The following is a 1,153,433-nucleotide window of genomic DNA, read 5'->3' on the forward strand; positions in this document are numbered from 1 at the left end:
GATAAGAAAGCTGTGGTACATATACACAATGGAGTATTACTCAGACATTGAAAAGAATGCATTTGAATCAGTTCTAATGAGGTGGATGAAAGTGGGGCCTATTATACAGAGTGAAGTAAGCCAGAAAGAAAAACACCAATACAGTATACTAACACGTATATATGGAATTTAGAAAGATGGTAACGATAACCCTGTAAGCAAGACAGCAAAAGAGACACAGATGTATAGAGCAGTCTTTGGGACTCTGTGGGAGAGGGAGAGGGTGGGATGATTAGGGAGAATGGCATTGAAACATGTATAATATCATATAAGAAACAAATCGCCAGTCCAGGTTCGATGTAGGATACAGGATGCTTGGGGCTGGTGCACTGGGATGACCCAGAGGGATGGTTCAGGGAGGGAGGTGGGAGTGGGGTTCAGGATGGAGAAAACGTGTACACCCGTGGTGGATTCACGTTGATGTATGACAAAACCAATACAATATTGTAAAGTAATTAGCCTCCAATTAAAATAAATAAATTTATATTGAAAAAATAAAATTTTAATATAAATTCTAATTGTCATAGAAATCCTGATTTATTTACCAAAATATAAAAAACTTTTAGTTTTTTGTATTAAAAGCTGGACTCTGATTTTGGAATGTCTGTGTGTAATTGTTGGGAGACATTTCTCCATGAATGTTTTCGCATTTCTGCATGTATGGAGACTTCTGAGCAATCACTGACAAGGTTTACTCAAGGGTGATTGAATAGCAAAGTATCTTAAGACCTAGCAATAGTTTATTTCTTAGGAGGAATTTAGAAAATGTATCTCCCCAAAGGCAATCATTTATGTTCCAGGTTAAGACGCATCTCTCATCTCCAGAGAACATTTGTTTATATTCCAGAGTAAGTCTTTTTTTTTTTTTCCTGAAGGAGAATATGGATAATTATGCCAGAATTCTGTCTGTAAATTCTGAGTGTCATAATTTTGACCCCTGTGATGTAAATGCATTGCATATGCAGGTAGTATCTTAGTTCTTAGTCCTGTTGTTCTGTGAGAACTTGGAGTATGGGGAACTGACTTAGTCTGTGAGTAATTATTATCTGAAACTGGGAGCCAGAAGCCCTGAGGCTCCCACCAGTACTAAAATATAAAATTTTGACAGGATAAGTTATTTGCTTGTAAGTATGGTAAAATCTTCACCATTTTTCTTCCTTCCTAGTATACGATTGACTAAACCAATATTGGTAAAAGCCAACTCTCAGACCACTTACTCCTCTGTCTCTGAAGCTGAAGAGGGCTGAGAAAACACATAGTCGACTATTACCTGAAATTTGTAGTCCATTCACTTTCTATTCTTTTAGATGAGGTTTTATTCCTTCTCTCTTTTCTAATATCTAACATCTGCTCTACAAACCACCACCTCAACTACTTTCATGGTCAGCTGATGAATCTATTTCCTTCTCATTTCATGGAAAAGAAAAAACAATTAGAAAAGGACTTCCACAGTTCCCATGAACACATCTACCCCTTTACCTCTACCTTCTCTTTTGTTTTTATGGATCGGTTTTACTATCATCACACCTAAGACTAACCCCTGCCCCACTTATATATTATTTTCTATCTCCTTTTTATATTTAAAGGCATTGTTCTATAAATGTTCTCAACTCTTTTGAATCAAAAAGTTTTCTTTATTGGATTATTCTCATAACAGCAGAGCATGTTGTTCAAGAGATGAGCCAAAGCCTGAAGAGATTTCCAGATCACTAAGTATGAGGAAAACTTAGAATGATAGAGACTGATCAATAAACAGAGACAAAAGGATAAAGTATCCATCTCAGGAAACATCCACAAACACAACCGGTGGCCAGGGACCAAATGCCTCTTCGGATTTCCTAGCTTACACACATATTTTAAGAAATTTAGATGCAACTCTAAGACAGAAAAGGAGTTAAATAAAACTTTGAAAAGATTAACAACACTATTAACTTGATTACAATTGATCTGGTTATGAGAGGAATGGAAAATTTGATGGTTAGTTTTATCTGTCAACTTGACTGGGCTAAGGGATGCCCAGATAGCTGGTAAAACATTATCACAGGTGTGTCCATGAGAGTGTGTCTAGAAAAGCTTAACATTTGAAGAAGTGGATTAAGTAAAGAATATGCCTTCACTAGTGCTGGTGGGCATCATTCAATCCATTAAGGGCTTGAATAGAACAAGAAAGGTGTAAGAAGGGCAAATATGCTTTCTCTTGAGTTGGAATATCCATCTTCTTCTGCCCTAGGACTTTTGTGCTCCTGACTCTCAGGCCTTGGGTTTGGACTGGAACTATACAACTGGCTTCCCTGGGCCTCCAAGGAGCAGATGACAGATCATGGAACTTTTCAGCTTCCTTAATCATTTCAGGCAGTCTCTCCTTCTATGTATCTATATATATCCTACTGGTCCTGTGTCTCTGGAGAACCCTGCCTAATACAAGACCAAATATCAAATAGTTACATGTAAATAAAATAATTTTTAGTTTTGAGCAGAACATCTGAATATGTAATCTCAGATCCTGTATACCCAAGAGTTATTTTACAATTTTACCTCATTTTTTTTATAGAATTTGAGAGTTTGACCAAAAATCTTATAAACTTAAAATTCTAATGTGAAAATAATCAATCAAATCACTAACCAAAAATAAGATACACCATTTAAATGTTCAAAGAGAAGCTTAACAACAATAAGTGAAGAGTCATATGGCACATTAGTGTATATTCTAATCAGAAGTCATAATAGGGCTCAGCAGGTGCTTGGGAAGCCAGAATTTCATTGTAAGTGCATTATACTGAATTTAGAATGCAAATCAAGTTGAATTTGTTGGTTCTCATTTTAACTGAAACTAAATGCGTATCCCAGTGGAAAAATTGCTAACAAAATTTCATATTCCAAACTCCTAAATGTCTTGCTTTTACTTAATTTTAATTACTTTTAAAAAACTTTAATTTTTTGCTGATGTAATCTTGAGTAGAATGCAAAGATGTTTACCTGTATGTCTCATGATGTTCAAAACGAATGATTATGTGTCTCCATTCCCTAGTGTCCAGGCCAACAAAGAACAAGCCTAATTGTATGCTTTCCTTTATCACTTGACTCATTTTCACAGCTTGATGTACCATCAATTTCAAGATTCTTCTAAATTTAGAAAATGAGTTTGACCATAACTTGGCATAGATGAGATTCTTTTCCTTTAGTTTCTAGAAACATGACTACTGAAGCAAATAAAGTGCTATCCTATTTGCTTCTAAAAAGAGAGAGGAAATAAGTGGAAAGTACATTGACTGTTTTACTTCCTCAAAAATATACTCTCTTGGGGTAATCATTGTGCCGTCTGCTAATGAGTTTGAGAGTATAATCTGACATTGATGTTCTTTACGCATCATTTAATTGTTTCATGTTTAATTGCATTACAACAAAGACAACATCTGTGGCAATGAAGATATAAAGGATATTGTGTAAACTCAGAATGGAGTCACAAAACAGATTTCCCCATGGAAAAAAAATTTCCATGAAGTAGACTAACCATTTTGATTATGTTGAAGACAGAGGAGACCATAAGAAAACAACAACCAATGAATTAGTAAAAAAAAAAAAAAAGAAAAAGAAAAAAAGAGAGAGCTTTTGAGAACCAACAATAGATTATAATTGTTGAAAACATAAATCACTTTTTTTTTTGGTTTTAAAGTAGAAGGTTTAAGTTTTATCCCCTGTCTTCCATCAAAGGTTACATATACTATTAATGAAGTATCACAAAATTTTCAGATAATAAAATGCACTATAATAAGATTATCAATATATTGATATTCATTTTTGGTGGGTACAGTGATTTAATTTCTCCTCTATGAAATGAAGAATTCATTTTTAGCTGACCTAATTCTAAGGTTACTATATGCATTTTCACTCTGTGGAAATACTTTTTTTTTTAATAGACAGAAATGAAATATCTGGTATGTGGTAGAGAGATAGGGCTTCCCAGGTGGCGGTAGTGGTAAAGAACCTGCCTGCCAATGCGGGACACTTAAGAGATGCAGGTTCATTCCTTGGGTTGGGAAGATTCCTGGAGAAGGGAATGGAAACCCACTCCAGCATTCTTGCCTGAAGAATCCCATGGACAGAAAAGCCTGGCAGGCTACAACCCATGGGGTTGGAAAACATTGGACACAACTGAAGTGACTTAGCACACATGCACTAGAGAGATAATGTACATTTAATAAAAAGAAGAAAAAAATATCAATTGTGTTAGAGACTGGAATGGTGTGTGCAATGAATGCACTAGGCCAAGATACTGAATTTGAAAACAAGCATGAAATCCTGAAAGTAAATTTTTAATTTAATTTAGCATTTTTTAAAAAGATCAGATCAGATCAGTCGCTCAGTCGTGTCCGACTCTTTGCGACCCCATGAATCTCAGCACGCCAGGCCTCCCTGTCCATCACCAACTCCCAGAGTTCACTCAGACTCATGTCCATCGAGTCAGTTGATGCCATCCAGCCATCTCATCCTCTGTCGTCCCCTTCTCCTCTTGCCCCCATCCCTCCCAGCATCAGAGTCTTTTCCAGTGAGTCAACTCTTCGCATGAGGTGGCCAAAGTATTGGAGTTTCAGCGTCAGCATCATTCCTTCCAAAGAAATCCCAGGGCTGATCTCCTTTAGAATGGACTGGTTGGATCTCCTTGCAGTCCAAGGGACTCTCAAGAGTCTTCTCCAACACCACAGTTCAAAAGCAGCAACTCTTTGGCGCTCAGCCTTCTTCACAGTCCAACTCTCACATCCATACACGACCACAGGAAAAACCATAGCCTTGACTAGACGAACCTTTGTTGGCAAAGTAATGTCTCTGCTTTTGAATATGCTATCTAGGTTGGTCATAACTTTCCTTCCAAGGAGTAAGCGTCTTTTAATTTCATGGCTGCAGTCACCATCTGTAGTGATTTTGGAGCCCAGCAAAATAAAGTCTGACACTGTTTCCACCGTTTCCCCATCTATTTTCCATGAAGTGATGGGATCAGATACCATGATGTTGGTTTTCTGAATGTTGAGCTTTAAGCCCACTTTTTCACTCTCCACTTTCACTTTCATCAAGAGGCTTTTGAGTTCCTCTTCACTTTCTGCCATAAGGGTGGTGTCATCTGCATATCTGAGGTTATTGATATTTCTCCTGGCAATCTTGATTCCAGCTTGTGTTTCTTCCAGTCCAGCATTTCTCATGATGTACTCTGCATATAAATTAAATAAACATGGTGACAATATACAGCCTTGACGTACTCCTTTTCCTATTTGGAACCAGTCTGTTGTTCCATGTCCAGTTCTAACTGTTGCTTCCTAACCTGCATACAAATTTCTCAAGAGGAGGTCAGGTGGTCTGGTATTCCCATCTCTTTCAGAATTTTCCACAGTTTATTGTGATCCACACAGTCAGTAAGCAGCATTATAAAAATTATTGTTAAATGGCCACAAGGAAAAGATTCAAGGGTAAAAGGTGTGATTAAATCGATGTCTCTTAGACAAAGTTGCTATATATATGGGCCTAGAAATTATGATCTCATATAAACACACTTTCAACAGTGGCTCCTCTAAGTTATTAGCATATTTTTATTATCTAAATTTCTACAATACTGAAAAGTCAATTTATTTTGAAGTATTTCCTGTAGTGCATAGGAACACTAAATTTTTGATTTTAGGGAAAGTTAAAACATGCAGTAAGTCTTACAATTTTGCCATCTCTTTGAGTAAATAACTGACCAAGGAAGTCAAAAAATTACATTATTGGCCTGCCACACTGATAGGTTAAGCAAATACATATTTCTGCCTGTATGAAGTTTATGAGTTAGAGCAGAAGACAGATATGAAACCAGATTTAACATCTGCTGAGCATACAGTGCTCTTGGATGTAGAAGTAACCTGTTCAAGGCACTTGTGAGAATTCTTTGAAAATGACATTTGAGACTTGAGTAATGGGAAGGAGTAATAACTAGGAAAGGAGAAATAGGGGGAGGAAACAGGGGCTCAGGCAAAAGGAAGAGTGAGGCAAAGATCTTAAGAAATGAAGAATATGAAACAAGTCGAGCATGGTTGCTGCATAGATGCAGGCAGAGAGTGGAAAGAAAGGAAATAAGAAGGTGGAAGTTCACTGCCTCTCGTTACAGTATACTATGTGAAAATCATGAAGCTTAAAACATTGCATGAGTCCCTCAGAATGATCCCAGAATGTGTCACATCAATAGATGTCTATCCGCAATCACATCCTCTTTTTCTGTGGCTTTCTTCTTCTGGAAAGCTACCTATTCAATTTCCCCACCATAGTTTCAGCTAAGCTGTGCCATAGCTCTGGGTGATGAGGCGTCTGGAAAGATGCCCCAGGGGAGGGCATCACTTCTAAATAAAAGCTAAAGGCTTATTAGGATAAATCATTTTTACCCTGTTTGTCTTTCCCTACTTCTGTTGTCTGGAAGGTAGATATGTGATCTGGAGATGCAGCAACCATATGATGACATAAGAATCAATCCTTGCATCTTAAGGATAGTGATGGGATAGATGGAACCTGAGATGAGGGAGTAGAGGATGAACCTTATTTTGCAGTTGATGTCACTGGCAGCCCCTAGTATCATGCACTAGGTAGACTGTGCGGCCACATGAGGATTCCTTGCCTTCAATCCCTTATAGATGCCATTGAGCCCCTTTATCAGAACTAAGCTGATATTCCCATATCCATTTAAGCCATCAGAGTTGAGTGTTCAGAGAACTCTTACCAATCACATTTCTAACTTCCAACAATGTTGAAAAAATGAAAAGTGAAAGTGAAGTTGCTCAGTCGTGTCTGACTCTGTGACCCCATGAACTGTAGCCTACCAGGCTTCTCCATCCATGGGATTTTCCAGGCAAGAGTACCAGAGTGGTTTGCCATTTCCTTCTCCAGGGGATCTTCCCAACCCAGGGATCAAACCCAGATGTCCTGCATTGCAGGCAGACGCTTTACCCTCTGAACCAGTTATCTTTCACCTATTAGGGGTCAAATATCTATGTTGACAGCCTGTATATTACTTGAGAAAAAATATTTTTGATAGTATACTCTTTCTATGTGAACATATAATTACTGTTGGAGTACTACTTTCTCCTCAGGCAGTGTTCTTGTAAACAGTTCAATTCCTCAGAGAGTCTATCCCTATTGCTTTCAAGCAAAATTAGTTTATCATTTTCAGGGCTCCTAAGGAACCCTAGATATGGACCCTTTTACATTCTCTTATAGTTCTTCTATCTCCATCTTAGCTATCAGCTTTTGAGTTGGACTTTTAAAATATTTATTTTCTCTCCGTATTGCCTGCAATATTAGTCTAGAATATTCACACTAGTAGTAATATTTGTTATTCTCTAAGCTACATTCTCTAGGCTTCCCTTGTGGCTCAGTTAGTAAAGAATCTTTGCTGCATTGCTGGACATCTGAGTTCCATCCCTTGGTTGGGAAGATCCTCTGGAATAGGAGGCATGGCAAAGCACTCCAGTGTTCTTTCCTGGAGAATCCCCATGAACAGAGGAGTCTGGCAGGCTGCAGTCCATGGTGTTGCAAAGAGTCGGACATGGCCTGAGGAACTAAGCACACTCAAGCTACATTTAAATTTTATTTAATGAGCACTCATATACAGTCCATGGGGTCGCAAGAGTTGGACATGACTTAGCGACTAAACCACCACTACCACCACCATATAGTGATTACCATATTCCAGACACTATTTTAATATTTTACAGGCATCATATGATTTAATGAATTTAATACTCATAACTACCCATTGAGGTAGGCACTATTACCATCCTTGTTTTATAGATGAGGAAACTGTAGCCTACAGGATTGATATAATCTCAAGGTCACAGATCTAGTAAGTTATGGAGCTTGGATTAAAACCCAGATAACAATGTTTGTGTTTGAAATAGAATCTCAGAATCAAATTTCAGATCAAAGGAACCTTAGAAATAATCTAGTCTTCTTTTATGTACAAGGAAATGTTGTGTATGATATGCAGAAATGTAGTGATATAAGGTAACTTATCTAGTGTTAACTGTTGTAAGAGCTGAGACTCTGGTCCAGATCTCCAGATTTACAGCTTAATGCTGCTTAATTGGGCTCCTAAAATTGATTTTGTATCAAAATTACTTTGGAAACTGTTGTGATAATCCAGATTCTAGAGCCCACTCTCTAAAGATTCTGGTTTGAAATATAGACCTTTAAAAATAATCCCAAGATAATTTAGCTGTAAGACAGGTTTGGAAATTTTGAGTCTGCTGTACATGTGTACCTATCTATGTTTGGTCAAGAAAATAGGACCACCACAACTATCATGGGAAAAAGGTATGTAATATAGGCATTAAGGTTTGGATGAATTACGGAGAAGCTGGGGTAAAAAAGGTCTGAAAAAGACAGAATCAGAAAAATTCTCTGTAATTAATGTAATTAATGACTTTGGTGAGAAGCACTGGAGTGTGTGGAGCACTGGAGTGTGTGGGGAAATCTGAGAAGCTGCATAACTATAACACAAGAGCAGCTGAGGAGTACTGTAAAGTCTGTATGTCTGGGTGCCACAGTCTTCCATGGATAGTGGCTTTTGTTTCACTGCTCTTGTCCAAATCACACAAGTTCCTCTCCCTGGAAACTCTAACCCAAAGTCATAAACAAAAGCTAGAAGATTCTGAGGGTCTAGTTGGCTGTTTAGAAGGGAGATGTGGTGCCAAGTGACCAACAGATTCCCTGCCTTTATGATCTTCAGCTCCTGTGTTCACATCCTTGTATGATCCCTTCACCTAAGAGTGGGCAGGATCTGCGACTTGTTTCTACAAAATGTGATAAAGGTAATGGGATGTATGTGATTATATTCGTGTGATTACATAAGCTTGTAGTACCTCTCTTGCTGGAGTCTCTACATCATTGTCTTTGAAGAAGCCAGTTACTATGAATTCCACAACTACAAGAAAATGAATGTTACTAACAACTACATGAGTGGGCAGGTGGCTTTTTCCCTGAGACTGAGACAAGAGCCTACCCTAGCATTTTGGTTGTAACTTCATGTGAGAACTTGAAGCAGTGAATCAAGCTAAATTGTGAGATAACAAATGTGTATTTTAAGAGTTGTAATTTATTACAGAGAACTAGATAACTAGTATGACATATGGTCTGGTACAACAATACCTACTATTGGATGCTGATATTACTAAAACCTGAAGTGTGTGTCATTAGCTTTAGGAACAAGTGGTGAGTGGTTAGGGATTTTCATTGGACATGGAAAAATGGGGAGCTGTTTTAGTTAGTGGCAACATTTTTGGTAAAACTCTACCACACTCTAACTTAGAAGAAAGTATATAGAGTGAATCATCTCGTAACTTTATTTTAACTGTTGCAGAGACAAAATGATGAAAATGGGAGCTGGTTGCAACCAACTGTATTTGACAAGGCAATTAAGAAAGAAATAAGCTTGGGAGAAACAAAGTGTTTTTAAACAGAATTTGGAACTAATCTAAATAATTCAGAAATTGCAGTATTGTAAATGGCACCACTTCTCAACAAATCCAGAGTGGTGCCATTATGGCATAGCTTCAGTTTAAAGACCAAATCCAAGCTGTAACTGATGCAGCCTTTGTTAGGACCTGGGAAGAGTTTAAGAGGATATTTAGTAGATTCTTTCAACTGTTAAAAAGGCTTCCAGAAAACCTTAGGATCAGATCAGATCAGATCAGTCACTCAGTCGTGTCCGACTCTTTGCGACCCCATGAATCGCAGCACGCCAGGCCTCTCTGTCCATCACCAACTCCCGGAGTTCACCGAGACTCACGTCCATCGAGTCAGTGATGCCATCCAGCCATCTCATCCTCTGTCGTCCCTTTCTCCTTTTGCCCCCAATCCTTCCCAGCATCAAAGTCTTTTCCAATGAGTCAACTCTTCACACGAGGTGGCCAAAGTACTGGAGTTTCAGCTTTAGCATCATTCCTTCCAAAGAAAACCCAGGGCTGATCTCCTTCAGAATGGACTGGTTGGATCTCCTTGCAGTCCAAGGGACTCTCAAGAGTCTTCTCCAACACCACAGTTCAAAAGCATCAGTTCTTCGGCGCTCAGCCTTCTTCACAGTCCAACTCTCACATCATGCCATACATGTGGCCATACATGACCACAGGAAAAACCATAGCCTTGACTAGACGAACCTTTGTTGGCAAAGTAATGTCTCTGCTTTTGAATATGCTATCTAGGTTGGTCATAACTTTCCTTCCAAGGAGTAAGCATCGTTTAATTTCATGGCTGCAGTCACCATCTGCAGTGATTTTGGAGCCCAGCAAAATAAAGTCTGACACTGTTTCCACTGTTTCCCCATCTATTTCCCATGAAGTGATGGGACCGGATGCCATGATGTTCGTTTTCTGAATGTTGAGCTTTAAGCCAACTTTTTCACTCTCCTCCTTCACTTTCATCAAGAGGCTTTTGAGTTCCTCTTCACTTTCTGCCATAAGGGTGGTGTCATCTGCATATCTGAAGTTATTGAAATTTCTCCCGGCAATCTTGATTCCAGCTTGTGTTTCTTCCAGTCCAGCGTTTCTCATGATGTACTCTGCATATAAGTTAAATAAACACAGTGACAATATACAGGCTTGACGTACTCCTTTTCCTATATGGAACCAGTCTGTTGTTCCATGTCCAGTTCTAACTGTTGCTTCCTGACCTGAATACAGATTTCTCACGAGGCAGGTCAGGTGGTCTGGTATTCCCATCTCTTTCAGAATTGTCCACAGTTGATTGTAATCCACACAGTCAAAGGCTTTGGCATAGTCAATAAAGCAGAAGTAGATGTTTTTCTAGAACTCTCTTGCTTTTTCGATGATCCAGCGGATGTTGTCAATTTGATCTCTGGTTCCTCTGCCTTCTAAAACCAGCTTGAACATCAGGAAGTTCACGGTTCACATATTGCTGAAGCCTGGCTTGGAGAATTTTGAGCATTACTTTACTAGCGTGTGAGATGAGTGCAACTGTGCTGTGGATGTGACTGGTGATAGAAGCAAGGTCCGATGCTGTAAAGAACAATATTGCATAGGAACCTGGAATCCAGCTGTGGATGTGAATGTGTGTGGATATGGATGTGGATGTGACTGGTGATAGAAGCAAGGTCCGATGCTGTAAAGAACAATATTGCATAGGAACCTGGAATGTCAGGTCCATAAATCAAGGCAAATTGGAAGTGGTCAAACAAGAGATGGCAAGAGTGAATTTCGACATTCTAGGAATCAGCAAACTGAAATGGACTGGAATGGGTGAATTTAACTCAGATGACCGTTATATCTACTACTGCAGGCAGGAATCCCTCCAAAGAAATGAAGTGGCCATCATGGTCAACAAAAGAGTCCGAAATGCAGTACTTGGATGCAACCTCAAAAACGACAGAATGATCTCAGTTCATTTCCAAGGCAAACCATTCAATATCACAGTAATCCAAGTCTATGCCCCAACCAGTAAGGCTGAAGAAGCTGAAGTTGAACAGTTCTATGAAGACCTACAAGACCTTTTAGAACTAAGAGCCAAAAAAGATGTCCTTTTCATTATAGGGGACTGGAATGCAAAAGTAGGAAGTCAAGAAACACCTGGAGTAACAGGCAAATTTGGCCTTGGAATACGGAATGAAGCAGGGCAAAGACTAATAGAGTTTTGCCAAGAAAATGCACTGGTCATAACAAACACCCTCTTCCAACAACACAAGAGAAGACTCTATACATGGACATCACCAAATGGTCAACACCGAAATCAGATTGATTATATTGTTTGCAGCCAAAGATGGAGAAGCTCTATACAGTCAGTAAAAACAAGATGAGGAGCTGACTGTGGCTCAGACCATGAACTCCTTATTGCCAAATTCAGACTTAAATTGAAGAAAGTAGGGAAAACCACTAGACCATTCAGGTATGACCTAAATCAAATCCCTTATGATTATACAGTGGAAGTGAGAAATAGATTTAAGGGCCCAGATCTGATAGATAGAGTGCCTGATGAACTATGGAATGAGGTTGGTGACATTGTACAGGAGACAGGGATCAAGACCATCCCCATGGAAAAGAAATGCAAAAAAGCAAAATGGCTGTCTGGGGAGGCCTTACAAATAGCTGTGAAAAGAAGAGAAGCAAAAAGCAAAGGAGAAAAGGAAAGATATAACCTTAGGATATAGTCCTTCAAATGCCTCATGTATCCAAAGTACCCATAATTGAATCTACAGAAAGAAATATGTCGAGAAAAACAAATGTGGGCTAGAACTGGGCACATATAATTGAGTAGAATCAAATATGTGGAGACGTGTTTGAGACACAAGTGGGAGAGCTATATTACCATCCTAAACACAAAGAATCAGAGATGTATTTGACATTGAAAAGAACCTCTTGTTCCCACAGAAAAGCATACATCCCCCTTGTGCTTTTCAGAAGTAAACGTCCAAAATGGTGAAAAAGGAAGCACCTTGCAGAGAGCAGATTTGAAAACTATGGGTAACAATGTGGCGCTATTCCAGACACAATAACTGGAGCCCGGAGAAGGCAATGGCACCCCACTCCAGTACTCTAGCCTGAAAAATCCCATGGACAGAGGAGCCTGGTAGGCTGCAGTCCATGGGTCATGAAGAGTCGGACACGACTGAGCGACTTCACTTTCACTTTTCACCTTCATGCATTGGAGAAGGAAATGGCAACCCACTCCAGTGTTCTTGCCTGGAGAATCCCAGGGACGGGGGTGTCTGTTGGGCTGCCGTCTCTGGGGTCACACAGAGTTGGACATGACTGAAGCGAATTAGTAGCAGCAGCAGGAGCAATGAAGGAATAGGACCCTCCTCAGAGTAAAACAAACTTGCAGCATTTTCCAGCATTATTTAAGAAGTTTTGGAGAGTGGTGATTGCCATGTGCTGGGAAGTCTCTTGCTTTTTGGATGGAAATGTTATCATCTATGTCTTTCACATTGGATATTGGGCATATAGCTTGCTTCTTTAGTTCCTATGTCTCTGGATCAAGAAGAACTGAATTTGGATTCAGCTGTAACCCCCACCCCCTCCCCTGCCGCCCCAGAAGATGTACAGATATATCTATGATATATATATATATCTATGATATATATATCATATATCTATATCATATCATATGAGATATATATATATATATATATATATATACACACACATATATATCACAGCATTCTGGACTTAATGTCTGATGCCATGAGTGGATGTGACATTTGAGATGTCTTATTTTGGGAGTCATATTTTGCATGAGGTAGGCACATACATAAATTTGAACAAGAAAGTAGAGTGCAGTGGATTATATGGTTTAGCAAATAGTCACTTGTTTTCACCATGTATTCTTCAAAAAAGTGTATTTCTGTGCCGGACTGGTTATTACTTAATTGGTCAAAGGAATGTGAGGAGAGGTGGCAGTGTGCCAGTTATAGGCCTATACTTTAGAAGGCACCAAGTACTTCTGCTTGTTCCTCAGGAAGCTCCAGAATACTTTAATGGGAAGAACATGGTCCCACGTGGCTATTGTCCCTTCAGCCTTGGTCCCGAATGACTATACATGGAGCAGAGCTACAGGCCTGTGAGTGGAGGAATAAATGTTTGTTGTTGTATGTCACCAACTTTGGGGGTGGTTTATCATCAAAAAACTACCTGACACCAAGCTTAGTTAAATTGTTTGATTACACTTGGCTTATTCAAAATTTCCTGGCCCATGTCCTAATTGAAACACCCAGTCAGTCACTCTAATTCTTAGCAGATACTTAATGCTATATGTGTAGATTCAAATGTATAAAAGAAACCATTATTCTTTAATTCAAAAGTGTACTATACATATTAAGTGCATAAGAGTAAAGGCCTATGATGGATGAGACCAACTCTCAAAGGTTAAAAAAAATGTATATATGTATGTATGCATGAATATGGAGAGGGAAGTAGGGAGGAAGGGGAGGAGAGAGACTAAATTTGGGCTACCTAAATCTTCACTGTCATTACTGCATCATCAGTGTGTACAAGCCTAGGGGTGGGTAGGGGAGAAAACAAAGGTACAAGGAACTATGAAATAGAAAGTTAGAATGTTATAAGCCAGGGAATCCACCTGTAGTTATACTTGAAGCAATTTAAAAGTGTCCTCATCTTCATATACCTTGGGATGGATACAAGTACATAGACTGAATTTGCTCTGATTTCTTTTGTTAATGAATGTTGTTAGTGTACTTCCTGAACAAGAGAAAAAAATTCTGTCTCTTCTTGTCATGTTGACAGCTTTTGCTACATAAATAGATGGCTATGTAGGCAGATACCAAAGTGTGAACTTCCCCCATGCATTTTAATTGGATGCTAGACTTGAAGTGTGGGATTGAGCATTTAAATGGTAAGGGTGCCCATCAAAGAAGCCCAGATATTTGCTTTAAGTCAGTAAAGTGGGCACTGCATAGTTAACAGTGGAAGTACTTTGCTATATATTAGTAACTAACTTGTAGATCCCAGAAGCAGTCCTAAAGAGGGGTGTTTTTGTTATCAATAGCAAAAACACATCTCTTCAAATTTTTATTTCTATTAAATCTTTCCTAGAACAGACTGCTTTGGGAAACTGAATTTAAGCTTCCTGCATGCCAGGGATAAGCCTTTTGATTACTTTTTCTCTAAAAGTTTTTGTTTTTGGCACTAATGACAAATATTAATTTATCCATGATTAATCCATTGATTGAACAAATATTTACTTAGTGTTTACAAGGTTATAGGTCCTGGAGTCATCAGGTAAAAAACACAGAAATGGCTGCTGTTATCATGAAGCTTTTCTTTATGGAAAAAGCTTCAATAAATCAGTAAAAAGAGACATGTATGTGATGATTATGAATTGCAGTGTATTGTAGAAACCAGGGACTAAGACAGACCAAAGAAGTAGTCCTTAAAAAGATGAAATTTAACCCAAAACCTAAGGTGGGAGAAAGGGGCTGGATGTGCATGTGGAGAGGATTTCAGTATAAAGGGAAGTGTGTGCAAAGGACCTAACATGACATTTCTCATGCTCCATTTTTTTTTTTTTCTACTTTAGAATTTGCTGCCTATTGAATATTCTTATAGCTCCAGACCTGGACTGCCTACAAGTTAGTCAGGTATTAAAGATGTCAAATTTATCCTGAAGAAAGGATGTCTTTTAAATACACTGAAATCGTATTGTAGCCTTCAAGAAGCTGTATCTTTTCCTTGTTGCAAGAAGTATTTCTATATTTCTTATTGCATAAGGAAAGGAATCCCTTAGGGCCAAGAACATCAATGCCCACAGTAAACGTCTAACCTGTCTCAACAGGACATAGAGACAATTGCTTGGCCTTTTTACTCTTTTATTTCTTCCTGTGCTTCTCTTTGTTGACTGTTATCTGCCATTCCCTTAAACTGTGCTAACTAATCCAAAGACTGCTAAGTCGCTTCAGTCGTGTCCAAATCTGTGCGACCCCAGAGACGGCAGCCCAACAGACACCCCCGTCCCTGGGATTCTCCAGGCAAGAACACTGGAGTGGGTTGCCATTTCCTTCTCCAGTGCATGAAAGTGAAAAGTGAAAGTGAAGTTGCTCAGTCATGTTCGACTCTTCACGACCCCATGGACTGCAGCCTACCAGGCTCCTCTGTCCATGGGATTTTCCAGGCAAGAGTACTGGAGTGGGGTGCCATCGCCTTCTCAGAATCCAAAGACTAGTCTTTCTGAAAACAATTTAAACAATGTAAATATTTTCCTTTGTATTCTTGGGATACTCCCAGTCCCCTCCCTAATGGGCAACTTTTTTTTTTTTTTTCTTTTTTCCCTTTGAAACAATTGACTCTCCGTTTCTTTTATTGTCAATTTATTTTATAATCATTCTGTGTTCCTCCCACTCCAGAGAGAAATATTCTTAAAGTACAGGGAAAAAGAGGACCTCTTGAGGTTTCTATAGAAGTTATCAATTTTCAGTTTCCAATGATGATGGCTTAGATTTGTGATGAGTATATAACTATAAAGTTTTAGATTGGGGCTCATGTATTATGTGCATGAAATAAAGGATTATTTTCTGTTTATTTCTAATAATTCTCTAAACCACATGCTAAGTGATTAGAAAAAAAAAAAATATATATATATATATATATTGCATTTGTTCACTGTCACTAACTTTCCAGAATAGAATAAGCTTAAAAATAATTAATGTGTAGGCAAACCAGTAGGAATGATGAGAGAAGCTGTAAAGTAGGTTAGAAGAAAATCTCTAACGACTCTGTCATTTGAGCACATTCTGAACCTCATTGGTTTTGAAAAAACTCTTTTTGGATTGAGAGAAAAATATTTTATTCAAGTATGATTGACTTAAAGTAATAGTTTCAGGTATACATTATAGTGACTTAATATTTTTATATATTATGAAAGAGAAAATGTGTTAAAATGATGTCAACTGCCAACTAGTTTCTTTTTCTCTGTCTTTGGTCTAGTTGCAGGAAAACTGGGACCATGCCAAATAAGGATGCATCCTTAGAAGAAAGTTTGTAAGTCAAAAGACCTGACTCTAAAATTTTTTAAAGAAGTATCGTGAAAATGCAGATCAAGTAATATCCTAGTATTGAAGAAATGGAACTGCATAATTATGAAAAGTAGAGAAGATAAAACTTTTAGAAATACATGTCTCCACTTGAGAGAATCTTAGGAAGGCTGTGGTTACACTATTAAAGAGAGAATTAGAAATTAGATGACAAGTTCTATGTGAATTTAGTTATGGGGTATATTACAGAGTCAGCAAGTCCGTCTGTCAGTAGAAATTATGAAATGAATGCATGGCTATACAAATGAAAATAAGAATATCTAATGTGAAGAAAGCTGAGTGCCGAAGAATTGATGTTTTTGAACTGTGGTGTTGGAGAAGACTCTTGAGAGTCCCTTGGACTGCAAGGAGATCCAACCAGTCCATTCTAAAGGAGATCAGTCCTGAGTGTTCTTTGGAAGGACTGATGCTAAAGCTGAAACTCCAATACTTTGACCACCTCATGCGAAGAGTTGACTCACTGGAAAAGACTCTGATGCTGGGAGGGATTGGGGGCAGGAGGAGAAGGGGACAGCAGAGGATGAGATGGCTGGATGGCATCACCGACTCGATGGACATGAGTCTGAGTGAACTCCGGGAGTTGGTGATGGACAGGGAGGCCTGGCGTGCGGCAATTCATGGGGTTGCAAAGAGTCGGACACGACTGAGCGACTGAACTGAACTGAACTGAATGGTAGCTATAGTAGTGGACCAAGAATAGAAAGAATGAGTTCATACCTTCTCTTGATTGTATTACCAAATAACCATTAATTGGAATATATAAATGAACCCTAATGGTCATTGAAACCAGATTTTTACCTGTAAGCAATTGCTTCCTCTGGAAAATATAACTGATCCAGAATAACTTGACTTTAGTGCCTTTTTGTTCCCACTTGTAATGCCCTGGCGATGACCCTCCTTTATCAGTCATTAAGCTCTTATATTCAGGAATTTTCAGTGAAGGGAGAACTCTTCATTGCATTTTCATCCTGCTTCATGTTATGGTACAGATAGTCTTGTTTTATAAATGTTTATCAAAATTGTCAGTTACTAGAGATTGAAACTGGCATTTCTATTCTTTACTCTTCAGTGACTCACAGCAACTTATCCTTTGACTCATCCATATATTTAAATCTTTTCACACATTAAAAAATGTTCTAGAAATAAAATGTAGGTTATTTCTGTTCTTTCCAAAATTAGTCCGAGAAGTAGGTACAATAAAGCTACTTGTGCTGTATCAGCACTCTCCAGGTGGAGAAAGGAAAATCAAGTGCCCCATCCACATGCCCTCCTTCCTGTCCCCTTTTTGAATATTCAGTATAATAATAATCATTGGTCTGAAAGTTGGAGATATGTCATTGGCCTTTAATCTGTATTGAAAACAAGCATTAAATAAAAAAAATGATACTATCCAAATCACCTTTTATGAGGGGAATATCTGGGTTTTTCCTCCTTCTGTGGAGAACTCAACCCATTTTAGTTTAGTTACTTCCAATAAGACATCAAATTCCAAATTTTCTTGCCCAAATTGCCTTCTCTTTTTTGACTTTAGACCGGCATATCCAATTCCTTTCTGATAGCCACATTCATAATTAGAATGATCTTGTGAAAATGTAAGTTAAATTATATCCCTCTGTTGTTTAAACTCATCCACTGACTTCCTAATTTTTAGATATAATTCAATATCTTCAGTTCAGTTCAGTTCAATCACTCAGTCATGTCCAACTCTTTGCGACCCCATGAATCACAGCATGCCAGGCCTCCCTGTCCATCACCAACTCCCGGAGTTCACTCAGACTCATGTCCATTGAGTCAGTGATGCCATCCAGCCATCTCATCCTCTGTTGTCTCCTTCTCCTCCTTCCCCCAATCCCTCCCAGCATCAGGGTCTTTTCCAATGAGTCAACTCTTCGCATGAGGTGGCCAAAGTACTAGAGTTACAGCTTTAGCACCATTCCTTCCAAAGAAATCCCAGGGCTGATCTCCTTCAGAATGGGATTCTCAAGAGTCTTCTCCAACACCACAGTTCAAAAGCATCAATTCTTCGGGGCTCAGCCTTCTTCACAGTCTAAGTCTCACACCCATACATGACCACAGGAAAAACCATGGCCTTGACTAGACGAACCTTTTTTGGCAAAGTAATGTCTCTGCTTTTGAATATGCTCTCTAGGTTGGTCATAACTTTCCTTCCAAGGAGCAAGCGTCTTTTAATTTCATGGCTGCAGTCACCATCTGCAGTGATTTTGGAGCCCAAAAAAATAAAGTCTGACACTGTTTCCACTGTTTCCCCATCTATTTCCCATGAAGTGATGGGACCGGTTGCCATGATCTTCATTTTATGAATGTTGAGCTTTAAGCCAACTTTTTCACTCTCCACTTTCACTTTCATCAAGAGGCTTTTGAGTTCCTCTTCACTTTCTGCCATAAGGGTGGTGTCATCTGCATATCTGAGGTTACTGAAATTTCTCCCGGCAATCTTGATTCCAGCTTGTGCTTCTTCCAGTCCAGCGTTTCTCATGATGTACTCTGCATATAAGTTAAATAAGTAGGGTGACAATATACAGCCTTGACGAACTCCTTTTCCTATTTGGAACCAGTCTGTTGTTCCATGTCCAGTTCTAACTGTTGCTTCCTGACCTGCATACAGATTTCTCATTAGGCAGATCAGGTGGTCTGGTATTCCCATCTCTTTCAGAATTTTCCACAGTTTATTGTGATCCACACAGTCAAAGGCTTTGGCATAGTCAATAAAGCAGAAATAGATGTTTTTCTGGAACTCTCTTGCTTTTTCCATGATCCAGCGGATGTTGGCAATTTGATCTCTGGTTCCTCTGCATTTTCTAAAACCAGCTTGAACATCAGGAAGTTTACGGTTCACATATTGCTGAAGCCTGGCTTGGAGAATTTTGAGCATTGCTTTACTAGCGTGTGAGATGAGTGCAATTGTGCGGTAGTTTGAGCATTCTTTGGCATTGCCTTTCTTTGGGATTAGAATGAAAACTGAGCTTTTCCAGTCCTGTGGCCACTGCTGAGTTTTCCAAATTTGCTGGCATATTGAGTGCAGCACTTTCACAGCATCTTCTTTCAGGATTTGAAATAGCTCAACTGGAATTCCATCACCTCCACTAGCTTTGTTCGTAGTGATGCTTTCTAAGGCCCATTTGACTTCATATTCCAGGATGTCTGACTCTAGGTGAGTGATCACACCATCATGATTATCTAGATTGTGAAGATCTTTTTTATACAGTTCTGTGTATTCTTACCATCTCTTCTTAATATCTTCTGCTTCTGTTAGGTCCATACCATTTCTGTCCTTTATCGAGCCCATCTTTGCATGAAATGTTCCCTTGGTATCTCTAATTTTCTTGAAGAGATCTCTAGTCTTTCCCATTGTGTTGTTTTCCTCTATTTCTTTGCACTGATCACTGAGGAAGGCTTTCTTATCTCTTCTTGCTATTCTTTGGAACTCTGCATTCAGATGCTTATATCTTTCCTTTTCTCCTTTGCTTTTCACTTCTTTTCAGAGCTATTTGTAAGGCCTCCTCAGACAGCCATTTGGCTTTTTTGCATTTCTTTTCCATGGGGATGGTCTTGATCCCTGTCTCCTGTACAATGTCACCAACCTCATTCCATAGTTCATCAGGCACTCTATCTATCAGATCTAGGCCCTTAAATCTATTTCTCACTTCCACTGTATAATCATAAGGGATTTGATTTAGGTCATACCTGAATGGTCTAGTGGTTTTCCTTACTTTCTTCAGTTTAAGTCTGAATTTGGCAATAAGGAGTTCATGGTCTGAGCCACAGTCAACTCCTGGTCTTGTTTTTGCTAACTGTATAGAGCTTCTCTATCTTTGGCTGCAAAGAATATAATCAATCTGATTTCGGTGTTGACCATCTGGTGATGTCCATGTATAGAGTCTTTTCTTGTCTTGTTGGAAGAGGGTGTTTGCTATGACCAGTGTATTTTCTTGGCAAAACTCTATTAGTCTTTGCCCTGCTTCATTCCGTATTCCAAGGCCAAATTTGCCTGTTACTCCAGGTGTTTCTTGACTTCCTACTTTTGCATTCCAGTCCCCTATAATGAAAAGGACATCATTTTTGGGTGTTAGTTCTGAAAGGTCTTGTAGGTCTTCATAGAACCATTCAACTTCAGCTTCTTCAGCGTTACTGGTTGGGGCATAGACTTGGATTACTGTGATAGTGAATGGTTTGCCTTGGAAACGAACAGAGATCATTCTGTCGTTTTTGAGATTGCATCCAAGTACTGCATTTCGGACTCTTTTGTTGACCATGATGGCCACTCCATTTCTTCTGAAGGATTCCTGCCTGCAGTAGTAGATATAACGGTCATCTGAGTTAAATTCACCCATTCCAGTCCATTTTAGTTCGCTGATTCCTTGAATGTCCACGTTCACTCTTGCCATCTCTTGTTTGACCACTTCCAATTTGCCTTGATTTATTGACCTGATATTTCAGGTTCCTATGCAGTATTGCTCTTTACAGCATCGGACCTTGCTTCTATCACCAGTCACATCCACAGCTGGGTATTGTTTTTGCTTTGGCTCCATCCGTTCATTCTTTCTGGAGTTATTTCTCCACTGATCTTCAGTAGCATATTGGGCACCTACTGACCTGGGGAGTTCCTCTTTCAGTATCCTATCATTTTGCCTTTTCATACTGTTCATGGGGTTCTCAAGGCAAGAATACTTAGTGGAGTATAAAATTCTGTATCATGTCGGGTTCCACTTAGCTTTCTGGTCTCAAGTTTTATATCTCTTATCCTTTGAGGACTGTGTGGATATATATTCTTTCTGAGCATAAAAGGAGATTTCTATTTCTCATTTACTTTTGGTCCTAAGTTGGGAACAAATGAGCAGTTTTTAATCAATGGAATGTGAATGAGAGGGATATACCCCATTTGCAAGACCAATGTTTCTGTTGTGATCCACTCTCTTCCTTGGAGGAGAAGAGTTCTGAAGTGGAAAGAATCTGTGTGCCTGAACCACCACTGGAAGAAAAAACACCCAGAAAAGCAATCTGATTGGCTTTGCACAGCAGCAAGAAACATATTTTCATTATGTTAAGTTGTTGAGACTTTGTATTAGTTACTAAAACATTTGTGTTTTTGAATCCTAACTAATGAACTTCCATCAAAAAGGTTTTCTAATGTTCAGGTTCTTGATCACATCTAACCCAGTCGTGCTACAGGGCCTTAGTACATATTAACCTTACCACCAGGAGTGCTCCTTCATCTACTCTTTGAGTAATTCCTGCTCCTTCCAGCTATCAGCCTAAATCTGCAATCTATTATACTTATTACACTAAATAATCTGTATTTTTATTTTATAAAACTTATTAAAATTTGTATTATATATTTTTTGCATTCAAACAGGAAGCTCTAAGATCCATTTTATTTGGTTTAGTTGTATCTCATAAAAGTTCTACAAATGCCAGAGGTAGCAACCTTGAATTGATAGTTGTTCACAAAGAGATTGGGGCCAATAAGTAGTTGTTGACTCAGATATGGTGAGGAGACATGACTCTGAGATAAAGAAGCTTTCATAAACAGCTGGTAAAAATAAAGGCCGATTTCTGAAAGTCCTTTGATTTAGAGGTTAAGACTGCACATCCTTAGCCATATTGTAGGAAAGACCTCTTTGATTCAAACCTATACCTGTTCTGTATCTTGTAACCATAAAAGTATACTAGTTTATAAGAAGTCCACTTGAGACATCTAGATTGTGTTACATTCTGTGAACTATCAATACATGTTAAATGATTATCTTGGAAAAAACCACCATTTAACCTTCAAAATAGGAGGTAAAATCTTTAGGCTGTAACACATGATCCATGATCTAAGTGTGGTTCAGTTCAGGTCAGCTCAGTAACTCAGTGATGTCCGACTCTTTGAGACACCATGGGCTGCAGCATGCCAGGCTTCCCTGTCCTTCATCAACTCCTGGAGCTTGCTCAAACTCACATCCATCGAGTTGGGTATGCCATCCAACCATCTCATCCTCTTTCGTCCCCTTCTCCTTCTGCTTTCAATCTTTCCCAGCATCAGGGTCTTTTGCAATGAGTCACTTCTTCACATCAGGTGGCCAAAGTTTTGGAGTTTCAGCTTCAGCATCAGTTCTTCCAATGAATATTCAGGACTGATTTCCTTTAGGACTGATTGGTTTGATCTCCTTGCAGTCCAAGGGTTATCTAAGTGTGGTTATCTATCCATTAAAGAGAATCCTGCCCTTAGAGATAAACTCCTCAAATGAGAGTATGATGTACAGGGAATATCTAGGAATTGGTAGTCTAAGCATATAGGTCTTTTCCTGAAATTCAGTTAAAGAAAGTATACAGAAGAGAACATTTTGGCTAGACTAAAATAGTCTAAATATAAGCACAACTTTACTTGGTTAGATATATTTAGATACATACAAATTTGAACCAGTTCACAAAATAAAAAAAGGTAGGGTATGCTTATAGAAGAATGATCACTTGTTCAAAGGCTGACTCCTTGAATTGTATCCTAGCAAATATTGTAGTTTACTGGGCTGAGTTGATAGCACAATCTTCTAGTCACTAATTCATTCATTCCATAAATACATATGGACTTAGGTACTGCTTTATGTATTATGGATAAAAAGTATACAAAGCAGAGAAAATCCTCTGCATTCATGGATCTAATACTAGCAGGGGAAAAGTGAAGTCACTCAGTTGTGTCTGACTCTTTGCAACCCCATGGACTGTAGCCTACCAGGCTCTTCTGTCCATAGGTTTTTCCAGGCAAGAGTACTGGAGTGGGTTGCCATTTCCTTCTCCAGGGGATCTTCCCGACCCAGGGATTGAACCCAGGTCTCACTCATTGCAGGCAAATGCTTTACTTTCTGAGCCACCACAATAGGGGAAAACCAATGATAAATGAACTAAAATAAAGCAAATTACCAAGTAAGTTAGAAGGTATAGTGGTACGGATAAAAATAAAAAGAATATTCATAGCAATTGGGGGGTGTGGATTTTTAAATCTCTTTTGTGAAATTTTAAGTATCATGACCAGGGAAGACCACTAAAAGATAAATTATGAACAAGACTTGAAAGAGGTAAGACAGAGGTACCTATGGAGAAACCTGGGCAAAGACAAATCCAGGTAGCAAAATCAGGAAGTGTAAAATCCTCATCAGGATCCAAATCTAGAAGAATGGTACTGAAGAACTTAGTTACAGGGCAGCAATGGAGAAACAAACATAGAGAATAGCCTTATGGACATGGGGAGAGGAGAGGAGAGGATGAGATGTATGGAAAGAGTAATATGGAAACTTACATTACTCTATGTAAAATAGATAGCCAATGGGAATTTGCTGTGTGGCTCAGTAAACTCAAACAGGGGCTCTGTATCAACCTAGAGGAGTGGGATGGGGAGGGAGATGGGAGGGAGGTTCAAAGGAGAGGGGATATATGTATACCTATGGCTGATTCATGTTGAGGTTTGACAGAAAACAACAAAGTTCTGCAAAGCAATTATCCTTCAATAAAAAAAATAAAATCCAAATTTCAGAAATGAATTCTTTAGTGTCATTTTTCCTCACCATCTTTGATGTACAAGTTTACACAGGATTTTTTAAAATGTGAATGTTCCAATTCTTAAGCTGGGTATTGGATCATGATTGCTCATTTTATAATTCTCCTTCATAGCTCATACATCGGAGAAGGCAATGGCACCCCACTCCAGTACTCTTGCCTGGAAAATCCCATGGATGGAGGAGCCTGGTGTGCTGCAGTCCATGGGGTCGCTAAGAGTCAGACATGACTGAGTGACTTCAGTTTCACTTTTCACTTTCATGCATTGGAGAAGGAAATGGCAATCCACTCCAGTGTTCTTGCCTGGAGAATCCCATGGACGGGGGAGCCTGGTGGGCTGCCGTCTATGGGGTCGCACAGAGTCGGACACGACTGAAGTGACTTAGCAGAAGTAGCAGCAGCAGCAGCTCATACATTCTGTCACACTATGTATATGTATCATAAACACACACACTTCACATATGCACATGTATTTGGATAATGCTAGCTGATGAATCAATAATCCCCCAAAACTATCAGACTGAAATTTATTTCTTACTCCTGTAATCGGAGTGTTCCTAGTTGGGGGACAGCCTTTCTTTACATGATGATATTCAGGACTGAGTTTCCATTCATCTCATAGCTCTTTATTAGTAGAAAAAGAAGGAACAGCATCCAACTGGTAACTATTTTAAAGAAGCCAAAGTTTTATTTAAATTGTTAAATATATATTACATGCAAAAAAAGTGTCTGTATAATTGTAAGACAAGTAGAACGAATACCTATATATCTTTTATACACTTAAAAAATCAATTATTAATGGGCCTTCAAAGTCCCACCTGAGTCATTTGTTCTTGCACCTCAGTGGAAATCACTACCCTTAGTTTTCTGTTAATTTACCATATATATATATGGGCATCTCTATCTAATGTGCTGTATCATTTTTTCCTATGTCTAAACTATATAGTTGGAATATTGCTGCATATATGTATCTCTGACTTGGTTTTTTCATTTAACATTGTTTTATAATTCACCCATGTTGATACGTGTGGTTATAAGTCACTAATTTCATAGTGCTTTTTATTCTACATTCTCAATACACCACAATATATTTTTAATTTATCATAAAATGAGCATTATATAACTTTGTTCTCTACTATACATATACCAGTGATTCTCTAAGGTATTGTTTTGGACATTTTTTCCCTCACCTCTTCAAGTTCTTTTACCTTCATATGTATCTTTAGCATTTATGAACCTCTTAGCTGCTGCCAAGATCAATATGCTATGTTGATTGTCATATACCTGAATCTCCTGATTCTTCTAGCCGCTTTTGGGCTTGAGAAGTGATTGTTACAGAGCAAGGTATCTAGCTTCCAAACAACTGTCCAAGGTTCAATGTTGCAACTTAAAGTGAGGAAGAGTTGATTTTCTGGTAGGGCAACTTTGACCAATGAAAACAAAATAGGAAGGAATAAATGGATAAATTCTGTCCCTTCCTGCATCCCCTGCACTGTTTTAATGCATATTTTGTTCTGTAGAACCCTGTCAGAATCATCCCACATGACCAGGTGGGATGCAGCTGTCAAACAGCAGTTGTTGTCCATCCTCAACTCCTCTTGAAGCAGTTACCATTATAGTAACTCATCACCTTGTATTACTTTCCATCTCTCCCTGTCTTGCTTCATTTTCCCTCATACTATTTGTCCTGGGATTTCAACTCACAAATTAACCATTGGCATTAAGGCTCTGAATTTTAATGCAGGAGTTACATTTTAATGATAGGAGTTACATCTATATAGTAATTTCTGGACTTGGTTTATTAATCTGTTTTCCAAAATATTCCATAAGGATTGGATGAGCTTTCCCATTGTATTACATTAGATCAACATATGGAATTGTCCAACTATGTATTTTGGGGGAGTTGAAATGATATCTCCCTGAGTTCTGATGTTACAATTGCCTTCCCTGACTGTTGTGACAAATAGTAAGACCAGCTAGACAAAACTCCAGGCCTGTGTCTTGGAAGACACTCAGTGGAAGTTAGTTGTTCCTCTTTTCCAGTCAGTTCCTATCACCACAATGCTTTTACGAAGTTGATGACTTCACCTCAAAGATGGCTTGACTTGGATCTTTAAGAGGGTCCTACCTTGTGTTCTATTCCCTCAATTGGGCTCCTTCTGATATGTCCTAACTTGGTTGTCTTCCAGTCATCTCGATAGAGAACTGATGCTTTCATTTATCTTCCTTTCCTACAAATTCTTATCTATTATATAAATAAATCTCATCAATTAGATTTATAATATGACTCAAAATTCTACTTTTGCTCTTTTCTTTAAGGATTTTAAATGGCTGTTGTTGCCCCACCCTGACCCCCACACGTATGATGTATGTACTTGAAACTTCTTGAAAATAGGAAGATGACATTTACATCTACATTTCAACCTAGGGGTTGGGGTAGGAAGAAAGGGCTTACTGGTAAGTGAAGAAACAAATTCCTAAAAAGTTACCACCTTTTCACTAGGTTCCTCACCTTTTTAATTTCCACATTTGTTCCACTGATGACTTTTCATTATACTCATAACTACAACCAAACTTTGAATAATGTTAGCACAATATTAGTTTAATCTATGAATCCTCTAAAAAACTTAAGACAGGGATTGAAGCTAGTAGACGCTCAATCTTCTTTTAAATAAATAAATTCTCATACATCTATTATTTAAAGTTTGAATGAAAAGGAAGAATTATATAAATTAATATAAATTATATATAAATAAAAGACATTAGCATTATCATTTTTGTTCATAAAGACCCAATTTATAAGTTCTTTTGTATGTTGTTTTCCCTTCTTATGAATTTGTGATCCATTTTATTCCCTCATTTCTGCTTTTTAAATTGTACTTAACAATTCTTTTTCTAAATTTTATTTTGTCTTTATCAAATTTATTTGAACATTTTTAGCTTTCCAATGGTAATAAAAAGCTTCTGCATCATCATGGAGAAATCTTTATCTTGGAAAATGATCTTAAGCTTTTGATTTGTGATTTTCTGTCACTTAATTCAGTCTTCATCTTCATTTTAATCAGTCGTGTCTGACTTTTTACGACCCATGGACTGTAGCCCACCAGGCTCCTCCATCCATGGAATTTTCTAGGCAAGAGTACTGGAGTGGGTTGCCATTCCCTTCTCCAGGGGATCTTCCTGACCCGGGGATAGAACCTGGGTCTCCTGTATTACGGACAGATACTTTACCATCTGAGCCACCAGGGAATCCCTTCATTTTAATCATTACTGAGTGAAAAGTGTTTAGATTGCAAAGGTTTGAAAAGAAATATGAGCAGTTTCTTTTCATTTTAGGTGGTTGACAGAAGCTACAACACAAGCTACCTTTGTTGCAGGTAATTTAAATCACAAACACCTACCCATGCTTATTTGTTATGTATAGCAGTTTGTATCTTGAAACTATTTGTGGCATGCAGTTTTGGGATTACTGCCATTAATTGATGAACAAAATACCTGGAGAGGAAATGTGCTTCAAGAGGATAAAAGGTGAGGGAATGATGAAGCTGGGTGAACTCAAATGGCTAAATTATTTAGTCTCAAATTAGGTGAACACCAAAATCATCTAAGTAGATGTTTGCCTTTAACATCAGTTCAGTTCAGTTCATTTCAGTCGCTCAGTCACGTCTGACTCTTTGAGACCCCATGAATTGCAGCACACCAGGCCTCCCTGTCCATCACCAACTCCCGGAGTTCACTCAAACTCATGTACATCAAGTCTGTGATGCCATCCAGCCATCTCATCCTCTGTCGTCCCCTTCTCCTCCTGCCCCCAATCCCTCCCAGCATCACAGTCTTTTCCAATGAGTCAACTCTTCGCATGAGGTGGCCAAAGTACTGGAGTTTCAGCTTCAGCATCATTCCTTCCAAAGAACACCCATCAGGGCTCCCTAAAAGATTAAGTGAAATTTTAATTATGCTACTGGTGAAGTCATTCATGTTTGATTAAAAGTCAACTCATTCTTAATCTCTTTGTGCATTAGACCTTAACACTATTTTGCTCCCATTCATTTATTTGAAGAGCTAGAGAGAAAAAACACCTTCACACTCAGATTCATTTTAAATTTTCAAATGGAGTTTTCCAGGTTTTAAAATCACTCTTCTTTTAAAATCTTGATTTAAGTTTCCTTAACAATCTCCAGGTTTTTGTTTACATTTTAACACAGACACCAAACTTTATGAAATCTTTTATGGGAGGAATAATGTACAATGTAAAGAATTTTTTGTGCCTTGATATTTCTTAGAACTGTTACATTTTATAACTTTTCTATTTCCTTATGTTTTCAAAGGAAATGTCAGATTATTCATTTGATAAACTTATATACATTTATTGTGATCTTTTCTCAAAGCAACTGAAAATATCCTTAAATGTTAGTATAACACCTAGGTCTAGTAGTCCGTAATTTAGGTCACGAAATTACTAAAATTTAGTAATTTATTTAAAAATTTATCTATTTTAACCAAAATGAGATTAAATGTTCAGCCAGCCCATCTGGAAGAATACTTACCATGGCAACTAGCCTATTTGGAACTACAATGTGGACATAGATCTTTTAAATAGAATTCTTATTTTACACATACTTACAATATGTATTTATATATACATGCATAGACACACACATACATGTACATATACAATATATACATGTTAAGTATACAAAAGTATTTTAAATAATATAGCACCAACAATAGAATTTTTGGATTCTGTCCATTGCTGGGATCTATTCTTGATAGAATGAGCATTAATTTCATAGCTTAGCTAAAACGCACTGACATATGGATAAAGACAATGCCAAACATTGCTCTGAAAAGCAATTGATCATCTTCACCCCAAATGATTATGAGTTGTATTATTTATTTAAAGAAGAAGTATGGTATTTTGAAGTTGAACTAGTTTTGAACGATGCTAATAATCTGAAATTATGTGAAAACCCACAGTTGACAGTCACCCTACATATTCCACCCGTATGTCCTCAGCTAAGTCATTGAACATATCTGTGTTTCAGTATATTTGTTCCTCAAATAGATATTAGGCTGGATGACATGAATTGTTTTTCTAAACTTATATCTTGACACATTAAATTCACTAATGTCGAAACATTTGTCCTTTTACTGTGAAATGAAAGCCTATGATATGTTTGAAATTTATATGCAAATGAAAAAGCTTCCCTGGTAGCTCAGTAGTAGAGAACCTACCTGCCTATGCAGGAAACATGGGTTTGATCTCTGGGATAGGAAGATCCCCTGGAGAAAGAAATGGCAACCCATTATAGTATTCTTGCCTGGAAAACCCTGTGGATAGAGGAGCATGATGTGCTACAGTCCATCGGGTCACAAAAGAGTTGGACGTGGCTTAAAGACTAAACAACAATAACAGTATGCAAATGAAAATATCTTCAAGATATATTATCAGTTAAAAAGATAAGTTGATATAACATACACATATAATGCTCCATCATAATTTTCATACACTTTCTCAAATTTTACCTCTGCAAACTGGCCCTGACTGTATTAAATACCCCAGGGATCTCCACACCCAAGTCACTCTCTGCCATCAAACCTTGTCTTCTTTTTCTTCAGAATAAATAACACATCACTTGATATTATATTGAATATTTATTTGCTTATTTCCCATGAAAGGAATAAGTATTTTCCCATGAAAATTGTAGGAGGTCAAAGTATTTTACTTGTACACGATGAATCTTAGGATTTTAAAACAGTACTTTGCATAATAAAGGTGTGTATTGTGTGTTTATATATCTATACATAATATATATGTGTGTGTATATATATATATATATATATATCTTGGAGACATGTCAATTTTTAGGAACAGTATGTGCTGCTGCTGCTGCTAAGTTGCGTCAGTCGTGTCCAACTCTGTGCGACCCCATAGACGGCACTCCAACAGGCTCCCCTATCCCTGGGATTCTCCAGGCAAGAACACTGGAGTGGGTTGCCATTTCCTTCTCCAATGCATGAAAGTGAAAAGTGAAAGTGAAGTCGCTCTGTCGTGCCCAACTCTTCGCGACCCCATGGACTGCAGCCTACCAGGCTCCTCTGTCCATGGGATTTTCCAGGCAAGAGTACTGGAGTGAGTTGCCATTGCCTTCTCCAAGGAACAGTACATAAAAGTTTACAATTTCGAGTATGATAGGAAGAAACGTGAGTTTAATGGCATTTCCTTTTCATTTTGTATCCTTTGTATTATCAGAGACTTGCATTATATTCTTAGTAAAATATATTTGAATGTAACACATTAAACAAACCGCCAAAAGCCTGAAGTCTAGCAAAAATCAAAGGTGATGATATTTTTAACTCATGGACCTTTTTAAGAACTCAAGGATAAAAATTAGATCCTTGATTTCTAAAGGCAAGAATATGAACTCAGCTAAAAATAAATATTAAAAATAAAGTTAAAAATATGAAATGCTTCTTTCTCATACTAGAGATGTTTTACATTTATTCATTAGTAACACATTCATAATCTGGATTAATTTTGCAACTGAAACAAAAATATGAGATGGCTTTGTTTCTCTTGTATTTTTTAATGTACTCCCCAAATTTTCTGTTAGGATCACAGCATAGTTTGGAATTATTTAGGGCTGTAAAGAATAAAACATCAGTTCAGTTCAGTCTCACAATCGTGTATGACTCTGAGATGCCATGGACTGCAGCACGCTAGACTTCCCTGTCCATCACCAACTCCTGGAACCTACTCAAACTCATGTCCATTGTGTCAATGATGCCATCCAACCATCTTATCCTCTGTCATTCCTTAATCCTCATGCCTTCAATCTTTCCAAGCATCAGGGTCTTTTCCAATGCGTCAGTTCTTTGCATCAGGTGGCAAAGTATCAGAGTTTCAACTTTAGCATCAGTCCGTCCAATGAATATTCAGGACTGATTTCCTTTAGGAGGGACTGGTTGGATATCCTTGCAGTCCAAGGGACTCTCAAGAGTCCCTTCCAACACCACAGTTCAAAAATATCAATTCTTCGGCACTCAGCTTTCTTTATAGTCCAACTCTTACATCCATACATGACTATTGGAAAAACCATAGCTTTGACTAGATGGACTTTGCTGGCAAAGTAATATCTCTGCTTTTTAATATGCTGTCTAGGTTCGGTCATAGCTTTTCTTCCAAGAAGCAAGCGTATTTTAATTTCATGGCTGCAGTCACTATCTGCGGTAATTTTGGAGCCCCCCAAAGTAAACTCTGTCACTGTTTCCTTTCTTTCCCCATCTATTTGCCATGAAGGGATGGGACCAGGTGCCATGATCTTAGTTTTCTGAATGTTGAGTTTTAACCCAAACTTTTCACTCTCCTTTTGCACTTTTATCAAGAAGCTCTTTAGTTCTTCCTTGCTTTCTGCCATAAGGGTGGTGTCATCTGTGTATCTGAGGTCATTGATATTTCTCCCGGCAATCTTGATTCCAGCTTGTGCTTCATCCAGCCCAGCATTTCATATGATGTATTCTGCATATAAATTAAATAAGCAGGGTGACAATATACAGCCTTGACTTATTGCTTTCCTGATTCAGAAACAGTCTGTTGTTCCATGTCCAGTTCTAATTGTTGCTTTTTCACCTGCATACAGATTTCTCAGGAGGCAGGTCAGGTGGTCTGATATTCTCATCTCTTGAAGAATTTCCCACAGTTTGTTGTGATCTACACAGTCAAAGGCTTTGGCGTAGTCAATGAAGCAGAAGTATATGTTTTCCTGGAATCCTGCTGCTTTTTTGATGATCTTGCAATTTGATCTCTAGTTCCTCTGCCTTTTCTAAAACCAGCTTGGACATCTGGAAGTTCAAGGTTCATGTACTGTTGAAGCCTGACTTGGAGAATTTTGAGAATTACTTTGCTAGCATGTGAGATGAGAGCAATTGGGCGGTAGTTTGAACATTCTTTGGTATTGCCTTTTTTGGGGATTAGAATGAAAATTGACTTTTTCAATTCCTGTGGCCACTGCTGAGTTTTCCAAATTTGCTGGCATATTGAGTGCAGCACTTTCGCAGCATCATCCTTAAGGATTTGAAAGAGCTCAACTGGAATTCCATCACCTCCATTAGCTTTGTTTGTAGTGATGCTTCTAAGGCCCACTTGACTTTACACTCCAGGATGTTTGGCTCTAGGTGATTGATCACACCATCGTGGTTATCTGGGTCATGAAGACATTTTTTGTATAGTTCTTCTGTGTATTCTTGCCACCTTTTCTTAATATCTTCTGCTTCTGTTAGGTCCATACCGTTTCTGTCCTTTATTGAGCCCATCTTTGCATGACATATTCTCTTGGTATCTCTAATTTTCTTGAAATGATCTCTAGTTTTTCCCATTCTCTTGTTTTCTTGTATTTCTTTGCATTGATCACTGAGGAAGGCTTTCTTATCTCTCCTTGCTCTTCTTTGGAACTCTGCATTCAAATGCGTGTATCTTTCCTTTTCTCTTTTGCCTTTAGCTTCTCTTCTCTTCTCAGCTATCTGTAAGACCTCCTCAGACAGCCGTTTTGCCTTTTTGCATTTCTTTTTCTTGGGGATGATATTGATCACAGTTTCCTGTGCAATGTCACAAACCTCTGTCCATAGTTCATCAGACACTCTGTCTATCAGATCTAATCCCATGAATCTATTTGTCACTTCCACTGTATAATCATAAGTGATTTGATTTAGGTCATACCTGAATGGTCTGGTTCCAAATAGGAAAAGGAGTTCATCAAGGCTGTATATTGTCACCCTGTTTATTTAACTTATATGCAGAGTACATCATGAGAAATGCTGATACTGGAAGAAACACAAGCTGGAATCAAGATTGCCGGGAGAAATATCAATAACCTTAGATATGCAGATGACACCACCCTTATGGCAGAAAGTGAAGAGGAACTCAAAAGTCTCTTGATGAAAGTGAAAGTGGAGAGTGAAAAACTTGGCTTAAAGCTCAACATTCAGAAAACGAAGATCATGGCATCTCGTCCCATCACTCCATGGGAAATAGATGGGGAAACAGTGGAAACAGTGTCAGACTTTATTTTTCTGGGCTCCAAAATCACTGCAGATGGTGACTGCAGCCATGAAATTAAAAGATGCTTACTCCTTGGAAGGAAAGTTATGACCAACCTAGATAGCATATTCAAAAGCAGAGACATTACTTTGCCAACAAAGGTTCGTCTAGTCAAGGCCATGGTTTTCCCTGTGGTCATGTATGGATGTGAGAGTTGGACTGTGAAGAAGGCTGAGCCCCGAAGAATTGATGCTTTTGAACTGTGGTGTTGGAGAAGACTCTTGAGAGTCCCTTGGACTGCAAGGAGATGCAACCAGTCCATTCTGAAGGAGATCAGCCCTGGGATTTCTTTGGAAGAAATGATGCTAAAGCTGAAAATGCAGTACTTTGGCCACCTCATGTGAAGAGTTGACTCATTGGAAAAGACTCTGATGCTGGGAAGAATTGGGGGCAAGAGGAGAAGGGGACGACAGAGGATGAGATGGCTGGATGGCATCACTGACTCGATGGACATGAATCTGAGTGAATTCTGGGAGTTGATGATGGACAAGGAGGCCTGGCGTGCTGCGATTCATGGGGTCACAAAAAGTCAGACACGACTGAGCGACTGATCTGATCTGATCTGAATGGTCTAGTGGTTTTCCCTACTTTCTTCCATTTAAGTCTGAATTTGGCCATAAGGAGTTCATGATCTGAGTCACAGTCAACTGGCAGTCTTATTTTTCCCGACTATATAGAGCTTCTCCATTTCAGCTGCAAAAAATATAATCAGTCTGATTTTGGTATTGACCATCCAGTGATGTCCATGTGTAGTGTCTTCTCTTGTGTTGCTGGAAGAGGGTTTTGCTATGACCAGTGTGTTCTCCTGGCAAAACTCTGTTAGCCTTTGCCCTGCTACAATTTGTACTCCAAGGCCAATTTTTCTGTTACTCCAGGTATCTTTTGACTTTCTACTTTTGCATTCCAGTCCCCTATAATGAAAAGGACATCTTTTTTGAGTGTTAGTTGTAGAAGGTCTTGTAGGTCTTCATAGAACTGTTCAACTTCAGCTTCTTCAGCAATACTGTTTGGGGCATATACTTGGATTACTGTGATATTGAATGGTTTGCCTTAGAAACAAACAGAGATCATTCTGTCATTTTTGAGATTGCATCCAAGTACTGCATTTTGGTCTCTTTTGTTGGTTATTTGAATAAAACATACCCTCTTCTAAAAACAACAACAACAACAACAAAAACAGTGACTTAAACACATTAGGGATGACAGTTTTTCATTCTTGAGGCATTTTATTGCTGTTTTTCCAAAATGTAATTGTAATTTTCAAATTATTCTCAGATTTTTCTTTTTTAATTTACAGTATATTCAAGGTCAATAGCTATAGTGCTCCCTCTTTTTTATAATAGTTTCATGAAAGTGTTAGTTGCTCAGTTTTGTCCAACTCTGTGACTCCATGGACTATAGCCTGCCAAGCTCCTCTGTCTATGGAATTCTCCCAGCAAGAAACTGGAGTGGGTAGCCATCCCCTTCTCCAGAGGATCTTCCATTCTTCATGTGAATGCAAGGACTGAACTGGAGTCTCCCACATTGCAGATGGATTCTTTACCGTTTGAGCCAACGGAGAAGCCCGTAATAGTTTCATAATAATATGCAATATCTTTTCATGACACAAATCATTTCTCTGTGTGTGTGTGTGTATGGGTGTGTGTCCACATGCACACAGTTGTGTCTGACTTTTTGCTACCTGATGGACTGTAGCATGCCCGGCTCCTCTGACCATGGGATTTCCCAGGCAAGAATACTAGAATGGATTGCCATTTCCTACTCCAGGAGATCTTTCTGACCCAGGGATTGAACCTGCATCTTTTGTATATCCTGCACTGGGGGGCAGATTCTTTACCACTAGCGCCACCTTGGATTTCTATAGAGGTAAATACTGATAGGCATTCTATTTTTTTCTGTTTTTCTGCCTTCTTTATGGTCCAATTCTCACAACTGTACGTGACCACAGGGAAGACCATAGCCTTGACTATATGGACCTTTTTCAGCAGAGTAGTGTCCTGCTTTTCAGCACACTGTCCAGGTTTGTCATAGCTTTCCTTCCAAGAAGCAATCATCTTCTGAGTTCATGGCTTCAGTCACTATCACAGTGATTTTAGAGCCCAAGAAGAGGAAATCTGTCACTACTTTCACAGTTGCCCCTTCTATTTACCATGAAGTAATGGGGCCGGATGCCATGATCTGAGATTTTTTAATGTTTAGTTTTAAGCCAGGTCTTTCACTGTCCTCCTTCACCCTCATCAAGAGGCTCTTTTGTTCCTCTTCACTTTTATGCCATTAGAGTGGTATCATGGGCATATCTGAGACTGTTGATACTTCTCCCACCTATCTTGATTCCAGGTTATAACTCATCCAGCCCACTATTTCTTATGATGTGCTTAGTGTATAAGTTAAACAAACAGGGTGACAGCAGACAGCCCTGTCATATTCCTTTCTCAATCTTGAACCAGTCAGTTGTTCCATATAGGGTTCTGACTGTTGCTTCTTTACCCACATCAGGTTTCTCAGAAGACAGGTAAGATGGTCTGGTATTCCCATCTCTTTAAGAGCATTCCATAGTTTGTTATGATCCACATAGCCAAAAGCTTTGGTGTAGTTGATGAAACAAGTAGATGTTTTTCTGGAATTTTCTAGCTTTCTCTATGATCCAGTGCATGTTAGCAATTTGATCTCTGGTTCCTCTCTATTTTCTAAACTCAGCTTGGACATCTGGAAGTTCTTGGTTTGCATAATGCTGAAGCCTAGCATGCAAGATTTTAAGCATGACCTTACTAGCATGGGAGATGAGTGAAATAGTCCAATGGTTAACATATTTTTTAGTACTTTTTTAGTACTACCCTTCTTGGGAACTGGGATGAAAACTGACCTTTTCCAGTCCTGTAGCCATTGCTAGGCCTTCCAGATTTGCTGACATGTTGAATGCAACACCTGGATGGCATCACCTGAATAGCTCTACTGGAATTCCATTGCATCCACTAGCTTTATTAATAACTGTGCTTCCTAAGGCCCTCTTGACTTTGCACTCCAGGATGTCTGGCTCCAGGTAACTGACCACAGCTTGAAGCAGGTTTTCAGCTCCCAGCCAGAGATGAAGTCAGGCCACAGCAATGAGCACTGAATCCTAGCCATTAGATTTCCAGAGACCTGCGGCCAGTGAAAAGGCCCAGGCCCATCAACTATGTAGCAATGAATTTCCACATAGAGATGGAAAGTAGTGAAATAAATAACGTGCTTATTAGGGTGAAAAAGAATATGTGTGGACAGGCACATGGATAGACTCAGGGAGGGTTGCAACCTCATGGTAGTTTGAATCACTTATGTGGGGCATTTCTTCTGGATTTCCTTTGGCCAATCAATTTGCCTGGTTCTAAGTCCACATTTGGTATATTTCAGAGTCCTCCCATGTGTATGTGTGCATCTCTTAGCCAAAATGGATTCTAGTAAAGAGGTCTATGGGTATGTGGCATCGTCTACTGCTTTTCCACACACATGTGTGGTTGAGAAGATCTTCTTGACTTCAAGAATAAGAAATATTTGGCCTTTTATCTCTTTTCTGGCCAGAGCTCAGCACTTCTTTTGGTCTTCATTTTGGAGTATCTGTCCACAGGGGACAAATGCTGGCTGTTCAGTCCGGTGTCCATCTGTCTTATACCTTAGTCCTAGTATGGGAAGAGAGCATAGATAGATTTCTTCAGTTACTATGATGAAAAAAGTAGTTCACAATTGGTGTTTTCAGTTTTCTTATACAACTCATATATTTCTTGTTGACAGTATTATTTCTATTTAATTATATCTCTTCACATAAATCTTTTGAGCTAGGATCTTCTTCTGGGGGACAATTCTCCTACATTTTTCATGTCTTGCAAGCAGGGGTACTGGCTGTCTTTTGCCTGAAATATCCTTTTTTGATATTTGTCTGGTGGACAGCCTTGGAAGACAGGGATGCTCTGTCTCTCTGCAGTGAAGTTCAAGTTTGTTTACTATCCAGAATTACCTTAGTCCATTTGGGCTGCCACAAAAATATACCCTAGCTTGATTCTGGGTTGGGAAGATCTCCTGGAGGAGGGAATGGCAACCACTCCAGTATTTTGCCTAGAATATTCCTTGGACAGAGGAGCCTGGCAGGCTATAGTTCCTGGGATCATAAAGAGTCAGACACAATTGAGCACACAAAGATGAAAATGAAGTGGCTTATAAATAATAGACATTTGCTTCTCACAGTTCTGGAGGCTGGAATTCTTAAATCAGGTTGCCAGCATGGTCACATGAGGGCCCTCTTCCCAGCTGCAGACTTCTTATGAATCCTCACCATGGAGGGGAGCTCTGTGGGATCTCTTAGAAGAATATTATTATTATTCATGAAGGCTCCACCCTCATGAACTAAGCACCTCCTAAAGCCCTCATCTCTCTGTACCATCATATTTGGCGTTATAATTTCAATGTTTAATATTTGGGGAGACAAAAACACTCACATTAAAGCAAGTATAATAAAGATAATATCTCCCTTGGGGAACACTTCAGGCAAACTTCCTGTCCATGTAAAAGATTCAGGTTCCCCAAGCTCAGGATTTCTCCAGTGCAGATGTCCCCTTGCCTTCTATTGCCTTGCAGAAACTGCCTCTCGGCAAAAAGGTGCAAGATGACAATTCTCTGGCTACTGCTATTGCTGTGAATAATAAACTGCCATAGTCTCTGACTCAGAAATCTTGTGTCTTCTGCTGACATCCATGAAACTGGCAGGCTAATGTATTAGTTAAAGATAGGCTAGGACCTCATATCATTCACAGTGCTTGAAAGGATCTTCACACTAAGATGCATTAAAAAAGAATTTATTACACAGGTTCACAGTGCTTACAACTCCCATATTTCTTTCTGAGGAAATTTTACAGTGTGACCCTTCCTGACAGGGATTGCTTGAAGCCAGAGTAGATTTATGCCCATGAATGGCCATACGTAAATAGCAATGGACTTGAGGAGATGATAAGAATACTGGAGTGGGTTGCCAATTTCCTTCTCCAGGGTACCTTCCCTACCCAGGGATTGAACCAGAGCCTCCTGCATTGTAAGCAATTCTTTACCAACTGAGCCAGCAGGGAAACTTTCCCAATGAGAAGTCTGGGCAATTGTCAGAGTTCAATCCAGTCGTCTCTTTTGGGAGCATGACTGTGAAATACAGAATTTCCAATCCAATTCTAATGATTGGAAATGGTGCATAAGCCAGCAGATGCAATGATTAAGCCTTAGAATGGTAAGACCTACTCTGTGTCTTTGAGTCATGTTCTTCATCATGGATACCACGGCAGCTCTTGGACGCTTGGGGAAACTACTAATTCCTGAGCAGTAATATGCATTTCGAGGGTGTATGATTTTCCTTGCTTTCCCATGTGTACTTAAAATACGTCTCCCTGACTTAAAGTAACCAGAATGTGCTTCTGCTTTTTTTTTTAACTGGAAAAGGATAAGCTAAGAGAGGATAAAAAGATGATAACCTCCCCAAGGGAAACCTGGATCTGAAGATAAGGATTTATCAGACACAAAATTTAACTAAACCATGGTCCTAGTATTTCCTGGATGAAAGGATTTAGAAATCCTGATCTGACAATCAGGTATTAAATCTGCTAACAACAGATGCCACTACAAAGTGAATTTAAACAGCTTATTTGTGTTGGTATAACATGAAGATCATTTCAGAATAACTGATTATCATGTGCTATGGATTTTCTACCTGTTGTGTTGCAACACCTGTTCTGAGAGTTAGAATGATGTCCTTGAGGACTGAGTAATCGGATAAAATGGAACAGTCTCAAAGAGGGGTCTAGGAAAGCAAAATGTTCATTATTTTATACAACTGACAGTTTTTTGGGAACAACTTAGGCAGGTTAAAAAAGAATCAAAACTGTAGATGTTATCAGTAGCTCCTATTTTGGTCATTTGGTTTTTCCTGGAAAATACTTGCTCAGACATAACTCTAGTACAAATTAAGAAATCTTAGTCTACATTGGGGAAAAAACAACCTAAAGTTTCTGATTCTCTATACTGAGGAAAACAAAGCGTTTAAACACCCAGAGGAAACTGGTGTGATACCTTCTAGAAACTGGCTTCATCATACCTGAGTGCTCTGTTGAGCTTCTCTAACTGTGGTTAGTGAGTAAGCAGTCCTACCATGTACATTCATGTCAGCTGCTCAGGATGTAGATTCATAGTCTGCTGTACCTGCATAGTCCTCCACATTTGAGTAAATAGAGATAAGGTTGTAAACTAGACCACTGCTCGTTTAAAGAGGGCTGTCAGCCAACATATTGCCAGAGCCCTGGAGCAGGGGAGCAGAGAGAAAGGAGAAAAGGAAGGATTCTGTATGTGCTTCTTTCCCTTCATTCTTAACCAAAGTAGGGTCTTAGTACAAAGTCATATAATTGGAAAGGATGTAGATTCATTACTCATAGAATTTTCAAATTCTGAAAAGTTAGAAGTGACCTGATTTTACCAGTGATGAATCTGGCCCTGAGGAGATTGCCTGGAAAGGGAGAGTTTCTCATAGTGGGTAGATGCATTCATTTTCAATATAAATGTAAGGGTTTTTTCCCTCACATTTTTAGCTCCAAGAGTAACTTCCTGTGTTAATTTTTTTTTTCTAAATCTGTACTTTCTTAACCAACCTCAAGGTCAATGATAATGGTTTATTTGACCTAATTATGAGTTTCAGAGAAATGAATGTTATTGAAGGCCAAACTGTAACAGCAAGTCTCTTTGCATGTCACTTAAGTCAGCAATTCTGCATTTTTAGAATTACAGCATGCTCTCATGTTTTGGCATAATATTGAAAACTTTGGTCAGATGGCCACCCATCTTTTAAACTGTTTATTCTAATTTAAAATAGTATGTACTGGCTTTTTTGTTTAAAATCCTTTCTTTTCCTTTTTCAAATAAAATTTTAAAAGGAATGCATTCTTAATGAACATATTATTTTATTATTGTAATTGCTTTAAAAAAGGCTAAATGTCAGACAGAGATTCTCAATAAAGCCAAAAGTTGTGTCTGAAGATATATCTACTTTTTATACCTACTTCTCCAGGTTTAGTATTTATGCCAGAAAAATACATGATTGATGCTAACATACCTTAGTAGCACCTTTTCTCTTAAAAGTTTCCCTAAATAACTTTAGAAAATAAAATTTCTGCATTCAAGATGGAATAACAATTTAGGGATTAAAAATAGTCAATTTTATCCCTAAGCCAAGTTACCCTTTTCTTGCTTGAGGAAACAACAAAGGCAGTTTAGCATTGATCTCTATTAAACTTTATTTAAGAAATTAGCATCATGGACTCAGTAATAAGAAAGGAAGGGAGATGCAGAATTCAGTCAAATACCTGCTGGGATAAATCTGTATAAAGACATAGGTTAAATATGTCTTCATAGTGTTTTTTTTTTTTGAAAGCGAATTTGTGATCTTTTAAAGATTCCTGATTTGAAGTTTCCATTTTCACTTAACACATTGGTTATTGAGAACATTCTTTGTGCACAGCTCTGTGCTGGACACTGGATGAGACTGATGGGGAATAGAGAATCGGCAGTATGGTTTACAAAAAAGCATGCAACAGTTTGACAACAATGGGAAGCTACAACTATTTGTGTTAGCTTGAGGGAAACAGCAGAAATCTAGAGAGGGTAGAGCTCTAAACTTAGCACAGATTGGAGCACACTGAAGATCATCTCCTCCCCCCCAGCTCTTTCCTTCCAGGTTGATCCCAGCCTGTTGCTTACCTTACTCTAGTTCATGTCTATCCATCACTGCTATCATTTCCTCAGGGCTGCTGCTTTGATCTGTTATCTCCAGTGGAGAGTTAGATGCCCTTTCCAAGTTCCATGTTCTTATTCTTCACAAGGTAGCTGAGACCCAAGTGCCATACGTTTTCAGAAAGCAAATAATTTATATCACTATTCATTTATCCTGAAAGTAAAGAGTCATGTCCTCTCTGCAGTAGGAGTCCACCAATTGGCTGAAATAAATAAGAATGGATGGAATAGGACTTGAGATATACCTCAAGAGAATGAAGTATTGAGAATATTATTGCATACAGTGATGCATCTCCTTCAGTTGCTCTTTAGGACTAGAAGATTGAATTAAATTGAAATGCTCCATAAAATTCACACAGAACTATTGAGAGATAAAAGTTCTGTTTTTCTGTGGAGAATGTTTTTAAATATTAAAAATATGTATATACTCATGACAACTTTAACTACAGTGGAATACTTCTTGACTTTTTGTTATTGTCCTTATTACAGTTGTCCTTATTTGTCCTTAAAGATTTCAATCTAACTCAGAATATTTTGGCATTCCTGACAATTCAGTTGTTTTCCAGCATTGGTAAGTATGCTGTTAGACTGGTCCACTGTTGTGTTAATAATGCATGGACTCTTGGTTTAAAAATGATTTTGTTCCAGATAATTCATCACTGCCAGTTATTTGTGTTAACTTCTACTAGTTGTGTCCATTAACAACTGGTTAATCCAGGAAAAGAGCTGGTCAAACACATAGACTCTAACTAGCTGAATTATCTGACATCAATGAGCGATTTTTTTTTTTCCTTCCATTTCTTTGCCTTGGGTTTAGGGATGTGGATATTGAAAAGAATTCATGTGTGAAATAGTTTGTCTTTTTTATAATGAGTATAAAATTGTGTTTAGAAATGAACAGGATTTAAACACCTTGCAAGGTTATTACTAAGGTAACAGAGAGCCAAAAATAAATTACAGAAAACAGACATTTCTTATTTTTTGTACTATTAATGCTTTATCATCTACTCAGAACTATCCAATATTTAAAGTGTGAGTCAGAACAAAGAATCATAGCTACCCTTCAAACATACTGAAGTGTCTATTTCTCTTCAAATGATTATCATTGGCTGAACAAGTCTCACCTTAATTTGGAGTTTACCTTTCAATTAAAACATCTTTTAAATAGTTATGATAAATTGTGAATTCTTGGAACCCACTTTCCTTGTTCATGTCTTCGAAGTAACATATCTCTAAATCAATTTGTTTTTTCAATCGTATTCCTTTTGAAAAAAAAATAGATCTTGTGCCCTTCAATAGTTCTGCATGTATGTATACATGAGTTTTGAGTTTTGATTCATTCTCATACTTCTAATTTTCCATTGTCATCTCTAAAGTAGATAGGGGTCACTTGCAAAAAATGTAGAGGGTGATACAGAAGGAAAATAAACTTCTAATAAAGGAAACTGTTCTATTTCTTTTCCCTTTTCTATATACTTGTCAGAATTTTTAATAAGTTGTCCTGTTCTCAATATGAATCAGCCAAGAATATTTGCCAAGAATGATCATGGAAAGATCAACATTTTTGTTGGAATTCAAATTATGGCCATATTGCAATTTTTGTAATTCCTAGGTCACATTTACATTTACCTAAATTGCGTAAATTAGGGTCACACAAAACCTTTGTGAATTAAGTTAACTATCACCATTTTGCATATGAGAAATCTGACTGTCAGAGAAAGCAAATCAATTTAGGTTGCTCAAATTGTCATTTCTGACTGAACGTGGATTCAACTCTTCTGACTCTATAGTTTCTTTGTTTTTGTATTTCCTTTTATTTCCTTGGGTGTATCAGAGATCTAATTAGAATATAATTGCTTTGTGTATGAAATAATTTATTGAATTAACTGAATTTCTATAAGCAGAAAGCAGCTATTCCCCCCCGCCTCCTTTGCATCCCTGTCCTGTTGATTCTCCCTGATCCATTCCTGACAATACCTTAGTAATCGCATAGTCTTCCTGTCACATTCAGATAAATTAGATCTCAATTCCAGGTATTAAAAATACTTTGCCATCAAAGTTTCTTCATTTTACTCAGTTCAAAGCTATTCCCTTCCCCATTTTCAGCTCGCCTGCAATAGAACTTCCCTGGTGGCTCAGACAGTAAAGTGTCTGCCTACAATGTGGGAGACTTGGGTTAAATCCCTGGGTTGGGAAGATCTCCTGGAGAAGGAAATGGCAGCCCATTTCAGTATTCTTGCCTGGAAAATCCCATGGATGGAGGAGCCTGGTAGGCTACAGTCATGGGGTCACAGAGTCGGACACAACTGAGCAGCTTCACTTTCTTTTTTTCCAATAGGAAGGCTGCAGCTGTAGCATAGCAGAAGAAATTTAACATAAAATAAATAGTTTCATGGCAAGCACATATTGTTAGAGATATTTCATTTATCCAAATAGAGACCCTACCCATAAAGAGCTTAAATTCAGCTTATGTGTTACAGAAATTGGAGAAAGCTAAGCAAGATAAGAGAGAACATAAGTACCAAGCATGGTGGTGGGAGAAAGTCAGGTTGCAGAAATAAATATGTTGGTCTAGTAGGCCTTGTGGAGAAATAAACATTTGATAAAATCTTGAATAATGTCAAAGAGTTGCCCATGCTAATAAATGGGTTGAAAGCACCTCTAGACAGAGGAAACAGAGAGTGGGCTTGGCACATTCAAAGGTGAGGAAGCCAGTGAAGATAAGCAGAGTGATGTGGAGAGTTGTCCTTATTTTAATATGGAGAGGTGTTCTTTTATCTTAATATTGCTTTGGCAATTTGGGATCTTGTGGTCCTATATGAATTTTAGGATTTTTTTTTTAATCTAGTTCAATGGAAAATGTTATGGGTATTTTGACAGAAAGAAAAGTGAAAGTTAAAGTGTTAGTCATTCAGTCATGTCCAACTCTTTGCCACCCCATGGACTATAGCCCACCAGGCTTCTCTGTCCATGCAGTTCTCTTGGCAAGAATACTGCAGTAGTTAACCATTCCCTTCTCCAGGGGATCTTTCCAACCCAGGGATTGAACATGGGTCTCTTTCATTGCAGGTGGACTCGTTACCATCTGAGCCATCAGGGAAGCATAAGAATACTGGAGTGGGGTGCCATTTTCTACTCCAGGGGATTTTCCTGACCCAGAGATCAAACCTGCATCTCTTGTATCTCCTGCATTATCACACGAATTCTTTACCCCTAGCAGCTTCTGGGAAGCCCTAAATAGGTTACAGAGATGGATTGTTTGGGGTAGTATGACTATTTTAACAATATTAATTCTTCCAATCCAAGAGCATGGGATATCTTTCCATTTCTTTGTGTCATCTTCAATTTACTTCATCAATATTTTATAGTTTTCAGAATACTTAACCTTTTTGGTTAAGTTTATTCCTAGGTATTTCATTCTTTTTGATGTGATTTTAAATGGAATTGTTTTTTGCTTTCTATTTCTGACACCTCATTATTAGACGGCAGAAAAGCAACAGATTTCTGTATCTAAATTTTGTATCCTGAAACATTCCTGAATTCATTTATCAGAATTAAAAGCAAAAATAAATAAATGAGACCTAATTAAACTTAAAAATTTTATAGAGCAAAGGAAGCCATCAATAAAACAAAAGGACAACCTACATAATAGGAAAAAATATTTGCAAATGGTATGACCAACAAGGGATAAATATCCAAAATATATAAACAGTTCATACAAATTAATATTAAAAAAACAAAAAAACAAAAAACAAGCCAGTCACAATTGGATAGAGAGCCTGAGCAGACATTTTTTCCAAAGAAAACATTCACTTAGCTCCAGGCCAGAATACTGAAGTGGATAGCCATTCACTTCTCCAGGGGATCTTCCCAACTCAGAGACCAAACCCAGGTCTCCCACGTTGCACGTGGATTCTTTACCAGCTGAGCCACAAGTGAAACCCAGGAATACTGGAGTGGGTAGCCTATCCTTTCTCCAGCAGATCTTCCTGACCCATGAATCAAACCAGGGTCTCCTGCCTTGCAGGCAGAATCTTTACCAACTGAACTATCAGGAAAGCCCTTAGTTAGCTAATAGGCACATGAAAAGATGCTCAACGTCACTAATTATTACGTAAATAGAAATCTAAACTACAATGAACTATCACTTCACACTGATCAGAATGGCTATCATCAAGAAGTCTACAAATAATAAATGCTGAAGAAGATGTGTAGAAAAGGGAACCCTTGAACACTATTAGTGGGAATGTAAATTGGTGCAGCCATTATGGCAAACAGTACGGACGTTCCTCAAAAAACTAAAAATAGAAGTACTCTATGACCCCAGCAATTCCACTCCTGGGTATATAATTGGAAAAAACTAAAAATACTAATTTAAAAAGATAATGCACTCCAGTGCTTATAGAAGCAAAATTTACAATAGCCAAAATACTGAATAAAACCCCATGTCCATAACAGACAAATGGATAAAGGGATTGCATGTGTATATGTATACACGTACACACAATGAACTATTAATCAGGCATAAAAAAGAATGAAATTCTGTTATTTGCAGCAATGTGGGTCGACCCAGAGAATGTTATGCTTACTAAAGTTGAGTTCAGTCCAGTCACTCCATAGTGTTCAACTGTTTGTGACCCCATGGACTGCAGCACGGCAAACTTCCCTGTCCATCACCAATACTCGAAGTTCACTCAAACTCATGTCCATTGAGTCGGTGATGACATCCAACCATCTCATCCTCTGTCGTCCCCTTCTCCTCCTGCCTTCTATCTTTCCCAGCATCAGGGTCTTTTCCAATGAGTCGGTTCTTCGCATCAGGTGGCCAAAGTATTGGAGCTTCAGCTTCAGCATTGGCCCTTCCAATGAATAATCAGTCCTAAAGGACTGAGTTCCTTTAGGATTGACTGGTTTGATCTTGCAGTCTAAGGGACTCTCAAGAGTCTTCTCCAACACCACAGTTCAAAAGCATCAATTTTTCGGCGCTCAGCTTTCTTCACAGTCCAACTCTCACATCCATACATGACTACTGGAAAACCATAGCTTTGACTAAACGGACCTTTGCTGGCAAAGTAATGTCTATGCTTTTTAATATGCTGTCTGGGTTGGTCATAGCTTTTCTTCCAAGGAGCAAGCGTCTTTTAATTTCATGGCTGCAGTCACTTTCTGCAGTGATTTTGGAACCTCCCCCAAATAAAGTCTCTCACTGTTTCCATTGTTTCCCTATTTATTTTCCAGGAAGTGATGGAAATTAGAGAAGGACAAACACTGTATTATATCACTTACCTGTGAAAATTAAAGTGTAATACAAATGAATATATATATGTCAAAATGGATTCACAGATGTAGAAAACAAACTAGTGGTTACCAGTGGGGAGAGGAAAGGTGGAGGGGCCCATTAAGGGTACAGAATTAAGAGATACAAAGTACTATATATAAAATAGATAAGCAACAAGGATATATTGTATAACACAGGGGTTTTATCTGTTATCTCGTAATAACTTTTAATGAAGTTTAAACTGTAAAAACACTGAATCTATGTTGTATGCCCAAAACTAATATAATATTATAAATCAATCATATTTCAATTTAAAAAGTATATAAAGGGGACAGAATTTGTTAGGGAAAGCCCTCAGACTGTAGTGAGAATCTAATATCTGAAAGTCTGAGGAAAGGAGAGAGAACTGGGCAGGGATGACCTCACTGTGATTCATATTCAACATATTCTTCGCCAGACCATTGTTTCAGACCTAAGATAGCTTATAAGGAGAGTCTTGCATTCATCAGGAATAGCCAGGTCTAGCTCCCCATTATATGTACATCATTGACTGGGGACTACTTGGGAAGGATGTGGCCTCAAATACTGCAGCAGATACAGAGGTCCTGCAGCTCGAAGCTCTCAGCTAACTATACTCTGAGCACCTGGATGTCAAATTAATTTTCGAAAGGACATCTGAGCAGCACACTTTCATGTTGGCTCCAAGCCTGTAAGCCATTTTATGTTTTTTAAGGACTTATTTATTTATTTAGGGCTCTGCTGAGCTGCACGAGCTTTTCTCGAGTTGAAGTGAGCAGGGTGTACTCTTCATTGGGGTGCATGGGCTTCCCATTGTGGTGGCCTCTCTTGTTGTGGAGCGCTGGCTCTAGGGTGTGGGGGCTTCAGTAATTGTGGCACATGAGCTCAACAGTTGCAGCTCCCAGGCTCTAGAGCACAAGCTTGATAGTCTTGGCTTATGGACTTAGCTGCTCTGAGGCAAGTGGGATCTTCCTGGACCAGGAATTGAAACTGTGTCTCCTGCATTGGCAGGTGGATTCTCTAACACTGGGCTACCAGGGAAGTCCCATTTTATGGTTTTGATTTTTACTCTAATGGAAAGGGAGTCTAAGCAGAAGAATACATGGTTTGAGTTAATTTTGAACAGAATCCCAATGGCTGTGTCAAGAATAGACTGTAATGGGCAGGGAGGGTGTGAAGACAATTAGTCCTAAGAATTAATCCCCTGGACCAGGACAGTGGTGGAAGAGGTGGTCAGAAATGGTGATATTCTAGCTACTCACATAGCTACTCACTGTTATGTTCTCTTCTTTAGCACTTGCCCTTGCTCTTCTATTTTATTCCTCATCCCCAATCATTTTGTTGCCTCAGATATTATGGGGTTGAAACTAAGGAACACAAGACCCATAGAGTCAGGAAGTTTTTACTTAACTACTAGAGTTGTAATCTAGTATGATGTGCTCTGTGGGTGACCATGATCAATGCTTTTTTTCTATATTAGGGATTAAAAATTTTCTTGTTTGTTTTTCTTCTAAAATACAACTATGAGATTACTCTCACTATAGTTTTCTGCTATCTGGCTACTTATATTTTCCATTCTGCTCTTATTTTTCTGCAATCCACTCCATAATAGACTAACCTGAAGGAGACCTTTCCATGTAACTCTGAGGGGTTTACATATGTCCCACAGAAAACATGACTACTTGTCACCGCAAACAAGATAGTGTAGCTTTCTCCCTCTGGAGTCATCTCTCTTCCTCTTTCCTTAGCCCTGATTTTATTCTTTTCATCAATGAGTCATGTGCCAGCTCTGAACTTTTGACATTTCAAAAGATAATGGCCAAAATCTTCAGGTGGTTCTTTTAGAGCATGCTCCATTTGAGGGGGTGAAGCACAAGAATGGCCCCAATTCTCCACCATTCCTGTATCCACAGTCCTTGCAACAGTATTTTTCAGGTTGATTTTATCAGAGGGTTCATTCCACTTCTATACCCTTAAATATGGACTTACTCTGGGTTGATAAAATCACTGTTGTGTGAGCCTCAAAAGACCTTGCATATTTCTACTTTCCCACTTGGCACCCCTACCATCACTACCAAGTGAATGAGAATAATTTAATATAAAAGATAAAATAGTAATGCAGCTAAATTTTTTTTTAAGTGTTGCTTTCACTTGAAATATAACTGTATTAACTGTATTAACTGAGACTCTGAGTTCTAGTTTTAAATTCTGAAAATGACTGACCTTTAGAAGTACTTAACACTTTTTCCATTATATCTTCTTTGCATTTACCAAAGTAATTATATATAAAAATTAACTTTGTCATCATAAACTTTAATATATTAAAATATGGTAAATGAAGATTGTCAGCATCCTCATCCCTATTTCTACTTGTTAACTTGTATTTTTGTAATGAATTATTTTAATTGAAGATGTTGGTTTCCTACTACTTGATCTAATATTGATGCTATAGTCTATAACAATAGAATATATCAATCTAGTTCTATGTCAATAGTCTTCAGATGATGATGCCTGCCCTCCAATCTGATAGAAGTAATTATTTTGATGATTACTCAAGTCAGTGTCAGTAAGGATAGAGAGTAAATAATGACTAGAGACATAGTTATGAATAATTGAATATTACCTGTGGATATCTCTGGATTTTAAAACATTTCTATAAGATATCTCATAAAATGATTCCTGCAACTACTGAATTAGCAACTCAAATTTAAAAATCATATAAAAACTCTTTCATTAAATAACTTGAGGTTATCCAGGTATTAATCATCCATTGTCAAGAGCAGATAAATGCAAAAGAAATAATTTTTCAGTTACAACTCTGTCACTTGCATGTCTTTATCACAGAAAAGCATGACAAGAATGACATGGTCTTTTTAAACAAAACTTTTCTCCAGTGTAACGTTGAATGCCTCTTATCATTATTTTTCCATAACAATGCATTCACATAATTGTAAGTCTTATTGCTGTAGATGTGTGACAGAACCAGTATCATCCTTGGCAGCATCTTATCATTGATTAGTCTCAGAGTTGGCTAAATGCTTCTACAAAACATAAAAGGCACAACTGTTTAAACAAAGCTTGCAAAGTTGTTCAGGGTTTTTATATATTTCTGCAAGTCTTTTTTTGGTTTGAATTCTATTAAGATACAGGTTAAAGCTCTTGTTATTTTGACAGTCTTTTAGGTTCCTATTCAGATCAACTCTGTACTTTATGTGCTGAGGCTTTGATTTACTGTGAAAATGTATGCCATTCTGGTAGCACATTGGAAAGAACATGGACTGTTGTCTCACCAAACTGAAGAGCTGCTTCTGTAGCACTTAATACTGATTCTGTTCCAGGCCCTAGTGGCAGAGCTTAATCCATCAATACTGAGTTCATTTCCTTGCTGAAAGACTCACCAGTAAGATTGGGTTGTTGATTTAATTTACCAAGAATATGTAACTCTATAATTTCCCTTACTGAAAATATCATCTGTCTCCTGAAACTTCACCCAGGAGAAAATACATTTTGAAGTCCTTCAAATATTTGAAGATAACCATCACATTTCTTTGAATCTTTTCTTTTTTAAGCTCTATTTTGCTGGGTTTTTTTTTTTTTTTTTTTTATTCCATCCCTCTAGTATATAATGTATAACTCTAGTGGGTATAAAAAAAAAAGTCATATTCTTTATTTAATTATTTATTTTTGGCTGTGCTGAGTCTTCGTTGCGGCCAGGGCTTTTCTCTAATTGCAGTGAGCAGGGGTTACTCTCTGTTTGCTGTCTGCGAGCTTCTCATTGTGGTGGCTGCTCTTATTGCAGAGCACAGGCTCCACAGTTGTGGCCCATGGGCTTAATTGCTCTATGGCATGTGGAATCCTCCCAAATCACCTGTGGCTCCTGCACTGGCAAGTAGATTCTTTAATATTGAGCCACCAAGGAAGTCCCAAAAATGTAATATTCTTTTTTTCTAGTTTTATTTAAGTATATAGTTGGTTTGCAATGTTATGTTGATTTTTGCTCTACAGAAAACTGACTCTGTCTGATGAGGCTGTCTGAGGAGGCCTTACAAATAGCTGTGAAAAGAAAAGAAATGAAAAGCAAAGGAGAAAAGGAAAGACGTACCCATTTGAATGCAGAGTTCCAAAGAATAGCAAGGAGAGATAAGAAAGCCTTCCTCAGTGATCAGTGCAAAGAAATAGTGGAAAACAATAGAATGGGAAAGACTAGAGATCACTTCAAGAAAATTAGAGATACCAAAGGAAGATTTCATGCAAAGATTGGGGCTTCCCTGGTGGCTCAGACAGTAAAGTGTCTGCCTGCAATGTGGGAGATCTGGGTTCAATCCCTGAGTTGGGAAGATCCCCTGGAAAAGGAAATGGCAAGTACTCTTGCCTGGAAAATTCCATGGACTGAGGAGCCTGGTAGGTTACAGTCCATGGGGTCACAAAGAGTCAGACATGACTGAGCAACTTCACTTTTACTTTCAAGGGAACATTTTGTGCAAAGATGGGCTCAAAAAAGGACAGAAATGGTATGGACCTAACAGAAGCAGACGGTATTAAGAAGAGGTGGCAAAAATACACAGAAGAACTGTACAAAAAAGATCTTCATGATCCAGATAATCATGATGGTATGATCAATCACCTAGAGCCTGGAAATGTGAACTCAAGTGGGCCTTAGGAACAATCACTATGAATAAAGCTAGAAGAGGTGATGGCCAGTTGAGTTATTTCAAATCCTAAAAGATGATGCTGTGAAAGTGCTGCACTCAATATGCCAGCAAATTTGGAACACTCAGCAGTGGCCACAGGACTGGAAAAGGTCAGTTTTCATTCCAATCCCAAAGAAAGGTAATGCCAAAGAATGTTCAAACTACCGCACAATTGCACTCATCTCAAACACACTGGTAAAATAATGCTCACAATTCTCCAAGCCAGGCTTCAGCAATACGTGAACCATGAACTTCCAGATGTTCAAGCTGGTTTTAGAAAAGGCAAAGGAACCAGAAATCAAATTACCAACATCTGCTGGATCATCGGAAAAGCAAGAGAGTTCAGGAAAACATCTATTTCTGCTTTATTGACTATGCCAAAGCCTTTGATTGTGTGGATCACAGTAAACTGTGGAAAATTCTGAAAGAGATGGGAATACCAGACCACCTGACCTGCCTCCTGAGAAGTCTGTATGCAGGTCAAGAAGCAACAGTTAGGACTGGATATGGAACAACAGACTGGTTCCAAATAGAAAAGGGAGTACTGTACAGTACTGTATATTAGTACTATATAGTACTGTATAGTACTGTATATATATAAAAAGGCTGTATATTGTCACTCTGCTTATTTAACTTATATGCAGAGTACATCATGAGAAACGCTGGGCTGGAGGAAGCACAAGCTGGAATTAAGATTGCCGGGAGAAAGATCAACAACCTCAGATATGCAGATGACACCACCCTTATGGCAGAAAGTGAAGAGGAACTAAAGAGCCTCTTGAAGAGGAGAGTGAAAAAGTTAGCTTAAAGCTCAACACTCAGAAAACTAATATCATGACATCCGGTCCCATCACTTCATGGCAAATAGATGGGCAAAGAGTGGAAACAGTGGCAGATTTTATTTTTGGGGGCTTGAAAATCAGTGCAGGTGGTGACTGCAGCCATGAAATTAAAAGATGCTTACTCTTTGGAAGGAAAGTTATGAACAACCTAGACAGCATATTAAAAAGCAGAGACATTACTTTGCCAACAAAGGTCCATCTAGGTTTTTCCTAGGCTATGGTTTTTCCAGTGGTCATATATGGATGTGAGAGTTGGACTATAATGAAAGATGATCAGTGAAGAACTGATGCTTTTAAACTGTGGTTTGGAGAAGTCTCTTGAGAGTCCCTTGGACTGCAAGGAGATCCAACCAGTCCATCCTAAAGGAGATTAGTCCTGAGTGTTCATTGGAAAGACTGATTTTGAAGCTGAAACTCCAGTATTTTGGCCACCTGATGTGAAGAACCGACTCATTTGAAAAGACCCTGATGCTGGGAAGGATTGAAGGTGGGAGGAGAAGGGGACGACAAAGGGTGAGATGTTTGGATGGCATCACCGACTCAATGGACATGAGTTTGGGTAAACTCTGGGAGTTGGTGATGGACAGGGGGCCTGGCGTGCAGCAGCAGTCCATGGGGTTGCAAAGAGTCAGACACAACTGAACGACTGAACCGAACTGAACTGAAAGTGACTCAGTTATGCATATATATAGTCTTTTTCAAATTGTTTTCCATTATAGTTAATCACAGGGTATTGAATATAGTTCCCTGTGTTATACAATAGAATCTTGTTGTCTATCCATCCAATATATAATGCTAATCCCAGACTCCCATACCTTCCCTCCCTCAATACTTTAATTCTTTAACTGCACTAAATTTTAATCACAAACTCCCCTTCTACCAATAGGCAGAAACTTTATCTCAACCAATTCATCATCCTCATCAGTTTCCCTACCTTTTGAGGGTCTTAAGTGTTACGAAGACTCCATACTGATGCTCAATAATATATTTTATTTCTGTAGGGTATGTGGTTCATGAATATTAAAGCTGCATTCTCTTTATCTCAATTGCATATGACCTTCAGTTCCCCCTGGATTTTCTGAAGCACCATCACTCTGATGGAAGAAAGTATTTCAAATTTCCATGAATCCTGCTCATAAAACATGTCCTTTATTATTCTGTCCCAAGCCCATTTGCTTAGACTGTCAAATGCATATCTTTTATCCTTGAGCCAGACAAGCAATAGGAAAATTTTGGATTCTTGCTACTTTTCTGGACTCAACCCCTCAAAAAGGGGTAGAGGTCTCTATGTGGAGATCTCCCCCAACTTCTTCAGTAGCCACAACATGTCTGCTCTTTCTGTCCATCTCTGCTTCTCAGCTGTAGTTTTTTTTTTATTGTAGGATGAGCACAACATCTTGCTTTTTATTACTAAAAATCTATATTCTCTTACATCTATAAAATTATGTTTACAGAGCATCTGCTATTCTAATACTCTGATATAGCTGTAATAGAAATATCTAGGTCTAGCCTAATTTAATGAATGACTAGAATGTCCAAAGTCAATACCAGGAATTAATTTCAAGTGTTTAATCCATGGCCACATAAAGTAACATTATAGCTATTATTTTCTCCAGGCAATTATTTTCTAGTGTTTACAACAATGGACTTAGTCTTAGTTTCCCTTGAATTTCCCTGAGTCAGTTTTTCTCTTTCCTTTAAATTTTAGCTTGAACTTCTTTCCAAGATTACATATCAAAGAGTACTTCCAATTCTCCAGAAGACCTCTTAGATTCTTGCCAAGAGTCTGTCCATCATTTTACTATATCTTGGTTTATAAACCAAAATTCTGTCTCTTCATGTCATCAGTATAACCATCTGTTTCTCCCTCATGCTTTCTTCACTTTTAATGCCATGACTTTCAACTTTATCCCCCAATTTTTAGTGTCATACACAGAATATCTACATTCATTCAAATGAATCCATTCAAGTCACATCATTTTTATTCTTGTGTCTGTTACATTGGGCAGGCTTGAAAACCACTAAGATAAGACCTTTGAGACAAATAATTGAATATATAATTCTATGAACTCAGCGCTATGATTAAGTATACAAATTCTGAGGGGGTGTGTGGTGTCAAGGGAAAGAATCGTGAAGGAATTTGTAACTTAGCAAAATTTAGGAACAGATAGAAATTTTTAAGTACATTGTTTTTGTTCAGTCACTCAATCGTGTCCAACTCTTAGCAACCCCATGGACTGCAGTACACCAGGCTTCCCTGCCCTGCCGTATCTCCTGGAGTTTGCTCAAACTCACGTCCATTGAGTCAGTGATGCCATCCAACCATCTCGTCCTCATCCTCATTCAGTGAAACATGTTTGAGTTTCACTCATACTGAAGTGAGTAAATGAGTAAATACACAGTTGCTTCTAGAGAAAAATAAGTTGGCCTGTGTGAACAAAAACAAGTTTTAAACTGAAAGTTATGAAATTGAGAATCATAAATGTCTTTGTGGGCCAAACTATGATATATGTATTTATTGTGAGGATTAGAGAGTCATCTGAGGGAGAATAGTGGAATATTGAGTATCTGTTATGTGTTATCTTATGTACTTTTTACAGGCAAAATATGAAGAAAACAGTGTTCAGCAAGGTTAGGAAACTTGTCTCAAAACCAGATGCTTCATCTTTAATGTCTCTTGTGAAAATGGTCTAAATAAAATAGCAGCAAGAGGAATGGAAAGATGGGCCCTATGTCAAGAAATAGCAGTCAGTTAAATGACAAGGTAGTGTGGCTGAGTAACAGTGGAATTAAGAGAGTTAGAATAATAAATAATGGTGACAAGGGACTGATCCTAGTGACTGAGTAGGTGGACATACTCTTGAATAGGCAGGAAATTCAAGAGAATTACTGATGGAAAAGATAGATTATATTTCAGACATATTGGGTGTAAACTGCTAGGGAAAATGTCCTTTTTGCTATAGGTGTTAGGCCTTGAGTTCCTGATTAAGAGACTTCTGGCAATTCTTATTTGTCATCTGTTGATGTATTGTTCTCTTCCACCTTGCTGTCCCCATACATAGGCCCTCATAATCCCTTGCAGACTTGAAGTATGTTAGGAGTTGTTAATCATTTTACCAGCCGGGCATCTTTCTCCTTTAGAAAACATATATACAAATTGTTGACACGAATATTTTAAATTTCTCCCTTATCACTCTTTGTCTCTTGCTGGGCCTGTTAACTGAGGTCTGACACTGAAAAATGCTGAAATTTTATCTTGTCTACGGAAGAGCCAATGAAAGTTAGAAAGATTACAAGGATATCTATATTTTTACTTCCATCACCACAGCACTCTTTGTTATATCAGTCCTGAGGCTCAGTCTTAATGCTAATTCAAAGATGTTAAGCATGTACTCGGTGTCCCTCCCAGGCTCTATAAAGAGTTTAGAAATTAAGTGTAAGTTTTGGCAAAGGTAGTTTTAAACTTGTGGGAAATAATTCACTTATTGTAATGAAATTTTACTTAGAAACCCTCCTTAGTTCCTGTATTACTCAATGCTCCTGTTAACAATTCTTAATCATAAAAGAGGAATGATGTTTATTTATTACTACTAACTAGAAGACAATATGTTGGAGAAGGCAATGGCACCCCACTCCAGTACTCCTGCCTGGAAAATCCCATGGATGGAGGAACCTGGAAGGCTGCAGTTCATGGGGTCACCGAGGGTCGGACACGACTGAGCGACTTCACTTTTACTTTTCACTTTCATGCATTGGAGAAGGAAATGGCAACTCACCCCAGTGTTCTTGTCTGGAGAATCCCAGGGACGGGGAAGCCTGGTGGGCTACCGTCTACGGGGTCACACAGTGTTGGACACGACTGAAATGACTTAGCAGCAGCAGCAGAAGACAATATGTAGCTTTACTTTAAGTTCCTCACAAAATTTTTTATATTGCTCTCTGTTTTCCTCCAGAGTTGTCCTTCATTAAATAATATTTAATTGCCAATATCTAGCTGCTATAGATTTCTTGTATGTTCTGAAATAAGAGAGCAGTTGTCTAAATGAGTCTTTGCTTGTCTTATAGAGTGGAAAGAAAACTTGAGGAAAACATTTTCTTGTAGCTAGTTTTTAATTAGCCCTTTATATCAATTTTTCTAATAACTAAAATTTATTGTTGTGCAATTACACAGAGATTTTAATTACAGATTGTTTATGCACTTATTCATTTAAAAATTGATAAAAATCTATAATGGAGCTATAAAAGTTAGTGATTTTTAGGAAAATCCAATTTTTACTAATAATGCAATAATATGTATACATATGAAAATCCCAGATTTTGGCAATAATTCTTTTTTAATTCGTGTATAATTAACACATAAAATTGTGTTTCTGTAAGGCATTGATTTAATATGTTTGTATATTGCAATACGATTATCACTGTAACTCTAACACCTCTATCATGTCACATATTATTATTTCTTTGTTGTTGTAAGAGCATTTAAAATCTAGTCTCTTAGCAACTTTAAATTTTATAATGTAGTATTGGTGATTATAATCATTATGCTGTTCATTAGATCTCCAGAAATTATCCATCTTCTAATTTCAACTTTGTTTTTGTTTATGCACATGCTCAACAAATTGCACTCCTTTCTGGAGATATCTGGGTATTCGGTTATGAATGATTTTAGTTTTAAGGCATTATTTCTGCCTGCCATATTTTCATCAAAAACCAATATATATTTTTCACAAACTGGGAATGCTCTGTAATGCATTACCTATTGACTGTCAACTGCAAAGAACTAAAAAGTAAAACAGATTAATGCTATTAAATATGCATCAGCAAATTATTCTTTGATAACTTCCTTTAAAATCAAAATTGCTTCAAATGACTCTGTAGAAAAGCCATTGCTCCTCTTTTGCACATGCTGTGGTCAGAGTTATTGCTCATTCCATTTTATTGCTAACACTGGCACACAGAGTCCTGAGGGTTACTGTGTGGCATTGTGCAAAAGCATCCTTTGTCATTCCTGATCAACAGCTGTAAAGAAAAATTTAAGCAAGATTTTTATACTTGGATGGTCGGGAAGACAGTGGTAGGAGAAGGAGAAATTTTGTAGTGTTTACTGTTATTAAGTGATAATTATGCCTGCTCCTGTGCTGGGAATCATAATATTGTAGTCCCATTGAGACCACAATGGGACTCAATTGCCACAGAAAGTTCAAAGGAATGATAAGTCTTTCAAAAGAAAATTCTGAATTGTTACAGAATAATATGAATTATTTCCAACCAAAATTAACTGCTTCACATAACTCCAGAAATACTAAAAAAAATGCAGATGTCAAAAATTCTACCTGGTTTATGTAACAAAGAAAGTCTACTGGAAATGTCCAGAATTTCTTGGGCCATAGACAATCTCTAAGCCTCCCTTTGATGCCAAGAGTAACAGATTTTCCCTTTCCTTGTTTCTGAGAAGTTGGATTGTTAAGAGGAGGATAAATGTAAGTTCATCTATTTTTTTTAGAATTTCAGCCAAAGCCAAGAACAATAAAATAGGTTCCAATTATTCCAGATCTCATGACAAGTTACTTAAATAGCAAAGTAGGCCAAGCTAGGATGGTGTGAGATGAGTTCTATCAGTATTGACTCATCAACCACCTGAAGGCTAAGCCAACAGAAAACTAGAGATCTATTAGAACATTCAAGAAGATAAAAATAAGAATTTTGGAGAGATGTATGCATTGTATTCCCAGCCCTTCCACATGGGGAGAGAGAAGAGAGTACCTTCCCAACACTACAAGTCTAGTGAGAGAAGCTTAGTAAAGGCTTAGCAGGTGTAGTGGATGCATGAGCATCCTGCCCAGAGCCTCTTAACTGGGCTCATATGCTCAGCCCTGGCTGAAACTGCTTGCAACCAATGTGTGCACTCCTGCTTTACATTGGGACAATTATGTTCTTTCTCCAGGGACCCTCATCAGTTCAGTTCAGTTCAGTCGCTCAGTCGTGTCCGACTCTTTGCGACCCCATGAATCGCAGCTTGCCAGGCCTCCCTGTCCATCACCAACTCCCAGAGTTCACTCAGACTCACGTCCATCGAGTCAGTGATGCCATCCAGCCATCTCATCCTTTGTCGTCCCCTTCTCCTCCTGCCCCCAATCCCTCCCAGCATGAGAGACCCTCATGGGATCAGTTAAAACCATAATTTCTTCTAAAGATTTGTTTATTTTATTTTTGGCTGGGCTGGGTCTTTGTTGCTACATGACGGCTTTCTCTAGTTGCACTCTCTAATTGCCAAGCATGGGCCTCTCATTGCCATGACTTCTCTTGTTGAGAAGCATGGGCTCTAGTGTGTAGGCTCTGTGGTTTTGGTGCACAGTTTTAGTGGCCCTGCAGTATGTGGGATCTTCCACAAGCAGGCACTGAACCTGTGTCCCCTGCATTGGCAAGCAGATTCTTAACCAGTGGGCCATGAGGGAAGCCCCTAAAGCCATGTCTTTTCTTACACTATCCTGATTCTCTCTCTCCCTTTCTTCTGAAGGACTGCTTCAAAAATTAAATGTTCTCATATCTCCATCTGAAGCTTTGCTTTAAGGAAACTGACATAAGAAAATGAATACCTTCAGCTTGTCATATATAGGGTCCGGTACCTGCTTCAGACCTAGAAAAGTCTAAATATGTGAGACTGTGGCTCATAAACCAGCTGCATCACCTCGGACAGCAGGGAAGTGAGTTATATGCAGAGCCCATAAAAGCAAACCAGCTGAAAGCTGTCTTGACTAGAACCGATGAGGCTTTTTTCCCCAAGAAATGAAGCAACAACTCACGTGTCCAGAAAGCATTAAAAGAATCAGATACACCTAGTCTCACACTGTCACTGAAGATAGTTATCCCTAAGGGACCCACAGCAAGATGCTTTATAAGAAACAAATGGGATTTAAGATCTGTTACACCCAGAGGGCAGCACTGTGAGATTATAACTCAGAGCCCTCAAATGCAGGAGACCCGGTTTCAATCGCTGGGTTGGGAAGATCCCCCTGGAGAAGGGCATGGCAACCCACTCCAGTATTCTTGCCTGGAGAATCCTATGGACAGAGGAGCCTGGTGGACTACAGTCCACGGGGTTGCAAAGAGTCAGACACAACTGAGTGATTAACACTACAAACTGAGGCAGTATTTTATGACTATTATTTCTCCATTTTCTCCTATTCCAATACCGGTGAGCCTACATTAGTAGCCACCAAGGGGAAGGAGGTAGAGTGAAGAAATTGGGGAGAAACCCTCCATAATCCTCCTTCACTGCAGGATTCTAGATCCAAGGCAGGTTTAAGCTGAGTAAATAAGAACATTTTATATTGGATAACAGCGTGAAGATTTGGTATTAGATTGGATTAGATATATTACTACTTGAGTGTTAGTGAGAAAACATGAAATCTTGAGATTCGCACAAAAGTCAAAGGGAAACAAACCCACTTAGAAGAGTTACCTTCTGCTTGCACCTGACAGATTCCAGCTTGTTCATGAAACCCATGGCTTCCCTCTGTATGTATACCAAATATCAATGAGGCTCCTCTATTCCTTGCTATCTAGTGAATTACCTTGAACCCTTGATCCTGCTACCTGGGTACATCAGAGTCTTTTCCAATATTTCTTTAGATTCCCAGCAATGTGTCTATTTTGATGGCCACATTTGTCTCTGGCAAACTGTGTTTAGCTTACATCAGCATTTACTTGGCAGCTGCTGCTGCTGCTAAGTGCTTCAGTCATGTCTGACTCCGTGTGACCCCATAGACAGCAGCCCATCAGGCTCCCCCATCCCAGGGATTCTCCAGGCAAGAATACTGGAGTGGGTTGCCATTGTATTCTCCAATGCATGAAAGTGAAAAGTGAAAGTGAAGTCACTTAGTCATGTCCAGCTCCTAGCAACCCAATGGACTGCAGCCTACCAGGCTCCTCCGTCCATGGGATTTTCCAGGCAAGAATACTGAAGTGGAGTGCCATTGCCTTCTCCATTTACTTGGCAAGTGTCTTCAATAAAGTAACTCAGTGTCAGAACAGTCCAATAGAAATTTCTATATATGCCCAGGATATGATCTCTTTCCTTTGATGAAGAGCTTAATTCCCATCTACTAACTTTCCTAGCATTGCTGGTAGCTCAAGCATGGGCAGTATAAAGTATAGGTGAGTGCACGCTCAGTTGCTCAGATGTGTCTAACTCTTTGTGACCCCCTGAACTATAGCCTACCAGGCTCCTCTGTCCATGGAAATTCTCTAGGCAACAATACTGGAGCAGGTTGCCATTTGCTCCTCCAGGGTATCTTCCTAACCTGGGACTGAACCTGTGTCTTCTGAATCCCCTGAATTGGCAGGTGGATTTCTTAGCACTACACCACTTGGGAAGACCATAAAATGTAGGTATTTCCTGTCAGTTGTGTGTGTCCATGAGCCAGCGGCACAAAGCAGCAGAGGCAGTGGAGAGCTCATTTACTTTACTACTGGTGGTAGTACCAGCCAGCTAAATGCCGAGCAGTGCGAGCATCAGTGTCCAGTGTCCTTAACTGGTGGTGACAGCCACATGCACCTGGTAGTCTGAGGAAGCAGTCAATGATCAACAGGTCGGATTCTGTGATGTGATTTAGCTGTGGTTCTGTATTTGATTTCCATTCCTTTCTTGCCTGTTTTCTTAGCCAGTTTCTTCAGACTTCCCAGAGATTCTGTAAATTACCAAAATATGTTTCAAGAATATCTTTTTCTATGTAAATTACCCAGAATCAATTTTGCTTCAGTTAAGTTTACTTCAGTCACTCAGTCATGTCCAACTCTTTGCTGCTGCTGCTAAGTCACTTCAGTCGTGTCTGACTCTGTGTGACCCCACAGACAGCAGCCCACCAGGCTCCCCCGTCCCCAGGATTCTCCAGGCAAGAACACTGGAGTGGGTTGCCATTTCCTTCTCCAATGCATGAAAGTGAAAAATGAAAGTGAAGTCGCTCAGTCGTGTCCGACCCTCAGTGACCCCATGGACTGCAGCCTTCCAGGCTCCTCCGTCCATGGGATTTTCCAGGCAGGAGTACTGGAGTGGGATGCCATTGCCCTCTCCAAGTCCAACTCTTTGTGACCCCATAAACCACAGCATGCCAGGCCTCCCTGTCCATCACCAACTCCTGGAGTCTGCTCAAACCCATGTCCATCGAGTCAGTGATGCCATCCAACCATCTCATCCTCTGTTGTCCCCTTCTCCTCCTGCCCTCAAGCTTTCCCAATATCAGGGTCTTTTCAAATGAGTCAGCTCTTCGCATCGGGTGGCCAAAGTACTGGAGTTTCAGCTTCAACATCAGTCCTTCCAATGAACACCCAGGACTGATCTCCTTTAGGATGGACTGGATGGACCTCCTTGCAGTCCAAGGGACTCTCAGGAGTCTTCTCAAACACCACAGTTCAAAGCATCAATTCTTCGGCGCTCAGCTTTCTTTATAGTCCAACTCTCACATCCATACATGACCACTGGAAAAACCATAGCCTTGACTAGACAGACCTTTGTTGGCAAAGTAATGGCTCTGCTTTTTAAATATGCTATCTAGGTTGGTCATAATACAAATCTTAATTAAAACTACACAAATTAAAATAGAAGTTAATAATGTATTATGATCATGGAGAAGATCACGTTGCAGAATGAAAGACTGCAAACTCATTTCATTCTCTCTGGTTTATTTGTTTTTCCTTTCTCCTATCATTTAGTCTCTCACTTCCTATCTTCTTCAAGAGAATCAAATACCATATCTTCTTTTTATTAGGAAGAATTGAACTAATTGAACATCCTTCCTCAGTCCTAAAAGATGCTCACCCTTATAAATGGACCTTCAGTCAACTGAACCCATATACTTTCAAGGCAATTGAGGTTACAAAAATTATAAATAAATGAACAATAAAGGTTTGTTTATTTGAGCAATAAGATATATATATATATTTCACATTTGTCTACATTTCAGATAATTATTTAAAACCCAAGTTGTATTTATTACCACTATTAACAACCTATATTAGAAGACTCTGACTAATGTGATTCAAAATTATAATGTATATAGTGATTATCATGGTATATTTAGATTTATTTCAACCGATGTTCAGACTAACCAATCTAATGACTTAAATTTAGGGGAGTAGTTTGAATATCTATAACCAAGTGTACTTGGCATGATCTTTATATGATATGATACATTGAGGCACTTATAGCCTAAGGATTACTATGAGAAATAAATGAACTATCTGATTAAAATAACATTTATTGAAAGCTTATTGTGTGCAACATGCTTTGCTAATTGCTCAACATGTATTAAGTCATTTACCGGATTTTTTTTTCTAATAATATGTATTTAATTGGTGCATTTTAAAACAATGGTTATATTGGTCATACATATTCAGTTCAGTTCAGTCGCTCAGTCGTGTCCGCCTCTTTGCGACCCCATGAATCACAGCATGCCAGGTCATACATATTAGAACCTATAAAAAATGTTAAGAACTAAAATGTACATTATACACTGTATATGTACTTTTTATACAAAAGTAGAAAGGCTTGTTATAAAAATATCAACACAAAGGATGTTTAGTATACAGAGAAGAAAGAAGTCTGCTTCAGACACTTTAGTTTGTTAATGTGAGCAAATAGCTTGGGATTTAGAACATCCTGTAAAGTAAGCAATGTTATGACTCCGATTTTATAGATGAGGAGACTAAGGCACTACATCAAGCTCTTATATCTGGAAAGTTGTAGAGCCAGTTTTCAAATCCTGGCAGTCTGGCTTAGGAGTTCTTACTTACGCCTGGGGTGCTTTTGTGCTCAGTCTCACAGTTGTGTCTGACTCTTTGCAACCCCATGGACTATAGCCCATCAGGCTCCTCTGTCCATGGAATTTTCCAGGCAAGGATAATGGAGTGAGTTGCCATTTCCCTTTCCAGGATATTGGTGCCTTAAAGTGAATGATGTTAGTACCATCCAAAAAATAGAGTAAGCCCATGAAAACAGTCAGTTTTCCTTAATCCTTTCTCCCCTTTAGCACAAAATATTATAACATCAAGTATACCATTTGGCACAAGTTATGCAATCTTAAAAGTACCACCAACTTTCTCAAGCCTAGACTATCACAATAAAAGCAATGTGACACCAGTACAGATGTTAGTAACTTCCAAGATTCTAAGCTTTAACTATTGACCCGATCTCCTTAAATCAATGCTATAGATATATAGTCGGTAGTTTCCATTTCTCTGTCATTCACTATATTTTTTAGAATATGCAAGCTCTTGTCCCACAATTACATCAGAATGTCCATAATATTTTAGCCATGTTGAGTGGGTTCTTTTCTTCCTCATCTTTGTAATATCATTTTCATTCTTGGATCTTCCTTCTAGATTAATTCTTCCTTTTGCCTTCATATAACCGTATGTTCCCAAATAATTTTGCTCATTTAGTACTCCTCTCATCTGTCTTATGTGCTTGTTTTTTTGTACTCTTTTTCATCCCCTGAACATCTTTAAAAGCTTGGCCATTGGATCCACACAGTTCTTGTTCTACACTCGCCCTTCTGCTAACTCACATCCATGGTCTCCTCTATCACTCGTGCACTATTTCCTCATCATAAATATCTTCAACACTTATTGTAATCCAGTTATGTCTATAGTAAAAATTACCCACAATACACAGGGAGGTATAGACTAGAGAACTGAACTCATTCCTATCTTCCTTCTCAGTCTATAGTCTTAACTGTCTGTCTTGTTAATTTACAATTTGACTTATAGGACATCTTCACTGGGATAATCTGCAGTCACTTTAAACTTAACAAATCTGTCCTTTTAAATATTTTTCTTATCGATTTTAATAAAATCTCTTTGTCTTTTCCTTTAAAATTCAAAATATATTTTTACACTCTCCATATTTTCTGTTTTGACAATTCTTTTAATTCTGCACTGTCCCTACATGATTTAAGAATTTGCTAACTCAAGCCTAAGGTGAAAAACAGTTATTTACTTATCCTTATACCATTATTTATTTATTCATATTACTATTAAGTGCTCTTTTTTAGTGAACTTAAATTTTAATTATTTTTATTGAGATATAATTGACATCTAACACTGTGTAGGTTTAAGGTGTATGGTGTATTGATTTGAAACATTCATATATTAAAATATGATTACCACTGTGTTAGCCTCTACCAGTTGACATAATTATCATTTCTTTTTTTGTGGTGAGACCAATTAAGATCTAGTCTTTTAGCAACTCTAAATTTTATAATATAGGACTGTTGATCATAACCACTATGCCCTGGTATCCAACTGAGCCTGAAACAGCTCAGGTTTCAATTGCGAGGGTCTACTTATACACAAATTTTTTTCCAGTAAGTATGGAAAAACCCAAACTAGCATTTTGGCCAACCCAAAATGTTTACAGCTGTGGTTTGTTCAATCTCTGGGACTAGAGTACAGTAGATTTTGTATCTGCAGCAGGTCCTGGAACCAATCACCTTTGGATACTGAGGGCTGGCTGTATGTACATCTATGAGAAAGAAGGAAATGCTTCCATTTTTGACAACATAGATAGATCTTGAGGGTATTATGCTAAGTGAGATAAGTCGAAGAAAGACAAATACTGTATAATGTAACTTATGTGTAGAATCTAAAAGAGCTGAATTCATAAAACAGAGTAAGGATCTGGTGGGGGGAAGAAATGAGGAGATGTTGTTTAAGGGTACAAACTTGCAACTAACTTTTCAAAGTTCCAGAGTGCTTGGTTATTCAAACACAACTTTCTTGATGTCACTCTTTCCCCAATAATTTATTATCTATTAGTTTGATGCCCAGCTTCACAGTTATATATCTAAATTAACTCTGTATCACAGGTATTCCCTGCTTTTTGAACATTTGTTTTACACTACTTTACTTTTACAAAAGGCCTGAATTAGTACCTGGGTTTGCTAATTGAAGGAAAACCGAAGAGAATTTTTGCTTTTATGAAAGAAAGATAGAAAGTGAAACTAATGTTTAGCGTTTTTAGTAGCTGTCAATTACAGAGGAGCACACACGTCAAGCAGTGAGAGTAGGAAATGCCAAGCTTCTTCCCCAGGAACAATTCTCAGTATCTCAGTGTCAAGCTGCCATAGTTTTGAACTGTACCTGTGAGCATCTGTGCTTTATCTCCATTTATTTTGTGCATCTGTTAGCAAGATGTGTCTTAAGGTAATTACTTCTTCATTTTATGCCATTTCAGCTTACAAACGGAGAAGGCAATGGCACCCCACTCCAGTACTCTTGCCTGGAAAATCCCATGGACAGAGGAGCCTGGTAGGCTGCAGTCCATGGGGTCGCTAAGAGTCGGACATGACTGAGTGACTTCACTTTCACTTTTCACTTTCATGCACTGGAGAAGGAAATGGCAACCCACTCCAGTGTTCTTGCCTGGAGAATCCTAGGGACGGGGAAGCCTTAGTGGGCTGCCGTCTATGGAGTCACACAGAGTCGGACACGACTGAAGAGACGCAGCAGCAGCAGCAGCAGCTTACGAATGGTTTCATAGGATCTCTACTCAGAGAGTAGGGGAAATCTGTGTTTAACCAAAGTTCTCAGGATAACTCCAACATGGATCCTCCACAAAATTAAGCCAGTTTTTTTTCCAATCCTTTTCACATCCAAGCTCCTTGTTTTTATGACTTGACTGGAGTCTAAACTTTTATCCTTGTTTATCTTTAATAAAATAATCTTTTCCTCTTCTGATAGTCTACATATCTGTTTAAATTTGATTTTTGTTATTCTCTTTTATTCCTTTCTCATAAATATAGATTGAAACTGAGGCAAGAGTTGGAAGAACTTCCAAACTACATGACCTTAGGGATCATGTATTATGCTGCTTTATTTTATAGATAAGGAAGTGTGGTTAACAGAGTTTCTTTTAAAACCTGGATCCTCTAGAGTACATGATGTTCTCTCTTTGGCATTTATCACAGAGGATTTGGTCTCAGAAGATGCTTAGTAAGGTATGTTGCATTTATTTTTATTTATAAATGGGAAGAATGTCCTGATAAAATTTAATTTTCACTGGGAGTACTTAGGCAAACTCATTTCAAACCAGCCTCTGGGAACTTTAAAACAGCAGAGTAATTACTCATTAATCTACCTTCCAGATCTTGGTAATATAAAATTTATGACTTTGGCAAATATCTTTCAATACCACTGATACCATCTGCTTCTCTTTGCTTGTTGAGTCATTCAACATTGTACTTCCCCAGAAGGGAATATGAACCCAAGTAATGTATGAATCAGAACATATCAAGCTAAGGACTGAATGAAAAGGGAGAAACAGTTTATTAAATGAAAATTATTATTATGAATATCAATAGTAATATTATAACTTCATTTTAGCAAATTAAGTTGCAAAGCCTTGGTAAAATATAACATATCATCACTGTTCACATACTCTAGTGTTTGATTTCTAAATTGATTTTTCTGAAATGCACACTCCTAAAACGAATATTATTCAGGACCAGCACTAGATAAAGCAGACTTAACTTCTATTTGCTTGTGCTCATATAAAAGATAAGCTTTTCTGTTGACAAAATATTTGTAATTTCAGAATTATTATATCTCTTATGTCTTCCAGGATGCTCAACAGGTAAAACTGGAATATCTTCTACATGCTTTGTTATGTTGCTGTTTTACATCATAGTTTGAAATATATCTGAAATATAAATTTCTTGAGATCAGGAACTATGAGTTATTCAACTTCCTTATTTACTGTACATTATACATAGCAGATACTAACTTTTTTATTCATCAAATTTGTGGCAAATATACAATGTGGTCATACATACACTATAATAATATGTAATAAGTAATAAAGTAATACTCAAAATTCTCCAAGCCAGGCTTCAACAATACATGAACTGTGAACTTCCAGATGTTCAAGTTGGTTTTAGAAAAGACAGAGGAACCAGAGATCAAATTGCCAACATCCATTGGATCATCGAAAAAACAAGAGAGTTCCAGAAAAACATCTATTTCTGCTTTATTGACTATGCCAAAGCCTTTGACTGTGTGGATCACAATAAACTGTGGAAAATTCTGAAAGAGATGGGAATACCAGACCACCTGACCTGTCTCTTGAGAAACCTATATACAGGTTAGGAAGCAACAGTTAGAACTGGACATGGAACAACAGACTGGTTCCAAATAGGAAAAGGAGTACGTTAAGGCTGTATATTGTCACCCTGCTTATTTAACTTATATGCAAAATACATCATGAGAAACGCTGGGCTGGAGGAAGCACAAGCTGGAATCAAGATTGCTGGGAGAAAGATCAATAACCTCAGATATGCAGATGACACCACCCTTATGGCAGAAAGTGAAGAAGAACTAAAGAGCCTCTTGATGAAAGTGAAAGAGGAGAGTGAAAAAGTTGGCTTAAAGCTCAATATTCAGAAAATGAAGATCATGGCATCCGGTCCCATCACTTCATGGGAAATAGATGGGGAAACAGTGGAAACAGTAGCTGACTTTATTATTCTGGCCTCCAAAATCACTGCAGATGGTGATTGCAGCCATGAAATTAAAAGACACTTACTCTTTGAAAAGAAAGTTATGACCAACCTAGACAGCATATTAAAAAGCAGAGACATTACTTTGCCAACAAAGGTTCGTCTAGTCAAGACTATGGTTTTTCCAGTGGTCATGTATAGATGTGACATTTGGACTATAAAGAAAGCTGAGCACCGAAGAATTGATGCTTTTGGACTGTGGTGTTGGAGAAGACTCTTGAGAGTCCCTTGGACTGCAAGGAGGTCCATCCAGTCCATCCTGAAGGAGATCAGTCCTGGGTGTTCATTGGACGGACTGATATTGAAGCTGAAACTCCAATACTTTGGCCACCAGTTGCAGAGAGCTGACTCATCTGAAAAGCATCCCTGATGCTGGGAACGACTGAGGGCAGGAGGAGAAGGGGAGGATAGAGGATGAGATGGTTGGATGGCATCACCGACACAATGGACATGGGTTTGGGTGGACTCCAGGAGTTGGTGATGGACAAGGAGGCTTGGCGTGCTGCAGTTCATGGGGTTGCAGAGTCGGACAGGACTGAGCGATGGAACTGAACTGAAGCCTAAAACTGGAAACTTTCCCCTAAATTTCTTAGGTTAAATCTTATGCAGTCTAGATAGAACATGTCTGACTCATATGGTTTTCTTTTCATATAAATCCAAGGTTAAAAATTTAAATATCTATAGAGAATATGTATACAAATGAATGAAATAGCTGGTATAATGATTCTAATATTTCAGTAGTATAATTTTTATTTGTTTATATTACAACAGAAACTTAGCCTTGATGTAGATGAGACAATGAGAAGTAGACAGGACCTTAGGGGAAGTGGAGAGTATGTGACTTTTTGTTGAAAAAGGATGGCAGTTACTCTCCTTGCATAGATGGTTGCCATGCAGGAAGATGGGCTTAGGGTAGCAAGATAGTCCAATTTTTCAAGAAACTAAGATCTTGATATGATATTAATATATTATTTTATTTGGGGAACATTTTGATAGCTGTCCATTAAATTCTATATTCTATGATATGCACACTTGCCAGACTAATAATTTCTTTGGGAGATCAAAGATGAGAAATAATTATATATTCTTTTTTTATTAGTTCATTAATTAATTCAGCAAATATCTACTGAATATCAATTAAGTGTCAGACAACCATGGTGGGATCTGGAAATAAAATGGCAAACAAATCCAGACTGGGGTTCTGCTCTCCTGACACTTTCAGTTGAATGAAGGGTATAGGCAGTAATAAAATAACCATGTATAAATTGTGCCAGTACCACTGTGAGAAGTACTGGGACAGGGCATGTAAAACAGTGAGGAGCTCTTGCTCAGTTCCTCAGACCTTAATATAGGGAAGAAATCATATAAATACCTCTTTTATGCCAGCCAGCTTCTAGGGAAAAGTAAGATAAATAATTTACCTCCTTTTTGGAGTTTTAAAGAACCCTCTTTATATGGAGTTTTATATAACTTTTTTCAGGGATCACAAGAATCAGTGGATATGTAGGGTGAATTTGGGTTATCCAGAGGACGTTTTTTCTCTTGTCTTTTCTGCTGCAAACGGGGCTCTTAACATTCTCTACTTGCTGAGGAAAAGTTGCTTCCTATCTCTCCTAACTCTTTAATGCTCCAGCTCTACATAAGAATTTTCTGGATCTGCCTCAGGAGAAAAAGGAAGTCTTTATAAACACATTCAGAGATTATGAGAGTAAATCAAATACATACAGGATCTAGACTTCAGCACTAAATGACTAACCTATCAGGAGAATCTCCCAATGGCATTCTCCTTGGATTGAGTGACAGTTACCTTCTCTGTAGGAATTCCTTTTCATCTCTGATCCAATCCACTATAAACATAAATGTTGGAATACCTAATTTCTTTTATTGTGCTCTTAATGTATATTGGATATTGTTCTAAATGTCTCATAGGTGTTAGTTGATTTAATCCTCAAAAGACTTTTGAAAATAGATTCTACTGTTATTTCCATTACAGATTAACAAACTAAGCATGAAAGAACTTTAGCAATTTAGTGAGATCAGATAGCTATTACATACTCAGCCTGGATTTGAACTTAGGCTTTTGACTCATAATGTGTGGCAATGCTACTACTTTACTGCTCAGTATTACTTAACCCATCTTTTTATGTTTTTCCTGAAATTAAGTTTGATCTCTACCTACACTTGATCATATCCCCTGCTACCCAGAACACTAAAAGCAACTAGTTGATGTTTTACCAAGTAGTTTGAGGCCTCAGAGATTTAATTTTTATTTGGTAATGATATTAGGCAAAGAAGAATTATTAGAGTTAGTTACATTAAAAATTGATGTTGCTCAGAAAGCTTTAAGATGTGTTTAAAATTCTAAACATACCTAGTATCTCAAATAATAGAGTTGTCTAGAACTGTAGTGATAGGATCACACAAAATACTTAGGTCCCACAGATTTGAGCTCTGATGCAATAATAACCATTTTAGTTGTGTTGGAGCCAAAAAAAAAAAAAAGAAGAAGAAGAAAGAAAAGGAAGGAAGTCAATCGAATAATACTATAGAAAAGTAATCCAAGTTTGGAAAGAGATCAGAAAACTAGTTGGTTGTTCCTAGGGAATTGGGGTCTCCTCCTTACCCACATAACGTATATAGAAGAGACAGAGATTTAATATAGGACACTTAAACATGCTAAAAGAATAGAGATTGGCTGATAGAGATTCTGTCCCCCAAGGCTCCCGAGAACTGCTTCTTTGTATTGATTCATGTTCCAGTCCTTGCTCTCCCAGGTTTTTCGGATCCAGTTGAGGCAGACAAATAATCCTTTTAGATGTCTTAATGAAAGGTTGTTGTTGAATCACGCGAATACACCGGGATTTTTGGCCCCTGGAGGAGAAGAATTCAATCCGGGGCCAGAGACGAGGCTTGATCGCTCAGAGCTTTTGTGTAATAAAGTTTTATTAAAGTATAAAGGAGATAGAGAAAGCTTCTGACATAGGCATCAGAAGGGGGCAGAAAGAGTACCCCCCTGCTAATCTTCAGCTGGATGTTATATAGTCACTAGCAGTCTGTTAATGAAAGAAAGGAATGTCTTAAAATTCAAAATGGCACCAGGCCCCTCACCCATAAGATGCATTTTGGGATAATCTTGGTACCAAATGGTTTATCCTGGGCCATAAAATGATTAACTTGAATCTTGAAGAAGGGCAGACCACCATACAAATAGTTTCATTTACATAGATTAGGGCAACAATATCTGAGTATAACATACTGGTTTGTCAAGTAGGTTCTGGGCCAAGAGGCGGACCGACTTGGAGACAGAGTTTGGGGTAAAGGCATAGTACATTAGCGTAGCTTAAGACAAACATTTCCGTAAGAAAAAGGCATTGGTTATCTCTAGGCTCAAGAATAGCTAACTTCAGGCGAAATCAGGTGTCATTATGGCAACACAGTATTTTAAGAGAAACCTCCCTTTAAATTTGTATAGAGAAGGAAAAAATATTGCTAGTTTGTTTCCTCCTGCCGCTTAAGAGAGATAAAAAGTTTGACACTTGCAGGCTAGTTCCTCCATTTGGAGACCCCTGGCCTTCCTGCCTGTTACCCTCTCATTAACAGGTATCTGTGAGGGGAATCTCCAGGTGAATTTTTATGCCTCTGTTTCAACTTATGTGGATAACATCAACAGCTTAGCCCCTATGGCAGAATAAAATAAGCTTGAGTCTAGAAGTCAAAGGATCCAGCTCTCACTTATTTATTCTCCAGTAGAATGCACTATACAACTACCTTCTTTACAGGTCTATGGTGATGGGCTTCCCTGGTGGCTCAGTGGTAAAGAATCCACCTGCAACACAGGAGATGTGGATTTGATCCCTGGGTGGGGAAGATCCCCTGGAGGAGGGCATGGGAACTAGTTCCAGTATTCTTGTCTAGAGAATTGCATGGACTATACACTTCATAGGGTCATCAAGGGTTGGACACATTTGAAATGACTTAGCATGCACACACACATGGTGATAAGTAAATGAGATAATATTTGTAAAAAGTGATTTGACCTTATTTATCTTTGTCATTAAGAGATTGAATCTTTTACCATTTATTCACCTTAACCAAAATATCTTGGGAATCCAAATGAAATGCATGGGGAGACTCATTGCTGTTGTTCTTCAGTCGGTCAGTCGTATCTGACTCTTTGGAACCCCATGGACAGCAGTACACTAGACTTCCCTGTCCTCCACCACCTTCTGGAGTTTGCTCAAACTCATATCTATTGAGTCATGAACAGTATGAAAAGGGAAGCTCATACTTGATTTTAAATGAAGATTTCTCATGTCAGTTTTTAGATTATGTATGCCAAATGTACCAAAAAGCATTTCATTTTTGGCAGAGACCTAGGACATTGTATTTAGATTAAAATATACTTTAAACTACAGCTCTTCCATTTCCTGTGTGTCCTTAGGCAACTGATGGACAAAGATAAAAACAATACCAACCAGGTGAATTTTTATTCCTCTCTCTCAGCTTGAGTGCATAGCATCAACAGCTTAGCCCCTATAGAAGAATAAGATAAGCTTAAGTCTAGAAGCCTAAGGGTCCAGCTCTCACTTATTTATTCCCCAGTAGAGTGTACCTAAGCCAAAGAGTCTACAGGACTGAGTGACTGAATAACAGCAGTGAGTTTCCCCATACATTTCATTTGGGTTCCCAAGATATTTTTGTTAAAGTAAATAAATGGTAAAAGATTCAATCTCTTAATGACAAAGATAAATAAGGTCAAACCACTCTTTACAAATATTAGCTCATTTACTTATTACCAACAATACCAACCTCTTAAGGATAGCTGAAGAATCAAATATAATAAGGCTGTAAAGTACTTGGCACAGGGTCTTCCTTGGTGGTCCAGTGGTTAAGACTCTGTTCTTCCAGTGCAAGGGGCACGGATATTGATCCCTGGTCAGAGAACTAAGATATCCCTTATGCCATGTGGTGCAACCAAAAAATAAATTAAGTAAAGTGTTAGCAATTCTCTGATGGTCCAGTTGTTAGGACTCTGCGTTTTCACTGCTGTGGACCTAGGTCAAAAAATAATGTCTATAAATGTGGTTCATTCAGTAAATGTAAGATGTCATTGTTATTATTCATAAAAGTTGTGTTCCCTTGGCTTGGGTACTATAATCTTTTGTAGCAGAAGTCTCATTTTTGCTAAGATATTTTTGATAAGATATTTTGATGAGTGGAAGACAGAAGCCACAGGGTATGTAAGGAATAGGGCTCAGGCTCCAGGGGATAAGAGCCCTTTAGCAAAATATAGTAATCTGTGATGTTAAAGAAGGAAAACAAAAATGAGACAGAGATAGAGAAGCGGACCAGCCAAATTGGTAGAATGTTAAATATTTTGCAATGTGACTTATACCCCTTTTTATTTTGTGTTGATTAACAACAGTTTCAGGTATTCAGCAAAGTGATTCAGTTATATGTGTATCTATTTCTTTTTCAAAATTTTTCCCATTTAGATCATTGCATAACATTGAGCAAATTCCCTGTGCTATAGAGTAGATCCTTGCTGGGTATCCATTTTAAATGCAGTAGTGTGTATGTGTGTGTATGCTCAGTCGTGTCTGACTCTTTGTGACCCCTTGGACTGTATAGCGTGCCAGGCTCCTCTGTCCATGCGATTTTCCAGGCAAGAATACTGCAGTGGTTTGCCATTTCCTATATGGGGATCTTCCTGACCTAGGAATTGAACCTGTGTCTCTTGTGTCTCCTGCATTGGCAGGTGGATTCTTTACAACTGAGCCACCTGGAGGGTGTATGTGACTTATCCCTTTTAATCTCCAAATCAGCAATCAACTCTCCATTGCTTATTGATGATTTGTTTTTGTGGCTATATGTGTGTGAGTACATTGTGTGTGTGCCTTGTGTTCGATCTCTAGAGGATATGAGACTAAAAATGATTGAAAAGGGTACAGCTGCCATCTGTGTGTTACGTCCTCAGTGTTGATTCCTGTTTCTTTTGACAGGAATGGTACAATTCTAGCACTGGGTGAGGGAATTGGTGGTGAGAGCCTTGGCTACCAATTCTAGCTCATAATAGAGCATTGGTATTCCAATTTAATTATCTTCAGGATTTTCATATGTAAAACACCAGTAATTATAGTTAGCAGATGCTCACAATACCTACTGGGATTGCCCATCAAAATATCAATGGTTACATAACAATGTAACAGACATGCCACATCTAACAACAACCAGGTCATGAAAGGAACTGGATAACTCCCTGGCATTTGGTACAGGGTCTCTAAAAGTGATACTAATAAGTATACACATCTTTTTAAATCATTTTTTCATGAAGAAAGCTACCATATGTTTTCTGGTACTCTCTCCACAAAAATATAAAACAAAGCAAAGCAAAGTTTTACCTTATTTCCTACTTTTTGTATATTTTCCCCTTCTTTTCACATCTGCTCTCTAACCTGCCAGTCTTCTCTGTCTCCACTTTACTTCTTTCTTCCTAGCAAATTATTTCAACTTCTATCCATTTTAGATAAAATCATCAGTAATAAATTTGCTTTGCTCCTGTGGCATCCATTGACTGAAAATCTGGTAGGTTAAAAGCCCTTGAGTGATACAAAGATGACTCAGACTTTGATGCATCTTTTATTTTATTTTGATGCATCTTTTAAAGTAGACCTGTTGTTTATTTCCAATAGCCTTTTCTCCTTGAGGAAATCACTGTTTAGGATGCAGAGTTGGCCTATGACCATGGTTAGAGCCAAGGATACGCATGTGAACCAAGCAAGGTCAGACAGTCTTTTTCAGTGATTCACATGGAAAGAAAAATAAAGACACTTTTTCTTCTGTGATTGTTAAACTAAGATAATATGAACCCAGAGTTACCTACAGCCCTCTTGCCTGCCAAGTCGACTTCATGCAAAATGAATTCAAATGGAGAATTACATTGTTAAAGTGCCCTCTCCTAGGATTCCCAGGGATATTTGGCAATAAACTCCTTTTTAGCTTAAGCTAGTTTGAGTTGACTTTCTGTCAGTGGCAATCCAAAGTGTCCTAATGAACATAGTCTTCAAGAGTTTACAGTCTAATAAGAGAATACAGCTGGAGTGGCAAATTGTCTTGAAGTGACCAAATTGAACAGTGTAATAGTCCCAGTTGTAACTGAAAACAATAGCAGTATTGTAATGATATATTACCTATTGCCCCAGCCCTGTTTCACTTGATTCCTAGGTCCTAAACTTTCAAACCTCCAGTTTTAGTGCTCTGGATAAATGCGTGAGGTCAGGAGAATGAAGGTGAAGCCCTCTTTTCAGCATCTCACCTACCCCATGGTCTCTGATAGACTCCCTCAACTACTATAAATAGGCATATTACCCAGGTGAAAAATTAGAAAAGTAACTAAAACCTTATGATAACTATACAAATGGAAAACCAACCCGCAACAATTCTTTCCAACTGGATTTCCACCCCCAAACTCTGCCTATTTATTTCTGGAGGTATACCATTATCTGCATCAACCAGGAACTAGTTTTGTTCTAGAATCTTAACACCTGTTAAGACCTGTCTTTGGATTTTTACTTGCAATGTGGACATATGATAGCAAATTGTGAAAAAGCTTCTTTTTATATCCCTCAGTGTTGATAAAAATTAATCAGTTGATCTAAGAAAGAAATGGAAAATTTTACTTAAGCCAAATTGAAGATTGTAACCTGGGAACAGCATCTCAGAGGCCTCCCAAAACTTTTCCACCCATTAGAAGTCAAAGCACAGTTATATAATTTTTTCGAGACAGAGAGATGTACATTAAATGATGAATTATTAGCAATTTAAATAATCCAGGTCTGCAAGTACAAAGTGATGGGTTATCCTGATACCTTACAAGGTCAAATGAAAGTGAAAGTCGCTCAGTTGTGTCCAGCTCTTTGGGACCCCATGGACTATATAGTCCATGGAATTCTCCAGGCCAGAATACTGGAGTGGGTAGCTGTTCCCTTCTCCGGGGGATCTTCCCAACCCAGGGATCCAATCCAGGTCTCCTATATTGTGGGCAGATTCTTTACCAGCTGAGCCACAAGGGAAGCCCAAGAATACTAGAGTGGGTAGCCTATTCCTTTTCCAGTGGATCTTTCTGACCCAGGAATCGAACTGAGGTTTCCTTCATTGCAAGTGGATTCTTTACCAATTGAGCTATCAGGGAAGTGCATTAGAACTCTTTTAAGAACTCATCTTACTGGTGCTAGGAGAATGTTACTCTGTGGTTGAGCAAGTACATCTGCCTATGGAGGAAGTCTGGGCAGTGTACAATACAGATATGCAACACACAGTATGGGATGAGAGGTGGCCAAAGGGCAGAGACATTTTTTGTGTTTACATTTTTCTTGCCTTACCATAAAATATTAATTTTATTTCACACCATCTTTAGTATCCTTCCTTCAGAATTGTCTTTTTAAACTATAAGTGGCAAAGAGTTCTCTTTCAAATTCTGTTTTAGAGTGTTGATAATAATAAAGGTCAAATAATAAAGTCTTTTGTCAAACCCAAGTTCCTCTGCCTGAAGTACAATGAAGGCAAACAAATTGAAATATCAGAGTTTGGAGCAGAGAAAGGTTTATTACAAGGCTACACAAGGAAAATTGGTGGCTCAAGCTCAAAGACCTGAACTCCCAAATAGCTTTCAGGGAAAGGTTTTTACTGGCAAAATTTAGGGTGAGGGCTACAGTATGTGTGACTTTCTTCTGTTTGGCTGGTGGTGAGGTAACAGGGTGGTGTTCCAGGAATCTTGTGTTCAGACTGAATTTATCATCCTCCACCAGGGTGGGGGCCACAATTCCTGAAAAATAACCCGAAGATATACTATTATGTGTATTCCTTAAGGAGAAACCAGGACCCTGCTCCATCTCTGCACTGTTATTTATTGACTGCTTGTTCTTTGTTTCTGTGTTCTCTCATTTCCCTAATTGGTAATGGTTTGAATCTGCCCCTTGAAACTTAGAGAAAGTCTAGGAGGCTGAAGCCTTTTACAAAAAAGAAATGCGGGACTTGGAAAGGATTTATGTGGGGGTGGTAAACAGAGTCCTGCTCAATTTCACTTTGATAAATACAAAGTACTAAAAACACCTTATTGATAAAAATGGACAAATTACAATATTCATTCTTCCTAAGAGTTGAGCTTTCAGTCTGCTACATATCATCTCACATAGCATTGTAATGGTTAGAAATGAACTCTACAGATAGTAAAACAAACTGCAAAGCCTCTATAATTAAAACAGTATGTACTTGTATAAGAATGGACAGACTGGGGGAGGAGCCAAGATGGCGGAGGAGTAGGACGGGGAGAACACTTTCTCCCCCACAAATTCATCAAAAGAGCATTTAAACGTCGAGTAAATTCCACAAAACAACTTCTGAATGCCGGCAGAGGACATCAGGCACCCAGAAAAGCAACCCAACTCTTCGAAAGGAGGTAGGAAAAAATATTAAAAACAAACAAACAAAAAGAGACAAAAGAGGGAGGGACGGAGTTCCGTCCCGGGAAGGGAATCTTAAAAAGAGAGAAGTTTCCAAACATCAGGAAACCTTCTCACTGCCGAATCTGTGCCGAGCTTTGGAAGCACAGAGGGCAACATAACAGGGAGAAAAAATAAATAAACAATTTAAAACTCGCAGATTGCGAGCCCTACGGTAACTCCCCCAGCAGAGAAGCAGCGCAGACGCCTGCATCCGCCATTAGCAAACCGGGGCTGGGCAGGGAGGCGCGGCGTGGGCTGCATCGCTGAGAGTAAGAATCTGGCCTGAATACCCTGAGCGCTATCTGAGCGAAATAATTTGGGCTAGCAAACCAGACTGTGGGATACCTACCACGCGAAAAGCCAGCCCTAACCTAAGACCGCCAGGCCCGCACACAGAACAAAGGACTGAACAGAGATAGCCGGCTGCAGACCTTCCCCCTCCGGTGACAGGCAGCCAGAGCCGGAAGGGGGCAATCGCAGCCCCAGAGAGACATTATCTATAAAATTGTAAGCAGGCTTCTTTGCTAACTAAAACTTCTTGGGGGTCTGGACGGTCAACATCTGCCTGAGAAGGTGCGCCGGTTTTACATCCAGATAACCGAGTGGCAGGGAGGCGATAAGTCGCAGCATTGGCGCTTGCCTAGGAAGAGCAAATTGGCGCTCGGACCTGGGAAGAGCACAAAATGCAGGCCCAACTGAGTCTGCGCCTCTGAGGACTACCCGAGTGCCTGAACCTGAGTGGCTTGGACCTGGGAGGTGCATGCAGCCCAGGGCCAGCCTCGGATTGTTCCCAGCAGAACAACCTAGAGTCCAAGCAGTGTGGACAGGGAGGCTACACGTGCCGTGAGCGGGGGCAGACCCAGGGTGGCTGAGGCACTGCGAGCCCACGCCAGTGTTATTTGTTTGCAGCATCCCTCCCTCTATCCCCACAGCGCGACTGAACAAGTAAGCCTAAAAAAAAAAAAAAAAAAAAAAAGTGTCCTCCACCGTGCCCTTTGAGTCAGGGCGGAAACCAGATACTGAAGAGACTAGCAAACAGAAGAAGACATAACAGAGGGAAACGCCTTGGAAGCTACAGGCAATAGATCAAAACCCTGTGGTTACTACGGACTACATAGGAAGGGGCCTATAGATCTTGAGAAATATAAATCTGACCAAGGAACTAGCCAAAAATGAACTGAACCCACAACACCCACAAAAAAAAAAACAAAAAAGTCCTAGATATATTTTTATTATTTTTACGATCATTCTTTCTTTTTTTTTTTTTTAACTAAAAAAAAAAAAAAAAAAAATTTTAAGTCCTCTATTGTTCCTTTAATTTTCACTTTTATAACCTATTACTTTGCAAAAAAAAAAAAAAAAAAAGACCCTATTTTTTTCTTCTTCAGCAAACTTCACATATATATATTTTATAATTTTTTGACCTTGTTTTTTTTGTTTGTTTGTTTTTGTTTTTGTTTTTTTCTTCTTTTCTTTAACATTGTATTTTTGAAATTCCAAACTCTACTCTAGATTTTTAATTTTCGCTTTTTGGTATATGTTATCAATTTTGTACCTATAGTTTTTTTTTATATAATTTCTGTGACTTTTTTTTTTTCTTTTTTTTTTTCTTTTTCTTTTTCTTCTTCTCTGTTTCTTTCTCTTCTTCTTTTATATAACATTGTATATCTGAAATTCCAAACTTTACTCTAGATTTTTAATTTATGCTTTTTGGTATTTGATATCAATTTTGTACCTGTATTTTCTTTATAATTTTTGTGACATTGTTCGTATTTGTTTGTTTGTTTTCTCTCTTTATTTTTCTTCTTCTTCTTTTTTTTTTAACATTGTATTTTTGAAATTCCAAACTCTACTCTAGATTTTTAATTTTTGCTTTCTGGTATTAGTTATCAATTTTGTACCTGTACTTTCTTTATAATTTTCGCGACCTTGTTTGTTTTTGTTTGTTCGTTTTTTCTCTCTTTCTTTTCCTTCTTCTTTTCTTTAACATCGTATTTTTGAAATTCCAAACTCTACTCTAGATTTTTAATTTTCGCTTTCTGGTATTAGTTATCAATTTTGTACTTGTACTTTCTTTATAATTTTCGCGACCTTGTTTGTTTTTGTTTGTTCGTTCTTTCTCTCTTTCTTTTCCTTCTTCTTTTCTTTAACATCGTATTTTTGAAATTCCAAACTCTACTCTAGATTTTTGATTTTTGCTTTTATGTATTTGTTACCAATTTTGTACCTTTAAGGACCCAATCTTCAGGACCCATTTTTCACTAGGGAGTGAGATTACTGGCTTGACTGCTCTCTCTCCCTTTGGACCCTCCTTTTTCTCCACCAGGTCGCCTGTGTCTCCTCCCTAACCCCTCTCTACTCTACCCAACTCTGTGAATTTCTGTGTGTTCCAGATGGTGGAGAACACTTAGGGAACTGATTACTGGCTGGATCTGTCTCCCTCCTTTTCATTCCCCCCTTTTATCCTTCTGGCCACCTCTGTTACCTTCCTCCTTCTTCTCTTCTCTGTATAACCCCGTGAACATCTCTGAGCGGTCCAGTTGTGGAGTGCACATAAGGAAGTGACTACTGGCTAGCCCACTCTCTCCACTATTGATTCACCTCATCTCATTTGGGTCACCTCTAACTCCCTCCTCCCTCTTCTCTTCTCCATGTAACCCTGTGAACCTCTCTGAGTGACCCTCACTGTAGAGAAACTTATCATCTTTAATGTAGATGTTTTATCAATGGTGCTGTATAGAAGGAGAAGTTTTGAAACTACTGTAAAAATAAGACCGATAATCGGAAGCAGGAGACTTAAGTCCAAACCCTGACTCCAGGGAACTCCTGACTCCAAGGAACATTCATTGACAGGAGCTCATCAAATGCCTCCATACCAACACTGAAACCAAGCACCACACAAGGGCCAATAAGTTCAGGGCAAGACATACCAAGCAAATTCTCCAGCAACAAAGGAACACAGCCCTGAGCTTCAAGATACAGGCTGCCCAAAGTCACCCCAAAACTATAGACATCTCATAACTCATTACTGGACATTTCATTGCACTCCAGAGAGAAGAAATACAGCTCCACCCACCAAAACACCGACACAAGCTTCCCTAACCAGGAAACCTTGACAAGCCACCTGTACAAACCCACACACAGTGAGGAAACGCCATAATAAAGAGAACTCCACAAACTGCCAGAATACAGAAAGGACACCCCAAACTCAGCAATTTAAACAAGATGAAGAGACAGAGGAATACTCAGCAGATAAAGGAACAGGATAAATGCCCACCAAACCAAACAAAAGAGGAAGAGATAGGGAATCTACCTGATAAAGAATTCCGAATAATGATAGTGAAATTGATCCAAAATCTTGAAACTAAAATGGAATCACAGATAAATAGCCTGGAGACAAGGATTGAGAAGATGCAAGAAAGGTTTAACAAGGACCTAGAAGAAATAAAAAAGAGTCAATATATAATGAATAATGCAATAAGTGAAATTAAAAACACTCTGGAGGCAACAAATAGTAGAATAACAGAGGCAGAAGACAGGATTAGTGAATTAGAAGATAGAATGGTAGAAATAAATGAATCAGAGAGGATAAAAGAAAAACGAATTAAAAGAAATGAGGACAATCTCAGAGACCTCCAGGACAATATTAAACGCTACAACATTCGAATCATAGGGGTTCCAGAAGAAGAAGACAAAAAGAAAGACCATGAGAAAATACTTGAGGAGATAATAGTGGAAAACTTCCCTAAAATGGGGAAGGAAATAATCACCCAAGTCCAAGAAACCCAGAGAGTACCAAACAGGATAAACCCAAGGAGAAACACCCCAAGACACATATTAATCAAATTAACAAAGATCAAACACAAAGAACAACTATTAAAAGCAGCAAGGGAAAAACAACAAATAACACACAAGGGAATTCCCATAAGGATAACAGCTGATCTTTCAATAGAAACTCTTCAAGCCAGGAGGGAATGGCAAGACATACTTAAAATGATGAAAGAAAATAACCTACAGCCCAGATTATTGTACCCAGCAAGGATCTCATTCAAGTATGAAGGAGAAATCAAAAGCTTTTCAGACAAGCAAAAGCTGAGAGAATTCTGCACCACCAAACCAGCTCTCCAACAAATACTAAAGGATATTCTCTAGACAGGAAACACAAAAACGGTGTATAAATTCAAACCCAAAACAATAAAGTAAATGGCAACGGGATCATACTTATCAGTAATTACCTTAAATGTAAATGGGTTGAATGCCCCAACCAAAAGACAAAGACTGGCTGAATGGATACAAAAGCAAGACCCCTACATATGTTGTCTACAAGAGACCCACCTCAAAACAGGGGACAAATACAGACTGAAAGTGAAGGGCTGGAAAAAGATTTTCCATGCAAATAGGGACCAAAAGAAAGCAGGAGTAGCAATACTCATATCAGATAAAATAGACTTTAAAACAAAGGCTGTGGAAAGAGACAAAGAAGGTCACTACATAATGATCAAAGGATCAATCCAAGAAGAAGATATAACAATTATAAATATATATGCACCCAACATGGGAGCACCACAGTACGTAAGACAAATGCTAACAAGTATGAAAGGAGAAATTAACAATAACACAATAATAGTGGGAGACTTTAATACCCCACTCACACCTATGGATAGATCAACTAAACAGAAAATTAACAAGGAAACACAAACTTTAAACGATACAATAGACCAGTTAGACCTAATTGATATCTATAGGTCATTTCATCCCAAAACAATGAATTTCACCTTTTTCTCAAGCGCACATGGAACCTTCTCCAGGATAGATCACATCCTGGGCCATAAAGCTAGCCTTGGTAAATTCAAAAAAATAGAAATCATTCCAAGCATTTTTTCTGACCACAATGCAGTAAGATTAGATCTCAATTACAGGAGAAAAACTATTAAAAATTCCAACATATGGAGGCTGAACAACACGCTGCTGAATAACCAACAAATCACAGAAGAAATCAAAAAAGAAATCAAAATTTGCATAGAAACGAATGAAAATGAAAACACAACAACCCAAAACCTGTGGGACACGGTAAAAGCAGTCCTAAGGGGAAAGTTCATAGCAATACAGGCACACCTCAAGAAACAAGAAAAAAGTCAAATAAATAACCTAACTCTACACCTAAAGCAACTAGAAAAGGAAGAAATGAAGAACCCCAGGGTTAGTAGAAGGAAAGAAATCTTAAAAATTAGAGCAGAAATAAATGCAAAAGAAACAAAAGAGACCATAGCAAAAATCAACAAAACCAAAAGCTGGTTCTTTGAAAGGATAAATAAAATTGACAAACCAGTAGCCAGACTCATCAAGAAACAAAGGGAGAAAAATCAAATCAACAAAATTAGAAACGAAAATGGAGAGATCACAACAGACAACACAGAAATACAAAGGATCATAAGAGACTACTATCAACAATTATATGCCAATAAAATGGACAACGTGGAAGAAATGGACAAATTCTTAGAAAAGTACAACTTTCCAAAACTGGACCAGGAAGAAATAGAAAATCTTAACAGACCCATCACAAGCATGGAAATTGAAACTGTAATCAAAAATCTTCCAGCAAACAAAAGCCCCGGTCCAGACAGCTTCACAGCTGAATTCTACCAAAAATTTAGAGAAGAGCTAACACCTATCCTGCTCAAACTCTTCCAGAAAATTGCAGAGGAAGGTAAACTTCCAAACTCATTCTATGAGGCCACCATCACCCTAATACCAAAACCTGACAAAGATCCCACAAAAAAAGAAAACTACAGGCCAATATCACTGATGAACATAGATGCAAAAATCCTTAACAAAATTCTAGCAATCAGAATCCAACAACACATTAAAAAGATCATACACCATGATCAAGTGGGCTTTATCCCAGGGATGCAAGGATTCTTCAATATCCGCAAATCAATCAATGTAATACACCACATTAACAAATTGAAAAATAAAAACCATATGATTATCTCAATAGATGCAGAGAAAGCCTTTGACAAAATTCAACATCCATTTATGATAAAAACTCTCCAGAAAGCAGGAATAGAAGGAACATACCTCAACATAATAAAAACTATATATGACAAACCCACAGCAAACATTATCCTCAATGGTGAAAAATTGAAAGCATTTCCTCTAAAGTCAGGAACAAGACAAGGGTGCCCACTTTCACCATTACTATTCAACATAGTTTTGGAAGTTTTGGCCACAGCAATCAGAGCAGAAAAAGAAATAAAAGGAATCCAAATTGGAAAAGAAGAAGTAAAACTCTCACTATTTGCAGATGACATGATCCTCTACATAGAAAACCCTAAAGAGTCCACCAGAAAATTACTGGAAATAATCAATGACTACAGTAAAGTTGCAGGATATAAAATCAACACAGAGAAATCCCTGGCATTCCTATACACTAATAATGAGAAAACAGAAAGAGAAATTAAGGAAACAATTCCATTCACCATTGCAACGGAAAGAATAAAATACTTAGGAATATATCTACCTAAAGAAACTAAAGACCTATATATAGAAAACTATAAAACACTGGTGAAAGAAATCAAAGAGGACACTAATAGATGGAGAAGTATACCATGTTCATGGATTGGAAGAATCAATATAGTGAAAATGAGTATACTACCCAAAGCAATTTATAGATTCAACGCAATCCCTATCAAGCTACCAACAGTATTCTTCACAGAGCTAGAACAAATAATTTCACAATTTGTATGGAAATACAAAAAACCTCGAATAGCCAAAGCGATCTTGAGAAAGAAAAAGGGAACTGGAGGAATCAACCTACCTGACTTCAGGCTCTACTACAAAGCCACAGTTATCAAGACAGTATGGTACTGGCACAAAGACAGAAATATTGATCAATGGAATAAAATAGAAAGCCCAGAGATAAATCCACGCACATATGGACACCTTATCTTCGACAAAGGAGGCAAGAATATACAATGGATTAAAGACAATCTCTTTAACAAGTGGTGCTGGGAAATCTGGTCAACCACTTGTAAAAGAATGAAACTGGACCACTTTCTAACACCATACACAAAAATAAACTCAAAATGGATTAAAGATCTAAACGTAAGACCAGAAACTATAAAACTCCTAGAGGAGAACATAGGCAAAACACTCTCCGACATACATCACAGCAGGATCCTCTATGACCCACCTCCCAGAATATTGGAAATAAAAGCAAAAATAAACAAATGGGACCTAATTAACCTTAAAAGCTTCTGCACATCAAAGGAAACTATTAGCAAGGTGAAAAGACAGCCTTCAGAATGGGAGAAAATAATAGCAAATGAAGCAACCGACAAACAACTAATCTCAAAAATATACAAGCAACTCCTACAGCTCAACTCCAGAAAAATAAACGACCCAATCAAAAAATGGGCCAAAGAACTAAATAGACATTTCTCCAAAAAAGACATACAGATGGCTAACAAACACATGAAAAGATGCTCAACATCACTCATTATCAGAGAAATGCAAATCAAAACCACTATGAGGTACCATTTCACACCAGTCAGAATGGCTGCGATCCAAAAGTCTACAAATAATAAATGCTGGAGAGGGTGTGGAGAAAAGGGAACCCTCTTACACTGTTGGTGGGAATGCAAACTAGTACAGCCACTATGGAGAACAGTGTGGAGATTCCTTAAAAAACTGGAAATAGAACTGCCTTATGATCCAGCAACCCCACTGCTGGGCATACACACTGAGGAAACCAGAAGGGAAAGAGACACGTGTACCCCAATGTTCATCGCAGCACTGTTTATAATAGCCAAGACATGGAAGCAACCTAGATGTCCATCAGCAGATGAATGGATAAGAAAGCTGTGGTACATATACACAATGGAGTATTACTCAGCCATTAAAAAGAATACATTTGAATCAGTTCTAATGAGGTGGATGAAACTGGAGCTTATTATACAGAGTGAAGTAAGCCAGAAGGAAAAACATAAATACAGTGTACTAACGCACATATATGGAATTTAGAAAGATGGTAACAATAACCCGGTGTACGAGACAGCAAAAGAGACACTGATGTATAGAACAGTCTTATGGACTCTGTGGGAGAGGGAGAGGGTGGGAAGATTTGGGAGAATGGCAATGAAACATGTAAAATATCATGTAGGAAACGAGTTGCCAGTCTAGGTTCGATGCATGATGCTGGATGCTTGGGGCTGGTGCACTGGGACGGCCCAGAGGGATGGTATGGGGAGAGAGGAGGGAGGAGGGTTCGGGATGGGGAACACATGTATACCTGTGGCGGATTCATTTTGATATTTGGCAAAACTAATACAATTATGTAAAGTTTAAAAATAAAATAAAATTGGAAGAATAAAAAAAAAAAAAAGAATGGACAGACTGGAAATAGGACAGAAAGTATGCAAATTAACCAACCCAATTGCATTCAGAATACTAGGATATCAGAAAGATGGAGTATCAAATCACTAGGAAAAGGTGGGCTTTTAAAAATAAATTATGTTGGGAAAATTGTAGTGTTATTTAGAAAAGATAAAATTAAATATGCTATATCTCAATTAAAAAAAGAAAAAAGTTCAAAGATATCTAATTGTAAAAAAGTATATAGAAGAGAATTAAACACTGAAAAAAAAAAAAGTCATTCATGCCAGTTACCTGAATGTGGTGACATACAGGGCATGAGGGGGCAGTGTGAGAAGACAGAAAAGAAAATGCCACATTCCACTGCTCGTGCACCATTCCCCAAACCCTAGGGCCCATAAGAATTATGCTCAATTTACTCTGCTGGTGCTCTCTAACTGAAATAAATAGAACAACAAAGCCTAAAAGATGCTACATCTGTTTGCAACATGGTTTGATAAATATTTGAAGCCCTCTGTTGAAACGTACTGCTCAGAAAAAAAATTGTTGTTTTTCAGTTGCTCAGTTGTGTCTGACTCTGCGACCCCATGGACTGCAGCACATCAGGCTTCCCTGTCCTTCACCAACTCCCGGAGTTTGCTCAAACTAGTGTTCATTGAGTAGGTGATGCCATGCAACCATCTCATCCTCTGTCATCCCTTTCCCTCCTGCCTTCAATTTTCCCCAGCATCAGGGTCTTTTCCCAATGAGTCAGCTCTTTGCATCAGGTGGCCAAAGTACTGGAGTTTCAGCATCAGTCCATCCAATGAATATCCAGGGTTGATTTCCTTTAGGATTGACTGGTTTGATCTCCTTGCAGTCCAAGGGACTCTCAAGACTCTTCTCCATCATCATAGTTTGGAAGCATCAATTCTTCAGTGCTCTGCTTTCTTTATGGTCCAACTCTCCCATCCATCCATAACTACTAGAAAAACCATAGCTTTGACTATGCAGACTTCTGTCAGCAAAGTGGTATCTCTGCTTTTTAATACACTATGTTTGTCATAGCTTTTCTTCTAAGGAGCAAGTGTCTTTTTTTTCATGGCTGGTCACCATCTGCAGTGATTTTTGAGCCCCAGAAAATAAAGTCTGTCACTGTTTCCATTGTTTCCCCATCTATTTGTCATCAGAAAAAAATGATTCCTTCCAAAATGTGACTGCTCACTGACAATGCACCTGGTCACCCAAGTGCTCTGGTGGCGATGTTCAATAAGATTAATGTTTTTCATGCCTCATCACTCAACAGCCGCTCTGCAGGCCATGGATCAAGAAATCACTTTGATTTTTCAAGTCTTATTATTTAAGAATACATTTCATAAGGCTATAGTTGTCACTATAGATAGTGATTCCTCAGATGGAACTGGGCACATTCAATTGAAAAGCCTCTGAAAAAGATCCACCATTCTAGATGCCATTAAGAGCATTCATAATTCACAGAAAGAGGTTAACATTTATCAAGAGTTTGGTAGAAGTTGATCCCAATCCTCAGGGATAGCTTTAGGGATTCAAGACTTCAGTGGAGGAAGTAACTGCAGATGTGGTAGGCATAGCAAGAGACCTGGATTTAGAAGTAGAGCCTGGGATGTGACTGTGTTGCTGCAGTCCAACGACCAAACTTTAATGATTCAGTCATTAAGTACTTTCAGTAGAGATTGATAAATATATTGAGCTTGAGAAGACACCAGCTTTGGAGTTACCAAACTTTCATATCTTGTGCAACCACTTCAGTCATCTGAGTCTCAGTTTCTTCATGTGTAAAATTTGTTACCACTAATAATACCTAACAGGGATATAGAAATTGCTTTGGAATGCTGTTAGCATAGTCTGTGATAATGTATTTTGGTAATAACTTTCTCAGAATTGTTGAAAGGACAGAAAGAAAGAAATTAATGTATATTGAGTGTTTCCTAGGAGCCAGGCATTTCTAGGCCTTTAAACTATATTTGTTGTTCAGTCACTCAGTCTTGTCTGACTCTGCGATTCCATGGACTGCAGCATGCCAGGCTTATGTGTCCTTCACTACTTCCCAGGGGTTGCTTAAACTCATGTGCATTGAGTCGGTGATGCCATCGTACCATCTCATCCTCTGTCATCCCCTCCCACCCCCCGCCCCCCGTCCCCCACCCCCACCCCAGCCTTCAACCTTTCTGAACATGAGGTCTTTTCCAATGAGCCAGTTCTTTGCATTCAAGTGACCACAGTATTGAGGCTATGAATTCACATTTAATCTTTACAAGACAGTTGAAAATTCTTTGTATGTCTCCACTTTATAGTTAAGGAAATGGAGAATAAAATAACCCAAATACATATTCTAAAACTCCAAAACTTTTATTTCAGGTATTAGGATCTTAAAGCCTTCTGTTTTCTACAACTCTATACTGATAACTAGATGAAGAAAGAGCTATAAATGTACTTTCTAATCTTTAAATTATTTATATTAATATATCATAATTAAAGTAGAAAAAGCAAATATATAAAAGTGTTAGAAAAAAAAGTATTCTTAAACTCAAGATATTGATGTAGTAGCAAATGCAATTGGAGTTGAGTGAGTGGAATCAGAGTCGGAGAAGGCCATGGCACTCCATTCCAGTACTCTTGCCTGGAAACTCTCATGGACAGAGGAGCCTGGTAGGCTGCAGTCCATGGGGTCGCTAAGAGTCGGACATGACTGAGTGACTTCACTTTCACTTTTCACTTTCATGCATTGGAGAAGGAAATGGCAACCCACTCCAGTGTTCTTGCATGGAGAATCCCAAGGACAGCGGAGCCTAGTGGGCTGCCATCTATGGGGTCGCACAGAGTCGGACATGACTGAAGTGACTTAGCAGCAACAGCAGCAGCAGAATCAGAGTAATGAATGGCATGGGATGGATTGCAGAAAGCTCCATTGGAAGGATGGGACTTGAGTAGGCCTTGAACAGAGAGCATTTTGATGAATGGTAATAAGTAAAGAGGGCATTCCAGTCAAGGAGAATGCCATGATTAAAGGCACACAGGAAGGTGCATGTACTGCAATGAATAGGACATCTGCAAAAACTCAAGTAGATAAGACAACTAGGCCATGTCCCAGAGAGAATAACATTTTTTTGACATTATTCCTTAAATCCAGATGATCTTTCTTTGTAACTTAGAACCATAATGCACATGAATCACCAGTAAGATTTTGCTGGACCCCTCTGTACTGGAAGTAATTTCCTTAATGAATATTGATGTACTTGGTCCGGCAAGCTTTATGGAGATAAGTGTATGCAGCCACAATAAAGGACATTTCAGTTCAGTTCAGTCACTAGTCATGCCCTACGCTTTGCAACTCCATGGACTGCAGCATGCCAGGCTTCCATGTCCATCATCAACTCCTGGAGCTTACTCAAACTCATGTCCACTGAGTCAATGATGCCATCCAAACATCTCATCTCCTATCATCCCCTTCTACTCCCACCTTCAATCTTTCCCAGCATCAGGATCTCTTCCAGTGAGTTAGTTCTTCATATCAGGTGGCTAAAATATTGGAGTTTCAGCTTCAGCATCAGTCCTTCAAATGAATATTCAAGACTGATTTCCTTTAGGATAGACTGGTTGGATCTCCTTGTAGTCCAAGGGACTCTCAAGAGTCTTCTCCAACATCACAGTTCAAAAGCATCAATTCTTCAGCACTCAGCATTCTTTATAGTCCAACTCTCACATTCATACATGACTATGGGAAAAATCACAGCTTTGACTAGATGGACCTTTGTTGCAAAGTCACGTCTCTGCTTTTTAATATGCTGTCTAGTTTTGTAAAGCTTTGCTTCCAAGGAGCAAGCGTCTTTTACTTTCATGGCTGCAGTCACCAACTGCAGTGATTTTGGAGCCCCCCAAAATAAAGTCTGCCACTGTTTCCACTGTTTCCCCATCTATTTGCCATGAAGTGATGGGACCGGATGCCATGATCTTAGTTTTCTGAATGTTGAGTTTTAAATCAACTTTTTCAGTCTTCTCTTTCACTTTCATCAAGAGGCTTTTTAGTTCTTCACTTTCTGCCATAAGGGTGGTGTCATCTGCATATCTGAAGTTACTGATATTTCTCCCAGCAATCTTGATTCCAGCTTGTGCTCCATCCAGCCCTGCATTTCACATGATGTACTCTGCATATAAGTTAAATAAGCAGGGTGACAATATTTAGCCTTGATGTACTCCTTTCCTACTTAGAACCAGTCTGTTGTTCCATGTCCAGTTCTAACTGTTGCTTCTTGAACTGCATACAGATTTCTCAGAAGGCAGGTCAGGTTGTCTGGTATTCCTATCTCTTTCAGAATTTACCATAGATTGTTGTGATCTAAACAGTTAAAGGCTTTGGTGTAGTCAATAAATCAGAAATAGATGTTTTTTTGGAACTCTCTTGCTTTTTCAATGATCCAGCAGATTTTGGCAATTGGATCTCTGGTTCCTGTCCCTTTTCTAAATCCAACTTGAATGTCTGGAAGTTCATGGTTCATGTACTTTTAAAGCCTGGCTTGGATTTTGAGCATTACTTTGCTAGCGTGTGAGATGAATGCAATTGTGCAGTAGTTTGAACATTATTTGGCATTGCCTTTCTTTGGGATTGGAATGAAAATTGACCTTTTCCAGTCCTGTGGCCACTGCTGAGTTTTCAAATTTGCTGGCATATTGAGTGCAGCACTTTCACAGCATCATCTTTTTAAATAGCTCATCTGGAATTCCATCACCTCCACTAGCTTTGTTCATCGTGATGCTTCCTAAGGCCCACTTGAGTTTGTATTCCAGAATGTCTGGATCTAGGTGAGTGATCACACCTTGTGGTTAATTGGGTCATGAAGATCTTTTTTGTACAGTTCTTCTGTGTATTCTGCCACCTCTTCTTAATACCTTCTGCTTCTGTTAGGTCCATACCATATACTTTATTGTGCCCATCTTTGCATGAAATGTTCCCTTGATATATCTAATTTTATTGAAGATATCTCTAGTCTTTCCCATTCTATTATTTTCCTGTATTTCTTTGCACTGATCACTGAGCAAGGCTTTCTTATCTCCCCTTGCTATTCTTTGGAACTCTGCATTCAAACGGGTATATCTTTCCTTTTCTCCTTTGCCTTTAGCTTCTCTTCTTTTCTCAGCTATTTGTAAGGCCTCCTCTAACAGCGATTTAGTCTTTTTGCATGTCTTTTTCTTGGGGATGGTCTTGATCACTGCCTCCTCTATAATGTCACCAACTTCTGTCCATAGTTCTTCAGGCACTCTGTCTATCAGATCTAATCCCTTGAATCTATTTGTCACTTCCACTATATAATTGTAAGGGATTTGATTTAGGTCATATTGAATGGTCTAGTGGTTTTTCCCTACTTTCTTCAAATTAAGTCTGAATTTGGCAATGAGTTCATGATCTGAGCCATGGTCATCTCCCGGTCTTGTTTTTGCTGACTGTATAGAGCTTCTCCATCTTCGGCTGCAAAAAATATAGTCAGTCTGATTTTGGTATTGACCATCTGGTGATGTCCACGTGTAGAGACTTCTCTTGTGTTGTTGGAAGAAGGTGTTTGCTATGACAAACACCCTCTTCCAAAAGCTGTAGAATCTGACCTTTAACAAAGTATTCTTTATTAGTGAGATAAAGAAAAGGGAAGAAAAAGCTGCCTGGTGATGGATTCTGTGATGTTACAGTATGATGATAGATTTTATTTTTAAAGTTACTTAAATAATATAGAAAATAAAGCTCATGACTTTAAAGAAATGTCAAAGAGCTATGTTTACTATTCATGTGTTCTGCCCCACCCTGATCATATTCCTCCCTTATTTACTGTGTTTCTCTCTTTAGATAGTACTCTTAGTGATTAGAGGTCTTTTTCAACTCTCTGAACACATATGGTTTTCTCCAGTTTGAGATTTTATTGTTATACTTCTTAATCCTTGTATGTCATAGTTGACAAAGGATAAAGTAATATATGTTCCATACGTACCCCACCTTATTCAATAAATTTCCAACCTAGTACTAAAAGTATGTTCTTAAAAATCTGAAAAGCACATAGTACATTGACCATGTATAAGAAACAACATTGCATTTTAAAAAGTACCATTTTGGTGAGAAATAAAAATACTATTTTATTTAACTGAGGACACCAAAGTAGAATTATAATTGAGAATTTTCCTAACTCTGATGAAAGACACCAAGACATAGCTTTTCAAAAGTGCTAAGGAACTCTAAATAAAAACTGAAAGAATTTATGACTAGTAGACTTGCATCATAGGAATTACTAAAGGAAATCCTCAGACTTCAAGGAAAAGATTCCAGAGAGTAACTCAGTTCCAGGGGAAGAAAATATTTAACAGAGATGGTAAATATTTGTGCTAATATTTTTTAAAAAACTATAAAATATTTTTGCAATATTTTTTATTTTAATCTCAAAAAATAAGATTGTATAAAGTAATAATTATAAAATTCTATTTTTTGATTTATAACATACATATAAGTGTGCTGTGATTAATTGCTCAGTTGTGTCTGACTTTTGCCACCTCATGACTATAGCCTGCCAGGCTCCTCTGTCCATAGGGATCCCCCAGGCAAGAATACTGAAGTGGGTTGTGACACCCTCCTCCAAAGGATCTTCCCAACTCAGGGATTGAACCCAGGTCTCTCACATTGCAGGCAGATTCTTTACCATCTGAGCCACAAGAGAAGCCCATATATAAGTGTTTTTTGCAGCAAACTTATAAATTTTACTAAATATACTGCTACTGCTAAGTCACTTCAGTCTTGTCTGACTCTGTGTGACCCCATAGATGACAGCCCACCAGGCTCCCCCATTCCTGGGATTCTCCAGGCAAGAACAGTGGAGTGGGTTGCCATTTCCTTCTCCAATGCATGAAAGTGAAAAGTGAAAGTGAAGTCACTCAGTCATGTCCGACCCTCAGCGACCCCATGAACTGCAGCCTACCAGGCTCCTCCGTCCATAGGATTTTCCAGGCAAGAGTACTGGAGTGGGGTGCCACTGCCTTCTCTGTTACTAAATATAGTTAGTATTAATTTCAAATAGATTGCAATCATTAAGATTCCTCTTATATGAACACTTAGCTGTAACTCACAAAATAGAGCTTTTTAAAAAGTGAATTTAAATGGAACACTAAAGATATCTATTTAACACAAATGAATGGAGTAAAGGAGGAAAGAGAAAGGACTGTAGTCATATGGCATGGTAAAATATAAAATACAAATTTAACTGTATCAATAGTTATATTAAATATGAATGCTTTTAATATCCCAACAGAGTGGCAGAGATGGTCATGATAGATATTTTTGAAATCCAACCCTATGATTTATACAAGATATGAAGTTTAGATTCAAAGCTATAAATAGATTGAAAGTAAAAGAATTAAAAAAGATCATATAAACAGTAAACAAAGGAGAGCTCAAGTGGCTATTTCAGTTCTGACAAGATAAGCCTTAAGACCAAATATTTCCAGATGGGTTAATGAACGGAAATTGGAAAATAATTTGAACTCAATGAAAATGATAACACAACATATCCAAATTTATGGGGCATAGCTAGAACATCAACTAGAGAGAAGTTTATAGATTTCAGCATATTTAAGAAAAGAATAAAATACTCAAATCAAACATAAACTTCCACCTTAAAAAATTAGAAAAAGAGAAACAAATCCAAAGCAATCAGGAAGAAGGAAAGAATAATGGTTAGAAAAGAAATAAATGAATGAAAGAGAAAACACAAGATCATAGAAAAATCAATGAAGCTAAATGTTCTTTGGAAAGATTAATAAAATTGACAAATCTTTAATCATGTTAATGAGGAAGAAAAGAAGCAAGCCACAAGTTACCAAATTAGAGGTCAAAGAGAAAACATTCCTACCATCCCTGCTGAAATTAAAAGGGTCACAAGGGAATAAAACGTCATAAACAATTTTGTCAACAGAGTAGATATCTCAGATAAAATGGAAAAATGAAAGTTGTCAAAATTGATTCAAGAAAAATGGAAAATATGAATAGACTTAAAAGAATTGAAACTTCAATTCTTCCCACAAAGAAGATTTAAGCCCAGTTGAAATTGATGCTGAATTTTAAGAAATATTTGAAGAAATTACACCATTGTTTTATAAACTCTTTCAGCAAATATAGGAGGAAGAAACATTTCTCATCTCATTCTTTCAGGCTAGCAATGCACTGGTTACAAAACCAAAGACAGTAGAAAACAAAACAAAACTATAAACCAATACCAATATGCCTTATGAACATAGATGTAAATACCTTAAGTGAAAGTGGAAGTCACTCAGTTGTGTCCAACTCTTTGCGACCACATGGACTATACAGTCCATGGAATTCTCCAGGCCAGAATACTGGAGTGGGTAGCCGTTCCCTTCTCCAGGGGATCTTCAACCCAGGGATTGAATCCACATCTCCTGCGTTGTAGGCGGATTCTTTACCAGCTGAGCCACAAGGGAAGCCCAAATACCTTAACAAAATATTACCAAATCAACTCTAGTAACATATAAAGAGAATTAAACACTAGAATTTATCTCAGGAGTGCAAGATTGCTTTAATAATTAAAAATTAATGAAATAGACAATGTTAATTCAAGAGCAAAAATCACATCATTCTTTAAAAAATACAAAACAGTTGTTGGACACATTCCAACACCCGTTCATAATAAAAACTCTGATCAGATTAGGAATACTAGGGAACTTTTTCAGCCTTGATAAACATCTAAGAAAAACCAAACCAAATTGAACCAAACCAAACAATAAAAGCCACAGCTATATCACACTTAATAGTTAAAGGATAACTTCCCTCCCCTTAAACAGAAAGCAAAGCAATAATGTTTAATATAGCTACTTGTATAATTTACTGTACAATTCAACAGGCAAAATAGATGTCTCTAAGTGTGAGATTTTCACTCAGAAAAGATACCACCTATTAGATCTTAAATCTTATAAGGGACTTGGGTTTGTGTGAATTAAAAACACAATGAAATGATACTTCACACGCACACTGAATTGGCAACAATGAAAAAGTTGTAAAGATAATTTCAAGTGCTGATATGGAACTATGTGCTAATGATATTGTACATTAGGACAGTCAGTTTAGGAACCAATTTTTCATTGTCTAGTAAAACTGAAGACATAAATTTTCTATGATACCAGCAACTACAACTCTTACATATAAATCCTAAATAAACTCTTGCATATTTATACCAAGATATATAAACAGAATGTTTATAGAATCATTACTCATAGAAGTTAAATACTGAAAATAATCCAAATATACATTAACAGTAAATGAATAAACAAATTATGGTATGGTTACACTTACAATGGAAATAAGGTAAAAAGAAAACTAGAGCACAAGGATAAATCTCAGCATTAGGATGATCCAAAAAATTAAAAGAATATACACAGTATATAATCCATTTACAGGTTTAAAAATGAATATTACTTTGGAATGAATATACAGATGGTAAAGTATTTATTTAATGGTAATGAATCAATTAAAAGGCACTTGATCCTTGGAAGGAAAGCTATGACAAACCTAGACAGTGTATTAAAAAGCAAAGACATCATTTTGCTGACAAAGATCCATATAGTCAGAGCTCTGGTTTTTCTTGTGGTCATGTATGGATGTGAGAGTTGCACCATAAAGAAGGCTGAGCACTGAAGAATTGATGCCTTCAAATTGTGGTCGTGGAGAAGACTCTTGAGAGTCCCTTGGACAGCAAGGAGATCAAATCAGTCAATCCTAAAGGAAGTCAGTCCTGAATATTCATTGGAGAACTGATGCTGAAGCTGAAGCTTCAATACTTTGGCCATCTGATGCGAAGAGCTAACTCATTGGAAAATACCCTGATGCTGGGAAAGATTGAAGGCAAGGGGAGAAGTGGATGACAGAGGATAAGGTTGTTGGCTGGTATCACCAATTCAAGGGACCTGAATTTGAGCAAACTCTGGGAGATAATGAAGGACAGGGAACTCTGGCATACTGCAGTCCATAGCGTTGCAAAGAGTCAGACATGACTTAGAGACTGAACAGCAACAAAAGGAATCAGTTGTCACAAAACTCTGGATATCAATTGCCTGGTAATGTTAGCATTTGGGTAATTTCTTTGCGGAACTGAACACCTCTATTTTTTTTCTTTCTTGGAGTTAAAATAAAAATGTCATGGTAATACAATAAATTATATATTGGCTTCAAAAAGCACATGCTTGTTTAGGAAACTCTGTGAAAACACTCTAGTTTGAAATGTGTAAGCAAAAAAATGAGAGAATCCCAGAAGATATAAATCTCCTTCCAGATTGAAAAGAGAGACTATTTGGTAATGCTAATGGGAAAGATGCCACCACACTTAAGGCAAAAAGTGAAGAAAAACTAAAGAGCCTCTTGATGAAAGTGAAAGAGGAGAGTGAAAAATTTGGCTTAAAGCTCAACATTCAGAAAACGAAGATCATGGCATCTGGTCCCATCACTTCATGGCAAATAGATGGGGAAACAGTGGCTGACTTTATTTTGAGGGGGCTCCAAAATCACTGCAGATAGTGACTGCAGCCATGAAATTAAAAGATGCTTACTCCTTGGAAGGAAAGTTATGACCAACCTAGACAGCATGTTAAAAAGCAGAGACATTACTTTGCCAACAAAGGTCTGTCTAGTCAAGGCTATGGTTTTTCCAGTGGTCATGTATGGATGTGAGAGTTGGACTGTGAAGAAAGCTGAGCACTGAAGAATTGATACTTTTGAACTGTGGTGTTGGAGAAGACTCTTGAGAGTGCCTTGGACTGTAAGGAGATCCAACCAGTCCATCCTAAAGGAAATCACTCCTGGGTGTTCATTGGAAGGACTGGTATTGAAGCTGAAACTCTGATACTTTGGCCACCTGATGCGAAGAGCTGACTCATTTGGTAAGACTCTGATGCTGGGAAAGATTGAGGGCAGGAGGAGAAGGGGACAACAGAGGATGAGATATTTGGATGGCATCACTGACTCAATGGACATTGGTTTGGGTAGACTCTGGGAGTTGCTGATGGACAGGGAGGCCTGGCGTGCTGCAGTTCATGGGGTTGCAAAGAGTCAGACACGACTGAGAGACTGAACTGGAACTGGAATGGGAAAGTGAAGAGGAAGTGATGAAGTGTAGTATCTTACATTTGTATTTCACCTCAGGGTTTACATTGAGTTTTTAATTATACCATACACAGTAACTCTGGATGGAGACATAGTTTCTATCATGCCCATTTTATAGATGAAAATGTAGAAGATCATGGTGTGTAAGCATCTAGAACAAAATGGTTTAGTTTCTCATCTGAGCTTGTTTATAAAAGATCAAGTACTGAATAACCAGAGGCATAGACAAACTCTCTGGTATGGGGAGCTTTCTTTATTCAGTTACACAAAAAATGATATATATAATCCAGTGCTAAATGTTATATTAAGACTAAATACTGAAAGAACATTCAGAAATGAGAAGGACAGTTCCTTATTACCTTCTGTGCTTTTGTCGTTGGCATAGAGCTGCGCAATGAAATTGCTTAACATGGTACTCGCACTGCAGTAATAACTTTCATCTAGGAAGATAATTAAACAAGGGATAGTCATATTAAAGAAGCCAATCTTAATTCTTCAAGGCTGTCTGTTCTTTACCATTTTCACTATCAAAAATTATGGAGGATTTGAGTATGATTAAATTTTAGAATGTGTTATTCTTCTGACATCTTTTTCATAATAAAGTTCAGTAATAAAACTGAGCTGTCCTTTCATTTGCTAAAAATTAATGATTTGTACAGAACCCAATTATGTTTTATTTCTTTTTTGTTTCAATTAATTATAATGATTTTTTTTAATACAAGAAAATTAATTCATCATTTTATTATAAATTAAAGTATTGATTACTCCCAGTCCAGGTTCGATGCACGATACTGGATGCTTGGGGCTAGTGCACTGGGACGACCCAGAGGGATGGTATGGGGAGGAAGGAGGGAGGAGGGTTCAGGATGGGGAACACATGTATACCTGTGGGGATTCATTTTGATATTTGGCAAAACTAATACAATTATGTAAATTTTAAAAATAAAATAAAATTAAAAAAAATTAAAGTATTGATTACTCCCTATAGAGTAAATGTTTCAGAAGGTATAAAGAGTATGCTTAAACAGGCATCAAACTTTATTCCTCCTGGGAATGTATAGTACACTAATTTCCATTGTTGAAAAAAAGAATTATTTCACCCATTGTGTTTAGACAAATTACTTCAATTAACTGTGGCAAGATCATTAAGCATAGTTAATTTTAATGTAAATCAGATTATCTATAAAATAATCTTTGGATAACCATAATATATGTGTTTATACATACATGTATATGTTTATATGCATCTGTTTTTAGATGAATTTTTAAGATTAGTAATTTTTTATAATTGCTGTACTTTGGGTTTCAGCTCAATAAATATTTCTCAAAAACTTTCTATATGCCAAGTTAACATCTAGGAGCAGAGCCTAAGACAGCAATTCTTGTTCAAGTGTTCTTAGGGGAAGGAAATGAAGTATGAGGATAGAGCAGAGAAGGAAAGTTAAGCCTGGAAGTCGTTTCAGTTTGGCCCAGCTTTGGTCTCATCTCAGGGAAGCTCTTGAGAACAACTTGTTCTTTAGACTCTGTCTGACCTTGAAGCTGCTGCTGCTGCTGCTGCTAAGTCTCTTCAGTCGTGTCCGACTCTGTGCGACTCCATAGACGGCAGCCCACCAGGCTCCCCCGTCCCTGGGATTCTCCAGGCAAGAACACTGGAGTGGGTTGCCATTTCCTTCTCCAATGCGTGAAAGTGAAAAGTCAAAGTGAAGTCGCTCAGTCGCGTCCGACTCCTAGCGACCCCATGGACTGCAGCCCACCAGGCCCCTCCGTCCATGGGATTTTCCAGGCAAGAGTACTGGAGTGGGTTGCCATTGCCTTAAGGGGGGTGTACTCTTTGTACCCCTATTCAGTCAGTCCTGGACTGAGCTCAGCCCTATGTGGCTGCGGAGAACTCCTTTTGCCTGAGGTTCTTTGTTTGAAAAGAAAGGGGGGCAGTTATGAGTTAGCTTTTAATGGGTAAGGGGCCAGGTGCACTGGCTTGTAAAAGATATTTTGGTGTGACACCAACAACATCCACTATGTAATATAAGAAAGAGATTCTGCCCTCCAGATATTTACAGTCCTTAACAAACTTTGCCACACTTTTGTACTGTTAAGATATCACTCCAAGAATATCCACCGATAAATTCAAGGAAATCTCCACAGAATTGGGAACTTAATGGAGATCATGGTTAGGCTTATCTATTTGAATTGAAAGCATCGTGCAGAAAGCTGAGAAAACTAATGGAAAACTCAGTCAATGATCTTATGTACAGAATGATCACAATTTTTGATTTCTGGGTCAGAAAGCTTATCTCCCAAATCCTCTTGCTGAAGTTTCAGCACATTAGAAGTGTTCCCCAATCTCTACCCTTGGACTGGTAACTCCCCATAATGGCAGTTTATGCTTAAAGAAGTCTCGCTGCTGCTGTTGTTGTTGTTTAGTCACTAGGTCATGTCCGACCCTTTGCAACCCCATGGACAGAAGCACGCCAGGCCTCCCTGACCCTTAAGGGAGCTTGTCATAATTGTTTAGTAAGGTATTGGAATCACCACTAAAAAGTGCTTTATGCATAGCATTGATTTGATTTTATAAAGTGCTGAACCTTATTAGGAGTGTTTAAATCAACTTCCTATAGACTGATTTGATTTGGTTTGCTTTTATATTATTTTTAATAATTATACATACATTTGATCTTTTTATTTGGGGGAACAAAACCACATTTAATTTTTTAGATTATGTGCAATTAGTTGATGAATTTTCTATCAGTTGAAACTTCAGTGCACTTGCAAAATAATCCTGATTACAGCAGGTAATCTTAATACAATCTGGATGTGTTAGTAATCAAAACTGCTGGAACTCAAAGGCAACAGGAGATTCAGGAACACACCCAGAGACCAGACTTAATTACAGAAGAGAATTAGCCCCTCTAGTAGAAGCCATCATTGTTCAAGTTGTCTTCATTGCAAAGCATTTTGGTTCCCGGGCAACAGGTGATAAGGTTGACATTCTTAGGATGGGGTAGCCAAGGGCTTCTACTAGAGGGCCTAATTCTCTTCTGTAATAAAGTCTGGTCTTTGTTAGCGTGGCTCCAGAGAGAAAAGCCAAGCAGACTGAGTGAATGCCACAGCCAAGGAGGTGCCCTCACCCTCACTGCCATTCTGATTTGTGAAAGTGGCAGGTGCAAAAATATCTAACTTAACAGACTCCAAGTACATACTGATCTGTCAGGTGGTAGGACCCTGGTCTCCTCTGGGATAAATTGATGAGAAATCATTAGGAGCAACACTGTATTCAAGTTCTGTTCTAAATTTATTTGGTAAAAATTGATTTAAACATTTATTTAAATTGTAATCCCATCAGATAAGGGTCTCAATTTTGAAACATTGTAGTCTCAAGTGAAAAATATTTTCCTCTTTCAAGCATATTACTGTTAGAATAAAAATTTTGTCATCAGCTTCCGACATGGTTCTTGGTGGTCACAGATTATTTGTGAAAGGATGCATAAATGAATGAATGAGTAATAGCATGGCAATTTTTGTTTGGGGTGGTATGTAGGAAGGAGAATCTTGCAAGCTTATTCCAGAAAATAAAATAATATTCTTTCCTTATGAGAAATTCTGATTCTTTTTCAGGGCTAAAGTGCTCTGATTGTCTTCCAAACAACCATACATTCCTCTCCTTTCAAATATAAAGTGATTCTGGCCTTCTTATATCTTTTATTAAAGCATTTCCCTATCATTTTATTGACAAATACAGAAAAGTGGCCTAATAGGTCTGTAAGAGGGCTGGATGGTCAATTTGTTTTGTATAAAAATCATTTTGAAGACATGTCACTTGAGACCTAAGTTAAAAAAAAAAGAAGGGTTACATCTCTGAGCTATTTAAAAATATTTTTTCCTGTTGATCTACTCCATCTTTACATAAATGCTTCCACAAAGTTATGAGTAAATGTAAGATGATCTGCCTTTGAATATCTACGAGAAAGACATTTGGCTTTTGTATTTCATAAAACCATGGCTAAAGGACTGTTCTTTGCTCTCATTCACTGTCCTCCAAACAGCAGTTCTCATGATAAATTCCCGTAATATTTTTTTTATTCTAAAAAATTATATTGGCCCATATGAAAAGCTGAAATCTTTGCTGTTGGCTCTCTTGCTTCATTTAAAAACAATCATTTTATGGACATGGGCCTTTTTTATTTTTATTTTTTGGCTACACCATGTGACATTCCTGACCAAAGATCAAACCCAAGCCCTTTGTGGTAGAAGCATGGAGTTGTAACCCCTGGACTGCCAGAAAAATCCACAATCATTTTGTTTTATCTATAAATACATTTTATTTTTTAAAATATGTTTTAATCTGTATATACCTCATATTATTTTATGAATAAGCAAGAAACCCACAGTAATGCCTTTAGTGAAAACTTGCATTATCATGAATAAAGAGGTATGATATGAAAAGAGCATATTATATGGAAAGGTATATCCTTACTTGACATCCTAGCTGTGTTATTTTGAAAAGTTATTATTTCTCTTGTATCCTGTTTCTCTTTGAAAAAGTGGGGAATATGAGTCCCAACATCCAGGAATGTGTTGGAGCTGATTGACTGGAAAGAGCTGATTGTTAAATATTTATGAACTTTATAAACCACTTTTAAATCATTGGTAGGCTGAAATTTTCCTTAGTGGAGTATTTATGCCACAGAGATTGTCATGCATTATGAATCAGGGCTTATTTTTTAAGAATCAGCTTATTAGCACAACAGTGATTGATATTATAAAGAACAAATGAAATAATATATATAAAAGTATTTTGTGATCCTCAAAAATCTGTGCTTAAAAATCAGTGTAGTAGAGGCAAAGTGATTTATTATTGAATTGTATTACATATATAACAATTATTTTCCAATTAATAATTTAAAAATTCATTTTTATAAAAGAGTATTAAAGCCTTAGAAAAAGTAATTTAAAATAAAATAAGCAAATTTATCTCTAAAATAATATTATTGGGAAGATAAGTAATAGATTTTTCTTTCTTGAAGATATGAAACAATTCAAACAAATCCACATGGATTTTAACAGGGAAACAAATTCAGGTGAGCAGAGAAGAAAGCAAAAAATAAAATTCCCTTTCTAAGCAGAAAATTCTGCTTAGATCAGGAAATCAATTCTTGGTAAAAGAGTTCCATTTATAAAAACTTTAAAATTCTGTAAAGACATTCTTCTAGTTTTATTAAGGTATAATTGGAAACAAATATTTTATATATAATACAATAAACAAATTAATGTTTTGATATATGTTGTGAAGCAATAACCTCAATTAATTTGATTAAAATATTTGTTTTCTCACACAGTTATCATTTTCTTGCCTGTATATATCTGTGTGTGGTGAAAACACTTTGGATCTACCCTTTAAGCAAATTTCAAGTATGCAATACAGTATTGTTAACTATACTCACACTGTTTTGCATTATATCTACAGAATTTATTCACCTTGAGTAATTGAAACTTTTACCCTTCAGCTAATATCTCCTCATTTTCTCCTTGCCTCAGCCTCTGGCTTCCATTTTTTTATTTTTATTTTTTGCTTCTGTGAATTTGACTATTTTAGATTCCACATATAAATGAGATCACTCAGTATTTGTCTTTCTGTGTTTGGCTTATTTTCCTTAGCATAATATCCTCTAGGTTCATCTCTGCTGTCAAATGGCAGGATGCATTTCTTTCCTTCCCTTTTAGGTAGGGAGCTTCATAAAATGGTAGATTTTTTTTTTAAGACTGAATAATGTTTTGTAATATATATACAATATGTATATTATACATAAATATAATATTTAACATGTTTTTGTCATTCATCCATCAGCACATATATATATTTCTATATACAAACAATAAAGTATTTGTTTTAAAAATTAAAGATAATATTCCCATTCACAATAGCAACAGAAATAACAAAATACTTAGGAATAAAGTTAACCAAAGAGATTAAAGACTTGTATAGTAAAAAGTATAAAATGTTGATGAAGAAAATTAAAGAAGACAGAATATGGAAGAACATCCTGGGTTCATGGATTGGAAGGATTAATTTTGTTCAGATCTCCATACTATTCCAAATGGTGTACAGATTCAGTGCAATTTCCATCAAAATCCCAACGGCATTCTTTACAGAAATAGAGTAAGCAATGCAAACATTAATTTAGAGCAACAAAGACACTGAATAACCAAATTAATCTTTAGCAAGAACAAGGCTGGAGATATCACATTTCCTGATTTCAAATTTTTATAAATTTCAAATGAGAAAAATATATTTCTCACATTATTAGAGTACCTGTGCTTGTCAGACTTTATTTTTTGGGACTCCAAATCACTGCAGATGATGATTGCAGCCATGAAATTAAAAGATGCTTACTCCTTGGAAGGAAAGTTATGACCAACCTAGATAGCATATTCAAAAGCAGAGACATTACTTTGCCAACGAAGGTCCATCTAGTCAAGGCTATGGTTTTTCCTGTGGTCATGTATGGATGTGAGAGTTGGACTGTGAAGAAATCTGAGTGCCAAAGAATTAATACTATTGAACTGTGGTGTTGGAGAAGACTCTTGAGAGTCCCTTGGACTGCAAGGAGATCCAACCAATCCATCCTAAAGGAGATCAGTCCTGGGTATTCATTGGAAGCACTGATGCTGAAGCTGAAACTCCAATACTTTGGCCACCTCACTCGAAGAGTTGACTCATTGGAAACGACTCTGATGCTGGGAGGAACTGGGGGCAGGAGGAGAAAGGGATGACAGAGGATGAGGTGGCTGGATGGCATCACAGACTCGATGGACATGAGTTTGAGTGAACTCCGGGAGATGGTGATGGACAGGGAGGCCTGGCATGCTGAGATTCATGAGGTTGCAAAGAGTCAGACATGACTGAGCGACTGAACTGAACTGAACTGATGCTTGTAAGTATAATTCCTAGCTCTTCTCTCTCAAAAATATTCACTCTGGAATGTCTGTTCTTCAGAGAGACTGTCTTTAGGTCTCATGTTCCTCAGCATCTCTACCAAAGATATTATTTTTCATCACCCTGTTCTGTCTCCTTCTCCAATGGTTTCCATACTGGCTTTCAACTTTTTATTCTTCTCACACTTCCTCTTCTCTCTCCCTACCTCACAACCCCCATTCTCTGGAGGTAGGGTGGGCTATTATGACACCATGGACTGTAGCCTGCCAGGCTCATCTGTCCATGGGATTTCCCAGGCAAGAATCCTAGAGTGGGTTGCCATTCCCTTCTCCAGGGGATCTTCCTGACCCAGAGATTGAACCCGTGTCTCCTTCATTGCAGGGGGATTCTTTATCACTGAGCCACCAGGGAAGCCCCTAATCCAATAATTGGTGTCCTTATAAGAGAAAAGAGAGAGAGATTTGAGACATAAATCACAGGGGAGAAGACCATGTGAAGATGAAGGCAGAGATTAGAATTATGCCACCACAAGGCATGGAAGCCTGAAGACCCAGAAGCTGGAAGAGGCAAGCAAGAGTCCTCTCCTCCAGCCTTCACAGAGAAAGAGAACTCCTGTTGCCTTGTGGTTTCTTCTTCCCCACATCATTTGTTTATCATTCTAGTATTTTGAAAAACATACTTCCTCTTCACTCACAGCATTTTCAACCTCAGGTCTTTACTCAAGTATTCTTTCTGCAAGAAATTCTCCTCCTACATGAAATGCATCCTCCAACATGAAAGACTGTCCACTCTTCATGATTCAACCCAAATACCATGTCTGTAGTGGTGTTATTTTTCTAGGGCTATAACACATTACTACAAGGTTTGGAAGCTTAAAATAACAGAAATTGACTTCCTCAGCATTTTGGAGGCCAGAATCCATAATTAAGGCATTGGCAGGACCATACTCTCTCTGAAGGCTCTGTAGAGAATACTTACTTATTTCTTCTAGTTTTTGGGGTTCCAGGCTTCTTTGATTTGTGATGGCATTATTCTGATCTCTGCCTTTATCTTCACATTGGCTTCTCCCTTGTGGCTCTTTTTTTTTTTTTTTTTTTTCCCCTACCACCTTCACAAAAGTCCTGTGTTCTTTAGGGCACTAATCACAATACCTTAAAAATTACAGTTAAAGTATGAATTACAATTATTAAAACTACCCATTTATTTACAATAATATTTTAAAGTCTGTCTTCCCCAGTGAACTACCAGTTCTGCGAGGACTGGCCTGGGTTGGGCAACCCCAGTGCCCAGCTCAGGACAGGCACAGAACAGGAGATCAATGAATATGTGATGAACTAACAAAATACAAATAAGTGCAGAACCAGGGCAAAAAAACCTGGAGCCCTGATTTCCCAGCTACAGATTCACCTTCTCTTTCTTTTCTCTTGCAAGTTGACCAGTCATTGAATTGGGGCCTACCCTTACTCCAAAATTATCTCACCCAGAGATCCCTTATTTAATCATATTTGAAAAGACAAAATTTCCAAATTAGATCACATTCACAGCTACTGGGACGTACTGGGACATAATGCTTTCAAGGATACAATTCCATCCAAAATAGGCATTTCCCTTCATTCCTCAGCTAAACATTTTCTTTCTGTCTACTGAGTTCTCCTAAGGTTACATCTTTATGTCCCTTAATGGTGGTTGTATGTTCTGTCCTTTATTGACAGGACATTGATTTGTTCTGTACTGTTGTTTGCATACCAGTCTAACATTCCAGACTATACATTCCTTAAGGATTGTATTTAGTTTAATCTGTATCTAGTAGAACTCTTAAACCAAGACTTATATGAATGGATATTTGAGAAATATTCATTGAGTAATGCTTGTGACCAAGTGCACTGAATTCTCATTTGTATTTATTCACTTAGTCACACCGGAGCTACAGTTCCAAATCGTTTTGTTCAACAATCCAAAAACCAGGATAATGCAAAGTAAATACCTTGTATTATTGAGCAGTGTTTGCAACCAAGCAGTATTCATCTCAAGGAAGAACATTCTAACTAAAGGATTTCCCAGTGTTTATTTTTTATTATGTCAAAGTAAACGTCTCTAATAAATACAAATTTGTTTAAAAAATGCACAGTAGCAAGTATCTAACTTTAATGTAAATTTTTACAGGTAACATGTCAAAGTCTGGTAGAAAGGCTCATTTCTATAGAAGACAACTCTCATCAAAAGTGACAGGCCTGTCATATAAATTTTGTGGAGGTAGAATTTAGTACATTGCAACTGTGAGCTGGAATTTAGTTTAACGTGAACAGGAAGTCAGAATACTCAAGTAAGAAATATGTTCCCATCTCTAATAACTTATGCTGCACAATTTCAATAACCTTTAAAAAAAACTTTCCCCTTTAGGATTTGCTGATAGGTAATCAAATGCAATTTTCTCCCTTTGCAATGTGTTCAAAGTTTATTAGTTGATATTGCTTAGTCGAATTCAATAACTGACATTTATCATTTTGAAAGTGTGCAATTTATTCGTGTATTGTAGAATTTACATTTATTTCAAATCAGATTGATTGGAATTTCAAATCTCTAAAGCTTCAATTTCATCTAGCTGCAATTATGTAAAAATCATGTGTCAATTTCCAAATCAGTCTATATTTATACTTTCACTACATCTAGTAAGGGTTAGCTTTTTAGAATATCTTCTGGCAAATGTTCTTGCCAGAAATGGATATAAAGATTGTTTGAGAAAGACATTCTGCACTCTTGCTTTATGTTTAGAAAGCTTTCTGACCATTTTTAATGTATTTTAGGAAAAAAACTCAAACATAAACTTCTGTAAATCAGAGCCAGAACAAAGTGCAGTTGTGGCAACACGTATCAACTTGGAAAAGGACAAATTAATGATGAAGGAAAATATGTAATTAGTCACTTTGTATATGAAAGTAGAAATTTACCACTTGCTGTTGTTGCTGCTAAGTCGCTTCAGTCGTGTCCGACTCTGTGCAACCCCATAGATGGCAGCCTATGAGGCTCCTCCGTCCCTGGGATTCTCCAGGCAAGAATACTGGAGTGGGTTGCCACTCCAGTATTTCATTCCTTCTCCAATGCATGAAAGTGAAAAGTGAAAGTGAAGTCGCTCAGTCGTGCCGGACTCTTAGTGACCTCATGGACTGCAGCCCACCAGTCTTCTCCATCCATGGGATTTTCCAGGCAAGAGTACTGGAGTGGGGTGCCATTGCCTTCTCCATTTACCACTTAGGAAATGTCAATGATGACAAAATATCTCTGGCATATTTTCACAAACTTTTCTTGGGGACACTGTGTGTTTAAAGGAATAAAGATAAAACTGCTGATAATCCCCTTCAAATGAAATCTGGCATCCTATGCTTACATCTGTCTGTAAAAAGGAAGTCAGGGAAGCTTACGCATGATGGAAGGTTCTGGGGTCAGTAAAGGACCATGATTTGCAGGTATGTATGTCCTCATACAGCTCACCTGATAGCTGTTTTTCAGTTCACTTTCTGTATGCCTCAGCCTCACAAGCAACTGTCAGTTTAGGACTTAGAAACATATCTTTTATGGTTTTTGTGTTTCCTATACTGTTGAAGATAGGAGGTAGTGTGGTTTAATATTTGAAGTAACCCCATTATTAAACTATTATTTTGGAACACTTAGATGGGCCATATTTAAAGAAGCAATGGTGAGTTTGTATTATAGGATGGTAGGAAACTGAAGGATTTTCCTTACCTTCAGTGAAACTTGCCTGAGATGACAGTAAATTAAGCAGCAACAATGAACTAATTAAATGCTCTGTTAGGGAAGTAGAGTATACCAGGAGAGCTCATAACATAAGCAGACAACATACTTAGAGGGGGAAAGGTGGGTCAAACATCTTCCTGGATGAAGCATGTATTAATCTCTGTGTCATAGGTGGAGATGAAGGAAGAGATTAAAGTCATACGTGCAAAGGCCCAGATATAAGTGAGAGCATGTGTGCATGCTAAGTCGCGTTAGTCGTGTCTGACTCTTTATGATCCTATGGACTACAGCCTGCCAGGCTGCTCGGTCCATGGGGCTCTTCAGGCAAGGATACTAGAGTGGGTTGCTATTCCCTTCTCCAGGGGATCTTCCCAACCCCCGGATCGAAACTGCATCTCTTATATCTTCTGCATCGGCAGGCGGGTTCTTTACCACTTGCACCACCTGGGAAGTCCCCATATCTTCCTTCAAATACATGGGGGAAATGTCCGTTCCATCAAACTTTACTGTTGACAGATCAGTAAGAGAACGTCAGTAGTCTAGTAAATGGCATCACTAAATCAACACTTGTGTTTTCACTTCAAATTAACCTTGCATAAAAGTAATCAGAACTTTTCTTTGTCATATAATATATTTCAGCTACAAAGCTCTTTGCCTCTGCTGGCAGGTGAATCTTGGCACTCTGTCCAAATTTTGCTTCACTGTTCATTATTTTAAATGTCTATGAATTACATGTCAATCCCAAACTCCCTAACTGTCCCCCCCACCCCCATAACCATAAGTTCATTCTCAAAGTCTATGAGTCTGTTTCTGTTTTATAAATAAGTTCAGTTGTATTATTTGTTTTTAGATTCTGCATATAACCTATGTCATAGGTAGGGAGTTTGGGACTGACATGTACACACTGCTATAATTAAAATTAGATAACCAACAAGGACCTACTGAATAGCACATGGAACTCTCCTTGATACCAGGTAATGACCTAAATGGGGAAAGAATTTGAAGAATAGAAACATGTATATGTATAACTGAATCACCTTGCTGTACACTTGAAACTATCACAATATTGTTAATATAAAATAAAAAGTTTAAAAAGGTCTATGAATTAAAACATACATATATCAGGAAACGTCTAGACAGGAATAAAAAAAACACTCTAGGAGTTTCAGTCATAGGCAATCGAATACAAGGAATTGGCTGCAAAGATATTTGAGAACTGAGATTGTAAAAAAGGAAAATGGTTGCAGAAGAAAAATGCTGACAGTGTGAAATAGAAAGCTGATTCTAACTGTGGACTAGAGTCTAGGAGCCTGAAGCTTGGATACACTATCATGGGTAGTTCTGGATTTACTGAGCAGATGTTGCTTCTACCAGGGCTTGAATTTCTGAAAAGGTGCTATTTCTGTGCAGGTTGTTGAATCTAAAATCATCTTATCTTTGCTGCAGACATCACAATTCCCATCAACTGCCATCAAGTGCCATACTATTGGAATCAGAAGCAGAAATCTTTACTTTCAATCTTTTCATCTCTCACCAGTGTTCCTAATGGCAGAACATAGCTCTAATAGGAAATCAGCTAATGGCAGATCTCAGGGAATGTAGTTTGCAGACTCCCTCTCCAGTGGTGCAGAAAGAGTATGGAAGAGTGGGCCCCGGGGCTAAGAGAGAGTCAAATGACCTCCCCAGCTCAAGTTCAGGATTGGAACTGGACTCAACATGAAATCAACTAAAACCCAAATTGGAAACATTGCCCTGTGAATTTTTTTTTTTTTCCTGTGAATTTTTTTTATGAGGATTTAGCTGGGTAAAAGTTAGGCTAGAATCTCACTGAGGTTCACATTCAATTTAAACAATGAACAAATATGACTTTTAATAAATAAAGTGTGGAGAAAGGCCATAGGCATTATTTTGGTATATCTAATTTGGGTTCAAAGCAAGAACAAAAGCAAGGAGAGGCTCAGAAAAAGTCACAGTGAACCTGAGCTTTGAAACTTTCTTTTTTGTTGTTGTTTGAATTTTTTTTTTCCAATTTTGTGTTGGTTTCTGCAGTACAACAATGCGAATCAGTCATAATTTTATATATATATATATATATATATATATCCCTTCCCTCTAGAACCTCCCTCCTGTTCCTTCATCTCACCCCTCTAGGTCATCACAGAGCACCAGGCTGGACTCCCTGTGTTATGTATTAAAAACAGCTTCCCCTTTCTTTCTAACATTCTTTCCCTTTCCCAGCAGTAGACATCTGGTGAGGTGGTGGGAGGGGGAACCCTATCTCTTGTCTTGGATCTTCAGTCTTGACAGGCGCTAAGGTCTCAGCCTACTTAATATTCGATTCTCTGCCTCCTTGTGGAGTAGGGGATCTGATGGTCTAGACCCAGTACATTTTTCTACTCCTAGATGGTTATGGTCTCCTCTCTTCCCCCAGATCTATCAACTCTCCACCCATGCCCTGAGGGCAGCAGTGTGCTGCTCTTCCCCCAGAGGCTTAAGGGAGGAGAGGGAAGAAGAATCCTTCTTCACAACAGCTGTTGCCAGCCTCCCCAGAATGACCCAGGAGGAGGTTTTCTCAGATCTCTCACCCTACTCGAATCTTACTGGTGAGCATTCAGTGAAGTCCTTGTAGAAGCTCCTAGAAGTTGCTAATTTCTTTATCTGTGGTTGTTCTACAATCTCACACTAGCCATTGCTTGACATGTAGAAATTAATTTTTTAAAATTGAACCTGATTTTTATTACCTGCTCATGTGTCACCCAGTGTCTGTCCCAGATAAGCAAGTAATCATACTCCTCTCTCTCTGAAAGCATCTGTCTCTTCTTAGATTTTCAGTTAATTGATAGTTCTGAAACCTCAGCACTCTTATGGGTTCAGTGACAGTTGTGAATTGTTAGGTGATCCAAATTTTCCTGGTCTAAGTTTGGAGTAATATTATTTCACACTGTCTATCTACATCCTAAGCAGAGGCTGAAGACCCACTACATTCTTCATTCTCTCCTTTCTGTGGTTGAAGGTATTTGCAACTTTCCCCTTCTTATTTTGTCTCTTTCTTCACAGATCTTCTTCTTAGTTCGGTGATCCACACATTCGGTTTCAACTTTATTTTGCCGGTGTTTCTCGCTCTTACAACATAATAAGATGTGTCTTCTGATTAATACTGCTGATTCAAGTCTTTCATGAACAAATTCTTAAAGAGATTTTTCTTGCAGTAATTTGTTGTCATAAGGAAATACTTGTTTATTAAAATTTATCTACTTTTAAGTGAAGAATAATTACTTTAAAATATTGTATTGGTTTCTGCCATATATCAACATCATAGGTATATATGTCTCTCCCTCTTGATCCTTCCTCCCACCTCCCACCCCATCCCACACCTCTAGGTTGTCACAGAGGCCCAGTTTGGAAATAAGAAAGCCTTCCTCAGCGATCAGTGCAAAGAAATAGAGGAAAACAACAGAATGGGAAAGACTAGAGATCTCTTCAAGAAAATTAGAGATACCAAGGGAACATTTCATGCAAAGATGGGCTCGATAAAGGACAGAAATGGTTTGGACCTAACAGAAGCAGAAGATATCAAGAAGAGGTGGCAAGAATACACAGAACTGTACAAAAAAGATCTTCACGTCCCAGATAATCACAGTGCTGTGATCACTGACCTAGAGCCAGACATCCTGGAATGTGAAGTCAAGTGGGCCTTAGAAAGCATCACTACGAACAAAGCTAGTGGAGGTGATAGAATTCCAGTTGAGCTATTCCAAATCCTGAAAGATGATGCTGTGAAAGTGCTGCACTCAATATGCCAGCAAATTTGGAAAACTCAGCAGTGGCCACAGGACTGGAAAAGGTCAGTTTTCATTCCAATGCCAAAGAATGCTCAAACTACCACACAATTGCATTCACCTCACATGCTAGTAAAGTAATACTCACAATTCTCCAAGCCAGGCTTTAGCAATACGTGAACCGTGAACTTCCAGATGTTCAAGCTGGTTTTAGAAAAGGCAGAGGAACTAGAGATCAAATTGCCAACATCTGCTGGATCATGTATAAAGCAAGAGAGTTCCAGAAAAACATCTATTTCTGCTTTATTGACTATGCCAAAGCCTTTGACTATGTGGATCACAATAAACTGTGGAAAATTCTGAAAGAGATGGGAATACCAGACCATCTGACTTGTCTCTTGAGAAATCTGTATGCAGGTCAGGAAGCAACAGTTAGAACTGTACATGGAACAACAGACTGGCTCCAAATAGGAAAAGGAGGACATCAAGGCTGTATATTGTCACCCTGCTTATTTAACTTATATGCAGAATACATCATGAGAAACGCTGGACTGGAAGAAGCACAAGCTGGAATCAAGATTGCCGGGAGAAATATCAATAACCTCAGATATGCAGACGACACCACCTTCACTTTATGGCATAAAGTGAAGAGGAACTAAAAAGCCTCTTGATGAAAGTGAAGGAGGAGAGTGAAAAAGTTGGCTTAAAGCACAACGTTCAGAAAACGAAGATCATGGCATCTGGTCCCATCACTTTATGGGAAATAGATGGGGAAACGGTGGAAACAGTGTCAGATTTTATTTTTTGGGCTCCAAAATCACTTCAGATCGTGATTGCAGCCATGAAATTAAAAGAAGCTTACTCACTGGAAGGAAAGTTATGACCAACCTAGACAGTGTATTTAAAAGCAGAAACATTACTTTGCCAACAAAAGTCCGTCTAGTCAAGGCTATGGTTTTTCCATTAGTCATGTACGGATGTGAGAGTTGGATAGTGAAGAAAGTTGAGCGCCAAAGAATTGATGCTTTTGAACTGTGTTGTTGGAGAAGAATGTTGAGAGTCCCTTGGACAGCAAGAAGATCCAACCAGTCCATTGTAAAGGATATCAGTCCTGGGTGTTCATTGGAAGGACTGATGTTGAAGCTGAAACTCCAATTCTTTGGCCACCTCATGCGAAGAGTTGACTCATTGGAAAAGACCCTAATGCTGGGAAGGATTGGGGGCAGGAGGAGAAGGGGACAACAGAGGATGAGATGGCTGGATGGCATCACCCATGGACATGGGTTTGGGTAGACTCTGGGAGTTGGTGATGGATAGGGAGGCCTGGCATGCTGCGATTCATGGTGCTGCAAAGAGTCGGACATGACTGAGTGACTGAACTGAAGTATATACTTCATACACATTCATTTTTAGATGCTTTATGCTTACTTACTATATATTTTTAAGTATTGTGTACCATGGACTCTTCATAATGTTCTGATTGGTTTAACACATTACCATTCCAAATTCATAGAATACATTATCTTCTACTCTAAAATTATTCAGTTTTGCTTAAAGCATAGTTTTGAATTTCATAGGTTACCCTACACAATAGCTTAGATCCAAAAGGGGAGGACAATTGGGAGTATGAGAGGTGTGGTCATGTGTTTTCCCTGGATTCAGAGTGTCTGAGTACCAAATATGATTTATCTTTGCAGTGATGGGAAGTCATAGCAGAGTAAAACCCACAGACTAGAGTCATGCAGACATGAATTTAAACTCTGGCTCTACCACTTGCTAATACTAACTATATAACTTCAGATATTTCCATGAAAGTTTTAAGCCTTATTTTTCTTACCTAAAAAAAAAAAGAAACTAATAATGGAAACTAACTGCTAAGATTTATTGTAATGATTAAATAAAAATATTTAATTTAATTTAACACATACCCCATAACTGTAAAGAAGGATGAGCACTGAAGAATTGATGCTTTCAAATTATGATGCTGCAAAAGACTCTTGAGAGTCCCTTGAACTGCAAGGAGATTAACCCAGTCAATCCTAAAAGACATAAATCCTGATTATTCATTGGAAGAACTGATTCTAAAGCTGAAGCTCCAATACTTTAGCCACTTCATGTGAAGAGCCAGCTCATTGGAAAAGACCCTGATTTTGGGGGAAAGATTGAAGGCAAAAGGAGAATGGGGATGCAGAGGATGAGATGGTTAGATAGTATCACTGACTCAATGGACATGAATTTGAGAAAACTCTGGGAGATAGTGGAGGACAGAGGAGTCTGCTGTGTTGCAGTCCATGGGGTTGCAAACAGTCAGACATGACTTAGTGACTAAAAAACTACCATACACACACTCAAAGGTCTTATCTAAGAACCCTATACATAGTAAGACTCACTGTATAAGAAGTATAAATGTGGTGGTGTTGGCTTCAGGAAAGAGGAAGTCATGGAGGGAAATAAAGTATCATTTACTAAGAATCTACTATCAGGCACAATGCTAAGAACTTCCTGTGCATGCCTTCATATTATCCCCACAATAACACTAGAATGTAAGTATTATTATTTTCATTTTGTAGATTTTTAAATGAAGGGAAGGGAAGAATTAATGAGAACCTGAGGCATATAATGTTCTCATCTCTTTCCCAAGTTTAGACATCCCAAATGACATACTGGGATTTAAACTAAGTACTTGAAAAATGTGTGGTTTCTTCTACATTATTCGTATTCTTTTTGCTTCAATCCAAGTTAGGAAAAAAGCAAACCTATACATCTTTAAAACAGATGAAATTTAATATAGAGCATTGGATACAGGTCATGGTAAAGCTGGAGAGCCAATCAAGGCATTGAGGCAACACAGACACAAGTCAGGACAAGCTTACCGTTTCTAGAACAGAGATCTAAGCAAAGAGGCAGTGTTACTAAATTCCAGGGGCTGGGGCCACCTGGTGAAACCTGGAATTATGATGGAACTGTCTAGGGAGCTGAAGTCAGGGGAGCATCCAGCAGCTGAGAAATACCTCTGTAAGCAAAGAGAGGCATACTCTGGCTTCTTTCCTCCTGCTAACTCTATGATCTTCTGCTATTTCCTCCCATTGTGTAATACTGATCAAGCCACCTAATAAACAATTAGGGAAGATACAGCCTACAAAGATCAGTTGAGCTGTGATGCAGAGCAGAGCAAAAGCAAGTAAAATGGATTTGGAAGCAAACTACCAAGAATAGGAACTCCAGATTCCTCCAGACTCCCTTCCAAAGTGTTCCCACTTTCTTTAGCCTATTTTGAAAGTGCCTGTGTCAAATACGTTCATCTTTTTTTCTCACTTGGTCACTTTTCAGTTATGTATTCTTACACAGCTGTTAATTTTTTCTGTTTTTCACGTCATTTATGTAAGTCTCTTGAGGACTGGGAAAGTATTAGTTCAGGCTGACAGATACCCAGTCTGTCCTCCTGTTGAAAGAGGTGCCTGTAGACACTGAATCATAATGAAGGTAGGGTTTGAATTGCGGCAGATGAATGCATCTTTCATGTACCATCTGCTTTTTGAATTGAGTTGCAGACAAATTGTTTATATTGACTCCATGTTTAAGCTGCCACCAAATTAGGACCCATGAAGATTTTTATTCCTAAAGTGCCTAAGTAGGTGGATTTGATTTCTTTACTAGCCAAGTTTGTGTTGATTTTTGTATTTATGAACTAACAACTTTATTTATCTTGGTCGTCTTTTGGCATTTTGTTATTTGATTTATGTTTGGCTGGCTCTTGTGGCTAGAATATATGCTCTGTAAGGACAGGAGCTTATGCATTTTGCAAAGCCACCTGGTTTAGAGTAAGTGTTCAGTTAATGTTTGTGATTCAATAAATGCACAAGATCTGTCTAGGCAGTGTTTCATCTATTGTTGTATTTTTAGGATTGGAAGTTGTCTTATATGTTCTGAAATTTGTCACAATATCCTGACAGTTAACTTTGTTAAACCTGTTGTCTCAGATATCACAGTACCTTTTGTTCCTGCAGCAACCATTTTCCTTATTATGATTGTGTAGATCTTAGAAGAAAATTAAGTAAAAAAATTTTTTGCTTGCGTTTTCCCTAGCATTTGTTTAATATATCTAACCAATTTCAGGATATTCATCATCATTTTAGGATCTGAAAATGTAAACTTTTACACTACAGTATTCAAGAGAAATCTGACTGTTTTCCCTAGCTCAAATAAGTAATCTCTTATTAAAAAGATCTCATGTGATTATGATGAACACCAGTATACATTTCAATTTTCTTATGTAAATCAATAAACTGCTATGTATTTTATATAGCACCAAGTTGATTTGCATTAGAATGGTAAAATATGTACTGATATTCATTGTTTAATTTATTTATGTTTGTCCCACCAAATTCCCACTAATTTTTACAATGGCTGTGTAATAGTGGTGCAATTGTAGATGAGCTGTTTATCTTAGAGTCTGTTTATGAACACCACAAAAATTTTGGTGTCTCCTTACATGGTAAAGTTCTGTTACTTTAATAGCTATACTAAAAAAGAGCTGTAATGCTGTCCCCACTGAGCCAGGGTAGAATATGTTTGCTCAACATCCTTGATTTTGAGTTTGGGAAAAAAATACAATTTATACAACAGAGTAAGATATAGAACCCAGATTCTGGAGCTAGGTTACCAGGGTTTGAATCTCAGTTCTGCTATTTATTAGCTTGGAATCTTGGGCAAGATTCTTAATCTCACAATAACTCAGTTTTCTCCTCTTCAAAATGGAACGATAAAAATACCTACTTCAAAGGGCTGTTAAGAGGATTAAATGAGTTAATAACATGAATAAAAGGGTTTAGAACAAATCTTGGTACTTGGTTAGTGCATATACATTTAGCTATCATCTACATGAACATATAAGTAATTGTGTGTCTTCAAGGCTTAGAACATCTCAATATATATACCACCCAAACTCCTCTCCATGGCCTGTGTGGTCTTACATCACCATCCCTTGCTACTTTTCAACTCATCTCATGCTTCTCTTCCTTAGCTAATTCTAACCAGTAGCTAACCAGTAGCAAGTTGCCAGAAAAGCCAAGCTATTTCCCATCTTGAATTCACTGTATCTGTCAGTTTACCCATATGGAAGATTCTTCACGTGAATGGTTTGTTCTCATCTCTGGGTCTCAACTGAAAAATGCCTTCTTTCCAGAAAAGCTTTCCTTTGCATATCCTATGTAATTATTACCACAATCCTGCCATGATTCATTTTCTATCACACGAGTCTGGATTTTTTTTCTCCCAAGCCCATAGAATAGTCTGTCATTTTTTAAAAAGAATGTTTTCTTCAGTGGAATATAAGTTCCTCAAGGTCAGGGAACTTCTGTGTATTGTAAATTATTTTATGTTCAGTGTTTGGCACAGTCCCTGGCATACAAGATACACTCAACTATTTGTTTAATACGTAAATGATAAAATTAATAAATGAGTGAATGAATATAAAGGATTGAATGTTGTCTGTTTCAGGCTTTGAGGAGACAAAACCTTTGAATAGTGACCAAAAATGATTATGGCAAAAGCAATGTGGCTAGACTCTCTGGATTATATGAATGTAGGTAAATATTTTCTGAGTATCTATTAGTTGATTGGGCACTGTTTGATGTCAAGTGAAGAACTTCAAAAAATAGGAAAGCTCATGAAGACTTTGGGATTTAGTATGAAAGTTTATAGTTCAGATCTGAGCTGTGAAGTTTAGACTCCCTCAGGAAAATGAATATACCTAAGGTAAGAAATTAAATAAAGAAACTTAGTTATACCTCACAATTGCATCTTCCATTATACTGGGAAATAGTTCTGCCTGTAAGTTCCACATCTAGACTGAGAGATCCACAAGGGCCAGGAGCTAGCTTGCCCAGCCCTTTCTCCCCAGCAGCTGTCTCAGGCACATTTGTACTCAGTCCATGGTTTTTGAGTGAAAGGGGAAAATGGTTTACATTTACTGTCTTTATCGTTGAGAAAAGAACCCAAATTCTAAGTTTACTAAGTAGGAAAAATGTACGTGGTTATTTTAAAATATGTGGTTAAAAGGTTCTTATTAGAAATTGTTGCCATAGCAAAATGCATTATTTTATTTAAAGCTACAAAATTCTACACAATTATACAAATGAGACACTGGGACTTAGATTCCTGCTAAGCCATTAAATGAAAGGGTTGTGTTGAAATGCAAATTACCCTCATTCTGGAACCACAAATCTCAAGCCCTGTCTATGGTAGTCTGTCTTCTCCAATTTGTTATAAGGTAGCGAATACAGGATTTGTGTGGAATACAGAGCCATAGTGCAACCTTTATCCAAATCATGGTGTCTGACTACCAGTTGCAGTTTGAAATTGTTCAGTGTATTCATTAGGGCAATGGTGCCTGCAGGAGATCTGGGTTCAGTCCCTGGGTTGGGAAGATCCCCTGGAGAAGGAAATGTCAACTCACTCCAGTATTCTTGCCTAGAGATTTCCATGGACAGAGGAGCCTGGTGGGCTACAGTCCATGGGGTCGCAAAGAGTCAGACCCAACTAAACAACAACAACATGTCAGAGATAACTGCAGCTAAATAGTGCATGATTCTGTGAAAACAAGACAGTTTGAATTTTAGCTTCAAATAGTTCCTGAATCAAAGTGAATATAGACATAATCAAAAATTATTTCATGAGAGGAAGCAAAATAGGTAGGAAATTATCAACTCTACAATATTAAGATTAAGGTTGAAGGTGTGCTTCTATGTTTTGAAAGCCCTAGTTTTTCTTACTTCAGTTGTCTCTGAAATGTAAGTTTCTCTGCCTTATTGTCAAAATAGACCATAAAATTTGCTTTGCCATGCGAGTTCATGAGCATGGGAGTTCAAGCAGAAGCTTCAAGAGCAATTGAGTGGTTCAGGTTCCTTTTTCTCTTTTTTTCTCTGAGTGTCAGCCTTTTGTTAAAAGGAGAAAACACAAGGAGTAGAGCTTCAGCAGCAATTGTAAACAACAAAAATGCCTTGGGTTGTTACTACAGCAAAGCTAACCAATTCAAATTTTATTTGTAAAATGTCAGGACAACAAAAGTACCTACCTCTTAAGTTTTGTGAGGTTAAAGGAGAGATTTCATGTTTAGGTTATTATTCAGGTTAGTGCTTGGCATATAGCAACCTCCTAAATAAAGATGTCAATTGAAGTTAATATCATTTTTTAAAATCTTTTCTCCACAGTCAGATACTAAATAGTTTTAGAACACAGGTAATAATTTCACCTTAATGTAAGTAAGGAAATGGAACGAAAACGAACACATTTTTGGTATATTTTATCTTTCACTAGGCTTTCTAACTATTTTAAATAATTTCAACCCACAACAACACTGAGTGGGAAATAATATTATAACCCACACTGTATGAAAAAAACTGAGCCTCAGAAACTTAAGAAAGTTTCCCTAAGTCATAGAGCTATATAAGTGGGGGACCCAAGATTTGGACCTGGTTCCTAAATTCATATTGTTCCGTCATACAAAACTTTCCATGTAGTAGCTTATACATGCTGAATTCTTACAAGGTTATTTTTCAGGCTAATCAAAGACCTCCACTATCACAGCTTTCAGAGCATCTCCTACCTCATCTATGTTATAATGCTGCAACTTTTAGCTCAGGGAAGTCCTTGTAGGAGGCTTTGTTAGCCTGAGGAGGCTGCAGGTGATAAATGAGAATTGTTGTTCAGTCGCTCAGTCGTGTCCAACTCTTGCGACTCCATGGATGGCAGCACACCAGGCTTCCCTGTCCTTCACAATCTCCCGGAGTTTGCTCAAACTCATGTCCATTGAAACAGTGATACCATCTCATCCCCTTCTTCTCCCGCCTTCAATCTTTCCCAGGATCAAGGTCTTTTCCAGTGAGTTGGCTCTTCGCATCAGGTGGCCAAAGTATTGGAGCTTGAGCTTCAGCATCAGTCCTCCCAACGCATATTCAGGACTGATTTCCTTTAAGATTGACTGGTTGGATCTCCTTGCTGTCCAAGGGACGCTCAAGAGTCTTCTCCAACACCACATTTTGAAAGCATCAATTCTTTGGTGCTCAGCCTTCTTTATAGTCCAACTTTCACATCTGTACATGACTACTGGAAAAACCATAGCTTTGACTAGATGAACCTTTGTCGGCAAAGTGATGTCTCTGCTTTTAATACAGTCTATATTTGTCATAGCTTTTCTTCCAAGAAGCAAGCATCTTTTAATTTCATGGCTGCAGTCAATGTTCACAGTGATTTTGGAGCCCAAGAAAATAAAGTCTTCACTGTTTCCACTCTTTCCCTATCTATTTGCCATGCATTTATGGGACCGGATGTCATGATCTTACTTTTTTTGAATGTTGAATTTTAAGCCAGTAAGCTCTTCTCACTTTCCTCTTGCACCTTTATCCACAGGCTCTTTAGTTCCTCTTTGCTTTCTTCCATTAGGGTGGTGTCATCTGCCTATCTGAGGTTATTGATATTTCTCCTGGAAGTCTTGATTCCAGCTAGAGATTCATCCAGCCTGGCATTTCATATGCTGAATAATTTAAATAAGCAGGGTGACAGTATGCTGCCTAAACATACTCTTTTCCAATTTTGATCTACCTTGGTGGCTCATCGGGTAAAAAATCTGCCTGCAATGTGGGAGACTTGGGTTTAATCCCTGGGTTGGGAAGATCCCCTGGAGAAGGGAGCAGCTACCCACTCCAGTATTCCAGCCTGGAGAATTCCATGGAGTGTATAGTCCATGGGGTTTCAAAGAGTCAGACATGACTGAGCGACTTTCACTTTCCCAATTTTGAACCAGTATGTTGTTCCACGTCCAATTCTAATTGTTGCATCTTAACCTACTACATGTTTCTCAGGAGGCAGATCAGGTGGTCTGGTATTCCCATCTTGTGAAGAATTTTCCACAGTTTGCTGTGATCCACAGGGTCAAAGGCTTTAGCATAGTCAGTGAAGCAGAAGTAGACGTTTTTCCGGAAATCCCTTGTTTATCTATGATCCAGTGGATGTTGGCAATTTGATCTCTGGTTTCTCTGCCTTTTCTAAATCCATCTTGAACATCTGGAAGTTCTCGGTTCATGTACTGTTAAAGCCTAGCTTGAAGGAGTTTGAGCATTACCTTGCTAGCATGTGAAATGAATGCAACTGTGCAGTAGTTTGAACATTTCTTGGCATTGTCCTTTGGGATTGGGATGAAAACTGACCTTTTCCCAACCTGTGGTCACTGCTGAGTTTTACGAATCTGCTGGCATATTGAGTGTAGCACTTTAGCAGCAGTATCTTTTAGGATTTTAAATAGCTCATCTGGAATTCTGTCACCTCCACTAGCTTTGTTCATAGTAATGCTTCCTAAGGCCCACTTGACTTCACACTCCAGGATGTCTGGCTCTAGGTGAGTGATCACAATATCATGTTTATGCAGGTCATTAAGACACTTTTTGTATAGTTTTTCTGTGTATTCTTGTCACCTCTTCTTAATATCTTCTGCTTCTGTTATGTCCATGCTATTTGCATCCTTTATTGTGCTCATCTTTGCATGAAATGTTCCCTTGGAAGTGAGAATTGGTTCATATTAAAATGTATGTACTCTGCTCCATTGTTGTTTAATCTCTAACTTGTGTCTGACTCTTTTTTGACCACCTGGACTGTTGCCCACAAGTCTCCTCTGTCCATGGGATTTGCCAGGCAAGAACACTGGAGTAGGTTGCCATTTCCTTCTCCTGGAGATCTTCCTGACTTAGGGATCAAACCTGCATTTCCTTCATTGTAGGTGAATTCTTTACCACTGAGTCACCTGGGAAGCCACTCTGCTCCGTAGTCATATTGTATATTTCGTAATCCCAAAGATAGATAAGGAGAACTTGTCCAAGAGAACGGGTCATCAACATATTCAGATTAACTTGTATACATAAATACTGCCACCTTATATATGTAGATAGATACACAGAAGAACCACTGAGCAACCAGCAGTTCTGAGATAACTTTAACTCACAAATATGCTTGTCCACTGGTATGTGGCCCTTTTGGGAGTACCTGAATTCTTATACTCAGTTTGATAATGGGAAATATCTACCATGTATCATGATTATGCTGACTTCCACCATAACACTTAAGTAACTAAGCCTTGGTACATTTATCCAGCTGGAATCTATGTTTAGTTTATCAGTCTGAATTTACCACTCACATTTGTCTATATGTTGATTGTAAAACCCTCAACTAATAACTACTGACTGATTGATGGTAAAGTTTGAAATAAGCCTGCCGCACATAAAAAATATTTAATTTTCATTATTCTTATGTATTTTATTTTAAAATGAAGATTTGTCTGCAACTTTAATCGTATTTCTTACAACATGAAGGATGTATATAAAATTACATATCTATTCTCATATAATAATGGAACAGTCAGAGAAAAACTTCTTTGTATGTTCCTAATTCCAAATACATTTAAACACTTCATAATCATACTTTAAAGAAGAAACTACTTGCCTTGTTAAGTTGGATTTTTTAAATTTCAAATGTCAAACCTAGCATTTCTTAGTGAGCTAGTTTTCCAGGAGAATATAATATAGGATAGGAGGTCAAATAGGATATGCCATAGAAATGATAAATGCAAAGATTTCTACATTTGAAGGAGTAAATGAAACAATTTACTTATGGAAAAATGATATAGAAGAAATTTCTCCTCTGGGCACTACTAATGATATGTCAGGCATGACCAAATTCATTTGTGCTTTATGGTAACATTAAAAAAAAAACAAAAACAAAAAGCAGGCTTTAGGTCTTGAGAATAATGAACCATGTTGGGGTGGCTTTCTCTTGAATTTCTTTGGCAAATCACCTTAAATCCTTATCCTTTACCCAATTTCATTTTTACTGGAAGATATAACATGTGCAATAATAAAAGAAGCATACTATATTGTCTTTCACAACTACCCCTTTCTTTGCAACACTGAAACTGGATTCTAAAGCATCCCTAAAGAACTTTAAGACATTCCTGTGTTCAGTTTTTGGAGTGAGAAGCTATCCCCTCTTCACAGAGAATGCAGTGTGACTTAGCTGTAAATGACCTATTTCCCAGATGTGAAATAAATATTCTCTTTCCAGCTGTGATTATTTGGTGGCCCAAGGACATGTCCTTTGGGATGACTGCCTTTTCCATGTTACTTTCTTCTGTCCTCTCATCATCTCATCCCTTTTGCCCTTTACTGGATAGTGACAGCAGACAAAACACTTGATCATTAACCCACATGTCTGACTAAGTTCCTTGCCTGGTGGGTCACAATTAACTTGGCTACATTATGCTGAATTATATCACTTTCAAGAGCTGTAAAAGCACTTTTCCCCCAAAGGTCTTTATTCTCCAATTAATAAAACTTTAAAAGGTTTTGCATTCAGGTTGAAGTCCCTGATACTACTGACCTCACTTCGAGGGATATTATGAGATATGTGTGTGTGTGTTGTGTGTGTGTGTGCATGCATGCATATGCATTTGCATCTGCATGCAACTGCAAAAATTTATGGTTAAAAATTGTGGAGCATGAAATAGTTCTCTATCTTTGTATTAGGAGAGATTATCTTAAGGAAAAGCTGTTACTTTAAGAAAATTTATTTAGACATAGTTTAACGGTAAAAAATGTGTTGAGATATTTTTCTCGTGAAAGCTTAAAAAGAAGAGATGCTAATTTTAAAAAACTTTTTGGGGAAAATGTGTACTTCTTGGAATCAGAGTGACAGACAATAAATAATAGTTCAGAATGCTTGCAGCTCCTAAAATGTGCACCTTTATTCAAGTTATGTGGTAAACTAATAAGAAGTGTCTGCTCTAAATAATACAAGATATGAATTTTGTCTGCATGAGAGAGCTTTTCACCTTTCCTGTGAGCTATGCAGTCATTTTTAGGCACAGAACCATGAAATCTTACATTGAAGGCCAATGTATAAATCACAGATCCACTTGTAGCTGTTCTAGTTGAAGCAGGGAATGGAAAATTTATTGGAAATCTTCACCCTGATGTCACAAAGGCAGCTTCATCTTAACATATTCATTACATGAGTCGTCGCCTCACCCTCCTCGCTCATCAACATCTCTTACTTGATTAATGACATTACCCTCATCCCCAGTCCCAAAGCTGAAAACCTCAGGGTCATTTTCCATTCTCTCAGCTTCCTATCCTGACAGAACACATCAGTCATCCAGTCTTAGTATTTTGATTTCCTCAAAAGTCTAAAATTATTCTTCTCTCCTCCATGTAGATGAAGTTCCCTTAGTTTAGTCTCCATGTTAGGTAGGATACTAGATGCTGCTAAGTCGCTTCAGTCGTGTCCGACTCTGTGCGACCCCATAGATGGCAGCCCACCAGGCTCCGCCGTCCCTGGGATTCTCCAGGGAAGAACATTGGAGTGGGTTGCCATTTCCTTCTCCAATGCATGAAAGTGAAAAGTGAAAATGAAGTTGCTCAGTCGTGTCTGACTCTTAGCGACCCCATAGACTGCAGCCCACCAGGCTCCTCCATCCATGGGATTTTCCAGGCAAGAGTGCTGGAGTGGGGTGCCATTGCCTTCTCCAGGATACTAGATAAGCTTTGGTAAAATGAGATTCCCAAATGCAAGGAAGCCTGATGGTCCAGGGTGGGTAAGTGACCCTGCTTTTTGAGGCCATTTGTGGACTCGACTCTTTCTCTATTATTGCATTTTCATAATCTGTGCAATCAGAGATGACTTATACATGATTTCCAATTTCCAGCCTGTAGAATAATAGAAGCAGTGGAGAGACGTGGATGTTTGCAGATCACTCCATTTACATATTTTGGGTAGAACTTGGTCACCTGCTTCTAACTATATATAGGGTGTATATGTTAATAGATGGGAAGCCATGTGCCACATGCCTTTGTTCATTCAACATAGTTGCATTGAGCAGTGTTTTGTGCCAGACCATGTACTAGATGTTGGAGATTCAGCAGTAAACAAAACAAAGTCTTGTCTCTCATGATATTTACATTCTGGTGGGAGAGGCCAATATACACATAAAAGCAAATAAGTTCATCTACTATGTTGAGTATTATAAATGATATAGAGAAACATGAAGTAAGGTAAAGGAGCAGAGAATAATAACATTAGATAAGATGGCCAGAAAAGGCCTATGTGATTAGGTGACATTTGATGAGAGTCCTGAATAGGTTGAGATAAGGAGTTAAGGTGGATGCCAGACCAATGGAGAAACCTTGAGTGCTGAAGACTTGAAATGGGGTGACTTTGACACATTAAGGAAGTGAAGCAAATAAATTTGATGTGTTTAGAGAGAAGCGGGGGAATAGTGCTAGGAAAAAAGTTATATTTTGTAAAGCCTGGTAGGCCATGATGAAGACACTGGATTTTAGTCTGAGTAGAAGCAGAAAGACATTAAAGGGTTTTGAGCAGAGACTTGACAAGTTAGAACCTTGGCCTATGAGACTGTGCCTGTGTCAGGATGACAATCCTGAAACTGGAAACTGTTGAAGGCAGAATGTCTATGTGGATGCTGTCATTAAAGGCTTATTATGTGCTCTGCCAACAATCCACCTGCCAATGCAGGAGACACAAGAGATGCATGTTTGATCCCTGAGTAAGGAAGATCCCCTGGAGGAAGGCATGGCAACCCACTACAGTATTCTTGTCTGGGAAGTCCCACGGACAGAGGAGCCTGGTGGGCTAGAGTCCATAGGGTCACAAAGAGTCAGACATGACTGAGCAACTGGGGACGGATGATGTGCTGTGCTTTATGCTAATAGTACTACATGGATCTTCTCCATTTAATCTTACATATAGTTTGGAGCATCACTGCTGTGTCACTTCAACATACTACTTTGCTTCCATGAACTACAGTTTCTTCATCTAAAAAATGAGAACCATCCTTTGGTAGGGTCAGTGCAAAGACTGAATGATGCTTCACATAAAAAGCATAAAGAAAATTCTTAACCCATAATAAACAATAAGGACCAGATCCCTTCTTTCTAGGAACCCACCATTAGGTCATTTTCAGCAAGGAAACAAATTTTAAGGGAGAAGTCTGTAGAAAAACTGAATGCAACTGAGAAATAAGAAAGGAGAAGAAAAATGAGAAAGGAAAAAGCGTTGCTTATGCTACTAGCAGTTCAAAAATATTGTATGATAGTGGGTAGAATTAATTTCTACAGATAAAAAATTAAAACACACATGTAAAATTTGAGCTGTACCTTCCCTTTCATGGTTTTAACTGCATATGCTTTGATTTTTATTTTCTATTAGGAGCCTCAGTCCAGTGGTCAAAATGTAACACCTCACCAAGCAGTTATAATGTCATTTATATAAGATTTCCCCTTTATAAGGCTAAAGCCAATTGCTATATCTAAATTAGACTTATAAAAGTTAGTGAATTTGAAAATATCTTTTTTAGAGGGGCTTCCAATTGAATCTTTTTTAAAAGGAGAAGATTCTTTTACAATTCAAAATATTATCATACAATATTGTAAAGTTAAATAAAATAAAATTTAAAAAAATATATTATCATTCAATAGGTCTTTTTTTGCAGGTATTGTTCATTGACATAGATTTGTTATAATAATTTAAGTATTTATTTTGTGTGTATTTTAAGTATTTATTTTTTTTGAGACTCATTCCTTTTCTTCAATTGACTTGGATCTCTCTTACGTTTTCAATAATTAATTTTAATATAGCAGCATAGAACATATTTATACTCAGGTGCTATACTGGATTCAACTCATGGCTTATTACTTGTATAACATTAAGCAAGTTACTTAAGTCCCTAATTTGTTCATCTACAAGTTGAGGATAATAATCAAACCTACCTCTAAGGATTTATATGAGGATTAAATGAATTTGAACAATTTCTGACACATGATAAGCTCTCAGTAAGTGTTAGTTATCACTATAAGTAAGAAATGCATTTGTATTTTCTCAGACCACCTGGTAGGAAGATGATTCATTTGGAATTGAGTGTCAGGTCATTTTTTTCACTGTTAATATACATATTCTTTTATTCTTATAACTTTTCTGTGTATGATGATTTAGGAGAGTCTCAAATATTCCATTGATACCTGATGTGATCATTTATGGATACTTTTCCCCCTTCTTCCATGCCACCCCTGCCCCCAACAGGAGGAACTTTGATAGAGTGGGTTAGAAGGAGGCTATTCCTGGGAAGGAGAAGGCAATGGCACCTCACTCCAGTACTCTTGCCTGGAAATTCCCATGGACAGAGAAGCCTGGTGGGCTGCAGTCCATGGAGTCGCAGAGTCGGACACGACTGAAGCGACTTAGCAGCAGCAGCATTCCTGGGAAAGCTCTCTGAGGATAATCTTCAGTTATGACCAAACTCCAGGCTCCCTGGCAATCAGGAATCTTTGGGTGGCCCCCTTTGATCTCTGGAGATAGTAGGTGATGTGTGTATCAGGTCTTGGTTGCAGGTGATGGAAGCTCACATAAATATTTCTTTAGTGAAAGGGGATTTTATTATACAATGTAAATGAAAACACCTGTTGTCTATTTTACTTCTGACATGGCTCTTCCAGATAATCAAATGATGTAAGAAGTATGTCTCCTTTTAATTTTATCTCTGATTTTCTTTCCTGTGCCCTTTCTTCTAGGCTAGATTCTCTCTCTCGGGTGGTGATGAGTGGACCACCACTACCTCTTGGCCTATATCTTAAAGGGGAGAGTCTATTTCCCATAGGTCTGGCAAAAGTGCCAGATTGTGAATGTGTCTTCTCTGCTTGTTTTAATTTAGTTATCTATCCATGAACTATTTAGTGTGACCAGCAAGATAGAATATTCTGATTAGTCAGCCTGGGTTGATGTTAGGCAAACACAGCAGATGTAGAAAATGCCAGTATGTCCTGCTTCCCTTTTTCAAGATGTCTATCATCTCAAAAAAATGCCCACCCTTAAAAATTCTCTCCCAAGAGAAGCCCTAGGGGCTAGGGCTAGCAGGAAGCTCTATCATGTAAACTATTCAAATCATTACTAGTGAACTTATAGACAGCATATTAAAAAACAGAGACATTGCCAGCAAAGGTCCGTCTAGTCAAAGCTATGGTTTTTCCAGTAGTCATGTATGAATGTGAGAGTTGGAGTACAAAGAAAGTTGCGTGCCGAAGAATTGATGCTTTTGAATTATGGTATTGGATAAGACTCTTGAGAGTCCCTTGGGCTGCAAGGAGATCCAACCAGTCAATCCTAAAGGAAATCAGTCCTGAACATTCATTGGAAGGACTGATGTTGAAGCTGAAACTCCAATACTTTGGCCACCTGATGTGAAGAACTGACTCATTTGAAAAGACCCTGATGCTGGGAAAGATTGAAGGCAGGAGGAGAAGGGGATGACAGAGGATGAGATGGTTGGATGGCCTCACCGACTCAATGGACATGAGTTTGAGTAAATTCTGGGAGTTAGCAACGGACAGGGAAGCCTGGAATGCTCCAGTCCATGGGGCCGCAAAGAGTTGGAGACGACTGAGGAACTGAATTGACTGAAGCCAAGTTTGGTGTAATAAAGCTCTTTCATACGTGTCAATACTGTGGCAGCATACTGTACAGCAGTCTGTGATCTTATTCTTTTTTGGTGTTCTTATAAGAATTCAAGGCTAGAGATATAAAAGTATAAACAGTAGAATCAAAAGTATCCTAACTATAGTGTTGAAACTGACCACACACATATAAGTACATTCTGCATTTATACAATTATATTTTAGACACAGTAATTTTTTTTCTTGAGCATATGGATTCATGCCTGGTTTCTGTTGGACAAAGTGCAAAGTGTGAAAAGAAAAATTACCTCTTATCCTGATGAAGTATAGGCAAAAGCCCATAGATCTGGTAAATATCCTATGTGTTGCCAAACTCCAGATTCTCTCAGGGGAAAGCTGATTGAGAAAATGACATGTTTACTCACTTACTATTCTTATATATCACCACAGCCTATCTTGAGGCAGTGGGGGGTGAGACAGATTCCAGTGTGAACACGGCTATTAAATACAGTAATCCTGCCCAATGTGAGGGGATGAATTTTCTGAAGCAGTAGGCACAGAACTGTGATATGAAAGTTTGGGGTTTGACTTCCTAGTGATTTCTGTGTGAAATAAATAAGTAGATAAAGGGATTGAGGAGGATGAAATATAGAAAGGCAGTGCTGTGTGACAAGGTTCTTAGCTTTATCTTCAAAGTGCTTGGCTCCTACTTTTCCACCCTTCAGTCTCTAAGTTAGGGTCAGAGCAGCATCTCCTAGGGCAATCCACTGGCATCGTGTGTCTTTCCCCTCACCACCACCTTCCCCTGCCTGAAGACTCCAATTCTCAGTTACTTCAGGGGGTAAACAGGAATTAGATTAGCTATGTGAAAGTACTAACTAGATGGTGGCAAAGCAAATAAATAAATGGTGGAAAGAAAAACATATAAAATGTATATTTTTATTCATTATCTACAGCAGTGATGAACAAGAATAAAACTGTGTTAAATGTAATTGGGAAAACTCATTTAGTGACATTGTCAAGATGACACATTTTTCTCCTTTCTCATAAGATTACAATTTTCCCTTGGTATCCAAGGTGGAGGGATTGGTTCCAGGACTCCTGTGAATATACTCAAGTACATTACAGCCAGTCATCTGTATCCATGGATTATTCATTTGAGGCTGTAGAAGGCCCACTGTACATATAATCATAATCAGTTTATTCAGAAGAATGCTTCTTTCTGACAAGTTTTTAGGAATAAAAGGTCACACACAGAAAAGTTTCATTAAATGCATTTGCAATATGTTCAAGAAAGTACTAAAACCAAATAAACTGATTAAAGAGGATAAAACTCACAAATATTCCAAGAATCTATATTTTAATCCATTAAAAATATATAAACTCATCCCTGGTTCTTCTCCTGAAATTTACTTGAAGATTTGGTCTTAGCAGTCTACATAGTTGTCTTTTAGTTTCATTCACTTTTCTCAGGGACAGTTGAATTCACAGCTGTTTATTTACTCCATCCACACTGAAAAAAACTCACATGTCAGTCTTGGCACTGAGTATTGAGAAAATTGAGTGCTCTTTTCTTGCTATATTTCTTGTAGGAATGACTATTCTGAAACTCTACATCAGAAAACACGCTTTTTTCATGTAGTTTTTACTTTGGCACAGTCTTGGGCATGGGCACATACATATCACCACAGAGGTCCCAAAGGGTCCTGGAATAGCTAGAAGTCATCTGTAGTCTGAAAAGTTCCTGCTGGATTCAGGAATTCAGGGTTTGGGAAGTTGTAAAGAATTAGTTCATCTGAGCTAAACCCAAGATTCCAGTTTTTTGGACTGTGTTTGCTTGGGAGCCAGACACATTTCACTAGTGAATATATTGCTAATTTTCCTGTTATTCTTAACTACAGCTTCAGATCAGATCAGTCGCTCAGTCGTGTCCGACTCTTTGCGACCCCATGAATTGCAGCACTCCAGGCCTCCCTGTCCATCACCAACTCCCGGAGTTCACTGAGACTCATGTCCATCGAGTCAGTGATACGATCCAGCCATCTCATCCTCTGTCGTTCCCTTCTCCTCCTGCCCCCAACCCCTCCCAGCATCAGACTCTTTTCCAATGAGTCAGCTCTTCGCATGAGGTGGCCAAAGTACAGGAGTTTCAGCTTTAGCATTATTCCTTCCAAAGAAATCCCAGGGCCGATCTCCTTCAGAATGGACTGGTTGGATCTCCTTGCAGTCCAAGGGACTCTCAAGAGTCTTCTCCAACACCACAATTCAAAAGCATCAACTCTTCAGTGCTCAGCCTTCTTCACAGTCCAACTCTCATATCCATACATGACCACAGGAAAAACCATAGCCTTGACTAGACGAACCTTTGTTGGCAAAGTAATGTCTCTGCTTTTGAATATGCTATCTAGGTTGGTCATAACTTTCCTTCCAAGGAGTAAGCGTCTTTTAATTTCATGGCTGCAGTCACCATCTGCAGTGATTTTGGAGCCCAGAAAAATAAAGTCTGACACTGTTTCCACTGTTTCCACATCTATTTCCCATGAAGTGGTGGGACCAGATGCCATGATCTTTGTTTTCTGAATGTTGAGCTTTAAGCCAACATTTTCACTCTCCACTTTCACCTTCATCAAGAGGTTTTTGAGTTCCTCTTCACTTTCTGCCATAAGGGTGGTATCATCTGCATATCTGAGGTTATTGATATTTCTCCCAGCAATCTTGATTCCAGCTTGTGTTTCTTCCAGTCCAGCATTTCTCATGATGTACTCTGCATAGAAGTTAAATAAACAGGGTGACAATATACAGCCTTGACAAACTCCTTTTCCTACTTAGAACCAGTCTGTTGTTCCATGTCCAGTTCTAACTGTTGCTTCCTGACCTGCATACAAATTTCTCAAGAGGCAGATCAGGTGGTCTGGTATTCCCATCTCTTTCAGAATTTTCCACAGTTTATTGTGATCCACACAGTCAAAGGCTTTGGCATAGTCAATAAAGCAGAAATAGATGTATTTCTGGAACTCTCTTGCTTTTTCCACGATCCAGCGGATGTTGGCAATTTGATCTCTGGTTCCTCTGCCTTTTCTAAAACCAGCTTGAACATCAGGAAGTTCATGGTTCACATATTGCTGAAGCCTGGCTTGGAGAATTTTGAGCATTACTTTACTAGCATGTAAGATGAGTGCAATTGTGCGGTAGTTTGAGCATTCTTTGGCATTGCCTTTCTTGGGATTGGAATGAAAACTGACCTTTACCAGTCCTGTGGTCACTGCTGAGTTTTCCAAATTTGCTGGCATATTGAGTGCAGCACTTTCACAGCATCATCTTTCAGGATTTGGAATAACTCAACTGGAATTCCATCACCTCCACTAGCTTTGTTCGTAGTGATGCTTTCTAAGGCCCACTTGACTTCACATTCCAGGATGTCTGGCTCTAGGTGTGTGATCACACCATCATGATTATCTGGGTCATGAAGATCTTTTTTGTACAGCTTAAAGAAGCCCAAAAGCTAAAACTCATATTGTAGTAAATCTGAAAATGCATTTAAGAAATTCACCCATTGATATTTTTAAAATATTCGCTAAAACATATAATTTAAGGTTCATTCATTCTTTAAAGAAAGTTTTAAGGGGTGCCCACCTAATCTGTATGTGCCATTAGGTCAGTACTAAGCCAAATGGTGGCCTGCGTGCTGGAGGAGCTCCACTGAAGTAATACTTCTTAAAGGAGCTTCCAAAGAATGCACACACTGTGACTTTAAGTACTACAAAAAAATGAAAGTCAACACAAGGTAATATGGATCAGAATCACAGCTTAATAAACACCATGACCAGAATTCCTATAGAAAGGAGGTGGGAGGTCAAGGAAGTCAGCCCATGGATGGATGAAGAAGGTTTAGTAGGCTTTAGATATGTAGGTAAGGTGGGCTGTTTGGCACAGGAAAATGTTTGGTTATGGCATAGGTTATATGTCAGGGATTAGTGCAAAGATGGGCAAACTAGCAGCTAAAAACCTCAGCTTTGGTACAGAGCAGTAAGTGCTAACTATCAGTAGATATAGAAATCAGAAGAGAAAAGGAATACTATCAGACAATTTCCATAGAGCCAGATTAGAAAGCATAATGAACCAAAATAAACTTATACTTTATAGTTCTGTCGTCCGGTTGTACTCTTGCCTGGAAAATCCCATGGATGGAGGAGCCTGGTGTGCTGCAGTCCATGGGGTCACCAAGAGTTGGACACGACTGCATGACTTCACTTTCACTTTTCACTTTCATGCATTGGAGAAGGAAATGGCAACCCACTCCAGTGTTCTTGCCTGGAGAATCCCAGGGACAGGGGAGCCTGGTGGGCTGCCGTCTATGGAGTCGCACAGAGTCGGACACGACTGAAGAGACTTAGCAGCAGCAGCAGCAGCAGTCCGGTTGTCTCCAAAGTACAGTGAGAGATGATCCATTGGCATGATTGGGATGATATTACTTAAGCTTTCTATATATAAAGATAAGGAAATTCAGATTTTTCTAATATTTAATAAAAATTGACAATAGCACATTGTATACATGTGTGCTAAATCGCTTCAGTCATGTCTAACTCTTGTGACCCTGTAGACTGTAGCCTGCCAGGTTACTCTGTCCATGGGATTCTCCAGGCAGGAATAATGGAGTGGGTTGCCATGCCCTCATCCAGGGGATCTTCCTGACCCAGAGAGCAAACCCACATCTCTTATGTCTCCTGTATTGGTAGGTGAGGTCTTTACCACTAGAGCCACCTGGGAAGCCCAGTATATTGTAAATAAAGTATAAATAAGTGAACAAACAAATAAGTACAGTGGACTGAATGCTTATGACTCACCTCCTCCCCACAAATTCTTATGTTAAAATCCTAACCACAAAGGTGATAGTATTAGGAGGCAAGGTCTTTGGTAAGTGACTAGTGCTCAGATTTTTTAAAAAGTCCCCAGAGAGACCTTTTTAGAAATTAACTAATTTATTTTAATTGGAAGATAATTACTTTACACATTATGATGATTTGTGCCATACATTGACATGAATCAGCCATGGGTGCACATGTGTTCCCCCAATCATGAACACCGCCTCTCTCCTCCCTCCTCACCCCATCCTTCAGTGTTGTCCCAGAGCACCAGCTTTGAGTACCCTGCTTCATGCATCGAACTTGCACAGGTCATCTATTTTACATATGGTAATATACATGGGGAAACAGTGGAAATAGTGTCAGACTTCATATTTTTGGGCTCCAAAATCACTTCAGATGGAGATTATAGCCATGAAATTAAAAGACACTTACTCCTTGGAAGGAAAGTTTTGACCAACCTAGATAGCATATTCAAAAGCAGAGACATTACTTTGCCAACAAAGGTTCGTCTAGTCAAGGCTATGGTTTTTCCAGTGGTCATGTATGATTGTGAGAGTTGGACTGTGAAGAAAGCTGAGTGCCAAAGAACTGATGCTTGTGAACTGCGGTGTTGGAGAAGACTTGAGAGTCCCTTGGACTGCAAGGAGATCCAACTAGTCCATCCTAAAGGAGATCAGTCCTGGGTGTTCATTGGAAGGACTGATGCTAAAGCTGAAACTCCAATACTTTGGCCACCTCGTGCGAAGAGTTGACTCATTGAAAAAGACTCTGATGCTGGGAGGGATTGGGGGCAGGAGGAGAAAGGGACAACAGAGGATGAGATGGCTGGATGGCATCACTGACTTCATGGACATGAGTTTGAGTGAACTCAGGGAGTTGGTGATGGACAGGGAGGCCTGGCGTGCTGCGATTCATGGGGTCACAAAGACTCAGACATGACAGAGTGACTGAACTGAACTGAATATACATGTTTCAATGCTAATCTCTCAAATCATCTTACCCTTGCCTTCTCCCACAGAGTCCAAAAATCTGTTCTTTACATCTGTTCTCTTATGCTGCATTGCATATAGGATTGTCATTACTGTCTTTCTAAATTCCATATATATACATTCAGTTCAATTCAGTTCAGTCACTTAGTTGTGTCCGATTCTTCATGACCCCATGGACCACTGCATGCCAGGCCTCCCTATCCATCACCAACTCCTGGAGTTTACCCAAACTCATGTCCATTGAGTCAGTGATGCCATCCAACCATCTACTCCTCTGTTATCCCCTTCTCCTCCCTTCTTCAATCTTTCCCAGGATCAGGGTCTTTGCAAATGAGTCAGTTCTTCACATCAGATGGCCATAGTATTGGAGCTTGAGCTTCAACATTAGTACTTCCAAAGAACACTCAGGATTGATCTCCTTTAGGATGGACTTGGATCTCCTTGCAGTCCAAGGGACTCTCAATATTCTTTTCCAACACCACAGTTCACAAGCACCAATTCTTTGGTGCTCAGCTTTCTTTAAGTTCAAATTTCACATCCATAATGACTACTGGAAAAATCATAGGCTTGACTAGACAGACATTTGTTGGCAAAGTAGTGTCTCTGCTTCTTAATATGCTGTATAGGTTGGTCATAACTTTCTTTCCAAGGAGTAAGCGTCTTTTAATCTCATGGCTGCAATCACCACCTGCATGATTTTGGAGCCCAAAAAAGTAAAGTCAGCCACTGTTTCCACTGTTTCCCCATCTATTTGCCATGAAGTGATGGGACCAGATGCCATGATCTTAGTTTTCTGAATGTTTTAATGTTTTGAATATTTTAATGTTTTCTAATGTTAGTTTTCTTAGCTTTAAGCCAACTTTGCACTCTGCTCTTTCACTTTCATCAAGAGGCTCTTTAGTTCTTCTTCACTTTCTGCCTTAAGGGTGGTGTTGTCTACATATCTGGGTTACTGATATTTCTCCCAGCAATCTTGATTCCATCTTGCGCTTCAGCCAGCCCAGCGTTTATCATGATCTACTCTGCATATAAGGTAAATAAGCAGGGTGACAATATACAGCCTTGACATACTCCTTTTTCTATTTGAAATCAGTCTGTTGTTCCATGTCCAGTTCTAACTGTTGCTTCCTGACCTGCATACAGATTTCTCAAGAGGCAGGTCATGTGGCCTGGTATTCCCATCTCTTTCAGAATTTTCCACAGTTTATTGTGATCCACACAGTGTAAGGCTTTGGCATAGTCAATAAAGCAGAAATAGATGTTTTTCTGGAACTCTCTTGTTTTTCAGTGATCCAGTGGATGTTGGCAATTTGATCTCTGGTTCCTCTGCCTTTTTTCAAAGCAGCTTGAACATCTGCAAGTACAATGTTCACGTATTGCTGAAGCCTGGCTTGGAGAATTTTGAGTATTACTTTACTAATGTGTGAGATGAGTGCAATTGTGTGGTAGTCTGAGCATTCTTTGGCATTGCCTTTCTTTGGGATTGGAATGAAAACTGACCTTTTCCAGTCCTGTGGCCCCTGCTGAGTTTTCCAAATTTGCTGGCATAATGAGTGCAGCACCTTCACAGCATCATCTTTTAGGATTTGAAATAGTTCAACTGGAATTCCATCACCTCCACTAGCTTTGTTTGTAGTGATGCTTTCTAAGGCCCACTTGACTTCACATTCCAGGATGTCTGGCTCTAGGTGAGTGATCACACCATCATGATTATCTGGGTCATGAAGATCTTTTTTACATAGTTCTTCTGTTTATTCGTGCCACCTCTTCTTAATATCTCCTGCTTCTGTTATGTCCATACTATTTCTGTCCTTTATTGAGCCCATCTTTGCATAAAATATTCCTTTGGTATATCTAATTTTCTTGAAGATATCTCTAGTCTTTCCCATTATATTGTTTTCCTGTATTTCTTTGCACTGATCACTGAGGAAGGCTTTCTTATCTCTCCTTGATCTTCTTTGGAACTCTGCATTCAAATGGGTATATCTTTCCTTTTCTCCTTTGCCTTTAGCTTCTCTTCTTTTCACAGCTATTTGTAAGGCCTCCCCAGAAAGCCATTTTGCCTTTTTGCATTTCTTTTTCTTGGGGATGGTGTTGATCCCTGTCTCCTGTACAATGTCAAGAACCTCTGTCCATAGTTCATCAGGAACTCTGTCTGTCAGATCTAGTCCCTTAAATCTATTTCTCACTTCCACTGTATAATCATAAGGGATTTGATTTATGTCATACTTGAATGGTCTAGTGGTTTTCCCCACTTTCTTCCATTTAAGTCTGAATTTGGCAATAAGGAGTTCATGATCTGAGCCACAGTCAGTTCCCGGTCTTGTTTTTCCCTACTGTATAGAGTTTCTCTATCTTTGGCTGCTAAGAATATAATCAATCTGATTTAGGTGTTGGCCATCTGATGATGTCCATGTGTAGAGTCTTCTCTTGTGTTGTTGGAAGAGGGTGTTTGCTATGACCAGTGTGTTCTCTTGGCAGAACTCTATTAGCCTTTGCCCTGCTTCATTCCGTATTCCAAGGCCAAATTTGCCTGTTATTCCAGGTGTTTCTTAACTTTCTACTTTTGCATTCCATATTGAAAAGGACATCTTTTTGGGGTGTGAGTTCCAAAAGGTCTTGTAGGTCTTCATAGCACCATTCAACTTCAGCTTCTTCAACATTACTGGTCTGGGTGTAGATTTGGATTACTGTGATGTTGAATGATTTGCCTTGGAAATGAACAGAGATCATTCTTTCATTTTTGAGATTGCATTGAAGTACTGCATTTTGGATTCTTTTGTTGACTATGATGGCTACTCCATTTTCAAAGGGATTCCAGCCCACAGTAGTAGATATAATGGTCATCTGAGTTAAATTCACCCATTCCAGTCCATTTTAGTTTGCTGATTCCTAGAAAGTCGATGTTCACTCTTGCCATCTCCTGTTTGATCACTTCCAATTTGCCTTTATTCATTGACCTAACATTCCAGGTTCCTATGCAATATTGCTCTTTATGGTATCAGACAATAAAGAGCAATGTTGCATAGGAACCTAGAATGCTAGGTCCATGATGGACAGGGAGGCCTGGCGTGCTGCAATTCACGGGGTCGCAAAGAGTCGGACATGACTGAGCGACTGAACTGAATGGTATAAGACCTTGCTTCTATCACCAGTCACATCCACAGCTGGATGTTGTTTTTGCTTTGGCTCTATCTCCATTCTTTCTGGAGTTGTTTCTCCACTGATCTCCAGTAGCATATTGGGCATGTACTGACCTGGGGAGTTCATCTTTCAGTGCCCTATCTTTTTGCCTTTTCATACTGTTCATGGGGTTCTCAAGACAAGAATACTGATGTGGTTTGCCATTCCCTTCTCCAGTGGACCACATTTTGTCAGAACTCTCCACCATTACCCATCCGTCTTTAGTGGCCTTACTCAGCATGGCTTAGTTTCATTGAGTTAGACAAAAATGTGGTCCATGTGATTAGACTGGTTAGTTTTCTGTGGTTGTGATTTCAGTCTGTCTGCCCTCTGATACCCTCTCTCAGCACCCTCTGTCTTACTGGGGTTTCTCTTACCTTGGATGCGGGGTGTCTCTTCTCCGGCACTCATTGCTCCAGCACTGCGCAGCTGCCCCTTATCACCGCATTAATATACAGTATTTGTTTCTCTTTCTGAGTTACTTTATGGCACCCCACTCCAGTACTCTTGCCTGGAAAATCCCATGGACGGAGGAGCCTGGTAGGCTGCAGTCCATGGGGTCGCTGAGGGTCGGACATGACTGAGTGACTTCACTTTCACTTTTCACTTTCATGCATTAGAGAAGGAAATGGCAACCCACTCCAGTGTTCTTGTCTGGAGAATCCCAGGGATGGGGGAGCCTGGTGGGCTGCCATCTATGGGGTTGCACAGAGTCGGACACGACTGAAGTGACTCAGCAGCAGCAGCAGCAGGCTCCAGTTTCATCCACCTCATTAGAACTGACTCAAATGTGTTCCTTTATTTAGCCAAATAATATTCCATTTTGTTATGTACCACAACTTCCTTATCCATCTTACTCCTTTTACCATGTGAAAAGACAGTGAAAAAAATTCCATGTACAATTTATGTCAGGGTGTTCCACCTATGTTCTCTTTTAGCAGTTTAATGATTTCAGTTCTTACATTTAGATCTTTAAATGGAAAAGATGCTCAACATTGATTACTCTTAGAGAAATGAAAGTGAAAAGATAAATATCACCTCATTACTGCCAGGATGACAATCATCAAAAAGTCTTTGTCCCCCAGCCAGGTAATATTCTCATCCTTTTCCTCCATCCACCCAGAGTCATCCACTACCATGGGTGTGTATATATTTCAAGTGGCTCAGATGGTAAAATCATCTGCTTGCATTGCTGGAGACCCAGGTTCAATCCCTGGGTTGGGAAGACCCCCAAGAGAAGGAAATGGCGACCCACTCCAGTACTCTTGACTGGAAAAGTCCATGGATGGAGGAACCTCGTAGGCTACAGACCATGGGGTCTCAAAGAGTCGGACACGACTGAGCGACTTCACTTTCACTTCTCATACTATATATATGTATCTCTCCATGCTATTTATAGTAAAATATATAAACACAGGGAATATTGTTTTGTATAGTTTTTAAAATCTGCATATATTGGTATTATTGTTACATGTAATGCAATTGTGTTCACTCAACATTGTTCTGACACATATTAAAATAGTTAAATAGATCTGGATCAAAAGTCCAGTGTAGAAAAGTACTTACATTTATTTTGTCTCTCTAAGGATAGAATTTAGATTATTTACAACCCTCACTATTCAAAATAACTCTGTAAAAATGAACCTTCACTATAACACCAGATAAGTTTCCTCTGGGCTGTTTATAAGTACAATTTCTGTGCAGAAGGTATAGATACCAGTTCTTTCCAAACTGTTTTCTACAGTAGTTGAGTCCAGTTATACTCCCAGCAGCATTTTTAGGAATTTCAACTTCCCTGCACTTTCACTGAAGCTTGCTCCCACAATTGTTTTCTTTTCACCAATATTATCAGGAAAATGATTCTCATTTTTATTTGAATTTTTAATTGCTAATGAATTTAAGAGTCTTCTCAAATATTTATTAACCATTCAGTTTTATTTTTGTTTTGCTGTTTTTGTGAACTATCTGCTCCTTCAGCCTCCCTGTATAGAAAGATTTTTTTTTTAAATTTAGATCTTCTCTCTGCCTTATTCAATTTAATATATACTTTATATGATTATATATTTAATAATTTATGGTAGGTTATATATATATATATATATATATATATATATATATATATATATATAAAGTAATGCATATGTGTATATATATAATAAGGGTACACCACCTGCCAAGCTGGAGACATGGGTTTGATCCCTGGAGAAGGAAATGGCAACCCACTTCAGTATTCTTGCCTAGGAAATCCTATGGATAGGGAAACCTGGCAGGCTACAGTCCATGGAGCCACAAAAGAGTCAGACATGACTTAACGACTAAACAAGTATGTTAGTTGCTTAGTCATGTCTGACTCTTTGCAACCCCATGGGCTGTAGCTGCCAGGCTTCTCTGCCCATGGAACTCTCCATGCAAGAATCCTGGAGTAGATTGCCATTTCCTCCTCCAGGGGATCTTTCTGACCCAGGGATTGTACCCAGGTCTCCTGCATTGCAGGCAGATTCTCTACCATCTGAGCCATTGCGGAATCCCCAAATAACAAATGTATATATAAATAGCAAAGTATATATACACATTGTGTGTACGTGCATATGTAAACACATAAACTCTTTCAGTGTAACTTTTAACTTTTCTCCTGGCTTGATATATCCATATATTGCTCTCCTTTGTTCTTTTGCCAAGGCTTAGTAAAAATAGTAAAGTTAGTTTTCACATATCATTCATTCTGCATCTTGTGAATTAGTCTCTTGGGGTGAGCTGTCAAGTAAATACTTCCCACAGCTGATTTTATATTAGAAAAAGTATCCTGAGCCTTCCTTATGACATGTTCACCTTGAGAGTACATCTCTTTTATGTGAACGTTCTGTCAGGCATGACAGATAAGTTTAGGAGCTCCCTAAACACAGCTTGGTTGAATGTCGTATTCTTTTGCCCTAAACCTTCTCTGTTCCTCTTACATATATCAGGAGCACACATTGCTAAGTTTTCCTTGACCTAAATGGAACTTGTTAATCTAAAACTAGGTCCAAATGTATAAATTTGTCATGATGCATGAAGCTTCACAATGGAACCCCTTTTACATAGTAGGATGAATTTTCCCTCCAGTGGTATGTGTTGGGACTTGGGAAACAGAGAGACAAAGATTAAATCAGAAAATTTCAAATCCATGTAAGTCTTTGGAAGGGATTCATTCTACAAAATTAGCTGTATCTTAAAACCACATTTTACTTTGCAAATTTTGAAAGACAACTCCAAATTACCATCTTTCAATACAATAAGAACAGGCTTATGGCAGATTGAATTCTAACACAAGGAATGCCAGAAACTAAAACAATTTAAATTTATGGACTGTTGAAAGATTGTTAGGTATTTATGAGATATTCTCCCATGAGGTAACCGGTTATAGTTGGCATATATAGAATAAAGTGATCCTATTGAGATTTTTACAGACATGGAACTGAAACTCCAGCTCCCACAGGTGGGATTCTTTTTCCCAAGTATCACAGCTGAAATTTTATAAATGGTCTCCAAATAGGAGGCAGTGTCTATTAATTAGTTCATACATATATTTGTCTGTGCAATCACAGCCAGGTTGGGGTAGGGGTTTAGTATATTAGCTTATCTCTTGATGACAGAGCCAAAATTTAGGTAGCAATGGCCTGTGGACATGTAAATTACACCCCTTTTGCTCTTTTAAAAAGGAACAATTGAGAGATTGATTTGCATTCTTGGCATCTTATATTTTGAAAAGGTTGGCATAAAATTTCTTTTGGGAATTCATCCTAAAATATAGGTAGGTGGTTCTCAATGTTTGGTCTGTCTAAGAATCATTTTAAGTACTGTGTTTAGATGAGGATCATATATATTTCTGGAGAAGGCAGCAGCAACCCACTCCAGTATTCTTGCCTTGAGAAGCCCATGGACAGAGGATCCTGGCCTACTACAGTCCATGGGGTGGCAAAGAGTTGGACACGACTTAGCGACTAACAGACAACACATATCTATTTTTAAATTTTTTTCATTTTAAATAGAATTTATATTTTAGAGGAGTTTTACTTTCAAAGAAAAATTGATCTGAATGTACAGAGTTAACATATACCCTCTGCCACTACACAAATAATCATGGCCTCTCTCACTTTGAACATCCTGCAAAAGAATTATAAAACTTGCTGCAATTGATGGACCTACTATCATCATTAGAGCAGTAATGATACTATATTGATACATCATTATCACTCTGAATCCATAGTTTAGGACACAGGCTTTGTGTTGTACATCCTATGGGTTATGACAAGTGTATAATGGCACGCATCCTCTATTGTAGTATTATACAGAATACTTTCACTGCTCCTCATCCCCAGTAGTTTCACTTATTCATCCCTTCCTCCCTTGAACCCTCTGGTATCTATTGATCTTTGTACTCCATTGTTTTGCCTTTTCTAGAATATGTCATATATTTGAAATCATACTATGAAACCTTTCCTGACTGGCTTCTGTTACTTAGTAATAGAACTTGGGCAAACTTCGGGAGACGGTGAGGGATAGGGAGGCCTGGCATGCTGCAGTACATGGGGTCACAAAGAGTCAGACACACCTGGGCAGCTCAACAACAACATACATGTAAGATTCATCCATGCCTTTTCATGATATAATAACTTACTCCTTTTAGTGCTGAATCAGAGAAGGCGATGGCACCCCACTCCAGTGCTCTTGCCTGGGGAGTCCCATGGATGGCGGAGCCTGGAAGGCTTCAGTCCATGCGGTCGCTGAGGGTCGGACACCACTGAGCGACTTCATTTTCACTTTTCACTTTCATGCATTGGAGAAGGAAATGGCAACCCACTCCAGTGTTCTTGCCTGGAGAGTCCCAGGGACGGGGGAGCCCGGTGGGTTGCCATCAATGGGGTCGCACAGAGTCGGACACAACTGAAGCGACTTAGTAGTAGTAGTAGTAGTAGTAGTATTCATTGTTTGGATATACTGCAGTTTATCCAATCACCTGTGGAAGGACATTTGAACAAAGCTGCCATAAACATTTATGTGCACAATTTTCTGTGCCCACAAGTTTTCAACTCTTTTGGGTAAATACTTAGGAACGTGATTATTTGATTGTATGATAAGAATATGTTTTTTTAATAGGATATTGCCAAACTGTCTTCCAAAGTGGCTGTACTGTTTTGTATTTCTATCAGCAATGAATGAGAATTCGTATGGCTTCACATCCTCACCAGCATTTGTTGTCAGTGGACTGTATTTTGGCCATTGGCAGTGGTATCTCTTTGTTTCTCTTTGCATTTGCCATATAACATGATGTGAAACAACTTTTAGAATGCTTATTGCTATCGGTGTATCAGATCAGATCAGATCAGATCAATCGCTCAGTCGTGTCCGACTCCTTATGACCCCATGACTTGCAGCACGCCAGGCCTCCCTGTCCATCACCAACTCCCAGAGTTAACTCAGACTCATGTCCATCGAGTCAGTGATTCCATCCAGCCATCTCATCCTCTGTTGTCCCCTTCTCCTCTTGCCCCCAATCCCTCCCAGCATCAGAGTCTTTTCCAATGAGTCAACTCTTCACATGAGGTGGCCAAAGTACTGGAGTTTCAGATTTAGCATCATTCTTTCCAAAGAAATCCCAGGGCTGATCTCTTTAGAATGGACTGGTTGGATCTCCCTACAGTCCAAGGGACTCTCAAGAGTCTTCTCCAACACCACAGTTCAAAAGCATCAATTCTTCGGTGCTCAGCCTTCTTCTCAGTCCAACTCTCACATCCATACATGACCAGAGGAAAAACCATAGCCTTGACTAGACGAACCTTTGTTGGCAAAGTAATGTCTCTGCTTTTGAATATGCTGTCTAGGTTGGTCATAATTTTCCTTCCAAGGAGTAAGCATCTTTTAATGTCATGGCTGCATTCACCATATGCAGTGATTTTGGAGCCCAGAAAAATAAAGTCTGACACTGTTTCCACTGTTTCCCCATCTATTTCCCATGACGTGATGGGACTGGATGCCGTGATCTTCGTTTTCTGAATGTTGAGCTTTAAGCCAACATTTTCACTCTCCACTTTCACCTTCATCAAGAGGCTTTTTAGTTCCTCTTCACTTTCTGCCATAAGGGTAGTGTCATCTGCATATCTGAGGTTATTGATATTTCTCCTGGCAATCTTGATTCCAGCTTGTGCTTCTTCCAGTCCAGCATTTCTCATGATGTACTCTGCATATAAGTTAAATAAACAGGGTGACAATATACAGCCTTGACGAACTCCTTTTCCTATTTGGAACCAGTCTGTTGTTCCATGTCCAGTTCTAATTGTTGCTTCCTGACCTGCATACAAATTTCTCAAGAGGCAGATCAGGTGGTCTGGTATTCCCATCTCTTTCAGAATTTTCCACAGTTTATTGTGATCCACACAGTCAAAGGCTTTGGCATAGTCAACAAAGCAGAAATAGATGTTTTTTTGGAACTCTCTTGCTTTTTCCACGATCCAGCGGATGTTGGCAATTTGATCTCTGGTTCCTCTGCCTTTTCTAAAACCAGCTCGAACATCAGGAAGTTCATGGTTCACATATTGCTGAAGCCTGGCTTGGAGAATTTTGAGTAGTACTTTACTAGCGTGTGAGATGAGTGCAATTGTGCGGTAGTTTGAGCATTCTTTGGCATTGCCTTTCTTGGGATTGGAATGAAAACTGACCTTTTCCAGTCCTGTGGCCACTGCTGAGTTTTCCAAATTTGCTGGCATATTGAGTGCAGCACTTTCACAGCATCAGCTTTCAGGATTTGGAATAGCTCAACTGGAATTCTATCACCTCCACTAGCTTTGTTCGTAGTGATGCTTTCTAAGGCCCACTTGACTTCACATTCTAGGATGTCTGGCTCTAGGTGTGTGATCACACCATCATGATTATCTGGGTCATGAAGATCTTTTTTGTACAGTTATTCTGTGTATTCTTGCCATCTCTTCTTAATATCTTCTGCTTCTGTTAGGTTCATACCATTTGTGTCCTTTATCAAGCTCATCTTTGCATGAAATATTCCTTTGGTATCTCTGATTTTCTTGAAGAGATCTCTAGTCCTTCCCATTCTGTTCTTCTCCTCTATTTCTTTGCATTGATTGCTGAAGAAGGCTTTCTTATCTCTTCTTGCTAGTCTTTGGAACTCTGCATTCAGATGTTTATATCTTTCCTTTTCTCCTTTGCTTTTCGCTTCTCTTCTTTTCACAGCTATTTGTAAGGCCTCCCCAGACAGCCATTTTGCTTTTTTGCATTTCTTTTCCATGGGGATGGTCTTGATCCCTGTCTCATGTACAATGTCACGAACCTCATTCCATAGTTCATCAGGCACTCTATCAGATCTAGTCCTTTAAATCTATTTCTCGCTTCCACAGTATAATCATAAGGGATTTGATTTAGGTCATACCTGAATGGTCTAGTGGTTTTCCATACTTTCTTCAATTTAAGTCTGAATTTGGCAATAAGGAGTTCATGGTCTGAGCCACAGTCAGCTCCTGGTCTTGTTTTTGCCAACTGTATAGAGCTTCTCCATCTTTGGCTGCAAAGAATATAATCAATCTGATTTCGGTGTTGACCATCTGGTGATGTCCATGTATAGAGTCTTCTCTTGTGTTGTTGGAAGAGGGTGTTTGTTATGACCAGTGCATTTCCTTGGCAAAACTCTATTAGTCTTTGCCCTGCTTCATTGTGTATTCCAAGGCCAAATTTGCCTGTTACTCCAGGTGTTTCTTGACTTCCTACTTTTGCATTCCAGTCCCCTATAATGAAAAGGACATCTTTTTTTTGGTGTTAGTTCTAAAAGGTCTTGTGGGTCTTCATAGAACCGTTCAACTTCAGCTTCTTCAGCGTTACTGGTAGGGGCATAGGCTTGGATTACTGTCATATTGAATGGTTTGCTTTGGAAACGAATAGAGATCATTCTGTTATTTTTGAGACTGCATCCAAGTACTGCATTTCGAACTCTTTTGTTGACGATGATGGCTACTCCATTTCTTCTGAGGGATTCCTGCCCGCAATAGTAGATATAATGGTCATCTGAGTTAAATTCACCCATTCCAGTCCATTTCAGTTTGCTGAATCCTAGAATGTCGACATTCACTCTTGCCATCTTTTGTTTGACCACTTCCAATTTGCCTTGATTTATTGACCTGACATTCCAGGTTCCTATGCCATATTGCTCTTTACAGCATCGGACCTTGCTTCTATCACCCAGTCACATCCACAGCTGGGTATTGTTTTTGCTTTGACTCTATCCCTTCATTCTTCCTGGAGTTATTTCTCCACTGATCTCCAGTAGCATATTGGGTACCTACTGACCTGGGGAGTTTCTCTTTCAGTATCCTATCATTTTGCCTTTTCATACTGTTCATGCGGTTCTCAAGGCAAGAATACTGAAGTGGTTTGCCATTCCCTTCTCCAGTGGACCACATTCTGTCAGATCTCTCCACCATGACCCGCCCATCTAGGGTTGCCCCACGGGCATGGCTTAGTTTCATTGAGTTAGACAAGGCTGTGGTCCTAGTGTGATTAGATTGAGTAGTTTTCTGTGAATATGGTTTCAATGTGTCTGCCCTCTGATGCCCTCTTGCAACACCTACCGTCTTACTTGGGTTTCTCTTACCTTGGTCGTGGGGTATCTCTTCGTGGCTGCTTCAGCAAAGTGCACCCAATGCTCCTTACCTTGGACGAGGGGTATCTCCTCACCGCCGCCCTTCCTGACTTTCAACGTGGGATAGCTTCTCTAGGCCCTCCTATGCCCGCGCAGCCACGGTGTGGGGTTGGTTCTCCCAGCCACTGCCCCTTGCCTTGGGCGTGGGGTTGCTCCTCCTGGCCGCCGCCCCTGGCCTTGGGCTTAAGGGCGTGGGGTATCTCCTCCCGGCCGCCACCCCTGACCTCGGACACTTGGTATCTCCTCTCGGCCGCCCCCACAACCTTGGACGTGGGGTAGCTCCTCTCGGCTGTTCCTGCTCCGTCACAATCTGGCACTCTCCACAGCTGCCCCTGACCTCGGATGTGGGGTAACTCCTCTTGGCTGCGCTTAGCGCACCCGTCACAGCCGCCTGCTCTTTATCTGTGTATAACCTATATATATTCTTTGATAAGGTATCCATTAATGTCTTTTGCCTATCTTTAAATCAAGTCATTTGTTTTCTCATTGTTGAATTGTTTTTTAATTATGTTTTTTTTGAAGGGTAATTGCTTTACAGAATTTTGCTGTTTTCTGTAAAAACTAAGATTTCTTTTTCAGATGTATCTTTTGGAAATGTTATCTTCCAGTTTATGGCTTATCTTCTTGTTTCTTGGCAGTTTCTTTCAAAGAGTAGAAGTTTTTGATTTTAATGAAGTTCAGCTTATCTATTATTTCTCCATGAATCCCGCCTTTGATTTGTATCTAAAACGTCATTGTCATTTCCAATGTCATCTAGGCTTTCTTCTATGTTATCTTCTAGGAGTTTTATAGTTTTATGCTTACATTTAGTTCTCTGTTCTGAGTTAATTTTTGTAAATGATGTGAGGTCTGTATATAGACCCACATTTTTGCCTGTGAATTCTCATTTGTTCCAGCACTACTTTTTGAAAGGGTCCACTGTATTGTCTTTGTTCTTTTGTCAAAAATCAGTTACCTATATTTATATTGGTCTATTTCTGAGCTCTCTCTTCTGTTCCATTGATCTATTTGTCTATTCTTTTTCCAAAATCACATTGTCTTAATTACTGCAACTTTATAAAAAGTCTTGCAACTTGTTCTTTTTCTTTTAAAACTTTGCCAATTATTCTGGAACTTTGGCCTTTCCATATAAATTATGTAAACTTTAGAATAAATGTGTTGATATCCACAAAATAACTTGAAGAGGTCTTGGCTAGGGTTATGTTGAATCTGTAGATCAATTAAGGAAGAACTGACATCTTGACTATATTGAATCGTACTGTATGTGAACACAAATTCTCTCTTGATTTATTTAACTGTTCTTTGATTTTTTATCAGAATTTTGTAGTTTTCTTCATATAAATCTTAAAAATATTTTATTATATTTATATGTAAAAATTTCAATCTTTGGAGGTGTTAATGTAAATGTATCTTGTTTTTCAATTCCAATTCCATGTATTTGTTGCTGGTATATAGGAAGTGATTCATCTGTATCCTGAAAACTTGTTATAATCACTTATTAGTTCTAGGAGTTTTTTGGTCTAATCTTTCAGATTTCTACATACACAATCATGTCATCTGCAAACAAAGGCAGTTTTATTTCTTCATTCCCAACCTCTATATTGTGTATTTCCTTTTCTTGCTTTTCTGCAGTAGCTAGGACTTTCAGAAAGAATGTTGAAAAGAAGTGGTGAAAGAAGAAATTCTTGCTTATTCCTGATCTTAGCAAAGGAACTTTGAGTTTCTCATCGTACAACTGAGTATGATGCTCAGTTCAGTTCAGTCGCTCACTTGTGTCCAACTCTTTGTGACCCCATGGACCACAGCATGCCAGGCCTCCCTGTCCATCACCAGCTCCCGGAGTTTACCCAAACTCAGCTCCACTGAGTCAGTGATGCCATCCAACTATCTCATCCTTTGTCATCCCTTCTCCTTCTGCCCTCAATCTTTCCCAGCATCAGGGTCTTTTCAAATGAATCACCTCTTCACATCAGGTGGCCAAAGTATTGGAATTTCAGCTTCAACATCAGTCCTTCCAAAGAACACTCAGGACTGATCTCATTTACGATACCCTGGTTGGATCTCCTTGCAGCCCAAGGGACTCTCAAGAGTCTTCTCCAACACCACAGTTCAAAAGCATCAATTCTTTGGCTCTCAGCTTTCTTTATAGTCCACCTCTCACATCCATACATGACCACTGGAAAAACCATAGCCTTGACTAGATGGACCTTTGTTGGCAAAGTAATGTCTCTGCTTTTGAATATGCTGTCTAGGTTGGTCACAACTTTTCTTCCAAGGAGTAAACGTCTTTTAATTTCATGGCTGCAGTCACCATTTGCATGATTTTGGAGCCCCCAAAAATAAAGTCAGCCACTGTGTCCACTGTTTCCCCATCTATTTGCCATGAAGTGATGGCAAGGGATGCCATGATCTTAGTTTTCTGAATGTTGAATTTTAAGGCAACTTTTCACTCTCCTCTTTCACTTTCATCAAGAGTCTCTTTAGTTCTTCTTCACTTTCTGCCATAAGGGTGGTGTCATCTGCATATCTTAAATTATTGATATTCCTGCTGGCAATCTTGATTCCAGCTTTGCTTCATCCATCCTCTTATTTTGCATGATGTACTTTGCATATAGTATTACTTTATTATCCTTTTAATTTCCATAGACTCTGTAGTGATGTCCCCTCTTTCATTTCTGATATTGATAATCTGTGTTCTTTCTCTCGTGTCTGTGTGTGTGTGTCTGTGTTTTCTTATCCTTTTTAGAGGCCTACTGATTTTATTGATCTGCTCAAAAAGTAAGCTGTTGGTTTCATGGATTTTCTCTGTTTTCAAGTTCATTGATCTCATCTCATGTTTATGATTTCTTTTCTTTGCTTACTTTGGGTTTCACTTAGTTTTCTTTTCCCACTTTCCTATGATTGGAGTTTCAATTATTGATTTTAGCTTTTTATTCTTTTCTAATATATGCATTCAATTCTACAAATGCTCTTCTAAGAACTGCTCTCACTGCATACCACACTTTTCAGAAAGTTGTATTTTCATCAGGTTCAAATATTTTTTCAGTCATTTTAAGATTTATTACTTGACCCATGTATTATTAAAATTGTGCTCTTTTTTGGAATTTTACCAGCTAACTTTATGTTATTTATTTCTAGAGCAATTCTAATATTATCAAAAAGTACATATTAGTTTAATTCTTTTGTCCTCTGAAAGCATATATTCTATGATTTATCTTCTTTTAAATTTGTTAAGGTGTTTTTATGGCCCAGAATGTGTCTGTGTTCAGGATCATATTGTGAAAAATGATACTAGATAGTTTTCTTTAAAATAATTTTTGTACTATATTACCACAACACTGTGAAATAACATCCTCATTTCCTAATGAAACAATATTTTCCATATTTGTTATTTTTCTTTCCACCACTGTGTGATAAAGTATCCCTATTGCCAAGTTATCCGTCCAAGATGCCAAAAGACATTTTAATATTAAATATTCTCTTGTACCTCCATCTGCATTAAATTTGCAACTGAAGTGCCTGAGGCAAATCTTAGCTACTACCCTTTCTTAGGGAGTTAATTTCAGAGAACATGAGTTGGGGGAGTCTGTGGCAAGTGGAATGAGGAAGGGGAGAAGAAAAAAATAATTTAAAGATACATCATCAAATTGATTGCTATTTTGTTTCAAGTAGCTGAGTTGGCGCAATTAGATGAATCTAGATAAAAACTGGTAGTAGTACAGCTGTTTGCTAGAGTGAGGGCTGTGAGGGCAGGATCCCTTGAGCCCAGAAATTTGGGGATGCAAATTGGAAATCCACATCAACTTCAGCATCAATGTGATAAAGCTCCAGGAATAGAAGTTATCGAGTTGTCATTATCTAGCATGACAGCTGAGTCCTAGCTTAGATATTCAACATTTACAGGAAATATTTACTATGCTTTACTCCATTTATTATTTCCCACTTTATATAACCATGGCATGACTATTATAAGTTTTAAATCTTTTTTCTTTGCTTATTATAGGAAATTAAAAAAATACAAACTGTACAACAGAATAATAAGCTCTTATGTATCTGTCACCAAGTTTCAACATCCACATAACTGATACTGTTTATACAATTATTATACTGTGTATACAATTATCCTTCTCTTGTGTGTAAAGAGTTAGAATCAGAATGTAACTAGAGGCATAATGATCTTGATCAAGTTGGAGCAGGACTTGAGATCTAGAAAAATCCCATCAATTTAGGTGAATTCCAGGATTAGGAATATTACCAACATACTTACCATAATAACTACCATATATTTGTTGCTTTATTTTGTTTATTTAATCAATCATCACATTCAGCCCTAGCAGAAGAATCTATCTCTGAAAGTTGGTTTTTGGACATAACCCTCAATTTAACTTTTTAGTATATTCACTAAGTATATAGAGGCAACTAGATGGCTTTTGAAAAGGATCCAATTTATAAATCTAAACTAATCATGACTCACAAGTAAATAACAGTCAGTGCCTTTAATGAATTAGTGTTATGCAGCCGTGTGTGTGTGTGTGTGTGTGTGTGTCTGTGTGTATGTGCTTAGTCATGTCCGACTCTTTGTGACCCCATGGACTGTATCCCACCAGGCTCCTCTGTCTATAGAATCTTCCAGGCAAGAATACTGGAGTGTGTTTCCCTAGCGCTACTTTATTGAAGAAAAGAAAAAAAAAAAAAAAAAAAGCTAATTCTAGATCAGACAATTTATTCTCTAGGATGCTCTGAATTTAATGACTGTGTTTTAGATCTGATCTGTGCAGGGTACTTGCTGAATAATTAAGAAGAATGATATTCACCAATCCAGACTCTAGGATGCCTGCTTTCAGTAACCATCTGCTAATGAAACCCCTGAGAATTCCCACAGAGCAGAGAAAACAAATGTTATACAATTATGCCAGGCATTTCTCACTTCCTTTGTAGTAATACACCATCCAATTAACAAGCTGGTGAGCCTAGGGATTCATAAAATTTTGAATAGAAGCTTTAAGCTTTTTCAGATCAACTGCTGAGAATGAAATATGAAAGGAAACAAGATTAGATTAAAACCTTATCTATAAATATTTAATTTCTTGTCTTAGAATTGGACACCAAGTTTTAGGTCATGGCATTTGATCAAAAAGTCAGGAAGGACCTTGAAAGTTCATCTAGTCCAGACCTCTGCCTCTGAAGAGGACTGTGTCCAGCACATGCTGGATCTCATTTCCCTAAAATCAATAGGAAGGAACAAGTCTACATGTTCTTTGGTCGAAAGACAAGAGGATATTACAGCATCCAAAAGTCTCTATTCACAATAGACCTCAGCTCTCAGAGAAAATTTTTGTTCTTCCCTATATCCCACTAGAGACCAGTGCTTCTTCCCCAAAGTCTCCTATCATGTGCTTTGGGAAGAAAGAAACTCCAAAATAGAAGTTTAGCCAAAAATATCACATACCCGACTCCAGGGCATTGCTGGGTAGTATCATTTGACAGAAAACATATTCCTGACATTTTTTCTCTTGAGAACCTTTTATATTACATGGCACCTCAGGTAATTAACTATTTACAACATTAACAAGGGTCTGTTTCCTTGATTAAAGTCTATTTTGTTCATAGAGAGTGCAGTATTCCCCACCAGTTCACCACCAAATTCATTTTCAATTTTGCAATGGAGAGATTGATACAGAAAGAAATATGCTCTCCTATTAATATTTCTTAGGATGTGATACATTTATTCGGAACTCATTCAGCACTTTCATCATCATTAAAAAGCAATTAGCAAAAGTACAAGCTAAGGAATTAATGATCAAGAAGTGAATATAATCAGTGATATTATTAAACAGTGTGTAGAAGAAAGAAATGCAAAAATCACCATATAATGCATAAGAATTTAAGGCTTGTTATACTCAACACTGAGGAAAGGAGAACATTTCTAAAGTTATTAAGATTTGCCTGAGTATTACAGTATTTCAACTCAAAGTACTATATACCCCTAGCAAAAAAAAAAAAAAAAAGACAGTTTTTCATAAAGTTATATCTTCCTGAACAAACCCAGTATCATTTTGGACTTAAATTCTATCAGCTCACACAATGTCATATTATTTTTCATCTTCTACAGAACAATTTCAGAGTTGAATACAAGTGTTAATTATCTTTTTGTGGAATGTCATGTCCTAACTTGTTAATATTCCTAAAAGGCTATTTATGAAATAAAGCATTGGTTCTCTGTAGGAACGCTGCTTGCTGTAGATGTAAAAGTGGCTATAGCAGAAAGCCTGTTTGGTACAGGTCTTTTTGTTTTCTGAAATAGATGTATTCATAGAACAAAATTGTAAATCAAATTTTATAAATCAAGTATGTTTAGGTAATAGATGAGCTCCACTCTGTTATTCTAGAAAGATGTCTACCAGTCCTTTTATCTATATGTCTGTCATTATGTATCTATAATTTATGTATTTGCCTATCATCCATTTATGTAACTATTCTATCAATCTATTTAGCTATCATTTACCTAGTTACTTACTTAGGACTTTTATAAGCAATTATTGTTAAGTATATATTTTGAATTTCCTTGAACATCTACAATGTTTCTGCTAGTATGCTGAGAAGAATTATCTATCAGCCCTCTTTAGTCTATGACAGCAGAAGGCCTTTGGCAGCAAGTGTCAGCAAGCTGCTGATCAAGACTAAGAAAGCCTAACTTACAGATAGATTTCCTCTCCAAAAAATTCTGGAAGGCAACAGAAAAAAATTGACAGGTGGCCCGGAATTATTTTATTGAAGCAGTTACTTACAAATCAAGTTATTCAACTCCAAAATGAGAAATAAGTGAAATGTAGTTGGATTTTGTTATAACACAAACTCTGTATTAGTAGATACAAAATAAAAGTTTGAATATATTAATTTCATTCATTAAATGTGGGGAAATCAACATAGCATTTAAAAAAGACACTAGAATTCTTGAAGAAGGAAATGCATAGAATATACTTGGCCTGACACTTAATGTAAGTTTTCCTTAGACAACCATTCTGTTCCTTGTTTATATCAAGTTCATGGCAGTCTGTGGAGCCAGGTACCATACACAGTAAACTTCTTAGAGGAAAGATCAGGATCAGACTTGGCAGATGGATGCTTTATTTCTCCCTCATCATTCAGGAATGCAGCTCACGTCTGATGAAGTGGTGAGGCTACCAGCAAAGGGATCTGAAACTGACCTCTTCTATTTGAAGAGATTGAGGACATGAGAGAAGGGAGCAATAATTTCCCTTATGCTGTCACCTCTGTGAACTGGTTCCCTAATGATGGTTGTATTTAAAACAATTCTGCAAATGATATCCAAGGGCATGGCCTCTGAGCAGACTTGGGCAGCTGCTAGGAGTAGGTGAGTCTTGAGAATGCACAATTTTCATTTTCACTGGGAAGTCATTTTTTCCACTCTGAATGATTTATTTCCATCGTTCAGATCTCTGCCTCTGCCTCAATAGCATTCTCCTGATATTACAGTGAATTTTTGACACTTAGCCGTACCCATATGCCCAGCTTTTCTCTTTTCAAATGTGTAACGCCTTTAAAAATTTATCTTGAGAAACTGAAAATGCAGAGAATAATGCCAAAAAAAGCACTTATTATTCTCTTCTGTGCTAAATTAGCAACTGTTAACATTTTGTTATACTTGCTCTCAGTCTTTTTTGTTTGTTTCTCTAAGAAATATATCAAATAAAAGAATTAATGTAGCAAGAGAAATTTTTTGTTTTATTATTTGCCTTTCTTTTGGCACTGTCACAGCCATCATAAGCAGATCCTATTAATTTGAATAAATACTTTTGTGTGCACAAAGATCTTCCACTCAAAAGTGCTTTCCAAACATATTTAACAAGAGGGGAAGCACTCTCCAGCACAGTCCAGCCAACAGTCTTGTAACGAACGTGTTGCATGCGTGCTATGTCACTTCAGTCATGTCTGATGCTTTGCGACCCCATGGGCTGTACCGCACCAGGCTCCTCTGGTCCATGGAATTCTCCAGGCAATAATATTGAAGTGGGTTGCCATGCCCTCCTCCAAGGGATCTTCCCAAACCAGGGATCTTCCGAAACCAGGGATCAAACCCATGTTTCTTAGGTTTCCTGCATTGGCTCATGGGTTCTTTACCACTATATGTTTTAGTAATCTCTGAATTCCAGACAATGCCCTAAAATTTCATCACTGGAGAAGGAAACTTGGATTAACATTTCTTTCTCAGGATTAAAATGGGAAATGACAAATATCTTTGGCCATTTAGCCTGAAACTGAGAAAATCTTTAAAAAGATTGTGATCTTGTAAAAGAACATCTAAACCACTCAATTTCCACATCTTAAATTACATAAATATTATGCATTTCTTATGTTTTATTTTATCACCTACAACATACAAGTCATGGCAAAATTTGCTGGAGTAATATATCTTCAAATATTCAGGCCAACTTTATGGCCAGTGAAATATTTTGAATGTTTGGTAATGCAAAAAAGCTTTGGTTATATGGCCCCCAACTCATCTGAATGTCTGACTTTTCCAGACCATTTAGGGCAAGAATTAAATGTCAATGCTTCGTAAAGGCTGAATCCAGAGAACATGAAGTGTGTTTAATTTCCTTCTTTAAGACCATAAGGATAAATACTAAAATCTATTACTGAAGACTTTAGTGTATCTCATTTAATATTATGTGGAATTTTATTTCAGCTGAAGAAGAAACTCATATTTTTTATTAGAAAAAAAAATTATGAAAGGTTTTAAGTGTTTTAAAATGTGCTTTGGCTGGTTTACAATTTAGGTATGAAACATTTACTGAGCTGCTCCGAAAAAGTACAATGATTCAGTGTATGGGGTACAGGTGGGAGATTCTAGTGAGGCAGGTTGGCTTGGGTGTCAGGAGTGAATTCCATATGGATTATATAAAGGACAAGTATATCTCTGAAGGATGAGAAGATGAAGTCTCGCTCCTGTAAAGCACTCAGTGTTCCCCTCCTCTATGTCTTTTCACAAAATTTACCTTGATTGGACCACTTCTGTCTGATTCCGTAGCAAGGCCTCAGCTGCCCAACTACAGACTCGGAAAATAGGTGCTTCACATCTTGCCTTCACCTCCCTCATCTCAGCTCCTCAACTGGCACCCTTGGCCTGCTCTTGCCTGTGTCCAAGAAAGACATTAGACCTTATGCTAAAATGGGAATCGAGAAACAACCTGAGTTTTTATGCTCCCTTTCTTATTTATTCACATATATTAAACATAGTTACTTTAATATCTGTAGTTCTGATAATTCTAATAGCTACAAAGTTTGAGATCTGATCTTGTCATTTCAGTTTATAATGATTTTTAGTCATTGTTTCCTCATGAATTATATTTTGGCAGGGAGGTGACCTTTTGCTCTTTGGTACTAAAATTTTGGTAGGAACACCTTTTCGTGGCCTGAATTGAAAGTCCATTTTTCTGAGGAGGTTTCTGATTGCTTCATTCAGGTTCCTAAAAATATGCTTAAGTGTAAAGAAACAATGATCTTCTCCCCATGACACCAAGTTTAATTATAAAGTTTAACTATCTAAATACTACTTACTAAATGTTATATTTAAATGTACATATTGATTTAACAAACCGAAAATGGCTCATTATATATCAACAAATAAATAAATGTAACTGAAAGCTTCAGCTCACTTTAAAAAAGCCCATTGACTAAAAAAAAATTTAGAGTGCTCTGTATAAATGGTATTAATAAAATATATGCATGCTTATTTCACTCTCATTCCCTAAGAAGCCATTATTCAATTTTGTTGCAATAAGTCATAACAAAATCAGAAACTGCAGTTTAAGCATTCCTATGCATTTGTGACAAATTTGGATGCTTTCTAACATTTTTTACTGTCTTATAAATATTGCCTTTTGAAAGATTTATGTTAAGACCGCTTTAATGTAAGATCACACAAGCATTTCATTTAGAAATCTTTTGTATAAAGATATATATATGATTTGATTAGTCATTCAGTAGTGTCTGACTCTTTGTGACCCCATAGACTTTATCCCTCCAGGCTCTTCTGTCCATGGGATTCTCCAGGCAAGAATACTGGAGTGGATTGCCATGCCCTCCTCCAGGGGATCTTTATATATATATATATGAAATTACATATAGGTAATTATTTTCTATTGTGAAAACCATAATTCTGAACTTAATTCAATTAAATGTACATATTTCAGAGATGTAAGCCTGTTAAAAGCATAGAGCAATATTAGAAAGATATATCCAACTGAATTCAGAGTTCCAGAGAATAGTAAAGAGAGGTAAAAAGGCCTTCTTCAATAAACAATGAACAAAGAAGTAGAGGAAAACAATAGAATGGGAAACACTAAAGATCTGGATGAGTTACAAGCTGGAATCAAGAAAGGCAGGAGAAACATCAACAACCTCAGATATGTGGATGATACCACTCTAATGACAGAAAGCAAAGAGAAACTAAAGAGCCTCTTGATGAGGGTGAAGGAGGAGAGTGAAAGAGCCGACCTAAAAAAAAAAAAAAAACTCAGATCATGGCATCTGGTCCCATTACTTCATGGCGGGGGGTGTGGGGGGCGGAATGTAGAAATAGTGACAGATTTCCTCTACTTGGGCTCTAAAATCACTGTAGATGGTGACTGCAGCCATGAAATCAGAAAATGATTGCTACTTAGTAGGAAAGCAATGAGAAACCTAGCAGTATGTTGAAAAGCAGAGACATTACTCTGCCAACATAGTCAAGGCTATGGCCTTCCCAGTGGTCACATACGGTTGTGAGAGCTGAACTGTAAAGAAGGCAGAATGCCAAAAAATTGATGTCTTCAAACTGTGGTTCTGGAGAAGACTCCTGAAAGCCCCTTGAAAAGCAGGGAGATCAAACCTGTCAATCTTCTTTTTTTCCCCCAACTTTTTATTATTCTTATTATTAGTTTGTTTATTTTAATTGGAGGCTAATTACTTTACAATATTGTAGTGGTTTTTGCCATACATTCACATGAATCAGCCATGGGTGAACATGTGCTCCCCATCCTGAACCCCAGTCCCACATCCATCCCCATCCCATCTCTCAGGGTCATGCCAGTGCACCAGCCCTGAGCACCCTGTCATACATCAAACCTGGACCGGTGATCTATTTCACATATGATAATATACATGTTTCAATGCTATTCTCTCAAATCATCCCACTCTCACCTTCTCTCACAGAGTCCAAAAGTCTGTTCTTTACATCTGTGTCTCTTTTCCTATCTTGCATATAGGGTCACCATCACCATCATTTTAAATTCCATATATATGCATTTATATACTATATTGGTGTTTTTCTTTCTGGCTTACTTCACTGTGTATAATAGGCTCCAGTTGCATCCACTTCATTAGAACTTATTCAAATGAATTCTTTTTAATAGCTGAGTAATATTACATTGTGTATATATACCACAGCTTTCTTATCCATTTGTCTGCCAGTGGACATCTAGGTTGCTTCCATGTCTTGGCTATTGTAAACAGTGCTGTGATGAACATTGGGGTACACATGTCTCTTTCAATTCTGGTTTCCTCAGTGTTTATGCCCAGCAGTGGGATTGCTGGGTCATATGGCAGTTCTACTTCCAGTTTTTTAAGGAATCTCCACACTGCTCTCCATAGAGGCTGTACTAGTTTGCATTCCCACCAACAGTGTAAGAGGGTTCCCTTTTCTCTGCACCCTCACCAGCATTTATTGTTTGTAGACTTTTTGATAGCAGTCATTATGACCTGGGTGAGATGGTACCTCATTGTGGTTTTGATTTGCATTTCTCTGATAATGAGTGATGTTGAGCATCTTTTCATGTGTTTGTTAGCCATCTATATGTCTTCTTTGGAGAAATGTCTGGTTAGTTCTTTGGCCCATTTTTTGATTGGGTTGTTTACTTTTCTGGATTTGAGCTGCATCAGCTGCTTGTATATTTTTGAGATTAATTCTTTGTCAGTTGCTGCATTTGCTATTATTTTCTCCCTCTATGAAGGCTGTCTTTTCACCTTGCTTATAGTTTCTTTCATTGTGCAAAAGCTTTTAAGTTTAATTAGATCCCGTTTGTTTATTTTTGCTTTTATTTCCATTACTCTGGGACATGGGTCATAGAGGATCCTGCTGTGATTTATGTCAGAGAATGTTTTGCCTATGTTTTCCTCTAGGAGTTTTATAGTTTCTGATCTTACATTTAGATCTTTAATCCATTTTGAGTTTATTTTTGTGTATGGTGTTAGAAAGTGTTCTAGTTTCATTCTTTTACAAGTGGTTGACCAGTTTTCCCAGCACCACTTGTTAAAGAGATTGTCTTTTCTCCATTGTATATTCTTGCCTCCTTTGTTAAAGATAAGGTGTCCATAGGTGCATGGATTTATCTCTGGGCTTTCTATTTTGTTCCATTGATCTATTTTTCTGTCTTTGTGCCAGTACCATACTGTCCTGATGACTGTACCTTTGTAGTATAGTCTGAAGTCAGGCCGGTTGATTCCTCCAGTTCCATTCTTCTTTCTCAAGATTGCTTTGGCTATTCGAGGTTTTTTCTATTTCCATACAATTGTGAAATTATTTATTCTAGTTCTCTGAAAAATACTGTTGGTAGCTTGATAGGGATTGCATTGAATCTATAGATTGCTTTGGTTAGTATACTCATTTTCACTATATTGATTCTTCAAATCCATGAACATGGTATATTTCTCCATCTATTTGTGTCATCTTTGATTTCTTTCATTAGTGTTTTATAGTTTTCTATATATAGATCTTTTGTTTCTTTAGGTAGATTTATTCCTAAGTATTTTATTCTTTTCATTGCAGTGGTGAATGGAATTCTTTCCTTAATTTCTCTTTCTGTTCTCTCATTGTTAGTGTATAGGAATGCAAGCGATTTCTGTGTGTTAATTTTATATCCTGCAACTTTACTATATTCATTGATTAGTTCTAGTAATTTTCTGGTGGAGTCTTTAGGGTTTTCTATGTGGAGGATCAGGTCATCTGCAAACAGTGAGAGTTTTACTTCTTCTTTTCCAATCTTGATTCCTTTTATTCCTTTTTCTTCTCTGATTGCTGTGGACAAAACTTCCAAAGCTATGTTGAATAGTAGTGGTGAGAATAGGCACCCTTGTCTTGTTCCTGCCTTTAGGGGAAATGCTTTCAATTTTTCGCCATTGAAGATAATGTTTGCTGTGGGTTTATCATATATGGCTTTTATTATACTGAGGTATGTTCCTTCTATGCCCACTTTCTGGAGTGTTTTAATCATAAATGGATGTTGAATTTTGTCAAAGGCTTTCTCTGCATCTATTGAGATAATCATACAATTTTTATTTTTCATTTTGTTAAAGTGGTGTATCACATTGATTGACTTGCAAATGTTGAAGAATCCTTGCATCCCTGGGATAAAGCCCACTTGGTCATGATATGTGATGTTTTTAATATATTGTTGGATTCTGTCAAACCTGTCAATCATAAGGGAAATCAACCCTGAATACTCATTAGAAGGACGGATGCTGAAGTTGAAGCTCCAGTATTTTGGACCATCTGATGTGAACAGCTGACTCATTGGAAAATTCCCTGATGCTGAGAAAGATTGAGGGAAGAAGGAGAAGAGGGCGTCAGAGGATGCGATAACTGGATGGTATCACTGATGCAATGGACATGCACTTGGGCAAACTTTGGAAGATGGTGAGAAACAGAGAGACCTGGTGTGTTGCACCATGGGGTGCATGGGGTCACAAAGAGTCAGACACAACGGGGCAACTGAAAAACAACAGTAGAAGATCTCTTCAAGAAAATTGGAGATAACAAGGGAACATTGCATACAAAGAAGGGCATGATAAAGAACAGAAAGGACAGTAAGGATCTAACAGAGGCAGAAGAAATTAAGAGGTGGCAAGAATACACAGAACTATACAAAAAAGTCTTAATGACTCAGTTAACCACAGTGTGGTGGTCACTCACCTAGAGCCACATATCCTTGTTTGAAATGAAGTGGGCCTTAGGAAGCATTACTACGCACAAAGCTAGAGAGGTAACAGAATTCCAGTTGAGCTATTTCAAATCCTAAAAGATGATGCTATTAAAGTGCTATGTTCAATATGTCAGAAAATTTGTAAAAGTCAAAGTGTCCTCAGGAATGGAAACGGTCAATTTTCATTCTAATCCCAAAGGAAGGCAGTGGCAAAGAATGTTCAAACGACTGGACAATTGCATTCATTTCACCTGCTAGTAAGATTATTCTCAAATCCTTCAAGCTAGGCTTCAACAGTATGGGAACGGAAAACTTCCAGATGCACAAGCTGGATTTAGAAAAGGTAGAGGAACCAGAGATCAAGTTGCCAGCATTTATTGGATCATAGAAACAGAAAAATAATTCCAGGAAAAAAAATCTTCCTTTGCTTCATTGACGACACAAAAGCCTTTGACTGTACGGATCACAACAAAGTGGAAAATTCTTGCAGAGGTGGGAATACCAGAACTGCCTTACCTGTCTCCTGAGAAACCTGTATGCAGGTCAAGAAGCAACAGTTAAAATCTTACATGGAACAATCGACTGGTTCAAAATTGGGAAAGGAGTAGGTAAAGACTATATATTGTCACCTTGTTTATTTTACTTATATGCAGAGTACATTATGTGAAATGCCAGGCTGGATGAATCACAAGCTAGAGTCAAGATTACAGGGAGAGAAATATCAACAACCTCAGATATGCAGATGACAAAACACTAATGGCAGAAAGTGAAGACAAACTAAAGAGCCTCTTGATGAATGTGAAAAAGGAGAGTGGAATAAGCTGGCTTAAAATTCAACATTCAAAAAACTAAGATGATGGCATCTGATCCCATTACCTCATGCAAATAGAAGGGGAAAAAGTAGAAGCAGTGACAAATTTTCTTTTTGGGGGCTCCAAAATCATTGTGGATGGTGACTGCAGTCATGAAATTAAAAGATGCTTGCTCTTTGGGAGGAAAGCTATGACAAATCTAGACAGCATTTTAAAAAGCAAAGACATTACTTTGCTGACAAATTTCTGTATAGTCAAAGCTCTGATTTTTCCAGTAGTCATGTGTGGATGTGAGAGTTGGACCATAAAAAAGCCTGAGTGCCAAAGAATTGATGCTTTTGAATTGTGGTGCTGGAGAAGACTCTTGAGAGTCACTTGGACAACAAGCAGATCAAACCAGTCAGTCCTAAAGAAGTCAACCCTGAATATTCATTGGAAGTAGTGATGCTGAAACTAGAGCTCCAGTCCTTTGCCAACTGATGTGAAGAGCTGACTCATTGGTAAAGACCCTGATGTTGGGAAAGATTGATGGCAAGAGGAGACGGGACCAACAGAACATGAGATGGTTGGATGGCATCACTGACTCAATGGACATGAATCTGAGCAAACTCCAGGAGACAGTGAAGGCCAGGGAGGCCTTGCTTGACATGCTGCAGTTGACGGGGTCAGAAAGAATCAGACATGACCGAATGACTGAACAACAACTACGGCAGAACATGAATCCTGTGTTATTCATATTATCTTAAATCAGATCTATTTTCACTTTCTAGGTTAAAAGAATATTGCAGAGAGAATGTTAAACTTAGATGGAAACTCAAAATAATTTAATTCAACTCCTTAGCTTAAAAAAAAACAACTGATGAAAAATATTTTCTTAGGCTAGTAAGTAGCTAGTGACAGCTAGTGATAAAACCTGGGTCTTTCTAATTAGTAACCAAGACTTTTTCTATTATAACTTTTAGATTCAGATTTGATATTTATTGAATAAATGCCTTCTATGCCTAAAGCACTGCTTTGAAATATAGTCCCTATTTATTTTTTATTTTGTCTTGACAGAATCTTATGGCTAATTATTTTCCTGCTTATCTAATATACAATTGTCATGTATATATGTATGTGTATGCATTTGAGTTAGAAAAGACACACTGCATGGAAGAAACAAATAGCCTTGCATTTCTTAGTCTTAATATTGTTTATAATTAGCCAACTAGTCCTTCTAACATATTTTCTTCTCCTCATTCCCATGAAATGACATTCTCTTGATTTTCTTCCCCTTTCTATGGCCACTCCATTTAAAGGTCATTTGTTGAGTTCCTTCCTTTGTTTGACCTCTAAATATTGGCCTGATCTAGGGCTGAATAATAAGTTTTCTCCTGGTTGTTCTCTATGTTATCTTCTTAGACAATTTTATCCAGTGCCATGACTTCAGATGCAATTTAATACTAAGAACTCTCAAGTCAATTTCTCTAGCCTTGACATTTTCCCTATATTTATGACAATAAGACACAATCACATACTAGATATGTCTGTTTGTATGTAACCGGTGTCCAGAAACAATGCATCTAAGTTATAATTATTGATTTTATCCACAAATCTTTTTTTTTTTGAGATTTCACCACCTTATAAATGAGCAGGAGCATTCACCCACCTTTCAAGCAAAGCTTAGAAGCTGGACTTGATTTCTGTTTCCTTCTCCCACCATGTATAATCCAACAGAAACTCCTGTAGCTCCTTTTTCCAAAACTTACTGAAGTAGCTCCAAAGCCTGGAATAGTACCTAGCACACAGTAGGTGCTTGACAAGTATTTGTTAAATTTAACTTGAATATTTTATGCTTTACATTTATATTATTATGAGATTTTAAAACTTTATTTTATGAAAGCCAATGATTTCCCTGGGAAACAATTTCTAAATAACATAATTTTGTTTCTTTAAAATTTATGCAAGAGGAAGTAAATGAATAAATTCAATGTATTTTTAAACAAAGGAAATTTGTTTAAACTAAGGAAAAGATCAATTTAGAGTGTAGTTCTATTAGAAGACTAACATTTTCTCAGCATTGTAAGAGGTCAGGAAAATTTGTGTCATTGTTTATAATGAAATATATGACAAAACTGTTATGTCAAATTTTAATTAATATATTCTGGACAGATACAATGAATATATTCTAAGAGTAGCAGAAAGGTTTCCTAGATTGGAAGCAAATAAAATTTCAGATACATTTTAACTTTTATATGGACAATAAATAACAAGAGCTAAAAAGATATCCAAAATAATCGATGACTTGTTTTAGAAAGAGAGACAAAAATAAATGTAGAAATGAATGCCATTACCACTTCTTATTGATTTTATTTTTGTATCATTTTTATAAAATAGCTTTGACTATAAACTTTATGTCATAAATGCCTTACAAATAGTTTTCTATTCCTACTCTTTTTCATAAGATAACTCTATTCCATTATTGGTGGATGCCCCTCGAGGGCTTAATATGTCCTGTAATTTTTGTCCTTCACCATTTATATTTCAGAAACTTTAAGACTTAAATTACCTAGTTGGTGTCTAGTTATTGTCTTAGTTGTCATGCATCTTACTTTTAATATGAAAATTGTTGTGTGCCTTAAATGGCATGTTAAAAATGAAAAGTTTAAAAAATTTAGCAGAAGTTTTCATTCCTCAAAATGAAAAAAAAGAGAGTTACTTTAAGGATGAAAACTCAGAGAATGATAAAATGTATACTATTCTTTGATCAAATTCTTCTTTGTACTATTAATAAAGCTATTAATTTCCCTGCTCTCCTCTTTTACTCCCTCTCTGTTTTCTTTATTCTCTCTCTGGTATTATGTGGTTTACATACACATCTAAGCTTTAAGTTATTTGACCTCTAAAAGTCTCTTTTCTCATCTGTAGAATGGATGATATGTAATGCACACAGTATTACACCATTTAGAGGCTTAAATGAGACAATCTATAAAAAGTACTTTAAAAAATTTGCTCTGTCCACTGTAGGTACATATCAATAATATACTTGGACTTGTTACCAACCTCTGCTATTATTCCTACTATTGTTCCTTTTACTATTGCAACTGCCACTTATAACAAAGCTGCCATTATTATTATTTTGTAAGCTAATATGTAGGGCATAGTATTAAATTATTGCCTTAGTGGAAGACTAAACGGCTAATTAATGTTCACAGAATATTTACTGAAAAAATACTTAGTTTTCTATAATTCCCCAAACTGTTAAAAAAAAATGTAAAATTATATGTTGTTGTTCAGTCACTAAGTCATGTCCAACTCTTCGTGACCCCATGGACTGCAGCATGCCAGACTCCTCTCTCCTTCACTATCTCCTGGAGTTTACTCAAATTTTGTCCATTGCATCGGTAATGCTATCTAGCCCTCTTATCCTCTGCTGTCCCCTTCTCCTTTTGCCTTCAGTCTTTCCTAGCATCGGAGTCTTTTCCAATGCATCAGCCCTTCACATCAAGTAGCCAAAGTATTGGAGCTTCAGCTTCAGCATCAATCCTTTCAATGAATATTCAGGGCCAGTTTCCTTTAGGATTGGCTGGTTTGATCTCTTTGCTGTCTAGAAGACTCTCAGGAATCTTCTTCAGCACCACAATTACATGAGTGCACAGCAAAAGACTAAGAATTGCACTGAAAATTTAGCTAAGATTACATGGAAAGAAAAGATAAATGTTACTTTCTTTTTCTTCTGTGAATATTTCTGTATTTTCAAAAGTTTCCATCCTTACCAAACTAGATTTAAGATTCCATCCCACACAATTAATGTAATGATATAAATAATCAATTTATAAATTTATAAATCATCAATCTTCAATAAGAAAATGATTCAATCCCACACATATTTGATACCCATTTTATGTGAAGCACTTTATGTCGTGGAGTGATGAATACCCAGTCCCTGACCTCAAAAAGGCCTCCATGTGCAGGAGAAGGTCTAGTTAACACAACATGGCTTTAATAATGTTTCAGCCAAAGCAAGAATGAGTGAACGGCCTTTGGCACATACCATCCAAACAGGCCTGCAAGAGTTAAACAGTCTTGGTTGTATTAACAAACACTTGTAACTGGACTTGTTGTTCACAAAGCTAATTACCTCTGACTCCATATAGATTATACTCTGCACCTAGCATCCTTCTCCCCCTAAAGTCCCTTGTAGGATTTTTACATCTCAAAAGTAAGAAGCTCATGGTCAATAACTTCAAGGACTGGACTGCTGAGCCATCTGAGGCCAGCTTTTGACTGTAAACTTACAGAGAAAAAAAAAAAAAAATCTACAAGACCTTCATGAAAACCGCTCCCAACTCCCCAGGAGAGGGGGCATAGTTCTTGAGGTGCTAGCCTGCTGTGTATTCCCCAAAGTAACAGCTAAAGAATAACCACACTTGTTTAACTCTTGCAGGCCTGTTTGGCAGGTATGTGCTGAAAATTGCTCACTTATTTTTGTTTTTGATGCAAAAATAATGACCATCCTGGAATTCCCTCATCCTCATATACAGAAAATTGTACATCCACATTTCTTATCTGTGTCTCCTTTTAGAAAATCATCTGAGCTGAGTTTGGAGCCCTGTGTGCTTTCATTATGGGTCTATCAAAAGCTCTGCTTAGTTGAGCCACCTCATGAGACTCTCCTCTGGGCTCTGTCCTTACATCCTCAGTGGACTTCTTTCCTTTTCTGGCAATACCTCCTGGTAGCTGGCTTCTCCCTTAACCTTCTCAGCAGTGGACTCTCTGCGAACATTGCTCAATTGTCTCAGGACCCCGATTATAGTCCCTCATTCATCATTTCAGGCTACACACCTTTCCTACCCAGCCTATCAGCACTGTGAATAATCAACCATCCTCTGTGTCTTGTAGCCCTAATTTCACTTCCATGCTTTCCTCCCTACCAGTCAAGACAGTTTCAAAGAAGAAACTATGGCAAGGTCTTTGGATCACAGTTTCTCTCTGTCACATGGAATGGAGTTTATGAAACATATTTTGATGCATAATATTCTAATTTCAGTTTATACATAGGAACCAAAGCTGTAACAGAAATAAATTTAATTCAGTCTACTGAAAGATTCTTATACATTAAATCCCAGACATGATGTTTCACTTCTGGAGTATTTGTTTAAGAGAAGGTGTATGTGAATTATACTGGCTCATAAAATTGATCTATGTGAAGCTTAAAGTAGATTGATGAGGTGATTACCATTTACAAAAAAAAAAAAGATGGAATAACAAATGGTATTTCAGACACAAAACAAGAAAACTGATGTCATAAGCCAAGCAATAGCCTTAAACTGATAAATTACCTATTCACAAGTAGAGACAAAAATATATGCAACTAAGCACTGAAATATAGTTATGCAACATAGAGATTTTTGCTTTGAATAATAAAACAACAAGAATTAAATTACTAAGAAAATATTTTAAATACGAGGTACCACATGAAATGATAAAATACATTTTCAAAGGCTTTTTAGGATTTGTCACCAGCTGTAGGAATATCAGGAGCTCCTGCTACAAACTATTTATTTTCAGAAACTTTTCTCTTACTCCAAAGTTCATTCTAAACTTTTTGGTCTGAAAATCATCTATTTAAGGATAAATAAAGAAGATTATAAAAACAAAATTTGAAAAGTTTCTCATTTTGTCATCCAGTATGTGATATCATCTGTACTAAGCAATGGCTATATCCCTTCCTTTTTTATTCCTCCAAGCATAAGGAAAAAAATACCATTCTTTTGCTTTTACCTTTTTTCACAAGCTTGGGTTATTCTAGGATTTCTATTTCTAGAAACTATTCTGAGACATCTGTGCCTCTCCTATATTCATCCTACATTATGTGCCTTTTTCTCCATCGACTTTTTCTACTTACTCCTATTAGACGTGGGCCTGCTAGAACTGTCTTATTGATGACTTTCAAGATATCACATCCACATTTTCCCCTTCACTGGTATCATTTGGCAACATCTAATTAGATTTATGTTTTAGAGATCTTTTGATTTTCTTCCATTTTCAAATTCTAACCTGTGGATACATGCTTACTTTTGACTGGAACATTTTGGAAATCATTCTTAAAATCTAGTGGATAGATTTAATCTGCTTTTTCTTCCACTGTCTATCAGGTGTCCCAGAATAATATGGCTAACATTTTTGATCATTCTCTTTGGTTGTTTTCATTGGTGCTGTAATCTTCTGCTAATATGGTCCATGAAAGATAAAGTCATGGTTGGGTTTTTAAAAGCAAAAACAAAATGAAAAGCAAACATGCTACTCCCACTCCTCACCCCAGCAAAAAGTTAAATTTATCTAAAAAACATCACTATTGGTTCTCTATAAGAAATGTTTGCTGTTGTATACTGAACATATGTTTTTCTTTTCTTCCTTTCCACTGTCTTTCAATACGTTTTTTTTTCTTAACCATCTACTTCTGTTTCAAATAGGAAAGTACAAGGGATATTTACCCGATGTAAACTTGTTCCCATTACAATTTAAGAAGTTTAACATTTGAAAAAGTAGGTAAATTTTATTTAAAAATTTATAATGACTGATGAACTTAAAATGATTGAGTTATAGATTCAATTCCCCTCTGTTATAAAGAAAAATGGCTAGAATTGCCTATTTACATTCTGGTTGTTCAACAACATGGTTTTTTAAAAAAGTCTAATACAACTTAATGAAATTGAAAATTAATAAATAAGAGGTGTCCTTAAACAATGGCATTGTTATGGTTTCCTTTAACTATTTATATGCCTAACTATAGTGAAGTCAGCTTATATCCAATCCATTATTAATAAAAAACAGTCTGCCTAACACCAGTGTGTTCTTTTTTTACTCCAACTTTTCTTCCTTTATGTATGACTGACCTAAAAGTTCAGAGAAATCTGATTATAGATATGGAATTTAGTTGAAGAACACTTAGATTTTTATGAAAATTTTATATCAAAAATATATTGAAAATACAAGGAAGGTAACCTACTTCTGCTGGTGCTAAACTTTCTACCAGGGGTAAACTTAAAGCCCAGGGAAATGACACTCCAAAGTAACTATTTCCTGCACAGTCAGAGACTATCACATAGAGTGCTTTTGGAGAAAACAGGCCAAACTTTCAGTGACAACATTGTGTTGACTTCCTAGGGAAATGAATTTCAGTTCTTGCCAGGCAATCAGTCCTGTGCTTAGTATTATATATGTGTGTTTGGGTGAAGGAGCAGGTTGGAGGATTAAGAGCTCAAAGAAGAATGAGGCTAGTTCCTTCCCTCTGGATATAGTATTGACTTAATGGCTGTTCAGTACCATATGACCATAATCAAAGATTTCTTTGTGAATTTTACAGCAAATAAATAAGACTCTGTCATTTTTATTTTGTTCTCATCTTTATTTTGAAAAAATTGATAAAAGAAATAAATACTGTTATATAATAGCAAATAAATCCTTCCCCAATGGTATATAGTGACTAATTTATGTCATTTTTAAGATGGATGATTAGAATAACCAAAGCTCTATAGCCAGTATGGTCTCTGGATTCTACAAATACAGAATCACCTATAATCAAAGGAAATTAATTTCTTGATTTGGTAACCTAAGAGTGAAAGCACACCATGGAAAACTATGGAGTGTCCTGTAAGAATATATTAGAAAGAATTTATTATAGGACCTTTATTAAAGCAAAGAAGAACTTAAGTGCCTCTTGATGAAAGTGAAAGCAGAGAGTGAAAAAGTTGCCTTAAAGCTCAACATTCAGAAAATTAAGATCATGGCTTCCTGTCCCATCACTTCATGGCAAATAGATGGGGAGACAATGGAAAAAGTGAGAGACTTTATTTTGGGGGCCTCCAAAATCACTGCAGATGGTGACTGCAGCCATGAAATTAAAAGACACTTGCTCCTTTTTGAAAAGCAATCACAAACCTAGATAACATATTAAAAAGCAGAGACATTACTTTGCCAACAAAGGTCTGTCTAGTCAAAGCTGTGGTTTTTCCACTAGTTATATATAGATGTGAGAGTTGGACTATAAGGAAAGCTGAGAGCCAAGGAATTGATGCTTTTGAACTGTGGTGCTGGAGAAGACTCTTGAGAGTCCCTTGGACTGCAAGGAGATCCAACCAGTCCATCCTAAGGGAGATCAGTCCTGAATATTCATTGGAAGGACTGATGCTGAAGCTGAAACTCTAATATTTTGATCACCTGATGTGAAGAACTGACTCATTAGAAAAGACCCTGCTGCTGGGAAAGATTGAAGGCAGGAGGAGAAGGGGATGATGGAGGATGAGATGATTGGATGGCATCACTGACTCGATGGACATGAGTTTGAGCAAGCTCCAGGAGTTGGTGAAGGATTGGGAAGCCTGGTGTGCTGCAGTTCACAGGGTCGCAAAGAGTCGGGCACAACTGAGTGACTGAACTGAACTATTATAGGGCCTGGGCTTGGGCTAAGTGATTTTGAGGGGGGTTTAAGTGAAGATTTATACTGGGCTGGATGCCGTAAGGAAATTAAGGTAATTCTTGATTGGCAAGGAGATCCAACAAGTCCATTCTAAAGGAGATCAGCCCTGGGTGTTCTTTGGAAGGAATGATGCTAAAGCTGAAACCAGTACTTTGGCCACCTCTTGTGAAGAGTTGACTCATTGCAAACAACTCTGATGCTGGGAGGGATTGGGGGCAGGAGGAAAAGGGGATGACCGAGGATGAGATGGCTGGATGGCATCACCGACTCGATGGATGTGAGTTTGAGTGAACTCCGGGAGATGGTGATGGACAGGGAAGCCCGGTGTGTTGTGATTCATGGGGTCACAAAGAGTCGGACACGACTGAGTGACTGATCTGATTTGATGATTGGCTATCATAATAACTTTTATTTAGAAAATGAGAAGTTGAAGCATGGCTAAAGCTGTAATTTATAAAAATGCAGCAGTAGCTTATAATCAACCAGAATAGAGGGATAGTTTGTAATTTTTGTAATTTGGACAATGGTCTTTTTACTCTTGTTCTATCAGAGTCATTGGATGTCCTTGTCTGATGATGTCATGTGAAATTTTTATGTTCGACCAAAGAACATTGTGCTAGTTCTGAGTCCTGGGCCATCTCCAGCAATACCAAGGCCTATCTGGTAACGCCAAGTCAGCTCCCAAATGACAAGAAATGCTTTCTCATTTCTTTGACCATATTAGAGAACTTAACATCTTTCAAATAAATAACAAAATAATGAAACTACAATCCATTTACCAATAAGCATTTTTTTCCCCCATTTTGCAAAGCTCGATGATATATCAGAAGAAGCAAAAGGAGGAAGAGGGATGGGAAGTGAGGGAGGAGGAAGATGTGAAGTACCAGAAGAAAGATCAAGGAGTCTCTTTCTAAGGAGCACGAGAGAGAGAGAGGTAAGGAGACGTCTGAGCTGACTCCAGTGATCCCTGATGTTCACATTTTTTGCAGTCCCTTCCCTTTGTGGGTACTGGACCTCCTGCCTTGCTTCTAGTAGATAGAGCACAACAAAAGCGATATGACGTCACTGTCAATGCTATGTTACATAAGGCTGTGCTTTCTCTCTCATTTGCTCTCACTCTCTCCACTTCTACTTGCTTGCTCACTCTGAAGAAGCAAGCCACTGTGTTGTAAACTTTTGTATAGAGAATCCCATATGGCAGCGAACTGAGGGAGGCCTCCTGCTAACAGTTAGCAAGGAACTGAAGCCCTCAGCTCTTCAACCCATGAAGACTGAATGAATACCATGTGAGTGAGTCTGGAGTCCATGTGTCCCAGTCAAGCTGGGAGGTAATTACAGCTCCCGGCTGACAACTTGATGTCAACCTAATATGAGACTTTGAGATGCAAGTGCCAGCTAAGCTGTACCTGGATTCCTGAGCCACAGAAACTGTGCAATAAGAAATATTGCTTGTCTTAAACCATTAAGATTGAGGGTAATTTGTGACACAGTGACAGATAACTAATACAGAACATCAGGGTGGGATAAGGGGGAGATGAGTGAGGAAACTAGAACATGGATTTTAAGGAGGCACTTGCTCTCCAGGCTGTGCAAGTTCCTCACTCACCCTGGTCCAGCTCTGCAGGAGAGGTAACATTTAAAAATGAGGTGTGAAGGTGAGACTGCAGGAAAAAGCACCGGAGCTTTGACTACAAATCCATTAAACTACTATGTATTACATTTATTTTGTGAGAGTTTAATTCCATTGATGTATGCTATATGCTAATCACTCCAGTCGTGTCCAACTCTGAGTGATGCTATGAAATGTAGCCTGCCAGGTTCCTCTGTCCATGGGATTCTCCAGATAAGAATGCTGGAGTGCATTGTCATTCCCTTCTCCAGGGGATCTTCCCAACACACTGATTGAGCCCATCTCCTGCTGCTGCTACTGCTGCTAAGTTGCTTCAGTGGTGTCCGACCCTGTGCGACCCCATAGACGGCAGCCCACCAGGCTCCCCCGTCCCTGGGATTCTCCAGGCAAGAACACTGGAGTGGGTTGCCATTTCCTTCTCCAATGCATGAAAGTGAAAAGTGAAAGTGAAGTCGCTCAGTCGTGTCCGACTCTTAGCGACCCCATGGACTGCAGCCTACCAGGCTCCTCGGTCCATGGGATTTTCCAGGCAAGAGTACTGGAGTGGGGTGCCGTTGCCTTCTCCGCCCATCTCCTGCATCTACCGCCAAAATTACAATAAGTGCTCTAGGAAATCGGCCAACAATGAAAACTAGTAGATAAAATAAGAAACATGATATTCTACACAACTTTATACACACCTATTTTTAGGGAAATTTAGACAATTATGTTCTTAGTTCTGGAAAGAGGTGGAAGGCAGAAGAAAGAGAATTCATTGTTGCTAAATGTTACAAAATATTTGTTATAGGAGAGTTTCTTAGTAATATCTTATATATACACTAATTTTATGAGCTCATCTCCCTAAACACCCCAGCAGGAAGTAGACAGAGAAAGGATAAAAGCACCAAAACAAAGTATAAATGCACACAGCAGGAGCAACGTGAATGAATGAGTCATTTAAGCAGAACTTTGTGTGTGTGCCAAAAGCCATGTTGTGGAAGAAACCATTTTTAAGGACTTCAAGATAAAGCTAAATTATGTCAAAATATCAGATCAGGAAATAATGGAGAGGCAAGAGAAAAGTGAAAGGATTAAAATATTTTGTTATATTTTCATACAAGTTAAATTTGATTTTAAGGAAATAAAACATAAAAGCTAATTGCTGTTTTGTAGTATATTGATTAAATGTGTGCTGGTGTTTAGCAAGCTTGACAGCTCATTTTCAAAATTCAAATCATAGAAATTTCAAGAAACCTTAGACCAGTTCTTTCTTCTTCAGTCATGATGTGCACCTGAGTCACTTGGGGATCTTATTAAAAAGTAGATGTTATACCCTTCAATTGAATAATTTATTTAAATAATAATAAATTATTAAAATTATTAATTAATAATAATAATGTAAATAATAATTATTTAAAATAAACACATTTTTTAAAAAGTAGGATGGCTAATTTAGTGAGTCTGAGGCAGGTCCATGACTACATTTCAACAATCTCCCAGAAAATATCTTTCTAACAGGTTGCCAAGGGTTGCATTTTTAAAGAAGTGTTGCTGCTGCTGCTGCTAAGTTGCTTCAGTCGTGTCCGACTCTTCGTGACCCCATGGACTGCAGCCTACCAGGCTCCTCCACCCATGGGATTTTCCAGGCAAGTGTACTGGAGTGGGTTGCCATTTCCTTCTCCAATGCATGAAAGTGAAAAGTGAAAGTGAAGTCACTCAGTCGTGTCCGGCTCTTTGTGACCCCATGGACTGCAGCCTACCAGGCTCCTCAGTCCATGGGATTTTCCAGGCAAGAGTACTGGAGTGGGGTGCCATTGCTTTCTCTGTAAGAAGCGTTACAAGTTCTTAAACCTTGGATTTTAGGACAGGTGTAGTCCTTGGACAAGCAATATCAACATCACATGGGAATGGTTAGGAATGCAAATTTTTGAGCCCCACTCCATATTATAGAATCAGAAACTCAGGATGGTGCCCAGAAATTTCCTATCTATCAAAGCTCCCAGGTGAATCTGAGACATAAGTAAGTTTCACTGTCTTAGGATACAGTGTTTCTGAACCAAGGGTACATATTAGAAACTCCTATGGAATTTCTTTAATTTCAATGAGAATGTACTTGTTCATTGACTCTGAGTAAACTGGTTAGAGAAGGAACCTAGAGAAAATTTTAAATTATCCTTAGTTGGGTAGGGGATAATAATGAAAAAAAAAAGAGAGAGAGAAGGAGAAACACTGTATTTGAAAAATTGCAGAGAAGTTCAATGATTTATCAAAGTCTGAGAACCAGAAATGAAAGACTGCCCAGTTTTCATTTAGGGGGTTCCCAGGTGGCACTAGTGGTAAAGAATCTGCCTGCCAGTGCAGGAGACATAAGAGACATGGGTTGGACCTCTGGGTCAAGAAGATCCCCTGGAAGAGGAAATGGCAACCAGCTCCAGTATGTTTGTCCTTAAAATCCTAAGGACAGAGGAGCCTGGTGGGTTATAGTCCATGGGGTCACAAAGAATTGGACATGACTGAGCATGTGAGCACATCACAATTTTCATTTAAGTTCTTTTCCTGGCACTTCAAGATAATAGCAGGATGACTTGAAATAATCCAAAATGGTCTCTTTCTCATGGAATGTATATAATCTCAGCATGCTGTTGTCTTTTCCTCTTGGGATAAAGAAACAGTCACCCATTCTGAATTGCCCTCTGGGACACAGCCCATTCAGAGGCCTGTATTAGTCACTTAATTACATTCTCTTTCAGTAGCTTCACATTGCTATTACAACACAGAAATTAAATAATTGTTTAAAGCAAAGCTGTGATAGCCCAGGCAAAGCTTTGAAAGCATAGTGAATGTAATACACACACTAAGACTACAAGTGCCTACTTTTAAAAATGTTGTTTCCTTGCTTTTTAAAAAGGGTTTGAAAATAGGTTATTTTTACAGTTGGTGTTTTTTTTTTTTCCTTCTAATTTCTATTTTACAATTTTTCCAGTTTAAGAAATATTTTGTTCAGCCTACATGAGCCTATATATTTTTTATTACTGTATAATGAAGATTTGTACCTAAAACAAAATTCTTTTGAAAGTTCTTACTGTTCAAGGAGAAAGCATATTGAGAAATGTTTATCCTTGCATGTATCTTATGTTCTTAATAGATTCATATATCAAAAGTACCTAATAGTACCCAGGACTTTTCTAGAGTCTAATTCAAATGAGTGTCTCTAGTCCTTTTTAGGGAGATGTTAAGAGAATTTTAGGGGACTTCCAAGTCTTTTAGATTCATGAACAGTGGTTCTGAATTTGAATGATGCTGCTCTGCTAACTTGGCTTCTCACTGGTAAAGAATCCACCTGCCAATGCAGAAAACGGGTTTGATCCCTGTATCAGGAAGATCCGCTGAAGAAGGAAATGGCAACCCACTCCAGTATTCTTCCCTGGGAAATCCATGGACAGAGAAGCCTGGTGGGCTACAGTCCAAAGGAATGCAGATTCAGACACAACTGAGCATGCACGAATGCTCTGCTAACTGGCTTTAAAAATAGGTGGAGACAGTTTGGATTTTACATTGAGTAGTGGCATTTAGTAGATGGAGGCACGGTGGCTAACCATGCTGCAGTGAGAGAGAAAGTGTGGCAAAATGAAGGATTCGACCCCAGATGGCACTCTTTTGACAAACACTTAAGGAAGGAATCATGGGTTCTATTTTGCAATCTCAGGGAATGGGGTGGAGAGCAAGTGCCCTCTGGGCATATGGAACTCACTGTGAAGTGACAGAGGTCGTTCTATCCAGGGAACAGCAGCAGATGGGGGCAGCTGAGAGCACACCAGTTTCAGGCTTTGAAAATACTCTTTGAAAGATTTGTTTGTTAAAAAATGCTCTCCTTTTAGAATGCTCAGCAGGAAAGAGCAACATGTACTCTCAAAATGATGTTGAAAAGTGACTCTAACTAGAGGCAGAGGACAGGAGTCTGATGTTAAGCAAAGAAGCAAGACATAAGAAGGAGTTTACTCAAAGAAAGTGAAACTCTGACACATGATCAGTTCAAGTGCATGCTCTGTGGTCAGGGGGCACAGGGAAGAAAGATAACTGTAATAAATGTAATATTTATTACATTCTTCTCTCTGGGCTTTATAAATTTCATGCTTTCTAGAAAAACAGTTTCCAACCAAAAGTTAGCATGATAGCTACACTGGATAGCTTTTATCAAATTAGACATAACTTTGTTCTTACGGTGTTCTCAGGTATTCAGCCTAGGCATGTGTATTCTGTACTTTAATGAAAGTTTCTTAAATCTGAAATACATCCTTGGATAAAGAGGAATTAATGAACAGCATTTCATATATATATGAAGAACTCAACTTAGTAAGAACTTAGTAAGAACTTAGTAAGAACTTAGTAAGAACTTAGTAAGAACTCAACTTGAAGACCATCTTAAACAAATTTTTAAGTGCACAATATGGCATTCAACATTCAGAAAACTAAGATCATGGCATCTGGTCCCATCACTTCATGGCTGATAGATGGGGAAACAGTGGAAACAGTGGCTGACTTTATTTTTCTGGGCTCCAAAATCACTGCAGATGGTGACTGCAGCCATGAAATTAAAAGACTTTTATCCTTGGAAGGAAAGTTATGACCAACCTAGACAGCATATTAAAAAGCAGAGACATTACTTTGCCAACAAAGGTCCATCTAATCAAGGCTGTGGTTTTCCCAGTGGTTGTATATGGATGTGAGAGTTGGACTGTGAAGAAAGCTGAGCACTGAAGAATTGATGCTTTTGAACTGTGGTGTTGAAGACTCTTGAGAGTCTCTTGGACTGTAAGGAGATCCAACCAGTCCATCCTAAGGGAGATCAGTCCTGGGTGTTCATTGGAAGGACTGATGTTGAAGCTGAAACTCCAATACTTTGGCCACCTGATGCAAAGAGCTGATTCATTGGAAAAGACCCTGACGCTGGGAAAGATTAAGGGCAGGAGAAGAAGGGGACGGCAGAGGATGAGATGGTTGGATGGCATCACCGACTCGATGGACATGGGTTTGGGTGGACTCTGGGACTTGGTGATGGACAGTGAGGCCTTGCGTGCTGTGGTTCATGGGGTTGCAAAGAGTCGGACACGACCAAGCGACTGAACTGACTTGAACTGATGGCATTTTAAGCTATTGGCACAATGTTGTACAGCAGATCTCCATAGGTTATTCAAGCTTGCACAAAATATTAGCTTTTTCTGCTCCAATTGTGATGCTATGGATGGTGAATTCCTGACCACACTTCTCAGAAACAACATGGAATACAGCTATGCTGTAACATAGGGGAGTGTCCAGTAAAAATTTTGATTGAAATAATAAGTGAATATAATCTTTCTGCTGTTTGTTCACTGAGGATCAAGAAACTGAGGCTTTTCCTCTACAATTTTATGAAAGGTTTCTGGAAGTCTAGGGGAAAAAAATATTTAGTGTTATATGATTCAAAACAAACAAACAAACAAACAAACAAAAAAAACTTCACCCTTCAATTCCTAACAGGAGGAAGTTCTGAGAGGGAGATAAATAAAAAGAATTGCCACAGAAGGATAATTTGATATATCCTAAGCAGCAATAGCAACAAAATAAGTCTCAACATGTCTCTCTATGCGTTTTCCCATTCATTCACACATGCTCAGTTTAAGGTGAATTGTGAGATGTTAGTTATGAGTTAGGGGCTTCCCTGGTAGTTCAGTTGGTAAAGAATTTGCTTGCCTTGTAGAAGACCCCAATTCAATTCCTGGGTTGGGATAATCCCCTGGAGAAGGGATAGACTACCCACTCAAGTAATCATGGTCTTCCCTATGGCTCAGATGGTAAAGAATCCATCTGCAATGCAGGAGACCCAGGTTTGATCCCTGTATTGGGAAGATCCCCTGGAGGAGGGCATGGCAACTCACTCTAGTATTCTTGCCTGGAGAATCCCCATGGACAAAGGAGCCTGGTGGGCTGCAGTCTATGGGGTCACAAAGTTGGACACAATTAAGTGACTAGGCATAGAACAGTTAGGAGTTAAGCAGACTCACAGCCTTGTTTTTGAAAATGAAGCTTCAAATGCCTATAGCATCTTCTCTGTTCCACAGACAAACGTACATCTGTCAGAGAATCTACCCCATCTAACTGATAGATCACATATTTTTTAATTTGTGAAGCTGTGTTTATTTATTAGTATGATATTGAAAATACTTGTTTGAAATGAGTTGGGGTCCTAAAGAGGTTAATTACATAATAATTATTCTGTCATGTACTTCCCTTCTTCCTGGGGTAGACTATTTTCACTTCTAAATGAAATTTGCAAATCACTAAATATTTGAAAGACATAATACCTAAAATAATTTGTGCCTGCTCTGAATGACTACAGCATAGATTTATATTCAACAAATGGAGGCTTGAAGTCTCTGCAATAGAGCCTTAAATGTTCATTTATATTTCTCTCCACACATATATTTCTGGTTAGTATTTTTAATATTTGGTCATAATAGTTTTACATTAGAAGATTAGGTTTAATACTTAAAAATATCTATGCACTATTTTAGGCCTTGTGACTTTGCATGATAGAGAAAGAGAAGAGAGAGATTCATAAATTCATGTATAGGTGAATGGGTGGATGAATGGATTGGTGGATAAATAAACAGGAAAATTACTGAATCATCTCTGTATGGGACATAGAATAGTTCTTCTTCACTTAGAACCAGTAACAAGAAATATTCCAACCATCTTGCTTCCTCCTTAATGTGTATCTCCAAGGGGAAATAGCTCTTGCTAATATAATTAATGAGAAATGCCATGTATCATTGTCATGAGTGAGCCTCTCCTTTGTTCTCTCTTGTAAGCTCCATGTATAAACTTTCCCTGTGTCTTCTCTCTCTCTTTTTTTTTTTGGTAAAGGAAGTAGAAATGATGGGGGACATGCCCATGTCCAGCAACTGCTGAAAACTGAATAATTTCAAGTAAAATGGCAGAAGTAGAGATGCCATTTTCCATATCAGGGAGAATCTACTATGTAAGTCAATTTTACTGGTAATACAGCTGGTAGTTTGAACCTTATCTTTTTCTCATGTCTATTTTCAATTGCTTTAATACTTGGAGAAAGAGAAAGTTGATTGATTGCCCCCATCTCTTATTAAAACAAGTTTCTTACAAACAAATATGCTATTTCAAAGGAATTAATTTTTTTTTCTATAATGAAGTTCAGCAGTGATAGTCTGTCATTTCAATATCTAGAGTAGAAATATAATTTAATGAACAGTATGTGTTACATGGTCTCTTGAGCATTTCCCATTATCCATTTGTTTCATTTCCTTTTTCATAATATCTTTCTTGATTCAGACCTTAACTTCTTTATTAGCTGGCTATAGAGCTATTGATGAGACTTTAGACAAGCAAATAAGAAGCTTGAAAATTATATAATTTTCTGTTTGAAGAGTCTTTTGAAATGTTTAGACAATACGAGGGAAGTCCTGAATTTACTGTGTATTTTCTGTGCATTGTCATTATAGACCACATAAGAGGATTTATTAAAATTTTCACATACCATCTTTACACTCTTTTTCTATTTCTTGTGAACAAAATTTTAGCCAACCAAAAAAGGAAAAGATTATAGTCTAATAGAGAAAGCATGGATTTGGTGCCAATAGATGTGTATAGAAAGCACAACTGTGCTATTTACTAAGTCTTTAGATTTTTGTGTGAATTACTCTGTCTGCCCTTGGTTTTCTCACATGTAAAATTAATGTAATAATGTATAAAAGTAAAAATTGCCACACAAATTAAACAGAATTTCTCTTCTCTCTTTATTAATGTTTCTCTGTGTCTGAATCTATAGATCATATATAGATGATCTATAGATCTATAATCTATAGATCATATCCTTAATATTTTATACCTTATATATTAAATAATTCTTAGTGTGGCTCTTGGTTTATAGTAAATAACTCTTCTGTCAGGAAGGCTTCATACCACAACCATTGACCCTGAAATTTTCTAAGAACTTGAAACTGACAGTCACTGGATTGAGTTATTTTAATGTCAGGGCCCTAGACAGCATGAGCTCCCTGGAGCCACTTAAGCACATGCTCTCCCTGCAGCTCAGACATACACTATTCATGAGCATCTGGGATGCAGTATGGCAGAAGGGATAAAAGCACAGGGCCGAGAGTCAGGCTGTCCAGGTTTGAATTCTAGATCTGTCACTTACTAACTGTGACCTTGGGAAGATTATATAACTTAGTACAACTGTTTATTGATCTGTAAAAGGCATATAATAGCTGTAGATACCATATAGAGCTCACGGGAAAATGAAACGAGGTAATTATATAAAGAGCTTAGAATGGTGCCTGGAACATAGTGGATGCCCGGCAAGTAGTAGCTATTATTAAGATTCTGGGAGATATTCCAGTTCCTTCCAATGAACAGCCTACATTCTTTTATTTCTATTCTTAAGTAAAACATCATAATTTCTGCTGTTCCTCATAACCAAGTGAACCTCAAGTAAAAGCCTGGGTGAAACTGTCTTTGGTATTTTGTTTGAACAAGTTCAGTTTATGCCCCTTAGATATGTTTATGGCTAAAATGAAAATTTTTCCACAGTTTATTGTGATCCACACAGTCAAAGGCTTTGGCATAGTCAATAAAGCAGAAATAGATGTTTTTCTGGAACTTTGCTTTTTCGATGATCCAGCGGATGTTGGCAATTTGATCTCTGGTTCCACTGCCTTTGCTAAAACCAGCTTGAACATCTGGAATTCCACAGTTCACGTACTGCTGAAGCCAGGCTTGGAGAATTGTGAGCATTACTTTATTAGCATATGAGATGAGTGCAATTGTGCGGTAGTCTGAGCATTCTTTTGCATTGCCTTTCATGACCTGCCTATTGAGAAACCTATATGCAGGTCAGGAAGCAACAGTTAGAACTGGACATGGAACAACAGACTGGTTCCAAATAGGAAAAGGAGTACATCAAGGCTGTATATTGTCACCCTGCTTATTTAACTTATATGCAGATTACATCATGAAAAACGCTGGGCTGGATGAAGCACAAGCTGGGATCAAGATTGCTGGGAGAAATATCAATAACCTCAGATATGTAGATGACACCATCCTTATGGCAAAAAGTGAAGAGGAACTAAAAACTCTCTTGATGAAAGTGAAAGTGGAGAGTGAAAAACTTGGCTTAAAGCTCAACATTCAGAAAACTGAATGTTGAGATCATGGCATCTGGTCCCATCACTTCATGGGAAATAGATGGGGAAACAGTGGAAACAGTGTCAGACTTTATCTTTTTGGGCTCCAAAATCATGCAGATGGTGACTGCAGCCATGAAATTAAAAGATGCTTACTCCTTGGAAGGAAGGTTATGACCAACCTAGATAGCATATTCAAAAGCAGAGACATTACTTTGCCAACAAAGGTCCGTCTAGTCAAGGCTATGCTTTTTCCAGTAGTCATGTATGGATGTGAGAGTTGGACTGTGAAGAAAGCTGAGCACCGAAGAATTGATGTTTTTGAACTGTGGTGTTGGAGAAGACTCTTGAGAGTTCCTTGGACTGCAAGGAGATCCAACCAGTCCATTCTAAAGGAGATCAGTTCTGGGTGTTCTTTGGAAGGAATGATGCTAAAGCTGAAACTCCAATACTTTGGCCACCTCATGTGAAGAGTTTACTCATTGGAAAAGATTCTGATGCTGGGAGGGATTGGGGGCAGGAGGAGAAGGGGACAACCAAGGATGAGATGGCTGGATGGCATCACTGACTCAATGGACATGAGTTTGGGTGAACTCTGGGTGTTGGTGATGGACAGGGAGGCCTGGCGTGCTGCAATTCATGGGGTCACAAAGAGTCGGACATGACTGATCGACTGAACTGAACTGAACTGAACTGATGGAGGTAGGTATCCGTAAGCCTCATTTTATAGATGACAAATTTAACATTTCTTTTTTTGCCACAGGCCATACAGCTAGAAAGTGGAGAGATCAGACAATGAACCCAGGCAGTCTGGCCTGAATTAACCCGATTAAAGAGCCTCTTGATGAAAGTAAAAGAGAGTGAAAAACTTGGCTTAAAACTCAACATTCAGAAAACTAAAATCATGGCAAATAGATGGGGAAACAATGGAAATAGTGACTGACTTTATTTTTGGGGGCTCCAAAATCACTGCAGATGGTGACTGCAGCCATGAAATTAAAAGACGTTTACTTCTTGGAAAAAAAGTTATGACCAACCTAGACAGCATATTAGAAAGCAGAGACATCACTTTACCAACAAAGATCTGTCTAGTCAAAGCAATGGTTTTTCCAGTAGTCATGTATGCGTGTGAGAGTTGGATTACAAAGAAAGTTGAGTGCCAAAGAATTGATGCTTTTGAACTGTGTGTTGGAGAAGACTCTTTTTTTTTTTTTTTTAATCCAGGACTTTAAAAGGTATATTTATTGTTTTTTTTTTGTTGTTGTTGTTTTTATGCTTTTTTCTTTATTCTTTTTAAAAGTATGAAAGTATGATAATACATTTACAGGAGACTTGGAAAATACAGAACAAACTTACATATAGTTCCATTATATATTACAATTATTTTTTAAGTGGATAAATTCCTTCCACTTTTCTCTCTATCCATTCTATTAATTTTTGAGAGTTTGATATTGGAGAAGACTCTTGAGAGTCCCTTGGATTGCAAGGAGATCCAACCAGTCCAGCCTAAAGGAATCAGTACTGAATATTCATTGGATGGACTAATGATGACGCTAAACCTCCAAAACTTTGGCCACCTGATGCGAAGAACAGACTCAGTGAAAAAGGCCCTGATGCTGGACAAGATTAAAGGCAGGAGGAGACAGGGACAACAGAGGATGAGATGGTTGAATGGCATCACCAACACAAGGGACATGAGTTTGAGTAAGCTCCAGGAGTTGGCGATGGACAGGGAAGCCTGTCTTGCTGCAGTCCATGGGGTCGCAAAGAGTCAGACATGACTGACTGAACTGAATTGAACTCTGAAAGACTATAATTTCTAGTGAGAAAACACACACACACATTTTTTCTTTTCCATTGCTCTATAGTTTTTATATCTACTTTTCCTGTTTTTCTGCCTCCACTTCCCATTTGAGATCTGGTACACATTTTATATGTACACTTAGCCTAGAACAAGATAACACTATTCAGTTGAGCTTGCTGGCTTGGCTGGCAATTAATTTTACCATGAAGTCTACTTTCTGTTCTTTTTACTTATAATACATTATAAATAACTGAACAGCATGTCTAAAGGGTAGCTAAACAAACTACCAAACAATTTTGCACACTTACCAAGTCTGCATAATGCATCTTTTAACTTCAGAAGTTATAATGTGTAATATATTAAACAAGTCAATGTTCAAAATTGTCACCAATTGTATTATCCTCTATTTTACTCAACAGGGAATACCTATGGTTTTTCAAACTTATACTTCAGAACAAAAGGAACATACTTTAATTCATCAAAGAGTTAGTTGTTTATTTTTAACAAGTACCAATTCAATGGAAATACATATTATATTACTTTTTATGAAATGCATCCTTCTATAAAATATAGCATTGTGAATCATTATAATTGGGGGTTAAGATGAGGGGACATTGAGCTGAAGGACTATGTTATTTGTCAAAATGCTTTCTGGTTATAAAGGGCAGTTGTTTTTACATATTAGTACATTGCCTTTGCTTTCTTATGTTATCATAGGTAGAAATGGATAATTTCCAAGAGCTCCCCATGAAAGTTCTCCATCTGGCTGGATTTTTCAACCCTCATCACATTAGATTTCTTATATAATTTTGCTCTAGGGCTCTTCACTTGGATTTTAAGGTATAGCTATTTAATATGATATTAATAATAAAAAGAAATAATAATAATAGCCTTCCCTAGTTTGGCTTCTACCACAAGTTGTGATTAATCTTTCAGTGCTCTATAAGTACGTATTTACTTTTAGCTCTAGGTAAAGAAATAATACAGACAGTTTAGATAATTGGCCCCAGTCCACACTGTTGGTACATTGTGTTAGGATTAAAAAGAAATCTTCTAGCATGACAGAGTTCATGCTCTTTCTTCTGGATGCACATGCAGTTACAAATGCCTAGTATTTTCTCCCAATAACATTTTCTTGTTGCAATAGTTCAGAACCGAGTCTGTGAAATCAGTCAAAACTGTGTTTAGCTAGTGGCTCTTAAGTCACTTAACTTCTATAAATCTGTTTCTCCCTCTGTGAAATAAGGACAAGAATAGTGCTTACCTCTTAATATGACTGTAAGAGTTAAATGAAAGAATGTCTGTAAAACATAATAATTTTCCAGAGCATTTCTGTAAACATTATGCTGCTGCTGCTAAGTCGCTTCAGTCGTGTCGGACTCTATGCAACCCCATAGATGGCAGCCCATCAGGTTCCCCCATCCCTGGGATTCTCCAGGCAAGAACGCTGGAGTGGGTTGCCATTCCTTCTCCAATGCATGAAGTGAAAAGTGAAAGTGGAGTCACTCGGTCACGTCCGACTCTTAGCGACCCCATGGACTGCAGCCCACCAGGCTCCTCTGTCTATGGGATTTTCCAGGCAAGAGCGCTGGAATGGGGTGCCATCGCCTTCTCCGGTAAACATTATAGTTATTATTTTAAAGATTATGATCTCATGTCATTCTGGTGGAGGAATATGCCGGACTATTATGAATATCATTGGACAGATGGGGTATTCTGTAGTATATAGATCAGTATAAAACATTAGAGCTTGGGCTTCCCAGGTGGCACAGAGTTAAATAATCTGAGACACACGTTCGAGCCTTGGATTGGGAAGATCCTCTAGAGAAGGAAATGGCAATCCGCTCCAGTATTCTTGCCTAGAAAATTCCATGGAAAGAGGAGCCTGTTGCACTGCAGTTCATGGGGTCACAAAGAGTCAGACAGTACTGAGTGACAGAGAACACACATGCATCCATTTACTCTGATAGGGTCAAGTAGAAAGAAGAATTTGAAAATTTGTGACCCCTAAATTGTAACTGTGTTTCTTTGCCCTTCACTGAGTTCTTTGAAAATCATATTTGAATTTGTTTGTGTTGTCCCATCAGTCTTCTTATTTTGACTACCTGGTTCCTGTTTTAGAGCTTTCGGTTTATTTTAAACAGATTTAATTATTTATAGAAATTTAAAAGATATTATTGAATTCATTCCACATCATTCAAGAATTATTCTGAAGGAGCAGACTCCATTCCCAACTTTAGGATGAGGATAATAAAATGGGTAAGTCACTCTAGTTTTCTCTTTAAGCACCACTTTTCATATTCTAGTGGGCATTTTAATCATCTGAGGAATTTTATTCAAATTCAAATTTTAACTCAGATGGCCAGGGTGGGATGTATTTCTGACAGACTCCCAGTTACTGCTGCTAGTCTATGGCCATACTTGGAAGAGCAAGATCTTAGAAGCTCACAGCTATGCCTGCAGTTAGAGATGAGCACTAATAGCTATGAGCAATGTATAAAGTTACACAAAAGAGAGAATAATCAATACTGGGTAGAATGGAGATAATTAGAAAGATACTGTTGAAAAAGTCTAAGCAGAATTTGTTATTGAATATCAAGTCATCTTTTACCAATAATAACCATATAACTTTCAAATGATAATACCCAATTTGATTTTTGATGCGTTTGTGACAGTCTGTTACATCTGAGTAATGCTTGGTTTGGAGTGAGTTAACACTATGAATAATTGTCCTTATAGGTGTCCCTGATCTATCTGTGCCTGCCATTTTCCAATATACAATTCCTAAGTGGGGAAGTATCTTCTAAAAATTTTACCTTGAAAATCTCACTGCAATGATCAGCCTCAGTAATTCTGAGTAACTTTGAGGACTTTCATATAGTTTTGATGTATTTTCAATCTTTTATAACATTTCATCTGACTCTTGACTTTTAAGGTCCAAAGATAAATGTAGAACCAAAATTCTTAGAGAAATCTAGTGTGAGATGTGGCATGACAGAGGCAATATATAATGCCCAGAGCTGTTCAAAGATGAAATGAGCTGGAGGTATCAAGGACATAATCCTTTTTGTCTAATTTCTGAGGAGGTTGCTAAGAGACTGAAACATCAGAAAGAAGATATGAAGAGACCCACAGCATCACATGGTAAATTACCAGAGAGCAGGACCTCAGACCTTACTCCAAGCCTACTGACTCAGAATCAACCTATTAACAAAATCCAGAGATGGTATACTTTCATTTTACAGTATAAGAAGTAAAAAATCTACTCTATCATTGCCCTTGAGAGATTCTGTAATTCTGCTTTAAGTTTTGAAAATCTTTAAATTGCTATTTTCCAAAGAGATGAGTAGGTTTATATCTACACTGTTTAGATGGTAATGAGCCATATGGATCAGAAATTGACTCTGGTTCTAAACTGGGCCCAAATTCTCAGTAGAGAATATCCTAAAGAGACTAGGTTAGTTGGATAGGTTAAAGTTTCTCAGACTTCAGCATGCATCAGAATACCCTGGAAGATTTGTTAATGTGAAGAATGATAAGCTCTACCTCCAAAGTTTCTGATGTAGTAAGTCTGGTATACAGCCTAAGAATCTGCACTTCTGACAAGTTTCCAAATAATGTGGATGCTATTGGTTTAGGGTCCATCCTTAGAGAACCCCTGCTGTAAATGAAAAGTTGGCTGGCTGTGCTCTTCATTCCAACCTGTGCCAGACAAATCTTGTTCTAAATAAAAGTAAGGTAATTTTAGTTTATAAGAAAAATTTTGGCTTCTAGTGTTAATCTGTGACTGACACAGATTCCTTAAGAGCACTGAAGAAAAGAGCAGCTATTTCACATCTACCCAAAAGTAAATAATATTAGACAAAGACTTAGGATTGTATTAGTGTGGGCCAAATGGGTCAGTGAGGTTTGTATAGGTACGTTAATTATCAACCCAGGAAACACTGGTTTTCTAACTAGATCTGAACAAGGAGACAAAGAAAGAATCATAAATGAAAAAGAAAGCTTTTTAAACAGTATTTTGACTTGATATAGTAAGATTAAAAGCAAACTGTATATAAATACTGTACCCTAGTTGGGAAGTGTGGTTGGTTCTTATAGACACACTTTTGAAGTTACTTTATATATTTACTGCTGCTGCTGCTGCTGCTAAGTCGCTTCAGTGTCTGACTCTGTGCGACCCCATAGACAGCACCCCACCAGGCTCCCCCATCCCTGGGATTCTCCAGGCAAGAACACTGGAGTGGGTTGCCATTTCCTTATCTTTGCTAAGGTGATCAAATAAATGCATAAATTGTAGAAAATGAAAATAAGATTTCTGTCAGAGAAAGAAGTCACAAATAATAAAGGAAGGAAGACCAGAATGATGCTGGATTGGAGTGGGGAGATGCCAGTATAAACTCATAAATGAGTTTGTGTAGATACATGTATTCTTAGCTCTACTTGAGCTAAGACACTTGAGAGTGTCTATAAATAGTAACAGTTGAGAGGCAATGGGCATTCCTAGTGATCAGAGCTTGTTTTCTAGCAACTATTATCTGATAAACAGAATCTGGGCTCCTTGGGGAAATGATTGCTTCTAAGGTTGGGGCAAAAAAAAAAACAAAAAAAAAAAACTACAAGATGAACCTACACATATTGTAGTGCCAGAAAATAAGGATGCATTAAAAAATATATCAAAGGGGCACAGAAACCAACTGAAACTGATGGCACAGTTGGACCAAATAATAAGAGTAATAATAGATATTAACCCAAGCAAAATAATTATCACTGAGCCTGATTAAATGATTAAATACACTCATTCTAAATAAAAATGTACATACACACAGACATATATAGTCAAGGAGAAGGGACAATTCTTTCTTGGGGGAGAATAATTCTAATTACTAAATATAGTAGACTGAGAGAAATAGAAAATTTTCATTAGAACATCGCAGTAATAATTGCTGCAAACAAGATCCACCAGTGAAAGCTAAATTTAATGGGTAAAGTCTCTCAAAGAGACAGTCCAAAATTAAATATGTGTTAATTTCAAAGGGAGATATAGTAACTTCATAGTGGGGAAATTTTGCAGACTCCACCTTGACCAAGAGATCAAGATTAAACTTATTAGTAATAAAAGATACTGAGATTATGTGCTCTTTGATATGATGCACTGAGAAGGAAACATCACATCTGTGGCATTCCTCCCAGTTACGCTTTACCTCTTTTTAACCACAAGAAACATATTAGATAAATTCATATTGAGGGACATTATGAAAAATAACTGACTTGTGCTTTTCAAAGTCAAAATCACTAGATAATAAAAAACTGAGGAACAGTCCAATTTAGGGGAGGTTAAGGAAATATGGGGCTTCCTTGGTGGCTCAAACAGTGAAGAATATGCCTGCAGTGTAGGAGACCCAGGTTTGATCCATGGGTTGGGAAGATCCTCTGGGGAAGGGAATGGTAACCCATTCCAATATTCTTGTCTGGGAAATGCCATGGACAGAGGGGCCTGGTGGGCTACAGTCTGTGGGGTCGCAAAGAGTCTGACAGGACTAAGCAATGAACACTTTCACTTTCAAGGAGACATGACATCTAAAAATGCAATGTGGGTTCTTATGTTAGACCCTGGGGCAGAAGAAATTAGCAAAAAATTTTGGTAAAATCTGAATAAACTCTGCAGCTTAGCTAATAGTATGGTACTAAAATTATATTCATTTTTATAATTTAAATTCATCATGTAAGATGTTAACATTAAAATTATATGAGGAAAAGGCATATATGAACTGTACTGTCCATCCCCTACTGTAAGTCTAAAATTGACTCAAAATAAAAAGAAACAATAAAAAATACAGAATAAGTGGAATTAGCTCCCCATACATTTCTAGAGGTAATCACAGGTTTCAGTTAGAGTGTGTCCTTACAGGAATTGTAATGATTATAATAAAGGGTTAATAAAATAGTGAAATAATGTTTTCTGATTTCAAACATCTTACAATTAGTTTAAAAAGCATACCTATAAGAAGTTACTGGAGAATAATTACCAGGCAAAATTTCAAACTGAATACCGATGAGAACAGATTTAATATAAATTAAATGTTTCACAAGCCCTGGTCATATAGTTTTCTTCAGTCTATTGCTTGGTGGCTGGTAATGATCAAAAGAGTCACCTCTAGACTTCCATTCCTTGTAGTGATTTTCTGCTTGTCTCTCCTTTCAGTATCACCCTTAGCTTCTAGCTCCTGCTCCTGCCTTCTCAAAGTAGAACTGAGTTACTTGAACTAATTTACATGAAATTGTTCTGGGATAAGTGATGAAATGCTTATTAGGAATATTTTATGTACAGAAATTTCATTATATAAATTACTTAAATTAATTAAAATAGAGAAACCTAATGACTAATGTTCAAAACCCATTAACCGAGAGAGGCAAATTGAATTCCCATGGCTTTCTATATGCCTTTCTTAATGCTTCTAGCAGTCAGTAACTTTGTTTATGAGTTTATCTTGAAAAAAATGACCTTTCTTTTTCAGTCTTAGGCAGAGTCCAATTTTGACTACCTTTTTCAGTGTCTCCTACTTAAAACAATTCAATTTTGAAAACCTACCATCTGTTAACAAATAGTGTTCTCACCATGAAGGCAGTGATTATGTTTATTGCAATTTCACAGGATGAGAAACCAAGAAAAATACAAGAATAGAAACTAGAGAAGAATAAATTCCAAAGGAAAAGGAGCTATATGAAATGAACAAGCAATAAAATATTTTTGCTGCAATGGAATTAAAGGTAAACAATGTGAAGTAAAAATATGGTTAGTTAAGGCTGTAAAGATCTCCTTGGATTGCAAGGGGATCCAACCAATCCATTCTGAAGGAGATCAGCCCTGGGATTTCTTTGGAAGGAATGATGCTGAAGCTGAAACTCCAGTAGTTTGGCCACCTCATGCGAAGAGTTGACTCATTGGAAAAGACTCTGATGCTGGGAGGGATTGGGGGCAGGAGGAGAAGGGGACGACAGAGGATGAGATGGCTGGATGACATCACCGACTTGATGGACATGAGTCTGGGTGAACTCCGGGAATTGGTGATGGACAGGGAGGCCTGATGTGCTGCGATTCATGGGGTCGCAAAATGTCAGACGAGACTGAACTGAACTGAACTGAAGGCTGTAAGAGTGAAGAAAAGAGAATATTATAAAGGATATTTCATTCCTCATTTTAAATGGGAATTACTGATGTACTGCATTCAATATGTTAAGTATAAGTCTTTTGAAGCTTTAGAAATACTCTGTGCACAGTTTGACTGATCCTGTGGTATTATAGACATAAAGATAATCACTGAAAAATATAAACAAAGAATCACAAAATAATATAGAACAAAAGAAATTTGGTGGACAAATTCTGGATTATATAGATGAACTCTTCAACTATACAGAGCCTATTAAGCAAAGCTGAAATAGTATAATTAACAATGATAATGCTAACTCATACCGGTAATAGGGTTTGTAGTAAGTGTTTTAACTGCATTGTTCTCTCTTATTCCTGACAACATCGCTATTAAAATTGAAGAGAAAACCAAAACTTCAGTGTTGCTTTTATACCATAAAGGCTCCTCAGCTGTGTCTTCTTCAAAAACAGGCCTACCTTGACTGTTCCCAGCATCTAATGTGTTTCTTTTTCTAAATGTGTCTAAATTCAACTGGGTCCTTGAAAACTGGCAAATTTTTGTGTAATACTTACATTGTTCATTTAGCAAAATAAATTTTTCTCAGTTTCTATTACCTGCAAAGAACCGATCTAGGCCCTAGGAGTAGAAATTTTTCTATTTCTAAGCAAATAGAAAAATTTGCTAATGTGGGGCTTATATTTTAATGTAGGGAAACATAAAATGAATAAGTACATTTATGAGAAAAGGTTCTAAAGTGGTCATTAACATAAGAATATACAATCAGTTCAGTTCAGTTCAGTCACTCAGTCATGTCCTACTCTTTGCGACCCAGGCCTCCCTGTCCATCACCAACTCCTGGAGTCTACTCAAATTCATATCCATCGAGTCAGTGATGCCATCCAGCCATCTTATCCTCTGTCATCCCCTTCTCCTGCTCTCAATCCCTCCCAGCATCAGGGTCTTCTCCAATGAGTCAACTCTTCCCATGAGGTGGCCAAAGTATTGGAGTGTCAGCTTCAACATCAGTCCTTCCAGTGAACACCCAGGACTGATCCTCCTTTAGGATGGGCTGGTTGTATCTCCTTGCAGTCCAAGGGACTCTCAAGAGTCTTCTCCAACACCACAGTTCAAAAGCATCAATTCTTCAGTGCTCAACTTTCTTCACAGTCCAACTCTCACATCCATATATGACCACTGGAAAAACCATAGCCTTATATCAAAATGAATCCGCCACAGGTATACATGTGTTCCCCATCCTGAACCCTCCTCCCTCCTCCCTCCCCATACCATCTACCAAAAGGACAGTCAATCTTGAGCTTCTGTCTTCTGTTCCCAAAAGAACTCTTGAGAAACTAAGAATGGAGAGTAAAAAAAAAAAAGAAAAAGAAAAACCATAGCCTTGACTAGACGGACCTTTGTTGGCAAAGTAATATCTCTGCTTTTTAATTATGCTATGTAGGTTGGTCATAACTTTCCTTCCAAGGAGTAAGTGTCTTTTAATTTCATGGCTGCAATCACCGTCTGCAGTGATTTTGGAGCCCAAAAAAATAAAGTCTGACATTGTTTCTACTGTTTCCCCATCAATTTCCCATGAAGTGATAGGACCTGATGCCATGATCTTCATTTTCTGAATGTTGAGCTTTAAGCCAACTTTTTCACTCTCCTCTTTCACTTTTATCAAGAGACTCTTTAGTTCCTCTTTACTTTCTGCCATAAGGGTGATGTTATCTGCATATCTGAGCTTATTGATATTTCTCCCGGAAACCTTGATTCCAGCTTGTGCTTCTTCCAGCCCAGTGTTTCTCACGATGTACTCTGCATATAAGTTAAATAAGCAGTGTGACAATATACAGCCTTGGCATACTCCTTTTCTTATTTGGAACCAGTCTGTTGTTCCATGTCCAGTTCTAGCTGTTGCTTCTTGACCTGCATACAGATTTCTCAAGAGGCAGGTCAGGTGGTCTGGTATTCCCATCTGTTTCAGAATTTTCCACAGTTGGTTGTGATCTACACAGTCAAAGGCTTCGGCATAGTCAATAAAGCAGAAATAGATGTTTTTCTGGAACTCTCTTGCTTTTTCCATGGTCCAGTGGGTGTTGGCAATTTGATCTCTGGTTCCTCTGCCTTTTCTAAAACCAGCTTGAACATCTGGAAGTTCAGAATATAAAATAAGGTGATGTAAAAGCAAGTGTTTGAGAAAGAGTGCCTTTAGCAAGAGTGCTTAGGGTAGATCTCTTTGAAAAGATAACTTTAGAATTGGTCCATGAAGATGGGAAAGAGTTGGTAAGACCCAGGTCATAGCAAGAATGTTCCAATTAGCAGGAATGGGACATGCAAAGATGTTGCAGTGTGAATTAGCCTGGTGTGTCTGAAAAAAGAAGGAAGGTCAGTAGAAGGTAGGGAGGATATTGTAAGATTGGTGGTAAAGTAGGAAAAGGTCTTTAGGGCATAGTAGAAATTTGGGTTTTATTGTAAGACAATGGAAAGTCATCAGGAAATTCTTAATGGAGGAAAGGTATAATCTGCTTTTCATTTCAAAAATATTACTTTGTTTTAGGGTTAGGAATGGATGAAAGGCCAGAGGGTAAACAGGACAAACAAGGACTGTTGAGTTGACCAATCTGAGAGACGACACAATTTGGAGAAAGATAGTTTTAGTAGAGATGGAGAGACATGGATGGATTTGCTGTATATTTTGGAGGCAATGCCTCCAAATGATGTTTTTAATGGATTGAATGTGGGAAGAGGAAAAAGGAGAAATAAAAGTTGCTTCTCAGATGTTTGTCTTATGTACCAGGGTAGAAAGTAAACATTTTCTAAGATGGATAAAACTGAGAATTAGAGGAGAGTTTGGGAATTAAATCCTAAGGAAAATGACCCAGTGCTATGTTAATACTTCCTCTACCTCACTCCCCACCCTTCCTTCCCAACTCTTTCGTCACTGCTAGCATAAGTGTCTCATTTCAAAGACCTGGATCAGTCAGTGTAAGCTCCCTCATTTCTAGTTGCCTCCAAAATATGGTCTTCTTTTGTTGTTTGTTGTTCAGTCTCTAAGCCATGTCCGACTTTGCGAACTGTGACCCCATGGACTCACAAAAAGGAGTAGCCTTCCTCCCTCTAATGCTAACTGTTCCATTGATCTCAGAGTTATCAAATATCTTGAGGAATTTTTCTTAAATATTTCCCCAAGATTTTTTGTTTACTTCTTTAATAGATTATTCCCTTTTATATTCAAAGGCTTATAAGTATTCTAAAAAAAAAATCTCTGGATTCTCCTCTTTGACTATCATCCTCTTTATTAACTTTCAAGGGCTTAAAGCCCTCTATCGTGCCTTTACTTGAGACCTCCAGTTGTCGTTCTGAGTTTCAGAGAATTGGAAGTATTTCCTCTAGGTTCTGCTATCAATTTTGCCTCCACCTTTCTTCACCTGTAACTGTAGGGAAGAAGCTCTATGCTTGTCTAGACCTAGGTCTATTCCCAGAAGAGGAGGGTTGGTAAGAGAAGAATTCTCAGTACTCTGGTATTTTCTCTTACACTAGTGGCTTTTGTCACATACCATGCTACATCACTTAAGCCTCTTATTCAATTTCCTGAATGTATCTTTATCCTTCAATTATCTCAAAACCAATAACTAATAGGTGAATCCACTTGGAGGTTTCTAATGACCTCTCTTTTTGATTGACCAAGAATTGTAGGTGGCTGAAGTAAGCGAAGAAGAGTAATGCAGGTGTGGTGACATCAAGCAGTATTATATTGTAACATGGTAGAAGGGCTCAGAATAACTGTGATGAGGTGGCCAAATTGGTAAATTTGACACTGGAGGAAGCATAGATAATTAATGGAGTTTCTCCATCTGATGAGTAACCACATGGGTTAGAATAGAAACAAATCATGTATACAACTGCAGTCAAAAATCAAATTGGCCTTCTTATACTAGAAGCAAATATTCTAAATATTAATGACTTTTATCCCTGGGTGGTGGAACTATGTATATTTCTTTCCCTCACTTCCTTCTAACATTATAAATTTTCAAAATGTTCACAATAAGCTTCTGTCAAATATATAATATAACACATTTTAAGTTGAATACTTGTGGCTTTCTCTTTATTAAGTGAACCAGGAAAATATTCTTCTTTTTCTGCCAAAACAATTACAAGAAATGCTTAACTATATAAAGAAGAGGATAAAATTAGCTTTTAGGAAAGTATGATAAAGTGTGTTACTTTTTGCCAAAGAGGAATAATTGAAATTTAAAGAAAAGAAACTAGATTTGAAGAAAGTGTACAGAAATGGTTTCAGTCCTCATCAGTTTGAAATGGTACATAGTTGATGTAACTGGCAGATTCACTGGATAAATTAACTCTGAGTACTTTTAGACATATATAGAGAGGAAAAAAGCTTGCATAACCTTCATATATATAGAATCCAAGCTATTTTTAGTGAATTTCCAAATTAACTGGTGCTTGATAAGCTTATCTAAAAATATAAGTCCCTTTTATATTTAAAATAGAGTACTGACTATGAAAAGAATTCATAAAATATAAATTGTTTTGGTATGATTATAAGGGACTAAGAGAACGACTCATAATTTTAATGTAATAATAGCTCTTCTACCTCTTCTAAATAGTAGAAATTGCTTGTTTAAAAGAAAACATATTTAGAAATAGCTATTTTAAAGAGTAATTGAATAATCTTATAGTTTTTTAATCTTTAAATGTCAGTGTTACTATTCTTTTTTGTATCTGTAGTTCTAAGCATGTTACTGTGTATGTGATAGTGAGTATCAGCTATTTTAGTTGATGATTGTTAAGATTAATCAGAAGATTTGAGAGAATAGCATTGAAACATGTATATTACGATATGTTAACTAGATCACCAATCCAAGTTCAATGCATGAAACAGGGCACTCCAAGCCAGTTCACTGGGACAACCCTGAGGGATGGGATGGGGAAGGAGGTGGGAGGGGCGTTCAGGATGGGGGACACATGTACACCCATGGCTGATTCATGTCAATGTATGGCAAAAACCACTACAATATTGTAAAGTAATTAGCCTCCAATTAAAATAAATAAATTTACAAAAAAAGATTAATCAGAAGAAACGAAAATGTAAAATCTTGTTTTTATCATTTTTTTCTTCTGGATGTTCTGTGCCACTATCCTTATCATTTTCAACCCTGGAATTACCACAGTTCTGCTAGGGAATTTTGATATCATATCCTTCTTTCATTGGGCTTTTATATGTTCCATTGAACAAATAGAAAACCAGGTAAGTTTTTAGCCCAGTTCCTCCACAGCACTTATGGTAGAAAATTTTTTGTAGAGCTGGTGTTAAAACAGTAACCATCATTTTTCCCACTCCTGGCTTCCTGATCAATAAAGCAATTCTTTATACACCCATTCAAACAGCTCTTTGAATGTAAGTTCTTTAAAGTTGAAGTAAATATGTCAGTATCAAATGATACTCTCTAGTCAATATGGAGTAAGTACCAGAGGTATACTCCTGGCCTGAAACAACTAAAAGAACAGACAAAATGGATGGAGATAAAAAGTAGACTAGAACAGTCTATAGTCTATTCTATAGCCTATAGAATAGACTATAGGCATTAGGGAACAGACAGTGATCCCTAAGTAATGAGAGAGAAATGAAGTAAGTCCTACAGTTGTCCCGGTGTACTGGATGGAGAATGTTTTCAAACTCCAGGACAAGCAGCAGGAACCCAAGGGTAGTCTGGCAGTATCTCTCAATTAATAAGATGACCATGGAGGTCTTGAGAAGCTGAAGAACCTACACAAAGAAGGGCAGAATACTGAAGTGGAGATAACTTCAGGAAAAGAGAATTCTGGGGACATAGAGTAAGCATTCTTGAGTATGGATAAGTGAGTATGTGTGAATAAATTGCTAAAGTCTCAGACAAAAACCAACTAAAAGGATTAAAGGAAGTAGTTTCTGAAGTTCAAACAAGGCTAGGAATATTGTCTCTTCCTAATAGAAAGAGTAAGAAAGAAAAAAATGACTCTCATTATTCAGAGATCATAAGTATGAATAATAAGGTTCTTGCCTCTGCAAGTGGGAAAAGTTAGCTTTAGACTAAGAAAGCTTAACTGCAGATTCAAATGGACGAAATTGTTTTCAGGTGAAAAGTCTGTCACAAATAAAGTCCATATCCACATCTAGTCTGAAATCACCAGACATACAAATAAGCAGGAAAATATAATCCATATTGAGGGAAAAAAATCAATCTAATGAAACTGAACCAGAAGTTATAAAGATGATAGAATTAGCAGACAAGAAGAATAGAATAGTTATTTTGATGGTATTATATGTTTAAGAACCTAGAGGAAAACCGATCATACTAAAAAAGAGAAATGAAAAATTTTGAAACACCAAACATCCAGGGATAGAAACTAAAGTGTCTGAGATGAAAAAAAAAAAAAAAAAAATCAAAAACAAACAAACAAAAACATTGTGTGATTAATGGGAAATTGGACATTGTTGCGAGCAGGGGAAGTTAACAACTATCCAAAATGAAACAAAATGAATAAATTGATTGGAAAAGAAAATTTGGAGAATTAGTGAAATGTAGAAGAACTTCAAACAGCCAAATCCATGTATAAGCAGACCCCCAAAGAACAAAGAGAAAGAGTGAGACCAAAGCAATATTTGAAGAGATGACAGACTTTTTCCAAATTTGGAGAAAGGTATAAACTCACAGCAGAGAAGGCAATGGCACCCCACTCCAGTACTCTTGCCTGGAAAATCCCATGGACAGAGGAGCTTGGTGGGCTGCAGTCCATGGGGTCGCTAAGAGTCGGGCACAACTGAGTGACTTCACTTTCACTTTCACTTTCATGCATTGGAGAAGGAAATGGCAACCCACTCCAGTGTTCTTGCCTGGAGAATCCCAGGGACGGGGGAGCCTGGTGGGCTGCCGTCTATGGGGTCGCACAGAGTCGGAGACGACCAAAGCAACTTAGCAGCAGCAGCATAAACTCACAGATCCAAGAAGCACAACAAATTCCAAGCAAAGAAAGTAAGGGGAAAACTACACCAAGTCACATCATAATCAAATTACTTAAAACTAGTGACAAACCAAAGAGAAACTCTTTATATTAGCCTCAGAGAAAAAATCTATTACATAGAGAAGCATAAAAATAAAGATGATGACAGACTTCACATAGAAAACAATACAAGCTAGAAGATAGTGCAACAGCATTTTTAAATACTGGAATTTCAAAAAATATCATACTGGAATTCTTTACTTGGTGAAATATGTTTTCAAAAGTTAATGCAAACTGAGTGATTTTCTGATATACAATGACTGAAATAGTGACTTTGAGACATACACACCAAGAAATGTTACAGAAAGTTCTTTAGTCAGAAGGAAAATAGCATCATGTGGAAACAAAAATCTATACAAATGAATAAACTATACCAGAAATGCTAAATACATAGGTAAATATAGATAATTTTATTATTTTAATCTATTTTAAAATAGTAAACTGTATAAAGTAAAAACAAAATGTATTTTGGAGTTTATAACATATATAGAAGTATAACATCATCAGAAATACTAAGATAGAAGAAATGGAAGTAAACTATTTAAGATTCTTACACTGTCAAAAAATATCTACAAGGGTAGCTTGTGATACGTTTAAGATGTATACTATAAACCCTGAACACAACATATAGTGATTGCTGGTAAGCAAATTAAAGAGATAAAATGGGAATTATTAAATACTTGAATAATTGTTTCAAAGCAAAGAGGAAAAAAAAGGACATAGGCAAATAGAAAACAAAGATCAAACCAAGCATATTATCATATTAAGTATGTATAGTCTAAACACTTCAATCAAGAGGAAGAGATTTTCACATTAAATACAAAATCAAAACCCATGTGTCCTGCCTAAAAATCTGAAATAAAGATATAAATGGATTTAAATTAAATAAATGGCAAAAGTTTTATCCTTTAATACTAGTCAAAAGAAAGCTGGAATTACTGTATTATTATCAAAGCAGATTTCAGAGCCAAGAATATTACCATATAAAAGAGAATTTAGTAATAAAGTCTTCAAGCCTTTCAAGAAGACAACACAGAAGGTATTATCATGAAAATAAATGTTGATTTGTTAGATTTCTTCAAAATTATGAAATTCTGTGTTCTGAAAGACATTGCTAGATGAGTAAAAAGATAAGCCATAGACTGTGAGAAAATATTAGAAAATCACATAATGAAGTGTTGAGAACTGTAAAAGATCTGAGATTTTAATCAATTTAAGAGCTAATAAATTAACCTGCCACAATATGAACTTAATATTCTTATTGGTTCCTCTTCCTTCTCCAAGTCCCACAATTTGATGCAGAAAAGTCCAGTGATTCTGAGCAGGTAGTGAGTTTGCATGACAGGTGAGGATCTCTGAACTTAGGAAATCCCAGTCTTCTATGGTGGCTGCTAGCCAATGTCCTCAACCTTTTCCCATAGGAAATATCTTTATTATCCTGGAAAGCAAACAGTATGTCCTCTGCCCCAGAAAAAAACACTCTTTCTCATTGCTGGAATATTTACTGTATAAACAACTTTGTTAATGCCACTGCTCAGAAGACATTCAAAAGTATGAGAGAACCATGGAGAATTATTTCCCAATATCAAGTTCAAATATCCATAATATATAAGAATTCTTAAAAATCTTCAATAAGAAAATAAATAACCCAATTTAAAAATTGGCAAAAGGTTAGAACAGATATTTGACTGGCAAATAAGCACATGAAAAGTTTCTCAGCTCTACTAGACATCAGGAAAATGTAAATTAAATTCATAATGCAGTACCACTCAACACCTATAAGAATGGCAAAAAAATAAATAGTCTGTCCATATTCATATTCAAGTTGAATATTCAAATCATTCACCCTGGTTTTAAGTGTGTAAAATGGCACAACTACTTTGGAAAACAGTTTTGTACTCTTAAAAAGTTAAAAATAAGTTGTCATATGATCTAGCTGTTCTACTCCAAGGGATACTCAAAGTAATCAAGCATGTGTCTGTACAAAGACCATACACAAATGTTCATGGAGGCTTTATTTGTAGTAGCCTGAAACTGCAGACAACCCAAATGTTTTTCAATAGTTTATTCAATGAATAAACCAACAAACTTTATGGTGGCATACTACTCAACAATAAATGAATTATTGATACATGCAAAGACTCAGAAGAATCTCAAAATAAATGTGCTTGGTGAAGCAAGCCAGACCGAAAAGTGTACGTGCTGTATGATGACATTTAGGCGACTGAAGCTAATCCAGACTGGCAGAAAGCACATCAGTGGTTGCCTAGGGATGATGGAGGCCAGGGCGGGGTGGGAGGAAGGATGGACTGGAGTTGGCTTTTTCTATGCCTTCTGTTTCTCTGGACTCTTCTTCTGTGCAGACTTGCCACTTTGTTGACATTGAGTTAGATATTGCAGGTTTAAACCTGATATCCTAACAAGAAAATATATGGAAGGAAAGGAAATATCTCTTCATAAGCAATAGCCTCAAAAGAATAGGGATTTATTCCCCAAATCTCAGCAAACTCCCTGTGGTAGCATGTTTGGAAACATTGCTTTTCTTTACTCTCTGTAGCCACAGCCCTTACAATGTGACTTTGAATTGTTCCCATCAAGAGATGGCTTTCAAAAGAGAGAGAACATATGTATACCTATGGCTTACTCCTTGGAAGGAAAGTTATGACCAACCTAAATAGCATATTCAAAAGCAGACATTACTTTGCCAACAAAGGTTCGTCTAGTCAAGGCTATGGTTTTTCCTGTGGTCATGTATGGATGTGAGAGTTGGACTGTGAAGAAGGCTGAGCACCGAAGAATTAATGCATTTGAAGTGTGGTGCTGGAGAAGACTCTTGAGAGTCCCTTGGACTGCAAGGAGATCCAACCAGTCCATTCTGAAGGAGATCAGCCCTGGGATTTCTTTGGAAGGAATGATGCTAAAGCTGAAACTCCAGTACTTTGGCCACCTCATGTGAAGAGTTGACTCATTGGAAAAGACTCTGATGCTGGGAAGGATTGGGGGCAAGAGGAGAAGGGGACGACAGAGGATGAGATGGCTGGATGGCATCACTGACTCGATGGACATGAGTCTGAGTGAACTCTGGGAGTTGGTGTTGGACAGGGAGGCCTGGCGTGCTGCGATTCATGGGGTTGCAAAGAGTTGGACACGACTGAGCAACTGATCTGATCTGATTTGATGGCTGATTCATGTTAATGTTTGGCAGAAACCAACGCAATTCTGTAAAATAATTATCCTTCAATTAAAAAATAAATAAATGTTTAAAATTTTTATTTTATTTTTTAAAAGAGGTGGTTTCTGCTTTCCCACCCATTAAATCAGGGCCTGCCTGTGTCTTGCTTTGACCAACAGAATGCAGTAGAAGTGACAGTGAGCATTTCTGAGCTTAGGCCTCAGCAGGCCTTTTATGTCTCTGCTTTCACCCTTGGAAACCTATCCAGATTCAATGTGAATAACCTAAGATTGTCTGCTGGATGATAAGAGATAATGTGGAGCAGAAATGAGTCTTTGCAGTTGAGTCCATTTTAGTCTAATCAGTGCCCAGCATCCAAGCAACTCTTCAAATAAAAACACATAACTGAGCCCAGCTGAAACCAGAAGAGACACCAGGTAAAACCAGCCCATGTCACCAACTCAATTATGTATAAATGGTAACTGAAGCTACTAAGTTTTAGAGTGGGTTGTTATATAACAGGATAACTGATTCACATTCTTTTTCATCTCATCTCATTGGCCTGAGTTGATGCGGCTATGAGACAGAATGGGCTAGGTAAGAGAAAGGGGTAGGGATGGAATAATAATTGTTAGGAGAAAAGGGAGAAGGGTTATTTGCAGGCAAACAACTGTGTGCATTATAGCAAATCATGTTCTGAAAGTTAAAATAGTACTCATGTCCAGGGTAGAGTAGCATTGCACACAGCAATGGATTTTAACTAAAGAACAGTTATTTACAGTTCTTTATTAAAGGAGAGAAAATTGAATTTTGGTGGTGTTATTTGTTCAATTTAATTCTGACTCACTCATTGGGGAAAATAATCTGCTTTGGGCTATTTTTCAAAACCTAGCACTGGGGATTATACTTTCTTTTACTTTGTTTATGAAATTTTTACTTTCCATAATTACATGAAAAAATTAACCACCAGGTGTGTGTTTTTCATAGCATTCCATAGGGCTTCCTAATATAGGGTATTTTCAAATTTATCTTAAATTAAAATCATTTAAAAGAGATGAAGCTTGTATGCTTATTTCTCCTGCAAGAATTATCAATAATTAGAGTACAGAAGAGACATAAAGAATAAAGAGAAAGTACAAGATTACTCTCCAGTTGATAGGAAACCTATAATTTAAGGTATCATGTAATTTATTTGCTTTCAGAACATGTGATTATGATGAATTGTGCTTCAGAGCAATTATAAAGCTTCCATTAGCAGCATTTGCATGTCTGATTATATAAATCTTGTCAACCTTCTACCCTGGTATGTTGTTGTTAAAAAAATTTGGTATGTACTTTAAAAACATTTTTTACATAATTATGTACTAAAGATTCTCATATTTTCAATTTATGCCCAAAAGGAACATTGGCAACAGTGTCTAATGCTGGATTGATGCCTCTTTATATAGCACAGAATAATAGAAAGTTAAAGGCCCATACACTGTTATACTATAAATCCAGGTCACGGGTAAGGATTATACATTACTGTGCCTGTTTGTCCCTGTAAGTTTTCTTATCAGATGGAAGAAAAACGTCAGAAAAGTTTTTGCTTCAAATTCTTACATAAAAAAATATATTAGGAAATAGTTTAGGTACAATTTTCTACTAACAATTATCTATGTTTCTTAAAATACTAATGTAAGGTACTAGTACTAACATAGACTACTGCACCTGTATAAAACCTCTGTGGTTTGTAGTAGCCTTTTAATTGTGCTATCTAGTCATTGGTGAATATAACGGAAAAGAAAAGTATATGATGTCTTCACATCACACTGTATAGTCAGCCCCCTATGCCATCTATGCATAAAGTTTAATTGGATTCTTCATATGGCATTCATTCAGGCCAGTTGCTTTTTATCATGTAAATCAGAGCTTATCAATAAAATTCGAATGCCTTTGGGAATCAAGCAGATAGCATAAATGTGTGAGCTGACCAGGTATGATAATACATTAGCTTCTTATAAATACATGGATCTAAAATAAATGTTATGGTTAGATAGCATATATATACATAATCTATATCTATCTTTATCTTCTATTTCTGTCTTTCCAACTATATAGAGTAGGCCCTTTGTATCTGCACTTTCCCTATCCATAGATTCAATCAATTGCAGAACAAACATATTCAAAAAAATTCTTGGAAGTTTCAAAAACATAACTTGATTTTGCCACATGCCAGCAACTATTTACATAGCATTTACATTTTATTAGATAGTATATGTAATCTAGAGATGATTTCAAGTATAAAGGAGGATTACATAGGTAATACACAAATACTATATCATATTATATAAAGGACTGGAGTATTTTGGTATCCAAGGACTAGAGTATTTTGCTATCCAAGAGTGTTCCTGAAATCAATCCCCTTTGAATATCAAGGGACAATTTTGTGTATGAGTATATCTGAGTATGTGTATATGTATGTATGTATATGTATATATACATATATCACCTAATATAGAATGTATTTAATCGATACAGTTAGTGGTTAACCCGGCATGAGGGTGCTCTAGAGAGTGAGAGAATGTGTGCATGTGTGCTAAGTTAGGTTTGACTCTTTGCAATCCCATGGACTGTAGCCCGCTGGGCTCCTCTGCCCATGGGATTTTTCAGGCAAGAATACTGGAGTGGGTTGCCATTCCCTCCTCCAGGGGATCTTCCCAACTGAAGGACTGAACCTTCATCTCCTATGTCTCATGCATTGGCAGACCAGTTCTTTACCACTGAGCCACTGGGGATCCCCAGAGAGAGAAGCTTCTACGAAACGCACTCAGACTTACTTTTGTTAAAACTCTGTGTTGGTCAGATTTGGTAAATGGGCCTCTAGTCTGATAAATCAAACAGTCTGATGCTTTCTGGAATTACTAGCACATTTTAATGAAACACTGCTGCTGCTGCTAAGTCGCTTCAGTCGTGTCCGACTCTGTGCGACTCTGTGCGACCCCATAGACAGCAGCCCATCAGGCCCCGCTGTCACTGGGATTCTCCAGGCAAGAACACTGGAGTGGGTTGCCATTTCCTCCTCCAATGCATGAAAGTGGAAAGTGAAAGTGAAGTCGCTCAGTCGTGTCCGACTCCTAGCGACCCCATGGATTGCAGCCTACCAGGCTCCTCGGTCCATGGGACTTTCCAGGCAAGAGTACTGGAGTGGGTTCCCATTGCCTTCTCCTTAATGAAACACAGATGTGCCTATTTCTTTTTTAGTGGAAAAACCAGGAGAAAATGAGATATAAGAATACAGATGAACTAAGTAAGCATTTGCCAAGCTACATCCTGTGGAATTCTAATTAACATGATGTTTATGGGGATTACAAGTCAAAAGAAGCTTTGGAGATTGCCAGAGAAATACAACACACATGTACGAACAATATATGACACAACATGGGGTAGTGAAGTATTCTGAAGAAAGACAAAGCACAGATGGGGAGTGCCGTATGCAATGGTGGTGCTGAGGTGATAGTTCTGATGAGAAGGCCAAGGCTTCCTTGAGGTGAGCTTCAAAACAAAGACCTAAGAGTATATCAGAAAAGTAGAAATAGCAAAGGTGCTGAGGCCAAAATGAGCTTGCTTTATTAGAGGAATAGTGGTAAGGTTAGCAGGAGTAGAGCTGAGTGAGTGCCGTGACAGGTTGTAATACCAAGTCAGGGCTTGGGCAGGGTCAGATGCTGTAGGTGGGGTAAAGATTTAAGCTTTATTCCTGTGAATAAGACCCTGTGAAGCTAGTTTGGATCAGGAGATGGTCCAATACTCAGTTAGGTTACAGAAAGGTCACCTGACTGCTTTATGTATTATATTTGAGACTCAAAACAGTCAGGTATTGAAGCACTGAAGCCAGTCGTCCTGGGTGATGCCTGTGAAATCTCCAAGTTCAGAGCCTATTATACTCAGGTTACCTCACCCTTGTCTTGGCAAATGTTAGGGATTTTTTTTACCATAGATAGAATAAAAATATACATATATTAATAATGAGTGACATGTTACTCATTTCTTATCTAGGAAAGGATTAAAAAATAAGCAAAATCAAAGGAATAAATCTGTAAATGCAGAGACAAATATGAAGCATTTTGGTATTGAAAAATCTTGGTATTCCTAAGACTCATACCATTCAGGTGGCCAGTTTCCTTTTTATTATTATTAGTTTTATTGAAATATAATTGATATGCAATACTGTATAAGTTTAAGGTGTACAGCATAATGATATGGCTTATATAAACTGAGACGTGGTTATCACAATAAGTTTAGTTAATATTCAGGATCTCACAGAGATACCAAAAAAACAATTTTTTCCTTGTAATGAGAACTCTTAGGATTTACTCTTAACAACTTGCAGGTATTATGCCCTACAGCACTGTTGACTCTAGTCATCATGCTGTGCTTTACATCCCTGGTACGTATTTATCCTGTAAATGGAAGTTTTGTACCTTTTGACTGCCTGCATTCAGTTCCCACTCCACTCCTCTGGTAACCACAAAATTGATCTCTTTTATCTATGAATTCACATTTTTGTTGTTTTAGATCTCACATGTAACCAGTCATACAGTATCTGTCTTTCTCTGACTTATTTCTTTAGTATCATACCCCCCACGGTTTATGTTGTCATAAATGAAAGCATTTCTTTCTTTTTTAAGGCTGAGTAATGTTCCTTCGTTTGTACACACACCAAGTTTTCTTTACCTATTCAACCATCAGTGGATCCCTAGATTGCTTCCATGTCTTACCTATTGTGCAGAATCCTGCTATGCTTATGGCAGTGCAGAAATCCCTTTGATATGGAGTTTTGTTTCCTTTGGATATATTTCCAACAGTGAATTGAGGGATCATGTAGTAGTTCTATTTTATTTATTGAGATCAACAGTTTCTAATATCAGTTTTTGGATTGTCTGTCTACTTTAAGCTTCTAGACTCAGTCAAATGTAAGGAAGCAAAGAAATCTGTATTGGATCAGAGTTTCTCAGTTTTATTAATATTGACATTTTGGCCAAACTACTTGCCATTCTTTGCTGTAATGTGCTGCCTTGTACATTTATAGAATATTTAAGAGCATCCCTGGCCTCTACCTACTAAATGCAAGTTGAACACTTTCTCCTTGCCATTCCTCAATCCAATCAAGACAATAAAAAGTGTCTTTAGACATTACCAATGTCTCCTTGGAGACAAAAGTTGCTTCCAGGGAGAACCACTATGTTAAATGATAGGAGTAGTTTATACAGAGTCTCTTCCAACAGCTTAAAAATGTATGCAAATGTGAGCAAGGACATGTGTAAGGAAAATCTGTACTGGAGAGCATTCAAGAACTATAGCAATGAGGGAAACCCAAGCCTTCATATCAAGGACATACAACATTTCACTGAATCTTGATAAAAAAAAAAAAGTAATTGTTTTTTATCCTAAATCAAATGAGTATTATGGCTCAGAGATGACACACTCAAACTCAGAGTTGGCATATCTGACATCACCCAGCTAATAACTAGAGGAGTGGAGACCAGATTTCAAAGCCTATTTTCCTTCCAATATATTATGGTATGTCCTGTTAAGAAAACCAAGGCAATTTCATGTGTAAGATGGTTCTTACATGGCATGATTTGGATTGTGGTTTGAAAAATTAGATAACCATTAGCAATCACTTCTAAAATGAGTTTCTTTTTGCCAAATGATTCTATTATTATGAACAATAATTGTTATAGTAATAGTTTTTTAAATAACAAGTGGCATATATCAAGGACTTACCATGTATAAGGCACTGGAATATATGTTCCATGAATAGAGTCTGATTAAATCCCCACAGTAACTGGATGAACTAGATTTAATTATTATCCACATTTTATAAAAATAATAATTAGGGAGAAACATCATTTGTTTGTTTACTAAATACATGGTCCATTACTAGATGTTTCACATGGATGTCATCCTTGTAATAGTTTTATGAGGCACAAAGTATTCTTTCCATTTTGAAGTTGATGAAATTGGCACTTAGAAAAATAAAGCAACTACTTAAAATGCAGCTTGAAAGTTATGTAGCTGACATTCACACCTCTATGTATCTGACACCAAATCTAGTATCTGACATCATAACCATTTGTTATCCTTTCCTGATATTAGTGGTACATTTAAAAATTAGGACAATTGTGAGTGAACATGTGTCTTTCCTCATAACAAAAAGATAGCAATAACAACTTTCCAAGTTATTTTTTATTCTTTACTGGTAGCAACAACTTTCTTAGAGATGTGTGCTATCTTTGCATGATCTCTCCATCTTCCTCAGCACCCTCCCTCTCCCTCCCACCAGGGGCTACAGAGTAGATAGTGGAGAAAGTGAGAGAGCACAGAATGAAAGGAAATGTCAACCAGTAAGAGCTAGACCTTAAGGTCTTGTCGGCAAGTACAAAAGGTGAAAAGCAATGTTTCTCTGGCAAGGCAGAAATGCTTATGTTTCTTGTCACACTCTGTCTTCATCCCCTCTTCCAGGCTTCAACTCAAAGTGTCCCCATCAGAAGCACCAGGAGCAGCCGCCAAAGAACACATTCTCCCGTTCAATATGGGGTGCTGGAACAGACCTTAACGTATTAAACAGCATTACTGCCTGATTCTTTCTGCTTCATTGACACATTTCAACAATCATAAAAAATACATGCATTTGACTTGCCATGTATTTTTCAAGGTCCCTTCTGTCATTCTTCACAGAGACAGCAGAGTTATAGGAACACAACAGGAAATATAAAAACGGTTTTATCTTTTGCATTCTAGACATGTTCTATTGAAATGAGCAACTTAAAATTTTCATATGTATATAGCTTACAGCTTATGACTCATGTTCTGGTATAAAAGATGGATAAATTAGCCAGTGACAATCTATCATTAATAAATACTAGAAGGGGACGACAGAGGATGAGACAGTTGGATGGCATCACCGACTCAATGGACATGAGTTTGAGTAAACCAGAAATAGGTGATGGACCAGGAAGGCCTAGCTTGCTGCAGTCCATAGGGGTTGCAAAGAGTCAGACACGACTGAGCGACTGACCTGAACTGAGACTGCATTTATTAAATCAGTCATTGTAAATTGAAATGAACGCAGATGGGAGACCTGTAACTGAAATGGGTAAAGTGATACAATAGATGATAAGGAATGGTGGGGAGTGTGGTCTAAATCAGAGTATATGTGCTTTCTCTGAGTCTGGTGCCCATGACTCAACTCCAGCAGACTTTTGCTATGTATGCAAGAATGTGGGCTCAGTGTTGCCAGATGCTATGATTTATAAGAGGAGCCGGAAATCCATATTTTCAAGTAAAATCTTCCTGACTTTAAAATGTTGGCAAATTTCTTTCTTTTCTTAAATACTATTCAGGCTGCTCATATGTTACTTCACTTATAATGGACGGATATTGATTTCAGAATGTGGAAAGCTTTGTGGTGTGGAAAGCTTTGTGGTAATTTATACTTCTTTCTATGGCCCAGGTGGTGCTAGTGGTAAAGAACCCACCTACCAATGCAGGGGATGTAAGAGACAAGAGTTCTATTCCTGGGTCAGAAAGATCCCCTGGAGGAGGGCATGGCAACCCACTCCAATATTCTTGTCTGAAAAATCCCACAGACAGAAGAGCCTGGCAAGCTATGGTCCATGGAGTCACAAAGAGTTGGACACAACTGAAGCAACTCAGCATGCAGGCACCCGCACACACACACTCCATTCTATTTAGGGGTGCTTTCATGGAAATTTTATGGAAGTTCACTGCACCTCAGCCTTTGACCTCACACTTGAGTGGGCACCAATCTGGGAACCTGTTGCAAATTCATAATCATAAAAATTCCAACTCAGTCATACTGAGGTAGGACCCAGGTATTCTGCTGTGGATGACGTTGTGAACATACTTTGAACAGTATCTTAGAAAGTGAGAGGAAGGAACCCATTAGATCAGGGGTTGGCAATTTATGGTTCATCTGCCAAGTCCAGCCTGCTGCCTGTTTCTGTAAATAAAGGTTTATTGGGATGCAGCCACATCCATTCATTCACGAATTGTCTATGGCTATATTATGCTACAAGGCAGAATTAAGTAGTTGGAATGGAGACTGTATAGCCCTCGAAGCCTAAAAATATTTCCACCTGGTCCTTTACACAAAAGCTTGCTGACTTCTGCCTTAGACAACATAGGTCCTACATCTCGAAAACCTCAATAAAAGCTTGACTCCTCAATATTACTTGGGAGTGATAAAAATAAAAAGAGCCATGTTACTGATGGTATTGATTTATAATTCAGTTAAGTCCAAATTATTTCTCCTAAGCGAAGACTATCCTGTTGCTATGACAACAGTTATACCAAGCTATATAGAGGAGAAGAAAAGAAAAAGGCAACAAAATTATATTAAATGTTAGACCAGAAAAAAGGACAGTGAATGCCTTGTGATTTGGCTTTGACTTGAAGGGTTATAAACATAAGCAAGTGCACATTTTCCCCCATAGGTGAGACAGTCACAAGGGACTCTGAGGATCCCTGTCTCTCCAACAGGCCGTCCCCTATTCCAATCTCTGCAAACACCATCTGTGTGTACGGAGGAAATGAATTCACAAATAAATGAGTCATATGCCAGAGCTTTTCACTTGTCAGTAGTGCAGATAATGGGTTTATGAAGGATTAAAAAATAGATCGATGTTGAATTTCTGTTGCCTTATCCTAAATATATACCAGTCTTAGTCCCACAGAATCTGAGTAGCTTTTCTATTTCTCACTGCATTAACAGTCCTATAGTCCAGCTACTGTGTTGTTCCCATCTTTGTAAATGGCACAACCATTCACTCTTTTCCAAAGGCCAAAATTCCCAGAGTCAAATTGAATTTCACCCTTTCTGTCTCAGATCACATCCATATAGCAGTCATGCTGACTCTCTGGTCCAAGCCATAATCATCTCTTGTCTGGCCTTCTGTGGTCTCCGGCTGACATGCTAGCCTGCACACAAATAGTTTCTACCTACAAACAAAGTTCTATTTTAAACAAATGGATCAGGCTGAGCTATTCCAAAGGCCAAAACCCATCCCTCAATATCATCCTATCATACTCAGTTAAAAATCCAAAATCCTTCCTGTGGACTTTTGTTGCTGTTGTTCAATCACAAGTTGTGTCTGACTCTTTGCAGCCACAGGGACTGCAGCACACCAGTCTCCTCTATCCTCCTCTGTGTCCCAAGGTTTGCTAAACTTTATGTCCATAGAGTTGGTGATGCTATCTAAACATATCATTCTCTGTGGACCTCTTCTCCTTTTGCCATCAATCTTCCCAGACAGGATCTTTTCCAATGAGTTGGCTCTTCACAGCAGGTGGCCAAGGTATTGGAGCTTCAAGCATCAGTACTTCCAATGAGTATTCAGGATTGATTTCATTTACAATTGATTGGTTTGATCTTGTTGTCCAAGGGATTCTCAAGAGTCTTCTCCAACACCACAGTTCAAGAGCATCAATTCTTCAGTGCTTAGCCTTCTTTATGATCTAACTCTCACATCCATACATGACTACCGGAAAAACCATAGCTTTAACTAGACAGACCTTTTTAATTTCATGACGGCAGTCACCATCCACAGTGATTTTGGAGCCCAATAAAAGAAAATCTGTCACATCTTCTACTTTTTCCCCTTCTATTTGGTATGAAGTGATGGGCCTGGGTGTCATGATTTTCATTTTTTAAATGTTGAGTTTAAGCCAGTTTTTTCACTCCTCTTTCAACCTCATTAAGAGGTCTTTAGTTCCTCTTCACTTTCTGCCTTTAGAGTGGTATCCTCTGCATATCTGAAGTTGTTGATATTTCTCACAGCAATCATGATTCCAGCTTGTGATTCTTCCAGCCCAACATTTAGCATGATGCACTCTGCATATAAGTTGTATAAGCAAGGTGACAGTATACAGCCTTGACATACTCCTTTCCCAATTTGGAACCAGTCTGTTGTTCCATGTCCAGTTCTAACTGTTGTTTCTTGATCTACATACAGTTTTCTCAGGAAACAGGTAAGGCGATCTGGTATTCTCATCTCATTAAGAATTTTACAGTTTGTTTTGATCCACACAGTCAAAGGCTTTAGCATAGTCAATGATGCAAAAGTAGATTTTACTGGAATTCCCTTGCTTTCTCTATGATCCAAAGAATGTTGGCAATTTGATCTCTGGTTCTTCTGCCTTTTCTAAGCCCAGCTTGTACATCTGGAAGTTCTGAGTTCACATATGGTAGAAGCCTATCATGAAGGATTTTGAACATAACCTTGCTAAGATAGGAAATGAATGCAATTGTATGGTAGTTTGAACATTTTTGATGTTGCACTTCTATGGGATTGAAATGAAAACTGACATTTTCCAGTCCTGTGGCCACTGCTGAGTTTTCTAAATTTGCTGACATATTGAGTGCAGTACTTTAACAGCATCCTCTTAGGATTTTAAATAACTCTGCTAGAATTTCATCACCTCCACTAGCTTTATTCATCGTAATGCTTCCTAAGGCCCACTTGACTTCACACCCAGGATGTCTAGCTCTAGGTGAGTGACCACACCATCGTGGCTATCTGGTTCACTAGGACCTGTTTTGTATAGTTCTTCTGTGTTTCCTTGCCAACTCTTCTTAATCTCTTCTCTTTCTCTTAGGTCCTCAGCATTTATGTTCTTTATTGTGCCCATCTTTGTATGAAATGTTCCCTTGATATCTCCAGTTTTCTTGAGGAGATCTTTGGTCTTTCCCATTCTATTGTTTCCTCTATTTACTTGCATTGTTCGTTGAATAAGGCCTTGATATCTATCCATATTATTCTTTGTAGCTCTGCATTCAGTTGGGTATATCTTTCCTTTCCCTCTTGCCTTTCAGTTCTGTTCATTTCTCAGCTATTTATAAAGCCTCCTCAGACAACCACTTTACCTTCTTCTATTTCTTTCTCATGGGGATGGTTTTAGTCACTGCCTCCTGTCCAATGTAAGGCAGTTCCATCCACAGTTCTTTAGGAACTCTCTCTAACAGATCTAAACCCTTGAATCTATTTGTCACCTCCACTGTATAATCTTAAGGGATTGATCTAGGTCATACATGAACAGTCTAGTGGTTTTCCCTACCTTCTTCAAGTTAAGTCTGAATTTTGCAATAACAGCTGATGATCTGAGTCACAATCAGCTCCAGGTCTTATTTTAGCTGATTGTATAGAGCTTCTCCCTCTTTGGCTGCAAAGAACATAATCAATCTGATTTTGGTATTGACCATTTGGTGATGTCCATGTGTAGAGTTGCCTTTTGTATTTTTGGAAAAAGGTGTTTACCATGACTAGTGTGTTCTCCTAAACTCTGGTAGCCTTTGCCCTGCTTCATTTTGTACTCCAAGGCCAAACCTGCCTTTTACTCCTGTCCAAGCTGGTTTTAGAAAAGGCAGAGGAACCAGAGATCAAATTGACAACATCCGCTGGATCATAGATAAAGCAAGAGAGTTCCAGAAAAACATCTATTTCTGCTTTATTGACTATGCCAAAGCCTTTGACTATGTGGATCACAATAAACTGGAAAATTCTGAAAGAGATGGGAATACCAGACCACCTGATCTGCCTCTTGAGAAATTTGTATGCAGGTCAGGAAGCAACAGTTAGAACTAGACATGGAACAACAGACTGGTTCCAAATAGGCAAAGGAGTTCATCAAGGCTGTATATTGTCACGCTGTTTATTTAACTTATATGCAGAGTACATCATGAGAAACGCTGGACTGGAAGAAACACAAGCTGGAATCAAGATTGCCGGGAGAGATATCAATAACCTCAGATATGCAGATGACACCACCCTTATGGCAGAAAGTGAAGAGGAACTCAAAAGCCTCTTGATGAAAGTGAAAGTGGAGAGTGAAAAAGTTGGCTTAAAGCTCAACATTCAGAAAACGAAGATCATGGCATCTGGTCCCATCACTTCATGGGAAATAGATGGGGAAACAGTGGAAACAGTGTCAGACTTTATTTTTCTGGGCTCCAAAATCACTACAGATGATGACTGCAGCCATGAAATTAAAAGACGCTTACTCCTTGGAAGGAAAGTTATGACCAACCTGATAGCATATTCAAAAGCAGAGACATTACTTTGCCAACAAAGGTTCGTCTAGTCAAGGCTATGGTTTTTCCTGTGGTCATGTATGGATGTGAGAGTTGGACTGTGAAGAAGGCTGAGCACTGAAGAACTGATGGTTTTGAACTGTGGTGTTGGAGAAGACTCTTGAGAGTCCCTTGGACTGCAAGGAGATCCAACCAGTCCATTCTGAAGGAGATCAGCCCTGGGATTTCTTTGGAAGGAATGATGCTGATGCTGAAACTCCAGTACTTTGGCCACCTCATGCGAAGAGTTGACTCACTGGAAAAGATTCTGATGCTGGGAGGGATTGGGGGCAGGAGGAGAAGGGGACGACAGAGGATGAGATGGCTGGATGGCATCACCTACTTGATGGATGTGAGTCTGAGTGAACTCCGGGAGTTGGTGATGGACAGGGAGGCCTGGCATGCTGTGATTCATGGGGTCGCAAAGAGTCGGACATGACTGAGCGACTGATCTGATCTGATCTGATCTGATCTCTTGACTTCCTACTTTTGCGTTTCAATCCCCTGTGATGAAAAGGACATCTTTTTTTTGTGTGTTAGTTCTAGAAGGTGTTGTAGGTCAGCTTCAGCTTATTCAGCATCAGTGGTTGGGCATAGACTTGGATTACTGTGATGATAAATTGTCTTAGAAATAAACCTATGGCCTACCATGCCCCATAGTTTTGGTCTCTGAGGATCTCTCTGTCTTCACTGGCTACTGCTCAGCCCTTCTTCAGTCCTCTCCATCCATCCTGGTCATCTTCTTGCTTCAGATGCCCAGACATCCTGAATATTTTCCAGCCCTAGGACCTTTGGACTTGCCATTTATCTTTACCAGGAAATGTTTTCTCATAGTCCTTTCCCTGCCTGTCTCTCCCTTCTCACTCACGTCCTCTCTAGCGAGGGTGGTGGGGAGGATCATTTTCCATTTACATCTGCTTTCCCTTCATCATTTTTTATGGCATTTATCATCACATAAAACCTATTATATAGTCATTTGTTTACAAATTGTCATTTACCTGACTCAATTGTAACTTTCATGAGGGCAGAGAACTTGTCTGTGTTGTTTCCTACTTTATACACAGTACCTAAGTGAAGCATGGCAGAGTAGGTGCTATATTTATACTAAATGAAGAATTAACGGAGATAATCTCCGAGATTGAATTTTGACTGACTTTACTGTTTTGGTTTTTGTGTGTGTGTGTGTGTTTTTTTGTAACATTTTAACACACCTGGGCACCTCAGAACCAGTAACTTCATTTAATGTAGAAAAAGATATTCTCTGTTTGGCACCTGAATTCCACAAGAGGATTATAGAATAGATAATTCTCAACATAAAAGAAAAAAAAAAAAAAGAATTTCAGGTGAGATTATACAAGCTAATTTTTAAAAGAAAAAGTATAGATATGAAGTCTGAGTGGTCTGATCAACAGCAAAGTCAGGTGGAGCTGCAGTTCTTGGGAGCCAGGGAGGACAGTTACCATTCTGGGCTCTGCATTCCAGCCTCGTTTTGCCCCAGCAGCTGCCTGCTCTGCCCCTTGATAACTTTAGTTGATAACTTTAGTGTCAGAGTTTATCCAAATGTGAATGGCCATTTTATAAACAGGTGAGTGTCAGGAGGTTGAATTGAGGTGAAGGAAGGTGACAGGATTGCTGTAAAAACTCTCTTGCTACTCACTGAAACACACACGCACACACACACACAACAAAGAGGCCACAGAATCAGCTCAGATGACAGTTCATATCAGACAAGGGGGGTTTGGCACAAATATGGTCTGGAATGATCCCCAGGGCTTAAGAATCTCATGCAGTGTCCCAAACTCAACTTTCCTCTCATATTCTAAAAGGTGCAGTAGTTGTAGATGACTGGGAAAATATTTCTTAAAAGAACCAAATTGTCAAAATTGATCCTTAGAAACTGATTATTTGTATATAGATCATACTGAGGTATTATTACATTGAGATATACTATGACAAATTTCACACGTCTTTAAGCAAGGTGAATTTTTAAGTTCTTTGCCTCAACTTTTAGCTTTATAAAATTCATAATTTCTTGAGTGTGTATATATATATAGACACATATATATTCAAGACTGTTATATGTTACACATACTTTTCATCTCATAGTGACAGACATTCTGTCATATTATGCCTTTCTATAGTACTAAGTAATTATAAAAATGAAATCATGAAATAATTTAAAACACAAATGGAATAGTCTTAATACTCTGATAATAAATTTGAAATTATAAACCAATTGGATAAAAAAAATATTTAAAACTGCAAATAGTTATGATTTTTATTTGTTTTGTATTTTTTATTATTTGTCTTATAATAAATTGATTACAAAAAACTCACTAGAAAATATGTACATGTATAATTCTGTCTACTCAGTCATTATTAATATTTTGGGACATATGTTTCTAGATACCTTTCTATTTATATATGACGTTCGTCAGGTCTCAGATAAATAGGATGCATTCATCTATGTGTGATTTTTTTAGAAAAGTAAAGCTGAACATTATAAACTTACATGCTTTTCTCATTTAGCTATATATGTATTTGTTTAATTTTTTTTAATTGAAGGATAATTGCCTTACAGAATTTTGTTGTTTTCTGTCAAACCTCAACATGAATCAATCATAAGTATACATATATCCCTTCCCTTTTGAACTTCCTTCCCGTCACCCTCCCCATCCCATCCCTCTAGGTTGACACAGAGCCCCTGTTTGAGTTTTCTGAGCCATACAGCAAATTCCCATTGGTATCTATTTTACGTATGGTATTGTAAATTTCCATATTACTCTTTCCATACATTTCACTCTCTCCTCCCCTCTCTCCATGTCCATAAGTCTATTCTCTATGTCTGTTTCTCCCTTGCTGCACTGTAAGTAAATTTTTCAGAACCATTTTTCTAGATTCCTTATTGCAGCACTATTTACAATAGCTAGAACATGGAAGCAACCTATATGCCCATTGATAGATGAATGGATAAAGAGGTTGTGGTACATATACACAATGGAATATTACTCAGCCATAAAAAGGAACACATTTGAGTCAGTCCTGATGAGGTGGATGAACCTAAAGCCTATTATATACAGAGTGAAGTGAGTCATTTAGCTATATATTTTGACCATCATTAAAAGTCAAAAATATACTACTTAATTTTACGTATTTACAAAACTCTAACAGGAATTTTTTTTCACATTTGTAATGGTTGCATAAATCATATGAAATGCTAGCATTATTAAACTTATACAAGTAAGTACAAGACTTATAACAATTAAACTTATTCTATTTCAATATTTAATATTTCTAATGTTTTTAAATAATTAATGGAACAGACAGAAGCAGTTGAAAATAAATTAGAAATTTAAAGATAGAAATCTCTCGAGTCTAAATTCTTAAAAGCAGCATAACCTCAGTTTAAAAAAAATGATTTCTAAAATGCCTATGGCACATCATTATCAACTTGTTAGAAACAAACAACTCAAAATGTATAGACTTACATGTTTAATTTTGACTAGCCTATGATTCTTAACACGGTGTTATTGCAGTGACAAGTATTGGCTGAAAGAGGCGCTCCTGCTCTGCCCTTGAGTACTATTTACCTAGGACCGCCTTGAGATTGCATTGCTGATTTATATATATAGTAGCTCCTTGTGTCTGCCCTCTTGTCTGGAGAATTCCATGGACTGAGAGCCTGGTGGGCTACAGTCCATGGAATCGCAAAGAGTCGGACAGGACTGAGCGACTTCACTGTGTCTGCCCTCAGTTACTTTAACCAGATGGGAAAGGAGAGTTGTACAGGAGATTCCTAAATTGTTCTTACCCACATTATTCAAAGCCTAAGAGACTCTGCCAGTCACAGGTCCCAGATAGCCACCAGAGAATGAGTTTTTAACTGCAGACATGGAGCTATAAATAATACCTCTTGGGTTTTAGCACATAGCAACCATCTTCTCTAAACCCAAAAGTACAATGCATGTTCTAACCATGAGATAGGAGACTTGAAATCTGTGGTTTCTGGTAAAATCCAGGAAATTCAGTCCAAATATAGACATTTAATTTTTGGACTTAACTTCAGCCTGAGCATTTGGTCATAGTGTGGTATTTGTATTTAAATTTTGGGTTTCTCGGTGCTGCTGGCATTTTATAGTTGGAAAATATTCATGCAATTTGATATTCATTAATGCAATTCTTCATTTAATTTTGTATCATTAATGTTTTTATTTGATCTCCTTGCATATGGAAAATATAGTTTTGACATGATCTGGGCTGTAAGCAGACTTGAGTAATGCTCTGTTCTGATCCATTTCATGCTGGTATCCCCTTATAGTGCCTGGAGGCAAAATCTATACAGCCCACCAGCAGTCCTAGGAGAATATCGTGGAATAGTGGTTGGGATTGAGGGGGTGACTTCAAGAAGGTAGGAATCTCCCCAAGGAGCTAAGCATACTCCTGCAAAAGTAGAACCTGAAATGCTAGCCCCACTGTTCTTAGAAAATTAAAAGTAGAGAATGCTAAGTGAGTGAAAGTCACTCAGTCATGTCCAACTTTTTGCGACCCCATGGACTGTAGAGTCCATGGAATTCTTCAGGCCAGAATACTGGACTGGGTAGACTTTTCCCTCTTTAGGGGATCTTCACAATCCAGGGATCGAACTCAGGTCTCCTGCATTGCAGGCAGATTCTTTACCTACTGAACCACAAGATAAGCCTAAGAATACTGGAGTGGGAAGCCTATCCCTTCTCCAGGGGATCTTCCCAACCCAGGGATCGAACTGGGGTCTCCTGCATTGCAGGTGGATTGTTTACCAACTGAGCTACCAGGGAAGCCCTAGAAAATGCTAGTATCCCAGAGAATACTAGTGGGAAACTTTAATGAGGAGTGATTTTTACTAAGTATTTCTGTCTCTTTGACTACCTTATTCTTTCCCATGAAAGTGGAGCTCATTACCGGGTCATTAGGCTATTGCCACTAATCCATGTACTCAAATGTGTGGAGCGTGTCTTTCAAAATCCCTTAATAGGGAGTTTCATTTCTGATGTTTTATCTCGGCTTTAATCAGTAGGAGAAAACAATTTCTGTAAGTGAGACTGTTCAGCAGACTTAATTTTCTCTCTGATGCCCTGTTCCAAGATCTAGCCTGAGTGAACAAGCAGGAACAATTCCATTTAGGTGCTTGCCCTTAACTGATTCTTCTTACTGAGTTTTTATGATATTTGGGTTTTTTTTCCTGCATCTTTCATCTCATTTCTTAATTGGTTTAGAACTTAGGTAGGCAAAGGAGGTGCTATTTATTAGATTTTCTTCTCAAAGAGAAGGCAGAAAAGCCTAGAAGCAAAGTAGACTTGCCCATGTATGGATGTGTGAACCTCTTTCATGTTCTTAATAAGTATGATATGCTACATCTCCATTATTATAAAAGAGCATAATTAGTTAGCCATATAATAATTTATTTAATTCCATTTTACAAAACAATTACCTAAAAATGTGAATTGTTACTATGTGGATTTTTACTATTCAGTTCTATAAATCTTCATCTTGAAATATTTAAGGAACTCTTTTAAATAAAACTCCAAATAGTTACTCCTACCAGAGTCTAAATGAAATTTTTAAGCTCAGTCTTATTAACTATATTTAGAAAATAAATGTGTTAGAAAAATAATACATATTTGTGTAGATTCAGTCTCATCCATAGGGAATTGAGGTGTTAGTAGATATTATTTGCTACAGATTCAAATAACAGCTGCAAAAAGCTTAATTATCTAGGTGCCGTTTTTCATTCTTTTTCAGTTTGCTATTTGGGGTTCTGATTTATATTTGTGCAAGTGACTGCAAAAGAAACATATTTATATTAAGTCACTAATGTTCTCAAGTATCTTCTCTTTTTGGCCCAATTTCTTTTAGTGGCCCTGAACACCAGGGAATGGATCATTGTTGAGGGACAAGCCAGATAACCAAGGAGCATATAGCTCATAAAAAAATCATAGAGTGCTTTTGCTATACTTTTTTGCCACCCACTTCTCACGTAGTGGGTTGCAAAAATAGTCCCCATTTCTTTTTCTCTTCAGTCACCACCATCACTAAGAGATAACTTCTTTTCCCCTTTAGCAGCACACACAAATTCCATCTCTAATTCAAGATCAATAATTACAGAAAAGATCCTATTGCAGTCTTGATCATCTGGACAATGCTCTTCTGAAGAGAGGAATGATCTCTGATCATCAACAGAAATATTGGACCACATAAAAATATTACATAAATAATCTCTGAAGATCATTACCATAAAAACCAACATGCATAACTCCTCCTCCAAATGTATGGTTTCTTTACAAAACAATCTACTTCACTTTTTGGTAATTACATTGTATATGTTTATGCTGTCAAAAATCAGAATGATGGGTTATCAGATACTGTTGTTCATGGGTCCTTTTTTTTTTTTTTTGACCTCAAAATACTGATTCTTAGTTTCTGCCTGTGTTATTTTCACTATGAATCTATCAGACATTCTGACTATGTTAGCTAAAAATTGTAATGAAAGCATATTAGAATTGGCCTTTTTATCCTGCTGAATCTGCAGTAATGAGCTATTCCAGAGAACAGGCAGTGTGTGGTTGATGTGCAGGGCAGCTCATACCCTTTCATACAGCAGTGCTCCCCATTGCTTCTGCACATGTTCATACCAACAGATGCCTTCATTAATGCCTATGGTGATTGGGACCAAACAGTTAGTCACGTGTTTAATAGAGGCTTTCAGATGCTTCATCTGGTTTTATTCTTCTAGGAGATTGAATCAGCATTTCTAATATTTAATTCACAAGTAAGAAGGCGAAAAAGGAGAGCAAGAAAAGAGAAAGAGAATGGTAAAAAGAGATTGAACATATTGGGATAAAAAGGAGGATACAGACTTATATGAAGTAATACTTGCAAAATGAATATCAAGCAATATTAATAGAGAGACAGATGTCAGAATTCCCAAAAGGATGCACTGATATTATGGCTACTGATGAAATGCTGTTTCTGCTTCATTTGTTCATTCTGTCATTACTTGACATGCTTTATTGAATTTTTACTCAGTACTGTGCACTGAACATGGCTCTGAGAATAGAAGAGGAAATAAGACCTTATGAATCTTATATATAACTTAATTAATCATTTATAATTAGTACTACTAGAAAATTATTATCTTGAATAGCATCTCCAGTTACACCAAGAAAGGCCTCTATAAAACCTAGGATTATATAACAGCATTATGGAAATGAACCATGTACACACATTCAGAATTGACTCCAAAAAAGCTATCTATCTCACACTAGACTCTAAGAGGGTTCTGAACTCCTGATCTAAAATTATCTAAAATGACATTATAGACCATTATCCTCTTTAGAGAAAGACAAAACGTTTATTAAAGTTTTCCAAAAAATTGTTTTAATGATTACAGCTCTTCCTTGGATAGCAAGATGAAGTAACCTTTTAATTATAGCAACTAGCATCTAAGCATTTATTTTTCACATCAGATACTGTTTGATAAACATCAGGACAATCCACTGGAGTACAACGTGAGGCCCTAAAGGCCTGCAGATCAAGTAGACCTAAAGCAATACAAATAAAATTGTTTCTCTATATGAAAAAATATGAATTTTTATTTGTTTTTTGGGGGGGTTGATATTGTCATTGTCTCCTGAGAGAAAAGTGCAGCTAGAAGAGGAGAACAGCATCAAGACAATTAGATGCTTGCATTTAGGTCAGTAAGCTCCAGGGGCAGTAGGGCTAAAGCGACAAGAATTGAATGCTTTCTGTACTATTTAAACTGTGGGATTCCAAAGTAGTCTGTAAAATCTACTAAAATGTTTCCTGTGCATTTTTCTTTCTTTTTTCATTTTGTTTTTGGAAAACAACGAAGAAGAAATAATTTTCCATCAAAAGTACTCAGTGAGGCCCAGGGCAAGCACAGCAGTAGGAGTAAGCAGAGACAAACTTGAGAAGCTAAGCTCACTACACATTCTCAGAAGTCTTAGGACTTGCAGTTTCCTCTAGGTTTGCATCAGGGCTGAAGTCAATCTCATGTAGACAGACCCTAGATTTCACCTAAGATAGTTTCACAGAAAAAATCAAGATGGGATATATCTAGAATTCAAATGAGTTTCACATGGAACCCAAAAATGACCACGGTGAAATGTGTTCACTACTTTGAAATTTAAAAATTAGTTTTAAATGTCATGCCACCTCCCTCAATTTTTCTCACAGATGAAAATCTGAGGTCCAGAAATCTAAGAGATTTGTCAAAGGTCACGGGAGATGAAGTTGTTTACGAGCACAGATGATCCCGCTCTCAGTACTAAATGTTGTTTATTATGCTATTGTTCAGCATATTTTAAAACAATTATTCTGGATATAATTACAGGAAAAACTCATTTACATCTTAAGCATGAAAGAAATAATTAACATTTTCCTAAATTCAAAAACAGAATTTTAATATAAGTTTCTAGTGTGAAAACTAAGTGATTTGCATATATTCCTTTGACTTAAATACCTAATTGCCAGGGTATTTGCATTTTTCTATCTAATTTTGCCAGCACACTCAATTTATTTGCATATTCCTGTTAGTCTAGTTGCTGAGAATGGGTGGCCTTTTCTATCCATAATCAAAATTAACTTTAGCTTCAACACAACTCAATAAAGGAAATTTCATAGAGCATGAAGAGGAAATATTTTCAGACTCAAATCTTGTCAACCCTTTAAACAATGAGTAGTTATTATGATATTCTTCTCAGGGTGCCTGAGGCTATCTAAAACAGGATTAATATTGAAAGTATCCTAATAACACATTCATATGTCAACTTAGAGGTGGATAAAGAGGATTTATCTATGAAAGTACAAATATTTTAACCCAGGTATGAGACACTAATGGGTTATACATTCTGTCTCAATTCCCATAATACATATGCCCTGTGGCTGACTTTGGTGTTGAATCTCTGAATTTATAAATTAAAAAGAACAGAAATCTGATTTACTGAACAGGCTTTCAACCTATGTAATTAACACCCCACAAGTACTCACAACGAGATGTTTGGGCTTGAATTGTGTCATTTATCTAAAAGAAAATGCATATGACTTATACATGATTTTACTGTTAATTCATTGTCCTCATAATCCATGTGTGCTTGCAGTTACTTTTACCTTCATCCTAAATATTATCAACAAGATGACCCCTCAGTTTGACTAAACTTTAGACAGTCTGTTTCCTGACTTGAGGCTCCCCACTCCCTTTTCCTAGAATAGTTACTGAAGTAAACTTTTCATTGCGTATTTTTCCTCTGCCCCTTGAAGACATAATTCTTCACCTAGCCTCTTTTGCCAGTTTTACAACCCAGGAATGACTTTCTCATAGCCCTGGGAGTTGGTTTTTCAAATGGAATCATCAAAAGAGATACAGTCCTATCTCCCAGTCTCTGTGGGAGGGTGGGAGCTTAAGTCAGGCCAAATAGCAAACATGCATGGCCTGATTAGATTGACCTCCTACTCGCCCAGCGTTCTCCAGTGCTAATCTACTAGCTCACCCCATGTTAGAAACCACTCCTGTTTTTTTTTTTTTTTTTTTATTCCAATGAAGTTCATTCTCCCTCCAGTATTGCAGTAGTCTTGAGTAAATCTTCTTTGTATCTTTAATTCTCTCTGGTATACATTTTCTTTGATAATCATCATCATTATTATTGCTAACATATTTGGATCACTTAGCATGCACCAAATACTTTGCTAAATCCATTACTGTTGAAAGTCTTATTTAATTTTCACAGCAACCTAGAATTATTCTTGTTCCGATTTTATAAATGAGAGAATGAATACACAGAAGACCCTTGGGTTGGGAAGATCCCCTGGAGAAGGGCACGGCAACCCACTCCAGTATTCTTGCCTGGAGAATCCCATGGACAGAGGAGCCTGATAGGCTATAGTCCATAGGGTTGCAGAGTCGAACATGACTGAAGCAACTTAGCACACATGCAGGCTGTCTCTGTAGGGCTTCCCAGGTGGCACTCGTGGTAAAGAACTTGCCTGCCAATGCAGGATATGTAAGAGATGTGGGTTCAATCCCTGGGTTGGGAAGATCCCCTGGAGGAGGGCATTGCAACTCATCCCAGCATTCTTATCTAGAGAATCCCATGGACAGAGGAGCCTGGCAGGCTACAGTCCATGGGTTGCACAGAACTGGATATGACTGAAGCAACTTAGTACACACACAAACCCCTGTCTGTAAAGGAGCACCTAGAAGTTTTCATAGAGAAAGGGAAAATAAAAGAAGTGGGGAAGGAAAGAGAGAGAGATGGAGAGAGAGAGAGAGAGAAACAGAGGCAGAGAGACAGAGTCAGAGACAAGACATTTTGGCATTATTGGAAGGTTGGCATAGAAATTTACCCAGGACACATGAAGTGTGTAAGTAGCACTGCTTTCGTGATTGCCAGATGTTTTGGATTCAATGTTTGCATCCTCTGAAAATTTGTATGTTGAAGCCCTGATCCCCAGTGTGGTGGTATCTGGAATCTTGGGAAATAATTAGGATTTGATGAGTTCCTGAAGGAGAGCCCTATGGTGAAATCAATGCCCTTATAAAAAGAGGAAAAAATACCAGATCACTCTCTATGCATGCATCCATCAAGGAAGGTTATTTGAGTATGTAACCAGGAAAAAGGCCCTCACCAAGAACCTGACTATGCTGGCACCTTGATTTTGGAGTTCCAGCCTCCAGAACTATGAAAACTAAGTGCTTTTTATCTAAGCCGCTCAGCTTGATGCACTCTGTTATAGCAGCTCAAACTAAGGCATCACTTGAAACCACTGTCCCTGCCTTTCATATGACTAATCATTAATGCTTAATTTGGCCCCCAAAGTTATTGATATTTTTACACAATATCAGGATTAGAGAGCTATCTTCATTTTGATTGTTTTTCGGTGTCTTTACAAAGCAATCTTCATCATTTTGCTCTATGTATTAAGGTCCAGGTTGATTGGAAATTTTTAGCAATTGATTTGCTATGTATGTATTAGTCTTCATATTATATACCTATAAAGGAAATGCTGAAACTTGCGCTTTCCTAAATAGGGTACTGTTTCTATATTGATCTATTTTAAAATTTCAATTCAAAAGACTATTAAAATATTATACTCTGGGAATGAAAATGTTATTCTCTTACACTAACTTTTTCAATATTTTATATATTAAAATATTTGTTTTTCTTTAGGATCTAAGCATTTCTTCACAATATTTTGAGCACTGATGAGTCGTAGTTTTCTAAACTTACCTGGGTTGTAGTAGTTGGAGAATGCAGGTAGATGAAAAACTGTGTCTGTTTCCTGTACTAATCAGAATGTTTTAGACTTATAAGGCTCAGTCAGTATGGATGAGAGATGAAGAGGGGAGGGATTTCCCCTTTCTCCTTTTGCACAAACCCCTCACTACACATTGTAAATTGAATATGACCTTATGGCCACATAGCCTATAGGTATGACTTTGTCTGATGTTTATTTTTCTGATTTAAACAGCAAACTGAATGGAAGAAAGGCCATCAGAGAATGAGCTCATTATTCTGATTCTGACTTCTTTCCCTTTCTCCTCTCACTGCAATGATAATTTAGATATTTAATCAGAACACCTGACTGACTGCTGCTGCTGCTGCTGCTGCTAAGTTGCTTCAGTCACGTCCGACTCTGTGCGATCCCATAGACGTCAGCCCAGCAGGCTCCCCCGTCCCTGGGATTCTCCAGGCAGGAACACTGGAGTGGGTTGCCATTTCCTTCTCCAATGAATGAAAGTGAAAAGTGAAAGTGAAGTCTCTCAGTCGTGTCCAGCTCTTCACAACCCCATGGACTGCAGCCTCCCAGAATCCTCCGTCCATGGGATTTTCCAGACAAGAGTACTGGAGTGGGGTGCCACCACCTAACTGACTAGGGAAGAAGAAAAGATTGAGAGCGTCTTTTCTTGTTTTTAATTCAATAACTCTTTTAACCTATAGTTTGCAGTGTAAAGTGGTAATTCCCATTTTTATTTCTAACAGGAGGGTCAAAATAGATGCTTCCACGAAGACTTATTTAAGCAAATAGTAAATTAAAGAAAATGGCTTAAGGTGGCAGTAGGGATCAGAATGATATAGAGAATTTAGCCATAAGTTTCAGACACCAAGGAGAAAATTTCTCAGGCAGAAGTATCCCCATGAATTGCTTAGTGAGTTGCCAAAGATGTATATGGTAATTGGCTGTCAAAAGCAAACCTTTGTGATTCCCCTTCCATGGTGTAAACTTGTCACTGCTGGGTGGCTACCCAGGTAGGGACAGTATATTCTGGTCATACTTCCATCCAGATATGGCCGTATCAATGGAAGGTGGGAAGTGACATGGAGTCGCTTCTTCATGGTAAAGAAGTAAGCATGCCTTCTCCACTCTTTTTCTTCTACTGGCTGTAAGCAGATGACCCCATGGCTAGGAGATAAACCACAGAAAGGAAGGAACTTGTGAAAGTGAGTGAAAGTCTCTCAGTCATAGAAAAGAGCTTAGATTTTTGATTTTCCATGTGGAGTGTTACATGAGGAAGAAATAAAAATCCCATCTTTAAGAACCTGAAATTTAGGGGGAATATTTGTTATAGCTACCAGGGCTGTCCTAACTGATGCACTTTGAATGGTAGTACTGCCAGGACAATCACACCAAAGCATTCCACATTTACTACTATGAACTGTGAAAGAAAGCATCTCTGTTCTTTTTACTGTCTACCTTAATCTGTGCTTCTTTAAGGGCAGGAAATATTAATATAATTGGTTAAGTGGCAAGATAAAATTTAGACTCTATTTTATAAATGCATGAAATAATTGTGCTAAAATGTCCTGTGCTCATATCTCCTTTTTCTTGTCTTTTCTTCTGTGTACTAGAACATATGCTGAACTAGAGCTAAGGTCTCTTTAGATTCTGATCACATTCTGTTTTAGACTAAAACAGAGTGTTTGCTGTTTTGGTTGCTTTGTGTTTCTACACCATGTGACTGATCAAAGAATGATAAGATTCTATGATTTAACACTTGGATGAGGCATCCAAATTGAACTGAGATTTCAGATCAAGCTTTACTAGAGTTCTACTATAGGAAATATTACAGAAGACTCAGCTAATAACAAAGGAGGGGTGGATTTGCTTCTCACTCTTTATGTATTAGGGCTCCCATGGTGGCTCAGATGGTAAAGAAACTGCCAGCAAGGCAGGAGACCTGTGTTCAACCCCTGGGTAGGGAAGATCCCCTGGAGAAGGGAATAGCAACCCACTCTAGTATTCTTGCCTGGAGAATTGCATAGACAGAGGAGTCTGGTGGGCTATAGGCTATGGGATTACAAAGAATCACATATGACTGAGTGACTAAACACTTTATGTATTAATATCTTAGGTGCGTTTCTCTCCTGGGAATTTTGTGATTTGCAGAGGAGATAGGCTACACAAGATTCAATTAAACTCTCCCTTTGTCTCTGGATATTAGTGGCGAATGACAAAAAAATAACTACAATACACCCCCCACACACACTTTAACCACTTGCATTAGGCTTCTTGCGTAAGCATTTTGACTGCCTCTTTTTGTCTGTTCAAAACATTGAATGCTATATAAATAAAATGTTATTAGTCCAGTGCACAAACCTGGATCTGGTACACAAACCTTGATGATCCAAAGGTCTGTTATAGCCCCAATCCCAGGTTTTTCCATTTCTCATAGTTATGCCCATAATTCATGACAATATTACCTGTAATGTCATTCTATGTTCTTTTCCTTAAGATATCTGTGTGTGTTTGTGCATGTGTGTGTCTGAACAAGATCTGTTTTTTTCTTGGACTTGCAAGCACCCAGATATCCAAATTCAGACACTTGTTAGTATCCTAATTTTGGCTAGTTGTAATCTACCATATTTCATATTCAAACCTACCTTTCTTTAAGACCAAGTTGGCATATCCTCCTGACCATAGCCTAATGAAATTACATTATTTTCATGATAGAAAATGGAGAAGGCAATGGCAACCCACTCCAGTACTCTCGCCTGGAGAATTCCATGGATGGAGGAGCCTGGTGGGCTGCAGTCCAGGGGTCATGAAGAGTCGGACATGACTGACCGACTTCCCTTTCACTTTTCACTTTCATGTATTGGAGAAGGAAATGGCAACCCACTCCAGTGTTCTTGCCTGGAGAATTCTAGGGATGGAGGAGCCTGGTAGGCTGGTGTCTATGGGGTCGCACAGAGTTGGACACGACTGAAGCGACTTAGCAGCAGTAGCAGTATGATAGAAAATACTTTTACTATTAGAAAAGTACTTTTACTATTTCACCTCTTACCACAACATACCTGTTCTGCTATTCTCTTAATAGCAGGACTTGCTTATAACAATGCATGATGTTCTTCCAAACTTAAATATGCTCTTCAACTTTAGTTTCCATCTCCATTTCATAACCAATGGCCAGGATCTGGAAGAACGTCCAGAAACAATGAATCTTAAGGCAGGAATTTGAGTGAGATGTGTAATCTGGCTCTGCTCCAGCATACAAAGACTGTTTAAGCCAGAGACAGGGAGCCCTGGACCTGGGGATATTTGAGATGATGGAGTTCGTCAGTAATGTTACCTATTGACTCTGGCTACCACTTTGCTTTCACTCCATTTCATGGTTCACAATTACAGGCTATAGTCAACTCAGTGAGAGCCCCACTTTCCATTTTGTACCATAGTGACCTGCCTCAGTTTTCAGGACAAGAATGTCAGCAGCACCAGCCAGTGTCTGGCATATGGAAAGGGGATGGTTGCGAGGTGTGACTCTTGAGAAACATCTTTTGGCCTCAGATATTCATATATGCATATTAGGCCTTCCATCTAGATGCCTCAGGAAAATTCGGGGGTGAAGATTGTGAAAAGCGGGTGGTGTTGGTTTTATAAAAATCCCTATGTCAGGGAGTTCTCCTGTCCTATATTTTTGTTTTGGCCAAAACCACTGTATAATGGATCCCCCATGGTCTAAAAACTACTGGACTTAATATAGTTCCATTCTCCCACCTGCTTTGCACATGTAGAATGAACCATCTTTTTACAGCTTCTTTTAATCCTGAGGATCCCCTGAGGATCCCAGCCCTGTAACAGTGAAGAAAAAAAAAACAGACAGTGCTAGTTGTATTATTTCCCTATTGTGGCTGTAACAAATTACCTCAAATTTCATGGCTCAAAAACAACACAGATTTGTTACCACACATTGCTGGAGGTCAGAAATCAAACCAGGTCTCACTGGGCAAAAATTAAGGTGTTGGCAAAGCTGCATTTCTTTCTGGAAATTCTAAGGGAGAATTCATTTCCTTCCTTCTCTTGAACAGGCTGTCAGCCTTCCTTAGCTCTGGGATCCCCTCCCCATCTTCAAAGCCAGCAATGTTGCCTTTGTCTCTGACTGTCTCTTTATAGTCACAGCTCTCTCTGACTCTCAGACCTCTCCTTTTCTCACTTTTAAGGATCCTTGTGATTATACTGGATTCACCTAGATAATTCAGGGTAATCTTATTTTAAAGTCAGTTGATTAGCAACCTTAATCCCCCCTTTTCATGTCACCTAACATAATTATAGTTTCTGGGAGTTAGGATGTGGCCCTATTTGGGAAGTTAGGGAAATTATTCTGCCTAAATTGGTCAAAGCAGCTGGCCCCACAGCTTACCCCTGGCTCTCCCTGTTACAGGCTGTTACATCAGCAGTCAATTTTCACTACTTGCCTCTTGCAGTAACATTAGGTGACAAGCATCTATATACGGCCCGTCGTTTTTCTAGTTTCTACTTGCACTGTTCATTTGATCAACATCTCAATTTCCATATGTTTGTCATAGACTATGTTTAGTCCCCCTAAAACTCTGTTGCTGGGAGACACCCACAGGATTGGAAACATGTCAACAAACCTTGAGAGATGTTATACTTTACTTGGAAATATGAAACCTATGTTTGATGTCAGATAAAATAGGTTGGAGAAAAACAACACAAGTACCTAAGGAGGCTGCCCTTCAGAGGAAGTAAGATGTTTTTATATACATGTGGTCATTAAGAGATTTATCTCAGTAACTAAATAGCACAACCCCAGACAGATACTTTGTAAGCTGTCATTTTTATTCTTTTTAACTAAGCAGAGTTATGAAAGTTTGAAAGAAGGTATAGAATTGTACATTAAATGATTTAATTATTGTATTCAAAAGCAGCAGGTGTATGGTACAAATAAAGCTGTGGACTGACAAGAAAGCACTAGTTGTCACTCCCGTAAAAACACAAAGGGAGAGCACTAAGCAATTACACACTTTAGCACTGCCCATCCAAGCACAGCGATTCTCGTTTTGTCTCTAGCAATTACCATTTTCCATTTCACAAAGCAATTATTTTTGTTCTTTTTTTTTTCTAATGGGTTTTATTAATCACATCTGTCAACCATACAAGCAGCATCTATTAACTCTGGAAGTAAAACATTTAAAAGGTTGCATTATTTTTCAATCGGAGAGGCAAATACTAATTGATGAAATCTCTAAAAACCCAGTCTTAACATGTGGATCAAATGATATTGGCAGCTCAGCAATGGAGTAGTGAAACAATCTATGCAGAAAGCAGTTGGGTTCTCTGCTGAACTCTCCATCTGGATGTCTCTGTTAACATACTTCAAAATCATGCATTAAGAATCTCTGTGTGATAGATGGCTAATTTTTTTTAAGTTGCCATCTGCTACTTGTAAGTCACTCTCCTAGACACTAGAAAGATACACAGAGATAGATATGATGTGTGACCTCATAAATACTGAGGATGAGGAAAAAATCCTTGCAGCTAACACAGAATAAACGTAAACTAATGTATGACGAAGTGGTACAGAAATGTTCCAAGTACAAAGGGGTCTATCGAGAGTAAGAGGAATTTAATCCTGGAGGATAAGGTGATCTTTCAGAACCATCTTGAGTTTAAGTGCTATTAGGTTATGAAGGAGCAGAATTTTGGTTGGGCAAGGAAGGACATATGAGATTTCAATATGTTGAGATAGAAAAGGAGTTGAAGGAGGCAGCATATTTCAAAAGGAAGAAAGAGTGAGCAGTGAAGCAAAGATGACATCTTAAGGCACAGGTAGGGCTTCCTTGGAGGCTCAGATGATAATGAATCCTCCTGCAAGGCAGGAGACAGTGGTTCGATCCCTGGATCAGAAAGACCCCTGGAGAAGGGAATGGCTACTCTCTGTAGTATTCTTGCCTAGAGAATGCCAAGGACAGAGGAGCTTGGTGGGCTTTGGTCCACGGGGTCACAAAGAGTCGAACATGACTGAGCAATTATCACTTTCACCTTTTTTCCTTCAGGGAATTGTGAATGAGAGCAAGTCTCCTTCCACTCTTTCTTGGTTCATGCATGTCTCTGGCCACCATACTTCACTTTATAAACCGTACTTTACTTTATGCTGATCTTTTTAAAAATGCAAGTGTACCAGAGGGAAGAGGTGTGAGAGGACAGAAGGAATAGGTAAAAGGGAATAAGAGGAACAAATTTCCAGTTATAAAATAAATAAGTTGGGTGATATAATGTATAGCATGGGGAAAGTAGACAATAAAATTGTAAAAACTTTGGTAACATGTTAACTAGACTCATAGTGGTGATCATGTTGTAATGTATAAAAATATCAAATCACTATGTTGCACACCTGAAACCAATATATTTTAAGTCAACTATGCTTCAATAAAAATAAAATGCATGTATGATCCTGTCTTTCCCCATTTTAGGAAACATCAGTGGTTTCCAGTTGCTCTAGGTGAAGACCACAAGCCTCATAATGCCCCCATACCTACATGATCAGCCCCCTGTGGAAACTTCTAGCCTCATCTCTTATTTCTGCTTACATTAGGAGCAATAGTCACCTTCTTTCAACCACTTCAAGTAATGACTGCCTCTGGTATAGAACCCCTGTGGTCTCATAATTAATCTCTACATTTCACCCAGCTTGACAAATAGCTGTAATGACCCAACTTCCTCTTGGTCATTTGAGTCCTGACTTGCTGCTAATCCTTGAGGGTTCTCTTCAGCTCCAGCTGTACATTACACACATATTACATCCATAAGTGGGCAGTGACTGCTTCCGACTACCTTATGATCTTCTCACGTGCTTTCCCCTCTTTCTTGGAAAGACCTCTCTCCATCTACCTCTAAAGCTTCTCTATCTTCCAGCTAATACCTACTCAAATTTAGAGCTAAACCTAACTACCATTTCCTCACTTATTTGACAGAGAAGGCTTGGTTAAGTCCCTTTGTTATATGACCTTGTATGGTTGTGTATCTCTTTTATTCTTATTAAACTTCAATCCAAAAATCAGCTTTGGAGATTGTCTACAATATTTGTCTTTCCATCAAGATAGTAAATCTCTGTTGCAGGAGGCTGCATATGTCTTATTAACTTTGTCTCCCATGTGCTAGCAAAGTGCCTGGTAACTGGTAAGTTCCAAATAAATGCTATTAAAAAATGAATGCCTGAACAAATGAGATATGATCAGGAAGACTGGCTAGATCCAGATTGGAGAGGCCTTGAATTTGATGCTAAGGATTTTATGTAGAAAATAGGAAAGTTTCAGCATTTGTAAAAATAACTTCTAGGCTGAAACAAATGTTTAGACATGAGAGAGGAGAGCCATGAAATAAATTATAATACTATTTTCATCCAGGCAGTCCTAAATCAATTCAAACTAGATACAGAAATCTGACACAACCTCTTTTGTTTTCTTTGTATATATACACATTCAATTTCTCAATTTCCACTTCATCTTACTGTTGTCTGCTCTCTCTGAAGCTGAAATTTTTCCTAAAGTAATCTCTCTTTTTCCAGTTTATCAGCCTATTTTCCTTTATCGTACTCACATTCTTTTATTGCTCCTGTTTTAATGGTAATAATGAAACGTATTTTCCCAAACACTCCAATTTTTCCTTGATTCTCTGCAGGTATGATTCCAAGAGACACAGGTCTTTTAAATTGTTATCTTAACTTTTGCATCTGCTTCATTTAAATTTTTGTTTGACTTTTAGAAGAAATATATTGTGGTAAGAACACAACATGAGATCTACCCACTTAACATATTTTAAATTGTATAATATAGTGTTGTTATCTTTAGGCACAAAGTTGTATATCAGATCTCTAGAATTTATTCAACTTGCATAACTGAAATTTTGTATGCAGTGATTAGCAAACTCCACATTTCCCCTCCCACTGGCCCCTAGTAAGCACAATCCTCTTCTTTTATGAATTTGACTATGTAACTCATATAAGTGGAATCATGGACTATTTTGTCCATATGTGACTGTTTCATTTCACTTATCATTATGACCTCTAGGTTCTTACACACTGTTACACATTGCAGGATTTTCTTGATTTTTAAAGCTGGATAATATTCCATTGTATGTAGATACCACATTTTTAATCCATTTTCTGTCAATGTATATTTAGGATTTTCACAACATTTTCATTACTGTGAGTAGTATTGCAATGAAAATAGGGGTGCTGATACATCTTCAAATTTCTGATTTCAGTATTTTTTAGGTAAATAATCTGAAATGGAATTGCTCACAAGTGGATTGTTCTGTTCTTAACTTCTTGAGAGATTTTGTACTGTTTTCAAAGGCAGCCGTGCCATTTTACATTCTCACTAGCAGTGTACAAGTGACCCAATTCCTTCACATCTTCACCAAGATATGTTGTTTTTTGTTTTTATTGATATTAGACATGCTAACAAATGTGAGGTGACAACTATTTATGATTTTCAGCTGTATTTCCGCAATGATTAGTGACTTTGAGCATCATTTTATTGTACAGGTTTGTTTATATTTTATGTGAGTATAGTTGCTTTACAATGTGTTAGTTTCAGATGTATTGCAAAATAATTCAGATTTATGTATGTGTATATATATGGAACTCCCCATGTGAGCTAATGTCAAAGAACCCTCCTGTCAATGCAAGAGACGTAAGAGATGTGGCTTTGATCCCTAGGTTGGGAAGATCCCCTGGAGGAGGACATAGCAACCCACTCCAGTATTCTTGCCTGGATATCCCATGGACAGAGGAGCCTGGCAAGCTACAGTCCAGGTTGCAAAGAGTGGGTCATGACTGAAGAGACTTAGCATGTAGATATATATATGTATCTATATATGTGTGTGTGTGTATATATATATATATATGTACATATGTATATACACTTCCCTGGTGGCTCAGATGAAAAGAATCTGCCTATAATGCAGGAGACCTGGGTTCAATCCCTGGCTCAGGAAGATCCCCTAGAGAAGGGAATGGCAATATTCTTGCCTGGAGAATTCCATGGACAGAGGAGCCCTGTGGGCTACAGTCCATGGGGTTGTAGAGAATTGGATATGACTAAGCAACTAACACACACACACACACACATATATATGTAACTGCAGATTTGGCAACCACAAGTCTGTTTTCTATGTCTATGAGTCTAGTTTTGTTTCACAGAGGTTCATTTATATCATATTTTCGATTCCACATATAAGTGATATCAAATAGTATTTCTCGTTCTCTTTCTAATTTACTTTATTTACTATGATCACCTCTAGTTGAATCCATGTTGCTCAGATGGCATTATTTTTTATGACTGAGTAATATTTCATTGTACATACATACACATGTTCCCTAACCATTCATCTGTTGATGCACATTTAAGTTGTGTCCATGTTTTGACTGTTGTGAATAGTGCTGCTGTGAACATAGGGGTCCACGTATCTTTTTGAATTTTAGTTTTGTTCAGATATATGCCCAAGATGGGATCGCTGGATCATATGGCAAGTCTACTTTTCATTTTTTGAAGAACCTCCATACTTTTTTTGATAATGACTGTACAGTGCACAAGCACAGGTGGCTGCGACGGCACACAAGCACAGCCGAGAGGACCTACCCCACGTCCGAGGTCAGGGGCAGCAGCCAAGAGTGCCAGGCTGCGAAGGTGCAGGAAGAGCCGAGAGGAGCTACCCCACGTCCGAGATTCAGGGGCAGTGGCCGAGAGTGCCAGGCTGCGAAGGTGCAGGAAGAGCCAAGAGGAGCTACCCCACATCTGAAGTCAGGGGCAGCGGCCGGGAGGAGCCACCCCACATCCAAGGTCAGGGGTGGCGGCCGAGAGTGCCAGGCTGCGACACCGCAGGAGCAGCTGAGAGGAGCTACCCAATGCCCGAGGCCAGGGGCGGCAGCCGGGAGAAGCAACCCCACATCCAAGGAGTGGTGGCTGCAAGGGCACAGGAGGGCCTAAAGGAGCTACTCCACGTTCAAGGTCAGGAGGGGCGGCGGTGAGGACATACCCCACGCCCAAGGTAAGAGAAACCCAAGTAAGACAGTAGGTGTTGAAAGAGGGCATCAGAGGGCAGACACACGGAAACCATAGTCACAGAAAACTAGTCAATCTAATCACACTAGGACCACAGCTCTGTCTAACTCAATGAAACTAAGCCATGTCCATGGGGCATCCCAAGATGGACGGGTCATGGTGGAGAGGTCTGACAGAATGTGGTCCACTGGAGAAGGGAATGGCAAACCACTTCAGTATTCTTGCCTTGAGAACCCCATGAACAGTATGAAAAGGCAAAATGATAGGATACTGAAAGAGGAACTCCCCAGGTCAGTAGGTGCCCAATATGCTACTGGAGATCAGTGGAGAAATAACTCCAGAAAGAATGAAGAGATGGAGCCAAAGCAAAAACAAAGTTGTGGATATGACTGGTGATAGAAGCAAGATCCAATGCTGTAAAGAGCAATATTGCATAGCGACCTGGAATGTCAGGTCCATGAATCAAGGCAATTTGGAAGTGGTGACCAACCTAGATAGCATATTCAAAAGCAGAGACATTACTTTGCCAACAAAGGTCCGTCTAGTCAAGGCTTTGGTTTTTTCTGTGGTCATGTATGGATGTGAGTGTTGGACTGTGAGGAAAGCTGAGCACTGAAGAATTGATGCTTTTGAACTGTGTTGGAGAAGACTCCTGAGAGTCCCTTGGACTGCAAGGAGATCCAACCAGTCCATTCTAAAGGAGATCAGCCCTGGGTGTTCTTTGGAAGGAATGATGCTAAAGCTGAAACCTCAATACTTTGGCCACCTCATGAGAAGAGTTGACTCATTGGAAAAGACTCTGATGCTGGGAGGGATTGGGGGCAGGAGGAGAAGGGGACGACAGAGGATGAGATGGCTGGATGGCATCACTGACTCAACAGACATGAGTTTGAGTAAACTCCAGGAGTTGGCGATGGACAGGGAGGCCTGGTGTGCTGAAGACCATGGGGTCGCAAAAAGTCGGATACAACTGAGAGACTGAATTAAACTGAACTGACCCTCTAGGGGATTGGTTGATATATGCTGGACCCTGTCAGATCTCTGCAACTGGTAGGAAAGAAGCCAGTTTCTCTGGTGTATCTAGAAATGTTGGAAAATTGTATGTGCTGTGCAACACATTTGCTTCTCTTTGGGAAGCTGGGACTTGGGGTGTACAACCACTTCAGATCAGATCAGATCAATCAGTCGCTCAGTCATGTCTGACTCTTTGCGACCCCATGAATCGCAGCACGCTAGGCCTCCCTGTCCATCACCAACTCCCGGAGTTCACTCAGACTCACGTCCATCGAGTCAGTGATGCCATCCAGCCATCTCATCCTCTGTCGTCCCCTTCTCCTCCTGCCCCCAATCCCTCCCAGCATCAGAGTCTTTTCCAATGAGTCAACTCTTCTCATGAGGTGGCCAAAGTACTGGAGTTTCAGCTTTAGCATCATTCCTTCCAAAGAAATCCCAGGGCTGATCTCCTGCAGAATGGACTGGTTGGATCTCCTTGCAGTCCAAGGGACTCTCAAGAGTCTTCTCCAACACCACAGTTCAAAAGCATCAATTCTTGGGCACTCAGCATTCTTCACAGTTCAACTCTCACATCCATATATGACCACAGGAAAAACCATAGCCTTGAGTAGATGAACCTTTGTTGGCAAAGTAATGTCTCTGCTTTTGAATATGCTATCTAGGTTGGTCATAACTTTCCTTCCAAGGAGTAAGCGTCTTTTAATGTCATGGCTGCAGTCACCATCTGTAGTGATTTTGGAGCCCAGAAAAATAAAGTCTGACACTGTTTCCACTGTTTCCCCATCTATTTCCCATGAAGTGATGGGACCAGATGCCATGATCTTCGTTTTCTGAATGTTGAGCTTTAAGCCAACTTTTTCACTCTCCACTTTCACTCTCATCAAGAGGCTTTTGAGTTCCTCTTCACTTTCTGCCATAAGGGTGGTGTCATCTGCATATCTGAGGTTATTGATATTTCTCCTGGCAATCTTGATTCCAGCTTGTGTTTCTTCCAGCCCAGCGTTTCTCATGATGTACTCTGCATATAAGTTAAATAAGCAGGGTGACAATATACAGCCTTGACGAACTCCTTTTCCTATTTGGAACCAGTCTGTTGTTCCATGTCCAGTTCTAACTGTTGCTTCCTGACCTGCATACAAATTTCTCAAGAGGCAGATCAGGTGGTCTGGTATTCCCATCTCTTTCAGAATTTTCCACAGTTTATTGTAATCCACACAGTCAAAGGCTTTGGAATAGTCAATAAAGCAGATTAGATGTTTTTCTGGAACTCTCATGCTTTTTCTATGATCCAGCGGATGTTGGCAATTTGATCTCTGGTTCCTCTGCCTTTTCTAAAACCAGCTTGAACATCAGGAAGTTCATGGTTCACATATTGCTGAAGCCTGGCTTGGAGAATTTTGAGCATCTGCATTAAACCAGATAGAAAAGGTATAGTGAAGCCTGTGTGCTACTTCTGCCTGCTGTTTTGGTCTCTTTAGCCCCTGAGGGACTCCCATAATATTAGGTCCCATGAAATCTTCACGAAGGAGAGAGAAAAGTCGGTCCCTCAGGTAGCACTCAGAAAGTAAGGATGTTAGATATGAAGTCTACCTCTCGCATCCCTCAGGGAAAACCCAGAAACCGGAAACCTCCTTCCAGTTACAGCACATTGTTCTGTGGGTGGAGACTTTGTTGAGAGGGTGTCTCTGCTTTTCCTTAGCAATATCCTGGTTTTCATGTTGCTAGTTTTTCAGTCACCTGCAGGGTAGGAGTTTCTTTACCTAGTTTCTTGATTTCTCACAAAAAGAGTTGATATGTGTGTTGCTATTGAATCCATGTCATGAGGACTTCCTATTCACCCTCTCGGTGTGTCACTCCCTTGTAACATTTTTATTGTATTATTTCTCGGCTTCATTTCATGCAGATGATATATTTTCTTATTAATAAGGACATCCAATTTTTCTTATTTATAAATACAAATTACCACCTTTATGTGGTTACAAGTCTTAATTTTCAGTTCCTTAAATCTAAAAGCATAGTAAGTTCTGAGTTTAATTAACACATAGTTTAGTATTGCCCTTAGTACCCTGTGGAGAAACTGGCAGTTCCTTTCCTTGGCCTTGGAGGTAATTTAAAGCAACATGAGAGAAGGGCAGAATTTAGAGCAGCTCATCCAGCATTGTGTATCTGATAATAACAATTTAAGCCTTAACCTTTAACACACTTGTAGATTTCAGGCATCTTTCCTGTTCAAAAACCCAGTCCCCTGACCTGCATACCTGGGTGAAAATTCCAAGAGAAGAAATACTTGAGACTCTGCCTTTTGCAAAGTGAGCTTTCCCCGGGACCCAGAGATTTTCTTCGCTAGTAATCCATTCAGCTACTGTGTCTATGACACAGATGCCTAAAGAAATCAGGGTTGAGCTACAGAGAGTACACATCAAGAGCCCTGCTTCTCAGGCTTGTGGAATCTCATTCCATGGCCTATCCCTGCTGAGGCCCATACTGGATACAAACAACCAGTAGCTTGTGATCAACACTGTCAAAATCACAAAGTTCTGCCAAGTTCAAAATTCCACAGAGATCAGATTTACCAAAGTGTATTTCTTACATATTGGTCCAGGTTATACAATGTGTCATCTCTGCCAATGAAAATTCAGCCACATGGGACAACAGAGGCCCTGAAAATTGGTATGGTTTAAACCACTTAATGCTAATCTTACTGATGGTAATGGCTAAAAGCCACATTGCCTGCTGATATGAATTATTTGGCCCCCGAATTTTATTTTGTGTCTTTTTTCTCAAAGTTTCCAACTGATGTCCCAAAGCTTGATCTTAGAGAACCTACTCAATAAAACCCATTTGTTCTCTGCTTAAGTTGTAAAGACATAAGTATAAAAATGTTAAATTATTGCTGATTTGAGCCATATTGGGAAATGTGGCTTACACATTCCACCCCCTACTTCATCAAAAAGATCCAAGACGAAGGAGCCTGTTCCAATAAGGTTAATCCAGTTTGGAGAGAGCAGCCTAAACTGTAGTTTGATATAGGCAACTGTGCGCTCTCTCTCTCTGTCTCTCTCACACGCACACAACACATACACACACAGCAGGGAGAGGGAGGGGAGCCAGTCACACAAGTGAAATGTTTTTCCTATTAGAAAAAGCAGTTTTCCTTCTCTATGGAGTAATTAACAAAAACAAGGCTCAAAGTACAGGTAATGCTCCCATGTGGAAACAGGAGAGGTGGGAAAGCAGTGTTTTCTTCTAATGATGAGCACACTGAGAGTCACATTACACTATGGCCTTTAAATAAAAAGTGTCTGATGCACCAACTGTGCTAGCACTGTCTAGGTTGAAGTAAAGATACTGCGTTATTGACTGTGTGGTAGACTGGAAACATACATCAAGGAAAGCTGGAATCAACCTTCAAACAGTGTGGGGAACATGTCCCCCCTTTGATATGACAGTTGTCTGGTTGATCTGTTGCAGTCCACCGGAGGAAACCAAGCCCTCAAGAGCAACTGATTCCAGAAAGACAAGAATGTAATATAGTGAGAATTCTTCATTAGCTAGAGGGCAGTGTGTCACGGTCTTTGTAGACCAGGGCCTGGGGACTGGAGTTGATGAGAAGAAGGATGCAGGGGACCCAAGTCTCAAGTGAAACAAGGGTACTTTATTTGCAGACATGCATGCTTATATATCGAAGAAGGCAATGGCACCTGACTCCAGTACTCTTGCCTGGAAAATCCCATGGACAGAGGAGCCTGGTAGGCTGCAGTCCATGGGGTTGCTAAGAGTCGGACACGACTGAGCGACTTCCCTTTCACTTTTCACTTTCACGCATTGGAGAAGGAAATGGCAACCCACTCCAGTGTTCTTGCCTGGAGAATCCCAGGGACAGGGGAGCCTGGTGGGCTTCCATCTATGGGGTCGCACAGAGTCGGACACGACTGTAGTGACTTAGCAGTATGCTTATATATCTTCAATAAAATGATTACTCAGTCATCAAAAAGAATGAAATTCCACCAGTTGCAACAAAATGGATAGTCCTTTAAGTAAAAGGTCAATGAAGGGAATCCAAGCAGGTGCTCTTTCCCATGATCTCAGTCCTGAGAACTGTGTGCAGCTCTGCTCGTTCCTGTTTTCCAGGAACTGATAAGGAACAGAGAGTCCTTGAGAAATGGCACACAAAGGAAGAAAACATATTGGATCCCTTAAAGTTAAATGTCCCCTGACAGCAGTGTCCCTGGGCAACAAATCCTTTGACAATGGTTAGCAGAGCAGAGAGATGATTTTAGGTTAATTTAGAAGTTTAAAGCCAGATATGTCTAACTCTGAGGACTGAACTCTTAGTCTCAAATCACTACTGCATTTCTGAATTTGTTCACCAATATAAAGTTATCCTAGTGCTTATAGATAGAAAAATTGCAAATCCATTACCTATAATTGAAAACTCACTCCATTTTAAAGTTCCCTTTCCCTTGGAGGAGGTTTAGTTGCTAAGTTATGTCAGACTCTTGTGACCCCATGGACTATAGCCTACCAGGCTCCTCTATCTGTGGAATTCTCCAGGCAAGAATACTGGAGTGGGTTGCCATTTCCTTCTCCAGGGGATCTTCCTGACCCAGGAATTGAACCCAGGTCTCCTGCATTGCAGGCAAATTTTTTACCAACTGAGCTACAAGAGAAGCCCCTTTCCCTTAAGGAGCTACAATAATCCTTTCAAGAAACACTGGACAGTGAATAATTATACATTTAGGGTAAATTTTTCAGATCTTTGGATAAAGCATTTATATGTTTTTCTTTTTATAAATTATTTTTGTCTAATCTGTTCTTCACACAATTATTCTATTTTTAAGTAGTATTACTAGAGGGCCAGAGTTTCTCTGCCTGGGAACTGGCACTGAAGATATCCTAAATCTAGGGTCACATCAGGGAAGGATGTGTGTCAGCAACAAACAATCCTAGTACTCAATCTTCCTGGCCACAGTGACAACTCCAGAGGTGAGCATACATCACAAGGAAACCAATAAGAGTCTTCTTCAATTTCTTTCCTAATTGACCTAGGGAAAAAAAAATCTCCTGCTTTTTTGCATCTTGTGTTCTTATAGTATATCAGCCTAATACATGTTTGTGTGCTCAGTTGTGTGTAACTCTTTGCGGCCACATGGACTGCAGCCCACCAGGCTCCACTACCCATGGAATGTTCCAGGCAAAGATTCTGGAGTGTGGTGCCATTTCCTCCTCCAGGGCATCTTCCCGATCCAGGGATTGAACCTATGTCTCTTCCATCTCCTGCATTGGCAGGCAGATTCTTTACCACTAGTGCCAGCCTTGGAAGCACATGTCAATCTAATATGGTGAGACCATATTTCCATGTTCCTCACCATGTGCAGGAGCTTTTATTCAGTAGATAAAATTAATATTCGTTATGAAGCAGGAAAGAGAAAGATGAGTGAAAGAGAGATATCATGGGCATACAAACAGGAGGCTTAACAGTGTTGAAATATCTACCCTTTGCAGGTTCAATTTTGTGCAGTAATGTTTCTGTCACTACTTATTTGCTTTTAGGAAAAGTAAGGGAAGTCCCATAGAGTGAGAGCTACATAAAAAGCAATATAGCCTCAAGATCTACAAAATAAATCTTCTCAAGACTTAAAAGACAAATGCATATAATTCTGCTTGCCTGACAGGAATGAGTAGTGTTAAAACGATTCCTCAGTCATCAGGGTTTTCCAGCAGTGAGGGAAGTGGTTAACCAGACATTGGTACGCTGTATGTAAATCCAGGGCTCTGTGAGATCACACAATGCTTGTAGGAAATAGAAACTGGTGTTTGTGGCAAGATGTATATGGGGGCCAGAGGGACAATACCATAAAAGAAATTGCTTGTCATATTTCACTTTATCCTGAAATCAAAGATGGATCACTGAAGAGTTTCCCAAGCGGGAGAGGGGTGTTCCGGTCTGCATTTAAGATAGATGCTTCTGCCTTATAATGTGGAGAACAAGCAGAAGGGCTGATGCAAAGGTAGGAGGCCACTTAGGGGGGTGATTAACTGAGGTGATAAATAATACAGGCATGTACAAAGATTGTCAGTGAGGCTGGAGAAGAAAACACAGATTCAAAGACTATTAAGAAAGATCTTGTGGCTCATTCAGAGCATGGTCATACATAGGCAAGAGGGGAGCAGAGGCAGGTGTGGGAACAAAAGGGAGTAGAGGGACATGCTGATATGTAAAGTGTTTTTAATCTCTTTCTATGGGCCTTCTAAATTGTTCTAGAAAGTGGGTGAAAATGTAGACCTTATGTTTAGGATAGATGTCCACACTAAAGATACACAACTGAGAAACATCAGCAAATTTTTTTCATTTATGTCTGATATTAAATACAAATTTCAAAAGATTATTGAGTAGAAAGCAAGTAAAAGTATTATAATCTAGCTCCCTAAAATAATCTAGATAATATTAGTGCTATGAAGAGAGTTATTGAGAGGAGATTTTACAGAATTCTGGAAGACAGAGTACTGATTGAATATTTTTCTCTTTTCTATCCAAGGTGTGCGCTTAAATTTTTTTTTTCTTTTAAGAAATCACTCAATTTCTTTAAGTGGAAGTGAATGGATGTGTACTGTTAAGTTCTTCCAGTATGGAGGTATGTCTTAGAAATAGCTTTCCTTCCCAGGTTTTAATTCCATGGCTACAGTCACTGTCCACTGTCCTTTTAGAGCCAAAGAAAATAAAATCTGTCACTGCTTCCACTTTTTCCTCTTCTACTTGCCATGAAGTGATGTAACTGGATACCGTGATCTTAGTTTTTTGAATGTTGAGTTTTAAGCCAGCTTTCTCACTCTCCTCTTTCACCTTCATCATGAGGCTCTTTAGTTCCTCTTCACTTTCTGCCATAAGGGTGGTATTATCTACATATCTGAGGTTATTGATATTATTCCTGGCAATCTTGATTCCAACTTGTGATTTACCCTGCCTGGCATTTTGCATGATGTACTCTGCATATAAGTTAAATAAGCAGGGTGATGATATTCAGCCTTGACATACTCCTTTCACAATTTTGAACCATTCTGTTGTCCATGTCCAATTTTAACTGTTGCTTCTTGACCCACATACAGATTTCTCAGGAGACAGGTTAAGGTGATCTGATACTGCCACCTTTTTAAGAATTTTCCAGTTTGTTGTAATCAACACAGTCAATGCAGGGACATCAATTTGCTGACAAAGGTCCATACAAGTAAAGCTGAGGTTTTTTCCAGTAATCATGTACAGATGTGAGAGTTGGACCATAAAGAAGGCTGAGAACTGAAGAACTGATGCTTTGGAATTGTGATGCTGGAAAAGACTCTTGAGAATCCCTTGAACAGCAAGGAGATCAAACTGGTCATTCTGAAAGGAAATATCAACCCTGAATATTCATTGGAAGGACTGATGATGAAGCTGAAGCTCCAAAACTCTGACTGACCACCTGATGTGAAGAGCCAACTCATTGGAAAAGACCCTGATGCTGGGAAAGATTGAAAGCAAAAGGAGAAGGGAGCAACAGAGGATGAGATGGTTACATAGCTTCACTGACTCAGTGAACATGAATTTGGGCAATCTCCAGGAGTTACTAGAGGACAGAGAATCCTGTGGTGCTGCAGTCTATGAGGTCACAAAGAGTTGGACATGACTTAGTGACTGAACAACAACAAAAACTTAAAGAATAACACACACACACACACACACACACACACACAGTCCCAGCATGATCTGAGCTTCTCCAGTTTGACACAATCACCTGCAGTTGTATGCTTCCCTGGGATGGACCTTGGGCTCCAAGTGATCTGTGTTGAGGTTTCATACATCTGTTCTTGCTTTAGTGTGTGTGTGAGCATATGTGGCATGTGTATGTATGCCTGTGTGTGTGTTATGGCGTGTGTGTTTACAAGCCTATGTATGCCTGCGTGTACACATGTGTGTATGACAGTGATTGCTATCTTCCAAACTAAAACAACCTCGAATGTTGTTGTCTAGACTGGCAAGTCACTAATCACTAGTCTAGATTAGTAAGTCAGTAAGTCAATGTCTAGATTGTTTCAACCTAAACAGTCTTGAAATGATGCAAGAGTTAACTGATGTAGTTCAAGTTATCTTGTGAATTAACTTAACCAAGAACTAAAATTCTAAAATGCTCTTACTAGGTAAAGATGTAATTCCAATGTAAAATATCTTTGGAAACTGTATTGAAGATTTAAAATAATACGTTATTTTGTAATGCAACTGAGTGTAGCATGTCCAACTTAAACTAAAATTATGATGATATGTTTCAAGTAGATACTTGATAAACCAGATATACCAACTCAGTCCTCTAGAGTAACTCATGTAATTAGAATAGATATTTTTTCCACTTGTTAATAGTTTTCATGAAAATTTATTAAGGGTACTATTTTATTTTTACCACGTTTAACTAATTAACCTAAATATACTTTAAATATGAGTTTATATCTTCTTGTTCTAGCTGGTTGCTCAAAATGCTGAGATTTTAATTTTCAGAAATTGCTGCCCATTTTTGCTATTATTATATAGAAAATAAACTGTTGCTATTCAGAGTTCTAGTTCTTACACAATTAGTAATTTAATTTTAAACATATATTTTTCACATTTGCCATTATAAATGAGTATTTTCTTGTATTATTTTGTAGTAGAAGAGAGATTACAGTTCTTGAATACAAAACAATGTATGTATGTGTGTGTGCTATTATACTCTTTGAGGTCCGTTTTCATTATTTCATAAAGCAAGTGTCAGGATAATTTCCAAAGATCTATGAGCACATGCCATGCATAAGTAAGAGCATTATGGCAATATTAAATGCTAGAGAATAAATATTTATAATTCTGTAAAGACTCCTCATTCCTCAAGCCAAATGAATCAGTGTTTCTGATGTAATGGATGAGAACCTACTAAGGTTCAGGCAGGGTTCAGAGAATCACATTACCTAAATCAGGTAAGTGATAGATTGAAGAGTCATTTCTATAAATCTATCACATCATTCTTGAATCTTCTTTCATATATTAACTCTAAATACCTGGGATACTTATTAATTTTATTGGCCATAACACAAAGACCATATAATCTATTTCCTTTACATAGCTGTTATTATTATAAACATCCCTGTGTACATAAAACAAATTTTGAGATAAATTAACAAGTTAGCTAAAATACAAAGTGGGAAGTACTTCTGTGTTAGGTACTTAGGATTTTGAAACCTCCTGGATATTGTATTAAGAATTTTTAAATCTGCGTGTTTTAAAGATGTTTGTATTCTGCAGTCATTATCAAGTGCTACATTGTTTTAGTATCCCTGTTGTGTATAAAGGATTAAAGATTAAGAATATATCAAAATTGGGTTATTTCCTTAATCCTTTGCTTTTTTAAAAATTTCTGACAGTTTGTTTTCAGTGGTACCTGAATATGAGAGTGCAGTAGGCACATCAGGTCAAAATTTCTATATCTAAGGAAAAAAATCAAGGCAATAATACCCCACAGTCCTCATAGATAAGAAATTGAATTATTTATTTAATTAAAAATAGAAAATAAATTAAAAAACTTGTAATGCTTTAAAATTAATGAAATATAATTATAATTAGAAAAATTATTTCACATTGTTAAGATTAGATTTCTAGCCAATTTGTTTTCTTAATTCTCTCTTTATATACTCTTTTATATAGCTCCAGCTGTATGACAGCAACATCTGTTATCTCATAGTTTCTGGAAGAAATCCAGGAGTGGGTTAGCTGGGTGACTCTGCCTGAGATCTGTCACATGGCTGCAGTCAAGCTGTTGACCAGAGCTGTAGTCATCTCAAGACTCACTTTCATGACCACAGAGACATTGTCAGTAGGCATCAAAAGATTCATTTCTAAGCTCACTCATGTGAGTGCTGGCAGGACTCAGATGACCATTTCCAGTCTCACACACGTGGTCTTTCTACAGGGATTCTTTGGCAACTCATTTACTCTAATGTGAACAATATGAACCCAGGTTGAAATCTCTCCATATGTTTTTATAACATGAGTTGGAAGTGGTTCTGCCATATTGTATTCATTAGAAGGAAGTCAATAAATCCAGCTCACAACCAAGGGGAAAATGATTACACAAGGCAATGATTAATAGGAGGCTAATGTCTTTGGAGTTTATATTAGAGGCTGCCTAACAAAGGTCTGTCTAGTCAAGGCTATGGTTTTTCCAGTGGTCATGTATGGATGTGAGAGTTGGACTGTGAAGAAAGCTGAGCACCAAAGAATTGATGCTTTTGAACTGTGGTGTTGGAGAAGACTCTTGAGAGTCCCTTGGACTGCAAGGAGATCCAACCAGTCCATTCTGAAGGAGATCAGCCCTGGGATTTCTTTGGAAGGAATGATGCTAAAGCTGAAACTCCAGTACTTTGGCCACCTCATGCTAAGAGTTGACTCATTGGAAAAGACTCTGATGCTGGGAGGGATTGGGGGCAGGAGGAGAAGGGGATGACAGAGGATGAGATGGCTGGATGGCATCCTGAGTGAACTCCAGGAGTTGGTGATGGACAGGGAGGCCTGGCGTGCTGCAATTCATGGGGTCGCAAAGAGTCAGACATGACTGAGCGACTGGACTGAACTGACTGACTGACCATACCTGTTAGCCTTTAGGAAATGTCCCACCTAGTTAGGTTATTTGGAGCCATTACAGCCACTATATAAATAGAAATTTATTTATATTTAAATTCATTTAAATATAAATGCACATTCCTATGTCAGAAGAATACTCAATTACCACTTTGAATCCTCTTCATGATTCTTACCTGTAACCTCTCCCATTCAACTGTCACCATGTTCCTCAATCCTCTGATGACTTTCTTCTCTCTTTCCTTGGCAGATGACTGCACATTCTTATCTGTCAGAGAAGCTAAAGTCCATTAAGCATTTAAGGGTTAACATTCTCAATTACCTACCACATCCCCAACACACAGAAATTGATCACTTGTACTCCTTTTCACTTCTTTCTTTCTGAATCTCAGAGGAAGACTTTTATTCCTCCTGTAATTTTGACTAGCTCTTTTGGGATTAATGAAAGCAGTTTGGCTCTCTTTTCCAAAAGAAACTCTTTTCTTAGAGTTTCCCAAACCTCCCTAATGAGAAGAACCACTTAGGGCATTTTCTTCCCTGAAAATTTAAATCTATCAGGTTGGGTTGGGGATAGGAATTTTTATTTCAGCCAGGCAAACAGAGGATTCTTATCTTAGATAAATTTGGAAAGCACTGTGTCATTTAAGGAAGAGTATTTCTTAAATATAGTACTCATCTTAGGGAGTTTACTAATTGCTATGGGGAATACACAATTACATATTAGAAGGGGCCTGAGCCAAAATCAGTTTTTTAGGAATAAAATAGAACATTCCTTAGATGAAAATAGCTAAGATGACAAAATGAACACTTTTTAGTTACAAACAAGGTGTTAGAGTCACTAAGTGAATTTAAGTACTGCAGTCAGATAGGGTTTCTTTGGAAAGATTATCACAGGAAGTTGGCTAATACTGTTCAATATTTTTAGTAACTTGAACATTTTTGTTTTTATTTTTTTCAGGGAGAAAATGGAAAACCATTGTGGTAGGTTCTGTTAAATTTCAGAAATGGTAGAGGTTAAGGAAGTTGGTTTACTTGGACTGGATGGAGAACATGAGTGTTGCAAAATCACTTAGGAAATAAGCACTTAATGGAGAACCTCTGAAAACTTGACTTGAACTGTTACTATGACTAATAGATTATTTGTAGAAAAAGGTAGATTTTTTTTGATATAATGATGCTTGAAGAAAAATAACATGTACTCAGTATCTATGTGTCTGCTTCCAGGTACTCAGTATCTATGTGTCTGCTTCCAGGCTAAGAATTGTATAACCATTATAATTTAACAAGTACACTGTCAGGAAAGTATTATTATACTACTTAGTAGATGGATAAATGAAGGCTCAGTTCAGTTCAGTTCATTTGCTCAGTCGTGTCCGACTCTGTGACCCCATGAATCGCAGCACATCAGGCCTCCCTGTCCATCACCATCTCCCAGAGTTCACTCAGACTCACGTCCATTGAGTCGGTGATGCCATCCAGCCATCTCATCCTCTGTTGTCCCCTTTTCCTCTTGCCCCCAATCACTCCCAGCATCAGAGTCTTTTCCAATGAGTCAACTCTTCGCATGAGGTGGCCAAAGTACTGGAGTTTCAGCTTTAGCATCATTCCTTCCAAAGAACACCCAGGGCTGATCTCCTTTAGAATGGACTGGTTGGATCTCCTTGCAGTCCAAGGGACTCTCAAGAGTCTTCTCCAACACCACAGTTCAAAAGCATCAATTCTTTGGTGCTCAGCTTTCTTCACAGTCCAACTCTCACATCCATACATGACCACTGGAAAAACCATAGCCTTGACTAGACGGACCTTTGTTGGCATAGACATGATCAAATCAGAGTGCGAGAAAGTGGTGGATTTGGGAAGCCAATCCAGCTGTAAGCCAAATTCTTCTCATTTTCTATTACTATAATATTATAATATAACCACATATTTGTGTTTCCAAGATGGTTGCCAACCAAGGACATTCTTAAATTTACATTTATGAGAGAGGGAGAGAGAGAGCAAATCTACAAGCACTCCATATACTACACTGAAAAAGAGAAAATCCTGTTTTCTATTTGAGTAAAAAGTTAAATTGAATAAAGAGGGAATCTCTGAATGTTTTTAATCAATGTTCAAAAAAAATTGCTTTAAATTTCCAAAATGCAAATTGGAAAAACCTACCATAAAATTATTTCCAAATGTCAGGAGGAATATTTTAGAAGGGTATAAAGTGATGCTTGATGTTAGTTACAGCTCAGTAACAACATGGTAAACTCTTAGTTTAGCATCTTTGAGCCTCCTTTTGAGACAAAGCGATCACCTCCTACCTTGGCCATCAGAAGCAACTTCGAAGACCAGAAGCAACTTCTAGGACTCGTCTACTTACAAAACTCTAGGCAGAGAATCTGAATCTGAGCCTCTATTTTCATAACCCACACCTCCTTGGGTCCAGCATTGGTTTTCCCCTCCCAGAAACCCCTCTATGGCATCTCAGATCAACAATCCACCCCAACTTCTGATACAGCTGCTGCTTTAGCAAGCCACAGTGACTATCCCACAACCTATATCTTCAGCATCACTTCCCAAGGCAATAATCTGCACAGACACTCTTAGTAAATCTTTAATTCCTACTGTAACGGCTGCTCTTGGACCCTCTCTGGCTAGCTCTTGGACCCTCTCTGGCTAGCTCTTGAGACCCAGGAGAGTTATGAGGATCCAATCAACTGAGGACATTATGTAAAAAGACTTTAAAGGCCATAAGGTGCTGTAGACCTTATAAGAAATTCTTTGTAGTTTTTTTTTTTTCCCTCTTGAAAAGTTTTAATAGGCCTCATTAGAATTGGGCCAGAAGAACTTGAGTGATGTTGAGACATTGAAGGGAAAACCACGTTTCTCCAAATTTGAAAATTGCCATAGAAGAAAATAATTAGGTATGAATAATTACCTTGGCAAATATTACTATTTTAAGGAGTAAAATTTCATTTTAAAAGTAAAATTTTCATTTTCATTGCAGTATAATCGTTTAGATAAAGGTAAAATGAAGAAAAACTGCATTTAATACAGGAATAATAGTGGGGCTAGAGTTTGATCAAATTAGATAATAAAACAGTAATTCCATTTCTAGGATGCATTTTATTCTTTAATATGCATGTTCCATATGAACACTGAAATCCAGATGAATACTAATTAGTAATTAATATTCATCAACTTGTATAACAGTCCTCAACATAATGGTGATTAGCTTTAGATATTTATAGTATCATGAATTAGTTAGAGAAATGCATCACTTTCATTAGGAGTACATTATGTTCCATAGAGGAATTTGTGTTTTGATATTGAGAAAATACAATGTTTTTAAATGCGGGATTGCAAGGAAACTGACACATCAGTAAAGTTGAATGGATAATGAAATATTTTCCAAAGAGTTAATTTTTAGTCTTTTCATATTCCTTTTTTTTTTTCAATCCATGGCAAAAATTAGTCTGTCAACAAGTATTTCTAACCCCAGTTAGTTTTGTGCTAGGCCATAGAAATAGGCACCAACTCTCAAGGTTCTGTCCCTCTTGGCTACTCAAGGACGTAGCCCTAACAGTTGTCCTTTGCTTCTTCTGCATCTTATTTTTCTTTCCATTAATATTCTTATCAACTTCTAAACATGCTGTTATCTTACTGTAAAAGCATTATATCCCTTCAGAGTATCCTGTTCCTACATGCAACTTAATACCTATCTCCTCCCTTGATGCCCTTGTCCTGTTGCACTTTGGTCCATCAGCACCATTTGATCCCATCTATCATTGTCTAATTCTTGCCTTTCAGGACACCATTCTTCACTAGTTTTTTTGTTCACTTTACAGATAGTTCCTTCTTTGTCTTTGTTGCTTAAATCTAATATTCCTGACATCCAAAGTGTAGAATTCCCAGGGCTTGCTCTAAGACAATTTCTATTTTCTACTTCAGTTGCATATTTTGTGATCTCATCTGCTCTCATGGCTGTAAATTCTACTAATATGCCAACAACTCCCAAATTTATGTCTACAGCACAGATCTCTCCTGTGAATTCTAGGCTAATAAATTTGACTGATGACTCTACATCCCCATTGAGAGGTAAACACCTCAAATATAATATTTCTAAAATTAAATCCCTGATATTCTCCATGAAAACAACTCATTCCACCGTCTTCTCTATCTTAGTAACTGGCCACTCCGTATTTCCAGTTACTAGGGCCAGAAACATTAAACTGATCCTTCACATATCTTCTCGCCAGACTTTCAGTCATTGATCAATCCTGTTGACTCTAACTTCAGAATGCACTCAACACTGACCATTTCTCACATCCTTTGTTGCTGCTACCCTAATCTAAGGTACTCTCATTTGTCACTTGAATTGTAGCCTCCAAACTGTGCTTGTGCCTCTTCAGTCTATTATCAACACAGAAACCTATTAAAATGTAAGTCAAATAATGAACTGCCCTGCTCAAAACCTCCAATATTTCTCTTCTGATTCAGAGTAAAGACCCAAGAACACAGTGCCCATAAAATTGAGAGCTTGTTCATGCTGACATAATGTCTTATTTCCCTCTTACTCTGCACTAGCAATAATGACATCATGGTTATGTCTTGATCAATTAAATATGATCCCACTTCTCTTTGCACATGTTGTTCTCTCTGCCTGGCATACTTTCCTCCCAGATAACCTTATGACTTGTTCCCTTATGTCTTCAGAAAATGCCAACATTTTTATGAGGATTTTTGTGATATCTATATTAAAAGTATACCCCTTCAGAATTTATTCTTCATATGTGCTGCTCTGTTTTTGTTTATTATAGCTATCACCATCTAACAAATTGTGTAATTTACTCATCAAGTTTGTTTCTTTAGTGTCTTGCTGCACTTTAATGTAGTTTTTGAGAGCAGGGATCTTGTCTGTCTGTTTTGTTGCTACATCACCAGTTCTTGGCATAAACTAAGTGCCTATATATTTATGTGTTCAATGTATATAGAACACATAAATGAATGAATGAAACAAGCTTAAAACCTAGTTGTGGAAACAATGTAAATACATAAGAAAGAAAATACAAATGGCAAAAGACTGAATGGAATAAACAGAAACAAAAGAGGGATTTACCAATCTGGAAGACTTAATGAGCATTTACAAGTATGGGCAGGTTGCAGGGCAGGGGTGGGGGTGGGGGGGTGGTTGGGCATTAATTAATAAGCTCTGAGAGCTTGAATTTTCTACTGAACATTCAAGCAAAGACACACATCCCTTCCTCTCTCAGATCACTCCATCCACTTTTTTGCTTCTGCATACAAGCTGTCTACCATGCTTGAGGAGTCATTCCTCCATTTTTTGTCACTGGGGGGAAAAGTTCATCCTCTTGTCCAGGATCAAATATTATCTCCTACTCACATAGATGGTAAGTTCTATGAGGATAGATAATGAATCTGTCTTGTAAACCACTGTTTCCCTAGTACCTAGCACATAATAAGCATAAGCATTATATAAATATTTGTTGAATGAACAAATGTATCTTATCTAACCTCCACATTACCACTGCATTGCCATGTTTGATTTCATAGTATATACTGTTCTGTTATTATTTGTATTTGTCTGTATCCACACTAACTTTCAAGCTTCTTGAGAGGTTCTATTTATGCCATGTTTGTAGTTTTCAGCTTCCTTCCCAAAGAGTGTGTCACAACACAGTACCAGCAGTAAGCATTTAAATTGCAAAGTATATTCATTAACTATCATTGCTTTAATAAATAACTACAAAATCCTTGAGGCACACAACAATAGCATTTATTTTGCTCATGCTTGTGCAGTTTAGCAGGGATTCAGCTAATCCATCCTGGGCTTGCCTGGGATTTTCTCAAAAGCGGGTTCAGTTTGGAAATGTCCACATGTCTCTCATCTTCCTTGAATCAGTGGGTTGGCTGGGCCATATTCTCATGGTAAGGTCAGAGGGCAAGAAGTGAGCTGAAACATGCAATGCCTGTTTTTGTCTAGGCCTAATTAGAATGTTGCCATCTCGTCCATTTTCCATTGGTCAATGTACATTCCATGTCTCTACCAGGAGCCAAGAGGTTAGGAAATAAACCCTGTCAGTAGTAGGAAGAACTGCAGAGTCATTGATGAAATGCCAGGCCAGTCATTGATGAACTTGGGCCAATAATGCAATCAGTCACGCACATTGACTTAAAATGTACAATAATAATACCAGGGCATGAACACTTGGATTCATTCCTCAAAAGTTTTAGGTGCCTACCATGGGCCAGGCACTAGTCTAGGTCCTGAGAGTAAAGAGACATAACAGTGTTGTGAAAGAAACAAGGGAGTAGTGATTCATTTTAAAAAAGAATTACGTGGTGCCTTAGTTTGCAGTCATAGTAAATAGGATGGTCTGGAATCGAATCAAGAATCAAAAAAGATTGGTCTTTCTTACAAATAAATTTGATACTACTAATTTTCCTATAATTTTTACAGGATTAGAATGCCACTCAGGGTCCATACTTTAAATGCAGAGACAAGGACAGAGATGATGTAACTTTGTTCTATATTAATATCTTTGGATAAATAGGGTACTTGCTCAGTTTACAAACTATTCCAGCCAGATACTTCATCCTAAAGGTAGAAGACACACAGCTTTTAGCTAAAACAATCTCCTGAAACCTATCTTCTCACTTTCAAAGAACTCTTCTACATATCCTTCCAGGGGCAAAAAAACTTTAGACTCCAAAGGAAGAGTCTTTGAAAAGAGACATTACAAGGCTTTGAAAACACACCTTGAAACTTTATTAGTAAAATGAAGCCTTGCATTTTTTTTTTTTATTGTTGCCTTGCGCATTCTCACATAGTGTTCCCCCAACAGGCTGTTCCTCATAGGAACATATTGATTTAATCAAATCTCACAGCTGTAGCTGGGAAGCACCCTAAATTACAATCAGGCCTTTATATGAAATATGACAGTTTAGAGACTAACTGCTGATACAAGATGGCAGATTCATTAAACTGACTTGCTGATCAATGTACTACCATTTGGAAAATCTAGACTAGGAACTAAATAGCTTTTTCACATTGGTTGTCAGACATTCGTTTAAATATCTTGTTATATGTTATGACAGATGGATAAGAAACAGCTTTAGGTTATCAGAAGATCAAGCCAGCAATTTGAATCTACCAGGAGGGAAAAAATCATCTACCTACAACAAATGCTGCTCTGAGCCTCAGGTTTTTCAAGGAGGGCTCTGTATCCAACCAGAAATAAAATGTGGTTCATGCCCTCTGTAATAACGATGACAGTGGAATACAAACCCTTAATTATAAAGCAGCCACTTCTCCCCTTTTCTCAATTTCCAGTGAATAGAAAGCTCCCTAAATTCAAGTGGGAACATTGTTCTTCCTATAATCTGTGCCAGAAAAGGTATTTATACAGAATTCACAAAAGCAGAGTCTTTATCTAAGAATTTTCAGGCTTCCTGCAGCTTATTGTAGAAAAAGTCATGTCCCTGAGATACCCTGGCCATAAGCCCCAGACCTCGGTTGCTTACTTCCAGATTCTCAGGGAGTTGTGTTAATCAGCAGCAATCCACCCTATTCTAACTAGCCCAATTAGGATTAAGAAAGAAGGGGAAATTTTTTGTGCCTCAAAGAACAGTCATGCAAACTGCAGTCAGTTGGCAAGGCATCTGGATTGCAGCCCATCAACAGGGAGTCACAGTTACAGACCCAAGGATATTTAATTTTAGCTCATTTTCAGTGGGAGGTCTACAGCTGTGGCTGTGATTTTTAAAATGCTCTAAGTTGATATAACAGTGATGATCCTCCAAGAGCTTCCCTGCTTGATGAAGTTCTAACATTCTGTGGAAAGATGTGTAGTATTGGAGTCTTATTCAGAATTCTGCTCTTTTTACTCTTTAAAGAAAATAAGAAAGGTCAGTACATGACCAACACTTTTTAAAAGAATTTCTCTTTATGTTTCCCTTCCTAAATACCATTTCAAAATGAGGAAATTAGAATCCCCATGAATATAATGCATGTCAGAAATAATAATAAACAGAATTAATGACATCACTTTCCCAAGTCAGCCTACCTGTGACGTTATTGTCCCATCTGTAGGACAATGCCAGCTCGTTTCTTCTCACCTTCCTATTGCACAGAGAAGAACAAATGGAATAATCTAGGTTAAGGCAAAGTTGCCTCCTTGAAATATGTAATAGGTAAGGCTTTGTAGTGGTCCAGATGCAATAAATAGCAGACCCAGGATTTTCACCCAGAGGATTTGGCTCCAGAGCCTAAGCACTTACTCAACTTTACAGTGATGCCTCACATTTTCAGGAGGCCACTTCTAAAACCAGTGTAATCAACCTGGGAGTTTTTAAATCTAAGCACTGGAAGGCCTGCATCCTGGGAGCCCGTTTGGTCCTGGGCAAACCAGGATAATTGATTGCCCTAACAAACCTCACATACACAAACCTTGCTAGAAGAAAGCAAAAAGACCTCTAAGTATTGAAACAACTGTCAGAAGACACACTCTGTGATGCTCAGGCATTCTAATTGAAAGAGATCTGTCCACATCCTCACCACATACATCTAGGCTCAATTAAGATGCAATTAGAAATCTTTGGATGCAATTAGAAACCTTAGGTTAGATGAATTGATAAGGGTATTGGTTAATTGGCTTCCCAACTAATCAGGAAGGACTGAAAGAGGTGAAACAAAAGAAACCAAGCTATAAGGACAATGTCTGAGTACTTTTCACAACTGTGATATTTAATTGTGCGATAGCTAGTGCATTTTCTAAGTGATAAAAACAACTTGAACCATTGTCAGTAATAAGATAAATTTATCAGAAGTATTTGTAGCAGGGGCATGGGTGCCATTTGAATGTGCTTCCTTTCACTGTGGTTTCTCTTCATGGCGTCTTTATTCTTTCAGGCTGTTTCTGTCTTCATGGCTGAAAACATAAATCCAAAACAGTTCCTAGGTTTCACACCTTCAGCCATAGGAGGAAGATTATTTTATTTCACAGATTTACAATACCAGAAATACTAGACATTTTACTGGACATTTTCCTAGTTTGGTTCATGAAACAATTTCTGACCACTAATCTATGACCAAAATTGGGGTCACATAAGAACATGGCAGCCTTGTAAGAATCTCGGTGGTGGGAGGAGGCTCTTTGTAAAGGGAGGTGATCTTACTGATGTACACCAGAGTCCTCTGCTTGGCTGCAGAGCATACTCCAAAGTCATATTTCAACCAATTCTCAACATGCCTTCTCTCTTGTTGTTCTTCCTGTACATAGATTATCAAAGTGTCACCATTAATATGTTTAAAATTTTTCATGTATAAGCACAAAATTACCTCCTTCCCTATCTAAAAAAATTAAGTTTTAATCCAGCTAACTATGATTTTTACAGAATTTTTTTATTTACAAAAATATACTAAGCTCAACAAATAAGAGGATGGGAGTAGGATATTATGGGCTTTCTCATCTCTAAATTCTGATTTTCTTCTGTGTGATGATAGCATGAAGTCATGGACTCTGCAATTTAGCCTGCATCATGCCCTGATCACACCTCCAATAGTGCTTCAATCAGTACTAATTAATAAATTAACCAAGTGGATGTACCAAATATGCAATAACAGAGAAGACATTGAAACAAACACCTACTCCAAAAGTGAGAAGGGAAGTTAAAATAAGATCAATATATCTTGGCCCATTAGAATATAAACTCTATAAGGGCAGTGATTTTTCTTTGTTTTATTGACAAATTTATTCCTAGTACTCAACAAATTATATATATATATATATGTATATATATATATGTATATATATATATATATGTAAAATGTTGAATAGATGGGCATCCTTTTCTTGTTTTATTCCCTGCAAGTAGAGTGTCTTTGGACAACTGGTATGACTACCTCAGATATTGTAATTGTTCTGTGTATTGCCTGGATAGGAAACAGGGACATACTGAGTTCACTATGAAACAAGTGGTGGAATGGCTTTCAGACTGATGTAAACTGAACAACCTTTATTTAAAACTTAAATATCAGATGCTCAGCATTGCTCATTATTAGAGAATGCAGATCAAAACTACAGTGAGATATCAGCTCATACAGGTCAGAGTGGCCATTATCAAAAAGTCTACAAACAATAAATGTTGGAGAGGGTGTGGAGAAAATGGAAACCTCTTATGCTGTTGGTGGGAATGTAAATGGATACAGCTACTAAAGGAAGACAGTATGGGGATCCCTTAAAAAACTAGGAATAGAACCACCATATGACCCTACAATGCCACTACTAGGCATATACCCTGAGGAAACCTAAGTTGAAAGACATACATTCATTGCAGCACTATTTACAATAGCTGGAAAATGGAAGCAACCTAGATTTCCATCAACAGATGAATGGATAAAAGTTGTGGTACATATACATAACGGGATATTACTCAGCCATAAAAAGGAACACATGTTAGTCAGTTCTTATGAGGTGGATAAACCTAGAGCCTATTATATAAAGTAAGTCAGAAAGAGAAGAACAAATATTGTACACTAACACATATATATGGAATCTAGATAGGTGGTACTGATGAAATTATGTATAGGGCAGATATAGAGAACAGACTAATAGACACGGAGGGCGGGGAGGAAAGAAAGGGTGGGATCTATGGAGAGAGTTACATTAGCATATGTAAAATAGATAGCCAATGGGAATTTGCTGTATGACTCAGGGAACTCAACCTGGGGCTTCTTAACAACCTAAAAGGGTGGGAGGGAGGTTCAAAAGGAAGGGGACATATGCATACCTACAGCTAATTCATGTTGATGTTTGGCAGAAACCAACATAATTCTGTAAAGCAATTATCCTTCAATTAAAAAATAAATAAATTAAAAAAATAAAACAAATATCCACACACAATTAGTCTTCCTCTATATGTGTCTTTATTTCCTAGTTGAAGTCTTCAGTTCCTGAAAGTATTTCCATGACCTGAAGTATCAGGAGGGCTTCCCTGGTGGCTCAGTGGTAAAGAATCCACCTTCAATGCAGGAGCCACGAGTTCAACCCCTGGGTTGGGAAGATCCACTGAAGAAGGAAATTACAACCCATTCCAATATTCTTGCCTGGGAAATAGGCAGGCTACAGTCCATGGGGTGGCAAAAGAGTCAGACAATACTGAATGACAGCAACAGCACAACAAAGTATCAGACAACTAACTCTCTCAGTTACAAAGTTCATGTGACAAGACTTCCTTCTACACTTCTCTTAGCTCTAGGTAGATTATAGAAAATGTTAGCTCTGACATTGAGGTATTTTGGCAGGATTTAGAGAATCTGATGAGGAGTACATATTTCCAATAATGTTGATTAAGTGTCATGATATATTTCTTATTAGGTATGTCAATGGGTGTGAATGTCTTGGGAACATCACATCATTTTTTTACATCTCCAAAAATAGAGATAAAGCTATGAATGTTATGTGTGGCTATATAAGACTGTATGAATTAGCTTGTATGTTCTGTACCACTTTGTTCTGAGAAGTCATGACTTTACCCCTCTCAGTTCGTGTGGCTGGCTCCTCCTTTTGGCATCAATGCAGGGCAGGTGGCCCAAGCCCATTCCTTCAGAGCAGCTCATAACCTGACCACAGTTATCGAGTCAAGAATATACCTGTGACTCCAGTTGAGCCAATGAGAGTTATACCTGGATAATATTTTTAGACTTATGAGAAAATAAGACTATTTTCTCTGAAAATATTAGTAATAGTAGTGTTTCCAGGGATCAAATTTGCCAACAAAAAGAAAAGCATTGCTGAGAATGAAGACTACCCAGGGATGAAGTCAGAGATTTGGTGATATACTTTGTACCTTTGAACATTGACATATTTTAAGTCAAATCTACCCCTAGAACTTTCACTTGTATAAACCTCTAAATTTCCTTTTGACTCAAACTAGACATAGCTGGGTGGAGAAGGCAATGGCACCCCACTCCAGTACTCTTGCCTGGAAACTCCCATGGACGGAGGAGCCTGGTAGGCTGCAGTCCATCGGGTCGCTAAGAGTCAGACACGACTGAGGGACTTCACTTTCACTTTTCACTTTCATGCACTGGAGAAGGAAATGGAAACACACTCCAGTGTTCTTGCCTGGAGAATCCCAGGGACGGGGGAGCCTGGTGGGCTAGCGTCTGTGGGGTCGCACAGAGTCGGACACGACTGAAGTGACTTAGCAGCAGCAGCAGCAGCAGACATAGCTTGGTAGAATCTATATTTCTTCAACCAAATTGGTTGAAAAGAGTTTCTCATTTAGCAATATGAGATAAAAATAGGTAATGTAATAATTATAAAGCTCTTTGACTACTTCATGAAAGGGAGTTATATTGAATTAATGCTCGTTATATTGAATTAATTAGTTATATTGAATTAATGAGAACTTTGAAATATAAATATCTGTAGAGTACAAATATTATATAATTAGAAATCCTAACAACAAACTGTAACGATAGAATGAGTTACACCAAGAACTATAGTTCTTAGAAACAGATTCAATTTAGAATAATGGCTTCAAAATCTCTAGAAATGTTAGCAGTAATATCAATGTGCAGAATAGTGAGTTTCCTAAAATCATATATCATATTTAAACTTATGTAAATATTCTTAAAATTCCATTTGTTATGATTTTCAGAAATAGTATATAAAATTTCTTAATGACCACAAATTATATCATATAAAGCACAGTTTCCTTTATAAGTGAAATTTCTTATTTCTAAAGTGTAAAAATAGAATATGAAGCCTTAGCAATAGTTCCAAACTAGCATTAAAGTAGCTCTTTCTCATCTAAAGATTTAGAATTGTGACTTTCTCTCAAGTTTAGGCTAAATGCGAAGCCCTTTGATTAATGAAGGACAATTAAGAGTATGTATCTTTTGTGAATATTAGCAATTTCCTTGTGAAACTTTGTATGCAGGATCATAGTTATTTACTAAGGCTAAGAAATTAGTTGAGTAGTTTAAACCAAGAGGCCTAATAGAATGCAGCTTAAGTATACAGTCTGCAGTATAATAGTTTTCACTAGGCAAACCTAATGACTTTAAAAGCTTTTATTTATGAAATAGATATTTATAGACAACAGAAGCTTTGGAGGATTCATTGACTGTCAACTTCTTCTCATCTTTTTAGAGCTATGCCTAATACATATCTTGGGATGGTTACCAAAACCTGTAGTAATAGAATTGCCAATACAATGGCAAGAGAGAGAATAAATTAATGGTAAACAAGATAAATTTGTTCTATGGCCTCTCTAGAGCTAATGGCCATAGGGAAATATTAAATAAATCCTTCTTGTTAGAAAGAAAATTAAGCATACAAGTAGATAATAAAAATGACAGGGATATATTTAGCATAGGAATAATATGTTTGCTCGTGAAGAGCACTAATTTCAGTATTCCTCAAGCGTGGCTTGTGAAATGAGATTTACACAAGATTTGGCAGTGCATAAATTACTCTGAAGGCATAAGGTATGCATTTTTGGAGATGTATTAACTGTTTGAGGACAACCACACATATTTAATAAAGTGCTGTGGTGCTGCACTGAATTCTGTGCTAGTGGCAAAAAGTGTTCTGTTTATTATTTTACAGACACGTCTTGTAAGTATCTCTGAAACAGCATTTTGCCAGGCACTTAACAAAATGCAGACATGAGTGAAAAGAAGAACCATGCTATAGACCAAATTCTGGCTTGGGAGTTGAGGTAGGAGACATGGGCTATAGCTTTGCTTCTCCTACCAACCAAATATGTGTCTCCAAATTGGCCATATTCTAAAACATCTGGGGACAGATTTTGTTTGTTGTAATCAACAGTTATGCTTGGTTAAACCTCTTTTTAAGGTCATTCCTGAGTTTAAAATTCTAAACTTATTATATTTCATCTTCTCTGGGAGACAAAAAAAAAACCTACTTGACAAAAAATAGACTCGTGCATTTAATGACGACTGCAAATATTTAGAATGGCATCCATTTAATTACAAGTACTGAATTCATTATTTTAGAAGACACTGTACAACGAATCCTAAAAGTTCTTTGACTTCTTTGCCCAGCCCACCCAGTGGGTATGGGATTTGATTTTATCGTTATTTCACCCCTCCTCCTGTCTTGTTGTGGCTTCTCCTTTGTCTTTGGATGTGGGATATCTATTTTGATCCCAGCATCATCCTGTCAATGGTTGTTCAATAGTTAATTGTTATTTTGGTGCTCTAACAGGAGGAGGTGAGCACATGTCCCTCTACTCTACCATCTTGATTTGATCTCTGGTAAACATTTTAATTTTTAATGGGGCAATTTTAATATAAAATGCTTCAGAATATTTGGAGTTTTGTTTCTGAAAAGTTGCCTATACATAGGTAAATTTTAAAAGTCCAAGAACAGGATTGAAGATGCAAGACTGGTTATTTTGATGATGGTCAAGAAAAAGGTACAGACACCTATGTGTGAGTCTCCTCTCAGGGTATTACTAAATTGTATTTCTTTGTGTTCCTTCATAGCTCAGTTGGTAAAGAATCCACCTGCAATGCAGGAGACCCAAGTTTGATTCCTGGGTTGGGAAGATCCATTGGTGAAGGGATAGGCTACCCATTCCAGTATTCTTGAGTTTTCCTGGTAGCTCAGCTGGTTAAGAATCCTCCTGCAACGCAGGAGACCTGGGTTTGATCCCTGGGTTGGGATGATCCCTTGGAGAAGGAAAAGGCTACCCACTCCAGTATTCTGGCCTTGAGAATTCCAAGGACTATAGTCCGTGGGGTTGCAAAGAGTTGGACATGACTGAGTGACTTTCACTTCACTTGTGATCCTTGCTGATTAAAGGAGAAGCATGAAAAATAGAAATGAGACAGAAGGCTGAAAACAAGCTGTACTCTTACCATTTTGCTGAGATTGTATTCTTTCTCTTCAAAACTCACATATCTTAGTTTTCCTCACACTAAAAATTTCTTATTACCTCCATTTTAGTAATAATTATGATAAATATATGGTTGCCTAAAAGGATGTATAAATTCAAAACACTTGTTAAAAATTAGTTGTAAATGGAGCTTTTTTTCCTCAAGGATCAGGGCTTTGGAAAGACCTCATGACCATGACTAGGGCCTTGGTCAGGATAGAATTGTTTTGAAATACAAGGAAGAAACATTTCACCTTACCTGCATTTTTCTTAGAGATTTTAATTCAAATCACATTGTAGGATCAACTCAGATCTGATTTATTTGTGTTACTAAAGTGAGTTCACAGAATTATCAATTTAACTTAGATATGTTTTTCATTCATCTATCATCAATTCAACATCAATAGTACTAATCACTGAACTGGTTATCTATTGCCTTATGTACACTACATTACACAGAACTTGGTGGCATATAGGAAGAGATATTAATTGGCTCATGTGTTTGCAAGGGTTAGCTAAAGTGAATGGCAATGCACTCCAATATTCTTGCCTAGAGATCCCATGGACAGAGGAGCCTGATGGGCTGCTCTCCATAGAGTCACACAGAGTCGGACACAATTGAAGCAACTTAGCATGCATAAATGCATTGGAGAAAGAAATGGCAGCTCACTCCAGTGTTCTTGCCTGGAGAATCCCAGGGACAGAGGAGCCTGGTGTGCTGCCGTCCATGGGGTTGCACAGGGTCGGACATGACTGAAGCGACTTAGCAACAGAAGCAGCAGCTAAAGTAACCCAGGCTCACCTGTGTTTCTGCATCAGCTGAAGATCATCTAGGCAGTGCTGCTGTTACTGTCAAGCTCGTAGACTTACATAGGACTGTTTAGTTGTTAGCTGGTCTAGGATAGCTTTAACTGGGATGATTTCAGTGAGCCAGCACTGCTCCATGTACCTTTTGTATTCTAGCAGTCTCGCCCTGGCATGTTCTTAAACAAGGGCAATGGTGTAACAGTAGGCAAGCCCAACTCAAAGAGTATCTTTCAAACCTCACTTTGGTCACAGTTGCTGATTTCCTACTAACCAAAGCAAACCAATGACTGAGTAAAGAGTCAGAGCAGAAGGACACCATAAAGTTATGTGGCAAAGAATATTGATATAGAGAGGGGTGAAGAATTAGGGCCATTTTGCAATGATTACAGCATAGTGTTCTATTCAATCTACTTTGTAGGACTGAAGAATGATATAGTTCATGCTGTCCTAGGGTTCATGGATCCAGTAATATGTAATTAATATTCCCCAAGGAAGAAGACTTTATTGACCTTTTTAGTGCTGTCAGAAGTGAATGTTACCTACGCTCTTCTCCCTGTCCATCCATGCAGGAATTTGGAGCGGGGTGCATTTCATCTGGCTCTTCTTTTGTGTGACTTGAAGTAGTAGCTGACAATATTTAATGACAAGTATAGAATAATGTTCTCTTGTACTCAGGAATGTTCTAAGGAGATAAAAGTGAAAATGAAATGACAAAGGAAATGAGCCAGAAAATAAGACCCAAGACTCAATTAAAATTCAGTGCCCAAGCCAAATAAGTGAAACTCTCTTAGATAGATTGTATAAATTCAACTTATTATAGATTTAAAAAGAAAACAATTTCAAGGTTTCTTATCACCATGTACAGCTGCTAGACCTCCAAATGGAATTTCCTAATGAGTGTGGAAACAAAATCTGTTTCTTTCTTTCCCAGCTACTCTGCATTCACCTGGCTTCTGTCCAACACTGACCAGCTGCCTCTCTCAATTCTGCAGCCACCTGGTTCTGTTGCTGACATTTGAGTTTGGAAGGAGAACATACTTCTTTCTAATTATTCCAGATATTATACCTTATTTACACTGTACCTGGCTTCTGGATTGACACTAATAGAAAATGTCAAAATCTCCCTGGTCTTTCTATAAGACAAAATGCAGTGCTTGGCAGGACTCATTGGGGAGACTGTGGCAGCCCTCTCTTCCTTCTTTTGTGTTTGTCAGTAATGTGGGGATTGAGAAACTGAAACCAACATTACCAAAACTTTTGCTGTGAGGGTTCTTGATGTGATAAAGTTTACCCAATTAGGCTGGAACAGGGGAGGAGACAAAAGAGCCATAGTTTTGCACTGCTGACTGTTTTAAAGTTTGGTCAGGACAGGGGAGCCTGGTGGGCTGCCGTCTATGGGGTCGCACAGAGTCGGACACGACTGAAGTGACTTAGCAGTAGCAGCAGGAAGGTTCTGGGATTGTCTGCAGCTATTTTAGCTGAAGAGCAATTATAGAAGACATTGTGAACAGTCATCAGGTGTTGCAAATTTCATCAGCTGTTGGAAATGTAGATTTAATTTCTCAATCTCCATATTATTGACAAACACAGAAGAAAGAAGGGAGAATGGCCGCCAGAAGTCTCCACGGTAAGACTCTCCAAACCTGTCCCTGTGTCTTGTTAGGTCTGTGACCTGAGAGGCAGGGCGTGCTGAATAGTGACTTCTGGATTTCTGGATGCATGCTAAGGCTGTGAATGTGTGGAAAACATTCCGCAATTCCTGGTGGTGAGTTTCCACTTTCTCATTTCTTTATTACAGTAAGGATAGCAACTCTCTTGCTGGGCTACGTTTGTAGTGTTGTTTGGGCCTCTTTCCTAAAAGAATAGTTTCTAGCCTTCCAGTGATTTTGCAAGCATCTAATTCCCTTTATTAATTGCCACTCTGCTTAAAATACCTAGGTTTCTTTCTGTTTCCTGCAACCAATCATGACTGATATAATAATGCTGAAACCAAATTCATGAATTAGTTATGTACTTGGTTGGCCACCAAAAGTAAGATGTAAAATACAGATTCACACCAAAAATTTTTTAATGAGGAAAATAACTATAAAAATTAAAAAATATATAGAGTCATGCTATTGTTTAATTTTTTATTGTTTTTCCATTTGTTTACTATTCTTCAAAATTATAAAATATTTTAAGATCATAGAAAAAATATGAAATATAAGGTAACAGGTCTTTAAGTATCCACTGCAAGACTGATCAAACATTGATATTTGAACATATTTGCTTTAAATCTTAAGTCAAAAAACTTAAATATTATAGATGTATCTAAATCTCTCCCTAATACCACTTTTTATATATCTTCAGAGGTAACCAGTCTTGTAAAATACATATATATTCCATTCATAATGTTGTGCTTTTTCTATACATATGTATGCATTCATACCAGTATGTATATCCTTTTATATTCTTATACTTTATATAAATCATTTCATATTGTATGAACCATGTTTCCCAGGTTACTCTTTCAGGCAGTATTACATTCCTGATATTTTTCTATTTTTTAACCTATAGATCCAGTTACTTTATTTTAACTAATATGTGATTTTCTATTGGCTGATTATACCATTTACCTCCTGAGGTTGTTTTCAAGGATTGATTTTCTAATAACGTTTCAAAATCAATATGCTAATAATTGAATTTTTAATTTCCCCTGACCTTTTACAATGGCTCCTGTAATTGATCTCTTTGTTTTTGCCAATGGCATTTACACCCCCAAATCCTTCCAGCTTTTGGAATCATCTCGCCATGTTATTTTCATTATTGATCAATTCACTGAACACTGGTTCCTTGATAGTCTTTGTCTGTGATAAAATCTTTGAAGAGACTTCCTAAAGTCTCTTCTCCATCTCTCACTCCAGCAACAGCCTCTTCCTTCCTTTCGGAACATTTATCACAATGTATAATCAGTATTTATTTATATTCTTGTTTATTTTTTGTCTATCTTCTCCAATTGACTATAAGCTCTATAAAATTGGGAACCATGTGTTTATGTTCAATACTATTATGAGTATGGTAGGAGCTCAGTAAATAACCGATAAATGAATGAAAGCATGCCGTGTGTAGCCCATTGTATTCTAAATTCAACCAGTCATGTTCTGAAGATATTTTTTTCTCCAAAATATCAATAATATAAATCTAAGAAGAGGACATTTAGAAAGAAGAGAAATATAAAAGTAAAGCAATGCTTTAGAGTAGTACATTGCTGGGCTAGGTGTTCACAGTGGTAACCATTAGAAAGGGTAAGTATTTTATTCATGTAAAATGTTCCATTTGTTTTTACCTTAGGATGAATAACCCAAAAGAAAATCACTTGTCAAATATGTGACCTATTAATTGTATGGAAGAGTACAAAAATAATACAGGCACCTATGTACTCACCATTAAGATTAAACAGATGTTAACATTTTCGCATATGTGCATCAAACCTGTCTTTTAAAATAGGGAAAAAAACTGGTACAGTTTCAGCTAAGTTCCCCCTCTTCTGTCTCCTTTCCTCCCCACAAATAATCAGTGATATGTGCGTCTTTTCTGTGCAAGTCATCTTGTACATAAGAGCAGTGTAACAATTATAGGTGCACCCTGGATCCCCTATTTAAGAAAAAACACAATTACAGAAAAGTTAGATGTAAAAGTAATTATTTGTTTAGAATAAGAAATTATAGCACACTTAAAATGTAAAAAAAAGATGTCACAAGCATTGCAAAATCTTCAAAATTAACATATTTTTAAATATATTGCCTGACCTACCAGTATAATATTGCATTTTTCCCTATGCTTGAGACCGTGGGTCCTTGATTACCTCTTCCCATGATGATATTTTAAAGTGTTAATTTTCTTTTTATAATTGCTCTATAGAAACTATTTTCCTTGTAGCATTATGAACTAAATTTATTTTTTATTATAGATAGTTGGAGTGTAATAATTTAATACTTCACACATGTGCTTTCTTATTATTGTGTCGATACAGATTTATGTCCAACACATCCAGGAATTCAAGAGAAAGAAACTCTTGCTAGTGGAGGTCATTAGCAGCTGCTGAAGGAGGAACTGACCCATCTCAAAAAGGTAATACATGCCTATCTTTCTTCTCAACTCATTAAAAGAAACAAATGTAAATAATACAGTAGTCAAGTGTATATATCATTAGTAATTTCTCTTGTATTTGATAACTTTCAATAGCCTGAAACTAAAGCATTTATGTTTAACTGTAAATTAATATTCAGAATAAAAAAAAAAAAAAACCTCCCTAAAAAGAGGCCTATGCAAGTGAAAGTTGCCAAAACCTAAGTTTCATTCGTTAAATCTACCTTTATTTGTGTGTATTTATACTTGACATATGCTGTTTCCAGGGTAGCAAATTAGAGTGAAATTTTGGGTTATAGGATGCGTCTACCTTAAGCAAAAAGCTAACCAAAATGGTTCTAACATTTTCTGTTCTTCTAATGAGTCCCTGTTACATTTTCATCAATACCTGGTATTCCCTCACTTAGTAATTTTGACAGCTGGATGTGCGAAGTATTACTGTCGTTTTCACTTGCCTTTAATTTCTCTTCAGTCATGTTGGACATTTAATGTATTTATACTTATTGCCCATCTTGATTTCTTAAAATGTAAATTGCCCATTGTATCCTCAATTATTTTTATTCGATTAGCTTTATTTTTATTGATTTTTGAAAATATTCATTATTATCTTCCAGTTGCTAATTCCTTACCTATTAAATGGGTTACAGTGCAGTCTGACATAATATTACTTCATTTCTGATCTCTTTTGTCATACAAAGGTTTTCAATTTAATGCAGCAAGGTTTATCTTTTATAAATTTTGCTTTGTGTTTCATAAATATGCAAATCTTCTCTCTCCTTCCACAAAGATGTATTTTCATGTTTTCTTCTCTAAAAGTTTGAGTTTTATTTCTTATATTGAGTTCTTTGATGCTTTTGGAATTCATTGGGGGTATTACATGAAGTATTATATTTTTACTTGATATAGTTAGAGCTCCACTTTGTTAATATGCCTTCCTTTTACCACTGGTTTATAAAATCAGTTAATTCATTTCATCAGAATTGAAATCCAGACTCCATCCTCACTAGCTATATGATCTTAAATAAGTTACTTAAACTTGGGCATTCCTCAGTTTACAAATATTGTGCCAGATAGAGATATTGTGAAAATTAAATGAGTTAATAGTTACAAAAATTTTAGATAGCTTGACATGTATTAAACACTCATTCATAGCACCTCAATAAATTGTACCCTTCTTCCTTTCCCTGCTGAAATTCAGTATAATTTGATAAAGGAGTAAATAAGGAGGCCACATATTTATTATTAAAGATAAAATTAAAGAGCAGTTTATAGAACCAAACTTGGAGGCTTACTTGTAATCTCAGAGTTAGGCAGACTTTCACTTAGTTATAGGCAAGACTGGATTAGGGCAGGTTTCACATACGGAAGGCTTGTGTAGGTAAGAATTATCATATTTTGCTAAGATACTCTTTGGAAATTTTGCACATATGTTCATTTCCTGTACTGTTATCAACTATTAGTATTTTATACTGTTCTTTTTTTCCCCCTGGGAACAGAACAGTTTGTATCATCTGTTTACTAGATGTTGGATAACTTTTTTTTTTTTTTTTTTTACAAAACCGCCTAGATGTACCCACTCACCTACTATGGATTTACTGTGTATGTGTGAATTCTATTCTATTTCTTTTTCTCTTCCATTATAGTTGTTCTACTTCTTGAGTGAATTTTGATAAATTATAATTTTCCAGAAATTTTTCATTTTATTGCAATAAAATCATGAGTCTCATGCTATTTTTAGATCTTTAGTATATTAGCAACTTCATTTACTTTCTTTATCCCTAGTAGCGTAGGAACATATGTATATGTGCATTTGTGTATTTTATGTGTGTTTGTGTGACTGCCTCTTGAATTTTTTATAGACAATCTCACTAGAATTTTCCTTAGTTTATTAATCTTCTAAAAGCATTAACTTCTGGATTTTGTTGATATTTTTCCTTTTGCCTTTTTTTATATTTTAACTGATATTTATATTCTGCATTTACTTTCTTACATTCTACTTTTCTGATTTCTTTTGTTGAATGCTTATTTCTCATTTATCAGTATGTCTTCTTTGCTACAATAAGAATTTAAAGATAAGTAGATAAATATTTCCTTCTTGTATGGTTTTGGCTCTATCTCATCCAATTTAATGTAATTTAATTTATGTTACATTTTCTGTTTACCCTAAGATTTAGTTAAAAGAATGTTAAATTGTAAGTTGAGATTTTTAGTTATCTTTTTGTAGTTTTATTTTGTATGGTTATAGAAAATTTGGTACTTTTTCTGTAATTTTCAAGATTTTTTTCTGTATTGTAGTTGATACTCATTTTGGAGAAACTTCTGTGATTAGTTGAAATAAAAATGCATTTCCTGTCTGAGTTTTAAATATCCAAATATATACTTTAAACATTTCAATTATATTGTTAAAATTCTTGCATTCCTTCATTAAGCAAATGTTGAGTGAGTCCTATGTGCCAGTCATATTTTTTTCTAAGCACTGAGAACATAGCAGTTAAAATATAAGCAAACCCTTTTTATGGAGCTTATATTCTATCATGCAAAAAGAAAGGTATACAAATGAATAAGTAAATATATATGATATGTAAGATGGTAATAAAGGTCATGGAGAAAAATAAAGAAGAAAGTATTGGGGGTTGTGTGTCTGCGTGTGTGCTCAGCCATGTGTGACTCTTTATGACCCCATGGACCATGGCCTGCCAGAGTCCTCTGTATCTGGAGATTTTCCAGGCAAAAATACTTGAGTGGATAGCCATTCCTTTCTCCAGGGGATCTTCCCAACCCAGGGATTGAACCTGCATCTCTTGTATCTCCTACATTGGCAGGAGGATTCTTTACCACTGTACCACCTGAGTTATTGGTTATTTTTTATGGGATGGCTTTCTCTTCAGGTAGGAGAACAAGTACATGGCCTTGGGGAGGGGGTTCTTTGGCCAGAGAGAAGTGAGCAGAGATGAGAGTGGTCAAAGATGAGGTTAGAGAGTTAGTGGGTAGCCAGATAAAATACAGATATCAAATTGATGAGCAGGAACTAGCAATAAGACTCAGATGAAGTAGATAACTAGGTAAATAAGAAGGAAAAGATTATTAACCTGCCAGCCAAGAAGAGTTGGAGCAAGAGCAAGGATTTCCTATGTTCTTTATCTGGTTCTTCTACTAATAATCTGGATAAACTTGGAACATTTAACCTTTTTGATTTTGAAACTTCTTAGCCATGGGTCCTGCCAACTCTGTTTCTATAGCAATTAAGGATTCATTATTGTAAGTGTGGGCTAGATCATTAATCCACTGCAGAGGGATTGATTCATGAACAACCTTTAAGTTTCTATACTGTCCTAAGAACTAAAGGGAGACAGTGGCCTGTCCAGTGGCACTACCAAGCAGATGGTTGCTTTCAGTTTCATCTGCATTTGGGTGAACAACGCTTATATGGTTGCTTGTGGTGCTGTTTGTTTTTCTTTTCTTTTTTTTTTAAAGATCTTTCAGAATAGTAGATTCTTGGAGTTTTCTCAGAGTTTTGAGACTGTCAGTCTATTTTCACTACTGAATTCACAAATAGTACACATCTGTAATGCAATCAAAAGGTCTCAGTCCGATGTGTGCTCAGTCCCTTAGTCCTGTCTCTTCGCAACCCCATGAACTGTAGCCTGTCAGGCTCCTCTGTCCTGGGATTTTCCAGACAAGAACACTTGAGTGGGTTGCCTTTTCCTTCTCGAGGGAATCTTCTGACCTAGGGATCAAACCAGCGTCTCCTACATTGGCGGATAGATTCTTTACCATTGAGCCACCCAGGAAGCCCAATGCATATTAACTCTCTGCAAAAGGTTAAGTAGGAGGATTTTAGGTCCATTCTTGGAGATCGGTTAATTTGGTTACCTAATTTGCCTGTGTAGAAAATGACTATGAAGGAAAGTTGCATTTTTATTGTCATTTCAATTCAGAGTTCACAGGATTTGGTTTCATTTTAGGTTTGTGATTAAATCTGTACTTTCATACTTGTGCTAACAAGAACTAAAGGAAAACAGTAACTTGCCTCACACTAGCCTACTACTGCTGTTAACTCACTTCATTCGTGTCCAACTCTGTGCGACCCCAGAGACAGCAGCCCACCAGGCTCCACCGTCCCTGGGATTCTCCAGGCAAGAACACTGGAGTGGGTTGCCATTGCCTTCTCCAATGCATGAAAGTGAAAAGTGAAAGTGAAGTCGCTCAGTCATGTCCGACTCTTCGAGATCCCATGGACTGCAGCCCACCAGGCTCCTCCATCCATGGGATTTTCCAGGCAAGAGTACTGGAGTGGGGCGCCATTGCCTTCTCTGCTCACACTACCCTACCTCTCTTCTAATTTCTGTTCTCAGAAGCAAAAAGTGTTTACTTTCAGCTTTATCTGATCTTTACCTCTGAATAACTTATATATATATATATATATATATATATACTGATATTATTTACTTTCATTTTTTTTAATGTTTAATTTTATTTTATTTTTAAACTTTACAATATTGTATTGGTTTTGCCATATATGGAAATGAATCTGCCACAGGTATACATGTGTTCCTCATCCTGAACCCTCTTCCCTCCTCCCTCCCCATACCATCCCTCTGGGTTTTCCCAGTGCACCAGCCCCAAGCATCCAGTATCGTGCATTGAACCTGGACCGGCAACTCACTTCATACATGATATTATACATGTTTCAATGCCATTCTCCCAAATCTTCCCACCCTCTCCCTCTCCTGCAGAGTCTATAAGACTGATCTATACATCAGTGTCTCTTTTGCTGTCTCATACACAGGGTTATTGTTACCATCTTTCTAAATTCCATATATATGTGTTAGTATACACTTTCAATTTTTGACACTCTACATTGATAATTCTAATGCCCAATGAAAATTATAATTTAAACAATATTATGAGATGTACCTAAAACAGCACTAAGAAGAAAATTTATAGAACTAAATGATCATATTAAAAAGGAAAAAGACTTAAAAATCAATGATTTAAATATTCACTTTATGAAGTTAGGAAAAGAGCAAATTAAAGATAAAATAACATCCGACTTCCTGCTGTTAAAGGTAAAGATTTAGCTCCTTTACAACCCCCAATGCATTTCTCCCACACCCCCTTCATACAATCTACCTCCTCTATGCTTGCAATATAGTTAGAGGTTTCCCCTGCTATCCAAAAGTAGAACATTCCTATGAAATTTGTCATAAGCCAAAATGGCATAAAGAAGCAATCACCCTAGGCCACTTCCTGCTAATATAACAAAATAATTTGAGATAAAGTTCAGAGGCTCACAGAAACAGTTCAAGCTATGGTGGCTTAATACAGAGATGCTGAGAGTAGGCCTTAGGGTGGGCACTTGGTGGTACCACCGTCACTACTCATGGTACATGCCACCTCTATACTGGTTCACTGCAAAACAAATGCTATTTCCCTTTTGGTCATTTTTTGGTAAAAGCAAAAATCCTCTGATTTCTATGGGTTAGCAAAAACAGGTACTAATGTAGGTCTTTTGTAAAAGCAAAGTGGCCATAAAGCAAACTTTGGTAAAGAGGGGGATGTGTGCATAACCTTTAGATAACATTTCCATATGTTACATTTTCATGACTATGGTAGTATTATTCATATTTCCTTTCCTGTGCAACTTTTTCTTCCTTGCAGGAAATAATTGCCTGTATTTCTATTGTTTTTGTTTCTTAATTTTCTGTATAACTGTCATTAGTGTGAATGTAAATTTTTCTCTCTGTACATGCATACATATAAAGTAACAAATCTCTTTTTTTTCCCCTTGGAGCCATGACTGTTGCTAAAACAGCTGTCCTCCCATGTAGGTCTGGACTGGTTGCTCTCTAAACTGGCTACTCAGACTTATCTTAGGATTTTCTTATGCCATCACCTTAGGAATTGCTTTGTTGTCTCCTGTGTGCTAAGTCGCTTCAGTTGTGTCCAACTCTGTGCGACCCCATAGACGACAGCCCACCAGGCTCTGCTGTCCCTGGGATTCTCCAGGCAAGAACACTGGAGTGGGTTGCCATTGCCTTCTCCAATGCATGAAAGTGAAAAGTGAAAGTGAAGTCGCTCAGTCATGTCCGACTCTTGGCGACCCCATGGACTGCAGCCTACCAGGCTCCTCCACCCATGGGATTTTCCAGGCAAGAGTACTGGAGTGGGATGCCATTGCCTTCTCCCTGTCTCCTGTGTATTAAATCCCATTTTGCCTTTTTTCTTATTTGCCACCCTTTGTTAGGGAGAGCATTTTTTCTACAATTTCCCTAAGAAAATATACATGCAAGGTGATTCTTTTGAGAATCACGTCATACCTGATAGTTTAACTGGATGAAGAAATTTAACATAAAATCACAAATTCTATTTTAATAGACTTTGTTTTTGGAATGGTTTTAAGTTTCCAGAAAATTTGAAAAGATAGTAATGAGGGTTCCTCACTGGGCTCCCTCACCCAGTTTCCCCCATTAGTAACATCTTACATCAATTAATATGGTACTTATTTTACACAAATAATGAACCCCAAATAATATACTATTATATATATGTTATTTTATCTAAAGTCCACAGTGTATTCAGATTTCTTTGATTTTTGCCTAGTTTCCTTTTTTTTTTTTGTTCCAGGATCTCATCCAAGATTGCAACTTATATTTACTTGTCACATCTCCCTATGTTCCTCCTAGCTGTGGCAGATCCTCAGACTCTCCTTGCTTTTGATGGCCTTGATAGTTTTTCATAGTATTGGTCAGGTATTTTGTAGGATGCTTCTGTATTATAATTTGTCAAATGGTTTTCTTATTAGCCTGTAATTACGGTTTTTTGAGAAAAAGACGATAAAGAAAAAGTGACATGTTTATCACATTATATAAAAAATATATGCTATCATCAGGGTTTTCCATTAATATTGACCATAATCACCCAGTATTAATATTGACTACAATCACCCAAGTAAGACAGCAGGTGTTGCAAGAGGGCAGCAGAGGGCAAACACACTGAAACCATACTCACAGAAAACTAGTCAATCTAATCACACTAGGACCACAGCCTTGTCTAACTCAATGAAACTAAGCCATGCCATGTGGGGCAACCCAAGATGGGCGGGTCATGGGGGAGACATCTGACAGAATGTGGTCCACTGGAGAAGGGAATGGCAAACCACTTCAGTATTCTTGCCTTCAGAACCCCATGAACAGTATGAAAAGGCAAAATGATAGGATACTGAAAGAGGAACTCCCCAGGTCAGTAGGTGCCCAATATGCTACTGGAGATCAGTGGAGAAATAACTCCAGGAAGAATGAAGATATGGAGCCAAAGCAAAAAGAATACCCAGCTGTGGATGTGACTGGTGATAGAAGCAAGGTCTGATGCTGTAAAGAGCAATATTGCATAGGAACCTGGAATGTCAGGTCCATGAATCAAGGCAAATTGGAAGTGGTCAAACAAGAGATGGCAAGAGTGAATGTCGACATTCTAGGAATGAGTGAACTGAGATGGACTGGAATGGGTGAATTTAACTCAGATGACCATTATATCTACTACTGCGGGCAGGAATCTCTCAGAAGAAATGGAGTGGCCATCATGGTCAACAAGAGTCCGAAATGCAGTACTTGGATGCAATCTCAAAAACAACAGAATGATCTCTGTTCGCTTCCAAGGCAAACCATTCAATATCACAGTAATCCAAGCCTATGCCCCAACCAGTAACGCTGAAGAAGCTGAAGTTGAACAGTTCTATGAAGACCTACAAGACCTTTTAGAACTAACACACACAAAAAATGTCCTTTTCATTATAGGGGACTGGAATGCAAAAGTAGGGTCAAGAAACACCTGAAGTAACAGGCAAATTTGGCCTTGGAATACGCAATGAAGCAGGGCAAAGACTAATAGAGTTTTGCCAAGAAAATGCACTGGTCATAACAAACACCCTCTTCCAACAACACAAGAGAACTCTATACATGGACATCACCAATCTGGTCAACACCTAAATCAGATTGATTATATTCTTCACAGCCAAAGATGGAGAAGCTCTATACAGTCAGCAAAAACAAGACCTGGAGCTGACTGTGGCTCAGACTATGAACTCCTTATTGTCAAATTCAGATTTAAATTGAAGAAAGTAGGGAAAACCACTAGACCATTCAGGTATGACCTAAATCAAATCCCTTATGATTATACTGTGGAAGTGAGAAATAGATTTAAGGGACTAGATCTGATAGATGGAGTGCCTGATGAGTTAAGGAATGAGGTTTGTGACATTGTACAGGAGACAGGGATCAAGACCATCCCCATGGAAAAGAAATGCAAAAAAGCAAAATGGCTGTCTGGGGAGGCCTTACAAATAGCTGTGAAAAGAAGAGAAGCAAAAAGCAAAGGAGAAAAGGAAAGATATAAACATCTGAATACAGAGTTCCACAGAATAGCAAGAAGAGATAAGAAAGCCTTCTTCAGCGATCAATGCAAAGAAATAGAGGAAAACAACAGAATGGGAAAGACTAGGGATCTCTTCAAGAAAATCAGAGATACCAAAGGAACATTTCATGCAAAGATGGGCTCGATAAAGGACACAAATGGTATGGACCTAACAGAAGCAGAAGACATTAAGAAGAGATGGCAAGAATACACAGAAGAACTGTACAAAAAGGATCTTCACAACCCAGATAATCACAATGGTGTGATCACTGACCTAGAGCCAGACATCCTGGAATGTGAAGTCAAGTTGGCCTTGGAAAGCATCACTACAAACAAAGCTAGTGGAGGTGATGGAATTCCAGTTGAGCTATTCCAAATCCTGAAAGACAATGCTGGGAAAGTGCTGCCCTCAAAATGCCAGCAAATTTGGAAAACTCAGCAGTGGCCACAGGACTGGAAAAGGTCAGTTTTCATTCCGATCCCAAAAAAAGGCAATGCCAAAGAGTGCTCAAACCACCGCATAATTGCACTCATCTCACATGCTAGTAAAGCAATGCTCAAAATTCTCCAAGCCAGGCTTCAGCAATATGTGAACCGTGAGTTTCCTGATGTTTAAGCTGGTTTTAGAAAAGGCAGAGGAACCAGAGATCAAATTGCCAACATCCACTGGATCATAGAAAAAGCAAGAGAGTTCCAGAAAAACAGCTATTTCTGCCTTATTGACTATGCCAAAGCCTTTGATTATGTGGATCACAATAAACTGTGGAAAATTCTGAAAGAGATGGGAATACCAGACCACCTGATCTGCCTCTTGAGAAATTTGTATGCAGGTCAGGAAGCAACAGTTAGAACTGGACATGGAACAACAGACTGGTTCCAAATAGGAAAAGGAGTTCGTCAAGGCTGTATAATGTCACCCTGTGTATTTAACTTATATGCAGACTACATCATGAGAAACGCTGGACTGGAAGAAACACAAGCTGGAACCAAGATTGCTGGGAGAAATAACAATAACCTCAGATATGCAGATGAAACCACTCTTATGGCAGAAAGTGAAGAGGAACTCAAAAGCCTCTTGATGAAAGTGAAAGTGAAAAAGTTGGCTTAAAGCTCAACATTCAGAAAATGAAGATCATGGCATCTGGTCTCATCACTTCATGGGAAATAGATGGGGAAACAGTGGAAACAGTGTCAGACTTTATTTTTCTGGGCTCCAAAATCACTACAGATGGTGACTGCAGCCATGAAATTAAAAGATGCTTACTCCTTGGAAGGAAAGTTATGACCAACCTAGATAGCATGTTCAGACATTACTTTGCCAACAAATGTTCATCTAGTCAAGGCTATGGTTTTTCCTATTGTCATGTATGGATGTGAGAGTTGGACTGTGAAGAAGGCTGAGCACCGAAGAATTGATGCTTTTGAACTGTGGTGTTGGAGAAGACTCTTGAGAGTCCCTTGGACTGCAAGGAGATCCAACCAGTCCATTCTGAAGGAGATCAGCCCTGGGATTTCTTTGGAAGGAATGATGCTAAAGCTGAAACTCCAGTACTTTGGCCACCTCATGTGAAGAGTTGACTCATTGGAAAAGACTCTGATGCTTGGAGGGATTGGGGGCAGGAGGAGAAGGGGACGACAGAGGATGAGATGGCTGGATGGCATCACTGACTCGATGGACGTGAGTCTGAGTGAACTCCGGGAGTTGGTGATGGACAGGGAGGCCTGGTGTGCTGCGATTCATGGGGTCACAAAGAGTGGGACAGGACTGAGCGACTGATCTGATCTGATAATCACCCAGTAGATGTAGTGTTTTTCTGGTTTCTTCATTAGAAAGTTACTCTTTTTTTCCTCTTTCCCTGCTATGCTCTTTGGAAGGACATCATTACACACAGCCCACACTTAAGGTCTGGGAATATATGGCCATTATCTTTATAATTATCTATATAAATTACTTGGAATTCTTCTGCAAGGGATATTTGTCTGTTCTTCCCCGCTTATTCATATGTTTGATCGTTGATTTCTATCAGTATGGACTCATGGACATTTATTTTATATTTTGGGTTATAATCCAATACTTCTCTATTTTGTTTCTCAAATTGTTCCAGCTTTGACTGTTGAGTCAGCTTTCAGTTTACTCCTGTGTCCCTTTTATAATCCCTTACATTTTCAAAGCACTGCTTTACTTTTTGGTACTACAGGATGCTCCAGGCTCATCTTGTGAGCTCCTTGCTTCTATCCCAGGTCAGCCATTTCTCCAAGGAGCAATGGTTCTTTCCCTTGGGGAATGGTATTAGAACCAAGATCCAGGCACTAGTTGTACTCTGTGCTACTACAGCTGTCACTCAATATTTATAATTAAGCTGATTTGGGTCAAGAAGGGATCTTTTTGAAGTTTTACATCCTTGTTTTCTTTCTATAACTGCTCATTGTATATAACTTAAAAAGTACAGAAATAAATATATATTTACATACATGTAAATAGCCTCAAAATCAATATTTAATTTTTATCTTGTTCTTTTTTATTGCTTTTAGATAATATTCACTTTTCTTTGTATTAAAATGTTTGCAAACATAGATTATAGTGGTTGTATAATATTCAACAAATGCACATAAATATTTCTAAAGTTAAAGATTTAGGTAGCTTTCATTTTCAACATTTTGGGCAGAAAGACTATCTTTTATTTCCAATTGTTTAGTTAGAGTAGTTCTCTAGAAGTAGAATTTCCTGGTCAAAGAACATACTCAAAACGAGATATACTTTGTCTACTTTTTTTTACCAGTACCAAAGTATTAGACTGTTGTTTCTATCCCCTAAATGTCAAGGAACAGTAATGGTTTATAAATGTTAATTGAGTAGAAAGGAATTGGCTCATTATGGTCTTAATTTTTACCTTTTATTACTGAGGAGTTTGGTTGCTATTTCATTGTTTATTTGCCATCCCCAAATGGACAATGCACACTGTCAATTAGACCCTCCAATGTTTAGTTCTCTCACTAGCTTCCATGGAAGAGTCATGAGGCATTTTATCAGCTCAGAAATCTCACTAGAAATTTAGAAGATCAAAGGAAGAGGACATTTGCACAGGTAGATCGCAAAATTGTTATCTCCACCCCCTACCAAATTGCACCCCTGCCCTCCATTTCCTCTTCATTTTTCTCCCAGAATTGGTTCAGACCAAATTGAGGTTCCTCTGGGCTTTCGACTTCTGCCTCAAGGGCCTTTTAAGATATTCCTTATGAGGAATTCCAGTGAATAAAGTTGCTTCCATTTCAATATAGCCATAGTTTTTCTTTCATGAACTTTGTGTTTGGTCCTTTAGTAGATGCCATTTTGAAAGCAGATAAATACTACTTATTCATGTAATATCAACATATTTGTTAGATGCTGGAATATGTCAGACAGACACAATACTCAACAGCAGGGAGGGAGAGCAAATACCAAATGCTCTTACTTCAAGTTGTTTAAAACTGTGTGGGAGACACAGCCTCATCACTATTTTGAAGCAAATAGAGATTATTTTAATCACATGAAGCCATGAAGCTCATGTTACAAGTATCTCTAGAAAGGGAATATATCTCTCACTTTAGTTATTATTCCCCATGGAAAACATCTGAGAACATACTCAAAATGTCTCCCCTAAAAAAAGCCAAATTAAAAAGACCTAGAGATAGAAAGACATAGGGGAAAGGAAAAGGAATGGGAAGAAGAAAATAAAATTGACACAAATATAGATAAAAACATATGTGCTATAGAGATGCATGTATATTGATAAACTGTAAAGTTTGAGAAAGAACTAGAAAGTCTAGAATGCTTTTATATTTCAAACCTTTGCAATATTTTTAAGTTCATTTTCTCCACCTTTACTTTTCTGTTTCAAATAGTTAACTCCTAATTCTAGCTATTATTTTCCCTAGAAAGTCTCTCGGATTCAGTATCTTTCTCCTTTTCCATCCACAACAGTGTAACACTAGACCAACTCTTTACTCTTCTGTGGGCAATAAACCTTCAGGATCCACTGTGTTACACGTTCCTTTTCCCTCCCATGAGCCAGAAGAACTTGTCTGCCTTCTTTCACATTGCCATCAGCTCTCCCATCCGCATTATATCCCACTTGGGCTCTGCTTGGAGCTGTGTGCCAGCCCCTCATTTCTCCCTAGGCTGCTGTTTTTGAAACATCAACACAGTTCTTTTTGGGTTTCTTAAAAAATATCTTTGTTTTCTTGTTTAAAGCCAAACAAGCAAATTATATGAAAGCCAACAGCAATAAACCATTAATTGACCATATTGCCAACTAGCAGTAATGTAGTTATTAAACTCTAGGTGGCAGACTTTGTGATAAGATGCTTGCATGTACCATCCAGTTTAATCCTAGCAATGCCCCTATGAGATTATACCATCTATGAGATATTTGTGCTATCTCATTTTACACCAGAGAACCCCAAATCATTGAACTATGGAAAATGATAAAACCAGTTACAGAACTGCAGGAAATCTTAAAAGAATGAGATTTTTCACTGATTTTTTTACATTGTGTAAATTTAGGATTATAATATGTGGATTTGATACATTAAATAGTATAATACGATTGTCATTGTACCTATAGTACACCCCTATCATATCACATAATTATCATATTTGTGTGTGGTGGGAATAATTAAGATCTAGTCTCTTAGCCAGCTTGAAGCTTATAATAAAATATTGCTGTCTGTGTTCCCTTTACTGTGTGTTAGATATCTAGGACTTATTTTTCTGCCAGTTCTAAGTTTCTACCCTTAAACAATATCTCTGCTATTGCTATTTTAGCTTTTTATTTTATTCAAAATTATTGTTTCAGGACTAACTCCTTATAGATGTCACTCCTGACAAAGTCATTCTTAACCTTTCATTTGACCATTTTTGCTCCTGGAAGAACTTATTCTGCCCCCTTGCAACATTTTCTATTTACCTGAATTCTCACACTAAAATTTCTCTCACTTTTCTCATCATTGTCACTAACTTCATTTATTCACACGTTTAACAAATCTGTTGTGTTCTACTAAGTTTCATAGGTGCAGGGGCTATAGCATTGAACAAGACAGACACAGTTCTACATTCTAGTAGGAGTAAAAAATTAATAAACCGTGCATAAATGATTCTAGATTTTCTTAGTGTTATGAAGGAAATAAGCAGTGACTATTATAGGTAATTATGGATGACTTTCTTTAAATAGGGTGATGTTTTCTGAACAGATGATATTTTTGCCAGGGTATGAATGAATGATGAGAAGGAGCTAAAAATAAAATATTCTGAGGATGTAGCTCTTCCTGTATAGGCAAGAATAAGTTCAAAGTCCTGAGGTAGAGAAAAGGAGAGACAGGGAAAAGGTAAGGTCAGAATGGTGAGAAAAGGAGATCCAGTATTTCCTAGAGGCACTGAAGAAAGAGGGAGTTATTGAGATTACAGTGAGAAGCCATTGGTGAACTTTAAGCAACGGAGTGATCAGATTAGTGGTTACACACAGACACACACACACACTATAATGTTAGGGTAACTGAAATTTTTAGGTGCCAAAGAGTGGGTGATTCAAATTCTCCAAAGCTCATATGAGTTTTATTTATATCCCAGAGGAAAGCTCCAAATTCTGTTCTTTGGTTTACTGCAAGAAACTTAATTTAAGAAAACCCTTGGCTATCGCTTTTCCTAAAATCAGACCACTTTTGTTTTTCTTTCTTGGTAATTTTTTTTTCTTCCACAGAGGGAAAGCAATGAGATTTAAACATTTCCATAAAAGGAAATTAGTGATCATGTTGATAGATCCCTGGATTCCTGTAAAAATTATGTTTTTCCTGCAGATTGAATCCAATAGTTTGGTTGTAAGTCTTGTTAGGATTATATCTAATTTGCATAAGAGGGGGAGAGGGAAAAATTTTGCTTTTTTGTAGACTTTTGAGCCCCTGGGCCTTAGATACATCATATGTAAAATGAGAGACTTGGTTCAAAATAGATCTCAAACATGACTATGGACATTGTGGGCTGGATAATCCTTTGTTGTGAAGGGCTGCCCTATATATTGCCATGTACTTGTCAGATCCCTGTCTTCTATGTATTACATGCAAGTAGCAGCCTCTGGACAATCAAGAAAATGTCCCCTGGGGTCTCAAACTCTCCTACAGTTGGAAACCACAGATCCAAAAAACTCTTTAATTCTCTACTTGTACTTAAATTTTAAATGCATCAGAAGCTCCAGAAATAGTCAGAGCTACTGTTGCACTTTTGATATTATGTTATTTATGAAGACATTTTCTGCTGAGAAATGCTAAGCTGTTTTCCCTCTTCACTGTCTTTATCACCATGACACCAAATTACTGCTCTAAAGTGACTCTTACCACAAAAATCAGTCTGTTAAAGCCACAGTGGATATCCCTGTCTCTAAAGCTGGTATATAATGAACCAAAGGTTGCTTGTTTTTTGGGTATATACATTGTATCTGTCTTTTTAAGGACCAGTAGTTCCATAAAAGAAGAAGAAAGGATTGTGGGTTTGAGTACGCTAGGATAGAAGTAAAAGACGATAATGAATTAGATTAGGGCAGTAACAGCAGTATTAGAAACAAATGCACTGATTTAAGATATGATTTAGGTGTACAGTCAAGCTGACACAACTTGTTCATGGATCTAAATGGTCAGTGAAGGAAGAAATATGTGCTATCAGATTTTTATGAGGAATTATCAAATTATTAAAAGCTTTTCTTTGCACTAGAAAAATATAAATAATTCCCTTCACTACTAGGAAGAAATTAATTGTTCTTGAATCTAATGAGTTGGACTGTGGTTTAATGAGCTCTCAATATATACAGTAAAATAAAAAGAGTATGAGGTTTGCCATGAAGAAATAGGAAGTAAGGATTTCCATGAGACATGCAGAGAAGTAAAGAGGCTTCAACCTTTGTATTGTCTGAGGTCAGGAGAAAGATGAAATAGGTGGAGTATTAAAAAGGCATTACTCAGCCATTAAAAAGAATACATTTGAATCAGTTCTAATGAGGTGGGTGAAACTGGAGCCTATTATACAGAGTGAAGCAAGCCAGAAAGAAAACCACCAATACAGTATACTAACACATATATATGGAATTTAGAAAGATGGTAATGACAACCCTGTATATGAGACAGCAAAAGAGACACAGATGTATAGAATAGTCTTTTCGACTCTGTGGGAGAGGGAGGGGGGATGATTTGGGAGAATGGCATTAAAACATGTATAATATCATATAAGAAACGAATCACCAGTCCAGGTTCAATGCAGGATAGAGGAAGCTTGGGGCTGGTGCACTGGGATAACCCAGAGGGATGGTATGGGGAGGAAGGTGGGAGGGGGATACAGGATGGGGAACACGTGTACACCCATGGTGGATGCATGTTGATGTATGGCAAAACCAACACAATATTATAAAGTAAAAAAAAAAAAAAATCCTGGTTGCTAGCAAAATAAATAAATAAATAAAAATAAAAAGACATTATGAGTTTGAGATCTGATTACAAAATAGTTTCCCTAAAACAGGGTACTTTGGCTTAAAAGTGAAGGACTGTGCATAGATGAGGTACAAGGAGCTTTGTTCAAGTGCCCCAGGAACTCGTGGAGCAAAGTCCTTTTCCCCCATGCTTTCCTTTTATTAATTTATGATTTTTAAATGGACTTAATTTTTTAGAGCAGTTTTACATTCACAGGAAATTTGAGAAGGCACAGAGTTTTATAATTTACTTCCTTCCCGTTCACATGCAAAGCTCCCTCATTATCAATATTCCCCACCAGAGTGGTACTTTGATAACAGTTGATGAATCTAATACATTGACATGTTATAATCACTTATAGTTTACATTAGGGTTTACTCTTGTACATTCTATGGGTTTGAACAAATGTAAATGGCATATATCCACCATTATAGTAATATACAGAGTAGTTTCACTGACCCAAAAACACTCTGTGGGGAAGCTTTCCTTCTAAATGTTTAATTGGGAAAATGAGGGGTTGGGATGACATATTCTTCAGGAAGTTTTTGACTCCTGTTTGAGACCCATCTTCACCTGCACAACTGCTGCAGAGTCCCCAGGATCTGAAGCCTCTAAAGCCATCACTAAGGCATAGACAAGCCCTGGCAAAGCTCCCTGGTGAGGGCAGCCTGGCCTGCTTGCTCCCACCAGTCTCCCTACGGCTGTTGCAGCTGGGGGATTTACTTTAGTGCCTTTCAGAAGGTTCTCTAGCCAATTTAGAGCCTGCAGCAGCCTTTCTGCTTCTTTCCCTAGGATACATGCACCTACAGCAGTTCCTAGGTCAATGGTCCTAGTGTCAGGCCTGCTCTCAAGTGAGGTTAGTCCTAGCACTAGAGGCTGCCTAGAGGTGCAGGTGCAGAAAGGTGACCGGTGGGAGGTCCCAACATGTACCTCAACCCTCTGGGGCCAGAGCTCAGTAGGAATCCATGTAGCCGGTGGGTTCATGGTAGGACCATGAACATAGGCTTCAGGGATGGGCATGGGGCTCCAGCAGGTGCCCATCAGAGGGCTAGAAAGATGCCTTAGATTTTTTTTTTCTTTAATTCAAGGTAATACTTTTTCATGTAAATCACTCAGTTGTGTCCAATTCTTTGTGACCCCATGGACTGTAGCCCATCAGGCTCCTCTGTCCATGGAATTCTCCAGACAAGGATACTGGAGTGGATTGCCATTCCCTTCTCCAGGGGATATTTCTGACTCAGAGATCCAACTGGACTCTCCCGCACTGAGGGCAGATTCTTTATCATCTGAGACACCTGGGAAACCCATAAAGTTAGAAAATCGCATTACATTTTGCTTATGAAATAAAGTATGATTACTTTATTGCAATGTCAAAAATGTTAGATGATATCATGGATGGTTATGTTAAGTAATAGTTCATAAAATTAGAATGATATTTAATTTGTCTTGCTTTTCCAGTGCATAGAAAATTCACACAGCAGAGAGAAAGTGTCATGCCAGCTTAAGTTTACCAGGATTTTTTTTCTTTCTTAAAATTTTATTTTACTTTTTTATTGAGGTATAATTAACATATAACATTATATTAGTTTCAGATGTACAACACAATGATTTAATATTTGTATACATCACAAAATGTTTACCACAGTAAATCCAGTTAAAATCTGTCACCATGCATTGCTATAAAATATATTTTCTTTTGATGAGGACTTCTAAGATCTAATCCCTTAGCAACTTTCAAATATACAGAGTATTATTCACTATAGTCACCATACTGTATATCACGTCCCCATGATTTACTTATTTTTAACAGATAATTTGTAATTTTTGATCCCCTTCCCCCATTTCTCCCAAATTCCAGTCCCTCATGCTGACACCTTGTTTTCTATATATATGAGCTTTCCTTTTTTAATTAAAAATTTATTTTATAGTTCATGTATAAGTGAGATCATATGGCATTTGTCTTCATCTCTTACTTTACTTAGAATTATACCTTCAGGGTCTATTGATGTTGTTGCAAATAGCAAAATTTTATTTTTTTATGGGGCTGCACAATAGTTCCTTGTATATACAGTATACCACACTTTTTTAAAGAGATGGGAATACCAGATGACCTGACCTGCCTCCTGAGAAGTCTATATGCAGATCAAGAAGCAACATTTAGAACTGGACATGGAACACAGACTGGTTCCAAATGGGGAAAGGAGTGTGTCAAAGCTATATATTGTCACGCTGCTTATTTAAATTATATGCAGAGTACATCACTCAAAATGCTGGGCTGGATGAAGCACAATCTGGAATCAAGATTGCCAGGAGAAATATCAATAACCTCAAATATTCAGATAACACCACCTCATGGCAGAAAGTAAAGAATTAAAGAGGCTCTTGATGAAAACGAAAGAGGAGAGTGAAAAAGTTGGTTTAAAACTCAACATTCAGAAAACTATTATGGCATCTGGTCCATCACTTCATGGCAAATAGATGGGGAAACAATAGAAACAGTGAGAGATTATTTTTTTTTGGGGGGGGTGGGGGGGTCTCCAAAATCACTGCAGATGGTGACTGAAGCCATTAAATTAAAAGAAACTTCCTCCTTGGAGAAAAGTTATGACCAACCTAGACAACATATTAAAAAGCAGAGACATTACTTTGCCAACAAAGGTCCGTCTAGTCAAAGTTATGGTTTTCCCAGTAGTCATGTATGGATGTGAGAGTTGGACCATAAAGAAAGCTGAGTGTCAAAGAATTGATACTTTTGAAGAGTGGTGTTGGAGAAGACTCTGGAGAGTCCCTTGGACTGCAAGGAGATCCAACCAGTCAATCCTAAAGGAAATCAGTCCTGAATATTCTTTGGAAGGATTGATGTCGAAGCTGAAACTCTGATACTTTGGCCACCTGATACGAAGAACTGACTTATTTGAAAAGACCCTGATGCTGGGAAAGATTGAAGGCAGGAGGAAAAGGGGATGACGGAGGATGAGATGGTTGGATGGCATCACCGATTCGATAGACATGAGTTTGAGTAAGCTCCGGGAGTTGGTGATGCACAGGGAAGCCTGGCACGCTGTAGTCCATGGGGTTGCAAAACATCAGGCAAGACAGAGTGACTGAACTGAACTGATGCTTTCTTTATCCATCCATCAATGTACTCTGAGGTCATTTCATTTTCTTAGCTAATATAAATAATGGTGCAATGGACATGATGATGCATATACCTTTTTGAGTTAATGTTTTTATTTTCTTTGAGTAAATACCCAGAGGAGGACTTGCTGCCACATACAGTAGTTCTACTTTTAGTTTTTGAGGAACTGCCATACTGTTTTCTATATTCGCTGCACCAATTTACATTTCCACCAACAGTGCACAAGGGTTCCCTTTTCTCCACAACTTATTAACAATATTACTTTTTCTAACTCATGAATGCAAAATATCTTTACATTTATTTGTGTTTTGCCCAATTTCTTTATCAGTGTCTTATAGTTTTCAGCATACAAGTCTTTCATTTCCTTTGGTAAGTTTATTTGTAACTTTTGTTATTTTTAGTGCAATTATAAATGAGATTGCTATTCATTTCTTTCTCATAGGCTTTTATTAGTGTGAAGCTATGCCACAGATTTCTGTAAGTTGATGTTTATATCCTACAACTTTACTGACTTTGTATTAGTTCTAACAGTTTTTGGTAAAGTCTTCAGGATTTTCTATAGGTACAGTCATTTGCAAATAGTGACAGCTTTACTTCTTTTCTGATGTGAATATTTTTTTCTTTTTCTTTCTTAATTGATTTGAATAGAATTTTTGATACTATGTTGGTTAAAAGTGGTGACAGCAGACATCCTATCTGTTTCTAATCTCAGATTTCAGCTTTTTACCACTGAGTGCAATATTAGCTGTGTGTGATTTATAGCCTTTACTACATTGATGTACAATGAGATACATGCCCACTTTGTTGAGAGATTTTGACATGATGATGAATTTTGTCAAATGTTTCTTCTTTATGTATTGTGATTATCACATGATATTTATCCTTTCTTTGGTTAATGCAGTGTTTTGCATTGATTGGTTTGCAGATATTAAGCCATCTTGGCATCCTTGGAATAAATCCCACTTGATCATGGTATATGACCTTTTTAATGTGTTGAATTCTGGGCTCCCAAAATCTGGATGTCTGTTTCCTTCCCCAAGATAGGGACATTTTAAACCATTATTTCTTCAAATACATTTTCTGCTCTTTTTCTCTTTTCCTTCTAGAACCCCTTAATGTGAATGTTAGTATGCTTGATGTGAGCCCATAAATCTCTAAGATATCTTCATTTTTTTTTTTTTTTGCTCAGATTGAATGAGTTCCACTACCTTGTTTTTTAGTTCGCTGATTTCTCTCTATTTAGTCTGATTTTAAACACCTCTATTGTATTTTTCAGTTCAGTTATTGTATTCTTCAGCTCTGAGAATTTTATTTGGTACTTTCTTATATTTTTCTATTATTTTGTTGAAATTCTCACTGTGTTCATCCTTCTCCATGTTCACTGAGCATCTTTATGATCATTACTTTAAACTCTTTATAAGGTAAATTGCTGATCTAACTTTCTTAAGAATTTTCCTTCAGGTTTATTGTATTCTTTTGCTTGGAACATATTCCTTTGTTTCCTCATTTTGCTTGACTCTCTGTATTGGTTTCTGTCTATTAGTTGAAACAGCCATCTCTTCCAATCTGGAAGGAGTAGACTCATGTAGGAGATGAATCTTAGTGTTTAACCTCAGCCTAGCTCTTGGTCTCTCGTCTCTCAAAACTCTGTGATTGTCCAAGCAACCTATTTTGAACACCTCCCAACAGTTGAGGATATATCAAGACCTATCAGTATTCCAAAGGGGAGGATCTCAGTCAGCTCCTACATTTAGGCTGACTGAAAACCAGACCCTCAAGCAGCAGCTTTTAAAATATTCAGATTTATACAGTTCTGTGGGACCACAATATAAGCCCTGCTGGCCACCAGAGCTAGGCCATCTGTCCTGGGTATTAGTCTCAAAAGTCAGGGCTCCAGACAATTGTTTAAAATCCTTTCTGGGAGATGCTGGTGAGCTATAGTAAGGCAGAAAGAGAGCACAAAGATGGCTCCTGCCTTCCCAGACTGCTGGAAAGACCATGCACTCAGCCCTTAGATGTGTTTAATTAGAATCCTTCCTCTTCAGGCAGCTCCTATGATAACAGTCTTACAGGCCTATTTCATGGAAAGACTGAGCTCCTGAGTCTGTTGCCTCTTGCTATGCCCTGAGGGTGGTAGTTGTTTAAGAACTCTTTCTGCATTGATTACAACCCTGTGGGACCCATGAGTGCAAGCTTCGATGGACACCAGCATCAGGAAATGTAGAGGTGTCCCCTAACAGCAGCTGTAAAAGTTGGGATGTCAGACAAATTTATAAGCTCCTCTCTTCAAGACAGCAGCAAGTGGCAGAGATGGTGTCCACTGGCTTCTGTTTCTTGAAAACACTTCCATAGGTCTCTCTACATGTGTGCCAGGCCAGAAGTCTGCCCCTGAGTCCAAAACTTTTGGATAAGCCAACAGATCTCTTTCTCAGCAATACTAGGGCTATCTTTCCAGTCAGCTATCTGCGCAATGTCCTGGGGATGGTAGTCTATCAAGAACTGTCTCTCTGAGTCTTACAGTTCTGTGAAACCTAGGAATGCAAGACTTGCCTGCCTTCAGAGTCAAGTGATCAAGGGGTGATCCTAGATGGCAACTGCAAAAGCCAGGTCACCAGATGCAAATCCTAGAGCCCCAGCAGTTGAATGTAAAAAAGAAAAACCCTTTGGGAGATAGTGGCTTGCTGGAGCATGGCAGAGGGAGAGAGTGAAGCTGGTGCCTGTCATTTGGAGGCTAAAGATGGCAGTAGATGAGGGGAAAAATGTTAAGATTTTTTTTTTTTTTTTAAGTCACTGGCTTTTGCCAACCACTCTCCATTTCTAGACAGTATTCCAGTAGGTCCCTTTAAGATTAGGAAGTTAATCTCTTTTCCATAAAGTCTGGGTACTTTTCAAATGACTGCTTCTGTGCATACCCTGGGGTGAGTGAGTCCTTGCATGAGCCCTTTGAAAACCTTGTTTCAGTCTATTACAGGCCTTTGGGTCTTGTGAACGCAAAGCCTGTTAATTTTCAAGGCTAGATATGTTAGGGGCTTGTCTCTTGGGTGCATGTCTTAAAAGCTGGGGTGCCTGATGTGGATTATAAACCTTTCACTCCTCAGAGAGATGTTCTGGGTTTGTGAGTTTTCTTCTTATTGTGGGTCATCACACCAGGAATGGAATTTATGGCAAGATTATGTATTAGCTTCTCCTATCCATTTTCGAGCGACCTTATTCTCATTTGTCTGATGTGAAGGAGTTGCTCAGCTAGTTTTCAGATTTTTTCCAGAGGAAGTTGTTTCATATGGGTTTGGTGTCTCCCCAGGAGGAAGTGAGTTCTGGCTCTTCCTACATTGCTATCTTGAACTACCTCCAAAATTTTTTTCCTAAATAAAAGTTGTTAGTGATTTGAACAAAGTAAATGTTATTTTGACCAAGTATTTCTAACAGTTCTTGAGACAGATATTAATGGGAAAATAAGTGGATCTCAATCCATGATTCTGCTGCTTGCGAGTTTGGTAAGCCCTAAATAAAGAAATTTTCTTTCAAAAAGATTTTATTTATAATCCAGAACAGGAGGCTTACTTTATAGCTTGGCTTTTAAGTATTATATAATTTATCTGGTTTACTTGACATATAGGGAGTCATTGAAAAGTACCCAAAGCACTTTGGAAGTCAAGAGACATCTTCTAACTTTCATGATTTTTAAACTCTCAGCTATGCGGCTTTCCCATTTGTCAGTTCTGATAGAAGAATGGCCCTGACTTAGTGTATCTTTCTGTTAGTTTGAACCTATCTGTTCAAATTCTTGCTCTAAGTTGTTTCAAGTCTGCATTTACCAAGTTAAACCAGGGGAGATTTCTATCCTTACTGACTTCTGTCTTAACTACTCCAGCTTCTTTAGTTCTGGTGGTTTATGGGGTAACATATTTATAAACACCTTTACTAGTTGCTGTGTCTTGTGGATGATGATGACAAAATAACTCACAATTTTTTTTTTCCATAGCTGGACATCAGCAACAGGTACCTTTTTTTTTTTTTTTGCTATTCACCCTAATTGTGAATCCTAAGCAGAATTTGTAATGTGAAGTGAAGTTGCTTATGAAAGTGTTCTACATGCTCCTCTTTGGATAGAATCCAGTACACCAGGATTAACCATTAGCCTTCCAGATCTCTACCCCAATTATGAAACTGTCACCTTGGCATGCCTTTCCCTAGAAAGTGTCCTATGAGTCGGAATTTCTGCTCTCTTCATTTCTACCAAAATTTACTTGATGAGTTTTCAGAGTTCTCAAGCCCACCTTTAAGGTTGCAATTCTCTGGAAGTATTCACAGGATTCCATAGCAGATTATGCCCATGGCTAAGATTTAGTACAGAAAAAAGACAGGGAGTAAGAACAGCAAGAGGCTGAACACTAGGTAGAGTTCAGAAAGGCCATGCACAGGTTTTTCAAGTCCTCTCCCATTCTCTGTCTGTAAATTATGGATATATTAGGAAAACTCTCCTGAGGGAAGGATTTATGGAAAGCTAGTTATGTAGGCAAGCTATGACAAACATAGACAGCATTTTAAAAAGAAGGGACATCACTTTGCTAACAAAGGTCCATAATAGTCTAAGCTATGGTCTTTCTAGTAGTTTTAAGAATGCAAGAGTTGGAACATAAGAGGACTGAGCATTGAAGAATTGGTACTTCTGAATTTGAGAGTCCCTTGGACAGGACAGCAAGGAAATCAAACCAGTCAATCCTAAAGGAGATCAACCCTGAATATTTATTGCAAGGACTGATGCTGAACTCCAACACTTTGGCCACCTAATGTGAAGGACCAACTCATTGGAAAGGACCTGGTTGGATAGCATCCCTGACTCAATGGATATGAGTTTGAGCAAACTCTGGGAGATAGTGAAGGACAGGGAAGCCTGGCATGCTGCAGTCCATGGGGTCGCAAAGAGTTGGACACAACTTAGTAACTGAACAACAAGTCCCGTAGGAATATCCTGTTACACAACCAGTCATGATAACAAAATTAAAGATGCCAACAATGAAACCTGGCAACCCTTGTCAGTCTTGTACAAAAGAATCTTGACAAGTTCATGTAACATGGTCTGTTGCCCCCAGGTGTATACACTACTATCAATTATCAACATAATTAGTCTTCTGAGGGCCAAGTTCCCAGGGGCTGGCCAAAGGTCAGCTGTGGTTTCAGAATCCCTTGGAGAAATGCAAGGAGTAAGCACCCAGTCCAGCTGTGCTGACCCTCCTCACAGTGCTCTGTTTGGAAGCAAATGTTGTTTTCAAAAGATCTGGAAAACAAATCCATAATATGACACTTATTCTTAAACACATTTGATAAAACTGGTCATTTTTACAGACAACGTTTTCATGCACATGGAAACACATGCATATGCACAAAACTTGGAATAAGCTCTTAGGATTCAAGTGGGAAAAGTCTATCTGGGAGATGATCCTAGGAAATGAAGGCAGAGGAGTGTGGAGGTAAGAGAGCTAAAGGTAGGAAGCCAATAGATGGTGCCTGATCAAGCCAGTTATCACCATGGGCACTTGGAAATCAGTCCTGCTGGGGAAATCTGGAGATGGTATACTACATTCCTAGAGTTATCCCAACCAGAAACAGAGGAATGGAAATATTTATTCACCAATCCCCTTCCATTATTTGTCAAGGGCTACTACTTCTAGGGTTTTTAACTTCACTGAACTTCTGGCTTGTTCTGTGTACAAGTCAAATGTGCACAGACAGCTAAAAGCAAACCTCAGATAAAGTTCCAGTTTTCAGGTAAGCAAACTGAGGTGTGTGTGGAAATGAATCCTGAGATGAGATGAGCATGGAGCTTTAAATGTCTGCTGTATAGCCATACACACAAAACATTTTAATGTGCATGATATCAGATGGTTTATGTTGTGAATCATAATGTCCACAGATTCCTGGGCATTAGAGATTAAAATAGTCTAAGGTGTGGCCAAATGTGATTGCACTTAAAGCTTTAGGAAAAAACAGTGTTTGCTATCAATGAGTAGGTTATTAGTGGTAGACTATCATATATCAAATTTGAAAATCAGGGAATCCCTTAGGGACAAATGAAACTGCCTATTACCCTTTGCATCATATATTGTAAGCTACTGTGTTTACAGAAATAATGTGAAATCAGCATTGTCTCCTTTCATCTCTTCAGTAATAGTGTCTTCAGTTTAAAGATAGCAGTTCAGAGGCAGCACTATTTGTTTCAGCTCCTAACTGAAAATGATCCAAATGATCATAAATAGTAGAAGAGATAAATACATAATTGTATATTCACACAGTGACATAGTATTACTGAGAGAGACCATTCTGCAATTAAATAGAATAATATGAAATTTCAAACGTGATTTTGAGTTAAGATATAGTACATTTTATTCCACTTATATAAAAAGTAAATGAAACAATAATAACCTATCATTGGAAAGCAAGGTAGCACTTATGCTAAGGGCAGTGACTAAAATAGATATGACAGTGACTGTTGAGGTATTGGTAATACTATTTCCTGATCTGGGTGTTTATAAAAATGTATCAAACTGCATATTTATCATTTCTTCACTTTTCTTTTTGCATATTACACTTCAATAAAAACACTTAAAGCAATAACTCAAGGAGTTAGACTTTGTTCAGATACTAACTCTAGAAAGACTTGGCACAGACTGCACTTTAGGAAAAAAAGAAGTTTAAGCAGAATTTTGAAATTTAGAATTCAATAGGAAACATTGTAGGCATAAGTATATTGGGATTTCCCACTGTTGCTGCTGCTGCTGCTGCTGCTGCTGCTGCTAAAGTCACTTCAGTTGTGTCCGACTCTTAGCGACCCCATGGGTTATAGCCCACCAGATTCCTTCATCCATGGGATTTTCCAGGCAAGAGTACTGGAGTGGGGTGCCATTGCCTTCTCTGGGATTTCCCACTCAGTTCAGTTCAGTCACTCAGTCGTGTCCAACTCTTTGTGACCCCATGAATTGCAGCACCCCAGGCCTCCCTGTCCATCACCAACTCCAGGAGTTTACTCAAACTCACGTCCATCGAGTCAGTGATGCCATCCAGCCATCTCATCCTGTTGTCCCCTTCTCCTCCTGCTCCCAATCCCTCCCAGCAACAGAGTTTTTGCCAATGAGTCAACTCTTCACATGAGGTGGTCAAAGTCCTGGAGTTTCAGCTTTAGCATCATTCCTTCCAATGAACACCCAGGGCTGATCTCCTTCAGAATGGACTAGTTGTGGCAGATTCATTTTGATATTTGGCAAAAGTAATACAATTATGTAAAGTTTAAAAAAAAAAAAAAAAAGAATGGACTAGTTGGATCTCCTTGCAGTCCAAGGGACTCTCAAGAGTCTTCCCCAACACCACAGTTCAAAAGCATCAATTCTTCGGCACACAGCCTTCTTCACAGTCCAACTCTCACATCCATACATGACCACTGGAAAAACCATAGCCTTGACTAGACGGACCTTTGTTGGCAAAGTAATGTCTCTGCTTTTGAATATGCTTTCCTTCCAAGGTCATGACTTTCCTTCCAAGGAGTAAGCGTCTTTTAATTTCATGGGTGCAGTCACCATCTGCAGTGATTTTGGAGCCCAAAAAAATAAAGTCAGCCACTGTTTCCACTGTTTCCCCATCTATTTCCCATGAAGTGATGGGACCAGATGCCATGATCTTCATTTTCTGAATGTTGACCTTTAAGCCAACTTTTTTACTCTCCTCTTTTACTTTCATCAAGAGGTTCTTTAGTTCCTCTTCACTTTCTACCATAAGGGTGGTGTCATCTGCATATCTGAAGTTATTGATATTTCTCCTGGCAATCTTGATTCCAGCTTGTTCTTCCTCCAGCCCAGCGTTTCTCACTACCCTCTATCTTTTTTTTTTTTTAATTTATTTTTTTTGTTAATTTTATTTTATTTAATTTTACAATGTTGTATTGGTTTTGCCATATACCAAAATGAATCTGCCATAGGTATACATGTGTTCCCCATCCTGAGCCCTCCTCCCTCCTCCCTCCCCATACCATCCCTCTGGGTTGTCCCAGTGCACCAGCCCCAAGCATCCAGTATCGTGCATCGAACCTATACTGGCGTCTCATTTCATATATGATATTATACATATTTCAATGTCATTCTCCCAAATCATCCCACCCTCTCCCTCTCCCACAGAGTCCAAAAGACTGTTCTATACATCAGTGTCTCTTTTGCTGTCTCGTATACAGGGTTATTGTTGCCATCTTTCTAAATTCCATATATATGCGTTAGTATTGCTATATTGGTGTTTTTCTTTCTGGCTTACTTCACTCTTTATAATAGGCTCCAGTTTCATCCACCTCATTAGAACTGATTCAAATGTATTCTTTTTAATGGCTCAGTAATACTCCATTGTGTATATGTACCTCAGCTTTCTTATCCATTCATCTGCTGATGGACATCTAGGTTGCTTCCATGTCCTTGCTATTATAAACAGCGCTGCAATGAACATTGGTGTACACGTGTCTCTTTCAATTCTGGTTTCCTCAGTGTGTACGTCCAGCAGTGGGATTGCTGGATCATAAGGCAGTTCTATTTCCAGTTTTTTAAAGAATCTCCACACTGTTCTCCATAGTGGCTGTACTAGTTTGCATTCCCAACAACAGTGTAAGAGGGTTCCCTTTTCTCCACACCCTCTCCAGAATTTATTGCTTGTAGACTTTTGAATCACAACCATTCGGACTGGCGTGAAATGGTACCACATAGTGGTTTTGATTTGCATTTCTCTGATAATGAGTGATGTTGAGCATCTTTTCATGTGTTTGTTAGCCATCTGTATGTCTTCTTTAGAGAAATATCTATTTAGTTCTTTGGCCCATTTTTTGATTGGGTCATTTATTTTTCTGGAATTGAGCTGTAGGAGTTGCTTGTATATTTTTGAGATTAGTTGTTTGTCAGTTGCTTCATTTGCTATTATTTTCTCCCATTCTGAAGGCTGTCTTTTCACCTTGCTTATAGTTTCCTTTGATGTGCAGAAGCTTTTAAGGTTAATTAGGTCCCATTTGTTTATTTTTGTTTTTATTTCCAATATTCTGGGAGGTGGGTCATAGAGGATCCTCCCGTGATGTATGTCAGAGAGTGTTTTGCCTATGTTCTCCTCTAGGAGTTTTATAGTTTCTGGTCTTACATTTAGATCTTTAATCCATTTTGAGTTTATTTTTGTGTATGGTGATAGAAAGTGCTCTAGTTTCATTCTTTTACAAGTGGTTGACCAGTTTTCCCAGCACCACTTGTTAAAGAGGTTGTCTTTAATCCATTGTATATTCTTGCCTCCTTTGTCAAAGATAAGGTGTCCATATGTGCGTGGATTTATCTCTGGGCTTTCTATTTTGTTCCATTGATCTATGTTTCTGTCTTTGTGCCAGTACCATACTGTCTTGATGACTGTGGCTTTGTAGTAGAGCCTGAAATCAAGCAGGTTGATTCCTCCAGTTCCATTTTTGTTTCTCAAGATAGCTTTGTCTATTCAAGGTTTTTCGTATTTCCATACAAATTGTGAAATTATTTGTTCTAGCTCTGTGAAGAATACCATTGGTAGCTTGATAGGGATTGCATTGAATCTATAAATTGCTTTGGGTAGTATACTCATTTTCACTATATTGATTCTTCCAATCCATGAACATGGTATATTTCTCCATCTATTAGTGTCCTCTTTGATTTCTTTCACCAGTGTTTTATAGTTTTCTATATATAGGTCTTTAGTTTCTTTAGGTAGATATATTCCTAAGTATTTTATTCTTTTCGTTGCAATGGTGAATGGAATTGTTTCCTTAATTTCTCTTTCTATTTTCTCATTATTAGTGTATAGGAATGCAAGGGATTTCTGTGTGTTGATTTTATATCCTGCAACTTTACTATATTCATTGATTAGTTATAGTAATTTTCTGGTGGAGTCTTTAGGATTTTCTATGTAGAGGATCATGTCATCTGCAAATAGTGAGAGTTTTACTTCTTCTTTTCCAATTTGGATTCCTTTTATTTCTTTTTCTGCTCTGATTGCTGTGGCCAAAACTTCCAAAACTGTGATGAATAGTAATGGTGAAAGTGGGCACCCTTGTCTTGTTCCCGACTTTAGGGGAAATACTTTCAATTTTTCACCATTGAGGATAATGTTTGCAGTGGGTTTGTCATATATAGCTTTTATTATGTTGAAGTATGTTCCTTCTATTCCTGATTTCTGGAGAGTTTTTACATAAATGGATGTTGAATTTTGTCAAAGGCTTTCTCTGCACCTATTGAGATAATCTTATGGTTTTTATTTTTCAATTTGTTAATGTGGTGTATTACATTGATTCATTTGCGGATATTGAAGAATCCTTGCATCCCTGGGATAAAGCCCACTTGGTCATGGTGTATGATCTTTTTAATGTGTTGTAGGATTCTGATTGCTAGAATTTTGTTGAGGATTTTTACATCTATGTTCATCAGTGATATTGGCCTGTAGTTTTCTTTTTTTTGTGGAATCTTTGTCAGGTTTTGGTATTAGGGTGATGGTGGCCTCATAGAATGAGTTTGGAAGTTTACCTTCCTCTGCAATTTGCTGGAAGAGTTTGAGCAGGATAGGTGTTAGCCCTTCTCTAAATTTGTGGTAGAATTCAGCTGTGAAGCTGTCTGGACCTGGGCTTTTGTTTGCTGGAAGATTTTTATTACAGTTTCCATTTCCGTGCTTGTGATGGGTCTGTTAAGATTTTCTATTTCTTCCTGGTCCAGTTTTGGAAAGTTGTACTTTTCTAAGAATTTGTCCATTTCTTCCACGTTGTCCATTTTGTTGGCATATAATTGCTGATAGTAGTCTCTTATGATCCTTTGTATTTCTGTGTTGTCTGTTGTGATCTCTCCATTTTCATTTCTAATTTTATTGATTTGATTTTTCTCCCTTTGTTTCTTGATGAGTCTGGCTAATGGTTTGTCAATTTTATTTATCTTTTCAAAGAATCAGCTTTTGGCTTTTTGGATTTTTGCTATGGTCTCTTTTGTTTCTTTTGCATTTATTTCTGCCCTAATTTTTAAGATTTCTTTCCTTCTACTAACCCTGGAGTTCTTCATTTCTTCCTTTTCTAGTTGCTTTAGGTGTAGTGTTAGATTATTTATTTGACTTTTTTCTTGTTTCTTGAGGTATGCCTGTATTGCTATGAACTTTCCCTTTACGACTGCTTTTACAGTGTCCCATAGGTTTTGGGTTGTTGTGTTTTCATTTTCATTTGTTTCTATGCAAATTTTGATTTCTTTTTTGATTTCTTCTGTGATTTGTTGGTTATTCAGCAGCGTGTTGTTCAGCCTCCATATGTTGGAATTTTTAGTAGTTTTTCTCCTGTAATTGAGATCTAATCTTACTGCACTGTGGTCAGAAAAGACGCTTGGAATGATTTCAATTTTTCTGAATTTACCAAGGCTAGATTTATGGCCCAGGATGTGATCTATCCTGGAGAAGGTTCCATGTGCACTTGAGAAAAAGGTGAAATTCATTGTTTTGGGGTGAAATGTCCTATAGATATCAACTAGGTCTAACTGGTCTATTGTATCGTTTAAAGTTTGTGTTTCCTTGTTAATTTTCTGTTTAGTTGATCTATGCATAGGTGTGAGTGGGGTATTAAAGTCTCCCACTATTATTGTGTTATTGTTAATTTCTCCTTTCATACTTGTTAGTATTTGTCTTACATATTGCGGTGCTCCTATGTTGGGTGCATATATATTTATAATTGTTATATCTTCTTCTTGGATTGATCCTTTGATCATTATGTAGTGACCTTCTTTGTCTCTTTTCACAGCCTTTGTTTTAAAGTCTATTTTATCTGATATGAGTATTGCTACTCCTGCTTTCTTTTGGTCCCTATTTGCATGGAAAATCTTTTTCTAGCCCTTCACTTTCAGTCTGCATGTGTCCCCTGTTTTGAGGTGGGTCTCTTGTAGACAACATATGTAGGGGTCTTGTTTTTGTACCCATTCAGCCAGTCTTTGTCTTTTGGTTGGGGCATTCAACCCATTTACGTTTAAGGTAATTATTGATAAGTATGATCCCTTTGCCATTTACTTTATTGTTTTGGGTTCGAATTTATACACCCTTTTGTGTTTCCTGTCTAGAGAATATCCTTTAGTATTCGTTGGAGAGCTGGTTTGGTGGTGCTGAATTCTCTCAGCTTTTGCTTGTCTGTAAAGCTTTTGATTTCTCCTTCATATTTGAATGAGATCCTTGCTGGGTACAATAATCTGGGCTGTAGGTTATTTTCTTTCATCACTTTAAGTATGTCTTGCCATTCCCTCCTGGCTTGGAGAGTTTCTATTGAAAGATCAGCTGTTGTCCTTATGGGAATTACCTTGTGTGTTATTTGTCGTTTTTCCCTTGCTGCTTTTAATATTTGTTCCTTGTGTTTGATCTTTGTTAATTTGATTAATATGTGTCTTGGGGTGTTTCACCTTGGGTTTATCCTGTTTGGGACTCTCTTGGTTTCTTGGACTTGAGTGATTATTTCCTTCCCCATTTTAGGGAAGTTTTCAACTATTATCTCCTCAAGTATTTTCTAATGGTCTTTCTTTTTGTCTTCTTCTTCTGGGACCCCTATGATTCGAATGTTGTAGAGTTTAATATTGTCCTGGAGGTCTCTGAGATTGTCTTCATTTCTTTTAATTCGTTTTTCTTTTTTCCTCCCTCATTCACTTATTTCTACCATTCTATCTTCTAATTCACTAATCCTATCTTCTGCCTCTCTTATTCTACTATTTGTTGCCTCCAGAGTGTTTTTGGTATAATTTATTGCATTATTCATTATATATTGACTCTTTTTTATTTCTTCTAGGTCCTTGTTAAATCTTTCTTGCATCATCCCAATCATTGTCTCCAGGCTATTTACCTGTGATTCCATTTTGATTTCAAGATTTTGGATCAATTTCACTATCATTATTTGGAATTCTTTATCAGGTAGATTCCCTATCTCTTCCTCTTTTGTTTGGTTTAGTGGACATTTATCCTGTTCCTTTACCTGCTGGGTATTCCTCTGTCTCTTCATCTTGTTTAAATTGCTGAGTTGAGGTGTCCTTTCTGTATTCTGGCAGTTTGTGGAGTTCTCTTTATTGTGGCATTTCCTCACTGTGTGTGGGTTGGTACAGGTGGCTTGTCAAGGTTTCTAGGTTAGGGAAGTTTGTGCCGGTGTTCTGGTGGGTGGAGCTGGATTTCTTATCTCTGGAGTGCAATGAAGTGTCCAGTAATGAGTTGTGAGATGTCTATGGTTTTGAGGTGACTTTGGGCAGCCTGTATATTGGAGCTCAGGGCTGTGTTCCTGTGTTGCTGGAGAATTTGCTTGGTATGTCTTGCCCTGGAACTTGTTGGCCCTTGTGTTGTGCTTGGTTTCAGTGTCGGTATGGAGGCATTTGATGAGCTCCTGTCAATTAATGTTCCTTGGAGTCAGGAGTTCCCTGGAGTCAGGGTTTGGACTTAAGCCTCCTGCTTCCAGTTATCGGTCTTATTTTTACAGTAGTTTCAAAACTTCTCCTTCTATACAGCACTATTGATAAAACATCTAGGTTAAAGATGAAAGTTTCTCCACCATGAGGGTCACCCAGAGGGGTTCACAGCGTTACATGGAGAAGAGAAGAGGGAGGAGGGAGTTAGAGGTGACCCAAATGAGATGAGGTGGAATCAATAGAGGAGAGAGTGGGCTAACCAGTAATCACTTCCTTATGTGCACTCCACAACTGGACCACTCAGAGATGTTCACGGAGTTATAGAGAGAAGAGAAGAAGGAGGAAGGAGACAGAGGTGGCCAGGAGGATAAAAGGAGGGAATGCAAAGGAGAGAGACAGATCCAGCCAGTAATCAGTTCCCTAAGTGTTCTCCACTGTCTGGAACACACAGAAATTCACAGAGTTGGGTAGAGTAGAGAGGGGTTAGGGAGGAGACACAGGCGACCTGGTGGAGAAAAAGGAGAGTCCGAAGAGGGAGAGAGCAGTCAAGCCAGTAATCTTGCTCCCTAGTAAAAAATAGATACTGAAGATTGGGTTCTTAAAGGTACAAAATTGGTAACAAATACCTAAAAGCAAAAATTAAAAATCTAGAGTAGAGTTTGGAATTTCAAAAATACAATGTTAAAGAAAAGAAGAAGGAAAAGAAAGAGAAAAAGAAAACAAAAATAAAACAAACAAAAAAAAAGTCACAAAAATTATAAAGAAAATATAGGTACAAAATTGATTAAAAAAATACCAAAAAGCAAAAGTTAAAAATCTAGAGTAGAGTTTGGAATTTCAAAAATACAATGTTAAAGAAAAGAAGAAGAAAAAAAAGAAAGAAAAAAACAAAAACAAAGTCACAAAAATTATAAAGAAGATATAGGTACAAAATTGATAACAAATACCAAAAAGCATAAATTAAAAATCTAGAGCTGAGTTTGGAATTTCAAAAATACAATGTTAAAGAAAAGAAGAAGAAGAAAAAAAACAAGGTCACAAAAGTTATAAAAAATATATATATAAAGTTTGCTTTTTTAGAAAAAAGGGGTCTTTTTTTTCTTTGCAAAGTAATAGTAGGTTATAAAAGTGAAAATTAAAGGAGTAATAGAGGACTTAAAAATTTTTTTAAAATTAAAAAAGAAAGAAAGAATGATTGTAAAAATAGTAAAAATATATATAGTACTTTCTCTGATGTTGTTGTGGGTATTGTGGGTTCAGTTCATTTTCGGCTAGTTCCTTGGTCCGACTTATATTTCTCAAGATCTATAGGCCCCTTCCTACGTAGTTGGTACTAACCACGGGGTTTTAATCTATTGCCTGTCGCTTCCAAGGCGGTTCCCTCTGTTATAGCTTCTTCTGTTTGCTGGTCTCTTCAGTGTCTGATTTCTGCCCTGATACAAAGTGGGCAGTGGTGGACACCTTTTTTTTTTTTTAAGGCTCACTTGTTCAGTCACACTGTGGGGAGGGAGGGACGCTGCAAACAAATAACACTGGTGTGTGCTCGCAGTGCCTCAGCCACACTGGGCCTGCCCCCGCTCACAGCGCGTGTAGCCTCCCTGCCCACACTGCTCAGGCTCTAGGTTGCTCTGCCGGGAACCATCCTCAGCCAGCCCTGGGCTGCTTGCACCTCCCAGGTCTAAGCCGCTCAGGTTCAGGCACTCGGGTAGTCCTCAGAGGCGCAGACTCGGTTCGGCCTACGTTTTTTGCCCTTCCCAGGTCCGAGCAGCTCAGGTGAAGAGGTGTTTGGCGAGCACGTTGCTGCGACTTACACCTCCCCGCCGCTTGGTTATCTGGGTGTACAACCGGCGCACCTTCTCAGGCGGATTTTGACTGTCCAGAACCACAAGAAGTTTTAGTTAGCAAAGAAGCCTGCTTACGGTTTTGTAGATAATGTCTCTCTGGGGCTGCAATTGCCCCCTTCCGGCTCTGGCTGCCTGTTACCGGAGGGGGACGGTCTGCAGCCGGCTACCTCTGTTCAGTCCTTTGTTCCGTGCGCGGGCCTGGCAGTGTCTTAGGTTAGGGCTGGCTTTTCGTGTGTTAGATATCCCACAGTCTGGTTTGCTAGCCCAAATTATTTCGCTCAGATAGCGCTCAGGGTATTCAGGCCAGATCCTTACTCTAAGTGATGCAGCCCGCGCTGCACCTCCCTGCCCAGCCCCCGCTTGCTAATGGCGGATGCAGGCGTCTGCACTGCTTCTCCCCTAGGGGAGTTACCGTAGGGCTCGTAATCTGTGGGTTTTAATTGTTTGTTTATTTTCCTCCCTGTTATGTTGCCCTCTGTGCTTCCAGGGCTCGGCACAGACTCGGCAGTGAGAATGTTTCCTGGTGTTTGGAAACTTCTCTCTTTTTAAGACTCCCTTCCCGGGAAGGAGCTCCGTCCCTCCCTCTTTTGTCTCTTTTTTTGTCTTTTATATTTTTTCCTACCTCCTTTCAAAGACAATGGGTTGCTTTTCTGGGTGCCTGATGTCCTCTGCCGGCATTCAGAAGTTGTTTTGTAGAATTTACTCGGTGTTTAAATGTTCTTTTGATGAATTTGTGGGGAAGAAAGTGTTCTCCCTGTCCTATTCCTCCACCATCTTTCACTACCCTCTCTTAATTATTATCTTGCCTTGGCTCGGTGTGAATGACAAGATAAAAGGGGATGAGTGGGTTCTTCATTTTCTCTCCTAGTTTACCTACTTCTCCTTGTCTTTACCACCATTTTTACTTTTCAAGGAAAATGGTGTGGAACTAGAAGTGAGATGCAAATTCATGTGTGTACCTGGACGTTCTGAAGGATAGAATTTGTGTCTGATGTGTGATTCTACACATTTTGTAATGAATTAACATGCAATTGGGTACCAAATACTTCAGGAATGACCAAGTTCTACAGTGTGCTCCCATTCAGTTTAAAATGAGATGTACATTTAAACATGTATAATATCATATATGAAACGAGTCGCCAGTCCAGGTTCAATGCACGATACTGGATGCTTGAGGTTGGTGCACTGGGACAACCCAGAGGGATGGTACAGGGAAGGGGTAGGGAGGAGGGAGGTGGGTTCAGGATGGGGAACACATGTATACCTATGGTGGATTCATGTTGATATATGGCAAAACCAATATAATATTGTAAAGTTAAAAAATAAAATACAAATAAAAGAAGATGTACAGGAGCCGTGTGGCTTGATGGTTAGCTTTGATCCTTGAATTCTCATTTCTCCATCTATAGAGTGGGATTATAGTATTTCAGTGTTGTTGTGAGGATTAAATGAAGTAAAGCCTATGGAGTCCATATACAATTTCAGGGTAAATGTTCAATAAATATAATTTTTATTATTTTTCAATACAGGTGGTACTTAATAAAAACAATATTGAATATGGAGCCAGCAGTTTAGGGCTTCCTTTTCTGGTCCATTACTTTCTAGCAGTGTGAAACTATTTAACTACATGTACTCTCACATTATTCTTCTGCAAAATGCTGAAAATATACCTAAAAGAGATAAAGTATGTGAAAGAATGTAGCTCAAACATGGTCACATGGTAGGTCTGTATTTTATATTATAAATGCAAGTTTAACTTGATTAATGAGGAATCGAATCAGTATTAGTTCTGTGAACAAATATTTTTATTGCATAATATAAATTTTAAAGAACTATTCAGATTAATTTTGACTGTTGTTTTATTATGTATATTTGAACGGGGGGAAAATCTTACTTCATTGATACGAACGGGTAAGATAAGCATGTCAGTTATACCTAAGGAGCATGTCCTCTGAAAATATGAGTCATAGTAATGAAAAATGCTATAAAAATATAAAGGCTTATGGTTAAGATACATTTTCTTTGGCACACAGCAAGGTCAAAATAAGGTTCTAAATGTAAAGTAAAAGTATATGGTAGAGATTTCAAGGGCTTTACTGTTGTAATTGCACCTCTGAGGTTTTAGTTAGAATGACACTAGCATGTTTTTGTCTATCTAGACCATCTACGTCTGGCCAACACTCTGGCCATGTGTATCAATATTCAGAAGAGAGCAAGGGGTTTCTTGCAAGAAGGCTTGCCTTGGCTTGAGAGATTGTCAAAAGGAATGAGTCACTCTCAGGATTGATTCCAGAAAATCTTTTGCCAAGCTGCATTTGCTAATGCAGTCACCTAAATCCTGGTGTCCACAGTGTCAACGCAAGGCAAATTTGTCCTTGTCATTGCATGGTCAAAGGCCTCTCTTAAAAGATAGGAGAAAATTAATTAGACTACAGATTCATCCATAAAATGAAAGGAAAGCCCGCCTGGGCAAAGGGATCTGGAAAGGAAGGCTCATTTTTATTAGGAAACTCTTCACGTTTAGCCCAAGTAGCATACATTTATGCTGAAGAGATAATAGTTTGTTATTATTTCCAACATTGCAGTTAGCCAAGGAACAAATAATGTGAATATTTCATCATTATTGATTATATTTCTATTTACTTTGTGGAAATATCTACAAATTTGGTGATCTTAAAAAGCTGTTAAGCAAAACAAAAATTGAGCCATTTAGACTATGGAAGATCTCAAAAAATAAATAAAATAGTTGCTGCCTGAAGTCCATGGAAAACTAAACCAGGAAATGATTGTGTTACTTTTATTTTAATCATCATAATAGAAATATATGTTACACATTTTAAAATGGTTGGCCATTGAAAATACTTAACTCTTATATTCTTTTGCTATCTTACAGCAAGAAGAAAATTTTTTAGAGTAGCTAACATGAAGCTTCTTTTTAAACCTAAAAACTATTTCGCCCCTATTCCTGACTGTTGAGCAGTATGACGATAAAATGTCATAAAAATACATTTTGTAAAAGTGAGACTCAGATCAGATCAGATCAGTCACTCAGTCGTGTCTGACTCTTTGCGACCCCATGAATCGCAGCACTCCAGGCCTCCCTGTCCATCACCAGCTCCCGGAGTTCACTGAGATTCACATCCATCAAGTCACTGATGCCATCCAGCCATCTCATCCTCTGTCATCCCCTTCTCCTCTTGCCCCCAACCTGTTGCAGCATCAGAGTCTTTTCCAGTGAGTCAACTCTTTGCATGAGGTGGCCAAAGTACTGAAGCTTCAGCTTTAGCATCATTCCCTCCAAAGAAATCCCAGGGCTGATGTCCTTCAGAATGGACTGGTTGGATCTCCTTGCAGTCCAAGGGACTCTCAAGAGTCTTCACTAACACCACAGTTCAAAAGCATCAATTCTTCGGTGCTCAGCCTCCTTCACAGTCCAACTCTCACATCCATACATGACCACAGGAAAAACCATAGCCTTGACTAGACGGACCTTTGTTGGCAAAGTAATGTCTCTGCTTTTGAACACGCTGTCTAGGTTGGTCATAACTTTCCTTCCAAGAATTAAGCGTCTTTTAATTTCATGGCTGCAGTCACCATCTGTAGTGATTTTGGAGCCCAGAAAAATAAAGTCTGACACTGTTTCCACTGTTTCCCCATCTATTTCCCATGAAGTGGTGGGACCGGATGCCATGATCTTCGTTTTCTGAATGTTGAGCTTTAAGCCAACTTTTTCACTTTCACTTTCATCAAGAGGCTTTTGAGTTCCTCTTCACTTTCTGCATAAGGGTGGTGTCATCTGCATATCTGAGGTTATTGATATTTCTCCAGGCAATCTTGATTCCAGCTTGTGCTTCTTCCAGCCCAGGATTTTTCATGATATACTCTGCATATAAGTTAAATACACAGGGTGACAATATACAGCCTTGACGAACTCCTTTTCCTATTTGGAACCAGTCTGTTGTTCCATGTCCAGTTCTAACTGTTGCTTCCTGGCCTGCATACAAATTTCTCAAGAGGCAGATCAGGTGGTCTGGTATTCCCATCTCTTTCAGAATTTTCCATAGTTTATCGTGATCCACACAGTCAAAGGCTTTGACATAGTCAATAAAACAGAAATAGATGTTTTTCTGGAACTCTCTTGCTTTTTCGATGATCCAGCGGATGTTGGCAATTTGATCTCTGGTTCCTCTGCCTTTTCTAAAACCAGTGTGAACATCAGGAAGTTCACGGTTCACATATTGCTGAAGCCTGGCTTGGAGAATTTTGAGCATTACTTTACTAGCATGTGAGATGAGTGCATTTGTGCGGTAGTTTGAACATTCTTTGGCATTGCCTTTCTTTGGGACTGGAATGAAAACTGACCTTTTCCAGTCCTGTGGCCACTGCTGAGTTTTCCAAATTTGCTGGCATATTGAGGGCAGCACTTTCACAGCATCATCTTTCAGGATTTGGAATAGGTCAACTGGAATTCCATCACCTCCACTAGCTTTGTTCACAGTGATGCTTTCTAAGGCCCACTTGACTTCACATTCCAGGATGTCTGGCTCTAGGTCAGTGATCACACTATCATGATTATCTGGGTCGTGAAGATCTTTTTTGTATAGTTCTTCTGTGTATTCTTGCCATCTCTTCTTAATATCTTCTGCTTCTGTTAGGTCCATACCATTTCTATTCTTTATCGAGCCCATCTTTGCATGAAATGTTCCTTTAGTATCTCTGATTTTCTTGAAGAGATCCCTAGTCTTTCCCATTCTGTTGTTTTCCTCTATTTCTTTGCATTGATCGCTGAAGAAGGCTTTCTTATCTCTTCTTGCTATTCTTTGGAACTCTGCATTCAGATGTTTATGTCTTTCCTTTTCGCCTTTGCTTTTCACTTCTCTTCTTTTCACAGCTATTTGTACGGCCTCCCCAGACAGCCATTTTTTTTTTTTTTTTTGCATTTCTTTTCTATAGGAATGGTCTCGATCCCTGTCTCCCGTACAATGTCATGAACCTCATTCCATAGTTCATCAGGCACTCTATCTATCAGATTGAGTAACTAAAAAGTTTCCAACCACTTTACTAGTGGAGAAAATGGCCCTTGAGATTGGACACTGTAGAAGTTGGCCGTCTGCATTTGAAGACACAATTAGCATTAACTCCCACTGGGAAAATAATAAAGGTTGTGACATAATATACTGGAGGGAATATTAGATTTGACTTATGGCAAGTATTTTGCATTCTTTAATTCATGACATATAAGAAGAACAAGAGAAATTGGGTGTCACATGCTTCATAGGTATCATTCCCCTAAGTGGGTCATAGAAATATGATGATTGTGTTTTCTCTATAGTAATAAGTGCTAAATATGAATGCTGTAATTAGAAAAATAAGAAAAATTTAATATCTTTTGTGTCAAAAGTGTTTTGAGCAAGTGATGATTAAATCACATAATAAATTCTGTGTGTCAGGGACAAAGAAAAATAAATAGATCTTTACTTACAAAAATACTTAATACCCCTCACTTCACCAGCAGGGCTCTCAGAATTCCACGTGATAAAGATCACAAAAGGATATTGGCAGAATAGAGTCAGTTTGATGAATGCAAAATGATTCTGTGGACACATCAAAAAGACATTTAAAAAACTTTGCTTTGAGAAACAAATTAAATCTATATAATTTGATGTTCTTATTTCCCTCTTACTAGACTTAACTTTCTACTCTTTCTTTATAGCCAGCATTTTTAGTGTTTTCAAAGAAAGCATTTAGTTTTTATTTACTTAATAAAGGCTCAGTAAGCAAGTTGAGCATTAAGTCTTTCATGAAAGAAATGTTTGGCAAGAAAAAAGGACAATGTTCTTAAATGAATGAATACTTCAAATAGGATGGAAAAATTGTGGGTGGATTAAAGCTAAATAAAAGTGTTGAAAATTTATTTCATTTATAATTTCTTAGAATCTGCTATGCTCTAAGAACTGTATAAGGCACAGAGGAAAATACAAATAAAATACAAGAAAGTGAGTTTACTGTCAATGAGTTTTAAACATCATTGGGAAGACAAACTAGTATTCTACAACTTTTTTTCATGAAGAGCAGATTTAGTATTGTCATGATTAATTACTCATATTTTTATCTTCAACAATCTAAGATTACAGTTGAAGTTAAATTGGTGAACAGTTGTGAACCTGGGTGCCCCTTTGGTTGCTACCACTGTATCAGAAGGAACCACCACTACCACGGCAGCCACACCACTTACTAAATGGGTACCTAAATTGTCAGGCACTGTTTTAATTCTTTTACGTTCATTAGAAGCAGCAGCAGCAGCCTATTTAATTCATGAAATGACCCAACTGTGCTGCGGTAGTTAGAACTATTAGGTTTATTTTCACAAATAAGAAATTCAGGGAATAGAAGTATTAAAGCAACAGTTCCAAGGTTCTAAATGTAAGCAGCCTACTGCCTGAAAGACAAAGGCTGAAGTATGTCGTTCCCACAGTAGTGAAAACTAGTTATATTGAAGACAAGTGAGAATGGAAACAAAACCTTCCAAAACCTATGGGATGCAACAAAAGCAGTTCTAATTGAGAAGTTCATAGTTATACAAGACTACCTCAAGAAACAATAAAAATCTCTGATAAAGCTTTTAAGTGTACATTTAAGAAACTAGAGAAAAAAAGAACAAACACCCCAAAATAGAAGGGGGGAAATAATAAAGATTAGAGTGGAAATAAGTGAAATAGATAACAATCAAAACATAAAACCACAGAATTGGTCAGTGAAACTAAGAGCTAGTTGTTTGAAAAGAAAAACACAGCTGATAAACTTTTAGAAGAAAGAGGACTCAAAATCAGAAATGAAAGAAGAGAATTTAAAACCAATTCCACAAAAATACAAAGCTCTCTAACATCAGTTTCAGGAAAATTTTCTGGATCTGTCTCCAGAGACAAGACAAGACAAAAGCAAAATAAACGAAAGGGACTTCATCAAGCTAAAAGGTGGCAAAGCAAAGGAAACCAAAAACAAAAGGAAAGAAAACCTACTGAATGGGAAAAAATATTTGCAAATTATATGACTGATAAAGGTTAATATCAAATAATATTCAGTTTAGTCACTAAGTCGTGTCTGACTCTTTGCAACCCCATGGACAGCATCTCATCAGTCTTCCCTTATCATCACCAACTCCCGGAGCTTGCTCAAACTCATATCCGTTGAGTTGGTGATGCCATCCAACCATCTCATCCTCAGTCATCCCTTTCTCCTCCTGCCTTCAGTCTTTCCCAGCATCAAGGTCTTTTCCAAGGAGTCAGTTCTTTGCATCAGGTGGCCAAAGTATTGGAGTTTCAGCTTCAGCATCAGTCCTTCCAATGAACACTCAGGACTGATCTCCTTTAGGATGGACTGGTTGGATCTTCTTGCAGTCCAAGGGACTCTCAAGAGTCTTTTCCAGTACCACAGCTCAAAAGTATTGATTCTTTGGCATTCAGCTTTCTTTATAGTCCAAATTTCACATCCATACATGACTACCGGAAAAGCCATAACTTTGACTAGATGGACCTTTGTTGACAAATTAATGTCTCTGCTTTTTATTATTATTATTTATTGAAGGATAATTGCTTTACAGAATTTTGCTGTTTTCTGTCAAACCTCAACATGAACCATCCATAGGTATACATATATCCCCTCCTTTTTGAAACTCCATCCCATCTCTATCCCCATCTCACCCCTCTAGGTTGATACAGAGCCACTGTTTGAGTTTTTAATATGATGCCTTTTCATCACATTTCTTCCAAGGAGTAAGCATCTTTTAATTTCATGTCTGCAGTTACCATCTGCAGTGATTTTGGAGCCCCCCAAAATAAAGTCTCTCACTGTTTCCATTGTTTCCCCATCTATTTGCCATGAAGTGATGGGACTGGATGCCATGATTGTCGTTTTTTAAATGTTGAGTTTTAAGTCAGCTTTTTCACTCTCCTCTTTCACTTTAATCAAGAGGCTGTTCAGTTCATCTTCATTTTCTGCCATAAGGGTGGTGTCATCTGCGTATCTGAGGTTATTCATATTTCTCCCAGTAATCTTGATTCCAGCTTGTGCTTCATCCAAGCACACATTTAGCATGATGTACTCTGCATGTAAGTTAAATAAGCAGGTGACAATATACAGCCTTGACACACTCCTTTCCCCATTTGGAACCAGTCTGTTGTTCCATGTCTAGTTCTAACTATTGCTTCTTGACCTGTATACAGATTCCTCAGGAGGCAGGTAAGGTGATCTGGTATTCCCATCTCTTGAAGAATTTTCCACAGTTTGTTTTGATCCACACCATCAAAGGCTTTGGCCTAATCAGTAATGCAGAAGTAGATGTTTTTCTGGAATTCTCTTGCTTTTACAATGATTCAGTGGATGTTGCCAATTTGGTCTCTGGTTCCTCTGCCTTTTCTAAAACCACCTTGAACATCTGGAATTCCATGGTTCACGTACTGTTGAAGCCTAGCTTGGAGAATTTTGATTATTTTGCTAGTGTGTAAGATGAGTGCAGTTGTGCGGTAATTTGAGCATTCTTTGGCATTGCCTTTCTTTGGGATTACAGTGAAAACTGACCTTTTCCAGTCCTGTGGTCACTGCTGAGTTATCCAAATTTGCTGGCATGTTGAGTACAGCACTTTAACAGCATCATCTTTTAGGACTTGAAATAGTTCAGCCAGAGTTCCATCACTTCCACTAGCTTTGCTCGTAGTGATACTTCCTAAGGCCTACTTGACTTCAGACTCCAGGATGTCTGGCTCTAGTGAATGATCACGCTATTATGGTTATCTGGGTCATGAAGATCTTTTCTGTATAGTTCTTCTGGGTATTCTTGCCACCTCTTCTTAAGATCTTCTCCTTCTGTTAGGTCCATACCATTTCTGTCATTTATGTGCCCATTTTTGCATGACATATTCCCTTGGTATCTCTAATTTTCTTGACATCTCTAATGTTTCATTTTCTATTTTTTCCCTCTATTTCATTGCACTGATCGCTGAGGAAGGCTTTCTTATCTCTCCTTGCTATTCTTTGGGACTCAGCATTCAAAGGGGTATATATTTCCTTTTCGTTTTTGCCTTTACTGTCTCTTCTTTTCTCAGCTATTTTTAAGGCCTCCTAAGACAACCATTTTGCCTTTTTGCATTTCTTTTTCCTGGTGATGGTCTTGATCCTACCTCCTGCACAATGTCATGAACCCCAGTCCATAGTTACTCAGGCACTCTCTCTGTCAGATCTAATCCCTTGAATCTATCTGTCACTTGCACTGTATAATCGTAAGGGATTTGATTTAGATCATACCTGAATGGACTAGTGGTTTTCACTACTTTCTTCAGTTTAAGTCTGAGTTTGGAAATAAGGAGTTCATGTTCTGAGCCACAGTCAGCTCTCATCTTGTTTTGGCTGACTGTACAGAGTTTCTCCGTCTGTGGCTGTAACGAATATAATCAATCTGATTTTGGTATTGAGCATCTGTTTAGAGTCTTCTCTTGTGTTGTTGGAAGAAGGTGTTTGCTATAATCAGTACATTCTCTTGGCAAAACTTTGTTAGCCTTTGCCCTGCTTCATTTTGTACTCCAAAGCCAAATTTGCATGTTACTCCAGTAATGGCAACCCACTCCAGTACTCTTGCCTGGAAAATCTCATGGGTGGAGGAGCCTGGTAGGCTGCAGTCCGTGGGGTCTCGAACAGTCAGACATGACTGGGCGACTTCACTTTCACTTTTCACTTTCAGGCATTGGAGAAGGAAATGGCAACCCACTCCAGTGTTCTTGCCTGGAGAATCCCAGGGACGGGGGAGCCTGGTGGGCTGCCATCTTTGGGGGTCGCACAGAGTCGGACACGACTGACGCCACTTAGCAGCAGCAGCAGCAGCCAGGTATCTCTTGACTTCCTACTTTTGCATTCCAGTCCCCCATGATGAAAAGAACATCTTTTTTGGGTGTTAGTTCTAGAAGGACTTTTAGGTCAACATAGAACCATTCAATTTCAGCTTTTATAGCATTACTGGTTGGAGCATAGATTTGTATTACTGTGATATTGAATTGCTTGCCTTGGAATTGAACAGAGATCACTCTGTCATTTTTGAGATTGCACCCAAGTACTGCATTTCAGACTCTTTTGTTAACTATTAGGGCTACTCCATTTCTTCTAAGGTATTCTTGCTATAATGGTCATCTGAATTAAATTTGCCCATTCCAGTCCATTTTAGTTCACTGATTCCAAAAATTTGATGTTCACTCTTGCCATCTCCTGTTGACCACTTCTAATTTACCTTGATTCATGGACCTAACATTCCAGGTTCCTATGCAATATTGTTCTTTATAGAATCGGCCTTTACTTCCATCACCAGTTTTGTCCACAACTCGGCATTGTTTTCACTTTGGCTCTGTCTCTTTATTCTTTCTGGACTTATTTCTCCACTCTTCTCCAGTAGCACGTTGGGCACCTACCGACCTGGGGAGTTCATCTTTCAGTGTCCTATCTTTTTGCCTTTTTATATTCTTCATGGGGTTCTCAAGAATACTGAAGTCGTTTGCCATTTCCTTCTCCAGTGGACCATGTTTTGTCAGAACTCTCCACCATGATGCATCTTGGGTGGCCATACATGACATGGCTCATAGTTTCATTGAGTTAGGCAAGGCTGTGGTCCATGTGATCAGTTTGATTACTTTTCTGTGATTGTGGTTTTCATTCTGTCTGCTCTCTGATGGATAAGGATAAGAGGCTTATGGAAGCTTCCTGTTGGGAAAGACTGGGTATGAGGGAAACTGGGTTTTGTTCTGATGGGTGGGGCCATGTTCAGTAAATCTTTAATCCAATTTTCTGTTGCTGGGCAGGGCTGTGTTCCCTCCTTGTTGTTTGACCTGAGACCAAACTATGGTGGAGGTAATGAAGATAGTGGCGACCTCCTTCAAAAAGTCCCATGCATGCACTGCCACAGTCAGTGCCCCGACTCTGCAGCAGGCCACTGCTGACCCACGTCTCTGCCAGAAACTCCTAGACACTCACCAGCAAGTCTGGGTCAGTCTGTTGTGGGCTCAGTGCTCCTTTCACCTAGGTCCTGGTGTACACAAGGTTTTGTTTGTGCCCTCCAAGACTCTGTTTCCCCAGTCCTGTGTAAGTTCTATAATCAAATCCCACTGGCCTCCAAGGTCAAATTCCCTTGGGTTTTCAGTCCCTTTTTAGATCTCCTGGTTGGGAAATCCGTTGTAAGTCCCATAACTTTCTTCATGCAATTCAATATCAAAAGACATACAATCCAATTTAAAAATGGTCAATGGACCTAAATGGACATTTTCCCAAAGAAAAATACACAAATATACAAAAGGCATATGAAAAGATGCTTAACATCACTACTCATTAGGGAACTGCAAATCTAAACCACAATGAGATATCATATTATACTTGTCAAAATGGTTATTATTAAAGAGAACACAATAAAATCAAGTTTTGGTGAAGATTTGGAGAAAAGGTTACCATCATTCACTATTGGTGAAAATGTGAATTGGTACAGCTACTATGTAAAATGGTATAGTCATTTCTCAAAAAATTAAAAGCAGAACCATCACATGATTTGGCAGTTTCACTTCTAGACGTTTATCTGAGGAAAATAAATACACCAATCAAAAAGATATATTCACTCCAATGTGCAGCCTTATTTACAATAGCCAAAATGTGATTTCATTGTTAGTTGAATGGATAAAAAATATGCGGTGTAATAACGTTCCATACACAGTGGAATTCTACTCAGCCATAAATATAATGAAAATTTACCATTGCAACAACAAAGAGAGACCTAGTGGATATTATGCTAAGTGAAATAGTTCATATCAAATGTGGCATGATTTCACTTTGTGTAGTATCTAAAAGCAAAACAAACTAACAAAAACAGAAAGAGATTCATGTATACAAGGAACAAACTAGTGGTTTGTTTGTTCGGAGCGAAGAGATGTGTGGGAGGGATCAATGAAATAGGTGAGGAAGATTAAGAGGTACAAACAAAATAAAGAGGGACAAATTTTAACAACTTCAAGTTATAAAAATAATGAGTGATGGGAATATCATGTTCAGCATTGGGAATCCAAGGGATAACATTGTTACAACTTTATATGGTGACAGATAGTAGCTAGACTTATCATGCTGATCATTCCGTAATGTACAAAAGATATCAAAAACTATGTTATATACCTTAAACTAATGAAATAAGTTGATTATATTTCAATACTTCTCTAATACATTAGAAGTGTTAGAGAAACTGAACAAATCCTAGAGGTCAAGTTTTATCAGTTATATTCTTTGTACTGCTCAATATCATGGTTATTCTCAAAGAGTGGAACATTCTACTTAATAAAGAGTTTAAATTGATGTTTGCCTCTCTTAGCAAAAGTGGATGTCTGAATTTGTTATATAGGCATGCAGTCATAGATTTAAATAGAATTTTTAACATTATCTATCTAGTGTTTTTTGAGGTATAGTTTTTACTGGACCATGGCCCCTTACCAGAAAGTCCTCCTTGTTCTCTTTGAACCACCAAGGGCTGCAGTTACAAAGATCTCCCCACGCTCTAAGAAACTGCAAAGTGAAAATCACCTTCTATCTCTTTTTTGAAGATTTCAAAAACAGACCTCTTTCCTTTCTCTCCAATTTTCACTTTGCAAATCCTGTATGAAAATCTATGAGTAGTAGGGAAGTGACTGGAATAAGCTTCTCTCAATTCACTGGTAAGTTTGTGGGAAAAAGACAACATTTCATCATGTGACATTTGATTTTAGAAAAAATTATAGCAAATTAGAAAATGAGTTGTTGGAACTGAGCTCTACTATATGTTGTTCTTTGAAATGCCCCCAACTTGACAAAATCGTACCAATGAAAGAATAATAAATATATTATTCATTTCTCAGCAGTTTAGGCTGTGCAGTTAGACAAAGTGATATTTCTAAAGCTTACTTCATTACTATTAATAATTAGTTACTATTACTATTAACAATTACTATTGACAACTATTATAAAACTATTTTTATAATACATAAATATAATAAAAATAAAACAGCTATTATAAAACAACTATTATGCAACTATTACAAAAGTGCTTCTTTTATAAAGTAGGGTGAATAATACTTTCTCTGTCATAGGAGATTGAGAATTAACTATACCTGATTAATTAAAACTGTGTGTAAAGCATACTGTTTATTTGATACAGGGTAACCACTCAACAAATGTTAGTTATCACATACATTTTAGAGAAGAATATTTTATATTTATTTATTTTATATTTATCTACATTAAACATGTTTTAGTATAACTTTTCTTTTTTTAAAAAATATAGAGCAAGTTTGTCAATTGTTTAAAATGAGATTGCTGATGTGCTCAGTCGTGACTGACTCTTTGCAACCCCATGGACTGTAGCCTGCCAGGTTCCTCTGTCCATGGAATTTTCCAGGCAAGAATACTGGAAAAGGTTGCCATTTCCTTCTCCAAATCTGAGATTATGCCCTTTCTATTACCTTGCTGCTCATATATTCCCTCTTGTGTTAAATGACAGTGGTAGCATTACTTAGTGGTAGTCAATTTTATTGTGGTATTCTTATCTGACAAATGCTCAAACTACCACACAATTGCACTCATCTCACATGCTAGTAAAGTAATGCTCAAAATTCTCCAAGCCAGGCTTCAGCAATATGTCAACCATGAACTTCCTGATGTTCAAGCTGGTTTTAGAAAAGGCAGAGGAACCAGAGATCAAATTGCCAACATCCGCTGGATCATCGAAAAAGCAAGAGAGTTCCAGAAAAGCATCTATTTCTGCTTTATTGACTGTGCCAAAGCCTTTGACTGTGTGGATAACAATAAACTGTGGAAAATTCTTCAAGAGATGGGAATGCCAGACCACCTGATCTGCCTCTTGAGAAATTTGTATGCAGGTCAGGAAGCAACAGTTAGAACTGGACATGGAACAACAGACTGGTTCCAAATAGGAAAAGGAGTTCGTCAAGGCTGTATATTGTCACCCTGTTTATTTAACTTCTATGCAGAGTACATCATGAGAAACGCTGGACTGGAAGAAACACAAGCTGGAATCAAGATTGCCTGGAGAAATATCAATAATCTCAGATATGCAGATGACACCACCCTTATGGCAGAAAGTGAAGAGGAACTCAAAAGCCTCTTGATGAAAGTGAAAGTGGAGAGTGAAAAAGTTGGCTTAAAGCTCAACATTCAGAAAACGAAGATCATGGCATCCTGTCCCATCACTTCATGGGAGATAGATGGGGAAACAGTGGAAACAGTGTCAGACTTTATTTTTCTGGGCTCCAAAATCACTACAGATGGTGACTGAAGCCATGAAATTAAAAGACGCTTACTCCTTGGAAGTAAAGTTATGACCAACCTAGATAGCATATTCAAAAGCAGAGACATTACTTTGCCAACAAAGGTTTGTCTAGTCAAGGCTATGGTTTTTCCTGTGGTCATGTATGGATGTGAGAGTTGGACTGTGAAGGCTGAGCACCGAAGAATTGATGCTTTTGAACTGTGGTGTTGGAGAAGACTCTTGAGAGTCCCTTGGACTGCAAGGAGATCCAACCATTCCATTCTGAAGGAGATCAGCCCTGGGATTTCTTTGGAAGGAATGATGCTAAAGCTGAAATTCCAGTACTTTGGCCACCTCATGTGAAGAGTTGACTCATTGGAAAAGACTCTGATGCTGGGAGGGATTGGGGGCAAGAGGAGAAGGGGACGACAGAGGATGAGATGACTGGATGGCATCACTGACTCGATGGACGTGAGTCTCAGTGAACTCTGGGAGTTGGTGATGGACAAGGAGGCCTGTGTGATTCATGGGGTCGCAAAGAGTCGGACACAACTGAGTGATCTGATCTGATCTGATCTGCTCTATCTGACAAAAATAAAGGTAAAGGGAAAAATAAGAGAAAGGTAGGGTTGCTAATAATATGATGCCCTAGAAGTTACATAAAGAATAAGTTTCAAAAGATAAAAATAATTGAAAGCATGAAAGGCTGCTTGGACAGGTTAGAGGATAAAAATTTAAGAAAAGATTAGTTTTATCAATTTATTTTTCTAAAATTGTTTTCAGAATTTTGCTAAATTAAAAAACTCAGTTTCTTTTCTGTCAACTGAAAAGTCTGATAAAATAAAAGTTGAACAGAAACAAATTCAGCATTTTTCACCTAAACTTTTATAGATGGTTTTTGTGTGGATCCATTAGAATTTAGTGCAGAGGGGAAACTATATGCATAGCTTGCATTTCCTAAACAATGCCTTCATTAAGCCCATCATGGTTTATTAGTCAGATTACAACAGCTGCTGTCCCTTCATTTTACCAGATGTTATAGGTTCTCCATAGACTTGATGGATCATGGACGCAACAAGTAACAAAATATATCATTAAATAAACATAATATTCTATATTTTTGTGTCAATAGATACCCTTGTTATATATAGGTGATTACTTACTTATTTGAAAAAACAGTTTTGTATAGTCCTGGGGTATTCTACTTTCATGGGATTTAGTTAGCTCTTAAATTATGCAAAATTCTTTATATTTTTTTGAACTTAAAAAAATGTCATTTAACTCATAGTCAACTATTTACCTGTGATGCTTTAGTTTTTTTTTTTTTCTACACTCATTACTATCATTTAAGTATTCAACTCAACAAATTAAATTTAGTAGTTAATGCACATAAAATTCTAATGTAATCTCTTTGGGGAAATACCATGATGAATACGACATGGTTAGAGATCTTTAAAAGCATTTACTAGGATGAAGTCAAGACAAATTAGAAGAGTCAAAGTAGAATTGTTGGAGTATGTTTTGGTTCCCCATAAATTCAATATGCATAAGCAAGGTCCAAAAATGTGGACATGAAAATGACAGCAGTAGCGAAAATTTATTACATTTACTTATATTGTGACCACATTGTAGTCAAAGGCACGCCATATATATTTATATTCTTAAAGGAACTTTAATACAGTATCCTTAAAGCATTTCCAAAGCTGCAGACTGCAGTCAGCATTGGTACTTTGGTCAGAACTTGATTTACTATGATGAACTCCTTTGTCACTTTCTTGAAATGGTGGTGGTTCTCTACATCAGTAAAGATCATTTCAGAATTTCATTCTGCTTCTTTATATTGAAACTGATGTCTGAATTTTGTCTCTTTAATATCAGTTGTGTCTTTTGTCAATTTCATCAACAGAAATACTTCCTAGTTGTGCTAAAGTAAAGATATTCTCTTTACCACATATCGATTGTTATACCAATAGTAAATAATTTAGCCGTTAACCAATTACAAGATGAATTTGGATGGTTCTTTGAATGTTCGTGTGAAGATGGGCTCAATAAAGGACAGAAATGGTATGGACCTAACAGAAGCAAAAGATATTAAGAGGTGGCAAGAATACACAGAAGAACTATACAAAACAGATCTTTGTGACCCAGATAATCATGATGATGTGATCACTCACCTAGAGCCAGACATCCTGGAATGTGAAGTCAAGTGCACCTTAGAAAGCATCACTATGAACAAAGCTAGTGGAGGTGATGGAATTCCAGTGGAGCTATTTCAAACCCTGAAGGATGATGCTGTGAAAGTGTTGCACTCAATATGCCAGCAAATTTGGAAAACTCAACAGTGACCACAGGAATGGAAAAGGTCAGTTTTAATTCCAATCCCAAAGAAAGGCAATGCCAAAGAATGCTCAAACTACTGCATAATTGCACTCGTCTCACATGCTAGTAAAGTAATGCTCAAAATTCTCCAAGCCAGGCTTCAGCAATACATGAACTGTGAACTTCCTGATGTTCAAGCTGGTTTTAGAAAAGGCAGAGGAACCAGAGATCAAATTGCCAACATCCGCTGGATCATTGAAAAAGCAAGAGAGTTCCAGAAAAGCATCTATTTCTGCTTTATTGACTATGTCAAAGCCTTTGACTGTGTGGATCACAATAAACTATGGAAAATTCCAAAAGAGACAGGAATACAAGACCATTTGACCTGCCTCCTGAGAAGTCTATATGCAGGTCAAGAAGCAACAGTTAGAACTGGACATGGAACAATAGACTGGTTCCAAATAGGAAAAGGAGTTCATCAAGGCTGTATATTGTCACCCTGCTTATTTTACTTGTATGCAGAGTACATCATGAGAAACGCTGGGCTGGAAGAAACACAAGCTGGAATCAAGATTGCCGGGAGAAATATCAATAAGCTCAGATATGCAGATGACACCACCCTTATGGCAGAAAGTGAAGAACTAAAAGAGCCTCTTGAAAGTGAAAGAGGAGAGTGAAAAAGTTGGCTTAATGCTCAACATTCAGAAAACTAAGATCATGGCATCTGGTTCCATCACTTCATGAGAAATAGATGGGGAAACAGTGGAAACAGTGTCAGACTTTATTTTTTTGGGCTCCAAAATCATTGAAGTTGGTGATTGCAGCCATGAAATTAAAAGACGCTTACTCCTTGGAAGGAAAATTATGACCAACCTAGACAACATATTAAAAAGCAGAGACATTACTTTGCCAGCATAAGTCAGTCAAGGCTATGATTTTTCCAGTAGTCATGTATGGATGTGGAGTTGGACTATAAAGAAAGCTGAGCACAGAATAGATGCTTTTGAACTGTGTTGTTGGAGAAGACTCTTGAGAGTCCTGTGGACTGCAAGGAGATCCAACCAGTCCATCCTAAAGGAGATCATTCCTAGGTGTTCATTGGAAGGACTGATGCTGAAGCTGAAACTCCAATATTTTGCCACCTGATGCAAAGAGCTGACTCACTTGAAAAGACCCTGATGTTGGGAAAGATTGAAGGCAGGAGAAGGGGACCACAGAGGATGAGATGGTTAGATGGCATCACCGTCTCAATGGACATGAGTCTGGGTAAACTCTGGGAGCTGGTGATGGACAGGGAGGCCTGGTGTGCTGTGGTTCATGGGGTTGCAAAGAGTCAGACATGACTGAGCAGCTGAACTGAACCTGAATGTTTAAAAATACTTTCTAAATTGACAAATTAAATTTAATTGGGAATCTTGCTTTCAGTGCACACATTATGTTCACTAAGAAAAAATATTTAATTTTTTTCTAAGAGGGTAAAAACTTCTGATGACTTAAAATAGCCTTCCCTTCAGAGAGCCCATCTATAAATAGTTTATAAAATATAAGTTAATCTCAAAAGAAAGGAATAATATGTAAAAGTTGCTTAGTCTTCTCTGGGGAAAGTGTTAGATAAAGGATAAAGTGTTGTCACTGAGTCATGTCCAACTCTGCAAATTCATGCACTGTATTTGCCAGGATCCTCTGTCCATGGGATTCTCCAGGCAAGAATATTGGAGTGGGTAGCCATGCCCTTCTACAGGGGATCTTCCCTACCCAGGGATCAAACTCAGGTCTCCCACATTGCTGAAGATGATCATAAAATAAACTGGGTTTGACACGTGGCAACATTTGCCTAAATCATCCAGATTGAAAGAAGAAAGAAACCAACAAACCAAAGAAATATCTGCCATACCATACTTTGTCTGACACTTACAGTATTGATTTGTAAACTTGTTAAAAGAGATGGCATAAGAGGAGTCAGAGTCTTGGATTTAGGGAAAATAAAAGAGAAGCTTTATGAGAAAAACATTTACTAGCAATAAGAAAAAGCAAGTCACTTTTTCAAGTCTTTCACTCGCACCTTTGAAGCAGAGCCTTCAGACGAGGTAGATTTCTGACTCTGAGAACAATTTTTAGTAATATATATATCCAAGATATTTCCCTTGACATATTTACTGCATAGCTATAAAATATGAGGGATCTTTTTATACACTTCACTTCTGCTGCTGCTGCTGCTAAGTCGCTTCAGTCGTGTCCGACTCTGTGCGACCCCATAGGGGGAAGCCTGGTGGGCAAGAACACTGGAGTGGGTTGCCATTTCCTTCTCCAATGTGTGAAAGTGTAAAGTCAAAGTGAAGTCACTCAGTCGTATCCGACTCTTCGCGACCCCATGGACTGCAGCCTCCAAGGCTCCTCCGTCCATGGGATTTTCCAGACAAGAGTACTTCTGTAACATTTTCCAAGTTATAGTTAGTAATTCAATGTGGCTGTTTTAAAGCGTATCTACAGATTCTTTGATACTCTTTTCTTCAATCAGTTCAGTTCACTTCAGTTGCTCAGTCGTGTCCGACCCTTTGTGACCCTATGAATCAGAGTATGCCAGGACTCCCTGTCTATCACCAACTCCTGGAGTTTACCCAAATTCATGTCCATCGAGTTGGTGATGCCATCCAGCCATCTCATTCGCTGTCATCCCCTTCTCCACCTGCCCCCAATCCCTCCCAGCATCAGGGTCTTTTCCAATGAGTCAACTCTTCCTGTGAGGTGGCCAAAGTATTGGAGTTTCAGCTTCAGCATCAGTTCTTTCAATGAACACCCAGGACTGATCTCCTTTAGAATGAACTAGTTGGATCTTCTTGCAGTCCAAGGGACTCTCAAGAGTCTTCTCCAACACCACAGTTCAAAAGCATCAATTCTTCTGTGCTCAGCTTTCTTCACAGTCCAACTCTCACATCCATACATGACCACTGGAAAAACCTTGACTAGACAGACCTTTAGTGGCAAAGTAATGTCTCTGCTTTTCAATATGCTGTCTAGGTTGGTCATAATTTTCCTTCCAAGGAGTAAGCATCTTTTAATTCCATGGCTGTAATCACCATCTTCAATGATTTTGGAGCCCCCCAAAATAAGTCTGACACTATTTCCAGTTTCCCCATCTATTTCCCATGAAGTGATGGGACCAGATGCCATGATCTTCATTTTCTGAATGTTGAGCTTTAAGCCAACTTTTTCACTCTCCACTTTCACTTTCATCAAGAGGCTTTTGAGTTCCTCTTCACTTTCTGCCATAAGGGTGGTGTCATCTGCATATCTGAGGTTATTGATATTTCTCCAGGCAATCTTGATTCCAGCTTGTGCTTCTTCCAGCCCAGTGTTTCTTATTATGTACTCTGCATAAAAGTTAAATAAGCAGGGTGACAATAAACAGCCTTGACATACTCCTTTTCCTATTTGGAACCAGTCTGTTGTTCCATGTCCAGTTCTCACTGTTGCTTCCTGACCTGCATATAGGTTTCTCAAGAGGCAGGTCAGGTGGTCTGGTATCCCCATCTCTTTCAGAATTTTCCACAATTTATTGTGATCCACACAGTCAAAGGCTTTGGCATAGTCAATAAAGCAGAAATAGATGTTTTTCTGGAACTCTCTTGCTTTTTCTATGATTCAGCGGATGTTGGCAATTTGGTCTCTGGTTCCTCTGCCTTTTCTAAAACCAGCTTGAACATGTGGAAGTTCACAGATCACGTACTGCTGAAGCCTGGCTTGGAAAATTTTGAGCATTACTTTACTGGTGTGTGAGATGAGTGCAATTGTGCAGTAGTCTGAGCATTCTTTGGCATTGCCTTTCTTTGGGATTGGAATGAAGACTGACCTTTTCCATTCCTGTGGCCACTGCTGAGTTTTCCAAATTTGCTGGCATATTGAAAGTAGCACTTTCATAGCATCATCCTTCAGGGTTTGAAATAGCTCAACTGGAATTCCATCACCTCCACTAGCTTTGTTCGTAGTGATACTTTTTAAGGCCCACTTGACTTCACATTCCAGGATGTCTGGCTCTAGATGTGTGATCACACCATCATGATTATCTGGGACGTGAAGCTCTTTTTTGTACAGTTCTTTTTTGTATTCTTGCCATCTCTTCTTAATATGTTCTGCTTCTGTTAGGTCCATACCATTTCTGTCCTTTTTCGAGACCATGATTTTCTTGAAGAGATCTCTAGTCTTTCCCATTCTGTTGTTTTTCTCTATTTCTTTGAATTGATTGCTGAGGAAGGCTTTCTTATCTCTCCTTGCTATCCTTTGGAACTCTGCATCAGATGCTTATATCTTTCCTTTCCTCCTTTGCTTTTCACTTCTCTTCTTTTCACAGCTATTTGTAAGCCTCCTCAGATAGCCATTTTGCTTTTTTCATTTATTTTCCATGGGGATGGTCTTGATCCCTGTTTCCTGTACAATGTCATGAACTTCTGTCTGTAGTTCATTATGAACTCTATCAGATCTAGTCCCTTAAATCTATTTCTCACTTCCACTATATAATCATAAGGGATTTTATTTAGGTCATACCTGAATGGTCTAGTGGTTTCTCTACTTTCTTCAATTTAAGTCTGAATTTGGCAATAAGGAGTTCATGATCTGAGCCACAGTCAGGTCCCAGTCTAGTTTTTGCTGACTGTATAGAGCTTCTCCATTTTTGGCTGCAAGGAATATAATCAATCTGATTTCGGTGTTGACCATCTGGTAATGTCTGTGTGTAGAGTCTTCTCTTGTGTTGGAAGAAGGTGTTTGCTATGACCAGTGCGTTCTCTTAGCAAAACTCTATTAGTCTTTGTCCTGCTTCATTGAGTACTCCAAAGCCAAATTTGCCTGTTACTTCAGGTGTTTCTTGACTTCCTACTTTTGCATTCCAGTCCCCTATAATGAAAAGGACATCTTTTTTGGGCACTAGTTCTAAAAGGTCTTGTAGGTCTTCATAGAACTGTCAACTTCAGCTTCTTCAGCATTACTGGTTGGGGCATAGGCTTGGATTACCATGATATTGAATGGTTTGCCTTGGAAACAAACAGAGATTATTCTGTCATTTTTGAGATTGCATTCAAGTACTGCATTTTGGACTCTCTTGTTGACCATGATGACTACTCCATTTCCTCTAAGGGATTCCTGCCCACAGTAGTAGATATAATGGTCATCTGAGTTAAATTCACCTATTCCAGTGCATTTTAGTTCACTCATTCCTAGAGTGTCAACGTTCACTCTTGCCATCTCCTGTTTGACCACTCCAATTTGCCTTGATTCATGCACCTAACATTCCAGGTTCCTCTACAGTATTACTCTTTACAACATCAGACCTTGCTTCAATTCCTCTATGTTTTAATACAGCAGAAGTTATAGGCTGTCACTGTGAATATTAGTTGCTGTTTTAACTTTTTGTTTCATACTGTTTTATTTTTACTCTTTTACAACAAGTTATAATTTGTTACTAGTAATTTTTAACAATATGAATTCAAAAAGCAAACAGTTTATTAGGTTTTTAGAAGACTATGATCACTGTCTTAACTGTGTTCTCTCATTATTTCTGTCTCAAAGCCCATGTTCTAGGGGAAGCCAGCAGCTATGTGCTGAGGTAGTTTTAGAAAGGGGGAACTGGCTACTATGTTGGGAGGACACTCAAGAAGCCAAAGAAAAGGCCATATAGCAAGCCTGCTCCCACCACATGAATAAGCTTAGAAGAGGTTCTTTTGAGACCTGCTAACAGCTATGTCAACCAGCTAGGAAGTAAATCTTTCAGTCTAACCTGAGATGACCACAGCCCTGACTGAGACCTTGTCTACCAGCTCAAGAGAGACTCTGAGCCAGAATTGTCCAGCTAAACCACTCTTGGACATCCACAGAAACTATGAGATAAGAAAATGGTTTGTGTTTTAAGTCACTACATTTGTTGTAAGTTATATAGATAACTATTATGTTGATAAAATAAAATGATAAGGAAAACAACTTTTTGTGTCACAGATTTATGGTTATTCTTTAAAAATATGGCTCTCAAGAAATATTTATGATTTTTTAAATCAGAAGTTAACTTTTATTTCTTAGATAAAAGTGCCTTCGGAAAGTAAGTTTTGTTATTGGATGATGACTATATGGATATACATTTTTTTAACTTTTTATTTTATAGTGGAATAGAGTTGATCAACAATGTTGTATTAGTTTCAGGTATACAGCAAAGTGATTCAATTATACATATGCATGTATCTATACTTGTTCAAAGTCTTTTCCTATTTAGGTTGTTAATTAGTATTAATTAGAGTTCCCTGTGCTATACAGCAGGTCATTGTTGGCTATTCATTTTAAATATAACAGTGTGTACATGTCAATCCCAAACTCCCTAACTATCCACCCCAACCCTTCCTCTCTTGTAACCATAAATAAATTCATTCTCTAAGTGTGTATCTCTTTATTTATGCTTTAATGATATAGTTATTATTCTGTTATGTTTTATTGAGACAGAATTTTTAAAATAGCATTTAGCTTATTTTTTGAACTTCCCTGGTGGCTCAGATGGTAAAGCATCTGCCTACAATGTGGGAGACCTAGGTTTGATCCCTGGGTTGGGAAGATCCTCTGGAGAAGGAAATGAAACCCACTCCAGTACTCTTGCCTGGAAAATCCCACGGACAGTGGAGTGTTGTAGGCTACAGTCCATGGGGTCGCAAAGAGTCAGACATGACTGAGCAACTTCACTAGCTTATTTTTAGTTGATAGCCAGTATTAATTAATATTGAATGCAAATGACTTTTTCTTGACTTTTGTAGACAATCACATCTGTCTTACAGAGGTGCCTCCTGAATTATAGGTGCCCCCTGAATTTGAATTTGTGCCCCCCCCATTCATGAGATATATGTGTGTGTGTGTGTGTATATGTATATACATAATCCATTATCTTATTTTAATTCAAATGTTAGCCTATTTGTTAAGTGTTCAATAATTATCAAAGAAAACTGAAAACTATATTGAGGTGTGGGATATTTAAGTTCAAATTTCCTGTCAACTGTGACTTGATGTAGGGCTTTGTTATAAACCAGTGGGACATAATTTTAATTAAATTTAAGTGCTTTTTTCTACATATGAGTCATGGGAAAAAGCTAATTTGAGGTCATTTTTATTGAAAAGAAAGAAACACTGAGACTTACAGAAATTAATAGTCCACAGTTATCTGAATGAACAAATACACCAAACTAGCAAATTATATCTTAATGAAATTTAAGAACATATGTTTATGGACAATGAATTAGAATTATTAGTTACTAAATATTTACATAGGGATATTAAGGAACTTTTCAAACTTTTAATTTTAAAAGATCATGGGAGATGAATGAATATCAATGAAATATCAGTCCAATAATCAGTTTGAAAACTAAGGCCTTTAAACAAAAATATCAATCACTTTCATTTACTAATTTGTTATTTCTTGTCTTTTTGATAATAGTTATTCTAACAGGTATTTGTATTTCAGTTAATGATGTTAGAATCTGTTCACATGTCTGTTGGTCATCTATATGTGTCCTTTGGACAAATACCTATTTAGATCCTCTGCCCATTATTTAATTGGATTATTTCTTGTTGTTTTTTTTGCTATTGTTTATGAGTTCTTTCTGTATTTTAAATATTAACCCCTTATCAGATAAATGACTTACAAATATTTTCTCTCATTTAGTAGGTTGTCTTTTCATTTTGTTGATGATTTCCTTTGCAGTTAGAAGTGTTTTTTTTTTTTTTTTTTTTTTAAAGAAGTCCCAGTTGTTTGTTTTCATTTTTGTTGCCTTTGCTTTTAGGCTCAAATCCAAAAATCCATCAACCACCATCAGTGGCAAGTTGCCTATAGCCTATGTTTATATTCTAAGAGTTTTATGGTTTCAGGTGTTATGTTAAAATCTTTAACACATTTTAAGTTAATTTTTATGTATAGTTTAAGATAGTGATCCATTTTCTTTCTTCTGCATGTAGCTATCCTTTGTCACTTTTATAATCTACTTTGTATCTTAGAATTATATGATGATCTTGTCCCAAAATTCTTCTTAGTTAGGGATTTTTTATTTTCTCTTTAGTAAAACTCTGCTTAGAGTCAGGATTCAATGTTTAGTTGTTGAATTGGACTATTGGATTTAGATAGTAAAATTCCACATTAAAATTAATCTTTTGAGAATCATAGAATTTTCACTTTGTCTAACAGATTGTCAATCCATATTCCTATGACAAACTGCTTAATTCAGAAGGGTTCTTACTTAAACTACATTAATCAGTAAAAGTGATTGTTCTTTACATGTGACATTTGTATAAATTACTGCCCTCTCCAACAGTTATTTAACTAAAAATAGCATTACTGTGTACCTACCAGGCAGTATGGATTCAAATAAGCTTAAGAAAATAAGGTGAAAATAAATCCTTTCTAGTATTTACTAGGCTAAAATCTAAATTAGTTCCACTTTAGGTGTGTAAGGATTGAAAGAAACTGTTTCTGTTGAAAAAGCCAAAAGAGAACTTGAGAAACAAGGGATATTTTGAAAATGTGTGAAGGCAACAAAGGAAATGTTATGAGGGATTTTTTTCTCTACTTTATCTGTAGATATGTTAAAATGGAAATTAATTTAATCTTGAGAAAACTGAAGTATTTACGGTTGAAGCAGTGACAAGTAAACTAATAGACATGAGGATTCTCAGCTTGAGATGTATATCACATTTCTCTATAAGGTAGTCTCTAGACCAAGCTGATATGCTACCTCATTCTGAATTATTAAATTGTGGTTAATAACCTTTCTCAGGATGTCTGTTTAATTTTTTTTGGTGTATTAGAACTTGACATTTGACAGATACTGAGTATTAACATATTTGTGGTCTGATCAGAATTTGGTACTGCTATTACCTTATGTTTATTTTTAAATTTACAATATTAATTTATGAGTTTCCATAGAAGTGGAAAAGATACCTGGTGAAGAGAAACTATATTAAGGCCCCATGCTTATCTATTAAAAACTTAGGCTATTTCAGTTAAAAAAAAAATCCAACATGTCCTATTAATCAGTGTGACTTATAGCCATGCTGTGGGGAAAAAAAAAAAAAAAAAAAACTGCAGTTTTTGAGAAAGAATTCTTAGAAAAAAGGTCCATGGTATGAATACTTGCAGTGTATTTCACTATGATTTCCTCGTTCTCCTCAGAACCAAACAAAATAATAAGAGCAATTTAAAAATCAGTAATCTAAATTTTGCAAATTTTATATTTAAAAGTAAAAAAAAAACAAACTGAGACTGGCCAAGCCCTATTATGAAAAGTAGTATGAAAAGTAAGGGTTTCTGGAGCAGCAAAGTTTAGAGAGTGATCCCAGAATGCTTTCCCTTGTTATGAAAGAGTTACTCTGGAAAGCTATATTTATAACAACCATACCTAGAACTGAGATGAGCAAGAATGAGATGGAGAAGAAGCAGAATGTACAGGAGAGTTGTAGGCACAAAGACCAACTAAGAAAGGGAATGAGGGATTACTAGATTAATAGATATAATAAAGGTAACATCTCTGAGGCTTGCTAAGCTTTAACAAGTCATAAATACACAAATTCCTATTTTAAGGTCTGTAAAAGCTAATGACCATATTCTGGTCCCTGGTGTCTGGGGGGAAGGGATAAATTTTTCAGGCCAAATCTCTGCTGGATTGACTCCTGACACAAAAAGTCGCCTCTTAACACTGGAAGCACTCAAGATCAGTTTATGGATATATGCTGGAGTCAAGAGTGGTGGATATCAATCTGGAAGGGAACATGAATAATCATATATCCTGCAAGCCATACAACACCAAAGAAAGTGAAGGGGTTCATAGTAAAAGAGTATAAGAAAACTGAAGGAGTTTTCCTAAAACTGAAGGACACCTTAGTCAAAGACTGACTATTAAACAAGAAAGAGATTCGAGCCCTGAAAGAGGAGTGACTGCTACTAGGCAGTGACCATGGGAGGCCTGAAAGATTGTTTGCCAGAATGGTCTCAGTTTTCCACACCTCCCTGTATTCTCACCCTTCGTAACAGAACTCTGTAGCTCCATCTCTTTAAAAAAGGAATCTACAAACCCACCTCTTACCTCATGCCTCATGGTTTGTTTTGATCAGGAGTGTGGTAGAAGTGACATTGTGCCACTTTTAAGTGTGGATCTCAAATGACACTTGTACGTACAAGCCTGTGTTAACTGCTGGAAGATGAGAAACCACTTAAAGCAGTGATGAGTCACTCTTACTGAAGCCATCCTGAATCAGCCAGCTCCTGGTCAACTCACAAGCTATAGTCAGTCCTGACTCAGATCAACAGAGCTGCTTAGCCACCTCTTCAGTTCATGAGAAAAGTAATAAGGTAGGTTTTTTTTTTTCCTTCAAGCTACCATGTTGGGGTTGTTGATTATCCAGCAATAGCTAATGATATAGGAGATTTGAACATTCAAGATAGAAAGGAATGAAGGAAGGAAGGAGGGGGTAGAACACCCAAGGTGATTCATATTTATTTAATCAGTACATCTTAGAGGGTTTTATTTTCCCATCCCCTCCCCCTCCAGTGATTAAGTGCTGCTACAAAAAAGGAGTTAAGTTAATCATCTCATCATTGAGATAATAATTAATTTACAAACTAGTGTCATCATGCCTATTGGGGCTGGCAATTACAACTTCAATCTTCAAATTACTAAGCATTTTTACAACTGATATCTCATCTTTCCTTTACCAATTATGGAATGTGTTAGGAAATTTAACAGGCTTCATTAGAATAAAGCAGTCTGTAGTGACAGAGTTTGTCCAGCATTCCTGTTTCATGAACCCAAATTCTGATGGTGCAAAGGAAAAAAAAAAAAAAACGGTACATGACATATCTCAAATTCTTATTTTTCTAAAAGTTTCTAAAGAGTGGTAATAGCATTTTACACATCTATGCCATCTTCATCCAAGCTTCATGGTTTACTTGTAACTGGGGATATGATTTAAACTTTGTGCTTTTGTTCCTTCAACTATCAAATGTAAATGTTTTCATTGTAAATGACTTATTGTCAGAATTAAATAATGTAATACATGTAGAGAAATTTGATCAATGTCTGGCATATCATCAGCACTAAGTAAATGTCATGGAATAGTAGTTGTATAAAATAATCAAAGGTTGGCACAGATTACATGATAACTAAACATTAGCTTAAACTGATAAATACCAAACTAAATATTTCCCCTTTAATCGTGTTAACTTGAACTTTTTCTGCTGTGTTAGACTAAGGGGGCATTTCTTCAAACATGGCTGCTAAATTCTTTAAAGGTTTTGACTAAAAACAAACCTACTCATTCTCTTAATGCCTTTAATCTTTGATTTAATGATTCAGATTTTATGACAACTCCACCACTGAGAAGTGAATGAAAACAGGGTTTGTCTTTCTTATTTCAGAGTACATAAATATTTGTAATGAATAGAACCTTACCTACAGACATAATTGCTATTTTTCATTCTGAAATAGAGATTTAACACCAAATATGAGAGATAATCTTAGAAGGAAATCGTAAGTATAGATTGTGTCATCAAAGTGCCAAAACAAACCAGAAAATTCAATAAAAGTTTCAGTCTTGTAGGCATCATTCCAGATTGTTGTCAAGTATTAGGATGGAGATTTTCACTGATAGGGCTACCTTTTAAATGTAGCAGGTTTTTGGCATTGCAGATACATCATCATGATGACCAGCCTACTATATACAGACTTTGGCAAATTTAGGGTCACACTCCCCAGAGAAAGTGAAATTAGCTATTGCTGTATCTTAAATTAGGAATTAAAAAATAGTCTCCTGTGATTCATCAATGGCAATTAAGCAAATCATTCTATCAGTGATAAAAAAAAAATCTTTTCCATTAGAAAAATATGATTTTATATACATTCAGAAAGTATAAAGTAGGCTCAGACTCTTCAGTTATTTTGAAATAATTTTCATGTAATTTATGTCAAATTTTCAAATTTAAATAATATTTTATTTCAAATTAGAGCATAAGAAAAACAGTACTGGATAAATCATTATAGAAATTTAAACAAATGTATGCCTGATAACACTCCGAGAGGCATTCACCCAGTCCCTTAGAGCTAAGGTTTCTACTCTATCCTGTGTGTGTGCTAAGTCACTTCAGTCATGTCTGACCCTTGTGACCTCCTGAACTGTAGCTTGCTGGGCTCCTCTGTCCATGGGATTCTCCAGGCAAGAATACTGGAGTGGATTGCCATTTCCTTCTCCAGGCTATCTTATGTAACTATTACTATATTAATTTTTTGAACAATAACTATATATAACATGTAAGCAAATGAGGGAAAGAGGGACATATTTTTACCAAGCATCCAGACCCTGCCTTCTCTGTGTGTAATTTTAGAAACACTCTGGGTGTTGTTCAGCCCATGGCCATGCTTTTCCTTCTTCCCCTTGGCAGGAAGGCATGCTTCAGTGCAACAGGACTTCCCATCTATGGTACTGTGGCTGTAGCTGTTGGCGCCATCCTGTACTAAGGATTCTTAGCAGCACCCCCAACCACTACCCACTAGATGCCAGTAACTACACTCCCTAAATCCAGTTGTGTCAATAAAAAGTATCTCCAGACATTGCCAAGTGTCCCCTAGGAGGTCAAAAAGTCTAACCAGTTGAGAACAACTCTACTGTAGTCAATCAGAATAATCTGCCACCCTATTTTTTACCACATCCATTCTCCCAACACACCAACTTTCATGGTATGCACAGAATTCTGAGTCTGTTGTTATTATCCCAATTCAATTAGCCACATCCAAGCAAATGAATTCTGTGAGAAGCAATGTTAAAAGGTAGATGTTGTTATGCTCCTTCAGATCTTGATTTATGTTAAAAGTTCTATTATAGAATTCACATTGTTTATATCACCATCACGTAGAACCCTTCTTTGGTATTCTTATACTTTCAGTTGTTATATTTGATTCAAAATATTTAGATATAAAGAAGGAAAAACTGATAAATTGAAGGGTTTCAGTTCAGTTCAGTCAATCAGTTGTGTCTGACCCTTTCCAACTCATGGACTGCAGCATGCCAGGCTTCCATGTTGGTCACCAGCTCCTCGAGCATGTTCAAACTCAAGTCCTTTGAGTCAGTGATGCCATCAAACCATCCTACCCTCTGTCATCCCCTTCTCCTCCTGCCTTCAATCTTTCCCAGCATCAGGGTCTTTTCCAATGAGTTAGTTCTTCGCATCAGTTGGCCAAAATTTTGCAGTTTCAGCTTCAACATTAGTCCTTCCAATGAATATTTAGGAGTGATTTCCTTTAGGATGGACTGGTTGAATCTCCTTGCAGTCCAAGGGACTCTCAAGAGTCTTCTCCAATACCACAGTTCAGAAGCATCAGTTCTTCAGCACTCAGCTTTCTTTATAGTCCAAATTTCACATCCATACATGACTACTGGAAAAACCATAAGTTTAACTAGACAGGCTTTTGTTGGCAAAGGCCAACATGATGCCTCTGCTTTTTAATATGCTGTCTAGGTTAGTCATAGCTTTTTTTTCAAAGGAGCAACTGTCTTTTAATTTCATGGCTGCAGTCACCATCTTCAGTAATTTTGGAGCCCCCCAAAATAAAGTCTGACATTGTTTCCATTGTTTCCCCATTTATTTGCAATGAAGTGATAGAACCGGATGCCATGATCTTAGTTTTCTGAATGTTGAGCTTTAAGCCAACTTTTGCACTCTCCTCTTTCACTTTCATCAAGAGGCTCTTCAGTTCCTCTTCACTTTCTGCCATAAGGGTGTTGTCACCTGCATATCTGAGGTTATTGATATTTCTCCTGGCAATCTTGATTCCAGCTTGTGCTTCATCCAGCCTGGCATTTCACATGATGTACAACTCATATAAGTTAAATAGGCAGGGTGACAATATATAGCCTTGACGTACTCCTTTCCCAACATGGAACCAGTCTGTTGATCTGTGTCTGGTTCTAACTGTTGCCTCTTGACCTGCATACAGATTTCTTAGGAGGCTGGTAAGGTGGTCTGGTATTCCCATCACTTTAAGAATTTTTCACAGTTTGTTGTGATCCACACAAAGGCTTTGATGTAGTCAATAAAGCAGAAGTAAAATTAGCACACAAAACCCCATTCTCTGTAACCTGAACATACTGAGTGATAGATATACTTGTATGTACATATATAACTGCACACACACACACACACATACACACACTGCAATCATTATTGTCAAAGCCAACAAACCAAATGTTTTTGATCTATAAATGCCAGAAATGTTTCAAAGTGAGAAAATGAGTAGGGTGGTTCATATAGAAGAAAAAAAATATGATTTCTTTCCTGGAAAAACATTCCTCTATGTATGGCCCTTTACCAAAAGTTGAAGATAAGAGAAAAAATTACTGGAAAAAGGGTACACTGCAACTAGAAAGGCTAATCTTCAGACTTAAAATCGGTGGGTGTCTATTCGACCTCCACCAATGGGGATCCCCAGAAACCTTCATCCTGAGATCCACTTTGGACCTATAGCTATGGGAAACTCATTGCTTCCTACTTCCAATGGCCATGTAGTTTCCTATTGTGGAGTGATTGGCAATGGAATACACATTTTCTTCTTTGGAAACAGAACAGTAGCTGAAAGAGGAAAATCAAAACATTTGACAAAACAAGTGTTAGATTATGAAAGATTCATTCAAAAAGCATCATGAATAAGACCCCGGCATTCTGGTCTAGCTTCTTTGCCCAGCTATGTGGAGCATGAACCGCCAGTCCTAGGTGCTCCCGGAAATACTCTGTTCTCAAAGTCTCTTCAAGAAAATAATGCATTGAAACAACACCTACATCACCAAAAAAAAAAAAAAGAGAGAGAGAGAGTTAAGGCTAAATATATATTTAGGGAAATACATATTCTTAAATTTTAAAACTATGTTTAAATGTCTAAAGCATACCCTTGGTATTTTCAGTTTCAACCATCTGCTTTCATGTTAGTCTTGTCTTTATAATTCTAAGAACAATGAGACATTGTTTCTTTAACATTTTTTATAAATAAAAGACTCATTTTAATGATTTTCCCAAAGTAAAGGTACTTTAATCAAAATATATGTTGGTACTACTACACTTATAAACTGAAATCTGTGAGCAATTTAAATGCCCTTTCTCCACTTCAAATAATTATTTCCACTAGAAAACTCCTTTTGAAAGAGCAGCAAATCACCCCAACACAAAAGAATGCAGCATGTAATGCCTTTCAGCAGCAGAAACCCAGAAGCTTTGCTTTATAGCATTGGATGGTTTAACAATAGACTTCAACTGCAGCGGAAACACGGAACAGGTTTTGCAGACCCAGAAAGGTACTTTCAGGTAAGAGCTACAATTATCCATGAGCACAAGTGGCAACTGAGACAGCAGGAGAGAAAAGTTGCCAGAAGTAGAGAAAATACATAGGAAAGAATAATGGTATCTGAGACAAAGTTATAGAAGGAAAGCAAACATAACTGAGCATTTAAAAATGTACATCAAGTTTTAAAATGTAAAGATCAGGGTAGTGATGGTTAGAATTCAGCTTTAAATTCACCTTTCTATTAATCTTGAATTTGAAACAAGTCCTGATCTAACTCTGTTAAAATTTTTCAGTATGCCAAATGTTATAATTTTAAATAAGGACTTCAACATTAGAGATTTGTTTTGATGATTTTCCTAAAGGAAAGGAAGTTTAGCTCAAAGATGAACTGGTACCACTTCTATAAATACAAATCTGTGAGAAATTTTTAAATGTTCTTTCTTCAGTTATGAATGACCAGGGGGCAATCATAAGAATGACCCTGGCAGATGGGAATAGAACACCAGAGAGTCCAACAGCTGAGATTTTAAATTTATTGTTTAGTATGCCCAGAGGTCATGCTTCTCACTGGGCTACTGTCAGCCAATGAGGTGGAAGGTGAGGGGTGGATAGGCATATTAAGCAAATCAGAGTTTCGATGACTCAAGGCCTCCTTTGTCTAACAGTTAAGTATACTTGCCCTACTCTTCCCTCCCTGTCTCCAAAGTCAAACCAGCATCTTAGGCACACGAGTTTCCCAGCGTTTCACAGATCCCTCCCTATTTTCTATTACAAAAGCATCTCTCCTGATACACTTTTTCATTAATCCAATTTTGGTTTCTGACCTAACCTAACATGGAGCTCATATTAGTAAATCAATATATTCTTAGCTTCCTGGTTAGTTGGTCTGAAATCCTAGGTAAAAGCCAAGCACTGATGTGCTCTAAAAATTCTGGTTTTCAATGATAAAAAATTTTCTTAATGGCCAATGTACCCTCCCCAAAATGAAATGGAAGAGACAAAAGTAATCATAATATATTAAGTTAAAGGGGATTTTAAAAGGGCATAAAGATTAGTAAAATTATAATCTTAACTGTGTAAAACAATATGCATGAAATGAGTGTAATGCATTATACTAGGTATTTTTGCTGTGTTTACTAATCTTTTCACTATATTCCATGTTTAATTTAATTGGATGTTAATTAGTTTAATTGAAAAACAGTTTAAGATTGTATTGGGAAGAAAGATAAAAATATATAAAAAACATATTAATATTAACCAAGTGAAGGGTAGGGTAAAATGAGATAAAAATAAAACAATTGGGGACTATCTCATAGATCTTTATATAACTACTTTCTCCAAGAAACAATGAGAACTAGACTATTGACTGACTCCTGGTGTATATCCTTGGTACCCTCTCACCATAGAATTATTTGTTTGGTTGGAAATCCTCATTTTTCTGCTAGAGGAGGTATAGCCCTGACGTTTGTGTACCAGATTTCTTCAGGAAACTCCATCATCATTATTATCATGTGAGTCACTCAGTTAAGCATCCGGAGATTCTTGTCCATTCTTACTGGTGATCTCTGTCCTCTGCCAGTGCATTTAGAGAACCTGACCACCCTTCTGGGTGCCTCTATGCCACTCTTCTATGCTCAAGCCTATAGATTCCTCTTTATACATAGATTATTCTTGAAAATATATTAAGCTTTAATAGCATCAACATGAATGAGATAAACTAGGAAAACCTAATTTTCTCAACTTTGCATTTCATTTTTCTTTTTGCTCTGGACTCCAATTTTCCAATGGAAGAAACATAATTTCTAATTACAGATGAATTTATCATATGCAGTTTAAAAGTTTCTTTCAGGTAAATAACCAGTCCTTGCAAGATTCGAAGTCCTCATCATGTTTACTTCACTGAGGGACCTGACCCATGAAGTTCTTATTTCCTGTTAAGAGTGGCTATAGGAAGAAATATTCATAATGTCATGGACTTAGGGAACTGGGTTGTCTTCTGTGTTTCATCTTCCTCTAAGGAAGTTCATCCAACATGTCTCTGTGGTTTAGCATCTATTCTCAGTTCCTTTTCTGTTAGAGTGTCCATGGATTATTTAACTCATGGTCTTTTCACTCTCCTTGATAGAAATAAAATATGGTGATTGGTTTCACAGAGGTTAGCCATCTCCCTCTCTAGGGGTGCCATTCCCTTCTCTATGGGATCTTCCCTACCCAAGGAATGAACCCATGTCTCCTGTGTCTCCTGCATTGCAAGCGGATTCTTTACCACTGAGCCACCAGGGAAGCCCAGATAGGCAAAAAGATAGATGAATGAGAAGCTAGCCCCTTTCCCTGGGGGTTTGCCTCTAAAAAAAAACATCTAGGTCTTTCTTTAATCCCTTGATTTGCAATATACCTTCAGGAATTCCAAACGTCTACTTAAAAAAAGAAACAAGTTACCTAGTGCCTTTCTAAAACTACACTGTCATCTCAATAGGTTCTATAAGCTGTAGAGGAAAGGCTTTTAACTTCTCTGTGGTGGTTTAGTGTTTCCCTATGTGGTATACACATTTCTTTGCTCTGTGATCTACAAGGAGGTCACCTTCTCCTTTATAGGGCAACAAGCCACATAGCCTTGCTTTTATTGCAAAAGTGCTGCTGAGGGTGGGAGAGAATAGAACTACATTACTGAAATAGAAAATAAACTGGGAGTTATTCCAATAGCATTTGCTCACATTTGAGTGTCTTTTACCATTTTAACTTCTTTAGGAAGACAATATCTTCCATATACTCATTAAAAAAAATGTAACTAAGTAACCTGAAAGACTGTTACTGTAGCCCCATTTTAGAGATTTTAAAAGTGAGGCACAGAGCAGTGACATTATTCACATTAAATTTGTTAACAAGGAGGTGGTATGTCTAACATTCTAACCCAGCCTTATCTGTGTTCAGGGCCCTCAGTTCTTTGACTTCATGCATATTAACAACACATGCCTATCATGCCTTAGATTTCCTTTGTTTCTAATATATATAACCTAATCTTTGAGTTGAGAAGAGGGAGAGGGAGGAGGGAGAGCAATTCAAATGCCAGTGCTCCTATAATCAACTCATTTCTCCAGCCGCATCTCTCAGAGACACACATGCAAATAATCCCAAGGCATTTGCTCAGTCCCCTGACAATGACTTTTTCTGGGATGACAGTTTTATTTACTCATTCTCATAACAGTGTAAATCCCTCAGCTCTCAAGGAGACCTGTATCTATGTTTTCTATAAAGGCTCTGTGAAGTTATTCAAGCCTTTGGCTTATACAAAGATTTGATTAAATCATCTGTATTAGAAACAGTAGTTACTGAGCACTGGTCAGTGTAGAAAGGCGAACATCCTCACTCTTCCATGCCTCCTTCTTCCTCAAATGGACAGAAACAGAAGACCACCAGTGGGGAGGGGGAGAGATGGAAAAGGTATTAATAAAAAAAGTGAAAATAACAGAACTAAGACACTAACAAAGTTAATTGGAGAGTATTCAACACTCTGGTTAAAGAGAGGTGAATATGTAAATCTGGTTTCATATGTCTATTTATAGAGATAATCTATGGCCTAATAGTAGGTCAGTGTAGTAGATTTTTGTATAGTCTGATCAGGCCCAGTAAGTACATCATTATCGTAAACACTCTTTTGTTTCCAAGTTTAAATAATATTTCTAACCAAGTTTGTTGCATATGCTATTCTAATCAGTTCACAGACCACATTTTCAATTCTTTTCTAAAAGTAGTTTATATCTATTAAGCAGAAGCCAGTGTTACATGGGGAGAGAAGATCTGGATTATACAGTAGAAATGAAACATAATGTTAGGATTGTCACATATCTGTAAGATAAAAGCCTGAACAGATATTTAACTAAATATATTTTTCAAACTTCTGTGTTACTCATTCAGCAGAGTAGGAAGTAGGCAGTTTGATTTCACCTTGAAATGACATTTTTTAAGAATTTTACTCTACTGAAAATGGAAAAAAAAATATTGCTTTCATTTTGTGCAATTTGAATTACCCTAAATCAGTAGTTTGAATCTCTTAACTTGTAACATAGTAAGAAATGACACTTAGCTGATTATTTCTGAAGAGCACAAGTGGGCCCATTTTGTCCAAAGGACTCGATGGTACCTATGCTGCTTCAGCCCAGGGATGGTTTGATTGCCACAGTGAGGCAAAATTCTGACTCTCGAGAACTTCTCATCTTAACACTAATATCTTTTCCCTTTCTGAAGCCCATTTCTTTACTGTAAAACCAAAAATAAGTTTTATTTAGCTTTGAGTCTTTGATGATTGTGTATTCATACAGATTTGCTTGACTTTCCCTTTATTTGATCATATTCTGATATTATTAATATTTAGAAGAGTTCTTTGTTATAATTTGTGTTATATTTCTTGACTTATGCCAATAGAGGATACAATTTCATATTATTCATTTTCAAGCTCCTAGGCTTTGATTCCATGCATGTTCTATATAAACATTTTTTAGGCTACATTGAGAATATGAAGGAAAATGTAGGGTCCTTGTTGGAGAGAGAACAATTTAATAGCAGAATCAGCATAAAAATGTCTGTCTTTGTAGTGGCTGGGGAGAAAAAAGACATAAATCTGTTTTAAACAGGATATCAGATAGCTTACATAATTTCCTGGGAAGCCAGGATTGGGGATTGTGGCACCGGGCACAGTGCCATGAATCACGCTGAAGTCAAGTGTTCAAGGGTAGATGCTACTGTCACCATGGGGGCCAAGCACTGACTGTGGCCAGAACCCTGTGAATGGTAGGCCCTATATTCTTCTTTCTTGAAGGTCTTCAACTCCTCCTCTAGATGGGTGTGCCATCACCATCATTGAAATGGTTCTTACACAGAGGTTTCATCTTCATTTTATTATCTTCGGTCAAAATTCACCATAGACCCATCTGATTGGTAAAACATACGCCACACTTCTTCACCTTAGCTGCAATAAAACCCAGAAAAACCACTATCTGACTTCCATGACAGGAATTTACAAAGAAAGGAACTTCCCTAAACAGTGGGAAAGTGTTCAGATATTTTGAGTGGCCAAGAGGAGTGACTGATATTCACTAGATGACACTAAAGCAAATTAAATACAATCACCCACTGAGTTCAATCAGTTCAGTTGCTCAGTCAGGTCCAACTCTTTGTGACCCCATGGATGCAGCATGCCAGTTTTCCCTGTCCCACACCAACTCCTGGAGCTTGCTCAAATTCATGTCCATCAAGTCAGTGGTGCCATCCAACCGTCTCATCCTCTGTCATCTCCTCCTCCTGTCTTTCCAATAACTCAGTTCTTCACATCAAGTGGCCAAAGTATTGGAGCTTCAACTTCAGTATCAGTCCTTCCAATGAATATTCAGGACTGATTTCCTTTAGGATGGATGGTTGGATCTCTTTGCAGTCCAATGGACTCTCAAGAGTCTTCTCCAACACCACAATTCAAATAATAAAAAATGAAATGCTGAATTATGTGGTTTAGATTATGTCCTCTAGGGTGTCCATCAGTAGGAGCAGCAAGACTCTTAAAAATAGTAATATTAGTTAAGCACTTATCATGTTAGGACTTCCCTGGTGGCTCAGTGATAAATAATCTGTCTGCCAATGCAGGACATGTGGGTTAGATCCCTGGATTAAGAAGATATGTCCCCTAGAGAAAGAAATGTCAACCCACTCAAGTATTCTTGCCTGGAAAATCCCATGAACAGAGGTGCCTGGTGGACTATAGTCCATGGGGTCACAAAGAATTGGACACGACTTAGTGACCAAACAACTTACTATGTTACAGGTGGTTTCTGGGAATTATTGTACTTAATCTTTATCATGAGCCTGAGAGATACTATTATCACCCTTGTTGTAGGTTAAATAATAGCTTCCTAAAGATGTCCATTTTAATTACTAAAACCCATGAATATGTTACCTCATATGTGAAAAAAGAACATTGTTAATGTGGTTAAACTAATGATCTTAAAATGACTCAGGAATGTGCATTAGATACTGAAGGATTCTGTGATTACATTGTGCTAATCATTAACGGTTTGAGCCTGCTCTTTTGTGAAGCAAGAAGGCAAGGTTTGTTGTTCACTCACTCAGTCATGTCCCACTCTCTGCAGCCCCATGGACTGCAGCACACCCGGCTTCCCTGTCCTTCACTATCACCCAGAGTTTGCCCAAACCCATGTCCAATAAGTTGGTGATGCCATCCAACCATATCGTCCTCTATCGTCCCCTTTTCCTCCTGCCTTCAATTTTTTTCAGCATCAGGGTCTTTTCCAATGATTTGGTTCTTTGCATCGGGTGACCAAAGTATTGAAGCTTCAGCTTCAGCATGAGTCCTTCCAATGAATATTCAGGACTGATTTCCTTTAGGATTGACTGCTTTGATCTTCTTGCTGTCCAAGGGACTCTCAAGAGGCATCTCCAGCACCGTAGTTTGAAGGCATCAATTCTTTGGCACTCAGCCTTTCTTATTATCCAACTCTCACAGCTGTACATGATTAATGGAAAAACCAAAGCTTCGACTGTATGAACCTTTGTTGGCAAAGTAATGTTTCTGCTTTTTAATATGCTGTCTAGGTTTGTCTTAGCTTTCCTTCCAAGGAGTAAGTATCTTTTAATTTTCTGTCTGCAGTTACCATCCTCAGTGATATTGGAGGCTTGGGAGATTTCAGTTTTTCTATAATAAGAGGCAGGGAACGCGGATGGACCTTTGTACCTTCAGGGCTTGGGGGAGTGGGGCAACAAGGTTCTGCTATGTTCATCTCCATTAAAATTATTTGACCACTGCTAATTTAAAAGAATGATCCTCAGCCCTGGATACATACTAAATTACCTTTGATGCTTTAAAGAAAAACAGATTTGGTCCTCAAATCAGACAAGTTAAATCAGAATATCTTTTATTAGGACATAGACACACATATATATTTTTTTCTCATTTAAATTTTTTATTATTTATTTTTTGACCCTCCCTTGAAGGATCTTTGCTTCCAGATTAGAGATCAAATCTGTGACCCCTGCATTGGGAGAGTAGAATCTTAACCACTGGACTGCCAGGGAAATCACCACACTTTAATTTATTCTTTTGGTAAACTAATTTATTTTAATTGGAGGAGAATTGCTTTATAATATTGTAGTGGTTTTTGCCATACATTGACATGAATCAGCCATGGGTGTACATGTGTCCCCAATCCTGAACACCCCTCCCACCTCCCTCCCCATCCCATCTCTCAGGGTCATCCCAGTGCACCAGCCCTGAGCACCCTGTCTCATACATCGAACCTGGACTGGTGATCTATTTCACATATGGTAATATACATGTTTCAATGCTATTCTCTAAAATCATCCCACCCTTGTCTTCTCCCACAGAGTCCAAAAGTCTATTCTTTACATGTGTGTCTCTTTTGCTGTCTCACATATAGGGTCATTACCATCTTTCTAAATTCCATATATATGCATTAATATACTGTATTGCTGTATTTACTTTATATTTTCAATGTATTGGTGTTTTTCTTTCTGAATTACTTCACTCTGTATAATAGGCTCCAGTTTCATCTACCTCATTAGAATTGATTCAAATGGATTCTTTTAAAGAGCTGAGTAATATTCCATTGTGTATATGTACCACAGCTTTCTTATCCATTCATCTGCTGATGGACATCTAGGTTGCCTCCATGTCCTGGCTATTGTAAATAGCACTGCAATGAAAATTGGGGTACACATGTCTCTTTCACTTCTGGTTTCTTCGGTGTGTATGCCCGGCAGTGGGATTGTTGGGTCATATGGCAGTTCTGGGAGAAGGCAATGTCACCCTACTCCAATACTCTTGCCTGGAAAATCCCATGGATGGAGGAGCCTGGAAGGCTGCAGTCCATGGGGTCGCTAAGGGTCGGACACAACTGAAGTGACTTAGTGGTAGCAGCATGGCAGTTCTATTTCCAGTTTTTTTAAGGAATCTCCACACTGTTCTCCATAGTGGTTGTACTAGTTTGCATTCCCATCAATAATGTAAGAGGGTTCCCTTTTCTCTGCACCCTCTCCAACATTTATTGTTTGTAGACTTTTTGATGGCAGCCATTCTGACATGGGTGAGATGGTACCTCATTGTGGTTTTGATTTGCATTTCTCTGATAATGAGTGATGTTGAGCATCTTTTCATGTGTTTGTTAGCCATCTGTATGTCTTCTTTGGAGAAACGTCTGTTTAGTTCTTTGGCCCATTTTTTGATCGGGTCATTTATTTTTCTGGAATTGAGCTGCATCAGCTGCTTGTATATTTTTGAGATTAATTCTTTGTCAGTGGCTTCATTTGCTATTATTTTCTCCTATTCTGAAGGCTGTCTTTTCACCTTGCTTATAGTTTCCTTCATTGTGCAAAAGCTTTTAAGTTTAATTAGGTCTCATTTGTTTTTGCTTTTATTTCCAATATTCTGGGAGGTGGGTCATAGAGGATCCTGCTGTGATTTATGTCAAAGAGTGTTTTACCTATGCTTTCCTCTAGGTTTTATAGTTTCTGGTCTTAAATTTAGATCTTTAATCCATTTTGAGCTTATTTTTGTGTATGGTGCTAGAAAGCATTCTAGTTTCATTCTTTTACAAGTAGTTGACCAGTTTTCCCAGCACACTTTGTTAAAGAGATTGTCTTTTCTCCATTGTATATTCTTGCTTCCTTTGTCAAAGATAAGGTGTCCATAGGTGCGCGGATTTATCTCTGGGCTTTCTATTTTGTTCCATTGATCTATTTTTCTGTCTTTGTGCTAGTACCATACTGTCTTGATGACTGTAGCTTCGTAGTAGATCCTGAAGTCAGGCAGGTTGATTCCTCCAGTTCCATTCTTCTTTCTCAAGATAGCTTTGGCTATTCGAGGTTTTTTGTATTTCCATACAAATTGTGAAATTATTTGTTCTAGTTCTCTGAAAAATACCATTGGTAGCCTGATAAGGATTGCATTGAATCTATAGATTGCTTTGGGTAGTGTATTCATTTTTACTATTTTGATTCTTCTGATTCATTAACATATTTCTTCATCTGTTTGAGACATATATATCCTTTAGAAAATCCTTAGGCAATTTTAATGTCAAGCAGAGTTGAGAATCACTGGTTTGGGTAATGTCATTATTATAATGGCTTTGCTGTATGCATGCCTCATGTGCATTTGACCATCTTTAACAAATAAAGTTAACAAATTGGATCTGATCTTACCAAGTCATTTTAAAATGATACTCAATAATTTGAAGGAGAAAAAGGAAGAAAATTATAAAGGCCTAGATGACAGCTGCCATCCTAAAAGCTCTCATCAATTATACTGATTTTTTTACATGAACAACATTCATGTATAGTGAATTCTAATGTTTTCAATATTTTCCTAAATATAAGAATTTCTTTCTTCTTTTAATATTAAGACCTTGACTATGAATTTTTATCTAAGTAAATTCTATATATAGAAGTCACATTTATTATTAGGTCTATTTGTCTATAAGGCTTACTAGTTATGCGGTTCAAATCTTTTATATAATCATTGATTTTTAAAAATCTGCTGGATTTATTAATTGCTGATTTCCAGGAGAAATATCAACAACCTCAGATATACAGATGATACCACTCTACTGGCAGAAAGTGAAGAGGAACTAAATAGCCTCTTGATGAGGGTGAAAAAGAGTGAAAAGCCTGGCTTAAAACTCAACATTCAAAAAACTAAAAGTATGGCATCGTCCCATCACTTCATGGCAAATAGAAGGGGAAAAAGTGGAGACAGTAATAGATTTTATATTCTTGGGCTCCGAAATCACTGCAGATGATGACTGCATCCATGAAATTAAAAGATGCTTGCTCCTTGGAAGAAAAGCTATGACAAATCTAGACAGTGTATTAAAAATCAGAGACATCACTTTGCTGACAAAGATCCGTACAGTCAAAGCTATGGGTTTTTCCAGTACTCATGTACAGATATGAGAGTTGGACCATGAAGAAGACTGAGTGCTGAAGAATTGGTGGTTTTGAATTGTGGTGCTAGAGAAGACTCTTGAGAGTCCCTTGGATAGCAAGAAGATCAAACCTGTCAATCCTAAAGGAAATCAACCCTGAATAGTCATTGGAAGGACTGGTGCTGAAACTGAAGCTTAATACTTTGGCCACTTGATGTGAAGAGCCAACTCATTGGAAATGACCCTGATGCTGGGAAAGATTGAAGGCAGGAGGAGAAGGGGGTGACAGAAGATGAAATGGTTGGAGGACATCAACAACTCAATGGACATGAATTTGGGAAAATTCCAGGAGTTGTTGATGGACAGGGAAGCCTGGCATGCTACAGTCCATGGGGTCACAAAGAGTGGAACACAACTTAGTGACTGAGCAAGAACAACAAGGACAGTCTGTTAAAATCACCTTTTATAATAGTGAATTGTCACTTTTTATTTACACATTTTGAAGCTATATTATAATATAAGTGCAAATTAACAATTACCTTATCATCTTGGTAAGCAGGACTTTATAGCTTTATGTAGTTGACGCTGTGTTTTTACCAATGCTTTTGTGCCTAGAGTTTATTTTTGAATAATACTAGCATAGCAGTTTGGTATGCAAGTACTTCTCTAAGTGGTGCTTTCTTTTCATTTTTAAACAGATTTATTCATGCATTGGAGAAGGAAATGGCAACCCACTCCAGTGTTCTTGCCTGGAGAATCCCAGGGATGGGGGAGCCTGGTGGGCTGCCGTCTGTGGGGTTGCACAGAGTCAGACACGACTTAAGTGACTTAGCAGTAGCAGCATAGCAGTATCAGCTTTCTTTTGGTTATTGTTTTCTTGGTATAATTTTCTGCTCTTTTGAGTTTCCACCTATCTAAGACTTCATGGTTTATGTTTATCTCATTTAAACCAATTCCTGGAATAATTTTCAAACCTAACAATAATTGCATTATAATTGAATTTTTCTATGGGTTTCCTATTTGTAGCGTATTTTCTATCATTTTTCCTCTTCCCCTCATATTTCTTGTTCAGATTATTTTCTCTTTTTTGTGTTTAAATTTTCTTGGCATTTCCCTCTTTCACAAGCCCATTGTACCCATGGGAACAACCATGTCAATCTGATGTGATCATCATAGCCAGTCACAGTTGACTGACTATGACCCAGTATAAGCCAGTAACAGCAGAGACTGAGAATTGTCATAGGTGAATCATATGAACAGGTGTTCTGCAGGGTAAGCCCCATGAAGTACTGGTACTAATGCCACAGTTCCATAGATCCTGCCTTCTCTCAGATTTATTTTTTAGCTCCTTTCTAGAATTCAGAAGAAGCTCTTGTACTGTCTAACTAATTTCATTTTAATTTAAACTGGCTAAAGTCAATATCTTCTACTTAAAAAAAAAATGTGAGCTTAGTACAGTAAGCATACTTTTTGATTTTAACTCACTAGTACAGTCTGTATGGAAACTAGCCATTAAATTCCAAAGTTAAAAGTACTTGAGATAAAAAATGTTGGCCTCTGACAGGTGAGTTCTATAATGGGTGAATAAACAAATACAAAGAAGCCTACTAAGTATAGTAGAAGAAATAAGATGAGGTGATAAAACTTTGCATCTTTGATTTTTTTGAGTTCCTGGATATTTCTGGAATACTTTACATTTTTTCTCTTATCTCTAATTGGTAAGTGCTATGTTAATTTAAATTAGTTTCCTTTTAAGGACAGTTGACATATCTTGAGGAGAATGAGGTAAAAATAAAATGCTTTTCTATGTTATATTTCTCTTTTATCTTTATAATACCCATTCTGGAGTTGTTATTCCTATTCACAGCTGACGACAGTGTGACTCAATGGTATTAAACCATTTGCCCTAGTTATCTTGTTATTAAGTGTCTGATTCAGAATTTAAATTCTGGTTCTGATTCTGAAGATTTTTCCATGATTCTAGGACACCTCATGAAAATAATTTGCTGTCAGTGTCAAAGCAAGGGCCTTATAAAGTTAAACTCTCCAGTCCATTTCTTGTCAAAACTCTTTTAAACTAAAATCAGAGTTTTTTATGACTTTTATGAATTGCTCTGGATTAGAAGTCCCTCACTCCAGTGTTCTTGCCTGGAGAATCCCAGGGATGAGGGGCCTGGTGGGTTGCTGTCTCTGGGGTCGCACAGAGTTGGACACGACTGAAGCGACTTAGCAGCAGCAGCAGGAGAAGTCCCTCAGTGTTCTGATCCACAGTAAAATTTCAGTCCTCTATAACTACACTTTAGTTATTTTCCAATTATTCCCTACTCTTGATTGTCTGTCCACGTGAGAGAACTTCCTTTGGAGTAAGGAGCCGTGGCTATGCGGGCACAGGAAGGCCTAGAGGAGCTATCCCACATTGAAGGTCAGGAAGGGCGGCGGTGAGGAGATACCGCTCGTCCAAGGTAAGGAGCAATGACTGCGCTTTGCTGGAGCAACGGTGAAGAGATACCCCACACCCAAGGTAAGAGAAACCCAAGTAAGACACTGGGTGTTGAAAGAGGGCATCAGAGGGCAAACACACTGAAACCATACTCACAGAAAACTAGTCAATCTAATCACACTAGGACCACAGCCTTGTCTAACTCAATGTAACTAAGCCATGCACTGTGGGGCCACCCAAGACGGGCGGGTCATGGTGGAGAGATTTGACAGAATGTGGTCCACTGGAGAAGGGAATGGCAAAACACTTCAGTATTCTTGCCTTGAGAACCCCATGAACAGTAAGAAAAAGCAAAATGATAGGATACTGAAAGAGGAACTCCCCAGGTCTGTAGGTACCCAATATGCTACTAGAGATCAGTGGAGAAATAACTCCAGAAAGAATGAAGGGATGGAGCCAAAGCAAAAACAATACACAGCTGTGGATGTGACTGGTGATAGAAGCAAGGTCTGATGCTGTAAAGAACAATATTGCATAGGAACCTGGAATGTCAGGTCCATGAATCAAGGCAAATTGGAAGTGGTCAAACAAGAGATGGCAAGAGTGAATGTCAGCATTCTAGGAATCAGCAAACTGAAATGGACTGGAATGGGTGAATTTAACTCAGATGACCATTATATCTACTACTGTGGGAAGGAATCCCTCAGAAGAAATGGAGTGGCTATCATGGTCAACAAGAGTCTGAAATGCAGTACTTGGATGCAATCTCAAAAACGACAGAATGATCTCTGTTCCTTTCCAAGGCAAATCATTGAATACCAGTGTAATCCAAGTCTATGCCCCAACCAGTAATGCTGAAGAAGCTGAAGCTGAATGGTTCCATGAAGATCTACAAGACCTTTTAGAACTAACACCCAAAAAGGATGCCCTTTTCATTATAGGGGACTGGAATGCAAAAGTAGGAAGTCAAGAAACACCTGGAGTAACAGGCAAATTTGGCCTTGGAATACAGAAAGAAGCAGGGCAAAGACTAGTAGAGTTTTGCCAAGAAAATGCACTGGTCATAACAAACACCCTCTTCCAACAACACAAGAGAAGACTCTATACATGGATATCACCAATCTGGTCAACACCTAAATGAGACTGATTGTATTCTTTGCAGCCAAAGATGGAGAAGCTCTATATAGTCAGCAAAAGCAAGACCAGGAGCTGACTGTGGCTCAGACCATGAACTCCTTATTGCCAAATTCAGATTTAAATTGAAGAAAGTAGGGAAAACCACTAGACCATTCAGGTATGACCTAAATCAAATCCCTTATGATTATACAGTGGAAGTGAGAAATAGATTTAAGGGCCTAGATCTGATAGATAGAGTGCCTGATGAACTATGGAATGAGGTTCATGACATTGTAGAGGAGACAGGGATCAAGACCATCCCCATGGAAAAGAAATGCAAAAAAGCAAAATGGCTGTCTTGGGAGGCCTTACAAATAGCTGTGAAAAGAAGAGAAGTGAAAAGCAAAGGAGAAAAGGAAAGATATAAGCATCTGAATGCAGAGTTCCAAAGAATAGCAAGAAGAGATAAGAAAGCCTTCTTCAGTGATCAATGCAAAGAAATAGAGGAAAACAACAGAATGGGAAAGACTAGAGATCTCTTCAAGAAAATTAGAGATACCAAAGGAACATTTCATGCAAAGATGGGCTCGACAAAGGACAGAAATGATATGGACCTAACAGAAGCAGAAGATATTAAGAAGAGATGGCAAGAATACACAGAAGAACTATACAAAAAAGATCTTCACGACCCAGATAATCACGATGGTGTGATCACTGACCTAGAGCCAGACATCCTGGAATGTGAAGTCAAGTGGGCCTTAGGAAGCATCACTATGAACAAAGCTAGTGGAGGTGATGGAATTCCAGTGGAGCTATTCCAAATCCTGAAAGATGATGCTGTGAAAGTGCTGCACTTAATATGCCAGCAAATTTGGAAAACTCAGCAGTGGCCACAGGACTGGAAAATGTCAGTTTTCATTCCAATCCCAAAGAAAGGCAATGCCAAAGAATGCTCAAACTACTACACAATTGCACTCATCTCACACACTAGTAAAGTAATGCTCAAAATTCTCCAAGCCAGGCTTCAGCAGTATGTGAACCATGAACTTCCTGATGTTCAAGCTGGTTTTAGAAAAGTCAGAGGAACCAGAGATCAAATTGCCAACATCTGCTGGATCATAGAAAATGCAAGAGAGTTCCAGAAAAACATCTATTTCTGCTTTATTGACTATGCCAAAGTCTTTGACTGTGTGGATCACAATAAACTGTGGGAAATTCTGAAAGAGATGTGAATACCAGAACACCTGACCTGCCTCTTGAGATATTTGTATTCAGGTCAGGAAGCAACAGTTAGAACTGGACATGGAACAACAGACTGGTTCCAAATAGTAAAAGGAGTTCATCAAGGCTGTATATTGTCACTCTGTTTATTTAACTTATATGCAGACTACATCATGAGAAATGCTGGACTGGAAGAAACACAAGCTGGAATCAAGATTGCCGGGAGAAATATCAATTACCTCAGATATGCAGATGACACCACCCTTATGGCAGAAAATGAAGAGGAACTCAAAAGCCTCTTGATGAAAGTGAAAGTGGAGAGTGAAAAAGTTGGCTTAAAGCTCAACATTCAGAAAACAAAGATCATGGCATCTGGTCCCACCACTTCATGGGAAATAGATGGGGAAACAGTGGAAACAGTGTCAGACTTTATTTTTCTGGGCTCCAAAATCACTAAAGATGGTGACTGCAGCCATGAAATTAAAAGATGCTTACTCCTTGGAAGGAAAGTTATGACCAACCTAGATAGCATATTCAAAAGCAGAGACATTACTTTGCCAACAAAGGTTCATCTAGTCAAGGCTACGGTTTTTCCAGTGGTCATGTATGGATGTGAGAGTTGGACTGTGAAGAAGGCTGAGCGCCGAAGAGTTGATGCTTTTGAACTGTGGTGTTGGAGAAGACTCTGGAGAGTCCCTTGGACTGCAAGGAGATCCAACCAGTCCATTCTGAAGGAGATCAGCCCTGGGATTTCGTTGGAAGGAATGATGCTAAAGCTGAAACTCCAGTACTTTGGCCACCTCATGCGAAGAGTTGACTCATTGGAAAAGACTCTGAGGAGGGATTGGGGGCAGGAGGAGAAGGGGATGACAGAGGATGAGATGGCTGGATGGCATCACTGACTAGATGGACGTGAGTCTGAGTGAACTCCGGGAGTTGGTGATGGACAGGGAGGCCTGGCGTGCTGCGATTCATGGGGTCACAAAGAGTGGGACATGACTGAGCGACTGATCTGATCTAATCTGATCTGATCTGACTAAAAAAAAGATCCACAACATGAGAGCTGTAAATTCCATTTTATTTGAGGCTTACTTAGGAGCATACTTCCCTGGTAACATAGCCTGGAAGACAGCCTCTCAGATAGCTCCATGGAACTATTCTGAAAAGGTAGGATCACTAATTGAAAGACTACTGAAACAGACACATAAATAAAAGGGGGATAAAAAATGAATTCATATGTGGTAGACAAGGTACATAACTGGCAAATGGATAGGGTAGTGGAGAGGGGATGGCAGGTGATAGGATTGAAGAATTATTAACATATTGGTGATCCTGTAAATCAGTGAAATCATGAGAATGGCTGAAATTACCTGAGAATATAGTATTGAGAGTGTAGAGAAGGTGGCCAAAGAAGTAAACGTAATATCAACACTTAAAAGATGAAGAGCCCATGCAGGAGAATAGATTACTTGGTTCATGAGTGTAAAGAAAATATGATAACCAGCTGAGCATTTTAAGAATGGAGTACAAAACTGGTAAAAAGATAAAATAATTTAAAGGCTAAAAATTAGCCACTGGATTTAGCCATTAGATCACTAGAAACCTTAACAAAAGTAACTAAATAGAGGGCTCTTATATAAACCTGATTGCACTGAGTTGACAGGTAAATGGGAAATATGAATTTTGTTCATAGATTACTCTTCTGAAATGTGGAGATAAAGAAAATAATCAAAATATGGTGGTAGAAAAATTAATCAAATTGAAAGAAGTTGTAAATAGAAAGAAAAGGAGGAAAGGAAAAAATATATCACTGATTAGCAATGTACTAGCTAGACATAGGAGGCCATGAGATCATAGTCAAGCTTGTAGGGAAAGCCCTGTATAAGAGGAGGGATTACCCATCTGGTAGATTGGACAGAATGACATAAGCATAGGGTATTAGATTGCTAAGGGTGCCATGCCAAAGTGCTACATACTGTGTGGCTTAAACAACTGAAATTTATTTCCTCACAATTCTGGAAGCTAGAAGTCTGAGATCAAGGTGCAGACAGGGTCAGTTTCTTCTTCTTCTTCTTTTTTTTTTGCTAGGATCAATGGTTTTATTTTTTTTTATTTAAATTTATTTATTTTAATTGGAGGCTAATTACAGTATTGTGTTGGTTTTGCCATACATCAACATGAATCCGCCATGGGTGTACAAGTGTTCCCAAACCTCTCTCCTTGGCTTATGAAATACCATTTTCTCCCAATATCCTCACATGGTCTTCCCTCTGTACACATATATTTCCAAATTTCTTCTCCTTATAAGATGTTAGAAATGATCTCATTTTAGCTAAATTACTTCCTAAGACCCTATCTCCAAGCACAGTCACATTCTGTGGTATTAATACTAAGGATTAGGAATTCATCACATGAACTTTCAGGGGACACAATTCAGCCTACAATACATGCTGCTGCTGCTGCTGCTAAGTCGATTCAGTCGTGTCCGACTCCGTGTGACCCCATAGATGGCAGCCCACTGGCTGCCCACTAAGCAATGTATCTTGCATAGACCTTTAATCATACATGTCATCAGAAGAATAGATTTTTGTTTTTGTTTTGAAAATGACTCTGAACATTTATTTCCATTGCAGTTTCTGTGGCTGAAAAAAGTAAACTTTACGAGTATTATCCTTTTAAGATCATTTAAATTTTAGTTGAGTGCAGAGGGCTTTTATAACAAATGTGGAGAAATTTTGGAGGGCTGTGATTTTTCCCAGTATTAAACATGCATGCTTTAATCTTGCAGTTTATTTTCTCATTGTGTATGTATATATAGCTTTTCTCTGCAGCACGATTTCTGTTTTGATAATGTCCTTTAAGGCACAGCTAGTTATCAGTAACTGAATGTATCTTAATCATTATGGCTGTTTCTGTTTTTCCTTAACAAAGGTTATACATATGTTAGCATATAGTTTCTTTGCACCCACTATTTATGTCTGAATCATTTGTCACAGGAGAGTGTGTGCTGATGAGATTCTAAGTTTGTGTGTTTTTAAGTTTTTTTGAGCGAAGGAAGGAAAAGCTGTATGCATTTCATTGCTGACTGCAGGTTTCTTTCAGATAATGTTCATTGGTCTGTGTGTATACAATATGAAGAATGATCTGAAGTAATTGTGCTGTATTTATGTTTATCCACCAGTCTTTGATTAAATTAAATAAAAAGGAAAACCATAAAAAAAAAAAAAAAAATCCCCGTCCCTGAGATTCTCCAGGCAAGAACACTGGAGTGGGTTGCCATTTCCTTCTCCAATGCATGAAAGTGAAAAGTGAAAGTGAAGTCACTCAGTCGTGTCCGACTCTTAGCGACCCCATGGACTGCGGCCCACCAGGCTCCTCCGTCCATGGGATTTTCCAGGCAAGAGTGCTGGAGTGGGGTGCCATTGCCTTCTCCGCTACAATATATGGGTGCATATATTTAATAATTAAAGGAGAAAAAAGTCAGAATATCTAGCCAAGCTTTTAACACACATTTTATTACATATGCTTCTAAAGTATAGGTTTATTGATAAGAATCATATAAGCAGAACTCTGGAAAGTGGCTTATTAGTCAGTTTGGACGGCTTTAACAAAGTACATTGACTGGTATTTATTTCTCACAGTTCTGGAGGCTGGAGTCCAAAATCAGAATGCCAGCATGGTCAGGGTGGGTTCTGGTGAGACTTATGTTCCTGATTTAAATCTTCTTCTTGTGTCCACACATGGCAGAGCATGCAAGATATTCTCTGTCTCTTGCTCTTTAACTAAAGGCACTAGTACCATTAATGAGAACTCCACCCCATAACCTAATTCCTTTCGAAAGAGCTCATGTCTATGTATCATCACCTTGGAAATTAGGATTTTAGGATATAGATTTGGCGGTTGGGGAGACATAAGCATTCAGTCCAGAATACAGGTACTACAAAAGAATATTCAATATGAAGTGTTAGCATTTATAGGACTGCTGAAACCTCTGTCCTATTTTAAACCATATTTTCAGATCTACTTTCTGACATGGAGATCAGTTGTCATTGAGGTGGTGTTTCATGGAACATGGTGTTGAATCACTGACAAATTACTTTTCAGTTGTAAGGTGAAATGCTGAAATATTCTGCTATATTTGAAGAACTGTCTCTTCCACTTACATCATCTTAAGAAAAAACTAACAGCCATCATCATAAATTAAAAGAATGAAAAACCATCAGTTAAGAAAAAGAATGTATATTTGATCCTCTATATGTCTCTAGGGATTGGGAAATTTAATATAATAAAAAGGAAGATAATTTTAAAGGAGTGGTAATACATAATTGTATCAAGAATAAGTCTATGCACACAATTGTGGAGGGCAGTGTTTTACAAAAAAGATTGAGTTGGTCAATAAATAAATTTTACAGTATTTGCTTTTTTCTACTATTATTTATATTAAATGTTTCAAATGAAATCTTTCTTTGTTGTCACAGACCTCTAAAAATTGTGTAAACTTGGTTCTAAAATTCATTTTATTTAAGTCATTTAAGCCACTAACTTAAGCTCTGCTAAGAAATTCCTAAAGAAATCCTGTGCACTGTAAATACTTGGGGTAGAATAAGCAATTAAAATTTTTTAGTATTCAAAGCAAAATTGAAACCATTTATAATAATTACAAGGTACAAAACTCTTTTTTGTCTTTTAAAATCAACTATATATTTCTTGATTGATGTATATTTCTTAAATCCACTACAACTTTTACTCCACAAAGACGGAGATTTTATCTATTTATTTTACTACTAATTCTGATTGCTAGAACACTTCTTGGCACCCAATAATCATTCAGTTCGGTTCAGTTCGGTCGCTCAGTCATGTCCTACTCTTTGCAACCCCATGAATCGCAGCACGCCAGGCCTCCCTGTCCATCACCAACTCCCGGAGTTCACTCAGACTCACGTCCATCGAGCCAGTGATGCCATCCAGCCATCTCATCCTCTGTCATCTCCTTCTCCTCCTGCCCCCAATCCCTTCAAGCATCAGAGTCTTTTCCAATGAGTCAACTCTTCTCATGAGGTGGCCAAAGTACTGGAGTTTCAGCTTTAGCATCATTCCTTCCAACGAAATCCCAGGGCTGATCTCCTTCAGAATGGACTGGTTGGATCTCCTTGCAGTCCAAGGGACTCTCAAGAGTCTTCTCCAATACCACAGTTCAAAAGCATCAACTCTTCAGCACTCAGCTTTCTTTATAGTCCAAATTTCACATCCATACATGACCACTGGAAAAACAATAGCCTTGACTAGACGGACCTTTGTTGGCAAAGTAATGTCTCTGCTTTTCAATATGCTAACTAGGTCATAACTTTTCTTCCAAGGAGTAAGTGTCTTTTAATTTCATGGCTGCAGTCACCATCTGCAGTGATTTTGGAACCCCAAAAATAAAGTCTGTCACTGTTTCCACTGTTTCCCCATCTATTTCTCATGAAGTGATGGGACCAGATGCCACGATCTTCGTTTTCTGAATGTTGAGTTTTAAGCCAACTTTTTCACTCTCCTCTTTCACCTTCATCAAGAGGCTTTTTAGTTCCTCTTTATTTTCTACCATTAGGGTGATGTCATCTGCATATCTGAGGTTATTGATATTTCTCCTGGCAATCTTGATTCCAGCTTGTGCTTCCAGTCCAGCATTTCTCATGATGTACACTGCATAGAAGTTAAATAAGCAGGGTGACAATATACGGTCTTGACATACTCCTTTTCCTATTTGGACTAGTCTGTTGTTCCATGTCTAGTTCTTACTGTTGCTTCCTGACCTGCATACAGATTTCTCAAGAGGCAGGTCAGGTGGTCTTGTATTCCCATCTCTTTCAGAATTTTCCACAGTTTATTGTGATCCACACAGTCAAAGGCTTTGGCATAGTCAATAAAGCAGAAATAGATGTTTTTCTGGAACTCTCTTGCTTTTTCCATAATGAGCGGATGTTGGCAATTTGGTCTCTGGTTCCTCTGCCTTTTCAAAACTTAGCTTGAACAACTGGAAGTTCACAGTTCTCATATTGCTGAAGCCTGGCTTGGAGAATTTTGAGCATTACTTTACTAGCGTGTGAGATGAGTGCAATTGTGCAGTTGTTTGAGCATTCTTTGGCATTGCCTTTCTTTGGGATTGGAATGAAAACTGACCTTTTCCAGTCCTGTGGCCACTGCTGAGTTTTCCAAATTTGCTGGCATATTAAGTGCAGCACTTTCACAGCATCATCTTTTAGGATTTGAAATAGCTCCACTGGAATTCCATCACCTCCACTAGCTTTGTTCATAGTGATGCTTTCTAAGGTGCACTTGTCTTCACATTCCAGGATGTCTGGCTCTAGGTCAGTGATCACACCATCGTGATTATCTGGGTCATGAAGATCTTTTTTGTACATTTCTTCTGTGTATTCTTGCCACCTCTTCTTAATATCTTCTGCTTCTGTTAGTTCCATACCACTTCTGTCCCTTGTTGAGTGCATCTTTGCATGAAATGTTCCCTTGGTATCCCTAATTTTCTTGAAGAGATCTCTAGTCTTTCCCATTCTGTTTTTTCCCTCTATTTCTTTGCATTGATCACTGAGGACGGCTTTCTTATCTCTCCTTGCTATTCTTTGGAACTCTGCATTCAGATGTTTATATCTTTCCTTTTCTCCTTTGCTTTTTGCTTCTCTTCTTTTCACAGCTATTTGTAAGGCCTCCCCAGACAGCCGTTTTGCTTTTTTTGTATTTCTTTTCCATGGGGATGGTCTTGATCCCTGTCTCCTCTACAGTGTCACGAACCTCAGTCCACAGTTCATCAAGCACTCTATCTATCAGATCTAGGCCCTTAAGTCTATTTCTCACTTCCATTGTATATCATAAGGGATTTGATTTAGGTCATACCTGAATGGTCTAGTGGTTTTCCTTACTTTCTTCAATTTAAGTCTGAATTTGACAATAAGGAGTTCATGATCTGAGCCACCGTCAGCTCCTGGTCTTGTTTTTGTTGACTGTATAGAGCTTCTCTATCTTTGGCTGCAAAGAATACAATCAATCTGATTTCGGTGTTGACCATCTGGTGATGTCCATGTGTAGAGTCTTCTCTTGTGTTGTTGGAAGAAGGTGTTTGCTATGACCAGTGCATTTTCTTGGGAAAACTCTATTAGTCTTTGCCCTGCTTCATTCCGTATTCCAAGGCCAAATTTGCCTGTTACTCCAGGTGTTCTTGACCTCCTACTTTTGCATTCCAGTCCCCTATAATGAAAAGGACATCTTTTTTGGGTGTTAGTTATAAAAGGTCTTGTAGGTCTTCATAGAACCATTCAACTTCAGCTTCTTCAGCGTTACTCGTTGGGGCATAGACTTGGATTTACTTTGGCATAGATATTGAATGGTTTGCCTTGGAAACAAACAGAGATCATTCTGTCATTTTTGAGATTGCATCCAAGTACTGCATTTCAAACTGTTTTGTTGACCGTGATGGCTACTCCATTTCTTCTAAGGGATTCCTGCAATTTAGAATATCTATTCCAAATTGAACTAATTAATAGCTTATGAGGGAAAAGTACTTCTATGTAACTATATACTGTACCTTGAAGTATTTGTTGTTGTTTTTCAGTCACTCTGTCATATCCACCTCTTTGCAACTTCATGAATTTCAGCATGCCAGGCTTCCCTGTCTTTCACTATCTCCCAGAGTTTGCTCAGACTCATGTCCATTGAGTTGATGATGCCATCCAACCATCTATCTCATCCTCTGTCCTCTGCCCCCTTCTCCTCCTGCCTTCCATCTTTCCCAGCATCATGGTATTTTTCAATGAATTGGCACTTCACGTCAGGTGCCCAAAGTACTGGAGCTTCAGAATTACTTTACTATTATACAATTTTACATGTAAAGAAAGTGAAAAACAGGTGCAGTAAAAGGAAAATTGCCCTTAATTACACAATTTTAAAGTGATAGACCCTTTATTCTAACAAAGGCTATCTGATTCCAGAGATCATGTGTGAACTACCACATTACTGAATATAATCTGGCAACACAATTGGCACAAGAAGTGGGCTAAGCATATGTCACCATAAATGTCTATTAAGACATCCTTTATCTCTCAAGAAACTGAGAATCTAAACCTCAGACTCATGTAATACTTCATGTTAATCTGTAATGACCTTGAGTGTGACTTGCTCAGTTGTGTCCAACTCTTTGCAATGCCATGGACTGTATGTAGCCCATCAGGCTCCTCTGTCCTTGGGGATTCTCTAGGCAAGAATACTGGAGTGGGTTGCCATGCCCACCTCCTGTGTATCTTTCCAACCCAGGGATCGAAACCAGGTCTCCTACATTGCCAGTAAATTCTTTACCCTCTGAGCCACAAGGGAAGCCCCTGTAATGACCATAGCAATCTCTAATAATTGTGCATTTCAGATAGTGATGGATTAATATCCTCATTTTACAAATGAAGTAACTGGGTCTCAGAATGATCATTTGATCAACAACGGCCAAATGATTGATGCAGAGTAGAATTAGAGTAGGAGACTCAGGACCACTCAGGACAGTTCTCTTTCCAGTTCACCCCACTAGTGGGTCAAAATCCCACTAGTTCCCTGTGCTGGGAACCACTCATACACTTTGACCTGAGTTTCTTTCCAGATGACAGTTAGTTTGTTTTTCTTTTGATAAGTGCTTCTGTAGTTTATTTATAAAATTAGGAAAAATTGCAAATATATGTAAGAATAAAGACTTTACACATTAACAATTGAGGAAATTTTCATTTCTATGGTTGCTTGATATAGATTTATATGCATTCAATCAGAAAGCCTGTCTGAAAAACACGAAGTTTTATTTTTAGATAAAGGTATGAAGAAGTAAATGCCATAATATTAATATTTGTCTCATGCACTCATTTTTCCAAGCTGAAATATTAGTTTTATGTCATATAGAACAGACTATATTCACCAGGTCAGTCTGTAAATAGTGAAAATGAAACCCATAACACACTGTAGGCATTGTAAAGATGGCATAAGTGTAGCCCCAGTTGAATGACTGTAAGGTGAAGGAGAAAGTATAGGGTGAAAGAAGGAAGGAATAAATTCATGGTAGGTAGTACACAGTGCTTGTCTCAAATATTGGAACACTGATGTGTTAATATTTTCTAACTGAGCCCTAAAAGAGAAAGGTCCACAGGAAGAACATGCAGAACTCCTTTCACTGAATAGCAGTCAAATTGTGGGTCAGAAGTAGTGCTCATTTGCCTTGGTGAGGTGGTGCTAGTGTTAAAGAACCTACCTGCCAATGTAGGAGACATAAGAGACTTGAGTTCCATCCCTGGATCAGGAAGATCCCCTGGAGAAGGGCATGGCAATCCACTCCAGTATTCTTGCCTGGAGAATCTCATGGACAGAGGAGCCTGGCGGGCTACAGTCCATAGGGTCACAAAGAGTCGGGCACAAATGAAGCAACTTGGCATATATATATATATATATATATATATATATATATATATATATATATATATATATATTCATTCTAAGCCATTGCCCAGTATCTCCATTTTCTTTGAGAGTCTCAAAGAATAAGTCATGACTGAAGTAACTTAGCACACATGCATGTGCACACGACTAAATATAAATTTAAAAGAGGTTGTGAAGGGACTACTCTCCCCATTTATGCTGGACCCATCTTATCTTGGAAGAATCTTAGGATGGGTTAAAGAAGCTATACATCATTAGAAGCTGGGCCATCATTGAAGTAGTAAAGGTTATAGTAGGAGATAATTACCAAGAAAGCAAACTAAGAAGATTGATATAGATCCCATGTGGGCATTCCCCATATCACTGAAGTCCTGGCTTGACAGACGAGATCACAAGAGTCTTACACAGCAGTTTTATACATTGTAATTTTCACTTTACAGATTTCCTCTCGCTTTGTCTTCAGCCACTTCAGAATTTTTACATTCAATATTAAGAGTTTATCTCATTCATTCATAAGCAAGGTCATATTACCTCACTGATAAAGGTTAACATTCAGAAATTTTAGAGCTTTAAAAGCCTGATATATAGCATATATCATGGGGGAACATTTATGGCAAATACTACCCAAATAGAGTTTCTAAGTTATATTCCAAGGAATAATTATCCAGTCAGTTTTCATTTTTTTCTCAAGCACTGTATGGCCCTAAAATTATATGATTAAATCTAGGAAAATGAAACATTACTTCTGAAATTGAAATGTTGACAGTTATCTTTCTTATTGCAACCTTTGCAGTTTTTCAGATTAACTATACAGTTAATATCTTTGTGTGAAAGAAAAGATTCTTGGAGAAGGGCTTTTGTGAAGGTTACATGTATTATTTTTTAATGTTTCTCAGCCCTTCAGAGCTCTCCTGGCAACCACTGTAATATAAAATATGGATTTCACAAACAAAAGCAGAAGCTCAAACTCATTATTTTTTCTTTTTATATTAGTTCTGGCAAGTCCTTGATGCCTACAATAGGAAAAAAAAAAAAAACAAAACTATGTGTTTTTTCTTATAAAAGCTATCAGGTCAGTCCATCTACTTGAAAACCATTGTTACTCCATAGAAAGTTTGCTCATGGGATGAAAGGTGAAACTAATGTCAGATCATAATTTTAAATCATTGTAAATAGGTTGCTGGTGCTGAGGAATGAAAGAGTAAAAGGTTAGAAAAGGTTATATGCTAAAGAATTCTGTTTCTTAACCTCTTGCTAAGAAATTGAATGTATCTCTTCTTTTTTAATTATTTTTTGCCTCATTAAGATTTGATTTATTCATTCTTTTTTCTTTCCACGGACATTAACTAAATATCTTCTACATGCCAACTCTACCCCAGATGCTACAAAAGCAAAGATAAGCACTTAACTATAAGGAACTCAGAATTAGTATGGTAGGTGGGTAGGCATGAATAATAAAAGTATAATATGATTATTTTTAGGACAGACGGAAAAAGCACTACCCCAGTTTGCAAGAGCCATAAAGAAGGCTTTGAAAGTGAAGGCAGATTTTACTATAGGGTAACAAGGGAGCCATAAAAGTTTCTCTTTGTTATATCTGATATCAACTTCCTCCAGAGACATGTAAGTGTTAAATAGTGTAGACGCTCAAAGTTAGTTTAAGGGAATTGTTAGAATATAGTTTATAACAAACTAAAAACAGTCTTAAGAAATATTTCCTTAAGTCTTTCAAGAAGGTCGTATTTGTGATTATCATCATGAAAGAAATTCAACATACTTCCATGACCCATATAATGATCCTTCAGTTAGAGAGCTATGGGTGTGGTCATTAACCTTAATACTTTTTAAAGAAATAATTCACATGCTTTCATTTAATATTAAACATTTAGGGAGTGCCAAGTACTATGCTAAATATTGAAGATACCATTTTGGAAATTAACATGTCAGGAGCTTCATGAGTTGTCATTTAAGAGGAAAACAAATCTCTCCTAGATAACTGAATTTAAAGCATAGAAAACTTATATATGATTTTTGTCATGCAGATGACTCTTCCTGAAGATCAAATTGAATACTCTTTTTCTATTCACTGTGCCTATGTAATATGTTTTCCCACATGTCATGGTTATGGAAATAGGATAATTAAGGTTTTAGGGCTTTATAGACTCCTGAATTAAATGCGCCTTCTTAAATTGGCATTCTTGAATTAAATTGGCCACATTGTCTTTTTTTTTTTTTCAAGTAAATATGATTCATCATACTGTACTCAACAGCACAAACATAAAAACTCACCTGAAGATAGAAAAAGTACCTCTCATTGTTGAATATTATTTTTTTTTACATAAACCAAAGCAAATATGATGTTCATAAACATAGAAGGCTGAATCAAGAGATTACAGATAAGGCTAATAAAGTTCCTAATGTGTCTATATTTACTTTTTTTATTGTCTTGAGAGGTAAGGGACCAGAGCACACTCCTGTGAGTTTGGTTATTGCAGTTTTTCCTTAAGGGATTTGATGTTCTCACCGTCACTCATTCTGGACAAATAAGATCCTGAGTTGAATGGCTTTTTTAAACAGTTGGAGGAAAAGTTGCTCTCTGGGTCTGGATAGAAATAAGAGTTGGAGAACATATAGGAAATCTTCTAGATTCTAAATGATTCCAGATATTAAGAAAAGAATGGTATGATCTTCCCTAAATTACACAGAGTTGATATAAACCAAAGAACTGGCCCAGCAAGAGACCCCAGGTCAGGTCTTGCTTTGACAGTAGTTTTAGGTATTTAGGGACTTACAGTATTCCCTTTCTATTATTTATTCAATTTTAGCCTTACAAAAGTCAACTTTGGTTTCAATGTGGCTGTGGAGAGTTGGAGATGAAAAAAATTCCCGTATAGTGAGCTTCTATCCTAGTTACCAGATTGATGCAGCTTGGCAGTCATGTTTGAACAGAGTAGAGAGGACATCTCATCAGCCTCATTAGAAACTCAGGCTAGGTCCTTTTTGGTAGGTTTTGGAGAATGGACTGAAGTGATGTGAGAGAACTGCATCCTGAACATAACATCCTGGGAATACTCGCTAAAATGATCATGAGATGCTTTGGAGTTGAGCTATCATAAATTTAGCCCATTTGGCTCAGCCATTATAATTCTGAAGTAAATGCTGAAAGAAAGTGAAAGTGTTAGATACTAAGTCGTGTCCAACTCTTTATGACCCTATGGACTGTAGCCCGCCTGGCTCCTCTGTCCATGGAATTTTCCACGCATGAAAACTGGGATCAAACCCAGGTCTTCTTTACTGCAGGCAGATTCTTTACCATCTGAGCCAGTAATGTATTGGAGAAGGTGATAATGGCTAAGTGTTGATATGATTTGTTTCCTGACAAAGCAAAAAAAAGTAAAAATTAAATGATGTGATAGTTTGTAGTCTCAGGTTAAAGACCTGGGATATATGATTCCTCAGATAATTTCTGTTTTCCTTACCTGGTAAGTTTCTGCACATCCCAACTGCAGGTAGTGAGTTTAAATCAGAGCTTGTTCAAATAGTGCCCTCAGGAATTGTGTAGTGCTATCTAGATAGATCTATTCAGTGACCTTATCAAATAGCAATATTTGATTTCCAGCTTTATGTGCATCAATTCTTGATATGCAGGAGTTAATTTAATGCACAATATATATCTTATTTTTAATGTTCTTAGGAATTATCTGAATTCTGTTGCTTAGATTTCTTATTCTACTATTGACCATCTATCTTCACAGCCATATAGAACTGTTACAAACATAGATCATTTATTTTAAAAAGCATTATTGACATATGCAATGCAAATGAAGTCTAAACATTTTGCCAGTGATGTATTTCATGGGAAAATTTGATTTCTATTTGTTTTCCATTTTCCATCTTTCATCATCATCTGATAGAACTGAAATGCCTAAAGAAGTAGGTGAATATTTAATTCCAAATTTGCTTGCCGATTAAAAATCTATATACATGTCACAGCTTTGCAGAAGGGCTAATAAACATTTTATCAGGTCTGAAAATTTGTCACCAGGAGTGTGGGAATTGTCTTGGGAAACCTATCTTCTTTCAAATTTGAAATATTGTTTCTTTTTCTTATTACTCATAAATGTGGTTGGTTTTATGACTTAAATTTTCTTTGGAAATGTGGTTATATATTTGCATTGGAGATAGGAGTTTGTTCTGCTGGGGCTTTATATCAATTTGCTTTTGTTCTAAGTGGCTTGGTGATTATTTGTATGTGTGTGACTCATGTTCATCTTTTTAGGTTAACAATATTTTCTATCTTCTTCTGATTTTATTAGAGGAAGTTGACTAAGAATTCAGTTTTGGATTTTCTTTTTCCAAAGCTTCCTTCCACTTAAACCTATGGAACTTCTTGACATCCCACCTTCCCTTATCCCCCTCCTCAACCCTTTGTGTTTCCTTGGATTTTCTTATAATGTTTATGCCAGTAACTATACATGTTCATGATACAAGGATTCTACCCAAGAGTTAGCAGTTACAATGGAAGCTGAGTGCTATTTGCAACTTTTGCTTTGTCAGTGAAGTTTCCAGATGATTGGTCTCTTGACTTTTTCTTCCTTTAACATTTGCTTTTTTCGTCTAATTTACAATTGTTTTGACCTTTTAAAGTGTAATTCACTTTTCTTTAAAAAAAAAATCTGCCTTGGGTTTTGAACTGCTTTTAATTGTACCTTTTGACTTTTGCCATTAGTGTTTTCCAGTCCTCCCCAGCTCCAACTGCTCTTTTTTACACATGTATAACTGTGGCGGATTCATTTTGATATTTGGCAAAACTAATACAATTATGTAAAGTTTAAAAATAAAATTAAAAAAAAGACTTTAAAAATGGTCTACATTAAAAAAAAATCTTAAAATCTTTAATAAAAAATCAAAAAAAAAATGCATCAGATCAGATCAGATCAGTCACTCAGTCCTGTCTGACTCTTTGCGACCCCATGAATCGCAGCACGCCAGGCCTCCCTGTCCATCACCAACTCCCAGAGTTCACTCAGACTCATGTCCATCGAGTCAGTGATGCCATCCAGCCATCTCATCCTCTGTCGTCCCCTTCTCCTCTTGCCCCCAATCCCTCCCAGCATCAGAGTCTTTTCCAATGAGTCAACTCTTCGCATGAGGTGGCCAAAGTATTGGAGTTTCAGCTTTAGCATCATTCCCTCCAAAGAAATCCCAGGGCTGATCTCCTTCAGAATGGACTGGTTGGATCTCCTTGCAGTCCAAGGGACTCTCAAGAGTCTTCTCCAACACCACAGTTCAAAAGCATCAATTCTTGGGCACTCAGCCTTCTTCACAGTCCAACTCTCACATCCATACATGACCACAGGAAAAACCATAGACTTGACTAGACGAACCTTTGTTGGCAAAGTAATGTCTCTGCTTTTGAATATGCTGTCTAGGTTGGTCAAAACTTTCCTTCCAAGGAGTAAGCGTGTTTTAATGTCATGGCTGCAGTCACCATCTGTAGTAATTTTGGAGCCCAGAAAAATAAAGTCTGACACTGTTTCCACTGTTTCCCCATCTATTTCCCATGAAGTGGTGGGACCAGATGCCATGATCTTTGTTTTCTGAATGTTGAGCATTAAGCCAACTTTTTCACTCTCCTCTTTCACTTTCATCAAGAGGCTTTTGAGTTCCTCTTCACTTTCTGCCATAAGGGTGGTGTCATCTGCATATCTGAGGTTATTGATATTTCTCCAGGCAATCTTGATTCCAGCTTGTGCTTCTTCCAGCCCAGCATTTTTCATGATATATTCTGCATATAAGTTAAATAAACAGGGTGACAATATACAGCCTTGATGAACTCCTTTTCCTATTTGGAACCAGTCTGTTGTTCCATGTCCAGTTCTAACTGTTGCTTCCTGACCTGCAAACAGATTTCTCAAGAGGCAGATCAGGTGGTCTGGTATTCCCATCACTTTCAGAATTTTCCACAGATGATTGTGATCCACACAGTCAAAAGCTTTGGCATAGTCAATAAAGCAGAAATAGATGCTTTTCTGGAACTCTCTTGCTTTTTCCATGATCCAACAGATGTTGGCAATTTGATCTCTGGTTCCTCTGCCTTTTCTAAAACCAGCTTGAACATCAGGAAGTTCACGGTTCACATATTGCTGAAGCCTGGCTTGGAGAATTTTGAGCATTACTTTACTAGCGTGTGAAATGAGTGCAATTGTGTAGTAGTTTGAGCATTCTTTGGCATTGCCTTTCTTTGGGATTGGAATGAAAACTGACCTTTTCCATTCCTGTGGCCACTGCTGAGTTTTCCAAATTTGCTGGCATATTGAGTGCAGCACTTTCACAGCATCATCTTTCAGGATTTGGAATAGCTCCACTGGAATTCCATCACCTCCACTAGCTTTGTTCGTAGTGATGCTTTCTAAGGCCCACTTGACTTCACGTTCCAGGATGTCTGGCTCTAGGTCAGTGATCACACCATCGTGATTATCTGGGTTGTGAAGATCTTTTTTGTACAGTTCTTCTGTGTATCCTTGCCAAAAAATGCGTAATAAACCTAAATATTCTTAATCATCAAAGCACTATGTAATTATTATTTTGTCCTCCCTTTTTCTCTGCCTTTGTCACATTCCTATTCTAAAGCATGTTTAAGAAACACTTCAGATTTTATTCTCTATTTGTTTTCCACCACTTTATATGTATTTTTTTCATTTTCCTTTTAAATTTTATTATAAGAGCTCTTAACATAAGATTCAGTCTCATAACAATATTGTGTAGCAAATCTCTAGAGCTTATTCATCTCACTTGACTGAAACTTTATGCCCATTGATTAGTAACTTCCCATTTCCCCGTCCCCTAGCCCCTGGCAACCAACAGTCCACTCTTTGATTCTATAAATTTAGCTATTTTAGATACCTTAGTAGACTCATGCAATATCTTTCTATGACTGACTTATTTCACATAAAATAATGTTCTTATGGTTCATCTGTGTTGTCTGGTATTACAGAATTTCCTTTTTTAAAATCTCCATAGCATTCAATTGTATGCATATATCACATTTTCTTTATTCATTCATCAATGGAAATTTAGGAAGTTTCCACATCTTGGCTAATATGAATGATGCTGCAATGAACATAATAGTTCCAGCATCTTTTCAAGATCCTGATTTCAATTCTTTCACATAAACATTCACAAATGGGTTTTCTGGATCATATGGTAGTTCTGTTTTTAGATTTTGAGGAACCTCCATACTGTTTTCCACAGTAACTTCACCATTTTGAATTCCTACCAATAGTACCAAGTGAAAAGAAAACATATCTAGGAGTAAATTTAAGGAAAACACAAAGCAGAAAGTATTATGCTCCCTGACTTCAGAGTATACTGCAAAGCTATATTATTTACAAAACAATAGTCAAAACAGCATGGTACTGGCAGAAAAATAGGTACATAGAAGAATGGAATAGAATAGAGAGCTCAGAAATAAACTCACATATTTAATGAGTCAATCTATGAGAAAGGAGGCAAAAATATACAAGGGAAAAGACAGTATCTTCAGTCAGTGGTGCTAGGAAACTGGACAGCTCCATGTAGAACAAGGAAATTAGGACATTCTGTAATGCCATATACAAAAATGAACTCAAAATGGATTTAAAACCTAAGACCTGAAACCACAAAGCTCCTAGAAGAAAACATAGGGAGAACACTCTTTGACATTTATCACAGTAATATTTTTTTGAATCTGTTTCCTAAGGTAGAGGAAACAAAAGCAAAAGTAAGCAAATGAGACCTAATTAAACTTAAAAGCTTTTTCACAGCAAAGAAAACCACCAAAAATGAAAAGACAATCTACTAAATAAAAGTATTTGTAAATGATATAACCATTAAGGAGTTAATATTCAAAATATACAAATAGCTTATACAACTCGATACCAAAAAATATGCCTTTGGCCAACAGACACATGAAAAGATACTCATCATCAGAGAAATGCCGATTGAAACTACCATGAGATATTGCCTCACACCTGTCAGAATGGCTGTCATCCAGAAGTCAAGAAATAACAGATGTGCCGGGAAGGATGTGGGGAAAATGAAGCCTAGTGTACTGTTGGTGGGACTGTAAATTGATGCAGCCATCTTGGAAAATAGAGTGAAGTTTCCACTATTGAGCATATATCCAAAGAATATGTAAACAGTAATTTGGAAAGATATGTACTCCCCAGTGTTCATAGCAGCATTATTTACTATTATAAATATTGTAAATATGGACACAACCTAATTGTCCATCAGCAAAAGGATGGATAAAGAATATTTGGTATATACTTATGATGGAGTATTAGTCAGAGAGTAAAAGTAAATTCTATTATTTGCTACAAGATGGATGGACCTAGAGGTATCACACTTATTGAAACAAAGAAGAGAGAGAAACACAAATCCTGTGTTATTGCTTATATTTGGAATCTGAAAATATACAATGGAGTATTACTCAGCCATTAAAAAGAATACATTTGAATCAGTTCTAATGAGGTGGATGAAACTGGAGCCTATTATACGGAGTGAAGTAAGCCAGAAAGAAAAACACCAATACAGTATACTAACACATATATATGGAATTTAGAATGATGGTAGCAATAACCTTGTATGTGAGACAGCAAAAGAGACACAGATGTGTAGAACAGTCTTTTGGACTCTGTGGGAGAGGGAGAGGGTGGGATGATTTGGGATAATGGCATTGAAACATGTATATTATCATATGTGAAATGGATCTCCAGTCCAGGTTTGATGCATGATACAGGATGCTCGGGGCTTGTGCACTGGGATGACCCAGAGGGATGGTATGGGGAGGGAAGTGGGAGAGGGGTTCAGGATGGGCAACACAAGTACCCATGAGGTGAATTCACGTCGATGTATGGCAAAACCAATACAATATTGTAAAGTAATTAGCCGCCAATTAAAACAAATTAAAAAAATAAAATAAGCAAGTAGATACAATGAATTTGTAGATATAATAAATCTGTACTCACCGATATAGAGTACAAAGTAGTGGTTACAAGTAGAAAAAAGTGGGAAAGGGCACAATAAGGATACATGATTAGGAAATATAAATTATTATGTATAAAGTAAATAAGTAACAAGGATATGTTGTACAGCATAGAAAAATACAGCTGTTAATTTTTCATAATTTTAAGTGGATAATAACCCATAAAAATATTGAAGCACTATTTTCTATACCTGAAACTAATACAATATTATAAACTATACTTAAATATAAAAATTAATTTTCTGTTTAGTTGATCTGCCCATAGGTGTGAGTGGGGTATTAAAGTCTCCCACTATTATTGTGTTATTGTTAATTTCTCCTTTCATACTTATTAGCATTTGTCTTACATATTGCGGTGCTCCTATGTTGGGTGCACATATATTTATAATTGTTATATCTTCTTCTTGGATTGATCCTTTGATCATTATGTAGTGACCTTCTTTATTTCTTTTCACAGCCTTCGTTTTAAAGTCTATTTTATCTGATATGAGTATTGCTACTCCTGCTTTCTTTTGGTCTCTATTTGCATGGAAAATCTTTTTCCAGACCTTCACTTTCAGTCTGTATGTGTCCCCTGTTTTGAGGTGGGTCTCTTGTAGACAACATATGTAGGGGTCTTGTTTTTGTACCCATTCAGCCAGTCTTTGTCTTTTGGTTGGGGCATTCAACCCATTTACGTTTAAGGTAATTATTGATAAGTATGATCCCTTTGCCATTTACTTTATTGTTTTGGGTTTGAATTTATACACCCTTTTGTGTTTCCTGTCTAGAGAATATCCTTTAGTATTCGTTGGAGAGCTGGTTTGGTGGTGCTGAATTCTCTCAGCTTTTGCTTGTCTGTAAAGCTTTTGATTTCTCCTTCATATTTGAATGAGATCCTTGCTGGGTACAATAATCTGGGGTGTAGGCTATTTTCTTTCATCACTTTAAGTATGTCTTGCCATTCCCTCCTGGCTTGAAGAGTTTCTATTGAAAGATCAGCATTTGTCTTACATACTGCGGTGCTCCCATGTTGGGTGCATATATATTTATAATTGTTATATCTTCTTCTTGGATTGATCCTTTGATCATTACGTAGTGACCTTCTTTGTCTCTTTTCATAGCCTTTGTTTTAAAGTCTATTTTATCTGATATGAGTATTGCTACTCCTGCTTTCTTTTGGTCTCTATTTGCATGGAAAATCTTTTTCCAGCCCTTCACTTTCAGTCTGTATGTGTCCCCTGTTTTGAGGTGGGTCTCTTGTAGACAACATATGTAGGGGTCTTGTTTTTGTATCCATTCAGCCAGTCTTTGTCTTTTGGTTGGGGCATTCAACCCATTTACGTTTAAGGTAATTACTGATAAGTATGATCCCGTTGCCATTTACTTTATTGTTTTGGGTTCGAACTTATACACTGTTTTTGTGTTTCCTGTCTAGAGAATATCCTTTAGTATTTGTTGGAGAGCTGGTTTGGTGGTGCAGAATTCTCTCCGCTTTTGCTTGTCTGAAAAGCTTTTGATTTCTCCTTCATACTTGAATGAAATCCTTGCTGGGTACAATAATCTGGGCTGTAGGTTATTTTCTTTCATCATTTTAAGTATGTCTTGCCATTCCCTCCTGGCTTGAAGAGTTTCTATTGAAAGATCAGCTGTTATCCTTATGGGAATTCCCTTGTGTGTTATTTGTTGTTTTTCCCTTGCTGCTTTTAATATTTGTTCTTTGTGTTTGATCTTTGTTAATTTGATTAATATGTGTCTTGGGGTGTTTCGCCTTGGGTTTATCCTGTTTGGGACTCTCTGGGTTTCTTGTACAGCCTTCAGAATGGGAGAAAATAATAGCAAATGAAGCAACTGACAAACAACTAATCTCAAAAATAATCAAGCAACTCCTACAGCTCAACTCCAGAAAAACAAATGACCCAATCAAAAAATGGGCCAAAGAACTAAATAGACATTTCTCCAAAGAAGACATACAGATGGCTAACAAACACATGAAAAGATGCTCAACATCACTCATTATCAGAGAAATGCAAATCAAGACCACTATGAGGTACCATTTCACACCAGTCAGAATGGCTGCGATCCAAAAGTCTACAAATAATAAATGTTGGAGAGGGTGTGGAGAAAAGGGAACCCTCTTACACTGTTGGTGGGAATGCAAACTAGTACAGCCACTATGGAGAACAGTGTGGAGATTCCTTAAAAAACTGGAAATAGAACTGCCTTATGATCCAGCAATCCCACTGCTGGGCATACACACTGAGGAAACCAGAAGGGAAAGAGACACGTGTACCCCAGTATTCATCGCAGCACTGTTTATAATAGCCAGGACATGGAAGCAACCTAGATGCCCATCAGCAGATGAATGGATAAGAAAGCAGTGGTACATATACACAATGGAGTATTACTCAGTCATTAAAAAGAATTCATTTGAATCAGTTCTAATGAGGTGGATGAAACTGGAGCCTATTATACAGAGTGAAGTAAGACAGAAGGAAAAACACCAATACAGTATACTAACGCATATATATGGAATTTAGAAAGATGATAACAATAACCCTGTGTACGAGACAGCAAAAGAGACACTGATGTATGGAACAGTCTTATGGACTCTGTGGGAGAGGGAGAGGGTGGGAAGATTTGGGAGAATGGCATTGAAACATGTAAAATATCATGTATGAAACGAGATGCCAGTCCAGGTTCAATGCATGATACTGGATGCTTGGGGCTAGTGCACTGGGACGACCCAGAGGGATGGTGTGGGGAGGGGGGAGGGAGGAGGGTTCAGGCTGGGGAGCACATGTGTGCCTGTGATGGATTCATTTTGATGTTGGTGAAACTAATACAATTGTGTAAAGTTTAAAAATTAAAAAAAAAAAAAAAAGAAAGATCAGCTGTTATCCTTATGGGAATTCCCTTGTGTGATATTTGTTGTTTTTCCCTTGCTGCTTTTAATATTTGTTCTTTGTGTTTGATCTTTGTTAATTTGATTAATATGTGTCTTGGGGTATTTCGCTTTGGGTTTATCCTGTTTGGGACTCTCTGGGTTTCTTGGACTTGGGTAATTATTTCCTTCCCCATTTTAGGGAAATTTTCAACCATTATCTCCTCAAGTATTTTCTCATGGTCTTTCTTTTGTCTTCTTTTTCTGGGACTCCTATGATTTGAATGTCACAAACTTTAAACAATACAATAGACCAGTTAGACCTAATTGATATATATATAGGACATTTCATCCCAAAACAATGAATTTCACCTTTTTCTCAAGCGCACACGGAACCTTCTCCAGGATAGATCACATCCTGGGCCATAAATCTAGCCTTGGTAAATTCAAAAAAATTGAAATCATTCCAAGCATCTTTTCTGACCACAATGCAATAAGATTAGATCTCAATTACAGGAGAAAAACTATTAAAAATTCCAACATATGGAGGCTAAACAATACGCTGCTGAATCACCAACAAATCACAGAAGAAATCAAAAAAGAAATCAAAATTTGCATAGAAATGAGTGAAAATGAAAACACAACAACCCAAAACCTGTGGGACACTGTAAAAGCAGTCCTAAGGGGAAAAAGTTCATAGCAATACAGGCATACCTCAAGAAACAAGAAAAAAGTCAAATAACCTAACTCTACACCTAAAGCAACTAGAAAAGGAAGAAATGAGGAACCCCAGGGTTAGTAGAAGAAAAGAAATCTTAAAAATTAGGGCAGAAATAAATGCAAAAGAAACAAAACAGACCATAGCAAAAATCCAAAAGCCAAAAGCTGGTTCTTTGAAAGGATAAATAAAATTGACAAACCATTAGCCAGACTCATCAAGAAACAAAGGGAGAAAGATCAAATCAATAAAATTAGAAATGAAAATGGAGAGATAACAACAGACAACACAGAAATACAAAGGATCATAAGAGATTACTATCAGCAATTATATACCAATAAAATGGACAACATGGAAGAAATGGACAAATTCTTAGAAAAGTACAACTTTCCAAAACTGAACCAGGAAGAAATAGAAAATCTTAACAGACACATCACAAGCATGGAAATTGAAACTGTAATCAGAAAACTTCCAGCAAATAAAAGCTCAGGTCCAGACGGCTTCACAGCTGAATTCTACCAAAAGTTTAGAGAAGAGCTAACACCTATCCTACTCAAACTCTTCCAGAAAATTGCAGAGGAAGATAAACTTCCAAACTCATTCTATGAGGCCACCATCACCCTAACACCAAAACCTGACAAATATGCCACAAAAAAAGAAAAATACAGGCCAATATCAATGATGAACATAGATGCAAAAATCCTCAACAAAATTCTAGCAATCAGAATACAACAACACATTAAAAAGATCATACACCATGACCAGGAGGGCTTTATCCCAGGGATGCAAGGATTCTTCAATATCCGCAAATCAATCAGTGTAATACACCACATTAACAAATTGAAAAATAAAAACCATAAGATTATCTCAATAGATGCAGAGAAAGCCTTCGACAAAATTCAACATCCATTTATGATAAGAACTCTCCAGAAAGCAGGAATAGAAGGAACATACCTCAACATAATAAAAGCTATATATGACAAACCCACAGCAAACATTATCCTCAATGGTGAAAAATTGAAAGCATTTCCTCCAAAGTCAGGAACAAGACAAGGGTGCCCACTCTCACCACTGCTATTCATCATAGTTTTGGAAGTTTTGGCCACAGCAATCAGAGCAGAAAAAGAAATAAAAGGAATCCAAATTGGAAAAGAAGAAGTAAAACTCTCAGTGTTTGCAGATGACATGATCCTCTACATAGAAAACCCTAAAGACTCCACCAGAAAATTACTAGAGCTAATCAATGAATATAGTAAAGTTGCAGGATATAAAATCAACACACAGAAATCCCTTGCATTCCTATACACTAATTCTGAGAAAATAGAGAAATTAAGGAAACAATTCCATTCACCATTGCAACGAAAAGAATAAAATACTTAGGAATATATCTACCTAAAGAAACTAAAGACCTATATATAGAAAACTATAAAACACTGGTGAAAGAAATCAAAGGGGACACTAATAGATGGAGAAATATACCATGTTCATGGATTGGAAGAACCAATATAGTGAAAATGAGTATACTACACAAAGCAATTTATAGATTCAATGCAATCCCTATCAAGCTACCAATGGTATTCTTCACAAAGCTAAAACAAATAATTTCACAATTTGTATGGAAACACAAAAAACTTCAAATAGCCAAAGCAATCTTGAGAAAGAAAAATGGAACTGGAGGAATCAACCTGCCTGACTTCAGGCTCTACTACAAAGCCACAGTCATCAAGACAATATGGTACTGGCACAAATACAGAAATATTGATCAGTGGAACAAAATAGGAAACCCAGAGATAAATCCACGCACATATGGACACCTTATCTTTGACAAAGGAGGCAAGAATATACAATGGATTAAAGACCATCTCTTTAACAAGTGGTGCTGGGAAAACTGGTCAACCACTTGTAAAAGAATGAAACTAGAACACTTTCTAACACCATATACAAAAATAAACTCAAAATGGATTAAAGATCTAAACGTAAGACCAGAAACTATAAAACTCCTAGAGGAGAACATAGGCAAAACACTCTCTGACATACATCACAGCAGGATCCTCTATGACCCACCTCCCAGAATATTGGAAATAAAAGCAAAAATAAACAAATGGGACCTAATTAAACTTAAAAGCTTCTGCACAACAAAGGAAACTATAAGCAAGGTGAAAAGACAGCCTTCAGAATGGGATAAAATGATAGCAAATGAAGCAACTGACAAACAACTAATCTCAAAAATATACAAGCAACTCCTACAGCTCAATTCCAGAAAAATAAATGACCCAATCAAAAAATGGGCCAAAGAACTAAATACACATTTCTCCAAAGAAGATATACAGATGGCTAACAAACACATGAAAAGATGCTCAACATCACTCATTATCAGAGAAATGCAAATCAAAACCACTATGAGGTATCATTACACATCAGTCAGAATGGCTGGGATCCAAAAGTCTACAAGCAATAAATGTTGGAGAGGGTGTGGAGAAAAGGGAACCCTCTTACATTGTTGGTGGGAATGCAAACTAGTACAGCCACTATGGAGAACAGGGTGGAGATTCCTTAAAAAACTGGAAATAGAACTGCCTTATGATCCAGCAATCCCACTGCTGGGCATACACACTGAGGAAACCAGAAGGGAAAGAGACACGTGTACCCCAATGTTGATTGCAACACTGTTTATAATAGCCAGGACATGCAAGCAACCTAGATGTCCATCAGCAGATGAATGGATAAGAAAGCAGTGGTACATATACACAATGGAGTGTTACTCAGTCATTAAAAAGAATTCATTTGAATCAGTTCTAATGAGGTGGATGAAACTGGAGCCTATTATACAGAGTGAAGTAAGCCAGAAAGAAAAACACCAATACAGTATACTAAAGCATATATATGGAATTTAGAAAGATGATAACAATAACCCTGTATACGAGACAGCAAAAGAGACACTGATGTATAGAACAGTCTTTTGGACTCTGTGGGAGAAGGAGAGGGTGGGATGATTTGGGAGAAGGCATTGAAACGTGTATAATATCATATATGAAACGAATCACCAGTCCAGGTTCGATGCACGATACTGGATGCTTGGGGCTGGTGCACTGGGATGACCCAGAGGGATGGTACGGGGAGGGAAGAGGGAGAAGGGTTCAGGATGGGGAACACGTGTATACCTGTGGCTGATTCATGTTGATATATGGCAAAACCAATACAATATTGTAAAGTTAAAAAATAAAATAAAAATAGAAAAAAATAACAAATTTCCCAAAGACTATAAAAAAATTAATGATTTCAGATATATTGACATTTTCTGTGTACAATATATATCATACATAGTCATATTATGTATATTAAATAATTAAATATTATGTATATTAGGATCATTATATGTTATAGTGTTATATTAAACATGCTATCATTGAAACAATATCTTACTTAGAGTTTTTCTGATATTTGGTTTTATTATACTTGGTAATGAGGTACGGAGGAAAAAACTAATCCTTTCCTCAAACATTTTTAGGGCTTGTCATTATCTACCAAAAATAACACAAGAGTTATGAAGATCAAATTGGCTTAAGTTGATTTGCAACACCTTACTTTTGTATTTTATATATAAAATGAAATAATGTGAAATAGCTTGTTATCTGCAGTTTATTTTCAATCTATCATCACATTTTTTTGGTGGGTGGGAAGGAGGAGGAATAATTTCACAGGCTTACTTAAAAAGCTAATTTTTGAAAGGAATTTAAAGGTTTCTAAAGTATATTAAATTTTTAAATGTCAAAAATATTTTAAAAATTAATAACAAATATGCATGAAATATATTTATGGTGTGCAACCAGTGACTGGTAAACTCTTTTTAATTAGATTTTTCAGTCTGAGATGATTGTAGATTTACAGGTAGTTATAAGAAATCATGCAGAGATATTGTGTACCCTAGGCCTATTTTTCCCCCATGGTATCAACTTTCAAAATTATAGTACAATATCACAAGCATGATATTAAAGTTGACATTAATGCAGCCAAATTACAAAACAGTCTTAAAACTATATGTATCCTTCCTCTCTATAGTCACAATCACTTCCCACCAGTAGCCCTCTTCATCTTTAACTAATCAGAAACCACTAATCTGTTTTCCATTCTTATAACTTTGCCATTTTAAGAATATTATATAAAAGCAACCATGTAGTATATATAACCTTTCAAAGTGGTCTTTTATCACTCAGAATACTTCTCCAGAGATTTGTCCATGCTGTTGTGTGTATCAATAGTCTATATGTTTTATATTAAGTAATATTCATATGGATATACTTTTTAAAATATAAATAAAAACTTTCATCTGCTGAAGGATATCTGAGTTGCTTCCAGCTTTGGCTATTGCAATTAAACTTGCTATGGGCATCTGTGTACAGGTTTTTGTGTAAACTTAAGTCTTATTTCTCTTGGAAAATACCCAAGAATGTAATTGTTAAGCCATGTGTTAGTTGTATATTTAGTTTAAAAAGAAATTGCCAAAATGTTTTTCAGAGTACCTGTACCATTTCATTCACACTAGCAATATATGAGTAATCCAGTTTCTTTTCTTATTACTAGCATTTCATTCTGTCACTATATTTTATTTTAGTCATTCTGATCAGTGTGTATGGAGAATTAGGTGGTTTTAATTTTTGAGGACTTCTGATAAAACATGGTCCACTTGAGGAATAAATAGCAACTCACTCCAGTATTCTTGCCTGGAGAACCCCACGGAGAGTATGAAAAGGCAAAAAGATATGACATCAGAAGTTGAGACCCCCCGACATCCCCAGGTTAGAAGTTGTCCAATATGCTGCAGGGGAAGTGCAGAGGGCAATTACTAATAGCTCCAAAAGAATGAACTGGCTGGGCCAAAGTGAAAATGACACTCAATTGTGGATGTGTCTGATGGTGAGAGTAAAGTCTGATGATATAAAGGACAGTATTGCATAGGAACCTGGAATGTTCAGCTCATGAATCAAGGTAAATTGGGCATAGTCAAGCAGAAGATAGAAGTCCATGGGAGTTACAAAGAGTCGGGCAGGACTTAGTAACTGAACAACAGGCACAATGAACATCTTTTGATAATAAACAGCTTTTCATTTATCTATTTGCCATCTGTATATCATCTTTAGGAATATTTCTTGTCATGTCTTCTGCCCAGTTTCTATTTAGATTGATTTTCACTTTTGAGATTAGAAAGTTCATTATATATTTTAGATATTAGTCCTTTGCAAATATTATCTCCTACTTGCTAGCTTGTCTTTTCTTCTTAACAGTCTTAACAGAGCAAAGTTTATTTGAGGGAAAGAAGAATAAAATAGGAGGAATCAGACTACCCAATTTCAAGACTTATTATACAGCTACATTAAACAAGATTATGTGATATTGTCAGAGAGAGACTGAGACATAGATTAATACAACAGAGTAAAGAACCCAGAAATAGACCCACTCAAGTACAGCAAACTTATTTTTTTTCTAAAGTTTATTATATTTTTCTTTTATGGATCCTGTCAAGTCTACAAACTATTTTATCAGTTTGTATTAGAAGGATTTTTTATCAATGTTATCTTATAAAATTTTTATAGATTTATAGAAGTTAAGTTTGTGATTTGTATATTGAAATGATATTTGTATAAAAGGTAATATTTAGATTAAAATTCAGTTTTTGCCTATGGACATCCAATTGTTCCACCACCATTTGTCAAAGAGCTGTGTGTGTGTATGTGCTCTACTCAGTTTTGTCTGACTCTTTGCAACCCCATGAACTGTATCCTGGAACCCCATGGACTGTAGCCCACAAAGCCCCTTTGCCTATGGAATTTTCCAGGCAAGAATATTGAAGGGAGTTATTTAATAAGGAAGGGAGTCATTTCCTACTCCAGGGGATCTTCCTAATCTAGGGATCAAACCCATGTCTCTTGCATTCGCAGGCAGATTCCTCACCACTGTGCCATCTAGAAAGTTCCAGGTATCAAAAGGCTATCCTTCATCAATTAAATTTCATTTGCATGTTTGTTAAAGATTTAGTTTGCTGTATTTGAGTGGGTCTATTTCAGAATTCTCTGTTCTGTTTCATTGATTTTGTGTCAGTGCCTCTCACAGTACCACACAGTCTTTCTTGTTTAATGAAGTTGCATAATATATGTAACCTGATTTCTGCAACTTGTTAATTCTTCCTTTTTTAAACATGATTTGGCTAGTCTGGTTAATATACCTTTCTGTATAAATTTTAGAGTATCAGTGTCTATGTTCACACGCACACAAATTCCTGCTGGGATTTTGATAGGAATTGCTGTATGTCAGTTTGGAATGAATTGATACCTTTACTATGTTGTGTCTTCCAATTTATTTTCTCTCACTCTCTCTCTCTTCCTCCCTCCTTCCACTGCCACCTCTCTATGCCATATGAGGATACAGCAAATGGGTAGTCATCTATAAACAAAGAAGAGGGAACCTCACCAAAATGTGACCATGTTGACACCCTAATCTCTGAATTCAAGCTTCCATAATTGTGAGGATATTTCATTTTTTAAGCCATGGAGTTTGTTACAGCAGCTAAACAGAAATTCGTGCTAAGAAGTGGGGTGCTACTATAACAAATACTTTAAAATGTGAAAGAAGTTTGGAATGGGTTAATGGATAGAGGCTGGAAGAGTTTTAAAGTACATGCTAGAAAAAGCCAATAATGTTGTGAAGTGATTTTTAATGGTGATTCTGGTGGAAGCTCAGAAAGAAAAGAAGTCTACTGGAAAAAGAAAAAGCTTCCATCTTCTTACAGGATACATAAATAATCATGTACAGAATACTGGTAGAAATGAGGATGTGTGTGCAAAGTCACTTCAGTCATGTCCGACTCTGTGATCTCATGTACTGTGGCCCACCAAGCTCTACTATCCATGGGGACCCTCTATGCAAGAATAATGAAGTGAGCTGCCATGCTCTCCTCTGGGGAATCTTCCCAACCCAGGGATCGAACTCAGGTCTCCCATATAGTGGGCAGATTCTTTACCATCTGAGCCACCAGGGAAGCCCAAGAATTCTGGAGTGGGTAGTCTATCCCTTCTCCAGGGGATCTTCCTGACCCAGGAATCAAACCAGGGTCTCCTGCATTGCAGGTGGATTCTTTACAAGCCGAGCTCACAAGGAAGCCCCAGAAATGAGGGTGATAAAGTCCATTCTGGTGAGGTCTCAGATAAAACTGAGAGTCATGTTAAATGAACTGAGGACATAATTGTTGAGAAGAAAAAGAACTACAATTTAGAGATTTGGACAATTCTCAGCCTATTTAGATTATATATTTTGCATAAAATAAGAACATGAATTTGAAGGGGTGCTAAATGTCATGGAAAAATGTGTCCCCTCAAAATTAATATGTTGAAATCTTAATCTCCAGTGGTATTTGGAGATGGGTCTTTGCTAGATAATTAGATCATGATGGAAGCAGTTTTGTGGTGGTATTAGTGCACTTATAAGAAGAGACTTTAAACCCCCACAATTGTGAGAGATGTTTGTTGACTAACTGACACTCTCTAGAGTATTTGTTACAGAGGTTCAAGCTAACTTAGACAGTGTTAAAATCCTTAAATACATGATAAGATTCCCTAGTATATATCTGGGCCTGGACATTTTGGGGGGAAGTTTTATATTTAAAAAAGTCTCTTTCATATTTATCAGTTCAATTCAGTTCAGTCGCTAAGTCAAGTCTGACTCTTTGCAACCCCATGAATTGCAGCACGCCAGGCCTCCCTGTGCATCACCAACTCCCGGAGTTCACCCAAACTCATGTCCATCGAGTTGGTGATGCCATCCAGTCATCTCATCCTCTGTTGTCCCTTTCTCCTCCTGCCCCCAATCCCTCCCAGCATCAGAGTCTCTTCCAGTGAGTCAACTCTTCGCATGAGGTGGACCTGGCCAAAGTATTGGAGTTTCAGCTTTAGCATCAGTCCTTCCAATGAACACTCAGGACTGATCTCCTTTAGAATGGACTGGTTCGATCTCCTTGCAGTCCAAGGGACTCTCAGGAGTCTTCTCCAACACCACAGTTAAAAGCATCAATTCTTTGGTGTTCAGCTTTCTTCACAGTCCAACTCTCACATCCATACATGACCACTGGAAAAACCATGGCCTCGACTAGATGTACCTTTGTTGGCAAAGCAATGTCTCTGCTTTTTAATATGCTATCTAGATTGGTCATAACTTTCCTTCCAAGGAGCAAGCGTCTTCAATTTCATGGCTGCAATCACCATCTGCAGTGATTTTGGAGCCCCAAAAATTAAAGTCTGGCACTGTTTCTACTGTCTCCCCATCTGTTTGCCATGAAATGAGGGACCAGATGCCATGATCTTAGTTTTCTGAATGTTGAGCTTTAAGCCAACTTTTTCACTCTCCACTTTCACTTTCATCAAGAGGCTTTTGAGTTCCTCTTCATTTTCTGCCATAAGGGTGGTGTCATCTGCATATCTGAGGTTATTGATATTTCTCCAGGCAATCTTGATTCCAGCTTGTGCTTCTTCCAGCCCAGCGTTTCTCATGATGTACTCTGCATATAAGTTAAATAATCAGGGTGACATTATACAGCCTTGATGTACTCCTTTTCCTATTTAGAACCTGTCTGTTGTTCCGTGTTCAGTTCTAACTGTTGCTCCCTGACCTGCATATAGGTTTCTCAAGAGGCAGGTCAGGTGGTCTGGTATTCTCATCTCTTTCAGAATTTTCCAGTTTATTGTGATCCACATAGTCAAAGGCTTTGGCATAGTCAATAAAGCAGAAATAGATGTTTTTCTGGAACTCTCTTGTTTTTTCCATGATCCAGCAGATGTTGGCAATTTGGTCTGTGGTTCCTCTGCCTTTTCTAAAACCAGCTTGAACATCTGGAAGTTCACAGTTCACATATTGCTGAAGACTGTCTTGGAGAATTTTGAGCATTACTTTACTAGCATGTGAAATGAGTACAATTGTGCGGCAGTTTAAACATTCTTTGGCATTGCCTTTATTTGGGATTGGAATGAAGACTGACCTTTTCCAGTCCTGTGGCCACTGCTGAGTTTTCCAATTTTGCTGGCATATTGAGTGCAGCACTTTCACAGCACCATTTTTCAGGATTTGGAATAGCTCAACTGGAATTCCATTACCTCCACCAGCTTTGTTCATAGTAATGCTTTCTAAGGCCCACTTGACCACACATTCCAGGATGTCTGTCTCTAGGTGGGTGATCACACCATTGTGATTATCTGAGTCATGAAGATCTTTTTTGTATAGTTCTTCTGTGTATTCTTGTCACCTCTTCTTAATATCTTCTGCTTCTGTTAGGTCCATACCATTTCTGTCCTTTATCGAGCCCATCTTTGCATGAAATGTTCCCTTGGTATCTCTAATTTTCTTGAAGAGATCTCTAGTCTTTCCCATTCTGTTGTTTTCCTCTATTTCTTTGCATTGATCGCTGAAGAAGGCTTTCTTATCTCTCCTTGTTATTCTTTGGAACTCTTCATTCGATGCTTATATATTTCCTTTTCTCCTTTGCTTTTCACTTCTCTTCTTTTCACAGCTATTTATAAGGCCTCCTCAGACAGCTATTTTGCTTTTTTTGCATTTCTTTTCCATGGGCAAGGTCTTGATCCCTGTCTCCTGTACAATGTCATGAACCTCCATCCATAGTTCATCATGCACTCTATCAGATCTAGTCCCTTAAGTCTATTTCTCACTTCCACTGTATAATCATAAGGGATTTGAGTTAGGTTATACCTCAGTGGGCTAGTGCTTTCTCTACTTTCTTCAATTTAAGTCTGAATTTGGCAATAAGGAGTTCATAATCTGAGCCACAGTCAGCTCCCGGTCTTGTTTTTGCTGACCGTTTAGAGCTTCTCCATCTTTGGCTCCAAAGAATATAATCAGTCTGATTTCAGTGTTGACCATCTGGTGATGTCCATGTGTAGAGTCTTCTCTTGTGTTGTTGAAAGAGGGTGTTTGCTATGACCAGTGCGTTCTCTTGACAAAACTCTATTAGCCTTTGCCCTGCTTCATTCCTTAGTCCAAGGCCAAGTTTGCCTGTTACTCCAGGTGTTTCTTGACGTCCTACTTTTGCATTCCAGTCCCCTATGATGAAAAGGACATCCTTTTTGGGTGTTATTTCTAAAAGATCTTGTAGGTCTTCATTGAATTCCCTGGTGGCTCAGATGGTAAAGTGTCTGTCTACAATGAAGGAGACCAGGGTTCGATCCCTGGGCTGGGAAGATCCTGGAACCATTCAACTTCAGCTTCTTTAGTGTTACTGGTTGGGGCATAGGCTTGGATTACCGTGATATTGAATTGTTTGCCTTGGAAACGAACAGAGATCATTCTGTCGTTTTTGAGATTGCATCCAAGTACTACATTTTGGACTCTTTTGTTGACCACGTTGGCTACTCCATTTCTTCTAAGGGATTCCTGCCCACAGTAGTAGATATAATGGTCATCTGAATTAAATTCACCCATTCCAGTCCATTTTAGTTTGCTGATTCCTAGAATGTCAATATTCACTCTTGCCATCTCCTGTTTGACCACTTCCAATTTGCCTTGATTCATGGACCTGACATTCCAGATTCCTATGCAATATTGCTCTTCACAGCATCGGACCTTGCTTCTATCACCAGTCACACCCACCACTGGGTATTGCTTTTGCTTTGGCTCCATCTCTTCATTCTTTCTGGAGTTATTTCTCCACTGATCTCCAGTAGCATATTGGGCACTTACTGACCTCGGCAGTTCTTTCAGTATCCTATCATTTTGCCTTTTTCATACTGTTCATGAGGTTCTCAAGGCAAGAATACTGAAATGTTTTGCCATTCCCTTCTCCAGTGGACCACATTCCGTCAGACCTCTCCACCATGACCCGTCTGTCTTGGGTGGCCCCACACGGCATGGCTTAGTTTCATTGAGTTAGACAAGGCTGTGGACCGTGTGATCAGATTGGCTAGTTTTCTGTGATTATGGTTTCAGTGTGTCTGCCCTCTGATGCCCTCTCACAACACCTACCGTCTTACTTGGGTTCCTCTTACCTTGGACATGGGGTATCTCTTCACAGCTCCTCCAGCAAAGTGCAGCCGCTACACCTTACCTTGGACCAAAACAATAGTATACAGTATTACCTTGCTGCTGCTACTGCTGCTAAGTTGCTTCAGTCATGTCCTGCTCTGTGCGACCCCATAGACGGCAGCCCACCAGGCTCACCTGTCCCTGGGATTCTCCAGGCAAAAACACTGGATGGGTTGCCATTTCCTTCTCCAATGCATGAAAGTGAAAAGTGAAAGTGAAGTCGCTCAGTCGTGTCCGACCCTCAGCGACCCCATGGACTGCAGCCCACCAGGCTCCTCCATCCATGGGATTCTCCAGGCAAGAGTACTGGAGTGGGGTGCCATTGCCTTCTCCACTGTTACCTGATGGTATTGATAAGTTCTTATAAATACTTGATTTACTATTTTATTCTGTCAATTGTTAATAGAGATGTTGATATCTTGCCTTATATGTAGAGTTGACTATTTCTCCTTTCAATTCTATCAGTTTTTAATTCACAGATTTTGTTTGGTTTGTATGCACAATAACAAATTAGGTGTTCTTGGTGGAGTGATCCTTTGATCATTATGTGGAGCCTAATTCTGTCTTTGGTAATTTTATTCACCCTGAGGTCTATTTCATTTGATATTACTACAGCTGCTTTTGCATTCTTTTGATTCATATATGCTTAGAGTAATTTTTCCTATCGTTTTACTTCAACTTTTCTAAGTTGTTATGTTTGAAGTAAGTCTCTTTTATATTTGGGTCACACTTTTGATACACTCTGCCAACTTCTGCCTTTTAATTGGTGTATTTACTTATATTTAACATAATTGTTTTTTATATTAGGAGTTAAGTCTGCCAATTTACTTTTTGTTTACCATTTGCTCTCTCTGCTTCTCATTTCTTTGTTTTTCTTTGTATTTACTGTCTTCCTCTGGGTTACTTGAATGTTTTTAGAATTCCATTAATATTTATCTATAGTATTTTTGAATGTATCTCTTTATATTGCTTCTTTACTTGTTACTATAAGTATTATATATACATAATATCATAGTCTATGTTGTCAACATTTTATTAGTTTGAGTAAAATGTAGAAATTGTATCTCCTTTTAGGCCTGTTTATCCTCTTTGATTTATAATTGTTATCAATTTTTTTCTACATCCATTTAGTACCACATCAGACAAGGTTAAAATCAATTGCCTCGAATATTAAGTATAATTTAGAAAATCTTGAGAGGAGAAAGAATTCTACTGAATTTGCCTGTATTTTTGTTTTTATCCTGTTCCTTCTTTTTTTTCTTTTTATCATGTTTCAAGATTCTTCCTTTATCATTTCATTTCTGTTTAGAGAATTTTCTATAACCATTCTTTTGGGATAGGTCTGAAGGTGACTTATTCTCTTAGTTTTCCTTCATTTGAGAATGTCTTAATTTCTCTCTATTCCTGAGTAGTACTTTGACTATAGAATTCTGGCTCAAAATTTCTTTGCTTTAGCTTCAGAAACAATGTATTATATCCTTTTTAACTCCATGATTTCTCATGAGAAATCCCTGTATTCTAAATGCTTTCTCCCCATTTATTCACTTCAGTCACTCAGTCATGTCCTACTCTTTGCGACCCCATGGACTGCAGCACACCGGGCTTCCCTGTCCATCACCAACTCCCAGAGCCTACTCAAATTCATGTCCATTGAGCTGGTGATGCCATCCAACTATCTCATCCTCTGTTGTCCCATTCTCCTCCTGCCTTCAATCTTTCCCAGCATCAGGGTATTTTCAAATGAGTCAATTCTTTGCATCAGTTGGCCAAAGTACTGGAGTTTCAGCTTCAACAGCAGTCCTTCCAATGAACACCCAGGACTGATTTTCTTTAGAATAAACTGATTGGATCTCCTTGCAGTCCAAGGGACTCTCAAGAGTCTTCTCCAACACCACAGTTCAAAAACTTCAGTTCTTCGACACAGCTTTTTTTATAGTCCAACTCTCACATCCATACATGACTACTTTGTTGGCAAAGTAATGTCTCTGCTTTTTAATATGCTGTCTAGGTTGGTCATAACTTTCCACCCAAGGAGCATGCATCTTTTAATTTCATGGCTGCAGTCACCATCTGCAGTGATTTTGGAGCCCAAAAAGTAAGATATATTTTCTCGCTTGCTACTTCCAAGTTATTTTCATTGTCTCCAGTTTCTCAGATTGACTATAGTATGTCTTGGCATAGTTTTCCTTGTGCTTTTCTCTTGTTTGTGGTTTGCTTAACTTATTATCTTGGAAGGTTTTGTCTCTTTTTAAATTTGGGATAATTTCAGCTATATTTCTTCAAATAATTTTCATCCCCACCTTCTTTGACCTCTCCCACTAGGCCTCTAATGACATAAATGTATTAATTTAAAATCCTACATGCCTCTGGAATTCTGATAATTTTGTTTTAATCTATTTTCTATCATTTATGTCAGGTAACTTCTATTGCTTTATCTTCTGTATAACTGTTTCTTTCTTCTGTTCATTCATCATTTTTGGTCCATCCATTGATTTTTTTTTTTTAACTGTATTCTTCATTTCTAAATTTTCCATTTGATTTTTCTTTATAGGTTTTTTTCTTTTGCTGACATTAAATTTTCCTTTGCTGAGGCTTCCTATTTTTCCACCTGCCTCACATGTCTGTTTTTTGCTCAAATAAAGATTTTTATGGCTGCTTTAAATTTCCAGGTAATTCTCACATCTCTGTCATCTCTTATTAGAGTCTATTGGTTGTCTTTTTTTCTCTTTCAAGTTGAGATTTTCCTGGTTCTTGGTCTGATGAATTTTTCTATTGGAATCTGGACATTTTGTGTATCATGTCATAAGGTTCTGAGTCTTATTTAAATCTATTCACTAGCTGACTTTCTTTGATACCTCTCTGGCAAGGGAAGGGGGGACACTACCTGTTATTGCCAGATTTGGCAGAAATCCAAGTTTCCCGTTTGTGGTGGTTTAGTCACTCAGTTGTGTCCAACTCTTTGCAACCCCAAAGACTATAGCCCACCAGGCTCCTCTCTGCATGGGATTTTCAGGCAATAATACTGGACTGGGTTGCCATTTCCTTCTCCAGAGCATCTTCCTGATTTCAGGATAGAAGCCCGGTCCTCAGCATAACAGGTAGATTCTTTACTGACTGAGGTACCAGGAAAGCTAATACCCAAGGAGGATTGTCAGTTACTTTTGGGCAAGAGTGGGAGTTCTGGCTCCACACTGGGCCTGATACCACTTTATCTGGGAGAGGCAGGAGGGCCTCATTGTTTCACAGATGATCTCCACTGACTCTATGGGAAAGAGGTGACCTCATTATTGCTGCCATGGGTGACAGTCCTTTGTCTTCCTGGCCTCCTCTGACTTTCACAGCAAAGAGTAGGAAAGGTGTTAAAGCACTGTGAAAGATTTGCCATCAGGTCTTCACTGACCATGGGGAAGCAGGGTTTATTAATGCACAGTGAATGGAAGGTCATAGCTCCCTACTCACCCTTTCTTAACACCACCTCAGGATGCAATTTGAAGTAATTTGCTACAACAAGGTGAGGGTAGATGTCTAGGCTTCCTATTTAGCTTTACTGGTATGGATAAGGGAGTGGCCATATATTTTTCTATGATGTTTGGCTAGAGTAAAACAATTATTATTAAACTGTTTTCTATCATTCTGGGCTGCTCCTTTTCTGTCCTTTGGCTAAGTGATTGGGCTTTTGGGGGGATATTTTTGTTTGCATCTGTTGATGTTTCCTTGAGTGCTGGCTCCTCCAGCCCCACATCTGGGGGATATGAAACAAAAAGCAAGCCCAGGAAATTCACCACCACATTGTTTGGGTCCTATAGTCTCTAGCCAGCCTGCTTTCTATTTCAGAGTTTTATGATTTTATGTGCCCTTCCATGCTGATGGGTCACAATCTGGATGCACACTGAGTTGAAGTTCATCAGGTCTTGACTAAAGTGTATCTTCTTTTTATTTTTATAATGCTAATTCTTCTTTTTAAATCAGAAATAGAAAGTAAATGGTCACCCAATAGTTTAATGGGTTTAAAAAAAAGTGTGAGAATTACTTGAGTTAACTAGTATAATGCTTAGAAAAGGAAATTGAACCATCAAAAGTAGAATTTGAAATCTTTAGGAACTACTTAAGAAATAATGAGACTCTTGTAACTTCGTGTCTAGCAATGACATTTAATCTATTTCTGATTATTTTTAATAAGATGAAAAGCATACGTGAATATGTGTATTATTATAGAGCAAGCAAATTAAATTTTCTGTAATAGATCTTGGATAAATGCTATCTAAAATTACTCCATAGAAATAAAATTGTAGGTGGGAAATAACCATAAATTATTTTCTCTGGTCCATTTTCAATTAAGAAACCCATGAGTTTTTATTCAAACTGCTCCGAATACATCTTCAGTGTGAGGCAAGTAGAAGTGGGTTCTGAAAAATTGTTTTATTTATTTCATGTATTTGGGTTGACTATGTTTTTTTCAAGTGTCTGATAAATGTTAAGAAGGAGGTAGATGACCCCTTCATTGAAATGCACTGGGTTGAGGGCCAGAACAGGGATTTGATGAAACAGCTTTGTACTTACACATGTAACCAAATTTTCAGGCTTGTTGCTAGTTAACTCCAAAATTCTCACACAGTTGGGAAAGTTCTATAAAGCAACTTGCTTTGAAGAGTGGCCTGTGGAGGGGGGTGGTCACGGGTGGCAAGCTGAATTCCATCATTAGCCCACTAGTAATAGTATGTGGAATTGTCTAAAAAACCATCAAATGAGTCCATTTTTAAACACCCGCCTCCTTAAAAAAAAAAATTACAAGGCATTGTAGTATGATAGTTCAGAGAAAGAATTGTGGTGATCAGCATCAACAAAATGTGATCGGTAAACTCATAAGGGATTTAAACCTGACTTAGGCTGGTCACCTTTGGAGAAGGCAATGGCACCCCACTCCAGTACTCTTGCCTGGAAAATACCATGGACAGAGGAGCCTGGTAGGCTGAAGTCCATGGGGTCGCTAAGAGTCGGACACGACTGAGCCACTTCACTTTCACTTTTCACTTTCATGCATTGGAGAAGGAAATGGCAACCCACTCCAGTGTTCTTGCCTGGAGAATCCCAGAGATGGGGGAGCCTGGTGGGCTGCCGTCTATGGGGTCGCACAGAGTCGGACACGACTGAAGCGACTTAGCAGCTTCTAGTTTCATTGTGTATTCTGTAAGAACCTTTTCTAGCTATGCAGCCTATTGAGTCTCAAAGAAAGTCATTGGAGTTTAAATATATAAATCTTATCCCTTAAGATTGAGGTGAAACACAAACATATTCAGTCTTACTGCTAAATAAACCAATATTGAGAATCAATTGTAATTAATTGTAATCCATTGGAAGATTTACAATAAAATTTGATATGCCATTAAAACCCCATTTCACTTGCTGCAGAATAAATGCAGATAACATATATCTAACAACTAACAAGTCTTTACTAGTATGAAGTGAAGTGAAGTGAAAGTCATGTCCAACTCTTTGCAACCCCATGGACCATGCAGTCCATGGAATTCTCCAGGCCAGAATACTGGAGTGGGTAGCCTTTTCTTCTCCAGGGGATCTCCCCAACCCAGGGATCAAATCCAGGTCCCCCACATTACAGATAGATTCTTTACCTGCTGAGCCACAAGGGAAGCCCAAGAATACTGGAATGGGTAGCCTATCCTTCCTCCAGCAGATCTTTCTGATCCAGGAATCAAACCAGGGTCTCCTGCATTGCAGGCAGATTCTTTACCAACTGAGCTCTCAGGGAAGCCCCTTTACTGGTATGTGTCACCCCAAATGTGAAATGTACAACAGCAGACCTTGATTGCCTATGAGCAGGCTTTTTCAGTGAGCATGGATATAGGCAAACTTTTTCTAGTCTTTAGTTTATGTGGGAAATCATTATCTTAAATGAATATATTAAAACCTATTATTAAATTCTTCTGAATAGCTTCATGCATTTTTACTTGCTTTTCTGCTCTGTAAGTTTTTTGTGGAAATATCACTTGCATTTTCTACAAGAGATGCAGATTTGACCCCTGGGTTGGGAAGATGCTCTGAAGAAGGAAATGGCAACTCACGCCAGTGTTCTTGTCTGGGAAATCCCATGAACAGAGGAAGCTGGTGGACTATAGTCCATGCTGTTGCAAAGAGTCAGACACAACTGAGAACACACACACACACGTACACACACGTACACACACACACACACACACACACAGAGTTGCCATGATAAGGATTATTATCCCCATTTTAGAGAAAAGAAAGTTGTGATGTGGAAAGGTTAAATAATCAAATAAAAAATCATTAGTATCTTATAACCTCCAGGTAACACTCATCATTTACTTTAAAATGATGTATGATATTACATTTTTTCAGAGAGGAACATAATTTTTTTTCTAATTTTCTGTATGGTTTAGATACTGACAATAGAGAAGGCTGGTTGTCATTGGTAATTTGCCGCAGAAATGTGGATCTACATTGGCATAGGATTCGAAAGAATCCTGATTTTACTAAATGTAAGTGGATGATAAAGGTATTTGGGATACTCTGCAGGCCCAATGTTCAAACACTGGGTAAGAATAGGTTTTCTCTCTCTTTAAGAAATTTTAAATGAACAAAAATCTTCATAGTTGTTCAAGTAATAAACTGCGCATATCTGAAAGGGGAGCATGGTTTAAAATATGCAAAGAAAAGGCATTCTTTTCAAAATATATATTTAAAAGCAAAGAAAATTTTAGAAAATGTTTGAAGTAAACATGGGACTTCAAACAGATAAAAAATGAGAAGAAATGGAAACAGATAGGAAAAGGAAAATGTAAAGAATAAAAGGAAGAGAAGTAAATAAAAGTACAATTTCAAGAAGTGAAATCTGCAGTTGTACCAATAAAGAACAGAATGATGCACTATAAATCCAACTCAGTGATGAATAAAGTAGTGTGAAAGCTTACTATTGATGCAGAAATAAAGGAGAAACCTGTGAGAATTATAAGAGTAATGGAGAAAAAGACATACATTGTGTGGATGATGGGTATGCCCAAAGAGAAAACCAGAGCAAGTTAAACAGAAACCATTATCAAAATCAAAATATCTGGGTTTAGCATATCAGAACTGTCACCAGGCACAAAGCAAAATCAAGGAAATACTAACATCTAGACCTATCCTGTCTCCATATCTCTATTTGCTATTTCAGTGATATAAGTGAAAAAATCCTGCATCCTGGTAAATAAAAGAGATATAATAATCAAGTTGATTGCACACTTCTTATCAGTGCTAAATTTAAGAAGACAATGTCTCACAGTCTAACGGGTAAGGGAGGAAAGTGTGATCCAAGAATTCTATATCCAATCAGATTGTAATCATGAGCATAACCAAGGTGATTTAAATTTAAATCTATAATGAAATCTCTTGCATTATGATCTTGGTATATATTTTGTGAACAGTGATAAACTTAATTGAGCCAAAATACAGCTGACTAGATTAGTCACTTAATCAGAATTCTTAACAGATATTTTTTTAGGAGAGAGGTAAATCCTAAAGAAATAATTGATGTTTTGAATGAATTCATGAAAACAACCTCCAAATTACAGTTCATTTTGCATAGTGAAAACTTTGACTCCTGAGCATCAAAATTTCACCTCTACCAACACTGTTGGATCTATTAAAATTTAATGAAAGATCAAGATAATAGAAAGACAAGTCACAGGCTGAGAGAAAGTAGTTGCAAAAGACACACCTGGTAAAAGACTGTTATTCAAAATATAGGAAAAAGAAGCAAATTTAAAAAATCAAAAATAAGGAAAACAAGCAACTTGATTTGAAAATGAGGAAAAGACCTTAACAGACACATCATCAAAATAAAAGAATTACAGATGGCAGAAAACCATGTTAAAAGGTGCTCCACATCATGTATCATTCAGTTCAGTTCAGTTCAGTCGCTCAGTTGTGTCCGACTCTTTGCAACCCCATGAATCGCAGCACACCAGGCCTCCCTGTCCATCACCAACTTGGAGATTACAAATGAAATGAGATGCAACATATTAGAATGGCCACAGACCAGAAGAGTGCCAACACCAAATGCTGGAGAGAATGTGGAAGCAACAAGAACTTAATTGCTGACTGAAATGCAAGATAGTACTACCACTTTGGAAAACAGTTTGTTACAAAATAAACATTTTCACACCATATAATCTAATGTTCATGCTCCTTGGTATTTATTTGTCCAAAGGAATTGAAAACTTCACCTACACATGAGTATTTGTATTAGCTCTATTTATAATTGCCCAGCTTGGAAACAATCAAATAGTCCTTCAGTAGGTGAATGAATAAGTAAACTGCGGAGCATCCAGACCATGGAATATTATTTAGCACTGAAAATAAATGAGCTATCCAGCCATGAAAAGACTTGGAGGAAATTACACGTATATTTCTAAGTGAAAGAAGTCAATCTGAAAAGGCTACATATTGTGTGACTCTCACTATATGACATTCTGAAAAAGGTACAACCAAAGATCAGTAGTTACCAATAGAGGAGTTAAAGGGGAGGGAGGGTTAAAAAGGGAGGATGGAGGTTTTTAGTACTATGTATGGTACTATAGTAGTGGATATCTGTTATTACACATTTGTCAAAACCCGTGAAATGTGCACCAAGAGTGAACTGCAATCTAAATTATGGGCTTTGGATAATAACGATGTGTCAGTGTGGCAAATGTACTGTTTTCTTGTTCTCATTGGCCTTTGAATCAGCAGGTATTTAGAGCTGTCAGATCTTAGGCCCACTCCTTAAACCAGAAAACTGAGAGTTAAGTTAGAGTTCTAGTTTCCTAAATCTCAGTCCAATAATTTGTCAACAACTCTTGCAGCTATTATACTTTTATGAAGGGACTTTATAGCATAGTCCAGTGTTTCTCCTCCCACTGTCATATACGTGTGGTATTATGTGAAACTTGGATGGTTTGCCTCCTAATTTTAACAAAAGTGTAAAAAGTCATCTTGCATATATGCCTCTAAGCCTATAAGCATATGGAGTGTCATCAGATATAATGCTAGCTGTGTAGGTCATGCAGCATTGTGTAAAGCAAGGTAGCTAGAAATGAGTAAGAATTAAGACTATGTGTTATAAAAATTCATAAAAACGTTTCCTCATGAGTATTCAAGACAGAAAATATGGACAGGAAGCAAAGGGAATATGACGCAAATTGTTGACTGTATGAAAATAGTGGTGGTTTTGTCCTAAGTCGTGTCCGACTCTAGCGACCCCATGTACTCCACCAGGCTCCTCTGTCCATGGGATTCTCCAGGCAAGAATACTGGAGAGGGTTGCCATTTTGTTCTCCAGGGGATCTTCCCAACCCAGGAATTGAACCCAGGTCTCCTGCATTGCAGGCAGATTCTTTACTGACTGAGCTATGAGTGAAGTCCATATGAAAATAATAATGACGTGATAATTTCAAAGTCATGATAAGGTAGGTAACTTTTGTTGAAATCTAATATGCACCGGCCATTGTACAAAATGCTTTACGTGGATTATCTCATTTAACCTTCAAATAAACTTCCTTCATTTTAGTATGAGAAAAATTAAGATTTAGAAAGTTAAGAAAGTTGTGAATCTTGGTCAAAATTGTTTAGTCTTCACTAATAAACGGTGTAGACTAAGTTTAGATCCAGGCAGTCTGTGGATAGTTTTATAACCCTATCAAGACACTGTTACAATATATAGTGCTTATACAGTAATGATTGATGACTCATATAGTAGCATTCTTCTTTCAGATGTGCTGCCAAAATTTTTATCCTTCAAATGTATGAGCACAAAAAATATAAACCATTCACAGGAGAACTAGAAAAGTATCAAGTAGAAACTTTGAAGGTTCAAAGGGAATGCTGTAAGATCAATTGAATGCTCGTTTTGGATCTGCAGGCCAGATATTCAGTTAGATTCACAGAAACTTGCACTAATAGGGATTTTGCAAGGAAGACACCCGGCGACTTTTTTGTCAATGTTGTGAGACCTGAACAAGCCATGGTAGGCTAGTGGGTAAGAATCAGCCAGACTACTCACCTCTTTATAAACCACATTTCAGAAGCCTGCAGTAATGACTAGACAGCCACATTGCTGGGAAGAGGGCATTATCAGCAGTAGAGGGAAATTAATAGAAGGTGAATATGGCTTGAAAAGAGGAAAAACAAATGCTGAGAGCAACAGCCTACCACCATGTTAGAGAGTAGTGATTAACCGGTCCAATTCCGTTTTATTAACACTTTGGTTTCTATAGATGACATTGTTCTTTCCAGCCCCTGTCACTGCTGCCGCCACTGTTTTCCCATTTGGGCCTCATTATCTCTCCCTTACGTGCCTGTAAGAGCTTTGAATAGCCTCCCTGGGCCAAGTCTCTGTAGTCTTAGGTTCATGCTCCAGAGTGCTGCCCTAAGGCTCTTTCTATAGGACAAATCCATCCATCCTTAAACTCCATCCAGTCTCTGCATGTTTTATCACAGAACTTTGCATTACTTTATTTTTAGAAATAAGATTGTGAAGCTTAATCTTCTGCAAAACCCCAAAATAAAACCACAAATTAAGAGCTAAAATGGTTGAAGTAAAAGACCAGTTAAACTTCTAGCCCTCCTCTTTCTCTGTTTCACATCTCTAGATGGAAGCAGCCCTGGAGGTCCTCCATAGAACATTAGACTCCAAAAGGCACAATTTGAAATCCAATGATATGCAAGAAAAATGTGCACACTTCTCAGGAAATGCAGAGTTTTCTTTGGCTTCCTGTAGCCCATTTCTGATCTTCTCCCATCAGGTCTCTGGTTCAAACAATTCTGAACAGCACACTGCCTCTAACCAGCTCATTCAGTTTCCTACTGTTCTGCATTTACACATGCTGTTGCCATTGCATAGAAAGCACTGTCACAACTCTTTATCCGTCAAGGAAACAGCCAGAACTAATACATACCCTCTCTGTAAAGCCTTCACCGAGTTAGCCAAAACTATCACTCTCTTCCCTCCATTCCCACTGAACTTTGCACAATAAATGTTCTCAACTTATTTTATAGTAATTATTGGTGTATATGGTTATATAATTGCTACACTCAAGCTCCTTTGGTTTAGAGATAGTGCCTTATTCCTTTTTTGACTAAAGTACCTAGTATAGTGCCTGGCAGACAAAAGATGATAAATGAATGATTGCTATGTGAATTGAAAAACCTGAGAGTTTCTCAGAAATGTGAAACTTGTCAATAATTACTTAGCTAATTGTCAGCAGAAACAATATGGCAACCTGACAAGCATGTCAATGACCTTAACAATACCATGTAGCCTCCAAACCTTCCAAATGAATTTAGGAGTATCCTACCATTCTAAGTTCATGCCCCCCAATTCATTTCCCCAGTTGGATTCCTCTCATAGCAGAGTTTCTCTTTACAGCTGCACTTGGATTGAACAAATGAACACTGAGAAAGTTGAAAGTGAGTGAGCTAGTAATGATGTTGACAGACCAGTTAGTCACATCAGCAAACTTTTACTATTCAACTATATATGCGTCCAGCTTTATGGATGAAATAGAGGAAATGTTTTCCAATAGATCACTCTTTATTAGGAGAGACAGATGCATCCCCAAATTACCATACACTCTACGACATGTGTGACAAATACTGTTAGACTGACACCAACTGGTAGTCATAGGAGAAGGAGTATTCTAGTGCTAATTTTTTTTAAGGAGATTTCCTGGCACAATTGGCATTTGAAGTTTGGCCAGATGGCAGGAATTACCTCAACAAGTGAAAGGAACACAGGAAGATGATGGAATACCACAGAAGGCCTGGAGATTTAAGAGTCAGGTGTCTAAATTCTACTCCTTGGATGCTGACTTGATAGAATGGTCTCTTTGAGAACGGGAGAGTATACACTAATGTTGGTGGGAAACACAGTACTTTGTGACCAGAGCACAGTAGATTATCAATAATAATTTACTGAAGGACAAATCCAAGAATTCTATAAAACAGGCAAAATGGTACATGAAGTCAAGAGAGCCTAAACAGATCAGTAAATTTCAGGAAATAGAAAATGACATCCATATGGGCATGGAGCAGGTGTTCAGAGGGCTGAAAGCAGGAGACAGATTGTAGAAAGGAGCCGACAGTGGACTCTCAGCAAATACCTGAAATAGATATTTAAATCGATCCTGAGATAGCACAAAGAAAGGCCTGCTACATTGAAAGGACCAAATGAATTCATCAGGAAAAGTATGTTTAGGAAGAACTATGATCAGACAATTTAGGTATTATAATCTGGAAAGGAGGCTGACTATACTGGCTAACAGCATGAAAGTGAAAATGAAGTCACTCAGTCATGTCTGACTCTTTGTGACCTCATGTACTATAGCCTGCCAGACTCCTCTGTCCATGAAAGTTTCCAGGCAAGGATACTGGAGTGGGTTGCCATTTCCTTCTCCAGGGGATCTTCCTGACCCAGGGATCGAACTCAGATCTCCTGCACTGCAGGCAGCCTCTTTAAACCATCTGAGCCACCAGGGAAGCCCTGGCTAACAGTTTAATTAGATCTAAAAAATAATCTAAATGCCCATTGAAAAAAGTCTTTCCAATGACATGCATTACTTTATTTTCCTTCATTAGATACAAAAGAATTTCGCCGATTAAGGAAACCTTTGCTATACCTACTTTTAAAGACAGATGTGACATTTTTGTATTATTCTAAGAGTAAGTTCCAGTAGTCATTTTCCAGTAGTCATGTATGGATGTGAGAGTTGGACTATAAAGAAAGCTGAGCACTGAAGAATTGATGCTTTTGAACTGTGGTGTTGGAGAATACTCTTGAGAGTCCCTTGGATTGCAAGGAGATCCAACCAGTCCATCCTAAAGGAAATCAGTCCTGAATATTTATTGGAAGGACTGATGCTGAAACTGAAATTCCAATACTTTGGCCACCTGATGTGAAGAACTGACTCATTTGAAAAGACCCTGATGCTGGGAAAGATTGAAGGCAGGAGGAGAAGGGGGACAACAGAGAATGAGATGGTTGGATGGCAACACCAACATGATGGACATGAGTTTGAGTAGGCTCCCGGAGTTGGTGATGGACAGGGAAGCGAGGTGTGCTGCAGTCCATGGGGTCACAAAGAGTTGGACACAACTGAGCAACTGAACTGAAGTTCTAGTAGCATGGATGATCTGGATTCTGTGCCTTTTTGTAGTTGAAGTACTCAGTGCATCAGATATCCACCTTACTGATTCACTTGTGACTTAGTCCCCTAATCTGGTACTAAAGTTCTGCTATGGGGAATAAAGTTGTTCAGTATGAACTGGTCCTAAAAAAGTTAGAAGGATCCTGAATTTAGCTTTCACAATGTGCTGTTTCTGACACTGTTCTTTGATGCTGGATGAGAGGTGATTAACTTTGATTCAATAGTACTGATTTAAATGAGCCATTTTTGCCTCAGTGATTTCTGATTTTCAATCAATTGATATTCACATTTCTACTTATTAACTATAATGAGCCAGAAATGGCTAATTTTCCTTTCAAAAAGCAAAAAAAAAAAAATTCCCTACATTTGATTTCATGGGAGAAGTGATTATTTTTCTCTATTTCTAGTCTTAATTCTGATGTAAATTTCTGACAATTGATAAATGTTGTGAGGGAAGTAATGCATTCAACAAAATTGCACAAGTACTACTGTGCAGCATATGAAAATTTATATTGTATTTGCAAAATGACCTGATTTTCCAAAGCCATTCATTTTTCTCCCATTTTTCAAATAATTCTGTTGCATGTGTATGTATGTGTGCAGGCAATTCCCCTCTCTCCACATGGTCACACGATAGTCCCCATATTGAATCAGTAGCCAAGTTGGTCTCCTTTGAAGAATCATTGCTACTACTTCCTACAGAGGCATAAGAGAAATCTATTCTTGCAAGAAGTCAGGAATTGACACACTGTAGCTGAAAGACATTTTTATAAGGCTCAGAATTCCAACTTAAATTGAAGCAGTAAGGAAATATAGAAAATGTAATTTTCTGAGTTTCTTTTCACCACAGTGAATAAGGGAAGTGAACAATACTCTAGAAATATTTCCTGAAGTGAACATTTTGTTTTAATTTGGAAAGCAGTTTGTGATAGTACTGCCATTAGGAATTTTAAGCAAAAATTACCTGACAGAGGGTCAGGTTAACACTACATATTTTGAGAAATGTGAAGACAAAACAAAGCCTAAATTGTTGAATTTTGTGACAACAGAGAGATGTTGTTCATAAACATGTATTACCTACCATAATAGCTGATTTCTCAACTCTCAATCTCCATTCAGGATTGTGTTATTTATTTTAGAAGTAGATTACAGGGAGGGACAGGCAAGAAGAATAAGCAGTAAGTCTTTCTTAGGAGAAGATTGTAGTCTAATGGGAAAGACATAAAACTGTGTAAAACTTGTGGTCTGATGTTCAAGCCATAGCTCAGGATATATTAATGTGAATAATAATAATGCATTTGATCAATTTTTCTGTTATTCAGTTTACTTTCTACCATGAGCCCTCATTCTACAAGGGATCAAAAATGAAATCTCAACTGATGTTTTTAATTTTGGCTGATTTTGAGTAGTCTCCTTTATAATTTTTCTTCCGCACCCCCCCGCCCCCCCGCCTCCGCCAGGACTGTGTCTAAGTCAGTGGTGAGAGGATGAGAGGCATACTTAGTGCCGTGGCATCATTTAATGGGCCCTTGGCTGTCATCTCTCCACCTTGTCATCTGGGAAGGCACTCTGTCCTACCTGGTATTTGTGATTGATAGAGGTAGATTGTTAATACATACTCCTTGACCCCATCTCAAGACCTCTTGTCCATGGTTCTTTGTTCAGGATGGTCTTTACAATCAGTGCAGCCTGCTCCTGTGACTGCCCTGGAATGGGTGGAGACTCTACAAATCTGCCTGATGAACCTACCAGGACACCACTCTAGAGTACACATTCACAGCATTCTGCTGGGAGGCTGGCTGTTTCCAGGTTCCACCCAGGGATATGAGGTACAAGTCTTCTCTGTGGTCAAGTTTATCAATTTACCTGGAGTTCCATTACCCCTACTAGCCTATTGAAGGAACCTCCTATTAAGTATAAGAAAATTCTAAGGTCTTGCTTCTCTGCCAATTCTCATTTTTAGCCCGGAGATAACTATCTCTGTCTACTTAAGATGAGGGGAAGAAAGGATAAGAAGAGTGGCTCTCTCTTGTCTCCCAGATCTGTTGTCTATGGTTTTAAGGCTTTATAGTCTTAAGATACTTACAGCCTTAGATTTCAGTACTCAAAAGTATCCAAAAAATTTAACACCCTCCCCCTACTCTTTTTTCCTTCTTTCTTTCTTTAACTACACCTTTCTTCGTTGGTTTCTTTCAGCATTCTTGCTTGACACTGAAGACAGAATGTCACAGTCTAATGTAATGGAGAAAGTCATGGTAATTAAAATAATTACCAGAACAAAAAAAATTGAGCAATATATCAAAATATTAATATTAGAAGATGTGATAAGTATTGTAATGGAAAATGCTGTAGGAACATAGAGGAGAAGGTAATATTGGTCAAGCATTGATATATAAACTGTATAAAAATTAACAATAGATTTAATAGTTCCCATGTGATCTCCTTTCCACTATGAGTTTCTCCCATGGGAAATAGCTATGTTTCTGGATTCTAATTTATGTGAAAATGCATGTATCTAAGATATCTCACTTAGGTTTTCATATTTACTAATTTTGTCCTGATTGCACACACAGTTTTTTTGAGTCAGGTCCACGTGGTTGTTACTCATTTAAACTCAAATAATACTACCACAGCATTGTTAATTAGCTACACCTGAATACAAAATAAAACATTTAAAGTTTGAAAAAAACAAATCATAATCATGCAGTTTCCCACACCACAATTCTTACTCTTTCAATAAAGTCAGGTTAGTGTCCTATGTGTACAGAACTGTTGAAAAAACATAAATCTGGATATTTGTATAGAAGACAGAGGAGACTACTCCTCCTTTAAAAAAAGGGGGGGAGTAGAAAAACTTTTGTTTCTCATGGAATATATGGCAAGGACTTTGAGTTCTCATTCTAATCTTTTGAAATATAAATAAATTCCTCAAAGGGCCAGGTAATCCCAATGTCTTCAGCTTTGTGACTCAGAGATATCTCCAAGTTCCTAGACCTACTTCCTCACCCCTTGAAATGCAAACATACAGCTCAGAATGAGTAATTCTCTTTAGAGTTCTCACTGTCAATATTTATGTAAATTATATTACCAGGGCTTGCTTTCAGTCCAGAACCCAAGTTTTCAGAAAAAAATTTTAGTAAAAATGAATTCTATAATAAATACAGAAAAACAAAGATATTCTTTCTATACCATACATTTTGTCTACAAATGCATCAAGGTGCTGCTGCTGCTGCTGCTGCTAAATCACTTCAGTCATGTCCGACTCTGTGAGACCCCATGGACGGCAGCCCACCAGGCTCCGCCGTCCCTGGGATTCTCCAGGCAAGAACACTGGAGTGGGTTGCCATTTGGTATTAACAGTTCATTCCATTCAAGCATAAAAATCTTCCTCAACTTTCAGAAATCTCAATTGCAATAAGATAATATTAATTTTTTAAAATCCACAAACAAAATTCCATGTATTTGTTTTGCCAATGACTGTGTCTGGCCTTAGTGCCGGGTTGAACCAATATCCAGTTGAATGTTGGGTTTAAGAGGGTCCTGGAAAATTCCTTTTGGAAGACTGAGTTTGAACTATGGCAAAACTAATTTTATTTTATTTCTTTCTATACCTAATATCAGAGAAGGCAATGGCAACCCACTCCAGTACTCTTGCCTGGAAAATCCCATGGACAGAGGAGCCTGGTAGGCTGCAGTCCACGGGGTCGCTAGGAGTCGGACACGACTGAGCGACTTCACTTTCACTTTTAAATTTCATGCACTGGGGAAGGAAATGGCAACCCACTCCAGTGTTCTTGCCTGGAGAATCCCAGGGATGGCGGAGCCTGGTGGGCTGCCATCTATGGGGTCGCACAGAGTTGGACACGACTGAAGCAACTTAGCAGCAGCAGCAGCAGCATACCTAATATAAACTCTCATATAACTTTTGTAAATGAAATATAACATATTTGCTAAAAACATTGTTGACATTTGTTCTGGGAATAAAGCTAGACTTGTAATCCTTACATCAACAATACTGGAAATATTTTGATGATAAAATTCAGTGGTCACTGTGAAGACATTAATTTGATATCTCATAGTAGAGTCCCCTTTCTGATAACACCAAAGGAGGATCTCATTTTTTATGCTTCTCTTCATTTATCTACTGTTTCAGAAACACTCAAGGACAAAAATCATTAAAATAAGCAAAATTTATCTTTCAAAAAGTTTTTTAAGAATATTGTTAAACTTCATTAAATTAGCACAGATGTTTGCTAATGTAAAATGGTTAAAAACTAGAAGTAAAATTGAGATTTTTTTTTTTACTGCTTGTTAAATTCACTTTTAAACTCAAACTTGCAGTCATAAAACTTCTGAAATTTTGAAATCAATATTTTTTCATCTTTAAATAGATTCTATCACTTAATAGAAACACAGTGACACAGAAACCACAATACTATGACCACCATCAATGAAAATATATGCTATATACTGATTTATACTAAGTCAAGTGATTTAAATAAGACATGAAACATCAGGGATATTGTGTTCATTTTATTTTATTTTAAAATTTTTATTAAAATATAATTGACTTGCAATGTCATATTAGTTTCGGGCATACAGTAAAGTGATTCAGTTATATATATGTATTCTTGTTTTATATACTTTTGCATTATATGCTATAAGATATTGAGTATAGTTCCCTGTGCTATACATGTAAGTCTTTGTTGGTTATCTATTTTGTATATAGTATTGTATATATATATATTTTTGTTGTTGGCAAAGTAATGTCTCTGCTTTTTTTTTTTTAACTTTACAATATGGTATTGGTTTTGCCATATATTATTATATATATTTTAATCCCAAACTCCTGACTTAACCCTCTCTTCCCCTCCTCTTTGGTAATCATATATCCATTCTCCATGTCAGTGAGTCTGTTTTTGTGTTGTAAATAAGTTATAAATTAATTTGTATCTTTCTTTTTTTTTTTTAGATGTCACATATCATACATTTGTGTTTGTCGGCTTATTTTTCTTAGTATGATAATCTCTAGGTCCATCCATACTGCTTCAGATGGCATTATTTCATTCTTTTCTGTGTACTACATGCTTATATTTATCTGTTGATGGACACTTAAATTGCACGTCTTGGCCACTGTAAATAGTACTGATATGAATACTGGGGTGCATGTGTCTTTTCAAATTATGTTTTTCTCTGGATGTATGTCCAGGAGTGGGCGTGCAGGATCAAATGGTAGCTCTATTTTTAGATTTTAAGGATCCTCCGTGCTGTTCTCCATAGTGTCTGCACCACATTGTATTCATTTTAATGCTGACTTAAGAGAACTTTAATTTTGGATTTGCATTTTCTCAGTTTTATTATGTATTTAATAATATCTCACCTACTTCATCAGACTGTTGTATAAATGGATAAAAGCAGAAGCATTCAAAAGCTAGGGGATCCCCTTAATACAGTGAAGAAAATACATTATGTTAATAAACCTTGAGTGTTTCTAAATTGCCTCAGGACTTTTCCAGCATAGCAATATGTGACTCTCCGTTGTCTTGCTATATGTGAAGGTGTAACTTGTAGTCTATGTGACTGCTTTGTATTTATTTGAAAGATACTCATAAATATAAGTATTAAAGAATATACTCAAATTATCTGCACTTTTCTAAGATGAATCCTCCTGAATGTTTGATCACAGGTGCATCAGATAGTTTTTGTAGGTTCTACTTATGCTAATTTGTTCAATCAAAAATATATAAAGACAATCTAATGTAGCAAATGCACAAAGAGAAAAAACTCGATCTCATTTTCCTAGTGTTTGTTTATTTGAATAAGTTACTTTCAATCTGTATAATTTTTGTTATCTAGGAAATCCAAATTTCCTTGAGCAGAACTAAATGAACAAAAGGCAGAGGTTTACAGTTATGTCTTAGACTGTAATTTTGAGATTTTCATATGATATATATGATTTTCCTACATATACACTACACACTATTTCTTAGGAAAGGAAGTCATGAATCAATTATCCACCAACATCAGCACAAATGGGCTCACATGAATTTACTGGTAGTAGGCAGTAACTATGGAGAAGGCAATGGCAACCCACTCCAGTACTCTTGCCTGGCATATCCCATGGATGGAGGAGCCTGGTAGGCTGCAGTTCATGGGGTCGGTAGGAGTCAGACATGACAGAAGCAACTTAGCAGCAGCAGCAGGCAGTAACTAGATAAGGGCAAACTGATGGGTATTGTCACAGCAGGCTAAAAGTGAGGGTTAAGAAGACAGAGACTCCTTCCTGGATCATGTGACATTTGAGAACTGGGCCTTGAGAGAAACATACGGGTGGGTGGAGGCAAGAGAAATGGAACAAGAAAAGACAGAAGGATAGGATACTGAGGTATCTATGTTGAATAATGAGTGCTTATGTTTGGTGTGAAGGTAGGGAGAATATACAACCCCTAAATATGCCACTTTGGTAAGATATTTAGGAAGTATTATTTTGAGCTGTAGGCACTTGGAAAAGATCAAATGGAAAGAGAAGCTTTCTCTTCAGTCCCCTTATCTGCCCAAAGACAGATCCTCCAAAAGAAACCCAATTGTCATAGATTCCTTTCCTGAGAGCTTCATCAACCAGGGAGATTAACTCTTATTCCAGGCAAAGACACTAGAATTTGATACCACATCCAGATGAAGTTTGCCACAAACTATGATATTTCCCAGCTGTTTTTCTAAGGGCCCATTCATCTTCCCTAAAATTCATTTACTCTCCCCTAAGAGGCTTACAGCAGAGAAGGCAATGGCACCCCACTCCAGTACTCTTGCCTAGAAAATCCTATGGACAGAGGAGCCTGGTGGGCTGTAGTCCATGGGGTTGCTAAGAGTCGGACATGACTGAGTGACTTCACTTTGACTTTTTACTTTCATGCACTGGAGAAGGAAATGGCAACCCACTCCAGTGTTCTTTCCTGGAGAATCCCAGAGATGGAGGAGCCTGGTGGGCTGCCATCTATGGGGTCGCACAGAGTCAGACACAACTGAGGTTACTTAGCAGCAGCAAGGGGCTTACAGAGGGCTTCCCAGGTGGCTCAGTGTGAAGAATCTGCCTGCAATGCAGGAGACACAGGTTCTATCCCTGGGTTAGGAAGACCCCTGGAAAAGGGAACGGCAACCCACTCCAACATTATTGCCTAGGAAATTTCATGGACAAATAAGCCTGGTGTGCTACAGTCGGTGGGGTTGCAAAGAGTTGAACACTACTTAGCGGCTGAACAACAGGAAGAGGCTTCATCTTCCTCTGTTTTCCCTATTAAAATAGTATTCAAACTGAATTCTCAGTCTCCTCTTTGAGTTGCTCATTTTCCCCTGAGTATATAATGTTAATTTGAGTGAGGAATCTGAACAATGGAGTCCAGTCAGGTTATGAACAAACTTATATACCAAGGAGAGAATTTGGACTTTATTTCACAGGTGATGGAGAGTCAGTGACAACTTTTAATAACAGAGGTGGTATAAGAAAAGCTATGGAGGAATCAGGAAAACTAACCTGTCAACAAAGTACAAGAATTTGGCCAAAACATAGATTAGAAATAGTTGAGAAAATAATGTGATCATACAGGTAGATACAACCTAAGGCATAATGCATGAGACAATATTCAGCAGATAAGTACAGGGATAAGGTCATTAAATCTAAAGGACTTGGTGATATTTCAGGGAAATAAAGGAAGAGCCAAAGGCAATTGTAGGTGGTAAATAATGTCAAGGATTGTAGCTCCTGGGACATGCAGTTAGCACCCAATAAATAATAGTTTAAATCCATATGTATGTGGTAATAAAAATAGAGATTATCATTTTCTTGAAGCAACGGATTCTGGAGACATGGTAAACTTATTGTTACTTGGTTCCCTTTTTCTCTACTCCCAAGACCAAGCTTAATGCCCTGCGTGAATCAGGCAGCTGCTGGCATGGAGTCAGGATGTAACTAAGACCTTGGACTGCATTGGAGGGTGAGGCAATGTCAAGTAGGGAGAAATTCTTTGACTTCTTCTCTTGGGGCCTACTACCTGACTGAAGAACCTACCATATATTACATAGAGAAAATAAAAATCTAAGATCTAAAAACATTACTAAAAGAAGTAATAAGAAGGTGAAGTTGAATGATTCTATGAAGACCTACAAGACCTTCTTGAATTAACACCCAAAAAACATGTCCTTTTCATCATAGGGGACTGGGATGCAAAAGTAGGAAGTCAAGAGATACCTGGAGTAACAGGCAAGTTTGGCCTTCAAGTACAAAATGAAGCAAGGCAAAGACTAACAGAGTTTTGCAAAGAGAACAAACTGGTCATAGCAAACACCCTCTTCCAACAACACAAGAGAAGATTCTACATAAGAACATCACACCAGATGGTCAACACCAAAATCAGATTGATTACATTCTTTGCAGTCAAACATGGAGATGCCCTATACAGTTAGCAAAAACAAGACCAGGAGCTGACTGTGGTTCAGATCATGAACTCCTTATTACCAAATTCAGACTGAAATTGAAGAAACTAGGGAAAACCACTAGACCATTTAGGTATGACCTAAATCAAATCCCTTACCATTATACAGTGGAAGTGCCAAATAGATTCAAGAGATTAGATCTTATAGACAGAGTGCCTGAAGAACTATGGACAGAGGTTTGTGACATTGTACAGGAGGCAGTGATCAAGATCATCCCCAAGAAAAAGAAGTGCAAAAAGGCGAAATGGTTGTCCTAGGAGGCTTTACAGATAGATGAGAAAAAAAGAGAAGCTAAAGGCAAAGGAGAAAGGGAAAGATATAACCATTTGAATGCAGAGTTCCAAAGAACAGCAAGGAGAGATAAGAAAGCCTTCCATAGAGATCAATGCAAAGAAATCAAGGAAAATAATAGAATGGGAAAGACCAGAGACAGCTTCAAGAAAATTAGAGATACCGAGGGAATATTTCATGAAAAGATGGGCACAATAAAGGGCAAAAATGGTATGGACCTAACAGAAACAGAAGATATTAAGAGGTGAAAGGAATACACTGAAGAACAGTACAAAAAAGATCTTCATGACTTAGATAACCATAGTGGTGTGATCACTCACCTAGAGCCAGACATCCTGGAATGTGAAGTCAAGTGGGCCTCAGGAAGCATCACTAGGAACAAAGCTAGTGGAGGTGATGGAATTCCAGCTGAGCTATTTCAAATCCTAAAAAATGATGCCATGAAAGTGCTGCACTCAATATGCCAGCAAATTTGGAAAACTCAGCAGTGGCCACAGTACTGGAAAAGTTCAGTTTTCATTCCAATGCCAAAGAAAGGCAATGCCAAAAATGTTCAAACTACCACACAATTACACTAATCTCACAAATTAGCAAAATAATGCTCAAAATTCTCCAAGCCAGGCTTCAATAGTATGTGAACTGAGAACTTCCAGATGTTCAAGCTGGATTTAGAAAAAACAGAGAAACCAGAGATCAAATAGCCAACATTCATTGGATCATCAAAAAAGCAAGAGAATACCAGAAAAAAAAATCTGCTTTATTGATTTCACCAAAGCCTTTTTTTGACTGTGTAGATCCAACACTATGGAAAATTCTTCAAGAGATGGAAATACCAGACCATATTACCTGCCTCCAGAGAAATCTGTATGCAGGTCAAGAAGCAACAGTTAGACCAGGACATGGAACAACAGACTGGTTCCAAATAGGGAAAAGAGTACGTCAAGGCTATATCTTGTCACCCTGCTTATTTACCTTATATGCAGAGTACATCATGCGAAATGCCAGGCTGGATGAAACACAAGCTGGAATCAAGATTGCCGGGAGAAATATCAATAACCTCAGATATGCAGATGACACCACCCTTATGGCAGAAAGTGAAGAAGAACTAAAGAGCCTCTTGATGAAAGTGAAAAAGGAGAGTGAAAAATGTTGACTTAAAGTTCAGTGTTCAAAAAACTAAGATAGTGGCATCCAGTCCCATCACTTCATGGCAAATAGATGGGGAAACAATGGAAACAATGTCAGACTTTATTTTCTTGGGCTCCAAAATCACTGCAGATGGTGACTGCAGCCATCAAATTAAAAGACACTTGCTACTTGGAAGAAAAGTTATGACCAACCTAAACAGCATATTAAAAAGCAGAGATATTATTTTGCCAACAAAGTTCCATCTAGTCAAAGCTATGGTTTTTCTTATAATCGTGTATGGTTGTGAGAGTTGGACTATAAGAAAAGCTGAGCACTGATGAATTTATGGTTTTGAATTGTAGTGTTGGAAAGGACTCTTGAAAGTACCTTGGACTGAAAGGAGATCAAACTAGTCAATCGTAAAGGAAATCAGTCCTGAATATCATTGGAAGGCCTGATGCTGAAGCCTAAACTCTAATACTTTGGCCACCTGATGTGAAGAACTGACTCATTTGAAAAGACCCTGATGCTGGGAAAGATTGAAGGCAGGAGTAGAAGGGGGTGACAGAGGATGAGACGGTTGGATGGCATCACTGACTCAATGGACATGAGTTTGGGTATGCTCTGGAAATTTGTGATGGACAGGGAAGCCTGGAGTGCTGCAGTCCACGGGGTGGCAAAGAGTCAGACACAACTGAGCAACTGAACTGAACTGAAAAGAGATAATAATGAATAATAAAGTAAAAGAGATTTGAAAATTGTACCTGAAGCAGAGGATTTGCTAGTTATTTTAATGAATGCTACAGTTTTAATAACAAAAGATGCAATCACATGAGCAAACAGTAAGGGACTTCGCATGAGCTGATAGTTGATCCTTGGCAGATAATAAGTTTTTCTGCAGGTGCTATATTATGAAAAATGCATATTAACACATATACACACAAAAAGAAACTGTTATCAAGAGCCTGGCAGACACGCAGAATTATCCTGAAATACCAATAAAGTAGTTGTAATAGAAGCCAGATATCCAAAGGATTCCAGAGTGAATGGATAGTTAAGGAGTTAACTTCAGATCATTTGTGTATTTGTGAGAATATTTCATGATGAAAAGAGAAAGAGGAATAGAACTCAGTATTGCAAGAGAATTAAGGAGAAATTTTGTGGATGTTTGTTTTACAATACAAGGACTTTTGGACTTATCTGTAAACTACCATAAATATAGAAAATAGAGGCAAAGAGAATATACACTGAAGATGCAAGAAATAAAAGGGAAAGTTGATGGAATTGTTAACAAGAGTTATCTGGAACTGGGCCTATCATTATGCATGATAAAAATCTACATCATGATTTGTATATATTCTACATTGAGACCTGTGAGGATAGGGACCACATCTCTGTTGGTCATGTCCACACAGTGCTCAGTCCAGACTACCATATTCTCAAACAAATATTTGATAACTAAAATGATACAAAAGATAGAAAACATAGTCAGAAATGTTAGCCTTATAAGGAAATAAAAATTACTGTAAGCATCAGATCAGATTAGATCAGTTGCTCAGTCGTGTCCAACTCTTTGCAACCCCATGAATCGCAGCACGCCAGGCCTCCCTGTCCATCACCAACTCCCAGAGTTCACTCAGACCCACGTCCATCGAGTCAGTGATGCCATCCAGCCATCTCATCCTCTGTCCTCCCCTTCTCCTCCTGCCCCCAATCCCTCCCAGCATCAGAGTCTTTTCCAATGAGTCAACTCTTCGCATGAGGTGGCCAAAGTACTGGAGTTTCAGCTTTAGCATCATTCCTTCCAAAGAAATCCCAGGGCTGATCTCCTTCGGAATGGACTGGTTGGATCTCCTTGCAGTCCAAGGGACTCTCAAGAGTCTTCTCCAACACCACAGTTCAAAAGCATCAATTTAGAGTGAATGACTAGAGAATTGCAATGACTCAGTTAAGAAGGAAAACTTTCAATCTGAAAGACAAGATTGTCTTTTATGTTAATAAGATGGGAAAAGAAATTAGTGTGTATGGATGGTATGGGCTTCAAAGTAAACACTTTGGAGTCAGCTGTAGGTATATGTGAATCCAAGATCTGACTGTTATAAACTATATGATGTTAAGCAAATTAATCATTTCTAGGTACTTCCATCTCCTCATTTCTTAATAAGAAAATAATACCTATCTCACAAAGAAGATTTAAGAACTAAATGTGGTACTAGAGATAAATCACCAGACCCAGCCTGTCACTTAGTAAGCACCATGTCCCTGGTAAGGTTTAGGTTTCACTGAGAGATTATTCAGGACAATGACATTTAATGGGGAGCAAAGAAGAAGCTGAAGACTGACACAATACATTCCCTGATTCTCAGGCAGGGCTTTGACGGAAGTTTTGTCATTAGAAACCAAGTCCCTTGGAATCTGACAGCCTGTTTTAGACCTGGTTCTGCCACTTACCAGTATGTGGCCTTTGGAAATGCACTTATCTATGCCTCAGTTTAGTCATCTTTAAAATAAGTGTAATGAGAATATCTAACTTAAAGTGTTGCTTTGAGGACCAAATGAGTTAATGTGTATGAAACACTTTATCTGGCATGTAGCGTGTGAATAAAATTATAGTTAGGAGAAGGAAAGAATATTTGGGGAAATAGGAATGGGATCCAGGCATTTGCTCATGAGAGAATGCAGGTAGAGTTGGGGAAAAAATGGAATGGATGAGGGAGACGCTCAAGATGAGGAAGGGCAAAAGAAAGTGTGACAAATGAACATGAAAAAAAAAAAAAAAACAGGAATGTGAAAGCTCGTTTTGAGATGGGCTGGAACAAATACTTTCATTATATAATCTGAGGCTAGACTGGGCACATGCCATGGGAACCCAATAATAAAAACCATTACACTTAAAATCATATTAAAAAAGTAAACAAAAACAAAAATGTTTGCCTTTTTCTTAATTGTTCTACCATATTTCTGGTTCTAATTCAATGTCTTTAACAGATTTGGGGTGGGGGATGGTTTTACCTTTTCATTGCCACCTATGACTAAAATATGTATTGTTAATCTGAAATTTGAAGAATTTGCAACACATTTTTCTTTTAGCATGTCGCAACTGTAGCTTATCGATGCTTTTATTACTAGCTGGAAATAACAGAAAACTTTTACTGTGGCAGATTCTGGTCAAATTTTCAAACAGGCCTACTTAACCTGAAGAATTGAAAAGTTGAATACTAGTATAAATATGACTGGACATGTTTTATTTTCTATAAAAATTCACAGTTCCAGAAAGTGAGATTGTCCATTTTTATATTCAACTCTTGTTCATAAAAATTGTATATAGTCTAGAAATAGGAGGAAATGACAGATATATATAGATAGCCCAAGATCTTGAAACTTAACTTGATTCTTATACATCTATAAGAATTCTGTGGATGGGAAATGGCTCCCCATTGCAGGCCTAAGTTATATAAGATAAAGAGAACTGAATAATAATAATAATCATAAAATTTCAGTATTATATGTAATATATGAAATGATTATATATTTTTACTTGCCCAGAATATATAAACATCTTAAAATCCCTCAATTAGAAAAGTACTGATGACACTCTCAGATCCTATCATAATAAAACCTCATATTAGTGAAAAAACTATGAAACAGTACCACCAAACAATAAGAATTTAAACACTTTGCTAAATAATTCTTTGTCAAAGAGGAATTGTAGGAAAGTATAAAAGTTATGATATTTAAAACACCACATATCAAAACCTATAGGAGTATATCAAAATTATACTTAAAGCATTAAAATAAAGTACAATTGTAAACATTTTTATCACCAAATATAACAGATTGAGGATCTTCTGAATTGTAGCACTGAAGAAATGCCAACATAATAAATCTGTAGAATGTACAATAGATTAATTAATGCCCCGAACCCCAGATTTTATGAATAAGAAAAAAATACAATAGTAATTAATTTAAAACAAAAAGTACATTGACAAATTGAAATTTTCGGATTTTAAGCCAGGATGCTGAGCAACCTCATAACTCCAAGTCTGCAAGTGCAGAGAGGTCACTGACTATTAGTAGTGCTTTCCTTGTGGAAGAACAAATGTGCAACAGAAGTCACCAATAGGACTATTAGTCACGCTGCTAAGAAAGGAAAACACAGGCAGTTCAGCCCTGTGCACTCCCCTGTCATATCAGACAAGAGGCTGAATCAGTATTCCTTGCCTCCAAGCAGTACAATTAGTATAAGAACTTAGACTAGAAGAAAAAGACATTATGCATCATCAGGAAGCCCCCAAAATTGAACATCCCAATTAGAAAACACTCTAGTCATCTTCCAAGCTCACTATAAGGATAGAAACCTTGTCTAAAATGCCTGCTGCTGCTGCTAAGTCGCATCAGTCATGTCCGACTCTGTGCGACCCGTAGACAGTAGCCCACCAGGCTTCTCTGTCCCTGGGATTCTCCAGGCAAGAACACTGGAGTAGGTTGCCATTTCCTTCTCCAGTGCATGCATGCATGCATGCTAAGTTGCTTCAGTCGTGTCCGACTCTTTGCAACCCCATAGACGGCAGCCCACCAGGCTCCTCTGTCCCTGGAATTCTCTAGACAAGAATACTAGAGTGCGCTGCCATTTCCTTCTCCATCTAAAATGCCTACTCATAGCTAAAGCACAAATTAAGAACAAATGAAAAGGGTACATAAGATGACAAATTTTATTATAAGTTGTTACTCTGTCACTCAGCTGTTCCCAACTCTTTTTGATCCCATAGACTGCAGTACACCAGGCTTCCCCGTCCTTTGCTCTCTCGAAGCATGCTCAAACTAATGTCCACTGAACCCATGATGCCATCCAACCATCTCGTCCTCTGTCACCCCCTTCTCCTTGTGCCTTCAATCTTTCTCAGCATCAGGGTCTTTTCCAGTGAGTCAATTCTTTGCATAAGGTAGCCAAAGTATTGAAACTTCAGCATCAATCCTTCCAATGAATATTCAGGGTTTATTTCTTTTAGGACTGACTGGTTTGATCTCCAGAGTACTCTCAAGGATCTTCTCTAGCACCACAATTCGAAAGCATCAATTCTTTGACACTCAGCCTTCTTTATGGTCCAGCATTCACTTCTGTACATGACTATTAGAAAAACCATAGCTTTGACTAGATGGACCTTTATCAGCAAAGTAATGTCTCTGTTTTTTAATATGCTGTCTAGCTTTTCTTCCAACGAATAAGTGTCTTTTAATTTCATGGCTGCAGTCACAGTTTGTAGTGATTTTGGAGCCCAAGAAAATAAAATCTGTCACTGTTTCCATTATTTCCTCATCTATTTGCCATGAAGTGATGGGACCAGATGACATGATCATAGTTTTTTGAATGTTGATTTTTAAGCTAGCTTTTTCACTCTCATCTTTCAATTTTATCAAGAGGCTTTTTAATTCCTCTTCTCTTTCTGTCATAACAGTGGCATCATGTGCATATTTGAGGTTATTGATATTTCTCCCAGTAATTTTGATTCCAGCTTGAGCTTCATCCAGCCTGACATTTCTCATGATGTACTCTACATACAAGTTGAATAAGCAGGATGATGATATACAGCCTTGGTATATACTCCTTTCCCATATTTGAACTAGACTTTTGTTCCATGTCTGGTTCTAACTGTTGCTTCTTGACTTGCATAGAAGTTTCTCAGGAGGCAGATAAAGTGGAATGGTATTCCCATCTCTTTAAGAATTTTCAACAGTTTATTGTGATCCACACAATCAAAAGCTTTAGCATAGTCAATGAAATAGAAGTAGATGCTTTTCTGGAGTCCCCTTCCTTTTTCTGTGATCCAACAGATGTTGGCAGTTTGATCTCTGCTTCTTCTGCCTGGTCTAAATTCAGCTTGTACACCTGGAAGTTCTTGGTTCACATACTGTTGAAGCTTATCTTGAAAGATTTTGAGCATTACCTTGCTAGCATTTGAAATTAATGCAATTGTCCTACAGTTTGAACATTCTTTGACATTGCCCTTCTTTGGGATTAGAGTGAAAATTGACCTTTTCCAGTCCTTTGGCCATTGCTGAGTTTTCCAAATTTGCTGGAAATTTTATTATAAGTAAGATCCAAGAAAATTTTACAATTATAAATTTTGTCTGTGTTATAAACTATGTCTAATATGTACTCATGGAAATATCTGAAATAAAACTTACAGATATTTGAGCAGGTTATGAAAGCATAGTTGCTTTGGCAGTATCCATCACATCTTTCTAAGGTCTTGCTTCTTCAAGCAAAGATAAATAATGTCATAGAAGATTGAAACATTACAATTATGTTCCTATAACTGGATATATCCCATAAACTTTATAAAATTTAAATATACAGAACTCTTTTTTTCTTAATTTAGTTTTTGTTTTATATTGGAGTATAGTCAATTTACAGTGTTGTGTTAGTTTTAGGTGTACAGCAAAGTGAGTCTGTTATACATATACATATATCCATTCTTTTTCATATTATTTACCTATATAGGGTTACTATGAAGTACTGAGTAGAGTTCCCTGTTCTATACAGTAGGTCCTTTGATTATCTCTTTTATATATGCCCATGCATGCATGCATGCTCATCATGTCCAACTCTTTGTGACCTACGGACTGTAGCCTGCCAGGCTTCTCTTTTCATGGGATTTTCCAGGCAAGAATGCTGGGTGTTTTTGCCATTCCCTCCTCCAGGGGATCTTCCTGACCCAGGGATTAAAACCCAGTCTCCTGCATTTCACATCTCCTCTATTGGCAGGTGGATTCTTTACCACTGAGTCACCTGGGAAGCTATTTAATATGGAGTAGTGTGTGTCCGTCAATCCTGAATTCCTAATTTATCCCTCCACCACAGGCTTTCCCTTTTGGTAACCACAAGTTTGTTATCTACATACAGAACTCTTTTTTAAAATAACAGATTTGGTAACCCAGATTCCAGAAGAAATGAATAATTTAGGAAAACATTTTGGTTTTCTAAATTGATCCTAGAAGTTAGTTCCTGAAGAGCTGAACAATGTAGAGGAATTTTTAAGTTGAAATTTAAAATGATTTTTCTTAAGAATATTTTAACATTTGGGAAAACATTTATAATATATTCTTTTTAAAAAAAATTCTTTCACTCAGGTTTCACAGATGGGAATAAAAATCACTCCAAGTATATTGTAAAGAAAGGACTCAGTACCAGGAATTAAATACTTACAAAATTATTTTTAAACCATAATCAGTTCAATAGGAATGAACTCACCTGCATTCTTTTGATTTTGAGATCACAGCACAGTATCTACTGCAGACACTAGAAAGTTGCTGCTCCTAACTGCAGCTATCACTGCCATCTCAGTTGTTTCCCATCTGTGACACTGGTGCCCAGACACTAGAAGTGGAGCCAAGTTCTCCAATAGTTAGGATTTTCAGAATTGTTTCTCAGCCAACAAAGCTGTAGAAAATGGCCTCCATCTCATTTCTGAATCCCAGTGACCTTATCTTGACTCTCATCCTTTTTGGAAAGGAGTTTCAAAAATGTTTTTAGCTTTCTGAACACTGCTAATGGAAACAGGTTGAAATGGAGTCTGAGCAAATCAATTCAAGTATCTACTACAAGCAAAATACAGAATTGCATTTGCAATCTGGTTGCCTGCAGAATGGAATGGCTACCACTCCAATAATCTTGCCTGGAGAATTCCATGGACAGAGGAGCCTGGTGGGCTACAGTCCATGGGATCACAAAGAGTCAGACACAATCAAGCAGCTAACTCAGTTGCCGAATAGTGAAATGAAGGAGGTTTTTAATTTCTTCCTTTGAATATTTATCTGATATTAATTTATTAAAATAAGAATATAACACTTGTTTTAATTTTTAAAATACATGTACATTTTACCAGTGTAGTAAAAAGAATTGATGTTGCACATAGAGAGGATCAGCTGGGTCCCTGGTTCCTAAGTCAACCTCTACAGCCTTGGAATTTCCAGAGTGATAGAATTATCTTTATTTTTCATGATAAACCCTTGGTACCACATCTGATAATCTGATACCTAATACTAACAAGGTACTGCATGACGGGCCTCTCTGGCCACATGATATTATATTAAGGGAAGGGGAGACCAGGGATTGAGGTCAGCCACATGGGAAATCTTCCAATCAGTCATGCCTGCTTAATGAAACCCCAGTTAAAACTCTGGACTCCAAAATTCTAGTGAACTTCCTTGGTTGACAATATCACACGCATATTGTCACACATCAGTACCAGTAGGGTAATGTGTCCTGAGAACAGAAGCTTTGCATATGCAACTCTCCTAGACTTGACCTATGTGTCTCTTTCTTTGGCTGATTTGAATATATCCCTTCTCTGTAACAAATTATAACCATGAGCATAAAAGCTTTTGATGCATTCTGTGAGTCTCATGAATTCTACAACCTGAAGGCAGTTTGGGAAACCTGAACTTTCAGTTCATGCTAAAAGTGAAAGCTGTCTTTTACCAAAATCAGATTGATACATTCCTTGCAGTCAAAGATGAAGTGAGGTTCATGACATTGTACAGGAGGGAGTTATCAAACCATCCTCTTAAGAAAGAAATGCAAAAAGGCAAAATGGTTGTCTGAGGATGCCTTACAAATAGCTGAGAAAAGAAGAGAAGCTAAAGGCAAAGGGGAAAAGGAAAGATATAATCATTTGAATGCAGAGTTCCAAAGAATAGCAAGGAGAGAAAAGAAAGCCTTCCTCCATGATCAGTGCACAGAAATAGAGGAAAACAATAGAATGGGAAAGACTAGAGATCTCTTCAAGAAAACTAGAGATACCAAGCGAACATTTCATGCAAAGATGGGCACAATAAAGGACAGAAATTGTATGGACCTAAAATAAGCAGAAGATATTAAGAAGAAGAAGTGGCAAGAATGCACAGAAGAACTATACAAAAAATATCTTCATGATTCAGAAAACCAAGAAGGTGTGATCACTCACCTAGAACCAGACATCCTGGGATGTGAAGTCAAGTGGGCCTCAGGAAGCATCACTATGAACAAAGCTAGTGGAAGTGATGGAATTCCAGCTGAACTATTTGAAATTCTAAAAAATAATGCTGTGAAAGTGCTGCACTCAATATGCCAGCAAATTTGGAAAACTCAGAAGTGGCCACAGGACTGAAAAAGGTCAGTTTTCATTCCATTCCCAAAGAAAGGCAATGCCAAAGAATACTCAAACTACTGCACAATTGCACTCATCTCACAAGCTAGTAAAGTAATGCTCAAAATTCTCCAAGCCAGGTTTCAATAGTACATGAACCATGAACTTCCAGATGTTCAAACTGGATTTAGAAAGAGAGAGGAACCAGAGATTAAATAGCCAACATCTGCTGGATCATGGAAAAAGCAAGAGAGTTCCAGAAAAACATCTACTTCCGCTTTATTGACTATGCCAAAGCCTTTGACTGTGTGGATCACAACAAACTGTGGAAAATTCTGAAAGAGATGGGAATACCAGACCACCTGATCTGCCTCTTGAGAAGTTTGTATGCAGGTCAGGAAGCAACAGTTAGAACTGGACATGGAACGACAGACTGGTTCCAAATTGGGATATGAGTAGATCAAGGCTGAATATTGTCACCCAGCTCATTTAACTTGTATGCAGAGTACATAATGCAAATGCTGGGCTGGATGAAGCACAAGGTGGAATCAAGATTGCCAGGAGAAATATCAATAACCTAAGATATACAGAAGACACCACCCTTATGGCAGAAAGCAAGGAAGAACTAAAGAGCCTCTTGATGAAAGTGAAAGAGGAAAGTGAAAAGGTTGGCTTAAAGCTCAAGATTCAGAAAACTAAGATCATGGCATCCAGTCCAATCAATTCATGGCAAATAGGTGGGGGTACAATGGAAACAGTGAGAAACTTTATTTTGGGGGGTTCTAAAATCACTGCAGATGGTGACTGCAGCCATGAAATTAAAAGATGCATGCTCCTTGGAAGAAAGGCTATGACCAACCTAGACAGCATATTAAAAATCAGAGGCATTACTTTGCCAACAAAGGTCCGTCTAGTCAAAGCTATGGTTTTTCCAGTAGTCATGCATGGATGTGAGAGTTGGACTATAAAGAAAGCTGAGCGCTGAAGAATTGATGCTTTTGAACTGTGTTGTTGGAGAAGATTCTTGAGAGTCCCTTGGACTGCAAGGAGATGCAACCTGTCCATACTAAAGGAAATCAGTCCTGAATATTCATTGGAAGGACTGATGCTGAAGCTGAAACTCCAATAGTTTGGCGACCGATTGTGAAGAACTGACTCATTGGAAAAGACCCTGATGCTGGGAAAGATTGAGGGTAGGTGGAGAAGGGGATGACAGAGCGTGAAATGGTTGGATGGCATTACCGACTTGATGGACATGAGTTTGAGTAAGCTCCAGGAGTTGGTGATGGACAGGGAGGCCTGGCATGGTGCAAAGAGTTGGACAGGACTGAGTGACTGAATTGAATTGTTTTCAGGCCTTGAAAATTGGCTAATACCAGGTAGTACCTATCAGGACTCTAAGGAAATCATAGAAATTGAGTTTGGCTAGCATTGGCAATAGAGAAGGAAATGGCAACCCACTCCAGTATTCTTGCCTGGAGAATCCCAGGGACAGAGGAGCCTGGTGGGCTTCCATCTACCCGGTCGCACAGAGTTGGACACGACTGATGTGACTTAGCAGCAGCAGCAGCAGCAGCAGCATTGGCAGAAAAATCTTACAGAATCTATACAGTCCATGGAATCCCCCAGGCCAGAATACTGGAGTGGGTAGCCTTTTCCTTCTCTATGGGATCTTCCCAACCCCAGGATCGAACCCAGGTATCCTGCATTGCAGGCAGATTCTTTACCAGTTAAGCCACAAGGGAAGCCCCAAGGAATCTATAGAAGCCTGCTAATCCACAAGGAGAGCCTCAAAGAATCTATAGAAGTGTCAAAAAAAAAAAAGAAAACTAAACTAAAACTTATAAAACTGGAACAGGAGAATTTAGCTCTGAGAATGGTCTTTCTTGGCCATTCCATGTAAAAAGCTCCTGTATCACCACCTATCACCTTATACTGTTCCACTTTCCACGTACTATTCATATAGTTATCTCTCTCTTTCTCTCTCTCTGTCTCTTTGTTCTCACTATATTTTAGGCTTACTGAAAATCTGGGCTTTGTTTTTCTTGCTCACCACTGTTTTTCTAGCACCTAGCTTACCCCAAGGTAGATATTAAGGTATAATTTTTAATGAATGAATGAACATAGAAATGACTGGAAAATGAATATATGAATGGAGTTGCAGCCAAAATTATATCTAGTAAAATTTGGTTATAATACTATTACTACAGTTGCTGAACACTGATACCACTTCTCTGGACATTTGATTCCAACATTGATTAATTGATTGCACAATGAATTTTAAACTTTCCATGAAATACCACATTACTTTCTTTCTTTCAATATCTGGATGAGGCAGCATCCTTGTAGCCTTGTGTTGGGTTTTTGTCTTCCATTCAGACTGAAGAGAACAAGTACCTGGTTTTGTGTGTGTGTGTGTGTGTGTGTGACTCACAAGACAGCACAGATCTAAGAAAGAACAAAGGAAATCAAAAGACTGGAAAGAAGGCCAACAAATGTCCAATACAGTGTTGTTTAAAGTAAAATAGCCTTCTTTATTAATTACCTTTATTTATCCCCATCCAAAATAGGATACTAAGACATTTTAATTTGTTCTCTGCTTATGGTTAGCTGCAAATTACATGTGAATATAAACTGGCATTTTAGTTCCAGATTGCTATTTTAAGGAAATAATTTTATTGCATACCAATTTTTACATTTAAAATGATTTTTTATAAATGTATGTGCTAATTATTATTTTGTTCTTTCTAGACTTTTAAAAATTCTCCCTAGCCTGTTGGCTCTGGCTATGCCTTCATAGATAGTCTGTGAGTATTGAGGTCCATTTATGTCCATAAACATCTTTATTTCATCTTCACACTGTGTGGTAGTTTGGTTTGGTGTGCTGTTTTATGTCCAACATAATTGTCCTCTAGTATTGCTTATTGTCTTGTTTGTATTCATTGTTTCTGATGAAAAGTTTTATGTTCAGCAGATTCTTTTGTAAGGGTAATATTTTGTTGCTGTCTGACAGCTTTTAGAATTTTTTTTTAATTCTAAATTTTGACTACATTGTGTTCAGTGCATTTCAGTTTGTTCTGTTTTTATTTTATATATATTTTTCAATCTAAGGACTTAATATATAGGCCCAGAAGACTGTAGGCTATTTCCTTTTTTTTTTTTTAATAGTGCTACTCCTCCAAATTTTCTATTTCTTCTCTCTTTCTCTTTCCTGTCTCTCTGTAATACTTATTAGTCACATATCGGATCTTCTATTTCTTTAAACTACTTCTGTCTGTATTTTTCCTTCTGTGCTGATTGCTGGTACAATCATTATTTTTATCTGCCAGTTGTGTCTGTCCTACTATTTAGTCTATTTTTCTTTTCTCTTAGAGCATAGATTGAAAAGTAATGCCCACAGAATAGTCCTCTCCTTGTTTTGACTGTAGTAGTTCCCTGTTATCCATGGTTTCACTATCCACGGTTTCAGTTATGTGCTGACAACCACAGTCCAAAAATATTACCTGGAAAATTCCAGAAATAAACAATTCATAAGTTTTAAATTTCATCCTGTTCCAAGTAGCATAATGAAATTTTGTACCACCCAGCTCAGTTTCACCCAGGACATGAATCCTCCCTTTTCCCATGTCCACACTGTGCATAGTACTTGTGCATTAGTATGAAAAATATAGTGTATATGAGATTCAGTACCACTATCTATCTCTTCATGCATCCACTGCATATATGGCAAGTATGCCATAACCTCACCCACACAGATCTTGGCTATATGACCTGCCTTAGAGAACTGAAAAGTAGAAACGACAACATAAACAGAGCTTTGAAACATGTTTGTCCACTTCAGAAATTTGAGACTAATATAATAGAGTATAAGTTAGCCTGCTTAAGGATGGCAAGCCATGTAGAGGATAAAGTGCCCTCAGTTCAGTTCTTCAGTCGCTTAGTCAACTTCATATTAATCACCAGAAATGTGAAGTCATACAAGACCATCTGACCATCACAAATATATCAGCTGCCCCACACACATGAGAAAGTGTAGTGAAAATCAATCTAGATATAAAAACCACCCAACTGATCCAGAAAATCCTGAGGTTAAAAAATGGTCATCGCTGTAAATTACTAAGTTTAGGGGTAGATTGTCTAGTGGGAATATATAACTGGTACAAAAATTGATGCCAATTAAAACCAGATTGCTTGTTATTCCTTCTCTGCAGTGTGAGTGCTGTAGGAAAGAGCAGAAATACTGTGTTGGAGAGTCATGGCAGAGAGCCATAGTTCTCATGTTTGTTCCAACTAGGGGAAGTCAGAAATTCAAAATTACTTGAAGTGCTGGTAATTTTGCTCTTTTTCCTTTGTCTTTCTTTTGTTTGTCTCTCTTTATGAAACTACTTTAAAAGCCATATCCACTTACCTGAGACTAATTATGAAAGATTGTAGTAAATGTCTGATAACTTGACAAACTAATTTTTATTTTTTATTTGCAAAATTATTTCTGTTTTCTCTTCTTCCACTCTAAAAAAATAAAGGAATAACTCTACAGAAATAATAGATAAAAGCACTATTTTTTATAAAACTGTAATGCTGAACAAAATATTAAGATATTTTTAAAGTTTTTCCAGTTGAATCTGCTCTTAGTTACTATATATTGATTGAGGAAATATGATTTAATAAGACATATGCATTGACCTTGTTCAGTGTTTTACTCATGGCTCAAAATCAATTGTTAATACTATGGCATAGATTAAAATTTACTAATCTATGTTGTAATATCAGGGTCCTCTAGAGAAACAGAATCAACTATGATATAAATAAAGTATAAGGAATTGGCTCATATTGATAGCTTAGAGTGAACAATGTTAGATTCATGATCTCTGAAGAAGATTTAGCTTCAGGATCAGGGGCCAGGCTTGATCACTAAAGAGCTTTTGTGTAGCAAAGTTTTATTAAGGTATGAAAAAAAACAGAGAAAGCTTCTGACAAAGACATCAGAAGGGGGATAGAGAGTACTGCCCTTGCTAGTATTAGCAAGGGAGGTATAGACTTTTTAATTAATTATTACAATAAATCAAAGGAATGTCTCAAGTTTGTGAAAGTTTTACCAGGCCCACTCCCATAGGTTACATTTTAGGATAACAGGATTAGAACTTAACAACAGAAAGATCCTACCAGACTCACTCCCATAATTCACATTCTAAGATATCAAGATTAGTCAAAAGGTTTTCAGGAAGAAGAAACTGTTCAGAAGCAGGACGCATTGTTGTTCATTTCAGTCACTCAGTCCTGTCCAACTCTTTGCTACCCCATGGACTGCAGCACGCCAGGCTTCCCTATCTATCACCAACTCCTGCAGCTTACTCAAACTCATGTCCATTGAGTCAGTGATCCCATCCAACCATCTCATCCTCTGTTGTTCCCTTCTCCTCCTGCCTTCAATTTTTCCCAGCATCAGGGGCTTTTCAAATGAGTCAGTTCTTCGCAATAGGTGGCCAAATTATTGGAGTTTCAGCTTCAGCACCAGTCCTTCCAATGAATATTCAGAACTGATTTCCTTTAGGATGGACTGGTTGCATCTCCTTGTAGTCCAAGAACTCTCAAGAATCTTCTCCAACAACACAGTTCAAAAGCATCAGTTCTTCAGTGCTCAGCTTTCTTTCTTTTCACATTCATACATGACCACTGGAAAAACCATAGCCTTGACTAGACAGACCTATGTTGGCAAAGTAATGTCTCTGATTTTTAATATGCTGTCTAGGTTGATCATAACCTTTCTTCCAAGGAGCATGCATCTTTTAATTTCATGGCTGCAGTCACCATCTGCAGTGATTTTAGAACCCCCCAAAATAAAGTTTCTCACTGTTTCCATTGTACCCCACCTATTTGCCATGAATTGATTGGACTGGATGCCATGATCTTAGTTTTCTGAATCTTGAGCTTTAAGCCAACTTTTTCACAATCCTCTTTCACTTTCATCAAGAGGCTCTTTAGTTCTTCCTTGCTTTCTGCTGTAAGGGTGATGTCTTCTGCATATCTGAGGTTATAGATATTTCTCCTGGCAGTCTTGATTCCAGCTTGTGATTCATCCAGCCTGGCATTTCACATGATGTACTCTGCATATAAGTAAATAAACAGGGTGACAATATTCAGCCTTGATCTACTCATATCCCAATTTGGAACCAGTCTGTTGTTCCATGTCCATTTCTAACTGTTGCTTCATGACCTGTATACAGATTTCTCAGAAGGCAGGTCAGTTGGTCTGGTATTCCCATCTCTTTCAGAATTTTCCACAGTTTATTGTGATCCACTCAGTCAAAGGCTTTGGCATAGTCAATAAAGCAGAAGTAGATGTTTTTCTGGAACTCTATTGCTTTTTCAAAGATCCAGCAGATGTTAGCTATTTGATATCTGTTTCCTCTGCCTTTTCTAAAACCAACTTGAACATATGGAAGTTCATAGTTCATGTATTGCTGAAGCCTGGCCTGGAGAATTTTGAGCATTACTTTACTAGCATGTGAGATGAGTGCAATTGTGTGGTAGTTTAATTCTTTGGCATTGCCTTTCTTTGGGATTGGAATGAAAACTGATCTATTCCAGTCCTGTGGCAACTGTTGAGTTTTCCACATTTGCTGGCATATTGAGTGCAGCACTTTCACAGCATCATCTTTCAGGATTTGAAATAGCTCAACTGGAACTCCATCACCTTCACTAGCTTTGTTCCTAGTGATGCTTCCTAAGGCCCACTTGATTTTACATTCCAGGATGTCTGGCTCTAGTTGAGTGATCACACCATTGTGATTATCTGGGTCATTAAGGTCTTTTTTGTACAGTTCTTCTGTGTATTCTTGCCACCTTTTCTTAATATCTTCTGCTTCTGTTAGGTCCATACCATTTCTGTCCTTTATCGAGCCCATCTTTGCATGAAATGTTCCCTTGGTATCTCTAATTGTCTTGAAGAGATCTCTAGTCTTTCCCATTCTGTTGTTTTCCTCTATTTCTTTGCACTGATCACTGAGGAAGACTTTCTTATCTCTCCTTGCTATTTTTGGAACTCTGCATTCAAATGGGTATATTTTGCCTTTTATCCTTTGCTTTTTACTTCTCTTCTTTTCACAGTTATTTGTAAGACCTCCTCAGACAGCCATTTTGCTTTTTTGCATTCTTTTTTGGAGGGAAGATCTTGATCCCTGTCTCCTGTACAGTGTCACAAACCTCCACCCATTGTTCATCAGGCACTCTGTCTATCAGATTTAGTCCCTTAAATCTATTTCTCACTTCTGCTGTATAATTATTATGGGACTTGATTTAGGTCATACTCGAAAGGTCTAGTGGTTTTCCCTACTTATTTCACTTTAAGTCTGAATTTCGCAATAAGGAGTTACTGGTCTGAGCCACAGTCAGCTCCAGATCTGGTTTTTGCTAACTGTATTGAGTTTCTCCATCTCAGATACTAAGAATTTAATCAATCTGATTTCAGTGTTGATCATCTGGTGATGTCATGTGTATAGTCTTCTCTTGTGTTGTTGGGTTGTTGGATTATATAGCATTGTTATTATATAAACTGAGTTGTTTATCAGTTTCAGGCATAAAGAAAAAAAAAGTTGTTAGTGACTAAGGAATGTATAGAAAAAAATGTTTGTCCTTTCCTCCTCCTCAAGAACCCCAGGCCCTTCTCTCCTTAGGGACCCCCAGACTTCTTAACAACCTGTCTAGGAATTGGCTTTCTCAATATGGTCATGGATGCTTATAAATCTCAAAATCTGCAGGATATGTTGGCAGGCTGGAGATCTAAGAGAACCTAGATAATGTAGTTAGAGCTGAAGTGTGGTGAAGGAAGATCAGCAGTCTTGAGACCCAAAGAAGACCCAGTGTTTCTGTTTAATGAGAAGTCAGGAAAAAGTGAAAACCTAGTTCAAAAGCAGTCAGAAGGAATTCTCTCCTACTCAAGGGAAGACTCATTTTTTTATTCTATTCAGGCCTTCAGATGATTGCATAAGGCCTTTGACTGTGTGAATCATAACAAAATGTGGGAAATTCTTCAAGAGATGGAAATACCAGATCATCTTGCCTGCCTCTCATGAAAGTTGTATCCAGGTCAAGAAATAATAGTTAGAATTGGACATGGAACAACAGACTGGTTCAAAATTGGGAAAGGAGTATGTCAAGGTTGTATATTATCACTCTACTTATTTAACTTATATGCAGAGTACATCATGAGAAATGCTGGGCTGAAGGAAGCACAAGCTATAATCAAGATTTCCAGGAGAATTATCAATAACCTTAGATATGCATATGACACCACCGTAATGGCAGGAAGTAAAGAGCCTCTTGATGAAAGTGAAAGATGAGAGTGAAAACCGTGGCTTAAAACTCAGCAAAATGAAGATCATGACATCTGGTCCCATCAGTTCAGTTCAGTTCAGTCACTCAGTCGTGTCCGACTCTTTGCAACCCCATGAATCACAGCACGCCAGGCCTCCCTGCCCATCACCAACTCCCGGAGTTCACCCAGACTCACGTCCATTGAGTCAGTGATGCCATCCAGCCATCTCATCCTCTGTCGTCCCCTTCTCCTCCTGCCCCCAATCCCTCCCAGCATCACAGTCTTTTCCAATGAGTCAACTCTTTGATGAGGTGGCCAAAGTACTGGAGTTTCAGCTTTAGCATCATTCCTTCCAAAGAAATCCCAGGGCTGATCTCCTTCAGAATGGACTGGTTGGATCTCCTTGCAGTCCAAAGGACTCTCAAGAGTCTTCTCCAACACCACACTTCAAAAGCATCAATTCTTCGGCGCTCACCTTTCTTCACAGTTCAACTCTCACATCCATACATGACCACTGGAAAAACCATAGCCTTGACTAGACGCACCTTTTTTGGCAAAGTAATGTCTCTGCTTTTGATGATGCTATCTAGGTTGGACATAACTTTCCTTCCACGGAGTAAGGTCTTTTAATTTCATGGCTGCAGTCACCATCTGCAGTGATTTTGGAGCCCCAGAAAATAAAGTCTGACACTGTTTCCACTGTTCATGGCAAATAGATGGGGAAATAATGGAAACAGTGACAGACTTTATTTTCTTGGGCTCCAAAATCCCTACAAACTGTGATGGCAGCCATGAAATTAAAAGACACTTATATTCCTAAGTATTTTATTCTTTTCATTGCAATGGTGAATGGAATTGTTTCTATTTTCTCATTATTACCTAAAGAGACTAAAGACCTATATATAGAAAACTATAAAACACTGGTGAAAGAAATCAAAGAGGACACTAATAGATGGAGAAATATACCATGTTCAAGGATTGGAAGAATCAATATCGTGAAAATGAGTATACTACCCAAAGCAATTTATATATTCAATGCAATCCCTATCAAGCTACCAATGGTATTCTTCACAAAGCTAGAACAAATAATTTCACAATTTGTATGGAAATACAAAAAACTTCAAATAGCCAAAACTATCTTGAGAAAGAAGAATGGAACTGGAGGAATCAACCTGCCTGATTTCAGGCTCTACTACAAAGCCACAGTCATCAAGACAGTATGGTACTGGCACAAAGACAGAAATATCAATCAATGGAACAAAATAGAAAGCCCAGAGATAAATCCATGCACATATGGACACCTTATCTTTGACAAAGGAGGCAAGAATATACAATGGATTAAAGACAATCTCTTTAACAAGTGGTGCTGGGAAAACTGGTCAACCACTTGTAAAAGAATGAAACTAGAGCACTTTCTAACACCATACACAAAAATAAACTCAAAATGGATGAAAGATCTAAACGTAAGACCAGAAACTATAAAAACTCCTAGAGGAGAACAGAGGCAAAACACTCTCTGACATACATCACAGCAGGATCCTCTATGACCCACCTCCCAGAATATTGGAAATAAAAGCAAAAATAAACAAATGGGACCTAATTAAACTTAAAAGCTTCTGCACATCAAAGGAAACTATTAGCAAGGTGAAAAGACAGCCTTCAGAATGGGAGAAAATAATAGCAAATGAAGCAACTGACAAACAACTAATCTCAAAAATATACAAGCAACTCCTACAGCTCAATTCCAGAAAAATAAATAACCCAATCAAAAAATGGGCCAAAGAACTAAATAGACATCTCTTCAAAGAAGACATACAGATGACTAACAAACACATGAAAAGATGCTCAACATCACTCATTATCAGAGAAATGCAAATCAAAACCACTATGAGGTACCATTTCACACCAGTCAGAATGGCTGTGATCCAAAAGTCTACAAGCAATAAATGCTGGAGAGGGTGTGGAGAAAAGGGAACCCTCTTACACTGTTGGTGGGAATGCAAACTAGTACAGCCACTATGGATAACAGTGTGGAGATTCCTTAAAAAACTGGAAATAGAACTGCCTTATGATCCAGCAATCCCACTGCTGGGCATACACACTGAGGAAACCAGAATTGAAAGAGACCCGTGTACCCCAGTGTTCATCACAGCACTGTTTATAATAGCCAGGACATGGAAGCAACCTAGATGTCCATCAGCAGATGAATGGATAAGAAAGCAATGGTACATATACGCAATGGAGTATTACTCAGCCATTAAAATGAATACATTTGAATCAGTTCTAATGAGGTGGATGAAACTGGAGCCTATTATACAGAGTGAAGTAAGCCAGAAAGAAAAACACCAATACAGTATACTAACGCATATATATGGAATTTAGAAAGATGATAACAATAACCCTGTATACGAGACAGCAAAAGAGACACTGATGTATAGAACAGTCTTTTGGACTCTGTGGGAGAGGGAGAGGGTGTGATGATTTGGGAGAATGGCATTGAAACATGTATAATATCATATAAGAAACGAATCACCAGTCCAGGTTCGATGCACGATACTGGATGCTTGGGGCTGGTGCACTGGGACGACCTGGAGCGATGGTATGAGGAGGGAGGAGGGTTCAGGATGGGGAACACATGTATACCTGTAGCAATTCCTTTCGATATATGGCAAAACCAATACAATATTGTAAAGTTAAAAAATAAAATAAAAATTTTTAAAAAGTGGAAAAAAAAGAGACAATTATACCTTGGAAGAAAAGCTATGACAAACCTAGACAGTGTATTAAAAAACAGAGACATTAATTTGCCGACAAAGGTCCATATAGTGAATGCAGTGGTTTTACAGGTAGTCATGTACAATTGTGAGAGCTGGACAATAAAAAAGGCTGAGCACTGAAGAACTGATGCTTTCAAATTGTGGTGCTGGAGAAGACTCTTGAGAATCCCTTGGACTGCAAGGAGATCAAACCAGTCAATCCTAAGGGAAATCAACCCTGAATATTCGTTTGGAGGGCTGAGGCTAAGCCGAAGCTCCAATACTTTGGCCATGTGATGTGGAGAGCCAACTCATTGGAAAAGACCCCGATGTTGGGAAAAACTGAAGTCAGGACAAGGAGGAGATGACAGAGCATGAGATGGTTGTATGGCATCAGTCAATGGACATGAATTTGAGCAAACTCCGGGAAACGGTGAAGGACAAGGAAGCCTTTCAGGCTGCAGTCCATGGGGTCTCAGAGTTGGACACAACTGAGCAACTGAACACCACCACCCACGTTAAGAAAAACAATGCTTTACTTGTCTTTACTAATGTGGGTGCTTTACTTTGCAGATTCAAATATGGATCTCATCCCAAAACACCCTCTCAGGAACACCTAGAATAATGTTTGACTATATATTTGACCACCCCATAGCCCGCTGAATATTACACGCAAAATTAATCATCATACATGTAAATTATAAGTAGATAGATTTAAAAAAAACTTACAAAGATACTTAAACCTTTGATGCTTGTCTGTTTCTCTCATCTTCAGCTGAATCTTTGAAGTCTAAGACATGCTTCTCAAAGTTTCTTAGTTCATTCTTTTCTAATTGATGTTATTCCTTTTTAAGACTCTTCATCATGGAGATGAATGCTTCCCTTCAGACCCCTGTGACATAACCAAACTTCCAGTTTTGGATCTGAGATTACCACTAGGATATTGATGTAGACAGCATTTCATGGAAATTCTGACCTATTAGCTTTACTAAAATAGTGAAAATAATGGGAGATGGACAGCACCAGATACTTTTATTCAGCAGCGTAATCCAAGGAAAAATACAATGTGAAACGACATATTCTTTCTTACTGGTATATTATTCATCATTGTCCATCAATTACAGCCAGAAATTGGTGCAAAATTGAGAAATATTTGATTTTAAGAGACATTTGAATATGGGAGAACTTGAAATAAATGCCGCAGAAATTGGACATTGGATGAAATATTCTAAGTAATGGCACCATCTAAAGGCATAAATCAAACCTGCATTAGCATTACCTATTGATTCTCGTTCTCTGCACAGAAGGAAGATTATTTTTTGGCATAATTAAAAAGTGAAACTTCGCAAACTATAATAGTTAGTGGAAAATATGACAATTGATGTTTACATGTCTATAAATTACTGCTCTTTTTCCTCATCTCTGTGAAAATAGATAATAATTTTTAAAAGTATTGCAAGGCGCTGTGAAAAGCCTCTGAAATAAGTACATGGATACAAGAGTGTTTTTGAATCTAAATTCTCAAAATCTAGTAAAGAAAAATGAACAATAAACTGTTAGGTTTTATGTACTAAATTTTATAAAACGTATGTAGACAAGATACCACAGGGTGACTGGAAGAAGATTCTTAATTCTGCCTGGGACACTGGGAAAGTGTTCCCAGAGAAGATGACATTTTATTTGGTTTTTGAAAGAGTAGTTTCCAGACAAAGAAGAGACAGACATGCTTGTCATAAAGCAAAAGTGTAAAGACATCAAGGGCTGACCAAGCAGAGGTGTTTAGGGAGTTGCAGCAAGTTCAGTATGACTATAGAGCAGATTTCATGGTTTAAAGTTTCAGAAAAAGAGAATGTAAAGTCAGGTGGGGCCTCTGTGTATCTGATACTTTTTTAATCATATTGAACAGTTCAAATTTAATCTTTGAGTCATTGGCAAGCTACAGCTATGTTTAATAACTTTACTGTTTTAAATTAGCACATGCTCACTTAAAAAATTAGAACATACTTAAGAAAATCATCAACTTTCTAAACACCCAGAGAAAACTACTAGTAATGCTACCACAGTTTTCCCAGACTTTTCTGTATAAATACACACACACACACACACACACAAATACCCATATACAAGAATAAAGAACATGTAGTGTTTGTCTCTAGCTTTTTCTACTTGTAAACATATTGAATATATATCTCCAATTTACAGAATAGAGTTGTACATTATTATTTCCTAAAAGATATGTGGTACTCTATAAGTACTTTAAGATTATTGCCAATTGTGTAAACCCTTAACAAGAGCAATGACATTATCTGATTTTATTTTTAGGGAGATGACTGATAAGAATGTGGAAGATCTGTTCGGGTGAGTGAGAAAATGATGGTAGAACCACCCATTTGATTGTTACGAGAATATACTAGATAATTGAAGATGAGGACTGGGAGTAATGTAGAAACCAGGAAATTAGAGAAGAGAAGTGAAATCTGTGAGATATATCAAAGGCAGAATTCACTCTACTTGAACCTAATTGATTCAGTAAAGAGTTATATGGCAGACCTGGGTTATTCAAACCCTGACCATTCAAGGCAAAAACACATCTTCAGGACTGACCCTTGGTCAGCTCTTAGGGAATAACCTCTGAGCCCTTGAAATGTACTGCCTGAGAAGAATGTTTTTGTTTGCCTGAGGTCCTACCCTTTTGCTGATGCTGGGTGGGCGTGGAGAGGGGTCCATGTACTGGACTCAAAGGAGCTGCATTGTTATACCTGACTGACCCCCAATAAAAACTCTGGATGCCATGGCTTGAGTGAGCTTTCATAGTTAGCAACACTTTGCACAAAGTTGTCACACACTGCTGGGAGAATTAAGTGTGTTCTTTGCTATTTCACTGGAAAAAGAAACTTGGAAATGTGCTCTTTGTTTCTCCTGGACTTCAACCAGGTGTATTTCCCTTTGCTGATTTTAATCTATATCATTTTACTGTGATAAACTACAACCAAGAGTATAATGGCTTTTCGGAGTCCTGTGTGTCATTTTAGCAAGTCATGGAGCCTATGAGTGATTTTGGAGACCCTGGCATGAGGGTGATAGTTCAGAATCATTTATCCCAGGAAATGAAGGGAAATACCTAAAATGGGAATCACAGAAGAAATAGCATTAACTAAAATGGGGATCACATAAGAAATAGAAAATGTAGCTTGTGAAAACCAGGATAAAGAATTCAGTATTAACCAGGGTACGTTTAAATTGTTAAAGGAGAAGAAGCATAATACTCAAAAGAAAATGAATAAATTAAAGAATTTGATTATATACAGTAAAATACATGTAATTACACATCAGGTCAAGATGTAGAACATTTCTGTCACTCCATAACTTTTCCCAAGGCTCCCTCTCTAGTTACTATCAGCACTAGAAGTATTTTTGACCTCTATTTTTGACTTCTATTCACACAGATAAGTTTAGAATCATGCACTATATACTCTTTATGATCACTTTCTCTTGCTCAACGTCATGTCCAAGAGGTTCATCCATATCTTTATGTGTATGGGTAACTTGTTCCTTTTTACTGCTGAGCGACTATTCAATTGTAAGAGTAGGATAAGCAATCTTGTGTTAGGCTGAATAATGGCCTCCCAATGATGTCTGTTCTAATACCTAGAACCTGTGTTATGTTACCTTACATTTAAATGAGACTTTGCAGATGTGATTAAGGATCCTAAGTGGAGAGATTGTTCTGTACTATTCCGGTGGGTTTAATGTAATCACGAAAATCCTTATTAGAGCAAAGTGGGAGGTGAAAATAAAGACAAGTTAATGTGATGGGAGCAAAGACTGAAGAGCCAAGAGCTAAAGAATGTCATAGCCTCTGGAAGCTGATTCTTTTCTGGAACCCCCAGAAGGAATAAGCACTATTGACACCTTGATTATAGCCCTAAATATCTCATTTTGAAGTCTTGACTTCTAGAATTGTAAGAGAATAAATTTGTATTTTTTAAGTCACTCAGTTTTGGTAATTTGTTGTGATACTGACACAATGATTTTATCCATTCTTCTGTTAATGGACATTAAGGCTTGTTCAGCTTTGGGATAATAATAAATAATAATGCTATGAACATTTTGCACAAATGCTTTTATGGAAAAAAATTCACTTATTTTTGAGATGGAAGTATAGGAATGGTATATTTGGGTCATAAAATAGTTGTATGATTATTAGAAACTGATAATTGTGCAAAGTGGTTTTACCATTTTGCACTCTCACCAATTGTTCCACATCTCCATGAATATCTGATAGTTTTAGGGTTTTAAAAACTTCACATATGTTGGTAGATGTGTAGTGGTATCTCTTTGTCATTTTAACTTGCATTTCTCTGGCAGCAAATGTTTTTGAACATTTTCCTTTGTGTGTTGACTGTTCGGCTATCATTTTGAGATTTTGATGCAAACCAAAGGCTGCCTAGAAGGAAAGTCCACATATAAATGGCAAACCTCTTTCACATGATTTCAGGGATTGACAGAACATCTACCCCCTTCTTTCCTTGGACTTTTGGCCAATACTTGACCATATCATCAGGCTGCTGCTGCTCTTTCCAGCTTCACCTGGCCTCTTCCTGCCTGCACCCTGTTCCCAGCAAACCTGATTGCCTTGCTGTGTCCTGCCTCTCTTATCTCCTTTCCTTTGAAATGCCCCTCCTCCTTCAGATCCCAGTTTCCAAAGCCCTACTCTCTATGTTATATTTAGTTCACTGATTTCCTCCCCTAGGAAGTTTTCCTTGATCCCCCTAATTTCTTCTTTACCAGCTCTCTCCTAATGCCCCATCCCTTTGTTTGTTTTTAAACTTACTATATTCTATAATTACCTTTTGTGTGAATCTCCACATTTTGAACACTTTGAAGTTAGTGACTCTGTCATAGTTATATGTTAAGAAGAGTGTACAACTTATGAGTGACACTCAAACATTTGTTGAATTGAATAAATAATAGGCAAAAAAAAAATGTTTTTTAAAAATCATATTGCGAGTAGTTATTCCTTTTGTAATTCTGAATTTCCAGAATTCAATGAGTAGTTTCATTGATGTAGTCTAAAAATTCTTAAAAAAGAAAGTCTCAGACAGTTTGGGAGAATAAAGGGGAGCTATCTTGTGACAAATTAATTGTAGTAATTTAATTTAATTTTGTATTGGATATTAAGACATCTCTGCCCTTTTATGGTTTTATAGAAATCCCTTCATGTTTGCATATGGTCCTTATCACAAAGAAATATAATTTTCTTTTGAGATGTATGTTTGTCTCTGGATAATATTAACTCCTTAAGTCAGTTTTCAAGTTGGTTTTTGGTTTCTTAATGGTACAAGATAGGTGTTCAATAAATTCTTGCTAACCTGGGATTTTTATTGTTGGTGATAGATTATTGGCCAGATAATACCTGAACAGGCTCTCTCTTGACAAATGTTACCATCTGATCTTATCACTTGGACCAGGTCTGTTTTGTTCCCCAAAAGTCAATAGACAAACAAAAGACAGAAATATGTCAGAAACTCATCTTCCTAGTGTGTGTGCTCAGTCACATCTGATTCTTTGTGATCCTATGGACCGTAGCCTACCAGGCTCCTCTGTTCATGGAATTTTCCCAGCAAGAATACTGGAGTGGGTTGCCATTTACTCCTCCAAGGGATCTTCCCAACTCAGGGATCAAACCTACATCTCCTGCATTGCAAGAAGTTTCTTTACCTGTTGAACCATTATGGGAGGCCCGTCTTAGAGAGCATGGCAACAGTTCCACTGCTAGCTGTTAAGCTTGTGCTATTTTCAAGGAACGAAAAAGTTACTCTCCGCTTGTGGTGAATATCACCTTCTCCCAAACCAGGAAGAGAATGGGCTGCCGGGTACTGTCCTACCCAAGGAAAAACATGCTTTGAAAAGAAAAATTCCAACCAGGGTTCAAGCACAGGGATTTCTTGGACAGGGCTGAACTATCACCCTCCTCTGCACCAAGACATAAATGACTTTATCTATTTACTCATCTACTGAATGATATGTATTGAAGACTTTATTACAAATCCTCAGTTGAGTTCAGGAGGTAGAGCACATTGAAAGACACATAAATAACTTTTGAGACATATACTAATAACTAGTATGCAAATAACTGATTGAAATCATTTCCTTTCATTGTAGCCTTACTCTATTTATTGCTAATAATTTTATCTTGAGAGTTAACAAAAAGAAAAACTTTGAAATAAGCAAGACCTGAATTTATCATTTACTTTTTTTCAGACATATCCTCATTATTTTTCTTGTCCTGCAAATGTCAGAATACAATTGTTCTATTTTCATATGTTTGCTCCAGGAGGAATTTTCTTTCCACCTTTGGTTCTTTAGTGCTTTGACTCATTACTTACATTGACTTTGCTACTTTTTTCTTCCATCATCTTGCTCTGAAAGACTCCCTTCTCTCCTTGAATAGCTCTTTTCCCTACCACGTTAGAACCACTGAGCTAGCTCGCTATATCTGGAGGAAATGCTTTTAAAAGGCTCATTTTTTAAATCTGTTCTGCCATTTCTAGATGAAAAGTGTGACTGGGTTAAAGAATTTAAAGTAGGCCACCCAGCAATATTTTTGCCAATCCAAGCCAATTTCCAAACATTTCTGACAGCAAAATTGAGCATTAAAAAATAAAAAATAAACCTCTTAATGCTCAGTGTTGGCAGAGTGTAAATGCTAAATGGGGATATGAGAAAGAATTTGTCATAATTCTCCCACTCAAAGTTGCTAGTGTGCTAGAGTGAACGCCTGTTGTCATTAACGATATTTTTCCTAAATTTTGACCTAACAAAATAACTAAGGCAGAATCTTGAGGTATCCTAAAAACCTATAACAAAACATTAAGTTCAAGATAAAAATATAGTTTACCTGTCTTACCAATCACAAATCAATCAAACTTATCCTTGTATTAACAAAATATTGAGTGAAAAAAACTGTTTCTAAACACATAGCATATTAAATCATTCTTACATAATACATAAGGTACTTACTGAGTGCCTAATTTAGTATAGGCACTTTGATGAGTGCACATAAATGATAGAGCTCCCCATGTGCCCCAATCAGTACATCAAGATAAATAGTTTAAGAAGTGTTATAATATTTGAGGTATGATCTGTTAATAAGAAACATTATGATTATTAGTATTCTTCTCCTACTGCATAAACCTTTTCAGAAAATATTTTGATTCATAATTATTGCCAAGCATAAAATCAACACATAGTGTGTTTAGAAGTTATTTTGTAGGGTTCCTCAAAAATAAAGCAATATGGAATAATAATATAGGGTCATTTTTCTGGAAAGCCTTGATATGCAAAGTGGGATTTCAACTTCAAGACCAAATGCAGAAAAGGTGAGAGGAATCACAGGGGTATATCCTGGTTGTGACAGCTCCCTGACATTGTGAGCAGCACAGGATTGCAAGTGATACATAATTGTGATGCAGTTTTTTCATACTTGTACATTGTACAGACAAATTCACTAGATCCTTAGATACCTAATGATAGATGTTTCACATATTGTTCAGTTAAAAGCCTAGGTTGAAGCTTGAGAATAGCTACCTAGATTACTGTTTCAATAGAAAAATATAACTTAACCTTTTTGGTACTTGGTTTTCCATCAGTAAAATAAATGAACTCATATTTAGCATCTTTAAAAGTCTGGTCCAATTTTCAATAAACTAGAAGATATAAAAATATGTACACAGACATTTAATCATATGAACAAATTTATGTGTCAGGACATTTTAATTTGACTATTGCCAAGCTGGACAACACTGTCCTTTTACTTCTGTTATATTCATGGATGTATTTACTGCATAACTGAAGTTGTTGTTCAGTTGCTCAGTTGTGTCTGACTCTTTGCGACCCCATGGACTGCAAAATGCCAGGCTTCTCTGTCCTTCACCATCTCCTGGAGTTTACTCAAACTCATGTCCATTGAGTCGGTTATGCCATCCAACCATCTCATCCTCTGTCATCCCCTTCTCCTACCTTCAATTTTTCCTAGTGTCAGGATTTTTCCAGTGAGTCTTTTCACATCAGGTGGCCATAGTACTGGAGCTTCAGCTTCAGCATCAGTCCTTCCAATGAATATTCAGGGTTGATTTCTTTTAGGATTGACTGGTTTGATCTCTCTGCAGTCCAAGGGACTCTCAAGAGTCTTATCCAACACCACAGTTCAAAAACATCAGTTCTTCAGCACTCAGCCTTGTTTACACTGCAACTCTCACATCCATACATGACTACTGGAAAAACCATAGCTTTGACTATACAGACCTTTGTTGGCAAAGTAATGTCTCTGTTTTGTAATACACTGTCTAGGTTTGTCATAGCTTTCCTTCCAAGGAGCAAGCATAACTGAGGAAAGGGAGGCAAATTTTAAAGATAAACTTTATCATGAACTACAGATGAAGATGCAGGGCTACAAAAGGGAGCTAGAATTCTGTCTTCTCCCTCAGAAGTAAATTTTAGCAAGTGTATGAAACTCTGACTTCAAGCAAAAAATTTTTAGAGAACAGAATGACAAAGGCACAGAAAAGGAAATCTTTTCTTCTCTCCTCTGCTCACAACCTACCACTGTTCTGAGCCACAAGGGCCCTTTGGTTTTGGAATATCTGGGAATAGCAACAGAGAAATACGCATCTCAACATGGCTCAAACAGTACACGAAGTTGATTGGCTTGTTGAACTCCCTAGCAGAGTAGACAGAATCATCTTCCCTCGCTATTTTTCAGTCTTGTTAATGCAGTCCTGGCCTCATTTTGGCAGGATCTTCCTTCATCACTGTAAGCTGGCTGGCAGCTGAGCACAGGTGGAGCACAACAAGCTCGACAGAAAATCTCTTCCTCGTCTTCCAATAGAAGAAGAAAGAAGATTTTCTCTCACAGAAGCCACAGCAAATGTTACCCAATATCTCACTGATTCTAACTGGGTTACATGCCAGTCTCTGAACCAATCCCTGTGGGCAAGGATTTGGGACACACAGACACCTCTAAGCCAATGGAAGTCCATATCTGAAGTTTGAGGACAAGGGGAAAATCCCTTCTGAACCCTTCTGACTAAAAGTGGGAGGAGGGTGGATTTCCTAAAGTGCAATTAAGGTAGGATATATGAAGGAAGAAGAGAGAGGCTGCTGACAACTCCAAAGGTTTCCACTGTAACTTCCTTTATGCGGGCTTTGGTGTCCTTCTGCAATGACCACTAAGAGATTTTCCCAAGGAACACGCAAAAATGGAAGTTAGAGAAGGAAAGAAGAAACTCTAACACCATTTCATGGTGATTGTAGCTGACACACTTGTTTGTGGGCATGTTAGACACAAACGTTGTGAATTTCCAGGAGTAAGAAAGATACAGTTTTGGCCTTTACAGTGGTTGGACTTATGAGAAACTTAAGTCCTCCAAACAGGAAAGTGTTATCTTCAAAGCCTGCATTATAGGCAAAATAAAAACCAATCACTTTTTTTCCCTCACTCTTTTTCATTATCTCCCGAGAGTTCCATGGTACTTCCTATTTGATGTTCCCAGTAGTACTGTCCAATAAAAATACAACACTAACACAAATGCAGTCACATACATAATTTAAATTTTCTAGTAGTCTCATTAGAAAGGTAGAAAGAAGATATAATTAATTTTAATAATATACTTGGATTTAACCAAAAATATTCAAAATAATATCATTTGAGTATAAAATCAGTCTAAAAATATTATTGGGAAATTTTAATTTCCTTTTCAAAAAAAAATTTTTTTTTTCTAAGTCTTTGAAATCTAGCATGTAGCAACATTACAAATTCTGAATAGGCATCTGTGGTCAGTATATGGAACTGAATAATTCCATATTCTAGTCATATGCAAGTATTTCCTCTTCCCTGATATTTTCTTTTTTTTTTTTTTCTTTAACTTCTTTACTTCTTATATGCAGTTTTCTGGCTTGAAATACATTTTCCTCCTTCTCTCTGCTCCTGATCCTAGCCTCACTGATCTTGGTTTGAAAAAAAAAAAAAAAAAAACCTTTAGGGCTCTCCTTGGCTATCAGTGCGTCCTTAGAAAGCCTTCCCTAAGCTCCCCTATGGCCCTGTGCGTATCCCCATCATCCACAGATTAACGAGTATCAAGAGCTTTGCGCTCAACAAACCAAAGATCTAGTCAGAAAGAATTGAAATAGATAATGATACTCTTGAGGCCAAAGACTGTGTCTTACTCATTATTGTATGCACTGAAGTCAGTCAGTGCCTGGAGCAGAGTGAAGACAGTAAATATTAATGGAATGAAGACAAGAGGAAAGGATCACACATTTAAACTAACTTGAACTTTCACCCAAAGTTTAACACTTTGACAGCATGAAACATTTCTATCAGATATTCTTTCCTTGGTGGTGAACAAAGGGAAATCTGCCAATCAATATCTGTCCTTCCCCAGTTCATGAGTGAGTTACATGAATGTAAACACACTTCAGGTAATCTTTGTCAGTTTCATGTATAAGAGTGTTTTAAAATATTTATACCTAGGAATGTGAGGAATAACTAAATCTAAAATATGTTTTGTTATATGACAGGCACTGTGCTAAGTGATTCACTTGCATTGTATGACTTGCTGTCAACACATCCTAAATAATACTTCATGGATTTTTTTTTTTAATCTCCAGTTACAGTGAAATACATCATAGTGTTAGGATTACAAGAAACCTGGGTTTATATTCCAGCTTCAGTCTTACTAGCTATTTAAGTATACCCAAACTGTGGAAAATTCTGAAAGAGATGGGAATACCAGACCACCTGACCTGCCTCTTGAGAAACCTATATGCAAATCAGGAAGCAACAGTTAGAACTGAACATGGAACAACAGACTGGTTCCAAATAGGAAAAGGAGTACGTCAAGGCTGTATATTGTCACCCTGCTTATTTAACTTATATGCAGAGTACATCATGAGAAATGCTGGGCTGGAAGAAACACAAGCTGGAATCAAGATTGCCGGGAGAAATACAAATAACCTCAGATATGCAGATGACACCACCCTTATGGCAGAAAGTGAAGAGGAACTCAAAAGCCTCTTGATGAAAGTGAAAGAGGAGAGCGAAAAAGTTGGCTTAAAGCTCAACGTTCAGAAAACTAAGATCATGGCATCTGGTCCCATCACTTCATGGGAAATAGATGGGGAAACAGTGGAAACAGTGTCAGACTTTATTTTTTTGGGCTCCAAAATCACTGCAGATGGTGATTGCAGCCAGGAAATTAAAAGACGCTTACTCCTTGGAAGGAAAGTTATGACCAACCTAGACAGCATATTAAAAAGCAGAGACATTACTCTGCCAACAAAGGTCCGTCTAGTCAAGGCTATGGTTCTTCCAGTGGTCACATATGGATGTGAGAGTTGGACTGTGAAGAAAGCTGAGCGCTGAAGAATTGATGCTTTTGAACTGTGGTGTTGGAGAAGATCCTTGAGAGTCCCTTAGACTGCAAGGAGATCCAACCAGTCCATTCTGAAGGAGATCAGTCCTGGGTGTTCATTGGAAGGACTGATGCTGAAGCTGAAACTCCAATACTTTGGCCACCTCATATGAAGAGTTGACTCATTGGAAAAGACTCTGATGCTGGGAGGGACTGGGGACAGGAGGAGAAAGGGATGATAGAGGATGAGATGGCATCACAGACTCGATGCACATGAGTTTGGGTGAACTCCAGGAGTTGATGATGGACACAGAGGCCTGGGCGTGCTGCAATTCATGGGGTCGCAAAGAGTCGGACATGACTGAGCTACTGAACTGAACTGACAGGGTTTTTGAGGATTAAATGAAATGGTATATGTAGCAGACAGGGGCTGTTGCATCCTAGACAGAAAAATACTAGTTTTTCTTTCCTATCTTTGATTCCTTTCTCATGAGAATACTCGCACAGCTCAGCTCTTTGTGTATCTCATAAAGACTAAGTAAAATTAAATTTCCTCACAGTACCTCACAAGAGAAGAGAATTAATTTAAAAAGATGCTTTGGGAGAATTACTTAAGTACACTCAACTGTAATTATAGAATTCAAATCCTAAGTAAATAAAAACAATTTAATCAAAATTAAGTTGTATAATGGGATCAGAAATAGCTCCGTCAAGCTGTAAGGACAGTTGTTTCATTTAGACTTCATGGTACTGCTTACTGGGTATACTTCTTGTCTCATCCTCTCTTTCAACCCTAGATACTTGAGAAAGAACAAAATTTATCACTTCAAAAACTCATTTATAAATTGTTGAGTGCTTTTCTCCAAATTGTGACAGTTATTATTGTTTAACTCACTCAGTATTCATGTTCAATCCTTTTTCCATGCTTTACTCTAGGGAATAGAGAAATAACAAACATTTCCTACCTTTCTTTGCAGCTAGAGGAGGCCAAGGGACATGGCCCTGTCCAAAGAGATTTTAGGGGAAGTGTCCTGAGGAGAATTTTGTTGTTCTGTAGAATGGGCCATTCTTTCTCCATTTCCTTCACTGAATGTAATTCTCATGTCTGAGGTTTCCATAATCATCTTAAGCCAAAGAGAAATGGAGGGTATAGGAGAGAGAAAGGACTCAGCTCTTTCATGATATTGTGGGATGACCTTCTAAATATTTAAAAACAATCATCACCTGGGGAGTAATCATTTGATTGAAATAGAGGACGGCAGCTCCCCAGACCTTACAAGCCACTGAGCATTAGCCCTGAAATCACTGACATGTTACAGCAAATTTCAACTGTACCTCCGAATCTCTTAACGAACTCTTAGGTAGATTCTTGCTTGCAGCCAAAAGCATTCTTAATAGAAACACATGCACTGTCAGAATCAACAAATAACATCAGATCAGATCAGATCAGATTAGTCGCTCAGTCGTGTCAAACTCTTTGCGACCCCATGAATAGCAGCACGCCAGGCCTCCCTGTCCATCACCAACTCCCAGAGTTCACTCAGACTCACGTCCATCAAGTCAGTGATGCCATCCAGCCATCTCATCCTCCGTCGTCCCCTTCTCCTCCTGCCCCGAATCCATCCCAGCATCAGAGTCTTTTCCAATGAGTCAACTCTTCGCATGAGGTGGCCAAAGTACTGGAGTTTCAGCTTTAGCATCATTCTGTCCAAAGAAATCCCAGGGCTGATAGCACTATGAAAAAAAAATTAGGTAAATGGTTTTTTAACTGAACTTTTTTACAGATTTTTTTTTTACAGAAAATGTAAAAAAAAAATACTATTAGTAGCATCTGTGTAGAATAGCAGCTGTTATTAAAATTAAAATGCCTTAAATGAACACATCCTCAGAAAAAGACAAATTATTGTCTTAAACACCACTGCTTTGTAAACATGTTTGAACTTTTAAGGGTTTTTTCAAAAACCTCAAGTAAAAATGAAGCGAGGATATCTGCTTTTCAACTGTGCTTTTATAATTATTAATCCTGTACTGTGTACTTTAGTATTTGTGGTGGACTTCATGAGTTTTCTTATCACAATAAAAATAATTAAGAGTTTAATTCAAAGAAGTTAAATTCAGTCAACCATCTAGATAATAATCAATGGATAATAATTACCTAAGAAAATAAAATCCAAATGTCATAATATCTGTCCACAATCTCTGTTTGAATACCTTAGTCCTTTTTGTCATGAATACACAACTTCAGCCAATATTCAGATTAGCTGCATGTTGCATAGATCAAATCCTTTTTTTTTCCAGTTTTACTGAGATATAGTTGAAATACAGTACTGTATACATTTAAGGTGTACAGTGTGATGATCGATCAAACTGGTTTTTAGTAGCTAGGACCATTCTGTCTATATCTTCAAGAGCAGAGATGATGGTGTTGTGTGAGGAGCAAGACTAGAAAAGACAGACTGGACATAGCTCCATCTCCAGTTCTTTTGTTACTTGTCGTTGGGCATGCTTCCTCAACTCCTCTCATCCTCACATTTCCTCACTTGCAGTCTAGAGATGATAATTTCTACCGTTTGTTTTAAGTAAAGCTGTTTTGTTTTAAGCACAACAGTGCCTGGCACATAGGAAGAACTCTGTGAGTCTTAGTTTCATTTCACTTAAAACTTTTTTTTTTAATTTTTTATTGAAAAAAAGATTCTTTAAATTCTATATTGCTTCACAATTTTAAAAAGTTTCACATACTTGATTTCATAAAATCCCATAGTGACCCTTTTTTCCCTACGTCTATATTGTCTATCACCCTGCTCTTCCATCTCCCCACTGGTAACCACCAGTTTGTTCTCTGTATCTGTGAGTCTACTTCTTTTTTATTTACTAGTTTGTTGTATTTTTTTTTTTTAGATTCCACATATAAGCGGTATCATGTAATGTTGGCCTTTCTCTTTCTGACTTATTTCACTAACATAATGCCTCCAAGTCCATCCATGATGCTGCAAATGGCAAAATTTCATTCTTTTTATGGTTGAATGATATTCCACTGTATGTAGAATACTATATATATATATAGTCATCAGGGAAATACAAGTCAAAACCTCAGTGAGATATTATATCTGTCAGGATGACTGTCACCAAAAAGAACAAATGTTAGCAAGGTTGTAGAGAAAAGGGAGCTAGGCCTAGTACACTGTTCATGGGAATGTAAAATAGTACAACCAGTGTCACTGTGGAAAACAGTGTGACGTTTTCTCATAGAACTAAAATTAGAACTACCATATGACCCAGCAGTTCCATTCCTGGGTATATATCCAAAATATCTAAAAAGAAACCAAAATACTAATTTGAAAAGATACATGCATCCTAATGTTTACAGGAACATTATTTATAGTTGCCAAGGTTTGGAAACAATCAAAGTATTCATCAACAGATGAATGGATAAGAAAGATATGGCATATATTCATTTCAATTTGAATTTCAGTTTCTGGTGGCTATTCATGAATGTCTGCTGAACTGAATTGCAAGTACTTCAAAGTCCAGGTAAATAGAAACTTTCCCAAGGTCTTTTTTTCTAATTAAGTTTTTTACTTTATATTAGAGTATAGCCAATTAACAATGTTGTGGTAGTTTCAAGTGGACACCAAAGGGACTTAGCCATACATATACATGTATCCATTCTCCCCCAAGTTCCCTTTCCATCAAGTCTGCCACAAAACATTGAGCAGAAATCCTTGTGCCTCAAAGCCTTTTTTGGTGTAACAATCCCACAGTGATCTCCTCTTTATAGCATTTAGTAACCATCTCCCTGGACTTTCCATGTGGCCCTAGTGGTAAAGAACCTGCCTGCCACTGCAGGTGACATAGAAACGTGGATCAGGAAGATGCCCTGGAGGAAGTCATGGCAACCCACTCCAGTATCCTTGCCTGGAGAATTCCATGGACAGAGGAGCCTGGTGGGCAAGAGTCCATAGGGTTGCAAAGATTCAGACATGACTGAAGCAACTGATCACATGCTCACTGCATAACCATCTCGCTAAGGGTACTGGCTCCTAGCCCATGTTGTATTGAGTATTACATTTTAGGGAATGTCCCCTGTTAAAGTGTAAACTCTAACAAGTGATTATTACTGCAAGTGATTACTGTTCATCCTCCTGGTGTCCCTATTGTTTCTTCTGTGCTTTTCACAGAGAACTTATTTTTGACAAAGTTGGTGTGGGTGAAGGGACAGTGATCATGATTTTAAATATGCCAAAGTTGCCTACCTGTATGTTTCAAATACAGAATATTTTCTATTTGAAACAGCATACAATATTAAAGGCCAAGTGCATGGCAGAATAAAACCACAACCTGTTTGTAAATTAGGCAATCTATTTTCCCCCAGGAATAATAAATCTGTGTTTTGATCAAGTATTATCTTCATGGTTTCTGTAATAAGGTATCAACCTGGACCCCTTGTTGAAGAATTGTCAATTAGGAAACAAATTTTAAATTGTTGGTAAATGGATAAATCTCCCTTAAATGACCTACTATTTTATATTTCATCTATCTTCAACTAAATAATTTTAAAAGATTATTATTCCACTGACCTGGAGAAAATTAATCAAATGAAGAGACACTTAAGGTTTTCATTTTTTCTAAAAAATGCTCACAGAAAACACTAGAGTTTTGTATTTATTAACTCATTTTACACAAGATTTTCCCTTTCAGTTCAGTTCAGTCGCTCAGTCGTGTCTGACTCTTTGCAACCCCATGAATCGCAGCACGCCAGGCCTCCCTGTCCATCACCAACTCCCAGAGTTCACTCAGACTCATGTCCATCGAATCAGTGATGACATCCAGCCATCTCATCCTCTGTCATCCCCTTCTCCTCCTGCCCCCAATCCCTCCCAGCATCAGAGTCTTTTCCAGTGAGTCAACTCTTCGCATGAGGTGGCCAAAGTAATGGAGTTTCAGCTTCAGCATCATTCCTTCCAAAGAAATCCCAGGGCTGATCTCCTTCAGAATGGACTGGTTGGATCTCCTTGCAGTCCAAGGAATTCTCAAGAGTCTTCTCCAACATCACAGTTCAAAAGCATCAACTCTTCGGCGCTCAGCTTTCTTCACAGTCCAACTCTCACATCCATACATAACCACTGGAAAAATCATAGCCTTGACGAGACAGACCTTTGTTGGCAAAGTAATGTCTCTGCTTTTCAATATGCTATCTAGGTTGGTCATAACTTTTCTTCCAAGGAGTAGGCGTCTTTTAATTTCATGACTGCAATCACCATCTGCAGTGATTTTGGAGCCCCAAAAAATAAAGTCTGACACTGTTTCCACTGTTTATCCATCGATTTCCCATGAAGTGATGGGACCAGATGCCATGATCTTAGTTTTCTGAATGTTGAGCTTTAAGCCAACTTTTTCGCTCTCCTCTTTCACTTTCATCAAGAGGCTTTTTAGTTCCTCTTCACTTTCTGCCATAAGGGTGGTGTCATCTGCATATCTGAGGTTACTGATATTTCTCCCGGCAATCTTGATTCCAGCTTGTGTTTCTTCCAGTCCAGCGTTTCTCATGATGTACTCTGCATATAAGTTAAATAAGCAGGGTGACAATATACAGCCTTGACATACTCCTTTTCCTATTTGGAACCAGTCTGTTGTTCCATGTCCAGTTCTAACTGTTGCTTCCTGACTTGCATATAGGTTTCTCAAGAGGCAGGTCAGGTGGTCTGGTATTCCCATCTCTTTCAGAATTTCCCACAGTTTATTGTGATCCACACAGTCAAAGGCTTTGGCATAGTCAATAAAGCAGAAATTTCAGTGTCATATAAAGGTGAAATTTCTTCAACACAATGTAAAAATAACAATATTTTAGGAATATGACTATGTTATTGTATTCTTTAATGCTCAAGGACTATTTTTTTCTTTAAGAAAAAAGCTAGTAAAAGTCAAACAAAGTGTAAGAATATAATTCTCACCAAAATCTAGTGGCATAATCCTAAGAGGAAATAAAGAGGGAAATCATAAAAAGGAAAAGTATCTAGATTGCATGCCACTTAGAAAATATATAGTATAAATTAATTTATATTATTGCATGTATGTACTATATATCAATATAAGTCTAACTATAAGAATTATATAATTTACATAGACTTAATTAGGTCTTACTATTGTTGGTTTATTCTGGATGATAGCATTTTCCCTAAGAATTAAACAACCAGTATTTTCCTTCCCTCTATAGACTGACTAGTTTAAACCATTCATGAATTAGCATTTTTAAAATATTAAATCCCAACCATATTAAACTTGGCAGCAGTTAACAGGGCTTCCCTGGTAGCTCAGCTGGTAAAGAATCTACATGCAATGCAGAAGATCCTAGTTCAATTCCTGGGTCAGGAAGATCTGCTGGAGATGGGATAGGCTGCCAACTTCAGTATTCTTGGGCTTCGCTTGTGGCTAAAGAATCCACCTGCAATGAGAGAGAGCTGGGTTCAATCACTGGGTTGGGGGAGATCCCCTGGAGGAGGGCTTGGCAACCCACTCCACTATTCTTGCCTGGAGAATCTCCATGGACAGAGGAGCCTGGCGGGCTATAGTCCATGAGGTCATAAAGACTCGGACAGGACTGAGCAACTAAGCACTGCACAGCAGGTAACAATGTAACATCTTTCTTTTTCACTTTTTTTCTTATGACTGCCTCACCCAAAATGGTAGAAGGCTATATTCAAGGCTTATTCTGACTCTGGTTCCTCTTGCTGTTTTGCACATTCCAGACATAGATAAAATGACCACCCCATCCAGAGGTTATCCTTAAGAGCAAGATGATTGGCTGAAGATTACTGTAATCAAACTATAGACTAAACCTCAATTTAGAAAACCAATAACTTTAGTATGAATCTATTTGAAACAGGCTACGAAATGATATAAAAAATTTAACTAGACAACATTAGCAATCTTTCTTCACTAAGAACTTTGTTGTTTAACCATAGCCAGGAGTGGTTAAGCCATTGCTTCTGTTCTCTGTCTATGCACTTTCTCTTTATCAGCTGTCACTTATGTCTGTGTTTTTCTCAGCTCTTCTTTGGGTCTGGGGGTGGTCCTTGCATCTTTTTTGTACAGCCCAGTCTCATTCTAATTCCTCTGTTTGAAAAGCTCAGTCACTAAAAAGTGCAGACTTTCATAACCCATGTCTGGCTATCTCTGTTCTATTTTCTGCTTGTACAGTCTGTAGGTGATGGAAGTGCAGATCTCCTAACACTTTTTATGAGTCCTGGGTCCCTCTCTGGGAAGGCTTGGAAATGCTTCATTCACTGAAGTAATGGATGTTTTTGAGACTCCTTATATCTTGGGAGAGTGAAAACATTGTTGAGTGCATACCTCCTCCTTCTTTTCTGTGAACTAGTGTAAACTTAGCTCACTCATTTGTTGAGCACTTACTGTATGTCAGATACTGCATCAGAAACTGAAAATATAGCATTAAGTCAGACAGAAATCTTCGTCTTTCTACCAATTCCAGACACATATAACTAATTGCCCTTCATGTCTTTATGAAACTTAACTTCTACTAGTAAAAGTACACAATAATAGTTGAATAATAAATTAAATATATAGTATAGAAGAGAATGACGGATATTTTAGAGAAAAAAGCAGAGAAAGCTGATGGGTCAGACCACAGTGAAAAATTGTTAAAAATGTTAACAGAGGAGTGAGGGAAATGTCACACCCTTGCTGAACACAGTTAATCTATAATAAAAGAGGCAAAAATACATAATGGGGAAAAAATTATCTCTCCAAAAAGCATTGTTGGAAGACTGGACAGCTACATGTAAAAGAGTGCAATTAGAACATTCTCTAATAGCGTATACAAAAATAAACCTCGAATAGGTTAAATACCTAAGTGTAAGACCTAAAACCATAAAACTCTTGGAAGAGAACACAGGCAAAACACTCTTTGACATGCATTGGAGCAATAATTTTTTGGATATATCTCCTTAGGCAAATGAAACAAAAGCAAAAATAAATGTGATCTAATTGAAAATAAAGCTTTTGCACTGTAAAGGAAAACATTGATAAAATGAAAAGACAACCTTCCAATGGGAAAAAAAAAAGATATTTGCAAATGCTATGACTGCTTAGGGGTTAATATCCAAAATATATCAACAGTTTATACAACTCAATACCAAATAAAAATCCAATTGAAAAATGAGCAGAAAAACCTGAATAGACATTCTTCCAAAGAAGACATACAGATGCCTAACATGCATATGAAAAGATGCTCAACATCATTAATTATTAGTGAAATGTAAATCAAAACTGCAATGAGATATCATCTCACACCTGTCAGAGTGACTGTCATCAAAAAGAACAAATTACAAATGTTGGCAAGAATGTGGAGAAAAGGGGACCCTAGTACACTGGGATGTTACTGAAAATGTAAGTTGGTGCAGCCATTATGGAAAACAGTATGGATATTCATTAAAAAAAAAAAAAGAAAAAACCATGATTTTGCAATGCCACTCCTGAGTATACAGCCAAAGAAAATGAAAGCACTAATTCAAAAAAAATATGTGCAGCCCAATGTTCACAGAAACATTGTTTACAATAGCCAAGATATGGAAGAAACTCAAGTGTCCATCAACAGATGATGGATAAAGAAGATGTGGTATACACATATACACACACACACATATACATAATGGAATATTAATCATAAAAAATTATGAAATTTTGCCATTTGTAACAACTTGGATAGACCTAGACTGTGTTATGCTTAGTAAAATAAGTTAGAGAAAGGAAAATAATGTATGTTTTTATTTATACTATGTGGAATCTGAAAAACAAATCAAGTGAATAAAATATAACACAACAGGAATAGACTCACAGCTACAGAGAACAAACTAGAGGTTACTAGTTAGGAGGATGGGGGAACAGCAAGACAGGAAAGGGGATACGGGGCTATGTATAAAATAAATAAGACACAAACTACTATGTATAAAATAAGACACAAAGGTATAATAATGTACAACACAGGGAAAATAGCCAATATTTTATAACAACTTTAAGTAGAATGAAATCTAGTAAAATATTGAATCACTATGTTATACACCTGAAACTAACATTGTAAATCAACTATATTTTAATCATAAAAGTTCTTAAGGTGTAAGTACATAGTTACACAGCTTTCAGCGCCTCTTGTAAGTTATTATAGCCAGTTCATTGATTTCAAGTGAAGGACTGTTGTGATACCTTGCTTCCCGTATAACATACAACCCCAGATACTACTGACTGGGACACCTGCATTGTCTTCTGTGAGAGAAGCAACTCCTAAGCTCTCTAGCCAAACAGAAAGAGCAAGAATCTGTCTTCATGGCACGTCAACCTTATGATTCTAGTCCAGGGTGTCTGTAGACTACACTATGAGAAACTTTCTGCAGTGTTTAGCAATGGCCTTACAGCTAATGACCAGGATACTCTCTGCTAGCACGTTGTCTCTATGTCACCACACTTCCTGTACTCCCGCCTTGCTTTCCAATCCATGCCTGATAGAACTGGAGCTTTGGTTCAGCTCTGAATCCATGTGGATAAAGCTCTGACACACAGCCTAACAGTTAATGACTCCTTTGACTCTCACTACTGCTGTACTTCATTGCCTGGCTGTAAAATGGACAAAGCACTTGGATCCACAGTGATGGCATCTGTCTGACCTGGTATATCAGCACCTGCCATCTGTGACTACCCGGCCATGCCTTTTGGATTGGCCAGCCACACTCTGCTGTACACTGTTACTCTCCAGTCTCATCATGTCAGATGTGAACCTGAACTTTGCCTGAGTTTGCTTCATCCCCTGTCCATTGTTGGAATATTCATGCAGCTGAAGCAAGAGTGGCAACTGTCTTTTCTACCATTTTTGCTTCTGTTGATTATCTATTGGAAAACATTACTAAAGTTCAGAATCCTTATTTCTGAATCCCCTCATATTAATATCTAAGCAATGGATATTATCTAATGAATAACAATATAGTAGCTTATTAAATTTATTAATTACTTAGCTGAAAATAGGACCTTGTAATAAAGGAAATCATGTACTTGTCTATTTTATTTTTTTTTAGGAGGAGGGCAGTTTCATGAGGATTTGCCCACAGTGGCAAATATGGTGATTTAGCAAAATTGGATGCTTGGGAAATCTGGTAGTGGCATGAAGTCAGGGGTTTGGAAAAAAAACAGACGCAGATGTGTGTTGATGAGTAAAAAATCATAATGGACAATACTGGATTTCTGTGGTTGAACTCTTTCCCAATGTTTCCTGGAACTCTGGTCAAAGTTTGGAATCAATCTGCTTAAAAATCCTGGTAAGAAATCTTTCCCCCTCTGCAATGGGATGACTATTGATCCACTTTTTAAAGGTGTAGTTTTATTCCATAGAGAGTATGTAAATATGTAGTCTTATTTCACAGAGAAAGTAAAACAAAGGTACTCAGAGCTGAGGTATACCAGCCCCTGATGCAAGCTGGATTCTGGTATTGAAAGAAAACAGGTGAAAAAATAATTATATGCTAAAACCTGATACTCTCAGATGTCTTGCCCTACTTGGTTCCCAGAATTCTGCTATCCCATCTCTCCCAAGACCTGGAAAGTCCTTCTCTGAGGACTCTGACCAACCAAACAGGAAAAATTTTTCCTGCATGTAAATCAGTGATGCGTGGATCATATAGTGCTTCTCTTTGGGTCGTATAGTGCTTCTCTCCTTTACACTTTCTTCTCATTTTATATAATAAGCACCTGTTTATTCTTCTGTAATCATAAAAATTTACATTCGCTGAGTAAATACTTGTGCTGGGCACTATTCTGAGCAACTTAAATTCATTGTCTTTTAAATTTTTCACAGTAATCTTGTAAGTTAGAAATGGTAACTAAATAGTAACATTTAATAACTAAGGAAAGTGTCCTAGAAATTAAATAAATTGTTCAACATCTAATAACTAATGAGTGGTAGAGTCAGATTTGAACCCAGTCTATTTGGCTCTATGCCTGTGTTTCTACTTATACCCTAAAAATATCTCAAATAAGTTTGAAACTTATTTTTAAGAAAATCCCTCAAATTGTTCATTCTCTTTATTCTCATACATTATACCTTTGTAGACTAAAAAAATATTCACAACCTAAAAGTTTGGAGTTATGTTTTACTCAGTGGGAATTTTTAGGACTTCAACCCTGAGAGGGAGCATCTCACATAGCCCTGAGATAATTGCTCCAAGGAGGTGAGTAGGGGGAGCCAGTTTATATAGACGTTTTACAACAAAGGGCAGGTAGTCTGAATATCAAAAGATTATTGCTAATTAAAGTAAACCAGATATCCCTAAAGAATTTTGCACATTTCTATGTATGGGAAGATCCAAGAGTCTGGGCTCACTGAAATCAGTCCTTTGATATTCATCTTAGCTAACTGGGGCCAGTATCCTGTGTTTTTACATCCAGAGTTTCTTCATGGCTTACCTTACAGAGTGATTACAGTCTGATGGCTGCTAGACGGCAGGCATTCCTTCCTTCCTGAGTTCCCTCAGGGCTCACTAGGTCGCCATCTGTGGGTCTGCAATCACTGATGACTGTAACCTTGTTTACTGACATGGCAGCAAATAGTCTTTTTCTCATCCTAATAAGCTTTAAATTACAATCTAGAATTATTTCTTTTTTCTGCAGTTTCTATTTCATAATTTTATTGTGTGTCTGTTTATGTCCCTATATATCCTTTGAACCTGAAGCTTGATGCCTGACTCTTCTTTGATTGATGTAAATAGGTAAGGCGCTGCAGAGCATTGGTTGGTGACACCACTTTGGCGATGTCTATGGGAACTCTTATTAGAACATGGCAAGTCTAGTCAGAGGAGTGAGACTTAAGAAGGATGTCACTGGGGGTTGTGTCTTCCCTCTGTACCTGATCTACCTATGAAAGCATATATACTCAGTTCATACAATGAAATCTTATAGGGGAATTAACTACCATATTACCAAATAATATTTGAATAATTTTATGTAATTCCCATAAGATAATGTTACTGTAACTCCAAGATTCAGAACCACATGATTCCAGTTTTGAAATAACAGCATATATGTGGTGAATGAATATATGTATGTATGCGTGTGTTATGAATTAGTTAAAAAAATGTTAAGTAGAGCACAGGATGCCAGAAGTTAGCTGCAGTTCAACACCAGACCACAAGAGAAATTGAAATTGAGAAGATTACTACTCACAGGTCCTGAAGTAAGCATGCTTCGAGGAGCCACATGGGGAAATCAAGGCTGAGTGCAGAGAGAGAAGCAGGACCTGGGGCACAAAGCTTTATTAGGGTCCATGGGTGGAGTGCTGTGGGGTTCCCAGGCTGGGCTGGATTGATAAATTCAACCCAAAAGATCAGAGTGCTGGTAAATTCTGCAGGGGTCATATTTAAAGGTCATATGAGGGGAAGGCACTGGGAGGTGGAGGAGACTGTTGATTACAAGGGCTACTAGGAAAGTCACATCAGGAGCTAATATTCCCTTGTGAATCTGCAGGATGCTATCTAGGGTGAGTGCTTGCATAAGGTCCCTGCAGGCTACTTGACCAAACAAACTAGATGCCACAGCAGCAATACAATGGAGTAGCTTAGCTAAACAGTGTATTAAACAATTGATACTAATACTGCTTTTAATGGCCCAGTCAGATTCTTTTCAAGTGCAGGCAAAAAGCAAAAAGCTCCATATATGCTCAAAGTTTCCAATCGGATTATAGTAGCCTTTCTAAAAAATAAACAGACAAAACAAGAGTTAATGAATGTGCACGAAATTTTTTAACATGACACAGAAAAGAACCAGAAAAAGCTATTAGAAGGGAACAAATGGATACTAACTTGGGAGAAGATAATTTTTAAAAACAGGAAGAGAAATAAATTAACAACCATTAATATTCTGAGAGAAATAAGAAATAGTATTACATCCATGAGAATAGAATACTTAATAAAAAGCGTAGATTCAGTATTACTTTGGGCAGTATTATTAGAACAAAATACAGAAAACTATTCAAATAAAAAGCATATGGTTAGATTCAGACAAGTATGTTTGTTTAAGAAATTTTCTCACTAATTTATAACAAATCATATAAAAATAATGAAATCACAGAATTTTAGAGTCAAAATGTAATAGATTAATTTTCTCATTTTATAAACTTGATACAATCACTTTTCTTCATTTCAGTCAAAACTCCCAAGAAGACTCATGTCAGACCCACAATGCAACAAAAATTCTCCCATTTTTTCTGTTCTTCTGCCTCCATTCAGGAGTAGAGAGGGATAGGGGTGTAACTAAATTTCAAAATATTACAGAACAAATTATTAAATTATAGAAATCATAGAAGGTATTGCTGCAAGTAACTAATATCAATTTAAAGTGAAAAAAATTTCATATCACACTTACCAATAAGAAAGATTGCAAAATATTGATTAAGATACCTTTTCCCTCTAGAACAGGTAAGATAATGATGAAGGTTTTTTGTATCAATAAGGTAGGTGATAGCTTTATTCCTCCACATTATGACTAGAAACATGTACATAAATACAATGAAAAAATGAAAAGCTACTATACAATAACATGTTTCTTTTTAGGGAGATAGCCCACAGTTTTGCCAAAATCTAAAATTATTGTTCCTTTTATCAAAGTCAGAATTCAAGGTCAGAGAATTCTATGCATTTGACAGAAAAGCACTCAAATTCTGCACATTTTTCTTAAAAGTTGTCTACTAACTTAATACAAATTTTTAGGTCATGGGGAAATTCAGGCTCTTACGTGAGTGCCGGCTCTCACATACCAGTTATCCCTCTAGATTTTCTAAGTAATTGAAGAGCAAATGTAAAAGGGAAAAAACTGAACACATGCCAAGTTTCCTCTTTGTGCAATGCTTCTAGAGTCATAGGAAGGAAAATAGGAGAGAAAGAAACTGTATTTTCAAAAGATAACATTTCTGTCAACTATTTTGGAGAAAAGGTGCTTATTGTTTCTTTTTCTCAAAAAGAAGACATTAAATAATGCTAAGAATTACTTAAATACCCACAATCATTCTGTTCCCAAAAAGTAGCACTGACATTTGGACAAGTGTAGACAACTAAAAGTCTCTGAGTCTAAATGCGCCCCCATGTGGAAATAAGTAATCATTACTACCTCTTTCAATTTGGTTCCATTTGTTCATACTTGGTACCTTGAGATTTATGAAGATTTCTGATGAAAGTCACCCAATTAATCATGTCAAAAATAATAATGATTTATCAATTTCTCAATTTATTTGATGACACTGTTGATGTATGCCAGCTAAAATTACACACAGCATCATTTTGTTTACCCTGTATCCCTAACGCTTAGCTTACTGCTTGGCACAAAACCGAAGGTAAATAAATATTTTTTTTCAAAATAACAAAACTATGATTATACAGTCACATAAACTGAAAAATCTAAAGTGACTTACATCTGTCTCTTCCTCGCAGTCAATATTCCATAATCCAGTTGCAGTGATTGTACATCTGAAACTCCACTTGGATCCAGACCTGTTCCAGGTTTAGGAACACATAAACTCTTTGCTGGTCATAAGCAATGGCCCCTAACTGTTCAATTCTGAACCAGTATTCACTGTTAGCAGATGTATCCTAAAACAAAACTGTCCTGTGGGCCTTTACAAAAAGGTGTGGCTAGATGGGACTTCCACTATGGCAGAGTGAGGAGGCTGGCACATCCTTTCCCTGGCAAATAACTATAAAACTAGATAGAATATTTGAAAACAAACATTTCAGAGCTCTAGAAACCCATGAATGATAATGATCCCAAACAATATCTTTTCAGTAGCTTTCAATATTTAATGTTCATTTTGGTGAGCATTCTTTGAAATAATTAAAAGAATAATATATTATTTAATTAAAATTGTGGGTTAAGGCGATGGCACCCCACTCCTGTACTCTTGCCTGGCAAATCCCATGGACAGAGGAGCCTGGTAGGCTGCAGTCCATGGGGTCCATAGGAGTCAGACACGACTGAGCGACTTCCCTTTCACTTTTCACCTTCATGCATTGGAGAAGGAAATGGCAACCCACTCCAGTGTTCTTGCCTGGAGAATCCCAGGGATGGGGGAGCCTGGTGGGCTGCCATCCATGGGGTCACACAGAGTCAGACACAACTAAAGTGACTTAGCAGCAGCAGCAGTACATTTTTTAAAAGTGTGCCAATATTAATGTATTTGCTCACATCTTCATTTGAAACTATTTTGATTTTTTTTTTAAAATATTTTGAAAAAAAAATATTTTGTAAAAATTCAAAACCCAGATTGATATGAATGCATTAAAGTTAATTATATTCTTGTTTGGTAGGCTAATATTATTTCTAATAATAAAAGTTATGAGTATATTTTGTAGTAAATTAGTTCTTTTATGTCCCTTTTCATAGTCCATTGTCATTGAAACAAGTAGAAGTAACAATTTTGAGTTGGAATTCTCTCATTACTAATTAAATTTATTCAGATTTTATTCATGAAGAATAGAAGAACTTGTTATTTAATGGTGAGAATTCAGAGTACATATCCTGTGAGAGATTTTGTTTTGAAACTTCTCATTTTATCAAAATTAGGAATAATTAGTTTTAAATATATGTGGTGAGAAGAGAATCAAAAGAGATTTTTTCCATTACAATATGAAAAAAATTTATTATCTTTTACTTACCTCTTTTCTGTTTCCAGTTTTATCCTTATCCCTGTTTCCAGTTAATTTATAATTATTACAGAAATGTTGAAACAAAATGATACTCAGCAAATTAGGGCCAAGATCTGTGCTGTTATTGATGATGTTTGACAAAAATTAGTTTTAGGAGTTCTCATATTAACTTGCCAACTCTGCACAACACACAGGCATGTGCTACAGTGGCTGATAGTTTTTCCTCCCTCTCCCACAAATTTCAGTAGATATTCAAAAGCTAACTTGACTTTGAATGTGCTTTCTGCCTGTAGAATATAGGAAAAATTGCCCTCCGGTAAGTTGAGTTGCTTGTGTTCTCATGAAAAAAATTAAGAATTTTTTGCTCTAAGCAAAAGTTTAGCATATATATTTTTAAGTATACATTTCATAAAATACCACTTACAGCCATCAATACAGAAATTTGATTTCTTGTCCTATGACTGTATCCCCACAAATATTGATACAAACAAAAAACATAAATGTTGAAGTCTTCAAGAATTGTTGGTTATTGCAACTCTGATCAAAGATGCAACTTTGTTAAAAAAATTAGTGTTATGATTTCATGACACATTTTGTTGTTCACTGATCCTCTTACCAAGGCCCCAGTCCTCCCCTTGATGCCCAAATCATCTTTTCTTGATTCACTAACATGACTTTGATGATATCCCTGCTCTGGTTAAACTGTTCAATCCATCAGGGATTCTCTGTTGACTTGAGAGAATCACCAGAGCTCTCTGTATTCCTTCATGATCTCCCTCCTGTTTTTCTCTCTAACCAGATTATCTTACTACTGCTTCTCAGTATCAGCAGCAGTGGGCTCTTTTGAGTGATCCAACCGAACCTTGGTGCTTCACATCTCTTTGCACTCAGGCACTCTTCTCTCCCAAGAATTCCATCTCTGACTCTCAGTGGAACATCTTCACTTTCCTTCTGCATTACCTTAGTTCAGTTCAGTTCAGTTCAGTCCCTCAGTCATGTCCAACTCTTTGTGACCCCATGAACCGCAGCATGCCAGGCCTCCCTGTCCATCACCAACTCCCAGAGTTTACCCAAATTCATGTCCATTGAGTCGGTGATGCCATCTCATTCTCTGTCGTCCCCTTCTCCTCCTGCCTTCAGTCTTTCCCTAGCAGATTATTATTAATTTATTAACCCCCGGATTCCCCAAGAAATTTTTCATAACTTCCCACCCCAAGAGGTTAATCACACCAACCCTATACAACTTCTCTTTCTTGTCCCTGATTCTGTTGTTGCTCTAATGCCACTAATGCAATTTGTTCATTTTTCTGTCTCACCAGGCAGGCTGTGAGTTCCTTGAGATCAGACACTGAATAACCAACATTTTATCTACTTTCTGACACACAATGGATTCTAAGTAAATGTTTGATAAGAGATTAAAAAAAAAAAAACAACAACTTTTACTACACAGGGGCTTGGGAATAGAAACTAAGCAGAAACTCTGATTTGTGGTAGTTGAGTTTATGAACAGAGAGCCTACCAGTGAGGATGACTTAATTTTAAGGAAGGCAGCTATCTCTGAGTATCAAGAACTTGGAAGCCACTGTACTATTTTTTTTAATATAGATTGCCTCATTTTTGTCTTTCCTAGACTTCAGTCACTGGCATATTCTTTAATTATTTTGCCATTTGCCTAACTTTAAAAAAAATATTTTTATTTATTTATTTATTTGGCTGTACTAGGCCTTAGGTGCAGCATGCAGAATCTTTAGTTGGGGCATGCAAACTTGTAGTTGCAGCATGTGGGATCTAGTTCCCTGACTAGGAATCTAGCCTGGGCCCCCAGTATTAGGAGCATGGAGTCTTGGCCACTGGACCACCCAGAGAATTCCTACCTAACTTTTATGCATACTATTGACTTGATATTTTTATTTAGATGAACTCACATTGTACTCACTAAATTTACCTTAATGGAAATTTTGTATTATTACTATAAATAGAAAATTTAGCATTATGTTTCAAATACAGCTTAGCTAATAGCCTGGTAGGTAACTAGGACAAATCCTCCTACTAAGACCAGTCAGTTCAGTTCAGTTCAGTTGCTCAGTCATGTCCGACTCTTTGCGACCCCATGAATTGCAGCATGCCAGGCCTCCCTGTCCATCACCAACTCCCGGAGTTCACTCAAACTCATGTCCATCGAGTCAGTGATGCCATCCAGCCATCTCATCCTCTGTCATCCCCTTCTCCTCCTGCCCCCAATCCCTCCCAGCATCAGAGTCTTTTCCAATGAGTCAACTCTTAGCATGAGGTGGCCAAAGTACTGGAGTTTCAGCTTTAGCATCATTCCTTCCAAAGAAATCCCAGGGCTGATCTCCTTCAGAATGGACTGGTTGGATCTCCTTGCAGTCCAAGGGACTCTCAAGAGTCTTCTCCAACACCACAGTTCAAAAGCAGCAATTCTTCGGTGCTCAGCTCTCTTCACAGTCCAACTCTCACATCCATACATGACCACTGGAAAAACCATAGCCTTGACTAGATGGACCTTTGTTGGCAAAGTAATGTCTCTGCTTTTGAATATGCTATCTAGGTTGGTCATGACTTTCCTTCCAAGGAGCAAGTGTCTTTTAATTTCATGGCTGCAATCACCATCTGCAGCTAAATCCAATAGGAAAAGCTAAATAAGATTTTTTTGTAAAGTTTGTTTCAATGGGTTGAAGAGCTACCCAGACTTGGAAAAATTTAAAAGGCAAGATCTTGGAGAACATAGGAAAACAGAGCATTGATTCTCACACTTAAAGCTACTTTTTTCCTACAAATACTTGTTTGGAGCTCACTCTAGAATATCTTGCCTAGATAAATCTAACATAAAGGAAGTGAAAATTAATAAATCAGCTTCTCAGATCTTTTAAAATTTGTAGATGTACCTGTGATATTTGGTTTATAGAGATTTTGTGAAAGTTGCTCAGTCGTGTCCAACTCTTTGCGACCCCATGGACTATACAGTCATGGAATTCCCCAGGCCAGAATATTGGAACAGGTAGCCTTATCCCTTCTCCAGGGGATCTTCCCAACCCAGAGATCAAACCCAGGTCTCCTGCATTGCAGGTCGATTCTTTACCAGCTGAGCCACAAGGGAAACCCAAGAATACTGGAGTGCGTAGCTTATCCCTTCTCTGGGGGATCTTCCTGACCCAGGAATCAAACCAGAGTCTCCTGCACTACAGGCAGATTCTTTACCAACTGAGCTATCAGGGAAGCCCCTTTATAGAGATTTAGAAGGGGTTATATACATTTAAGATATGAGAACTGAAACATTTCCAAAAGAAAAATAACTTTAATATGTTAAGTATTTTCATTTTCTAAGAGGGGAAGTTTTACTATAATAATAATGACCTTTTGAATTGCTTGAAATCTTATAAAGCCATTAAACTTTGGGCTGGGGAGAGCCTTCATTGTTTATAAGTGATTTAGGAAGCTTTAGTAATTGGTATATATGTCTAAAAGGGGGCACATTCAATTAATATATTTAATTAAGATGAATAATTGGAAATTATACTGGTTTAATAATATACTTTCTCTCTGATTTTATGAGAATATAAAAATAATAACATGTAAAAATAATACTAGAAAGTATTCTAATTTATGTAAGACTGCTTAATTTTTCAATGGAAAGCCTAAATAATTGGACATTTCTAAATTTCCTATTTTGACTTTACTGGTCAGATGCACTAACTCTGATGTTATATATATGTTTCCAATTATGAAAATGAAAACATGTTTTTAATCAAATTGACTTATAATAACTAAAGTGTCTATAAAACTTACTATTACAACTTCAGATAGTGCTATAATTTATGTGAATCTAGAGAGATATCCTTAAATCATTGACATAAATTCTAAAAAGTGCTTTATTTTTTTAGAACTTTATAATGTTAACAGTGACCACACTGTTTTTTAAAGAATGATTCTAACTTACTCTCTATGACCTGCAACTGAATTTGAGTACTTGAAAGTCATTAGTGAGGGGCTTCCCAGATGGCATTAGTGGTAAAGAACCCACCTGCCAATGCTGGAGATATAAGAGTCATGGGTTTGATCCTTGGGTCAGGAGGATCCCCTGGAGGAGAAAATGAAACCCACTCCAGTATGCTTGCTTGGAGAATCCCATGGACAGAGGGGCCTGGCTGGCTACAGTTCATAAGATTTCAAAGAATCAGACACAAGTGAAGCAACTTTGCACACATGCACGTAAGTCATTAGTGAATAATATTTTAATTACAAAGAAACAATAATTCCTACAGAAATCAGTCTCCTTAAATCAGAGAACAAACATGTAGAGTTGTCATATAGTACTTACTTACAACCTTGCGTATAGAGTTGACCCCTGAACAATATGAGTGAACTGCCTGCTGCTGCTGCTGCTAAGTCACTTCAGTCGTGTCCGACTCTGTGCGACCCCACAGATGGCAGCCCACCAGGTTCCTCCGTCCCTGGGATTCTCCAGGCAAGAACACTGGAGTGGGTTGCCATTTCCTTCTCCAATGCATGAAAGCAAAAAGGCAAGAGTACTGGAATGGGGTGCCATTGTCTCCTCCCAGTGAACTGCCTGGGTCCACTTAAATGTGAATTTTCTTCACTATATACATACTATATCAGTACATCATCCATGATTGGTGTGATATGACTGATTTATGTTTAAATATATTATTCCATATCAAAAAGATAAAAGCCTCAAATATAATAAAAAAGGAAAGATCTGATAGGTAAATGAAAATTGTGCCCTTAGATTATACTGTTGGCTTTTCACATAAGGGAGAAAAAAGTACTGTTTGGCATTCATATATTTCACTCAGTAAATCAAAGTTTTCTTATGTAGACTTTCAATTCTCATGAGTTAATTTTGTATTTCATGCTGTCTTTTAGCATGCTCCTGGTTTGTTCTAAATAGAGCAATAAGAATTTTTCAATCTAAGAAGGACTAGAATTTTCGATGTGTATTATATTTAACTATGCATATTTATTTTGAATATTGCAAGTTATTCTAACTAACAAAGGAAGCAGCACACCAAAAATTCTTTGTGTTTTGGTCAGTATGTTCTAACAATGACGTTTAATAATGACTTTCCTAATTCTGGCCCAGATTTTTTAAAAATGGAATTATTATGACGTGTTTTGCTGCAAAGTCGCTTCAGTCGTGTCCGACCCTGTGCGACCCCATGGACTGCAGCCTACCAGGCTCCCCCGTCCCTGGGATTCTCTAGGCAAGAACACTGGAGTGGGTTGCCATTTCCTTTTCCAATGCATGAAAGTGAAAAGTGAAAGTGAAGTCACTCAGTCGTGTCCGATCCTCAGCGACCCCATGGACTGCAGCCTTCCAGGCTCCTCCATCCATGGGATTTTCCAGGCAAGAGTACTGGAGTGGGTTACCATTGCCTTCTTCATGATGTGTGTTTTTTTTTTTTTTCTTAAAAACGTTTTCATTCTGATACTTTTTCTTTCTTTTTTTAAATTTATTTATTTTATTATTTATTTTACCTTACAATATTGTATTGGCTTTGCCATACATCAACATGCATCCACCATGGGTGTACCCATGTTCCCCATCCTGAACCCCCCTCCCACCTCCCTCCCCATACCATCCCTCTGGGTCATCCCAGTGCACCAGCCCCAAGCTTCCTGTATCCTACATCGAACCTGGACTGGTGATTCGTTTCTTATATGATATTATACATGTTTTAATGCCATTCTCCCAAATCATCCCCCACCCACCCTCTCCCACAGAGTCCAAAAGACTGTTCTATGCATCAGTGTCTCTTTTTCTCTCTCGTACACAGGGTCGTCGTTACCCTCTTTCTAAATTCCATATATATGCGTTAGTATACTGTATTGGAGAAGGCAATGGCACCCCACTCCAGTACTCTTGCCTGAGTCGGACATGACTAGGCGACTTCCCTTTCACTTTTCATTTTCATGCATTGGAAAAGGAAATGGCAACCCACTCCAGTGTTCTTGCCTGGAGAATCCCAAGGATGGGGGAGCCTGGTGGGCTGCTATCTATGGAGTTGCACACAGTCAGACACAACAGAAGCGACTTAGCAGCAGTAGCAGCAGCATACTGTATTGGTGTTTTTCTTTCCAGCTTACTTCACTCTGTGTAATAGGCTCCAGTTTCATCCACCACATTAGAACTGATTCAAATGTATTCTTTTTAATGGCTGAGTAATACTTCATTGTGTATATGTAGCACTGCTTTCTTATCTGTTCATCTGATGATGGACATCTAGGTTGCTTCCATGTCCTGGCTATTATAAACAGTGCTGCGATGAACATTGGGGTACACATGTCTCTTTCAATTCTGGTTTCCTCAGTGTGTATGCCCAGCAGTGGGATTGCTGGGTTGTATGGCAGTTCTATTTCCAGTTTTTTAAGGTATCTCCACACTGTTCTCCATAGTGGCTGTACTAGTTTGCATTCCCACCAACAGTGTAAGAGGGTTCCCTTTTCTCCACACCCTCTCCAGCATTTATTGCTTGTAGACTTTTGGGCCACAGCCATTCTGACTGGTGTGAAATGGTACCTCATTGTGGTTTTGATTTGCATTTCTCTAATAATGAGTGATGTTGAGCATCTTTTCATGTTTTAGCCATATGTATGTCTTCTTTGGAGAAATGTCTATTTAGTTCTTTGGCCCATTTTTTGATTGGGTCATTTATTTTTCTGGAATAGAGCTGTAGGAGTTGCTTGTATATTTTTGAGATTAGTTGTTTGTTAATTGCTTCATTTGCTATTATTTTCTCCCATTCTGAAGGCTGTCTTTTCATCTTGCTTATAGTTTCTTTTGTTGTGTAGAAGCTTTTAATTTTAATTAGATCCCATTTGTTTATTTTTGCTTTTATTTCCAATATTCTGGGAGGTGGGTCATAGAGGATCCCGCTGTGATGTATGTTGGAGACTGTTTTGCCTATGTTCTCCTCTAAGAGTTTTATAGTTTCTGGTCTTATGTTTAGATCTTTAATCCATTTTGAGTTTATTTTTGTGTATAGTGTTAGAAAGTGTTCTAGTTTCATTCTTTTACAAGTGGTTGACCAGTTTTCCCAGCACCATGTGTTAAAGAGATTGTCTTTTCTCCATTGTATATTCTTGCCTCCTTTGTCAAAGATAAGGTGTCCATAGGTGCGCGGGTTGATCTCTGGGCTTTCTATTTTGTTCCATTGATCTATATTTCTGCCTTTGTGCCAGTACCATACTGTCTTGATGACTGTGGCTTTGTAGTAGAGCCTGAAGTCAGGCAGGTTGATTCCTCCAGTTCCATTCTTCTTTCTCAAGACTGCTTTGGCTATTCAAGGTTTTTTGTATTTCCATACAAATTGTGAAATTATTTGTTCTAGCTCTGTGAAAAATACCGTTGGTAGATTGATAGGGATTGCACTGAATCTATAGATTGCTTTGGGTAGTATACTCATTTTCACTATATTGATTCTTCCAATCCATGAACATGGTATATTTCTCCATCTATTAGTGTCCTCTTTGATTTCTTTCATCAGTGTTTTATAGTTTTCTATATATAGGTCTTTAGTTTCTTTAGGTACATATATTCCTAAGTAGAAATAAATGAATCAGAGAGGAAAAAAGAAAAATGAATTAAAAGAAATGAGGACAATCTCAGAGACTTCCAGGACAATATTAAATGCCACAACATTCGAATCATAGGAGTCCCAGAAGAAGAAGACAAAAGAAAGACCATGAGAAAATACTTGAGGAGATAATAGTTGAAATCTTCCCTAAAATGGGGAAGGAAATAATTACCCAAGTCCAAGAAACCCAGAGAGTCCCAAAGAGGATAAACCCAAGGCGAAACACCCCAAGACACATATTAATCAAATTAACAAAGATCAAACACAAAGAACAAATATTAAAAGCAGTAAGGGAAAAACAACAAATAACACACAAGGGGATTCCCATAAGGATAACAGCTGATCTTTCAATAGAAACTCTTCAGGCCAGGAGGGAATGGCAAGACATATTATGGTGATGAAAGAAAATAACCTACAACCCAGATTACTGTACCCAGCAAGGATCTCATTTAAATATGAAGGAGAAATCAAAAGCTTTACAGACAAGCAAAAGCTGAGAGAATTCAGCACCACCAAACCAGCTCTCCAACAGATGCTAAAGGATATTCTCTAGACAGGAGACACAAAAACGATGTATAAACTCAAATCCAAAACAATAAAGTAAATGGCAATGGGATCATACTTATCAATAATTACCTTAAACGTAAATGGGTTGAATGCCCCAACCAAAAGACAAAGACTGGCTGAATGGATAGAAAAACAAGACCCCTATATATGTTGTCCACAAGAGACCCACCTCAAAACAGGGGACACATACAGACTAAAAGTGAAGGGCTGGAAAAAGATATTCCATGCAAATAGAGATCAAAAGAAAGCAGGAGTAGTAATACTCATATCAGATAAAATAGACTTTAAAACAAAGGCTGTAAAAAGGGACAAAGAATGACACTACATAATGATCAAAGGATCAATCCAAGAAGAAGATATAACAATTATAAATATATATGCACCCAACATAAGAGCACTGCAATATGTAAGACAAATGCTAACACGTATGAAAGGGGAAATTATCAATAACACAGTAATAGTGGGAGACTTTAATACCCCACTCACGCCTATGGATAGATCAACTAAACAGAAAATTAACAAAGAAACACAAATTTTAAATGGTACAATAGACCAGTTAGACCTAATTGATATCGATAGGACATTTCACCCCAAAACAATGAATTTCACCTTTTTCTCAAGCGCACATGGAACCTTCTCCAGGATAGATCACATCCTGGGCCATAAATCTAGCCTTGGTAAATTCAAAAAAATTGAAATCATTCCAAGCATCTTTTCTGACCACAATGCAGTAAGATTAGATCTCAATTACAGGAGAAAAACTATTAAAAATTCCAACATATGGAGGCTGAACAACACGCTGCTGAATAACCAACAAATCACAGAAGAAATCAAAAAAGAAATCAAAATATGCATTGAAATGAATGAAAATGAAAACACAACAATCCAAAACCTATGGAACACTGTAAAAGCAGTGCTAAGGGGAAAGTTCATAGCATTACAGGTATACCTCAAGAAAAAAGAAAAAAAGTCAAATAAATAACCTAATTCTACAACTAAAGCAACTAGAAAAGGAAGAAATGAAGAACTCCAGGGTTAGTAGAAGGAAAGAAAACTTAAAAATTAGAGCAGAAATAAATGCAAAAGAAACAAAACAGACCATAGCAAAAAATCAACAAAACCAAAAGCTGGTTCTTTGAAAGGATAAATAAAATTGACAAATCATTAGCCAGACTCATCAAGAATCAAAGGGAGGAAAATCAAATCAATAAAATTAGAAATGAAAATGGAGAGATCACAACAGACAACACAGAAATACAAAGGATCATAAGAGACTACTATCAGCAATTATATGCCAATAAAATGGACAACGTGGAAGAAATGGACAAATTCTTAGAAAAGTACAACTTTCCAAAACTGAACCAGGAAGAAATAGAAAATCTTAATAGATCCATCACAAGCACGGAAATTGAAACTGTAATCACAAAACTTCCAGCAAATAAAAGCTCAGGTCCAGACAGCTTCACAGCTGAATTCTACCAAAAATTTAGAGAAGAGCTGACACCTATCCTGCTCAAACTCTTCCAGAAAATTGCAGAGGAAGGTAAACTTCCAAACTCATTCTATGAGGCCACCATCACCCTAATACCAAAACCTGCCAAAGATGCCACAAAAAAAAGAAAACTACAGGCCAATATCACTGATGAACATAGATGCAAAAATCCTTAATAAAATTCTAGCAATCAGAATCCAACAACACATTAAAAAGATCATATACCATGACTAAGTGGGCTTTATCCCAGGGATGCAAGGATTCTTCAATATCCACAAATCAATCAATGTAATACACCACATTAACAAATTGAAAAATAAAAGCCATATGATTATCTCAATAGATGCAGAGAAAGCCTTTGATAAAATTCAACATCCATTTATGATAAAAACTCTCCAGAAAGCAGGAATAGAAGGAACATACCTCAACATAATAAAAGCTATATATGACAAACCCACAGCAAACATTATCCTCAATGGTGAAAAATTGAAAGCATTTCCCCTATAGTTGGGAACAAGACAAGGGTGCCCACTCTCACCACTGCTATTCAACATCATTTTGGAAGTTTTGGCCACAGCAATCAGAGCAGAAAAAGAAATAAAAGGAATCCAAATTGGAAAAGAAGAAGTAAAACTCTCACTGTTTACAGATGACATAATCCTCTACATAGAAAACCCTAAAGACTCCACCAGAAAATTACTAGAGCTAATCAATGACTATAGTAAAGTTGCAGGATATAAAATCAACACACAGAAATCCCTTGCATTCCTATACACTAATAATGAGAAAATAGAAAGAGAAATTAAGGAAACACTTCCATTCACCATTGCAACGAAAAGAATAAAATACTTAGGAATGTATCTACCATGATGTGTTTTAAACCTAAACTATTACTGGAGTTTCTTAGGTGGCCCCTGGGCAAACATGAATACTGACTGGTTCATAAAAGGTGGGACAGAGGAGTTCATAAGTGACATAAACTGAATTTTATTTATTGTTGTTTTGTTAACTCAAAACAATTTGAAATGTCTTTCAGTTACTAAACAGGATTTAAAAAATACTTTCACAAATCAAAAGAGAGATCTTTCTTCCTGAGTTAATGATACATAAGTAATGTGTTATTAAGACATTACTTTTCAGACTGAAAAGAGGCATACTCATGCTCACATAAAAGACACTATGTCTGTAATTTGATAACAAAAATTACTTTTTCCTATATTTAATTGGCATAAAATAATTTAGATTAGGAAATAAATGCACTAACACTAAGAACACTGGGGAATGGTGCCACAGTGGGGAGTCAGTGTTGATTTCTACAGGTCAGACTACCCTGATTACGGCTCATGGTAACCACACTGTCTGTGTCTTTAGTGATTAAGTGCCACCACATGGCCTCTGCCACCCCAGGATCTTATTATTCTCACTGTACTTAGAGATCCTAGTTTATTGTAGCAGTTCCCACTGTCATTTCTGACCTACAGAGAAAAGAGACTGCAGGGTTCTGCAAGGATACTGGGGATCCTTCACTATTTCATTTTATTCAGTTGAAAAAGAGGAAGGTGCATCCTCTGGCCCCTCCTATGGTGGGGGAGCAGATCTTATATGATAAAAACACTAAATTTCCAGTCTTTTTAAGCCTATAAACCCCTCCTCTACCAAGACGGTCTTAGCATTTCAATTTCTTTTAGCAAAGGCCATGTTTGATCCCATGTTTTAGTTAACCAATCAACCAACTAGAGTTTTTTCCAACTTCTCAAGCAAATTTGAATCCAGATCTCTTACAATTGTTATCATAACAATAAATTTAGCCTTATCCAATTGTGTATTCAACCACCGTAATCCCAAACATTTAAAATTCATTCTCACACACATTTCCAAGATTTCTGTTTATATGAATTGGAAAAAAAAAAGTACAGTTCTTTTGATGTATCATGACAGGTGGTTCAATGGTAAAGAAACCACCTGCCAAATAGGAGACTCAGGTTGGATCCCTGGGCCAGGAAGATCCCCTGGAGAAGGAAATAGCAACCCATTCCAGTATTCTTACCTGGGAAATCCCATGGAAAGAGGAGCCTGGTGGGCTACAGTTTATGAGGTCACAAAGAGTTGGACACAACTTAGCAACTAAATAGCAATGAAACTTTTCTCGGGTTAAGATCTCTGCTTTGCCTTGGGAGCCTACTGTGAACTGAGTCTAATGATAGGTTTAGCATCAAAGAGGGCTGGTGGGGTGTTGTCCTGAGGGAAATCAGTACTGCCTTGTCAGGCAACTGCTTCTGGGAGGACATTATCGTTTCTTTTGGCAAAGATGAAAGAGCTGCTCTTCCTGGGAAAGAGGACTTGGCAAAATTTTGGGGTTCAATAACCCCAGCTTTATTGGGAGTTACCTAAATGACCCTATTCCAGTTTTTAGGATTTCATTTCTTCCTAGTCAATGCCCTCACTTTAACAGAGGACACCCTGGGAGGTTGGGAACTCAATTTGCATTATAACAGTCATAGAATGAGACCCTGGGTTTGGTTTTCAGAAATATCCACCCTGAAACTACAGTCGGTGGAAGTTTCTTTTAGGGAAGATATAGAATCTTTTAAAGTTATTTATGTGAAGCTTGTGCTGGGAATTTGAAACCCTGAGCCCATCCTTTTCTTTCTCCACTTTCTACAGCTCAGTTAAGGAAAACAAATAAGTCTCATTACACTACTTAGTTTGACTAAAATACCCTAAAATAGCAAATACATGTTCACTCAGAGCCCTGCCTTCTATAGGTATTTGATTAGAGTATCCAGTGTAATATTTTTCATATCTCTGGTGTCACATCAAGCCATAGACTATACGTGCTCTCTTTACTAGTGGAAATAGAGCTATTAGTGCCTTAAATCTATCAACTAAAGAACCAATTCCAGGGTTCCCCGATGGTCCAGTGGTTAAGAATCTGCCTTGCAATGCAGGGAACACCAGTTCGATCTCTTGTCCAGAAAGAAGCCACAGGGCAACTAAGCCTATGCACCGCAATGACTGAGCCCTCATTCTAGAGCCCATGTTCTGCAACAAGAGAAGTAACAGCAATGGAAGCCCATGCACCATAACTAAAGAGTAGTCCCTGCTTGGTGCAACTAAAGAAAAGCTTGCACAGCAATGAAGACCCAGTGCAGTCAAAATAATAATACTAATATTTAAAATAAAATAAATGTAAAAGGAACCAATTCCAGAAAACCCATAATCAATTCATAAAATTCATCTTTCATATTCTGTTTCTCTAACTTAATCAAAATTTGTATTAGTCAGGGTTCAATGAAAGAAAAAAATCTTGTAAATCTATAAGGATAAATTTATTGTAAGGAATTAGTTTCTATGATATTCAGGACTAGGGCAGGTCCAAAATCTCTTGGACGTGATGTCAAGAAGGGAACCTAGAACTCAGGCACATGCTGCATTTGCAGTCGTCTTGAAGGAAACTTCAGTTCTTCTTTAAAGGCATTTCAACAGACTGAATCAAACCTACTTATATTATCTAGAATGATCTCCTTTACTTAAAGTCAACTGATTATGGACTTTAATTGCATCCACAAAGTACCTTCAGAGCAACACCAGTGTTTGAGAGATACCTGGGAACTTTAGCATAGCCAAGTGGACACATCAAAAGACCATTATATTCTTCTTTGTCTTTATTTTAGTATAGAACATGTACTACTTTTGTAATTAAGAACTGTAATTGTAACTGAAAGCTTGACTGAAAGCTTCTCTATTTAAATAACAGCACATATGTTCAGATTGAAGTTTGTTTTCTTGTTTGTACTTTACTTCATTCAGTTCAGTTCAGTCGCTCAGTTCTGTCTGACTCTTTGTGATTGCATGGACTACAGCACTCAAGGCCTCCCTGTCCATCACCAACTTCTGGAGCTTGCTCAAACCCATGTCCATTGAGTCAGTGATGCCATCCAACCATCTCATCCTCTGTCTTCCCCTTCTCCTCCCACCTGCAATCTTTCCCAGCATCAGGGTTTTCCAGTGATTCAGTTCTTCGCATCAGGTGGCCAAAGTATTGGAATATCAGCATCAGTATCAGTTCTTCCAATGAATATTCAGGACTGATCTCCTTTAGGATGGACTGGTTGGATCTCCTTGCAGTCCAAGGGACTCTCAAGAGTCTTCTCCAGCACCACAGTTCAAAAGCATCAATTCTTCAGTGCTCAGCTTTCTTTAATTTCCAACTCTCACAGTGACTACTTTCCAGTGACTACTGGAAAAACCATAGATTTGACCCCACAGGCCTTAGTTGGCAAAGTAATGTCTCTGCTTCTTAATATGCTGTCTAGGTTGGTCATAGCTCTTCTTCCAAGTATCAAGCATCTTTTAATTTCATGGTTGCAGTCACCATCTGCATTGATCTTGGAGCCCCCCAAAATAAAGTATCCCACTGTTTCCATTGTTTCCCCATCTATTTCCCATGGAGTGATGGGACCAGATGCCATGATCTTAGTTTTCTGAATGTTGAGTTTAAGCCCAACTCTTTCACTCTCATCTTTCACTTTCAAGGGGCTCTTTGGTTCTTCTTCAATTTCTCCCATAAGAGTAGTGTCATCTACATATCTGAGGTTATTGATATTTCTCCTGGCAATTTAGATTCCAGCTTGTGCCTCACCCAGCCCAGCATTTTACATGATGTACTCTGCATATTAGTTAAATAAGCAGGGTGACAATATACAGCCTTGACGTACTCCTTTCCCAATTTGGAACCAGTTCGTTGTTCCATGTCCAGTTCTAACTGTTGCTTCTTGACCTGCATACAGATTTCTCAGGAGGCACATAAGGTGGTCTAGTATTCCCATCTCTTGAAGAATTTTCCACAGTTTATTGTGGTCCACACAGTTAAAGGCTTTGGCATAGTCAATAAAGCAGAAATAGATGTTTTTCTGGAACTCTCTTGCTTTTTCAATGATCCAACGGATGTTGGCAATTTGATCTCTGGTTCCTTTGCCATTTCTAAATCCAGCTTGAACATCTGGAAGTTCATGGTTCATGTACTGTTGAAGCCTGGCTTGGAGAATTTTGAGCATTACTTTACCAGCATGGGAGATGAGTGCAATTGTGCAGTAGTTTGAGCATAATTTGACATTATCGTTCTTTGGGATTAGAATGAAAACTGACCTTTTCCAGTCCTGTGGGCACTGCTGAGATTTCCAAATTTGCTGTCATATTGAGTGCAGCACTTTCACAGCATCATCTTTTAGGATTTGAAAAAGCTCAACTGGAATTCCATCACCTCCACTACCTTTGTTTGTAGTGATGTTTCCTAAGGCCCACTTGACTTCACAATCCAAAGTCTCTGACTCTAGGTGAGTGATCACACCTCGTAGTCATCTGGGTCATGGAGATCTTTTTTGTATAGTTCTTTGTGTACTTTACTTAGACAATAACATATTTGGATTCCTTTTTCTTCCCTCATTGACCTTCTTTCATATTTGGCCTATTTTCCTTGTGTTTGAACTCTCAAAGACTGGTGGTACAGAACATCTAACAATTCTCAGATGATGGTTCTAAACTAATACGGCTTTCAAAGATAGTTTTCCTAAAATAATAGGTTATACTCTGAGAGAATTTTACTTTTAAGTCCCAGAAGCTCCATCACCTTTCATTACATGAAAGCCATGATGCATTCTTTATAATAGTCTGAAATTCAGGTGAATGAAAAGTACACAATGACTACTGGCTAATGAAACAAAAGATACATTAATTTAAAATTAAATGAGGAAACACTTTGCCCTAGTTTCTATGACAACACAAGGATAACCCAATTCTACACAGTTTGATATTCAGATTCTTCATTGGCATGGGTTTATTCCATGGTAGATTCAATTATGTTAATGGCATTATGCTTGCATGCATTCTAAGTCAGCATTATGAGAAGTCTTTTTAACACATTTTATATCATTTGATTTTGCTCTATAATCTTGTTTGGTTGCTGTCATGTTCTAAATAGTTCAGCAGCAAGATTTTAAACCACTATCCCCATTAACTGGAGAAGGAAATGGCAACCCACTCCAGTATTCCAGTATTCTTGCCTGGGAAATCCCACGGACAGAGGAACCTGGTAGGCTGCAGTCCATGGGGTCGCAAGAGCTAGACATGACTTAGAGAATAAACAGCAACAACAATCCCCATTTACATTGATTTGTTTCCCAGGAAATCTCAATGCTGTCTTTTTTCATTAGAAAATAAACGACTAACCAGTCAACCAGCAATTTTTGGTATCCTTGACAACAAAACAGGGTGACTTCTTTTCAATACAGACCCTAGAGAAATAAATCATCTGTGTTCTGAAAACATTTTTCTCAATTAATATTTTTAAAGGAAAAAGAAATATGCCAGTCTACTAATTAAATCACACTGGACAGAAACATGTGTGAAGTAAATTAAGAATCAAATCACATTTAAAAGAATAAACAGTTTTAAAATAGGAGGAAGAATGTTGCATAGGAATTAGCACAAAGAACCTACACCTATTTGTTACCTATGAATTATTAAATAGGTAACAGATTTTCATCTTGAAACTAATGCTTTAGTGTATTCCTGTACTTTCTCTTTTCTCATCTTCATCAAAGACAGACTAAGTTCTCAGGATCAAATGTACAGCATGGTGACTATAGATAATAATAAAGTTGCTGAGAGTAGATCTTTGGAATTCTCAGCACAGAAAGTAAGATAAAAAGAAGTTAACTGTGTGAGGTAATGGACGTGTTAATTATCTTGATCATGGTAATCAAGATCCATAATCCATTTTATCCCATTTGTGTGTGTGTGTGTGTATTCATCTCATTGTATACTTTAAATATTTACAATTCTGTTTATCAAATATTCACAATTCTGTTTATCAAATATTCACAATTATATTTATCAAATATTCATCAATAAAATCAGGAAAAAAGCTGAATAGGAAAGTTGTCCTATTTAGAATTGCTTCCTAAGAATTACTGGTTTAAAAGGAAAATCTTTCATACAACTTGACCTCAAAGCAATTGTGGAAGGAAATTGTTTATATTCAATTGGAATATTTGTCTTCTCCATCTGAAAGACCTGGGTGGGGAGCTTCCTGCCCAAGAATGGGCTGATGAGATCTGAGCTAAGCAGATGTTATTTTTGTCTCTATGAAACAGAAGATTCTCAGGCTGGGTAGGGTGAACCAGGATATTTATATAATTCTTTACAGTTTACCAAGTATTTCCTTAAATTATTTAATCATTTAATCCTCACAGTAATCCAGTAACTTAGACACTGCTGCCTGTGTTTTTAAAAAGAAGAATTTGAGCCTTTGAAAAACTGAGTCCCTTGCCCAACTTCACATAGCATTTAGCTCATTCCTCACTTGAATCTCATAGATTTTTCTGTTAGAAAGACCTTACCTCTCAGATGAGATACCTTAGGCAATGCTTCTGTGTTAGCCTGCTAGGGCTACCATAACAAAATACCACAAAATACACCGTATCTGTGTAGCTTAAACAACAGAAATTCACTTTCACACAGCTCTGGAGGTGAAAAGTCCAAGATCAAGGAGGCAGCAGGGTTAGTTTCTGATGAAGACTCTTTCCCTGGGATGTAGACAGCTGGTTTCTTGTCATCACATGACCCTTCTGCTCTGTACATTCACAGAGAGAAAGAAAACTCTCTCACCTCTTCTTCTTATAAGGACACCAGTCCTACAGGATCACTTAACCTTTATTAACTTCTCCCTGTTTTCAAATACAGTCACACTGCGGACTAGTCTGTTTCTCAGGAGAAACCTAACACAGCTTTGTGTGCTCCAAGACTTTAGTGATATTCATATATAAAGTATTATTCTTATACCACTAGGATTGTACTAGGGTCTCTTAAAAGTATCTCATTGACACAATCCTCAGTTACATTGCACTGTGAAATCTTAGACACAAAAGAGAAGCCCAAAGACCTGTCACTCGATTTAAGAAAAAGGCTACAGTGATGACTTTTAATCACCAGGAGGCATCACTAACTCAGAAACTGGTTCTTTAATGCAAAGACATTTTATTACCAGATACATAGTTAAAGTTCCTTCACTTATTCAGAGAAATAATTACTGAATACAACACATGGGCCAAACAGTGTTCTAGATCCTGGGAGACACAGCTATGAATAAGAAAAATGAGACCTTTATCCTGAGCTTGTTTAGATTTCAGTCAAAAATGATGGTTTGAACAGCCTAAACTGGTAAGAAATATGACACAAACAAATGGAAAAAAATCCCATGCTCATGGTTTGGAAGACTTTATATTGTTAAAATGTCTATACTATCCAAAGTAATGTACAGATTTTATGCAATACCAATCAAAATCCCAAGGACATTTTTCAGAGAAATAGACAATTTTAAAGTTCATACAGAACCACAAAGGACCAGCAATAGCCAAGTCAAAATTAACAAAGAAGAAATCCATAGCTGATCTTTGACAACAGTATTAGGAATACACGTGAGGAAATGATAGTCTCCTCAAGAAATGATGCTGAGAAAATTAAATATCCACAATCGAAAGAATAAAACTGGACCTTTATCACACATCATTTACAAAAATCAACTGAAAATGGATTGAAGACTTAAATGCAAGATCGAAAAGTTTAAAACTCCTAGAAGAAAACATAAAACTCCATGATGTTAGTCTTGGCAATAATTTCATTGATGTGACACCAAGAGCATGGACAACAGAAACAAAAATAAACAGGTGGGACTACATCACAGTAGAAAGCTCTTTATAGCAAACCAAATGACCAGCAGAGTGGAAAGGCAATTTACGAAATGGGAGAATATGTTTGTAAACCATCTATCTAGCAAGGAGTCAACATCCCCAAAATATATAAGGAGCTCCTACAACTCAATAGGAAAAAAAAATGACCCAATCTAAAAATGGGCTTAGAAGTTGAATAGATATTTTTCCAAAGAAGACTTACATACGGCCAACAGGTATATGAAAAAGTACTCAATATCCAAATCATCAGTTCAGTCCAGTCACTCAGTGGTGTTCAACTCTTTGCGACCCCATGCACACCAGGCTTCCCTGTCCATCACCACCTCCTGGAGCTTGCTCAAACTCATGTCCATCAAGTCAGTGATGTCATCCAACCAACTCATCCTCTGCCATCCCCTTTTCCTCCTGTCTTCAATCTTTCCCAGCATCAAGGTCTTTTCCAATGAGTCAGTTCTTCACATCAGGTGGCCAAAGTTTTGGAATTTCAGCTTCAGCATCAGTACTTCCAATGAATATTCAGGACTGATTTCCTTTAGGATGGACTGGTTGGATCTCCTTGCAGTCCAAGGGACTCTCAAGAGTCTTCTCCAACACCACAGTTCAAAAGCATCAATTCTCTGACACTCAGCTCTCTTTATAGTCCAACTCTTACATCCATACATGACTACTGGAAAAACTGTAACTTTGACTAGATGGAATTTTGCCAGCAAAGTGATGTCTCTGATTTTTAATATGCTGTCTAGGTTGGTCATAGCTTTACTTCCAAGGAGCAAGCACCTTTTAATTTCATGGCTGCAGGCATCATCTGCAATGATTTTGGAGCCCAAGAATCATCGTAATCACCAGGGAAATGTAAGTCAAACCTACAATGACTTATCACCTCACATCTCTCTAGAGAGCTATTATCAAAAAAGCAAAAGACAGCAAATGTTGAATGTGAAGGACACAGAGTAATTGGAACCCTTTCCCAGTTTGTGGAAATGCAAAATGGTGCAGCTGTTATTGAAAACAGTATGGAAGTTCCTCAAAACTTAAAAATAGGACTGTCATGTGATCCAGCAATCTCACTTCTCAGTATTTACATAAAATAAATGAAATCAGAATCTCAAGAGATATTAGTAGTTCTTTGTTCACTGTAGCACTGTTAACAATAGTCAAAATGTGGAAACAACCTAAATGTCTATCAACAGATGAATGGATAAGGAAAATGTAATATGCACTTATAACAGAATACTAGGCAGACTTAAAAAAGAAAATTCTGCAATATGTAACAATATGGATAAATCTTGAGGAAATTATGCTACATGAAATAAGTCAGGCACAGAAGATATATACAGCATGAAGGTAAAGACAGTGAAAGCAAAAGTCACTCAGTCATGTCCGACTGTGACCCCATGGACTAGACAGTCCATGGAATTCTCCAGGCCAGAGTACTGGAGTGGGTAGCCTTTCCCTTCTCCAGGGGACCTTCCCAACCCAGGGATGGAACCCAGGTCTCCTGCATTGCAGGCAGATTCTTTACCAACTGAGCTATATCAGGGAAGACTGATAGCTTCTGTATATCATGCTGATATACATCATGATTCCACTTAAATGAAGTATCTAAAAGAACCAAATTCATAGAGTTCCATTCCACTCACCAAAGAGTGGAATGTTGGTTGCCAGGGATTTGAGGGAGGGAGAAATGAGAAGTTGCTAATTGATGGGCATAAAGTTTTAGTCAAATAGGATGAAAGTGCTCTGGAAATCTGTACAATATTTTACTTGTCAACAATATTGTACTGTACCCTTAAATTTAAGGGTAAATTTCATGTCAAGTGTTCTTATCACAATAAAATAAAATAAAACAAAATTTAAAAATTGTTGAGGGATCAGACTATCATTTTATTTTGGACTGGATATTCAGTAGTAAATGAGACAAGGTGGTCCTATTTTTCACTGAATTTACGACACAGTGTGTGCTAAGCCGCTTCAGTCCTGTCTAACTCTGCGACCCTTATGGGCTGTACCCTGACAGGCTCCTCTGTTTGTGGGATTCTCCGAGCAAGAACACTGGAGTGGGTTGCCCTGCCCTCCTCCAGGGGATCCTCCCCACCCAGAGATTGAACCTACATTTCTTACCTCTCCTGTATTGGCAAGCAGGTTTTTATCACCAAGGTAGTAGGGAACACAGAACTAATTTTTAAGTGTCCAATTAAGACCAGTGATAATCTGGTAAATAAATTGCAAGGTGATAACACAGTACACAATAGGGTAACCCAATTATCTTTTTAGAGTTTAAGGAAAGCTTTTCTGAAGAAGGAGATGAGTAAAAATCACCAGGGAAATTTTTTCCAGGAAGACATTCAAGAGAGAATTAACTAAAAACAACACAGTTAAACATGGCATGATACAGGGATGAAGGAAGAAGTGTTTAAGCACTAAGAGGGTGCATAGGAAAAGAGGCTGCATAGGAAGCTCTTCTAATTTTATTTTCTTCGTGGTGATCTGGGACGTATCTGTTAATCTGCAGGTAGTTCAGAGTAACCTCAGCCTTACAACAGCCTCAGGACCAATCCAGAGCCATAGACTTCAGACATGTGCTGGATGTTGCTTGTTGAAACAAAGTAAAGCTCATTGAGTTTAATTAGGATGAGACTGCTGCTGCTGCTAAGTCGCTTCAGTCGTGTCCAACTCTGTGCGACCCCATAGACGGCAGCCCACCAGGCTCCCCTGTCCCTGGGATTCTCCAGGCAAGAACACTGGAGTGGGTTGCCATTTCCTTCTCCAATGCATGAAAGTGAAAAGTGAAAGTGAAGTCGCTTAGTCACGTCCGACTCTTCGCGACCCCACGGACTGCAGCCTACCAGGCTCCTCTGCCCATGGGATTTTTCCAGGCAAGAGTACTGGAGTGGGGTGCCATTGCCTTCTCCGTAGGATGAGACTAGCTCTCAACAAATAATAAATTAAATAGCAATACATGTGACTCATAATAGAAAATGATGGAAAACATGCCAAAAGTTCAGGGCAAAAATGCAGCATAATGCTACACAATCAAAATTAGTTTCATTTTAAGTAAGAATGGCAATTAGTGTGTCACAGGGTTGGAGATGGAGGGGAGGAGGGCCAACAAGAGATCAAGGTACTTTCATGAATCTGATAAAATGACAGCATAGATATTTTAGGCATATTTAGTTAGCTTCATGTATGAAACGACTCAATTTTTTGTATTTTTCCTTTTTTTTAAATAGATCTGAGATGACTCTTTTTGAAAAGTGAAAGTGTCTTTTGTAAATAAAATGTATTATTAAGCTTACATATTTTTCTCTTTTGGCTTCCTAGGAAAATGATTTGAGAATGAGCTAAAATGTAAAATTAAAGGGAATTTTAAAAAAAGGACTCACAAGAGCTGAATAAGAGGATAAAAGAATGCCAAAACAGAGGCAGGGGAAAAAAAAGAATATTAGTTACATTTAATTATTTAGTAAAATTAGTAATTATCTATTGAACTACTAAATGACAAATACTGGATTAGACTCTGAAAATGAGACACTGGCAATATTTTAAAATTAGTAATATTTGCATCTTATCTTTAAGATTTTCCAAGTTTGATCCAGATGAGAAATACAAAAATAATCACAATACAACATGATAAATTCTGTAACCTAGGAGAATACAATCCAAATTCAGATGTGAGGAGAGATCAAAACAAAGAATAATAGAGTGCAGTAACTACCATAATTTTTGTCTGTTCATTATTTCTTCCCCCTCCTTTCTCGGGTGATGGAACTTTTGTTTCCTGGGAAAAACCATATCATGTGTTTCTGTGAGGCCATAAGGATATTTCTTGTGAGACATGCATGTTTAGTCGCTTCAGTCATGTCCTACGCTTTGCAACCCTATGGGCTGTAGCCCACCAGACTCTGTCCATGGGATTCTCCAGGCAAGAACACTGGAGTGGGATGCCATGCCCTCCTTAAGGGGAGCTTCCTACCCAGGGATTGAACCCAGGTCTCCTGCACTGGTAGATGGGTCACTGGCACCACTTGGGAAGCCCTTTTTGTGAGGTAGGTCTACCCAAACAGGGCTCTGTAGAGCCCTGATCCGAGTGATTAGTGTTATATGCTAGAGAAATGTGCCCTTTTGTGACTCTTTTTTAAGGGCTGTTGGGAAAGATTATCCTTCCACTGAGGTTAGTAAACTTGAAAGATTTAAGTGGAGGGCTTCAGCAGCCATTTTGTGGACCACCTGAAGAGCAGAGATAGCGAGAGTTACAGAATATGAAGGAGCCTTAGGACCTAGCCATTCATAAAAGCGACCATACCTCTTTACATCCAGGAAATTTAGTGTGAGGTTCTTTTTCTCCCGATTGAAAGTAAAAATAATTCTGACTTATATAGGTGACATCACTATATAACTGTTAACTAGTATATATATATTTTTAGAGAGAAAAAACATCTTGATATTCAATCTTGAGTATTTATTAAAGAATTATAAGGTCATAATTTTTCCATTCAAAGACAGACATGTCTAATGAATTCTGATTTCTTTTTTGCATTGCTAGTTAGGTAGATCTGAAATAGTTCAAAAGCCTAAAATAGAAAAGCAAGTTTATGAGATATTAGACTACAAGACTTCTGAGCTTATTCAAACAACACAATGCCTTCTGTTAGATTCTGAGATTGTGAATCTGACATGAAGATGAAAATACACACAGGAAATGAGGTGGATTAGAGAGTGTGTGGAGAGAACCTAATTTAAAACTCATTGTAAAAATTACCTAGTAACAATTTAGGCCACTGTACATTCACTTATAAGTGTATTTTAATAGACTAAAATAAGAAGGAGAATTTATGAAGTGTTTAACTCCCAGCATAAAGCTGCTGGAGTTGACAAGTTCATTTTTAATATTTGATTTGAAAATCTTGAGCACAGCAGTAGCAAGTTAAGATATGAATTAAATGTTTCAGGCAACAGCAGAGATGCACATTTTAATTGAATTTCCCATGAATAGAAGGTTATAAAGTCCCCACTGGAGGGAAAGTATCATCATCTCACAGCCTGAATTTCACTTTGGGTGGTTTGGAAGCAATTCTCCATGTTCTCTGTCTTCTTTTTCTGTTCCCCAGTTTCATGAAGAATCTCAGAATATTATCAGAAGGACTAGTAGAACATAAGCTTTATTTACTCCAATATAAAATAAAACATTAAAAAAAATAAAAGCAGTCAGTCAGTTACAAAGGTGACCAAGTGAATGAATTCCATGTGATTTGGGATTAGCAGCAGATGCCCTGATAAAGCAATTCATTCCTTCAAGGATATCTGCCCATGTAATGCTGGACTTGCCTTTGCAATTAAATGTCATCTGCAGATTTTTCTCTCTGAAAGAGCTCAGTGAGTCTAAAGTAAAAATTAAATCCCTTGTTCTTTGACCGCCTAAGGGCAGCCAGCCTTTTCTCTTCATGTACAGGAAGCTCTTCATGAAGCTTCATATTCAACTTTTAAGACAAATGCAGAAGCTTAAAAAAAACTGCTATTATCAACTCTACTAATGCTGTAATAAATTGCCATAGTCTTACCATATTCCCTGAGAGACCCAGAGGCTCCCATGTGATAGGCTCCCATTTTGTGTCTAATGCTTTCTCCATAACACAGTAAGCACACAGATACATAAGAGTTTGCTGAGAAAAGAGCAATACAAGAAGGAAAATGGCATCAGGAATCACATTTTGAGAGCAAGAAGATTATTATGTTCCTTTGCTGATGTCAATGATGAGATTTCAGAGAGAAGCCAAGGACTCAAAATAAAATACTATCAACAGAGAAATTGCAGAATGGGAGGTGAGAGTGTGGCTTGGGTCCAGAGCCCAGCTGTCATGTTGGTGGCTGTGTGAAGTCAGTCCAGTTCCAGGCAGAACTGGTCACCACAGTGGTAACTGAGACAAAAGACAAATGAAGCTGAAGGACATTGAAGGCTTGCAGAAAAGGTGTCCATGACAGGGGGACTGATGGAAAACTTAGATCCAAGTTTGTAGTCAGTGAGTGCTCAGAACCTATACCACACAATTTGACATAAACTCATTATTTTTAATTAACTGTTTAATCTGGGTGTCTGTCCCCAAACATCCTCATTTTTTTCTTTGCTTGAGAGTAAGTTCAGCTCAGTTCAGCTGCTCAGTCATGTCTGACTCTTTGCAAACCCATGAACTGCAGCACGCCAGGCCTCGTTGTCCATCACCAACTCCCGGAGCCTACCCAAACTCAGGTCCATTGAGTTGGTGATGCCATCCAACAATCTCATCCTCTACTGTCCCCTTCTCCTCCTGCCCTCAATCTTTCCCAGCACCAGGGTATTTTCAAATGAGTCAGCTCTTTGCATCAGGTGGCCAAAGCAGTGGAGTTTCAGCTTCAACATCAGTCCTTCCAATGAACACCCAAGACTGATCTCCTTTAGGATGGACTGGTTGGATCTCCTTGCAGTCCACAGGACTCTCAAGTCTTCTCCAACATCACAGTTCAAAAGCATCAATTCTTCGGCGTTCAGCTTTCTTTATAATCCAACTCTCTCATCCATCCATGACTACAGGGAAAACCATGGCCTTGACTAGATGGACCATTGTTGGCAAAGTAATGTCTCTGCTTTTTAATATGCTGTCTCAGTTTAGTTCAGTTGCACAGTCGTGCCCAACTCTTTGCGACCCCATGAATCACAGCATGCCAGGCCTCCCTGTCCATCACCAACTCCTGGAGCCTACACAAACTCAGGTCTGTTGAATCGGTGATGCCATCCAGCCATCTCATCCTCTGTCGTCCCCTTCTCCTCCTGCCCCTAATCCCTCCAAGCATAAGGGTCTTTCCAATGAGTCAACTCTTCGCACGAGGTTGCCAAAGTGTTGGAGTTTCAGCCTTAGCATCAATCCTTCCAATTAACACCCAGTACTGGTCTCCTTTAGGATGGACTGGTTGGATCTCCTTGCAGTCCAAGGGACTCTCAAGAATCTTCTCCAACACGACAGTTGAAAAGCATCAATTCTTCAGTGCTCAGCTTTCTTTACAGTCCAACTCTCACATCCATATACGACCACTAGAAAAACCATTGCCTTGACTAGATGGACCCTTGTTGGCAAAATAATATCTCTGCTTTTTAATATTCTATCTAGTTTGGTCATAACTTTCCTTCCAAGGAGTAAGAGTCTTTTAATTTCATGGTTGCAATCACCATCTGCAGTGATTTTGGAGCCCCCAAAATATAAATTTAGCCACAGTTTCCCCATCTATTTGCCGTGAAATGATGGGACCATATGCCATGATCTTAGTTTTCTGAATGTTGAGCTTTAAGCCAACTTTTTCACTCTCACTTTCATCAAAAGGCTCTTTAGTTCTTCTTCACTTTCTTCCATAAGGGTGGTGTCATTTGCCTATCTGAGGTTATTGATATTTCTCCCGGCAATCTTGTTTCTAGGTTGTGCTTCATCCAGCCCAGCGTTTCTCATGATGTACTCTGCAAATAAGTTAAATAAGTAGGGTGACAATATACAGCCTTGACATACTCCTTTTCCTATTTGGAACCAGTAAATAGGTCTTTACAATTATAACCAAACTTATAACTGAAACCAAACAAAATAAAAAACCCCACTATTGATAAATACTGTATCATACAGAGTTTATAGAAGGCAGGCAAAATTCAACGTTGCATATGATGAACAAAAAAAAAGGTTACATTTCATAATGCTTAACTTAGTTGGATTTCTACCAATACAAATCTCTGGCATCAGAAGCATTTTTTCCCTATAATAACCAAAAACAATTATTAATACTGTATTGAAAATTCCTTTTGGCTTTTACCTTTATATCTTATTTGTGTCTTAGAAACTCAATAATTATTCCATTACTTATGAATTTCCACAATTATATTATTACATGTTTGTATGGATATGTAGAATATATTTATGTACATAAACATGAAATAAATACAAATAATATATATGTGTGTTATATATATATATATATATATGTATGGAGAGACAGAAATGGGAGGGTTAGGGAGATTACATACACTTTATTATTTACTACTTGATGAAAACATAAAGTTGATGTTTATTTCACTTATTCTAATTGGTCTAATGCACATTTTAACATATTACATTAAACATATTTAATTTTAACATATTAAACAGAAAGCACTTTAGTAATGGCACTGTCCTCATTAACAATGATCCAGAGAAGAAATTACATTTCAATTTAGTCTGCAGCTATTCCTAGGAAATGTAAAACTATTACTGTGTGAAATTTTGCATATTTAAATATTTATACTTGGTTTATAAATATTTATACTTTAATAATTCTGTAGATTAAAAGTAAATGAAAATCTGTTATAAATATATACTACAACTAAGTGAATAACTAATATATACTACAATTAAGTGAATGGATGGTAGGTGGTAGTTTTCAGATTGCTCAGTGTTATAGTGGGAGGTTACATAGAAGCAAGGAGAAGAGGCTAGAATGACCCGCCTGGTAGTGGGTTACAGTTGGAGACATTAGTATGAACTCATTTAGCTGAATATAGATTCAGATGGTTACATGTGGAAATATATGTAGATATTATATATACATAGGTTACTATATACACCTATATCTCCTTACTTTGTTGGCCTACAGGACATAGAAGCAACTTGGAAGCAATGAGCACACCTCATGCCCTGATCTTGGTTGCTGATACCATTCTCCAACAAAAGATACCAGGGCTCCTTGGGTCCTGGGAGAAAAGTTTGACCATGATACTGGTCAGGAAATACATAAGATGAGGTTGGAGCATTTTGTAGGGGCAGAAAGTAAGGAAGTGCTACATTTTTAAAAATATATAAAAAACTATGTTGATGGGAGTATGTTAAAGGCACCAGAGGAGCCAAATGAAAGAGCTCCAAATGCCAAAGTTGAGGAACAAAATAATATTGGATTATAACCCCAAATATAAAGCAGGTACCAATAAGTCCATTCTAATATAAATAAATGAGGTAGACTATAACTCCCCACTCTTTAAGTGTGCATTATATATAACAACTGTTACGGGTTAAGTTGTTATTGTTCAGTTGTTAAGTCCTATCTGACTCTCTATGACCCCATGGACTGCAGCACACAAGGCTTCCCTGTCCTTCACTATGTCCAGAAGCTTGCTCAAATTCACGTCCATTGAGTTGGTGATGCCATCCAACCATTTCTTCTTCTGTCTCCCCCTTCTCCTCCTGGCCTCAATGTTTCCCAGCATCAGGATCTTTTCTAGTGAGTCGGCCCTTTGCGTCAGGTGACCAGAGTATTAGAGCTTCAGTTTTAGCATCATTTGAACTGTATTCCCCCAAACTTTATTTGTTAAAGCCCAAGCTTTTGCTACCTCAGAATTTGACTTTATTTGGGACTAGGACTATTGCAGATGTAATTAGTCAAAATGAGGCCATACTGGAGTAGGGTGAGCTCCTAATCAAATATGACTAGAGTCATTTTTTTAAATTAGTTTTTATTACAGTATAGTTGCTTTACTCTGTTGTGTTATTTTCTGCTATATGGAAAAATGCATCAGTTATAAGTATATCCCTTCATTTTTTGGATTTACTTCCCATTTAGGTCACCACAGAGCACTGAGTTCCCTGTGCTATATAGTAGGTTATCATTAGTTATCTATTTTGTACATAGTCAGCCCAATCTATCCCACTCTCCACCTCCACAACTTGGATTCCATATGTTTGTTATCTACATTTGTGTTTCTTTTTCTCCTTTTAAAATGGGGAAATTTGGACACAGTCATGAATGCACACAGGGACATCAAGTAAACTTGAAGGTAGAGATTGAGATGATGTGTGTACAAATCAAAAAACTCCAAAGATGATAGTGAACAGCAGAAGCTGGGAGAAAGGCATGAAGCAGATTCTCCCTTACTGTCCTCAGAAGGAACTGACCCTGCTGACTTTTTTGACCTCAGGCTTTCTTGCTTCCAGAACTGTGAAACAATAAATATCAGATATTTAAGCCAGCCAGTTGGTGGTACTTTCTTATGGCAGCCCCAGAGAATTAAACCTTCCTTCAGGTTTAATTAAGGAAGCACCTTCCTTTCAAAGAGTAGAATATGGAAAGAGAAAATCAAGTAACCCTATAGTTGAGGAATTGGAGAGGGAAATAGCAACCCACTCCAGTGTTCTCGCCTGGAGAATCCCAGGGATGGCAGAGCCTGGTGGTCTGACATCTATGGGGTCACACAGAGTCGGACAGGACTGAAATGACTTAGCAGCAGCAGCAGCAGCATAGTTGAGGAACCTGACAACACCGTCTCAGCCAGGTGATGGGGTTAACATCAACTGTGATGAGTCACATTCATAGTATTTACTCATAATATGATGTAATTAAAAGGGCACCTTCCCTCTATGGTCTTCCTCCCCAAAACCTATAACCCCAGTCTAGTCATAAAACAACACCAGACAAATCCCAAATGAGGGACAGTCTACGAAATACATGGCCTGTATTCCCCCAAATTGTCAAGGTCATCAGAATCAAGGGAAGTCTGAGGGACTATCACTTCCTAGAGGAACCTAAGACCTGTTAACTAAAATTAATGTGCTGGATCCAAGAACAGAAAAAGGGCATCAGAGTAAAAGTAAGAAAATATGAATAATTTATGAACTTTAGTTACTAATATGTCAACATTAATTATAACAAATATGCAATATGTTCATAATAGACGGAAACTGGGCCTGGGTTATATAGGAATTCTCTGTATTTTCAGCTTTATGTTAATCCAAAATGTTCTGAAATTAAGTTTATTTTAAAAAGAAAATGAAAGAAATTGAATCTGTTACCTATCTGGTAATATATTTAAGATGCATAAAGCAAAGTACTGTGAAACAGATATATTTCATGTGAAATTCAGTTTGCAATAATTCCCAACATGCTCATAAAAGTTACTGTGCCACATTAAATAAAAAATAGTCTAATCATAAATTATTAATACAAATTATGTCATTCAATGAGGCAGAATGACATTTCAAACATGATGTCCAACACTTTTTTTTTAATCATTTCATACTTGAGACTAATAAATCATTTTTTCCTATCAATTTACTATCATAATATTCTTTGACATATTATCCTCAGACAGTTACATAAACAACTTGTGGCTCATTTATTTTCAGCTGAATAATTTTTTATCTTCTACAGTAAAGACTTTAAAAAAATTCAAAGATTTATCAGTATTTTTTAATTCTATGTGTTACATGCAAAATCAAACCTGCTTGGGGATTTGGGACAGACTTATTCTGTCATTCTCTGCTTTGTCAATTTCAGGCTATTGCTTTTTAAAATCAAGAGAAGACAAGGTAGACCATTTTAAAAAGCAGCTGAACCACTAAACTACCAAGCTGTGTGTAATATATTAACTTTCCAAATAGGATAAACTTTTTTTCATAATTACTTTTTTGTGTGTGGGAAGCGGCAACATTTGAAACCTACCCTCATAGCTCAGTTGGTAAAGAATACGCCTTCAATACAGGAGACCCTGATTCAATTCCTAGGTTGGAAAGATTGGCTGGAGAAGGGATAGGCTACCCAGTCCTATATTCTTGGGCTTCCCTTGTGGCTCAGCTGGTAAAGAACCCACCTGTAATGCAGGAGACCTGGAGTAAGGGAAAGGCTACTCACTCCAGTATTCTGGCCTGGAAAATTCCATGGGCCGTATAGTCCATAGGATTGCAAAGAGAAGGACACGGCTGAGTGACTTTCCCTTTCCCTTTCTTCCTTTCTCTTAGCATAACTTTCAAGTATATAACACAGTATTGTTAACTATAGTCACTATGCTACATATTAGATCTCCAGAACTTGGCTTATAACTGGAAGTTTGTACACTTTGACCAACAGCTCTCAATTTTCCCCAGCTCCCAGCCCCTGTTAACCACCATTCAACTGTTTTTGTGAGTTTTATACTCTCTGAATTTAGCATTTTTAGATTCCAAATGTAAGTGAAATCATACAGAATTTGCTGTTTTTTGTCTGACTCATTTCATTTAGCATGATGTCATCAAAGGCCATCCATGTCACAAATGGCGTGATTCCCTTCTTTTTACTGCTGAATGTGTGTGTGCATATGCGTTTATTACATACATGCACTCACACACACACACACACATCTTCTTTATCTGTTGGTGGACACAGGTTGTTTCCATGTCTTGGCTATTGTGAATGATGCTATAGTAAATATGGGTGTGCAGATATCTTTTCAATATAAGAAAAACTTTATTATTTTTTAAAAATTTAGATATGGTTGATGTACAATATTATATAAATTTTACAGGTACTGAACACAGAGATTCACAACTTTTAAAGGTTATACTCCGTTTATGAAAGAAAGTGAAAGAAATTATTAGTTGCTCAGTCATGTCCAACTCTGCAACCCCATGGACTGTAGTCTGCCAGGCTCCTCTGCCCATGAGATTCTCCAAGCAAGAATACTGGAGTGGATTGCCATTCTCTTCTCCAAAGGACCTTTCCAACCCAGGGATCAAATCCAGGTCTCCCATATTGCAGGCAGATTCTTTACCATCTGAGTCACCAAGCAAGTCCATTTACTTCTGCTGCTTAGTCACTTTAGTCATGTCAAACTCTGCAACCCTGTAGACTGCAGCCTGCCAGGCTTCTCTGTCCGTGGGATTCTTTAGGCAAGAGTAGTAGAGTGGGTTGCCATGCCCTCCTCCAGGAGATCTTCCCTACCCAGGGATCAGACCAAGGTCTGCTGCATTGCAGGCAGATTCTTTACCACTGAGCCTACAGGGAAGCCTGAACCCATGTGTAGTTATTATTAAATATTAGCTGTATTCCTATGTTATACACTATATCCTTGCAGCTTACTTACTGTATACATAATAGTTTGTACCTTTTAATCCAATGCATCTATCTTATCTCTCTGCCCTTCCCTCTTCCCACTGATAACTACTCGTTTGTTTCGCATATCTGTGTCTGTCTCCATTTTGGTATATACACTATACACACTAGTTTGTTGTATTTTTCAGATTCCAAATATAAGTGATATCATACATTATTTGTCTTTCTTTGTCTGACTTATTTAACAGTATAATACTCTCCAAGTCTATTCATATTATTACAAATTCCTTTTTATAACAGAGTAGTATTCCATTGACTCAGATGGTAAAGAATCTGCCTGCAGTGCAAGAGACCCAGGTTTGATCCCTGAGTCAGAATGATCCCCTGGGAGAAGGGAATTGCTACCCACTCCAGTATTCTTGCCTGGAGATGTCCATGGTCAGAGGAGCCTGGTGGGCTACAGTCCATGGGGTAACAAAGAGTTAGATACAGCAGAGTGACCTTCACACACACACTACAATATTTCATTGTATGTGTATGTGTGTGTATATGCATATATGTGTACGTCTTTTCTGTCCATACATCTGTTGATGGACACTTTTGTTGCTTTCATATCTTAGATATTATAAATAATGCTGCTATGAACATTAGGGTCATTAGGGTCTTGTATCTTTTCAAATTAGTGTTTTATTAATATGCACCCAGGAGTGAAATTGCTAGGTCATATGATAGTTCTATGTTTAGTTTTTTAAGGCATTCATGCTGTGCAGTGGCTGCAGCAACTTATGTTTCCACCAACAGTGTATGAGGGTCCCCTTTCTCCACATCCTTGCCAGTGGTAGTTATTGGTGGTCATTTTGATAATTGTCATTTTGACAGGTGTGACATGACAGCTTGTGGTTTTAATTTGCATTTATCTGATGATTAATGATGTTGAGCATCTTTTCATGTGCCTGTTGGTCATCTCTTCTTTGGAAAAATGTCTTTTCTGGTCTGTCCATTTTTCAATCGAGTTGTTTGTTTTTTTGATGTTGAGTTGTAGGAGCTGTTTATATATTTTTGATATTAACCCTGATAGGTCATATCATTTGCAAATATTTTCTCCCCTTCAGTAGGTTGTCTTTTTGTTTTGCCAATGGTTTAATCTCCAACCCACCTAGGCATGGACTGTCCTTAAAATATTTAGAGAAGCTAGGTCCACTGTTGGGTTTCTAACATATCAAGGGTCTCTACCTTCTTAGACCAGGAGAATCAGTCTTTTCTAACATCCTTATTATTCAACAGCATTACTCTCCAAACTCTTTACATGATTGCCCTCTTAAAGGCTCGTGGTGGTCATGTTGGATTTTTGCTTCACTCTTCAGACATTGTCGTGCTTTCTTTGCTCAACCAACTGCTGTGACTTCCCAGCTCTCAAAGGCCACTTTATCACACTGTAAGCCGTGTGTCATGCTGTCACCCCTCTTCCTGTTAGTTCCTGGGCATAGCAAATGCCACTGTTGTTTCACATAACCCTTGCCGTCTCTGGCATATAAAGAGGAGAGAAAAGTGTGGTATTTTAAAGCCTACAGCCATTTCTAAATTATAAGGCAAATGCCAGCATCCTCCCTTTGCTATTATAAGGACCTCCTTGGTGACTTTTTTAGCCTCGCATAAATAAGACCATGAGAAAATGAAAATGCTCATTTTTCAGATCAAGCTGTTGTTAATGTTTAATTATGTAAAAGACTTTGCTAATTTTGAGTTAAGTTAGTCTTTGCAAAGATTATTTTGTTGTTAAGACATATTGATTTTCTCTGCCTTGAGCAAGTTTGGAGAGTGAAATAGAGCTGAGAAAAGATGAATTTATGCCAAAGAAAGAGAAGCAAGCCCCAGTGATCTGGAAATAAGCAGCAGCTGACAAAGATGTGTCTGGTGGGAGAACTTAGATTAAAGAGAATGAGATAACACATTAGAGGAGAAAGTCTTCAGATGATCAGTTTTAACCTTTTCTTCTGTAGATTATAATTCCCTTCCATTTAAGAGAATGAACTCTGCAGGCACTGTCTGGGATTAAATCCTGGGTTAATCACGTATTAGTTAAATGTCTTTGGGAAATTTACATACCTTCCCAATGCTTCAGTGTCTTATCTAGAAAACACGGATAATAATAATACTTTGTCATAGGATTGGTGGGATAATTAACTCAATACATACAGTCTCTCACCCTAGCAAGTGCTGAATACATTATTGTTATTATTACCAATATTATGCTCTCAACACTTGGTAAAATGGCTAAAGACAAGAGTACTGCTCTAGCTGTGTTTAGAGGCTTTTATCTATGTTTTGGGATGAAGTATGTTCAGGAATAAGAAAGTGGTGATGCTGGGGGCAATCTGTAAGGGAGAAAAAGAAGTGATAAGCAAGACAAAATAGATTTTTAGGACACATAAGGAGTGATATCAAAAATACTTGGGTAGAAAATTAGACTTCCTGCAATTATCCAGTATGGGAACTCAGATCATTGTGGCATGTATATTAAAAGTAATAGACATCCTGAAGGTCTGAAGAACTTCAGGATACTGAGAGTTTGATTATCATCTTAATAAAGATTTTTATATGTCACAGACATAATTTATTGATCTTCTGTGTATACCTGACACTTTATAGGTGTTAGAGATATAGCTAGAACATACATTTTGGTTGAGAAGAAAAATAATGAGCTAGTAAGCAAATACATACCAGATAATTACAAATGATGATAAATGCTATAAACAGCATAATGACAGAGAGTAATTTCATAACACATATTTTCTGTAATGTTATCAGGAAAGGGTTCTCTGAGAAAGGAGTACATAGGCCAAAATCTCAAATACATGAAAGAAGAAGCCTAAAATGTCAAGAGAGTAATTTCCCAGGCAGAGGGAAAGCAAAGTGCAAGTGTCCTGAAGCCAGAAAAGGCTTGATGTGTCCGAGATACAAAAAGCAGACCAATCTGACTAACGTCTGGTGCAGCAAGTGGTTCACAGGGGTGGTTCCCTAACATCCAGCAGACAGTCATCAGCCAGAAACACAAACTGCATTAAGCCTATCGACAGAAGACTTATACGGAATTGGTGAAGTGGATGCTGAAGCCCAGTAGCAGCCAAAAGCAGCTGTAAGGTGAACACCAGATAGAAAAGGCAGGAAGCAGCAACTACCTCAACAAGTAGGAGAAGCAGATGGAAGGGTTTGGGACTATCAGAACCCTGAGTTCAGAGGAGTGGCCATGGAGATATGGCTCAGACATCTGAGGACCTGGTGTTGGGATGTCGGAAACTCAGAAGAGTCCCTAAGCTTTGCTCTGGTATATTAGAGGAAGGACCATTGCCCCACCTGCACTGATGCTTCAGAGGAGCAAATAAGGGAACTGGAGAACCAGACCTGGGACTGTGAGATGGTGGCTCTCTGGGGTCAAAATGAGACTAGTTATGAACATGCCAACAAAAATTGAAAACTAGAATCAAATTTTTCCCAGAGTGTAAGTGCCACTTCTAGAGTGATGCTGACAGGTACAAAGCAAATAGGAATCATGAAATTCCTTCTTTCCTTTTCCCACATTCCAGTCTCCTCCTAGTGAGCTCTGTTTGAAGAAACTAGCCAGCAATAGAGAAATATAACTTACAGAGTTCCAACCATCAACCTGCAGAACATAGAATCAGAATGCCTTGACTTCTGGGCTCTATTCATAGAAAGTCTGATTCACTAGATCTCAACTGAGAAGCAAAAATCTGTGTTTTAAGCTATCCAGGTGAGTCTGAAGTTCAGCTGAATTTGGAAACCGTGGGTCCAGAACAAACCCTTCAATCTACAGTGAGGAAACTGAACAAAGGCAGTGAAGTATCCCATGGTCTATGAGGGCTCATTGTATGTCTTAGTTTGCCTGGGCCATGGGGTACCCAATATATTTTAGTCAAATATTATTCTAGGTGTTTCTGTGTTTTGCATGAGTTTAACATTGAAGCTGATGGACTAAGTAAAGTAGTTTGCCCTCAATAATGTGGATGTGCTTCATCTCATCAGGCTCCATAGAGTAAAAAAGCCGAGGAGAGAACTTCCCCTCTCTGACTGACCTTGAGCTGGGACACTGGCTTCTTCTTGCCTTCAAACTGGAAATGAAACATTGAATTTCGAGCCTGTAGGTCTTTGAAATAAATCAACACCATTGACTCTCCTAGGTCTCCAGCTTATTGAATGCAGATATTGGAATTTATTTTGTTGTTTAAGATTTTTTTGGTTGGTTTTGGTTTTTTTAATTAAAGTATAGTTGATTTACATTTCAAGTGTACAGCAAAGTGATTCATTCATACACATGCACACAGAACACGTGTGTTCTTTTTCAGATTCTTTTCCATTACAGGTTATTACAGATGTTGAATAAGCTCCCTGTGCTATACAGTAGGTCCTTGTTGTTTATACATTTTGTATACAGAGTACATAGCAGATCTTGGAATTTGTCAGCCTCCATATTTGCATGATCCCATTCTTATATCACTTTCAATATATATACATCCTAATGGTTTTATTTCTCTGGAGAATCCTGACTAATATATGGTCTGTAACACTGAAGTTCTGGTTAGATGTAAGAAAAAAATGAGAACTTATTATCCTATTTGTCATCAATAATCACTGCCTGCTTAGCATGGATCATTTGTTATTCTATAATTGGTTTATTGATCCACTAGCTATAAATTATGTTTCATATTTGCTTGAATGAAAACATACTCACATATATTAGATTATAATGATATCTTGTAGTTTTCCCCATATAATTAGGAGATAGCCATAGGGTACCATAAAGCCCAGCTGAATGATGTCTAACAAATTGTTAGACATTAGACATTTTAGATCTGGAAAAGAGAAAGATAGTAGCAAATGTGTAAAATATGTGGATAATGCAACGATTATAAATGACGCAGCTAACAGTAAAGGGAAAAAATGGAGTAATCATATTTTGGGGGGATTTTATGTTTACAGAATGAAGAGAACAGAAGTTAATATGGAAGAAAAATCCCAGTCAGTATAGTATACAGTGAGAAAAATATTCCAGTAAGATATGAGCAGCCTGAGAACAGGGTGTGACTGTGGGAAAGTTACTCTGTAAATTTAACAAACAGATTTGGTGGGGAAGAATAGCATGTTTTCAGTGTGTCATAAATCTGCATGATTTAGATTTCAAACTACCCAGACCATTGATCAAAGAACAGAATCAGTGCTGTGAAAAGCACTCTAAATTTACCCTGTCCTCCATACATTTTGGAACAGCACAATTACTAAATTTACTAAATTACTATGAGGGCTAGAATGCCCATGGAGAATAATTAGAATAACTGTACTTTAAGATATAAAGCTAGGAATACTTGATTGCTTCTTTTCTTGAGTGTTTCTCTTCTCCAAATATATTAAATATCCCATTGCTTCTCTTCTCCTCAAATATATTAAAATATAAATTATCTTTAATTAAATTTACTATTTGCAAGGAAAATGGAGATAATCCTTGGTGTTTCAAGCCTATAAGAATTTTTCCTTGATTTCATACAGTTGTTCTACTTACCAACAATAAGTAGAAAAATACATGCACAGGACTCTGTGTAACATCTACTGGTTAAGGGTGTACATGTAGCAAAAGCTCATGTTTTTCCACACACATCAGTGAACAACTTCTTAAGGCTGCCCATATAAGGACAATGCCCACTGGACCAGGGACTTCCTTTCACCCAAAGTGTCCCACAGATCCATTCTTTAACAGCAGGATTTCATTTTACGTAAGTCAACACTAATAAATTAGAGGACAAAAGACAGTCTGATTGGAATGTCCTAACCTCCCCATCTCCCGTATCTGATTATTTTCTTGAGTGCTTTCTTCTGAAAACACAGTAACTTAGTAAACCAGAAACTGAAGCAAACTTGAAAGCTGGTGAATGATTGAATTCGGCGGTGACTTACAGTAACACAGAAGGTGCATGATAGGGATGACAATTTGTAAGATCAGTATGATCTGAGGTCAAGAGGTAAGCCCTCATCACCCCAAAGTATTTCTTAACATCATCTTAAATTATGCTATTAGAAGATTCTATCTTTAGTTTAAGGTATATCTCTCATTAATATGTAATAGTTTATCCATTTGCAACATAAATAGAATTATTTTTGTATTCCAAGATCTCCGCTTAATCTCTCATCTGGATCCAGGCTTTAACATCTGCAACCCCAGGTCTCCACCAAAACAGAGTGCATCACGCAAGTTCCTTTGCTGGCTGGCTTCCGGCAGCTCTGGTCAATGGAAGGAAGCAGCAGGAAGACAGGCGGTAGGAGGAGGGAGTATCACGGAGTTTTTCCTTCTGACTTTCATGCCTGAGTGCTGTGCCTTTGGCAAAGGCTGAGTCTCTACCTGAGCATAACTCCTATCCAGGGCTCTTCATTCTGGGTTCATGAACTTGACATTGTTAGTTTCCCAGTGTCTCCACCATCCTTTCTCATTCCAGCAGCTTTGGTTATGCCTCTTTAAGTAGTGACTTCAATATAGCTCTTTTTTTGAACTCTATCTTCATTTACCAAGTTCTTTAATGATGATTTTCTAAGGGAGACCCACTTTCTGTAAAGGGGAAGAAGCACAAGGAGAGGAGGGTTAGTAGGAGAAGGAGGAAAGGCAATAAATGTTAAGGAGGCTGCAGAGTGGACCCCAGTTTCTTATTTGAGATGGACTTTCCCCAGATGACAACACCTTGGTATGTGAAAGCTCCTAATCTCCAAATTAACGTTCTATGTCTGAGGGCATTGATTTTGTATATTATTCTGGTAGATTTTTAACTTTATAAAAGCGGAGTAGTTTTTGGTTTTGTGTTGTTGTTCTTGACTGTTTTGTCTGTCAGTAACCTAATCCTAAAGCTGAGCATATAGTAGCTTATCAATAAGTATTTGTTAAATTGGAGAAGTGACAGGATTCTTGTTTGAATGTGTAAATTAATGGATAGATGAATGTTATAGAGAAGGATTTTACCTAGATATATTTGACATAAATACATTGTACAGTAATAAATAAATTAAACTTCCCGGCTATTGCAAAGAAACATGTTTATATATTAACTATAACAAACAGTTTTTAACCAAATGTCTTGTCTATCTTCTGGATAAGTTACTTAAGCTCTTGATATTTCTATTTCTTCATCTACATAATAAGATACAGTATATTATACTCTTTACGAGCAGTGATGTGCTGGTAAGGAAAAAAAGCATGGAGCCTCTTTCTACCATTTGCTGAATTCTGTGCTATAAATATTGCCACTAACCTCCTTAGTTTTCTATTGCTGTCATACCAATTTCCTACTCACACTCATCTTTCTGAGTCTGCTTCTGTTTTTACATCTCTTTCTCGAACTACAGTTGGGGAAATTTCTTTACTTTTAAGGATTAATGTTATCAAATTAACCCACCTAGATAATCCAAGATAATCTCCCCACAGTCAGTATCCTTAATAGCATGTAAAAGTCCCTTTTTCCATGAAAGAAACTTGTTCACAGGTTCCAGGATGGTTAGGACACAGACAACTTTGAGAGGACATTATTTTGCTGATGACTTTCACCATGGCCAGTTTCAAACTACCAATGTGATATCAACTGGCTCACGAGGTTCCTGAAAATTTAACAATCAGCTCTTGTGAGCCAGAAGAAGCAGCTAGTTCCTGATATCAGAATTCAGAGCGTAAATTCCAGTCAGAATGCCTAGATTTGAATCTTGATTCAGCAGTATAGAACTCTGTGTTTTGAGCAAGTTACTTAACTGCTATATATCTTAATCCTTGTCTGTATCAGGGCAATAAAAAAGTAAGATTTCATTGGACATTTGAGAGAATAGACAGCAGAGATAATACATGTAAAATAATCAGAAAATTCAAGCACTTTGAATTTTCTTTGTATGGTAACTCTTTGCTTTTCCTTGTATCACCTTTTTATGGAGGTACAATTGACATATAGAATTGTGTTGTACACATGAAATAAGTATAATGGTATATTTGTATATATTGCAAAATGACCACCAAATAAGTGCAGTTATTTTATAACTGAAAGTTTTTGCTTCTTGACCCCTTTCACCCATTCCTCCCACCCACCCCCCAGCCCCTGCCTTTGGTAACCACCAACTGGTTTCTGACCTTGATTCTGTTTTGTTTTCATTCTAATGTAAGTGACATCATGCAGTATTTGTCTTTCCCTATCTGACTTATTTCACTTAGCATTAATGCCCTCAACATCTAAGTTGTCACAAATGGCAATATTTCTGTTTTGAAACTGAATAGTATTCCATTGTTTAGGTATAAAACATCTTCTTCATCCATTCATTCATCAGTGAATCCTAAATAATGCTGTAATGAACATGAGAGTATGTTCTGTATTGACTTTGTATCCTGAAATTTTGCTGAATTTGTTTATTAGTTCTAACATTTTTTTCACAGTCTTTAGGCCTTTCTATTTATACATGTCCTCTGCAAATAGTGACAATTTTACTTCTTCCTTTTGAACAAGTAACTCAATTTATCCAGCTAGGTCTTTCAAAACTATGTTAAATGTTAGTGGCAAGAGTGAGAATCCTTGAGTTATTCCTGTACCTAAAGGAAAAGCTTTGGTTTTTTCACTGTTGAGTATTAATATTATGTTAGCTACTGGCTTTCAGGTATCATCTTCATATTGATATTAGGGTAACAAATGATCTTTATTCCAGTAAAAATAAATTATTAAAATTTCATGTATACAATGATCAAGTAAATAGAAAGTTCAAACCATTTATTTTCCTCCCAAGGCATTCTGGAATGCCAGACATTGTGGAATGCAAAGTCAAGTGGGCCTTAGGAAGCACCAATACAAACAAACCTAGTGGAGGTGATGGAATTCCAGTTCAGCTATTTCAAATCCTGAAAGATGATGTTCTGAAAGTGCTGCACTCAATATGCCAGCAAATTTGGAAAACTCAGCAGTGGCCACAGGACTAGGAAAGGTCAGTTTTCATTCCAATCCCAAAGAAAGACAATGCCAAAGAATGCTCAAACTACCGCACAATTGCACTCATCTCACACACTAGTAAAGTAATGCTCAAAATTCTCTAAGCCAGGCTTCAACAGTACATGAACAGTAAATTTCCAGGTGTTCAAACTGAATTTAGAAAAGGCAGAGGAACCAGAGATCAAATTGCCACCATCTGTTGGATCATTGAAAAAGCAAGAGAGTTCCAGAAAAATATCTACTTCTGCTTTATCGACTATGCCAAAGCCTTTGATTGTGTGGACCACAACAAACTCTGGAAAATTCTGAAAGAGATGGGCATACCACACCACCTGACCTGCCTGTTGAGAAATCTGTGTGCAGGTCTGGAAGAAACAGTTAGAAGTGTACATGGAACAACAGACTGGTTCCAAATAGGAAAAGGAGTATATCAAGCCTGTTTATTGTCACCCTGCTTATTTAACTTATATGCAAAGTACATCATGACAAATGCTGGGCTGGATGAAGCACAAGCTGGAATCAAGATTGCCAGGAGAATTATCAGTAACCTCAGATATGCAGATGATACCACACTTATAGCAGAAAGTGAAGGAGAACTAAAGAGCCTCTTTGATGAAAGTGAGAGAGGAGAGTGAAAAAGTTAGCTTAAACTCGAACTTCAGAAAACTAAGATCATGGCATCTGGTCCCATCATTTCATGGCAAACAGATGGGGAAACAGTGACAGATTTTATTTACTTGGGCTCCAAAATCACTGCAGATGGTGACTGTAGCCATGAAATTAAAAGACGCTTGCTCCTTGGGAGAAAATTTATGACCGACCTAGATAGCATATTAAAAAGCAGAGACATTACTTTGCCAACAAAGGTCCATCTAGTCAAAGCTATGGTTTTTCCAGTAGTCATGTATGGGTGTGAGAGTTGGATTATAAAGAAAGCTGAGTGCCAAAGAATTGATGTTTTTGAACAGTGGTGTTGGAGAAGACTCTTGAGAGTCCCTTGGACTGCAAGAAGATCCAACCAGTACATCCTAAAGGAAATCAGTCCTGAATATTCATTGGAAGGACTGATGTTGAAACTGAAACTCCAATACTTTGACCAACTGATGCAAAGAACTGATTCATTGGAAAAGACCCTGATGCCGGGAAAGAATGAAGGCAGGAGGAGAAGGGGACCACAGAGGATGAGATGGCTGGATGGCATCACTGACTCAATGAACATGAGTTTGAGTAAACACCGGGAGTGGTGATGGCCAGGGAGGCCTGGCGTGCTGCAGTCCATGGGGGCACAAAGAGTCGGACACAGCTGAGTGACTGAACTGAACTGAAAGCTTATGTAATTTATGTTCATAGTGATTATTTTTAAATATATCAAAAGACTCATGGACCTCCTGAAATTTTGAAGAAAAAAATGCAATGAATTTTGACAGGTTTGTGTTGCTTCTACTTTGTTCTACCAAAGTTCTTAGCTGTAATGTTGTTAGAATTTCAAGTAGTTACAATATCAAAACTTAAGAAAGGAAAAAGGACTCTAAAATAGACAGTACACTTGGAGTAAAATAGCATTGCAGTATCACCTTGGAAGAGAGAAAAAATGAAGTCTTTGGCAGTATCTGCTGCTGCTGCTAAGTCACTTCAGTCGTGTCCGACTCTGTGCGACCCCATAGATGGCAGCCCACCAGGCTCCGCCGTCCCTGGGATTCTCCAGGCAAGAACACTGGAGTGGGTTGCCATTTCCTTCTCCAATGAAATGCAATAAAAGTGAAAAGTGAAAGTGAAGTCGCTCAGTCGAGTCCGACCCTCAGTGACCCCATGGACTGCAGCCTTCCACGCTCCTCCGTCCATGGGATTTTCCAGGCAAGAGTACTGGAGTGGGGTGTCATCTCTTTCTCCATTATTTAATTGCTAACAAATATTTGTTGTTATTATCCAGAAATTATTTACAAAAGAAGCCAAAGTAGGACAAAGAACATATGCGGTTCAGATAGGATCTGCAAGTTTACTTACTGCTCTCAGATCAGATCAGATCAGTCGCTCAGTCGTGTCTGACTCTTTGCGACCCCATGAATCGCAGCACGCCAGGCCTCCCTGTCCATCACCAACTCCCGGAGTTCATTCAGACTCATGTCCATCGAGTCAGTGATACCATCCAGCCATCTCATCCTCTATCGTCCCCTTCTCCTCTTGCCCCCAATCCCTTCCAGCATCAGTCTTTTCCAATAAGTCAACTCTTTGCATGAGGTGGCCAAAGTACTGGAGTTTCAGCTTTAGCATCATTCCTTCCAAAGAAATATCAGGGTTGATCTCCTTCAGAATGGACTGGTTGGATCTCCTTGCAGTCCAAGGGACTCTCAAGAGTCTTCTTCAACACCACAGTTCAAAAGCAGCAATTCTTCGGCGCTCAGCCTTCTTCACAGTCCAACTCTCACATCCATACATGACCACAGGAAAAACCATAGCCTTGACTAGACGAACCTTTGTTGGCAAAGTAATATCTCTGCTTTTGAATATGCTATCTAGGTTGGTCATAACTTTCCTTCCAAGGAGTAAGCGTCTTTTAATTTCATGGCTGCAGTCACCATCTGTAGTGATTTTAGAGCCCAGAAAAATAAAGTCTGACACTGTTTCCACTGTTTTCCCATCTATTTCCCATGAAGTGATGGGACCAGATGCCATGATCTTCGTTTTGTGAATGTTGAGCTTTAAGCCAACTATTTCACTCTCCACTTTCACTTTCATCAAGAGGCTTTTTAGTTCCTCTTCACTTTTTGCCATAAGGGTGGTGTCATCTGCATATCTGAGGTTATTGATATTTCTCCCGGCAATCTTGATTTCAGCTTGTGTTTCTTCCAGCCCAGCGTTTCTCATGATGTACTCTGCATAGAAGTTAAATAAGCAGGGTGACAATATACAGCCTTGACGAACTCCTTTTCCTATTTGGAACCAGTCTGTTGTTCCATGTTCAGTTCTAACTGTTGCTTCCTGACCTGCATACAGGTTTCTCAAGAGGCAGATCAGGTGGTCTGGTATTCCCATCTCCTTCAGAATTTTCCACAGTTTATTGTGATCCACACAGTCAAAGGCTTTGGCATAGTCAATAAAGCAGAAATAGATGCTTTTCTGGAACTCTCTTGCTTTTTCCATGATCCAGCGGATGTTGGCAATTTGTTCTCTGGTTCCTCTGCCTTTTCTAAAACCAGCTTGAACATCAGGAAGTTCACGCCACATATTGCTGAAGCCTGGCTTGGAGAATTTTGAGCATTACTTTACTAGCGTGTGAGATGAGTGCAATTGTGCAGTAGTTTCCTAAATCCGCTTGGTGTAAATGTATTGAGCAGATCCTGAGTTATCTAAGGTCATAGAGTAATTTAGGTGTTTATTCTCTTTTGGTCCATGTGACTGATAAAGAAAAATGTGGAAGAGACATCCCAGATCCCTAAAGTTTTTGACAGAGATGGAAAATATGAAAAAATATGTACATGTGGAAGAGCTGAATAATGTTAAAGTCCAATAATCTTAAAATTTTGAAAATATCTGATTGGTTATCCAACAATTCACAGATCTGGAAGCATCCAGTGTAGAAGAAGTTTTAAAGAATTGTATAAAGCAAGAGGATTTTACAGACCACAGTGAAAGTGGAAGTCATTTAGTTGTGTCTGAATCTTTGTGACCCCATGGACTGTATAGTCCATGGAATTCTCCAAGCCAGAATACTGGAGTGGGTAGCCTATCCCTTCTCCAGTGGATCTTCCTGACACAGGAATCGAACCAGGGTCTCCTGCTTTGCAGGTGGATTCTTTACCAACTGAGCTATCAGGGAAGCCCATAGACTGCAGTGAGCAGGAACAAAGACGTTATCCTGGGTGTTTGCTGATTGGTTAAAGCAGGGTTTCTTTCTTTACCTGGAGCAAAGGGAAGTCTTGCAGCCAGGTCCGGAAACTTGAGCTGAGGAGCCAAACACTGAATGGTTGACCTTGGCTTTCCTTTTCTTGAACAGCTGAGCATATAGACTTAGTTAAGTTCTGGTTTGCTGATGTGGAGTTTAACATAAGCAACTCCATTTTGGGCTTAGTCTAGATACTTTAGTGGTAATAATTATGATCTAAAAAAAAAATTCACGAAGCAACATTTGGTTAGGCAGAGAAATGGGCAATAGAGACAAGTCTAATGACTTCAAAGGAGATCACAGTGGTTGGAAGAGCCATGAAGGAGAAATATTTGAGAATTGTTTCATTTGGGTAGAAGGCTGAAGAGAAGAATTTATTCCAGGTATAGATTAGTAGCATGTGCCGAGGGCCAGTGTTGTCTGTGATGTGCTTGTGGGTAATGAGGAGAACATTTGGAGTAACCTCTCACTTAGAATTTTCCCCTTTCAACCCCATATAATGACTTTTTAAAATTATTTATTTATTTTAATTGGAGGATAATTACTTTACAATATTGTGATTTTTTTTCCATATATCAGTATGAGTCAGTCATAGGCATATATACATCCCCTCTCTCCTGAACAACTCTCCCACCTCCCTCCCCACCCCATCCCTCCAGGCTGTCACAGAGCACCAGCTTTGGGTGCCCTGCGTCATACATCAAACTCCCACTGGCTATCTATTTTACATTTGGTAATGTGTATGTTTCAGTGCTATTCGCTCAAATCATCCCATCTTCTTCTCCCAGGGTCCAGAACTCTGTCGTTTATGTCTGTGTCTCCTTTGCTGTCCTGCATATCAGATGATTGGTAGCATCTTTCTAGATTCCATATAATGGACTTTTTATTTCAGTCATTACAAACTACACTTTCCAGTTTTTCTTATATATATTAAAAAAACAGTCATTAAAAAACAGCCATAGCTTTTATTTTCTTCATATTACTTTCTTAGTGTGGCCTCTACTTAAAACCTATTTACTTATTTTTAAATTTCTATCTTCTAATAGCGTTTGTAAAATAAAGGAAATCTAATTCTAACTTTCTGCCCTGATATTTAAGGATGCTGAATGTCAAAGAATAAGACAGTCTGCTGGAGGGAAGTTTCCATGACAAGAATCCAGCTGTGTCACAATGCTATTCCTTTTAGACTCTTTTTGTACTGTGTGCTCAGAGGCTCAGTTGTGTCTGACTCTTTATGACTCATGGACCATAGCCCACCAGGCTCTTTGTCCTTGGGATTTTCCAGGCAGGAATACTAGAGTGGATACTGCTTCATGCCATTTCAATGTGAAGAAGTGTCCTGAAATATATATCAGTATATTGAAAACAATATACTGATAAAAAGAACATATTTATTACTGCTTCTCCACATTTTTATCAGTTTTATATCTATAATTGTACTTTCCAAAATTTATTTTGCATTGAGCCTAATATAATATACTAATATGAAAAATATATATCAGATTAATCTTTTTAGTTAACTGCTCTTGTTTCCAAGGAAAAGATTAACCGTGGTTCCTCCTCCATATAGGAAACAGGCTTCTTCTTTTTCTTCCTGATTGTTTAGTTCTGAAAGAATAAGTTGCCTTTCTGGGAGCTTTCAGTCTGTGGCTCCACCCACAAGTCAGAGAACTTAGATTTTCAGTATTCTCAGCATAGCATTAAAAAGAAAACTGCAAAATAATGAGGGCAGACACCTGGCCACGTGTGCTTTTGTTTACTATTGTATCCTCAGAACATGGCATAGTATATGGCACATAGTAGGTGTTCAGATAATATATGCTGAATGAAAAAAATGAATGAAAACTTCTTGAGAAAAAAATTTTCAAGCTGTTGGAGTCACAGCATCTAACATTCTACCTGACTCTAGCTGATTGGTGTTTAATGATTAATTGGATGAAAAAACAATCATGAATGAATGAATGCAAGAAATGATCTCCATTGAAAAATGCACACGTGTTCAAAAGGGATGGGTACTACATCCCATTTGCTTTTCTCTAACAGGAGAAACTCAAAATTGCAATCTATCCACGGACTCTATTGTCCTAATACAGTCAAATGAATACACTGCCAGCTTGCCTCGTGAGCAGAGTCATATGGAAGCCCCAGGCTGCAGGCTGATGAATGAAGTACTTTCTCATTGACCCTTGCAAACTATGCAGGGCAGGCTTGGCTCTGCGTCGTTACTGTTGCTCACAGCGCCCGTGTCACCACAGGTACACTTGCTGACTTTTAGCTCTCAAGGAAAGTATCTTTGCAGAGTCCAAGGAAAGATGCCTGTGTTTTCAAGTATGTCTCTGGAGTTCAACTGTCAGATGAATGAATGGAACAGATATTTCTACCAAGAAAAAATAAATAAATAAATAAAAGATAGAGTGGATCTCTTTCTCCAAAGCAAGAACCATCAGTCTCATACTTCTGCCAGAGCTCAGGGGAGATGCACTTCTGTTCTTACTACGTGGCCTCAGTGTTGATCCACGTGCTTCCTGTTCAATTATAGAGTCATTTATAGCATCAGTCCCAGTCTTGTTGGCACGAGACACCATTTCCATGGGGGACAGTTTTCCATGGACTCGGGTAGGGGGGCTGGTTTTGGGATGATTCAAGTGCATTACATCTGTTGTACACTTTATTTCTATTATTATTACATCAGGGCTTCCCTTGTGGCTCAGCTGGTAAAGAATCCACCTGCAATACGGGATACATGGGTTCAGTCCCTGGGCTGGGAAGATCCCCTGGAGAAGGGAAAGGCTACCCACTCCAGTATTCTGGCCTGGAGAATTCCCTGGACTGTATAGTCCATGAGGTCGCAGAGTCAGACACACCTAGTGACTTTCAGTCAACCAATCATTATTACATCAGCTCCACTTCAGATCAGCAGATGTTAGATCCCAGAGGCTGGGACCCCTGCTCTATAGTCGACCTTAAGTTCCTTTTACTTTGACTCCCAATCTACAGGAGAAACCTTCCCAGAAGTAATGTTTCTTATAAAAGCATTGACATCTAGATATTTTACTGTTCAAAAAAATTTTCCTTAAAGGGTATGTAGACCCTAACTGCACTTCTGATCTATCTACAGAAAATTAAAGGTATTATAATTTAATTCTTTCATATTAGAGTGTGCTCTTCTTGAGGAAAAAACAAAACAAAACAATGTATTCATCTCTTTATTTCTGATAATATAGATGCTCAATGAATGCTTGCTGATTAGTGTGATGAATGGATGGAGGGACAGATGGACAGATGGGAGGGACCTGCATATGTATACCAAAGCATAGCAGCCCTCAACAGGGAAACAATATGAGGAGGAGTCATCTCATTTCTTTGCCCTTGGTCCCAGAAATGTTCTGCTAAATAAAATATTTCTCCAATCCTCAAAAAATTTGCAATCTAGCTGGTAAGTGATGTAATAGAGTGCTTGCTTGGGAAACACTTCCTATAAATGGAAATTCTAAATTACTTTTGAGAAAGTTGTACCTGACAGATGATCAAAGCAGCATCTCTCTCAAGAATAAGCAACGTGGCAGGTGAGGTGGTATAGGGAGAGAACTGACTGCCTTTGGCCTCATTTGGGATGAACTTAAACTGGCATATATAGTAAGTCAGGGGTGATTCATAGCGTTCCCAGAAACCAGCCTGGGATCATGGCCAAGCTAACTGGGAAGCATTTTTTAAATTTGAGAGATTGACATTTTGTTTCTCTTCTTCCAACAAAAAAAGATTCTCTGCTATTAAATGGAACATTTTCCCTCTCTATATTCATGTGAATTTATTGTCTGTTTTGTCCATAATGATAATAATGGTAATATGTTTTTACTTATATTTTTTGTTTAAAAATCAAGTTTCATGTATAAGTCATAAAATATTTTGGTAGAAATATGTGAAAAAAAACTGCTCCAAAAGAGCAGCCTCAAAATTAGGCAAATTTAGTAACCCCTTTGTGGAAATAATTGAAGGAGGCCAGGAAGGCTCTCACACATTCTACCATTGCCCCCAAATGTCTGAATTTGTGCATTGAAATCTATACATCTTATTATCTAGCTTTTCAGGCTTTTGGAGGCTCCTTATGAGAGTGGTAACATTTATTGGTATTAAATCATCTTTAAGTTGAGTTCTCCAGGTATGTGATGCATGAGCCATCATAACATAATCATCTTCTCTCCTTCACTCATAAATTGGTCCCAGTACTCATGGAGTTAGAATCTTCAAGACAGATTTCTAGGTGGCCATGCCAAGGGGTTGAGATTGAGCTACAAAATGATGTCTATTTCTCTCCCAGTTCTAAATAGATCCACTCAGACCTGGCAGTGAACAAGAGATTAACCTACCTTGATCTCAGAATAAAGCAACGCAAGTGATCACAGAAAAAAAAAAAAAAAATCCCAGTGATAATTTTGCGCTTATCAATGATCAAAACGTTAGTCACTCCAAAGGAAAATATAGCAATCATCTAGGCTTTTAACACTTGCGATAAATGAGTGATGTAAAGTTAAGGAAAAGCACAAAGAAGCATTCATCTCCATAAAAATTGATTTTGTGAATAAATGCTCCATATCCATTTTGAACATTGTCATATAGGACCCCAAGGAAATTGAATAAATATATATGTTTTGCCCTAATGAAGTTTCTAATCAAAAGGAAAGTTACATTGTTGAACTATGAAACCATAAAATTCCGTTAAGGAACTGAGTAAAAATATAAAGCAAGGACTAAGAAATTCAGAAATTTTTTAAAAATTGGTAAATAACATAGCATAGTATAGTAACTTAACTGATTTAATACAGCATTTAAAAACCTGTTTTTCCATACCATTTTAACAATTGTTTTTTTATCATTTCTACATATGACTTATATGATTATTGAGATGAGATTTAAATTTCTATTGAAGTATAATTGCTTTACAATGCTGTGTTAGTTTCTGTTCTCTGCATGTGTGTATGTTCGGTCGCCAAGTCATATCTGACTCTTTGCAACCCCATGGACCGTAGCCTGCCAGGTTCCTGTATGCATGGAATTTTCCAGACAAGAATGCTGGAATAGGTTGCCATTTCTTCTTCCAGGGGATGTTTCCAACCCAGGGATCGAACTCCTCTCTCTTGCATCTACTGCATCAGCAGGCAGGTTCTTTACTACTGAGCCACCAGGGAAGCCCATAGTTTCTGCTATACACCAAAGTGAATCTGCTATCTGTATATATCCCCTCCCTCTTGTGCCTCTCCCCCATCCCTCCGTTCCCACCCATCTCGGTCAGCACAGAACAACGAGCTAAGCTCTCTGTGCTGTACAGCAGGCTTCCACTAGCTATCTATTTTATACATGGTAGTGTAGATACGTCAATCCTACTCTCAGTTCATTCCACCATCTCCTCCACTTCGCCGTGTCCACATTTCCATTCTCTATGTCCATGTCTCTATTCCTTCCATGAAAATAGGTTCATCTGTACCATTTTTGAAGATTCCACAGATATGCATTAATATACGATATTTGTTCTCTCTTTCTGAGTTTCTTCATTCTGTATGACAGACTCTGGGTCCATCCACATCTCTGCAAGTGACTTAATTTGTTCCTTTTTATGAATGAGTAATATTTCATTGTACATATGCACCACATCTTCTTTATGCATTCCTTTTACGAAAGCCATTTATATTGCTTCCATGTCCTTGCTATTGTAAACAGTACTGTAATAAATATTGGGGTACATGCATCTTTTTAAATTCTTTCTGGCTATGTGCCCAGTAGTGGTATTGCTGGATCATATGGTAGCTCTATTTTCAGTTTTTTAAGGAAGCTCCATGCTATAGTCCATAGTGGCTATGCCAATTTATATTCCCACCAACAGTATAGGAGGGTTGCATTTTCTCCACACCCACTCGGCATTTATCATTTGTAGATTTTTTAATGATGGCCATTCTGACTAGTGTGAGGTAATACCTCACTGGAGTTTTGATTTGCAAATCAAAGCAATATTGACTTTTTAGTCTATATGGAGTCTCTTCTTATTCTCAAACTTTATTTGATAAATGCTGGCATAGAATTTTTGTGAATGTCAAATATCACATTAGAAATATTTTTATTATATAAATCAAATAGAGCTTTTAATCTGACTGTCCCACTGACTTATCATACTGAGCATCCCTGGTTATTGTGGGAGAGCAGTGCTTCTGATGGACCTATGGGTTGGTTTCCAGGTTAAATGTGAGGTACAAAACCTTTAGTTTCTGTAAGCAAGGCACAGACTCCAGTCGAACCTTCTAGATCTGCTGGCCCCAAATCCCCATGTCTCCTTTGTGGTGATATGTCGAAACCAATCATATTTGTAGAACTCACACTATACACAGTATATCAAATATGATGATATAGTGAGGCATATATATAAGGAGGATGGTTTTATTCTTTTAATAAGCTTACAATCTCAAGGAAAACAAAGAGAAACAGTACCTAACGTCACCCAATGATGAGTGCCAAACCCAATACAAACAAACTCTTAGTTTCAAATATTGTACCATACATTTTTTCAGTGCTAATAGCAACGATGCTAAAACTTAACTGATAGAATGACTTAAGGTACACACTGAATCAAAATCACCAGCTTGGTCCCAGAAATCTGAATTTTTAGAAAACTCAGCAATGACTCTGATGATCAGCCAGAATTGGCAGCCACTGTTTTAAAGTTTAGCAAAGTGAGGAACATTCTGTTAAAACCATTTTTTACTTCTAATAAAATAATCACAGTGGTGTGGAGGGAAATGCCTTAATGAATGCTAAAGAAGGTAAGGCTTGCACTCAGGCCGGAGCAGATAGTACGAGCTTTAAGGAAAAACAGACAATGTTTAGCGTAAGGATGGAGGGGTGTGTTGATTACTCTGTTTCTTGTCACCATGAGTGTCCCAGAACCTGGTACCCTCTGCTCATAAGGATATATTGAGGACGGTCCAAATACTGTTAGGTGAAGGTCTTGATCATTTTGGGTGAGATTTCTTGTTTTCAGAAACAATTGGAAGAAGCTAGGACAGTCAACCCTCTGCATCCTCCAGTTCCACATCCACCAACAGTGAATCAAAAACATCTGGAAAAAAAATTCTAAAGAGTTTCAAAAAGCAAAACTTGAATTTACCAAGCATGGGCAAGTATTTACGTAGCAATTACATTGTATTTACTACTATTTATATGAGATTATATTATATTAATATATATTTATATATTATATATTTTTATATAAATTAAGTAATTATAAGTAATACAGAGATAATTTGAAGTATATGGAAAGATGTTTCTAGGTTATGTGCAAATACTACACCATTTATATAAGGACATCAGTGAATTTTGGTATCCATGGGGGTCTTAGAACCAATCCCTCAGGGATACTGAGAAATGACTGTATGCTACAGCCACGGGTGAAGCCAGCCTGTGTTCAAGGACAACTCATTGACAAGAGTGGATTTGAGAAGCTCACTGAGAATTAGTATAAAAGCTCCAAAGCCCTCCTTTTATAGGAGAGGATGCTCTAAATCTCTCCCAAACGATATGCTTATCAGTAAGCTAACTCATAACTTCACTTTATTGTTTTCTCTGCTTTGAGTTAAATTTTGTCTTTTTTACACCCTAAACCAATGTAACAATTTATTTATTAAATATTTACTGAGCACTAATTTTGGATAACATATTATTCTCAGCACTTAGGAAATATTAATGAACAAAATAAAGAACCTGTCTACAGTTTGGTGACCAACTGCCATCATGTACTACAAGCTATTAATAACTGGAAATATTTCCTTCTTTGAGGGTAGGGAGCTATAGTGTTTGCACCTAGCCAGTTAGTCTAGTTTTTTGATTAATATGATCATTCATTCAGTAATGATTTATGGACGCCCTATAAACTAATAACATTAATTAATCTATTTAGTGTATGTACTTGTTAGTACATTAATAATGAGTTTTTCCCTTATATAATAGACTTTTTCAGTTCAGTTCAGTTCAGTTCAGTTGCTCAGTCATGTCCGACTCTTTGCGACCCCATGAATCGCAGCATGCCAGGCCTCCCTGTCCATCACCAACTCCCAGAGTTCACTCAGACTCACGTCCATCGAGTCAGTGATGCCATCCAGCCATCTCATCCTCTGTCGACCCATTCTCCTCCTGCCCCCAATCTCTCCCAGCATCAGAGTCTTTTCCAATGAGTCAACCCTTCGCATGAGGTGGCCAAAGTACTGGAGTTTCAGCTTTAGCATCATTCCTTCCAAAGAAATATCAGGGTTGATCTCCTTCAAAATGGACTGGTTGGATCTCCTTGCAGTCCAAGGGACTCTCAAGAGTATTCTCCAACACCACAGTTCAAAAGCATCAATTCTTCGGCGCTCAGCTTTCTTCACAGTCCAACTCTCACATCCATACATGACCACTGGAAAAACCATAGCCTTGACTAGATGGACCTTTGTTGGCAAAGTAATGTCTCTGCTTTTCAATATGCTACCTAGGTTGGTCATAATTTTTCTTCCAAGGAGTAAGCGTCTTTTAATTTCATGGCCGCAGTCACCATTTGCAGTGATTTTGGAGCCCAAAAAATAAAGTCTGCCACCGTTTCCACTGTTTTCCCATCTATTTCCCATGAATTGATGAGACCAGATGCCATGATCTTGGTTTTCTGAATGTTGAGCTTTAAGCCAACTTTTTCACTATCCTCTTTCACTTTCACCAAGAGGATTTTTTGTTCCTCTTCACTTTCTGCCATAAGGGTGGTATCATCTGCATATCTGAGATTATTGATATTTCTCCCGGCAATCTTGATTTCAGCTTGTGCTTCTTCCAGCCCAGCGTTTCTCATGATGTACTCTGCATATAAGTTAAATAAGCAGGGTGACAATATACAGCCTTGACATACTCCTTTTCCTATTTGGAACCAGTCTGTTGTTCCATATCCAGTTCTAACTGTTGCTTCCTGACCTGCATACAGATTTCTCAAGAGGCAGGTCAGGTGTTCTGGTATTCTCATCTCTTTCAGAATTTTCCACAGTTTATTGTGATCCACACAGTCAAAGGCTTTGGCATAGTCAATACAGCAGAAATAGATGTTTTTTTGGAACTCTCTTGCTTTTTTGATGATCCAGCAGATGTTGGCAATTTGGTTTCTGGTTCCTCTGTCTTTTCTAAAACCAGCTTGAACATCTGGAAGTTCACGGATCACGTATTACTGAAGCCCGGCTTGGAGAATTTTGAGCATTACTTTACTAGCGTGTAAGATGAGTGCAATTGTGCAGTATTTTGAGCATTCTTTGGCATTGCCTTTCTTTGGGATTGGAATGAAAACTGACCTTTTCCAGTCCAGTGGCCACTGCTGAGTTTTCCAAATTTGCTGGCATACTGAATCAGCACTTTCACAGCGTCATCTTTCAGGATTTGAAATAGTTCAACTGGAATTCCATCACCTCCACTAGCTTTGTTCGTAGTGATGCTTTCTAAGGCCCACTTGACTTCACATTCCAGGATATCTGGCTCTAGGTGAGTGATCACACCATCGTGATTATCTGGGTCGTGAAGGTCCTTTTTGTATAGTTCTTCTGTGTACTCTTGCCACCTCTTCTTAATATCTTCTGCTTCTGTTAGGTCCATACCATTTCTGTCCTTTATCGAGCCCATCTTTGCATGAAATGTTCCCTTGGTATCTCTAATTTTCTTGAAGAGATCTCTAGTCTTTTCCAGTCTGTTGTTTTCCTCTATTTCTTTGCATTGATTGCTGAGGAAGGCTTTCTTATCTCTTCTTGATATTCTTTGGAACTCTGCATTCAGATGCTTATATCTTTCCTTTTCTCCTTTGTTTTTCACTTCTCTTCTTTTCACAGCTATTTGTAAGGCCTCCCCAGACAGCCATTTTGCTTTTTTGCATTTCTTTTCCATGGGGATGGTCTTGATCCCTATCTCCTGTACAATGTCACGAACCTCTGTCCATAGTTCATCAGGCACTCTATTTGTCAGATCTAGTCCCTTAAATCGATTTCTCACTTCCACTGTATAATCATAAGGTATTTGATTTAGGTCATACCTGAATGGTCTAGAGGTTTTCCCTACTTTCTTCAATTTCAGTCTGAATTTGGCAATAAGGAGTTCATGATCTGAGCCACAGTCAGCTCCCAGTGTTTCTTTTACTGACTGTATAGAGCTTCTCCATCTTTGGCTGCAAAGAATATAATCAATCTGATTTAGGTGTTGACCATCTGGTGATGTCCGTGTGTAGAGTCTTCTCTTGTGTTGTTGGAAGAGGGTGTTTGCTATGACCAGTACATAGACTTTTTAACATAGTTCAAATCCCTCTGCTTCAAGGAGGAACTTAAAATAAAAATGAAGAGATTTACATATTTTAGTTTCCTACAGAAGACTGCCTGCTATGTATGTAAGAGAACAGACATTATTTTCACCCTTAGCCATGAGTTAGATTTACTAATGGTTACCCAAAACATGATTTTGAACTATATAAATATTGTGTTAAATGCTACTCTTTTCCCATTGACTGACATTTCCTTCAGGCCCCCATTAGGTCATCTTCCTCTCTACTTTCTATCTAAGCTTCCTCTACTAGAAGGCTTGTAAATACGTGCCCCATCTGAATGAAGTCATCTAGCTCATAATCTCATATTCTCTGACACCATAGGGGCTTTGCCTGTCTACATTCCCAGCCTGGCTCTTGAGATTTAATAACAGTTATTCATATTTTAATGAGAATTTTACTTAATATGCTTCCTGTCTGGACTATTTCTACTTTGTCCATTTCTCCTTGTAATAAAAATGCCAAGCAGGTAAAGGAGACTTGTAGAGAAGGAACACATCTTGGCATGCTGTCACATGCCACAGGTGTGGCCACCAACTCATCCTGTTTGTTCCAACCCTGCTTTCTTTTAATCCTGTCATCCTCTGAAGTTATTGAAATTAAAAAAAAATAATTCCTTAAATCACTTATGTTCCCAGTTTGATCTTATCTCTTTTATAGTTTCTGTCAATGTGTAGTCTTAATAAATTCCCAAAGAAAAGGCAATTTTTATGTGCTTGGTTCAAGACCTGCTAAAAGTACCCATCACTAGTAGACTTTTTTGATATTTTAATAATTATATTATTCAGGCTGTAAATTCTCTAGGGAAAAAAAAACCTTGGTTCATGACTTCATTCCATGCTTTAAAATGGAAGACCCTAAAGTGTTTTTTTTCTTCTTGTTGATTATATCTGGCTATATTTATCATATTATAAATTAAAACAAAATTCATGACATGTTTATTGATAAATTTATTTAAAAATAACAATTATAAGTTAATTATATATTAATAGAAATACTATATTTTCATTAAAAATACTATATTTTCCAAAAGAGAAAAACAATACAGAAGAGTAGCATAGCTAGGTTAAGTAAAGTTCTTCTAAACAGCAGTGTTTCTCAAAATGTGATCCCCAGACCAGAAAATCACAAGTACCTAGAAACTCACTTGGAGAAGGCAATGGCCATCCACTCCAGTGTTCTTGCCTGGGGAATCACAGGGATGGCGGAGCCTGGTGGGCTGCCATCTGTGGGGTCGCACAGAGTCGGACACGACTGAAGTGACTTAGCAGCAGCAGCAGAAACTTACCAGAAACACAAATTCATGGGTCTTAACTCAGACATATTGAATCATTCACCAGGGATGGGGCCTAGCAATCTGGGTTTCAACAAATGCTGATGCACACGGATGAGTGGGAACCACTGTGCTAGCAGTCTATTCTACTCAGGAACAAAGTATATTCCACATTAAGAAAAGGTGAGTAAATAAGACACACAGCCAAGAACTGGAGCAAAACCGGGCCTTCTTTGAGTCATGTAGAACTCTTTCAGTTAGCAGGTAGGACAAGAAACATAGAACTCTGGATAAATAGGAGATTATTTGGGGACCATCTGTTCCTGGAAAGGTATATTGTTTCATGCTAAACAGTAACAATGTATGTTGAAAACCACTGAGTTTAAGAATGAGGATTTTGGCTGAATTTGGATGAATGATTGAATGAATTGTGCCACCATCAACTATGTCTTATGGATACGTAGACATGAGAGAACAACCCTCAAGCAGTATTTATGCCATCTTAAATGTATCTAACCCTTTCAAACTTAAGTGAAAATAGTTAAGACAAAGATATTAAGGAACTTGGCCAAAAGTCAACAGTGAGTGAGTTTCAGAACCTGAACTAGAGATTCAGGACATCTGACCCACAATCTAATACTAACGCTTTCACATATGTCATAAGGCAGTAGCTTCACAGCCCATATGATGCAATTTTTACATATTTTAACACAGACTCTTCTACAAAAAGCAGAGTTGTTCCTCTGCCAGATTTTATTAAGTAACTAAATAGCTCCTTTAGAACTGAGTACTGCATTCTGTTCAATGACTAGGAGTGGCAATTTAGCTTCTTTACATGTTATTCAAAACAGTGCAAGTCCCAAACAGACAAGACAAGAACAATTCTCTTCTAGAAAGACAACTTGATACATTAATTGAAGCAATGTTACTGAATCCAAAAGTAATTATATTCCCAAATACTTAAGAAGAATAAAGAGGGGGATTGTTTTCTTGAATAGAGACATGTAATTCAATGTAATGAATTAAAAAGGAAAGAAAGGGAAATTAAACTTGGATAAAGGACATCCTGACAGTATATACTAATGAATAATGGAGCACACTGCAAGAGAGACGCAAAGAACATCCATTAGTTAGGAAGCTGCTTTCTCACAGCAAGATTTCCTTTTGTAAAGCTATAGGATGGAAGACCAGTTTTCTGCTTTTATGCCTTATTTTGTATTTGGAATAAAATATTTCATAGATCTTGGAAAGGAAAAGGATTCTCTTAAAATAAAGGTCATATATTTGCCATATATTTTAGTGGAACAACGTTTCATTACAAATAGAAAAATTAAAACTATTCATGAAGTTTTTGCTATAGAAGAATAGTAAGGTTAAAAATGATCTTGCACAAAAACTACAGGGATTCGTCCAAAAAAATCTCAGCTTGTCAATGAATATTTAACCTTTGCTGTATAAATGCAAAGAGAGGAAAAAGCCAAAGTGAATACAGGTCAAGATTATGGTAGGAAATACATACATTGACAGAAAAGACTATAGTAATGAAAGGGCCTTTACGTTTGTCCATACTAGTCTCAGGGAGAAACCTTTTGCATAGACTCCTGAGACTCATATAAGGAAACAATGAAGAATTTCTGTCCAATCAAAGTTATATATTGTGGGTAGACCACCACTGCTACAAACTTTTACCAGAATCAACAACTTAGTATATCTGGCAAAATCAATAAAATCCGTAGAAGAACTTTGAAAAGAAGGGATTTTAGAGGTCATGAAATCATAGATAATAAAACCATAAACTTTGATATAGAAGAAAGCTTAGAGATCCTCTATTAAAATCATTTCTCATTGCCTTTCCTTTTTTTTTTTTGCCTTGCTCTTTATTGAACATATTTCTAAACTCTACCATCATACTTTCCTACTTGTTCAAGCAAATAATTCTGAACATAAATTAAACTTTGAACTTTGATTAATGACTCAAAATTACCAGCCTAAAGGTACATGCATTTGGTTTTCTCTTGCTATACAGTAAATTACCACAAAATTAATGACCTGAAAAATGTGTCTTTATATGCTTATAGTTTTCATGGGTCTGGCCTGTTTTAGCCAGTCTACACTCAAAGAAATAGAGGAAAACAACAGAATGGGAAAGACTAGAGATCTCTTCAAGAAAATTAGAGATACCAAGGGAACATTTCATGCAAAGATGGGCTCGATAAAGGACAGAAATGGTATGGACCTAACAGAAGCAGAAGATATTAAGAAGAGGTGACAAGAATACACAGAAGAACTATACAAAAAGGATCTTCATGACCCAGATAATCACGATGGTGTGATCACTCACCTAGAGCCAGACATCCTGGAATGTAAAGTCAGCTGGGCCTTAACCCTCTTACACTGTTGGTGAGAATGCAAACCAATAAGCCACTATGGAGAACAGTGTGGAGATTCCTTAAAAAACTGGAAATAGAACTGCCTTATGATCCAGCAATCCCACTGCTGGGCATACATACTGAGGAAACCAAAAGGGAAAGAGACACGTGTACCTCAATGTTCATTGCAGCACTGTTTATAATAGCCAGGACATGGAAGCAACCTAGATGCCCATCAGCAGATGAATGGATAAGAAAGCTGTGGTACATATACACAATGGAGTATTACTCAGCCATTAAAAAGAATACATTTGAATCAGTTCTAATGAGGTGGATGAAACTGGAGCCTATTATACAGAGTGAAGTAAGCCAGAAAGAAAAACACCAATACAGTATACTAACGCATATATATGGAATTTAGAAAGATGGTAACAATAACCCTGTGTACAAGACAGCAAAAGAGACACTGATGTATAGAATAGTCTTATGGACTCTGTTGGAGAGGGAGAGGGTGGGATGATTTGGGAGAATAGCATTGAAACATGTATAATATCATGTATGAAACGAGTTGCCAGTCCAGGTTCAATGCACGATACTGGATGCTTGGGGCTGGTGCACTGGGATGACCCAGAGGGATGGTATGGGGAGGGAGGAGGGAGGAGGGCTCAGGATGGGGAACACATGTATACCTGTGGCAGATTCATTTCGATATTTGGCAAAACTAATACAATATTGTAAGGTTTAAAAATAAAATAAAAATTAAAAAAAAAAGCATCACTATGAACAAAGCTAGTGGAGGTGATGGAATCCCAGTTGAGCTATTTCAAATCCTGAAAGATGATGCTGTGAAAGTGCTGCACTCAATATGCCAGCAAATTTGGAAAACTCAGCAGTGGCCACAGGACTGGAAAAGTCAGTTTTCATTCCAATCCCAAAGAAAGCTCAAACTACTGCACAATTGCACTCATCTCACACACTAGTAAAATAATGCTCAAAATTCTCGAAGTCAGGCTTCAGCAAAACATGAACCGTGAACTTCCAGATGTTCAAGCTGGTTTTAGAAAAGGCAGAGGAACTAGAGAACAAATTCCCAACATCCGCTGGATCATGGAAAAAGCAAGAGTTCCAGAAAAACATCTATTTCTGCTGTATTGACTATGCCAAAGCCTTTGTGTGGATCACAATAAACTGTGGAAAATTCTGAAAGAGATGGGAATACCAGACCACCTGACCTGCCTCTTGAGAAACCTATATTCAGTTCAGGAAGCAACAGTTAGAACTGGACATGGAACAACAGACTGGTTCCAAATAGGAAAAGGAGTACATCAAGGCTGTATATTGTCACCCTGCTTATGTAACTTCTATGCAGAGTCCATTATGAGAAACGCTGGGCTGGAAGAAGCACAAGCTGAAATCAAGATTGCCGGGAAAAATATCAATAACCTCAGATATGCAGATGACACCACCCTTATGGCAGAAAGTGAAGAGGAACTAAAAAGCCTCTTGGTGAAAGTGAAAGAGGAGAGTGAAAAAGTTGGCTTAAAGCTCAACATTCAGAAAACGAAGATCATGGTATCTGGTCCTATCACTTCACAGGAAATAGATGGGAAAACAGTGTCAGACTTTATTTTTTGGGGCTCCAAAATCACTGCAGATGGTGACTGCAGCCATGAAATTAAAAGACGCTTACTTCTTGGAAGGAAAGTTATGACCAACCTAGACAGCATATTCAAAAGCAGAGACATTACTTTGCCAACAGAGGTCCATCTAGTCAAGGCAATGGTTTTTCCAGTGGTCATCTATGGATGTGAGATTTGGACTGTGAAGAAGGCTGAGCACCAAAGAATTGATGCTTTTGAACTGTGGTGTTGGAGAAGACTCTTGAGAGTCCCTTGGACTGCAAGGAGATCAAACCAGTCCATCCTAAAGGAGATCAGTCCTGGGTGTTCATTGGAAGGACTGATGCTGAGGCTGAGACTCCAATACTTTGGCCACCTCATGCAAAAAGACTCTGATGCTGGGGGGAATTGGGGGCAGGAGGAGAAGGGGACAACAGAGGATGAGATGGCTGGATGGCATCACCAACTCATTGGACATAGGTTTGGGTAAACTCTAGGAGTTGGTGATGGACAGGGAGGCCTGGTGTGCTGCGATTCATGGGGTCACAAAGATTCGGACATGACTGAAGGACTGAACTGATACTCAAGCTTTGTGTCAGAAGGTTGATTTCGATGAAAAAAAAAATATAGGAGTAAAGAGTGTCTTGAAAGCTAATTTTGCTGTATTCTACTTTTATAATTAATATAAAGTGTTATTTGCCCAGTCATGTCTGACTCTGCAACCTCATGGACTGTAGCCCACCAGGCTCCTCTGTCCATGGAATTCTCCAGGCAAGAATACTGAAGTGGGTTTCTATGCTCTTCTCTAGGGGATCATCCTGACACAGAGATCAAACCCTGGTCTCCTGCATTGCACCCAGATTCTTTACTGTCTGAGCCACCAAGGAAGCCCTTATGATTAATATGTGTGCCTGCAGGCAATGGCACCCCACTCCAGTACTCTTGCCTGGAAAATCCCATGGGTGGAGGAGCCTGGTAGGCTGCAGTCATGGGGTTGTGAAGAGTCGGACACGACTGAGTGACTTCCCTTTCACTTTTCACTTTCATGCATTGGAGAAGGAAATGGCAACCCACTCCAGTGTTCTTGCCTGGAGAATCCCAGGGACGGGGGAGCCTGGCGGGCTGCCATCTATGGGGTCGCACAGAATCAGACACGACTGAAGCGACTTAGCAGCAGCAGTAGCAGCAGCTCAGTCATTTCAGTTATGTCTGACTCTCTGTGACCCTATGGACTGTAGCCTCTAGGTTCCTCTGTCCATGGGATTCTCCAGGCAAGAATACTGGAGTGAGTTGCCATGCTCTCCTCCAGAGAATCATCCTGACCCAGGATTTTGAACCTGCATCTCCTGCGTTGTAGGCAGATTCTTTTCCTCTAATCCACCAAGAAAGCCCCAAATAGGAAAAGGAGTCAGTCAGTCAGTTCAGTCCCTCAGTCGTGTCCTACTCTTTGCGACTGTTTCTGTCATGAAAGTAAGCAGTCCATACAGTCACATACCACCTTACCAAGTCTCTCTCTTTTACCCTTCCCAGTTCAGTTCAGTTCAGTCACTCTTTCATGCCTGACTCTTTGTGACCCCATGAACTGCAGCATGCCAGGCCTCCCTGTCCATCACCAACTCCTGGAGTCCACCCAAACCCATGTCCATTGAGTTGGTGATGCCATCCAACCATTTCATCCTATGTTGTACCCTTTTCCTCCTGCCCCCATTCTTTCCCAGCATTAGGGCCTTTCCAGTGAGTCAGCTCTTCGCATCAGGTGGCCAAAGTGCTGGAGTTTCAGCTTTAGCATCAGTTCTTCCAATGAACATCCATCCTCTAGGATGGACTGGTTGGATCTCCTTGCAGTCCAAGGGACTCTCAAGAGTCTTCTTCAACACCACAGTTCAAAAGCATCAATTCTTTGGCACTCAGCTTTCTTCACAGTCCAACTCTCATATCCATAGATGACCACTGGAAAAACCATAGCCTTGACTAGATGGACCTTTGTTGGAAAAGTAATATCTCTGCTTGTCAATATGCTATCTCGGTTGGTCACAACTTTCCTTCCAAGGAGGAAAAGGAGTACATCAAGGCTATTGTCTTTTAAGTCTCTGTTTCATTTATTTCCCTGCCTTCTTCAAATTAAGTCTGAATTTGGCAATAAGGAGTTCATGATCTGAGCCACAGTCAGCTCCCAGTGTTTCTTTTACTGACTGTATAGAACTTCTCCATCTTTGGCTGCAAAGAATATAATCAATCTGGTTTCGGTGTTGACCATCTGGTGATGTCCATGCACAGAGTCTTCTTTTGTGTTGTTGGAAGAGGGTGTTTCCCACGACCAGTGCATTCTCTTGGCAGAACTCTCTGAAGTTCTATGAAGAACTCTATGAACTCTATGAAGCAGCCTTTGCCCTGCTTCATTCTGTACTCCAAGGCCAAATTTGCCTGTTACTCCAGGTGTTTCTTGACTTACTACTTTTGCATTCCAGCCCCCTATAATGAAAAGGACATCTTTTGGGGGTGTTGATTCTAGAAGGTCTTGTAGGTCTTCATAGAACTGTTTAACTTCAGCTTCTTCAGCATTACTGGTTGGGGCATAGACTTGGATTACCATGATATTGAATGGTTTGTCTTGGAAACGAACAGAGATCATTCTGCCGTTTTTGAGACTGCATCCAAGTACTGCATTTCAGACTCTTGTTGACTATGATGGCTATTCCATTTCTTCTAAGGGATTCTTGCCCAGAGTAGTAGATAAAATGGTCATCTGAGTTAAGTTCACCCATTCCAGTCCATGTTAGTTCGCAGATTCCTAAAATGTCAATGTTCACTCTTGCCATCTCCTGTTTGACCACTTCCAATTTGCCTTGATTCATGGATCTAACATTTCAGGTTCCTATGAAATATTGCTCTTTACAGCATAGGACCTTACTTTCATCATCAGTCACATCCACAACTGGGTGTTGTTTTTGCTTTGGCTCCATCCTTTCATTCTTTCTGGAGTTATTTCTCCACTGATCTCCAGTAGCATATTGGGCACCTACCGACCTGAGGAGTTCATCTTTCAGTGTCCTATCTTTTTGCCTTTTCATACTGTTCATGGGGTTCTCAAAGCAAGAATACTGAAGTGGTTTGCCATTCCCTTCTCCAGTGGACCACATTTTGTCAGAACTCTCCACCATGACCCGCCCGTCTTGGGTGGCCCTACATGGCATGGCTCAATAGTTTCATTGAGTTAGACAAGGCTGTGGTCCATGTGATTAGATTGGTTAGTTAACTAACACACAGTCAGCATTCAATAAATTGGTATCTATTATTAATCTTTCTTCAGTGGCATAGTATTTGGGCTTGCCATATCTATAAGTGACTTTCTCTTCCCCCCATTTGCTATAGCAGTCTGCTCTTAACACCAATGATTCTAATCTTTGCATTTTTTGCTGCCCTTCTTATCATTTATTTTTTACCTTGCCTGTAAAGCCCAAGGCTCTATTCCTTTTCTTAAAATCTGAGGACTGATAACCAATCACAGTATTTTCTTGTTTATGCTTGATAAATTAATTACCTCAATCAGGATAATAGGAAGTTACAATGAAACATATTTTTCTCACATAGTTTTTATACTATTTGTTACAAATAGGCTATGAATTTCTCTTCCATGCTCCAGGATCCAGACTGATAGAACTTTCTTATTTGAGACATTGCTGATCTCAAAGGAATGTAATGGAAACACTGGATGGCTCATGTAGCTTCTGCTCAAATATGATACCCATATGTCACTGGGCACTCTAAATTATACGACCAACAGTAAAAACCATGGGGCAGGAATTCACTGCCTTTCCACAGAGAGAAGTGGCAAATATTTCAGTACAATCAATTACATTTTAGTGGCCATCTTTGTAGCTCGATTATTTTCAGCTGTCATGCCCATTTTTTTCTTTATGTTCAAGGGCTGTTCTATGGCTATCACACTGTGTTTCATGATGCTTTGTGGAAGGGGTAATATTCATCATTTTTTATAATTTAATCTCAGAAGTACATTATTTTAAAATTGCAACCAAAACATTCTGAAAATATTATTTGATTATTTTAAAATAATATTTATTCAGAAATCTACTCTGAATATATGTAACCCATTTTTATTTGCTGGCAAACCATAGCAACACTTTATTCAAAATATTTCAAAAGCAAGAAGGTAATTATTTAGAAATCAAATAATTCAATCACATTTATTTGAAAGTAAAGTGAGTCAAAAATACATATACTCTGTAATACTTTTAATAGTTTATACTTTAAAAACTTATTTCCAGATAATTTCAGAGAAATTACATCATTTCCTATGATCAGTAATAGATTGCACTCTCAAGTCTATTGCATTGACTGAAGAAACAGAAGATACAATGTAACATAAAGGTGTCTATAATGCAAGAGTTTTTATATATTTTGTTTTTATGTTAAATGAGAGTTGACATTTCAGAATATTAGAGCATAATTTAGCCACAAAATGATGTACTATTACACTAACAATATACTGATCATGAATGAGGCTACGCTCCAAAATGACTTATAACAAATATTTTTAAAGTGTCATGCAAAACAATTATTTGACAATATAAAGAGTTTTCTCTGTGAAGTCTTGAACATTTCCTTAGTTTTATCTGAGATACAGAGGCCCTCTTGTGGTGGCATCTAGGCATTTGCAGTGACTGTTTTTTAAGTTTCAACTTGTCCGGCACAGACATGGGCTTTTCAAGTGGATTAAGTCCTGGGTCATTTAAAATTTTTGAGGTCTTTAGAATGTATAAAAATGGCCAAAAAGATGTCTACAAATAATATAATATAGTTCATTTAAACTTTTTAGCACACCTACTAAAATGAAATATAAATCTGCTCTTTAAAATGAGAGAAAAGATCAAAAATACTAATTAACAGTGTATTATTGGGTGTGTAGTCTATCAACAGAACCAAATTTAAAGGTGTACAATATTCAGCTTTCAGGGGAGTCAGTTTATCTCTGTGATTTTGGCATGACTGTTTCTGGTAACACAAATGAGTAAAACTCAATATTTAGTTCCTCTGGGTCAAATGTTCCTCTTTCCCAATTGTCCCAATTCCCTGCCTCAATTCCTGATACCACCCTACCTAGTCTTGTGAACAGATGAATTGTCTCAAAAGACTATAAACTAAGATAAAAAAATCTTTTATATCTAGCACAGCACACAGCCTGCTCTGTTTTCTTTTTTCCTCCTGTGTTACTCTAGGGTCTGTGCTAACCATGAAAAATCATAATTGAGAGAGTACTTTGAGCACGAATTATACAGAATGGGCAGTGTCCTTCAGCTTCCCTGTATGTAAACATCACTTGAGATATTCACTGAGAGTATAGATTCTTCAGGTCTGTAGCTGAAATTTCTGACTTAGGGGACTGAGTTGTGGTCCTGTGAAACTGAATTTTAATGCCCATTCCAGATTTTTTTTAGGTCCATTTCTCTACAAGACTAATTCTTAGCTTTGGCTGTAGAATCAACTGAAGGACTTTAAAATTCTGATTCCTAGGACTCACTCAAGATTACTTCAATCAGGATTTCTCAGAATGGGTCCAGGCACCTCCTGCTGATTCTAACATGCAACTAATTTGAGAACTACTAGATTAGAGCACAGAAGCATGGATGTGCTAGCCCAAACAGCCTAGGACCACCAGGTACCCACTTAAAGTTCAACAAAGTTGGGCTGATTGTCTCATTGCAATGAGGGAGATTGCACACTGAAGGAACAGTGGTGTCTCATTGAGGAAAGGCAAAGACAGGGTTATTTTAGGTCATGGGTATAGGGTGGAGTTGAGTGTTTTGATAGACTCAAAGCAAAACAGCTTGTATAAAGAGATCAACATCAGGTCTGCACTGAAAAGGGCACCTAGAGTCCTGTTTCCTTGGAAACACTAACGTTGAGACAGAGGGGCAATGCTGTATCCAGAAACCCTTTATCAGAGGCTCTGCACTCAGGTTGTCAATCAAGACCATTTTTCTGTGTCAAAGTGACTTACATCCTCCAGGCAAGAGAGGGATATTTCCTTCTTACTGATATGATTTCAAACAGCAAAGTTTCTGATAGTCTGTGATTTTGGATAACAAAGTTTTTCTGTATGTAAGAAAGCAGCAGTCACTCAAAGAGGACACTTTACAGCTGCAGTATATTTAGTGAAGAAATATTGAATCCTGGTAACTTTGCAATTGGTTTCATCTGTGTCAGTTATTCCAGCTTGATGAATGACAGCAGAGTCTGATCTAAATTTTACCTTTTCAGACAGAACATTGGCTCCAGCTCTGTTGCTTCCAGAAGGAAGATGGCACAGGAAGAGGGCCCAAGCATGACAGTGTATAGATATGATTCATGCATTAATTCAGCAGAGACTTGTTGAGCCCCTACTACGTGCTGGGACCTGTGCAGGGTACTGGAAATTCCACAATGAACAAAACTCAGTCTCTTCCGTCAAGAAACTTACAGACTCGTAGAAAAAACAGATACATAGGCAAATACAACGGGGTATAAGTGTGGTAACTAGACCTAAGTCTAGGCTGCCAAGGACAACTAACTGAGTCTTGGTGGTTCAGGGGACTGGAAAAAGTTTACCCTAGGTTATGGAAGAGAGAGGGCTATGGAGGGGAAGGGGGCAAGGGAGTCAAGGGCAAAATGTTGGAAGCAGAGGAAAAAGGACTTTGAAAACAGAATCATCTAGGCTCTGATCCAGGTTCTACCAGACTGGGTATCACTGTAACCCTGAACCGCAGTTTTCTCATCTGTAAAATAAGGATACCAAAACAGAGACACATTCAGTAAGTGCCAGACAAGAGTACTGAGTAACAAAATTACATCAGTGAACAAAAGAGACAAGCTCCCTCACCCTTGAATAACATGCACTAAGGTGGAGGTTTACAAAAATAATAACTATAATTGAAGTATAAAGTATTTAGTATATTGGCTAATAAATGCAGAGTGGAGAAAACTGAAAGTGCCAGTGGAGAACATGAGAGAGAATGGCAAGTGGAGGTTTAAGGATGTGAAGTCAGTCAAAAACCTGTGACATAGTCCAGGGGCATACTGATGAGGTTAGGGACAAGAAGCTAGCTTGACTAAGCTACACGGGAATCCGAGATCTGCGTCAGCCACTATTTCGACCTCACTTGATACTTCCCTTTCTTCTGAACTACTGTTTTTTTAAATTCAGGGAACCCATGTGCCTTAGATGAAGTCTTCATTCTGTACACAGCAATGATGCCCAAGACCTCATTGCTAAATGGCCTTGTTTTGCAGCCACTGTTTTCAAGGGCTCTCTATATGTCTAAATAGCTAGTTATGGTAGTATGGCTCCAACTATTGGTGATTACTGATATTTACTGCAAATATCCCAGTATTTGGGCATCACCAGTCTGTGTTAGGTCAATATGCAATATTATCCTAATCTGTCAGTCTCTTAACTCTAAGAGAACATTTAACTAACTGAGCTGGGACACATATCAATAATCATAACCCATCCTACCTCCTGGCCCTTTTCCCATTCCCATCCTCAAAACTGGTATCTGTTTGTACCACTGATATGAATTAGAAATATTGTTTTTCAAAATGAGAAGTAGGAATAGAGAAAGTTTAGGAAAAAATAGATATATCCATTTCCCTTCTTTATTCTCCTTAGGTTAGTAGCAACATGATGTGGTAGGAGCCAAGCCAACAACCAACCTTTGGATCCTCTGTCACTCAACTGTGACATTAATCAAGGCACTCAATCTTTATAATCTTATTTCCTCTCTTGTAGAACTGGGCTGTGTACCTTCCTTTTAGGGCATTGGAAGAATTAAAGAAATAAATACTTGCAAAAGACTAAGCCAAAAGAGCCTGATTCATTACAGGCAATGAACAATATATTTATCTCATTCCTTGGTTCTTTTTTTTTTCCTTTAACCCATAAAGCATAACCCAGGGGACTGTCTCTTACTCTATTCTGTGCTCCTGGCATTAAACAGATTGCCTGACCCAGGGTTTGTATTCAGTAGTACATATATACTGAATAAATGGATTTAACATTTTTTCATTGAAAACTAGCTATATTTGCTAAGGTCTCTGACATCCTGGAATCTTCCCATTCCTGCTATATTATTTCGCTTCATATACTTTTTTTTTAACTGGCAATGACAATAGGATATGATCTATTCATTCGTAGAAGAAATATTGTAAAAGATTTAAGCTGATATCTCTTTTTTCCAATAGAGCAATTAAAGACAATCCAAAGGCTTACCTCTGATGTAGAATTTCATGTTATTCACCTCAGTGATTAATTTATATAAATTAATATGAATTTATATAAAAGTGATTGATCAATTAATAAATGTAATTAGAGGGAGGCGCCAAGATGGCGGAGGAGTAGGACGGGGAAAACACTTTCTCCCCCACAAATTCATCAAAAGAGCATTTAAACGTCGAGTAAATTCCACAAAACAACTTCTGAATGCCGGCAGAGGACATCAGGCACCCAGAAAAGCAACCCAACTCTTCGAAAGGAGGTAGGAAAAAATATTAAAGACAATAAAAGAGACAAAAGAGGGAGGGACGGAGTTCCGTCCCGGGAAGGGAGTCTTAAAAAGAGAGAAGTTTCCAAACACCAGGAAACCTTCTCACTGCCGAATCCGTGCCGAGCTTTGGAAGCACAGAGGGTAACATAACAGGGAGAAAAAATAAATAAACAATTAAAACTCGCAGATTGCGAGCCCTACAGTAACTCCCCCAGCGGAGAAACAGTGCAGACGCCTGCATCCGCCATTAGCAAGCAGGGGCTGGGCAGGGAGGCGCGGCGCGGGCTGCATCGCTGAGAGTAAGAATCTGGCCTGAATACCCTGAGCACTATCTGAGCGAAATAATTTGGGCTAGCAAACCAGACTGTGGGATATCTACCATGCGAAAAGCCAGCCCTAACCTAAGACACCGCCAGCCCGCGCACGGAACAAAGGACTAAACAGAGATAGCCGGCTGCAGACCTGTCACCCTCCGGTGACAGGCAGCCAGATCCGGAAGGGGGCAATCGCAGCCCCAGAGAGACATTATCTATAAAACTGGCTTCTTTGCTAACTAAAACTTATTGGGGGTCTGGACGGTCAACAACTGCCTGAGAAGGTGCGCCGGTTTTACATCCAGATAATCGAGTGGCAGGGAGGCGATAAGTCGCAGCATTGGCGCTCGCCAAACACCTCATCACCTGAGCTGCTCGGACCTGGGAAGAGCACAAAACGCAGGCCCAACTGAGTCTGCGCCTCTGAGGACTACCTGAGTGCCTGAACCTGAGCGGCTTGGACCTGGGAGGTGCATGCAACCCAGGCCCAGCCTCGGATTGTTCCCGGCGGAACAACCTAGAGCCCGAGCAGTGTGGGCAGGGAGGCTACACGCGCCGTGAGTGGGGGCAGAACCAGTGTGGCTGAGGCACTGCGGGCGCACGCCAGTGTCATTTGTTTGCAGCATCCCTCCCTCCCTCCCCACAGCGCGACTGAACAAAGAGAAGAAATACAGCTCCACCCACCAGAACACCGACACAAGCTTCCCTAACCAGGAAACCTTGACAAGCCACCTATACAAACCCACACACAGCGAGGAAACGCCACAATAAAGAGAACTCCACAAACTGCCAGAATACAGAAAGGACACCCCAAACTCAGCAATTTAAACAAGATGAAGAGACAGAGGAATACCCAGCAGATAAAGGAACAGGGTAAATGCCCACCAAACCAAACAAAAGAGGAAGAGATAGGGAATCTACCTGATAAAGAATTCCAAATAATGATAGTGAAATTGATTCAAAATCTTGAAATTAAAATGGAATCACAGATAAATAGCCTGGAGACAAGGATTGAGAAGATGCAAGAAAGGTTTAACAAGGACCTAGAAGAAGTAAAAAAGAGTCAATATATAATGAATAATGCAATAAATGAAATTAAAAACACTCTGGAGGCAACAAATAGTAGAATAACAGAGGCAAGAGATAGGATTAGTGAATTAGAAGATAGAATGGTAGAAATAAATGAATCAGAGAGGATAAAAGAAAAACGAATTAAAAGAAATGAGGACAATCTCAGAGACCTCCAGGACAATATTAAACGCTACAACATTCGAATCATAGGGGTTCCAGAAGAAGAAGACAAAAAGAAAGACCATGAGAAAGTACTTGAGGAGATAATAGTTGAAAACTTCCCTAAAATGGGGAAGGAAATAATCACCCAAGTCCAAGAAACCCAGAGAGTCCCAAACAGGATAAACCCAAGGAGAAACACCCCCAGACACATATTAATCAAATTAACAAAGATCAAACACAAAGAGCAAATATTAAAAGCAGCAAGGGAAAAACAACAAATAACACACAAGGGAATTCCCATAAGGATAACAGCTGATCTTTCAATAGAAACTCTTCAAGCCAGGAGGGAATGGCAAGACATACCTAAAATGATGAAAGAAAATAACCTACAGCCCAGATTATTGTACCCAGCAAGGATCTCATTTAAGTATGAAGGAGAAATCAAAAGCTTTTCAGACAAGCAAAAGCTGAGAGAATTCTGCACCACCAAACCAGCTCTCCAACAAATACTAAAGGATATTCTCTAGACAGGAAACACAAAAATGGTGTATAAACTCGAACCCAAAACAATAAAGTAAATGGCAACGGGATCATACTTATCAGTAATTACCTTAAACGTAAATGGGTTGAATGCCCCAACCAAAAGACAAAGACTGGCTGAATGGGTACAAAAACAAGACCCCTACATATGTTGTCTACAAGAGACCCACCTCAAAACAGGGGACACATACAGACTGAAAGTGAAGGGCTGGAAAAAGATTTTCCATGCAAATAGGGACCAAAAGAAAGCAGGAGTCACAATACTCGTATCAGATAAGTTAGACTTTAAAACAAAGGCTGTGAAAAGAGACAAAGAAGGTCACTACATAATGATCAAAGGATCAATCCAAGAAGAAGATATAACAATTATAAATATATATGCACCCAACACGGGAGCACCGCAGTATGTAAGACAAATGCTAACAAGTATGAAAGGAGAAATTAACAATAACCCAATAATAGTGGGAGACTTTAATACCCCACTCACACCTATGGATAGATCAACTAAACAGAAAATTAACAAGGAAACACAAACTTTAAACGATACAATAGACCAGTTAGACCTAATTGATAGCTATAGGACATTTCATCCCAAAACAATGAATTTCACCTTTTTCTCAAGCGCACATGGAAAAAAAAAAAAAAAACAGCTTACTTGAAAAAAAAAAAAGCATTTCAATGAAATAGCAGTAAATAGAAATTATGATTCCTCTTTCTATGAAATGTCAAACATTAGAAAAAATAAAATAAAATAAAATTGTATGTGTGAAAGCAAAAAAAAAAAAAAAAAAAGAACACTGGAGTGGGTTGCCATTTCCTTCTCCAATGCAGAAAAGTGAAAAGTGAAAGTGAAGTCACTCAGTCGTGTCTGACCCTTAGCAACCCCATGGACTGCAGCCTACCAGGCTCCTCTGTCCGTGGGATTTTCCAGGCAAGAGTACTGGAGTGGGTTGCCATTGCCTAGCCTCATTAAAAAGTTTATAATAGTAACTTTAACAATATATTTTATTTAACCCAATATCCAAAATATCATAATTTCAACATGTAAATCAAATTAAAATGATTAATAAGATATTTTACAAGCTCTTTTGTCCCTACTAAGTCTTTGAAATCCAGAGTGTATTTTATACTTAGAGCATGTCTCAATTCAGATCCTAAATTTTCATTGGAAATACTTAACCTGTGTCTAGATTTATAAGCATTTACAGTTGAAAAAAATTGAGTCACATACCCAGATCATCCCAAATATACCTAAAAGATTTCAATGATGGAACTGAGAAAAAAAAAAAGAAAAAAAAGAAGAAATAAATGTAATTAATCAAAGCCATTAATTTATATAAATTATATAAAATTACTTTATATAAATTACTAATTTATATAAATATACTTAAATATGCTATTTTCCTATGAATCTTCATAACCTGACAATTAGAATATAAATGGCAACTTAGCAATGTGTATCAAGAGCCTTAAAATTGTTCCTAGTAAGTAATCCCATTTCCAAAAATGTATCCTAATGAAATAATTTATATACACATGTAGAAAATGATCATGCATCATTTTTTGAAAAGAAAATTATCTGAATATCCAACAAGAGAAGAAAGGATAAATGAATTAGGGTAACCAATTATAGTCCTCTTAATTAAATGCTTAGAAGAAATTAATATATATGTTCACCAACAGATATTTACAGAAAGTTAATAAAAACCCTGTTCATGAGAGGTACAAACTGGAATCTACTGAAATGCCTAGTTACAGTGAAATGGATATGTAACTTATAGTAGCTTCATATAATGGAATAGTATTTATTAATGAGAAGTAGCAAACTATTGTCACACAAACAACATGAATTAATTTCAACAAAGTAAATTTGAATTCAAAAGCCAGATATAAAAATATATATACTGTATTATTCCACTTTTTAATTTTTTTAATGGATAATACTAAAATTAAATTATGCTATGACTGTAAAGTGAGATAGTTATTAAAACCTTTAAAGATATTGGAAAATGCTCATAATTTAATAAAAGACAATAACATTTAAAACTATATATAATATATGATCCCCATTCTGCAAAAAAAAAAAAAGAAAAGTTACTGTGAGAAATATCAGTCAGGATCTCAATAGGAAATATATGACACACTCAAATTAGGATAATTAGAGGAGGCTTTGTCTTAAAAGCCTGGGCAGGGTGTGGGGGACCACAAGGGGAAGTGATGCAATAGAGTTGTTACTACCCCAGACCTGATGAGACATGAGCAGGAGAGGCTCCCAGTGCCAGGAGAGAGCTGTTCACAGAGGAGAGGGTCAGTGGCCCTTGGGTGAAGATGCAGCCTGGCTGCAGTGAATTCAAGGGAGGAAGAAAGGGAACATCCAACTCATTCTCCATCCTCCCAGCTTCCCACTGGGGCTCCCCGTTAACCTTGAAGCCAAAGTGCCATGGCTGTGGCCCTTACCGGTCAGCCCACCAGGTAGAGTACAGGCTGCACAGGGGAGGGTGTGGGCGTGGCACACATGCCCTCTGATTGCTGAAGGGAGAGGAGGGGTTACAGAGAAGACCCACTTTGTTCTTTATGTACCTATTATTATACTGTTGCAATAATATACAAGTTTTTTAATTCTAGGGGGAAATGTGTGTCAGAGTGTGTGAAGAGATGTGAGCCTGTGAGGTTATGAATGTAAAGGAATTTATGTGTGTGTGTGAGACACAGTGCAGGTGGGTATGGGTGAGTGTGGATGTGAAGGTATACAGGTAATGTGAGATGGTGTATTTGTCGGTGTATCTGTGGGGTATGCGTGTTAATGAGCGTGTGTATGTATGAGTTGTGGGAGGGAGGTGTGGGGTGTGCATGTTAATGAGCATGTGTATGTATGAGTTGTGGGAGGGAGGTGTGGGGTGTGCATGTTAATGAGCGTGTGTATGTATGAGTTGTGGGAGGGAGGTGTGGATGCATTTGTGAAAGCATGTGTGTGAGAGTGCACAAGTGGATCCAAGGCGGTATGTGTGTAAGGTTGTCTATGGTGGGGAGTTGTATGTGAAAAAGTGTGTTAGTGTGGGAGGCTGTTTGTGTGTGAGAGTGTGTGAATGCATGTGAGAACGTACAGGTGGATGAGAGTCTCTGTTCCTGTAAGGGGCAGACATGTTTGTGACAGGTGTGTGGGAGGGGACGTGTGCATTTATATGAGTGAGTATCCTTGTTGGGGTGTGAGGACAGAGAGAGGGTGTGTGAGACGTGTATGAGTGAGAAGGAGGCGGGTAAGACTCTATGTGTGAAGAGGTTTGTGTGTATTAGCGTGTGTGTGTGCATATGCATGCACATAGGTGTATTTATATATTGATACATCTGTATACATAGAAGTAAAAACGTTTCCTTCAAGAAACATTTCCTTCAAGAAAATAGAAAACTGGAACAAAATATTTTCATAATAGTGATCTCTAGTGGTGGAGTAAGAGGCAAATCTAATTTTCTTGACTCTTCTGTTATTTTGTAGTCAAAAAAAACGATGAACATTTCAGTCTGTTTCCTTCATTCCCAGAGCACATGGGAAATATTGTACTTTTCTGGAAACAGGTAAAAATAATAAAAATTCTTGACTGTTATAAGGTTTCTTGATAGCAATGTGTTTGAAAATTGGACTTCTCTCTTTCTTAACATATAACCATACAGATATCTTAAGTCTCTGGTTAATTTATAGAATGGGATCCTGTCTTTAAATATGAGAAGCATATAAATGTGTAATTTTTCATACAACTTCATTAATTTTCAGCTGTTCCCATAATCGAAACTAGTAGTTATTGGTATTTGCCATCCAAGGCCCTATGGTCTTCCATCAATGGATTGGCGTTACGAATCTAATGAACCATCATGTCACACTGCTTTAGGAGCTAAAGTGCTTTAGGGTTACCAAAGCCTCAAAGTGTAAACACAGATGTTAACAGGGATTATCAATGATAGAGCGGCTTAGGTAATTATTACTGTTTTTTCTTTTAGTTTTTTCCTTTTTAAGGCAGTTGAAAAAAAAAACAGTGATCCTATAGGGCTTATGTAAGAAGGTTTCTGTCAAACTGGTTTAGTAGCAGGTTGTTTTCCTAAGTCTGGGCAAAAGACACCACTATTCCATCATCTCTCTGCTGCTTCACTTCACTAACAATAAAATATGAGGCTTTCCAGATTCTAGGCTGTATCTCACTAAAAATTTGTGGCACTCAATGGCTGGAGTGTTAGTCTATTTTTAATTTATTTCAACCTTGGCTGTTTTTTTAAAGTGATTTTCTATCATCAACATTAGGCCTCTGCAGCCTAATTTATTTTGCATTGTTACCTGTGGGCTCCACAGTATACCTAGAATGTGAATTAGCTACTTGGAGTTCTGAGTTACTAGTTTACTTTTATGTAGATAATAATAAAAATGAATAATAAAAGGAATATATTATATCATATATATATATATGATATACAGAATTTATACAGAATTTATTTCCTTTACACTTAACATGCTACCTCAGCTATTAAAATATACACAGGGCAAACTCTATTACAAATGCTATTAAGTTTGGCTTAAGACAATCTTACTTCCAGAACATACACTACTGAACCCTGAGCAAGGACTCAAACCCGCAGATGCCTTTTATGGTCTGATTAGTGCTTCTCTGCTTGTCTCAATATTGCATCTATCAAACAGTTCACTTCAAACAACATTACTGGGAAACTGCTAGTAAAATGTTAATGGAAACCATCTTCAAACCATCTACGACCCTTTTTCTAGGGCTAAAGCAAGAGCAGTGGGGCTTAATTCGGCCACCTCAGACCACTGCTGTGGTTCAGTGAACACTTTATTTTCCCACTTGAATTTGAGCTCTTCTGCAAGATCATTCCTGCCGATCTTGCGGAGATGGCGAGCCAGGAGGCGAAGTTTGTCAGTGGAATTTGGGAGTGATCTTTTCCAAAAACAAAGAAGTTCATGGGTCTGTTCTGTGAGATCATCAGGATTCTTCAGTTTGATGAGCTGAATGGTGCTGCGGCGAAGAGGGAGTGAGGAGGAGAGACACAGGGCATTCTCCTCTGAGAGCTCATCCGCCAGCCAGTAGAGCAAGTTGTCCCACAGGGCTTCTGCCAGGCACACGGGGGACACTCAGAGTTAGAACCCTTTCCTGGGGAGTGTGCTCATCCAACCCTCCACCTGTTCACAGGAAACCTACTCAGTCTCTGGTTTGGCCTCTCGGCAGCAGAAAGATATCGGCCCACCCAGAACAGCTGAGAGCCTTTGGGATCTTCTTCTGAGGGAACCACCTATTGCAGAGGGTTAGAAATGCTTCTCCAATGTTAACTTCCATGAGATCAAGGAGGGCTTGTTAACATGGTGCTCATGTCCCCACCCTGGATAGTCTAAATAAGACTAGGATATGGGCAAAACTTAGCATTTTTAATAAGCACCCAGATGACACTGATGCTGAGGTCCCCAACCACATTTGGATAGTACTATGTTAAAATACATTTTTAGGTTCAAAAAATACTTCTCTTAATTCGTGCTAACCTAATACATAAACTATAGCAGCAGTTAGGCAATCCTCACACCCCAGTCCCCCAACTACAGACACACACACACACACACACACACACACATAAACTCACCAAGATCCACTCTCCAAAGATGAGTTCTATAGAAGATCCATTGCACGTCCTTCCCTTGGTTTCTGGACTATTTAGAACCATAAACATCTCTGAATATGTCCTATATGTTCAGCTTACCCTTTCCCTTACCCTGTGACTCCTGCTACCACTTAAATGTATGATTCTAATTTTCTATTGTTGTTGTTACTTATTTTATTGTGTAGCCCTCACTCTCAGAAAACCCCTTGGACCCCACCATCTCTCTCCTTCCTCATGTAACTTCTAACCTGCATCACAGCCACTTTCTCCCACTCATTCAAAAGTCTGCACCAGTTTCCCTGGTTTGGTGTCAGAAAAGAGCTCTCTGTCTGCCACCTTTTACTTTATTCTATCTACCTCCTCACATAGATTGCACCTGCTTTTACACTATAAATCATACCACTGTTCTGTGAAAGCTACTCAGGAAATGGAGCCAACACATCCGTCCTCTCCACTGTCACTTTACCAACATTCCACTTCCTTCCTGCAATATATTCATTTTAATGCCCATGCCACATGGATAAGCCTTCTTCTCCCTGACTGCATCATCTGTCTCTTGCCGTTGGCAGGCCCCGTCATCAGCAATCCTGTTGATAACTATTTGCACCTCTGACCTCCTCATTTCTAAATCTTGTCAACATCACTGACCTGTGTGATGACTCCATATTAGAAACTGACTTTCATGGCCAATCCTTACATTTCATCACCAGCCAGAATTATTCTGTCTCCTTGGCTTCACCTGCTCTGTATTATTGTTAACCACTGCCCCCTAAACCTACACAGCTTTTATTCCTTTGCTCCTACTTAATATGCTTCTTGCCCCATTGCTAATACAGCAAGTCCTTTGATGCTCACACCATTCCGTCTGCCTCTGAACACATACTACCATAACAATCAGCTCTATATGTCAATAATGGGTTTGCATCCTCCTTAAAATCTGCTGTCCTCTTTAGCTTTCAATGTTCTCAATTTGTCAGCCATCAATTCTGTCTTACTTACATGGCAGTCAACTACTGGGATATCCCAGGTTATAAAAGAAACAGAATGTGATCCTCAAGTTCTATGTTTTGCACACATTTTAAGTCTTTAGCAGCTTACAAATTCATTAAAAAGTCTGTTTCCCATTTAAAATTTTCCGCAGCAGTGTCAATCAAGTCTCAATCTCACTCTTACTGTGTTTCACTTAGCCAGTGGCTCTTCCTCCTAACTTTCCACAAAGCCATTTGACCTGAGTTCTCATAATCTCACTTTCATTTCAAAATCACTTTCTTATAGAATCTCACTCCACCATGCTTGATGGGTGCCATCCCCACAGTGTTTTTCATCAAATAATTTCCCTTCACACCATTCCCTTAACCACTCTTCCATCAGATTCTTTCCAGGCTTCCCACAAGTACTCTCAGGCTTTCCTTTCCCTTGTTTCTCCTACTGTTTCTAGCTCCCAGGCTTGCTCTCTCCCTCCTTTTCCATAAAACCTTTTCGTGCCTAACGTAAATTTGATGCCTTAAATCCATCAATATTAATGCTTTCCTAGGCCCTTGCTTTGGGGTTATATAACCTCTTTTAAAAAAATTAATTTTATTTAAGTATAGTTGATTTACAATGATGTGTTAATTTCTACTGTGCAGCAAAGTGACTCAGATATATATACATTATTTTTCATATTCTTTTCCATATAGTTTATCACAGGATATTGATATCCTCTTTTAAAACTCTGTTTAAGCTTTTCTTTCCAATCTTTCTAGAGCCCTCCTAGATAATACTTATAGCAACTGATTCTTAGTCTGCATCTTCTCCAGCTTCCACATAGCATTTTACTCCTTCCCTTGGGTTCCATGGCCTGCCCTGGTGTTCCTCTTTTCTCTCTCTTCCCTCTGTGCTGACTTTCCTCCTCCTAATTGTGCTGAATTACTGCTTCCTAGCTCAGGCCCCTTCTATTTCTGCCCCTCCCCTCGAAATTCACCAACTGCCGTAACCATCTCCTCTATGTGAATTATCCCAGATCTAGCGTATCTTCATCTTTAACTCTGTTTTCCTAAATCCTGGTACAGGCACACCTTGTTTTCTTGTGCTTTGCTTTATTGCCCTTCATGGATACTGCACTGTTTGTTGTCGTTGTTTGAAAATTGAAGATTTGTGGCAACTCTGGGTCAAGCAAATCTATGAGTGCCATTTTTCCAACATCTTTGCTCACTTTGTGTCTCTGTGTCACATTTTGGTCATTCTCACAGTATTTCAAATGTTTTCATTATTTTATTTGGTATGGTGATCTGTGATCCATGATCATTGATGTTACTATTGTAAAAAGATTATGACTCGCTGAAGGTTCAGAAAATGGTCAGCATGTTTTTTTAGCAGTGAAGTATTTTTAATGTATGTACATTAGTTTCTAGACGTAACTCTGTTGCACAATTAGACTACAATATAATGTAAATGTAACTTTTATATGTACTGCTGCTGCTGCTGCTAAGTCACTTCAGTCATGTCCAACTCTGTGTGACCCCATAGAAGGCAGCCCGCCAGGCTCCCCCCTCCCTGGGATTCTCCAGGCAAGAACACTGGAGTGGGTTGCCATTTCCTTCTCCAATGCATGAAAGTGAAAAGTGAAAGTCAAGTTGCTCAGTCGCGTCCGACACTTAGCGACCCCATGGACTGCGGCCCACCAGGCTCCTCCGTTCATGGGCTTTCCCAGGCAAGAGTGCTGGAGTGGGGTGCCATTGCCCTCTCTGTTATATGTACTAGGACACCCAAAAATTCATGTGACTTTATCATGATATTTGCTTTATTGTGATGGTTTGAAACCAAACCCACATTCATCTGCAATATTCATCTCCTGGTTATCTTTACCAGTTTATAGTACAGCCAATTTAAATTCCACATTACTAAAATTGAAATAAACTTTAGTTTTTCCCTCCCTCTGCCTGATCCTTTACTCTATTCACTATCTTAGTAAATGGGACCACTCCAAGGAAATGGCAACCCACTACAGTATTCTTGCCTGGAAAATCCCATGGACGAAAGAGCCTGGTAGGCTAGAGTCCACGGGGTCGCAAAGAGTCGGACACGACTGAGTGACTTCACTTCACTTTACAGCTTAGTATTACTAATACACATAAGATTATCCCAGTTTCTCAAAGCTTATTATATCTTATCACTTATACTCAAGTTCTATTGGCTGTAACTGTAATCATACCTCAGATGTTTCTCCCACTTCATAGTCTTATGGATTCAATCATGTCCTACCTCTTTTTTCTGGAAAATTTTAAGAACCAGGGTTATAACTCATACCCCTGCTATCAGTGTAGTCTCCTACACAACTAACAAATAGAAGTTTTCAAAGTCTAATCTGATCTTGTTCATTCCTTGTTAATACATCTCTTGTGGCCTCCTTCATTGTCTAAACTTCTCAACTTAGCATTTAAGGCTGTTTATAACTGTATCCTGCTCTAACCTCATCTACCATCATCCTGCAGCAGCTCAGATGGCATTGGCCATGCAAGACCACATTGTATAGCAGTTTAGGACTCCCTGGTACACTTAAGAAAGATCCCTATACCCTTGTCCTCTCTGGTGGTTGTTACCAGAGGGAGTGGGAGAGCTTTTATTTGAACACCAAGTTCTTCAAAGTTAACATTATCACCCTGCTTGGTTTTCATCTACTACTATTGTTGTTTCAGTAGGGATTTTTTGTTTGGTTTTGGGGGTTTGGGCTTTCGTGTTTTCTTTTTGCTCTATATCCTGATCTCACTGAAAAATATAAATTTTATTGCCTCTGAAAGAGTGTATAATGCTAAGGTTTATGCCCATCCTACCTACTTATAATTTAATTCAGCAGCTTGTAAAGTTTTTATACACTTCCACAAAGAAAACCCCTAAACGAAATGTTATGCCATCAGTTGGGAGACTGACACAATAGTCAAGACATATTCACTGATATCTTTTGAAGACCTATAAATTGTCACAATAGTAATTGTTAGCATCACAAAATGAGTTGTTTCGGAGACTAAAATAGAATAAAAGTGTCAAATTCTGAAATATGTGTCATTGTTATGTAGCTGAATTAGACATAACCGCAGTCAAATTTTATATTTCTCTTGTGGTTTCATACCTCTATATATACCTCTATTTAAGATCTATTTTAAGATTCAAAACCTAATAGTCAACATTTAAGAACAAACCATAGTAGTTTGTTGACCAAATAAAGCAATTACTAGTTCCCTTAGTTAAACAGTACTTAGAAGAATTCATATTTCTTATAGACTTTACTAAAAGTGTAACTACATCTCCATGTAAGAATTTTGTTCCTATGTGCATGACTTATAAAGGAAAACTTATTTATTCGGCTGATAAGAAATGATTATTTAGCAAATTATTGTTAATAGCAAAGTTCTCTGTTTGTCCTAAGATTCACATAAAATATAAAATATAAGAAGAAAAGAGCACCATCATAATGAGGACACAGCAAATATTTCTTACCGAGTGGATCTGTAGAAATTCTTTTGGTACTCTGTGGACGGTTGATTAATTTTTCATGCTTTGGGGAGAAAGGGACACAGAATAAGCAGAAGAAATCATTAATTTGTGAACAAGCTACACATTAAAGTCCTTCTGAACTTCACCCCTGTTTGGGAAAAGTCCTGAATTGCATGCCTTGCAAAATCACATTGTGTATTTTTGTCTGCATGCTCAGCAGTTGCTTTCCCAAGATAAGGCAACATATATTAACACAAATCTTTCAGAAAATTTAAATTAGGAATACGCATATAAATATTATTATAGCAGTTTAATTAACTCTGAATAAACACTTTCTAAACTAAAATTTAAAACTGTTAATACAGCTAACAAAGAGCAAGCTACCTCTATGATACAAACATAATATTTAGTAAAAGCCCCTGCGGACCAGGCACCTTGCTCAACACTCAGCATCAGGCCTGGTACCTGGTGGGTATTCAAACATTAGTTTTTGTGAATAAATGAGTGAATCAATGTGCAGACATAATGCTAAAAACAACCAAGTCTTTAAGCCAATATTATTCTGAATCAATATTTTGTCAAGAAGAAATCAAATATATAATCATTACCTTTCTACACTGTCCACAGAATGGTTTGTTTTCAGTTAATATAGAATCAGGAAAAATAGCACAAGAGAGTAAGTTAAAATATATGTTTGAAAACCTGTTCAGTGCTCTGGACAGTTTATTTCCATCCTCAGCCTCAGCTCTGAAACATGATTTAATAAAATGCACACATACACACACACACACACCTCAGAAAACTGTACACAGATATTCATAGCAACTTTATTTGTAATAGCTAAGGTGAATGGCTAAAAAAACTATTGAACGTCCACAAGGTGGGATACAATTAAACAATAAAGAGGATAAGTCATTGATAAATGCAACACCTTGCATGAACTTCAGAGTTGTGCTGAGTGAAAAAAATTCAGTCTCGAAAGGTCATATACTCTGATTCCATTTATACCACATTGTTGAACTTACAGAATTACAAAGATATAGAATAGATGGGTGATTTCCAGGGGTTAGGATGGTGGTAGAAGATTATAAAAAGATATCACAAGGTAGGTCTTTGTAATGCTAGAACAGTTGTATATCTTGAATGCAGTGGTTACACAAATCTACACATCTGATAAAACAGTAACAGTACTATATACACGTGTTTAATTGATGTCAACTTCCTGGCTTTGATATTTTGCTATAGTTATGTAAGGTGTAACCACTGAGGAAAACTGGGTGAGAATATCTAGCACCTCTCTGTACTATATTTAGCAACTTCCTGTAAATCTATAATTATTTCAAAATAAAACTGATTTTTTAAAAAGTCTTCTCATAGCAATGATACAAGAATGATGTAGAACTCTATATTAATGTATTGTAAACTGCTTCATTAAAAGCACTAATTTATTAAATCAGAATATAATATTTTGTAGGTATTCTTGTCATGTATACTACATAGACATGTATATAAAATATCCATTAAGGCATGCAAGCAAGATGGTGGCATAGAAAGCTCCTGATCTAAAAATAGATTAAAGATCTGAATGTAAGATCTGAAATCATAAAAATCCTAGACAAAAACATAGGCAGTAACATTGTGGATCTCACTTCAAAGGCAAGGGAAAAGTAAAAATAAGCAAATTGGACTACATAAATTAAAAAAAAAACAACTTCTGAAGAGTTAAGGCAAACTGTTATCAAAATGAAATAGCAACCTACTGAATGGGAGAAGATATTATTTATCTATGGGGTTAATATCTAAAATACATTTTAAAAACTCACATAACTCAATAACAAATAATTTTAAAATGGACAGGGAATCTGAACAGACACTTTGCCAAGAAGACATAGAGATGGCTAACAGGCATGGAAAGATGTTCAACACTACTAATTATTAGGGAAATGTCAATCAAAATTACAATGAGATATTACTTGCAGAATGGCTATTATTGAAAAGAGAAAAAATAACAAATGTTAGAGAGGACAGGAGAAAAGAAAACACTCATTGTTGTGGGACTGTAAATTGGTGCAGCCACTATGGAAAACAGTATGGATGTTCTTCAAAAATTAAGAATAGAACTAACCATATTTCCACTTCTTGGTATTTATATGAATAATATAAAAACACTAAGTTGAAAAGATAGATGCACCCTTCAGTTCAGTTCAGTTCAGTTCAGTCACTCAGTCGTGTCCGACTCTTTGTGACCCCATGAATCGCAGCACGCCAGGCCTCCCTGTCCATCACAAACTCCCGGAGTTCACTTAAATTCACGTCCATTGAGTCAGTGATGCCATCCAGCCATCTCATCTTCCGTCGTCCCCTTCTCCTTCTGCCTCCATTCCCTCCCAGCATCAGAGTCTTTTCCAATGAGTCAACTCTTATGTTTATTGCAATATATTACAGTTGTCAGATATGGAAAAAACCTGTGTCCATCGATAGGTGAATGGATAAAGAAGATACATTATATATACATATATAGATATATGTATATATATATACCCGAGGCTTCCCAGGTGGCTCTAGTAGTAAATAACTTGCCTGCCAGTGCAGGAGAGATAAGAGACAACAGTTTCGATCTCTGGGTCAGGAATATCCCCTGGAGGAGGGCACGACAACCCACTCCAGTGTTCTTGCCTGGAGAATCCCCATGGACAGAAGAGGCTGGTGGGCTATAGTCCATGGGGTCGCAAAAAGTTGGACATGACTGAGTGACTTAGCATGCACAAATATATACAGTGAAATACTGTGCTGTGTGCTTAGACACTTAGTTGTGTCTAACTCTTTGAGACCCCTTGGACTGTAGCCCACCAGGCTCCTCTGTCTGTGGGGATTCTCTAGGCAAGAATACTGGAGTGGATTCCCATGCCCTCCTCCAGGGGATCTTCCCAACCCAAGGATCGAACCCAGGTCTCCCACATTGCATGCAGATTCTTTACCATCCAAGCCACCAGGGAAACCCAAGAACAGAGTGAAATACTACTCAGCCATAAAAAAGAATGAAATTCTCCCACTTGTGACAACTTGGATGAATTTCAAAGGTATTATGCTAAGTGAAATAAATCAGATGGAGAAAGACAAATACCATATGATTTCATTTATATGTCCAATCTCAAAAGAAAAACCCAAAGGAATAAATAAAATAAACCCAAAGCAAACTCAGATCCAGGTATCAGAATTGTGGTTTCTAGAGGAGAAGGGGGCTGGAGGGGTTAGTGAAATGGGTGATGGAGGTGAACTGTACAAAGACGAATGGTAACTAGACTTGTAGTGGTGATCACTGTGTAATGTATACACATATTGAATTCTAATGCTGTACACCTGAAATTTAAAAAAAAAAACTTACAATAAGAAGTTTTAATGGGAGGAGATTAAGAATCAACATAAGAAAAATATAAATCCAAGAGTACTGATACTGTAGTATTTCAAAAGAAGTGCACAGATTTTTGAGGCATTAACTTTGCACTTAATCGTCTCCAAAAAAATTGAGAAATGCCAGTTTAAATCATGCAGCAGATTCTGTCGTTCCCACCAATGGACATATGGCCTGGACTGAGTCTAGGACAAGAGGTACACATTGGATTTTTTCTTTATTGTGTGTAAACAATTTACCACCCACCCCTCCAGTCATTCTTTCTTCACAGATGGCTCGAAGCAACTTGATGCACTGAAAGTGATTCTGGTGGTCAAGTATGTGTATTTTTTGAAATATGTGAAAATTCAAGCCATGTTCTTTATCTGGAACCCAACTGCAGAAGCAGTGAATTGTGGATGCATGGGAAATCTTGGGTCTTTTATACTTCCAGGCAGTATGCTGGTCTCCCATATATTCTCATCATTCAGGGATTTTCAAACACCCTTCTTATTCCTTCCCTCCCCTTCTTTCTTTCTTTTTTCTTTTCATTCCATTTTTTTTTTTTCTGTGCACTATTTTTGCCTTGCATACCACCTTTAAAATGTCACTGGTGCTCAGGGTCAGCTCCAAGCCAAGCAGGGAAGCCAGTGCTTGTCCTACAGTGTCCGCTCCCACAGATTCTGTGTCTACACAGGGTTATCTGGATGCCTTCATTGGCAGGATTGACTCTGATTTTTCCCTACTTATCTCTCTTCTCTTCTTCACATCAACAAATGCTATTCTGTTGCATCCCCTAAGGGTCAACTATTTGCTAGAGAAAGTTTGTTATTCCTCTCAGGTAACTTGCTCTTACATTAATACTGTAGACTTTATTTTGCCAAATAAACTTTCTAAAATGCCACTTTCAATATGTTACTTCTCAGTAAGGCTGTCTAGCAAATCTAAACCTGACTCTCAAGTTTTCAGTTTTACACACATACCTTGTAGAAGGGTGCAGTAGGGTTTATGCGGCAGTTTTTTCTTCACTATATGCCATCAGTATACAAGTATAAATAATTCAAATATATACAACTATGTCTTGTTACAACACAGCTCTCATTGACTTGGAAGTGTTTTTAAAAGATTGGAACTAAAAACAGTCACTTACACCTGGAAGGGGTATTGTGTCTTGAGTCTTACAGGCCCCTGCTTTTAAGTCTATTGTTTCCATGTTCCTTAAGTACAACCCCATTACTGAATTTTTAAAACGTAGGAAACATTTTTAATTGAGCTTATACCAACTTGGTCTTTTGTGTGCAACAACAAAAATATTAACTTGAGCACATCCTTTATTTTATCCAACATTATTTTTAGTGATGCACCTAAAAGTTTCCCTTCATTGTATCTTTTCACCACTCCAGAAACCAGCCATGATCAGTCTGGGCTCTGCGTATTAGACTATCATCTCTTTGAGGGCCAATAAAGTACCTTGTTCCTATATTAATTCTTTACCATGCTTTATATGGTATTGACACGTACACATAGGGTAGTAAGAACTATTTAACTTATGTGATACTTTCTCTTGACTTGAATGATCTCTTCCTTCATATCCTACCATGTTTTCAAGACCACTGATCATTTCCACCTCTTTTATCAACTACTCTGGTTCCTGGTTTCTTATTTGAGAATTTATGTACCATCAGTCAATTTATCTCTTAATGTCTTGTGCTGTCATCAATGCCACTCATACCATTACTTGTATATGTTTGTTTTCCCTCCCCAGTTAGACTTTTGGTAATTTTTGTATCCTTTTATTGTCAATAAAATAATTACTTTTATTACCATAATAATATTTCCCCTCATGGTAAAGTTTTGACTTCAAATAATTGTCAGGTTGGCTACTCAAATGAACTTATTGTTGGGTGATTTATGGAACATTGAAGATACCTGTTTCCTGTCCAGGTTAGGGCCCATTGCAGATAGTCTTCACTTTCCTTCCCTAGCCTCTCAAGGGCCTTTGCAAATACCTCTTTTATTTTATGTCCAGAATCCCCTGAAATGCATCCAGGTATAATATCAACTTGAACAGAATGCCAAGAGCTCATCTCCTATTGAGATCTTGACAAGGACTCTTCCATCCTTTGACATGGAAACCACCATGTCAAAAAAGCTGAGTTAGGCTATCAAAACAAAATGACCAGACTGATTACATCAGATAGTGTGCCACACAAAATTTAAATTTTCAACAAAATACATATCTCCTTCTTAGGTCTTACACAGAAATTAAAGTCCCAAAACACAGACAATACCATCCTCTACCCCTTTTCTGATTCATCAGTCTTAGCCAAGTCAACCATATTCACACACCCTGTAAGAGTCTGGTCCCCTGCACAGCTTCTTTAGCAGTTGCTGCGTGAAATCATGTTTCAGAAATAGCACCGCTCCTTTGGCAGACACCTCCAGAACTACAGAATTCCAGCTCTGAGTCCCATGAGCCACACAGCACAGCACATACTCAATATTCCTGGGAGCTAGCTGGTCACACAAGAAAGAGCAAAGCACCTCGAGATTTAGAAATAACTGAAAGCCCAGAAACAAATGTAGCTACTGCGAGATTCCTTACAGAAGGCTTGCAGCTTCTCTTACTCCTGCAAGAGCCTTTATCACCAATTCTCATATGTGAGGGCATTTTCCAAACAAAAGTTACTTCCTCAAACAAAATTATTTAACAGTTAGTTACAACTCATATTGAGGTCATTAACCACAGACCATAGCAGGACATTAGTGTAAGTGAGGACAGTGTGTAGACAGAAAATAAGGAAACAAAAGATTCTATGATTTCAGCTTCTTCAGGGTCTCAGCCAATCTCCACTGCTTGACCAGAATCCGTTAGACATAAATGGCTGACCTTCCTTCACAACAATTGCTTTTCTTTACCTGCCTGACTAGGTCAGCCAACATCTGTCTCTGTCATCTTTGCAATCTCCTTTGCCTTCTCCTTCTTGCACCTTTTGGTCACTCTGCCCTTGACTCCATTGATTTTGAAAATAATTCAGAGTGCTTTTCCCAAGGCTTTCCACCTGTGTTTTGTTGGAAGAATTTATTGCCCATTTCCTACAGCCTGATCCTATTATGTCATATGCTTTTCTGTGCACGCCAGTGCGAGGCACAATAGCCTCCTGCACCTCACTGATGACTGGAAACAGAAACTGCTCGAAATGTTCCTCAGGCTGCAGCACTTCCACTTTCTCTGGTTCCTCTAGTTCCATGATGCCCAAGAGCTGTCTTTCTTTGCTTCTTCAGAACCACAGAATGGATATGAGCACAGAAGCCGTGAAACATGGAGACCCAGAGGCCAACTGGAGCTCTCAGTGTCATGATCTCTTTCCCTACAGGACAGTGCCTCTGTTGAAATAAATCTGTAGGCCCAAGAAGAATCCACACTCCTTCCCAGGATGCCACATCAGCAAAGCAAAACGTAGAAAACATTCATGTCCTCATAAATGTTCTGCTTGACCAGACATGCAGTGTATCCAGTCGGCCAGTCCATAAAGGCCAAGCCCAGTCCAGCCTTCTCACGCCCATCAAGGGTGACTTTGTGGCCCCAGCGAATCGGATATTTTCTATTTGTCTCATTCTTGCTCTTTTTCTTATCTTATAAAGGTTTCTTACCTTTTGCCCCATTTTGTAGTTCTTTGAAAGGAGACTATCCACTTCATGAAGTCTTAAACAAAGTTTACTTGTATGACTTAAGCTGTCTTCTTTAACCATTGTTAAATTTCTTTACAGTTGTATATTGGTAGGTCCTATTGTATCATTTTCTGTGTTTTCTTTTATATCAGTGCTTCTATTTACCACAGGGTGACTACACCATACCCTCAAGCCTCAATTCTTCATAGCTTTGGGGATTCTCAGTGGACAATTATGAAGATTGTTATCACCACAAATTTAAAGTCTGTTGTTTCAGATGGGGACTGGGACTGCTCAACAAGATTTTTATATGTCTCTGAAGACCTCTTCCACCATTGCTTACAGAAATTATTGCACACATTTACCACTCTTTGCAAGACTTCTACCTCACCCTTGCCCAACACTCTCATCAAGGGGCTTTGTCTTCTACTCACTGAGAAAATAAGGCTGTGTTCTCAAACCATAGCATTCATGAAAATGAATCTTAAGAAAAAGGCAAAAATTAAGTTCATACTTTGAATTGGTCTCAGATAAGGCCAAATTTGTAACACAGATGGTTCTTATTCCGAAGTATGGTGGCTCCAGTTAGAAAAGCACCATTGAGTTGGACTTAACATCAGTTATCACCTAGCATTCCAAATGTATCCCAGCAGTGCATGGAAGAATGAAACACATATCTTTATCCAAGAAATGATGGAGATTTCTAATATCATGTCAGGGCCAAAGTGAGATTCTGATTGCTTCTTACACAACCAATGCTATAGAGGTACAGTAATAAATTAATTTTTAGTTGCTTCATAGGAGTTGCACAGATGACTTAACTCTGGTGCGTACATAGAAACTCCAACTCTGGCAAAGTCCCATCCAGGTATTTCTGGCAGTCTTATGGGCTTTCCTTTCTTGGTATCCACACGTTCCCCCAGGTTCAGCACAGTGGTCAGCCAGGCGACACAACCATCAAAGCCCTTTTTGTGGGCACAGCAGTTCCCCTTCCTGTGCATATCCCAAGTAGTGCCATGAGTGTTCTACCCACGCCACGCTTTTGCTCCCAAGGTTTCACGTAAGCACAGTTATTCCATATCAGTGGTTACCATGGGTTTGTTCTGTTGCAACCCCACTACCATTCTGCTGGATCCTTCAGCAGTGATACCATTCTAACCTGCTCCACATGAAGCCCATCATCTCTCCTACTTTTCTCCTGAGCAAAGCAGTTCTCCATCAGTGACCACTCTGAGCTCTCCTGGTGTGTAAATTGTGTGGTAAAATGTGATAGAATGAAGTAAGCGTCTCCCTACCCCTTGGGTTACGTGACATTACAGTAATATGAACTTTGCCCTGTTGTGTCACAGGACTCAATTAAATATGTCTTCTGTTTTTAAATTAAAATCATTCCCCTTAGGACAAGGGGCTGAACTGAGAATCAGATTTCATTAATAATTATAGTACTCTGTTCTCAACATCTGATGGCCTGTATGCTTTAAATATATTTTAATATGTGACACATTTAACATAGAATATTTGGTATATATTTAGATGTCTTTAATAAAAAATTATTTATATTCTAATATATATAAATATGTGTGTAGGGAGGGCAAACATACTCTGAGTCCCCTGCAAATAGAACTCTGTCAAGTCATATCTCATATTCAGTTATTTCAGACTCAGCAGTGAATACAGTTTAATTTCTTACTCCAGGAATCACTTCAGCTTCTATGCAAATACTCTTATGAGTTGGATGAATCTCAGCACTTATTTATCAGGCTTGTCTGAAACTGTCAAAACTGAGCCTGCTTCAGAGTTATTTACAAAGTGTGTTCTTCTGGGTTATCTCGTCTATCTTTCCCCAAAATGCTGTGAGGAAGATGAGGAGTTCTTACTCTTTTCCTCTTGGATGAAAGAGACTATCAAGGCTTAAAAGTAGTGAGGCCTTGTGGCTGAGACTTCAGAGTGAGGGAACTGTGGGCTCAATACCACTCTGATGAACTCCAAAATATATGCTTTCCTTAATACAAGGCTGCTTGAGCCTGAGGGCTCTTGGGTAAGACTGAGTCTAAACTTCATTCTATCAGTTGTTGACCCCTGAGTCAATTCATGACTTGGTTCCCTAAACTTTAAAATTTCTGTCATCATATTGTCTCCTTCCTAGATGTGTAGTGAACTTTATATGAAATACAATGTGTAACATACTTTAGATGAAATAAAATGGAATAGATTCATTGAATTCCTTGTACAGAGTGTGTGCTCAGTAAGTCACTTAATTTTGTCACACAATTCTTGATAGAACTAGAGTCTCATTTTGTATCAGAAATGTTTTGATACCTCTCAGATTACAATACAATAAATGACTGTCCAAAGATCCATTTGAAGAGAAAGGCAAATATCCTATATTAACACGTGTATGTGAAATCTAGAAAATGGTATGGATGATCTTATTTGCAAAGCAGAAACAGAGACACTGATGTAGTGACCAAACAAATGGATACCAAAAGGAAGGGCAGTGGGATGAACTGGGGGACTGGGATTGACATATATACACTACTGATACTATGTATGAAATAAATAATGAGAACCTACATATAGCACAGGGAGCTCCATACTCAGTGCTCTGTGGTGACCTAGATGTGAAGGAAATCTAAAAAAGAGAGGATATATGTATACATACAGTTGATTTATTTTGCTATACAGTAGAAATTAATGCAATATTATAAAGCAACTCTACTCCAATAAAAATTAATTTTAAAAGATCCATTTGTAAATAAGGTAAATCCTATAACTTTATATATAGTGAGACACAAGTTAAGTGTTTCATGACATAATGGTATTGGAGACAACCCCTTTCCCTGCGGTCTCATAGCCCACCTGGGTTCAGCAGCTGCAGACTATCGAGTTTCTGATAGAAAGAAGCTCAGAGTTTCAATCTTGGTCAGGACTCGCCCTTATTATAGGCTTTCAGGAATCTTAGGATGGTGCCATAGTTAAGTAAGGTAACCTCATGGTAGGAGTGCGTTAAGTGAAGTGTTTAGTCACTCAGTTGTGTCCGACTCTTTGTGACCCCATGGACTGCAGCCTGCCAGGCTCCTCTGTCCATGGAATTCTCCAGGCAAGAATACTAGAGTGGGTAACCATTTCCTTTTCCAGGGGATCTAGGAACATACACCAAAAAGACTAGAGTGAAAAATAAAGCAGTGGAAACAGCCATTATAGGTTGGGTTCAGCACTGATTTGTTTAGTAACATCATATCATCACTGTGCCTTCCATTCCAGCTTAAAATAACAAATATGGGTAAAATTAGGGAATTCAACAAAGTTGTTGGGTGAAATTTCTGCAGGTTCACCATGATAACCCATAAAACCAAACTGAAAGTAAAAAAGAAGTCAGGAAAATTATAAATCCTTACTATAATAAAACATATTTTGAAGTGAAAAATGGAAAGAGTGACATGAAATGACATCTTTTGTGCCTAAAGTAATATCCTATTTTTTTGTTTTTTTTTTAATTTTACTTTGTATTTGATTGACAATGCTGTGTTAGTTTCAGGTGTATGGTACACTGACCCAGTTATTTGCATGCTAAGTTGCTTCAGTCGTGTCCAACTCTTTGCAACCCTATGGACTGTAGCCTGCCAGGCTCCTCTGTCTATGGGACTCTCCAGGCAAGAATACTGGAGTAGGTTGCCATGCCTTCCTCCAGGGGATCTTCCAAACCCAAGGACTGAACCCATGTCTCTTATGTCTCCTGCATTGGCAGGCAGGTTCTTTACCAGTAGCGCCACCTGGGAAGCCCCCAATTATAACATGCGTGGTCACTAACTTCAAGGATACCTACAATAATTCAATTCAGTTCAGTTGCTCAGTTATTTCTAACTCTTTCTGACCCCATGGACTGCAGCATGCCAGGCTTCCCTGTCTATCACCAACTCCTGGAGCTTGCTCAAACTCATGTCCATCAAGTCAGTGATGCCACCCAACCAATTTCTCTGTGTCCCCTTCTCCTCCTGCCTTCAATCATTCCCAGCATCAGGGTCTTTTCCAATGAGTCAGTTCCTTGCATCAGGTGGCCAAAGTATTGGAGCTTCAGCTTCAGCATCAGTCCTTCTGATGACTATTCAGGACTGATTTCCTTTAGGATGGACTGGTTTGTCTCCTAGAAGTCCAAGGGACTCTCAAGAGTCTTCTCCAACATCACAGTTCAAAAGAATCAATTCTTCAGTGCTCAGCTTTCTTTATAGTTGAACTCTCACATCCATACATGACTACTGGAAAAACCATAGCTTTGACTAGATGGACCTTTGTCAGCAAAGTAATGTCTCTGGTTTTCAATATGCTGTCAAGGTTGGTCATAACTTTTCTTCCAAGGAGCAAGCATCTTTTAATTTCATGGCTGCAATCACCATCTGCAGTGATTTTGGAGCCCCCCAAAATAAAGTCTCTCACTGTTTCCCCACATCTATTTGTATGAAGTGATGGGACTGGATGCCATGATCTTAGTTTTTTGAATGTTGAGTTTTAAGCTAGCTTTTTCACTCTCCTCTTTCACTTTCATCAAGAGGCTCTTTAGTTCTTTGCTTTCTGCCTTAAGGGTAGTTGTCATCTGCTTATCTGAGGTTATTGATATTTCTCCTGGAAATCTTAATACATCTTCTGCTTTATCCAGTCTGACATTTTGAATGATGTACTCTGCATATACATTAAATAAGCATGGTGACAATATACAGCCTTGATGTATGCCATTCCCAATTTCGAACCAGTCTGTTGTTCCACATCCAGTTTAAACTGTTGCTTCTTGACCTGCATACAGATTTCTCAGGAGGCAGGAAAGGTGGTCTGGTATTCCCATCTCTTTCAGAATTTTATAGTTGGTTGTGATCTACATAGTCAAAGACTTTGGTGTAGTCAATAAAGCAGAAGTAGATGTTTTCTGGAATCCTCTTGTTTTATTGATGATCCAACAGATGGTGGCAATTTGATCTCTGGTTCCTCTGCCTTATCTAAATACAGCTTGAACATCTGGAAGTTCATAGTTCATGTACTGTTGAATGCTGGCTTGGAGAATTTTGAGCATTACTTTGCTAGCGTATGAGATGAGTGCAATTGTACAGTAGTTTCAACGTTCTTTGGCATTGCCTTTCTTTGGGATTGGAGTGGAAACTGACCTTTTCCAGTCCTGTGGCCACTGCTGAGTTTTCCAAATTTTCTGGCATACTGAGTGCAGCACTTTCACAGCATAATCTTTTAGGATTTCAAAAATAGCTCAACTGGAATTCCATCACCTTCACTAGGTTTGTTCGTACTGATGCTTCCTAAGGCCCACTTGACTTCACATTCCAGGATGTCTGGCTCTAGGTGAGTGATCACACCATCATGGTTATCTGGGTCATGAAGATCTTACTATTGCTATTTGGTGGCTATAGAAATAACAAGTTATAGACTTTTCTTCTTTAATTTCTACATGCCTACTATTTCTTGGGGGCTTCCCTGGTGGCTCAGACAGTAAAGAGTCTGCCTGCAATGCAGGAGAGCTGTGGTCGGGAAGCCCCATGGAGAAGGAAATCGCAACCCACTCCAGTATTCTTACCTGGAAAATTCCATGGACAGAGGAGTCTGGTTGGCTACAGTCCACGGGGTTTGCAAAGAGTCAGACATGACTGAGCAAGTAACACACACACACTAGTTCTTGGAATCTCTACTGAAGAACCAATTTTTGTGTAAAGTAACATGCTAAAAAGTTTCTGATACTTTAAGTACCATCTAACATGGATGCCACAGAGAATTATAGCTAAAGGGCAGCATTACACATCCAACAAAAAAAATGTGATGCTGATATTAGCATTTTTATCATTTGCCTTAAGGCAGTTATTCATGGAGACATTTTCACAGGTAATTATGATAATATCTTGTGGCAACAACTCCTCCATCCAGCCTTAACCGTCATACTTCTCCTATCCCCAGACACTTCTTGTAGACTTTTCTGATAAATAGGTCATTTATTTTGTAGTCAGAAGATATAAAAGTGGAAGTGGAATGAATAATAAATCAAGGGAATATATGTAATTAGTATATTTTTGTGTATTTTTAGCATGGATTTTGCCAAAAGCCTTTAAGATACCATAGCTACATACAAGTTTTAATTGCTTACTTTATTCTTTATTTATTTCATATAGCGGCCTCTTCAACTAAGTAATAGCGGCCATTTGCTTAACTTGAGTTCATTTATCACATCATAGTAATAAACTGTAGAGTCTCAAACTTCATAATGTATGACTTCTATAAAACTGTTAGAGATTTTATATTATAAATACATTAGATAGAATCTTGATCAAAGAAGTAATCTGATATAAAATATTAATGTTAGCATAAAATCTCTGTGCTTCAGTTATGGGTCCAACATAATACAAATCAAATAAGAGCTTATAGTAGCACTGAGTGAGGACCTACTGGCATGAAGAACTAGGCTAGATTTTCAGTTTCCAGTTAGGCATGTGAGAGGCCAGAAGTTGCCATTCTGTCCTAAACAGTGAAAAGCAGAACAAGCTGAATAATCAACAACTGTCTTTAAATTTGTCAGAGAAATAAGGTCACAGGGGCAAACCTCTTAGTCAGATTTGAAGAGACTGACAAGGAGCTACTGAGAATCACAACTAACCAGAGCAGAAACCCACAGCACAAACAACCGCAGGAACTAGGCCCAGGGTAAGGAAACCTGAATTGTAATCAACAAATTCCTGGAGGCGCAGAGCAGACAAGTCCAGGAGCTCCAGGAGAAGACTCCAGGAGCACCCAGGCATGGGGAAATTTCCCACACTTCTGTGAATTTTACTTCCAGGAACTCAACCAGGTTCTTATAGTGAATATCTGAGAAAAATCCCATTGTGGTTCCTGCAGGGAGAGAGGAAAGGAAGCCTTTTGAAATATCCCAGAGTACTCTGTCTGTAGAAGGCCTGCCCTCAGAAGAAACTATTTAACCAAAGCTTAATTTGCTGGTGTTTTATCAGGGTGTAACTGACCTATGGGAAGGGGAATAGCCAACTTCAGGTCCCTCTAGCCATCCTGTCCCACCAAAGGTGGATGGGAAGGAGACACAGGCTCACTGAAGACTGAGACCAAGTCACAGACCTGTAGAACACTTGCCTTCCCTCACGCTTACCACCACGTCACTAAAGGTCTATTTATAGTAGTTCCGCTTACCCAGTACATCGTGTTCAGCTATCAAGAGAAGCAATTACAAGATAGCCTAAATGACAAAAAGCAGTTTGAAGAGACCAAGTCAACATCAGAACTAGACTCAGATATAGCAGTACTATGAGAATTATCAGATAGGAATTTTTTAAAACTACGATTAATATGCTAAAGGCTCTCGTGTAAAAGTGAATGGCATATAAGAACAGATGTGCAATGTAAACAGAGAGGTGGAAAGTCTCGGAAAGAACCAAATAGATATGCTAGAGATCAAAACATGTAAGAGTAAGGAAGAATGACTTTAGGATTTTTAGTATATGGACATGGCCATGGCCATGGAAAGAATTTGAGCTTGAGGATATCTAAACAGAAAACCCCAAACTGAAAATCAAGAGAAAAAACATAAAAACGGAACATCTAAGAACTGTGAAATGACTATGAAAACCTGTGTGCAATAGGAATTCCAGAAAAAGAGAAAGAAACAGAAGTATTTGAAACAATAATGGGTGAGAGTTTCCCAGATTAATATCAGACACCAAATCACAGATTCAGGAAGCTCAGAGAATACCAAGCAGGACTGGTGGCAACAATTGGGCTAAATGTGTAACTATATTATTTCATTCCAAACCACATTTGAAAATTTGTCATTCCCCTTTCACAGATGTAACTTCTCCAAGGTAACATGGGACTAATCTTGAATTCCAGTTCTGTCCAAAGCCCTGTCTTAAAGAATTCCAATTAAAGTCCTGAGTTAAACATTAATATTATTTCCTCCAGATAATGATATTAGCTACAATTTTAATTACTTATCATGTACCAGTAATAACTTTAATAACTGAAAATATATTACATAACCTTGGTGGAGTCTAGTATATCTGTAACTTTGTAAGGTAATTGTTATACTTACTTTACAAATGAGAAGACTGAAGTTTATTTTTTTAATTGAGATATAGTTGATTTACATTGTTAATCTTTGCTCTACAGCAAAGTGATTCAGTTATATGTATATGTGCGTGTGTTAGTCACTTAGTTGTGTCTGACTCTTTGTGACCCCATGGACTGTAGCCCACCAGGCTCCTCTGTCTATGGGATTCTCCAGGCAGAAATACTGGAGTGGGTAGCCATTCCCTTCTTCAGGGTATACATTTTTCTTCTATTCTTTTCTACTATGGTTTATCCTAGAATACTAAATATAGTTCCCTGTGTTATATGGTAGGACATTGCTATTTATCCAGTCTCTATGTAATAGCTTATATCTGCTAACACCAACCTCCCACTCCAACCCACCTCCAAACACTTCTTCCCCTGGCAACCACTCGTCTTTTCTCTACATCCATGAGTTTGTTTCTGCTTTGAAGATAAGTTCATTTGTGTCATAATTTAGATTCCACATATAAGTGATAACATATATTATTCGTCTTTCTCTTTCTGACTTATTTCACTGAGTATGATAATCTCCAGTTGGATCCATGGAGCTACAAAGAATATTATCTCATTATATTTGTGGCTGAGTAGTATTCTGTTGTATACATGAACCATATCTTTATCCATTCATTTGTCCATCAACATTTAGGTTGTTTTCTTGTTTTTGGTATTGTAAATAGTGCTGCTATGAACATAAAGGTGCACTTATCTTTTTTGAATTAGAGTTTTATCCAACTATGTGCCCAGGGCTTCCCTGGTGGCTCAGAGGTTAAAGCGTCTGCCTGCAATGCGGGAGACCTGGGTTCGATCCCTGGGTCAGGAAGATCCCCTGGAGAAGGAAATGGCAACCCACTCCAGTATTCTTGCCTGGAGAATTCCATGGATGGAGGAGCCTGGTGGGCTACAATCCACGGGGTCGCAAAGAGTCAGACACGACTGAGTGACTTCACTTTCATTTTCACTTTCATATACCCAGGAGTAGGACTGCTGAATCAGGAGGTAATTCTCTTTTTCAGTTTTCTGAGAAACTTCTACACTGTTTTCCACAGTGGCTGCACCACTTAAATTCCCACCAACTTACATTCCCACCGACTTACATTCCCACCAACAGTAGAGGAGGGTTCCCTAGAAAACTGAAGCTTAGAGAGATTAAATAATTTGACCAAAAACATACATACTAAGTAGCAGATGTAATACTAAAGCTAAAATTTGTAAGACTATGGATCCTTTATTTATAACCTGTGTATATAAAGGGAAGGATGTGAGACTAGGCTTTCCCTTGGCCATTCTAGTACCTCTTGTATTAAGCTCACCAGTCACAAATATCATCACTGCTCTGGATTTGGAAGCAGTATTAGAAAGAGGGAAACAAATCAATTCCTAATGATATCAACCTTGTGATCTTACAGGTTTGTGTCCCATTTGCCTCATTCATGAATCTGACATGATGATATATAGTATCTGCTTCATAGTGCCCTTAAAAGAAATCTTTCGCTACATCATATAACTTTGAGAAGATCATTGTATATAATAAGTACTCAAGATAATAGCTATTACTTAACATTTTTCTTTAAAATTACTTTTTTACCTACACAAATACATTTAAAAAATCGTATTTCAGGCATAAGTGGAAATACCATTTAACTTGTATAAACACATGGAAATCTTAAAAAAAAATACAGTTAAAACAATATTATTATCTTGCCAGCCAAGATCTCTGAGCCTGAGAGTTGCTCTCTGCTTGTTAACTCTGCAGGTATTTGAGAGAGCTAAAAACATGTAAGCACCAATCTAAGATCTACTGAGTGAATCAGGGATTCAAAAGAATTAAAAATAAAATAACTGCCTCACTATGTGAATCCATTTTATTCAAAGCTGTTATGTTATTGTTCTAAAAATAAAGTACTTAGAATTCTGAAATTTGGGGAAAATGTAACTGAGCATTGACTTTTATTTGCCAGTAATCTTACCTTTTACCATCTTTTACTGTAAACATGCATGGAAAGTATTTTTGTTCTTTTAAAACCATAAAGAACATTTTGAGGGTATCTGAGTGATAGGTCAGCAACAAAAAGTTAAAAAATGTGAACTCATAACCTGAGCCAGAGAAAGCCAGAGCTTTCATCATGCTAAAAGGATAGCAGTGACTCTGCTCTGAAAATGAGGAGCTATGACCTATCTATGTGGATAGAACAGAGGAACCTACTAGGCTGTTCAGAAGTCACTGTGTATGTGAAACCAAGATGATAGAGAAATCTGCTTCTGCCTCAAGAGCTTAAAATTCCAGATAACAAAGGAAACCACCTTATGAGACTAAGGTTGCTCTATTAGCTTCAGCAAAAGATTCAAGCACCCTAGCTTCCTGAAAGATCCAGAGTTGCCAAATACATTGAAAGGGGCAAAAGATATGAGAGGAAATATGATGTAGTGACAAAAGTGGCAGACAAAAGGAAACAGAAGACCCAGCTTGTGTAAGGAATGAGGGAAATGTAAGAGCATGAGATAGGAATGATTTTGAAAACTGGGCCTTCACACAGCCTCTGCCCTGTGAGATTATGCAAGTCGAGGCAAGTCATCTAAACTCTTGCTAAAATCTCAAATTGGTGAAACAGAGACGATGGCTCCTACCTCTGAAGTATGCTCTGAGGCTAGATTAAGGTGATGTCTGTAAAGGATGTCACCTACACTGAGAATTCAAAAAATGGAGGAGGAGACTCACAAGCCAAGTGCAATGTATGGATGGATACTTTTCAGAACTTGTTTTTTGAACAAATTAATAGTAAAAGGAGGAACGTGAGTCAGTAGGTAAATATATAACATGGGTTGGGTAGTAGATACTATTAGTAATAACTACTAATTCTATGCAGATGACACCACCCTTATGGCAGAAAGTGAAGAGGAACTAAAAAGCCTCTTGATGAAAGTGAAAGTGGAGAGTGAAAAAGTTGACTTAAAGCTCAACATTCAGAAAATGAAGATCATGGCATCCGGTCCCATCACTTCATGGGAAATAGATGGGGAAACAGTGGAAACAGTGTCAGACTTTATTTTGGGGGGCTCCAAAATCACTGCAGATGGTGATTGCAGCCATGAAATTAAAAGACGCTTAATCCTTGGAAGGAAAGTCATGACCAACCTAGATAGCATATTCAAAAGGAGAGACATTACTTTGCCAACTAAGGTCCATCTAGTCAAGGCTATGGTTTTTCCAGTGGTCAGGTATGGATGTGAGAGTTGGACTGTGAAGAAGGCTGAGAGCCGAAGAATTGATGCTTTTGAACTATGGTGTTGGAGAAGACTCTTGAGAGTCCCTTGGACTGCAAGGAGATCCAACCAGTCCATTCTGAAGGAGATCAGCCCTGATATTTCTTTGGAAGGAATGATGCTAAAGCTGAAACTCCAGTACTTTGGCCACCTCATGCGAAGAGTTGACTCATTGGAAAAGACTCTGATGCTGGGAGGGATCAGGGGCAGGAGGAGAAGGGGACGACAGAGGATGAGATGGCTGGATGGCATCACTGACTCAATGGACATGAGTCTGAGTGAACTCCGGGAGTTGGTGATGGACAGGGAGGCCTGGCGTGCTGTGATTCATGGGGTGCAAAGAGTCGGACACGACCTAGCGACTGAACTGAACTGAACTAATTCTATTGGGTTTTGCCATTGTTTGTTAAAAAATCCTTACCCTTAGAGAAACAAACAGAATTACAAGTAAAGTGATGAGTCCATGTAGTTTCATTGTAGTTCCTCTATTTTCGTGTGTTTCTGAAAATTTCCACACACTCACACCTTTAAATATATATATATATATATATATATAAAGAGAGAGAGAGAGAGAGAGAGAGAGAGGGAAACAGATTAAAAGACACAAGCATCAGTCAATAAATATCCTGTTATTGTTTTCATCACAGTTAACATTTTTACCGCACAGTGTAGAACTTCCTCAAGGCTTGGTCCACACAGTGAAAGGAAGGGCTTCTACATAGAAAGATCTGAAGATCCTAATAAGCCTACAGAGAAGTAAGACTACTGTGGGAAAAAAGTAGAAACTGAGTTTAGAGCTAAAAGAACTGACCCAGAGTGGTCTCACTTGGAGATAATCTAGAAATTAAGATCTTCGGAAATGAAATCAGGCTGTTACCAATATTAGAAATGTCCATTTTGTTTCATTCAGATCTTTTTTAGTTTTAAAACTCTACACTTTTTACTGCAGCCAAACTTTTGTTTCCTCATTGTTTTTTAAAATTACTTCTTAGAAAATGACTCTATTTAAGGCTTCAATTTGAGTATGACTTTCTCCAGAGGAAGGAATTGATTATCTTTCAACCTTTGAAGGAGTCAATCACAAAAGAAGACAACCTGAGGACCCAGGAATCTAGATAGACCAATCCAAAAGACCCTAAATGATCAAAAGAGCTGGCACAGGGAGAAGGAAGAAGTCTTAGGGATGACTGCAGGCATAAAGTAAAGTAAGGTCCTGGATAACTCAGGAAATACAGACAGCACCATGCACTCAATGGACATGAATTTGAACAAACTGCAGAAGGGCGTGGAGGACAGAGGAGCCTGGTATGCTGCAGTCCATGGGGTTGCAAAGAATTGGACACAACTTAGCAACTGAACAACAAAATGGAAGACATGTGGAATCAGTAAAGGAAAGTCATCAAGAGCAGTCTGGAATAGATAATATATAAATTAGTATCTCCAGATTGATATTTTTATCTACCGAAGGGTGAGGCATTAGACGTAGTATGTGGGGTTGCGGTGAAGATAGACTTAATGCACATTGAACACTTCAAACGTACCTGGAATTTACCAAGTACTCCATCAGTGTTAACTATTGTGAATATGCTTAAAAGCTTGCTCACTATTCAAAGCAGTTCTGGCCAAAGCAGATGCTTTTGATGCATAAATGCAGCTATGTGGGAGACCATATTGATTTTAAAAACAACTCAACGAATCAAAGATAAACAGCACTATTAGAACTTGTATAAGCTTTCACCTTGTCTCTTCATTGTTTCACTTTTAAATTATAATCCCAAGTTTTTTTTCAGGCACAAATATCTGTCAAAGTTCCTGTTCAACTCTGAACAAAATTCTCTGGAATATTCTAACAGATTTTTTTTTTTTTTTAATTTCCTGGCTTGTTTTTTCCTGCTTCTAGATGGAAATAACCTTTCCAACAGAAAGGGGTGATGATGTGAATGTGCTGGGAAAGGCCTAGAGAGCTTACAAACATCTTCCTCCCATCTGTGGCCAGTGTGTGAAATCCCCACATTAGTCATTCCTTTGTAGGCACAAAAGGCTTCTGCTAAATGTAACTGTTAGCTGGGAAAGGAAGCAGGTAAAGCTTTGGTCAGCTATTAAGACTCCACCTTTAATTGTTTTATCAATTTCCCCAGCATGCATTCATCTATCCTTTGATAGTGCAACAAAACATTATTGAATGTATATTAGAGATGGGATTAAAGGATTGAATGAGCTATTCTCCTAGGTCTGAGGAGCTCTAACACAAAAGGAGTCCCTGGGTAGAGGGGTTGTGAATGCCATCATTGGACTCAGACCAACTTGGGTTCTCAAACCTCTCTATATCTCAGGTTCTTCAACCACTGTTTCAGTAAATGGTTTAATATGTGTAAGTGTTTTACCAAGTTACTATCCAAGAACAACAAATATCAGCTATATTATCATTACTTTTATTATTATATAAATTAAATTAATAACAGACCATAGTTAGTACATGTTCAAAGTTCTTTGGTTCTAGCTACTGTGTAGTACCTTATTCTGCCTGGAAAATTTAAGAGCTTCTTCTAAAGAGATGATAATAGAGCTAAGTGTGGAGTCAGTGCTCACAGGGACAAACTTTGGGAAGAGCCATGAGGCAATTAATACAATACTGTGTGAAAAAGTGAGAGCTTAAGTGGAAGTGAAGCAAAAATGTTTTTTTGGGTAAATGTAATATGAAGAGTTGCAAGGGTAAGTTGTGGGTGTTTGTTAAGGGTCTTATATATGGGTAAGTGGCTTGGACTTTGATCAATAGATAGAAAGTACCAATTGAGATGTTTTAGGAGAAAAGATAAAATCATATTTATTTTTGAGAAAAACTGCCTATCACTCATGTAGCCTAGAAGTATTGACAGAAAAGGGGACTGGTGATAGGGCTTCACATAGAAAGTTGCAGTGATCTACTGGATGAGACGTTAGAGGGAACGGAGATGAAATGGAAGTTTGAACACATTCCCAAACTAAAGTCAATGAAACATGAAGTTGTGTCAAAGGACAGCAGCTCAATCCAGTGTCCTAAGAGCCACCCTAGAAGAGCCCACTCCACAACTTTGTCCATCTCCCAGTGTCATCTGCCTCCCATCCCCAAACATATTCACTCCATCACCAAGTCCAGTTGCTCCAACCCTGCTCTCCATTTGCCATCCTTGCTGCCATGATCTGAGCATCAGCCTGTCACCATCTAGTCCAAAGGCTGCCTCATTAGATTTCTATTTTACTGTTGCTGAAACTCATCTCTTTCTAATATATACCTATAGGTTGTCACAGTAATAAGTCAACAAAATTTGATCACGTCACCGTCCTGGTTAAAATTTTCCAATCACTAGCCACTACTTATAGGACGAAAGATAAGCTCAATGATGACTAGTTAGATACCTACTTCTCTATCCTCAGTATGGCCAGACTCATTCCAAGAATCCAGTGGCTAAGAGATTTTGCTGTTTACTCATATCCTAAGGATGTATGGTTTGAATCTCTCCTTTCTACATGATCTCTCTATGATGAAATCAATCACATTCTTTTGACAAATTTTGACAAAAAGATTCCTCCGTAACAGTTTCACAGAGACATTTGGATGAACTAAATAGGGCATTCAAATCCCTCTATGATAGTTCCCCAACTTATTAATATGACTTTTCCAAATCTTTCACTCAAGCCATGCTGTTCTGTTCATTGTCTTTTCTTGAAACACACCTTGTGCTTTGATACTTGTAAGTTTCAGCCCATGCCATCCCTCTCACGTGGAACACACTGCCTGTTTCTCTCTTCCTCTCCAGAACCTAAACATTCCCTACAACTATCTTGCTCTGTGAAATGTCCCCAAGTCACCTCAGTCTACTGGAAATTCTCTGAAATTGTCCTAGCACTTACCATCTCAGTCACTTATTTGCAATTTATCATCACTTCCTGTCTTGGGATATTACTGTATTATTGTATTCAATTATTATTTATATTTTGCATTGTTTTATAACTTTTAAAGTGTTTATGCTTTATTTCCTTCACTGGACCATAATTTCCTTGAAAGTTAGGACTGACCTGTATTCATTTTTTAAGCCCTTCATTTTATATGTGTGTGTGTGTGTGTGCACGCACGCACTAAGTCGCTTCAGTCATGTCTGACTCTTTGCCACTCTATGGACTGTAGCCCGCCAGGCTCCTCTGTGAATGGGATTCTCCAGGCAAGAATACTGGAGTGGGTTGCCATACCCTCCTCCAGAGGATCTTCCTGAACTATGGATTGAAGCCATACCGCCTGTGACTCCTGCATTTCAGATGGAATCTTTACTGCTGAGCCACAGTACAGTTCAGGACCTAGAAAATTGTTTGAATTAATGAACATCATTTTTTACTTATTAAATGTTACAGTTTTAACAGAATAAATCCAAATATATCAATTAACCTATTTTTGTTACATTTTTCCAGACAGGCGGGAATGTATGTGCTTCCTTTATGAAAGAATTATTGAAAACCATATGGCCAAACACTGCGCAATTCTTGGTTTAGTTGTACTGCCCACTGAGCAGAGAAAACCTTTCCTTTTAAGGACAGAGGGTTAAGGAGGAAGGCGGAGGGGAGACAGAGAAAGGGGAAGAGCGAGGGGAAGAGATGGGAGAGATGAGGTGAAGAGAGGACAGGGACAAGGAAAGGGAGGGGAAGAGAAGAGGAAGGAGAAGTAAAAGCAAAGGCAATTATTCTCTTCTGATTAAACTGGTGGGCAAAGCACTTTCCAAAACATTAGGATCCTGTTGCTGACTAAACCAGTTTCGCTCATTCCCTCCCTTTTGTGTGTCATGTACAATATAAAGTTCTTTTTTCAGTGACCTGGGCAAAATTCTCTTTGAAGGTCATTCTGATGGCTTAGAGGAAGGTTAGGCTACAGGCTGGGAAGGCATGTTTAGGCAGCACCCAGGACGCTGGCATTGAAACACTGGGAAGAGTGAGAAGGCTTTTAAAACTTTCAGAGGATAAAGACATTGACATGATGTGTCTACTTACCAAGATTCTAGTGTTTTTTTTCTATAATTGGTAGGGGTGGAATATGAAGCAGTACAGTATTATAATTAGTACAGAAAACATGAGACTAAGTTATCAAAAATTTTTAAATTACTATTTTAAATTTACCATCCCCCCCCATCACACACAACTCTGATTTCTCTCACAGGTTATCTTTTTTTTAAATTTTTTTTTAATCTGCTTTCTTACCAGTAGCATTAAAAGTTCCATTTCATTGTTGAAACGTAATATAATTTTATAAATTGTTACAACTAAAAAGCCTGGATAGAACTGTAGTACCTGTGAATATAAACATTTTCAACAGTGGAAACATCTCATTTATTTAATCAAGGTCGTTTTTTAGTAGTCATATTGTTGGGGGAAAAAAAATCATACAGCAAAGAAAGTCAGCCTTTGCAGGGCAGGGAGATGCTAAGGAAAGTCCTAAATGGTAAGAAAGTGGTGATTCTGAAGAACTGAATGTTGCACCAGCCTCTGCATGCTTCCTCCCTTTGACACAGCAAGTTATTTTATGTGGTGAGAAAGTAAGGGTTGATGCAGTACCATTATTTACTAGAAATCACATGTCAGGAGTTCATTTTAAAAAAATTTAAAAAAAAGAGGAAGTTCAGGCTAAGTAAAACTTGGGTCAACGGCTGGCTTACGTAAATATGAAGGTTAGGTATGACTGCGACTTTGAATACAGTCCTGCAGAAGCAGCCACCTGGAGCCTTTCTCTCCTTCAAAGCAAAGCCTCTGAGCAGACAGGAAGAGTCACCACTCAAAGGCAGCCACAACTCAAGCTGGTGCAAATAACGGAACTGCACAGACAGACATCTACATGACGTGATTTCAGAAGCACAGACGCACACTACTTCCTGCCACCTAAAAACCTTTGACACTTCTTTGAAACTCTCCTGGTTTCCACCAAAGCACGAATAGACATCATGTGAACTGAACTGGCTTGAGTATTTATAAAAGGAAGAAGTTTGAAGCACATCTTAAGAAAAACTTGGAAATAAATCACCTTTTTCAGCCATACATTTTCACACATATATTGATTATGTGACTATTTTCAGAAGATCATATTGAAATGCCAACTATCATTAGGACCCTCTTTAACTTTCAAACCTCAGGCCCTTTCTCTGTCCCTCATGTGTGCATTCACTGTAGTAGTCTTCCTTCTAGTCCTTGATAAGAAGCTCATGCCCACTGCCATTTTGATACCTGCTGTTTGTCAGCCTGGGTGCATTCCTGACCACACAGCACACAGACTTCTTGTCACTGTGACTCTTCAGCCCAAAGGACACCTCCACAGTGAAGCCCTTACTGTCCATCTTATCCATAAGCAGCCACTGCCAATTCTGTCAACTCTCTGATGCTAATTTAGTTTTCTTCTTGTTGCTTCTTTCTTCTTTACACTTCTGGTATTTTGAATGAAAGCTCTATTTATGAATTCACCCATGCAACAAACATTTCTTGAGGACTTAACATATGCCAGATGTTGCTGCTGCTGCTGCTGCTGCTAAGTCGCTTCAGTCGTGTCCGACTCTGTGCAACCCCAAAGATGGCAGCCCACCAGGCTCCTCCATCCCTGGGATTCTCCAGGCAAGAACACTGGAGTGGGTTGCCATTTCCTTCTCCAATGCATGAAAGTGAAAAGTTAAAGTGAAGTCGCTCAGTTGTGCCCAACTCTTGGCGACCCCATGGACTGGAGCCTACCAGGCTCCTCCGTCCATGGGATTTTCCAGGCAAGAGTACTGGAGTGGGGTGCCATTGTCTTCTCTGATGCCAGATACTATCCTATAATAATTCCTTGTGATTCATCAGTGAACAAAACAGATAAAGACATCTACCTTCAAGGACCTTATGTCCTGGCTGTGGAGTGGAGGTGCTCCTACAATAAACATAATACATGAGGAAATAGATGTTTGAAAGTAGCACTGCTTTAGAGGAAAGAAAAATATCAGGGCAATTTCAGAAGGATCAGGAGTGTCAAATTGTATGGATAGGAACTGACTGCAATAAGAAATAGAATCAAGGTGGGCCTCAGGGAGAAGCTGAAATTTGATCAAACTGAAGGAGGAGATGAAGGTGTTATCCATGTAGGTATCTAATGGTTGGAAGAGTATTCCAGGCAGGGGGAACCACTAATACAAAGACCTAAAGCCTATGCATTAGCAGCAAGTTCCAAAAATAGTCAGAGAGCCGTTGTGACAATAGTTAAGTAAGTAAAGAGGAAACAAAAGTCTTAGTGTCAAGGGGGCAAGTTCATATAGAATCTTTTACTCTGAATGAAACCGAAAGTCACTGCAGTGTTTGGAGCAGAGGCAGGAGGTGATCTGACTGATGGTTTAAAGGCTCACTCTACACTCTGATCTGAGAGTAGTCTGTAGAGATGCAAGGGAAGAATGAGACCATATATATTGGAACACCACAGTATGCATGGCCCAGGAGACAAAAGATGTGTGTTGGACGAATTAAAATATGAATGAATGGAATATGGAGGCTGAAGAATAAGATAAACAGAGATACTCACAAGCATGAAGTAATGGGTGATATATTCACATTGTTGGAAAACAGAGGTAGTACATTAAGGTCATACATTATAATTATTTGTATGCCAATATGTGCGTGTTTATATCTATATACATAGATATGAATATTTACTGCTTGCCTTCTCTGTGGAAAACACTTTGAATTTTGACAGATGTTTTCACCTAATTTATGCCACATCTATAAACGTATGTGTATTGTAATATGCATTAATGCCAAGCTCCATATAATGCGGCTACTTCCATTCCTGAAAAATAGCACATCCTAGTACTGTCTAGCTGAGATGGAATTTTTTTAAATTCTGAACTTTATGGAAGAAGTCTGTTCTCACAGAAATAGAGGTCACGGTTTCAATTCCCATTTAGATATGTTAGTTTTAAATGAGGGAAATAATTTTCCAGCCACAGATTCTTTCTCAATGCCAAGAAACTTACTTGTAAAGAGTTAGTTTGCATGGATGCTCAGTTGTGTCTGACTCTTTGCAATCCTGTGGTCTGTAGCCTGCCAGGCTATACCGTGAGAAAAGGTCAAAAGAGTGAATCTGGAAATCCCTATACAGATCTATCTAGGAGGGAAAAAAAGACAGATGGCATACTTGCTATGTGTTTATATAAGAAAGGCAGCAGACATTTAAAATGTATTTTTTAACATGACAATATAGTCTCAAGATGATTAATTTCAAGGTTGGACAATTTTAGGATTTGAAAAATTATCTCATTTATCTAATTATTTAGTTACTAAGTTGTGTCTGACCCTTTCCCGACCCCATGAGCTGTAGCCTGCCAAGCTCCTCTGTCCATGGGATTTCCCAGGCAAGAGTACTGGAGTGGGTTGCCATTGCCTTCTCCAGGTAAATAATTATCAAATGTGTACTATAAACATAGCACTGACAATCCAAATTTGAGCAGAGTAGTGGACGCATCTGCATGGTTGATTATACTCATTCCCAACCGAGGTAACATCACTCTTAAGGAGAGAAAATTTGTTGTTAGGTAAGACAAAAAACCTTAAAGTTTTAATATAATATATATATACACACACACACACACACACATACAATACATAAACAGTTATACAGTCTGAAGATCCCTTAGGAAGAGAAAAGAGATTGAGAAACACTTGTCTATTGGAAAGCAAGTAATTATAATAAAATATAATAACAACTCCAGTGATAGGGAAAGCATAGAATGTCGTGGAAACACATGCCAGGAGCACCTAACTTGGTAGAGAAGGAGGTAGGGGAAGGCTTCCAGAGAGAAGTCACACTTCAGCAGAGTTGTAAGGGATAGCCAGTAGGAATTGCTCAGGCAAACAGGTGGAGAAGTTGTTCTAGAATTAAAGCGAAGGAAGAGCTCATACAAAAGATCTGGACAATCTCTAAATGGACTTTCATTGAGAAAAATCCTGTATAAACCTCTTAATTTTCTAGCTTGGCTAATTTGACTAATTAATTCATGAAGTTGGGCTACAGAGAAATCACGGCAAATTGAAAGCTGAATTTGGGTCACATTTTGTACCTCAAGTTCTCCTGTCTCACATAAGAGCCTTTCTTTTCATTTTCTGAAACTCTGGCCAAATCCTGTCAGAGAATCCCAACAGCCTCCCTTACTTGTCTCCCTCTTTGTTACCCCATAGCATTAGAACAACATAATGATCTTAGGAAGTAAAGTGCTAAATCAAAGTGTCTAGAGTGCACCCCTGATGAATCCTTTCTCTGCTCTCAAATCCTCAACATTGATCCAAATCAACCCCTTGGCCTACCTGCCAAGTGTTTGAACACAGCCTATAAATCACTGATATGGGAGTACTCAAGTATTCCATTAAGTCAGTAATTCCTAAACTTTAGTAGAAGCTAAGGGACTCTGTAGACTTCCCCTCATTCAACCAGTCACAAATATTTAGAGTGCCTACAGTGTGAGAGGCATTTTTCTAATCACTAATGCTAGAGCAAGAACATGGACCTTGCTCTCTCAAGAAGCAATTGCAAGTAGAAATAAATAAATATAATAATAAATAAATATAATAATTTCAATTAATGATAAGTGTTATGAAGTAAGTTTTAAAAGGTTCACTAATTAAAGAGCACCTTGAGATAAGGAGATGGAGGAATATAGATAAGGAGGTGATGTCTGAGCTAAGACCTAAATAAGAAGAATCAGCTATACCAGTCTACCTTACCTGCCTCCTGAGAAATCTGTATGCAGGTCAGGAAGCAACAGTTAAAACCTTAGATGAAACAACAGACTGGCTCCAAATCAAGAAAGGAGTACATCAAGGCTGCATATATTCACCCTGCTTATTTAACTTATATGCAGACTACATCATGAGAAATACCAGGCTGGATGAAGCACAAACTGGAATCAAGTTTGCCAGGAGAAATATCAGTAACCTCGGATATACAGATGACACCACACTTATGGTAGAAAGTGAAGAAGAACTAAAGAGCCTCTTGATGTGAGAGTTGGACTGTGAAGAAAGCTGAGCACCAAAGAATTGATGCTTTTGAACTGTGGTGTTGGAGAAGACTCTTGAGAGTCCCTTGGACTGCAAGGAGATCCAACCAGTCCATTCTAAAGGAGATCAGCCCTGGGTGTTCTTTGGAAGGAATGATGCTAAAGCTGAAACTCCAGTACTTTGGCCACCTCATGCGAAGAGTTGACTCATTGGAAAAGACTCTGATGCTGGGAGGGATTGGGGGCAGGAGGAGAAGGGGATGACAGAGGATGAGATGGCTGGATGGCATCACCAACTCGATGGACGTGAGTTTGAGTCAACTTCGGGAGCTGGTGATGGACAGGGAGGCCTGGCGTGCTGTGATTCATGGGGTCGCAAGGAGTCGGACACGACTGAATGACTGAACTGAACTGATGAAAGTGAAAGAGGAGAGTGAAAAGCTGGCTTAAAATTCAACATTCAGAAAACTAAGATCATGGCGTCTGGTCCCATTACTTCATGGCAAACAGATGGGGAAACAATGGAAACAGTGAGAGACGTTATTTTGGGGGGCTCCAAAATCACTGCAGAAGGTGAAATCAGCCATGAAATTAAAAGACACTTGCTCCTTGGAAGAAAAGCTATGACCAACCTTGACAGCATATCAAAAAGCTGAGACACTACTTTGCCAACCAATGTCTATCTCATTAAAGCTATGGTTTTTCCAGTAGTCATGTTTGGGTGTGAGAGTTAGACTATAAAGAAAGCTCAGCACTGAAGAATTGATTCTTTTGAAGTGTGGTGTTAGAGAAGACTCTTGAGAGTTCCCTGGACTGCAAGGATATCCAACCAGTCAATCCTAAAGGAAATCAATTCTGAATATTCATTGGAAGGACTGATGCTAAAGCTGAACCTCCAATAATTTGGCCACCTGATGCAAAGAACTGACTCATTGGAAAATATCCTGATGCTAGGAAAGATTGAAGGTGGGAGGAGAATGGGATGGACATGAGTTTGAGTAAGCTCCGGGAGTTGGTGATAGACAGGGAAGGCTGATGTGCTGCAGTCCATGGGTTCTCAAAGAGTCAGACACAACTGAATGACTGAACTGAACTGAACTGATGTGACTATCGGAGGGAAGAGACCCCCAAACACAGGGAGAAGCAAAGGCACGGACCCTAAGTGGAAATGAAAATGAACAATGGATAGTGAATATACACCTCTCTAGCTATAAATAAGTAAGTAAGTGAAGTCGCTCAGTCGTGTCCGACTCTTTGCGACCCCGTGGACTATAGCCTACCAGGCTTCTCCGTCCATGAGATTCTCCAGAATACTGGAGTGGGTTACCATTTCCTTCTCCAAGGGATCTTCCTGACCCAAGGATCAAACCCAGGCCTCCCACACTGGAGGCAGATGCTTTAACCTCTGAGCCACAAGGGAAGATGCTATACCTTTCTTAAAATGTCATTTTCTGTATCAGTGGTTTTGCTACAGTCAGCTACCTTACTCATGGCTCTTAAGAACCTCAGGAAGTCTCTCTGAAACCAGCAAGTAGAGTTAATGTCTCTGGGCCCATGCAAATGGCTATTTTCAGTGCCAATGACCAGAATCCATGTCCTGTCACCTCTACACTAAAGCATGTTATACATGAAATTGTCTTACAACTTGCAGGGAGAACCTGAGTGTCCTAAAATCCATCTTGCATCCTTGAATAAAAATTCTTGTGTTACCTGCTCAAGAGGCAATAGTACTCTGTGGTTGCCCATGTGTGAAGCAGATTTTCTGGGTCAGAATCCCAATTCTGACACTTATTAGTTTTTGGTCCATGGACAACTTGCCTAAAATTTCTGGGCCTAAGTTTCCGATAAAATGATAATGCCTCGTGTGATTTTTATGAGAATTTAATGATGCAATGAAGGGAAAACACTTGAAAGATCTTTGGTACTTTATAAATTATTATAATGCTTATTATATGAATTCTGAATTCCTGCTAAACTATGCCTACAGTCCCCAGTCAAATTTATTCCATTTCCTCAGCCTAACATAGGTTTTCTTCATTTCCAGTGGCCAAATTTCTACATACTTATAAAGCTCAGATAAATTACCATAACCACCTTGAAATTTTTCTCGAGTTTAACTTTCAGAAAAACAATTTCCCTCCTCTGAATAACTATTGGTACACTGTTTATACCATTAATCTAATTATTCACAATCTTACAAGGTAATTTTGTTCATGTTTTGCTACTCTGCTAGATTGTAAATAATTTAGAGCAATGATATCCTATAAAAATATACTTTAAAATATTCTAGTTAAATTTTTTTTAATCAGGTGAGATGAGTTTTAGTAATACATTTTTATTCTTTTTAATAATAAAAATGTATTACTAAAACTGAAACTAGAACACTTTCTAACACCTTACACAAAAATAAACTCAAAATGGATTAAAGATCTCAACGTAAGACCAGAAACTATAAAACTCCTAGAGGAGAACATAGGCAAAACACTCTCCGACATACATCACAGCAGGATCCTCTATGACCCACCTCCCAGAATATTGGAAATAAAAGCAAAAATAAACAAATGGGACCTAATTAAACTTAAAAGCTTCTGCTCAACAAAGGAAACTATTAGCAAGGTGAAAAGACAGCCTTCAGAATGGGAGAAAATAATAGCAAATGAAGCAACCGACAAACAACTAATCTCAAAAATATACAAGCAACTCCTACAGCTCAACTCCAGAAAAATAAATGACCCAATCAAAAAATGGGCCAAAGAACTAAATAGACATTTCTACAAAGAAGACATACAGATGGCTAACAAACACATGAAAAGATGCTCAACATCACTCATTATCAGAGAAATGCAAATCAAAACCACTATGAGGTACCATTTCACGCCAGTCAGAATGGCTGTGATCCAAAAGTCTACAAGCAATAAATGCTGGAGAGGGTGTGGAGAAAAGGGAACTCTCTTACACTGTTGGTGGGAATGCAATCTAGTACAGCCACTATGGAGAACAGTGCGGAGATTCCTTAAAAAACTGGAAATAGAACTGCCTTATGATCCAGCAATCCCACTGCTGGGCATACACACTGAGGAAACCAGAAGGGAAAGAGACACGTGTACCCCAATGTTCATCGCAGCACTGTTTATAATAGCCAGGACATGGAAGCAACCTAGATGCCCATCAGCAGATGAATGGATAAGAAAGCAGTGGTACATATACACAATGGAGTATTACTCAGCCATTAAAAAGAATACATTTGAATCAGTTCTAATGAGATGGATGAAACTGGAACCTATTATACAGAGTGAAGTAAGCCAGAAAGAAAAACACCAATACAGTATACTAACGCATATATATGGAATTTAGAAAGATGATAACAATAACCCTGTGTACGAGACAGCAAAAGAGACACCGATGTATAGATCAGTCTTATGGACTCTGTGGGAGAGAGGGTGGGGAGATTTGGGAGAATAGCATTGAAACATGTATAATATCATGTATGAAATGAGTCGCCAGTCCAGGTTCGATGCACGGTACTGGATGCTTGGGGCTGGTGCACTGGGACGACCCAGAGGGAGGGTAGGGGAGGGAGGAGGGAGGAGGGTTCAGGATGGGGAACGCGGATATACCTTTGGCGGATTCATTTCGATATTTGGCAAAACTAATACAATATTGTAAAGTTTAAAAATAAAATTAAATTAAAAAAAAAAGTAATACATTTTTAACTCCATATCCAAAAGGTTATTATTTACAATGAAATCATTATAAATAAATTAATGAAATATTTTCTATTTTTGTACTAGGTCTTTGAAGTCCAGTGTGTATTTGACATTTATGGTACATCTCAGTTTGGAGAAGGAAATGGCAACCCACTCCAGTGTTCTTGCCTGGAGAATCCCATGGACAGAGAAGCCTGGTAGGCTGCGGTCCATGGGGTCGCACAGAGTCGGACACAACTGAAGTGACTTGGCAGCAGCAGCAGCAGTTTGAACTAGCCATATTTCAAGTGTTCCATGGAAAGATGTAGATAGTAGCTACCATTCCGGACAATGCAGTTTTAAGGCTTGTATTATCCTATATAACTCAGTATTTATCATAATGCCTAACTTAGCACATTTTCTATTTCAGAATTTCAATTAATATTTATAAAATTACTTACTTTAGTAATATATTTAAAGTAAATACAAAATCTTGTCCCATAGAAAACATGTTTCTGCTATTCATAACACAAGTAAAAATATAAAAACCATAAAAGTAGGAAAACTACTCAACTTTCTTTAAAGGATAAAAAATTTGTTCTTCCTCTGGAATGAAACATTTTTCACTTCTCATTAGAATATAGTTAAGTACAAGTCCTGGATCACTAAAAGAAATAGTATGTATAGCAATAACATCATTGACTTTTTGCTTCACAAGTTGAGGGGAACAATTCAGCCCTACTTTCCCAATACAAAGAAGAATTTTAGACAAAATTAATTAACTCTTTTTTTAATTGAAGTAAAATTGCTATGTTACATTATTTATGATTCAGGTGTGTATTACCATTTGAGGTTTGTATATGCTGCAAAGTGCACAAAACCAAAACTCTAGTTATCAATCATCACCATACAATTGACATTCTTCAACCATTTGCTCATTCCCAAAACCCCCTCCCCTCTGACTGGTAATCAACAATCTGTTATCTGTATCTATGAATTTATTTTTGTTTTGGTTTAATCATTTTTCGTTGTTGTTTTTTAGACTCCACATATGAGTAAAATCATATGGTATTTGTCTTTCTTTTGTCTAACTTATATTGCTTAGTCAATAATATAACTAAGTACCATAAAGTCAGGCCATGTCATTACACATGGAATATTTCATTCTTTTAATCCCTGAGTAGTATTCCATTGTATATATATACCAGATCTTCCTTTTCCATTCATCTATTGATGGACAGTTAGGTTGTATCCATATCTTAGCTATTGTAAATAATACTGAAATGAGGATAGGGTACATATATCTTTTCAAATTAATATTTTTGTATACTTTGAATAAATACCCAGAAGTGGAATAGCTGAATCATATAGTAGCTTTTTCTTAATTTTTGAAGTATCTTTATGCTGATTTTCACAGTGGCTGGACCAATTTAGATTTCCATCAATTTACATTCCCACCATCCCCAAAGTGTACAAATGTTCCCTTTTTTCCACATCCTCTTTAACATTTGTTATTTCTTGTCTTTTTGACAATAATCATTCTATACGAGAAATTTGAGGTATATCTCTTTGCAGTGTTGAATCTCATTTCCCTAATAACTAGTGATCTTGAACATCTTTTCATATGCGTATCAACCATCTGCATATCTTCTTAGGTAAAAGTCTTATTCCTGATCTTAGTGTAAATACTTTCAGTTTTTCACCATTTAGTGTGTTTGCTGTCGATTTGTCATGTATTGCATTTATTATGTTGAGGTACCTTTTCTCTATACCTATTTTGTTGATATTTTTTCATAAATTCTTTTTCTGCTTCTATTGAGATGATCATATGATTCTTATCATTTACTTTGAAATGTGGTATAACACATTGATTGATTTTCAAATATTGAACTATTCTTGCATTCCTGGGATAAATCCCACTTGATCCTGCTGTATGAGTCTATTGTTGGATTCAGTGTGTTAATATTTTGATCAGGATTTTTACATCTACATTTATTAAGGATACTAGCCTGTACTTTTCTCTTTTTTGGTGGTATCCTATTTGATTTTGGTATCAGGGTAATGTTGATTTCATGAAATGAGTTTAGGAACATTCCCTCCTTTTCAACATTTTGGAAGAATTTGAAGGATAGTATTAAATATTTTTTTAAATTTTGGGGAGAATTCACCCCTAATGCTTTCTGATCCTAGACTATAGTTTGTTAAGAGATTTTTTTATCACCATTTCAATACCCTTACAAGAAATCAATCTATTCAGATTTTCTTCATGATTAAGTATCTTCTATTCAGTATATTTATCCATGACTAAGTCTTAGAGGATAGTTTGTTTCTAGGAATTTATCCACTTCTTGTAGGTTGCCTAGTTTGCTGGTCTATAATTGTTTATAGTAGTTTCTTATGATATTTTTTATTTTTACAGTGTCAATTATAACTTATTCTTTAGATGTTACATTTATAAATATATATGCACCCAGTAGAGGAGCACTAGAATAAAGAAAGCAAATATTAGGGCTGACCTAAAGGGAGAAACTGACAGCAATACTTGGGAGCTTGGAGTCTTAGCCACTGGACTACCAGGGAAGTCCCGCTTTAATATTACACTTACATCAATGGATACATCATCCATGCTGCTGCTGCTGCTGCTAAGTCACTTCAGTCGTGTCCGACTCTGTGCGACCCCATAGATGGCAGCCCACCAGGCTTCCCTGTCCCTGGGATTCTCCAGGCAAGAACACTAGAGTGGGTTGCCATTTCCTTCTCCAGTGCATGAAAGTGAAAAGTGAAAGTGAAGTCGCTCAGTCGTGTCGGACTCTAGTGACCCCATGGACTGCAGCCCACCAGGCTCCTCCGTTCATGGGATTTTCCAGGCAAAAGTACTGGAGTGGGGTGCCATTGCCTGCTCTGACATCATCCATACAGAAAAATAATAATCAAACATCAATTTTAAACAACACATCAAACCAAATGAACCTAATAGCTTAGATATACATATACAGAGAAAGAAAAAAGAAATATTCCATCTAAAGCAGCAGAATACACATTTTTCTCAAGTGTACATGGGCCATTTCCACACACTTAGGTCACAAAACAAGTCTCCATAAATTTAAGGAAACCAAAATCTTGTCAAGCATCTTCTCCAAACAACAATGTCATGAAATTAAAAATCAACCATAAGAAAAAACAGAAAACCACCAAATTTGTGGAGATTGAACAATATGCTACTGAATAACCAGTAACCAACTAGAAATTCAAAGACACAAGCACAAAATACATAGGCAAATGAAAACAGAAATGTAAACACAAAAATCTATGCCAAAACAGTTCTAAGAAGAATGTTCATGATAATAAAACAGGCTTACTTCAGAAACAAGAAAAATCACAAATAAACAATTTAGTTTTGTACCTTAAAAAAAAATAGAAAAAGAAGAGCAAAAATGCCTGAAGTTAACAGAAGAGATGAAATAATAAAGATTAGAATGGAGATAGGGGCTTCCCTGGTGGCTCAGATAGTAAATAATCTGCCTGCAAGGCAGGAGACCTGGGTTCAGTTCTTGGGTTGGTACAATCCCCTGGAGAATGGAATGGTTACCCACTCCAGTACTCTTGCCTAGAGAATTCCATGGACAGAAGAGCCTGGCAGGCTCCAGTCCATGGGATCCCACAGAGTTGGACACAACTGAGTGATTAATACTTTTCCTTTTTTCAGAGTGGAAATAGATGAAATAGAGTCTGAAAAGACAGTATAATAGATCAATGAAACTAAGAGTTAGTTCTTTGAAAAGATAAACAAAATTGAAAAAACTTTAACTAGACTAACCAAGAGAAAAAGAACTCAAGTAAAATCAGAAATGAAAGAGTAATTAAGTCTTAAATGTGCAGGATTTGTTTATCCTGAATGTATTTCAAAACAATTTTTCTGCTCACCACACAATTTTTCAAAGTGTTGTGTTCCAAATATTTTCAATGTTTTTATAATTGATTTTTCTAGTTAATCAGATGCAGTTATAGAAATGAATGACATTTTTCAATAGTCATTAACAACATCCTGTCAGGATCAAACCAACTTGAATTGTTCCTAGAATAATGATGATATGAAAGAACTTTATTTCCTGATATGTATTCTATTACTCTTAAATTGGGGCTAGTCACTCTTTCCTTGTCACCATTATTCCTAGCTTTCCTTTTAACCATAAGTATCCATATATCTGCAATATTGAATTTGTAGAGAATTACAGGAAATTAACAAAATATAGTAATTAGGGAGGCAAAATTACTCACCTTTGGTAATCTCAATGCTAATTTGCAAATTGGCAACTGATAATTGTTTTCATTAAATATAAGAGATTCATCCAAGTTGCAGACTATCTTTTCTTTAGGTACTTTATAAACTACAATGGCACCCTTATAATGAGGGCAGCTATAGTTTCCAAATTCATCCACTTCTTTGATTTGGAGTTCCAGTCTAGGTTTCCTTTGTAAATGAAAAATAAGCTTGTAGTCTTTCCCATAATCCTTCCCATTGCCTAAATAAAAGCAAAATGTATTTGTTACTGTTAATACATACCACAGATCTAACTTAATTTTTAAAAATTCAAATAATCATTCATTTTTTAAATTTATCTGTTGTGTGTAAATACTTCTTATCAAAACATAACCTAGCAAAGCAGCACTAGACTGAGATTGTGTAAATTGCTAAAAAAATTCTCATCTATACTTGAACTATGTTCTCTCTGGCCGCTTCTTCTAGATCTCATATCCTTGGTTCTTTTCTTTTTTTATGCATTTGTGGAAATCATCATTGATCTGATTTTCACTTTCTGTTACATTATACTACAAGAAACCATTGGAAATATTTAGCTGTTTGTCTGCTTAGAAAATTGTTTTCACTTCTTAACAATGACATTTTTTCCTTTCACTTAACTATCCATTTCATATTGCACACTATCATGACCTCACCATGGACATTCTAGAAATATATTCTCCTATATGGTAGCAACATGTAGCTTTTAAAATTAAAGTTGAAACTAAGATTAAAAATTCAATTCCTTAGGCATTGTAGCCACATTTCAAATGTTCAATAGCCACATCTGTCTGTAGCTACCTTATTGGAGAGTACATATATAAAACATATTCACCATGGCAGAAATACAGTGCTGTTCTAGAACTTTCAACTGTAATAGTTTCTAGATTTAATAGTTACTGAAATTTCTATTAAAACCTAGTGAATCCCCCCACACAAGGATATGTAAAAGTCTTCTCAACGATCCACTGAAAATAATTGAACTTTAGTGAACATAACATTTCACTCATAGGGGTTTTACCATGACTATCAGGCTATTTCACCTTCTCATTGGAATAGTAAAACAGACACGGTCACATTCCCTAAGGCAGGTGTGCATTACCCTTCACAAATTTAAAAGTAAGCCATAAAGTCACAGTTATACTATGTCTCTGACATAAAGATCTAGATCCAAGTTCAGCTTCTAGTATTTATTTACATGGCAATATTTATCCAGTTCTTTCACATCTGAACTTCTTAGAACCTTCACTTCCTTACCTTTAAAACAAGAAAAATAAAACTTACCTCCTAGGATTGTTCTGGGGATGAAATGAGATAATGTGTGGATAGAATGATTAGGAAAGGATGTGGCACATAATAAGAGCTCAGTAAACAAGAGCAAGACAACAAATGAGAAAAAACAGATGGGATTCTTACATTGTTTTGAATTTGTGTTTATGACAAAAACAACCCACTGGAATTTCTTAAAAAAATGTCAATATGAAGCTTTTATATCAGCAGCAACTTCCTGCTGCTCTGAGAGGCCTGAAAGTTGACTACTCCAAGATCTCTCTCTCTCTATCTACCTATCTCTATCTTAATCTACCTCGCTATCTCTCTGACTGGAAACTTCCAATCTTCCCAATGACATAAGAGTTCTTTGAGAGATGCAGATGACATCAATACTTTTCTCATTGTTGTGACTGCTAGAGGTCATTTTGGTGGCTTTCTAAAGCACAGTTAAATCTAGAATTAGAATAACTCCAGGTTATGGAAGGTATAGCAGTATGTTCCTTTGCACAAGTCTGTGTTTTAGGGGCAACCTGGTTCGTTGAACTAAACAGATTCCTAAGACATTCTAAGATAAGCATGACTAGACCGATTTGCCTTAAAAGAATCACTCTGGTTAAAAAAAAAAAAAAAAATGGGGTAGGGGGGCGGAAAATTATTTGGAGTCACTGAAACTGAAATGCCATCTTGAAAATAATAAATTAGAGTTTCTGGATCACGGGGGGGCAACCTAACAAACTCCTACTTCCATCCCTCTAGAGTACTAGCAAGAAAAATGTTGCGACTTTTGTCCCAGTAGAATATAATTTACTAAATTTCTCTTTCCATCTCATGAATGGTGCTCCCTGCCAGGTACACAATTACTCATAAGCAATAATTTACATACATATATTGTATAAAGATTGAGGAACTTATCAACCTTTTATTGCCAGTTAATTAAAAAAAACTAAAGATCTAAAATGTAAATCTCTAAGAATCACATTTACATATGAAATAAGGATAAAATTATTGAGCATTTACTATTAATAAATAACATTACCTTATTGTTCTATATAGAAAACATTATGTAGCTTTTTAAAGGTGGAATTTCACTGTCACTAAGATATACTACACTATATTTGGAAGACCCTTTGTCACAGTTTTAAAAAAATAACAGAACCAAAAGAGGATGAGTAGCACAGAAAATTGCACTGTTTTATTTTTTTTCTCCCACTCTGTCATATTTAGAGAAGTAAAACCAAAAGTCATTCATTACATACCAAAATTATAAAAGCAATCATGAGTTGACATTTTGAGAACCTTTCTCTTTGTGCATATTATGTATACAGTTCCTAGTAGGAATAGAAGGTAGTAACTATACAGTAAAAATTTATCATAGAAAGAAGAACAGGATTTATTTATATTTTGTGTTACTAGATATTTCTTATAGCAATATATTTTCTCAATATTGGGTTTTGGAGTATTTTTCACTGAAAACATAGGAAGTACAAAGGTAGTAATATGTGCTTTTGCTTATAAAGGTAAGATGAGGAAGTAACAGGCTAGGGACGCGGAGAACCAGAAGACTCTCATGAAAACCACTGGCTCGGGATATTTCTCTGTCCTAACACATCTCTTCTAGTTATAGGTACTTTCACTGTAAGCATGAAAGTATGCTTTCACTAAAGCATGCTATAGACAAATAGGCTATAGCAAATAGTTACAGGCTCTTTCTCAGAGCCTTTTTCCATAAACTTTTTTGCCATATAACTCTCAGGCCATAGGGCTTCCCTAGTAGAGCAGCTGGTAAAGTATCCACCTGCAATGAAGGAGAGCCTGGTTCAATTCCTGGGTCAGGAAGTTCCCCTGGAGAAGGGATAGGCTACCCACTCCAGTATTCTTGGGCTTCCCTGGTGGCTCAGATGGTAAAGAATCCACCTGCAATGCAGAAGACCTGGGTTCAGTCCCAGGGTTTGATGGGCTACAGTCTAAGGGGTCATGAAGGGTTGGACACGACTGAGTGACTATGTACAGCACAGCATGTGTAATATCACAGATTTAGTGATCAGGCCACAAGACAATTTTGCTGTAAGAGATAAAATACCTGGTTAATAGGTTCATTTGACATATACAACCAAAAAATCATGACAGATGACAATGATTTACCCCATGAATTGTTTTTTTTGTTTTTTGGTTTTTTTTTCTTTGAAACACTACACTGGGGTAGAAAGAGGCTGAGACCATGGGCCTGAGAGACCCAGAGTTGAACACATATTCCCTTGTGGCTTATCTGGTAAAGAATCTGCCTGAAATGTGGGAGGCCTGGGTTGGGAAGATCCCCTGGAGAAGGGAAAGGCTACCCACTCCAGTATTCTGGCCTAGAGAATTCCATGGACTGTATAATGCATGGAGTGGCAAAGAGTCAAACGTGACTGAGTGACTTTCACTTTCACTTTTCCCATAGAACTTTGGAACATGTATCAATGGACATGTGACAATATACCAAGCACAGACAGTATTTTTGCAGTGCTCCACAAAGCTCAGTTACAAATATGCATCCCAGTATTTGGAAACTGATACCTCTCTCAGTGATGGATGACATTTTAGTGAATAAAAAAATAAAAACAATGCTAAATAAATAAACAAGTAAAAATATATATAAAAAAATGAACAAATACTTAGAGACAAGTGCTTAGGTACAAGTCACAAAATAAATCAGTTATCTGTGCAGCATTGGCATGAAACTACACACATTTTAATTGTATTTAAATATTTTATATTTCACAATAAAGTCTTTATAATTTTGTTATTCATTTCTCATGATTCATTAGGTGGTTTTGTTGTTGTTCAATCATTAAATCACATCCGACTCTTTGCAACCCAATGGACTGCAGCATGCCAGGTTTCCCTGTCCTTCACTATCTCCCAGAATTTGCTCAAACCCAAGTCCATTGTGTCAATGATGCCATCCAACCGTCTCATCCTCTGTCGCCCTCTTCTCCTGCCCTCAGTCTTTCCCAGGATCAAGGTCTTTTCCAACGAGTCGGCCCTTCACATCAGGTGGCCACATGTGATCTTCAGCTTTAGCATCAGTCCTTCCAATGAATATTCAGAATTGATTTCCTTAGGATCAACTGGTTTGATCTCCTTGCTGTACAAGGGAACTTCAAGAGTCATCTCCAGTGCCACAGATTGGAAGCATCAATTTTTTGGCACTCAGCCTTCTTTATGATCCAACTCTCACATCCATACATGAGTAGTAGAAAAACCATAGCTTTGACTTCGGAACTTTTGTCAGCAAATTGATGTCTCTGCTTTTTAACTTGCTTACTAGGTTTGTCATAGCTTTCCTTCCAAGGAGAAAGTGTCTTTTAACTTCATGACTGCAGTCACTATCTGTAGTGATTTTGGAGCCCAAGAAAAAAAAGTCTGTCACTGTCTCCACTTTATTCTATTTGCCATGAAGTGATGGGACTGGATTCCATGATCTTTGTTTTTTGAATGTTGAGTTTTAAGCCAGCTTTTTCACTCTCCTCTTTCACTTTCATCAAGAAGCTCTTTAGTTCCTCTTTGTTTTCTGCCTTTAGAGTAGTATCATCTGCTTGTATGAGGTTGTTGATATTTCTCCCAGCAATCTTGATTCCTTCTTGTGATTCATCCAGCCTAGCATTTCACATGATGTACTCTGCATATAAGTTAAATAAGCAGGGTGACAATATACAGCCTTGATGTACTCCTTTCCCAATTTGGAACCAGTCCATTGTTTCATGTCCAGTTCTAACTTTTGCTTCTTGATCTGCATACAGGTTTCTCAGGAGGCAAGCAAGGTGGTCTGGTTGAGAATCTTCCACAATTTGTTGTGATCCACACAATCAAAGGCTTTAGCATAGTCCATGAAGCATATTTTTTTCTGGAATTTCTTGCTTTTTCTATGATCCAACACATATTGGCAATTTGATCTCTGGTTCTTCTGCCTTTTCTAAATCCAGTTTGTTCATCTGGAAGTTCTTGGTTCACGTAGTACTGAAGTCTAGCTTAAAAGATTTTGAGATTTACCTTGTTAGCATGTGAAATGAGGACCATTGTATGGTCATTTGAACATTTTTTGGCATTGCCCTTCTTTGGGATTGGAATGAAAACTGACCTTTTCCAGTCCTGTGGCTACTGCCGAGTTTTCCAAATTTTCTGATATATTATGTGCAGCACTTTAACAGCATTGTCTTTTAGGATTAGAAATAGCTCAGTTGGAATTCCATCACCTCCACTAGCTTTTAAAATTCGCTTTTAAATTTCCCTTTTTTATTTTTTGTCACTGTATCTTTTATGGCAAAATTGCGTTATGGTCAATAAGTTATTCAGTAAAAATGCTCACAGCAAAGATGTCTATGGCAAAAATGCCAGACATGATTTCCAATATGTTTGCCTCTAAACCTCCAGTATTCTTTGTTTGGTTCATTGCAATGGCTTATTCATTGATTTCCCTGCTGCTAACTTGCCTTACATCATCTAATTTCAACACAGATATAATCTGACCCAGATTGTGTGACAACCTTGTTGAAAATCCTTCAGGGCTCCCCATTTCACTTAGAATAAAAGGAAAAGTCCTTAAAATGCCCTTCAAGGCAGGAACAGTATCCATTTCATCTCCTCCAAGTCTCCTCTCCCTCCCTCTCATCCAGCCATCTCAGCCTTCTTGCTCTGCCTGGGACAGACTCTCCTGGGATAGGATCGTGGCTTGCTCTCTCATCTTTGAGTCTCTGCTGAAATGGTACTTTCTCAAAAAGATCTTCTCAGATGAGTCTATTTAAAATTACAAATCTGCCACTCTCTCTGAGACTTTCTATGTCCCTTCCCTGCTTTATTCTTCTTTAAGGAAGCTTCCATCTCATTAAGCTGTACATTTTATTTACTTATTTGCTTCTTCTATGTCTCTCTGCAGTAAAATACAGTATAATAAAGGAAAGGAATCTTTGTTAAATGAATAAAAGGATGGCCATTTTAACACTCTAACACTTGTGTCTGGGAAAACTACTTCTCTAGGCCAAAGAGTATTTGGGGAAACTTGGACACACACAAACCTCTTTAGGGCATTACTTAGTGTTATGAGTGCTAAGGCATTGTGCTAAGGCATCATTATGTACAATTCTCTCTGCCCCTTTCCCAGCATTTTATGAATTTTATGAGCACTGGAGGCTCAGATGTGATACACTAGAAAGCTTAAGTGCTATATCAACATGTATAACCCAGAGAAAGACGGCAGATTCTAGCAGTGTCCAGAGGAATGCCAAAGGCCAGTGTAAAGGGGAAATATGTCTAATTTTCTCTTAGAAGTAGAAATAATCTCCATGTAGCGAGATCCTCAATCAAAAGAATCATTATATTCCGTGTAATTAATTTAGAGGGCTTCCTTGGTAGCCCGGACTTCCCTGATCGCTCCAGCTGATAGCTCAGTTGGTAAAGAATCTGCTTGCAAAGCAGGAGACCCCAGTTTGATTCCTGGGAAGTATACGCTGGGAAGATCCCACTCCAGTATTCTTGGACTTCCCTGGTGGCTCAGATGGTAAAGAATCCACCTGTGATGCAGGAGACCTGGGTTCGATCCCTGGGTTGGGAAGATCCCCTGGAGAAGGTTATGACCGCTCATTCCAGTATTCTGGACCAGAGAATTCCATAGACTATATAGTCCATGGGGTCACAAAGTCCATGGAATCAGACATGACTGAATGTCCAACTATGTAATGAATTTAGAGATTTTGATATTTCTCAGAGAGAAGCCATCTAAATTTATTAAAGTTTTAAATACTTTTAATCACACAATACTATAATGTTGAGTTTATCCCCAAGGTTTTGTCTTCATTCTTTGAACAAATACTTCATATAGCTTTTAGGTACCATTCTAGGTGCTGGGAATTGAATAGTCCTCCCTAATTAAAGAGACAGTCCTCTCTTGGGACTGTAGTCACAGACACTGATGTTGATCAAGCAATTAAAAAATAAATAGAAGATGAAATCTATGGCCATTTCCAATGAGAGTTACATAGAAATCTGAAAAAGTAAAATACAAACTGATATAATCAGGAAAGACAGGAAAGGCTTCTCTGAACATGATCATTATAATGAGATATGAAAATATAGTAGGAGACAACTGCAGAAGCCCGTGGGGATAGGTCAAGAGATGGACCCCCAGGCAGACAACCTCTGGCTGTTTGTATTTGAGATTCACAGAGGCTACCACAGGCCCTGATGAAAGGATGAGGTAAAAATTCTGTTTTTGTTTTTTTTTTTATTGGAGCATAGTTTATTTAAGATGTTGTGTTACTTTCTGCCATACAACAAAGGGAATCAAACAGAGGTATCAGTTTTTTGCTGAGGGTCTTGCTCCTCTTAGATTGTACTGGGGGCTTATATGTTATACACTAGAAAGATGGATGGAGAAAATCCAGTGAAGCTCCATGTCTGAATATACATCTCTAAAAAAGGCGAAGCAGGAAGGATCCTGGCATTCTGCCTGGTGCATTTTCCCTGACTGAAGAGGAGTATTTCATTCCTATATTGAGGAACTGTGAACACACTGGCTGTCTCCAGGCACTTTTATTTTAGTGTATGCTCTTCACTCCCCCTTATAGATGACAGTACACTTCACCCCTGCCTATGAGAATCACAGTAACTCTCCTGTTTAGGGCAGGAAGTAAACACAGCTGCTGTCCCAAGTATTACAGGAAGTCTTCTGCATCATTAGTTTGGGTGAGACACTTCCAGGTTTTGACTGTATCTTAGAGAGATTGTCCCAGGGTGGTTTCTTCCCTGGAAGCCAAGTAGGAGGGATGTCTTTCACCCTTCCTTCCTTTCCTCCTCTCCTTTCCCTTCCCCTTTTTCTGATATTGTGTCACTTACTCCCTAGGTCCTGACAGCTGGCTCAGATGGCTGAGGCAATGTCTGTGACAGTGGAAGAGATACTTCAAATTGGGATACTTTGAATCTCACTTATTTCTGAGAAACCAAAAAAGGTCAGCTGAAGCTTTAAGCCACATCATTTTGGAAACAACAAAGAGCAAAGAGCCAGTGGAGCTTGGAGTAATTTTCAAAATTAGAAAACAGAAACCATTAAAAAATCAATGGGATCTATATTAATTTATAAATAGAGAATATTACTTTAAGTCAAGTCTATAATGAGCCAGAAATCCCCACAAAACCCATTTCTGAATTTCCCCCCACACCTCCTCCTTTACATGCACACTGTTAGATCTTATTCTACCTCAAGGAAGGGAGTTAGAAAGGGAAAGTAGTCTTTTTCATAAAAATAAATGCCTGTGATGGCAGCACCCCCCAAAGATATTTTCTTCCCTTCTCTCACACAGCTGTTTTCTCTCTGTTCTTTTTGCTTACTTTTTTTTTTTAATCTCTTTTTAGCTTTTCTACCTTAGTCATTTCCTTACTTCTCCCACCTCTCCTGTCACCTCTTATAGTCATTCACCTTGTTTTCCTTGGCATCATATATTCATTCATTCACTATGTATTTATTGAAAGCCCTTGAAGTGCCAGGAACTACTCTGGTCTCAGGGATGCATAGCAAGAAAGACACAGTCACTGCCCTCATGGAATCTACATTCTAGTCAAGAACTTAAGTATAGGAATGAAAAGTATAAGAACAAATAAATAATTTCAAGTTGTGGTAAGATTTGTAATAGAAATAAAAGATCACTAGATAAATGTAAAGATAAGAGGTAAGCAGGGGTATGTCATCTGGATTTGAGGTTCATAGCAACTTTTGAACCTTTTTTGAGTGTGGTGAAACTTACTGACTCCTTCTCAGTGTAGACTTTTAGGTATACAAAATAAAAGAAATGGAATTATAAATAAGGCAATTATACTGAAACATATTTCTATCCATACATCTCTTGGGAGTACACTGACCCTAGATCAGATTCTTTGCAGAACAACATAAAGAGTTTTGATATTGTTTGAAGTAGAATAGGAGGTAATTATAAAGTTTTAACTGGGGGGAGTAATAAAGTATGATTTATAATTTTAAAAGATCACTGCTGTTACTGTATGGAAATACATTTTGTTTCACATGGCTAATAGTAGAAGCAAAGGAATATTTAGAAAGCAACTACATTGGTGTTGGAAAGATGATCCTAGCATAGTCTCAGCTAGAGCAGTTATGGAGAGAAGACTATTTCCAGAAGAGCGTCACTTAGAGTAGGCCCATAAGGGAACATGCATGCCCTAAAAAAGAGAAGAAACAGACTGGAAAGAAAGACATAAATAAGTCCTTGTCCTTTTCCTACTTTTCCAAAGCCTTCCCTCAGTCCTTTGAAGACTCTTTTGAAGCACATTTAGGGAACTCCATCTGAAGCACGTGGCTGATAGCCCACAGTATATACAAAACAATTTCATGATACTTACTTGAAGCAAATATATTTCCAGTAAATCGTAAAAGAAGCAGTTCTCCTTCTTTCACTTGGAAATGGCGAGATGGTTCTGGAGGACCACTAGAAGCTTCTGAGCGCAAGTTCCCAAGCACCTGGTATAAATCTTTAGAAGGCACCACTAAAATAACAATTCTATGTGGGTTGTCTTTCTGGTAATAAAGTATAACACAGGCAGTGGTGCTGAACATGGCTTCCTCCAAAGACTTCACAAAGGAAACCAAATGGCCGTTGTCCACACTGGAAGAAGAGTGAAGCACGATAAACCTGCAGAGAGGTAAAGAGGAGTGACCTGAGGGAAAACAACCGGTCTCAAAAATATCACAAATAACTAATCACACCTCCGAAAGGCCATGATAAACCAAACCTCCTTTAAAAATCAAGCATTCTAAAGACTGATTAAATCCATTAATGGAATGAATTTGAATGAATGACTTGAATGAAACTCTTGGCAGTCAGGAAACCAGCTTAAATCAAGCTAAATCTAAAACAGATGCCCATAAACAAAGAAATCATCAGGTTAGCTCTACCTATGGCAGCATATTTTAAATTACATTTTACCTAGCATTACCAAAGAGTACTCCTTCAAAAAGAGAGAGAGAATCAAGATAACCCATTTATTATCAACAATATCCTAATATCAATAGGATAAAAATATACATCATATTCAGTGGGGATAGAAATATTCATCTCATCACTGTGATAAGGGTTGTTATAGTGTACCCCGAATGATTTGAATTGTGTCACCTCCACCCAACTTCTGTATTGGAGGCCAAATCCCCAATACCTCAGAATGTGGCCTTCTTGGAGGTATGTTCTTAACAGAGGTAATCAAATCAGTGTGAGGTCATTAAAGAGCCCCCTCCCTCATCACAGCCCCACATCCACAAAGACTAACTGATGAAAGAGTGTGAAGCCAGTCTCCTTGGTACTCACATCAGGGCTCTCCTGAGGTGTCAGGCTGAGGTCAAACCTCAACTTAAGCCATAGTTTCTCCCATTTCTTCCCTTGCCCCTATCTGTTTTTCTCATTCCTCAACAGGAGTCCGCTGGGAGCCTTCTCTCAATCTATCACCTGCATTCTCATTTTAGACTCTTTCTAGGGAAACTGACCCACAACAATTGTAGATGTAACTCTTCCTTTGTAAGATAAAGGTTGTCTTTGGACATGTAATGGCCCTCTCTTTATGAGTGTCTACTTCTCATGAACCTTTAAATGTCTGAAACCCTTAGAGTAATGAGCTGTCTAGAAAACATGGAAATGAGAAAGCAAAATGAGGACACAGAAATAACAAATTCAGTTAATACATACGTAGGAGATGAGCATAATAAGAACAGTTAATTACTATCTCCATGGAATTTCAGAAATGAAGGCACTATTTTAGAACTATTTTGGAGTTAGAAGAAAGCTGTAAAAATAAATCTAAGTTAAGACTGGTTTCCAACAGCACTTATTAAACTACCATGAATGAAATTACAGATAGTGTATTCATGTCAGATCTAGTTTGCATTTTAAACACACCCTAAAGGACTATTCATATTTCTATCTGAGAAATAAAAAAAATCGAATCCTATGATTCTACTTCTATAAACATCAATTACAAGCCATCAGAATAGAATATCATCAACATTTATTGTTTACTATTGTATTACCTCTCTAGATGTTCACATAATTCAAATGATATCAGGCCACTCTGCACAGATCTCACCACGACATCATCAAGCACAAACCAACCACTCTCCCGGCTTTTGAATCCCAATAATTTCAAAGATTCGCAAGTATTGTTTCTGGGTTTTCTTATGGAAGTGCTTTTTGTCCTATATTACAGTAACAGGAGAGAAATTTGTAAGGTTTGTATAGCATAAATCATATTTAATTCATTCTTTCATTAAGTGAACTATCCAATAACAGTTCTTTAAGTATATGTTGTGTGCCAGTCATTATACCATGCATCAAGAACACAAAGGTAAGAAATATTTTGCCCTTGCTCAGTAGAAGCTCACAGTATTAATCATAGGACAAGGTGATCTGTGTAGTAATGAAGGGAATGTATGAGACGGTTTAACAGCAGAAGGAGAGCTTGCAAAGTGGCAATGCTAATATTCAAGATGAGCCTTGGAGAATGAGAAGCATTTTGCTCCTGGTCAAAGAGTTAAGGGAATATCCCAAGACAGTAAACTCACTGATGTAAACCCAATATAGCAACCATAAATTTTGGAGCAATGCTACCTACTTCCAAATTCTGGATGGCTCTGCCTTGACCTCCCTATATCTCAGTCTTCTCATCTGCAGTATGAGTGTAATGATACTATCAACCTTGTAGGATTAAATGAGTTACAGTTTGTAAAGCACATAAAATTGTATAAGCGTAAATGGTATTGATATTCTCATCCTAATTCCTACAGTAGGCATGGCCAATTAGCTTTCTTATACAGTTCTCCTTCTTGCTAACCTGCCCCACCTTAAAGCCTTAAAAGAGGCAGTTGTATTGTATTATGTGATACTTTCCCCCAACCAGAGCTGATTTCACTAACAGTGGATCAATTTCCAACACCTAACCAATTTGATTCCTGTCTTTGAAATTTAACTAATAAAGAGGCCCAGAGATTGTATTATAACTTGCTGCCCTTTGGTTGTAGTGCCCTGGGCTATGAAAATGAGTAAGCAGAGAGATTATTAAGAAAGAAATGCTAGAGCAGATGTGAAGAGAGAAAAGGAAAAACAATAAACAAAAAAAAACAAGATCAAGTAATGTAGGCTTAGAGATGGAGAAAGCAGAGATTAAGTATTGAAGCCTTACAGTAAGTTCTTCTTTTCTTAAATTCATTGAAATAGATACTGGTTCCTCACAATTAATGAAAGAAAATTCCTTGATACTGAATATCTTGCTGGAAAAAGAAAAACAAAACTTGATCTAATGATGCTACATCCCATAAGAGGATAGAACAACTCTAGCTAAGTACTTAACAATGAAGACAGGGGGCTTCCCTGATTGCTCAGTGGTAAAGAAATTACCTGCCAATGCAGGAGATACGGGCTCGTTCCCCTGATCCAGGAAGATACTACGTACAGTGGAGCAACTAAGTCCGAGTGCCGCAATTATTGAGCCTGTACTCTAGAGCCCAGGAGCTGCAAATACTGAACCTACCTGCTGAAGCATGTATGCCCTAGAGCCCGTGCTCCACGAGAGACTCCTGCACACCACAACTACAGAGTAGCTCCAGCTACCCACAACCAGATAAACAGCCTACCCAGCAACAAAGATCCAGCACAGCCAAATATAAATAAGTGAAACTACATTTTAAAAAATTAAAAGAATTAAGACAAGGACTTCCCTGTAGGTCTAGTGGTTAAGACTCCTCACTTCCATGACAAGGGATGTGGGTTTGATCCCTGCTCAGGGAACTAAGATCCCACATGCCATACTATGGGGCCAAAAAAGTTAAAACAAAAAGAAAAGAAAGAAGAAAAGAAAACAAACAAAAAGAATGAATATGTAAACGTGAATCTCCCATCTTCATTTGTGAACAGAATTAGTTATGTGTTTAAAACCACTTTAGTTTCACAGGTTGAGCTATCTTATGAACCGGAATGAGGAACTGAACTATGTTTAAAATGTCTACCCTTAAAAATTTAGACTATGTTGATCAACCCAGATTAAAAGCAAGAGGATAGGGGAAAATATAAGTTTTTAGCTTTTGACTTATAACCACAAATATGGTAAATTTTTAACACTTGGAAGTTAATGATCTATTAACACAGGAAGATATACTCATACTGAATCCAGAATTTTGGTCATTTACTATACATTGACTTCATTATGTGTAATATTAATTTTTTCTGATAAAAAACTACTTTTTCCCTGCTAATAGCCTAAGTTTTCTGTGAAAATCTACATGTTATCCACTGTGGTGGGGCTGACCCTACCCCCAGGTCTGGGTGGGTGTTTGATTTGAGCCATATAGTACATGTGGCATTCGTCAGTGCTATCTGCCAAAATACCCGATTTCTGCACATTCTGAGCACATGATAGAAATGTACTTCCTTGTCCCCTGTGGTTGAGTGGGGCTATGTGACCAGTTCTGGTTAATAAATATTGAGAAATGTCATTTTGTCATTTTCAGGCTAAGTATTTAACTGCTAGTTTAAGTGTATCTAAGGCTCTTTTTTCTGCTACCATGACAGCAACAACAATGACTGCCCTTCAACTTAAGTCTGGGAGAGAGATGACCAAGAGGCAGCCTGTCTTTGATGAATCAGGTTTTTGTTATCATGTCATAAACTAGGCGAGCCTGCCTTGTATAGCACGTCTTCCTTTTGGTTTCAGTGATCTATTTAGTGATGGGTTTCTGACAGATTTGGAGTAAGAATAAGACCCAGGGCTTTTACGTATAGTCATGGCGAAAGGAAGATTCTTCTTTTCTACTGAACTTGGAGTTTTGAAGATGTAGAAATATCTCCAGCATGAGAAATATGTCAAAGAATAAAACTGGCACAGAGAAAGGCAGAAAAAGCAGAAATACTTAAAAATAATATTTTAATATTATTCTTTATGGCTCAAGTGAAATATTAAAATAAAAGTATCCCTAGATTTGTAATTTACATGGACTAAAGGATTCCCTGTTGAGTTTGTTTTTCTATCACTTAAAGTAAAAAAAGCCCTTAATGATATGAAGATCAAATTTAGACTATTTTTTTCCATTGAGATACAATATACATATAACTTTATGTGAGTTTGACATGTGCAATGTGATGATTTGATACTTGTATATATTGACAAGTAGTGCCATAATTAGGTTAGTTAGTACATCTATCACTTAAAATTTAGTCTTTAATATGATAATAGACACAACTTGTATTGAAATTAAATAATTTGATGACATCCTTATTTATTCCAGATGTTCTTAACAACTCTGCAATTAAACTCTTTATTTTATGATACCATCAGCAAACTTTGACAAGTGGGATTACCTGGCAGTGAATAGCCCTTGATCAGACTCCACAAAAGATGAGATTTTGATATACTAATAGTTCCATAAAACATAATCAACCTTTATTAAATCAACTTGTTTATTCAAGAACAGCTGACTTTGCTATTTCTTGAGTTCAAGACTCTATCCATGTCCAAAATTTCAGGCATTGAGGGAATTATGTTTGGCCTGTTTGAGGTCAAATATTCAATTATACTGAACACTGAAGAACATGAAAACTTCTATGAGCTCCACATGGATGGAAAAGACAATTTCTAGAATTTCTGGTATAATTATCTAAAAATAAAGTAGAAGGATACACAAACCAGCACATATCCACCCTAGGCTGCTTTTTTCAAGTCTTACAGTGTACTGATAACATAATTCCCAGACACATGCCTTAGTGCCACACAATTAAAGATTTTTCTCCAAGATAAAAAGATCTGTTCCAAAGTACCTCAATATTTTGTCTTTGCAAATAGACAATACAGGGGACTTTTCAAGGATAATTTCTTTTGTTTATTAAACTATATTTTTAGTGCAGTTTTCGATTCATAGTAAAAAGGAGAGGAAGGTGCAGAGATTTCCCATATATCACCTACTCCCACAAATGCATAACTTCTTCCATTTATCCCCATTCCCCATTCCCCACCAGAGTGGTATGTTTACTACAATTGATGAACTTGCATTGGCATAGCATAGCCACCCAAAGTCCTTAATTCATTAGAGTTCACTCTTTGTGTTGCACTGAATGGCTAACAATTAAACAATCTGGCAGTTAGAAAGTGAAAGTGAAAGTCATTCAGTCTGTCCAACTCTTTGTGACCCCATGCACTATACAGTCCATGGAAATCTCCAGGCCAGAATACTGGAGTGAGTAGCCTTTCCCTTCTCCAGCAGATCTTTCCAACCCAGGGATTGAACCCAGGTCTCCCACATCACAGGCGGGTTCTTTACCAGCTGAGCCACCAAGGAAGCCCAGAAATACTGAAGTGGATAGCCTATCCCTTCTCCAGCAGACCTTCCCAACTGAGAAATTGAACCAGGGTCTCCTGAATTGCAGGCGGATTCTTAACCAGGTAAGCTATCAGGGAAGCCCTAAGTGTTTCAAAGGAGAGGAATGTTCTGACAATGAACATGCCCAGGAATCTTCCTTAGAGGACGCATCCAATTCTAGTTTCCCCTACAGAAACCCTAGAAATGGAAATGGCAACCCACTCCATTATTTTTGCCTGGAGAATTTCATGGACAGATGAGCCTGGAGGGCTACAGTCCATGAGATCGAAAGAATAGGACATGACTGAGTGACTAACACTTCAGTGGATTTGGACAAATACGTATTGACACATACCCATCATTATAGTATTGTACAGAGTGATTTAGGTTTTTACCAACCTAAAAAGTCTTTGTACTGTGCCTGTTCATTTGTCTCCAATGCCAAACTCCTATAACTATGATATCTTACTGTCTTCATGGTTTTCCCGTTTCCAAAATGCTGTATAGTGTGTATCAAACAGTAGGTAGCCTTTTCAGATTGGCTTCTTTCACTTAGTAGTACGCATTTAAGGTGCCTCCATGTCTTTCTGTGGCTTGTTAGCTCATTTATTTTTGGTGCTGAATAATATTCTATTGTGTGGGTGTTATTTATTCATTCACCTGCTGAAGAACATCTTGCTTGCTACCAAGTTTTGACAGATAAGAATAAAGCTGCTATAACACCTGTGTGTATACATTTTTAACTCCTTTGGGGGAAATACCAAGGAGTGCTATTGCTGGATCATATGGTGGGATTATATTTAGTTTTGTAAGAAATCAACAAACTATCTTCTAAAGTGTACCATTTTGCATTCCCACCAGCAACGAATGAGAATTCCTGTTTTGCCCCATCTTCACCAGCATTTGAAGCTGTCAGTGTCCCAGATTTGGGTCATTCTAATAGGTATGTAGTAATATCTACATATGTTAGAGTGTTATGTTAATACTTATATATTATAAGTGTTATGTTAACACTTATATGTTATAAGTGTTATAAGTGAGTCTCACTTATATGATATAGATCATCTTTTTAAATTCTTATTTGGCAACTGTACACTGTCTTTGGTGAGGTATCTATTAAAGTTTTTGGCCTATTTTTGAATCAGGTCTTTGTTTTCTTATTGTGGGTTTTAGGACTTATTTATGAATTTTGGATATCAGTCCTTTATCAGATGTACCTTTTGCAAATATTTTCTCCCAGTTTGTGGCTCATCTTCTTACTCACTTGGCATTTTTTGCCCAGTGTAGAAGTTTCTAACTTTATGTTCCAACAATATCAATTATTTTTTTCACAGACTATACCTTTGATGTTTTATCGAAGAAGTCATCGCCTTACACAACATCATTTAGATTTTCACCTGTGTTATCTTCTAGGAGTTTTGTATGCTGTTGTGTTTCATATTTATGTTTACATGCTACTATTTTGGATTAACTTTTGTAAAGGGTATAATATTTGTATCTAGATTCATTCTTTTTGCATGTGAATGTTCACTTGTTCCAACTCTATTTGTTGAAGAGACTGACTTGGCTCCATTGTATTGCCTTTTTCCCTTCGTCAAAGATCAGTTGGTTGTATTTTCTGGGTTCTCTATTCTGTTCTATTGGTCTATGTGTCAATTCTTAAGTGGTCACTACCACACTGTCTTGATCACTGTAGCTTTATAGTTCACCTTGAAGTCAGGGAGGGTCAGTCCTCCAATGTTGATCTTCCTTAATACAGTGAGTCCCTTATATATGAATGAGTTCTGTTCTAAGAGAGAGTTTATAAGTCCACTTTGTTCATAAGTCCAACAAAGTTAGCCTAGGTACCCAACTAACATGATTAGCTATATAGTACTATGCTGTAATAGGTTTAATATATTTTTCACACAAATAATACATAAAAAACAAACACAAAAAATAAAGGAATCATTTTTAATCATGAAGTACCTTGAAAAGTACTGTAGTATATTACAATAGCTTGCACACAGGGGTTGACATCTAGTAAAGAAGCAAAACAAGTTACTGACTAGAGGAATGAGAAGAAAGTGAGAGGTGGTAGAGCTGAAGGATCATCAGCAATAGGAGATGGAGGCCAAGCTGCAATTTCACTCATGCCTGACATTGATGGCACAGGTTCTGGTTTCTTGCTGGATTAAATTCTATCTACCCTCTTGGAAAAAAAAATCCAGTGATGTCTGGGTAGTAGCTCTTTTTTTCTTGTCATAGATGACAGGGTAGCTTTGGATTGCATTCTGCAATGGCTGCTGCAACCTTCATGTAACATTCTACATGTTACAAGAATAAACAGTACCTCCTCAAATAAAGAAAATCTCCTTGCCATTTCCTGTGTCACGAATCTCTTTGGTTTTTCAGTTACTCCTTTTTCCTTTGGTTTCTCTTTGTTCTTTCTCTGTTGCACATTCGCTGTCACATCCATATTAAAAACCTCCTTAGGTAAATGAAAGCATTAGCTGCTCAGTTGTGTCTGAATCTTTGCAGCTTTATGGACTATAGCCTACCAGGCTTCTCTGTTCATGGGATTCTCCAGACAAAAATATTGGAGCGGGTTGCCATTTCCTTCTCCAGGGGATCTTCCTAACTCAGGGATTGAACCCAGGTCTCCTGAATTGCAGGCAGATTCTTTACCATCTGAGCTACCAGGGAATACTAAGTAAATACTTGCTTTCATCAATAATTTCTCAAAGTATTTCAGGAAACTCCCAGGCAGCATTAAGCTAAGTGAGACTTGATGCTGATCCAGGTGGTGCTAGTGGTAAAGAACTCACCTGCTGATGCAGGAGACATAAGAAACATTGGTTTGATACCTGGGTCAGGAAGATCCCCTGGGTTAGGGCATGACAACCCACTCCAGGATTCTTGCCTGGAGAACTGCAAGGACAGAGGAGCCAGGCGGGCTACAGTCTGTAGGGTCACAAAGAGTCAGACATGACTGAAGCAATTTAGCATGCATGCATTCACACACTGAGAGGTTTCTCCATTTCCTCTATTACTTTTCCATGCTTCTTAAATAGTATTGCCGACATCATTGACATCATCAGCACAGCAGACTTCACAGGTTCTATAATCTTCACAAGTCTTTTTTCTTTAGAATCATACCAGAACAATTCATGTTATAAGAACAAGAGATGTCTGTCATCTTTTCGCCTCGCTCCACTCTCTCAATTATTTTCACTTTTGTTTCCATCAGTATCTCTTGGCACTTCTTAGCAGTACCAACTGTATCACCACTGCTTTTACTCTTTTTTCCATACATCCTGGACTTGAAATAAAGATACTGTTCTACTGAATACTCCATAGAACAATAAAGTACACAAAATCATAGCCACTTGTAGAGAATGCATACACATGATGATGTATGCCAGACATGTGAACTAACTTACATGGTTGGGCATGCAGACACATGTTCACATCTTTGAAAGTTCACAACTTGCACATAAGGAGGCTTACTGTATTATGTTGGCCAGTCTGAGTGATATTTTATTTTTGATTTGGAAAATTAAATTCTTACTTGACTTTCCAATCCACATACCAAAGCTATATAGTATTTAGGAATAAGCCTAATAAAATGTATATAGTATATGTGTGGAGACTTTTTGGCAATGCTTCATTGAAAGACATTGGAAAACAACACAAATTGAAGCATATATTACAGGTAATAGATTTAAAGATACAATATACTAAAGATGTCATCTTTCTCCAAACTGACCCATATGTCAGAGGCAATTACCAGCAAAACCCCAACAGTTTGTTTTTGTGGACCTTAACAAATTCTATTTTATATGAGTGGAAAAATTTCAAGGAAAACAAACCAAAAAAATATCTGGAAAAGAATAATATGATATGGCTTACCTATCAGGGGTCAACTTATTATAAAGCCTTAAAAGTTATGACAGTGTTAGATTAGCTCAAAACTATACAACAAGACTGACCAGTGGAACAGTTCAGAAGAAAATCTGTTATATGACAGAGGAGGCTTCACAGATTGTTAGGGAAAGAAATAACCATTCAATAAATCATGCTGTCTATCCACATAAAAACAATATATGGATTTTTACCTCACATTGTATGTAAAAGTCAATTTCAGATGGATTGAAGACTTACATGAAATCCAAACCTTTAAAATTATAAGATAATAAAGAAGAACACTTTTATAATTTAGGAGATAGAAGTATTTTAGGACTGGGACAAAAAACACTGATAATAAAAGAAATATATGATAAATTAGTCACGTAAATATAAAACTACAGGCCACAAATTGACAAAGGTTAGCACCGAGACCATTAAAAATTTACAAATCAATGTAAAAAGTTCAAAAATGAGCAAGAAATTAACAAAGTACTGCACAATTGCATTTATCTCACATGCTAGTAAAGTAATGCTCAAAATTCTCCAAGCCAGGCTTCAGCAATATGTGAACCATGAACTTCCTGATATTCCAGCTGGTTTTAGAAAAGGCAGAGGAACCAGAGATCAAATTGCCAACATCTGCTGGATCATCAAAAAAGCAAGAGAGTTTCAGAAAAACATCTATTTCTGCTTTATTGACTATGCCAAAGCCTTTGATTGTGTGGATCACAATAAACTGTGGAAAATTCTGAAAGAGATGGGAATACCAGACCACCTGATCTGCCTCTTGAGAAATCTTTATGCAGGTCAGGAAGCAACAGTTAGAACTGGACATGGAACAACAGACTGGTTCCAAATAGGAAAAGGAGTATGTTAAGGCTGTATATTGTCACCCTGTTTATTTAACTTATATGCAGAGTACATCATGAGAAACGCTGGACTGGAAGAAACACAAGTTGGAATCATGATTGCTGGGAGAAATATCAATAACCTCAGATATGCAGATGACACCACCCTTATGGCAGAAAGTGAAGAGGAACTCAAAAGCCTCTTGGTGAAAGTGAAAGTGGAGAGTGAAAAAGTTGGCTTAAAGCTCACCATTCAGAAAACGAAGATCATGGCATCTGGTCCCATCACTTCATGGGAAATAGATGGATAAACAGTGGAAACAGTATCAGACTTTTATTTTTGAGGGGCTCCAAAATCACTGCAGATGGTGACTGCAGCCATGAAATTAAAAGACGTTTACTTCTTGGAAGGAAAGTTATGACCAACCTAGATAGCGTATTCAAAAGCAGAGACATTACTTTGCCAACAAAGGTTCGTTTAGTCAAGGCTATGGTTTTTCCAGTGGTCATGTATGGATGTGAAGGTTGGACTATGAAGAAAGCTGAGCGCCAAAGAATTGATGCTTTTGAACTGTGGTGTTGGAGAAGACTCTTGAGAGTCCCTTGGACTGCAAGGAGATGCAACCAGTCCATTCTGAAAGATATCAGCCCTGGGTGTTCTTTGGAAGGAATGATGCTAAAGCTGAAACTCCAGTACTTTGTTCACCTCATGCGAAGAGTTGACTCATTGGAAAAGACTCTGATGCTAGGAGGGATTGGGGGCAGGAGGAGAAGGGGACGACAGAGGATGAGATGGCTTGATGGCATCACTGACTCGATGAACGTGAGTCTGGGTGAACTCCGGGAGTTGGTGATGGACAGGGAGGCCTGGCGTGCTGCGATTCATGGGGTCGCAAAGAGTCGGACATGACTGAGCGACTGAACTGACTGAACTGACATATAAGAAAACACAAATATCTAATAAAAGCCATTATGAAAGATGCCACCTTTATTTTAATCAGAGAACTACAGATTAAAGCCACAAAAATCCATTTTACAACTATTAGATTTTCAGATTACAAAATCTGACAATATGCAAGGCTAAAAAATATAAAAATACTGGGAGAATGAAATTTAGTTCTACCAGTTTGTAAAACCTGAAAAATTGTACATGTGTATATGCTATGCCCAGCAGTAAGACTGGTAGATACTCTGAAGAAGTGCCTACACAATATACTTTGAGTGAAGAATAATCATAATAGTAATATCCATGTTAGCAAAAATTGAAACTACACGAATATCCCCCAATAAGAACACTGATGATTGAAATATGAAGCTATTCAATAGACTATTATACAGAAATGAGAACAAACTTTATACAATAATAAATGGAACAGCAAGACCATAAGACTATATGCAGAAGGGTAGCATTTTTAGAAGTGGCAAGCACAGACAAAGCCACACAAGACATTATATATGGATGAATAAAAATATATTGATGAAAGTAAAAAAAGTTAAAAGCACAGGAATGAGTCAAACTTTTTTAATAGTGGTTAACTTTGGTGAAAATGAAGAGTAATTAGGGTAGGGAGGTAAGGGATAGGATGGGAAGAGACAAGTAAAGAGATGTAATTTTATTAATGATATATAATTTCTTAAGTTATGTGATAGTGTTACCAGTTTCTCCATTTTATTATTTTTATATGACATGTATATTGTACAGATATTCTTGTATATGACTCACATATATTTTAATAAGGTTATCTTAAAACCAATAGCATTTTGTAGAAATGGCATTTTTCATGCAAAAAAAAAAAAAAACACAATTTCCCATCTAATTCTCTAAAATATTTCTTGCATAATATGAAATAAGCTTCTATTTAATAAATTAATTTCTCCTTTCATTACTATCAAGAAATCTTTTCTGGCTCATAATTAAATGACTGTCATGTTTTGCCCAGAAATCATTCACACATGAAGGAATGTACTACAACAAAGACCTTTTATTCTTTATTTTCAAACTACATTTTGACATCAAATCATTTTATCTTTTTTATATTCTGAGACATGGATTGCTTCATTGTGTTTCTATTTCCACAGAAAATGTTCAGCTAACTTTTACTCTTTGATATAAGAATGTTATGTAAATAGTTCATATAGGTTTTTACTTAATTGTTTTATGCTCCTCTAGATAGGGAAAATGCATCTCCCATGTCTATCACTAATAGCAGCAGAGCATATCATAATTTATCAATTTAGTATTGTCAGAAAGTACAGAAAATTAATGGCATGATTTATTTTTCCACAAATTTACTCATTAATTTATTTAATTCACCAAATTCAACATGGCACCAACTATGTTGTAATTATGCTGAGTGATTATAAATGGAAAAGATAAATTTAATAACACTATGGTGTGATTTAAGATATACAAAAGAACAGGGCTGGAACTAAGAGAGGAGCAGTTAATCCCTTCTGGAGATCACAGACTATCTTGACATAAGGAGAGAGCTGAGCTTCAACTTATAGAACAAATGAGAGTTCTTCAGCTAATCATGGCAGAAAAAGCAGAGAGATCATGTACTAAGGCAAAGAAATGGAGAAGAAAAAAGAAATTTGGCTAGTTGAATTGATGACAAATGGCAATCTTAGAACGCCAGACAAAGTGACACACACACACAAACACACAAGTTAGACAAACTCTGAAGCTGGAAAGAAAATCCCCTAGATCTGGGGGGAAAAAAATCTCAAAAAGCTAGAATTCTTTTTCCTTCCTAGGGAACACAAGGGATTGAGTCCATGAATCAGCCTGCCCCAATCCCACCAGTCACGCACACACACCAGATGTGTGGGGTCTGGAGTCTAACATGCACTTAGGCCCATTACATACAGCCTCCAGCTGTCAGCTAGAACTGACTCAGTCATAAAACTGGAACCCCCAAAAGGACAGTACTGGCCTTGAAATAAGAAACAACAAAAACAACCAAAATCCCTTTGAACAACTGACTCAGGAAAGCAACAAAGAAGCATACAAAAGCTTCTGTGGTTCTATTTCCAGTTTTTTAAGGAATCTCCACACTGTTCTCCATAGTGGCTGTACTAGTTTGCATTCCCACCAACAGTGTAAGACTGCCTTATGATCCAGCAATCCCACTGCTGGGCATACACACTGAGGAAACCAGAAGGGAAAAAGACACGTGTACCCCAATGTTCATCACAGCACTGTTTATAATAGCCAGGACATGGAAGCAACCTAGATGTCCATCAGCAGATGAATGGATAAGAAAGCTGTGGTACATATACACAATGGAGTATTACTCAGCCATTAAAAAGAAAACATTTGAATCAGTTCTAATGAGGTGGATGAAACTGGAGCCTATTATACAGAGTGAAGTAAGCCAGAAGGAAAAACACCAATACAGTATAATAACGCATATATATGGAATTTAGAAAGATGGTAACAATAACCCTGTGTACGAGACAGCAAAAGAGACACTGATGTATAGAACAGTCTTATGGACTCTGTGGGAGAGGGAGAGGGTGGGAAGATTTGGGAGAATGGCATTGAAACATGTAAAATATCATGTATGAAACGAGATGCCAGTCCAGGTTCAATGCATGATACTGGATGCTTGGGGCTAGTGCACTGGGACGACCCAGAGGGATGGTATGGGGAGGGAGGAGGGAGGAGGGTTCAGGATGGGGAACACATGTATACCTGTGGCGGATTCATTTTGATATTTGGCAAAACTAATACAATTATGTAAAGTTTAAAAAAAAAAAAAAAGCTGTGGGTGGAAAGGAAGGGAGGAGAACAGTTGATCTGATCAAGAAGTATAATCAATACTTGGAAATAAATTTCTAAGGCTAAAATTTGTAGAGTAGAATTAGTATGAAAGACAATTTACTAGTTTATACCATGTAAATAGATATCACAGTTAATATCATGCTGATAGGTAAGATAATCTGAATGAGACTTAAAACGAAAGTGTTTACAATGATTAAAGGAATAAAAGAAGAAATAGTAAGCATAATGAAAAAATAGAGAACCTCAGAAAAGATATTTTAAAAATTTTAATATATAATAATAGCCTTTTAGAAAAGAGAATTATAATTATTAAAATGAACACCTTAAACAATTGACAGTAAAATTGGTAAAATATATGATAAATCTAAGGAAATCTCCACAAATGTAGCATGTAAAATATTAAAAATATTTAAGATTAAGGTGGACATTCATATAAATTATGTTTAACCTATTTATATTTCAGTTCAGTTCAGTCGCTCAGTTGTGTATGACTCTTTGTGACCCCATGAATCACAGCACGCCAGGCCTCCCTGTCCATCACTATCACCAGGAGTTCACTCAGACTCACGTCCATCAGTTGGTGATGCCATCCAGCCATCTCATCCTCTGTTGTCCCCTTTTCCTCCTGCCCCCAATCCCTCCTAGCATCAGGGTCTTTTCCAGTGAGTCAGCTCTTAGCATTTGGTGGCCAAAGTACTGGAGTTTCAGTTTTAGCATCATTCGTTCCAAAGAACACCCAGGGCTGATCGCTTTTAAAATGGACTGGTTGGATCTCCTTGCAGTCCAAGGGACTCTCAAGAGTCTTCTCCATCATCACAGTTCAAAAACATCAATTCTTTGGCGCTCAGCTTTCTTCACAGTCCAACTGTCATACCCAAACATGACCATTGGAAAAACCATAGCCTTGACTAGAAGGACCTTTGTTGGCAAAGTAATGTCTCTGCTTTTGAATATGCTATCTAGGTTGGTCATAACTTTCCTTCCAAGGAGTAAGCGTTTTTTAATTTCATGGCTGCAGTCACCATCTGCAGTGATTTTGGAGCCCCACAAAAATAAAAGTCTGACACTGTTTCCACTGTTTCCCCATCTATTTCCCATTAATACAAATGATGATTTTATTTATATAATAGTTTCTCTTTAATTTCACCATGCTGTTTTCTTGTTTTCTTTCTGTTACCATTTTGCCATATGAATTTTTACTTTTCTTTTGCTTTTATATAATTTATATTCAATTCTAGATTTTTGAAAATGAGTTAATGTCCTATTCTTGATCTGTTAAATTTTTATTCCCAACTCATTAATTTTATCTATTTATTTTGCTAAGATCAAGTGAGTAGTACATTTTGTGAGCACTTGTATTTAAAAAAAAAAAAAAGCTTGTTAGGTGAAAACCCTAATTCCACATCTTCCCTTCAAATCTATGAAGGCTTTAGTCCATTTATCATGCTATACAGAATGAGCCTGGGGCTAGACTGATTTTATTCCTTCTTACTGAATCTATTTCTGCTGAATGAATGCTTATGGAATTACCTTTTATTTAAAAATACATTTCAATTTGCTATGTTATGTCTAAAGTATAGGTTTTTTTCCATAAATTTTGAAATAACACTTTCTAACTCAAGGTTTTAGTCAACATCAGAAAATTACATCTCTGTGCCTTTGATTATTACTTTTTTGTGGTTGTTTTGGTCTCTTTCTCAATGGTACTTAAATTTCTTAAGTTATATCACTTTAGATGAGCCCTTATCATACCTTGGTGACTTTTCATCTCAGTTTCTTATCTTTGTATCTCACCCTGTTGTTCTTTATTCTTTTCTGCCCCATCCTGATGGTCATTTCTATATATTGTTGTTGTGGTTATTTTTGTTCTTCTTTGAAGTCTTGGTGTTGATTGGTATTATTTTTTTTCCCTTACCACATCATGGAGGAGTTGGGTATTTTCTTATCTTTGAGTGAACATCTGTTCACCCATTTTCAATTTGGTTGTCATTTGAATCTTTCATAGATCTAGAGGGCAACATTTCTAAACCAGTTTTCAGTGTCTAGTCATTTTTGCCGAGTATAATTTCTCTGGACCAAGGTGTAACATTCTCCTATCGGTACTGACTAGATTTCCAGTACTTCGAGTCAATGAAGTGTATGAAAATGTGCCACCCCCAGTATGCATATCTTTTAGAGATATTATTGCCTCTACTGTTATCCCTATATTTTGGCAATTTCATTTTTGACAGTGCAATACACTGCTTCCAATTTCTCTCCACATTCTGCCCTGTTGTTTCTGAGGGATGTGGAAGTACAGCAAGGGAGAGGCAAAAGAAACATTGATCTAGTCACTTGCACAAATGATATTTGTGTATGACAGGGATACATTTTTATTCTCACTGGTGTATATAGACTATGAATAAGATCAACAATTGGGAACAGGAAATTGTTTTATTATTATCTTTCTGGCAAATGTAGCTACTTTGTTTTATAATATAAAGTACATGTCAACACAAATTTATTTTTATTAATCCTTTGCAACCTACCCTAGAGACAACTGAAACATTTACTAGATTTTAGCAATAAGTTACCAGTAAGAATCAAATTTTAGAGTTAAGTTCTCATCTTTAAATATATATATATATATATATACACACACACACACACACACACACACACACACACACACATATAAAATATATGTATATAAAATGCGAGGATATTTGAAAGAGAATGTCTTAATCTGTTAAGACTAATATGTTTAAGTAGGAAGCTCCAGGATATTTTTGGTTTTAAATCGTACTTTACCATGATATACAAGAACATGGATTAACTCAATGCCAATTAGGATATAATACATATAATGTTGTACAGCAAAAGCACAGACAACTGAATCGTGTCTATACTTCTGTGTTCGCTCTCACATACCTAATACTAACAAAAGTTTAACTTGGTCGCCTGGCCAATGTTCTACTATTGTCAGCTTCCTAAATTAGAAACACAGTGGTAAAGAGCAAATACTCCACCTCTCAATTTCTAATCTTACAGCCTCAAACTAAATACATGGCAGATCCATGTGCTATACAGAGTCATGATTAGAGGTAAAATATGTGAGTCCAAACCCAGCTCACACACTTCTTAGGCACAGTCCTTCCTCAGTATCTGGGTGCAAAAGACTGATTCCAGGACCCCCAGAGGTACCAAACTCTTCAAGTCCCTTTTGAAATTGGCATAGGCTTTGCACATAATCTAGACACACATCTTCTTTTTAATTATCTCAAGACTAATTATAATACTTGATACAGTTAAATGGTATATAAATAGTTGCCAGTGCATGGCATATTCAAGTTTTGCCTTGGGAAGCTTGCTAGAATTTTTTTAAAAATATTATTGACCTGTGATAGATTGATCCTCAGATGTACAACCTGCAGATAATTGTAATACAAGTTCTTAGTCTCATTGAGTTTCAGACTTCCAAGTGATAAAATGAAGGTGAGGTGGTGGGCAGATTGGATGAGATAATATACATAAGGAATCTGGTTTAAAAAATTAGCTTCTGATTATAGTAAAGTTGCAGGATATAAAATCAACACACAGAAATCCCTTGCATTCCTATACACTAATAATGAGAAAACAGAAAGAGAAATTAAGGAAACAATTCCATTCACCATTGCAACGAAAAGAATAAAATACTTAGGAATATATCTACCTAAAGAAACTAAAGACCTATATATAGAAAACTATAAAACACTGGTGAAAGAAATCAAAGAGGACACTAATAGATGGAGAAATATACCATGTTCATGGATTGGAAGAATCAATATAGTGAAAATGAGTATACTACCCAAAGCAATTTATAGATTCAATGCAATCCCTATCAAGCTACCAACAGTATTCTTCACAGAGCTAGAACAAATAATTTCACAATTTGTATGGAAATACAAAAAACCTCGAATAGCCAAAGCGATCTTGAGAAAGAAAAATGGAACTGGAGGAATCAACCTACCTGACTTCAGGCTCTACTACAAAGCCACAGTTATCAAGACAGTATGGTACTGGCACAAAGACAGAAATATAGATCAATGGAACAAAATAGAAAGCCCAGAGATAAATCCACGCACATATGGACAGCTTATCTTTGACAAAGGAGGCAAGAATATACAGTGGATTAAAGACAATCTCTTTAACAAGTGGTGCTGGGAAATCTGGTCAACCACTTGTAAAAGAATGAAACTAGAACACTTTCTAACACCATATACAAAAATAAACTCAAAATGGATTAAAGATCTCAACGTAAGACCAGAAACTATAAAACTCCTAGAGGAGAACATAGGCAAAACACTCTCTGACATACATCACAGCAGGATCCTCTATGACCCACCTCCCAGAATATTGGAAATAAAAGCAAAAATAAACAAATGGGACCTAATTAAACTTAAAAGCTTCTGCACATCAAAGGAAACTATCAGCAAGGTGAAAAGACAGCCTTCAGAATGGGAGAAAATAATAGCAAATGAAGCAACCGACAAACAACTAATCTCAAAAATATACAAGCAACTCCTACAGCTCAACTCCAGAAAAATAAATGACCCAATCAAAAAATGGGCCAAAGACCTAAATAGACATTTCTCCAAAGAAGACATACAGATGGCTAACAAACACATGAAAAGATGCTCAACATCACTCCTTACCAGAGAAATGCAAATCAAAACCACTATGAGGTACCATTTCACGCCAGTCAGAATGGCTGCGATCCAAAAGTCTACAAATAATAAATGCTGGAGAGGGTGTGGAGAAAAGGGAACCCTCTTACACTGTTGGTGGGAATGCAAACTAGTACAGCCACTATGGAGAACAGTGTGGAGATTCCTTAAAAAACTGGAAATAGAACTGCCTTATGATCCAGCAATCCCACTGCTGGGCATACACACTGAGGAAACCAGAAGGGAAAGAGACACGTGTACCCCAATGTTCATCGCAGAACTGTTTATAATAGCCAGGACATGGAAGCAACCTAGATGTCCATCAGCAGATGAATGGATAAGAAAGCCGTGGTACATATACACAATGGAGTATTACTCAGCCATTAAAAAGAATACATTTGAATCAGTTCTAATGAGGTGGATGAAACTGGAGCCTATTATACAGAGTGAAGTAAGCCAGAAGGAAAAACATAAATACAGTATACTAACGCATATATATGGAATTTAGAAAGATGGTAACGATAACCCTGTGTATGAGACAGCAAAAGAGACACTGATGTATAGAACAGTCTTATGGACTCTGTGGGAGAGGGAGAGGGTGGGAAGATTTGGGAGAATGGCATTGAAACATGTGAAATGTCATGTATGAAACGAGATGCCAGTCCAGGTTCAGTGCACGATGCTGGATGCTTGGGGCTGGTGCGCTGGGACGACCCAGGGGGATGGTATGGGGAGGGGGGAGGGAGGAGGGTTCAGGATGGGGAGCACGTGTATACCTGAAATTTTTTTAATCTTAAAAATAAAATTAAAGAAAAAAAAAATTAGCTTCTCAGTTAACAATTGTTATTATTTCTGTCTGAAGTTGTTTCTCCCTCTAATGTTTTTTCCAAAAAGAAAAAAAAAATTGCCTTCAGAATCAAAGAATGTAAAGGTTCCTGTTTACCTTTCTTGTTAGGAAAAAAAAAAGTATTAAATGAAAGGACAGAAACAAAGATTAGGGTTACTATTTGTGTGTGTGTGTGTGTGTGTGTGTGTGTGTGTGTGTGTGCTTAGTCACTAACTTGTGTCTGACTCTTTTGCGACCCCACAGACTGTAGTTCTCCAGTCTCCTTTGTCCATGGGGTTTTCCAGGCAAGAATACCAGAGTGGGTTGCCATTTCCTTCTCCAGGGGATCTTCCTGACCCAGAGATCAAAGCTTTACATCTTTGTAATTAACCATATCATAAATTTTTTGAAAGCGAGGATTAATTTTGCCTCTTTTGTGTCAATCTTTTCTCAGAGCATACTTTTGGACCTATGACAGCTAAAACCATTACCCTTCCAGATCCACAATATTTTGTTTCTATATTAAAAATATTTCATCATATTTCGGTGCTGATACTTAACTATATCTGATTATACTTTTAATCATGTTTCTTTGTTTACCATTAAGTCAACTAGAGCCATTAGGGTCAAACTTACCTGTTGAAGTACAAAGGTATGATTCTGTTTGTTGTGGTACTAGCTGTTCTTTTATGATCTATTTCAGACCCAAGATTTTTTTTGTCAGGGTGTGGAGAGCAAGGTAGGAGTACAGTGACTGGCTTCTGAAAAGAATGTGTTGATGGGTGCTGAACATGAATCATAGGGCTTGTGGATAGTACTGAGTAGGAAGTCTCTTGCTGAGTTTTTAAATATGCCACCAGAGATGGTTCAATTGGTTGAACCTAAACAAAGAAAAATAAAGGATATATATTGCTATATCTTAATAGCAGAAGATGCAAAGTATCAGCACATGTCCAAGTCAATTTTCTAAAAATTTATTAGAACATAGTTTTATACATTTTTCTCTGCATTGTTGGCTAGAATCAACACTATCTTATGAAAGATCATAGCGATTGGTCCTCTTTTTGCAAAGTCTTTGTAAAATCTAGGTTTCTTGTTCTATGTTATAAATAACTGAGAATCACTGTTAATTGTAGGCAACAAAATGACCCAGAAAACAAAATAGACATTTTACATAATTTCTAATTAGAACTATTGTTAGATCAAGTGATCTTCAGAAACTAGACAAACAAGACTACATTTATTTGTTTCCTCTCACATAAGAATGGCTAATAAAAATAACTAGAATGATTTCAAAATTTCACAGTTTATAGAAAATATTTATGAATCAATTATTTATAATATGTTTTCTTCCTGACTTTTCTTCCCTTACCCATTATGGTAACAACTGGGAAAAAATAGGAGAGCATGAGGGAGAGTTAGACTAGAAGGATAGGAAATATTGAAGAAATATGTTTTCTAAAATGTATATTGATACATAGTTGTATGTCTTGTATGTAATGCTTGTATGAATTAAATTCTCATCCCCAAAAGAACTGTTTTATAATTAAATATAACCAAATATTCATAATCAGAAATGTTCTAATTGATTAGCTTCTTTTTTAAACATCCTCTCAGGTGGAATTCTTGAATTATACAAAAGCCCCAAAGTCCAACATTAATTCTATCATAGATATTCAACATTTTTTTGGTCAACAAATATCATAAACAGTACAACAAAATAAGACAAAAAATAGCTAGAACAGGCTTTACAATAAGTCAGGGATTTCTTTGGGAATGAGATTTAATATGCTCTAAATCACCACTATTTCACTGATGACACTATAAGTTAGGTGATTAAAAGTATGAAAATTCATTTATTGCTATATTAAATATTTGTATCTTCTTCCCTTTTAGGACAAAGTTTGATAACCCACACAAAGCCTCACCAGTTTTTAATATTTACCTTTATTTGTACAAGCACTGGTGAGTTGAAAACTCCTGGAGGGTAATTTAAGGATATTCGGGAATCCATGGTTGTCTTATGAGTAAGACCTTTCTTTGTTACTGTAAAGGACTCTTTCTTTAAACAAGACACAACAGAAAAGATCCCCAACTTGTAAACTTTCACTTCAGCACAGGTCCCCTGTGTGGATTGAAGGATATTAAGACAATGACATTAAAACACATTAGTAGTGCATTATTCTGGAAGTATATGCTGTACATATTCTACAGCTGTGGGGAAAAAAGAAAAAACAATAGCTATATGCTGTTTCTGTCATTGAGAATTTCTTCATTAACCCAAAATGGATGGTCCTTTCATGAGATAAACTAGAAGTAGTTACTAGGAGTTTCTCAAACTTGAACCACACAATAGAAAAAAAGAGAAATAAATATATTTTTCAATTTAAATTATTCCCCTGAAAAGGTAAAAGGTAAATTTAGTGTTTTCACAAATATTAATCATGTTTGGAATCCTATCCTTCTTTTCCAGAATGGACTTTAAGCACTGGCCTCTATCCAGAAAGTTTAACAGTTTTAGAAATTCTGAGGGCTAAAATTTCATCATTTGGGTAGTTTACACCAATCCTACAGCACTTATACTGTCAGCAAATTCCTTCCTCTGACAATTCATAACCTCCTGATAAAGTCATTTTCTCTATTTCTCTCTTCCATGCAGGGGGAGCAGATGATTGCAAAGAGACACACTTGTGTTTCTTTTTTATATAGTGACATTTAAATTTGGAATGCATATATGCAAGGACATATTCAAGCTTTTTTATCACACAGAAAGGAACTGTGTACATAAATGAAAACATAATTATCTACTCAATATAATCACCAAAGCTTAAAATGAAGAGGAGGACTTAGAAGTAATCTGGTCTATTCAATGCTTCCCCAAACACCAGCCGAGCTCCACCCAGGCATGAGAGGATAATCATCCAGACACACACACAAACATTTCAGGACAATCACAATGGAAAATAATCTATCATTTGAAAACTGACTAAGGAAGAGATTTCACAATATCTCTGCATGAATCTGTTGCTGGGAAAATTCACGGCATGATGAATGTTCTTAATTGGCCAGAGGGAAAATGGTGAGAGGTAAGAAAAAAGGTTTTCTCGGAACTCATGATGGTTGCCATGCAGTTAGAGTATATTTGGCAGATACTGGGGAAACGGAAGGATTTTTAAGCAGGGGAGTGTCATGAGCAGAATTCTGACGATGGTTTATCTGACTCCAGAATTAGAATTCTTAAATGTCGTATGAACCACACAAAAATTTGGAAGGAATCCAGAGTTTAAATTTTCTTGGGCTAAATATAGGGATAACTACCATTAGAAAACTATTAAAAGAAAAGTATATGCTTTTATTTTTCTGAGTAGAAATGTTCTCCCTTTTTTCTTTTGCGCTATTTATTAACCATCTTCATATCTATTTGGTGAAAAGCATATGTGCTATGAACATTTTTTGTTATTATTATGATAGTCACATGGATAGGTCAATGGTAAAAGGCCACAAGCTACTTCCTAGACTGAATAGAAAACGTTTTAGTTGCACGAATTGGAGTAAATAATTAGAACAGGCACAGCTTTCATATTCAACTGTATAATCTTGTTTATAACTCAGAAAAGACCCAAATTGGAAGAGGAAAAGATGAGTCAAGAAGAATTCTTTGTATGTATGGCATTTTTTTACATTTATTCCCTACCCACCTCTACAAATAATAACAACTTATATAAAGCTGAAAAGTAAATAATTTTAATTATTTAAAAATAAGTTCCCGTGGTCCAGAGAAGAACTTCAAATTTTAGTTCCCATCAACTCTATGCTCAGTTTAATAATTGTGCATGTATTCTTTCTTCAAAGCATATGATTTTGTCACCACAGATGGCTAGCAGTTCAGTTCAGTTCAGTTGCTCAGTCGTGTCAGACTCTTTGCGACCCCATGAACTGCAGCATACCAGGCTTCCCTGTCTATCACCAACTCCGGGAGCTTGCTCAAATTCATATTCATCATGTCAGTGGTGCCATCAAATCACCAAATCCTCTGTCATCCCCTTCTCCTCCTGCCTTCAATCTTGCCCAGCATCAGGGTCTTTTCCAGTGAGTCAGTTCTTCACATCAGGTGGCTAAAGTATTGGAGCTTCATCTTCAGCATCAGTCCTTCCAATGAATATTCAGGACTGATTTCCTTTAGGATTGACTGGTTTGATACCCTTTCAGTCCAAGAGACTCTCAAGAGTCTTCTCCAACACCACAGTTCAAAAGCATCAATTTTTTGGCTCTTAGTTTTCTTTATGGTCCAACCCTCACATCCATACATGACTACTGGAAAAAACCATAACTTGGACTAACCATCCTTTGTTGGCAAATTAATGTCTCTGCTTTTTAATATGCTATCTAGGTTGGTCATAGCTTTCCTTCCAAGGCACAAATGTCTTTTAATTTCATAGCTACAGTGATTTTGGAGTCCAAGAAAATAAAGTCTCTCACTGTTTCTATTGTTTCCCCATCTATTTGCCATGAAATGATGGGAGCAGATGCCATGATCCTAGTTTTTTGAAAGCTGAGTTTTAAGCCAGCTTTTTCACTCTCCTCTTTCACTTTCATCAAGAGGCTGTTTAGTTCCTCTTTGCTTTCTACCATAAGGGTTGTGTCATCTGTATATCTGAGGTTATTGATATTTCTCCCAGCAATCTTGATTCCAGCTTGTGCTTCATCCAGCCTGGCATTTTGCATGATGTACTCTGCATATAAGTTAAATAAGCAGGGTGACAATATATAACCTTGACATACTCCTTTCCCAGTTTGGAACCAGTCCGTTGTTCCATGTCCAGTTCTAACTGGTGCTACCTGACCTGAATACAGATTTCTCAGGAGGCATGTAAGGTGGTCTGGTATTCCCATCTCTTGAAGAACTTTCCACAGTTTGTTGTGATGCACACAGTCAAAGGCTTTAGCATAGACGGTGAAGCAGAACTAGATGTTTTTCTGGAATTCTCTTGCCTTTTCAATGATCCAGCAGATGTTGGCAATTTGATCTCTGGTTCCTCTGCCTTTTCTAAATCCAGCTTGAACATCTGGAAGTTCTTGGTTCATGTACTGTTGAAACCTGACTTAGAGAATTTTTAGCATTACTTTGCTAGCACGTGAGATGAGTGCAACTGTGCAGTAGTTTGAACATTCTTTGGCATTGCCTTTCTTTGGGATTGAAATGGAATAGATGGCTTTAGAGTTATTATAGTAAAGTCTACCATATAAATGATAGTTTATTAACTACTATAATGTGTTTATGGGCTTCCTTCTATCATCTTGAGTGTATTTTCTCATTTAATCCTTATTACCCTACCTGGTAGACACTATTATTGTATTCACTTTTAAGATGAAAAAACTGGGTCATAGCAAGGTTACATAATTTACTCAAGTGGACATTGCAAGCAACCAAAGTTTGATGTAGGAACCAAACTTCAAACCCAGCAGTCTTCCTCCACAATCCATATCCTAACTACCACATTTACTGTTTTCCATATATATACTAAACATGATTTATAGTAAACATGATTTATCTCAGTGCAAACACACACACAAGCACACACAGACACTCAAATATTTTCTCAATCCATGAATGATAAAAATAAAGCTACTGTCATCTAGAGATTCTAAACAGAAGCTCATCCCATTAAAAATGTTAGTCTAAACTAGTCTAAGGTATGACGCTAATTAAACAATGATGTTGGTTTTGCTTTCCAGGCAAAAATATAACACTTGCTGGTTCCTAGAATCAAGTTTTTCACTCCCAAATTTGACCAACAAGCTCTGCTGTTTGATCTTTATGTATAGAAAAATGAAACAAACAAACAAAAATAACACATGGATTCACCAGCATAAATCTCATCAATCCTTCCATTTTTACCAATGAAGCAATTATATCTATACAATGATTTGGTAATCTGAGTAATTAGTTAGAAGAAGAGTCACAGAGAAAATATTGGTGTAATCAAGGATTGACCAACCTTGTAACTTCCTGTCTTTCCCTCCAGTGAATTTGGAGTTAGATAACTTGATCGAAGGTTTATGTCAGACACTTTCACCATGATATCTCTGTAATTTCCCCTGTAACGTGCAGTAAATGGAATCGCAATGCATATTGGAAATGGAATTCTCTTTTCCATATCTGAGCACTCCACAGTGATGACATTGCTGACCAACTCTTCATTCTCACTCACTATTAAAGAACTCATGCTATTAGTTACCCTGCATTGTAAATGTTGTAGAACATAGGCTGGTGCTGTAATATAACAAGACACTTGGGGGACAGTATCATCACTCAGCACATCAAGATACCTGTAGGGGAAAAGGGGACATCATTGTTTTTCAATTAGTTGATTTATGGACTATATAGTGAAATGTCTAAGAGTATCAGTTCTAGAGCCACGGTGTTGTGGTGTGAATCCCAGCTCTCCCATTTCTGACACTGTGACTTTGGGCAAGATACACAACTTCTCTGTGCCTCAACTTTCTCAACTCTAAAATAGTGAAAAATAATACCAGTCTCATATGAAGGCTGTGAGAATTAAACGAACAATTATACAGTAAAGTCATTTAAAAGCTATGCCTGGCATATAGTAAGTACCATGTAAGTTATCCATTGTTATTGTTGTTATTACAGTTATTATTTAGGTGGTCAATTCATCTCTCAGTTTTGCTCACTTCAAATATAAATCTGAAGATTGCTGAAGCTTCTTGATAAATCAAAAACTAATACCTGAATAGTTTTCTAAGTTTTGATGAAAGGAAATGTGTGTGTGTGTGTGTGTGTGTGTATATATATATATATATATACATATATATATATATGTTGTCCTGGAATTGTCTAAATGCCATAAATCAAGTGATGATGCTTATTACATTTTTAATAAAAATTGAGAAAATATAAAAGTACTGTGAATGTACATTTAATCAAGGTGAATAGAAACAGAATATTCACAGTCCTCAAAGAACCAATCCAAAAGCTTATTTTTACCTTTGGTTTTACTCTTACTTTCTGTATCATCATCTTTGCCAAACATTTTAGAATCTTATAGATTTGAATTCAAATTTGATATTAGTTACTTACTAACTGCTTTATCTTTAACATCAATAATTCTTATTAAAATAGCTATTAATAATATTTTAGCTCTTTCTATGATCAGGTTTTGTGCTAGACATTATTTCGTTTAAATTCCCATGCTATGGGGTCAGGCATATCCCACTGTCATTACCATTTTATAAATAAAGAAACTGAGGTTTAGAAATTTTAACTTTCTGAAAATTACACAGATAGTAAGTTGTAGAGTCAATAAATGAATCCATCTATCTTTAACACAAAAGCTCAAACTTTCTATTATATCAGACTTCCTCAAATCATTCTAAAACGCTGGTTTCATTATCCATTATAAACTGAAACAAATATCAAATATCAAATAATTCAATCTTCACAATAGTGTGAAGATTGAATGAGATAAAATGTTTCAACTTCTTATAATAGTGAATTAACATAAAATGAGTTTTCAATAAACATTAAATCTCTACACAGCTTGCACTTCTTCTCTTCTTTCTATTTCTTATTTCCTACCAGTGACATGACTGAAACATAAACAGTGTCAAAGAGAAATAAGAGAATCTTTAAAAAAGATTTTTTTTTAAAAAAAGAAAAGGATCTTTATAAAATACAGTGTAAATACCCAGTTCTAAAATAATCAGGTTTTAACTATTTTCAATTAATAAATTTAACTTTAAAATGCCCTGTAACACAGAAATCTAAAAAATATGTTGAAATAGAAGAGAGGATTATTTATTTATATTTACAATTCTTAACCCATACAGTGAGGAGGAATAGAAAATTACTCAAGTCATTGGTCTGTTTGAGTATTCTCTGATCATGATGATAATGGTACTTCAGAAAATTAGATACATTGTTTAATGGAAGGTGCAATGATTCTGCCTTGTAACACTTCAAAAATGACTCTCTTCTGTGCCCTGGAAGCCCAACTCAATACACTCTTCTTCCAAAAGACTAACAAAGTAGAGCAAGGAGACCTGTAGATCTAATCAAGCAGATCTAGTCCAGCCACCAAAATAATCATATTGGTTTATTCCAGTGTTGTTTCCCTTTGAGTCTGTATACACTAGGACAACTACCCTGAAAGAGTTAGACTTTTTAAAAAATATTCTCCAGGAAGGAATCACAACAGATTCCAAACTAGGTTTTGTTTATGACACTCATCTTTCTTGGGGCACCATGGCTTCCTAGCCTGAGGAGCTTCAATGAGCAGTCATCTTACGAAACATGCAAGCCAAGCAAAAGTGGTTACATTGCCACAAAGAGGAAATCACTAACAAGAACACCTAAAGGAGGTGTTAGAGGGAGTGGTTCAGCAGTGACTCATTAGTTGATGCATTGAGTCATTTCTGAGTGTGAGGATTCAAAGTGTTAATGTTTTTCTCAAGTGAAATGGGAACCACATATTGACTGCTTTTAACAGTTGTTTTTCAGAAGCATAAGTCTTTCAAACCTGGGGGGTCTTTCATGCCTTGAATGTGCTCCTGTGACATCTATGAAATTGACTAGACTTTCAGACATGTAGGGAACCTCAGAGCTCATCCCTTTCCTTTCATAGATGAGATAACAAAGTCAAAGTGAGCAAAATGACTTGCCTGAGACCATAGACTCATTTGTGGTGTTGTCCTGGAAATGGTATTGTGTGTCTGAAAGAGCACAGATGGGATAAGTGATGTTTGATGGTGTGTGTGTGGTGGAGAAAGTGAGGATTGGTGGTGGTAAAATAAATCAACATAGAGATGTTTAGCTGAGAGTGAAGGTTGGCCAAGCAACAAGGTACTAGACCCTTTAGATGATTTTATCCTTTGATCTTATCAAATAATCCCAGGAAGTATATATAATTTCTACAAATAAAAAATGGGTCTAAGAAATGAAACAAGTTGCTCAGGGTCACAGAACTAGTATGGAATAAAACAGGAGATAAATTTATGTCTATCTGTCTTCTAAACCAATGATATTTTTATTCCCCATTGTCTTCTAAGAGTCTTATTTTTACTGGGAAAATATAGCTTATGAATATTTTATTTTGTTTAAAGAAATATGGATTATTATTACCTTGTCTAGGGGCGATGGATTCATAAAATAGACCAGTCAATTTCAACATATTTTTTTGAAGTCATGGGCTCTTTGAAAGTCTGGCGAGAGCTCTAGACCATCTCCAAGGATATAAAGTAGTTGTGAAAATATATATTCAATTTTAAGAATCTCCCGAAGCTTATGCCTAAGCCCTCCCAGAGTTCTACAGACACAGGTTACAGATACATGATGATTTATATTAATACATAAAATAAATGTGAGAATTTGAAAATATACATAAAATAAATCAGAGGCTAGGAAATTCTCTTCTAATATTTGAACTCTGCAGTCTCCTAGTTGTTTTTTCCTCATGACAATCTAAAGAGTACTGATTTAGGAAACTGTCCGTGTTCAGGACAATTGTTCATTTTAACCACTTTCTTAAACAGTCAATTCCTTCTTCCATTAAAGAAGCATTTTTTTTTCTGGAAGCTGTAAGAAACTAATAATAACAGCCTTATAAATTTTTATGGTAGTAATTTAAACAGTTATTGATTGCTAATATCTTTAGGAGATATGAAATATAGATATAAAATTTTACTCATGTGTAAATTGTTTTATATACAAGTGGAAACACATATAGGTAGGCGTACACAAGCACCTCTTACATTGTATTTACTTACTCCTTTTCCATTATGTTATTCTTTTGCTTTAGACTCTCTGAGTCACTGGGAAGACTATTCACACATTTATTGGAGCTATCACATGTTATTGAGGATGTGGTAATCTCTTCTCTTTGGCTTTCTGAAATCTCTTGAATTTCTCTTTCTGTTGTCTGGATTATGTCATGCAACTCTTCCCTGTTTCCATTTATGCTCTCAATAGTCATGTGTTCTATTTGTTTATCATCTTTATTTTCTGCATTATCTGGGAACATTTTGTTCTGTGACTCTTCTTGCCCTGTTACATCTCCATTCAATGATGTATTGTTTTCTTTTTCCACTAATTCTGAACTCTTATGTATTTTATTTTTTTTCAACTGGACCTGGTTTGTGTAATGACTTTCCTCTCCATTTGTGGGAGAAACAGTAGCTGTTTCTATGACATTTTGTTCCCCTCTTGCAGCAATGTCTGTTGCTTTGATATCTTGAATGGTGGACTTTGTCTGCAGTGGAGTACATTCATCATGCATGCCGCATAAATTACACATCTCCTTTTCTTCTTTCTTTAGAAATGTAGCAGTGCTCCCCAAATATTCATTTATTTTCATGAGGCAGTCTATGAACGTAATGGTTTCTACACACACAATACACACAGAGACACATAAAAAGAATAAATACAAAACTAAACCACATTGTTTTTCCACTGACATGTAATAAAGTATGGAGAAATTATCCTAGAAATCTGTAAAGACCTTTGTGTGTGTAAGACCCTTACTAGGCTTTAAAGCCTGTATCCCTCTTGAAGAAGTCATTTGTACAACTGTAATTTTTTTAACACATCTAGAAATTGGGGACAAATTGTCTTTTTAACATAATAGCAAAGAATAAATCCAATTCCTCTTGCTTGTGAAAATTCTTTGAATATTTGAAGGTATCATGACCACTAACCTCCCCCATAACATGCTGTCTTATTGAAGTCAACATCTCCTTCCATTCATTCCTCATATGGTATGATTTGGGGGAAATTATTTTTCTTCTTTGAATGTACTATATAGTTTATCAATGATCCACATATAATGATTTGCCTGAAGTTTAGTGGAATGCTTCAAATAGACTTGGGTAGCAGGCATGCCATATCTACATTATTTCTGCTGATGCAGATGCTATATTTTGTTGAGTACTTTGTTTGCTATTATGATTTAATTAAGTTCACACTATTCATCCTGCTGGGCTTGTGATCACTGACAATTTTCAATAAGCCTTTCAAAGAATAGCTCTAATGACACCAATTCTCTGATTGGAACCTGGCTACTCAAAAACTAATAAACCAAGTCAAACCTCTTTGCTCTGGTGTAAACCTCTCATTGTGATCTGATCTGAGATAGTCTCTTACTCCATCCCTGTTTCTTATTTTATTTTCCTATTTAAGCATTCCTCCTCTCCTCACAGCTGGGGTCACTTGATGGCTTCTTATAGGCTTAGCAACTCTCCAATCTTTAAAATTCAACTCTGAACTCAGAAATATGTAATTTAAGGTGCCATATGGCTCAGTGTTTTCAAAGTCATCACTAAAACATCTTCAACTAGTCTAGCCTTATCACTGGGCTCTAGTTCTGACTTTTTTTTTTGTCTTGTATCTGAGAACCAGTCTTTATTTTGAACTCCTCTTTTAGGAGCTGACCTTATTCTCCATGAATAATCACATCTTCATACATTGCCTAGAATCACATTCAGTTCTCTCTAGAGATTTGATTCCTGTCTCTGAGTTCCAGCTTAGGGTCTCTGGGTCATGCTGCTTTTGGACAGATTTCCCTCAATGTCCACGATCTGCTCTCTAGACTGAATTTTTAACATTATCTGCCCTGGATTCCCAATTGATGAGACCTGCCCACTTGCCTTCACCCCATGTTATTTAGAGTTGGATTTCATGATGCCCATCTTCTTATCTAGAGTAACTATTGTTTGAGATAATAGGCATTGGATACCACATTTTTCCTGCCATGCTGTACTTAGCATCCATAACTGGGCTTATTCCCAAGAACCTGCACCCCTCTTTATGTGTGTCTTGGGGGTATAATTTCATATTCCATCCCACCCTGGACTTCCCAATATTTTTGTGATTAGCAAGTTCAAGTTTAAATAAGTCTAAAATTAGAATATCATATTTCAATATGGAAAAACTGATCAACCTGCCTCAAACTAAGCCTATATTTTCCTACTTCTAAGTGTTGGATCCTGCTGATAACACCTCTGCCTGGAATGTTCTTTCAACATGCCCAAGTTCTGGCTGCATAAACCCAATCCATTCCTTCACCCTCAGGTTAGATGCTGCATTTGTCTTAGCAAAATTCTCCACCTGAAAAAATGTAATCTCACCTGTTTCTGAAGACTTAAGGCACTTCATTTGTACGTCTGTAATGGGACTGTCCTCAATGTCCCTTGTGTTACTGTGCAGTTGTGTTACTTCCCACATCAAATCGTTCATTCTTTATGGACTGAGACCTTAACGTAGCCTCTGTGTGCTCATTAGCCCTCTCAGAGTGGCTAATAAATATTTTTTAGAGAAAGAATAAATAAATACTTGCCTTGTCTCCAGGTACAATGATTCTCTTTGTCAAGCAGTGCGTACAGCTGCTGGCAGGTGGAGCGCAGAGTCCCTGCAGTGTGCTCCAAGAGTTGGTGAAGGGCCCCACTGAGCTCCTGACCCAGAAAGACCACTGTGGCGATCCAAGAGGCCCCACCAGCCCCTTCACAGTGGTCTTCACCCAGAAGCACCTGCGTTAGCATCAGATTTTGTCTCCAAATCTGCTTCAATATATGGCCTAGTTTACCTGAGCCCATGTCTTCTGCATCCATCTTACTCTCCAAGAGTGGAATGTTTCCTGACAGCAAAGCCTAAAGGTTTAGCAAATTTAATCTTGGCTATGGATTTTTTTTTTCTTCTAAAATCTAGGAGATGATCCAAGTCAGCTCGCCAAGCACTTTCCTGCCACATAATAGTTTATTCAGCTTCTGTTGACCAGTGAAAAGTTACTAGGTGACCAAAGGAGGGGCATTCCAGCACCCTGGATGCCATTGTGTACAGAATGGTAAACCACGGGGACAGAGTTAGCTCACACAATCCCACTCGCCATGTAAGTTTTACAGTTTTGATATACCGTGGAAGCTCCATACATTTTTCACGTTTTAAGGCAACAAAATGTGGATTCTGTGGTAGGATGAGAAGTATAATAATCAAAGGTAAACTAAGTTAATAACATTGCTAATAATTCTATGTGATACTCTAAAATACTTATGCATGAGCTAATATGTTGTCTGAATTGCTTTAAAATAATCTGAGATTGTGGTAGTGGTGTATAGATGAAATAAAATTAGCTATAGGTTAATAATTGTTGAAGCTGGATATAGTTCCATGTGAGAGTCCTTATGATTATCTCTAGTTAGCATATACTTATAATATTTTTACCATAAAGAATTTTTAAAAATATTCCTCTGCTGGAGCAGAGTCTATTACCACTGGGTAGGAGATTAGTTTAATTAGTGCCTTCTTCTATGGCACATCTGCAGTGAGATCAAGATAGGTACTTGGCCTCTTTCCTCTCTGATAATTTCTCTCTAATTGGATAAAATGCTCCTTCACTAAAAGAAAGCAAACCTGAAGAGTGGCTTTCTCTAACTAGTGAGAAATCTTCACTGTGTATAATTAGAATTCATTCACAGCAAGTTCCCATTGCTGCCTGCCCCTCCATTGGCACATTGTACAGAGGCCAAGGCATTACAGGACTTGATACTGGAGGAGTCCAGGGTGTGAGGAGAAACCCAGAGAAGCCTGCTGCCTCCTCTCCAGGCCCCTCCTTTCATTAGGGAGAGTACAGCACCAGAGGCAGAAGACAGTACATTCCAGACAGGCTCCTGTTCTCTGGGAGACTCTGAAATGAAATGAAAACTTCCAAAGCACAGCCTGAATTCCGCCCTCCCTCCCATGGGCATTGCCTTGTCTCATCTTAAGCACCAGAGTTCTTAGAGCAACACTCAGAACACCTAGAAGATGAAATGGGAAAATACAGCCCAGTGAATAGGGAATAAAGAGTGAATGCCACCACAGGCCTAAATACTGCCCAAGAATTTTTGTGGTGTGAAGAGGCTGAGGAAAAGGAAAAGAGTGATATGGGAAGGCGTGGTAAGGGTTGGGGTAAAGGTGTGGGCTTATTCTCCAGTGGAAATCTTATTTTTCAGGGACTTCTGTTCCTTTAACTCCTGAAATATGTATGTAATTTGCATATGTTGTGTATATGGCTTTAATTTGATACCAATTCTGAGAACTTTCTGTAGCATTTACTGTGGCCCAGGTACTATCTACATGATGGGAACTTCAGAGAAAGGCAGAAAGATGATTGAAATCAGCTTAAACTGTGTTGAGAATTAGAGCAGAACTGTGAATTCAGAGTATCCCCAAAGCTTTGAGGGGTAAAAATTTCACTCGGATTAGAGGCCTGGAAAGTGAAAGTGAAGTCACTCAGTCATGTCCGACTTTTTGCTACTCCATGGGCTGTATCCTACCAGGATCCTCTATCCATGGGATTTTCCAGGCAAGAGTACTGGAGTGGGTTGCCATTTCCTTCTCCAGATTAGAGGCCTAATCCCTAATTAGGAGCTAATGTGTGAGCAGGATTTGAGCAGCTTTCACAACAGAGGGAAGGGATGTTCCAGCATAGGAAATAATATGATCAGAGGCAAGGAAGTAAGACATGACATTGTATGATAAAAAAGAGGAAAGCATGGCTTTTGAAGAGGGTTTATGAGTCTGGGAAGTGGTAAGAGAAATAATTACGGAGAGTGGTGAAGTTGGAATTGTGTTTTTGCAGACAAAAGAGAGATATTAAATATTTTTGAACCAAATAATTCTATAGTAAAATCTATGCTTTAGGGAGTTAGATGTTTTAGACGGTAGACACACAAGAATTAAGTGACTTGAGAGTCCATGTTAGAGCAGCAACAGTGCAGGCAAAGGAAGGTGATGTTTTGAGAGGAGATTTGAAGTAAAGGAACTAGAACTAGAACAATGGAAACAGTGACAGACTTTATTTTTGGGGGGCTCCAAAGTCACTGCAGATGGTGACTGCAGCCATGAAATTAAAAGATGCTTGCTCTTTGGAAGAAAAGCTATGACCAACCTAGACAGCATATTAAAAAGCAGAGACATTACTTTGCCAACAAAGGTCCATCTAGTCAAAACTATGGTTTTTCCAGTAGTCATGTACGGTTGTAAAAGTTGGACCATAAAGAAAGCTGAACACCAAAGAATGGTGCTTTTGAACTTTGGTGTTGGAGAAGACCCTTGAGAGTCTTTTGGACTGCAAAGAGATCAAATCAATCAATCATAAAGGAAATCAGTCCTGAATATTCATTGGATGGACTGATGCTGAAGCTGAAATTCCAATACTCTGGCCACCTGATGCGAATAACTGACTCATTGGAAAAGACCCTGATTTGGGGAAAGACTGAAGGGGGATGACAGAAGATGAGGTGATTGGATGGCATCACCAACTCGATGGGCGTAAATTTGAACAAGCTCCAGGAGTTGGTGATGGACAAGGAAGCCTAGCGTGCTACAGTCCATGTGATCACAAAGAGTCAGACACAACTGAGTGACTAAACCTGACTTGAATTATAACTTCTAAATCATCAGTTATAAAAAGAGGAACAGAAAGTATTGAAAACCCAGTCATCTATTTACTTGAGAAACATTTCTTGGCCACTTGTATAAAACTGTGCTTGGTAATGGAGTATGATTGAAATGTTTGGTTTAGGTGACTGAACAGATAGTAAACCAAATGAGTCAAGGAATTTGGAGAAAAAAATTCAGCTTGATAGGTAGATCATTTGATTAATTTTGGATTTATCATCTTTTAGATAGCATGGGACAATTCTTTGGAATATCTAATACATTTAGGAGAGGTCAGAAAAATATTGGCATGTTTGAATAGGTAGTGAATGAATCCCTAAAAACAGAAGACTTTAATGGGGAATTTACACCATGTACATTTTAAGTATTGAATAAAACTGATAATGAAATGCTGAATCACTGAACCAATATACATTTATTTCTTTCTAGATATGCATGAAAATACTCTCTCAGGTCAGGAGGAAAAAAGCCCAAACATTTTGCTTTAGCCTCATTGACATTTGCTGTCCTCAAGTCTAAACTTGTTCTCTGTCTGGCTTCCCCAAAATATGTAATATTGCAAGGTGAGACCTACCACAGGCCACGCTTGCTGTGTTTACTCATTAAAACAAGCATCTGCATGTTCCTGCATCTTGTTTTCAGTTAATTGATGTCACTAACCATGGAAAGAACTGACATTTGCAATCAAGGTTTGTGACACCCACAGAAGTTAACTGCAAAAAATTCACCTTGATGGGCTTTACAATGGATTAGCATCTTCATTGTGGTTACTCATTATTATGACTACAATACTTTCTCTACTGAGAATTCTTTGCTTCCACTGACATTAAAGGAATTAGTATGCAGTCTTGAATTCATACAAAACATTATGTGGTTGAAAAGACTGCAGTTCTTCATACAAAAGTATCAAAGTGAGTGCAGAGGAAATTCCAGTAAGCAGGACAGTCACTCACTGAACAAGTGAAGAAATATAACTTTGCAATAGACTGGACAGCCTACTGATGCTAGGCAGGAGAGGACAGTAAAGTTTCGAAGTATACGGAACTTTGCTACTTTCCACTTTGTTTATGGTGAGGAGCTGTGGATACATCAGATGTTAGCAACATTATTAGTTCTGTTATCTGATTTTGTTATTTTCTTTGAGTTTCTATGTAGTTACTGACCCCAAACTTTGGCGCAGTCAGCCCACATTAATTTTTCCCCATTTGAAAACTCTTATTGAATATCTTTTATCTATTTAGAGCAAGTTCTCACAACTGGATGATGAGTGGAAAGAGAAGGCAAAAATGATTGTTTTGTTTTTATTTTCCCCAATAACTTACTGTACTGGGAAAATGCAATTAAATATCAGAATTATCAATTTTAAAATGTCTTTGTAAAACAGGTGGTAAAAATCAAAGCTAAGACTTTTTGGTTAAACAATATAGATTTAATATATATTCTATCTCTGCTTTCTCCTAAAATGCCACTGAAGAAGATAAAACAACAGGTAAACTACAAAGGACAAAGAAAATGGTGATAATATGACAGAGAAAATACGTCAACAAACTTTTGGAAGATCAGAAGCAGATGGACAAGTTGTAAATAACCTAATCAAGCAAATACTGTCCCTATATGGTGGAAAATAGACTGGTTCTTGCCGTAGAAGCTCAGGAGAGCCCAGGAATTAGAGGCAGCAAATAACTCTGAACTGAGAATAAGGTTAGAGATGTAAACAAGTTTTGTTCAAATTCAGTTTGGGGAGCCATTAGATACCGAGATCCCTCCTCTCTGCCCCACATAGCCAGGCAACAGTCTCTCTTCCACCCATTGGAAGCTAGAGATGTTCTCTATGAAAAAACTGCAGCAGAGGCAGGAGGCTGAGCAGAAAACCGGAAGGGAGTGCCATTCTGACCATAAGGGTAAAGTGAGATTTTAGAAAGTGAAGTCCCACTCTATTCTGCTCAGGTCCAAGAATAGGGCCAGCAAGGTTAACCTCTCAGGCAGAAGATTAGAAGTTTGTTCTCTAGAGTGACTGAATACCCCAAGAAAAAGGCCAATTCATAGGAAATGTTTAGTGCTCCTCTCCCTTCTCCTCACCCTCTGTAGACTGCCCTGCTCCTGTTAGGTCATTCATGATGAAGCACCCAGTCAGAAGCCCTATGTAATTATGTAAAACCTTCCAAACAGTGAGCTTAATGCTTCACTTTTGAGTATGGAATATCAGTCAAGGGGGTGAGGCATTTGAAACAAGCCTCCTACATGCTGCTGAAGACTAAAGCAAACACAAAAAACTTGAAATAACAGAGCCAGGACAGGAAAGAGAAGAAAATATCGAATAAATCTATAATTAATACTCAGCATCTAGGATGTGAGAAGATAATGTACCCATACAATAAGAAAAGATTTTCTTAAAAAAAGAGAAGTATTCAGATAATGAGAAAGATCTCATAGGAGTTAAAATACAACAGGAAGTTTTTAAGCTGGTATATAGGTAAACATATCCCAGAGGTCAAACAAAAGACAAAAAGACAATAGAAAAAAGAAAAGGAAGTTAAGAAAATTAATGGTTCAGTCTAAGTGGTTCAATTAATATAAGTCCTAGAAAAAGGAAATAAAAGAAAGAAATTATCAAAAAACTGAAAATTTCCCATATGAAGTGTCTGATATTCCAGACTGAAGAAACTATAGGATCAGAACTATAGATTGAAAAAAGAAGAAAAAAATCATAACTAGTCATATTATTATGACTATTCATATTACTTTAAATACTATGAATATTCAAAGCATAAAGGACAAAGATACTAATAGCCTCCAAAGAAGCAAGAAAGGTCACATTTAAATCAGAAGGCATTAGACTTTTCAAAATCAACACTCAATTGTGACTTTGATAGTCTGAGATTTCCCTCTTTCTAATTCAGAATTCTGTTTTCCTCAAGACATCATTTGAGCCAGGGACAGAAAAAAGAAATGGTAATTATATGATGTGGTAGAGTTACTAGCTAAGGCTATAGTGGTAATCATATCACAGTAAAAAGTACATCAAATCAACATACTGTACACCTTAAACTTACACAATGTTATATGTCAGTTATATTTCAATAAAGCTGAGAGAAAAGACACTTTTTAAAAGTGTGCAGGGGGAGAAAGGGCATCTTTCAGGTATGCAAATATCAAAGCTTTTGCCTCCTCTATACCCATTCTTGGGAAACTACCAAGGGATGTAGCTTTTCCAAAAGCAATGGAGTTTTCACAGCACCAATTATTGTATTGAAGAAACTAGCTTTTGTCCATTATTTATTCTTGCTTCCTTTGTGAAAGATAAGGTGCCAATAGATGCATGGGTTCATCTATGGGCTTTTATCTGTTCCATTGGTCTTTATTTCTGTCTTTGTGCCAGTACCATACAGCCTTGACGACTGTAGCACTGAAGCATCATCTGATGTCAGGAAGGTTGATTCCTCCAGCTCCATTCTTTTTTCTCAAGATTGCTTTGGCTATATGGGGTCTTTTGTGTTTCCATATGAATTGTGAAAATTTTTGTTCTAGTTCTGTAAAAAAATGTCATTGGTAATTTGATAGGGATTGCATTGAATCTGCAGATTCCTTTTGGTAGTATAGTAATTTTCACAATACAGATTCTTCCAATCCAGGAACATGGAATATCTCTCCATCTGTTTATGTCATCTTTGATTTCTTTCATCAGTTTTTTATAGTTTTATGTATACAGCTCTTTTGTCTCCTTAGGTATATTTACTCCTAGGTATTTTGTTCCTTTTGTTGCAGTGGTAAGTAGGATTGATTCCTTAATTTCTCTTTCTGTGGTTCTGGGAAAACTGAACTGTTAAATTAGAACACTTCCTAACATCATACACAAAGATAAATTCAAAACAGATTAAAGGCCTAAATATAAGACAAGAAACTATAAAACTCTTACAGGAAAATATAGACAGAAAATTCTATGATGTAAATCACAGCAAGATCCTCCATGACCCACCTCCTAGAGTGATGGAAATTAAAAAAAAAAAAAAAATGGGACCTAATTAAACTTAAAAACTTTCACACAGCAAAGGGAGCTACAAACAAGGTGAAAAGAAAATCCTCAGAATGGGAGAGAATAATAGCAAATGAAACAATTAACAAAGGATTAGCCTCCAAAATATACAAGCAGCTCATGCAACTCAATACCAGAAAAACAACCAACCAAATCAAAAAAGCAGGCAGAAGACCTAAACAGACATTTCTCCAAAGAAGACATACATATGGTTAGTAAGCACGTGACAAAAAACTCAACATTGCCCATTAGTAGAGAAATGCAAATAAAAACTACAATGAGATCACCTCACAGCAGTCAAAATGGCCATCATCAAAAAAAAATCTACAAACAATAAATGCTGGAGAGGGTGTGGAGAAGAGGGAATCCTCTTGCACTGTTGGTAGGAATGTAAGTGGATACAGCCAGTAGGGAAGACAATGTGGAGATTCCTTAAAACACCAGAAATAAAACTATCATATGATCCAGCAATCCCACTACTAGGCATATACCCTGAGAAAACCATAATTGAAAAAGACGCATGTACCCCAATTGCAGCACACGTACCCTCGTTGCAGCACTATTTACAGTAGCTAGGACATGTATGCAACCTAGATGTCCATTGACCGATGAATGGATAAAGGAGCAGTGGTACATATTTACGATGGAATATTTCTCAGCCATAAAAATCAATGCATTTGAGTCAGTTTTCATGAGGTGAATGAATCTAGAGTCTATTGTACACAGTGAAATAAGTCAGAAAGAGAATGCATATCCAGAAAGATTGTACTGATAAACTTATGTGCAGGGCAGCAATGGAGATGCAGGCATAGAGAACAGACTTATGGACACAGACAGGGAAGGAGAGGTTGTGACAAATGGAGAGAGTAGCATGAAAACATACACACTATTGTATGTAAAATAGTCAGGTCTGATTCTTTGTGACCCCGTGGACTATAGCCCACCAGGCTCCTCTGTCCTTGGAATTCTCTAGGCAAGAATACTGGAATGGGTAGCCATTCCCTTCTCTAGGGGATCTTCTCAACAAAGGCCCCAATCTTATAATAAATCCCTTTCAATACCCTTTAACTGAGATGCACCATAGCTCCTCATGGTGTGAGTTCCCCCTCATTGAAATGAGTAATAAGCCCTGTCTGTTCAATTAAAGGTCTGTTCCTGGTGGCCTTTGGCTGGAGGGCATTGACAGATCCTTGAATATGTGGGTTGGAAAGAGGGTAAGAGGCAAGCATATGTCATTGTCCTCTTAAGTGTTGTCATACTATTTTGTTTTATACACACACACACACACACACACACACACATGCACGCACGCACATTGAGACAAGGCAAATTCACATATTTAAAAAGAACTGAGGCCAAATGTTACACTCACTATAGGTCCTTTTGCAATGATATTAAGGCTGACATAACATATTCATGTCAAATGGGTTACTTCATACAGCTAACACATATTTTATTGACTTTATAAAGAGTAATTTATCATTGAAAATGTCTGGAATTCAGTGGCAAGTGTTCAAGAATGAACTTAAGTTAGAAGCAGTCAAATGGGCAGGGCATAATCTTCAAACAGAGATGGAATAACTACCACCTGGTTCTGCCCAATATCAAATACTTCTTCTGGGACACAGTGCCTCTGATACAGCAGAAGGTCAACACATGTTTGATGACTAAGATAATGATGAAGTGTAATAAACAATATATAAGTTATTTAAAAATCATCATATTATTCTAAAAATGTAATAAAAATGTTTCTTACTATCATCAGATACTTGATCTGGATTCAAATTTCCAGTTATCTCATAAAAGTTGTAAATGCTTTATTTTTTTACACAAGTTCTAACAATTGGGCTCCACTAAAGGCCCACATAGGCAACTGCTGCTGCTACTCTAAGTCACTTCAGTTGTGTCTGACTCTGTGCAACCCAATAGACGCAGCCCTGGAGTGCGTTGCCATTTCCTTCTCCAATGCATGAAAGTGAAAAGTTAAAGTGAAGTTGCTCAGTTGTGTCCGACTCTTTCTGACCCCATGGACTGCAGCCTACCAGGCTTCTCCACCCATGGGATTTGCCAGGCAAGAGAACTGGAGGGGGTGCCATTGCCTTCTCCGACATAGGCAACTAACTCCTTGTTAATAATTTTCATACAAATTAAAACAACTGAAAAACTCATTCAAAAATTATGCCAGCACAAAGATAGAAATATAGATCAATGGAACAAAATAGAAAGCCCAGAGATAAATTCATGCATGTGTAGACACCTTATCTTTGACAAAGGAGGCAAGAATATACAATGAAGAAAAGACAATCTCTTTAACAAGTGGTGCTGGGAAAACTGGTCATCCACTTGTAAAAGAATGAGACTAGAATGCTTTATAACACCATATACAAAAATAAACTCAAAATGGATTAAAGATCTAAATGTAAGACCAGAAACTATAAAACTCCCAGAAGGAAACATAGGTAAAACATCTCTGACATAAATCACAGCAGGATCCTCTATGACCCACCTCCCAGAGTAATGGAAATAAAAACAAAAATAAACGGGACCGAATTAAACTTAAAAGCTTTTGCAAAACAAAGGAAACTATAAGCAAGGTGAAAAAACAGCCTTCAGAATGGGAGAAAATAATAGTAAATGAAGCAACTGACAAAGAATTAATTGAAAAAATATACAAGCAGCTGATGCACCTCAATTTCAGAAAAATAAATGACCCATCAAAAAATGGGCCAAAGAACTAAACAGACGTTTCACCAAAGAAGACATACAGATGGCTAACAAACCCATGAAAAGATGCTCAACATCACTCATTATCAGAGAAATGCAAATCAAACCACAATGAGGTACCATTTCACGCCAGTCAGAATGGCTGCTATCAAAAAGTCTACAAACAACAAATACTGGAGAGGGTGAAGAGAAAAGGGAACCCTCTTACACTGTTGGTGGGAATGCAAACTAGTACAGCCACTATGGAGAACAATATGGAGATTTCTTAAAAAACTGGAAATATGACCGAGCAATCCCACTGCTGGGCATACACACTGAGGAAACCAGAATTGAAAGAGACACGTGTACCCCAATGTTCATCACAGCACTGTTTACAATAGCTAGGACATGGAAGTAACCTAGATGTCCATCAGCAGATGAATGGATAAGAAAGCTGTGCTACATATACACAATGGAATATTACTCAGCTATTAAAAAGAACACATTTGAATAAGTTCTAATGAGGTGCATGAAACTGGAGCCTATTATACAGAGTAAGTCAGAAAGTAAAATACCAATACAATATATTAATGCATATATATGGAATTTAGAAAGATGCTAACGATGACCCTACATGTGAGACAGCAAAAGAGACACAGATGTAAAGAACACTCTTTTGGACTCTGTGGGAGAAGGCGAGAGTGGGATAATTTGAAAGAATAGGATTGAAACATGTGTATTACCATATGTGAAATAGATCACCAGTCCAAGTTCAATGCATAAAACAGGACACTCCAAGCTGGTTCACTGGGACAACCCTGAGGGATGGGATGGGGAGGGAGTTGGGAGGCAGGTTCAGGATGGGGGATACATGAACATCTAAGGCTGATTCATGTAAATGTATGGCAAAAACCACTACAATATTGTAAAGTAATTAGCCTCCAATTAAAACAAATAAACTAATTTTTAATTATGCCAAAAAAATGGTGCTAGAACAATTTCCTCATAAATTTTAAGCTTATCTTTCATTTTTGTTATATTTATGTGTTAATGAGAAGTAGCAGCAAAGGAGTTAATTCAAACTAAGTCACCAGATTTGAAAACTATAGCCAACATATTTGCAGAGATCATTTCATTCCTTTGTGTTTAAGTAAATTCCAAAACGTTACCAACTGATTGCAGTAACTATTGATTTTAATATGGTTTTTCATACCTGAAGGTTTAGTGTTGAAAGTTCTTATTGGTGACTTCTACAGTCACTATATAGCAAAAATGGTTTGTTCAGGGTGTCAGGAACTGTGTTATTCAATTTTTTGGTTAGTAAAAACTCTTCTTTTAGTGGCCTCTGAAATTACTATCAGTGTTTGAATTACAGCTTACAACCTTTCTCTGTTGAGTCATTGTTGTGTTTATGAAAACTATGACTCTATAGAGTCATGGGCCTATGACATGAAACCAATGAAGTGAACTTTCATGAGAAATGAAAACTAGACAGCCTTCTTCTCTGCCAAAATTTTCAGAGACAGATTTTCAAACGAGGGTGTGCCAGGTGCATTGCTACTGTGTAGTGTGTGGTATCCCAGTTTAGAACGAGTTTCTATACCTTCCTCAAGGCTCGATTTCTACCAGGGTATAATTAGAAATTTGAGATGTAGTTCTGGTAAAGAGAAATAAGAAGTAACTGAAAGAAGAAAAGTAATATTTTTAAAAGAAAAAAAAGGGAGGGTCTGATATATGTTGACACTACATATACCCTTTAAGTTCACCTCGAGTTTCCCCCCTCTCCTCTGGACAGTCACAAGGAAATCCACCAAAGGAACAGATCTGTGCTATTCTAGACATTACCTCCACAGAATGTCCTTCTACCCACACTCTGGCATCTCTTACAGATCTTATTCCTAGACTTATCATTCCAGAACTCATCTCTTTGAAAGTAGAATTATCATCAGAAGTCTTATTTCTTACACTGCAAAAATAAATTTACAAGAAACTAATTCTTCAGCATGAACTGCACCCTCAGCATCATGGGCACTTTTATAAAGTGGGGAAAGGATACTAAGAGGCTTCCAATTTGCTGCTTTTCAGAAGTAACTGAACTCTTTGAACTAAATTTGCCTGAGCTGGGACTGCTTGACGATCTTCCCCAACCAGTGTCCATCAGTTACAGTTACATGTTGAATCTTCGTAGGTCTTTGTTGCTCAGAAGTAAATTTTATTATAAATGGAAATTATCGAGTTCCTTAGAACCACAACTTTCTCTCCACTTAGACTATTGTTATCTTGACATATTTGATCTTATGCAATCAACTGCTGTGTCAAATTATTTGTATCCACTACAGGTGTTAACCAGGTTCAACAGCAGAAAAGTGTTACCAACTTTTCTATTTTGCTTCACTTCCCCTCCTCATTGCTCTCATCAGTGGGTTCAAGGCACCCTAGGATCTCGGTGAGTGGCAGCGGGTGGGAGGAACAGCCATAGCTGGCTCTAGGCAAGCATTTTTATTATGAAATAATCACTGGCAACTTCTTTTTGGCCCTGCTTCCCACTCACCTCTCCCTTTCAGCATATCTTCCATGTTGTTCTTTTTCTTTTGCTGCCTTGAACCATCTGCCAAAAATCACTTGGATAAACCCATTTGCACTAGAGTCTTGGCAGGACTGTGGGTTTCCTCATCAGCATTACTTGAATTTTTTAAGACTGAATCTGTGGTGATAAAATTGAAGCTTCTATGGAATGTCTTTCCGGGTACCTCTCAGCCTAAGTGTTGGGTTTGTGCAGTGAAAGGCAGTCATTGGGAACAGTTCTTTCTGTTTTTCTGAGCACTGTCAGAAATGCATCTTTTTTTTAATTTTTTATTTCTTTATTTAGAAATAGCTATAAAATTTTAAGGAAACGTCATTTGATTTTTTAAGAATTGAGAACAAAAATGAATTCTGCTCTCACAAAGGGTTCATTCTTTGTTAGGACACAGATGAGCCAAGATTGTACCACCTTTTGAAGATGCTGTTACAGTTACTGGTAGACCCAGATAACAGCCCTAATGTAATCCCAGGCTCCCATATTGAATTAAATCTGATCTAGGTTATTTAGGTTACATACTGCATAAATTCCCTCTCTGTGTCATTTCTCTGTAAAGAGTGAGCGTGCTTCAGTTTTCTCTATAATATACATTTATTTTTGGAGCTCATTAAAAAGGTTAGGAAATTTAAATAGGTCTAGTCAGTAGACAAAAAGCTAAAGCTGAAGTTAGAAATACTCTCTGTGGTATTATCTAACACAAGATGAGAGTATTTTATTTATTTATTTTTTTAACTCTTGGGTGCTATCTACAAAGACATTAAGAGTGCTGTTTGAAAAGTAGGTCTTAAAAAATCAGGTGTGTGTGTGTGTTTGTGTGTGTGTATGCTGCTTAAGAATGTTAGTTTTGCTTTAAAAGCAAAACTTGTAATAAATAATCAATGCTGTATGCCATTTTTCCCCTTTGTCTTCCCCACCATCTCTCTCATACTTCCTTTGGCTGCAAATATGTGATTGTAATCTCTTCTTCGTCTAAAATTGATTTGTACTTTTCTAATGTTTATATTGCTTCTAGAAAATAAACCAGGTTATTGGTTTATTTGGGGGGTTAATAATTTAATTGCATTTCAGTAAAGATGCTATATAAAGTCATTTGATTATACAGGATAGTACAGTAAATCAACACCTCTGTATGGAAGTGGGTTCCTTGGGTTTTGAAGGAGTTAATTCCTCAGTGCCTTATTCATGTACTAAGGAGGACTGGTAGTTCTAGGAGAAATATGCCCGAATGATCAAGATCAGAGGACTTCTCTTATTTCAATGTACAAAGGAAGTAATGTATTCATCCCTGAAAGAACTGAGTTCTCTGTTTGGGTACTTTTAAAAAGCCACAATTTCATCTGTTAAATCTTCAAAATGTTAATGATAGCTTAGAATAGTAAAAATGGAACCATTTCTAAAGAATTGATAATTACTAATCCAATAACTGGAAATATAGGGGCCTTCAGAGTTTAGCTTTGCAATAAGCTGGAAGATTTTTAAATATGCATTTTCTACACATTCATTAAGAAATCCTACTTTTTCTGAAGTACTAGACTCCCAAATATTTTTTTGTAGTTCATTTACTCTCATTTCAGCAACAAGCTGTAAGCATAATACCTGGAAAACAATCTTAACATTCTTAAGAACCCAGAAAGTAGAGTGCTTCAAGGAGAGATAGCAGGGGACATGCTAGGAATTTTAAAAAACAAGAAACTGTCTTTAATATGCTTTTTGGAGAGAAGAGGTGATCCATGGTAGAGCTATTTTTGAATATACAGGAGATTTTTACAGAAGTTGAAATCTTTATCAACTTTTCACAAAGGATGAAATAGTGTATTTGCATGACCTTGAAGACTAATGTTTTGAGGCATTACTTAATCCAATAGCTGTGGCAATACCCTTTTGTGTGATACAAAATAAACAAAGAAACAGAATATAACATGGCAAGTGAATTTATGAGAAAGTCTGCTGTGTGAACACAGCTTTGGCTTCCAAACAGGTTAACTATTTCAATGTGGTAGTGGTGATATCCTCCCTACAATTTAGCTGTGAAATTTGGGTCAACAGTAGATACTGTGACCCATTTTGGAACAACTGTAATCAGCATCACTTATGAGCCATGACTAGCACAAGCAGCAAGACAAGATCAATGATGATCTACAGAAACCGGGTGTTCATCACCAAACCTCTGCTGAATAAATGTAAGGACCACCTGTGTGTACATGTCCTAAGTCACTTCAGTCATGACTGACTCTTTGAGACCCTATGGACTGTATGCTACCAGGCTCCTCTGACCATGGGTTCTCCAGACAAGAACACTGGAGAGGGATGCCATGCCCTCCTCCAGGGGATCTTCTCAACCCAGGGATCAAACTCGAGTATCTTACATCTACTGCATTAGCAGTCAGGTTCTCTACTACTAGCGCCACCTGGGAAGCCCTACCATTGACCTGTACATCTACATACAACAGAGAAGGAAGCCATGGTGTGAGATATTTGCCTTTCCATCAACTGTCATGGATTTATTGTATGCTAAGCATTGTCCTGATATCCGGGTGGCTTAAAAGATAGCTCTTGCTCCTGTGGATCTTAAAAATGTAGTAGGAGTGACTAAACATTGCATCGATAAGGAACAAATTTGTGCCAGCCTGGATGGGAGTGGAGTTTGGGCGAGAATGGATAGATGTATGTGTATGGTTGAGTCCCTTCTTCACTGTTCACCTGGAGCTATCACAGCATTGTTAATCAGCTATACCCCAGTACAAAATGTTTTTGGTGTTAAAAAAATTAAAATTAAAAAAAGAGCAAGCTAGCCATATATTAAACAGGGTTTTAAAAGATTTAGTGCTATGGATTAGACAAGGAAAACAAAAGGAAGAAACAGCTAATAGCACAGGCAGGCAACTGGAATGGTAGACGTTACTGAGATATCCTCAGGTGCAAAGTCAAACCTATGGCAAAGTCCCAACTTGTAGAAAGAACAGTGAACCCACGGATGAACTAGGAGTACATAAGTCAGGAGAACTTCTGGTGAAACCATCCCTAGGGAACTTGCTTCTTTTTTTCATGAATCCTGAGGTTTGTACTACTCTATGTTGCTGGCCTACATGACACTTTTCCCTGTTTATTCTCAAATGAATTTCTTGAATACAAATAATGTAAACCAGTGTAAGTATACAATGTCAGGCAATTATCTGTAGCCCTTTTCAGCCAAATCTTCAAATTTAAAGCCTTTGAATTTCTTATAAACTTCAGAAAAATGCTGCTGTGATGCTGTAACTGATTGTGCCTTCTCTGTGAAATGTTGTTTCCTTTTGAGGTTTTGAGAGATATGTTCTTTGGAGAACCTCAATACCAAGATAAAGTAGAGCTTTTAGCACTTTGTAAGCTCACACCCAAGGATTTCCCACAAGTTGAACATTAATTTTTAGTATTTTAGAAAAGAACAACATCAGCCACCTTGACTGTATACTGTACTGGAAATATAATGTCACTGGCATCTAAATACTCATACATAATTACACACACATTTTAAAGTATGTTCCATCCATTGTGGAGAAATAAAATGCATCCATTTTGGTGAGTGCTAATTACTTCTGTTCTAAATCCTAAATTAGGAAAGATATACCCAACAGAGTTCCAAAGAATAGCAAGGAGAGATATAAAAGCCTTCTTAAGTGAACAATGCAGAGAAATAGAGGAGAAAAAGATAGAATGGGAAAGACTAAAAGACTGAAAAAAAAGAGATCTCTTTTAGAAAATTGGAGATACAAAGGGGGTGTTTCCTGCAAAAATGGGCACAAAAAAGGACAGAAATGGCCAGCACCTAACAGAAAGCAGAAGGGATTAAGAACAGGTGACAAGAATACACAGAAGAACTATACAAAAGAAGATCTTCACAACCCAGATAATCACAATGGTGTGATCACTCACCTAGAGCCAGATATCCTGGAGTATGAAGTCAGGTGAGCCTTAGGAAGCATTAACTATGAGCAAAGCCAGTGGAGGTGATGGAATTCCAGCTGAGCTATTTCAAATCCTAAAAGATTATGCTGTGAAAGTGCTGCATTCAATATGCCAGCAAATTTGGAAAACTCAGCAGTGGCCACAGGACTGGAAAATGTCAGTTTTAATTCCAATCCCGAAGAAGGGTAATGCCAAAGAATGTTCAAACTACTATACAACTGCACTCCTTTCACATACATGCTAGCAAAAGATCTCCAGGGGATCTTTTGCAACCAGGGATCAAACCCAGGTCTTCCACCTTGCAGACAAATTCTTTACTGTCTGAGCCACCAGGGAAGGCCCAGACAGCATATTAAAAAGCAGAGACATCACTTTATCAACAAAACTCCATGTAGTCAAAGCTATGGTTTTTCCAGTAGCTATGTATGGATGTGAGAGTTGGACTATAAAGAAGGCAGAGAGCTAAAGAATTGATGCTTTTGAATTGTGGTGCTGAAGAAGACTCTTGAGAGTCCCTTGGACAGGACAGAGATCAAATCTATCTAACATAAAGGAAATCAACCCTGAATATTCATTGGAAGAACTAATGCTGAAACTGAAGTTCCAATATTTTAGCCACCTAATGTGGAGAGCCAACTCATTGCAAGAGACCCTGATGCTGGGAAAGATTGAGGACAGGAGAAAAACAGGGTGACAGAGGATGAGATGGTTGGATGGCATCACTGACTCAATGGACAGAAGTCTGAGCAAACTCAGGGAAATAGTAAAGTAGAGGGAAGCCTGGTTTGCTTCCACTCCATGGGGTTGCAAAGAGTTGCACTCGATTTAGCAACTCAGCAACAACAACAAATCCTAAATTGAGCAAGATAACTTACAAAAGCGTTCAAGCTGGTTTTAGAAAAGGCAGAGGAACCAGAGATCAAATTGCCAAAATCCACTGGATCATCAAAAAAGCAAGAGAAATCCAGAAAAATATCTATTTCTGCTTTATTGACTATGCCAAAGCCTTTGACTGTGTGGATCACAATAAACTGTGGAAAATTCTGAAAGAGTTGGGAATACCGGACCACCTGACCTGCCTTTTGAGAAACCTATATGCAGGTCAGGAAGCAACAGTTAGAACTGGACATGGAACAACAGATGGTTGTTGTTGGTTCCATCATGGTTCCAAATAGGAAAAGGAGTACATCAAGGCTGTATATTGTCACCCTGCTTATTTAACTTCTATGCAGAGTACATCATGAGAAACACTGGGCTGGAAGAAACACAAGCTGGAATCAAGATTGCTGGGAGAAATACCAATAACCTCAGATATGCAGATGATGCCACCCTTATGGCAGAAAGTGAAGAGGAACTAAAAAGCCTCTTGATCAAAGTGAAAGAGGAGAGTGAAAAAGTTGGCTTAAAGCTCAACATTCAGAAAACGAAGATCATGGCATCTGGTCCCATCACTTCATGGGAAATAGATGGATAAGCAGTGGAAACAGTGTCAGACTTTATTTTTTGGGGCTCCAAAATCACTGCAGATGGTGATTGCAGCCATGAAATTAAAAGACGCTTACTCCTTGGAAGGAAAGTTATGACCAACCTAGATAGCATATTGAAAAGCAGAGACATTACTTTGCCAACAAAGGTTTGTCTAGTCAAGGGTATGGTTTTTCCAGTGGTCATGTATGGATGTGAGAGTTGGACTGTGAAGAAAGCTGAGCACCGAAGAATTGATGCTTTTGAACTGTGGTGTTAGAGATGACTCTTGTGAGTCCCTTGGACTGCAAGGAGATCCAACCAGTCCATTCTGAAGGAGATTGGTTTCTGGGTGTTCTTTGGAAGGAATGATGCTAAAGCTGAAACTCCAGTACTTTGGTCACCTCATGCAAAGAGTTGACTCATTGGAAAAGACTCTGATGCTGGGAGGGATTGGGGGCAGGAGAAGAAGGGGACGACAGAGAATGAGATGGCTGGATGGCATCACCGACTGGATGAACGTGAGTTTGAGTGAACTCCGGGAGTTGGTGATGGACAGGGAGGCCTGGCATGCTGCTATTCATGGGGTCGCAAAGAGTCAGACATGACTGAGCGACTGAACTGAACTGAACTTACAAACATGTTCATTCATTTAAAAAATATTTTTCTAAGCATCTATTGTGTGTTAGGCACTGGGAGACCCAAGTCCCATCCCTCATGTATCTGATATTCAATTGTGTGACTTATATATCCTGTTTGTTTAGATTACTAGAAGAGGCTAGCTAGCCAACTGTTTAAGATAGACATAAATAAACAACTTCTAATACTATATTATCTTTGTGCTACAGGTAAAGGACCATTTCCCAGCCTGTTGCAGCATGCAAAGACTCTCTGATATTTCACAATAACGTTAATACCTAATTCTTCAGATCTAATTGCTTTGTTTATCTTGACCGCTAGAATAATGTAATTGCTAACAGTTATGCTTGGAAGAAAACAAATTCCTCTAGTTCCAAATTGTAATGAAGAGTATTCTCTATTGTTTATAGTATCTGTTTTATACAATGTATAAAAAAAAGTATGTTTTGAACTGGTTATAGTTTCAGCAAAACTATAGTGACTAAGACAGTGCAGATATTTTTAGCATCATTTTTCCCCCATAATGAATTAGCTCTTTTGACTGGTGAAGAATCTGTTTTCATGATGTCAGGTCACTGGACGGAATTTTGACTTCTTGGAACTTCAAAAGGCTCATTATGTGATATATAACATGCAAATCCAATTTGAGAGAAAATGCTTGATGAGGCTCCATTTCCTGAGCATATTTTTGTAAATAGATGTGTGTTTGGAATATACAGAGTATTTAAAATTTTATGGCCTATCTAGTTCCCTCCCCACCAAAATGCAGATATTTTAGGATACTTAAACTCATGAATATATAATCATTATAAATAAAACCAGAAAAAATAGAAAAGACTCAGGGCAAAAAAGAAAATAAGTTACTACAAAAGAGATAAGATCATTCCTAAGCAGAAAAAGATAAGATCATTCCTAAGCATTTAACTTAACATAACATTGAGCTTCTTCGCCATCAAGGCCATGGCGGGATGAATTCTAGTGGTTTTATTTTTAGATGAAAGAAGGTATATAAAACACTTCTAGTACTGAATCCTAGCTGATTTTGACATATTGATATTTATGTAAAAAGGGTAAAACAATGATCAATTCTTCAAAAGAGGCTTTGAAAAAGTATCAAAATTTCTTCATGGTTCTTATAACAGTGAAAATATTTGTACATCAAATTATATTATGGGACAAGAATTGACCTTAGGACAATAGAGTAGTTGCTTAGATATGCATATGCATATTACCAATAACCTCTACTGAAACAGAAGTAGAGGTTAAAGCAGTTGAAGAAATGAGTATTAGCTTGTCTCTGTTAAATTAAGCAAGAAGGACAATAATTTGAAGGGGCTCTCAAAATATTGAATTAAAATGAAACAAAAAGTTTTATCCTGAAACTCTGTAAAGAAAGAAGTCTAGAATTAATACTCAGGCAGCTTTCTTTGGTGGTGTAATAAAATTATGAAGGTTAGCTTGTCTAAATTAATCTATTTACTAATTTTTTTCCTTTCTTCACTTTTTGGTGCTAGATCTTATCTTCCTAAGGTACTAATGTTTTTCTTTTGCGCTCATGTTAGCTTATGTCCTTTAAGAAGCAAACACCAGTACCAGATTAAACATGCTAGAAATGCAGGGAACTTCCAATGGGAAAAAGGGGGAAGGAGCTGGAAGAAACTTGGTCTGACCTTAGGTGAAGAAGAGAGACAGGGAAGGAAGAAAAGAAAGAAGGAAGGGAGGGAAGGAGGAAGAGATGGAGGAAGGAAAGAAAAGTACTGCTTCTAGATAGGCTTTGCAGTTCTAAAGAAAGTTCATCAGGGTCATCTGGTAGGTTTTGAGCATAGTCTCTACTGTGAGAGGAATTTCTTGTCTCCCAGGAGCAGACCTGCCTTAGTACTTCTGCCACACCCAATCATTGGCTGGAGGCCAGTGGGAAGGTGTGACCCTAAGAGAATTGAAGTGATAGGTTTCAAATCTTAGCAGGTGGGTCCATTAGTTAGTTATACTCTCAGCCATCAGAGATCCAAGGGACACCTTCTCAGGGTGTCCAAAACAATGTGCATATAATGGCCTCAATTTACCTTGAGCAGAGTTAATCATTCTACTTTCTATTTTTATCTGCTTAATCTAAATAACGACAATCACTTTTTGAATATTCACCAGGTGGCAGGCACTATTAAAATCTTTACATGCGTTCTGTCATTTCATTGTCACAAACACCCTGTTATTATTCCCATTTTACAGAAGATTACTTAATGAGTTTCTTGCATGAACTGGCTGCAATGGACTATTACATCATCCTTATTAAATTGAGGACTGTTTCCCAGAGTCCCCTCACCTGTCTGGTCCCCCTACCAAAAGAAGAACTTGCAAGACATTGGCAAATTGAAGTGATGCCACAGACTTTACTCTGAAAGTTGTTTTGCAGCCAGACGAGATAACAGATAGATGAAGTTGTGGTTCAGTGGGGTTGCTGCATTGTCTTAGTTCCCCTCTGCTCTAACAGCTTACTGGTCCTGAATATCAAAGTTGGGGACAGGGGAGCCTGGTGGGCTGCCGTCTATGGGGTCGCACAGAGTCGGACACGACTGAAGTGACGTAGCAGCAGCAGCATGTATACCCAGAAACTCTCAGCTGCAGACCCACAGAAAGAACATTCCATAAAGCTCCCCAATGGGATCTCCTTTTATGGGTCTATTTTAGTAATGGGATGTACTTGGCTTCTTAGATTGATAGCATGCTAACTTCTCTTATCTTCTAAAGTTTCCCTTCCAGACTTTCACTTCCCCAGCTCCTCCCACAATTGTAAAGTATAGTTCTTATAGTTAATTCCTTTTCCCAGAACACTTAGTGAGTCTCCTGCCCTGCCTGAACCTGGCCTGATAGAGTAACAGCAAAATAAATGAATGGTCAAGTGAGGCCTAGTCTAGGGATTGAGAGGTACACCGTGAGGCTTCAGAGTCTAGTATCCTGTATTTTAGATTATAGGAAGCATGATCCATTTGTTTTAAATATCAAATACGCAAAAAGAAAATTTAACTAGAAGCTATTGAGATTAAAGTAATTCCCTTACAGTTTAAAGCTTCTCACTTGTACTTTTCCAAGTGTTTTAACAGTATCTGTCATGTGGTGAATATCCAAAAAGTGAAGATGATGATATTTTAGGTAGATAAACATCCCACTGTTACACAGTGTGTTATATGTGCAGCAAAAATGTTGTCCAAAAATTTAAATAAATATGAACACCTATAATCATATCTGGTTAGGATCCTAGATTTTTGTGACCTAAAAAGCAAAGGACATCACCTTAATTGAGAAAATTTAAGAGCAGGCATTATCTATCAGTCAAGCCCCTAATATTAATTCATTTCTAATGTGTCTAGTTGTTGTTTAGTTGCTAAGTCATGTCCAACTCTTTGCAACCTCAAGGACTGTAGCCCACCAGGCTTCTCTGTCTCTGGGATTTCCCAGGCAAGAATATTGGAATCTTCCTCCAGGGGATCTTCCTGACCCAAGCATTAAAGCTGGGTCTCCTGCATTGGTAGGTGGATTCTTTAGCACTGAGCCACCTGGGAAGCCCTAGTGTGTTTAAAGTTGCCTGTGAAGTGTATCTTCAAGATACTGAATGGTGCTAAATTACTATTACTACATCAATATATAAAAGTGAATGTTGAAAAATATCTTTCAAAAATGATGGCTTTGCCATAATTTACATGAAACTTTTTCCAGAGAGTATTTTTACAAGACATTTTATCTTTTTATGCTTTCAACTTTAACCTTGAACAGTGAAAGTGAAAGTCAGTCTGTCGGACTCTTTGCGACCCCATGGACTATATAGTCCATAGAGTTCTCCAGGCCAGAATCCTGGAGTGGGTAGTTGTTCCCTTCTCCTAGGGATCTTCCCAACCCAGGGATTGAACCCAGGTTTCCCTCATTGCAGGCGGATTCTTTACCAGCTGAACCACCAGGGAAGCCCAATTTTGAACAATAGACAATCAAATAAGGAAAAAAATGTCACCATTTGTGTCATCACACCAACCTGGGAAAAGGACATAGGTCCATAATTATAGTTGTACTCTGTTCTTTTCTGTGCTTGCTCTATTTACCTATTGTGTTTTTACCCCAATTTTATCCCTCCATATGTATGGTAGTTTTGCCAGCTTGATGTCCTATTTGGTTCTGCCAATAAGGGTCCCTAGAGAGGATGGGAGGATGGGGCAGGAAAGGCAGAGAAGACCTCCCTACTCTTTCTTGCTTTTTCTCTAAGCACTATGTGGCAGCAGTAATCTACCCCCAGACTGTTTATTCCCACTCCTTTTGGCACTTCCAGAATAAGTCCTATCACATGCCAAAGTGAAACCACATCAGCCAAAGGGGACTCCTTATCAGAGGCTGAGCCTCCATTCCCTGAGGCCTCACCTCTAAGCTGCTACTCTGGTAACTTCTGTGTTTCCATTTTGTTTCCAGAGCCTTTGGGGGAAGTAGTTGCTTGTCTTCATTAGCTCTTTAATTTACCCTAGTGTTCCCTTCTTGCTCTGAAGGCCTCCAAAGCCTACATCATCATTCCTTGCATTAACTCTTCCTTGAAACTCTTGATGTGAATTGTTTTACTCATTGGACTCTGTAACAATCACTATTATATGGCTTCCAGCAAATAAAGGGGGCTTATATTTTCTTCCTTGCCTTTTTTTTCCCCTCAGGTATTTATGAGAGTTTCTAAGGTAAGTTGTAAATGTCATCAAGAAACATCCCCTCAGTTATTGCAGATTATATACAGTTTTTTCCTTCTTCCCAGTTCTTTATGAAATCTGCTGCTAATGCCTCTATAGCTACAATACTTAGGTCCTGCTGACAGACACTGAAGGTGAGGTCCTCCCTGAAGATCCAAATGTGACTAACATTCTACTCATTCTGCCACTCACTCTACTGTGCCCACCCCTAGTTCTAAAAATACCCAGCGTAATATAGCTTCCATTCTCCTAGGCTGCTTTCTTTGATGTTACTTTTGTGCTGGGCTCTTAGTATCTCTTAAACATGTGGGGAACAGCTTTCACTTTTATAGTCTATTTGATGGCACGTCCTTCCCTATGGCAGAAGTTTGAGTTATGGGGCTGAGCTGCAGGGCAGTCTGTGTCACTGACAGAGGGAACAGCTTAGAATTACCCACGTTCCCACAGAGGCAAAGAGTCCCACCCCCACGCCTGCCCTATTTTAACCAGAGTGTGATCCGTTTTATGTTTTATTTTCATTTCCTCTGAAGATTTCATTTGCACAAAGGAGTCCTCTGTTACAGAAAGATTTTCGAAACCGCTAGCATAGAACCTCCAGATGTGCCCAAACATATCTAAATTCAATGGTGAAAAATACCTAAGTTTTAATCTAAGACCACTACTACAAATGTAGAAAACACTTGTATGGCCTGTGATTCTTAGGATTCAACATAAAAATTTCTTTCAAGTTTTAGAACTTTGAAAAAGAATAAATTTATTCCTTATTTGTTGAAAAATATGTGTACATGATCTTCAAGGAAACTCAAGGCCTACATTCCTGGTAATTGTATTTGTGGGTTCAAAGAACTTACTAGAAAAAGTGTAGTAGTTACATGTTGTGCTTTGGAGGATCCAGAGTATGAGAACTGCCATCAGTGAAAAAGATCATAAATCGGAACCCCTGGATTTCACTAAACAAAAGAAAATGAAGAAATGTGCTGAGCTTCAAAGATCTCTAAGAAAACATGTACTTTTCACTAATATGCATTTGTTACAAAGTAAATGAAAATTGCATATGAAAGGGATTTGAAAGCCATAAAATACTACCAAAAGAAAGCTGTGGATATTTGGAATGCTCTTCTCAATAAAAGTGAATACCTGGGAAGACATATGAAAAGGTTATTGAATAAGAAAGAAAAGAAAAGGAATTGAAAAAAAAACACAAAAATTTAAAAGAAATCACAACTATATCAGTGGAAGCCATATGAAAACAAGATTTTTTCAAAATTGGCTTATTTCTAGCAAGGTGGTAAGTTCCTATATGGTAGTGTTTATTTGTTAAAACAAGCAAAATGTGGGAAAGTTTTAGTCTTCAAACACTGAGCCATTTACTTGTGATATATATATATATATATATATATATACATATATATAATACATATCAATATATATGTATTTTTGGCAAATAAGGCCAAGAAAGAAATTGAAGAATTTCTTTGGACTTTATATTGCTAGTTAAACTCGTTAAATTAGTATATGTCATAAGGGCATGCCAGTGAGATTTTTCGGAGCTTGCATGAGCATTTGCTACCATCCACAAATTTCCTAAATTAAATTTTTCTATAATATAGTACTGAACACCAACAACACAGCATAGAACTTAGAGATCTTTATTATGCTTTGGTTGTGAGTTGGGTTGGATTCTGCTATTGATTTTTAAGTAAAAATCTTAACTTTACCCATAAAGACATCTTGTTTCATTTTCATTAAAAGGTAGGCTGAACTTTTTTTCAAGTTCTGGAGGCTCTATAATTTTCTTTGAAGTTTTCTAAACTTCCTTCCATTTTGAAGTCTATGGACCTGGAACATATGTCTAGAATGTGTGCATGCTGGTAGTATTTTAAAGATTATTTCCTTAAACCATGTCCACCAAAAAATTCTTGATAATTTTGCTGCAGAAAGCAATAGTCAGTAATCTTCTTTGAGCATTATCTATCAGATACAATTTCTCTAATTACACTGCATCAGCTTTTCTAAAAGTTCTGAAAACGTTTCCATAAACTAAAGGTGTTACACAAAAAGATGTTTTTCTGATCAAATAAACTTAGGAAATGCTAAGTTGAACAAAGTTAAACAGGTTTCTTTCCTTCAGGAGTCCCATGAATACTTTAATAAGATAACATCTGTCATAAATCTCTAGGAGAGAATACTGATTGATGATGTGTTTTCCAAAGTTGCTTCGTCAAGTAGCTTACAACATTATTTAGACCTTTTATGAAACTCTAGTTTGGAAATGTTAATTCTATGATTTGCTTGAGTGGGGCCTTGAACCACTGAATGGGCCTAATAGCAAGAAATTTCATTTTTTTTCAGGGCTTATCTACTTGCTCTGAATTCATCATATTAATAATGTGGCTGGTGAATGACTTGCCTGGTAATTTTACTGACCAAACATATTTTTTCCCCTCACAAGTTATCATGAGTAGTAAGATTCTCTTTAATGTTCAAAGTTGGCACAAGGAACTTTGAAAACTGGAATTCAAAATGCATGTATCCTGGAAATCATAACTAAATTACAAATGTCATAAACTGTGCAGAAGAAATTTGAATCAAGACATCATTGCCTCTATTATTGATATAATATTTAAGAAGGTGTGTGAGGGAGTGGGTGGACTACTTTGAAGGCTTGGGTTGTTATTGTTTTGTATTGTTTAATGGGATGATTACAGTCTTGTATAGGCTTGTACCCAAGTCACACCTCACTCAGTGAAAGATTTCCATCAATAACACAGAGATGAAAGCTGCCGTTAAAGTCTGTTATCCAAGCAAACCTTTGGCTAAGGATGCAAGAATCCATTTTAATAGCCTAGCTCCAGTCACTATATAAGCTAATAATACTCCAGGCCCAAGAGGAGATGCCTTATGTAGTATTTACAGTGAGCTAGGCCTATACATCTGACAGTGGTACTAAGCTTGCGTTCCAGCTCTACCTTTTATAAAGTGTGTGACTTTGAGTAAGTTACTTAAATTCTTAAACCTCTAAGTATCTCATCTATAAAATGAAGCTAATACTGAAATCCAATTCATAGGGTAGTGAGGATTAAGGGAGAGGGCTTATATGTTGAGATTGCATGTGGGTTGATAAATATGACCCCAATAATAAAACATATTGTTGTTGTTCAGTCATTAAGTTGTATCTAACTCTTTGTGACCCCATGGACTGTAGCATGCCAGGCTTCCCTATCCTTCACTGTCTTCTGGAGTTTGCTCAAATTCATGTCCATTGTACATATAGGTAATATTTAATACATATGTCTACCCACACATGCTCACATGCATGCATTCCTGCAAAAATGCAAGACCCCAGCCTTGTTGATGTAGTAGCATGTTCCTTTTGTCATTTGTGTCTACTACGTGATATACTTGGCCACAGGCTCTCGTACACTATTCTCATCATGTTAGTTGTGGTACGTAACGTAGAGTTAGCTTTGAAGAAGGCAGCACAACAGTTCACATGTTTGCAGTGAGTGCCAGCTGTGTCTGAACCTTGCTAAAGGCTGTGGAGTGTCTGAGAGAAGTTTGAGGTAGGGACTGAGTCTTTTGAAAGAGAGAAACTCAATTAACCCAAAAGGGGCTGAGGAGGGGATGTCAAAAGCTGCTGGCTGAGAGGACGTTATCACCAACATCTCAGGAGCAGCAAGTAGAATCCAGATTCCAGCAGTGGTTGAGGGTGAGGAGTGAAGTGGGTACAGAGTTGGGGAGAACTAGGAGAGAGCAAGCCAGAAAATTACAGCTGCACCTACCATTTAAGACACCACCCTTCCTCTCAATCTCCTTTTCCCATTGATGTGAACCTTGACGGGTCTGATGGAACAGCTGGTGAAGTGAGGGGGAAAATCCTACCCTTCTGATCCGAGCAACCACCCCAAGGAAGGCTTCCAGACCTGAAGCCAAATGGTGGGAAAGGGAGTGGTGACTGAGGACAATACGTTTTATAATAAATGAACAATACAGGAATTAATTTGTTATGCTAGATCAGGCTGCACTTTTTTGTTACATTCACTAGATTGTTCTTGTTGTTGACACAGTTGAGAAAAATCTAAGGACCAGCCATATATTTCATTCAGGGGCAGGAGCAAAGTAAGTCCAAAAGCACACTTGGAAAGGGGCAATGGAAGAAAAACTAAAGTTCTTTATATATGTGTTCCTATTGAATTCAACTGGCTCAACAAAACATTTACCTATCTGATGATTGTATAAATGTTATGCTTTTTATTTAAAAGTGTTCTCTGCACTTATGAAGCTAATCTAATGAATTAACTTGGTGGCTTTTTTTTAATATTACTTTAGTAAAAAAAATTGTCCCCACCTTTGGGTACAAAGGCAAATACTGCTTCCAGTGCTGTTTTATTTTCTTGTTTTTCTGAAGATGAATGAAAATCCAAAAAACCTTCCTTTTTTAGTGTCCTAGTAACTGTGATGAAAAAGCCAAGCATTCATGGCTGAATGAATGCATAAGCAGTAGTTCCTTTATAAGTGAAAGAAAGCAAAGTTCAGTCAAGCATGACAGCAGGGTCTCCTTAATATGCTTGCAAAACGTACTGGGAAGACACAATGTATTCTGATTGCTAAACCAGGCTGAACTTGCAGTAGTGTGGGTATGAGTGTTTCCACAGGAAAAAATATAAAACCATTACACAGGATGCTACAGAAGCCATGTGGAGTGAAGGAAATGCAGACTTGAGAGTTGGGTCTTTGAAGGTCTGTGCACCTGCTGTGGAGCATAACTGAGATGGTATGTCATTTTTCACACATAGAAAATGATCAAATGGCAGATAGAGATCTTTTCTAAAAATGTGTTTTTTAAAAAAACTGAGAACACTACCTTTTCAGACAGAGAAACAGGATATTTGGATCTTATTTCCTAGAGTAAGAACAGCAGACATGGATGGCACGGAAGTTACAGTCACAAGTATACACACAGCACATGAGGTCAGTGGTGAATGAACTTTTAAATCATATATTCATGTCTGGCACTGTTAGAGACAGAGAGAGTAACTTGGTTAGCACCTTCATTCTAAAACATACCAACACATTTTTATGAAGGACTGAGACATTTTTTAACCTCTGCTCTCCTTCTATCAATATATTTTTAATTACTTGGTTTAGGAAAAAATATTAAATTTGTTTATATGATACAAAAAAGCCACCTTATAGTTAAAACTTAAAATTTTCCTAACATTAGGATTCTACTATACTGGAGTGGGTTGCCATTTCCTTCTCCAATGCATGAAAGTGAAAAGTGAAAGTGAAGTCGCTCAGTTGTGTCCAACTCTTAGCGACCCCATGGACTGCAGCCCACCAGACTCCTCCATCCATGGGATTTTCCAGGCAAGAGTACTGGAGTGGGGTGCCATTGCCTTCTCCACTACTATAGAAAATAGAAGGATAAATTGAGTTGATTGTCCATTTTATTTCCTTAAAAGCAAAGGTATCAAATGACAAGTATCAAGTAATGTTTGTAAGTCCCTAAGAAAGCTGTGAGTTAGTCGTTTCTATTTGTAAGTCACAGTCTATAGGTGGACATATAGTGTGGGTCCATCTCTACTCTGAAATCTCTATAGATTAGACTGTGCACTCTTTTTGGATAGGTGGAATGTAAGAGTGACTAAAAGGATGGTCCCTGTTAGAACATCGTTTTACTGAAAATACTTTTTGTCACTTTAGTTTTTCTTACAAAGTATTGTTTTCACCTCTTCAGGATAGTTGGCTCTTGATGTCATCCCTCTAGCATGCTTCTGAACAGGAAGTTACCTGAATGTGGGGAAACTGCAATAGAAGAAAAAAAGATAGTCTCTAGAATATTCTATCAAATAATAACATTTGCAGTTTAACTTCTCTGCATCTCAATTTATATATCTGATGTAAGAACATAGCAGTCATACATTCCATCAAGGGTTATTTTGAAGATTATATAAGGTAAGGAAATGATTACGTTGTCCCCGCTTCAATCTTTTTGATGACTTCTGATCACCCTTCTGATAAAAATCCCCAAACCTGACATGACTTATATCATATCAGATCAGTCGCTCAGTCGTGTCTGACCCTTTGCAACCCCATGAATCGCAGCACGCCAGGCCTCCCTGTCCATCACCAACTCTGGGAGTTCACTCTGACTCACGTCCATCGAGTCAGTGATGCCATCCAGCCATCTCATCCTCTGTAGTCCCCTTCTCCTTCTGCCCCCAATCCCTCCCAGCATCAGAGTCTTTTCCAATGAGTCAACTCTTTGCATGAGGTGGCCAAAGTACTGGAGTTTCAGCTTTAGCATCATTCCTTCCAAAGAAATCCCAGGGCTGATCTCCTTCAGAATGGACTGGTTGGATCTCCTTGCAGTCCAAGGGACTCTCAAGAGTCTTCTCCAACACCACAGTTCAAAAGCATCAATTCTTTGGCACTCAGCCTTCTTCACAGTCCAACTCTCACATCCATACATGACCACTGGAAAAACCATAGCCTTGATTAGACGAACCTTTGTTGGCAAAGTAATGTCTCTGCTTTTGAATATGCTATCTAGGTTGGCCATAACTTTCATTCCAAGGAGTAAGCGTCTTTTAATTTCATGGCTGCAGTCACCATCTATAGAGATTTTGGAGCCCAGAAAAATAAAGTCTGACACTATTTCCACTGTTTCCCCATCTATTTCCCATGTGATGGGACCGGATGCCATGATCTTTGTTTTCTGAATGTTGAGCTTTAAGCCAACTTTTTCACTCTCCACTTTCACTTTCATCTAAAGGCTTTTGAATTCCTCTTCACTTTCTGCCATAAGGGTGGTGTCATCTGCATATCTGAGGTTATTGATATTTCTCCCGGCAATCTTGATTCCAGCTTGTGTTTCTTCCAGTCCAGTGTTTCTCATGATGTACTCTGCATATAAGTTAAATAAACAGGGTGACAATATAAAGCCTTGACGAACTCCTTTTCCTATTTGGAACCAGTCTGTTGTTCCATGTCCAGTTCTAATTGTTGCTTCCTGATCTGCATACAAATTTCTCAAGAGGTAGATCAGGTGGTCTAGTATTCCCATCTCTTTCAGAATTTTCCACAGTTTATTGTGATCCACGCAGTCAAAAGCTTCAGCATAGTCAATAAAGCAGAAATAGATGTGTGTGGGAGAACAGAGGTGTGCTCTAGACCAAGAAGAATATTTGAAAACCTCAGAGGCAGCAAAAGTCAGGAACTTTTGAGGAAATGAAAGAGGGTCTTTCTCTAGATGGTGAAAAAAGGACAAGATGAAGTTGAAGGAATGAGCAGCTATATACTTATATAGTTATACATAATATACCTGCTTGTTCCTTCATCTTGTCATTTTTTCACCATCTAGAGAATGATCCTCTTTCATTTCCTCAAAAGTTCCTGACTTTTGCTGCCTCTGAGGTTTTCAAATGTTCTTCTTGGTCTAGAGCACACCTCTGTCCTCCCACACACATGCACAGCACACAAGCTGACTCCCATCAGCCTGTACTTCTCAGTTTAAATGTCACCTGTAAAGAGGAATCTTCTGATTTACCAGTCAAAACCATTCCTTCCTTCCCCTTATTATATTCTCTTGCATAGAATCTCGTTCATTCCTAAAGCCACAAATGTTGGGGTACTCTGAAATGGCTGGAAAGATAGACATCAGGCAGATAAGGAATCAAATATTACTTTTATTTCCCTTTGACAGCATGCCAGGCTGTGGAAGCTATGGATAGCTTCAAACCTCCCATAGGTTTTAGAGCTTGGAAGAGCAACACACTCTGTCACTTGGCTCCCTGTGAGAAAGAGGGAATGAAAGAGCAGGGCTCATATGGCCATTTTCCCCTTCCCAAAACACTAAATAGGTAAGTTACTACAGGTCATAGAGTAGAGTGTGTCTGTGGTGGGGAGAGGGAACTAGGAGGGTTAGAAACTCTCTAAATAAGAAGGAAAGATTGGAAATAGGGGGACAGCATTTCCTGTATTCTCAACTAAAATGTATTAATATGAACCATATGCAATGACCAGGTTAATTCTGAGCTTAAATATAGACAAATATCAGTAAATTCTTATGGTTTAAGTAAAATCATACATGTACAAATAGTATATACATGTAAATATATAAAGACAGTATATATATGTGTTGATATACTAGTAGTATATGTAATATCTGTATACATGTATATGTCTATACATGTAGTATACTATACCATGAAAGTGAAAGTGAAAGTTGCTCAGTCATGTCCGACTCTTTGCTACCCAATGGACTGTAGCCAGACAGGCTCCTCTGTCCATGGAATTCTCCAGGCCAGAATCCTGGAGTAGGTAGCTGTTCCCCTCTGCAGGGTATCTTCCTACCCCAGGGACTAAACCCAGGTTCATACTGTATTGTGTATGTGTATATATATATATATATATATATTTGTTTGATTCTTTGGGTAATATCTTCCCCTGTTATCATGTTGTAAACTTCAGAAAGATAGTGACATAAATCTACTTTATCTTTCCATCTCTGTGACTCATCATATTTTATTGGCCAACCCAATACAAAATTTAGTTCAATGAATAATAGCTGCAAAGTGTTTAATATGATATTTGACTTATTTTAAGAACTCAACAGATGCCAGCTATTACAATGATAACACTGGTTGCTGCTTCTGCTGGTAAAACATTCTTATGTGTTGGGTATTGACTTTTGAGCTGGGTTCTATATTTATAAGATTTCTACTTCAGAAATCCCTAAGTGTTCTTCGAGGCTCACTCAAATAACGTGTCATTCACTGGTCATGATTTCAGGCAATATCCCATAGTTGCAATTTCCACAGCTTCTAAGTTACAACCAAGGAGAACTAGGGTGAGGAGAAACTACAGCAAATTAGGGAGTGTATTCCTGTCCAAAAATGGCAGCCAGTTTTCCAATCTGTTCACACTTGCTCTGTGGGAATGTGAGTTCAGCATTATCAGACACACTGATTTTCCAAGAGAAGCTAAAAATTCATATTTTAATGTAAACTCTTCTAAATTTGAGCAACTAAATACTGTTAAATTCTATGTACTTTGAAAGCTAATGGACTTCATGTTTTCCATGTGCAGCAAGTTTGTGTCCTCTGCTTTTGTGATTGTTAATTGTGGTATGCTGCTGCTGCTAAGTCGCTTCAGTCGTGTCCGACTCTGTGCGACCCCGTAGACGACAGCCCACCAGGCTCCCCCATCCCTGGGATTCTCCAGGCAAGAACACTGGAGTGGGTTGCCATTTCCTTCTCCAATGCATGAAAGTGAAAAGTGAAAGTGAAGTTGCGCTCAGTCATGTCCGACTCTTAGCTACCCCATGGCCTGTAGCCCACCAGGCTCCTCCTTCCATGGGATTTTCCAGGCAAGAGTACTGGAGTGGGGTGCCATTGATTTCTCCAATTGTGATATGAGGTCTCATCAATCCTTTTCTTGTTTTAAATTTGCCCTTTACATGATTGTTAGTCTGTGCTTTTCAAATTGGTTTTGTAACAGTTGATTTGCTTTATAAGAGATCTATTTTTAGCTGTTGCTTGTGTATTTCTACCTACCTATTTTGCAAATCCCTCCCCACTTTTTTTTTCTTATGTCAGAAGAACTCTCAAGGCTAGTTATTTATTATAAGGGAAGCATTTTTAGCACAAAGGGGCAAAATGAAACTATACAGTATTTTCAAGCTATAGCATGAAGAAATAAACTTTGTGAAGTGTTCAATAAACAATTTCAGAAATGAGGAAAATTGACACAACAAAGTGAAAGCAATGATTTTACTCAGTTGATGTATTTCCTGTGAAAATCCACTGAGTCATAGTTAGGATTTCTGGACTTCTCTTAACACTGATTTTTCTTAAGGAACTATTTTCCGTATAAAAGTAAAATTAGATGTTTATGTTAGCGGTGGTAGAAACTACTGGATATCTGCAACTCTAAAATGTAATCTACTTTTGGATATGTGATTATTTTCTATACCACAAGAAAAAAATCTCACTATTAAACTATGATATAACACTGTTCATTTAGAATTTATATTATGTATATATATGCATATATATGTATATAAATATGTATATGAAAATGCTCTTTGAGAATTATTTAAACATAGATTTTATCAAATCTCATACTCCCATTTCTTTGCCTCTTCACAAAGAAAGCTAATATCTCTTTGATGACATTTCATGACAGTTAAACTCAACATGTGTAGCACTGTCAATGCAAGTAACTTCAATGAAGTGAGGACAAAATAAGCATCTATGATCAGGTTCATGAACATGTAGGTAATGACAACTATACTATGACTGTTGTGAGACAACAGCAATTCATTTTAAGGTGAATTTACATTTCAAAAGTAGTAAAGTGTTAAAATATATGTATCTGTATCAATGAAATGGGCTTCCCAGGTGGCACAATGGTAAAGAATCTGCTTACCAATGCAGGAGACAGCAAGAGATGCAGGTTCAATCCCTGGGCCAGGGAGATTCCCCTGGACTAGGAAATGGCAATCCACTCCAGAATTCTTGCCAGGAAAATTCCACAGACAGAGGAGCCTTGTGGGTTACAGTTCATGGGGTCACAAAGAGTTGGATATGACTGAGCACATCAATGAAATACAAAATGAAATTTTCATATAAAAGTAATATTTCAGAAACTCATTTAGCCTCTGTTCTAATGGTGACACAGATAGTATAGAATCTTCCCACAATGCAGGAGACCTGGGTTCAAATCCTGGGTTGGTAAGATCCTTTGGAGTAGGAAATGGCAATATTCTGCAGTATGCTTGCCTGGAGAATTTTATGGAAAGAGAAACCTGGCGGGCTGCATTTCATGGGGTCACAAAGAGTTGGACAGAGCTGAGCAACTAATACACTAATTCCTAGAGCCTAAATGAGTTTCTGAAATATTACTTTTATATGAAAATTTATGTTTACTTTTTTCTTGATATTATTCATGGTTTCTGAAAAACATATTTTAAAATAAATTATTTCTGCAATACCATCAACTTTTAGTCAATAATTGAATTGATTGAATATTTTGCACTGCTCTTTTGTCTACCTTACAGTAGATATCCACTCAAGTTATTCCCTTGTGGTGAGAAAGAGTTAAAAAGAACTTTCAAAGCAACTCTTAAAACTTGTAACAAAGTACTGAAAAAAGTCAACCTAATGAATATATACTCTTTTCAGTTTAATAAAACAAACATTTATCTAAAGCTTTATGGTAAGTACTTCAGAGAATTCAAATAACAAGATTCTAAGTATGTATAATGCAAGGCAGACTGACAAGAATAAAGAGGTTATGGTACTTCAGGAATACAAATAGTAATAAGAAAAACTTCTCAACATCCATAAGGCAAACCCTACTGATAAAGGCTCTCCAATAGCAGTTAAGAGAAAGGACAATGGGAAAACCCAAGAGAAAGTATTGTATATGTCTGAATATATGGTATACCATTTTCCCCCCAAAGTTAGGCATCAGAAATAAAGGTCCTTAAGGTAAGTTTTCTTTGAGGCATCCTAGCAGAATGCTTAAGGCATAAGTTTTGAATCCACATTCAGTTCAGTCAGTTCAGTCGCTCAGTTGTGTCCGACTCTTTGTGACCCCATGAATCGCAGCACGCCAGGCCTCCCTGTCCATCACCAACTCCCGGAGTTCACTCAGACTCACGTCCATCCAGTTGGTGATGCCATCCAACCATCTCATCCTCTGTCATCCCCTTCTCCTGCTGCCCCCAATCCCTCCCAGCATCAGAGTCTTTTCCAATGAGTCAACTCTTTGCATGAGGTGGCCAAAGTATTGGAGTTTCAGCTTTAGCATCATTCCTTCCAAAGAACACCCAGGACTGATCTCCTTTAGAATGGACTGGTTGGATCTCCTTGCAATCCATGGGACTCTCAAGAGTCTCCTCCAACACCACAGTTCAAAAGCATCAATTCTTCGGCGCTCAGCCTTCTTCACAGTCCAACTCTCTCATCCATACATGACCAGAGGAAAAACCATAGCCTTGACTAGATGAACCTTTGTTGGCAAAGTAATGTCTCTGCTTTTGAATATGCTATCTAGGTTGGTCATAACTTTCCTTCCAAGGAGTAAGCATCTTTAGTTGAGTTCAAATACTTTCTTCCTTATTTACTATTTGTGGGCTCTTAGATGGAATAATTTTTCTGTGTCTTGGTTTCTTCACTGGCTAAAAAGAAAAAAAAGAGAGAGAGATAATGATAGTATCTATCCCATACCGGATAAGAGAATTGAGTTCATAACGTGTAACAATGCCTGGTGCATAGAACCTGTGTATCACAGGATCTCCACCTGCTTGCAATTATTGTTCATTAATCTGAACGGCAAACTACAGAACTGCAGGAGTGGGGGATGGGGAGTGTAGCCTGAAATATCCTCAATCAACCCTAGTTTAGGATATACACAAGGGCCATCCAATAAACTTGGTTAAAAGGAGGTGAAGATATTTAAAACAAATTAAGGACTTATTTTGGGGGTGTGACCTCACAGTTTTAAGTGTACTATGTTACTGCAAGGATCCTTTTAAAACCACTCAAAAAAACTGGTAGAGGTCATTACCATACATATTTTGGATGAATGAGAAAAAACAACTTCTTAATATAAAGCAAATAGGAACTTTTGGTTTGCAATGAAATTCCCAATGACAGGATCATAAAAGGTTTCAGAAAGTTAGGTACCTTCAAATATTTAGATAGAAGTGAAAATAATATTCTCTGAAAACAAAACACCTGTGATTCAAAGTGAGGTTCTAGTGATGAAGTCACTGACATCAAAGTTGCAAGTTAAAATTTGAATAAGATTATTTCATAAAATATGAGTGGAAAAGGCAGTATATATACTATATAATTTTATTTTCATGGATAATTTATCTAAAATGATTAATTTTTTATTATAAGTAGACATGTCTATTTTTATATACATTCCTAAAATTTTATGTTTTGCAAAACACTAGATTTTCCTTTATAGAAAAATGGAGGGATTAAATTCTGTAAATAATTCTGGGTATCAGATTTGGAAAGGCTTTAGAGGGATGTGGTATTTGAAGCTAGTCTTGAAGAATAATTGGAGAAAGGATAGAATTAATTTTATTGAGAGATGACTATTTTCTCGGTGCCATAGATATGTAATCAGGGTTTACAAATGGTTGAATTGAGACTCAGATAAGTTGAATTTGCTCAAAATGCCACAACCTACACTGATCAGGCTTCATTTTGAGCACAGACCTTTGTAATTTCAGCACTGCGTGCTTTCCGAAACAGGCAATTCAGTGCAGAGAATGGTTCCTGGAGAAGACTGGGCTGGAATTCTCTGTGCCTTATGGCATAATTGGTGTAAATCACTCGACATCTTTTTCTTAAGTTTCCTTTCTTATAGTGGGGATAATAACACTATCTCTTCAAAGAGTTGTTGGGATAATTAAATGAGCTTTTGCAAGTAAAGTGCTGGGAATAGCAACTGGCACAGAAATGCTCTATGGGTGTTAGCCTTGATGATGTAAAGAAAAGGAAAAGGAGGAAAAGGCGGAGGAGAGGAGGATGGTTTCCACTCTCTCCAACTGCCTCCTTCAGAAGCAGAGTGCATTCTGGGTAGGAAAGATGGGTGGAGCAGAGACACAAAAGCTGGCAAGGGCAGAGCTATGCCTGCTCTCCCTCTGAAAATGGAGGAAATATAAGTTGGAATGGGTCATTTTGGAATAAATACAGAGATCAAAAGATATATTCCAAATACATATTTGGAATAAATAAACAGATGGAAATTAACTGGTACTATAAGGAGAAGGGGATGACAGAGGATGAGATGGCTGGATGGCATCACTGACTCGATGGACGTGAGTCTGAGTGAACTCCGGGAGTTGGTGATGGACAGGGAGGCCTGGTGTGCTGCGATTCATGGGGTTGCAAAGAGTCGGACACGACTGAGCGACTGAACTGAACTGACTGATATAGTAGAATGGCCTTGACAGTCAACAGATTTTTCATACTTCAATTTTTATAAAGTTACTTTTCTTCCATACTTTTCTCCCTGAATGCCTAACTATGAGGGCTGCTACATATCAATACATTACACATAGGCTATGAATAGAGTCTAGAAGTGTCTGATTTATCCATTATTTACTACTTAATCTAAGTCTCAATCCTTTGTAAAATTGGAAAAAGAGTTCCAACTCATGGGAGTTGTACAAACACAACATATATGCTAGGTGTTCGGCCAGAACCTGGTATGATTAGTGAACAGTTAACAAAAGATTTTGCCATATTCCTTCAGCCATCTTTTATTTTCCTTCATATATTAAGGTTCTTAAAATCAGCATACACCTTATCACCAATGCATACTTTCAGTAAGGGAGTCCTGCTTTTCTTTCACTTCCCAGAGCTATTATTGAATCATCAGTGTGCCTTACAGCTTTTATTTCTTCTCAGAGAAGACTGAAAATCTGGGGGTCTCACTGTGTTTGCTAATCACTGTAGTTTCAATTTTGTTTATTGAAAATAAAACTATCTTATATTGTTTAAAATAAAAATTTTAAACAATAAATGACTGAATGATAATTGAGGAAGTAAGATATTGTTACAAAAAGGCACAAAGTCTTATTTTATAAAATCTACCGAGAGAAATAATTTGAGGACTCTGTTCCAGTAACAGTGCTTGCCTTACTGAGACATACCATAACTGATGTAAGATTTTTTGTTTATTTATAACCCACCTTGCTCAGAAAAGGATTTAAGATGGCTTACAAAGATAAAAATAAATGACAAGTATGTGAGAACTATGAGGGAGAGGGAAAATAAAGCCCACAGAGTATGGACTTAACAGGAAGTCAAAAAGAGCCACAAAAATAAAATTCTACAGAAATCCAAAAAAAAAAAAAAAGACAATTCTTGAGATTTGGAAAATGTCGAGTGAACTTTCCTCGTGAAAATAGGTCTTTCTTTAAAGTATTTAGTTCAAAAGAAACTGAAGATTTGCTGTCTCTGGAGCATGCTTGCCACAGCTGCCTCAGAGTCTCCCAGGGCAGGAGGGTGCTTTTTGATGGGCAGATTTTTCGCTGAAGATGAAGCCTCCCGAGAACCAGGGCTCCAGGGAAGCCTCCCACGCTCCAGACTTCACCAATTATTTCATTTTCATAATAAGCTCAGCACTTCCTCTAATTGTTTTACTTTCACCAACACGAACAGGACAAAGTAAGGACATTTCATCTTTTAAGGGAGAGAATTTCAGGTACAGTCTGTACAAAGATATTAACTAAAATATAAAAATAAGGAGCTTGCCTTGAAGTCACTGGCAAGCGATAAGATTTTACGGACATTTAAGTATCGATATTCCGGGGCGCACAAGGGTTTTTCTGTTTGAATTCCCATGTCCTCTCGCTGCTTTATTGTTACTTCCAAGAGCAGAGTGTCAAGGTCCAAGTCCAAGGGAAAATGTCTTTCCGGGATCTAACGATCTCAGAGGCCAAAAGGACTAGAGCAGGGTTCTCCCTCCCCTCGGAGGGGTGGAGACCAGAAGGGGGGCAGAGAGACAAGAAGGAGAAATATAAAACATCTGTGAGGAGGCTGTATTAGTTCAGATCTAAATTGAAAATCCCCTGCACCCTTAAAGTTATGACTGCTTGGGCAAGTTGCTCTCCCCCACAAACTCAACTAGAAAGTGAGAATATTCGTCCTTCCCTCACAGAGAATCCGATATAATGGGTCGAGCCTAATCAGCACTGAGCTTGGTAAACAGATTCCCGGGCCCATTGAGTGCAACTTTACGCAGAAGCAGCCTGGGAAAACTAGCGCCCTAGATGAGTCGTTAAGTTTGGGAAACGCTGAGGCAACCTGGAAACTACTTAGTAGAGTAATACTAATAATCAGTGGTGCTGAGATTCCGCCCACTTGACAACCCACCCATCCGTGAGCAATGACCAACCAAATGGCCGGCCTGAGCCGGGGTAGGGTCACCGGCATCTCTCCGGGGAGGGCTATGCCCTCGCCGCTTTGGGCTGCGGGACGCGTCCTCGCGGCTTCACCAACCCCGCCGCCCCGGGAGCCTTGGGGCCGAGGTGCGCCAGGTGGCGACGGTGCCAGGCGCGGCCAAGTCGGGGCGGACTGAGTCAGACACCCAACTATGTTGCGGAACCAGGGCGGCCGGCTTGGCTGCCCCGGCCGCTGAGCCTCGCTGCCCCCACGCCTGGCGGCTCTCCCCGCCCCCGCGGGCCTGGAGGAAGCGGCCAAGGCGCGGCGCCGGAGCACCTGGGCAGGGCGCGGGCGGCGGGCGCGGCGCTTCCGGAGCTGCGCGCGGGCTCGCGCTCCCCGCCTCCAGGTGCGGCGGCCGCGGCGTGCTGGCCCGAGTGACAGCGCCGCCCGCGCGGCCGCCTCCTGGCTGCAGACGCCGTGCGGGCAGCCGGCGGGGAGGGAAGCAGGAGGCCCCGCGCCTGGGACAGGAGGGTGAGGACTGGTCGAGCCGGGCCGGGAAAGAAGCCGGCGACCGGGCTCCCCCGCCCGCCTCGGCTCCCCAGCTCCGCTGCCCGCGCGCAAAGCGAGTCCAGGGGACTGCGGTGGGCTGGGCGGCGGGGCCGGGGTCGGGCGTGAGGACCATCTCATCTGAGCCGCGGCTTTCCGGCACCTCTTTGGGTACATATCCAGAGCGCCAAGTGTTCAGCTCCGGTTTCTACCGCTTGGATTTAGCTCCCGCATGTGGGCGTCTAAAAGGAAACCAGAAGCTGGTAAGTGATACAAAAACTCTACTTAGTAATGGGATTTGACTCAGGAGTGGGAAGAGCCGGATAGACGGCTAGACCCCTTCCTCGAAAAGGAGCTGCCCTTCAGTGAGTTTCAGGCAGCAGTTAATTACTCGGTAGAGATAATGAGTTCGCTCGGATCCCTGTGCTCCCCCGCACCCTACTTGTTCTACACTTTGAGACCGCAGGCCTGTTAATTAACTTTAATTACAATCATTTGGCCTCCACCTGCCTGAACCTAACTTCATACTCGAAAACTGTCGACAGGGAGTTTACCAGATTGATTTTCTCGTTGACGTTTGGAGACAGGTCTCCTGGGAGAATGGGTGCCCGTCTTATTAAACGAGGTAAGTTCATCCTTGCTTCTTTTCTTAAACTTGTTCGCCTCACCTCCTTGCGGCGATCTGGAGTAATTTTGATTGGGGGGAAGTCTGTGAAAATATATTGTGAACTATAACCTTTGATGATTAGGGGCAAATTAGAAGCTAGTTTGTTTGGAATAATGACATTGTAGGCTGTTGCAAGTTTGTATGATGATGGCAACTTTTTTTTTTTTTTGGCAAGGGTGTCCTTGAAGTAGTCTGCTTAGTGGAATATATCCTTTTGGTTTTAAAAAAAAAAGTACCGAAAAATAAGCTATTTTTAAAAGTACACATAATCGGATGTCATTGTGATTACCAATAATAGTGTTGTACTTACAAGCTTAGTATTGATTTCTCCCGCACTTAAGCACTCTTTGCCCGCATGAGTTTATGGGAACATTGCCCGTAAGTAATTGGAAGATGAAGTTATGACTATTTTACAAAGGAAGGTAACTTTTTTAAGGAGAAAAGAGAAATACTTCTAAACTTATACTTGTGACTTCCATACACTTACAAGAGAAATACTGAGGGGAAAATTCTCATGACCTTCCACTGTTTAACAGTGTTTTAAAAAGAAAGAAAAAGTAAAATGGGTCATGGAACTAGACTAGAGTCTAAAGTGGAAATATCTCCCTGGCTACTTTTCAGACAGCTGTTTAACAAATACACACTTAAGGTGGGTCTTAACACCAAGAGTGTTCTCTATCGACTTGATTTGTCAGTACTCAAAGATTTGTTTAAATGAAAATATACCTAGAGGGGAAGTCAAATGACTTGTTAAAACTTATTTGTGGGCATGTGTGTTTGCATTTTTTTCCTTCTTCCATAAGTCAGATTTTATATGGATAGTCCATGAGAGGAGAAACTGGTACATTTAAAAACAAATATGTATTTTTTTTCATTTTTCCTATGCCTCTTGAATATTAAAATTTTTAATGAAAGTCTATTTGAATTCTATAGTGCTTCTTTTTTCAAAAGTTTCTCACATATGATTTCATTTAATCCAATAGTAGCCTCTTTTTCCCCCCACCTACCCCCACATTGCCCCTTCCCTCTTCCTTCTGCACACTGGTGATCAGTAGTTTGTTCTCTGTATTATCAGTGTCTGCTGCTAAAAACAAATTTCTTGACCATCTCATATCATTGCAGTTTGAGCCTTCTAGATAGAGTACTTTTCAATTCAGCTACTTAGTTATTGTGATTAAGTAGAGGACTAAGAGGCTTCCCTGATGGCTTAGACCATAAAGAATCTGCCTGCAATTAAGGAGACCTGTGTTTGATCCCTGGGTCAGGAAGATCCCCTGGAGGAGGGCATAACAACCCATTCCAATATTCTTGCCTGGGAAATCCCTTGGACAGAGGAGCCTGTCAGCCTAGGGTCCATATGGTGGCAAAGAGTCGGACAGGACTGAAGCGACTTCGAAGCAGCAGCATAGGAATGAGATTATAATGAATTGCAGTTTTCTTGGAAGAAAGTCTTAAACTATCACCATAAGACTGTGAAGTTTTAAAAACCGGCTTAGAACTCTGTATTATAAACATCATGATATTTCGGAAATTTTCTGGTTTTGCTTTGTTTCTTTCTGTCCTACCTCTTAGCAACTTTGAGAAAGTTCAGTGAAAGGTGCTATAAAAATGTTACTTATGAATGACAGCCGTTGCTTTTAAGAAGAAATTATTTTAATGTTTTAGCAAGTTTTTTTTTTTCTTTCTTATTTGTTTGTTGAATCATTTATTGAATCCAATGTTTGTATTTTCTAAACTGAGGAATTTGGGGAATATTCTGGAAAATATTAGGTAAAGAACATTTTATTAATGTTGGAAATATTTCTTAGCTTTGATCAAATGTGATTGACGAGAGACTGGAGGCTATGAGATGTCTTCTCATCTGTTTGATTGCCTAAAGACATCTCCCTCATTGCCCCACTTTGTGGCAATGACTGCTGTCTCCACATGCTACGTTCCCATACATCTTGAAATTCCCCTCTGTAGCTCCTTCACTGATCATTCCATCCTCAGAGTTCTGAATTGCTGCATATTTCAATTATATTTATGGTGTCAGTTTGAAGTTTTTAGAGTTCCTTGGAATTCTTGAAAGATGATGGTGCTACTTCTCTATGTAATTATACATTATACATAAAACAATACTTAAAATATGAACCATGTGAAAGTCAAGCTCATAAGACTTAAGTTTTCTCATCATTACTCTTGAAGTGTTTTTATCGGGTACATTTGAGTCTTCCAATTTTGTTGTTCCTCTTTTACTGGCTCTTACTGACTTATAAAGAACTGTCCATATGCATTGGAGAAGGCAATGGCAACCGACTCCAGTACTCTTGCCTGGAAAATCCCATGGACGGAGGAGCCTGGAAGGCTGCGGTCCATGGGGTCGCTGAGGGTCAGACATGACTGAGCGACTTGACTTTCACTTTTCACTTTCATGCATTGGAGAAGGAAATGGCAACCCACTCCAGTGTTCTTGCCTAGAGAATCCCAGGGACAGGGGAGCCTGGTGGACTGCTGTCTATGGGGTCACACAAGAGTCGGACACGACTGAAGCGACTTAGCAGCAGTAGCAGTCCATATGCGTGTCATTTTCCCTTGACATGCATATGGCTGTAACATGGTTACAGCCATGTTTAATACACTCCTTTAGATTTTAAACTCCTGGAGAGAAGACATTTCATTTTCACTTTCTTTTTAGTACAATATATATATATCATTGTTCAGTCACTAAGTCGTATCTGACTCTGTGACCCCATGAACGGTAGCACTCCAGTCTTCCCTGTCCTTCACTATCTCACTGAGTTTGCTCAAACTCGTGTATAATGAGTTATTGATGCCATCCAACCATCTCATCCTCTGTCGTCCCTTTCTCTTCTTGGCCTCAGTCTTTCCAAGCATCAGGTTCTTTTCTAATGGCTCTTTGCATCAGGTGGCCAAAGTATTGGAGCTTCAGCACCAGTCCTTCCAATGAATATTCAGGGTTGATTTCCTTGCAGTCCAAGGGACTCGGAAGAGTCCTTTAAGAGTCTTCTCCAACTCCACAATTTGAAAACATCAATTTCAAATGCTCAATTTGAGCATCAATTTTGATGCTCAGTCTTCTTTATGGTGCAACTCATATCCATACATGACTACTGGAAAAACCATACCTTTGTCCACATAGACCTTCATTGGCAAAATGATGTCTTTGCTTTTTTACACTTCTTAGGCTTGTTGTAACTTTTCTTCCAAGGAACAAGTGTTTTTTAATTTCATGGCTGCAGTCACCATCCACAAGAATTTTGGAGCCCAAGAAAATGAAATCTGTCACTGCTTCCACTTTTTCCCCATCTATTTGCCATGAAGTGATGGGACTGGATGCCATGATCTTCTTTTTATGAATACTGAGTTTTCAGCCATCTTTTTCACTTTCCGCTTTTACCCTCATCTAGGGCTTTTTAGTTCCTTTTCACTTTCTGCCATTAAAGTGATATCATCTGCATATCTGAGGTTGTTGGTATTTCTCCTGGCAATCTTGATTCCAGCTTGTGAATCATCCAACCTGGCATTTCACATGATATACTCTGCATAGAAGTTAAATAAGCAGGGTGACAATATACAGCCTTGACGTTCTGATTTCCCAATTTTGAACCAGTCCATTGTTCCATGTCTCGTTCTGACTATTGCTGCTTGACCCGCATACAGGTTTCTCAGGAGATAGGTAAGGTGGTCTGGTATTCCCATCTCTTGAAGGAATTTTCCAAAGTTTGCTGTGATCTATACAGTTAAAGTCTTTAATGTGGTCAATGAAGCAGAAATAGATTAAAAAAAAAAATCCTTTGCTTTTTCTGTGATCCAGGGTGTGTTGGCAATATGATCTTTGGTTCCTCTACCTTTTATAAATCCTGCTGGTACATCTGGAAGTTTTCAGTTCACGTACTCCTGAAGCCTAACTTGAAGGATTTTGAGCATAATCTTGCTTTCTTAAGAAATGAGTGCAATTGTACAGTAATTTGAACATTCTTTGTCATTGGAATGGAAATTGACCTTTTCCAGTCCTGTGGCCACTGCTGAGCTTTCCAAATTTGCTGGCATACTGAGTGTAGCACTTTAACAACATCGTCTTTCAGGATTAGAATATATATGTATATATGCACACAGTAGCACGGTTCTCAAGTGTGATGATAGGTGCTGTCTTGAACTGCAAATGTTTCTCCCTGTTATGTTATCTTGGAGAGAGTAGTTAGCAATCCTTAAATATTTATTTAATGAATAAATGTTAATAAATGAGTCAATCAGTTGAGAGACACTTGGTGAGATATCCTCTTACCTAAGAAAAAAGAGACTTAGATAATTACGGAGCCAATAGGAACAAGCCCTCAAATTCAGTTGGAAAAGAGGTCAGGGTGCTATTTATAAATGCTAAGAGAGGAAACCATTCACAGTAGGCTATTTTGAAACATCTGGTTGTTAGTCAAAAAATGTGACTCAAATTCAGAGAAATAGTGGAGAATACATCTGATACATTTGTATCCAATTAAAAAAATTGATATATAAAAGTGCATGTATCATAAGTGTACATTTTAAAATCTTTTTATTGAAGTATATCATGCAAGTTTTTATCTCAGCCAATTAAACATTAAAGGTATGTTCAATGTAGCATGAAATAGAACAGAATCCTGAAGAATATGTATGTACTCGTGCTTATATCAAGAATCCTGAAGGGTCTGAGTGTCCTTTCAGCTGCCAAGATACAGATGTGGGTAGGAGGGAGCTGGAATGAGCAGGTTTCAGGGGCACTCAGGTAGGTGTCCTCCACTGTGGTGTGGGCTTTGGTTTGTTAATGACTTTACCCCCACTCCTGCTCTTGTAGGAACTTGGGAAAATGCTTGCCTAAGAACTGTGGCCCCGCTTTAAAGATTTCTGAATTAAAAATTAAACATTTTTAATGTTTAAGAGACTTAATTTTAAGTTTAAAAAAAACATTAATTTTTAATGTTTGAGACTTAACTTTAAGTCTCAAACATCAGCCAATTAACTTAAAATCTGGATAGACAGTTTGAAAGAAAAGGGACTTACTGAAGCTAAGGAGTGTTTCAAGCCACATAACTTATTGGGATGTTATAGAAAACACCTAAACCCAGGTACTACTTAGGCTAATAAAAAAGTCATACAAAGTAAAGGAATGGTCACTACTGGCCTTCACTGGCTGTGAAATGTATATTCTTAATTTTGAAAGAGTTGTGTCTTTCAGATTGCACAGAAAATAAAATAATCAAAGCATGACTTAGAACAGTCTTTTCTCCTTGATCCAAGCTGTGGAAGGCTTTTGCCTGGAGCCTGACTATTTTCAGCTCAAACCTCTGTTACTCTCCATCCAGCAGCCACTAATTAAGTGCTTATTGCTTGCCAGGAACTAAGATCTTTATGCATATTTACTCATTTCATCCTCAAAAGAGTCTCGTGAGGTTCTCATTTATCGTCGCTGCTTACAGGTGACCACAGTGTGTCTCAGAAAAATAAAGGAACTTTCCCAAGTTCGTGCAGGTATTACACAGCAGAGTACAATCACTGGACATCACTGTGCTGTTTCCCAAGTCTAAAGTCTTCAGGTAAAAATCTTCATTCTCACTACTATAACGACATCTATAGTTTACTAAATTAATGAAACTGTTTACTGCTGTGTGAGGTGCTTTGTAGGTTTATTAGAAGAATAATGGATGGTGCTAATTGAAAGGAATGTAATTTTATGAAGCAGGCAGGAGAATACCGATCACACCAAGTGCAATAATGCAGTATGAATATGACCAACTACAATATTATATACCATGGATGAATTAGCCAGCATTTTTTGTACACTTATAATTCATGTCAGGTGCTTTTCTATATGCCTTATGTATTTGACTTGTTTAATTCTAGCAGAAATCCTAGCAGATATTTTATCTTCATTTTATAGACAGGGAAACTGAGCTTCAGGGAAGTTAACTATCTTCAGGGACAAAGAAAACAAGTGGGAAAGGCTGGGTTGGAGTTCAGGCAGTCTGACTCTAGAGCACTGTGCTTTGTGTACTGTGGCCTGAGTATCTCAAACAATTAAAAGTAAATGACTTTAGGCTTCCGTATTTACTTACATGGACGCATATGCTCACAGCTGCAAAGGCTTATATAACTTGAGTTCGCAAGGGATGGTATAGTTCAGCAGCATTTCCCTAGAGACTCTAAATGCTATGTATAGTAGAACAGTCAAATGAGAGGGAAAATAGGAAGTCCTTGATCCCTTCCTACTGTTAAATCGATCGCATAGGTATTAGGAGGCATCACAGTTAACAGCACAGTTTGTAGAGTCTGACTCTTGGAATTCTGAAACTTATCCACTGTTTTCCTGCTGTTAAATGAGATCCTATAAAGTTGGTTTGTAATCACTCCACAGATATTGGCTGATAACATTAGCAATAGAAGTCTGAGGGAGAATGAAAGAGGATGGATGTGTTTTGATGAAGGGGAAGGAGGGCTCAATGTAGAGAACCTGGGGCAGTGGAGGAAAGAGTTCAGAGTTGAGGGAACTGGGCTTTCTGTAAGGGGTTAAATGGGGCAGTGTTATCACAGGATAAGGTAGGTGACCAATGGTAGGGGAGAGACATACTGAATGACCAACCAATTTGACACCAAGGATGTAAGGACTTAGACTAGAACAATAGAATTCTTGATCTCTGACCTTTTGTAATTTGCCCTATACGATGGGATAGAGTAATGACAGCAAGCGTGCTTTCTCAAAACCACTTCCTCTTCTGCATGGTTGTGGGGAGCAGAGTGGAACGATTTGTCTTTAGGACTATGTGAAGTTAACATCTTAGTATTAAACAATAAGTCTGTTTGATGTGAAATACAGTGATACCTCCTCCTTGTGACTGTATTCTGTACTGAAGCAAAAGAAGAATTCTGGTAAGACCTGTAGCCTGAACTCACTAGTTCAGTGTGTTATTTATATGGACCTCCCGAAGTTTGTGAGAGATTAGCTGTTTCTCCACATAAATAACTTGAAATCAGGGACACTTCCTTTCATCATCTATAGTGCCAGGTATCCTTTGGGGATAGTGGATTAGCTCTGGAGATTTGGAGGAGTAAAAATTGTGCCTGAGGTTTCTACCTTGGGTATCATTATGCGTGCTAAGTCATTTCAGTCCTGTGGGACTCTTTGTGACCCCATGGACTGTAGCCTGCCAGGCTGCTCTGTCCATGGGATTGTCCAGGCAAGCATACTGGAGTGGGTTGCCATGTCTTCCTCCAGGGAATCTTCACAATCCAGGAATCAAAGCCACATCTTATTCTGTCTCCTGCATTAGCAGGCAGATTCTTTACCACTAGGATGTCCTAAGTCAGTCAACTCTCCTATTTACTGGTACCCCTCAGTCACTGTGACCAATAAAAGTAATTTCTCACACATTTCTGATTCACATTCAATTGGGGATGACTGTTTTGGAATACAATAAACTTCCATTGTTTTTAGAATCTGTAAGACTTGTATTGATGACACTGAAGAGTCTCTGTATTCATGTGGCAGCCTAACTTACTGAGTTTACATTTTTAAGGCTGTTTTCTGTCTTGTGATCCTAGGATTTTTAAGTCTATTATTTCAACACATTGGCAGGTTTCTAAATACTGTAAGGTTATGTTTATGATTTTAAAATGGTATGCTTTTTTTTTTTTTAAAGAAGTAGATTAAAGTTGAGTGAATTTAGTTATACTATTGCTACTTTTTCCCTCCCCAAAGATATTAAAATCAGGCAGAAGTGATTCCAAAAGTTGTCAGCACTGAATATTTAATGACTTTATGGTTTAATGAAGTGACCCAGGTTTTTCAGTTATTTTCTTTCCTTGTTTAACTGGGGAATATGACAAAGTTACACTGGTAGTGGGTGGGGGGATGGGTAGTGGGAAGTGGTTTACTGTGGTGGTTTTTCTTACTCAAGGCATTTGGAGGCGGGTGGCTGTCCCAACCTACGATTTTTTTTTAATTGAAATATACTTGATTTACAATATTATATTAGTTTCAGTTGTACAATTTTTATGAATTATACTCCATTTAAGGTTATTGCAAACTAATGGATATGCTATTCAATATATCCGCATTGCTCATTTATTTTATACATGTCCTTGGTGGCTCAGTCAGTAAGGAATCTGCCTTGTTGTGCAGTAGACTGCCTACAATTCAGAAGACCAGGCTTCCATCCCTGGGTTGGGAAGATCTTAGCGAGTAAACCACCAGCACATGATAGTGTATATTTCTTAATCGCCTATCCCTATCTTGCCACTTCCTACTCCCCTCCCCTCACTGGTAAGCACTAGTCTGCTGTCTGTATCTGTGAATCTGTCTCTGTCGCATTCATTTTTTAGATTCTGAATATAAGATAACAAAGAGTATTTGTCTTTGTCTGACTTCTTTCACTAAGCTTAATAATGTCTAGGTGCCTCCATATTGTTGGAAATGACAGAATTTCATTCTTTTTTGTATAGCTGAGCAACATTCCTTTGTATTCCATGTGTACATATATCACATTTTCTTTGTCCATCTATTGATGGACACTAAGATTGCTTCTGTATTTGACTATTATAAATAATGGTGCTATGAACATTGGGGTGCATGTATGTTTTCAAATTGGTGTTTTGTTTTTTGGATATATATCCAGGAGTAGAATTGCTGAATTCTACGGTAGTTCTGTGTTCTTTGTTTCTGAGAAGCCTCTGTTCTGTTTTTCCACAGTGGTTATACCAATTTACATTCCCACCAACAGTGTATGAGAGTTCCCTTCTAACACATCTTTACTAATGTTTGTAATTTGGGTTCTTTTTGATAATAGTCATCCTGACAGGTGTGAGGTGATATCCCATTGTGGTTTTGATTTGCATTTCTCTGATTAGCAATATTGAGCATCTTTTTATGTTTCTGTTGGCCATCTATATGTCATCTTTGGTGAAATATTTAAGTCTTCTGTCCACTTTTTAACTGAGTTATTTGTTTTTTTGATACTGAGTTTAATATTGAATGTATGAGCTATAACCATTAACTGAGTTATTTGTGTTTTTGATATTGAGTTTACTATTGAATATATGAGCTATAATCATATTGGTCATATCATTTGCAAATATTTTATCCCATTTAGTAGGTTGTGTTTTCATTTTGTGTATGATTTCTTTTGCTGTGCAAAAGCTTAAGTTTGATGAAGTCCATTTGTTTATATTTGCTTTTGATTCCTTTGCCTTAGGAGACAGATCCTCCAAAAAAATACTGCTATGATTTATGTCACAGAGTGTTCTGCCTGTGTTCTTTTCAAGAGTTATATAGTTTCCAGTCTTACATTGAGGTCTTTAATCTACTTTGAGTTTATTTTTGTATATGGTGTGACAAAATGCTCCAATTTCATTGATTTTCGTGAGGCTGTCCAGTTTTCCCAGCACTCACTTATTAAACAAGAGACTGTCTTTCCTGTATTGTATATTCTTGCCTTCTTTGTCATAGCTTAATTAGCCATAAGTGTGTGAGTTTATTTCTAGGCTCTCTGTTTTATTCCATTGACCTATGTGTGTGTTTTTGTGTATCATGCTGTTTTGTTTACTATAACTCTGTTCTATAGTCTGAAGTCAGAAAATGTGATACCTCTTGCTTTGTTCATTTTCTGAAAATTGCTTTGGGAATTTGGAGTCTTTTGTAAACTTTAGGAGTATTTGTTTTAGTTCTGTGAAAGATGTCATGGGTATTTTGGTAGGAATTGCATTAAATCTGTATATTACTTTGGGTAGTATGACCATTTTAGCAATATTCTTTCAGTCCCTGTACATGGGATTTCTTTGTATCATCTTCATTTTCTTTCATCAGTATTTTATAGTTTTCAGAGTATAGATCTTTCACTTTGTTGATTAAGTTTATTCTTAGATATTTTATTCTGTTTGATGAATTTTTAAAAGTCCTTTAGGTGGGTTGGAATGCTTCCAGCTGCCCTACTACTAACCCTTCTCTCCCCTTGGTTCTTGATTCTAAGATCACTTGTAGTGGTTAGATGGATTGGGACAATCTGTATTTGAGCTCCTTTGGAGCTTGGTGACCTAAATAGACAAAACTTTAAAACTTTGTACTTTCCACTTGTTACCTTAAATCATCTCAAAGTTGAGAGGGAGTCTTTCAGCACACATTTATTGAGCACCTTTTATGTGCCTGATGGTGTTCAAAGTTAAGACCTTCAGCAGTGAACCATAGACAAGATTTCTATCCTCTGGTAGAAGTCTACAGATGTCATGTAGTAACAAATACCACAAAGATACAGAAAGCAAGAGTAAGGAATGCTGTGGGACAGGGCATGCTCGTATGCCTAAGGGCACTAGGGAAGGCCACTCTAACGAGCACACGTTTGAGCATAGACCTACTCAAGTGATGGAGTGAGCCATGAGCCATGGGAATATGTTGGGAAGTAGATTTGAAAGAGATAGATGGGTGAGAGGTAGGAATCATGTAGTAGAAATAGGACTGAAGCCAGCTTGGTGATGATTGAGTGATGGGGGCTTCAGGCAAAGCCAGGGAAGATGAAATTAGGTAGTTGCAAGGAGTGATGTGATGTGACTTTTGTTATAAAATGAATAATTCTGGCTGTTGTATTGAGAATATGCTGCTTGTGAAGGCAGGAGACCAGGATAGAATCTGGGATATCAGTCAGAAGGCTGTTGCAGTGGTCTAAGAAAGATAAGAAAGTGGCTTGGGCTAGCATATGAGCAGAAGCGATGATGAGAAGCAGTTGGTATTCATAGTACCTCCAAGGTAGAGCTCAGGAAGATAATAAGATTACGGTTGTTAAGTGATACTGAAAGCTGGGCATATAGAAGGTACTCCTAAATGTTACTTCTGTTTTCTTTTTACTTTCTCTTGGAAATGGGTCAGGATAGCATGGGCAAATGTACATTCACATCTGTAATGCCAACTGTTCATGTATTCTCTAAATGTGTTCTGTATATATACATCATGTACTGTGTTTACAAACAAGTAATTTGGCATTTATTGGGCAGCTTATATGGGCTAGTCATCATCTTGGCAGATTTATTAGTTTATTGTGGGACAATAAACATAATTATGATGACAGATACTTATTTAACATTTGCTGTGTGCCATTGGTGTTCTTGATGCTTTACAAAAGCCTTATGAAGTAGGTATTCTTACCACTCCTTTCCTGATGAGAAAACTGTGGCAGAGAGAGGTTAAATACTGGAATTTGACCAAGGTTGCCCAGCTCCCAAATCCTGGCTATTACACTGCACTATCCTGTTTCTATAGGTTAACATGGAGTCAACAGGATGTGATTAAATACTGAGAAGTAAATGCTGTAGTCATACAGTGAAGAGTTTATTTCTTGCTCGGTAGAGACCTTATGAAGAAAATAGCATTTGAGTTACATTTCAAAGAATGGGAAAGATTTCAACTGTGGGAAGTTAATGACTTAGTGATGAAAATTTGTAATTATAATGATGGAAGTGAATATGTGCTAAACACTTGCTGGGGATTAAGCACTATTTTAATACTTGGAGTGGATTGTCTCATGTAATCTTTACCAGCACTGAGGTACCTTTGAACATTTTCGTTTTATGGGGAAGGAAACAGACACACAGATATGTGCCTATGAAAGTGGAGGAGAGTGGAAATTGAATATGACTGCAGACTCCTGGACACTGTCTTAGGAAGGACATCCATCTCCTGGGGTGGGGGGAGTGATGGACTTCTGCTGAGGTATGAGGAATTTAAAACCCAACCAAAATTTTTTGTGCATCTCAGTCATCTTTGGCATGTGTCACAAACATAGATTCTTGGGCCTATATACAGATGTTGCTGTACAGCAGATCCACTCACTGATACCAGGAGAGCCATGAACCTAGAACATGACATGTGTGCCTGGTGCCCAAATGGAGGTCCAAACACGGAGGGCTTTGATGTTGTGTTAAGGAGTTTGCCTGGTAGACTTTTGTAGTTAGGGGTGCCTATCTCTTTGCAGCTGATGATATCTTTGGGGGCCTGAAACCTCTGAAGAAGTGGGTCTGTGAACACACTTGGATAGTCAGACAGTTAAAAAGCACAATGATTGGAGGATGGCGCCTACATGAAAGTGCAGAGAGGTGGGGCCTACACAAAAGCGCAGAGAGAGTTTGTGGGGCCTGTGGGAGAAAGCCTCTTCCAGGTCACAAAAAGGAATCTAGTTCATTAACCTTATTTAGCATACCCATGATACCAGAGCGAGGTGGTATGGGTTAGAATATTTGGTATATCCATACTTGAGTCAGCCACTGAGGAACTTCATGTGTAAGAGACAGAAAAAACTTGTATATTAAAACATAAAGGCTCACACATGCACACATCTTAAAAAAATAACAAAATGGACTTCTGAACCACTTCTACCATCGCTACCAGTCTGTCTCCTGTCTCTTAAACAAAAGGAGTGATTCATTCTATTTCATGAAGTTGATAGGAAGCCTTCAGAGAGGAAGTAATAGATGCCTGTTCAAAATTGTAAATAGTGCAGAGGATTTGGCAAAGTATGTAGATCTGCCAGCTCTTACAGCGTATGTAAAAGGTATGGGGCTATTTAACAGTTTGTTGCTTGGGGGAAATGATAATTAATGAGCTAAGGCAACCCACTCCAGTGTTCTTGCCTGGAGAATCCCAGGGATGGGGGAGCCTGGTTGGGCTGCTGTCTATGGGGTCGCACAGAGTTGGACATGACTGAAGCGACTTAGCAGCAGCAACAGCAGCAGCAGCAGCAGCAGCAGCAAAGTCAGTGAAGTGGCATGTGTTAAACTTGAGCCTGGAGTTAGTATGTGGAAACATCTCCCTAGCAGTAGAAATATATCTGAGGTACAGTATCTGGAGCATTGTTGCCACTTACATCGATAGTAGCTACTATTACTTTTTTATGTTCAGATTGAGACCAGACTGGGGGTGGTATGGCACCCCAAGAAGCTTAGCCTGTTCTGTTCAGGATGTGGAATGACAGGCCAGATTTGGACTTCCAGTGGTTTAGTGGTACATGGAGACTGGGCTGAGGGATTTGTTGAATGATTGCAGTGCTTTAGGCAGATGTAATACAGGAGGGCCTGAACTGTGGTGAGGAAGGTGGACGAATATATTACTTCATGTTTTCTCACAGTTCTAGAGCCCAGTATCAAAAGTTGCTGCCACTTTGGTAACAATTATTTCCATTTTGTAATGGGCAAACAAAACTAAATAATGGGATTAAAAAAATAATTATGTGAACAAGAATAATGTATCTGAGAATTAGGTTCATATATGGTGTTGAGGTTTAACTTTCTGCTTTTTTCCCTGACGTTTTGGTATTTTGAGTGTGACAGAGGGATACCTGTTGGGCACAGGCATTTCCTGTCTTTCATCTCTCTTTTTTTTTATTTAATTAATTTTTTGTTTTTAGTTGAAGGATAATTGCTTTATAGAATTGTGTTAGTTTCTGTCAAGCATCAGCATGAATCAGCCATAGCTGTATATGGTCTTTCCTCTCTGGTTTGTAACTTTTATTCCTTTGTTTCTGAAGTGCTGCCTAAATAGTATATGTTTTCCCTTTTATTTTTGGTGTACCCACTTGTCAGTGTCAGCTAAAGTTTTAGAATAGTTGAGGCAACATCTTATGGGCAGTTGGCATATATCACATGGAGACTCTTGAGTTGTGTCTTCTAAGGAGCTACTTTGAGATGCAGTTTTTTCCAGAAACACTGCATCTCTGCTTGCTCAAATGAATATACCTGATTCCACTGTGTCTCATTTTATTGCTTCAGTGTATAGTCATTATGCTGATTTCCCAGGTGAATCAGTGGTAAAGAATATACCTGCCAAGCAGGAGATGTGGGTTTGATCCCTGGGTTGGGAATATCCCCTGGAGAACGAAAGGCAACCCACTACAGTAGGGGAAATCCCATGGACAGAGGCACCTCCAGTATTCTTGCCTGGGAAAACCCCTACAGTCCATGGGGTTGCAAAGAATCAAACATGACGTAGTGACTAAACAACAATTGTTGTTACCTATATTCTGTACTTTTTTCTTTTTTCCTTGATGCTTAATATATATAAATTTGCATATACCATACACTTTTACAAACTCAATGCAGCCATATAAACAACAGCTGGAAAAACCATCTTTTTAAAGAATTGAACAATGTTTGTGAGAAAAGTGAACTTATGTGAATCTGCTGTGTATAAAGGAAAATGTGACCTTTAAACTTTTTCCTTTTCCTTTCATATTAACTTACTTCCTGTTATCTAATGTAAAGTTGTTCATCTAGTCTTGTCTTATATAATATTGTGCATATAATGCTGCTGCAATTTTGAAGCAAAAATCATTGACCTGGGAAATACGTTCTAACTGTGCTTTTGGAGTGAGTCTTTGAAGAAAGTATAGTAAAGGATGGAGTTGCTCATATCTATTAGGTACTGTTAAGAAAAATTATCTAAAATTTGGAAATCAAAAGAATGTACAGCATGTTCGTGGGATGCCTTGTTGAGGGTATTGTTTAACAGGCACACCCCAGGGATATTCTAATTCTTGTGTTCTACCTCCTATTTACTATTTGATTAGAGCCCTGAACTGGGAAGTTACCTGTTGGCTTATAGATTTTTGTCCAGTGGAAAGATATCCCCAAAGGTTATGGTTTTATTGCCTTGTAGATCACTAACCAGTTTGTTTTTTTTTTTTTTTTTAATATAACCTACCCATCTTATTCTAGAACTAAAAAAAAAAAAAAGTTTTCTGATGGACTATATAAACCTGTTCAATAAATGATCTTGGAACTAGCCCTACCACCTTACAGGTTCCCTCATTAATTAGTGAATAAAATTTTTGGACACATGTTTAATTTATATTTAAGAATCTTTTTTTTTTTTTTTTTTTACCTTTTTGAAAATCACCATTTGGTACTACTATAGCATTTCTGTCCCATCCCTTCACACTCTACCTAGAAAATGACTTTCTAGGGCATGCAGTTTCCAAACTTAGATCACTACTCAGTACAAGTAGTGATCCTCATTTCTATTATGTTTCTTCAGAGAACGTTTGTAATGTAAAACTAGTTTTGATGCCAAAAATGTCCTAATAAATTGCTTTTCTTTTCTCCTTTTTTCCTAGGCTTAAGCACATAAAGCATTCACTGCGGAGAAAACAGCATTTTTGAGAAAAGTCAGAGGAACACCCACTACAGAAGCACACCCTCCTAGTGTGTATTGCATTGCACTGCTTCTTAAAACTTTGCCTAGTGATGAAGCCACCACTATGTCCTCAGTCAGTGAAGTGAATGTTGATATCAGAGATTTCCTAATGAGCATTAATCTGGAGCAGTACCTCTTAAACTTCCGAGAATTTGGTTTTAATAATGTGAGGGACTGTGCAGAAATAAATGACAGTGTGCTCCTCAAAGTTGGAATATCACCTACAGGACACCGGAGGAGGATACTTAAACAGTTACAGATAATCCTGTCAAAAATGCAAGATATCCCAATATATGCAAATATTCACAAAACAAAGAAGAATGATGAGACTTCAAAGGATCACCAAGCTCCGTCTTCTGCTCAGAATACCTCCTTAGAATTTTCAGATTCACATGGTGTTCAGATACCTAGCCGGATACAGTTGGAGACTGTTACAAAAAATGTTGGAGAAAATGAGGTTTGTGTGGAAAATAGCCAATCTCTTAAATCAGATGATAAGCTGACTCTTCCTACACACAACTTCCCCATTCCAGAAGACGAACCACACTCGAATTCAGGTTCTTTTCAAGATTCTTTACTTCGTAATGAAATTACCGACATAGAATCTTTGATAACAGAGAAGACTGTAGGCTGCACAGCTGAAGAAGAACACACAGGAAGAGATGATTTGATTTCAGAAAATGTAGGCAAGCTTCCTAATGCAGACCTTGAATTCCTTTCCTCCCATGACTCTTCAGTATCAGAAGCAAATTCTGGAAATGGAACTAACGTTTTATTAGAAAGCTCACCACCATCCCCATTCTTTCAGTTTCAAGGAGAAATGGTTGTAAATGATTTGTATGTGCCATCATCACCAGTCCTAACACCTATGAGAAGTCGTAGCAAGTTGGTTTCAAGACCATCTCGATCTTTTCTGCTAAGACATCGGCCGGTACCAGAGATTCCAGGATCAACGAAGGGAATTTCAGGGAGGTAGGAAATTTTATGATAGGCTGTGTGTATTCAGTTTGGGGGAATGTAGTTAGTTCTAACAATTTTCTTTTCTGTTTTCCTTTCTAAATTTGACATTTTAGTTTACCTGTTCAACCAACCTTTTCTTTCTTCTAAAACTTTTTCATCATGTCATTTCTCTTGTATACCACTACCCAGAGTCTGTTTTCAACTTGTAACTGCCTGGGACTCTCTAACTTTCTCCTATTTAATTGGTGGAATTCCCATCCACTAATTCTACCTGGATATTCCATCCCATATCTAGTATATGGAACCTTCCACCATATCTAGTATTATCTTCTTCCATGAGTGCACTTATATTTGAATTGTTGACTCTGTCTCCCCTAGGAGACACCAGGTTATGTGTTTCTTGGTAGAGGACCATGTTTATATGATTGTATCTCTACTGCCTGACACAATGACTGGCGCCAGTGAATCAGTCAACATGCATCTAGTGGGCACCTACTTGATACTGGTCACAGTGCTAGGAGTGGAGGAAGTAGAGAGGGATAAAGGGGCTTGAAGTGTAGCACAGGAGACATGTAAATAGTAGTAGCATTACAGTATGAGACCAAATGAGCTGGAGACTGAAACTCTAAAGAGGGGTCCTAACGACTTGTTGGGCCTTTGGTGCCCTGGGGTAACTGTAGAGTCAGAGAGGAGCTGACTTACTGCAGAGACTGCTTTCAACCGTTTCTTAAAATTACACCTAAGATGTGGTTTCCTCCAGGGCTGTGGTGAGACTTTTTTTTTTTTCCCTGTTCACTAAAATCTAACACTTGTCTCTCATGAGGTTAAGTTCAACCCGTACTGCTGTGGCACCAAATGCAATTACAGATTCCTGTGCAGGGTCTAGGCTGTGTATTTCTGAAAGAGAATCTTGCTGATATCCCTGTGTAGCCACTCTGTCCCTGGTGCTGGAACTTGGTTGTATTTACAAGAGAAAATATGGAAATTTAGTATATGCAAGAGAAAACATGGCAGTTTATAAGACCATGTTAAGTGTCCTCCAGTAGTGTGTAAACTCCTTGAGGGCAGAGCCCCCAATTACTTTGTCTTTTTCTTGGCATCCCTGGTGCCAGGGGCGGTGTTGAGTATTTACTGGGAAATCATTTGGCAGTGTCATTTACTGAACACCTGGAATCTAGTTTGGTTTATAATTTTCCATAAAATTATAAACTAATTCTCACACTGGCCCTTGAAATAGGTATTGTTCACCCATTTTGTTATAAGGTAATTGAGCCTTAGGTTAATTTTTCTAGGATTACATTGGCTGTGAACTCGGATTTCATTCCAGTTCATTTGATTCTATAGCACACTTTTTAAACCACTCATTTAGTAAATGTTCTTAAAAGTGTTGATGATATATATAAGAAATGGAGTATTTCTTAGGAATGTAGAAAGTCACCAGTTTTTGTATACCATTGTAACTTTAGCATATTTTGCTATTTTTTGACACTTAAATGAGAGGGGTCTGCTGTGTCTTTGCAGGAATGGAATCTTTTTGGGAGCCATAAGGATAACTTCAGATAAAAACCATTGGGCTCAGGTTTTACTTAAGTTGTGTTATTTTTATACATTTTTGAGACTCTTTTGATGTTCATTTAGTTCTAAGTGTAAGCTTTGTAACATGTGAAAGGCTAGTTATTCACATTGTGATTCTTGAGTCTTTGAAAATGAGAACTGAAATAATGGTACAATTAGTAGTAAGCAGCTTAGCAGGCGGAGAAGGCGATGGCACCCCACTCCAGTATTCTTGCCTGGCAAATCCCATGGATGGAAGAGCCTGGTAGACTGCAGTCCATGGGATCACTAAGAGTCAGACACGACTGAGCGACTTCACTTTCACTTTTCACTTTCATGCATTGGAGAAGGAAATGGCAACCCACTCCAGTGTTCTTGCCTGGAGAATCCAAGGGATGGTGGAGCCTGGTGGGCTGCCGTCTGTGGGGTCACACAGAGTTGGACACGACTGAAGTGATTTAGCAGCAGCAGCAGGAGCAGCAGCAGCTGATTATGACAGTAAATGGTATCTATGGATTTCTGGTGATCAAATTATAAAACGAGAAAATAAATTATTTTCAGAACAGTGTTTTTCTTTGTGGTCCTTGCCTGAATTGCAAATAGTAATTGCAAGATTCTGCAGTGTTATAAATGAAACTGTAGATTATATAATCCAAGATTCTCTCTAGTCAAATAACATCTAAATGATATTTAGTATATTCCTTGATGTAGCATAGAATATATTTCTTTGTGGCCAGCAATTTTAACCTAATTTCTTTACTCACTAAACATTTTGTATAATTATTGAAAGGAACATGATTCTGGCTGTGTACCTGATGTGAGGTGCTTTGTTTCTATCTCCCTGGACATGTACCCCCAACCTCTACCCCTTGCCAAGTTAACTGATGCAGTTGATGGGTTCTCTTTGTCCGTGCATTAGGCTCCTTCTTTGAATTCTATCTGATCCTCTTGGGAAGGCTGGGTTGGGTGGGGCTATGCTGGTGGCTCAGACGGTAAAGCCTCTGCTTATAGTGAGGGAGACTTGGGTTCGATCCCTGGGTCAGAATGATCCTCTGGAGAAGGAAATGGCAACCCACTCCAGTACTCTTGCCTGGAAAATCCCATGGACCAAGGAGCATAGTAGGCTACAGTCCATGGGGTTGCATTAAGAGTCGGACGTAACCGAGCAACTTCACTTCACATGCTGGACCCTGGACCTCAGGATCACTTTGTAAGTCCTGTCTCTTGGGGTCTAGGTCAGAACTAGCCTTGAGCCAGTTCCTTCCTTATCAGCTCACCAGTAGGTCTCCCATAGAAGTCTCTAAGTAGAAAGCAAGTTCCACCAGCTGCCCTTCCCTGTGAGTCATAGGTGTGTCTTGTGAATCTTAATGATCCTTCCAGGAGGATCCTCCTTAGTACACAAAGCAGGAAGGATTCAGGTATCTTTTGCTATGAAAGAGGTACATTTCTTCTCCTCCTCCCTAGTTTAATGATTTTCATACATATTTCATGCAACTATTTTATCCTTGGTACAAGTCACAAAGCCCTGTCTTTTAGGTGTCATGCCTTTGAATATGTTGGGGAAGGAACAGTAAAGAAGCAAAGGTGGAGGCGAGGAGGGTGGTATGCAAGGGTGCACTGTGGTTGGAGTACATCTTTTGTAACATAAGACTGAAGACCTATGTTAACTGTTGAAGGGCATTTTTCAAAAGTATGTGTTCTAAACCTGAAGTCACCAGCCTTCTGAGAACTTTTTATTAAAAGTAAAAATCATAGATATTTTTCTCTGGATGTACATAGACATGATGATACAGACATTAAAAATGGATCTGCTACTTTAGACTTTAATGGTGAGACATGAACAAAAACATACAGACAAATAAACAACTGTTTGCTACATTGAATTAGAAAAATACTGAAATTCATCCCATCCTCATGTTCAAGAAAACCTTTATATGTCATGTAAATAGCAAAAAAAAAAAAAAGAAAATGCTTAGCATTGTAAAATTCAGATTTTTTCCTTTAAAATGGCTTTTTACAAATTCTATGAAAATGAGTTGATTATTTCAGTATTTGCAAAATTTTGACTTGAATGTCTATCAATAACAATGAATCAAACTTTTTAAAACCTATTTTTTTTTTTTGTCACACCCTTTTCCATGTACACTCTGACTCATGGCCCCAAGTATTCTGAACAAGTGACCACCTCCTCCCCTAATTTTACTCTGACTTAGCATTTCAGGGGGAAAGTAATGTTTGAGCCAAAAAAAAAATCCTTATACTACAAAAGCAAATGTAAAAGTTCAAGTCTAGCATTTTCTTGCTGTGTCACTTTAATCCTTTCTTTTTTTTTTAAATTTTATTTTATTTTTAAACTTCACAATATTGTATTAGTTTTGCCAAATATCGAAATGAATCCGCCACAGGTATACATGTTTGCTTTACAGTGTGTTGGTTTCCGCCATATAGCAACATGAATCAGCCATAGACATACATATGTTCCCTTCCTCTTGAACCTCCCTCCCATGCCATCCCACCCTCTAGATTGTCACAGAGCATTGGGTTGAGCTCCCTGAGTCATACAGCAAATTCCCACTGGCTATCTGGTTTACATAGGGTAATGTATATGTTTCAGTACTACTCTGTCCATTCGTCCCACATTCTCCTTCCCCTGCTATGTCCATAAATCTGTTCTGTCTGCATCTCTATTGCTGCCCTACAAATAGATTCATCAGTACCATTTTTCTAGGTAATGAATCAAAATTAATAGATAATCACTTGACTTACTGTTAGAGTATAAAGGTATCGTATCTGTGTGATACTTTCTACAAGTGAAGAGACATTTGTACTCTTTATTCATAATTTTGAAAGTCCTGCTTTGTTTGAAAAAATTTTTTTGAACTATAGCTTCTGCTAGTTGATGAAAAAAGTATTACAATAATGATGTAGGCTTTTGTGTTGTAATCCTTCTGTAATTTTTATTCTTATCCTAAGGACTGTTTTGGAATTTTGTAAATTGAGACTCAATTATTTGTTCATTATACATTTCATATTCTTCATCTGAGCTGTATTTAAGGCACCCTTGTGTTCTCTGAATTCAGATTTGTGTGATTTAGTTAGACATGCAGTTCAGTTCAGTTCAGTTCAGTCCCTCAGTCGTGTCTGACTCTTTGCGACCCCATGAATCGCAGCACGCCAGGCCTCCCTGTCCATCACCAACTCTGGGAGTTCACTCTAACTCACGTCCATCGAGTCAGTGATGCCATCTCATCCTCTGTCGTCCCCTTCTCCTCCTGCCCCCAATCCCTCCCAGCATCAGAGTCTTTTCCAATGAGTCGACTCTTTGCATGAGGTGGCCAAAGTACTGGAGTTTCAGCTTTAGCATCATTCTTTCCAAAGAAATCCCAGGGCTGATCTCCTTCAGAATGGACTGGTTGGATCTCCTTGCAGTTCAAGGGACTCTCAAGAGTCTTCTCCAACACCACAGTTCAGAAGCATCAATTCTTCGGCGCTCAGCCTTCTTCACAGTCCAACTCTCACATCCATACATGACCACTGGAAAAACCATAGCCTTGACTAGATGGACTTTTATGTAACCTCAAAACAGCTTTCCCCTGCTGCTAATGATTCCAGTGTTTTTCTTTTGAATTCAATTGTGTAATGACCTATAGTTAGTCTGTTGTAGTTAGTATGTTGCAAATTGTAAGAATTGTATTTTTTTAAAACAAACATTCTGTGTAAAGATATGGTCCATTTGGGGTGTGTAATTGATTATTGTTTTTGGCGTGGGTGTCATGCCCACATAATGGGTAAGTGTAGATTATAAAGAGAGATCTTTAACGTTAATTAGCATTTATGCCACTGCTTTTCTTGGCAATTTTAGTGATTTAAAAATATGAGAACAAATAACATCTGTAGGTAGTTGAAGATTCACTTTGGTAGTCAGTTATTTTTTTGAAACTTGGTTCACATAATGTTATTTTAAAGGTTGTTAACATCCATGCATGTATTTTATGCAGTATCTGCTGTATAGTAGTTTACTAAATGAAAAAAAATACAATTTATTCTGCTACTATGTTGTTGACACGTTTTTAGTCTTTCAAACGAAGAGTGTTCATACTTTTAAGGACTTTAAGAAGTAATAGTTCATATTATCACTTTACCAGGAAGACCAACCATTCTTTTCTCTAATTAATAAAACAGTTGTCTCATTCTAGCTGAGTGTTTGTGTTATGTAAGGCACACATTATGCTCTTTAAAAGCACCATCTCATTAACCCTTATGATATTCCTAGGCAGCAGACCTTGTTTTTATTCCCCTTTAGTAAATGAGGAAATTGGACTCAGGTCTGTTGAATAACTTGACCAAGATCACCAAAGCATAGTAACAAAACAGGATGATAGCTACTGCTTTTATTAATGGGTTTTTAATTTTTGCAAATCACCCATGCTTTATATTTCAAATTTAATAGCAATCTGCAGTTTCTAGGAAAATTGATGGGAGAATAATAGAGCAGAAAGGAAGGAGCATGGGCTTTGCACTCAGGATGGAATTCACCTTGAATGCTGGTTTTTGCCTTCTATTAGCTATGCCACTAGGAGAAGGCAATGGCAACCCACTCCAGTACTCTTGCCTGGAAAATCCCATGGGTGGAGGAGCCTGGTAGGCTACACTCCGTGGGGTCGCTAAGAGTCGGACACGACTGAGCGACTTCCTTTCACTTTTCACGTTCATGCATTGGAGAAGGAAATAGCAAGCCACTCCAGTGTTCTTGCCTGGAGAATCCCAGGGACAGGGGAGCCTGGTGTGCTGCCGTCGATGGGGTCGCACAGAGTCGGACATGACTGAAGCGACTTAGGAGCAGCAGCAGCAGCTATGCCACTTGGGCCAGAGAATCTCCTTTCCTTATTGGTAGGATTAGGACAGCAAGTTCTACCTCATCAGTCTATTAAGGAGATGAAATATGAGATGTAGATACATAAACCCGTAATAAAATGCTTTTGACATAATAGATATTAGAATATAAAATAGCTTGAGATAATTTATTTATAGATAAATGAGAATATAAATGGATAATCACCAGTTTTAAAAACAGCTTGTTTTCTGTGTTGAGCTAATTTTCATCTTCAGTAGATCAAATGAACTTGGTTGATAGATTTGGTAATTGCTTGCAGGTGGATACTGAATTGCAAAATCAATACAAATCATTGCATACTTTTTTCTTTATATTTATAAAAATTAAGGCAACAAAATATGCTTTAAAATACCACTAATGGATGTACTTAAAAGAGTTCAAAACCTTTTTTTTTTTTTTTAACTACTTTGCATGTTTTTTTTTCCAGTAAGTTAAAGTTAAGTTTTTTATTAAGCATGAAGGTTTTAAATAGGTCTTATAGAGCTACCGGAGAAGGCAATGGCACCCCACTCCAGTACTCTTGCCTGGAAAATCCCATGGAAGGAGGAGCCTGGTGGCCTGTAGTCCATGGGGTCGCTAAGAGTCAGACACGACTGAGTGACTTCACTTTCTCTTTTTACTTTCAAGCATTGGAGAAGGAAATGGCAACCCACTCCAGTGTTCTTGCCTGGAGAATCCCAGGGACGGGGGAGCCTGGTGGGCTGCCATCTATGGGGTCGCACAGAGTCGGACATGACTGAAGTGACTTAGCATAGTAGTAGTACTAGTAGTACTAGTAGTAGTAGTACTAGTAGTAGTATAGAGCTATGCTGCCTGAGTTTGAATCCCAGGTTTGTTACTTAAGAGCTGTGTGACTTTTGGAAAGTAACTGCTTTGTTTGCCAATTTTCTTCTTAAAAAGTGCATATAATTATAGCTCTTCTTTGGATGTTTGGGACTAAATGCACAGACATACACATTGTGAGTGTGTGTGTGTATTTATAAAATTTTGAGACCTGAGTCTGATATATAGTAAGTGCTCAATAATAATTAGAGGTATTTATTATTAGCAGAAGTTATCAAAGATGTAGAAAATTTGAGTGGTGTTCTAATCAGGGGTTCAAATTATTAATATATATTTATGTCAGTGACATACAAATTTGAGGAAATGATTATAGCCATATCACAGTGTCAAGAATCTGGAGATGAACAAATAAAGGATTAATTATTTTGCAACACTTAGATAAACTTGTATGCCCTCTCCTGTCACAGACAGCTTCTATCCTGACTTTAAATAATGATTATTACCCTCATACTTTAAAAAAATATTGTACCTCTTAAGTATATCCCAAACAATATGCTACAGTTTTGACTGTCTTGTGGACTTAAAAATGCAATCATATAGTAACTCTTCTTACTAAGCTCATGTTGCTTAACTTTGAAACTTCTCTGTGTTGATACATACAGTTGCAAACTATTTTCATTGCTGTATAATAATTCATTGTATGGCTATACCATGATATCCATTCTTCTATTATATTTCATATGCTCAACATATTCTAGTATTTTACATATAAACAATATACTTATATGTGTAAGTTTATAACTTACATAATAAAATAGACTGATGCTAATATATATGTTGATGAATTTTGACAAGTATGAATACCTATGTGAGCACTACCACAATAAGAATAGAGAACATTTCTACCACTCCTCAAAAATCACCTGTGCACATAGGTAGTAAATTATTCTATCACCTGCATTGGGCAACCACTGATTTCACTGTAAATTAGTTTTTGCTGTTTTAGGGTTTCATACAAATGATGTCATACAGCAAAAAACACTGTGTTTGATATCTTTTATTCAACCTGATGTTTTTGAGATGCATCCACGTGGCTGCATGTCAGTTTGTTGTTGTGGCTGTTGAATGTTGTTCTTTTGTGTGATTCTTCCACAGCTTCTTTTAACGTTTGCATGTTGACATGTACTTGAGTGGTTTTTCTTGGGGCACGTTCTACATGCATGTCTATTGAATATATACCTAAGAGTAAAGTTGCTGTCGTAGGATATTGCTTATGTTCCATTTTGGAAGGTAATACAAAGTGGTTCTCACCATTGAATGGTTATGCCTACTTACTTTAACACCAGCGGCGTATGTGTTTTCCTTTTGTCTCATACCCTCAACAGCATTTTGTTATTTAAAAAATTTTAGCTGTACAGGTGGGTGGGTAGTGATATTTCATTGTTTTTTTTTTTTTTTTTTTAACGTCTCTGCTTTTTATTTATTTATTTATCTTTACTTTACAATATTGTATTGGTTTTGCCATATATCAACATGCATCCGCCATGGGTGTACACACATTCCCCATCCTGAACTCCCCTCCTGCCTCCCTCTCCATACCTCCCTCTGGGTCATCCCAGTGCACCAGCCCCAAGCTTCCTGTATCCTGCATTGAACCTGGACTGGTGATTTGTTTCTTATATGATATTATACATGTTTTAATGCCATTCTCTCAAATCATCCCCCGCTCCCTCTCCCACAGAGTCCAAAAGACTGTTCTATACATTGGTGTCTCTTTTGCTGTCTCGCACACAGGGTTGTCGTTACCATCTTTCTAAATTACATATATATGCGTTAGTTTACTGTATTGGTGTTTTTCTTTCTGGCTTACTTCACTCTGTATAATAGGCTCCAGTTTCATCCACCTCATCAGAACTGATTCAAGTGTATTCTTTTTAATGGCTGAGTAATACTCCATTGTGTATATGTACCACTGCTTTCTTATCCATTCATCTGCTGATGGACATCTAGGTTGCTTCCATGTCCTGACTACTGTAAACAGTGCTGTGATGAACATTGGGGTACACGTGTCTCTTTCAATTCTGGTTTCCTCGGTGTGTATGCCCAGCAGTGGGATTGCTGGGTCGTATGGCAGTTCTAATTCCAGTTTTTTAAGGACTCTCCACACCGTTCTCCGTAGTGGCTGTACTAGTTTGCATTCCCACCAACAGTGTAAGAGGGTTCCCTTTTCTCCACACCCTCTCCAGCATTTATTGCTTATAGACTTTTGGATCGCAGCCATTCTGACTGGTGTGAAATGATACCTCATTGTGGTTTTGATTTTCATTTCTCTGATAATGAGTGATGTTGAGCATCCTTTCATGTGTTTGTTAGCCATCTGTATGTCTTCTTTGTAGAAATGTCTATTTAGTTCTTTGGCCCATTTTTTGATTGGGTCGTTTATTTTTCTGGAATTGAGCTGCAGGAGTTGCTTGTATATTTTTGAGATTAGTTGTTTGTCAGTTGCTTCATTTGCTATTATTTTCTCCCATTCTGAGGTCTGTCTTTTCACTTTGTTTATAGTTTCTTTTGTTGTGCAGAAGCTTTTAATTTTAATTAGATCCCATTTGTTTATTTTTGCTTTTATTTCCAGTATTCTGGGAGGAGGGTCATAGAGGATCCTGCTGTGATGTATGTCGGAGAGTGTTTTGCCTGTGTTCTCCTCTAAGATTTTTACAGTTTCTGGTCTTATGTTTAGATCTTTAATCCATTTTGAGTTTATTTTTGTGTATGGTGTTAGAAAGTGTTCTAGTTTCATTCCTTTACAAATGGTTGACCAGTTTTCCCACCACCACGTGTTAAAGAGATTGTCTTTTCTCCACTGTATATTCTTGCCTCCTTTGTCAAAGATAAGGTGTCCATAAGTGCATGGGTTTATCTCTGGGCTTTCTATTTTGTTCCATTGATCTATATTTCTGTGTTTGTGCCAGTACCATACTGTCTTGATGACTGGCTTTGTAGTAGAGCCTGAAGTCAGGCAGGTTGATTCCTCCAGTACCATTCTTCTTTCTCAAGATTGCTTTGGTTATTCGAGGTTTTTTGTATTTCCATACAAATTGTGAAATTATTTGTTCTAGCTCTGTGAAAAATACCATTGGTATAGCTTGATAGGCATTGCATTAAATCTATAGATTGCTTTGGGTAGTATACTCATTTTTACTATATTGATTCTTCTGATCCATGAACATGGTATATTTCTCCATCTATTAGTGTTCTCTTTGATTTCTTTCATCAGTGTTTTATAGTTTTCTATATATAGGTCTTTATTTTCTTTAGGCAGATATATTCCTAAGTCTTTTACTCTTTTCATTGCAATGGTGAATGGAATTGTTTCCTTAATTTCTCTTTCTATTTTCTCATTATTAGTGCATAGGAATGCAAGGGATTTCTGTGTGTTGATTTTATATCCTACAACTTTACTATATTCATTGATTAACTCTAGTAATTTCCTGGTAGAGCCTTTAGGGTTTTCTATGTAGAGGATCATGTTATCTGCAAACAGTGAGAGTTTTACTTCTTCTTTTCCAATTTGGATTCCTTTTATTTCTTTTTCTGCTCTGATTGCTGTGGCCAAAACTTCCAAAACTATGTTGAATAGTAGTGGTGAGAGTGGGCACCCTTGTCTTGTTCCTGACTTTAGAGGAAATGCTTTCAATTTTTCACCATTGAGGATAATGTTTGCTGTGGGTTTGTCATATATAGCTTTTATTATGTTGAGGTATGTTCCTTCTATTCCTGCTTTCTGGAGAGTTTTTATCATAAATGGATGTTGAATTTTGTCAAAGGCTTTCTCTGCATCTATTGAGATAATCATATGGTTTTTCTTTTTCAATTTGTTAATGTGGTGTATTACATTGATTTGCAGATATTGAAGAATCCTTGCATCCCTGGGATAAAGCCCACTTGGTCATGGTGTATGGTCTTTTTAATGTGTTGTTGGATTCTGATTGCTAGAATTTTATTAAGGATTTTTGCATTTATGTTCATCAGTGATATTGGCCTGTAGTTTTATTTTTTTGTGGCATCTTTGTCAGGTTTTGGTATTAGGGTGATGGTGGCCTCATAGAATGAGTTTGGAAGTTTACTTTTCTCTGCAATTTTCTTGAAGAGTTTGAGTAGGATAGGTGTCAGCTCTTCTCTAAATTTTTGATAGAATTCAGCTGTGAAGCTGTCTGGACCTGGGCTTTTATTTGCTGGAAGATTTCTGATTACAGTTTCAATTTCTGTGCTTGTGATGGGTCTGTTAAGATTTTCTATTTCTTCCTGGTCCAGTTTTGGAAAGTTGTACTTTTCTAAGAATTTGTCCATTTCTTCCACGTTGTCCATTTTATTGGCATATAATTGCTGATAGTAGTCTCTTATGATCCTTTATATTTCTGTGTTGTCTGTTTTGATCTCTCCATTTTCATTTCTAATTTTATTGATTTGATTTTTCTTCCTTTGTTTCTTGATGAGCCTGTATTGCTATGACCTTTCCCCTTAGCACTGCTTACATATTTTCAATTATACTCTTAGAACTAGACAGATTTTGATTAAGTACTGTGAAGCTAAGACAAAAACATCATAAATACTTCAGCAAATATGTTCACTTGCTTTTATGAATTATAAAAAGTGAGAAGCAAATACTTGTAAAATCCATTAAAATCACTTTCTTTAAGGCTATTTAGAAAAACACATTTATGGAATGTGGCCATTGTATTTTAGTAAAATAAAACTTATTTTTGAATATTTGTTTTTCTACCAAAGAAAATATATGTGTCTATAATTAATCCTTACTCAAGATAGTAACATGTGGTTTACATATGTGTTTTAATGGCTCTATTTTTCCCTTTGCTTTAAGCTATTTCCGTGAGAGAAGAAATGTTGCTACCTCAACTGGAAAATCTGTGACACAGCAAAGTGAGTCTCCTATTTTAAAGTCTGTAAATTAGGTAGTACTCATTTGATAGTCTTATATGTGTTAAAATCACAATCAAGAAGGCAACCCACCTGTGGAATAGGGAGTAGTGGGAATAACTCTCTACCAGGGTTCATAGTACTCCAGACACTTTTAAAAGTGAATGAATGAAAAACAGTAATTAATATACATGCAGACTCCTGGAAATTTGCACATGTTAATATAAAATTTTTTTCTACAGTCTTCGTTTATTATTAACCACAGTCAAAGGCATTTAACTAAGTTATGTGGTTTCCGAGTCTGAACTACAGGGTGTATATTTATGGAAAGTAATTTTGCCATGGTAACAAGGAAGGGTGACATTCATTGCTGTGGTCAACTGCTCACTAACAGAGGCTTTTCTTTCTTGTTTTTGAAAATTCTGCTTATGCAAGTTCAGGAACATTCTTCTCAATGATAAGTTAGCAAGCTCTTGGTTAGTGAGCCTTTAAAAGAGTTTGCAACAGCAGAAAATGGAAATGTTAAGAATTCTTTATTGTAGATCTGTGTAATTCAGGGATAGTGGAAATTCTCTTGAAATAATTTATATCCAGGTGTGCTAGCAGTTATGGTGTTAGAGGGATTATATTAAGTGGATTCTGGCATTTTGAATGCTATTAATATCTAGCTGTCAGTGAACTTTTAATGATCATTTGTGGAAAATTACAGTAAAGATTAATTTTCTGCCATTATTTAGAAATTAACATTATAAATATATTGTGACAGTTTCCATTGTATGGGGAAATGTGTTTAATTATGTGGATCTTTGAGGTTAGCAAGAACAAATATGACACATCACACTTGTGATATATCTTAGTTGTGAAGTGAGGGATGTCTACAGAAAGAAAACCACAGTTAGAGTTGATTTGGAGGTAAGAATTATGAGCGTAATTTGGACTCTTAGAATAAAGCTGAAATTGTGATATTGTTATGAAATAATTAAATACATGCTTTTGTAAAAAAAAAAAAAATCACATTATTCTCATCTTTCCATCTCATTCTGTCATTCCCCCAAAAGATACAAATGAGGAGAATTCATCTTCCATTCTACCTTATGGAGAGACCTTTCTCCTCCAGAGACTAGAAAATTCCAAGGTTAGTCCTATACATTTTAATTTTTTTCCATATTCAGTTCTTTGCTTTTCTGCCTTTACATGCCTCTTCATTTTCCTTTAAGCTGTTTGAAGAATGTGTTATATGGAATAAAAATTTCTAGTGAGTAAATTTCTGTTCAGTAAAATCATGGTAAATTGATATCTTAAAATATATATTACAAAAACACATTTTAGTTTGTTTTTAGGGATACAGATCAATGAGTTTTCAAAATTTACCACAAGGTACTTTAAAAAAAGAGAAAAGAAAAACTCCATTAAAAAGTAAAGCAAACTGACAGAAGCCCTTGATTTTACTTTTCCTTATATCCAAATACAGACAGACTTCTATTTCCTCTCCAGAACTTTTGCTCTTTTGGTATTTTATTTGTTGGTCAAGATTAAGTTGGAAGACAAAAAATAAGTGGGAAAGTAAATCAGGTTTTAGCATCTTATGTTCTTAGTTGAAAATATGTACTAATGATTTAAATAAAATACTGAAGGCATCAAAAGACTGTGTTTACTTTTGTCTCACTAATTAAGTTGTTTTTGTTGAAAATTGAGCTAAACAATAGACATTTGCTTAATAAAACTAAACCCAAATGCTGTGGATCTTTGTAGAATATTGTGACCCTGAAAAAAATATATATATATTCTTTTTTATAGAAGAGATCTATAAAGAATGAATTTTGGACCCAGGAAGAAACACTCAAAGGGGAAACAACTACTGAAAGAAACTCATTTTTTGTCAAATCAAGGTATGAGGACATGATTGATGATGATTAATTCTTTTGAATAGAATGTTATACACGATTCATTGTTCAACTCTTGTTCATATTTCTAAGAAAATAATTTATATTGGAAATTTCAAATCCTTTATTTTGATAACAGCATTCATTTTAATAATTTAGAGTCTGTAAATTGATTCTATAATCTATAGCACACTATTTTTGTCTTTTCATATTTGAAACCATTTTCTGCTTTTCAGAGTGGCAAATATGTGGTAACTATGTTTGCATTTTAAAGACAGGAAGTTACCTCAATATGAAGAAGAAAGGGGCAATGCCAAAAATGTCACTATGTGAGATACAGAATTTTTACAGATGTAATGTAGAAGTTCAGCAGTGATAAGCAGCTTGAAAATTATCCAGTTATTTGGATCAACATGAGGTTAAACAGAGTATGTAAGGCACCAAGTTAAATTTTACTTTTCCTCTCAGTTTTATTAGCACTTGATATAGTGCATCATTACCTAACATTTGTCTTCTGGTTTATGCTTTATTCTCAAAGGCTGACACTGTTGAGGGTTTCTTTAAATTGGAATAAATAATTGAGTATCTTCAGTAAGCATTTGAACCTATTACAATGCAGAATATGGAGGGAGCCAAATTAATCCTTCTTTAAGGAAGCAGTGGTGGCTCAACATTAAAAAATCCACCTGCCAATGCAGGAGACACAGGAGATGCAGGTTCGATTCCTGGGTCAGGAAGATCCCCTGGAGGAGGGCATGGCAACCCACTCCAGTATTCTTGCCTGGAGAATGCCGTGGATTCTCCCATGGACAGAGGAACCTGGTAGGCTACAGTGCATAGGGTCACAAAGAGTTGGACATGATTGAAGTAACTGAGCACTCAGACACGCGCACAAGGAAGCGGTGGTTTTTAGAACTCCATGTCCAGAAGGATGTAATTTGACCTCTCAGCCTATCTGTTTCATTGATTAGCAAAAACTTCTTTGTACTGAGTTTTGTTATACATAAATGGCTGAGCGAGTCTGTTTTTTCTTAAATCTATAGGAAAGTAATTAGCAATTGTGTATTCCCATAAATATTACGCATTACACAGCTTTTACCTTCTGATGTCCTGGACCTTTCTTGTTTTTTATTAGCTACTTTCTAAGTCTAGTTTTTCCTCATCTAGTTTTTTTCCTTAATCTTGCAAAATAATACTAAAGATTTCACTTTGTTTTATTGCATGATGATGGAGCAGAGGGTCTTTGGAGTCCTTTTATGGAGAGGCAGAGAAAGGACAACAAGTGGAAATAAGATCTCCAGTGTCTCTCTTCACAATGTTGTGGTTCATGATCTTGCCTGTTAAGTGGCTGACCACATACTGGTGCTGGTGAAGTTTAAATTGTGATGCAGAGAACACGGCAGTCTCCATCCTTAGTACTTACACTCAACCCCCCAAATAAACAGATCAGATTAAATGATACATAAAAGAAAAAGACACTACTTCTTATAGTATATGAATCCGTATTCAAATATATCTTAGGATAATGAGAGAGTTCTATTTTTCTCAAAGAGTTTTGAAGATTATCCAGAAGCATTAATTGAGCTCAGATTTTCTTGGCCTTAAATTTCTGTAATTGGTTGTTAATAAGTAGAAAAAGTCATCTATGGCTTGTCACATACAGTACTAGGAAGTATTAACACCATTCTTTTTCCATTTAGCATATATGATAACAGGACGGAAAATATAAGTGAAAACAAAGTAGAAGATATTTGGATACCTCGAGAGGACAAAAGCAATCTTCCTATAGACTCTGCTTCAGAATCAGAGTATTCAACAGTAGAAGAATGCTTTCAGAGTTTAAGAAGAAAAAATTCAAAGCCATCTAAATCAAGGACTCAAAAAGCAGCAAATTTGGACCCTGTTAATAGGCACAGTTATCCACTAAGCTCAACAAGTGGAAATGCTGATTCACCAGTTATTTCCTCAAATGTAATATCTCCCTATGCCTGTTTTTATGGATCATCTACAAGGAAGGTTAAATCCGGATGGCTTGACAAACTCTGTCCCCAAGGGTATGTGTTCTTTCTTTTTTTCCTTAAGGGCTTATTAAAAAAAAATTCAAGTGTATCCATTTCTAAACCTACTAGGTTGCTGCTGCTCCTCCCCACCCCACCCGTATGCATACAGAAACAGTTTTGAGAGACTTTTGATAACATTTTTGCAAATGCTGTTTCTTTAGATATATGAGGGACATGTGCCATGTACTGTATGGAATTCTGGGCTAAAAGATTCTGAAAGCAAATTAAAACTGAAAGTCCTAATTTCACATCTAGATCCTTAATGTTAGTTTCTAACTTTGCACCAAAATGGGCTACCCTGTGTTTCAATTTGTAGCAAAGAAAAACAACACAGATTGAGTTAGTATTACTCTGCCCACACTGTTTGGCTTTTGCTCATGTTATAACAGTGTTCTGTTTGGGAATACAAGGGTTATTGTAGTTAGGGAAAAGTAGGTCATTGTTAGATATTAGGCTTCACTGTTACAGATATATTGTTTTGAGTTTTGAATGTTGCACAAAAGGTCAGAGTCCCTTGAATATTATACTTTTAAAACAGATTTATCATTTCAGATGTTGACAAAGAAACTTCTGTCTTTAAGCATTTTACAGTACTGAGAAATCTTTGGAGAGGGATTATGTTTAATTAGAATTGTTTTCTGAATTTTGAGTGTCCTTTTGAAATATTTACTGGAAATGCTTCTCATGGATTATTAAATTATTTTGGGATTAAGAAGAGGTGGCAAGAATACACAGAAGAACTGTACAAAAAAGATCTTCATGACTCAGGTAATCATGATGATGTGATCACTCATCTAGAGCCAGACATCCTGGAATGTGAAGTCAAGTGGGCCTTAGGAAGCATCACTATGAACAAAGCTAGTGGAGGTGACGGAATTCCAGTTGAGCTATTTCAAATCCTGAAAGATGATGCTATGAAAGTGCTGCACTCAATATGCCAGCAAATTTGGAAAACTCAGCTGTGGCCACAGGACTGGAAGAGGTCAGTTTTCATTCCAATCCCAAAGAAAGGCAATACCAAAGAATGCTCAAACTACCGCACAATTGCACTCATCTCACACGCTGGTAAAGTAATGCTCAAAATTCTCCAAGCCAGGCTTCAGCAATATGTGAACTGTGAACTTCCAGATGTTCAAGCTGGTTTTAGAAAAGGCAGAGGAACCAGAGACCGAATTGCCAACATCCACTGGATTGTGGAAAAAGCAAGAGAGTTCCAGAAAAACATCTATTTCTGCTTTATTGACTATGCCAAAGCCTTTAACTGTGTGAATCACAATAAACTGGAAAATTCTTCAAAGATGGGAATACCAGACCACCTGACCTGCCTCTTGACAAACCTGTATGCAGGTCAGGAAGCAACAGTTAGAACTAGACATGGAACAACAGACTGGTTCCAAATAGGAAAAGGAGTACATCAAGGCTGTATATTGTCACCCTACTTATTTAACTTATATGCAGAATACATCATGAGAAACGCTGGGCTGGAAGAAGCACAAGCTAGAATCAAGATTGCTGGGAGAAATATCAATAACCTCAGATATGCAGATGACACCATCCTTATGGCAGAAAGTGAAGAGGAACTAAAGACCCTCTTGATGAAAGTGAAAGAGGAGAGTGAAAAAGTTGGCTTAAAGCTCAACATTCAGAAAACTAAGATCATGGCATCCAGTCCCATCACTTCATGGCAAATAGATGGGGAAACAGTGGAAACAGTGGCTGACTATTTTTTTGGGCTCCACAATCACTGCAGATGGTGATTGTAGCCATGAAATTAAAAGACACTTACTCCTTGGAAGGAAGGTTATGACCAACCTAGAAAGCATATTAAAAAGCAAAGACATTACTTTGCCAACAAAGGTCCATCTACTCAAGGCTATGGTTTTTCCAGTGGACATGTATGGATGTGAGAGTTGGACTATAAAGAAAGCTGAGTGCTGAAGAATTGATGCCTTTTAACTTTGGTGTTAGAGAAGACTCTTGAGAGTCCCTTGGACTGTAAGGAGATCCAACCAGTCCATCCTAAAGGAGATTAGTCCTGAGTGTTCATTGGAAGGACTGATGTTGAAGGTGAAACTCCAGTACTTTGGCCACCTCATGCGAAGAGCTGAGTCATTGGAAAAGACCCTGATGCTGGGAAAGATTGAGGGCAGGAGGAGAAGGGAATGACAGAGGATGAGATTGTTGGATGGCATCACCCACTCAGTAGACATGGGTTTGGGCAAACTCTGGGAGTTGGTGATGTACAGGGAGGCCTGGTGTGCTGCAGTTCATTGGGTCACCAAAAGTTGGACATTACTGAGCAACTGAACTGAACTGAAGTCTCTCCTGTTTAAGTTGATGTGGTATGCATCCTTATGTTGTGCTGGTTATCTCTACTCTTCCCTTGAAAAGATGCATCATTTCTAGAAAGCATTGTTTTCACCTAAAATAAAATTTATTAGCAAAAAAATTTCCAGAAGAACAATTAGTTGACTAATGGGAGAAGAAATAGTATTTCTTAAGAAAGAAAAAAACCATGCTGAGCACTTTTGTGGTTAGTAGTGATATAGTTAATATTTCAGCAAATCAGATATAGACTAAACTGAAGCAGAGTACTTCTTAGTATCAGGTATTTTTGTCACCTTTCTGGTTCCATTAGGGTGACAAAATAGTCAGATGTGTCTGTTTTCATCAATCATCAATATTATTGGTAAATGCATAGTCAGATTGCAAAGGTATGAGTCATTACTCAAATATACACACTGGCAGAATGAAGCAGTGAGCTGGAATAGTCTCAGATCTCTCATTTCTGTAGAACTTAAATGATTAGGGAGATCCCAGCCCTCTCTAAGCATCACTGGAAGATTTAGCAAACTCTTACAGAGCCCCCAGCAGCTGTGATTTCCTGTGTGATCTCTGATGGCACCTTGCTCTTGCAGGGTTAGTATGTTTATGCTCCAGGCACCTGAGAAAGCTTCACCATTAACTGGTCACCTCTGGGACAGTTAGAATGTTATCAGAACTCTGACTTTCATCCTTTCTATTCTGAACCAGCCTAAGGTTAGAAGATGTAATTTTTTGAGATTTTTATTTTTCCATTTTAGGCAAAATAATTGAGTTTTCTGACTTGAGAGTCTTTTCCCAGTAGACCAGAATGCAGCTAGGAAAGTAAACAAAGGAGCTTGTTATATCACCAAGAAATTTGAAAGCTCTTCTCTATGATTATATTACTAAAACTTAAGAGAATTATGTGTAATTGGCCAAGAAGCCTGTGTTTATTAGACCATAAGTAGAATTTCCTTTTTTTTTTTTTTCTCATTAGACTCTGTAGGCTGTGGTGAGGGAGAAGGCACTGGCACCCCACTCTAGTACTCTTGCCTGGAAAATCCCATGGACGGAGGAGTCTGGTAGGCTGCAGTCCATGGGGTCGCTAAGAGTCGTGTCACTTTCTCTTTTCCCTTTCATGCATTGGAGAAGGAAATGGCAACCCATTGTAGTACTCTTGCCTGGAGAATCCCAGGGATGGGGGAGCCTGGTGGGCTGCCGTCTGTGGGGTCGCACAGAGTTGGACACGATTGAAGCAACTTAGCAGCAGCAGCAGCAGCAGGCTGTGGTGAGAGCGGTTGATGCTCATTACTTAGACAAAATGATGCCTATCCATTGCTTATGCAGAGGTTGCTGAGCTTTATCTCATGGCCACACATCTCTTTGGTGCAGGTGGCAGTGATTTTGATGGTGTTCTAAATTCTGTAGAGAAAGTATTAGCAACTTTTTTCTGTAAAAGCTCAGATAATACATACTTTAATCTTTATAGCCATATGATGTCTGTGGGAGCTCAGTAACTCAGCTATTGGAGCATGAAAGCAGCTGCAGAGAAGGTGTAAACTGATGAATGAGGCTGTGTTTCAATGAAAATTTATTTATAAACCCATCTGATGGGCCATGTTTGGCTTGTGGGACATAAGAGCGTAAAACTGATTCAGTGGTGTGGCTGAAAGCTCATACCAGCTTCCTCCATCTCCCTTGGGCCCCATGTTGAATATTATAACCTAGATTACAGAAGGGGAAAGCTGCTTTATTATTCTATCAAGTCTGGATCTAATCAGAAGCAGAATCCCTTTTTGAGGGCCTTTGCACTTCTTCTTTCAGCCCTGTGTGCTTGTAGCCAGAGAACAACATGGCTTATACCTTACCTTCCTCAAGGTCTTGCTCTAAAGTCTCCTTTGCATTGAGGCCCTGACACTAAAGTTAATATTATCACTTCCCCCTCTCCCAATACCCCATCACTCCCTTAACTGCTTTGTTTTTCTCATCGCTCATACACTAGCATTTATTTAATGCATAAATGCTCCATGGGGACACTCATCTCTATTGGATTTTGTTTACTGCAGTATCCTCAGCAGCTGGAAGGTTGCCTGGCAGTGGTAGATAACTCAGTGTTTGTTGTTGGAAAACACCTAGTGTTAGACATCATTTCTTTTCAGTTTTCCTAAAACATCAATTTTTTAAAAAATTTATAGTAATGTAATAAAAACTAAACTTCAAACACTGTAGTGATTGTAAATCTATCTATTCTATTGATAATGCTGGTGTACATCAGCAGAGCAAGGACTCTCAGTGTGCTTATTGAAATTCTGTTTAATTTCTTAAGACAAGTACAAGTGTTGTCAGAACACAGTTTAAAGCAAATAATAGCCATACTCAGTTATCCTTTTCCAAGTAATGTTTAAAACTGTCCTCAGTCATGAGTGACATTAAACAAAGTAATCAAATTCATAATCTGGATTTATTTCACATGATTGAGTGTCTGTTTGCTTTGAAATGGAAATGCCAGTTCTGAATCAATACACCGTATGTGATAACTGCCCAATATTTAGTAAGAAAATAATTGTATAATACCATGCAACTAGAGAACTATGGAAACACTTCCAGCTGAGCTTAAAGTATGAAATTTATTTAAGTATTTGAGTGAACTAATTATAATACAGATTTATATTATTGGTTTTAGAAAATAAATGAAGAAAAACTTAGTAAAATGTTAAACTTGGGCCTGTTATTAGTGTTTCAAACAGGTCAAGCAAATGAAAAAATAAATAGTCTTTTGTGTTTTAAAAAAAAACAAAACTACTGGTTTTGAGGATGAAATACCAAGTCTCTTTCCTTCCTCTTTCCTATTTGTAACTCATAAGCTCAAGCTTTTCAGTAAGTCTGAGTAGATGCAAATATGGAAGACTGGATAGAATTTATTACAAAATTTCCTAAATATAGGACTCAGAGGAAGAGTCCTGTGAATTGCTATAAAGAAAAGAGAAACATGGTTGAATGTGCTTCTGGGAGAAGCACAATTGAAATATCCAAGAATATCTGCAATTAGAAAACCCATTGACTTCTTAACCTACTGTTTCCTAAGAATGTTTGTGTGTTCAGTATTTGGTATAATGCACCAAGCATATTTATAAAAAAATGCAATGTATCTCAAGGAATTTACATTTTATTTCCCAAGATGTTTAAGAACTTTTTTCTTGTTGTTGGTCTTCAGTCACTAAGTCGTGTCTGACTCTTTGCGACTCCATGATCTGCAGCACACCAGGCTTAATTCTTCTTTAAAAAATTATTCATTTTTTAACTATAGAGAAGCATTGTGTAGAAATCTGAGTCTGGGGCAGCAGGAGCTGAACATTTGAGGCTAATCCAGCAATGTGTGAATATAATACACTTAAACTATGGAAGAATACAATGAGCAAAATGTGTTCCTTGTCTTTTTTGTGTCTTCCTCTTAAGGCAGAAAAAAATACAAAGAAAGATAAACTCAGAAGACAAAGTATAACAGTTGGTACAGAAAGGTCCACAGAGAACAGAATCATGAGGTTACAGAGGGGCTGAGAAAACATTTCTTCAAAGATCATCTCGGGAGGAGGAATACCAGCTCAATGACCTTTGGAAAATGCCAGTTAAAACCATTTTAACTGGCATTTCTAGCTAAGTACTTTTCAGACTAGAGGGAGTGAAAAGGCACTGATATAGGTGATATCTGTATGTGCTGAAGTCTATGAGATAAATAGAGGGATTAGTTGAAGTTATTTTATGGAAGAAACAAATTAGGCTTTAGGATCAGGAGGGAAAATCAGGCAGAGAATTACATGTCCAGGTTGAACACAGAACTAGGGAAAGGGAAAAAGCCAGAGGTCAAATATCAAAAAAGGGGGCAAATCCCAAGCAGTGGTTGAGGGATCACTTAGAAGCCAGTAACCCAGGACTTGGAGGATACTGGAGCTTCTACTGTAGGTTCCTTTGTCAGAGCTGACTTCCAAGACAGTGCCCAGGGTCTCCAAGGCTGCTTCTGTGGAGTGACTCTCTGCCTGCTCTGTAGTGGGTGGGGACCTCCAGCCTCCCCACAATGCTGTCCTGTAGTCAGCCTTTCAGTGAAAAGCAGATGTAATGGAAAATTGACAAGTCTCTGACCAAAGTGAAAGTCATTCAGTCGTGTTCAACTCTTTGTGACCCCATGGACTATATATAGTCCATTGAATTCTCTAGGCCAGAATACAGGAGTAGGTAGTCTTTCCCTTCTCCAGGGGATCTTCCCAACCCAGGGATTGAACACAGGTCTCCTGCATTGCGGGTGGATTCTGTAACCAGGTGAGCCATAAGGAAAGCCCAAGAATACTGGAGTGGGTAGCCTATCCCTTCTCCAGCGGATCTTCCTGAATCAAACTGGGGTCTCCTGAATTGCAGGCAGATTCTTTACAACTGAATTATCAGGGAAGCTGACACCTTTTGAACCTGAAGTTGAATCTTAAATCTCTGACAAAAAGTATTTTTTTATACCGGAAACTATTGGCCATTTCTCAAACCACACATCACTTGTGAAGAATGTGCCAAGCTACTAAAAAGTTTCCCAATTTTATCTGTAGTTTGAGGAGAAAATTTTTAGTTTTAATGTTTATTAAAATAGCGTAACTATTTTCTGTCAGTCTAGCTAGTGAAGTGAATGAATGGAATCAGATAAAAATTAGAATTTTCAGGCTATTGCTCCTTTCCTATGTGACTCAGTTTCTCAGAATCTCTGTATGCCACACATAAAAATGTAAGGTCAATTGCATTTCCACAAATCTTCTGATTCTCAGCCACTTGTCCTTCCTTTATAGTCACCTCCAGAGTCACTTGTGCATGTATCTCCTGAGACTCTGAAATTCTGTGAGTAAACTTGTTTTGCCTTCAATTTGATCTGTTGCAGGCTTAGCAGTCATCTCTCTGAAACCTCCTGAGTTGGTTCCATCCCTTCTTGTGCTTTCTTGATTTCCTGATACTGTTCTTTACATTTTTGTTCAAGTTAGTTTGTAGGTATTTATTTTTATTTGTTTTTTCATCCTTTGAGATTTTAGGAGAAGTAGAGATAAATGGCGGAGAAGGCAATGGGAACGCACTCCAGTACTCTTGCCTGGAAAATCCCATGGACGGAAGAGCCTGGGAGGCTGCAGTCCATGGGGTCGCGAAGAGTCAGACACGACTGAGCGACTTGACTTTCACTTTTCACTTTCATGCATTGGAGAAGGAAATGGCAACCCACTCCAGTGTTCTTGCCTGTAGAATCCCAGGGACGGGGGAGCCTGGGGGCTGCCATCTATGGGGTTGCACAGAGTCGGACACGACTGAAGCAACTTAGCAGCAGCAGCAGCAGAGATAAATGCAAACTTTTAAGTGGTCATCTTAGCTAGAAGCTGTTGAGTTGTTTTATTTATTTATTTTTACAGAGTATGACTCCATAAAATAGAGAGGTCTGAGTCTTTTAACATAGTTTTACATATACCATGTCATGTAAGAACAAAACTCTTTGTAAATATTAGCAAAATTGTGAGTCACACATTGAAATTTGTACTTTATCGTTGACTTCTAAAACTCCTTTGGCACTTGAGATTTTACGTTAAAATTTGTTTTTTCTTCATTTAAAGCAGAGATGGAAGCTGGGATTTCAGAAAATTTTTGTTTTTGTTTTTTTGGCCTCAGCTCATTTTGGTTCATATTATTTTGGAAACAATCATTTTGGTTTGGTTAAAAGTGAAGAAATGCACTCTAGAAATACACTTTAGAATAGAAAAGTGCTGATATTTTATAGAAATATTATAATTCCTTGAATGTGTATCTATAAAATACTTTATACTAATACTGCAGGATTTAAAAGCTTCGTACTTAAGAGCTATGTGATTAAGTGATTAGCTAAAATAAAAAAGAGCTGTTAAATAAAAATCTGGATTTTTTGGAAATTGTACCAAAAATATTGAGCCTAGCTAGGGTTAGAGCAGAAAATAAGATAAAATATGCATAGGCTTCTTCAGCACTATGTAAATAAGGCAGGTGAATCTGAAATAGCATATTTATGATATCTTTTTCTTAGATATTTTTGAAATAATTGAGAAGTATGTTTGTGATGATTAATAAAAGTCATAAATTTTGACTTAGTTACTTTTCAGTTGTGTGATATTTAAAGATGACAATTTGGTAGCCTCTACCACTTTAATGTCATTGGTTAGCATACTGATCGAATTTTTAAAGAGTTAAAAGATATATTAAAAAAATAAAAACCTTGCTGGCACTTCAGATCGAAATTAAATAGGAGTGCCTTCATGGAAGTACTTCATAGAGATTTAATTGTTTGTATATACACAGTTGTTTAAAAAGAGCTTTTAAAATACACAGTTTTTGAGACAATAAAAACCAACACCAGGTGGCGAGACTGTATTTAAGATAGCAGTTGAAGCTGCCCTACCAGAACTCAAGGGAATAGCTTATAGAAATCAGTAACACTGCACCTGCCTTATAAATTATTGTAAACAAAACTTCTCAAAACAATGTTTCCCTTTAGGATCCTAACAACAAAATAGTATAAAACCTAGGCTAATATTTTTTCTTGTCTGCTTTAACCTTTTTTCCTGAAGGAATTCTGAAGTACTTTGCAGAATTGAACTCACATATCAAATGGGCGGAGGTCAAATGTTACTGCGACCTGAAGGAATATGCAAGATACTTAGCTGTAAAAATGTGCCAGCATCTGTTCTGAGTAGTTGTTAAGAGCACAGACTTAGGGACCAGACTGCCTGAATTTTCTTCATAGAAATGATCTCTATTAATTGTGTGACTTGGGTAAATTATTTAACCTTCCAGTCCTTCAGTGCCTTCATCTGTAAAATAGGAATATTTTTGCCTCCTATGGTTGTTTGGAGGATTAAATGAATTAATATTTATGTATAGCTTGCTACAGTGTCTAGAACAAAGCACTATATAAGTGTTTGTTATTTTTATTATCAAAATTATTGTGCCAAATAAGTTCTTTATTGACTGAGGTTTTAAAATCTGTGTATAATAATTTATCAGTATTTCAGATCTAATTTGTGTCATGTGATAGGAACACAGACTGGAGTGACATTGTTTTTATATCTTGTCTGTTTTCAACATTTACTAAATAAATTGTTAATTGAAATTTAAGGGAAAGGTATAAGTTATGTTAGAGAAAGCTTTTAAAGTACTTTAGCAACCTCTAATTGTCTGTAATAGATTAATTTTACATACTTACCTTGGAATTAGTTGCTGGATATTGAGTAGACGTTTATAAATATATGAGAAAAATATTTAATTCTTACACAGAAAAGATAATTCTTAAAAGTCAACGATTCATAACTTTCTTTTTAAATTTAAAATTGTATTGACATTTAGAAACAGTGCATCTTAAGCTCTCCCTTTTATGCAGTTGAAATTTTGGTTAAATTTTAGAGTTTGCCAGTTCAAATCCAAGTGTCCATTTGGCAGAAAGGGGACTTATATTGTGAGATAGTATCTAAGTACAAGTTCTTATCTTTAACCAATTGATAGAATTTAGTATTAAAGTTCACATGCAGAAAATAGCTAATTTAATGTTGACACATTTAATGAATAAAATAGATTATATGTGTAGTTTTAGAAACATATTCGTTGATTTGCATCTTTAAATAGGAAGATACAAAATGCACATATCTTAAATAATATATTTTAAGAAGATGTAACTGTGAAATGTATTTTAAAATTACATGGAAATATTGATGAATTAAAAAGTTTTTGTCAGAAAAATCTGATCTTTAGTATTTGAAAAGAACAAAATAAATTAACGGTAAACTCGTTGAGTTAGTAATTTATTTTCTCTATCCATAAAATGAGAATTTGAGGAAGCATCTTACAATGAGAAATACATTTATTTGTTATTCTATGCACTAGATATTGAGCATATTTTATATGCTAGAAACTGGTAGTCATTGGTTTTACATTGATTAAAAAGACATGGTTTCAGTGCTCAAGAATCTCAGTATCTATTGAATAGTAAGGGAAATGGAGGACATAAAATAAATGTATAATTGAAAATTCTCCTAAGTGTCATTAAGAAATGGAGCAAGAGGCCAAAGCAACCTGAAGGATTTGCGTTACTCAACGGTGGCCACTTAGGGGAATGACTTTTGAACTGAGATCTCAAGGACAAGCCAGCTATGTGAGGAGCAGGCAGCATTTTCTTGGCATATGGGAAGGCCGCAAGACAAAAAAGAATCTAGAGAGAGGAGACAGTATGGTTGGAAGACAGTGTCCACAGAATAGGTACCCACAGATTGGATGCCTGGCTGGATGAATGAATGATAGCAGAAATAATGTTTTAATGGTAGGATCGCAAAGTGGCTGTCTTCAACTACAGAGCAGTTGATTTTTCAGCTGCCACACTCTCATTCCATTTCATTGTGGGCTGGGATTTGTCTTATTTACCTGATCTTCCATAGCTTATTAGACAGATTTAACCTTTATACTGTGCAGTACCGCAGCAATTAGAAGCAAAGGATTAGAGACATATCTAATCCTTTAGATACACATCTCACAGCATCTTAAAAACATAGTGCTAAGTGAAAAAAAGTGAGAAACAGTGAGATCTGTAGCACCATGCCATTTATGTAAATTAAAAATACATGTTTTGTGAACTTATGGTAGTGGGAGGAAGGCATAGTTAGGGAGTTTGAAATGGACATGTATGCACTGCTGTATTTGAAAGGGAATAACCAGCAAGGACCTACTATATAGCACATGGGACTCTGCTGAATGTTGTGTGGCAGCCTGGGTGGGAGGGGAGTTTGGGGGAGAACGGCTGTATGTATATGTACGGCTGAGTCCTTTTGTTGTTCACCTGAAACTACCATGACATTGTTAATCAGCAATACCCCAATACAAAATAAAAAGGTAAAAAACATACTGGGTTAAAATGGCTGAACACATGCAATAGTCACCTGGCAGTTGAGAAAATCAAAATGGTTGGAGTATCTTAGGAGTTGAGTCTCTCAGAGGCAGAGGTTTTGGTTGACTTTCTTCAGAAAGCCAAGTATTAAGTGTGTTCTTTGTAGTCAGTGCCTGGGAGGAGAAATGTAGCTAGGCATGTGGTAGCATCTCTGACTGATCTCTGAGCTGTCTGCCCTCCCTCTTCCCCTACTCATTTTCCTGGATGATGCCTCAGACCTCAAACTGTCTATCCACATGCTAATGGAATTCTAAGAAAACTTTAAGTCCAAGTGACTGCAACTGAACAGTCTTAAGTAAGACAGGTTAAAGTAAGTTTTAAACTTCTTTTTAGTCCGTGCTTTGGCAGGTTTTGAAACTCTGAATCTAACTCTGAGGTTTCAGAAGTTTTCCCGCCTTCTGCCAACCTTTCTTTTAAAATACAGATTATTTGAGTGCTGGTCAGTTGAGGTTTTACTTGTCATCTTGCTGTTTCGCTAAGGGGACATTTGCTTAATCATGTCACTCTTTTAGTCAACAGATTCTTTTTTAGTACCATATTTGTCTCTGTGTTAGCTGCTGATCATATAGTAGAGAATGAAATATCCTTGGACTTTGTCCTTGTAAAGCATAAGGACTGGTGTGGGAGTCAGCAACTCAACAAACATAACTACAGACTGTGTTAAGTGCTATGAGGAAAAAGAGAGGGTGCTTTCAGAGAATAACTTTGTGATTTGCTTTGGATTGGTTTGTCAGTGGAGGAATGTCTGTGTGGGTGGTTAAGTGGAACTCTGAAAGATAAGGAGTAGTTAGCCAAGGAATTAGGGGGGTAATGGAAGGTCCTAAGGCCTTTATCTCCTACAGATGTTGATTATTTTTATTCTAAAATGGGAGATTATATGCACTACTGAACTCTGCTTCTGCTAAGTCTCTTCAGTTGTGTCGGACTCTCTGCGACCCCATAGATGGCAGCCCACCAGGCTCCCCCGTCCCTGGGATTCTCCAGGCAAGAACACTGGAGTGGGTTGCCATTTCCTTCTCCAATGCATGAAAGTGAAAAGTGAAAGTGAAGTGGCTCAGTCGTGTCCGACTCTTAGCGACCCCATGGACTGCAGCCTACCAGGCTCCTCTGTCCATGGGATTTTCCAGGCAAGAGTACTGGAGTGGGGTGCCATTGCCTTCTCTAGTTTCCTATTCATCATGTAAGGTGGGCAGACGCCTGACACAAAATCTTGATTTCTTGAATTAGTGTTGAGATTGTGTGGGAGGGAGGGTGTCTAGTTACCTGCCTTTAAGTGTGACAGATCAACATGAAATGAGCCTAGTGATTTTATTCAATGTATAATTATTGTGTATTTGCTTAGTATTTTTTACCTTGTAACTCTTAATGCTGGCAATTTGAAGAACCCTTGGGTTCTGTGAAGAAAGTAAAAACCAACACTGTTGAATGTTGCAAGGTTAAGAGAACACGTGGCACACCAAGAGAAGTTAAAAAGAAGCAGAAGGTTGAGGGAATAAGCCGGAAAGAACAAGGTAGTTGGTTGTGGTTATATAATTTTAAGCTTTTGTCATAGTCTTACTACTTCGTGATTAACCTTTTGAGCTCTTATCATAGTCTTACAATTTCATGATTAACTGAAGGCTTATATGCGACAATGTTGTCCACACCAATGGATTTTGAAACTTCTCTCAGATCAATTTGCTCTAATTTTATCTAAGGAGAATAATTTGGCTAATGATCAACGTGGGCGGCTTGCTGTATTTCATTAGTGTAACAAGTGTGTGGGCTCAGGAAGTAGCCCGGAAGACAAGTTCTCCACACTTTCTGAAGTGTTTTTTCTATCTTTAAATCTTCTGAAAACCACAGAAAGTTATACAATTTCCTTAACTTAAATGTGTTAGAAAACTGCAAAAGGAAAAGGTAGACCTGGTTATCCACTTAGTTTAGAGATGACTTTTAAAATAGGAAGTTTTTGTATATTATCTGTAATAAAGGCCAAAGGTATCTCGATTATGTCAGTTCACGCTGAGTCATGTAGAGAATAGACAGTCAAAACCTTTAGGGCTGTCTGACTTTGGTGAAAGGGACTGAAAAATAAAAACAAGCCCAAGTAGAAGTGGGTCTTCAGTTTTCCCTTATATAGTCAGGGTGATTTTTTTCCTCCTTTATGCCTAAATAGAGAACATATGATGACATAATTTTGCTTTGCTTCTCGAGTCAACAACCATTTCAAACTGCATTTGCCTTTCATATGATTCTTTTTCTCAAAATGTTAATGTTTCAGCGAATTTTGGATGATTGCAAATGATTCTCTATATTTAGACAGGGCCTCTTCAGCTTATTTGATCAGAATTAAATATATCTATGTAAATCCAATTGACAAAGCTTTGTTATTTTAGCAAAACATTATTAATGCTCCAAAGCAGAGATTTAAAAGCTAAGATAAAATGTTATAATCTTAATGAAAGATAAAAATTCTTATTATTAATGTTTTCATTAAGGGATTATCCCTTTAAAGGATATGATGTGATGATCGTGTTTTTGTCCACACTTTACAGGTATGGGAATGACACAGTAAGTTACAGTTTAAAAATGATGACCCTGTTAGAAGTATCCTTTTTAAAAACACCTAGAAACACTGATTAGAAAGTGTCATTGTATGTATTTTCTTTCCTTTGTACCATTGCCTAAACTGCATCGTCACAGCCTATTTTCTTCACTGTTTTAACAGCAACAAATGGGAATGTACTGAAACACAGTTATGGTACAAATGCATTTAAAATCCAAGTTCATGGTTCTTAATAATGTGAAATGACAATTTCATGTGTTTTACAGAAAACGCATGTTTCAGAAGAGATGGGTGAAATTTGATGGCCTTAGCATTTCTTATTACAATAATGATAAGGTAAGTATGTTTTACAGTTTTAAAAGATTGTCCTGTGTGTGCTGAATTTATTTCAATAAACAAAGCACATGATTTGGTCTTTAGGTGTTGGATTATCAGGATGAAAAGAATTTGCATAGAGTAAAACACTTAACTCTTTTCATAGGTTAACTTTTTTGTGGTGCATAAAATTGAGATTTTTAAAAACTTACGTATCTAACAATTATTTGTGGAGAATCTCCTGCAAACTACTAGAATTGCTATAGATGATATACAGATATATAAGAAATTGCCTTTATTTTAGGTAGCACTAAGAATGTTTAGAGAACAATACCACAAAGGAGAAGTTACTTTGTTCTCTAGAAGGGCTATGAAGGAACCAAGGAATGCTTCTTGCACGAGATTTCAAATGGCCATGAATTTTGAAGAAAGAGGAGTTTGTACGTAAACAGGAAGAACAGGACTTGATAGTTGATAGAATGAGTTGCCCAGATTCTTTGGTGGGAAAATAGTGAATGTGAGGGAGACTAATGGCTGATGAAGCTGAGAAGGTTGGGTTTGGAGTTCCAGCTCATTGAAAATCTTAAAGTGCAAGGGCTTAAAATGTATTCTTTCAGCAGTTGAATCTTAATGACATGTACTGTTTTCATCAGGTGCTTCTTCATTAGGTATGAGAATGTCTTTATTCTTAAGAGCTGTAGACTGAGATATTTTGGAGTGAAGTGTCATGAAATCTGAAAATGTCTTGAATTTACTTCTCTATATATACTTTATATATAAGCATATTTATATATTATAGATGTATATGTATATGCACACGTGCATAATTAGGTAAAACAAAAAGGTTTCAATGTTAACAAATGTCAAATTGAGGTAGAGGTTATGAATGTTCATTGTACTAATCTTTCAACTTCTATGTGTTTGAAAATTTCCTTAAATAAAAAGTTGGTACTAATAAATATACCTTATTTTTTTGTTAGTCAAAATCATACAATTTTATAATCTTAACTGCACATTCTTTTAATATACAAACAACAGTTAACCACATTCTCTTATTTAAAGTTTATAATCTAAAATCATCTTCTCATTAGAGATTTTTCACTGCCTTATATTGGTGTTATTTCTGGCTTGAACATTGAGGTAGATTGCTTTTCATATATTGATTCTTTAGTGCTACAAGACGAAGAGCATAAGCTTTTAGAAATAAAGTAATACACACTGCAGGCTAAAACACAGGATAGTAGGAGGTTTAGAGAAGTGTTCACTGGTTTCACTTTGCAGGGATCACTATAAACCATCAGGTAGGTTTAAACATGCCTCTTTAATGTTTGCAGGATGATGAGATGAATATTTGTAAATGCTAGTTTTCTACCTTAGCTGCTGTTTTTAGTTTGCTTGTTGATTTGAATATCCAGGCAGTTTCTGTACGTAGGGTGGTTATAATGTATGCTCTGTACCTGATGCAATCTCACCCCTGGTTTTCTTCATCACCTGTGCCCTTCTCTGATTTGCTTGAAATGAGGAAGGAAACTATTCAGAAGTGAGACAGGCTTCCCTGTCATCAGGCTCATTATCCCCTTCTGGGGGAGAGGATGTCTAGTATCTCTGACCAACCAGATTCATTCTGTCCTTTAAAAGCTCATTTCAACTGCATTGAGGAGACGAGCACATACCTGCCTTGATGCAATAAAGATGATGCAGCCTTGGCTTGAAATCGAGACAAAAAGTTTATGATAAAACAAATTATTATAGGGATTTCTATGGTGGTCCTGTGTTTCGGATTCCATACTCTCAATGCCAAGGGCCTGGGTTTGATCCATGGTTGGGGAACTAAGATCCTAAGCCGTGTGGTATGGCATATATATGTATATAACAAATTATTTAGCTTCACATTAAAATTTTTTAAAATGTTAAATTGTTTCCTATGGCACTTTTTTCCTTTACTATTCAGATGATTGGTGTCATGTTGGCAAAAGAACCCCAGGACCACTAGATTAGGTGTTTCCTAAAAGGAGATGTGGTTTCTGTTGTGACCCTTCTGGCTGAAGGGCTGGATTGGTGGACTGGGAAGAGAGGATTGTAAGGCCAGTGAAAAGAGGGCACGGGTGGGGCCATAGCTGCCATCTCAGCTGGGTGTGGAGTTTTCATCACTAGTTGCAGCTCCAGGGCTCTTGAGCGCAGGGTCACTAGTTGTGGCACATGAACTTAATTGCTCTGTGACATGTGAGATCTTCCTGGGCCAGGGATCAAATCTGTGTCTCCTGCATTGGCAGGCAGATTCTTCACCACTGAGCCACCAGGGAAGTCCCTTCCAGTGTTTAAATATACACTTGAGGGGCATGTGGCCGGGCTTTCAGGAGGTAGTTTGCAGAGTTGCCTATTCCCTTAGTTTTCTTCTGCTTTTCTCAGTGCCACTCAATCATGTCTCAGCAAGGCCTTTTCAATTGTATTACTGAAAATGGCATCATCCCAGCAGGTTTGATATCTTGTCACCTGCCAAGAGATCTGACTCACCCTCCTCTCACTCAGCTGTGGGCAGAATTGCCCCGTGGTCCTTTCATTGTCTGCAAGTGGTAGATAAATGACAAACTTGACCTAAATATCTGTGTGTTATAGGCTCCGGGGATGCTTTAGAATTTCTTTCCTTCAGGAAAATTTTACACTCTGAAAAACGCAGGCATTTTGAGCCTGGTGTCATTGAGTTTCCTTTTTTTTCCCCCTCTGTATTGTCTTTATCGTGTGCTGGAAGGGAAATGTAAAGTCACCTCTACAGTGTTAAAAAATTTCGAGATTGATCTTGATAATTCATAATAGTTATAAATGAGCCTTTAGAGAAAGTGCAACTTCCTAAAGTTCAAGTGACATAATACTTTGCTTCTTAAGTACATTTTGATCACTTCTGGGGGATTCATTTTTCTATTACTCTTCTATAAGTACTGACCTGTTAAACAACATTATTGTAGATATGTGGGTGAGTTGTTATGTTTTTAAGGAATTAAAAAAAAAAAATTCTATGAAGAGATTTAGTGGAAGGAAAATCTCCTTTTTAAAATTCCTGTCTTTCCCTACAATGCCGTTTGACTTTTCTCTACTGAAAAACTGGTTAATGGTAAAATTTTATTCAACAAACAGTTAATTATCCCATTAGAGATATGTGTTTTATAAACTCCTCTAATCCTTAGGCAAACTGCAACTTGAGAGTGGACCACCTAGAAGTGATAATTGCTTTTGAATACTCTGAATTTTTCATTATCTGGTCTCAGCCAGTACAGACTTACAGTCAGGTAGACCCTTTCACTGTTCCAAGGGTGCTGGGCCTCTTCACGTCTCTCAGGCTGCCTGACAGTGGAGAGACAGTCTCTCCCTCCTGTCAATTCCTAGAGTCCTTAGTAGTCTAGTACAGCTTGGTACCTGCCTGTATTTATTGAATTTTTCTTTGCTAAACCAGTCATGTGATGTCTGTCTGTACAGGGACTTTTTTCAACAGTATCAGGGTACAACTGTGAAAAACTTGGGCATATCTTTACATGTAGTCTCACCTCTATGGTTTTGCTCTTCCTCTGAATCCATTAGACATTACAGTCCATGAAAATCCTGTGCAAACTTCAAGGCCCATCTTGTTCATCTTCATGAATCTTTCCTTTATTCTCTCCAACTATGGCATTTGAACAATAATAAGCAGGAAAAGTGAGAAGGAGCACTAGCTGAAAGTAGGGAAGCAAATCAGGAGAGTGGGAAGTAAATAAGGCATTAATTTATCAGGATGTAGGCTGTATAGGCTGGTGGAAGTACTAAAAAATAAATTTAGAAAAATACTAAAAATGAGCTGTCAGAATTTGTATGATTATGATTGATTGGACATAAGATTCATTCATTCAGAAAATATACAATACTGATTATGTGAAAGGTGGTGAAGGAAATAGAACTATGATGCACAGTCAGTTTAGAAAGATTGTATTAATCAGATGATCACAAGTAAATATAAAGATCATCATTTAAATTAGAGTTAGTAGTTGTTACAGACAGAGAAGGCAATGGCACCCTACTCCAGTACTCTTGCCTGGAAAATCCCATGGACGGAGGAGTCTGGGAGGCTGCAGTCCATGGGGTCGCTGGGAGTCGGACACAACTGAGTGACTTCACTTTCACTTTTCACTTTCATGCTTTGGAGAAGGAAATGGCAACCCACTCCAGTGTTCTTGCCTGGAGAATCCCAGGGACGGGGGAGCCTAGTGGGCTGCCATCTCTGGGGTCGCACAGAGTCGGGCACTACTGAAGCGAATTAGCAGCAGCAGCAGCAATTTTTATAGAGGAAGAGCACAGGTTCCTATTAAGGTTTTCTTCCTGGATCAGGTTGAGGGGCCTGAGAGAAAAGCCGAGTTGGAGAACTTTTTTCAGGAATATAAATTCCCTGGTGGCTCAGAGGTTAATGCGTCTGCCTACAATGTGGGAGACTTGGGTTCGATCCCTGGGTCAGGAAGATCCCCTGGAGAAGGAAATGGCAATCCACTCTAGTATTCTTGCCTGGAGAATTCCATGGACGGAGGAGCTTGGTGGGCTACAGTCCACGGGGTCACAAAGAGTCGGACACGACTGAGCGACTTCCCTTTCATATGCTGAAACAGGAAAAGAAATGGAAGCAGTAAGTATGTGAAGACGGATATGTAAAATGGTGCCTTGCAGAACAGAGTGTGTGGTGTCACTGGATTGAGGAGAACCATGATGTGTGAAGGAGCTTCAGGAATCAGGAAGTAGCGGGGAGCAAGTTGACATTGTAGGGGACTCCCAAGTCATGTGGGTGCAGAAGAGCAGCCCAAGTCAAAGGCTATTCTGTTGAAGACTAATTGACCAAGAAGTGATATCTTAATAGACCATTATAGATGAAGATAATTCAGTTTTAGAGTTTGAGGTGCTTATGGGACAGTTAGAGGTACCATGGATGATGCAAAAATATGGGAGTGGATTGGGTAGAAATAGACAAGGAATAGAGGAAGAGACAGATTTTAGAATTCTCCCCATAAAATTGGTAGTTGAAATAGTAAGAAGGGATTTTTTTCCCTTAGGAAGAGAAGCTAAAACCCCCAAAATGGAAAATAAGGAGAAGAAAAAGTTATTCTGTAAGTACTCATTCCTTGACATCCCTCTCCTTTTTCTAGGAAGTTACCTCCTCATATTCCTAAATCACAATTCAAATATCTTACTTGATTTTGGCTGCTTAAGAGGACAAAGGAACATCTTCAAGGCATTGTTATTGAAGATGACATAAAGATGAATAGGGTTTTGATGGATACGTGAAGTCAGGGATCGGGGATAGAGGAAGACAGCGGAGCAGAGGAAACTGTCAAATAACTAAGAGGGAATACCATGAGAATATAATGTATGTCCTCAACTGGCAGAGGAGAAACCTCCCAGGAGACCCATCTTCCTGCTCATGCAGCTGTCTTTTACCCATCTGCTGTGTACAGCTGTAGTTTGCTGCTGGGAGGAATATGAACATGACACTTGTGCTCTGCATGGAATGACTTAGTAGGTTCTTTGCCTAACCGGTTGTTTCAGATCCTTGGGACTTGACTCAAAAGTAATGGCTCCATGGATGCTGGAAGAGAATTGTAGAAGAAACCTTATTGAGCTGTGTCCAAACTCTCTTGACACCCAAGACATTTTGTAATGTGACCTTGATTTATATTTTCAGCCTCATCTGTGTCCAGCTTCTTTTGATACTCAACACTTTGCATAATGTGGCCTTGATGAATGTTTTCTACGTCATCTCTTTTGATTCTACACTGCAGCTCCTCTTACTTCTCTACTTGACTCCTCTATTACTCAGTCTTTCCAGCCAGAATCTGCCACCACCACCCGGCCCCACCTCCTCACATATCTATTTGGTTAACTTAAGGTTTCTTAAAGTCAGGTTCAAATGTCACTACTTCTGTGAAAATGTCTGCTTTCTTAAAAGGAGAACTGACAGTTCTCATCTTTGTACTCTTTATTTCCCATAGTTTTTACTCACTTTTAAACTTGTCTCTCAGGTTAGTTTGTTTTTATTTTTGTTTTTGCGGCTATTTGAATGTGAATGTACAAGTACTCTTGGAATTTTTCTTTCCAACACAGGGCCCAGTCAATATTACATTGTTGGGAAGTAGTTGAAATTGTGGGGTGATTATTATGCCAAATGGTTTAGGATGGTCCAGGAAAGCACAGACTGAGAAAGTCATTGAGAATCTTAGGAATGACCTTCAAAATTGTACTGTGTATATGCCTATTGCAAACAGCTGAATCTGTATCTTTTTATTCTTTAGCCCCTGGAGACTAAAAAGTGATGCAATGTGAGATTAAGATTTTCATCATCAGAGTGTTGACTAATAGGGTTAATTGATAGAAGTCCAGTAGTCTGGTTTCTTAGATAATATTCTTGCTCACAGTGTGTAGCAAGTTTTGAAATGGTTCAGTTACAGTACCTGTAATGGCCAGCAGATGCCTGCAAACACCATAAAATCATTTTGACTAGACTGTTTTCAAAGAACATACTGCTGTTTTTCAGAACGATGTATTGCTATTCTAGTACGGTTGTTTGTAATGTGATTCATTGCCTAAATGCAGATGAGGAGAAAATTGAAAAGACATCTCACTTGGAAGAGATACTTAATATTTTCCTTTCTGGGCTATTAAGTGTATATGAGGATATATGCTGTTTGTATGTGATTTTTAAAAATTTAGATTGAGATTATGAAACAGCAGCAGTTATAAATACCATGCCATTCTATTTTTGATCAAGGGAATGTTATCTTAATGTGTCTTCTCTGTGTATCTTTTCCTCTAACCAATACAGGAGAAGTATTCAAAAGGAATAATCCCCCTTTCTGCTATATCTACGGTACGAGTTCAAGGAGACAACAAATTTGAAGTTGTTACAACACAAAGAACTTTTGTTTTTAGAGTAGAAAAAGAAGGTAAGTCTTTATCCTTATAAAAATGTTCACATGAATTTCTTCCCAGTCAGAAATTTAATAAACAAGCTAGAAATGGCAGGCAATCTTTAAATATGTTGCTTTTAATTAATTTACATTGTCTATTAGTTTTTGAAGGCCATAATATCAAAACATAAACAAGACGACGAGTCACTGTTGTTTGTTCACTGTTCTTTCATGCAACAAATATTTAGGGCAAATCTACTGAGTGCCAAGGACTCTTCTAAATTTGGGGTATATAGCAGTGAAAAAAAGTAGACAAAAATCTCTGCTTTTATGGAGCTCACTTTTAGCTGTTGATAATGCAAAGTAGTTACTTAAGGTGGAAAACAACAATTGAAAGATTGGTTTTATAAAGTTTATCTGTGGCTGATTTTAACTGAACATGCAGGCATAGTAACCATTCTAATATAGATTTTGGAGCGTCTTTTCTATTCCTTGAGTTTTTTTTTTTCCCCCACCTTGTATCATCCTATGGGTCAGTTAATGGCTAAAATTGATCTAAAAATGACATGTGGTTTGTGGATGGAGTCTAAACCTTTGTATCTTATCTTTTTTGGAAGGGTGCAGGAGAGGTAGAGATAGGGAAGTTAAAAGTTCTCTGTTGTGACCTTGACTGTCAATATATCAGTACAATAAACGTTACTGCTCTTAAATAATATAGATAAGGCCATCTTCATTACCTAAAGCATTAGATTTTAAAACCTTTTGTCATTTTAATGTAGATACTAACTTGATTTTTAAAAGTACTTCTTGGTACTTAACTATTTGAATATTGGTGACCTGGAAAAATGACTGAATATGTGGTATTTGCTAAAAGCTTCATTTTCAAAATAGTCTAATGAGGTTCATAGGTATTATAGTTAGTATCCTATTTTATGCATAAACAACAATACTAGCTATTGTGGAGCAGTATTTGTCTTTTATAAATTGCTAGACTCCTTGAACATATGTCAATGCATGGCATATAGAACACATTCAGTAAATGTTATCTGTCACTGAAAAGCTTCCATTATTACTTTAGATATTCAGTAAATAAAAAGTCCCAATGCTGTTCACACTGGAGCCACATTTTTCAGACTGTGAGTCACTCACTTCCATTTATGAGATCAACTTAGTGGTTTCAGATGGTGTCCCCAAAGCCCCCAAACAAAAACCAAACAAACATGAAGTAGAATAAGGAGTATCAAAGTGCAGTGCCTACAGCCAGGGTATCATACGTGAATACACGTATCATGCTGTGTATTGTATATGCTGCCCAGGTGTAATGTAAAAGTGTTTCTCTCTTGACTTGATCTTTAAAAAAAAGTCACGAACTATCACCTGGAGTCGAGGTTGGCAAACTGGCCTGTAACCTAAATCTGGTTCACTGCTTGTATTTGTAAATACTGTCTTACTAGTCCCCAGACCGGAGAAGGCAATGGCAACCCACTGCAGCGTTCTTGCCTGGAGAATCCCAGGGACGGGGGAGCCTGGTGGGCTGCTGTCTGTGGGGTCGCACAGAGTTGGACACGACTGAAGTGACTTAGTGGCGGCGGCAGCAGTCCCCGGACACTCTCATTCATTTACACGTTGCCTTACGGCTCTTTCTGTGCTGCAGTGGCAGCGTTGAGTAATTGCTGTAAACTGTCTGGCCAGGAAGGCCTAGGAAATTTACTCTCTGACCCTTTCCAGAAAGTTTGCCAAGCCCTAGAGTATTTGATACAGACATATGTATTGTGACTCATTGCCTGAAATTCAGAAAGTCTTCCACAGTTGTGATACTCAATATGAGACACATATTTGATATCACAGTTTCTCTGTTTCTGTATTTTCTTAAAACACACGACATTGCTCCTGTCAACTGGCTATCAGAATGGTCTGTCCTTATGTTCTGGCCTCCACTGGCCGAGCTAAATGCTAATTTCTTTGAGGTGCTTATCCTCTTCCCCTTGGCTTCTCATAGTAAAATTCACATATGCCACAGAGTCTGCATTTTAAGATAGATGTACTAAATAAAGCTTCAACTTGTGTGAAAATCTGTTTAGCCATATTTACTTGTGGCAGTTAAAAATTAAACAGACACATTTTATTGAAATAAAATGTATCAACCCACACATGTTTAAAAGTTACATGTTTACAATGGACCAATAAATCCCTCTGTGGTATGGAGTTCATCTTTATGATGTAAGCCTAGTATAAGAATTTCATGAACTTTAGTATGAATTTTTGTGTGTTGAATAAGGCTTAGGTCTTTAATTTTTAAAACCATGAAAATACTGCTTCAGTGAAAACAGACTAACCACATAGAATTACTATGTTATTTTCATTGAAAGTTGTTTTTACATAGTAACAGCTCACATTTTTAAAAGTGTAGATATTTATAGATAGATAGATAGATAAATGGCACGTATGTCTATATGTTTACTAGGGAACCGTCAGCAAGATGCTGAATGTGTTTTTATTAAGTGTTTGTCTTTTTGTCCTCCTTCCATGTGTACAAATGCTTGATCATTTTTTATTTGGTATAAACAGATATCAATCATAGTTGCTTATAAAAAACTTTGCTTCAGTCTTATTAAGAAGCAAAATCAAAGTTTAGGACAGAAAGGGGCAGTAGTTTGACATCTAACAGAGATGAATTCTTTATTTTTGGTGAAAAGATTCTGAGTGACCTATATACACAGCTCCCTTTGTCTCCCCTGAAACCAGTGTCACGATTTCTAAACTCCCATGTCACCCACTGGCATTGCTAAGAGAAGATTACAATTTGGCAGCTTTTCCCTGCAGATTTTCTAAGGTTTCAATTCCCCTGGGTTTCCTAGTGAAATGTTGTTTTCTTGGCTGCAAGTTAATTTTATTGAAATTATGAGGTCTGGAATTCTCTTCCTCAACCTAGAAAATGTAGTCTGATTCCTTTCCTCCTCAAGCAGAGCTACTGGGATTGCTCAGAGGATTGTAACAGCTAATGATCCTTCAGTTAATCTGTATTCCCTTGACACCTGTGGTAACACAGGTGTTGTGTTACTTTAAGAAACAGGTGATGTTTTCAGTGGGTAGTTCTCATAATTAGAAGAAAGCTTAAGAATTCTGAGTGGTCCAAATATAAACCCAAAATGGCTTAAAGACTTAAACATAAGACATGACACCATAAAACTCCTAGAGGAGAACATCAGCAAAACTTTCTCAGACATAAATCATGCCAGTGTTTTCTTAGGTTAGTTTCTCAAGGAAATAGAGATAAGAGCAAAAATATACAAATGGAACCTGATCCAATTTACAGGCTTTTGCATAGTATAGGAAACCATTAAAACAAAAACTCTGAATGGGAGAAAATATTTGCAAATGATCTGACTGACAAAGGCTCAATCTCCAAAATACACAAACAGCTCATACAACTTAACAACAACAAAAAACCCACTCGAAAAATGAGCAGAAGACCTTAATAGACATTTCTCCAAAGAAGACATATAGATGGCTAGGAGGCGCATGAAAAGATGTTCAAAATCACTAATTATTAGAGAAATGCAAATCAAAACTACTATGAGACACCACCTCACACCCATCAGAAGAGCCACCATTAAAAACTCTACAAATAACAAATGCTGGAGAGGATGTGGAGAAAAGGGAACCCTTCTACACTGTTGGTGGGAATGTACATTGGTGCAGCCGCTATGGAAAGCAGTACGGAAGTTTCTCAGAAAACTAGAACTACCATATGACCCAGCAGTCCCACTTCTGGGAATATACCTGGACAAATCTATAATTCAAACAGATACATGCATCCCAGTGTTCATAGCGGCCTAGTCACAATAGTCAAAGCATGGAAACAACCTAAATGTCTATCAACAGGTAAGTGGGTAAAGGAGATGCGGTGCATACATACAGTAGAATACAACTCAGCCATAAAAAAGAATGAAATGATGCCATTTGCAGCAACATGGATGCAACTTGAGACTATCATACTAAGTGACAAAAGTCAGAAAGACAAAGACAAATACAATGTGTCACTTACATGTGGAATCTAAAATATGGTGCAAATGAACTTGTCTATAAAACATAAGTAGACTCAGATGTAGAGATCAGACTTGTGGTTGCCAAGGGGTAGAGAGGGTGAGGAATAGACTGGGAGTTTGGGGTTAGTAGATGCAAACTATTACATTTAGAATGGATAAACAGTAAAGTCCTATATAGCTCAGGGAACTGTTTCCAGTCTCCTGGGATAGACTGTAGTGGAAAATAATATTTTTAAAAATGAATGTGTATATATCTATAACTGAATCGTTTTGTTATACAGCAGAAATTGGCACACCATTGTAAATCAACTATACTTCAATAATAATAATAAAAAAAAATTCTGAGTAGTCATTCCCTTTCAAGGACCATTTTTGGTACCGCCCCTTAATTGCAGATTCCAAGTTATGTGTCCACCTTAATTCTGTTTCTGTACAGCATCATACAGCCCTCTAGTGGCAGCTGTGAAACTGCAACACTAATTTTTTTTTTTTTTAAGAACACTTGGGAATTTGGGATGAGAAACATATAAATTTTCCTTACCTGTTTTGGGCAAACAGACTTACCTGTTTTGAAATCTTCCTTGTTTTCAGAAGCAATGCATGGAGCTTTTGTCATCTGGAGGAAGAACTAGAGGAGTGAAAGTTCTCTTTGGTGTACTTTGATTGCCTGTCATAATATAATAGACCTCAAACTTTGGGGTCACTGTCGAACTTTTCCTATCTTATTTGCATCCAGGCCAGATTCAGCAAATCTTACCATTTTGACTTTGGAAATATGCCTGGGTTCTAACCAGTTCTCAGCACCTCCACCATTCTCACTCTCCCACAAACCACCTTTTTTTGGGATGATTGTCATAACCTCCCATGATCAACAGCAGTCATATTTTCATTATGGTTGTCAGATCCTCCAGCAAGAAAATGCTGACCTCCCAGACAGGTCCTGTCTCCCACTTCAGAGGCTCTGTTGTCTTTCTAGCTCACCGAGAGTGAAGTCCCTGTGAGGTCCAGAAGCCCATGCAGGGTCTCACCTGTCTTTGTTTTGTCTGTGCTCACCCTCACGCACCATGCTGCAACTACAGGAGCCTCTTGGCCTGTGAACGTGCCAAACCTATGGTTGCCTTGGCGCTTGCTGCTTTCTGTGTCCTAGGACACTCTTTCTCCAGTCATCCTCCCCATTGCCTTTGCTGCTGCTACTGCTAAGTCGCTTCAGTCGTGTCCTACTCTGTGTGACCCCATGGACTGCAGCCCACCAGGCTCCTCCATCCATGGGATTTTCCAGGCAAGAGTACTGGAGTGGGGTGCCATTGCCTTCTCTGCCCCCTTGCCTTTAGGCTTTTGCAAAATCATCACCTTCTTCCTGAGCTTTTTTCTGTTATCCTACATAGAATAGTACTTTCTGTGCCCTTCTTCCTGTGTTGTATTTTATCCCATTGCATTGTCAGTGTGTCATATATATCTATGTTTATTGCCTGCCCTCTTTCACAAGAATGTAAACTTCTGGAGAGTAAGGCCAGGATCTATCTTGTTCACTGCTTCATTCCTGGTATTCAGAATAGGGCTTAGAACATAGCTGGAACTAAGTGGACACTCATATGAATGAATCATTATCCATAAGAATAACCATAGTGTGTAATAATTCCTTCTCTAATATTGATCATGGGTTACACTGAGGAATCTTTAGATTATATCAAAATTTAAGAGTACATATGAATTTTGTTAGATTCTTTTATTCATGTTTTACATGCCCCTTGTGTGGCAATCCCTCATGTAATCAATCCTATTTTGCTAATGAATGTGTCTACTGCTAAATCCAGTAGAGTCTAGGGGATGCTAAGTATCCTCTGCTGATTTTTTTAACCTTTTTATTTGTGTACTTTGAGTTGACATTCCAGAAAACCTTAACTAGCTTGAGGTTTGAGGGGATCGCTTATGTTTTTTATTTACATTCTAGCATAATCACAAGAAAGTGGCAATTTTGTTTTCTCTTTTTCCAACCTAAAAATGCTCTATTCAGAGCAAAACCATGTCCCAGTCAGAGCATATTCTCAGAGGGAGTGATGCTTAGCACGGTGCTAATAAGATCAAGATAGACACTCAATAAACATTTGTTTTTGGAAAGAATAAAAGTACCTTGGTGTGAATAGCAGGCAGAATCCAGCACAATATACAGCTTTGCCTGTGCCCAAAGGGAAATTATTATTTGTTTTGGGATGCTGTGACTTACCAAAGAATATTCCCCATGTCCAAGTATGCACACTTTGCAAATACCAATGACACTTGTAATCTCTTTTATTGTGTTTGAATTGTCTGTCTCACTGTTTATCTCCTTTGGCATGGGTTATTAAGTATAAACTGCACATTAGTATTCAATCCTGTTCTTCATGATTGTTACTTCCTATTAGCAAGTGAGAACCTCAGGAGCTAGAGAATTCTTGTAGGCTAATAAGGGCACCATTTGTTGAGATGGAGTCATAATATACTTAAGACTAAGAGTTAATGCAATCGCAAATTTAAAATTATTTCCTGATAAACTGAGATATCCACTAATAGTAGTCTGAAAACCAAAATCACTTTGGCCCAGTTCATTAAATTATGGCCTACATTTCAAAGTCAGTGATTTGTGTGGATTAACATAAACAAACAGAAAACATTATATACCATTTACTTGGCAGGAATATCTGTGTGTACTTATTGATCACAAATAATCACCAAGTGGAAAGAGTGTTGCTGTTACTGACAATGTAATACATTATCCCAGAGCAGTCTATCTGTAGATGTAAAATGTAGAGTAGGGCCTCCCAAGTGGCTCAGTGTTGAAGAATCCTTTTGCCAGTGTAGGAGATGTGGGTTTGATCCCTGGGTTGGGAAGATCCCCTGGAGAAGAAAATGGCAACCCACTCCAGTATTCTTGCCTGGGAAATCCCATAGACAGAGGAGCCTGTTGGGCTGCATTCCATGGGGTCCCAAAATGTTGGGCACAATTTAGTGACTAAACAACAAAATGTAGAGTAGCTGCTATGGATTGACATAGGCGTAGTTTCCTAAATATTTTCATGTCTTTTACTTTATAATGATGTGGGAGAAACTTGAGTCCTGATATATAGGAATAAGCACTGTTACTTGGGGATTATGTAATATCTGCAATAAAATATCATTAAACGAGTTTTTAATAAATACTTGGTCATTAAAGACACAACTAAATAGCTTTGGTAGTTTTGAAGGTGAGCAAGAATGAAGATACTTTAAAAATTAAGACTTGTATTATAAAATAACTGGGAATCCATGTTGAAATGTAAGTAAGTCTAATATGGAGACTTAATTTCAATCTACAATGACATTACCTCTAACCAGTCTTAAAAGGATCTGAGATACCAGGCAGTTTCCCAAACTTGGGTCCACCTTACTCTCCTTCTCAAAAATTTTTCCTACCTGGAATTCAATCTGTTTGTTTGTTTGTTTTCTTTTTCACCTTGATAAAACCACTTTTACATTTTTTTTTCCTGGCCCATTTTCTATCCTCCTAGAATCAGTTATACCTCAAGTGTATACCATTTCTTCTCCTTTTACATTAAACACTTATCCACAATCATGAGTATTCTCTTGTATGGATTGCCTTTATTCACATATTGCTATCCATCTGCCTAGATGCTCATGCTAGGGTGCTGAAAACCTCAGGTGGTTCTGTTAATAGAACCTTCTATTTTCTTTGATGGATTCTTGATTCCAAGCTACCTATATTCTGAGTAATTCATTTTTTGATGAACACCTGTCAAACGTACTCAAACATATTCAGAACCACAGCTGTTTTTTTTCCATTTTCATTGTACTTTAAGTCTCTATTGCCTTATTCCTGACCCCCTGCCTACCAGTTTGTTCTGTCATCAACCTAATCTTGTCCCTTTCTCGCTAAGAATTCTGAAGTGGTTTTCTTTTGCTTCCATAATAAAGACCAAATTCCTTATCCTAGGCACTGTAGGATCTCCAGCCATATTTCCCATCATTTCTTTGTGAGTTCAAAATTATAAATTTACTTATTTATAAATTATCCCCCGAGCAGATGTTCGTTATTTCTGTTTCCTCTGCTTAAAATACTATTTTGCTTGTTTTTCTTCCAAGCTCCAGTTTGTTTGTTTTTTTAATTCCTCCTCATCCTCAAGACCTCACACAAATATCCATTTTTTTTTTTTTAGCCCCTCATAGTGTCAAGAACAATTGTCTGAGACTTAAAACATTTGATTCTCCTAATTTTAATACTAACTAGCTATATGACCTTCAGCAAATCACTTACCTCCATTGAGTTGATTCATATATTACTTGATACCATTTGTATGACATTTACAGTATTCTGTGTTCTATTATGTGTTCATATCTAACTTGACTTACAACTTTGATTGCTCTTTGGGGACTGGATTGAATTCCTTTGTCTGTAACACAATGTGTTGTAGTTGAAGGTCATGTAGTTTTTGTGGAAGGAGTGAGAGAAGAAGTTTTAACAGATGAGATGCTATTGTTAGTGAAAGGTATGGGTGAGTGAACATCAAGGCAAGCGCAGTCTTGAGTCGGTTCCAAATGCCTGCTACAAAGCAAGCCTTTCTGGATATTTTAGTAACTGTATTGCTGGGTACAATCTGTTACCTGTTCAGTAGCCATATTACTTTCTTATATTAAAAAAGACAATCCAATCTCATGAGTAATCTAACAATGCTGCTTAGATGTTAACATGGATATGCATCATCTGGAGATCTTAAAATGAAGATTCTGATTCATCCATTCTGGAGGAAGGCTGGGATTTTGCATTTCTATTCAACTTCCAGGTGAAGCCAGTGATGTTGGTTACAGGGCAACTGAGTACAGTCGGCCCTCTGTAACCTTGGTTCCCACAACGAGGACGTTTTTGATCCTCAGTTGGTGGAATCTGCAGTTGGTGAACTTGGGGATACACGGGGCTCACTGTTATGAACTTGAGCATCTGCGGAGTTAGGTATCCCGGTGTGGGGGCGGGGGGGGGGGTCCTGAAACCAGCTGCCTATGAATACTGAGGAATGGCTAATAACCTAACAGAATTGGGCTGTTGCCCTGACAACAGTAGCATTTAGACTGTGGTTTGAGGGAAGGATCTGTAACTGATCTGTTTCAGAGAAAGTCAGTCTTGTTCCACATTTCTATGTGTTTATAGCTTATTAAGCATGGGTGTATATTTTCTCCTGTTTTTATTTTCAGAGGAAAGAAATGACTGGATCAGCCTACTATTAAATGCACTGAAGTTACAGGCCCTTTCTTCGCAGTCTCAAGCTGCTATTGCACCTGAGAAATGTGGATATCTTGAACTGAGAGGCTATAAAGCTAAAATTTTTACTGTGTTAAGTGGAAACAGTGTGTGGCTTTGCAAAAATGAACAGGTGAGCCATGTTACGGTGATTGCAGATTGTGGTTCCTTACAAGACAAACTACAGTCACAGCCGTGCTTTGTTTGCCTTATTAGTGTTTTATTAGTGACTTATTAGTGTTTTACTGATGGAGGTTTGCTATGCTTTGTATACTCCACTAAATGTAACAAAGGTTGAATTTTCTCAGCTCCACTAGCAGCAGGAAGGTAATCTACATCAAATTTGAGACTAGACATCATTCTTTGAAATAGAGGAAATAGAATCAATGAAAATTGAGTTTTGAAAAGTATTCTTTAGCTGAAGTAACATTAGAAAACTACATGAGAGAATAATTAAGAACCAGTTAACCATTATAGCTGTTGAAGAAAAATAGACCTTGTTCTGTGCGTGTTGTAATTCTTTTGTTTTGTGACAGAAAATTATAAAGGAAGCACAGGTAACATATTTTCTTGAATTTACAGGATTTAGGTTTATTTGTTTTGCAGTAGATATGTCATTTGCAGAGGAGATAATTTACTAGAAGCAAGTGATTTATATACACACAAACACCCATATGCACATGTGTACATAGACATATCACATAAGTAAATAAGATAAATTGTTGGGATATTAATGTTGGTTAACATCAAAGGATTCAGTGGAGAATTTAAACGTGTTCAGGAGACTGACGTTAAAGTTTTAGCAAATTCTGTTAACTTCATTTGATTCTGTAGACTTTTTCTCTAACATACCTGGCTTTTAATATGTATAAGAAAATTACTTTCTTACCCCTTTTTAGAAATGAATTTTTAATCTTTCAGCTTAGAATATATTAGATGCTAAGTCATTATCTATGGAATTAAGTAATGTGTTGGATATCTGATCTAAGATGAAGTTACTTTGTGATAAATTATAATGGGTTATGATAAGGTAAAATATAAATGCTGACTATTTTCATAACAAAATAGAGATAACAACCTAAAATAAATAGTAGTTTCAAAAAAATTAACTATAGATCTTTATCCAAGCTTTCCTGTGAACTTCGGTGTGAACTTCTTCATTACAGTTTTGGGGATAAGATTTCTTAGCCAATTAACTATGGAAAGCATCATTGAGCAGTGTTGGCATATTAATAAGTTGGATAGTTAGCATATTCTTCAAGAAGAGTAGTGATGTACAGCTTAATAATGTGTATGAATTGAATATGAACATTTTCAGTCTGTGAAGTAAGATGATTAAAACTTTTTTAAAAAAGGGAATAAAGATTAGAAATACATAATTTGCATGTATCAGAATGGAAGTGTCTCTGCCAAATTAATGGAAGTTTTCATTTTTCACTTGCACAAACCTGATGGACTTAAAATTACTAGTTTCACTATTACATTACTTAGACTGTCTGAGTTTATGTTATCCTTTAAAAGTAGGTGTTTTTCAGTTCAGTTCAGTTCAGTTGCTCAGTCGTGTCTGACTCTTTGCTACCCCATGAATCGCAGCACACCAGGCCTCCCTGTCCTTCACCAGCTCCTGGAGTTCACCCAAACTCATGTGCATCGAGTCGGTGATGCCATCCAGCCATCTCATCCTGTGTCGTCCCCTTCTCCTCCTGCCCCCAATCCCTCCCAGCATCAGGGTCTTTTCCAGTGAGTCAGCTCTTCTCATGAGGTGGCCAAAGTATTGGAGTTTCAGCCTCAGCATTAGTCCTTCCAATGAACACCCAGGGCTGATCTCCTTTAGGATGGACTGGTTGGATCTCCTTGCAGTCCAAGGGACTTGCAAGAGTCTTCTCCAGTACCACAGTTCAAAAGCATCAATTCTTCAATGCTCAGCTTTCTTCACAGTCCAACTCTCACATCCATACATGACCACTGGAAAAACCATAGCCTTAACTAGACGGACCTTTGTTGGCAAAGTAATATCTCTGCTTTTTAATATGTTATTTAGGTTGGTCATAACTTTCCTTCCACGGAGTAAGTGTCTTTTAATTTCCTGGCTGCAGTCACCATCTGCAGTGATTTTGGAGCCCAAAAAAATAAAGTCTGACACTGTTTCCACTGTTTCTCCATCTATTTCCCATGAAGAGATGAGACCAGATGCCATGATCTTAGTTTTCTGAATGTTGAGCTTTAAGCCAACTTTTTCACTATTCCTCTTTCACTTTCATCAAGAGGCTTTTTAGTTCTTCTTCACTTTCTGCCATAAGGGTGAAAACTAGCCAATCTGATCACATAGATCACAGCCTTGTCTAACTCAATGAAACTAAACCTTGCCGTGTGGGGCCACCCAAGACAGATGGGTCATGATGGAGATGTCTGACAGAATGTGATCCACTGGAGAAGGGAATGGCAAACCACTTCAGTATTCTTGTCTTGAGAACCCCATAAACAGTATGAAAAGACAAAATGATAGGATACTGAAAGGGGAACTCCCCAGGTTGGTAGATGCCCAATATGCTACAGGAGATCAGTGGAGAAATAACCCAGAGAGAATGAAGGGATGGAGCCAAAGCAAAAACAGTACCCAGTTGTGGATGTGACTGGTAATAGAAGCAAGGGCTGATGCTGTAAAGAGCAATATTGCATAGGAACCTGGAATGTTAGGTCCATGAATCAAGGCAAATTGGAAGTGGTCAAATAGGAGATGTGAAAGTCGACATTCTAGGAATCAGCAAATTAAAATGGACTGGAGTAAGTGAATTTAACTCAGGTGTTTTTAAAGTTTTGTTAATACTTTTTTGTTAGCAAGAAATTATATGAAATTCTTGCTTTCACATTAATATGTCAGCATAAAAAGCATAATGACCATTTGTACCTAAAAAACGACCACCATTTGTTAGGTACAAGGTACTATGCTAATTAATTTATAAACATTTCTTTTTCATCCTCCCCACAAATGTAGGAGAAGATATTCTCATCCATGTTTTATAGATGCGGACAATGAGGATTAAGTAACTTGTTAAAGGGTTACAGTTCATCATGCAGAGTTTAAGACAAGAACTTTATAACCCTAAGCCTAGCTTCTTTGTCACTACATCAAAATGTCTTTTTAAAGTGTATGTTGAAAAGAATATTTCTGGCTTATGACCTTTTAGAAATAGCCTAAGGACTCTTTCCTTGAATAACTTATTTGCCTAGGTAGTTCAGAGTATGCATTCAGTAAACATGTCAGACACACTTAAAGCAACGCATTTACTGAGGAGGACAGTCTTCTTTTCCAGGAAGAAAAGTCTAATGACATCTAATGAAGTCTTGGACTTAGAAACACTTTCATGTACAAGTAATACATGTAATCACCTTTAAAAATTAAATTATTCATGCCGGACTCTTCCTCATCTTTCAAGAAGTAAACCTATTTTTAATGAATGTATATTTCAAGACTTTTTCAATGCATTAACATGCTTATTTATGTACCCTTAGAAAGTGCATACTATTGTTTGTGTATGTGGTCTTAAAAGATCGCATCATATTATATGGAGCTAGGTCTTAAGGGACTTGGTCTTGAGTCATGTCTTCAGGAACTAGTTGGCTCAAGACTAGATTGATAAATTAAGGGAGGCCCTTCATGGTTAAGCCTTGACATATTCCAGTTTCATCTATTTTATATCCTGGTGTATATCTTTCTTTCCAAAGGAAGGTTGCTCATGGGTTTTCTCACGTGGTTGAGCAGACTGTAAAAAGAGCTTGAGTGATGGACTAAATAAGGAGCCCTTCTCATGAATGCAGAGGTCTTTTAGCTGTGTTTTAGGAAAAGCATTAAAAGATAGTGAAATAGATGTAAAAGTTTTATATACACAATACATAAAGTAATATTTTTTTTTAAATGATAGGAAAAAAACTGAAAATGTAAGAGGTGTTAGATTTGAGTCTCTGTAACTTAATTTGTATTGGATCTAATTTAAGTTCATGCATCAAAACAATTTTAAAAACAGTGATTTTTATTGCCCACCTAACATAAAGTATAAATAGAATAAAAAGTAAAGCTGACGTATACCCCTCTCCCTCACATATGAACTGTTTTCATTTTTCTTGCCTCTATTTGAACTATTTCCCTGGTAGCTCAGACGGTAAAGCGTCTGCCTACAATGTGGGAGACCCAGGTTCAATCCCTGGGTCGGGAAGATCCTCTGGAGAAGGAAATGGCAACCTACTCCAGTACTCTTGCCTGGAAAATCCCATGGATGGAGGAGCATGGTAGGCTGCCTCTATTTATGCATATAATAGTTTTACTAATTTTCTTTGGAAGTCTTTCCAGAGGGAGTAAACAAACAGGGTAGACGTGGAAGAGTAGCTGCTCCAGCTTATGTTGAAGCGTTTTTAAAATGGAAAGTTGGAAGCTTATTTAGAGCAAAGAAGATTGAACTGGGTGGTAGCAGTTCTGGGTTTTCATTCTTGCTCTGCTACTGATTGGCTCAGATAGTTAAACTAATCTCTTTCTGTTTGAATGGCATCCTGTGAAAAAGAGAGTGGGGTTACTATCTCTAAGACCATTATTTACATTTCATGTTAAAGTTCCAGATATCTGGGCTCTTATCAGACCCATTGACTTAGAATTCCTGGGCTTGCGATTGGAATCTCCATTCCTGTAAAGCATCCCAGTTGACTCAGTGACTGCTGACAAAAACCACACACAGTAAAACACTGCTCTGTGGGGTTTTCTTTTTTAAAAATTATAAGCATCCAGCAAAAGAGTTAAAGTATTTCTGAAGCTGGAAAATGTATAGAGCTCTCCTTTGTCAGCACTGAGTGCTGCTTTAGTTTGTCCTTTCTCTTCTTGGGCTTGCTATACCCCTTTTTGTGGTTAACTTTCATTTAAGTGAATCTTCTTCCTGATGGAACATTTTGGAATGTGGGAACGTTTAAGTAGAAAGTTAAGAAAATCTTTATTAATGGTAATAAGTTTTTAAATTTTGAAGAACTGGTCTCAATAAATTGTGTATGATTGTAAACTATAGCTGCTGTTTTGTTTTATTTTTTTTTAATTTCTATAATCTTAATTTTTATGTAAAATTTTAATTTTTCAGCTTATAAATTGTATGATGACTATTTAATTCCTTTTTCTTAATGCAGACTTTTATTACCAGAGTGTGATCTATTGGAGAGATATTTGCAAAGTCAGCATAAAACAAAGTTCTTGAAAAGCAATTTGAAACTCTTAGTTCACATAAGTTCTTTTAACTCTGTGTGTATGTCTGGAAATTTACTCTGATTTTGTGGATTATTGTTCATCTTTTCTTGTGCTTTTTCCTCTACTTCCAATAGGTGGCCTTAAGATTTCCATGTCAAGCATCTGTACAGATATACTTTTAATACTTTTTCATTTTTTTCTGGGTCCATCTCTTCTACTAAATCAAGAACTTAAGTTTTGTAAGTTAAAAATGGCTGTTAGATTGGATTATCCGAACTATGGTCTTATTTTTGAAGTTCTTTACTTTTTAAGAAAAGTAGCATGATAAATGCAAGGAGACAGCAGTCTGCACATTCTTATCAACAGTTCACTGCCAGATCTAAACTCTAGACAATTAACATGAACTTTTCATTTTATCAGGCTTCCCTGATAGCTCAGTTGGTAAGGAATCTGTCTGCAATGCAGGAGACTCAGGTTTGATTCCTGGGTCGGGAAGATCACTTGGAGATAGGCTACTCACTCCAGTATTCTTGGGCTTCGCTTGTGGTTCAGCTGGTAAAGAATCCCCCTGCAATGCAGAAGACCTGGGTTTGATCCCCGAGTGGGAAGATCCCCTGGAGAAGGGAAAGGCTACCCACTCCAGTATCCTGGCCAAGAATACCAAGAATTCCAAGGACTGTAGAGTCCATGGGGTCACAAAGAGTCAGACTCGACTGAGTGACTTTCATTTGACTTTTCATTTTATCAGTTGCCCAGTTCAAAGATTCACTTTTTAATATCTTTCTTTCACTTTCATTTTTTAGCAGATTGTTGAAATTAACTTGAAGTAGCTTCAAAGTAGGAGAAATGCCTTGGGGAATATTAGGATTTTTTTTTTCTTTTTTTATTTTCACATAGGCTATATGAAGATATGTATAAAAACATTTATTAGAAAGATGCAAAGTAGAAACAGATACCAAAATTCTTTACCTGATTAGTGGCAAAACACTGGTGCTATTATAATTATTATATTATTAATATATATTATTATTATATAAATTGAATGTTATCTGTTTAAATGCTTATACCCTCTCACAACCCACCCACACCCATTGTTTAATTTTTTCACATTTTCTTCTATTCCTTGTTTTTGCTTCCATTTATATACCTACAATATATTATAATTATGATAGTTTTCCCATATTGTTACTTCAGCTTTGTTTAACATGAATTGTGTGATAGAATTTGTAGAGGTTATGTTATAGTTCCCCATGTTTCTGTATTTGTTCATCCATTTTACAAAAATTTATTGGTTACCTCTTCCTTCCTGAGTGCTGCTCTAGATACTAGGTGCTCTGTGGTAACTCAGAAGGTCCCTGCTCTTTGGGAACTTACCTCCCCTTGTGAATAACACATAGTGATAACATAAATGAGTGAGATTTCTGAGAGGCTTCGGTCTGTATGTAGCCTTTTCTTTCTTTTTGATTCACTTTTTGTGCAAGAATCCCTGTGACCCTTTTCTAAAGAATTGCTTGTATTTCAAATGCTCTTAGGTATATAAATAAGTACTAGCTTCATTTTAACCTTGACAGTGTTATAATTTTTATATTCCCAACTTAAGACTGTGACAATTTCCTTTATTCACCGTATGCCCATAGGAGTTCCAGGCAAGTAGCTGACAGTAAACATTTGTAGAATGAAATTGTTGAATTAATAGTCATTTATAGCTGTTTTCAGGACTAGAGAGCTTATAGTTGAGAAAATTTTTCATTTTAATATTATTTTCTTCTTTATGAATTTTCATTTTTTTTCCTGTTTATTGGAATTATTTTGTTTCTATTTGAACTCTTCATATAATATAGATATTAATCTTCATGTCATATTTTCTGCAACTGGTTTTCTAAGCTGTTGCTGCTTTTGCATTTTCACTTAATTTTTGCTGCATGGGAATTTTGTTTATAGAAATAAATTGTGGGTTTTTTTAATCAGTTCAAGGCTTATAGACTTTCTCTATTTTGGAAAATAATTATTTCATACATTTATTTATCTTAAAATGATGTGGGTGTAGTATATAAGCCAGTATTTTAAAATTTTATATAGGTAATGAAATAAGAACATTCACTGATGTGTATATGTATGTGGTATTATATATAAGGTATTGCTGCTCGAGTGAAATTTCTGCCAATAGATATGAGGCGAATTGAAGATAATTGACTTTGGTTTCCATTTGTGATGTTGTCCTGGCAGTCAGCCTCCCATCCTTTCCTGATGAGTTTTTGAATATCATGTTAATATTAGGGACTTCATTACAACCAGATGTCTTGCTTGGTGGGTTTGTGTATCCATTTAATGATAATTGTGGCATTGAGGTTTTAACTACATTCACTTGATTAAACATTCTCAAATCCGGGTATAACAAGAGATTCATTCCCCCAGTGTAATGTTCCCCTGTGTCTGGTATGGGAATGAAATTCTAATAGAATTTAAATAGACCCCACAGGGCTCTGGCTTGTGTGGTACAGAAAGAAGCAGCAGGATGGAGGTGGTGGCCTCAAATTCTCTGGGTTCTATATCTGGCCAAACTCTGCATCTGGTGTTTGCCCGGAAGTCTGATGCCAATGTCACACAATGCCACATCTGTTTTCCACAAATGTCTAAGCACCGAGTTCTTAAATTCCTGGCAGGGAAACCTGACATCCGTATTTCCAAAAATAGGTTTGAGATTTTAGCAAATTTGGGGTTAATAAACCCTTCTTTAATTTTTCTCTTTAGGAATGAAACCATTATTTTGCTCTTTCACTTTGTAGTTTTAAAAGGTAGCTCGAGCCAGGCTCTGTTACTACTAATTTGTACAAATAATCCATTTCTCTGTCTTTGTAAATATTTGTCACTTATTCTAACCTGAATGTTGAATATGGAATCATTGGTGTGAATACTTCCAGTCACTGTAAATGGATATATTCTTATTGAAGACAAATTCTGTATTCAGAACCTTCAAATGAGAGGACTGTCTGGATGTATTAGACTTTCAACTTGTATTTCTTCATTCAATTTTTATAGCAGTTCTATAAAAGGTAGATACTACTGTCTTTTCGTAAATGAGGAAATTGAGGTCTGGACAAATTAAGGAACTTGCCAGTAGTCACAGAGCCGGTAAATGGATCAGCCAAGATTCTCCCCCAGTTCCGACTCCCGGTGCTCACGATGTCATTACTGCCTTTGCAGCATCAGACCTCTTCTGCCAAGCGCGGCCATTCATGCTCTTTGGGATCACACATTGTGTGACAGCAAATTAACTGTGAAATATAGCTTCCTCCAGAGTCTGTTTTTAGCTTTATGCTTTCCATAACAATGTATTTCTACCTATGGAATTTCTATGCTGTTGTTTTTTCACTACAGTGTATAGGATTTTAAAGGTTGAAATTTAGCATGTTCCTGGCTCATCCCTATTTTTTCAAAATGAAAATAGTGCTGACAGATTGTAGTTAATGGGTAATTTATTTTTAATTTTCATGAAAGTTTACCATTCACATTCCATTCCATTTTTTAACATTTATGTACACCTGATAGTTATTTTTAAGCATGCATTTTCTTGTAATTAACTTTTTAATAGGTAATATGTTCAGTTGGTTTCAAATTCAAGAGGAATAATATAACGGTAATAATAATAGCTAACTGGGACTAGAAAGCACTTACTGCCCCAAGCATTCTTCTAAGCACTTTTTATGCATGAATTTAATCCTCATACAGTGATGCAGTAGGTACTACTGGTAGCCCTGATTTGCAGACAAATGAGCTGAAGCAAGCGAGGTACATCTGATCAGTCTGGTCTGGACTTTGTGGGTTTATCAGTCAAGTGTCACCTCCTTTGGGAAGAATATGAACTCAATACTCTCTTTTTTGGATCAGATTCAGTGCTTACCCTACAGACATGGATTATTCTTTTATTGCACATGTTACAATTCTCTCTCATTTCTCCTCAAACTGTAAGCTTCCTCAAGTACCCCCATCTCATGGTTTTGAGCAGGCCCACCACTTAGCATAAATTCTGGCTGTCTAGAGGTACCTACTCAACATAGTTTTGCCAGGACATGTTCTCTCATTTTAAAAATGGCTGTATCTTCTCTCCCTTCTTCACAGAATTGTTAGGAAAATCAAATCAGAGTTCATAGCTGTTTGTAAGCTTCAGAGCACTAAGCAAACAAGTATTAAATCAAGTATGGAGTGTGTGTGCTTAATGAAGACCAGTACTTTTATATCCTTTGGATATTAGCAAAAGGATTGGCATGCAGGATGCATAGGTTCTTGACCATCCAATGTGTCACTGTATTCTGACCATCCTGTTTCTAACCAATAGTCTTAATAACTTCAAGTGCTTTTTTCATAATCTGATTGCATGCTTTTTTTTTTTTTTTTTGCTCTGCTGAAGGCCTAGAGAAATGTTTATATCCTGATACTTAGATGACGTAGACTTGTACTGTTTAGATTCTACAACTGGTTCTGCTGTCTAATTCAGTGTTTCTTAATACTTGTTACATATGGAAATCATAAGGTGGTAGTTTTGTTTTGTTTTTTAACTGAAAATCATTAGGCTTTGTCTTCTGATTCTTGGGATCAGAATCTCAGAGTGGAGGGAGGGAGAGTTCAACACAGGTAATTTTGATGAGGCTCTAGGAATGGGATATATTCTAAATGTGTTCTAAAGGGTATGTGACAAGATGGCTTAATGTCACCACAGATATTTTTTTAATAAGAAACGCAGTCATTTCATTTTAATAGCTCTCGAGAGCACTGACATTTATTTTGTTACTCTGCTGTACATTTTACAGACCATTTGTGCCGGTGAGTTCAGTGGGTACTCTAATTACTCAAAACCATATGGCCTTGGCAGGCAGCTGATAAATGGGTTACAGTTTCTTTCCAGGCTGAAAAATCATCTTTTCCTTGCTTGGGATAAATTTGGGGCCTTGAGCTGAACCTCACTTATTTTATTTTTTAACAGAAATTGCCTCTTTATATGTAGATATTTCACGACTTGCTTGTAGAAATGAGGCACCATCTCTTTAGGCTGGAGCCTTGATGAGTCTCATCAGTTTCTATCCAAGGCTGTCAGTCTTACCATCTGCTGGTCTAAGTGTCTATTTCCTCCCTTAGTAACACAGCACCTGCAGGCCAGGCCCCCATCAGAGAATAATAATCAGAGTAGTCTGTTAGCCAGCTATTGGCACAAGTTGCATCACGGAACATTGTTTGAGGAGATGCAGCCTATTTTATTCTAGAGGTACCCCCATATCAAGCTGGGTCATCAGAAAGCTGTTTCTCTAAAGTGTCTTCTTACCTTGCTAGCCCCATTTTATTTCCCCATTTATAACAGAGAGTTTGAGTTTCCAATCACTTAAACGTTGAAAGTTGGTCCAACAGTTGCATTATCCAGCGGGAACATTGGTATGGATAATTGAGAATTTGTTTTCTGTAATTATAAGTTAATTACTTTAAGTAAATAAGTTCTAGCATACTATACGAGAACTGACATTGAGGGTTGTGGGCGCACCGGTGCGCAGCGGGAGAGTGTACATAGTATGCTAGATACTAACAACTGTGCTGACATACTATGCGAGAACTTGTTACAGTGGAACATGTTGGAAAAGTTTGGCTTCCCTCCTGCATACATATCATTTAAGTACTGATTTTTGTTAGGTGGGCTTGCAATACAAAGTAGAAGTATGTCACATTCTTCCAAGTATTTCACAACACCTAGCATGTTCCTGTATCTTTTATATTACTGATTCCATTCCTGGTTTGTTTCTCCCAACAAAAGGAGCCGTTTGTTCTTTCATCAGAAAAAAATCATATTCAGTTTACAAATGAGTCATTTCCTCATTCTAACTAAAATGTATACATTTTTAAAAACATGAAGCAAAATTTTTCTGCAGTTTGTGAATGGAAACCCTTTATGAGTGTGGAAAATTTGTTGCATTGTTGTTTTATTCCACTTATTTTATCAGCCAGGAATGCATTAGTGTCTCTAATGACAGAAAACTGAAGGATAGGGTAAATAGATTAGGAACTTGTTTGTTTTAACAAATTTCTTGCTGAGGCCATCAGGGAACAAGATTTTCTTTTCTTTTTTTTTCTCACTCTGACATCCTTACAGTATAAGAATTTGTCCTCAGGCTTTTCATCTCAAGGATGCTTACATTCTAAAATGGCTTTGTTATTTCCCAAGAAGATGTTATTTTCCAAGAAGATGGAAAGGGGTGAAAAGTCTTTTCTTCCAAGATTTGTCTCTCCTCCTTACCCCCCAGGCTGGAAATTACTTACATTTTATTGACCAGAACTATGACATATGGCCCCTCCTAGCTGCAAGGGAGATAGGAAAATAGTACTTTTACTTTTAGCTTGTACAACAGGTGAGACAAAGAGAAGGCAGCTTCTGAGGTGTTTCTTTCACAGTCTCTGCTGAAAGTGTCCTTCCTGAAAGTAGACTCATATTTTTTGCAGTTATCTTTAGTATGGATAATTTTTCCTAGTCATAATTTAGGAATTCAGAGTACATTTAATCTGAACCTATTGACAGAGATAATTCATTTTTTGAAGTACAGATTAATTATATTTTTAAGGTGTGAGATGGTTTGATAAATCAAATTCCAAAACCCTTATGGCTAGATAATATATTACATACTTTAATGCTTTTAGGTGGTAGACTGTGTGCCTTTTTGAACACTCTAATTTTGGTGGGACAAGTTGAACATAGTGGCTGCAGGTGTTGAACAAATGGCATTTTCCATACAAAAATAGCATTTGAGGAGCTTTTTAGGAATCTAATTGAAGGAAGAAGAAACTAATAAATTTAGAAATGAGATAAAATTGTAAAACAAGTAATTCTTTTGTTTGAGAGCAAACGAGGAAGATAGTGTGATGAACAGAGGTAACACCCTACAGCAGAGAGAGAGCCAGTAGTCAGGTGGCCTGGGTTTCCCTCCTTCTCTAGCACACGCAGCCGTCTCCTCTTCCCATGTTACTTTACCTCTTTGAGTTGTGGCTTTCCCTTCTTTTTGTCTAAACAGTCATTATACCAACCTCACAGTGTCATTTGACTCCCCCCACCTAGAAAATGGGAAGGGTTAGTTTCCTGTTAGTTCCCTTTTTGAAATGGCTAAAGGTGAAAAAGTGCCTAACTGTTCAGAGCAAGGCCTGTGTAGCTCAAGATCTATGTCCTAGTCAACTTACGTATTGTGTGGAAAAAAGCTTTGCTTTATTAGTAGCCTGGCAGGCTTCAAATGCTATCATGTTATCATGTATTTAAAGTGTATATGTGTGTGTGTGTATATATATATATATATCATGTATATAAGATGTATATATTTTATATATCATGTATATGAAATAAGAAAATCACTCAATGCATTTTTAATGAATTGCTTAATTCCATATTTACATGTTGAAGTAAAATTTAATGAGATTTATTAAATTTTAGAGAATATAATTTTATTTTCAAGATCCATGTTTTCATTTCTTTATGATTTTTTGTTCTTTTCCAAACTAGGATTTTAAGAGTGGACTTGGTATTACCATAATCCCTATGAATGTAGCAAATGTAAAACAAGTGGACCGAACTGTAAAACAGTCTTTTGAAATAATCACTCCCTACAGGAGTTTTAGGTAAGTTATATTTAAACAGTTTTTGTTTGTACTATTACAGTAAAGCTTAGGTGATCCATTTTTACATTGCCAGTCATGATTTGACTTCTTATAGGACACAGTAAAATTACGTTCTTACTTTTTCATATTGTGTCATTTATTAGCCAGTGTGTAAAAATTTACCAATAAGCACCAAGGATGCTCAGTAGCACTGATTATTAGAGACATACAAATCAAAACTACAATAAGGTACCACCTTGCACCAAGCAGAATGGCCATCATTAAGAAGGCTACAAATAAAGTGTTGGAGAGAGTGTGGTGAAAAGGGAACTCTTCTACACTTTTGGTGGATGTATAAATTGATGCAGCCACTATGGAAAAGATTATGGAAGGTTCTTTAAAAAACTAAACATACAGATACCATATGATCCTACAGTCTTTACTCTTGGGCTTATATTCAGAGAAAACTCTTAATTCAAAAAGATGTACGCACCCTGTTGTTCACCACAGTGTTATTTAGAATAGCCAAGACATGGAAGCAACCTAAATATCCATCAACAGATGAATAGATAAAGAAGATGTGGTGTGTGTGTATGTATATACAAGAAAGACAAATACCATATAGCATCTCTTATATGTAGAATCGTAAAAAAAATATAAATGATCTTATTTACAAAACAGAAATAGATTCACAGAAAAGACTTATGGGAAAACATCCCCACCAAAGGGGAAATAAATTAGGAATTTGGGATTAACGTATACACCCTGGTGGCTCAGACGGTAAAGTGCCTGCCCGCAATGCGGGAGACCCGGGTTCAATCCCTGGGTCGGGAAAATCCCCTGGAGAAGGAAATGGCAACCCACTCCAGTACTCTTGCCTGGAAAATTCCATGGATGGAGGAGCCTGGTAGGCTACAGTCCATGGGGTTGCAAAGAGTCGGACACAACTGAGCGACTTCACTTTCACTTTTCATATATAAAATGGGTAAACAATAAGCACCTACTGTATAGCACAGGGAAGTATATTCAATATTTTGTAATAACCCTATAATGGAAAAGAATATGAACATATATATGAAACTGAATCACTTTGCTGTACACCTGAAACAGAAATAATTGCATTTTTACTTTTTCAGATTATGTAATTTGTTAGCCAGTGTATAAAAACACTTTGCGAAAATGACTTATCATACAACCTGCAAAGATACAAATTTCTTGAGATTTGAATAGTTTCTTTTCATAATGCCTTTTTTCTTAGAAGACTTGATGATTTTTGATCCACAAATATATGAAAAATTGTTATGAGGGAATAAAATAAAAATAGATATAGCATTGTCTTTAAGCTGTATTGTTATTTTGTCTTTTTTTAAGCCTAATCAAATACAATCTCTCCTTTAAGATTAATCCCTAATTACGGTTACTCTGTGATTTTTTTTATTTTATTTTATTTATTTATTTATTTATTTTACTCTGTGATTTTCTAAAAGGAACTCCAGCTTAAACTGTTGCTGAACTTAATGACTCACAGCACTTATTGATCAAATATCTTAGCATTTTGGTATATATCTTGTATTATGGTACTCTACTCATTATTTTATTATGATAGTGAAGCAGAAAACTTAATGTATGTTTTTATACTTGTTAATAATCTATAGTAACTCCATTGCTTTAGAGGGGCATAAGTCATATCTGTTGAGTTCAACCACGTTAATTTGCTTGTCACAAATAATCAACATACCACAAAGTAGTATGTGGGTTAGAGGCAATTGTCACAGGATTTTGAAGGTCTAGCAATTAATTACTTTATGATTTCAAAAATGCTATTAATACCAACTGTAGTACCCATATTATCTGTTAAAATATGTCTACTGGCTGGAATTTTGAAAAAGAATAACAAGCTTTATTTTCATAAAGGAAATTCAAGCCTTAACTGACAATGTAGACATTGTCTAAGCTGTTTTTACTTAAAGTGCTTTATATTATGTCAAACTTGAACGGTTTGTCCTAACACCAGCCAATTCTCCAACTCTCTGTACACCAACTGGGTGTCCTATATCTTTCTGGAGGGAGACTCAGACCCCACGGGTTTAAGGGCTCAGTCCCAGAAGAGTGTCCTCAGGTTACTCTCACTCAGCCCAGCTTAGTTCAAATTGGGGTGCTCATTACCCTCTCTCCCCCAGATTTGATAATTTGCTAAAATGTCTCAGAGAACTCAGGAAAAGAGTTCAAATAATATTACCAGCTTATTATAAAAAATGCAGCTCAGGAATGGCCAAATGGGAGAGCTTTAGAGGCCACAGTACAGGGGGTTTGTGGCAGAGAACTTCCAAGCTCTCTCTGGATGCACCACCTTCCTGGCACCTCAATGTGTTCATCAGCCTCAGAGTTCTTCAAACCCTGTTGTTTGAGGGGATTTTATGGAGGTTTCATTTCATAGGTGAGAATGATGAAATCCAGGGTGTGTGTGCAGGTGCTCAGTGGTGTCTGACTCTTTGCGACCCCATGGACTGGAGCTCACCAGGCTACTCAGTACATGGGATTTTCCAGGCAAGAATACTGATGTGGGTTCCCATTTCCTCCTCCAGGGGATCTTCCCAACACAGGCATCGAACCCTCATATCCTGTGTCGCCTGCATTAGCAGGTGGATTCTTTACCACTAGTGCCACCTGGGAAGCCCTGAAACCCTGGGCCATTGATGACTAAGTCAATTACCAGCCTGTCTCACCTTCCCAGGGGCTTCCCATGTGGCACCAGTGGTAAAGAATTCACCTGCCAATACACGAGACGCAGGTTTGATCCTTGGGGATGGGACGATCCCCTGGAGTAGGAAGCAGCAACCTGCTCCAGTATTCTTGCCTGGGAAATTTCATGGGCAGAGGAGCCTGGTGGGCCACGGTAGCAGAGTCAAACATGATCAAGCATCGCAGTTCTCCCCTTCCCAGAGGTCAAGGGATAGGAAAGTTCCAGCTGTCTAGTCCCATCTTGGTCTTCTGCTGACCAGCTCCCATGCTGAAGCTGTCTAGCCTCCAGTCAGAAGCTGTCCATTAGCATATAAAGGGTTTTTGCCACTCAGGGGATTCCAAGGATCTGAGGAACTATACACCTGGAACCAGGGACAGGGACCAACCTATTTTCCATTGTATCCTGTGGGCTCTGACCAATCTCTGTAGAGAAGCAGAAAAGAGACCACTAAAGAATTTATAGATGTTATAGTGATAATGAAACTTGGAGTGATTAAAAAATATAATCCATGGAGGCCACTGAATTTCTCTATAGATTATGTAGGATATATTAGTCCTCTGTTATGTTCATTGTATCTCAAAGCATTTTCATCTTCAGAACAGAAAATTGTAGTGTGAAGCATCGTTCTATGGGCCATTGACTGAGTTTGGGGCACTGTGTATAGCACATTTTCTGGCGTATTATAAGTACTCTCTAAATATTTCTTGAAGGAGTGAACTCATGTTTTAATGTTTTTATTCTTTCACTCAGGTACTCAATAAGCACTAAGAATTGGAATAAATAGGAATGAGGCTAAAAATGAGTTAGCATTCTGTTAGAATACTAATCACTTAAAACTTTCTCAATTTCTCAGTTTCTGAAAGCCATCTGGACATTCTTCCAATTAAAAAAATCTATTTTTAAGACAAAAAAATCAAAATTTCTAGTGGGTGTTTTTGATAACTTAGTTTCAGACTATGGCATATTTTCTTGGCAAAATAACCCACTTAGTCCTGAAACTCTGCCAGTCTCTTATTGATTATGATGTAACCACTGCTTAGAAAACATGGCCTCACTTTTAAGCTTTTGACCTAACAAGGTGATTTTTATATCCTGGTCAGAAAAATGTGTATGTTAATTTTGGCTCAAGATAGGTAAACAAAGTCATAAGCAATGTGGAAAGTTAAAGGAAAAAAATAGATTTATCAATGAGATGGTTTTTAACAGAAAAGACTCTGCAACTGCCTGGAAGGCATATTTTTCAGCTGCTGTCTCCTTTGTGAGTGAAATGAATATACAAACTGAACATACTGCTTAATTGGCCTTTACAAGGGAGATCGATAATGCAGAAATGTTAATTGTTTCAGCTTTACAGCTGAGTCTGAAAAAGAGAAACAAGAGTGGATTGAAGCTGTGCAGCAATCAATAGCAGAAACTCTCTCTGATTATGAAGTAGCTGAGAAGATTTGGTACAATGAGTCCAACAGGAGCTGTGCAGATTGTAAAGCCCCAGATCCTGACTGGGCCTCCATCAATCTCTGTGTTGTCATCTGCAAGAAGTGTGCAGGTAATTAGTGATAAGTTACGCTCATCGCTGTTTGGTGGCACATCGGCACTGAAAGCTCTTTAGTGTCATATATATTGTGTCCCAGCTAATGGCTATGAAGAATAAAAGCAGAGAAAGCTTATTACATTTAAATCAAATTTAGAAATATCATTCTATACTTCTCTTATGCATGGCTTAGAGATAAAAATTGATTTTTAAGCATGTAATCATTTTTTGTGTGTGTGCCTACTGGACCATGTATGGATTTTTAAAAGACAGTACTGAAATTTTCAGATTTGGGATGAATGTGTTTCAGAATGCACCCTGAACACACTCACTGTTCGTATGATTTGTCCCTTTTCCCAAATCATATTTTGTAAGATGTATTTTTCACATTTCAGTGCTGCTCTGCTTTCTAATCTTGTTACAGAAGATGTGTTCTCTCTTACAATGAGAATTATTATATAGAAGCATTTTCCAGGCATGTTGAAGTTTATGAAAGTAACCAGTGTTGTGACTTGTTTTCTCCTTGTGACCTTAAACCTTATGGACTATTTGACATCTCGTATTTGGGAGGTAAGGCAGCTGTCCAAGTGAGTGAAGGGAATGGACCCTAGCTTAGGTATGTGACTGTGGAGATCTTGGAGAAATTAGTTACAACCTAAACTTTCCTCTGGAGAAGGCAATGGCACCCCACTCCAGTACTCTTGCCTGGAAAATCCCATGGATGGAGGAGCCTGGTGGGCTGCAGTCCATGAGGTCGCTAAGTGTCAGACTCGACTAAGCGACTTCACTTTCACTTTTCACTTTCATGCATTGGAGAAGGAAATGGCAACCCACTCCAGTGTTCTTGCCTGGAGAATCCCAGAGACGGGAGAGCCTGGTGGGCTGCCGTCTATGGGGTCACACAGAGTTGGACACGACTGAAGTGACTTAGCAAACTTTCCTCAGCTCTTTAGCTCTACCAGGTACTGTGCTGGTCCTGGGAGTTAAATCTATAAAATATGACATATCCTGGAGAAATATATAGTTATTTTAATAGACTATGATAAGGATAGCAATAGAGTTGAGCACAGGTTTCATTGAGACAATGCAGAGGAAGAGCTCCTATCTCAGACAGAGCAAAGACAGGACAGTTGCTTCAAACCCTTCAGAGTCTTCCAGAGCTCTGTGCTACCGCATTTCTCATCCTACTGAGGTAGGAGTTCTCAAAAGCGGATCAACTACATCAATAGCAACCAAATAGCCTCAGTTAATCCTCCTTGACTTTGCATTTTCTCCCAACCTCTTCTTTCCAGTCTCACTGGAAGAGATAGTGTCTGTCCAAGGCTATTCTGTCTTCTTATGTTCCCTTTCTCTCCTCTCTTCTCTGAGTCCTTACCCCATCACTTATTCACTCTCTAAGTACAGTAGGTCTTTCACAGTCACGGGTTCCAGATCAAAAGTAATTGGAAAAAGATTCCAAAAAGCAAAATTTGAATTTGGATGTACCTGTAGTTGTTACTTAGCATTTATATTGTATTATGTATTTTAAGTAATTTAGAGATGATTTAAAGTATTGAATATAATAGAGAATGTGTATAAGTTATATGAAGATACTATGGCCATATTACACAAGGGACTTAAGCATACTTGGATTTTGGTGTCTGTGGAGAGTCCTGGTATCAATCCTCTGAGATACTGAGGGACAGCCATATTCAACTATGGTTTATTTGGTTCAGCATGTAAATTTGCATAATTCTGTTCTGTTAACACCAGATCTCTGAAAACTTATTATTCCCTTAGATGTAATTCTCTTGTTCCTTTTTCCTTTCATAGAGAAGATACTTTCAAGAGTAATAGTTTATGCAGGTTTTCATTTCTTTAACTTCCTACTATATCATCAGCATCCTGTAATCAGTCTTCATCTGCCTCACCTCCAATAAAAATATTTTCCAATAAAAATACACATTTACCAGTGTATTTTCCCTCTCAGTTTCTATATGGTCAGTTCCTATATTCCTTGCACTCTCCGGAGTATTTGACATTCTTGACCAGTCTGCCTCTCCGTGACTTTCCATCCTTCCTCAACTTCCAGCAGGCCATTTTCTCTTAGTGTGCTCTTGCTCTTCTGGTCATCTTTTGCCTGCTCCTAAAACATGTGTTGCCTTGGGTTGTATCCTCAGATCTCTTTCATCCTGATATTCCTGAGTGATGTTATTTATCATTTGAATCCAACAGTCTTTTTAAGCAGGTGTTTCTTACTCTGTTGGAAACCATACTCCTGTATCTCCTGCTAGGGTCTCCACTTGGATTTGCTCAAGATACCTCAAAGTGAACATGATAGTGTGGAGTTCTCACTGCTTCCCAGCTCACTACATAAAACTGAGTATTTTCCTATATTACAAATCTTGATCAGAAGTCATCTACTCTGCCCTTCACTCAAGCCTGAGAGTCCCTCTTGACCCTTCCCCTTTCCTTAAAGCCCACCAGATTCCATACTGGTTTTACCTTCTAAGTATCTCTAAATCTGTTCTCCACTTCACTTCTTTTCCTACTGCCTCAACTCAGAATCTTGGGCTACTCCAGCATCCTTTCTTCCTGCCTGCCTTTGGGCTTTACTCCTTTTAGTATTGCCTTTTTGTAGTCTCCGTAAGTGCAAACCTATGCTAGGTCTTGCCATGGGAATTCTAGGGCATCGTGCTCTAAGTATTTTTTTTCTCAGAGAAGGGAGGAAAGGAACCTACCTAATGTACAGAGAGGAATGAACTTTCTCATGATCATTAGACAGAAAATCCTTAAGACCAAAATGATGTTTTGTGTTCTTTTCTCCTCAGCTTAGAAAGAGTCTGACATAGGCCTGGATGCCCAGTAAAGTCTGAATGATGATTTATACAGCAGAATTAAATTGATGATACTAGAATTTTGGGCTGTTACTCTCTTCCAGGTATAATAGTAGAATAAAGAATCCACTTTGGATTTTTTAAGTATACATTCATTAGCTAGTATGTTGCTAGTCTTTTTTTTAAGAGTAAGGGATGATATCTGTATTCACATATATGTAATTTACACAGACCCATTATAAAGTTTTAAGTGACTTAAAATTTCTAGTCAATTACCAATGAAAAAATTATGTATGTATACACATACATACATGTACACACATAAACACATATACATGAATACATACTTTTAAAGGGCTTCCTGGTAGCTCAGCTGGTAAAGAATCTTGCCTGCAATGCAGGAGACCCCAGTTTAATTCCTGGGTCAGGAAGATCCCCTGGAAAAGGGACAGGTTACCCACTCCATTATTCATGGGCTTCCCTGGTGGCTCAGATGGTAAAGAATTCACCTGCAGTGGGGAAACTTGGGCGTAATCTCTAGGTTGGGAAGATACCCTTGAGGAGAGCATGGCAACCCACTCCAGTATTCTTGCCTGGAGAATCCCCATGGACAAAGGAGCTTGGTGGGCTACAGTCCATGGGTCACTAAGAGTTGGACATGACTGAGTAGGTGATTTCCATAATCTTTCTTATTTTTGGTTATGATTTCTGTTTGATTACTTCCACTATTGTGGTATTGGAGAAGGAAATGGCAGCCCACTCCAGTATTCTTGCCTGGAGAATCCTGTGGACAGAGGAGCCTGGTGGGCTGCTGTCCATGGGGTTGCAAAGAGTCGGACACGACTGAAGCAACTTAGCATGCATGCATGCGTTGGAGAAGGAAATGGCAACCCACTCCAGGATTCTTGCCTGGAGAATCCCAGGAATGGAGGAGCCTGGTTGGCTGCCTTCTGTGGGGTCGCACAGAGTCAGACACGACTGAAGTGACTTAGCAACAACTGTGGTATAAAAAAGTAGGTAATAGTTTAAGTTGAAAAGATATATTAATCCAGACATACATATATTTCTTGTTGTTGTTCAATGGCCTAGTTGTGTCCAAATCTTTGCTACCCCATATTTGGCAGCACGTCAGCGTTCCCTGTCCTTCACTAGATCCTGGTGTTTGCTTAAACTCGTATCCATTAAGTTGGTGATGCTATCCAGCCATCTTATCCTCTGTTGCCCCCTTCTTCTTGTTTTCAGTCTTTCCCAGCATCATGGTATTTTCCAATAAGTCAGCTCTTCACATCAGGGGGTCAAAGTATTGGAGCTTCAGCTTCAGCATCAGTCCGTTCAGTGACTATACAGGGTTGATTTCCTTTAGGATTGACTGGTTTGATTCTCCTTCCTGTCCAAGGGACTCTCAAGAGTCTTCTCCAGCAGCATAGCTCAAAAGCATCTATCCTTTGACACTTAGCCTTCTTTTTGGTCAGACTCTCATATCTGTACATGACTACTGGAAAAACCATAGCTTTGACTATATGGACCTTTGTTGGCAAAGTGATATCTTGGTTTTTAATACACTGTCTAGGTTTGCCATAGTTTTTCTTCCAAGGAGCAAGTGTCTTCATGGCAGCAGTCACCATCTGCAGTGATTTGAAGCCCAAGAAAATGAAGTCTCTCACTGATTCCATTTTTTCCCCATTTATTTGCCATGAAGTGATGGGATTGGATGCCATGATCTTAGTTTTCTGAATGTTGAGTTTTAAGCCATCTCTTTCACTCTCTTCTTTCACCTTCATCAAGAAGCTCTTTAATTCCTCCTCATTTTCTGCCACTAGGGTGGTGTCATCTGCATATCTGAGGTTACTGATATTTCTCCTGGCAATCTTGATTTCACCTTGAGCTTCATCCAGCCTGGCATTTCACATGATGTACTCTGCATGTACGTTAAATAAGCAGGGTGACAATATGCAGCCTTGACATACTCCTTTCCCAATTTGGAACCAACCCATTGTTCCATGTCCGGTTCTAACTGTTGCTGCTTGACCTGCATACAGGTTTCTCAGAAGGCAGGTAATGTGGTCTGGTATTCCCATCTCTTGAAGAATTTTCCGCAGTTTGTTGTGATCGACACAGTCAAAGGCTTTAGTGTACTCATTGAAGCAGAAATAGATGTTTTTCTGGAATTCCCTTGCTTTCTTTATGATTCAGGGAATATTCATAGTTTGATCTCTGGCTCCTCTGCCTTTTTGGAATCTAGCTTGTATATCTGGAAGTTCTTGGTTCACGTATTGCTGAAGCCAAGCTTGAAGGATTTTGAGCATAACCTTGCTAGCATGTGAAATGAGCACAACTGCATGGTAGTTTGAACATTCTTTGGCACTGCCCTTCTTTGGGATGGGGATGAAAACTGACTTTTTCAGTCATGTGGCCACTACTGATTTTCTGGAATAGTGAGTGCAGCACTTGAACAGCATCATCTTTTAGGATTTTAAGTAGCTCAGCTGAAATTCAGTCACCTCCAATACCTTTGTTCATAGTAATTCTTCCTAAGGCCCACTTGACTTTACACTCCAGGATGTCTGGCTCTAGGTGAGTGACCATACCATCATTATTATCTAGGTTATTAAGACCTTTTTTTTGTTTATAGCTCTTCTGTGTATTCTTGCCACCTCTTCTTAATCTCTTTGCTTTCTGTTAGATCCTTACTGTTTCTGTCTTTTATCATGTTCATTCTTTCATGAAATGTTCCCTTGATGTCTTCAATTTTCTTGAGATTTGGAGTCTTTCCCATTTTGTTGTTTTCCTCTATTTCTTTGTATTGTTCATTTAAGAAGGCTTTCTACCTATCTCTCCTTGTTATTCTCTGGAACTATGCATTCAGTGGGGTATATCTTTCCATTTTTCCCTTGCCTTTAGCTTCTATTCTTTTCTCAGCTGTTGTAAAGCCTCCTTAGGAAGAAACCACTTGGACTTTTGGCATTTCTTTTTCTTTGGCAAGTTTTGATCGTTGGCTCCTGTACAGTGTTACAAACCTCAGTCTATAATTCTTCAGGCTCTCTGTCTACCAGATCTAATCCCTTGAATCTATTCCTTACCTCCACTGTGTAATCATAAGGGATTTGATTTATACCTGAATGGTCTTGTGGTTTTCCCCACTTTCTTCAATTTAAGTCTGAATTTTGCAATAAGGAGTGGATGATCTGAGCCAAAGTCAGTTCCAGGTCTTGTTTTTGTTTCTCCATCTTTGGTTGCAAAGAATATAATCAATCTGATTTCAGTGTTGACCATCTGGTGATGTCCATGTGTTTTAATGTTAATACAGACTGCCATGTATATATACATACATACTTTTTAATGGTAAAATACATGTACATAGAAATTCAAAGAGAATTATTATCATTATTATTATTATTAATTAATTAATTTATTTATTTTGGTCTACAGGGCAACATAGATCTTTAGGACCAAAAGATTCCAAGGTTAGAAGTCTGAAAATGGATGCCAGCATTTGGAGCAATGAGCTCATTGAGGTGAGTCTGACTTGACTGTGGTGTGATCAGCGAGAATCTGGGAGGAAATGTGCAGTTGGTGGCGGGGTGAGGTTACTTTAGGATTTCTCTGATCAAGATCTCAGCACAGTATTAAAAATGGCTTATCGCCTATTGTATAGTAGTAACTTTCTACCTTAACTTTCAGAATGCTTCCTAAATGAGGTAGTTACTTTAAAAATAAAAATAAAAAATGCAAGGAGCTTTAATGGTAATAACTACTTTAAAAGGCTTGGCAGCTCTTTTTAAAGCCAGAATTTACTCTTTCTTTTTAACCCAGCATGGATAAAATATCAGAGTGGTGAATGCAAACATTTGGCAAAATTGACTATTCTTTATCTCGGCCATACTCTGTCATTAACTGCGATTTTGTCCAACTTGTTGTCTCCTGCATCTATTCTGTGTTCGGGTGTAATGCTCTCAACCATATTAGACCACCTACTCAGCCATTTTAAATGAATCTGTCTCAATGTGAGCTAGCTTCAAAAAGTAATAATGCTTTTGCTGCAATTTGTGTTGCTTGCAGTTTCTTTTCTAGCTAATCTTTTACCATTATTAAGAGCAGCTAGGCTGTTTAAATAGAAATATTGTCTGCTTTCACACTGCATCTTCCAGAAAAAAATTGGGTCTTTTTTGGATTTTTTGCATATTTTACACTAAACTGTGCTTTAATTTGTCGTGTGACTCAGTTTTCTGCAGATTCAAATATATTGTTTAAATTGATACATTTTGTAATTATTTGATAATTCAGCTTTTCATTGTCATTGGAAACAAAAGAGCTAATGACTTTTGGGCTGGTAATCTTCAAAAAGATGAAGAATTACACATGGACTGTTCAGTAGAAAAGAGAAAAAATTTTATCACTCAGAAGTACAAAGAAGGAAGATTCAGAAAAACCCTTTTGGCGTCTCTCACCAAGGAAGAATTAAATAAGGTAACCAGTGAAATGTAACAAAAGACATGGATGTTAAGGTCTTTTTAAGTGTGTACCAAGGGTTTTGAAAACATGTTTAAAAAAAGAAACTTCTGAAAATTTCAAAAAATTTTTCAAAATTTTGCTGTTTCATAAAATTATTGTTTAATTTTATTGCCTTTTGTAACATTGCGCCTTAGATCTTTTCCCTTCATTTCACTTGAGGATTCATTATCAACAGCAAGTAAACTTTTCCTCCCTCACTGAAGTTTCTATCTGATGTACACCCACCCCAGTTAAAACTTGAACAACGTTCCCCATGTTAGGGACAGGATATTGAACATAATAACTTCAGCTCGTATGCTGCTGACTTGGTGTCAACAAAATGAACTTCATTTACTCAGTTTATTGTTACAAACAGTAGTTTGTTTAGTGCCCTTGATTACAAGTGTCCTTTGCCTTCGGCTGAGTGATTCTAGGTCTTCTTGTGACCATTCTATATTGCTCTTTTAGCAAAGAATTTGTTTAACATCTTGCCCTCCTTTTTAAAAAAGAATCAACTGCTTCAATTTCTTGTGTGTCAGAAGGTTCTTCATTGTATAGATATTGAAAACATACACTTTTCTATGACTAGAGTATGCTTTCACGGTTCTCAGTTCTTTAAAATGCATTCAGTGTCAATGCTTATTGGATAAGTATCCCCAAGTAAAGAGCATTATGCTGAAAATTTTCGAAAATGAAGACCTTTTCACTTCTTCTCTAGAAATTATAAGATTTATACAGCTGTTTTATATTTCTCTTCTATTGGTTTAGTTACCATAAATTAGGTTATTGCTTCTTTATACATCTTTGGTATTAGTAAAGTGAGGCCACCAATTGATTTTAAAGCAATGATGTACAATAAATGCAAGATGCAGAATCTATACGTAAGGTAGGGGAGAGTCAGAGAGATGGGACAGAGGTGCGCAATAATATATAGGTTACTGCTACGTCATTTAGTTTTGTTTAGGGTGATACTTTTACGGATGCTAATTTCTATGAAAATAACTGACCATTTATACTAGACATGCATGGAATAGTGATAACAAGGTATAACCAAGGGTTATAATTAATCTAGTTCTATGTACCAGAGGCCGATAAAAAGTACATAAATAGTAAGTTGTGAATTTGGGGAAGTAACTGGCAAGATTGGAGAACTAGGGCATATTTTCCCCCCAATGCATTCTCTCTTTTTGATAATGACAGGAATCTTGTCAAAGGGTAAATACTGATGACCCCAAAGGAGATTTTTTCTGCCACACCATATAGATACCCTGAGCTAAGATATTAGATAAGCTTGACTTTAATTACTAGCTGTTTCTTTCTTCTTCAAGATATATAGGGATGTCTGTCTGTTAGGATTTACTACCACATTGGGCTTCTTAAAAATGGTACTCTTCACATCAGTGAAAAATTTTTAAAAATTACTTTATTGAGGAGATACTGCTTAAAAATTGTTGGCTCTGTGGATGTCTTCATCGGAAAACTGTATATTTAGGTCCTCTACCCATTTTTTAAATTGGATTGTCTCTTTCTAATTGAGTTGCATGTGTTATCTGTATATTTTGGTTGCTAACCCTTATGCAATATATGGTTTGAATATATTTTCCCTTGTGCTGTGGGTTAACTTTTCATTTTGTTGATTGTTTCACTATGCAGAAGTTTTTTAGTTTGCTATAATTCCACTTGATTTTTGATTTTGATACTTGCACTTTTGCTATCATATCCAAAAAATCATTGCCAAGACTGATGTCTTCTCTGGTGGCTCAGCAGTAAAGAATCCACCTGCAAAACAAGTGCTGCAGGAGACATGGGTTTGATCCCTGGGTTGGGAAGATTCCCTGGAGGAGGGCATGGCAACCCACTCCAGTATTCTTGCCTGGTAAATCCCATGGACAGAGGAGCCTGGTGGGCTACGGTCCATAGGGTTGCAAAGAGTTGGACACAACTGAAGCGAGTTAGCACGCATGCAGAAACATTCATGCAAACAAAATATTTAGTGGATACTTCATTACTGCATTTGAAGTATTTTGAAGTTTCTGAGCATTGCCATTATCATAGTGTGTAAAATATAGAAAATATCTTCCACGGCAGATATAATGGATTTGAAGATTTGGAACATCACTGCAATAAAAAAATGAATAGACATTTGGTGATCTTCTGTTGAAATTTAAATTCATGTAAACCAGGCCTTTGTTACCTGTTGGTTAGTTCAGGGCGTAATAATTATTAGATTTGTTAAAAAGAAATACAAACTTCATCTCATAAACGAATTGGCAGACTTTCTTGCATTTTAATTGCTAGAATTATATCTTCTTCACTTAGAAGTTGTATTTTCTTTTATTGACCAGGCTCTGTGTGCTGCTGTGGTGAAACCAGATGTTCTGGAAACAATGGCTTTGCTGTTCAGTGGAGCAGATGTCATGTGTGCAACAGGTGATCCTGAGCACAGCACCCCCTATCTGCTGGCCAAGAAGGCAGGGCAGAGTCTGCAGATGGAATTTCTCTACCATAACAAGTTCTCAGGTTAGTCCCTCTCATGCCTTCATGAACCTGGTCTCTCCTGATAGATCCTTAAAAGGACTGCAGCGCAAATCTGTAAATTTCTCAAAACAGAAACACCATTCAAATGAAAAGAAAATGTAATTGTCAGAAAGACAGAAGATGCTTATTAAGACCCATGTTTTATTTGCTTTCAAGGAAAAGTTTAGGAAATCAATCTTTTATTTGTCTTTAATCATCTAAATGGAAGATTAAAATAGTTAATCCCATGTAATCATTTTCACTAAAATTAAATCCAGTTTTCATGTATGAATAATAAACACAACCAAAGTGCTTATTTGCAAATTTTATGCAAAGCAAAATAAATGTTTCTGTGTCTTTATTCTGCAGTATATTTGAAGTAGTTTTTCTTCTATCTCAGAACTCATCAACATATTCATAAGCCAAGGGAAAATTGTTTACATTTCAGATTTCAGATGTGGTATTTCTGTAATTTTTCTAGATTTCCCTCAACATGACATATATTCTGAAGGTCGATTAAATCAAGAGTCCTCCCAGTCTACGTTCCTCTGTGACTTTTTGTATCAGGCTCCTGCTGGTGCTTCTAAACTCTCTTCAGAAAAAAAACTGCTTGAAGGTATCTTTTCTGCTCCTTTTAGATTTTGTCATCTGATAAAATTTTATTTCATTATCAAAACAATTAGGTTTAAGTTTTGATATTTTTCCCCTTGAGATGTTAGATTTGATCTTGCAGTAGAGAAATATTTATTTTTTGAGGATTTATAAATGTTTCCAGGCACAGGTATTATTTCATGCACTGCAGCAAAAATTTACTACTGGTTTGGAATGCTGAGCGAATTCTCAGCAGAATTCTCTGACATCTACCTCAGAGACAACCAATTCTGCTTCAGGATTTAAGAGTTATTCCAAAGAAATGTGAAATTCAGCCCCTTCCCTTCGGGACAGACCCCCCAGCTGGGGAGATAATATAGATAAATGTCAACATGTAGGAAGAACGGACAAGTCTTTGGTTTATATTCTGTCAGCATACTAAGTGGTCTCAAGTAGTTGAGTTTGTTCTGATTGTAGTTGTGTGTGTCTGTGTAAGTAAAATAAAGCTTAAGCATGGTTTTCAAAAAATGATGTGAACTAATTGATTTAACAACCTGTTGTAGGCTTGTGGCGTTGATCTTAGAAGAATCATAGTGGGTATTTATCTATCCATTTCACTCCTTGTGTCAGGCATTTGCTGGGCATTAGGAAAACAAAAATGAGTAAGACACAGGCTAACATTATATACATTCAAACTAATATTAGAAAGTAGGCAGGAAGAATATAATGCGCTCTGTCTTACTAGAACAGAAAGAATTTAAGAGAGATTAAGTTATGCAGGCCAGTTGATGGTGGACTTCGGAGACTCGGAGGGCAGGTATTAATTCCCTAGTGGTAAAATCCAACCATATTACTTGGTCAGAGGAATAATAGGATGAAAAACTCACTTTAGAGTGTTAATCCTGATCTTCATACATTTGAAGTGATTATTTCAATTAAAGGCTTTATTTGTCCAAAAAAAGAAAATTATAACCTTTAGCAGAGTTATACTGGGATAAACTATACTTTATTAGATTTTTGGCCTTTCCTAGTGGCTCAGTCGGAGAAGGCAATGGCACCCCACTCCAGTACTCTTGCCTGGAAAATCCCATGGATGGAGGAGCCTGGTGGGCTGCAGTCCATCGGGTCACTGGGAGTCGGATATGACTGAGCGACTTCACTTTCACTTTTCACTTTCATGCATTGGAAAAGGAAATGGCAACCCGCTCCAGTGTTCTTGCCTAGAGAATCCCAGGCATGGGGGAGTCTGGTGGGCTGCCATCTATGGGGTCGCACAGAGTTGGACACGACTGAAGCGACTTAGCAGCAGCAGCAGTGGCTCAGTAATCAAGAATCTGCCTACCAATGTAGGAGCCCCTTGTTTGATCCCTGGGTCGGGAAGATCCCCTGGAGAAGGAAATGGCAACCCACTCCAGAATTCTTGCCTGAGAAATCCCATGGATGGAGGACTCTGGCAGGCTACAGTCCATGGGGTCACAAAGAGTCAGACAGAACTTAGTAGCTAAACAACAAAAACCTGTAAACAGTAGCTCGCCTTTAGTGAGCGTGTACTATGTGTAAGGCATTGCTTTAGGCTTTTTCTATATGTTAATTGTAATTCTCATAAAAGCTCTGCAGGATGGTTGATATTATGCTGGTTTCACGTGAACAGTGGAGGAACTCAGCATGAAGCAGAGTTTTGCATTTGATTTGTGTTATAATTGTTACTGTATGACTTTGGCTTTGGTCAGTGTAATGACCAGGTGACACTAGATGGCAGAGCATCTTTATTCTTTGAGTTTAGGTTTTTTTGTTTTTTTTTCAGCAAATTTATTTCCATGTCTTACTTTTCTCAATGTAACCAATAATAAATGATGAATTTTAGAGATTTTCTCATCTTCCCATTGCTCCTTATCAGTATTTAATACTTAAATAGTTGAAAGTTGTGTGATCAAGAGGGAAGAAGTACCAGAACAATCTGTGAAATGATGATAGCAATTATTAAAATAATTGAATAACAGGACAATTAATGTACTTGTTAAGAAGTGTACAAGTTTTCTAGAATTTTTCTTCTAAATTGCAGGATATATTAATCTACCCTTCTAACCACTTATACAAAAATGAAATAGGAAGGAAATCTGAAATATGAACTTTTCTTCCTAAAGCTTCTCAATATATCATAAGTATTCTGCAGACTAAAAATAAGCTTCTAGTTATTTTTTGACAATTCTGGTTATAATGTTTATAAACATCAATTCATTTTACTGTTTTCTTGAAATATATTGCTTTTCTTAATCACCTTGAGAACTGAATTGATGTTTCAATAAAAGATAAATTAACTATGGATTTTGTTGTTGTTGAAATTTATTTCAAAAAACAGAAACCAGTGCATTCTCCATATTTATAATTTCATTAGGGATGTTTTCTCATTTTGAAGCATTCTGTTTTAAGGGATATGTACTTTGACTATGGAGCACACAGAAATGATTTCATTGGAAAACAATCTAATAGTCTAACAGCAAGGTATTCTTTGATAGTCTTCATTTATTCCATCCAGTATATCAGCAAGGTCTGTCATTTTAACTCAGAATAGACCATGAATCAGTTGGCTGCTCTCCATCTTCACTAACATCATCTGAACCCCAGTCACCATCTTGTCCTGCCTGGGCTGTAATACCCTCTACCCCAGCCCATATGTTTACTGGTTAATATCTTCCCTGGCTTCCCTCCAAACCGTTCTCCCAAACAGACATCGTGATTGTTGAAAATGCCGATCAGATCATGCATGTCCATTGTTCAAGTACATTTAGTGGCTTCCCATTACAGGATATAACCCTTTTCCTTATCTGACCTAAAAGACCTTCTGGTGCTTTCCCCTCTTCATCTTACATCCTTCCTTCCTATCCTACCTGCCTGGCCACACTGGTTTCCTGTCTGTTCCTGCAACATGCCCCCTCCGGACCTTTGCAGTTGCTGTTCACTTTGCAAGGAGCACACTTTCCTCAGCATGACAGCTTCTCACCTCTAGCGGATCAATTCAGGGCCTCCTGGTCGGAGACACCTCTGTGGCAGCCTCCTAAAGTGTGGGCCCACCGCTGGTTCTTCCCTCTCATAGTGTGCTGCTTGTTTCCATTGTGGCTCTCATTGCATGAACTGGATCCTTGTGTGATTTGTTTCTCCCTCCTTCTGGAGTGAAAGCTTATTGAGGCATCAGCATTCTCTGGTTTATTCAGCATCATCAAATCTCTGGTGCCTAATACAGTGTCCACACATAACTAGTCATGTGCAAATATTTGTTGAATAAATGGGCATTGCTCTAATCACATTACTGCTAGTGTAAAAGCACAGATTACTTTATATATACATAATAAGATTTTTATTGAAGTATAGTTTCTATATGGTATTATATAAGTTTTACAGGTGTATGATATAGCAATTCACAATTTTTATATAGGTTAAAGTCTATTTATAATTATTAGTTACTATTTTTTGACCTGCTTATAAAAATATATAAGTGCTGACACAAAACACATTTTGTTTGGGAAGTGAGTGAAGTCGCTCAGTCGTGTCCGACTCTTTTCGACCCCATGGACTGTAGCCTACCAGGCTTCTCTGTCCATGGGATTTTCCAGGCAAGAGTACTGGAGTGGGTTGCCAGTTCCTTCTCTAGGGGATCTTCCCAACCCAGGGATTGAACCTGGGTCTCCTGCATTGTAGGCAGACGCTTTACCCTCTGAGTCACCAGGGAAGGAAAAGCCTACTTAAAAACACAGAAGAAAAAGTTGAATTAACAAGAAACAGAGTTTTGGTGGGTTTTTTTTTTTTTCCTCTTTCCATCAAGATTCTGCAGCAGTGGTACTCCTGTTGAGCACCAGCTTTATGGAAAAATTGAATTATTTGGAAAGATTCAGAGATTAAAGTGTGGTTGTCACCTTTGGCTCTGAACAGCAAGCATCTGGACTGCATCACTCCATCAGGGCTTGTCAGGATGGCCACAGAGCAGACTGATTAAAAACAAAGAAAAAAGTCAAGGAATAAAATGCATGCAAGTCCTTCAGAGAGTTACAGAGGCTTCAAATTGTCAGTTCAGATTTTCAGGATTTGAAGTTCTTCTAGCCTCTGGTTATGAAGACTGATCTGTATTTTTCTTTTTCTCCCCAATTTAGTGTTCATGAAAGGAAAGATTGATAGCTCTTGTTAAACCTAAGTGTAGAGCTGAATAATAGCTTCCTGATTTTGTTTTCTGTTTTCTCCCCTCAACCATATTATTTCCCCTTGGTATCTTACCTTGATTTGTTGACAGTGTTTGAGTTTTAAAAAGAAAGTGGTTGATACGGTTTACTAGAAACTATGTATTATCTGTTTATATTTAATTTTATGGGTTAGTATTGAGGAATTTTGAAGATCCTTTGTTTCCATAAATGCCTAGCTTGCATAGTTTAAAAATGTTTCTTCAAGGCTGAAATATTTTAAATGAAAGGAGTCCTAGTGCATATTTTTATTTCCTGTGGATGCTGAATGCCATCAGTTTGGGAAATTCTTCATCAGGAAACAACTTTATGGTTTTAAAAAATAATAGTTTAACCTGAACTATCTCTCATTTATTGTGCACATATGTATTTGAAGGCACGACCTCTAATGTACCCTGGTACATTTAAACAATGGACATATATGCTTCAAGCATATATCAGGCACAGACAGGGAGGTTGTGAAGTAGATAGAAGGGTACCTTCCCTAGTTGACTGCTTGGGTTTTACTCCCAGCTCTGATGCTGAGTATTTATGTGATGTTGGTAAAGTCCATCAACCATCTTGTACCCATGAACAGGGTAAAAGGAAAGGAGTACATAATCATAGAACTGACCTGATAGGGTTGTTCTGAGGATACAATGAGTTAATGCATATAAGATGTATAGAAGAACATATGGCACATATGCATGATGGTAAGAGGATGAGGACAAGGAGGAAGGTAGCAGAGACACACAGGTATCCATGTACACAACTGCTTCTGGTTTCCAGTTAGCCTTTGAGTTTAGGACTGATGCTAAAGCTGAAACTCTAATACTTTGGCCACCTCATGCGAAGAGTTGACTCATTGGCAAAGACTCTGATGCTGGGAGGGATTGGGGGCAGGAGGAGAAGGGGACGACAGAGGATGAGATGGCTGGATGGCATCACTGACTCAATGGATGTGAGTCTGGGTGAACTCTGGGAGTTGGTGATGGACAGGGAGGCCTGGCGTGCTGCAATTCATGGGGTCTCAAAGAGTTGGACATGACTGAACTGAACTGAATTGAAAGGTCCGTCTAGTCAAGGCTAGTAACGCTAGTTATATGGTTAACTCTAGAGTTAACCATAACTCTAGTAATATTCATAGGACTATTTCAGTAGGTCACATCTGGAGTTCTTTATCTGTGCATGTGTAAATTGCACTAATGTTTTTCTTCCCTGATCTAAATGTCCAGTTTAAATAGAAGGAAAGAACAACCCTTCCAGCTAATCCAACCACCATAATAAACACAACCTCTTGTCTTATAAACACCTTGTGTCCTAAGAGTTGTCCATTCTGTGGCCCCAATCTTGCTTTTGGTAGACATCTTCTGGTAACTGATTAAGCAGTAAAACTTGTTCTGTAGCAGAGAGGATGTCCTCTCTGAATTAGCCCAAGCAGACTAATGCCATCCAATGTAGTTTTGTTAAAGCTTTCTGATTGCTTCCCAGATGAATAGAAATGTCAAATTTTCCTATCACAGCTTTGTTGTTATAAATCCTCAGAGGTAATATCTATGCCTGTTTTGTCTGACCTCTGGCCTATTTTCACTTAAAAAAAATGAGGTTCATCAAGGATTATGGTGATGATGCTACAAGGTTAAATCTCCTCAAGCCCATATTTCTAACTTAAAATGAGTTTGTACTCACCTTTTTCAAGAGGTCTGTCATTTGTTTCCCATTAGAATTAGCATAATTAGGTTCTGCATTTACATTTACTTTGTGGATCATGCATTTGACACTTGTCTAAGACCTTCCAATGTCTCCCACTTGTCTACTGAGAAAGGTGTAAACTCTGAAACACCTATCATGTAAGACTCCTGGGGCCTGGCCTCTGCCGTGAGCCTGCAGTCTTGTTCCCAAAGTCCTAATTTCATTCTCTTTCTTTGGCCAAATAGGTTTTTGACAGTTTCCCCTTCCCATGACTTTGCTCACACAGTTCTTTCTCAGAATTATGGAATGATTGGTAGCTCAGTGTGCATTTTTTGCTACTTTAGAAACACACCTTTTCCATATAAATGGCTATTTCAAAAGCCGTAATTCGCGTGAAGTTTTTCCTTACCACTTCAGTCTGAGGGTAGCTTCCCTTTCAGAATGGGTCTGATCTCTGAAGGGCCCACCTCAAATGAGGATGAGAGAAACAGAATTCTCAGTTAAAGGACAGGCAGTCACCTCCTTTTTGGAAGACCAGCTGATATTTTCGGCCCTTATTTTATTGAAACTCTTTCTGTATTTAATGTTGGTAATTACTCCTTTCTGAAATGCTCCCCCCTTTTCTGTTTATACACTGTCTCTTCTCATTTGTTTCACTGCCTTTGTGAACCCTTCTATATCCATTGTTCCCTAAGTTCCCTAAGATGTTATCCTCGGTTGCTGTGCATTTTCAACTGTGGCCTGTACTCTAAAGATTTTCTGGTTATTGAGGCTGTTCCTTGCCCTGAAGATTCAAATCCACGGGGTAATCTTCCTAATAGGTATTCCTACTTGAATTTCTAGGAGATATCTTTCATTTAGTGCATATCCAAGGAAATTTGGATTACATGCACTAAAACTGTTTCTACTTCATTTTCTTTTAGGTAAAAATAGGCATTTCTGCCTACCTTGTAATCAAAGCTAAAAATGATTAATAACCATTAATAAGCTCTCTCTGACTCCCTATGTCCCATCAATAAATGTTTTATCCCTTTAGAATACACAAGTGCATGTATGCATTTTTCTCTCCCCTCCTCCCTGTCTCTATGGTCCCCATCCTTTCCTATCATCCCTTCTCCCCCTTACCCACCCATTATCCTTACTATCACTGTAGTACTGCCTGCCTTGGATGGTCTTCATCTTTCACTTTTGAGAGTGTCCCAACTGGTCTTCTGCCTTCAGCCTCACCTTCTCACATCTATGTTTCACAGAAAATAAGTGTGTAGAATTTAAACCTGCAATTTCCTTCCGATGAAACCATTTCAGTGGCTTACCATCAACTCTAAAAGCAAAGTTGAGCAAACTTTTCTTAAAAGGGCCAGATAGTAAATGTTTCAAGCTCTGCAGGTCAGATGGTCTCTGCACTTGTTGCAAGAAAGCAGCCTCAGGCTATCCACAAATGAATGGGTGTGGCCCTTTCACAGTAAAACTTTTTGTTTACAAAACATTTGATCTGGATTTGTTGATCTGGATTTTGCCTGCAGGCCATAGTGTGCTGAACTCTTAAAAGATAAATTTCAAATCCTCTAAACAGGGCAGTAGGGCTTCCCTAGTGGCTCAGTTGGTAAAGAATCTGCCTGCAATGCTGGAGTCCTGGGTTCAATCCCTGTGGAGGGAAGATCCCCTGGAGAAGGAAATGGCTTACTCACTTCAGTATTCTTGACTGGGGAATCCCTTGAACAGAGGTGCCTGGCAGGCTGTAGTCCATGGGGTCGCAGAGTCCAACACAGCTGAGCTACTACACTGCTACTAAACAGGACATTAAGGACATTTGTTTTTTGCATACCTACCTAACATCAGCCACAAATACTTTTTCCCCTACATTTTCCCTTCCTAATACTCTGTATAGACATCAGTCTTTACCATTTCAGCATTGTTTTGCAGTGGTCTCTTTATCGATTTGCCTGTTTCTCTGGTCATCAGTGTCATAGTTATTTTTGTCTTGTTCATCCCTTTCTACTAGGTTGTAAATTTTTTGAGAGCATTAAGTATGACAGTTTTATATCCCATGCAGCAGTATCATGCTCTTTATACAAAATAGGAAACTAATACATCCATTTATTTGAATCCAGTTATTTAAGACCATATATTTAAAATTTTGATTTATGGTATAGCTCAATTTATTATTTGTTTTGTTTTAAATTCCTAGAGACAAATAAAAAGTGGTGTGTTCTAGAAGGAGGCTTCTTGAGTTACTATGAAAATGATAAGTCTACCACGCCTAATGGCACCATTAATATCAATGAAGTCATCTGCCTGGCTGTGCACAAAGAAGACTTCTGTTTAAATACTGGGTAGGTCTATCATTAAATGAGTAGGAGCTGAAAGTATTTTCTGATATGTATCATACCAGCTAATAAGTGTTTTTATCATCATTTCACTTCTTCAGTTGCTTCTTACAGAAGAGTTTGGTGGTTTCCTGAAGCCTACTCATTTTTCAGTTTCTAAAAGTTCCTTAGGGAATTCACTAAAAAGTGGGAAAATTAAAATATTTCATTAGGTAATATGAAAGGCTGACATCTTCACATCAAATTTTAAGTAAGTTTACATCATTCCATTCTTGCACATGTAGTCCCATAATTTTTATGATTGGCTCACCATTTAATATAGTGATTTAATGACAAAATGTAGGCTTTCACTAAATGTATCATGCTTAAAATAGATGACAAAAAAGTGCAGTGGTAATGTTCACAATAAAATAAATTATGCATATTTAATAGCATATTGAAATACTAAATTTCTTAAATCTATTTTGACATTTTTATGGTCTCAAAAAAGTTTTCAAGAGTAGACAGTATTTTACATTATTTAACATAGTTGATTCACAAATAGTTTAGTAGGATTCTGTGAGGACTTTTGGAAATTGACCCTTTAAGATCTTTGGTATGAAAGTTTCTTATCACATTTTGTAATGTAATTTTTGAAAAATATAAATATTAAAATGTGCAAAAATCAGTTATAAAACTGATAAAGGAACATAGTATTTTAGGGAAGAGATTTGTAAAGCTATGTTATTTATATAAAATTATATGAAATACTGAAACATTTTACTATTATCACATAATGACCAGTACATGACTATTGTTTTCCAGTAAATCTAACTTTTTGAGGAAAAAACTGGTTATTTGTTGATTTATTATTTTAATCTTAATAGTGCTTTTATTATAAATGATTAAACAGTTTAATATGGCTTACCATAAAAAAAAAAAAAAGACCCTGATGCTGGGAAAGACTGAAGGTGGCAGGAGAAGGGGACAACAGAGGATGAGATCATTAGATGGCATTACCAACTCAATGAACATGAGTTTGAGTAAACTCTAGGAGTTGGTGATGGACATGGAGGCCTGGTGTGCTGTAATCCATCGGGTTGCAAAAAATATAATTACTGAGAGTGTAACTAGAGGAGCAAATAATTAAAAAGAAAAACAGTGAGTTGAGAGACTCTTAAGGTTGAACTGGTAGCATTCAGTGTGTGACTGAATGAAATGCTGATGTCAAAGGGAAGGATAAATTAAGATTCCAAGGTTTTGTTCTTGTTGATGAGGCAGATGGTGATGCCTATAAACTGGAATGTTAAGGAGATAGCAATAGGTGTGGGGTGAGAAAGAGAAAGAAAGACGATCAGTTTAATATAGGGTATTTTGAGTTTTTGTTTTTAGGTAATGTCAGCAATCCAAGTCTATGCCCTGACCAGTAACACTGAAGAAGCTGAAGTTGAATGGTTCTATGAAGACCTACAAGATCTTTTAGAACTAACACCCAAAAAAGATGTTGTTTTCATTGTAGGAGACTGGAATGCAAAAGTAGGAAGTCAAGAAAACACCTGGAGTAACGGGCATATTTGGACTTGGAGTACAGAATGAAGCAGCGCAAGGGCTAATACAGTTTTGCCAAGAGAACGCACTGATCATAGTCAAACACCCTCTTCCAACAACACAAGAGAAGACTCTACACAAGAACATCACCAGATGGTCAACACTGAAATCAGATTGATTATATTCTTTGTAGCCAAAGATGGAGAAGCTCTATACAGTTAGCAAAAACAAGACCGGGAGCTGACTCTGGCTCAGATCATGAACTCATATTGCCAAATTCAGACTTAAATTGAAGAAAGTGGGGAAAACCACTAGACCATTCAGGTATGACCTAAATCAAATCCCTTATGATTATACAGTGGAAGTGAGAAATAGATTTAAGACACTAGATCTGATCAAGTGCTTGATGAACTATAGATGGAGGTTCGTGACATTGTACAGGATACAGGGATCAAGACCATCCCTTAGAAAAAGAAATGCAAAAAAGCAAAATGGCTGTCTGGGGAGGCCTTGCAAATAGCTGTGAAAAAAGAGAAGCAAAAAGCAAAGGAGAAAAGGAAAGAGATACCTATTTGAGTGCAGAGTTCCAAAGAATAGCAAGGAGAGATAAGAAAGCCTTCCTCAGCAATCAATGCAAAGAAATAGAGGAAAACAACAGAATGGGAAAGACTATTGATCTCTTCAAGAAAATTAGAGATACCAAGGGAACATTTCGTTCAAAGATGGTGATGTCCTTCAATAAAGGACAGAAATGGTGGGGACCTAACAGAAGCAGAAGATATTAAGAAGAGGTGGCAAGAATACACAGAAGAACTGTACAAATAAGAGCTTCATGACCCAGATAATCACGACGGTGTGCTCACTCACCTAGAGCCAGACATCCTGGAATGTGAAGTCAAGTGGGCCTTAGGAGACATCACTACGAACAAAGCTAGTGGAGGTGGTGGAATACCAGTTGAGCTATTTCAAATCCTGAAAGACGAATCTGTGAAAGTGCTGCACTCAGTATGCCAGCAAATTTGGAAAACTTAGCAGTGGCCACAGGACTGGAAAAGGTCAGTTTTCATTCCAATCCCAAAGAAAGGCAATGCCAAAGAATGCTCAAACTACCGCACAATTGCACTCATCTCACACTGTAGTAAAGTAATGCTCAAAATTCTCCAAGCCAGGCTTCAGCAATACATGAACCGTGTACTTCCAGATGTTCAAGCTGGTTTTAGAAAAGGCAGAGGAACCAGAGATCAAATTGCCAACATCTGCTGGATCATTGAAAAAGCAAGAAGGATACAGAAAAACATCTATTTCTGCTTTATTGTCTATGCCAAAGCCTTTGACTGTGTGGATCTCTGAAAGAGATGGGAATACCAGACTACGTGACCTACCTCTAGAGAAACCTGTATGCAGGTCAGGAAGCAACAGTTAGAACTGAACATGGAACAACAGACTGGTTCCAAATAGGAAAAGGAGTACATCAAGGCTGTATATTGTCACCCTGCTTATTTAACTTATATGCAGAGTACATCATGAGAAACGCTGGACTGGAGGAAGCGCAAGCTGGAATCAAGATTGCTGGGAGAAATATATAGATAACCTCAGATATGCAGATGACACCACCCTTATGGCAGAAAGTGAAGAAGAACTAAAGAGCCTCTTTAAATAGGAGAGTGAAAAAGTTGGCTTAAAGCTCAACATTCAGAAAACTAAGATCATGGCACTGGTCCCATCACTTCATGGCAAACGGATGGGGAAACAGTGGCTGACTTATTTTGGGGGGCTCCAAAATCACTGCAGATGGTGAATGCAGCCATGAAATTAAAAGACGCTTACTCCTTGGATGGAAAGTTATGACTAACCTAGACAGCATATTAAAAAGCAGAGACATTACTTTGTCAACAAAGGTCCATCTAGTCAAGGCTATGATTTTTCCAGTGGTCATGTATGGATGTGAGAGTTGGACTGTGAAGAAAGCTGAGCACCAAAGAATTGATGCTTTTGAACTGTGGTGTTGGAGAAGACTCTTGAGAGTCCCTTGGACTGCAAAGAGATCCAGCCAGTTCATCCTAAAGGAAACCAGTCCTGGGTGTTCATTGGAAGGATTGATGTTGAACCTGAAACTCCAATACATTGGCTACCTGATGCGAAGAGTTGACTTATTTGAAAGGACCCTGATGCTGGGAAAGACTGAGGGCAGGAGGAGAAGGGGACGACAGAGGTTGAGATGGTTGGATGGCATCACTAACTGAATGGACATGAGTTTGGGTAAACTCCAGGAGTTGGTGATGGACAGGGAGGCATGGCGTGCTGCAGTTCATGGGATCACCAAGAGTCGGACATGACTGAGTGACTGAACTGATCTGAACATATATACTTAGCGTGTTCCAAGAAATACTTGGAGCTACGGATGAGCAATGAAGGAAAAATTCAAGATGTGGGATATTACCCTCTTTTTATGTATACTAAGGAGATGACATTTTGACATCGGTTGAGATGATGGAGGGAAAATTTGTGAAGATGAGAAGAGAACTATTTAGAGAACTGTTTGGCCAATGTTTGCTTTGAACAGGGGGTTGGAATAAAGAAGGAGTGATCTCAGAGGGAAGATGAGACAGAAAGAGAGCCCCCTGCCACATCAGGGTATCAGCAAAGTCATGCCATACACAGAGTGGTTAGTCAGAAGAATATTCTTTGTGTCTGATCCAGTGTGTTCCACTTAATTCATTTGAATAAAGTACAAACCAGCAACAGAAAAATATGATAGGTAGGTGGTAGATAGATCTCACACTATTATTCAGGTTTCAAAAGGAATTTAATTAAAGACTTGATCTTTGTGTAATTTTTTTCTTATAAAAGCCACACATAACCAGCAGTACCTTTTTATTCTTATGTCCTGTAGGCCCATCTTTACTTTTGAGATTTATTTACCCTCAGAACGTGCATTTTTATTTGGAGCTGAAACATCTCAAGTGCAAAGAAAATGGACAGAAGCAATAGCCAAGGTATTTATTTTTTTGTTAATTTTTATTGGAGTATAGTTGCTTTGGGTTTTGCATGTAGTGCTAGTGGTAAAGAACCCACCTGCCAATGCAGAAGACATGAGAGACATGGGTTTGATCCCTAGCTTGGGAAGATCCCCTGGAGGAGGGCATAGAACCTACGCCAGTATTCTTGCCTGGAGAATCGCATGGACAGAGGAGCCTGGCGGGCTACAGTACATGGGGTCACAAATTGTCAGACACGAATAAAGTGACTTAGCACATTACCACACAGATAGTTGCTTTATAATGTCATGTTAGTTTCTACTATACAGCAAATTGAATCAGCCATACATTTATATATATCCATTCCCTTTTGGACTTCCCATTCAGGTCATAGCAGTGATTAAGTAGAGCTCCCTGCACCACACAATATGTTCTCCTTACTTATTTTATATATAGTATTAGTAGTATATATTTGTCAATCTCCATCTTCTAATTCCTCCCACCACCCCTTTCCCCCTTGGTATCCATTTATTTGTTCTCTCCATCTCACCAAGGTATTTAAATATTGTTTTATTGCCTAAATCCAGAGAATATTCTTTACCTTTGGAGGTTCATGAAAATTTTTTACAAGATACCAGATAGCATGTTCGTACTTAATTAGGTTTTCATAGGTTGTAGTCAAATGAGTTTAAGAGTTACGTTTCTGGAGCCTTAAGCAGAGAAGAAATTAATGTAGGATTTTGGAGAAGTCATTTGTAAAATTAAGGCCATACCTTGATGGTGGAGATCTTTTCAATATTGTAAAGTCATTTCTGTGTATGTCTTTTTATAGATAGATTTCTTATTCATAGTGTACACAAACGGGAAAAGAACGGATTCAATAAAAGATACAAATGAAGACAGACATTGAAGGTTGACATTTTAAAAGATTCCATAAGTTGACAAAGAGAATGTCTTCCTGTTTCAATTCCGTATATATCAAGAAAAAGGGGTTAACATTTGAAATTGCATTATATTTACAGCTTTTCAGTTTTAAGACTGATGGCAAGTTTAAATAATTGTTTTGAAATCTGGATTACTCCTAAATCTTTAATACAGAAAAACAGGTTTTTCTTTCCCTTTTCCCTCATATCTTTAGTTATGTAAGGGATTTCCTGTTTTCACTGTCTTTATTACTTTTTTGTATTTGTTTTAACAGCATTTTGTTCCCTTTGTTGCTGAAAACTTAACAGAAGCTGACTATGATTTGATTGGTCAACTTTACTACAAAGACTGCCATGCCCTGGATCAGTGGAGAAAAGGCTGGTTTGCAATGGACAAATCTAATTTGCGTTTTTGCCTTCCAATGCAAGAAGGTCAGGAGGATAGAATGCACTTAAGACGACTACAAGAACTAAGTAAGTTTGTTTTTTTTTTCCCCCTCCCCTTATATCTGCACAGAGTTCTTTGCTGCACATGGAAATAGTAGATTTCACGTACAATTATGATGACTCACTTCTAAACAGTGAGTAAGTAGTTGATAAAGGTATTTTGTATAATGCTTTTAAATAATATGTTCATACTTCTTTCCCTCCAGCAATTAGCACAGTCGTTCAAAATGGGGAAAAATTGGATGTTTTGCTCTTGGTAGAAAAAGGGAGGTAAGTGCATTTTTGCTTTTTGTTCTTTATCTCAACGAATCTATGGAGTTGGGTATTCTGGTTATCCTCTTGGAGGAGAACTCATTATTTTATAAACTGTTGGAAATTGTCTGAATCTTGTGTGTATATGTATATATTCTCTTTAGTACAAAGAGTAGACCAGTGAAGCTTGCTTATTTTTATATTATGAGAAACTCAGTGGGATCAGTTAGTGTAGTTTTCTACAGACCTAGATTCCTTTGCTTCCTTTGGAAGCACTTTGACATTTGTAAATATATTATCAGTGTAGATATATGATAGGTATAAATAATACCCTGAATCATGTATAGTTAAAACCTGATTTCTTGAATTTGTTCAGTTTTTCAATAAATATTAAGCATCTACTCTATGGTACTGTTATAGGTACTGGGAATATTAGTGGTGAATAGAACAGATATGGTCTTTGCCTTCATGAAGCATCTACATTTGTCAGGGAAACAATATACAATATAAGCAGGCAAAAATTTGCATAGTATTATGTCCCTTAATTTTAAGTGCTTGAAGAAAAATAAGGTAAAGAGAGTGTACCTGGTAGAGTGGTATTCTGTTTTCAGTAGGGTGCTAAGAGAAGATATCTCTGATCAGAGATCTGAATAGAGTGGAGGAAAAACAAAGAAAAAATATGCAGCAGTCTGAATAGAATGTACAAGGCACAAGGGCAAGGATATTTTGAAGACCCCAAGAGTGAGTTGTATTTGGCATGTTCAAGGTCTGCAAGAAAGCTCCTGTGGCTAGGGAAATTTCAGTGAGTGAGAGAGGGAGAAATGATTACAGAGATATCCCTGGGCCAGACTGTAGAGCCTTACAGGCCATGGTATGTAAAGACTTGAGTTTTATTCTAAGCATGGTGAGAACCCCTTGATTTGAGAGCCAGGAAATTCAGTCATCTGACTTATATTTTTAAATGACTCTTCTGACTCTAGATGGATAGCTTTCGGAGGGCACAAGTGAAAGTTTGAGCATCAGGTAAGATGCTGCTGCAGAGGCCAGGCAAAAGGTGACTTCCTAATGACATAGTGTTGAGTGGTAAGATATACTGTGTGGGTAGAGGTCAGTGAATCTGTTGATGAATTAACTGACTGTGACAGTCAGAGATTATCCCAGAGTTTTTGGCCTGAGCCTTTAAGTGAATTATGGTGCTCTATTCTGAGATAAAATATACATGGAGAGTAGAGGTAGGGTATTAGTACAATTAGGGCAGTAGATCAAGAATTTGGTTTTGGAAATGATTACTTGGAGATTTCTGTTTGAAAGCAAAGTGGATACACAAACCTGGAATTAAGTGGAAAGGTTACAGCCAAAGATAAATATTTGAGAGTCATCAGCATACATTTTGACTGACTTATTTAGCCAAGGAACAGATCAGCTTCACCTAGAGGAGGACTGTAGGTAGAAAAGAGACAAGGAGGTAGTCCCAGGGCCTTCAGTTTTAGAGGAGGAATGATCTAGCTGAAGGGCCTGAGAAGGAGCAACAAGAGTCAGATCACAACAACTACGATGGCATAGTCTCCTGAACAAATTGTTTTCTCTTTATATCTTATCATTTGCTTTCAAATCCCATAATTAGAATGTTTAGCTCTTCAAGAGTGCGAGATAGTATTTGTAAATATATATATATATATATAAAATGATAAATATAAAAGCAAAGCTCAGTTAGCCTTCCCTCCAGTGAGCTTCCATGCTAGTGACAAGGATAATGACTGAGCCATTATCTGAACCTGTCTTTTCTTGAACTTCATAGGAAGATGCCAGCCGCTTTAGATAGTAAACGTATTGCTGATTAGATACGTATGTCAGAATGTGCTTTTAACTTAGAGACATAATCAGGATTTTATGTTTTTACTTTATTTCTGGACTTAAAATGATTAATAGTATTTTAGGTTCTAATTTTGCTACCAGATGATAGTTTTACTGTTCTCTCAGAATACGTTCCATACATGTTCAGAAATAATAGTAAGAGAGTAGATAGTGTTGTGGCATTAAAAGTCTAGCACACATACACTTTTTCAGTTCAGTCGCTCAATCATGTCCAACTCTTTGCGACCCCATGAATCGCAGCACGCCAGGTCTCCCTGTCCATCACCAACTCCCGGAGTTTACTCAAACTCATGTCCATTGAGTCGGTGATGCCATCTAAACATCTCATCCTCTGCCATCCCCTTCTCCTCCTGCCTTCAGTCTTCCCCAGCATCAGTGTCTTTTCCAGTGAGTCAGTTCTTCACATCAGGTGGCCAAAATATTGGAGTTTCAGCTTCAGTATCAGTCCTTCCAATGAATATTCAGGACTGATTTCCTTTAGGATGGACTAATTGAATCTCCTTGCAGTCCAAGGGACTCTCAAGAGTCTTCTCCAACATCACAGTTCAACAGCATCAATTCTTTGGCCCTCAGCTTTCTTTATAGTCCAACTCTCCATCCATACATGACTCCTGGAAAAACCCTTGGAGCCCCCCAGAAATAGTCTGTCACTGTTTCCCCATCTATTTGCCATGAAGTGATGGGACTAGATGCCATGATCTTAGTTTTCTGAATGTTGAGTTTTAAGCCAACTTTTTCACTCTCCTCTTTCACTCTCATCAAGAGGCTCTTTAGTCTTCGTCACTTTCTGCCATGTGTGTGATATTATCTGCATATCTGAGGTTATTGATATTTCTCCCAGCAATCTTGATTCCAGCCTGTGCTTCATCTATTAATATTTATGGAATGCCTGCTGCCTGTTACCTACATGGCAAGAAAAAATGGTCAAAAATACAGATTTGTTGCTTGAGCTCACAGAGCTTATGTTCTTAAATTAGAAAACAGTAACTTGCTAGTGAAATTTATTCTGTGTATTATATATATATATATATGTAATTTTTAAAAATCATGTTACTATACCCTAGATATTTTTCTACCAGTTTTAGTCTTTAAAGGATTTGACCGGTGGTACATAGATTTTAATTGTGCCAAATGTGGATTAGTGTTATTCAGTCTGAATTTTTATTTAGTGCTAACCACATGCAGTGTACTCCCTCATGAATGCAAGATAAGGAAGCCAGAAGACTAAATGTTTCGTTACCTTATGACATCTTGAACTTTACCCTGGGCAACAGGAACCAGAAGGTTTATGGAATAGTTTAAAACTAGCAGGATTCCAAAATAATGGTCAGAACTGCTCATTTAGTTTTTGAGAATAAAGTTTTTATCTATGTGCATGTATGCTCAGTTGTATCCAACTTTGCATCCCCACAAACCATAGCTTGCCAGGACTTCTTCTCTGTCCCTGGGGTTGCCCAGGAAGAATACTGGAGTGGGTTGCTGTTTCCTTCTCCAGGGTATCTTCCTAAGCCAGGGATCAAACCTGTGTCTCCTGCATTGACAGGCGATTCTTTACTGCTGAGCCACCAGAGAAGACTCTTTTTATCTACATGTATTATCAACTAGTTATGTTGAAAGCATTTTTATGAAAGGCAATAATAGAGAATGTGTTAAGATGAGAGTAGGAGAAATACAGGATAAATATAAAACCAAGTTATTTTTCTTGAACCTCTTTGCATAGCTGCCATACAAAAGGAACCATTGGAAAACAACTGTGTTTATCATATGCTTATATTTTGGTTTTACTTGCTTTCCCTGTTTTCTCCAAATCAATAATATTCAGATAAAAGCAATAATAAAATGATGACAATGTATAAAAATTACAGGCACTATTTTGTACCAGGCACTATTTTAAGCACTTTTGTACAGCCTTCCAGTGTCTATATGATGCTGAGGGGGATAATCCAATTTGAAATCAAGATAAGGACAGTTTTTAACTTAACAATGTAACCATTTCTTTTTAAAACAAGTTGTAGTATTAATTTACCAAGATCACTCTCAAAAATTAAGTCAACTAATATATTAGGAGCCTGGATAAATAATATGTCACTAGAATTTAAATTTCAGCATCTTATTAGAAAGTAAAAAGTTTATTAGAAAACTTGAGGAGAAGGCAATGGCATCCCACTCCAGTACTCTTGCCTGGAAAATCCCATGGACGGAGGAGCCTGGAAGGCTGCAGTCCATGGGGTCGCTGAGGGTTGGACACGACTGAGCGACTTCACTTTCACTTTTCACTTTCATGCATTGGAGAAGGAAATGGCAACCCACTCCAGTGTTCTTGCCTGGAGAATCCCAGGGACAGGGGAGCCTGGTGGGCTGCTGTCTATGGGGTCACACAGAGTCGGACATGACTGAAGTGACTTAGCAGTAGCAGCAGCAGCAGCCCTTTAGTGGTGCTGTGCCACTCTGCGTCTTAAAGAATTTAATAAAATTAAAAAAAAAAGAAAACTTGAAAAGTTATTTTACTAGAAAAAATATATCCATCCAGTGGCCACCTAATTAAAGATGAAGCAGAAAGAAGAGAGGTCAGAAGTGGGAATAAAGAATCAACCTGGAAGATGGTGAGTGCACTGGGTTATAAGCCTTTATGGAACAAAAACCCATGCAGGTATCCAGGGCACCATGTATGGTGAAGAACAGGGTCTCATATTTATATACCTATGTGTTTATTCACAGATGTACACACATGTGTGTACATATATGTGGGTATGTATACACATATGTAAATAAATAGAGACAAATGGAAAAAGAGCAGGTTTGGAAGAGAGCTTGGGAAATGATGAGTTTGATTTTTGACATGTTGAACATGAGGTGCTTATAAACACTTAAGGAGAAATTGCTTAGAGGGAGTTATGTTTATGGATCTGATGCTCATGATTGGTTAATGGGGATGTCAATATTGGAGTTACCCACATACAGAATGAAGAAGGTGAAATCGCTTAGGGAGGGTCTATAGAGTGAGAAGGGAAGAAGTAATGTGTTGGGACTTTGATGAATACACAGAATGTTGGAGGTGGGGGCAGTTTTCCGGGGATTAGCTACCCCAGGGTATAAAAGTAGTTTATTCAGAGAGTGAAGCAGGAAACCAAGAGGATGTGTCACTAAGCCCAGAAAGAGTGGGGCAAGAAGGAAGGAATAGTCAGAAATACCAGATGCTGTCTGATGACAATAGATACTCCATTGGATCAGTGATGGGGAGTCCAGTCTGGTGACTCTTGAGAAGAACAGAAGTGATAAAGCAGAAACTGGGTTAAAGTTGGGACCTGGATAAGATTAGATAAACCAGCTGGTTTTGGATATTGGGATCTTTCTAGATCTGGTGGTAGGCTATTGAGGGAGAGTCCAATCTGTTGGTTTTCAATCAGTCTGCTGGTTTTCAATTGCTTTATGAAATAGGAAATAAGGATGACTTCAGAGCTCTTGGCCTGGATGACTTTGAGTGGTTTTATCACATACCAAATGAGGAAATAGATTCTTTTCTCCCAGTGCTCAAACCAGGCCAGTTAATTTTAGATGGGATTGTTTAAGAGCTGTTTTAATACCATTTAAAAAAAGAGAATTTCATTGCATAGTCCTGTTTTTCATCTCTCTCTCTTTTTTTTTAAATTTTATTTTATTTTTAAACTTTACATAATTGTATTAGTTTTGCCAAATATCAAAATGAATCCGCCACAGGTATACATGTGTTCCCCATCCTGAACCCTCCTCCCTCCTCCCTCCTCCCTCCCCATACCATCATCTCTCTTTCAATTTGTTAGTCCCTTGGGAAATAACAACTATGAAGTACAGTAGGTTGTGTTAGACTTGTTAGAAAGACAAAACTGTAGCTTTAAGAAATAAAACAACTTCTAGTTTTTCACATTGGTGGCATATAAAGATAGTAAGAATAATTGAAAGAGAAACCAACTAGCTATAAGTTTTAACCTTTATTTTTACAGCTTGAACAAGAACAGCAAATCATAAATAAGCTTAATGAATTAATTTCACATATTTGCTCTTTCCTTGTCTACCTTTGGTTAAACTGTTAAAATATATTAATACTTCTTAAAGGCAAGAGAATGAACCCCGTGACCTAGAAAAGTTCATGAATTGATAACCAGCCACTGAATATAGTCACTATTTAGATGTATATTTTAATCTTCATGGTAATTTCCCCTATATACCTAGCATGAGTGTCTTTAGACAGAAAAATATTGCAATAATATTTTCCACACACAGAGCATTTTTGCTGTGCAAAGCTCTAAGCAGAAGGTACTCCAGATGGTGTAGCTTTAATGTGTATTCTTTGTATACTTTAAAAATTATTATTTTGGAAAATAAAGCTTTCTTGATTACACTTAAGGCTTTCTACCGTGATGTTTGATGCTGTTATTGGAACTTAGATTTTGTGCTTTTCTTTCAGGTCTTAGGGTTTCTGTGTGTGGAAAAAAGAAAAGAAATCATGTTTCTGAATATCCATTGTTAGTCAGTGAATGTCCTGTACCCCAGTGAGGTCAGAAGGCACTTGTTTGGACAGTAGGTTATATATCCACTGTGACTGAAGTGTTCAATGGACTACAGCATCCTTTTCATAAAATTTGAAAACTATTTCTGCACTTGGCCCACATTCTCTGTGTATCTCTTTCTGATAAATAAGTTACTGTGTTCTCTATCTCACATTCTGTAGCTTCATGCTCGTTTGTCAAAGATACCTATTGTTAAGCTTTTACTGAAAGGCTGTTAGTTGTAATAAGCACAGTATGAATAACTCAGCTGTGTTATCAGAAACAGAAGAGCCTAGTATGTTTTTTTTTTTTAATTTTGTTGTTTGATTTTTATTTTAATTTTTTATAAGGTTGATTTATTGGCCTATAGTAAAGTATGATGCACTTGATGGCTCCCAAGCCTAACTGAATTCTGTTTTAACTGCAAATTTCAGACATTAAGGAGCTGATACTGCGGAATAAACATTTTATCAATATGTTTCACAATTATGGGATAGACTACCTTTCTTAATTTGGGAGATGAACATTCTTAAGTTGAAGATCCTTATTTCATATCAATTTATTACATGTGATTTTTTTTCCCCCATACTTGAATTGTGTTTTATAGCAGCTAATATGTTAGCAGTACTGTCTAGGGTGAATTATCTTAAAGTGGTTTCTAAATTGTGCATGTAATTGCAAATTAAACAGTAGCCGATTGCCCACAATATCAGCTTGACTGCTTTTGTAACTTTCTGATCATTTAATTTGTAGAGATGGTTTAATCTGAATGTTGCCAAGGCAAACAAGATAGGCTCTTCTCTCACCACCGCCACTGGTTTTGCAAAAAAAGGAACTATTCAAACTTACAGTATAAAATGATTTTTTTGTTGTTGTTGTTAAAGAGAATTATGATAAAGGAAATGTGTGACTATTTAACAAAAGATGGATTTTGAAGTATTTATTATTTCCTTCAAAAAATGTATTTCATTCCCCAGTTCAGGACACTTCCTGTATACTAGATATAAACCTGTGAGCATATAAATGCAATATGGGGTGAAAAAATACAGAATGAAAAGATCTCTTCTAGATAAAGGGATCAAGATAATCATTTTTATTTTTTAAGTATATTTAACTGGCTCTGGAATCCTAAGTAGGATTAGAGTAGGAAAAAAATTAGGGGTTGAGACACAAAGATATTCCAAGAGGTGGAAACAGTAGTTTCAGAGAAATAGGATGGGTTGGGGTAAAACTTCACTTCAGTTTGGCCTTAACCTTCAGTTCTTGAGGAGGAAGCATGGGACAGTGGGCCTGGAGAGATAGATTAATATCATATTAGTATTATCAGTTAAATGTAAGCAATAACTTGTTTTGGAAAGGATTGCAGGTTCTTTATGAAGGTACAGAAGCCTTTTTTTTGGCAGACTTGAAACAGGGCTATTTCTCACATTCCTATCGGTAATTGCCTAATGGTGTGTAGAGATGAAATTGAAAACCTGGAGGCTTGCCTTCTCAGGGAATAGTGTGCCTTGACACTTCTTACTGAACTGTTGGTTTCAGAAGAAACAAATTATTTAAGCTAATATTTCTTTCTCCATTATTCTTGTGATACAGTCTCTGCATCTACAGATTTAATAATTGTTTGCCTGTTTCTGGCTGAAATTTCATCTCTATGCAGCAGTTTCTTATCTGCTGAGGAAAGAAATACTGTTTTTCTATAAACGAAAATGAGGGTGATTTATGGATGTGATGACTTAATAAAATGTGCTGGACTCCCATTTCTGCCCATGAAGAAATATCTGGCATGGAATATGCCCTCCCACTTTAAACTACTAGAAACCTGTACCAAACGAACTATTTTCAGACTTTGGAACAATAGGCTTCCCAGGATTGTGACCATGGAGAGAAGGGAAACAAGTGACTTAAGGCCTAAGATCACCTGGGCTTCCTGTCAGTACTTGGCACAGGGAATGGGGGGATCCAAGCAGCATATGGTGGTTTTGCTATATTGGAGGTAGAGCTTGAAGTCTGGAGAATCCACAGTAGCTAAACTTTGCAAGATAGAGTTCAGAGCAGAGGGGAAAATGTACAGAGCACGAGCTTCAGAAATGTTCATAAGAGTTCCCTTCCATCTTCACTCAGTATGAACCTGCATATGTACAGGTCAAAACTCCAGGCAAAAATACTCTCAGGGTGTGCTATGAGTTGAACAATTTACAGAGTTTAGACACTATTTGAGTGTGTTCAAATTTTATCTAGCCAGGTTAGACAGACTTCATTAAACACACAGAGCATTTGTAAAGACAGCAGAAGGTAATCCCAGAATATTAAGGCTGAACCAGCCCTCAGGTAAAGGCTGCTCCATTTATGCCTTGCTAAGCTCCAAGGCAAACCATTCAATATCACAGTAATCCAAGTCTATGCCCCAACCAGTAAAGCTAAAGAAGCTGAAGTTGAACGGTTCTATGAAGACCTACAAGACCTTTTAGAACTAACACCCCAAAAAGATGTCCTTTTCATTATAGGGGACTGGAATGCAAAAGTAGGAAGTCAAGAAACACCTGGAATAACAGGCAAATTTGGCCTTGGAATATGGAATGAAGCAGGGCAAAGACTAATAGAGTTTTGCCAAGAAAATGCACTGGTCATAACAAACACCCTCTTCCAACAACACAAGAGAAGACTCTATACATGGACATCACCAGATGGTCAACACCAAAATCAGATTGATTATATTCTTTGTAGCCAAAGATGGAGAAGCTCTATGCAATCAACAAAAACAAGACCAGGAGCTGACTATGGCTCAGACCATGAACTCCTTATTGCCAAATTCAGACTTAAATTGAAGAAAGTAGGGAAAACCACTAGACCATTCAGGTATGACCTAAATCAAATCCCTTATGATTATACAGTGGAAGTGAGAAATAGATTTAAGGGCCTAGATCTGATAGATAGAGTGCCTGATGAACTATGGAATGAGGTTCGTGACATTGTACAGGAGACAGGGATCAAGACCATCCCCATAGAAAAGAAATGCAAAAAAGCAAAATGGCTGTCTGGGAAGGCCTTACAAATAGCTGTGAAAAGAAGAGAAGCGAAAAGCAAAGGAGAAAAGGAAAGATATAAACATCTGAATGCAGAGTTCCAAAGAATAGCAAGAAGAGATGAGAAAGCCTTCTTCAGTGATCAATGCAAAGAAATAGAGGAAAACAACAGAATGGGAAAGACTAGGGATCTCTTCAAGAAAATCAGAGATACCAAAGGAACATTCCATGCAAAGATGAGCTCGATAAAGGACAGAAATGGTATGGACCTAACAGAAGAAGAAGATATTAAGAAGAGATGGCAAGAATACACAGAAGAACTGTACAAAAAAGATCTTCACGACCCAGATAATCACGATGGTGTGATCACTTGACCTAGAGCCAGACATCCTGGAATGTGAAGTCAAGTGGGCCTTAGAAAGCATCACTACGAACAAAGCTAGTGGAGGTGATGGAATTCCAGTTGAGCTATTCTAAATCCTGAAAGATGATGCTATGAAAGTGCTGCACTCAATATGCCAGCAAATTTGGAAAACTCAGCAGTGGCCACAGGACTGGAAAAGGGCAGTTTTCATTCTAATCCCAAAGAAAGGCAATGCCAAAGAATGCTCAAACTACTGCACAATTGCACTCATCTCACACGCTAGTAAAGTAATGCTCAAAATTCTCCAAGCCAGGCTTCAGCAATATGTGAACCGTGTACTTCCTGATGTTCAGGCTGGTTTTAGAAAAGGCAGAGGAACCAGAGATCAAATTGCCAACATCTGCTGGATCATGGAAAAAGCAAGAGAGTTCCAGAAAAGCATCTATTTCTGCTTTATTGACTATGCCAAAGCTTTTGACTCTGTGGATCACAATAAACTGTGGAAAATTCTGAAAGAGATGGGAATACCAGACCATCTGATCTGCCTTTTGAGAAATTTGTATGCAGGTCAGGAAGCAACAGTTAGAACTGGACATGGAGCAACAGACTGGTTCCAAATAGGAAAAGGAGTTCGTCAAGGCTGTATATTGTCACCCTGTTTATTTAATTATATGCAGAGTACATCATGAGAAACGCTGGACTGGAAGAAGCACAAGCTGGAATCAAGATTGCCGGGAGAAATATCAATAACCTCAGATATGCAGATGACACCACCCTTATGGCAGAAAGTGAAGAGGAACTCAAAAGCCTCTTGATGAAAGTGAAAGTGGAGAGTGAAAAAGTTGGCTTAAAGCTCAACATTCAGAAAACGTAGATCATGGCATCCGGTCCCACCACTTCATGGGAAATAGATGGGGAAACAGTGGAAAAAGTGTCAAGACTTTATTTTTCTGGGCTCCAAAATCACTACAGATGGTGACTGCAGCCATGAAATTAAAAGACGCTTACTCCTTGGAAGGAAAGTTATGACCAACCTAGATAGCATATTCAAAAGCAGAGACATTACTTTGCCAACAAAGGTTCGTCTAGTCAAGGCTATGGTTTTTCCTGTGGTCATGTATGGATGTGAGAGTTGGACTGTGAAGAAGGCTGAGTGCCGAAGAATTGATGCTTTTGATCTGTGGTGTTGGAGAAGACTGTTGAGAGTCCCTTGGACTGCAAGGAGATCCAACCAGTCCATTCTGAAGGAGATCAACCCTGGGATTTATTTGGAGGGAATAATGCTAAGGCTGAAATTCCAGTACTTTGGCCACCTCATGCGAAGAGTTGACTCATTGGAAAAGACCCTGATGCTGGGAGGGATTGGGGGCAGGAGGAAGAGGGGACGACAGAGGATGAGATGGCTGGATGGCATCACTGACTCGATGGACGTGAGTCTCAATGAACTCCAGGAGTTGTTGATGGACAGGGAGGCCTGGCGTGCTGCGATTCATGGGATCGCAGAGTCGGGCATGACTGAGCGACTGATCTGATCTGAAGCTTAAAAACAGACCTCTCCACAAGTAGTTTAGTTACCCAGGGTCAAATAGGCAAAAGGGACCAAAACAAACATCAATACCCTTATAGGATGGAGAAGGAAATGGCAACCCACTCCAGTGTTCTTGCCTGGAGAATCCCAGGGACGGGGAGCCTGGTGGGCTGCCGTCTGTGGGGTCGCACAGAGTTGGACACGACTGAAGTGACTTAGCAGGACCCTTATAGGAAGACAGCACAACCCTGACACTGAACTTGTACTCATGATGTCTAGCATAGAGTTAAAATACTGGTGATATGAAAAAGCTGCAAATTAGATGATAAGAACAGACCTAGAAATGAGAAGGATAGTGGAATTAGCAAGAATATACACAGTAATTTTGAATTATTACTAAATATATTAAAAGATGTAAAGGAAAACATAAACATAGAAAAATGTATCTAAAGAAGAAACCAAATGGAACATCTAAGGCTGAAGAATACACTGTCTGAAAAGAAAATCTCACTAGATCAGCTAAATGCAGGAGTAGACTATGTTTAAAAAAAACAAACTCAATAAACCTGAAGTGATGACAATTAGAAATTAACAAAACTTTAGCTCAGAGAGAACAGACTGAATAAAATTAGCACAGCCTCAATGACCTGTGGGACAATATTAAGCATTGTTATATAAACATTGTTAGAATTGTAAAATGATAGAAGAGAAAGATGGAGTAATATATATATATATATATATATATAATATTTGAAGAAATATGGCCAAAGATTTCTGAATTTCATAAAAACTATAAATGCACATATATTAAGATCAACATAACATCCGTGATAAAGACAAACCACATCAAGACATATCATAATCAAATTCTTGAAAACCAGTGTGAGGAAAAACAAAAATATCGGGGAAGGGGGGAAGAAACATTAAAAATAGGGGACAATGATGAGAATGTATTGGCAGAAACAGTGCAAACCAGGAGATAATATGGTAAAATCTTTTAATGTGTTGGGGGAAAAAAAATAACCAAACCAGAAACTATTAGCTTAAAATACTCTATCCAGAAAAAATATCTTACAGAAATGAAAGCAAAATAAAGTTTTTTTGGCCAACAAATGCTAACGTATACTACAAGACTCAGTGTTTTTATTTTTTATAAATGCCTAAGATATTATCTTTTTTAGTTATGTTTTTGAAACATGTTTGCTTTTTAGTTGTGTTTAAAATGTTCTTTATAAATATTTCATTTTTGCACAGCAAATTTATAGATCCTATCATTCATTTGTCTTGGGTCTTGTCAGTAGACTAGGCTCAAATAATGATAGTCTCTATTTTGTGGATATTATATTACAACTTTAAGAAAATTGTTTTATTAGTTTTAGGACTTGGTTTCTATGTCTTATTGAACTATCTTGATGCATTATAGGATATATGGATTTTTTAAAATACGGCTTTAAAATTTAGGTTTGGGAATGAACAGTTAGTAAAATGTATTTCTCTGTAATTAGAGTTCTTCAGAATAACTCTTCAGATTTTCAAGGTGTAAATTCCTATTTCTTTGAAATAGGAATGATAAACCATTGTTCAGTAACATTTGAAATAATAAAGTTGGCCATCATTTGTGTTGAAAATATCTTTTGATGCTTTATTCAATGTGCAGTTTAGGTAACACCAGAGAGGAAAGTTGTTGAACTGATACTGTTAAATGTCAGACATCTACTGCACAAGATGATGTATTTTAGGATTTAGCCTTTGACAAGTTGACTTGGGAGTTAACTTGTCATTACTGATTCTACCCTTCACTAGTTCACATGCAGACAGTTAAATTTGTCATCACAACATTTCTTCTGACTAGAAAGAAAATTTGAAGTTTGAAACATTTACAGTTAATGGCAGAATTATACTGCTGTTGTAGGCAGGCCATTGCCTTTGGGGTTTCTTTAACTACTTGCTCAAATATTGGTCGTTGTTTGTTTATACACACACCTTTTCAAAGATTTTGTCGCCTATTTCAGAACTTAATCATCAGATAAAAAAAGCAGCTGAGACTCAAGAAGAGTTAAAATATATTTTTTAAACTCCTGAATTTAACAAGCTATAATTTTGATTAAGTCTACATAATGTAGGAGCTTGATTTCTCAGGGAAATTACCCAAGTTAGATAGTTTCATTTAAACAAATAAACCCAGCAGTAGAATGCTTTTGAGTTAAACATGACATGAGATCAGTGAAAAGGCAAAAGCATGTCAGTATTAAAGCAGGTGTCAGAATTCTTCAAAAAGGAAATGACAGAACCTTGAGATCTGAGCTGCTGTGATGGGTGTGGAAAATAAAAGCAATAAATAAAGATGTTAGGAAGCAAGAGATGAAGATTATGGGCATCAGTGTCAGTGAGGATGCAGTTACGGCAGGTTCAGAAGGTGTTAAGGTGAGTGGAGTGGGGTGCTAGTAGCTTTATCTTCATAGAGGAGCGTTTCAAGGAAAGAAGGAAGGAATGCTGTTTTCTCCTTAAATTAGGGCTAATGAATTACGGGGAATGTAAAAGATTACCTCTCTCAGTCCCCTCAAAAGAAAAACCATAGCGACCGATTGTTCATGCAGTTCATTCCTTTCTCTTCAGATTGAATCCAAAGTAGCCATTTCGTAGTTTGAAATCAAACTTAAATAGTTGGACATTGGTATGCATGCATGCTAAGTCGTTTCAGTCGTGTCCGGCCCTGTGCAACCCTATGGACAGCAGCCCGCCAGGCTCCTCTGTCTGTGGGATTATCTAGGCAAGAATACTGAAATGGGTTGCCATTTCCTCTTACTTTAGTGTAATTATACTTAAATGCATCAATGATTAATTTGTTTCAAATCAAAGTTTTTATCTAGTGATAAAACTTTAAAACAATGCATCTACTAAATAATGCATCCACCAAATACCTTCCTCTTGAGAAGCCTATATGTAGGTCAGGAAGCAACAGTTAGAACTGGACATGGAACAACAGACTGCTTCCAAATAGGAAAAGGAGTATGTCAAGGCTGTATATTGTCACCCTGCTTATTTAATTATATGCAGACTACATCATGAGAAACGCTGGGCTGGAAGAAGCACAAGCTGGAATCAAGATTGCCGGGAGAAATATCAATAACCTCAGATATGCAGATGACACCACCCTTATGGCAGAAAATGAAGAGGAACTAAAAAGCCTCTTGATGAAAGTGAAAGAGGAGAGTGAAAAAGTTGGCTTAAAGCTCACCATTCAGAAAACGAAGATCATGGCATCTGGTCCCATCACTTCATGGGAAATAGATGGGGAAACAGTGGAAACAGTGTCAGACTTTACTTTTTTGGGCTAAAAAATCACTGCAGATGGTGATTACAGCCATGACATTAAAAGACGCTTACTCCTTGGAAGAAAAGCTATGACCAACCTAGATAGCATATTCAAAAGCAGAGACATTACTTTGCCAACAAATGTCCATCTAGTCAAGGCTATGATTTTTCCTGTGGTCATGTATGGATGTCAGAGTTGGACTGTGAAGAAGGCTGAGCGCCAAAGAATTGATGCTTTTGAACTGTGGTGTTGGAGAAGACTCTTGAGAGTCCCTTGAACTGCAAGGAGATCCAACCAGTCCGTTCTAAAGGAGATCAGTCCTGGGTGTTCTTTGGAAGGACTGATACTAAAGCTGAAACTCCAATACTTTGGCCACCTCATGCGAAGAGTTGACTCATTGGAAAAGACCCTGATGCTGGGAAGGACTAGGGACAGGAGAAGAAGGGGACGACGGAGGATGAGATGGCTAAATGGCATCACTGACTCAATGGACATGAGTTTGAGTAAACTCTGGGAGTTGGTGATGGACAGGGAGGCCTGGCATGCTGCGATTCATGGGGTCGCAAAGAGTCGGACACGACTGAGAGACTGAACTGAACTGAATTGAAGTATCTGGCACTATGCTAAATAAAGGCTATTGATACTGAAATGCTTTCTTTGTTTGCTTGTATTAAGTTTGTGGTGAAGTGGCTAAAAAATTCACACAGACACAACAGTTGATGTGATGGAGGGTGGAGTGGGTGTTTAAGATTAAAGAAGAATGTCTGTTTCACCAGAAGCATTGGATGGAGGCAGATAGGAATGGAGGGTCCCAAAGGGTTACCTAGAATATACCAATCGGGGAGAAGCTGGACTAAGCAGTCAGAGAGCAGGAAATACTTATTGCAAAGAGAAGAACATGTTAATTTCTTTCTTCTTCCCTTCCTTTCTCCCTTCCTCCTGGGAATGGCACAGTTGGAGTGGATAATACAGGACAGATCTTGAAGACCTTTTAATCTTGAAACCTCCAGAACTGCCATGGAAGGACGGTTATCAGGAAGTGATGTCATTAGCTTTGTATTTTAAAAAGATCATTCTGGCAGTCTTAAGGAAAAGGTAGAGGATTGGGAAAGGAATTTTGTTTGGAGGGACTTAAGTGACTTTAAGGAGCAATAGAAAGCCCGAGGGCAGTGTTCAAATAAAGAGGAGGCAAAGCAAGTATGTCAGGGAACTGGATGTGACAGAATTCTGTGACTCAGTTCATATGTCAGGGGTGGGGTGGGGATTGGGGGGATCAGTCTACAATAATGAATCCTAAATTCCTGGTGGGATAAGTGGAGAACGTAGTACCAGTTTGGTATCAGTATCAGTTCAGTCGCTCAGTCGTGTCTAACTCTTTGCAACCCCATGAACCGCAGCACGCCAGGCCTTCCTGTCCATCACCAACTCTCGGAGTCCACCCAAACCCATGTCCATTGAGTCGGTGATGCCATCCAACCATCTTATCCTCTATCATCTCCTCCTCCTGCCCTCAGTCTTTCCCAGTATCAGGGTCTTTTCAAATGAGTCAGCTCTTCGCATGAGGTAGCCAAAGTATTGGAGTTTCAGCTTCAACATCAGTCCTTCCAATGAACACCCAGGACTTATCTCCTTTAGGATGGACTGGTTGGATCTCCTTGCAGTCCAAGGGACTCTCAAGAGTCTTCTCCAACACCACATGAGAAGGGATAAAGATTTGAGATGCTTGTGGAATTAACATTAATTAGTATTATGGTTTATTAGTTACTAATACCACATTTACTGAGTGCTGAAGTGGGTGCTATGATTATCCTCATTTTTGCCTTTGATAAAACTGACAACCAAAGAAGGTTGATAACTTGTCCAAGGTCATAAAGGAAGTGAGTATAGTGCTAAAACTTGAGTTCACGAATTGTTTTCCATTCTGTTAACTTCTTTATGCTCTTGCTTTTCAATCATGTGGAGATCTGATTTGTGAGACAGTTCTCAACCAGAGATAGGGATGTGAGACTTACTAGCTTATATATATGGGGGATAAAACCACTGGCCTGAATGACATGTCCCTTGGAGAGTCTTTAGAGTTCATGTGAGTACACTGAAGTTACAAGTTCATTTTTAGAAAGAGAAAGTGAGTTTGGGAAAGAACTGAGGGACCAGAAAGATAGGAGGAAAAGCCAGGAAGAACTGTTCTACCAAAGCTGAATTGGGTGGTTGTTTTCCCTCTCTCTCTCTCTTTTTTTTTTTTTTTTTACCTTTAAAAGGTAGAACAGTCCTAAAGTCATCAAACAGTTCTAAAATCTTAAAAAATAAACCTCCAAATATCCATAAGAAGTTACAAGTGATGCTGGCCAGAAGGGTTTCAGTTCAGTTATTCAGAAACAGAATGAAAGAGGAAAGGAAAAAGAGGCGAGGACATTAAGACCACAAGTTCAGGGAATTTTCTGGCCTCTATGGAGAGAGACGTGTGACTCCAAAGCAGAAGAGGGATCAAGTGAGTGGAAGCTAGTGGTAGACAGAGGGGTTTTCTTCTGATGGGTGAGATCAGATCACATTTATATGGATTTAAGGATATTCTCTGTAGAAGGCTTAAAAAAAACCAAAATTATCATTTGAAATACTTTTCAAACTTTACAGAACATTATACATCCATGGGCATACCAAGTTGGATTTCACAGTCTGGCATACTGCAATTGAAAAAGCAGCAGGTACAGATGGGAATGCATTACAAGACCAGCAGCTCGGCAGAAATGACGTTCCCATTATCGTGAACAGCTGTATAGCATTTGTTACACAGTATGGTAAGTATCAGAGTTTTTATTCAACCCCAAGACTCATAGTAGCATCTTACAGTTTTGAAATAGTACCTCCATTGGACTGAATGAGAGCCCTTTGTATTTTAAGTACATCAGTGAAAATTAAAAGTGTAGTCCCTCTTCAGCCTAAATGCCATTCCTTCTCACAGTAAAGTTCATTTAAATTATATCACATGTCCTTACAAATTCCTTCTTCCTTTACATGCATAAAAATTTTAAATGACATATTAGAAGAATCTATATTGTAAAATGTATATTTAAAAAATGATTAAAGGTTGTACTCTTCAGAGGTTATAACTTTACAGTAAAGTCTTGGGGAATATAGTGGTGACTGTGTTTTAGAAATGGTAAATGATGGGACAATGTGTAAAAGACTTTACTTTTTGTAGGCCTGCATGCAAAGTGTCTGTGTATTTATTCCATTTAACATGTTTTTGGTCACATGTTTATATTAAAGAATGTGGTCATTAATTGTACTGGTTTGACTTAATCATAACAACATTTTTATGAAAGTTTGCAGGTTCAAACCAAGTTGAATCAGGTCTCATTTTAATTTAACATGCTGTGGCAGTATGTTATACATGCCTAAAAAAGTAAATGAAGTATGTCTTTATTATTTTTACTTATTTTCAAATTACTACTCATTCTTAAAATTTCTTCTGTTACATGTTGCCTTAATATGCTAAAAGATAAATTGTTTAACTATATTTTTAATATAAAAATATGTTCTCTCTTTCAATCTGTCTATAAAAGGCATTGATTTAGATTGTACATGCAGAAAAAAAGTAAAATGGTTTATCTTATATTTTGGAAGCTGTGTTAACTTTTCATTGTTCTCCTAGTCTTAGATGTATCTTTGGGTATTAATTTGAAAAGAAAATGTAATCAGTGAGAGAGCTGTAGAAAAACACTGTTTTATGAGTGTTTTTTTTTTTACTTATTTATTGTCTATAGTGTGCCAGCTGCTGAGCTTAGCAGTGGTAGTAAAGAGTGAAAGAACCATAAATTTTGCCTTCCAGTATGAGAACTAACAGTGAAATGATATGAACACAATGCCAGAAATAACAAATGCTATGAAAAAAAATAAGGGAAAATTAAGTCTAGAATATGTGTATATTAATCTGTTTTCTCCTAAGGAGAGTGCCATTTTAAGTATTTCACTCATTTCATGTGTTATCCAAGTAAAATTATGATTAATATTCAGGTTTGAATATTAATTTGTGTTTGAATTATATACATGTTACAAATATGTATGTAATCACATTATGTGGGAGTATTCTGTGAAGTTCCTTGATAGTATGGTTATATTTTTCTTATCAAATGTCATCATCTGTTTGTTTGAAAATGGGGGAGGAAGGTTATCATCTTCATTTATTAGTAATTCAGTATTGGTGCACTTGCATTGTGCTGGTATAAATAAATTGCACACATCTTATGTTTTAGCAAGATCATAACCTCATTGGGAATTTTCACATCATGTTAGTTTCATAATGGTATAAGGTCTTTCTTAAGCTGACAAATGATTAAAATAGCTTGACTTGCTCCCAGTGTATCCAATTTAATGTTTCTCTAGGGAAATCAGAAGTTTCTTTGTGGTGTTTATTTGCATTTAAAATCATTAAGCATTAGATTGTTTTCAACTAAATTTCATATATTATAATTACCTTGTAGCTCTAGCATAAGGTACATTAGCTTCCATATTAAAGTAATAAAGCCAATAAAAGACTCTTAATGTTTTTTCCGGCTTTTTGTTTTTTTAATGAGCAAAACACGTGAAAACCTCAATATTACCAGCATGGATAGAAGGGAAGATTTGATATGAACTTAGAAAATGCCCAGTGATTATAGGATGCAGAGGGCCTATATGATCATAATTATTTCGAATTTCCTAATCTTTGGTATAAAATCTAAAAGCCTAATTTTTGTGCTCATGGTGTCAAAATCTGAACCTGACAAAATTCATGTATAATTCTAAAGAGTTTTAATTGTTTTAATGAGTTACAGCAGTTAGTTCTTGGGGGGATATATTTAATTTTTTGTAAACAAAATTGCATTCAGATTCACATTGAGTTACCTTGTACCAGTTGTTAGAAATTCACTCAACTAGGAACATATCTCAGAAACTTAATCAGTTTTTTGGTAGAACTTGCTTGTTCTTCTATTGTGGTCATTTACTGACTATCGACTGAGTTCTTTGAGGTACTGTGTAACTACTGTATACAGAAAATAAGACATAATCTTTGCCTTCTAGGAATTTATAGATTGTGGATCAGAATAAGTGGGCATTTATATCTCAAGTGTATGAAATTCTGTGGCAGTGGGGTTCAGGGCGTGGTCCAGGTGTCCATGGCTTAGAGCTGAAATTCACTTAGTGTAGAAGTGGTCATGGAGGGTTTCATGGCTGGAGCATGGAACCTGCCATGTGTTTTAAGAGAGAATGGGAGCTCATTAGGAGAAGGGAGGAGGAGGGATTCCAGGCAGAGGAAACTGTGTGTGTCAGGTGTGGAGTCATGAAGGAAGTTGTCTAGTCAGGGAACTTTGGGTAGCTACATGTGGTTAGAACTTAGTGTAAGAAGAGCGGAAAATAAAAGAAGCTGGAGAACTAGTTAGGACATTCATATAGGGTCTTATATGAATGCATGCATGCTAAGTCATTTCAGTTGTTTCCAACTCTTTGCGACCCTATGGACAATAGCCCACCAGGCTCCTCAGTCCATGGGATTCTACAGGCAAGGATAGTGCAGTGGGTTGCTATGCCCTCCTCCAGGGGATCATCCCAATCCAGGGATCGAACCCATATCTCTTATGTCTCCTTCATTGGCAGGCCAGTTCTTTACCACTAACACCACCCAGGAAGCTCATGGTCTTATGTATCATAATAAAATCCCTAAACTTGCCCTCTGTTTTGTTCAGTTGCTCAGTCATGTCCAACTCTTTGTGATCCCATGGATTGCAGCACACCAGGCTTCCCTGTCCTTCACCGTCTCCCAGAGCTTTCTCAAACTCATGTCCATTGAGTTGGAGGTGCCATCCAACCATCTCATCCTTTGTTGTCCCCTTCTCCTCCTGCCTTCAATCTTCCCAAAAGTTTGCCCTCTAGTCAGTGGAAGGGGGGCTATATCCATATTTTTAAGCATTTTGGTAACACCAGCAGACTTGTATCTCAGATCATTCTATTATCATTTTCAAGACAGACTGGAGGGCTCAGTAGAAATAGGGACAGAGAGGGGCAATAACATACTGAGGAATTGGGTGCCTGAAATTATAATAGTGCAGGTGATGGAGCAAGGGGACAGTTTTGTGAGACAAGTCATAATGAAAAATATATGTGACAGTTTTCTTGAAATTTTTATTGATTCTTTTGATGTGATGTGTGAGAAAGAGAAGTTCTAGCTTATAAATGACTGGGGAGAAGGCAATGCCACATATGGAGGTATGCTACTGCTAAGTCACTTCAGTCGTGTCCGACTCTGTGCGACCCCATAGATGGCAGCCCACCAGGCTCCCCCGTCCCTGGGATTCTCCAGGCAAGAACACTGGAGTGGGTTGCCATTTCCTTCTCCAATGCATGAAAGTGAAAAGTGAAAGTGAAGTCGCTCAGTCGTGTCTGATTCTTCGAGACCCCATGGACTGCAGCCTACCAGGCTCCTCCGTTCATGGGATTCCCCAGGCAAGACTACTGGAGTGGGGTGCCACTGCCTTCTCCACAAATTATAGAGTAAATGTCAAATATGAATCTATAAGTGCAATGTTTTTGACCAGTGTGTCCTACTTGGTGTGTAAGTTCAGTTCAGTCGCTCAGTTGTGTCCCTCTCTTTGTGACCCCACGGACTGCAGCACACCAGGCCTCCCTGTCCATCACCAACTCCTGGAATTTACCCAAACTCATGTCCATCGAGTTGGTGATGCCATCCAACTATCTCATCCTCTGTCATCCCCTTCTCCTATACCTCCTGGAGGTATAGGAACAAGATAAAAGGCATGTTGGGATTGGGAGGTGAAGTAGTGAATGGGGCAGGAAAATTAATTTGTTCATATGTATAAGTATAGTCTATGTGGCTTGTATTTGGGAAGCCCTGTATTTATATATAGATTTAGATATGTAATGCACATGTGCATTTGAAATTTTCAAAATTAAAAGCTGAGTAGAAATATACATGTCTTAGTTGAAATGATGAAAATGGATGGGTTCATCTAGAGAATTTTGTAGGGGATCAGAGAAGAGAATTGAGGACAGTTTCCTGGAATCATCAGTAAATATTGGATAGCAGAATAAATAGAAGACTAGAAGAGGAGTCATAGAGGAAGGGGCCAAAAGAGATGAGATCATAACATTGTGAAAACCTTGAGATTAACAGAATTTTAACCAGGATTCACTGGAGTATTAGACACTGCAAGGGGATCCTATTACATAAAAATTGAAAAGCATCTAGAAAGCATATTCTTGAGGAAGATGGTCCCAACAGAGTGGGAATTAGGCCTGAAGCAACAGTAAGTGGTTAAAGGCTCAACGGGGATGCAAGATGGTAGAAAGAATAAATACAGAAAACTCAGATTAGTTTTGGAAGAAAGAAAAACAAGAGGCCTGAAGGGAGGGGGCAAAAAAGTATTAAAAAATATTTGTTTGGCTATCATCATCATCACACCACCACCACTCTTCCTTCAGTTAACCACTGCTACTCTTATTTTAAGTGGGAAACTTGATCAGTATGTAATTCTGAAAAGTTATGACCCAGCTCTTCCATCTAGAAGAAGTTGTGGAACAGACAGAATTAAATATGCACATTATGAATGTAGAGACTTAAGAAAATTTATACTAGAGAGTCTTACTTTTGTCAGTGAAACTGAAGGCAAATCTGTACTCTGAGAGACTAAGCAAAGGGCACTTACAGTAAAAGAACATTTGAGAAAGATGCTATGAAGGACTGGCCTGCTGCTGCTGCTACTGCTAAGTCACTTCAGTCATGTTCGACTCTGTGGGACCCCGTTAGGTTCCCCCGTCTCTGGGATTCTCCAGGCAAGAACACTGGAGTGGGTTGCCATTTCCTTCTCCAATGCATGAAAGTAAAAAGTGAAAGTGAAGTCGCTCAGTCGTGTCCAACTCTTAGCGACCCCATGGACTGCAGCCTACCAGGCTCCTCCGTACATGGATTTTCCAGGCAAGAGTACTGGAGTGGGGTGCCATTGCCTTCTCCGGAAGGACTGGCCTAGGGCCTACTAAAAGCTGAGGATGGAATAGTTTGTTCATCAGGTTTGCATTTTACATTATAAAATTTGCAAGGAGGGGAGCTTTCTACTCTCATGCATGTTTATATAAACTCTTAGATGATGATTTTGTCTTGTACATCATCCGAACACAGAAATTAGTTCTTTTTCTGAGATAGTAAAATGGATTTTGACCTGAGACTTTTTTCATATAATCTTTTTTTTTTTTTTTTTTTAACAAAGGTTTAGGATACAAAAATATCTATCAAAAGAATGGTGATCCATTACATGTAAGTGAACTCCTGGAGAGTTTCAAAAAGGATGCAAGAAGCTTTAAATTGAGGGCTGGAAAACATCAACTTGAAGATGTGACAGGTGTATTGAAGAGTTTTCTCTCTGACATTGATGATGCACTTCTCACTAAGGAGCTCTACCCGTATTGGATCTCTGCCTTAGGTAATACATAAATTACAGAATAAAGGCTTGCCTTCTCACTTGATAGTAGATTTTTAAAATCACCTCTGATAATCTGAACATTTAAATGAAAGGAACAGTGTACATAATGGCTTAGAACAGAAATTGTAAAATAGCTGTTTTATGTACCTCAAAAGAAATTTGTAGTGGTAATTGCTAAAGTCTTTTATGATAATATTTAGTTTTTGGTAGATTTCTTAGTGCTTACTTTGCCTTAACTTTGGAAGCGTTAATAGTCAAGTCCATGTAGGCTATTAATTTCTCATTAAGATTAAAATGAAAGGTGTATTACAACATTGGTTTTACATAGTTTTAACATATAGCTCTTTGACTTTCCTTTTTCATTCATTCTGCCTCTTTAGAGTTATATGACAAAAGACCTTTTTAGTCTTCATTATTTTTTTCAGATACTGTCTAATGAAGTAAAATATCTTTGCTACACTCTAAGAGAACTTATTTAAGAAATGATCTTAGAAAAAGTTTATTAAATCAGCTGCGTGTGTATTAAATCACTTCAGTTGTGTCAGACTTTTTGTGACCCTATGGACTGTAGCCCACCAGGCTCCTCTGTCCATGGGGATTCTCCAGGCAAGAATACTGGAGTGGGTTGCCACGCACTCCTCCAGGAGATCTTCCCAACCCAGGGATCAAACCCATATCTGTTATGTCTCCTGCATTGGCAGGTGGGTTCTTTACTACTAGCACCACCTGGGAAGCCCTATTAAATCACATAATGGATCAAACTGATTTCAGTAAAACCTATATTTACCTCCGTTAATTCAAAATAACTCCTTTTTTAGAAACATGATAATACATATTTTAAAATGTAAACTTTGCCTTTAATCTCAGATTTCTAATAGAGCTATTTTCATTTTTCACATTATTTCATAATCTTTGTCCCACACCTATGATTTATATATAACTTTTATTAATAAACTAAAATATTCCCCATATATCAGTAATTTCAAAGTGATGATTTTGAATCTTCATTTTCCCCCAATTTTTAAAATGTATCATTGAATTATACCATAATTTACTAATATAGTTCTCTCTTGTACATTTGACCTATTTTGAGAATTTTTTTGGAAAATGACCTTTGAATTGACTATATGATGTTTTTCTGTTGAGAAAAGTTTCTTCCATTGAAAGTATTTGTTTAATTTAAAACATAAATATGATATTTGAAGGGATTAATTTTGAAATGCCACAAAACATCTGTAGTTGAAAAATAATCCCAAGATTGACCTTTTTTGTCTCAGCAAGAAGAGAGTAGTATTGTTATTAAAATAAAACTTTTCACAATGTAACTACTTAATTCAGAAGTCTTTTTCTTGTTTCCTATGTTTTTCAAATCAATAGTTTTAATTCTATTCACAAGAAGAGTTGAATGTATAATTTTCTGGAATATAGAATTAGGTAATACATCTTTTTAAGCACAATTGCCCTGCCACCCTCATTTTTGTTTTAAGATTTTATTGTAATTCATAACCATGAAATTATTTATAGTACCTGTATTTTATAAAGACACAATTTGCCTTTATTGTAAAATCAGTCATCAAAAATCTATGACAAATATGCTTTTGGTGAAGTTGTCAAGTTTAATGATAAAGAGGTCTTCATTGTTAAACTACAGGAGAAAGTAGTTGAGAAATAGCATGTGTCAGAGAGGAATGTGTTCATCTTCCATTTGGATGTGAATCCCTGAGAAATTACTTTGACAAGGCTTCGACTGCTGCTAAGTCTGCTGCTAAGTCACTTCAGTCGTGTCTGACTCTGTGCGACCCCATAGATGGCAGCCCACCAGGCTACCCCGTCCCTGGGATTCTGCAGGCAAGAGTACTGGAGTGGGGTGCCATTGCACTAGTGTTCAAAGTTCTTTACTTTCAGATCCTTGTAGCTCACCCTGACCTGTCAGAAAGTACCCTTTGTTGGATCTGACAAAAGTAAACCAGAACTCACTGGATGACCTCATTGGAGGGCTCTCTTGGGTCCTGTGCGCCCAAGGCGAGGAATGTCCTACAGTTGCATAGTATCTGTTTATATGATATACATGACCTCTTCTTCTAAGAATGCTAATTAAATTGTCTGAAGGCTGTCACTGGTTGAATTGTTGTATTTTCTGTATGACCTAAAATCTATCTTCATTTCCTTTCCCAGTTACTCAAACTTCATTTTGAAAATATCATCTATTTTATTCTTATAAGATTTGTGAAAATAGGCTATACTAGCATGTGCTTGTTATAAGCATGCTGCTGCTGCTGCTGCTGCTAAATTGCTTCAGTCGTGTCCAACTATGTGCGACCCCTTAGACGGCAGCCCAGCAGGTTCCCCCGTCCCTGGGATTCTCCAGGCAAGAACACTGGAGTGGGTTGCGATTTCCTTTTCTAATGCATGAAAGTGAAAAGTCAAAGTTAAGTCGCTCGGTTGTGTCTGACTCCTAGTGACCTCATGGACTGCAGCCTACCAGGCTCCTCTGTCCATGGGATTTTCCAGGCAAGAGTACTGGAATGGGTGCCATTGCCTTCTCCGAGTTATAAGCATAGTAGTATAGTATTAATTTGGAGAAGGCAATGGCACCCCACTCCAGTACTCCTGCCTGGAAAATCCCATGGATGGAGGAGCCTGCTGGGCTGCCGTCTAAGGGGTCGCACAGAGTCGGACACAACTGAAGCGACTTAGCATAGTATTAATTACATTTAATTGAATAAATACAATTACCTCTACAGTTAGAAACTGGAAGACATGAGGGGAAACATTTGGGTTATACCAAGAATGATAGCTAATTCTTAATTCACTTCTAGTATAGTCTTTGAATGTTACTGGGGGTCTCCCGCTCTTGCTTTTAGACAGTCATCCATCAGCATAGTTAAGTCAATATGACCATGTTTACTTTTATAGATCTAGTGTGCAGGTGAAATCAGTACAAAGGAGCTATCAGTTCCTGTTTTAAATAGGAGCATACTTCAAAAATGTGTCACAGAATTTCTTACCTCCCCAGGGATCCGAATGCCCTTTACAAGTGACCGTGTACTTTCAAAGAATCATTAATGTGCCACTGGCTTTCTGTGAATGGAATGTGTAGGGCTAAGCAGAAAATGAAAAAGCCCTGTTTCCAAAGGTAGTTGGGAATGGAGAGGGAATATAAGTGCAATCCCCTTGAGTTAGAGTCAGCACAAGCTATTTATTTGAAGAGAGGTCTCTTATTTCCCCTGTGAAAGAAAAGGTTAGACCAGACCACCACTATACAACCTCCAGACTAGAACTTTGGAGGTTCCTGTACAGTTGCTTTTAAGTATTTGACTTCTTAGGGTTAGGAGAGTGGAGGAGAGTAGTTCCTTCTTGTCCTGCTCTTCATGAATAAGTTCTAATCATGACAAAAGCAAAGGATCTATCTATCCTCCTCTCAGTCTGTGTCACTGTTACCAGGGCCTTATGACTTATTCCACTGCCCCCCTAACCTTCTACAAAGAACTGAAGTTTCCAGGGCTGGTGAAAGGACTTTTGCATGGATCTGTGCGGTTAATGTGGAGAAGGCAATGGCAACCCACTCCAGTACTCTTGCCTGGACACTCCATGGATGGAGGAGCCTGGTAGGCTGCAGTCCATGGGGTCCTTAGAGTCGGACAGGACTCAGCGACTTCACTTTCACTTTTCACTTTCATGCATTGGAGAAGGAAATGGCAACCCACTCCAGTGTTCTTGCCTGGAGAATCCCAGGAACGGGGGAGCCTGGTGGGCTGCCGTCTATGGGGTCGCACAGAGTTGGACACGACTGAAGCGACTTAGCAGTAGCAGCAGCAGTGTGGTTAATGTACAGTTCATAGTTCTGGGATGGTTCAAAGTTTAGGGAAGATTTTTATGATGCTAACAGGGAAAAATGATCAGACATGTCATTTTCTAATAACAAATAGTGAGATCTTTCCATAGCTATAGTTAAAATACTTTTGGCTCATCTCTTCAATTTGTAGGCTAATTTGTTACTACTTGAAAATAGTCCTTTTAGTTCAAGTTCAGTAGAATGTAGCATTGAAGATAAAATACAGACCTGGGTTTTAAAAGTGGTTTATTTTTAATTACAAAATATAAGAGCTGTGACATATAGCTGTGGAATGTTTGTGTAAATATCAAATACTTTTCCAGAATTAGAGACGTTTGAGTGTTTTCTGTTTTGAAACTTGATTGTATCAGTGAAATACAGTTGTGAATATTGTTTTAAAATACTGATAAAAGGCAAATTGGTAATACAGATGATTAGTTAGACCTAAAGTTTCATGTGTGTGTGTTTAACCTTTAGATACCCAAGATGACAAGGAAAGAATTAAGAAGTATGGAGCATTTATACGTACTCTTCCTGGGGTGAACCGAGCAACATTGGCAGCTATAATTGAACACCTTTACAGGTGGGTGGATTCATGAACTTTTCTAGATATTTCAAATATGACACTCAGTAAGTCATTATTTTTTTTAATTTAAAGTACTGTGGTTCAGTTCAGTTCAGTTCAGTCACTCAGTTGTGTCCGACTCTTCGTGACCCCATGAATCGCAGCACGCCAGGCCTCCCTGTCCATCACCAACTCCCAGAGTTCACTCAGACTCACGTCCATCGAGTCAATGATGCCTTTCACCATATCTTAAGAATGGTTTCAAAATGGAATTCCCATAAACTATCAGTTTGGTGTCTCTTAATGCAATTAAGATACATTTCAAATAAATAGCCCTGGAAAATTTCTTACATGGATTAGAAATAATCGTATATCACCTTCTCAAATACATCCAGTACTTAAACAGGAATTTTAAACATTTTGATGTCAGACTATTGATTAGATAAGGAAAATTTCAAAAGTCAAACCCATTTTCTATGTCAAGGCATGTGGTCCCCTGCATTTGGAAGGCTAGGAGGAATAAAATGGTAGCTTGAGAAATGACATCTGAAAAATCAGGGTGTTTGGGAATAACATTTTAAGTCAACAGTTTATTTTGCTATGAGCAAGAATCATTACTGAAACTTAAATCAGTGTAAATACTGCTTAAGGAATATATTGTTGGCAGCTTCTTGCATGGATGCAATATTCCCTTGAATAAATTTCTATAAAGCTGAATTCTACTAAAAATACCTTAGTTGAAGTTTAGATTCCTAAATCTCCACAATTTGTCTTTTTCTTTATCTTTCTTTTCCAATCATTACTTCTCATGCATGTAAACTCCATTACTATGCATCTGATTTTCTTATTGTGTCATACAAATATAGTTGATATACTGTACAGTCCTATCTCTATGCCTAAGAGACACTGGGACAGATTCTTTTCTTCACAAATTTCAATATGTCACCTGCTGCTACAATGATCAGTTAATATTTTAAACATTGAGTTACATATAATTCTTAAACTTCTTTATTCACACTTGAATTTCAGATAATGAGCTGCTTCCTATCCTTTGTTTAACTAATATTTATTTTCGTTCCTACTATATACAATGCCCACTAAGAGTCCATGCGAACAGAAATGATTGCTAATAGTACATGAATAACAAAAATAGTCTTAAGACTGCAGTTTTCAAATAGCACCAAGGAACCCTGAGACATCACAGTGGGGATGGGGACTTACAGGGATGCTGCAGGGCATTTTATACATTTTAGGAATGTCAGCACAGATTTTAAAACAGAGAATTTTAGCATACGACATGAAATTAAAGAGGAAAGATCGAGTGATACATCATTGTGTGTTGAGATCCAGGTGATGGTTCAGATCTAAAAGGATAAATGAACTGGGCATGACAGAAAATTAAGTACAAGACATGAGTGAGGGATATTTTCAGGAAACATGTGTGCTAGAAGATGAGATGGTTTATAGCTGGCTGGCATCAGGCTGTGAAAGGCTCTGTTCATCGTGCAAAAACATTTGGATTTCATTCCTTTATGTGATAAGGAATGACTGATCCAATCTGTTTTAGGATGATAACCCATGTCCTGGGATTGATTGGAAAAGGTTAGAACAGAGGCAGAGAAACCTACTTAAGACACAATTTTTGTGGACTTCTGATGTGAAAACCTGAGTGGGAAGAGAGTAAACTGGCTGAATATGGGACACTTGCAGATACTAGTGTGGGAGCAGGGAAGTAAAAGAAGAAAAGGAAAATACATAGTGGGCATATTTATGCCAGTAATTCAGGCAGTTACAGAAACTGAAGAGGTGATAAGTGTTAGAGGAGAATGCTCAGGAGAGATGAGAATATTTGATAGTGTCGTCAAAGTTTGAGAGGTCAGTGTGGATAAAGTCAGATTGATTTAGCATTTACTTCTATCCGTGTCCTAGATAACAGATCACTTCCTCCATGACTAATATTGACTTAATTCCCTTCACTATATATATTTGTGTTACACACTGCAGTGTGATTAGGGGCTTTCCTAGTGGCTCAGTGGTAAAGAATCCATCTGCCAAGCAGGAGAGGCATGTTCGATCCCCAGGTCAGGAAGATCCCCTGCAGAAGGAAATGGCAACACACTCCTCAGCCCACTCCAGTATCCTCACCTAGGAAAACTCATGACAGAGGAGCCTGGCAGGCTACAGTCCATGGGGTCACAAAGAGTTGGATACAACTTAAGACTAAACTGCCACCACCACAGTATGATCAACACAAAGTCTCTGTGAGATGTTTAGATTCTAATAGTAACAGAGGCAGACTTGGAGATAGAATTTCCAAATATTTACAGTCTAGTGTGATGAAAAAAAAGTACAGAGTGGTTTTGAGAGGGATGCCCACAATTACGACATCCTCCTCTATTAACTTGCAATGCCTTTTGCATCTTATAAATCATACATGATGATCAAGCTTGCTCTGTCTCCCCTATGCAATTTGGTATTTCATTGTTTCTTACACTATCATATATATTGCTGTCATATTTCCTTATTTTCCTTGTACCTACTAGAATCTTCGCTCTTTATAGTTAGGTGTACCTACCTAGTCTTGCTTTATTCCTTAGATAGAGTTGATCTCCCTTTTTTAGCATGTATTTTAGAAATTCACAAATGTAATTAGACAGGCAATTGAGCAGCTGTTATGTCTACAGTCTGGAGAAGGCAATGGCACCCCACTCCAGTACTATTGGCCTAGAAAATCCCATGGACTGAGGAGCCTGGTGGGCTGCAGTCCATGGGGTCATTAAGAGTCGGACACTACTGAGTGACTTCACTTTCACTTTTCACTTTCATGCATTGGAGAAGGAAATGGCAACCCACTCCAATGTTCTTGCCTGGAGAATCCCAGGGACGGGGAAGCCTTGTGGGCTGCCATCTATGGGGTCGCACAGAGTCGGACATGACTGAAGCTACTTAACAGCAGTATGTCTACAGTCAGTGATAGAATTAACTGATATTTCCATGGGCATCAGTTAGAGTTCTGCATTTTTATCATTGTAAATTTCCTTTTATTGGGGTGATGGCTATGGTTTTTTTCTTAATTACTTTGGACTTAAACATTCGTGAATACTTGAAAGTTCTTTGTAAAACTGGTGTTGTAGCCTACTGATTGGGAGAATTGACTCTCTTCATGTCTGTTCATTGTAAAAAGTGATTGCTTTCTGAGAGGTGTCTTATTTTGAATAACCATTCAAACACTTTCGACCATTTTCTCACCTGATAAGGATGTGCTGGGAAATTCAACACTTGCCCTGAACTTTGAGTTTGGAACTCTTTACTTTATCTCCCAATTTGCCATTCTTGCCTTATTTCCTGCTTACCTACTGCCCTCTGTCCCTCTTTTATTTATGCTTCCATCCTACAAGTCATTTGACACCTTTCTGCAAGCACACCTTTATGCCTTAGCTACAGGTTGTCCCATCTGTAGAACTGTCTGGATATTGGGGAGGGGGGGGCCTTCTTCTAAAGCGATGAGCAAGTACTGCTTTGTAACTCCTAGTAATATCTTTGACAGTAGTCTTTTCTAATGTTCTTAAACCTGAAGGATACTTGGAAGAAAGAACTGTGTATTTTTCTTTAAATCACCGCTCCACCTTTAGTATCAGTGACTTTCAATATGTTTGTGTTTAAAAAATAAAAGAGGATAAATGAACATGAAGACATAAGTTTTATGAAATTTTCACATAGAAATACGTTGTAACAAGTACTGCTTTTCTCTAACAGGGTTCAGAAATGCTCAGAAATCAATCACATGAGTGCCCACAATTTGGCCTTGGTTTTTTCCTCCTGTTTCTTTCAAACTAAGGGACAAACTAGTGAAGAAGTGAATGTAATCGAGGACTTAATTAATAATTATGTTGAAATTTTTGAGGTAAATATTTTATATCCTGCCCTTGTTAAAATAGTTTTGATGTTATTGTTTGCAAACAAAAATATGTATTTTAGGATGTCTTTATTCATGTCTTTAGGAATATTTAAATATAAAGATAGGTACATGATCCTTCACTTTTCAGATATAACTAGCATTTTAAGCTATAGCCATTCATTTAAATTTGGCTGCTTTTAAAGCTTTTTTACCATCTGGTATCTGTTGCACAGAATATTTCTATTTATAGTGTTTTTATGTTTTTTTCTCAGTATGTGTATGCATTAAGTATGTCTACTTAGAGGTGTGAAATTATGAAATTCACAAATTCAGTAAATTACATCAGGCTGATAAATTTTGTAGTTGAAAGCATTTTAGAGTTTTTTTTTTTAGTTGTGCATGAATTGGAAAAAAATTCTGAAGTAATATTCTGTGGTTTTTATTAAGTCATCTCTATTCTAATTATTTGACTTTTCAATTTGCTATTTTATGAAGTTCATATTTTCATGTTTTATCAGAAAACTCTTAGAATAGGGATAATTTTTTTTATTTCAAAGGAGTAAAAACAGAGGAAATAAGCCTAGGATTTGAATATGGTGGGGGGATGTAGGGGACCTGGGTCAAAGGTCCATTTCCACTGCTTGACTGTTTCTGCCATCTCAATGTTGTCATTAAACCTTTCCGGGCATTCTGTTAAGTAGTCTTGTACAAGACCCCTTGTTTTCCAGAATTGTGTCTTTACCAGATGATCAAATAGGTTAATGTAATAAGTTAACTTTTATAGTTCATACATTCTTATAATAACTCATCACAAGATTGCTTAAAAAAGGAAAAGAAAGTATATTTTAATAAAATAACAAATTTCATATCTTAATTTATGTAGGAATGAACAATTGTTGAATTCTCTTTGCTCCTTGATCTCCTTTTTATCTCTTCCTTTATGTGTCCACTGTTTTTGATCAATAGCAATGTCTTCACAATAGTTCTGATGCTGAGAAATGAAAGACTTTGGGAAAAAAAATGTGTGGCTTTGCATGCTCTCTTGATTTTCTGTTTTTGTACTGTTATAGTAGTAAAAATGTTTATCTACGTAGTTTTGTTAAGTCCAACTTTAACCAAATGGTGGAAACTTCATAAGCCCTTAATGAACATTTCTGATAAAAGAAGTCTTTACTCTCAATGTACATAAACTCTGTTGAACCCTTCATCAGCCACTTTGCTTATTAATACACTTCAGCAAAGAGGATGTCACTGATGGAATGTGTAGCCTAAAGTGGTATCATCATAAGATATTCTGAACTTTATGAGCCTCTATCTTGTTGGCTGCCCTAGCTGTGTGGGCCCCCGCTGATGAAGATGGCCATTCTCATTTATTTTTAACATGTCAGTCTTTAAATTCCTGAAGAAAGTTATGTGAGGATGAGTACCATCACTCCTTGTATTTTATTAGAATGTCCCAAATTATATTTTAAACAGGTTAAAGAAGACCAAGTCAAACAAATGGACATAGAGAATAGCTTTATTACCAAGTGGAAAGACACTCAAGTGAGTAGTAATAGTTAGATCTCCAATTTGAAAAAATTAAAAACAAAAAACAAAACAAAAACTTTCATTGTAAGTAAACATTTGTTGTGTTTATTTTCAAATTCCTGTTTGAAGCAAAGTAAAACTAATGGAAAAAAAAACAAAAAACAAAACCTAGATAAAACAGTTGTGAAATTCTGTAGCATGACACATACAAAATGCCAAAGTATGCTAATGTAATGTTTTCAAAACATAGATGGAAAAGTCAGTTCCAATCTTATCACAATGTCCTTTCTGAAATCAGTTTTCATTTATGAAGCACTATTGAAAATACTAGTGGATTTCAAAGGAAGCATTTAAAGTCAAAATAAATACTAAAATAAACAGAAAATTCAGACTCCCTAATGATTCTTTCTATTATGCTTTTGAAATTATAAGTTATTTCTTATATGCTTTTGCTTTGCATACTCTTGGATGATTGCACTAGTGGGACTGTTTCTATTGTGCACTTCATAACATGTTAATTTATTTCTTAAGTTGACTTTTCTAGATCTTCCTAACTTTCCTCGGGTGCATCATATTGAATTTGTGTGTTCAGGTTGCGCTACTGCTTTTCCAGGGTACCTTTCCTTGTTTGATGAATATTCACTGGACTTTTTTGAGGCTGGCTTTGTCTTCGAATAACTAGCAATTATAGTGGATTCAGGGTACCAGTGTAGATAAGACAAATGGTCAAATAAAGTCTCTTTGTAGGTACACTCAGAATATCAGGTGAATGCTTTCTTATTAATCCAACCCTGGTATACACACAACTAATTTAGAGAAGTTGTCAGAGCTATCATTCCATATGAGGGAAATGAGGAAAGGCTTTCATTCAAATGCATAGATCCCCTAGTACCAGTGAAAAGTGAAAGTGTTAGTCACTCAGTCATGTCTGACTCTTTGTGAACCCATGGACTATAGCCTGCCAGGCTCCACTGGCCATGGAATCCTCCAGGCAAGAATACTGAAGTGGGTAGTCATTCCCTCCTCCAGAGATTATTCCCGACCCAGGGATCGAATCCAGGTCTCCCACACTGCAGGCAGATTCTTTACCATCTGAGCCACCAGGAAAGCCCACTACTGTGACATTAATTCCGTAAGAAATTGTTTCCTCCATTTTGACCCAAAGTAATTAATGCAGCCTCCAGAGGAGTGGCAGTAACACTAAAAAAATGTGGCTCATTAGCAGTTGGTTCTCTTGGATTCTTGCTTTTTGGAGAGAGTTTCAGATATGAAACAAAAGACTGTGCGTGCCTAAGGGTAATCTTTGGCAGCACTATCTGTGTTGTTATTGGATAAAGTATGAGTACCATTCTGCAGTTTTATCATTTGTATTCATAGTACAATAAAGAAATGAGTCTTGAACACTTTCTAATTAAGTAGAAGTAAGTATTGCTAAAATAAGAAAAGAATTGTCTATAAAATAAAGCTATTCGGAAGAAAAGTAGAACAGTTTGGAAAAAATCTGTTGTTTTGCTGGAGTTTTTCTCCAGTCCATTCAAAACTTGTCTGAAGTAGTTTTCTGACAGACTCTAAGTCTTATCCCTGTTTGATTTTCTGAGCTATTCTTGTTTTTGGCTACACTCTATGAATTCTTTGTGTTTGCTTTTTTAATTTTTAAAATGTGTCCTTCCTGGAGAGTTGTTTATACAAACACAGGGGAAAGGAAAAATGTCAACTGTATCTTTTCTTCCCTAGCATTTTTATGTAGCTCTAAACATAGGGAAGAAAAATTGGAAATAAGCTTTGCTAAGCCTGTAGTGTCAGAATAACTATGAACAGCTCTTCAAAGTACATTTTTAATGTTTGCCCCATAAATTTACTCCGCAGGTTTTATTCTGAGGCAAATTTAACTTTGAAATGATCATTTCTCCATTATGATCTTTTTCTAAAAATGAGTGATGGATGTGACTTCTGAGTGATTACTTAAGGGAGTTTCTGAAAAAAGCAACTCAAAATATTTTTCGTAGATTTGTTTGGTTCTTTGTTAATCTTCTTCACATTATTGTGTCAATCTACATAGTGACATCTTACGCTTTGTGTTGCCTGCCTTGTGTTTTCTTCACATAGTGAGTCTTAGGGGTAGTAGGGACCCAAATAACCTAGCACTTGATGTTTGGCTAAAGGTAATTTAAGTAAAAACTTTATTATCTTCTTATATTCTGTCACTTCACTTTTAATTTTTGTTGCTAAATATACATTTTCTATTTGTAATTTTAATACAGCTCTGACTAATTTATCTTCAAATTTCAATCTTTGGCCTTACCATCTCTGTTTCTACTGTAGCTAGTTAAGGGTATGTGAGGACACTATACTTTTGAGTCAAAGACAAGAAAAATGGTATGTGATTGTGTTTGCTGATTATATCATTTGTGTAGATACCACATCCTTAACTGTATCCAGAAAATGGGTATCATTATGTTGTGAACAGGGAGAATGATCCCATTTCATTTATTATAAAATTTTTAGAAATATGACTAGGACTTTTGAACCATCCTAAGTATTGTGTATGTCCTTGCAACATACTTATATTTGCTGTCTTCGCATCTGCCCTTTTTAGGTTTCCCAGGCTGGAGATTTGTTAATTGAAGTATATGTAGAAAGAAAGGAACCTGACTGCAGTATTATAATTCGGGTGAGTCCCAAATATGGAATGTAAAGAATACTGTTGAAAATCGTAAGTGTTAGCATTAGTCTACATATCTTGAATTTTCCATTGTTTTTTCTATCTTATTTTATATGTCCAATTCAAATCATGACAAGTTTGACTCTTCCTGCCAATATCCTCTGGGAATCCCATGTTTTAGTCATTTGGAGACCACCCTATGTTCTTTTAGTTGTGGTTAGGATGTTCTATAGGTTCTATAGAACAGCCTGAGCTCTAACATCTGCTACTCGTCTTCCTACCTTCTTGACATGAGGCAACAGATATACTCCCATCTGAGTCTCTATCTGCTTACCTTTCTAATGAGGGAAGATTACAGAATTTATATAATAGCATTAATTTGAGGACTTGGTAATATCCTGCCTATAAAACACTTAGCAGATATCATGGTACATAGTCAGTTCAGTTCAGTTGCTAAGTCGTGTCCAACTCTTTGCGACCTCATGGACTGCAGCACATCAGGCCTCCCTGTCCCTCACCAACTCCTGGAGTTCACTCAGACTAATGTCCATTGAGTCGGTAATGCCATCCAACCATCTCATCCTCTGTCATCCCCTTCTTCTCCCACCTTCAATCTTTCCCAGCATCAGGGTCTTTTCAAATGAGTCAGTTCTTGGCATCAGGTGGCCAAAGTGGAGTTTCAGCTTTAGCATCAGTCCTTCCATTGAATATTCAGGACTGATTTCCTTTAGGATGGACTGGTTGCATCTCCTTGCAGTCCAAGGGACTCTCAAGAGTCTTCTCCAACACCACAGTTCAAAAGCATCAATTCTTTGGTGCTCAGCTTTCTTTATAGTCCAACTCTCACATCCATACATGACTACTGGAAAAACCATAGCCACATGGTACATAAGTGCTTAATAAATAACAACTAGTATATAAATCTCCCACTCTTGTATCCTAGACTTTGTTGTTTTGTCACTAAGTTGTGTCCAACTTTTTGCAACCCCATGGCCCACCAGCCTCCTCTGTCCTTGAGATTCTCCTGCCAAGAATACTGGAGTGGGAAGATTCTCCAGGGAATCTTCCCAACCCAGGGATTGAACCTGCATCTCCTGCATTGGCAGGTGGATTCTTTACTGCTGAGCCACTAGGAAAGCCGATCCTAGACTTTAGCTTCCAATATTTCAGTGTACTGGAATATGAAATAACTCTTCTCTTCCTTGGTAACTTTAGTTAACCATTTGTTTTGAATTTAAAAGATCCTTTTCATGTTACCATAGTCTGTACTTAGTCAGCCTTAAGAGAGTAAGACTGCTTTCTTTGTGCATAGGATAGAATGCTGCCATCTAACAGTAGAAATTCAGTTTTAGCTTCTTAGCTTTTTTAAAGTGCAAGATAAAACAGAGTCTTAACATTAAATATTTCTGGAATTTAGTTATGTCAAAGATACTGTAATTATTATTTTATATGTGTTTAATGATTACATACGGGGATATTCTCAGTTGGCACAGTGGTAAAGAATCCACCTGCAGTGCAGAAGACACAGATTCGATACCTGGGTCAGGAAGATCCCCTAGAGGAAGCAATGACAATCCATTCTAGTATGGTTGCCTGGACAATCCCATGGACGGAAGAGCCTGGCGATTACAGCCCATGGGGTTGCAAAGGGTTAGACAAACTGAGCGACTAAGCACGCACACACACAAATGATTACATATGATTCTTTGACACTGGTTACTCAGCTGTGGAACTAACACAAGCTGCCTTGCACTCCTTGGCCACATCTGTTTGTTACACTGAACATGTGATGTTGATCATAGGGGACATGAGGAAGTAGTAGAGATATCTCAGCATATGTCTATCACTTATGCTGAAAGGGATAGTCAAAGCACATGACTTAACTCCACTTACCCATAAACTCTTCACTAGTTCATTTTATCTAATAGAGCCATACCAGAAGTTATTAAAATTGAGCAAAATTTGTATTTTAAGTATATTCATATAAAAGAATGTCCACTTTCACCTACAAAAACTAAATTCTCTTGAAAAACATAGCAAAAACTATATAAAAATAAACATCCAGTTAGTGCTTAAAACTTTGCACAGCTCTTATATTTATTTCAGTCAATCATTACCTCAACCCAAGGAGGTAGGTGAAGCAGTGATGTCTCACGTTCATACGAGTAGAAATGGGAATTAATAACATTAAGGCCTGGATGCAACATTAGTCATGATATTCCAAGTCTGATGTTCATTATATCGGTTTGTGTATCACTTACAGTAATTAATTCCGAAGTGTGTTTTGTAGAGTTCAAGGTGTTCTGAAGAGGGGCCTTGGGTATCACCTGGAACAAGGAAATGAGTTCCAATCTTCCATTCCTGTGTCAACCTGAGGAACTCCCTGCCAACTATTTCACTAGTTTGGTTTCTTAGTAATTTATTTCTTTGTAAGGAAGGGCTATACTTCTTAAAAAATTGTAAAGCCATTCTGATGAGTGACATCACTGAAGTCATTCATCTACTAAGGTTTCTATTCCTTAAAATTCTCTGCTTTTGCCATATGCTATTTTTTTTTCCTTTTAAGGTTGTACTACACTGAGCTTTTCTAAACAGCAAATAATGGACTTCACTGCATCATTAATATATTCCAAGTCAGTGTTAGTCGCTCAGTCATGTCCCAACTCTTTGCGACCCCATGGACTGTAGCACGCTAGGCTCTCTCCAGTCAAGAATACTGGAGTGGGTAGCCATTCCCTTCTCCAGGGGATCTTCCTGACCCAGGAATTGAACCCAGGTCTCCCACTTTTCAGGCAGATTCTTTACCATCTGAGCCACCAGGGAAGCCTAATATATTCCAAAGGTATTCCACGAACTCCAAAAGACAGACTATATGAGTTACCTCTAATGAAAGATGTTTTATATTATTTATATATGTGCAATATGCTTATGATCAATAAAGGACAGGAGAAATGGAAATGAGCACATTTTCTAAGAAATTTTTAATAGGTGCATACTTGTACTGAAAATGTGGAAACAAGGTTGTAGCTGCAGTATTCTCATGCTTAAATCATGTTCTATTTTTTAGCATTGTAACTAAATTCTAATTGGAGAAAACCAACTTGCTTTTGGCCAGCATGCCTGTAAGACTGGTAAAAACAAAAACCGGGAGAAAGCAAATGAGAAACCCCCAAAGTCCCTGAAGAAGGTGGTGTACTTATGCAGTGGTCCGAGGCTCTGAGACTCTCGGAGAGCCGACCCCCAGGCTGACTCTGCAGACTCTGCCCTTGGCCTGAAAGCAGACTCTGGCGTCCCAGCATCTGTCACTTGGCATGGCAGGGCACACCACACACCACTAAACCCGGGGCTTTTTGGCATGGTGGACCGCAGTCAACTGTGTATAATTTAGAGCCCAAACTGAATGAGCCATTTTAGACTGCTGGTTATAGAACTGAGTGAAAAGATTTTTGCCTACAAGGCCATAGGATCCAATATCTGTGGAAGGTCTTTCTGAGTATGAATAGGTATCTTCCCTTTTTGAGTTATTTAATTGTTCACTGAGTTAAAAACAAAAAAATTCTTCCCGATTATATGGGTACTTTTTATACATACATGAAAATGTATTGCATTATGGAGAAGATCTGAATAAGCTGTTTGCCCTAGATGCTTAGAGAAACTAGTTAAACGTACTAAGAGGACACTTATAGTATCATTAGGTGGTAGATGGTGGGCAGGTGTTACCGCCCTAGCATAAGGCCACTTCTGCGTTTGACGTATATTCTGAAGAAATTTTGCTTCTCTTGCAGATATCTCCTGTGATGGAAGCAGAAGAGTTAACTAATGACATATTAGCAATAAAAAATATAATTCCAACAAAAGATGATATCTGGGCCACATTTGAAGTCATAGAAAATGAAGAGCTCGGTAAGTGGTTCTTATGCTAGGGATTTTTAAATTCCTTAGAGTGTGAAGAAACACTATTTTTCTGAAAAATCATTACTAACATTTTATGTTTTTATAAAGTTTCACATCCTGTTATGACTCCCCTTCTACTTCAGTGCATGAATTGATGTATGTTGGTGCTACTTGAGGTTGCCCTCCTATGATTTTATTATTAAAATAATTAGATTGTTTTATTGACTGTAAGTTTATAGTGTAAAATATTAGTTGTGTATGTTTCTGCCTCACGAAATAAGGCTTCATTTTTAAGAACAGGCAGTGTGATTTGTAACAATATTCTAAATGTCACCACCACCATCCAGCTTATTCCACGTTATTCCTGTATGCTGCTTATTTAACAAGGATACTGATTTAAAAGATTATTATTTTAAAAACTAATTTTGTTTTAAGCCTAGAAGGTTCCTTTTTAATTTTTTACTTTGTCATCTATCTTTAGTAGAGTGGATCAGATATTTTGTCATTTTTTTAAATCTCAGGTACAGAAGAATAAAGAGAGCTTTTAAAATGCGTTGACCACCCCAAGAATAATAAGCCTAACATTCTTATGACACCATTTGGTTTTAAAGACCTCTAGGGAAAAAAAAAAAAGATGCAGAATGTCTTTGTATCTTGACCATCTGTCTAGTTGATACCTGCTTAGGTCTTGGGACTCTTTCAAGTATAGATGTCAAACTGCCAAAAGTAAAATCTCTTGCCACCTGCAAGCTCAATACAAAAATTAAAATTGAACATTAAAAATACCTCATTGCATATTACTAAGAATCTTATAATCAGTGTTAGAATGAAATGGGATTATCAAATACTTTGTCTTTCATTATTCCATCTTGATATTTTTATTCCTTTATTCTTTTTATCATGCACTATTCTTTAAAAATGTAATTTTTTTTAAAACACTACTTTCCAATATTCATTGCCAGGATTCAGTGACAATGGTCCTTTGGTGTCAGTTCACACTGTCTTCCCCATAGTCAGGCTCAGTCTGGCCTCTCATAAAAGGTGTTTTGCCCAATGACTCCAGCAGCCCCCCACCTGCCAAGTCTAGTGGATTGCTTCTGGCTTTACTTTGCTTCTTCTCAGTGTAGCATTTATTGCTAATAACCATTCCCTTTTACTCAAAACACATTCACTCTGTTTTCATTGCTGCTTTGATTCTCTTCCTAGTGCTGGAATTGTTTTATCTCGTTTGTCAATTCTTCTTCATCTGTCTATCCCAAAATAGTGGGTTTCTGCTGCTGCTCTGATCTTTTTTACCATCTTTTCTCATTTTGCTTTCTTTAGAAGACAATCACCATAGAAGACAATCACCTCTATACCTTGTGCTTGACTAACACACAAGAAGATGTTGCCCAAGTGCGCCTTTATTCCTCCCCTTCTGGCCCCCTTGTTTACCTCCTTTAAAACCCAGACTAAGGGTTCCATCACACTTTGTCTTGTCGGTTTTGTTTGTTTGTTTTTCATGGTGCCTATCACATGGATTTATTTTTGTCTTTCTTGAGAGCTCTTTAGCGGGAACAAGGGACTCTGTTTCTATCTCTAGTACAGTTTTTATCTCTGACAACAGTGCCTAATAACAGTTGCTATACAATTAAACGGAGAAGGCAATGGCACCCCACTCCAGTACTCTTGCCTGGAAGGTCCCATGGATGGAGGAGCCTGGTGGGCTGCAGTCTGTGGGGTCGCTAAGAGTCAGACATGACTGAGCGACTTCACTTTCACTTTTCACTTTCATGCATTGGAGAATACAGTGGCAACCCACTCCAGTGTTCTTGCCTGGAAAATCCCAGGGACAGGGGAGCCTGGTGGGCTGCCGTCTATGGGGTCGCACGGAGTCCGACACGACTGAAGCGACTTAGCGGCAGCATACAATTAAAATCTTTTGCATAAGTGAAGCATAATTTTGTATTACTGTATAGTTCACTAGTGTTAAAGTCTTGACTTTGGTTGTTTAATTTCAAGAAGTGGGTAGGTTACCAGCTTTATTTGTGAGTAAAAGATAACTGTCAGTACTACTGCCTAAATTATCTTTGTAAATCACAAATAGGTTCATATTATTTTAAAATAATTTAAAACCTTTTCATTATTAGAGAAAAGACAGTCTCATCAATAAGTTGTACTGGAAAAACTGGACAGCCACATGTAAAAGAATCAAATTAGAACATTTTCTTACACTGTATACAAAAATAAATTTAAAATGGATTCAAGACTTAAATGTAAGACCTGAAGCCTTAACACTCCTAGAATGTAGGCAGAACACTCTTTGACATAAATTGTAGCAGTATCTTTTGGGTCTGTCTTCCAAGGCAATAGAAACAAAAGAAAAAATAAATAGTGCTGAAGAATTGATGCTTTTGAACTGTGGTGTTGGAGAAGACTCTTGAGAGTCCCTTGGACTTCAAGGAGATCCAACCAGTCCATCCTAAAGGAGATCAGTCCTGAGTGTTCATTGGAAGGACTGATGTTGAAGCTGAAACTCCAGTACTTCAGCCACCTGATGTGAAGAGCTAACTCATTTGAAAAGACCCTGATGCTGGGAAAGATTGAAGGCAGGAGGAGAAGGGCACGACAGAGGATGAGATGGTTGGACGGCATCACCGACTCAATGGACATGAGTTTGGGTAAACTCCGGGAGTTGCTGATGGACAGGGATATCTGGTGTGCTGCGGTCCACGTGGTCACAAAAAGTTGGACACGACTGAGCGACTGAACTGAATTAAACTTCATAGCTTGTATACAGCAAAGAAAACCATCAACAAAAATGAAAAGACTGCCTACAGAATGGGAGAAAGTATTTGCAAATCATACATCTGTTAAGAGGTTAATAGCCAAAATATCTAAATAACCCCTACAAATCAATAGCAAAAAAAAAAAAAAAAATCCACAAACAATTAAAAATGGGCAGAAGATCTGAATAGACATGTTTCCAAAGGAAACATGCAGATGGCTGACCAGTGCATGAAGAGATGCTCAGCATCACTAATCATCAGGGAAATGTATTGCTAAATCAAAACCACAGTGATATATCATCTCACAGTTGTCAAAATGGCTGTCATCAAAAAGTCTATAAATAGAAAATGTTGGTGAGGATGTGGAGAAAAAAAAGAACCTTCATATACTGTTGATTATGTAAATTGGTATAGGCACTATGGAAAACAGTGTGGAGGTTCCTCAAAAAAACTAAGAATAGAATTACTGTGTGATCTCGCAGTTCCACTCATGGGTGCATATCTGGAAAAGATAAAAATGTGATTTGAAAAGATACCTGCTGCCCAGTGTTGACAGTGGCATTGTTTACAAATATGCTTGTAGACGAGCAACCACTGGGAGATCTCAAAGGCCTCCTTAGCTCTTAGATAGCTGATGGTCTCCTCTATGCTTCTGTTGCTGTTGATTTTTTAGGAAGTCAACAGCAGAACAATGAATCATGGATTTGGGGTAGTCATCCTCTCCCTACCCTTGTTTCTCTCAAGGGTTGAGTTAAAGGATAGCCCCATCTCTCAGTTCTGGAGGTCTGTGCCTTTGGGCATTTGTTCTCCAAAATGAGAGGAATAATCCAAATGGGTGAAGATAGGAAGGAATTATATATATAGCTGGTATAGAGATTGCACTATATCTGGAAACACTCTTTTTAAATTTCTTCTGGGAAAATGAAGGGATGCTTATCCTGAAAATGACTAATTATCAACTTGCATGTGCCAATTAGTATATCACAAATGGTAACACTGGAGTCAGGTGTTGTTTTTTTTTTTTGGTTCCTTCTAATTAAAGAAAAGTTGATGAAACTATAAAAAGACTAGGAGACTTCAAGCTGTTTTGACTGGTAAATGTCCAGATATATAATCAAAGGAACACCCCATGTACATCAAGAAAGAGTACATCTGATGGAGTTAGGAATTCAAATTTGGCATGGTCTTAATGTTTGGTCAACCATTCAAGTTGAAATTTCCCAAAGAGAAAACTAAGATTATTTTCACTGCTTTTAGAGGAACACAGCTAAGAAAGCACCAAAGGGACCTGTGATTATGTTGACTTACTGGAGCAGATGGGACCTGTGGAGCCACCTGACCTTCTGAAATATTAAGAGCTTTATTTCTAGTAACATGCAGGGAAGATAAAGTGAAATGCAAAAAGAAGATAAAAGTGAAGGCATTGGTAGTCCATAAGACTGTGGTTGATAGGAAGAATGTCAGCAAGGAATTGGTGCTTTTTCTAATGTAAATATAAATACTCCAAGTAACCAAAGCAACCAAAAATAAATAAGTAAATGAATAAATAAGCAAGTGAACCAAAAGTGCTGGATTTTATTTTCACTGCCTGTAAACTTTAAAACCATAGTTCTCTACCTAGTCATTTCCAATGCCTCCTTTGTATAATAGATATTTTGTTTGTTCCCTTTATTATCTTGAGAGACTCTACTAGAGTGGGTAGCATTCCCTTCTCCAGGGGCTATTCCTGACCCAGGGATCAAAACCAGGGAGGGAGATTTTTTACCATCTGAGCCACCAGGGAAGCCCATGTAAGTGCTCTGACCTTCCTATATGATTGAAGATAATGAAAATAGATTCTTAAGTTTATAAATGGAATTTTCATAGATATGATAGCTACAAATTCAGACTGATATAAGCATGTCAATTTGTGACTCATGTATCATTAGCAGAATTGCCATTATTGGTGAAATGGTGTCTTAGTTTGTTTAGCCTGCTATAACAGAATTGGGATCTTCCCTGGTGGCTCAGACAGTAAAGTATCTGCCTACAATGTGGGTAGGCCTGGGTTTGATCCCTGGGTTGGGAAGATCCCCTGGAGAAGGAAATGGCAACCCACTCCAGTACTCTTGCCTGGAAAATCCCACAGGTGGAGGACACTGGCAGGCTACAGTCCATGGGGTCACAAAGAGTCGGATACGACTGAGAGACTTCACTTCACTTCACTTCACAACAGAATTACACAGGAGAAATTTATTTCTTACATTTCTGGAGGCTAGAAAGTCCAAGACCAGAGTGCCAGCAGACTTGTTGCTTGGTGAGGGGCTGCTTCTTGGATGACAGATGGCCATCTTTTCACTGAATCTTCACATGATGAAATGGAACTTTGTGGGATTCCTTTTATATAAGAGCATTAAGCCCATTGGGGCTTCCCTCATGGCTCACCAGTAAAGAATCTGCCTGCCAGTGCAGCAGACACGAGTTCAATCCCTGGGTCAGGAAGATGCCCTGGAGAAGAAAATGGCAACACATTCCAGTATTCTTGCCTGGGAAATCCCATGGACAAAGGAGGCTGGTGGGCTACAGTCCATGGGGTCACAGATTCAGACACAACTTAGCAACTAAACAACAACAAACCCATTTAGGGGGACTCCACCCTCATGATTTAATCACCTCCCAAAGCCCCTCCATCTAATACTGTCACATTGGGAATTACTTCAACCTGTGAACTGGGGGAGTGGGGAAACAGCCAAGCTACAGCAGGTGGTAAACAACTCTTAGCAAAATTCTGACAAAGCACAATTATTATTTTTTCTTTTTTTGCTTTTGTAGTACTCAAGATTCATGGAGAAAATACATCATGTTAAATCCATATAAAATATTTTGAGAATTTATATTAAGGCTAGTTAGATTCTAAGCTGTTAGTTTATAAGTAGGATTTCCTTCTAAATGAGTGTCTGAGACATTGGAAACTTGTGCTAGACAGAGAACAAGCCTTTCTTTGTCTCATCCTTTGAAAGATGCCAGGCATTCTTGACACACTGCCACCAGTGGGTCCTGGTGCCAGGACAAGCTGAAACCCACCTTGGGAGAGGGTATCATTTTTTACCATACTTCTGGTATTTCAATGCTTCACTTTAAGAATGAACCGGTATCCTACCAATGTAGCACTCTACCCCTTAGCTCCTTCTATGCTGAAAAAAGTTAACTGCTCAGGGGCCTCATTTAAGTGGGCTTCCTCACTGAGAGGCTCAAGTTGGTGAAGTAGCTACTTTCTACATAGCAGCATCATAACAAAATGTTCTCTTCCTGCTCGTATCTACCATGAGATGGAAGATCAGTTCATTTTTATTCAGAGTCTTTCTGGTCCTTCTCTTGATTGACAGGGTGCTGTCATCCTCTGAGAGACTTGCATGGCTCTAGATTTGACACTAAAATTTTAATTATTAAGGAAGTCTCTGGAAATCCTATGTCGTTACTGCCAGAAATTTAAGGATAACACCAATTGTTTCAGGTGGAAATGAATAGTTCTCTGTTTAATGAGGCCGGCCAGTTTTAATTCTACAGACAAGAATTTAAAATATTGAGAACATGACCTAGCTAGCTAAAGAACCACCTCCACACCCTGTTCTTAAATGATCACGCTGAATTTTCAGCAAAAAATTTAATGCTCTAGATAGTGTGAGTGGGTGCATGCTAAGTCACTACAGCCATGTCCCTCTCTTCATGACCCTGTAGACTGTAGCCCACCAGGTTCCTCTCTCCATGTGATTCTCCAGCCAAGAATACTGAAGTGGATTGCCATCCCCTCCTCCAGGGATAAACAGTGTACAAATCGGGTTTTTGTTTTTTTTCCCCTAGTAATACCCTAATGCCAGCTGACTTATGTAATTTATCGTGACAGATGGTTGTAAATGTAACTGTTAACAAAAACTTGTTTACTTGTAGGAATTTATATTCCAACAACATTTGATGACTCAGTCCATTTTTCCTGTCTCTTAACTCTTTTATAATTGTGTCATTTGACAGTCTAATAAGGATTTATCTTTTCATCCTATTTTTCAGCTCAATTTTTATGCAGGAACTTGGATCTTCAGGATTTTCATTCTCTTGAATTAATATTGATGTGAAAAACATACTTGGCTAATTTTTGCCAATCTATATTTGCTTCTCCCTCTGCTGTGATATATTTCAGTATAACTAAGAGTACCTTTGAGGTATCACTGTTGTATCTACTGGTAATAGTGACCCTCTTTAATACAAATGTTCTAATATTTGGAAGTCTCATTACAAATTCTTATAATAAAGGAGAGTAAGCTTTTATTTCAATCCAGGTAGTTTTGCAGTTAAGAAGAGCATTCCTACCTCCAAGCCAACTGCAGTATGATAAATTTCTTGACATAAAGGATGTTGAAACTATCTTATTTACTTACTGTCTTCTCACTAAGGATAGGAAAGTGAAGGAGAAAGTGTCAATTGGCATTGTTTTTCACTTTGCATATATTACCTTTTGTCCTCAGAAATATCTTGGTGAGTTGATACTTTTTCCCCAAAATTACATATGTGAAAATCATCATGGGGAGGTTTACATATCTGTACAAAATAAAACCAAATGTAATAGTTATGATTTGGAGCTTGGGGCTGTAAAGTCAGATAGATTTGAGAATCAAATCTCTGTTCCTCACTTGAATCAGCTGTTTGATTTTAGGCAAGTAGATGAATCTCTCTGATTCTTGGGTTCTTTAACATGTAATATAAATAATGATAATTTGTAATGAAAAGTGTTTTAAGAGTTGAAAACAGTAATTGATGTAAGGTAGCCAGTGCATAGTATGTTGATACATAGTTGGTATTCTAGAAATGGCAACTGTTAACAGGGTAAGTAGCATCCCAGAGTTTTCAAGTAGTGTCCCATGATTTTTGCCAAACCTTTTATAAATTTATTTTAAAAAACAGGATTAAAGTAGCACAAAAGATTTTCCCTGATTTTCAAAGAAGTATATATGTCTGCTGATCCATTTACAATTATTTACTGTTAATTTATGGATTACCATAGAAATTTGTAAGGTATTTTATTCCCCAAGTATTTATTATTGAACATCTATTATGTACTCAGCACTCTGCTTTGTGAAAGAGATATATTTATAAATAAGAAATAGGTTTGTCTCCAAGATGTATGACTTAGTTGCTCTATGTTTTGTTGTTGTTGTTGTTTGCAATCACCTCACAAAGCCTAGGCTTACACCAAGATGCACAGAATGCAGAACTGCATTTCACTGTACTGAATAGAAAGCAAAAAATCTAGTTATTTACACTGGAAGGAAAAAAACAAGTTCCAGAATGCTGTGCTAATAAAAGGGAGACCAGTACTAAAGAGAATGTGATACATTTGGTCTTTTTTATTACTTGTGAGTTTATGTATACATGGGTAATATACAAGTGTGATGCTGTTGACATAGACTTTGTTGTTGGCATTACTACTTTAACCAAAAACAAAAACCCTAGTAGGAGGTTATGAAAGAGTTGAGTTGACTTATAAAGGCTGTGGTGCCAGCAAACTTACATCAACATCTTCACGTTAGAGTTTATGTTCTTGCTATTTCAGTTATGCTGTTTTCAGTACACTATGAAAAGACTTGATTTTTTTCTCCCCCAGCATATGCTTCTGTTACAAGATTTTATTAAGTGATTAGCATATTTTGACCAGGCTCCCCAGGTGGCACTAGTGGGAAAGAAGCCACCTGCCAATGCAGGAGACTCGGGTTTGATCCCGAGGTTGGGAATAGGAAATGACAACTCACTCCATATTCTTGCCTGGAAAATCCATGGACAGAGGATCCTGGCTGGCTACAGTTCATGGGGTTGCAAAGAGTCAGACATGACCGAGCACGCATGCACACACACATGCATATTTTGATCAGCAAAAAACTTTGCTATGAAATTTGATTGTAATTCTAAAAACCTATGGGGTTTTTTGGTTAATTAACTCTATGTTAAGAACTTGTGATATATTTTAAAGTATGGTTGCATAAAACAGAATATATATGGATGAGTATTTATCAAGGAGAAATCGTAAAGATGTGACCAACTTTTTGCTTGTTAGCCTATTATATGAACTGTTAATGGATAATATTGCTGCATAATGTTTCTGATTGATATTTCCACTAATAGTTAAACTGGAATTAGTACTGTTTTATAAGGATTATATTCTGTTCTTTTTGAAGTTATACTTTATAATTTCATATAAGTTGATTATCAGCTATAAGTTGTTCACTAGTGTTGATCAGAAATTATGCTAGCCTTGTTGGGATAAACAAAGGATTTATACTTAGTACTGGGCCAATTACTAGTACTTTTACAAATATTTAATTGTGTGTGCAAACAGGCATTTTTCTATAAGCAAACTAGAATGTTATTTAAATTAAAAAGTAGAGTAATTCACTAATTTGTTTTATAGAAAGGTAGCTTTTTTCCTGAGATTTTTATATAAAGAATGCTATGCTCTGCTGTGCTTGGTCGCTCAGTTGTGACTGACTTTTTGCGACCCCATGTACTGTATGTAGCCTGCCAGGCTCCTCTGTCCATGGAAATTCTCCAGGCAAGAATACTTGAGTGGGTTGCCATGCCTTCCTCTAGGGGATCTTCCCAACCAGGGATCGAACCCAGGTCTCCCACATTGCAGGCAGATTCTTTACCGTCAGAGCCACCAGGGAAGCACATGAATACTGGAGCCCATAACCTGTCCCTTCTCCAGGGGATGTTCCCAACTCAGGAATCAAACCGGGGTCTCCTGCATTGCAGGCAGATTCTTTACCAGCTGAGCTATCAGGGAAGCCCCATCTAAAGAATAACACCTTATAGTTTACTAACAAACAGATGTCCCTGTACAGATTTATTTATACAGTGAATTTTATTACGTGATTAATGCTGTTCCAGGTATCCTGTATGTAGTCCTAGCACTATTCTTGTGTACTATAAGATACAGTCATGCTTGTAATGCACAGGGCTTTTTAAAAGGACGTTTTAAATTTTATAATCAAAAAAAGTTAAGATTTTTTTGGTAATTTATTTATTTTTTTTTTGCAGAACGTCCTCTTCACTACACAGAAAATGTGTTGGAACAGGTGCTTCGATGGAGTTCATTAGCTGAACCTGGCTCTGCTTATCTTGTAGTGAAGAGATTCTTAACCATTGACACAATTAAACACTATAATGGTAGGTGCTGCTATTTCACATTCCAACTATGATTGAAAATTCAAGTGGTTAAAGGACAATTATTATGGCACAGGTGTTACTTGAAAATGTAAAAAATGGGTAGCTAAATGCAGAATCTACTCACATGTTATTGCAGAATAGAAAGAAGAATATATAGACCAAGTGCCACGATCAGACTTTCCCGGTGGGTAGCACTGTGATATTAGGTGGTTATTTTGATGGTATCAAGGTAAAGATTCTGCAGGAATGATTCTTCTTTTTAAGTTTTTGTTTGTTTGTTTTATTGTCATGCTTGGGTGTTTTCCTAATTTTTGGATAGATGGTGAATCATCCTGAGTTATGTTTACATTTGAAAGTTCTCTGGGCATTCAAGAAGTACAAGCTCTGAGATTGTGTGCTTGTTAAAATCCTCACCTATTTTGCCATAATATTGGAAAACAAATATAAAAAAATACTTCTAATAATGATATTTGCTATCCAACTGGGAGAAGACATGTACACATGTAAGGTTAAGTCAGAAGTTAGCTAACATGGGGGAACTATGGAAGACACTCTCTGAACTTGTTTGACATCTCAGAAAACTTTCATTTTGAAACTTTGATTTTTCTGTTATGTTGACATTAGCTGACAGATTAGAAAGAGATTTCCTGCCACACAGTCTATAAACCAACTCTGAAAGCAGAGGATTCAAATTTTATTAGATGAAATTTACCACAGCTTTTCTAATTCATATTCATAATAACCATTACTATTTATTAATCATGTATTTTATTAACTGAGCTCCTTACATACCAAAACTCATTTAAAACTTTTTTTTAATTTCTCCATGAGTTATATTATCATTTGAATTTTACAAATGAGGAAAGAGCTCAAAGAAATTAAGTAACTTGCCTCCAGTTCACATATTTATTAAATCCAGTAAGTGTCCTACATATGAAACTGCAAGATGCAAACTTTCAAATATATGAATGTGCCTTTGCATGTCCAGTCACGTAAGTTAGTTCATGTGTCTGGCGTGCACTGCCACATGCGTACATCCTCTACCGTTGGTTTTGCTTTTGTGTGCTTTACTGTACTGTATACAGTACAGTTGGAGAAGGCAATGGCACCCCACTCCAGTACCCTTGCCTGGAAAATCCTGTGGACGGAGGAGCCTGGTAGGCTGCAGTCCATGGGGTCGCTAAGAGTCGGACACGACTCAGCGACTTCACTTTCACTTTTCACTTTCACGCATTGGAGAAGGAAATGGCAACCCACTCCAGTGTTCTCGCCTGGAGAATCCCAGGGACGGGGGAGCCTGGTGGGCTGCCGTCTATGGGGTCGCACAGAGTCGGACACGACTGAAGCGACTTAGCAGCATAGAGTACAGTAGTACAGTATCTTTATTTCAAGCCCAGGGTGTCTGGAAGCAAGCCTAAAAACAGCAGTGATGTAACAGTACTGCTATTCTGTGCCAAGTGATAACCATGGAAACAAAAGTGAAAATAATTGAGAGAGTGGAGTGAGGCGAAAAGATGATAGACATCGCTCATTCTTATGACATGAATTGTTTGACCGTCAGCACAATTCTAAAGAGCAAGGACAAGATCATGGAACATGTGACGTCTGCTGTGCGATGATGTCAACGATAATATCAAAGAAACGTGCAAGAGTGATGGAGGAGATGGAGAACTTTCTCAGTGTGTGGATGCAGGATCAGCATCAGTGTGGAGGGCCATGCAGTTTAATGCTGATTCAAGAGAAAGTGAAAAGCCTTTATGAAGGCTTGAAGAAGAAATACTGTGAAAATTAGAGGGTGCATTTTTTAATGTTAGCAACAGCTGGTTTCATCAGTTCAAGGCTAGAGCCAACCTTCACAACATAAAAGTCACTAGGCAGTGAGTGCAGATAGCTTTCTGGGAATTTCCTGAAATGCTTTAGGGAATTATTGCTGAAGACACATATTTACCCAAGCAGGTTTTTAATATGGATAAGACAGGGCTGTACTGGAAGAGGATGCCAGACCGAAGTTACATCTGTACGGAGAAAAGTTGATGCCAGGCTGTAAAGCAACAAAGGATAGGCTAATTATGTTGTTTGGTGGCAATGCTTCTGGTGATATCAAGCGGAGACCTCTCTTAGTTTATCATTCGGAGAACCCAAGAGCCCTTAAAAATAAAGCCAGGAGCTCTCTTCCTATTGTGTGGAAGAGTAACCCCAAAGCCTAGGTTACACAGGGCATCTTCCAAGGTTGATTTTTCCACCACAGTATCCCAAAGGGATAGAAATCTTACTTGGAGGACGTCCCATTCAACATTCTTTTGTGGCTTGACAGTGCTCCAGGCCACTCCCCACTCATGGACAGTTTTCATCCCATCTTCAAAGCAGTGCATCTTCCACTGAATACTATGTTGCTCACCCAACCTGTGGACCATTATAGCAACTTGCAAGAAATATTATTTATGACACAATATTCATCAGGCAGTAAAGGTGAATGATGAATCAGGAACAACCTTGAAACAATTTTGGAAGGACTCTTAACATCTACAAGGCCATTCATTTTTTTTTTTTTTTTTTTTAACTTCCCTTGGCGTGAGGTTACTGCTGTCACCATGAATGGGGTTTGGGAGAACCTTTGCCTACAATTTGTTCATGATTTTCTTGGATTTGAGAAGGTAGAGGAGGAGTCAATCTTTGGCAACTTGGTGACCCTCAGCGAGAAGCTGAAGCTAGATCTGCAAGAAGATAACTTCATTGAACTCCTTGCTGTCAACACAAGAGGCTTATTAATGAAGCCCTGATGGAATTGGAGTCCCAGAGAAACAATGAAGAGAGACAAGAGAAAGAAAAAGTAATTAAAGAACTGAAGAGAGTCACAATTCAGGAAATGGCAAGGGATTTTCTTTATAAGAGGAGTAACTGTTTTTAAGGCACAGACTCAATATAGAACGGTACACAAATCTTGCAGCAGCCATTCAGAATGCAGTCCAGTGCCACCATGCCACCTATGATGAGAAGAAAAAAAAAGAGCTACCACCCAGACATTACTGGATTGTTTTTTCAAGAGAGTAGGTGGAATTGAACCCAGCAAGGAACCAGAACCTGTGCCATCATCAGGCATGAGTGAAATTTCAGCTTTCCCTCTGTCTCCTGTTGCTGATGGTCCTTCAGCTGTACCATCTCCCACCTCTTCTTCCTCCTCAAGTCAGTTAATTCTTCTTGCCTGTTTATTCCATGCCAGCCCCTGTATTCCAGCTGTACTGTACTTTTCAACATGCAGTACTGTAAGGTTAAAAATGTTTTATTTTTGAGTTTGCTTTTTATGTATTATTTGTGTGAAAAAATATTATAAACCTATAATAGTACAGTACTGTATAGCTCATTGGGTTGGGTACCTAGGCTAACTTTGTAGGGCTTATGAACAAACTGGATTTATGAATGTGCTCTCAGAACAGAGCCCCTTTGTATGTAGTGACTTGCCATACTGGATTTGAGTACAGGTTAGTTTTACTTCTAATTAAAAAAAAAAAAGTTGGGGGGGTTGGTACAGCTCTTAAACGTGGTAAAGCTAATGGTATGATTGCAGACTCTTAACTAGTAGTGACAAATCAGTGAGTTCTTAACTGTACCAGCTAGTCTGTGTTTCTGTTTTTGTGATGATGTTTTGGTGTGTTCTGGCTACTACAGTAGACTGGGTGGCTCATGGTATATGTGCACTCAGTCATGTCCAACCCTTTGTGACCCCATGGACTGTAGCCCACCAGGCTCCTCTGTCCATGAAATTTTCCAGGCAAGAATACTGGAGCGGGTTGCCATTTGCTTGTCCAGGGAATCTTCCTGATTCAGGGATCGAACCTGAGTCTCCTGCGTCTCCTGCTTTGGCAGATGGATGGCTCATAAACAGAAATTAATCTCTTACATTCTGAAGACTTGAAGTCTAACATCAGATGTCAGCCTGGCCAAGTTCTGGTGAGAGTCCTCCTCCAGGCTATAGACAGGGAACTTCTTGTATCCTCCCAGAGTGGAGAGCAGAGGGAGGAAGCAAGTTCTCTGTGACTCTTTGTTGTGGTTGTTCTTTAGTTGCTAAGTCATATGCGACTCTTTGTGACCCTGTGGGTTGTAGCCTGCCAGCCTCCTCTGTCCATGGGATTTCCCAGGCAAGGATACTGAAGTGGGTTGCCATTTTCTACTCTAGGGGATCTCCCCCGACCCCCCGCCCCACCAGGTATCTACCCAGCATCTCCTGCATTGGCTGGCGAATTCTTTACCACTGAGCCATCAGGGAAGACCCTCTGTGACTCTTTCAAGGATGTGAATTCCATTCCTGAAGATCCCACCCTCATGACCTCATCTAACCCTAATTACCTCCCAAAGGCCCCAAACTTCTTAATACTGTGTAGGTAGGTTTCAACATATGAATTTGGGGAAGCATAAATATTGGGTCCTAACTCTGCCCTTCATATCTTTTAATTACATAAAAGTATTTTTACAAAATGCAGACTTCTATGTCATTCTGGTCTTATTAGCATCAAAATAGAACGGGTGTTCATTTTGCTATAGAAATTAATCTATTCGACACCTGTACCTTATTTAATTTCTTTCTTCCTCCTACATATGATTTTGATTACATCCTCCATATACTGCTTAAGGATTACAGTAGAAGTTCTCTCTAGTCATATGATTGCTACAGTCCTCCCTGTCATATAGCAGCAGTCCTTGGGTGGTGGAGACTTTCGTCCTCCAGGGACGTTTGACAATATCTGGAGATATTTCTGTCACACTGGGTGGGGTGGGGCTTCTGGTATATAATGGTTAGAGACCAGAGATGCTGCTAAACATCCTACAATACACAGGAAATCTCTTTACAACAAAGAATAATCTGGCCGAAAAAGTCAGTGGTGTCATGTTGAGACTCTCTCATTTGGATAATGTATGAAATCTGGTCTAGTTCGTGAATTCTGTAATTCTTTCATTTTAATGTTGAGATAATGTTTTGAGCTTATGAACGAAGTCCTGTCAACATTATAAAATATATTAAAGGTTCTCATGGCTTTTCTTTTAGAAAATAAGTGATATTTTCATATTTTTGGGTGAGAATTTTCATGTTTTTAATATTCCTCTAAAATGTCTCTAAATGCTCCATGTTGCAAAATACTTAAAATCCCACACTTAGACATAATAACTTGGGCTTCCCAGGTGGCACAGTGGTAAAGAATCTGTCTGCCAATGCAGGAGATGCAGGTTCAATACCTGGGTCAGGGAGATCCCCTGGAGGAAGAAATGGCAACCCACTCCAGTATTCTTGCCTGGAGAATTCCCATGGACAGAGGAGCCTGGTGGGCTACAGTCCATGGCATCACAAAGAGTCAGACTCGACTGGGCACATACACACAGAATAATAACTTAGTTCTTATTTGAATGCTAATAGACTAGCCACTTGAATAAAAACAGATGAGAATAAGATCTTAAAAGACTATAATATAGAAGAAGATTTTGTACAGGTGGGCCTGAGGGATAATTCAAAGCAAGGAAACCATTAAGTTTTGTTAATCTTTGGGAAAAAAAAAATCATCAGTGTTAGATTGAGCAAGTTTAGAGCAATCACATATAAGTAAAATCTTTCTGTTGTTTAAGGGCAAGAAGAAGTGGTTGAGTGACAGACTGTGAATTGGCTCTACCTACAAACTGGGTAGGAAGATTGGGCATGGGATGCCTCACCTATTGTTATTTCCTCTTCTGGGGATTGTGACTGCATCCTGTCATGAAAGCATAAAGCTTCTGTAAGGTCTAAACAAAGCACCTTTCATAAAACCTGGGAATCCAAGCAATGGAAAGCAGCTTACGTGAAAGTTTCAGGGACCTGGATGGTGGAATATTCTCTAGAGTAACATGTCAGTAAACTCTTGTGTCACTCTCATCTCTCCTGCATTCCTGTGACAGCGTGGGAACTGTGAAACTTATCTCTGCCCCTGCACTCGTCCCCCTCAGCTCACCAAACCAGTGTGCAACTTGCTATTATGATAGCTACAGTTCTTTCTACCAGGAAATTATGTCCCTCTGCGTGAAAAAAAAAAAGTTTTAGAGTAACACCCTCAGGAAATACATTAATTAGACTATTTGATGTTAGTAGTTTATATATATTTTTGGTCAAAAACAGGATGTTTTTAATTAGAGCTTGATTTATATTCAGATTGTCAAAGTAAAACAATATTTTTGGTTATGGTTGGTTCTGCATCTGTCTTCTTTTAGGATTGTCATTTTAAAGAAGGTTTGGCCTATTGTTTGTTTTTAAAATCAATTTCTTAAGTCATAATTTTTTTCTTCCAGTTGTGTCTCACAGCAACCTGGGCTTACAAGTACTTCTTATGGGTTGCCCTGTGTCATAGATTTTATGTTGGCTAGGTGTGCAGCCTACTTTGTCTCTGTCTTGGCAGATGTCTCCTAAATCAATCACAAGGATCACTTTCTCCAGAATTATTGCTTCATTCATTACATGTACTACTCCTTAAAATTGGAATCTAAAAGGAAAATAATGAAAGTAAGTGTGATTTCTCTGTCAGTTTGTTAGCAGAAAAACTGAAATCATCTCAGAAACACGTTGGTTAAGGATTTCTTTTCCTTTCTTAAGATTTTCTTATTCTAACCTGCAGGCCAAGTAGATGTCAGGAGAGTTTTAAACAAGGGTGGTTGGTTACAACCACATTTTTCTCTCAATAATGAATTGCTTACGTGTTAGTATTTCATTAAAACATAAAGTAGCTCTGCCACGTCCTTTACATCCTGTCCCATCATACCTGATACCAAGTTGCCACAAATTTTAGTGTCTCTCTACCTATTGTATCTCTCCTTTATCTATACTCACACACTCATGACTTGCATTTTATTAATTGTATGATGATATTTCTGATTTTATGTAACAAATTAGAGGCATATATTTTTGTTTGACATTATATTTTCAGTACCTTTTTGCTTAGTGAAGAATTTTATCAAATAATAAGTTTAGGGGTTTGAAGTGTTTAGGGGATTTAATTTTCCCAATTTGCTCACTTTATCTCAAGAGTTTAAAATATAGACATCACAAGAAAGAATAGATTTTAGAAGCATCCAACATTTACATTCATTTAAGGCAATAAGGAAATATACTTTACTTTTATGGAAGTATATGAAAGTAAAGGAATTTTCTGTTGTCTCTACTTAAATCACATATTAGTTTTAACATCTCTTTTACAAGTTAGGCATAAATTTATAGCTTCTGTAAGGTTCCAGATGGAGAAGGCAATGGCAACCCACTCCAGTACTCTTGCCTGGAAAATCCCAGGAATGGAGGAGCCTGGTAGGCTGCAGTCCATGGGGTCGAGAAGAGTCAGACATGACTGAAGTGACTTAGCAGCAGCTTAGCAGCAAGGTTCCAGAATAAATAATTTTATGTTTCAGGAGTCTTACTTTAAGCACTAAACTTCTTTAATATTACGCTAGTAGAAGTCTAGATACAACAACAGAATCAAGTTTTAATTATCTCAATGGGAAGAACTACTTTTAAGATAGAATATGTAACTCAAATGAAGATGCCTGTGGGTTTCTAAATTTAGATTGCTACTTAAGACAGATGCTTTGGAATTAAATATGCATTAGAATGCTGCTGCTGCTAAGTTGCTTCAGTCGTGTCCGAGTCTGTGTGACCCCATAGACGGCAGCCCACCAGTCTCCCCTGTCCCTGGGATTCTCTAGGCAAGAACACTGGAGTGGGTTGCCATTTCCTTCTCCAATGCATGAAAGTGAAAAGTGAAAGTTAAGTCGTTCAGTCGTGTCCGACTCTAGCGACCCCATGGACTGCAGCCTACCAGGCACCTCCATCCATGGGATTTTCCAGGCAAGAGTACTGGAGTGGGGTGCCATTGCCTTCTCCGATGCATTAGAATAGAATAGATCAAAATGCAACTGCTTCTGGCAAATTCAGACCTGGGAAGCTGAGCCATCCACTCTGGACTGACTTAGAAAATAAAAGAATATTCCAGCAAAAATAGTATGAGTTCATAAATCTTAGTCTAGCTGAAATAATTTATATTCCATTCCTCATCAAATCTTTTTAAAGCCAAAGATGTGTAAAAGTTGAAAATAAATCCAGTCCACTTCAAGTGGAGGGGTTTTCTCAGAAATTGATAACAGAATAGAAAAGTAAGTAGTGCTCTACTTTTTACAGTATGCTGTGTTGTCGTCAAATGTCGTGGAATCTCTGGCACTTTCCTAGTCAATCCTCCAGTAGAAACTGTATTTACAGTTTTACTGCTTATGAATAATCTAATTACAGAAGGGTGTCTTCAGGCTGCTTGTTCTATTAAGCATTACTTCTTCAATACAAGTAACAAAGTAAAACACACTAGGAAGTAGGGGGATATTTGACTTTTTCTAGATTATGTTCAAACAGTTCTTGAGTTTGGCTTCTACTCAGTCATAGAACTAAGTTTTATTAAATGTGAATGAATGTCATAAAATGAGTGAACTATATCAAATTCTGCTTCTTCCAAATTACAGCATGTATGTTCTATATAATCAATATCAAACAAAGAATATGAATAATTTTTAATTTGAAAGAGATTTTAGATGTCAGGCTGCAAATATTGCCAAATTTGTGGAATATTTTCAAGAGAAAAGAGGGCTTCCCTTGTGGCTCAGCTGGTAAAGAATCCACCTGTGATGCAGGAGACCTGGGTTGGATCCCTGGGTTAGGAATACCCTGGAGAAGGGAAAGGCTACCCATTCCAGTATTCTGGCCTAGAGAATTCCATGGACTGTATAGTCCATGGGATCACAAAGAGTCAGACACAACTGAGTGACTTGCACTTTCAAGGAAATGTCTCATGAAAATTGCTACTTAGCATACACAAGCAGGGATGGAACTTGATCTTTCAGATAATGTGTAGGCTTGAGGAAATAGTCTTTTCCAGTGAAAGAAGAAGGGAGATCCATAGAGACACATTTGGTGTATATTCCCTTGTCATTGCTCAGATCATATATAAGAGATAATATTTATTGGGTGCCAGATGCTGGGCTGATGGCTTTGCATATGCCATCTCATTTAATCTTCCTCGTAGTCTTAAGAGGTTTTTTACAAGTATTCTCTAAGCCTCTAAGTAACTTGCTATGTGAGCTCTCACATAGGTTGTGGAGGAAAATTCAAAACTCATATTATTTTAAAAAGCAAACATGAAATTATTATTTTTTCAAGGACAGATAAAATTCAGTACATTCACGGCAGTATGGCCAGAGACTGAAATTATTATTTTTAAGAGCTAAATTATGAGACAGACATGACTTTTTATGTATTCAATGCCTAAATTTTATCTTTAGAGTTTTAGGGACATGAATAACAAATATGGACTGGGAGTAGTTAGAAAAACATGTTCATGGATGAGTTGGGTCTCCAGAAGTAGGAATAGAATTTGTATAAAACAACAGTGGAATTCCCCTCAAGTACATTCAACTTGAGGGAAATTGATCAACATAAGTCGTGCCATAGAGACAAAGATCAGCTTTCCAAGCAGTGTATTATGATCAACTGACTTATAAATAAAGACCATTTTAACTTAATAGTTTATAGAGATGAGTAGAAGGAATCTAATTTATTTAGCCCTTGAAAAGTCAAGGAAAGAATTTAAACTTTTAATGTTAGGCAAGTGAGATATTGAGTAGTAGAAAAATAGAGCTTTGGAAAGGGGATTAACATGATAAAACTATCTGAATAGCACCAGTCTGGAATTATATGGAGTCATTAGACAAGCAAGCCATGAAGTTCTAGAATCCTGGAATCTGGATATTAAGTAGAAAAGGCAGGGGTCAGACAGATGATATTGGCAAAGAAGTGGAATTGAACCCCAGAGAAAATATCTGAGAGAAGAGTGGTCTGAATTGCTATCTGACTGGACATGAAGGATGAAAGCATAGTATGTGTTTTAGAAATATTCTCGGGTTATGTTTTCCCCTCTCCCCTGTTCCTACTGCTTCTCTGTCACTGTCTCTCTTCCCAAGACCCTCCCAGCTTCTCCACAGATGAGCTTTTATTGGGATCAGGGACCACTGGTTAGGAAATAGTGTTTTTGTCTAGGGCTTCCCTGCTGGCTCAGAAGGTAAAGCATCTGCCTGAAATGTGGGAGACCCAGGTTTAATCCCCGGGTCAGAAAGATCCCCTCGAGTAGGAAATGGCAACCCACTCCTGTACTCTTGCCTGGAAAATTCCATGGACGGAGGACTCTGGTAAGCTACAGTCCGTGGGATTGCAAAGAGTAAGAACTTAAATGTTTTCAAATGGTTTGGAAAAGTATTTTTGAGGGGCATCTGTTTCATAGTCCTAGTTATATGTCTGTTCTGTTTAAGTAACTAAATTTGACCATTCTGTGTTGTTTTATACAAGGGCTTTTCTAATTAATAGCAGAAGTACAGCACAATATAACTAAGAATACCAGTCTATTCTCTTACCTAGGGTTAACTCTAAAGAACCCTCACTGAACTCCCACTGATCCTTTCTTGCCCTAGCAAACACCAGGAGGGGTTTGACTCTAGTTATTATTGTTTAGTTCAATTCCTAAAATATGTCCAACTCTTTGTGACCGCATAAACTGCAGCACACCAGGCTTCCTAATCTTTTTTTAAATTTTATTTTATTTTTAAACTTTACATAATTGTATTAGTTTTGCCAAATATCAAAATGAATCCATCACAGGTATACATGTGCTCCCCATCCTGAACCCTCCTCCCTCCTCTCTCCCCATACCATCCCTCTGGGTCGTCCCAGTGCACTAGCCCCAAGCATCCAGTATCGTGCATTGACCCTGGACTGGCATCTCGTTTCATACATGATCTTAATAAGCTTTTTTGCCCAGGATGAGGCTGAGGAAGTGAAAACATAAAAGCAAAGTACCCCATGATTGAGAGACCACGTAGTACTAGAAGTTTGGAAAAGTGAATTGTTGAAAGGCATTTAATTTATAACCATTGTTACGTTACATACTGCTGCTGCTGCTGCTGCTAAGTCGCTTCAGTCATGTCCGACTCTGTGCGACCCCATAGACGGCAGCCCACCAGGCTCCCCCGTCCCTAGGATTCTCCAGGCAAGAACACTGGAGTGGGTTGCCATTTCCTTCTCCAATGCATGAAAGTGAAAAGTGAAAGTGAAGTCGCTCAGTCATGTCTGAACACAACTGAGTCATGCACTATGTCCCCAAAATGTATAGCTTCATCTTGTCCCTTAAATGGTGGATAATTTTCCTACTTATTTTAACATTGTTAGAGCATACAGAAATTTTATCATGAGAGCTTTCAGAAATTCTTTTAGGCTCTCTATATTTATCATAGAACTTTATATTTCAAGTTTATTTTTGCTCTTCTTTATGAGTCCCTTAATAATATATGCATGAAGATTTAGCTAAGAGGACTTCCCTGGTAGTCTAGTGGTTAAGACTCCACACTTCCACTACAGGGGACTTGGGTTCAACCTCTAGTCAGGGATGTTCCAAATGCTGTGCAATGTGGCCAAAAAAAAAAAAAAAAAAAATTGAAGGTGAAGATTTAACTAAGATACTCAATTGGTAATGGTAGTTTAGTCATTAAGTCATGTCTGACTCTTATAACCCCATGACCTATAACCTGCCAGGCTCCTCTGTCCATAGAATTTTCCAGGCAAGAATACTTGAAGTCAGTGAAGTCGCTCAGTCATGTCCATCTCTTTGCGACACCATGGTCTGTAGCCTACCAGGCTCCTCTGTCCATGGGATTTTCCAGGCAAAGTTATTGGAGTGGGTTGCCATTTCCTTCTCCAGGGGATCTTCCCAGCCCAGGGATTGAACCCAGGTCTCCTCACTGCAGGCAGATTATTTACCACTGAGCCACCAGGGAAGCTGTATGTACTCAATTACATATGGTTTATTAAAATAAATTTTAATAAATATGCACTCAAAGGTGACAACAATGTTTTTGTCCTAAGCCTGTTTTCTTTTTGACCTATGAGTAGTTTAAACACTAGACATATGATTATTTCTTACTGGTAAAATTAGAAAGCTTTATTAAACTGAACCGGAGAAGGCAATGGCACCCCACTCCAGTACTCTGGCCTGGAAAATCCCATGGGCGGAGGAGCCTGGTAGGCTGCAGTCCATGGGGTCGCTAAGAGTTGGACACGACTGAGCGACTTCACTTTCACGCATTGGAGAAGGAAATGGCAACCCACTCCAGTATTCTTGCCTGGAGAATCCCAGGGACAGGGGAACCTGGTGGGCTGCCGTCTATGGGGTCGCATAGAGTCGGACATGACTGAAGTGACTTAGCAGCATTAAACTGAACAAAAATCTTAGAAAGGTATAATCAGAAGGTGTGAATGGAATTGGTTTGGCTTAAGCAAAATGTAACATCTGTATTTCACAACTTGATTATAATTTAATGTTTTTAAAATACCTATTTCTAAATCAATAGTATTATAAATATCTTTCTCCACTTTCACTTTCTTATTCTAAATCAGCTGAATCTCTAAGCCCACCCAGTGTTTTCTAAATTGCTTACTGTATTTCTCCTATCAGGATATATAAGCATTGTTTGTTAACCTATGTTTACTCTGCCTCTAACACTGCACTGCAAGTCCAGAAACCATCTCCTTGGGTATTATTGTATATTATTAGAACCAAGTGCATACTAGACTCTGAATACTTCATGAAGAAATGAATTGATGTCATATGAATTTTGTGGAATGCCAGGGACCAGCCCCGGCTGATCCAGGGTATTCGAAGGAGAGACGGCGTAGGCGAGGATCAGGAAACAACTGCTTAATTAAACGTTAATTAAGGATATAAAGAGTAATAGAATAAGGATAGCTCAGTGAGGAAATTTCAGTGAAGAAAAGAGGCTGAAATAAGGATAGCTCAGTGAGGAAATTTAGTGGAGAAAAGAGGCTGAATAATTCAGCCAGAAGGTGAGAGAAAGAACGACATGGGGAGACCAAGTTTCGGTGAACAAGGCCCGCACTTTATTTTCCAAAGTAGTTTTTATACCTTAAGTTATGCATAGAAGATAATGGGGGAAGGGGTAGAGTCATGCAGCAAGCCAGGCTTTCTTCCTGCAAACTTATCATATGCAAAAGCTTAGGTGATTTGCATCATCTTCTGGCCCAGAGGCCTGTTAACATTTTAAGACACTTTCTTCAGAAAATTTATTTTTCTCTAAAGGTGATTGGTCAGGAGCCACCCTCCAAAAGCATTAGATAAAGTTGCATTCCTACAGAGCAAAGGTGTGGTGGGCTATAACAAGAAAAAGAATTAACTCAAGGGTCCCAGGTTACAAACATTAAAGCTACTACTTACACCAATTATATTAATCAATACACTGCCAGGGACACAGCAGGTAAGGGATATGGAAACTTAGCAGCAAACATTGGCCCAACAAGTGAAAATCCCTTCACCAATACAATTTTTAATCAATCTTTTAACTACTCAAAAGAATCTGTGTTTAGACAGTTTAGAACATCTCCTGCCTCTCACAGTTGGGAGGCTCTGAACAATCACATGTGACCAGAAAAACCTATTCAGGCAGGCTAGAGGATTTCCAAAGGAGTTTGTAGGTTAAACACTGTCACACCCAGGAATTATTAACTGGAGCTGTAAGCTAACTCTTTTTTCAGAGAGAGGTAGTGGGGGACAGCCCCCCGTAAAGTCAGAGGTATAGGTGAAAGCACAAAGCAGAAAGTAGGCAGATTCTGGTTTTGGGGGTAGATGGGGGACTCCTGAGGCTCTATCCCGCCTTTGCGTATGCCGAGCCTCCTTCCTCATGACCTTTGTCATGGGCAGAGTTCCTCACGCTGGCTCCCGGCAGTGATAGAATTCCAGTTGAGCTATTCCAGATCCTGAAAGATGATGCTGTGGAAAGTGCTGCACTCAATATGCAATATGCACTCAATATGCAATATGCCGGCTCCCAGCAGTGGAACACTATCTTCTCACTGCATTAAAATAATCTTTCAAGTCTTTTAATTGGAAAAGTGTTATTTTTAATTTAAATAGAAGCTAGTTAGCTATAAAATACTACTTGAAATATTTTTTCTATGAAATTGACTATTAAGAGATTGTTCCAGAAGACAAATTTTAGCAGTGTATTTTTCAGAAATTATTTTAAAATCACCAGCTCCCTAAAAGAACCTATTTTAGCGTGGCATCATGATTAAAAGAATGTTTTTGTGGTAGTATGCAGATCATGAAAACTACTTTTGTTTGTTTATGGTTAAGATCAGTGATGTGATTCAACATATTGATGTCTGCTTCCAGGTTGTCGTCCCGTGCTCATATCTGAGTTATAAGGCAGTACTTCAAATTTTTCTAACTTGTTTTCTTATACTAACTATAATTGTGAACATCTGTGTATCATTTGCTGTTTGATTAAAGGTTTTCCCTAACCAAGGGATTGCTAGGTTTAAGACTAAAAAAGTTCTTTTTCTAAAATCATTCAAGTTATCTATAATTTTTAGAAACTATGAGTGAATACGTAAGAGTTTCATCACTTTAATACCAGGAAATTGCTAAAGGTCTTGATCCGGATGTGGTGTCCCTCCCTACATCTTTTGAGGACGCCATCTAATGTGAGGGCCACAACAGTCTGCAGGATAAGTGTCATTACTCCTATTCTACAGGAAGAGCAGGAGTTGACCCCAGAATGACCATGTCATGGCTACTTGGCTTCAGGTTCCTTTTCTTTCCTTTGTTCCTTGTTTCTCAAGCAGACAGTTAAATAATGTTGAGATTTTAAAAAGAAAGTTGTACCCAGAGGGATGGTATGGGGAGGGTGGTGGGAAAGGGGTTCAGGATGGGGAAAACATGTACACCCATGGCGGATTCATGTTGATGTATGGCAAAACCAATACAATATTGTAAAGTAATTAGCCTCCAATTAAAATTAATAAATTTATATTTAAAAAAACAAAAAGTTGTAAACTGGAGATATAGTGATAAATTTATTCACGATAAATTTATAGATTCAACGTGATTTTATTATCAAAAATGTGGTTTTTAATGGAACTGTTTAAATGATTTCTAAGTGTGCTTAGATGCATTATTGCATAAGCGTTATTGGACATTTTGCCTTATTTACCCTTACCTGTTTCATAGATATAGGAATTTTTCTAATGTCTGAAGAATTACTGAATTCCTAAGTCAGAATTCTAGAAGAGATTTCTCTTTTACCTGTGTATTTTTTATTATTTATATGAGTACTATTCAAAGAGGTAAAATGCAAGCTGATGATATAATTTTAAATTGCCTAGTAGCCACATTTAAAATATACATATATAAATACACATATATATCAGTTTAGTTCAGTTGCTCAGTCGTGTCTGACCCTTTGCAACCCCATGAATCACAGCACGCCGGGCCTCCCTGTCCATCATCAGCTCCCGGAGTTCACTCAGACTCACGTCCATCGAGTCGGTGATGCCATCCAGCCATCTCATCCTCTGTCGTCCCCTTCTCCTCCTGCCCCCAATCCCTCCAGCATCAGAGTCTTTTCCAGTGAGTCAACTCTCCGCATGAGGTGGGCAAAGTACTGGAGTTTCAGCTTTAGCATCATTCCTTCCAAAGAAATCCCAGGGCTGATCTCCTTCAGAATGGACTGGTTGGATCTCCTTGCAGTCCAAGGGACTCTCCAGAGTCTTCTCCAACACCACAGTCCAAAAGCATCAATTCTTCAGCCCTCGGCTTTCTTAACAGTCCAACTCTCACATCCATACATGACCACTGGAAAAACCATAGCCTTGACTAGATGGACCTTTGTTGGCAAAGTAATGTCTCTGCTTTTCAATATGCTATCTAGGTTGGTCATAACTTTCCTTCCAAGGAGTAAACGTCTTTTAATTTCATGGCTGCAGTCACCATCTGCAGTGATTTTGGAGCCCCAAAAAATAAAGTCTGACACTGTTTCCCCATCTATTTCCGATGAAGTGATGGGACCAGATGTCATGATCTTTGTTTTCTGAGTGTTGAGCTTTAAGACAACTTTTTCACTCTCCTCTTTCACTCTCATCAAGAGGCTTTTGAGTTCCTTTTCACTTTCTGCCATAAGGGTGGTGTCATCTGCGTATCTGAGGTTATTGATATTTCTCCCGACAATCTTGATTCCAGCTTGTGTTTCTTCCAGCCCAGCGTTTCTCATGATGTACTCTGCATATAAGTTGAATAAGCAGGGTGACAATGTACAGCCTTGATGTACTCCTTTTCCTATTTGGAACCAGTCTGTTGTTCCATGTCCAGTTCTAACTGTTGCTTCCTGACCTGCATACAAATTTCTCAAGAGGCAGGTCAGGTGGTCTGGTATTCCCATCTCTTTCAGAATTTTCCATAGTTTCTTGTGATCCACACAGTCAAAGGCTTTGGCATAGTCACATATATATATAAGTAGGTGAAATTAATTTTACTTATATCTTCTATTTAAACTCACATATCCAAAATATCATTTCAATATGTAATCAATACTATAAAATTGTGATATATTTACCTTTCTAGGTACTAATTTTCAAAATATGGTATATATCTTATGTTCACAGCACATCTCAGTAGAGACTAGCATGTTTCAGGTGCTCATTAGCCAGTAACTAATTGAACAGCATAGGTAGGCCTGTATATTACAGATTATATAACTAGATCTGGTTAGTGTATCTGTAGCTTGTCCAACACTCCCCTGATATGAGGTGTTCCCAAAAATTAACTAGCAGTTTCTTAATTGTAGGAAAGAAGTTCTTATTTTGTATCATCAAATTGAAAATATAGAAATGTTTTATATTCTATTCCAAGTAAATGAAAATATACCTAACTTACAAAAGTAAATGTTATACTTTACAGAGAGGAAGGCCCTGGAAAATATCAAAGAGGGAGTCTTGAAAGTTAAAGAAGAACCATCTAAAATACTCTCTGGAAATAAGTTTCAAGATCGGTATTGTGTTTTACGAGATGGGTACCTCCTTCTTTACAAGGATCTGAAGGTATTTATATATATAGTAGTTGAATATCTGTATATTTTTATGTGAGTTCACATTCTTATTTCATACCTCTAAGCCCTGTCTTCAGGAGTTCAAGGCCTATAGTAAATAAATTGCATTCAACCTCTGGGAGGCTGGCAGAAAGGTAAAACCACATAGTCACTGTGTAGAAGTTTGGGCAGCTTTTAAAATAGTTATTCGTTCTGACTTACAATACAGCAACTCTGTTCCTAGGTATTATATTCACTAGAGCACTTGTTCAAGAATATCATAAACAGCTTTATTCATAAAGGCTAAAACCTGGAAACATTCCAAATGTCCACCAATAGGAGAATGATATATTCAGACAATGGAATGCTACTCAGCAATAAAACTGAATGAATGTAACAACGTGGGAGAACCTTCAAATCCTTTTTGAGTAAAAACAGTTTGACACAAAATAGTACCATGAGTCTAACCATAAAAGTTCAAAACAGAGACAAATTCCTCTATGGTGATAAAAGTCAGAAAGTGTTTGCCTGGGGTAAGGAGTAGCATTGCTACAGAAGCACAGAGATACAGTCAGTAGGGTATTTTCTAGGATGACAGAAATCAATGTTCTCTATCCAGTTTTGGGTGGTTGTTACATGGGTATATACAATAGCATCTCTACTTCAAGCAATATCCAAGCAGTTATTTTGAATGTTGAATAACCACAGGACCCAAAGATACTTTTTCCACTGAATTATAAAAATTCACTTGAATAAACATTGCTTGCATACTTCAGGTGTGTGGTGCTTCACTATGTTGTGTTTTGGAGATCTATAAAAAAAGGACCAGACTAGTATCATGTTTAATATTGTTCTGAAGGAAGAGTCATTAAGTAGCTTTCCAGAGTTCTACAGTCCCATTTTGCTGTGGCTTTTATTGAGCTCTCCACACACTGACCACTGTCGTATATGTTCCTCCAGCAAGGAAGCCTTCAGGTGGGCATAAATAAATCTTAGCCTCCTACTTGGTGTATCCATTTAATGGTCATATTCTTCAAGGACAGCAGAACGTCCAGGCAGAGAGCTAACAAAACAGCACTGAATTTTGCAGCCCTTATCCCTCTCTTCGAAGACCTGTATTATATACTGGAAATCCCACTCTGTTGTTCCGGCTGATAGAGTTGGTGGGGAGTCTGTGTAGGTATCAAGTGATTGTTATCATTTGTTATTGTTTGATATCATTATTCACATTCTTCAGTGCAGGAAGAGTAAAGTTTGCAGAAATAAGGCACTTAAGAATTCTAAGTTATGTGAAACAAACACATCACATTTTTTAAAGATTTATTTATTATTTTTGTCTGTGCTGGGTCTTCGTTGCTGTGTGAGCTTTCTCTAATTGTGGTATGCAGGATTCTCATTGTGGTGGCTTCTCTTGTTGCCAAGCACAGGCTCTAGATGCACGGGCTTGAATAGTAGTGGCATGTGGGCTCAATAGTTGAGGCTCGTGAGTTCTAAGGCGCTGGCTCAGTGGTTGTGGCACACAGGCTTAGTTGCTCTGTGGCATGTGGGATCTTCCCAAACTACGAATCGAACCTGTGTCCCCCATACTGGCAGGTAGATTCTCAACCACTAGACCAGCAAGGAAGCCCCCAACACATCACATTGTAAAGTTCATGAACTGTAGGTTTGTGTTTGTGAAAGGAAATGCTAAACCTCACAGCTGAAGTTCTAGCCATCTAAGACCTGAATCTGGTTGAATCCTGTTTGGGTTTCTTCAGTGAGTCACCCACCTTGATCTTCATTAGACTCATTTCCTTCATCCCGGTCCTTCCATTTATATGCTGGTTAATGGTCACCTTTGTAGTTGGGTATTTACTTAGTGTAATTTAAAATCATCCTGGACTTTTTAGTTTCATTGAGGAACTGACACTTCCACTGTGTAGCAACAGAAGGTTCTAAAAACAGCTAGTATCAATACCAGTGCAGTCAACGGCCCCATCTAACATTCAAGTGGTTAATCCACAAAAAGCAGAGTTCTGCACATTTCACTTATCTCACTTTATATTTCCAATAATCCTATAAAAGTAGCACTATAATTATCCCCCTTGACAGATGAAGAAATGGAGTCTACCAAGATATTACATAACTTGCTCAGGATCACAAAGCCAGTAAGCAGTAGAGTCAGAATCCACTCCCAGGTGTCTCATTTAAAGGTTTTATGCATGGACTCACTAAAGAAAAGCGTTTGTATTATTTTAGCCCTATGTTTTTTCTGACAGAATTTTACTTAAAGAGGATAGTGTTTTTCATTTTAATAGTACCAAGTATTTCCAAATAGGACACTTCATACAATTTAGTTTCTTATACTGTTTTTCCCCAAGCTGGTATAAATTAAAAAATCTGCCACAAGGAAGCCTGTACATGGAGATATTATTTTTTTTAGATGAAATGATTTTATAATTGAGTTAAAGAATCTTATCCCTTAACAGAATGATTTTAATGAATATGTATCTTTTTGAAAGCATCATTCTGCTTAATCTAAAATAAGTCATACAAATCGGTAGACAGTGTTAGGACTGAGTGCTCGTCTGAAAGTTCTTTTTTTTTTACATTTGCAATATTTTCCCCATGTTTATTGAAGTATAATTGACAAAAATTGCATTTGTTATAAAAATGTTTTTGATATACATATACATTGTGAAATGATGACCACAATCTAAGCTAATTAATGAATGAATTAATAGTCATTACTTCATATAGTTTTGTGTGTATTTGTGGTAAGAACATTTAAGATCTACTGTCTTGGCAGGTTTCAAGTATACAATACAGTACCATTAACTGTTGTCACCATGCTATACTTAGATTTCGAGGACCTATTCTCTCTGCACAACTGAAATTTAGTACCCACTTATCAACACTTTCCCATTTCCCTCAGTCCCAGTCCCTGGAAACCACCATTCTACTCCCTGCTTCTTTGTGAGTCTGACTTTTTTAGATTCTGTTCAATACATGTAAATGAGATCATACAGTATCTCTCAGAAAGAATGTTCTTTAAAGACACTGAACACATTTTGTTTCTATCACAGCGACCTCAGGTTATGGAATTATAGTGTTAACTGTTTGAAAGTTGTCTTTATGCATCTGTCAGAATCAGTTAATGCGACTGACACTTTCATTTGCACAGTAAGGCAGGCAGATGAGGGACATGGTTTTCCTTTAAACTCAAACCACTGTTATTTTCATGGTGTTATTTTGTTGGTTATTTCTGCATGTTGCTGGTCTTTCGCTTTTAATATTGATGGCCAAGTCATTGGCAATGTTTGCTTTTCAAATGAGTTTACAGTAAATAATCAATAGTAAAAATCCTCAAACTTATCTGAATACAGATTTGGCTCTGGTTTTGACAGTTGCCCTTAATATATGTATGCTTGTATATATTTAGAAAATGATTTACTGAGAAGGGAGTAGAAATTACAAATTGAAAAGTATATTTAAAGAGACTGTGTGTTAATTAGAGATAATTTATGAATGCTCATTAACAACAAATTAGAGTAATACACAGGGGAAGATATATTTTGTTTTGAGAGTTTTTCCTGCGCAGAAAATATTAATTAAAATGTTTTCAGACTTGATTTACATAAAAGGTTAGAAGTTTCAAAGAATATTACCATTATACTGTTAATGGTGTCAAAAAAAAAAGCAAATGGGGAGGGGATGGTTGTTAAAATTTACATGCACTAATAAGCAAATTTTTCTCAGTAACAAGGATAATTTTTTAAGCACACTAATTTAATTGGTTCAATTAAAATTTTACTTTGAAATACAGTGCCTGAAGCAACATACTACGTATTTCATAACACTTGAACTTTTTGAAGAAATTCTCCAGAAAACACACATACTAAAAAAGTTGTAATGAACCAATAGTAAAGTTATCACGGTAAATGAGATTTCTTTTAAAAAACTTTGTATTAGAATCCTAACAGGTCCTGCTTATGCTTATTCATTTTGAAGATTGAAACTGAAAAGGATTTCTTTCGACCATGGCTGAAGTCCTCTCAAATTATGTCATCTGTGTTCTCTTTGCACAGGATAGAACATAAAGTAATGAGCTGGAATGTCCAGAGTGGCTTGGCAATCAGTTGTATTACTTCAGACTCTCAATCTATTGCCAACAATATTTCAAAATGTAGGCAGTCCTGGGCTTACCAATGTCCTGTATAAATAAGACTACTCATACAGCAGTAAAGAATCCGCCTGCCAATTTAGGACACACAGGAGATGCAGGTCTAATCCCTGGGTTGGGAAGATCCCCTGGAGGAGGGCATGGCAACCTATTCCAGTATTCTTGCCTGGAGAATCTCCATGGACAGAGGATCCTGGTGGGTTACAGTCCATGGGGTCACAAAGAGTCAGACACAGCTGAGCGACTGAGCACATACATGCACGCACCTAGATCAGACACAGGTGCTCCTCATTCTCAGATGTGCAGGTCCCTTCTTACTGTCCTGCTGGGATTGCAGCCTCTCGCCTGACTCTGCTACTGCCTCCTTTGGGACTGAGTCCAAGGGACCAGCAGTCTAAGCAGTCACGTCCTTGAGGAGGGACGTGAACCTCAGCTGTAATCTGACTGAACCTCTGATGAAGATGTCCAGGAGTCTCTGCTATTATATACACTCCTATGTTCTCGTCTCCTTGACTCTTTCCTGTATAGAAAACTTACGGCCTTAAAAAACTACCTCATTCTTCCATATCAGTCTTAAAGTGTTAATCCTGAATATTCAGTAAAGTAGCAGGCTAAAATACAGATACCCCAAAACCAAACACATGAAATACCAGAAAAATGACCTTAACAAGAAGAGGCTGACATGAAGAAAGCTACAGAACTACACTAATAGAAATGGGTGAAAATTAATGTAAAGTCTACTAATATTGATCTGTAGGTTTAATGTAATTATTAATGTTTTCAAAATCCCAAAGAAAATAACTTTTAGAACTTGGAAAAAATGATTTGACAGCTCATCTTAAAGGGTAAACAGATAGGAATTAGGAATACTTGCAAACATTTTAGAGATATAAAAAGTAAAATCACTGTCAAGTATTTTGCACCCAACTGTTTATTCATACAGTAAAACTAAAATAGCTTAGTTCATATTGTGGCATAAAAATGAACAGAGATAGCAATGGTAACATAAAGTGAGGTTAAAAAAATGTAATTATCATAATTGTTTTGATAAATGTCATAAATGCATGTCTAAAGAAAATTTATATAGTAAATTGCTTTGTTGTTCAGTGGCTAAGTCACATCTGACTCTTTGTGACCCCTGGACTGTAGCCCGCCAGGCTCCTCCACCTATGGCATTTCCCAGGCAAGGATACTGGAGTGGGTTGCCATTTCCTTCTCCAGGGGATCTTCCTGATCCAGGGATCGACCCTGTGTCTCCTCACAGTCTCCTGCCTGGGCAGGTGGATTCTTTGCCTCTGAGCCACCAGGGAAGCCCAATTGTTAACATAAATTTTTCAACTTAAATTCTCATCTATTCTGTGTGTAAAATATACCAGATTGATAAAAGAATTAAAACTTGACAAATAGCAACCCTTCAAGCTCCATGGCTATGCAACTGAGTATTTATCAGATATGTGGGGAACCCTTTAAACTTGGAGTAAAAGTTCAAAAGAGATCAACATACTTGACTTTATAAAAATAAAAGTAAACAGTGACCAATTAGTGTAGACTATTTCATTTAAAAAGATAAGGCAATTTCCTATTTGGTATATAAAGAACTAATGTCAGTAAGTAAATGTATAAATAAATGGATAAATTGTTGATCAAGTCAAAACTGAAAACTGCTAGTAAATGCAGAAATATATGTTTCACTGTAAGTAAATATACCCTATCAATTTTGCAAAATCTTATTGTTAATCATGTCCTAGCCTTTGGCCCTGTGATACCATTTCAAGAAATCTAGCCATACAGAAAAAAAAAAAAAAAAGAACCAAAGTATTTATAAAATTATGTGCCATGATAATAATAGCAAACTCAGTGATAAGGGTGACTAGGAATAAATTCACCATGTAAATTTCAAGCCTTATCATTGCTGCCACAGAGAACACTGGTCACCAAGCATTATCCAGGATCTTCTTCCTGCTCACTTTTTTCTCTACATTTCCTCTACATTCTCCTAACCTGTTTTCTCCATGGAAACCAATTTTTAATTTTATAAAAATTTCCATATTTTCCACCCTTTATGCTTTCAAATTCAACTGCTTTCATAAGGAAAATAATTTATAGTAATAGTTTAACTTTTATAAAACTTAGGACTGATTTGAGCTATATACTTGCTGAATGGGCTTTTGTGCATTTTTCTAGGGCTCTAACAACTTGTCTGTCTATCGATTTCTATGAAGCATTGTGTTCTAAATTTGTAATAATAGCTGTAATTTGCTGTGCCCTTACTATTTGGCCATTTACTGGGCTAAACTCTTTAAAAGTACTTTTCTTATTTAATTTGTACAATAACCCTTCACAGTAACCCTTTATCATTTAATCTTCTTAATAACTCTATGAGATAGTATGTTTATTATTCCTGTTTACAAATAAGATACAAGAGCAGAGAGCAGTAATGTGAGGTTACAAGCTAGTAGGTAGCAAGCCAGATTTGCACCCAGGTCTCTGACCCAAGACCCATTGCTCTTAGTTATTTATAAATGCTATCTGCATACCAGGTTGAAAAAAGTGATTTCCTTGAAAATTTTTAGGATATTGGGAAAGCTTTTTCTAATTACCATTTTCATGGCTATTATCTTTATAAAATCTATTGCAGGCTATCCAACAATAATATATGTATATGCTTTGATATTAAATTAGAATATAATGATTGAAATTTTTCCTCTGTCAGATACTTTTCCTGGTGGTTCAAGGATTTGAATTTTTTCATATTAATCAGATAAATATGTTGGGATGTGTACAGAAAATATATAATTGATCTAAAAGCAAATGTATATTCTTTTTAATAGTCTCTTTTTGTGAGTTATTAGTGAAAATTTTCAATATGGATATTTGAGATAGTCTATGCCTACATAGATTTGTAGTTCCAAAATCCAAAAAGTACAGAAAATCATAACTCATTTGGTGGCAAAACTTGACCTACACCAACATAAAGATATTTGTCTTGGTCTGTTCAGGCTAACTACCATAGACTGGGTGGCTTATAAAAACAGAAATTTATTCCTCCAGTTCCAGAGGCCCAGGGCCTGAGATTAGGGTGCCAGTGTGGTCAGGTTCTAGTTAGAATCTTCTTCCAGATTGTAGACTGCCCATTTCTCATATCCTCACGTAGTGAAAACAGAGTTAATCTCATGACTCAATTAACCACCCAAAGCTATCACCTCCAAATACCTTCATGCTGTGGATTATATTTCAGTTTGGGGGTGTGGGGATATGAACATTCAGACCATAACAATACTTATGCCTTTATTTATTCACATTATATGAAATGTCATGCATTTTTGTAGAGAATATGAATCTATTTGAATATAGGGTGGGTGCTACCCCAGGCAACACCAATGAGATTGTGGAGTTACAAAATATACTGCATATGTATTTTTTAAATATGAAAAAAAAACCCATCATCACTTCTCATAAGTCCCAAGTGTTTTGAATAAGGAATTACTGTGTGTGTTTGTACATATATATGCACACATATGTAATCATACATATATATACAGGATCATTTATTTAAATTTACAACATTGTAACCAACACAATCTTCATTTACCAAAAATTTGGTATGATATTCATGAAATATTTGTGAAACTAAACATTCTAAACTCTATTCTTAATACTCAAGGAAAATAAAAGAACATTTATAAAATCTTTTTAATTGTAAATTATTTTGTTTTACTTTACAGAGTAGCAAACCTGACAAAATGTTTTCTCTCAGTTCAGTGAAGTTTTATCTTGGAGTGAAAAAGAAGATGAAGCCTCCAACAAGGTAAAGCTTGGAAGGGCAGAGCTGTTGAGAAAGTTACAGGAAGACCTTTCCAAGGATTTAGGGATCAATGGCATTAGTCTGACTCTTCATAAGCTAAGCTTTAGACAGATTAAGTTGCCACAAACATGTGGCAGGGGACCTGGGTGGGTGGATATGGAGAGATGATGATGTTCCCACTCAAGTCAAGCTCCTGGGGAATTGCATCTCCTCTGTGTAGAACAAGAAATCCCCAGAAGGCCCTCACAACTGGGAAATACATGGGTTTCTCCACATCCCTTTCCCTGCTCAGTCACAGAATGTTCCAGTCAGTCAGTCTACCCAGAGGAAGAAAAATGCTGCCCTCCATCCTTCTTGGCTTTTATTTTTTCTTTTTTACTGGAGGATAATTGCTTTACAATGTTGTGGGGGTTTCTGGCATGTATCAACACGAATCAGAAGTATATATATTTGTTTTTTATATATTCATACATATATATTTCCTTTTCCCATCCCATGCCTCTAGGTTGTCACAGAGTTCCAGGCTGGGCTCACTTGTTCTATAGCAGCTATATAACCACCAGTTACCTATTTTTCACATGATAGTGTATATATGTTAATATGACTTTCTCAGTCTGTCCTTCCTTCCCCTGCTGTGTCCACCAATCCATTGTCTACATCTGCATCTCCATTTCTTCTTCATAAACAGGTTCATCAATACTATTTTTCTAGATTCCATACATATGCATTAATATATGATATTTGTTGCTTTTAGAACATCTTGGCCCTGGCTCTATAATTTGCCCTCTTTGTTTTACTGTATTTGGTAAAACCTCACAGCACATGGGTAGTTGAGAGAAAGTGGACTCTTTAAACATTATGCTTCTCACTAGCACTTGAACCAACCCAGCATTTGAGTTATACCATACTTATTCATCACGGATTACTTTGATTAGCTAATTAAGGTTTTTACTAATACTTTTAATATCATGAAACATTATTTTAATAAACTGTATATGATTTCAGATTCTATTACTGAAAATGTACTTACTTTTGCCTCTGTGCTTAATTTCTTAGCCCAGCACATGTATCTGTGTTGTGGCTGGTACATTCTTTAAAATTTCTCACAATATCAGTAAGTCAATATGTGTATTTTATTTTGGCCAGTTTTCTAGACATCTGTCCTTACTCAGCCAAGAATATCCCCACTGCCTCATAACATCATGAGACCCCATCCCCCCGTGTCCGTTCAACATATCTATAAATTTATAGCCAAATCCCTCAATATCCATCATACCCAGCGAATCATCACTTGTGGATATCAATTCTGTTATGCTTTCCCACCATTAAACATTACCTCCTTAAAATTTCATCCTGTATATTGTCTCGTAAAATGGATCATTTTTAATATGTATATGTGTTTTTTCCACCCCCCCCCCATATGATGCAGTTGGGGATTGACAGCGTATTCTGAAAAACATCACTGGTAAGTTAACAGCTAACAGATTTTGGTTTTGATATATTGATGATAACGACAGTAAATAATGTTGTTATTTGGCAGATATATCTAGAGACAAGAAACATTCCTTTTAAGTGAATTTAAACTCTTTTCTAAATACCTTGAGCCTAAAAAGAGAATAGGAGGTTTGCTTCAGGGTTTAGGTCTATTTAAGTTTCATGTATCCTATTTGCCAACACCTCAAGAAAAACTACACATGATTTCTTACTAGTTATTATATAAATGTAGAATCTCTGGTTTTAAGGGATAAGCAGACAAAATTCAGTTTTAAATTAAGAATAAGAACTCTGAAAAACTCAAATTTAAAGAAAAGACCTTGGCTTCAAATCGGTTCTTTCTGTAGAGTACTTCTTTCCATTGATGTCTCTCCATAGAGATTGGACTAGATCTCCCTGTGTCTCATCCATACCAGATCTGCCTCTTAATTCTCTGATCCACCCACACCCTCTATCCTTGGAGCCTTCATCCATCTGCCAAGATCAGTCCAGGAGTCCTAAGTGCTCTTCATGCCTCTGACTTTGCTTTTTGTTTCTGGCACATTCTCCACCCAGCACTGAAGAGATTTTCTAAAATCTATCATATTTCTTTTCTGCTTTAACTCATCTATGAATCCAAAATGTAGGATAAAGTATAGGATTATTGGCACAGCACATGAAGTCCTTTAATATGTATCTCCCGTGACTTTCCCACATTTTTACTTAATGATAAAACAATCTGTTTCTAATTCACTATACATGCCTTCCTGCTTCATATCATATGCTTAATATCCGTGCTGTCTTCACTGAACCTTCTTCCATAGTGTATGCTCCCCCTTCCCTCATCACTTTTATCTTCTTCCTGCTGATCTGGCAGACTCAGCTGTCATTTTTTATTCAAACCATAGCTGAAATGACGGAGAAAGTCTCATCAGATAACTCTCCTTTCTAATCAATTTATTTCTTCTTTACATCTACAGTATTTTGTGCTGGTGGATCCATAACTAAAATGATTTGTAGAGGGAACAGTTTTCTTGGACATGGAAATAGGAAGGGACAACTGTCTTCATGAGAATCTAATGGAGGAAGCAAGGATTATTTTTAGAAGTTTCATTCTAACATTTTTCTAAATTATTAATAAGGATATAAAAATAACTACTTTGAAATTATGCCATTCTAACATCAGTTACAGGATTTTCCACCTCATCCCCAGGTGTGCTGTTTCTGTGTTTGTGTTCAACTTTACTTTTTTTCCCCTCGCTGTGTTATAGTTTGTTTACATTCCTGGCTTTCCTAATAGACTATGGGAACCTTGAAGGCAAGATCTCTGTTTTGTGTAGGTTTTCAATAGGTTACTGAATCAGTGTTATTGGACATGCAGTGGTTTTTTTCATTTAGCTCATTTTTCATGAGTCTTGTTGGGTATTCATGTTTATAATCACATGGACTGTGTCTGAAAAATCTGCTCTTAAGAAAATATACACATTTTTTTTTTCTTAGGCTCAGTTTCTGGGGGAAAAAGTATTTTACCATCATGTACCTGAAAAAGTAAATGACACTGACCTTTCTGCATTTCCAAAAAATACTGCTTATCATTTTTGGGCAGTTTTCAAAGCCTTTATTTATATTTTGGTTAAACTAGCATATTTATACTACTGTTTTGATAGCAGAAGCCTGAAGTAACTTGTATTGAAATACTTCCAGTTTGATTGCATTATGTCATTAATTAGGAGAAACCCAAAGAGATTTCTGATCACTTAATCACTTACTTGCCAAATAAATACACTGGAAAATTCCTTTGTCCTTTTGAATTATATATTTTATAAACCTTGTCTTATAGGCACCTGTGTTGTGAGAGTTCACAAACTCAAACGGAGTGGATGGCCAATATCTTTATCGCCCAGGTATGATATCTATTTCAACTATCTAGTAAAGTGTGACAACTGTTTATAGGAAATGTTAGTGTGGTTGTAGTTTCCAAAGAATTTTTACTGAGTCTTTTGTGTATACTTGTATTTTCTCATGATTTTTTAAATACATGAGGACCCAGATTTACCCACTATTCTGTAAGAGAACGTTTACTCTTTGTTGAGGCATGTTTTTTCCCCAGCCCAGCGGCTCCTCAGCTTGGGGTGGCATCTGGCTTCAAGATGGTAGAATAAAAAAAAGGGGCTTGTCTGAGCTCTTGTCCTCCAGAGTCCCACTGGATCTGTGTTTAGAAAATGTGTTCTTTTCATTTTTCCAATTTTTTATTAGAAGACAGTGGCTTTACACTGTTGTGTTAGTTTCCACTATAGCGAAGTTAATCACCATACATATATACATACACTCTCCCTCTTGGGCTCCCTTCCCATTCAGGTTTCCACGGTGCATAGAGTTCCCTGTGCTATCCAGTATGTTCTCATTAGTTATCTCCTCTACACAGTGTCAGTCCCAGTGTCTTAATTCCTCCCATGCCACTCCAACCCCCCTCATTTCCCCCTTAGTATCCATCTATTTCTTCTGTGTCTGCATCTCTATTTCTGCTTTACAAATAAGATCATCTAGAAAAATGGTATAGATGATCTTATTTGCTCTTTTCCTTCCTGTTCTCCCCGTGGCCTCCTGCTTTTCCAAAAACAAGGATGGGAACCTACATTTCTTTAATACGTACTGTGTAATTCATGTATTTTCCTCACAATGAATTGTGCATGATGCTGCTTATAGATAAGAAAACAAAGTTTACAAAAGGCTCAGTGATTTGCTTAGGACCATACATTTAGTTAGTGGTTTAACCCAGAGGCCAACACCTACCCTCAATTTCCCATTTACTCTCCTCCCTACTGGAGGACTCACTCTTGCAGTGAATGATAAAATAGTCCCGTTAATAGGACTGGTTTCTTCCCCAACCTTGTCTGGCCAGACTCCCAGCAGTGCTTCCCCAGCATTGAAATTCACTGGTAACGATTAAGTTGCCACTCTTTATTACCAAGGGTGTGCTTCCCTGTTTCTCTTACAAGTGAGAAGTTAATTCACCCTCAAATCTTGTCCTTACTTGTTTTGAAAACCATTTTCTCTGTTCATTTAATTTATTAACCTTTCCAGTGGTTAATAAACACAGCTTTTCTCAGCCTGACCCTACTACTACTACCTGGGAATACATTTCCAGAAAAAGTCCAGTGGCTAACTTTTTAGAGCCTTTTCTTTTTTTGTGACCGTTTAAAAATTTAGATATTCAAGTCCTACTTTAAAGAAAGTAGGCTTGAAGTAATAGTAAAATTAGAACCATAGAGTCTAAAACTGTTACAGAATCTGGTTATGGCACAATTACATTGATGTTTCTGTTTTTATGACTGAAGTCATTAGATGCTGTAGTTGAAAATCAAGGTGTAAACAGCCAGGAAACCAAGGCTGCTCTCACCACCAAGTTATTTCTCCTTGCCTCGCCTGTCCCTTGTTGTGCTGGCCCCAGAGACTCAGTCCAATTACATGTCTTCAGTTCATTCCACTTCTTAGGATTAAGGTAAACACAAAGGTCCTTTTGGATTTGAGGATTTAATGGTTCATCTCCAAGGGGGAAAGAGACAGGAACGTAGCCAACGTTAATATATATGTTAATACACACACAAGGAACCTTTCTGGTGCCCAGAATACTTTTCTAATATCCATCCCCATTCTCACCCCTGCCTCAACAAAAGTCTTCAGCTTACCTGTCACAGCCTCAGAAAAAATCTTCCCGGACCTTCAGACCAATTAGACCTTAGAGCTGTAGGAACCCTCAGCATCCTGTACTTGAACATTGTAATACTAACTAAAAAGCATTTGTGTATTTAAGTTTCTTATGTCTGTCTTTCCTACTAAAATGTAAACCCCATGAGAGGAAAGACTCAGTCTTACTAGAACTACATGTTTATCTGCATCACAGGATCCAGTACATCTTACAAAGTACATGCTCAAGTTAGTATTCTAAACTAGTAAAGAGAATAATCAGGTAAAATTTCAAATAGATATTAGTGTGGTAAAATAATGAAGCAAGCCAGGGAAAGGAAAACCAGTGTGACTGATGTAAGGAGGGCATTGATTGAGAAGGATTCTCAGGGGACACCTTTCTGAGTAGCTGACAGGTGTACTGAGACCTGTCTGAAATAAGGAAGCCAAGTATGTAGGACAGTTAGAACATTCCAGGGGCTGGGGCCAGCAAGGACATAATCTTGACTTATTCCATGAACATCAGGAAAGCCTATCTTGGAGAGGACATAAGAGATGAGGAAGGCAGGGGACAGATGATGTAGACCCAGTTTAGGAGTTTTAGTGGGAAACAAGGGAAAGATATAATCAGCTCTTATTATGGGGAAAAAGTAATTATGGTTCCTTTGCTGAGCTACACTTTAGGGGTCAAAGATGGAAGCAGGAAGAACAGCCATGTGGAAGAAGACAGCAGCTCAGACTAGGTAACAGGGGGTCTGGTAAGACATACTCAGATTCAGGAATATTGGAAGGTGGAGCCAGTAAGTCTTACAAATTGATCAGCTATAGCAGTTTGAGAAGAGTAGAAATGAAGAGTCCTAGTTGTTTGGCCTCTGGCAGCTGGTGAATGTAAGTGATATTATCAGAAGTGCAGAAGAAGACAGAGTTCTATTTGGGCCACATGAAATTTGAGATGTGCATTGGACATACAAGTGGATATGCTGAGTAGCAGGTTTAGATGTATGGATCAAAAATTCAGGCAAAACTTTGGGGCTGAGATGTAAATTTGACAGAAGTCAGCATTTGGATTGTATTAAATGCCATGAGAGGCTACAGTGAGATGAGAGAGAGAATATACAGAGAGAATATTAGAATACAAAATTGGTGAGGGGAGGGCTGTAGCAAGAGAGGGAGGTCAGACAAATAAGCCCTAGGACATCCCAAACTTTAAAGGTCAAACAGAAGAGAAAAATTGAGCAAAAGAAATGAGTAGCTTTGAGAAAGCAGGAAAACCAGGTGATAGGTGCAGAGAATTCTATCAAGGAATCAGAGGAGAGAATATTAAACCAGCAGGGGCCTTGAGCAGATGTGAAGCAATGTGAGCAACTGCATGTATTCATCATTGCAGAAAAAATTCATTATACAACAGTGTGTGTGACACATTTGTTCTCGGTTTGCTGACTATATATTCTGACCCACTATGCAATTATAGATATGACTGGGGAAGAGTTATTTATATTCAAAGCAAATAGTTATTGGAGGGGAAGGAAGCCTTGTTTATATGGCTAGGGATGCAGAGAGATTGGTACATCTCATGGTGAGAAAATTGAATGATTACTAATAATTTTTCAATTATATCAGTGAGGTCACCACATGTGAGTCTGGGAGGGATATTACATGTACAGAGACAGAATAAAACGTGAGAAATTACCTTCAGAGACAGGAAGCTAGTTGTATGTACTATAGTAGAATGTCCAGGGAGTGCTGAAGGCTCATTTGAAATTTCAGGATAAATTTCAAGTGAGATGAATCTCCAGACTGATCTATTCTTTTTTTGCCTCCATTAATTTGGAAGTACCCACAGAGTAAGTAGAATTGGGTTTTACTATGCTTGGGGTTATATCAGGCAAGTGTGATAGCAGAAGCAGCCCAGCCTTGATTTATAAGGAGGTGAGTATACTGATTGACCATGAAATCTAAGCCAAACTGTGAAAGAAGTGGGGAAAAATGTGAAAAGTAGAATGGATAGAAGGTCTCAAGAAGTCTAAGGTATATTCAGAGTGAACGAAGCTAAACTAAGTTATCTAAAATATATCAAGGTCAGAAACTGAGAGGCAGAACCTTGTTAATGGCAGCATTGTTCATCATAGGCATGGTATGGGAATAACCTATGGACGGATGAATGGATAAAGAAAATGTGTATTCATACATATATACAGTAGAATATTATTCAGCCCTAAAAAGGAAGTCTATCATTTGGGACAACATGAATGAATCTGGAAGGCATTATGCTAAATGAATTAAGCCAGACAATTATTGCATGGTATCCCACATAAAAGTCAAACTCATAGAATATGACACTGCTTTCCAGGGGATGTGGGGGGTGGGAGTAAGAGGTTGGTGAAAGGATATATACTTTTGGATACATGATGAATAAAATCTGAGGATCTAACAGGTGACATGGTGAGTGCAGTTCATAACACTGTATTATAAAATTTAAATTTTCTAAGAGAATAGAACTCAAATATTCTAACCAAAAAGGCAGTGAGGGTGGGGTGGGTAAATACATATGTGAGGTGATGAATGTGTTGATTAACTCGATGAGGGGAATTCTTTCACAGTGTATGCATGTAGTCATCATGCCGTACACTTTAAACATCTTTTATTTGTCAATTATACCTCAGTAAAGCCGTGGGGGAAAATTATAAAAAGAAAGTGAGAGGCAGGAATGAAGATTTGAGGGTGTGATCACTGGTTATAATAAAAAGATCCTCAACTATATGCTCCATGCAGTATGACTTTTTGAAGTCACTTATACATAACTATAAATGATATCAGAACATATTACTTATGTCTTAAGATTTGTGGTGGGAAAAATATTGCTACCTCTTGGATCAATCCAGTGAAAACTAATTAGCCAGTATTCACAGCATTATATATATATCATGTCAGAAAAAATAGTGTGTCTAGAAACTACATTTGCTCTTAGATTTCTTGCAATAATACCATTTAATACATATACTATACACCAGTGAGTAAAAGCCTAGGCATTCATTCATAGGGTTACCTAATTCCCTCCCATAAGTTTCTTCCCAGCTTTACATGTTGGGAATGTCCCAGTTCTGTAATATGAGTTATTTTACCAAGTTTAAGACTATAATATAAAAATATGAAACATAACTTTCTGATTGAAACATTGCATAACCATTGCAGATTTGCTGAACCAAAGTAAGCACTCCAGTGAAACTCAAGGGTAGATTTGATGCCTAGGCAATAACTCTACTAATAACAGGGCATATACTGTAGGATCCTTAAGGATGAAATGAGATAATACCTGTATACTGGTAAGCACAAAATGTAGCAGTATGCCCTTCAATATAACTTAGCTGCTGTTTTATAGTGAGTATAAAGTTTGTTGAAATAGTTCTTTTGCTATAAAACACAACATTAAAATACTAATTGCAACATAAGAATACGACTCTGTTCAGTCTTGAGTAGAGGAAAAGAATGAGTAGGCATTTAGCGATATAGTTTACCAGATGGTTTTCACTTCATCATAACATCTGTAAACTTCTCCTTGTGTGTGGTTGATATTTTGTATTTCTTTCATAGAATGCTGTCTGAAAATCGATTTGTTTCTCTCAGCTTCTGAAAAATTAATCTACCCTGAGGAGTATAAAAAGTCTTTAAAAGATTTTTCTTTTATATGTATATCTTAAGGATTTATCATTCAAGAGCTTATACTTTTACCCATGGGTATTTCCTCCCTTTGCAAAATTACCTTTTTTCCAGTCATATCTATAATTGCTCACTGGCCAGAATATGTAGTCAACAAATTGAGCACAAATACACACTCTGTTGTACAAAGATTTTCAGTAGAAATGTTTGTGTACAAGGTAACATTTCTTTGGAATTCAATTAGTTGAAAAAGAAACATTTTTCAAAAGGTCATAAAATAAAGATAATTTTTCTGCTAGCCATGCCTTAGGTTGACTTGAGGGTGTATATAATGTCAAATTATTTTGACACTAAAAGTTATCTTCAGTGGTAAGAGAAAATGAATGTGTAGTTATTTTGATTACAGGGCCTAGAAATGTAGACAGGTATATTATTTTTCTTCTACAAAGAGATTTACTGGTTTCTGTAAATATTTCCCCCCCTTTGGTTTGAAAAGTAGTACAGAAGGCATATTTCTGAAGCTTAGAAATTGAACTGAGACCTCAAAGCTCAGTTCACTTAAGAGTTTTACATCCTCAAGTGGTGCTACCACGAGAATCAACATCATAATTACAAACAACCTTCTCGTGAAAAGCAGATCAGCTGACTTGCATAGATGGGAAAGGAGCCCAGTGACTATAAACTTGGTGGACCACATAATAAAGTCACACACCCACAGCAAGAAATTGTGTTTCCACAGCATGAAAATGATATATGGCCACCAGCTGGAAAGGAACGAAAACGTTCTATAACCAAAAATCCCAAAATTGGAGGTTTGCCTCTGATTCCCATCCAGCATGACAGAAATGCAACCCAAGCCCGGAGAGAGACTGAGGTAAGATTAGGATGTTTATTTTTACATTAATCATAATAATATTTGTTTACTTACGTCTGAATGTGGTTAAATGCATCAGTTACCTCATTGGTTTCAAGAGCACAGTAATAATCACTTGGAAGAGTGCAGTAAAAATACTAAAACTGTAAAAATCACATCCATCAAGAAACTATATGCATAATCCTATGTCACTCTTTGAAGTTTTATATTTTGTTAACTTAAAGTAATTTTAATAATGTTATTGATCACTCAATTAAATATGCATAATACCACTTAGCTTATTTTATCCCTAAAGTGGCCAAGAATATTAAATATGTATACAGAAGTTTCTGGTGGTAAAATCAGTCTCAAATTAGCCTTACAAGTACACTTGTAACCTCCTTACAATGAGCCCAGGGCAGAATATGTCGGGAGCCATGGTAACAAGACTTACCAGTAACACAATCAAATTCCAGTGGTTTGGGAACCCATGGGGTAGCTCAGTTAATTTAAGGAATGGCAGGATGACCCTTGAGCATCAATAAAGAAGATTTGGCATCTTTCATGAAAACTATGTTTTCCTTCTCACTTTGAAGGGTAGGATGAACATAAGTAGCATTGGTCTTGATTCAGACAAAGACACAGGCTGTAAATGTCAAAACTCATCACATTTTGCAACTAATGTGCATTTCAGTGCATTAAATGAGTCCTTCAAAACAAAAAGAAAAGCACGCAAAAGACATTTTTGTTTCTTCTTAGAGCCCAGATTTGGCATTTTTCCAAACAAGAATAACTTTTTTTTTAAAGTTTTATTGCAATATAGTTGATTTACAAAGTTGTGTAAGTTTCAGATATAACAGGAATAACTTTTGAGAGACAAATTAATTTAGTGATCAGATTTTTAAAAAGTGTTTTTCCATGACTATCTTTCCTTAAACATTTATCCCACTATACTATCTCTTTTCTCTAAAAGATAAAAGCTTTGAAAATAATGGTTTATTTCCTTTGTTGCCTTCTGTGCTGATGTAATCAAAGAGAAGAATAAGACAGCAAGAACTCAGGAGCTTGTCCCTTCTACCATTTTGCACTTAAAAGTTTTTCTTCCTTATAATAAACTGTTTTGCAGAACTGTGGATTCCTCAGATAATCTAGAATCTTCATTTTAAGAGTCATGTTTGGGAACCCAGGTTAGGGGACATAGAAATGCAGGGAATAACTATGCCCTGCTGTGACCCTAGCTTCTCCTGACATTGCCTCAGGATCAATTATGGAGCAAAGCAAATTTTAGGAACAAAGTACGTTAACCAGTATCCAGTATAGAATTGAGATGATTGAATAAACAATAGTTTGTTACTTAACCTCAAATCCAGAATTTCAGAGGCAATTTTTTTTAACATTCTTGAGATCAGAAAACTGATGAACAAAAACTATAACCAAATTGATTTCAAAATTGAAAACAATTTTATGAAATATTAATTTCTAGAAAATTTGTTAGTAAACTAAACCAAGCTTTTTCATAAGTGTGGGAATTCAACAAATTTGACAAAGAAATATTTTAAATGTTTGATGTTTTTCAGTGATAAATAATGTTTTATTTGGTAATGTTTTTCACTGAAAACCATTAAAGTTTAAAAAAAGAAAAATTAAAATTGCAAGTTTTCACACAAACCAAATAAAGTATTTTTAATTGAACCTATGTAAATATGTAGTATATTAATAAATGACAGTATTACTAGCTAGCTTAATACAGTCTAAAGTCAGTCAATGGATATAGTCAAGAAAATTGCTTCTAAAACAAAATGTTGGCAGATTGGTGCATTTGGTGACTTCCCATTAAATGAGCTGTCTTGCTTTCAAGAGGTTCGTTTAAAAGTTGTATGAGAATACCTCCTCCACAGGAATATACAATGGATTAAAGACAATCTCTTTAACAAGTGGTGCTGGGAAATCTGGTCAACCACTTGTAAAAGAATGAAACTGGACCACTTTCTAACACCATACACAAAAATAAACTCAAAATGGATTAAAGATCTAAACGTAAGACCAGAAACTATAAAACTCCTAGAGGGGAACATAGGCAAAACACTCTCCGACATACATCACAGCAGGATCCTCTATGACCCACCTCCCAGAATATTGGAAATAAAAGCAAAAATAAACAAATGGGACCTAATTAACCTTAAAAGCTTCTGCACATCAAAGGAAACTATTAGCAAGGTGAAAAGACAGCCTTCAGAATGGGAGAAAATAATAGCAAATGAAGCAACTGACAAACAACTAATCTCAAAAATATACAAGCAACTCCTACAGCTCAACTCCAGAAAAATAAACGACCCAATCAAAAAATGGGCCAAAGAACTAAATAGACATTTCTCCAAAGAAGACATACAGATGGCTAACAAACACATGAAAAGATGCTCAACATCACTCATTATCAGAGAAATGCAAATCAAAACCACTATGAGGTACCATTTCACACCAGTCAGAATGGCTGCGATCCAAAGTCTACAAATAATAAATGCTGGAGAGGGTGTGGAGAAAAGGGAACCCTCTTACACTGTTGGTGGGAATGCAAACTAGTACAGCCACTATGGAGAACAGTGTGGAGATTCCTTAAAAAACTGGAAATAGAACTGCCTTATGATCCAGCAATCCCACTGCTGGGCATAGACACTGAGGAAACCAGAAGGGAAAGAGACACGTGTACCCCAATGTTCATCGCAGCACTGTTTATAATAGCCAAGACATGGAAGCAACCTAGATGTCCATCAGCAGATGAATGGATAAGAAAGCTGTGGTACATATACACAATGGAGTATTACTCAGCCATTAAAAAGAATACATTTGAATCAGTTCTAATGAGGTGGATGAAACTGGAGCCTATTATACAGAGTGAAGTAAGCCAGAAGGAAAAACATAAATACAGTATACTAACGCATATATATGGAATTTAGAAAGAGGGTAACAATAACCCTGTGTACGAGACAGCAAAAGAGACACTGATGTATAGAACAGTCTTATGGACTCTGTGGGAGAGGGAGAGGGTGGGAAGATTTGGGAGAATGGCAATGAAACATGTAAAATATCATGTAGGAAACGAGTTGCCAGTCCAGGTTCGATGCACGATGCTGGATGCTTGGGGCTGGTGCACTAGGACGGCCCAGAGGGATGGTATGGGGAGGGAGGAGGGAGGAGGGTTCGGGATGGGGAACACATGTATACCTGTGACAGATTCATTTTGATATTTGGCAAAACTAATACAATTATGTAAAGTTTAAAAATTTAAAAAAAAAAAAAAGAATACCTCCTCCAAGCAAGGAAGGCTTCCTGGAGGAAGTGACTTCTAAAATTAATTAAGTCAATTAGCAGTGAGCTAGTGAGTAAGCCAGAGGAAGTAAGTTGTTGACAAATCATACATGAAGAGGCAAACAGTGCTTAAGAACACATAAGCTAAATGATACCTATGGCCCTCCTACTTCCTCTCGGGTACCTTCCTAACTTACTGTGTACATTGTGCTCAGCTTTTATCTGTAAGCTCCTAGGGATAAGAAGAAGCCCTTACTTCATAGGGTAATATTCTCTCTGCTGAGAGATGAACTCCATTTCAGATCCTCATTTCCATTCAATTTTCTCTGACACAAACTGGCATCCACTGGACCAAGCCACCTCTTGCTTTCCTAATTTCATAGCTTATCAACCTTTCTTTCTGAATTATTAATACCTTAAGGACAGTGAAGCACATAAAAGATGCCTTTTTTCCCCATGGTATCAATGTCCTTTCCTTTCCCCAAAACACACATGGCACTCCACATACCATATCATCATACAAAGCACTCACTTTCACATCCTCTTGATTTTTATCAATTCACTTCACTACCCCTCCCCACCTTCATTATAAGGTTATGTTATTTAGTTTAATATCATAGTTTTACTTGAAATTTTAGCATTATATGTATTACTGCATGTGTGTACACTAAATTGGTATGCTCAAGACTGAGATGGACTTCAGTTACACCAACAGGAAATAGTCAAGAGATATTGAGGAGTAAAGAAGTTAGTCATAGAACTGAGGTACCTGATAGCACAATGGAAATTTCAATAAGGTAGTATAGGGGAAAGTATAAAAGTAAAATTGATACAAAACAGGATGATTGTATTGAAGAGACTAGATGACTAGTGTGTGCTAAGTCACTTCAGTTGTATCTGACTATGCATCCCTATGGATTATAGCCCACAAGGCCTCCTCTATCCATGGGGATTCTCCAGGCAAGAATGCTGGAGTGGGTTGCCATGCCCTCCTCCAGGGGATTTTCCCCACCCAGGGATCTAACCCATCTCTCTTATGTCTCCTGCATTTGCAAGCAGGTTCTTCACCACTAGTGCCACCTGAGAAGCCCATACTTGACCTCTAAATACTATACCAGAGTCCCCATGTCTCTCTGCCAGTAGTTGAAAGAAAACTGTCACTATGATATATAAAACCACTCCATATTGGTCCTTGAACTCAGCAGTGGCCACAGGACTGGAAAAGGTCAGTTTTCCTTCCAGTCCCAAAGAAAGGCAATGCCAAAGAATGCTCAAACTACCGCACAATTGTACTCATCTCACAGGCTAGTAAAGTAATGCTCAAAATTCTCCAAGCCAGGCTTCAGCAATACGTGAACTGCAAACTTCCAGATGTTCAAGCTAGTTTTAGAAAAGGCAGAGGAACCAGAAATCAAATTGCCAACATCTGCTGGATCATTGAGAAAGCAAGAGAGTTCCAGAAAAACATCTATTTCTGCTTCATTGATTATGCCAAAGCCTTTGACTGTGTGGATCACAATAAACTGTGGAAAATTCTGCAAGAGAGATGAGAATACCAGATCACCTGACCTGACTCTTGAGAAATTTGTATGCAGGTCAGGAAGCAACAGTTAGAACTGGACATGGAACAACAGACTGGTTCCAAATTGGGAAAGGAGTATGTCAAGGCTGTATATTGTCACCCGGCTTATTTAATTCTATGCAGAGTACATCATGAGAAATGGTGGGCTGGAAGAAACACAAGCTGGAATCAAGATTGCCGGGAGAAATAGCAATAACCTCAGATATGCAGATGACACCACCCTTATGGCAGAAAGTGAAGAAGAACTAAAGAGGCTCTTGATGAAAGTGAAAAAGGAGAGTGAAAAAGTTGGCTTAAAGCTCAACATTCAGAAAACTAAGATCATGACATCTGGTCCCATCACTTCATAGCAAATAGATGGGGAAACAGTGGCTGACTTTATTTTGGGGGGCTCCAAAATCCCTGCAGATTGTGACTGCAGCCATGAAATTAAAAGATGCTTACTCCTTGGAAGGAAAGTTATCACCAACCTAGATAGCATATTCAAAAGCAGAGACGTTACTTTGTCAACAAAAGTCCGTCTAGTCAAGGCTATGGTTTTCCCAGTGGTCATGTATGGATGTGAGAGTTGGACTATAAAGAAAGCTGAGTGCAGAAGAATTGATGCTTTTGAAATGTGGTGTTGGAGAAAACTCTTGAGAGTCCCTTGGACTCCAAGGGGATCCAACCAGTCCATCGTAAAGGAGATCAGTCCTGGGTGTTCATTGGAAGGACTGATGTTGAAGCTGAAACTCCAATACCTTGGCCACCTGATGCAAAGGGCTGACTCATTGGAAAAGACCCTGATGCCGGGAGGGATTGGGGGCCGGAGGAGAAGAGGACGACAGAGGATGAGATGGTTGGATGGCATCACCGACTCAATGGACATGAGTTTGGGTAAACTCCGGGAGTTGGTGATGGACAGGGAGGCCTGGCGTGCTGCGGTTCATGGGGTCGCAAAGAGTCAGACACGACTGAGAGTCTGAACCTAACTGAACTGAAGATACCAAGTGAAACTTTAAGATTCATATTTATTTATAAAGTCCCCATCACATCCGTATGTTTAAATAGCCACCATATTTACTAATCCTCTCTTATTTTTCTGTTTGCACTGTGATAAAATACATTTTCCATTTTAACCAGTTTACATGCACAATTCATTAATAACATTCACATGGCTGTGTAGCCATTCTAACACATTCTAATGAAACTTTAGAATTGAGCTAGATACTAAACAGCTAAATATTTCTTATCAGGTTTAGAGTAGAAGCATTTCTCTGAGTTGTATAATCATGAGCTTATCAGAAAATTTCAAATTGTAAAATTATGTCTCAATCTGCTGGAATTTAGGAAGATAAAACGGAATATGATAAAATGAAATATTATACATTTGAATTTTTTAAACCTGTCTTCATCCCTTATTCAGAAAATATTTATTGGTAATTTCCCATCTGCAGGCACTGTGATAAGTTCACTCATCAGTGAACAAATCAAACAAAAGCTAAAAACAAAACCCTCCTTGCACTGTGTTGAGTTTTGAGCAGCATTCAGACAATCACAAGAGGTATGAATAGCTTATCTAGTATACTAGAAAGAGCACTATGTATAAAAATAAAGAGGTGAGGTGTTGCCCTTTGAACATTACATTGGACATCTTAGTCAAAACACTGTTTATGCTACTTAGTTTCATTTTTTCAAAGTAGTATTTTTTTATTTTATATTGGAGTATAGTTAACAATATTGTGTTTCAGGTGTACAGCAAAGTGATTCAGCTATACATATATATGTATCTATTCTTTCTCGACATATTTTCCCATTTAGGTTATTACAGAATATTGACCAGAGTTCCCTGTGCTATACAGGTTATCTAAGTATAGCAGTACTTTGGCTAGTATAGTCATTTTAACAATATTGATTCTTCCAACCCAAGAACATGTTGCCTTCCAAGCCAGATCCTTTGGGGGCTACTCTTCCCAGAGACGGACCCCTTGGTTGGAAAGCCTCATGTGAAGCTCAGGACTTTTACTCCTGTGGAAGAACTTCTGCGGTATAGTTATTTTCTAGTTTGTGGATCACCCACCCAGTAGATATGAGATTTGATTTTATCATGATTATACTCTTCCTACCATCTCATTGTGGCTTTTTGTCTTTGGATATAGGTATCTTTTAAAGGTTCCAGAGTGTGTGTGTGTTTTTGTTGATGGTTGTTCAGTTAGTTTTTTTGGTGTTTTCATAAGAATGGGTAAGCACAGATACTTCTACTTGCCATCTGCAAAACAGTCCCATTCTTCATGTTACATCACCAATTTCATCTTTCTCTCAAACATTTATAATACAATAAGAAATTTTCCTTGGATTTCTTCGTGCTGTGCAGTTTTTATGAGGAAATTTTGAAGAAATTCCTTCAACTCTTGCTTGTAGGATTCTAATAGGCATTATATGGGGAAAAGATTGTACTAGTCAAATATTTTTGGAGGAGAAAAAAAACAGAATAAGTTGAACAGGCTTTTCTGATAAAGTATTTCTTAGCTTCTTTAATATGTATTGTGAATCTCAAAGAGGGATCTATTACAAAGTGTATTTCCTGGACTTATGGCCACAGAGACCCCCGTTTTCCTCTGTATTTCGGGTACAACACTGTAGGAATTATAGATGCATGAACATGTGACACATCCAAGCAGGAGTGAATTGAAAGAGGCAAGTTTAAAATGGGAGTCAATTTGAATAACTAGCTTGAAAGACATCTTTGAAGTGGTATGTTAAATGCTTGTTAAAATGAATTTCCGTGATCTCCATTTCAGTTGGTTTTGTAGCTCTCAGATCCGTCTATGAATTCAGACTGCTGCTGGTGCCAAAAGTCAAGTTAGAACCTAAGTCATAGAAATAAATGCTAATAAAATAAGCATCAACTTTTACGTGCCATGTATTATTTAAGCAGAGTAGGCCAGATCTTGCTTCCCTCTGAGATGTTTTGTTTTATTTTAAGAGTGCAAAAGCAGAACTCGAAAGGCTGCGGCTTGGTGCAAAGCGTGACCAAGGTGGAGATGGCACCTTAAAGGAGAAAGCCTCCATCGTGGCCCAATGCCTGGAGCACAAGGATGAGAAACTTCGAAATCGAACCAGAAAACACCGGAGTTTCAACTGTCTGGAGGACACAGAGGCTGAGGTATTTCCAGGGCGACAGAAAGGCCATAAAGGCCTAAAGACACTGAGGAAGACCGAGGACAGGAATGGCAAAGATACTTTGGACTGCAATAATAAGTTACCACCAAAGGTCATAGAAGAGCTTAGCGTGGTTCTCCAGCGATCAAGAACGCTTCCAAAAGAGTTACAGGATGAGCAGGTGGTGCAGAAGGAAATAAAATGACTTGTCCTACAAATTATTTTTTTAAATATTGTGTACAGTGTCTGAAACCAAACTGTATTTTATGCTGGGAGAGATGTGTTTAGCTATCCTTAACCATTTAAAGAGCATTTTAAACTATTAATATGTATGTATATATGTGACAAGTGTTAGGATTCACTGTGTTGTGGTCTGAACAAAGCTTGTACAGTTCAAAATGTTAACCTTGCGTAGGAAGGCATTGGGTTACTCTGAGTGGCCAACCTTTTGAAGTACAGTTGACCCCTGAACAACATGGGGCAGGGGTTAGTGTGTTAATCTGTGTATAATTTAGAGTCAGCCCCCGTATCTGAAATTCCTCTGCATTTGTAGGTTCAACTGATTGTGGATCATGTAGTGCTGTAGGATTCACTTTTTAAAAATATCCACATATAAGTGGACCCACGCAGTTTTAAACCCACATTGATCAAGGGTCAACTGTAGGTGTCTGTTAAGTCGTGTAAATTTATGAACAGAAATTGCAAACTGTACTGTATTGTATAAAATGCTGTATGTAAATGAAGCCTATGAAACTATATGTAACACATTTTGCACTTTGAGAAACCTTGTATATAAAGTTATCATATGTTTTTAGGTTTACATAGGGTCCAACCTTAGGGAAAAGAAAGGAAAGTAAGTTGGAAAGGGGGAGGATTTATTTTAGTGGCTGCCTATCAAACAACACTGAGGTTTTAAAAAGAGGCAAAGAATTAACACATGTCCTGAAAGCCAAGGAGGTCAGGTTGAGATTCATTCTAGTTTACTGTTGACCAGACCTTGTTCATGAGAAACTGCTTGTTAAGAAAATAATCTAGTGACTTAAGTGTTTCCCAAGATTAGTATTCAGCCAGCACACATGAATAAGGGCACTGGCCACTGTTCCCATGGTGTCAGTGGACCAAGCGCAGTACCAACCCATTCACTACACTTGAGTTCTTTGCAGGTGGCTGCTGAGAGGACTCTTACCCTGCATTGAAGAGATCATGTATACCGGACCTGGCATGGATGCCACTTGCACTGTTGCTGTATACGAGCAAATTTTGTGACTTCCTTACTGTCATTCCAGTATGAGCAACAGTCATCATCACAGGGTTTTGTTGTTTTTTTTATTACTGTTTTACTTTGTATATTCATTGTATGTTCATTTCTGAAGTAATATTGAGTCACAATTTACTGAAACTGTACAACATATGGCCATCTGGGGGTAGGAATTAGATTAACTACTATACTTTGGGGAGCTACTAGTTCCCTTTCAACCTATTTTTTTTTTCTTTTTAGTAAAGCAGGAATCTTCTTCCTGTGCCTAATAAATAATGACAGAGCCCTCTGTTTTTAATTCCACATAAAGACCAGCTACTAGTTTGGTTGTTTTCTCAAACAATACCATCTAAATTATAGTTGACAGGGGTAGCACTTTTCATCAGTTTCTTTAGAATTGTATTAGGTCTGGTGAGTTTTGATCAAAATTATTTTACTAGTAGGTAGCCAAGCTTTATTCCTACCATTTCCTACCCCCCACCTGTTTTTCAGGTGTCTTATCAGAATTTATCAGTATACAAAGGCCCATACTTTTTTCAGTCCAATCATAGTGCAGTAATATGCTGTTAAATGCTATGAATTTCTTCATTACAAAATACTGATCTCTTATACCTGGTGGTGATAAAATAGTTTACAAAGGATATGTGATATTTATTCTTTAAATCCACATAGATTGGAATTTTCTTTTTAAGAGAGAAACTGCTGGTCAGTTTATGAAATAGGTGGCACTGCTGGGGAGCCTTCATAGCTATAAAGCAAGAATCATGGTGTTTAGGAAAAAAAAAAAAAACTAAAACTATTATTTTTAGTAAATGATAATATTTATGTTTTATGAAATAAGGGGACATGAAAATTATGCTGGACAATGGAACCGTATCTGGATTTTTTTTTTTTACCTGCCTTATTTGAATACTTTTGAAACTTGAGCTTAAAATCTAATAACTTCTATTTCCCTTCCTGTACAACTGTCTCCATTTTTCAAGTGTAAGATAAGGGCTAATGATGACATCTCATATATTTTAAGTAAAAATTAAAATTGTTTTCCAAGTCCACCTGAATGTGACTGTTTTTTCAAATTAACCACCTTCATCTTTTGAAAATAAATAGACTGCATTTGAAAAAAGTTTCAATATATACTTCAAACTAGCTGTTAGTTTTTTAACATGTCAGTATGAATACTGTTCTCTTTTAAATGATGACTATATGCAGACATGAAGAAACAAATTGATGGTACTCTCTCATTTCTGTTGCAATAAAGTTAATAAAATTAAGCAAAAGTAATTGAAGCAAAAATATGATGTCCATATAACTATAATATCTGCTAATTTATATTTGATAATTTTAATGCTAAAATATACAAACTGTATTGTGAAAGGAATATTTTTGAAAATTCACCGAATTTATTTGGATAGACTGTAGTATCCAGGTATTTGCACATTTCTCACACTTCTAATAATTACTTTGAGGAGATGATGAAAGCTTACAGTATCTCATCAAAATTTGCACCAAAACTTTCATATTATTTGCTCAACAAAAGACAAAATTAGCTTAATGTGAACAATATCTTGTTATGTGTAATCATCACATTTATTTCTAATCATCTGAAAACAGCACAGAAATGAATATTGTCGGTAACTGAAATTTATCTGCTTCACATCCCTTAGTTATTATTTTTAAAAATTTTTTGTTGAAAATGTTGTAAATTATTTTGTATATACCTATCTTCTCTTCCATGGCTACTAATGTATAATGTAAAGTTTTTAATAACTCATATCTGTATAGATTTGAGACATTTTTGTGAATTACTGGATTAAAGTTCAGAATCTAAATGTTCTCATCTGAGAAGTGGGAATAACCAATCTTGTGGGCTTTTTGTGATGACTTATATATAGTTGACCCTTGAACAACACAGGTTTGAACTGTGCAAGTTCACTTATACATGAATTTCTTTCAGCAGTAAATAATATAGTACTACATGATCTACTGTTGATTGATTTCACAGACAGGGGGAGCAACTAAGTTATGTACAGATTTTCAACTGGGTAGGGGTCAGCATCCCTATCCCCCACATTGCTCAAGGGAATGAACTACACAATCCACTTTTTTGTGTATGTTTTCAATAAATATTCAGTAGGCCCTTGGTAATCACACATTCCACATTAGCAAATTCAGCCCACTGTGGACTGCAAACTTAACATGCTATTAATAATTGGCTAAATCTACAGATATTTACCCGTGAGGATGAAAAGCTGACTGTGGGTATCCTCAGATTTTAGTATACATAGCAGAAATGCCAAGAAGGCAAAATGGTTGTCTGAGGAGGTCTTACAAAATAGCTGAGAAAAGAAGTGGAAGTCAAGGAAGAAAGGGAAAGATACACCCAACTGAATGCAGAGTTCCAGAGAATAGCAAGAAGAGATATGAAAACCTTCTTATGTGAAATAAAGGCATAAAGGAAAACAATAGAATGGGAAAGACTAGAGATCTCTTCAAGAAAAGTAGAGATACCGAGGGAATATTTCATGCAAAGATGGGCACAATAAAGGACATAAATGCTATGTACCTAACAGAAGCAGAAGAGATTAAGAAGAGGTGGCAAGAATACACAGAAGAACTGTACAAAAAAGATCTTCATGATCCAGATAACCACAATGGTGTAATCACTCACCTAGAGCCAGACATCCTGGAATGTGAAGTCAATTGGGCCTTAGGAAGCATCACTACTAACAAAGCTAGTGGAAGTAATGAAATTCCAGCTGAACGATTTCAAATCCTAAAAAATGATGCTGTTAAAGTGCTACACTCAATATGCCAGCAAATTTGAAAATCTCAGCGGTGGCCACAGGACTGGAAAAGGTCAGTTTTCATTCCAATGCCAAAGAAAAGTGAAAGTGAAGTCGCTCAGTCGTGTCCAACTCTTTGGGACCCCATGGACTGTAGCTTATCAGGCTCCTCCATCCATGGGATTTTCCAGGCAAGAGTGCTGGAGTGGATTGCCATTTCCTTCTCCAAGGGATCTTCCCAATCCAGGAATTGAACCCGAGTCTACTGCATTGCAGGCAGATGCTTTACCATCTGAGCCACCAGGGAAGCTCAGAAAGAAAGACTTTCCCAAAGAAAGGCAATGCCAAAGAATGTTCAAACTACCACACAATTGCACTCACCTCAAATGCTAGCAAAGTACTGCTCAAAATACTCCAAGCGAGGCTTCAACAATACATGAACTGAGAACTTCCAGGTGTTCAAGCTGGATTTAGAAAAGGCAGAGGAACCAGAGATCAAATTGCCAACATCCATTGGATCATAGAAAAAGCTAGAGTTCCAGAAAAACATCTGCGTTATTGACTATGCCAAAGCCTTTGACTGTGTGGATCACAATAAACTGTGGAAATTCAAGAGATGGCAATACCAGAGAAACATACCTGCTGCCTGACAAATCTGTATGCAGGTCAAGAAGTAACAGAACTGGACATGGAACAACAGACTGGTTCCAAATTGGGAATGAAGTACATCAAGGCTGTATATTGTCACCCTGCTTATTTAACTTATATCCAGAGTACATCATGAGGAATGCAGGACTGGATGAAGAACAAGCTGAAATCAAGATTGCTGGGAGAAATATAAATAACCTCAGATATGCAGATGACACCACCCTTATGGCAGAAAGTGAAGAGGAACTGAAGAGCCTCTTGATGAAAGTGAAAAAGGAGAGTGAAAAAGCTGGCTTAAAACTCAACATTCAAAACACTAAAATCATGGCATCCGGTCCCATCAATTCATGGCAAATAGGTGGGGAAACAATGTAAACAGTGACAGACTTTATTTTCTTGGGCTCCAAAATCACTGCAGATGTTGACTGCAGCCAGAAAATTAAAAGACACTTGCTCCTTGGAAGAAAAGTTATGACCAACCTAGACAGCATATTAAAAAGCAGAGACATTACTTTGCCAACAAAGGTTGGTCTCGTCAAGGCTATGTTTTTTGCAGTAGTCATGTATGGATGTGAGAGTTGAACCATAAAGAAAGCTGAGTGCTGCGGAATTGATGCTTTTGATCTGTGGTATTGGAGAAAACTCTTGAGAGTCCCTTGGACTGCAAGGAGATCCAACCAGTCCATCCTAAAGAAAATCAGTCCTGAATATTCATTGGAAGGACCGATGCAGAAGCCAAAGCTTCTTTGGCCACCTGATGCAAAGAAATGACTCTTTGGAAAAGACCCTGATGCTGTGAAGGATTGAAAGGAGGAGGAGAAGGGGATGACAGAAGGTGAGATGGTTGGATGGCATCACTGACTTGATGGACATGTTTTTTTTTTTTTTTTCTTTAATAGAAAATTATTTAATTAGTATACATGTGTTCCCCATCCTGAACCCTCCTCCCTCCTCCCCCCCCCCACACCATCCCTCTGGGTCGTCCCAGTGCACCAGCCCCAAGCATCCAGCATCGTGCATTGAACCTGGACTGACATGAGTTTGAGCAAGCTCCAGGAGTTGGTGATGGACAGGGATGCCTGGCATGCTGCAGTCCATGGGGTCGCAAAGAGTTGGACACTATTATGCGACTGAACTGATGCTGAAGCTGAAACTCCAATACCTCAGCCACCTGATGTGAAGAACCAACTCATCAGAAAATTCCCCAATGCTGGGAAAGATGAGGGCAGGAGAATGCTGACAGCATGAATTGGTTAGATGGCATCACTTCTCAATGGACATGAGTTTGAACAAACTCCAGGAGATAGTATAGGACAGGGAAGCCTGACATGCTGTAGTCATGTGGTCACAAACAGTAGAACACAACTTAGTGATTGAACAATAACATAAGCATGGACAAGGGATTATGATGATAAGAAAGTAGTTGTACTCTTAACCTCTCCCTGACAGAAAATGTCTTGGAACCCTTTCCTAACAGTTATACACCATCTAGGGATGCATCTGAATAAAGACAGAACAATTAGGCAACGACTCTCCTCTTTTGAGGAAAGACTTACCACCTAACAACTATTGAGATCATCCATGCACTGCAATAGCCAATAACCTCAGTAGTTGACACACTTATCTTCCCAAGCCCACACTATGCTGTTGCCATTGCATTGAAAGGCTAAGAAGTGATTTCCCACTTCAGAAACATAAAAATTTCCATTCCAAAAATAGAGATGACTGGTGACAACACTCAAAGCTCTCAACAAACACCAAAACCTGGGACTTTCAGCTCATTTCTGTTGAATCCCTTTTGTTTATTAAATCCTAGCAACATAAGGCAACACGTTGTTCAACAGTTCACTTAAGACTATTCTAAATGTTGGATCCTTCATCAGGTTCCTCATAGCTCCCATAGCGGAGTGTTCATGGCTCTTGTTCCTACAAGTGCTGCCTATAACAAAAAGCAAATGGCATAAATGACCCTGGTTCCAATTCAGTAATCTGTTCCTTCACATACTTTCTACAGATGCTTACCCCCAATGAAAGGATTTTTATGTTTTATTTTTTTAATTGAAAATGGTTTGGAACCTATTGGAAGTAACCAAGATGCCTGAGTAAATTTGTATTGATCCTAATATTTCTAGTTATTTTCTGCCCAACTGCTCAACTACCTAATAAAGAGACTAGGAATCCTTTAGTGAGGATTTATTCTTTGGCAGATGAACTTAACTTTTGCCTCCAAGGAATTTGTCTGGTTTGTGTTTTTTATGCATTATTCTAACTATGGGTTTCCGTGGTGGCTCAGACAGTACAGAATCCACCTGCAATGCAGGAGACCTGGGTTCAATCCCAGGGTTGGGAAGATTCCCTGGAGGAGGGCATGGCAGCCCACTCCAGTATTCTTGCCTGGAGAATCCACATGGACAGAGGAAACTGGCAGGCTACAGTCCATGTGGTCACAAAGAGTCAGACACAACTAAGTGACTAAGCACACACACACAGCACATTCTAACTATAGACCAATTCTTTTCTTTGCATGAAACAGAATTGTGAAATTACACAAGTAAATGGAATAGAACGGTAATCGGTAATCTTCCAAATGCATATAATTACCCAGTTGAATAATGAAATTAGACATCTAACTAGTAGTTTAGAACAAGGTAGAAATAACATATTTGACATGCTAAATCAAATTTATAAAGATGTGATTATGATTATAGATATTTTATAAAACATAATGACCTCTTTTACTTCACCTCATGAAAGACAGTGTATACACAAAGCCAAAGAATTCTATATACTCATTCCAGATAAATCAGATCTTAACAGATTCTACAATCATATTACAAAATTATCCGAGCTGAGGCTTCTTCCTAAGATTTTAGTGGAATAATAAACCTAATTTACTGGCAGATATTGTACTCATGTCTACAGAGGAATTCAAACACTTTTTAAATATTTTGAATGAGCTCTTACACAATTAATACAATTTAAATACCAGAAACATTTAAATCATTTCTATCAGTTGACTGCTCAAATGACAAAATCAACACAAGGAGTTATTGTATATTTTAAAAGATAACCTGCTAATCAGTTAAAGTCATTAAACCTGAATACTAAATTCCTGGTGATATACATTTTAAAATACTACTGCAAAACAAACTCCTGTCCTCATCTGCAATCAGCAATCATTATAAAATGTCCTATAAGTAGCCTGCAGGCCCGAAATCCCTCAGGGATTTCCCATTTTGCTGCAGGACAGTGCTTAATAAATATTTCTTGAGTGACTGCATGAATAAGAGCAGTCATCAGCTTTACACTTAGTGAAAATTACTTCCAGATTTTGATAAATGTTTAACAGTTTGTGGTAATCGTGTAATGTTTTTTGGTTAGTGTTATTCTGCCTATTCAGTTGTTTATTTTGCCTTTTTGCTGGCTTTTTCCCCTCCGTTTGTTAATGGTGTTTAAATAGAAAATTGGGAAAGTCTCTTCCACTTGTTCTACATAAATGTCATTTTATACTGGAAGTCTAGATCTGGTCTCAATTTTGATTAAAATTCACTTCTCAGCTTGGTTTCTAAAGATATATATCCTTATAAATTGTTATTGTACTTCTGCAACAGATTACAATTTAATGTCTTTAACTTAAATGTCCCACTTAATAGAAATTCAATTGCTTTTCTACTTACCAATTATAATAGAAAAAATTTGACCCTGAAATATAGTTGCTAATTTTTCCAGTTTTTAGAATAATAGAGCAATAACTGATTATCAAATGCCAATGGTTTATATTCATAAACAGTTACCTGAGCTAGGCCTTTCTGTTCCAGACAAAGAGAATTTGGAGATATAAAAAGGTTATTGCTAAACCTACTGCAGATGAATAATCCAGTTGCTGCTCTGATGTTTCTGGGGATTAAAACCCCTTAGTAAATTAAAGCTTGCACATTTCATCAGTACAGTCATGTATTGAGCATTTACCAAGTACAAAGCATTAGCTAAGGATATATAACTTGCAAGATTTTTTTCATAAAACACAAGGTGATAAATTTAAAATATTTAGCATTTTGCTAGTCACATTCCCAAACACCAATATTTAGGAAACATTAGTTTCCACTTTATTCATTCTGTTGTATTCACTTTTTTATTCCACTTAACAATGATTTATGATATCTACTCTATGGCTGGTATTGAGCTAGTTAGCAATCCCATAATTGGATCTAAATTTGTAAGATAATCAACCACGTGAAGAACAAGAAATGGGACCAGGGTTCATCCACAATGCTGATAGCTCTCTAGCTCTCTGAAATTTGATGGAAGTTGCCTGATGCTCCACTCCACCTCCAAGTAAACCCAAACTCTCGTCAAAGAAACTGTTTTTCACTTTAAGAATTCTTCAAGTTTTACTCAATTATTCAAAAGGTGTGTAAATATTTTATAAGTACAATTTGAAATATTTTTATATTTTTATTTTAATTAGAGAGACATTGTTAATGTCTTTGGTAAATGAAACATCAGCTAGTTGAATGTATGGTAGTACCTTTTTAATTGGCACTCACTTTTAGAAGTATACAGCATTGTGGTGGAAAAACATCATATGTGAAGTAGGCCCCCTTCATGGATCACAACCTGTCATGGCAATGGGGCTTACATAACTCAATGAAGCATTGCCATGCAGGGCCACTCAAAACAGACAGGTAACAGTGAAGAGTTCTGACAAAATCTGGTCCACTGGAGGAAGAAATGGCAACCTACTCCAGTATTCTTGTTTAGAGATCCCATGGAAAGTATGAAAAGGCAAAAAGATATAACACCAGAAGATGAGCCCCACAGGTCCTCAGGTATCCAGGGGAAGAGCAAAAGGCAATTACTAATATCTCCAGAAAGAAAGAAGCTGGGCCAGAGCAGAAATGATGCTATATTGTGTGTGTATCTGGTGGTTAAAGTCTGATGCTGTAAGAACAATACTGCATAGGATCCCAGAATGTCAGGTCCAAGAATCAAGGTAAACTGGATGTGGTTGGAGATGGCAAGAGTGAACATCAACATCATAGGAATCAGTGAACTAAAATGGATGGGAATGGGTGATTTTAATTTAGATGACCATTATATCTACTACTGTGGGCAAGGATCCCTTAGAAGAAATGGAGTAGCCTTCGTAGTCAACAAATTGCCAAGAAAATGCACTGGTCATAACAAACACCCTCTTCCAACAACACAAGAGAAGACTCTATACATGGACATCACCAGATGGTCAACACCGAAATCAGATTGATTATATTCTTTGCAGCCAAAGATGGAGAAGCTCTATACAGTAAGCAAAAACAAGACCAGGAGCTGACTGTGGCTCAGACGATGAACTCCTTATTGCCAAATTCAGACTTAAATTGAAGAAAGTAGGGAAAACCACTAGACCATTCAGGTATGACCTAAATCAAATCCCTTATGATTATACAGTGGAAGTGAGAAATAGATTTAAGGGCCTAGATCTGATAGATAGAGTGCCTGATGAACTATGGAATGAGGTTCGTGACATTGTACAGGAGACAGGAATCAAGACCATCCCCATGGAAAAGAAATGCAAAAAAAGCAAAATGACTGTCTGGGCAGGCCATACAAATAGCTCCGAAAAGAATAGAAGTGAAAAGCAAAGGAGAAAAGGAAAGATAAAAACATCTGAATGCAGAGTTCCAAAGAATAGCAGAAAGAGATAAGAAAGCCTTCTTCAGCAATCAATGCAAAGAAATAGAGAAAAACAACACAATGGGAAAGACTAGAGATCTCTTCAAGAAAATCAGAGATACCAAAGGAACATTTCATGCAAAGATGGGCTCAATAAGGACAGAAATGGTACGGACCTAACAGAAACAGAAGATATTAAGAAGAGATGGCAAGAATACACAGAAGAACTGTACAAAAAAGATCTTCATGACCCAGATAATCATGATGGTGTGATCACTGACCTAGACACAGACATCCTGGAATGTGAAGTCAAGTGGGCCTTAGAAAGCATCACTTCGAACAAAGCTAGTGGAGGTGATAGAATTCCAGTTGAGCTATTCCAAATCCTGAAAGATGAAGCTGTGAAAGTGCTGCACTCAATATGTAAGCAAATTTGGAAAACTCAGCAGTGGCCACAGGACTGGAAAAGGTCAGTTCTCATTCCAATCCCAAAGAAAGGAATGCCAAAGAATGCTCAAACTACCGCACAATTGCACTTATCTCACACGCTAGTAAAGTAATGCTCAAAATTCTCCAAGCCAGGCTTCAGCAATATGTGAACCATGAACTTCCTGATGTTCAAGCTGGTTTTAGAAAAGGAAGAAGAATCAGAGATCAAATTGCCAACATCTGCTGGATCATGGAAAAAGCAAGAGAGTTCCAAAAAAACATCTATTTCTGCTTTATTGACTATGCCAAAGTCTTTGACTGTGTGGATCACAATAAGCTGTGGAAAATTCTGAAAGAGGTGGGAATACCAGACCACCTGATCTGCCTCTTGAGAAATTTGTATGCAGGTCAGGAAGCAACAGTTAGAACCAGACATGGAACAACAGACTGGTTCCAAATAGGAAAAGGAGTTCGTCAAGGCTGTATATTGTCACCCTGTTTATTTAACTTACATGCAGAGTACATCATGAGAAACGCTGGACTGAAAGAAACAGCTGGAATCAAGATTGCCGGGAGAAATATCAATAAGCTCAGATATGCAGATGACACCACCCTTATGGCAGAAGGTGAAGAGGAACTAAAAAGCCTCTTGATGAAAGTGAAAGTGGAGAGTGAAATAGTTGGCTTAAAGCTCAACATTCAGAAAACGAAGATCATGGCATCTAGTCCCATCACTTCATGGGAAATAGATGGGGAAACAGTGGAAACAGTGTCAGACTTTATTTTTCTGGGCTCCAAAATCACTGCAGATGGTGACTGCAGCCATGAAATTAAAAGACACTTACTCCTTGGAAGGAAAGTTCTGACCAACCTAGACAGCATATTCAAAAGCAGAGACATTACTTTGCCAACAAAGGTCCATCTAGTCAAGGCTATGGTTTTTCCTGTGGTCATGTATGGATGTGAGAGTTGGACTGTGAAGAAGGCTGAGCACTGAAGAATTGATGCCTTTGAACTGTGGTGTTGGAGAAGACTCTTGAGAGTCCCTTGGACTGCGAGGAGGTCCAACCAGTCCATTCTGAAGGAGATCAGCCCTGGGATTTCTTTGGAAGGAATGATGCTAAAGCTGAAACTCCAGTACTTTGGCCACCTCATGCGAAGAGTTGACTCATTGGAAAAGACTCTGATGCTGGGAGGGATTGGGGGCAAGAGGAGAAGGCGACAACGGGATGAGATGGCTGGATGGCATCACTGACTCGATGGACGTGAGTCTGAGTGAACTCCGGGAGTTGGTGATGGACAGGGATGCCTGGCGTGCTGTGATTCATGGGGTCGCAAAGAATCGGACATGACTGAGTGACTGATCTGATCTGATCTGATCATAGTCAACAGAAGAGTCCAAAATGCAGTACTTGGATGCAACCTAAAAACAACTGAATGATCTCAGTTCATTTCTAAGGCAAAATGTTTAACATCACAGTAAAACAAGTCTATGCCCCAATCTATGAAGCTGAAGTTCCAATATTTGGCCACGTGACATGAAGATTCAACTCACTGGAAAAGACCCTGATGCTGGGAAAGATCCAAGGCAGGAAGAGAAGGGGATTACAGAGAATGAAATGATTGGATGGCATCACCAACTCAATGGACATGAAGTTGAGCAAGCTCCAGGATATGGTGAAGGACAGGGAAGCCTGGTGTACCGCAGTTCATGGGGTCATAGAGAGTCAGAAACAACTTAGTAACTGAATAACAATGCCCCAACCACTGATGCCAAAGAAGCTGAAATTGAATGGGTCTGTAAAGATCTACAACATCTTCTAGAACTAACACCAAATAAATAAATAAATAAAAAGTTGTCCTTTTGATCATAGGGGATTGAAATATAAAAGGTAGAAGTTAAGAAATACCACAAATAACAGGCAAGACTGGCCTTGGAGTACAAAATAATGCAGGGCAAGGGCTAATGGAGTTTCTCGTATTGGTCATAGCAAATACCCTTTTCCAAACATCCAAGAGATGACTCTCCACATGGCCATCACCAGGCGGTCAATACCGAAACCAGATATTCTTTGCAGCCAAAGATGGAAAAGCTCTATACAGTCAGCAAAAGTAAGACCTAGAGCTGACTATGGCTCAGATCATGAGCTCCTTATTGCAAAATTCAGGCTTAAATTGAAGAAAATAGGGAAAACAACTAGGTCATTCAGGTATGACCTAAATCAAAACCCTTAAGATTATATAGTGGAGGGGCAAATATGTTTAAGGGGTTAGATCTGAAAGACAGAGTGCCTGAAGAACAATGAACAGAGATCCTAACATTGTACAGGAGGCAGTGACCAAAACTGTTCCAAAGAAAGAGAATGCAAAAACCAAAGTGATTGCTGGGCATACACACTGAGGAAAACAGAATTGAAAGAGACATGTGTACCCCAATGTTCATCGCAGCACTGTTTATAATAGCCAGGACATGGAAGCAACCTAGATGTCCATCAGCAAATGAATGGATAAGAAAGCTATGGTACATATACACAATGGAGTATTACTCAGCCATTAAAAAGAATACATTTGAATCAGTTCTAATGAGGTGGATGAAACTGGAGCCTATTATACAGAGTGAAGTAAGCCAGAAAGAAAAACACCAATACAGTATACTAATACAGCATATTACAATACATATATACAATACAGCATATATATGGAATTTAGAAATATGGTAACAATAACCCTGTATACGAGACAGCAAGAGACACTGATGTATAGAACAGTCTTTTGGACTCTGTGGGAGAGGGAGAGGGTGGGATGATTTGGGAGAATGGAATTGAAATATGTATAATATCATATATGAAGTGAGTCGCCAGTCCAGGTTCGATGCACGATACTGGATGCTTGGGGCTGGTGCACTGGGACGATCCAGAGGGATGGTATGGGGAGGGAGGAGGGAGGAGGATTCAGGATGGGGAACACATGTATACCTGTGGCAGATTTTTTTGATATATAGCAAAACCAACACAATATTGTAAAGTTAAATAAAATAAAATTAAAAAAAAAAACAAAGTGATGTCTGAGGAGGCTTTACAAATAGCTGTAGAAAGAAGAGACGTGAAAGGCAAGGGAGACTGAAAAAAATATACCCACCTGAATGCAGAGTTCCAGAGAATAGCAAGGAGAGGTAAGAAAGCCCTTTTAAATGAACAATGCAAAGAAATAGAGGAAAACAATAGAATGGGAAAGACTAGAGAGTTTTCAACAAAATAAGAGATACCAAGGAAACATTTCATGCAAAGATGGGCATGATAAAGGACAGAAATGGTAAGGACTGAACAGAAGCAAAAGAGATTTAGAAGAGGTGTCAAAAATACACAGAAGAAATATGCATAAAAGTTCTTAATGACCTGGATAACCACTATGGTGTGGTCACTCACCTAGAGCCAGACATCCTGGAGTGTGAAGTCAAGTGGACCTTAGAAAGCATTGCTAAGAACAAAGCTAGTGGAGGTGATGGAGTTCTAGCTGAGCTATTTCAAATCCTTAAAGATGATGTGGTTAAAGTGCTGCACTCAACACGTCAGAAAATTTGGAAAACCCAGCAGTGTCCACAGGACTAGAAAAGGTCAGTTTTCATTACAATCCCAAAGAAAGGCAATGCCAAAAAATGTTCAAACTACCATGCAACTGAGCTCATTTCACATGCTAGCAAGGTTATGCTCAAAATCCTTCAAGCTAGACTTCAGCAATATGTGAACTGAGACCTTTCAGATGTACAATCTGGATTCAGAAAAGGCAGAAATCAGAGATCAAATTGCCAACATTCACTGAATAATGGAGAAAGCAAGGGAATTCCAGAAAAACATCTACTTCTGCTGCATTGACTATGCTATAGCCTTTGACTGTTGTGGATCACAATAAACTGTGGAAAATTCTTAAAGAGATGGGAATACCAGATCACCTTACCTGCCTCCTGAGAAACCTGTATGCAGGTCAAGGAGCAACAGTTAGAACAGGACATGGAACTGGTTCAAAACTGGCAAAGGAGTATGTCAAGGTTGTATATTGCTACCATGCTTATTTAACTTCTATACAGAGTACATTATGTGAAATGCCAAGCTGGATGAACCACAGGCTGGAATCAAGATTGCCAGGAGAAATATAACCAACCTCAGATATGCAGATGATACCAGTCTAATGGCAGAAAGGGAAGAGGAACGAAAGAGTTTCTTGATGAAGGTGAAAGAAGAGAGTGAAAAAACTGGCTTAAAACTCAACATTCAAAAAATGAAGGTTATGCCATTCGGTTCCATCACTTCATGGCAAACAGAAGCAGAAAACAGGGAAGCAGTGACAGATTTTCTTTTCTTGGACTCCAATATTGCTGCTGACAGTGACTGCAGCTTAAAATTAAAAGATGTCTGCTCCTTGGAAGAAAAGCTATGACTAACTTAGCATTTTAGGGCTGTCCTTGTAGCTCAGTTGGTAAAGAATCTGCCTGCAATGCAGGAGACCTTGGTTCAATTCTTGGGTTCAGAAGATCCCCTGGAGAAGGAAATGACAACCCACTCCAGTATTCTTGCCTGGAGAATCCCTTGGACAGAGGAGCCTGGGCAGGCTACAGTCTATGGGGTTGCAAGAGTTGGACACATCTTAGCGACTAAACCACCACCAACTTAGCATTTTAAAAAGCAGAGACATCACTTTGTTGAGATAGGTCCATATAATGAAAACTATGGTTTTTCTAGTAGTCATATACAGATGTGAGAGTTGGACTGTAAAGAAGGCTAAGTGCTGAACAATTGATGCTTCTGAAATGTGGTGGTGGTGAAGACTCTTGAGAGTCCCTTGGACTGCAAGGAGGTCAAACAAGTCAATCCTAAAGGAAATCAACTCTGAATATTCATTGGTCACTGGAAAAGACCCTGATGCAGGAAAAGATTGAAGGCAAAAAGGTGAAAGGAGCAACAGAGGATGAAATGGCTTAGATAGCATCACCAACTCAATGGATATGAATCTGAGCAAACTCCGAGAGACAGTGGGGAACAGAAGAGCCTTGCGTATTTCAGTCCATGAGTTTGCAAAGACTTGGACACAACTTAGCGACTGAGCAACAGCACCAATTCCCAATGTGTGAATGTGTCACGAGGCTTTCCCCCATACCAACAGGCAATTCTCCAACACAAGCTGGGTGTCCTGCAATTCAACTCAATTCTCACACTATCTAGCCAAAGAAGATAGCATCAGATCCCACAAGTTGAGCGCTCAGTCCCACATGACTACTTCACACTCTCTGCTTCAGATGCCAGTCATTAAGTCCAAGTGACCAAGTAAACTTCTGACCCATGAGTTAAGACTGGAAGTTCAAATGACCCCATTCCCTGGGTTGTATTAATTTACTACAGTGTCTTACAGAACTCAAATATTTTACTAACTAAATACTAGTCATCTAAACTACTTACTTACTAGATTAATTATAGAGGGACATAATTTAGGAATAGTCAGAAGGAAGAGATCCATAGTGAAAGGTATGGAGAAAGCATAGAGAGCATGAAATGATAATGAGGTAACTTTCTGGAATGGATGGACCATAATGTTCCATAGTTTTGATAGAGGTTTGGGCTGCACAAGTGAATGCATTTATCAAAACTCATGGAAGATACACTTAAAATATGTGCATTTTATGTACATTTTATATAAGATGCATGCAAAATATTTGAGGAAGTTGGTGAGATGTTTACAACATTCTTTCAATGAGTAGAAAATAAGGTGAATTAATGAATAGAGGGACAGATAGGATATTTGAGCAAGCATAGGAAAATGTAATGGGCAGATGCTAGGTAGCAGCTTTTGGGGGGGGTGTGGTCACTGAAATTTTTTTCTTTTTTTAACTTTGATGCATGTTCAAGAGTTTGCATAATAAGGAGTTGGAAAAATACAGCATGAAAGGCACATGTGATTTATTCAGTCTGTCTAGCATTTTTGATGTTAATGAAAGTAATAGAGACTGAATTAAATTGTATTTAATTTCAGCTTTGCCTTTTCATATGTACCCACTATTCATAATAGTGAAAGAAGTTACCTGCATGGGTTTCTTTTAGAACTCAATTAACATTGATTTGCCCATTGCTGCAGACTGTATTAATACTAACAACTTAGAATAAATTAGTTTTTGCTCTTTATGAATAAGTTCAATAACCTGCTCCTTTCATTTCTACTTCCTTTAAATGTGTTCTAATTAAAAGCTATTTATGTTTGTATTTCCTGGCAATTTTATTTTTTCATTCATATTCAAATTACCACATTACTGAAAGCCATATATTTCCTAATAAATGTCAGATTTTATTGTTTGTTATTTCTATTTAAGAGTTTAATGACTCTACTTGGATGTTCAAAACTTAACTTAAAAAAAAAAATCATAGTTTAACAATCAACATGCCCTATTTTTCAGATATGAACTGTTCTAATACAAAGCACTAGCTAATGGTCCAGAAAATGGTTAGGTTCATTGAAGGTGTCCAAAGAACATATGAAAACTACTATCTGAATTTATTTTTCTTAAAAAATATTTATTCATATTTAGTCTATTGATTGACCAGGACATGCTCGCTTGGTCTTTATCAGTCACATATCACATGCAGTATTTGAATTTCCTTACAAAAGAATGATATGCAATGTGGAAGAGTTGGCAGTTATGTTATTGTCTTATATTGTAGTTCATAATTGTGTAAATGGATTTATAAATATTAATTTTAATTAAGAAAACTCATAGAAAAAGACACTTGGTTTAAAAGACTTCTTTAAAAAGCAGGCAAGAAATGAAGGAAAAACAATCTGTGAAATGAAAGTAATATTAATAAATGTGAACATGAGAAAATGATAAAACCAACTTATCTTCCTAGCCAGAAAACTGGAGCACTTCAGAGCCTCATTATGCAATAAAGATGATGTTCTAAAGTGATCTGACCAAAAGTCACCTAAAAGTATAGTTATCAAGAAGACGACTATTTGAAATTATATGCACTACTATTAATGATGAACTTTGCCCTAAAGGAATTTTCATGTCTTGAGATAATAACTCATAATAGTATAAAGTGTTCTTGGGATCAAGACTTTTTAAACATGGAGAAAATGAAGACAAATCTATGCAACTTTTTTTTTTCCTAGTCACTTAAGCTTTTATTTTTGTGAGAGGGTTCAAAGGAGAGCTTTAATACAGGTTAGACTTGAGGCTTTTCAAGCAGATCTAAGTCTTGATGAAATGATTCAAACTCAAATCCTGAACACATAATCATGGTAGGCCCCAGTGTCTTCAAAAACTTATACTTGATGCTTTCCCAAAGTGCTAGGATTTGAATGCCAAAGTACAAACTGATTCATGTTTTTGTCTGTGGATTTCTTTAAATGAAGTACATGTTAGCGTCCACAGATATCAGAGTTCTGCAAAACTGCCTGGAATCCATGTTTCCAGGAGGACCACAGACGCCCTACCCTGCCCATTGCGATGCCCTCCACAACCAGGTCTGCAGTTTTTAAATGGGACATTAAAAGTCATTTGATATGTAATATTGTACTTTACATAATTTAACATAAATTTTAAATTTTTAAAAGTCTTTTTTGAGTGAAAGACATGAAAACTCCCAAAAAACTGAACAAAGACTTGTTCTTCTGTAGTAGAGGGCTGGAGTAATACATGACAAACAAACATAAACGCATTTAATTAGAAGACAAAAATGAATTGCCGGAAGATCTGAACAAACAAGGGTGGGAGGGATAGAAGTCAGTTGATGAAAATACGCATATTTCAATTACAGTCCAATTTATGGTATTTTCTAAATTTCACTTCAGTAAGGTTGATGTTGAAGTGTTGATGTTCAGTGATGTTGAAGCTGAAACTCTAATACTCTGGCCACCTGATACAAAGAACTGATTCATTTGAAAAGACCCTGATGCGGGTAAAGATTGAAGGCAGGAGGAGAAGGGGACAACAGAGGATGAGATGGTTGAATGGCATCACCAACTCAATGGACATGAGTTTGAGTAAACTCCGGGAGTTGATGATGGACAGAGGCCTGGTGTGCTGTGGTCCATGGGGTTGCAAGGAGTTGGACATGACTGAGTGACTGAACTGAACTGAATGAAATACATAAAGAACTACATTTTCTGTGATCCTCTAAAGGAAAATATAAAGAAGAGATAGATCTTAAATAATAACTGTAATAAAATCCATCTTTCTTGAAATACTTATAAGTGTTCATAGAGCAGCATATTTGATTATAATGAAGACGGGAGTCCAGGATGAGAGAATCACACATGAATTCATTTCATCCTTTTTCAGAGACAAGATTCTGCACTGGAATATGTATTTTGGGTGGATATGCTTCAGCTGGAAATGCCCTCATTTTCTGATGGAATTCCAAAGAACTACTGCTGATCTGACTGCAAAATTACCTTCACATTAATTTTACACTAGTTGGCTAAACCTAAAAGTGAAAAATTCCAACAAACATTATCAGTCATGAGTTTCAGCTGATGAGGTTCTGACTTTCTGACTGGAGCAACGTCTCCAGAGACTGGCTACAGATACTCTGTGTGAGAACATTTGTGATCACAGTCCTATGTGTTCAAAACAAAGCAGTTGGATGATTTCATTGTTCTGGTAAGAGTTGTAAGTGAGGGAGTTGTAAAATATAGCAACTCTGTCACCCTACAGAACGAAGTGTCAGAGATTCCTTTCTAGGCATGGAAAACAACTCTCAGGTTATCTCCTTTAAGCTCTCATAAAGTACATACTGAATAAATCCATGTTAAAATCAATGAACAAATCAACAAATTAACAAATAACATACAGTTTCAAATATAATTCAAAAATGCTATTATCTCCTCTTCCATAATTGTTTAAATTATACATCAGATCAGATGTTCAGTCGTGTCTGACTCTTTGTGACTCCATGAATCACAGCATGCCAGGCCTCCCTGTCCATCACCAGCTCCTGGAGTTCACTCACTCACACCCATAGAGTGAGTGATGCCATCCAGCCATCTCATCCTCTGTCATCCCCTTCTCCTCTTGCCCCCAATCCCTCCCAGCATCAGAGTCTTTTCCAATGAGTCAACATAACTGTGTAGGACAAAAGAAAAGAAAAAGAAATATAAAAAGGAATTGAGATGGGACTTGCATCCCTGGGAGGGAGCTACAAAAGAGGAAAGGTTCTCATACCATGGGATTTCCCATACTGGCAGGGAGAACTTCTGGGACAGAAGGAGAGCTTCAGAGCATCAGGAAGAGCATAGCAACTAGTCTATGGCTGCCAGAACAGAGGGAAACCTGCACAGATGATCAGTGTTGCCACCCTGCACTCCCCAGACTGAGAGGTGTGTCCACCAGTGTGGATGGGGGCTAGATGCTGCAGATCAGACCTGAGGAGGGGTTGGAGGTTGGTGGCACAGAAACTGCCTGAGGGGATGGATCTGGTGTGACCACAACTGAGGGTGTACAAGGAGGAAGCCTGGCCTGCCTTAGAGACCAAGAATCATTGCTTGGGAGGTGAGTGAGGGGAGGGGCAAGACCTGCCATTGCCTTTTCCCCTTTGTGCTCTGATGCCCACATAAGCTCTAGAAACAGGCATGAGTCACCATTGCAGATTTCAGGAGTAGTCACAAGCTGCCATCACAACCTCCCAGGCTATAGGAGTGGTCATGAGCCCCCATCACTAGCCTCCTGGGCTCCAGGAGCACACACAAGCTGCAGCCACCACCAGGAACCCCAGAAGCAGGCACCAGCTGCTGCATCAGCACACCCACTATCAAGGAGATAATGGCCAGTACACTCTGAGGAAGGGCTTCCTGGTGGCTCAGACAGTAAAGAATCTGCCTGCAATGGGAGAGACCTGGGTTCAGTCCCTGGGTTGGGAAGATCCCCTGGAGAAGGGAACAGCTACCCACTCAAGTATTCTGACTTGAAGAAATCCATGGACAGAGGAGCCTGGCAGACTAAAGTCCATGGGGTCGCAAAAAATCAGACATGACTGAATGACTTTCACTTTCACACTCTGAGGAAGGAGGCATCATGCATCCATACTAAAGATAGCTCCTGCACCAAAATTATTAAACCCATACAACTACACAGGGACACTATACACATAAAGAACCCCCAAAGACCACAGTAGATAATTGTTTCTCCTATACTCACAAAGGTCTGTCTAGTCAAGCCTAAGATTTTTCCAGTGGTCATGTATGGATGTGAGAGTTGGGCTGTGAAGAAAGCTGAACGCCGAAGAATTGATGCTTTTGAACTCTGGTGTTGGAGAAGACTCTTGAGAGTTCCTTGGACTGCAAGGAGATCCAACCAGTCTATTCTAAAGGAGATCAAGCCTGGGTTTTCTTTGGAAGGAATGATGCTAAAGCTGAAACTCCAGTACTTTGGCCACCTCATGTGAAGAGTTGACTCATTGGAAAAGACTCAGATGCTGGGAGGGATTGGGGGCAGGAGGAAAAGGGGATGACAGAGGATGAGATGGCTGGATGGCATCACTGACTTGATGGACGTGAGTTTGAGTGAACTCCGGTAGATGGTGATGGACAGGGAGGCCTGGTGTGCTGCGATTCATGGGGTCGCAAAGAGTAGGACAGGACTGAGCAACTGAACTGAACTGAACTGATACTCACAAAGAGAGATGTAAGTAAAATGAAGCAGAGGAACTACTCTCAGTTAAAAGACTAAGAGATTTCTCCTGAAAGAATAAGCTGTGAAACAGACCTTTTCAGTTGTATAGATACTAACTTCAAAAAGGAGATAATGGAAATACGGAAGGAATTAAGAAAGGCTATCAACATAAATGCAGAGACCTATAAAAGGAAATAAATTATTAATATAAAGAGGAGCCAAGAAAAATAGAAAAATTCATTTGTTGAAAGCTGAGGTAAAGGCAATGAATAGCAGAATGAATAATACTAAAGAATGAATAAGTACTGTGGAAGGTAGAATAATAGAAACAACCCAATTAGAACAGCAGACAGAAAGCCAATTGGAAAACCAAAAAACAAAAGCAATATAAGAGACTTGTGGGATAATATAGTGTGCCAATCTACTAATAATAGGGATCCTACAAGGGAAAGAAAGAAAACAGGAGATAGAAATGATGGCTAAAAATTTCCCAAAACTACAGAAGGAAACAGATCTATGTACAGAGGGTCCCAAACAATTTGAACCCAAACAGATCTACACCAACCCATTTTATAATGCAAATGGAAAAAGTTAAAAATAGAGTTCCAAAGGCAACAAGAAGAAAACAAAACAATTAGAAGGGAACCCCCACAAAGCTATCAGCTAATTTTTTTTAAACAGAAATGCTGCAGGCCACAGGGAGTGGCAAGATACATTCAAAATCCTAAAAGGGGAAAAATCTATAACCAGAAAGATTATCATTCAGAATAGAAGGAGAGAATAAACTTCTCAGACAAGCCAAAACTAAATGAGTACAGCAATACTAAAGCTATCGTAAAGGAAATATTGAAAAGTCTACTCTAAATAGAAAAAAAAAAAACAAAAAACTATAGGGTTGGAAAGCAAATAAGCCAGTACACAGGTTACAGAAAAAATACTTTTGTGAAGCTGAGGATAACCACAATGAAGAGCAAAAGGATGAACATGAAGATGTAAAAGAGGACATCAAAATCATAAGATGTGCAGGAAGAGAGTTTCATTTCCTAGCATGTGTTTGAGCCTATATGATGACCAGTCTAAGGGAAATAGATAGAGGAAGGAATTAATATTCTTGAAAAATAGGTGACCACAAATCAAAAACATACAAAAGATTCACAAAAGCCCACAGAAGAGAATATAATACAAAAGAAAATCATCAAAACACAAAAGGAAAGAGAAAAAGAATGGAAGAAATATAAGATCATTGAGAAAATAGGGTTTTAAATACCAGTAATACATATCTACCAATCATTACCTTAAATGTCAATGGACTAAATGTTCCAATAAAAAAACACAGATGGGTAGATTGTATAAAAACCAAGATCCTACAATATGCTACTTACAAGAAACCACTTTAAGAAAAAGGACACATATATATTGAAAATGAGGAAATGGAAAAAGATATTTCACACAAATGGAAATGACAAGAAAGCAGATATCAGACAAAATAAGACTTTAAAATAAAGATCATTAAGAAAGATAATTAAGGGCACTATATGATAAAAGAATCAAAACAGTAGAGGATTTTGCACTCAACATATATGCACCTAATATAGCAGTGCCCAAATATATAAAACAAATGCAAACCACCATAAAGGGAGAAATTGATGGGAATTCAATAGTACTAGGAGACTTTAACATCTTACTCACATCAAAGGACAGATCTTCTAGACAGAATATCAATAAGGCAACAGATATCCTAAGTGATACAACAGAACAGTTAGACCCAATTGATATTTTCAAAGCATTACATCCAAAACAAACAGAATACACACTCTTTTCAAATGTACTTGGAACATTCTCTAGGATGGATCACATAGAAGGCACAAAATAACTCCAAAATTTGAGAATAGAAATTATCTCCGGCATTTTTTCTAACCACAATAGCAGAAAACAAGAAATCAACCATAAAAAGAAATCAGAACAAAATTACATGGAGACTAAACATGCTATTAAAAAACCAGTGGGTCAACGATGAAATCAAGGAGGAAATTTAAAAATATTTTGATACAAAACACAACCATACAAAATATGTGAAAGTGAAAGTGAAGTCGCTCAGTCGTGTCTGACTCCTAGTGACCCCATAGACTGCAGCCTACCAGGCTCCTCTGTCCATGGGATTTTCCAGGCAAGAGTACTGGAGTGGGGTGCCATTGCCTTCTGGGATGCAGCAAAAGCAGTTCTTATAAATTCACAGTGATAGAGGCTCTCCTCAAAAGACAAGAAAAATCTCAAATAAACAATCTAACCTAACACTTAAAAGAATTAGAAGAAGCAGAACAAATAAAACCTAAAGTCAGCAGAAGGAAGGAAATAATAGAGAGATCAGAGAGACAATAAATAAAAGATATTAAAAAACAATAGAAAAAAAAATCAGTAAAACCAAGAGCTTGGTGTTTTTTTTGAAAGGATAAACAAAACTGACATTCCTCTGGCCAGGTTTACCAAGAAGAAAACAGACAGCCCAAGTAAACAATGTAAGAAATGAAAACAGATATAACAACTGATACCGTAAACATACAAAACCACAAGGGAATACTATGAACAATAATATGCCAACAAATTTGACAACCTAGAGAAATGGACAAGTTTCTAGAAACAAACACCCCACCAAATCTGAATCAAGAAGAAACAGATAACTTGAACAGACCAATCAGTAGAGTGAAATAAAATGTGCAATTTTAAAAAACCCTATACAAACAAAAGTCCAGGACCAAATGATTTCCCAGGCAAATTCTGCCAAACATACAAAGAAGAACTTGTACTGACCCTTCTCAAACTCTCCCAAAATAGAAGAAGGAACACTCCCAAAGACATTCTATGAAGCCGCCATCACCCTGAGACCAAAACCAGACAAGGACACCACCAAAAAAAGAAAATTAAATCAATATCTTTGATGAATATGGATGCAAAAATTCTCAAGAAAATATCAGCAAATCGAATCCAACAATACATAAAAGAGATCATACACCTCAACTGAGTGGGATTCATCCCAGGTTCACAAGGGTGGTTCAATATATGCAAAATCAATGAGATATAACACAGCAAAGAAGAGGCAAAAACCACATGATCATCTTAATAGATACAGAAAAAGTATTTGACAAAATTCAACACCCATTCATGATAAAAACTCTTAACAAAGTGGGTATAGAATGAACCTATCTTAACATAATAAAAGCCATGTATGACAAACCCACAGTCAATATAATACACAACTGTGAAAAATTGAAAACATTCCTATTTAACTCTGGACCAAGACAAGGATGTCCACTCTCACCTCTTCTACTCAACATAGTATTGAAGTCATAGCCACAGCAAGTTGGAAGGGAAGATGTAAAACTATCATTATATTCAGATGACGTGATACTATATATAGAAAACCCTGAAGACTTCAGACAAAAACTACTAGAAGTGATAAATTCAGCAAGATACAAGAGTATCAAGATAAGCAGGGTACAAGATTAACATAAACTAGTTGGTTGCACTACTTTAACAATGAAATATCAGAAAGGGGATGTTAAAAGACAATACCTTTCAAAATTGTACCCCCCAAAATAAAATATTTAGGAATAAACCTGACCAACAAGGTGGCTTACATGGTGAGAACTACAAAACATTAATAAAGGGAAATGAGGATGACTAAAAGAAATGGAAAGATATCTCATGCTCTTGAATTGGAAGAATTAATACTGTTAAAATGGACACATGATACAAAGCAACCTATGGGCTTAATGTGATCCCTATCAAATTACCCATGACACTGTTCACAGACCTAGTACAAATAATCCTAAAATTTATATGAAACCATAAAAGACCCAGAATTTCAAAGCAATCCTGAAGAAAAAGAAAAAGCAGGAGGCATAACCCTCTCAGACTTCAGGCAATACTATAGAACTTCAGTAATCAAACCATGCCATTGGCACAAAAACATATCTTATGGATCAATGGAACAGAATTGAGAGCCCCCAAATAAATCCACACACCTATGGTCAGGACTTCCCTGTAGCTCAAACAGTAAAGAATCTGCCTGTGATGCAGGAGACCTGGGTTCGATCCCTGGGTCAGGAAGATTCTCTGGAAAAGGGAATGGCAATCCACTCCAGTATTCTTGCCTGGAGAATACCATGGACAGAGTAGCCTGGTGGGCTACAGTCTGTGGGGTCACAAAGAGTTGGACAGGACTGAGTGACTTCACTTCACTTCATGTAACCTATGGTCAATCAATCCTCAATAAAAGAGGCAAAAAATACAATGGGAAAAAGACAGTCTCTTTAGCAAATGGCTTTAAGAATGTTAGACAGTCAAATGTAAATCTCTGAAGTTAGAATGCATACTTATACCATACACAAAAATAAAAAATAAACTCAAAATATCTTAAAGACTTAAACATAAAACATAATACCATAAAACCCCTAAAAGAGATCACAGGCAAGATATTCTCTGGCATAAGTCATATCAATGTTTTCTTATGTAGGTCTCCCAAGGCAATAGAAATAAAATAAAAATGAGACCTAATCAAATTTATAAGCTTTTGCACAGCAAAGTGAAAGTGAAAGTGAAATCGCTCAGTCATGTCCGACTCTTTGCGACCCCATGGACTGTAGCCTACCAGTCTCCTCAGTCTATGGAATTTTCCAGCCAAGAATACTGGAGTGGGCTGCCGTTTCCTTCTCCAGGGGATCTTCCCCACCCAGGGATCGAACCCAGGTCTCCTGCATTGCAGGCAGTTGCTTTACCGTCTGAGCCACCAAGGAAGCAAAGAAAACTACAAACAAAACAACAAAAAAATGGGAGAAAATGTATGCAAATGATGCGACCAACAAGGGCCTAATTTCAAAAATATACAAACAGCTCACACAACTCAACAACAACAAAACATCAAAAAATGGGCAGAGGACCTAAACAGACATTTCTTCAGAAAAGGCATATAGATAGCCAATAGGCATATGAAAAGATGGAACATTACTAATTATTACAGAAATGCAAATTAAAACTATAATGAAGTACCACCTCCTATGGGTCAAACTGGCCATCATTTTAAAAAATCTACAAAGTAACAAATGCTAACGAGGGTGTGGGATAAAAAGAGAACCTTTCTACACTGTTGGTGGGAATGTAAGTTGGTGTAGCCACATTGGAAAACAGCATGGAGATTTCTCAGAAAACTAAAAATAGAATTACTATCTGACCCAGGAATCCCACTCCTGGATGTATAATGAGTCAAAACTATAATTTAAAAAGATACATGCACTTATATGTTCATAGCAGCACTATTCACAATAGCCAACACATTGAAACAATCTGAATGTCCATTGACAGCTGAATGGATAAAGATGTGGCACATGTGTGTGTGTGGAGGTGCTTCTCTAGTGGCTGAGCTGGTAAAGAATCTGCCTGCAATGCAGGAGACCCAGGTTTAATCCCTGGGTAGGGAAGATCCCCTGGAAAAGGAATGGGCAACCCACTCCAGTATTCTTGCCTGGAGAATTCCATGGACAGAGGAGCCAAGCAGGTTACAGTTCATGGGATTGCTAAGAGTCAGACATGACTGTGCGACTAACTCACTTTTTCACTTTTCATACACACACACAGGCTTCTGTGGTGGCTCAAACAGTGAAGAATCTACCTGTAGTGCAGGAGACAGGGGTTTGATCTCTGGGTGGGGACGATCCCCTGGAGAAGTGAATGGCTACCCACTCCAGTATTCTCACTTGGATAATTTCATGGTCAGCAAAGCCTGAAGGGCTAAAGACCATGGGGTCTCAAAGAGTCAGACACAATTGAGCAACTAACACACACAGACACATATATACAATGGAATACTACTCAGCTATAAAAACAATGAAATAATGCCATTTGCAGCAACACGGATGCAACAGAGACTATCATATTAAGTGAAATAAGTAAGAAAGAGAAAGACAAACACTAAAACACTATATGACATCACTTACATGGTTAATGCTCAAAATCATTGAAGCCAGGCTTCAATAGTACATGATCCGAGAACCTCCAAATGTTCAAGCTGGATTTAGAAAAGGCAGAGGAACCAGAGATCAAATACCAACATCCGTTTGATCACAGAAAAGGCAAAGGAATTCCAGAAAAAATATCTAATTCTCCTTCATTTACTACACTAAAGCCTTTGACTGTGTAGATCACAAAAAACTGTAGAAAATTCCTAAAGAGATGGAAATACCAGACCACCTTACCTTCATTCTGAGAAATCTGTATGCCGATCAAAAACCAGCAGTTAGAACTGGACAAGGAACAATGAACTGGTTCAAAACTGGAAAAAGTACATCAAGGCTTTATATTGTTACCCTGCTTAAATAAGGCTATGATGTATAAATAAATCAGTATACATGATGGACTTCTATGCAGAGTCCTGGCATATGAAATGCCAGGTTGGATGAAGCTTAAGCTGGAATCAGGATTTCCAGGAGAAACATCAATAATCTTAGATATGCAGATGACACCACCCTTATGGCAGAAAGTGAAGAGGAACAAAAAAGAGCCTCTTGATGAAGGTGAAAGAGGAGAGTGAAAAAGCTGGCTTAAAATTTAACATTCAGAGGGGGAGGAGCTAAGATGGCAGAGGAGTAGGACAGGGAGAACACTTTCTCCCCCACAAATTCATCAAAAGAACATTTAAACGCGGAGTAAATTCCACAAAACAACTTCTGAATGCCGGCAGAGGACATCAGGCACCCAGAAAAGCAACCCAAGTCTTTGAAAGGAAGTAGGAAAAAATATAAAAGATAAAAAAAAGAGACAAAAGAGGGAGGGACGGAGTTCCGTCCCGGGAAGGGAGTCTTAAAAAGAGAGAAGTTTCCAAACACCAGGAAACCTTCTCACTGCCGAATCTGTGCCAAGCCTTGGAAGCACAGAGGGCAACATAACAGGGAGGAAAAATAAATAAACAATTAAAACCCACAGATTGCGAGCCCTACGGTAACTTCCCCAGCAGAGAAGCAGCGCAGACGCCTGCACACGCCACTAGCAAGCGGGGGCTGGGCAGGGAGGCGCGCGGCGGGCTGCATCGCTTAGAGTAAGGATCTGGCCTGAATACTCTGAGCGCTATCTGAGCGAAATAATTTGGGCTAGCACACCAGACTGTGGGATATCTACCATGCGAAAAGCCAGCCCTAACCTAAGACACTGCCAGGCCCGCGCACGGAACAAAGGACTGAACAGAGATAGCCGGCAGCAGACCATCCCCCTCGGGTGACAGGCAGCCAGAGCCGGAAGAGGGTAATCACAGCCCCAGAGAGACATTATCTATAAAACTGTAAACAGGCTTCTTTGCTAACTAAAACGTCTTGGGGGTCTGGACGGTCAACATCTGCCTGAGAAGGTGCGCTGGTTGTACACCTAGATAACTGAGCGGCAGGGAGGCGATAAGTCGCAGCAATCGCGCTCGCCAAATACCTCATCACCTGAGCTGCTCGGACCTGGGAAGGGCACAAAACTCAGGCCCAACCGAGTCTGCGCCTCTGAGGACTACCTGAGTGCCTGAACCTGAGCGGCTTGGACCTGGGAGGTGCAGGCAGCCCAGGGCCAGCCACGGATGGATCCCAGTGGAGCAACCTAGAGCCTGAGCAGTGTGGGCAGGGAGGCTACACGTGCCGTGAGCGGGGGCAGACCCAGTGAGGCTGAGGTACTGCGAGCACACGCCAGTGTTACTTGTTTGCAGCATCCCTTCCTCCCCACAGCGCGACTGAACAACTGAGCCTAAAAAAAAAAAAAAGTGTCCACCACCGTCCCCTTTGTGTTAGAGCGGAAACCAGACACTGAAGAGACCGGCAAACAGAAGAAGCTATAACAGAGGGAACCGCCTGGGAAGCTACAGGCAATAGAGTAAAACCCTGTGGTTAGTACCGAATACATAGGAAGGGGCCTATAGATCTTGAGAAATATAAGTCGGACCAAGGAACTAGACAAAAATGAACTGAACCCATAATACTCACAACAAAACCAGAGAAAGTCCTAGATATATTTTTACTATTTTTACGATTATTCTTTTTTTTCTTTTAATTTTTTAAAAAAATTTTAAGTCCTCTATTATTCCTTTAATTTTCACTTTTATAACCTATTACTTTGCAAAAAAAAAAAAAAACCCTATTTTTTAAAAGCAAACTTCATATATACATTTTTTATAATTTTTTTGACCTTTTTTTTTCTTCTTCTTCTTTTCTTTAACATTGTATTTTTGAAATCCCAAACTCTACTCTAGATTTTTAACTTTAGCTTTTTGGTATTTGTTATCAATTTTGTACCTATAGTTTTTTTTATAATTTCTGTGACTTTTTTTTTTCTTTTGTTTCTGTTTCTTTCTCTTCTTCTTTTATATAACATTGTATATCTGAAATTCCAAACTCTACTCTAGATTTTTAATTTATACTTTTTGGTATTTGTTATCAATTTTGTACCTGTATTTTCTTTATAATTTTTGCGACTTTGTTTTTTTTTTTCTCTCTCTTTCTTCTTCTTCTTCTTTTTTTTAACATTGTATTTTTGAAATTCCAAACTCTACTCTAGATTTTTAACTTTTGCTTTTTGGTATTCGTTATCAATTTTGTACCTATATTTTCTTTATAATTTATGGGACCTTGTTTTTGTTTGTTTTTTTCTTTCTTTCTTTTCCTTCTTCTTTTCTTTAATATTGTATTTTTGAAATTCCGAACTCTACTCTAGATTTTTAATTTTTGCTTTTATGTATTTGTTACCAATTTTGTACCTTTAAGAACCCAATCTTCAGGACCCATTTTTCACTAGGGAGCGAGATTACTGGCTTGACTGCTGTCTCTCCCTTCGGACTCTCCTTTTTCTCCACCAGGTCGCCTGTGTCTCCTCCCTAACCCCTCTATACTCTACCCAACTCTGTGAATTTCTGTGTGTTCCAGACAGTGGAGAACACTTAGGGAACTGATTACTGGCTGGATCTGTCTCCCTGCTTTTCATTCCCCCCTTTTATCCTCCTGGCCACCTCTGTCTCCTTCCTCCTTCTCTTCTCTGTATAACTCTGAACATCGCTGAGTGATCCAGTTGTGGAGTGCACATAAGGAAGTGATTACTGGCTAGCCCACTGTCTCCACTATTGATTCCACCTCATCTCATTCGGGTCACCTCTAGCTCCCTCCTCCCTCTTCTCTTCTCCATGTAACGCTGTGAACCTCTCTGGGTGACCCTCACGGTAGAGAAATTTTTCATCTTTAATGTAGATGTTTTATCAATGGTGCTGCATAGAAGGAGAAGTTTTGAAACTACTGTAAAAATAAGACCGATAAGTGGAAGCAGGAGGCTTAAGTCCAAACCCTGACTCCAGGGAACTCCTGACTCCACGGAACATTAATTGACAGGAGCTCATCAAATGCCTCCATACCTACACTGAAACCAAGCACCACACAAGGGCCAACAAGTTCCAGGGCAAGACATACCAAGCAAATTCTCCAGCAACAAAGGAATAAAGCCCTGAGCTCCAAGATACAGGCTGCCCAAAGTCACCCCAAAACCACAGACATCTCAAAGCTCATTTCTCGACACTTGATTGCACTCCAGAGAGAAGAAATACAGCTCCACCCACCAGAACACCGACACAAGCTTCCCTAACCAGGAAACCTTGACAAGCCACCTGTACAAATCCACACACAGTGAGGAAATGCCATAATAAAGAGAACTCCACAAACTGCCAGAATACAGAAAGGACACCCCAAACTCAGCAATTTAAACAAGATGAAGAGACAGAGGAATACCCAGCAGATAAAGGAACAGGATAAATGCCCACCAAACCAAACCAAAGAGGAAGAGATAGGGAATCTACCTGGTAAAGAATTCCGAATAATGATAGTGAAATTGATCCAAAATCTTGAAATCAAAATGGAATCACAGGTAAATAGCCTGGAGACAATGATTGGGATGATGCAAGAAAGGTTTAACAAGGACCTAGAAAAAATAAAAAAGAGTCAATATATAACGAATAACGCAATAAATGAAATTAAAAACACTCTGGAGGCAACAAATAGAATAACAGAGGCAGAAGATAGGATTAGTGAATTAGAAGATAGAATGGTAGAAATAAATGAATCAGAGAGGATAAAAGAAAAACAAATTAAAAGAAATGAGGACAATCTCAGAGACCTCCAGGACAATATTAAACGCTACAACATTCAAATCAGAGGGGTCCCAGAAGAAGAAGACAAAAAGAAAGACCATGAGAAAATACTTGAGGAGATAATAGTTGAAAACTTCCTTAAAATGGGGAAGGAAATAATCACCCAAGTCCAAGAAACCCAGAGAGTCCCAAACAGGATAAACCCAAGGCGAAACACCCCAAGACAGATATTAATCAAATTAACAAAGATCAAACACAAAGAACAAATATTAAAAGCAGCAAGGGAAAAACAACAAATAACACAAGGGAATTCCCATAAGGATAACAGCTGATCTTTCAATAGAAACTCTTTAAGCCAGGAGGGAATGGCAAGACATACTTAAAGTGATGAAAGAAAATAACCTACAGCCCAGATTATTGTACCCAGAAAGGATCTCATTCAAGTATGAAGGAGAAATCAAAAGCTTTTCAGACAAGCAAAAGCTGAGAGGATTCAGCACCACCAAAGCAGCTCTCCAACAAATACCAAAAGGATATACTCTAGACAGGAAACACAAAAATGGTGTATAAATTTGAACCCAAAACAATAAAGTAAATGGCAATGGGATCATACTTATCAGTAATTACCTTAAACGTAAATGGGTTGAATGCCCCAACCAAAAGACAAAGACTGGCTGAATGGATACAAAAACAAGACCCCTACATATGCTGTCTACAAGAGACCCACCTCAAAACAGGGGACACATACAGACTGAAAGTGAAGGGCTGGAAAAAGATTTTCCATGCAAATAGGGACCAAAAGAAAGCAGGAGTAGCAATACTCATATCAGATAAAATAGACTTTAAAACAAAGGCTGTGAAAAGAGACAAAGATGGTCACTACATAATGATCAAAGGATCAATCCAAGAAGAAGATATAACAATTATAAATATATATGCACCCAACACGGGAGCACCACAATATGTAAGACAAATGCTAACAAGTATGAAAGGAGAAATTAACAATAACACAATAATAGTGGGAGACTTTAATACCCAACTTACTCCTATGGATAGATCAACTAAACAGAAAATTAACAAGGAAACACAAACTTTAAACGATACTAGACCAGTTAGACCTAATTGATATCTATAGGACATTTCATCCCAAAACAATGAATTTCACCTTTTTCTCAAGCGCACATGGAACCTTCTCCAGGATAGATCACATCCTGAGCCATAAATCTAGCCTTGGTAAATTCAAAAAAATAGAAATCATTCCAAGCATCTTTTCTGACCACAAGGCAGTAAATTAGATCTCAATTACAGGAGAAAAACTATTAAAAATTCCAATGTATGGAGGCTGAAAAACACGCTGCTGAATAACCAACAAATCACAGAAGAAATCAAAAAAGAAATCAAAATTTGCATAGAAACAAATGAAAATGAAAACACAACAACCCAAAACCTGTGGGACACTATAAAAGCAGTCCTAGGAGGAAAGTTCATAGCAATACAGGCATACCTCAAGAAACAAGAAAAAAGTCACATAAATAGCCTAACTCTACACCTAAAGCAACTAGAAAAGGAAGAAATGAAGAACCCCAGGGTTAGTAGAAGGAAAGAAATCTTAAAAATTAGGGCAGAAATAAATGCAAAAGAAACAAAAGAGACCATAGCAAAAATCAACAAAGCCAAAAGCTGGTTCTTTGAAAGGATAAATAAAATTGACAAACCATTAGCTAGACTCATCAAGAAACAAAGGGAGAAAAATCAAATCAATAAAATTAGAAATGAAAATGGAGAGATCACAACAGACAACACAGAAATACAAAGGATCATAAGAGACTACTATCAGCAATTATATGGCAATAAAATGGACAACGTGGAAGAAATGGACAAATTCTTAGAAAAGTACAACTTTCCAAAACTGGACCAGGAAGAAATAGAAAATCTTAACAGACCCATCACAAGCACGGAAATTGAAACTGTAATCAAAAATCTTCCAGCAAACAAAAGCCCAGGTCCAGACGGCTTCACAGCTGAATTCTACCAAAAATTTAGAGAAGAGCTAACACCTATCCTACTCAAACTCTTCCAGAAAATTGCAGAGGAAGGTAAACTTCCAAACTCATTCTATGAGGCCACCATCACCCTAATACCAAAACCTGACAAAGATCCCACAAAAAAATAAAACTACAGGCCAATATCACTGATGAACATAGATGCAAAAATCCTTAACAAAATTCTAGCAATCAGAATCCAACAACACATTAAAAAGATCATACACCATGACCAAGTGAGCTTTATCCCAGGGATGCAAGGATTCTTCAATATCTGCAAATCAATCAATGTAATACACCACATTAACAAATTAAAAAATAAAAACATATGATTATCTCAATAGATGCAGAGAAAGCCTTTGACAAAATTCAACATCGATTTATGATAAAAACTCTCCAGAAAGCAGGAATAGAAGGAACATACCTCAACATAATAAAAGCTATATATGACAAACCCACAGCAAACATTATCCTCAATGGTGAAAAATTGAAAGCATTTCCTCTAAAGTCAGGAACAAGATAAGGGTGCCCACTTTCACCATTACTATTCAACATAGTTTTGGAAGTTTTGGCCACAGCAATCAGAGCAGAAGAAGAAATAAAAGGAATGCAAATTGGAAAAGAAGAAGTAAAACTCTCACTATTTGCAGATGACATGATCCTCTACATAGAAAACCCGAAAGACTCCACCAGAAAATTACTAGAACTAATCAATGAATATAGTAAAGTTGCAGGATATAAAATCAACACACAGAAATCCCTTGCATTCCTATACACTAATAATGAGAAAACAGAAAGAGAAATTAAGGAAACAATTCCATTCACCATTGCAATGAAAAGAATAAAATACTTAGGAATATATCTACCTAAAGAAACTAAAGACCTACATATAGAAAACTATAAAACACTGGTGAAAGAAATCAAAGAGGACACTAACAGATGGAGAAATATACCATGTTCATGGATTGAAAGAATCAACATATTGAAAATGAGTATACTACCCAAAGCAATTTATAGATTCAATGCAATCCCTATCAAGCTACCAATGGTATTCTTCACAGAGCTAGAACAAATAATTTCACAATTTGTATGGAAATACAAAGAACCTCGAATAGCCAAAGCTATCTTGAGAAAGAAGAATGGAACTGGAGGAATCAACCTGCCTGACTTCAGGCTCTACTACAAAGCCACAGTCATCAAGACAGTATGGTACTGGCACAAATACAGAAATATTGATCAATGGAACAAAATAGGAAACCCAGAGATAAATCCACGCACATATGGACACCTTATCTTTGACAAAGGAGGCAAGAATATACAATGGATTAAAGACAATCTCTTAACAAGTGGTGCTGGGAAAACTGGTCAACCACTTGTAAAAGAATGAAACTAGAACACTTTCTAACACCATACACAAAAATAAACTCAAAATAGATTAAAGATCTAAATGTAAGACCAGAAACTATAAAACTCCTAGAGGAGAATATAGGCAAAACAGTTTATGACATACATCACAGCAGGATCCTCTATGACCCACCTCCCAGAATATTGGAAATAAAAGCAAAAATAAACAAATGGGACCTAATTAAACTTAAAAGCTTCTGCACAACAAAGGAAACTATTAGCAAGATGAAAAGACAGCCTTCAGAATGGGAGAAAATAATAGCAAATGAAGCAACTGACAAACAACTAATCTCAAAAATATACAAGCAACTCCTACAGCTCAACTCCAGAAAAATAAATGACCCAATCAAAAAATGGGCCAAACAACTTAATAGATATTTCTCCAAAGAAGACATGCAGATGGCTAACAAACACATGAAAAGATGCTCAACATCATTCATTATCAGAGAAATGCAAATCAAAACCACTATGAGGTACCATTTCACACCAGTCAGAATGGCTACGATCCAAAAGTCTACAAGCAATAAATGCTGGAGAGGGTGTGGAGAAAAGGGAACCCTCTTACACTGTTGGTGGGAATGCAAACTAGTACAGCCACTATGGAGAACAGTGTGGAGATTCCCTAAAAAACTGGAAATAGAACTGCCTTATGATCCAGCAATCCCACTGCTGGGCATAGACACTGAGGAAACCAGAAGGGAAAGAGACACGTGTACCCCAATGTTCATCGTAGCACTGTTTATAATAGCCAGGACATGGAAGCAACCTAGATGTCCATCAGCAGATGAATGGATAAGAAAGCAGTGGTACATATACACAATGGAATATTACTCAGCCATTAAAAAGAATACATTTGAATCAATTCTAATGAGGTGGATGAAACTGGAGCCTATTATACAGAGTGAAGTAAGCCAGAAAGAAAAACACCAATACAGTACACTAACGTATATATATGGAATTTAGAAAGATGGTAACAATAACCCTGTATATGACACAGCAAAAGAGACACTGATGTATAGAACAGTCTTATGGACTCTGTGGGAGAGGGGGAGGGTGGGAAGATTTGGGAGAATGGCATTGAAACATGTATAATATCATGTATGAAACGAGTCACCAGTCCAGGTTTGATGCACGATACTGGGTGCTTGGGGCTGGTGCACTGGGACGACCCAGAGGGATGTTATGGGGAGGGAGGAGGGTTCAGGATGGGGAACACATGTATACCTGTGGCAGATTCATTTCGATATTTGGCAAAACTAATATAATATTGTAACGTTTAAAAATAAAATAAAAATTTTAAAAAAAGAACATATATATAATTTAAAAAAAAGAACATATATATATATATATAAATTTAACATTCAAAAACTAAGATCATGGCATCCTGTCCCATCACTTCATAGCAAATAGACAGGTGAACAATGGAAACTGTGACAAGACTTTATTTTTGGGGGCTCTTAAATCAATGCAGACGGTGACTGCAACCATGAAATTAAAAGACATTTGCTCCTTGGAAGAAAAGCTATAACAAATGCAGAGAGTATATTAAAAAGCAGACATCACTCTGCTGACAAAGATCCACATAGTCAAAGCTATGGTTTTTCAGTAGTCATGTATGGATGTGAGAGTTGTACCATAAAGAAGGCTGAGCACCAAAGAATTGATGCTTTTGAACTGAGGTGCTGGAGAAGACTCTTGAGAGTTCTTAGACAGCAAGGAGATCAAACCAGTCAATCCTAAAGAAAATCAACCATGAATATTCATTGGAAGGACTGATGCTGAAGCTCCAATACTTCGGCCACCTCTTTTGAAGAGACTGTTCATTGGAAAAGACCCTGATGCTGGGAAAGATTGAGGGCAGGAGGAGAAGCGGGCGACAAAGGGTGAGATGGTTGGATGGCATCACCGACTCATTGGACATGAGTTTGAGCAACTCAAAGAGATAGTGACAAACAGAGTAGTCTGGCATGCAGCAGGTCACTGGGTCACAAAGAGTCAGACACAACTGAGTGACTGAACAATAATATGGAGAACCTAAAATATGACACAAATAAACATACCTATGTGGCTGCTGCTGCTGCTAAGTCGCCTCAGTCACGTCCGACTCTGTGCGACCCCATAGATGGCAGCCTACCAGGCTCCCCCATCCCTGGGATTCTCCAGGCAAGAACACTGGAGTGGGTTGCCATTTCCTTCTCCAATGCATGAAAGTGAAAAGTGAAAGTGAAGTTGCTCAGTCATGTCCGACTCTTAGCGACCCCATAGACTGCAGCCTATCAGGCTCCTCTGCCCAAGGGATCTTCCAGGCAGGAGTACTGGAGTGGGTTGCCATTGCCTTCTCCGTGTGGGTTTGATCCCTAATTAGGAAGATCCCTTGGAGAAGGAAACGGCAACCCACTTCAATATTCTTGCCTGGAAAATCTCATGGACAAAGGAGCCTGGCAGGCTATAGTCCATGGAGTTGCAAAGAGTTGGACATGACTAAGAAATTGAGCATACAAACCTACCTACAAAACAGAAACAGACTCACAGACACAGAACAGACTCATGGTTGCCAAGGGGGAGGGTTTTGGGGGAAGGAGGGAGTGGGATATTGGGATTAGCAGGTATAAACTTCTATACATACAATGTATAAATAACAATGTCCTACATCAAGGCTATGGTTTTTCCTGTGGTCATGTATGGATGTGAGAGTTGGACTGTGAAGAAGGCTGAGCGCTGAAGAATTGATGCTTTTGAACTGTGGTGTTGGAGAAGACTCTTGAGAGTCCCTTGGACTGCAAGGAGATCCAACCAGTCCATTCTGAAGGAGATCAGCCCTGGGATTTCTTTGGAAGGAATGATGCTAAAGCTGAAACTCCAGTACTTTGACCACCTCATGCGAAGAGTTGACTCATTGGAAAAGACTCTGATGCTGGGAGGGATTGGGGGCAGGAGGAGAAGGGGACGACAAAGAATGAGATGGCTGGATGGCATCACTGACTCAATGGACGTGAGTCTGGGTGAACTCCGGGAGCTGGTAATGGACAGGGAGGCCTGGCGTGCTGCGATTCATGGGGTTGCAAAGAGTTGGACACGACTGAGCGACTGAACTGAACTGAACCATATAACAGGGAACTATATTCAATATTATATAATAAATCATAATAGAAAAGAATATTTAAAAAGAACATATTTTAAAAGATGCTCAATATTGCTAACTATTGGAGAAATGCAAATCAAAGCTACAATGAGGTACCACCTCACACTAATCAGAATGGCCAACATAAAAATGTGTACAAATAAATGCTGGAGAGGGTGTGAAGAAAGGAAACCCCCTTACACTGTTATGGGAAGGTAAATTGCTGCAGTTACTAAGGAGAACATTATGGAGATTCCTAAAAAAAAGAATCTAAAAACAGTGTTACCATATTATCCTACAATATCAATGCTGGGTACACATCTGCCGAAAACTATAGATGAAAGGATATATGCACCTCAATGTTCACTGCAGCACTGTTTACAATAGTAAGACATGAAAGCAACCTGAATGCCCACCCACAGAGGAATGGATAAAGATGTGGTACATGGAACGGAATATTGTTGTTGTTGTTTAGTCACTAAGTCATATCTGACTCTTTTGTGACTCCGTGGACTGTAGCCCACCAGGCTCTTCAGTCCATGGGATTCTCCAGGCAAGAATACTGGAGTGGGTTGCCCTTTCCTTCTTCGGGGGATCTTCCAGACCCAGAGATCAAACTTGTGTCTCCTGCATTGCAGGTGGATTCTTTACCATTGAGCCATTAGGGAAGCCACAGTTAAACACTACTCAGCTATGTAAAAAGAATGAAATATTGCCACTTGTAGCAACATGGATATTCATACTAGATGAAGTAAGTCAGATAGAAAGAGACAAGTATCGTATGATAATGATTATAGGAAGAATCTAAAATAAACTGATACAAATGAACTTATTTACAAAATAAAAACAGAAAAACTTACGGTTACAAAGGGGAAAGTTGGGGGGGGGGTGATAAATGGGGAGTTTGGGATTAACTTATACACACTACTATGTCAGGAAGCATTTAACAGGAGGCTTCCTGTGTGCTGTTTTGGATCTGTCAGGAATTCTCTGTTCCTTATTAATTCCTGAATATTCAAGAATTAAGAGGAGAGGCAAGCCTCTCCTGGGACTGAGGAATCTAGGCATTTCCTTCGTTAGTTTTTCTATACAGTGGTAAGTACCCTCTTCCTTCTTGTGAACCGTACGGTAAAACTGATTACAACTCTCTCTTTAATATGGATCACCTATGTTTTGTAAGTCTGGAATTTTAATCTTTGTCTTTGCTGAGAATAACTACCTTGTAAGACAGTATACATTACTTTGCCAACCAAGGTCCATCTAGTCAAGGCTATGGTTTTTCCTGTGGTCATGTATGGATGTGAGAGTTGGACTGTGAAGAAAGCTGAGCGCTGAAAAATTGATGCTTTTGAACTGTGGTGTTGGAGAAGACTCTTGAGAGTCCCTTGGACTGCAAGGAGATCCAACCAGTCCATTCTGAAGGAGATCAACCCTGGGATTTCTTTGGAAGGAATGATGCTAAAGCTGAAACTCCAGTACTTTGGCCACCTCATGCGAAGAGTTGACTCATTGGAAAAGACTCTGATGCTGGGAGGGATTGGGAGCAGGAGGAGAAGGGGATGACAGAGGATGAGATGGCTGGATGGCATCACTGACTCAATGGATGTGAGTCTGGGTGAACTCCGGGAGCTGGTGATGGACAGGGAGGCTTGGCGTGCTGCGATTCATGGCGTTGCAAAGAGTCGGACATGACTGAATGACTGAACTGAACTGAAGACAGTATATATGCCCACACCATGTTGATTAAAACACCTTTGCTCCATCAGAGCTCTGGTTCCCATGTCTTTCTTTCTCTTTCTCTCTCTCTCTCAGGGTATTTCTTTGGAGTGCAGAGGCCCTCTGAGTTCACTTTCCTGCCTGGGCTTCTAAGACCCTCTCGAGAAGGCGCTCTGTGCCTTCACCCCATCGAGAGGGTGCCTGAGGCCTCCATGAAAAGAGCAAGCCCCATGCCAGGGGCTTTACTGGCTTTCTGCGTAAACCAAGGAATATCAGCCTCTTTCTCTCCTTTACTTTCTTATCTGTCGACTCCGGACCACCAAGTTCCAGTCCATTAAAGGACCTCAACACTACTATATTTTAAATAGATAACCAACAAGGACCTACTATATAACACAGGGAACTTTGCTCAACATTCTGAATCTAAATGGGAAAACAGTTTGAGAAAGAATAAATACATGTATACAGATAACTAAAACACTTTTTTGTACACTTGAGATTAACACAACATTGTTAATCAACTATACTCCAATATAAATTTTTTAAAAGTACATATATATGTAAATCACTGGATATGACTTACATATATATGTAAATCACTGAATATGTAAAGTGGAATCATTTTTATGTACAGCAGAAATAAAAAACAACATTGTAAACCAAATATACATCAATTAAAAAAAAGAGAAAAATGTGTTTTACATATCTAACAAAGAATATGCAAGTCAGGGGTTAGTCTATCATGAAAGTAGAGAAAAGGTAGAGACCTGGCCCAAGAACCTAACACCTATTGGGAAATGGATGCTTTCCCAGTGTGATATTTTTAAATTACAGGTACAGATAAATATATCTGGTAAACTCTGATTAATGTTTACTTTCATATATGTCATATGTATCAGATAGACATAGCATTATCCAGAAAAATCCACTGTTCGATCCATTTTCACTGAGTTTTCATGGGCATCTTTAATATATATTCTAATATAGTCTATATAAAAAGGAAGAACATGTTGACAAAAAGAAGTTTCTGACTGCCCACCAGGTCTGGTCTCAGGCATTTTGAGCCTTTTGGTTCCAGTTGACCAACTGTGGCTTTTGAAATTCACTTCACGTGTCTGCTTCCATTTTCTCATCTGAAAATTGAGAATCAAAATACTGATAGAATTACATGAGAAAATTTTCATAATATGCATTACACTGTGTGCCCATTAAACATTATTGCTGTTGTTCAGCTGCTAATTCATATCCAACCCTTTGCAACCCCATGGACTACAGCACGCCAGGCTTCCTTATCTTTCACTGTCTCCTGGAGCTTGTTCAAACTCATGTCCATTGTGTCAGTGATGCCATCCAACCATCTTATACTGTGCTGCCTCCTTCTCCTTTTGCCTTCAATCTTTCCCAGCATCAGGGTCTTTTCCAATGAGTCCGCTCTTTGCATCAGGTGGCCAAAGTACTGGAGCTTCAGCATCAGTCCTTCCAATGAATATTCAGGGCTGATTTCCTTAAGATTGACTGGTTAGTAGTTATTATTATCTGGGTCTTAAGATAGGTATTCATGAGAGAATTAGCAGTATTCATGTGAGGAAGATGGGAGAAAAATCAATATGCTCAAGAACAAGATGGACTTCAGTTAGGCCAATAGGAAGTAGTCAAGGGATACTGAGGGGTAAAAGAATTAGTCACAGAATTTAGGTACCTGTTAGCACAATGGAAATTTCAATAAGGAAGTTAGTATCAGTTCAGTTCAGTCCAGTTGCTCAGTCGTGTCCAACTCTTTGTGACCCCATGGACTGCAGCATGCCAGACCTCCCTGTCCATCACCAACTCCTGGAATTTACTCAAACTCATGCCCATTGAGTTGGTGATGCCATCCAACCATCATCCTCTGTCAACCCCTTCTCCTCCTGCCTTCAATCTTTCCCAGCATCAGGGTCTTTGCAAATGAGTCAGTTCTTTGTGTCAAGTGGACAAAGTATTGGCATTTCAGCTTCAACATCAGTCCTTCCAATGAATATTCAGGACTGATTTGCTTTAGGATGGACTGGTTGGATATCCTTGGTATTCAAGGGATTCTCAAGAGTCTTTTCCAATACCACAGTTCAAAAGCATCAATTCTTCAGCTTTCTTTATAGTCCAACTCTCACATCCATACATGACTACTAGAAAAACCATAGCCTGGACTAGATGGATCTTTGTTGGCAAAGTAATGTCTCTGCTTTTTATATATGCTGTCTAGGTTGGTCATAACTTTTTTCCCTAGGAGTAAGCATCTTTTAATTTCCTGGCTTCAGTCACCATCTGCAGTAATTTTGGAGCCCCCCAAAATAAAGTCTGACACTGTTTCCACTATTTCCCCATCTATTTGCCATAAAGTGATGGGACCAGATGCTATGATCTTACTTTTCTGAATGTTGAGCTTTAAGCCAACTTTTCCACTCTCCTCTTTCACTTTCATCAGAGGCTCTTTAGTTCTTCTTCACTTTCTGCCATAAGGGTGGTGTCATCTGCATATCTGAGGTTATTACTATTTCTCCCAGCAATCTTGATTCCAGCTTGTGCTTCACCAGCCCAGCATTTCTTGTGATGCACTCTACATATAATTTAAATAAGCATGGTGACAATATACAGCCTTGACATACTCCTTTTCCTATTTGGAACCTATTTGGAAGTTAGTATAGGGGAAAGTATAAAAGTAAAACTGATACAAAACAGGATGTTTGTATTGAATAGACTAGATGACCAGCACGTGCAAAGTCACTTCAGTCGTGTCCAACTCTGTATGACCCTTCCAGGCTCCTCTCTCATGGGATTCTCCAGGAAAGAATACTAGAGTGGGTTGCCAGGCCCCCCTCCAGGGGATTTTCCAAACTCAGGGACTGAACCTACTTCTTTTAAGTCTCCTGCATTGGCAGGCAGGTTCTTTACCACTAGCACCATCTAGGAAGCCCTATTTGAACAAATGACTAGAGTGGTTTATAGTTTTGAGTATGATCAAAGCTATGAGGGTGGAAAATGTATTAATTTTAATACAGTCTCTGGAATGAGTTTAGACCTATCTGTGTTTGGACCTAAGCTGTGTCCAGAATAGATTGTACCTTCTCAGAACTGTTAGATTTTCTTGGATGAGGGACACCTAGTGAAAGGCTGCATCTCTTGTCTAGCTGTTTCAGTCTGGAGAATGCTTACTGCAGTCTACAGCTGCAGACCTGACCTCCACATGCTGATCTGGAAGACACACCGTGGTGGAAAGAATCTACAGGATCTACAGGTGATGAAGACTCGCTCACTCCAAGTCAGTCCTAGAGATCCACATTACCTGGAAGGGATGAGAGTTCCAGTCTGTATCTCTAAAGTCATGAAGACTCTGAAGGTGCTGCCAGCTTGCAGGATCACCACAGAGGTGGGCCCCTGAATGGTCTGTTGCTTGACTATTCATCTAAAAGAATTATCTGTATTCAGTGAATTTATTTATATGTTAATATGATCAGAACATAGTTTCTTCACATATTTCTAATGAAAGTCATCTTCCTGACCTAAAGATATGACGAACTCTGTGCTTCTCATTCACTGTTTTTGGATTTTTGCTGAACTTGATGGATTAGTTCTGCTTTGACCTGGACAAGTAGAGGGAAAAGCTTAAACTTTATGGTTTCCTTGTTCAGTACTGTGATTAGTGAGGGTTTTTCTTATGCCTATGGGCAAGGCCTGCAGATAGAACTTTCACCATCATCCCTAACTGTTTTCACACACCACCTTTGGGAACAATGGCCTATGCTTTCCCACAAAACTTCAAAAAAAATTTTTCCCTATGGTCTGCATGATGTTTTCTAAAATCCATATAGGAATTCTCTCCTCACTGAGGTTTATAAAATAACATATGGTAGGAAATATTAGGAACTCTCTTACCTTTAGGCTGCTAGGAAGTGTTTTGGGGCATACACCCAGCTTATAGTGAGCTGATTATTCTCTCCCCTCTTCAGGGAGAGACAACATAGAGTAAAACTGAAATGGAAAAATCTCTGCAGTAAGACATCCTGAGATTTTATTCCAAGTCTTCCACTTACTACTACAGTGGAATTGGGGGCAAATTTCTCAACATTTCATATTTCAATTTTCTCATCTGTAAACTATTCAGGCAGTTGCCCCCTATCCCTTGCTTTATAATCTCTGTCTCTACATTATTATGTCACCAATGTTGTTGGAGAAAGCCATAAAGATGACATGATGGCCAGCTCACCTGTGATCTGGACCCAAGCAATCAAAGGTTCCTTCTTTCCTCTGTCTTTGGAATGTTTCTTCTGCACACCATTCCCACAGAGAGATCCATTCTCAAGGATGCAGAAATGAGAGAGCATGATGTATTATTGAGACCATCTGGACAGTATACATGACTAAACCCAGTTAAGGCTTTATATAAACTTCTAAGATCCTGGTGAGTGGGTGCAGAGATCTATTCATCTTTTGGTAATGCACAATATGCCTTGCATGGATGTTTCCTTGCTTATTAAATCTGCCACCTACCAATCTGGAGTGATCTGCCCCTTTCTTTGGTCTCTCCTTGCTCTCCATGTATGAAGGTCCCAGTTTCAGATTTCATCCAGGTAATTCTGGAGGTTGTGAACCAGAAAGTGGTGAGCCATCCAGTAGAAAACAGTGGCTCTTGGAAAAGAGACATCCATGGGGAAATCCTGATTGGCCACTGACCTTTATGTGGGGAGGGGTAGGCTTTATGTAAGACACTTTTGGAACATGGAGTGAGTATGGGGATGCCCCCAAAATGGGGACTTGTCTGATGCATTGGCAAAGAATGAGACCAATGGCTATGTAGTGGGTGGGCCTGTACTGAGGATAGGTTAACCCAACATCAACATCCAACTAGAGACTAAAGTTTGAGATAGAAAGCCGAAAGAAGGGCTGAGGTAGAGAAGAATGTGCAGGTGTCCATGACTCTGCTAGCTTTGGGCTAGCAGACAAGGTGGGAGAGAAGGATAATAAGCTGGAGATCTTGGCATGCCATTTTGCAAAGTAGGAGGTCACACACTGCCACAGATTAAAGCCTGAGCACTTCTGGAAAAGCCTGATTAAAACACCAAAAGGTGGAACTCCTGGGAAAGTGAAGAGAGTAAGGGCAGGATGTTGTAGTGATTGACAAAGAAAATGATGAAGCACCACATGGCGCACAACCACTAATATAGGAGAAAATTTTGAACAGTAATTACCCTAGACTTCTGATAAACAAATGATCCAAAACTCCTAGAAAAAAAGCCCTTAAATTCTTTCTCTGTCCCTTGAAGATAGAATATTATGTCTTTGAAATGTAAACACTCTAGGAGCTATTTAAAACATTACCCATGATTGCTTAAGGTTATAAAAAAATGACAGAAAAAGAGGCATTTTAAAATGTAAACTTCGATAGAAGTTTCCTTCCCCAAAATCTAGTTCACAGTCTCCATAAGATTACTCAAAGGTAAATGCAAATCTCCACATATTAATGACCAGGAGACTTTTGCAGAAACACGTGTAGCTGGTGATTTGTTACAGTGGATATTAAAATGTCTCTGCGTCTCTGACCAATAACATTTAGGTAGCAAAAAACATATTAATGTTTTTTGTATTGTATTGTACTGTATTGTATTGACTCTGGTCAATACGTTGTTAAAATCTTTTCCACAAATATTAGTAAAAAGCATTAGCCATGTAAGCAGGTAACCCAGGTAACCTTAACTTGTTCTGTCTTCTAGACACAATTTGGAGTCAAATGTAATTTATAAACTAGTTAGTTTTGCATTGTTGTACCTGATTCATTACTAGAATTTTAGAATGAAAGCTATAGGTTCTCCGTGTCTGCATGTTTGTGTGTGTCTACAAATTATATATATATATACACATAGAAACATGTATATGAAATATATATTATATAAATATATATATTTATACCACCAGATGATATTTTCAAAATTAATTTGAAAAAGAGCATTATTTAATTGGCTTAAAGAAAAATAAACTTTAATATCAATAGTGTACTTATACTAGGGTAAAAAGATGGAGTAGAGAATGTGGAACTCACCTTCCCCCACTAACATATCAAAAATACATCTAAATGTGGAACAGTGCACAGGTGCTGGTGTGCCACTAATCAGAGCAGCCAGAGGTCTCTGCTAACAGCTGCCACTTCACTCCCCAATCTGAACTAAGCAAGCATCCTGGCCGTGCTTGCTCTACACCACAGCTTGGCACTGGGTCTAGGGCAGCCAGGACCTGAGAAAATACTTGATCTAGAAATCCAAAGGCAACCCAGGTCTGGAGAGTAGTCCAGGCAGTACAGCAGTGGCCAAGGCTGGCACTTACTCAAATAGCTCCCTAGAAGCAGCCCAGACTTCTGAGAGCAACTCAGCTGTTTGAACTCCCACAACCAACATGCTGCAATTCCCAGTCCCAGCCAAGCCTCCCACATACCACATGAAAACACAGTATCAGATCTGGGATGACCACAATAGGGGAAAAGACACAGCCTTGGGCTGCTTCTGAGTGGAGCTGTAGACACCTACACAAGCAGCATGTCAGATTTCTTAAGGGCACAGGAACCACTTAATTCAACACTCTACTTCTATAACCAACCTAGACAGCATGACGTAGACAGCTGTGACCAACCCAGACAGCATATTAAAAAGCAGAGACGTTACTTTACCAACAAAGGTCCTTCTAGTAAAAGCTATGGGTTTTCCAGTAGTCATGTATGGATGTGAGAGTTGGACTATAAAGAAAACTGAGCATCAAAGAATTGATGCTTTTGAAGTGTGGTGTTGGAGAAGACTCTTGAGAGTCCCTTGGACTGCAAGGAGATCCAATCAGCCCATCTTAAAGGAAATCAGTCCTGAATATTCATTGGAAGGACTGATGTTGAAGCTGAAACGCCAAAACTTTGGCCACTTGATGCAAAGAACTGACTCATTGGAAAAGACCCTGATGCTGGGAAAGACTGAAGCTGGGAGAAGGGGATGACAGAGGATGAGATGGTTGGATGTCATCATCGACTCAATGAACATGAGTTTGAGTAAACTCTGGGAGTTGGTGATGGGCAGGGAAGCCTGGTGTGCTACAGGCCATGGGGTAACAAAGAGTTGGACAAGACAAGAGCAACTGAACTGAACTGAAAAGAAACATGATAATCATTGCAAACATTTATGGAGCATTTATTATGTTATAGGGAGAAGGCAATGGCAACCCACTCCAGTACTCTTGCCTGGAAAATCCCATGGATGGAGGAGCCTGGTAGGCTGCAGTCCATGGGGTCGCTAAGAGTCAGATACAACTGAGAGACTTCACTTTCACGCATTGGAGAAGGAAATGGCAACCCACTCCAGTGTTCTTGCCTGGAGAATCCCAGGGATGAGGGAGTCTGGTGGGCTGCCGTCTATGGGGTCGCACAGAGAAGTGACTTAGCAGTAGCAGTATTATGTTATATATATTAATTCATTTAACTTTCATAACAATCCTTCCCTGGTAGCTCAGCTGGTAAAGAATCCACCTGCAATATGAGAGACATGGGTCCAATCCCTGGGTTGGGAAGATCCCCTGGAGAAGGAAAAGGCTACCCACTCCAGTATTCTGGCCTGGAGAATTCCATGGACCATGTAGTCCATGGAGTTGCAAAAAGTCAGACACAACTGAGTGACTTTCACTTCCCTTTAGGGCAAAGGCCCCAGGGAAGAAAATACGTACACTTAAAGGGAATAGTGCCAGCTTGAGCCTAACCTTCAGGGTATCTGCTCCAGCAACTTGAGAGAAGGCCCCATCTTGGACAGGTAGGTAACTGCCACTGAGCAGAAATGAAGTCCCACCTCACACCATGCACAGGCTCTAGTTACTTCAACACCAGCCACAACCCATACCAAGATGATATTGACCAGCATACCCTGAGAAAAAATGTGACTGGCATCTACATCAAATCTAGTCCTCACACCAAAAACACTGTGCACATGCTTTCTGCATAGGAATGCTCCCATAAAAAATAAAAAAAAAAAGTTCAAGACCACAATAGATTACTCTTTTACCTAGATTCATAGAGACAGAGAAAGTTAAGTAAGATCAAAAGGCAGAGGAACTACTCTCAATTAAAAGAGCAAGAGAGAACCCCTGGGCGGGGTGGTGGGGGGGCGGACAATGAAACAGGGATAATCTGTCTCCCAGACAAGAATTTAAGAAAAATGCTAACTGAATTAGGAAAGAGAATCTAAGCACAGCTCATTTTAAGAAAGAACTAGAAATTATAAAGATGGCCCAAACGAAAAATAGGTGAGCCAATTTCTGAGATAAAAATCACTCTAGAAGCAAAGAATAGCACTAAATGACACAGGAGAATGCATAGGTAAGCTGGAAAATACAATAATGGAAATCACCTCATCTGAACAGCAGGCAAATGAGAAAAAAAAGCAACATACAAGATTTATGGGAAAACATACTGCATGCCAACATTCCAGAAGGAGAAAATAAAGAAAAGGGAAGCAAATATTCATTTGAATAAATTATAGATAAAAGTTTCCCAAACCTAAAGGAAACATATATAAAGGTACAGGAAGCACAGAGGGTCCCAAACAAGATAAAACCAAATATCCACACCAAGACATTATAATTAAAAAGGCAAAGCTAAAGATTAAGAATTCTAAAGTCAGAAAGAGAGAAACAAAAAGAAACAAAGTCATATACAAGAGAATCCCCATAAGGCTATCAGCTTATTTCTCTACAGAAATTTTGCAGGCCAGAAAAGAGTGGCATGGCATATTCAAAGTTCAGGAGAAAAAAAAAAAAATCTGCTATCTAGGATACATTACCATGGAAGATTATTATCTAGAATAGAAGGAGAGAGAAAGAACTTGTCAGACAAGCAGAAACTAAAAGAATTCAGCAATACTAATCCTACCCTAAAGAAATGTTGAAGGGTCTAATCTAAATGGAAAAAAGGGAGGGCCTATAGGAAAGGGAAAATTCTAACAAGGAAGGCAAATACGTAGGAATGATTAAAGATCACTTTTTAAAAAAGTTGATGGGGGGGTAATATATTAGGAGTTTGGGATTAACATATACACAGAACTATATATCAAATAGGAGAAGGCAATGGCACCCCACTCCAGTACTCTCGCCTGGAAAATCCCATGGACAGAGGAGCCTGGTAGGCTGCAGTCCATGGGGTCGCGAAGAGTCAGACATGACTGAGCAACTTCCCTTTCACTTTTCACTTTCATGCATTGGAGAAGGAAATGGCAACCCATTCCAGTGTTCTTGCCTGGAGAATCCCAGGGATGGGGGAGCTTGGTGGGCTGCCGTCTATGGGGTTGCACAGAGTCGGACATGACTGAAGCGACTTAGCAGCAGCAGCAGCAGCAGCATATATCAAACAATCAACAAGGATCTACTCCATAGCACAGGGAACTCTACTCAGTATTCTGTTATAACCTATGTTGGAAAAGAGTCTTTAAAAGAATGGATATAGGTATATGCATAACTGAATCATTTTTGTGTACACCTGAAACTAACACAACAGGACTCTATTAAAAAAATAAAAATCCAATTTAATGTTAATAAACCTTTAGTTAGATTCACCGAGAAAAAGAGAGAAGACACAAACAAAATAAGAAATGAATGATGAGAAATAATGCCACAGAGATACAAAATATCATAAGAATACTATGAGCAGTTATATGTCAATAAATTAAACAAATTTATAGAAACATACAACCTTCCAAGAATGAGTCAAGAAGAACCACACAATTTGAACATACTGATCACTAGACATGAAATTCAGTTTGTAATAAAAAACACTCCCAGCAAACAAAAGTTCAGCTTAATAGAGGAATTCTACTAAACTAATGCCTATCCTTCTCAAATCATTCCAAATTATTCTCAAATTATTCCAAAAAAAAACTGAATAGAAAGGAACACGTCCAAATTCATTCTACAAGGCCATTATCTTGATACCAGAACTAAACAAAGACACTACAAAAAAGAAAACTTACAGGCCATATCTCCAATAAATATAAACGTAAAATCCCTCAAAAATATATTAGCAAACTTATGTATTATCTAACAATACATAAAAACATGCACCATGATCAAATTGGATTTATTTCAGAGTCTCAAGAATGGTTCAACAGACGTAAATCAATGTGATACATCACATTAACAAGGAAAGACAAAAAGCACAAGATTATCTCAACTGACACAGGAGAAAAACTTTGACAAAATTCAACATTCAATCATGATACAGACTTTCATCCAAGTGGATAAATAAGGGACATATCAACATAACAAAGGCCATTTACAATAAACCCACAGCCAACATAATATTCTACGGTGAAAGGCTGAATCCTTCCCACTAAATTCAGGAATAAGATAAGAATGCCCACTCTCCTGCTTCTATTTAACACAGAATTGGAAGTCCTAGACACAGCAATCAGAGAAGAAAAAGAAATTAGATACCCGAATTGGAAGGGCAGTTGTAAAACTTGATATTTGCAGAAGACATGAAACTCTATAGAGAGCCCTAAAATCCTCACCCCAAAACTGTTAGAATAAATGAATTCACCAAGATTTCAGGAAAAAATATTAACATAAATAAATCTATTGCACTTCTATACACTATTAACAAAATATCAGAAAGAAAAAGTGACAAAGGGACTTCTAAAATCACATAAAAATATACCTAGAAGTAAACTTAACCAAGGAGGTGAAAGATCTTTTTCTCTGAACATTATAAAACATTGATGAAGGAAAGTGAAGATGATTCAAAGACAATGGATTATAGCCCATGCCCTTGGGTTGAAAGAATTAAATATTATTAAAATGGCCATACTACCCCAAGCCATCTACAGATTTATCAAAATATCAATGACATTTTTCTTAGAACTAGAGCAAATAACCCTAAGGCTTGTATGGAGTCACAAAAGATCTCTAAACACCAAAGCAATGCTGAGAAAAGAAAACAAAGCTGGAGGTATAAGCGCCTCATACTTCAGACTATACTACAAAGCAACAGTAACCAAAACAGCATGACACTGACTGGCACAAGAACAGACACAAATCCATGGAACAGAACAGAGAGCCCAGAAACAAACCCACATGCTATGGGCAACTAATCTATGAAAAAGGAGGCAATAATATGCAATGGAGAAAACAGTCTTTTCAACAAGTAGTGCTGAGAAAATTGTACAGCCAGTGTAAAACAATGAAATTAGACATTCCCTCTCACCATATACTAAACTATAAACGGTTTAAAGATCTAAATGTAATACTTGAAACCATAAAACTCCTAGAAGAGAACACAGGCAAAACATTCTGACACATACTGTAGCAGTATTTTCTTTAATCTCCCAAGGTAAAAGATATAAAAGCAAAAATTAATGGGGCTAATTAAACTTAAAAGCTTTTGACTGCACCAGAAACCATCAATAAAACAAAAAGAGCTTAAAGAATGAAAGAAAAATATTTCAAATGGTATGGTGCTAACATCCAAATCAATAAGGTGCTAATATCCAAAATATATGGATAGATCATACAACTGAGCATCAAAAAGAAAAAAACGCAATTAAAAAATGAGCAGAGGGCTTGAATACACATTTTTCCAAAGGAGACATACAGATGGCCACAGGCACATGAAAAGTTGTTCAACATAGGTGATCGTTAAAGAAATGCAAATCAAAGCCACAGTGAGATAGCCCCTTACCTTGTCAGAATGGCTATCATCAAAAAGAATATAAATAACAAATTTTAAAGAGGATGCAGAGAACAGGGAACCCTTGTACACTACTGATGAGAATGTAAATTGGTGCAACCACTATGGAAAACAATTTGGAGGTTTTTAAAAAAATAAAACCAGAACTGCCATATCATCTAGTAATTCCACTCCCAGGTACATATTTAGAAAAAAGAAAAACACTACTTTGAAAAGATACATACACCCCTGATTTTCACATCAGCATTGTTTACAATAGCCAAGACATAGAAGAAACCCAGGTGCCTATTACTAGATGACTGAATTAAGAAGTGGGTTGTGTTGTGTGTGTATACAATGAAATATTACTCATCCATAAAAAAAGAGTGAAATACTGCCATTTGCAGCAACACGGATGAATATCATGCTTAGTGAAATAGGCAGAGGAAAAAAAAAACTATATGTTATCATTTATAGGGGGAATCTGAAAAATAATACAAATGAATACATATGCAAAACAGAAACAGACTCATAAATATAGAAAATAAACTTGTGGTTGACAAAGGGAAGAGAGAAAGGGTGGGAACAAATTAGGGGTTTGGGGTTAACAGATACAAACTACTATACATAAGATAGATAAGCAAGAAGTATAATCTATATAGCACAGGGAATTATACCCATTATCTTGTAATAAACTATAATGGACTATAATCCAGAAAAATACTGACTCACTATGCTGTACACATGAAACTAACTCAATATTGTAAATCAAATGTACCTCAATATAACTTAATTAAAATTAAGGGAAATGAAAAAAAGATAGTGTTCTTATATAAAACAATTTTCTTTAATGTGCTAAAGAACAAATCTTTTTGAATTTTTTGTCTCTTTTTGTTAAGATTGTGCAAGGTTTTTCTTTACCTTTTTAAGTAATGTGCCTAAGAAACAATGATTCTGTGTTTTATTAAAATAATTTCCTATGCCTCTTTGTTGTCCTAATTAGGTGTTTGATTGCATACGAAATTTTATTCTTCTTTCTTAAAAAAGCTAACTTGTTTTTCACAACTATGTAACTTTATTTCCTTTGAGGTCTTTGCCACTGTGGTTAAAAAGATAAGTCCTGTTTCACAGTGACCAATGATCCTACTTAATCTAGTGTTTTAACACCTACTATTATGTTGACAAACTTCCCATAAATCAAATTCTGCATGAAGTCTTTTTGATCTCAAACCATTAATAACTCTGAGGTTTTTTCAGACTCACTGGAACATCTCAAAAGATTTTTTCTTTCTCCTTTAAAGAGAATATTAGGCTTATTTGTTAAATTACATTGGAACCATTACCAAATAAAAAGTGTTGCTAAACTTGAAGTGATATTTGTAGCAATATGTTATTAATATAAGTATTCTAAAAATATATGAAATTCTTAAAAATATGTCCTAGAGTTATATTATCATTTATAATTCTAGTGATTTTAAAATGTATGTCACAGAAAAAATCAAATTTCCTTATCAATTGCATTGTAATGAACTCTCATCAAATCTTTAACTGTAGCCATTTTAAAGTCTTTGTTTATTTCCAGGCAGTTACTGTTTTACTCTGATGCTTTTATAAAAGTATTACTGCAGAAGTGACTCATTTTCAAGGAGATTCAAGGAAAATACTACAAAAAGTATCAGTTTTTGATAAAACTTAGGTCATACCACTGACCTAAATAAGAATTGACAGAACTTTAGTGGAAAAATCTGATGAGGATGATTATGTCTTCTTGTTTCAAACATTGCTAGTTCTTTTATGTTTGTTTTTTTTTTTTTGCCAGATTTAAGAAAACTTCCCTTTCTGTTAAACTACTAGAAATTTGCTAACACCTTTATGAACAAAGACAACGTGTTTATCTTTTTCTCCCTACCTGATCCCTCTAGAACCTGGAAACTCTGTGAGTATTGTTACTTTCATGGCCATATAATTATTTGCATATATTCAGTAAAAATCTGTTCCTTTTAGCAGTAAAGAACCACAGCAGCCTGTGGGCTAAACTCAGTGTGGTTTGTCTGGTGACCGATCATGTATATGTGTGTGTGTGTGTGTGTAAGTCACTCAGTCGTGTCCAACTCTTTGTAACCTCATGGACTGTAGCCCAACAGGCTCCTTTGTCCACAGGACTCCCCAGGCAAGAATACTGGAATGTGTTGCCATTCCCTTGTCAGGGGATCTTCCTGATCCCAGGAATTGAATCTATGTCTTCTGGATTGTGGGCAGGTTCTTTATTGTCTGAACTACCAGGGAAGCCCAAGCCCTGACCATTAATCATTTGCATTAACATTTGGGCTGTTCTAATGGGGTTAATGCATGGTTTGAAAACTGGGTAGCTGAGAGGCACATGGTCTCAAATAAGCCCTTGTGGGTTCAGGATGTATGGAAAGATATTTGGATCTATTTATAAACCTCAGGCAGTCATTTTTCATATACTGGCTCATATGGTACTGACACCCCTTGCATTCAGGAGGCCAATGCCCTAGCCTGAAGATAAGCCCTAGCAACCAACCCTTCAGTAGATATAGCAGAATGGGTGTATAGAATAGCAGCTGCCATATTGCCCAGATAGGGTGGCATATTGCCAAGAACGCCAGAGTGGCCTTGAAATACAGGACTTGGTTAATGCAGTAACAGCACATCCTGTGTTTTCAAAACAATCCCCAGGGGAAATGCCAAAGGATGCTTGGGCCATTCACTGGAGTTTCCAGTTGGAGTGGAATTGAAAAAACTTATTAATATATTGGCCTCCTCCTTCCAAGTGAGAGCTCTAAATATGCCTTGTGTGGACAATGTGTCTGGCCTAAACCAAGTTACCCTGTCACTGCCAACATTAGGGGGCTAGACAAGCTAAGTACCATGTACAGGTATCCTCAATGTATCCTCAAATACACAGTAGTTAAAGGCCACTTTTCAAAGGTCATGATGTGCAAGGCTAGGCAACAGAACATCACACTGAACAGATATTCCATCTCCCCTATGATCCATAAGCCACAAAGTTGAAAGAAAGGAAGAACAGGATATTACAGCAGTAAATTGAGTTACTAACAGTTAAAGCCAGATTGACTGAGTGTTCTGTCCCAGACCTTAAATTTGAATGATCAACCAGTAGGGCTTGTTGCCTTACATGCCAGACAGGGGACCCTTATTGAGACACTCAACATCTTAAAGGTATGGAAGTCTCAGGAGACAGACACTGCCTGAGTCTTACCATGGGTCAATGTGCTATGCTTCTGAGAACACCAAACCTCATCGAGTCTGGGAAAGGCATTTTCTACTGGAATTCATACTTGAATGTCTCACCACAATGGGTGAACTACTTTGCCCCCCCTGGGTGAGGGGAAACTATTCAGTCTCTACTGGGATCCCTTTGTCCTACTGCAAGCTAGACCTGTACAAACACACTATATATGAAATGAAACACTCACACTGAAAATAAGGAGAAGGTGGGGGTTCTGATCTGGCATATCCACAATCCATCTGCTCATTCCTGACAGTGCTGTCTCTCCTGGCCGACATAAATATTATGCACGGCCAGGTCAAGTTTCTAAAGCTGCTAACTGCCCTCTCCCCAAGACCATGTGGGCACATTCTGTTTCCCATTGGTATGATCATTTGGATGCCGTATTTGTTCCCTCCATTGGCTAAAAGAACATTATAGCACACAGAGAAGCCCTTACTGAATTTGCCTGACAAACCTTACATAATAGTCTGCAAAGCTTTTCTTTACTGAAATCTTTAATGCCTAATGAGAAAAGCTGTCCTCCAAAATAGGACAGCCATACACATTATTACTGACCCACAAGGAAGTACTTGTGCCATTATCCAGAGAGTTTGTGTATTTATACCTGAGGAGTCTGCTAATGTCTCATCTTCATTAAATCACAGAAGTGTAGGAGTAATTGCCCTGAGTCATCTGACCCTCAGCCTAGGGGACTTAGTAAATCAATAGTTCGGATCATGAGGCTCCTGGTAGAAAGAAAATTACTTGTTCTAGGAATCATTAGCTTAATCTGTGTTTTCTTACATATGCCTATATTGTTGCTGTGGCCTCTGCCTTCAACATAGTCAGATAATCACCTAATGAGCCACGTTCATGCTAATAAAACCCCTTATGCACAACTCAGGAAGAGGGGAACATGTGTGATACACCCCAGTCATGAGGACTGGGGTGTTGGAGGAAATCAGCGAGAACCTGATTGTCAGCTGAACTTCAAGCTGGACCCAAACAATCAGAGGCTCCTTATCTCCTTCTTTGTCCTTGGAATATATGTCCCATCCTCCATTCCCACACTAGGTGTCATTTTCAACACCACCGCCTTCACAGAGAACAATGTGTTATTGAGACCATCTGGATGATATACATGACTGAATCCTATTAAGACCTATAAAAGTTTAAGATTTCAGTGGGCAGGTGCACAGATCTACTCATCTTGTGCTGCCCAAGACAAGCCTTGTATGTAAGTTCCTTTGTTCATGAGACCTTCCACCTACCAGATCACACCAGAGGAGTGATCTGCCTCTTTCTTTGATCTCTCTTTGCTCCCAATGTTCTGGGCCAGTCTCACATTAGTAGATAAAGTTGTTATTTGATTGAATACAGAGACCCAAACCTTGAATATGTGTCAGGGGATCATTGTCAGCACGGTGAGGCTACTTAATGATGGGTATGACTACACATCAAAATCAGGAAGGGACAGTGTCAGCACATGGCAGTCTATAAAAATGTTTAAGAGAAGGATGAACTGAAGGTCATGCATTTATTAAGCAAGTGGCCAATGAACTCATGACCAGAGGGAATCATTAGCATGATATCCTCAAATGAGCCACAGAATAGGCATCTACTGAACCATATTTAACAGGCATACTTGAAAGGTTGCTTTTTCTCAGCAAAATAAATAGTTCTCATTATTTGAGGTACTCTTGCCAAATACCTAAGGAAAAGTAAAGGAAATGGAAGAGAGATATTAGAAGTATTTGAAAGCCAAGAATAATCTAAAAGAGTTACAAATACCTAATCTTTTGAGAAAATAAATGCAAGAGAGCAAGGTACATTGGAAAAGTCCCATAATTGTGTTAAGTCCCTTAGGGTTCATGACCAGCACATTAGGCATATTATAATTGAACTGTTGAGAAACAAATTAAAATTTTAATGATCTCTCCTCCCTTTGGAAGTAAACTTAGTTCTCTGTTACTGATGCTGCCAGAGCTCATAATATTGTTGTCTAATCAGCACTTAATAGCCCACTCTGAGTGCCACTAATTTTAGATAATTAATGTGATTGTAAAAGAATCATATAAATATTTTATTTTCATATGCTACATGTTGGAAAAATATAAGCAATCTACTACTAGATCTTTACCTTGGAATCTCCCAAGATCTTGGTATTTTTGCAAAGATTAACAGCATGTGTTTTGTGTCTACATGGACAAATTTGTACAACTATTTTCTCTTGCTCAACCTCTAATTGCCCCTACTCTGTTGGCCACCTCTCCAGATGTCACTGTAAAGAAGAAAGTAGGCAAACAGAACCAAAACATATTTTGTAAGGAAAACAGGACTCAATTTGCAAATGTTAAAATTATTCACCAATTTTAACTAAGCTGTTCTTTTTTCATCCAAGGATAATCACTGGAGTACATTTGTACAGCTTACCTCATCTACTTTCTCATAACAAATCCTTATAGCTATGAGTCTGCAAGTTCTGCTAAAATAGCCATTTTCTTAAACAACTCTCTCTAGTCTATCACCTCCTTCATAATTCACTGTCCTCTTTCCTTCCCTGTTCCTCTCTTGGTTGCAAAATTTGTCATCTACACAAACTCTTGGAGTTAATATGTTTTAAGGTGTAGAGTTTTTACTCAGAGATGCTCCCTAATTATCTGTTAGTTGGCATCCACACTGTTCTTTAAGGCACCTCACTCAAGGACTGCTGACCCTCTTAATCACAGTGACTTGCAGTTCACTTCAGTTCAGTCACTCAGTCGTGTCCAACTCTTTGTGACCCCATGAACTGCAACACGCTAGGCCTCCTGTCCATCACCAACTCCTGCGGCCTAGTCAAACTCATGTCCATTGAGTTGGTGATGCCATCCAACCATCTTACCCTCTGTCATCCCCTTCTCCTCCTGCCTTCATAGTTCCCAGCATCAGGGTCTTCTCAAACGAGTCGGCTCTTCGTAATAGGTGGCCAAAATATTGGAGTTTCAGCTTCAACGTCAGTCCTTCCAATGAACATTCAGGATTTATTTCTTTTAGGATGGACTGGTTAGATCCCCTTGCAGTCCAAGGGACTCTCAAGAGTCTTCTCCAACACTACAGTTCAAAAGCATCAATTCTTCGGCACTCAGCTTTCTTTATAGTCCAACTCTTACATCCATACGTGACTATTGGAAAAACCATAGCCTTGACTAGATGGATCTTTTTTGGCAAAGTAATGTCTCTGCTTTTGAATATGCTGTCTAGGTTTGTCATAACCTTTCTTCCAAGGAGTAAGCATCTTTTTATTTCATGGCTGCAGTCACCATCTGCAGTGATTTTGGAGCCCCCCAAAATAAAGTCTGCCACTGTTTCCACTGTTTCTCCATCTATTTGCCATGAAGTGATGGGACCAGATGCCATAATCTTTGTTTTCTGAATGTTGAGCTTTAAGCCAACTTTTTGACTCTCCTCTTACTTTCATCAAGAGGCTCTTTAATTCTTCTTCATTTTCTTCCATAAGGCTGGTGTCATCTGCATATCTGAGGTTACTGTTATTTCTCCCGGCAATCTTGATTCCAGCTTGTGTTTCATCCAGCCCAGCGTTTCTCAAGAGGTGCTCTCTATATAAATTAAATAAACAGGGTGACAATATACAGCCTTGCCATACTCCTTTTCCCATTTGGAACCAGTCTATTGTTCCATGTCCAGTTCTAACTGTTGCTTCCTGACCTGCATACAGATTTCTCAAGAGGCAGGTCAGGTGGTCTGGTATTCCTATCTCTTTCAGAATTTTCCACAGTTTATTGTGATCCACACAGTCAAAGGCTTTGGAATAGTCAATAAAGCAGATATAGATGTTTTACTGGAATGCTCTTGTTTTTTCAATGATCCAATGAATGTTGGCAATTTGATCTCTGGTTCCTTTGCCTTTTCTAAAACCAGCTTGAACATCTGGAAGTTCACGGTTCACCTATTACTGAAGGCTGGCTTGGAGAATTTTGAGCATTTCAAAATTTGCTAGCATGTGAGATGAGTGCAATTGTGCAGTACTTTGAGCATTCTTTGGCATTGCTTTTCTTAGGGATTAGAAAGAAAACTGACCTTTTCCAGTCCTGTGGCCACTGCTGAGTTTCCCAAATTTGCTGGCATATTGAATGCAGCACTTTCACAGAATAGTCTTTCAGGATTTGAAATGGCTCAACTGGAATTCCATCACCTCCACTAGCTTTGTTCATAGTGATGCTTCCTAAGGCCCAGTTGACTTCAGGATGTCTGGCTCTAGGTGAGTGATCACACCATCGTGATTATCTGGGTCATGAAGATCTTTTTTTGTACAGTTCTTCTGTGTATTCTTGCCACCTCTTCTTAATATCTTCTGCTTTTGTTAAGTCCATACCATTTCTGCCCTTTATTGAGCCCATCTTGCATGAAATGTTCTCTTGGTATCTCTAATTTTCTTGAAAAGATCTCTAGTCTTTCCCATTCTATTGTTTTCCTCTATTTCTTTGCACTGATCAATGAGGAAGGTTTTCTTATCTCTCTTTGCTATTCTTTGGATCTCTGCATTCAAATTGGTATATCTTTCCTTTTCTCCTTTGATTTTGGGTTCTTTTCTTTTCACAGCTATTTATAAGGCCTCCTTAGACAGCCATATTGGGGATGGTGTTAATCCCTGTCTCCTGTACAATGTCATGAACCTCCATCCACAGTTCATCAGGCACTCTATTAGATCTAGTCCCTTCAATCTATTTCTCACTTCCACTGTATAATCATTAGGGATTTGATTTAGGTCATACCTGAATGGTCTAGTGGTTTTCCCTGCTTTCTCCAATTTAATTCTGAATTTGCCAATAAGGAGTTCATGATCTGAGCCACAGTCAGCTCCCAGTCTTGTTTTTGCTGACTGCATAGAGCTTCTCCATCTTTGGCTGCAAAGAATATATTCAATCTGATTTTGGTCACCATCCGGTGATGTCCATGTGTAGAGTCTTGTCTTGTGTTGTTGGAAGACGGTGTTTGCTATGACCAGTGCATTCTCTTGGAAGAACTCTATTAGCCTTTGCCCTGCTTCATTCTGTACTCCAAGGCCAAATTTGCCTGTTACTCCAGGTATTTCTTGACTTCCTACTTTTGCATTCCAGTTCCCTATAATGAGAAGGACATCTTTTTTGGTGTTAATTCTAGAAGGTCTTGTAGGTCTTCATAGAACTGTTCAACTTCAGCTTTTTCAGCATTACTGGTCAGGGCACAGACTTGAGTTACTCTGATACTGAATGGTTTACCTTGGAAATAGATCATTCTGTCATTTTTGAGATTGCATCCAAGTACTGCATTTAGGACTCCTGTTGATTATGATGGCTACTCTATTTCTTCTAAGGGATGCTTGCCCACAGTAGTAGATGTAATGGTCATCTGAGTTAAATTCACACATTCCAGTCCATTTTAGTTCACTGATTCCTAAAGTGTTGACATTCACTCTTGCCAGCTCCTGTTTGATCACTTCCAATTAACTCCAGAAAGAAAAACGAGATGGAGCCATAGCAAAAACACCCAGTTTTGGATGTGACTGGTGATGGAAGCAAGGTCCAATGCTGTAAAGAGCAATATTGCATAGGAACCTGGAATGTTAGGTCCACAAATCAAGGCAAATTGGAAGTGATCAAACAGGAGATGGCAAGAGTGAATGTCGTGACTTGCAGAGTCAAGAACATTTGGGAAGATTATCAGAATAATATAATTTCAAAGGCTTCACACATAGGACTAATAGTATAAAAGGAACTTGTTTGAAGGGAAAGGGGACAAAGGTTGTCACAAAGCATGGAAATGAAGCAAGGTTAAGAGTATGGCAATAGGGTTCTGGCTTAAGATGTTTACATAGGAAGATTGTACACTCGCCTCCTCCCCTAGACACACTGAATCTGTAGCTATGTATGGCACAATTTCCTCCAAGAAAAACCTTAAAACTGAGCAATTCCTATACATCTGATAAACAAGAAAAGATCCACCTTAAGGTAGATAGGAGAGGTCAGAACCCAATCTCATCAAAAAATCCCAACCACCAGGTAGCATCCCACAGCTGGGAGGGAACTCAAAATCCAGAGCTTCTTCCTGAAGAGCAAAGGGTTTAAACGTTTTGATTCAGGCACCCCAACTTTTAAGACCTGCACTTGGGAGATGAGCCACCAAAATATTTACCTTTGAAAACTAACCAGGCTTGAGTCCATAAGACACTCAGTCCACAGCAATCTGAAAAACAGCTCTTAAAGGGCGGTGTGCTTGGATTCACTTGCCCCAGGATCCAATACAGAAGCAAACAATCAAGAGTACTCAGATTCATGTGAATGGGGCTCATTGGCTAATTTTAAAGTGTTGATCTTGGGGCTTCCCTGGTGGCTCAGTGGTGAGGAACCTGTCTGTCAGTACAGGAGACATGGGTTCAATCCTTGATCTGGGAAGATAGCACAGCACATACCCTGTAGCATCTAAGCCTGTGTGCCACAGCTATTGAGCCTATGCTTTAAAGGCCAGAAACCATAACTAATGAGCCCTTGCACTTCTCTACTGAAGCCCACTTGCTCTAGAGCCTGTGCTCAGCAACGGGAGAAGCCACAGCAATGAGAAGCCTGTGTACTTCAACTAGAGTCTCCCCAGCTCACCATAACTAGAAAAAAGGCCTGTTGTAGCATCGAGGACCCAGCACAGCCAAATAAATAAAATTATTTTTGAAAAGTGAAAAAATTAAGAGTTGACCCGAGGGACATGTATCTAATTTAGAACACATCTAGGGGCCTGCTGGCTGGCAGGCACCATCTTTGCATTCTCACTCTGCCTCATACTGACCAACAGGCACCGTATTTTTCTATAGATAGCAGATGCTATCTATACTTTTCCCCTATGCTTTGTTCAAGCTGGCAGGTGCCATCTTAGGTATCTATTTTCCATCGACACATTCTCCACCTGCCAGGGGCATCATCTTCATGCTTTCCCTCTGCCATGATCCAGAGCACAAGAATCTCAAAGGCAGAGCTTTTATGTGTCTCGTGTCCCAGTTTTGTTTTGTTTTTCAGCAAGGGAATAAGATTTATTAAAGAGAGGGCAAGTACAAAGCTCTCAGAATAAACACTGAGGAGGGTAAAGAGTCTTCCACAAGGCAGGGATCACAGTAGTTTTATATCTTTACCAGTATTAATCTGTACATTTTTGGTTGGTTCCTGTCCTTAAATATGTCATTTTTACCCAGTTTAAAGGTCAAGATGCTTAACATCTTTATGGCTTCTCTTGATCCCTGGATTAAGTCACCACCCTTTTTCATGCACCCTGGCCATTTCACAAAGGACCAGATATACGGGTTAAAGATTAATGATCACCAGTTGTTTTTCCCTCAGGCACATGGAACAGAAGTTAATTATTGCCCTTCCCTGGATCTCAGTTCAGTTCAGTTGCTCAGTCCACTCTTTGCGACCCCATGAATTGCAGCACGCCAGGCCTCCCTGTCCCTCACCAACTCCTGGAGTTCACCCAGACTCACGTCCATCGAGTCAGTGATGCCATCCAGCCATCTCATCCTCTGTCGTCCCCTTCTCCTCCTGCCCCTAGTCCCTCCCAGCATCAGAGTCTTTGCCAATGATTCAACTTTTCGCATGAGGTGGCCAAAGTACTGGAGTTTCAGCTTTAGCATCATTCCTTCCAAAGGAATCCCAGGGCTGATCTCCTTCAGAATGGACTGGTTGGATCTCCTTGCAGTCCAAGGGACTCTCAAGAGTCTTCTCCTACACCACAGTTCAAAAGCATCAATTCTTCAGCGCTCAGCCTTCTTCACAGTCCAACTCTCACATCCATACATGACCACAGGAAAAACCATAGCCTTGACTAGATGGACCTTTGTTGGCAAAGTAATGTCTCTGCTTTTCAATATGCTGTCTAGGTTGGTCAGAACTTTCCTTCCAAGGAGTAAGTGTCTTTTAATTTCATGGCTGCAGTCACCATCTGCAGTGATTTTGGAGCCCCCCAAAAATAAAGTCTGACACTGTTTCCCATCTATTTCCCATGAAGTGATGGGACTGGATGCCATGATCTTCGTTTTCTGAATGGTGAGCTTTAAGCCAACATTTTCACTCTCCACTTTCACTTTCATCAAGAGGCTTTTGAGTTCCTCTTCACTTTCTGCCATAAGGTTGGTGTCATCTGCATATCTGAGCTTATTGATATTTCTCCCGGCAATCTTGATTCCAGCTTGTGTTTCTTCCAGTCGAGTGTTTCTCATGATGTACTCTGCATAGAAGTTAAATAAGCAGGGTGACAATATACAGCCTTGATGTACTCCTTTTCCTATTTGGAAGCAGTCGGTTGTTCCATGTCCAGTTCTAACTGTTGCTTCCTGACCTGCATACAGATTTCTCAAGAGGCAGGTCAGGTGGTCTGGTATTCCCATCTCTTTCAGAATTTTCCACAGTTTATTGCTGATAATTTATCAGACCAAAGACACATTTCAGGATTTCAGGACAAAGGGTATAACTTCAGGCTAAGTGAGCGAGATGTTTATTGAAAACAACACCTAGGTCTCAGAGTCCTACACTAACTACCTAGCAATGTCTACCTCAATCTTCCCTCTAGAGATGGAGACTCTAATATTCATTATGGGGAAAGAGGGTATGACTGATCTTGCTTATTCGAGCTCTGTAAGGGTATCGATAGGAGATGGCAGTTAGGTCACCACCAGTGGGATGATCTAGTGGACCTTTGTATATCATTGTAGGCTCCATTTCTGTAACCATTTGAAGTCTGATAGCTTCTATGTGAGACACTGGGCTTCTCTGATGACTCAGATGGTAAAGAATCCACCTGCAGTGCAAGAGATGTGGGTTCGATCCCTGGGTTGGGAAAATCCCCTGGAGGAGGGCATGGCTGTTCACTCCGGTATTACTGCCTGGAGAATCCCCATGGACAGAGGAGCCTGGCAGGTGGCAGTCCTTTGGGTTACAAAGAGTCAGACACAACTGATTGACTAAGCGCAGCATGTGAGACATTACAAAGCAAGGGAGACAATTTAGAATACAAGGGTCAGAAAGCAATAAGAGCACAATAAGGCTTCTGATCAGGATCAGGGGTTTCCACCAAATGGAAATTGATATCCAGTTCCATAAGGCAGTCCCAAGAGGAGGAGTGGAACCAGCCATTGCCTGAACTTAACTTTTCAGATCTTGAAGTGAATCAGACAGCTTTTGTGAGTAATCAGGTATACATCCACAACATTCTGTATGAATTATGGCACAGGTTCCTCTTTGTGCTGCTGTTGATATATCTAATGCCATTCTATTTTAGAGTAGAGATTTGCAGATTAAAGCCTTTTCTGATTTGAAGGCAGCAATTCCCATCATACTATCATTTAAAGCTTGTCTTGTAAAATTAATTGAGGCTTGTACTTTGAGTATTATGCCAGTGGTGCCAAGTGATGAGGTGCCCCAGTTTTTGAAGCTGCCCCTGGCATGCCTTTTAATCATCTGGCTCTGGAGGCCATGAGGACTTGCAATCCTAAGTCCCATGGGACCATAACAATCAGAGCATTCTGGGCTGACTGCCACTTCCAAGGGACTGCACAGACAGACTGAAATATACCCTCACTCTATCTGTGAAGGAAGCCTATTGTGCTGGTGCTTCAGTCTCAGGGGCAGTCTTCTAGTTTTGCCCACAACTAGGGACCTATAGGAAAGTTTTCAGAGAAAAGAGCCTCATGAACACAATCTATGCACTCTCCTTCTACCTTTCAATAGCTCACCAGTATTTCTCAGAAAGGAGAGATATTTTCTTTCTTTCTTTTTTGCTGATGATTTTTATAGCTGTGAACACCTAACATCACTTAATTCTGATAGCCAGTAGGACTTATGTTCATGGGTCTCGTAGGACTATGACCAATGGAGAAAGAGTTCTTTTTTTTTTTTTTTGGAGAAAGAGTTCTTAAACAGCTATCCCCACACCCCCTCATCTCTCTGCCCCTGATTCCCATCCCTGGCACAGCAAGAGGCAACAGATATAGGAGTTGAATCTGTGAAAGTGATCAATTAGCTTACTATCACAGATGACGTCTGAGGGATAGGCTTCTAAACTAGACACATATCTAAAGGTTTGACTGTAATTTTTGTAAGAGAAATTGGAGGTCAAATACTACCCTCATACTTCCCCATGACCATACTCTAGAGTTTTAGTACCTCCTAGCAGAGAAGGCAATGGCACCCCACTCCAGTACTTTAGCCTAGAAAATCCCATGGATGGAGGAGCCTGGTAGGCTGCAGTCCATGGGGTTGCAAAGAGTCGAACACGACTGAGCAACTTCACTTTCACTTTTCACTCTCATGCACTGGAGAAGGAAATGGTAACCCACTCCAGTGTTCTTGCCTGGAGAGTCCCAGGGACGGGGAAGCCTGGTGGGCTGCTGTCTATGGGGTCGCACAGAGTCAGACACGACTGAAGTGACTTAGCAGCAGCAGCAGTGGATGGATCGGGGTGGGGTGGGAAGGAGCTTTTACATGCACCTAGAACCACAGTTTTTATATCTTGTTCCTTGGTATTTGTGACTCTTGCCAGGGGATCTCTTGATTGCCTGACCAGTGACCAAAGGGGCTTGTGTTTATGGGCCCTATGGGATTTGTAACAATTACAGAGACAGTTACTGGCAGGCTACCACTCTCAGGGCATAATAAAGACAACAGATTTGAAATTGCCCCCAGTCTTTCTGTAGAAGAGGCCTGTTTCTTGTCCTGGAGCTTTGGCCAGGGTAGGGCCGGTGCAGGGCAGGCAGGCTTCTGGTTTGGCACACACCTAAGGACCTAAGGAGGCCCTTCCAGGGAACACAGATTGGAGGACGCAATCTTTGTGCTCTTCCTCTGTCCCAATACACTTTATCAGTATCTCTTGGAGAGTAGCTTATATCCTTATTTGGAATCCTGATTTCTGCAACTGCCATCCAGGGACACCTACAGATCACCTGATTCGGGTGACAAGTGGGGACCGTGCTTGTGGTTCCACAGGATGGTGTGTGTTTACATACTTAAACTGCTGCCTGAATGTCTGGTTTCAATCAGCCTGAATTTGGGTACTGCCTGAGATTCTCCTCTTTAGGACACTGACAGGTCTTAGCACAACCACTGAGAGCCACTAAAAATAAAATGGGCTAGAGAAAAAGATGGTGGAGGAGAAGATCTCTCTTAAGGGATACATCAGGAATACACCTTCAGACAAGAAAGAACTTGCAGAACTCCAGCTGAGAGTAGGCAGGAGTACCTGACCACCGGAAAAGAATAATGCAAACCTCGGTAGGACAAAGGAAGTAGGGGGAGAAAGAGAGGATTTCATAGGACTGAACCTACCCTTGGTGGGTGGGGGAAACTGAAGCAGGGGTCTGATCCCCACACAGGGGCATAAGTTTGGGACAGACAAGAAACATTTGAGGCTGAGAGTGAAGCAGCTGATCTGCGACAGTCTAATTGGAATGAGACTCACACAATCTCTGTCGCAGCCATGTGGACAGGGACGTGGGTCCCCAAGAAGGCAGAGCAGCTGGGAGCTGGAGCATAGGGATTGTGGAACTATCCCAGGGTGAGGTTTGCTGTTGACTTCAGGGACACAGCCTGAGGGGACATGAGCGAGGAGATTGTGGTGGGAAAGGCCTGTGGAGGAAAACCAGGCAGCCGTGGAGGTAATGTGATACTGCCAAATCATTCATAGGGGTTGGAGCCATCACTGTAGCCTCTCCCTCCTCCCACACCAGCAGGGACAGTTGAACAGAGACACTGGCCCTTTAAGCACCTGACCCATCTAACAATACAGTAGGACCCCAGCCAGGGGCCCCTTTAAGTGCCTGACACAATGAGCAACAGAGAAGGACCCCAACCTGGGGAGCCCTTTAAATGCCTGAATGGGCAGAGCAACAGAGAAGGACCAGCTAAAGAGGCCTTCTGATTGCCAGCTGCCAGAGGCTAGAAAAACACTCTGATAGGACCACAGTTTCTGTGGCTGAGCCAGTTCGTGTCCCTGCATACTTGGTGCTGCCAGAATCCCCATGACCCAAACAGCTGCACCACATTCTCACTCAGTTCTCACTGGGGCAGAGCTGTCACAGGTTAGAAAAAGCCCTAATAGTGCTATATCTCCTGTGACAATAGCCACTGGTGCTCTTATGCAGCCAGCATTGCCAGGGTCCCCATGATCCAAGCAACTGTGGCACCTCCACGCATGATCCCCACTGGGACAGAGCTGCCAGAGGCTAGAAAAAGTTTTACATCCATGCATGCAAGGTCGCTTCAGCTGTGTCTGACACTGCAACCCTGTGGACTGTGGCCTGCCAGGCTTCTCTGTCCGTGGAATTCTCCAAGCAAGAATACTGGAGTGGGTTGCCATGTTTTTCTAGAGCACCGTATTTCCTGCTGCCTTAGCTGCTGGCTCCTCTGAGTACCTTATGCTGCCTGGGCCCTTGAGACCCAAGCAGCTGTATCACCTCAACACCTTCCCTTCACTGGAACAGACCCAAGTACTCCAGGGCAGCCTCAGGAGCAAACCCCTGTGGATAACTCAAATGTGGAGGTAGAGATAAAGCCACACTTGAAACCTAGGGGCAATGTGGCTAAGGAAGAGGACCCCAAACCTTCCCACCAGCTGTACAAGCTGCAGATTAAATCCACACGCTCAACTAGGCAACTGTCTGTGGAATATATAAAAGGACAATGAGTGTTCCCACAAAAGAAAAAGCACCAGTTCTGAGAGCTGTGGACATTGGAGGCAAAAACACACATGAGTAGGACCAGATTAGAGTCTGAGCTGCTGCTGTTGTAGCCACGCATTCCAGGAAACACACTCACTCAGAAGGACAATGCAGATAGTGGAGTGCAGTTTATTACACCGGCGGGCCCAAGGCAGAGTCTCCTCTTAGCCAAGGACCCCAACCAGCATTTGTGAAAATCTTTTATACCCCATGTGCAGGTGTCTGAACCCACCACTCCAAATTCCTTGAGACTTATATAAACCAAGGAAAATACAATCCCAATAACCCCATGATTCACGTGCTATATGCTCATGTGCTCAAACAGTCAAACAATTAGCCAATAATCAATAAACCTGAGGTTACACTCCGATAGATACAGAAAAATTTATGGCCTGTCTGGAGGAAGGGGTGATTAGTGTATGTTTTCTCTTAGGTGATGAGTAACATAGATACAATCTTCAAGGTTCCCCTATCTGGAGGGGGTCTTATCCTTCTGTTGTTGTTTTCATAGGCACTAAACCCAGAGTTCAGAGTCCATTGGAAAGGTGGCCAAGCATGATCAGCATGAACAGGCCTAAGATGGAGTCCAGGCCCTATGAATTCCTTCTTCACTGGTACAGCAGGTCCAGAGACCAGCCCAGTGTTGGAGGGTCTCCTAGGGAGGTGAGATGGACAGCAAGGGAAAGGACTCTGACAGCAGAAGACTCAAGAAAAACATTTATTATTCTTATATTTTGACTTGTTCTATAGTTGCTTCTGGATTTTTTTTTCCTTTTTACCCCTTTCTTTCACTGTTGTTGTAGTTGTTGATTTTATTAGTACTATTTAAGCTATATAAATCTATTTAAGTTTTGAGTTTTCTTTTAATCCCCCTTTTTTCTTTTATATACTTCTGCCTCTACATTGGGCATTTTGAGGTTCTGTGGGATTTGCCTTTTTTTTTTTCCCTTCTAATTTTAACTTTAACATTTTTAAAATGTATTATTTTTTCTACATTTATTCTTTTACGTGCTTTTCCTACTGTTCACTTCCCATTGTGGTTAATCTTTAATATACATAAATCTTTATCTACCTCTATTTAGCTTTGTGTTTCTATTCTTTCTTTTCTTCCTTTTTTTTTTCTTTTTCTAACCATGTTTGTTACTTTGTTTTATTTTCTTTGCTTTATTCCCCAACTGACACCTTGTTTTAGTTTTGTTTTCCAGTTTGTGCTTTAGTTAGTTTGGTTTTTATCTGGTGAATATCACTTTTGGTTTCCTTTGTTCACCCGGTCAATCTACTGTGCTTTATTTTTTTGGGCTGCTTTGGTTTTGTTTATGGATGTACATGTTTATGTGTGTGCGGCCGGAGGCACAACTGAGGGACTCTGGAGAGGCTACTCCTCAGCATGTCCCAAAGGCGCTATCTGCTGAGCCCCAGTAGCTGTTCCCCAAGCTGGTGGGGGTTCTTCTGTCCTTTCTCTTCTCAGGGCCAAGGATCAGACCAATGATACTGTAAGCACTGGTCAGATATTTAGCAAATCTTCTGGTGGGCTATGAAGGGGATTCCTTGGCACATTTTTCCCACTGCTTTTTCCTCCTGTCCTTCAGCTCTCTCCCGGGACTCAAGCCCTACCAAAACTAATGAAACTCAGGCTCTGATGTTTCATTGCAAAAATTCATTGAGAGACAAAGTGATAAGAGGCGGATTTGTTAAGATCCAGAGAGAAGCCACTCTTTAGGGTGTGAACCATTGCTGAGGGTAAGGGCTGGGGTCATGGAATTAGGCCTGGCTAGGTTTTGTGAGGACTTCCTTGGTGGCTCAGACGGTAAAGCGCCTGTCTACAATGCAGGAGACCTGGGTTCGATCCCTGGGTTGGGAAGATCCCTTGGAGAAGGAAATGGCAATCCACTCCAGTACTATTGTCTGGAAAATCCCATGGACAGAGGAGCCTGGTAGGCTACAGTCCATGGGGTCGCAAAGAGCTGGACACGACTGAGCAACTTCACATTCACGTTCCATTATTTTAGTCATTATTTTCCAGATTTTGTAATTGCCATTTGTTTGGGATGTCTTTTGTTTCTTGTTTTTGTATATTTTTTTAAATTCCATTTAATGTCATAACAAACCACCTGTAGAATCTCCATTCTCCAGCCAGAGATCATCCCCTGAACCTCTGGAGTGGGAGTCATGACTCCAAGACCCTACTCTACTAACTTCTACCCCTAGGGAGTATTAATTAGTGAGAACTCCCACAAAGGCAACCACGTGTATACAAGATCCAGCATCACCCAACTGCCAGCAGCACCCTATGCAGGATGCCTCATCCAAACAACAAAGAAGACAAAAATACAAACCCAATGATCAGCAGACAGGATTACCACACACAGCCCTGCTCCTCAGAGGGAAAAAAAAACCTTACCTCCTGTCACCAGAACGTATGCACAAGTCATCCCCTACATGAAGCTTACACAAACCACTGGACTAACCTTACGAGGGCAGAAACTAAAAGGAAGAAAGAATTCAACCTCAAAGCCTGGGAAAATGGGACTTCAGACACAATAAGTTAAGAAAAGGCAGAGAAATACTGCACAAAAGAATAACAACCTAGAGACACAGAAGTCCAAATAAATCAAGAGGAAATAGGCAAACCACCTGAAAAATAACTCAGAATAATGGCAGTAAAGATGATCCAAAACCTTGAAAATAGAATTGAGAAAATGATAGAATAAATTAACAAAGACCTAGAAGAATTAAAGAATAAACAGAGACAAATAACACAATTACTGAAATTCATAGTATTCTAGAAAGAATCAATAGCAGAGTATCTGAGGCAAAAGAATGGATAAGTGAGCTGGAAGATAGAATGTTAGAAATAACTCCTAGAGTAATGGAAATAAAAACAAAATAAGCAAGTGGAACCTAATTAAACTTAAAAGCTTTTGCACAGCATAGGAAACTATAAACAAGGTAAAGAGACAACCCTCAGAATGGGAGAAAATGAGAGCAAATGACAAAGGATTAATTTCCAAAATATACAAACAGCTCATACAAGTCAATACCAGAAAAAAAAAAAAAAAAAAAACAATCAAAACGTGGGAAAAAGACCTAAACTGACATTTCTCCAAAGAAGACATACAGATGGCTAACTAACACATGAAAGAATACTCAACATCACTCATTATTAGAGAAATGCAACTACAATGAGATATCACCTCAAACCAGTCAGAATGACCATCAACAAAAAGTCAACAAACAATAAATGCTGGGTATGGAGAAAAGGGAACCCTCTTGCACTGTTGGTGGGGATGTAATTGATACAGCCACTATGGTAGACAGTGTGGAGATTCCTTAAAAAACTAGGAATGAAACCACCATATGACCCAGTGATCCTGCTACTAGGCATATACCCTGAGGAAACCAAAATTGAAAAAGACACATGTACTCCAATGTTCAGTGCAGCATTATTTACAAAGGCTAGAACATGGAAGCAGAATAGATGTCCATTGACAGATGAATGAATAGAGGAGCTGTGATACATACATATATATATATATATATGTATATATATATATGTATACACACACACAATGGAATACTATTCAACCATTAAAAGGGACACATTTGAGTCAGTTCTAATGTGGTAAATGAATCCACAGTCTATTACAGAGTGAAGTCAGAAAGATAAACATCGTATACTAACACACATATATGGAATCTAGAAAGATGGTACTGATGAAATTATTTGCAGGGAAGCAATGGAGACGAAGACATAGAAACATACAGAAGAGACTTATGGAGAAGGAGCAGGGGTGGGTATGAAGGAGACGGTGAGATGTACGGAGAGAGTAACACGGAAACTTACAGTAGCATATGTAAAATATATAGCCAATGGGCATTTGCTGTATGACTCAGGAAATTCAAACAGGGGCTCTGTAACAACCTAGAGGGGTGGAATAGGGAGGGAGATGCCAGAGGGACAGGACATGTGTCCACCTATGGCTGATTCATGTTGATATTTGGCAGAAACCAACAAAATTCTGTAAAGCAATTATCTATCAATTAAAACATAAATTTAAAAAAATGGGCTGCTTGACAATCAAAAAAGGGCTGAAAGAAAATAAAGAGTTGGGCAGGAAAAATCTGGAAAACTCAGCAATGCCCACAAGACTGGAGGACTGGAAAAGATCAGTTTTCATTCCCATCTCAAAGAAAGGCAATGTCAAAGAATGCTCAAGCTACTACACAACTGCACCCATCTCACCCATCTCACACTCTCAAAATTCTCCAAGCCAGACTTCAATAGTATGTGAACCGTGAACTTCCAGATGTTCAAGCTGGATTTAGAAGAGACAGAGGAGCCAGAGATCAAATTGCCAACATCCAATGGATCATCAAAAAAGAGTTCCAGAAAAACATCTACTTTTGCTTTATTGCCTACGCCAAAGCCTTTGACTGTGTAGATCACAACAAACCGTGGAAAATTCTTCAAGAGATGGGAATACCAGACCACCTGATCTGCCTCCTGAGAAATCTGTATGCAGGTCAGGAAGCAACAGTTAGAACTGGACATGGAACAACAGACTGGTTCCAAATCAGGAAAGGAGTATGTCAAGGCTGTATATTGTCACCATGCTTATTTAACTTATATGCAAAGTACATCATACAAAATGCTGGGCTGGATAAAGCACAAGCTGGAATCAAGATTGCTGGGAGAAATATCAATAACCTCAGATACACAGATGACACCACCCTTATGGAAGAAAATGAAGAAGAACTAAACAGTCTCTTGATGAAAGTGAAAGAAAAGAGTGAAAAAGTTGGCTTCAAAAAACATTCAGAAAACCAAGATCATGGCATCCAGTCCCATCACTTAAGGGCAAATAGATGGGGCATCAGTGGAAACAATGTCAGACTTTATTTATGGGGGCTCCAAAATCACTGCAGACGGTGACTGCAGCCATGAAATTAAAAGATGTTTCAACTTCTCAGAAGAAAAGCTATGAACAACCTAGACAGCATATTAAAAAGCAGAGACATTACTTTACCAACAAAGGTCCGTCTAGTCAAAGCTATGGTTTTTCAGTAGTCATATATGGATGTGACAGTTGGACTATAAAGGAAGCTGAGCACCAAAGAATTGATGCTTTTGAACTGTGGTGTTGGAGACTCTTGAGAGTTCCTTGGACAGCAAGGAGATCTAACCAGTCCATCCCAAGGGAAATCAGTCCTGACTATTCATTGGAAGGACTGCTGTTGAAGCTGAAACTCCAAATCTTTGGCCACCTGAAGTGAAGAACTGACTCCTTGGAAAAGACCCTGATGCTGGGAAAGATTGAAGGTGGGAGGAGAAGGGGACGGCAAAGATGAGAGGTTGGATGGCATCTCTGACTTGATGGACATGAGTTTGAGTAGGCTCTGGGGAGTTGGTGATGGACAGGGAAGCCTGGAGTCTTCAGTCCATGAGGTCGCAAAGAGTCAGACATGACCAAGCAACTAATCTGAGCTAAAGGATACATTTCATCTCCTATACAAGGCTACTCTTTCATGACTGGGAGAGGTAGCTGTTTATCTGATGCACAGAAACCAACACAAAGAGTTTACCAATATGAAGAAAGAGATATGCTGCGAATGAAAAAAGAAAATAAAATCTTAGAATGAAACTTTAATGAAATGGAGGTAGGTATCTTACCCGATAAAGAGTTCAAAGTAATGGTCATAAAGATGCTGATAGAACTCAGGAAAAGTATGAACACAATGAGAACTTCAATAAGAGACAGAAAATATTTAAGTACCAAATAGAAGTCATAGAGCTGGGGATTAGAGACAAGTGGTGGATTAGAATTACCTTGAGCTCACCTCTTCTCACAAAGACACCAAAATCACAACAAACTACTAAAAAAAAAAAAAAAAATCAATAAAATAGACTGTGTGTGTGCCCAGGCATGTCTTACTTTTGGCATCCCCATGGACTGTAGCCTGCCAGGTTCCTCTGTCAATGGAATGGATGCTGCAGTGTAAGAGTGTAAGAAATAAGAGTACTGGAATGGGTTGCCATTTCCTACTTCAAGGGATCTTATCAACTAGGGATTGAACCTGCATCTCTTGCATTGGCAGGTGGATTCTTTACCATTAGCACCCTCTGGGAAGCCTGAAACCTACCAAAAAAGATATTCTACATCCAAGGCCATAAAGAAGAAGCCAGAATGAGACAGTAGGAAGGGCACACTTATCATATAATCAAATCCCATACCACCCAGATGGATAATCCACAAACTAGAGAATAATACATTGCAGAAGTTTTCCCACAGGAGTGGGAGTTCTGAGCCCAAATAAGGCTCCCCAGCCTAGGGGTCTGGCATTGGGAGAAGGAGCCCCCAGAGCATTTGACCTTGAAGGCTAGTGAGCCATGATCACAGGACCTCCACAAGACAGGGGAAAACATGTGTGACTTCATAGAAGTCTGGGCCTAACCTACCTATCTTGGAGGATCTCCTGGGGCGATACGGGTGGCAGAGGCTCTCTTTGGGGGGAGGGTAGGGGTCACAACAGAGCCAGACAACAAGACCCTTGCTTGGGTCATTAGCATCAAGAGCTGGCCTCACCCAACAACCTGAAGTCTTCAATGCTGCCATACCTCAGGCCAAGCTACCAACAGGACAGGAACACAGCCCACTCATCTGCAGACAAGTTGTCTAACACAGCCCCCTCATCTGCAGACAGGCTGTCTAAGGACTTCCTGACCCCACAGCCACCTCTAGACATACCCCTTGACACAGTAATGCCCACCAGAAGGCCAAGATGCAATTTCACCCACCAGTCAACAGGCTCCAGCCCCTCCTACCAGTAAGCCTGCACAAACCTCTAGACCAGTCTCACCCACCACAGAGAAGACAATGGAAGCAAGAAAACTAGAATCCTGCAGCCTGTGGAACAGTCTGCAAACACAGGTCAGAACCTACATGGGGAAGATCCAGTCCTTGGCCACTGGATGATGAAAGCTATCCCCTACAAAGGGCCACATCTCCAACTTGACAAAAGTAACAAACTTACTACAAACATAGGAACATCAGTAGAAATTTTTAAAAACAGATGGCAGAGGAATATGTTTCTTCCAGATCAAGGGACAAGATAAAACACAAGAAGAACAACTAAGTGAAGCGGAAATAGGGGCAATCTACCCAAGAAAGAGTTCAACACAATGATCATAAAAACGATTCAAGAACGCAGAAAAAGAATGGATGCCCAGAGTGAGAAATTACAAGAAAATTTTAATAAAAAATTAGAAAATATAAAGAACAACACAGAAGAACACAATAACTGAAATGAAAAAAAATATACTTAGAAGGAATCAACAGCAGAATAAATGAGGTAAAAGGATGAATAAGTGAACTGGAAGACAGAGGGAGTGAAAAATCACTCTCACAGAACAGAATAATGAGAAAAGACTGAAATGCGGACAGGTTAAGAGACATTTGGGACAAGGTGAAATGCACCAATATTCACAATATCAGTGTCTCAGAAGGAGAAGAAAAAAAAAAGCCTGAGAAAATATTCGAAGAGATGATAGTTGAAAACTTCTCTAACATGAGAAAGAAAACAGTCACCAAAGTGCAGGAAGCACAGAAAGATCCAGGCAGGACTAAGAGTAATCAAGTTGGCAAAAAGGAATATCAAAAGAAATAAGGGAAAACCTATAAGATACAAGGGAATTCCTATATGTGTATCAGCTTATTTTTCAGTATAATCTCTACAGGTCAGAAATGAAGTGTCATTTATATTTACTATGATGCAAAGGAAGAACCCACAACTAAGAATACTGTACCCAGCAAGGATCTTATTCAGATTTGATGGAGAAATCAAAAGCTTTACAAATAAGCAAAAGCTAAGAGAATTTAACATACCAGACCAGCCTTGCAGCAAATGCTAAAGAAACTTTATGCAGAAAATAAAATGCTATAACTAGAAACAAGAAAATTATGAAATGGGAATGCTCATAGGTAAAGGAACTATTCAGTAAAGAAAGGAAACCATTCACATACAAATATCTCAAAACCAGTTATTTTGAGAGCTGGAGAGTACAAATGCAGAATATTTCAAGTGCATTTAAAATTAAGAGATAGGCAACCTAAAACAACCCTGTATATTATACAGACTGCTTTGTTAAATCTCATAGTAACCACAGAACAAAAATCTAAAACGGATATGCACACAAAAAAGAGAAATGATTCTAAACAACACTAAAGTCCTCAAATCACGAGAGAATAAAAGGAAAAGAAAAAAAAAAAAAACTATTAAAGCAAATCTAAAAACAATAAAATGGCAATAAGAATATATGTAGTGATAATTACCTTAAATGTAAATAGATTAAATGCTCCAACCAAAAGACAGACTGGCAGAAAGGATCAACCACAGGAAAAAAAAAAAAAAAAAATGCCCAAAGCACAAACATGTGGAGGCTAAACAATATGCTACTAAGAAACCAATGGATCATTGAATACCAAAGAGTAGATTTTACAAAACCTAGAGATAAATGAAAATGAAAACATAACAATCCAGTATATAGCAAAAGCAATTATATGAGGGAAGCTTATACTGATACAACATTATATCAGGATACAAAAAAAAAAAAAATCTCAAATAAAAAAGTCCAACCTTACACGTAAAGTAACTAGAAAAATTAGAATTAAACAAAACCCAAAGTCAGTAGGAGGAAAAAAGATCATAAAATCAGAGCAGAAATAAATGAAAGAGTCTAGAAAAACAATGAAAAAGTTAATTCTTTGAACAGATACACAGTGAGAAACCTTTAGGGACACTCTTAAAGAAAAAAAGGAAGATGGTCCAAATCAATAAAATCAGATATATGATAGATGTTGGACTCAACACTACAAAATTACAAAGGATCACAAGAGACTACAAGCCAATAAGATGGGCAACTTGGAAGAAATGGACAATTCTTAAAAAAAGGTATAATCTCCCAAGATTGAACCAGGATAAAACAGAAAATATGAACTGACCATTCACAAGCACTTAAATGGAATCTGTGATTAAAAAAAAGCAAAAGTCCAGGACCAAATGGTTTCACAGGCAAATTCCATCAAACATTCAGAGAAAGTTAACACCTATCCTTCTGAAACTATTCCAAAAAAAAAAAAAAAAAAAAGCACAAGAAGGAATGCTCCCACACTCATTCTATGAGGCCATCACCACCTTGATACAAAAACCACACAAAGATATCACAAAAAAGAAAATCACAGGCCAATATCATTGATTAAATATGGACCAAATAATCCTCAACAAGATACTATCAACTGAATCCAACAACACATTAAACAGATCATAGACTATTACTATTAATATGATCTAGTGGGATTTATCCCAGGGACTCAAGGATTTTTCAGTATGAATCAGTGTGACACATCATATCAACAAATTGAAGAATACAAACCATATGATATTAATATATGTAGAAAATACTTTTGACAAAATTCATCATCCATTTGTGATCAAAACTCTCCAGAAAGTGGGCATAGAGGTAACATACCTCAACATAATAAAGGCCATATATGACAAACCTTGGAAAAGGAAATGGCAACCCATTCCAGTATTCTGGCCTAGAAAATCCCATAGATGGAGGAGCCCGGGTACAACCATGGAGGAGACTGAGCCTGGCTACAGTCCACATGGTCACAAGGAGTCGGACAAGACTCAGCGACTTCACTTCACGACAAGCCTACAGCTGACATCATACTCAATGGTGAAAAGCTGAAAGCATTTCCTCTTAGTTCAGGAATAAGACAGGGAGGTCAGTTCTCACCGCTTTTATTCAACATTGTTCAAAGTCCCAGCCAGAGCAATCAGTGAAGAGAGGAAATTAAAAGAAAGCCAAATTGGAAAAGAAGTAAAACTGTCACTATTTGCAGATTATGATACTACACCTAGAGAATCCTAAAGATGCTGCCAGAAAACTACTAGAGCTAATCAATGAATTCAGTAAAGTTGCTGAATACAAAATTAATTCACAGAAAGCTCTTGCATTTCTATACACTAACAGTGAAAGCCCAGAAGGGGAAATTAAGGAAACAATCCCATTTACCATTGCAACAAAAAGAATAAAATACCTAGGGAAAAAAAACCCATCTAAGAAGACAAAACCTATACTCCAAAAACTATAAGATGTTGACGAAAGAAGTCAAAGATGACAAATGGAAAGATATCCCATGTTCTTGGATTAGAAGAAGAATCAATATTGTCAAAATAACTACACTACCCAAAGCAATCTACAGATTCAATACAGTCTCTTTTAAATTACCTATGACATTTTCCAAAGAACTAAACAAACAAACAAAAAATCTTAAAATTTCTTTGGAGACAAAACACTCCAAATAACCAAAGCAATCTTGAGAAATAAAAATGGAGCTAGACAAATTGGGTGATAAAACTCCAGACTATACTAAAAAAAAAAATACAGTAATCAACACAGTATGGTACTAGTAAAAAAAAATAGACATAGAGATCAATAGAACAGGATAGAAAGCCTAGAAATAAACTGACACACCTATGGTCAATCAATCTATGACACATGAGGCAAGAATACACATTGGAGAAAAGACAACCTCTTCAATAACTGGTGCTGCAATACTGGCCAGCTACATGTAAAAGAAAGAAATTCATAACATTCTCTAACACCATACAGAAAAATAAACTCAAAATGGACTACCTATTATAAACTTAAATGTAAGACTGGAGATACTCTAGAACTCCTAGAAGAAAACATAGGCAGAACACTTTTTGACATAAATCTCAGCAGTATTTTTTAAAATCCATTTTCTAGAGTAATGGACATGAAAACAAAAATGAACAAATGGGACCTGAAGTCTGAAGTGTAGTTGCTCAGTCATGTCCAACTCTTTGAGACCCCATGGACTGTAACCCACCAGGCTCCTCTGTCCTCTCCAGGCAAGCATACTGGAGTGGGTTGCCATTCCCTTCTTCAGGGGATCTTCCCAACCTAGGGATCAAACCCGGGTCTCCTGCATTGTTGGTGGGATTCTTTATCATCTGAGCCACCAGGGAAGCCCCAAATGGGACCTAATGAAATTTAAAAGTTTTTGCACAGCAAAGGAAACCATAAAAAAAAATTAAAAGACAACTTGTGGAATGGGAGAAAATATTTGCAGATGATGAGACTGACAAGGAATTAATTTCCAAAATATACAGCTTGTACAGCTCAATAAAAAAATCAAATGAGCCAATTAAAAAAGTAGAAAAAAGACCTAAATAGACACTTCTCCAAAGAAGACATACAAGTGGCCAACAGGCACATGAATAGATGCTCAATATTGCTATTTGGGGAATGCAAATCAAAACTAAACTGAGGTGTAATGTCACTCCAGTCAGGCTGGCATCATCAAAATGTCTACAGATATCAAATGCTGGAGAAGGTATGGAGAAAAAGGAATCTTCCTGCACTACTGGTGGAAATGTAAATTGGTGTAATCACTATGGAATACAGAATGGAAGTTTCCTAAAAGACTAAAAATAGAGTTACTATATGAATCTGTAATCTCACTCCTGGGCATACATCTAGAGAAAACTCTAATTCAAAAATATACATGTCCCCCAATGTTCAGTTCAGTTCAGTCACTCAACGTGTCTGACTCTTTGCGACCCCATGAATCGCTGCACGCCAGGCCTCCCTGTCCATCACCAACTCCTGGAGTTCACTCAGACTCACATCCATCGAATCAGTGATGCCATCCAGCCATCTCATTCTCTGTCATCCCCTTTCCTCCTGCCCCCAATCCCTCCCAGCATCAGAGTCTTTTCCAATGAGTCAACTCTTCGCATGAGGTGGCCAAAGTACTGGAGTTTCAGCTTTAGCATCATTCCTTCCAAAGAAATCCCAGGGCTGATCTCCTTCAGAATGGACTGGTTGGATCTCCTCGCAGTCCAAGGGACTCTCAAGAGTCTTCTCCAACACCACAGTTCAAAAGCATCAATTCTTCAGTGCTCAGCCTTCTTCACAGTCCAACTCTCACATCCATACATGACCACAGGAAAAACCATAGCCTTGACTAGCCGGACCTTTGTTGGCAAAGTAATGTCTCTGCTTTTCAATATGCTATCTAGGTTGGTCATAACTTTCCTTCTAAGGAGTAAGCGTCTTTTAATTTCATGGCTGCAGTCACCATTTGTAGTGATTTTGGAGCCCAGAAAAATAAAGTCTGACACTGTTTCCACTGTTTCCCCATCTATTTCCCATGAAGTGATGGGACCGGATGCCATGATCTTCGTTTTCTGAATGTTGAGCTTTAAGCCCACTTTTTCATTCTCCACTTTCACTTTCATCAAGAGGCTTTTTAGTTCCTCTTCACTTTCTGCCATAAGGTTGGTGTCATCTGCATATCTGAGGTTATTGATATTTCTCCCAGCAATCTTGATTCCAGCTTGTCCTTCTTCCAGCCCAGCATTTCTCATGATGTACTCTGCATATAAATTAAATAAGCAGTGTGACAATATACAGCCTTGATGAACTCCTTTTCCTATTTGGAACCAGTCTGTTGTTCCATGTCCAGTTCTAACTGTTGCTTCCTGACCTGCATACAGATTTCTCAAGAGGCAGATCAGGTGGTCTGGTATTCCCATCTCTTTCAGAATTTCCACAGTTTAATGTGATCCACACAGTCAAAGGCTTTGGCATAGTCAATAAAGCAGAAACAGACGTTTTTCTGGAACTCTCTTGCTTTTTCCATGATCCAGCAGATGTTGGCAATTGGATCTCTGGTTCCCCTGCCTTTTCTAAAACCAGCTTGAACATCAGGAAGTTCACGGTTCACATATTGCTGAAGCCTGGCTTGGAGAATTTTGAGCATTACTTTACTAGCGTGTGAGATGAGTGCAATTGTGCGGTAGTTTGAGCATTCTTTGGCATTGCCTTTCTTTGGGATTGTTCAGAGTAGCACTATTCATAATAACCAAGATACAGAAGCATCATAAATGTCCACTAATGGATAAAGATGATGTGATTATACACACACACAGCCCCACATGCACAGGAATATTACTTAGCCATAAAAAAGAATAAAATAATGCCATTTGTGGCAACATGTATGGACCTAGAGATTATCTAAGCCAGATGAAGAAAGACAAATATATGACATCACTTAAGTGGAATCTTAAAAAATGATACAAATGAACTTATTTTCAAAATAGAACTGTAAACATTGAAAACAAACTTATCATTACCAAAAGGGAAAGGTGTGAGATATGGATAAATTAGGAGTTTGAGATTAACACATACACACTAGTATTAATATATATATAAACAGATAACCAATAAGGACCTACTGTATAGCACAAGGAACTATATTCAATTTTTTGTAATAACCTATAAGGGAAAAGAATCTGAAATATATATATAACTAAATCATTGTGCTGTACACTTAAAAGTATACACATTTTAAGTCAATTATACTTTAGTTCATATACATATGTGTATGTGTGTATATACACACATTTTAAGTCAATTATACTTTAGTTCATATACATATGTATTTGTGAGTGTGCGTCAATTATACTTTAAGTCAATTATACTTTAGTTCATATACATATGTGTATGTGACTGTGTGTATATATACATATATATATATATATATGAATCATAGTATCTAGTAGAGGAGTAAACATGAAGCCAATAATAGCAGCAATAAAAATGATATGAACAGCATCAACAACGAAAAGAAGTCATAGAGCTGAAGAATACAATAGATGAACTGAAAAATACAATCCAGGGATTTGACAGCAGACTAAATGAACCAGGGGAAAAGATCAATGAACTTAAGGACAGGGCAATGGTCTCACTCAGAGCAGCAAAGAGAAAACAGCTTTAAAATGTAAAGACAGCTCAAGAAACTTATGGAACAACATCACATGGATGAACATTATTAGAGTTTCAGAATTAGATAACATTATCAGAGCTTCAGAATTAGATGGATAAAGGGACAGAAAACTTATTTGAATAATAGTGGCTAAAAACTTCTATACCTTGGGGACCCACACCAAGACATCATAATTAAAATCTCAAAAGTTAAAGAAAGGAATCTTAAGAGCAGCAAGAAAAAATAATTTGTTATATACAAGGAAATCAAAATAAGACAATATTTTTTAACAGACACTTGAGAAACCACAGGGTAGGTTCATAGTATATTTTAAAACACACACACAAAACCTTCCAACCAAGAATACTCTACCTGGCAAAATTATCTCTCAGAGTTGAAGGAGAGATAAATAGTTTTCAATACAAGCTAAAGCTAAAGGAATTTATCACCATTAAACTTGCATATGAGAAATGTTAAAGGGACTCATGTAAGCTAAAAAGAAAGATATTTAAGCTAAAAAGAAAGGGCTCTGCACTCCATCCAAAAGTACCATACTACACATTCTTCTCAAGTGCATATGAATATTCTCCAGGAATGACCTCATGACACCATGAACCTTAATAAATTTAAGAAAATTGAAATTATATTAAGCATCATCTCTCATCAGAACACTGATGAGACTAGAAATAAACAAGAAAAACATTAAAAACACAAACATGCAGTGGCTAAATAATATGCTACTAAACAACCAATGGATCACTGAAGAAATCAAAGAAATTAAAAAAAACCTAAAAACAAATGAAAATAAAAGCACAACTGTCCAAAACCTATGTGCTTTGTCACTTAGTCATGTCTGACTCTCTGTGACCCCATGGACTTTAGCCTGCCAGGCTCTTCTGTCCATAGGGATTCTCCAGGCAAGAATACTGGAGAGTGTTGCCATGCCCTCCTCCAGGGAATCTTCCCAATCCAGAGATTGAACCCAGATCTCTCGCACTGCAGGTGGATTCTTACTGCCTGAGCCACCATGGAAGCCCTAAGCCCAAAACCTATGGGATGCAGCAAAAGCAGTTCTAGGAGGTAAGTTTATAGCAATACAATCTACCTCAAGAAACAAGAAAAATCTCAAATAAACAACCTAACCTTACACCTAGAACAACTAGAGAAAGAACAAACAAAACCTAAAGTTAGTAGAAGGAAAAGATCATAAGACTGCTACTGCTGCTGCTACTGCTAAGTCACTTCAGTCGTGTCCGATTTTGTGTGACCCCATAGACGGCAGCCCCTGGGATTCTCCAGGCAAGAACAAGGGAGTGGGTTGCCATTTCCTTCTCCAGTGCATGAAAGTAAAAAGTGAAAGTGAAGTCGCTCAGTCATGTCCAACTCTTAGCAACCCCATGGACTGCAGCCTTCCAGGCTCCTCCATCCATGGGATTTTCCAGGCAAGAGCACTGAAGTGGGGTGCCATTGCCTTCTCTAATCATAAGAGTAGAGCAGAAATAAATGAAACAGAGACAAAGAAAGCAACTGCAAAGATCAGTGAAACTAAAAGCTGGTTCTCTAAAAAAACAAATTTGATAAACCTTTAGTTAGACTTATCAAGAAAAAAAGGGAGAGGACTCAAATCAGTAAAATTAGAAATGAAAAGGGAGAAGTTACAACTGACTCCACAGAAATACAAAGGAGCATAAGAGACTACTATGAGCAACTATATGCCAATAAAATGGATAATTTGGAAGAAATGGAAAAATTCTTTGAAAAGTACAGTTTCCAAAGACTGAACTAGGAAGAAATAGAAAATATGAACAAACCAATCAAAATCGTTGAAATTAAAATTGTGATTAAAAGACTCCCAACAAGCAAAAGTATAGGACCTGATGGCTTCACAGACAAATTCTATCAAATATTTAGAGAAGAGTTAACAACTATCCTCCTGAAAGTGTTCCAAAATATGGCAGAGGATGGAAAACTTCCAAACTCATTCTATGAGGTCACCATTACCCTAATACTAAAATGAGACAATGATATCACAAAAAAGAAATTTACAGGCCAGCATCACTGATGAACATCAACGCAAATATCCTCAACAGAATACTAGCAATCTGAATCCAACAATACATTTAAAAATATCATACACCATGATCAGGTGAGATTCATCCCAGGCATGCAAGGATTTTTCAATACCCACAAATCAATAAATGGGAAACACCTCATAAACAAATTGAAGAATAAAAGCCATATGATCATATCAATATATATAGAAAAAGTTTTTGACAAAATTCAGCACCCATTTATGATAAAAACTCTCCATAAAGTGAGCATAGAGGGAACATACCTCAACATAATAAAGGCCATACACAACAAACCTACAGTTAACATCAGGCTCAATGCTGAAAAGCTGAAAGCATTCCCTCTAAGGTCTGGAACAAGACATGAATGTCAACTCTTACTACTTTTATTTAACATAGTTTTGGAAGTCCTAGGTACAACAATCAGAGAAGAAAAAGTAAATGGAATCCAAATTGAAAAAGAATAAAACTGTCACTGTTTGCAGATGACATGATATTAATATTATACACAGAAGATCCTAAAGTCACTGCCAAAAAAACTACTAGAGCTCATCAATGAGTTTGGTCAAGCTGCAGGTACAACAATAATACACAGAAATCCCTTGGACATGAAAAGAGGCTCGATACCACTAACTATTAGAGAAATGGAAATCAAAACTATAATGAGATATCACCTCACACCAGCCACAATGGCTATCATCAAAAAAATCCACAAACAATAAATGCTCAAGAGGGTGTGAAGAAAAAGGAACCCTCTTACACTGTTGGTGGGGATGTAAATTGGTATAACCACTTTGGAGAACAGTATGGAAGTTCCTTAAAAAACTAAAAATAGAGCTACCATATAATCCTGAAATTCTATTCCTAGGCACATATCCAGAGAAAAATATGATCCAAAAGGATACGTGTACCCCAATGTTCATTGCAGCACTGTTTCCAATAGCCAAGATATGAAAACAACCTAAATGTCCATCAACAGAAGAATGGATACAGAAGATGTGGTACATACATACAATGGAATATTAGCCATTAAACAATGAAATACTGCAAGCCATTAATAAAAATGAAATAATCTTGCCATTTGCAGCAACATGGATGGACCTAGAGATTGTCATACTGAGTGAAGTAAGTCAGACAAAGGAGAAGTATTTTATGGAATCCCTTATATGTAGAATCTAAAATAATACAAATGAACTCACAAAACAGAAAGACTTTCACAGACTTAAAGAATGACTTACAGTTGCTGGGGTGGAGGGAAGGATAGGGAAAGGGATAGTTAGGGAGATTGGGATGGACATGTACACACTGCTATATTTAAAATAGGTAACCAACAAGGATCTACTGTATAGCACAGGGAACTCTACTCAATGTTATGTGGCAGTCTGGAATAGGAGGGGAGTTTGGGGGAGAATGGATACATGTGTATGTATAGTTGAGTCCCTTTGCTGTTCATTTGCAATTATCAACACTGTTAATTTGGTATACCCCAATTCAAAAGAAAAAGTTAAAAAAGGAAGGGACTCTAAGTAATAACAAGGAAACATATGAAAGTATAAATCTCCCTGGCTAAGGTAAAAAGAAAGTAAACATAGTGGATTAATCACTTATAAAGCTAGTATGAAGGTTAACACACAAAAGCAGTAAACATTACTACAACTACAATAATTATTTAAGGGAAACATAGGATAAAAAGATGTAAAATGTAACATCAAAACATAAAACTTAGGGAGTGGAGAGTAAAAATATAATTTTTATTTTTATAATTTTTACACTCATCAATAATTGTCAGGAGCCACATTAGGCATTACTGATAAAATGGAGGCATGGCCCCAACCGCCTCTCCTCATCCCGCAGGCACAGTCCCAGGATGAAGGAGTTGGGTCTTGTGATTCTGACTTGTTCTTTCCTTTCTTCTGTTGAGTTGGCTGGAAAGAATGTTAAGGTGCTTATTGTTCTTGAGAGAAGCATGAGAAAGCACAAAGCCTTCTGCAGTTGTGCTCAGAAAATAATGTATAAAGTAACCATTGAGATTTGTTCAAGGATCTTTACAAAGAATGTTCCAGGATGAGCAAGTAGGCCGCAGCTTGACACCATGGGAAGGACTGTTAATCTGAGACCTGTTTGTGAGGGAAATATTTATGGCAAAAGAAGTTTGCTAAGTTTAGGATTTAGGAGTAATTAAGAATAGTTAGAAGCTAAAAGTTTAAGGAATGTTGTAGTGTTAGCATATTTTACTATAGCTTATAGAGATTAGGAATTTTAGAGATATTAATAGCTAGAAGCCTTTTTAGGAGATAGTGATCTTAAGATACTAGGGGCAAACAGGATTTAGAAAGATAAGAAATAAACTGAGGAATGTAGCATGAGTTACAATGTAATCACAAGTTAAGTATAGGACACATAAGAGGAAGTAGATAATAGTAAAGCTGATTCTGAGAGACTTGCTGAAGCAGGAACTGTTTGGAGACAATAAATCTGGGTGGGGGCGAACTGAAAATGTCAAACCTCTGACCTAATGCTTTTGTCAAAGTATAAAAGAGAACCTGAAGCTTGAAATAAAATGTAGTCCCACACCTTGAGTCAGAGGCTACATCATTCTCTGTTGACACCGCTCATCCCTTCAGGCTGATTCTCTGGTTGCTGGACCTGGACTCTGGCAAATGGCGCCCAAACAAGGACCACGTTAGGCATTACTGACAAATAAATAATTACTTTAAATAGTAAGTGAATTAAATGCTCCAGTTGAGAGACATACAATGGATGAACGGATTAAAAAAAAAAAAAGACATATCTATAGGCTGCCTACAAGAGACTGACTTCAGATATAAGGAAACATTCTAACTTAAGTGAAGACATAAAAAAAGAATTTTATGAAAATAAAAATCAAAAGAAAGCTTTGGTAGCTATACTTATATCAGACAATATATACTTCAAAATAAAGACTTTATAAGAGACAAAAAAGGTCATTACATAATGATATAGGGGTCAATTCAAAAAGAGGATATAGCATTTGTTCATATTTATGTTGCCAGCATAAGAGAACCCAAATATATAAATCAAATATTAACACACCTAAAGGGAGAGATCAGATCAGATCAGATTAGTCTCTCAGTTATGTCTGACTCTTTGCGACCCCATGAATCACAGCACGCCAGGCCTCCCTATCCATCACCAACTCCTGGAGTTCACTCAGACTCACATCCATCGAGTCAGTGACGCCATGCAGCCATCTCATCCTCTGTCATCCCCTTCTCCTCCTGCCCCCAGTCCCTCCCAGCATCAGAGTCTTTTCCAATGAGTCAACTCGTCGCATGAGGTGGCCAAAGTACTGGAGTTTCAGCTTTAGCATCATTCCTTCCAAAGAAATCCCAGGGCTGATCTCCTTCAGAATGGACGGTTGGATCTCCTTGCAGTCCAAGGGACTCTCAAGCGTCTTCAGATAGCAATATAATAATAGAAAGTGACTTTAACATACCACTTAAATCAACAGATCATTCACATAGAAATCAATAAGGAAAACCAGACATTTTCCTTAAACAAGACATTAAAGTGGGACACTGTAAAAACAGTCCTAAGGGGAAAGTTCATAGCAATACAGGCACACCTCAAGAAACAAGAAAAAAGTCAAATAAATAACCTAACTCTACACCTAAAGCAACTAGAAAAGGAAGAAATGAAGAACCCCAGGGTTAGTAGAAGGAAAGAAATCTTAAAAATTAGGGCAGAAATAAATGCAAAAGAAACAAAAGAGACCATAGCAAAAATCAACAAAGCCAAAAGCTGGTTCTTTGAAAGGATAAATAAAATGGACAAACCATTAGCCAGACTCAATAAGAAACAAAGGGAGAAAAATCAAATCAATAAAATTAGAAATGAAAATGGAGAGATCACAACAGACAACACAGAAATACAAAGGATCATAAGAGACTACTATCAACAATTATATGCCAATAAAATGGACAACGTGGAAGAAATGGACAAATTCTTAGAAAAGTACAACTTTCCAAAACTGGACCAGGAAGAAATAGAAAATCTTAACAGACCCATCACAAGCATGGAAATTGAAACTGTAATCAGAAATCTTCCAGCAAACAAAAGCCCAGGTCCAGATGGCTTCACAGCTGAATTCTACCAAAAATTTAGAGAAGAGCTAACACCTATCCTACTCAAACTCTTCCAGAAAATTGCAGAGGAAGGTAAACTTCCAAACTCATTCCATGAGGCCACCATCACACTAATATCAAAACCTGACAAAGATCCCACAAAAAAAGAAAACTACAGGCCAATATCACTGATGAACATAGATGCAAAAATCCTTAACAAAATTCTAGCAATCAGAATCCAACAACACATTAAAAAGATCATACACCATGACCAAGAGGGCTTTATCCGAGGTATGCAAGGATTCTTCAATATCCACAAATCAATCAATATAATACACCACATTAACAAATTAAAAAATAAAAACCATATGATTATCTCAATAGATGCAGAGAAAGCCTTTGACATAATTCAACATCCATTTATGATAAAAACTCTCCAGAAAGCAGGAATAGAAGGAACATACCTCAACATAATAAAAGCTATATATGACAAACCCACAGCAAACATTATCCTCAATGGTGAAAAATTGAAAGCATTTCCCCTAAAGTCAGGAACAAGACAAGGGCACCCACTTTCACCACTACTATTCAACATAGTTTTGGAAGTTTTGGCCACAGCAATCAGAGCAGAAAAAGAAATAAAAGGAATCCAAATTAGAAGAGAAGTAAAACTCTCACTGTTGGCAGATGACATGATCATCTACATAGAAAACCCTAAAGTCTCCACCAGAAAATTACTAGAACTAATGAATGAATATAGTAAAGTTGCAGGATATAAAATCAACACACAGAAATCCCTTGCATTCCTATACATTAATAATGAGAAAATAGAAAGAAAACTTAAGGAAACAATTTCATTCACCATTGCAATGAAAAGAATAAAATACTTAGGAATATATCTACCTAAAGAAACTAAAGACCTACATATAGAAAACTATAAAACACTGGTGAAAGAAATCAAAGAGGACACTAATAGATGGAGAAATATACCATGTTCATGGATTGGAAGAATCAACATATTGAAAATGAGTATACTACCCGAAGCAATTTATAGATTCAATGCAATCCCTGTCAAGCTACCAATGGTAGCTAGAACAAATAATTTCACAATTTGTATGGAAATACAAAAAACCTCAATAGTCAAAGCAATCTTGAGAAAGAATAATGGAACTGGAGGAATCAACCTGCCTGACTTTAGGCTCTACTACAAAGCCACAGTCATCAAGACAGTATGGTACTGGCACAAAGACAGAAATATAGATCAATGGAACAAAATAGAAAGCCCAGAGATAAATCCACGCACCTATGGACACCTTATCTTTGACAAAGGAGGCAAGAATATACAATGGATTAAAGACAATCTCTTTAACAAGTGGTGCTGGGAAAACTGGTCAACCACTTGTAAAAGAATGAAACTAGAACACTTTCTAACACCATACACAAAAATAAACTCAAAATGGATTAAAGATCTCAATGTAAGACCAGAAACTATAAAACTCCTAGAGGAGAACATAGGCAAAACAGTTTCTGACATACATCACAGCAGGATCCTCTATGACCCACCTCCCAGAATATTGGAAATAAAAGCAAAAATAAACAAATGGGACCTAATTAAACTTAAAAGCTTCTGCACAACAAAGGAAACTATTAGCAAGGTAAAAAGGCAGCCTTCAGAATGGGAGAAAATAATAGCAAATGAAGCAACTGACAAACAACAAATCTCAAAAATATACAAGCAACTCCTGCACCTCAGTTCCAGAATAAACGACCCAACCAAAAAATGGGCCAAAGAACTAAATATACATTTTTACAAAGAAGACATACAGATGGCTAACAAACACATGAAAAGATGCTCAACATCACTCATTATCAGAGAAATGCAAATCAAAACCACTATGAGGTACTATTTCACGCCAGTCAGAATGGCTGCGATCCAAAAGTCTACAAGCAATAAATGCTGGAGAGGGTGTGGAGAAAAGGGAACCCTCGTACACTGTTGGTGGGAATGCAAACTAGTACAGCCACTATGGAGAACAGTGTGGAGATTCCTTAAAAAACTGGAAATAGAACTGCCTTATGATCCAGCAATCCCACTGCTGGGCATAGACACTGAGGAAACCAGAATTGAAAGAGACACATGTACCCCAATGTTCATTGTAGCACTGTTTATAATAGCTAGGACATGGAAGCAACCTAGATGTCCATCATCAGATGAATGGATAAGAAAGCAGTGGTACATATACACAATGGAATATTACTCAGCCATTAAAAAGAATACATTTGAATCAGTTTTAACGAGGTGGATGAAACTGGAGCCTATTATACAGAATCAAGTAAGCCAGAAAGAAAAACACCAATACAGTATACTAACGCATATATATGGAATTTAGAAAGATGCTAACAATAACCCTGTATGTGAGACAGCAAAAGAGACACTGATGTATAGAACAATCTTTTGGACTCTGTGGGAGAGGGAGAGGGTGGGATGATTTGGGAGAATGGCACTGAAACATGTATAATATCATATATGAAACGAGTCGCCTGTCCAGGTTCAATGCACGATACTGGATGCTTGGGGCTGGTGCACTGGGACGACCCAGAGCGATGGTACGGGGAGGGAGGAGGGAGGAGGGTTCAGGATGGGGAACACATGTATACCTGTGGCGGATGCATGTTGATATATGGCAAAACCAATACAATATTGTAAAGTTAAAATAACAAAATTAAATTAAATCAAAACCAAAAAATTAATTAATAAATAAAAAGAGAATGTTAAAAAAATTTTTTTAATTAAGAAAAAAACAAGACATTACCCCCAATGAAATTAACAGATATATGCAGAATATCCCATCCAAAAGAACAGAATACATATTTTTCTCAAGTACACATAGAATATTTTCCAGGATAGATATGTTAGACCACAAAATGTCTTAATAAATTTGAGAAGATTCACCACATTATCTTTTCTGATCACAACAGTTTGAAAATAGATTTTCAATTATGAGAAGAAACTGGTAAATTCACAACTATGTGAAGATTAATGACATCCTACTGACAAATACTGGGTAGAATAAGAAAATCAAAAGAGAAAAATTAAAGACAAATAAAAATGGAAATATAACACACCAAAACTTATACAATGGAGCAGAAGCTATTACAAGAAGTAAGCTCATATAGACAAATGCTTATCTCCTGAAAAAAAAAATCTCAAATAAAACACCTAACTTCACATTTCAATGACCTACATAAAGAACAAATGAAGCCAAAGTTATAAGAAAGTAACAAAAATTAGAGCAGAAATAAATGATCAGTTCAGTTGCAAAGTTGTGTCCAACCCTTTGTGACCCCATGGACTGCAGCATGCCAGGTTTTCCTGTCTATCACCAACTCCCAGAATTTGCTCAAACTCATGTCCATAGAGTTGGTGATGCCATCTAACAATCTCATCCTCTGTTTTCCCCTTCTCCTCCTGCCTTCATCTTTTCAAGCATCAGGGTCTTTTCCAAAAAGTCAGTTCTTCGCATCAGGTGGCCAAAGAATTGGAGTTTCAGCTTCAGCATCAGTCCTTCAATTGAATATTCAGGATTGATTTCCTTTAGGACTGACTAGTTTGATCTCCGTGCCATCCAAGGGACTCTCAAGAGTCTTCTCCAACACCACAGTTCAAAAGCATCAATTCTTTGGCACTCAGCTTTCTTTATAGTCCAACTCTCACATCCATACATGACTACTGGAAAAATCATAGCCTTGACTAAACAGACCTTTGTCGACAAACTAACGTCCCTGTTTTCTTAATATGCTGTCGAGGTTGGTCATAGCTTTTCTTCCAAGGACCAAGTGTCTTTTAATTTCATGGCTGAAGTCACCATTTGCAGTGATTTTGAAGCCCAAGAAAATAAAGTCTGTCACTGTTTCCATTGTTTCTCCATCAATTTGCCATGAACTGATGGGACCAGATGCCATGATCTAAGTTTTTTCAATGTTGAGTTTTAAGCCAGCTTTTTCACTGTCCTATTTCACTTTCATCAAGTCCACTTCATTCAAGTTCCACTTCATCATTAGTTCCACTTCATTTTCTGTCACAAGGGTGGTATCATCTGAGTATCTGAGGTTATCGATCTTGATTCCAGCTTGTGCTGGCATTTTGTATGATGTACTTTGCATATAAGTTATTAAAATAAGCATGGTGACAATATACAGCCTTGATGTATTCCATTCCCAATTTGGAACCAGTCTGTTGTTCCATGTCTGGTTCTAACTGTTCCTTCTTGACCTGCCTACAGATTTCTCAAGAGGCAGGTGGGATGGTGTGGTATTTCCATCTCTTTCAGAATTTCCCACAGTTTATTGTGATCTACACAGTCAAAGACTTTGGTGTAATCAGTAAAGCAGAAGTAGATGTTTTCCTGGACTTCTCTTGCTTTTTTGTTGATCCAGTGGATGTTGGCAATTGGATCTCTGGTTCCCCTGCCTTTTCTAAAACCAGCTTGAACATTTGGAAATTCATGGTTCATGTATTGCTGAAGCCTGGCTTGGAGAATTTTGAGCATTACTTTGCTAGCATGTGAGATGAGTGCAATTGTGTGGTAGTTTTAACATTCTTTGGCATTGCCCTTCTTTGATATTGGAATGAAAACTGACTTTTCCAGTCCTGTGGCCACTGCTGAGTTTTCCAAGGTCGCTGGCATATTGAGTGCAGCACTTTCACAGCATCATATTTTAGGATTTGAAATAGCTCAACTGGAATTCCATCACCTCCACTAGCTTTGTTCATATGCTTCCTAAGGCCCACTTGACTTCACATTCCAGGATGTCTGGCTCCAGGTGAGTGATCAAACCATCGTGATTATCTAGGTCATGAAGATCTTTTTTGTACAGTTCTTGTGTGTATTCTTGCCACCTCTTCTTAATATCTTCTGCTTCTGTTAGGTCCATACCATTTCTGTCCTTTACTGAGCTCATCTTTGCATGAAGTGTTCCCTTGGTATCTCTAATTTTCTTGAAGAGATCTCTAGTCTTTCCCATTGTATTGTTTTCTTCTATTTCCTTGCACTGATCACTGAGGAAGGCTTTCTTACCTCTTCTTGCTGTTCTTTGGAACTCTCCATTCAAATGAGTGTATCTTTCCCTTTTCTCCTTTGCCTTTAGCTTCTCCTCTTTTAACAGCTATTTGTAAGGCCTCCTTAACCATTTTGTCTTCTTGCATTTCTTTTTCTTGGGGATGGTCTTGATCACTGCCTCCTGTACAATGTCATGAACCTCCATCCATCATTCTTCAGGGCAATGTTTATCAGATCTAATCCCTTAAATCTATTTGCCACTTTCACTGTATAATCATAAAGGATTTGATTCAGGTCATACCTGAATGGTCTCATTAGTGGGTCACAGCCTGTGACTTAAGCCCTCTTGAAGGAGGTCGCCATTAACCCTACCATAGAGCTGCCATATAGGTGACCCAACAAGTGCAGAACAAATATACCAAAGAAATCCTCACATTGTTAAGAAATTGCTAGGACCCACAACAGATTTCCCAACCTGAGGATCTGGCAAAGGTACTGAGAACCCCCAGAGAATTTGACTTTGGAGGCCAGTGGGATTTGATTACAGAACTTACACAGGACTGGGGAAACAGACTCTTGGAGGGCACAAACAAAACCTTGTGTGTAGCAGGACCCAGAAGAAAGGAAAAGTGACCTCACAAGAGACTGACCTAGACTTGCTTATGAATATCCAGGAGTCTCTGGCAGAGGCGTGGATCGGCAGAGATCTGCTGCAGAGTCAGGGGCACTGAGTGCAGCAGTGTGTGCACAGGACCTTTTGAAGAAGGTTGCAGTTATCTTCATTACCTCCACCATAGTTTGGCCTCAGGTCAAACAACAGGAAGGGAACACAGCCCCATCCATCAACAGAAACTTGGATTCAAGATTTACTGAGCATAGCCCTGCCCATCAGAACAATACCCAGTTTCCCTGCAGTCCCTCTCTTCCATCAGGAAACTTCCATAAGCCTCTTATCCTTATCTGTAGAGGACAGAAAGAATGAAAATCACAATCACAGAAAACTAACCAAACTGATAACATGGACCACAGTCTTGTCTAAACAATGAAACTATGAGCCATGTCATGTAGGGCCAACCAAGATGGATGAGTCATGGTGGAAAGTTCTGACAAAACGTGATCCACTGGAGAAGGCAATGGCAAACCACTTCAGTATTCTTGCCTTGAGAACCCCATGAACAGTATGAAAAGGCAAAAAGATAGGACACTGAAAGATGAACTTCCCAGGTTGGTAGGTGCCCAGTATGCTACTGGAAAAAAGTAGAGAAATAACTCCAGAAACAATGAAGAGACAGAGCCAAAGTGGAAACAATGCCCAGTTGTGGATGTGATGGAAGTAAAGTCTGATGATATACAGAGCAATATTACGTAGGAACTTGGAACGTTAGGTCCATGAATAAAGGTAAATTAGAAGTGGTCAAACAGGAGATGGCAAGAGTGAACACTGACATTTTAGGAATCAGTGAACTAAACTGGACTGGAATGGGTGAAATTTAATTCAGATGACCATTATATCTACTACTGTTGGCAAGAATACCTTGAAAAAAATGGAATAGCCCTCATAGTCAACAAAAGAGTCTGAAATGCAGTACTTGGATGCAGTCTCAAAAATGACAGAATGATCTCTGTTCATTTCCAAGGCAAACCATTCAATATCACAGTAATCCAAGTCTATGCCCCAACCAGTAATGCTGAAAAAGATGAAATTGAATGGTTCTATGAAGCCCTACAAGACCTTCTAGAACACCCCAAAAAAGGTGTCCTTTTCATCATAGGGGACTGGAATGCAAAAGTCGGAAGTCAAGAGATACCTGGAGTAAGAAGCAAATTTGGCCCTGGAGTACAAAATGAAGCAGAGTTTGCAAAGAAAACATACTTGTCATAGCAAAAACCTTTTTCCAACAACACAAGAGAAGACTCTACACATGGACATTACCAGATGGTCAACACCAAAATCAGACTGATTATATTCTTTGCAGCCAAAGATGGAGGACCTCTATACAGACAGTAAAAGAAAGACTGAGAGCTGACTGTGGCTCAGATCATGAACTCCTTATTGCCAAATTCAGACTTAATTTGAAGAAAGTATGGAAATAAATGAAACAAAGACTTAAAAGACAATAGAGAAAATCAATGAATCCAAGAGCTAATTCTCTGAAGACAAAATTCACAAACTTAGCCAGACTCATTAAGAAAAAAAGAGAGCATACAAATGTCAGAAATTAAGGAGGAGATATTATAACTGAAACCATAGAAATATAAGGGATTATGGGAAGTCTTCCTCAGTGATCAATGCAAAGAAATAGAGGAAAACAACAGAATGGGAAAGACTAGAGATCTCATCAAGAAAATAAGAGATACCAGGGGAACATTTCATGCAAAGATGGGCTCGATAAAGGACAGAAATGGTATGGACCTAACAGAAGCAGAAGATATTAAGAAGAGATGGCAAGAATACACACAAGAACTGTACGAAAAAGATCTTCATGACCCAGATAATCACGATGGTATGATCACTCACCTGGAGCCAGACATCCTGGAATGTGAAGTCAAGTGGGCCTTAGGAAGCATCACTATGAAGAAAGCTAGTGGAGGTGATGGAATTCCAGTTGAGCCATTTCAAATCCTGAAAGATGATGCTACAAAAGTGCTGCACTCAATATGCCAGCAAATTTGGAAAACTCAGCAGTGGCCACAGGACTGGAAAAGGTCAGTTTTCATTCCAATCCCAAAGAAAGGCAATGCCAAAGAATGCTCAAACTACCACACAATTGCACTCATCTCACACGCTAGTAAAGTAATGCTCAAAATTCTCCAAGCCAGGTTTCATCAATACGTGAACCGTGAACTTCCAGATGTTCAAGCTGGTTTTAGAAAAGGCAGGGGAACCAGAGATCCAATTGCCAACATCTGCTGGATCATGGAAAAAGCAAGAGAGTTCCAGAAAAACATCTATTTCTGCTTTATTGACTATGCCAAAATGTTTGACTGTGTGGATCACAATAAACTGTGGAAAATTCTTCGAGAGATGGGAATACCAGACCACCTGACCTGCCTCTTGAGAAACCTATATGCAGGTCAGGAAGCAACAGTTAGAACTGGACATGGAACAACAGACTGGTTCCAAATAGGAAAAGGAGTACGTCAAGGCTGTATATTGTCACCCTGCCTATTTAACTTCTATGCAGTGTACATCATGAGAAACGCTGGACTGGAAGAAGGACAAGCTGGAGTCAAGATTTTCAGGAGAAATATCAATAATCTCAGATATGCAGATGACAACACCCATATGGCAGAAAGTGAAGAGGAACTCAAAAGCCTCTTGATGAAAGTGAAAGGAGAGAGTGAAAAAGTTGACTTAAAGCTCAATATTCAGAAAACGAAGATCATGGCATCTGGTCCCATCACTTCATGGGAAATAGATGGGGAAACTGTGGAAACAGTGTCAGACTTAATTTTTTGGGCTCCAAAATTACTGCAGATGGTGACTGCAGCCATGAAATTAAAAGATGCTTACTCCTTGGAAGAAAAGTTATGAACAACCTAGATAGCATATTGAAAACCAGAGACATTACTTTGCCAACAAAGGTCCGTCTAGTCAAGGCTATGGTTTTCCAGTGGTCATGTATGGATGTGAGAGTCGGACTGTGAATAAAGCTGAGAGCCGAAGAATTGATGCTTTTGAACTGTGGTGTTGGAGAAGACTCTTGAGAGTTCCTTGGACTGCAAGGAGATCCAACCAGTCCATTCTAAAAGATATCAGCCCTGGGTGTTCTTTGGAAGGAATGATGCTAAAGCTGAAACTCCAGTACTTTGGCCACCGCATGCGAAGAGATGACTCATTGGAAAAGACTCTGATGCTGGGAGGGACTGGGGGCAGGAGGAAGAGGGGATGACAGAGGATGAGATAGCTGGATGGCATCACTGACTCGATGGACTTGAGTCTGGGTGAACTCTGGGAGATGGTGATGGACAGGGAGACCTGGTGTGCTGCGATTCATGGGGTCGCAAAGAGTCGGACACGACTGAGTGACTGAACTGTAACTGAACTGAACTGAGGGATTCCCCGGGGGCACTGGTGTTAAAAGAACCTGCCTGACAATGCAGGAGATGTAAGAGGTCCTGGTTCTATCCATGGGTGGCAGAGATTCCCTTGGGAAGGGCATATTTACCCACTCCAGTATTCTTTTATGGAGAATCCCATGGACAGAGGAATCCGGATGTCTACGGTCCGTAGGGTCACAAACAGTTGGACCCGACTGAAGCAACTTAACATGCATGCATGTGGGACTACTATGATCATTTATGTCTCAACAAATTTGACAACCTAGAAAAAAATTCCTAGTAATGTATAATCTACCAAGACTGAGCTATGAAGAAACAGAACCTCTGAAGACAATGATTTCTAGTAAGCAGGTGGAATAAATAAACAAAAATCTCCCCCGCCAAATGAACTTCCAGCCAAAGTGGCTTTGCTGGTGAATTCTATTAAACATTTCAAGCTCTTTAAAAAAAAAAAAACTAGGAGGAAAAACTTACAAACTCATTTTCAGGCCAATGTTACCATGATCTTAAACCAGACAAGGATGCCACAAGAAAAGAAAATTACAGGTCAATATCCCTAATGAACACAGATGCTACAAATTATTAGCAAATTAATTTTAACAATAAGTTAAAAGAATCATACGTTATGAACAAGTGGAATTTATTCCAGGGTTGCAAGGATAGTTCAATACCACGAATCACTCAATTTAATATACCAAATTAATAAAATGAAGGGTAAAAACCATATGATCATCTCAATACATGCAGAAAAAGCATTTGAAAGAATCTGTCCTCCATTTATGGTAAAAACTCTCAAAATTTGGTATAGAGGGAATATATTTCAACATGATAAAGGCCATACATGACAAGCACACAGCTAACATCATAGTCAACAGTGAGATGGCGAAAGCTTTTCATCTAAGATCAGGAATAAGACACATATGTCCACTGTTGCTAGTTTTTAAAGGTATACTATTGGGAGTCCTAGTATGTTAGAAGTCCTGGGCTTCCTGGGTAGCTCAGCTGGTAAAGAATCCACCTGCAATGCAGGAGACCTTGGCTCAATTCCTTGGTCAGGAAGTTCTCCTGGAGAAGGGATTGTCTACCCTCTCCAATATTATTGGACTTCCCTGGTGGCTCAGACAATAAAGAATCCACCTGCAGTGCAGGAGGCCTGGGTTCCATCCCTGGGTTGGGAAGATCCCTGGAGGGGGGCATGGCAACCCACTCCAGTATTCTTACTTGGAAAATCCCCAAGGACAAAGGGGCCTGGTGGGCTAGTCCATGGGGTTGCAAAGAGTTGGAAATGACTGAGAAACTTAAGCACATTGGAAGTCCTAGTGAGAATATTTAGTCAAGAAAAATAAATGACACCCAAATTGTAAAGAAAAGTGTCAGTATTTGCAGATCATCTGATATTATATATATAGAAAACCCTAAAGACACCACCAAAAATTGTTAGAACAACAAATTCAGTAAAATTGTAGGATACAAAATATTCAAAATTCTGTGTAACTTCTATATGTTGATAATAAACTATCTGAAATAGAAATTAAGTAAACAAATCCATTCACAATTATATCAAAAATAATAAAATACCTTGACATAAATTTAACCAAAGAGGAACATTATTTATACAGTGAAAACTGTAAGATATTAATGAAAGCAATGGAATACACAAATAAATGAAAAGATATTCCATGCTCATGGATCAGAAGAATATTGTTAAAATTTTTTATACTACCCAAAGCAATCTACAGATTCACTGTAATCCCTCCTAAAATTTCAGTGTCATTTTTTACAGATATAGAATAAATCATCCAAAAATCTGTATGAACCATAAAAATCCAAATTTGCCAAAGACACCTTTAGAATAAAGAACCAACCTGAAGGCATGACGCTCACTGATTTCAAACTATATTACAAAGCAATATGAACAAAAACAGCATGATTTGGTATACAAACAGATACACAGATCAATGGAATAAGGTATTGAGTTCCGAAATAAACCTACATATATTCGAACAATTAATTTACTAAGGAACCAAGAATATATAGTGAGGAAATGCAAGTCTTTTCAATATATATGACTGGGAAAACTATATACCCCATGCACATGAATGAAACCGGATCACTGTCTTTCATCATACACAAAAATAAACTGGATTAAAGACCTGAATGTAAGACCTGAAACCATAAAAATCCTACAAGAAAACACAGGTGGTATGCTTGTTGACATTAGTCTTTTTTTTTTTTGGGGGGGCTTCCTTTTTATTTTATTTTATTTTTTATGTTAATAAACTTCTGTTTGATTTTGTCCTGCTATTCTGTCATTTCTTACAGAGATCCTCAGCTAAGAACTCAGAAGGGTAAAGGGAAATAAGCCTCTATGTCACCCTAAGTCAGCTTTAATAATTGCCATAGTGAGCAGTCTTTTTTTTGGGGGGGGGGGATGAAATATCCTATAGCTATCAATTAGGTCTAACTGGTCTATTGTATCGTTTAAAGTTTGTGTTTCCTTGTTAATTTTCTGTTTAGTTGATCTATCCATAGGTGTGAGTGGGGTATTAAAGTCTCCCACTATTATTGTGTTATTGTTAATTTCTCCTTTCATACTTGTTAGCATTTGTCTTACATACTACGGTGCTCCCATGTTGGGTGCATATATATTTATAATTGTTATATCTTCTTCTTGGATTGATCCTTTGATCATTATGTAGTGACCTTGTCTCTTTTCACAGCCTTTGTTTTAAAGTCTAATTTATCTGATACGAGTATTGTGACTCCTGCTTTCTTTTGGTCCCTATTTGCATGGAAAATCTTTTTCCAGCCCTTCACTTTCAGTCTGTATGTGTCCCCTGTTTTGAGGTGGGTCTCTTGTAGACAACATATGTAGGGGTCTTGTTTTTGTATCCATTCAGCCAGTCTTTGTCTTTTGGTTGGGGCATTCAACCCATTTACGTTTAAGGTAATTACTGATAAGCATGATCCCGTTGCCATTTACTTTATTGTTTTGGGTTCAAGTTTATACACCATTTTTGTGTTTCCTGTCTAGAGAATATCCTTTAGTATTTGTTGGAGAGCTGGTTTGGTGGTGCAGAATTCTCTCAGCTTTTGCTTGTCTGAAAAGCTTTTGATTTCTCCTTCATACTTGAATGAGATCCTTGCTGGGTACAATAATCTGGGCTGTAGGTTATTTTCTTTCATCACTTTAAGTATGTCTTGCCATTCCCTCCTGGCTTGAAGAGTTTCTATTGAAAGATCAGCTGTTATCCTTATGGGAATTCCCTTGTGTGTTATTTGTTGTTTTTCCCTTGCTGCTTTTAATATTTGTTCTTTGTGTTTGATCTTTGTTAATTTGATTAATATGTGTCTTGGGGTGTTTCTCCTTGGGTTTATCCTGTTTGGGACTCTCTGGGTTTCTTGGACTTGGGTGATTATTTCCTTCCCCAGTTTAGGGAAGTTTTCAACTATTATCTCCTCAAGTATTTTCTCATGGTCTTTCTTTTTGTCTTCTTCTTCTGGAACCCCTATGATTCGAATGTTGTAGCGTTTAATATTGTCCTGGAGGTCTCTGAGATTGTCCTCATTTCTTTTAATTCGTTTTTCTTTTATCCTCTCTGATTCATTTATTTCTACCATTCTATCTTCTAATTCACTAATCCTATCTTCTGCCTCTGTTATTCTACTATTTGTTGCCTCCAGAGTGTTTTTAATTTCATTTATTGCATTATTCATTATATATTGACTCTTTTTTATTTCTTCTAGGTCCTTGTTAAACCTTTCTTGCATCTTCTCAATCCTTGTCTCCAGGCTATTTATCTGTGATTCCATTTTAATTTCAAGATTTTGGATCAATTTCACTATCATTATTTGGAATTCTTTATCAGGTAGATTCCCTATCTCTTCCTCTTTTGTTTGGTTTGGTGGGCATTTATCCTGTTCCTTTATCTGCTGGGTATTCCTCTGTCTCTTCATCTTGTTTAAATTGCTGAGTTTGGGAGTCCTTTCTGTATTCTGGCAGTTTGTGGAGTTCTCTTTATTGTGGCGTTTCCTCGCTGTATGTGGGTTTGTACAGGTGGCTTGTCAAGGTTTCCTGGTTAGGGAAGCTTGTGTCGGTGTTCTGGTGGGTGGAGCTGTATTTCTTCTCTTTGTTCAGTCGCGCTGTGGGGAGGGAGGGAGGGATGCTGCAAACAAATGACACTGGCGTGCGCTCACAGTGCCTCAGCCACACTGGGTCTGCCCCCGCTCACGGCACGTATAGCCTCCCTGCCCACACTGCTCAGGCTCTAGGTTGTTCCACCGGGAACAATCCAAGGCTGGCCCAGGGTTGCATGCACCTCCCAGGTCCAAGCCGCTCAGGTTCAGGCACTCAGGTAGTCCTCAGAGGTGCAGACTCAGTTGGGCCTGCATTTTGTGCTCTTCCCAGGTCCGAGCAGCTCAGGTGATGAGGTGTTTGGCGAGCGCCAATGCTGCGACTTATCGCCTCCCCACCACTCGGTTATCTGGGTGTAAAACCGGCGCACCTTCTCAGGCAGATGTTGACCGTCCAGACCCCCAATAAGTTTTAGTTAGCAAAGAAGCCAGTTTTATAGATAATGTCTCTCTGGGGCTGCGATTGCCCCCTTCCGGCTCTGGCTGCCTGTCACCAGAGGGGGAAGGTCTGCAGCCGGCTATCTCTGTTTAGTCCTTTGTTCCGTGCGCGGGCTGGCGGTGTCTTAGGTTAGGGCTGGCTTTTCGCATGGTAGATATCCCACAGTCTGGTTTGCTAGCCCAAATTATTTCGCTCAGATAGTGCTCAGGGTATTCAGGCCAGATCCTTACTCTAAGCGATGCAGCCCGCCGCGCGCCTCCCTGCCCAGCCCCCGCTTGCTAATGGCGGATGCAGGCGTCTGCGCTGCTTCTCCGCTGGGGGAGTTACCGTAGGGCTCGCAATCTGCGAGTTTTAATTGTTTATTTATTTTTTCTCCCTGTTATGTTGCCCTCTGTGCTTCCAAAGCTCGGCACGGATTCGGCAGTGAGAAGATTTCCTGGTGTTTGGAAACTTCTCGGTTATTTTTTGGATTTGATACCAAAAGGAAAAATAAATGGGACTAAGCCTAATTAAACGCTTCTGCCCGACAACAGAGATAATCAACAAAATGAAAAGGCAATTCAGAGAAGGAAACAAAATCTTTACAAATTATTTATCTGATAAGGGATGACTATCAAATTATATAAATAACTCATACAACTCAATAGCAAAAAACCACAAGCAATCTGATTAAGAAATGAGCAAAAGGTCTGAAAACACATCATTTTCAAAGACATAAAAATGGCTTACAATATGTGAAAAGATGCTCAACATCACCAACCATCATTGAAATATAAGTCAAGACCATAACAGAATGTCACCTCACATTTGTGAGATTGGCTACTGTTTTCAAAAAGACAAGAAATAAGTGTTTCTGAGGATGTGGAGAAAAAGAGAACAACTGCACCCTCTTGGTGCAAATGTAAATTGGTTTATCCATGGGGTTTCCTCAAAAAAATTACAGGTGGAACTATCATGTGATTCAGCAATTCCACACTTCTGGGTATTAATCTGATGAAAACAAAGACAAAGGACACAAATTTGAACCAACAGAGGCACCCTCGTGCTCCAAGCATTATTATAATCACTAAGACATAAAACAACCTAAAAGTTTGTTGATGAATGAATGGATAAGAAAATTATATATATGTTATACATACATATATATCATAACAATACTATTTAGCCAAAAATAAAAAGAAAGAAAATTTTCCATTTGCAACTATATGAATGGACCTTGAGAACATTATGCTAAGTAAAAAAGTCACAAAAAGATAAATACCATATGATCTCACTTTTATGTATAATCTAAAAACAAAACAAAAAAACAATAACAAAAATTCCCACTAGCTTATGGTAAATTGAACACATTAGTTGTCTGAGGCAGAGGGTGAAGGGTAGATGAAATGGGTAAAGAGGGTTAAAGGGATGTAATGTACAGCATGGTGAGTATTTTTAACAATGCTATATCACATAGTTGAAAGTATCTAGGAGAATGGATCTTGAAGTTCTCATCACACAAAAATATTTTATAACTTCACAAGGTATAGGATGTTAATGGGACTTATTGGGGCTATTATTTTGAAACAGACACATGTGTCAAATGATTATGTCGGGGGAGTATATAATTTCCTTGGTTCTGTCTAGCCACTGCAAAAATTTGAAACAGCGGGCCAGTGTTACAGCTTGGTTACAGCTCAGTTTTATTTGTCAAGCAAAGGAAAATACATCCTTGAGGTGTGAGGGCAGTTCAGTCCAGTTCAGTCACTCAACTGAATGTCCAACTCTTTGGGACCCCGTGGACTGCAGCACACCAGGCCTCCCTGTCCATCACCAACTCCCGCAGTTTACTCAAACTCATGTCCATTGAGTCGGTGATGGCAACCCAAAAGAAGAGAGGGGCTCATTTTTGGCTCCTCTTTTTATATGTTTTTTTTCTCCTCCCCGTTAGCCTGCCCTATGTAAATTGGATTAGCAAGGAGGGCTGTTTGTTTCACCTGAGGTTCTCATTCCAGTCGTCAGACCTTCCTTTGATCTATTTTCATGGCTTTTTCCTTTCTTTGTCTTTTACCCACCACTATTTTGCACTCCTTTTTCCTATTCTCACTACCTAACAATTACATTGTTCACATGAAACTAACACAATGGTACACAATTATATCTCATTAAAAAAAAAAAAAGATTATAGTTATGAAGCCAGCCTGAAAATATGAGCAGAATTTTTTCAGGAATTTCAGGCTCAGCATTCAAGCCAGGGGTTACTTCCAAATATTCAAACCAGTTAGGACACACAAACAGATGTAGGTAAAAGCTATACAGGCCAGTTCTGCACAGATCTAAAAAGGTTAACTTCCAGAAGCCCAAGCTGAGAAAGATAGCTAAAGCTAAAGCATTAACAGCCCAGTCACACAGGCATCAACCCAGCATTCATATTAGGGCTGAGGAAACCAAAGGAAGCATATTATTTAATGAGATGACTAGAAACAGCTGTTCAAAATCTGGAAGAAATGTGCAGACTTATACAAAGAGTACAGGGCTAGTAATTCCAGAACAAAAAGTGGTTTATTTTATTTACTTTTAATAATCTTTGTCATTATTTTAGTCACTTTTCTGAGTGTGCATTGGAGCATGTGGGTTAGTGACTAATGGATGGAAAGTGCAAGATGCTTCTAGAGAAAGGCAGAGTTCTGCAAGCACTTCTGTGCAGAGCAAAGGTTGAATTCCTCAGTGAGTCACTTTAGCCTCTTGATCTTCCTATCCTTGACAGAAAATATGAATATTCCTATTACTCCTTCCTTATCTGTATCTCTGATTTTTCTTGTCTGCATCTCTGCTGAAAAAGACAGTGATAATTATTTAAATAATATGGCTATTTATCAAAGGCATTTAGTGATATTATTTTTTCCCTTTAATGAGGTAGGAGTGACACTGGAGAAATTTTACATTTAGTTGGCATAAATGTTCTTGGAAAATTAAAATAAATGCAAAAGATGACATTTTACAAGATTGCTTTCCATTCTTAACATAATGAACAATTCAGTCACTGTTGAATAGCCCAATCTATTTTATTTCTTTGAACAAATTCCACAGTAAGAGCCAACATCACCCATTTGCTTCCAAAGCAGAAAGTAATTATCATCACAATTAGCTTTTACAAAGATGCACATTTTCCTTATGGTATTGCTTCTCATCTTCACCTTCCTCTCCAATTTGTATTCATATCTCCAAAGTGGCTGTATAAAAGAGATTACCTCTTTTGCATCTACTTATATAGCTCCATTGAGAAACTCTGTAGAAACATTAAAATATAGACAACTGTTGCCTGAGCCACCAAAGTTCCATTTTAGCCAATATGCAAGGTCAAGGCAAATTGTCAGGGTCTTTGAGATTATGAAAGAATTTCAGAAATATGGATGCTACTTCACTGAGAAAAACTATTCAAAAGTGTTTCTTTTTGGATATTTATGGAAAACACAAGGCTTTTAAATTGTTACGCTCACCTTCATTATTCCCTGATCCCCGTCTTTTGAGGGAGTCAAATGCTTTTGACTGGCTTCCCTGGCGTCTCAGACAGTAAAGAATCTGCCTGCAAAGCAGGAGATGAGGGTTTGATCCCTGGGTTGAGAAGATCCCCTGGAGAAAGGAATGGTAACCCATTCCAGTATTGTTGCCTGGAGAATCCCACAGACAGAGGAGCCTGGGGGGCTACAGTCCATAGCTTCGCAAAGAGTTGGACATGATTGAGGGATTTTCCTTTTGAAAAGATATGAAGCAAATGAAAGTTGCATAGATGAGATCTCTTGCCTTCACTACAAAATTGTGTAGACAAAGATGGCCAATCAGAGATATTAGCTGTCCTCTAAAATATGCTAGGAAGATTGACACTCTCAGGGCTAATGTTAATTGCTTAAATCTCATAGTCAAACTGTCCAGAATCTGCTAGAGTTTCCAACAAATGGCACAAAGGGAGAAGGCAGAAAAGAACATAGAAGATCTTACATATGTCTGTGGCTAAATTTTTATAAGATTAGTTATTTGGGTGCATAAATTCATGTGGGTAACAGTGAGGGGCTCTCTCAGAATTTGGAAAACAGAGAAAGATGACTGTTTTCTAAGCACTATAAAATCTACCACAAAAGATGAGATTCAAAGTCACCTTGAAGAGAGAAGTTGACCTCCTGGGCAGAACAAGATTAAAGAAGGTATTAACGAATCCAAAAAAGAATTATTTATTAGAAACAGGGATTAATTAGCATAAAACATAGAAAAGAAAGACCATTAGGCAATCAATGGCAGCAGTTCCTCCTCCTATCTCTATCTTGGGGAGAGAGCAAGCACATTGATAAAAGATTCACCATGCTTGGTCATCTCTCCATTCTGATAAGAGATGTAAAGATTAGAAACCTGATGCAATTAAATATTGAAGTCCTGAACCAATTCTCTGCCCTCATTTTGTGTTCACCAATCAACATTAGGATCATAATTTTATGTTGTAGGAGATAGTTTTCCTTCAGGGATAGAAGTACAGCTAGAGTACATTTATATCTAATCTCTTGTAGTGTGATAACATCCCTGAAGTATAGGGATCCCTATCACTGCCAAAATCACCAGGCAGGCAAAGCGAATACGGAAAGACAAAAGTGAAATCAATAAGGTAAATGCCAATTTGGAAGGTCTCTGTCTGTCTGCCCAGTCAGTTTCTCCAATACCACAATTCCAGTGCACTGGTTGTAGTAGATAGTCTGGTTTGGGTGTTTTGTTGTTGTTTTAGCTGCCCACACTCCTTCCCGCCTACTTGGCACCTATAATAAACTCTGCATTTTCCTTCATCACAGCTGGTGTTAGTAGATTGAATTTACTGTAGACAGGGTAGAGGACTCAAATTCAGCTAGGTAAAAAACTCACTTGTATAATCATTTGGGTAAGTTGTGGTTTTCAGGGGATTGTGATGATTTTAAACTATACATTACTTGGCAGTTATAGATTTGTTTAGATTTTTAAATAAACTTTTTCTTGATTTTAAAATGTTAAGTGAATTAAAATTGTCATATAGAGACAAATGATCACATAAAAATATTTAAAATTCATATATGTTGTTTATAATAAAATTACATAAAGCAAACACATATACAGAGACTGAAAGTTAACTAGTGTGAAAAGATGAAGTGAATACCTATACTGACATCAGATAAATTTTTAAAAATGCATTATTGGGGGAGCGTAAGTATATAATAAAAATACATTCTATTTATGAAAAGTCATACCAATTCTAAATATGCTTGCCTCTAATAAACTAACCTCAAGGTTTAAGATGTCGAATTAATAGAACTATAGGGAGAAATTGATACATTCTCCATTTTAAGGGAGAGTTCAATAAATCTCTTTAAATTATTACAATGCAAGTATAATAATAATAATAAAAAATAGAAGGAATATATAAAGCTGAACAACTAGCAAGTTTTACTTAGTATGAAAAAGTGAAAGTGTTAGTTGCTCAGTCATGTCCAACTCTTTGCGATGCCAAAGACTATGCCCGCCAGGCTCCTCTGTCCATGAAATTTGCCAGGCAAGAATACTGGAGTGGGTAGCCATTCCCTCCTCCAGGAGATCTTCCCAACTCAGGGACTGAACTCAGGTCTCCTGCACTGCGGGCAGATTCTTTACCATCAGAGCTACCAGGGATACCCTTTACATAGCATAAGCATATTGACTTCTCTATTAAGGTTAGCAATTACATACTTTTCTCATGCACACGTGAATCAGTTAATAATTGATCAAAGCCTCAACATATTAGAAAGTAATCACTGTGTTTTGATAATGCAATCAAAAATAAGTTCATTTTAAAAAATAGCTAAAAACTGCTATAAATGTTTAGAAATTAAAATACATTCTTAAATAATTAAAAAAGTAAAAATCACAATAAAAATGTAAAAGACATTTAAAACCAATGAGTAATGAAAAAACTATACATCAGGACATGAGTAAACTCCGGAGATAGTGAAAGACAGGGAAGCGTGGTATGTTCTGAAGTCCATGGAATCATAAACAGTCAGACACGACTTAGCGACTGAACAACAACAACAAAATATATCAGAACACATAGAATTCAGCTAACACAGTACTTCAAGGGAAATTTATATCCTTAGGTATTTAGAAAAGTTATAGTTAGAGAACGGAGAAGGCAATGGCATCCCACTCCAGTACTCTTGCCTGGAAAATCCCATGGACGGAAAGCCTGGTAGGCTGCAGTCCATGGGGTCGCTAAGAGTTGGATACGACTGAGCGACTTTACTTTCACGCATTGGAGAAGGAAATGGCAACCCACTCCAGTGTTCTTGCCTGGAGAATCCCAGGGACGGGGGAGCCTGGTGGGCTGCCGTCTATGGGGTCACACTGAGTCGGACACGACTGAAGTGACTTAGCAGCAGCATAGTTAGAGAAAATTACTTCTTTTGTTGTTAAAAGGCAGTATTACTAAGGTATAATTTATACAATATAGCAATCGCCAATTTTAAGTACAGTGAGTATCACAAACCACTTTTAGAACATTTTGTCACCCAAAATCATCCCTAAGACTGTTTGTAGTCAATTCCTATTCCCACCCCCAAAGCCAAGACAAAAAATAGTCTGCTTTCTGTTACTATAGATTTGCCTCTTCTAGACGCACATCATCATCACCTCCACCAGCTTGTTCACAGTCATACTTCCTAAGGTCCACTTGACTTCACACTCTAGGCTGTCTGGCCATGGCTGCCTGAAGAGGCCCTGGTGGACTGGGAAGTGGCTTCACAAAGATCACAGCAGAGATGGAGGCAGGAGCAGGTTAGTGACCAGCACCTCCAGTTCCAAGTGCAGAGGTGGCAGCAACAGCAGATTGGCCAGCCCCAGGGTGACCAGCAGCAGAGGAAGAGCAAAGGTACCATTGGCTCCTGGGTGGCTGATAAGCTCCACTGGCCAACAGCAGCTATTGCAAATCTTAAAACATGATACTGTTAAAGTGATGCACTTACTATGCCAGCAACATTGAAAAGCTCAGCTGTGGTCACAGGACTGGAAAAGGTCAGTTTTCATTCCAATCTCAAAGAAAGGTAATGCCAAAGAATGTTCAAATTATTGTACGATTGCACTCATTTCACAGCCAGCAAGATTTTGCTCAAAATCCTTCAAGCTAGGCTTCAGACGTATGTGAACTGAGAACTTCCAGGTGTACAAGCTGGATTTAGAAATGGCAGAGAAACCAGAGATCAAATTGCCAACATACTCTGGATCATAGAAAAAGGTAGAGAATCCCAGAAAAACATCTACTTCTGCTTCATTGACTACACTAAAACCTTTGATTGTGTGGATCACCACAAATTGTGGAATATTCTTTAAGAGATGGGAATACCAGACCACCTTACCTGCCTCCTGCAAAGTCTGTAGGCAGGACAAGAAGCAACAGTTAGAAATGGACATGGAACAGTGGACTGGTTCAAACCTGGGAAAGGAGTATCCTGTTTGTTTAACTTCCATGCTGACTCCATTATGTGAAATGCTGGGCTGGATGAAGCTGACACTGGAACCAAGATTGCAGGGAAAAATATTTATAACCTCAGATATGCAGATGACACCTAATGGCAGAAAGTGAAAAGGAACTAAAGAGCCTCTTGATAAAAGTGAAAGAGGAGAGTGAAAAAGCTGGCTTAAAACTCAACATTCAAAAATGAAGATCTTGGTATCCAGTCCCATCACTTCAAAGAAATAGATGAGAAAAGTGTGGAAACAGTGTCAGATTTCATCTTCTTGGACTCCAAAATAAATGTGGATGGTGACTGCAGCTATGAAATTAAAATGCTTGCTCCTTGGAAGTATAGCTATGTTAAACCTAGACAGTGTTTTAAAAAGCAGAGACATCATCACTTTGCCAACAAAGGTCCCTATAGTCAAAGCTATAGTTTTTCCAATAATCATGTACAGATGTGAAAGTTGGACCATAAAGAAGGCTGAGCACCAAAGAACTGATGCTTTCAAACTATGTACAGGAGAAGACTCTTGAGAGTCCCTTGGACAGCAAGGAGATCAATCCTAACCAGTCAATCCTAAAGGAAATCAATGCTGGAAGGACTGAGGCTGAAGCTTCAGTACTTGGGCCACCTGATGTGAAGAGCTGACTCAGTAGAAAAGACCCTGATGCTGAGAAAAATTGAGGGCAAGAGGAGAAGCAGGCAACAGAGGATTAGATGGTTGGATGGTATCACTGATTCAAAGGATATGAGTTTGTTCAAACTCAGGGAGATAGTGATGGACAGAGAAGCCTGGCATGCTGCAGTTCATGGGGTTGCTAAGAGTCTGATATGACTCAGCGACTGAACAAGAAGAAGACCCTTAAGATAAATGGAATTATACAATACATAATTATTTTGACTTGGTGTCTTTCACTTAGGGTAATGAGATGCATAAATATTTCATGTAGCAGTAGTTCCTGCCTTTTGTTGAATAGTGTTCAGTTGTATAAGACATCTTCATTATTCATTTACCAATGACTGAGGTTTCCAGTTTCTTTACAGCCTCGCCAACAACTGTTGCTGTCTGACTTCTAATTAAAGCCATCCTAATGAGTGTGAGGTGGCATTTTCTCTATTTTAATTTGCATTTTCCAAATATTTAGTGATATTGATGAATTACACAATTTTTTAAAAAATGTAAGAAAATGAGAAAAGGATGAAAAAAATGTGTCATGTCTATCTTAAACTTGAAAAGTAACAAAATAAACCTAAAGAAATTATAATATGTAATAAAGTAGGAGTATAAATTAATGACAAAAATGTACATGAAAGATTAAATTTAAAAAATTGCTTTATAAAATATATCAAAAGGCATATCTTTGGTGATATATCTAGAAACATAAAAGATGTACAATAATAATTTTTAAAGTGGGCATAAGAGATTAAAGACATTTATAAAATCAGTGAACAATATCAATTATTTGCCAACATTTTAGTGAACATCAACTAAATGTACAAACTCATGAAAAAAGATAGCATACTGAAACTTTTCAAAGTTTTCAAACTTTTCAAAGTGATATAATGTTCTTTACATGTATATTCTCCTTCTGCATAAATATATAACTATAGCTTTCAATAGTTGAAATAGACTTATACCCTTAGTTAACTACATATATGGACAAGGTTTCTTGGTAAAATGCAATGAGGTTTTGCTACAGCTTTGTTTTAAAAAGATCCCACTAAAAGATCCAGATTTCAATTTATCAAAGTAAAATGCAATTATGTGCATTGGCTCTTCTAACAAAATTAACTTTTCATATAAAAATGAAAATGACATAAAATGTCAAATAATAATGCTAATGTTACAATTTCTTGATAATTTTAAGAGAAATTAAACTCTTTATAATAAACTTATTCTTATTTAAATCTTTTGATGAGTTCAATTTTTCATCATGATGATTATAACTGTTCTATTTTTGCTTATAATATGTATTCATTAAAATCTCATTTACCTATGGCATCTTGTTTCTGCACACAATTTCTTTGGTCATCTTCTAGGTGTAATGAAAAAGTAACACTGTCTTAAAAGAGTAGAAACTACGTTTTTTGATGGTTTTGACAAGACTCCCTCTTTGACCAAACTTCATTATTTTCAGCTTAATTGAGAGATAATTGACATACAAAATTGGGTAAATTTAAAATGTATATACATAATGATTTAATACACTTCTATATTGCAAAATGATTACCATCATAATATTAACTAATGCCTCTCTCGTGTCAAATAATTACATTTCTTTCTTTGTGGTGAGAACATTTAAGATCTACTCTCAGCAACTTTCAAATATATAATACAACATTAACTATAATTGCCATGTCATACATTAGATCCCCAGAATTTATTCCATTTATAACTGAAAATTCACACCATTTGACTAACAACTCCCAATTTCCCTGACACCCTAGCCTCTGGTGACTACCATGCTACTTTTGTTTCTGAGTTTGGCTTTTTTATATTCCACATATAAGTGAGATCATACAGTATTTGTCTTTCTCTAACTTATTTCGCTCAACATAATACTCTCAAATTTCACTCACGTTTTTGCAAATGGTTAGGGATTCCTTTCATCTCACAGCTGAATAATTCCATTGTGTTTGTGTAATATATATGTGCACAACATCTTTATTGATTCATTGACTGAAGGACATTTGTGTTGTCACTTCAGTCGTGTCCAACTCTTTGTGATCCCATGGGCTATACCTTGCAAGGCTCCTCTGTCCATGGTTTCTCCAGGCAAGAATACTGGTGTAGATTGCCATGCCCTCCTCCAGGTCATGGCAGGGGTCGAACCTGTATGTCCTATGTCTCCTGCACTGGAAGGCAGGTTCTGTACCACTAATGCCACCAAGATGGACATGTAGGTTGTTTCTATATTTTGCTTACTGTCAACAATGCTTCAATGAACATGGGAGGGCAGATATCTCTTTGAGATTCTGTATTCATATCCTTCAGCTATACACCCAGAATTAGACCGTCAGATCATCCAGTAGTTGTATTTCTGATTTTTTAAAGGAATTTCCATATCATTTTCCATAGTTACTGTACCAACTTACATTCCCACCAACAGTGCACAATGGTTCTTTTTCTCCACATCCTCCCCAATGCTTGTTTTCTCTTGTCTTTTTGAGGATACAATTCTAACAGATACAGGGTAATATTGTCATCTTGATTTACATTTCCCTGATAATCAGTGATGCTGTACCTTTTAATACACCAATTGGTCATTTGTATGCCTTCTTTGGAAACATTCAGTTCCTCTCTCCATTTTTAAATTAGACTGTGTGTGTGTGTGTGTGTGTGGTTCTGTTTGTTTTGTTTCTGCTATTGAATTATATGACTACTTTATATATTTCAGATATTAACTATGATCAGATATATGACTTATAGTTTCACCCATTGTACAGGCTGCCCTTTCATTTTGATGATGATTTCTTTTGCTGCACAGAAGTTTTGTTTTTTTAGTTTAACATAACTCTACATATTGATTTTTGCTTTTGATGTTATATATCCAAGAAAATATTACTATTGTCAAGGACAATTTTCCCTATGTTTTCTCCCAGGAATTTTATAGTTCTAGTTCTCATTTTTAGGTCTTTAATTCATTGAATTAATTTTTGTGAATGGTTTAAGATTGATGAGTCCATTTCATTCTTCTGCATGTGATTATCCAGTTTCCAAACATCATTTATTGCAGAAACTACACTCTGTTTATTAAATACTCTTGGTTTCCCTGTAAAAGATTAGTTGACCATACACGTAAAGGCTTATTTCTGGGTTCCTGATTCTGCTTCATGGCTTAAGTGCCCATTTTTATATCAGTTCAACACTTTTATAGCTATGTAGTGTAGTTTGGGCTTAGGAACTGATGCCTACAGCCTTGTTCTCTCTCAAGACTCTTTGGCTATCTGGGGTCTTTTGCTGTTCCATACAAGTTTTAGGATTGTTTCTTCTATTTCTGTGAAAAATGCCATTGAAATTTTGACAGGGATTGTGCTGAGCCTACAGATAGCTTTGGGCATTATGGACATTTTAACAATATTAATTGTTCTAATTTATAAAACATGGATAACATTCTACTTATTTGTCTCCATGACCAAACTTTAGTTAGGCTCCTCTGAGCTCTCTTGACTAAACCATGACATTTGCCTGCCTTTAGCAAGAATTCTGTTGAGTCCAGTTTAGGTGAGAATTATCCACCCTTGAAACATGATCAGTTTCTTCATCCTCCACCCTTGATGTCCTTATCATTCGCTTTTCCTTGCTATATTTGGACCTAAGTTTAATCTCTCTATCCTTTTGAACTAGTCTTGGATAAAATATGTATTGTTTTAACAAATGTAAGAATAATTATTTTTAATTTTTTTTGAAAAATACTAATTATCAGCATAAAAATCTGATTTTACACCTCTAATAATGAGGACAGGCTAGAGAAACAGTTTTCTTCATGTCAGATTCCTATTTATTAAGTGTGAGAGCTGATTTAGCATATCAGTTAAGAAACCTGAATCAGGTACTAATTATGTTAACTATGTGACCTTGGACAAGTTTTCAAACATTTAATGACTATTTTTTTTGAAAGGAAAAAAAAGAAAACATCCTAGTTCCCCAGTCCAGTTATAAGCACAGTGAGGATTTAGGCTGATAACTAGGCTTTAGGGTACAAGGCCTTTTATTGGTATAAAGTGCATTGTTATTCATATACATATGAATATGGTACATATTTATTGGGGAAAGGGTTGTACATAAGAAAAATACAATATCGTAAACAGATAATGGCAGAAAACATACATACAAAAGAAACATAAGAATTTATAAATTGAGATTAAATTATGTTTTGGGTGAAAATTCAAATTTCACCTTCAAAGTCAACCTTTATGCAGATGAAAACACCTTGAATCAGATATTCAAACATGTAAAATATAAACAGTTCCCTGGGGTCGCAGGGCCAGGAAGAACCTGGTCCTCTAAAGCAAGAATGTAAAAAAAAAAAAAACATATCCAAGGTTGATTCAAATACAGTGCTCAGAAGAGTATGGCCTCAGTAGTGGGACTGTTATCCATCAACCAAAGGTAGCAACTACCAAAGATTCCTTCAAAGCATCACTATGATTCTAAATAACTTGGCAAGCCAGAAAAAAACCCAACATTATTTATAGAAACAAAAATATCCAGTACCCAACAATGTGAAAGGCAAATTACTGGTCTAGCTTGAGTTACCAGGTATGCAATGACACAGAGAAATACAATTCATCACTAACAAATAAATCAATCAATAGACCCCAAAATGACACAAATGGAAAAATCGGTACAGGAAGACTTTAAAAGAGGTATGAGAAGTGGACCTCCTATGGTCAAGCATGGAGGTGATACAGGAACATAAGTCCTAGGAAGGCACAAACAACCTAAATGAAACTTCTAGAGATTGATGCAATAGTTAACATAAAATATCAAAGCGGCCACATAATCCCATTAAAACCAGAAATGTGCAAAGTAATACGCCATCGAGTAGTTGAGAGGCAGCAGAGAACAGTTTTAAAGTCATGGGCTCAGGAACCACAGTACCAGATTCTTGTTTCCCCCCTTAGCTCTAAAGTTAAAACCATGAATCCCTGTTTAGGATAGCTGCCATGCTGTGCCTCAGTTTCCTTCTCTGTAAAATGAGTGTAGTAACAACACCTTCCAACAGGCTTACCCTAAGTATTACAGTATTTACTATTCGTAAAGAACAGCGACGTGTACAGGACACAAATTTTAATGGCTCCAAAAATACTTATGAAATAAAACGAAAGACAAATAACCCAGCTGCTGCTGGGTTATCAGTCGTGTCGGATTCTGTGCGACCCCATAGACGGTAGCTCACCAGGCTCCCCTGACCCTGGGATTCTCCAGGCGAGAACACTGGAGTGGGTTGCCATTTCCTCCTCTAATGCAACAAAATGAAAAGTGAAAGTGAAGTTGCTCAGTCGTGTCCGACTCTTAGCGACCCCATGGACTGCAGCCCACCAGGCTCCTCCACCCATGGGATTTTCCAGGCAAGAGTGCTGGAGTCGGGTGCCATTGCCTTCTTTCAGCTACTGCTGCTGCTGCTGCTGCTAAATCACTTCAGTCGTGTCCGACTGTGTGTGACCCCATAGACCGCAGCCCACCAGGCTCTCCGGTCCCTGGGATTCTCCAGGCAAGAACACTGGAGTGGGTTGCCATTTCCTTCTCCCAGCTATCCTCCCACAAATACACAGGCAACAGGTTCCCTCTCAACTTACCTTTGCTTTTATTCTTGAGTATTTTCTGTACAGGGCCTGGAGAGAGCTGGCATTTCCTCTGCCCTGCTGGAATGCAAGACTCAGGAGCTTCCAGGGTGCAGAAAGGTATTTTGCTCTCGCACCTCCAGCGGCTTCTGGTGGCTCTTAAGATCGTGGGAGGCGTGGCCACTATTTAACGTCTTGAATGTGATTGGTCCTCCATCACCCAGGAGCACAGTTTGTCAAGCGGGCTGGTAGTCCTCTTGTATTCTGAGGTAGGCGCTCACTGCATGGAGGTTCTTTCCAGACAAGATATCCCCCAGAAGTATTTCCTGAGGAAATGTATTTCTCTGTTATTCTGCCTTCGACTTTGACTAACATGTACAATTCAATATACCTTCCAGGTGAAATGAACTAGTCTGTAAACTCAGCGAAAGAGTCAGTCTGCAAATGAATTCTGCTGTAAAACAGCTTCTCAAAACTGATTCTACAGTGGAATCAGCTGGAAGGCATTTCGAAGGCCAAACCCCCCTGTGATTCAGGCTTAATTATTTTGGGCTGGGTCCCAGGCATTTGTGGAAAGCTCCCTTGGTGATTCTCATGTGGGATGAAATCCCAGCCTGAGATGAAATCTGCTGCTTTAGAGAAGCATCAGGTGTACTTTGCCAGGAGCTTCACCTGAGTGCAGGGGCCTCTTGGGTCTATTCCCACCTCCTCTTGCTTCAGGGAGGCAGGGACTTCAGAAACTATGAATTGCACTCAGGCTGCAGGTTAGAACTACCCAGAGAGGGTTTAACTATTCCTATGGGAGTTCCTTTCCAGAGATTCTCACAAAATAAAATTTGAAGCCCCAGCATGGGAGTTCTTGAAGATCTCAGATTGTTCTAATGAACATGGAGAAGTTCCTATATAGTGAAACTATATATAACCTTGTTCTGCATTTTCCAAGTCTCATGTAAATGTTACAGTTTCATATAAAAAATAAAAATTAAAAAATGGGGTCTAATGGCTGGGGCCCTTTGTTTCACCCCGTAACAAAATAGATGGTGTGTCTATGAACTTATCAGGAGAAGGATGGGGGAAGCCATAGTTAGGGATAGATATGTGCACACTGCTATATTTATGGTATCAATAGTATATATATAGTAGGTCCTTGCTGTTTATCACAGCAAGGATCTACTGTAAAGCACATGGAACTCTGCTCAATGTTATGTGGCAGCCTGGATGGTAGAGGAGTTTAGGAGAATTAATAAATGTATGTGTATGGCTGAATCCCTTCACTGTTCACCTGAAACTAACGTGAAATTAATCACAAGTGTTAATTGGCTATACCCCAATACAAAATAAAACATTTTTTTTAAAATATGGTATTTCTTATAGCACAGGTCCCCAACCTCTGGGACTTAATGCCTGATATGAGATGGAGCTGATATAGTGATAATATAAAGTAGACAATAAATGTAATGCCTTTGAATCATCCCAAAACCATCTCCCCTACCCACATCTGTGGAAAAATTGTCTTCCACTGGAAGCCAGTCCCTGATACCAAAATCGTTGGGGACCACTGTTTTAGAGAATCTCTGGGGCCTGGGATAGAAGACAAGAGCCACATCTAGGAAAGACTTCCTGAGATTTGAAACTTAAGATGGAGCATGTGGCTTTAAAGAAAAGGATTTCAAGCAATTTTAGGACTGCTTGTTTCTCAGAATGAGAAAATATGGGTATTGAGTTTTAAACCCCAGGAAAACTTTTCTGGCTTAGGGGCAACCATTTCAATATGTCACTGTAAAACATGAATCTATGAAATTTCTTGGATGAATTTTTGAAACAAGAAGGGCAACCAGAGAGGATAGTGGAGGAAAAGTGGTTGAAGGTGATGGAAGGAGATGATCGTGGGTGTTCCTGAGTGCTGGAGGGTCTTCCTGGGTCAAAAACAGGGCTGACTACTCCAGACAGTGAGTTTCTGTTCTGCCAGTGAAGTGACTGGGAAAATTTTTATTTTCCAAGATAAAAGGGTATCTTTTCAGATTTCTGCGTGACCAAAGGAAATTTTAAGAGAGATCAAGTGTCATGAAATACCGAAGATTGAGCAAATGAAAAGTGCTTGAATCGATAGCAAGTTCTATCTAATTCATCTCATGAGAAGCTGAAGTAGTAAGAAAGGGGCAGAAAGACATGGTCATGGAGACAAAAGCACACCTTGATTGCCACTGTGCAGAGAAACCAAGTCCTCCCAGGCTGAAGAGGATCAGAAAGGGGGATGGGGAGCATGTCAGGTAAGATTTCAAGAGAGGCGTCTCTGTAAACAAGCAGCAAAGGTTCCCACCCTGGCCCATGATTTTTCTCCTTAATGGTTATAGGAGTCTTGTAAAGGGAAGTGTACTTCATCATGATTTAGAGCAGCTTGTACTTTCAAGGCTATGGGAGGAAACTTGTAAGCTGATAGAAAATGACCAATTTAAAAAATTTCCAATAGCAACATGAAATACAACTTAGGGAAGTTCATACAGTGACAATTTTGGAAGTAAAGTGAATTGAAGGAACAGAGAGGGACGCAGGTAAAGTGATTGAGGTTTCAGATGGAGAGATAGTGGTGTTTCTGGATGGAAATAGTTGCCACCTGAAAAGAGGTTTGAGAAGAAGTCAGAAAGCATGGTGTGAGTGAAATCCAGGGGAGCGGTTTCTGCTGAGCCCTGGCATTAGAAGACTTGTATCTGTAGATAGGGCTTCCCAGGTGACACAGTAGTAAAGAATTCGCCTGCCAATGCAGGAATCACAGATGTGGGCTAGATTTCTGGGTTGGGAAGATCCGATAGAGAAGGAAATGGCAACCCACTCCAGTATTCTTGCCTGGGAAATCCCATGGACAGAGGAGCCTGGAGGGCTATATTCCATGGGGTCGCAGACACAACTGAGCACGCACAACAGTCTCAACCTCTCTCTGAGGTACTACAGGCCCTTCTCACTTAGGGTGTAGAGGGAGCTGTATATATTGTACTTAGTAGTACTACTGTCAGCATTCACAATCACCAAACACCATAAATGACCCGTGTTCCACCCATTCAAAGAGTCCTGGTACAAGGGTGAGTCAAGATCTTCCCCTGAAAAGGTGGGGAGATGACTTAAATGTATTTGAGTCGGGCTAATCCTGGACCTCGTCGCCTTTAATTTAAGGACTGGGACTTTGTTGCATCTGCTGAATCCCTTCAGCTATACTTAAACTAGGATTTGGTTGGATACTAGGAGAGGCTGCGCTTGACTTCAGCTAAGGCAGTGATTCTAAAGGATTCTTGTCCCCCTATCCCTGTAGCTCAAATGGTAAAGAATCTGCCTGCTAATGCAGGAGACCAGATGTTCGAACCCTGGGTGAGGAAGATCCTCTGGAGAAGGTGAAGGGCAAGCTACTCTCCAGTATTCTTGCCTGGAGAATCCCATGGACAGAGGAGCCTGTCAGGCTACAGTCTTTGGGGTTGCAAAGAGTCAGACATGCCTGAGCGACTAACCCACACATCCCTAACTACAAAATAAGAGATTGTCTCATATCTGCAAATGCACAGTCCTGATTTCTGAATTTTCTTTTTTTAAACTTAAAAAAAAATATTTTAAACACTGAGAGCTTCCAGTCGAACAGGAAGTGCTGAAACCTCTGGGATGGTACGGGAAGGGAGATGGGAGGGGGGTTTAGGATGGGGAACACATGTACACTTGTGGTGGATTCATGTTGATGTATGGCAAAACCAATACAATATTGTAAAGTAAAAAAAAAAAACAAAAAACTATGGAATTAGCTGGACTTTCTTCTCTCTGTATTTTCAGGCTTCTCTGGTGGCTCAGAGGGTAAAGTGTCTGCCCGCAATGTGGGAGACCTGGGTTAGATCCCTGGGTCAGGAAGATCCCCTGGAGAAGGAAATGGTAACTCACTCCAGTATTCTTGCCTGGAAAATCCTATGAAAGGAGAAGCCTGGTATGCTACAGTCCATGGGGTCGCAAAGAGTCAGACACAACTGAGCGACTTCATTTTTTCTCTATATATTCAAATTAGTTTGGGCACTAAGCATCTTTCCAAAGGACAATAACAATAGCATCCCCGGGACAACCCTGCTTATATTGTCCTTGGTTCTTGATCAAATTTCCTTGCAGGTGTTTACTGGAGAGGACATTGCCCTGGGAGGTGGGGTGGGTTGGGGAAGGGCCTCTAAGCCTAGAATGGTGATGCTCACTCCTGTCTAGATGTGCCTGTTGGTGAAGGTTGGTTTGGATTTCCCACCCCTGTGGGTCCTAGATGTCACCTTCAGCCTGAGATTTAAAATACAAGTAATTTTTCTACACCAACCTTTCTCTCAGCCACAAATGTCCATTTGCATCCCATGGATGAGATAATAGGGACCCTCTAGTAGTCCATCATCCAACTGAGTTCTCACGAAACTTGTATTCTCCATGGGTGAGCAATATTGTGTGAGGGACCACAACAACACTTATTTTACTGTATTTTAGTCATTGTTAGAAAAGTGAAAAAATAAGATTGTGTGTGTATGTAAATAACAATAAAAGCTGTTCAATAGAAAAGATTTGTGAAATTGGAATTTCTGCAAAAGAGAAATAAAATAATGTTTATAAACATGGTCCAGGAAATGTGGAAAAAGAAGTTTAAGACATAATATAATTGCATATTTAAAACAGTTTACATTATATGCCATGTATTTACATTATCCAAAAGTGAGTGTTGAAGTAAGAAGCATTAGCTATGGCCTCACAAAGAATGAACTGAGGTCCAGGAACATTAGGTATTAGGACTGCTCCCTCACACAGCCTGAGAATTCCAACCCATTGATTTCTTTATCCACAAGTGGTCTCTGATGGTTAATGACCCTTCATGCAGCAAGAATGTTGGGGACAGGCAAGTGAGAGAGATGACCGATTCCATGTCACTGGGAAGCCCTCCCTGCCCTTTGGCCTCATTTTGCATTTTTGTGTCCCATCAAAGTCCTAGTCACACTGCAGAACTAGAGGCTTCTCGAGTCCAAATTTATGCACACTTTTCATTCCATTGAACTTCAGAGACAGAAGGACTCATCAATTCCCTTATTTATTCCTCAAGGGGAATCTGGGTCCAGGTTGAAATTTTAAGTTCAGGATTTGGATCAGAAACAGGAATGTGATGACTGTTCAGGGGTAGGGTTTGCTGGGGGAAAAGGCAGGAATTGGGCATAGAACTTCCATGGAGGGCTCAGGGTGGAAAGTTCCCATCTGGCAGAGGTCAAAGAAAAAAAGAAATAGTTTAAAAAACAGGGAGATGTCAAACAAGAGTGCACTGGACATAAGAAAGTATTGGAAAAAAAAATCTTGCTAATTAAGACTAAATTAGAAGCTGATCAACTGAATATATAATAAAAGGATTCTAGTAGAGGCATGAAGATATTTATGAGAACAGAAAAAAAAATTGAAAATACAAAGTATCATAAGAGTAGTAATTTTTAAAGAAGTAAAAATGTCAAACATATGCCTCTGTAAATTCTATGCAGCAACACCAAACAGTGCCACAGAATTAAAACTATTTTCCAAGAAAACTCCATAAAAATAAAAGCCTTGCAATTATGTATTAAAACGATACCTGGTATATCTGGAAAGATTGGTTCAGTTTGTCACCTCAAAAGACATAGTAAAAGAAGTGATTTTAAAGATAACAAATGCCCCAGGGCATAAAAAAAAATACAAAAGTAAACAGAAGACAACTCATTTAAATAGAAAAATCACTTGACCTCTGATTTTTTGACAATAACAGAAAAAATAAAGACAACCTTACAATATCATTAAAAACTGCTTAAGGATAGAAATATGTAAGCCACGGATTTTACTCCCAACCAAACTGTCCTTCAATTATCATGGTTATAAAAACAGATTTATCAGGTTATAAAAACAGCCAAAACTCAGGGAATATTATATCCAAAAGCCATGAGTAATACACAAAAATTTGAGTGTAATACAATCAAGACTTTACTATGACATTTTTGCCAAAACAATTTCAGTTCAGTTCAGTTCAGTTGCTCAGTCATGTCCGACTCATGGAGACCCCATGAACTGCAGCACGACAGGCCTCCCTGTCCATCACCAACACCTGGAGTCGACTCAAACCATGTCCATCGAGTTGGTGATGCCATCCAACCATCTCATCCTCTGTCGTCCCCTTCTCCTCCTGCCCTCAATCTTTCCCAGCATCAGGGTCTTTTCCAATGAGTCAGCTTTTTGCATCAGGTGGCCAAAATATTGGAGTTTCAGCTTCAACATCAGTCCTTCCAATGAACACCCAGGACTGATCTCCTTTAAAATGGACCGGTTGGATATCCTTGCAGTCCAAGGGACTCTCAAGAGTCTTCTCCAACACTACAGTTCAAAAACATCAATTTTTCGGTGCTCAGCTTTCTTTATAGTCCAACTCTCACATCCATACATGACCACTGGAAAAACCATAGTCTTGACTAGACGGACCTTTGTTGACAAAGTAATGTCTCTGCTTTTTAATATGCTGTCTAGGTTGGTCATAACTTTCCTTCCAAGGAGTAAGCATCTTTTAATTTCCTGGCTGCAATCACCATCTGCAGTGATTTTGGAGCCCAGAAAAATAAAGTCAGCCACTATTTCCACTGTTTCCCCATCTATTTGCCATGAAGTGATGGGATTGGATGCCATGATCTTAGTTTTCTGAATGTTGAGCTTTAAGCCAACCTTTTTACTCTCCTCTTTCACCTTCATCAAGAGGTTGTTTAGTTCTTCTTCACTTTCTGCCATAAGAGTGGTGTCATCTGCATATCTGAGGTTATTGATATTTCTCCCAGCAATCTTGATTCCAGCTTGTGCTTCTTCCAGCCCAGCATTTCTCATGATGTACTATGCATAAAAGTTAAATAAGCAGGGGACAGTATACAGCCTTGATGTACTCCTTTTTCTATTTGGAACCAGTCTGTTGTTCCATGTCCAGTTCTAACTGTTGTTTCCTGACCTGCATATAGGTTTCTCAAGAGGCAGGTCAGGTGGTCTGGTATTCCCATCTCTCGAAGAATTTTCAAGTATATCGTGATCCACACAGTCAAAGACTTTGGCATAGTAAATAAAGCAGAAATAGATGTTTTTCTGGAACTCTCTTGCTTTTTCTATGACCCAGAAGATGTTGGCAATTTGATCTCTGGTTCCTCTGCCTTTTCTAAAACCAGCTTGAACATCTGGAAGTTCACGGTTCACATATTGTTGAAGTCTGGCTTGGAGAATTTTGAGCATTACTTTATTAGTGTATGAGATGAGTGCAATTGTGCAGTAGTTTGAGCATTCTTTGGCATTGCCTTTCTTTAGGATTGGAATGTAAACTGACCTTTTCCAGTCCTGTGGCCACTGTTGAGCTTTTCAAATTTGCTGGCATATTGAGTGCAGCACTTTCACAGCATCATCTTTTAGGATTTGAAATAGTTCAACTGAAATTCTATCACCTCCACTAGCTTTGTTCGTATAATGCTTCCTAAGGCCCACTTGACTTCACATTCCAGGATGTATGGCTCTAGGTGAGTGATCACACCATTGTGATTATCTGGGTCATGAACATCTTTTTTGTACAGTTCTTGTGTGTATTCTTGCCACCTCTTCTTAATATCTTCTGCTTCTGTTGGGTCCCTACCATTTCTGTCCTTTATTGAGCCTGTCTTTGCATGAAATGTTCCCTTAGTATCTCTAATTTTCTTGAAGAGATCTCTAGTCTTTCCCATTCTATTGTTTTCCTCTATTTCTTTGCATTGATCACTGAGGAAGGCTTTCTTATCTCTCCTTGATATTCTTTGTAACTCTGCATTCAAATGGGTATATCTTTCCTTTTCTCCTTTGCTTTTCACTTCCCTTATTTCACAGCTATTTGTAAGGCCTCCTCAGACAGCCACAGCCCTGTCTAACTCAATGAAACTAAGTCATGCCGTGTGGGGCCACCTAAGACAGATGGTCATGGTGGAGAGGTCTAACAGAATGTAGTTCACTGGAGAAGGGAATGGCAAACCACTTCAGTATTCTTGCCTTGAGAATCCCATGAACAGTATTAAAAGGCAAAAAGATAGGACAATGAATGATGAACTGCCCAGGTCAGTAGGTGCCCAATATGCTACTGGAGATCAGTGGAGAAATAACTCTAGAAAGAATGAAAGGATACAGCCAAAACAAAAACAATACCCAATTTTGGATGAGACTGGTGATAGAAGTAAGGTTCCATGCTGTAAAGAGCAATATTGCATAGGAACCTGGAATGTTAGGTCCATGCTGCTGCTGCTAAGTCGCTTCAGTCATGTCTGCCTCTGTGTGACCCCATAGACAACAGCCCACCAGGCTCCTCCTTCCCCGGGATTCTCCAGGAAAGAACACTGGAGTGGGTTGCCATTTCCTTCTTCAATGCATGAAAGTGAAAAGTGAAAGTGAAGTCGCTCAGTTGTGTCTGACTCTTCACGACAGGAGGGACTGTAGCCTACCAGGATCCTCTGTCCTTGGAATTTTCCAGGCAAGAGTACTGGAGTGTGTTGCTATTTCCTTCTCCAGTTAGGTCCATGAATCAAAGCAAATTGGAAGTGGTCAAACAGGAGATGACAAGAGTGAACATTGGCATTTTTGGAATCAGTGAACTAAGATGGACTGGAATGGGTGAATTTAACTCAGATGACCATTATATCTACTACTGTGGGCAAGAATCCCTTAGAACAAATTGAGTAGCCATCATAGTCAACAAAAGAGTCTGAAATGTAGTACTTAGATGCAGTCTCAAAAATGACAGAATGATCTCTGTTCGTTTCCAAGGCAAACCATTCAATATCATGGTAATCCAAGTCTAGTCCTGACCAGTAATGCTGAAGAAGCTGAAGTTGAACAGTTATATGAAGATGTACAAGACCTTCTAGAACTAACACCCAAAAAAGATGTCCTTTTCATTATACAGGACTGGAAAGCAAAAGTAGGAAGTCAAGAAACACCTGGAGTAACAGGCAAATTTGGCCTTAGAGTACAGAATGAAGCAGAGCAAAGGCTAATAGAGTTCTGCCAAGAGAATACACTGGTCATAGCAAACACCATCTTCCAACAACACAAGAGAAGACTCTACACATGGACATCACCAGATGATTGACACCGAAATCAGATTGATTATATTCTTTGCAGCCAAAGATGGAGAAGCTCTATACAGTCAGCAAAAACAAGACCGGGAGCCAACTGTGGCTCAGATCATGAACTCCTTATCGCTGAATTCAGACTGAAATTGGAGAAAGTGGAGAAAACCACTAGGTCATTCAGGTATAAACTAAATCAAATCCCTTATGACTATACAGTGGAAGTGAGAAATAGATTGAAGGGACTAAATCTGATAGACATAGTGCCTGATGAACTATGGATGGAGGTTAGTGACATCGTACAGGAGACAGGAATCAAGACCATCCCCAAGAAAAAAAATTTAGAATGACCATTTAATATTTAATTGTGTAACTTAGACAATCAAGGGTAGAAGAATGTCATCTGCCATGACATTAAGTAATAATGTTATGAAAAGGAAAAAGAGAAGGTGAAGAAGGAATTAGAATAAGCTCAGCAATTGTCATTTTAAAAAGAGGTGGAGTCAGTTGGTATTGCTATGAACTGGTAGATAAAATACAGGTTTTGCCACCAGCTAAAGCAGAGCATTCCTAAGAAACCTTTAATAGGCTGAAAAGTCACAAAGCAATAAGCAATTACCTCAGGACCCACCTTGCTAACAGATGCACAAAATAAATTGAGATCAAGCACAGATGCTCATGGATACAGTTCAAAGTGATGATGGCTTGATGCTGAGATGCTGAGTGCAGTTCCCAGGGAAGGAGCTTGCTGTGCCTTTCTCACTGCTCTAGGTGTGCACTGCCTCTACAATCACAGCTGCAAAGCAAATGCTGAGTGCTATTTTCACTTTTTATCTTTTTTTCTAAAAATGCAAATCCTCTTTAGATTACTTTAGATTAGTGAAAACAGGAACAAATATAGGTCTTTCATAAAAGTGACGTATGTGTGTGCTTAGTCACTCAGTCGTATCCGACTCTTTGTGACCCCATGGACTGTAGCCCACCATGCCCCTCTGTCCATGGGATTTTTCAGGCAAGAATACAGGAGTGGGTTGCTATTTCCTTCTCCTGGGCATCTTCCTGACCCAGGGATTGAACCTGCATCTCCTGCATTGGCAAGTGGGTTCTTAAGCACTGAGCCATCAGGCAAACCTCAGAATATCTATAACAGAAATCTAAGTAAGGAAATGTGGACTGAGGACATCACTAAAGGTGTTGTTAAAAAGGTCATCTTTGGAAGAAAACCCCAGACCAGATCAGTTGCTCAGTTGTGTCCAACTCTTTGCGATCCCATGAATCGCAGCACGCCAGGCCTCCCTGTCCATCACCAACTCCCAGAGTTCACTCAGACTCACGTCCATCGAGTCAGTGATGCCATCCAGCCATCTCATCCTCTGTCGTCCCCTTCTCCTCTTGCCCCCAATCCCTCCCAGCATCAGAGTCTTTTCCAATGAGTCAACTCTTCGCATGAGGTGGCCAAAGTACTGGAGTTTCAGCTTTAGCATCACTCCTTCCAAAGAAATCCCAGGGCTGATCTCCTTCAGAACGGACTGGTTGGATCTCCTTGCAGTCCAAGGGACTCTCAAGAGTCTTCTCCAACACCACAGTTCAAAAGCATCAATTCTTTGGCACTCAGCCTTCTTCACAGTCCAACTCTCACATCCATACATGACCACAGGAAAAACCATAGCCTTGACTAGACCGACCTTTGTTGGCAAAGTAATGTCTCTGCTTTTGAATATGCTATCTAGGTTGGTCATAACTTTCCTTCCAAGGAGTAAGCGTTTTTTAATTTCATGGCTGCGGTCACCATCTGTAGTGATTTTGGAGCCCAGAAAAATAAAGTCTGACACTGTTTCCACTGTTTCCCCATCTATTTCCCATGAAGTGGTGGGACCGGATGCCATGATCTTTGTTTTCTGAATGTTGAGCTTTAAGCCAACTTTTTCACTCTCCACTTTCACTTTCATCAAGAGGCTTTTGAGTTCCTCTTCACTTTCTGCCATAAGAGTGGTGTCATCTGCATATCTGAGGTTATTGATATTTCTCCCAGCAATCTTGATTCCAGCTTGTGTTTCTTCCAGTCCAGCGTTTCTCATGATGTACTCTACATATAAGTTAAATAAAGAGGGTGACGATATACAGCCTTGAAGAACTCCTTTTCCTATTTGGAACCAGTCTGTTGTTCCATGTCCAGTTCTAACTGTTGCTTCCTGACCTGCATACAGATTTCTCAAGAGGCAGGTCAGGTGGTCTGGTATTCCCATCTCTTTCAGAATTTTCCACAGTTTATTGTGATCCACACAGTCAAAGGCTTTGGCATAGTCAATAAAGCAGAAATAGATGTTTTTCTGGAACTCTCTTGCTTTTTCTATGACCCAGAGGATGTTGGCAATTTGATCTCTGGTTCCTTTGCCTTTTCTAAAACCAGCTTGAACATCAGGAAGTTCACGGTTCACATATTGCTGAAGCCTGGCTTGGAGAATTTTGAGCATTACTTTACTAGCGTGTGAGATGAGTGCAATTGTGCAGTAGTTTGAGCATTCTTTGTCATTGCCTTTCTTTGGGATTGGAATGAAAACTGACATTTTCCAGTCCTGTGGCCACTGCTGAGTTTTCCAAATTTGCTGGCATATTGAGTGCAGCACTTTCACAGCATCATCTTTCAGGATTTGGAATAGCTCAACTGGAATTCCATCACCTCCACTAGCTTTGTTCGTAGTGATGCTTCTAAGGTCCACTTGTCTTCACATTCCAGGATGTCTGGCTCTAGGTCAGTGATCACACCATCGTGATTATCTGGGTCATGAAGATCTTTTTTGTACAGTTCTTCTGTGTATTCTTGCCATTTCTTCTTAATATCTTCTGCTTCTGTTAGGTCCATACCATTTCTGTCCTTTATCGAGCTCATCTTTGCATGAAATGTTCCTTTGGTATCTCTGATTTTCTTGAAGAGATCCCTAGTCTTTCCCATTCTGTTGTTTTCCTCTATTTCTTTGCACTGATCACTGAAGAAGGCTTTCTTATCTTTTCTTGCTATTCTTTCGAACTCTGCATTCAAATGTTTATAACTTTCCTTTTCTCCTTTGCTTTTCTCTTCTCTTCTTTTCACAGCTATTTGTAAGGCCTTCCCAGACAGCCATTTTGCTTTTTTGCATTTCTTTTTTATGGGAATGGTCTTGATCCCTGTTTCCTGTACAATGTCATGAACCTCATTCCATAGTTCATCAGGCACTCTATCTATCAGATCTAGGCCCTTAAATCTATTTCTCACTTCCACTGTATAATCATAAGGGATTTGATTTAGGTCATACCTGAATGGTCTAGTGGTTTTCCCTACTTTCTTCAATTTAAGTCTGAACCCCAAACCTTCATAAATAACAGAAGAAATAGAAAAGGAAAAAAATAGAACATATTCAGAAAGGAGTTCAGTTCAGTTACTTAGTTGTCTCTGACTCTTTGTGACTCCACGAACCACAGCACGCCAGGCCTCCCTGTCCATCACCAACTCCCGGAGTCCACCCAAACCCATGTCCATTGAGTTTGTGATGCCATCCAACCATCTCATCCTCTGTCGTCCCCTTCTCCTCCTGCCCTCAATCTTTCCCAGCATCAGGGTCTTATCCAATGAGTCAACTCTTTGCATGAGGTGGCCAAAGTACTGGAGTTTCAGCTTCAACAGAAGTCCTTCCAATGAACACCTAGGACTGATCTACTTTAGGATGGACTGGTTGGATCTCCCTGCAGTCCAAGGGACTCTCAAGAGTCTTCTCCAACACCACAGTTCAAAAGCATCAATTCTTCGGTGCTCAAGTTTCTTCACAGTCCAACTCTCACATCCATACATGATCACTGGAAAAACCATAGCCTTGACTACATGGGCCTTTGTTGACAAAGTAATGTCTCTGCTTTTTAATATGCTGTCTAAGTTGGTCATAACTTTCCTTCCAAGGAGTAAGTGTCCTTTAATTTCCTGGCTGCAATCACCATCTGCAGTGATTTTGGAGCCCAGAAAAATAGTCAGCCGCTGTTTCCACTGTTTCCCGATCTATTTGCCATGAAATGATGGAACTGGATGCCATGATCTTAGTTTTCTGAATGTTGAGCTTTAGCCAACTTTTTCACTCTCTTCTTTCACTTTCATCAAGAGGCTCTTTAGTTCCTCTTTACTTTCTGCCATAAGGGTGGTGTCATCTGCATATCTGAGGTTATTGATATTTCTCCAGGCTATCTTGATTCCAGCTTGTACTTCAGTATATATAAAATACTAGACTTGGTTAAGAAGAAATGTATCAACCATATTAATAAGCACAAGTGTGCTTAACTCACCTATTAAAGGAAAGATCATTTCAAAGTTCCTTACTGACCAAAAGTCAATTCTGTTTTAGATAAGAGACACACTAAAATAAAGTTATTCAATAAGACTAAAATTAGAAGGGTGGACAAATATATATGGGAAAATCTTACATCACACACTGAAATAAAGTAGACACTAGGAGTTCTAATCTGAATACTGATGATGTGGAATTCATGCCAAAGAACATTAAGCATGACAATGATTAGAATATTACAGAACAAAGTATATAATGTTGATATTAATAATTATGAGTATGTAGCAGATGATGCAACAATTTCTTAAAGAAGAAGCTACAGGTAATACAAGGAGAAATAAACAGAAACTCATAAATAATAAAATACTTTAACCTTTGACACCTTTTACACTGCTTAATTCAAGAGAGGCTACATAAACAAATAGATCTAAATACTATAATTTTTATGGTAACTTTTATTGATACATTTTGTTATATATTTATCCCTGAAACTTTATATGCTTATAGTAAAGAACATGCGCTTCCCAGATGGCTCAGTGGTGAAGAATCTGCCTGTCAATGCAGAAGACACAAGTTTGATACCTGGGTTGGGAAGATCCCCCGGAAAAGGAAATGGCAACCCACTCCAGTATTCTTGCCTGGGAAATCCTATGGATAGAGGATCCTGGTGGGCTAGAGTCCATGAGGTTGCAAAAGAGTCAGAGATGACTTAGGGACTTAAACAACAATTACAACAACAGCACAGAATATACCTTCTCAAGAACTCATTTAGTTTTCACAAAAAAATCAATTATAAATTATCAATAAATGCTTCGTTAAAACCCTTAAAGTAGAAATAATGTGAACAATATTCTTTGATCACTGCACAATAAAACTAGAATTAATAATAAGAAAATAATAACACATCTATTGGGAAATTTCTTATGCAATTGCAGAAGAAAAGAGAAAGTAGAAATAAAAACTTTTCAATGTCTAAAAATGGAGAGAATTAAGGATATAAAGCATCAACTAAATCCAAACTTAAAAACTTGGAAGAGAAAAATGAAATAAAAGCAAATATTAAAAAAAAATGATTAGTGAAAGAAAAAATTGGAAAAAAAAGGCTGATTTTCTGAAAATAAATAGACAAAGCACTAAGTAACCTAATAAAAACAGAAAAGGAAAGAGTTCAAATTTATAAGTTGAAAATGATAAAGGGAAAGAACAATTGAAAGAGAAAAAAACCCATGAGATTACTGTATATAAATCCATATAAATTATATTTAGAAACAAAGATAAAGGGAAAAATATACAGTGAAAATAAAATTGTCCAAATTTGATTAGAGTGAAGATAGAATGGTTAAACCAAGCTATTTTCACGAAGGAAATAATGCTTCTAAAGACACACTACTCAAAATAGCCCCATATGTATATCCTTTCATAGAAAAATTCTTAGCACATCGTGGAGACTAGATTATTGTAATCATAAGGATATACAAACATTAATATTTCCAGAGGGAAACGATTTTTGAATGCTTTTAATGAAACAAATATAACTTTAATATTTATATCATTGATGAGAGCAGGAAAAAATATAAATGTAAACTTATAGATAAAATATTAGCAAGTAAAAGCCAGTACCACCTTAAAAATAAATGCATCACAGACTAGTGAGAGACATCTAGAAATGCAAGAATTGTTAAACATTAGCATATCCATTTGTGTACTTTAGTCCTAAAGTCAGTAACATACCCAGGAATTTAATGAGTATTTATTTAGTGGCATTTCCACTGGCTCCTCCTTGAATGGTTAATGGCTATGCCTTCAGTGCATTCACACAGGTTCTCATGTTTAAAGAGCCCACACTGGCTCAATAGTAAAGGACAGGGAAGCCTGGTGTGCTGTAGTTCATGGGGTCGCAGAGTTGGACACTACTTAGTGATTGAACAACACTTAGTTTAACACTGCTGTAGCCATCTTAATTTTTTCACAAGTGGTCCCACATTTGGCATAGGCAGATCTGAATTTGGATCCTAGCTCTGTAACTTGTTATCTGCCTGTCCTTGGGCAAGTCACTTAACGTCTCTGTGTCATGATTTTCTGCGGTGCTCTGGTGGAAACTGAAGTTGGTATACAACAGTGCTAGACACATAGTAAGTGCCAAAATAAGAGATAGATATATAGTAATTATTACTGATATTGTTGTGGAGGTGGCAGTTGAGCTGTGATTATTGCTAGATTTCACCAAGGTCTGCTGCTGCTGCTGCTGCTGCTGCTAAGTCACTTCTGTCGTGTCCGACTCCATGCGACTCCATAGACGGCAGCCCATCAGGCTCCCCCATCCCTGGGATTCTCCAGGCAAGAACACTGGAGTGGGTTGCCATTTCCTTCTCCGATGCATGAAAGTGAAAAATGAAAGGGAAGTCACTCAGTCGTGTCCGACTCTTAGCGACCCCATGGACTGTAGCCCACCAGGCTCCTCCACCCATGGGATTTTCCAGGGAAGAGTACTGGAGTAGGGTGCCATTGCCTTCTCTGTCACCAAGGTCTAGAATCAATTTTAAAAAGAGAGAGAGAGAGAGAAGGCAACTCTATTCGAAATAACAGAGACAGCTTTATAGGGAAAGAAATTCCTTAACTGAGTCTTAAAGGTGGAGCCCAGTCAGCCATGAAGAAGAAAGGCATTCAGGATAGAGGTTTTCCCGAGCATTTACTGGAATAGTGTGGTGGCCAGGAGCATGGAATTGTGTGGATTTGGGTTAGAATCTCACTTCTGCAAGAAACATAACCTTGGGCAAATCACCTCCCCTCTCTGTGCCTTAGTTTCTTCATCTTTAAAATGTTGAAAAATGATAATAGTACCAATCTCATAGGGTTATTTGAGAATTAAGAGAGTTTAGGAACTTCCTCAGCAGCCAGTGGTTAAGACTCCATGCTTCCAATGCAGGGGGAGCAGGTTTAATCTCTGGTAGGGGAACTAAGATCTCACATGCCAGGAAGCAAGGCCCCAAAACTTTTTAAAAAATGATAATTAAGAAAGTTCATATATAAAGTACATAAAAGAACATTTAGCAAATTGTAAATACCAGATAGGTGATTTGTTATTATCCAAGGAAATCTCAATCAGACAAGAAATTTAAAAGAAGGAGGCAAGGGCCAGTTCACATAGGATTCATCTGCCAAGCTAAGGACCCTGAATGTGATCTCACAGGCAGTGGAGAAAGTCATTAATGCGTTTAAGTGTAATTGTGACAGGATCTGACCTGCCTTCTAGGAATTTGCTATGATAGCATTATAGAGACATGAAGAATTGTGGAATAAAAGACTTTCAGTTACTGTTGCTTTCCCTACTGGCACACCTGACAAAGGCAATTTCGGTTTCTAGTGTAAGCAATAGTCAGCATTGAGAAGATAAATTTTCAGCTCAAGAAATTGCCTTCCGGCCACAGCATCTGTCCCGGGAGGCACCCTGGTGAAGACTCAGCCATAATTTACATCCTAAACACTGCTTACATCCTGCACCCAAGAAAGAGTCAGAATATGTTCTACATTGCCATCCTCTCATATCTTTTCCAACCCAGCTCCAAGCTTGTAGAGTCAGAGCCAGTCTCTTGCTGAGAGCTTGAACACTTCATCCCCAGGTTACCTAGTAGATGTCCTTACCTTTTGTAGAGCTGCCAGGGGATCTCTGGAGGCACTCACTGTCATTCACAGCAGATGTAATGGCAGTCAGTAAACAGGGTTTATTGAGTACCCACTGTGCTTGGAGCACAGGAATATGGTTATAGAAAACCACCACAGCAAAGAAAGCAGTGGGAAACGGTTATATCTCTTCTGTAGTAGCGTCTGACACTTCTGTCAATGGTATAAGCTCTTCTAGGCTATTAAGAATTATTCAGTTCAACTAGAAATGTGACATGTAGACTTCCCCTCTGCCAATTTCTAAGGTGTCTGACAGGTGGGGATTTGCCAGCCATTGGACAATTCTGAGAGATTGTTCTGAATTCTTTTTATGAATCAAGGAAAAGTCAACTTGTCATGCATGATTAATCATCTCTGGATTTCAATTTGATTTATTTACTCAGTTTTGACCAGAAACTGTTTAAAATAGTCAAAAAACACATTTTGAGTATTATATTCCATCTAGAAAATTTTGAATGCATCAATACTAAATATGTTATTTCCTATAGCAGTTTGGGAGATTTTGTTTGTTTTGTAAGATAACCCATTCTGAACTCTCATAGAGGGAAAACCACTGTGAATATTTAAAGAACTACATTTTGAAAGTTTATTTCTCTATGAAAATATAAAAAGAAAATGTATCTTGGCACCATCATTTCATTATTTAAATATTCTTAAGCAAAAAAATCATTAATGTTAAAATTAACCTTCATTTTCTATGTAGAAATGTAACTATCTGGGGGGATAATATTTTTCCTGAGTATATGAAAATGATTTTACATAGCACCATTGTCTCATTGTCATTCACTAAGTAATATCGAGCTGTTGTGTGTAGTTACATTCTGCATTTCAAGTTTTCTTCTTTTAGCAAAATACAATTCCCCACAGCTTTGCCATAATTGTATTTACAAAGATAGATGAAAGGACCTTTTTATAGGTCTCAACCTCATCCAAAAAATGAGATTGAAAGGGCTGTCAGATTGTTCAACTCTTCTGAAAGAAAAACATGCTGGAGATCCAGTTTGTGTGACAACAACATGCATTTAACAAAACAAAAAATAATCAATTTCATGCCAGTGACAGGAGGTGATTCAGCTAGCTGGCTGGCAGTAAAGGTTGTTTAGCAGGTTTCAGATTCCTATTTGGGTGTCTAGCTTGTTAAGTAGCATCTGGTCTTTAATTAGTTGAAAAATTATTACCACTAAGAGTTGCTTTAAAATGAAAAAGAACAGAATAATTAAAATGTTAGAATCCATATGGTGGGTGCTTAGCCTCACTTGTCAATAGCTGTTTTCCTTCTTTATACTAATATGTTTAAAAATATTCCTATGTCATGTACTTTTTAAAATATACCTCATGTAAGTGTAAAACCCGCAAAGACTCCCAGAATGGAATAGCCAAAAAAAGGGTATTTTCCATTTAATAATTATTTCTGACCATGAAATTATCCTCAATATGCCCCACCTCATGGATGGAGTATGTAATTGGTAAGTGAATCTTATAATTGGCCTTATTATTGAAGAGATTAGCAAATTCTGCCTTGACTTGTTTTAAATACAGTGACACTGGTGAGAATATCAGTACCTTACAGATGACAGGGAAATTGCCTTTCCACACAGATTCCATTTAATGATTAGCTTGAAGTTAATGTTCCCTAGCATTAGAGGAAATCCAAATTTGCCATGGTTTTGTAATTATATTCCTACTTTACTTAGAGATAAAATTTTTAAAAAACATGTTATTTAGTGATAAACCAGTCTATATACACACTGTACTGTGAAAATCTATAAATAATTATACACATATGACAGTGCTCTCACCTCCCATACTGACAAAGCTGTGCTAAGTAGACCAAATATTTTGAAAACATTTTGCTTTATATTTTTGATATTCAGTAGAGGATGATTGTTTAATAAAAAGTATATGCATTTGGTCCTAGCAGAACTGAATTCAAACTTTCTTCTCTCCCTTTTACTTACCTAATGTCCCTTAACTTATTATTGTCCTTCTTTTTTCTTCTCTGATGTAAGACTCATAAAATCCAACCTGTTATAGTGAACTCTACAAAGTACACACCATTGTTTCTGGAGTGTATTACCTGTTTCATAAATGGTTTTATTATGCTGCTGCTGCTGTTGCTGCTAAGTCTCTTCAGTCGTGTCCAACTCTGTGCGACCCCATGGACGGCAGCCCACCAGGCTCCCCTGCAACACTGGAGTGGGTTGCCATTTCCTTCTCCAATGCATGAAAGTGAAAGGTGAAAGTGAAGTCGCCCAGTCGTGTCCGACTCTTAGTGACCCCATGGACTGCAGCCTACCAGGCTCCTCCGCCCACGGGATTTTCCATGCAAGAGTACTGGAGTGGGTTGCCATTGCCTTCTCCAAATATATGTAATGCATTTCAGATCTGAGAAAATCAATTTTAGAGTCCACCTCATGATCTGACAACACTGTATCAGTGAAGAATAATTAGCATAGGATCCAAGGTCATTTTGAAGAAATACATAATTTATTCACCACCTTTGAGATGTGAGCACTTTCGGGAACATGAACATCGTCTTAGTTTCATGCCATTCACCCCATGTTTACTGGAGACAGTGAGACTGACTTGAATGGACATTTTGATGTAATATTTACTCCTTATCCTTCTGAAGTTTCCAGTTTGCATGAAGAAGAAGAGTTCTCACAGAGGAAACCAAATCAATTCTTTAAATGCATCTGTGTTTTAATTTGCATGTGCTTAATGAGCAGAATCACAGTCATGCTTAACACTGTGGTCCTTTGTGTCTGCTCCAGCACAATGTCTTCTCTCTGAATAGAATGAGAACCTCATTTTTCTTTTTTGTTGTTGTTAGTATTTAAATTCTTCATCAAACCACTTATTTCCCACATTTTAATATTAGTTCTTCAAATTTAGTGCAGGATAATAAGCTGGAATCCTTCCTAGTTAAATGCCTTGTGTCAACATTTGTCTCCACTTTTCTGCTTACTTTTCAGCCCTTTCTAAAGTCTCTGTCCACGCAATGTCTCCATTGTTATCTTCTGCCTGTTGCTGAGTTTCCTGCTATGTACTGTAAATATCATGATCAGACAGCACCAATCAGGAGAAACACTGACATGTGGTATAGTAAGATGCAAATCAGGCAATATAGATTAATAGCAAACATTTGGTTGACATCTCTAATTCCGCTTGGGTTGAAACTAAAACTTTATTGCGCTCCTCTGTGGTCTGCCGTTCTTCCAGCTGCCTTTTCTACAGATGTTCTCAACATACGAAAGGGAGCCTGAACATTAACCCCCTGCTGCATATCAACAAGATGCCAATGATCATGCAGTAATTTGCTCTCTTTTTCAAGAGCTGACTGTTGATATGACATGATGGAAACCCTCATCGTTATACACAGTTACAAATGTCTGTAATTACTGCTGCTCTACAACTAAATGATTCAGCTCATCCATTCCATCCTGCTCAGAGGATGCCCAAGTGACACTTTACTTTTCTGTGCCCTTGCTTTTCCCCAATTCATGGCAGCTGGAAAACTCTGGCCTAATTGTGAACAGCCTAACGAGGACATGTAAACTTTCACTATTCTAGTCCCTGGGGAGACAATGACTATTTGAGCTAGTTAAGGACAAGATATAAGCAATGACGGAGGATTCCCTACTTCCTAAATGGACAGGAGAGGGGAAGAGACCAATGGCCGTTTCATGGGGCCCTAGGATAAAGACACAGCTAAGAAAATCATAGAGAAAGGAGTCTTATCCCAGGGAATTTTGTATTGCTTCTTGTTTTTTTCTCCAAAATGTATTCTCTGATTTTGCCTAAAGACACCAGTCTTATAAAAAGCTCTCAAGTTCTAAGATTGCCCTTACAACCTTGAAGTAAATTGAATATAATACGCCAAATTTCTGTTATCCTTGTTCAAAATCAAAACAGATTGTCTCAGACTGTCTACCCTTTCTCCTGTCCCCTTTTACCTGAAAATAATATTTTTTCTTAAGCTTTCATTGTTCCTCTTTAGTACCATCTTTCTGTTGCGCCCTCTGGAACTTGACTCTCCTCTGAAGATAACGCTACATGTGACTTTCTGCTGAAAAGATTATTCTTCTGGAAACCATCTTGAGTTGTAGCTGCTGTCCTTATAGCTCTCCACAGTTAATCTAAATCTTTGCTTCCTCACTTTCAAGTAAATAATTTGTTCTTTTGGCATCAGCCTTAACTTCTTTCCAAGTTTCCATCCATTAATTGGCTGCTCACTCTTTACTCACTGAAAATATGTTTCTGGCTTATAGTCCTTCTTTTCCTGCCAAGTCTACTATCATCCGGGATAAGATATATCCAGTATCCTAGTCTCTTATTCTTTAATCTCCTCACTTAAAATGATCTTATCTTTCCACTTTATAATGGCTACCTGCTTGTAGGACTTTAATACTTAAGCATGCATTTAGCAGGAATTATAAGCAAAGTTTCAGATGATAGTCTCCTTCATACCCTCCTTCCCAATTATTTCCAACATCAACTCATCAGCCTCATTGACATGTTTACACATAAGTCTCTTGTTTATCTCTATCTTCCTGCAATCACCAGTCTTGGTTTCCTTTTCAGTAGATCATATATTCTATGTAGTTTCATTTATATCCTTCATTTTTCAGTGCCCTTAAGATTCTTGCCCTATTAAACTGTTTTACTTGACTGGAAAACACAAAACATGGTTGCATTTATCTGATTACTCCTCATGTGCACCTAGATGATGAATCTGATACTGAAAATAGTGATAGAAAAGTTTGACGCCACCAGAAATTTCATGAACATTGAGCTCCTTCCTGAGCACTGCCAAGCACAGTTCACGGGCACCTCTAACTCAACATGTCCAAGAGATGGCATCATCTTTCCTCCCAAACTTTTCCTTTTTTTCCTTATCAAATTCAATGACACTAACATTCATCCAGTTTCTTAAAGATATGAATTCTCTCTTTCCTTCACATCATCAATCAGTTATCAATTGCCTCCTCACTAGTCTTCCTGCTTCTACCCTTTCTTCTCTACATTCTATTCCTATGCTCAGAAATCCTTATTCAATATAATAGCTAAGTATTTACAATGGCCTTTTAAAAATATCTTATGAGTCCCTTTGTGAACTTGTACTACTCTTTGATCTTTCCTCTACATTTTTCCTTCACTCTCTACATGGCAGTCAGGTGATTCCTTAGGTACCCAAGCATATTTCTACCCTAGGCCTTTGTATAGGCTGTTCCTTCTGCCTGAAACATTTCACAGAAAGCTCTTGTCACTTTCCTAGATCCCCGTTTAAATATCAGTAAATAAAGTAGACATTCTGTGACAATAAAATTGACATTCTATCAAAGAGTAGCATCTTCCATCTCTCCACTCTTCTTATCTTCCTCATTCTGGTTTGTTTTAGTCCATATTTCTGTTACAGTCTGACATGTATATGGTTTGACTGTTGTCTGTTTCTCCCCAATAGTGTAAGATACATGAGGGAAAGGACTTAGTTTCATCCATTATTATATGCCTGATACCTAGAACACTGCTTGTCATAGAGGAGACTCTCTACAGTATTTGCTAAATGCATAAATGAATGAGTCTCTCTCCCTTGAAATGTACCAAAATTCATAATCTATAATAAGCATATCAAATTTTCATTTTTAATTTGATGCTGAATTGAATATATTTTCAAAAATGAGTTTCATAAAAATTATAATTTTTTTTCTTCACACTTCTAACTGTCACTTTATATTCTGGGCTTTGGGATTTTCAGGCTTGCATGATTTCAAATAACATATGGTAGAACAAATGAGCATGGGTTTGACACAACCTGACCTTTAAATGACAATGAGAGCAAAAGGGCAGAATGAATGTGGCCTTGTCAGGCTCTTATGAGAATAGAAAATTTCCAGCAGCTTCAGAGAAGGTCAAAAAAGTGTCCCTTAAATGGAAAGAGGAACCAAGTGAAAGTTTTTCATCAAATGAGGGTGACAGACAGAGGTCTCTCAAAGAATATGTAATGAGGATCATTCAACTTATCCAAACTGAGGAATAACCAAGAGGTTGTGCGATTTATCTCACATTTTCAAGCATGACATGATCATTATGGAGGAATAATATATTTTTAAAGGTAACACATGGCATTTTATAAACATTTAAAGGGCATCAAAGGTATAAAAGCTCCAGGTCTTCTTTACCTTACATATCTCTCAGCTCTCTGATTCCCATCCTCAAATGTACCTGCTTTTACTAATTATGTTTATATATTTCTAAGATATTCTATGAAAACAATATGGATTAATTTTACCTAAAATTCTCTTAACTATGAAAGATTTCAAGCAGGCAAGAACTATAGGTAATAGAATAGACACCAGTGTACAAACAAAGCAGATTTTATGAATATTAATATTTGCCCAAATTGCTTTTGATAAATGTTAAAAAATAAAATATTACAGATATAATTGAAACCACAATTACCTTCCTGGTCCCAGAGATAAACACTATCCTGAGGTTGATTTGCATCTTTCCTAATGATTTTTCACATACCCTTAATTACATATACCTCCATAACAAAAAAACATAGCATCATATTACTTCTTAAATCTGTTTCTTACCATACTACAATAGCCTTTTGTAACTTGCTTTTTAATTTGACATTATAATTTCAAAATTAATACATATGTAGCTCTAGCTCATTCATTTCAACTAACACTTATTGTTGTTGTTAGTCACTCAGTCACGTCTGACTCTTTGTAACCCCATGGACTGTAGCCTGGCAGATTCCTCTGTCCATGGGATTCTTCAGGCAAGAACACTGGCGTGACTTGACAATTCCCTCTCCAGGTTACTGAATATATTCAGTGTGTTCAGTTGAACATTAAACTGTTTCCAGTTTTTCCACATACAGACAATTCTGTCATCTGCACCCTTACACTTGCTTTCCTGTATACATATGCAAGATTTTCTTTACATCTATAGCAGCAAAAGTGCTAGTTTGGATGATATGTGCATATTTAATTCTGATTGATATTGACAAAGTCTGCTTGAAGTCTATCAGACTTTTACACCATCACCAGTACTCTCTACCTTACACATATTCTTGCCATGATTTGGATAGAGATTGAAAACATGACCACAGTAATTTGTAGCTATTCCCTTCAAGAAGCAGAGTCTACTTCCCACTCACTGAATTTGGGCTTGCTCTGTCATAGGCTTTGGCCAAAATTATATATGGTGGAAATTACATTATGTGAATTCCAAAGCCTAGACTTTGAGGGACTTTGCAGACTCTGCTGTCCCTTCTTTGGAGTATATGTAGTATTATGTGAAGAATCCTACTCTATCTTACTGGAGAAAGAATGTGTGAAGAAGAAAAGAGATAACCATACACAAGAGCCAGACCTCCGAGTAAGGCCACCTTCAATCATCCAGCTCCTTGAAGCCATCAGATGACTATAACCGCATGAGTCGTTCCAAGGAAGACCAACAGAACTGCCCAGATGAGGCTAGCCCAAATCGCTCATCCAGTATTATGGGTAACTAATGATTGTTGTTTTAAGCCACTGAGTTTGGGGATGATTTGCTATATAGCAACAGATTGCTCAATGCCCTGGATGTTATCAGACATTTAATTTTGCTAACCTTATAGCGATTTTTCTATGAACATGGTATTCATCATTTATCTAAGCATCCTTTAATACCCCTCACATCAAGGAATGATTTCAGATCTCAGTCAATAGAGTATCCAAGTAGTCATGACTTAAGAAAGAGGAAATAATTTTTCTTACATAATAAGAAATCTGGATGCAGGTCATTGCTGACATGTATTTTGGAACTCGATATCATATCTCTAGCATCTCTGTGAATCTCTTAACTTTCCTTTCATGTCAAAAGATTAGTCTAAAGTGTAACACAGCACATCTGATGCATTAGAAGGCAGGAGGCCAGGAGTGGCATGGAATAGAGCACTTTTCCTTTTGTACCATGGCCTTCCTAATTATAACAGGAAAATCTTTCAAAGAAACTCCCCAGACTTTCAGGAAACTCTGAAAAAATTTAGTTAAATAGCAACAAGTATAGAATTACATTTTAGTTAAGCAAAGAAACTTGTCAACCATACTTTTAAAAATATTTATATAATTTTCTTCATAAAGTTCTCCGGCATTTATTTTGACATCTTTTCTACATAAGGGGAAATAAATTTTGCTATATAGTGAATGGAATATTTTACTTTAAAAATATTTCTTGGTTCTTGTTATTGTATAAAAATACTGTTGAATTTCTTATTTTGATATTATAAATCCATATATGCTACCTTCCTTCCTATAATATAACCTTCAAAATCCAGATTTACATGTTTCTCACCTACCCAAAATCCCATTCCTAAAATTCTTCCTTCTTTTTTCTTACTGATATGTTTCTTCCTGTCTGTTATTCTAATCAGCGTTCAAGCATGCTAAAAAATTTTGAAACCACATCAAAATTCAACTTTTTTCTCACACTCTACCACTCATTTTAGTAAAAAATTTCCTGGGAAAAGATCTAGTTGTAACGATTTCTTATCCTTCTTTCTAAGTAAGCTTACTTCAGAAATGGTTCCACCACATTTAGTTAAATATAAACATTTCTCAAGCTGGTGGCTCAGATGGTAAAGTATCAGCCTATAGTGTAGGAGACCTGGATTTGATCCCTGGGTCAGGAAGATCTCCTGGAGAAGGAAATGGCAACCCACTTAAGTATTATTGCCTGGGAAATACCATGGACAGAGGAGCCTGGCAGGCTATCGTCCATGGGGCCGCACATTGTTGAACATGATTGATCGATTAACACAGACATTTCTTAAATGATCTGGGCTTCCCTGGTGGCTCAGATCTGTAAAGAGTCTGCCTGCAAATCAGGGGACCTGGGCTCATTCCTTGGTTGGGAAGATCGCCTGCAGAAAGGAATGGCTACTCACTCTAGTCCTCTTGTCTGAGAGAATTCCATGGACAGAGGAGCTTGGTGGGCTATAGTCCGTGGGGTCACAAAGACTCAGACACGACTGAGCAGCTTTTTTTATATTACTAAGTGATTTAGAAGCTACCTTTATAAAATTCTAAGTTCTCATAAATTTAGGGGTCTTACTCTGATCTTTCTAATCTGTTTCATTGGTCACGGACTAGTATTACAATTTTAAGATAGAGTTTTTATAGTATGTTTTATATCCGGCGGTTCTCCTCATTGATTTTTCCAAGTGTTTTCCTATGTTTCTTTTCATATTTACCTTTCCATAAGTAAGCCAGAAGGAAAAACACCAATACAGTATACTAACGCATATATATGGAATTTAGAAAGATGGTAACGATAACCCTGTATACGAGACAGCAAAAGAGACACTGATGTATAGAACAGTCTTACGGACTCTGTGGGAGAGGGAGAGGGTGGGAAGATTTGGGAGAATGGCATTGAAACATGTGAAATGTCATGTATGAAACGAGATGCCAGTCCAGGTTCAATGCACGATGCTGGATGCTTGGGGCTGGTGCACTGGGACGACCCAGAGGGATGGTATGGGGAGGGAGGAGGGAGGAGGGTTCAGGATGGGGAACACATGTATACCTGTGGTGGATTCATTTTGATATTTGGCAAAACTAATACAATTATGTAAGGTTTAAAAATAAAATTAATAAAAAAAAATAACTTTAGAGTAAATATTTTTAGCTCAAAAATACCAACAATTACTTGTTTGTATTTGGTATTTGTTTTGGATTCACACTAAACCTATGTATTATCTAGGGGAAACTTAATATCTTATTAACTTGAGTTGTCCTATCCAAGTAAAAGAAATAGCTTTCATTTGTTCAAATCCATATTAGCATCTTTCAGAAGTTTTCAAAAACTGCCTCACATTTGTGTTAAGTTCAGTTCAGTTCAGTTCAGTCGCTCAGTCATGTCTGACTCTTTGCAATCACATGGACCTGCAGCATGCCAGGCCTCCCTGTCCATCACCAGCTCCCAGAGTTTACTCAAACTCATGCCCATTGAGTCGGTGATGCCATCCAACCATCTCATCCTCTGTTGTCCCCTTCTCCTCCCACCTTCAATCTTTCCCAGCATCAGGATCTTTTCAAATGAGTCAGCTCTTTGCATCAGGTAGCCAAAATATTGGAGTTTCAGCTTCAACATCAGTCCTTCCAATGAATATTCAGGACTGATTTCCTTTAGGATGAACTGGTTGGATTAGGGCTGATTTCCTTTAGGATGGACTGGTTTGTGTTAAGCAGTTCTTGTTAAATTTTATATGTAGACATTTTCTCTTTATTTGCTATTTTATATACAATTTTCTCTTATATCTTCCAAATTACAGTTTCAAAAAGAGGCTATTTATTTTTGAAAATTAATTTTATATTCTATTATTTCACTTTTTCATTATTGATTCTTGTGATAACTAATGTCAAATTATCAGGTAATAGAAATAAATTTACTTAATTCTTATGGTTTGATTTCTTTGTCTAATTCCATTTGACTAATAACTCCAAAACAGTGTTAAATGGCAGTGAAAAAAGTGGGCATCCTTGCCTTACTCCTGATTGTAGTAGAGAGATCTTATACTTTATCTTATCAAACTTCTTTGCACACAGCAGGTTGGGTGTTAACTAATTGGCTTTGAGTAGGTTAGCTTATCCAAATATGATTTGTTTGAGAGTTATATATATTTTTGTTTTCTCTTTGTGATAAATATAAAGTTCACAGCACACTTGCTGAAGCAGGAGATCTATAAATGAGAACAATATTCTCCAGCATTTCCTATTTTCTTCTACAGTGATAGTATCTTGAGCAAATTTTATTTTATAAAAAGTCCTGTGCTCAGAATAGTTTGATATTAGTAAAAGAAGCCTGCAGAGAGATTGTTTACTGAAAAATGCTTTTCTATCCCTTAAAATCTGATGCTGACAATTGAACAAAAGTACTTGTTCAGTAACACCTCATTAAACTACAAATACATTCATATCTAGCATATTATGTATGCATTAACAAGTTTCAAGTCTTTACAAGTACAAACTTAAATTTTGTTCCTTTAAAAGACATTACATACACATTTTTGGACTATAATTCTATTTTATCTTTATTCCTTATAATGCATATTACTTGCATAAAGTATGGTGGAAGAGGATAGACAATGCCAGTTTCAGAATGATTTTAGTATGCTAGGTAAATCATGAGTTTGAGAGAAAACTCTCTATGTCTTCCAAAGGAAAGAGCTAAGGTCAGAAAGAGAAAACATACTCCCCATGCAGTTCTGACTACCTGTACACAGAGATTTACCTGATGTGCATCCTGTCCGGCAGCCCTAGAATCTCCTTTTTTATTGAGAGAGGAACTAAATGTACAGCGTGAAGAAGCATGCCCTTTGGAAATATCAGTGGACAGAGTTAGGAACTAAACAAGCTTTGAGATGGTTTTTCTGATCTCTTAAGAGCTGTGCATTTTGAGAAATATGGGCAGATGAGAAATGATGTGGAATCAGTGTGGTTCTGCTATAGATTTTATGAAATTATATAGGCTAGGATGACAGTGTGCAGGACAAATCAGAAAATATGTCTGAAACATTTATAGTAAAAAACAGGTGCATTTATGTTGATAAAGTAGGGGCACACTTAAGACCATATAAAGATGGGAAAATCATGATTATGAAGATATCAGTAAAGAACTCACTGAATGGAATATTTTAAATAACATATTTAACAATGAATAAATAGCATATTTTCTATAAAACCAAGTGCAGTTTTCATGCCTAAGTTGTATCTGATGAAAGTGAAATGTCCTGAGGGCATGAGACTAACACTTTTTGCCTCTGCAAAAATAGCTTTCAAGTAAAAACCACAACCTTTTCTGAAAACACTGAATATCACAATTGACAGTTTCTGAAGAATCACAGAAATTTTAATTCACATATTCTAAAATTGTAAATAATTTAATTATACGTAACTTAAAAATTCTCCTCAGAGGCTACTTTAGATGCTTTGGAATCATTGACACATTTAACACGTTTTTTCTTTAAATTGTGAGATAATAATCCATCCTATCATTTATAATTTTAAAAACACTTTCACTCCTGTTAGTTTATTTAGGAGATATTTTATACCCATCATTAAGTCTTTTTTCCTGTGAAGAGAGAAATGTAGCTCTCAAATTTTTTTCTTGGGTTTGAGATTTCCCTAATTCCACTAATGAGTTTACTTAAATTTTAAAGTTGTGAAATACATACACATTCCATAGGATATATATATATATATATATAATTGTATTTATGGTCTAAAGAATAGTGATAGAAACACTGTTATGCAGAGTTTCCAATGTAAGAAAGAAAATCCTGGTGCATTTGAAGATTTTGTATGTGATGGAATCATTCCCTCCTGCCAGAGGTGACATAAGCTTCTCATCATTGTGCTCTCTAGTGTTTCTAAGTGTCTGTGGAAAAAAGGTTCCATGGTAAAACACGGTTGGGAAACTCAATGGGTAGGTCCGATTGTATGGTAGAATTTGGGAATTCACAGAGCCCTAATGAGTTAATGAATATTTGAACAGAATTTTATTTTCATGGAATGTATTTTATAAATTATTGACCTACGTATTTTACCAGATTTTGTGCGATTCATAATGAATGGATAAGTACATACATTTCTCTATAAAACTTGAAGGACCTTTGATGGAAACTGAATCTGTAAGGGGGATGAGCAAGGCATCCACCAAGGCAAGAACTAAACTCAAAATCTTAGGAGTATAAAAGAGTAAAGATTTATTTCTCATTCACAATAAACATCCATCAGAGGTTCACTAGGTGCTGTATTCTGAGCAGTCTTCACTTTGGGCTGTTCTCCCTTGGGCAGTGCTGATCAAGAGACTTCTACTCACAATTTACCTGTCAGAGCTTGTCTGTTGTCTTCACCCAAAACAAAAGGGGCAGGGAATGCTATGTGAGAAATATTTGGGGACCAGAATTAGTTGTTCTCAGAGGTTGAGGCGCAAGGCCATTAGTCTATTCAAAAGGTTGAGGCTGTTTGAAAGGTAGGAACATTCATTATGTCATTCAGCTTGGAAAAGCCTCAGACCTCACATGAAACTGATGAGGAAGCACTAGGATAGCATCCAGGCTCGAGAACTCTTATATTTGATACTTATGAGTGTGTCTAGTGTGTGGGAAACTGGGGTTTGAGTGTGAATCAGAATGTCATTTCACATATGGTGGTAAGACTGGGAACCAATCCATCAGTGCTGTACAACTGGGCAGTTGATGGCTCCTGAATTATCATGTGGAATTTGTCAGGGTCACTCAGGAGAGAAGGCCAATTAATGGTAGAATTAGGCCACCTTACAGAATGAACAGGCTGTTTTTTCTGTGTCTACCCTTTTTCTATTTCCTTTTTATGACTCTATACACATCTAGTGTATGTATATATTATATATTGCATATGTTTCTTAAAGCCCAATCTATATGCATCTATATATACACTATCTATATGTGTGTGTATATATATATATATGCATATATATTTACACATATTTTTTAAGTCTAAAAATGCTTTTCCTGCAAAGGGAAAAGCTGCTGCCTGCCTTTGGACCAGAGGGTGAAAAAAGAAATCTTAAAAACAATATTCACTTGAGGATCAATGTGATGGTGGCAGCAAAATTAACAGGAAGAAACAAAACAAAACAAAACAAAACTCAAAGGCAAGATGGAAAAGTAGTATGAAAGAACTGCACTATTTAGAAACTGTCTGTGATCCAGTAAATTAGGGTTTCTTTATTATATTTCAGCAAAGGTGAGGAAATTTTCTGTACAGAATCACCTTCTCCATTTCTAAGGATTTCTGCTATCTCCTTGCATCCATCAGAACAGTATTTAGAGTTTTTAGACAGATAAGAATCTACACATTATTAAGCTATTACTTTTCAAAATTTTTATTCCTTGTAAGTGAACTTGCAAGTGGACTTCATAGTATCTTTGTTACTTTCAGTTTTAAAGTTTCTATTAAATGAAGTGATGAATATTTTCTGTCAGTCTGTGTTTATGTGGACACGAATTATTATTTTTACTATTTTAATACTGCTATTTAGAAAGCACTGTATATTTATGATGGATGTCATTTAACTTCATTGAGGTTCAAGTGCCTTTTGAAAATACATTTTTATCTGCATATTAAAGTATCTATGTAGACAGGTAAACTAATACCTTGCTACAGGGTTACCATAACAAAAGACCATAGACTTGATGACTTAAAACAGCAGAAGGTTATTCTCTTATAGTTTGAGAAGACGGAAACACTAAGTCAAGGTTCAGAAAGGTTTGACCCCCTTTGAAGAATCTAGGAGATGATCCTTCCTTGTCTCCTTTGATTTTTGGTGGCTCCTGACATTCCTTGGTTTGGTGGCACACAGCTCTAGTCTCTGTTTCCATCTGATGTGGATTTCTATCTCCCTCAGTCTATTTTCTCTTTTTATAAGGATTCTTGTCATTGGATTAAAGACCGACCTGGATAATCAAGGATGATCTCATTTCAAGATACTTAAACCACATCTGCAAAGACCCTTTTCCTAAATAAGGGTCATAATCACAGATTCCAGGTGGACATATCTTTGGGGGGCTTCTATCAACACACTATAGGTACTAACCTAAATATACTGGACTTTGACATTGTTCTATTATATTTCAATACTATATTCAAATTTGAATGGGTATAATGCCAATTTTAGCTTTACATCATTCTCTCTGAAAAATTCTAGCTATTATAATTAGAATTTAATGATAACATTTTATATACATGTGTAAATAGCTAATATAAACAGCTAATATATTCTCTTGTCTATTTCATAAATGTATAACAGACAAGGTCACTTTCTTCAGAGTTTGTTAGATAAGTTCTGTTTCCTTAGCATTATTACCAATAATATTTCATATTTTTTCCAAAGTAGTCTACTCTGTAGAGTAGCTTTTCTCAGACATATAAAAATAATTCCATATTATTTCCTGTTCCAGAGTCAAGTATCTTTGAAGTCTTTTTAAAAAGTTGTGTTGTTCATTATTCAGTTGCTAAGTCATGTCCGACTCTGTGACCACGTGGACTGCAGTACGCCAGGCTCCTCTGTCCTCCACTATCTCTTGGAGTTTGGTTACAGTCATGTCCATTCAGTCAGTGATGCTATCTAACCATCTCATCATCTGTCACCCTCTTCTCTTTTGCTGTCAATCTTTCCCAGCAATAGTGTCTTTTCCAATGATTCAGTTTCTTTGCATCAGGTGGCCAAAGAATTGGAGCTTCAGCTTCAGCATCAGTGATTCCAATGAATAGTCAGAGTTGATTACCTTTAGGATTGACTGGTTTGATCTCCTTGCAGTCCAAGGGACTCTCAAGAGTCTTCTCCAACACCACAATTTGAAAGCATCAATTCTTCTGTGCTCAACCTTCCTTATGGTCTAGCTCTCATATTCATACATGACTACTGGAAAAGCCATAGCTTTGACTATGTCAGTTCAGTTCAGTCGCTCAGTCGTGTCCGACTCTTTGCGACCCCATGAATCGCAGCACGCCAGGCCACCCTGTCCATCACCAACTCCTGGAGTTCACTCAGACTCACGTCCATTGAGTCAGTGGTGCCATCCAGCCATCTCATCCTCTGCCATCCCCTGCTCCTCCTGCCCCCAGTCCCTCCCAGCATCAGAGTCTTTTCCAATGAGTCAACTCTTCACATGAGGTGGCCAAAGTACTGGAGTTTCAGCTTCAGCATCATTCCCTCCAAAGAAATCCCAGGGCTGATCTCCTTCAGAATGGACTGGTTGGATCTCCTTGCAGTCCAAGGGACTCTCAAGAGTCTTCTCCAACACCACAGTTCAAAAGCATCAATTCTTCGGTGCTCAGCTTTCTTCACAGTCCAACTCTCACATCCATACACGACCACTGGAAAAACCATAGCCTTGACTAGACGGACCTTTGTTGGCAAAGTAATGTCTCTACTTTTGAATATGCTATCTAGGTTGGTCATAACTTTCCTTCCAAGGAGTAAGCGTCTTTTAATTTCATGGCTGCAGTCACCATCTGCAGTGACTTTGGAGCACAAAAAAAATAAAGTCTGACACTGTTTCCACAGTTTCCCCATCTATTTCCCATGAAGTGATGGGACCAGATGCCATGATCTTCGTTTTCTGAATGTTGAGCTTTAAGCCAACTTTTTCACTCTCCTCTTTCACTTTCATCAAGAGGCTTTTTAGTTCCTCTTCACTTTCTTCCATAAGGGTGGTGTCATATGCATATTTGACTATGTAGACCTTTATAAAATGTATAAAAAGTTATACCAATGCTATAAAATATACAAATTGTTACAAAGAACATTCCACCCCAACCCCTTTTGATTCATGAAGCAATCATGAAGCAATTTATTAAGCAAACTTTGTGGCAATAAGGAGTCTAGACATTAGAGCCAGAAATCCTGGGCTCAGTTGTTGGTTCCACTCTATGCTAACCACTTGACCTTAGGCTCGTTTCCTAACTTCATTTCTTACCTGTAAAATTGCATAATGATTATATCAATCCATGATTCAGTGTTCTTTAAGAGCTTAAGACCTTGGTAACATTCAGTAAGCCCACACTAAATAGTCATTATAAGTTTTACAGTGAAAATGATTATTATAAACATTATTTAATATATTATTATTACTATTGTTATTATTATAAATATACTAGTTCCTAAAATCAAGAGAGTGAAAGCTTTCTTTAAAATAGCCCCATTATCTGTTAGAGTGGGTTCAAAGATATTTTGTAAGTAACCACTAGCTTCAGGAAGTATTAACCTGGTTTCACTTTCAGGGGAATAGAATAGAAAAGTCTACTTAGGATAGCTTTCTACTCAGGACATACCCTGGGCTCCTCAGGTCCTTCCCATTCTAAGTTTTCATCCAGTTGTCTCCATCATTAGTTAAGATTTTGCACTTAACCACTAACATAGAAGAGCTACGGTGTAAAAACTCCTGAGTGGATACAGAATCAAACTCCCTGCCATATTCTGTTTTTCCAAAGATTTTCAAAGTTAAACAATTGGAAGGAAGTGTTGCCTGAAGCTTTGAAGGTCTTGTTCACTTCATTACACAGGCTTTCCATTTTGAGAACCTTAAGAGACATTCTTTTTTTTTTTTGAGATTAGTATCAGGAATAAGAGTGATTTTCATGTACAGTTGGCTTGGTGTGTTTATCTTAAAGAGAGACTGAAATATATTGATATAATTTACTAGATTTTCTTCCTTATGTTTTCTGTTAAACAGCCTCAGAGGCAAAATTGTGGCTAGCATATGACAAATGTATAGAACTTCACAGTATGTAATTTTGATTAGTCTCATTTATAGGTTGATTTTTATCTTTTACTTTGTCTTACATCTACTCATTGTTCTCACTTAATTAAATTTATCTTCTTTAACTGTATTGTTTCTTTTAAAGCCACCTGAAATTGTTTCTGGAACAGAGTGGGCTAGTAATTTAAAACTATCATTTCTAGAGGAAATTGTAAGTTCTCTTCATATCTTTATAGATCCTTCAAACTTCATGATGTGTGCATCATAAAAAAAAAACTGATAATTAACAGAAATATTTAAATGACAAGCTGAGAAAATTTAAGGTATGTTGAGGAAAGATGAACTCTAATTTATAGGCTCTATGATAAAACAGTGAGTAAGGCTGATTTTTTTGTTTATCTAATGTTAAATAATTATAAATGTTAAAAATTTATTCATACAAAACACCTTAAACTGCTTTGAAATAAAATGAAAGAACAAAATCTATGTACTAGTAATGTTTGGGTTTTTCTTTCATAAAACTTTGTTTCTTCAAAGCATATATTATAAATTATTACCATACACTGAAAATTCTTCTATAGATGATTGTTTGGTAAAAAAATTCTACATGCCAAATGGTAAAAATATATAGGATAAAACACTACGTTGGAAAAATTAGTCTTTTTTAATGAAGCATGTCTCTTCAATTAAACTTTGTTGTTCAGGATTTAGGTTAAGAAGATAGGTTAAAATTTGCATGTTAACAAGAAAAATTTATGGAAAACCAGTGAGAATAGAGTTATGCTTTCTTTTCATCCATTTTGACAAAATTCTAAATTAAAAAACTCAAGAAGACGTGCCTTATCAGAACCAAAATTACATAAAGTGGCTATGATAGTCCTCCTCCATAAATTATGAGTAGATGTAACTTTAAAAAAATACATGACAAGTAAATCATTAGAGAAAAAGGTAGTTTCTTGTGTGAACGTACATATGTCAAAAGAAATGATCTCTTTTAGATGTTGCTTGTTGAGCACTCGGAAGTGACAAGCATTTGTTACATATGCTCAGCTGACAATAAGGCTGTCTCTCGTGAAAGACAAATGAAAAGAATTGGATTAATTTAGTTATAAAGAGATTTACATTTTGCTGTTTCTAACATGTCTTTTGGAGATTGATGAGTAAGAAATGAGATAAGAAAGCCCTTCAGAAGCTACTATTGCTGAATATGGTAGAAAAATTGCTCTTGCTGGAAGATGAATCAAGTTTCTGTCAGGTAAAGCCAGGGAAAATTCTCTTGTGTTATCAACTAATCTTACCCGAGAGGGAATATTATGCAAGATGTATGATATCGCTTTCTCCCTCTTCTGGAAGCCAGGTGGTTGTACACAAAAGCAATGTAACAAGATTTCCACACTTTCACTTTATTTATTTACTAGTTTAGCCATGAGTCTAAAACAAATGCTATCTGATCTTGCCTGTCCACTAGCGTCTTTTAGAAGGCTTTCATTATTTAAAATTGGTTATTAAATATTCTATAACAATGATAAAATTCAATTTACTAAATTTATTTGCTTTGCTGTATTTTTTTCTGATTAAAATATATACTGATGAGTAAAATATAACTAACCTAAATTCAAAGAATATGTATTTTGTCATTTTGCCTGCTTACAGCCTTTTAAGTATGTGCTCTTCTGTCAACTAAAACCTTAACTTATTTTTCTTCAATAGAACTTATATTCAGTATATTAACACAAAATCACAAAACTGTAATTCTGTCTAATTCTAATGCTATATGGGGATTTCACTAATGTTTTGCCAAGAACAAGTTGCAGTAAAAATCAACTTAGTGTGAAAACACATTCCAAAAAAAAATTTTAAGTTGCCTGGACTTAGTATTATAGAATTAACAAACATGAGAAAGCAAGTACCCGTTACAAACATCTAGGAAAATTTTCAATCGTTACAAGAGCTATTTAATGTTCTGAAATAAAACAGAAAATTTGGAAGACCTTTGAATACCTGTAACAGCTGACCCAATAATGGTCTTCAGGAGGAAAAAGAGGAAATGCATGATTCCACCACCTTTTACTGTCAAAGCAGATAAAATTGATTGCAGTAGGTCATCTCATTTTTGCCCAATACCCTGGAATGACTTCCTGCTTTACCTTTGATAGAACTTGCCACCACAGGAGGCTTTCCACTCCACTGTGTGCTTTCCACTAGGCTCCTATTCAGTCCTCATAGTCTTCTCTCCCTTCAGTTCGGTTTAGTTGCTCAGTTGTGTCCTACTCTTTGCTACCCCATGGACTGCAGCATGCCAGGCCTCCCTGTCCATCACCAACTCCTGGAGTTTACTCAATCTCATTTCCAATGAGTCAGTGATGACATCCAATCATCTCATCCTCTATCATCCCCTTCTCTTCCCACCTTCAATCTTTCCCAGCATCAGGGTCTTTTCAAATGAGTCAGCTCTTCGCATGAGGTAGCCAAAGTATTGGAGTTTCAGCTTCAACATCAGTCCTTCCAATGAATATTCAGGACTGATTTCCTTTAGGACAGATTGGTTGGATAATCTTGCAGTCCAAGGGTTGTTCAAGTCAAAACTTGGACTTCTTTGTATTCATCTAAGTGCTAAATTCCTGCCTTTGGGCTTTGAACAAGTTGTCCTGTTTGGAAAGTCTGCCTTGAGATTTTTCTCTTGGCTTGATCCTTATGTTAATTAGTCTCAGTTTAAAATGTTACCTCTTCAGCAATCCTTCCTTTGCTTGTTTCACTTGATGCCCGGGTGAACTATCTGATCCATTCATACTTGTTTATTGCTCATTTCCTACTACTCTAACATAGGTTTTCTATAGAACTTCTGTCTATAACACTCATTACTCCTTATACTGTTTGTATTAAATAAATATCTGTTAAAAAATAAATATAATTCCCCATTACCAAAGAGATAACTATCCTGATAGTACATGGTTTGCATGCTATAACATCACTGTGCTTCTTTTTAGTAAGTTTAGTTTCTGAATGAAATTATTAAAATTTCTCAGTTAAATATATGAAATGGTATTTAAGTCTTTATATATTGTTGGAATAAACATTGTTTGACTACTATAAGTGGTAGTGGAATAGAACCAAAATTTACAGTCTCTTGATTTGAACTTTGAGTACATTTAGTATATTCTGTGTGCTTCACATTCTAATGCTCTTTCTTGAATTTCTCCTACATGGTAGCTATTGGAGAGTCAACACATTTCAGTTCTGCCCAGTAGTTAGTATCATTTCCATCTTTACAAATGAAGAAATGAAATCTCAGTCCAAGAAAATAAATTGCAGGTCTTCTGATTTCATTGTCAAGGCTCTTTCCACATGATCACTCATTATTTCTTGAAATTAAAGTACAATACATATCATACACTTTTTCTGTATACCCTGGTGACATTGAATGTGAGAATAATGTTCTGAAAAAATTTAAATCATCAATATAAATTAAAATGTATATTATAGCACATGTTTCCTAAAGTTAAAAATCAAGGTGAAGGGGAGCTATTTAATAAATACTATTAGGCTTTAGCCAAATAGGAAATTTTAGCTTTCAGCCAGGAGGCAATAGGCAAACTTATTCAAGGAAGTAGAATTAGAATGAAGGGGAAAAGTGAAGATAAAATAACAACAAAAATCCAACCAACAACAAAGAAAAAAAAACTAGCTCTTATTTCTGGATCTGAAATCAATGTTGTGAGGCCAGGTGCATGACTATGTTTACAACGCTTGTTTTCTTCATTTGTGCAATAAGCATCATGTATTTCTCAGTAATAATTTAGTACTGCTAAGGGAAAGCTCAAAGTAAAGGGAAAGTCTCTTTGATAAGGTAGAAGTATGATTCCAGTAGAACGACAAGCACAAAGAAACTAGGGGATGGATCATAGCTGATGCCTGTGGTTTCCCTTGGTTAATATCAGAGTTAAAACCATGGAAATTGTGAGATTTGCTCCTTCATTTGGGAAAGAACTTTGGAGTGTCTACTGCAGGTGAATTTTTAATCAAATCTCATTGTTCTAGATTTGGAAAGACTTGCAGTTAGGAATATTTTAATGCCAATCTATTTCTTCCCTTCTCCTGGTGTTTCATATGTACTTATGTCAAATTAAATTCTTTTATATTAAATAATATAAGAAGTAAATAAATCCTTAAATAATATGAGTCAAGGAGTAAAGAGTGGGGTAAAATGGCTGCAGACCTATTTATCATACACTGTTTATGGGCTTCTGTGGTGGCTCAGATGGTAAGACTCTGCCTGCAATCCAGGAGACCCAGGTTCAATCCCCGGATCAGGAAGATCCCCTGGAGAAGGGAATGGCAACCCAGTCCAGTATTATTGTCTGGAGAATTCCATGGACAGAGGAGCCTGGCAGGCTTACAGTCCATGGGGTTGCAAAGAGTCATACATGACTGAGTGACTAACACTTTCACTTCATTTATGTTCTAAACCTGAATTTATGAGCTTGAGTTTTCCTTTGTTTCAGGGAGGTAGCTGATACAGACTCAGTTGCTTTTCTTAAAACTGTTCACAGCCACGGCAACCTCTGGGATATCATTTCTTGTATACCTTCTCTACACAGCACTGTCACCCATGACTTCTTTCCTACTGATGCGGCATGAGATTGTTATTTGTAATACAGCGACTTCTCCCTTGAGTTAAGAAAAACTTTTGAAACCATATAAACAAGCATTTCAGTTTGCAAATACTGAAGGCATTATGTATGACAGGAAACTATGGTTGAATATTCTCTTTACACTGTTGGGTGTTCAGCCACTAAGTCATGTCCAACTCTTTCAGTCAAGTCTACTCCATGGACTGCAGCACTCCAGGCTTCCCTGTCCTTCACTGTCTCCCAAAGTTTGCTCAAACTCATGTCCATTGAGCCAGTGATACTTCTCTCCAGTAGGGATCATAATTGTAGAAAAGATCTCTTTCCCCAATATTCAAAATTTTCATTTGTGACCCCCAAAACTTAAAGCTAAAAACTTAAAAATAAAATATTGATTTCCTTGAAATTATTACAACATCTATTTTCATGCTAACATACTTAAAATATAACTGGATTTGTTATAGCAGGCAGGTAGCTAGGTATGAGCAGAGATATGGGGGCAGGGACCGGGTGGCCGGAAATCATACATGTTGTAAATAGCTGGGGCCCATAGGCAGACAAAGGAAAGCAGGAACCTTCACATTAACAGGAGACCATGCATTTTGGATAACTCTTTGAGTAGCAGACAAAGAAAGGTGGGGAAAGGTGGGAATCTCCTGTGTCCAAACATAACTTTTTGCTCATTGTGCTCTCATTATAGTAAGATTGGGCTTCCTTGGTGGCTCAGTGGTAAAGAATCCGCCTGTCAGTGCAGGAGACAGGTTTGATCCTTGGGTTGGGAAGATCCCATGGAGAAGGAAATGGCAACCTACTCCAGTATTCTTGTCTGGAAAATTCCATGGACAGAGGAACCTGGCAGACTATCCTTGGGGTCAGCCTTACAGATAAGAAGTACTTATCATGCACCAAATCCAAGACACTTCTGATCTAAGCCAGATGGGGACAGAAATCCCTCCTACCCTCAGGAAAAAGCTGCTGAGATGAAAATCATAGAAATCGACCCCCAAACTCCTCCTTCCCCCTTCGTTTGTATGCCCCTCTTAACTGCCTTGCCAAAGAGACCCAGTTAGGCAGTTCCCAAACTGCCTGCCCACTCTCCCTCTGAGAATGTATCCTTGCTTAAATAAACTTTGACTTTACTTTCTTAACCTGTCTTTGAATTCTTTCATGACAGAGAAAGAACTTCAAATTCACCAGCAACAGATTCAGTAAAATTATATATGTTTAGTTTAAAGCGATTTGCTTATGAAAATGAGAAGCCTTATTTGTCAGTGAGTAAACTTCATATTTTCGAGTTGGTCATTTAATTTTATATTTTAGCATTATGGCAAAGAAAGAATTTATGTATCCAGAGAGGTAAAATTAAATAATACAAGTACAAAAATAGATTTGTTTTGTTCAATAGAGAAAAATACATTAGAAAGATTTATTCTAACATTGAATGTATTTTTACTTACATTATAATTCAATATAAGCTTATTTAAATCATTTGAGGATCTGTTTTTTGACAGTTTCATACCAGCCATGCTACCTTTGGGCAGTGGTTCTCACATTGAGAGCACATCAGAATCAATGGAAGGGCTTATTAAAACATGGATCTCTGGGGCCCACTTCCAGAGTTTTGGGATCTCCAGGTGTGGAGAGAAAAGTGAAAGTGAAAGTCATTCAGTTGTCTCCAGCTGTTTGAGACCCCATGGTTTACACAGTCCATGGAATTCTCCAGGCCAGAATACTGGAGTGGGTAGCCGTTCCCTTCTCCAGGGGATCTTCCCAACCCAGGGATTGAACTCAGGTCTCCCACATTGTAGGCAGATTCTTTACCAGCTGAGCCACGAGGGAAGCCCTCAGATGTGGAGTAAGGCTCAAGAATAGCATTTCTGACAAGTTTCAAGGATATATTGATATTAATGATCCAGAGATCACAGTTTGAGAAAGTCATCCTGCATCAATCATTTAAGTTATTACTCCTCATCTATCAAATCTATGAAATAATGGTGTTAAAGAAAATGGCCATTCAACAAATATGTATTAAGTGACTTACATGTGTTCGGTGCTTGCTAAACACAGTCCCTGCCTTTGAAAAGATCATGGAGAAGAGACTGACTGATTCTACCTTTGATAGAACAAGCTGGGAACACTTGCTAGAGGAGATGATTTCAAAACGCACAAAGCTTGTAAAAAGGTAAAACATATAGAAATATTATACATAATATTTAGAAAAATTTTATCTCTTGTCCTCCATCCCCATCCCTACCCCACCTAATTCCCACTTCATAGATATAACAATGCTAATAATTTGATGTGGAATTTGCCAAAATGTCTCCAAATTATCCAGCCTTCTGGGTGATTCATTAGATACTCATATACGATAGTGCACATATTTCCGAATATTTTCTAGGAGAAGGCTTTACTATCACCTCAAGCTCCAGATTCCTCATGCAGATTCCATTCTTATTCCTCACTCTTAATTCCTAGCCCTTGGTTGCTGTCCTCTTGCCCTACATTGTTTAATGCATGAAAGCCTTTAAATCTTCCTCCCCTAAAATGCCACACATCCAAGGCTGTTATGTGTAACAGACTTATATTAATATTTTGCGTTCACAGAGGTTAATTATAGCACTGAAAAGAAGATTGTACTCAAGATACCGGAGATCTGTACCACCAACATATCCAGTGCTACAACAAATATGTGAAGGCATAGGAATTGACAACAAAGTATAACTAAGGTCAATGAAAAAGTTGTAGTTTGCTACCTGCATTAAAGAAAAAATACGAACATAAGCGGTTACAGGTTTAGTCCTCAAATTTCTGAGCTTTGTTGTTGTTTTGTTTTGGCTGAGGAAAATATGGATCAGGATTTTTAAGCAACTTGTGATGGGTTAAAGTTGAAAATTGCAGGAAAAAGTAAGAAAAAATGGTGTTATAAGCCAGCAATTCTTAATTGGTGGAGTGTTCTCTTCTGCTAAACTACTATCTCTCCTCAAAGTAATGCAGATATGTAGATAGACATATAGATTGAAAGGTTCTTAAAAAGTGCTGCTTTAACAAGGCTTGTTTCTGACTATGTGTACTACTACTAATATACTATATAAATAATTAGGCAGTGGAACAAGATAGAAATAATTATAACCTGCAGGTAAGGTGGTTCATCACAGGATGAAAGAAAAAATCACCTTGAATTTTGCAAGGCATTTTTTTTTTGGTTGTAAAAATAGACCATTTCTAATACCTGCACATAATGTAATGAGAAGACTGCTGTGCTTTGGGGTAAGTCTCCACAGATTCAAATGCTTCAAAAAGGTTTAGGATTCTCTGGATTCAATTTTATGCTCTAAAATCCAATCTCTTCAGAATATTTCCCCTTTCATGAGGTTGACCCCTCAAAGTTGCTGTTAGCCTGGAAAAATCTATAGAGATTTTTTTATAAAAATGGACTTCATTTGGGCTAACACTTAAAATTTCTTGTAAGGTGGCAGACCAATAATTATTTTCTTTGCCAAAGATACATATGTTTTTGTTTCTGAATAATTTGTTTCTTTGCATCATTAGTGTAAAAAGACTTCACTTTTGGAAAAAAAAAAAAAACAAAACTTGTTTACCCTAAGGCTTTTCTTCTCCTCATATTACATTTTATTCTATTTTCAGACATCTTTACTGAAATACAATTTACATGCCATAAAATTCACCAAAGTGTACAATTTAATGGATTTTAGTATATTCAGAGTTGTGCAATCATCAGTATAATCTAAGTTTAAAGCATTTTCATCACTCACAAAAGAAACCCCACACTCAGTAGCTGTCACTGTTGCCACCCTCTCCTTCTTCCTTCTTCTCCAGCCATAAGCAATCATTAATCTACATTCTACTCCTACAGATTTGCCTACTATAGACATTTAATATAATTGCAAACATACCATATATGACTGTCCTGTTTCATTTAGCACAGTCTTCCAAGTTTCATCAATGTTGTAGCATTTATCAGTACATCATTTCTTTCATGGCAGATAATATTTTGTTTACTCATTCATCAGTTGATGGACACTTCAGTTGGTTTTACTTTTTGCCTTTGTGAGAAATGCTGCTTTGAACATTTGTGCCCATGGTTTTTGCATTAAAATGATTTTCTCTTGCATATGTACTTCAAAGTAGAGTTGTTGGGTCATGTAGTAACTCTGTCTTTATGCTTTGCAGGAAATGGCAAACTGTTTTCCAAAGTGTCTGCACAATATTACATGTGGTGGCTGAATTGGTAAAGAATTCGCTCCCTGGGTTGAGAAGATCCCCTGGAGAAGGAAATAGCAACCCACTCCAGTATTCTTGCCTGAGAAATCCCATGGACAGAGGAGCCTGGCGGTCTACAGTCCATGATGTCGCAAGACTTGGACATGACTGAAGGACTAAACTGCCAGCAAGCAATGTATAAAGATTCCAGCTTATTTTCACACTCACCTTTGCCTGTTATTTTGTGTCTTTTTGATTATGGCCATCCTGTTGCTGTTGCTGTTTAGTTGCTAAGTGGTACCCAACTCTCTGCCCAAGGCCATGTAACAGGTAGTAAACAAAATAGAATATGGCCTGGCTATAAGAAGGTCAGTTTTCTGCTTTATACCATATCAGTTATAACAATGTGACCTTGGAAATGGCAACCTCCTTAGAATTATCCTACCCCATCTGCCAAAGAAGTTAGAGGTCTTAAAATGAAAATCTTCGGCAGTCTCTTCACTTCTCAAAATAAAGATATCTCAACACAATATTCAGTTTTTAGGCTTGCATGCATGTCGGACTTTGTGTGTATGTCTGTGTGTCTACATTTACATACATAAGGAGACACAATAAAATCCATGATTATAATGCAATCACATGTCCTCAATGCAATCATAATGTCCTCAAATTGTTCTTGTTGTTCTTGTTTCTATGTAAGTATTTATTATAATCATATGCTGCCGCTGCTAAATCGCTTCAGTCGTGTCCGACTCTGTGTGACCTCATAGACAGCAGCCCACCAGGCTCCCCTGTCCCTGGGATTCTTCAGGTAAGAACACTGGAGTGGGTTGCCATTTCCTTCTCCAATGCATGAAAGTGAAAAGTGAAAGTGAAGTCACTCAGTCATGTCCGACTCTTAGCGACCCCATGGACTGCAGCCTACCAGGCTCCTCTGCCCATGGGATTTTCCAGGCAAGAGTATTGGAGTGGGTTGCCATTGCCTTCTCCAATTGTATGCTAAGGGGCTCTAAATGAAAAGAAAGAATATACTACTGGAGATAAACAGTTAAATTTAACTCCCCTCATTAAGGGCCAGCACTATATGGGTACTTACTGTGTTGCATCTCTGAAAGCCAGAGAAAACATAAAAGAAAGGTTTTCACTAATCCCCATCACATGGATGAAGGAATTGAGTTTCAGAGATATCAAGTAACTTGACCAAAGTCACATAGTTAAATGATAGAGTACAAATAGAGAGTAATACAAGATAATAGGTAAGAGAGACATCACAAGAAAGTCAGAGGTCCTGACCCAGGTATCGAACCTGGGTCTTCTGCATTGCTGGCAGATTCTGTACTGACTGAGCTATGAAGGAAATAAGTACGGAGAAATAGAAGGGAACAACTGAGAGTGACCTAATCAAGTTTTTGATTAAAATATGATTAGTTAGAGAAGTTCAACCCATCAATAGGAAAGTTCCCCTGTTATCTATAACTTTTCCATTTCTAACTGCAAATGGAAAATAAAAAAAAAGACAGATTAGAAAGAAAACACATGATACTGATATTCTGGACTTTGTTCTGCACTTATTAATTTGTTGTTGATGTTCAGGTGGTCAGTCGTGTCCAGCTTTTTGCAACCCCATGAACTGCAGCACGCCAGGCATCCCTGTCCTTCACCATCTCCTGGAGTTTGCTCAAACTCATGTCCATTGAGTTGATGATGCACTTATTAGTAACAGTCATAAATCTTCTAGAGACTGATGTTTTTATCACCACACAAGACTCCCTCCTTCTATCTGTGTGTAATGAGGTAGATCTGTTTCTCTTGTTGCTTTAGTCCAGTGAATGAAATTCCAGATACTTTTTTTAATTGAATATATTTGGTTTACAACATTGTGCTAGTTTCGGGTGTAGAGCAAAGTGATTTATTATACATATATGTGTATATATCTATATTCTATTTTAAAGTTCTCTTCCATTATAGTTTATTACAAGATATTAAATATAGTTACTTGTGCTATACAGTAAATCCTTGTTGTTTATTTTTAATATATATGGTAATATATATCTATTCATGTGATATTCCCAATTTATCTGCCCCTCTTCCCCTTTAGTAACTATGTTTGTTTCCTCTGTCCATCCATGTTGCTGCAAATGGCACTGTTTCCTTAGCTTAGTAATATTCCATTGTATACATACATACCATATCTTCTTCATCCATTCATCTCCTAAACACTTAAGTTGGTTCCATGTCTTGGTGTAAGTGAGATGGTGCAAACTTTTAGCTACACAAGTGTAATGTAACTGAGACCTCTTTGAGTCAGAGATTTCCTAAAAGTGAAAGTTTAGCAAAACTTCTTGATTAAGATATGAAGTTATCCAGTAAATAGTTGTTGTTGTTTAGTTTCTAAGCTGTGCTACTCTTTTGGTACCACACCAGGCTCCTGTGTCAATGGGATTTCCCAGGCAAGCATACTGGAGTGGCTCACCATTTCCTTCTCCAGGGGATCTTCCCAACCAAGGAGCAGACCTACATCTCCTGCTTGGCAGGTGGATTCTTTACTAAGCCACTAAATAGAGAGTTAATAAATTTTCATAATGAATTCAGGGCATTTGGGGAAGGAAAGTTCCAATATCCCAACTTCGAAACTATTAAAGTCTAAATTAGAGAGTTATTTGGGATAACATAAAATAGTAAAGATTATGAACTGTAGTAGGGAGAATAAAGTCCTGAAATTAAATGACCTTGAGGAATGGGGAAGACTAAACTCATGAAAAGAACTCAGATATTGTGTAAAACTGTTTATGGAATAGGCTATTGCTAAAGCTAAAGATGCTTTAAAATGTAGCTAACTTTTTAAAAGGCTCTGGGAGACAATGTATAAGAAAGTGATCAAGAATAAACAAAGCTGCCATTTTGCTCCCCAAGGTGGGGACCACTACAATATCAGCAGGGAGGAGAAACGCTTCATTCAAGATACCAAAGATTTGCATCTGTTCCTCAATAGCAGTGGGAGGGTGTGACAAGGTGAAACAAGGGCACTAGTGAACTGATCAGGCTTGAGTCCTCTGTCTGCTGGGGTTTTGGACTCAGTCCCTGAGGCTTCTGGTTATTTTTGCAAGGGAGGTCTCAGTGGGTGTTCTAATCACCTCCTGTTCACCCTGTTGATGAGGGAGGGACCCTGCACCTTAAATTACACACAATGACAAACACGTAGTACCTGACACTGGACAGATGGAATAGAGAGCAATTTATTATACACATGTGCTCTCAACCCAAAATACTGAAGCTAAAGCTTCAGCAGACAGATGCAAACAGCCGACTTATTGGAAAAGTCCCTGATGCTGGGAAAGATTGAGGGCAGAAGGAAAAGAGGGCGCCAGAGGATGAGATGGCTGGATGACATCACTGATGCAATGCACATGAACTTGGGCAAACTCCAGAAGATGGTGAGGGACAGGGAGGCCTGGCATGCTATAGTCCATGGGGATGCAAAAAGTCATGACTGAACATGACTGAACAACAACAACAACTCTTAACCCAGGGGAGAATACTGCATGCCCTGCAGGGCCACATAGGACTAGAGTGAACAAAGAGCAGCTGCATGAGGCAGGTTTTGTAGTAACAAGGAGATGAGGTGCCCTTCAGTGTGTGCAGAAAGAGGCAATTGGCTTATTCGAATAAACTCTGAGGCTGGCAGAAGAGTCACTGTTGTGTTGAGGACCAAGTGAGGTACAGCTGGTCCAAATGATAAAGGAACTGGGCTTCCCTCCTGGGTGGATGACATATCTGTTCAGAGCGGCAGAACACACAGTGAGGCCGTTGGGACCCTGTGATGCCCAAAGATGTCGGGATGGCACATGAAATTTTTGGCTTTATAATACAGCTGGAAAGTTTTGGACTTCTGTGATTGGCCGAGTGAGCACCTGAGCAATTAACTGGAAAATGTATGAGCTGTGACTGTGCACATACTCTTGAACATAAATACTTGGGAAAGAGTTCTATTTTCTACAGTATGATGCAATTTTCCTTTTTCCTCTAGAGTACATGAAAGAGCTTTAGAAGTCACAATGTGCTGAACAATTGTATTTTTGTGAAGAAATATGCTGGAATGCCACTTTGGATTCTTTCCATTGGAATTGTTCAAGCTTGAAATGGTATTCCAGAATCTCATTTTAAAATAAAAATAAATTCATATGTTTTGTGAAGAAATAGATGCTATATAAAAATGAAAGCTATTATTTGAATCAAATGCAAGGCTTATATGCATTTTCAAAGTTTATCTTCCTCATTTACTTAGGGACCATTTGGTTCCCCAAACAAACTCACTTGAACTGTTTACGTAAAAGAGAATTTTAGTGGAAGAAAACAAGGGTATTTTTATCAAAGTAATGATTTAAGTAAAATGAAGCCTAGTGGGATGTGATACATATAAACCTCTGATAAACTGATAATTTAGTGGAAACCTGAAGAAAGTGAAAGAGGATTAAGATTTATTCCCTAATTGTTTACTACCATGATAATTTTTGCTTTCATTTTATAACAATGGATCTTATAGTTATTTAATTATTTGGATTTTAAAAATGCCTGTTTTAGTGCAGAATTAAAGCTCCATGAAAGCAAGAATCATGCTCATCTTTTTATTCCTATACCAGCTCCATCATCTCCCTTGGGGCCAGGCATAGGGTAGGTATATCAATTATTGCTTTTTTTTATTATAGAAGGGATGATATTTCTTATAGGTGCTAATTAATGATTTTCTCTTTTATAAGAAATTATAGGCATCATGCTGTATTAATAAGGAATAGGCTAAAATGTTACAATAGAGACCTAAAAAATTCAGTGTCTTAAACAGAATCTATGTTCATTTCCAGGAGGGCAGGTGGTTCAGTTCAGGCTGGAAATCCACAGACGCTCTCTGCTGGGTGATCCTGCACTTCTCATCATATTGCCTCTATATCTGGTTATAAGGCACCTGTGCATGCCTTCATGACCTCTGAGCCAGAGAGAAAGAGAAAAGGAGATTCCAGCCCAGAGTGCTCCCCCTTTAAGGAGATGTTATGTACATCATTTATATTCACATCCTTTTAGCCCAAACTTAGTAATGTGGCAGTATCCACTGCACAGAGCATTGGGAAATGTGCCCATCTCTAGGAGAGCTGTTATTAAAGGGGTGAAAGATGGAAGGGACACTGAGAGACTATCAGTTCAGTTCAGTTCAGTTCAGTCACTCAGTCGTGTCTGACTCTTTTCGACACCATGAATCGCAGCACGCCAGGCCTCCCTGTCCATCACCAACTCCCGGAGTTCGCCCAAACTCATGTCCATCGAGTCGATGATGCCATCCAGCCACCTCATCCTCTGTCGTCCCCTTCTCCTCCTGCCCCCAATCCCTCCCTTTCCTTGATGGAAAAGCATCAAGTCTTTTCCAATGAGTCAACTCTTCGCACGAGGTGGTCAAAGTATTGGAGTTTCAGCTTTAGCATCATTCCTTCCAAAAAACACCCAGGACTGATATCCTTTAGAATGAACTGGTTGGAGTTGGACTTGTTGGAGTCCCTTGAAGTCCAAGGGACTCTCAAGAGTCTTCTCCAACACCACAGTTCAAAAGCATCAATTCTTCGGTGCTCAGATTTCTTCACAGTCCAACTTTCACATCCATATTGGCCACTGGAAAAACCATAGCCTTGACTAGATGGACCTTTGTTGGCAAAGTAATGTCTCTGCTTTTGACTATGCTATCTAGGTTGGTCATAACTTTCCTTCCAAGGAGTAAGCGTCTTTTAATTTCATGGCTGCAGTCACCATCTGCAGTGATTTTGGAGGCCCCAAAAATGAGAGACTATGTATAAATAAAATTTTAACCCTGGAAAAGTTCTTCCCTATATCAAATTTTTTGAGAATTCAGTTCAGAATCTAAGGTCACTTTTAAGGTAAGAGGAGTGTAAAAAGATTCAATACTGAAATTATATTTTGATGCTGGTATAAACTCATTGGTATATTCAGTGATTTATCTAGCTCATCATGTACTCTTCATCTGATGAAATTTATAAGATACTGTTAAAATTAGGTTGCCTTTGTCTAGATTTGTCTCCATTGGATAATGGTAGCTAATGTAAATAAGATTATTTTTCTGTAAATCATTTAATAATAACATTTCTTTTTCCTTTTTGTATAGGTCGTCCCCGGCTAGGTTGAGTCCCAGGTGCCCACATTGGTAACATACTCATTAACAGAGTCACTCTGACTTCCATTTCTTCCCTGTCTCAGTTCTCTTGGAATTAACTGTCGAAGAAACTCCTTGCACTGTAATCCTAATTATGCTTTGTTTCTTTTGGTTTTTTTTCTTGGAGAACTCAAACTAAAATATCTTTCTCAAAGTTTTAAAATAAGCCATATAAAAAGCTATGTGCAATGTACAAGCATTTGCTGTATGAAAGATCTAAATCTTTTATGTCTTACAGTCATATCAGACAGTTACTACAAACATTGCCATTTTATAGATGAGGATGCTGAGGCACAAGGAGATCAAGGAACATGCTCACAATCACAGCCATTCAGCATCAACATTAAATTTGCAACCCAGTAACCCAACCAACTTTTCATTTTTAGAAAATGTCTTGGTCATGATCAAGCATAACTAATTTATATCAGAATACAAACTGAAGATATTATTTGAAAGACCTGATTATACAGTTTTACTTAAGTGACAGAAATATGTGTATTTATTTGTCAATATCTGAGATGGTAACAGTTATCATAAAAGCAGCCTGTTTGTAGGAGTGCTGCCAAATATATGGCAAACCTGGTCTGTAGATTAGTTTGTATAGTTTCAGCTTCCCCAGAAAGCACAGTTCAGTTCAGTTCAGTTCAGTTGCTCAGTCGTGTCCAACTCTTTGCTACCCCATGAACTGCAGCACGCCAGGCCTCCCTGTCCATCACCAACTCCCGGAGTCCACCCAAACACATGTCCATCGAGTCGGTGATGCCATCCAACCATCTCATCCTCTGTCGTCCCCTTCTCCTCCTGCCCTCAATCTTTCCCAGCATCAGGGTCTTTTCCAATGAGTCAGCTCTTCGCATGAGGTGGCCAAAGTATTGGAGTTTCAGCTTCAGCATCAGTTCTTTCAATGAACACCCAGGACTGATATCCTTTACAATGGACTGGTTGGATCTCCTTGCAGTCCAAGGGACTCTCAAGAGTCTTCTCCAACACCACAGTCCAAAAGCATCAATTCTTCAGTACTCAGCTTTCTTCACAGTCCAACTCTCACATCCATACATGACCACTGGAAACACGATAGCCCTGACTAGACGGACCTTTGTTGGCAAAGTAATGTCTCTGCTTTTTAATATGCTATCTAGGTTGGTCATAACTTTCCTTCCAAGGAGTAAGCGTCTTTTAATTTCATGGCTGCAGTCACCATCTGCAGTGATTTTGGAGCCTAGAAAAATAAAGTCGGACACTGTTTCTCCATCTATTTCCCATGAAGTGATGGGACCAGATGCCATGATCTTAGTTTTCTGAATATCCAGAAAGCACAATGGATGTGAATTATTGGAGTTGATTCTCTATAGTCTTTTCAATTTTATAAGCACAAGGTTTTTGTCCTTATATTTTCTTTTCCCCCTTTGGTCTACTGCTCCTTATTCTTCCCTACTTTTCTTTTCTCTCTTGTCTTCTTACTCCTCCCCATCTCTATTTTACTTTTGCTATGGTTTTGTAAAGGGACTTTCTTGTAGCTGAGACAGTAAAGAATCTACCTGCAAAGCAGGAGACCCGGGTTCTATCCCAAGTTCAGGAAGATCCCCTGATCTTCATGCCTTCCTGAGGAGAGCATGGCAACCCACTCCAGTAATCTTGCCTGGAGAATCCTATGGACAGAGGAGCCTGGCGGGCTACAGTCCATGGGTTTGAAAAGAGTCAGACACGACTGAGTGACTATCAGTCCACTCCATGGTTTGTAAGGTCCCCAAAGAACTTAGATTTCTTTTCTTTAAATTTGAAGTATTAAGATTTTCATAGTTAAAATCCAACAATTAATTATAAAACCAAGGAAAGAAAACCAATAAAAGGCAACTATTAATCATCACGCATTCAAATTGCAAAGAAAATGGCTGTACATGTTAGATTTTATTGAATGATGTGCCTGAATTGGTTTTTCTCTTATTTCACCAAAGTAGAAAGAAAATGCATCATTAGCTAAAACTAAATCATATAAGCACAAAATGATAAACTAGCCAACTGTGGACAAACACTGCACCTTTCAAATATTACATTTTCAGAGCCAGTGGGAGATATGATTTTGTAAATGCCAAAGTGTCAAATGTGAATATAAGCCAAATAACTGCAAAAAATGTAGTTCAAGGGGAGAAGGGGGAATGTGGAAGCACTTTTAAAACAATGAATATCTATTTCTAGAAAAAAATGTTTTAAAATTTGAGTGCTTGCTTGAGTACTCTATTAAATAAAAGTTATCACTTGAAAATAGTAGCTATTTAAATTTATAAATACTTTCTAGACAAAAGGTTATCAATTAATTTCTAGACTTAAAATAAGTCTACTTTAAAGTCTTTAAGAGATTCCATCATGGAATTTCAAAAAACCATCATATAATTTCAGGAACATAGAATCCTGGTCTAAATCTGGCCTATTCAACTTTCTCTAAGTACGTAAGGATTGAACTTCCCCTGTGGCTCAGTGGTAAAGAATCCACCTGCAATGCAGGAGACACGAATTCCATCCCTGGGTGGGGAAGATCCTCTGAAGAAGGAAATGGCAACCCACTCCAGTATTATTGCCTGGGAAATCCATGGACAGGAACCTGGTGGGCTACTCTCCATGGAGTCACAAAAGTGTTGGGTACGACTTAGTGACTAAAGAATAGCAAAGTATAGGAGGATTAGTAAAATTATTTATTTGCTGCTTCTCCATTCAGTAACCTTTTTACGTTAATGAAACTGTGAGATATTCTTTATATAGCAGCATTTTACAAGGAGTTCTTTGGCAAGAAGGAGCAGAATTATGTAGTAAATGTTTTTGGCAATTCATGGTTAATTCAGCTGGATATATACAATTTGTGGAGAAGGCAATGGCACCCCACTCCAGTACTCTTGCCTGGCAAATCCCATGGACGGAGGAGACTGGAAGGCTGCAGTCCATGGGGTCACTGAGGGTCAGATACGAATGAGCGACTTCACTTTCACTTTTCACTTTCATGCATTGGAGCAGGAAATGGCAACCCACTCCAGTGTTCTTGCCTGGAGAATCCCAGGGACAGGGAAACCTGGTGGGCTGCCGTCTATGGGGTCGCACAGGGTCGGACACGACTGAAATGACTTAGCATAGCATATACAATTTGAGAGTGTTTCTATTTATCTTTCTATATTGCTTTTTGTAGCCCTACTATATATACTTGTTACCAAAATCTTACCTTCAAGTTTTGTGATATAAATACTATGTCACATTTTTGCAGTTTGTAAGGGATCCAAATGGAGAAGGAAATGGCAACCCACTCCAGTATTCTTGCCTGGAGAATCCTGTGGACAGAGGAGCCTGGTGGGCTGCCGTCGCACAGAATCCGACATGACTAAAGCGACTTAGCAGCAACAGCAGCAAGGGATCCAAATTCATCCTTGTGGTGTTTTCAGCCTCATTGGTTTAGTTTTTCTGGAGTTTTGGTAGAGAGGCTTAAACGATCACCTCTAATTACAAGAGAGGGAAATAACCTTCCACCACATAATCAAGGGTGGTTGGTTGTCCTAGAAACCCTGGTTGGGAGATTGACTCTTCAATCCCTAGTTGAGGTTTTGCTAAGGGATAATATGTGTTTGTAATATATATCATATCTACACATTAAGGAACGTGGTGTATCCTTGCATATCAAGAGGAATAAAATCTGTTCTTTTTTCATTCAGAGTTATGCTTTACAGAATCTACTATTTTCAGTTTGTAGAGATTTTCAACAGTTTTCTAATGGGTTTATTCCTTTGTGCCTTTATGGTTTTCTAATTTCTTCTCTTCTTCTCATGGTAACCTCTTTTTAATACTCTCAGCATTTTTTTTAACCTTGCATTAGATTTATTTGTGAACTTGTATCAATTTCTCTACTAGACATACATTCCACAATTATATTAACACAATTTCCTGTAAATATTAGACAATGTGTGTTAAAATAAAGAATAAGCAAAAGATTTGATGCTTGGGTTACCTGTTTCAGGGTAAGTAGAGTGGATCCTAGTCCTTACTCTGCCACTCAGATGCTGTTGATTGATAGTGAGTCCTAACATTTCTCTGGGTTGAACTTTCTTCATTTTATAAAATAAAGGTCTGAGACTAGCTCCCCTCTAAGGCCCTTTTTAGTTTTGATTTCTTTTAATTTAGGAGATAAGAAGAACCAGAATAATGAAAGTTCAGGGAAGAGGAGCTTTGATTATTGTAAATTCTGGAATCCTGATACACAAGTCTTGCTTCTTAATAGATTACACTGGAACAAATGCCATTTTTGCTGAGATAGCACTCATCATGACAGTGAAATTTTTTCACTGATTTATTTTTTGCTTTAATTATTATTTTAAGAATTATTTGATTATAAAAGAAATATGTATGTTCCTTATCTTAAAGAGGAAGAAAAAAGGCACAAAGAAAAATAAATTATTCTAATTTTATCACCAGATATAATAGTAATTAAATTTTTGGAAAATTATACCTTTATAGTATGACTATATTGTTGTTTAGTTGCTAAGTCATGTCCTACTCTTTGGGACCCCATGGACTGTAGCCCACCAGGCTTCTCTGTCCATGGGATTTTCAGGCAAGAATACTGGAGTGGGTTGCTGTGCCCTCCTCCAGGAAGTCTTCCCAACCCAGGGATCAAACCCATATCTATTATGTCTCTTTCATTGGCATTTTCTTCTCCAGGGGATCACCCCCACCACCCCAAAGTTCCAATACTTTGGCCACCTGATGCGAATAACTGACTCATTGGAAAAGACCCTGATTTGGGGAAAGATTGAGAGCAGGAGGAGAAGGGGGATGACAGAGGATGAGGTGATTGGATGGCATCATCAATTCGATGGACTTGAGTTTGAACAAGTTCTGGGAGTTGGTGAAGGATAGGGAAGCCTGTTGTGCTGCAGTCCATGGGGTAGCAAAGAGTCAGACACGACTGAGTGACTGAACTAGGCTGATTGATATACCTATTTTCTTATCAATACAAATAAGTATGTTATGTATAGACATGTATAGTACAGTATATTATTTATTAATTTGAATAAATCCCAATTTCCCAATATAAGTGAAGTGTCTTTGAAGACATTATTTTAATAACCACTGTAGTACATTGGGATGTCTAGAATTTTTATCTGTCAGCATCCTTTAACTTGAAGCTTCCCTGGTGGCTCAGTGGTAAAGAGTCCACTTGCAATGCAGGAGATGTGGGTTCAATCCTTGGGTTGGGAAGATCTCCTGTAGAAGGATATGGCAAACCACTCCAGTATTTTTGCCTTGAGAATCCCATAGACAGAGGAGCTTGGTGGGCTATAGTCCATGAAGTCACAAGAGAGTCAGACATGGCTTAGCGACTAAACAACAACAACGGTCCTTTAATTTCTTCTCTTTCCTCATTTGGGTAGCAGACACTCTTTCTTATGAGGGATCCATTCTAGGTGGTCCATACCCACATCATCAGTCTGAGCACATGACCAGGCCATGGCCAACAAGGACACTACATTTAGTAGTAGTTTAGGGGAAAGAAAAACCAAGTCATCTGGGATGAATGAGTATTTCTCTGGGGTTTTTGGAGGAAACACTGAAAGAAAGGTACAATAATTTTACTGAATTAGTGGCTATAAGATTGATGTAAGCCTGTTTGCTGGTGTCATCTTTGTTGGAGAATAAGGTTGGGAAGATCCTCTGGAGGAGGGCCTGGCAACCCACTCCAGTACTCTTGCCTGGAGAATTCCCCATGGACGGAGGAGCCTGGTGGGCTTCAGTTCATGGGGTTGCAAAGAGTTAGACCCAACTGAGTGACAAAGCACAGCACAGCAGAAAGTCCAAGCAGGAAATAACATAGCTGAAAGATACTATAAAGTTAGTGGGATATTTGACAATTCTCTAATTCAATCAATGCCTAAAGCCAGTATATTTGAACTTCTGACTTATGTGTGTCAATGGAATCCCCTTTCACCTCCTTTCTTGAATTAGGCTTTCACATCTTAAAAAAATTGTTTATCTCATACATTTAGGTATATATCATATGGAATTGAGCAAACTTTTTCTATTTGTAGTATTAGAATTATTTAGCTTTTTTCTAAAATAATGTAGTAATACATATTACAAAATAATTTTTACCCATTTATCTGAAGGAGGAGAGAAGATAGCCCACAGTAATTTCTTAAAAGAGAAATTTATAGACTGAGGGGTCTGTTTTTTGTGACTATGTTTATTATGAAAATACTGTCTGGAAAATGTGAAAGGTTGATTGACATCAACAATCATTTTTGAGACATATGCATCAGGGCTAGTGAGTTGTAACATAAAACCTCTATTTTTGTCACCCATTATCTCTTCAAATTAATTAAGAGGGCTAAATTTTCTCTTGCCTGTATTGAGCAACCCTATGATATTTATGCTTACTCTGTCATCATACAAAGCCATTTTGTCAGTAATTAAAATGTCCAGACCTCTATAATAATCAAAACATCCTCCTCTACTTCAGCTTGCTCATTGTAGAGAAGGAAGCATCAAAGTCAGTGAAAGATAGATGAATGGAATGGCTTCTCTTTCTCCACTTTGATGTTTAACTCTTCTCTCCATCATGTAAAGAGTCTAAATAGCATTCTCCCCCTCCTCCAGGATGAAGCAAGAATACAAAGAAATAAAAGAAGAGCAGAAAGTTCTTATGTTACTGCTCCTATTTTGAGCTGGTATTGAGCTCTCCAGACCTGAAAGTTTAAACAGGTGGCTCAGTTGTAAAGGATCCACCTGCCAGTGCAGGAGACTTGGGAGACACGGTTCAATCCCTATGTTGGAAAGATCCACTGGAGAAGGAAATGGCAACCTACTCCAGTATTCTTGCCTGGAGAATTCCACGGACAGAGGAGCCTGGCAAGCTACAGTCCCTGGGGTCTCAAAGAGTTGGACACAACTGAACACACTCACCACTGGAAGCTGATGTGGGTTCTTTGGACTCCCCTCCCCAACACCTATCCCACCACTGTTGCTAAACAGTCTTCCTCTGTAGTTGCACTGATAATGGCCAGTGCTCTCTGTTATTACTGGATGTTTATGTCTCCCACAGTCATCTGTGGATATGGTCTGTTCTGCAAAAAAGAATGGTTCTTTAACACATATTAGCAGAATGACATCAGTAAAACACAGACATCTCATGTGATCACAGAAAACTTGGTTTTCAATCTAGCATGTTAATAGTTTGGACCACCAGTACCTGAAGTTGAATGCAAAATATGCTAAAGAATCAATCACAGCAAGCTACCAAAATGCACATTCCTGGATGTAACACCCAATCATTTCACATTTTTCTTCTTGGTAGAAAGGTAGCCATACGCTCTACCTGCAAAGTGCTTCCTGGATTATTCTCTCTGTTTTGTGTTCATTTTGCCCCTCTTCCCATAACCTAGGAGGTTCAACCCTTACTTACGTGTCTTTCCACTGAACTACCTTTATTTTTAAAGATAAATCCCTTCATTTAGTATTTATTTGTCCAGAATTTAACATGTCTTTTGGTATGCTAAAATTATCCAGTTCTTAGAATCGTGTGTGTATGTATGTGTCTAGCTGGATTTTTAAAAATAAGATTATAAAGTTCCTTAGGTTTTGAGTGTCCTGTCCTTAATATTCTTATCCCATAGTTAGTCACTCAGTCATGTCCAACTCTGCAATTCCATGGACTATACCCTGCCAGGTTAAGCTCAGGTTATTTTTGCAGGTTTTTCAGCATCACATATATCCTTATTTGAATATGCCTATATTCTAACTTCCCTTCTATTAGACCTATCCTATCTCTCAGGTAACGCTTGTGGACAGAACCCAAGATGATTTCATACTGATTCTCTTATCTCATACATCTCACCCACTGAAGGAGTGATGACATTCTTTTTTCCACAAAACTTGGGGAGACATTTTGAGAGTGTGAGTCATTGCAAATAGAGAATCTTTTTTTTCTTTTTTTTTTGCTTGCCATCAAAGTGGCCAGTAATCTCATATCTTGCCTAGCCACTCCCAGCTAGGTGGCAGACACATATCCATTATATTTCCCAGTTGGGATGCATATGAAGCATTCTAAGAAGGATCCTTAATGCCCTTCTTTGCTTACTGGAGTCAGGAGATAGTAACTGGATACATTCTCCTTGGGTGTATATCTCCCAGCACAATTCTCTCCAGAAAATCCTCCCCAATATTGTTTTCTTTGCCATCAGATCTCCAGATTCTATTTATCATATTCTTGATGTGGCATGGGGTTTAAAAGCCCTCTAATCCATTTCTGTCCATGTACTTTCTTACCTCCATACTACTTTGGAAATTGCTTGTTAATGTGTATTCTGAGATTTCCATTTTAGCTCCTATTGCATATATCTCTGTATCGACACATATCTATAACTATTTTGAACCATATTGCAGAACAAGCTGGCAAATTAGTGCATTTCAGTTAACTCAAGAAACATGGAAAGCCTATATGTCTTTCCATTTTAGGATTGCTTTTATTTTTAAGATACAGTATGTTTTAGTTTAATCAGCCAAGCTTTTAATTTATTTGAGAAAGTGTTATTGCTCTGAAGACAAATGGAGATACCTTAAATGGCTCTGTGAGTTATGAACACATGGCACAGCCTTGCAGAGTGGTTATCAAAGATTGCATCACATTCTTCAGAGTGTATGGACTTCTTGGTCACTGGTCAGGATAAATGTTGCCAGTAATCATGGACTGTCTTTCTAAATATTTACCATGTGATTTTTTTTTTTTTTTTTTTTTACATTTTTCTTCTTGCTGAGGCATGCTTCTCCTGGAATCCATGGTTTTGGCTCATCATTCTCAGTTTCTGAAGGAGCAATGCTGCAAAGCACCATCAATAAGCACCAGTATGAAGCCCATGCAGGTTCTGAATTACTCTTTTAAAATATAAGTAGCATCAGAAGACAGAAATACTCTACCTGATTTAAGGTTCATTTATTTACTCATTAAAGGATAATTTTTTTAAAGGGATAAAATCATGACTCTCCTACAGTTATAAAATGAACACATGTCAAAAAATTTATTTGAAATCATTAATTAATGAGAAAACCAGTGGTTCTAAAGATAATTCCAAGAGCTCCACCTTAGTAGTCAGATAAAGAATGCTGAAACAAATTTACAAGTGGATGCAAACTGGCAGAGCTCTTGAATATCTATAGGGCCTTAATCAGTTGCATTTCACCAGACATAATTTGCATTTATATGGATAGCAATTATTTACATCAGTATCAGTTTACAATAAGTTAAGTTCTAGCTGTTCAGATTAATAAAATAACCTAGTCAGAGACAAACCAAGATGATGATAACCTGGATGAATAAGCTATTTAGAACAACCACTAAATTTCAAAGCTTTTTACAACTTTTCTCTCAGGAAAATATACCTCAGATACCTTTTAGGCACTACTTCATGTATTTGGTGGGAACGTTAAATGCTTTATATTCCACATACACAGTATTAGTCAGAGCTCTGTGGCTAACTATTACCTCTGCAGAGGGTCATCTGAATTGGCTCTGAAGCTTGCTTTGTCTATACAGTAGTTCCTCTTTATCTGCAGGGGATACTTGCAAGAACCCCAGTGAATGCCTAAAATTGGGGATAATATCTTACTCTCTCTATATGTTTTTCATACATATATATGTACCTGTTGTGTAATTTGGGCTTCCCAGGTGGCTCAGTGATAAAAGAATCTGCCTGTCAATGCAGGAGATGCCAGTTCAATCCCTGGATCTAGAAGATGCCCTGGAGCAGGCAATGGCAACTCTCTCCAGTATTCTTACCTGGAGAATCCCATGGAGGATCCCCAGCAGTCTACAGTCCACAGGGTCGCAAAGAGTCACACAGGACGGAGCGACTGGGCATGCACGCACATGATAAAGTTTAATTCATAAACCAGGCACAGTAAGAGATTAACAACAATATAGCATAATAATTATAATAGTATACTGTGACAAAAGCTATGTGAATGTGATCCCCCCCAAATATCTTATTGTATAAATGTAATGCCTTTTCCATATTGACTAAGCACTTATCATGTGCTGTGGCCATACCTTTTACAGTGACAGCAAAACTATTAACAGTGCAAATTTCTTTCTCCTTCACAATTTCTTGGATAAAATATTTGTTCTTACTGTAGGTCTTAGCAACTTCAGTATACATTTTTTCCCCCTTGTTACTTTGAGAATTTCTACCTTTTCACTTAAAGGAAGCTTTTTATGGCTTGCCTTTGGAATATTCAAATTGCTAGTGTCACTACTTTTGCTCATGATTGTTACTAAGTAAAATAAGGGTGACTTGAACCCAAGCACTGTCATAGTGTGACAGGTGATCCGATAACTGAGGTGACTACTAAGTAACTAAAGGTGTGATATGTTGGATAAAGTGATGGTTCATGTCCTTGATGGGGAGGTTTGGGAAGGTGTGAGATTTCATCACACTACTCAGAAAACCATAAAATTTAAAACTTATGAATTGCTTATTTCTGGAACTTTCCATTTCATATTTTTGGACCAGAGTTGACCTTGGGTAAATAAAACCCAGAAAGCAAAACCATGGATAAGTGGGGGATTAATGTATAGCTGAGTTACAATTGTCTTCTTGACTGGCCTCTTCTTAAAGTAAGAGCTCTTAGAGGCTAATGACTGTGCTTTGTATGCATTAACTATTGATCCCTGGTTGACTCATGTGCTTAGTTAATGTTGAATGAAGGCATGAATGGTTTGAGAGACAATTATTCTAAGGTTATTTCTTTTTCCCTTTCTAGAAAAATTTAGTTATTCAAATGCAAGTATTAAAAAAAGCACCTCAGGACATCATGTTTATTTATAGGACAAGTAAATGTTTAGTTCATTTTTTTTTATTTTCATAAACATTTTTGCTTAAGAAACTAATATTTGGAGACAATTGTGCATACTTTGATATTTGTCACATTTCTTGCAGGGTTCAAAAATGTTCTTTGTCCTTACCTTGGAGCATTTGGCATTTATGCTCCAAGGAACAATTCTGGTAATGAGAGAATATGTTTTGTGCATTCTTGGTGCTGCCAGTAACGCTTTCAAACTAAAAATTAAATTTTAAACAGTAGGCTTCTGTGACTATAACACTGTTATTAAAATCTCTTTTTGGCATAATATCCAGCTTTCTTTAGTCATTGTTGATGCTTTTATTTTTAAAAAAGCTGTATTTTATGTTACATTGGTAACTTTTCCTTAAAATTAATATTTAATCCAAAGTATATTAGAAAATAAAATAGAAATACATTAACATTACATAAGCCTGAAGTTAGTAGGGTTTTAAACTTTTATTTAGCATGTTGGAACAGGACACATTTTTTTCTCTTTTCTGGAAACAAATAAAAAGTATGGGAAAGGAGTGTGCTTAGGACAAATATATCAGGACATTCTATAATATTTGGAGCTAAAATAAAATAACAATTTTTGAAGTATAAATTCACACATTTGTATAGTCAAAAAAACCTGAATAGCTTAGGAATTGGCATTTATATTATTTTCAAACATAATTATAATTTATGTTTAGAAATGTTAAGGTTTTGAAAGGGAGAAGAATAATATCAGAACTATTTCTGTGAGTTACCTTGAAATGATTCCTTATTGAAACTCTTTCTCATTTTTAGTTTTAGAACAGTAATACTTGACTTTCAAAAAGCAGTAGTAACAGCATTTAGTTGTAGATGGTAAGTACTTTTAATAATAAAGTCAGATTGTCAGGGGCATTTGCTGCTACTTCTTTGAATTAATTTGACTCTCTTAGTCTCCAAATGGATTCATTCCCTTTTGGGGAAAATAGAACCTCTAATCTAAGTCTGCTTCTTCCAGAAAAAAGCTGCTGGCCAGTCCCATTCAGGTCAGTTTATTAAGTATCTCTTGACAGACTATTATGTGGCAGAGCTTAGTTTTAATTATAGGTGTGCAAAAATAAATGGCACTTTCAGACTAGTGGGAGCAAAAATGTAATTTCTTATTCAAGGGCATAGGGTGCTAAAGAATCATTTTAAATTCCCATTAATTCAAGGAAATCTTCTTGGTGTATATGGACCCCTGGGCTGAGGGTTGAACAATAGACAAGTTAACAAGATGGAAATATGTGTGTATACTTTTATTGGAAGAAGTATTAGAAGTTTGGTGTTTGGGAAGATTTGTATGCAGAGAGAAATGGCAAAATATGAAACTGGAAAGGTACACACACATACACACATGTGCCTTCACACACATACCTACATACATATTGTGCCTATACTGTTGTGCTCAGTCCCTCAGTCATGTCCGACTCTTATAACCCCAAGGACTGAATCCTGCCAGGCTCCTCTGCCCATGGGAGTTTTCAGGCAAGAAAGCTGAAGTGGGTCACTGATTCCTTCTCTAGGGGATCTTCCCATCTCAGGGATCAAACCTGTGTCTGTCTTCTGTGTCTCCTGAATTGCAGGTGGATTCTTTACCCACTGAGCCAATATATGTATATAAAGTTTTTAAATTAACTTTTCATTTTAGAACAGTGATACACTTACAAAATTATGAAGAGAGTACATAGAGTAGCCCATCCCCCACATTTGATTTCCCCTATTATTAACATTTTACATATTAGCATGGTACATTCATTAGTTAATGAACCAATTTGATATACTGTAATTAACTGAAGTCCATACTCTATTCAGATTTCCTTGGTTTCTACCTAATACTCTTTTCTGTTCCAGGATCCCATTCCGAATGCTTTCCACTTAGTCCTCATATTTCCTTAAGCTCCCCCGGGCTGTGACTTGCTCAGGTTTTGATGACTGACATTTTTGAATAGTACTGGTGAGGTATTTTGTAGAATGTCCCTGAGTTGCAATTTGTGTACTATTTTTCTCATGATTAGACTGAGAAAATGCATTTTGGGGAGGAATACCAAATTGCCTTTCCAGTCACTTGGTATGAAGAGCACATACCACCAGTATAAATTTATCACTGTTGATGTTCACCTGACGTGAGGTTGTGTCTGTTTGTTCCATGGTAAATTTATCCTTTCTTGCTGTTGCTTTTCATACTGTGCTCATTGGAAGGAAGTCACTATGCACAGCTCACATGTAAGAAGTCACGGTTGTGCTCCTCCTTGAGGGAGGAGTAGCTACGTAAATTATCTGGGATTTTTCTGTATGGGATATTTGTTCATTCAATCCCATTTATTCATACAAGAATCTATCCTAATACCTATGACTATTTGTAACTTTGCTTTATCCTTTGTTATTGTCCAGTTCTGCCTTGTTTATTTCATTGTTGGAATTATCCCAGTTTTGACTAGTAGGAGTTCTTTCATTTATCTCCTGCGTCATTTTGAAAAAAAACCCAGCATTGGGGGTTTATTTATTTTTGATCACTTTCCTTATGGCACTAAAGATTCTCCAGGTTCATCCTGTATACTTTCTCCCCAGTCCTCAATCGGCCATTTCTCTAAGGAGTCCTGATTCTTTTTTTAGAGAGTGCTATTAAAACCAAGATCTGGGCACAGGTATGCTCATAACTGCTGGAATGTGTTTACTTTTAGGCCCTTCTGGATGACACAAAAGGAAAATCTTTCTTGTGACTTCTATCCCTTGCTGCTGCTGCTGCTGCTAGGTCGCTTCAGTCATGTCCGACTCTGTGCGACCCCATAGACGGCAGCCCACCAGGCTCTCCCGTCCCTGGGATTCTCCAGGCAAGAACACTGGAGTGGGTTGCCATTTCTTTCTCCAATACATGAAAGTGAAAAGTGAAAGTGAAGTCGCTCAGTCGTGTCCAACTCTTCGGGACCCCATGGACTGTAGCCCACCAAGCTCCTCCGTCTATGGGATTTTCCAGGCAAGCGTGCTGGAGTGGGGTGCCATTGCCTTCTCTGTCTATCCCTTAGTGTGAGATAAAATAATCTCATGACTTGAACAGTTCGAAAGCACTTGAGCTTTCTCATGGTGCTTTCTTACTCCCACAGGGCTCACTTTCTTGTTCTGCAGGGCTCACTTTCTTGTTCTGCAGAGCGCATTGCGGGATTGCCATTTTGTTGCTTCTGTTCACATTGGGGAACAGAAGGCTTGGAAAAGCTGGTAGTCCATATATCCCACGATCCAGCTGTTTCTTTCAGGTGCATTGCTGTCCCTCCTAGGCCTTATTGGAGGGTGGGATACAGAGTGTAGAGAATAGATCATTCTTGGTCATAGGACATAGAAACATCCATCTCTTTTCTCATCTCTCCACATCTCAGAACTGCTGTTTTTTCTAGCCATTCTTTTTCTGTTTTTCAGTTTTCCTCTCCCTTTTCTCATAGGGAATGCTCTTCATTACGGTTTCAATATATTAAATGTTTAAATATCTCTTCAATATATTAAATATCATTGAGAAAATGAAAGTCAGAAAGAGAAATGTGTTCCTGAAGAAAATCTAAATTTCCCCTGAGCTATATCTTTAAATTCAACAGATATGATATTTTCTCAGTATGATATGCACCATAACACAAGTAGCTTTGTGTGCTTGTGTGCGACGACAAACTTGAAAATACATGTATGTAGGAGAGGAAGCAATGGAGATGGGAAGAATATTAAGAAATATTGACATTTAGCAGTAGTCACTGGTGGATTTTTTTCCTTCAATATATTAAACATCTTTGAAAAGTGAAAGTGAAATTTCCTCAGTCATGTCCATCTCTTTGTCACTCCATGGACTGTAGCCTGCCAGACTCCTCTGTTCATGGAGTTCTCTAGGCCAGAATACTGGAGTGGGTAGCTATTACCTTCTCCAGGGGATCTTCTAACCCAGGGATCAAACCCCAGTCTCCCACATTGCAGGTGGATTCTTTACCAGCTGAGCTACCAGGGAAGTTCAAGGATACTGGACTGGGTAGCCTATCCCTTCTCCAGGAGATCTTCCAGATGCAGGAATCAAACTGGGGTCTCCTGTATTGCAGGTAGCTTCTTTACCAGCTGAGCTATCAGGAAAGCCCATTAACATCTTTAATGTAGATTTAAAAAATGGGATGGGAAAAATCCTATTTTTATGTTTCAGTGCTCATAGAATTCTAATGACTGCAGCCCTGACATATTCGAAAAAATCAAGCTCCAATTCAGTTTTATCTACAGATTAAAATGCTTAAGTTTCAATGTTCTCCCTTCATTAATTCCTGCATGGATTTTTAAAGTGAAACTTCTACAATTGTGTTAAATAATAAATAAATTCTTAAAGCATTACCTCACTCTTACAGTATTTAAAATAGACACAGATGCATTTTTAAAAAGTGCTCTGATTAAGAGTACAATACAGAATCCAGAGTAAATTGAAGAGATTTACTTGTAATCTTTGAAGCTTATAAATACTTTATTTCTGGAACAGAGGGAAATTAGCTGCAAAAATGTTAGGAAAAGAGAGCATCAAAATCCCACAAATTGGAGCACAATGATTACTGCTGATGGTGGGAAATGAACCCCAAGCCTCTGCATCCAGAAGCAATGCTTTTCTCAAAATAACTTTGTTTCTAAATAACCCCCATGGCACCTTTATTTCAAAAATGTGTATATAAATTTGGGAAAGAACATATTTGTGTCTGAGGATGTGTGCAGGCATACAATTTCAAAGCAAATCTTTTTTTTCTTTTTACCATTATACATATTTAGTGTATTTTTATGTACATTGCATATATTTGCTTATTGTAATTTAATAATAATATTTGCAATGTCACTACTATTATCATTCTGTTTTTACAGATTGGACACTTGAAGTAAGTAACTCACCAAAGCTTATTTACTTAGAAATAAATGACTCAATGCTAGCTAAATCCAGGCTTTAAATCTAGTTAATTTGTCTCCAGAGTCTATGTTCTTAACTTCTCTATGTGACTCACAATGTTGGGCTCACTGCATTATTTTACCAATAACCATGTGAGTAATGGGCTTTCCAGGAGGCAAGGTGGTAAAGAATCTGCCCATCAATGCAGCAGATGTAGGAGACATGGGCTCCATCCTTAGATTAGGAAGATCCCTTGGAGTAGAAATGACAACCCACTCTAGTATTCTTGCCTGGAGTGATTCATGAACAGAGGAGCCTGGTCGACTCCATGGAGTCACAAAAAGTCAGTGGCAACTGAGCAGGTACCAGCATGTGAGTAATAGCCAAAATGAACATAATATTTTATGTTCCAATCTATTAGTGTTTTTCTAGTGAAGTAGTGATTTCAGGTAGAATGGCACAAAGTTTTCTTTGCTTCTTTTCCAAAATATTTTTCTCCACTCAGTTTTAATTTCAGTTTTTCAAAGCTATGAAATAATAATGATAACTGAATAAGGCATTAATTTTTTGTGCTTGTTCAGTTGCTAAATCATGTCCAATTCTGCGACCCCATGAACTGCAGCATACCAAGCTCCTCTGTTCTCTGCTATCGCACAAAGTTTGCTCAAATTCATGTCCTTGGGGTCAGTGATGTTGTCTAACCATCTCATCCTCTGCCACCCACTTCTCCTTTTGCCTTCAATCTTTCCCAGCATCAAGGTTTTTTCCAGTGAATTTGGCTCTTCACATCAGATGGCCAAAGTATTGGAGCTTCAACCTCACCATCAGTCCTTCCAGTGAATATTTGGGGTTGATTTCCTTTAGGATGGACTGGTTGGATCTCCTCACAGTCCAAGGGACCCTCAAGAGTCTTCTCCAGCACCACAGTTTGAAAGACTCAATTCTTCAGTGCTCGGCTTTCTTTATAGTCCAACTCTTACATCCTTACACCACTACTGCAAAAGCCATAGCTTTGACTATACTGATATTTGTCTTCAAAGTGATATCTCTGCTTTTTAATATGCTGTCTAGGTTTGTCATAGCTTTTCTTCCAAGGAGCAGTTGTCTTTTAATTTCCTGACTGCAGTCACCATCTGCAGTGATTTTGGAGCCCAAGAAAATAAAATCTATCACTCATCAATATAATACTAATATTCACTTTGATTAATATATTATACTAATATTATATACACTATATTACATAATATGTTGTTATAATATATATTGAATATTATATGCTGTTAGTATTTATTGAGTGAGAACACACAGGGATAAAAGGATTAGCATAACATGTTGGATTGACATGCTCTAGTGCTCCATTCACCTGCACAACCTCTAGATGCCTTCTTACAGTTTCTGTTAATTCATCATTTGAATTGCAATCAAAAAACAAAGAAGTCAACAATTATTCATAAGGGATGTAATGTGAGAAGAAACCATATTTCTTAACTCTAGGATGTCAGCATGTCTTCTGGGATAAATGGTATTTTGAATATGTTCTGTATTAACTTTCCCTCCAGTACACAGATTGGGTTTGTTATCAGTTATATTGATGGAGTGTCCTCAGATGGCTGAAGGCAGGGGCTGCAGGAATGATTGAAATCTGTAGGCGGAGGAGACAACTGCAGTCCCCGGAGGTGTTAGAAGTCTGTGGAGTTTTGGAGGTCTGGTGCTGCCATTTATACTTCTCTTCCCTGGAACTCTTTCTTCATAACAGATTTTGAACTAAAAATAAAGAAAATATCCCATACTTTTCTGGAAGTTTAATTTTTCAAAGAAATCTTGCCACCTCTTTTGAGAAAACTTCTAACGGATTTTACACCCTTTCCTCCTTTTATTATTGCTACCAAACTGGTTACCATTTTTCTTTTAAAATAAAAACATTAAGGTCAGCATCACATTTAATTTGCAATTAATTTTTTTGTTTCCTTTCTACCAGTTCTCTAGAAATTTTGAGTTATTGGGCTTTTAAAGTTCATTAACTTTATGCCATGATTTAACTCTTGCTTTCTATTTGATTTTTAATAAAACCTCAAGTCTAATCACTTAGTATATTACATTGTGGGGTATAGTGTGTGTGTGTGTGTGTGTGTGCATGTGTGTGCGTGTGCATATGCGTGAACACGTGCGTGTGTGTATGTGTGCTCATGTGCATGTGTGTGCATGTGTGTGTGCTCATGTGCATGTGTGTGCATGCACGTGTGTGCATGTGCATGTGTGTATGTGTGTGTGTGCATGTAAGGGACAAACGGTTGAGATTTTCTATTTATAAATAATGTAAACCATTGAGTTACAGAGAGAATTGCTTCTATTTATTTTGCCAGACACAAGTTCAAGTGCTTTGTGATGGTTTTATATTATTTCACTGAAATTCCGTATGAAATAACTGCAAAAGGGTGAAATTATAAACATTTTTTTAGAAAGAGAGTAGACCTATATTAAAACTACTTCTGAGAATCCATTAGGTTATATGCCAAAGTAATTTGATTAGGAAATATCCATATTATCAGAGTTTTATTATGATGATATATGATTAATATATAATTTTTCAACATAATCCAAGTCCATCATTTCAGGCATCTGTATCTAGACTTTCTTCAAGATGGAGATTCATATTAACAGCCAGAAGAATCAAAGGAAAAATACTAATGCTAATTAAATATGCTTCTGGTTTCAAAAGTATAAATTCTAGGTTCATTTGGGCTTTTTAAATGTTATTTATAACTTTTTGAACATGAGTATGAAATCTTTTGAAATAAGAGACACTCTATAACTGTTGCTGAAGAGGCTACATTGAGCTTTAGACATAATTTCCTGTGCAAAACATTGGTATTTTCCAAGAGTACTGGAGTGGGTTGGCATTGCCTTCTCCAAATTTAGAGACAGGAGAATATTTTACCATCAAGGAAATCAGGGAATCTTATTTTCCAACTTAAGATCTTGGATCTTGGAAGTCACCCAGTAAACCTTCACTTGCAATGGAAATTGCCTTCATCAAATGCCAGACCACTTGGTGGCCAACCACTTGCTCTTTGGACGCATTTATGGAGGGTGTTTTGACCCCTCTTCAGAGTGATTCTAATTGTCACTGAGCTGTAACCTGCTTTTTGGTAATTTCATTAGATAAAAATTACACTTCTAACTTCTGTTCTTCCTTTTGAACTTAATAGAATAAGTCTCATTTCTCACTGTCCTAATGTCTTTTATTGAGTATAACCAACCTGTCTAGGTTATCATTTCTTTTCTACCCTAAATCAACTCAGGTTTGTCATTCAGATAAAAGGATACTGGAGAGACCATTAGCTTCTACTACAGTAAATTTCCTACATATGAACATTCAGTAGTGAACTTTTAAAGATTCAAACATGCATCTGGTTCCAGTAAAGAACCAGAATCTGGGCCATCAGTGTCAGGCATGAGTGAAATTGGAGCTTGCCCTCCATCTCCTACTACTGACGATCCTGCAGCTCTACCATCTCCTGCCTCCTTCCCCTCCTCCAGTCAGTTACTCCTCTTGACTGTTTACTTGATACCAGCCCTTGTATGCCAGCTGCTGTATTGTACTACTGTACTTTTCAAGATACTGTACTATAATATTAAAAATGTTTTCTTATTTGTTGTGCTCACTTTTTTATGTATTATTTGTGTAAAAAGTATTATAAACCTATTACAGTACAGGACTATAGAGTTGATTGTGTTAGTTGGGTACCTACGCTAAGTTTGTAAGTTGGTTAGTTGCTCAGTCTTGTCTGACTCTTTGTGACGCTATGGACTGTGGCTTGCCAGCCTCCTCTGTCCATGATATTTCTCAGGAAAGAATACTGGGGTGAATTTGTGGGACTTATGAACAAATTGGGCTTACAAACTGACTTTCAGAATGGAACTTGTTTGTATGTGGAGGACTTACTGTGTTCAGAGCTCTGGTTCTCATTTGTCTCTTTAGGCCTCTCTCTCCCTTACTCCCTTTCTACCTTCAATTCTGGGTGTTACTATATCTTATTCTATAGGTTCCTTTTTTCTGCTGAAATTAGCTACAATTGGATTTTGTTGTCTGAGACCAAGGATCTCTATAGTGGGAGAGTTAGCATGTGTAAAAAAACGTGTAAAATGTATACACATTTGCATCTCATTCTTTACTGACTTTATCTCTTAAAAATATTGTTTTGGATTTCTTTACATTGCAAATTGAGAAAAATGATACATTCCTCTAAAAGTTTGACTGCCCTGTGTTGTTACTTTTAGGAGTAAGGATACCAGCATTTGACAATCATGATTTCTTTGGTAAGAAGCAAGGGAAACACAGCACAGAGTTATGTTTTAGTGAGTAGTTAGAGATGGTAGACTTGACTTAACTCCTGTTTCGATGATTTAACTGTTAATGAAAAGTAACAGCTTAGATTTTCGTAGTTAAAATGTGGATCTGTTTTTGTCTTGTGTTTTTCCTCAACCAGAATGCACATCATTGTTTGAGGTACTCATCAGTAAAATTCATTAGGTAATTCATTCTGCAGTATACTTGACAGCTAGCTTAGATGAACGACAGCTTCGGTATTTGTAATTATTACCAGGGTGTCTTATCTTCAGAAATACCACATGCTGGCTTACATCTGAGAAAGGATGGTTTTAATTCATGTACATCAACAATTTTAATACAGTAACCTTTTCAATATCCTCTAAGCATGTAAGAAATAGTTAAGCCTGCCTGGCAGGCACATTCAGCCTTGCAAGCCTGACTGAGCTCAGCTGGGCTCCAATGGAATGATTCAAAGCAGGATATGAAAAACAGAAAAAAAAAATATTTAGATAGAAACGACATGATCATCAACGTTTGGACACTGCTGAGTATGGACAATCCTTTTGTCAGTTTTGTTCTTTATTTCCCAAAGAAAGGGCACCTGAGGCACCTGTCTAACAGTGAATATTTTACTCACGTGGAAAGAGTTATGAACAGCTTTATCATTTTAGTTCGGTTTTGTTTTATTTTTTCTCTTAACTAGTTCAGTGATATTCATTTTAGTGAAGCAAATATAATTGATCATGAAAATTCAGTTATCAATACACTCAATTTTCTCTTCTAATTTTAATGTTGATGTAGAGTATGCAGATAGATATTTATTGGGATTTGTCTTTCATTTTCTCAGTGGGCAAATAAACATATGGAATTTGTTTTCTGTTTTTGTTAAATGTTTTCAATGGGTTCAAAAGAAGAGAGTTGAGCGTTGTCTTTAAAGAAGGTGTTCTCCCAGGTATGCATGTATGTATACATGCATATATGTATATACATACACACATATTATACATCACTGAGAGAGATAATGACAAAAGATGTGGCAAAACATTAACCATGAACATATTTGTCCAAAGGAAGTACAAGAGATCTCTGTATTATTCTTGTAACTCTTCAGAAAGTTTAAAACTCTTTTAGATAAAAAGTTAAAAATAAAACAGCATATTTTGGATGTGTTACAAAAAAGAGGGACTGGCCACCTGATGTGAAGAGACAACTTATTGGAAAGGACTCTGATGCTGGGAAAGATTGAAGTCAGAAGGAGAAGGGGGTGGCAGAGGATGAGATGGTTAGATAACATCACCAACTCAGTGGACATGAATCTGAATAAACTCCGGGAGATAGTGAAGGACAGTGGAGCCTCTCGTGCTGCAGTCCATGAGGCTGCAAAGAGTCAGATATAATTTAGTGACTGAACAATTGTGGTACATAAATCTCTCTCCTAAAATCTAATGGAATTAAAAAAATAAACACAGGGGTGAGGTACCTGGAACTTAATTGTTAATGGTGCATTGTAAGAAGTATTCCTAATGCAAAAGGTATTTTCATCTTGGATGCTGATCGATGAATCACTTTTCCTGAAGAGAATATTGAAAGTATCTCTCCACCCAGTTGTATAGCTTTTTCCTAGCAGTGATACTACGTTGATCAAATGTTGCAAAGCCTGAATAGTGAGGCACCAGATCAGTGTACTCAGAGCAGAGACCATGAGGAAAGGTCCATGCAACGTCCAAGGCTGGGTCGTCAGACATTCATGTTTCCTCCAGCGGCCAGTAATCTGCAGCAGGCAGAGTTGGTGAACAGTAGTGTACAGAAAAGAAAGATGTGGATACAGTTTTGGTTTGGTCTCTGCAGTCTTAACTAAAGACTGGGTGCTTCTGACTTGTGGTCTTTCTCAGTCTCTGGCATTTGAAAGGGAACAGAAGCAAGGTAGAGTTGACCAAGAACTCAAATTAACTCAATACTAATGGACTTGGTGGTAAAGAATCTGCCTGCCAGGTGGCTCAGTGGTAAAGAATCTGCCTGCCAAGCAATTCAGGTTTACTCCCTGGGTTGTGAGGATCCCTGGGAGAAGGGAATGTCTGCTGCTGCAGCTGCTAAGTCGCTTCAGTTGTGTCCGACTCTGTGCGACCTCATAGACGGCAGCCCACCAGGCTCCCCTGTCCCTGGGATTCTCCAGGCAAGAACACTGGAGTGGGTTGCCATTTCCTTCTCCAATGCATGAAAGTGAAAAGTGAAAGTGAAGTCACTCAGTCGGGTCCGACCCTTAGCAACCCCATGGACTGCAGTCTACCAGGCTCCTCGGTCCATGGGATTTTCCAGGCAGGAGTACTGGAGTGGGGTGCCATTGCCTTCTCCGAGGGAATGTCTATCCATCCCAATATTCTTGCCTGGGAAATCCCATGGACAGAGAGGCCTAGCAGGCTACAGTCCATGGGGTCACAGTCAGTCATGTCTGAATGACTAAACAACAACTATATCTAACACTATCTCTAGTTTTAGCTCTATTTCAATTCAAACACTTATTCAACCTAACTCAAAATTCTTCTCTTACTCTTCTGATTACTTCCCTGGTGGGTCAGATGGTAAAGAACCTGCCTGCAATGCAGGAGACCTGGGTTCAATCCCTAGGTTGCTAAGATCCCCTGGAGAAGGAAATGGCAACCCACTCCAGTATTCTTGCCTGGAGAATCTCATTGGCTACAGTCCATGGGATCTCAAAGAGTCATACACAAGTGAGCGACTAACCACCACCACCACTCTTCTGATTAAAAGCTGGCAGGTAAATCCACAGTTCTTGAACTCTCTTTCTATTTCTTCACATGTTCTGGACAACCTATATACATTTTTTCCTCACAATTTTTCAGCTTAACCCATGCCTCTCTGCCTCCTATGATAGATTTCACCACTGTCATTAATTCTCACCAAGCACACCATAGACTACTTTTTTTTTTCTGCCATGCATAGAAAATAGCCTTCATTAATTCCTTAATGAGATGATAATTGAAAAAAAAAAAAAAACCATTATCGGAAAACATACTGCTCACCATTTATAGTTCATGGTAAATAGTTCTGCAGTCTGCCAATCCTTTATGTTTTCTTAAGAACAACTCTAAATAAAGAATATACTAGAACTTGACAGGTATCTAAAATGAGATTCTCTGGTTCTTACCATATACACAATAGGATAAACAGATCTCTTTCAATGATATCCTAATTTTTGTTGAGTTGTGACACATTATAGTTAAGTGTTGGTGACATGAAAACAACAAGTCACCTATATGGTTCAAGTGCTTAAAATGGACAGACATAAGAATTAACAAACATACACGAGACCAAAGTAGTGAAGCAACACTATATTTCTATACCATAAGGCTGTCAAGCCTTATTGGGGCTGATGCATCACATTTTAGTATTACTATATTAACATTTATCCTCTTTAATCTAACACTATCAAAGAGCCTCTAGAATAAGACAAATAAACAGAGTAGTTAAAAATGTCAGGGACTTCACAGGAAATGGAAGATTATAAGAACCTAAAATTTATCTTTAAAGAAAATTGGCAATATTTATGACAGTTGGGTCATTTATTCTTGAACTGAGTGTTACAATATCAGTTTTAGGGCGCAGGACTGTGGGTAAAGGTTCAGGTGACTTGGATGATGATGCATCTGTAGCCGACATGACGATCTTCTATATAATGCCAGAACTTAGGAATCAAAATGCGTTCTTTTAATATGCAATGAGGAAAAGTCTTTCTATACTTTTCCTTGCGTTCAATGGCTTCAAGATCTTATGTCAATGACTAGAAACACAGTATCGGAGGGTGGTTCATGTGTTATGGACAGCATACATTGTTCTGATGATCAGGAGTTGGGGTTGAAATAAGAAATTGATGCTTTTACTTGGTTGCAATAACCTGGGTGTCCTTGAGGAAGGCATTTAAAAACACCAAACATCTGTCCTTGAATATCATCATCTGTAGCATAAGAGATTGGAGCTGGAAACACAGGCTCTGCTATAACATAATTCAGGAAAACACTTCGTAAAAGCAGTTACATGTGTCCAGTTTTTCAGATTTTCTTGTTGAAACTGATCATAGTGGAGTAAAAGTGAAGGAGTGAGTTTTCTATGAGATGGTCATCATCGTAGTCACCTGATTTCTGCCATATACAGTTACTGCAAGATAAAAAAAAAAAAAAAAGCAAATCTATCAACTTACAAACTGAAATAGAGCAATTGCTCCTAAAAAGACACTTTCTATTTAATCCTACAATTTTGAGGCAATTTTCTTCTTTCAATCTATTATATTCTGCAAGGCTAATATGTTTAAAAAGGTTCACTGACTGAGAATATTAAATGATATTTGTATCAGCTTTGTGCACCTTCCTGCCATTTGGAGGAGAAAATGTTGCATCAAATGCTCGTTTTGGTTTCCTGTTAAACTTTTTTTTCATGTTGGACTGTTCAATCAGGAAAGGGATTTATGCATAGTGTGCTGCTGCTGCTGCTGCTGCTGCTAAGTCGCTTCAGTCTTGTCCGACTCTGTGCGACCCCAGAGACGGCAGCCCATCAGGCTCCCCCATCCCTGGGATTCTCCAGGCAAGAACACTGGAGTGGGTTGCCATTTCCTTCTCCAAAGCATGAAAGTGAAAAGTGAAAGTGAAGTCGCTCAGTCGTGTCTGACTCCTAGTGACCCCATGGACTGCAGCCCACCAGGCGCCTCCGTCCATGGGATTTTCCAGGCAAGAGTACTGGAGTGGGGTGCCATTGCCTTCTCCTATACATAGTGTAGACTTGCTTTATCTTCTTTAGATCGGTCCTATAATGGAAACCTCAAGTGTTACTGGGGTGAGAAGTGTGACCCAGGGGGAAAGGGCAGGCAGGACACAGAAAAAGAGGAATTGAATAGTGTGTGAATGATTAATAAATGAGCCTGAGTGACTTTGAATCAGAATCACTCACATTTGAGCTTCAATTTCTGTTCCTATTTCTTGGTGCAGCCCATTCTTACCATGGTTTCTCCTGAACTATTGTTTTTTGAAATGAACAAAGGCAATCTGACCTAAAGTTTCATGAAAAATAACTTGAATACTTAAAAAGATAGTGTATAGTTTGATTATTGTATTATGTTCCTCTGTGGCTTGTAACAAAGTACCCACATATGGCATGGTTCCAAAGACAGCTATTTACTTTCTCACAGTTCTGGAGGCTCGAGTTCAAGATTAATTAAGCTGTCTGCAGGGCTGGTTCATCCTCAGGAATGTGAAGTAGGATCTGTTTCTAGCTTCTTTAGGTTCTGGTTGTTTATTGATGCTCTTTGGCTTTCCTTAGGCTTCTGCTGCACCTCCCTGATCTCTGCCTTCATCGTCACAAGGCCTTCTTCCTGTGCACCTGTCCATGTACAGATTTCCCCTTCTTGAAAGCTCTCCAGTCATATAACAAGGGTGTACCATAATAAGGGTGTGTCATAGTGGCCCACCTAATTTAACTAATTTCACCTGTGAAATGACCCTATTTCCAACTAAGTTCTCTTTCTGAGGTACTGACATAAAGGGCTTGAAATTTTGTCGGGGACATAATTCAGCTCCAACAATTATATATTAGAAAATAATCACAAGATTGGCCAACACCTTAGCTGTCTCGTCTCCAAGATGAAGTAATACCTACATTGCTGATTTTGCTGTTCACTTTTGCTGTCCTAGTTTTTCTGTTTTGCTTCTTTTATTGTTGTTATTAATCTCCAATATCTAGTACAGTTGGTGACACATAGTATGCCTGTGAAACGGAACCAAACTAGCTCATACTATTGAAATATATTTTTCTATTTCCTCTATTTTCCCCTCTATTTCAAAGACTGTCCTGCCTGGCACCTGGTCTATTAATCCTTTACCTCCGTTCCAGGTGATTTATTTCATTTTGGTAAGTGAAAAGCCTATATTATTGCCAGAACCAGCATCTAAATATTCAAAAGTCTAGGTAACTTTTTAAAAGCATATGAAATGATTCCCAATTCATGATGTAATTCCCATTTCCCTAAACATTTATAAATCAAGACTAAATATTCCTTCTGACATGAATAATTCCCTGACCACATTGATCATAGCAAATAGACTTGCTTTATATTAAAGTATTTTAAGTCTAAAATAGATTTTTCCTTTAACCTTGTGATTTAGAGCAAGAAATTTTGTAGACTATTAGTTCTTCGTGGATTCCTGTTGTCAATTGCTCATTTGGTGTGAAATAGCATAGAAGTACTTGCAACCCTCATCTGTTTGTGAAGACCAATATTTTATTATGACATCTCAATTTGGAATCAATATACAATTGATGCTTTGCAATATAATAGTTTGTAGAGATCCTAAACTGGAAGTTTAAATGTAAAATCCATTGATGATGACAATGAACTGGAGTCACTCTTTATTTGTTGAGGTGGTCAAAGCGATATAAAGACAATTCACTCAAAAAATAAATTTGATATTGTGGTCAATAGTTTGTTTTCAATTACATAATTTCAAACGGTCAAGGCAGTGTCAGAGATACTTTTGAATGAAATGAGGTGCTTTGTTTGTCTTCCAAATAAATGTGCCAGCCTTGGCCAGCCTGTGGTGGTTTAGAGTTACATCTCTTGGCAGCAAACCAATGAGCCCACGAGAACTGTGGCATTAAACACACAGGGCAAGTGTGTGCTTCATCTGTCATATTGCTCAAGAGACCAATACTAGCTACTCCTATCTTTTATCTCTGAGGCAGCTTTTATTTAAGAAAATTGGAAAGGATAAGAATTTCAATGAATGTACTAAAAATGTGAGTGTTCTTGTTCGTATTCTTAGAGAGAGGCTATATGAAAACCAGGTATTTTCCCGAATTCCTGATTATTATTTTATACTGTATTTATAGAACCACTGAATAAGGATACTTTCTGTGTAAAAGATAGATAATATAACTCTTATCTCATTAATATTAAAGAGACCATGAAAGTGAAAGTCACTCAGTCGTGTCCAAGTCTTTGTGACCCCATAGACAATACAGTCCATGAGACCATATAACAAGGTAAACTGCTGCTGCTAAGTCACTTCAGTCATGTCCGACTCTGTGCGACCCCATAGAAGACAGCCCACCAGGCTCCCCCATCCCTGGGATTCTCCAGGCAAGAACACTGGAGTGGGTTGCCATTTCCTTCTCCAAAGCACGAAAGTGAAAAGTGAAAGGGAAGTCCCTCAGTCATGTCCGACTCTTAGCGACCCCATGGACAGCAGCCTTCCAGGTTCCTCCATCCATGGGATTCTCCAGGCAAGAGTACTGGAGTGGGGTGCCATTGCCTTCTCTTAACAAGGTAAACAAACAAACCTAAAACAAGGAACACAAAAAAACTGAACTAAACTATTTGTAAAATTTCAATAAAGATTTGTAATTTTAGGAAGCGACCTAAGCCATAATTCATTTCTGAATTTGGATCTCATACTCAGTTTGTCTGACGTTTATTCATCATCAGCATGTTTTCATTTGTTCCACAAATAGCTCTAAATATTTTCAATTCTGTAGGAGATATACCGGAGAAGGCAATGGCAACCCACTCCAGTACTCTTGCCTAGAAAATCCCATGGACGGAGGAGCCTGGTAGGCTACAGTCCATGGGGTCGCTAAGAGTCAGACATGATTGAGCGACTTCACTTTCACTTTTCACTTTCATGCATTGGAGAAGGAAATGGCAACCCACTCCAGTGTTCTTGCCTGGAGAATCCCAGGGACGGGGGAGCCTGGTGGGCTGCTGTCTATGAGGTCACACAGAGTCGGACACGACTGAAGCGACTTAGCAGCAGCAGCAGCAGCAGGGGATACACAATTCCAAGTTATGTGTGAACCTCGAGTCCTCATTTTTGCAAATGGGAATCATGGTGCCTTATACTGTATAGGGTTGTTCAAGGATAAAACAGAAAATGTACAAAATGTGCCCAATGTCTATAAACTAATAGATTCACCAAACATACCTTAAGTACCTATGATATTCTTGGAAGTTTGAAAATAAAAATACATATATTTTTTATTTTTGGAAAAACTGTTTCTATGGGGAACACATGTATACCTGTGGTGGATTCATTTTGATATTTGGCAAAACTAATTATGTAAAGTTTAAAAAAAAAGATTAATAAAAGTTATGACCTGAAAAAAAAAAACAAAACTATTTCTTTATATGTAGCCTGCCAACTTGGAGAAAAACTTTGAAAATAAGTAAAGGATGACTCTAGTGCTTTACTGTATAGATTGTAACAACTAATAATTGCACAAAGAATTGACTTCAGCTGTTGAATGCAACTAAAAGCCCCAAAGCAAGCAAGACTTGTCATTTCTTCTCCTTGGTTTCCTAGTTGATTAAAACTGGCATTTGAAATTGCTCTCTGATTCACCAAAGCAGAGCTTTTGAAATGCTTATAGCTCTTTTCCTGAAATTTATCATGTACATGATTCCATAATATATCTTGGCGGAATTAAAACATTGACTATATAATCGGGGGGTCTTGATCTTAAATTTGTCTCTTTCATTCTGTCAGTCATATTTAATCTTATCTTCTGCCATGTAGGACAAAATCAGAGACATTAAATCTGAAAAAGACTTAAGAAATCATGCAGTCTACACACCTTGTTAAAGAAGTGTCAGCTTAGGCCAAGAGAGGTTAAATAACGTTCACAATGTTATATTCTGAGGAATGGCAGTCATATCAGGAATCCATGTTTCTTAAGTCCAGGCTCAAGTTTTTTTTCTATTTTTTTTATAATTTTTAAATATGAAGGAACATTTGAAATCTCTACTAAAATAATCTAAACAATATCTTATCACTGTGATACTCTGAACTAACATGTATCATCAGACAAATTATAGACCTTAACTTATATTTTTTTTATTAGCATACAAAAAATTCATTGGCCCCTTTGTTAACCTTGAAAAAAGGAAAAGAAATCCTAAGATACTGTCCTTGCCCTTGAAAAATTAGAGGGACTAGATATGTAAACATAATGCCAATATATTGTGGGAAAAAGTTCTATGTAATAAAGACAATTGAAAAATATTTTGGAAGGAATTAAAGTAACATATGAAATAATAATGGAAAACAATAAGACCATCTTGTAAAGCTCTCGAGTAGAATAAATATGGACTTAGTCAATCTCTTAATATGGGTTATATTAGTCAGAAATACATTAAAAAGAAGGGAGCTTCCAAAATTGTAAACTGTGATTCATGGTAGCAAATGCATTTTATACTGTGATCTAATAATATATTTGCATGTGTGTATATATCCAAAAGAAGTTTCATGAAAAAAAATTAGTACTTATTTGGTATGATATACTCTGATCCATTTCATTACTTTCTGATGTTCTGATCATGAACAATAATGTTGACTTCGTAACTTGTAGATACCCAGAACTAACATGTATCAACATCTGTTCTGTATCAACTCTTTGGGCATTTCACACATGCTGCCATACATGATTTTCCCCAGGCTTGGTAAGGTAAGTGTGATCACATCTTTTTAGAATGAAGCTGAGTTACCTCCATGGATATTCTATGGCAAAACTGAGATCTGAAACTGAAAAGTCTGACTGCAGAGTTTCTGCTCTAAATGGATCCTCTCTCTGCCTTTCAAGTCTTCTTGCAAATTGTGTTTGTACCCCATTTACGTTCACCTTATGGAGGAGACTGAGCACACTGGATGGAAAGCAAAAGATGTGAAGGTCCAAAAAAGCCTTGGAAAAGACAGGTGAGATGTAGGAAGTGAAGAACAAGCTTGACCTGAATTCCCTGCACCCAGGCCCTTGTGCTCCACAAGACCTATCTAGTTTTCTTGGAGGCTTTACTTGTGCTTTTCAAATCTATATACTTTTTTTCTGTAATATACTTTTGTTCTTCTTACTTTGACTATGGGTGTACTTTTATTCTCTACTCCAGTGATTACAAGATTCCAGCATCTACAAGACTTGTTTATACTTAATCTCAAGCCATGAAATTAAAAGATGGTTGCTCCTTGGAAAGAAAGTGATGACAAACCTGCTGCTGCTAAGTCGCTTCAGTGGTGTCCGACCCTGTGCGACCCCATAGACGGCAGCGCACCAGGCTCCCCCATCCCTGGGATTCTCCAGGCAAGAACACTGGAGTGGGTTGCCTTTTCCTTCCCCAATGCATGAAAGTGAAAAGTGAAAGGGAAGTCGCTCAGTCGTGTCCGACCCTTAGCGACCCCATGGACTGCAACCTACCAGGCTCCTCCGCCCATGGGATTTTCCAGGCAAGAGTACTGGAGTGGGTTGCCATTGCCTTCTCCAATGACAAATCTAGATAGTGTATTAAAAAGGAGTGACATCGCTTTGCTGAGTAAGATCCATATAGTCAAAACTATGGCTTTTCCAGTAGTCATTTATGGATGTGAGAGTTGGACCACAAAGAAGGCTGTGAGTCAAACAACTGATGTTTTTAAATTGTGGTGCTGGAAAAGACTCTTGAGTCCCTTGGACAGCAAGGAGATCGAAGCAGTCAATCCTAAAGGAAATCAACCCTGAATATTCACTGGAAGGACAGATGCTGAAGTTGAAGTTTCAATACTTTGGCCATCTGATGCAAAGAGCCAACTCCTTGGAAAACACCTTGATGCTGGGAAAGATTGAAGGCAAAAGGAGAAGTGGGTGGCAGAGGATGAGATGGTTAGACAACATCATTGACTCAATGGTCATGAATTTGAGCCAAGTCAAGGAGTGAAGGAAAATGGACTGGCATGCTGCAGTCCTGGGGCACAAAGAGTCGTATACGACTTGGTGACTGAACAACAACAGTCTTAAGCCAACTGCATTCCTCCTGGCTCTAAAGAAAAATTCAGGCCCATCAGCTCAGGAGCCAGGTAGACATGAGTTCAATTACTATACCTAAGACTTGTGTGATCTTGGTCACATCATTCCATCTTTCTAAAATTTTATTTACTGACTGAAAAATGCACTGACCTTGGGAATTATTCTCCAAAACTGAAATTAGAACATACACAGGCTGACATATAGTGAACACTCAAAGTACTGCAGCTACTTGTTCTAATTCTCTTGACCATGCACAGGACAAGCCCGGGAGCCCCGAAATGACCTCCATACCTCCCCTCCATTCTCATCAGGTCCATGCGGGCATTCCTACGAAGGCATCTCTCATTTTCTGGTATCTATGTCTCCCTGGAACACATAAATGAAAGTCAGCTACTACTACTAAGTCACTTCAGTCGTGTCTGACTCTGTGTGACTATATGGCAGCCCACCAGGCTCCCCGTCCCTGGGATTCACCAGGCAAGAACACTGGAGTGGGTTGCCTTTTCCTTCCCCAATGTATGAAAGTGAAAAGTGAAAGGGAAGTCGCTCAGTCGTGTCCGACTCTTAGCGACCCCACGGACTGCAGCCCACCAGGCTCCTCCGTCCATGAGATTTTCCAGGCAAGAGTACTGGAGTGGGGTGCCACTGCCTTCTCCAAATGAAGGTCAGAGATAATCCTAATTTTAAGCTCTACTAACAAGGTGCCATCTGATAGCAAATTCCACTAAGAGAGAAGTTGTGTCAACATTTACCCTTTCATGGCACCAGAGTCCAATGGTTAGTGGAGTACAATCATTATTTTTTAAACAAATGAAAGAAAGCTTTGAATTACTTTTTCACTGGACTTCTTAATGACTGGACTTAGAAGAGCCCCACTGTATTACAAATAGCAGACATTTCTTATTTAAAATATTTATTTATTTGGCTGCACCTTTACAAAAATCTTTCTTTCTTTCTTTGCTCTTGGTTGCAGCCTGCAGGATCTTTAGTTGTAGCATGCAAATGCTTATTTGCGGCATGAGATACCTAGCTTCCTGGCAAAGGATCGACCTGACCTGCTTTGGGAACGCTGAGCTTAGCCACTAAACCACCAGGGAAGTCCCACTAATAGCTAACATTTCTTGAATTCTCACTCTGGTCCAGGCTGATGCATTATGTTATTTGTTCCTGATAACGCCCCTATCAGACAAATGTTACTGTTATTCCCATATCACAGGCAAAGAAAGTAGACATGGTAAATAACTTATTTAAGCCTTGTCCAAGCTGAGTTTTTACCCTAGGTAAGTCTGAGAAACCTATATGCAGGTCAGGAAGCAACAGTTAGAACTGGACATGGAACAACAGACTGGTTCCAAATAGGAAAAGGAGTACGTCAAGGCTGTATATTGTCACCCTGCTTATTTAACTTCTATGCAGAGTACATCATGAGAAACGCTGGGCTGGAAGAAGGACAAGCTGGAATCAAGATTTCTGGGAGAAATATCAATAATCTCAGATATGCAGATGACAACACCTTTATGGCAGAAAGTGAAGAGGAACTAAAAAGCCTCTTGGTGAAAGTGAAAGAGGAGAGTGAAAAAGCTGGCTTAAAGCTCAGCATTCAGAAAACTAAGATCATGGCATCTGGTCTCATCACTTCATGGGCAATAGATGGGGAAACAGTGGAAACAGTGTCAGACTTTATTTTTCTGGGCTCCAAAATCACTGCAGATGGTGATTGCAGCCATGAAATTAAAAGACACTTACTCCTTGGAAGGAAAGTTATGACTAACCTAGACAGCATATTGAAATGCAGAGATATTACTTTGCCAACAAAGGTCCATCTAGTCAAGGCTATGGTTTTTCCAGTGGTCATGTATGGATGTGAGAGTTGGACTATGAAGAAAGCTGAGCACCGAAGAATTGATGCTTTTGAACTGTGGTGTTGGAGAAGACTCTTGAGAGTCCCTTGGACTGCAAAGAGATCCAACCAGTCCATCCTAAAGGAGATCAGTCCTGGTTGTTCATCGGAAGGACTCATGCTGAGGCTGAAACTCCAATGTTTTGGCCACCTCATGCAAAGAGTTGACTCATTGGAAAAGACCCTGATGCTGGGAGGGATTGGGGGCAGGAGGAGAAGGGGACAACAGACATGAGATGGCTGGATGACATCACTGACTTGATGGGCGTGAGTCTGAGTGAACTCCGGGAGTTGGTGATGGACAGGGAGGCCTGGCGTGCTGCAATTCATGGGGTCGCAGAGTCGGACATGACTGAGCGACTGAACTGAACTGATGGAAATCATTCTTTTCATGCTCACTATCAGTCAGGTACCCGCTCCAGTAATTCTTGCCTAAAGAATCCCATGGACAGAGGAGCCTGGCGGGCTACAGTCCATAGCATGGCAAAGTATCAGACACAACTGAAGCAACTTAGCATACAGACATCAGTCGGGTGATAGCTAACACTGATAATTCCTCCACTGATTTCTCACAACCATCCATTGTAGTATGTATGACTATCCCTACTGGAAAGAAGAAGAGGCTGAGTCTTACTGAAGTGAAGCAACTTTCCCAGTGAAAGTCACATAGGTACACATGGGGTTATGGTGTGCGATTGAGTCCTGTGAAACTGGATATTTGACTTTTTGATTTACAAAAATTTCATATGATTTTACTTTATAATATGACTTTCCAGTTCATGATCATAATCACTATATTATGCTTTCTCATGTGAAGGAAAAGAGAATGGAATTTCAGAATCACTGGAAGGAATCTCACATTCATTTTAGTTTTTCTGGTTCTCCTCTTTCTCTCTTCCCATTTCCCTGAAGGAATTTGACCTAGATGTTGACAAGATTTTGGAAACTACTGGAAAATCTGATTCTAAATGTGTCCTGTAGACCTGTGATCCCTGACTCGTCTTCCACAAGATGCCTATCGACTAGACTGTAATGTACCCCCCTGACTTTTTTAAAAGGGAAAAAGATAAAATTATGTGCAATTGTTTTAGTTTGCGAGAGTGTTATTTTTCCAATTTCTTTTCTTATTTGCAACTTCTATTCTTAAACACGTCATTGTGTATAAATTTAATATTCATAAAGACCTTACAAATTTGTTTGTAATTCATAATTATAGTAATTTACAATGGAATGATATTCATCAGTTTTAGGGTAATCTAGATTTTAAAATGTTGCTTAAATAATTGGGACTCTAAATCCTACTTTCACTAACCTCTGTTTCCTTCACAAAATTTTCCGGAAACTGTATTTCCTAATTTTATCCTTACAACCAGCAGCCCTTAAAATTGATCTGTTTTAGAAAGTTCCCATTGTACACTGCACACAATTTATGTATAAAATTACATTTCAAGAAGTTAAAAAAATAGTAAGCTAATTCTTTATATTGATTAAGCTAGGCTTTTAAAGAGCTCATCTTTGCTGGCAAAAACACAAGGAAAAATTGGATAGAGTTGTAGAAGATACAATTTTGCATTATAAATAAATGATTCCACTAGGTGGCACTGTTGATTTATCTACTTCTGTAGTTTACCCTCATTTTGTCTTGAAAGCAGAGTCTGTTTTTTCTTTTGTATTTATTTATTTTTACAATCTAATGAAAATTCCTGCATAGGAAAGAGCTGATTTGGGCAATTCTGAACTTGAAAAATGGGTGTTTCTTGCCATTAGAAACCTTATAAATAAGCTGCTACCAAATAAGTTAGTTCTTTTGGCGTACAAGCAAGAAGGTTGATGACATATGTAACTCCCATCTGGATTCTGTAGGTGTAGAAGCAAACTGTCTTTATTTCATCTATATCTCACTATTTGGGGATTCTTTTAAATAGGAACAATGTCACTGGAATATCTTCCTCCTTACCTGCTTTATTTGGTAATCCGAGACAGTGGCATGCCCAAGAAAGCCAGGTTTTCAATGGCTTTGCAGCCTATGCTGAGAGAAGCAATTTACCATAGGCCTGAATGTCCCTGCACGTTCTCTTTGGGTATTCCAAGAACGCAAAACGTTGGTTCTCTGGGCCATTTCTCAAAGTTGCGTTTGCAGGGAACAGCCTTGAGGGATACAGTCATGTCTCTCTCTAGAAAACAGTAAGCTTGTTTTTATCTACTGTAAAAGTGATGATTCCCCCAAGCTTCGTGTTCCTCCCTGTAATCAAGCAACATCCATCATGGCTCCTTGGTGCTGCCCCCATCGAACTTGGGGCAAGTCAGGAGTTGATGCAAATAAACATGAAGCTCTAGCTGAGACAGTCTGGGACCTGGACTGTTTACTGCTGTGCTTGCACCTGGGCATACATCTCCCTGAGCAACAAAATACAAGGAGACTGCATGGGACTAAAAATAACTGCACGCATGCACAATTGGGGCACATTCTGGACAAAAGATACAAAGAGACCAAAAAAAACTTCCACTGTGATTTTGAGGAGCCTGAAGCAAAAGCGGCGAGCATACCCCCTGCATATAACATCACCTAAGGGGCACACCAGACCACCTGACCTGCCTCCTGAGAAATCTGTATGCAGGTCAGGAAACAACAGTTAGAACTGGACATGAAACAACAGACTGGTCCCAAATAGGAAAAGGAGTACATCAAGGCTGTATATTGTCATCCTGAATATTTAACTTATATATATGCAGAGTACATCATGAGAAATGCTGGCCTGGATGATGTACAAGCTGGAATCAAGATTGCCAGGAGAAATATCAATAACTTCAGATACGCAGATGAGACCACACTTACGGTAGGAAGTGAAGAAAAACTAAAGAGCCTCTTGATGAAAGTGAAAGGGGAGAGTGAAAAAGGTGGATTAAAGCTCAACATTCAGAAAACTAAGTTCATGGCATCCGGTCCTATCACTTCATGGCAAATAGATGGGGAAACAGGGGAAACAGTGGCTGACTTTGTTTTTTGGGGCTCCAAAATCACTGCAGACAGTGACTGTAGCCAGGGAATTAAAAGACGCTTACTCCTTAGAAGGAAAGTTATAACCAACCTAGACAGCATATTAAAAAGCAGAGACATTACTCTGCCAACAAATGTCCATCTCGTCAAGGCTATGGTTTTTCCAATAGTCATGTATGGGTATGAGAGTTGAACTGTAAAGAAAGCTGAGCACTGAAGAACTGATGCTTTTGAACTCGGGTGTTGGAGAAGACTCTTGAGAGTCCCTTGGACTGCAAAGAGATCCAACCAGTCCATCCTAAAGGAGATCAGTCCTGAGTGTTCACTGGAAGGACTGATGTTGAAGCTGAAACTCCAATACTTTGGCCACCTGAGGCGAAGAGCTGACTCATTTGAAAAGACCTTGATGTTGGGAAAGATTGAAAGCAGGAAGAGAAGCTGATGACAGAAGATGAGGTGGTTGGATGGTATCACCGACTCAATGGACATGAGTTTGGGTGTCCTCCGGGAGTTGGTGATGGACAGGTGGTCCATGGGGTCACAAAGAGTCGGACACAATTGAGTGACTGAACTGAACTGAACTGAAGGGGTGGGTAAAACACCTAAGCCACCTGCTGTCTGGCCTGACCCCTGGACATACCCTACCCTAACCCCACGTAAGGAACCAGCTTGCTGCTTTCTCTCCACGCCCAGGGAGTGAGCAAGCAAGGGAACATATTGCTTGTTCTCACTCCCTGCTGCTGCAACAGGGGCCCCAGTAAAGCCTTGCCTGAATTTCTTGTCTGGCCTTCAATCAATTTCTATTGATTAAGGAGGCAGAGTCTTGGTGGGTAACGTGGCTACTACTTCTACCATGTTAAATAAAGATTTTTCTTTCTGATCTAGAAGTCTCTCTTTTTTGTTTCTCTGTCAGTATCCAGAAATAATAAATCCCAGATTTTCCATCGCTTCTGACAGTATATCCTGTTTTCCATCGTCCTTAACATACTGATTTTGTTTCAGAATCAATGTGATTCAGATGACTAATAAATCACCTAGTGAAGTCCAGCTTTCTTATCTAATGTAGGAAGGCTTTCTACTACATCTCTAAGTAGTAAAGGCGCATTCTTGGGTTTCAGCCTTCAGTGATAGGAGTTACTATGCCTGAAGTAGCTTATTACATTTTAGAGCAGCTCTATTAAAAAGTTTGATTTGTGCTGAGCCTGATTTTTCATCCTACATCTTTCTCTTGGTGGAACTAGTACACTTTTGAAAGCTATTCAGATATTTCGGTCACTTTCCATGTGAGAACACCTCAGACTTCTCTTGTCTTTAGGCTAACTGATTCTTGTTGTTTTGACCATTTTTTATGTGTTGGTTCTTAATTCTCCTCTTATTGTGTTTGTTCTCCATTTGTTATTTATCAGTGTTCTGATTTTTTTTTAATTAAGTTCTCAACTATGGAAAAAATATGTTTTAGATGTGATCTGATTATTTTTCACTCCATGTCTCTCTGCCTATCTTTTTCCCTCCTGATCAAATCAATGAAGTCGATGATTCACTCTAATTCATCTTCAAATCCTGGGTATCAAGTGCAATCTCTAATATTTGGCATGTTCTCTTAACATTTATTTAAAGGTTTAATGAGTGATATGACCTGTATAGATTGCATTACTGTCACTGCCACCATTCTGGGTATTAGGTTTCCAGTACTATGGACTGACATTTGTATTTGTGAATTTTCATTACTATATTGAGTTATATCAAGGAGATGGGAAGGTAACAAATAAAAATATATTCTGTCTCTGCAACTTACTAGATGTGTGACATTGAGCAAGTTACCATTCACTTCACTGTCATCTCCTCACTTGCGAGTGTGTGTGTGTGCTCGATTGTGTCTGACTCTGCAACCCCACAGGCTGCAGCCCACCAGGCTCCTTTGTCCATGGAATTTTCCAGGTAAGAATACTGGAGTAGGTTGCCATGTCCTCCTCCAGGGGATCTTCCTGACCCAGATTGAGTAATTAAATCCACATTTCCTGCAAGCAGGAAGATTCTTTTACCACTGAGCCGCTTAGGAATCTCATCTTATTTCCTCACTTCCAAAATGACAATTAGAGAGCATCTACCTCATCAGATTTTATGAAGGTTAAATGAATTAATATAAATCATGTAAAATATGTAGACAAAGAGTAGGCTCTATGTAAGTGTTGGCTGTATAAATTGCCATGGAAGCAGACAGTATCTCATATGCATCTAAGTGTGGAAGCGATGCAGAGAGTAGCACATACACATTCAATGAAAAGTAGACCCAACTGGGGAAGGCTTCACTGAGGAGGCACTGTTTGTGGTTTGACAGAAGGGAAAAGAATTTCCAGGCTGAGAAATATAAATGAACACAAGCCTGGAATGGTGAAAGTTTTTTCCTTCTCCACCACTAGTTTTAATTACCATAATATAGGAAATGTATACTGTCAAAATAATGTTAAGAAAACAAAAATACCACCACTCACAGAAGGAGGACTGTCATTTGTATAACACTTCAGCTTACAAAACAGCTTTCCTGCATCATCTCATTTGATTCTCCAAACAAAGAAAGCTAGAAGAACTAATCAATGCTATAGAAGGTAAGCTCTATTATTTTTCCCTTTTATGAGAAGTAATAGAATTCAATGTGACTGCTAGAGAAACAATAATATTTCTATTAGCCGGAGAGAGTGTGCAGTACAAACCAATCTCCAATCTCCATTTACAAAAGTAAAGTCACTACACAATACAGAATGGATCAGACTTCCACCATTAAAAGCTCAACAAAGATTGATAGAAAAATTAAGAACACTTGAATAAATACGGAAACAGTTCTAATTCCTAGGTGGGAAGAATAGAAGTAAACATTAGAAAAGTCATTGTTTTCTGTAGACAAATGTATACATACACTGCAAAGCCAATAAAAGATGAACGGTACTTGTGTTCCTATATTTGTGCTAGTTCCACGCTGTTAAGTATGGTGATTTTTTTTCTGGAATCACTCAGTCAACAGATGTTGAGAACCTATTATGTACTAAGCACTGCACTAAATACCAGGAAGTAGCTATGAAGAAGGCAGGGTGCTTGTTCTCAAGGAACTTATGTTTAGTAGAGGAAGACAAAAAAGCTAACAGGTAAACAACAAATTGGGTAATATCAGATATTGATAACTACTATGTAAAAGATAAAATAGTCTAATATGGATGAGAGCAACTGAAAGGGACTTAATTTTATCTAGGGCTGGGGAAGATCTTTCTAAGGAAAGATTTTTCAAAGGAAGGATATTGCATCAATGATAAGGGGAAGAACTGTGGAGTTCAGTGACATGAGTGTTCTAAAAAAAAGGAACAGAAAAATTCAAACAGACGGGAATACAAATAAGCTTGCAGATTCAAAGAAACACAGATTTTAAATATGAATTGAGTGATTATAAACAACTGTGGAGCAGAGGGAGATAAGGCTGCAGATACAGCCAGATTTTTAAAAACTTATAGAGCAAGTAAACAATAGCTCACTTTTTTAAAGTAAAGATTTTTTTTTTAACTTGAGTGCGTTGTGATTTGGTTCACTCTGACTTTTGGATGAAGGATGGAATTTGGGAGATCATAGGTGGCAGCTGCGGAGAAGGCAATGGCATCCCACTCCAGTACTCTTGCCTGGAAAATCCCACGGATGGAGGAGCCTGGTAGGCTGCAGTCCATGGGGTCGCTAAGAGTCGGACACGACTGAGCGACTTCACTTTCAGTTTTCACTTTCATGCGTTGGAGAAGGAAATGGCAACCCACTCCAGTGTTCTTGCCTGGAGAATCCCAGGGACAGGGGAGCCTGACGGGCTGCGGTCTGTGGGGTCGCACAGAGTCGGACACGACTGAAGCGACTTAGCAGCAGCAGCAGCAGGTGGCAGCTGGGCTTCCCAGGTGGCGCTAGCAGTAAAGAATCTGCTTGCTGATGCTGGAGATGTAAGAGACCTGGGTTTGACCCCTGGGTCAGAAAGATTCCCTGGAGGAGGGCATGGCAACCCACTAGAGTATTCTTGCCTGGAGAATTCCATGGACAGAGGAGTTTGGCAGGCTACAGTCCATAGGGTTGCAAAGAGTGGGACATGAATGAAGCAACTTTGTGGAGAGGTGGCAATTACAAGGGCTGTTAGATCAGTTATAGGTTGATTGTAATCTCTCAACAGATGACTAGAGTTTTGGAAGAGGAACAGTGATGGGATTAGGCTTATATAAGGGAAGGTAAACTGACAGGCCTTACACATGAGAAGGTTAGGAATGTGATTAAAAGGGAAGAGTTAATATGAAAAAGAATGTATATATTTATATGTATAATGGAGTCACTTGGCTGTACACCTGAAATTAACACACCATTGTAAATCAACTACTCCAATAAAAGTTTTTTAAAAAATGAAAGTAAAAAAAAAGTTCTGTGCACCAAAATCTCACGTGACCATCACAACTGTCCTGCCGTTATTCATTTTATGATGAGCAAGATCTATTATTTAGCATGTCTTTGATTTAAAAAGTACATATACACAATGGAGTATTACTCAGCCATTAAAAAGAATACATTTGAATCAGTTCTAATGAGGTGGATGAAACTGGAGCCTATTATACAGAGTGAAGTAAGCCAGAAGGAAAAACATAAATACAGTATACTAACGCATATATATGGAATTTAGAAAGATGGTAACAATAACCCGGTGTACGAGACAGCAAAAGAGACACTGATGTATAGAACAGTCTTATGGACTCTGTGGGAGAGGGAGAGGGTGGGAAGATTTGGGAGAATGACAATGAAACATGTAAAATATCATGTAGGAAACGAGTTGCCAGTCCAGGTTCGATGCATGATGCTGGATGCTTGGGGCTGGTGCACTGGGACGGCCCAGAGGGATGGTATGGGGAGGGAGGAGGGAGGAGGGTTCGGGATGGGGAACACATGTATACCTGTGGCGGATTCATTTTGATATTTGGCAAAACTAATACAATTATGTAAAGTTTAAAAATAAAATAAAATTAGAGAAAAAAAAAGTGTTGTCATTGGATTATAAAGAATAAATAAACTGAATATATTTTCAATTCAAATTAGAACAGATTTTTGCCAAGCTATTTATGCTTTCATACATTTCATCATCTACTGTTTTTTTTCCCTTTACCCTCTACTCCTACCCCCGACCATTTTCTTTACTTTTAAGGTGTTTCTGGTAGAATGTTTGGAATATTTCTTTCTAGTTTCCATTTTCTGAAAGAAATGGGGAAACACACACACACACACACACACACAAACATATACTTCTGGACCCAGGGATGGAACCCTGGTTTCCTGCATTACAGGAGGATCCTTTATCATGTAAGCTACCAGGGAAACCCACATACAAACACATACAACTCTTAATAAGCTAAAAAGCACTTAAGAAAAGACAAGTCACACACATACCCATACATAGACATGCCACTAAAGAAACATCTTGAACAAAATGAAATATTTCGAATTGCATCTGTGAAGTTAGTAAATGGAAATGGTACTTTAGTAAGAGAAGAGAAATGCTTATAGAGTATAGGCAAATACTTCAGAGAAAATAATCACTTTTTTCATTAGATGAGGAATCGGAGAAGGCGATGGCACCCCACTCCAGTACTCTTGCCTGGAAAATCCCATGGACGGAGGAGCCTAGTAGGCTGCAGTCCATGGGGTTGCTAAGAGTCGGACACGACTGAGCGACTTCACTTTCACTTTTCACTTTCATGCATTGGAGAAGGAAATGGCAACCCACTCCAGTGTTCTTGCCTGGAGAATCCCAGGGATGGGGGGTGCCTTTTGGGCTGCCGTCTATGGGGTCGCACAGAGTCGGACACGACTGAAGCAACTTAGACTTAGCAGCAGATGAATATGTGTTCTGAAGTTCAAATGTTCCTTCTCAATCCAGTTAATGTTGTTAATAGTGGTTTGGAATCTCCAAAATAATCAAGGTCCTAAAATAATATGAGGGTTAGAAACTAAGAGTTATCTGGAACATGCTCTCATGAAAACTGTTGACATCTGACTGCCTGAGGATCTGTGTTGCCCAGGGTTCTCTGCGTTTCTCTTCCACACAGGATTCTTTTCTCTGACTTCTCACAAACTTACTTTCCACTGCCCTTTCAAAGCTTTTAAAAATAATAGATCCTTTTATTGTTAGGTTTCTCTTTGTTCTCCAGCAAAAGGAGTAAGATCACACTTCTCCCACCCATGTTCTTTTCATCATAATTTCCCACTAATTTTTTGGAAATGTCAGGACAGAAAAAAATGTCATGTTCTACCACTGAGTTTCTAAGTCTCTAGTCTCAGCTTCCTCTGCTGAAAAATAGGAAAGATAGTAATTCCCATTTATTTTTCTTCAAGGTTTGGTGAGAATCCACTGATATAGTGAATGTGCTTCATACATAGGAGAATAGTATGAATGTTAGTTATGGACAGAATTTTATTAACTCAGCTTTATGCAAAAAATGGATTGAAATAAAGTACATGTTGACTTCATCAAGTTAATTTCTACAATGATGTCATGGTTATTTCATTATTTATTTCATACATTCAGAATATACTAGAATGAAAATGCGAATGGATGTTGTGTTAGAGATCCCTGACTCCCTGTCAATGGTATCAAAATTTAAGATGAATGTCAATTTTCTAAATTCTTTGTTAAAGTAGATTCTTCAACCCAACTTGCAAAGATTTTTTAATTCAGTAATTCCAGATGGAGTCAAGGAAAATGCACTTTTAACAAGGCTTACGTGTAATTCTGCTGTTCTGTGCTAAGTCACTTCTGTCATGTCTGACTCTTGTGACCCTATGGACCATAGCCTGCCAGCCTCCTTTGTCCATGAATTTCTCTAGGCAAGAATATTGGTGTGGATTGCCAAGCCCTCCTCCAGGGGTATCTTCCCAAGCCAGGGACTGAACCTGTGTCTCTTAACGTCTCTTTCATCAGCAGGTGGGTTCTTTATCACGAGCACCACTCTGCTTTGACCAAATGCTACTGCGGTCTTTGTGTATGGGAGTTTCTGCCAGTGTTAGCCCAGATGTCCATGAATTTGGAACCAATGGACCAAGATTTGGAACTCTGCTTGGTCATTTTCTACCTGAATGACACAGCAAACTGCTGAAACTCTGTCTTTAAGCCTCTGTTTATATTAGTCTGCTAGGACTGTCATAACAAATTACTACAAACTGAGTTGGCTGAAGATAAGAAAGATGCATTTCCTCATAGATCTCAAGACTAAGTCTGAAATCAAAGTGTTGGCAGGACCATGTTCCCTCTGAAGATCTCTTGCCTCTTTAACTCCTGCAGGCTCTGGGCAATTCTTAACAGTACTTGGTTTGTAGCTCCATTGCTCCAATCTCTGCCTCCATCTTCACTTCATATTTACTTGTTTCTCTTTGTGTTATCTTCTCTTCTTTTACAAATCCAGTGATTGGATTTAAGGTTGACCTTAAGCCAGTATTGGAGAAGGAAATGGCAACCCACTCCAATACCCTTGCCTGGAAAATTCCACAGACAGAGGAGCCTGGTAGGCTACAGTCCATGGGGTCGCAAAGAGTTGGACACAACTGCACACTTTCACTTTCACTAAGCCAGTATGCATGTAGTAGTGCTATGCATGCATGCTCAGTCCTGTCCAACTATTTGTGACCCCATGAACTGTAGTCTGCCAGGCTCCTCTGTCCATGGAATTATTTAGGCAAGAATACTGGAGTGAGTTGGCATTTCCTTCTCTAGGGGATTTTCCTGACCAAGGGATCAAACCCATGCCTCCTGTATTTCCTGCATTAGCAGGCTGGTTCTTTGCCACTGTGCCACCTGGAAAGTCCCAAGCCAGTATGTATACATGTGTCCTAAGTCACTTCGTGACTCAGCTGTTAAAAGAATCTGCCTGCAATGCAGGAGACCTGGGTTTGATCCCTGGGTTGGGGAGATCCCCTGGAGAAGGGAAAGGCTACCCACTCCAGTATTCTGGCCTGGAAAATTCCATGAACTGTATGGTCCATGGGGTCACAAAGAGTCAGACACAACTGAAAGACTTTCATTTTCAAGTCACTTCGGTGGTGTCCAACTCTTTGCAACCTATAGACTGTGGCCTGCCAGGCTCCTCTGTCCATGGGATTATCCTGCCAAGAATACTGGAGTGGGTTACCATGCCCTTCTCCAGGGGATCTTCTGGGTCTCCTGTGTCTCCTGCATTGCAGGCAGATTCTTTAACGCTGAACCATCTGGGAAGCTCCAAGCCAGTATGACCTCATCTTAATTTAATTACAACTGCAGAGACTTTACATATTTCCTAAAATGGTTACATTCACAGGTTCTGGGTGGACATGAATACTGAGGTGACACTATTCAATCCACCATAGTGTCCTTGAATTAAAAAAATATGATACCATTTGGATGCATCTAGTTAGTACCTTTGGAGAAGGCAATGGCACCCCACTCCAGTACTCTTGCCTGGAAAATCCCATGGATGGAGGAGCTGGGAAGGCTGCAGTCCATGGGGTCGCTGAGGGTCGGACACGACTGAATGACTTCACTTTCACTTTTCACTTGCATGCATTGGAGAAGGAAATGGCAACCCACTCCAGTGTTCTTGCCTGGAGAATCCCAGGGACGGGGGACCCTGGTGGGCTGCCGTCTATGGGGTCACACAGAGTCAGACATGACTGAAGCGACTTAGCAGCAGCAGCAGCAGCAGCAGCAGCAAGTACCTTATAGTAGATGCTCATTAAGCAATAGTTTTTCTTCTCTTTTTGTATGTCTTAAACACTGAGTCTCAAACACAAGTCTGAAGACCAGGACTAACTACTTTAGATTTACTGTATAAACATTTGAAAAATACAAATTCTAGGCCAAGGCAAAAGGAGAAGAGGGTGGCCGAGGATGAGATGGTTACACAGTATCACTTACTCAATGGATATGAGTCTGAGCGAAGTCCAGGAGACAGTGAAGGACAGGGAAGCCTAGTGTGCTGCTAGGAGGTCGCCAAGAGTCAGACACGACTTAGCTACTGAACAACAACAGGCTGCTCACTCTAGATTCTTGTTATTCAATAGATCTGGGATGAAATACAAGCAGTATTTTTCAAAAGTTAACCAGATGATTCTGATCTGCCTTCAGGCTTTTAAATAACATTCTTTGACTAAGAATTTATCACTTTAGGAATAGAACTGGAACTCAAGGACACCTCATTTATAGGAAGTTAGCATAAAATTTAAAAATATATGCTTCTTACAGCATGCATTTATTTATGAATAATGATAAAATTAAACAAAGAAAGTATAGGTATTTTCAGAAGTCCAATTTTACCTTTCTGGTTTCAGTTTCAATTTTCAAGGTAAACTTTTCTTTTGTCTATTATAAACATCAATGGGATTAAATTATTAGCAGAAAATTACAATAAAGACTGAATATTTGAATCACATTCTCTCAAGCCATTATTCCTTTCTACACGTTCAGGCTGTTTTTCAGTTAAGTTTATGAATCCTTCCATTCATGTCTTCCCCATCCCTTCTAATGAGGTCATTTTAAAATTAATGTTGAATATCTCTTTTAGAGTTTGAGTAGTTTTCAATTTGTCTTTCTTTGGAAATTCCCCATTTGATTTCTGAATCTCACGCAAATTCTTTTCTTGCTCAAGAAGACTGAGCACAGTGGTTTCCTCACAGCTTCGTGGGGTGACTGCCAGCAGAAGTCTTCCATTTTATAGCCAGGGAAAATCATGGTGACAGTGAAATTACTGTGAATGAAATTTATTTTTCTGATTATAACACTCATCCACTCCTAGGGTACCCTGTCCTTTTGCCACCATCAGTTGTCACACTTACTTTGAAATAAATGTGAAAAGGTTATGTGAAAATAAGAAATTAGTCTCACATAATAATTCACATTTTTAAAATACTTAGAGCTTAGAAAAGAATATTCAGCTACCTCTTCTGTCACCTTGGTGTATTCGCTTTGGCAACTGGATCTGATGCATTACAACAGGATGTGGATATCTGCTCTTTCAGCAAGACAATACACATTTCATTCGAAGACTTGACTAGATTCTTTATGCTGAACTCGAGGAGATAAGCTAACTTTCCTGGAGTTGCCAAGGGCAACTTGATTGCACATGAAATTAGGAACTACTCTGAAAAAATAATGTCTAGACACATTCTTATATTTCATTTCGGGGAAATATTCACCTAATATCTGTTATCTCCTGCTGTCAAAACACTGCGGATGAAAGCTGTCTCTCCCTTGAATCACATATCTGAGCTCTATGAAAGACTGAGCATAATAGAAGTGATAATATTTCCATGTAGCAGGAAACTTCATTTCAGCATAGCATTGTCAAGTAGCCCTAATACATTTGACTTCTTCTGCTTACCCACTCCAGTGTTCTTGCCTAGAGAATCCCAGGGGCGGGGGAGCCTGGTGGGCTGCCATCTATGGGGTCGCACCAAGTCGGACACAACTGACGTGACTTAGCAGCAGCAGTAGCAGCTTACTTTTTTATGTTTGAAATTGTTGACATAAGTTCAGGTTGTGCCTCCGCTTGTTACCTCAGAAATGTCATTCCATGGAAGATTTCCTTCTCTGCTTTTGCCCTCCTATTTTTGTTATTTATTCAATTCCTCAGAATATAACTGCGTTTTTCTTCATAATAGATGTTAATTTATCTCACTTATTGTATCCTCATTATTTAGCTATGAAGAATCATAGTTGCGATGTGACTATTTGTGTATATGAGCATGACTCTGACATTGACTGGAAAAGTTAAAGAGAAAACAAGATGTCACTGATGGAGACTAGAAAGCCTCCCGGCAGGCTCTCTTGTCATAGCCGTATCTTGTCAGTTACTGCCTCTCAACTTTTGGCACAGGGATCCAGAGTCATTTACGCACAGGTTGAGTCAGAAACAAGAGATGACTCATTAAAATGTACTCATGAAAGATTGATGGGGAAACCACATATTGATGGAGTCATTTCTCTTGATAAATGGCTGACAAGAAGTCCCAGTACTTACAGTAGCTCTTCAGTGCAGACTCCAAATCCTTCTAATGGAAAATCTGTGCCAGAAATCAAGTTATACTCTCAAATTTGGTAGGTGAATCTGAATTAGAGCAAGGGAGCAGATCATGAGTAGGTGAGGACTCTACAGGCTCCACGTGGGTGTTCTTGCTGACCCTAGAATCAGAATTAGGAGAGGACTCTTCACATAGGCAGAGGTGGAAATGCATTAAGAATTGTCTTTTTTTTTTTTTTTTTTTGGTTCTATTTTGAAATTTTCTTTGGACTTCAGACAGACTATCCTTCTAGTATTAATAATTTATTTCTTGGATACCACAAGATATGTTATTGTTTAACTTTTATATATCATGATGGCTCAACTAGATTTTCAGATCCTGTCTTCCTATCTTGAGATTTAGAGACATTCTATTTCTTAAGACAGTGTCTGTAGACAGTTCTTCTGAGTGGCAAACTGTTGCTACCTTAATAAGTTTACCTTATTTCCAACTTTCCAAGCTCTAGTTTCACTTGATGATGGCCCTCTTTGTGTCTATTAAGTCTCATATGACTGTCACATATAGCTTTTTATACCTGATGTATGAGTGGTGAAACTTTAACTTATCTATGGGTTAAAGAAAGCAAAGCCTTGCTACTTAAAATCTTACATTGCCCAACACTTATGCACACAGACTACTTGTTACAATGAGGTGCAAACTGCATTTTAACCTTAATAGTGATGTAATTAATGAAACAGTTGTGGTGGAGAGCATAGCAACTCCGCTTTCAGTATCTGGGACAAAGGGCAGTGATGATGATGATGTTGGATAAAATTAGCATTACATGGTAAAAAAAAAATAATTGTACTCAAATAATATTCCCAAATATTTTCAGTGAGGTGTTGATTATTAGGTAGGTGATGAAAATTCTGAAGGAAAGAGGAAAAACTTTGGGAAAATTGATGTGGGAAATGTGATGGGGGAGGGGTGTAAGGAAATGCCACTTCCTTTAAATGCTGTTAAATCCAGAGTTTCACAGATAACTACTTGAAGGGATTCTCTGGATGAGGACAACTGACCAAGGGGCATAAGCCCTTTTTGGAGTTTTCCAGAATTGCTTCACCATTGTAGGATCCTTCTTTTTCCCCCCTCATGGCTTTTAGCAAAGCCAAAAGAATCTGGCAGTTCCAAACAAGTTTAACTAAATAGCACATGATAATATGAAAATATTAAATATTAAGATACTTAGGAACCCAAATGATTAAATTTATAACAACAGCTTTGCACTCCCAAACTTATTGGTTCTACCTTTTTACTTATGAGGGCTTCCCTGGTGGCTCAGATGGTAAAGTGTCAACCTGTAATGTGGGAGACCCACGTGCGATCCCTGGGTTGAGGAGATCCCCTGGAGGAGGGAACGGCACCCCACTCCAGTACTCTTGCCTGGAAAATCCCATGGACAGAGAAACCTGGTAGGCTACAGTCCATGGGGTTTCAAAGAGTCGGACATGGAACCTTTTACACATGGAACCTCAAGAACAGCCAGGTCATACTTCTGTCTCTTACTTTCTTGCTCTTAGCAATTGCTGTATTTAATTCCCAGGGCATAGAAAGACCATCTTAACTGTACTCTAAGAGTGTAGAAAAGAGAAGTTAACATATTATCTAATGTCTGTTCTCCCCCGTTAATTCTCTAGTATAAATGGCAATCACTTTTTGAAGTGATTATATGAAATCCTGCCCTTCAAGTCAATGCTTATTTTTATAGATATATATTAACTTAATATAGAGACTATAGATCTGTAGTTGTAGACTGATAGTCAATAACAGTTATGTGGGAAGAATTACATCTAAAGCTTTTCTTCATCAGGTGTCATTCAGGGGTTATGAAAACAGTGCTAGTCTACTACTACTACTACTAAGTCGCTTCAGTCGTGTCCGACTCTGTGCGACCCCATAGACAGAAGCCCACCAAGCTCTCCTGTCCCTGGGATTCTCCAGGCAAGAATACTGGAGTGGGTTGCCATTTCCTTCTCCATGCATGAAAGTGAAAAGTGAAAGTGAAGTTGCTCAGTTGTGTCCGACCCTCAGCGACCCCATGGACTGCAGCCTACCAGGCTCCTCCGTCCATGGGATTTTCCAGGCAAGAGTACTGGAGTGGGGTGCCATTGCCTTCTCCGAGTGCTAGTCTAGGAAACCAGAAACACTTCAAAATACAAAATTTGCTGACATACGGTTTAAGATACAATAAACATGATGTGCTGATTAAAATGTAATAAAGCCATTTAAAATGCCAAGCTGAAGGACTAAAAATTAAGTGAGACACAAAGAGGACAAAAAAGAGGAAATGGAAAACCAGAAGACATGAACTGAGGGTTGGTCCTTCATGAGCATTTGAGGTGATTGGTAGCAAGGGACTTTGGTTTGAATGACTGGTGGGACCAGCAAACAAGGATCCAGGGAGCAGACAATTTGGAAAGGACCAGATTGATTTTTCCTGTATTGCTGTTTCCATTACTATTCATTTCTGTTCAACATATTTAAAATGTGTTGACTAAGCTAAATGCCTGACAGAAGGAAATGAAGGACATAATGAAAGAAAAGAAGCATAAATGAAGATTTGTTTGTGTGCGGATCTATTTAGATGAAACAAATAGTATTTAAAGTACTTTTTGAGGACTTACTTATACTGTAAATTGTTTTCTTTTTGTAGTTGAGAATGTCATCTTAGTTTTCATTTAATAAAATCCTCATAAGATCCTCAAACTATCATTTAGTTTTTTTTCCCTAAAAAATAACATTTGAAGAACATGATTTATAACTTATTCAATTAATATATATTGCTTTAGGCACTTCAAAATATGAAACACTCAACCTTTGTAAGAAATCACTTAGGACTCAAATTTAAGCTCACAAAATATTTTCAAAGAGGGTGAAAGTAATAATGAATCACTTTTTGGCCATTCCAATAAAAAAATTCAGAGGTAGAACAAGAAATAAAAACACTGAAAATCACTGAATATTACTTGGCTCATTTCTGATTTTGCTTTTGACCCTCTATCTTTAAACTCTTTGCTCTTCAAAAGTGGAGCTTTTATCCCCCAGAACTTTTTCAAAGGGGATATAGCTAATGTACTGCCTCAAACAGTTTGTGGGATGAAGCAGAATATGAATTATTAAATAGATAACATCTAATGTTTATAGTCTGGAATAAAAACATTATGGATGGAAGGAGAAAACTCTTTCAGTTCTGTTTTGAATCCCTGAAATGAAATTTTCTCATCTGTGATTGCATTCTCCTCCTGACTTTTAAGAATCATAAGATTTCATCATAATGAAACCTTATGATTATCTGTTCTTAATAAGGGAGGATCAGAGTGAGTGTGTGAGGAAAACATTAACAATTGTTTTTGTATTTCCTTTATAGACTCAATTAAAATGTTACTTAAATTTTATTGGAACAGTAGTTTATACTTTTGCAGAATGAGCATTTTAAGCTGCATAAGTAGGTGCTGAGAAATAGATTGATTATTCTATGCACTCTTAAGCCAATAAACATGTTGAGACTTTTCACAATTAAAATAATTTAAGAGAAATGTCTGTTTGGGGCAAAGTTTTATCTAAAAGTTCACATAATAGAAAGAAAATCAACAGAAAATATCAAATTGCATTGTAATTATGTCACTTATTTTGGAAAGCCATATTTTTTAACATAAAGGATTAGCAGTATCTATATCTCTCTATGTCTATATCTACATGTATATCTTTATCTAGCTTTTTACTTTATATTTTCAGATTCTAGCTGTATTAGAGTGTCTGCTTTGCTGCTACTGCTAAGTTGATTCAGTCGTGTCTGACTCTGTGCGACTCCATAAGACTGCAGCCCACCAGGCTCCCCTGTCCCTGGGATTCTCAAGGCAAGAACACTGGAGTGGGTTGCCATTTCCTTCTCCAGTGCATGAAAGTGAAAAGTGAAAATTAAGTCACTTAGCCGTGTCCGGCTCTTAGCGGCCCCATGGACTGTAGCCCACCAGGCTCCTCCATCCATGGGATTTTCCAGGCAAGAGTACTGGAGTGGGGTGCCATTGCCTTCTCTGAGAGTGTCTGCTTTACTCACATATAAAGAGATTGTCTTCATTTTCACCTGGTTGTGTACAATTTGAGTTATAAGGCTTTAATTATGGGAGTAGTTTTTAACTTTCCTCACTTCTCTTTCCTCTGGGCTGCATGTTCAAGACTTTGTGGTTGAAGTTAGCACAAGAATTTCCAGCTTCAGTCTCTGAACACTTTAGGATGACCCATAATCCCAAGAACTGGATGTGTCTTGAGTGTCTTCATTCCCTGAAGAGACGTACTTAATCACTTTCAGAATTTTATTTTTACTCTGATTCATTAAAATATGTTTCTCCTGGTGAATGCTAAAGAAAGTGATGCTATTTTTTTTTGTTCGAGAAAAGGTCACTATGTTATTATTTATGGGCATATTTTATTATTTATGGGTATGTCCAGGGTAGGCTATTGGGAAACATATGGCAGGGCAAGGCCTCAGCATTTCCAAAGAGATAACAAACACATACATCAAAATACTGAGTCTGTAGAAGCCAATGAAATTTTAAATCAAAGAGAACATTCATCTATAGATTCTGATTACAATTATCTATTTGAATCACTTGTCATACACCTTCTCTTGTCTTCCCCTGGGTTGTTGAGGCTCCTGAGACAATTTCCTCAGTTATATTTCAGGTAGATCTTACCACTTTGAGTGACACTCAGAGGAGGTATTCCATTCATCAATCAGGGGTCTATCATTAAGCAAGAACTTTTCCTCAAGTAAGGCACTAGTAGAGCATGAAACTCTTTTGGTGAGTTTCACATATAAATTTCAGTTAAACTGTATTCATAGATAACAAGGCTTAGCCATTCAGGTTAGCCTTATTTCCATTAATACTTTTTTACTCAATCAAAAGTGAACTTGATTCAGTTTTATTGTGTTATATCAGTGTGGCTACCTGATATGAAGAGTTGATTTATTAGAAAAGACCCTGATGCTGGGAAAGGTTGAAGGCAGAAGGAGAAGGGGACCACAGAGGATGAGATGGTTGGATGGCATCCCTGACTTAATGAACATGAGTTTGAGCAAACTCCAGGAGATGGTGAAGGACAGGGAAGTCTGGTGTGCTTCAGTCCATGGGGTCGTGGAGAGTTGGACATGACTGAACAATGAACAACAATATAAGTGTGAAATCGGCTCATTTCATTTGAAGGCTTTCTCACAAATGTGAGTTGTATATCGACACATAAAGCTCTTATCCTTAGTTTCTTCTACTGAAAAGGATATTCTAAAATTTGTTTTAAAAAAGGACAATTTCCAATATACCTATAAAGAAAATAGTAAGGCAAATATTCATTTTTATCCATCATCCAGCTTCAACAATTATCAGCATTTTGACAGTCAGGTTTCATAGACCACTCCCCGACATTATCTTCTCTCTCTCTTTTTTTTTTTTTTAAAGCTAAAGCATTTTAAAGAAAACCTTGCATATTCTTTCCTCCCAGAGGTTCATCATCATGTGTATCTAATGGATAAGAACCTTTGAAAAAAGACCCATATTGCAGTATTGCCCAAAGTTAAAAGGAATTTTTAAAATTTTATTACTAATCATCCATTTGGACCTAATTATCTTAAAGATGTCCTTTAGAGCTCATTTGCTAGAATCAGGATCCAAATGTGGTCCACACATTGCTTTTTTAAATTACTGTTTTTTTCACTTGTCATTGATTTGTTGGAGAAATCAGGTTTTTTTTCTTTGTAGCATGTCCTAAATTTGGTTTATTGCTTCCAGTGATGTCATTTTTCTTATCCTACTTTAATCCATACATTCTGCATTCTCCTAGTAAGATCCTGAGGTTTAATAGATTTAGATTTAATTTGTGGAAACAGTAAGAGTGTTTCAGAGAACATCATATCAAGAATTACATGATTTATGGTTGTCTCACTTTCAGTGATGCTTAAGCTCATTAGTGGGTTGAGATAATGCCAAAGTGATTCTTTCTAAAAAAATTCTTTGTCAAATTTCATTTGATGTTTTTAGTATCATCGTTGTCAAGCTCCATTATTTCATTAGGTGGTATGAGATGATAATTTCACAGTTCTATCAACCCTTTGCATTTATTAACCTGAATACTTCTTTAAAGAAAGAAGAATTTTCACACACCAATTGTTTTCTTATCTTGAAATACAATTTGTTCATGAAAGGCTGTATGAATGATTCATTCACTTTATTACTGAATTTTCAAAATAATGAGTTCATATCTTGGTAAGTCCCATGTGTTGTGGGTGTTTAGAGGTGGTCAGTGTGTTGAACTCATGGATTTTACATGTTTAATGTATTTGTTTTTTTCAAAAAATTTAATAGTTTAACATTTCTTGCAGGGCTAGTCTGATGGTGATAAATTGCCCCAGGTTTTGTCAGAACAAATTTTTATTTCACCTTCACTCTTGAGGATAATTTTGCTAGTACAGAATTCTAGGTTGTTGTTGTTGTATGTGTGTGTTTTCCTTCAACACTGAGTATCTTATTCAACTTTCTTCTTGTTTGTGTAGTTTCCTCTACAGATAAGATGTCACCCTCTACCTGGCTTTTTCAATATTTTTCCTTTGTTTTTGCCTGCAGATTGACTGTGACATACTTGGGTGTGTTTTGTTGGTATTTACCCTGTTTGGTGTTTTTGTGAGTTTCTTGGATCCATGATTTGGTGTTTGTCATTAATTTAAAAAACTTCCTAACTACTACCACTTAAAACATTTCTTTTATATCCTTCTGTTTTTATACTCCTCTGAGATCCTAGCCATGAGTATATTCCACATTTCTTGATGTACCACTTTTTTTTTTTTCCTTGTGTTTTTCTGTTTGAGAAGTTTCTACTGACATATCTTTAAGCTCACTGAATCTTTCCTTGGACATGTCAAGTCTGCTGATGAGTCTATCAAAACACTCTTATATTTTTGTCACTTTTTTGTAATAGTTTATAGCATTTCTTTATGATTCTTTTTATATTTGCTATCTCTATACTTAGATTACCTTCCTGTTCTTGCATGTTATCTACTTTTTCCATTAACCCAGAACATATGAATCATAATCATATTAAATTCCCTGTGTCATAATTCCAATATCTGTGTCATATCTGGGCCTGGTTCTAAAGCTCATTTTGTCTATAGAAACTATATTTTTACTAACCTTTTGTTGTGCCCTATAATTTTTGTTGAAAGTCAAACATGTTATATCAGGTAATAGGAAGCTGAGATAGTTTGGCCTTTATCGTGAGGATTTCTGTTAACCTAGCTTAGAAGTAGGCTATGTTTAATGTATTCTGTCACTACAGGTGTCAGAGGCTTCCAACCCTCTAGTGTCATAGTTTATGCTGCTCCTCTTAGTGTTGGCCTTCCATACATACTCTTCCTGAGAGAAGGTTTGTGTCTTGCAGCTCTCATAGCTATAATTCACTACTATTATGTGCGTGTATGCTTAGTCGTTCAGTCATGTCTTACTCTCTGCCACCCTTTGGACTGTAGCCTGCCACACTCTTCTGTCCATTGGATTTCCAAGGCAAGAATACCAGAGTATGTCGCCATTTCCCCCTCCAGGGTATCTTCCTGACCCAAGAAATGAAACGATGGTCTCCTGTGTCTCCTGATTTCTGGCTGATTCCTTACCTGCTGAGCCATCAGACAAGCTCCCACTGCTATTATACTGGAGCTGTACTGGTGTGTAGAAAGGATGCTAAGGGGAAGCATTCTGTAGTCTTATGATTATAAACACATGTCTTTTTGTTGATGTGTGTCTCTGGGCTTTGACCCAATTTGTCTTTTATTGGTTTCTTCCTTTCAGATAAAAGATATCCCAAGCCATCTTGTACATTGCCTTTGTCACACCTGCATGGAGCAGTTTCTTCAAAAAAGCTTGAAATAATCATTAAAGAGCAAAACAAACAAAACATATCCTTGATGAACACTGGCTAACTTATTCCATGGTATACTATTTCCAAGTATATTCCAAGAACATGAGCTAAATTATTCCATGGTACATACTTCCAAGGCAAACCATTCAATATCACAGTAATCCAACACTATGCCCCAACTACTAATGCCGAAGAAGCTGAAGTTGAATATTTCTATGATGACCTACAAGGTCTTCTAGAACTAACAACAAAAAAAGGTGTCCTTTTCATTATACGGGACTGGAATGCAAAAGCAGCAAGTCAAGAGATACCTGGAGTAACAGGCAAGTTTGGCCTTGGAGTACAAAATGAAGCAGGGCAAAGGCTAATAGAGTTTTGCCAAGAAAACACACTGGTCATAGCAAAAACCCTCTTCCAACAACACAAGAGAAGACTCTACACATGGACATCACCAGATGGTCAACACCGAAATCAGACTGATTATATTCTTTGCAGCCAAATGTGGAGAAGCTCTACAGAGTCAGCAAAAACAAGGCCGGGAGTGGACTGTGGCTCAGATCATAAACACCTTAATGCCAAATTCAGACTTAAACTGAAGAAAGTAGGGAAAACCACTAGACCATTCATGTATGAGCTAAATCAAATCCTTTATGATAATACACTGAAAGTGACAAATAGATACATGGGATTAGATCTGATAGAGTGCCATAAGAACTCTGGACAGAGGTTCATGACATTGTGCAGGAGGCAGTGATCAAGAACATCCCCAAGAAAAACAAATAAAAAAGGAAAATGATTGTGTGAAGATGCCTTAAAAATAGCTGAGAAAAGCAGAGAAGATAAAGGCAAAGGAGAAAAGGAATAGATATATCCGTCTAAATGCAGAGTTCCAAAGAATAGCAAGGAGAGATAAGAAAGTCTTTCTCAGTGATCAATGCAAAGAAATAGAGGAAAACAATAAAATGGGAAAGATGAGATCTCTTCAAGAAAATTAGAGATACCAAGAGAATATTTCATGCAAAGATGGGCACAATAAAGGACAAAAAAGGTATGGACCTAACAGAAGCAGAAGATATTAAGAAGAGGTGGCAAGAATACACAGAACTATACAAAGAAGATCTTAGTGACCCATATAACCACAATGGTGTGATCACTTACCTAGAGCCAGACATGCTGGAATGTGAAGTCAAGTGGGCCTTAGAAAGCATCACTACGAACAAAGCTAGTGAAGGTGATGGAATTCCAGTTGAGCTATTTCAAATCCTAAAAGATGATGCTGATAAAGTGCTGCACTCAATATGCCAGCAAATTTGGAAAACTCAGCAGTGGCCACAGGACTGAAAAAGGTCAGTTTTTATTCTAATCCCAAAGAAAGGCAATACCCCAAATGTTCAAACTACTGCACAAGTGCACTTATCTCACACGCTAGCAAAGTAATGTTCAATTCTCTAAGCTAGGCTTCAACAGTATGTGAATCAAGAACTTCCAGATGTTCAAGCTGGTTTTAGAAAAGGCAGAGGAACCAGAGATCAAGTTGCCAACATCTGCTGGATCATAGAAAAATCAAGAGAGTTCCATAAAAACATCTACTTCTGCTTCATTGACTATGCCAAAGCCTTTGATTGTGTGAATCACAACAAACTGTGGAAAATTCTTAGAGAGATGAGAATACCAGATCAGCTTACCTGCCTCCTGAGAAATCTATATGCAGTTCAAGAATCAACAGTTAGAATGGGACATGAAATGACAGACTGGCTCCAAAGTGGGAAAGGAGTATGTCAAGGCTGTATATTGTCATCCTGCTTATTTAACTTATATGCAGAGTACATCATGAGAAATGCTGGGCTGGATGAAGCACAAGCTGGAATCAAGATTGCTGGGAGAAATATCAACAACCTCAGATATGCAGATGACACCATCCTTATAGCAGAAAGGGAAGAGAAACTATGAGCTTCTTGATGAAAGTGGAAGAGGAGAGGGAAAAAGCTGGCTTAAAAAAAGCTCAACATTCAAAAAACTAAAAGCATGGCATCTGGTCCCACCACTTCATGGCAAACAGATGGGGAAACAATGGAAACTGTGAGAGAATTTATTTTCTTGGACTCCAAAATCACTGCAGATGGTGACTGCAGCCATGAAATTAAAAAACACTTGCTCCTTGGAAGAAAAGCTATGACAGTGTATTAAAAAGCAGAGACACTACTTTGTCAGCAAATTCCCATCTAGTCATAGCTATGGTTTTTCCAGTAGTCATGTTCAGATGTGAGAGTTGGACCATAAACAAAGCTGAGTGCCAAAGATTTGATGCTTTTGAACTCTGGTGTTGGAGAAGACTCTAGAGAGTCCCTTGTACTGCAAGGACATCCAACCAATCAATCGTAAAGCAAATCAGTCCTGAATATTCATTGGAAGGACTGATGCTGAAGCTCCAATACTTTGGCCACCTAATGTGAGGAACTGAGTCATTTGAAAGGACCCCGATGCTGGGAAAGATTGAAGGTAGAAGGAGAAGGGGACAACAGAGGATGAGATGGTTGGATGGCATCATCGACTCGATGGATGTGAGTTTGAGCAAGCTCCAGGAGTTTGTGATGGACAGGGAAGCCTGGCTTGCTGGAGTCCATGGGGTTGCAAAGAGTTGGACATGACTGAGCGACTGAACTGAATACATAATCTATTTATGATTATTATATTTACTGATATTTGTTTAATAATTCAGTAATGTTTATTGAGCACTTACTCTGTGCCTGCACTGTTCTAGGTCTTAAGGTTTATCAGTGAACTATATAGGACTTTTGCATTCATTGCACTTCATTATCGAAACGACAAGCAAAACACAATAAACTCCTATAAAAAAGTAAAATAATGTTGTTGCACGTTGCTAGGTGCCATGAAAGAAAGGAAAAAATAGAGCTGAATAAGAGGGCCAAAAATGGGTGCATACATATGGTCTATTACAATTTTTAATAAAGTGATCTGAGTGATCTTATTGAGTGACAACTGGGTTCAACTTGAGATGGGTGAGGGGTTAAGCCATGCTGATACCTGAAAAGAGTGTTCTAGACATATTCTACTGGCCCATATCCAACCATTTACTACCTATCCTATTAAATAATGACAGCAAAATTTCTCTATCTTTGGAATTAGGTTTCAGTGAGGTTTCATACTAGATATCTATGTAACATTTTGGAGACCTGAAGTACTAAGAAGTTAAGAAATTTGGGCTATAGCATTTGGTATTTTCTGCTTAGAACAGTAAGAAGCCCTAATTTGTAAAAGAAGGAAAATAGTTATGTACTTCTCTAACATTTAAGGAGTATTTTAGAAAACATTTCCAAATAATTTTTACTGGATGTGTCTACAATGAACTGAAAGTGATACCATGCCTTGGATCATCAGTTTTTGAAATTTCCTTCTCAGTCATATTTAATTGAAGAAAATGTTCTTGTTAAATAAAGTTCTTTCATGTGGATCAAGAGAACTATGAAAGATCACTAATTGTGATCTCTAATGTAAGAAAATAATTGAGACTTAATTATTAAACTAAAAATGAAGCTGCTATATATAATTTTCTTGTAAATGAGAATAAGTAAAATAAAATCAAATTCCTTAGTATAACCTTGGAAAGGGTGGAATCCTGAGAAACCAGAAGGATGAGATGATCTAAAGGAACATCATGAATCCAAAAAAAAAGTTTTCTGAGCTGAAAACAATAAGATAAAAGCATCAAAAGTACATCATAGTTAACATTTTTCTCATGTATTTTTCCACTTGAACATTTTAACATATCTTTTGAAGTTGCATATGTTAATTTACAATGTTTGAAATTGGAATTTTAATGAGTCCAATCATAATACTCCTTCATACATAAAAGTCAAAAGACCTTAATATATATTACCTTGTTAATTAGCTACAGTTCTAAGTTTTAGAAAAGGGAGAGCTTATTATCCAAATGAGAATTAGAGAGGTTAAATTTTCACTTATAATAAAGTGAGATAATAAAGTTGATTCTCCCTTATAATAAAGCTGAAAGTTGAAATCATATCTTATTACTCCTAGTCTAGGGAACTCTTTAAAAAAAAAAAATCCTTTCTTATGTAAAGTGGATCTTTTCCAAAATGTCATCCTGGGCCACTGGTACTTTTAAAGCATATGAAGGTGGTTTGGGAGGCAGTGGAATAATAATGTGGAGCGGGATAGAGATTGACTGGAACTTACACCTGAAAGATCCTGCTACAGATGACCGGAGCAAGAGACCATTATGTACAGATGTTACCTGTTCCTAGCTTTACTTTGTTCCCCATTCTTCACACTGAAAAGTGAAAGTGAAAATTGGTCGCACTGTCGTGTCTGACTCTGCGATCCCATGGACTGTAGCCCGCCAGGCTCCTCTGTCCATGGACTTCTCTGGGCTACAGTACTGGAGTAGGTTGCCATTTCCTTCTCCAGGGAATCTTCCCAACCCAGGGATCAAACCTGGGTCTCCTGCATTGCAGGCAGATTCTTTACCAACTGAACTACTAGCCACACAATCTATTGTAACCAGTTCAATTTCCAGTTCTTATTAAGAAAATGATCTCTGTAGCAAAGGCACTGCTTCCGAAAGGCCACTCTTAAAATGCATACTTAATGACCAGGAGAATAGAAATAACTGAAGTTCTAGTTCAAAAGTAATGAATACTCTTACTCATGTATATAAATTTGTGGTTGTTGGTCTTGGATGAATACTGTGCTTTGTTATGAAGAATTCTGACACTGAGCTCAGGGGGAATGAGTTCTAGGGTCAGATATTGATATCTTCCATGAGTGCAAAAGGAGGAATTTGCTATTGCTGATAGAGTCTTCTTCCAGAGGTAAGAAATACTTCAAGGCAAAGACAGATAAGCAGGGAAGAGGCAAAGAAAGGTGGCAAATTTAGTCCACTTAGACCACAGCTTTAGCACTGAGTCCTTGGAAGTCATGGCTATGGGTCCCTTAGAGTCAGCAGAAGGATAATTCTAACTACAGATTTTGCTGAGAGCTGGTCTTTTCTGCAGCTTTTCTTTGATTATTCACTTTTAGGGTGAGTGGATTTTTTTTTTTTTTTTTTTACAATTGCAATAACTTTGTGTTAGTTTTTTAATTTTTTAAAATACATTTACTAAAATCTCATATGCATTTCACCACAAACTTGTGATTAGACCAGGCAAGAATTGATATACATTTTCTCATCAAAGAGAGAATAAACATAAAATTAAACTCTTTGCCTCCAATTTGATATATCAAGAGAACCACAATTTCTTAATGCAGATTATTGTGTCTTTTCCCCACGATTAAATCCTTGTCTTGATATTTTTTTCAGGACATCCAAAATACTGTGCCAGTTGATATTTTGCTCTAAAGAATTCATTATCTCTTTTCAGTGAAACAGAAGATTTAAAATGAAATACTCATCTTTTATTAAAAATTTCTAACATGTTTGATGTGACAAGATAGGAAGAGGAAAAGTGTTAAAAGGACAAAATCCTTTAGGTCTTCAAAGATTGCAAAATAAATTGCTACAAACCACTGAAAATATAAAACAAAAAGTACAATATCTATAAAAATATGGGCAAATATATAAGAACCAGGCTTCACTTCCACTTAAACCTGTTCAATAGCTGAAAAACATTCGTTGAAAAATTAATGTTACAGCTGTCAAAATGAAACACAATTCACCTTTATCAAGAAAATCTGAATGTCAGCTTCTAAATGATATTGGTTTATAGAAATGGAGTAGATGTTTTCTAACAAAAATAGTATCCCAATACATTGTTTCCTAATGGAACATCAATATACTGTAATTCCTTTTTACTCTTTCCTGATGTCCCTTTACTCTAGTTCATTAATCTCTATAGTCAAGTCTTGATCAATGCTCCTAATTCCAGACTGTATCCAATGGGGAATTAATAATGAGGTAATATTAATTATCTTTTATGATTCAAAATTCAGTACTATAAGGAAGATAACTATAACTTCTCTTTGAGTTTTCTCTCCTTGTGCCTGTTTCTGCTCCCTTCTAGGAGTCTTTTTTTTTTTTAATTTCTTCCTTGGTTTGACCATGTTTCTTCCCAAGGATCAAAACCTGATTCCATTTTAACAAAAATTTTTACTGTATAGTTATGGGCATATTTCTTGTTGCAATTATGGATTTCATTACGAAGCTGTTCAACAACTTATGTTTATATTTTATAGAAATAGAATATTTTTTAATGAAAAGGAAACAGGGACATTTGAGTTTCATTGAACATTAAATAGAAAGATTATTCTAAATTAAAGCAAGGAACCAAAGGAAAATATTTCAATGAAATTTCAAAATGGATGGTTTATTTTCTATCTTGTTGGAGAAAATGGACAATTCCATGTCCTGGATTAATTATATAACTGTGCCAACAAAAATGTTTGTAATATATGTTGATAGAAAGTTATTTATTTTTCTCAAAAATATTTATGTAGGCCAGTTGGATATCTTGCCTCATCTCCTATTCAAAATCATGAAATGATCTTGGGATATATAATTAGAAACAAAATCTTATCCTGACTCAAAAGACCTCTCCACCCAATTTTATTATTGAATAGCAATGAAACCAGAATGTGACGCACACCACAGGCAAAGAGAAATCTCATTCTTTTATATAGACAAACAGATATAGTCCATTGTATACGTGGTTCAAGATAAATAATAACTGGCCCTCAGGTGAGAGTACTTCACAATACCATTTGTGACACATAATTCATCTTAAATCTACCTAGTAAGTGGGATGATGATCTGTGATGGCTAGTTGCCTTTATCTGGAGAGAAACAAACTCTCATATCTTGTGGCAGGAGGTAGTTTTGCAACCTGGAGCAAGTGACACACAGAAGTTCGGCTCCTACACTCACATAGGAAGTCGGATGTAGAGATGCTACCTCTAATTGTTACATTCAAAGATAAAATGAAAAAAAAAAGGAAAAAAAAAAAACACAAACAAAAAACAAAGAGATAAGTCCCAGGGCCTCCAAGAAGACCTAGGTCAAATCTGAGAAAGGCCTCTCAAGTCTTTAGAGGGATTTATGTACATATCAGAGAGAGAAAAAAGTACACACAAGTACTTCTAAGGCAAATACTCTTATGAAAAAGAAAAAGTTTCTTATTTTCAAGAGAGGAGTTAAGTCTCGTATTTTTAATTTGTCTTTGGTAACCTCTAGACTCTCTGATACAGATGTCTACTTCCTCTATACTGCTTGTATCACAAAGAGGTCTGGCACATTGAAACTATTGAATCTCCTCCCATGTTAGAGATGGAAGGATATTAATGGAGTGCAATAAGGTTATTTTTTTCAGAGCATGAAGAGGTAATCAGTGTAATATACTGATTTTAACTACTAGAAAAAAATAGGCAACCAGGTGATTGAAAAAGAGAAGAAAAAAACATACAATTCTTTTCACTTACTTCACACAGCTAAATTCTTTTCACTTACTTCACACAGCTAGAAGCCCGCCATGAATTGGAATCAACACCCAAGATTTCAGATAATTGCCACCTCTTCTTTTCATTTTTGATGCATTTTCAAGTCTCTTAAAATCAAATATTCAAATGACAATTTTCTAAAGATTTACTCTCTATAACCCATAAATCAGATTATTTGCACTTTGTGGCTTGATTTATTAGATTAAAATACTTGGAAATCATTACTCTAATTTCTACTAGGCATTTTCTACTTGATTATTTTTTTGTGTAGCTTTGGGTTCTGCTTTTATTTTTTTTTATTTATTTATTTTTTTTTGTAGGCCCGGCTCTGCTGAAAGAGTCAGCAACCTGGAATACTGCCGGTGCGTCCAATGAGGTGGGTTCTGCTTTTAAATAGTTCTGGATTTGGGTTCTGTTTTTAAGTATTTCTGCCCTCTCTCTCTCTTTCGCCATTTCTCTCTCTATATGATTTCCACCTTCACATTGGGTAAGATATCAAACTACTGCACAACTTAATTCTATCCACCACAAAGGCAGTCAAATCTCCTCCAAAACATTCCTGAAATATATAATCAACTGATGGGTTAACTACAATTTATTTACAATTTAATGAATTTTTCAAGCAGCAATTGTATTTTTTCATTGTTGCAATGGTATACATAATTTATATCTTGTTCCTAAGCCTAACAAATGTGTTTTCTAGAGATAAGAGGTCTATTACCACTATGTTTGTTCTCTGCATAGCCAAAATTTTCCAAAAGTTTTATGAATATTACTTATATTTTCTAATCATTTCCCCCTTTTAATTATGGACTTAGACTCAGTTTTGCTTGCTGAAATTCCTGTCTCTGTTTTGTTACTTTGGTAATTTTATGTGATCAGATTTGAATCACAGTAACTTATTAACCTAACGTAGAATGAATCTTGCCCTCCTACAAATACATATATATTAACATTCAGTTTTAGTTCACATTACTTATTGACAATTTAAGAGCAGTCATATGCAAAATTTCATTGTTGATGGGGAATGAAACAATGTAAAATGCTAACTTGATTCCATGACTTTTTTTTTTTTTTGCAATCTTATCCTTGAGAATGTCATATCTTGGAATTTAGTTTCTATTTCTTTATCCACTAGTAAATCTCAAAAACAAAGTTGATGAAAAACTTCCTTTAAATTCAAGAGGTTAATCATTAAGATGTTGTACAGATCTAAGTGAAATTTTCTATAAAGTACAGAAACATAATAGCAGTGGTCTTCTGGTATGTGTTTTATAATATTTTAGAATTGACATGAAATAACTCTTTTGGAAAGTAAGTTTTCATAGGGTAAATATATTTTTACCATATTTTTTTTACATTTTTTCCATATTTATCTAGTATTTTACCAGATATGTATCCTCAATATATTTTCAGTAACAATCATGTTATTTCTTAAGCTGTATAACAAGAAGGGCTTAACTACTAATATTTATTATAACAATAAAAGTTATCACTTGTTCAAATCTCCCTATATATTAGGTGTTTTTTCAAGTGCTTCCATGCATTATCTCTTAAATCTTTATGATACTCTATCAAGGACAAGCCCTCATAACTATTACAGATGAGGAAATTGAGGTTCAGAATGGTGAGGTGGCTGCACAAGCCCAGGTACACTAAGTGCTGGGATTTGAACACCAGCCCAGGATTGTCTGCATAAGCACCACTGATCTTAACCAATATATTAACTGCTTAATTTAGAAATTGCCAATCTCAGTAATGTATAATCAATTAAATGAGAGAGTAAATTGAAAACCTATAGAGAATCAATAAATATTGTTTCCCTTCCTGATTCTTCTCCTATATCCTCCAGACCCTCCTTTTGGCATCACAGGAAAAAAATCCCAACTATGGTTCTTTACTCAGTTCTGGCTTGTATTCTGTGCTTCAGAATGTGTCATGTCATTTCATCCTCATAACCATTTAATGTATGTTAAATGGTTCTTAAAGTTGTTCTTACTTTACAGAGAAGTATAACCCAAATTGTGAAAACAAATTGACTAAGATTTTTGGACTCCATCTAGTGATTTTTCCTTTATGACTGTGTGATGGTTCATTTTATGTGCCAACTTGCAGTGTGTTTTTGGATGCCATTAACATTTAAATGAATGAAATTTGAGTAAAGCAGATTGCCCTCCATGATTAGAAGTGGGCCTCATCCAATCAGCTGAAGGAAAGCCTAAATAGAAAAAAGAATGGGCTCCTGGAGCAAGAGGCAATTCTCCAGCAGATTGTCCTCAAACTTTATCTGCATCACTGGTTCTCCTGGATATCCAGAGTGCCAGCCAACATTGTAGATTTGGGACTTGTCAGACTATAAATTTATGTGAGCCAATTTTTATAATAAATCTTTTGATGTAAATACATGTTCTATTGGTTGCATTTCTCTGAGAACCCTGACTAATATACACACTGGGTTTCTGGCATGCATAATTAATGTTAGAAAACTTGGTAATAGGTAGCAGGTCATACACGACTCCCTATTCACCCCTATTGGGACTTCCATGGGGCTTCCCAGGTGGCACAGTGATAAAGAATCCACCTGCAAATGCAGGAGACACAGGAGACACAGGTTTGTGTGTTTCCCTGGGTTGGGAAAGTTCCCTGGAGTAGGAAATGGCAACCCACACAGTATTTTGCCTGGAAAATCTCATGGACAGAGAAGCCCGGTGGGCTCCAGTCCATTGGGTCACAAAGAGTCAAACATGATTGATCTACTGAGCACACATGGGGACTTCCAATAAGGAATATACTTGATTCTTCTAAATGTGACTTTTTGTTTAAAAAAGAATTTAATAGTAATAAATGTTTAGAGGAAAATATTACTTGAGTAAGAGTAATAATCATTCAATTACAAATGCAAACAAATTATATGCAAGAAACACCCTTTATAAAAAGTGTGAAAATCATTATTTAGGAGAGCTCAACTTACAATATATTGATTTTTAAAAAAGCATTTTAATTAGGTGCTGGGTAACTGAACATAAGGACTTCCCTGGTGGCTCAGATGGTAAAGCGTCTGTCTACAATGTGGGAGACCCAGGTTCAATCCCTGGGTTGGGAAGATCCACTGGAGAAGGAAATGACAATCCACTCCAGTACTATTGCCTGGAAAATCCCATGGACAGAGGAGCCTTGTAGGCTACAGTCCATGGGGTCGCAGAGTCGGACACGACTGAGCGACTTTACTCACTCACTTAACTGAACATAACAAATAATGTAGTAGTTAGATGTTTGTATCAGTCTACCAAATTTTGCCCAATTGTGCCTTGGCCTTTTACTATTACAAATTCAAAGAAGTTTCCCAAGTATTCTTACTAGATGTTGCTGTATATTTATTGGAAAGTTTCTCAAAATGATCAATATAAGCACATAAAAGAATAAACACTCTCTTTATGAAAAGGGAGTAGTAGTTTCATCCCTTGGATTTGTTGCAGACAACAGCCAATATATGCATGCTTTTCACTTTTACTGGGGACAAATTTGTAAATTATAAAAGTGGCAGTGCATTTGTTAAATTCATGATTCAAAAACAAACAGGGGATAGAAATTAAATTTAAATACTATGTATATATACACACAATATACCTTAGAAAGGTTGAATAGCACAAAAGCTGGATGTAAATCTATTGAAACAAGAGCTATGGAGCGGATTCATAGAACAGAATAGGAGAAACCAAATAAAATGTCTATTTTTTAATTACAATAAAATCTAGAATATTAGAGTTTAAAAAGAGGAAGTCTAAGATCAGAAAATAGTATATTTATGTAAAAGTAATTATGATAAAAATTAAAAATAGTGATAATATCATTTGATTGGATGTTTCAGGAAAAGTATCCATGTGGATACTAAGATCTGAAATATTGGTTAAGGAGTAGAAGAACAACTATACTGAATGGATACATAAAAGAAAAAGAATCACTAGATCAGCCCTGGGATTTCTTTGGAAGGAATGATGCTGAAGCTGAAACTCCAGTATTTTGGCCACCTCATGTGAAGAGTTGACTCATTGGAAAAGACTCTGATGCTGGGAGGGGATTGGGGGCAGGAGGAGAAGGGGACGACAGAGGATGAGATGGCTGGATGGCATCACTGACTCAATGGACGTGAGTCTGAGTGAACTCCGGGAGTTGGCGATGGATAGGGAGGCCTAGCGTGCTGCGATTCATGGGATCGCAAAGAGTCAGACACGATTGAGTGACTGAACTGAACTGCTATTTGAAATTAGAGTAAAAGAAACCAGAAAAAAGGTGGTGGACAGATGATCATCAAATAAACATTTTAAAAGGTTTCCTGATCTGAGAAAAGACTCGAAACATTAGATCAAAAGTTGTAAGGGAGTACTGGGCAAATTTAGTGAAAATAGATACCTTGCATATCCAGCAGATAAGATGGGTTGCTTTCAAAGGATATAATGAGGTTGGTGTTAGATTTTTTTTTATCCTGATCACTGAGGGTCAGAAATCAATACAGCAACATCAGTAGCTTTAAAAGAAAAGAAGTCTAAGCCTAAGAAATCTTTATTTATTGCAAGCGCAAGAGAAAGAGATTCTGTGACATGCAAGGACATGAAAATTATACCACCTAAGTAGTCATTCTGAAAAAAATTACTTGAAGATATATCTAGCTAATGGAAACATGCCTCAAAATAAATTTTTCAAGAAGGGAAGTAAATGTATAAAAAATTATGGTGAACCATTCAATCAGGAAAAAGTAATATAGAAACAATTATTGTTAATATGATAAAACAATGAGAATTTTAATGCAAAAGTATTAATAATTTACAACTAACTAAAGTGATTTAAATGAAAATAACATGAAGGAATCAGTAAAAGGAGGGAAATTCTCAGTTAATATCAGAAGTCAGTTATTTATAAGTAATCACGTGATACTCATTTTTTAAAACAATGAAGCACATGTTTCTAAGACTAAATGCAATCAGAATCATCTGGGCAAGTTGTCAAGCATATGTGTTGCCAAGATTCATCCCAGATCTTCAGAAACAAAATGTGAGACATGGGAATTAATGCCACTGAAAAGCTTACTACAATTTTTTACCCCCCTGTATCAGGCATATAAGCACAAGTTTAGCATGGATCACAGTAGTTCTGGGAGGCAGCCAATCAAATATTCTGTAAGAGAACTGAAGATCCGTATCCTACTATGTAGCTTAATTTTTTTCCCTTACCTTTCCCTTTGGCAATTGATAGGAGTAGGGAAGAAAGAAAACTATGTTTTTCTGTAGCATTTAAAAGTTCTCAGAAGATAACACATTAAAATAGGGACAAGAGTATATATTGTGTTCAAAAATTCTATGAAGATTCTTTATTTTCTGCTTCGTATTGAAAACTTTACTGAGAGAAGAGAGGCTGCCTTTGAAGACCTCAAAAGAGGTAAGCAAACGAACTTGGAGTGGACATCACAATTGATCCCACAACAGTGAATGAAATGAGGTTAAGTAATTTGCAATTTGTGGTGTCAGTGGTCAATCTCCAGGGGAAATAATACAAGAGGTCAGAACACCTTCTCCTGAGGCTGTTATTAGTTATAGGTATTGGTGCAACCTCAGAGATTGGCTATAAGTTATAGGTAAAAAATCCTATGTTTGCTTCATGGTCAGGTATACACTGGGATGCACCTTTGCAGAGAGTTGAAGATGGGAAATGTAAGTTCCTCAGGGAACAAATTATCAATGCATTTTTTAAAAGGGAAGAGCTGCTAAAACAAATAAAGCTAAACATCTATTAAGACACAAAGCTCTAGAAGCTTATTTCTTACACAAGTAACAATCTAAGAACAGTGCTATTTGTTGGTTAGTGGCACTCCTCCACTTGGTGACACAAGCACTGGAACTTTCTATTGTATGGCTCTGCCATCCCTTAGAGCTTCATTATAGTCAGCATCCAATGGGCAAAACTGGGGGATGAGAATGTCTCTACCAGAAGCACTAAAAGACAATTAGAACCAAAGAGGCGTAATTCCTTAAAACAATTCCTGAAACATAATCCTTGGCTAGAAAGCCTTGAACAGCTAGCCATCCCTCCTGGAAGATATAAACATCTTAGATTGGACTTTTTTGACATCCTGAAACTCTCATCTAATTACACTGAAGTGTCCAAATTAATCCTAGTTCTCTGGAAAGAGAACTCTGGAAAGAGTCTGCAACCCAACAAATGAGGACTAAAATCTTATAAAATTAAAAAACAAAAGCAGGAAAGTTTTCATTGAAAAATAGGCAAAGGACCCAAATTTACAGAAAAAAGAAATCAAAATGGGACATAAGAAACCTTATATTCAATTTCAATAAAACCACAAAATGTAAAGACTCCTCCTCCTCCACATATTACACTGACATAATGTGTAAGCTAGTTAATAGTCAATGTCAGTGAGGTTGTATTATCCATTCTTATCCATACCTCATTTTTTCTTTTTAGAAAGTAGATAGTTTTTTTGCTTACTGAAAAATAACAATAAATATGTATCTACAATTTTAAAATAATGTGTATCCTTTGACTGAGTAAATTCACTTCTAGCCACCTACCCTAAGGAAATCAACAGATGTCAATCATGATTTATGAATAAGGGCATTCAATGCAGCATTATTTATAATAATGAAAAATTGGTGAAAGATCCCAGTTATAGTAAAATGAAAAAATAAATTTTGTTACAGCCATATTGTGGGCTGTCACTCACTTATGCAATTATATATTTCAAAGCACTTATGTATGAAAAAATGGTCACAATATAATATTAATTGGAAAGGTGATCTAGAAGCACATATATATGAGATACATTGTATACATAAAATAATAGAAAGTAAAACCAAAAATGAATAATCTATATTAAAGCAATACATATAGAACAAAAATATCTAGTAAAATGTTTGCTAAAATATTAATGACTTTCTTTTTCAGGTTTTATTATTAGTAGTGATAAATCTTTTTATTTTATATGTTTCTATATTTCCCAGAATTTCTATTGTTAACATGTATCTTAATCATTTAAGATATGTGTTAAAGAATACAACACTTTATAGAGTCATAAAAATTTAAGTTTGGAATCAACTTTAGATGTTAAGTATTCTGAACTGTGCAGTAATCCTTTCCATACCACATTAAATCATCACTGACTAGTGCTAGTCACAAAAATAGCTTCTTTAAAGTTTGATAATCATTTCTGTATGTAAGGGAATATTTGGGAAATCAGTAGACAGATGCAGGACTCTAGATTTATATATAGATATATGTATATATAAATATACATATATTTATATATAAAGCAGGGCTTTATATTTAAAATCTATTCTTTTTTTAGTTTAGTTTTTCTAAATGATTATAATGTTTTTCCTAATCAAAGCAATATTTGAATAAAAATTGAATATAAAGAATAATTTATAATTAACTTTTCCATTAGCAGTTTGAATGCTTATAAACAGGTTTAAGCTCTTTCTCCTTCTGTCTCTCTCTCTCTCTCTGTGAAATGGAAAACTTCAGTACCTGTATGACAGGAGCATCTCCTCCTCACTTTTGGAGATGTTGAGTTTTTAAAAAAACATTTTCAATGTAGAATTTCAAAGGTTGCTTTTAGATAACTCCATTCTATTTGTTTTGAAAAAGTGCCTCTAAAGTAATCTATTATAAAGTATGCAGTTTTCTGAAACTCATAGCTAGTTGCCTAGCAACACACTTGGTTATGTCATATAAAGAAAGCAATGTGGCAAAATGCTATTTTTCAGGTATTAATTTTTAAACACTTCTCTAACTAAAAGGATATATTTTACAAATGGAAATTTTTGAAAGATGGGTCTTGTAAAAACAAAATGAGAGTAAATACCACACTAATTGAGAGTCATTTTCTTAATGACACAATATTAAAATTCAAGCCCAACTGTAAAGATTTGAAAACTCCTTGCCAGGCCTCCAGGCTCTACCTTGTACTCCCTGAAGCACTCACTGCACTAAGAGCCTGCAGTAAGAGGATAAAATTGCATGTCTGTGAAGGCGACTTAATGGCATTATGACATTTACTGAACACACAGAGTGCCTTAAATGCAACAGGAAATATCCAACTTTGTAAAAGTTCTTTATTTTCTTAAATGTCAAAACTGTTAGAATAGGAAAAATTTAAAAGCTAAATTTAAATCATAGCATGAAAATCAGAACAATTACCTCTTGGTTTTTTTTTTTTTTTAAACCTATTGCTATTTTTTGTTTCATTTCTAAAAGTTACTTGAAAAATCCCACATCTTTACTTTTTTGCTTAAATATTTCTCTCATAATCACTAATACTAGAGATTGGCCAGACTTTCTTTTCTTCTTTACTCCCCTTTCAAAATGTCTTCTGCTTTTTCTGTTTTCCACAAAGCTCAACTTCTTTCTTCTAGTGTCTTTTTCCTGCTCATGTGTATGTTTGTGTGTGTGCCTGTGTTTGTGTGTGTGTGTGTTTGTGTGGTGGTGATGAGTAAGGTATGGTGGGAGAGTTCATAAAAGATGGAAGACCCTCTCACATAAAAACAGGTATAATGAGTAGCTAAAGATATAGCCTTTCTGTCAAATTTGTTGAAGGCTTAGAATTTAAAATCTAGGCTAATATTCAGAATGTTTTATCTGATTTTTATTCCTTTGGCATTTAATATTTACTGACATATGGCTGTCCATTATATTCTCCTATTCGAAGAGACTGTTATTATCAGAGAAAGGTGGGAAAGGCAAGAAAGGCAGATGCCTGATCAGACATCTTAATGCTTTATTCATTGCAAACTAGCTTTTAGTTTGATATTAAAGCTGCTATTGTGCTTTAGTCAACTGCTGTGCTTAGTCACTCAGTTGTGTTCAACTGTTGTGACCCCATGGATCGTAGCCTGATAGGCTCCTTTGTCCATGGGGATTCTCCAGTCAAGCATACTGTAATGGGTTGCCATGCCCTCCTCCAGGACAGCTGCTATTAGCAGAGCTTATTTTTATTACAGTTTCTTATAAAGCATTGGTCATAAAAGTTATGAAAGTGGAATCACTCAGTTGTTTCCGACTCTTTGCGACTTCGTGGACTATACGGTCCTTGGGATTCTCCAGGCCAGAATACTGGAGTGGGTAGCTGTTTCCTTCTCCAGAGGATCTTCCGAACCCAGAGATCAAACTTGGGTCTCCCACATTGCAGGCGGATTCTTTACCAGCTGAGCCACAAGGAAGTCCAAGAACACTGGAATGGGTAGTCTATCCCTTTTCCAGGGGATCTTCTGGACCCAGGAATAGAACTGAGGTCTTCTGTATTGCAGGTGGATTCTTTACCTGAGAAGCCCATAAAAGTCATGGGGTAGTGATAAATCTATGCATTCAACACAAGAAAACCATGGAGCCATGTAAGTAATTGGATCCACAGCCAGTGTTAATCTTGCTGGGTAATATAAGCCCATTCACTGGAAAAGGTCAGTTTTCATTCCAATCCCAAAGAAAGGCAATGCCAAAGAATGCTCAAACTACCACACAATTGCACTCATCTCACGTGCTAAGTAAAGTAATGCTCAAAATTCTCCAAGCCAGGCTTCAGCAATATGCGAACCATGAACTTCCTGATGTTCAAGCTGGTTTTAGAAAAGGCAGAGGAACCAGAGATCAAATTGCCAACATCCGCTGGATCATCGAAAAAGCAAGAGAGTTCCAGAAAAACAGCTGTTTCTGCTTTATTGACTATGCCAAAGCCTTTGACTGTGTGGATCACAGTAAACTGTGGAAAATTCTGAAAGAGATGGGAATACCAGACCACCTGATCTGCCTCTTGAGAAATCTGTATGCAGGTCAGGAAGCAACAGTTAGAATTGGACATGGAACAACAGACTGGTTCCAAATAGGAAAAGGAGTACATCAAGGCTGTATATTGTCACCCTGCTTATTTAACTTATATGCAGAATACATCATGAGAAACGCTGGACTGGAAGAAACACAAGCTGGAATCAAGATAGCCGGGAGAAATACCAATAACCTCAGATATGCAGATGACACCACCCTTATGGCAGAAAGTGAAGAGGAACTCAAAGGCCTCTTGATGAAAGTGAAAGTGGAGAGTGAAATAGTTGGCTTAAAGCTCAACATTCAGAAAACGAAGATCATGGCATCCGGTCCCACCACTTCATGGGAAATAGATGGGGAAACAGTGGAAACAGTGTCAGACTTTATTTTGGGGGCTCCAAAATCACTGCAGATGGTGACTGCAGCCATGAAATTAAAAGACGCTTACTCCTTGGAAAGAAAGTTATGACCAACCTAGATAGCATATTCAAAAGCAGAGACATTACTTTGCCAACAAAGGTTCATCTAGTCAAGGCTATGGTTTTTCCTGTGGTCATGTATGGATGTGAGAATTGGACTGTGAAGAAGGCTGAGCACCGAAGAATTGAAGCTTTTGAACTGTGGTGTTGGAGAAGACTCTTGAGAGTCCCTTGAACTGCAAGGAGATCCAACCAGTCCATTCTGAAGGAGATCAGCCCTGGGATTTCTTTGGAAGGAATGATGCTAAAGCTGAAACTCCAGTACTTTGGCCACCTCATGTGAAGAGTGGACTCATTGGAAAAGACTCTGATGCTGGGAGGGATTGGGGGCAGGAGGAGAAGGGGACGACAGAGGATGAGATGGCTGGATGGCATCACTGACTAGATGGACTTGAGTCTGAGTGAACTCCGGGAGTTGGTGATGAACAGGGAGGCCTGGTGTGCTGCGATTCATGGGGTCGCAAAGAGTCAGACACAACTGAGCGACTGATCTGATCTGATCTGACTTAGTGTTCACATAGCTGATACAGTCTGCGTACTATAACCTGCAGCAGCATAAGGTCAGTCTACAGCCAAAACATCTCAGTAGGTTTCTCTACCACTTGTATTCCTCTTTTTTTTTAATTGGAAGATAATTACTTTAAAATATTGTGATGGTTTCTGCCATACATCAACACAAACCAGCCATAGGTATATAAATTGTTTCTTGACTAAGGAAAATGAGGCTATTGATATCCATGTTCACACTAATATGGGTTTTTTTTTTTTTTTTAAGAATTCAGTGTTAAAGGTAGCAAGGAGTATGTGTATGGGGTGGGGTGTCAAGGAGGGCACTGATTGTATAAGGAGGTAATATTTAGGGAGGATTGTGGGGTATCAAGAAACCATATCACTGACAAATGCTCCATCAGATCAGATCAGTCTCTCAGTCGTGTCCGACTTTTTGTGACCCCATGAATCGCAGCACGCCAGGCCTCCCTGTCCAATACCAACTCCCAGAGTTCACTGAGGCTCACGTCCATCGAGTCAGTGATACCATCCATCCATCTCATCCTCTGTCGTCCCCTTCTCCTCCTGCCCCCATACTCATCTATATTACAAAGTAATCCATTTTATCCATTTTTTAAATTATGGTAAAATTCATATAATGTAAAATTTACCATCTTAACATTTTTTTTTCACTTCTGTCTTAGTGTGTACCCATACCTAACTTAACAAGCAGGCCTAAGGACTGCAGTGTAATCCATGGGGATAGGGAAAGAGGGCAGACTCAGATCCTCAACCTTCCCTTGCCTTCTCAACCACCGGCACATCTGTGGCTACAACTTTCTACCTTTACTTGTGGACACTGACCTAAGTTGTGCCAACATCTAAGGAAGCGTATTTCCTTAGATTTTGATGTCATTGATATCCTAAGTGTAACTGAAATTCAGAAGTAGGGGTTTGTGGAAGGGAAGGAACCCTGGGGATGAAGTGACAAAGCTCCAAAACTACTTAGAAGGGGCTGTGAACATTAATGTGGGAATCACAGTCAAATATTTTGTACTATGCAGTTTTGTTAAATTTATTCTTGCTAATGTGTTTTTGACATCCCTCCCTTTCTCAGGTCCATCTTTTGCTAACATTTTTATTCAAACTTAAATATGCAAACACACATCTTTAGCATTAAGTGTACACTTCAGTGGTATTAACTACTTACATAGTGCTTTGTAGCCATCACTATTATCCATCTCCATAACATTGCAAAACTGAAATTCTGTACCATTAAACATCAATTTCTCATTTCCCTTTCCCCTCAGCCTCTGGTTACCACCATTCTACTTTCTGTCTTGATAGATTTGACTGCTCTAAGTTTTAAAAACATTATATCTATTCCTTGCTTTTATTCATTTTATTTTACCATTTGCCACCTTCTCCAATCCACTCTCTTTGACCATTTTATAATAGTACTTACTGTCTCAAGGAAGATAAGCATGGACTTTTTAAGAAAAGAGTGAAATTGGAAAGGTTAAGGAAAAATAGAATATATTCCAGGCAAATACAACATATGTTGGGGGAAACCCGGTAAAAATGATGACTTTCAAGCAAGAATTTCTGTCTCTGAGATTTGTAAAGGTTTCTGGTCTGGGAGTTGATAAAGAGTTGTAGATGGAACAGGGAAAATTTTGTAAATCCTGAAGGATTTTTGGAAGTAAGAGCAGAGAGTAGGGTCCCCAAAGATATATAATTTTGTGGTATAGTTAAGGAGATAGAATCTTAGATAGCTTCAAGGAATTCCCAGAAAATTACAGGAACAGCAAAACAAGTCTCATGCACACAAGAGTGGCAAGAATTTTGTGGAAAACAGTGTATCTGAGTAGACTACAGCATTAGATGTTCTGTACTTGACAAACTCTATTTGTTTAAGAATAGCAGGGGTGCAGGTGTGGGAAAGAATTGTATACAACCCTCTAAAATTTTTACTAAAGCAGAAAAATGTTACCTGTTTACCATATTGATTAAAGAACTGCAAGGCCTAAAAAGCTGCAATTGATGAAAACTGAGAGGTGGTCATACAGAAAGATGCAACTCAGTGAATGCCATCATTGAAAGATAACATTGAATAAATATAAGAAATTAAATTGATAAATCAAATTCTATCTCTGTTCCATACCATGCCATTATAAAAAGACTCCAGATTTCAGAATCAAAGAAGAGAATGCAGAACATGAAAAAATAGAATGAGATCAATTTCTGCTAAGTGGTGAAATTGGGTTTCATATTGAAGCTAAATTCACAGATAAAAATGAAATTATACTTATTGTTCACCTGAGTATCTTATGTAGAATTATAACTGCTTTGTAGGTGTGTTTACATAGATCCACATTCTCAAATTCACTTCCTGGTCTACATTGGAGCTTTTGGGATGCTGAGGGTTCGTTGTGATCTTTCTATTTTCCACAGTTTACTGTGCAGCAGCTTCCTAGGCATTTGGAGTCTATCCATCATTTACCTACATGCTCCCAGATGAGTTATAACTTATCAAGCACTTACTCTGAACTATCACACTAACTGTGATCTCATAACTCAGCCTGTCTTACGAACTGTCAAAAATAGTTCGTGGGTGCCTGTGAAGCTATTTAAAGACAATTATGCCATTTGGAGCTAGTAGAAGCCCAAGAGTGTCAGAAATCTGGGGGAGAGATTTTTAAATCAGAATCATCAAGAGAATTTTGTCAGAATTTTCCTCCACTCAAAGAATATGATATAATATTTAAGTGTAACTGGAGAAAGACAGCAATTTGGATGAATTTTGACAAAGCTCCCTTGATAAATTCAATATTCCTCACTCACAGTTATTCATATTATTTCTAATGTGTTCATAAAGTGTTTGGAGGATTATTAATTCATTTGATAGATTGGTCTTTATTTTGAATTTCCTTTAAGACATTTGTTCAAGGGGTTTAAAATTATAAGAAAGAGAGTTTTCAGAGTCCTTGCTGACATGAGGCTTATAAAGTAGTATGGGGAGAAGAGAAATGAAAGAAATAAATATTATGTGGCAATAGTGTTATTAAAAATAAAAGCAAAGAAGCACAAGGTAAAAGCAAGTGAAGCGAGTTCTCTTTATAGGATAGTCACATATATTTGAGAACTTACACTTTATCAATACTTGTAGGAAATTGGGGAGCAGCCCACATAATATCCTGAAAAGGAATTCTAGGAGGAAAAAACAGTGAGTATAAAGTCCCAGGCATGGCAATGTGCATAAGCATGTTGGAGGAATGGCAATAACACAAAAGACTAGAGTAAAATTGTTGAGAAACAGTGGGATATGCAGCAACGTCACAGTGGTAGTGGGAGATAGATCACACAGAATATTTAAAGAATTAAGCTTTTATTATGAATTGGAAAGCCACTAGAGAGTTTTAAGGAAAAAATATGGTTTGATTTGTGTTTTGACATAGAATTTGTAGCACAAAGGAAGCAACACACCAGGGGAAAGATGATACTGTCTTGGGTGGCGGCAGTGGAGGTGACGAGAAGTGTTCTGTTTTGCATATATTTTAAGGTAAAGCTAACAATATTTTCTGATACAAGGGGAAATGTACAATACAATTGGATGTGACAAAAGAGAACAAATTTGTCTTGACAATTGGATACAAGATGCTGCCATATACTGGGAAGGGGGAAGACTGAAGGAGGGTAGATTAAAGCAAAGATTGAATTGTATTGTGCCTGTGCTAAACTTGAGATTTATAATGAGATTTATATCATTATAATATAATGAAAAAAAATATCATTATAATATAATGAAGTTTACATTCATATTTTATATTAAAGAGAAAATGTTGAACCGGAAGCAGAACTTTTGGAGACAGATCTTATTTGGTGACAGAAATTTGAGTGTTTTTAATTATTGAATTGGTGATTTAGTTGTAGGACTACATAAGATCACCTAAGAACTTAGTGTGGATAGAGAAGATGCCTAAAAAGTAATCCTAATCTAATATTTAGAAATCAGAATAGTGATGAGGGTATAGGAAAGGAAAATAAGAAGCAGCAGCCAGTGAGATAAAGGAAACATGACAGAGGAACATGGTGTCCCAGAAATCGGGTAATAAAACAGTGCATAAAAATATTGGAATGATTAAATATAGATGCTAGATTAAAGGAGAAGTGAGTAAAAATTGACCATTGGATTTAGCCATTGGGGATGTCATCAGAGACTATGATAACAGCAATTCTAAAAGTTGGAGATAAAAATCTTAGTGTAGGTTCAAGAAAGAATGAAAAGACTAGAACAGGGAGCATTTTATAATAAAAGAGAAGATTAAAGAAGAAAATGAAAGAGAATGAAGGATAAGGGGGTTCATTTTTAAGATGTGAAGTAATTCATGAATATATTTAATAAGTATATATTATGTTAATAAATATATAATACATAGTATTACATAGTATAAATAAGTAGTATACACAGTATTATATATTTATGTATATAATAAGCATATATATTACAAAAGTGCCTGTAAGACAACATTTATTTTAAGTACTTATTTAGTATATATTTATATTATACACAAAGAGGTATTATTTTATGTATAATATATTGATTCGGACAGTAAAGAAACTGCCTGCAATGTGGGAGACCCAGGTTCGATCCCTGGGTCAGGAAGATCCCCTGGATAAAGGGATGGCTATTGACTCCAGTGTTCTTGTCTGGAGAATTCCATGGACAGAGGAACCTGGTGGGCTACAAGTCTTGGGGTTGCAAAGAGTCAGGCATGACTGGGCGACTAACCCTTCACACTTCTTCATATACATATATATACTTATCTAAAATACACTTACTCATAAGTCAGATAGAAAGAGAATAATATGACCTATGATTCATGAGTAACCTTGAGTCAGAGAGGAGTCTGGCTGAGTTGGCTTAGGTGGGAAAATAAAAGATTTCCCCCTAAAAAGAAAGGCAGGGAGAAAATCTTGGGCACAAATGTAAGTAGGCTGATAGATTTGGTGATGGGAATATGTGGAAGATTTGCCAATGGCTTCATTTTCCCAGTGAAATAAGATAAAAGATCATGAGGTGAAAGTTAGAAAAAAAGGAAGAGGTCTTGGAAGCTGATAATAAAGAATGAGTAAGACAATGTACCAGCAAATTGTGGTAGTATTTGGACTAGCACTAAAATTCAGAACTCATTGGGTATTTGATTTCACAAATGTAAAGAGATATATGGTAACGTGGTGTATGGGTGTTTTTTGTTTGTTTGTTTGTTTTGTTTTAATTTTGTTTTTTCTTGAGATCTGTTCAACTCCTCAGTTCCAGTAATGAGTTAAGTGGAGATGTAGACTGAACCAACCAAATCAGTATGGCTCAGGGAGAAATGGGTAAGGAATTCATGTGTGTATTAGTTAGGATAGTCTAAATTTCTGTAAAAATAGATTCAGAATGTAATGGATCAACACAAAATACATGTTTATTTCTGACATACAAATCATGTTGGTAGGCATCTTTCTTCCATTTGGGGATTCAGGGACCCATCCTTCCCTTTTGTGACTTTGCTAGTCCCGAAGGCCTTGATTCAAAAGATTTTTGTAGAAAAAAGGAAGACCAATTAAAAAAAAAAACAAAACGTTATGGTAGTAGCACACATCACATCCACTCACATTCAATTAGACAGAACTAATCATACTTTCAGTATGCCTATGAGAGTAACTCCTGGCTGGATATCTGCTTTTCAGCTACATGTTTATCACTATAGATGGGTAAAATAAATTCTGGTGGACTTTTAGAGACTTCTAGTCTCTAAAATACTGGTTATAATGATGATTATGGAACTTAACTAGGTTTGGAGGGAAGTGGGAATAAAAAGGTTTACTGGACAGAGATAAATGTTACTGATGAGATACTGATGTTAGTGGACCAATTGTTGGAATTGGATGACTAGAAGTCTTAATTCAGAAAGATAGGAAGTGATGGTCAGTAAGTAGGATAATTGGAAGGGTAAATAAAATTGGTTGGCTTCTAATCTGTATGACCCACAAAGCCAATTTTGAGTAAACATAGGGTAACTCAACATCAGAGCCTAGTAAACACATCTCAGCAAGAGATGTCAATTCTCATCCTAATTCTTCCACTGATATGTGTGTTGTAGAAAAATGTATTATTTCCCTGAATTTTAATTTTCTATTGTTAAATATAAATACTAAATCATCCCACTGGATTATTGGAAAATTAAGTGATAGTACATGTTTGCTAAGTTGCTTCAGTCATGTCCAGCTCTTTGAGACCCTATGGACTTTAAAGTCACCAGGCTCCTCTGTCCATGGGATTCTGAAGGCAAGAATACTGGAATAGTTTGCCGTGTTTTCTTCCAGGGCATCTTTCTGACCCAGGGACTGAACCCGGGTCTCTTAGGTCTGCTTCACTGGGAGGCAGGTTCTTTACCACCAGTGCCATCTGGGAAGTATGCAGGTATTAATAAAATGGGCTATAAAATGTATGCATTCTGATTGCTTATTTTTTTATATTTCTAGCTAAATGTCAGGATGCTGCTGATTTCCATGAATCTGGAATAACTGTAAGCACTAGGGAGAAATACATGTTGCTTCCAATGTGTCATGAATCTTCACTGACCGACCAAAAACTAAAAATGACTTTTCAAAAAAAAAAAAAAAAGGAGTCAGAATATTAACATAGTAAACTGGGAATGTATGTTGGGGTCCAGGGCAGAATTTAATGGTTACAAAGCAAAATCCTGTCCACTTTCTCAGAGTAATTCATTCCTAAGTTCTGGATTCTCTCCTCAGGTCTACCATACCAAAAATATATTCAACTGAAGGTTAAAATATTTTGTTATGATAAAACTTCTTTTCTCTATCTGTCATACAATAAAACTGGTACGCTTTTTCTAAATTACAATTAATATTTTTCAAACTCATGATACATAGGAAAAGATAGGAACCTAAATTTGAGCCAGTGTTAGAAATATAACTACCAAATATATAATTATATCCTCTTTAATTAAAGAAGGAAGAAAATCAGTGAAAGATATTTGAAATGCATCCTTCCTTTTCCTTTTCCATTATCTCCACAAAGAATTCTGTGCATCTCACACTAAAATGAAACAAAGCAAGAACAAAACAAGAACACCTGAAGATGTTTGGAAGCTTGAAAGGCTATCAAAATTTCCACCTTTAAAGAGAATTTAAGGCAGAAGACAAGAAAATTTGCAGAGGAAAAATGAAAGTAGAAAGTTAAATCTAATAGGACTTGACTGGATTTTGAGAAGAGATTCTAGAGATGTTTTGTAAGAGAGATTTTAGAATACGTAAATGTTGGTAGCCAGCTGTGTTAGTGAGTACCATAGACTGGGTAGCTTAGACTATTATTTCTCACAGTTCTGGAGTCTGGAAGTCTGAGATCAGGGTGATGGCCTGATGGAATTTTGGTGAGAATCCTTTTCAAGGTTGCAGAGTGCTGACTTCCTGTTGGATCCCCTCCTGGATGAGAGTGGTGATAGGAAGCAAACTCTCCTGTAAGTTTCACAGGGACAGTGATCCCACTTCACCCTCATGATCTCATCTAATCCTAATTGTCTCCCAAAGGCCCCAACTCCTAATACTATTGCACTGGGGGTGGGTAAGGTTTCAACATATGGATTTTGGGGTCACAGACATTCAGTCCATAACACCTGTATATTTGGGAGTTGATAAAATAATAGAAGTGAAAGCAGTGATAGCGGAAACTGAGAATGATGAAATCTAATAGTTAAGAGAGAGAATTAGTCTGGAGGTTCATGATTTGGCATCTGATTAGAAATGGGGAAGAGGGCACTTGAACTTTCTCTGTCTTGAAATGCCCTCCCCACTGACCTTCCCTTTCATACTTTCTTCTCAGTCTTTAGATTTAAGCTCAGTCATCACTTCCCCAGGTCATCGATCCCTCAGTAAATTTCATCCAGGTGACACAGTCTTAAATGCTGTCACAGATTTCCACTGATGTCCTTGGGTCTAGTCACATCCTTATTTCATGTATCTGTCCCATTAGACAGATGTTACCTGAGTAACAGAGCCTGTCTGTGTTTGGTTCAATGCCTCACATACTGGCTGGTATACATACTGTACACTCAATAAAAATTTATTCAACAAATTAATGTTTAGGAAGCCTCAAGGTATGTTCTCAGTAAGATATTGCATGTTTCTGTGCTTGTCATGTCTGACTCTTTGTGACCCCATGGACTGTAGCCGCCAGGCTCCTCTGTTCATGGGATTTCCAAGGCAAGATTATTGGGAGTGGGTTGTCATTTCCTCCTCCAGGGGATCCTCCCCACCCAGGGATCCAACCCTCAACTCTTGCATCTCTTGCATTGGCAGGCAGATTCTTTACCACTGTACCACTTGGGAAACCCTGGTAAGATATGGATATCACAACTAACTGGTTGGTGTTGTCATTCTTTAGGTAGAAAGGGAACAGATAGAGGAGGTGGGAGAATGCATTTACTGTTGCTATTTTCCATGTTAAGTTTCAGATGCCTCTGTGTCAGGTAAGTGGAGACAGTGAGTCAGCTATAGGGTATTGCAGACAGTGTGCTTTAAATGCCAAGATAAAGGGTTTAAATTTCATTCAGCTGGATTGGGATATAGAAAAAAGACTGAAAAGGAGTGGACCAAGAGGACATATTCACAGAAGCAAAACAGACAAGCTGTGTAGAATTTCCTGAGGAATGGATGGCCTGGGGAACTGATTACAGAGTTTAAATCTAAAGACTGAAACAGAAGTATAAAGGAGGAGAGGGTTCAGTGGGGAGGGCATTTCAAGACAGAGTACAGGGCAAGTGCCTTCTTCCCTATTTCTAGTCAGATCTCATATCATGAACCTAACTGACATTAGGAAACATAACAGACATTCCTTCACTCATGCAAGGAGTTGGGAGATCAGGCTGTTGGATGCTTTAGGTTCTTAACACCCGATCCTGTTGCTTAGCTGCAAAGCAATGTTAATGATTAATCAGGGGCACCAGCACATGCAGAAATCACTTCTCCTGTTTTTATTCATATTTATGAGAATCTGTACCTTATAATTTTGCCAGATATGAAATAGCCAGAGGCCTTAGTGACCAATCACTTAAATGTATATTTGAGCCAAATGAAAGCTTGAGAAATCCAGACTCTACAAAATGTTTCCTCAGAATATTTTTGCATTCATTATCAGAAGAAATGATTTTAAGCAAATTTGTATAACTTAGTGCAAAGAATGCAATTTGGTAGGCTGAAAATCAGTATACAGGGTATTTTTTTTTTTTTTGTATCAGAAATCCATAAGTGACAAAGTAATGATTTAGATAATGTAATTGTTACATTATTGTAGCAAACCCCTTTTTGTTTATTTTTATAAAGTACTGAGAAGTGTATCTTTCTTTTTTCAAATAGAGAAAAAATTGGCATGTAAAAATTGTGTAAATTTAAGGTGTAATCTCTCTTTCAAAGCTAACTAAAATTTTATTTCTTCTCATGCAGCATTTTAGATGTTAACCAGAGAAAAAAACTAGTTCTGACCAGGAAGGGATACGATTTAGAAACTAACATTTACACTCTGCATTTTTTATTTGAAAAGCCATTTAAGAACATAAAGTAATCTTTACAATACTGTTGAAAAGTAGTTAATGATAGGAAGGATGATCACTACCCCCATATTACAGATGAGTAAAACTACACTGAAAGTTTAGCGACCAAATTAAAATTATCACTCATGTGGCAAAACACTTATGACTATCCCCATCTGATATTTCATGCTTCAAGTTTTTTTAATGCATAATCATCTCTTGGATGAATAATTGTATTGCTCTGAAGTCTTTAGTAGAAAAAATACTGAAGTAATAAGACAAGGCATGTGGAGTTTGGTCAGTACACAATGGAATATCATTACCCTCTACTGCACACCCAGTGGTAGAGAAAACTTATACATCACTGACATACTTCATCACTTCCCATACAGGCATCATATTCAATTAAGGAGAGAACTTTCTGTCAACAAGCCTGACATGCTCACCTAGGGAATGTCACAACCTCCCCCAAAATCAATATTCAAGTCATGACGGACTGACAGCTTCACAGATGAAGGAGTGTCCCTTGATTTTTACCTGCTTTTGCTGCAGAACAAAGAAAAGTGTACAAAGCATGAACAAATAAACTTAATTAAGTTTAAGGGATATGGTTGAGCAATGTAAATCCAGAGCAAACAAAGTCATGGAGCATTAAAGAACAGCTTAATGAAATTCTGATCAACAGGAAAATAATGAAACACTGCTCCAGCTGATTCAATAAAGTTGGTTCTTGGTGATTTAGGAAGGCAAATGTTCACTTGCAAGTGTTTACTTTTGAGAAGTAATTTCCTTTTAGACTGATACATATCTTGAGAATTTCTATATTTTCTAATATATTTGATAAACTGCTGATCGTTTTCCCTTTCTGCTTTGATCTATAAAATGATTCATAACAGGCTCTAGAAATTAAAAAAAAAAGGATTTAAAAACTTTAGTGGAAAAGCACAAAGACTAGGGTTATCAAAAAACACAGGTACCCAGTCCCAGAAGTTTTGACAGATGTCATTCTCTGGGACAACTTTTCCTAGGTGGAAGGTATTTCTCCTGATAGTGTTGGTTTCATCTATTTTTTTTCTTCATTGTACTTTTTAATTGCACAGGTAGTTTTAAATAAGCAGAGAAAGCACCTTCCAAAAGTTACATTTGCAGGGAAAGATTCCATCAAGTATTTATATAACAAATTTCTATAATTTACAAAACATTCTTGATATTTACTTGAACTGTACATGGGGGAAAAGGAGCCCCCTCTGGTAGGTATTCTGCTTGCAGAAGCAAACCAAAGGACCTAAAATTGGAGGCAAGTCTGGAATGCTGAGAAAGGGAAAGAGAAATGATAGAGGGCTGTTCATTAATTCCATGTCTAAGACACTGGTCCAGGGACCCTTGTGTAAGTACTTCAGGGAAAATCACTGCCCTTAAGATAAAGGTACACCCTCAGAAGCTGTAATTCTGATTATAGTAATGTATCTGCATACCCTAGACCTCTGAATATCAAAAGACAATACTTGGGGTGACCTATGAGTTTTGAACCAATACTTTTGAGGAATTAACTAGGACCATACACCCAAAAAAGATGTCCTTTTCATTATAGGGGACTGGAATGCAAAAGTAGGAAGTCAAGAAACACCTGAAGTAACAGGCAAATTTGGCCTTGGAATACGGAATGAAGCAGGGCAAAGACTAATAGAGTTTTGCCAAGAAAATGCACTGGTCATAACAAACACCCTCTTCCAACAACACAAGAGAAGACTCTATACATGGACATCACCAGATGGTCAACATCGAAATCAGACTGATTATATTCTTTGCAGCCAAAGATGGAGAAGCTATATACAGTCAGCAAAAACAACACCAGGAGCTGATTGTGGCTCAGACCATGAACTCCTTATTGCCAAATTCAGACTTAAATTGAAGAAAGTAGGGAAAACCACTAGACCATTCAGGTATGACTTAAATCAAATCCCTTATGATTATACAGTGGAAGTGCCAAATAGATTCAAGAGATTAGATCTTATAGACAGAGTGCCTGAAGAACTATGGACAGAGGTTTGTGACATTGTACAGGAGACAGGGATCAAGACCATCCCCATGGAAAAGAAATGCAAAACAGCAAAATGGCTGTCTGGGGAGGCCTTACAAATAGCTGTGAAAAGAAGAGAAGCAAAAAGCAAAGGAGAAAAGGAAAGATATAAACATCTGAATGCAGAGTTCCAAAGAATAGCAAGAAGAGATAAGAAAGCATTCTTCAGCAATCAATGCAAAGAAATAGAGGAAAACAACACAATGGGAAAGACTAGAGATCTCTTCAAGAAAATCAGAGATACCAAAGGAACATTTCATGCAAAGATGGGCTCAATAAAGGACAGAAATGGTATGGACCTAACAGAAGCAGAAGATATTAAGAAGAGATGGCAAGAATACACAGAAGAACTGTACAAAACAGATCTTCATGAACCAGATAATCACGATGGTGTGATCACTGACCTAGAGCCAGACATCCTGGAATGTGAAGTCAAGTGGGCCTTAGAAAGCATCACTACGAACAAAGCTAGTGGACGTGATAGAATTCCAGTTGAGCTATTCCAAGTCCTGAAAGATGATGCTGTGAAAGTGCTTCACTCAATATGCCAGCAAATTTGGAAAACTCAGCAGTGGCCACAGGACTGGAAAAGGTTAGTTTTCATTCCAATCCCAAAGAAAGGCAATGCCAAAGAATGCTCAAACTACCGCACAATGGCACTCATCTCACACGCTAGTAAAGTAATGCTCAAAATTCTCCAAGCCAGGCTTCAGCAATATGTGAACCGTGAACTTCCAGATGTTCAAGCTGGTTTTAGAAAAGGCAGAGGAACCAGAGATCAAATTGCCAACATCCGCTGGATCATAGAAAAAGCAAGAGAGTTCCAGAAAAACATCTATTTCTGCTTTGTTGACTATGCCAAAGCCTTTGACTCTGTGGATCACAATAAACTGTGGAAAATTCTGAAAGAGATGGGAATACCAGACCACCTGATCTGCCTCTTGAGAAATTTGTATGCAGGTCAGGAAGCAATAGTTAGAACTGGACATGGAACAACATACTGGTTCCAAATAGGAAAAGGAGTACGTCAAGGCTGTATATTGTCACCCTGTTTATTTAACTTACATGCAGAGTACATCATGAGAAACACTGGACTGGAAAAATCACAAGCTGAAATCAAGATTGCTGGGAGAAATAGGAATAACCTCAGATATGCAGATGATACCACCCTTATGGCAGAAAGTGAAGAGGAACTAAAAATCCTCTTGATGAAAGTGAAAGTGGAGAGTGAAAAAGTTGGCTTAAAGCTCAACATTCAGAAAACGAAGATCATGGCATCCAGTCCCATCACTTCATGGGAAATAGATGGGGAAACAGTGGAAACAATGTCGGACTTTATTTTTCTGGGCTCCAAAATCTCTGCAGATGGTGACTGCAGCCATGAAATTAAAAGATTCTTACTCCTTGGAAGGAAAGTTATGACCACCTAGATAGCATATTCAAAAGCAGAGACATTACTTTGCCAGCCAAGATTCATCTAGTCAAGGCTATGGTTTTTTCCTGTGGTCATGTATGGATGTGAGAGTTGGACTGTGAAGAAGGCTGAGCACCGAAGAATTGATGCTTTTGAACTGTGGTGTTGGAGCAGACTTTTGAGAGTCCCTTGGACCTCAAGGAGATCCAACCAGTCCATTCCGAAGGAGATCAGCCCTGGGATTTCTTTGGAAGGAATGATGCTAAAGCTGAAACTCCAGTACTTTGGCCACCTCATGCGAAGAGTTGACTCATTGGAAAAGACTCTGATGCTGGGAGGGATTGGGGGCAAGAGGAGAAGGGGACGACAGAGGATGAGATGGCTGGATGGCATCACTGACTCGATGGACGTGAGTCTGAGTGAACTCTGGGAGTTGGTGATGGACAGGGAGGCCTGGCGTGCTGTGATTCATGGGGTCACAAAGAGTCAGACACGACTGAGCGACTGATCTGATCTGATCTGATCTGATGAGTCTTGAACCAATACTTTTGAGGAATTATCTAGGACCATACACCCTGTGCTTTGGCTTTTTGGATGAAGCACAGGCCTCTGTGCTGTCCTCCAGGCCGTGTAATTGTCAAGAAAAGAGGGTCAATATTGGATCACTCTTTAGACACTAATCAGCCAGGGGAAGAGTTCACTGGCAAAAGGGTCTTCCCAAGAATGGTCAGAGAGGACCTGTCACTCAAGAGAGAAGGGGAACCCTCATAGCTACAGTCACCACAAGCATCCAGTAGGCAGGAAGATGGCTTTAGGCAGTGGCTGATTGAAAGCGGATCTGAGATATCCAGCTTCGGAATGAAGTCATCTTCTACAAATTCTTCCTTCACTGAGACAGTGAATTCAGGGTGATCTTTTTCTGAGGGACTGAAAGGTGCTTCTTCAATCTTCACTACCACATTAACTTGGCTCTCTATCTCAGAGGGTATCTCTAAGACTAAGTCCTTTATACATACGTGGTCAAAGCAAATCAGTTCATTAATGGCTTTCAGCTTGGCTGATGACATCCTCAGAGATGGACAAGGGGAAGTCAGTAAGGAATTGGGTCCTTCTGAGTCCGCATATGGGAGCTACTCCAGTCTGGCAGACTCTGGGGAAGGACATCTGAGGAACATGACTGGGTCCAAGTTGAAGAAAGTGTCAAACAGGATATCAGACTCAGAGTCTGAACAGTCAACACCGTGAGAATCCACCGGGAATGTTCTGGAATGGTTCTGCACCTGCTGTGGACTCAGCAGAGGAGGCCACTGGCCTGGCTCCATTCCCCCTGGTCTCTGCTTCCTCTTCAGTCATCCATCCCCAGGAGCTGTCTTAACTTCTGGTTCTCAACTACAAACGAGGCCAGGAGTTTTATCTTGTAAAAGCTAATTTTCTAGCAAAGTTTCTAGTTTTCTTCTCCCTTATCTACCATTTGTTGTTTCAGCTCACTCATCTGAGCTTTCTTTTGGTTTCTGGCTGTCTGAGCTGCTACTCTGTCTTTTAGTTTCCTCTGCAGCACCTTCTCCTCCTGGCTCAGGTGTGTGAGGCGCTGTTGCTTGCACGCCTGGGGCGTCCTCCCAGCTCCCCACCTAGTGCACACGGCGAACACCTCCTCAGGGCTTGCACCTTGCTGGCCCAGCACCATGACCAGCAGAACCTGGCCAGCCAGGGCTGCGGGCTGGCAGGACAGCACAGCACTTTGGATGCCTGGGCGGTCAGGCTCTGCACGGCTACAACCATCACCATGGCCTAAGCGTATCTGCTAAGTTCATCTAACTTAACCTCTTATCTGACCTGTTGTTCTATTTTCTGACTTTTCCCCTGTGACTGCAGTTTTTTTGGAGATGTCACATTAGCCCTTCTTCGGGTGAATATATCCATGAACTAAATTAAAAGGCAAATGTTAAGGCATTCATAATTCAAATTATAAATGACGTAATTAATCTACAGCTTAGTGCATGTTTACACATGAATCAGATGGCAAAGACCTTCTGAATAGGGTGAGTACAGGAAGTTTTACAGGGACAGAGAAAGGTGTGAACAAGTGAATTGTGACTCGTAATGGCTTGGAAGAAGCCTTTTTTTTCTGTTCAGAAATTGTTGTGTCTCTAATTTTAGACTTCGAACATGACTTTATGAAAAAAAAAACAGTGGTGAGAGAGAAATAGAGAGAGAAACATAGAGGTCCATTTCTACAACTAAAGACAATTCTATTTTGTATGAAAACATAAACAATGAAATTTCTTCTCATTCAACTACAAATATTATACCTTTTCTTCCTTGGATGACTTCACTTTTAAAAAGATACATATAGAATAGCTAGTGATATTAATATATAAATTGGAAAATATAAAATCTAGAAAACCATAGGAAAAAACTCAGATGTCCAGGATTCAGTTCCTCTATGCTATGCTATGCTAAGTCACTTCAGTTGTGTTCGACTCTGTGTGACCCCATAGATGGCAGCCTACCAGGCTCCCCCGTCCCTGGGATTTTCCAGGCAAGATCACTGGAGTGGGTTGCCATTTCCTTCTCCAGTGCGTGAAAGTGAAAAGTGAAAGTGAAGTCGCTCAGTCCTGTCCGACTCCTAGCGACCCCATGGACTGCAGCCTACCAGGCTCCTCCGTCCATGGGATTTTCCAGGCAAGAGTACTGGAGTGGGGTACCAGTTCCTCTAATATAATTCAAAGTCAGGAAGTTAAAAGGAAAAAAAGGCAGCAGCAAGTTGTCTAAATAATGCCACAAAAGTTCACGGTGAATGATATCCATTTATCTAAAAATACTCTTGTTTTTCGTTTGGATATATTTCTGTGAAGTTTGGTTAAGATTTTCCAAAACAGTATCAGTTAGATATAGACTATTGGAGGGAAAAGCTTAATAGGAATTTTGATTTTAAGGATTTTAATGATGATTCTATGTTACCAACAAAGACATAAACGCTTCCTCCATATTTGTTCCATTATTTTTTCGTTTTCTTCATTTTAATTCTTCGGTAATGTGAATGTTGTGTGCACGTAATATAGCAGGTACAATGCTGGACCCTGAGGTTTTACACTGCTATGACAGAGGGGTAGGCCAGTTTTCCAGGCTTCCCAGGCGGCACTAGTCGTAAAGAATCTGGCTGCCAATGCCAGATACGTAAAGAGATGTGGGTTTGATTCCTGGGTCAGGAAGATCTCCTGGAAAAGGACATGGCAACCCACCACAGTATTCTTGCCTGGAGAATCCCTTGGACAGAAGAGCCTGGTGGGTTATAGTCCATAGAATTGCAAAGAGTCAGACATGACTGAAGCGACTTCACACACAGAGCAGTTTCCTTATAATTAAGGCAGCTTTCTATTTTAAAATGCTGGAATGAATTTTTTTTTTTGTATTTTGCAATTTCATTTATTAATAGCTTTGGATATTTGGACAACTTACTTGACATTTTTGATGCTTAATTCTTTATTCCACAAAATAAGGAAATAAGAGGAAATTCTTAAGCACCTGGTCAGTGCATGGCACATAATAATGTGACATAGCATGTCATTTATAATGTGACACATTAGTGTCATTTAATATTAAAGCCCAAAATTTCAGCCATTCTGAAAATATGCCTACTTAAGCCCAGTTTACCTCCAATGTTTTTGAATACCTATGTTTCACTATTTTTATCTCCAGTTTATTTTTGTTTTCATTCCTCCTTGAGAGACATTTCAAATATAAGGCACTCAGAAACTCGAAGTAGGAAGTTTGGTTTTAAAATTAACAGAAGATCTGAATAGACATTTTTCAAAAAAAAAAACAAAAAAACAAGTAGATAGTCAACAGGCACATGAAAAGATGCTCAGCATCACCAGTTATTAGGGAAATGCAAAACAAAACCACAATGAGATTGTTACTGAACTCAGGTTCTTGTGCCCAAGGCACAGTAAGGCCAAACATCAAAGTCTGGAGCAGAGAAAGGTTTGCAAGGAGATAGGTGGCTCATGGTTTAAAAACCCTGAACTCTCTGAAAACGTTCAGCAAAATCCTTTTATAGGAAAGTTGAGGGAGGAATGTGGTTAGTTGTTGCAAACTTCTTGGGGCCAGACCTTTGTGCTTGAAGTGAGCTCACAGTCAGGTCATGCTATTCCTGTAAACCTCCACCAAAACAAATGTTATTCTCCATCCTGACAAGAAACGGCAAGGTCCCAAGTCTTAACTTTCACCCTTTGAAGTCAGGGCCTGGCTAAGGGAAGGCAGTCCCTACTCCAGCCAGTTAACACTTCCCCAGAGTCTTCATGGAGCACACAGTATGGGTCCTTCCACCAGTGCACAGGCAGGGCAGAAGAGGCATATCTCCGTTGGTGATGGCCTCATGGCTGGGTCCCCAGACCCTGCCCAGCTGTCATCACTGAAGGAGCAAAGCATCCAGTTCCCACCAGTCCTCAGGCTCCAGAGGCCCCAAACAGGTCCGATCCTGTGGACCACAGCCCATGGAGACCGCTGTGGCCATCAGGTTGTGGAGGCAGAGATGGCGGAGAGGTTTACTGCTGCTTCAAGGCCTGAACCAGGCCGGTTGGTTGCTATGGAGTGGGTTCTGGAGTCCTGCAGGACACAGCCCTCAGCCTGTTCCTGCTCTTGGCTTCTCCAGCTCACCCATAGGCCCAAGGCTGGAGGGCCTGGAGGGCCCAGGTGAGAAGACTGCAATTCACCTTTTATCTCACTCTGTGCAGCCAGGACCATTGCCTGGCTGACTGCTTGGAGTAAGTTCTATAAACACTATACTTAGGATCTTATGCTAATGGCCTTGTGCAGCCCTTATTACAATACAATCCCTCCCTTTTCCTGTAGGACAAAAATAGAAGTGTAAAGTCCATCGATTTCCTTAAGTTTTTCACAACCATTATAGAAAACAGTATAGAAAATCCTCAAAAAATTAAAGATAAAACTAAGATATGATCCAATTATTTCACTTCTGGATATTTATATGACAAGCATGAAACACTAATTTGAAAGATACGTGAACTGTTATGTTCATTGCAACATTGCGTACGATAGTCAAGATATGCAAACAACCAAAGGGTCCTCTGATGGATGAATGGGTAAATAAAATGTGGCGCACGCACACACAGATACATATATGTGTATCTATCTATCTATCTATAGGAACACTGCTGCTGCTACTGCTAAGTCGCTTCAGTCGTGTCCGACTCTGAGCGACCCCATAGATGGCAGCCCACCAGGCTCCCCCATCCCTGGGATTCTCCAGACAAGAACACTGGAGTGGGTTGCCATTTCCTTCTCCAAATAGGAATACTACTCAGCTATAAAAAAATAAAATCTTGTCATTTGTAACAACATGAATGAAAACTGAAGGTATTATGTTAACTGAAATAAGTCATACTGAGAAAAACGTCATATCATTTCACTCGTAATAGAATATAATAAAACAAAGCAAATTCATAGATACCAGAAACGGAGTAGTGTTTACCAAGAGAAAGTGGGTTGGGGGTAGGTAAAAGGCATGAAGGAGATCAACTGTATGGTGATGAATGATAACCAGACTTATAGCAGTGATCATTTTGTAGCATACACAGTTGTCAAATTATAATGCTGTACACCTAAAATTTACATAATTAAAAGAAAAAAGGAAAGTAGGGAGTTAAGTTATAGATTGCAGTTGTGTTTTAGATGCTTGAGTATCTGGACAATGGAAATTGTTTTCCATAAGTGAAGAATTCATTGTATTGTTTTTCATATTCTATATTTTTATTACCTTTGGAAATAACCCATGTATTTAAAATTTCCAGCTTTTTGTGAAAATGTTAGCTGTTTACTCCAACTCTGTTTTTTTTAACTTAGAAAAGAAAGTAGCAGCAAACACATCAACTTCCACCATAAAAATATTGATTTGCGTTCATTATGATACATAGTGTTGCTTCTAGAATCATTACATTCACTCACTAATTCCCAGGAGCAGACTTTCCTACCTTTTTAGAAACACAATAAGCCATCCACAATGTCACCCAGGGCATAATTGTAATTATAGCTAAAAAAATTTATGGCTTCAAACCAGTTAGATATATTTGAAGATAAACACAAGCATAAACGTGGCTCAGTATTAGCACAATGCCATCTCATGAGTGCTGCCAAACATCTGTGTTGGAAAGAAAGGAGCAAACGCAGAAGCAGGCTCTGTTTTCTCCATCTCTGCACGTGTGTTCCGAGATGACACACAAGGGTGTATGTGAACAAATAATGAGAGAGCGTAGTGATCAGCATGACTCATTACTCGTCTCCTGTGAATTTATGTTGGTAATTTTGTTGTCAATTTTTTTCTCACTAATTCTGTGCATGAACAGAAAACAAAGTCAAATCAGAGTTAAAGGTAATAATATTAGTTCATTTCTAGGTCTTTGAATGAACTTCTCGGGCTGCTTATAGTTATAGTTCTTTGAATTAGGGAAAGGTTGTTATCAATCAGATTGGTAATGGAGCCCACTTCTTTGTTACCTCCAGTTACATAACATATCTTCTTCTGTTGGCACTGTTTTGTATACCGTGGATTCCAGTTATACATAGTTTTGCACTTAGATCAGATCAGATCAGTCGCTCAGTCGTGTCCAACTCTTTGCAACCCCATGAATCGCAGCACGCCAGGCCTCCCTGTCCATTACCAACTCCCGGAGTTCACTCAGACTCACATCCATCGAGTCAGTGATGCCATCCAGCCATCTCATCCTCTGTCGTCCCCTTTTCCTCCTGCCCCCAATCCCTCCCAGCATTAGAGTCTTTTCCAATGAGTCAACTCTTCGCATGAGGTGGCCAAAGTACTGGAGTTTCAGCTTTAGCATCATTCTTTCCAAAGAAATCCCAGGGCTGGTCTCCTTCAGAATGGACTGGTTGGCTCTCCTTGCAGTCCAAGGGACTCTCAAGAGTCTTCTCCAACACCACAGTTCAAAAGCATCAATTCTTTGGTGCTCAGCCTTCTTCACAGTCCAACTCTCACATCCATACATGGCCACAAGATAAACCATAGCCTTGACTAGACGAACCTTTGTTGGCAAAGTAATGTCTCTGCTTTTGAATATGCTATCTAAGTTGGTCATAACTTTCCTTCCAAGGAGTAAGCGTCTTTTAATTTCATGGCTGCAGTCACCATCTGTAGTGATTTTGGAGCCCAGAAAAATAAAGCCTGACACTGTTTCCGCATCTATTTCCCATGAAGTGATGGGACCAGATGCCATGATCTTTGTTTTCTGAATGTTGAGCTTTAAGCCAACTTTTTCACTCTCCACTTTCACTTTCATCAAGAGGCTTTTGAGTTCCTCTTCACTTTCTGCCATAAGGGTGGTGTCATCTGCATATCTGAGGTTATTGATATTTCTCCCGGCAATCTTGATTCCAGTTTGTGTTTCTTCCAGTCCAGCGTTTCTCATGATGTACTCTGCATATAAGTTAAATAAACAGGGTGACAATATACAGCCTTGAAGAACTCCTTTTCCTATGTGGAACCAGTCTGTGGTTCCATGTCCAGTTCTAACTGTTGCTTCCTGACCTGCATACAAATTTCTCAAGAGGCAGATCAGGTGGTCTGGTTTTCCCATCTCTCAGAATTTTCCACAGTTTATTGTGATCCACACAGTCAAAGGCATTGGCATAGTCAATAAAGCAGAAATAGATGTTTTTCTGAAACTCTCTTGCTTTTTCTGTGATCCAGCGGATGTTGGCAATTTGATCTCTGGTTCCTCTGCCTTTTCTAAAACCAGCTTGAACATCAGGAAGTTCACGGTTCACATATTGCTGAAGCCTGGCTTGGAGAATTTTGAGCATTACCTTACTCGCGTGTGAGATGAGTGCAATTGTGCGGTAGTTTGAGCATTCTTTGGCATTGCCTTTCTTTGGGATTGGGATGAAAACTGACCTTTTCCAGTCCTGTGGCCACTGCTGAGTTTTCCAAATTTGCTGGCATATTGAGTGCAGCACTTTCATGGCATCATCTTTCAGGATTTGGAATAGCTCAACTGGAATTCCATCACCTCCACTAGCTTTGTTCATAGTGATGCTTCCTAAGGCCCACTTGACTTCACATTCCAGGATGTCTGGCTCGTGCTCCACAAATATGTGCTGATCATGTGAAGAGGAGAATGAGTTTATTCACTACGTCACACTCTTAAGATTGGGGTGAATCAATTTGAATATAATGATCTTGGTTAAAGTAAACATTAACTTATGTTTATTATATAATAAACTGTACTAAATGCTAGGGTATACTGAGGAGAAAAAATCAACATAATTCTTACTGGATGCACAGCAAAATCTTGTGGAAAGAAAATATTAATTATATAATGAGTGATGGCTAAGAAATAAGAGGTGTCAGTGCTGCTGCTAAGTCACTTCAGTCGTGTCCGACTCTGTGGGACTCCATACACGGCAGCCCACCAGGCTCCCCCATCCCTGGGATTCTCCAGGCAAGAACACTGGAGTGGGTTGCCATTTCCTTCTCCAATGCATGAAAGTGAAAAGTGAAAGTGAAGTTGCTCAGTCATGTTCGACTCCTAGCGACCCCATGGACTGCAGCCTTCCAGGCTCCTCCATCCACGGGATTTTCCAGGCAAGAGTACTGGAGTGGGGTGCCATTGCCTTCTCCGGTGTCAGTGCTAGTTACTGGCAAATAGGAGAGGGAAGAAAAGCAGTTTATGCTGAAGTTTCAGCCCTTGAGATGGTCTTGTGATGAAAGGATTATAGAAGGACTGCATGACTTCAGAAGGGAAAGTGGAGTGATCTATGACTTAAAATGAGACTGGGGAAATGGGAACACAACTTTTTTTCTAGTTTGTTGTGAGAGCAACAGGAAATTATGAGGGGCATATCACTGTGGCTGTGGGGTATAATGAACTGATTAGAAGGAGTCAACTCCAGACATAAATGAAAAATGTAGTGGGGAATTTAGCCCCACCCAAAGAAAAGTCTGACTTTTGATCCTGGCTCCTATCAGGTAACATTTAAACTCTTAGAATTTGTTGAGAGTTAGGAGAAGGCAATGGCATCCCTCTCCAGTACTCTTGCCTGGAGAATCTCAAGGACAGGGGAACCTGGTGGGCTGCTGTCTATGGGATCGCACAGAGTCAGACACGACTGAAGCGACTTAGCAGCAGCAGCAGCAGGAGTCTTTGTCTGGTAGCAGGTCCCAGGTATGAGTAAGATGAATCCAAATTATGGTGAAAGTATAGTGCTTTTTCTAATAAAATATTGTACAGATTTTAGTATTTTAAATTGTTTATCAGTTGAAGATTACATAGGCTATATTTTTCATACTGTTTAATGCATGCTTCCAGAGTCTCACAGACGCATGATTCTCATAACACTCTCTTTATTGCATACTCCATTAATACATATCTTTCTGAGCTTATTGCGAAAAATTATGAGGCCTCAGGTGTCTAATGTAAATACCAAATGATGTTTAAAACTGTCTTTATCCTTATTTCCAAAGTAGATTTGATGAGAAAACACTGCAGTGACATACCTTGCTTCTTTAAATTAGTATGTTTCCTGTGAAAATAAGGGATCAATTGTCATTTTACCAGAGATGTTAAGTATCGTTTGATCATCTAAAGGACTGTTCTAAGAAGGAAATATCTATCTTACATTATTTTGGGAGTCTGGTAACTTAACAGCTTAAAAGTATTATACGCTCTGCAGAAATGGAGGTGTATATACTCAGAAAATCTTAGGAACATGGAAATGAGAATATTTTGAACTTGCTTAGGTTATTTAGACTGTTCTAAGGCTAACCTTCCTATAATATGAAAATAGTGTGACATTGTCATTAAGTCAAAGACTTATATTTGACCCCTGTGAATTTGCCAGGAAAAGTGAGAGAATGATAGTCACTGTATAAGATCTTCTAAAGACGGGAATCTCTCTTGCTTTTTGAGTTCACAACATGATCTCCACCTGCACAAGCTGGCAAACAACGGGTGTCAGGGGATTGACTCATTATATGAAAATAAACCTAATCCATTTTAGGCTAGCTTGTACTTTATGGGACACAATATTAGTATATTAATGTTCGTCAGTAGAAGAGGGGGAAATCTCAAAGCAGATATGTTACCTTCAAACTTTGAAGGTATTGGCAAACACAGTCGACAACTTTGCCTCTCCATTTGTAAAAGCATTTAGTAAAGCTGAAAAACTTAAACCAATGTTAGTTTATGTTACTTATAGATCTTAAAGTCTAGAATGTCACCAGCATCACAAACTGCTCATAGATATTTTATGATATATTTTTAAAGTCAGCATTCTAACATAATACTTTCATCTAGTAGATGAGAAAGCAGGCTCAAAGACCTTATGGGACTTCTTGAAAGAAGTTCACACTGGAAGTCAATAGGAAGTGTGATTAGAATCTTATATTGGCACTACTTTCACATTATCACTAACATTGACTTTTTAAAAATATTAGTTTTTGAACTAAATCTCTGTTCTTACTAGAAAAATTTGCCTGAACTTGAGATTTCTCAGCTTGTTTGTGTATCCACAATGACAATGACGAAAGCGCCAATGATATTTTTAAGTCAAACCATTGTAATAGGGGTGGGGCAGGTGCGTGACTGTTAGCTTGAGACCCTGAGAGCAGGGGTTAGAGGTCTGGTGCGCCAGCAGTCATCAGGCCAGTGATCCTCGTGGCAGAGGGTGCAGTAAGAGGCAGATCACAGCCTCCTCCTTGGGGCCCTCCAGACTCTGTGGCCTCTAGGATGTCAGTGAGCTGGGAGGCCAGCTGACAGGCTGAGGGTTGTGTCCCACAGAGCTCCAGACCCCTCGCTGTGGCTGCCCACTGGCCAGGCCTTAAAGCAGCAGTAAATCTCTCCCCCATTACCACCTCCACATGGGCTGCAGTCCATGGAGGCCTCAGCAACTGGAGTATATGGACGCTGCCTTTAAGGTAATATCTTTAGCCAGCTCCAGTCTCTCTCTTCTAATTTCAAAAGTTGGTACAGCTTAAATCAGTTGTCTCCTCCTAGAAGGTGGCCTGAGGTCAGGGTTAAGTTGTAAGGACGTTGAACATCAGTGCTTCAAGTCCAACCAGAAGAAGTGCAATTGCTCTAAGCTGGGTATTAACCTGATTGGTATTTGCTATGACCCATATTTCCAGTGATCTTATACAAATGAATTGCTCCAGTTTAAATGAAAAACCTGAGGGCTGGCTGGGTCCTAGGTGTGCTGCTCCCTTAGTGATGATGGCTGGGCAGGGTCTGGGGACCTATCCTTGAGGCCGCTAACAGCTGAGATTTGCCTCCTCAGCCAGGCCTGGGCACTGGTGGGAGAAACTAGACTGGGTGCTGGACCAACATTCCCTGGTTGGATAACTAGCTTTCATAGGGCCTCTCTTCTCTTAACTAGGACCTGAAACTCAGAGAGCAAATGTTGAGATTTGGGACTTGACTTTGCTCTTTCTTGTAAGAACAGAAAATAAAATTTGTTTTGGTGGAGGTTTATGGGAATATTGTGACTTCACTGACCTCAGGGACAAAGGATCTGACACCAAGAAGTTTGCAGCAACTATACCTCTCCCCTGGAGAAGGCGATGGCACCCCACTCCAGTACTCTTGCCTGGAAAATCCCATAGATGGAGGAGCCTGCTAGGCTGGGGTCCATTGGGTCGCGAAGAGTCGGACACGACACTGAGCGACTTCACTTTCACTTTTCACTTTCATGCACTGGAGAAGGAAATGGCAACCCACTCCAGTGTTCTTGCCTGGAGAACCCCAGGGATGGGGGAGCCTGTTGGGTTGCCACCTATGGGGTCGCACGGAGTCAGACATGACTGAAGCGACTTAGCAGCAGCAGCAGCAGCATACCTCTCCCCCACCTTTTCTATAAAAGGGTCTTGCTGAAAGCTTTTGGGGAGTTTGGTGTATTTAAGGCATGAGCCACGAGTCTCCTTGTGTGGCTCTGCAATAAACCTTTCTCTGTTCCAGATTCAGAAGTTTTGGTATTTGGTCTCACTGTACGTCAGGCACATGGACTTGAATTTTTAGCAGCATGTCTCAATTAGCAATGAGCAAAACCAGGCAGAGAGAGGCAATGAGAAGCTATGTGATTCCTAAGGTCAGTGGTGACAAAGACTAGAATGGATTTTTCTGACTTTTCAATCATGATGAAAATTAGAGTTCAGCCTAAACAGTATCAGAACTGTAGGAAGAGAAGGAGAATTGGGAGGTGTTGTCAAGTCCTGAGAGGGCACACTGAGACTTTGATCCTGAGGATTTACTTGGAAAAAGGGAACACAGTGGTTGCCTTTTCTTGTTTAGCCTTCTTCAGTTTTTTTTTGCCTCACTTTTGATGTTATCTTCTAGACAGCCTCTTCATAAAGGAAGGAGGCACCTGACCCATGAAATAAATAATTAAAGCAGTCATAATGATTCCAGTTCTTTTCACCACTTAGTGGTTTAGTGGTGACCATGTGACCTATATCTAGCCAATAATATATAAGGGAATGTCTTCCAGGAAAAATAACCATATTAGCAAAAGAGAGAGAAGAAAAAGAGAGAGCTCCCTGACCTCTTCTTCTTGGCTTTGAACTTACTTGTATAATTATGTGATGCTTGGAAATGCAGAAATCTATTTTCACCTTGTAAGAAAATTGAGATGCTCTTAAAGTTTAGTGATCTGATGTCGTTGAAAGCTGAACCAACTCTAAAATTTCTGTCACTGGGCTTAAAAAAAAAATTACATTTTGCTTAAGCCTCTTTTAGCCAGGTAATTTATTATTCATAGTCAAAAGAACCGTAATAGATTCTGGTTCCCATTAGCCTCCCTTTGCCCTTAGGTCCAATCTCTGCTCTTCTTTGTCTTGCTCTGTGCCTGGAAGACTGACCTCTATGGACTATATCACCTGGACCTCTTTGCCTTCCGGTTTCTGGTTGACATCACCTAATGAGAGGCTCCTACAGATCAGAGTATTTTTTTTCCCTACAATTTTCTCTGTTTCAATGTGGTTCACATTGTGTTGTGCTCCCTAAGGTGGTGGTTTCTGCCTGGTAGCCTTTATTTCATGGTTGCAGCTCTCAATGAACCTTAATGAATTGCATATTTCCCCCCTTTTCCTTCAGGTCATGGGGGACAACATTAACTTCTCACTGTTGATTCTCCTTGAGTGTCTCAACACTTTGTGAATTCCTTTAGTGTTACACATATGTAACTCCAAAGATAGTTTCTTCATTAAAAATTCTTGCCTGAGGCTGTTGACTGTTTTTTTTTTTTTTTACTGAAACCCTGATACCTACAATGTCTAAAAGCTTTTAAAAATGTCTAAAAGCTTTTAAAAATGAATCAGAACAGATATATGCCATTTATTTTAAAGAGTAGAATAATTCTGGGTCAACACAAGTTGCTTGTAATTAAGATGGAAGTCTTACCCTGTACATTAATTTGCTAGAACTGCTTTAAACACAAACCAGGTGGTTTAAAATTGTGAGACAACTGTCTCACAGTTCTGGAAGCTAAACTGCAGGATCAGGGTGTTGGCAGGGTTTGTTTTTCCTTATGGCTTTGGAGGAGAATCTTTTCCATGCCTTTCCCCTAGTTTCTGGTGAATTTCTGAATATCAAAAGTCTTTGAAACTCCTTCGTTCCTGAGGCATCACCACAGTTTCTTTCATCTTCACATGGTCTTCTCCCATGTGCTTGTCCGTGTCCAAATTCCCTCCTTTATAAGAAATAAGTCACACTGAATTGGGGTCCCACTCTCTCTCAGTATTACCTCAACTTCACTAATTGTGTGTGCAATGACCTTATTTCTAAATAAGGTCACATCCTGAGGTGCTGAGGGTTAGGACTTCAACATAAATTTTGGGAAGACATAATTTTACACATAGCATTTTGTCTGAAAAAATCAGTATGGGTTAGTTCTTCTGCCATGGAACAGAAAAAGGACTTAGAAAAGCCTGTCAAACACTAGCTATGGTGATAATACACTGGACCAAGAATAACAACTCTCAACATAAATTCTCTAGTCTGAATAGTAGTTATACCATCATCTTAGAAATGGTTATCCTACACGTTTTTTTTTTTTTTTTTTTTTTATTTTATTTTTAAACTTTACAATATTGTATTAGTTTTGCCAAATATCGAAATGAATCTGCCACAGGTAATCATATTTAACAAGTAACCTTCTGACTATAATTTACCTGTCCACTTTAAGATTTCTTTATTTAAATACTTTACATGTTTTATTTAATTTAATCTTTACAACATCTTATAAGTAAATACTAGCATCAACATTTTTCAGATAAGCTTGAGGTCACTTGACTAAAGTCTCCCAGCTTGAACAAGCCAGAATGGTGAAGCCAGAATTAAAATCTAAGATTTGACACATTGAGAAAAGGTCATACCTAGGGATCCCAGAGTTGTGCCATCTTGGCTTTTTAACTTTTTGCTGATTTGTTTAATTTACAAAACTGATAATCTCAAGTGCACATCAATATGACTAATTGATTAAATATTAGATTGTCCTGGGCTGATCAATGCATTGTGCTATCAACTTCGGTTTCCAGCTCTAAAGTCTGACATTCACTTATAACCTCATCTTCTGCTCATTTTCTTTAAATTTCACAAGAACTAACAGACTGTAGAGTTATTCCCAGTGAGATTTAGCTAAAGAATCCTCCTCCTTTCTAAATATAAATTTTGTGCTTTTATTTATTTGCTTATTTATGGATTGTGGAATTTTAGTTCCCCAACCAGAGATTGAACCCAGGTTCTAGCAGTGAGATTGCCAAGTCCTCCCATTGGACCATCAGGGAATTCCCTTGCACTTTTATTTTTTAAAAAAGCATTCCTATGTGGTGAATATAGAGAGAATATTCCTTAATACCACTCACCACTAGGTAAGAAATGATGACTACCCCGAATTGGCAGGGAACTCTAACAAGAAGCTATGGAAGTCTGCAGTAGGAATTTGTATGTTTGATCTTAGCACTACCTGAGAAATCATATATTGGAAAGAACATCCTTCTCCTTCAGTCAGTCAGTTCAGTCACTCAGTCATGTCCGACTCTGTGACCCCACGGACTGCAGCATACCAGGCTTCCCTGTCCATCGCCAACTCACGGAGCTTGCTCAAACTCATGTCCATCGAGTCGGTGATGCCACCAACCATCTCATCCCCTGTCATCCCCTTCCCCTTCATTCACTGGGAAATAAACAGGCAGCAAACAGAACTACATTCTAAAGCAGATGGAGTTGGAGGCCTGAAAGATTAGCATAGTTGCATCAATCAGAAATGGAAACTTAAATTGTTTTTCTTTTCACAGATTACTTACTAATGAATGTAATTTCTTACATTTAGTCAGAGCAAAATTGCCTTTATTGGACCAGATAAACTTCCCAGGTAAACCTTGTTAACTTTAAGGATGATTAGATATCTGTGGTCAGAGTGGGTGTATTTTTGCTGCTGTTTTACCATTTATAATGTAGTTTAAAAGCTTAAATTACATTTCAAGCAAAAACTTAAATTACATTTCAAGCCAATATACTCTTCTCTCATCCTCCTATAATTGGGCTTCAGAGACTTGAGATTCAAATTGTCTTGCATATAAACTTATAAGTGGACAATTTATGTATGTTAAATAGGAAGTTCTTGATGCTCAGTATGATGGAGAAATGGAAAGAAAAGTGTCTATGATGTGCACTTGATCTTATATAGATGAGTTCCTTTGATCCCTTCAACAATGTTTGAAATGAATATGCTTAACATTTATCATATTCATGAGAATATTGGTGTTAGGAGACATTGAGTTGTTCAAGGTCTCATAGGTAGGAACAGGAGATATCATAATATTAATCTTAAACTCTTTATAGGATAGCTCCTGCTGCTGCTGCTGCTGCTAAGTCATTTCAGTCGTGTCCGACTCTATGCGACCCCAGAGATGGCAGCCCACCAGGCTCCGCCATCCCCAGGATTCTCTTGAGTGTTCTCAAGAACACTGTAGTGGGTTGCCATTTCCTTCTCCAACTTATAGGATAGCACACCCCCTTAAAGAGCAAATTAAATTCTTTGTCAGATATATTATAGCACAATATTTACAAAAAGTCTGTTTTACAATAATTGATTCTACCAATTTATATAAGTATATTCCCCTCCTTCTCTCCCATTCTACTACCTTTTTGTTTCTTCTTCCTTCTCTCTTTCCCTCCAACATTTTTACCAGACACCACAATGAACAAAATCATGTTTGATTTGAAAGGTGACACTGGTTCATTGATCTATAATTCTCAGTTAATGACAGTTGACTCTAGGAGTCTCAGACTTCAGAGATGAGAGACCTGGGCCTATATCGGGTAAGCTAGGAAATCACACCCTCATGAGACTGGCAAGCCTGTATAAGACTGGTGGAGAAAAGGAAAGTGTAGTATAGCATAGAGTCCAGTTCAGTTCAGTTCAGTTCAGTCACTCAGTCGTGTCAGACTCTTTGTGACCCCATGAATCGCAGCATGCCGGGCCTCCCTGTCCATCACCAACTCCTGGAGTTCACTCAGACTCATGTCCATTGAGTCAGTGATGCCATCCAGCCATCTTATCTTCTGTCGGCCCCTTCTCCTCCAGCCACCTCTAAATGGACCAACATGGCCAGTCCTTCTTTTCATGGGGGAATTTTATTACCCTAATTTTAGCTAGTATTGCAAACTTAAGTCTTTTATATAAAGTAACATTGATCATTTAATCTATATTCTTGGTCAGGTAGTACTGTCTTTAGAAATCAGACTGGAAATAACAGAGATTAAATTTGGGGATGTGATCACTGGGCATTCTGTTACCCTATGTCTCTGAAGTCAGATTTTATAGTTTTGAATATTGGATAATCCCATGGACAGAGGAGCCTGGTGGGCTACAGTCCATGGGGTCACAAAGAGTCAGACACCACTGAATGATTGAGTACACATACACACACATGCTTTTGAATGTTAATTAGAAATCAGTTTCTTCATATATTCATGATATACTTTTAATTAATCACAATGCTTTCTTCATTCATTTCTTTCTCTAAGCCAAACATAAATTGATTCAGCATTTTTTCCTAGCCTAGTGGTAGGCTCTGCAGTTAGAGAAAAGAAAAATAAAGATCTCTGTTCTCTGAATTCCATTCAGACTTTGGCTGGAGTATGTTTTGCTATATATGCAGACTACACCATGTGAAATGCCAGGCTAGATGAATCACAAGCTGGAACCAAGATTGCTGGATTCCATTGATTGCTGAAATATCAACAACTTAAGAAATGCAGATGATACCATTTTAAGGGCAGAGACTGAAGAGGAACTAAAGAGCTTTTTGATGAATGTGAAAAAGGAGAGTGAAAAAGCTGGCTTAAAACTCAACATTCAAAAAACTAAGATCATGGCATCCTGTCCCATCAGTTCAGTTCAGTTCAGTTGCTCGGTCATGTCCAACTCTTTGCGACCCCATGAACTGCAGCACACCAGGCTTCCCTGTCCATCACCAACTCCCAGAGTCCACCCAAACCCATGTCCATCAAGTCGATGATGCCATCCAGCCATCTCATCCTCTGTCGTCTCTTTCTCCTCCTGCCTTCAATCTTTCCCAGCATCAGGGTCTTTTCCAATGAGTCAGCTTTTCGCATCAGATGGCCAAAGTATTGGAGTTTCAGCCTCAACATCAGTCCTTCCAATGAACATCCAAGACTGATCTCCTTTAGAATTGACTGGTTGGCTCTCCTTGCAGTCCAAGGGACTCTCAAGAGTCTTCTCCAACACCACAGTTCAAAAGCATCAATTCTTCAGCACTCAGCTTTCTTCACAGTCCAACTCTCACATCCATACATGACCAGTGGAAAAACCATAGCCTTGACTAGTTGGACCTTTGTTGGCAAAGTAATGTCTCTGCTTTTGAATATGCTATCTAGGTTGGTCATAACTTTCCTTCCAAGGAGTAAGCATCTTTTAATTTCATGGCTGCAATCACCATCTGCAGTGATTTTGGGGCCCAGAAAAATAAAGTCAGCCACTATTTCCACTGTTTCCCCATCTATCTGCCATGAAGTGATGGGACCGGATGCCATGATCTTAATTTTCTGAATGTTGAGCTTTAAGCCAACTTTTTCACTCTCCTCTTTCATTTTCATCAAGAGGCTCTTTAGTTCCTCACTTTCAGCCATAGCGTGATGTCATCTGCATATCTGAGATTATTGATATTTCTCCCAGCAATCTTGATTCCAGCTTGTGCTTCCTCCAGCCCAGCATTTCTCATGATGTACTCTGCATATAAATTAAATAAGTAGAGTGACAATATACAGCCTTGACGTACTCCTTTTCCTATTTGGAACCAGTCTGTCTTTCCATGTCCAGTTCTAACTGTTGCTTCCTGACCTGCATACAGGTTTTTCAAGAGGCAGGTCAGGTGATCTGGTATTCCCATTACTTTCAGAATTTTCCACAGTTTATTGTAATCCACACAGTCAAAGGCTTTGGCATAGTCAATAAAGAAGAAATAGATGTTTTTCTGGAACTCTCTTGCTTTTTTGATGATTCATCTAGTCCCATTTCTTCACAGCAAATAGATGGGGAAAATACACTGTCAGATTTCATATTCTTGGGCTCCAAAATCAATGCAGATGGTGACTGCAGCCATGAAATTGAAAGACACTTACTGTTTGTAACGATAGCTATGACAAACCTAGACAAGGTTTTAAAAAACAGAAGCATAACTTTGCTGACAAAGGTCCGTATAGTGAAAGCTATGCTTTTTCCAGTAGTCATGTATGAATGTAAGAGTTGGACCATAAAGAACGCTGAGTCCCAAAGAATAGATGCTTTTGAACAGTGGTGCTGGAGAAGACTCTTGAGTCCCTTGGACAGCAAGGAGATCAAACCAGTCAATCTTAAAGGAAGTCAACCCTGAATATTCATTGGAAGGACTGATGCTGAGGCTGAAGCTCCAATATTTTGGCCACCTGAGGAAAAGAGCTAACTAATTGGAAAAGACACTGATGCTGGGAAAAATTGAGGGCAAGAGCAGGAGAGGCAACAGAGGATGAAATGATTGGATGGCATTACTGACTCAATGGACATGAGTTTGAGCAAACTCAGGGAGATAGTGATGGACAGATCAGCCTGGCCTGCTGCAATTCATGGGTCACAAAGAGTCAGAGAAACAACTCACTAAATTGTAAAAACTACTTAGTGACTGAACAACAACAACAACAACGTGTTTAGATATATTTTTACATTCTCTATTTGACTTTCACCAACAAGCATACCAATGGGTATTATCAGAGCACAAGTATCAGCATATTAAATGGAAGTCAACACTTTAACATGCTTGCCATCTAGAATTTGAATATTAAATTGTTTATCAATGTAATAAATTAGATAACATAGTACTTGTAGGGCTTCCCAGGTGGCGCTAGTGATAAAGAACCACCATGCCAGGCCTGGAGATGTAAAAGACATGGGTTCAATCCCTTGGTCAGGAAGATCTCCTGGAGAAGGGCATGGCTACCCATTTCAGTATTCTTGCCTGAAGAATCCCATGGACAGAGGAACCCCATGGATGGGCTACAGTCCATAGGATCACAAAGAGTCAGACACGACTGAAGCAACATAACACACACATAATATTTACGATTTAAAAATGCACAGCCATCTACCATTCCGATTTAAGTATTGAACCAAAGGACTTTTTAAGGTAAAGTTCCAAGACATCCCTTAAAAAATCTTGAGAGGAATCTGAAATAAGTTTATTGTCATCCTGAGACAGAGCAGTGATGAACCTTGTCAAGATTCAAACCTATCCAACTACCTTTCAGCCTTTCACTTTCAGAACTTGATTTTGCATTCAATATAATCTCTTGGTATCTAAAGCTCTGTCAAACTAAACAGCTCATGTTTACGCACATGTTTTGAAAAGCCTCACAGACTTTCTGTCTGCACATACAGTGTATCTTTAAAATAATATAACCTTGAGGCAGCATTGAACTATTATTTTCATAAAAGGAAAACTAGAAATCAGTGAAGCTTACATATTTGCTGTCTTTACAGAAAAAGAAATGCACTCCTTTCCTTATTTTCACCTTGTAGCAGAGTTCTGCCATTTTGAGATTACAAACATAATTTTCTTTTTTTTCAAATAATTCAGATATGGGTTTTCTTCATTTCTCCCTAAACTTGAGAGTTTTTTTCAACCACAAAGTAAATGTTTTCTCCAAGAACTGAAACTGTGGGACACACATTTTACCTATTCTGTGTAGCCCAGAAGTCTAGTGAATATTGTAGGTAACCTATAAACTCAAAGACTAGTAACAACACAGAGCCTACTCCAGAGTTTGTGCTTAAAAGATACAGTGTAGACCATGGTGGTGCTAGTGATAGGGAATCATTCTTTCATGATTTACTTTATGTTATGTCATGATCTTATCTACAGTTGTTTCTCATTCTTAAACTCTTCATAGGGTAGCATATATCTTATACATTAAACTAATTTTATTTATGAACTTACATTTACAAATCACTGTTTATAAAAATCATGTTTTGTAGTGATTGATCCAAGCAATTTATGTATGTACATTTCCTTCCTTTCCTCTTTCTTCCCATTTTCATCCTCCTCCTTTCTTCAATTACTCCCATTCTTCTTCCTTGACTTCCCTCTGCCTTCCTTCTTTCTTTCTTTCCAACAAATGTATTATGCACCACAATAATCCAGGTCATGTAACAGTTCCATGGAAAACAAGTTCATTGATGTGTAATTATGTTTGCAGCTTGATTGCTGACCCATCCCAGGGGTCCCAGGGCTTCAGAGATCAAAGACTTGGGACTATATAAACTTTTAAAGGTTTAGAAATCTCATTTTTATTCCCTACCTCTTTCTGTGATGGATTTCCTTCTAGAGAAGTAAATGTCTCTTAGTTTGTTCTATCCTCTGTACTTAGTACTGCATGTACAGATATGAATTCTATAAATACTACATGAAATTCTGAATCTGATGCATTCACACTTGCATTGGAAATTTGATCAAAGGAAGAATATTATAAGAGACAAGATTGTGGACCTGGAGGTGTTTGGTGCTTAAATTTTGCACATTCCATTTTAACCTTGTGATGCCACATGTTTTTAATTAATATTCAACAGAAGACTTTCCTAGGCTTAGCAGTAATTCATGCTGTGAGCTCATAAATAATACTACAGGCATTGCTTAATAATAAATAACATGTCATCAGGAATAAAAAAGACCAACACAGAAGGGGCAAAGAAGAGCAGCATCCTAAAAAGTGACATTTTCCATGGTTCTAGGGTTAAAGCGTCTGCCCGCAATGTGGAAGACCCGGGTTCTATCCCTGGATCGGGAAGATCCCCTGGAGAAGGAAATAGCAACCTGCTCCAGTATTCTTGCCTGGAGAATCCCATGGACGGAGGAGCCTGGTAGGCTACAGTCCACGGGGTCACAAAGAGTCGGACACGACTGAGCGACTTCACTTCACTTCACTTCACCATAATCTTAAGAGGTTACCCATGATAAGTAAATTGTCTTGGTTTATTTAGCTCATAGATAACCAGACAGGTATTCATAACCTTAAATTTTAGAAATTGGGCTACAAGCCTATACGCACTTCAGTCTACTATAAATCCTTTTCCATTGATATGAACCTCCCACTTGCTCCATGCTAAGACACATTTTTATATTATGTATGTATGTAGTCATTTGATACTTATTATCTACTGTGTGTCAGACATGGATTTATAAGTGATACAAAAGAATGAGGCAACATGATATAGTTGGATAAGTATTGGAATTAGGCAGATTTGGACTGAATTCTCTTTACTATCATGGAGACTCAAGTTAGCAGTGCCAATAAGGCATGCCCACAACAAAATGTAATATAATGTCAAAAGTAGCACATTTTTAGTACCATATGACTATTAAGGCAATAAATGCTTAGAATTAATTGTAAAGAGATCCTGTAGTGTGTGCAGGTGTTCATGTTTAGTTACTTTGCATTAATATACATAACTTTATATAGTACAATCAGCCTGAGAAAGATATCCATGTCTTTTTAAAGTCCACTTGGAATTGTTATGTTATATAGAACATTATGCAATTTTGAAATATTCTAAATAAAACTTCTAAAATATTTAATGACATAGAACAATCCTCCTACAACATAATTTATTTAGCTTTACTTCCTAGAATGGAGGATATGTTTTCAAAATGTGTCTAAGTGGGACATAAATATTCCTGATTTATTAAACAGTCTATTGAACAGGGCCTATCTTCTTCCTTAAAGGTATTAAACTTCATGCTTTACATCCTGTCTGTTGAATAACTGGAAGAAGAAGAAGAGGAATACATTTATTTTGAAATGTTTTAGTGATTTATTTCATTCCTTCCTCTCTTCGCTTCCTGTACTGCTCTTAACAAATCTAAGTGCAATACTGAGTGTGTTTTCCTATCAGAGGTTGCAAACTGGCTCCTGGAGGACCCCGGATGGTTCACAGATGTATTCTGTTTAACTCATACAATGTTGGCCTACATCATATTTTTATTTTATTCCTAATTATAACTGGAGGAATTTACTCATATGTGAATAATTGAGTTCCCTCAAAATAATATCAGAAAAGTTCAGACCAGTGGATCATTTTTCAAACATTGTGATTATTGGCTGGTTGAGGTCACCTTCCCTTTAGTTCATCACAGTCCCCACCATTCTCTATTGCATCCTAACACTGAGGTCCAATGTCAATTGCTATATAGCAGAGCACTTGTGCTATTGTTTTTCTTATTGTTGAATGGGAAGAAAAATTAAGTATTTCTTACAATCCTGCCTCTATCTTATACAAAACCAACATTGCATATTTATACAGTCATCCCTTGAAATCCATGGTGGATTGCTTCTAGGACACCCTACAGATACCAAAATTCAGAGATGCTTAAATCTCTTATATAAAATGTGTAGTCAGAACCTGAATCCGTGAATTCTACTTCTGCAGATACAGAAGTCAACTGTATTATTGTATGCTTTTCTCTAAAATTATATGATTTTAGGACTCCTGTCAATCACTGGATAATTAATCCAGGATAGTGAAAAGATTTCTTTGTGGACTCATGTAATTTTTGTGTTTCTCAGTATCATAAAGCCTTTCCCTGGTGGCTCAGAAGGTAAAGAGTCTGCCTGCAATACAGGAGACCTGGGTTAGATCCCTGAGTCAGGAAGATCCCCTGGAGAAGGAAATGGCAACCCACTCCAGTACTCTTGAAAATCCCATGGACAGAGAAGCTCAGTATCATAAGGAAGTATAGTAGTCCTTCTTCCTCCTCAGGCCTTAGTGGGAAACTAGGAATCATTAATTGGGAGTCATCAAGTACAATTGCAAACATTGCTGCTTCTAAATTCCTTAGGAAACACAGAAGTTGCTTCTGTGACATGCAATCTATTCATTTTTAAAAATCTGTCTTCTGATTATGTTGCAAGAAGGGGGAACCCCTTCCAGGGCCCGAAACTGGGCTCTTGTCTAACAATCAGAAATGAATTGTCTGAGGAAACACATGTGCTGACATAGCAAGAGCTTTTATTGGGAAAGGGTACCCAGATGGAGAACAGTAGGGGAAGGGAACCCAGCAGAACAGCTCTGCTATGTGGCTTGCAGTCTCGGGGTTCATGGTGATGGAATTAGTTTCCAGGTTGTCTTTAGCCAATCATTCTGACTCAGAGTCCTTCCTGGTGGTGCACGCCTTGTTCAGCTAAGATGGATGCCAGAGAGAAGGATTCTGGGAGGTGGTCAGACATGTGGTGTCTCCTTTTGACCTTTCTGGAACTCTTCTGGTTGATGGTAGCTTGTTAGTTCCATGTTCCTTATCAGGACCTCCTGTCATAAAACAACTCATGCAAATGATTACTATGGTGCCTGGCCAGGGTGGGCGGTTTCAGTCAGTGTGTTTTCCCTCACAATTAGAGCAGATCATCTAAAAATCTAAATACTGTATCATTAGCTATGCACCCTCCTTGTCATGTTTAATTAATAACTTGTATTTTATCTTTATTTCTTCCACCTACACTGAAGAAAAATCCCTATGCAACTATGGTGATTACTATAAACATGTTGTGAAGACGACTGTATTTTCTTACTATTTTTTAATGTATAAAAATAGTTTCATGTATATATCCCTGATTCTATTTCATTTTTGGAAATACCTATTCTTTGGTGGGGGAAATACCTATTCTTCTTCTTCTTTTTTTTTTTTTAACAGTATGAGTTTAGTGAAAAAAATATAATGAAGTATCCTATCTTCTGACCTCCTAAGAGGGTCTGAAGATTCCCCTCACCCTGACAAAACTTTCAATAGACTTCTTCCTGACTCTAGGCCCCTGACCTTTCTTTTCTTGGAGCATTTACTTTAGAAAACTTGCAATTGTAAATTCTTTCTCTGCCCCTTTGAAATGTATGTAATTCTTCCCCAGCTTCCTGCCAGTTTTACAGCCCAGGAAATGTCTTTTTTTTTCAGAGACCTGAAAATCATCTCTTTAAATTGTAAACATACAAGGAAATAACATCTCTATCTTCCACTCTCTGTAGGAGGTTGGAGCCTAATTTCTAAGCCAATTAGCAAACACAGATGGCCTAATCACAGAGAAAACACTTGCAGACTCAGGAATAATTCAATGTTCTCCACACATCCCCTTGATCAATCTGTCCCCCAATGTCCTCCGGTTCCTTCCACTAGATCATTACAGCCCTTAAACACTCTCCTACTTTTTGTTTCAGCAGAGATGAGTTCAATCTCTCTCCCCTATTGCAATAACTTGAAAAAAATTTTCCTTAAGTTTTAACTTTATCCGGTGTAACTTTTGCCTTGATAAGTTTTTGAACTGCTACTTGATTAAGTCAGAATTGATACCTGCTTCTAAGAATAATGCTGTATGTTGTGTACCATTTCTCAATTATATGTTTATAACATTTTGTTTTAAAATTCTTTTAAAAATTTCCTAATTTAAAGTTTTCTTATTTAACTTTGTTATGTTTTAGTGTATTTATTTTCTAAAAAGCAAATTAAGTATGTCTTGGAAGATGGAAGGAAGAAACATTAGTTTCTTTGGATCATTTTCAATTGTTACAGTAGAATGCTAATGCATTATGGAGTCAAGCAGACCTAGAAAGAAATATTTTTTCACAAGGTTATAGAAATTTATGGATATGTTGCAGGAAGGGGGACCCCTCCCAGGGCCCAAAACTGGGCTCTTGTCTAACACTCAGAAATGAATTGTCCAAGGAGACACATGTACTGACAAAGCAAGAGATTTTACTGGGAAAGGGCACCCCGGTGGAGAGCAGTAGGGTAAGGGAACCCAGGAGAACTGCTCTGCTGCGTGGCTTGCAGTCTTGGGCTTTATGGTGATGGGATTAGTTTCTGGGTGGTCTTTGGCCAATCATTCTAATTCAGAGTCTTTCCTGGTGGCGCACACATCGCTCAGCCAAGATGGATGCTAGCGTGAGGGATTCTGGGAAGTGGACAGACACGCGGTGTCTCCTTTCGACCCTTCCCAAACTCTTCCGGTTGGTGGTGGCTTATTAGTTCCCTATTCCTTATCAGGATCTCCTGTCATAAAACAGCTAATGCAAATGGTTACTATGGTGCCTGGCCAGGGTGGGCAGTTTCAATCAGTGTGCTTCCCCTAACAGATATAGCTAATAATGTAGGATAGCAACACAGAACACTCTCAGAAAGGGTCAATTTGTCATAGTTTCCTACAGATATAAGCAGTTGTGGATAATCCCTCTTGTTCAGAAGAGAGAATGTGGAAAGTCTCTTTCTTTTGGTGCTTTTGTTTTATCTTTTCCTTTTAATCTTCCTGACATGAACTCCTGACTGTTCCATGACAATGGGCTCACATGTACGTACTCTTTAGAGGAAAATAACTGTTGCCAAAAAAGCCTTCACTTTTCATACAAGATTAAGTGAGGTGAAATTTCCTTAAAGTGTACCTTACCAGATCCATGATTCAGGCAGTCCAAAGTCCATTCCTATATCTCAGGTCATATTCTGTGTCATTAAATAAATAAAATATAATAAATAAAACTGAAAAAGCTTATGATTTTGTGCATTCAATTTTGATAAAATATAATTTATTTGATGAGTTTGTCCTATAAAATATATTTGTTAAAGAAAAGTACTCTTAATAGAAGCAAATAAAATCAACTGTAAGTATTTTGTGGGTAAAATATTAATACATTTTAATATGAAAGTTGCACTTAGAATCTTTTCCATTGAGCATATTGGCTGTCTATGGACATGTGCTTCAGCATTTACATAGGGAAGCACTGTGGCTGCTCATGTCGTCCTTTAAGAGAGACCTCTGCAAGGAGTATAGCTGTCTCACAGCCTCCAACTGCCATACCTAGTAATCTGGTATGGCATTCATGCTGAGGCATATTCTCTCTGAGATCAATCAATATGCAATGTGTTGAATTATGCTAAGTCCCTATTTTGAAACTCTAGCCCCCAAAGTATGATTGAATTTTGAGATAGGGCCTATAAGGAAGTAATTAAGGCTAAATGAGGTGATGAGGGAGAGGCCCCGTCCAATAGGATTAGGGTCCTTATGAAAAGAGATACCAGAGAGGTTAGTTTTTCTCTTCCTTTGCCATGTGGGGAAAAAGCAAAATAGTGGGTATCTGAAACCCAAGAAGAGAATTCTCAGTACAATGCAAGTTGGCTGGCACATCAGTTTTGGACTTTCAGAAGTGTTAGAAGCAAATGCTCATTATTTAAGTCACCCAGTTTGTAATATTATATTATAACAACAGAATCAGACTAAGAGACCAGCCCATAACTGAGCCTACTAGGGATGCTAAAGCTGGGTCCCTTCCACTCAATGCAGTCTTTGACTGGAGGCTTTCCAGAAGCCTCGTCTAGACTTTACCAGATCTGTGCTCTTTCTACACTATTTTTCTTCTTCTGAGCTCTCCTTTCACAGGTGTTAGATCTGTATAATGTGCTAGAGCCTCTCCCTAACTACTCCTGGCCTCTTCCCCCTCTGTCCTCCATGAATTTCTTGCATGTGTGAATTCATCCTAGTATTTTATTCCATGAGGACCTGAGCTGAGACAAAACTCAACCTGATAGCAATTTCAAAATTTTTAGTCATAAGTTTCAACTGTGAAGTATATTCCAGATGATTTTATGAATACAAAAAAAAAATTAAGATCATATTTTAAAATATATTCTTCTGAAAAACAGTGTTAGAGAAATAAAGCTAAGAAGCTTATTAAAGTGTGTAATTATCTACCAAGAATAACTTTTCTAAATAATCTGTTCTATTGTAATGTATAATAAGGTATTAATACATAGTTTTTTTGGGTTTATATTTGCTGACATATTTTAATGTCTGGAAATAACTAGATTTTTTCAAATAATTTTTAAACAGTGATATACATTAGACTGTGGAAAGTTCTTAAAGAGATGGGAATATCAGACCATCTTACCCATCTTCTGAAAAACCTGTATGTACGTCAAGAAACAACTTGAACCCTGTATTCAATGACTGATTGGTTCAGGATTGAGACATGAGTACAACAGGGCTGTCAACTGTCACCCTGTTTATTTAACCTATATGCTGAGCACACCATGAGAAATGCCAGGCTGGGTAAGTTACAAGCTGGAATTAAGACAGATGGAAGAAACATCAACAACCTCAGATATATGGATGATACCACTGTAATGGCAAAAATCAAAGAGGAACTAATGAGTCTCTTGATGAGGGTGCAAGAGGAGAGTGAAAAAGCTTACTTGAAACCCAGTATTCAAAAAACTAAGATCATGGCATCCAGTCCCATCACTTCATGGCAAATAGGTGGGGGAAAGGTGGAAACAGTGACAGATTTTCTTTTCTTGGGCTCCAAAATCACTGCGGTGACTGCAGTCATGAAATTAAGACACTTCCTTCTTGGAAGAAAAGCTATGACAAACCCAGGAGGCATATTAAAAAGCAGATACATCACTTTGTTGACCAAGATCTGTACAGTCAAAGCTATGGTTTTTCCAGTAGTCATGTATGGATGTGAGAGTTGGACCGTAAAGCAGGCTGAGCACCAAAGAATTGATGCTTTTGAATTGTGGTTCTGAAGATCTTGACAGTCCCTCAGGCAGCAAGGAAATCAAACCAATGCATCCTAAAGGAAATCACCCTTGAATATTTATTGGAAGGACCGAATGAAGCTTCAAAACTTTGGCCACCTGATGCAAAGAACTGACTCCTTGGAAAAGACTCTGATACTGGAAAGATTGAGGGCAGGAAGAGAAGTGGACATCAGAGAATGAAATGTTTGGATGGCATCAACGACTCAGTGGACATGAGTTTGAGCAAACTCCAGGAGATATTGAAAGACAGGAAAGCCTGGCATGCTGCAGTTTATGGGGTCACAGAGTCAGAGACAACTTAGTGACTGAACAACAACAATAAAATAGAATGTATATAGAAAAGTTAAAAACAGTGATGAATGACAAGCATTAGAAGGAATGTAAGAGTCAGTAAATGGAGGTGGGTATTGTGAATATATTTCTAATTTAAAATGGGAAAAAGAAAAGCATTCTTTTTTAAACATAAAAACATTTCTGTTTCTGGGAGTGAGTCATTAGAGAGGGATCAATTGAAAGGGACAGTGATAAAGAATCAGGTAGGAGGGAGGTTGTGTAAATAGGAATCTGTGCTGTGGGAAGGATAGAGAACCTGTACCATCTCCTGGGAGCTGAGGTATTTCTATTTCCTGAACATGGGAGAAGTTTGTCAAAAGGAAGTTTTCTTGCCTTGATTTTTTTTTTTTTCTTGTATGTATACCTGTAATCAGAGAGAGCACCTGAAGAAATATTCCCAGTATAAAAAACCCCAATCAAAAATGGAGATAGGTAGCTACTTTCCCTTTTTTCCTTTCTCACTCTACAGCCTTGTATTAAATCAAGGGGCTGATATTCATTTGTCTCCAATTCCTTGCTCCTAAGTGCAAAACTACATAATGAAGTTTAATATATAATCTGAGAAGAGTGATACACCAGTGATTCATTCTTCATTTATTATTTTTATGTTCTTGCTTTATCTTCCTAATCATAAATATTTTACAGTGTATGTTTCAAATCTTGCTTTGTTATGCATGCTCTTATATCCAATATAATAGATTAGAAAGAGATCTAGACTTACAACATCTGTGTTTGTGCTCTTCTGCCCCCATTATTAGTGTGAACCATGGCAAGTCACTTGAGAATGAATCTATATTCAGAGTAGGGCAGAGGCAAAAGAATTACATGGGAAAGGAGCAGGAGCTTGAAATAAACCATACTTGGAACTAATGCTATTGCTGGATCTTTCGGCAATATAGAAAAAGTAGTTTATTTCTCAGGGAAGTTTGAGTTGTGTGTTCCATAACTTGCAACAATAAACATCCTAATTGATTCAGTTTAGCAATTAGCAATGAAGGAAGAGCAGACTCACTTTCTCTGGCATCATTCTTTTGAATACAACCACTTTCAGACTCCCATATGAAAGTCAATTCCCTATTTGTTCCACAAGAGATTTGTTGCAGCATTTTCTCTGCAAATGTACCAGATATGCATTTTCATTATGAGACTGATTTCTCATGAAAGTAGAGGGAAAAAGTTTATATTATGTTATAATTCCATATTAAAATTTTATGTATGAAATATTTTATCATAGAATGTACAACATATGTTTACAGAATATAGGCAGCCATGAACTGAATGACAGAAAATTAGAAATTAGCGAGTCTGATTTTAACAACTCACGATAAAGAATATCATTGTCATTCTTTATCATTAAAGATACTTTTTCTACTGTAGTCTAATAAAGTATAAATATTTACTCAGCCCCTCATATATACAAGGGCTTATGTTAAATATCTTCAGAGTTCAAAGGGAGAGTTTGTAGAGATGTCTTCCCCCAAGATACCTAAAATCTACTCAGAAGATGAGGTGCTTACGAATTACAAGTGAGAAATCAGACCACATCTAGTCGGCTGTTAAGTTAGGCTTTAAACTCTAATTCAGAGCAGAAAAATACCAATAAAGACTGAATAAATCAGTTAGAGACCTCCTGATTTTTTTGGGTCATGGCCAAGAATTTTTTTTGTCTGTATATTTTTATTCAAGCATAGTTGATTTACAATAATTCATGTGTATAGCAAACTGAGTCTGTTTTATATACACATATATATGTATATTTTTTTCTGATTTTTTCCATGACAGGTTATTGCAAGATATTGAGTATATTTCCCTATGCTATACAGTAAATCCTTGTTGTTTATATACTTTATGTATGGTAGTGTGTATCTGTTAATCATGTGCATGCTAAGTCACTTCAGTCATATCTGACTCTTAGTGACCCTATGGACCATAGGCCACTAGGCTCCTCTGTCTGTGGGATTCTCCAAGCAAGAACATTGAAGTGGGTTGCCACACCATCCTCCAGAGGATCTTCCCAACCCAGGGACTGAACTTGTGTCTCTTATATCTCCTGCATTGGCAGGTGGATTCTTTACCACTAGCCTCTCCTAGGAAGCCCATATCTACTAGTCATACTCCTCATTTGTCCCTTTCCCCCTTTCCCTTATGTAATCATAAGTTTGTTTTCTGTGAGTCTACTTCTGTTTTGTAAACAAGTTCATTTGTATTTTTTTAAAAAAATTCCACAAATAAGTAATGTTATATATTTGTATTTCTCTGTTTGACTTTCTTCACTTAGTGCAATAGTCTCCAAGAATGTTTTTCTACGAAAATATTAGGTCAAATGACATTCAAAATCTTCAATGTTGAGAACCCTCATGGCCTGTAACCAGGGCTCCCATTCTTAAAACAAGTGTTTTGTCATTGTATTTTTTATCGCGTTTAGAAGTTTCCTTCATTAAGTAATTATTTTCTGTCCATTTTATAGATTGTGGATATAAATCCAGCACATATTCATAGACACTTAACAGTGTTAAAATAATGAACCACCGATTGGGATTTAATGCATTGTAAGAAAGGTATTTTACATGAGTAAATTGACTTCTAGAAAGGCCTATTGTTGAACTGGAAAGAGTTAAAAACTTGGAATCAAAAAACTTTGGATTGTTTCTCACCTTTCTGATTTAATAGTTTTGTGGACTTGGTCTGTTTGTTTTTTGTTTTTTCTTTTTTTCCTGAGTTTTAGCTTTCTTGTACATAAAACACAGATAATAATAATATCTATAGCACCAAAATATTGGTGATAATTGGGTTTCCATCCAAAATATGAAAATCCTTGTAAGTTACATGCATTTATGTGAATATTAGTTATTATTGCTATTTGTCCTAGAAAGTTTCTAGATTTCCATATTAATAGCTGGGGTGAAAATTTATAAAACTTTCTGGTGAAAGATAGATATAATAGAATCAAAAATTATAAAACACTTGGTCACTGATGACTAACTTTTGTCCAAATTTGTCAAGTTTGTAACAATTTTTTTTTTAATACTGTAAAGAAAAAATAAATGCCTTGGTCATCCAGTATTAGGGAAAAAGCTCCACACAAAGCTGCTTCTAAAGTATCAGCAGATGTTAAAGTTAGCTTGTTGGAGTTCTGAAGATTATATGAGGAAAAACTTCACAAACGACAAATAAAGACATCTAAACATGTGGAAGAGTATAGCACAAACTGTGACCTTCTCATTTCCAATTTTTAGTCAGTTTTGTTGGGTACTAACATCAGGCAATGAAACCCTCAGATCTATCAGAAAAGGTGATATAAGAACAAAAAGGAAATAGAGCCCCTGATCATATAACTCCTCAAACTGAATTTTAATATGTGTGCAATTCTGAAAACTGGGTTTAGAAGGATGAATCAACAGCCATATTCTTTCTATAAAGCATATTTTTATAAATGGAGATTTTGAAGCATGAATTAACTAAACAAAAATTTAAAATTTTGATAACATGAGCAACTAAATTCAAGGAGAGTACAATACTGTGCTAAAGAGGTGTAGAAAATTGCATATGTGTCTTTCTGCTTATTGTTGCTAAATCTAAGAACCAAGTAACACTCATAAAAATTATGATGCATGACAATTTTAGTACCATCTTATTTTCATGCCAACTCCTTTCATATGTAGAAGGAAGAAGGCACAGTGAAAGGAGATTTTTCATTCATACATCATGAACTATTGCTCTTTTTATAATAAAATATGTTAATAAAGGAAAATTGATTTTCCCTGGAAAGAAGATATTTACTGCAATATTTCACTTAAACTGCAAAGAACAGTTAATGATCAATAATTCACTGGGAACCATTTTGAAGAATGTAAATGACTAGTTTGCTTGTTGTGTTATTGTCCAATTCATTCTCCATTGATTTATATTAGTCATTTTTTTAAACCTTGCTCATATGCGCAAATGCTATGGGTTTATATAATGTTGATGGATCATGTGATTCTGTATAACATTGAAATGTGTTGAAATAAGTACACAAAGAGGGATTCTAGACACATTTTCATCACAGTAGCAGCAAGGAAAGCAGGTATGTCATTTTTTCTCCTGAAGAAACTATCTTTTTGTCCTATTTTTATTCTGCCAAAGTGAAACAGGGTCCACAATTTAATGATGTCCAGAATCTTCCAAGTAGAGAAATATTTCTCTGAAGATGGGTAGTATTACGATAACATTTCTAACTGAAGTTAAACTGATTTTTTTCTAAATACATAATGTTTCTACCAGCTTCCTAATTAATTATTGGTTCTTATGAAGTCTATTATTGAAGTTGCACTCAAGATTGGAGGAAAACTGGTGAAATATTTCACAAGTGTCAGAGTACAGAATGAGAAGAATGTCATAGCCAGCACTCCATTTCATTGACTACTGAAGAGATGGGAAAATGAACAATCATTTTGTTGATAAGGAAACTTCTAACCCTCTGACAGACACATGAAACTGATGCTCATATTCAATATCTATGCCACAGTCATTCACTGAGGATCTTCTATGTGTCTATCGCTTTGCTAAAAATTACGTAGGCAATGAAAAGTCAGAGGTCAAAGGGGCAAGGAAAGACAATAGTAGGGAAATCATCATATTGCAACTCCACGTACTGGGATATAGTTGGTGTTTTTCTTCTTCTGAAGTTTTTCATGACTACTGTCACCAAGTATGCCTATAGTTTTCCCAAATGGCAAAATTTAGCATTTGTACTGTTTATATTTTTTACCATATTTTCACTTTGTAGCATTGTTACCCCATGATGCAGATTCCTTGAAAATTGCATTTTCACTCCTTCACTGACCCCATTACACTTAGCACAGTGCTGAGCGTATGTTCAGAAAATTGTTTGTTAGGTTAAATGTGAAATGTATCATCCCAACTCACCATTGGGCTTCCCTTGTGGCTCAGCTGGTAGAAAATCTGCCTGCAATGTGGGTAACCTGGGTTCGATCCCTGGGCTGGGAAGATCCCATGGAGAAGGGAAAGGCTACCCACTCTAGTCTTCTGGCCTGGAGAATTCCATGGACTACAGTTCATGAGGTCACAAAGAGTTGGACATGACTGAGCAACTTTCACTTCACTAACCTGCCATCGTGTAAATACAGTACATTGAAGGTAAGTCTATATCTTTTGCAGTTGACAGAATATAAACGTCTTCTATCATGCTCTTTTTGACAGATGTTATTGAGATACTTAGTCTCAGTTCAGTTCAGTTCAGTCGCTCAGGCGTGTCCAACTCTTTGCAACCCCATGAATCACAGCACGCTAGGCCTCCATGTCCATCACCAACTCCCATAGTTCACTCAAACTCACGTCCATTGAGTCGGTGAGGCCATCCAGCCATCTCGTCCTCTGTCGTCCCCTTCTCCTCCTGCCCCCAATCCTTCCCAGCATCAGAGTCTTTTCCAATGAGTCAACTCTTCTCATGAGGTGGCCAAAGTACTGGAGTTTCAGCTTTAGCATCATTCCTTCCAAAGAAATCCCAGGGCTGATCTCCTTCAGAATGGACTGGTTGGATCTCCTTGCAGTCTAAGGGACTCTCAAGAGTCTTCTCCAACACCACAGTTCAAAAGCACCAATTCTTCGGCGCTCAGCTTTCTTCACAGTCCAACTCTCACATCCATACATGACCAGTGGAAAAACCATAGCCTTGCCTAGATGGACCTTTGTTGGCAAAGTAATGTCTCTGCTTTTGAATATGCTATCTAGGTTGGTCATAACTATCCTTCCAAGGAGTAAGCGTCTTTTAATTTCATGGCTGCAGTCACCATCTGCAGTGATTTTGGAGCCCCAAAAATAAAGTCTGACACTGTTTCCACTGTTTCCCTATCTGTTTGCCATGAAGCGATAGGACCAGATGCCATGATCTTCGTTTTCTGAATGTTGAACTTTAAGCCAACTTTTTCACTCTCCACTTTCACTTTCATCAAGAGGCTTTTGAGTTCCTCTTCGTTTTCTGAATGTTGAACTTTAAGCCAACTTTTTCACTCTCCACTTTCACTTTCATCAAGAGGCTTTTGAGTTCCTCTTCACTTTCTGCCATAAGGGTGGTGTCATCTGCATATCTGAGGTTATTAATCTAGAAGAAACCTTTACCAAGGGTGGCACATAGCAGAGCCTAGTTATAAAGAGAGCAAAGAATAAGGAGGACTAGAACTTTCAGAACAGGATTTCCAACCTCCATGTCCTAATGTCAGATGATTAGGCATTAGGAGGGGGAGCTAAAGTAATAATAATAGAAATATAGTGCTATATTTATATAGTGTTATATAATAAATGTAATGTGCTTGAATCATCTCAAAAACATCTCCCCCATCCTGTCTGTGGAAAACTGGTGAACCATGAAACCAGTCCCTGGTGCCAAAAAGTTTGGGGACTGCTGATTTAAAGCAAAGATTCTCTCATGATTCTTTGGATTCAGACAGACAAAAAATAAAAATGAAACAAAAATTTTTAAAAATGCATTATGTGAGTATAGGTTTCAATGTAGCAGTTGCTTGAGAACTTCTAACAAGAGGGATACAAGTCTGAAGTCTGATTGGAAGGCGTTGTGGACTTAACTCCAAATATGCACAGCACTTTATTTGGGATTGACACTAAATTTTTTTCCCCCAGTTAAAGAATCTTTAAACCTGGCCCACTCAACCCTGCTTGGAATTGTCTCTAGGCTTGTGCCTTGCTAACAAGGCAAGGGGAAAGCTCTTATGTTCTAGGATTTAAATGTATTTATTACCAAAGCACTTCATAGTTTCCTGAGCTTCATAATGTTGACTTCTTTAGGCAAATATAACAAATTATGTAAGTAAGCACACTTTGTTATTTTCATTTTATTTTAAACAAAAATCACATTTAACTTACAAAATTATTTAATTGCTATTTTCTATATAGTACCAATAAATGTATAAATGTGTTGTCCTATTTAAATTCAAGTAAAATAAACATTTTCCTAATTATTAGTATTTAATCAGTCATTGATAAGAGGTAATACTTTCTTGATTGAGAGCTTTAAATAGCTATCCATAATCTGAGTAAATGCACTAAAATTTTTTGGCAAAATCAAAAATGCATTTTCTTAAACAGGTGAAAAAAGTAGTTGATAATGTGTGATTTCATTTGGTCTTGGTATAATTTACTTTCTGAAATTATGTCCCTAAATGAATTTTTGATGAAAATCAGTAACTACCCAAGTTCAATAGGCATTTTGATATCTTCCAGAAACACAGATTAAATTTCTTACAAAAAAGTTGTTTGATTAATTTACAAAAGAAGGATTACCTATTTAAAAAGGCATTGCTAGATATGAGCCAAGTCTTTGTTGTTGTTCATTTGCTCAGTTGTGTCCAACTCTTTGTGACCCCATGGACTGCAGCACGCCAGGCTTCCCTGTCCCTCACCATCTCCTGGAGCTTGCTCACTCATGTCTATTGAGTCGGTGATGCCATCCAACCATCTCATTCTCTGTTGTCCCCTTCTCCTCCCACCTTGAATTTTTCCCAGCATCAAGGTCTTTACCAATGAGTCAGCTCTTCACATTAGGTGGCCAAAGTATCAGAGCTTCAACTTCAGCATAGGTCCTTCCAGTGAATAATCAGGATTGATTTGCTTTAGGATTGACTGGTTTGATCTCCTTGCAGTCCAAGGGATTCTCAAGAGTCTTCTCCAATACCACAGTTCAAAACTATCAATTCTTCAGTGCTCAGCTTTTTTAATGGTCCAATGCTCATATCCATACCATGACTACTGGAAAAAACATAGCTTTAACTATATGGATCTTTGTTGACAAAGTAATGTCTCTGCTTTTTAATAGACCATGCATATTTTAACTATTGTGTTGAAATCACTTTGGTTGTTTTCACTTCCTCTACCCTTCATTTTGAAAGTGCTTATGATTTTATAAATCTGTTATTTTCATCTTTGCATTCTCCTTGAATGAAGAAGATATGTTTTGTTCCTGCATGTATAGTCACGAGGTACTTTTACTCTTCAAAATCCTAATTTGTGACTAAAAGACTCTTATCACTTGAGAGAAGCTAATTCCATTCCTGCTTTCAGGGGTGGAGCATGAACCCTATCACCCTATTGGTGCATTTCAGTTTCTGGCCAATGTGATTAGTAAGTGAAACACATGTGACCTAATCTAATTGGAGTACATCTCAGAATTTGCTGAACATTTTGAGAGAAAGATACTCTTGTCCCTCTGTAGAATATGAAAGAGAACTTATGCAGACAAGTATCCTAGAGAAAGCATTTTGATACCAGAAGAGAAATTCTATGCAGGAGGAGACAAAGTAGAAGACTGTAAAGACAAGGGAAAAAAGAGTGAAGTAAGCCAGAAGGAAAAACATAAATACAGTATACTAATGCATATATATGGAATTTAGAAAGATGGTAACGATAACCCTGTATACGAGACAGCAAAAGAGACACTGATGTATAGAACAGTCTTATGGACTCTGTGGGAGAGGGTGGGAAGATTTGGGAGAATGGCATTGAAACATGTGAAATGTCATGTATGAAACGAGATGCCAGTCCAGGTTCAGTGCACGATGCTGGATGCTTGGGGCTGGTGTGCTGGGAAGGCCCAGGGGGATGGTATGGGGAGAGGGGAGGGAGGAGGGTTCAGGATGGGGAGCATGTGTATATCTGAAATTAAATTTTTGAAAAAAAAAAAAAAATATGTGTCCTGACTTGGTAATAACACTGTAGTTATGGCTCAAGCCTCAAGACGTGTTTGAATTGGGCTTGCTGTTATTGAAACTAAAAGCATCTAAATGGAAATATAAGTACTATATTTTTTATTCATAGAGGAATACATTTAAATGTCTGTTTTAATTGGAACTAAAAGCGTATGATACGTCCTTCCGTAACTGTGTGTATCCCTAAGCCCTAGAGCTACCTAGCTAAGATCAGAAATAAGCTCTCTTTGATTTCTAGTACAAATCCATTTTCTCTACCTCAGCATTTCCCCAGCTCATGTCCCTCAAATCACCTCCAAGAGGTAATAGGTTTTCCATGGAAATATTCCTTTGTGCTTGAATAAATTTGAAACTTTTATTTTGTACTTTAAACATATTCAGAGCAGTGTCCTTTCTGTGTAACATCTCAGGAACTTCAATACTCTAACATAGTAAATGAATCCACAGGAGAGAAATCTAAGTTCAACATTTCCCAGTCTTATGTAAACATCCCATTTTCAAAGCACTCTTACTAATATTTTCTAGATTAGGGCTTCAATGAACAGAACTTTCAATACACCAGTCTTGTTGTTTTCTTAATACTTTATATTATTTTTTAAAGATAGGCAATTTACCTTGTAAATTCTTTATCTTTAATAATGTTATTTGATGTGATTTTGATATTTCAAGGGATAATGTTTTATGATATGATCTGCATGTCATAATGAGCTATATTATAGTGAAGTTTTATTAATGTTTTTATACTTTATGCTAAAATATGTTTAATTTAATTGTCCTAAACATGCTTACTTTTTGATAGACAAATATTAGAGGTGTTTGTGTAAAGACAACATTTGGAAAAATGGATAATATTATTAGATGTGTTAAATTATTAATGCCATCATTACTGGTAGATTGGACACTAGAGAAAGCAGAATAATAATATTGATACCACAAGAGATCTAGAGAGAATTCACCATGAGAATTGAACCAACTATGGTGAGAAGGGTGAGACTGGAAATTTGAAGGTTCTCTTCTGGTGCATGCACGCTTGCTAAGTAACATCAGTCGTGTCTGATTCTTTGTGATGCTATGGACTGTAGCCCACCAGGCTCCTCTGTCCATGGGATTCTCCAGGCAAGAATACTGGAGTAGGTTGCCCTGCCCTCCTCCAGGGGATCTTCATGACCCAGGGATCAAACCCGCATCTCTTATCTGTCTCCCACATTGGCATGTGGTTCTTTACCAGTAGCACCACAAGAATAAAAATACTTCACAACATTCCTTCTACATGTATTTAGTTTAGCAATGGAGAAAAGAAAATGGACTTTTTGGTGAATTTTTTCAATCAATTTGTTTTCATTAATTACTTCTTCTATGTTCCAACCTCTATGGGATATTAAAAAGTATGCTGATTTACTATGCTCTTGAGAAATTTGAATTATATCATCAAAAGAAGGTTGGTATTCACAAAACCATTAGAGAACAGCATCTAATCAATAAGGGCTGTGAAAATACACACACATACAAAAACCCAAAACAAAAAAAAAACCAAAATTACCATGAATTTAGGTAGTTGGAACATCTTCCCAGGAGTACAACCTGGACTGAGTAATAGCATCTGGAATGATGGAGAAAATGATCACATCTCAAAGGAGAAAAAAAAATTCAGATATTCTGACACAGTGGATATCATTAACTCATTAAATATTCATTTATGTATATTAACTATGAAGGATGTGAATATGATGTATGTCCTTCACTTATAAGCTGTTACCATTGACTCAGACACATTTCAGTAAAATTTTACTTCCTTAAGCTCTTTTATAATTAATATCTTCAGTCATTTTCTGGACTTTGTTCATCAATCTTATGATTAATTCTAAGCAGTAAAATACAAGAGAAAAAATAATTCTAGTGCAAAGAAGATAAACACATACCATAGAAACTCTTTATTGAGCTTCTGATCATGGTTTGGAGAATTAAGCATTGATAATTACATATAAGGTAAAATTCACAGACAGTTTTTAACAAGTGGTGCTGGGAAATCTGGTCAACCACTTGTAAAAGAATGAAACTGGACCACTTTCTAACACCATACACAAAAATAAACTCAAAATGGATTAAAGATCTAAACGTAAGACCAGAAACTATAAAACTCCTAGAGGAGAACATAGGCAAAACACTCTCCGACATACATCACAGCAGGATCCTCTATGACCCACCTCCCAGAATATTGGAAATAAAAGCAAAAATAAACAAATGGGACCTAATTAACCTTAAAAGCTTCTGCACATCAAAGGAAACTATTAGCAAGGTGAAAAGACAGCCTTCAGAATGGGAGAAAATAATAGCAAATGAAGCAACCGACAAACAACTAATCTCAAAAATATACAAGCAACTCCTACAGCTCAACTCCAGAAAAATAAACGACCCAATCAAAAAATGGGCCAAAGAACTAGACAGACATTTCTCCAAAGAAGACATACAGATGGCTAACAAACACATGAAAAGATGCTCAACATCACTCATTATCAGAGAAATGCAAATCAAAACCACTATGAGGTACCATTTCACACCAGTCAGAATGGCTGCGATCCAAAAGTCTACAAATAATAAATGCTGGAGAGGGTGTGGAGAAAAGGGAACCCTCTTACACTGTTGGTGGGAATGCAACCTAGTACAGCCACTATGGAGAACAGTGTGGAGATTCCTTAAAAAACTGGAAATAGAACTGCCTTATGATCCAGCAATCCCACTGCTAGGCATACACACTGAGGAAACCAGAAGGGAAAGAGACATGTGTACCCCAATGTTCATCGCAGCACTGTTTATAATAGCCAGGACATGGAAGCAACCTAGATGCCCATCAGCAGATGAATGGATAAGAAAGCTGTGGTACATATACACAATGGAGTATTACTCAGCCATTAAAAAGAATACATTTGAATCAGTTCTAATGAGGTGGATGAAACTGGAGCCTATTATACAGAGTGAAGTAAGCCAGAAGGAAAAACATAAATACAGTATACTAACGCATATATATGGAATTTAGAAAGATGGTAACAATAACTCTGTATACGAGACAGCAAAAGAGACACTGATGTATAGAACAGTCTTATGGACTCTGTGGGAGAGGGAGAGGGTGGGAAGATTTGGGAGAATGGCATTGAAACATGTAAAATATCATGTAGGAAACGAGTTGCCAGTCCAGGTTCGATGCACGATGCTGGATGCTTGGGGCTGGTGCACTGGACGGCCCAGAGGGATGGTATGGGGAGGGAGGAGGGAGGAGGGTTTGGGATGGGGAACACATGTATACCTGTGGCGGATTCATTTTGATATTTGGCAAAACTAATACAATTATGTAAAGTTTAAAAATAAAATAAAATTAGAAAAAAAAAAAAAAAATATGGGACTCTCAGCCAGTTCACTCAAGACTAGAATTCTTTTATTCAACAATGCATTTTTAAAACATACTATGTGGTAGCTGCTTAAGCAAAGAAAAGCCTGATTTATTAACAAAGTAGAGGAGTAAAATCACCAGTTGCAGCACCACTCTTGTTAAAATATCTTGAAATTTTCTTGGCACTGGAATGTGTTTGAGATTTCAGAGACTGCTGCCCTGTAACTCTCTGGACCAGTGCTTCAATAATCAGTTTTCACTTTTGGTGGCATAGATTTATCCCTGAAAGTATTATTATTAGGTAGTTTGTGCATCATCCAATATACAGTATCTTTCAATAACTAGAGGTAACACATTTAAGCTGGTTATCTAAAATGTAACAGACTTCCCTCTCACTGCTGCTGCTGTCGCTTCAGTCGTGTCCAACTCTGTGTGACCCTATAGACTGCAGCCCACTAGGCTCCCCTGTCCCTGGGATTCTCCAGGCAAGAACACTGGAGTGGGTTTCCATTTCCTTCTCCAATGCATGAAAGTGAAAAGTGAAAGTCAAGTTGCTCAGTCGTGTCCAACTCTTAGCGACCTCATGGACTGCAGCCTACCAGGCTCCTCTGTCCATGGGATTTTCCAGGCAAGAGTACTGGAGTGGGGTCCCATTGCCTTCTCCTCTCACTAGTGATGTGTAAACACAGGACTTGGCTTATTTTGATGTTTTTAATTGTTATTGGAGAAGAGTTGATTTACATTGTGTTAGCTTCTGCTGTACAGAAAAGTGAATAAGTTATACATATAAATATATCCACTCTTTTTAAGGTTATTTTTTCATATAGGTCATTAGAGAGTATTGAGTACTTCTCTGTGCTATACAGGGGGTCCTTATTTTTTATCTATTTTATATATAGTAGTGTGTATATATCAATTCCAATCTCCCAATTTATCCCTCCCTTCCTCTTTTCTACCTGGTAAATCACAAGTTCATTTTCTACATCCGAGAGTCTATTTCTGTTTTGTAAGTTCATTTATATCATTTTTCTAGATTCCACATATAAACAATACCATATGATATTTGTCTTTCTATATCTGACTTACTTCACTTAGTATGAGAACCTCTAGGTCTATCCAAGGTCTATCCATATTGTTGCAAATGATATTATTTCATTCTTCTTATGGATGAGTAATATTGCATTGTATGTAAATATCACATCTTATTTATCTGTTGCTATGTCAATGAACATTTAGGTTGCCACCATATTTTGGCTATTGTAAATAGTCAAGCAATGCATGTTGGGGTGCATGTATCACATAGAATTAGAGTTTTCTATGGATATAGCTCAGATCATGAACTCCTTATTTCCAAATTCAGACTTAAATTGAAGAAAGTAGGGAAAACCACTAGACCATTCAGGTATGACCTAAATCAAATCCCTTATGATTATACAGTGGAAGTGAGAAATAGATTTAAGGGCCTAGATCTGATAGATAGAGTGCCTGATGAGCTATGGAATGAGGTTCGTGACATTGTACAGAAGACAGGGATCAAGACCATCCTCATGGAAAAGAAATGCAAAAAGCAAAATGGCTGTCTGGGGAGGCCTTACAAATAGCTGTGAAAAGAAGAGAAGCGAAAAGCAAAGGAGAAAAGGAAAGATATAAACATCTGAATGCAAAGTTCCAAAGAATAGCAAGAAGAGATAAGAAAGCCTTCTTCAGTGATCAATGCAAAGAAATAGAGGAAAACAACGTAATGGGAAAGACTAGAGATCTCTTCAAGAAAATCAGAGATACCAAAGGAACATTTTATGCAAAGATGGGCTCGATAAAGGACAGAAATGGTATGGACCTAACAGAAGCAGAAGATATTAAGAAGAGATGGCAAGAATACACAGAAGAACTGTACAAAAAAGATCTTTACGACCCAGATAATCATGATGGTTGATCACTGACCTAGAGCCAGACATCCTGGAATGTGAAGTCAAGTGGGCCTTAGAAAGCATCACTACGAACAAAGCTAATGGAGGTGATGGAATTCCAGTTAAGCTATTCTAAATCCTGAAAGATGATGCTGTGAAAGTGCTGCGCTCAGTATGCCAGCAAATTTGGAAAACTCAGCAGTGGCCACAGGACTGGAAAAGGTCAGTTTTCATTCCAATCCCAAAGAAAGGCAATGCCAAAGAATGCTCAAACTACCGCACAATTGCACTCATCTCACACGCGAGTAAGGTAATGCTCAAAATTCTCCAAGCCAGGCTTCAGCAATATGTGAACCATGAACTTCCTGATGTTCAAGCTGGTTTTAGAAAAGGCAGAGGAACCAGAGATCAAATTGCCAACATCCGCTGGATCATGGAAAAAGCAAGAGAGTTCCAGAAAAACATCTATTTCTGCTTTATTGACTATGCCAAAGCCTTTGACTGTGTGGATCACAGTAAACTGTGGAAAATTCTGAAAGAGATGGGAATACCAGACCATCTGATCTGCCTCTTGAGAAATCTGTATGCAGGTCGGGAAGCAACAGTTAGAACTGGACATGGAACAACAGACTGCTTCCAAATAGGAAAAGGAGTACATCAAGGCTGTATATTGTCACCCTGTTTATTTAACTTATATGCAGAGTACATCATGAGAAACGCTGGGCTGGAAGAAACACAAGCTGGAATCAAGATTGCCAGAAGAAATCTCAATAACCTCAGATATGCAGATGACACCACCTTTATGGCAGAAAGTGAAGAGGAATTCAAAAGCCTCTTGATGAAAGTGAAAGTGGAGAGTGAAAAAGTTGGCTTAAACCTCAACATTCAGAAAAGGAAGATCATGGCATCCGGTCCCATCACTTCATGGGAAATAGATGGGGAAACAGTGGAAACAGTGTCAGACTTTATTTTTCTGGGCTCCAAAATAACTACAGATGGTGACTGCAGCCATGAAATTAAAAGACACTTACTCCTTGGAAGGAAAGTTATGACCAACCTAGATAACATATTCAAAAGCAGAGACATTACTTTGCCAACAAAGGTTCGTCTAGTCAAGGCTATGGTTTTTCCTGTGGCCATGTATGGATGTGAGAGTTGGACTGTGAAGAAGGCTGAGCACTGAAGAATTGATGCTTTTGAACTGTGGTGTTGGAGAAGACTCTTGAGAGTCCCTTAGACTGCAAGGAAATCCAACCAGTCCATTCTGAAGGAGATCAGCCCTGAGATTTCTTTGGAAGGAATGGTGCTAAAGTTGAAACTTCAGTACTTTGGCCACCTCATGCGAAGAGTTGACTCATTGGAAAAGACTCTGATGCTGGGAAGGATTGGGGGCAGGAGGAGAAGGGGACGACAGAGGATGAGATGGCTGAATGGCATCACTGACTCGATGGACAAGAGTCTGTATGAACTCCGGGAGTTGGTGATGGACAGGGAAGCCTGGCGTGCTGTGACTCTTGGGGTCGCAAAGAGTCATACACAACTGAGTGACTGAAATGATCTGATGGATATATGCTCAGGGGTGGAATTGCTGGATGATATGGAAATTTCTACTGGTGGCTCAGCAGTAAAGGATGTGCCTGCCAATGCAGGAGACCTGAGTTCGATCCCTGTGCTAGGGAAGATCCCCTGGAGAAGGAAATGGCAACCCACTCCAGTATTCTTGCTGGGAAATACCATGGACAGAGGAGACTGGAAGGCAGAGGAGACTGTCCATGGGCCACAAAGAGTTGAATATGATTTAGCAACTAACAAAACAATAACAACAATGGGAATTCTATTTTTAGTTTTTTAAGGAAACTCCATAATATTTGTACCAATTCACATTCCCACCAACAGTGTAAAAGGTTCCCTTTTCTCCACACCTCTCCAGTATTTATTGTTTGTAGATTTTTTTGATGATGGCCATTCTGACTGGGATGAGTTGATATGTCATTGCAGTTTTGATTTGCATTTCTCAGATAACTAATGATGCTGCAGATCTTTTCATGTGCCTTTAGCCATCTGTATGTCGTTGAAGAAATGTCTGTTTAGATCTTTTGCTCATTCTTTGATTATGTTGTTTCTTTTTTTGACATAGAGTTGCATGAGCTATTTGTATATTTTGTATATTAATCCCTTATTTGTTGCTTTGTTTGCAAATATTTTCTCCCATTCTGTGGATTGTCTTTTCATTTTAGTTTTGGTTTTCTTTGCTATGCAGAAGTTATTAAATTTAATTAGGCCCCATTTGCTTATGTTTGTTTTTATTTTTATTAGTCTACGAGGTGAATTTTAAAAGATATTTTGACATAAATCATTGGTTTCTGCCTATGTTTTCCTCTAAAAGTGTTATAGTGTCTAGTCTTACCTTTGGGTCTGTGATCCATTTCAAGTTGATTTTTGTGTACAGTATTAGAGAGTGTTCTAATTTTCTTTTTTAGGTGTAGCTGTCCAGTTTGCCTAGCACCACTTAGTGAAGAAACTGTCCATTCCCCTTTGTATATTTTTGCCTCTTTTGTCATAGATTAGTTGACCACATCTGTGTAAGTTTATTTCTGTGTTTTCTATCCTGTTCCATTGATCTAGATGTCTGTTTTTGTGCCAGTACCATACTGTTTTGATTACCATAGCTTTGTAGTATAGTCTGGAGTAGGAAGTCTGATTCCTCTACCCTCATTTTTCTTTCTTAGAATTTCTTTGACTATTTGGAATGTTTTGTGTTTACATATAAAAATTTAGGACTTTTTTGTTCTAACTATGTGAAAAATGCCATTGATACTTTGATAGGGATTGCATTCATCTCTTGATTTCCTTGGATAGTATATTCCTTTTGACAATATTGATTTTTCCAGTCCAAGAACATGATATATGTTTCCATCTGTTTGTGTCATCTTTGATATATTTAATTTTTGTCTTATAGTTTTCATAATAGAAGTTTTTCATCTCTCTAAGTAGGCTTTTTTCCTTAGGTACTTAGGTATTTTATTCTTTTTGATGCAATGGTAACTGGGATTGTTTCCCTGATTTCTCTTTCTGATCTTTCATTGTTAGTGTATAGGAATGCAAGAGATTTCTGTGTATTAATTTTGTATCCTGAAACTTTACCAAATTCATTGAGGAGATCTGGTAATTTTTTGGTAGTCTCTATAAGATTTTCTATATATAATATGTCATCTACAAAGAGTGACAGTTTTACTTCTTATTTTCCAATTTGAATTCCTTTTATATATTTTCTTTTCTGACTGCTGTGACTAGAACTTCCAAAACTATGTTGAATAAAATGGGTGACAACAGACACCCACCCTTGCCTTTTGCTGTCTTAGAATACTTTCAGCTTTTCACCATTGAGAATAGTGTTGTCTGGGGTTTTTCATATATTTCCTTTATTATGTTGAGATAAGTTCCCTCCATGCCCACTGTCTGGAGAGCTTGTACTATAAATGGGTGTTTGCCGGGAGCCAGCGTGAGGAACTCTGCCCGTGGCAAAGGTCATGAGGAAGGAGGCTCAGCATACGCAAAGGCAGGATTGAGCCTCAGGAGTCCCCCTGGAAATTCTCGAGCACCTACCCCCAAAATCAGAGTCTGCCTACTTTACTGCTTTGTGCTCTCACCTACACCTCTGACTTTACAGGGGGCTGTCCCCCACCACCTCTCTCTGAAAAAGAGTTAACTTACAGCTCCAGTTAATAGAGTTCCTGGGCGTGGCAAGAGTGTTTCAACCTACAAACTCCTTTGGAAGTCCTCTAGCCTGCCTGAATAGGTTCTTCTGGCCACATGTGATTGTTCACAGCCTCCCAACCGTGAGAGGCATGAGATGTTCTAAACTGTCTAAATACAGATTCCTTTGAGCAGTTAAAAGATTGATTAGAAATTGTATTGGTGAAGGGTTTTTCACTTTTTGGGCCAATGTTTGCGGCTAAGTTTCCATATCCCTTGCCTACTGTGTCCCTGGCAGTGTATTGATTAATATAATTGGTGTATAGGAATGTAAGTAGTAGCTTTAATGTTTGTAACCTTGGACTCTTGAGTTAATTATTTTCTTGTTATAGCCCACCACACCTTTGCCCTATTAGGAATGCAACTTTATCTAATACTTTCGGAGGGTGGCACCTGACTTTAGAATAATCACCTTTAGAGAAAAATAAGTTTTCTGAAAAAAGGATCTTAAGATGTTGACAGGCCTCCGGCCCAGAAGATGATGTAAATCACCTAAACTTTTGCATATAATAAGTTTGCAGGAAGAAAGCCTGGCTTACTGCTGGCCCTACCCCTTCCCCCATTATCCTCCATGCACAACTTAAGGTATAAAAACTACTTTGGAAAATGAAGTGCGGGCTTTGTTCAGGAAACTTGGTCTCCGCATGTCATTCTTTCTTTCACCTTCTGGTTGAATTCCCATCTAGGGCGGGGAGGCTCGTCAAGCCTACTAGTTTAGCCTGGGCTTCTAAGATCTGACCCGGGAGGCCTTAGTGTCTCCTCTCCTTCGGGAGAATGGGAGGACGCCTGTGGCCTACATAGGTGACACAAATTCCTTATTTTGGAATTTTATTAGCTTTCCATGTAAACCAAGTTATTCAGCCTCTTTACTCCACTGAATTTTCCTGCTGAGCTATCCTCAGCGACCCCGTGGACTGCAGCCTTCCAGGCTCCTCCGTCCATGGGATTTTCCAGGCAAGAGTACTGGAGTGGGATGCCATTGCCTTCTCCGATATCTCTATTTAATATTTAATTAAGAAATTGTTTCCTGATCCTCGCCAACGCCGTCCCTGCTTTGAATTCCCTGGATCCACCGGGGCTGGACCCTGGCAGGTGTTGAATTTTATTAAAAGCTTTTTTTGCATCTACTAAGATGTATGGTTTTACCTTCAGTTTGTTAATGTAGTATATCACACTGATTGATTTGTGGGTAGATGTTACCACTTCTCTAAATGTTTGATAAAATTAGCTTGTGAAGCTGTCGGGCCCTGGACTCTTGTTTGTTGGGAAGTTTTTAATCAGTTTCAATTTCAGTACTTGTGAATAGTCTGTTCGTATTTTCTATTTCTTCCTGGTTCAGTCTTGGAAGGTTTCACCTTTATAAAAATTTGTCTATTTCTTTTAGGTTGTCCATTTTATTGGCATAAAGAATTTGTAGTAGTCTCTTATGATTCTTTGTATTTCTATGATATCCATTGTGACTTCTCCTTTTTAATTTCTATTTTTATAGAGTTGAGCCCTCTTCCCTTTTTTCTTGATGAGTCTAGCAGAAGGTTTATCTATTTCATTTATCTTTTCAAAGAAGCAGCTTTCAGTCTCAGTAATCTTTGCTATTGTTTTCTTCATCTGTATTTCATTTATTTCTGCTCTGATCTTTATTATTTCTTTCCTTCTACTAACTTTGGGTTTTGTTTATTCTTCCTCTAGTTGATTTAGATATAAGGCTAGGTTGTTTATTTGAGATTTTTTTCTTATTTCCTGAGGTTAACATTATATTACTATAAACTTCCCTCTTAGAACTGCTTTTGCTGTGTCCCAAAGGATTTGGATAGTTTTGTGTTTTTTTATATTTATCTCTAGGTATTTTTTATTTCCTCTTCGATTTTTTCAGTGATCCATTGGTTGTTTAGTAAGGGCTTGGCTTATTGAATAACAAACAATCAGATGTTATCCAAATAACATCCATCTGCAGTGGGAAATATAGATGACAGAATTCCTGGGCATGGAGGTTGCATAGACAGAGTGGCCTTGATGACTCTTTTGAGTGGGAGTTATTGTGATAATAACAGAAATAAAGCAGTTCTATAGAAAAAAAACAAAACAAATTTCTCCCCCAAAGAGCCTGTTTTAGACAAAAAGGAAACAGTATGTAGAGTGTGTACAAGTGTCATGGAACCTAAACAGCTAGTTTTATTGAAATATTAAAAGGTCATGTGACAATATAATTAGAAGGATGGAAAAGAATCAGAAAAAGTATGTATCCATATAGCTGAATCACTGTGTTGTATACCTGAAACTAACATGACACTGTAAATCAACTATACTTCAATTAAAAAAAATGAAAAAAAGAAATAAGAAGAGATAGGCACAATGATGAAAGTCTAATAATGAAAGAAAAATAGAATTTGATAAATATCGTGATTGTCTTCTCAACATTCACCCCTTCCCCACCTACTGATTAAGATCTTGAGAAGCAGTTGGAGGGCTCCATCCAAGACATTAGACCCATCTCCTTGACTATCATTGTTTCAGGAACTCTGGTCTAATCCCCAAAATGAATTACATTCCTAGGATGGCAGGGAATAATTTCAGAAGGGGTGGGGGTGTGCTATCCCAATCAAACAATGAAATTCAAGGAGACAGTATTTCCTTGAGAATTCTGAGGAAAATTTCCTTTTCTTAAATGTTATCCACAAGAAAAGACAGTCTCTGTTCTTCTGGATATGAATTTACCATGTACAAGAGTTATCACATTTACTGCTGTCTTTTTACTAGCTCCAGATGAAACTACACGGGAAGGAGGGTAAAGCCAAGAGGACTGAGAGCAAGGAGGCCAGAGATGTTGGATTCTATCGTATCTGAGGCTGCTCTCAATTGTACTCCCAGGGTTTCCTTTCTATTTAAGAATAGTGGAGGTGAATTTTCTCATTTTTTTCAACTGAAAACATTTTAACTGATATAAAATCTGTATAAAAAATTATGCCTATTTTCCCTGAAGCATAATGGTAGTACTCAAAAGCTAAACAGACAAGTAATTGGGTTTAGATTACATTATTCACACCAATCCTAATTTAAAGAAGTACCTAAACCTGAATATTACTTTTTTTCAGAGTAGTACAATCCCTTTGGAACTGTCACTAACCCATTCTTTTTTCTTCCTGTTAACAAGAGAAGTGCTTTTAAGATTTTAACATGTGTACACATCAACTGGAGTGGGACTTGAGATTTAGCATTTCCAATAATCGTTAAGTAATGTTGATGCAGTTGGTCTATGGGTCACACTTTCCATTGCAAGGACCAAGTGGACTTCAGACTTCTGCAGTAGGAAAATCAACAACAATGAATAATATTGGGCTCTGACCATGTTATTCCATTATATTCAAAAAGATCCAATGAGTATTTCTGTGTAGAATCCAATCCTAAACAGAGCTGTGTATTTCACATTCATTGCCATCTCAAGTATATATTAAAGAAATCTCATCTCACACATTCCTAATGCCTTTTGGGAAGGATAGAGTGCTGGAGGAGAAACTTCTTGATTAAATTTTCTTTTCCCACTTAATTTGAGCTAGGACATAGGTCTTTTCTTGTCATTGGATTGGGTCCCTTTGCCCATCAGTCATCAGGCCTTTGGACTTAGACAGAGCTACACCAGTAAATTTCTCAAGTCTTCAGATTGCAGATGACAGATTGTGGTATTTCTCAGTCTTCATAGTCATATGGGTCAATTCTTCATAATATATTTATGTATAGCCTATTTCTTCTGTTTCTCTGGATAAGGTGAATTCCAACATATTTAATAATAAATAAATCCTTATCTTTCTTTTAAAATATGTGCATATACACATGCATCGTTCCAAGTAATTTCAGGATTTTATGGACTTCTGGAGACCCATATGTAGCACATAAAATACAAGTTAAGAATTCTAATGCTGTGTACCTAAAGAGTTCAGATGGTAAGATAAGATTAAAAAACTTTAGTGAATTGTTTCTTTTAGGGTAAGCAAAGTCCTGAATATGTTTTTATCAAGTGAAAAAATTTAAAGGAGATACTTTGTTTTCATTTCATTGAAATAAAATCTTATAAAATCAAGGACATCATGGAATTCAGATTTTAAAATTTTGCTCACTTTGATTTTCTCTTTTGTAGGCAAACCCTGAACAAAAATACATTTTATTTTGGTATTTTATAACCAGATATGTTATCTACTATTCCTCTTAGAGTGACATTAGCAACTTCATTATTGCTTCCTTTCATAGTTGGTTTATTTATAATATTCTTCATAGAAGATACTGATTTTTCTTCTTTCATATTTTCTATTAATAAAATTTGACTTCTGATTCTTGTTTTCTGATTATTTCTATTGGATTTGGAAAATAATATTAGAATGGATTATTTGTTTATTATATATTAATGGCTAAGTCAACTAGAGGAAAACTAAAAGAAAATAAGAAAAATTAGAGTGATTTCACTTAGACTGATAGAGTATTTTCTGTAGTATGTTTTATGTTGTTTTATAGTGTTTATCCATTTTTCTTTTACACAATCAAAGTAAGTCATATTTTTTAAGTTTTCTAGAGGGATGTAGTCTTTTGTTTTTACAAAGAAATTTGAATTGCTCCTCCATTGCTACAGATTATGAGATATAAATTGATGTAGCTCAGGCATTTCTTTAAGCTAGCTAAATTCACTTTCTGTAGATTGTTATAATTAGTAAAAACATCAACTATAAAACATCACCTTTTCCAGTTCTCAGTCATTTTTCACATCTTAGCAAGTAATTTTTTAGTTAGTTTTTTTTGCTTGTTCATTTATTTCATTTTTATCTCTTAGCAATGTTGTTGTTTAGTCACTAAGTTTGTCTGACTCTTTGCAACCCTATAAATTGCAGCACGCTAGGCTCCTCTGTCCTTCACTATCTCTCGGAGCTTGTGTAAGCTAATGCCCGTTGAATTGGTGATGCCATCCAACCATCTCATGCTCTGTCATCCCCTTCTTCTCCTACCTTCTATTTCCAGCATCAGGGTCTTTTCCATTGTGTCAACTTTTTCCTCAGGTGGCCAAAGTATTGGAGCTTCAGCTTCAGTATCAGTCCTTGAATAACCAGTTCTTGAATTCAATGAATGTCATTGATTATTCATTCAGGGCTGATTTCTTTTAGGACTGGCTGGTTGGATCTCCTTCCAGTTCAAGGGACTCTCAAGAGTCTTCTCCAACATGACCATTCAAAAGCATCAATTCTTTAGTGCTCAGCCTCTTTTATGGTCCAACTCTCACATCTATATGTGATTACTGGAAAAACCATAGCTCTGACTATGTGAACCTTTGTCAGCAAAGTAATGGCTCTGCTTTTTAATATGCTGTCTACGTTTGTCTTGGCTTTTTCCCCAAGGAGCAAGCATCTTTAATTTCATGGCAGCAGTCACTGTCCACAGTGATTTGGGAGCCCAAGAAAATGAAGTCTGTTACTGTTTCCATTGTTTTCCCATCTATTTGCCTTGGAGTGATGGGAATGGATGCCACGAACTTAGTTTTTTGAATGTTGAGTTTTAAGCTAGCTTTTTTACTCTTGTCTTTCACCTTTATCAGGAGGCTCTTTAGTTCCTCTTTCTTTTCTGGCTTTAGGGCAGTATCATTTTCATATAGGAGGTTATTGATATTTTTCCCAGCAATCTTGATTCCAGGTTGGGTTTAATCCAGTCTAACATTTCACATGATGTACTCTGCGTATAAGTTAAATAAGCAGAGTGACAATATACAGCCTTGACACACCCCTTTCCCAATTTAGAACCTGTTTTTGTTCCATATACAATTCTAATTGTTGCTTCTAGACCTGCATGCATGTTTCTCAACAGACAGGTAAGGTGGTTGGGTATTTCTATTTCTTTAAGAATTTTCCACAGTTTGTTGTGATTCACACAGTCAAAGGCTTTAGTGTACTCAGTGAAGCAGAATAGATGTTTTTCTGGAATTATCTTGCTTTTTCTATGTCCATTAAAATGTTAACAATTTGATCTCTGGCTCCTCTGTCTTTTCTAAACATAGCTTGTACATCTGGAAGTTCTCTACAGGTTCACATACTTTCAAAGCCTGCTAGTTTGAAGAATTTTGAGCATAAACTTCCTAACATGTGCAATAAGCACAGTTTGTTTGAACATTCTTTGAAATTGCCTTTCTTTGGGATTGGAATGAAACCTGACCTTTTCCAGTCCTGTGGCCACTGAGTTTTCCAAATTTTCTGGCATATTCAGTGCAGCACTTTAACAGCACCATCTTTTACTATTTTGGATAGCTGAGCTGGAATTTCATCACCTCTGCTGGCTTTGTTTGTAGTAATGCTTCTTAAGGCCTACTTGACTTCATACTCCAGGATGTCTGGCTATAGGTGAGTGACCACACTATCCTTATCCTGATCATTTAGACATTTGTTTTGTATTCTTCTATGTATTCTTGGCATTTCTTCTTAACCTCTTTTGCTTATGTTAGCAATACTTATCCTATTTAGACTAGTGATTTCTATGCACCTTAACTTCAGAGTGTCAGGCACGTGGAGACACTGAAAGAGACAATTGGTCAAAATACTCCAAGAAGAGTTTACTATTTTATCCTTAACCATTAAAGGCAAGATCTCATTTCTACTCCACCCACAAGTAGGACAACCTAAGTTCCTGATTCAATAGTCATTCACATAGACATTGTTTTATTTAGTTCATTTTCATTAAATGATAATCATATGCTCAGCACTGTTTTGGGAACTGAAGAGCAACTAGTTAAGGATACATATATTAAGTATTAAAAATATAGAGAAACTCATATTCCCTCATTTTAATACAAACTAATATTTCAATATCCATTCATTCGACCAGTAAACACTTTTACTTGAAGTGCCTAACCTCTCCATGTGCCCACTCAATCAACATTTTCCAGGTCTCCTTGATTTAAGCTGACTGGTTCCCTCTTTATAGAGGCAGTTGTGTACATTGAGAGCAGTAACTTTATTTTAAAGACATATTTTTTAGAGCATTTTTAATGTTCACCACAAAACTGAGAGGATAAACAAAGATATCCAGTCGATGGCTTGTCTTTTAATTCTACGTTTGTTTGTTTGTTTGTTTGTTTTTACTGCACAGAAGTTTAGTTTTAATGAAGTTCCAGTTTATGAATTATTTCTTTCATGGATTGTGTCTTCAGTGTTCTATCTAAAAAAGCAACAACATATCCGTAGTCCATACAGGTTTTCTCCTATATTATCTTTGATTTGTTGTTGTTCAGTTACTAAGTTGTGTCCAACTCTTTGTGACCTTGGGTACTGCAATACACCAGGCTCCCCTGTTCTCCACTATCTCCTGGAGTTATCTTCTAGGAGGTTATAGTTCTATCTTTTATATTGTGGTCTAAGAGCAGAAAATTACTTTAAAATATTATAGCGTGTTATTACATTACAGTATTGATTACTTAGCCAAACTGAAGAGAAATAAGAGAAATGTAGGTATTTTCTTCAGTTCTTGTCTATTAACTTGTTAAGGGGTTGTAGCAAACAGTGGGTCACTACCAGAAAAGAGATTTAGTTCAGTTCAGTTCAGTTCAGTCGCTCAGTCATGTCTGACTCTTTGCAACCCCATGAACTGCAGCATGCCAGGCATCCCTGTCCATCACCATCTCCTGGAGTTCACTCAAACTCATGTCCATTGAGTCAGTGATGCCATCCAGCCATCTCATCCTCTGTCGTCCCCTTTTCCTCCTTCCCCCAATCCCTCCCAGCATCAGAGTCTTTTCCAATTAGTCAACTTTTCGCATGAGGTGGCCAAAGTATTAGAGTTTCAGCTTTAGCATCAGTCCTTCCAAAGAACATCCAGGACTGATCTCCTTTAGAATGGACTGGTTGGATCTCCTTGCAGTCTCAAGAGTCTTCTCCAACACCACAGTTCAAAAGCATCAATTCTTTGGTGCTCAGCTTTCTTCACAGTCCTACTCTAACATCCATACATGACCACAGGAAAAACCATAGCCTTGACTAGATGGACGTTTGTTGGCAAAGTAATGTCTCTGCTTTTCAATATGCTATCTAGGTTGGTCATAACTTTCCTTCCAAGGAGTAAGTGTCTTTTAATTTCATGGCTGCAATCACCATCTGCAGTGATTTGAAGCCCCCCAAAATAAAGTCTGACACTGTTTTCACTGTTTCCCTATCTATTTCCCGTGAAGTGATGGGACCAGATGCCATGATCTTCGTTTTCTGAATGTTGAGCTTTAAGCCAACATCTTCACTCTCCTCTTTCACTTTCATCAAGAGGCTCTTTAGTTCCTCTTCACTTTCTGCCATAAGCGTGGTATCATTTGCACATCTCAGGTTGTTATTGATATTTCTCCCGGCAATCTTGATTCCAGCTTGCACTTCTTCCAGCCCAGTGTTTCTCATGATGTACTCTGCATATAAATTAAATAAGCAGGGTGACAATATACAGCCTTGATGTACTCCTTTTCCTATTTGGAACCAGTCTGTTGTTCCATGTCCAGTTCTAACTGTTGCTTCCTGACCTGCATACAGATTTCTCAAGAGGCAGGTTAGGTGGTCTGGTATTCCCATCTCTTTCAGAATTTTCCACAGTTTATTGTGATCCACACAGTCGAAGGCTTTGGCATAGTCAATAAAGCAGAAATAGAGGTTTTTCTGGAACTCTCTTGTTTTTTAGATGATCCAGTGGATGTTGGCGATTTGATCTCTGGTTCCTCTGCCTTTTCTAAAGCCAGCTTGAACATCTGGAAGTTCATGGATCATGTATTGCTGAAGCCTGGCTTGGAGAATTTTGAGCATTACTTTCCTAGCGTGTGAGATGAGTGCAATTGTGCAGTAGTTTGAGCATTCTTTGGCATTGCCTTTCTTTGGGATTGGAATGAAAACTGACTTTTTCCAGTCCTGTGGCCACCGCTGAGTTTTCCATATTTGTTGGCATATTGAGTGCAGCACTTTCACAGTATCATCTTTCAGGACCACAGCCTTGTCTAACTCAATGAAGCTCAGCCATGCGATGTGGGGCCACCCAAGACAGGCGGGTCATGGTGGAGAGGTTGACACAATGTGGTCCACTGGAGAAGGTAATGGCAAACCACTTCAGTATTCTTGCCTTGAGAACCCCACAAACAATATGAAAAGGAAAAATGATAGGATACTGAAAGAGCAACTCCCCAGGTCGGTAGGTGCCCAATATACTACTGGAGATCAGTGCAGAAATAACTCCAGAAAGAATGAAGGGATGGAGCCAAAGCAAAAACGATACCCAGTTGTGGATGTGACTGGTGATAGAAGCAAGGTCCAATGCTGTAAAGAGCAATATTGCATAGGAACATGGAATGTCAGGTCCATGATTCAAGGCAAATTGGAAGTGGTCAAACAGGAGATGGCAAGAGTGAATGTCGACATTCTAGCAATCAGTGAACTAAAATGGACTGGAATGGGTGAATTTAACTCGGACGACCATTATACCTACTACTGCGGCTACTACTACTACTACTACTTCTAAGGAATCCCTTAGAAGAAATGGAGTAGCCATCATGGTCAACAAGAGTCCGAAATGCAGTACTTGGATGCAATCTCAAAAACTACAGGATGATCTCTGTTTGTTTCCAAGGCAAACCATTCAATATCACAGTAATCCAAGTCTATGCCCCAACCAGTAATGCTGAAGAAGCTGAAGTTGAACGGTTCTCTGAAGACCTACAAGACCTTTTAGAATTAACACCCCAAAAAGATGTGCTTTTAATTATAGGGGACTGGAATGCAAAAGTAGGAAATCAAGAAACAGCCGGAGTAACAGGCAAATTTGGCCTTGGAATACAGAATGAAGCAGGGCAAAGGCTAACACAGTTTTGCCAAGAGAACACACTGGTCATAGCAAATACCCTCTTCCAACAACACAAGAGAAGAAAAGAGATTAAGGACTTGGAAATCTAGATTCATGGTTTTTAGTTCTTAATGTGTATATTTTTATTTACCTGGAGGCGTTTCATTTACTTTTTTACTAAGTTTTTAATGCAGCACTTATTCTTGTGATCTATACTTACTTAATATTTCCTATTTTCAAAGGTGATTTAACTTGAGAATTGAAGGTTTGACTAGGCCAAAAGGTTAAAGATTCATATGGCCCATAACTACTTTTTTGTTTATGACGTATTTCCCCTTCACAGTCCTATGAACCTGAACTTATACAGGTTATAGCATAAAAACTAAATTAATATGAAGTGTTTGATCTCTGTGTGTCTCATTTTGTGGCTCAGGAAACTGAAGCAGTCATGCTACATGTTCTGCATAGAGAGTAGAAAGCATAATACCTTCAAAGGAATATATATTTATACATTATATATATATTCCTTCTCTAAAAGTATTCTATATCATGTGAGAGTAATCTTGTCATTTTCCAAGTTGGAAAATAATAGGGTTTACTGATTTTTATTGAAAGAAACTGTACAAATTTATTTTATACCCCATTTGGGGGCATCTTTCCTAGAGGACAACAGGACAACTTGGATGCACAGGTTTTATTTTCTTTGTGTTTTTTCAAGTATAACCAGTGTTTCAACAGTCCAAACCATCCTGGACAGAAACAAGTTTAATATTATTGATAATAAGGGACCATCTCTGTCTCTATTTGTAATTGCAAATCAGTAGAAATCCAGGAACTCTAATTTGGTCTTAACCAATTTTAGAAGATCTCAGGGAGATTGTCACATTGATTCTCCAACACTCTGTCCTCTTATTCATTTGTGTATGCTGTTCAAAATCACCTAAAGTTAACTGGAGATGCAACCAGTCCATCCTAAAGGAGATCAGTCCTGGGTGTTCATTGGAAGGACTGATGCTGAAGCTGAAACTCCAATACTTTGGCCACCTCATGTGAACAGTTGACTAATTGGAAAAGACCCTGATGCTGGGAGGGATTGGGGGCATGAGGAGAAGGGGACGACAGAGGATGAGATGGCTGGATGGCATCACCGACTCGATGGACGTGAGTTTGAGTGAACTCTGGGAGTTGGTGATGGACAGGGAGGCCTGGCATGCTGTGATTCATGGGGTCGCAAAGAGTTGGACACGACTGAGTGACTGAACTAAACTGAACTGAACAGAAAGTTAACTGCTCTGAAGTGGGCAGTTCAATATTATTCTCATTTTCCTGCATTATACATTTTAGAAAGCATATTTTGGTAACACAGAAGAAGACACAAATTTGTTTTTTTTATCTTGTCTGTGTCCCAGAATTCAAGCTGAGTTCCTGGGGATGGACAGGGCCTTAGGCTGGAGGTTAATGTTTACAATTCTCTCTGCTGATCATTTGTCTTTGGACAAAACATGCAAATTCTGAGGCTCTTTTCTCTTCTGATGAAAACTCATGACCCCTCCTGCAAACCAATGCCCAAGTGACCCACTTCAAGGGCATCTAAATAGGGGATGAGTTTTTTTGTGGGAATACACTCAAGATTGTGTGCTTCCATTTCATCTGAAAGTGTATTTATTCTTTGAATTACTCATAAAAAGTGACTTTTTTTTGTCCAGCTAATTGTTTGCAATCTCCTTCTAGTTCAATGGAATACTAATGAAAAAATATTCTCATGTAAATACTTTGATTTTGTTATCCTTAATGTTGTTTTACTCATGTGATGATTGTGTATTTAGATGACTTTCTCAATCTTCACATGACTACTCAATGGAAGATTTTTCCCTTTTCATACATGCTTAAAAGTAGCTCCTTATTGTGGCTTCAAGAAATTAAGCTAAAATTTAAGAAGGTATACTGACTCGATGGACTTGAGTCTCAGAGAACTCCAGGAGTTGGTGATGGACAGGGAGGCCTGGCGTGCTGCGATTCATGGGGTCGCAAAGAGTCAGACACGACTGAGCGACTGATCTGATCTGAATGAATACTAGCAATCTATGTGCTATACAACTTTAGCTCAGTTAGTAAAATATGCATGAAAAGGATTGGGATTAATAAGACTAGGGGTTAACAGAGACAGAATATAGATATTACACTAAGTTTGACAGAGCTCCTGCTTCCCAACAGAAGTTCTTACATGGAAATGAGAAAAGCAACGTTTTAATGAGTATATGATTCAGTAGGTAAATATACCTCTCATCTCTAAAGAAGAAGGGTGACTTGCTTCTAACTGGAAACTAAAGCTCAAAGATCCAGGATACCTTGTCTTAACTATGGCAATAATGCCATTTTTATTATGAACATATAATTTGTCTTGATAATTGCCATAATATATATGGCAATAATGCCATTAGGAACATATATTTTGTCTTGAATGAAATGTTTTTGATTTTCTAATTTTAACTCAGATGGTAACTGTGTTTAAAAGTACTTTTCCCAGACACATGTGGAAAGCTTCAGTTCATCCACATTTCATCTGCATAGATATGAAGGTGCTTGGTACTGAGCACAGAGCATGGAGCTTTGAGCTACATAAACTCTGTAATCATTTGACTTGATATCATCATGTCATAGCTCAAAAAATTGATGCTGAGATGGATGGAGTATGATATACCTTTAAGGTTACACAGTGAGATTTGTAGCAGAATCTAAATTTGAACCCAGACCTGTGATATCCAAGTGGTTCATACTCTTTATTGTGCTCTTTTCTACC

At 37.9% G+C, this 1,153,433-nt stretch overlaps 2 protein-coding genes, 1 long non-coding RNA gene and 1 pseudogene across 17 annotated transcripts; 1 reads left to right on the forward strand and 3 right to left on the reverse strand.

Moving 5' to 3' along the window:
* Positions 1-239,233: 239,233 nt before the first annotated feature.
* LOC147370827 (uncharacterized) lies at positions 239,234-252,099 on the reverse strand. 2 transcript variants are annotated; one of them, XR_015165501.1, is made up of 3 exons: positions 251,609-252,099; positions 243,713-243,804; positions 239,234-240,281 (listed from the first exon to the last, which is right to left on the reverse strand). It is a non-coding gene; the product is annotated as an uncharacterized LOC147370827 (long non-coding RNA). The 2 variants fall into 2 exon arrangements; XR_015165500.1 differs by having other exon boundaries at positions 243,713-243,816; positions 251,609-252,096.
* An 8,339-nt stretch (positions 252,100-260,438) lies between these two features.
* Positions 260,439-846,159, forward strand: ARAP2 (ArfGAP with RhoGAP domain, ankyrin repeat and PH domain 2). Of its 11 annotated transcripts, none has more exons than XM_086406188.1 (35): positions 260,439-261,027; positions 263,275-263,372; positions 662,364-663,415; positions 675,514-675,572; positions 676,628-676,704; positions 677,367-677,458; positions 679,153-679,506; positions 693,605-693,674; positions 698,717-698,770; positions 700,483-700,603; positions 709,837-710,015; positions 722,629-722,744; positions 726,813-727,012; positions 733,243-733,328; positions 734,098-734,280; positions 736,650-736,824; positions 737,303-737,437; positions 745,501-745,645; positions 750,060-750,162; positions 751,343-751,541; positions 751,721-751,784; positions 769,030-769,193; positions 774,657-774,869; positions 779,182-779,287; positions 783,026-783,173; positions 784,644-784,712; positions 787,294-787,368; positions 791,145-791,262; positions 801,087-801,215; positions 818,057-818,196; positions 826,071-826,153; positions 827,580-827,615; positions 829,464-829,527; positions 835,707-835,841; positions 843,674-846,159. In XM_086406188.1, exons 3-35 carry the CDS (start codon positions 662,508-662,510, stop codon positions 844,052-844,054), a joined length of 5,181 nt encoding a protein of 1,726 aa, XP_086262314.1. In that variant the 5' UTR covers positions 260,439-261,027; positions 263,275-263,372; positions 662,364-662,507; the 3' UTR covers positions 844,055-846,159. The 11 variants fall into 11 exon arrangements, 9 of the variants coding, with proteins under 9 accessions (XP_086262314.1, XP_086262317.1, XP_086262316.1 ...); XM_086406189.1 differs by having other exon boundaries at positions 260,581-260,889; XM_086406191.1 differs by lacking the exon at positions 784,644-784,712.
* DTHD1 (death domain containing 1) lies at positions 498,509-616,611 on the reverse strand. Of its 4 annotated transcripts, XM_086406199.1 has the most exons (10): positions 606,934-616,611; positions 604,370-604,982; positions 600,583-600,913; positions 596,529-596,708; positions 595,220-595,464; positions 576,236-576,400; positions 574,561-574,850; positions 564,882-565,126; positions 528,472-528,529; positions 511,908-523,455 (listed from the first exon to the last, which is right to left on the reverse strand). In XM_086406199.1, the coding sequence occupies exons 1-10, from the start codon at positions 607,202-607,204 to the stop codon at positions 523,094-523,096; spliced, it is 2,760 nt and encodes a 919-aa protein (XP_086262325.1). In that variant the 5' UTR covers positions 607,205-616,611; the 3' UTR covers positions 511,908-523,093. The 4 variants fall into 4 exon arrangements, 3 of the variants coding, with proteins under 3 accessions (XP_086262324.1, XP_086262325.1, XP_086262323.1); XM_086406198.1 differs by lacking the exon at positions 511,908-523,455 and adding an exon at positions 498,509-499,203 and having other exon boundaries at positions 604,370-607,350; XM_086406197.1 differs by lacking the exons at positions 511,908-523,455; positions 528,472-528,529 and adding an exon at positions 538,181-538,674 and having other exon boundaries at positions 604,370-607,350.
* Positions 846,160-1,095,590: 249,431 nt separating the features above from the next.
* Positions 1,095,591-1,096,345, reverse strand: LOC147370830 (X-box-binding protein 1-like; annotated as a pseudogene).
* Between the last annotated feature and the right edge of the window lie 57,088 nt (positions 1,096,346-1,153,433).

Source organism: Bos grunniens, chromosome 6 (genome assembly GCF_055505025.1).
Source record: "Bos grunniens cultivar Pamir isolate PY7600 chromosome 6, Bosgru_T2T1.0, whole genome shotgun sequence".
In the NCBI taxonomy this organism is placed as follows: domain Eukaryota; kingdom Metazoa; phylum Chordata; class Mammalia; order Artiodactyla; family Bovidae; genus Bos; species Bos grunniens.

What these genes read in the sequence shown, in the direction of transcription:
- ARAP2 (XM_086406188.1), top strand. Translation starts at nt 662,508, where the DNA reads ATGTCCTCAGTCAGTGAAGTGAATGTTGATATCAGAGATTTCCTAATG. An exon ending in AGAAAAAAAACTGCTTGAAG is followed by an intron (nt 737,438 to 745,500) that starts GTATCTTTTCTG and finishes TTAAATTCCTAG; the next exon opens with AGACAAATAAAAAGTGGTGT. An exon ending in CCAAGTGGAAAGACACTCAA is followed by an intron (nt 784,713 to 787,293) that starts GTGAGTAGTAAT and finishes TGCCCTTTTTAG; the next exon opens with GTTTCCCAGGCTGGAGATTT.
- DTHD1 (XM_086406199.1), bottom strand. Translation starts at nt 607,204, where the DNA reads ATGGATGCAGAAGACATGGGCTCAGGTAAACTAGGCCATATATTGAAG. An exon ending in TTATGTGAACATCTAGAGAG is followed by an intron (nt 574,851 to 576,235) that starts GTAATACAATAG and finishes ACCTCTCTGCAG; the next exon opens with GTTTATCGTGCTTCACTCTT. An exon ending in TGGAAATATATTTGCTTCAA is followed by an intron (nt 565,127 to 574,560) that starts GTAAGTATCATG and finishes GCTTTTATTTAG; the next exon opens with GCAATGGGAAGGATTATGGG.